General features: G+C 42.2%; 14 protein-coding genes, 3 long non-coding RNA genes, 1 other non-coding gene and 2 pseudogenes across 87 annotated transcripts in view; 9 read left to right on the forward strand and 11 right to left on the reverse strand.

Moving 5' to 3' along the window:
* Nucleotides 1-4040: 4040 nt before the first annotated feature.
* Tlr3 (toll like receptor 3) lies at nucleotides 4041-18075 on the reverse strand. Of its 4 annotated transcripts, none has more exons than XM_052162388.1 (8): nucleotides 17610-18075; nucleotides 17312-17404; nucleotides 16987-17202; nucleotides 15827-15896; nucleotides 11051-11503; nucleotides 8973-9164; nucleotides 5577-7429; nucleotides 4041-5325 (listed from the first exon to the last, which is right to left on the reverse strand). In XM_052162388.1, the coding sequence occupies exons 5-8, from the start codon at nucleotides 11492-11494 to the stop codon at nucleotides 5097-5099; spliced, it is 2718 nt and encodes a 905-aa protein (XP_052018348.1). In that variant the 5' UTR covers nucleotides 11495-11503; nucleotides 15827-15896; nucleotides 16987-17202; nucleotides 17312-17404; nucleotides 17610-18075; the 3' UTR covers nucleotides 4041-5096. The 4 variants fall into 4 exon arrangements, with proteins under 4 accessions (XP_052018348.1, XP_052018345.1, XP_052018346.1 ...); XM_052162385.1 differs by having other exon boundaries at nucleotides 17312-17485; XM_052162386.1 differs by lacking the exon at nucleotides 17610-18075 and having other exon boundaries at nucleotides 17312-17589.
* A 59172-nt stretch (nucleotides 18076-77247) lies between these two features.
* LOC127669011 (60S ribosomal protein L19-like) lies at nucleotides 77248-77884 on the forward strand (annotated as a pseudogene).
* Nucleotides 77885-175326: 97442 nt separating this feature from the next.
* On the reverse strand, nucleotides 175327-175458 carry LOC127669079 (small nucleolar RNA SNORA17). Its single transcript, XR_007974286.1, has one exon. It is a non-coding gene; the product is annotated as a small nucleolar RNA SNORA17 (small nucleolar RNA).
* An 11455-nt stretch (nucleotides 175459-186913) lies between these two features.
* On the reverse strand, nucleotides 186914-222610 carry LOC127668405 (uncharacterized). 2 transcript variants are annotated; one of them, XR_007974097.1, is made up of 4 exons: nucleotides 222347-222610; nucleotides 208329-208416; nucleotides 202419-202605; nucleotides 186914-189371 (listed from the first exon to the last, which is right to left on the reverse strand). It is a non-coding gene; the product is annotated as an uncharacterized LOC127668405 (long non-coding RNA). The 2 variants fall into 2 exon arrangements; XR_007974098.1 differs by lacking the exons at nucleotides 186914-189371; nucleotides 202419-202605 and adding an exon at nucleotides 207394-207715.
* On the forward strand, nucleotides 220018-416807 carry Sorbs2 (sorbin and SH3 domain containing 2). 13 transcript variants are annotated; one of them, XM_052161986.1, is made up of 26 exons: nucleotides 220018-220656; nucleotides 250876-251020; nucleotides 327169-327218; nucleotides 332490-332582; nucleotides 336459-336485; nucleotides 336821-336876; nucleotides 349255-349393; nucleotides 353093-353265; nucleotides 359029-359095; nucleotides 359784-359828; nucleotides 361758-361932; nucleotides 365347-365461; nucleotides 372283-372441; nucleotides 372963-373046; nucleotides 374694-374750; nucleotides 379335-379384; nucleotides 381709-381896; nucleotides 383857-385437; nucleotides 388232-388320; nucleotides 389404-389450; nucleotides 392437-392551; nucleotides 392638-392766; nucleotides 394739-394939; nucleotides 408715-408764; nucleotides 412718-412824; nucleotides 414682-416807. In XM_052161986.1, the coding sequence occupies exons 3-26, from the start codon at nucleotides 327209-327211 to the stop codon at nucleotides 414741-414743; spliced, it is 3819 nt and encodes a 1272-aa protein (XP_052017946.1). In that variant the 5' UTR covers nucleotides 220018-220656; nucleotides 250876-251020; nucleotides 327169-327208; the 3' UTR covers nucleotides 414744-416807. The 13 variants fall into 13 exon arrangements, with proteins under 13 accessions (XP_052017946.1, XP_052017952.1, XP_052017959.1 ...); XM_052161991.1 differs by lacking the exons at nucleotides 372963-373046; nucleotides 383857-385437 and having other exon boundaries at nucleotides 220098-220656; nucleotides 336752-336876; XM_052161994.1 differs by lacking the exons at nucleotides 372963-373046; nucleotides 383857-385437 and having other exon boundaries at nucleotides 220098-220656; nucleotides 412748-412824.
* A 33719-nt stretch (nucleotides 416808-450526) lies between these two features.
* LOC127669042 (uncharacterized) lies at nucleotides 450527-450645 on the reverse strand (annotated as a pseudogene).
* Nucleotides 450646-470916: 20271 nt separating this feature from the next.
* On the forward strand, nucleotides 470917-505142 carry Pdlim3 (PDZ and LIM domain 3). Of its 2 annotated transcripts, XM_052162645.1 has the most exons (8): nucleotides 470917-471113; nucleotides 483903-484054; nucleotides 485468-485552; nucleotides 493982-494049; nucleotides 498467-498730; nucleotides 500143-500273; nucleotides 503110-503221; nucleotides 504363-505142. In XM_052162645.1, exons 1-8 carry the CDS (start codon nucleotides 471021-471023, stop codon nucleotides 504550-504552), a joined length of 1095 nt encoding a protein of 364 aa, XP_052018605.1. In that variant the 5' UTR covers nucleotides 470917-471020; the 3' UTR covers nucleotides 504553-505142. The 2 variants fall into 2 exon arrangements, with proteins under 2 accessions (XP_052018605.1, XP_052018604.1); XM_052162644.1 differs by lacking the exons at nucleotides 493982-494049; nucleotides 498467-498730 and adding an exon at nucleotides 493491-493678 and having other exon boundaries at nucleotides 470919-471113.
* An 8502-nt stretch (nucleotides 505143-513644) lies between these two features.
* On the forward strand, nucleotides 513645-529352 carry Ccdc110 (coiled-coil domain containing 110). The gene is given in 8 exon segments (XM_052162889.1): nucleotides 513645-513693; nucleotides 513960-514042; nucleotides 514045-514180; nucleotides 523683-523738; nucleotides 524033-524098; nucleotides 525678-525788; nucleotides 526698-528801; nucleotides 529303-529352. Coding segments are annotated over 8 exon segments (2655 nt in total).
* Nucleotides 529353-531088: 1736 nt separating this feature from the next.
* On the reverse strand, nucleotides 531089-553959 carry C18H4orf47 (chromosome 18 C4orf47 homolog). The gene is made up of 7 exons (XM_052162045.1): nucleotides 552065-553959; nucleotides 548837-549056; nucleotides 546161-546298; nucleotides 545993-546068; nucleotides 540813-540992; nucleotides 535356-535522; nucleotides 531089-533423 (listed from the first exon to the last, which is right to left on the reverse strand). The coding sequence occupies exons 1-7, from the start codon at nucleotides 552162-552164 to the stop codon at nucleotides 533357-533359; spliced, it is 948 nt and encodes a 315-aa protein (XP_052018005.1). The 5' UTR covers nucleotides 552165-553959; the 3' UTR covers nucleotides 531089-533356.
* Nucleotides 553956-576884, forward strand: Ufsp2 (UFM1 specific peptidase 2). 2 transcript variants are annotated; one of them, XM_052162043.1, is made up of 12 exons: nucleotides 553956-554036; nucleotides 557381-557467; nucleotides 558469-558646; nucleotides 558728-558794; nucleotides 562058-562215; nucleotides 562584-562776; nucleotides 563887-564033; nucleotides 571595-571759; nucleotides 571954-572078; nucleotides 573992-574068; nucleotides 575582-575706; nucleotides 576725-576884. In XM_052162043.1, exons 2-12 carry the CDS (start codon nucleotides 557404-557406, stop codon nucleotides 576809-576811), a joined length of 1386 nt encoding a protein of 461 aa, XP_052018003.1. In that variant the 5' UTR covers nucleotides 553956-554036; nucleotides 557381-557403; the 3' UTR covers nucleotides 576812-576884. The 2 variants fall into 2 exon arrangements, with proteins under 2 accessions (XP_052018003.1, XP_052018004.1); XM_052162044.1 differs by lacking the exon at nucleotides 563887-564033.
* LOC127668431 (uncharacterized) lies at nucleotides 564402-565360 on the reverse strand. 3 transcript variants are annotated; one of them, XR_007974105.1, is made up of 3 exons: nucleotides 565292-565360; nucleotides 565077-565248; nucleotides 564402-564732 (listed from the first exon to the last, which is right to left on the reverse strand). It is a non-coding gene; the product is annotated as an uncharacterized LOC127668431 (long non-coding RNA). The 3 variants fall into 3 exon arrangements; XR_007974106.1 differs by adding an exon at nucleotides 564905-564947 and having other exon boundaries at nucleotides 564402-564689; nucleotides 565034-565358; XR_007974104.1 differs by adding an exon at nucleotides 564905-564947 and having other exon boundaries at nucleotides 565034-565358.
* Nucleotides 576885-576929: 45 nt separating the features above from the next.
* Nucleotides 576930-597273, reverse strand: Ankrd37 (ankyrin repeat domain 37). 2 transcript variants are annotated; one of them, XM_052162046.1, is made up of 6 exons: nucleotides 596475-597273; nucleotides 581237-581345; nucleotides 579248-579400; nucleotides 578370-578461; nucleotides 577585-577791; nucleotides 576930-577153 (listed from the first exon to the last, which is right to left on the reverse strand). In XM_052162046.1, coding segments are annotated over exons 2-6 (549 nt in total). In that variant the 5' UTR covers nucleotides 581333-581345; nucleotides 596475-597273; the 3' UTR covers nucleotides 576930-577152. The 2 variants fall into 2 exon arrangements, with proteins under 2 accessions (XP_052018006.1, XP_052018007.1); XM_052162047.1 differs by lacking the exons at nucleotides 581237-581345; nucleotides 596475-597273 and adding an exon at nucleotides 579608-579843.
* On the forward strand, nucleotides 590122-605565 carry Lrp2bp (LRP2 binding protein). The gene is made up of 8 exons (XM_052162048.1): nucleotides 590122-590793; nucleotides 591459-591571; nucleotides 592639-592752; nucleotides 599341-599483; nucleotides 599561-599666; nucleotides 601035-601258; nucleotides 604097-604271; nucleotides 605180-605565. The coding sequence occupies exons 1-8, from the start codon at nucleotides 590694-590696 to the stop codon at nucleotides 605243-605245; spliced, it is 1041 nt and encodes a 346-aa protein (XP_052018008.1). The 5' UTR covers nucleotides 590122-590693; the 3' UTR covers nucleotides 605246-605565.
* A 4877-nt stretch (nucleotides 605566-610442) lies between these two features.
* On the reverse strand, nucleotides 610443-728926 carry Snx25 (sorting nexin 25). 2 transcript variants are annotated; one of them, XM_052162150.1, is made up of 19 exons: nucleotides 728402-728926; nucleotides 709176-709260; nucleotides 703556-703772; nucleotides 692272-692444; nucleotides 688043-688229; nucleotides 667327-667397; nucleotides 652023-652204; nucleotides 646206-646337; nucleotides 640510-640782; nucleotides 638915-639076; nucleotides 632202-632333; nucleotides 630156-630296; nucleotides 628123-628236; nucleotides 626951-627115; nucleotides 624453-624570; nucleotides 615706-615772; nucleotides 612543-612724; nucleotides 611650-611750; nucleotides 610443-610970 (listed from the first exon to the last, which is right to left on the reverse strand). In XM_052162150.1, the coding sequence occupies exons 1-19, from the start codon at nucleotides 728774-728776 to the stop codon at nucleotides 610890-610892; spliced, it is 2958 nt and encodes a 985-aa protein (XP_052018110.1). In that variant the 5' UTR covers nucleotides 728777-728926; the 3' UTR covers nucleotides 610443-610889. The 2 variants fall into 2 exon arrangements, with proteins under 2 accessions (XP_052018110.1, XP_052018111.1); XM_052162151.1 differs by lacking the exon at nucleotides 640510-640782.
* A 10158-nt stretch (nucleotides 728927-739084) lies between these two features.
* Nucleotides 739085-772117, forward strand: Cfap97 (cilia and flagella associated protein 97). 4 transcript variants are annotated; one of them, XM_052162088.1, is made up of 6 exons: nucleotides 739166-739208; nucleotides 740279-740325; nucleotides 747300-748405; nucleotides 759048-759316; nucleotides 768014-768164; nucleotides 769120-772117. In XM_052162088.1, the coding sequence occupies exons 3-6, from the start codon at nucleotides 747316-747318 to the stop codon at nucleotides 769245-769247; spliced, it is 1638 nt and encodes a 545-aa protein (XP_052018048.1). In that variant the 5' UTR covers nucleotides 739166-739208; nucleotides 740279-740325; nucleotides 747300-747315; the 3' UTR covers nucleotides 769248-772117. The 4 variants fall into 4 exon arrangements, with proteins under 4 accessions (XP_052018046.1, XP_052018048.1, XP_052018047.1 ...); XM_052162086.1 differs by lacking the exon at nucleotides 740279-740325 and having other exon boundaries at nucleotides 739085-739208; XM_052162087.1 differs by lacking the exons at nucleotides 739166-739208; nucleotides 740279-740325 and adding an exon at nucleotides 739215-739321.
* An 11284-nt stretch (nucleotides 772118-783401) lies between these two features.
* Slc25a4 (solute carrier family 25 member 4) lies at nucleotides 783402-787479 on the reverse strand. The gene is made up of 4 exons (XM_052162503.1): nucleotides 787248-787479; nucleotides 785440-785926; nucleotides 784796-784936; nucleotides 783402-783851 (listed from the first exon to the last, which is right to left on the reverse strand). The coding sequence occupies exons 1-4, from the start codon at nucleotides 787356-787358 to the stop codon at nucleotides 783694-783696; spliced, it is 897 nt and encodes a 298-aa protein (XP_052018463.1). The 5' UTR covers nucleotides 787359-787479; the 3' UTR covers nucleotides 783402-783693.
* An 86111-nt stretch (nucleotides 787480-873590) lies between these two features.
* Helt (helt bHLH transcription factor) lies at nucleotides 873591-875322 on the reverse strand. 2 transcript variants are annotated; one of them, XM_052162853.1, is made up of 4 exons: nucleotides 875296-875322; nucleotides 874799-874903; nucleotides 874476-874572; nucleotides 873591-874084 (listed from the first exon to the last, which is right to left on the reverse strand). In XM_052162853.1, the coding sequence occupies exons 1-4, from the start codon at nucleotides 875320-875322 to the stop codon at nucleotides 873591-873593; spliced, it is 723 nt and encodes a 240-aa protein (XP_052018813.1). The 2 variants fall into 2 exon arrangements, with proteins under 2 accessions (XP_052018813.1, XP_052018812.1); XM_052162852.1 differs by having other exon boundaries at nucleotides 873591-874087.
* Nucleotides 875323-1059827: 184505 nt separating this feature from the next.
* Acsl1 (acyl-CoA synthetase long chain family member 1) lies at nucleotides 1059828-1125121 on the forward strand. 2 transcript variants are annotated; one of them, XM_052161973.1, is made up of 21 exons: nucleotides 1059828-1060009; nucleotides 1082001-1082227; nucleotides 1094944-1095061; nucleotides 1099247-1099311; nucleotides 1102686-1102787; nucleotides 1104879-1104978; nucleotides 1105181-1105359; nucleotides 1108143-1108175; nucleotides 1108319-1108370; nucleotides 1108834-1108907; nucleotides 1111154-1111231; nucleotides 1115416-1115550; nucleotides 1116770-1116904; nucleotides 1117921-1118016; nucleotides 1118816-1118888; nucleotides 1120517-1120605; nucleotides 1121091-1121207; nucleotides 1121898-1122041; nucleotides 1123281-1123382; nucleotides 1123482-1123553; nucleotides 1124299-1125121. In XM_052161973.1, exons 2-21 carry the CDS (start codon nucleotides 1082033-1082035, stop codon nucleotides 1124437-1124439), a joined length of 2100 nt encoding a protein of 699 aa, XP_052017933.1. In that variant the 5' UTR covers nucleotides 1059828-1060009; nucleotides 1082001-1082032; the 3' UTR covers nucleotides 1124440-1125121. The 2 variants fall into 2 exon arrangements, with proteins under 2 accessions (XP_052017933.1, XP_052017934.1); XM_052161974.1 differs by lacking the exon at nucleotides 1059828-1060009 and adding an exon at nucleotides 1080151-1080251.
* Nucleotides 1125122-1141977: 16856 nt separating this feature from the next.
* Cenpu (centromere protein U) overlaps nucleotides 1141978-1153433 on the forward strand; it is a 26511-nt gene continuing 15055 nt past the window's right edge. The window contains exons 1-6 of one of the 2 annotated variants that reach the window (XM_052162494.1): nucleotides 1141978-1142084; nucleotides 1143417-1143465; nucleotides 1145006-1145111; nucleotides 1149214-1149316; nucleotides 1152105-1152165; nucleotides 1152874-1153095. In XM_052162494.1, the coding sequence (XP_052018454.1) occupies nucleotides 1142044-1142084; nucleotides 1143417-1143465; nucleotides 1145006-1145111; nucleotides 1149214-1149316; nucleotides 1152105-1152165; nucleotides 1152874-1153095 (582 nt within the window). In that variant the 5' untranslated portion in view covers nucleotides 1141978-1142043. The remainder of the gene's footprint in view (nucleotides 1142085-1143416; nucleotides 1143466-1145005; nucleotides 1145112-1149213; nucleotides 1149317-1152104; nucleotides 1152166-1152873; nucleotides 1153096-1153433) is intronic. The other variant, XM_052162495.1, reaches the window with a different exon arrangement.
* LOC127668741 (uncharacterized) lies at nucleotides 1150695-1151819 on the reverse strand. 42 transcript variants are annotated; one of them, XR_007974190.1, is made up of 7 exons: nucleotides 1151731-1151818; nucleotides 1151492-1151626; nucleotides 1151250-1151384; nucleotides 1151142-1151195; nucleotides 1150980-1151006; nucleotides 1150847-1150927; nucleotides 1150695-1150792 (listed from the first exon to the last, which is right to left on the reverse strand). It is a non-coding gene; the product is annotated as an uncharacterized LOC127668741 (long non-coding RNA). The 42 variants fall into 42 exon arrangements; XR_007974171.1 differs by having other exon boundaries at nucleotides 1150847-1150873; nucleotides 1150980-1151060; nucleotides 1151115-1151195; XR_007974169.1 differs by having other exon boundaries at nucleotides 1150980-1151060; nucleotides 1151115-1151195.

Raw genomic sequence — 1153433 nt, forward strand, 5'->3', positions numbered from 1 at the left:
ACATGTTCCCTGCTTCCCATAAATCAATGATTAATTTATAAAAATAATTTAAAAATATATAAGTAAAGAGTGAAGAATATTGGTAGACAGCACATACAATATTACCAAAAAGAGAAGTAGTTTCATATGTATATATATAAATATATATATACATGTGTGTATGTTTATGTCTGTCTATGTGTCTATATATCTATATGCCTATATGTCTATATCTACATGTCTATATGTCTATTTACATATTATATATTACATATAATATGCCTAAATAGAGGAGGCAATTGCAGTTAAAGTAAATCTTAGCTAAAATGCTGAAGAAATAAATGTTAACAAGTAATGTTGGTGCACATTGTGAAAATAAAAATTCTTTCTCCACACAGTCACACTGTGGATGACTGTAGACTCAGGGTGTATAGACTCCTTCAGAACTGGGAGTTAAAAAGAGCTAAGGAATAAAATTTCCTCTGAGAATCTTAGGGAGACATGGATCAAAGGGAGACCCCAAATCAGTATTTTACATTCTGGAAAAGACTTCAGAAATAGATTAAAGAGAAGGGTTTGAAGATTTATTAAAGAACAAAAGCACACATTTAATACACAAGCACGCTCTCAGAGTGAGTCACAAATCTGCTGGCTTTGTAGACAGTATCTCCTATGGTCAGGGTTGATAAAGGAGAGGATCATTCATGGACTGTGGGAAGGCAGGAATTCCTGGGACAGGATTTACACTTCTTTTCTGTTCTCATGAATTTTCAGATGTGCCGTGGAGCCCAGTAACTGATGAGAACAGTCAGTGTTGCATGATTGGCTGACAGCTGGAGACTGGATTGTACAGAAGCCAAGGACAGTTAGCAGTCATCTCCACTAGCCATATTGGTCTGAGTAGTTTCTAGTGGTCATGTGACCTTCTCCTGCAATGAAGCTCTGTTCGATCAGCCTTTCATTGTCACCCAGCTGCTGCTCTCTCTCCCGTGAAGCCTGCCCTGATACTGCTTATATTGCTTATTGCAGTCATGTAAACTCAGACCCGAGAGTGCTGAAATATTTACATCCAAGTACCTGAATGTGTCTGCAAATTCTCAAACGACAGGCTCCAAATTCATCAAATGACAGTCTTCCAAAGCAATAAAGCATTTCTTAGCTACATACTAAATGATTTTATGCATATGACTTTATATAAATTATACACCTACAGAATCAGTAAATAAGCCATAGCTGAGAAGTCAAATTTAAATGAATAACTTTTTATCTTATTTTTATTTATAGATTTTTATATATTTGTTGATTAGTATGCAGACTTGCATGTGGATCTTCTCAGAGATGAGAAGAGGGCATTGGGTTTCTTGCAGCTGAATTTATAGGTGCTTGCAAACCACCTGGCCTATGTGCTAGTCTTTTGTGGGTTAATTTAAGTCGCTGAGTTATTGTTTTAACTCCATTTAATGAAAAGTTTTAGGGTAAGAAAACTGCCCTGTAAGATTGTAAAGTGATAAAGGTTAATATGTTGCATGTTGGCCAAAATCCATACAACTTCAAAGCTTTTGTGTATGCAAAAGAAACCAAAATAATTTCAGAGATTCAGGAATCCTAGGATGGAATAAAAACTGTTACAAAAGAAAGTTAACTTTATTATTTAAGGACAGGTTAACCTCATTGAAGGGAGCAAGGGGGAGATGCTGGTTGAAGCAGTTTTGGGTAACAGTACAGAAAACTAACACCAAAGGTATTACATACAAGCATTTTATCATAGCTGTGAAGCCGCTTTCCACAGCACAGGGGTTAACAATTCTGATATCGGTTTGTATAGAGTCAAATGATTACGTAAAGAGGTAATGATCAGTGTAGTGATCGGAGAGGATGACTGCAGAAGAGCAAGGGGAAGATTAAGATGACCAGTGTGGTAACGCATTAGGGTTTTTGTTTTTTGTAACCTACAGATTAGTTTGTATACAAATTAGATGTGCACAGATATGGAACTACTTATAAACATGTTTATGAGAGGGGTGCACTCACATGTCCTGCCTTGTAAGTATGGGCGACCTAAAAGAAAAGCATTCACTTAGCGAGAAGCATGGCCAGGTGTGCTAATATTATTCTCAGTTTAAAGGGTCCAGGACTCCTTGTGGCTTAGACATAGAACAGGGGAACATCCAGGATTATCTTGGGGCACAATGCAATTCCAAAAGTACAATTTAACACACCTACCCATACACACACACACACACACACACACACACACACTTGCACAAGCATACCAGAGAGAGAGAGAGAGAGAGATGATGATGATGATGGCGACACAGCACATAAAAGGGACAAGGGACACAATAGACTACTAAGAACACCCCCAGAATCCAGTGCTGAAACAATTTGCGCTAAACCATCAAACAATATGGTTCTTTAACACACAAAATAAAAGTTCAAGTTGAGTCCAAAATGATTTTAAAAAGTGAACAAATAAGACAAACAGAGGAGAATAAGCAAGGCTTTATGCAGAAAAATAAGAAGTAACTTTTGTAACTACTCGGTCCTCAGCAAAGGAGCATCTTTCCTTTTTTTAAAGATTTATTTATTTATTATTTGTAAATACACTATAGCTGTCTTTAGACACACCAGAAGAGGTCATTATGGATGGTTGTGAGCCATCATGTGGTTGCTGGGATTTGAACTCAGGTCCATTCAGAAGAGCAGTCAGTGCTCTTAACCACTGAGCCATCTCACCAGCCCCAGGAGCATCTTTCCTAATCCCGTCTTGTCTGCCTCTGGAAGGCTCCCTCCTATTCACAGCACAGAGCAAGTGTCACTTCGTCATAGCCTTCTACCACCTGTTCAACTCTCTTCGAACCATCTTTGAGTGCTTTGTCTTCTAACTACCTCACGTGGGATTTCCAAAGTCAGTTCATGTGAGGAAAGAAAGATTAGAGGAGGCCCGCAATGGAGGGGGTGGTTAACACTCAGCAAGGTAGAAGAGGGTTAACACTTACTCAGCAAGGCACAAGATGATGGTTAACACAGCCAGCCAAGCAGCTGTTGACTCTGCATTTCAACACCCTCTTTGTTATGTTTCAGTACCTGATCAAGAGCTGTTTCAAAAAGCTTTGCATGTGTATTTCCAATATCTATTCTTCTTATCATAAAATGAAAACTTAAAGTTTTGTTTTGTTACAGGTAAAACTTATTCTAACAGTTTTCTAAACTAGGAGCTAAGTTGCTCAGTGTGTGTCCTCTCAGGGTATAATAACCGCCTAGACAGAAAGCCAGTCAAGAGAACTCTTAAAATTGTGTTAAGGACACTGAAATGTAGTTCTTCATAGTTGATGGATTCTGGCTGGAACACAGGTGGGGAAGGACTCAGTTTTCACTAAGGGCTGCCCACTTGGAGTTTAACCATGCTCCAGAGAGTACATGGGCAACACAAATTAAACATGCTTCTCTTTTTCCTCCTCCTTCTCCTCCTCTTCTTCCTCTTCTTCCTCTTCTTCCTCTTCCTCCTCCTCTTCCTCCTCCATTTCCTCTTCTACTTTTTTCTCTTCCTCCTCCCCCTCCTTCTCCTCTTTCTCCTACTCCTCTTCTTTCTCTTCCTTCTTTTTCTCTTCCTCCTCCTCCTCCTCTTCCTCCTCTTCCTCCTCTTCCTTCTCCTCCTCCTCTTTTTCCTCCTTGGGACTTCACAGGGGAGGGAAGACCTGGGAGGACTAGGAAATAAGTGCGGTCATGGTTCATGATGTGAAATTCCCAAATAACCAATAGAAATATTATGTAAAAAATATACCAAAGAATCCCACTGTGACCCAGTGATTTGGCCAAAACTGCCTCCCAAGTCTGTGACAAGACAGTGGAAATGGTGTTTTCCACAAAGACACTTTATTGGCCAGGGTTCTGGAAGCAAGGCTTTCTATAATATGGTTAAGAAAGTTATTTAACTCTCCTGCAAAAGAACACAAAAAGTAGGAAGGTACAAGTATTTATTCCAATATCTATTTTTATCAAGTAATAAAAGTCATCTATCATTGTGGAGTATCCATCAAAGAAGACTGCCCAGACATGGGTTTACATTAATAGAAAGTCTTTAATAGCCAAGTTGGTGACCACATTAGCTGTTTGGGATCCCAAGATAGCCCCAACCCTTTTTCAGGGTGAGCTTTTAATTGCAAAAACAAAACAATGACGATGACAACAAAAACCATATTTTGTGTTGACACACTTTAGTTAACAAAATCAATCAGAAGCAGAGCTACGGAAGCCCAAAAGCAAGGCATTTATGGACTTTTCCTGAACTACAGACTTTGGTGAATTAGGTCATCTTGACAGGTAGTTATGCCTATGTTCTGAGTTTTATGACCCAATGGAACTTCCATCATGGAGTCAGTTGTGCTAGGTCTGGCGGTCTACTAAGGTCTGGGGACCTGTGACACCATGAAGATTATGAAGATATTCTGCTCTTGGGTATGCAGATTTAAAACCTATTCAACATCTATCAAAACCAACATCAAAATAAACTACAAAGCTTTTCAACTAAAAAATCAAAATCCCTCTTTCTAAATATTTTATTCTCGTTACCATTCAAGTAGCCTTGTACCATAAAAGCAACCATCTTTTATTCTATAAATGTCTCCAAAATGAGCATTATAAAAATGAGCATGTAGCTGGGTGTAGGTGCTATACACCCTTAAAAGCATCACTCTGGAGACAGAGGCAGGCAGTTCAAGACATGATTCTTTAACGTATTAATTTCCAGACCATCTTGAGCTACCCAGTAAGACTCCATTTCTTTTAAAAAAATATATTTATGAAACTCTTAGTTTTATTTATATAAAAATATTTTTAAACCCTTTGGAGCTGTAATACACCTCAAGAATCAATGGAGAATCTATTAATAGAGGATACTCTTAACTGCCCATGTATTTATTTGAAGTGAATAAGCAGTTGTCAATGAGAGGCTTGAAATAAGCAGAAAACTGAGATTTGATTGTGATACAATATCATCATCAATACATATAAATAGATACAAAACTTTCAAGTATAACTCAGATTCATGATGGACCTTCATGACAGATCCATAAATTGGATCCATCCCTTTACTGACTGGGAATCTTCACATGAGTTTAATGTGCTGAATTCCGTGACCCAAGTGCTACTTGCAATTTATGATGAAAGGCGCTCATCCGTTCTTTCTGAACTGGCCAGGTCAAGATGCAGTGAGATTTAAACATTCCTCTTCTCAAACAGAGTGCATGGTTTAGTTTATAATCTGGGATGTTCTGGAGAAAAATCAATATAATTGAATCCAGATTTTGCTCAATAGCTTGCTGAACTGCGTGATGTACCTTGAATCTAAGTAAAACATTAAAAGGAATGGTTAGATAATTAACATACATTTGTTAAGAAATTAAACACTTAACACTCTAAAATTATTTGTGGAATTTATTTGCACTTTCACTAAAAGTTTGAATTTTCCCCTTAATTTTGTTGCAATTTTTGTGAATTGCAAATACAGTAATTTTGCATTTTGAAATTATTGAAATTTTGAAAGTGTTTCATTTGAAAAGCAAATGAAGATACAAACATCCAGAAAATCCACCTACCTTCTGCACAGAGGGTCTTTTAATAGATGATGTGTGATAACGAAAATTATTTTTCTGCTTCTCTTGATGCTATTTACAATCGCCTCAAGTCCAAGGATGCCTGCTTCAAAGTCTCTTTCTTCTAGGCAAAATCTGAGAGATTGGTCTTGTTCTTCCATTGGGGAGAAATGTTCCCAGACCCAGTCTCTGTCTTTATGGGCATGAATTATGTATGCTGTATATTCAAACTGCTCAGCCTGGGCATCTATTTCCTTGAAGCCAAGAATCCGATGCACTGAAACATTCCAGTAAAAAGATAGCCTCCAACCCTCGAAGTGAATGAGCAGTACCATCAGTATAAAAACCAGGAGCGTACTGGTATTGATTATGAATAGGAGTTTAAAGGGGGCACTGTCTTTACAGGATGATGTATCAAAAAGCTTCACCGGGAACCCATAATAGTGGCGTGGAGTGTTGCAGAGGTAATGAGTGGATAGCTCAGAGATATTAGTGTGGGTCTGGTTGATCCAGTTAACAAACCAGGAAATACTTTCACATGTACAGTCGAATGGATTGAAGCGCATATCTAAACTACTCAGGTTTTGAAAAGGTGGCCCAAAAACATCCTTCTCAACAGAAGTTATGAGGTTCTTCTGGAGGTTCAATGACCTTAGAGATGTCTGGTCATCAAAAATGGATGGTAGAAGTGTGTTCAAATTATTCAGTCCTAGATTGATGCTCTTTAGTTCGAATAAGTTCTTGAACACATCCACTGGGATTTCATCTAAGCCATTGGACTCTAAATTCAAGATGTGCAGGTGCGAGAGGCCCTTCAGGAAATTAACGGGACCACCAGGGTTTGCATGTTTCCAGAGCCTTGCTAAGTTGTTGTGCTGGAAGTCCAGAATTTCTAGATTCTCAAGACCCTCCAACAAGTCCTCATTTATGTTGGCTATGTTGTTGTTGCTTAGGTCCAGAATAGTCAAGTTATGGAGAGGGTGGAAAGGAGAAGGGGAGATATCCACATTTCTAAGGGCCACCCTCCTGAGCATCAGTCTTTGAAGACTGGGAACCAAAGTAAAGGAATTGCTAGTCAGTTGGAGGAATTTGTTATAGGAGAGGTAGATCTCAAATATGTTTTTCAGACCTTTCCATTCCTGGCCAGTGAGTTCTTGTTCAATCTCATTAAGGCCGAGATCAAGCATTCTGAGTTGGCCCAACCAAGAGAAAGAACCACTTGCTATTTTTGAGATGTGATTTTTCGTTAAATTGAGAGTAAGCAAAGGAGAATGAGCAAGCGACACGAATGTTTCATTTGTTAAGGTTTGCAAACTTGTGAAAGTTTTGGAAAGACTTAGGTACTTCAGACTCGCCAATCCTGTGAAAGTATTGCTTTTTGTCCCCGGGATATTATTATCATCCATGTTAAGATATTCCAAATATTTTAGCCACTGAAAGGAAAAATCATCGATGTTGGGGTGCGAAGCAAGTGAAATGCTTTGCTTAGTAAATGCTCGCTTCAAACTCAGGTACCTCAGGTTGGAAAGTCCGAAAAAAGAGCGAAGGGACAAATGCTGTATATTATTGTACTCGAGAGACAGATACCTCAGGTGTGGGAGCCAAGAGAAGGAATTGTTCCCGACATCGCGGAGGCCGTTGTAGGACAGATCAAGCCAGGTGAGGTTTGTCCACTTCAGCCCGGAGAAAGTGCTGTCACTGGTTGCCAGCAGCTGGTTGTTAGCCAGAGAGAGATTCTGGATGCTTGTGTTTGAAAGTTCCCAGCAAAGCTTCTCTGTGAGGTGAGGGTTCAGTTGGGCGTTGTTCAAGAGGAGGGCAGATAACTCGCCAATTGCATGGAAACACCCTGGAGAAAACTGTCGGTTCCAAATCAACAACAAACAAGAAGCCTGGATGTAACTGGCTCCACAGGAAATACTAAACGCCTCTTCACACAGTCCTCTTCCCTTTGTACCTTGTGACTCTCAAGAAAGCCCGCCCACTCTATCCTTAGTTCTTTCTTCATCCTGTGGCTGTAACCCACCCGCAAGGGGCTTCCCTGGTCTCCCGGGTAAAGTTATGTCTCCCAGCATTTTACCTAAATCTCCCTGAATCTGTTTGCATTTAATAAACTATGTGTGAAAACTGTTAGGGAGAAGATCCCCAGTGTGTCCTGGTGACCACTTTGTCAAATGTCTGTCTATCATCTATCTATCATCTATCTCTCACCTATCTGTCTGTCTATCTATCTATCTATCTACCTATCTATCTATCTATCATCTATCTCTCACCTATCTGTCTGTCTATCTATCTATCTATCTATCTATCTATCTATCTAATCTATCTACCTATCACTATCTATCTATCTCTCTATCTATCTATATCTATATCTATCTCTCACCTATCTATCTATCATCTATCACCTATCTATCACCTATTTATCTATCACTTATATATCTATCACTTATCTATCATCTATCTATCATCTAATTTCTATCACCTAGCTATCATCTATCTATTCATAAAAATAGCAAAATGACAACCATGAAGTATCAATGAAAACAGTTTTATGGCTTGGGGTATTGGGGAGGTCGTCGCCACAACATGAGGAACTATATTAAAGGGCCAAAGCTTTAGGAAGGTTGAGAAGTACTGAGATCTAGGAGAAGTGTTCCAGGCAATTAATGACTAGTAAGGGAAGGAGAGTCCATCTTCCCCAGGAACGAGCTCCTAATTGATTATCCAATACCTTGTGGTCAGCCCTAAACATGTACACATATGGGCAATACCCAATGGATGCACAGGAATAAACTACATCTAAGAAGTAGATAGCTATATACCCATAGTTCCCAATGGGCCACAGAAGAGCAAGATCCTGAGAAATATTCCATTACAGGATTTTTTTTTATACTAAGAACTGCTGCATGCCAGATGTGTTACTAAATTCTTTTGCCTTGTAGTCCCACAAGGTAGTGTTACTGGAAGGCTGAAGCACGGCTCCCTTGAATAACCTACCTGATCACATGATTATTAAAAGACAAAGCCTACGGAGGCGCGGCCAGCCCAAGTCTGCAGCCTGAGCCCTTTGATGACAATAGCATTTTAATTCTTATAGAGATCTCAGGAGGAGGAGTTTGATTTTCACTATATAATTAGGAAAACTAAAATCGGTGTCTTTTCAAAAATCAAAAAGTATCTCCCCAGTGGAACAGGGGTTAGAATTAACCCTACCAACTGACAATTTCTCAACTCATTTTTGATTAAGTTGTCAATGGCCTCAAACAGCAAGTCTTGATGGATTTGTTAGACACAGCCAAGCTTATAACTTTACATCCTAGAAACCTAAAGTTTCTATCTGTGAAACACAGAGATTGCACACACCTGAAGGTAAGAAGATGTAACTCTGCCCTTACATCTTACCTCCTTAAGTGGATTTGATGACAAGTCCAATTTTTGTAAAGAAGAATTGCCAAGAAAATCAAGTTCCTCACTTTGTAGTGCAAGGATTTTATTTTTTGATAAGAACAGCTCTTGAAGGTTCTCCAGCTGGACTCCGGTTCCCAACTTTGTAGATGATAAACCATTATGAGACAAATCTAATTTGATTAGATTCTGAGAGTGAAAAACAGAGACACACATATTAGAGTCTTGACACTAAAAGCAACTCCCTCCAATGTGTGAACCTTGGAAGGATGTCCAAAGGAAAACGACTGATTTCTCCTCGTTGTTTTGAAGGCATGATACTCTTTTTTGCAATTAAATATACCATTGCTGTCTTTTCACGCACCCTTCCTTAACATTTGTACCAGGAAGTCTCTCCTAGATGTGGCTGCATAAACAAGACCAGAAAAGTGGTAATATTGAGAGTCATGTTACACAGAAGAGCAGAAACTCCTAAGGAGCCCATCCCTGGATAAAGAGTTACAAGTTACTAATGACTCCTGGGAGAAGAAATTTAGCCTGTCCTGGGGATGAGCCCCCTTATTGGGTTATCCAATGCCGAGTGGTCAGCCTTGAAACCATAGACACAGAAAAGCACAGGTAACAATAATAATCAAAGAAAAAGAGGCTAGCCATCTTCCATGAGAGTGGTGGGGCTCCACAGCAGGAATTTGAGGGAGCTGGGGAGCTGGGAGGGGCTTGAGGATACAGAGTGGGGAGAGTGATGCAATTCTATTTCAATGAAAAACATTTAAACAAAACCTTGACCATTGTTACAAGGATTCAATTTCTTCATTAATCACCTTTGTTTACCAAGTTTAGGGACTTAAGCTTATTACTTATGATATGAGGATAATTGATCATTTATTTATTTATTTATTTATTTATTTATTTATTTATTTATTTATAATAAGTACTTATTGGCATTATAAGGGATAGCAGCATGACTTTGTAAAGCATAATTGTAATTCATGAACCTTGGAAACTAGTTACAGAATTAAAAACAAGAAAGAACTCCGTTAAGAAAACACAGTCTACAGCCAAGGCTCAGGGAACATCTTGGAAGACAGATCAAGAAGATTATAATAGCCAGAGGATCATGAAGTCTGCCTGTAACTTTCAAATTCAGGCAAAAAGAAAATCTCTGGTAGGTTAGGGAAAAGTCAAATGGAATTTCTATCAAAGAAAAAAAGACTTACTTTTATGCATTAAAAAGGCAAACATGTGTTTCTCTAATAATTTCTCTGATTAGATTTTGAGGCATTTGCATTGAAAGGTATTTCCTACATACTCTGATTTAAGAAACCTCAGAGACTGGCCAACATATCGCTTTACCAAGTCTTCTCAGCATACTTAAATGTGTACCTTGTGTCCTTGGCATCTGAGAAGGAATAGGGCTTGATTATTTTGTTTGAGGCCACAAAATAAAGAAAATAATTGATTTACAGTTAGTTTTGGTTTAAGTGAAGCACTTAAGAGTCACTGGTATTACTAGCTAATAACACATGTTTTTTTCATATATTTTTTAAAAATTAAGCCAATTTTAAAAAACAATTTTAAAAAATTTAAAAAAAGGGAAAAAGTAGAAACCATTGGAAAAGTAATGTTCCAAGATTTCTGAAACTCCAAAGAGTAGGTAATATTTTAGTAAAACAGTCTGCTTTATCAACTTGTTTTATTCACTGAAGTCAGAACTTGGATTCATCCTGCTTCTTACAACTTCCCATTCTAAATTCAGCATGAGTTTATTGTCTGTGTTTCCTGGGGGACAGTCAAGATGTATTTCTGCTCATGATGTTTCTCTTTTAAGTCCTGTTTCAAATGAGACAACGAAAGAGATTTCTTACTGTTCGAATTGACCTAATACTGTAACATACACATATCACAATGCCCACTTATGCACATGTAGGCCCAACAGTCATGATGAGGGTTGATCTGACTTTATCCTCTTGCTTCTATAGCTATGAAGACTTCCATGAGTAACTTGAAAAGTTAATGTCATGGAACTTTAGATAATATTTGCATTTCTTAGAACAAAATTAATGTACTCCTCTTACCTTCTGGTTTTTGAAAGGGTTGCTTTTAATTTTGTGTATTGAGTTAGACATTAGATAGAGTTCTGTCAGGTTCGTGCAGAAGACAAAAGTTTTATCTGAAATCTGAGATAGCTCATTGTGTTGCAGGTTCAATACTTTCAACAAAGGGAGGATTTGGCACAGCTCTGACTCCAGTCTTGAAATGCTGTTAAATCCTGCATCCAAGATGGCAAGTTGGCTATATCTTGTAAAATTGGTAGGTGGTAATCCTCTGAGTTGGTTGTGAGTCAGATTTAAGGCTGTTATGTTAGAGGGAAGGTCATCAGGTATGTGTGTTAGCTTCAAATGGCTGCAGTCAGCTACGTTGTATCTCACAGTGCATTGGTTTGTGGAAGACACCACCAGAATCCATAGGGACAAAAGTCCCCCAAAGGAGTATATTAGATAAGATGAACACCCCGTCATGATTCTGCCCTATAAAAGAAATATAAGAAGTAATGGGTATTACCATATCTTTTGGATTATTCTTTTAAAATATGTCATTCAAATCTATACAAGATCTGTTGATAAGTTTTACACCATACAAGTATGTAGCATGCAGAAATAACTCAAGTAGCATCAATAAGCGGAGTGGTCTGCCTATACTTCCTTCCCATTCTTCCTCCCACTATAAAGATAAAGGATAAAGATAAGGAATTCAATCATGTCATTTGCTTATTACTATGGTTATTTTATTTTTTTATCTATTGTTATGATTATTATTTTAAAAGCCATCTGCAAGTCAGTCAACTTCAGACAGAAATCTCCTCTTGAAATTAGTTTTCATCAACACATATTTTTGAATATTTATCACTGTCTCATGTTGAGAACATTCTAAAACCTTTTTACTAGCTACGATGAATTCTTTTCAGGCGTAGAAATCCAAGTCATTCCTCTGTTTCAGCTGCACCCCCGCATTTGTCAGCCACCCCCTCTCCCCTTTGCATCCCTACACTCTTTCTAACTTCCAGTAAGCAATGATCTATAATTCTTGATGTTCATCATTCACACAAGAACATGTGACTTTTGTTTTTCTTTGTCTGATGCATTTCACTGATCATGGTGTCCCTCTGGCTCACCCACGTTGTCAATGATCTGAGGCATATTTTTATTTTTTACTATAAATGTTAGGAGTTTAACTATACCATTCTCTCACTTCCTTAACTAACTTTCTATAGTTATTAGCTCCACTTAATATAGTGTTGCATTCATAATTTAAAAGATGTGCCTACAACTGTATTTCTTGGTCAACCGACTCCACAGGATTTCTCCATGTGGATTTCTATACCCTGTGGTGTAGGAGACTCCAGCCTTTCTGTTTTTACCACATCTTTCTATTCTCACTTCCCTATAACTGTTAGTATAGCATCAGTTGACGTGGCCAAGAGAGGAAATGTCAGTGATTTTCACCAGTGACTATGATTAAGCATCAAATCTTCATATCTAGGTTAATTAGAAATGCCTAACATTAAGAAAATTCATTTATAACTTTATGTTTATATCAGTCACTATCCAATAAAGAATAAGAGGAACTTAGAGGAGCACTGTGAAGAGTGTAGACCCTGGAATAGTTTGGACTGTGTTGGAAGGGTGGTGCATCTGTATTGCAGTTTTGGCAAATTTTCATTTCTCAGACCTAGGTGAAATCCTCCAAAGGTAACTGAGGCTCAAAGGATGTAAATCAAGTTGCTCTTATGGTACTCAGCATAAAGCAATGTTGTGTCAAAACCATTATTTGGCTGAAGTATAAAACACCATGCATTTAGAGTTCATGGTCATGCTAAGTTCTGTCTTGTAATATTTTCACTTTATAATGAAAATCCCAAATTTATCATGAGATACTCACAGCTAAGCACTAGCCAAGATGAGAGTGGAAGAAACGCTAAAGTGAAGTAAGTGGAGAATTTGAACTATAAAAAGCTTCATGAACGCTTAGGAAGAGTCCAAAGCTTCTCTTTCGCTCACACTTCCTGAGCATGAACTGCACACGGTTCACCCCACAGACTGTGACAACGTGAGTTGTTCCTGAACGCTGACGAAAGATCACAGCAGAAGCCAGTGTCCTTTCAAACTGCTTTCAATTTTACTTTAACAACCAGAAGGAAAGTTCTGGATTATGGGATACCTTTGGGTTGTTTTTAGGAGCATTTGTCTTAAGAATGAGAAGAAGGAATTTGAACCATTTGCTTATACATTACTGACAAAATCCATAAGTCTTACAAAATTTTATCTTCAGTATTTTTGTCTTTCATAATTTCTTTCATTCTCTCTCTCTCTCTCTCTCTCTCTCTCTCTCTCTCTCTCTCTGACACTGTTTCTCTTGGTAGCCCTGGCTCTCCTGAAACATACTATGTAAATTAGACTGGCCTCAAACTTACAGAAATCCACCTGCCTCTACCTCCTAAGTGCTGAGATGAAAGGCATAAGCCACCACTGCCCTGTTTATGTCTTCAGTAATTTTGATACATAGGTTATATTTGAAATACTGTCTTCTTTTTTATTATTTTTATTAGCATATAATAATTGAACAAAGTAATGGTCTTCGTGATTATTAACACTACAAGGCTTAGCAACTGAAAGCACTTTCTGCTCTTGCAAAGGATCAGGGTTCAATTCTCAGCACAAACATTTGTAACTCCAGTTCTAGGGAATCTGCATTCTATTCTGGCCTTCATGTGCATCTATGCATGTGCATAGTGTGCACACACACATGCAGGAAGAACACTCACCAAAATAGAAATAAATCAAAAATAGCATTTCACACAAAATCATGGAAGCATCAGCCTTTTGTCTGAGAGCTGCTAATAGGTCTGAAACTCATCTCATCTCTCTTCCTCCACATAACATATTTTTTCTTAATAGTTTCACTTTATACTTTTTAATGTCTTTTCTTTAAATGTGATAATGCAAAATTTCACAAGGATATTTCAAGTTATGTCTCTCCTTTGAAATGTCCCTATTGCTGCTTATTTTAGTCCGAGAGTTTACCTTTTACCTCCCGTTTACCTCTTTTTCTGTTATTATTTCTTCTCTTTCTATAGTCTGTCCTCTGGAAATACTTTCCAGTAGGCATTGGTCATTCTGTATAATCTGGTCCTCATCTTGAGTCTACATTTTCCTTCTTTCTATTTCACGCTCTTAGATATAAGTTTACCTTTGCACACCAGGCTAACCTTTGACTGGTGTTTATTTTAACAATCATATTTTAAATGTATGCAAAACAGTGCACAAATGATAAATAAACAAGTTATTGGGTTTTCATCAATGTCTGTGTCAGTGGACTCTCTACTCAAATCAAAAACCATAGGACTCCAATGCTTTAAGAAAATCCCCCTCCCATCCACCCTATCAATCATTCATTCTTCCTAAACACAAACACTTTTAATTATTACACACAAGGTTACCTGACTTTGTAGTCAGTATTAGTGAAATCTCACATCACAGCAGTCTCCATTAGCATAGTTTCATTCTACGTTTTCGTTACTTGTGGCAGTCATGATACAAAATATTACTACAGTATAATGATGAACTGAGGCATTGTGTGTGTGTGTGTGTGTGTGTGTGTGAGAGAGAGAGAGAGAGAGAGAGAGAGAGAGAACTTTTACCAGATTATAATATCGTAATTGGGGTTATTATTGATTATAGTTAGCCTCTTCCTATTCCTATTTATAAACTAAATTTCATCACAGGCATGTATGGACAGGTAAATTGGTATACGCAGGCTTAGATGCTCCTAATGCTCTCAGGCATTCCCTGTGGTCTTAGAGCATCCCTATGGCTAAGGGGATACTGTGTGCATCATTCTACCATTCATCGTTCTTTCCTTCGCTCCACATGAAGTTTGCAAGATGTGTTCACATCTCCTCACGTCTTAACATTCATCATTTTTATCAATGTAAAATGCTCCAGGGTATGGATATCCTATAGTCAACACAGTACCAAAATTTTGAATAAAAATTCTTAAAGGGGGCCATTCACGGTAGCTCATATCTTTAATCCCATCAGCCCTTGGGAGCCAGAGGCAGGTGAATCTTTGTGGGTTTGAGGACAACAGCCTGGTCTACATGGTAATTTCTGGGCCAGATAAGTCTACACAGTAAGATCTTGTCTCAAAATAGACAAAAAAAGGGGGGGGGGGCAAGAAAGTATTCTTAAACATTCTAGACAATTTGAAGAATTTTAAGGTAACTATGCCTGTGTTAGAACACATATAATAATCTATCCACACACCTCTGTCATCAGTTCACAAACAAACAAACTGCGAGCAGCAGTATCCTCCCTGAACAGATTACTTCCTCATTTCTAGTTTCAGCAAATTTTAATATACAATCTATTATCTAAGGTAAAAGTCCACATAATAAGATACATTTTACATATACATCCTCTGACTTGGCAAATGCATGAATCTGTGTAAGTCAAATCCAAAGAATTCCTCTCCCCCCTGCCCAGTTAATGCCCACCCTTACTCCCAGAAGCAACCAGTGCTGTCCCTACAGATTAGTCTTGTAGCCTCAGAGAATGGGATCTCATTCATTCTCATATATATGGCTGCCTTTATTAGTGCATTAGTTTTGAAGTTCACCTGTAATGTGTTTTTCAATACAATGGCCTCCCCCAGTGACCCCAGCGATTATATTTACTGAATATTTTTCTATGCATGTAAGCCTATTAATAAATTTGCATTACAAATCAGTTTGCAAAGTAAGAGACAGACAACTAATAAGTTTTCTTCACAGTACTGATCTCACATCTACTTACCAGATTAAGGGTAAAATCCCTGTATCATAATCTACTCCTTGCTTGGGTAACATCTATCCCTCTGGAAAGGCTGTAAGTAGAAATTAGAATTACTAAGGATCAATGCATTTCCAAACTGTATCCCTGAATAACTGAAAGACAGTCCCAATCTGAAAACATTCTTCATTGAGAGTGAAAACACACACAAACACACACACACAAAACAAAATCCACTAAGTGCTAATGAATAAGCTGTGTGAAAAACAAGGTCTTGACGTCATGACAAGAATGTTAGGGAATTCGGAATGGAATGGGGGGGGGGGGGGAGGGAACGAGACAAATCCTAAACAGCTTGTAAGGAGATCATATCAATATCATCAATTATTTCCAATGGAAAGAGATCCTATTTAATGAAAACCATTTCATCAGTAACACGAGTTAATAGGTAACTCATAGTTAATAGTAAAGAGAAGCTTTCAAAACATTTAGATACTCGTCAACACATAACCCCATTATAAAGTCACAAGATGAAGTTATAGCAACTTCCCATATGCTCAAGGCTGACTGGTTTCCCTAACTAATCCATAATTCCTCAGCCTGGTTTCTGGCCTTACTCTACAACTTCCGGAATAGCCTGTCCTCCTCTCCTGCTGCCTTTCTTTATTCTGTAACTGAAAGTGACTTGCCAGTTCCTAGAAACATCTGAGAATTCATCCTTTCTCAAGAACATTGTCACAGAATACCAGGTCTTCCTTTCTAGTCCAATAAATAGAAAGGATTTTAACCTTCTGCTTTTTGTTGTTGTTTTGCTTTGTTTTTTGTTTGTTTTTTAAGACAAAGGTGCAATTTTTTAAAAAGCACCTTTTAATTACCTTTTAATATAATCCTTTTGCTTACTCTTTGATGATTTCATACTATACAGTAGACACACACATGTATTTTGATCTTGTTTATCCCCTTACACCCCTCAGAGCCACCCTCACCCCTTTTTAAAGTCTTTTTCAAATCACTTCTGGAAGCTTTCTTGAAGTATCTTTCTAAGAAGAGAAGTCTATAGAGCAAGTATTTTTCCTGTTGCTGCGGTTGTTTTAATTGCTGCATAAAATTGGAGTTTCATCACAGAAATCAGATTTTGTTGCTAAATTTACATTTGGAATTATGGTGCATTTCTCCCCCAATACCTGCATGATCTTCTCTCTTCTTTTGTTGTGTGATTGTAATTCAGGCAGTTTTACCTCCCAGACAGAGAACCCCTGTGTTAACCTCAAAAGCCAAGTACATTCTGGTTTTATTCAGCCTGAGATCCTGCATCCCCTTAGTTTTCATTCAGAGGTTTTTTTTTTTTGGTTTTTGTTTTTTTTTTTAATCAGACATTTCCTTCCAGCCTGAAAGTGAAACTGAAGTTTAAAAAAAGAGAGAGAGAGAGAGAAAAGAGAGGGAAGAAAGAGTTAGCGAAGCACAGGCTATTTTCAGCAAAAAAAAGTTAAATTTTTATTAAACTGTTACCCTTTTTTTCTTTTTAAGAACCTCCTGGAATTCATTGAAATGGTCACAGATGGACCTTCGGAGAAGGGTGTAAGCAGAGGAACCGGCTGCTCCCTGTGGGCAGAACTCTGGAAGTCAGTAAGTTTGTGGCTTCAGAGCCAAGCCCTCTGCAGTGGGTTTCAGATCCTTGCAAACCTGTGTGATTTGAGTAATGCAAGTAAAGGCTTGGCCCGTGGGGACGGAGCAAGGTGGGAAGAGCCACAGGGACGCCCTGGAGGAAACGGGACCTGACTAAATAAAGTGAAAGCCATTAGCTTACCTCGCTTTACTTTGCAAAACGAGTAAAGTCGAATTAAATCTCTAGGTAAAAATGGTCATCCACGTTTCCAGCAGGAAATGTTGAGGACATCTGAGACACGGGAGGAGGTCCTGCCTCAAAAGCAATAATGTGGAAACTTCCAGAAACATCTAGAGGGGAAAATAACAGTGGGGGAGGGAGCAGGAAGGAAGAAAAGGAGGCGGTCCATCCAGCACTGGGTGTCCGCAAAGAACCTTTCTGGCTCAGGCAGGGGCAGTGCAGTTTTCCACAGAATCCACAAATTAGGCATCAGGAGGCATTAAACGTGTTTGGTCAGAGAAGAGTTCAGATTAACTCCTTCTTCCTCAGTTAGCTTTGAGGGCGCAAATTGGTTAAAGAAATGTAAATGCAAGGAAATAAACTCAGTTTTCTTTTCATTACAGATGAGCAATGACGTAATATACAGCCAGGTTGTTAGCAAAAGAAAGAGAAAGAGAGAGAGAGAGAGAGAGAGAGAGAGAGAGAGAGAGAGAGAGAGAGAGAGAGAGAGAGAGAGAGAGAGGAAGGAAGGAAGGAAGGAAGAAAGAAAGAAAGAAAGAAAGAAAGAAAGAAAGAAAGAAAGAAAGAAAGAAAGAAAGAAAGAAAGAAAGAAAGAAAGAAAGGTAATATAAAATGAGAGAAGCACCCGACCTGACCCCCTGGCCTTGAAACCTTGAGAGCGGATTCCCTGAGGACCTACCACAATGGTTCCTTTTGTTGACTAGTGCTGAGGTGAAAGTGGAAAATGGTGAAAGTCCACAGAACCGAAAGCAAGAAGTAACTTTGTATCCTGGTACAAATTGCCCTTCCCTGGCCCCAGCCGGTTACTACAGAAGGTTACCTGGCTCGCGGCTACATTCTTTCAGCTGTAATATCTTTAGTTCAATATCATAAGCAAGCAGTTGTCCTCTGTAAATGAATGACCCCTGCATTGATCCACCTGGATGCCAACAAAACATTAATAGTCTTGGCGAGATTTCACCTCTGTGGGTTCTTTGAAAACAGGTCAGGCTGCATTTTTCTTATTGTATTTCTTCCCATACCATTCCACAAAAGAGCATTACGCTTGCTAGCCTCCGCCATTGTGTGGTCCTCTCCTACACCGACTCTTGGCTTGGCTAGCTTTGGCCAAGCAGATCTCAGCATGAAGCAGTTTGATTCTGAGTCCATTAGGAAGGCCTGTTGTAAGTGCCTCTATATTTGAGACTGAGTCTCTCGGGCTTCATTGGAATCTCAGGTGTCAATGCGATGCAATACGAGGCCTGGATTAGCTGTGCAGTGGACGTGGGGTGGGAAATATGCACACTCACTGAGCACCGGGAGACGGCTAACATGGACTCTGGGTGCATGGGAAACAATCTTCCAACCCGCATTAACTTACTGCAGCTTTTTCAACAATGACCTTCTTCAACATGTTCTGCCAGGATTCCAGAAAAGCTACAAAACATTGATGCTGCTTTACTGTTTAGGAATGGAGTGATATGCTATGTGCCATTAGCTAAATACAATATACTTCTTCTGAAATCTATAATCTCTTATGCTTTATACTTCTTTGCAGATATTACACTAGCTATAATAGTTACCTAGTAAGTGGCTTCAAATAAGTAATTATTATTTTTATTTTTCAAGTGTATATGTTTTGGCATGTATATGTGTGCATATTGGGGTGGGGGCATATGCACACATGTTCACATGTCCATCCAGGCCTGAAATTGGTTTTGGGTATTTTCCTTGATTGTGCTACACTCTCTTTATTGAGGTAGGGTCTCTCAACTGACCCTAGAACTCATTATTGCTAGCCTAACTGACCAGCCTGCTCTGGAGAGCCCATCTCCATCTTCTGGGCCCTAGAATTATAAGGTAAGCCCCTTCCTCCCCCTGACGTTTACCTGGGTTCTGGGAATCCCAAGTGTGTTCCTCAAGCATGCTTTTTGTAAGCTTTTTAACTGCTGGCCCATCTTCCACATGTCTTAAAATCTGACAAAGGCATTAAATATTAATTGGAAATTACATTGTGCGTATAGGTCATTGAGCTCATGCCAGATAGAAAGGATAAATAAAACTCCTTAAGATACTCTGACTCAAATTGGTCCTGGAAAGTGGGAAATGTTGGGCCACCCCCCTCCCCATGCAGAGCTCTGGGACCATTGTGCTCCTTTTGAAGTTATATTTTGGAGACCTTTTCCCATCCTTCTTGCGGGAAGCTTGCAAGGCGATTGACCAGGTTGTGGAGAAAGTCCCGGCATCTTCCACTTTTGAACCCACCCACCAGTCCCATCCGGAAGACTTGGTTCCAGTAAAGAGGATCCTGCCTGAACTCTGGCCCCTTGCCTGGAAGGGACCCTCCCCAGGTATCCTTGTCATTCCAGCTGCTGAGAAAGTGGCTGGTAACGTACCTTGGGTCCATCTCTCTCAATTAGAAAAGGCCACTGAAGACAATGCCATATGGACTGTCACTCAGACTTCAGACCCCTTAGAAATAAGACTGACCCAAGATCATTAGCCCACAATGCTACAATCATCTTTTTCTTTTCTCTCAGTATAGGGATGGGAATCCCTCTGTCTGGACTTGGGAATTAAGAATCACATACACAGAGAAGGTGATAGTCAGTCTGACTACAGATGAGCGAATCCAGTTCCATGTAGACCTTTATTTTTTATGCCCACTTTTGGAGTTTGGTTAAACTACAGAAGAGATGGTTGTGGGAGCCCAGCTTTTGAAAGAGAAATATGGGAACTTCAGTTCTATGTATTTCCCACAAATGAGCTCCCACACTGTCAGAGACCAGGTAACAGGGGGAATTTTTATTGTGCCAAATGGGGTTATGAAACTGTGGCCTATGGAAAGCATGCTGGAAACGACATATACATAGAAATGTCCCCCCAAAAACTTCACAATATGGAGCTATAATTCCATAGTCGTGAGACTGGGAGGCTGGAGACAACATAGGAATGGCTATGTTCCATGGGACACTGGAAGAACCTCCGAAGTAAGACTCATTATGCAACCCAAACAGACCTAGCACATAAGTTTACTATCCAGAGCAGGCTACCTTCCTGGGTCCCCAAACTTCTGGGTCCAAAAAGCGACCACCTACCCAGCCCAAGGGGAAAGACCCAACTCTGGTGGTGCTTCTTCCCATGCGATTGACCCTAACAGTACCAAAAATATTACTGCATAGTCCCCACCAACACTGGGGCTAGGAATCTTTCTTCTATATTCTCTATCCCTGATAAGGTTCACCATCTGCTCAATCACTCCCAACCAGGGAATTGATCAGGATATCTGGCTGTGCCTGAAGCCTCAAATCATTACTACATAGGCCCAGGGACCAACTAAATCATTGATCTACCAGCAAGTGAAAACAGCTGTTACTGGGAAGAGACTAAGCTAACCCGGAGGCGGGGTGGGTACACACTGGGAGGCAGATTTTGGACTTAGAAACCTTGCTTTACTCCAAGGCTTTTTATTCTGCTCTCCAGATGAATTCTCTTGAGCAGCAATACTTTAAGGTACCTGAGGCCACCTGGTAGGCATGTACAAATAGATGAGCAAAGTGTGCCTTCTCTGAGACGTCCTAAAACATAAGTCGCTCTTATGTGCCCATGTGCACATCCTGCCCCAGGTGTGTAATGGGGAAGAAGGGAGAGTGCCCTTTATCACAGACCCCAGGCTGCAACAGGAAAAGTGATCCACATCTATCCATCTCCCACTCCTGGCTGGAGTCTGTAATGCTTGGCCAACAGCAATAGAAACATCAGCTGTCCTAGTCAGTCATCAAACACATCATTGCACTTTCCCAAGCCAGTCATAGAGGCTCAAATCAAGAGAGACCTTGATTTATAAGCAGAAAACTCACACGTAGCTATAGTTGCATTAAAACTGTTCATGGCCATTAATGCGACTTCTCTGTCATTAATCAGGAAGCAAAGCAGCTAGACCACCCTTGCCAGTGGTCTTCGCTGGTCCCCTTTCCTAGTCCCTTTGCGGGCAGGACTTGTCCTGCTCACCCCATCTGAAACTATCTGTCTTTCTCAGCCCTTTCTCTAAAGTAAAGATCCAGTTCCTCTCACCGAGGTCACTTCCGTTTCCACTCTTCACAGGTCGGCTGGCTCAAGGGAAGCCGTGAACCTAGCAAGACTTTCAGGGAGAGGGGAAATGGCACATTCCCTCTCCTTGTCTCACCCTGATACCCAGCGCGTTGCCCTTGCACTTCCCTTTCTGAGAAGAAACCGTCATCTGCCACACAGAGCTTGCGGTTCAGCCTGAACTTCTATTCTTTGTGTTTAGTTTTAGGTACCAGCTGTGGCTGGTGTGATTTGGCAAGGATAAAAAAGAAAAGAAAAATAATCCAAATCAGGGAATAGGAAGTAAAATGATTGCTCTTTGCCTGTGACATGCTCTTAGACGTGGAAACCCTGGCTAGACCAACAAATTTGGCAAAGTCACAAGACAGAAGCTCAGTAGACACAGACTAGTCCTGTATATGAACACAGCAAGTAGGCAACAGGAAGAGGAAATTGAACAGACTTCTATTTAGAATAAAGCACTCTGAGAAAAAACCTAACCAATGTGGCTAAAGACTTGTACATCCCAAATGGGAAAAATATTGCATAAAGAAACTAAAGAAAACTAATTAAAAAGGCATTTCATGTTTGTAGATTGAAAGACTTAATTATCAAGGTGACAAATAATGTGATTTACAGATTTAGCGCAATCTCTGTCAAAATCCTGGTGACATCTTTGAAAACATCAGATGGATATAGAAAAACTCTTGTGCATTTTTCAAGTATTCTAACAGCTAAATCAATCTTTAAAATGATCACAACTTGACTTGTAAGGATCCAAAATTCTCTTAAGAAAACCCCAGACTCAGGTACTGTGCAAAAACAAAGAGTGTTTTTTCTGCAGAAGCAAACAGCATACGGGGGTCAACCATTCTCTAAGATGGCAACCCCAGACAAAGGCACACAGGCCTTCTTATAGGGAACCAGGGGAACTCTATAGAAGGAGTAGGTAATTTCAATTTTCATTGGTGGGTACTGGAGGGGGTCACAGGTGGTCAGTGGTCTGCATTCCTATGTTGTGGACATTTAACCATGTGATGAAATAGGGCTGCCCAGCACAGATGGCACATTCTGAGATATTTCCCCATTTTTCTGGTTATACTCAGGCTGTTCTTTGGGAGAAGGTTTTATGATCTTGTCTTGGATTTTATGGTCTGTTCCTAGAGCTGGTTCTTATGACTTAGTTTCTGGGATTTACGACCTTCTTTGAAATCTGGCCTGGTTCTTAAAATGGAGACAAATGGGGTTTATATTGTCCTTTCAGAGGGATCATACTTGCAGATATCAAAATTTATGACAGATATGGCAGTAATTAAATAATGACAATTACTGGCGTGAAAACCCAATATAGAGACTGTCACAATGCAATAGAGACTCAGAAAGAAACTCTGTTGTATGTATTCAGATGGCTTTTATATAAGGATACAAAGATGACAAGATTTACCTGTGGAGAAAGGGCAATTTCTCTCCAGACTGTGTTGAAAACAAAACAACACTCCCTCCCTCATGCCCAGGATATCCACCTATAAAAATAAAACTGAAATACTTATACATGAAATCTAACTCAAGGTAGCTCAAATGCTTTTTTATATGTAAAATAAGATTTACTTATTTTTCCTTTACTTTAAAATAGGTTTTTATGCAATATATTCTGATTCCCCTCCTCCTACTCCCAGACCTGCCCTACCTCCCCTCTTATCCAGATCGACACTTTCCTTGTCTCTCAGGAGAAGACAGACCTACATCTAAGGAATAATGCTGAAATTATATATAACTAACAAGAAAAAGAGGTATAAGAAGCACAAGAAATGCGTATTGATACAGAGACACACATGTTTCCAAACAGGAATCTCATAAAAATCTAAAACCAGAAAATATAATATATAAATAAAGGAAGAAAGAAATGGAGGAAAGGAGTAGGAAGGGAGGGAGGGAGGAAGAGGGAGAGGGAGAGAGAGACTTTAACATCATGAAACAAAGAACCTGAAAAGATGAATAATTTTGTGTTAGTCATCTACTGCTGGGCACAGCGCCCACCTGTAAGAGTGGTTTGTTTCTCCATTGAGACTACCTTGGAGGAAACTAAGTTCTCTTTTCTAAGTGGCTATCAATTGGAGATAGCTTCAGGATTAGGGATTTGGTGTATGTGTCCACATCTCCTTTCAGCTCTAAGACCTCATCTGGTGCAGCCTCTTGCATCCCCCTTGCATGTCACCTCAGGCTTTTTGAGTTCGTCTGTGTGACAGCTCTGACGTCTCTAGAACTGTCTCTTGATTCCCTTCAGGTGTCCCCCATCTCTTTTGGCTCCTGCACTCTTTCTTCCTCCTGTTTTCCAGAGTTCCCTGAGCCCTCGGGCAAGGGATCGGATGGAGATATCCCTTTCAGGGCTGAGTGCCTCAATGTCTTTCACCTGTCTTTCCACTGTTGTCTGGCTGTGGGTCTCCTTATTTGTTCCCATCTGCTGCGGGAGGAAGCTTCTCTGAGGCTGACTGGACAAGGCAAGGATCTATGAGTGCAGCAGAGTGTGATTAGGACCCACAGCATTGGGAATGAGTTCCATCTCACAGAGTAGGATACAACTCAAACCATACATCGTTTGGTTACTCTTGAAAGTTTTATGCCACCCTTTCAACAGCTTATCCTACAGGCAAGTCACTCTTGTAGATCAAGGGTTTCATAGCTGGCTTGGTGTTAACCTTTTCCTTTGATAGTGTACAGAGGACCTTCCAGGACCATGAAGTTCAGTCTATAGTGGTAAAGGTTCTAGATAAGTACCAGCTTGGCCTCCCATGTTCAATGAGCTGTGTAGGTGTTGTCTTCAGCAATAAGGTCTTGCTGTCCATTTGTGGAGAGCCACAAATAGCCTTTGGAATAGTCTGGGTTGTTCGGGTGTTCTCATGGGACCTCTTTGGACAAGAAAAATTAGATGCAACCTATTCCTGGGACTGAAAGTTTCATTTGGTGACTAGAGTTGTCCCATTGGCTTTCTATCTCCCCTGTTCTTTGTTGATTTCATTTGGATCACCTTCATATATGTTTTAGGAAGTTTCTACAATATTAAGTATTCATACAACCTCTGAAGTGGCCCTTAGTTTTAGCTATCTCCACATTTCCTTCCTTATTTCCTGTTATCTCTCCCTTCCTATTAATACCTCTGTTCAAGTCCCACCCTCATTCATCCATAACTATCTATTCTATTTCCCCTCCCTGAGGAGATCCCTCCCTCCCTCCCAGACCACCTCTGCACATAACCTCAGTGTTTATGTGGTTTGTAGCTCTCTTATCAATCAATGACTTAAGAGATGGCACCGGCATATAAGTGAATACATACCACATTTGTCTTTCTCTGTCTGAGTTACCTCACTCAGGATTATTTTTTATAGTCCCATCCATTTTCCTGTGAATTTCATGATTTCATTTTTTTCAGTAACTAATATTCCATTGTGTAAATGCACCACATTTTCTTCATCTCTTTACCCATTGATGGCCATCCATGTCTTTTCCAATTTCTGTCTGTTATGAATAGGGCAGCAATGAGCACGTTTGAGCAAGTGTTTTTGTAGTATAATGGAGCATCTTTGGGGTATATGACATTTGTTTTATTCATCTTGGCTATTCTGATTGATATAAGATGAAATCTGAATGTAATTTGGATTTGCATTCCATCATGGCCAAGGATACTGAACATGTCTGTAAGTGCGCCTCAGCCATATGAGTTTCCTTCTTTGAGAATTCTCTGTTTAGATCTGTAGCCCACTTTTAAATTGGGCTGTTTGTTACCTTGATGTCTTTATATATTTTGGATATTAGCCTTCTATTGGATGTATAATTGGTAAAAAATAATTCCCCATTCTGTGTGACTCAAATTCTCTTTGTTAATTTAAATTTACTTTTTACTTATTCACTTTACATCCCAATCACTGCCCCCTCCTGGTCATGCCCTCCCACAATCCTTCCCTTCTCTCCCCCTGCCATTCCCCTCTGAGTGGGTATGGCACCCCCTTAGTTTCCCCCCCACCCCCTGGCACTTCAAGCTTTATGAGAAGAGGTGAGTCTTCCTCTCCCATTGAGGTTAGACAAGGCAGCCCAGCTGGAAGAACATATCCCACATACAGGCAACAGTTTTGGGGATAGCCCTGTTCCAGCTGTTTGGGAGCCACAGGAAGACCAAACTGCATATCTAGGAGAGGCCTAGGTTCAACCTGTGTATGTTCTTTGGTTGGTGGTTCAGACTATAAGACCCCCCAAGGGTCCAGGTTAGTTGACTCTGTTGGTCTTCCTGTGGAGTTCCTATCCCCTTTGGGACCTGCAATCCTTCCTCCTATTCTTCCATAAGATGTGACTCAAATTCTTAAATTTAAAATGCTTGCTGCTAGTTCTGATGACCTGAATTTAATCCCTAGAACTCATCCGGGAGGGTCCTCTGATCTCCACATGTATATATATCATAGCATACTCACGCACACACATGCATTCATACAGCAAATAAATTGATAGGTGTAATAATAAATTGAAACTAAAACTATAAAAATCTTAGGACAAAACACAGAAATAAACCTTCATGACATTGGATCTGTTATTTCTTGGATAATCAAAACATTAGTAACAAAAGAAAAAATTTAGTTAAACTGGATTTCATCTATAGTAAAGCTTTTGTACATCGAAAGACACTGTCAAGAGATTGAAAGACAGTCCAGGGAATGGAAGAAAATATTTTCAAACTATCACATAACATTAATATCCAGAATACTATAATACAACAATTTAAAAAATCTAATTAAAAAATAGGTATAAGAGCTGTGGAGTGTTAGGGATGGTAAATTGCTTCCCATGCAATCTCAAGGACCTAAGGTCATAAAATCCCAAGTACCAACATGAAAATATCTAACAGGAAGCATGCTCCTGTAACCCCTGTCTTAGAGAGGTGGAGATAAGAGAATCATTAAGGCCTGGTGTTCTTGATGTTCTCCAAGCCACTTGACAGTGGCTTCAAAGGACATCAAAACTATTAGGGATTTGCTGGCCAGTTTGGGTTTGTGCCTGTAATTCAGCAGTGTTGTTTGAAAGATCTGAACTGGCATTTGCTGTAGTTTGCATAGATTGAATCAGGCAACTGTTGCAGTGACAGTAATGACTGTAACTAATAAAGCTGCAATAACCATTGTGATGAATCAATCATTCTGTGTGTATATGTTCCAGGGCATAGTTAAGTTGTTCTAAAATAGGTCCCCCATGCCATTGGTGGTTCAGATTAATAGGAATCTAGGCATGGACTTGATATCTTAGAATTAAAGCCAGGCGATGAAGACACCATGTAATGAGAGGAAGTTTGGTTAAAGGGGTAAGAATTAGATGTGACATGCAGTATGCAAGCAGTTGATAGTGAAGCAATGGTTCTGCTTTGTAGTTCTGGTGTCAGTCCACTGTGTGGTCCATTGTCTTACCAATGGTCTTACCAATCATGTTGAGATCTGGAGAAAATCTACATGCTAGGCTGCAAGGTATGAAAACCTTGGGCATAAACTCTGGTTAGGTCCTTTTGGGAGTTTATGTAAAATCATAGTTTGGATAAATCTTGTATTTTTATGATGTTATATTTTAATAGGTGTCAAGAGGAAAGACTGAGAGAAACAATTTTTTTAAAATTTAAAGTGTAAACTCAAGTTGCTCCTGAGCTCGTAATCCCTTAGTTCCCTCTGATTGTTTGCTTGTTTGAATGACTGATGATTGATTGATTGATTGATTGATTTGTGAGTAATAAATTAGCATTTTCAATTATGACTTCTCTGTGGGGGTTATGGAGAATGTCATGGGAAACATGAGCTTTTTAGAGCTGATGAAAAACACGACAAAGGTCGTAGATGTATAATTAGAACCATTGTTCGCTTTAATCTCTTTGGAGATCTCATCATAGAGAAAGCAGACAATAAATGTCCTAAAATAGCTTGAGCAGACTTATGGGTTCCACTGAGCCAAAGTCAGAGCCTGAAAAGGTATCAGCTTACACATGAGGAAAAAGTAAGTGGCCAAAGGAAATTGAATCTTTTTGAGCCTGTATCTATGATAATTTTTCTTTTCTTTATAAAAAAGCTTTAGTAGCCAATACTGTAACTGTCACTAGTGGTAGTTTAATGACATATGAGAATTCCATTGATTTTAAGTATAGGTTTAACTCCAATGTGTTAAACTTGGAACTTTGGAAATTTAATATTTTATATATTTCCTCTAATCCTTATTGTTTACACACCTAGCTTCTTGTAAACATGAAGTATATCTGTATATATGTATATGTTTTGTCTGTTAATAGGAGAGCGTCAGTATCTCCTGAGTGTCTGGATATCAGAGGAATTTTATTTATTTATTTATTTATTTATTTATTTATTTATTTATCTATTTATTTATTACTTTAGGCCCTTGTGGCAGAATCTATGATCCTTCTGGAAGACTCTGCTTTTTTTAACTTTTGTTTATTATGTTATATTATTGTATTAAATATATTATTATGGTAAATATTAAATAAATACATATTAATATATTAAATATAAAATTTTACTTATATTTATGTCTGTTTATTAACCAGTTGAGGGCTGGCAGGTCATCAAGCCTCAGTTTTGAAGTTTTCTTAATTTTTTTCTTTTTTTAAAATTTTTTACTGGTTATTTTATTTATTTACATTTCAAATGTTCTCCCTCTTCCTGGTTTCCCCTCCCTCAAAACCCCTATCCCATCTCTCCTCTCCCCTGCTTCTGTAAGGGTGCTTCCCAGCCCACCCACTGACCCACTCCACCTCACCACTCTCACATTCCCCTATGCTAGGGCCTCACACCTCCACAGGACCAAGGACTCTCCTCCCATTGATGTCCAACAAGGCCATCCTCTGCTACATATGCAGCTGGAGCCATGGGTCCCTCCATGTGTACTCTTTAGTTAGTAGTTTAGTCCCTAGGAGCTCTGGGGGATCTGGCTGGTTGATACTGTTGTTCTTCCTATAGGGTTGCAAACTCCTTCAGCTCCTTCATTCCTTCCCCAAACTCCTCCATTGGGGATCCCATGCTTAGTCTTTGGTTTTTTTTGGGGGGGTGGGGGTTGGGTTTTTGGGGGTGTTTTTTGTTTTTGTTTTTGTTTTTGTTTTTTTTTTTTTTCGAGACAGGATTTCTCTGTGTAGCCCTGGCTGTCCTGGAACTAACTCTGTAGACCAGGCTGGCCTTGAATTCAGAAATCTGCCTGCCTCTGCCTCCCAAGTGCTGGGTCTTATGGCTGGCTGTGAGCATTTGCATCTGTATTGGCCAGGATCTGGCAGAGCCTCTTAGGGGGGCAGCTATCATGCTCCTGTCAGCAAGCACTTCTTGGCATCAGCAATAGAGACTGGGTTTGGTGGCTGCATATGGCATGGATCCCCAGGTGGGGCCGTCTCTGGATGGCCTTTCCTTCTCCACTCTTTGTCCCTGTACTTTCTTTAGACAGGAACAATTCTGGGTTAAAATTTTCGAGAAAGGTGGGTGGTCCCATCGCTTAACCGGGGGCCTTGCCTAACCTCTGGATATGGTCTCTGTGGGTTCTCTCTCCCCTTTGTGGGGTATATCAGCTAATGTCATCCCTGTTAGGTCCTGGGATCCTCTTGCTTTCCTGGCACCTGGGACTTTCTGTTGGCTATGCCCAGTTCCCCATCCTCCATTGCTACACACCTCTGTTCAATTTCCTGACTCCTGTACATCTCCCCCACCTTCTCCCACACCTAATCCTGCCCTTCTTTTTTTCCTCTTCCCCTCCTCTCTTCCTCCCAAGCCCCTCCCACCCTCTACCTCCTGTGAGTATTTTGTTCCCCCTTCTAAGTAGGACTAAAGCACCTACACTTTGGTCTTCCTTCTTCTTGAGCTTCATACTGTCTGTAAGCTGTGTTGTGGGTATTCTGAGCTTTGTGGCTTTCAACCTCTATTTGCTCTGCTCTCGACAACTTAGCATCAGACCACACATGCGCTACTCTGGGTAAGGGTCATGGAAGAGCACGTAACAAAGTTATAGTTGTGCAATAGGTTAGCTTGTGAAAGTTGAGTACAGAGGAAATCTAAGTCAAGTAAATGGGTTGTTCTATTGTTCTCCTAAGAGCAGGTTAAACAAACAGCCTGAGTCCACAATCAGAAAGCAGTCTTAAGTCATTAGTGATCCCACAATGTATTATCAGCTGTGTCTGTGAGGTCCAGAGTTATATCCATGTAAGAGATATTTTTATAATATCACATCACCACAGAAAATGGAGTGCTAGAGTCTCGAGATTACTGTATGATTCTGAAATTCAATTTCTAGGTATAGCCACAAGAAGGAAAAGGGAGAGACTTAAGCATATGTGTGAACACAAGCAACTATAGCAGCATTGTTGATAATAACCAAAAGGTGGAAATAGCCCACATTTATGAATGTATAGATAAACAAAATGTGGTATATTCATAAGTCAGAATAGTCATCTTGAAAAAGTAGTGCAATCCTCATATTTTATTCATGACAACATGGATGGACCTTGAAAACATCATACTAAGTGAAATAAGGCTGACTCAAAGACTGCTACTGCATAATTCTCTTATTGATTAAAATCATCAAATTCATAAATACAGAAAGGAGTGGTGGGTTACCAGGCAGTGTGAGGCAGAAGGTGACAGAGTTTCATTACCACATACAACCTTTCAGTCAGTCTGCAGTGATGAAATAGCCCTGACAGACTTAGTGCTAATGGTTACGTAATTATATGCTAATAATACTAAATAGTGCGTGAATTATGGTTAAAAGGTAAAGCTTTTCAAAAGTTTGTTAAACAGTATGGCTTAAATCTGAGAGTGGTCATCACACACAATGCCAAACATGGTAAGACTGGGGCCATACTGTCAAAGCTCTTCGAACATGTCAAAGGTCTCAGAACATGTTTATTAGGTATGTGATTTGGAAAGTCAACTTATTTTTTTCTAATGTGGCTTAAGAGATGACTGTTCTTCCAGAGGATCATGATCTAATTGCCAGCATTTACATGACAGCTTACAGCCATCTATAGAAGTCCAGTCCCGGGGAATCCAATGCTCTCTTCTGCCCTCCTTGGTCACTGTACTCATGAGATGCAAAGACATATAATCAGGTAAAAATTCATATACATAAAAATATATAAAAAGTCCTCCAAAAATTAAAAAAAATTCAAGTACCCACCTTTGAGCTGCTCAAGAATACCATGTTTTACTCTCTTTTTGCCATAAACCTGCTGTATTATTAGTTACTAAGCAAGGGCAAGCACCTTCAGGGACAGATTATTGTGTTAATGACCTTCAAATATCCTTTCTTTCATTTTCAGCTAAAAATTTTGTGTAAAGCTAAGTATACCTGGTGACAATTCTGTCTATCACTCTAATCTTTTACGTATGTTCTCTTAGACTTTGTGGTAAGCACACAAAACCCAAACCAAACCAAACAACAACAACAACACAATTGTCTACTCTCTTTACTTTTGAAATTATGAGCTGAGTGTGCTTACCAATGAATCCAACTCTGCATGAACGCATACAAGCTCCCTGAATAAAATACCCATGAGTCCTTGTTGGAAGAGGAAATTGTTTTGGATGTGACCTTTGTGTTTTCTTTGCCAGCTCCAGGTAATAAAACTTTCTCTGTATCCTTATATCTTGGCTGTATTAATTTTGCATTCATGGAGATACAAACCCATCATGTTCTGTTGTAACAACTCAGTGGTTCAAGTAATCTTTCTGTGTAAAAGTTCTAAGATCTGATTTCTGACTATTAAAAAAAGATAGCAATAGGAATAGCACGGACTTTGGAGCTGAACAAAACAAAATTCAAGCCATGGCTCAATGATTAACTAGGTTACAAATTTAGACATGTAATTGTCTAGTCCCTGTGAGCCTGAATTTCCTCCCGTCATTTGGATACAATGTATCAAAGTTGCATAATTACTTGTGAGGGTTAAGGATAATTACATTAAACTTTAGCATATAGAATGGTCTCAGTAAATTATCATCATCATCATCATAATCATCATCATCATTATTCAGGTAATTTTGAACACTTCGAATATCGAGTCCATTGTGTAGCACAGTTTGTGAGCATCTTAACAACTGGATCTGGGTGTGGTGGTGTGCTCCTTTAATCTCAGCACTTAGGAGGCAATAGCAGGAGGATCGCTGTGAGTTTGAGGGCTAGCCTGGTCTACATAGTGAGTTCTAGGACAGCCAGGTCCATGTAGAGATAGCCTAACTCAAGAAAAACAAAACATAAGCCTTTGTACCAGAGTAATGATTTAGTGTTTGTCAGAAAGCAAAAGCAATGATAGATGCTTTCTAGGAAAATAGCAAACAGTTTTAGCTTGGCATTCCAGTACTGTTACAGACGGACACCCATATGTCATGACATAAATTCAGTCTATTTAAAAGGAGATTTCTCAGAGCTATTATTGAAAGAGATGCCTCTCAGATTTTAAGGCACTTGAAAATATTGCGGTTTCAGAGCAAGTTCCTGTGTCTCATACACCTTGCTGTCGCTCAGCTTCTATCTGTTACAAAGACCGGCCAATGGCCTCTCGAAGCAATCTCGTTTGTTCAGAAATGTCTTGAGAGTTGTCCCCATACTCTCAAACAGACCTCTGTTGTGATAGCCTGATAACTGGGAAATACCATAATGCTGGTTACCTATATTAAATGAATGAAGACAAACACTTTTTTTCATATTTGGTTATTTGCATTTCCTGCTCACTAGAATGCCTGTGTATGTCACTTACCCAGTGTCTACTCTTTTAGTACTTTCCCCTTTAAAATTAGTTGAAATCTGTTTTCCCCCTAACAGTTTTGGAAACTGAACCTTGGGCCTCAAATGCTAGGCAAGAACAAAACCACAGCTAAAGCTCAATAAGGAGTTACCTTGGCCCATAAGACACCCTTTTGGCTGCTTTATGGTCTTGTTATTTTAGAATGTTGAGTTTACCCACACAAAACTGAGATGTCTAATATGACCATACTTTATCTATCAGTTCAGAGTGAGTTGTGTCTTGTGCATACAAGGGATTTCCCGTAATATAATTTTTAATTTAGCAAATCCATATTTTTTTAATAATAAAAATATGTTACTAATATGTGATATATTAATGTGGTAATTATATTAAATATATAAATTAATATATATGCTGATATTAATATATAGGATGTATTAATATGCCAATGCTATCTTAATAAACACAGTAGACAATGGCTTACTAACATGGTGGCAAACAGGAAGCAGAAAGAAAGGGCTGGAACCAGGGATGTCTTTAGCCTTCAAAGGTCCGTCCCTGGAGACCAGCTTCTGTCAACTAGGATGTACAAAATAACTATTTAGTTATAGTCCTAAAATAATATCTCTTATGGTAGACTAGGTCTTAAATAAACTTTTCTCTCTCTCTCTTTTTTTTGTGCTATTTACTAATGACTTTCTCCTGAATTTAGGACAAAAAAAATCAACTATAATATTCTAGAAATAGATGAAATATTTCAATACTGTGCTAACAGGGCTAACATGTTAGAATTAACAGCTTTAGCAGTAAGAGATAATTTTACCTCAAGTCAAGGATGTTTTACAGACCTAAAGAAACAAAACAAAAACAAACAAACAAATGAAACAAACAAAAAGAACATGGTTGGCCAATACTCTTCTATATGTGTTCATTAAAATCTTAATTGATGCTTTTGTGGTGTTCTGAAGAGTTTCTGTAGGAAAACAAAAAACAAAAAAAACAAAAAAAAAAAAACCACTTGGGAGTAGGCACCACCTGCTTTTGCCATAATCAACACTGCCATTATCTGGTCCTGTGTGATGACGTGCTTTCACAGAAGTTAACTGCATCCTGACATCTAAAAGTGCTGCATACAGCTAACTTTCTTTTTTCTTCGCTTTATGACCTGGGATCATCCCTCTCCGTGCTCTGCACCATGGCTGCCTTAGGATAATGCTATTCCACGGAACATGACAGAATGGAGATTAAGGGGTTCCAGCTGGGTAGCCATGGTTGGCCATGATTCCAAAGCATTCTGGAAGAAAGAGGCATCGGGCCCATGAGAGCACTGCCGGGTCTTATGATGGGAATGCAGAAGAGAATTGCTATCAATGGCTATGGAGCCTTGGGCAAGGTTACTATGGTCTTAAAGTCTCATACTTTTCACATGTGAAAAATGCTGCTGCTACCATCTGCCCGAGAGGACTGTGGCATGGAGTGAATAAAACCATGTGGGGATGTGTTTGACATACGACACACATTCACATAGTGGCCATTGCGGTTCTCACTATGCTGCTTAATGACGTTGTAATGGTTTTGCTGTAGTAAGATGCCCTCATGGTGCTGTACTTTATCGAATCTGGCCATTTGTCCTCACTGGGTACAATGATATGGGATTATCAGAAACGGGAGTGGTGGGTCCAGGAAAAGAGCAGACACAATTGCCCTTCAGAAATGAGCGGCATTAGGAGAGACAGCCTTTAAAACCACCCCCAGAGATAAGGCAGCATTGTGAAGACAGCACATCACACCAGCAGCACACTGGTGGGACCTTGGTGGTAAGGGAATTATAGACATTACGAGAGCATCGGCGGAGATGGTTTAAAATGAAAGAGGAAGAGCTGGTTGCCATGGGCAGCAAGATGCAGGACACATACCAGGGGAGACAGAATACAAGAGTATGTAACCTGGAAGGAGGCAAAAGTCCCTTATTTCTATGTTATGCATCCCATCCCCCATACCTCACCCCCACACCCATCCCACATGCCCCCACCAAGGGGGAGGGTGGCTAGCTTGACATAGCTCAAAGACAGTTTCTGGATGGGTCTCAGAATTGTTTGAGATAAAGAAGAATGTTTTGTTTACAATTTTCTGTTATTTTTGTAAGTATAGAAACCAGAGTTTGAGAAGAGGTAGAGACCTTAGCTGTACATAAAGCATGGTCTGGCTTCTGAGAGAGAGAGAGAGAGAGAGAGAGAGGAGAGAGAGAGAGGAGAGAGAGAGAGAGACAGAGAAGAGAGAGAGAGAGAGAGGAGAGAGGAGAGAGAGAGAGAGAGAGAGAGGAGGAGAAGGAGAGAGAGAGAGAGAGAGAAACAGAGAGACAGAGAAGACAGGGAGAGGAGGGAGGGGAGAGAGGGGAGGAAGAGAGACAGAGAGAGGGAGGGAGGGACGGAGGGAAGGAGAGAGAGGGAGAAGCAGGTTGCTAGGGAGGTCTGTGATCTAACGGATACAATACGCCTCTATTTTCTGCTTCCTTTATGACTGCCTTCTTATTTACTTTCTTCCTTCTTTCCATCTGTCCTCCTCTCACACCTTCTAGACTCACACATGATGTATAATCACGTTGCAACTGCAGAAAATCTATGACTCTGAACCTGACTTGTAGGGGGCACATTCTAAGCCAGAGTCATTCCAAGGTGTGATTGAATCATAATTTCTGTCTTGCCCTTAGACTTAAGGATTGTCTCAATGGTCTTATAAAACATGCACATGATGGTAGGAAATGATCATCTTTTGCTTTGCAATACTTTTAAACAGCTGCACAGAAAGAGCTTGATTTGATCTTATTCCTCTCCATTACCAATTATTAACAATAATTATTACAATGTAATAATTATTACAGTTAACTAAGAAGTGAGAATTGACAAGGCTGATGCCATTTCAAAATTGAACACTAGATGGAGTAGAGGGATCATTTTCCCCTTTCCTTTTCAGCCGTCTCTGAGTTGAGATGCTGCTTAGATGCTGGCAATGGAAAACTAGATGACAAATAGGTCATGCAGAAGTGAGAACAAATAGACAACTAAGTTGTCTCTTTTCCCAACCTCTTTATCGTTTCCTTTGTGGTCTCGCACTCCGTTTGGTCCTCTGCAGGGCTATAAAGGAATTTAGTGTGGTGGTGGTGTTTTCTCTGAAGCATTATCCTAGGGATAAATGACCCGAAATGCATATAACGTACTTACAGGGTGAGAAAGTCAGTTTGGATTGTTTAGCACTGCGATGACAAACATACAGTGGACAGTTGCTCCACTTCACAATCCAGTGACTAACCAATAAGCAGAGGGCGCCCCGCCCCCTCTGCCTTCTTCCCCCTCGTTTATATCAAATGCCAGTAGCAAGTTTCTCCCAACATACCAGATCCAACCAAATTGGATACATACACAAGCATGTATGATTTTAATATGCCAAAAATATAAAGCCCGGTAGTGTAACTAACTGATAGGTTGTATGCTGAGCATGTCTGAGTGAGTTGGGTTTGATTTTTAGCAACACACACACACACACACACACAACACACACACACGCACACACACCATGATTTTAGATCTTGAGAAGTAATCATATAGTTATCTATGAGTTCTAAGCCACCCTTGCCCAGCTGCAGAGCGAGCTCGCTGACCAACTAGGCCACATGGTGAGAGCCTCTCTCAACAACTGCTGCTGCAAAAGTTAAAGATTTTTCCTAGCAACGTAATTTTAATAATGCAAATATATGTATGTGCTTATAGTTCTAATTAAGGAGAAAACTAGAAATAATTATTTTTCTAAAACATTATTTTATATCATTACAAGTGTTATACTCTGAGGGTAGGAGAATGGGGCCATACCACAAAAGAAAATGGTAATTAATATGTTATTAAAATTACATGTGTGATAGAGGAGATTAAGACATGGTTAATTGATCTTTGAGAATGTCATACAATGTATTCTCATCATATCCTCTTCTCTTCTCTCTCTCCTCCCCCTCCTAACTCTTGCTAGGTACCTTCCCCAAATCCTTACCCCCCTCCCCAACTTGTTGTCCTGGTTTATTTTGTTGATAACTCAGTTTTTGCTGGGTCTCATATATCCACGAGTGTGTGGCCATTCCCCTAGAGCATGGTCAACTTGCCAGGGGCCACGTTCTTAGAAAAAGTGAGTCTTCTCCTCCTCCAGAAGCCAGCATCTGTCCATAGCTCCTCAATTAGAGGAGGGGTCTGGCAATGCCCCACCCCCCTCCATGCAGGGACTCTAACTGACTTGATCTTGTGCCCGCCCACCCGCCACTGTAGTTCACTAGTACAGTGCCATGAAGACACTGTTCTGTTCTGGTTCTCCCCACCTCTTACAGTTGTTCCTCCCTTTCCTCTTTGAGATGATTCCTGAACTTGTGTGTGTGTGTGTGTGTGTGTGTGTGTGTGTTGATACAGACATCACCTCTGTGGCTGAATATCTCCCTGACACTCTGCACTTTAACCAGGTATGCGTCTCAGTGCAGCAGTGTAGGGGAATACCAGGACAGGGAAGTGGGAAGGGGTGGATTGGGGAACAGGGAGAGGGAAAGGGCTTATGGGGCCTTTCAGGGAGGGGGGATCCAGGAAAGGGAAAAAATCACTTGAAATGTAAATAAAGAATATATTGAATAAAAAAAGAAAATAAAAAAAGAAGTGAAAAATGAATATGAGAAACTCAAAATAAAAGAGAGGGAGGGGGGTAATGGGAAACAAGTGGTATGAAAACAGAAGGGAGTCTTGCTTTCAGAGGGAAAGGGAACCTTCTAGAAGGGGAAGGAGGCCAGAGTACTGTGGAAGGAGAGGATAGCACAAAATGACTCGTAAGCAGAACAATGCCGCGTGAAAGCCATTACTCTGTATTCTAACTTAAAGCAAGGATAAGGGGTAAAGTGTGGGGAATGGGCAATGAACACTGGCAGTCATGCACGCAGAAATCTCCAGCTATGGATGCTGTCAGCAAATGAAGTAAAATGTACTCAGATGTTTGTATTTTCTTGCCTATTCGGGTAGCAACCTCCTCTGCACTCTTTGTCGTGCATTTGTTTATGGTCCTTGGGGACGGTGGGTGGCTTTCCTGTTCAGAAGCTTTGCTCAATTTTCCCTTGTTGGATTTGTCTTTGCAAATTGTGTCCTCTAGTCTGCATGGCAAAGGTGTCCGATGGGAGCTCGCAATACTGGGTGGTGTGTGGGGTCCGCGTAGCCTGCGGGTGCTCAGACAAGCTCTGCCTCTCCGTGGGGATGGGGAAGCTAAGGGAGCCCTGACTGTGCACAGTGACCTCGTTCATCCCTTAGAGTTATTATTACCCCAGAATAATAATATAAGAGTTCTCCTTATAGCAACAGTATGAAAAAGGTCCTTTGGAGAAAAGACCGGGGTCTCCACATGACCTCACGTGCTCTTTCTCCACCGTCATTTGCCGCTCCCTGAGCTATGCCACTGATAAACAGCCTCACAGCACGGTTAAGTTTGATGACACGAATGGGTTAGTAGAGTCACTCGCCTACAGGTCAGACAGGGGACAGAGAATGCAGCTTTCTTTATGATGTTTGTCCCCAAACTGCTTCTTTCTGCAACTTGAACTCAGGTCACTCACGGGCATCATTCCCACAAGATTTTGTTTAACCTGATTTATTATTTAAAATCCACCTTTTAGTAAACGCTCCATTTCCTTAATACTCAGTGCTATAGTTTGAATAGGTGATTCTAAATTCCTTTGTTAGAAATCCCACAATTTTATTTTTATTTATTTATTTATTTGTGTGTGTGTTGTGTGTGTACATGTATGTGTGTGTGTGTGTTTACTTTTCTTTATACCTGATGAGACATGTATCCTCTATACTCTGAGGGCATGATAATTAAGTTTATAAATCTAACTGACAGCTTAACAAGAAAGAACAATAATAATTTTGTTATGTGCAAAGTAAGGGGCAGTTTCCTGCACCCATGGGGGTATTAGAAGCTTCCATACCCCACGAAAAGGGAGACAGCCTGAAGGCACAGTAGAGGAGGGTAAGTGGCTGGAAGTCAACTCACCCAGGTCCTCGGAGGGTGAGGGTTAGGCGGGTAGGGGTGTGACAGTGTCTGCTGGGAGTGTCATCAGCCTCTATAACTCCATGTCACATGAGTTCACCCATCCTCACCATTGATGGGTTCCCGGGAACGAGTGGCCTTCCTTTTGTGGGGTTTGCCTTTTGACATATGTGAAAAATTCAGACAAAGCCATTCACTGCATTTGTTGTCCCTCGGGTGCCGTAGTTTTGGGTCTTGAACGTCCTCCATCCTTTGAAGGCTTGGTCCCCAGCCTGTGGGTATTATTGCGAGATGACAGAGCCCTTGGTAGATGGTGGTTATTAAAAGGAATCTAGAATATTGATGAGCAATACCCACAAACAGGATCATGGGGTCCTGGCCTCTCTTCTTTATCCCCTCTGCTTCTCAACTGCCCAGAGATGAACAATTTCCTCTACCACCCACTCCTGCCAGGACCCTCCTGTGGGTCCAGAAAAGACTGAGTCCCTGAAACTGGAGCCCCAGGTGAACATTTCTTCTTCTTTCTTCTTCTTCTTCTTCTTCTTCTTCTTCTTCTTCTTCTTCTTCTTCTTCTTCTTCTTCTTCTTCTTCTTCTTCTTCTTCTCCTTCTCCTTCTCCTTCTCCTTCTCCTTCTCCTTCTCCTTCTCCTTCTCCTTCTCCTTCTCCTTCTCCTTCTCCTTCTCCTTCTCCTTCCCTCCTTCTCCTTCTCCTTCTCCCTTCTCCTTCTCCTTCTCCTTCTCCTTCTCCTTTCTCCTTCTCCTTCTCCTTCTCCCTTCTCCTTCTCCTTCTCCTTCTCCTTCTCCTTCTTCCTTCTCCTTCTCCTTCTCCTCCTCCTCCTCCTCCTCCTCCTCCTCCTCCTCCTCCTCCTCCTATCCTCCTCCTCCTCCTCTTCCTTCTTCTTTTTGAGAATATGTGTGTGTTTCTGTGTGTGTAAGCATGTGTGAGTTCATGTATGCACTTGCATATGGGGTTCAGAGGTTGACATCAGGTGTGCTTCTTCGCTGTTCTTTACCCTAAGTTTAGAGATGGAGTTCACTTGAACCAGGCTCACAGATTTGGATAGGATGACTATCCAGAGAGCTTAGAGTGACCTCTCCCCATCCTACCCTATCCCTAAGTCCTACAACTATATACTACCGGTGTGCAGTTTGCTGTACCTTGCAGTTGTCATAAGTTCTGGGGATCCAACCTGAGGTCCTCATGCACCATGCCCAGCGCTTTATTACTGAGCCGAGCCCCAGTCTCAATGATTCTTCTTTTTGTTTGAATGTAAGCAGTATCTTGTCACAGCGATGCAAAGGTGACAAGCACCCACTGATGACTTCATAGCCACGGGATCTCAGTGTGAAGGGTGCCATTTCCTGAGCTTGCTTGCTTGGGGACACTGACGCCCACCACTTCCATAGCTAGGATGTCCAAGACATTACAACTGATAGGAAATTGACATAGACCTGAAAGAAATGCATTTGAAAATGTATTTTTAAACTGTTCATTGTGAACCACCCCAAACACAGAGAGGTAAATAAAAGACAAAAAAAAAACAAAACAAAACAAAACAAAAAAACAAGTTCTCCAATCTTCCCCTCCTTCATTGCTTTGGGAAGATGCCCCTGCTCCTTGTCTTGGGGGGAGAATGAGCCTGAGGTATGTCAATTTGGCAAGATTACTGGATTGTACAAAAGGGACGGTCATAAGCCAGCATTCTCCAAGGAAATGAGACCAGAAACTAGAGAGAATGTGGAACAATTTTATTCACTTGCTGTCTACTGCTGGCTTGCCTTTGAAATATGGAGACACTCTAACACATTAATCACCAGAAGGAGCTTTTCATCATGCCAAATTGAAGGCTCCCAGCATCCACAGAAGATTTACTGTTCTTGAGGGGTAGGCAGAAGGGAGCCAAGCAAGCTTGTCTCCTTTTGTTTACCTCTGGCCAGTTTGCCTTGTGATGTCCTGCTCTGTTTCCAGGGTCCTGGGTCAGTGGCAAGCCCCCGCCACCTCCGCCCCTTCATGGAGAGGGAAGAGACCCAGATGCCTTGTGAGCTCTGTGGTGGGCCACGCCCACTGAGCTAGACAGTTGAAAGCACAGAGCACAGAAGTCTTCTCCTGCTCCAACCAACACCAGCGTCCAGGCTCTGCATAGGTTTCTTGCTAACATCCTTTCCTGGCTAACTGTGCTCACTGGCTATTATTCAGCAATTCCAACCCCTCCCCCCCCCCCCTGTAAGCCTCTAGCATCTTTTTAGCTGTAGAGAGAAGGAAAATATACACCTGAGGACCTTGGTGGGTTTTTTTTCTTTCTTTCTTTTTCCAGTTGTCAGTGATTCAGCTTGAAAGTCGAGCTGGCACAGGTTCTAGGAATTTGTGTAATGCTGACTGGAGATGCTCCAAGCGGTCTCTGCAGCCTGCCAGGCAGTCCCAAACATGGCTCTAGATGGTATCTTGTACTTTTAGGGTAGTGAGTTACCAGGAATACATAGCCTACACACGCAGAGGCTTGGAGCTTGGGATGTTTTAAATCAATCTCCCCGTCTCTGCCTCTCTGCCTCTCTATCTGTATCTTTCTCTCTTGTCTCTGTCCCTCCCTCCCCACTGTCCTTCTGTCTCTCTGCCACAAAGAGGATGGCCAGCCACATATATCTTAACAAAACAACTGCAGTTCCAGCATCACAAGCACCATCCTCCTGTACTTTCCTTCTGTGAGTCTCAGAAAAGGTGAACATAAACACGTAGGTGGTTTTTCATGGGAAGGATTAACATTTTCAATTTAGCTCTTGATGAATTCTCAGGGTCAGATTATTTACTCAGCAGCACTCAGCCCACCACATTCTATGCTGTACAAATTTACAACAGGGGCACCCAAACAACAATGTGAACACCAAGCAAGGCTTGAGTGGGATGTGTAAATAGAATGAGGCTAGCACATCAAACAAACAAACAAACAAATAACCCTAGGGATTTGATGTTATGTTTTTAGTTGGATAATAGATTTATAGCATTATCAACTGGATTTTCAACTCCAGGTTTAACTCACTTATAGGATCATTTTTCTGAATTATAGCTAGAATGCCTGTTGAGCTGGAGCAACAGAAAATCCAACAACAATGGCAACCTGATACCTATGCCTCTTGGACTCCCTTGCAGCTAAGGTCTAGTTTCTCCCTCCCTGTGGGAGACTCCAGGAACATGAGCAGCACCAGGTAAAGGACTAGAGGAGCAAAGATCCCTTGGCAAGCCTGTGGCAAAGGTGCTCCTCCAGTGTCATGGGTGCTCAAAAACAGAGGGTGGTGATGAGATTTTTATCTAAATTGTGTTATTTTTTTCAAATAGGCTACCCAAAGCCTGTGGCAGGAAAGAGTTTTTCATACCTGAATATTTTACAGCATCTTCTCTAAGACAAACATCAGGCTTTGCTTCTAGAAGTAATTCTTTGCCAGAGACTGATAGATGGATGGTTTCCTATCTTCCTTCAAATATTGTTCTTGAACATACAAGGAAAAGACTGGAAAATAACAAATGGGTAAACACCCCTACACACAGGACACACACATATGGACACACAGACACACCAATACACAGAGAGACATACACAGACACAGAGACACACAGACATACGCATACACAGACACACAGACACACATAGACACACAGACATACACACACACACAGACACATACACATACAGACACACAGACACCACACACACACAGACACACACACATCTCTTCGAGTGTCCTCAGTGTTCTAACTTATGTAGTGTGCTAAGCTGTGCTTCACCTTCACAAGCTTTCTAAACATTTGGTTGTTCTCCCCCACCCTGTTCTGAAAACAATTCATCCCTCCCTTCATCCCTTGCATAGGCCCTTCCACAGGAGACATGGCATACGGTGTGTGTCAGCCATTTCTCAGGACTCACCCCTCTTCAGAGTTGAGAACACTGAGGCACTATGGAGCCTCAGATTTCCAATACACTATAAAAAAAGCTATGATTACACATTTGTAGATTGCTTGGCTCCTTCCTTGCTAAGGGAATTTGGTTCACTCCCACAGAGATCAAATCTTCCAGATTCCCAAACTCCCAAGAAGTCAAATATTTGTTCATTCATCAAACGCTGGCTAGTAACCTGCAATTAAATGCCTATCAGCATCTCTCTTCTGAAGTGATTAGAAGTTTAGATATTTTTAAGATTGTGAATTGTTTAAAATAACAATGTTGTCTTGGGAGTGAGTCACAAACTCAAGCATACACTCTATGTTTTACATGCACTTTTTCCAATAGCTCAAATATGATTTTTGTACAGTATTTTCAGAGGGTCTGTGTTTGGGCTGTGACCTGTCCGGTATGACTTTTTTTTTCACTATGGTATCTGTCAGCATTCCAAGAATTTAGGACATTGTAGACTGGACATAGATCAGGTTGTTCTGCCTAAATTTGTGTCTCACTATGTAAAGAGCTAAGGAGACAAAGACGAATGAGGCGCGGCCATTGTTTTCTTTCTGCTGTTAACCTAAAGGGGGCAAAGGCACACAAACAAATATACAAAGCAGTGTGTGAGTGCTGTGGTGAGAATGGCTGGCGGATGCCATGGGAACAAGGGTCTGAATAAATGGGACCCAGAAAAAAATGATATAATATTTTAATTATTTACCAGAGGTATGATCATCTACAGAATGTCCTAGTTGGCTTTCTGTTGCATCGTGTTCAAAAGGAACTTGAAGTGGAGGTGGTTTATTTCCTATTACAACCCTAGAGCAGTGTTTCTCAACCTGTGGATTGTGATCATTGAAAAAACACATATTCCAATGGTCTTAGAAAACCCCAACTGCGCATTTTATTCTTGTTGCTACTTTTGTAACTGTAATTTTATAACCGAGTGGTGTCTCAGTCCCTACGAATGTCAAGAAACGTGTTTTCCCATGATTGACACCTGCTGCCCTACAGTCTAGAACAAAGGGAACTCAGGGCAGGTACTCAAGCAGGAAGCAGGAGGTGAGGAAGTAAAGGCAGAGGCCATGGAGGATGAGCAGCCTGCTTTCTTCCAGCTTCAGGATTGCCTACCAGGATTGGCACCATGTAAAATGGTCTGACTCTTCTTACATCATCATTAATCGCCAGCCCCCACAATCTTGTCTACATACCAGTCGTATGGAGGCAATTCTTCCGTGGTGTTTTTTTTTTTTTTCCACATTACTTACCTCTACTTTCTTTCAAGCTGACAAAAACAAACAAACAAACAACCACGGCACACTCTCGGAATTTTTTGTTTTGTTTTGTTTTGTTTTGTTTTTGTTTTTGTTTGGTTTGGTTTGGTTTGGTTTTTCGAGACAGGGTTTCTCTGTGTAGCCCTGGCTGTCCTGGAACTCACTCTGTAGTCCAAGTTGGCCTTGAACTCAGAAATCCTCCTGCCTCTGCCTCCCAAGTGCTGGGATTACAGGTGTGCACCACCACCGCCTGGCCTACACTCTTGGAATTTTAATAAAAACTTCTCTTACAGAAAAGGTGGTATGCTATTCTTTGCTTAGGTCTAGGAGGCCAGGGTGGACTCAGACATAGTCTCCTCTGAGCCTGAGTCCCCCGAGTGGCATATCCCCTCCCCTGGGTGGGTAGCAGTTTCTGGGTCTGCAGCAATAACAAGAGGCTCTAACAGTCTTAGGTGCTATGTTTTACAATTTCCCTGTTTATATGCATCTTAGCCGTAGATGGTCTACGTTGCTTCCTAAGCTGCAGACATCTTTTAGTTCCTTGGCGTGTGTGTCAGCTGCAGTTTGACAAGAGCGGTGACTAAGCAGTACCACAGCTCGCCTATTTCGGTCTCTTAAGTGGAGTCCAGACGGTACAGTACGTCAGTGCCAGGCCCAGAATAGCAAAGCCCAAACAGAGGCTTGCTGCAGCCAGATGCCCTGACGAGCATGAGACATAGGTCAAAATTTGGTCCTGAGGGTCAGAGGCAAATCTGCAACAGACTGAGTTTAGTTAGCATCTTATCAGATGATTGGCAGAATGAATAATGCAATTTTAAAAATTAAAGACAACAAGAAAGTGTTTCCCTTTCTTTAACTGCTTACTTTAAAAACAAATTGACAAAGTTAAAGATATCAGACTATAAGAAGAGGAAGGGGGAAAATGTAGGAAATTTCAGAGAATCAGGTATGGTAACACATTTAAAACCTCAGTACTTGAGAGGCCAAAGCAGGAGGATTGGGATTTCAAGGCTAACCTAGGCTGCATGTGATTTTAGGCTAGCCTGGGCTCTCTAGCAAGATGATGTCTCAAATAAAAAAAGGGGGGGGGTAAAGAGAACATGAAAAGAAGGAATGGGGTGGGAATAAGGAATTAGAGAAAGCAGGAGGGGGGAGAAAAGAGAAAGAGAGGATGGGGGAGGGGAAGGGAAGAAGGAAGGAAGCAGAAGGGGGAGAATGAAAGAAAGACCCACAACCCCGTCTGCATGAGACAACATATCCCCAGTATTTAAGGGCCAGTCAGAGTAAGGGTGGGCATCCTGGGCCCTGAAGTATGCTCGGTACACATACTAATTAATGAAATTCACTCTGGGTTATCTCAGCATCAACTTTTCTATTATTCTGAATTCTCACAACACTAAGACGTTATAACAGTTGTCAAGATTTGTCAAACAAGATGTTAAAGATCTCGGTATACTTATATATCCAATATTTACTTATAGATTGAACATCTAGTAAACAGCAATGCCTAATTAAGTATTTTTCTTAATAGAAGAAGCCCTCCACATTCTGTATTCCTATCACACAGAAGGTATTTTCTGTTGTTTTTGTCTCTTAGTTTTCCTATTTTACTGATAACATTTTTCGGGCATAACCATAGTCACCATGATATACGGCTTGAATCCAAGTACAGCCCCGGTTCTTGTCCTCATACAGTGACGAGGTGACCCTCTCAGTACTCATCCATGACCATCTCCCTTGAGATTTAGCACCTTGAAAGTGATTTGAAGCACGTGGGTGGTCGTATCTCCTGGGAAACTTCCCCTTTGTATAAGGGCTGAAGCATTACACTGTGCAATTTTGTCCCTGCATGGCACACTTGCCTTTGTGGTAATGATCATGCAAAGGCAGCCAGCTATACCACAGGGATGTTCTGCAAATGTGAGTTACACAATTCTTGAAGAACCCTGAAAATAAAAGGATGCATGTTCCCAAAAGTTATAGACCTTGTATGTTTTTCACAATGATATTTTTAGTGGTAGACCTATAATGAAAGCAATTACATATATAATATATGTATAACATATATTTGTATATTATAGCATATAATATATGTATAATGTAACATATAATATATAATATAACAGAATATAATATAGCATGGCTTTCAGACAATTGTATGTTTTATTTTATATATTTTAATATGATTTATCTACACTATAAATACAGTTTTAATATAAATTATCTATACTATTTTGTGATATCATTTGAATGTAATTTTCCTAGAATAGAATTTCAATATAAGATATTACACAATGCAACTTTAGTATAATGATACATAATACAACTTTCAAGCATAGACTCTCACATATTTGTATATGTGGATGAAGACAGACTGAATGTCTGGGGCAAATCCTAAAACAGAAATTCAAGAAGTGTTCTAAATGACAACTAAGAAGCAACCTTTTTCCTCACTGGTAACCCGTTTATTTATCATTTTGCGCTTTTCCACTTTTGTATAATGGTACCGAGCTCTCATCTGTAACGCTGACAAGGGGGAATTGTTTGCCGAGTTACCTGATGAAAGATCACTAGAAGATTTAGTAGGGATTGAAGCATCTTGAGTCTAACGAGAAGCATGTTGAAATATCAATGGGATAAATGCCTGATTTACTGCCCCGAAGGCTGAGTTGGACTATGGGGCTGTAACCACCCAGATAAGTTAGACAAAACCCGGATTATTTGAGTCTGGATTCTATCCAGGGAATTCTGCCAATCATTTCCTTAACTCTGGCGAGCAACTTGGCTGTGCACAGTCTCGGGATCACCAACAGGGTCCTGAGGGAATATTAAAATAAATTCCAGTTCTGCTCATTGACCACAAGAGGGCACTGTTGTTCTCTGTATGTACAGCCAAGGGGTCTAACAGGAAACCATAGGAAGCCTGCAGTGAATACATTCCACCCCATTGCAGTAGTAGTCGACCTGGAATGCCAAGGCTGTGCCCATGCATGTTCTAAATGGCATCATGGCTGCCAGCTACAATGCCGACAGAAGATCACCCCCATACTGAGTAGCGGGGTGTGTGGAGAAAAGGAGAGTCTCTTCATTCGGCATTTGTCCATTAAGTCTCTTCCTAAGTGTTGCGCTCTCAGTACCTAACTGTGGTCATATTATGCACTCCGGCAGGGGCTGATCCATAGCTATGCGTACATTAAAACAGGAATTTACTCATCATGTAAAACAGTGATAAAACAGTGTGGATGATCTCTCCCTACGGAGACCACGGAGTCTCTTAGGGCAGGGCGTCCATCTTTCCTTTTGCTCCCTTTCCTCTCTTCTCTGTGAGTCACCATCTCCTCTCTCTCCATTCCCAGCACCCCAGATCTCAGCTGTCACTTTTGGTTTTTCTCGCAGCCTCGGCTAGCTTCCGGCCTCTGCTCGCTTCCGGTAGCCAACCCTCCTTCCTCCAGCGTCCTCCAGCCTTAGCTAACACATCACCTCCGCAAAGACCTTCTCTGATGCTTTATTTAAATCCGCAGGCTGGGGCTGTTGCCTCGGTAGCGCTTAGCTCTACCACACTTGCACCATCCAACATGCGATGTAGTTTTGCTTTGTCTATTGCCAGTCCCTTGCTAAGGAATACGGTCCGCAAGGGAGTTTCTGTCTGGTTTGTCCACGACCATATGCCAATGCTTCCAAAATGTGCCCGGCACATAGTCAACACCTGGTAAAAGTATTTGGAATGAATAAATAAAGTATTTAACAGAGAATTTTTCCAAGCCTGGGTAGAAAAAACAAACGACAGCAAAACCAGCTTGTTAATGAGAGCAACCAAAGCTGTTCAGAGAAAAAAAGTCAAAGGTCACTTATGGAGGGGGCCACAAGAGCCGGCAGTCACATCACAGTTAAAAATCTACAGAGATTATACAAATGAGATTTTCCTGGGCTGCAAAACAAGCCAAGAATTCTTTGATAAGAAGACCCTTAAAATTGGATCACAGAAGACTCTGGAAACTGGGCTTAAGGATGGTTAGTTGAAGATTTCAAAACCGTCTGCCCCGCAGCATTGCCTTCTTTCTGAGGCGCCTGGCTGAGGGCCTGTCTATAGACCCAGTGCACTAAGAGGATTTCTGTAAGAATAGGTAACATTAACAGTCACGACTCACAGAGCCTAAGTTGTTTGGTGCGTGAGTACTTCATAATAGCAATTATTCCTAACATTTCCTTTTATTTTTGGGATGGGGCCGGCCCACAGGAATTTCCTATTTTACTGCATATTTGACAATGGTGACTGTTTGTACAGTGCCACCTATTTTTATTTTCCATCTTTGTGCTTTGAAATCTGGGGCCTTTGTCAGGGACTGCTTGCCCTACCTCAGCAAGGTCCTGGAGACAGCACGGAACTCCGCGCAGAGGAAGACCCAAGTGCAAATAAGACCGTCTGAGTACAGGCCCTAGCGTCATCACTCATCATCCAAGACCAACTCCCAAGCAAAGGACGAGGTAGAGCCTGGTGAAACGACCTCAACTATCCAACGCACAGCAGCAGAGCCCCTTCCCCAGGTTTCCCCTGGTCCCCTTTGCCTCCCGGCCCACAGGCACTTCTCCCTAGGAATGCCCACGTGTGACCCGTTGCTTCCCTTTGCTGACTGTGAGAAGTGGGTTATCTTTTAAAAGGGCAGTCCTGTATTGTTTTTATCTTTTCTTTTCTTTTCATACCTAAACAATGATAAAACATGTTTCAAGAGTGTGGTGAGGAAAAGAAGTTGGTTTTTAGAATCTTTTTTGTACTGTGGTACAGCAGTGGTGAGAAGTGAGTCAAAAAATTTGGATGATTTAGCTTTCTGAACTGTAAAGATAAAGGAGAGAGAGAATACAGAGTGAAGTGGATCTCAGGGAGAGGCCCAGAAGCTACATCTTTTTGTTATCTGGTTTAATAGGCCTGAGAGATTAGCTGTGGGTGACTGTGACTACAGGTAAAACTGCATTTCTCTGTTACAAATAGAAGGGATATGAAGTAGAGATTGTCATTAGAGAGGTGACAAGTGGGATTCTAAGAGATTGAGACTGTGTAACTAACGAACCAATGATATAAACATAGCCAAATCCACCATCATTCCATCCGTGCCTTACATTGCTGGTTCTTACAAGCTGCCTTCTAAAATTGTCAACACAATAAATTAAGTACACAAAATAAAAATATAAACCCATGACATATCCCTAAAGGTATATAATGTGCAAACTGACATCACCTGCACCTAGGGAATGACATAGGCTACATTTTAGGGCCACGCTGGCCCAAATACATGTATGTGTGTGTGTGTGTGTGTGTGTGTGCACAAGTATACATGCACACTCATACACATACATACTCATACACACATGTACTCATGCACACACATGTACATCTATAATTCAGCATACAAACGCATGCATACATATATACATTATGTATATATGCACATGTATACATAAATATATACACACATTCAAAGACTCACACAAAATGCTATTAGACATGCACACACATAGAATGAATGTCTATGAGAAAAATTTTAATGTCCAGCTAATAGAACTCTTACAAATTAAGGATTGAGAAAAAAATAGACATAACTAATCTAGGGGAAGACAAGATGGGGCCAGGATGGCAAATGGTGCAGTTCCTTCCACTGCCTGTCTGTGGCTGCATTAGCCCAAGGTGATTGGCAAGAGTGATCTCAAGTGGTCTAGTGGACAAAAGTGTGATAATATGGCATTCGAATGAGAGAGCACTCGGGGATTGGGAGGGACACAAAAGAAGAAGAGGAGGAGGAGGAGGAGGAGGAAGGAGGAGGAGGAGGGATATCTAACCATTTGCTCCTCTGATACCTCCAAGAACAAGACACAGAGTAATACCTATTGTTACCTATTGTGCCTCTTAGGATGAATTGAACTCCAAATAATAGGAAGCAGTTTGGAGGCAAAGGCTTGGGTAATATAAGGTAGGGTCGCCAGAGAGTCCTTTACAATTACTCCATTATTTAAAAAAAAAAAAAAAAGTGGTTTAAGGGCTGAGAGTCAGCCATGTAGGGAAGACGAGTGTGCTAACAGAAGCCTGAGCTTCCAAGTCAGAGCCCCCAGACGCCATGCAGACACTGGATGCATGGTAGGAACATCTGCAATCCCCACACTCCTAAGGAGAGATGGAGAGGGGACAAGACTGCCTATGGAAACTTGAAGGTCAGATAGTTCGACAGAGAAGTAACAAGAGACCCAACTTCAAATGATGCCAAAAGTGAGGACCTTCACAGGTGCATGTATATAACTGCTTACACTTGCACGTGCACATATACTCAAAGGCAGGCACACACATATACACATATGAGTGCACATACATACACACATACACATGCTTTAAAGTTATAAACAGACATCTTTCCTTAATGGCATATGATTGAGAGAGATTGATTTACACCGAGGTGACAGCCTGGGAGACTTGTCATCATCAACCCAGAGATGCTCTGGGGTTAGAAGGCCCGGTGTAGACAAACTTGTCTTAGAGCTCTCAGTGTGGAGAATCAGCTTGTCTGACTCTCATTCTGGTCTTGCCTTAAAATGCTATGCTGCATCCTAAAACTCACATGTAATTCCTATGTGTCAATTAAAAAGAAAACATTTATCCCTGCATTTCTTTTAGATAGGAACAATTTTAGGCTGAAAGTTTTGTAGGTAGGCTGGTGTTCCCAGCCCTCCACTGGAGACTTCTCCATATCCTGTGACCAAAGTGTGCAGTGTACCCATCAATGAATAAAGCTGGAAGACAAATTCTGTGAGGTAACCTGATCCCAGAAGAGCAATGTGGCGTGTTCTCACTCACATGTGGATCTTAGCATCACATCTTCAGGCTTAAGTGCTCAACCTGTAATACATGCAGAATCCAGGAAATTGGAAACGGAGGGTTGGAGAAGAAGACGAAGAAAGAGCTCATGGGGGGGGAGGGGGGGAGGGGGCACAGAACACAGATGACATGAAGGGGAAAGAAGGGGTAATGGGGGTGGAGGTTGAGGTGGAGACAGGATGGAAGTCTAGGGCAGAGGAGGGAGGGAGAGAACGGATAACTAATATAAAGAATGTTTGTAAGAGCCATGTGGAAACCACTGTTTCGTAAGCTTCCACCCAGAATAAAAAAATCCCAATGAAGGACATGGGACACTTACTGATTTAGTGACCATGAATGCCCTCGGTGACTCCAGAAACACTACAGGTCATTGCCACAACTCTTCTCACCCACAAGAACTTTACAACTAGACCCCATTTCTATAGCCTATCTAATTATAATGACACCCAGTCACAGTGCACACAGAGAGAGGATATTCCTAGTATATTGGATGGAAACTATGGAAGGTGTGTGTGTGTGTGTGTGTGTGTGTGTGTGTGTGTTTACTTGTTGTGGGAAGTAGTACATCTTCTTTGGTCTCAGATTTATGTAAAACTGGATAGGAACAAATTTGTAAGTCAATGTTCAGATTTGGAAACTGAAAGCAAATTATCAGATGTCTCTGTAATGACATCCTTTATCAAGAAAGTAGATAGCTCATGACATGTTTTGTTTGTTTTTTTTCCCCTTAAGAAAAATTATCTTTTTAAAATGAAAGACCTAGCTATATCACAAATATAGCCCTAAATTCAGTTTTCAATGGATTTGAAAATGGTTAATACTAAACATAAGCTCTATAAATCAGAGAGTCACGGGTGGGGGAGCAGGGACAGAAAGACAGAGAGACAGAGACAACAAGGAAGGGAAAAAGAGAGAACGAAAGGGAGAGAGACAGAGAGAGGCAGAGACAGTGAAAGAGAGACACAGAGACATAGAGACAGAGAAACAGAGATAGAGAGACAAAGAGAGGCAGAGATAGAGAGGCAGAGACAGAGGAGAGAGGGAGAGAGAGAGAGGGAAAGAGAGGGAGAGGGAGAAGGAGAGAGAGAGGGAGAGGGAGGAGAGAGAGAGAGAATACACACTTCCTTCTCATCTGCCTTTACTTGGCTGTTACATAATATGGCTGCCATCCTTGCATTCCCACAGAACCCAGGACACAGAGAAACACTGCAGTATTAGCAAAATGTACCTATGTCTCTAGCGTCCATCTGAACAGTACCATCCCGTGGTCTTCCCTTTGTATACTGCCCACTGCCACATTCCTAATGACCTTTAAGAGGGGTAGCACACACTTTGGTGGTTTTTGAAAAGAATTTGACACGCTGTTTATGTCCTTGTGACCAGGTAGACATAATGGTTAGCAATTTGTTGTTATCACACGTGTCTTAGGTAGTTAGTAACACAATCCGCAGGAAGACAGTAACACAGAAACACAGGCACATTAGCCTTCTCTGGAAGGGGAGTGCAAGCTCACACTCCTGGGAGACAAAAGCCCCTCAGGCCTCTTCGCTTTCTCTGAGGTGGAGATAGGTTGGCTGGTGGGCACTTCTGCTCAGGCACACACTTCTGCCCATCTGTCCCTTAATGCAATGCCCACAATTAGCTCAAATGACCGGGAAGCTTCTTTCCTTACAACAGACTCCCTCAAATAAGCACGCCTCTGGGAGCCCAACAGGACTGTGCCTTCACATCGTCCTTGACTCCCAGTGGGAGCTCCAGAAGCATCTGTGTAAATATGTGTCCCATTGCACACGCGCACACCCTTCTGAGAACTCTTGGATAATTTAGTTTGCAGCACGTTGGAACTATAAACCTGGGGAGCTTCCGAGCCGTAGTACACTGCTCAATCTAGTCAGTTCTACAGTCACCATGGAGCTCACCTTAAGAGATGGTTTTTAATCTCCCCTTGACAATTCTCCTTTTGTTGATTCTCACCTCTGGCTATGTCAGTACACGTGAAGCTCCCAGGGTTTTGCACTGGAGATGCATGAGGGAAATCTACATTTCTCATCAATTGTATTTAGTTCTGCCATCATTTTATGTATAGGTCCCATATTATACTCATCATATTTATGCTTTGGATTAATTCTACCAAGTACCTAAAGAAGGAGAGAGTCCTTCTAGATTGTAGGTACAAACATTACCTTCCACAGGTACTGAAGAACAGCCTTGTCAGTAGTAGAAAAGTGTCATAAAAGGTAAAATGTAGAAAATGCTGTTAAAAGTGAGAAAACGTTATAATAATCAGGACAGATAAATGGCTTGTAGTGTATGTTCTCAAAAAATAGAAATTAGTGATGCATTTAATATTGAGTAATATTATTATTATATTATATTATATTATATTATAATTATAATTATTATAATAATTATTGAGTAAAATGTAGAATATCAATTCCCAAGAAATAATTAAACATCTCTGAAAACACTAAAAATTCTATTCCTTGGCTGACTTTGTACTTAAAGTAGTTTTGAGATATAACTCATAAGCTGGAGAAATGTCTCCAACGGTAAATGCATTTGCCACCAAGCCTAACAACTTGAGATACATCTCCAGGACTCACATGGTGGAAGAAGATAACTAACTCCTCATTTGGTGGCGTGTACACATTTCATCCCCTCAACACATACACACACACACACACACACACACACACTCACACACTAAATAAAAGTAATTTTAAAAATCAACAGAAAGGCGTAAGTTTTGTAGAGAATGAGAATCTTTTAAAATGATGTCATTAAAAACACTACTCTGAATCCCAATATGACGCAAAATATGGAGCATGATTTTAAAAAAAATAAGGAAAATTGAGATGTGTTCAATAATGTGCAGTCCTGACCAAAACAACAGAGAACAGGCTCTTCACTGAACTCAAAGATTGTAGCTCCATATGGAGAAATTCTGTATTTAAATAAAAAGCTCACAATATTGTTACTTGCGACCCCAACCAAGACCCGTGGCGGCAGGGGTAAGAAGACACAGAGTCAATGACAGACTCTGGAGTCAGGCAAGCGGCAAAAGCCTGCTTGTATTGTGGGAACTAAGCAAATCTTTATACCCCCTTCTGGCATCTTATTGGCTCTCAAGTAGCCAGATGTGGGACTATCTCTCTCTCATTGGCTCACTCCATCACCTGATCTAGCGTCAGCTGTCTCTAGCCAGGCCGGCAGATTCTAGGTTGGCTGGGGAGGAAGTATCAGCTGCGCATGCGCCAGCATTGCACGTGGGCCAGCTTGGTCACGTTCCTTCTACATAGTATTAACTTTGTTGACATTTACAGTTTATATTGAAGTAAATTTTATAATAATTTAAATATAGTTCTTGTTCCAAAGTATAGGTTTGACCATCCTCGTAAATAATGAATCAAAGGTGCTCCCCGCTGCTAATAGCCCTTAACCTCAGGTTTATGACGTCTTTTCAGAACTATAAACTACAGTTCTAGTAGACTTAGTACAAAATCCATGAAATCAACTTCTCCTCCACCAATTTCCTTCCAGGTTTATTTCACTCTGATTATGTTTCCATTATACATTCTTTTAAAATGGGAAACAAACTACCTAATTATTTACTTAGAGAAGTGTCTCCCTTAGCTCTGGAAGGACAGTTTCTGAATGTCCCAGTGATTACTTCTAAAACCCAGAGTAATACTGGATGCTCTAAATGCTGTGGCTTTCTCCTGTTCTTACTCCGGGTCTCAGAAAACTCCCTATAGACTTTCCATTTCCCCCTCCATTTCTTATAAATTAATAAACGTTTACATTTTCATACAAGGAAACTATGCAAGCTTCGGAATACACACACTGATGTATCTAATAACGGAGAAGGTTGCTAAGTGACTAACAGGCAGGTGGTGTATATGTCAAGGATGCAGATGCCCGGGACAGGGGCGGGCAAGGGGGGTGGTGTGGAGAGTCACGTTCTGGGCAAGACAGAGGATGGTAGGAGGTCTCATTCCATGCTCAGAATGCATGGAACTTGAAACGTATACGTTTCTTACTTCTGAAAAATTTCGTTTAATAGTTTCAGACTACATTTTACCACAAGTAGCAAATGATGAGATGAGACCACAGTAAAAAGGGGACTTCTATATTTATACATGTTAGAGTGCTAACAACATTCAGAGGTGAAGCGCATAGATTATAGCACTTGAGATAAATTACCTTAGGCTGTGATGTTTCAGTTTTCACAAGTGCCACAATCGTTATGGTACACCACATCTCATAAAATGTATAGTTTTTAATACACTGGCTTAAAAGGTAAGTTTTTAAAGACTGGAAAAAAGATGGCATGCCAACTGTCACCTGTCTGTCTTTGTTACACTATGCCAAATATTTTGATAGAAGTAGGGTTAGTGACCTAAGATGAGGACAAAATCATATCTGAAAAGAGTTCTTACAAGGAACAATATATTTTTGGTCTTTTATTGTTTTGTTTTGTTTTTGAGACAGAGGTTCTTTGTGCAGCCCTGGCTGTTCTAGAACTCACTCTGCAGACCAGGCTGCTCTTAAACTCACAGAGATCTACCTACCCCTGCCTCTTGAGTGCTGAAATAAAAGATAGGCACCATCACTGTCTTTCCAAGACATTTTTTTTCCCAAATAGTACTTTTATTAATTGTTTGAGAGCCTCATGCAATATATTTTGATCATACTCCATCGGTCCCCCAACTCCTCCTATAGCCACCCCACCCTAAAATTCATACCAAAACAGCTTTAAGATTTCCTTCTCCCTGCTCCACTGTCATCTAGTCTAAAGTTTGTGTTGCCCAAGAGTGAGCCTGCTCTAGAGTGTGAACTTACCAAAGGTCACATTATTTCAAACCAACCAACCAAACCCTACTCTTCACAAGGGAAAAAAAATCTAAAAGTCATCTTGAAATCCTTTTGCAATGTGGATTAGGTCAGGGAATATTGTATTTTATGAAAGTGCTAAGAGGGAACAGCTAATGGTCACTTTTCCTTTTGAGATGGAGTTTTGTTATACTTGTCTGGATGTCAAACTCCTGGGCTCAGGCAACACTTTGCCAGTGCCTCCCAAAGAGCTAGAACTATGCTCTCTGGCCCTGCTCGCATTTTGCTGTGCCCAAACTAGAATTCTAATAGGAACCATTCTTATATGTAGAAAATACTCTATGAATAATACTTAATACTTGTCTACTTAATACTGTGCCATAAAGTTGGGCTGTTCAAATTACAGTAGTCATTCCCAGTTCATTAGACAAACAGAAAATGCCTTGGGAAAAGAAAGTCTAGAAATGATCTAGTACCAGTGATAGATCAACTAGAAGGAAACATCAAACTCAATCTAGTTTTTGAAGAAAGGGGTTGGACCTCCTGGTTAGGAAACTGGATCTCACCCATCAAAACCTTCTCTATCACAATGTACCAATTATACCAGTGGGAGGAAGAAAAACATGCGTGTTGGTCAGCTACTACATGGCAAGCACATCTCTTTGTGTTTCACTAACAACCCCATTACACACATGTGGAAATTCAGACTGTGGAGGGTAAAGAAATTTGCCTGGAATCGTACAGATAGAGAAGGCCTGACCTATGAACCTGGGTCCACCAAGGCATCATTACAGTAAATACTTACCACATACATAGCGCTACGTCTCCCTTTAATCCATACATGCCCTGCAGTATACTCATTTATCTTTTTGTGAGAATGTTTTGTGTGTCTGGCTTTCCCAGGTGAATTATTCAAATAAATTAATCCTTTACACTTGGCAATTCTGATCTGACTCTACAGGAGATGATATACAGAAAATCCTTTTATAATTAGGACACCCTTACTCTGGGGATTTCCAGGGTTCTCACCTTTTAATTAAGTCAGGAGTCTAGTGCTGCTCTTGAAATAGGCCTGCCGATGTACTCAAAAAGAATGTGATGCAAACCATATGTATTTTCGCATAGTTTGTGCCACATATAAATGGCCACTTTCTAGGAAAATTGGTTTTAATTGGAAGCAAATTTAGGTTACAGCCCATCAAATCTAACACGTCTATGCTTGGTGGGATCTTTTTTTCTAGCTAGTCTACTTGAAACTACACCACCTGTTAATTGATCCTAAGAAGGAGAGCCAGGCTCAATCCCTAAGAGACCATTTGTAGTGTGTCTCCTCCCAGCCCCCCTGATGAGCACAGACTCCACGCTTTCCTGTTCCCTTAAGCCATTTCCATTCCGCAAACTCCAATTCTGGCTTGAGCCCAAGGTTTCAAAGGAATGAGGTCACTAAATATCACTTGCCAGATCTCCCCAGCAAAGGACAATACCCAAGGACCTCATGGAAAATCTCACACAAAGCCAGAGAAGAAGTTGTGCTAATGAGGCAGAAGTGTTGGTTACCTCGATGCTATCTCTCAAAGGAAGCATAGTTACTGTCTCTGCCCAGGCCAGCCCATGCTGTCCTGCGCAGACTCAGAGATTCCAAGTCTAGATCTGACCTCATTTGCAAGAACTTTCTTTTCTTTACCATGCAAAACAACCAGTGCCAGTCTTGAAAACTAAAGCAGGATGTGGGGAACAATGTGGCCTTCCAATATGACGATATTAAATGCAATCAATAAACACATCTCATCCACATTTATTATAATGCACCGTATTAGTGGACGTGGATTTTAGTAAACAAAATCCCCTGAACTTGGAGAACCCTTAACCAGTTATAAGATTAAGAAAGCTCCCAAAGAACTGAAGGGGTTTACAGCCCCATAGGAGGAACAACAACACGAACCAACCAGTACCCCCAGAGCTCCCCGGGACTACACCGCAAACCAAAGAGTACACATGGAAGGACCCATGGCTTCAGCTACATATGTAATAGATACCTTATTAGACATCAATGAAAGGAGAGGCCCTTGGTCCTGTGAAGGCTTGATGCCCCAATGTAGGGGAATGCCAGGGAAGGGAAGCAGGAGTGGGTGGGTTGGTGAGTAGGGGAGGGGGGATGGGATAGGGGGATTCGGAGGGGAATCAAGGAAAGGGGATAACATTTGAAATGTAAATAAAGAAAATTTTTAAAAAAGATTTCCATTTCACTTTATTTCTCTTTGTTTTTTCCTCCTCTGTTAAGAACTGAAGAAAAAAAACCAAAAAAACAAAACAAAAAAAAACCCAAAATGCACGAATAGTCATATCTGCTAAACTTCAGCTATGTGGGAGTATTGCATAAACATATAAAGGGTAAGGATTTACAGAATGCATTATTGTTGCTTAACGTTAAACCAGATAAAAACCTTCAACATAGACAATGCTACATCAACAAAACGAATAGCAGTAAGAATAATAGTACATGCCAAGCTAACCTTCCTGTGGTGTGTGAATCGGCAAACTGTACTGTGCAGGTGATTTTTTTTTTACACATCTGAACAGACATAACTCTCAAGAAATTATGCTTTTCATGGAAATGTTGAGCATATTAGTCTTGGCAAAGCCTGGGTAATATTTTTGGAGCTCTGAAAGGGTTCTTTCATTTTACTTCCCATGAAAAGCTTTATTTTTATATACTGCATTAGAGAAATCCATGAGGGAAAAAATTTGAGGACCATCAGGCCTCTAATAATGTTTTATGCATCACAGGGGTTCACACAGATGTCAGCTTTAGCATCAGTGTGATCTCAGAATATAAACGAACCTTTCAATCCTCATTCGTTAGACAGTCACCTCACACTTAGTAATTTCATAAGCTCATGTTTGGCCAACACATTAATAAATTGACAGATAGACCTGCAAGCGGGTTTTATGCAAAGAAATTTATCTCATGTCGCAATGTTATCTCTGTGAGTCAGATTCTCTCTAGCTGTCTTCTACTTGTAGAACTCATAAGTCTTACAAAACATAACAACTCTAGAAAGCTACTGCAGCCACGATCCATTTTGATTCTGAATGCTAATTTCAGGAAGAGATGGTGGATATCCAAGCTATATAATGTGGGCTTTGTGGGTGAAATCTAAACAGCTTTGTTTTATTTTATTTTATTTTATTTTATTTTATTTTATTTTATTTTATTTTATTTTATTTTTTATTTTTTGAGAAAGGTTCTGACAATGTAGCCGTGGCTGGCCTTACCTGCAACTCATTAGGTAGAGCAGGCTGGCCCTGAACTCTCAGAGATCGGCCTGTATCAGTCTCTCACTTGCTGGAATTAAGCCGCCCACCAATAAAGGTAGGAAAAAAGCACCTTGAAGTGAAATATTGCTTTATTCTAGCCAGGTACTCATGTTGAGACTTGAGGAGACAGTGGTGACTCTCTCATTTGTAATAATAGAAACAAGGCTGGAAGTTTAAGGGGGAAGTACTACAGACTGAGACTCAGTGCTGTCCCAATATGGTGGTATCATAAGCCACCTGCCTCCTACACAAAGTATCTTTGAGTGGTCTTGTCAAATGAAGTCTCTATCACAGTAGGAGATTGTCAAGGCTCCAATTAGCAAATCCCTATACCCCCAAAGTCAATTATGTGAGTCTTGAAAGGATGGGAAAACTCATTCCTAGGAAAGGAAGAATCAACCAGGCATTAGCCACCCTGGTGCAAAGAATGATTGAGAGCCGCCGTAATGAAGTGTCCACATGTGCTTAGTGCTGATGAGTAACTTCGAGGAATTTTTAAAAAAACAATAAAAGATTATAGAACAGATCAGTGGTTAAGAGCACTGACTGCTCTTCTGAAGGACCTGAGTTCAAATCCCAGCAACCACACGGTGGCTCACAGCCATCCATAATGAGATCTGACACCCTCTTCTGAAGTGTCTGAAGACAGCTACAATGTACGTACATTGTGGTGATGATGATGATGATGATGATGATGATGATGATGATGATGATAAGGTTATAGAACATACTCAGGTATTTGTTCCTTTAAAAATAATCTTTAAACCCTTATATAAATAAGGAAAAGTATAAAAATCTATTTCATATATTAAAGAAATGGAAGAATAAAGTCAAAGAACTTGACTTTTGTTGTTGACAACAGGGATTCATGACTATTATAATAATGAAAGTCATATCCGTAAATAGTGAAGAATACTATCTGTACACAGTAAAAGAGAGATGATCTATATCAGAGATTGTACATTATTGAAATATTACAAAAGTTAGCACAAGCATGAAAAAATAATGAGAGGCCATATATGTCAAAGTCTTGTTGAAATTAAGCTATTGAGGGAATAGCAAACCAGTATTGTTAAGAGCTAAACTGGAGTTAATAACTGTAGGTACCACCACAGGGGAATTTCTGAAGGTTGCCAAAACTAAAATATGGACAACAGTATTTTACCCTTAAAGAACAGAGGAACAAATATTTGCTTGTATAAAAGATTACTACTAAAATGGAAGCGTCTAAATATTCCTCCAGGCTCCTCTTCCTGTGGCACGGAAGCTGCTGCTGTTCCTATTGTTAGTTAATCAAGCTCTGTGTCCCCAAGTGTCTCATGAAGAAGATTGGCAGTGTTCTTATGGTGGTTGATCTTGATTGGCATCTTGACTGGTCTGAAGGCTGCCAGGAGATTCCAGGCTTGTCTATGAGGGGCGGGGCTTACAGAGACAGTTTAATCATGATATGTTCAAGAAATGAATTTGCCACTGGGAGGTGGCAAAACTGTGAAAAAGTGGGGTCTTTGGGGTTTTATGGCTGTGAACAGACACCATGACCAAGGCAACTCATATAAGGACATTTAATTGGAGCTGGCTTGGGGCTGGCTTGCAGGTTCAGAGGTTCAGTCCATTATCATCATGGTAGAAGCATGACATCATGCAGGCAGGCATGGTATGGAGAGGTAGCTGAGAGTTCTATATCTCAGCAGGCAGTAGGAAGAGAGAGACATTAGGTCTGGCTTGAGCATCTGAAGCCTCAAAGCCCACCTCCAATGACAACCTTTCTCCAAGGCCATTCCTACACCAACAAGGTCACACCTCCTAATAGTGCCGCTCCCTATGACCCTATGGGAGCAATTTTCATCCAAACCACTACAGCTGGGATGAGGTGGAGGAAGATGGCCACTGAAAACATGTTTGTGTGGGATTCTTGTTTTAAATTCCTGACTGACTGACTTCCTACACCATCACATTCTTCCATGATCTATATTGCCTTTCTCTGGGCTGAAAAGCAATGGAACCATTAACCACGGGCTCAAACTTCCAAACATGTGAGCCCAAATCAACCTTTTCTCATTTAAGATGTCTCTGTAGTTACTTATCACAATGACAGGAAGTCTGGTGGTACATTTTCCCTTAAAAGAAAGAGGATGTCATAACATCATGGCTTTAAACACTGTACAAGCATGAGTTTATATTTCTGTCTCCCCCTCCCCATCTCTCTCTTGAGTATGGAAGTCCTGTGAGACGTATGGAATATGTCCTAAGAGGTGCAGGGAAGGGAGGGAAGACTGGCACACAGAGACAAGAGCCATGCTTCCAACTCAGACCATTTACCTCCACACTGTTCCTCTGCAATGAGGACATATTGCATTTTCAAGTAGATTGAATGTGGTTCTGATTATCCTTGTAAAATCCTGCCTTATCCCTATTGTTTTGGAGTATCTACAGTTGTCATTTCCTTTCATGTTCAAAATAAGTTGCATTGTTGCTATGTTATACAACCAATGCAAAAATTGAATCTGTACCTGGAGTCTATGTACTGTGTACTATGTACTATGTACTCAGCATCATCTAGAGTCTGTGCACTAACCCAGCAGGAACTGGAATAGCAGGACCTGGGGCCTCTGTCCTATCCCAGCAGGACATGGAGTCTGTGTACTAACCCAGCAAGGATCTGCAAGCCAAGCTTTCAGAAATGATGTGAGAAAACTGCCAGGTTAAATATAGGGTGAGCCTTGCTTTGATAAAATAATTATCACTTATGTCTCAAAGGCCACATGTACCTACCAAACCAAAAACACATTGTGCCAGAATGTGAATTTGTACATTTTTATATTGTGGGAGGTGTTGCTTGAATTCCTTAGGGCAAAAACAGAGATAAAAATCAAGCCAAAGGGTTTAGGAATATCTTCTACTTTTGATATTCCAGACATTAGCAGGTGAACAGTCATTTCTCAGTATTTCTCAAAGACATGCACCAAGCTAAAACAGACTAGATTAGATTGGGTTAAGAGCATCACTTCTGCACACAGATTCATGCTTTCATAGTCCCTCAAAACAGGCACATTTAGAATAGAAGATAAGGCATTTCTGGGAAGCCAGCAAAGAGGCAGTCATAGGAAGTACCTGTAGACAGGGATTCTGTGTATATGGTGACTAGAACTTGGGACTACCTAGAGAAAAGTAACATACTGTAAGACCTTCTACATTCTTGAAACCACAGACCTGCCACACTAAGGCTCAAGATGATTTGACCTTAAGTGAAAATATATAATGTGTTTGTGTGTGTGTGTATGTGTGTGTGTGTGTGTGTGTGTGTATGTGTGTGTGTGTGTGTTAAATAGCAACTTACCACAACTTAACATCAGCTGGGGAAACACAATAATTTTTCATTAATTAGGTTTGTCTGTGGGCGTGTCCCTGTCACAGGAAGATCAAGCCCACTGTGGGTGGTATTATTTCCTAGGCAGGAAGTCCAGAATTATATGGGACAGGAGAAAGCTAGATGAAGGCATTTGTTTTTCTCTGCTCTTGACTGTGAATGTGGTTTAACCGTCTACTTGGATTCCTGACGACATCCTTCCCTTAGACAATAGACTATGACTTGGAAATGTAAGCTAAATAAACCTTTTCCTTCCTTATCCTGCTTTTGGTTCGGATATTTTATCACAGTAACAGAAATAAAACTACAATACCAAGTAAAAATAGGTTTTCTGGAAAAGGCAAAGCCAGGGGTCAAGGGAGATGGCAGCAGGTACCAGCATGGCGGAACTAGTCATGCTGCAATGAGCTAGCCAGAGACACATCTGTCAAAGCAACAGACATTACCAATTCCTGCCTGGATAAGCAACATTTCTGGCTTTCGCTTTTGTTTCTTCTCAGTTGAGATCTTTATTAAAGACCTGCTGTTCACACTTGTGCTCATTAGAATAGGTGTGGCCCCCACAGATTCATGTGTTGCAATGGTTGGCCCATAGGGAGTGGCACAATTAGGAGCTGTGGTCTTGGTCTTTTTTGGATGAGGTGTGGCCTTGTTGGAGGAAAGCAGAGCTTTGAGGTCTTAAATGCTCAAGCTACCCCAGTGTGAAACACATCCAGTCTCCTGCTGTTGCCTTAGGATCAAGAACTCTCACCTCTTATCCAGCACCATGTCTGCCTGCTACCATGATGATAATGGACTAAACTGCAGGTCCCCTGTACCTGGACTGATGCTGAGCAGTGGCAGCCCCAGAAGGCAGAAGTTCTGGCGAGCAGGGCCTCGGGTACAAATAGCATGGGAGACTGTGTCAGAGGGCAATCCATTTATTGAAATACACGGGGCTAGATTATATAGCTTGAGTCAGCGGGGAGGGGACTAAAAAGGACAAGAGAGGGAGTTCTGCATCCTGCACTGGGATGCATTTCCAACAGGATTACCAGACTGCAGGTCACATGATTTCTGATAACTGGCCTTATCATGGTGGCCTTTGTCTCTATGGAGCTAAGTAGGTCCAAGCCTGGTTTAGGTAGAGAGCAGCCCCACTTCTCCTTGTGTTCTCTGAGAGATGTCCAGGGCACGGACAGCACTCTGCTGCCCATTAGTTGACATGGGGACCTCGGAAACTGTAAGCCAGCCTCAATTGAATGTTTGCCTTTAAGACTTGCCTTGGTCATGGTGTCTCTTGTAAAACCAAAGTGAAGACAACGCTCCACTAGTGTGTCCTTGTACACAGGGAAAGACAGACAAATGGACTAAATAGATCAAGCTATGGATTTGGCTGCTATGGGTTTGGCTGGACATGACTATAACAATTTCAGCCCTCATTGGCATTTTGTCCTTCAGTAAGCTAGGCATGCATTTCAGATAAAGTCTTTAAAATGGCCAGTCAAATGTGTTGTATTACATTGTTTACTAATATTTAACAAGTAAATAGAATTTTTAGAAAGGACAGTCACGGTTCAACTAGTAGCAGGCAGCTCTCTGTTCTCTAGATTAATCTATGGACACTTCCCTCCTGCTGTGGAATGTAGTCATCCCCCTGCCTTCCCTCCACTTGCTTCTCTTTGCAAGCTCATAATACTTCATGCAATCATGGAACCAGCTCCCTCTTCTTTGGCCAGTTGGTAACTTCTGCCTTTGCTGGTTGGTTCTCGTCTATAGCCTCTGGCCTCACCACAGCTTGTAGAATCACTCAGAACTGGAAGTGGAACCTAAGGCTATCTCAGTATAGAACTGCTTATCATTCCAATAATAGATGGTTAATCTTCTAACTGATTTACAAGTATACTAAAGTCTCTTTGGGATATTGTGTGTGTGTGTGTGTGTGTGTGTGTGTGTGTGTGTGTGTGTGTGTGTGTGTGTAAATGTATCAGATGTGTTTCTGTTGCCGTTCTTGTTTTGCATTCAAATGACTTTGCCCATACTTTGGGCACTTGATATTTGTGAAGACAGGAGTAAAGGCAGAGATGCCCATTTAACTTCCTATGCTTAGATTCTACAAATTGTTTGCATACTTTAACTCACAGTTGAACTTTTGGTGAAGCAATTATTAGAACTCTTGGTTCCTTGACAGAAATTAAAACTATGTATATGGTGTTTTCTTGTGTCTTGGCATGGTTTAATCTTTGTGTAGGAATTAAAATGATGTGTTTTTTTTTTTTTAAATAGCATAGTTCTTAAGGAACATTCTTATGTTCACTCTAGTAAATTCACTTAAAATCTCTTTATGGGCTGTTTACTTATAAAAAAAAAAAGCCTAATGAGACAGTTTTTTTTTTCATCTAAAGCATAACATGGAAGAAATGATACTGTACAATAAATGATGTTCCAAATGTTTTCCGATGTTATTAATATGAAGCAAGAAAAGACGAACGATTTACTAATGTTAAGGTATAAAAGTATTCTCTAGAGACATCCATGCACTCTTGCTTAGCTACTATTCACCAGGTAGCTACTATGTACCTGGAACTCTAGGGTTGAGCCTAACCTGGAACCTGCCTGTGGGTCACACATAGGCTGGTGCCTGTCCTCTGTGCTGACCTTAGGCTGGTGCCTGTCCCCTGTGCTGACCTTAGGCTCGTGTCTGTCCCCTGTGCTGACCTTAGGCTGGTGCCTGTCCCCTGTGCTGACCTTAGGCTGGTGCCTGTCCCCTGTGCTGACCCTTAGGCTGGTGCCTGTCCCCTGTGCTGACCTTAGGCTGGTGCCTGTCCCCTGTGCTGACCCTTAGGCTGGTGCCTGACCCCTGTGCTGACCCTTAGGCTGGTGTCTGTCCCCTGTGCTGACCTTAGCTGGCGTCTGTCCCCTGTGCTGACCTTAGGCTGGTGCCTGTCCCCTGTGCTGACCTTAGGCTGGTGCCTGTCCCCTGTGCTGACCTTAGGATGGTGCCTGTCCCCTGTGCTGACCTTAGGCTGGTACCTGTCCCCTGTGCTGACCTTAGGCTGGTACCTGTCCCCTGTGCTGACCCTTAGGCTGGTACCTGTACCCTGTGCTGACCCTTAGGCTGCTGCCTGTCCCCTGTGCTGACCTTAGGCTGGTGTCTGTCCCCTGTGCTGACCTTAGGCTGGTGTCTGTCCCCTGTGCTGACCCTTAGGCTGGTACCTGTCCCCTGTGCTGACCTTAGGCTGGTGCCTGTCCCCTGTGCTGACCTTAGGCTGGTGCCTGTCCCCTGTGCTGACCTTAGGATGGTGTCTGTCCCCTGTGCTGACCCTTAGGCTGGTACCTGTCCCCTGTGCTGACCTTAGACTGGTGTCTGTCCCCTGTGCTGACCCTTAGGCTGGTGTCTGTCCCCTGTGATGACCTTAGGCTAGTGTCTGTCCTCTGTGCTGACCTTAGGCTGGTTCCTGTCCCCTGTGCTGACCTTAGGATGGTGTCTGTCCCCTGTGCTGACCCTTAGGTTGGTACCTGTCCCCTGTGCTGACCTTAGGATGGTGTCTGTCCCCTGTGCTGATCTTAGGATGGTTCCTGTCCTCTATGCTGACCTTAGGATGGTGTCTGTCCTCTATGCTGACCTTAGGATGGTGTCTGTCCTCTGTGCTGACCTTAGGCTGGTGTCTGTCCCCTGTGCTGACCTTAGGCTGGTGCCTGTCCCCTGTGCTGACCTTAGGCTCGTGTCTGTCCCCTGTGCTGACCTTAGGCTGGTGTCTGTCCCCTGTGCTGACCCTTAGGCTGGTACCTGTCCCCTGTGCTGACCTTAGGCTGGTGCCTGCCCCCTGTGCTGACCTTAGGCTGGTGCCTGTCCCCTGTGCTGACCTTAGGATGGTGTCTGTCCCCTGTGCTGACCCTTAGGCTGGTACCTGTCCCCTGTGCTGACCTTAGACTGGTGTCTGTCCCCTGTGCTGACCCTTAGGCTGGTGTCTGTCCCCTGTGATGACCTTAGGCTAGTGTCTGTCCTCTGTGCTGACCTTAGGCTGGTTCCTGTCCCCTGTGCTGACCTTAGGATGGTGTCTGTCCCCTGTGCTGACCCTTAGGTTGGTACCTGTCCCCTGTGCTGACCTTAGGATGGTGTCTGTCCCCTGTGCTGATCTTAGGATGGTTCCTGTCCTCTATGCTGACCTTAGGATGGTGTCTGTCCTCTGTGCTGACCTTAGGCTGGTGTCTGTCTCCTGTGCTGACCTTAGGCTGGTGTCTGTTCACTGTGCTGACCTTAGGCTGGTGCCTGTCCACTGTGCTGACCCTTAGGCTAGAACAAACAATGACAAGTGAAACAGACATTCTTTTTGTGGCAAATGTATAGAAATCTCCAGAAGGCACAGTCTCTACAACAAACGCTCTCCTCTCTTTCCTTGTGGATATTGTCTTCCGGTGCTGCAAAATAAGCATCAAACTGTTCACTCTTGAGCCGTTCTCCTCAGAATCACATAGTGAATGTCACTCTTGCTCGGGTTTTACATATTAACTCAGTGCTACTTCCTTAGGAAAGGTGTCCTAAACATCTCTAGTCTGTCCCTACCCTCATCGTTCCTTCCTTCCCTCCCTCCCTTCCTGCCTGCTGTCTGCCTTCTTTCTTTGTTTCATTTCTTGGTTTATTTCTTACTTTCTTTTTCCTTTGTTTCTTTGTTTCTTCCTTCCTCTCTCCCTCCCCTCCCTCTTTCTCCTTCTCCCTCCTTCCCTCTCTCTCCCTTTCTCTCTCCCTCCCTTCCTCCCCTTCTCTTTCTTTCTTCCTTTCTCTCTCTCTCTCTCTCTCTCTCTCTCTCTCTCTCTCTCTCTCTCTCTCTCTCTCTCTCTCTCTCTCTCTCTCTCTCTCCCCCTCTGAGATAAGATTTCCTCATGTATCCCAGAGTAGCCTTGAACTCTCAATTGTCCTTCCTTAATTTCTCAAATACTGGAATTATAGGTGTGAGCCACCAACCACACCAGCACCAGAGTTACAAAGACATTTCTTTGAATTTATCTATTACGATATTAAAAAGAGTCATCTTGGTGTGTGTGTGTGTGTGTGTGTGTGTGTGTTAGGTCAGAGTTAGTAAATACCTTAAGGAATATCACAAAGATAATAAGAAAGCTATCCTAAATTATATTAAAGATTCCTAAATTAAAATAATGGGAGAGAATAAAGAATATTGGGAAGAACATGTTTTTAGCACTTTGGGTTTTTTTAAATGTCCTATAATTATCCAAGATAACAACAGACTTTTTTTTTGTTTGTTTGTTTTGTTTTTGTTTTTTTTCCAAAACAGAGTTTCTCTGTATAGCCCTGGCTGTCCTGGAACTCACTCTGTAGACCAGGCTGGCCTCGAACTCAGAGATCCGCCTGCCTCTGCCTCCCAAGGATTACAGGCGTGCGCTACCACTGCCTGGCAATAACATCAGACCTTTTACATTTTTTACTTGTACATATTTCTTTGCTTGTGCACATGTGTGTACCTATATGTATTTGTGTGCATGTGTGTACCTACATGTGTATATGCCACGTATGTGCAAAGACCTCCAGAGGCCAGGAAATGATGTAGTATCTGAGGTTTCTGACATGAGTGCTGAGAACCTAACTCTGGCCTTCTGTAAGGGCAGTATGAGAGCCTAATCGCTGAGCCGTCTTTGCATCCTCATTATCAATCGCCTTGCTGTTTATAAGCAAATCAGAATGGCTGCAGGTCATCAGGGATACAAAAGTATCTGCCTGTACATCAGCTCTGACAGCTAAATTCAGAAACAAGCAAGCAAAGAAACCTCTTAACCCCTCTCAGCTGCTATTTCTTTATTGTAAAATAATTCATAACGTATGCTTGAAAAACTAAAACAGGGTCTGGGGAGATGTTTTCATTTGAAGGGTGCTTGCTTCACAACCATGAGGATATAAGTTCAACCCCCCATAACCCAGCAGAAAGCCAGTGCGGTGGAACATGCCTGTAATCTTGCCCTGGGCAGGTGGAGACGTGAAGATCTCTGGGCTTGATGGTTGCTCAGTCTTGTCAGTGAACTCCAGGGCTAATGAGAGATTTTTGTCTCAAAATCCAAGATGGAGAGACATGGAGAAAGATTCCTGACATCAACCTCTGGCCTATACACACACACACACACACACACACAATGCAGGTCCAACGGCAATTACATAATTATGATCAACTTACTTTTTAACATTATTACCATTTAGTTGATCCATTTACTAAGTGGCAACTAAATATTGTGTGCTCTAAATCATTGAGGAAGCGGCATTAATAAAAAGTGCAAGGAGGGATGGTCTCTTTATGGTTTTAAATGATTGATGTGAATGATGACTAATCACACATCACAGAAATGGAGCAACCCAGTTTAAATTAGATCTTTAAAATGTTGGCAGTCTTCAGAGAGAAACCATGGAATGGTATTCTTAGCTTGTAATGGCTGGTTTCAAACAGTGTCAGGAAAAAGGAAGGGTTTTACTTTAAAAATCAACAGTATACCCTGCAATTGACTCATTTCATTTGAGTTTAAATCAGCGTCTCTCAGCTTGACTTTGGACATCATATTAGTGTGGGAGGAGATGGTTTGCTCTTAGCATCTTCCACACACTCCTTCCTTAGGTGTTACACTTGGCTCCATCCTACCACCTAATGAACCCTTAGAGGATATCCTACCTGGAACAGACTTGATTTCACTCTCCTGCAGTGCTGAGCTATGGCTTGAAAGAAAAATAATAAAAAATAAAAATAAGCAAGAGAGTAATTCGCTTGTTCAGCTATAAGCATTTCATGATGATTTATGTTCTGCCCTTTTTCTATTTCCGCTGTTGCTTCACAAATGCTTTCTGCTGATAAAACGAGTTACATTGAAGCAAAAGAAACTCTGCCACCAACATCTCAGAAGCTGTTAACCAGATTGGCTCCCACAGCTGGGAACATATTGAAAAATAATAGATGGAAGCTTCATGCCCTGGCGTTCAATCCCATCTCCAAAATATATCTTTTCATTTTCTGCAGGATTGAGGACCAGATGGCTTTCAGAACACATTTCAGTGGAATCGGTGATTACTTGCTCCTAATTCATTAGTTTGAGCCTTGATCATCTTCTGGGTAGGATGAGATTTTGGTTGCTGCAGGCATGAGCTGCTTGGTTTGTTTGCAATTAAGAGGCTAAATCTTTTTCATGTTTCCATCATGTTAATTCTAAAGCCTCAAACATCACTTAGTCTGTGGCTTTAAAGGAACAAAAAAGCACCCAGAAAAATTCTGCTAGGATTTGCCCATGCTTGAGATTACTGTGATACTAGTTTGTAAATGTTTCCTATTGGAGACACACCATATGGAAGAGACAGCCTAGTTCAAAGGGACTTGAAGAACGTTCATTAGCCTAACATCATCTTAACACATCAGGAAATGAGGAACACTTTAAGTTTCGACTGTTATTTCATTAGCTTAAACCTGGTGAATCATCCAACGGGCTTCATTGGGAGACTGTTGCTTCAGAAGGATTGAATTCTAGCATATACAAGAGAGTTCCATCTGTCCTGGGCTGTTAGGTCACTGTCCCACTTTGGGATGCCATGGATATTAGAGTAATACAAGCTGTGGTAAAGGAATGGTTAAAATTATATTATCCTTTTTTCAGTATTGATAGAAAAGAATATAGAAAATGTCCCTCTCTATGATTTAAAAATCAAAAGTTGAAGCATTTTGAGGACCTTACCAATTCCCTACTATATACTGATCTGAAGCTTTGCCTGTTACAGAATGGTGTTCTTAGCTTTTATTTAAGGGCTGGGCTCAAACATATTAAACATCCATATTCTAGAACTTTCTATTGACAGCTAGAAATGCAGAAACCTCACTGCTTTATTTTCTGCTTATGGCAATTAGAGTAAAAATTACCACCCTAGAGAGCTGGCCCAGACCACTCTACTGCCAGGAAGTGGCTCTGAGTTGCCCCTCCCCCCAATTTATATTATCTCAAAGTGGTTGGGAGACATGAAAGGGCCGGTCCTGCTGATCCAAAGCTGCAGGATCTCCAGATAATGGGATAAACTGGAGGAGACCTGGTGGGGATTTAGTATTGATGGTGTCACAAAAGCCAGAGATCTCCAACCAGACCAATGACTCATTACAATGAACATTTACAAGTGAAGATGTGTGGACAGAGTTATAGCTTGCGGGATACACTGTGGCACACTACAGCTTCCTTGATGTGGTGTCTTCTATCCTTTGTTTGTTTTCATGACTTTTATTTTCAGAGAAGTGGGCAAGGGTGAAGGTGGATATGATGGGATGGAGAGCTGAGGGGAACTGGGGTGCATGATGAGAAACTCACAAAGAATCAATAAAAATGTTTTAAAATATATTTGAAAAAATGGTTCCCATAAGGTTGTTGGGGTGTGACACTATTAGGAGATATTGCATTACTGAATAGGTGTGGCCTTGTTGGAGAAAGTGTGTCATTGTGAGGGCGGACTTTGAGGTTTCATATATACGCTCAAGGTAGGCCCACTGTAACATTCTCTTCCTTCTGCCTTTGGATCCAGATGTAGAGCTCTCAGCTCCTTCTCCAGCACCATGTCTACCTACATGCTGCCATGCTTCCCACCATGATGATAACAGACTAAACCTTTGAAACTATAAGCCAGACCCAATTAAATGTTTTCCTTTGTAAGAGTTGCCTTGTTCATGGTATCTCTTCACAGCAATGGAAACCCTAACTAAAACCCTCTTCTCTCCATCCATTCTCCTATCGTTCCCCCTCCCTTTTCTCTGTCCTGGGACTTCCCTACAATGCTGGATCAAGCCTTTCCAGGATTAGGGTCCTCTTCTTCCTTCTTCATGGGAATCATTTGATATGCTAATTGTATCTTCAGTATTCAGAACTTCAGGGCTAATTAATATCCACTTATGAGTGATTGCATTCCATGTGTATTCTTTTGTGATTGTGTTACTTCGCTTAGGATGATATTTTCCAGTTCCATCCATTTGCCTAAAAAGTTCATGAATTCATTGTTTTTAATTGCTGAATAGTACTCCATTGTGTATATATACCACATTTTCTGTATCCATTCCTCCATTGAGGGATATCTGGGTTCTTTCCAGCTTCTGGCTATTATAAATAAGGCTGCTACGAACATAGTGGAGCATGTGTCCTTATTGCATGCTGGAGAATCCTCTGGGTATATGCCCAGGAGAGGTATAGCAGGGTCCTCCAGAAGTGTCATGCCCAGTTTTCTTAGGAACCGCCAGACTGATTTCCAGAGTGGTTGTACCATCTTACAATCCCACCAGCAGTGAAGGAGTGTTCCTCTTTCTCCACATCCTCACAAACACCTGCTGTCTCCTGAGTTTTTAACCTTAGCATTCTGACTGGTGTGAGGTGAAATCTCAGGGTTGTTTTGATCTGCATTTCCCTAATGGCTAATGATGTTGAGCATTTCTTTTTTTTTTTTTTTATCGGATATTTTATTTTTTATTTTTTTTTAATTTTTTTTATTCGATATAATTTATTTACATTTCAAATGATTTCCCCTTTTCTAGCCCCCCCACTCCCCGAAAGTCCCGTAAGCCCCCTTCTCTTCCCATGTCCTCCCTCCCACCCCTTCCCAGTTCCCCGTTCTGGTTTTGCCAAATACTGTTTCACTGAGTCTTTCCAGAACCAGGGGCCACTCCTCCTTTCTTCTTGTATCTCATTTGATGTGTGGATTATGTTTTGGGTATTCCAGTTTTCTAGGTTAATAACCACTTATTAGTGAGTGCATACCATGATTCACCTTTTGAGTCTGGGTTACCTCACTTAGTATGATGTTCTCTAGCTCCATCCATTTGCCTAAGAATTTCATGAATTCATTGTTTCTAATGGCTGAATAGTATTCCATTGTGTAGATATACCACATTTTTTGCATCCACTCTTCTGTTGAGGGATACCTGGGTTCTTTCCAGCATCTGGCAATTATAAATAGGGCTGCTAAACATAGTAGAGCATGTATCCTTATTACATGGTGGGGAATCCTCTGGATATATGCCCAGGAGTGGTATAGCAGGATCTTCTGGAGAAGAATGCGAATTGATCCATCCTTGTCTCCTTGTACTAAGCTCAAATCCAAATGGATCAAGGACCTCCACATAAAGCCAGACACTCTGAAGCTAATAGAAAAGAAACTGGGGAAGACCCTTGAGGACATCGGTACAGGGAGAAAGTTTCTGAACAGAACACCAATAGCGTATGCTCTAAGAGCAAGAATTGACAAATGGGACCTCATAAGGTTACAGAGTTTCTGTAAGGCAAAGGACACCATCAAGAGGACAGATCGGCAACCAACAAATTGGGAAAAGATCTTCACCAATCCTACATCACATAGAGGGCTAATATCCAATATATATAAAGAACTCAAGAAGTTAGACTCCAGAAAACCGAACAACCCTATTAAAAATGGGGTACAGAGTTAAACAAAGAATTCTCACCTGAAGAACTTCGGATGGCAAAGAAACATCTTAAAAAATGCTCAACTTCATTAGTCATTAGGGAAATGCAAATCAAAACAACCCTAAGATTTCATCTTACACCAGTCAGAATGGCTAAGATTAAAAATTAAGGAGACAGCAGGTGTTGGAGAGGGTGTGGAGAAAGAGGAACACTCCCCCACTGCTGGTGGGGTTGCAAATTGGTACAACCACTCTGGAAATCAGTCTGGCGGTTCCTCCGAAAACTGGGCACCTCACTTCCAGAAGAGCATTTCTTAAGGTGTTTCTCGGACATCCGAATCTCTTCAGGCGAAATTCTTTGTTTAGGTCTGTACCCCATTTTTAAATAGGGTTATTTGGTTCCCTGAAGTCTAACTTCTTGAGTTCTTTGTATATATTGAAATTAGCCATATATCGGATGTAGGGTTGGTGGAGATCTTTTCCCAATTTGTTGGTTGCCGATTTGTCCTTTTGACGGTGTCCTTTGCCTTGCAGAAACTTTGTAATTTTATGAGATCCCATTTGTCAATTCTTGATCTTAGAGCATAAGCTCTTGGTGTTCTGTTCAGGAACTTTTCCCCTGTGCTCATGTCCTCAAGGGTTTTCCCCAGTTTCTTTTCTATTAGTTTCAGTGTGTCTGGTTTTATGTGGAGGTCCTTGATCCACTTGGAGTTGAGCTTAGAACAAGGAGATAAGAATGGATCAATTCGCATTCTTCTGCATGCTGACCTCCAGTTGAACCAGCACCATTTGTTGAAAAGGCTATCTTTTTTCCACTGGATGTTTTCTGCTCCTTTGTCAAAGATCAAGTGACCATAGGTGTGTGGATTCATTTCTGAGTCTTCAATTCTATTCCATTGGTCCACTTGCCTGTCCCTGTGCCAATACCATGCAGTTTTTAACACTATTGCTCTGTAGTATTGCTTGAGGTCTGGGATACTAATACCCCCAGAAGTTCTTTTACTGTTGAGAATAGTTTTAGCTATCCTGGGTTTTTTGTTATTCTAGATAAATTTGAGAATTGCTTTTTCCAACTCTGTGAAGAACTGAGTTGGGATTTTAATGGGGATTGCGTTGAATCTGTATATTGCTTTTGGCAAGATGGCCAATTTTAACTATATTAACCCTGCCAATCCACGAGCATGGCAGATTTTTCCATTTTCTGAGGTCTTCTTTGATTTTCTTCTTCAGAGACCTGAAGTTCTTGTCATAAAGATCTTTCACTTGTTTGGTTAGAGTCACACCAAGACACTTTATATTGTTTGTGGCTATTTGTGAAGGGTGTCATTTCCCTAATGTCTTTCTCAGCCTGCTTATCCTTTGAGTATAGGAAGGCAACTGATTTGCTTGAGTTGATTTTATAACCAGCCACTTTGCTGAAGTTGTTTATCAGCTGTAGGAGTTTTCTGGGGGAGTTTTTTTGGGTCACTTAAGTATATTATCATGTCATCTTCAAATAGTGATAATTTTACTTCTTCCTTTCCAATTTGTATACCTTTGACCTCCTTATGTTGTCTAATTGCTCTAGCTATGACTTCAAGTACTATATTGAAAAGATATGGAGAGAGAGAGAGCAGCATTGTCTAGTCCCTGATTTTAGTGGGATTGCTTCAAGTTTCTCTCCATTTAGTCTGATGTTGGCTACCAGTTTGCTGTATATTGCTATCTTCCTACATTTCTTAATAAAGAAGTGTAATGTTTAACTAGTTGTTTTCTGTCAATAAGTAAACCGTCTTTCCTCCCTCATTAGTGTTTGAATTTTTAAAGTTGCTGTAATTTTAATGTGAGTTCAGCACAGACACATTTGTCTTGTTCAGAACTTCTTATACCTCTCCAGACTGAATAATCATGTTGCTACTTCTGGATGCCTTAACCTAATTACACATTACTATATTTTATCCACAGTGGATATCCCCATACTGGATAGAAGTCCTCAATGGAATGAAATATACTATATATTATCAATGGCTATTCTCATAAATCAGATTTTCCTGGAACCTTGTTGAGATACAAATTGGACATTCTGCATGAATGCACATTGTATCTTATCTTCTCCAAACACTCCATTTCAAGCCTCCCTGGCTGTGTCTTACATGGACTCTCCTCCCATCTGTTGTCATGGACACTTCAAATGCTCCCTCCCCTGTTTGCCATGCAGTAGACTTATCCTCTGCTGTCTCCTGACAGATCCCTGCCAGCTGTACTCCTCTCTGGTGAATTGCTCTTGAATGACAGGAAACAATTGGCCAGCAAACAAAGCTTATGCCTGTTCTCCTTCAGGACATAGCCAGGAATGACTGGCTAAGGAGGTGATAAATTCCCTTGGCTTGTTTGCTTCTAGGTAGGACAATTCTCTGATGCCATTCACTACGACAGGCCCCTTGAAGATGGTGCTGAGGCTCAACTCAACCAACATCCTGGTCTTGCTTCCGGGTTTTTCTCAGATTTCTTGGTTCAACACTCTTCCTGTTGAAGAGTTTGATTTACAGTTGACATTGCTTCTGCAGCCACTTGCTGGGACTCTTTCAAATATCACTTCCTGTGATATTATGAACTCTTTAATAAATACAATTTTATTTTTATTTCTTCTGAATGAAGATATGTTTTTCTCTGAAAGTTTTATTGGTGCTTCTTAAAATCGATATTATTTTTTTCGTAGTCTAATGTATTTTCTTTTTTTGTCGATATATTTTTTATTTACATTTCAAATGATTTCCCCTTTTCTGGCCCCCCACTCCCCGAAAGTCCCATAAGCCCCCTTCCCTCCCCCTATTCTCCCACCCACCCCTTCCCACTTCCTTGTTCTGGTTTTGCCCTATACTGCTACACTGAGGCTTTCCAGAACAAGGGGCCACTCCTCCATTCTTCTTGTACCTCATTTGATGTGTGGATTATGTTTTGGGTATTCCAGTTTTCTAGGCTAATATCCACTTAATAGTGAGTGCATACCATGATTGATCTTTTGAGACTGTGTTACCTCACTTAGTATGATGTTCTTCAGCTCCATCCATTTGCCTAAGAATTTCATGAATTCATTGTTTCTAATGGCTGAATAGTACTCCATTGTGTAAATATACCACATTTTTTGCATCCACTCTTCCATGACGGATGCGGTGGAGACGTGGGTCGCAATGAGATACACCAGGCCAAACAGTTCGACGTGGGACTTTATTTAAGATGGGGAAGGGGTAGCGGGCGGGAAGGAAAGAGAGAAAGAGAAAAGAAAAAAGAGAAAAAGAGGACAGGGAGAAGCACTGCCTGGTTATATACGGGTAATGACATAGTTACAGGTAAAGGTGGGCTATGGAATTCTGGGTAAACGGCAGCTGTTGCCTTGGCAACAGACCTATACATTGTCTTAATTGTTGCTTGTATGACATCACAAGTCTCGCAGGTCTCGGTACCTACAATATGCCCAGGAGTGGTATAGCAGGATCTTCCGGAAGTGATGTGCCCAGTTTTCTGAGGAACCGCCAGACTGATTTCCAGAGTGGTTGTACTAATTTGCACCCCCACCAGCAGTGGAGGAGTGTTCCTCTTTCTCCACATCCTTGCCAACATCTGCTGTCTCCTGAATTTTTAATCTTAGCCATTCTGATTGGTGTAAGGTGAAATCTCAGGGTTGTTTTGATTTGCATTTCCCTAATGACTAATGATGTTGAGCATTTTTTAAGATGCTTCTCAGCCATCCGAAGTTCTTCAGATGAAAATTCGTTGTTTAACTCTGTACCCCATTTTTAAATAGGGTTATTTGGTTTTCTGGGGTCTAAGTTCTTGAGTTCTTTGTATATATTGGATATTAGCCCTCTATCTGATGTAGGGTTGGTGAAGATCTTTTCCCAATTTGTTGGTTGCTGATTTGTCCTTTTGATGGTGTCCTTTGCCTTACAGAAATGTTTATCATTCCTAAAGGCATAACAGAAAAGCAAAGTGAAAGTACTTTAGGAATGATAAACATTTGGAGTTTATTTCGGGTCTTTTATATGTATTTTCAGTTTTCAGTGTGAGCTACTTTTATTTGTTATCGCGTCTTGCTTTTGTGATAAATTTCTTCCCTCATGTTCCCTGTAGTCTTGGGGAGGTTTGGTGGCTGTTTGAGTGTTGTTGTGAAAAGACACCATGATCAAGAAAACTCTTATAAAAGCAGGCATTTAATGGGGGCTTGCCTGTAGGTTTGGAGGTCTGGGGAACATCATCATGCTGCAGGCAAGCTGTGGAGCAGTAGCTGAGATCTGCATCCTGATGAGATAGAGAAAGTGCCTTGGGGCCTGGCTTGGGCTTTTCAAACCTCAAAGCCCACCCCCAGGCACACACTTCCTCCAATAAGGCCATACTTCCTAATCCTTCTTAAGTATACCATTCCCTGATAACTAAACATTCAAATATATGAGCATTTAAGCATCATTCTTGTTCAAACCAGCACAGCGGCCTGGCTTCTGTTGTGCATTTCTCTCTGTGTGAATATAACGTGTTTCACAATGCAACTTCTTGCGCAGTACCACCTGGGTACCTTTACCGAGACCCTCAAGCTTTCAGCCGTCTTAAGCCTGGCTCATATGTTAGTTTCTCACATTTCAAGGATAAATGTTATTTAAACTTACAAACCAGATCTGTGCCTAACCTATGTTTGTTGTGGGTAACTTTGATGTCAACCAAAATTTCAGTCAGTGAGTAAAAGCACCCTGGTGTGGTGGGGATGTAAAGGGATGACGGAACAGCTCCATGCCATGGCTAAGGGGGAGGTTCAGATACTCGGGCTACAGAAGAGGCTCGCCTCTAGTGTCCTCCGCTGTGGGAAAAAGAAGGTCTGGTTGTAGCCCAATGAGACCAATGTAGTAGCCAATGCCAAATCCTGTCAGCGGATCAGGAAGATGACCAAAGATGGGCTGATCATCCGGAAGCCTGTTCCCATTCCTGAAGTCCATTCCCGGGCTCTCTCCTGGAAAAACACCTTGGCCCGACAGAAGGGCGGGCATATGGGCGTAGGGAGGAAGAAGGATACTGCCAACGCTCGGATGCCCGAGAAGGGGACCTGGGTGAGAAGGATGAGGATCCTACACCGGACTCTCAGGAGATACCGGGAATCTAAGAAGATTGGCCGCCATATGTATCACAGCCTATACCTGAGGATCAAAGGGAATGTACTAAACAACAAGCGGATTCTCCTGGAGTACATGCACAAAGCTGAAGGCAGACAAGGCCCGCAGGACGCTGCTGGCTGACCAGGCTGAGGCTTGCGGGTCTAAGACCAAGGAAGCGTGGAAGTGCCTGGAGGAGCGCCTCTAGGCCAAGAAGGAAGAAATCATCAAGACTCTATCCAGGGAGGAGGAGACCAAGAAATAAAGCTTCCTTCGTGTCTGTACATAGTGGCCTGGCTGTGGCCTTACATGGATCAGTCATTAAAATAAAACAGGCCTGGAAAAGGAAAAGGAAAAGGAAAAGGAAAAGGAAAAGGAAAAGGAAAAGGAAAAGGAAAAGGAAAAGGAAAAGGAGAAAAGCCATAGGCATCTGGAAGAGTCCAGAGTAGAGAGAGAAAAACAGTAGGCTGAACCTGGTCAGCAAACTGGACCTAATCATGAGAGAAGCAGGACCAGAGCAGATGATAGAGGGAGAGAAAAGAGAGGGTTATAAGGAGAATGAGTAGCCAGTGGGGAGCATGAGCTGGGGAAGTTTAGGGTAGGGGAGGAGGTAAGAAGGGCTAGGATAGATAACAGGTACTTGTGTATAACAGATACTTGTGGTACTGAGAGAGTCTGGAGGCCAGCATGTACCTTAGTATTAGGCTAATAGATACCATAGACAGCCACTTGTCCGTTCTGCTTTTAGAATTAGGGGAAATGGAATTTCCTGTGGGCATGGCAGTGGGTAAGTACCTGTGGTGGTTTGAATGGGAATGGCCCATTCGAGCTCATGTATTTGAATGCTTGGTATCCAGATGTTGGACTGTTTCGGAAGGATTGGGAGGTGTGGCCTTGTTGGAGGAGGTGCAACGCTGGAGCAATAGAACAGCAACTAAGACAGAAGTTGGTACCAGGAATGAGGTAGGCCTGGCCATGCTGTTGGTCGGAGAACTATGAAAGGCTTTAGGACTTTGGATTAGAACGCAGCTGAATGCAGGGATTAATAAGTCATCCTGGAAGGAATATGGAGGACAGCAGTGCTGGGAGCCATGGGAATGTGGGAGGTCAGATAAAGAGGGCCCAAAGAGGAATAATACTAGAGATTATTGTGATATTTTGGTAAACAATGTGGCTGCTTCCTGGTCGTGTCCACAAAAAAACAAAACAAAAAACAAAAAAATAAACAAACAAACAAAAAAAAAAGCCAGAGGCTAAATTAAAGGGTTTGAATCTATTGCCTTTGGCAGAAGAGATTTCAAGACAACCTGGTATTGACTGTGTTGTGTGGTTACTTTTTTGAATAAGATTTACTTATTATATGTAAAGGCACTGTAGCTGTCTTCAGACACCCCAGAAGAGGGGATCAGACCTCATTATGGATGGTTGTGAGCCACCATGATGTCGCTGGGATTTGAACTCAGGACCTTTGGAAGAACATTCAGTGCTCTTAACTGCTGAGCCATCTCTCCAGCCTGTTGTGTGGTTATTAACGACTACTCTTGGAAGTAGGGAAAAAAGAAAGACAAGATGCACAGCTGGAGGAGATGAAGAGCGCCAGGGGTTGGAATGCCTGTGCCCAAGGATGCGGATGATAAGACTCTATAAAGTAAGACACAAAGCTAAAAGGAATAAAGGGAGTGGGACCCACAGGGCAGGATGCCACCCAGCTGAGCTTCCAATTTCTGAAAAGCAAAGTTTATTCAACAAAAGAAGCCATTAGCAAGTCAAAGTTTGTGCAAATGTATGAAGACAGGTCACAGCTCCAGCAGGCAACAGCCCTTGGGCTCTCTTGTCCGATGCTTTCGAGGAGATGACAGCACTTCATTGTTGTTGTTTTTATATAGAAATTTACTTTTACATTTTGTACATTGCCCAGGAAATACTGTTTCTTCATGTATTAGCATCAAAATCTGACATTCTTTGTTGTTTGAACACAGGTTTTCATTTCTCTTTATTTTGGAACCTTCTATAACTTTTCTTTTCTGTTCAGTTACATATCCAAGAAAATCTTTTGATATTTTACCCAAAATGGATGTCCACACTTATCCATTCTTTTCCAGAGGAAAGAGCAGGTTTTCTTTACAGCTTCACCAGATTCAAGCCTCGCTTCTAAAGCAAGTATCAGGGAAATGACACAGAAGGAACATGTCGAATTGATTTTTTTGACATCTTGTTATTTATACCTGTGATCTAGAGTATTCTAAATCCCTTACCAAAACACAAAATGTTTGTGCAAAAATTCTCTCTTGGTCCCTTGACAACCTAAAAGTGAGGCTCTTGGATACAGAAGAAGGGGAACTCTGGTTACAAACGTATCTGGTAGGTTTGATGTACTGTAAGACCCCCAAAACCAAAGGTGCCCCAGCACCCCTCATCCCGGAAGGCGACACCCAAATCACTTGTGAGAAACAGTCTCGTTGCAATAACATGAGGATTTCTTTATTCCAGAATTCTGGGTTCCACAGCTGTACACCTTGCAGGGCTAGAGGACTGTGGACCACGAGTGCCAAATTGCGACAGCTTTTATAAGTTTATGACAAAGCCCAAGAATCACAAGCCAATCGTTTCTTAGCATGGAGAGCCCGCAAAATGGGAGCCAATTGATTTATACCACTCCATAGTTTTTAGGCCAATCAGTTTAAATTATCAGAGCCTGCGCTCAGTGGACCAATTAGTTTCCTATTTTCTTGAATGTCTACAGCTGTGTGAACTCCTGCAAAGGGGTAATGGCATAAGTTTACAGAAGCAAGATAAGGTTAGCCCATTTCCTGTTACCTTGTGGGGCCAGGATCACCTATTCAAGGCCTTTCTGCTACGTCTAAACAAAGGGCGGGCTCTGGAATGTGACCTTTTACCTAGTTTCTAACAAAGCGAGATAGCATTTTAAACTTCTGACTTCTTGGGGTCATTAGAGTTAGGCTGTGTTATTTTCTATCCTTTCAGTACCAGAAAGAAGAGTTGAAGAGAGAAGGATGTCGGTCAGGATGTGCATGGATGTATTGTCCACTATCGGATCACACCTCCCTCATGTCCTTCATTCGTCAGCTTCTTTTCAGTGCAGGCAGAGGAAAGAACAGTGAGCAATGGACCACTCAGTGAAACAATGAATCAAATGTGTGTGTGTGTGTGTGTGTGTGTGAGAGAGAGAGAGAGACACACACAGAGACAGACAGACAGACAGACAGACAGAGATTTAATTATTTCTGAAAAGCATTTCAAGGGTTGAAATGTCTCTACATCACATCTCACACTTGAACAACCCAGTTTGGTTGGCTATGCTTCATTGAGTCCCAGAGGACTCCTTTAAAACACTTCCACACATTATGGTAACCCCCAACCATAAGAACGCTACTTCATAACTGTAGTTTTGCTACTTTTATGAATCATAATATAAATGTCTGTGTTCTCTGGTGGGCTTAGGTGACTCCTATAAAAGGGTCATTGACCCCATGTCGAGAATCACTGTAACTGGTGCCTGTCTACATCATGGGGTAAACCTCTGTGCTGTGGTAGATGACTTAAAAATTTGTGCAGGGTGGAAGCCCAGAATTCCCCCTCAGTCCCGAGAAACACCGGTCTCTCTTTTCAGAACATGCTCTGTCTCTTTTATAGGAGATTCTACATTCTCTCCCCATTTGGTCAAACGATATAATCACTTTCTGAGAGCTTTTAATTCCTTACTCCTTACTGGGATTTGAACCCAGGGCCATGTACATGCCTGTAAGCATTTCCCCGTGTAGCTATACCTCAAAGCTATTTTTTCATTACTTTCTGATTAAACATAGCTCATATTCATTACAGACTAAATCTCATATGGAAAAACACAGAAGTCTATAAATTTAAGAGAGGTTAGAGTAAGTTCAAGGTCTGGGAGCTATTTAGACCTTAATCAGAAATGGTCTCATTATCACTAATGCCTCCTCAAAGCCAAAACCAAATACGAAGATAACTGTGTGGGGTGATGGAACCTCATGATAAGGAAAACAAATCTAAAGCAGCTAATCAGTTCCTCCTTCCTGGCTTCCTGTTACTCCACGCTCACCCATCTCCTCTGTTCAGCTCACTGAAGCATGCTGCGACCAGTGTATTGGATCTGGAAAGCTAACTGGGGAAAGGAGGGAATGAAGAAAGAAAAGACACAGACAGAAAAGCTGGGGTCGTACGAGCAGGGCACCTGTTGCCACTACAGCCTTGGACAGTAGCCCTGGATGGCAGCGTGTTTGTTATTTGCAGCATAGCAGGAAGAGTAGGCTCCTCTCAGTAGGAGATCTCTGGAGAGGGGCAGACTCAGGCTGTAAACATCTGGGAAAATGAAACTGTACACACGGGTCCTACATTCGCTCTAGGACCTCCCAAGTTGAGGCTTTGCCCTTTGTTTTCAGCCTAAGTGATACAGGGAAGGCTTTGCTGATTTCCTGTGGGTACGAAGCCTCACTCTTCAACATGGCTGCTCATTCACTCAAGAATTCATTTAGGGCTTTCTCTACTTCCCACAGAGGCACCTTTCCGAAATGGTTCCGCGAAACACTGTCCAATTTAAATATTTAAATAGAATTTCTGGGAATTACAGATGGGCATAGTCTAATTAATTATACAGCTGCAATCTCAGATCGTCTGAGGCTGAGGCAGGAGGATTGATTCAGTGAAGTTATACAAGCCAGCCTATCTCAAAACACCACCACCAAAGGAATACATAAATAAGTGAATGAACAAATAAATATGTTTTATTGAAAGGATACTTTTCTAGTAGTAAAGGCAGGCACAGAATTGGAAGTCTACTGAGCAAACTGTGTCAGGTATTCAAGAATGACGTATGCCTCATTGGTAAGTTATATTTATATATAACCCATTGACGACAAGGGGATACAGTTTTATCCATGTTATCTAAGTGCAGCAACCACACAGGAGAACAATACAAGGAAGAGCAAACCAGACAAGGAAACTGTTGCTCAGTGACAGTTGTGTCAGGTTCTCAGCCCTTCTGCTCTCTTCCAGTGCGGACCCACTATGGGCTTTCTTTCTTTCTTCCCCTCTTGCTGCACAGTGCGTGGTTTAGCCTTGCCTAAGCCTCTCACAACAAAAGCTTTTCGCCCTCCTCTTATCCTTGAACCAAAGTGCAAGGAAACAGAGGAGGCTTTGTGTAAAATCAATTCTGTTCAATTTCCTCCCTTATTTCTCCATTTTTTCCTTTATCTCGTTCGAGGCCATATATCAATAAGAAGCAGTTATAATCAAACATGCCTGAATGGGATGAAGCCAAGAGGAGTTTTGGTTGAAAGATGATTAATTTATATCAGAGATTGAAGTGACACCTTGAAACCTGCATTGAAGCAGAAATGTCTCTATTCTGCAGAATTACTTTGCAGATTCTAGTAATTTACTTCCCTGCTTGTTTTTCTCAAGAACCAATATGAGTGGGTGGGCTTATTATAGAGAGGATAATAATAATAATGATAATAATATTTAATAAATAATAAATATAAAATGACATTGATTATTATTATTATTATTTTAAAAGGAACTCTAGTCCACTGGATACTTTCATGGGAGTCAGCCCCAGAAATCTTCATTTTCCTGACAATGAAGGAATGAAGTAGGTCAAGGTGGTAAATTTAGCCCAATAGGGTTAACTGTGAACCCAACCCTAAAACAAAAGGGTTTCAGCCCCAGTAACCAGACACCAGGCAAGGGCATTGTGTTTGAGATCTGCAGCTGAATATGGCTTTGAAGTGGGCAGACAAAAGCCATGGCAGATTGAAAAGAAGGAAGCTACTGTAAACAGATGGGGGGCGCTAAGGGGGGGCAGGGGCTGCCTTCTTGTACCTTGGCAAGGCCTCAGAAGGGCACTTGGGAGCTCTGGCTTTTGGAATTGGAGCTGGCAGTTCGTGTTTATATTTCTGAACCCAAGCGCTTCCTTTTCTGTGTCTGTCTAAAATCTGAAACAAACATACGAATTTAACTCACCAGCCAGCCTGCAATCATTACTTCATTTCTGTATAACATAAAAGGCTATTCTGTTGTTTTCTAAAAGAAAGATTAAAAGAAAGGATTGTCCTTTTTTTAATTTTATTTTATGTGTACGAGTGTTTGGCACGCATGCATGTCTCTGAGCCACACATGTGCCTGGTGCCTGCAGGGATCAGAAGAGGCCATCACATTTGCTCTGATAGTACTGAGTTGCTTTATGAATGTTGGGGATCAACTGGGTATCCTCACTACTCCCAGATGACCTGACGCCCTCTTCTGGCATCCAGTGGCAATACTTCCACATGGTACACATGCATGCAAGCCAAAAATTCATTTATATATAAAAAAAAAATTTTTAAGATTTTGATTTTTTATTTATTATTATATGTAAATACACTATAGCTGTCTTTAGACATTTTTTCTTCTCTCTCCAGCCCCGTTTGCTCTGCTCCAAAGGTTATTTATTTATTTATTATATGTAAGTACACTGTAGCTGTCTTCAGACATACCAGAAGGGGCATCAGATCCCATTACAGATGGTTGGGATACACCATGTGGTTGCTGGGATTTGAACTCAGGACCTTCGGAAGAGCAGTCAATGCTCTTAACCCTGAGCCATCTCTCCAGCCCCCAAACAATTTTTTAAAAATATTTTTTTAAAGATTACTACCTAGTAAAAGGCTTTCTGATAACTAACATGAACCTACTTTGCCCCTCCCACCCCTTTCCTGGTCATGATCAACTTTAATATCATTTTTGTCCCCTCAAGGTTCTGCAGCATAGGAGAGAGAACACGTAGTCTCAGTCATTCTGTATGTGATTTATTTCACTGAACAGTATGAGCTCCATGGCTATGTTAACAAAAAATGGCATGACTGCAGCCTTCTTTATAGCAAACATTATTTTCTCTATCATGTGTATGCACCAAAGTATCTTTATCCTGTTATTCGTGAATTGATGTTTAGGAATATTCCATTGCTTGATAACCCTAGGTGGGAAGGTGTCTTCACCCTTGTCTTAGTTAGAGCTTTACTGCTGTGAACAGACACCATGACCAAGGCAACTCTTATAAGGACAACATTTAATTGGGGCTGGATTACAGGTGCAGAAGTCCAATCCATTATCATCAAGGTGGGAGCATGGCAGCATCCAGGCAGGCATGGTGTAGGAGGAGCTGAGAGTTCTACATCTTCATCTGAGGGTAGCTAGGAAATGACTGGCTTACAGGCAGCTAGGATGAGGGTCTTAAAGCCCACACCCACAGTGACACACTTCCTCCAACGAGGCCACATCTACACCAACAAGGGCACACCTCCGAAAAGTGTCACTTCCTGGGCTAACCGTGTTCAAACCCTAGAAGTCAACCTACCACCACAACCTTAGAAGTCAAATTATCCTGGAGAGTGATAGAATGATCAATGCAGGGCTCTTTTATTGGCTTCTGTAGTTTGATATATTAAAGTAGTCTGTAGAAAAAGCCATTCCATAGCAAACTGTCATACTTCATAAAATATTTAAAAGGAGACACCTGAAGGAGCCACTATAAGGACATAAAGAAATGCTGCTGTATTTTACAAAGAGCTCTATTACCATTTCTGTAGACTTGTTTAGCACTTAAAGAATAATTTTATGGTTTACAGGTGTTTTGTTTCCTGTGTGATAGCCAGTAAGATAATGCTGAGCTATTAAATGAGCTACCCCAGGCTTCCTCATTTTGTAAATGATAGAATACACATCACAATTAAAGTTCCAGGGAGCCTAAATTACTCATGCCCATCGTTTTTGTAAATGTCCACCTGTGGTTGTAACTGCAAGTCTTCCTGTGCACATTAAAAATACTCTGTGCAATTCTTCTAAGTTTGTATAGCTTCTGGAGGGCTAAGGAAATGATGTTGTACTTTGTCAGGCTAAATACTGTCTGGTACCACATTGTGTGTCACTCAGTTAGGAACTACATGTATAATAGTGAAGAGGTCAGTTCAGGAACTTTGGAAAATTCTGCCAGACCCCTCCTATTCTAGAAATTCTAGAAGGAAAGGTAATGGAACATTTAGACACCCCTCCCCTCCTGAAGGGAGAGGCTAATTTACATTCCTCACACCATGGGGTTGGGAGTTAGGAGGGGAGGGCCCCCCCACCATCAGCTACCTGCAGGTGGGAGAGTCCCAGAGCAGGACTGCAGGACTGAACAACCATTGTCCATCTATAGACAAGGAAAGTCCTTGCCACCTCATTCCCTAAAGCCCAATCAGTTTACAAGTCACACTGTTCTGCCAATCACATTGTGCCTAATGGTGCTCTGAAAACTGTATAAAAACTGACCAAACAGGCTGCTAAGGGTCACCACCTCTCCTTTGCGTATAGGACGACCCCAATGCATTGGAACAATAAATTCCTCTTGCTTTTTGTGTCGATTCCTGGCTCTGTGTTGTTCACTCAGGGTGTGGGGGGGGGGTCCCTGGTAAGCTAAGATTTGCCAGAGTCTTACAATAGTACTTTCATAAAATTAAAATAAATCTGGAAAATCCCAATCACCATAACCACTGTAAGTGCTACCGTAACTATCCTAAGGTAATGGGGTAGTTCAGTGCTCACAAATTTGTGCTGACAGAATTGTAAACAAGCCTGGTTTCTTGTCAAATGATATAAAGGTACATACAGCAGGTGCCATTAGATATGTCAGATAATTCTTTGTAGCAACAATGTGTGATGGTTAATGTTGACAGTCAGTCTTGTCAACTTGATTTGGTAAAAAACATCTAGAAGATTAAGGAAGTACCCTGTGATGGTTTGTATATGCTCAGCCCAGGGAGTGGCACTGTTAGAAGGTATGGCTCTGTTGGAGTAGAAGTGACCTTATTGGAGTAGGTGTGGTCTTGTTGGAGTAGGTGTATCACTGTGGGTGTGAGATTTAAGACCTTCATCCTAGCTGCCTGGAAGCCAATATTCTGCTAGCAGCCTTCAGATGAAGATCTGAACTCTCAGCTCCTCCTGCACCATGCTTGCCTGGATGCTGCCATGCTCCCACCTTGATGATAATAACTGAACTTCTGAACCTGTAAGCCAGCCACAGTTAAATGTTGTCCCAATTAAGAGTTGCCTTGGTTATGGTGTCTGTTCACAGGAGTAAAACTCTAACTACGACACAGCCTGTTTTTATTGTGGCATTTCCAGTGGTGACTAGACTGCAAGGGTTCTGGCCAACTGAATGGATCCATCCCTTGATGGATCCACAGAAGTGTGTCATTATTGGTGGGCAGTGAAAAGAAGAAGAGGGAGAGTGATGGAGGGAAATTAGTCACAGCTAGAATGTCCCTTGAGCTATAGCATGCTCTGACCCATCCCTTTCAGCCCTGTGTCCCATCGCCCACTCAAAATGCAGTGAAACTTCTGGAACATGAGAACAGTAAGCCTTTCTTCCCTTCAGTTATTTATGTCAGGTACTTCATCAAAAAAGTAGACTAGCAAGACTAATAAATACAACAGCTGTGTTACTGACACATATATTTTCTATAAGTATATATTTTGTTTTAGTTTAACATATACTCTCATGTATATAAAAATGTTGAATGCCATGAGAGTGTTGCCTAGTAAGAAAGCACTTACTGACTACACATAAAGCTCTGACTTTAATCTCTAACATACTAGAAAGGTTTTATGTTGCAAGATAATTCCTATCCAATCACATTGAGGCAGTAAGCGACCAGCAATTGGAGGGGAGAGAGGAGGAGCTAGGGGGAGAGAGATGCTGGGAGACACAGGAGCAGGAAAGAAGAGAGAGATGCATACCAAGATGGAATCAGATGTAAATTTATCTAAGGTTAGAAATCGGGATAAGACTTTTATCATTATAAATTGGCATTTTGTAATTGTGAGTTTCATATATGTAAATACAATTGGTTAACTAAGTGTTAAGAGTCTGTTCTACTGGGTAATTTGGAGAGCCACTGTTGAGAAACCTAGGAACTGGCGACCTAGTGTGACACGTGTGAAATGTGGGTTTGCCGATGGTGGAGGGAGAACATAACTAAGATGCAGAGAAAGCTAGCTGAAAGAGATTGGCCCAGCAGTGACAGTGAGAGCAGCAGTGAACCAGACCCTATGGAAACCTGGTGAGTTTCAGATGAGGCAAAAGAGATGCCAGGAGTGGCTGAGACCACTCTAGAGAGTCCAAGTCAGTGACCAGAGCATGGCTTGACCCCACCAAAGAGTTAGATCGCCACCACTATAGACCTAAGATTAACCGTGCTGAGCTGGCTGGTTGTTTGTCCTGCAGTTATGGTGGGCATGGGAACATTTTGGGACAGTTTTTAATTAATTCCCATTACAGTTTAATTACAAATTAGTTCCCTGTGTTAATCAGAAACATTTTCCCACACCCATATTTAATGACTTTCCTGACTGCACCTCCTTCTCTTGTTCTTGACTTGGTTTCATCTTTTGTTCATCAAGGCCTCTGAATGAACAAAACGCATGGCTCATGTTAATTAAAGGCTACATCAAGTGATTGGCCTAGACACGAAATTTTAATGGCTGTAGAGATACGAGTGATGGCTATTGATTGACAAGTACAGCTCATCACACCATAGGGGAAATTGGGCAGTGGGACAGAGGTGGCAAAGACTCTCTTTCATGGACATCGATGGGGATGGCTAAGAGTAAAGAAGGGTCTCTCTTGAAATGTGGAAAATGTCTAATGGTGTTGATTAAAGACCAAACATAGAGGTATATTCCTTTCAGCATCCTGATGACGATAACCAAATTTTAAAAAATGAAATATTAAAATGAAAAGCTATATTCCAACTATGATATTATATTTACTGCTAGACCTAGGTAGTTTGAATGATTCAAGAATTAGTATTCCTTAGATAATGTGAGGAGTGGGACTTCAAGTCCTGATAGTGAGATGGATGAAGAAAATTTGCAAACTCTAGATAAGCAGATTGTGGAAGGGAATTATTTGCCTGTGGATAAAAGCTTCCTGTGCTAGAAATGGATGCCTGAAAAGACTTTAATCAATGGAGGAAGGCTTGTCGGATCTTAAAGCTTTTAAAGACAGGGTAATACTCTTTCTTGGAGGTCATTATCTATGCTACTCTTTGAAGCCGTTTGTGACATGTGTCATTGAGAGACTATGTGCCTTCAAACTCAATAACCTCCATGCACAGCCATCAGTTTTTGCTACCTGTTTAACACAGGAGCTATTAGAAGCCATAGATGACCTAGTTCCTCATTCCTGATGCTCTCTGAGTTACTGTTCCAGAGAAATGGAGAAATAATTTCAAGATTCTTGCTCAATATGTTGAAAAGGCTTCAGAACATCCTCTTCTAATTTGTGATCTTGATTCCAACATGGATATGATTTTTACCTGTCCAAATTATCACCCCCTCTTATAAAAGGCTTACTTTGCATAACCCCTTTCCTGGAGCTCACTGCATAATCCAGACTGGCCATGAACTCTCAGAGATCTACCTGCCTCTGCCTCCCAACTACTGGGAGTAAAGGCATCTGTCATGACTCTCAGCCAAAATCAACTTCTTTGAGCCAACCAATGAATGAAGGAGTTACTTCAACATTCCTACTTTATAAAAATGATTCTTGTCTGGCTCTTGTTTGAACTAAAGAAGGGACTGAGGTGATATTGAAGATATTCTGGGAGGATCATAATACCTTGGCATGTACCAGGAACCTGGCTTGGACTTGAGGTGACATCACCAAGGATTATACAAAGGGTATCTATAGTAAGAATCCCAGCACGTTCATCCAAGACTTCAGTGAATAACTAAGCATGAGGCTGGTAAAGAAACCAACAAGGTTCTGCTGAGATGTCAAATGACTGAATGAGGTTGTCGATGTGAATGCTACCAAGTATCTCCTAGTGGTGCTAGAGAGGAACTGACTAACAGAGAGGAGTTATTGGCACACCATGAGAATATATGGATGTAGAAGAAGCAAGGGAAAGAACACATGAAAAGAAAAGTCAAGAATTTCAGTGACAGCTCTAGCCAAAGCCAGGGTCAAAGACCTTAACAGATTCTCTAAAAAGTTTAAATTACATACCCTCGACATCAAAAACTTCTATTTAAAAGAGAAGAATGTTCACGTTCTATTTACTGTTTACAAACAAATCTAGGCCAAAGGAAAGAAACCAAGTCAGCCACCAAGAGCACATTTCTGAAATGGTACACTTCCTCATTCAGCCTCTGGAGGTGTTCAGGAAGAAAGCATTCTCATCACTGGGGACAACAGCTCCATGTCCACATTGACATCTTCAAGTGAAGAAATGTAAGGCAGTGGAGCTAACTATTGAGCATATGTAGGCTCAGGGCAACGTGTGTTTATGTATGCTTAGTTTTTAGCAAAAAGTTAAAAGTCATTGAAAACATAAAAAACACTGTATAGGAAGTTATTGAAGAGAGGAAATAGAAAGTTTGGGGCTTGAGACAGGCTTGGAATCCATGCTGTCCAGAAGGATGAGCCAAGACATTGCAAGTTCAATGCCTGCTTGCTTTAGAGACTTTAGTCAGGGCCAACATCAGCAGTTTGCTGAGACTCTATTTCAAAATAAAATACGAAAACAGCAGCGAGGAGATAAAGGACAATCCCAGAACATTTGCTTTTCACGCCTGATCTTCAGTCCCAAGCAAGGAGGGGAGGAAGGAAGAGATGGAGGGAAAGAAGGAGAGAGGGAGGCAGGAAAGAAAATATTTTATGTTGGTGTGCACTGTGCTTGTACTTTAAATATCACTACAAAACTCAAAAGGCTGAGGAACTTTAAAAGCTTATAAAGTAAAAACAGGACAGCAAATCAGTGATTTCATTACTGACAAAAGAACAAATGTTTCACAGTCAAAGTATTTGTCATGTTCGTGTGATCTACGGTAGGGCCTTCACACCTACCCACAGTTTCCCCTCTGACTTACCAGGGCCAGTGTCCAGTTCTCTGCATTTCATCCACAGCAAGGATTCCAAACAGATGTACCAATTTTATTTTTTATTTTTTAACTTCTGCATGTGTGCACATGTTTATATACACGATTTCAGATGCGTTCCAGTCAGCTGCAGAGTTCACTACAGTACCATGTAGGGTAGCAGGCCACCCATTATCACCTAGGTCTTTAATGGGTACACCATTTATGTTGTAAGTATATACTCTGTGATGTTCACAGAACACTGCCTAATACCTTATATTCAAGAATGTACCCACATGATTGACACATGGTTCTATTTCCAACTAAAGAAACTAGAATACCTCAAAGGCAAAATTTCACCTTCTTCTGGCTCAATTCTTCTTTCAAGAGACATAGGAAAAACAAAATTCTGCTGTGGAAAGAAGGACCTCTCCCCTGAAGCAAATTATAACAGCCTCAAGGCTCAGAGATTTACTCAAAGTAGAGAGCATAAAGATTGCTAACAGCCAGAGCCAGTGGACAACTTCAAGGGAACTGTGTTTTCCAGATACAACAGCAGGGCAGATACACACATACATACATAACGTGTATTAGCAGCAGGCAGAAGGCCTGTACAAGCTCGGGCCAGACAGAATCCCAGCACAGAGGAGGGGAGGTGGGCACAAAGTCCCATCCGTAGTTGAGGAGCTATTGGCATTTGATTGCCACTGGGGAGAATTGGAAAACCAGTTATCTTTCCTGGTGTAACTTCTGCCTGTATGCGTATTTGCACTACAGCAGCTGTAGAGAAACTAATCAAAGGAGAATTGCAAGTCAATAATTTCTTCCTTTTTAAAATTCATCTGTTTATATATTTACTGCTAATATATCTTAAAGCACTCTCCCAATTATACAGTCTTTCCTCAATATACCAAATACATATTCTATTCTGTCTGACTGAAACTATATCCCCTATAAAGTTTTGGCTTATTCCCATATGTACTTATACTATATAGTCTTTATTTTGGAATATTACTCCAAACCATTGTAAGAGATTCCTTAACCTTTTTATTTTGTTGGAACCCATTTTTTTCTGAATATTCAAACTCTTCCCTCATCCCTCTGTCACTGTCTCTCTTTTTTCTCTCTCTGTCTCTGTCTCTGTATCTCTCTCTCTCTGTCCCAATGTGTCCATATCTCTCTTTGTGTATGTCTCTGTGTGTAATCTCTACAGGGCATACTTTCCAATAAACTCACAGGAAAATATATTGCTTAACTATCTCAAATCTTTTTCTTTTTGAACTGAGAGATATTTTAGCTGGGTATGGACTTTTAAGTAGCCATCTATTTCTCCACAGACATTTTCACTTTATCTCCAGCTTTTAGTCTTGCTATGAAGAAGTGATCCATTTAATTTTTTTGATCGTTTAGATGAAATATATAGTCTTCAGTTTTAAAATGACAAAACTCACACCTCCAAGTTCTCTGGAAGTTCTTTTTTTTTTTTTTTCTTTTTTTTCTTTTTTTTGTTTGTTTTTTTTGGATTTGGCTTTTTCGAGACAGGGTTTCTCTGTGTAACCTTGGCTGCCCTGGAACTCACTCTGTAGACCAGGCTGGCCTCGAACTCAGAAATCCGCCTGCCTCTGCCTCCCAGAGTGCTGGGATTACAGGCGTGCGCCACCACTGCCCGGCTGGAAGTTCTTAGTTATGAGCCTTCACATCACCAACCATATGCATTCATCACAGGCTTTCATTCTAGAAACCCATGAGAATGGATTGTTGTGGGGCAGTGACCCATGCTGGGAAACTTGATAAGGTTGAGTGGGTTGGAAGCCCTGGAACACAGAGGGGATGGTAGGAGTTTCACCTCCTTCTGACCAGGTCCCTGTCATGTGACGGCAGTCCCTACATAGGAACATGACCTAAGGTCACGTAGATCAGAATAGAGTTCTCCTCTTAGCACTGCTTTCATTGTGTCCCATAGATTTGGGCATGTTGTGTATTCATTTTCACTAAATTCTAAAACGTCTTTGATTTCTTTCTTTATTTCTTCCTTGACCAAGGTATCATTGAGTAGAGTATTGTCAGTTTCCATGTGTATGTGGGCTTTCTGTTGTTTTTGTTGCTATTGAAGACCACTTTTACTCCATAGTGATCTGATAGGAGGCATGGGATTATTTCGATCTTATATTTGTTGAGGTCTGGCTTGTGACCAATTACATGATTAATTTTGGAGAAGGTACCATGAATTAGTTTCACTGTGTCCCTGTTAAGTTTCTGTTAAGGAAAGGCTTGATCTAGCATTGTAGGGGAGTACCAGGACAGAGAAAAAGGAGGGAGGTAATTGGAGAATGGGTGGAGAGAAGAAGGCTTATGGGACATCTGGGGAGGGGGGAACCGGAAAGGGGAAATCATTTGGAATGTAAACAAAGAAAATAGAAAAGAAAACAAAAAGAAAAAAAAGAATAGAGTTCTCCATGCAAATGAGGTAAATGAGGTATATAGAGGCCCTGAGGATTTAGTCAGTAAGCTTTCCTTCTAAGACATCCTTTCCTACAAAAGGTATTTAATCTCTGCTCTACCCTGAGGAGGTGGTATGCACCCATTTTCTATGATGAACAGTCATATGGTATGGATAAACATGGATGGTCTCTTTCATCAAGAAGCGCTGTGGAGAGCATGGAGAAAGCCTTCATCTATAGAGCCTAAATCTCCCGCAGAAGGCCCCTCTGTGTTTCCAGGCTCATCACCACTGACCTAAGCCTGAGTCTCCCATCCCCCAACCCCTGGCTCATCCCCAGCCCCAAGTGTCCTGTGTTCTTGGCTCCTCTGAAACTTCCAGCGATATCACAGGCCCATAGACCTCAGTCTTCTGTTCCCAGCTCCTCTGTGTGGTTTCCAGTAACTGGATTCCTGGGAGTCAGGGAGCCCTGGCTTCAGCCTCCCACATCCAAGACTGTGTTTTCCCACCCTTGAGCCCAGCACCTGAAGGTGGCCCGGGGTGAATGCAGTCTAGTGTTCACTGTTCTGCCTTCCCAAGCAGGGGCGTTTCCACACCCCAAGAGTGGAGCAAAACGTGAAACCACAGACTGAGTTATTTTGTGATTGTTTTCTTCCCTTTTGTTTTTTTTTTCTTTCTGTTTATGGTTTTTACAGTCACTCTTGGTGTCCTGTTATCCTGTTGGATCCCAAAACCCTATTTCTAATTTTCTACGTTCTATTATAATTTTTCTTTTTGCCATTTTATTCCGCTTTTAAGGTCATTTCTTCAACTTGATATTCCAATGAATCCCACTATTAAAGAAACTGTTCAAGTTTCTTGTATTTCTTGTGGCTATTTGTTATTTTTGTTAATTATTGTTACTGTTACTGTTATGATAGGATCTTAATTGTAGCCCAGAATACCTTGAAACAATGTATCCCATGCTAACCTTGAACCAACATTTTTCTGCTTTAGCCTACTGGATAGTGCAGATTACAGGCAGGCACCACCATAACCAGAATTTCTTCTTATTTCATGCATACAATTTAATCAGCCTTCAATTGGTGTGGTGAAGAAGGCTTATAGAAACGATCATGCAAGCTGAAACCATAAAAAATAGTTTTAATGGGAAACATTTTTCATATTACTAAAAACTCTCACACTATCAATTACAAATGTACAGGGAAATAGAATTCTAAAACTAATATTTAGTTGGTGTGCTGTAATTTAAAACATTAAAAAAATATTATGATTTCTTTCTTGGCACAGAACTTGCTGTTCTTTCTTGATATAACTAGACTGCATTTCTTTTCTATGTTTCAGTAAATTACGGAATTTTCTAAACGTGGATCAGTTTCCAAGCATTCATTTTTTTGTGCTTTTAATTCTACAAAATCTCTACATAGCTCCTGAGCAACATCAGTACCAGTATCATATCCTCTGAGACAGCTTAATCTTTTTCATAACAGCCATTTCATCCATAAGCAGTATTTTAAAAAGTTACATCTATGTCCTTGGAATGATGGCGTCAAGAAGGTCAAGAGGTTTTATGTAAGCAATATGGGTAATAGTAAATCTATCTCTGTCTTTTTGAAGTAACATTTTTGCCAAAGTACTGTGTTATTAGGAATAGAAAACATACTAAGACTAACGTGAGAACTGCACATACATGTAGTTTCTCAAAGGGCATCAAGGATGGTATTTGAACCATTCTTTTGATGGCATTGATCTGAACAATATATATGTATATACATATATATATTATCTCTAACTTATTATTTTTCCAACTCTTATTTGACTGTTTACTTGTGATTTGTTCCATTCTCTGCTTTTTATACTAGATATTTGATCACCTTATATATAAGAGTAGAACACTGAAAATTCATATACAGAGCTTACTAAGGTGGGATTAAGTAGTAGATGTTCTGGACATAAAGCCTGAAAGTCTTATCTTTGGGAGACAGACTAGTGTAACAGACCTATAATCCCAGCTACTCTGGGTGCTGAGAACAGGTTATATATTCAAGGCTAGCCTATGGAATTTATTAAATGTTTCATGCTTCCCTAGAATCAGACTCCTGATCTTTAAAAAGAAAAATAAATCATTTGAAGCAGTCATGTTCTACAGAGAACATTCCTCATACCTTGCTACCTGTCTCTTTGGTGCTGGATGAAGAAAGAACGTTCTTGAAGCTGTACACACATCCATTCCCCATTCCCTACAACATTTATTCAGTTAGCTACCTTCATTCTCACCCATGTGTGTCCAGAGAATTTCTGCTTCAGTCTCTGCAGAGAATAAAGCTTTGGTGTTCTCCTTTATGGAGTAGACAGTCAAACCACCAGCTGTTCTTAGAGTGTGTGTGTGTGGGGGGGGGGGGGGGGGGCGGGGCGAGAAGGTCTCTGGTTTTTTTTGTTTGGGGAGACCAGGTCTCATTTTATAGCCCAAGGTAACCTGGAATTTTATATTGCAGCCAAATTTGGCCCCAAACCTGAACCTTCAACCTGCCTCTTGAAGGCTGATATACCAGGGTCTACAGCCACACCTGAGCTTCATTTACTGTAATTTGGCCTTACCGTCATCCCTTTTCCCACAGCTCAAGTGTGCTGTCAATCAAGGCTGATGGGGAGAAGGGGCACTGGTAGCTATAAATGCGTAAATATCATTGCTTCTTGATTGCTCTGTGCTGGCTGAAGATTTAGTGCTTTCTCAGTCCTCTAACCATCTGACTATCTGCTTCCTGCTTTTCTACATTTGGTTACTATTTTTCTCATCATTTTATCATTTTAAATAAAGATTTTCAAAGTTAATACTTTGTGAACATTTTGGTGAGGTTTTAAAAGAGAAAATTTTAAATGTGTGTGATCGATTCACTATCTTCATTCTAAAGCCTTTTATGTGATGTATGTGTATATTTATGCATATATATACATGCATGCTTATGTACACACATATATAATATACCTATAACATATATATGTATATGTACATATATACACATGTATACACATATATGTGTGTATATATATATATAAAATATATAGTATAAAATATATAATATATATACATTTATATATAAATTATTATCAATACCTGAAGCTCTTGACCAATTCAAACCCAGCATATATAAAGCTGATAAAGATATACTTTTTGATTCTTTTCTTGGGTTTAGTAGTTTCAGAAAGTAAAGTTGTTTTTTTTCTGTTACATTTTTCTCTAGACACCTTGATAAAGGCTTAAGTTCTTCTGTCATAGATTTTTATGTTTTATTGTATCAGTACTGTGTAAAATAAATGATAAATATTGCAAAGACCTTTTGTGTAAGCGATTCATAACTCATTCTTGAGATGGCTTCTGTACAGTTATCCAACTGCATCTCCTGGCATTTTTAATAACCTTCTTAATGTTTTCTGTCATCCCCATCTGTTTGGATTTAAGGTTGATTATCCAGACAAGCTGTGCTGCAAAGAGCCACCTGATCACTTCCGTGCATGTCATGCAGGTGTTAGCCTTGTGACATTTTCAGGGAAGAAACATAAAACCATTCCTGCTACATTATACCCACATCTCCCAGGTAGGTAGATTACCCAGAACCTGGAAAATTAAGCGGAGACACAATCACAGAGAATCATGTCACTGGTTTTTTAAACCAGCTCAACTTAACCTGCCACCGATTCCCTAATGGGCAATTCTCTGACTGTATCCCGAGGGGAAATATATTGAGCATAGGCAAAGGTTAAGGCAGAGGAGTGCGCTGAGAGGAGGAGGTAGCCAATCAGATGAAGAGGATCTAAAGATCCACCGCCTGCGGGCGAGCAACACCAAACCCAGCTGTTTAGGCTCCTTCATTTGCCGATGAACAGCGCATGCATAGAGGTTTGTTGCAAAGGCTTCTTATGTTGGCTGTAGCCAGCGAGCAGCCCGGTATCTAAGAAGAGAGGGATAGATGCCCAAACAACTCATCCTGCGTAGCAGCTGCCACGACAACCCTTCCTGTGCTGGAATGTGCTCCCTTGAAGGTATTGGTTCTTTTACATTAAGCCCCTATGATTTTTAAGAAAGAAGCAGGGAAGGCTGGTGCTGGGGAGACTTTCTGCTTTCTAGTAATGCTTTGTTCCTTCTCTGGCTAATCCCTGCTTTAAAATGCTTCACCTCTGGCTGAGGCTATGCTAGGCAGAATGAAAGGGACACTTTCCATTGCCTAAGCTGGCTGCACAGACCCTCTATTGGACAGCCTCTTTGTTAATGTTGCCATTGTTCTCAAGGTAAACTGGTTAATAACGCTGCGTTCATTCTTCACATTTTCTGCTACGTTCATAACTAAGAATACAGGAGGGAAAGGACAGGACTGTGTGTCTTCAAGGTTGTTGCCATTTCTCTAATTATCTCCCAGCCTTAGAGACAAAAAGCTCCAAACTGCCGATCAAATGTAGAGAAAGAATTTGGCTTGTAATTAGATTCCTCTGTGCTTAGGATGTAAGGTTTATTTTTAAAAAAGACATACACATACAAACACACACACACACACACCACAACCACCACCACCAACAACAGAAACAGCAACAGCAACAACAAAACACTTTTCAATCCTGTTTGATAATTAAGATGCCTGAATTATCGTTTATTACTGAGAGCTAGTGCAAACATCTAAAAGTCATCAGTGTGTGAGGGGTCCTTGTTTTAGTTGCCAAGGTAATTGGGAGGATAATTCAATATGCTCCAGAGTAACAAAAGACCCCTGAGAAACACATGCATTAGATGAGGCATGGAGTTACCTCACGGAGCGTTTATTTCTCCGAGGGTGTCCTCTCTTTTGTCTCGTGTCCCATCAGTTTTGTTAGCAGAAATAGGTAACATGGAACTTCCATGGTTTCCCCGTACCTACACTCGCATGGCTATTTATCCTATATATTACATAGGTCTAATCTATGCCTAGGATGTGACATTGTTGATCGTATGGTAGCTTTCACTGGTTAAGCTCTGTGTTAGCCTCTGTGGGACATCTAAAGTCATGTATCAGCAGGTTGTGGATGGTGGTCTGCGGAAAAAGTAGAATCTGTTTTTTGCAGAGAATAGACACAGATGCCAGGTGTGCTATGCTGCTTTTGTAGTTGTCTCTAAAAAGCCTGACACATAGAAAATGCAATCTTCATAGCAAATGGCCAGGGCTGACCTTTTTGGGGGAAACCATATAGCATCTTTGTAGAGTTCATTTTTAAAGGTTATTTTTTTAAATTTTTTTTTACATGTTAAAGCATTGATAGATTTTCTAAATTTCCAAACCCAGTGGGTGTTCTATTACTTTTTATGCATTTAATTATTGTCTGTGCAACTAAGTATACTTAACTGTGTGAAGTTATTAGTTATGTTATCATGACAGCCTTTGGCATTTTGGGTTGCTCTATTCAAAAGTGAGTGAGTCTACGTACCAAGTGTGACAAATCAAGTCAAACTAGTATTTAGAGCTAATATTCTTTTTTTAAAAAAAAATTACTGCTTAACAATCATAAGCCATACAACTAGTGATAAGAGTGTACAAATTTAAACTCTAATATGGAACATTAAAAAAGTCAGCTGCAAAGTAAAATAAGATTATTTTTCCTATGTGGGAAAATCTTATTTCCTACTGCCTTTAAAGGACATTGCTTTTGAGAAGATGAAGTATAAAATTAACTGGATCACATAAGGAGTCCACTGACAACTCTGATGAATGGCCACGGGCCCTGGCATCTGGCAGCACATGAGATCACACAAGGGCAGCATCCTGAACTTGGCTATGAGTAACGTTGTACATGGGATGGCATAAGTCTGTTTTTGCTACTGGGCAAGAAAAGCTGCAAGTATCCTAGAGAGATAAAGGAACAAGGCATCCCCCAAGAGGCAGAAACTAGAGGTGTAGCCTTGACACCAGGAAGTCCCACTTCCTGTGTAAACTGAGGGAGAGGAGAGGGGACCAGACTGAGTTTACTGGCTTGCAAGAATTGTAAGAAGCGCACAAAGAATACATAGTTTTTGTAAATAAAATAAGGACATTGTTATGAGGACGTTAGAGCAGGTTGACTTTCATTCATTGGCACTGACAAAATCCTTCCTTTGAGAACCCTCAGACTTCCCCTTCCGTGTTAGAGTGGGAGAGATGGTCTTCTCCAGGAAGAGTCCTTTAACTGGTTATCCAATACCAGGCTGTGAGACCATATAGATAATGTGGGAAACAGTGTACGGACTAAGCAGGTTGCATTTACATATTTAGGAGTCTAGGCATCTGTCCATATGCATAAAAAAGAGGTCATAAGTTTGAGAGAGATGGGGGTGGGTGCAGTGGAGGGGTCTCAGGGAGGAAGGAAAGGGAAAGGGGGAAGATGATCTAAAAAATGATCTAAAAAGCTTTTAAAAAAAAACAGCCTAAAAAAAATGACTATAGAAATTTCTCCTTGGCCCCTCAATGTAGCAGTATAGGGCAAAACCAGAACAGGGAAGTGGGAAGGGGTGGGTGGGAGAACAGGGAGAGGGAAGGGGGCTTATGTGACTTTCAGGGAGTGGGGGACCAAAAAAGGGGAAATCATTTGAAATGTAAATAAAAAATATATTGAATAAAATTAAAAAAAAGAAGAAGAAGAGGAATTTAATCCAGTGGAGACTTAGAAAGGTCTATAGAGTCCCTTTACCTGTCCTCACTTCCCCCTCCCCCAATGCTCTTGCATCTCTCTTTTAACACCAGACTTCCACCTGCTGAGAACATTACTTTCAGCATGACTCCCTTGAATCCTATTTAAATGCAAATTGCCTCAGAAAGAAGACAATAAGTTGTTACTACCTGGCTGTGTTTTGTAAGCACCTGAGTGGGGGTGCCTACTAGACATTGCTGAGGAGGTGACAAAGTTCTAAGAAGGAACAATAAGAATACAAAGGATACAAAAGAGAAAAGCTACCCAAAGAGCAGGGTGTGGAAAACACATCCCATGACGCCCAGATAACAATAACTACAAAGGAAGTTGGGTTGCAGGCCCCAAAATAACATCAACCGCCCAGGTAGGCAGCAATGAGAGAATCATGAGATACATGGTTTTTGTCTTGTTTTGATTTTTCCTCTTAGTCACCTATAAGGATATTTGCCTTAAGCTGTCACTTTGATGTTTGTAGCAGGAACTGACTACTGGCCCAAGGGAAAGGAACCTCAGTTTAAGAGACAAAGTAAAAGTTTTATTTTGTTCTTATACTAACTTTTGTCAAAGGGTATGTAAGGGGACAGGGTGAAGGATGATGTCTGTGAAAATTAGCTCAAGCGAGACTCCAGTTACAACAGAGAGCAATATGGCCGCACAGCAAGGACAACCTTCCAACTTGGGTATCTCGCCAGCTCTCCATTTTCAAGGTTACTCCTGTATGTCTCTTTGATCATATCCAGCTCCACCCTAATTCTGCTTATTCCCTCATCTATGAGAGTTGATTTAGAGAAGCCCTCTGACTTAGAGAAGTCCACATTATAATTGACCAGCGCAATCACTAATCCCACTGCAATGCAAAGGACTCCGTGTGAAAAAAAAAAAACACCACAAAAAGCTGTGTTAGCTTTTCCTCATCTAGTATTTATGACAGTATGCAGACTTATTTTTGTAACTTTTGTTTCCTTACCGTATTGGAGTTCTTCCAAGAAAAAAGATAGCCTGTGCTTTCAAATCTACCACCGTGATTTAAGGCGTATTCCACTTTATTGAAGGCATTAACACCATTCCTTTTTCGAAATGTGCATGGCTGTATTAATACTGAACTACCACCTACCAAAGTTACATGAAAGATAAAGTGACCCCCACAATAAAATATGGAGCCAGACACAATGGTGTATCTTCATTACCCCAGGACTTAGAAAGCAAGGGATCACTCACTCAAGGTCAGCTTGGGTTACATATAGAAACTCAGTCAGAAAGAAAATTTAAATCTGTAAGTCAGGGGAAACATTACTTTGGTTCAATAGCACTCAACTACCTCAGTTCGCTCTGCCCTGGCATCCTAATGATCTCACCAGTGCCGGGGAATTGAGCTGGGTCCCTAAGCAATTCCGATGAATGAATGCACAGCAATAAAGTACTAAGTCAATCTCATCTGTGTAAAGGCCAAATCCAGAACATGCATTGGTGGAAAGGATTGCTAAGACCAAGTCAAAGAGGTTAGCTTCTAATGTCATTGGAGAAAACAGACTGCAGCATTAGCCAAGCTGAAAGGACTTTCAGCACCAAGATTAAAAGGGGAGAGTATAGGGGGTTAGGTGACTGTGGCTAGGCTGTGTGGGGGAAGGTGTCCAGGCGGGCCCTTGCCTGGGCAACTCTGCCCCTGAGGGACCACACACACACAGACATGGTATAGAATAGAGTTTATTCAGAGTAGGGGATGGGAGTTAGTGGTAGAGAGAGGTAGAGAGAGAGGGAAAGAGAGAGAAAGAGAGAGAGAGAGAGCAAGCAAGAGAGAGAGAGAGAGAGAGAGAGAGAGAGAGAGAACAGAGAGAGAGTGGAGGCCAGCCATGACCACGTGGAGGGGGAAAGAGCCCCAGGGGCAGAGAGGTGAGAGAGTGTGGGAGAGCGGAGAGCAAAGAGAGAGAGAAGGAGCATGTAGCCCCTCTTATAGTGGGCCAGATCTCTGGGGCGGGGCATACCTGGCTATTGCCAGGTTGGTGTGGGGTGGAGCTTAGACAAAACTCTAACACAAGCAATACATTGGACCTCTAGAGTCAGATGAAAGGCTTCCTGCATGGACCATGATGATCAACCCTACTCAATACCAGAGAACATATAATGGTATTTCCAAGCTTTCTATGAGTGTCTCCTCCTGACATCTTTGTATGGACTGTGGACCAAGGCAAGTGCATGTCCACTGTACTATGTCCGCAGGGGTGACGTGATGCACAGACCTGTTAACAACCAGCCAGTTAGTTACCTTCAGGCAGGTAATGGAAAACAATGAAGCTCTTTTCTTGGACTGCTTCCAGAGTTCGTCTTGTTTTGTTAAGGATGATGTCAGTGAGGATCATTTGAAGATAGAATCTAGGTTTATGACCTGGGAGTCAGTCAGTCTAAGATTCCTTCCTTCTCTCCCTGCTTTAAAGGCTTTCAATGGTTTTCCTCCCAGCAGACACAAAGGAAATCTCTCAATACATTCATTTGGTAATGTTCAGCTTTTGTAGACTATCTGGGGCACTGTTCCATTTGTATTCAGTTCATAGAGACAATCACATTCCACTTTTACCCAACACCATAGAGCAGAGATAGTCACTCACTGTTGACACAGGTCATAGTACTGTGTCTCAAGTGTCCCTCAAAAGCCTATCTGATCTATTCCTAGAGGAAACAATAGTTTGTGTTAATAAAGAAGGCCCTCAATGAGTAAAGATATATATCAAAAATTAAAAGTGTTGGGACTAGGGGATGGGCTAGTTTGTAAACACAAGTGTGAACACCTGAGTTCCATCAAAACACACATATACACACACACAGCTTGTAAGGGAAGGAAATGCTTGTTGTAAACATAGCACTAAGAAGTGGAAATGGTAGGATCCCTATATCTCATTGGCTAGTTGAGATTGAAACCCCAGGCCAAAAACAGACCTTATCTCAGAAAACAAGGTGGGCATCTCCCAAAGAATGACACCTAAGGTTGTTCTCTAACCTCTGTGTATACACAGACAGACAGACAGACAGACAGACAGACAAAATGACAGACAGACAGAGAAACAGGCAGGCAGGAGGACAGACAGTCAGACAGACATACACACGCATACACACATTCACACACACACACACACACACACACACACACACACACACACAAACTTACCCACATGCATATATACTCAACATCCAATAGAGATTTGTATTTGTCCTGGCTCCAAATATACATTTTTTTCAAAAATCATTGCTGCCTCTTCCCCTGAGGGCCTTTTAACAATTCTTTGCTACTCTGTGGAGCTCATTCAACTAGGTAAATATTTGAATGGACTCGGTAGTCTCTTCAAAGTAACTTATAAAAAGGTTCCCTTGCAGTCTTCATCCTGTACTGAAATGGACTTTTGCCAATCACTCTGGCCTCTCCTTCTACTTCCTTTGACAAAGCCATAACCTGTCCTAGGCCTAACTTCATTTCACTCCTCAGAGCCAAGACTGCTTCCCAAGTCTGCATCAAAATAGACCTTACAAACCTTATTCTCAAAGTATTCTTGACAGAACCAATTATGCTTTGTAGAAAAATGTCTTCATCCTTCCTCTCCTTCTCCAGTCGTCACAGGGCATGTCAGACCACGGTTTCATGAGAAGAAAATGTCACTGAGCATTTTGATAATGTTAACATCGTCAGTTAACTTCCCAAAGTTGTCTAAAATCCAGCATTTTCTTTGAAGTGTCATTGTCTTTGTTTAGACCCTCACACCTCTTTTCTGATGACTGCTTTTTCTTATTATTTTTGAAACATGGTCTTTTTGTATAGACTTGGCTAGCCTTGAATTTACTATGTATTCCAGTCTGGCCCTGAACACAAAGCAGTCTGTCGCATGTAGCTCTTGCCACCCCATCTAAGCTCCTGGAACCGACCATGCTCCCAACCCCTGCTCAGAGAATATTGGATCCAAGGGTGGAAACACAGACATGCACAGTTGTTCAATTTCAACTTGCCTTTTTGGCACAATTGCTGGGCACTTACTCCCACCTTGAAGCATGCCCTTACCAATACTCTTAGCTCTGCACTTCTTCACCTGCCCTCAATTTTAGTTGCTCAGTGACATCTAGTCCCAGCTAAACTTCCACAACTGCCTGCGTATAGGTCACTCTATCTGAGATCTCATATGGCTGGTCACCTTTTCTTCCTCAGAAGCATGGTGAACTCTCTCTCCCCGAAAGTGGGGAGAGAGAGCCCGAAAGTCCCGCCTATTCCTTCTGCTCAGCAATTGGCCCATGGCTTCTTTACTGTTAGATCAAGAACCAATTGGGGAACAGGACATTCGCATCAGAACTATCCCTACAGCAGTCTCCATTCCTCAGTATTAGGACTATCGATATGGTACCACTGTACCTGGTGGTGTTATTATTTATAACTGAAGAGAATCTGTCTCACCTGTGACAATACCGTGTATCAAGTAAACAAGTTCCATGTTACCTAATTAAATATTGGAAATCATTATGTATTGTCTATGGGGTTTTATTGCAGTGAACAGACATCACAACTGTGGCAACTCTTATAAGGGACAACATTTAGTTACAGCTGGCTTACAGTTTCAGAGATTTAGTTTATTATCATCATGGCGGGAAGTATGGCAGTATGCAGGCAGACATGGTGCTGGAGATGGAGTCAAGAGTTCTACATTTTGATCTATCTTGATCTGCATGCAGCAAGGAGAGAGCATAGCTTGAGCATAGGAGACTTAAAGCCCACCCCCACAGTGACACACCTCCTCTAACAAGGCCACACCTTCTAATAGTACCCTTGTCTATGGGCCAAGTGTTCAAACACATAAGTCAATAGGGGGTCAAACATATTCAAATCACCACATGTATGCACCACGCTATACTACCCATCTTCCCTACTACATCTGGAACTATTAGAGAGCAGACGTGAGCATGTCGTAAATGGCACGATGGACGAAGAACAAGTGAGCTGGTTAATGACAAAGACAGAGGGGCTGACGCGTATTAATGATAGGACACTGTGTCTCGGTATAGAAAATAATTTAGGGAGAGAATAAGGCCCATGAACTGTAGAAAATAATATTTCATAAGCAAAGCAAAACAGAGGGTTTGGGGGAAGACCTTAAAAACTACATGCTCTAATGGAGACTGGACAAATTCAGACAAATATTGATGGCCTGAGGAGAGACCTAAAGTAACACGGGAGCCACAGTTGAGAATTCATGTAGGAAGATTATAGGATGCCTCACACAGAGGTTTTACTTCCCCAAGAATTATCTGAGGCAACTTAGATAGAAAAGAACCAGTTGCCAAGGCAACAAGCACTGGGCTGGGCAGGTCTGCCTCAGAGCCTCAGTGTGTACATCATGGCTTCTGTTTAGTGTTTAATGGGATTCCTCAGTGTGCAAACCAGTGGGTCTCTGATTCTTGTGTCTCCTCTTGGGCTCTTTTCCTTCTGTTGGTTTGTCTTGCCTTCATTTGGTGTGACAGTTTTACTTTAACTTATTACATATTATTTTAAAGAATCAATGAATGAATGAATGAATGAATGAATGAATGCCTAGCCACTGGGTAAAGGTTAACAAATGAGCCATCACTTATACGCACTGGGAGGGGGAAATCAGTTTTCTTCACTAGATAGGTGCGAGGTATATCAGCCACACCAGGACAGGCCTCATAGTCAATAATTGTTAAACAACATGGAATTGGACTACACATGTTTTGTTTGGTTTTGGTTTTGGTTTTGTGTGTGCACATGCATGTGTTTGTGTGTCCTTTATTTGGTTACAGTTTGGTGACTTTTTTTTTGCAAGTGGTTTTATTTAGTTTTCATGGTCTTAGGGGTTGTGTTGCTGTTTTGGACTTTTAAAACTTGGGTGGGTAGGTAGGGGAAGAGGATCTGGAGGACTTGGGTGAGGAGAAGAATATAATCAAAATATATTTGTATTTGAAATTGTTTTAAATAATGAAAAAATAGTGATGATGATGATGGTGATAATAATGGTGATGATGATGGTGGTGGTGATGGTGATGATGATGGTTGTGATGGTGGTAATGATGGTGATGATGATGGTGGTGGTGATGGTGATGATGATGGTGGTGGTGATGACGAAAAGAGGAAGAGAAAAGAACTGGTCACATTCAAATGTAACAATTTTGTCTTTAGTTAGAACTCACTGTGCTGGGCATATTACATAAATGGGCTTAGTTAAACTTCTTAAAACTCAAAATATGGGGAAGGGGTTTTAAGTCCCATTTTGTAGATGAGTCATCAGAAGTACTTGGGCTTCTTTCACACTATATAGCTGGAACCTAGAAGACTTGGTGGATATTGCTTATACCTTTCCACACTCTGCTGAGGTATGCCTTTCTAGCCTGGGCTACTGTTTGTACCTTTCATCGCTCCATTGAGGAATGCCTTTCTAGCCTTGGCTACTGTTTATACCTTTCATCACTCCATTGAGGTATGCCTTTCTAGCCTGGGCTACTATTTATACCTTTCATCACTCCATTGAGGTATGCCTTTCTAGCCTAGGCTACTGTTTATACCTTTCATTATTCTGTTGAGGTATGCTTTCTAGCCTGGGCTAGAATAAGTTGAATGTGTTACTTTGGTAGAGAAAAGTCTGATGTCTCCCCCATAGTTTGAAGCTAGAGGCAAGTTAAGAAATTAAAAGGCAAAGAATATTAAAAAAAAAAATAGAATAAGCAAAGCTTCTCCGTTCTAGGTTAAGTGAGTTAAGCACTGTGAGGTTTCCTTACCTGTGGCCAGGATTCCAGTGTGTCCCACTACTACAACAGGGGAGTACTGAGTCTATTGATATCTAACTGTGTGCTTAAGCTGCATTGTTCAGGATGCTGTGAGAGGGAAAAAGACAGAAGAATTCGAGAAAATTGAAAAAGGAAAAGCTATAAACGCTAAGGCTGTGACCCTTTGTCTGGATACTAACCCCAAGTCTATGGCCTTTAAACATCAGGATGTCAAGTCATAAGCTATCAGTCTGCTCAACGTCCAGGGAGAAGTTTCTGAAGTTTTTTAAATTCAAATACCAGTTATTTTTAAAAGTGCTTTTATGTCAAATAGAATTATATCTCTTCTTCCCCTTCCTTTTCTTCCCCAGCCCCTCCCAGTTAACATCCCCCCAGTTAACAAGCCCCTTCCATTTTCCACACTCTGAAGATGAGAATTCCCTTTCCTTTAACTATATTTATTACATACATGCATAAGCACACATACACACACACACATACACACGCACATACACAAAACCTACCGCATCTGATTTTGTTGCTTGTATGGATATAGTTTTAAGGTTGACCACTCTTCATTGGACAACATGCAGTTATTGATAAAAGATTATTTTTGTACTTTGCACAACCCAGCAGGCTATAATTTTGTATTTTATGTAATTAAAGTAAACATTTCATCCATTTCATGAGATAATATGCTAACTGAAACTTTTCTTGGTGCTCTGCATTTAAAAGGTCTGTAGCACTTGTCCATATGATAAAATTGGGTTAACATGAGCCCAGTGAATTTATATCATTGATACTTTTTGAAAGAATGAGTGTATTATTTAATAAGACATCTAGTGGATAGGGAGATGCAAGATTCATCTATCTCTTTTATTTGTTTGGATTTATATCTGAAAGCCATTTAGCAAATTGAAATGTGTTGGAAGATAACTGTTCTAGCAATACCATATAGTGATTCTTCTGTAGTTCATATCCATGTCTAACTTGGATTTAAAATTATATGCCTTGTATATTTTTAGATTCTCTCAGACAACAACATTTAGAAAAATGATATGTGCAGGCTTATTGTTCTTTTTAGCCCATTTCCCCAATCTCTCTTCTGTGTCCATTTACAGACTTGATGCCTGTTTTTGGCAGGAGACTGGACACAGTAGTTGATCCCATCAGATTGGCCTATAGGCATGTCTGTGGGCATTTATTTCATTATTGTTAATTGACAGAGTGATCCTTCCACTACAGAAGGTATCACTCCTGGGCAGGGGGCTGTGGTGGTGTTAAGAAGCTGAAAACACATCAGTAAGGCGTGAGCCTCTGCATTGTCACCTGTGCTCTCCCTCTAGTTTATGCCTCAATTCCTGCCTTCAGGTTTCTGCCTTGGCTCCCTTTTATGATGGACTGTAACCTGTAAGCCAAAGGAACCCTTTTCTCAACAGGAAAATTATTAGAACAATGGACTGTGCTTTGATTTGTCACGGTCATGGCAATAACTTTCCGACAGATCTCTAGGCCTGCCTCCTCCAAGATCTACACAAACACCAGCTTTGAAGATGCATTTACTCACATTAACAGCTTTCCTAAACTTAGCTGAGAACACCATTTGTGCTCAGAATAGCCTCCAGTTCCTCTCATGGATTAACTCTAGTCTTTCTAGGTCGTGTCTCTCTATAAGCATGCTATTTGGTCTCTGTACACTTGTTCTATGTTCCACACATTTTGAACTACTTAAGCTGCCAAACATTTCCCATGCCATGTTCTTGTAAAGGATGCTTCTTCCAGTTGAGTCACAACCTTCCCTATCCCTCCACCAGACCCCTTACTTTGGTCTCTGACACTTCCGCAATCAGGAAGTGATTTATTGTTTATTAAATAAAAACAGTTGTTTTATTACCACAAATTCATTTACAGTATTATTTATTCATTCCCCTTTTAACCTACTAAACAGGTGTTATTTCTTGTAGCTTGAACAGACACTGTTTGCATATTTAGAAGAATGACTCCTAAATGGGGAAGTTTGTGGCCTCACTCCTGAAGGTACCTTCCTAATGGCAGACTTCACGGGCGCCATGTTTGGCTTTTGCTGACAGTTCTTCTTGTCAGCCATCACTCTAAAGGGGACCATCATGTTCTAAATAACTAGGAAGCTTGTCTACATTGAGAGCTTGCAGAATCTAAAGAGTTTCTCTGGCTATGCTTGCTCTGAATGTGTTGAAGTGGTGGTCTGTGAGTGAAGTCATTCTAGGAACATCACAAAAGCCACTCTGAGCTTGAGAGGCAAGGGGCAGGGCGGGTGGAGAGGAAACATTGATGTCTGTAAGGCATCTGGTACAGGTCATACACTGTGAGCGTCTCTCTGGGACCTCTGAGTCAGGATCTAAACAACTGTCGGAAAGCAAGTGAATATTGTTTTGATAAAAGCAGTGAAAACTAGGATCTAGGTAACAAGTTGTAGAGGACACAAACTGAAAACTTGAGTGCATACTGCAGGGGATGCAGAAGGAAGTCTTCTGACAGGGACCAGGCCCAGTGTGTAAGACCCCAAAAAACGAGGGTGCCCCAGCACCCCTCACCCCGGAAAGCGACACCCAGATCACTCGTGAGAAACAATAACAAGGTCTCGATGCAATAACATGAGGGTTTCTTTATTCCAGAATTCTGGGTTCCACAGCCATACACTGTGCAGGGTTAGAGGACTGTGGACCCCAAGTGCCGAATTGCGACAGCTTTTATAAGTTTACAACAGAACCCGCGAATCACAGACCAATCATTTCTTAGCATGGAGAGCCCTCGAAATGTGAGCCAATCTCGACAGCTTTTATAAGCTTCAGACAAAGCCCTCGAATCACAGACCAATCAGTTTAAATTATCGGAGCCCTCGCTCAGTGGACCAATTAGTTTCCTATCTTTTTAAATGTCTACAACTGCGTGAACTCCTGCATAGGGGTAATGGCAAGTTTACAGAAGCAAGATAAGCTTAGCCCATTTCAAGTTACCTTATGGGGCCAGGATCACCTATTCAAGGCCTTTCTGCTAGTTCTAAACAAAGGGCCGGCTCTGGAATGTGACCTTTTACCTAGTTTCTAACAAAGTGAGATAGCATTTTAAACATCTGATTTCTTGGGGTCATTAGAGTTAGGCTGTATTATTTTCTATCCTTTCAAGTGGAACCTCAAGAGGCAGGAGAGACCCAAGCCACCTAAATCACTTCCACACATTTAAACACAATGGTGATCACTCTTAATCAAGTGTTGAATTCAAACACTTACATTAGAGAAAATACAAATAATAGATTACACATAGATTAACTGCTCACCCATCCATCTCTTGTCCTGATTATTAAGAATATAACTTTCTGTTCATCATTTGGGGAATATGGCACCCCAAATGTGACGAAGTAGTATTAGTCACTGCTGTATCACTGTGACCAAAATTCTTAGATTAAACAAGATGGGGAGCAGGAGGTTTATTTTGGCTCAAACTTACAGAGGATTGGAGCCCATCAGGGTGCCATCAGCATGGGGGCAGGGCAAGTAGCAGATGCTGTTGACATAGAGACAGACTGGATGCAGACAGCAGGGCTAGGTTTGAATAAGAATGATTCCCGCAGGCTCATACAGTTGTGAAAGATGTGACCTTGTTGGAGGAAGTGTGTCAATGGGAGTGGGCTTTGAGGCTTTAAAAAGGCCTATGCCAGGCCCAGTCTCTCTCTCTCTCTCTCTCTGTCTGTCTCTGTCTCTGTCTCTCTCTCTCTCTCTCCCCTCCCCCCCTTGTGGATCAAGATGGAGGTCTCAGCTACTTCTCCAGTATCATAACTACATGCTGCCATGCTCTCTGTCATGATGATAATGGATTTAAACCCCCAGCTATTCTATTATGTAAGTTGACGTGGTCATGCTGTCTATTCACACTAGAACAGTGACTAAGACATGGCCCTTTCCAGTGGGTCTGACTTGGAGCTCCAGCACACATACACATGGCAGCTCACAACTCACTGTAACTCCAGTTCTAGGGGACCTGACACCCTCTTCTTGCTTCTATGTGTACCGCATGCACAAAGTACATCCATATACCTATGTGTACCGCATGCACAAAGTACATCCATATACCTGCAATCAAGACACCCATTTAATCCATATAGAGCAAAGTTCTAAAAGATAAAGAAAATATGAAATGGAGAGATGAGGTAAGGGGAAATTCTATGCTATTTAAAGAAGAGATAAAAAAAAGCTTGCTTGAGTAGGCATAGAGTTCTTTCTTTCCAAAGAATTTCCACAAATTCTCTTTTTTCCATTAGCATATAATTAACAGCATATGAAAATTCTCAAGATAAAACTGAAGTTTTGTATTGCTTGGTTTATCTGAGTCTTATTTTATTCTCTGTGTAAAATATATAACTAGAAAGGTCTGACTTCCTAAACTTGTTTCTTCTATAACTACTCTGTGGATCTATGGACCTAAAATATATATTATGTAGGATTTGAGCTACAGGTGGAAACGTGGTGTAGTTATTCAAGTATTGATGGAAGCATTAGGAGGGGAAAGTCAGACCTGAGGAAGAGCGTGGGCTAAACTAGCGACAGAGAACAGAATGTCTCTGTCAGAGTCAGAAAGGACATCATGAGTTGAGAAGTAGGCTCTCTTTTAAAAACAAGAATCCCAGGACACAAGGCTGGGAAGGCATTCAGAATTGCTCATTATTTGAGGGTTTATATATATATAGCTGACATGTCTAGACATAGAGGTCAGAAGAGGGATAAACAAGAGCTGCAAATCCCCTCTCCTCATAGAGATTATATAGCAGAGGGAGAAGACAAATAACATATAGGAAAAATATAATTTCATGGCCCTATAATATAAGGGTGAAAGGAGCCAGACAGTCTGGATTCAAATCACAGCCCTCCAACCTGACCCAGAGAAAGACTCTTCACCTTTTCATGCCCCGGGTCCTGTCGGTGTAACACAGAAGATATGACCTTGTCTTATGGTTGTAGGTTGGGAAGATTGGTAAGAGTAGCCCCTGTAAACATTTTAAACAGTGTGTGATGCGTTTAAGTCTGAAATAAATGTTAGCCTTTGCTGTGCTGATGGGTGAAGGGTGCTATAATAAAGCCTCCATATATAATAAAGCTTTCTGCTCTGGTCCAATTAGCATCTGTGGCATCCAGATAAATCCTCTCTATAAAGAAATGCTCTGTGCTTCATAAAGTGTTTAGCAGGGCCCTTGGCTCCCACTCACTAGTGCTAGACATACTTCCTGGTAATGATAACCCCAAATGGCTCTAACCTTGTGTAAAGATCCGGAGGCAAAAATCTCTTCTGGTTAAAAACTACTTAGGTAGACAGTAAATGGATGCAACGCTTCAGAGTTCTGGGAAAAAAACAAAACAAAACAAAAAAACCCTTTGAAGATACACAGGAGAGAACCCTGGGTGATGGACAGGAAGGAAGCATTCTTGCACGGCCACAAGGAGGGGTGGGTGCTTTAGCAGAGGGGACAGCAGCAAGGATAAAGACCCCCCCCCCCAAAGCAGGAACAGATTTGTGCCCTAGCTTGGCCAGAATGAAGACAACACTGAAGAAGTACCTAGAGATCAGAGTAGAAAAATCAGAGATATAAGGGCTGGACAGGGGAGGGAGGCAGGGGCAGCTCAATTGCCTGGTATTCACGAAACCCAGTTCTGTTCCACACACGGTGCAAGTTAGGCATGGTAGTATACAATTGTAATCCCTGTCCGTATTCAGATGGTAGACACAGGAGGATGTAAAGTTAAAGGATAGTCTCTATTACATTGCTTGAGACTAGCCTGGGTTCCATGAGACCCTGTCCAAGACAAACACACAACATGGTAATAAATTTAGGCTTTATTGGTTCTGTACTGAAAAATCTATTAAGAGGTTTTAAGCAGGAGAATGATACATTTGCTTTGGGGGTTAATTATTTGATTGTAAAGCACAGAAGTGTAAAAATATATGCAGTCAGAGAGGCCATGGAGGATATAAAGCACAGCCCAGTGAAGGATGATGGGGCTTGGGTTGAACTGGATAGGTCCTGACTGTGAATGTGGAGAGATGTAATGGGGTTCTAATGTACTGTGGTAAAAAAGCTGTAGACAGAGGAAGAACAAAGGCTAATGGTATAAAAGCATGGTTTCGAAGGTCTATAGTTCTGTAGAGACAAACATCAGTATTTCTGTGGAGGTGCTGGTTCACTTGAATCTCTTCTAGTAATACAAGAGGTAAAGTGGCCATTGACCGCACCTTTTGGAGATGAACTGAGAAGTTGGGACTGGAGATATGCATTTATTAGTTACTGTCTTTGTACACTATTTAGACCATGGTTTCATTTGAAGTCATCAAAGGAGAGGGTAGGGTGAAAGTCCAAGAACCAGTGTGAAAGTCTTCCCACTTCCAGTCTAGAAGGAGCCCGAGAAAACTGACAATGAGAAGGAGAGCATCTGTGATGGCCTAGAAACAATTACTTCCAAAAGAAACATTTGACATCCAGGTCAGAGGTCACCCAAAGGTCACGTAAGGACAGGGGTTTTCACATATATTTGGACTGCATGAGGGAGAGTGTGCTGGCGACTGCTATTGAAGAATAGTTTCATTGGAATGAAGGAAATGCTGGCCTCACTGGAACGTATGTGTAGGGAAGGGAGGTGGTGAAATTGAAAAAGAAAATATAAGCTCTCCTTTAGAGGAGAGGGTCACATAAGCCAAGAAAGTCATGCTTGATTGTTGTTACAGTGGGAAATTACAGTTTGTTTCAGTGAAGATGCTCGAGGTGCAAGAGCCTGAAGTTCTTTCTGTAGCTGGACTCGGTGAAAAGGAAGAAACTTATCATCCGGGAGATATGTCAGTTCCTGCACAGGACATTGATTGAGTAGTAGAACGAGTAGCGTAGGAAGCAGGCCATAGGTCAGTTTGCCTTAGATGAATCAAATGATAGGAAAGAAACATTTAGTAAAGAGTGTGTTTAGTAAAGAAGGTAAAGTAATAATTTCTATAGTATTCCTATTTTCTTACAAAGCAAACTGTCAAACAAAATCAACTCATGGGCTTCATGTAGTCAGGAAACCAAAGGTGAAGGATTAAAGATAAAAATGGAATTATATGTTGTGTCAGGAAGAATGTTTAAGTGGTTGGAGAGATAGCTCAGTGGTTAGAAGTCCTGACTGTTCTTTCAGAAGACCTGCGTTCAATACCCAGCACTACATGATCAATCATGACTATTCTCATGCCAAGAAACTTTATTTCCTTTTCTGGCTTGCAAGCACATGGTGTGCAGACATAAGTGCAGGCAAAACCATTGTATCCATAAACATAAATAAATAACTTTACAAAGAATGTTTATCGAGAAATCTGTTAGATTTGCCAAGTAATATGAAATCTACTTGTAATCCCTAGGTGTTTGCTCAACGGAGCTCTTTCAGAAAGTCTGCATGCTTTTAGGTCATCTGTATGACTTGAAGCAAACAGAGAGAGCCAGGCTAGTAGACAAAGTGACAAGGAAGGAGCAGAGAAAAGCAAGGAGATAGTGAAGGCATGGCTGCACCAGGGTTATGGAATCCATGTAGCTGGGCCAAAAGGTAGTTCCTGAAGAGCTATGCTGATGTGCAGTGTTGGTACACTGGAATGCTCAGGCAAATTAAAAGCAATTGGATGGAAAGTATTAGAATAGCTTGCCTAAGATAAGAAACAATTGTCAGAGTGGACACTTACAGACAGGGATTTTAGAATGAGCAAGGGTGTGGTAATATTGGCAAGACAGAGAGACCAGGACAAGACATTTGAGTTAATCATACAACTTGGAGTTTATGCACAGAATTTGAGCACTGAAGTAAAACAGAGGAGAGAAGGGGACGGATGGATGGATACACACATACATACACCATGTAGAGAGAGAGAGAAAGAATCAGAATGGCAGATTTCCTAGGTATTCAGGACTGCCTGAGCTATGAAGTGTTAGCTGTTTCTAGCACCTATGGTGTGGGAGTCGTTGGGAGTATCTGAACAGGATTGGGAGTATCTGAACAGGATTGGGAGTTTCTGAACAGGATTGGGAGTATCTGAACTGTGGTGAGTATGCTCTCTAGAAAAAAAAGAAATGACAACAAAAAGAGAAGAAGCCATGGGCCACATCAGAAGGCATGAATAGTCTTCCAGTTGCACTGTACAGAAAGGGATGCATGAAGGAGGGACCAACATTCCGACATTACCAAGATGGAAAGCCAGTGATTCCTGACCTGCCCGCCCCCTCTCCTATGAGTGTAACACACTCCTTATCTCTTCTCTCCGTTTCCCCATCTCTTTATTTCCTATTGAAGTGAAGCAGTGACCTATGTCTCATGTTTAATTGGGTATCCCTGATAGAGCTATTAAGTCAGCATCCAGCAGCAGAGCTCCATCACAGATGGATAGATAGTCCTTCTGAAGGCTTCTCTTACATATTTTTGATCCAGGACAGACCTAGTGATATATCTTAGCATTATTCTCTTAGTTCTTGTCCTTAGAAGATGAGAAACTATTCCTGAAGGTGATCATTAAAGTCTGAGGTCATGGCCTTCTGGTTCCATTGCTTTGGACTTGGGGTCAGGTGGGATATTACAATAGTAGAGGCATGTGAATGAGGTGACTGACCTCAGCATGTCAGCCATGATGCTGAGAGGGAGAGAGAGGCTAAATGTTTTGGTCCCTAGTAGTATACTCCTCACTGCCAACCTTTCTGAACAAGGCCCTTACCTCTCGCATTTTCTATCAGCTGCCCATAATACCATCAAATTAAGAACCTATTGATAGGTTAAGTCATTGATTAGATCACATCTCCATGTTACAATGATTAGATCTATCTGCTAAGGCTCAAGCCTTAGCTCCTGAACCCTTCAAGGGCTACTTCATAGCCATTCTACACAAAACACAACACAAAACACTTCCAAACAATAACTATACATGTTTAGCTTTCATGTTCTCCGATGGTGATTTGCTCTGATTTCCAGTTATGACTTTGTTTGATCTTTAGAGTCTCTGGAGAGTAAAATACATTTTGAACCATGTGCTACAACATCTCAAAATCTGCTTACCTCACTAGATTCTCAACTGGATTGTTTCATCTCAATGATGATGATGGTGGATGACCTTGTAAATTCCCCAAGTTAAAGTTCATATGTCTAAGGAGTCAGCTCGGGTACTCATGATGGCTACACAGCAGTGAAGTGGTATTCTTCTCTGTTGGGACTTGCCCTGCTGATCTGACCTGATGTCATCCACACAGTTGGAATAGTGTTAATACACAATGAGAATGCTTTATGTACTTAATATTATTTTGAGCATGTTGAAACCCATATCTCAATAAACATAGGAGGACAGAATAAGCTGGTACAAGATTCAAGAAATCTCTGTTTTAAGGTGTTATCTTTTGTGTGTTATACTGTAGTTTTGCATTATAGACAAGGGGTATTTAAGCAGGGAATAGTGCATTGGAAATTCCCCATTTGCTGCAGAAACACTCAACTTCAATGGTAAAACAAAAAGCTGCTATGGATTAAATCCTTGTAGCTTTATAACACAAACACTTCTCTGTTATTTAATTTGGCTTAGGTTATAGTCAACCACCCACTGGGCAACTGATACATTCCTCACTCGTTTCAGTTATCAGTCTATCTTGACATCTATAATTATTGGATTTGACACAGAGAGACAGAAACTATTTGATACATAATAGGCACTGCCAAGTACAAATAATTCAGAAGTTGCTTGATTCTGTTATAAACTGGAAAAGTCATGATCAAGGACCATGCATATGGAGGGCTATATAAACAGTCTTTAGGGAAAAAGGACCACAATTTGAATGTTTGGTCTGAGAAGAATGTTCACACCTTTTTTGATTTCTCCATCAAATATTTTTTTTCTATGTGAAATCACACACGGTGCTCAGAAAAATAGTAAATTTCCTAAGTTAAGGCAAATTGGATCTCCTTATTGTCAAGAGTAACTTTGGTTGGCTCTGCCAATGGGAGTCTCTGGGTGGCTAGAAGAGTGCCTATGTATGTTTCTGTTCATAAGGGCTTACAAGGGTTTATATTGAAGACTACTACTCAAGACTGCTTTTCATATACATTCTCGAGCAAACAGTTCTGAGTGCTACAGTAGCTAAATAGAGTAGCTATATATAGTAGCTAAAGAGGTCATGAGAAAAAAGATACAAAAACTAAAAGAGAAGTCATATCAGTCACTGAATAGGCGGAGGGGGTGTGGGGTGGGGGTGGGGAACTGCAATTAACCTACCTGGGAAGGATTGATGCATCTTCCCTAGAGATTGGTTTTGTTTTTTTGTTCTTGGGGGTTTTGTTTTGTTTTGTGTTATAGAGAAAAATACTTTGAAGAAAAGACTTTTGATTTAGAATAAAACTAGAACCCCTGGGAAGTATGTAGTCCACCAGACCAGAGATAGTAAGAGCCAAAAACCAGTTTAAAGTCAGCTCATGCGTGCAGCTAAACTCTATTATCTTTTCAGTAAGGATCCTAATTTTATATGACCTGTTTTCACCAAAGTACCACTGCAATGGTTAAATTGTATCCATTACCCTCAAAAATATATTTTGGAATTCTAACCATCAGTATCTCAGGATGTGATGTTTTTTTGGAAATAGGCTGTTAAGATGAGGTCATAGTGAAGTAGGTTGGACTCTTAGGCCAGGGCAAGTGATGTCCTTATAAACCAAGAGAATTTTGACACAGACATACACGGAAAGAACACCTTGTAAAGACAAGGGCAAAGAATAGGGTAACTAACGGGCTCCAAGCCAAAGAATGCCAAGCATGCATGAGAAATCATTAGAAAGCAGGGAAAGGCAGAGAACAAACCTGTCCCCATAACCACACAAGGAAACCACCCATCTCTAACCTTCCTGATCTATGAGATCATTTCCATTGTATAAGTCACTCAGTTTGTGTTCTTTATTAAGCAAACACACATCCATGCACACAAACTGATAATCTCCCTAAGATCATTTAAACACTGCCCTACTTCAACAGGCTATGCTAAACACCCCCTCTTGATAATTCTACAATAATACTATGCAAATCCTGCAATGTTCAAGCCGACATAAGATCACTGAGTCGATGGTGTTTTCATCAACACATGAAAATATAACTACCCCTCCATCTGCTCCGACTTTGAAGTTATGACTGGTGCAAGCCATTCTGATCTCCCCCCAGGAAACTGGTATTTAGCTTACACAGTGATACTAAATCAACTTAGTTTTTTTGAAAACCGCAAGTGCTCATAGCTTTGACTACCTGAGAACCACACATGTTCTTCATGTTGAAGTGATACAAAACTACCTTTTAGCAGATGGAGACTTTTTTTGTTTGTTTGTTTGTTTTTTGGGTTTTGGCTTTTCTTTTTTTTTTTCTTTTTTTTGGGGGGGGGGGGATTTGGTTTTTTCGAGACAGGGTTTCTCTGTGTAGCCCTGACTGTCCTGGAACTCACTCTGTAGACCAGGCTGGCCTCGAACTCAGAAATCCGCCTGCCTCTGCCTCCCAGAGTGCTGGGATTACAGGCGTGCGCCACCACTGCCCGGCTATGGAGACATTTTTGATGTATTTCAGACCAGAAGATTTCAATGAATTCTGTTTATTTTTCTCCTCAAGTGTTAAACAATTAACATAGTAGGTTAATTGACAAAGTGATATGGATAGTTGTATTTCTAGTGGGTGATAGAAATCTTGAGAATATTTTATTAGCTTTTAGGATAAGGTATGTTCTGTCAGAACAAATCATGGTAGGACAGGATTACCAGGCATGGAATTGGCTTCATCTAATTTGAGACTGGGCTTTACTTGAGGTGTTGACAGAGGCTGGCTTCAGAGGTTTGCCAACAGTGACATCACATTCAGGTGACTCTGTTCTCTTCACACTTTGCAATAAAAACTTGACACTATCTGGGGAAGAAAGGCCACACAGTTGGCTTGGTTCAGCAGGACATGCTGATTTGAGAAAGATCTATTTTTAGCAGACCAAAATTTGAATGTATCTGGATTTTTACTTGCATTTTTAAAATGGAGACAGTAGTCAACTGGCCAAGGTATACAGCATCATCTTCCACACACAGAATGATGAAGAGAGTAGCCACTCCCTACTAGTTGGCAACTGTCAGAATGACATTGAAAGTGAAGTATGGGTCATCCAAAGATAACACCCCTTTCTGTATCTGCAGCCATCCCTGAGATTTCTCCAAGTCTTCCTTAGTTGACCCTCATTTTCCTCTTTATCTGCTGCTGTTTTTTAAACTCCTTCTCATTCCCTTTCTCCTCTAAGTTTAGCTTCTGTGTGCTTTTAAGCAATTCTTTTCTTTAGAACCTTGAGGTGTCTTTCTCCCAATAATTGGTTCACTAAGTATTAGGAGGTGGTTTGCTAACACTTCAAGGGTATTTCCAAACTAAGGTACACTCAGGGATTGGGGGGCATGCTCATCTCATTGTTGTACTTTCTCTGGATTGTTATAAACATAGGCTCTTGATCGTTCACTTATATGCCATCTTCTTCTTTCTCTCTGTTCTGACAAAGACTGTCTCTGCTGTCCCTAACCCTAGTTTACCCGGGTACCACTAGAGTCTCAGACCTTGAATATTTAGTCAAGAATTCTGACAGTCAATAGAGTGAAAATCTTCAGCTCTTGATATCTAATCTTCATTGCTATCTGACAAGTTCCACCCTCCATATCTTATCATTCTGGCCTGCCCTCAGCAAGGTCCTTTTTCATCTGTTTTATTTTTAAATAAAATAACAGCAGCAGAAGTCTGTCTAGCCTTGATGTTTCCTCTTTTGTTTTCTACCCTCTGACCCGCCCCCCCCCCCCCACTCTGCTCCTGACCCAGAAAACTCTATGCATATACTGCACTTAGGTCAACAGGTTTATTTGTCTTCCTAATAAAGTCAGCCTAATTGTCTTCAACAATTTTGAGAGTGATTATTAGACAGTAAAATACTCACCATACCAGACTATAAGCTTTTCAGAATGAAACTTTCTTCTTAGTTTTTGGTAGTGCTGAGGGAGGCAGAGGCAGGCAGACCTCTGAGTTGGAGGGCAGCCTGGTCTACAGAGTGAGTTCCAGGACAGCCAGGGCTACATAGAGAAACCCTGTCTCAAAAACAAGCAAGACAACAAACAAAAGAGTTTTCCTTTCTCTCTCCTCTCTTTCACTCCTTATTCCTTTTCTTCCTCTGACTCTTATACTGAATAGTAATGAAAGTTTCTTTACTCCTCATTCCTTAGTGAAACCATAATGTATTCAGTTATATAGAGAATGTTCACATAATTATACTGTATAAAGTCAAGATGATTTTATCATTGTAAAACAATTCTGTGCTAGTCTTTACTTAACCAGTATTTCTCTAACTTCACAAATCACGAAGTTATCTATCCTATTACAAAACATGACAGGGAACTTCACAGAGGCATGAATTTCATAGGGCTTGGGATTTTTAAAATAAGTTATATTAATAGATTAATTAATAAAGAATAAATTCAAAACATTCTTTAGAAACTACGATTTTTTTTTTTTAAATCATTCTGGAACCAAAGGAGCTGTTCAGTGAACAGATCACATTTTATGAATGGTGGTTTCTGAACTGGGTGATTCAGGAACAAGGAGAAATACATTAGTAAAGAGAATTCAAAAGATTAGAAATATCCCAATGTAAAATGTTAGAGAGGAGCTAGCTTTTAAACACTAAGATGATGTAAATTACAACTGCAGGTTCTTTTCCTTGGGGGCTGCACAGAAGGGATTTAAATCATTCCCTAAAACAAGTACAAAATTACATTTCTCAGTGCTTCAGTATAATGTGTAGGCTCTTATGTGAAGAGAACAATGCAATACAGGCAGGGACTGTGTATTCAGCACCCCTGTCTGCCAGGTAAAAGCAGCAGGTACTTTGTACATTCCCTGATTCCTCACAGTCACATGGCCAGGTCAATTCTTTTATGTCTCCATTTTACAGAGGCTGGCGTGAGATTTGAAAGATAAAGCAAACCTCCTTTTTCATCCTTTTTTTTTTTTAATCTTTAAAAAATTTTAAGGGTATGTTTAACCATTTTTGTGTGTTTGTGTGTGTACTTTGAAAAGCACCTTCGATATCTTCAGACAGGGTTGACCTATGGTAAAATATATCGACGGAGTATTTGAGTACACCTGATTTCAAACTCAATGATAGAAGGCAGACAAAGATGAAGTAAAGATTTTTCATCTTTTGGATCATGTGAGATTGGTTCCTTAAAGTATCATAGAATTGAACCTCAATCACAAAAGAACACACATGGTATGCACTCACTGGAAACATATCAAATGATGCCCAAGAAGACAGAAGGAGAGGTCCCTGGTCCTGGAAAGGATAGATGCAGCAGTGTAGGGGAATACCAGGACAGGGAAGCGGGAAGGGGTTGATTGGGGAACAGGGGGAGGGAGCAGGGCTTATGGGAATTTCAGGGAGGTAGAAATCATTTGAAATGTAAATAAAGAATATATCGAATTAAGAAAATACATGTTTAAAAAAAAGAATTGAACTAATCATCACTGCGTGTGACGGGTTAGAGTAAATCCAAAGGGATTGATAAAGCATGGCAGAAAACTTTGATCACTGTAGCTCACAAAGGCATGTTAGGACATAGACTTAGAAGTGTCCCCCACCCCCAAAACACACAACAAAGGGCCTTTTGTTGAAGGCGTAGACCTCAGCACTGTGCTCAGGCATAGGACTTTGGGGAAATGAGTGGATTATGCGGGCAATGATATAATGAATGGAATAATCCACTGATAGATTATTAATGGAATAGCATGTTATTGGAAGGATGTGGATACTAGAATGTGGGAATGGTTGAGGGAGATAAATCATCCCAGTAGTGTTGAGGGACGCAGAGGTAGGCGGATCTCTGCGTTGGAGGCCAGCCTGGTCTACAGAGTGAGTTCTAGAATAGCCAGGGCTACACAGAGAAACCCTGTCTCCAAAACAAGCAAGCAGACAGAGTCATGCCTTGATGGAGTACATTGTACATGGTGGTAGCTGCTTCTCCTCCTTCTCCTCCTCCTTTTCCTCTTCCTTCTCCTCCCTTTCTTCCTTCTCCTCTTCCTCCTTCTCCTGATGCTCCTTTTCCTCATCCTCTACCTCCTTCTCCTCATCTTCAACCTCATCCTCCTCATCCTCATTCTCCTCTTCCTTCTCCTCAACCTCCTCTCAACCCTGGACTGAACCCTCTGAAACTGTGAGCCACGATGACTCTTCTCACCCTAAAGATGGTTTGCCCAGTTATTTTATCAGTGACAAAAGCACAGAAATGTCAATTCCTGTCCTTAGAGGCAACCAGTGTTCCAATGACAATTCCAACCCCAGCACACAGCCTGTTCCCCACAATCAATCTCCACACTGTATCTGTGATTTCTTTAAAATATTATTTGACAAACTGGGAATGGCGGTGCATGCCTTTAATTCCACCAGAAGGCAGGGACAGGTGGGGATATCTATGAATTTGAGGCCAGCTTGATCTACATACTAAGTTTCAGGCCAGCCAGAGCTCTGTAGTGAGACCCTGTTTCAAACCCAGTATCATTTGATTATAATATCTATCTTAGATTATAACCCTATGATGTTGGGATTGTGGCTGCTTTCTTTCCTGGCTACCCACCCATTACCTGCAGATATAGTCTTGAATCTAACACATCCATCAGTCAAAATATTAAAATGAGAAAGTAATATTTGACGTTACTAACTATAAAATATTATAAATCATGTAATATTCATAAATATTCAATAAAATATCATGTACATTTGTAATATATACAAAAATGGAATATACACCTTATCAAATATGCATGTATATATATTTGAAGATATATAATGATTTCTGGGTACTATCTTGCATCCTATTTTGTACTCTTTTATCTCTCCCGCAAAGATGATGAATAAATAAATCTCAAACCCAAGTTAACATTCACGCATTTAAAAAACAAAGTAATTGTAGAAGAAGTGTTCATCTTCAAACCAGAACAGTGGCTTCTGGAGAATGAATGTAATTTGCATTTGTCCTCAGCAAATCAGAGAGCTCACCAGAAAAGTAGACTATGCCTGTCACTATGTCACAAATGCAAGCAAAACTGTGTGCTTATATCATGGTGACTTACGTCTGCCTTGGTTTCATCTTTCATATGGATTTAATTGTACGATCTTTTTAGCATGGCTATGCCCCATCTTTCTGTGCTGTGTATATTCACTTAAAAGCATCATCAGAGTGACCTTTCTGTCTCTGCCTTTGTTTGCCAAACTCCTCAGAGACAAACCTTCCCTGACTGTACACCAGCAAGCCGTGTTGACTGAGATGAGACTATGAGCCCCTCTCTTCTTGAAGTCTGTCTTCTGAGCAAGCTCCTTGTGGTCAGGTGTGCATTTACTGTATTTATTTAACTGTCCTTACACACGTAATGTGCTCAACCCACTTGTGTGTTCATGTCACAAATATTCACCAGGACCTTCTTCAATCACACCTCAGCTTTACATGATGGGATAAAGTGACACACACTATCCACCCAATGTAGGCAGCACACATCACCAACAAATGCACTAATATATGTTTATTTTTTAATAAGATTTCCTTGGGAAATCTTCTGCTGGAAATCAACTGCTTTTAAGATTTGGGAGGGTTTCTAAGGAGATGTGAGAACATTTCTTTTTTCTTTTTAGTTCTCTTGGGCAAATTTTAGGCGTCTTTAATTTACAAAGTTAATTTTAGAACTCCAATGCCATATCTAAGGTAGGGGGGAAGGCCTCTCCATCACATGTCTTTTTATTTATAAATATGTGTATTCTTTTTGCTTTGTTTATTCAAGATAGGGTCTCAATGTGTAGCTCTGGCTGTCCTGGAACTCACTATGTAGATCAGGCTGGCTTCAGACTCAAAGAGATCTACCTGCTTCTGACTCCCACCTGCTGGGATTAAGGGTGTGTGCCATTGCACCTGTTAAAATGTAGCTTATTCCTAAATCTCTGTTCTGGAGACTTCGCCACAGCAATAAGTATTCATTGCCAATAAGATTTCAGCTGAGCTTCTTTGTAAACACTTGTGTTATCATTGACATAAGAGAATTAATTATGCTGGAAAAGGGATGGGCTTGTGGTTAGCACAAGAAACATAGATCCAAGGTTGATGTAGAAGAAGATGGAAGAAGAGAAGACATTGTTTAGGATCTAATCATAGTCTTCCAGACTCTGTTAACCCCCCAACTTGAAGGTTATTACCCTCCCTTCGAAAATCTGACTGAGCGCTCATGTTAGCATCCCAGTCCACAAAGAACTGAGGCTCAGAGACACACCACCTTTCTCAAAGGCCTGAAAATGCTTCAGTAAGAGTTTACATCTTGCTTCAAATTACCTCTGGCAGTAAAAACTCTAAAGGTTATAGATCCCTGAAGTGTCAAAGAAAGTAGGACTACACTTCTTTTGAACTAGAGTCATTTTGGAATTCTGAAGTGTTTGCAAATTATCTTACATTAAGTATTAATTCAAACTAGCAGCTAAGTATGCTGTCTGGCTGATAGGACTATATCCTGGGAAAGTAAAGACTATCACCTATGAACGCTAGGTCTTTATAAACCTGTGTCTTCCCATGACCTTGTTTCTGTTTATTGGATTCCAACTAAACCCTCCCTCACAATTTCTCCCCCATGATAGCACATTCTCTCCCAAAATGAGCCACATAGCCTCTCACAGGCTCCGAGTCACTCTTTACTTCTAAAGGCAAGTTCCTGCCAGGGAAGAGTTAACTTGTACAGCTCCATTTGCTTGGAAGTGGTGTTGCATATTTTTTAAGGCCTCCAGTGGCTGTCAGGTCCTGGAAGATATTGTCAGCTAAGCCTGGCGGTATTGCTATTATCCACAATTGGGGAACCGCTGAGGGGGGGGTGGTGGTGGAGGGGATTAAAGCTGCAAAGGGGGAGATAAACAGAGACGTCGACTGTCTATGAGAACAAGAGGCATGAAAAATTGAAAGGCACACATACATGAAAGCAGGGCTGTCGCAGGGCTGGCTGGTTTCCCTCCTTTATCAGCCATGACCTTCTTCTTGCTCAGTGAGGAAGTTAGGCTGGTAATTGCCAAGAAAGGTGACATTTTTCTCCAACCCTGCCTCACGCTGAGGGGCTTTTGTCAAAGATAGACACTCACAGCTTTCTTTTCTATTTAATATTCAGACCCTCGTGACAGGGAATCTTATAAAGGTGCAGACTGAGCAACACCTGTCTGTCTGTCCTCATGGCCACCGTACTCCACGAACTCATGGAAGTGTTTCTGTTGTTTTTATCAGGAACGGCCCCTCCCGCATCTTTTCTTCAGAGAGGTAGAGTTAGACTCCAGAGAGCCAAATAACCCTATTAAAAAATGGGGTACAGAGCTAAACAAAGAATTTTCACCTGAAGAATTTCGGATGGCTGAGAAGCACCTTAAGATTCTTTGTTTACATTCCAAATGATCTCCCCTTCCTGGTTAACCCCTCCCCATAAGTCCCATAAGCCCTCTTCCCTCAGCCCATTCCCCAATCATTCCCCCTCCCTTTTCTCTGTCTTGGTAATTCCCTACAATGCTGGATCAAGCCTTTCCAGGACCAACATCATTAGTTATTAGGGAAATGCAAATCAAAACAACCCTGAGATTTCACCTCACACCAGTCAGAATGGCTAGGATTAAAAACTCAGGAGACAGAAGGTGTTGTTGAGGATGTGGAGAAAGAGAAACACTCCTCCACAGCTGGTGGGATTGCAAGCTGGTACAACCACTCTGGAAATCAGTCTGGCAGTTCCTCAGAAAACTGGGCATGACACATCTGGAGGACCCTGCTATACCTCTCCTGGGCATATACCCAGAGGATTTCCCAGCATGCAATAAGGACACATGCTCTACTATGTTCATAGCAGCCTTATTTATAATAGCCAGAAGCTGGAAAGAACTCAGATGTCCCTCAATGGAGGAAAGGATACAGAAAATGTGGTATATTTACACAATGGAATACTACTCGGCAATTAAAATCAATGAATTCATGAAATTCTTAGGCAAATGGTTGAAACTGGAAAATATCATGCTAAGTGAGGTAACCAAATCACAAAAGAATACACATGGAATGCAATCTCTGATAAGTGGATATTAATTAGCCCAGAAGTTCTGAATACCCAAGACACAATTCACATATCAAATGATTCCAAAGAAGAAGGAAGAAGAGGGCCCTGGTCCTGGAAAGGCTTAATCCAGCGTTGTAGGGGATTACCAGGACAGAGAAAAGGGAGAGGGAATGATTGGGGAATGAGCGGAGGGAAGAGGGCTTATGGGACTTATGGGGAGGGGGTAACCAGGAAGGGAAAATCATTTGGAATGTAAACAAAGAATATAGAGAATAAATAAAAATAAATAAATAAATGTAAAAAGAAATAAAAAAAAATGTCAGTATTTAAACATTAAATCTGTACTGTCCCAGCTTCTTGTGGGAATCATGTAAAACCTCCCAAATATTTTCTTAGAAACTGCTTTCTTTCTTTCTTTTTCTTTTTTTTTGCAACCCCATAAATTTAGAAACTGCTTTCAATTTGCTGTTTTTTTTTTTTTTCAAAAATAAAAACACGGAAGACTTCAATTACATCCCATCTGGGGAATGAGGAGTGGTCAGACACAGTCTCTCTCTCTCTCTCTCTCTCTCTCTCTCTCTCTCTCACACACACACACACACACACACACACACACACACACACACACACACACACGGTTCATTCTATTTCCTAATACTTTCGATCACTCAGGCACTCCTAAGGAAGGGCTGGGGGCACTTTGTGTGGCAACTCTAGATGCAGGAGGATCTGTTACAGGTCCCCTGGCTGGAAAGGTACACTTCTTTCAGCACCATTGTGCATCAGTGGTCTCCAGTTACAGGCAAAGTAGGTGTGTAGTATATGACTGGACTTGCTACAGACGCAGATACACAAGTCCTGGCACAGAGACACCCTGTGCTCCAGTAAACTGATCTGCCTTGGGCTCCCATTAGGTCAGCCAGCACACAGAATGTGAGCTCACATCAGAGATGTGGGAACCGGCTGGGGCTCTGATTTTTATCTGGCCATTCAAGAGCTGGAGAAAAGAGTGATTTTAAAAGTCCCATTTTGTTGCAACCATTTAAGCGTCCTTAGCATTCTCAATTTAGAATTCTGACTTTAAGAGCATGCTAATATTTAAAACAAATTGATATTACTATCTAATCTGCTAACCCAATTTAAACTGATTTTCTAATTTTTAAGAATTCTCAGTAGCCAATATAACAGTAGTTCATGGGGTTTTTTTTTCTCACATCACCATTAATATCATTGAATAAGATTAAAGAAAGAATATGACACACTGTGGCTAAGTCACATCCTTGGACAGTGGCTCCCAGACTTCCCAGTGCCACAACCTTTTAATACAGTTCCTCATATTGTGGTGACCCCCAACCATAAAATTGTTTTTGTCGCTACTGTATGACTGTAATTTTGCTACTGTTATGAATTGTAATATATATATATATATCCTAGGCAACCCATGTGAAAGGATCTTTCAACCCCATAAAGGAGTCACAGCTCACAGGTTGAGAAGCACTGCCCTTGTAAGATAATTCCCAACAGCAGCAGATTTCTTCATTTATCACTGTGTAACCTAAATCATTTACTGTGTTTTTCTAAGTTAATAAGCATCCTAAGGGGAAATAACGTTTATTCTATTAAGGTATTTGCAGTTCCTCTGGAAACAGTGTGATGTGGGTTAACGGTGTCCTTGGGACTGTGGAGGAAAAGACCAAGAAAGCAAGGCCGACGCCTCACATATAACTTTCAGCGTGTAATTTCTCATCAAGGATCCAGTGTTCATTGCCTTGGGCAAATCTCCCAGACATTCACAGTGTGTAAAGATAGAGCGAAAGCAGTAAGCTACCATGGAAATAAACATTTCCCATCAATACCAGAGCACAACCAGTATCAGCTGCTCTAGTCATGCCAGCATACGCCTTTGCAAAGTTGACTCATCTTAAATAACATCATTTGTGATGGGTTCTACTTTTCTCATTTTTGGCTGTTCTTCTAGAGGAAAAAGTAAGAAAGGAAGGGAGGAAGGAGAGAGGCAGAAACAATATATTGAGTCCTTCAATCGTCACAAAATGCCTCCGATCTCATTAACGGGTCCTGAAACTCAGGTTCAGAAACCTTGAGGGGGTTTTATTCATAGCTGCAGATCTAGTTAGTGGCCTCTATGATGTCTGAGGCTGTCTTGATGAAGAGCTATGGCACAGAGATACTTAACTATGAATTCTACACAGCCTCAGATGTGTGCCTGCAGGGTGTGTATCTGGGGATGAAAAGTTTTCAAGAAAAAAATCTGAATCTGTTCTGAACATGCATTGACTTCTCCTGTCACGATTCCCTTAACAACATAGTGCAATAAGAATTTACAAAGCACTTACATTGCATCAGGCATTGTAAGTGATCTGGAGGGGATCTGAAATACATGAGACTGTGTGCAAGGAGTATGCAAATTCTATGTCATCTTATAGGAGGGTCTTGCCAGAGGTACCCCGTAGATGCTGAAGGATGGTGGCATTTTCAGGACTGCATCCTGGGAGTGTGGAAATAGAATGATTTGTGGCTGATTTCTGTACAGAACATAGAATAAAATATCTGAGCAATATCTTTTCATCTCTATTTAAGTGAGAGATTTAACTAAATAATAATGAATTAATGTTTGGGGAGTGGGTTAACGGCTGGCTCATAAAAAGGGGGGTTTTAGCTTTAACAAAGATTGAATTCTTTCTGTGTACCCCCAATTCCCTGTTGTAATATACCTGTAATACTTTACTGACATCAAGAATTAACTATTATCTTGGCACTTAGAGTTGTTTTAGTCTTTTTTAATTTTTTATATTTTTTATTAGATATTTTCTTTATTTACATTTCAAATGTTATCCCCTTTCCTCCTTTCCCCTCCAAAACCCCCTATCCCATCTGCCCTCCACCTGCTTACCAGCCCACCCACTCCTGCTTCCCCACCCTGGCATTCCCCTACACTGGGGCATTGAGCCTTCACAGGACCAAGGGCCTCTCCTCTCATTGATGCCTGACAAGGCCATTCTCTGCTACATCTGCAGCTGGAGCCATGGGTCCCTCCATGCAGTTTTTTCCGTCTAATGCTTTGATTTTATGACGACACTCGGGTACCAAGGCCGCATACGTTGATCTATCCTAATTGGCATAGATGTATGCATCGTTTGTTTACCAACTGCAAGGAACTTTGTGATCAAATCTGCAGTCTTTGTCAATCCTTAGGAACTCATGAGCCTTAACAATGTACACCGTAGCTATCAGGCTAGCAGCAGAAAACAACTAAAGGTGACTATGTCAGCGGGACTTTAGGAACAAGACTGTTTTCAACGGTTTAATCATATTATAATTATCATGCAAAGGATGTTGTAATAAGCTACTTTTTTTTTTTCTAATCCTAGATGAATGTGGAGGGGAGAAGAACTGTGCAAAGGGCTAAAAATGACCCATGAGGGATGCTATCAGACTTCTGGGACGACTCAGGGAAAATCGGGGAAAGTAAAGAGACACCCAAACCTATGCCCCTTACTTACCTCTCATTGGCTAAGCCTCCTTGAGGCCAGAAAATAGATGCATATGTTGAAACTGGTACAGAGACCAATCAGCCATGAGCAGGTACAAAGGTGGAAGAGATCTAGTGCCTCAACCAGAAGCTATCCAACACAAGGGCTTAACAAAATTAACTAAAATCAGAATTAAAACCAAATCACTAGATGCTAAGGCCATAAGCTCACTTTATCATACATAATATATCTCTTTCTCTAGCTTTTGATGTGCAAACAAGAAAATGAATTATATTACGTGATAACAGGATCAAATAGTCATGTTTGGGGAATGACAAATAGTTTCCAAAGAAATGCTTTATGAAATGGTTGCTGTGACAGAAACACTACAAATAAACAAATCTGTGAGGGAAAATAAAAGATATTAATGCATTGTCTTCTCTACCAAGCATTTTTATTTGATTGTGTACTTTGTAAATACTGGTTGAATATATGCCCAAGACATTGCAAATAACCTGTGTTGTAGCATGCATCAGCTTTTTTAAATCTTCATTTCATTTCCATGACTGAGGAAAAAAAATTGTTTTGTCTGCCATGTCATGATAAGTGGAAATCTTATCAGCCTGTTTTGGAAAGCCAAGGTTTCCCAGCCTTAGCACTTTGAATGCTTGTAATCAGATCATTCTTTGCCGCTGGGAGGGCTTGCTCCTTTCACCACAGGCTGTTCAATCATATCCCTATCTTCTACATAAGACATACCAGTAACTCTCACCTCCTGAACTGTGATGATCCAGATGTCTCCAGATATGAATAATGCCCCCCACAGGTACTTTAACTGCCTCCAATGGGAACCTCTGTTGATACTTAAGAGTTGTACTTAAGAGTATTAGATTTTAGACCTCAAATTCCTCATTGCCTCTCTGACTAGCAAACTCCCTTAAGGGACAGCTCATAAGAAGAGCTGTTACACCCCATGGCTAACTTGACCAATTCAATGACAATTGCTAATAAGGCTTCCCTGAGCAAGTGGCTGGATGGATTTAACTCAAAAGAGACCTTGGACAAGATGACTTGCTTGGTCACAGTAACAGGAAGCCATTTATTCTCCTGACTATAATTTCTAGTGGCTGCCTGGAGGGGAGCCATGGTTACAGGCTGTCTATCTGGAAGTGCCCTCAAGAGTGTCATAGTGCTCCTATTTTTCTAATTTATTTCTAGTGCTTTTTGTATTAAAAAAAAAATCCACCATCTTCAGCCTAGACTCTGAAATGCCCTTCTAATTTAGACTCCTTGCAATTATTTTTTTCTTCTTGCCTATAATTCATATTTTGGTCTTAGTAGCCATTTAAAAAAATGAAAAACACAATCTTGTCACATTAGTTTAAAAGCCTTCAGTAACTTCCTGGCTCAGGGCAACCCTAATGAATCCAAATTCTCTTAAACCACCTGCCCTTTAGCTCCCTGCTTTCTTGCCATAGATGTTCACATAAACCCTTGACCTGTGGCCATGTGCTAGCTATCTCCCCTTCCAGATTATTTCCCTGTTAATTTGCATTCTTCAGATTCCAGAACTCATGGCCCCTCCCCACCCAAGCTTTCCTGATTGCAAGATGTCAAACGGTTAACACAATTGATCAATGTTGAATCCCTCAGTTTGTTTAACCCTCGTATGGGCTGCATTCCTTTTTCTGGGCTACATTCCTTTTTCTCGAAGCATTTATCTTCCTATTCAGCGACACATCCCGTACATTTATCTTCCTATTCAGCGACACATCCCGTAAAGTGGCCATTTGACTAATGTCACTCTTTTATTCAACTTAATGCCCTTCAAGGCAGGAGTTGTTACATTCTTCTCCCCACCGGTACAGGGGAAATAATCAATAGGTATTTTCAGAAGAAAGAGAAATGGCAAAAGAGAGAGAATCAGGAAAGGAAATGAAGAAAAATCAACCAGAGAAATAAATATCAGACATCAGTGTGTGTGTGACCACAGCCAAATCTGCTATTTTTTTTTTCTCATCTGACTTGTCTATCTTCATGAATGGTTTTCTTCCCCAGGATAAGGACAATCCTGTGCTGTCATACTGATCTTGAAAACTGCTCATCACCAAATGCAAACCATCCCCAGGTTCACATTGCATGAAAATACTTCCTGGGGTGTCAGATGTACAGTGGGTGCAGCTGCCACGGGTCAGAGCAAACAGGCCTTCAAAACAAACGCTCCATCCAGGTCTCGCTATTAAAGTCTCACTTCATTACATAAGAAGGTTTTTGAAGCCTGTATAAATGAGAGGGAGAGAGAAAGCGGGGCACTTTATTATTTTTCCAAAGGCACAGAGAGCACATGATTGTATTTCAATGCATAATTTGTGTATACTCTGGTATTAAAGTAAATAGTAAACACATACTTCATCCTCCATGCATGGTGATCGAGTGAAAGGTGGTATCTATGATCCTGCATCCTTTTCTTTCATGATAACCTTCTGTTTTCCTTAACTATTCCTCCCATGGGGCTTTGGAACCACAATCCATTATACAGGCTGTCTTCCTTTACAATCCATTTGCCACACACCACTAACAAAGGATACTTAGGGAAAACTCCATCAGACATACAGCAGGCTTTCCCCCACCAGAAGGGATTGTCAAACAACCCCTTGAAAGTCATTTCCCATTAATTGCAAAGGGATTGTGTATAAATACTTTTAGCACTATTTTTTCAAATGATAATCAACCAGTCAGGATCAATTACAGAAGCTAGATAAAGATGTTGAGACAGGAAGAGGGGACGGGAGGGGCAGGGAAAAAAATGAAATAGAGATGCCTGAAGGTTAAGCTCTGTGGTATTTGTAAGCATCATCTGGGACTGAGTGGTGGATGGGTTTCAGAGACCTCAGAACCGCAAGAATGTATAATGCTAACTTAATAGATTCTTTCAGGCCTAGGTTTCTGCAGTATTTACAGTAACCTTATGTCCGTGGCAATAGCATAATAGGGCCTTTCAGCCCCAAGTCTCAGATTGTTGAACATGCAGAGGCTATCCATTTCTGAACCAGCTGGCTAATCACACCTCAGCCTACGCCCATACAACTAGTTACAAAACAAGACGCTTAGGTGATTTCTCAACATTAACATGGTACAGTGGCAATTTTGCAGACTGAATTATAAAGGCGTGCTTTAAAGAAATGAGGAAGTAAAAATTACGTAAATCCTGCTGGTGTGGAGAAGCAATCTTTTAACAAACTGTTGAGCTGCAGCGCATTAAAGGCAGGATGAGTACAAGCAGAAATTTCCATTTCAGAAACTAAAAGTAGAGAATATATGTTTACTTAAAATTTGCCTAGTGTAAAACGGATACTTCAATGAGGCAATTTATGACCTTTTTTCACATTTTCTTGCTAGTTGGATGCTACAGTTTTGCCATTATTGTCTGCAATAAAAAATAAAACAACAACAACAACAAAACAGTGCTATAACCACAGAAGTTCACACTGGAGAATCTGGAGTATACACTTATTTTATTCTATAGAGGTATTTTTTTTAAAAAAAATCTTCAATCTTTGCATGTCAACAGTTGTATACACTTAATGTTTCTGTGTTGTAAATAAAAAAAAAGAAAAGGAAAAAGAAAGAAAGAAATGTACGTAGATTTATGGTGAGGCAAACTGCTAGATTCAAATTCTGTGTGATTCAGAGTTAAGCGTTTCCTCACAGTGGCGTAACCCAAAGGTGAGGTTGTTTTCTATATGAGCGTAGTCTTATTTTGACCTTCAAAGCTCTAAATAAAGTGTTAGTGGGAAGAAATAGAAAGTAAACCATTGCAATGAGTGAGTTTCTGAAAACTCATCTGCACAGCCTAAACCCCAGACTAACAACCTTCCTCAGGTTCACTGTTAATAAATTACTAATTTTTTTTTTTTAGCTACTGGCTTGTTGAAAATGACCATCTACTTGTGATCTTCTTTAAACCCTCATTAAAAGAATGCCCAAAGGAAAAACAACACGGGGCGGGGGGGGGGGGGCGGATATTAGTGGTAAATGACTTCTTAAGACTTACTTTTGACATATAAATTGAAAACACAGAAGAACAGAGTTCAAGCTCCTGTTGAATTCTTTGTGAACCGCATCAGTTTCAAGTTGACGTTAAGGAATTGCATCGGGCTGGAGAGATCTCTCCGTGCATTAGAGCACTAGCTGCTCAGAGGACCTTGGTTTGGTTTCCAGTACACACATGGTGGTTCACTATCTGTTATTCCAGTTCTAGAGATTCATAGCTGGGGCTACCTGCGGCTACATTCGAATGGTTTGCAGGGTTCCCTGGAAGGAAAGCTGGGGATAGGGAATGGGATGACAAGAGAAACATGGAGCCGAGAGACAAATTTCCTGTTCAAGGCTCAAAGTTTAATGAAGGTCTCCAAATATATATAGGCAGGGCAAGACCCCCTCCCCCAAAAGCTGGAAACAGAGGCTGGAAACTGGTCTGCAGAACTGATCAGGTGGCACTTAGTGTCCTTGGAGAACAATGGGCTTCTCTTTGGTCTGAGCGGTGGCTAGCAGAGTTTTGAAACTCCTGCCCAAAAAGGCTGGCAGGAGGGCACATGTAGCCTCTCCTGGCAAAAGGCATCCAAGATATTCACAGATATACATGTAGGCAAAATACCCATACACATAAAATGATAAAGTTTTAAAAGTTTAAAGTATCATTCAGTGAATCTTTGGATAAAGTTTTAGCATAGACTTTTAAAAAAAATCACTCTTGATCTTTTAGGTGAGCATAAATCAAGGCACATAAATGGTACATACATATTTTTATGTTATGAGCCTGATTTGTAATGTTTTATTGGATGCCATCTTGAGAAACTTGGCTTCATTTGTTCCATAATTTGATGTGATAATGATGGCTTCATTTTATAGCACACTTGCTTATGTAATAGGATATAACTATGGAATGGGTCCCAGGAACATTATTTTATTTGTTTGCTTCTGTTTTCCTAATTAGATGAGAGAAGTAAAACATCCTTGTACATTTCTAAAGTTCATCAGAGCTTTTGTGGTGCTGTGCAGATATCATCCATTTCAACACAGCGAGATGCTTCTGAATTCAATCCAACAGCACTTGAGCAATTGAAAACTTTGCTTTCCATGAGTCATTGTTTGAACTACAAAATGTCATCATCCAGAAGGGCTCCCTGTGCCCATAAAACAGATGTGGTGTGATCATCGGTGTGAATGTCAGTAATACCCGACAGCTTATTACACAACAGTCAGCACAGGTTAGTGTGTGCCTGGTGCTCTGATTTGCCGCGTAACATTCTAAGTTGTTTATAATGTCAAGTGCTTAGAAAGTGAATCAAATGTGTTTCCCCAATCACCTCCAGGGTAAAAAACATATGCGTTCCATTTACTTTTGTTTATTATGATCACAATGAATTGGAGGATTTTGAAGTATGAAGCCCTGTGAGTTGCCTCAGGTAATTATCTAGCTAAATATGTCATCTTCCATTGTAGGCCTTCCCATTTTCTTCTACAGTGGTTGCTGGGAGCCCTTTGAGATGAAGAAGATTCATCTTTAGGGACCATAAGAATATACGAACTGAACAGCATCGCAAAACACTTACTCAGGCTTTATATAGTCCTTGACTATTAAGTCATATGGGCAGGAATTAGTTCTCAGCATTCTGTTTTCACACAGCCCAGAAGTTTAATCCTATTTAAATCAACCCATACCTCATTACCAAGTAAAACAAAAGAAACTATGCAAAATATCGCTATGCCTTTGTGTGAAATGATCACCCATTTTCACAACATGATATCCTTAGGTTTGAATAAATCAGTTAGTTCATAATAATAATAATAATAATAATAATAAATCCACATACTTTTTCCCCAGAAAGTAAGAGAATAAGCATATATCACTAAAGTCAAATTTTACTTTCCTATTAATCTCTTTTTTCCTCACAAAGGGATTAGAAGAAGAGTACTAAAAATAGAAATATCATATTTAATTTTATTATCATTTTCTTGTTTGATCAGAACTCAAGGATTCCGTTTTCCTCATATGTTAACTTAGGCTAAGTTATTTACCATATTGGTATTCTGAGAGCAGCAACATACAAGTAAGTGAGATGTTTTTGGTAATAAAAATACAAAACTCTATTAGTGTTATCTTAAACCACCAAGAAAGCATACCTCTTTCATAATTCATGTCCATTACCTTTATTCTATCTTTCTTCACCCTCTATTATTTAGCCTTTATTGTTCTTTTCTTCCTGTTCTACTGTAGCCACAGGTATATTTGTTTATACACTTACCTATATTACTGGCTAGATTCATTCAACATATAAAAGAGACTATGCAGGGATTTTTATTTTTCCATTTTGGGAGAATTGTGACCTCACTTAATCTTATGCATTTGAGGTCTATCCATTTTGTTGGAAAAATTTTAACTCCAGTTTTCTCTAGCACTAAATAGTATTCCATTTTGTGTATGTTCCAAATTTTCATTTTCATAGAATACTATTCAATTATTTGTTGATAAATTTTCCTTTGTAGAACGTTAAGTATTTTTCTTAAGCCTTGCTTTATTAATGACTGTTTTTATAAGCAACTTCAATGACTATTTAATCCATGTCAAAACAATCCTCCTAAAAAGAATTGAACAGTCTTTTGTTTGAATTCAAACATCTTAGCAAATGATCTCATTGACTTTCCATGGTCTGAAAAGTGTTAATGCAAAGAAGTTTAACAAATAAATGATAAAAACATTCTTCTTTTGCAAATGGAGGCATACAAAATCTAGAGATGTATAAAATAACTCATTGCTCATAAAAACAAGTTGCAACCATCTCCAGCATCTATGTGGCTAATACAGACTGGGTTCTTATTATAAATACTTCACTTAAGCCAAGGTCAATGGCTGTGGAACCTGCAACCACAGTGTTTGTTGGAGACTGATGCCCATACTCCACGGCATCACCTGTCTCAAGTTCAGGGGCTGGGACTCCATTCCATCTTCCACACACCTTCCTGACCTTCAGAGGTTTGTTTTCAATTATTTTTCCCAGCTTTCTTCTAGAATAACCGCAAAATATCATTTTTTCCTTCCTAATGTAGATTAGTGAGAACAGTGTGGTTTGCTGAAACTATTAAGACAATAGTTCGATCAGTCTTAGAATACTTCAGACTTATACTTCAGACTGCCTCCTGACATTCAAACTGAATACAGGGAAGACCCCAAAGACTCTAACCTTTCTGCAGAGATCAGAAGAGATGATGGTGCCCTTGTGACAGCAAAGGACATTTGTCTTTGATTAAAATGCCCTCACTAGTCTATTTTTCTTTTAAGGTCTTTATCTCATAAAATTGTGTAAGGCCATCATTTGTATAGTCATACAAATAAGGAATAATTAAGATCTAATTCAAATTCAAATATTGATGAACTTAATGGTGTGTCTTTCCACTTCAGAAAAAGCTTATTAGTAATATCAAGAATGGGCTTTTCGATGGCTTAATGGGTAAGCGTATTGGCTGAACTTCCAGAGGAATTGGGTTTGATTCTCAGCACCCATATAGTGGCTCACAAACCTTCTGTAACTCACACATATGATACGCAAACATATATGCAGGCAAAATACCCAAACACCTAAAATAAATAATTAAATGATTTTTTAAAGAAAACCAATGAAATATTCTTTTGTTCTAGACTCTAGTACTTTTGCATTAAAAGCATATTTTTGCAGAATAAAAACATATATCTCTCAGTATCTTTTAAGTGAGAAAGCATTGCCACAAAACAACCAGTATATTCAAAGTACTCCCTTCACCTTTGAAATATTTATGTATTTATACTCATAAATATATGTATGTTTTATGGATTGATAAGTAACATTGAAAGAAAGCTCATCTTAAAGAGTATTTTATAGACTTCTTGGGCTTACTTTGTAGCTCTCCATGAGTTTGAATCCCCAAGATTTGGGTCAGCTAGTCCACTGGGAAGATGTGCTCTATTTTAAACCATCCATCAGGTTCTTGAAATGTCTTTATCCCTTGGAGATAGCTGCATTTTTCATTTTGTTGAGTTTCTATTAGAGAAATGAGCTTTGCTAGGACTATGCAGAAAAAAATTCTTATTATGCTGGTACTTTCTTTCCTTCTTAGTTACTGAAACTTGAGGCCCACTTGACAGTATGGAGGGCAAGATGAAAGTTGCCTTAAACAACACTTAATGCTTCTGCCCCTGACTGTGTGCTGCAGACAAAGGTGAGGTCAGTAACTGCAGAAAACTACCAAATTGGAGGAAAGATTTTTAGTCCTTTTGTTTTAGGGTCACTATACACAGATAGAGAATCGTGTAAAGCAGGTGTCTTCCACAGTCCCAAGTCCAGCAAAAGCCACTGTCACCATACAACACTCCTTCTTGCTCTCCAACCCATCCAGTGCCACTGGACTGAGATGAGTCACACTTTAGAAGCTTGTACAACCTCTTCCTTATGTCTAAGTACAAAGTGTATATTCTGAGTTTGGTGTTGGTGCTCTCTGCTTTGTAGACTGGTACCCTGCTGTGGTTATACTGGGAAACTCAATACTTACATGGGCCTTTTTCTTTCATAAGTAGTGTTCACTTTAATTAATAAGACTATGATGCACAAAGATTAAGTTTAGAAAATCGAGGTCACAGAAAGAGGCCATGGTTCTCAAGTAAATAAAATTTCCATTTTTAAGTACTTTTAAATGAATGTAGTTTTTTTTTTTTTAAAGGCATGGTATTATGTCAAGTGAAAACATTTTTGAAAAGTTATTCTGGATGCAAAAATTGTGCAGACCAGGAGTTTTCTACACCAACTGAGATCTTAGAAGGACAACATTGCAATTATTTGCTTGTTCCCTACATGCCCTAGTGACTTTATTACTCTTTGTACCGTCTATGGAGCAATCCCTAGAACCTAATTCCTTCTAACCAGAGCCCACTTTATCAGTTTCATGGTTGTGGTGAAGTATGAGAATCTAGGAAAAAGCTCTGGCTATTCACCACTGCAAATGTGGGACATGACATTATCTTGGTTTCCTGAATTACCAATCACTCTTGAATATAGTGTGAAAAATCACATACAAAGTAGGATTAGTTCTTTTATTTGTTCCTTTCCAAAACTGTGCTAGAACAAGGGAAGAGCATCAACTCTCTCTCTATATATATATATATGTATATATATATATATATATTTATGTATATAACTATATATAACTATATGTAACTATATATAACTATATGTAACCATATGTAACTATATATAACTATATGTAACTATATATAACTATATGTAACTATATGTAACTATAACTATATGCAACTATATGTAACTATATATAACTATAAGTAACTATATATAACTATAACTATATATAACTATATGTAACTATATAAACTATATGTAACTATATATAACTATATGTAACTATATATAGCTATATATAACTATATGTAACTATATATCACTAATATAACTATATGTAACTATATATAACTATATATAACTATATGTAACTATATGTATAAAATTATATATAGTTCATATACATACATATGCGTGTACATATGTATGTATATATACATACATATATGGCATAGCTATTCTGGAGGGGTAAAGGAGCGTTAAATGGTGTGTCCTGACCAGAAACTTGGTCTTCTTCATAATACTGTACTGGATGGCCATGGATAATGTCCATGTGTCCAGTTAAAGGTGAATGGCAATACATTTGGACCATTATGGCAGTAGGTATTTTAGAATCTCTATGCACTTGCTACCATCAGGCTCCGTATTACACTCTAGCATTTGCTTTGTGCCAGCTCCACTGTAATCTTAGAAGAGCCAACATTTCCCCCTCTGAAGATTAAGGATTTTTAATTCAAAGTTCAGAAATGTCAAATAATTTCCTATTTCATACCTCTCCAAAATCACTACAAAAAATAAGCTAACATATATTTCATTCCTTTAGGTCTTTAGAAGTCACATGGTGGCTGACACTGGTCTCATTTATAGAATGTTCTAGGCAGGCATCTCACTGAGAACCTTCAGTGGGTTTAAAATTCCTACAGTTCTCCAAGGAATGGGCACTAATGTCACTCACAAATGAACAGCCGGAGACTTAGAAACATTACATAATCTCTATAAAGGCACACAATTGGCAGATGCCAAAGGCACATTTCAATTCAGTCATAATGGCTTTGGAAAGAGCTTTGCATCATTTTGCCATAGAATGAATGTCACAGCTGGTAATATCTCATGAACCCTGAACAACTAAACCATTTGCTCTCAGCAGCAGTGAATCGAAATACATAAACTTGATCAAAGCAACTTGAAGAAAATGCAGAAATTATCTGGGTTGAACATATACAATGCTTTTTAGTAATGATTTTACTTTGTGTGTATGTTTATGTGTGTGTGTGCATATGTATTCATGCACATACATGCATGGGGGGGCCTGTGGAGATGAAAGAGGGGGCTGCATCCCCCAGAGCAAGTGCTCCTATCTCTGCTTTCTCTGTCTCTCTCTGTCTCTCTGTCTCTCTGTCTCTCTCTCTGTCTCTCTCTCTCTCTCTCTCTCTCTCTCTCTGTCTCTCTCTCTCTCTCTCTCTCTCTCTCTCTCTGCCATTGTTCCTATCATTTGGTCTTTCCAAGAAGATAGCCAACAAACTTAAAAACTGTAATAGATAAACAAGGCCAATGAATAGATTCACTAATTTAGCAAATCATCTACTTTGGCACAGAGAGTCAAAACCTTCCCAAAGATTGTGATTTCATACTGGCTTCAATAACTCCTTTAGACCCCCATAGCCTCTGGTATTATGATTAACTCATGTTTATAAAATACAACAGAAATTATGTAAAGAGTTTAATTTTTAAATTTTTCCTTTCTAGAATTCAAAATAAGACTTAGAAGCTGAACTTTGAAAAAAAAATAGGAATGTGTGGTGGTTCATGACTGCAATCCAGCACTCAGAAAATTGAACCAAATGGGTCACAAGTTGCAGGCTAGCTGGGGCTACATAGCAAGAGTGAAGAAGGAGGAGGAAAGGGGAGGAAGGGAAGGAGGAGAAGGAGATGGAAGAGAAGGAGGAGGAGGAAGAGGAGGAGAAAGAAAGAAGCAGTACTCAGTATTTGAAAATTACATTATCTGTGGCAGTGTATCACTAAAAACCTTTGACTCGATTTTTAAAGAAGACATAGAAGTTTATTAACACATTTTAAAAATGTTCTTTTCCTGGGTAAATCACAGGAAAGAAATTAATTATTTATCTAATAATTCTGAGTTTTAGATAATCTACGTAGAGGCTGTTTTCACAATGGGTCTGGGTTATGCCATGTGTCTGTTTTACAAATGGGCCTACTATTTCACATTTTCTTGATTTATTATTCATTCATTCATTCATTCATTCATTCATTTATCTATTTTATTTAAAGTTGAACAGGAAGAATTCAGTAGGTTGTTTTTAACCATAAAACTCAGGTTTCAAATAATTGTATTACATAAATGTGCTAAGTCACTAAATGTAAACTTCATATTCTACTTGTCTCAGTATTTATCTTTATACAGATTGTTAGCAAACACACCCACATTTTTGCGTGGTAAGGAGTTTATCATCCATTATTGAAAACACTAGCAATTATTTCAACTTTATTTTCATAGGTTGTTTAAAATATGTAAGTTTATGACTACAATACACTTCAGATAAATAACATTCTCAGACACTATTAAAAGTTCTTAGATGTGAATATTTGGGTGATAGATCACACACACACACACACACACACACACACACACATATATATATATATATATATATATATATATATATATATATATATATATATATATACATATTATATACATATATATTTCAATTAACCCTTTGGAATTTAAAAAATATTTAGGCCAATATTTGCCATAACTTTTTCTGAGGTCAGATGTGTTTGTTATGGTTCTATTGCTGTGAAGAGATACTATGACCAAGACAACTCTTATAAAGGAAACCATTTAATTAGGACTGACTTACAGTTTTGGAGATTTACTCCACTATCATCATGGTGGGAAGCATGGCAGTGTGCAGGCAGACATGGTGCTGGAGAAGGCGCTGAGAGTTCTACATCGTGATCCAAGGGTATCAGACAAGGAATGTCTTCTGAAGGCAGGCAGCAGGAGGCTCTGATTCCATACTGGGCATAGATTGAATATAGGAGACCTCAAAGCCCACCTCCACAGTGACACATTTCCTTCAACAAGGCCACACTTACTCCAGTAAGGTCACATCTCCTAACAGTGCACTTCCCATGAGCCAAGCACTAAAACGTATATGTCTATAGAGGTCATATTTATTCAAACCCTCTCGGTGCACACTTATAATCCCAGAACTTGAAGGCAGGCAGATCAGGAGTTTAAAATTATTATTGGAGAAATAGTGAGTGTAAGACCACTTTGGGTCACAAGAGACCTTGTATCAAAAACAAATTAATAAAAAACAAACCTGAGGGCTGGAGAGATGGCTCAGTGGTTAAGAGCAGTCACTCCTCTTCCAAAGGTCCTGAGTTCAAATCCCAGCAACCACATGGTGGCTCACAACCATCTTTAATGAGATCTGATGCTCTCTTCCGGGGTGTCCGAAGACAGTTACAGTGTACTTACATATAATAAAGAAATAAATCCTAAAAAAAAAAAACCAAACCTGAAATACAAATAAACAAACAAACAAACAAACAAACAAATAAATAAATAAAAGTTTTCTCCAACAATTTTGGTAAAGCAATGCTGAGGAAAATCTGATTTGGAAAAGGCAGGATACACAGGGTACATATTCTTAAAATGTAGTTATATATTAAACAGTAAAGATAGCATAATTTTGTCTGATTAGGAAAATTTTAGGGTTATTTCTTTAGGGAAATGAATAAGTAACACAATTTATCTCTCTTGTCTTATGAGTTTGATATTACAAATATTTGGTGAAAGATAAAGGCCAGAGTCACCTCAACCAGACAGATAGCCGTGAAAGGTTTTACAAGGAACTTTACCACAGCACTGCCTATTGGCTTCTCCTTGCTGTCGGGAGTAATTGCGGTCCTTGCTTCTAGTTGCTGGAGCGGCTTCCTTCACAGCTACTTTTAATTGGCACAGAATTTTTTTCTACATATTTGTGAGGATACAATGCAATGCTTTGAGCATATATATAATATTGTACATATATATTTATATATGATATAATAATTACATATTATATATTGTATGTAAGTATATTATATATGATACACCCATATATACATATACTAGTGATATGTTCACCATGAAGAAATTATTAAAATGTAAGATAAGCAGTAATATCTTGATTACCTTGAATTACATTCTTAGACTGAAATGTTTGATATTTCTCTCACTCTCTCCCTCTCTCTCCCTCTCTCTCTCCCTCATATACATACACACACACACACACAGAGAGAGAGAGAGAGAGAGAGAGAGAGAGAGAGAGAGAGAGAGAGAGAGAGAGAGAGAGAGAGAACAAATTCCCAAGCAGTTTCTGTCTACTAATACATTTGGTCCCACATTTCTAAACAGATCAATCTTGGCTCTATAATTTGTATATTCACACTTATTCTGGTAGAACCGCCTTTCTTGTCTTTTGTGATTCTCCCTTTATTATTACCTTGACACATGACCCATCTTCATCATTACCTAGTTTCTTCCTAAATGATTCCAAGTTATTGAGTAATAATACTTCCAATACTACAAGACGATTGCTCTGAAGCCTTACAGCCCTGATCATTTCATGTTTTGCATAGGTTTCAAGTGACGCTCTCAGAGCTGGATCCTTCAGCCTCCATATGAATCTAGTTTGACTTTACTTTGATAACTAACTTATATAACTTAGATTTGCTGGTCTTGGGGCTAGAACAGTGGCTCAGCTGTTAAGAGTACTTCCTGTTCTTCCAGAAGAAAGGAGTTAGGGTTCCCCCACCCATATCCTGCAGCTTACAACTACCAGTCAGTGTAGCTCCAGGAGATCTGACACCCTCTTCTGGTCTGAGAGGGTACCCACATAAATGTGTTATAATTTCACATATATATACAGACACACATGTGTGCACACAGATATACACATGCACATGCATGCACATGCACACATACATACACATTCATACATACCACACATATACACATATTCATATACACATGCATATACATGCATATGCACATATGTGCACACACACATATAGAAATAAAATAATTTTTAAAAATCTGGTCTTGAACTTGCCAAAAAAATTAAATTCCTATTGCCTTATATATATATTGGTTTATTTGCTAGGTTTTCTAAACATGATGGGAAGATCCATTGTAATAAAATAATTAGAATCTATCCAATTTATTCTCTTACCTTGAGGCATGAACATTTGTTCACCCATCATCCCTTCAAGCTTTCCTCAGTCTTTGTCAGCATCCTAATTACTTTTTATAGTTCTAACCTCCTCACTGTCCGGTATGCAGCCTTCTGTTGAATGATCATTGAGCAAATAATCATTTTTACTGGATTCGTATGGTTATAAAGGTGATGCTAAGCCATCAAGGTGAATTACTGTTGGACTCTTACATAGTACTGGACTCAAGCAAGAACACATCCACTAACTGAGATAGAATTGCTAATACAGTTCTTCAGCTCACATGTGTAGCCCGGAATATTAAACCCTGGGTTGACTACATGAGTTTAACTCTGTGAATTCCTGAGGGTGAATAGTTAGTTTGGTTGCTTCTCAAATGGATTTTAAACTCAATGTATCACATAGTGATTGAATGTCCACTTTAAAATGAGAGATTCAGCATCCCTGTGCAGAAGTGACATGGGACAAATCCTGAGAACGACCATCACCAATTTTTTTCTCATCAGATGACCACTGATAACCATTAATCTTCCAATGGGCAGCTTCTGTCCCATTGAGCTTGGATCCTACCATATGATCTTTTCATAGGTTCAACCACTACTTGCATCTGCCCACTGTTCATGGAACCTGGGATTGGTTGTGTAACAGTATGCCATCTCTTTATAACAAGAGCATCCTATGCGAAAGCCTGCTATGTTTTCTGTCTTCCTTGGTCTGAAACAGACAGCTGTGTAGCATCTCAGTACACTGTCAATGAAAGGGATGTAGGCTCCCTTAGCTGTAATCTCCCTTAGCTCTGAAAGCATCTATCCAGCTGAAATATGACCAAAATAGAATTCCTTTCAGGACAAAGCAGAACTTTTTTTTTTGATACAGTTCAATTAAACATTCCCTAGGCCAGAGTGGTTCAGAATATTACCATTAAATATATCATGCAAAATGCTGTGTGACTTTACAGGCATAATAACTTTTAGATTTATGTTCCATACAGTTTTATTGAATTTCACAATACTTTGCTCTACATTGAAGCTCAGAGCATCCAAGCCACATTCTCCTCTACTTTCCTGAAGACTTGGATTTTAGTGAGCCCCAGGCTGACCTGAAACTTCTCACACAAATCTCCATTTTATTTTCTACTAGCTACATCTTTGTTCTTTTCCCATGGGTAAAGATGATACCATGAAGTTAACATGGGATATGCTGCCAGAACTGGTTATTTTTTGCTCTTTTAGCATTTTTATGTTTATTTTTGCCACTTATTCACTTTGAACAACTTTGAAACACCAAGAAATGATTTCTTTCCAACCCAGTTTTGATTATCAACTAATCAGGCAGGATTGCTTTAAATTCTCTGGCCATTCAGGATTGATTTTGTTAGAGCATAAATCTTAACACATCAATGCCTTAACATACATGGGGACTTGGTTGGCCACAATGCAAGTATATGGATTAATAGAACCTTGGCTACTTTGTCCTATTTTCAAGCATAAATAACATGTTAGTAAAAGAATATGCAACCAAATCCCAAGATAAAGTATTTGCTCAAGAGTCATGACATTGTCATCAGCTTATGTAAATAGAATATTAGCCCTGTCCTTAATTCATTACATTGTTCTTTTTACATTCTAGGGTATTGGCCTTAACACAGGGACACTTGTATTCTCTGACTTTATTTACTCATGTCTACATGGAAAATGGTTTGGGCCATATCTCCTTCAGATCCCACAATTTCATTTGCTATAGAAGATGAAATAAGGCTTTCCTAATGATTCAGTAATACACAGTAGCTTGAACATTATAACCTTGAGTTATTGAATACCATGTGCTAAAATTTCCCCTGCTACATATTCAGTGTTTGTAGAGAAGGGTATTGAGACAAGGCTAGGAACAATTGAGAGCAGTGTCTCAATACTATGCAACTAGTTTCCAGTGATGCATGTCGCCATCTTTCAAAGGAGGGCTGGCTCTCTGCAGCATCTTCTATGGATTTACATCTTTATTGCTGGGGCGGGCACTACAGGCATGTGCTGAGGAGAGGGGAATGAAGACTCCATGGGGTCACAGAATACCACAAAGTCATTGAGCAAAAGAAAGACAAATTTGCAACGCCATAGGAAGAACAACAATATCAACCAACCAGACCCCCCAGAGCTCCCAAGGACTAAGCCACCAACCAAGGAGCACACATGGCTCCAGCTGCATATGTAGCAGAGGATGGCCTTGTCAGGCATCAGTGGAAGGAGAGGTTCTTGACCCTGTAAAGGTTCAATGCCACAGTGTAGGGGAATCGAGGATGGGGAGGTGGGAGTGGGTGGGTGGAGGAACAGCCTCAGAGAAGCAGGGGGAGGGAGGATGGGATAGGGGGTTTCCAGGAGCGGGGAAACTAGGAAAGGGGACAACATTAGAAATGTAAATAAAGAAAATATCCAATAAAAAAAAAAGAAAAGAAGTGGAAGGAAAGAGATTTTCATATGTCAAAGCCCAGGGAGTATCTATTCAGATAAAACTATGCAACTCTGCAGCCATGACCCATTTCATATAAGATATTGTTCTGAGTAGAACTGTACCCCTGTTTCAAAACATGCAGTAACCTGGGCAATTTCCATTCTTTAAAGCTTCTTCTTATCAGCTTACAGAGGCTCTAGCTGAACTCCATATGATCTCGTGGGCATACTTTTCTGGCCTCTTTCCCTTTTCTAAGTTTTCCTCTTACAGTTTCTTGACATTCTTTGGGGTGTCAAGGCTTACCCTTTCATTGCTGCCAGAGCCTACCCTTGGCATGCAAAGTTAGCTTTTGATGTTGGCGTCCTTGATGAAATGAAAACAACCTTGCTAGCATTTCCTTTCCGGTGCTCTGAGCTGTATTTCCAGCCCACAGAGGTCAGTGCACATGACCGCCCGTTCCAGCTTGAATGCCGCTTCAAGACACAAGCCATGCTCTGTGTGAGGGCTTCAATACAGCCATCACCAACGTCTGCCCGAACTGCAGCTACACTTTATACTGTTCACACTTCTAATGTAACAAGCCTATTAAATCTTGAATCTGCTGAATGCTCTCACAGCCACCGATATGTCTAAATCTGGGAGTCAGTATCTAATAAAGAACCATCAATGCACAAAATAACCCCCATTTAAGGCTTTTATTTTTGTACGAATAAATTGGAATCTGTTTTCTCCTCCTAACATACTCCATTAAAAATTCTCCATAGACTCTGATCACTTATCCATTTGTAGTACATGATATCACTGTGCCTAGCACAAAGATTTTACATGAGCTCTTTCTGTCTCTCTGTCTCTGTTTCTCTCCCTCCCTCCCCCCCTCTCTCTCTTTCTCTCTCTCTTTCCTCAGCCAATGATCCATCTTCATAAAGGAATGGTTACATATTAGTAATATATAATAATATATAATAATATATTAGATTCCCTCTAACTGAGCCTTCCTGATGAGTCTTCTTGCTTAATCCAAATGAAGTTTTGTGATATGAATTTGTGACCAAATGTTTTCAATAATAGTACCTTTAAAAGAAAATGATGACTTTGGCCCAGAAGTTTCAAAGATACACATTTGAAAGTTAGCTATATTTTTGTTTAAAAAACAAACAAACAAAACCTTATAGTTTGCCTGCATATTACTTTTCCAAAAAGAAGTTTATGTTATATTGTGCGAAACTGCTGTCTTGGTTACGGTTTTACTGCTGTGAAGCCTGCCTCCATAGTGACAAACTCCCAACAATGCCACGCCTCCTTCACCTAGGCCACACCTCCTCCAATAAGGCCACACCTCCTCCAATAAGGCCACACCTCCTCCAATAAGGCCACATCTCCTAATAATACTACTCTCTGTGGGCCAAGCATTCAAATATATAAATCTAAGGGACCCAAACTTATTCACGCCACCATAACCGCTGTTATTCAATTGTCTTAGGGACTGAGGAGATGACTTTGTCTTGTTGCACAGGCATGAGTACCCGAGTTTAAGTTACCAAGACCCGTGTAAAAGCCAGGTATAGCTATGTTGTGCCTATCATCCCAGTACTGAAGAGACAGAGACATGGAGGTCCCTAGGGCTTGCTGAATAGATAGTTCTATATTCAGTGAGAGAACTTGTCTCAAAAAAATGATAGTGTACCTGTGATTCATAGCAGCAGTAATTACCTGCACAGGACTGGGTCCATCAGAGATTGAGAAGAGATCCATAAGTCCCATCCTTGCTAGAGGAGCCATAGAACATTTAATATTGCAGAGGAGGCAGAATCATATTCATCAGTGGTGTAGCCACTGGCACATTGCTCCCATTCAGATAGCCACACCCACCCATGCTCATTCAGGCAAACCTAACCAAATGCAAGGAACACACATACAAGCACACACACACACACACACACACACCACATTTTTTTGCTATTAGGAAAGATTGTTCAGATGGCTTTCATTCTGTGCTGTCTTATCTGTGCCAGTCATGTTCCTGGTACTGTCTGGGAAATGTGAATGTTAAGATCTGGTTACAAAGCAGGTAAGTGACAAGGAGCTAGGGTGAGAAATTTGGTGCTCCCAGCTTGAACAAAGAATGCCATCCTGACACCAAGATCACTGCACCTTGCCGTGGCCACTAATTTACTATTCCCACTGAAAATCTGAAATTGCTGCACAGGCTGAGACCAGACAGCTATACCTTGATTATATGTTCTCTTGGGATAGTTCAATGGAGCAGAGTTCATATGGAAGGGAATTGCTCAGACACAATGAGACAGCAATGAGTTCAGAAGATGCCATCCAGTAGAACTTCTGAACTTTGACCTTGGTTAGTTGTCTTTGCCTCATTGACATCATGATTTGCCCTGCCACACTCCCAAGAGCTGGTTTTTAAAACAGAGGAATTTGGTCTATAGATAGCCTATTACCCACATTCACTCTTCCTTTCTGGATCTTAGGTTTTTGAAAGCCCACAAGTAAGTCACATTCTATCAAGTCTACAATGAAGGTATCACTGTATATCAAGGAAAGTAGATGCCCAAAGTTGGAGGTATTCTCTAGACTCTTCCACTAACTAAGAAGCTATTAGCAGTTTATAGCTAGTGGGGGAGGGAGAACCATTCTTCTTTGAGGGTGTGATCATTAGCAGGTGTTGTACAGTACAGAGGATGGTCCCACACCCATGCAAGTATGGACAGCACTAATTAGACATAGTGAGTTATTTTTTAAAAAGACATTTAGTCAGGAAGGGGTGTGTTGAGGGGATATGGAAGGAGTTGAAGGGAGTGATGGGAATTTGGAGGCATATATAGATTCCGGGTCTGTTCCTAGCTCACCAAATGATCACTGTCCTCTTGTCTCTTCTTCATGCAGATGCTAGACTGGCAGGAGGTAGTCTCCAGGCCCCTTTATTCCTTGGCAGTTGGTGATTTTCAAGTCATGGTGATGCATGCTGTAGCAGTGGGGTGCCATTTCTGGGATGACTGTGTGTTTTGTTCCCTTAATGGGGACCCCAGCAGCAGTCCTGTTTGGCCTCAGCTGGGCTGTGTCAGCACAATGAAGCTGATTGGCTGAGTCTCAAAAGCAGACCCTAGAGAGAGATTGATTCTGACAGGGAAATAATTAAAGGGGGAAATTGGTGCCTTGCATGGTAAGACATCTGTACACTTGGTCAAGTCTCCAATATAAAATGTGCTTTAATGAGTATGAACAGAAGACATGTGCAGATTATAGATAGACAAGAAAAACATCTTTTAATTTTTAAAAGACTAATTCCTTATAAATTTTACATTTAGAGCCAAGTGCTTTGTTGGAATATTAGTCAGGCTTTAATTTAAATGTTATGCAAATACACAAGCAGCCTGAAACAGTTGGCAAGGACTGCCCCCAGTTTCTTCATTACCTTGTGCCAACACTTCTTCTGCATTGTTCCTTTTGCTTCATTCTTTCTTGTATTTTCTGCCTTAGTATGTGCCCCCATCCTTTTTTTAGCAGTTTAAAAATATGTACACTTCCATGGTTCAGCCAAGCCCTGACTTGATATCCATGAATATGGTACCAAGTGAATCCATTCTCTCAGTATCAATGAAAACACTGAAGATTTCTGAACATCAGTCCTGTCCTTGGATGTATGCCACCACTGGGCTCAGCCTCTGGCCATGCCATCCTCCACATGGTAGTGGCTGCTGCCTCTGGTGTATTCCAACCTGTCCATCCAGATTCAAGCTCTACTGACATCAGCCATTTGAGGCCCTAGGAAGCCGCATCCTAAGTACAACTGCTTCTCTCTGCATCCCCTTTCCTCGTGATGCACAGAAGTCTCAGTTCCTTCTAATCTGTGAAGCCTGATCCCTTTGTTCCTGTCTCTCTACATCCATCATCCTTTAAGAGCCCAAGATGGTCATGTTGTCACTTTTTGGCAGCTCCCCAGTTAATACTGGTCACAAGGTCAGGAACTGATATGTGTTATTAGCTCTGAATATCAACTTGCCGATATATCTGGCCCAGAGAAGAATGTGTTAGGAATTTCCCTCCTTCTTGCTTTTGGATGCTGTAGTTGTCCTTTTACACTCTTGCTCTTTCTCCTTTTAGATTGTGGCAAACTATAAACTATATAAAAATTAACCATGGTAACCATACTTCCACTGGTATGAGACATTCACACTAGTGACTCAGCACCATCTGTCTCCAGTTCCCTTTATGTTCCCAAACTCACACTCTGGTTCCACTAAATATTGCATGTCTTTACTCCTACCTCCCCAGCTCTTCTGTCTCTACCGTTTGCCTACTCTGAGTACCTGATATAACTGGAATGGTGCAATATATGTTCTTTTGTGACTGACGTAAGTTCCTCAAGATTCAACCCCATTGGTAGCACGTGTTCCAACTCATTCCCGTTTGGAAGGCTGAATATTCTCCATGAATATGCATAGTCATGAATATTTATAGTATAGTGCATTACATATTTATGTATATGTATATGCCATCCGAATAGCTGACTCATCTCTCAATGGACACTGGGTTGTTTCCATTTTTTATCTATTATAAATGACACCGCTATGAGCATCAGTATCTAATCAAAGTCTTTCTAATTAAATGAAAGCTTTAGTTAAAAAGAAATGTTATAGACCTGTTCAAATAGATATTTTTGATCATGTCTTATCTTTGCCTGTTAGGGATAGATGGCACTGCAGATAAAATCAAGATTTGCTGTGGCTGTCCATTTCTTTCCAATCCTGATTCTTCTGTAGATACAATTAATCTTTTAGCAACTGAATGTTCCAGTGTATGCTGCTTCATTAGGGTTGCTGATACAAAAATAAGAATAAAATGTTTTATGCATTTTTGAAAGAGAGAGAGATAACATAAAGTTGGGTGAGACAGACAGATAGATGATATATATATATATACATATATGTGTGTGTATATATGTATGTATATATATGTGCATGTATATATATGTATGTATATCTATATGTATATATATGTATGTATATATATGTATGTATATATATATATATATATAATATATATGTTGTCTAGGTAGGGAGGCGGGGATAATGTGTAAGGAGTTGGGAGAGGGGAAATATGAACAAAGTATATAGTATGACAAAACTTAAATAAAAAGGGGTGGAACCCATACAGTAAAACATGTACGCCATGGAGTAGGTGAAAACAAAAAGAAGGAAGGAAAGAAAGAAGGGAAAAAAGAAGCATCATTTAAAATTACATAAAAATATAACATAAAAGTGGTTCATCATGGAATTTTTTTGGCAAATTCATTAAATCCCCAATTTTTGCTTATTGGTTCCATCATATTAGCAGGTACAGATTCTAGACTCATGGTGTTTTAGACCTCTAAGCCCTCTTGGCAACAGCTTGTCTTAACGCCTTCATTTGTAATAAAAGTGTCTAGGTAGTTATCAAGATTTGTTTTTAATTCTGTTCATCTATTCAGTGTTCAACAACCTGAATCACACTGCTGAACAGGCTGCCTTTGTCCCTGGTCTTATAGTCTTCCTCAATCCTTTTCAGCAAAGAAAAGAAAAGAAAAGGAAAGAAAGAAAGAAAGAAAGAAAGAAAGAAAGAAAGAAAGAAAGAAAGAAAGAAAGAACGCTGACATGCAACAGGCCAGTGAGGGAACTAAGAGGACACTCATATTCAGGGACATGCAAGCAGGCTGTGAGGGAAGATGTTGCACAGCATGCCTGATAAGCACCTAAGAGAGGTACTGAGGGTCAGTGGAGGTGACGGGAGTTACAGATTATATCAGGGGGAAAATGAAAGATTTCCTGCCAGAGTGTTTCTTGTGGCATGCCTCCAAGGAAGTGCATGTCCTCCATCGCAGAAATGAGAAAACTGGGGGTGGGCGTGGGAAGGAAACATGTTCTCAGGGAGTGAAGGGCTGCTTGAAAAAGACATATGTGGAGGAAGGCTTAAAGGGCTCCATGAAGTCACAGAATCAGTCCTGGTTACACTGTAGAACCCTTGGCTAAGCACCTGAACTGTAATGTGCTCTGTTATTCTGAGGAGCATAGGAAACAATCTGTCGATGCGAAGTTCCCAGTCGCTGGACCACAGTGCCGGTCCATGAGCATTAACAGTGTTAGCAGCCTTTCTATTGCAAAGAAGTTTTCCATGCGGATTGAGGTAAACTGAAGAGACTTACTTGTGTAGAAAGTGTATAGCATTAGGAGATTGTACATAAACAGAACACACACACACACACACACACACACACACATTCGTGCGTGCACACGCTGTACTAAAAACCCAGTCTAGAAAAATGGTTTGACTTGATAGGAATGGCAGAAGGCAGGAAACTGAGTACATTTAAGGGTGTGCTTGTTACAGTTGCTGTTTGCTGTGGCTCAAACACCAGACAGAACAACCAAAAACTGCTTTTTTTTAAATTTATTGATATATTTATTTACATTTCAAATGATTTTCCCTTTTCTGGACCCCCACTCCCCGAAAGTCCCATCGGTCCCCTTCCCTCCCCCTGTTTTCCCACCCAACCCTTCCCACTTCCCTGTTCTGATTTTGCTCTATACTGCTTCACTGAGTCTTTTCAGAACAAGGGACCACTCCTCCGTTCTTCTTGTACCTCATTTGATGTGTGGATTATGTTTTGGGTATTCCAGTTTTCTAGGTTAATATCCACTTATTAGTGAGTGCATACCATGATTCATCTTTTGAGTCTGGGTTACCTCACTTAGTATGATGTTCTCTAGCTCCATCCATTTGCCTAAGAATTTCATGAATTCATTGTTTCTAACCCAGGATAGCTAAAACTATTCTCAGCAACAAAAGAAATTCTGGGGGAATCAGTATCCCTGACCTCAAGCAATACTACAGAGCAATAGTGTTAAAAACTGCATGGTATTGGTACAGTGACAGGCAGGCAGATCAATGGAACAGGATTGAAGATCCAGAAATGAACCCACACACCTATGGTCACTTGATCCTCGACAAAGGGGCTGAAAACATCCAATGGAAAAAAGATAGCCTTTTCAACAAATGGTGCTGGTTCAACTGGAGGTCAGCATGCAGAAGAATGCGAATTGATCCATCCTTGTCTCCTTGTACTAAGCTCAAATTCAAATGAATCAAGGACCTCCACATAAAGCCAGACACTCTGAAGCTAATAGAAAAGAAACTGGGGAAGACCCTTGAGGACATCGGTACAGGGAGAAAGTTTCTGAACAGAACACCAATAGCGTAAGCTCTAAGATCAAGAATTGACAAATGGGACCTCATAAAATTACAAAGTTTCTGTACGGCAAAGGACACCATCAAAAGGACAAATCAGCAACCAACAAATTGGGAAAAGATCTTCACCAATCCTACATCAGATAGAGGGCTAATATCCAATATATATAAAGAACTCAAGAAGTTAGACTCCAGAAAATCAAACAACCCTATTAAAAATGGGGTACAGAGTTAAACAAAGAATTCTCACCTGAAGAACTTCGGATGGCAAAGAAACATCTTAAAAAATGTTCAACTTCATTAGTCATTAGGGAAATGCAAATCAAAACAACCCTGAGATTTCACCTTACACCAGTCAGAATGGCTAAGATTAAAAATTCAGGAGACAGCAGGTGTTGGCGAGGATGTGGAGAAAGAGGAACACTCCTCCATTGCTGGTGGGGTTGCAAATTGGTACAACCATTCTGGAAATCAGTCTGGCAGTTCCTCAGAAAACTGGGTACCTCACTTCCAGAAGATCCTGCTATACCACTCCTGGGCATATACCCAAAAGATTCCCTAGCATGTAATAAGGATACATGTTCCACTATGTTCATAGCAGCCCTATTTATAATTGCCAGAAGTTGGAAAGAACCCAGGTATCCCTCAACAGAAGAGTGGATGCAAAAAATGTGGTATATCTACACAATGGAGTACTATTCAGCCATTAGAAACAATGAATTAAAAAACTGCTTTTGACCTATCTCTTCTGTGGGTTCAGTTGATGGTCCTCAGCCTATTAAGTTCTGCGCCTTCGCCCAGGCCCATCATCATGACAGGGTGGAGCTAGGTGTGGAAAAGCTTGACCTCCAGACGGACAGGAAGCAGAGAACATATGAGGAACTACGGATACATAGGATACATACAAGGAACATACAAAACTGGGTTAACCTTTAAAGCACACCACCAGGAACCAACCTTCTTCCTACAATTCGTTTCTGCATGCTGAAGCTTCCAGAACTTCCCACTGAGGAATCTATTAATCAAAACGTGAGTTTGCACACGCCTTTAATCCCAGCACTTGGGAGGCAGAGGCAGGCAGATTTCTGAGTTTGAGGCCAGCCTGGTCTACAGAGTGAGTTCCAGGTCAGCCAGGGCTACACAGAGAAACCTTGTCTCGAAAAACCCAAAACCAAAAAAAAAAAAAAAAAAAAAAACCAACAACAAAAAAAAACCCAAACAAACAAACAAAAAATAGTTTAAGAGGCACATAGTCACAGGAGATTACTGACGTCTGGACAGGTGACACGTGAGCCAAGAAAGCTGTATAAAATCTGACAAAATGGGGGATGGGAGAGACTATGGTGGGAAGAAAAAGAAAAGGCAAAGGTGAACGCTGAGAGAACCCAGATTAGAGCCTGGGACACACTGAAGGGTAAAGTATGGGTCGAGCTGATAACTCTGGTCTAAGAGACCAGTGAGAGCCAGGCTATTAGGCCCACCGTGGATCACATGCTACGGATGGTCAGAGAAGATGATGCGCAGGGAAAGAGCGTGTGCACTTTCTGGTGGTGAGGTCACTCCCGGGCGAATTTGGATAAGTAGACGATACCGACAGACACTTTACTGGCACTGGGATTGGTCGTGAGTGGGGAGAGGAATTCATAGAATGAAAAGGCGCTCCTGGCACGTTATTCTTTTAACATCATCGGCCCTCGTTATATTTTTAAGTACAGAGGAAGGTGACAATAGATCAGTTACAGATATTTGCTGTGGGAAATTAGCCAGAGATTGGAGTTAAGAGCTAAGTCAAGAAGCCTAATGTTGGAAGGAAAGGGACAAATGCCTCACCTCAGAGTACAGGGAAACAGCCCAGATGCTGTGAAGACACAGGCTCCAGAAGGGAAAAGTCGGAGACTCCAGCTTGACCTCAGTCTCCCCCCTCCCCCACCCAGGTTTCAGGACAAGTGGCAGCCCTCCTAGTTTCATCCCAAAGCTTCGACAAACATTATAGCCAAAACCAGCTTGGGGTGGGATGTGTATTTCATCTTACAGCTTACAATCCATCCAAGGCCTGCTTGCTAATCCATACATTTCCTCCAGCCTTGGGACTCAGCAAATTTGGTGCAGTAGAAACCATGGAGGAGGATGCTTGCTAATGGAATCACTCACTAGCTTTCTTAGACACCTCAGGAAACAGCAGCCTAAAGCAGCGGTTCTCAATCTTCCTAACAATGCAACCCTTGAACACCATTCCTCGTGTTGTGCTGACCCCAAACCATAAAACTATTTTTGCTGCTACTTTATAACTCATAAATCATAACATACATTTCTGTGTTTTCCTAGGGTCTCAGGCAACCTCTATGAAAAGGTTGTTTGATCTCCAGGTTGGGAAATGCTGGCTGGCCTAAGGTACTGATCACAGTGGGATGGATCCTCCTATATTAATTAACAATCAAAATAATCTCCCACAGATACTCTCAGGCCAATTTGGATATTGTCAGTTTCTCTCTCAGATGACTCCAGGCAAGGTCAATTTGACAGTTAACAATATATCAGGAAATGGGACTACGTGCTAAACACAAAATTCAAGCCATGTACGGCAAGTCAGCGGGGAGTAGGTCAGTTAGACCCACTCTGCTCCAGCTGCCACTTAAAAATAGTTTTATTTATCCCATGCAATCAACCATCAAGAGACAATTTTCGGATGTAACACACACTGTGGGGGACTTTCTCTGTGCTAAGTCTTGTAATGGAGCTAGGTGATTTCCTCATTGTGCTTTTCAGTGTGGCGACAGTGACTGCTCATACCAAACCATGGGAAGCTTCACCTTAAAGAATTAGCAGAGATAGGGAAAAAGAGAGATGAAAAAGTCAGAAAAAGGCTCTCACTGAAAGCAAAAATACTTGACTGAGTTCCCCATAGATGCTATAACAAACCCAGGGTCTTTTTGGTTTTTTTGGATTTGGTCTTTTTGAGACAGGGTTTCTCTGTGTAACGCTGGCTGTCCTGGAACTCACTCTGTAGACCAGGCTGGCCTCGAACTCAGAAATCTGCCTGCCTCTGCCTCCCAGAGTGCTGGGATTACAGGCGTGCGCCACCATCACCTGGCTAATCCAGGGTCTTAAAGTATAGAAATATATTCTTGAAAGTCTAAAACCGGAGTCGGCAGAACCACATTCCTGGAGTTTCTAGAGAAGAGTCAGTGTCTTGTTTCTTCGATCCAGCCTCTGTGGCTACTAGCCTTCCTTGCCTTGAGTCTGTATCATTCCATTCTCTACTTCCCTCCTCAGTCTTCTTCCCTTCTTTCCAATATGTTACTCAAAACTCCCCTGGCCTCCCTATGAAGATCTGTATGATTTCATGGAAGGTCCATCTAGACCTTTCTTCTAGCTAAGATAGCATTCACAGGGTCCAAGGTAATTGATCTTATCTTTGGGAATCAAGACCAAATACGTGAGAGAATCACATTAAGTACAGGGAACCCAACATACAGGGAGAACCCATCAGTCTATCAGATCCAAGAGGAAAAATAAAATCCAAACTGTTAGCTTATACACAGTTCATCTTTACAGTGGAACTGTAGAGCAATTAATGGACACATGCAGTGTGATTAACCTGTGATAATTTAGTAAAAAGTCAAGCAACAAAAGCAACTGGTTGTATTCAATAACTCAAGATGCAATCTTTGAGGAAGAGAACCAGGCACATGACTGTGTAATTTGTTATTGAGGAGGTCAACAACCATGCCTCAATAATCCCCCAGAAAATTGTCCTAATTGCAATAACTGCAAAAAACTGAAGCATGAGAGTCACTTCACCTCAGGCTTTGCAGAAATCTCATGATGCTGTGGTTTGGTGTCAGTACAGTGAGCACCCTGTTTAACTGGGTTACAGTAGCTCCTTTGGCTGAAATGTTTAAAGTAGTGTATTTCAAATCACCTGTGAAAATATTTTTCATGCCCCACAAAATATTTGGTTTATAAATCAGGACTCCATGGTATGCATTCATAGTGTCAAACTCCTCAATAATCAAGGCCATCCTTTCAAATAGCCAGGAAGTTGAGATTTCTCCATCCTCAGCTATGCCATGGTTCATGATCAAGCAGTGAGTTTTCAACACTGCAAACAAACCAAACTTGTATGAGATTCAGAAGTGTATAAAAGAGGGAAGTCTAAGTCTTCAAACACTGTTATTTTGCTTACTTAAAACGTTTTTGACACACAGGGTGCTCTCTTCCCTACAGCCCACCAGAGGAAAGCTAGTGATTTCCCTTTTTCTCTTGAACTATAAGTGTCTGTGAAGGAGGGTTTATAAATGTTTTTGACAACTGAGCTTTGTTCTATTGGGCTGTTAGCCTTCTTTTGACTAGTGTCTCCTTGACCTCCAAATGCCTCTCCTGCTTCTCATAGCCCAGGTTTTGCTCCTGGCATACCCAACACACAACCTCTCAAGGGAGCCTTGTTCTGTCTTTGGCTGGCTGGAAGGGTCTTCCTGTTATACAGAATTTATTTTTTCCTTAGTTTCTAGCCTAACTTTTCCCATCTGGGGAGAACCACTCTATATGCAAGTCTCTTTAAGGCATAGCCTTATGTCTCTGAAGGCAGAAATGCCCCTCCTGTCACCATGTTTTATTACAGACCAACTGGGTCTCTTGAAAGAAGGAGCTTCTGGGAGTGGTGAAACAAATGCGTCAAAGTCAACTCATGGGTTACAGCCTATGCTCTGCTGTGGACAGCTTTCCAGACTACTTTCTGTTCTTCTCTCCCAAGACAGCTTTCTCTTGCTAGTCTAAAAACTCTCTGGATACCTCTTCTCTTGCAGATCAAAAGCCCAGGGTTTTTTGTTTTTTTTTTTTAATTTTACATATCAATTCAGTCATTACCCCACTTTCCCTTTTGATTATCCCATGAATCAACATCCCATCATCCTGGGCTCTTGATTCTTAGAAAGAGACAGCAAGCACAAACACAAACAATAAGATAGCTGGATGGAAGGAACCTCATCATGAAATTAATGTTCTGTAGATGTCTGGACCTAAATTAGCTCTGTCCCTGACTGACCTTGAACTCAGGAATCTGCCTGCCTTTGTTAGCATAAACAAAAAAACCTTAACTGGGCGGGCTCTTGCCTCCTTGCCACCACTCTCTAAATCTCTTTATCTCCTTCCTTAGTATCTTTCTGACAAGCTGGCTCATAGTGCAGCTGCCTCTCTGTTCTGTTAGGTCTGTGAAACTCTTTATGCAATTCAAATTGCATCCTTATATTTTGCATAGTTGAGAAATTACATATTTTCAAACTCATGTTTTCAGTGTTTTTTCCCACAGCCATAGAGCTGTCCTGAAAGTCACACCATTCTATGATTTTGCTGAGACATAGACGTGCCCTTGCCTCCAGATTGGTGTTGCCTCTGATTATTATGGAATCATTAACCTTGGTAGAGAAGATATTCCTCGAAGGAGGAACATGAAAACATGTATACTATTATACAAACAAGCCTTTCACCCTCAGCAACCATGGACACTCATGGAGGCTCACACCCTACTAGTTCTGTTTCAGAAGTAGGAACCATGGCATGCTGTCCCTTACACATGGCCAAGCAGCCCTTCTGGGCCTTTCCTTGTTATAGGTAGCCTAATTTCCTTTCCATGTGGGTTCCCCATGACAAATTCCATATCTATATTTGTCCCAAGCAATGGAGAAAGGCAGACCCGGGCTATATTACATCGGTAGCACACTTCCTGACTGCAGTGTAAGATGTCCTGAGCTTCAAGGTATCCACTTCTCACCTCCCTTTAGAATAATTTCCAGCAGGGCATCTAAAACTCCTTAAATGACCATTCTCAGTTCATACACAATTGTTTCATCTCTGCCCTTGGACATTTTGTGTTTTCCCATAATCCATCATATTTTCTTGCAAACATTCATAGTTGACAACCCATCCTGTGGATTGCTAAGGAGCCCAGAAACTTGAAAGAGGAGTAATGTTTAGTAATGTGGATTTTCTTGGAGCCTTTAAAGAGAAAAGACAAGTTGAAAGAACTACCCCAGTTGCCTTTATATCAAATGAAAAGTTTCTGAAAAGAATATAATGTACCTTATGAAAGCTCAGTGACTAAGACTTATTTTTTTTCTTAATATTCTCAAAGAATGTAATAGAAATGGAGGAGGCTTCTGTGAAGCATAATTTGCCATTCATCGTGGTACTTTATTTTCTCTACATAAATATGGGGGATGTTCTAGAAGAACACTAAATAAAGAGCCTTTTTTTTCTAAAATATTTAAAGTACAGGATAAGAGGTTATAAAAATAACTGGTTGATTCATTCTCATTTGCATTTATACATTTTGATGGAGAAAAAGGGCCCAAGAAGACCTTAAGTGGTAAACCATGGATTCCTTTTGAATCTTCATTGGCAATGGGCTTGAGCTCATAAATGGGGTTGATATCTGTGGAGGTGGCTTTGATTAAATTGAACCCTGCACTATAGAAGGTGACGCTGGTGATTTGAATGAGAATGGCCCCATGGGCTTATATGTTTGAATGATTAGTGGCATTGTTTGGGAAGGATTTGTAGGCGTGACCTTGTCAGAGGAAGTGTATTACTGAGTATAGACTTTGAGGTTTCAAAAGACTCAGGCCATTTCTGCTAGCTCTCTGTACCTCATAGTTGTGTTTCAAGATGTGAGCAGTCAGCTTCTGCTCCAGAGACAACCTTGCCTGTCTGCTGCGAGCTGCAATGCTCCCTTCCATGATGGCCATGGTGTCCCTTTGAAACTATAAACTCCAAATAAACATTTCTTCTACACTTGCCTTGGTTATGGTGTCTTTTCACAGCAATAGAGAAGTGACTAAGATGGTGGCCCTATACCCTCACATATTTTCCAGTGAGTCTTTTTGTTTTGATTAGTTTTTGGTGTTTGTTTTGTGGGTTTCTGGTAGTGATAGCGTTTTGTTGCTATTTAGTTGATATTTTTGCTTTCAGTGCTAGGGACAGAACACAGAGCCTCTTATGTGGCAGCTAACCATGCTACCACTGAGCTCTGTCTCTGCCCTCATTGCATTCTTCACTGCCCTCAAAGTCTTGTTAATCCTAGAGATTTCCAGGTTTATGTGTCTTTTAGGAATAAAAGTAAAGGAACAGGAATGAAATTTCACTTTACCTCAGGCTGTGGAAATCACCTTGTTAAGTTATCCATGCCCACTATCCCACTGAAAAGTTAAAAACAAGATCTCATTACCAACTTCATAGTTTTCAACAAGCCGGCGAATGTTTCTAGTTATCCATCTGTAAATTCTCTTTGGCTAAGTAACATTTTCTTGGCCACCACCATCTCTGTGAGTGTTTTGATTTGTTTTCCTCTTACTCTCATTTCCATGTATACATTTTGAAATTCTCATATTTGCCTCAGAAGTGAAGAACCAGATCACTGACAGGATCTTGACACTATCTGTAGTCTATGAATCTGGATAGTCAAGTACAGTCTCCCCAAATAAAAACACAGAGTGTCACTCTAACATCCCTGTGGGATTGGTGACACTAACTCTAGGCAAAACACAATCTAGCATCTGTTCCCAGGGTTTTGCCTCTTCCAGAAAATTCTTATAAACAGCACCAAATAGTTTTATTATTATTTTTTCCTTCTTGTAGTGCAGAAGGACTTTTGAGAGATGATGTAGTAACAATAGACTACTAACTTTTAATGCCGACTAATATTCATTGTATGGTATACTATATTTTGCTTACTAAGCAATGAGAGAACATTTGAGCTGATCCTGATCTGGCTGTTACAATAAATGTATGTTTGATGGGTTTCCATTTTAACTGGGATGAATACCTAAAAGTCCTTCATTCCCTGAAATCTGTGGAAATCTGTGGGGAGCATAAAATTGTTATTTCTAAATGACTTCATTTTGTTTTGTCCGTGTGTACAGAATTCTTTTTCTTATAGATGGTATTGAGTTGTTTAAAAAAAGATGTTTGGCTATGAATTGTTCTGGATCCATTTTTCTTGGAATACACTTTCTGTCTCTGACATGTACATGCACACAATATAATGCATCTTTCTTCTAGTATTTTCTATATTAATTTTGACGCATCATTGGTACAATAGTTTTATACATAGAACATTCAATGCTATAACTTCTTCCTGTAATTATTGTCCAGTCTTCATTCTTATTGTCATTTTCTTCTAGTCCTATCTTCCTTCATGGACCTTTTGCCTTCAGGCTGTCAAAACTCACTTGAGAACAGTTAAATACTGTTCTAAGAATTATCATGACCAAGGCAACTTACAAAAACAATCTCCAGGAAGTGGTGGCGAAGGCCTTTAACCTCAACACTTGGGAGGCAGAGAAAAGGTAGATCTCTGAGTTCAAGACCAGCCTGGTCTACAGAGTGAATCCCAGGATAGCCAGGGTTATGCGCGCGGGTGCGCGTGCGCGTGCACACACACACACACACACACACACACACACACACACACTGTCTCAAAACAAAACAAAATGGAACTAACCAAACAATAACAAATGTACCCACAACAAAATAAAACAATCAAACAAATCATTTAATTGGAGGCTTGCTTACAGTTTCAGAGGGTGAGCTCATAGCATGGCCATCATTCTGGGTAACATGGTGAAAAGCACATGCTACTGGAACAGTACTGAAAACTTACATGTTAAAACAGCAACTACAAGGTAGAGAGAAACAGCGACAGGGACAGAGACAGAGGGGGAAGGAGAGAGAGAGAGAGAGAGAGAGAGAGAGAGAGAGAGAGAGAGAGAGAGAGAGAGAGATAGTTAAATTGGAGTGGTATAGTCTTTTGAAACCTCAGAACCCATCCCACCTCCTCCAGTAAGGCCACACCTCCTTATTCTTCCCAAATAGTTCAACTAACTGGGGCCCAGACATTCAAATAGATGATCCCATTGGGACCATTCTTATTCAAAACACCACAGGCTGTTTTCCTCAGACCTCGTATTTGCTCATTCCAAGCTATGTAATTTCTATAAGATTGTATACTGATATTTGTTTATGGATTTCCTGAAAGATTATAACTTCTCAAATTATGTTAATGGTTACTATTTCTACTTATTGTTAAAGTAGACAACTTTTCAAGTTTATTTATCTGAAATATGTTCAAATTCCTGTTTTAATTCTTGTGTCTTTTTTAAGCCAGAATCACTTCATTTGTCTGTGTGTAAAATAGTACCAGCAGCAATTGAAGACAGTTCAATTTAGTTTTGATATTTTCTTTTTTCTAATACTTAGGCAATTGATTTCTGTCTTGATTGTGTTTACCATGATAATTGAAATGGATGACAATATTTCTGTCTCTGTCCTGGTTGCAATTGAACTATTTTAATATTGTATCTTTTCAGATGATGTTTTGATAGAGCTACTATTCTTGATTATCTCTACATTTATTTGTAAATAACAATGAGTGCTGAATTCTAATCATTCAGTATATAATTATTTGATTATCCATTTGTGGCTTTAAAATGGTTGCATTTATTTTTTATGTGTGTGTGCTTTGTGCATACTCAGATATGTGTAAGAGTGCTCACTCTGTGTGTATGTGTGTGTGTGTATCTGTCTGTCTTTCTGTCTGTCTATGCACACTCACACAATATAATACATCTTTCTTCCAGTATTTTCCATATTAATTTTTGAGACAAGATCTCTTCCTGAACCCGGAGATAGCCATTTTGACTAGACTAGCTAGGCAACCAATACCAAGGATCTATCTATTTTGTCCTCTCCCAGCTCTGTGGTCACAGGCACACACTAGCACTCTCAGATCCTTACTGTGTTCTGGGGACCCACACTCAGGTCCTTGTGATTGCTCAGTCAACATTTTACTTTTATCCACTGAGGCACTTTTTCCCAGTCTTAAAAGATTTGTATTTTTAGTAATTATTTGTATATTTAGTAATTAGCTAAATATGAATGATACTAGGTGTTGGTTCATTCTGAATAATTTGTGAGAAATGATGTTTGAAATGATTTGAAAATGAATCAAATTGATATATATATATATATATATATTAAAATTGGTTTCTTGAAAATAGCCTAATTACATAAATTTTCTTTTTCATATTTATCTTGACCCTTTTAACAAAGATTACCCTGAAGCTATTTTTGAAAGGCCAGCTTTTAAATTTAAAGCTAATGCTTTAAATAGACTACAAATTGTAATAAAAGATTACATTTTGACCCTTTTTGTGGATAGTTATGACAGTATGCCAGCTGTTTATTTCTGCCCCCAGGAAGCCTTTTCAAAAAGAAACATCATTCTATCATTTTCTTCTTGTATTGAAGCATATCTCTCACTTGTGGCCCGTTACGTTTTTCCACAGAACACAATGGAGAACTACAACCACAGGTACAATTAACCACTTAAAACAGTTACCTGTTAGTTTAACCATGTCAGCATATTTTCTGGTTCTTGGATTTCAGTTTTGTGAGGCTATAGGTAGGTTATCTCAAATGAGAGAGGACTGAAACATATCTTTTAGTTCCGATACCATATCTGGGTTAGCTTTTGTCTTTGAGTTTTCATTTAAACTGAAATAACATGCACATATCAATGAACTAGCAGTCTTTAGGTCAGCCTGTAATATGTACTTCCAAAATCTGCTGTGGCTTGTTATACTGGGCCATGGGTTACATCAGCAGAGAAAGAGGGTCCAGTGGGACATGGAGTCCACCCAAGAATTGATTAAGGACACCTTTCCCCTTAGAGATTCAAAATATTATCCCTCTTTTTTTAATTCGTTACTTTCCTCCCTTCCTTTGTTTTTTTCATTTTGTTTTTACCAAGGATGTTTGTTTGTTTGTTTGTTTGTTTCAGTTGTCTTGGGCTGTGTGCTGGAGACTGAAGCCAAGACTTTGTACACATTATGGGAGCACTGATCTATCTCATAGCCCAATTTTTGGATATTCAAACTAGTCCTTTCTTTCCACTATAGAATTAAAAAATACTCAGCAATCAAGTGCAACAAGTCCATGTTCATCTAGAGTCAGCTAATCATCACCAGTATTAGTAGAACTCTAAATCAGTAACTCCCCTTTTAGGGTAAGGTAATTGTTTTTTAAAGGAAAGATCGGTGTTTTATATGTTACGCCTTGCATTTCTTATAGGATTCTGTTCCATTTAAGAGTCAAAAGTTGGATGGAGAAGGGTACCCAATACAGAATGTTGTTTTCTTTTGTATAGAAAGTCAGAAAAGAAAACGAAAGACCTCCACTGTGAAAGAGGAGGAAGCTACATAAGTATGGGAACTCCATATTGTGTAACTTCAAAAAATAGCTAATGTAGCTTATTTTGAGAGTCAAAAAGTCTTGCAAGTCATATTATTAAATGATTAAATGTGAAAGAAAGCAAGTAAAAACAGGGCATGGGTTTCAGGAATCTGTTTATCTTCCCCCAGGAAACTGCTGTATCCCAAATCCTGGAAGGATTCAGACAAAGCCATTCACAAAATCTCCCGAGAGAGAGAGAGAGAGAGAGAGAGAGAGAGAGAGAGAGAGAGAGAGAGAGAGAGAGAGAGAGAAAGAGAGAGAGAGAGAGAGAGAGAGGTGGGGGAAACTGGAGGTCAAGAGCAAATAGAGAGGCTGTCGTATTTATTCTGTGTGGTAGTCATTATACTCCCAGCCATATGTAGACAGCATGGAGCACTGTTACACATTATACACACAACTTACACAAGAAACACAGGAAAGGAAAACGCCATTCGCATCCTATTAACTGTGCAGTTCAGTAAATTTAACAGTAATATTTGCTCAGTTGTATCATGATAAGAATGACCCCAAGGATAATTAAAATGCTTGTCTCTAAAGGAAGTTGTTTGTTTTTATTGTTTGATCATTTTTATCCCAGAAATAAAATTTGGATATATTTGTGGTATACTATATGACAGCTTAGATATATGACATTCCATGACATCATGGAATAGACAAATCATGGTAATGCACGGCATATTAGCAAATGCCTTCAACTCTAGCTTTGGAAGGCTACAAAGAGTATGAGCTTCAAGCTGGCTTTGGCTGGCACATGCCTGTAATCCCAGCTCTCTGGGAGGCAGAGGCAGGCAGATTTCTGAGTTTGAGGCCAGCCTGGTCTACAGAGTAAGTTCCAGGACAGCCAAGGCTACACAGAGAAACCCTGTCTCGAAAAAAACCAAATCCAAAAAAAACAAAAACAAAAAACAAAAAACAACAACAAAAAAAGATTATGAGTTTCAGACTCTGTCTCAAAAGCAAAGTATGATGCATATGTGAGATATCATATATGCAAATACTTCATGTAATTATCATCTTGTGATAAATGCATTTTAAATGTTTTCAAAGTATGTAAAACATTTTATTTAACTGAAGTTAGCATACGGAACAGCAGATCCCTTGAACTCATTCCACGATACTCTTATTTTGTTTTAACAAGGGGACTTTTAGCCTTGCAGTCAAGTTTCTGATAAAACAACATATTTAACATAGGCTTCTTGGTCCTAGACGTTCGTATGGCCCCAAAACAATGATCTCATCTTCTCTCTGAGTCACTCTTGTACATTTTCATTGCCAAATCTGAGTCAAACAGGTAACCAGTAATAAAAATGGCAAGATTCAGAATTCTTAAAATACAAATATTCATGAACATACAGCATTAATGTCAAGTTCAATATTCTATAGTATGCAAAAATATATTCACAGCTCTTTCACTTTGGATTAAAATAAATGGTCTTTTAATAGCCTGTGTCAGGAGAAAGGTCATTCCTCCAGTCATAGTCCAGGGTGACTAATGTAAGGATAATGTCAATAAGTATCTGAAAGCAATTAATGAAATGCTTATTTAAATTAAAGTTTAATGTAAACTAGAAAAGGATGTTATAAAAAGTACACGTCTCTGTCTTACATAACTAAAATAAGAAGGAAACACATTACCAAACTTATATTAATCTAATCTAATGCTTGTTAGTTTAAATTGTCAATTTGACCCAATCTAGAGTTACCTGAGAAGAAAACCTACATTTTGTGGGCCTGTAGGCTTGTCACTGGAGGACTATTTTGATTATTAATCGATGGAGGAAGACCCAGCTGACTGTGGGTAGCACCATTGCTTAAGCTTGGGATGTTGGACTTTATAATAATGAAGAAAGCTGGCTGAGCATAAGAAAGCAAGCAAAAAGGATCTAGGGATTGTTTCTTTCTGCTCTTAACTCAATGTGATATAGCAAGCCTTTTGAATTTTGTGCCTTGACTTCTTCTGAATGGCAGGCCTGGAACTGTAAGCCAATAAACACTATTGCTCCCAATCTAAGTGGCTTTTTGTGAGAATATTTGTCACTGAAATAGCAATGAAATACGACAATAGTCTATTTTTTATGCTTTGTTTTAGGGAACAAATGATTTGGAATTTATAGTTTCAATTAACATGCAGGGTCAATTATGAGTATAGGGTTCTGTACATGGTCAAGTCTTTCTCTAAATTTTATATAATAGCAAAGATAATATTATCCACTGGGCCCATCCTCATGATCAATACTTAGCAACAGGAAAAGTATTTGTTTTCTCTGAGTCTGATCTCAGTGTCTAATTGGAAACATAACTAAAGCTGTCACACACACAAGCAACGTAAATTTAGTGTTAAGAAATTTTATATACTGGAGAATTTATGTTGGGATCAACTGGAAATTCAAGTGATGATGTGGGACTGGCAGATATCACCTAGGGAAACAGAAAATAGAAGCAGATATCATTAAGAATAGATTTCTATATTCCTATTACCACTGATTCATGTAAGGTAAAAGATCTATATAGGTTTCTGAAATTCAGACGGTCTATCACAGAAGCGTTAAGAGCCATTTATAAATAATGTCATCCTGTCTTAGAAAATGATAGATTTACCAATGAGAGAAGAGTGTTTGGGTGGGTATTCTGTGAGTCTTTCTCTGGGTAAGCTGATTGAGGAATGAATGTATAAGATAGACAGACAGAAGATAGATAGCTAGATGATAGGTAGATAGATACATAGATAGATGATAGATATAATAGACAAGCTATGCATACATATATATGTTAATTATATATACAACCAGATACATAGGCATATTATATACATAGATATAGATGAGTTATACATACAGAGATTATATGTGCATACACACATACATAGATGGATTATATGTACATATAATCCATAATCATATATACATACTTAAATGGATTACATATTTAACACACATATATAACTCATTTTGTACTAATACCTATTTACTCTTTCAGCCAATAGTTGCTGAAACAACTTTGCCAGACAGTATGTTAAAGACTTGATCCATTCAATAATGAATGAAAGCAGACATGAACACTTCTATTAATTAGCCATTAATCCTACTACCAATTCTGACCACAATGGTGCCTGCTACAGATAACCATAGAGTGTTGGTGGTATAATTACACTTATCAGTCACTGTGTTGAGTGTGGAATTATGAGAGATCTCTCTCCTTTCTCAGCACTTCCCAACATGAGAGAGAGGTCTGAGGGTCTCACATTATAGGCCAATGTGGAAGCACTTGCGCAAGGAGGAAGCAAGGTGCTCCTCTCCTCCACCTTTCTCTTGCCTCTCATCTTCCTAAGCTGATCAGTTATAACATCTTGAGTAGTCTGTGATTGGCACAGTTGAGCAAAAGAAGATGGACTTCTTTAATTTTTGTTATTCCATTGATTGTGTGTGTGTGTGTCTGTGTGTCTGTGTGTCTGTGTGTACTTGTAGGGGTCAGGGAATTTGAGAACTTACAGAAATCAGTCCCTTCCTTCCACCTTGTGGGCCCCAGGGATCAAACTCAGGTCATCATGCTTGCCTACAAATGCTTTTACTTTCCAAGTCATCTTGCTGGTCCAAGGAGAGCAATTCCTTAAAGTTTTGCTTTGCTTTGTTTTGTTTTCTTATATGTAGCATCAAGGAAAGCTAGGGAGGCTTTCACTGATGACAGTAACCATCCTTCATTGTCCATTTATTGGGATTTGATGCTTGTTCTACCCAAAGATGCTTGTATGAGCATTTTAAAAAATTCTCAAAGAAAATACTACTATCCTCTTTAGTGAATGAAGGAAAATAGAGCTGGAAAGTGTAGGTCCAGAGGCCTACCTCAAATAATAGACAGAGCCCATGTTTTCAACACTGTAAGCCATGTTCCAAGTGCCCAAATTACCTGTATTTGCTATACCTTATACATCATTGGTAACAATTGTTGGTGGAGTCAAGGGCTTAGCTAGTTCCTCTTTTCTATGTATCCCCAGAGAAAAGTGAAACCTGAGGTGCTATTAAAGAGTACCTTCAGATTGTGAAAGTGGAGCTAGCCCAAGGCCAATGGAAATACTATTTTGATAGCTGTTGCATATACATATATATGCATATATATGTTTTTATACCCAACCCAATAAAAATATGTTTTTATACCCAACCCAATATATATATATAACCTAACCCAAACCTAAACTCACTCCAGCTTCAGTGTTTTTCAAAAGAAAATCTACACAGCATTCTTTGACAATCACTGCAGCATTAGAGATTAATGATGCCCTTGAGAATGAATTTCTACTCACCTATATTCCAAGTCCTTGTAACCAGCATAGAAGAACAATACAGACTAAGATGTTGTGCACAAGGCCATATAAAATTCAATCCAGAAAGTCTGGCTCAGCCCTGGGGAGCCATGTATCAGAATGAGTCCAGAAATGCCTCGAGGTCATGGCACCCAGACTGCAGCTCTACTGTCCTCTGTAAGGACCCCAGTTCTGTATATTGCCTGTTAAAGGCTCTTACCACTCTCATATTAGACCCATGTTATAACATAAAGGGGGAGTAAACATGGCACATTCAGACCATAATTATCATGAAGAAAAAAACTGTGCATGGTTTTACTGATTCAAAGATGTACACTCACTAATTGCATTTCTGATAATCACATTAACTTTCACTCTGGAAAATTACTTTCTCCAGTTCCCTAAAACACAGCCAAAGTCTAGTTATCCCCAAGGTGCATATGGGAAAACTTAGAAAAAGAAAAATCAATGCCTCCCAGCTTCATTTCCTCCGCTACTGCCACAGCCACGATATCTAGACTCAGGATGTTTCGGGAATGGGTTAGACTTCACTCTGTACGATTTATTAGGCCCTGAGACTTTGCTCCTTAATATTTACTAGAACAGGTCTTTCATTGACAGTGGTTACATAAAGACGACAAACAAATATGCTTCATCGAAAGTGGATTCTGAGTGTGCTCTGACAGACCTGGTGCCCTCTCTCGTTGGCCCACTCTCAGGATCTTAGACATCAGAAGAGGATAATTCACTACAAAAGGTACCTGTGAGTAAAGTTTGCATGCGCTGCACTTTCTTCCTGAGTGATCCACACTGGCAAAGTTTATATTGACCTCAGAAACTTGCTAGGCCCTGTGATGTGGCCAGCAATTTTGTCTCATTAGACATAGTCATTGTGACCAGAGTTTAAATGAGATCAGAGACAAACGTTTGAAACATAATACTGAAAAGAGGTTGCAGCTTCTTTGCTGAAATAAAGAGTTAGAATCCCATACTGGGTTGTGAACAAAGACACAGGGAACACAGGCCCTGTGGGACAGCAGTATTTTGTGTGATTGCGGGTATCTTTTATCTCCTTGTATTAGTTTGTGTTCTCTAGAGTCACAGAATGTATGGATAGTCTTTATACAGTTAGGGAATTTGTCAATGACTTACAGTCTATAGTCCAACTCCCCAACAATGGTCAGCAGCAGTTATGGATGGAAGTCCAAGGATCTAGCAGTTTCTCAGTCCCACAAGGCAAGCAGGCAAGGAAGCGTGAGAGAGAATCTTCCTTCTTCCAATGTCCTTATATATCTCCAGCAGAGGGTGTAGTCCAGATTAAAGGCTTTAGGTCTCCAACAAAGGGTGTGGCCCAGATTAAAGGTGTGTGCATCCATGCCTTTAATCCCAAATGATCTTGAACTCGGAGATCTCCTTGTCTTAGCCACTATGCTTCAAGGCCTCCATGCAAAGATCCAGGTCAAAAACTTATATCTCTGAGCCTCCAAATTAGGATCATAGGTGAGCCTTCCAATTCTAGACTGTAGTTCATTCCAGATATAGTCAAGTTGACAACCAGGAATAGCCACCACACTCCTGAAGATTTCATGTACCTGGCAATTCTGCTGTGCAAGGAAATTAGTTTCTCATTGATGTCCATCTAAAATACGCAAGGTCTATAAAATAGTCATGGGGTCTATACAATCACAACTATATGTTTCTCACTTACAAGACACTTAAGGGCCAGGCATGTTGGTGAGAACCTGTAATTCTAGTGTTGTGGAGGTGGAGGCAGGAGGATCAGGAGTACAAAACCAGTTTCAGCTACATAGTGAGTTCAAGGCCAGCCTGAGCTACATGAGACTTATTCTCAAAAACAAATGACAGACAGGTAAAAGTAGAAAGCCAGACTAAACAATGGCTGAAAATTTTGAGAATGTACTGATTGCTAACAGTGTCAATTATTATAGTGATGAATTATGATTATTACATATCTAATTTATGATACATTCAATTAAATATTTTATTCTCTCAGGAAACATTTAAGAAAAAATTTTACCTTTCAATTTCTCCCAGGCTTATAAACCTAAAAGGACTCATGGGATTTAAAGTTATCTTTTTTTTTTAAATGTTGATAAAGTAACACTTTTGACATGTTCCCTCCAATAAATCCATTCCCTTAGAACTAGAGAAGAAACATTCCAAATTGCAGAACCAAAAAAGAAAATAGTGGTTCAGTGACTTCCAACCCCTTGGGTTTACCCATGAGACTTCACTTCCTGCCTGATAACTATGACTAACACTTCTAAATTGCCCACTTAACACCCAGTCTCTTTTGCCTGCTAATAGAAACCCATTTCCATTGGATAAAACATCATGTCCAAGCAACTATTCCATGTTGTAGCTCTGCTATGGCCAGTTTGGCTCAATGAAACACTACTGTCCTTTAACACCGTTGGCATGTGCTTCATTGCTTTATCAGTCTCTTCTTGCCTGAAACATGGAGTTGATAACTGAGAACCCAGCAGCTAACCTACATGAGCTAAATATGAGGGCAGATGCCCAGGATGACAGAGCATCAGGACACCCAGGAGTCTAGGATGGGGGTGGTATGGTAGGCCCTTGGGAGGAAGATATTCTAATCTGCCTGTTACTGAACCTCAATTGAGAAAATGTGTCTATAAGATTGGGCTGTAGGCCAGTCTGTTTGAGTTCCTGTTCTGGCTTCATTCAATGATGAACTACAATGTGGAAGAGTAAACTAAATAAACTCTTTCATTCCCAACTTGCTTTTCAGTCGTGTTTCATTGCAGAAAGAGAAACCCTAAGACAAGTTGGTACTAGCATAGTATATGGAGTATTGCTGTAGTAGACATGACCATGTTTTGGGTAGGATTGTGGAAAGAGTTTTGAAGTTTGGGCTAGAAAACCCTCCAATATTGAGAACTAGCTGGGATGTTCTTTTGGAGCTTGGAAGATATGAATGTTGAGAGCTGGAAAGTGGAGGTAGAGGCAGAGGCAGAGGCAAAGGCAGAGGCAGAGGCAGAGGCAGAGGCAGAGGCAGAGGCCGGTGGATCTCTGAGTTTGAAGTTTTGTCTACAGAGTGAGTTCCATGACAGCTGGGATACACAGAGTGACCCTGTCTCAGAAGAGGAGGAACAGGAAGAATAGGAGGAGGAAAAGTAGGAGGAAGAGGAGGAGGAATAAGAGGAGGAAGAAGAAGAGGAGGAGGAAAAAGAGGAGGGGAGGAAGAGGAGGAGGAGGAAGAGAAGGAAGAAGAAGAGGAGGAGGAAGAGGAGGAGGAAGAAGAGGAGGAGGAAGAGGAGGAGGAAGAGAAGGAAGAAGAGGAGGAGGAGGAAGAGGAGGAGGAAGAAGAGGAGGAGGAAGAGGAAGAGGAGGAAGAGAAGGAGGAAAAAGAAGAGGAGGAAGAGGAAGAGGAGGAAGAGGAAGAGGAGGAGGAAGAGGATGAGGAAGAAGAGGAGGAGGAGGAAGAGGAGGAGGAGGACGAGGAGGAGGAGGAATGCTGAGAGCAATAGAGAATACAGAAGATGGAGGCCTGGCTTGTGAAGTTTCAGAAGGAAGTTTAAAAAACACCATCAGAGCCATTTGCTGTTTAGAAGTAAAATTCTGCCACTCTGGTCTGACAGGGCTGAAGAATCAGCTGTGGTTTGTTTGTAATCTCATTGAACTAAAAGCAGAACACTCTGCTATCCTGGGTGAACATCAGATTTATATCTGGCAAGCTGTCCAAGCTCTGTCCATCATGACAAGGGTTTTCTATGCAGAAGCAGAAATGGCACTCTGCACGTAGTGCAACATACTCCTACTCTGGGCACAAGTTTCCTGCCAATGAATTTTGCAGGCGTCTTTTGCTTTGCTATATTACACTAACCTGTTTTTATAGGGACAGTTAAACATAAACAAAAAATAAATGAGGTGATGGTTCAAAGAAGATGGCCAACAATCAAGATATTTAATAGTAGGACCAATAAGGTGAATCAGTGGATAAAGATTCCTGTTGAAGACCAAGGTAGGATCCACATGCTGGAAGAAGAGAATTAATTCCTCTAAACTGGCAAATTAACTCCTCCAAATGTACTCTATGGCACGCACATACATATACTTCCTCCCTACAAAACCCATACACACTCACACTCACACACTAAGTTTTTATTATGTGTTATTGGGTTTTTTGTGAATTTCACATTATGCACCCCAGTTCCATTCATCTCCCCCTCCCCTCATGCCCACCCTCCACCCTTGTAACCTCCCTGCTGAGAGAGAGGGGTGGAGGGAGAGAGAGAGAGAGAGAGAGAGAGAGAGAGAGAGAGAGAGAGAGAGAGAGATCCTGTTGTGGAAGCTGTAGTGAGTCACAGTGTGCCCCACAGTGTACCCTTTTGTCCACACTTCTTTGCTTGCAAATGTTCCTTGCAATGACTCATTGGTCTGGAACGAGGCCTCTGGCTTCTGCTACTCTATTAATACTGGACTCTCACTGGGACTCCTCTCAGATAGCCTGTTGTTGCCCTGTCTCATGAAGATCCTGTAGTTTTGGATCTGTAAGGCGTGCCCCTTCATGCACTCCAGTACTCACTGATGGAATAGATGTTGGGGGTGTGTCAATTCAAAGCCCTGGATATGGGTCTGAGAGGTATCTGAGTCTGTCAGCCCACCAGCCCTCAGGCACCCACACCACTGCAACAAACTGTCCTGCCCTGCCCCGACTATCCCATCCAATGCCACAACCAGCAAGAGGCAGAGCCTGCTCCTTCATTCTTGTGCCCTCGGAGCTAGCTCATCCACACCCTCACCATCAGGGCCAGCTCTACTGTGCTGCCCAGGCGAGGAGCAGGATGCACTCTGGACAGTGCTGCAGCAGAGGAAGGGCTGAGCTGCCTCTCCCACTCCCTTACCCTTGTGGCAGGCTCACTAGCAACCTAGTCCCCTTGTGCAACCAGCACCAGTTCTCCCCTGCTGCCCAGGTCAGGTGCAGGTGCCCAGGTCTCTCTCCCAAGTGTTTCAGCCAGTAAGGGACAGGGACAGTTCTCCCACTCTAAATGACCTCTGAGTCAGCTCCCCTCCTGTCATAGGTAGAGAGGGATGAGAAAGGGGAGGAGGGCGTCTCTCCCTCATCCATGCCTCTGCAGGGCAGACAAGAGGCGGGGCCAGCTCTCCTATGTTCATATCCTTGAGGCTGGCTCACCTACAAAGCCCAGACCCAAGGTTAGCTATACTATGCTGCCCGGGCAAAGTTCAGGACCTGATCTCCTGAGTGTTAGATGCTGCCATAGGTGAGGGACAGGGCTATCTCTCCTCTCTGATGGCCTGCTGGCTAGCTCTCCTTCCTGCCTTAGGTCACCACACAGCAGATAAGTGGTGGGAACAACTCCCCCACACTCACACCACCTTGCCAGAGCCCCGCTCCCCACATCAGTCATACTGTGCTGCCCAGACAATGCACAGGGCCCGTTCTCCTGCATGCAGCAGCTGGTGAAGGGCAGGGCAAGCTCTCCTGCTCTCATGACCCAGGGCCAGCTCTCTTACCTGCTGCGGGTGGTAAGAGGCAAGGGGAGGGGGAGGGTATCTCCCTGGTATGAGTAGCTGGTGATGCTAACTGGGACCATGGTGGGGTCCTGGCTTGTGCTGCCACCAGGGGACATATCTGGGTCATGGCCTTATAGTAGCAGGGTTCAGTTGCCACCAAAGACTAGGTGGACTATGCTACTGTAAGGGAGACAAGTGGCAGGGCCAGCTCTCTGAAGTACTAAAGCTGCCTAGGACAGTTATCCTGCTGGCATGTCCTCAGGGCCAGACTCCCCTGATGCCCAGGTGTGGGCTGGGGTCAGTTCTGCACAGCCTTCAGACATCAACATGTCCTCAAGTGGCAGCCCAGACCAGGGATGTCCTCAGGTGGTAACCCAGACCAGGAATGTCCACCTGGCCTTTGGTGGTAACTGAACCCTGCTACTGTAAGGCCATGAGCTAGATATGTCCCCTGGTGGCAGCACAAGCCAGGACCCCACCATGGTCCCGGTTAGCAGCACCAGTTACTCATACCAGGCTGTGTTACCTCACTACCCTTGAGCCTCCAGCTCTGCCTCTCTTCATTGTGCCCACATCCTTGTGTTTCTCCACTGCCTTGCTCCTCCTAGTGGTGTCCAGGGTCTCTGAGTATCTGGATTTACCTCAGGAGTGGTTTCAGGGTTGCTATGTCCCTACTTGTGAAGTATGATCCCAGGCAGGGTCATCTCAGGCATGGTCTGCTCCCTGAGGCTTGTGTGGAACTCTGACTCGTGGTCATTTCTGGCTAGCTTCCTGTCAGGGCCCCGTGTCACCAGACTGGAGGTTGTCTCAGGCTCACTCCTTGCCTGGGCCTGCCCCTGTGGCTCCATAGGAGGACCATCTGTCTCAGGCTCACTCCTACCCAGAGTCATGGTTCCAGGCCAGGTTCTTCTAGTCTCCGGTGCATTCCCCACTCTGGGAGCCTAGCCAGGCTATGCTACTATGTATTGGTGGTTGTCTCAGGCTAGCTCCCTACCCAGAGCCCCCCTGGTGCTGGCCTGGTGGTCATCTCAGGCTTGCTGTTTTTCAGGGAACATTAGGTTACTAATCATTCAGATGTTCAAAGGTCAGGACACTGAGCATAGACATAGCCTCTCTCCTCTCTGCCACCTACTTATACACACGAGACACAGCAGCCACAACTGCAATGCCTACAGGGACAGGCACACACTCATTTTATTTTTTAAATAAAACAGAATGCATGTAATAGTAGTGACATACTTTGTTTAAATGCTAATTTGTCTGTATAATCTCTTTTTTCTATCCCTCTTCCTCAACCCAACACCAATCCTCCTTATCTGAAATACTAGTGGGTAAACACTACCTTGTAGAAATAGAAACTTTTAATATTTACTTTACTAATCTTCTAATTCTACTTCCCAGTAGAAGTCAGGGGTGCTTTCTGTCCTTTGGGGTGGTATGTGTTAGTCAGTTTTCTGTTACTACTAAAAACACCTGAACAATCAAACTATAAGGAAAAAAAATAATTTAGCTTGGAGTTTTAGGGATTTCAGTGCATGGTTTACTGACTACATTGTTTGGGACTTGTACTGAGGAAATACATCGTAATGGGAGTGTATGTTTGAATAAATTTAACCTCTTGGCAGCAGGGAAGCAAACAGACACAGAGGAAGAGCCAGAGACCAATGTCCCTTCAAGAGCACAACCCTAGTGAATTATCTTCCTCTCGCTTGGTTCCACCTTGTAAAGACTCTACCACATCCCCAAAATCTATGGAACACTATTTCAACAAATGGACTTTGGAACCATTCCAGATCCAAATTATAGCAAACGGCTAAAGGAAATTAAGATTAGGCAGGGGTTTTGAAAGAGAAGAAGAAAGGTTTTGGCCTTCGGAGACCTGAAAATAGTAATTTCCCAAAAAACTAAGACCCAGAGGAAGCGGTAGTCTATGTCCTATGAGTGCTTTGTAGAGTTGACCACATAAAATCCCTATGGAAGCTGTCCCCTCAATATATAAAGCCTCATCAGAGACTTCCAGACCCAAGGGTAGCAGCAAGAGTCTCTATACCTGAAGACAAACGTAGAAATGGTTAATAGTGGGTTGTGTTTGTACCAGTGAATGGGGATTCTTCAGAACTTTGGGGCTTAGAAATATAGTAGAGCCCTTGAACAACAGGAATAATGTTCTCAACGACGGAAAATGGTAACTGAGGCTACCAATCCTACCAGTTCAAAGATCTGAGTCAAATATAAGTTGACAAGCAAAAGAGAGATGTAAACATTTCTGCCAGCATGCTATACTGTTTATAAAGAACATGAAAGATTGCATACAAATCTTCCAGTCATGATATAATTACTCCTGGGCCCCTGCTATGTATATTTTTAGCTCTCTTAACATAACTTAGAATTTCGGTTAGTCAAAGGTGATTTAGAAGAAAGACTAGCTTTACCTTGAAAACAGACCTGTAGTGTTCTATTGTGTGCTGAACACCTGAATAAGATTAGCCCTTGTTAGAAAGCTGTTGGTGTCATTCTCTCAAGATCCAAAGTCCTGGCTTCATTGTCTCCATAATGGTAACTCTCCGTAAAGCCTTCCTGGACGTACCTGCGAAGAAAAACAAATGAACGTTCATTTAACAAGTCCATATGTCATATTCATACTGATAAGATAAATCCTTAGGTAGCACGAATCTGTGTCTCATGTGAGGGTTTCTAGCTGAAGGACAAAGATGGGAAACAAGTACATTTGCCAGCAAATATAATGAATTACATAGTTGGGAACTGAAAGTTTCAAGATAGAAGGCAGAAAGTGAGAACAAAATTGACTCTTCCTACTACAAATAATGTTTTCAATCGATTAAATGAAATGCACTAAAATGAATTGAAACAGAGCAGCCACGGGAGCTAATTGGATCTGTTGCTGTCTCTAGTACACATGATGAAACCAGAGAAAGAAAGAAAACTGTGACTTTGAATTGAGTCCCAATTCTTTTAAAGTCAGACTATGTGCCCGTGGCATCTGTGTATAAATGTCTAATTGCTTTTCATCAATGGGCATTTCCACTTAAGCCAAGCCCATTGGGGAGGCCAAGTAATTTATTTTAATTAAGTTTGTTGGAAACAATTAGTAATTTTCATGTAATTGAGTTAGAAGTGAGAAAAAATCCAGTTCTGGAAAAGTTCTCCTTGTTGGCTTCCTAGTAAGCATGAATGTGGTTTGTTCGCTGCAAGCTGGGGACACTGGCCTGTTTAGTGTCCAGTCTGTCATTCACCCATTGTCAGCTCTCCTCAGCCACTCCCTGGTAATGGTTACCAGAATCTCAAATCGCCAACTAGATGGTAGTACAACTCTATCTCTTAACTCCAAAAACCAGCTCAATGATTATAAAGTGTGTGTGATGTGTGTGTGTGTGTGTGTGTGTGTGGTGTGTGTGTGTGTGTGTGTGTGGTGTGGTGTGTGTGTGTGTGTGTGTGTGTATGTGTGTGTGTGTAAAGAACCAGCAAGAGCTCTCTCAGATATGACAGCATATTCAAGGTTTTCTAGGCCTTTAGGGCTGTCCCTTGGCCATGTGCACAGATCATGCCCAGTATTTCCTGGGTGAGAGTTCAAGAAAGCATATGGCTAAGGAACCAATTAGGTCATGTCACTTGAGTCTCTGTACAGTTTGTGCCTTAGAGACAAACCTGTTAATCACTGAAATAATAATCACAACCTGAAAGAAATGAAAAATTGTATCAGCTAGGAAAGAGCTGGAAAGGCCAGCGCTATAGCTCAGTAATACAGAAGGGCTGAGGGTGACCCCCATCTCACCACCACTGCCATGCCTACCCCAACAATGAAACCAAAGAGAAAGGAGGAAGTTGAATTTATACTTTATGTGACCCTCCCCCAAATGGAGCACAATTCAAAACTTTTTGGTGTCATATTTAACTGGAACTCTTGAAAGTAGAACCAAAGGTCACATTGGAAAGAGAGAAACACGAAGCTCTTGAAATAGAAGGAAAGTATTTAAAGCTAAGGTATGTTGAAAAAGATGTCTGGGGTCACTAGCGACATCCTATGGTAAGCATGAACTTAAAATGTTTTCTGGAGACTGTAGTTTAGGTGCATTAGGTCTCAAGCCCTCTAAGGGTTTTGTTGATTTCTGTGGTTTTCTTTACTGGATTTGGAGAGAGAGAAAAATAAATAAAAAATTGTTCATCTGGTGAGTTTTCATCCAGGCTTTGTATTCTACAAGACTATACCACATAAACAAAGGTTAATTTCAATACTGTAGAACTTACTGGGAAGTGTAAGGATACTACATACATACAGCCTTATGAAAGGATGACCACAGCAGCACGGATTTAGGACTTCAGTGGGATTTATTCCTTTTATGTCCTTATTCAGATGAATGGCCCTTGTGTTGTTATTGTCACTATCTCTCTTGAGTTTCAGTCACATGAGTTTGAGGTTGATAATTAAACTTATGTGAAATACGCTCTTTGAAATATAAAAGGAATTTTAAATTATCCCCTCTTGGTAACCACATCAAAGACAGAAAAATGCAGAACCCAAAGATCCCCCAGGTAATATCTAACCCTAGCTTCCATTGTGGGAGGCAGGAAGTGTGCAAGGTGGGCTGGGCAGAGCAAGGCGATCAACTCATCTACTGCCAAGGAATATCGGCTCCTATGAAGTTCTTCTTGCCCAGCTCGTGATCCACCACCCTCTTCCTATGATATACTTCATTTACTCCTACCAAGTACTTTTCTTTCTGTACATCTTTAATTTATATGCCTGTTATTGATGCTCAAACCCTAAAATCTATATTGATATAGCCAATCCCAGAGGCGAGTTGATCATTTTAAGTCTTTAAATGTGAATAACAATATTAGATCGATGCCTGTCCTAATTTTTAATGCTTTGTAGAAGTCACAAATCAAGTATTGCCAAGCAAGTAACAAACCAAGTTTCTGAGACTCAGCTGTAAGTCTCTTTCTTTGACTTTAATGCTGAGTCGAGGAGAAAATTCTGCATTGGACATGGTCTTGTTTATTTCAAAAAGTGTCTCGCTGGGTGCAGGAGATTTTTTTCCAGCCTGAGGTGCTCTCTCACTCTTCCGTTACATGCCAGTTTTTTATGGTTATGAGAACAATGACCTCATTCTCTCCAGTTGATAACAATAATGACACACTTTTTATAACTTGAAAAGGCCTCTGCTTATTGATATGGGGGTTAAAATTAACTATAACACAGGAGTCTCCCATTGCATACCTCGCCTTATCTTGTGGTGCAAAAATGAGGAAGATGGAAAACATGTCTAACTCGTGGCTGTTCAGGGCTTTGTCAGCGCTGATCTGTGCTCCTGGAGAAACCTTTATCTTCTCTTTCAGTTCCTGCCACAGCTAGCTAAGCTACATCTTGTTGAACATTAGCCTAGCTAAATGGACCAATCACACTAAAACGGGTAAAATAAAAAGCCTGTGCTGAAGAGGTGGTGACATTTAATTCACAGTAACGTTTGATAGGCTAATAAATGTGAAAGCTAACTGATCTTTGCTGCTCAGAGGAAGCATGTATCTCTTAGCTATAGCCCTCAACTGCATTTTCTGTGCTGAATTCTGTCTAAAATCTACAAAATGTAGTATTTAAATTAATTGAGGAGTCAAGTCTAAGCAAGAATGATAACTGAGCTCTGGTCTCTGGTATAATAAGTCTGAAAATGAGAATGTAGTCTTATTTGGTCATACTAATGTTTGTGAGTCTAACCCCTATCCTCTATAAAAATAAACAAATAATAAATAAGCCCTCTTTTAAGGAAAAAAATAAACCTCTGTCCAAACAGAAAAGTAGCATATTTTGCATGTGGACTTCGACATATGAATTAGCTGCCATCCATTGCGGGTTCCAGATAATGGTGGATCCCATCACGAAATAACAATAGAGAGGCTTTGCATCTTATTGCAATTGTCCAAGCTCTTATCACTCTCCTTAACTTAATTAACATAACCTCATAGGACTGTACAGTATTTTTATCTCTGTTTTCAACCACTGTATTGGGCAGATTGCTGGCAATCTGATTATAGGCATTCTTCATCAAGGTTTATTGTTATTCAGATTATACACAGTGTTTAAAGAGGACTATCTCACCATTTCTAGCCTTACCCAGTGCTCTTTTTAAAAAAAAAAATGTGTACTGCCTCTAATGTGTAAACACAGATGTCATGTGAAAGGATTGGTCATTTATTCTAATCATGGACTATTGCAGAATAAGATACATTAATCCACAGGAGAGCTATTAGCCATTCTGACTCACCCCACTGCTTGCCTGATGTGTATGAGGTTATATTTTTTAAAGTGATATCCTGCATTTTACTTTGCATATTTTTACTATAGTGCCTTGTCAGGGAAAACAGGAGTAGGGTCTGGGGGTGACAAAAGGCAGGAGGAAGAAGAGATGGCTTCCCCAGACCTTCCCAAGATGATCCTTCAAGGCGAAGCCACCTGAGAAATAATAAGTGTTTCTTGCACATTGTGGATGAAGGGTGTGGGTGTGGATATCCCCGTGCTGCCTTCCATAGCTAAAGATTCAGTAAGTAAGAGAGGACTGCCCACAAACGGTCATGTGATGTGAGCTGCTACTGCAGTCATCATCGGAGGGATCTGTAAGCACTCTGTGTTAAGCCAGGAGGCCCCCTGGGGAAGTTCTGCTGCGGTGGCAGTGAGCTGAGGTCCTTCTTCATGACCTTTCAGTGGACTCGTTGTACTGTAGGGAAAGATATGCAAACTGAAATTCATGATGTCACATTTATGCGTATAAAACTCAATGAGCACTTAAGTGGCTGCTTCTGAAGGCTCAGTGTAACCCAACTTTGCAAGATCTGGCCTCTTCTGACCTTACTTGCAGTCCCTGCCCAGCTCCCATTCACCTCCATGTTGCCATTGCACATGCATCTAGCTCCATTCCTTGTAATATCCACAATTTTCTGCTCAATTTTTATATTTATGGAAATTATGTTCCTTTCCACACTCTGTAGCCAAATAATCACGGTAATTTCAATTCTCCCGTCTCCACTGCCAGGATCTGACTCATGCCACCATCATCCATCCCTCTTTCAGGCTACAGCCCTCGCTGCCCTGTTTCAAATCACTGCCCTGTTATCAAGTATCTGCCACACAGCGGGCAAAGCATTCTGTATCAAGGATAGCATCAAGGATAAGTCAGGCCTGTTTTCACTCTGAGAAGGAAATTCAGATTCCAGCGTTTGACCTCTGTGTCATTGCCTGGCTCCCTTTGCTCTGCTTCCCCGTGCTCATTATGACCGTGACTCCTGTTCCGTGTCCCTCGTGGACCTCTTTGGGTCTCACAGACACACTAACTCTCTCTGGTCTCAGGGACTCTGGCACATCCCACCTTCTCTAGAGAGTCTTCTCCAGCGTGTCCTAGGGGCATTGGAATTAATGTGATATCTTTGGGAGACCTCATCTAACCAGGTAAACTGTTATCATGATAGCTCAGCTTCTGTTACTCTCCAGCATACTCTATTGATTCTCTGACTCTCCTCTTAGCTGCAATTATTGATACCTAGTTTGCCTACTATTTTATCTTGTTCTGGAAACATCAAGAGGAAAAACACTTCCTCATCTGATGCCCGGTGCAGTCTAGATCTCACACACTCAACAGCTGCTTCCTGATTCATGGGCCAATTTTCTTCCTCTTCTTCCTCTTCACCTGCTCAGTGTCTTTCTCCCTCCTGATCCTATTTCACATTCAGTGGAACATTTCCCAGAATTTGATAATGCTTATAAAAAATCACCATTGACCTTGTATTTATGGTGGACCTTCAAGCAACCTCCACAGGGAGAAAAAAATGTTAATAAATTATGAAAGGCTCCTCAACATATGATTAAATTTTTACTGACTAGATGTCATTTTTCCCTCTCTGTCATCTTTCTGCATGACCGCCAGTATTTGATTCTCCACTGCCTCATTATGTGTGAACACCTGTTCTTGGAAATAACAGCCAACAGCACCTTAGGTTTTGTTGAGTCGCCATGTTTCTTTTTACCTCTAGTCCCTTTCCACCCCTTTGGTTCCATTTACTCCCTATGGAGTTATGGGTTACCCATGTCTCAAGTACTAGCAACACAAAGGGGATTTTAAAATGGAGGCCAACTTCTAGTCTATCTATCAGAGATGATTGACTGGTTAAAAAACCCATCTAAGATATCTGTATCTGTATCTATATAATCTCTATCTATCTATCTATCTATCTATCTATCTATCTATCTATGTATCTATCTATCTATCTAATCTATATCTCATTTGATATATCTATATCTATATCATATATATGATTATATATATATATATATATCATTATATATATATATATATATATATCATTATATATATATAATCCAAAGACCGAAGCAGTCAGTGTTCATAAAACCAGTCAATCTGGAGATGCTTTTAGCATAAAGGGGCCATACATTCACCCCACAGAGGGAAAACCAGGGATTCCTGGCTAAGAAGCACAATCAGTTAAGGGAGGAGTACTCAAAGAATCCAGAGTTGTAGAAGACTGGCCTATTTAGGACGTGTAGAGTGTGCAGGAAATAGAGGGAGAGTTTCTAGAGGGGTAGGATGTAGGACAAAATCATGGAAGAATGAGGAGCGATGCACAGACATCTGAATCTTATCTCTTTGGAATAAAATGGCCACTGAAGTTCTTTGCTTTCCAGCTCTATGAATAGCAAGAAACAACAGCCCATTAACAAGTTCTATTCTTTCTGAAAATCTTATTACTGCCAGTACTGTGTGTTTTTAAAGTCTTGGGAGAAACCTCCTTGCAGACAATAAAGATAAGCTGATTTATTGTTTTAATTGCAATTCACTGTCCTATTTTCTCATGTTTCTCCCCATTAGTCTTTTGGGTTCATCAAAACTATGAATTCATTATAAGGTATAAATAGACTCAGCTCATCAATTAGACAAAGATTAAATTTCCAGAACTAGTAACTACTTCCAAGTATCACTAGCAAGGGCCATAACTATGTAGACTCCTCGTGAAGCCTTCAGCCTTCTTTAGGTTTTATGGTAAGACGTAGAAAAGAACATGAAAATGATCGCTTTCTTTTATCTTGACTATTTCACCGATACTCTTTATGAAGCCAATTAACTCTTTAGGTAGAGTTTTCTACCTTCCTGTTTATGGCATGTTTTCATCTTATTCATCATGGTGGCCTGGGCTTCTTTACATCCTTGTGCTGGGTCTCCTTTAATGGTACACTATGGGCTTGCCTACAACCTACCAGTTTTTACGTTGACCCTGCTTGGAAAGCGGTTTATGGACCCAGAGGGGAGGAAATATGTCAAATGGAAATCCATGCTCTCCAATAAACATTAAGTACTTGATTTTACCACAGGATCTTTATTATCAACACATAAAGGGGAAAACAGGAAAAGGGTCAATGGGAAATGTGAAGGTGTGCATATCCAAAGGTGTTTTAAATGGTAGTACTGTGATGGGGGGGGGGATAGGGGCAACAGTGGTAGTCCCCAAAGTTAAGGAAAATTCTTAATTGATTAATTAATTTAATTAAAAATTAATTAATTCTTAATTTTTCCAAGATTATCAAAATTTTACCTGTAGATATGAGAGGGCGGGACAAGTGTAGAGTTTGATGGAAGGAGCCAATCACTTCTATTGTACAAATCCCACAAGCCAACCAATGGCATCAGGATTTTAACACATAATCTTAGTTTCTATTTTGCCACAATTTAGGCTAGTGTGATTCAGAATTTACTGGAAGGAAGTGGAAGCCCACAGACTAAGTAACTTGACCTATAGTCAATTTTCAGATGCTGTTATTGGGAATCCTTGGAGAAGGCTAAAACTCAATAGAGATGGTAACATGGTCAGATCAGGTGGCTATGTAGGAGAGAGTAGAGTTCAAATCCAGCCTGGCCGTATGTCCTATGATCTTTGTGATGCACGATACTTCTTTTTATTCTAAACTAAGAGCGCTCTGCTTAAGAAGGAGTTAGGTGGTAGGGACATGCCTTGGTAACTAAGAGCTTTGTCGTTCCTATGGCAATATCCAGTAACCACATAGAGTGGCCCACAACTGCTTGTAACTTCAGCTCTACAGAATCAGATGCACTCTTCTTGCCTCTTCAACTGCTGGCACACCTGTGCACATACATTCACATGATCATGCCCATAAGTGTACACATAAATAATAAACACTTTCATTAGGATAAATTTTTTAATTTTAATTTTTTGAAAATCAGTTTTTTTAAAGATGATTTAATGGATATTAGATTACAAGAGTAATAGAAATTAATGTGAGACATACACTGTCCTAGCATTTACTCAACTTTGTTTTGGTTTTTTTTTTAAAAAGGAGAGCTAAATTTGGACAGTCATTGCAGTGTTGCACACCGAGGTTCGTGTTTCCCTTATGGTTACTAAGTATTGACTATGTGTCTGCAACTACAAAGGCACATTAAAATGTAGTGTGATTCATCCGACCAAAGAAGAAACAAAAAATGGTGCCTGGTTATCTTTTAACATCAACTATAACTTACTGCAAAAGACTAAGTCCATATGGTATCTTAATGCTGACCTGGTGTTATTCCTCATATAGATCACTTCTCCAAGTCTCACAGAGTGCTCAGGGATATGGAGGCTCTTGTGGCATTCAGACTGGTAAAGGACTCAGTGTGATCAGTGCCTTCTCATCGGAGAGAAGACACCAGGCTTTTTATCCTGCATGAATTCTCGATGATTTTTACCACATTTCTATTTACCCAAGCAAAACAGGTTCTCTAGGTGTGCCTTCAGAAAGTGCTTCTTCTTGAACTGTTTGTTTTTCAGAAAAGGAAAGTTGTTCCCAAATCAATATGCTTAAGGAAATGGAAAGCCCTTGATTAGCAGCCAAGAGGCCTCCTAATGAAATGACATTTCCCTCCAGGGATTTCAAGTGGTTAATGGAGTCTGGCGCTCTCTGGGTAAAGTGCTTGTGTTTGCGCTGCGCTGTGCTGAGCTCTGCTTCTATAAACACCAGTGCGCCATGAAAGTGACCCCAAAGAGACACATTTGCATGTCCATGTGTGTCTTTAGACAGAAAAAGAAATGTGTCTTGTATCCATAGCTGGGTTCTGTGACTACAAGGAAGCTTACCATGTGAACAAACTCAAAACAGTTCTTCAGGAGCCTTAGGAGAGTGGTGGCCAGTTCTCAACCTGAAAATACTAAATGCTCATATAATACTGGAAATACGGAAACACAGTAAGAGTAACACTGTGCCCTGGAGAATTTTAAGCAGTTGGTTCTTGGAAAGATGCACAATCTCTGGCTGTTGTTGTTTGTTTTCCTGAAGGAAGTAAACAGAGTGTGGTCTTTATGATGACATGATTTAAATATGTTTATAAATATGCAAGGATATCATTTTCAGTTTTATGGTACCTTCACATTATCCATGTGTGTAAAATACCTGAATTTTAAAGCTCAAACCCCCATCAAAACTAGCAGAAAACATCTGACTATCGTAGAAGAATTTTCTGGCATCCAAAGAAAGGTGAGATACAACCAGAGACTAGCAAATTTTCTCTTGGTGAAATTTCTGATTCTTTCTTTTCCCCTTTCCTTGTCTCCTCTCTCCTCCTCAAAGATGGAGATGCTATCTCCTCAGAGTGACTACAGATAAATCTCATCATTTATAATCACAATATATTTCGTGAATGGAACTTTGAAAAGGGGAATCTATTTTTTTAATGAAATTATAAATAGGAAACCATGATCTTAGAAATATTTTAAAGCAGACTTCTTAATTGCTGAGGAAATAGAGGCCTTCTGAGTTTATCAGCAACAATACTAAAGGCAAAATGTATGTAAAAAATAAGCTCTTTTTATCATACCTCTGAAGAAGTTTTTTTGATACATGCATATGTATCAGTAAAGGTTTTCTAGAGAAATAGAACACACACACATACACACACACACACATACACACACATATACACACACAACTATAAATGCCTTGTGGAGGCTAGGAAATTTTATGATCTGCTGGATGCTGGATGCCCAGAAAAGCCAGCAGTATAGGTGTTAGTCTGAGTCTGAAGGCCTAAGAACAAGATGGAGTGACATCCAAGGGCAGAAGACAGATCCAGAGAAAGAGAAGTGAATCCACTCCTGTCCTTTGCTATATCGAGTCTCTGACAGATGGGTGGTGCCCACTCACACTGACGTGGCCCTATCTTCTTCACCCAGTCTACTAAATCAAGTGCTGATCTTTCTTGGAAACACCCTCACAGGCATCTTCAAAAAGATTTACCAGCCATCTGGGCATCTCTTATTCCAGTTGAGTCCACCTCTGAATTTAACTATCACATGAGGCAAGGCAGGTTTTATGTTAAAATACAGCTCATGATATGAAGTCATCAAGTCTTATCTATTTATTCATTTTATATCATATCAGCCCCCCTCTCCTCCCAGTAACCTCTCATGCAAGTCTTCCCCCCATTCCACCTTCCCCTTTTCTTTTGAGAAGGGGAAGTCCTCTCTGAGTGTTACCCTTCACACTAACACACACACACACACACACACACACACACACACATACACACACACACACACACCAAGTTGCTGTGGAAATGGGTGCATCTTTTTCCACTGAGGCCAGACAAGGCAGTCCCTTTAGGGGTGTGGGATCCTCAGGCAGGTAGACAACAGACTAAGGGATAGCCTCTGTTCCAGTTATTTGGGGACCCTCTTGAAGACCTAGCTGCTCATCTGCTGCATGTGTGCAGGAAGACCTAGGTTCAGCTGTTGCATGCACTTTGGTTGGTGATTCAGTCTCTCTGTTGGTCTTCCTGTGGAGTCCCTGTCATCTTCAGGTCTCCCAATTCTTCTCCCAACTCCTTTGTAAGACTTCTCAAACTCCATCTAATTCTTGGGTGTGAGTCTCTGCATCTCTCTCCATTGGCTGCTGAGTGGAACCTCTCAGAAGTCAGTTATGCTAGGTCCCTGTCTGCAAGCATAGCAGAGTAACATTAATAGTGTCAGAGGTTGGTTCATGCCCACAGGATGGGTCTCAGTATAGGGCAGTCATTGGTTGGCCATTGCCTCAGTCTCTGCTCTGCCTTTTCCCCCTGTACTGCTTGTAGGCAGGACACATTTGGGGTAGAAGGTTTTATGGGTGTGGTTAATGACCTTATCCCTCCTCTGGAAGTCCTGCCTGGCTACAGGAAAGTGGCCACTTTTCTCCCACTGCTTGGAGTCTCAGCTAGAGTTGCCACCATAGACCCTCTGGGGCCTCCCCCCATCCCAGGTCTCTGGCACATCCTAGAGATTGTTCCTCCAAGCCGCTCTCCATTCTGTCTCCTCTGTTCTCCCTACACATGATCTCCCCTCCTTTCTTTACCCAGTTCCCTCCTTCCAATGACCATATCTTTTTTGTTTCCTCTTCAGAGGAAGATTCACCAATCCTCCCTTGGGCCTTCCTTGTTATTTAACTTCTTTGGGTTTGCTGATTATAGTATGGTTATTCTGTATTTCATGACTAATATCCACTTATAAGTTAGTACATACCATGTATGTCCTGTTGGGTCTGTGTTACCTCACGCAAGTATTTTTTTATTTTATTCTTTTTGTTTCTACAAGTAGAGATATCTCCTGGAGTACATTTACTTGAAGGACAATCATGACATATCAAAGAGCTATGAATACATTTGCTTGAGTGTTGACATCGATGAAGAAGCTGTTCTCTTTCCTTCCAGAAGCTTCCTTGTAAAAGTTGTTAGCTTCTTAACATTGGGGTTTAGTCAGTGGAGCAAAATATTGGGTCGTAACATGGCATCTCAGCATCTGAAAGATGCTCTGAGGACTGGTGGCAAGCAGATCACTCAAGGTGTACATTTTTCCAACTCAGACTTTGCCAAGCGTGCATCCCACATGAGAGTCATGTTTAGCATTCCCCCAGATTTGAAAAGGAAGTGGCAAGTCATGTCTGTAAGAAGAAAGGTCTCATGGGGATCTTCAAATCAAGTCTGGCTCTCCTTCCCATTTATATCATGAAAGGGCTTTGTTTCATCAGAAGCCAGAGACCAAGTATGAATTAGCATTACCACAGTCATGGAGAATGTTAGGTTTCTACAGTTGTAGGAATGGCCATTGATGGTGTGGATCAGAAAGCCACGATGAAACGCTCATGCCATTTAGATCAGACTGTGTTGGCCATCCAGTTGTTCTTGTGATTTTAACAACCAAATGCCTGGCTCCTGTTTCCTGGCACTCTAGATCTGTTCTTTATTTCTTTTTTTGGTCTCGACAGAAATTAAGTGGTCTGGCCATCACCATCTCTCAGTCCCCTGTGAAGAGAGCCAGATGGGACAAGGCCTTTTTATATTTGCACATTCATCAGAATTGAAATAATGACCCACTGATGTTATCTTACAGATGAAGGCCCAGGCCTGCCCTCGGGGAAGCATGGCAGGCTGGGCTAGTCTACGATGAGAGTTGAAGCATCAAAAACCAAAGATAGCATCAAAAAGACTCATTTTAAGAACACGTGGAGTTGATTTAGGAGAAGAAATTTTAGAGCCCATTCGTGAATTATCCCCACACTGACCAAAGCATTTTCATTTCAGAATCTCAAATATGTGTGTTTGAGGGAAAGAGGCAAACAACAATCCAGCTCAACCAACAGGTTAAGTGGTCAATTCATAATGACACTTTGAATTCATGAATTATGTCCTTGTCACTTGAACTGAAATAATGGAGAAAGAGTTTTCCATTAAGGAAAAAAATCCTACTTCAAATATACAATGAGCTAAAGTCTTTCAAAATCTCAAGCCAGAAACCACAGTAGATCAGTAGAGGGTTCTTGTTCTCTGGAATGAACCCAAATTCAACAACAGCATGCCAAGGTACAAAGTCCTCAACCAGATCCAGAGTAGGAAGAAAATGCTCTGACAGCCTGATAGGGCTTTACCCTAATGGGCTCCTGAGATGGTATCTCGAGTTCTTGAGGATCAGCTACTCATGAGGTCCTCCCAATATCACTTGATTGAAGGCCATTGTCTGTATCAGTTCCTTATCATGTCGCTGAAAGATGATGCCTGAAAAAGCAACATAAGGAAGGGAGAGTTTATTTGGGTTCACAATTTAGTGGTTCAGTCCACCATCTCATTAGAAACTTAAGGCAGCAGGTTACATTGTGTCCACATGTTATGAGACAGAGAACGCTGACTATTCTTGCCCAGTTGTTTTTCTTCTTTCTACTGAGTCCAAGACTCCAGCCCAAAGTGCTACCCACATTTAGAATGTGTCTTCTCTCCTCAACCCAATCTAGAAACTCTCCTATAGACATGGACAGAGCTTACTTACTCTAAATCCTTCAAGTTGACACAAAGATTAGCCGTCACATCATCCAAGATGGACAATTTTTTTCTAGACCAGCTAGCTTGCAATGGTCTAGTCACTATGACACAACTATGTCACAATCATGTGTATCTTTGATGAAGCCACAGCAGTAAACAAGCTAGAGAAGATAAGTTACTCTTATTCCCCTAGAGTCTTCTTTAAAAGTCTCAAACCAACTTCAAAATGATTGTCTGATGAGATATTTAAAAGCTTTTAATCAGGAATTATCTTTCTATAACAGACATGAAAATTTTGGGTTTGATTGTGAACAATGAACATTTTCACTTATGCAAGATTTTATTTTCTAGTTTTGTCCAAGGTCATCTTTCATAAATTTATGCAGAATCATGGTAGTTATTTATATGAACAGTATTTTACCAACAGAAAATTTAAGGCAGTCTGTTATGATGGGGTTTCATGAGGTCTAAATCACCATTGCTTGGCCAGCCACTCCCATTTCTCTTTCTGTTCTACAATATTACAGTTCCATGGGTAAAGGCATTTAGTGGTTCTTGTAGGTTGACCAGTTCCCACATGCCACAGCCCATCTCCCACAGTGTTCATAAAGGCCTGAATCACACAAGAGCCATTGCATGCTTGGCCTCAATCCTAGAACTTTTATGAGAGAGAGAGAGAGAGAGAGAGAGAGAGAGAGAGAGAGAGAGAGAGAGAGAGAATAAAAAAAGGAAATCTAAATTCTCCTCTCCCTCTCCATTCCATGACACTCATGTACTTTGAGGATGTCTAAGCCTGGAACTTAAAAAGTGTCACTTCTACTGAATCCCTGAATTTAATTGAAGTTGGCAGACAGCACAAGAGCAAACTATGATTTGGGGGATCAGGTGGAGATTCTTAATTTTCTGAAGAATTTAGAACCCAGGGTTCATGCCAGACCACCCCCAAGTTTTCAGGAATGTGGTAAATTTTGGGATTCCAAAAGATCCAGTTAGCTTTCATATGGAGGGCAGCCCATTTGCTGTTTGAGAAGAACAGCCATCTGAAAGGTTACCAGAAATACCAGAGAATGCCACTGAGTAGTAAATTGAATAGACTAGTTCAGTACCAGGTTTGGTCCTTAGGACAAAACACATTGTCAGACAAAAAAAAAAAAAAAAAAGGTATTTGCAAATTTTTTACTCATTGTTATGAAGTCTATTTCTGCCTCACGAACAGATCTCCTTAGATGGGTGCCCAATGCTTCCATAATGTAGTCACCAGCTCAGGCGCTAGTGTACAAATTCTTGCTCTGGAATGACTCATCGCTAAGATTCAAGTCGTCACATTCCTCATGGAGTCAAGGTTACTATAATTGTCACTGCTATGTACAGCAGCCTGGGAAGGGCAACGGAGTGAAGGGAATGTCACACATGCCATCGGAAGTCACTTCCTCATCCTCCTGTGGGGACCTGGCTGGAGCTTGGAGAGGTGAAGGAAGAGTTGATCCATCTGGCTGCTGCAGACACAGGGATCACGGAGCATTCAGGAATGCAATCTGAGCTAAGATTGCCCACCATGATGCATGTGTGTGGCTTGATATTATGGCACTGACGTTTTGGCACTGAGTTTTGGCACTCAGCGGCCACCTCCATCCCAGGCAGAGTGAGATACTGGTACATCCAAAAGATACGGCAGGTGTTTCCAGAGGGAAACCAACTTAGATCATTACCCAGACAGCAAAGAAAGCCTTTTCTTGTCTAGGTAGAACTAACAAAATCAGGTTTTATTTCTTATCCCTTCTTCTGCCAAAAATATTAATAAGTCTTATTATTAAGTATACTTATTATTAGGTATAGTGCAGTAGAAAATTAAAATACTGCCAATATTACATCTGTTACCAAACACAAAATAAGTGTAAATTCATAGAATAAGCTTTGTCTAATTTGGCCAATATCCCCTTTTATTATTATTATTATTATTTTTTAAAAAGCATCTCCACAGTCATTCTTGCTATACAAAGACATCCCTAGGAGCAGGGACTACCATGAGTTACTTTCCAACATCTTGGTTGTCATCCTACAATAAAAGTTTGCCAAGCTCTACTGTTCCTAGTTTTCATTTGACAGCTAGGATATATATATATATATATATATATATATATATATATATATATATATATATATGCTCTCAAAATTAAATATCATAAATAAAAGCATTAAACACAAGTGCTCTTGCAGATTCTGACTCATGCACACCAACTCCCTCCTCCGCTCTCTCTCTCCCAAATGTCCCTGGGTTTGCACACTGAACTAGATAAATGGCAGACTCGTTGGCAACCAACTCATCCTTCCTCTGTCTTGCTTTCTGCCTCATTGACCGTGTGCTGTTACCACCATTTTGCCTTGGGCTTTACCAGGGAGATAGCTCTCAGGAAGATCTCTAAGGCTTTCATGCCTTGATCTTAGACACTTTAAAGTTTACCCAGCACTATCCAGGGAGGCAGAGGCAGGTAGATCTCGGAGTTGGAGGCCAGCCTGGTCTACAGAGTAAGTTTTGGGAAAGCCAGGGCTACATAGAGAAACCCTGTCTGAAAAAAAAAATCAAACAAATAACATGCTTTATTTTATTTTAAAAGTCAGGTTTACATACATATAATTTGGTGCTGGGGCTGTTATGCATTTGGTAGAGTACTTGCCTAGCATTCAAGAAGCCCAGGGGGTTGATTTCTAGTACCATATAAACCAGTATGGTGCAGGAGGATATGAATTTAAGGTCACCTTTGACCATTTAAACTGTTAGGATGTAGAAATGCACTAAATGAGACCCTACCACAATAATAAAACAAGCATACAAAATAATAAGCATGCAATTTATAGACATTCATTCTTTTGAGATGTAGATATAAGATTTGAAAATGAGATGGAATCATGGAACTTCTAGCACAAAGAGATTAGAACATTTCATTGCTCTATAAAAACAGACTCAGAGCCATTTAGTCAGCTTCCACCCTACCCAACAAACCCCAAACTGCTTTCCCTAGATTTTCCCTTTTCTAGAATGCTTAATTTTTTTTTTAATTATCATACACACTTGAAAGTAGATGATTAAAGCTAACATAGCCTATAGTCATCTCGGAAGAAAGCGTTGACCATGGAATTTGCCTAGATCAGATGAGCCCATGGGCCACTGTATGTCCCATCACCCCTAAGCAGGTGGTCCTAGGTTATGTACGAAATCTAGCTAAGATTAAGCCAAAGAGCCAACCAGCAGGAACAGCTCCAACATGGTTCCTACCGACAGGTTCCTCCTGTCTTGAGTTCCTGTCTCGACTTCCCTCAATGATCATGCTAACCTGGAACTTAAAGATGAAATAAACCTTTCTTCCTGTACGTTGGTTTGGATCAGATTATTTTATCTCAGCAACAGAAAGTAAGCTAGAACACAGGGAGAAGCTACTGCTCCCAGATCTCTAGGGTTTCTGGGAACATGAGCTTTGCTCCTCACCATTGCATAGCAAGCCTGTATCCACTGAGCCATCTTCCCACCCGCAAACAGAGCACCGTTAGAGTAAATTTGGAATCAGATTATGTGCTCCCTTAACTTTGATCTTCTTTTTCTAAACTCCTTAAGCCTATTCTATTTCCTTTGATTTTCCATACAGATTTAGAATAAACTCATTAATGTCTCAAAGTAGCTTGTTGGCATGCTAATAGAAATAGACTCTTTTTATTGTATCTTATTACACTGAGTCTAGATTTATTTGGAGAAAATAGATATCTTAAAGTCAACTAATTGTCTCATCCATGAACCTGATATACCTCCTCACTCATTTATGTCTGCTTTAGTGTCTTTAATACATACTTTTAGCTATAATAAGTAACTTGGGTGTTGGGGGGATTTTTTGTTTGTTTTGTTTTTGTTAGTTTGTTATTGTTTGTTCCCAAGTGCTGGAATTAAGGGTGTGAGCCATCTGGCTTCATAATTTAGTTTTAATTATACAAAACTTAAAATTTATCCTTGGGTATTTACTTTTGGGTGTGACTGCAACTGACACTTTTCAGTTTTCAGTTGACTATTGCTACTATGCACACCTATAGTTCACCTCTATGCCAGTATATATCCTGCCATCGCACTAAGCTCAGGTATTAGCTCTTAGAACTCTGAGTACTCTGAGTTTTCCTTTGTCGATGTCCTTTATGAATGGAGGCAGTTCCCGGTCTTTTGTTTCCTCCTGGGTGTCCTTTTCTCTCCCTATTGTCTCGCTGAGGCTATCTTGTTTAAGGTAAACAAGAACTGCGTGCGCAGAAATCTTTGCCGGCTGTCAACCAGTCATGTTTTAGCTCCTGTTTTATTTTCCCTTGAAGAAATACTCTTAACTTGTGTAGTCCAAACCAATTCTCCACGCTCCCCTTCTGACATGGTAGGTGTCTCTTCTTCCAGCTGCCCTTATTGGGTGTGTGGCCCATAGTCGAAGATAGCTTGTCATCTCATACACTCTTGGCTTTGATGTCTTCCCTGTGAACCTCATCCCTCGGTCCTTCCTGAAGGCTAGGTCTTTCCTAGAGGCCATCTTTGTCCAGTTCCATACCAACAGCATGTCTGAGTGGCACATTACTTACCCAAAATCACTACTTTTCCATTTGCTACAGAGCTCATTTCTCTGGTACATTTTTAAAAAGCCTGAGTCTAATTATATTACCAGTTGGTTGAACATCCTCATGTCTTATTTTGAGTATTGAACCAGAGCCAAGCAGGCCTTCCATGATGCTTCTCTCTAACCCTCAGGCTTGTTCATCTCCTAACACTTCCCTTCTTGTCCCTTGTTGTGTGGGCCTTTCAGGATCAAATATGACCTCCTTAGCTGGTTTTTTTTCCTCTACTCAGTCTTGGTCACACCACCACTTTTATGTTTTCTTTCATCTGATCATCTGTTATTTTCTTCCTAGCATCACTATCTGACATTTAAGTATTGGTTTATTGTGTTATTTTTATCTCTAGAAAGTAAGCCTCCATTGAGGGCAGGAGATTGCCATTACAACTGTAACTCTGCTCCTGATTCCAATGCCTGAACTCATTTAACAAATAAATGAATGCTGAATGAATGAAATCTCTAATTTTCTATCTACTTAGTCACTAAATATAGAAATTTAGTATTATCTTATTCCAGCAATAAATGAAAACCATTCTAGACTGTGTGTGTGTGTGTGTGTGTGTGTACCTCCTCCTTCTCTCCTTTCTCTCCCTCCTTCCCTCCCTCCTTCTGGTGGGCTGGTAATCAACTTCAGGCCTTGCAGATGCTGGACAAGCTCCCTACTTCTGAACTACACATGAGACTTTTAAATCAGAAAACAATTTAACAGAGAATTAGGAAATTCTGGAATCTATCGTAAGCACAAAAGCAGCAGAGGCCAGAGACACTACTGCCAGCGATTAGGAAGACAAATTTTAGGAATTCTGATGAACTCCTGCCAAAGATCTCGGCTGTCCATCGCACCAAAGATTCCCAAGGGGTTGTGTAGCAGCCCAGGCAAAAGCTCATTCTGCCAATCGCCAATTCTCATGTGCTGACTCATCGCTGCTGAGTAATAACAGGGTTTCTTTCTTTTCCATCTTCCTGTTTTTCATGAGTTCTTTTCAGAGCAGAAATCTGACACGAGATCCTGCTTGCCAACGAGAAATAGAAGGCAGCATATAAGTGATGTCCTGTAAGAATACTTTGCTACTCTTGCAAAGGACTTTGGTTTGGTTCTCAGCACCCACCTGGTGGCTCACAACCACCTGTAATTCCAGCACCTGGTGATTCAACACCATCTCTGGCCTCTACAGGCTACACAATGCATGAAATGCATATAAACCCATGCAGGTACACATATACACATAAGTAAAAAGTAATAGCAAATAAGAAGTAAAGAAAATGGAATGAAGCTCTATATCTTAAAGCTTCTCCTTACTGTTATGTGATGGTCACTATGAATTTTTGCACATTCCAGATTCTTCCATGGAAGGAAGTCTCTGAGGAAGCCAAGACTTCTGTGGTATGAGTTGTGCCAGACCTAAGTAACAAATGGCCATGACAGTAGTCTTGCCTGCCCCTGGAAGGTGGAGGCAGCCAGCCTGTGGGGTAAGAGACTGGCAAGGCAGGGCCATTGTTATGGTTTTATGGCCACAGGAATGGAGCAGAATTACAACTGAGACCACTCCCACTGAGACCTGAGAATTCCGGGGTAAACAGGAATAAGCAGACCTCCAGTATAAATAAGGAGGACACCCTGGATACATCCAGAGTTCACAAATGAAGTACCCCAGAGTACCCCAGTCCCTACAAATATATCATGTATTAGTGATAATCTCAAAAGGGAAATTGTGGGAATTCCACAAAAATACCTATGTGTATAGGCTTGGAGGAAATGATGAGCTGTCAGAGATAATTTCCAAATTAAAAATAAATAGTTCAAAAGGAAGGGACTTGGTGGCATATATTTTAAAACACACACACACAAAGGAATATAAATTTTGTTGTTTTTCTATCAAAGAATTATTTTTTAATATGATATGTAATAGCCAGCTGTCATGGCTCACACCTATAAGCCCACCACTTAGGACGGTGATTCTGACTAGAGGATCAGAATAGGTCAAGGCTAGCCTGAGCTACACAGGAAGACAGTGGGAGAGGAAACAGAGTAGAAGCTGTAATACCCTTGGGAAATAAGTCTGTATAATCCTAGAAAAATCTAAATGACTGGTTACCACGTCCTCTACATTGCCACTTTGTATTCCAATGTTCTTATGCTAATAAACTGCCTAAAGATCTATAGGAGTTTTTAAATACATTTTTATTATTTTTATTTATTTACAATCCAGCTGTGCCCCCTCAGTTCCCCTCCGCAGTTCCTCATCCCATTCCTCCTCCCCTACCCCCTGTCTCCAAGGTGATGCCTTTTTAGAAGTATTTCCATACATCTGAAAAGATTGTATTTATATGGGTCAATCCTGGAATGTTATGTTGCATACGATCTGTGACAGATCGTCTACCTCAGCCTGCTTAGTTAAAGGGAAATCTGCTCAAGTGGTCAAGCACCACAGTAAACATATGTTTCTTTCCAACCCACTCACATTTGACCAAGGGCTCCATGAAGAGTCTCTATTTTTGTCTTTCTGTCTATCTCTTTCTCTGTCTATCTGTCTGTTACTGTTTCTGTCTCTGTCTGTCTGTCTGCCTGGTCTCTCTCTCTCTCTCTCTCTCTCTCTCTCTCTCTCTCACACACACACACACACACACACACATACACACATGCACTTTTCACCTGGGGTTGTTTTGAAATGCTTTAAAAACTATCCATCAGAAGAGTTTTGAAGAAAGTGACGCCCCTGACAAGTAGCACACGCCCCAGTGCCCACGTAAAATGTTCAAGGGCGTGGTGGAAGTTCAGCTTCCCTGGCCCAGCCCGGCCTATAAAGAAATGGAATAGCAGTTTGTGGGGAATGCTGAGGCTCCCAGTGGTGGTTGTCTGGACGTGTATTTCTCCAGGAAAAAGTGGTTTGATGATCTCTGTCAATGTCAACAATCTGTATAAATTTAATATTTTTCTGGACATCTTTTGAAAGAAACAAGCTTACTTAGATTTACATAATTTTAACTTTTTGTACATATATATATTTTTAAAATATGAAAGTTAGCTCTGGCATCTTGTGATGATTACTGGGAGAGAACCAGCCCACACTTTTTTCCTTTACTTGTTATTTGTTAGCTGAATACCACTGGGGAAAAAAAATCAGGCTCAAATTTGGCAAAAAACTCAAAGAACAAAATTTAAAATCTTTCCATCCTTTATTTTTTCAAGCAATGCTGAAATGAATTTTTACTGATGGAGCCATGATCTAATATTCTGTTATCAAATTATTTTTCTTCTGTAGCCTAGATTCCCTGGGGCAAAATGTCAAAGTTTACTTAAATATGAGAAGTAGTTCTGTGTCTTTTTCTTCTAAATAGGTCAGTTAAAATTTGAATTTCATTGAAATAAAATGGTATTTTAATTTTCTGCAGCTAAGCAACAATTTTATATTTAAGTGATGTTTTATTTCCTCTCATTTGTAAGAGAATTGGAAATTACTTTTTGAGGACATCTTTTGATATGTTTTACATCTCTGAAAACTGGGTGTAATTTATGACTTTGGAAAGCATCTGTACTTTGGAAATTGCCTTGAGAAGCAATGCTGTGGCTTCCAGGGAGAAGGATTAGTATTATACCGTACAAAACAAATCAAGTATATGCTGGTTCTACAATATAAATTTCAAAACTTTTTGGAGCTAAATTTTTGTAGGATCTATCCATAGGTTATATATATATATATATATATATATATATATATATATATATATAAATATATATATAATATATATATATTATATATATATATATTAAAATAGAACTATTTATGTTCACTACTTTGGAACCCTGAAGAATAGTTCTCACTTTAGGATCTACTAGCAAATGGCTGGTAAATGTAATAAGTATTTAGTATTGTTTGCATTATACTCAGCTGAGAGTAACATGTATTTATTTTTCCTTATGTGACCAAGTATATGCCTTATCTCACTAATGGGTCATAAATTAATGTAATTATTGTAAAGCCTGGTTAGCCACTATTTTATTATCTGAGCAGTTGTCGGTTCTCCATTCCATCGTCATAACTCATGTTTCCCCACACGTGGATTCCTTCTAGAACTATCTGTTGAGCATGCTCTGTGCCAGGAGCCATGATACTTGACACAGACCTCACACTCCTCGAGTTGTCAATCAGGTAAAGGACACACACACTCTTTAGGTAATGAGAAAGTATCACTTGGCATCAAGTGTTGCATTTTATTATATTTTAGTTCTTTATTAATTGAAGTAAAGATTGGATGAGAATTAGTGAGATGTTACCTGAATTGAATCCTCCGTATAAAGCATGGCCAAAAAAATATGAAGCAGATGTTAAAAATCTTATTTTACATGTAAAGTAGTATGAGGTAGGCTCTAGTTACAAAGCTATAAACTGAGCATCTATTTATATTTCATTTATTTTATACACATTCGTAATATATTAAACAAACTATTTCTTTTCCAAACACTCTATTTAAAAAGCACATTAAGGATGCATATTAATTATTGGGTTTGGGGGCACCAGTTGCTTAATTTCTTACATTTAGAATAGTTTTCATTAGGCAGACAAAGAAGCAAGGTATTACAAGGTGATAATCCCAGTGGACATGTGCTATTTATTTGATTTGAAATACCACCTACTAGAATGCCAAGCCATTGTTGGGCTTTGAGGAACAAAAGAGAGACAGTGATCTACCACAGAAAGAATGCTGTGGGGAAGCCGATCGGTTACTTATCAGCCTGCTATTATTACTGTGCCAATCCGACATGCTCACATTGCTTGGACATGATGTGACTGGTAGTTATGGTCAAACAACACGATAAAGATAAACTGATGACCTAATCCTCCACAGATAACTTCCACTTTGTTTTCTAGAATCAGTCCTTTAGGGGTTACATATGCGGAAAGTATAAAATCAAAGACGTGTTCCAACTATGTAGAAGAGTGCTTTTAAAGTCTGGTCACAGCCAGAGAGGAAAGATCTTGTAAATACAAATTCTGCTGAACTCTCTTTTTGAGAAAGAAATAGTTTTACTGAAGGAGTCTCAAGGCAGTGTTAACCTTCACCATAACACATGAATTCAGACGAATGCTTAATGATTTGTTGAGAACTGGCTCTCATCTTCAGATTTGAAAGGGGATGACAAATTCCCAAACGTTTTAATGGAGAAGATGCCCATTATTCCCCACAAGAATGCTTGGAACAAATCCAGTTATTAAAAGAAAGGTTACAAGGGCAACCATGAGTATCTTGTGCAAAAATTATCACACCTGGGCAAATAAGACCAATCTAAGTTTGAGACAAATACAATGCTAAGGCACAAAAATAAAATAAGATTAAGAAATGGGATAATTCTTTGTCACCAACTCTTCTTCAATGGTGTTTTGATACACAATAACCAAAATGAGTTGGGGCTTTACCAAGGTAACACTCTTTTTCTTATTTGTCATAAATCCATGTTTTTAAGCCTCTAAAGCAAAATATGTCGGAGCAACTTCATCTGATAGCATCCAAAATGGGCAGAGATGAAGGAGGTAAATGATATTGTATGATCATTTCACTAGAGTTGATCTGGGTAAAATGCTGCTTTAACTATTCATGTACACCAAGTGTGAGTCTCTTAAGCAAAGACAAATCCTAAAATTTAAGAATACAATACAGTTATATGTAACATATGCATATATAACATATGTATAATATGTTAATTATCACATATGTATATATAGCATATATATATATATGTATATAGCATTTCTATGTCGAGTTTAGACTATGGCTGCTGGGTTTGAAGTTTCACTACCTGCCTGGATTGTAAGAAAAGGAATTACTGCATCTAAAATGGTGCATTTGATAGAAACTAGGAAGCCTTAAGTGAATACATTGCAAAGAGTTAATATGAAGAGAACAAATATTCATAAGTTTCAAATGTATCAATTTTTTCTCATGAAAATGTTTATGATCAGAGAACATGGGTGATAATCACAGCATGCACTGAGCCATTGGTGTGTGCTGAATGCTGTGGTGACGTCTTCTTTTTGCGGGAATCATTTAATCGGCCATTGTATTAGCAAGGCACTGCTATTGATGCTAATGTAGGAATGCGAGAGTTGAGGCCTTGCCAAGTTCAGTCTGACTCAACTTGGCCCTAGTTAGAAAAACAAGGAGTGTGTTTCCCCATTTGTTTTCTTTCATGCATTGGAGCAGGATGTTGCTGTATAGTTCAGCCTACTTTTGAACTCATAATGCTCCTAGCTCAGCCTCCAGAGTGCTAGGATAACAGGGGACACCACTGTGCCAAGCTCAGGAAATGTACTTTTCAAAACACTAATGGTATCACAGAGTGAGTGGAGAGGGGACTCAAGAGTATCATATTCTAGTCTAGACTACCATTCCTTGAGGGTGGGTGCAGAGTCCTCGCACAGTTCCAGAGATGGTTGGGACAATGAGGGAACAAAAACAAAAACAAAACAAAACAAAACAAAACAAAACAAAACAAAAAAAAAGAAAGAAAGAAAGAAAAGAAAAAAACAAAACCAGGTACATGGGCAGACAGAAACTTGGACACAGAAAATTTGTGATCTCAGATAGAGAAGTCACAGCATCCAGAAGCCAAAGTGTTTATTATATACAGTTGAACAGGGATGTGGCACTACTGAATCAAGGAGACATGTAGCTAACCTAAGTTAGAGCTGCCTTTTCAGGGGATTTGTCTTCAGGCCATAAACATTTGGTGGGGCTTTGGGGATGGGAAGAAAGCTATGGTGTATTGTCAAAATTATTTCATCTCAATCAGGGGCTTCTACCGTGCCTTTGATCATTCAGTTCCCAGATAAAGGACACACAACTTTTATATTTACAATAAGCCTTAATCAGCACTATAGCTGGAAAGATATCTACCCTCTTTGCTATTAGAATCTATTTCCCCATCATTAACCCCATTTTCTAATTTGCCATGCTCCATCTGGACAGTTCTCAATTCCAATTGGCCAGCCCTCATGGATGTATTTTGGTGAATCATCTACCCCATGGCGGCTTCCCCCTCTCTCCTCTCATGGTCCTCCCCAGACCCAAGCCAGAAAACCCAGACCCTGCCTATCGCAATGCTATCCGGCTATAGCCATAGGCATCTTTATTCACCAACCAGGGATAACTCAGAGGACAGGTCACTGGATATGTCACTTGGGTATGGCACTCTATCTACCCTGGGGGGCAATCAGTCCTTGGGGGTGGGGCAGTATTTAGCATTACAATACAAGTGAAAGACAAAACTTCAGCAATAGTGAATGCTTTCTGCAAACTGTCAGAATTCACACTCAGATCCACAGAGGAAGACATCCATCCCTCTGAGCCCCCCCCCTCTCCCCCCAACCCCCACCCCCAGAAAGACTTTGCCAAGCTGTCTTAGTTAGGGTTTCATTGCTGTGAAGAGACACCTTGACCACCATGCCAACTCTTATAAAGGACAACAATTAGTTGGAGCTGGCTTACAGGTTCAGAGATTCAGTCCATTATCACTAAGGCATGGTACAGGATGAGCTGAGAGTTTTATATCTTATATATCTATATCTATATCTGAAGGCCACTAAAAGACTGACTCTCATATGGCTAGGAAGAATCTCAAAGCCCACCCCGCAGCGACATACTTCTTCCAACAAGGCCATACCTACTCCAATAAGGCCACATCTCCTAACAGTGCCACTTCCTGAGCCAAGCATATACAAACCATCACACACACCCATGGTACTAAGGCATCGTCCTTACCATGGCTCTGTCTGTGTCCATAGCATACAACCACTCAGAACTTCATCCACTCTGGCTCCTCCACTCCCTAGAAGGTGGGTACTATCTCGGTGACTCTTGTGGGCAATTCTTAAGTTCTCAATTAGGTCCTTTATATGGTGAGCAATCGGCAAGTTGCTTGACTCGTCTGGGTGCCGTCCATATGTCCCCCTCCACTTTCTATTTCATTTCTAGAACCTCGTTTCTTTCCCAAAATGATTTGAAATAGCCTACATAGATATACTGCCCGAGACCTTTAAAAGACAAGAGCTTGAGAGAGATAGACTGGATCTGGAACTCAGACTGAAAATTAGTGCAGAAATGGGGCCACTGCTGGACCGACTCCCCTCCACTCCCACCCCCTCCCCCACCTACTCACTTTTCTTCTGCCACATTTGGCCAGAGCAATCTGCTCCTGTGGGAGTCTTGGGAGGAAAGAAGAGAAAAGCCCAAAATACCAACTTGGCTGTCTAATTGTTTTTAATTATGAAATCACTCAAGGTCGAGATGAGCGGGTGGAGCCCCTTCCAGAGGCTGAGATCCAAATCCACCAACAGCAGAAAACCCTGGGGACAGAACAAAGAGGTTTCTTTTATCAAGAGACATCTGAAAGGTTCTATGGAGTGGAGAGTCACAATGGTTCTTGAAATAAGTAGAAGATTTAAACAGTAAGCTCAAAAAAAAAAAAATCAAAAAGAAGCAGGGCCCAAAAACCCACAAATACCCACACAGCAACAGCAGTGATCCCTGACCTACTCCTGGTTACTGAGAACGAGAAAAACCATGAGAGAAAGAACAGAAAAAAAAAATGTTCAGGCATTGTCACAGAAACCCAGTTTAGTGAAAGCACTAACTGCCCCAGGGAGGCTGTTTGTTTGGAGTTCAGACAGAGCAACTTGATAAGAAAAGAATCCCCGAGGAGACCAGCGAGGAAGGTAAATAATTAACCATGCAACCCCGTGAACAGGTGAACAGTGGCAAGCTAAGACAGTCACATTAGACCTTCAAAGCAGGTTAGCAGCAGTGAGAACCGGGGCCTGAGACAGTCATCTCTATGCTCCAGGCACTTTTCCCTTCTCCTAAAAAGCCAGACCCTAAGCCAGACCGGGTTACACTTTAGAGATCAAAAGGAGGCCTTTTTCAACACATTAAAGACAATGCCTCAAGTTCTTCAATGCTTATGGAGATGTGTATTTACCTGCTTCCTTCCTTCCGTAACTTTGTGTTTGCAGACTTGAGTCAAATGGTAAGCAAATATGGAGCTATTTGGTTAAAAATGTGTCTATTCAAGGGGGAGCAATGGCATATAGACACCTATAATCATAGCCTTAGGAAGGCTGCATGGGAAGACATCAAATTCAAGGTCAATCTGGGTTACCTAGCCCGTTCCTGGGTACAAGGAGAGCCTGTCTCAAAAACCCAGGGGCTAGAGATACAACTCATTGATAAAGCACTGGCCAAGCAAAACAAAACACAAAAGCAAACAAAAACCTTGCATCACCGTGCAAGTACTGTATGTGTGATAGTCCTCATTCTTCTGCATAGTTATTGTATAGATTTTCTTACTGGGAAATTTCTGATAAATTGAATAATGGCTCTTTCTCTAAATCATGGCCCTGAAGCATCTGGATGGACAAGCAAAATATTGTCTGGTTCATCTCATTGTTTTCTTAAATATCTTTTAATCTGAGACATCTGGATGAACAGTAATCACCAAGGAAATAGAAAGGAATGTGGAGAATGTGGGAGTAAGCTTTAATATGAAGAAAAAAAAAGACCTGTGTAGACATAATCAAATGATTTCTGATTACCATGGTGACTCTTAAAACTCCTTCAGAGTTGGGGCTGACAACTCTTGAGAAAATGAATGACATTTGATCTTGAACTCAAAGACAAACAATGTAGAAATGTTACCCTTCTCATTCTCCTCCCAGTCAGATCAATGAAGTCATTTCCACCAGCGATCCAAGTCTGAAAATCAGATTATTTGTTTTAATCTGTTTAAAAGATGAATGGAAACACAGTTCTGGATTGTATGGAACCATGACTAGATCATTGGCTGATAATGAGAGACAGCTGATAATTCTTTATGATATATCTTCACGGCTATTTTAATGCAGTGCATAAGCTTTGAGTAGGTGTTCACATTTTATAAATACTGTATGGCAAAAGCCTGATAGTGTGACTTATAAAACATCTCATCTCTTTTTCACTTGGTGAGCAGAACAACGTTCCATCTGCTTTATCCAGCATCTAATTCACTCTCCCGTGTGCTCACGAGTTTATTGAGAGTGAGTGTAAAGATGGGAATAGAGATCAATTTCTTTTTACTTTAAAATTCTTTTCCTCAAAGTTTTGTGTTGTTCTGGCCAATATTTTTATTAAGTGTGTGTGTGTGCGCGTGCGCGCGCTTTAATAGCGCTCTAATCGCACTTCAGAAAAATATGTTTACAAAGGTAGTCTCTACTAAGATCTCAATATTCATGATCAGAGACAAAATTGAGTTGTACATAAATCTGCATGGACTCTGTCACTAGCATTCAAAAAACAAGTTCACCATATTAAAAAGTGATTACAAGAGATTTGGCTTAAGCTGTGGTTTCTCAATCACGTCATGGTCTTCATACGTGGAGGTTACATACTAGTGTTTTAACATGATACCATCTAGAGAAAGAGGCCCCAGAGCATGAGAGAGAGTTGTTGTCAAATCCTTCCTACATGGGTTAGAAAACCCATGGCATGATTGCCACAATTTAGAACAGACATAGTCCAAGGAGCAAGGCCGTGTGCTGGTTTGGAAAACATTACCAATCAGAGTCAAGTTGTGGGACCTGAGCACATTTCAAAATAAAGGACTGTTCAAAACATGGGAGACAGATCAATCCTTGCCTGTGTCCTTCCATTGCACATCAGTGGGAACAAAGGTAAAAAACCAGGCTGGGAAAGTAGATTCAGCCACAGCAGGTGAAGAATGCAGTGAGTTCATCTTTACAGGGATTGGTCAGTCAAGTCGGGGCTGGATAATGTTTGACAGAGTTGCTGCAGAGAGCTTAATCACAGGGTGGCACTTTAACCAGCTGACCCTCCCCTTCCCTTGGGAATTTATCATTTAATACATGGAATGGAAGCTACCTTGCAATGAGTGTGGCGATGGGAGAGTTTGAGGTCATCTTTGTACAGCTCAAGCCTCTGAACCACTTCAGCAGATCGTAGACTCAAGGCCTCTAGAGATCCTTCAAGGGTCAGGTATAATTTGTCACCTATCATGACTATGGTGTCTTCTTGTGATATGGAAAAGAAATAAAATGATGGTGTGCTTTTAAGGACTGCCTCAAGGTGTGCCAAGGCCAAGACTGTATTTATGACATTAGCGGATACTTCCAGCCCCCATATCTTCCCTTTAGAACAAGGGGGTTCACTTATCCGATCGCATGGGGACTTTGGACAAACTGGAAGGGTCATCTCAGCCCCCTAACTGCCTCTGTTAAAACTGTGAGGTTAATATTGTTTATTAGCTTGATGGTGATAACTAAAACCACCTAGGAGACAAGCCCCTGGTAACTCAATGAGAACACATCTGAATTGAGTTAATTGAAGTAGGAAGAACCATTCAAATGTGGTCTATAGCACCAGCATAATCTCTCTCTCTCTCTCTCTCTCTCTCTCTCTCTCTCTCTCTCTCTGTGTGTGTGTGTCCCTCCATCCCTCCCTCCCCCCTCTGTCTTTCTCTGTCTCTCTGCTCCCCTCTTTGACTCTTTCATATCTCTGTCTCTCTCTCCCTGATCCCCTCTCTGTCTCTGTGTATCTCTGTCTCTGTCTCTCTCTCTCCCTCCCCACTCTCCGTTTCTCTGTTTTCTGTCTCTCTCTGTCTTTCTCTGTCTCTCTCTGTCCTCCTGCCCCTCTCTCCATCTCTCTCTCTGTCTCTGCCTCTCTCTCCCTCCCTCTCTCCCCTCTCTTTCTCTCTTTCCCCCTCTGTTTTCCGCAGTCTCTCTCTCTCTATGTCTCTGTCTCTCCCTCCCCCTTTCTGTCTCTCTGTTTTCCTCAGTCTCTCTCTTACCCTCTCCTTCCCCCTTTCTGTCTCTCTGTTTTCCTCAGTCTCTCTGTCTCTGTCTCTCTCCCTCTCCCTCCCCCTCTCTGTTTTCCTCTGTCTGTAAGTCTCTGTCTCTCCCTCTCCTTCCCCTCCCCTCCTCTCCCCTCCCCCTTCCCCTCTTTGTATCTCTCTCTCTGTCTCCCTGCCCCCCCCCCAACTACCTGACAATGGATACAATGTGACCAGCGGCCATGTTCCTCCTGCCATGGCTCTCCACCATGGTGAACCTCTCATTGGCCAATAGGGACTCTTCCTTCTTTTGCCAGTTTCATCAGAGAAACAAACTAAGTTATTAATGCAGATCTCATCAGAGGCTTGCTTTCCTCTTTGCCCAGTTTTCCTGACCCTTCTCCTTTACAAACACAAACCCCCTTCAGTAAAAACTTCCTTCATGGGTTTCTAGAAAACCACCCTAAGGCAGCAGAAACGATGGTGCTGAGGAGGGTGAGGATGCTCTTGGGTAGAGAAGACAGACAGTGCAGCTGGCCCAGGGTGATGGACGTGGCATTCCATGCCCATGTCTTCACCATGTGATCGTTATAATAATTTGTGGATGGGCAGGGTCCTAATTTCTTCTCAGTCTATGCATAAGGGAGCTTAGTAACACAAGACCTGACTCTATATAATAAAGATGGGTCTCATGGAACTCTTGTCGTTTTCAATTTTAATGCTATTTCACCTGATTTCTGTATCTAGCACATCACCGAACTCAAAACACATTAGCTGAATACATGAGCTGATTTTGTTAGATCTTTGTAATTCCCCTTTCCCTGAAAGTCCGGGGAGATAATATGTTCAATGGCCTTGCCTTGCAAAAGAAGCATGATTTCAAGTGTTTTGAACTATTCCATAAAATAGGTCTTTCTTATACTCACTAGCTCACAAGAACAATTTGTTTTATTTAGAAAGAAAAATGATGGCTTGTATACATGTAAGTTGCAGAGTAGAGAGAAACATTTTAAATAATAATACACAAGAAACTCTGTGAGGTCCTGGCATGCAGTGCTGGCCTTTTGGGCTTGTGTTTATCACAGACCAGCAGAACCTGAATAACAAGTATTCGTGGTCAATGAGTGCCCACTGCTTCAGCTAAGTGAGGGCACTTTATGGGCCACTCAAAGTAAAACAGCGTTTCCAAGAAGTCCACCGCTGGGGCGGGGCGGGGGGGGGGGTGGTGGGGGCAGGACGGGGGGGGGGGGCCCGGACTCGCCAGCCACACAAAGCAAAACAGTGACCAGCGATATGTATTATGATGATGGCAAAATGATTTGAAAAGCCTTCGGTCTGAGTGCACATTTCCTGAAGCATCTGATTAACACACCTCAAAGATTGGCTTCCCCACTTAGATTTTACTTGAATGAAGACGTTCGCTTCTGGAGCGCGTGGGTCTTTGAAGGCTGGAGGGCCAGCTTGTTTAATTAACTGCAGAAAGACTCCCTGCCACGACCTGGGATATTTCACTCCGCGGGAGTGCTAAGTGAAGACGTCTCCACCGGCTGAGAGAGGAGCTGTTGAGCAGGGGAGGTGACTCACTGCAACTGAGAGGAAATAAGAACCATTCTTCTTTTTCACAGTGCAGTTAGACGCTGTGTAAAGAAAGGTTAGAAATAGAAATGGTTTCTTTTACCCCAGGAGCAACCTATAGTTTGGTTTCCGGGTGATAATTGTTGCTAGTAAGAAAACCAGCCTTTAAATTGGAATAATGTTTTCTCTCCTCCTTTTGCTAGGGTCAGAAAGGGGAGGAGAGGCACATTTCCTCACCCAGCAGAGAGTCACTGCTGTCACTTGTATGACAAGGACAAGTTAACAGGATACACATTTTTTTAAAAAATGCAATTAATCAAAATTTATGTGTCACGGAAGCCTTCAGAAATGAAGACCCAAAGACCTAGGGAAAGCTCTTTATGCTAAGGCTGCCATAAGGAATAGACAGTTACGCTGAAATGTGATTGGATGAAATGGGATGATGTAATGTGGTAGGTGGGGGGAAGGGCTGTCCAGACTTTCTTGGTTTCTGGGCAGCGCATTCTTCACCAATGGGCGGCACTTCCACAGAATAAGGATCTTCCAGGGAGGAGAGAGAAGAGAGAAAACAATCTTCTTAATTTTATAGACAGCTTTGAAGAGCTGTCAAAAATCTAACCAGCACACCCAGTTGTCCTCTTCTACCAGCGATCATATATCCAAACTTTTACTTACTGAAAGGGGAGCTGGGCCACTGGGCGAGTCCACGGATTTGTTGCTGCTGCAGTTCACCCAATATGAACATCTTTTGTGTCATGAATTTCTTTGGGAAAAAAAAAGGTTAAAACTATGAAATAGAACCTTGATACTCTTTTTGGTCTTCTTAGAACTTTCTAAATGCTGAAGCACACACACCATGAGAAATCCTAAGAAAGGGAATAGTTACCAATGCCCACAATTTGTGTGTGACCCATTTTTTAACGATTGCATAATAACTCTCTCTCTCTCTCTCTCTCTCTCTCTCTCTCTCTCTCTCTCTCTCTCTCGGCATGTATAGGTCAGAAGTCAACATTGGGTGTCTTTCCTAATCACTGTACACATTATTTTTAAAGATTTGCTTATTTTATTTTATGCGTCTGAGTGATTTGCCTGCTTATGTGCATGTGTACTGTGTATGTGCCTGTGGAGGAACTGGAATTACCGACAGTATGAGCCACCCTGTAGGCGCTGGGAACTACATTTGGGCTTTCTGTAAGCTAGCAAGTAGTCTTAACCATCTCTCCAGACCTCTATGTTATTTTTTTTTTTTGAGACGTGTATCTCAATAAACCTGTAGCTTACTAACTTTGCTCAATTGGCTAACTAGCCAGTCCACAGGATATGCCTGTCTCCAGCACCTTGACGCTGAAATTACAGGAGGCTTTTGTTTTTTCTTCAATGTGGATACTAAAGCTCAGCTCGAACTCAGCTCATTCCTCGTACTTGTGAGCCCCACACTTTACTGATGTAGCTTCCTCTCTGGTCCTTGGTGACTTAACCACTGAGCCACCCCCCCCCCCACGCTGTGCAGCACAGAAGTCTGCTCCCTTTGCTATGCAAGTCATCATTACATTTTTAAAGTGTTCTTGTTTATAGGTTATCAGATTCCAGCCAACTTCGTTAGCCCTCAAGTAAATTACCATACCTCTGTGATGCTAAGATGTACATGGCTTGCAATTTAACTTCCCAGAAAACAAGACATGTCTCAGCCAGGCCACAGTCATGGCAGCTTTATCATGTCCATAAAAGAAAACCCAGCAAAAGAAAGAAGATTCTGAACAGAGAAGCAGCTCGCTGGCTTAGGAGTGTTCCGATGCCCACTGTTTCTCAGATTGGGGATCTCGAAGGCTTCTAGAACATGAGCAGCAAACACTGCATCTGAGGGTGGTGCAGTGGTGCGGCTCAGGCCTCTATCATCTTCTTCTTCTTCTTCTTCTTCTTCTTCTTCTTCTTCTTCTTCTTCTTCTTCTTCTTCTTCTTCTTCTTCTTCTTCTTCTTCTTCCTCTACTCCCTCTCCTCCTTCTCCTCCTCCTTCTCCTCCTCCTCCTTCCCCTCCTCCTCCTTCTCCTCCTCCTTCTCCTCCTCCTCTTCCTCCTTCCCCTGCTTCTCCTCCTTCCTTCTCTTTTCCCTTTTTTTTCTTATTTTTCTTTCTTCTTTCTCCTCCTTCCCCTTCTTTTTCCTCCCCTTCTGCTTCCCCCTTCTCATCCTCCTCTTCCTTTTCTTCTTCAAGATTTATTTTTACTTTCTTAAATTATGTTTAGGTATCCATATGTAGGCATGGGAGGCAGGGTCATGTGTGCACACAGGGCAGGTGACCGTAAGAAGTCAGAAGAGGATGTAGATTCCCTGAAACTAGAGTCGGAGGCCCTTGTGAGCTGCTCGGTGTGGGTTCCTGGACCCGGAGCCTGCTTCTCTGGAAGAGCGTCCACATTCTTAACTGATGAGCTTCCTCTTTCCCAACAGTCCCAGTGTTCCACAGCGATTGATTCTGAAATGTCAAATTTTGAAAGACCCTAGACAGTGAATGCTGCGATTCAGAACAGCCCGAGTCTGTATGTGAAGAATTTTAGGAATATTTTCACCTAATAATTTCAAGTCTCTCTTGTGCACAGAGGGATAGATGGGAAAGGCAGATCTAAATGCATTTGAGAAAGAGCTTATAGCAAACAGTAATCAAAATCTCAATGTTCAAAAGAACACCCCATTTCACTGCCGTCGGCAGCATGCTGTTCTTTTTTCTTGTTCTCATTTTAGTAGAACATAAAATATCAGTATAGCTCATAATCTGAGTTTCTCACTTTGTTGGAACTTTTTGGCACCTAAAACAAGTACCTTGCATAGAGAAGGTGTCTAACACATACATGAAAATAATGATGGATAATGAAAGTAGCCCAAAATATAGAGCCCTATGCTTACTCTATGCAAACAAATCACCTAAGTAAATGATCTGTAAGGCCTTCTTTCTAAACTACAAATATAGGCTAGGCATAGTGACCTACATCTGAACACTTGGGGAGTTGAGGTAAGATCTGGGGTCCAGAGTTGTCCTCATCTATGTAGTAGGGCTCAGGCTAGCCTCATTTTTGTGAGACTTTGTCTCAAAAAGGTGGGTGTTGGTATCACATCTCTGTTGTTGAGTTGTTGTTGTTGGTAGTGGTGGTGGTGGTTGTGGTGGTGGTTGTTGTAATAGGGGTGCTGATGTGTGTTTAATTCTATGATGTAAAAGGTAGAGAGATGGCCTGGTGATTGGTTAAGAGTGGGTATTGCTCTTGTAAAATATCCCAAATTTTGGTTGGCCAGCCTCTATGTTTAGTGAATCACAACTGCCAATAATTCCAGACCTAGATCCTGACATCTCTGCCCTCTGCAGGTACACACAAACACACATGCATACAAACACACACCCATACATACACACGTGCATACATACACACATGCATACATACATATACATATACACCATATACATACCCACCCGGAGTTCCCCCACCCAAACCACACACATACACATAATTAAAAGCGTATCTTTTAAAAAAATTAAAATTGAAACATGGTGCGTGGTAGCTTCCCAATCCTTGGGAGATACACCTTTACCATACAGAGCAAGCCTTATCTCCTCTCTTGCCCAACCCCAAACTGCAACTACATCCATCTCCCTGGGGTCTTCTTGCCTTTACCCTATCATGTCTGCTGCTTCCCCCAACATAGAAATCCTGTCTCTGCCTGTCAGAGAGGTGGCCCCACCCTTCATCGGCCTGGACTAACTCAAGCACAGCCCTTCATGAAACATATAGACTAATGATTTTTTGCTTTGCTCCTGGAGGTAATTACTCTGAGAAAACCCCTTGTCACATCACTAGGGATGGGTTTATGTTTTCACCTCCAGCCCGGGATGTGAGCCTTGATTTAATAATCTGGCACCTGATGCTATTCTCGGTAGGTGTGATGAGTCAAGGGAACATTTGACTGGATGGAGGAATGGCGTTCAGGGAAGATACAACACAACGGAGTCTCTTCCGGATTCACTCACTTTTCTGTCCGTTCACGGGTTCTGCATCTGCATTCATGAGCTGGAGATAAGAGGAAGGCAAAGTCAAGCTGATTCTTGCCATTGAGACCTCCATGTTCTAGCCGACAGAGATAACGATTCACAAATGTGCAAGCAGATATACAGACACAGCGTGAGTGTAGTCAACTCAACCGTAGGCTGGCGAACACCCTGTGTCCAAATGCAGCTACAAGCCTTAAAGGAAATGGTGGCTCTGTCCATAAAGGTCCATTCCCTGTCCTCGAGAGCATATTTGGGATCCCCTCAGGAACGTCTCTCCCCGAGACGGATGTGTTCCTGTGTAGCCACGTCTTCTGTCCACTTTCTTCCTCAGCTGTGCTCCTAAGGACAACCAGGCTTCAGAAGCGAACTCCTCTCAGCGGCTGCTCTGCCCCTGCAGCCCCTGGATGTTCTTGCAGTAAAGTTCTTCACCCCACATACTTGATGAAGGGGTTCTGGGAGTAAAAAATACTAGGGCTATGAGGGAGGGTAAGGTAATCACTAATTTAAATAATCAGGCAGGGAAAGCATTCATCACAGGAGGGTAGAGGGTGGGTCTGAATAAGCCTCCAACAGCTTCACTCCCGATTGTAGGATCCAGGTACCCTTCAATGCCAGCGAATATCCAGTGCCTATATCTCCCTCACTGACCTCCACTGCTCTTTAGAATCTGTGATGACCAATAATAAAGCTCGCTGTGAGGCCCAGACCCTCCAGGGAGGCACACCTCTGGCCATGCCTGAGGGCATTTGCAGAAAGGTTTACCTGCAAAGGAAAGACCCAGCCTGAGTGTGGGCCACACCTTTTCAGCAGTTGGGGACCTGGACTGATCAGGGGTGGGGGAAGAGGCCAGCTGGCTTCTGCATTCATTTCTCTCTGCTCTTTGACTTTGGATCCATGAAACCAGATGGCTTATGACCCGGCTGCCATGCCATCTGCAAAAGGATGGATTGTACCCTCAACCTGTGAATGCAGATTAACCTTCCTTCTCCTCGAGGTTGCTTCTCCTCTGGTAGTTCATCACAGTAAGGAGGAAGGAAATCACACTGCATCTGACATTCCTCTCAACAGGAGACAAATTAACACTATGGTTTTTGTCCCCCTATGTTCTGTGCTCATCTACTTTTAACAATTTGCATATAGGAAAATTCCAGTCATCTGTATCTATTACAATTCTCCTCGCAGTGTAGCAATGCAATGACAATGAGAAACAGAGTGCCAAAGGGCATGTGATACCCTTCTAGTCCAGTTAGTTTCCATAACAACTGTTTTCTGAGGTAGATAATATCTCCTAAGTCGCAAAATGGGTTAAGTCGTTCCCACAAGATCCCCAGGGCGGATGCTGACAGAGAGGTTGGGTCGGTGCAATCTATTTATTTATCCAGTTAAGTGGAGGAAAAATTAATTACACTGGCATATGGGTTTGAAACTAGGATGAGGAGTAGCCCTTGGTTAAGCTGCTTGCGTCTCTGCTGGAACACCAGCAGGGATACCCTGATGGACCACACTAGAAATCAGCCCTTCAGATCCTCACTCTGATGATCTCCAGCCAAGTTAGCAACATAGGAGGGAACAACAAGGAATGGAGCTTGGCAAAGCTTTATTTCAAGGCTGCTGGGAGGCTCTCAACATAAGTGACCCCCAGCAGTCCACTAGATGAAAGTGTCTGTGACAATGTGAGATGTTCTCTGTGTAATGTCATCTGGCTATGGCTACCCACCTATATCCGTTGTCCTTTTCCACAGCAGATTACTATTACTCTTGTCTGAGGCTGTAATGAGCCTGGCTAAATGCCAACATCTGCAAACTTCCTCTGTGATTGGGGCCCAGTAGGGAGATCTCAGGCATGCTGGATGGATGGAGGGTGTGGGAAAGACCGGCAAAACAGGCCAAGCTGAAAACGTAGCTCAGTGGTAGAGTACTTGTCTGATCTCAGCTGGACAGTTTCTTTTTCCTAGCTGTGTATGCTGCCCTTGGCAAGCCTTTCCCTGGATCCCAAGGCACACATGACACGGCATAAATCTTTGGCTCCATCTTAATTCTATGGTTGAATCTCAACATTTGTATCAGAAGTGTCATATCAGAATCATTTATATCTGAAGGACAAAAGGTGACAGTTCTTATTTTCATTTTTTTTTTCCTGGGCATTTTCACATTTGGCTGCTTCTGGATTTGGCCTTTGCCTGCCTCCTCAGCACTTACAAACCTTGCCAAGTTTCACCCTGTCTCTCCGAGGTTTCTTTTCAATGGCTTCGGTGAAACCAACAGCATTTGTTTTAAAGAGCTTCTTGCCAAACTTCCTTTGCTGAAGCTGATGTTTCCTTACTGATTCAATACTGCTGGGACGACAGAGCCTGGGGCTGTTTCTGAGCTGGGCATGTGGCACTCTGCCTGCACCTCCCTGGGTGGCATTGATTCCATTGACGCGGCAGTAAGTGGAAAAGGTCACCTTAGATACACTCCAGATGTGGCCTCCCCAAAACAAAGTATGGTCCCCCGACCTTAGAGAAATAGCCACGATTCTCCTCTTCCCCGGCCACTTTTCAAGATTATGAGGAAACACAGTCACTGTCAGTGAGCCCAGGTACAGCTCTCCTGAGCTTCTTGTAACCTCACAGCGCGAACTGAGCACAGACCGCTGGTCTTGAGCCCAGCCTAGCAAAACCTGTTTGTGTTCAAGGGGGTTAGTTCTCAGAACAGGAAGCAGGTTGGTGGGTAGTATAATTACAGGTTAGTTTTGTTGTTATTGAGTAACATCCCCGCAGGCTCCTACTGACACGTGTAAATGCAGACTGTACGATGAAGGTCCCCTTTCAGTTTCTGTGATCATAGTCATTTGCGAGCCCAGAGCTTGGGATGGCTGGGATATCTAAAGGAACTCTGTTATTATAGAGCAGCCGAGAGCCTTGCTAACTCTGTGTCCTGGATTTCTTGCCACCATCTTTCCCTACTACTTCTTATTCTGGAAGAGATGCAGAATGACAGGGTTCTGGCTCCTCCTCATGGGAGAGCTGTCTATGATACACTTGGTAGCACTATGTGCGTAGATTATTTTATGTCAAGTCTTTTAAAAAGTTTTCAAAAGAAAACCAATGCCCTTCACCATTTCTCCTGTGATAAGGGTTTGTTCTTCTGTAATCGTTTTCTTAATTTTGACTTACTTGGTACTTGGATTTCTGAAAAGCCTTCAGTAGGCTGGACTGGTTTGGGTTTATGGGGGAGGGACATATGGATGTCACTCTGGATATTAATGGGAATTGGAATTCTTTGCTGGATATGAAGGCATGAACTCAACAGCCTGAAGAGGTCTCTGTTTTCCAGTATAGCGTCTTAGGGAATGGATTCTTTGAACCAAACCCAATTTACTTTGCTTTACTTTTCAATTTTAAATCTACCCCAGGTGGTTGTCACATTCCCTGTCATGGTCCCAACTAGAATGCACATTATTCCTATTATTGTGAAAATGGCTCAACACTTAAGATTGTAGAACAGGCTTTGGCCCATTGCATTTGTTATTGGAAATTAGGAAGGTCTGCATACGCTTTATAAAACTGTGTTATTCTATTAAACACACCTCACTTCAGCTTTATTCCCCACATGGAGCCTTACAAAGAGTCCCTTTGTTACACAAGAAGAGATCTCTTAGTAGAACCCAGTGATGGAGGCTCTGGGATAGGTGTGCCCAAGGAGTGTGTTGACCCAAGCAACAGTGCTCTCATTGAGTTTTACAGCAAAGAAGGAACCAGATTAAGAAGGGGTTCAACTTGGGAATCAGTGGATAAGTGGTTTATGATCAAGACACCAGGAAGCAGCAAAAGTAGGTAAACAGCACATTCTTTTCAAGAAAGTACTAAATATCCTCAGTAGTTTTCACTGAAATAGCTTTTTAATAAGAACAATACCTTAGTTAGTCCATAATTTACTGATCTTCATTTTTAACTTTACTAAGAAGTTATATACCATCAAGTTACCTTAACCTTAAAATAGTTATCTATTCCAATGTATCTATGCTACATTTTATTCTATTTTTAAAAACTTAGCAACATGACAAGGAAAGGTTCAAAACTATAGAAAAATGGAAAGAATTGCAAAATAAGATTAAAATATCCTTCACCTAAGCCTCACAAGGTGTTAGTGTGGTGCACATTTGCACTGTCCTCATTTAGAAAGAAATGATAGCTAATAGATAATGATAGATGATATATATATATATATAGATAGATATAGGTAGATAGATGATAGATAGATAGATAGATAGATAGATAGATGATAGATATAATAATGGATATATAGGTAGATAATAAACAAAAGACAGATGATAGATATGGATATATTTGTGTGTAACTTAGCTCTTAGATAGATGACTAATGATTAGGTGGTAGGCAAAACACAGAAAAATAACAGATAAATGTAAATTTGTATGTGGTATAACTGAGCTCTTAAAAGAATGACAGATAATAGATAATGTATAATTTTACCAATTTATCCAATATTATTTCTAAATACACACTATATTTATTTTACTGAATACATACTAAATAAATATAGTGTATTTATTTAGACTATACCATATATATATATATTCCAGTATGGTAGTACATGCTTTCATACAGAAAATAATGTCCAAGTAGAAATTCCCGCTCTCATTCTTTATGTCATAATAACCACCCCTCCAGAAGTAGTGTATGTACTATCTTTATACATCAGTGGATACCTTACTAATTTTTAATAACATTACAAATGTAATTATGATATATAGAAATTTGAAACTATTTTATAGACATTTTGCTTAAAACCACACTGTAAGTCAAAACACTTCAACAGAGGAAACATGCAATGCTGTCGGAAAGAATTTGACAGAGGTAGTGACAAAAAATACCTCCAGATGAAGAGATATTCAATTTTGTTAGTGACTAGAGAGATTGGAAATAAAACACTAATAAATGATGATATCACAACTACTACCCTGGTCAAAATTTGAAAACTATGTAATTCTAAGCATCCTGACTAATGATACCACAGCAAGGGGGCTACCAGATCCAAAGCATTAGCAATTTAGAAGACATCTCATCTCACAGTGAAAGATGAGATAGAAAGGCCAAATTTGCCTCTTAGAAGCCTGCCTATAGCAATGCTTAAATGGATACCTTCATAAGAAGAATAGAAGTTAGATATTTGAATTAGATTGGGCTCATAGGACGAGAGAGAGATTGATAAGTCATGCCAGACAAGAGTTTGAAGAGACAGGTTTTGATATGAAGAAAAATCCAGTTAGGACCCAAGTCCTTACACAGAGCTGCACTTAGCAAGCCCTGTGCAACCTTGGGTTCAACATCAGCAGATTCAGCCCATCACCAATAAAAAAAAATTTCACAAATGCTTCCGTGTGTTGTGATACATAGCAGTATATAACTATAACACTAGTACTTAGAAGGCAGGAGGATCAAGAATTCAAAGTCAGCCTCAACCATGTAGCAAATTTGTCTTGGATAGGGTTTCAATGCTGTGAGGAGACACCGTGACCACAGCAACTCTTATAAAGAAAAACATTTTACTGGGCCTGCTTTACCGTTTCAGAGGCTTAGTCCATTATCATCATGGCAGGGAGCATGGCAGCGTGCAGGCGGACTTGGTGCTAGAGGAGCTGAGAGTTCTATGTCTTGATCTATAAGCAGCAGGAGACTGTATCCCACACTAACTGTAGTTTGAGACTTCAAAGCCCACCCCTACAATGACACACTTCCTCCAACTAGGCCACACCTACATCAACGAGGCCACGCCTCCTAATAGTGCTAATCTCTATGAGCTAAGCATTTGAACATATGAGTCTACGGGAACCATTCAAATCTATTGAATAGGGAGACCTATTCAAACCACTACAAAATTCAAGGTCACTGGAGGCTAATGACTAAAGCTAATGACTTTCCTGCCTCATAAAAATGTATCTAGACTTCTTAACACTATTTCTAAGTAATATGACACAGCATACATAGTGTTTACACTGAGTTAGATGTGATCTGTACAGCAACACACTGTTTTATATAAAAGAGTTGAGCATCTGATGACTATGCTATCCTTGGTGAGAGAAGGTTGTCCTGGAACCATTCTCCAGTAGTTAAAAAGGGACAACTCTTTAACCACCAATAAAGATGAATATGAGGATCACAAAATGGCAAAGGATTGGTTTCAGTTCCTAACAGCTTTCTCGTCCCACAAATTGTGAGGGTTTCAGGTTCTCCTCTTTGGAGACAGAACTGTTTATGGTGTGATGGAGTAGGAGGTACATGATAAAAGGAGACCCTTTGTAGCCCTAAAGAAAGAGACTAGTGATTTCCACAGTCAACTAAGAAACCATGTAAGTAGAATAAAGACATTTTCAGACATAACACGATAAAAGTCACACAAAAATCCAAAATAACCTTGTAATGTTTGTTGGTTATCTTTTATAAAGTACCAACGTTTAATTAGAATCATATTGGTTTTCCTGAAATGATTGCATCCATAAATGTGTGATGTTTGAAAATGAGATAAAATGCAGAATGCACATGAAATCTTACAGTACTGTAGGATACCATCCAATATTAAGGAAGCTACACATAGCAGCTTATACCTGTAGTCACAGCTATTCAATAAGCTACAGCAGGAGAACTCCTTACATTCAGAAGGTGAGGTCTAGCCTAGGCAACTCAGTCAGATCTCATCTTACATTCAAGAAAATATATGTATTAAAAATAATGTGCAGACCAGATTGACTTTCCAGCAGTGGCAGAGAAAGTCTGTTAATGAGTGAAAAGGCCCCAGAGATCTCCAGACAACAGAGACGGGTCCCTGCGCAGTGGGGGCACAGAGGTGAACTCTGAGAGTACCAGTGGGGAGTGGTCTATTTGAGCAAGATGCTGAAGGATAGAGAGGCAGCTGGGACCTGAGCTTAAAGGTGCTGGATGGGGTTCAGTAAAGAGCCTTTCAGGAAATAGAAGCATCCAGGAGTCCAGGAAGCCTCTATGCCACTCAAGATGTGGACACGTGGGACTGAAGAACAGACACGCTTAGGGAATTGTAGTGGCCAGTTCAGAACTAGCAAAACTCGGTGACTTAACAGAGGATAACGCCAGTGTGGGACTCTAGCCAAGCAGGAAGGGTTGACTCGCTCCTTCTTATTGGACACACTGATCCTGTGTGGGTCAAAGATGAATCTGCTTGGACAAGGAGAGGAAACAGGCTTCCCTAAATCTACCTCCACAGAATTCCTGTCATATTGACCCTGGGAATGACGACAGAAGTCAGGAATGTTAACTTGGGCAGGAAAGATGCAATCCTCACAAAATATAAATCAATGTCTCCTAGCAAACAAAACTTGTCTATTTACAAGTCCAAAGTGTTAACACACCATTTCAAACAGATTGCTAGAAGCAAAGCTAGTTAAGACACTGCTTTGAAAATATATCAAATGGAATATGACTGGAGACAATAGTTAAATCGTAGAAAAGGCTGGGGGGAGGGGCTAGAAGATTTAAATTGTTAATGGCATTAACCAGGGAAGAGTCCCCAAGGAGGTGGGCTTTTGAGAGATCGTGGAATGCAATTCAAGTCTCTCTGCCTTGAAGGGAGTGCTTAAATTCTCAAAGGATTCTTCATTTGATTTGTATTTCTTAAACTATTTTAAAATTAAAAATAAAGTATAATTACATTAAAGAAAATTTCTACAGAAACTGCAATAGAAGTTTTAAAAGCTCTACTTTAAACTGTGTAATGTGTAAAAATATTAAACACATTCTATAGATAAATGGATCATTCAGAATTACTAAACTAGCTCATCTGACTAGACTATTATTTTGACCATATATAGCACACAAGTCACGGAGATTTATTTGAATTAAGTTGGCTATAAGATTGTCACTGTTGGAAAAAAACAGAAAAAGAAAACAAAACAAAAAACAGCAGCAGCAGCAGCAACAACAACAACAACAACAACAACAACAACAAAAACCAGCTGTCTCCATTTACGGATATCTTTCCAGCCCCTTCTAAAGTCGAACCTGGTTTCACCCATGGTTCCAATTAGTGCCTTTCCGGCGATATGCATATTATTATTAACCTGGATAGAGAAGAATACAGTTTTGCTTCCTTGATCTCACAGTGTAACATTGCCACAAAAGTTCCCTAGAAAATCAGGGGGCGGGGTGAAGACCCAGGGCGCTTGCGCTCTAGGTGATACATTTAGAAAGGTAACAGCAACTGCCCTCCTTCGAAAAATGATGAGTTTGATTTAAAAAAAAAAAAAAAAAGAAAGAAAGAAATTAACAAGCTGTGGCGTGTGCTGCACATGATCAGCCATGCTTGCTAAGTCTGTCTGTTGGCTGTTGCTATGGCTACGAAAAGCCAGTGGAACCCAATGAGCTGTCTGCAGCCGCGCTGAGAGGACCAGCCATTTTACTTATGGAAAGCAGTGTGGCATAGAGCTTCGCTGTGGAAGAAGCATTTTTTTTAAAAAAAAAATCTTTGGAGAGCCGCAGTGGGCATGCTAATGCACAATTATTGCAGCCACGTGTGCCCGCAAGCTGGCCCTGCGACAAGCTGTTGACTGGTGTTGCAATTAGCTGATTGGAGAACAGGGACTGCGGGGTGATAATGCTGGTATCCGCTCGCGGGCAGCAGGGAAGGGTTTTGTCTCGGGAAGGCAAGCCTGCCCTGCACAGTTATCTCAGCAGCGCCCTAGCTGAGAGCACTGGGGGGTTCTAAAGGGAGGGGGTCGCCCTCTGCTAGCGCAGGTTCTGTGCGAGGCTGTTGCTTATGAGCCGCAGGTCTGGGAAAGCAGGTGTGTGCTCGGATGGGCACTGGGCTGGAACGCAGGCGGACGCTCTCGGGTTCACCTGCTTCCGGTTAACAGACTGCTGGCTCCCAGAGCATCTGCTCCTCCACGCTGAAGCTGCGGCGGAGAAAGGGGTTCCGGGCATCCCACTTGACTGACTGACGGAGGTAAGCTTTTCCCCTCTTTTGAAAGCTCACCATAAACAAAATGAATGGAAGCAAAACTTAACCCGAAAATTTTACATTGATCGTTATGATCTGAAATTAAGGAGAAACACACACACACACACACACACACACACACACACATTACTTCCACAAATTAGTGTCTCAGAGAGGTTAACTCAGTGAGTTGACGTTCCAGAAATTGTATGATAAAGCAAAAAACAAAACAAACAAACAAAAAACCGCTGCCGTTTTGTATGAGGATTTAAAATAAATATTTAATGTTTTAACAAACTATCGTAGCTTGTCTTTCTGGACAAACCTGATAGCCAATAACCTTTCTCTCCGCCAGAACAATGGATTCTTTTGTGACTTGCCCTTTGACACGTTAAAAGAACCACACAGTAAAGCAAGCTGGGCAACATTGGTTTCTAATCCTCATAAATGTTTTAAATCTTTACGCCTATGCACACCTTTAAAGTAAGGAGTTCTGTTCCCTATATAGGTCATAACAGCTGGTGGATTTTGTACTTGCTTATTCTGGACCGAATAGCCCAGTGTGCTGTTTGATTTAGTCCCGGCAGTTATAGAGCAAACACTGTAGGTATTGCAAGTTGCTCACACACCTCCTCTTGCAATATCCTGCGTGCCAGGCTACCCCAGAGCACAACACCCCCATTGTACTCCCCAAGCTTAGAATGCAGGGAAAGAAAGAGATGAAGCCTTTGCATTGCACTCAAGTGCCTCTATAGCATGTGGCAGGAGAACTTGTTTTCTTGCTTATTTTTTTCACAAGTAGATAGATTTCACAGGACGGTGAAACAAAAAATACCACATACTTCTTACAGATGCACACACCAATCACGAGAGAGGTGTCTGCTGTTGGCCACTGACTGAAAGTGATACAGACATTGAATTAAATAGGGGATTGCCCCTCCGTTAAGCATTGCTGTGTTTTACAGTCTCTTAGGAACAAGCTGGTTCTGTGGATTGAAATCGGTCAGCCAAACCAAACACCCTGGAGAGGAATGGGTCAAGGAATGAGTAAATTCTGCTTTAGCACCATTTCAGCCTTTTCTAAGTCAGTTCTACCGCTGGTGTACCAGGAATGTTGGATTAGTCATAATGCTGTTGAAAATAGTAAAAATTATTGGCTGAAAACTTCTGATAACACCTCTATCAGCAAAAGACAGAGTTTGCCATGAAATTTCAAATAAATGGTTACCAGGGTCTTTTTCCGAGAAGTAATTTATTATTTCCTGTCTTTTTGTGGTTAAATATAGATTGGATAAGGAGTCTCCCAACAATGTTAATTGTGATGTCTTCACTGATATAGGTGGATGTGAATCACCTGTTTCATATGTTAGTGTACCCTTAGAGGAGCAAGTCATAAGGAGGGAGATATTTTATAATTTTCTTCTTGTCATCAGTATCTAGGATATAAAGATTTAGACTAAGAATCCTCAGTGCAGAGATAGGCGAGCGCGTGCTGGATAAGGAAGCCTGTGGCCATGGCTCTGGCTAGGTGGGAAAGGTTCTGTAGGATAAAACGCTGAGCTCAGTTTAGCTCTCAAGGCAAAGTAACTGAACGGACGCTGTTAAGTCAAGTTCTGTGAATAAAAGCTCTCAGCCATGTAGATTGTTCAGGGAGGATGAAATGGACGCTATAAAGAGCCTCTTTCTACTTCCTTACTTTTTTGATCGTACCACTGAAGGAGTTCTTAGAATCAGCAAACACCTCCAAGGCAAGAAAATCATGCTCTGCTCGTTTCTCCTGGGATAATCTTCAGAACAGGTTGTGGAGAGACCTACAGCAGACCCGAGGGTGTGCCTATCGCCCGGGTCGTGTCTTTTTGCGGGACGGGAACACAGGAACACGTGAGCTTACAGGAAGACAGACAGGCACACTCATCTCTCCAGCTCTATTTTCCCACATTGCTAAACCATGTAAGGTGGCAGCCATGAAGGCTAGCACCCCCAAACCCATTCCGTGCCACATACCAACAGCAGTTAGTTCAACAGCTCTAAGAGCGGAGTTCAGAGAGTCCTCATGTCTCAACACTTTGCTCGCTGGGTTTGCTTAGTTTTAGATACATTTCTGTCATCTCCAACTCTCCTCTTGGCAAAGTCAAATATTTTATAATTTCTGAAACACTGGCAGATGTTAACACCCTCTCTTGTAGATTTCCCTTTAGCTTGCCAAGCAGCCACTTTTAGGGGGCCCTGGAGAACCCAGCAAGGATGCTTTCCCCCTACAGTTCCTTACCACATCTAGCCACCCACTCGACTTTCTGTCTGCTACAGCCTCTTGTTTTTTCCTCTGCTCACAGGTTTCTAGTCTTACCTGATCTCTGGTTCTACAGCATTTAGAACCTAGCGTTCAGACATTCCACTGAATGAGTCGGGCTTCACTGTTATGGTAAACATACCCTTGATCTAGTATTGCTATGAATCAGAGAAACTCAAAACAGTTGTTTTGTTTGTTTGTTTGTTTTTTTAAAAAAATGGCATCAATTTGTCAGGTGTGAAAATGTTACTCTGGGACCCCAGTTTCATAAGCACATTGGTGTCTTGTATTAACTAGTCATTTTCTGAAAGAAAATCTTTAAATGTAACTTTTAAATAAACTGACAAAAATTTCAGGAGAAAATAATAAAGTGACCATTCTTATTTGGGATATGTTCTCATTGGACTTTTCATTGGAAGCTGAGTCTAATGTATATAGTGTAAAGACTTAGGAAACAGCTTTTCACATTGAAGCTGAGAAAGGAAAGATGTTTTGAGCCTGGCAGAGGCAGGACTAAGAAATTGGAATACAGTGTCTAGTATTTCTTTCCATTTTCCTAAAGAAACCTTGAAGGTTACAAGCTCCCTCACCAGTCAATCACGGATGCCCCGCCTCCTTCCCTCCATGTGAGTTCCTAGGTAAGAGCAGGTGTCACCGCAGCTGTAGACCTAGTTTTAATGGAGAGTTACTTTTTTCCCCACATAAAGGCATAATTCTTTCTTTAAAGAAATATTCTGATTCCCCTTATGTTGCGGGGAAATTGCTAGAATGGCCTTGTCCACAGGACGGTGCATGGGGAACTTCCTGTGCAGTTTCCTGTCTCTTAAGATACCCATGTCCAAGGCAAAAGTAGCCATTAGTTTGGTGTGAATGTTTTAAACATTAAGTAGCTCAGATCAGAGAGATCAAAATAATTCGCTGTCCCAAATTAGAAAGGAAAATGCTAGAAAATACTTAAATTACTATTTTTATACATTTTTGTTTGTTTTTTGTTTTTTTGAGACAGGGTTTCTCTGTGTAGCCCCAGCTGTCCTAGAACTCAATCTGGCCTCGAACTCAGAAATCCACCTTGCCTCTGCCTCCCAAGTGCTGGGATTAAAGGCGTGTGCCAACACCACCCGGCTCTTTTTATTTTATTTATTTTATTTTATTTTATTTTATTTTTAGACACTTTAATGTCTATTCCAGATTTGAATTTTCTAATGGAAATGAGTTAAATATAAGTCCCTCATGATTGTGCTGGGCTCTAAAGGTTTGTGTTGACTATCTTCTGCTGATGTTAACAAATAGCATGCTATAATTAAATAATAGACAAAGCTTGATATTCATCTTAAAGACAAGTTAATTGAATATCTCAAGTCAAATAAACTAATTTGATTTCAGGAAACATAATCTCATCACACATCTGAATCATCTATGTATTTTATATTTAAGTAATATATTTAAGTAAAATGTTATGTTTAAGTAGTATCTAATACATAAAAATATTTGGTAGTATTTCAGGAAAGAATTATAATAGATAACTTCATTTGATAAATTTCTGAAAGTTGTACAAAAGGATATAAACCATTCAAATATGCCTATTGTAAACTATCCCTGTCAAGAATTATGTTGAGTGTTTCAAAATATCTATAAATCATTTCTGAAAATGCTAAGACATGTATTCAGCTATAAAGAAGCATTTCTGTAATTGTTGATCTCTGAAAGTAGCCCAATAACTTTGATCCAGTGTAAGTCCAAGCAAGGTTACATTCGTTGGCGGAGGATGGAGCGCCTGCTAAGACAGGGCGCTACAATAAAAAGGGACTTCTGACATGCCAGTTTTGAAAATTCCCAACAGGAATTACAAATGCCAGTAAGACTAGAGTGAAGTTTTTTAAGTGCACAGAAAAATAAAACAGCAACAACAACTGCAAAACCCATATACATTATGGCCACACTGGAGAGAATACTTTTGTTTAAATGTTCCTTCTGCCATCTTCTACAAAGTCTATGTTCCAACCAGTCTAGGATAGCTAGTTTCTCAGGAGCATTTAGGTCTCCTGGGAAGTGACTGGCATGGAGGAGACATCCCAGTAGATAGAAATATACCTATATTTATGACTGCAGGGGATCTTTCTCCACCTATTAACTAAGCCTTCGTTACTTCTGGCCTCATCGGGACATTGAATATTTTACACCATTTACCTATATTCAATAAAGCTGGGGATAAGAACCAACAATAGCAACAAAAATGCCTAGAAAGCCCTCACTGGATGCGGAAGGGGGCTGACATCTTGTGGTTCACCAATGTGCCATCACACCTTATTCTGTCATTTTCTGAGCTGAAGTTAATCAAGGAAAGAGGATCAGGTCACAACAACTCCATCTATTCTTGTGTTCACTGTGTAGTCTGGTGAAGGTTTTGTGTACTCTGAGACAAATGCACATAATTTGCCAGCTATATTATTGTGTGGAAAATTCCAGTTTATACTGTGAGAGTAAACACCTTTTGAAAGAACTTGTCTCTTAATAGCCAGACCTAGATTTTTTTCCTTTGTTATTGTTCTTGAAGATTTACTTGATTTATATTTTAAGTGTGTGGAAGTTTTCCCTCCACTTAGCCTATCCAGGACACTGTGTGGTACCTGTGGGGTCACATCCCCTGGGAACTTGGAAGTTCCAGAAGATTGTGGACTATCACATGGGTGCAGGAACTTAAGTAGCATTGGTCCTCAGCTAGAGCATCAGTTGCTCTTAATCACTGACCCATCTCTCTGACTCCCTTGACTTCTTTGAAAGAGGCCAGGCTGGCTTCAAACCCCCAATCCTCCTGCCTTTTCTTCCTGAGTACTGAGATTACGAACATTTGCTACCACATCCAGATAGATCAGGAGATCTATACAAACAACATAGTGGTCAAGATGAAAATGTTAGAACCGATCAGTTGTTGCTACAGCGTGGCTAGTCTCGTGTTTTATATGCCTGTCTGCTAGGTTAGACGATTTTAGGTTAAATGGAGGTCATGTGAGTACCCAATGTTAAAAAAAAAAAAATTAAAAAAAATAAAAGGATCAATACTTGAGGAAAACAAAAGTGACAAGCAAAACCGGACCCGTTCTACTCCGGCTTTAGGATGGCATCTGAGACATTGACGGCATTCAGGAAACAGGTTGGCCCATTAAATCTTCAGTCAGCATTCACCAAATGAATAGATGGCCCAGAGTAATCAGATCTTCTGTCCACATTGTCCTAATGCTGACATGTGATTTTAGAAGGCCGTTTCTACCCAGAGATAAAAAAATAAATAAGGAGACATTTCTTATTTTTTTATTTTGAAATTACAAAACAGACAAGAAGAAAAGAATGAAAATTTTAGGAAGTGCTATTATTATTATTTTAAAGCAAAGTATAGTCTTCCTGAAGAAAAACACTCACTGGGAGCCTCAATCATTTCATAACACAGGAATATTGCCAGGACCTGGGTAAAGCTTAAATGTATCTCGAAGTGCCATGAATAATTCAGACAAGGAAATGCAATTTCTGTTCCTTCTAAAGTGTCTGATTCTATTCACACCCATTGAAAAAACAAGATCAACTCGAGCAAATTCACATTTGCCTTCTATTTAAAATAGCGTAAGGAAGAGAATTTAAACACCACAAATTCTAAGCTATTTCTCCTTATGCTTCAGAGTATAATTAGAGAGCTTAATCTAGAAAATAGTGTCAATTTAAGGAGATCTTTTAAAGTTGAACACCCATAAAAGCTGGAAGACCTTATATAAGTAATCAAAATAACAGCTTCCAAAGAGATTCAAGAAAACGAAAGCTTAAATACTTAGCATTCGGTGAGCTACAAAAACTTTCTTTTCAGGTTTATTTTATTTTATAATTATATGTATGTATGTCTGTGGGTGGCTGGGTGGGTGCTCCGTGCCAGTGAGTACAGAGACCTGCAGCAGTAGATCAGTCTGTGGTTGTCAGCTGCAGGGTGTCGGTGCTGGATTTCAAACACGGTTCATCTGCAAGAGCAGAAAATGCTGTTAACACAGAGGTATGGCTCCAGGAAAGCTGTAGAAAATATTAGTCCAAAAATGATCCAACCTGATCAATCCAAGGATGCTGTAAAGGCTGCACTTGTCCCCGTGCTAGCTACTGTCCCACGAGCTTCATGTGTGTTAACTCTTACAGAGGGGCTGAACATCACCAACACACCAAGAATAGGTACTTTTTAGGTCATGTGACTCAGCAGTGCTCAGCAAGACTTTCGTGATCTTTCTGCTCAAGAAAGACTTAACAAAGTCACCTACCTAGTTGTTCCTTACTCTTTGTGCACTGCATTTTTGTGCGACTTAAACAAAGCTCTTCTGTGTATGTCTAATCATCCCATGTGAAGATAAATTCCATGAGAAAACAACAGTGCTTTGCCTATTTACTACACATGGCCTTGGTCAGAAGTAAATGAGGGCTGGATAGTAGACTGAATAGGTTGTAGTCAGATAGGTTTCTGTGTCTGTCAATATAACCTGTGTGAAAGAACAGAGGTTAAATTGAAGTAGGGAGAACTGATTCCTTTCGACTTTTGTCATGAGAAAATTTATATGGTCCATATATCTTCAGATGTTCTTTTTGTTAAGAGATTTTTTTTTTTCATGGGGTTGGTGCCCTTTTTAGGTAACACACTAAGCTAATGTCTAAGGAATCCTTTGAAGTCTTCGAGGTATCTTGAACAAAGGAAGTCCTGACACAATAGAAAAATAACTTGGCTCATTTAGCACACTATCAGCTTCCCCCACAATTTAATCCCAAGAACAACCAGCCTCGTGGTAGTGACATCTGAGAATTAAAAAAATAAAAACAGCGAAGGGTAGAGAGTCCTCTGATTTACCAAAGAAACAATAGTCATCCCTTTTGACTACACCTACTTAGGGAAAAGGATTTTTTTCAGGTCGGTACCTTAGCCACTGAGGGTGGGTGCATCCTGAAGTCTCTGACTTTACATGAAACATGTCTTTTCACCACGTAAGATGCCATCTGAAATATGATTATGCTCTTGGCTTCCTTTCTGCCAGAGCTTTAATTCTGTAAAACAAACCTGATTACGGTTTCCTCTCAATTATATGAAAATTCCCTTCCCCTGTATAAAAGCATTTTTAAATTAATTTTTAGATTTATTAGCAGGAAAGAAGATACCATCTTCTTATTTAATAAAAGCAAATGACAATCTAAGTCATAAATAACCTGGTGTGGTTTGAAAAGTCTTTTTGACCCAGTGACCCATTAGTGTTTCACAGCACCTGTGGTCCAACGAAGTCAATTTGACTTAAGCTGTAGATTATCATGGGATGTGGTATTACTTCATAATCATTTGAAACCCTAATTTTTTTTCTTCTTTGAAAGAAATCAGATAAACATGTCCTTAGAACTCTTGTTTCCTCCCTTTGGAACTTTGATATTTATTTTCATAACTGTCAGGAACGCAAAGATTAGGATCATCAACCTGACTCCTAGAGGATGTTCTGTCTCTGGACTGCCGGTTCCCACACTCCTAGGTGTTTCGTTGCACTTGGCTTCTGCTCCAGTCTGTGGGCAGAGGTCCTGCAAGTCTGAGGTACAGAAAAGGCCTGCAGGGAAGAGAGGATCCAGAGGGGCTTCAGCACACAGACAGAACGCCATCCTTTGAGTCACCTAACCAAAGGAGCTTTCAAGGTCAGAAAGAGCTAAGAAGAGTGTTGATGTGAAACTCAAAGGTTCCCATTTCTAACTAAAAGCAATTTATTTCCAAGAAATCTACAATCATTCTAGCTGATGCATGCCAGAGCAAGGGAGAATATTTTATCTGGCCAACAAACATAGCATGACTCCTTGGGTGGTTGGCATTTGGAAACTCAACTTCCCACTGATCAAAGAATTCATTGATCAGTACATTCTCTTGGGAAGTAAATCAGTATTCTACCTAGAGAATATAATGCCAGATAGCAAAATGATTTTAAATTCATTATCAACATATTCACTCAACAACATACCTGTACCATGAAAATATTAACATTAAAACTTCTAAGTAAGCCAGGTTATCAAAGAATTGTCCTTTCTGGCAGATAAGAATGACCATATAAGAATGTTTTTATTATTCTCACTTTCAAGACTTTTAAAGCTAGTGTCCCAGTTGTCGAGTTAATACAAGTGAGCTGGCCACACCCTTTCTAATTCTATCTAGTATTGAAAAGTTCTCAATAAAGGAAAGTAATTTAGGAGGGACCTCAGTGGCAGGGGACATGTACTAAGGGGCTGGCTTCAAGCATCCTGGGTTTAATTTTTAGCTCTGCAAAGAGATAATCAATAAAGAAAAGTAGAGAAAGAGAGAGATCCTAAGTCCTGGGTATGAAATTAAAGGAGACACCAGATGGAAATGCCAATAATGAGACTATAATTACATTTCTATTGTTGTTGTTTTTCTATTTATTGAAACAATATTATGTAGCTCAGGCTGCTCTGGAACTCACTATATAGATCAGGTTGGCCTCAGACTCACAGAGATCCCCTGCCTCTACCCAAACACTGGGATTAAAAGCATGCGCCACCATGCCTAGCTGTAACCGTGTTTCAATATTTTCCACATTATTAATTTGTGTGTTTGTTCTTTGTACTCCTATCAGGGAACTACCGTATGTTTGTAGCAGAGGAAGTGATGAGACGTTTAGCTCGGAAGCCATTAGAGGAGTTCAGCTCAATACAACAGGAAGGCTAATGACGCAATAGAACATAGAAGAGGATAGCCTACTGTACAAAGGATCCAGAAGTAACACATGGGAACTCTGTGTCGGAGGAGACTAGAACAAAAGGCTCTGAGAAGAGAGATTTCTTAGAGGATAAGGGAAGGAAGCTCTGAGAAATATGACAGGGCTCATCCCACAGGATTGGTGCATACACCATCCCTACGGAAACAGGGAGGGAGTTTTACATAAATGTCAGCAGTGGCCTTTCTCTTTTTAATCGTTAAGGAAATTCTTTTTTTTTTTTAAGATTTATTTATTTATTATATGTACGTACACTGTAGCTGTCTTCAGACACTCCAGAAGAGGGAGTCAGATCTTGTTACAGATGGTTGTGAGCCACCATGTGGTTGCTGGGATTTGAACTCAGGACCTTCAGACGAGCAGTTGGTGCTCTTAACCACTGAGCTATCTCTCCAGCCCCGAAGGAAATTCTTGATACCTGCTTTTCCAAGTAAGTGCCAAAGCCCTCACTTAATTAAGCCCTGATTTTAATAGCATTTAAATACATCATTAACAAGATTGTAAACCAGTGTAAGCGTGGTGGGAGACAGAATAAAAATTCTTCAAAAAATTATAACTACCCCCATCTTGTTTATTGGAAGGGTTGGATTATAGCATGGGGGCCAGTGGAACAAAAACCATGGGACTTAGTTACCACTTCCTAAAGTAAGCAAGACTTTGGTTGTGAAGATCACAAAGATATAGACTCTGCATAATTCATAGTACCATTATCTGACACAAGGAAAGTTCTATTCATGTTAGCTGCTATAGTTGTATTAGCTGCCGTTATATTCTAAAATGTTGTTCACACATTTATAGCTGATTTTAGAAGCTTACAGAAAGACTCTACTTACCTCCTGGTCCTTGACACTTTTGCAAAGTCATGCAGGTGTGTGAAGGGGCACCTCTATGGCCCTCTTTGATGAGGTCCATGGATGAACCCCAGCAGGGCTATGCAGTGCTCCTCTTAAGAATGCATCACTGGGATAGTTGAAAGAAAAGATTCACAAGTAACAGGAGAGAGGGCCATACACTGAACCAAAGTGGAAAGAGAGGGGAGAGGGTTTAAGCATTCAGGGCTTGGCATACTTGCTGAAAATGTCTACATAAAGGCACCTAACAAACAGCTAGGAATACTTCAGCTATCAAGGAGAAGTGAAGCAAATTTTGGGGCCAGTGAAGGCTCTAATGTTGCCTACAGGGAGAGAACAGGAACAGACTGTTGACCACAAATAACCTGACCCTACTGCCTCTGTGGGAGACATTTTGCGCCGCTGATGCTTGCTTGATCAACGAAAGACTGCAAACAGGCTTCTTTAGTTTCTCTTTAAAACACAGTTCACATCTTTGCACTACTTTATCTTTTAATTATTTTTATTTAATTGAAATAAAATTACATAATGTCCTCCCCACCCTGTCCTCTACCTGACCCTTCTTGTAGTCACTTCCCACTCCCTCTCAAATTCATGGCTTTTTTCTTTAATTATTATGGTTACATATATATGCAAATATTATGTAAATGTAGCCTGCCATTATATATAATTATTCACTTTAATTAAGTCACATGTCCTAGTTGACACCATTTTCCCAGTTCCCCCATATGATTTTAAAGTAAGTGACAATAATTTTTCTTTGTTTTAAAAGCAGAGAATTTGTCTGATAAATGCAAGTACTATGAAGAAATAATGAATATTAACAAAATCAGTGTATTAGCCAATTTTTTAGTTATTTTGCTGTTAAATGTTGGACAAAAGTTGTTTTTCCACTGAAGTTAACATTGTAAGTTAGGCTTCTTGCAAAACAAAAACAAAATAAATTAAAAAAGAAGAAATGAAAAGATTTAAATGATAAACTATTTCAAAAAGTTTGGTGTAGATCAAATAGAAAGCATATTGATTGTGTACAGCTAAGACTGTAAAATAAAAAAATGCCAAGGAGATGTTATCTGTGTCAAGTCCTGGTGGTTTGGACCAGGGAGGAGTCAGGAAAGGATAGTTACAAGGTTAAGCCCAGCCTGGCTGCATAGCAAGATTCTGTCATACACACACACACACACACACACACACACACACACGAAAGTTGGGGGAGAGAACCGACCCCTACATGTTGTCCTCTGACCGCCACATGTGGTACAGCAGCACACATGCATCCTTAAATATATTTGTGCATTCCCACACACGTGCACTTACAAAAACATGCACGTACAATAAATAAGTGCAATTTAAAAACTAAAAATCACCTTTAATCCCAGCACTCTGGGAGGCAGAGGCAGGCAGATTTCTGAGTTCGAGGTCAGCCTGGTCTACAGAGTGAATTCCAGGACAGCCAGGGCTACACAGAGAAACCCTGTCTTAAAAAAAACAAATACAAAACACAAAAAACTAAAAATCAATCAAAAAGAAAACAAGTTAGGGGGTGGAAGGAGAGAGAGGGGAAATGAGGAATCAAAAGAGGGAAGGAGAGAAGGAGAAAGGGAGGGAGAGAGGAAGGGAAGGAGAGAGGGAGGGAGGAATGGAAGGAGAGAGCGAGAGAAGGAGAGAGGGAGGGAAGGAGGAAAAGAGGTAGGAAGGGAGAAGGAAAACACGTTCTCTGTCATCCTTTTAACAATGAGTTTATTGGAAGGCAGACACTGAGTCTCTTGGCTGTGTGAGTTCCCCAGTGAGTAGCCAGAGTCCTCCTCTTGGGAACTGTTCACAGTCATGTGGACAGTCACACAGCCTCAGACAGAACTGACCGGCCACTCAGAGGGCACTCACAGGCAGAACAATATGACTGCTCTTACCTGAACCACTTTAGACAAGAACAAGGCAAAGCCAGGCTTTGCATGCACTGACCCTGGATGCTGATGAGCAGGGCATGGAAAGAATGTGGGAGGTTGATGGGTGGGTCTGACCAGAAGAACAAAAAAGCAAATGAGGCTTGGTGGTGTGGCCATTGAAGTCAGGGGAACTCAGGATTCTTTCCGGCGTCTTGAGTGGTTAACTCAGAGTGTGTGTACTAATTCTTGGATGGCTCTAGCTCTCTTCCCTACTCATGAATGTTAGCAGTCATGTTTTAGCATCAGATAATGAAGACATGTGTTTGAACCATGATGAGATGTTTGTAAAGATAATGTATAATGCAAAATGACTGACTGTGGAGCAGGGTTTCATTCAGTTGAGACCTGCTACCAACCAATCATTCTAAGATAATGCACACATAATGAAGTTTGGCGAGGTTCAGAACAAATGACTAAACTAAAATAGCTACACAATAGAGATTAAAAATGCATTTCTATATTAAAGAAATAAATAAAGCAATACTTTAAAATTTACCCAGTTTCGATGATTTCCTTGTTCTGAGATTGTTATAGTCTACTGTAAAGTTTAAAGAAACTTCTCCAGGAGTGCAGTTGTACATCTCTGTATCTTCTGGTCCCTATTGGACTGTTCTCTCCTCACTAAGGCCGACTCTTCTTCCAACACATAAAAGGAAAGAAGAAAGAAAGACAAGAAAGAAAGACAGACAGACAAGAAAAACAGACAACACAGGAAAGAAAAAGAAAGAGAAAGAAAGAAAGGCAGAAAAGACAAACATAAAAGAGATAAAGAGAAATGAAGGAAGGGGAAGGGAAAGAAGGCAAGGACGAGGAGAGAGAGAGAGAGAGAGAGAGAGAGAGAGAGAGAGAGAGATTGATTTATACTGAGCTAGAACACAGTCAACCACTGCTCTTGAAGACCTGACATCACATATGTTAACAGACACTAGTATATAAGTCTATAGAACTTGCTTACAAATGCCTGTCCTCATTTTCCAGTCAACTTGCCTGCTTAACTCTGTTTTTCTTGGCTTACCTAAAATTTAGTCTTCCATTCACATGGTACTGGAGCTTTGTGATCTTCAGAGTAAGACGGGGAGGTAAAATTACATCAACTGTTCTTATAGTTTATCACAACAGCTACCACCCATTGGATATTGCGTCAGGCAGCATGGCAAATTCTTTAAACATCTCTCACTGACTATTCACAGAAACACTCCAAGCAAGGAATTATTCTCATCTTACAGAAGACGACATGGCCTCAGAGATGTCTGATGAATTGCACAGGGTCACACATATCGGGAGAGTGGGACTCAAACTTGGATCCTTGATATTCCAAACCCTGTGCAACCAGTTTTTGAAGCTGTCTGTTTGTGGGAACTTACAGGCCTGCCAAAACAAAAAGTTACAATTTACATCTTATCATTCTCTCTATGGTTTTACACATGGGTACTACAGAAATATTTGTTTAGAAGCAAATATCATTTTTTCCTCTTGAACGACCCCAAATAGCACAACAGTAAAAAGAGGCAGGCAATCAGAATCTAGGATGTCAATAATAATTTTTTATATGCTGAAGTTATAGATGATTTTTACTTTGCTTTCCTTTATACTATTGCTTGTCTATATTTGGGAAGGGGGGTCTTGTGTATCCCAGGCTGGCCATTAACATCCTACATAGCCAAAGATAACCTTAAATTTCCCATCCATCATTCTTCATTTCTCTCAGGTGCTGGGGTTACGGGCCTCTCCCACCACACCCAGTGTTATGGGTTGCTTGAGATCAAGTCAAGGGCTTGCTGCATGCTAGGCAAGCAACCAACCTAGTGAGCCACATCCCTAGCCCACTTGTCTATACTTTAGAAAATCTAGTCCAATTCCTAAAAATTAAAAATAAGGAGATACCCTAAAATAACCAAAGGAAATATACAAGACTCCAGTTGACATTTAGATAGCCAATTATGATTTTACAAGACAAAGCAATAGAACAAAGGTTAAACTCTCTGCATGTAAATGCTTTATCGGTTCCATTTACTTTTAACATTGGCATCCGCTGTAATTTAAGAGATTACGTGTACCACTGGGAAGCTGATAGTTGCTAAGCTGACATTCTGTGTGCAATGTCAGCAGACCCCCCATGTTTGCTGGCAATGAAGATTTATCCTGGATTAACAATGATTAGTTCTACTTTGGAGCTGAGTAAGTTCAAATGGAGTTCAGAAATAATCAACAGCTTGTACCGATGCACCCGGCAAATAGTTCTTCTTAAGCATAGAAGACCACTCTAAGGAAGAAAATTGGGGCACTGGAAAACATGTGTCTTTGGAGAAAACCCTTCTTACTGTCTTCACCTTTTGAGGGCAGTATCAAGTACGATAAATAGCGAGATAGAACACTAGCTTTTGTAAGTTTCATTACTCAGGAAAGTACTAGTATGTTGGGGAAGAGAACTCATCCCTTTACAGAAAGAAAAATGAGCTGGGACTGTAGCTCAATAGAAAACCTGCCTAGCATGTATGCATGAGCCTTTGGCTGTAATCCCCAATTCCAAAAATAACAATGAAAAAATAAAATAAAATAAAATAAAAAGCATAGTGATTGGATGGGGTTTTCACAAGGTTTTGGTACACAGTTCACACTATGGGGCACAGCTAAGGTTAGCTGTGTTCTTCCTTCCTCCCTCATGGAGTTGTCATCATCACAAGTTAGGTTTCATCACGAACTAAGTTAACATACTATGTGAGCAGGTGAAGATCCGTGCCCCTGTGGACCTTCTATTCAGCTAAGGTCTATTTATGCTTTGTGTCTGCAGCTCAGTTGCCTGATTTATGAATAGATGAGTCTGCATAAGCAAAACATTTTTGCTAAGTGTTTCCTGTGTTAGCAAATATGGTTCCAATATTTCCTTCTCATGTAGGTGATAGGTATATATATATATGCCTTGGAGGGTAGTAAACTGTGACATTTGGCAAAGGTCTGTTCTTTCAAACTTGAGTAGAGGTATGTAGTTTTAAAGCTGTGTTAAAAGCAACAATGCTTTGAGAATTAGCACATAAGACATTAAAGTTGTTTGCAAAGATGGTTATTTTAATACGCATCAACATGATGTACCCTTAAAAATACAGTGATTTTCTTGTATTGCCTCTGTTTCCTGCTCATGGCCTTCAATTGATTACTCACATTTTTCAGAGGTCAGACACTGGAATATTCATACTGAGCACCAGAGTCATCCTGTCTGCCCATTTTGGAGATGAAAGCAATTTCACTGGTACAGAGTCAATGCCTAGAAACAAATGTTGCTCATTTCAGGCGAATGTGAGCATTCATTTAACTGGGTCCTGAGGGATAAACATATTTTAGAGTCTTTGAGAACCAAGAGGCACTTTCTGTCAGCCCAAGGGATTGGTGTAGGAACAGGGATATTAACATTCCTAACATTCAGATTCTAAAATTCCTTTTCTGTGAAGAGATGGGAGGGGGTATTTAAGTATAACTGGCTGCATCAGTTAGAAATAAAATGAGACTCTGTACTGTCTCTCTTTTTTAAAAAAAAAAAATGTGAAAGCCATTGCAATTTTAGAGGCATCCATCTCTTTGGGTACCTTGCAATAATCTCTGAATTCTTTAGCCCTTATCCATTTGAGGCAAGCCATTAGAAATGACAGAGAGCCTTGTATTTTACTTGGAAAGCCACAATGAGTAACATGTAAGAGAATTCAGAATGTTTCAGTTGGTCTTTGTGAGTACGGACAGTTCTTAGTTCCCTCCTTAACAGACTTCTGGTATACCTCCTTCATTGTTCCTAAGTTTTGCATGTTTATCGCAGTGCTGGTTTCTCTCAGGACAAGTTAACATAGCCTCTAGAGCAGTGGGTGGAGATAAGTGTAATCAGGGATAAAGCTTCATATCTCCTTGAAAGCTGTAAAATTAGACATGCTTCCTTGGCCTGGAAATTAGCAAGCATCATTCCTAACCCTTCCCAGTATGACCAGTTCACTGTTTTTCAACAAAACGCAAACAGCAAATGAAGCTAGTATCATGGAAATACTCACTCTGACTTCAAAGCAATTCAAGTTTGATCTAGTTCCTATGTGGGAAGAGACTTCAGGGTCAAATGAATACACTGAGAAGCAGTGAGAAATGGTCCGGAAGCAAGACTGATGAAACAAGCCCTCATCTTAACCATTTTCATGGCTCTAAATACTTCAATAGGAATGCCATCAAGTATTAAATCAATAATCAGGGTGATTCATTACTGTTTCTCCTTTGAAAGACTCTATTTTAACAAATGAATATATTCTGAAGACACAATGTTATTTAACCCCTTTAAAAGAAGAGCTAGAAGAGACTGATAAATGAAATAATGAGTTTATTTATTAAGCTACATTTGTACAGTTTCTTATGAAATGAATTTAATTATGTTATTAATTTTATATAATCACTAAATAAGATATATCATGGTCTGTGTAGTTACATAATATGCAGGGTATCATTATGATTGTTGTTTTATTCTTCGGTTGAAACTTGAGTGAGGATAAATAATGAAAATATTATGCCTTTATTTTTAATAACTCCATCACAGAAACTGAAAACTCTGAGTATCCCTGTAGTTCATTCATTTGGGCTAAAATGAGTGAGGTAAATGAGAATGGTTGTTCTCCACAGCGCTGATTGGAAGCAGAAGGAAATCAACTCATTTCCTCTAGAAAAAAAAAATTATATCTACTAGTCATCTCAGGGTAGTATAAAAGTAGTCCTCAAAAACAGACCTTAAGCTGATTTTTTGAGTATTAGAAAAAAGAGTAGTAATTATCATATTTACTGAAAGAGGAAGAAAAAAGGAACAAAAACAAAACAAAACAAAAAACCCACAAAAAAAACAAACAGAGATGACCTGACCTTGATGATCAGCAAGTTAAACACCCGAGAGAATAATTGGAGTTTGTAACCCTGGAATCCTGTATTCACCGGCTCCTGCTCTTACATTTATAGGCCATGGTGTTTGTTACAACTTGAAGTTTCCAGTACCTTTGTAGCTACCCAAAATAGAAGGTGGTGCTTTGGTCCATTTTGGAGATTCAAAGGTGTGTTCAAATGTGTGGGAGTCTTTTAAGGAGGCCAAGTGGGTAGATCCTAATCTAGTAACACAAACATAGAGGTCATGTTACCGGATGATGACAGAGCCACCCGAGTGTACGCTCAGGACAGGTAGAATGGTGGGTACCATTTGCCCTGGCCTTCCTAGTTCCTTCTTCCCTTACCCACATTGTATATGCAAGTCCAGGAACAACCTGAATTTTGATCTTTATCTGTCTTCGAACCTTTGATTCGAAGGGTATGATTGCAGGGTATGACTTTTAGACTTACCAATAAATAACCCACACATAGATGATTTCAGTCGTGACATTTTCAGAAGCATGTGTGACAAAGTACCCCTCGCATTAATGGAAGTTAATGTATCTCTGAGAATTGCCTCTCTTCTTGAATCATTTTTCTAATTATCCTGTATAACATTTTCTCCCATGATAACTGATTCTGAGATCATTTTTGCCCTACTTGAGTCCCTTCGTTAAATGTGTCTTGTTTTCAACTTCAGAGCTCCAAATTTTGTCTTTCTCTCTTTAGAAGACATTCTATTCCTCCTGTCTCAAATGATTGCAGTTCTCACTGTCTCTGCTGCTGGTGTCTCTTTTCTGTTCTCCATAGAAGCCTCTTTTTATTGCTCCATCAAAGCTAGCACCGGATACTTAAATGAGCTGGCTGTTGTGCCCAGCAAGTTCATCAGGGTTTGAACAGAAAGTCTCTATCAAGGCTTTTTCTTAGCAAAAAAAAAAAAGAGAGAGAGAGAGAGAGAGAGAGAGAGAGCAGTCTTTGGCACTGGAGCAGCCCTGGTGTACCTGGCATGAATCCACAAGAACCTGTGGGAACACTAGCCCATCCCAAATAAGTGAGTGGTGCTGTTTGTGGCTTCCATCTTTGACAGGAAAAATGTTCCTCAGCTCCTCATTCAGTACTGGTTTTCCCATACATTCATCCTTCATGCTCCAATTTTCAAAGTGCAAAACCTCATGTTTCTTCCAACTAACATTTAACATTTACACATGAAAAGTGACAGATACATAAGGGCAAACTCCATCCTGAGAGTCTCCAGAATGCATCAGGTTTGTGATGTGTGGTATTTAGGGATAACATACTAAGTGCATCTATGGACAGGTCTCGCTGGATTTTGTAGTAAAAAAGAAAAAAACTCACAGCTCCTAACGTGGGGACGCTGGCAGGGAAGACACAGAATAGGGCTAGAGGAGTAGACAGAAATCAGACGTAAGGTTCATACAAACTGCTTCTTAATTCAATTAAAGCAGACAGCACTCATAGCAGTAGTGGCCTAAGGTAATTTCTTTCTACAAAATAAAGAAAAATGCAGGTGATAATGTGTGTGTGTGTGTGTGTGTGTGTGTATGTGTGTGTGTGTGTGTGTGACAAGCCCATTTCATGATGCTATTTATAAAACCCTCAGTATGATCATCAACATATCAACCTTCCTCTGCTGTTTATAGACGACCACTCCTAAGTCCTGTGGGGGAAATGGTCTTTATTTACCATTTATTAGATCTCCTCTCTAGTATATCTAGTCAATTAGCCAACATCTGTTTTCACTTAAGTCTTTTATTCATTGTTAAATATTGCTGGCATTTTAACAGTCCTTTCATGTTAGCCTTCCATTCGATAATGAATTCACTCATCACCTTTTGCAACCAGACACTGTACAGAGTGACGGCTGCATTCAACTTTTTACTGCTTTTATTTATTATTTTTGGGTGGGGGTATGGGCAAACGTGCTTACAGCCCATGTCAATAGGGCTTACAGGATTCAGTTCTCTTCTCCCACCATATAGTTACCTGGGACAGAATTCAGATTGTCAGTCTTGGCAGCAAGTGCTGACCTGCTAAACATCCCACTGGTCTCCAATCAAGTTTTCAAAAAAAAAAAAAAAAAAAAAAAGGTTCTCGGTTCTCTCCTCAAAGAGTTTCCAGTCTCTTAGAACAGAGCCAAACAGCTGCCATGAGAGTATATCTCTTTCTGTAGCACACATTTCCCTAGAGTCACTTTTCATGGTCTCATTTAGATACAGTTGTCTACATTTTATATTTTATCAAGTAAACTCTCCCCCGAAGTAGCATGGTTTGCCACTGGGGAAGCAAAGTCTGGAGCCCAGCATTGCCTGATTCTAAAAGGTTACCCTTCTTGCTTTTGGAATGTAATCACCACCTTAGTAGGCATATCTTGGACTTCAGCTATCATTAGTTATAATTACAGTCAACCAACATAGGCGGGTGTGTGTTTATAACAAGATGCATAAGGCTATAAATCCACAAAGGGTATGATGGTATGATAGTCTCCTTTGCTTTCTACAAGCTGTTCTCTTTGATACCAACAGCATTCCACTTCAGCCGTCTTCTTAGCATATGAGATGACAAAGTCATCGATTTAAATAAGGCTAACCCAGCCGGGCAGTGGTGGCACATGCCTGTAATCCCAGCACTCTGGGAGGCAGAGGTAGGCGAATTTCTGTGTTTGAGGCCATCCTGGTCTACAGAGTGAGTTCCAGGACAGCTAGGACTATACAAAGAAACCCTGTCTCAAAAAAAATATAAATAAATAAATAAATAAATAAATAAATAAATAAATAAATAAATAAATAAATAAGGCTATCCCATCTCCCAGGACAAAACTAGGGAGCAGATGAGAATTCCTTAGTCCAGTTGCCAACTCCATGAACTCTTTCTTATTTAACACTGAAACAGTAAAACAAAGCAAAACAAAGCCCAGAGTGTGAGCTATCTGAAAGAAATTATAAGGAAATTAAACTCAGTATTCAGGTGTGTCCAATCCATTTTCCCTCCAGCGAACTAAAGTACATAAATTTTTGAAGCCAAATGATCACATTTCAAAAGCAGTTTTCCACGTAGCTTTTGAAAATTGCTATCTAATGATTACTATGCGCCAGGAGTGATTTCACCTGCATGACATGTCTCAATTCTCTATAAAATGCTCTCAGGTCAGGAATGGTATCCCATTTCCAAAGCAAAGGAATCAGGGCTCAGATGTGCCCAAATCAAGGAGTTTAAACAAGTGTGGAAGAATTGTAACACTGCTGAGAGGCATGACTTTTAACTGCAGTGATATGTATCATCAAAGTGGATGAAGATAAGCCACAATGACAACCACCACTTTGGCCACACCTGCTGTGTGCCAACACTGTGGTAAAATGCTGCTGTGGTTCTTATCTGTTGTTAAGAATCGGTCCTGGCTAGTTTTTCTGTCATCTTGACATAAGCGAGAGTTAACTTAGAGGAGGAAACCTCAACTAAGAAAATACATCAATGAGTGGGGGCTATAGGCAGTGCTGTAGGACATTTTCTTAATTAGTGATTGGTTGGGGAGGAGCCAGTCCATTGTGGGTGGTGCCAACCCTGGGCTGGTGGCCCTGGGCTGTATAAGAAAGCAGGTTGAGCAAGCCATGGGGAGCAAGCCAGTAAGCAACATCCCTCCATGGCCTCTGCATCAGTTCCTGCCGCCAGGTTCCTGACCCTTTTGAGTTCTTGCCCTGACTTCCCTCAGTGGACTGTAATTTAGGATATGTAAGCCAAATAAACCCTTTCCTCCTCATCACAGTTATAGAGGCCCTAAGACAGCATCAAAAGCATATGTATCAAATGAGCCACAACAGTCAGAAACAATTGTCGGAGTCTACAGTAGCAGTCAGGTTCTTCAGCTTTTAAAAAATACATGAAAACCAAAACCCATCTGGGACTCCATGCTGTACAATCAAATATGTTATAATTTATCCTTAGTCCTTCAATTAAAGTCTTTAATTAAAAACCAAAGTGCAACCAACTAACCAACCAAACAAACAAAACCCCAAGACTCTTTAGAATAATTCCCATGTACATCATCACATTTATTAATGGGAAACAGTGGGCTTCCTAATCCAATATAGTTTTTACTTCAGTTATGAGTGGTGGCATCCACTGTTCTCAGAAAGGCATAAGTGGCACTGTTCTTGCTGACCTGAAATAAGTTTTCAAACTGTCTTTTTATAACAAGAAAAAATTCTTTCAGTTTAGATTTTTGAAAGCTGGGGTAAGTGACCCTGTTCAAAGTTTTCTGAACAATGATCTGGCCATGTTCACTGAGAACAATATAAACACTGGGTTCCTGGCCTGGGTTTCCTGACAATTAGTGCCGTGTTCTTATTCCTCTTGGCATCAATACACTAAACGTTGGTTTTTAGAAGAGTCAATCTCTTTATATGCTTAGAAATAAAAAGAAATGATATCACATTTGAACCTCCTACAGCTTCCCATCGTGACTGTGTCTCCATGGTGTTCCTTACCCCAGTGAGCCTGAAACCTAATGCAGTAGCAGTTGTCAGTAGTGTTGATATCTAGACATTGCCCTTCTGAGTCTATTTTTACCTGATATCTTAATGGCAGGCCTAATAGTCCCCGCTATCTTTCAGCCAGCCTGATGTAATTACGTTGGTTTTAGATGGTTGTGTTAGTTGATTTTCACTTTAAGAAGCAGGCTAACTCTGTGCAGCTGTGAAAGCCTTTGGCAAGCTGGATTTGCTTCGGACAAGGAACCCAGGCAAAGGCAGCCTGGGGTGCACTTTGCCTCCATCACCGGGCCCTTAGCATGAGCTTCCCAGGACAGCAGCCCACTTCAGTTCATAGGTGGACAGGGCAAAATGGCATAGAACCAAAAGCAGCCTGCTGGGGAGATTTTGTGTTGCTATTGTGTGTGTGATGCCATATAGCTTATTAGACAAGGCAAACACACGGAGTGTGGGAAAGCTAGTGAGAAAACCAGGTATATTCTCCAGACTCTAACTGTAAAGAAGAAAACAAAAACCAGGTCCTCGGTGTTCGAGAAAACAGTGTGGCCCACAAACATGTTCTATAGTGTCATTATTCTGAAGTATAATAAATATGGAATGTGGACTTGATTGTAAGAAAAAAAAAGATTCAAAGAGTTCTTTAACCAACATCATCTTTAAAGAAAGAATCACTTAATGAGAAAATGCAGGCACTGGCTTGCTGGATAAAACTGTGAACATTTTCTAAAACTAAGATGTCACCTCTTCCTGCTGTTTGGACATACCACTGAAGGCAGGTTGGAAACCCCTCCCTGTCTGTCTCTCTCAACCCCAAGGAATGTTCAACAACTCCATTAGTTTTTGTAGAAGTGAGTTAAGATTACTCATTTCTTAGTACCATACAACCCACTCCTGCTGTCCCCTTTCGCAACAGAAGCATTGCTGGGTTTTGGAAGAGGTCGGCTTTGCTGGCTAATGTCAGCCCCCCCCCCCCACCCAAAGTTCTTTGTGTAATGATGTCAGGAACAGGGGAGTGTTTGTAGACATGCCGCAGCAAACAAAGGAGTTTGCAAAAAGCCACAAGTGATTTAATCAAGGCATGCAGCACCAAGGCCCCGTTTGTCCATCTGAGAACCAAGGGGACCAATCAATAGGTAGCACTGGGTGCAGATAGATCTGTACCTGGGTGGCTAAGCATGCCAATAGGCTGCAGAAACAGGTAGGAAGGCTTTGGTAAAGGGAACTTGTAACATAGACGATACTCACATGTCCAACCTACACTCATGGGGAGAAGCTTTTATTGTGTACTTAGTAAAATGGGTCTATTTGTTTGTTTGTTTCTGACACAGGATCTGGCTAGGTAACCCAGGCTGGCACTGAGCTTACACTCACTCCAAGTCTTCCCATGTACACCCCAGCCCTGCTAACTTTTGAATGCTGGTCAACTGTTCTTTATACTTCATCATTATGAGTTTAAGAACACTTTTCTAGCATTCTGTGAAGTGTGTGTATGTGTGTGTGTGTGTGTGTGAAAGAGAGAAAGAAAGAGAGAGAGAAAGAGAGAGAGAGAGAGACTGTGTATTATATGTGGTATAGTAGGAAAAGTCAGCCTCAGTTTCTCCTATCCATTTATTTAATAATAATTAACACAGAGAGACTTCAAAAGAACTGTGAATTTCGCCCACCAGTAAGCACCTAGCCAGGCTATAGTGGATACCACCCAGGCATCCTCCATTCTAAGTTCTGATACTATGTAGAGTCTAGATTCAGACAATAGAATCAGATAGATTCTACAGGCCATGGGCTCTGTCCCCAAACTTTCCAACCTTCAGGCGGCAGTCGAAAACCCCATACTTCTTTACCCAGCTTATGAGCTATCAGTTCCAGATCAGGATCTCCACCTCCACTGCTTTTGTTCAGCTAATTTTCAAGAGTGAATCAAGGCTTCAGGGAAACATATTAATGGGTTTATTGGGCGTGCTATAGAAAGGATACAGAGGAGGAGACAGACAGAAAGACACACACACACACACACACACACACACACACACACACACACGTGCAGGGCAGTAGCGGGGAAAGACTGCACTTCCTCCAGGAACCCCTGTCTTTTCAGCTGTCCATAAACTCTCTGAACTCTGTCCTTGTTTTTAGCCTAGAGGCTTAGATGTGCACAGCTGATTAAATTATTGACTACTGATGGCTGATCAATTAAACCCTTAGCCCCTCTCTTTTCCTTGAAGATCACAGAATGGAGTTTACTGTCTCAGTCCTCTAATCCCGGCATGGTCTTTACATGAGAAGCCCCCACACCGAAGCTCCCCAGTGATAGAGAGATGTCAGTCACTTCTATAGCATGAAAAGAGATCCCAAGGATCTCAGGACTAGTGGTCAGATATCAGAGGAAAAAAGAAAACCACTTATATTTCACATACAAAATGAACCTATATGGTCCCATAATGATAATTGTTGAAATATGCCATGGATCATTGAGATAATTTATTCATTTATTTAATGACTCAGAAAATATATTTTCATCCTGCCCTGTGATGATCTCAGTATAGTTTACATATTATCAAAGAACATTAAAAAAGATAATTCCTTTTAAAACATTGTTAGCCTATGCCACGCATTCCTGAGTCACAAAAGCTCAGGAATACAAAAGCTTACATAGTTCCTTTGCAATGCACATAGTCAAGACCGCTCCATGAACAACCGCAGTGAACCGTTGACTCCTGCTTTGCAGCAATGGCCACCAAATTTCTCCTTTCCTCTTTCGGTGGCATTGATTTGCCCCTTTGCCTGAAGAAAAGATTTCGTGTCCTCTGGTTTCTAAAGATTTGGCTACCAATTCATTTGTGGTTCTAACCAACATATAAATCAAGTGTAAAGGGGGTTCAGACCATGAGAAGGAGACTGATTGGCTGTTGTTGGTAGCATTGTTGGTACACCTTAGCTCATGCCTAACTCTCTGTTTACAAACTTCCCTTTAAACATCAGGCATGCCATGCAGCAAAACAAAAGGTATAACCACCTAAGAAAGCAAAGAATCATGTATCTTTCTCTCAATTATATCAAATATTCCTTAGGGACCTCATCTGAGGAGTTTATCCACCTCAACAGAAGGTCAGATGGTTCTTAGGAAAATCTGGAGATATGATTTATGTGTGTACAGACAACTGAATTCAAATTTATTTTAAAAATAAATATAAATAATGCAGACAACATAATTTAAGCCCAAGGGAAACACATGACATTTGCCTCTTCCAAAAGATTTTTCATTAAGTATATAGGCATACAGAAACTTCCCAAAAGTCCCAGTTGTTGAAAACATCTCCTTAATTAAAATATCCTGTAAGGTTTGGTAGTGGTGGAGGTAGGAGGGTATTTTTATAAGAAACTTTATTTTGCAAGTTCTGGCAGATACATAAGAAAATGTACTTGTATTGCTTAATACTTTGAGGAATGTACTAAATCATTTATTTAACCATCAGGGTGGTGTAGAGGACTTACTTTATGCCAGGGACAAACCTGATACCCATGGTGATCACACTGACTAAAGGAAAAGGTGAAAAAATACAGCAGGGAACACCAATGGGTCAGTCCCTAGAAAAAGTTATTTGCCCTAACAGGGAAGAAGGAATATGCTCTTTAAAACCTAAAAGTGAACCAAGTGGTAGCAGCGGTCATAGCGCACACATTTAATCCCAGCCCTTGGGAGGCAGAAGCAGGTGGATCTCTGAGTTTGAAACCAGGCTGCTCTGTCAGAGCAAGTTTCAGGGCAACCAGTCCAGAAAAAACAAAACAAAACAAACAAAAACAAAACAAAACAGAAAAGAAGGAAGAAGAATAGAAAGGAAGAAAGGAAGGACAGGAAAGAAGGAGGGAAGAAAAGAGAGGGAAGGAGGGAGAAGAGAAAGAGGGATTGAGGAAAGGAAGGAAGGAAGGAAGGAAGGAAGGAAGGAAGGAAGGAAGGAAGGAAGGAAGGAAGGAAGGAAGAAAATGAGAAAACTCTACCAATCTGTGTGGGTCAGTGATAGCCTTTCTGAGGAAGGGTGGAAGGGCGTGGGCACCTCTGTATTGCATTGACAGTTGAACAGAGCATGGAGGGGTTCCGATCCAAGGACATCATGTATGCCAAGGCACTGAAAGTTCTGTTCCATCACCCTCCGCCTCGTTGCTTTGATTCAGGGTCTCTCCATGAACCTTGAGCCCAGTAAGTCCCAGAAACCTCCTGTCTCTGGTCCTCTCTCTCCTAGCTCTGGGGTGCTAGCGCTCATAAGACCATGCCCAGCCTGTTAGGTTGGTGCATCAAAGATCCACATGCAGGTCTCGTGGTTGCCCAGCAACTCACTCTCCAGCCTCTCAAGTGTTAAAATCAGCAAAGTCTAAATTAGAAAACTGAGTTTTAGCTGGGCTGTAGTGGTGTATGCCTGTAATCCCAGCACTCTGGGAGGCAGAGGCAGGTGGATTTCTGAGTTCAAGGCCAGCCTGGTCTACAGAGTGAGTTCCAGAACAGCCAGGGCTATACAGAGGAACCCTGTCTCGAAAAAACCAAATCCAAAAAACAAAACAAAACAAAACAAAACAAAAAAAAAAAAAGAAAACTGAGTTTTAACAAACATTTTAAGAAGTTGTTTTCAGGAAACTTGTTGTGTCTGATACTATTAGCTCCTTAACCTCTCATAGAGGATCTTAGTTTCACTTGGTAAAACCCAGTCTCAGGGCATAATGGGCACAAAATAATGTTCTGAAAACCATAGCTTATATACCACTCACAGCTAGGTGGTGGAAGTAATTAGAAATCCGATGTGATAACTCTCGGGCAGAGGAACTTACATAACCTGATCAGAAACAGATTCTGAGGCTGGTAAGGACTTACAGTTAGCTTATGGTACAAGTCTGGAGGAGGGCTTTGTGAGTGATCAGGCCCCTATCTTGGGCCTCGGTTTCCCAACTCAGGCCATTGATGCTTACCTCAGTGTACAGCAGACCTAAGGCTGGACTTGGACAGATGCTTGCTGCAGTATAAACGAAGAGCCATGTTTTCCTTGCATTCTCTTTACTTTGATGACGATGGCCGAAGCAAGCAGCTGTCTACCTCCACTTTATTTTACCGTCTTTTGTATGCCTTCCCTTAATTCAGGTCTATCACATTTCTGTAGTCTCTGTAGCAGAAGAATTTGATTGACGTTCTTCTCAATACATCCTTGAAATCAGTGCCAATGCTTGGGAGGGTCTCGCTGCCTCAAACACAAAAGCATTTGCCTAAGAGAATGACACATTGTTCTCCAGGATTAGACAATGCCACTCAGCTGAGGAAGGCTATGAAAGCCTTCAGAGTGGCTGCAGCACAAATCAGTTTTCACCGGGGGTGAACCCTGGAAAACAATATTCCTGGGAAAACTACCTTCACTTCCTTCCTTCCTCCCGAGATTCACCCCAAATAGTAGGAAATGATGAATGGTGGCGGAGAATTCTGAGTGCTCTTGAGAAAAGAATTTTTACAAGTCTGAACTACATGAATTCAAGAAGCTGCACAGATAAGTTCTGGGAAATCATAAGGCTATGTAAAAATAATCACTAAATGTAGCCACACACCTTGGCCGGTGAGCCATTACAGGTTTTTAAAGTTTTCCTAAAATTATCCCCCAACACACACAAAAACAAACTATCTGAAAAGCAAAGCCAGCAGTGAAAGGCTAGGGTGGGAGGGTGTTTCTTGTTTGCCTCTGTCTGTTTTGCTGAGCTAGGGGATGGACCCAAAGCCACCTATCTGTGCTAAGTGAGTGCCACAGCACAGAGCCACCCAGTGGAAAGTCCCGAAGGTTGCCAATGTGAGCCCAGATGGTCTTTTCCAGCGGGGATTTATTTTTATGAAGTTCTGTGGAACGTGGAGCATTCTGGGGGCCACTTGCAACAGTGAGGAGTGTATTTGGAAGGCTGACGAGGTTATTCAAACTCTAAACTGGCATATTCATTTATTTAGGGTGGTACAGCAGTATAGGAAAGAATAACAGAAGGACTCCCTCTCTCTGCCAAATCATATATCTATCTTACCAGCGGTTCTAATTCGGGTGTTATTTGAGTTAGCAAGATCCTCCCTTGGGGTGTAAATACCCTCTAGGATGCTTTGGTCTATGTAAACTGCGTCAGAGTGAACACGGTTCTAATACAGCTCTGATCTCAGAATCATCTAGGTTCTTGCTAGGTATTGTGAGGGAGACAAGAAAATGCACAAGTGAGCTGACCTTCAACGTTGCTTTTTATGTCTACTAATCTCCATCCCAGATTCTGCCTACTCTCGTGTCTGAAACCTTTTCTGTGCTTATACAGAGCGCGTGACATTCAGTTACTATGGAGGCAACTGGTCTCACTTTGGGTTCTAACTAGGATTCTCATATTGAGGTCCTACCTTCTTTCTCAGGGCCCAGATCTCTGCCCCGATAGCTTGCCTACTGTTCTCACATCTCCAAAACAAGTAAGAGGCTCACTTAAATATGACTCCTGATAAATTATTCAAACCTGATTTACAAAAGAAAAGAGACTATGAAGGAATGTAATTAGTATCAATGTTGAGATAAAAGTCACAGTAGTTACATAGAAAACTCAGAATTGACCATCCTTTACCATGTTAAAATATGCTTGAGTCTACCTTTTTCTCTGAGATGTTGAATGTGTTAAAAGGAGCTATTTGGATCTTGGCTCAGGATCTATGGGGATAAAAAAGTCTTTGGCGAGACACGGTGTACAACAGGATGGATATTAAATGGATGCAGGATCAGACCCATAGCCTCTTTGAGTGTGGATTTTGAGGTAATGTGACTATGTAGGTGCTAGTGAGACAGTGCGTGTTCCACATGATTGCCGTGGACATCTGACCTCCAGGAATTAAAAAGAAGAGCTGACCTAGTGGTCAGAGTGTCAATCCTTATTCTCTCCTTGACATTCATAGTTTCTCATTTAAAAATGGTTCTTTTTATACACTGTTATAAGGAGCATACAACAATAACTTTAAGAAACTTGTCTGAGAATAGAGTTCAAATCTTTATTGTTTGAATTATCATTCATCAAGGGAAACAAATATCTAGTTTAAACCGGCAAGTGACTAACACTTGATAAAATATGATTATTTAATCAAATAGAAAAATGCATTGTTCGATAATGATATTTTAAAACTGGCAAGTGCTTTGAAAATCAAAGCTAACCTTATTTAAGATTATAATTAGATATCTCAAATTTAAGACACAGTGTGTGTATGTATGTATGTCACATCATTTTAGGGTAAGGTGAATTCAGCTTAAAGATTTCACCATTATAGCATACTGCTTGAAAGAGTCACGTGACACTTCCTATTCTCTACCATGCTTGGTCCACTATGCTTTGAAAACTCAATCCTGATGTCATTGATGCAAACAAGAAATTGGTTTTGTATTTGTTTCAAAACAAAGTTCAAAATGACCAGAGAGCCCTCTTGTAGCTCTTGGGTATAACTTTGCTTTCTGACTGCTCATATGGTTCTGTGTTGCCTGATAGAGGAAGAAAAGGTTGCATGAATTCATCTTCATAGAATCAAGGCTTTAAACAAATTTAGAATATCTGCTTGGTATAGCCACTGCCTTTTCTTCCTAATAGCTGTGTGGTGTTGGTTAGTTTTTTTGACACAAGCTGAGGCATCTGGGAAGAGAAACCCCTAACTGAGAGATTGCCTGTGGGTAAGTCTATAGAGCATTTTCTCAATCAGTGATTAATGTAGGTGGGTCCAGCCTACTGTGGGTAGAGCTCCTCTTGGACAGGTGGTCCTGGAAAACAGGCTGAGCTACCAGTAAGCACCTCCCCTCCTAGGTCTTGGCTTCAGTTTCTGGCTTCAGGTTCATGCCCTGAGTTTCTGAACTGTCTTCCCTCAGTGAAGGACCGTAATCCTTAAGATGAAATCAACCCTTTCCTCCCCAGGTTGCTTTTGGTCACAGTGGTTTATCACAGCAATAGAAAGCAAGATAGGACAGTGATATAGCCAGGGCCTAATGAAATAATGTTGCATACATAGTCCTTTCCTTCAGTCTTGGCAAAAAGAGACTTTGGTTCTGTTTTTACTTATTCTTGCAGCCTGTGTGGATGCAATGTTTATCTGCCCAGTTTTGCATTCCCAGAGTTCCCAGTGAGCTGAGAGATGCTTGCTACATACATGCTAAATGAAGGAATGTACAAATACAGCTTCTAGATTGTGGTTATTCATTCTGAGAACCAAATAGAAGTCCTAAGTTTGTCTGTCAAGGTTGGTAACCTGGTGTGAATGATTTTCCTCACACTGGGCTTTTGAGGCAGAAGCCTCTCTGCATCATGTCACTGAATAGTCCCCAGTCTTAGCCAGCAGATAAGAAATGTCATCAGCCTAAGCTAGTAGCTTTCAAAAATAGCATAGTTAAAGTGGACCTGTAGGTGTGTGCTGGAAAGAAACCATTTGCCTGTGGTCTTAAGAAGAGGCTGGTAGCTGATGTTCCTACCTGAGATCTAAAATGTTGTACTAAGACAAGATCAGTTGTGAGGAAGCAAGTTGGTAATCAGAAGTCTCCCTCATCAATATGCCTTAGCATTTTGCTTTCTGCTGATCAGGTAAACCTTTTCGAAAACATCATGGTTGGAGCAAGGTACAGTGTTCCTTTAAGATTCAGTGTGTGTGTGTGTGTGTGTGTGTGTGTGTGTGTGTGTGTGTGGTGTTTTCAATAGCGCTGGCAGTTTTCCTCAAAATTTCAATGAATATTTGCACAATGAACCAAGTTGTTGTGGGTTTCCTGGTTTGTGTTGGTTTTCCCCCCCGGAGTGGGGGTGGTGCAGTGGGCAAGGCATTTTCATCCCTTCTCAGACCAGTCCAGCTGCTGGTAATGCTGAAAATAGCTCAGATGCTCCCCGGACGGACGGACGGGAGCACCACCCAGCAGCTGAGATTCTTCACCTCTCTCACTGGTTCTCTCCTGACCCCCCACCTCCTTTTCCTCCCTGCAGACACTTGGATTGGACTTAATCTCAAACCTCTGGAGGTCAAGACCTTTTAAAAAAAAGGGATAAATCAATAATCTCTACATGTAAAAGGCCAGAGAAGACTCCTACTTCCTCTGTTGGAGCAGCTGAGAAGTTCACCCTTGTCTCAGTAAGGATTTTATTCGGGAATTACTTGCTTTCTGGTGTGGTGGGTTATGACTAGCTAAAATATATCTATGCCTCTAAAATATCTTTTTAGTAAACACAGGGGGAGACGGAGAGATTCCCAGGTAAACGCTGAGTGCTGGGATGCGGCAGTAGCATCAGGCATTTTGTGAGTGTGATTGTAAACTTTGCCTAAAGCCCTCTTTCCCTGTGTCAGCTGTGCGCACACACAGACCTGACCGTGACTGAGCACTGTCTCAGAGTTCTCATCAGGCGTGACTGCCAACAGAGCCGAGAGGACCTGTAGACACCGTCATTACACTGTTTAGACTACTTTCTTATTTTAACTTTCTAAAGGCAGGCTTTAAAGCCACCAAGAGGAAGCTCACCGGGGCAAAGACATTAGTGATTGTTCTTGATGGACAGCGAGGCAGCTGTGGAAGAGTACGTTCCCCACTGAACCCTGTTTTAGTCAAGGCTGCTGTGGAATGAGAAATTGTTTAGGGGATTTCATTGTAATGATCACGATTGGGTTGTTATGTGTCTAGTGCACTCTGGGGTGACCCAAGCTGAATCTTATCTAAGGAACTCTCGTCTGAGGTAGATTTTCTGACAGGTTTTTCTCTTCTGCCACAGTCAATTTTTTTTTTTTTATGGGTAGTTTTCTGCCTCTCTCTCTTCCCGCCTCCTTATGCGTGCACTTGACATTTTGCAAAGTACTTTGATCTGTGGACTTTAACCTCAAACATACCATTTACTTTGATTGTGAGTATTTACTATGTTCAGTAAAAAGGCTTTTTTTTTTTTTTTTTTTTTTTTTTTTTTTTTTTTTTTAGCTTAATGCTTTGATAGCAATTCCTTCAGATAATTTACTGGCTTGAGTTCTCCTGCCGTTATGCTTTTGACTTTGTTTCTAAAGGAACCTTTAATTTAAAAAGACTTTTTTTTTTTTCTGGCTAAGCTCTTTTACCGTGTTGACTTTCTAACCTAGCTGCTCATAACCTTTCTGATGCTGTGACCCTTTAATACAGTTCCCCAAGCTGTGGTTACCCACCCACCCCCACCCCCATCATAAAATTATTTTCTTCGCTACTTTATACCTGTAATTTTGCTACTGTTATGAATCATAATGAAAGCATCTGATATTTCCAATAGTCTTTCACCCCTGTGAAAGGGTGGCTCCCCTCCCCGCCCCACACAAAGGATCACAACCTACAAGTTAGAGTTGATGATCTAACATCTCAAGATGTCTAAAAGCAAGTAGTAAAGACAGTTCACAGAACCAGTCCTGTCAACCCCTACTTAAGTGTCCTCCTTCCCCAAATGACCGCATGCCCTAAGGCTTAATTGTTGCTGAAACCCTTAGCATTTCAAGATGCTTTTTTACAAAAATAGAGTTTGGGTTAAAATGAACAAACAAAACAACCACAAGCAAACAAACAAACAAACAACCCCAAGTATTTGGCATAGTGATCTTTTGAGCAACAAAACCAGGAAGACAAAAGAAAAAGGCAGAAGAAAACCAAAAGTTAAATTAAAAAAAATTTTTTTTCAGTAGCCAAATGTTTTAGTGAACCTTTTTTCATGAATGTGATAACGAATTTCAGAAAACAAAGTAAGAAGTGGTTCCTAACACAGACAAACATGAACATGTTTTCTAATCATTAATCAGCTTCACAATCGTCTTCAAGTTCAAAATCCCATACGTAATGAATGTGTTTGCTTCCTCTCCATTCTACTCTAAGAACTGAAGATTGTTCCTCTTCTGCTGGAGGTTAGGAGCCTGATCCAGCCAGGAAGGCTGTGAGGTCCCAGGCTGTGGCTCCGCAGAGCTGACAGCCTACTCTGTGTACCTTGGGAAGGAAGGAAGCCAGTGGCCACCAGACAAGACTCGAAGGAGGCAGAGGGAGGGGGGATGTTTGAGGAATGTTCCTCCCCCAAGCAGGAGCACATGGCGTGCTCCCTTCTAGAATGTGGATTACTGTAGGAAAAGTTGGGAAAGGCTCAGCAACATTGCCTTGCTCCCTTGTCTCTTGGAATCTACATCATAAAGACCATATCCGTCATCGATTTCTGTAAACAGTCAAACTTTGAGTCCCCCTGTTACTTCAAGCAAGGGCTTCATGACTTCCAAGGATCTCTGAGGATCAGGAGCGTTCCCTGTTAGCACTGGGAAGGTTTGGTGAGCATGCTAGGTACACGTTTGTTTCTAGAGCTGGTGGTGGTACTATTGAGTATAGATGCAAAATCAAAGACACAGGCAGGCGTTAAGTTTGCGAGACAGCAAACTGATGTCTTGTTTCTCCCTCCTCCTTCATTCCCCTCCCCCGTTTTAACTTTCCTTTGAAATGTTGGACTGTTTGAACGTGAAACTCAAGGAGGAACCTAGCTGAGAAGGCCGAGTTTCACATAGGCTCCACATGAATGAAGCATTCTACCGAGCCTCGCTTGAAACCCGGCCCATGTTTGCCAAAACTTCTGTGCGTGTCAGCAAGCCTGGATTGGAAACCTAATCCCAAACCAGGTGACTTCTGGACTTTAGAGGCTTTGTTGTATAAGTACAGAAGCTGTCAAACAAGGGCATTTCTTATTTCCACGACCTCTACTATAATTTCATGTGTATACACATTTCTTTCCATTTATTCTGTGGTATTTTGAGGACAAGTGGAAGTCTAATATGGATTTCTGTAGATGCGCTATTTAAGCATTTGTAAATAGCAGTCTGCATCTTAAATTCTAGCACGGTCTGAACAGAGTGGCGTGAACATGCTGGTGTAATTCAGCCGAAGGAAGGAAGTCCCAAGAGGGCTATGGAATGTCTTTCTTTGCTTAAATATACCTCTGTGCTTGTGAAGAACAAACAGTAACATTTTGTCCAGGTCTGTCCTCTTGACAGTGTGCCTTTTGTTCACTCTCCAAAGGTGGTGTCAAATATATTGGTGGAAAAATAATAAACTTCCCCAGACTCTCCCCACCCGTTTGCTCAATTGATATACTCATAGGGAACATTGTAAGCATTGAAACGTTTGCTACTATTCCTTGTAATGTAAACTGAGAATAAAGGAATAGTTGGTGAAGTCAGCTTCTCTCAGAAAGACTTGCAGACCCAGAGGTGCTGTGTACGTGAACAGTTTAATGAGACCTGGTCGTTAAAGGGCGAGCATGAATGTGTGTGTGTGCCTGTGTGCTTGTGGGCGTGTGCAGAGATACTGGAGGAGGGAGAGGGAAGAACGGTTTTGCAATGCTTTCTTCAGAAAATCTGTGACTTCAGAAACAAAACTGATCAAGGTCAGGATCTAAAAACCTTCCTTGGTTGGTCATATAAATTTTGTTGGGTGAATATCAAAATACTTTTGGTATTATTGCTCTCATTTGATCTTAGCCAAAATGCCAAAGAAGTGATGGTATTATTGTTCTCATTAAAAGCATCAAGCATTAGGACTCCAGGCATAGTAAATAATCTCCAATAAAAATAGGACCATTTTGGAGGGTACATACTTGTAGAAGTTCTATGGGTTGGTCTCAGAAAAGTTGTCATGACTCTGAGGCCATCATAACACTCAAAGCCATCCAGAAAACTAAGATTCAACTTGACATTTTCTTAATTGGACAGTGTGTACCCAATCTGAAGACATTTCAGAGAAATTAATCAGTGAGTTCAATAAAGATTTAATTAGACTAAACTGAATGATGTTTATGAATACAGATTCATGGTCAGATGAAATTCCAGAAAGTTTTCTTCTAGAAACCTCATAGTTTGTCTTATATTTAACAGCATGTACTTTCATTAAATAAAGTTTGTATTTTGTAGCTAACTTGTATAGTGGCTACTGTTTGACTCCACACTACATAAAGCATTGTAAGATACAACAAAATGTGGGGTTAATATATGTGGGAAGGAACTGCTTTAATACCTGTTTCACTATTCTTAGTGTAAGATTTATTGGTATATAAAAATTAAATAGTCCCAAATCATCAAAATGAAAAGAAAATGCTCAAATCGAGGTCCTAGAGAAAATAATGCAGAGCAATCCAGAATCATCCAACTAAGGAGAGCATCGCTAAATGTACCCTGACCTAGGAGTTTAGTCTCTCAGGCAGTTCTATAATCCTTCATATTCATAAGGAAAAGAGCAAAGATACCACACCCAAAATAAATGTCCTGTGCTCGCTCTCTCTCTCTCTCTCCCTCTCTCTCTCTCTTTCTCTCTCATACACACACACACACACACACACACATATACACACAAGCTTCTCTAGGTCATTAAAGGACCTTTTCACAAAAGACATCAGTTTTAATTTAAGAATGCAAATATCTCTGAATTAAGAATCATATTGTGCTTAATTTACTACCAGAAAGATATGAGCCATTTCATTCCTAAATATTTCTTAAGGATATATCACAATAGCCTACATTTATATAAAATACATCTTTAAAAAAAATAGTGTGGTTTGGATCAGGTCAAGATCAGAGTGTCCTTCCTAGTAAATCAAAGAGGATTTTTACACAGCACAGATAATGCACTCATCTACAAAAAAGTCATCAATTTTAACCAAATAAGGATATTTGAAATAAGAAATATTGAAACAGGAGGCAGCACAGGGAGCTAAGCAAAGTCAAAGATAGCTCATCTGCCAAGTATGCATGTTACCCTGAGTTGAGTTTGATCTTCAGAAATATCACAGGAGGAGTGGGGGAGAAGAAGAAAGGGGGAAAGGAAGAATTAAAACCCATTTTAATCATTGCAACACCCACACCCTCCAGTCATACCAGAGTGTGGTGTTGGAGCGCAGGGATGACTGTAAGGATACACTGGGTCTGCTCTTTGTTCCTCTCCTCCCAGAGCTTTTCCTGAGGTATTCTGGAGTAAGAGCCGGGAATGAACCTCTGAATCAGTCCTATATTCACCAGGCAGTATAAGCCAACTGGTCTACCATGTAGAGACACAGAGAGAAAGGACCAGACTGGAGGAGAAAGTAGACTGTTCTCTCTTCTGAACTTGGCAGAAGGCTCCCTGAGTCTCCAGGTCCCACCATATTTTTTTCCTTTCTCTCAAGGTCTTTCTTCTCTTATGCTCACCTCTCTCTTACTAAGAAACAGATATCTCTGGAAAACTCATTATTTGCTGATGATGAGAAGAGGTTCAGATAGCTAGCTCTGGGTTACCAGATCCACACATACTATGGAATTAGCCCACATTCCCTAAGCTAGAAGAAGATGGGTGTGTGTGCAGCACAGGAGACTTGTGTTTTATCACTGTTCACTGATTCACACTAAAATGTGAATAGACTGAACAAGATTTCCATTTCAATTTTTTTAACCAAACCTTTTATTTTAGATCAGTTTGATACTTAGAGAAAACCTATGAAGACAAGAGTCATCTTATGTTTCATGCTTCTTAGTAAAACATATTAGATGGTATCCCACTCTAATTAAGCTCATAGATAATGACATTATAACTAAACCCCATGCTTTCTCCATCTTTCTACCTAATGACCTTCTTCTGTCCTGGGATCCTTTCCAGACTATTATATTACATTTAATCATTCCTCCTCAGGCTCCTCTTAGCTATGACAGTTTATTTTCTTGTGTTTGAGGACTGTGAGTGACAGTTTGGGGAATACATGTCACACATTTTGTAGACTGTTTTATTGAAATTCCCAATATATCTTTTCCTTATGACTAACCTGGGCTCACTGGCTTAGGAGAGGGAAGCGTCAGAGCAAGTTCTGGTCTCTACAGTCACATGAGCACATCCACAGAACATATGATGGCTGGCAATGTCTTTGAACCTCTGGCTGAGGCAGCGCACAACAGGTTCCATGCCTATCAAGGTGCCTTCTATGCCCTTTTTATATTGTATTTTTAGCTTTTTTTTTCAACATTGTTATGATAACATATAGGATAGAAAAACATCCGGGAGGAAAAGTTAATCGTGGCTCCCAGTTCCAGTGGGTACAGGGTAGAACATGAGCAGGGTGAAGTAGCACCATGGTAAAGACATTTGCCCAGTTCTGTTCACATGGTGACCAGAAGGAAGCAGAGAGCCAAATCCGAACCAGAGGGATAAAACCTTCCAAGGCTCACTTTCAGTGGCCTATGTCACTCTATAGGCACTACATCCCAAAGGCTGACTTTCTTCTACACTGAATATTTGTAACTCTACTCCATTGATTTAAATCTTCTTCATTTACTAATGTCATCATGAACATGTGGGCATTCGATTTATACTGTGAGTCATGTGATGCTTAATATTTGAGATCTAAATATTAATAGGTGAGATTTTAAAAATAAAAATCACCAAAGAGACAAGCTTTGGACCACGTTTGCGAAGGACTGACCATCTATCTAGATTAGGTTAAATCAAGTGTGAAAACCCAGCTCTAAATGTGGATAGCACCATGCCATTGGGTTCTGATTGCAGACTGCATAAAAAGGAGAGACCTAACTAAGCCCTGGAATTAATCACTTTCTGCTTCCTGACTATTGATGCATCATGACCAGCCACCTCCTCCTCCTGCTGCCACACCAACCCCGCCTGATAGATGCTATCACTTCTGGCCTCTAAGTGGCTATTGTCCGGTGTTCTGTCTCAGTACTGAGATAAATAGCTCACAGAGTTCACTGTTAATCCAAGGCTTCTCTCCCATTCTTCCAGTAAGGGCCTTGGGTGGCTCTGCTCGTTGATGCCCATGTCTCTTTGACATACTCCTCTCATTTTAAGGATTTTTTTTTCTGGCTTCCCAAGATGCTACCTTTGGTATATTTTCTGACCCCCAAACCAGCTTTTCCTTCAAAGATCTCTGATTACTTTTATTGAAGAATAGTATTAGTGAGCCCAGAGCACTCAGTTTTATTTTTGAGTGAAACATTTATAAATTATAAACAGTTTTAACTTTTATATTACATAAAAGGGAATATATAGGTAAAAAATGGAAGGAGTTCACAAATATACCTATTAAGAACCAAAGGTTTTGCTTAGGTCATCTGAAACAACCTGTCAGTACAGCAAAGTGAAGAATGTTAATAACTCAATGGAGTTTATATTAAAATTTTTACTCTTGTGAACAGACAATTTAGTATTAAGACCCAAATCTGCCCTATTCTTAAGTTCATTTGCCCCTGAACTTTAATGACAGTGTCTGAATTAGAATAGGGAAGAGGATGTGCATGTAAAAACCAACATTCGAGGGCCCATAGGGTTGCTAGTAACAAGGTGAGAGGAACCAAGTTCAAATACCCAGTACCCACATAAGTGCTATGTGGACAAGGCAGCCTGCCTGTATACCCAGTGATCTGGAGGCAGAGAAAGGGTATCTAGAATGAGGTGGTTACCTAGATTAGATGAATCATCAATCTCCAGTTCAACAAGAGATCCTTTCTCAACACACTGGAAGATACATGATGAAAACCTCCGATTCTCATACACACAGTCACATGCTTACATGCAAAGACATATGTAACCACACATGAACACACGTACACACCCTCATACCATATATACATATCTGTGATGGTCGGCGGGTAGGTGGTAGCATACATGTTTAAAGCACCACACTTTGATTATTTCAACCCATTGACAATGTCACTCCAAATAAAACTTCCAATCAGTTTAATTGCTCTAGACAGGCATTCAGTTCAGTGGGACTTAATTCATTCGAATTTATAAACTCAAGACATTTGCTGGCGTAGAATTTAGTCATGAATGATACTTCTGGTTATCTGTTTTTATTTGAATTGACCTTTTAGATGTTCTATTTTAAAAATACCCAGGAATGTTGGAAAAGTTAAATGAGGGTATATATTATAGGACCTTGATGAACAAAGAGAATCAAATAGCTTCCAAATACAGGCTTTTCACTTTTTAAATTTTAGTTTTATGTGTTAGTGTGTGTGATTGTGTGGCAGAGCATTCACACATACATACACACACACACACACACACGCACACGCACACGCACACGCACACGCACATGCACACACGGGCGCGCGCGCGCACACACACACACACACACATGTGGACCCAGGCGTGGCACACATGTAGAGGACACATACAGGAGTCAGTTATCTCCTTCTTTACTGAGGCACTGACTCTTTTGTATCTGCAGCTCTGTTTACCCTAAACAAGCCTGCCCACGAATTACTAGGCTAGTTTTTTGTTTCTTCCTCCCATCTTCCCCTAGGTGTGCTAAAATTCCAAGTATTAGCCATTCACCTAGCTTTTTGTGGTTTCAGGGCTTGACCATTGAGTTCGGGTCATCCACCTTTTGTGAAAAGTAATTAAAACCCTCTGAGCCAAGACACTAGTCCTCCAAATATAGTTTTATCTATAGATCAATATCTATAGGCCCTTACTGGAAGAATAAGAGAGAAGGAAACATCAGATAGCTTTGGATTAACAGTGAATTCTGTGAGCTGTTTATCTCAGTCCTGAGACAGAACACCGGACAATAGCCACTTAGAGGCTAGAAGTGATAGCATCTATCAGGTGAGGTCGGTGTAGCAGCAGGAGGAGGAGGTGGCTGGTCATGATATATAGATATTTTCTAGCGATAATTGTAAGCATTCTTGTGTGTGTGTGTGTGTGTGTGTGTGTGTGTGTGTGTGTATGCCCATATGCATGTGTTTGTGATTGAATGGTCAGCTCTCAGCAAACAGACATATCCTCTATCACAGAAATACGTCCAATAGGTTCCCCGATTTTACTAAAATGGCTGAATACCATGGGTGAGTATGAGAAGTCATCTACAAACAGATACTGTTTTGAAAAGGTGCACTTAGATTAGAAACCACCTCGCCGTGTACCAGCAGAGCTGAGGATTCAGAGGCATGGCTCGGAATCTGCATCACACTCAAGAGCACGGCCTTGATTGAGCCTGAACTTTGAGCTCGAGGTAGTAAAGAATTGGAGATGGGTCTATTGCCTGCTCAAGGAAGACCTCGTAACACACCTACTTTAGCGAGAAGCCAATAGCATTCAAAATATCACCCCTTTGTCATAGAGGCTGAGGAAGAATTCTAATTGTGCTTCTGACATAAAATTAAATTATCCACATTTTGTTTTTATACATTATGATTATTTTTCATTCAAGACTGAATAAGTGCTAAATTTTGTAGGAAAAAGGTTTCTTTGAAATAAAGGAAAGTATGTGGCTTAATAATACTAATAAAACAATGGAAAAGGGTTAAGTGAGCGATATGTTGTGAGAACAATGGAAGTTACCTTTAGCAGTTTGGGAGCTCTTTATTTACTTTGTGTTTACACGTGTGTGCTCACATGTGCACATGTGTATGTATGGCCGACTATGTGTGGAGACCAGTGATCAACCACAGATAACATTCCTCTGGAGCCCTTCACATTACTTTTTGAGATGAAGCCTCTCCCTAGGATCCGGGCCTCCAGGTTTGGCTAAGACTAACTGGAAAGCAAGCTCCGGGCATCATCTTGTCCCAGCTTCCCTCCACGCCAGGCTTTTTATACAGGTTCTGGGATCCAACTCAATCCTCAAGGCTGTGTTGTGAGCCCTTTATGGATGGAGTAATCTCCCCAGCTCCTAAATTTAATTTTTGTTTCATGATAGCTATTCATGTATAAAATATGTTACTGTTTATCCTGGTTTTGAGCAGCACCATGAATGCATTTCATTTCACAGGCTTTCTTTAAAATTGGCACCCACTCTCTTTGTCATGTGTGGCAAGCTCCGTCACCTGATGGATGGTCCCAGCTTATAAAACCTTGAGCTTAAAACAAAGTGATAATTATTTGGCTGAAGCGAGAACACTTGACTGTTGTAAGATATTTTCCCCTCCTTATAGAATTTCATCTGTTTCTGTTACAGAAATTCAAAAAAGGGCTACTAGTCATTTACATCTACATAATACACAATATGTATCCCAAAATGTCTTCTTTCTAATCAACATTCAGAGTGAATAAGGACATATGTATCATAAGACACATTTCACAGCAGAGCTTTTCATACTGCTAATGAATATTAAAATTGAGAACATTTAGCATTCAACTGTGCTTACCCATTTAAGAATGGCTTTATAGATCAAGAATGAACTAGGAATTTATCAATAAAATACTGTTCTAAGTGACCAGAGATGGCCACTTTAATGTCTTAAAATTTTGTATTCATTGAATGAAATACTATCACGAAATTTTTATAGCACCAGTTTCTTCTTTTTTCTTTTAGTTCCTATACTATTTGATGGAAATCATACAGTTTCAATTCAAAACTTTATACTTCGACTATAGGAACATCTCAGTGCATGTGGAAAAATTAATAAAACCTGATAGAGCCTTTTAAGATTAAAAACACTCTATAAGGCATAGGGGAGAATTACTTTAATTTGAAAGTAGTATTTATTAGATACCCACATCAGCATAGTATAAAGAAATATATGTATAGTCAAGAAATAAATTTACACGAGGGATGCCTTTGGGAAGAGGAGGAGATTGTTATTAGAGAATGTGTATGTTGAGTTTAATTGAATAGGATCTTGTATCATAGTATCAATATAGATATAGGCATATAGACATGTTTGTTTTGTCTTGCTTTTTCATATATTTAGTATTTGAATAAAATGTGAAAAAAGTCTTCTCCTAAGTTACATTTCTTAAGTTCAGATGCATCTTATGCATCTGAACAAATTCTCAGGACATTTCTCTGATGAGAGAGCATATCAGTTTATTTTCACTTACAGCATCCCAAGGATTCTGACACTTAACAGAGTCAAAATGATACCCAGATGGAGCAGCACTTGGCTTGTATCTCTAGACTTTTACCTTGGCTACAAAACATCCATGGATGATAAAGTTGAGGTTTAAATAGGTTAGTGTAGAGCAAGCAGATAGCTTTGAAAACCTGCATTCAAGATCAATTATGTGGCTTGTTATTTCTTTTTTTTAGATAGTATTGTTATAAATCTATTATTTATTTTTTTAGCTAAGAAATAATTATCCACTATGCTTCATGAGACTTTGCAAAAAAGACTGAATCTGTATTGTCTTCGCTCTTTAACACTGCTTTTGTGGTAATGAAATAAAAAGATTAGATTCTTGTTTTGAGAGAACTCATGCTATAAAGGTCTAAAAGTAACCGGGGTGCACAAACAATCCTAATTATTTTTATATATCAACTGCCACAAATCTATTGTAAACAATGGTGTGGCTCTATATGTACAGACATACCATGTACATTATAGAAAAATGTGATTAACAAAGAATTCATTTTGCAATTTAACATATTTCTTATCATTTAATTTATTCACCAATGTGTATATAAACACAGCTGCTGATTAGCATTTACACTCAACACTTCTTGATAGCACAGAGGGCCGGTGATAACTTTTCATTACTATTTGTCAAGAACAAATGCTTTTGTTTGCAGTCCTTTGTACATGAAACTATCTTGTTTGACCAGGACCATTTGTTGAGATTCTGTGTTTTTTTCCAGTGTATATTTCTTGTTCTATTATAAAAACAATATACTGGGTATCCATTAATGTGTGAATTTATGTCTGCATCTTCAATTTTATTCCACTTATTGATATGTCTGTTTTTGTGCCAATACCATGCTGATGTACTGCTCTGTAGTACAACTTGAAATTGGGGGGTAGTGATACCTCTAGAAGTTCTTTTATTAATCAGGATTGTTTGAACTATCCTAAGTGTGTATGTATGTGTGTGTGTGTCCATGTGAAGCTGACTGTTGTCTTTTCATGATCTGAAAATTGTGTAGGAATTTTGATGGGGATTGCATTGAATCTTATTTTTTTCTTTAATGACCTGAAGGTTTTTTGTTTGTTTTATTTGGTTTTTTGGTGTTTTTTTTTTGTTTTTTGTTTTTTTTTTATCATACAAGCCTTTTAGTTGCTTAGTTAGAGTTATCCTATGACATTTCACATATTTAAAGCTATTGTGAAGGATGCTGTTCCCCTGATTTTTTTTTTTTTTTTTTTTTTTTTGCAAATGGTGTATAGGAGGCATATTATATTGGTACATACTAGTTTTTGCAAGTTGAATTTGTGACCAGTTACTTTCCTGGAAGTGTTTATCAGCTGTGGGAGCTCCCCACTGGAATTTTAAGCTCTCTCTCTCTCTCTCTCTCTCTCTCTCTCACACACACACACACACACACACACACACTATTATATCATCTGCAAATAAGCATGCTTTGCTTTTAAGAAATAAAAGGAAGGTCAGAGTCATTTCCCATCTGCCATTGTTCAAGAGTCTTTAGTTCAAAATCATATGCCAGAGGGGCTTATTTAGAGTTTGCATGTTTTTAATTCCCTCATAGGTGATATTCATGAAATTTAGTAAAAGATTTTCGAAATAAACAACAAGCACATGAGAAATCATACAGTTCCAATAAAAATGAAGAGTAACTTTGAATCTCATGCTGCTGCCATTAATACTGAGAAATGAAGTATTACATGATAAGAACTAATATTTTGGGAATGAGGGGAAGACACGGATTTCTGGCCTTAGACATTGATCAGCATCCCTTCTTTAGTGGTGTCTCCTCTCCTGCTTTCTGTATCCCTCGAGCTCCTGATTTTCCTTCAGGGTCTGATCCCAGGATCTGCATCCCACTCTGAGGTGGGCCTTTCTTTGCCTAGCCATCCAGTTACTCCCTTGCATTCTCTCTTTCGCCTACAGCCCTAGAACCTTCCCTGAGTTCAGCAGCCTCATCCGTGATGCTCTCCAGTTTATTCCCCTCTCCCTGGTCTGTCCCATAGGACTCAGACTCATAGTTCCAAGTAGCTCATGTGTGAATGCCTCCTGAATCCCTCAAACTCAACATGTTTAGAACGTACTGTCTTCCACCTCCCTCCCCACTCTTTCTCACCCAGGGATGTATCATTGTAATGAGATCACCCAGTTTCATAGGATTGGAATCCTAGACAAGTGTGAAAAGATTTCTTCACTTCTCCTTGGTCACTCACTATTCATCGATTCTTCAGTATTGCCCTTACCCTAGCCGCAAGGCTCTTGCAACTCTCTTGGCTAGGATTTCTTAGTACTGTCCCGACTACTTCCAGGTACAGGGTTACAAGAATAAATGACTACCTTTAGTCATTGTTTCTGTTTGTTTCATGAATGTAACAGTTTCTTGTATTTAAAACAGTGCTGTACTTATAATTTCAGAATAATTATATTCTAGGCCTTGGGAGAAATCTGTACCTCTAAGGGAGACTAAGATAGAAGAGAATTCTGAGTTTCCAAGCTGCCTGGGCTACATTATGAGACCATACCTCACAAAAGAGGGAAGAATGAAAAGATATGCTAGAATAGCATGAAGTTTCCATTCTTCAAATTATTACCCTGAAGTAAATATAACTTTATATATAATATGCACGATAAAATCCTAAATAAACAAGAAATTAAAATTGTAATGGAGCAACAGAAGGAAGACCTGGGAAACTAGGAGAGCTGAATCCTGAAGAGCAGGAAGTCAAAGGCGCACACAAGGAGGATTTCCTGATTTAAGTGGAGCGGCTTCATAAAGAAGGCTGACTACCAAGTTTAAAGACCTGCTGAGGGCCTGAGGGCCTGAGGGGCTGAGGGCCTGAGGGCCTGAGGGGCTGAGGGTGTGGCTAGTTGGAAGACAGCTTCACTAGTATATGTGATTTCCTGAGATCAATCCCCATCTCCACTTCATTTGATAAAATGGTAACCAGCCTATAATCTCGGCACTCAGGACGTAGAGACTGAAGGATCAGAAGTTCAAGGCCACCCTCAGCTACAAGCTACAAGTTCAAGGCTGGCCTAGAATAGGGAAGAGACTGTCTAACACCCTCCCCCACCACTCTGAGAAGGAGTGAAGGCCTCTTTATCAACAACTGAGATGAAAGGTAAAGGAAATAGAGTTCTCCCAAAACAGATCACCCAGGCTTCCACTCCCTGAGTCTAGTCTATATCTCTGACAGATTTGGTTCTTCGTGAGGAATGTCTCAAAAGTAATGACTGCTTGTCTCGGTGTACATATAACTTATCTATGGATTGTAAAGATACTGTTTTATTTGTTTCCATTTAAGTGTCCGAGTATAATTTCTACAGGGATCTGTGAGGAGAAAAAAAAATATGTCTTTGAAGGAAAGCTTCTTGCAGCTTTTAGTAGGAATCTCCAAAATTAACATCCCAAAGAAGGAAGTCCAACAGGAGAGTATTGAAACCAGAGTTCTCAGTGAGGAAGGACATTACTGGCTGAGCTACGGACTCAGGCATTTTAACATACGATCTGATGTTTAATTTGGTCATATGAGGAGTGAAAGAAAATGTTTCATGTTTTCCTTACTTTGAAATACATTTTAAGGAAATGCACAGTTGTAAAATATAAAAGGGTTTTCTGTGTAGACTACAAACCTGTCTCTGTCTCTCTGTCTCTGTCTCTGTCTCTTTCTCTCTCTGTGTATGTATGAGTGCATGTGTATTAATATTGTGTTGGTGTTATAGCTGCTAACTTTTACTGTGCAATTGAAAGGTGCTATCATTGAAAGAAAAAGTTCTGCTTTTCAGATAGAGTAACAAATTATTCAGGACAAAAGCAACAATTTTTCTGGCCCTGATACTGCTTCCCCACTCCTGTAACTGACAAATGAGCTAAAACTCTCTACATGCAGCTAGAGACGGATGTGTCTTCCTGCATTGACCTTTTACCTTTCTGGGTCCTCTCAGGAACCCCCGTGTGGCAGCTGGCTGAGACCTTCTGTGTTATTGCTTCTCCTGCATTTGACACTGTCCTAGCAAATGCTTGCTGAAGGTCCCACTGTCTGCACAGACCAATTTCGACAGACAGAGGATGCCTATGAGGCATTTTGTTAATTGTTTTGAGCATTCTTTCCTCATGGGTTGCCCAACTGTGGAGAGTAATTTTTAAAAGTTATTTTCAATTCCTGGGAAACTAAACATAATATAATATATGATCATTGCTCTCGATATGAGAGTTGAATGCAAAATTGTGGAATTACAGTAATGATTCCTACTTACTTCTGTCCAAAGTAACATTTAATCTCTGAATATTTATTGCTTTAAATAACTTGTAGAGCAATCATCTAAAACAAAACTGGATCTTGTTGAATGCGTACATTTTCTACATATTTTTAAATTACAGTGGGAAAGCCCTATCCACCTCCAGGAAACTCATTTACTTCAGAGATTTAAGTCTTCTCTTCTTTATTCATTAATTATGAGGGATTTATTTTTTTTAGATGAACTGTTGATTCAGGGTTTTCCCTACCCACCCAACGTGTACACCGTGTCACCAGTCATCCAGAACAGCCCCTGAACTTCCCTCCATCACACACACAGACCTCATTTTGTTTCTGCATGGGACAAATAAAACACCTTACCCCCTTACATATAAAAACAGGACATAAAAGCATGACTGCAAATGGAATCGTGAGAATTAGAGGAAAAGGAAGAGCAGTCAGCTCTTAGAGGCTGCTGTATGAATGCCTCTGTCCTTGTATAAAGCAGAAATAGCTTTGTTCTATCCTATGTCCAATCTTTGAGAAAGAAGCTCTAATTTCTCCTCAGGCTTTTGACGTCCCATGGAGATGCTTTACTTCTAAACTTAGAAATACTGACGTCCTTGTCATTTGTGACAGGGCACAGTCATTCCCTCCTACGCATCCAAATTTGAGAATTGTCCAAGTCTGAGCACTGCTTGAGGACTTGGAACACATCAAAGAGCTACACCAATAGAAAGTCTTCATTCCTGAAGTTTTTGAATGCCTAGGAACACTATCAGCTATTAGTGTGAAGGAACATGAACAACCATCTCTAGAAGTGTGGACAGAGAGGAATTTGGCCCTCTGTTATGTGCTTCTTGTTCTAAAGAGCCAACCAAAACCAACCAACAAACAAGAAATTGGAAAGGCTCTAGTCTGTCTTCTCCTTATGAATGAATCATTCATCTTATTTCTGAGGGTGATAATGAACTGACAACAGGATCAACTTCATGTTATACAAATCACATGTTCAAGGACCTTTGTATCATCTAAGTATCTGAGGTCATAAGAGAAGCCACTGAGGTCAAAGGGGCACGAAAATGACCAAGAATGGCATTGAAACACATTAGTGAATTAGACCGAAGTACAAAAAAGTAGCTTCCTAGTGTCTCCTCGGGATTTCTCTGAAATCCAACAACAGTGATAGAAATAGAATCCAGCCCCAATGGGACCTCAGTAGGTTATAAATATATACACTAAATACAGTTTTGCAGGCCCATCCCATAAAGCTGTGCAGTGTTTCAGTTAGACTCACCAGGGTATAGTGCTTGAGGTTTGGAGTAACTTAAGCCTAATTTTAGTTGTGTGAACTGATGGGTCTGCTTTCTGATTAGACAATAAACTACTTAAAGTCAGGACCCTCAATCAGAAGAACAAAACTTCCTAAAGTATTCTGTTTGAGACTTTGAAAAGTTTGCATGATTGAAAGCCCATATCATATAAATAGCTTCTAGCTACAGGAAGGAAAAAAATCTTAGCATGACTAAACCTTGTCTTTTAGTTTCACAGAGCTATATGTCCTAATCTGAGAAATGGCTGCAGTAGCATGAACAAGATAATTGCAGGCTTGGGAGGCATTTGCTTGAGCACCCTCCCTTCTAAGAAGCCATGAATAAAGAGAACCAGGAATTTCGTGTCTGTTCCACCAACCAGTGACCCAGATAATCTGTGCACTATTAAAATACTTGGATGTCTTCATTTGTTTCCTATCAAGCTGTCTGATTGTTTTTAATAGTTCATTCAAAACATTTGTAAAATTCCAGGGCCTTTTTTCTCTTTTTTAACTCTTGGTCTTGCATCTTAACTGATATAAACTTATTTCATATTTGCTGTCTGACCCTCCTAGTTATATCCCTTCAATGTGGTTAGGTGTGCAATCAAGATAAGTTCAGGGCACAGGAAGATGGATCAGTGTATAAAGTACTTGCTGGGCAAGCATGAGAGCTTAAGTTGGAATCCTCAGACCTGACTTCAAAGCTGAGTATGATAGAGCAGGACAGGAGGATCTTGGGAACTCGCTGACTACCCTTTCTATCCCAAATGATCAGCTCTAGGTTCTGTGAGAGGCTCTGCCTCACAAGCTAAAGTGGGCAGTGATAGTGGAAGATAGCCAGAGCCAACCTCTGCCTTTACACATACATGCACACACACACATGCACACACACACACACACACACAGGAGCACAAAGGAGCACATCTCCTATACACACATATACCACACACGTATGTTACACACACACAAAAATAAATACATAGATAGATAGATAGATAGATAGATAGATAGATAGATAGATAGATGGATGGATGGATGATAGATAAAAATAAGTAAGATGTACAAACATCAGAAGTTATACCTACTAAAATAGGAGTAGTGACATGTTTCTGTCAAAAGGAGAAGTCTTGTAATACCAAACAATAAGAAAATTTAAATGAGAACTTTGGCCCCTGTAATCTGGGTCAATCTGTAGTTGCACCCTTTGTTGATAATCACATTTGGGCTTTTCAGACTTGTTACTATTTGTGAGTTCAATGCCATTTTTCATTGTGCTATCTCTGCCCAATATCTGCTGCAAAATATGCCCAGCTTTATTAAGGACCTGGGATTTCTATCATAGTTTAAGTATTATTCTTAAGTGGCTAGACAGGTATCTTTTGTGGCTAAATCTTCACATTTGCCCATGCCCGAGGATTCTGCTGCTCTTTTGTGATTTTTTCCCTCCAGAGAGTTTAAATCAGTGGTTCTCAACTGGGGTCACAGATGAGATATCTACATTATTATTCATAACAGTAACAAGATTACAGCTGCATAGTCACAACAAAATAATTTTATGGTTGGGGGGGTTACCACAATATGAGGAGCTGTATTAAAGGGTCCCACCATTAGGAAGGTTGAGGACCACTAGCTAGTCTCAAAGAATATGTGGGGACAGTGGGATCCATGGCTTCGTTCAAGGTCATAGTGACTCTTCCCCATGTGAAGATGTGGCATGGGTGACAACAGTCAAATCTCATCCATAACCGTGAGGGGAAGCAAGAATTGGCAATCACCAAGTGGGACAAAGACCGTGATTTCTAGGCAAGCAGGAAGATAATCTAGGCAGGACCTCTGGGTGGCTGGATACCTATGCGTACACAGGGTGAGCATTTTGACACATAGCTGAGCCACAGTCAACATTCTCTAAGGAAGAGAACTAAGCATTGATTCTCTAGCTGTCAAGTATACAGACAAATGACTTTTTTCTCTCCTTGGGATTTAATTGCCAGGCATAATGCTGTGCATTTAAATGAACCTCCTTTCCCTTCCTCCTGGGCACAGGGCCAGGTTGCATCCACCACTGTGGCTGATACCCAGCCAGTGAAAATGGTCCCTTGCTCCATCAATCTGCCTCCCAATGCCCATGTTACCCCCTCTTCCCATCTGCCCTTGGGTTCAGCTAGTGTGGTAGTCTCTGAGAACCCATGGAATGCTGGAGCAGTGTGTGAAATGACTAAATGACTGCCAGGGACAGAGGCCTGGGACCTCCACCTGACCTGCATTGGATATTTGATTTTTCTGGTGTTCAGCCACGAGGATTTGGAAATTTATGAGTGTAAGAAGTTGGATAACTTTACACAGTTGGTGAAACTGTACAATTACGAGATGATAATATAAATCATGAGTGTGTTGTTAAGAATTTTGTGATTATACATTAAGTTATATTTCCCATAGAGAAATTTTTAAAAGGCTAATGAATAACATTGAGTCAAAACTCATTCTATAGTGCTATGATTTTGAGAAAATTAGGGGCAAAAAGTCAGAGGATTGGGCTTTCCTATTCTATTTGAAAACATTTTAGTTATACATGCACACTTTCTCTTTGCTGAATGTCTCTCCCTCTGAGGAGGACTTAATTTTAGGAAAACTAAAGGAAGAGTATTGCATATGATTTTTGTTTAGTTCTTATAAACAATCTTGAAAAATAGCCATGACTATGTTTAGTCAAATTTCTAATCAGTGTCCCTGTTAGATTTTGTAAAATTAATGCTTTGTACAAATTACATTTTAACCTTGAACTTCCCAAGGAAATAAAATAAAATAAGCAGAGAAAATGAAAATAATGTTATGCTGACACTATTTGGAATTTTCCTGTGGTTTTAAACCACAGCTAGCTTTTAAGAGAGCTCCAGACAGTTCTTCACCATTGTTAATTTGACTCTGAGAAACAATGTGAGTGGTCATGTTGAAATGACTACAATTCAAAATCCCAATCTCCCTGGACCCTTTCTTTTTCATATTTATGGGTCAGTGTCCCCCTCCCACCAAAACATGGTAAATACAGAATTGTAATTTATCCATTAGGTCTAATTAGGATCAAATATTCATTATGCACCAGTAATTGCACTAAGTATCCTTCATATGATGGGATTGTTTGTGACTAATGTACTGTAGCAACCGATGAAATACTCATGGTTTTATTAAATGACTCCAAGAAAATGCCCCCTTAAGGAATGTTTTTCATCTCAGTGACTGCTTTATACATTGGGCTGAAGTCCCTGCTACAGTCCTAAATGTGGCGTATTGATGCCAACTTAAATATCAAGTATTATGACTGCAAGACAAGCGATAGTTTCTTGTCAGATACACATCCCTTAGGTACCTCTAAAAGGACAGAAGAAATTCCCCTGCCTACACATTTTGTCATGACTAAATGAGTCAATATCCATTAACAGTTTGAGAAGACAAATATAAAACGGAACCCCAGTCAGACTTAATTAAATTATTTCCTTTAGTTTTAAGGTCATTCCTTACTCAACGGCAGCTAGGTGCTTTCTGAGAAGGATTGTGCCAGCATACCATTGCCTTCCCCTGGCAGGATTCTGGTGGTTGTCCTCTTCAATTTACTAAGAAAGAATGATAAGACTTTGTTCTTTGAAAGCCTCCTGTGCTATGTAGACATATAAAAAGACTTCTAACTACAATAATATTGTTACTTAATTGCATATTTAATAAGGGCACAATGTGAGTATGTGCCAACTAGACACTCCTATTTTGCAACTAGATGACATAATCTATCTTTACGATCTTGCTCTGTTTCCACGGTGATCCTTTGGACCAAGTTTCCCGTCTTTGGCATTATTAGCATTTTGATTAAATGACTATTTGTTAGAGTGGATTCTCTGGCATGCTGTTGGATATTTAATAGCATCCTGTCTTTTGTGAGATGCCAGTTAGCACCTCTCCATAGCCCAGTAATTGCAATTAAAAACTGTCTCCAGATGTCACTTGCTCCCAGGAAAGCAAAGTCACGGTGGCCGGTCCTCAATATCTTAGGTGATAAATATTCATAAACTTCACCCTAATGCAAAACTGCTTTCGAGTTATAGTAAGTGTTAATGCCAGTAAACCTTTCTTTGATGATGCTTGGCAATGTGTGATGGTTAGAATTGTCAGCTCAACAGGATCTGGAATCACCTCAGACCAGCTTCCAGGTACTACTATGAGAGACACTTAAGGTTAGGTTAGCCTCTGTTTGTGCCCATGAGATATCATCGCAACTGAATTAGTTGGAGTTGGAAGATTCATCCTAAAGAAGGTGGCGCCATTCCCTAGGCTTCCGTTCAAAGGAGAGAACAAACTGAGCACTCGCGTTGACTGTCTCTGCCTCCTGATCATGGACACAGTGTGACCACTGCCCCCAACTTCCTGACATCCCCACTCCTCTGCCACGATGACTGTATCATTAGATGATGAGCCAAACAATTTAAATAAATCTTTGTATCTGAACTTCTCTTAACTTGCTTTTGTCACAGCGACAGGAAAAACTGCTAGAACATGGCTCCCGGCATCTTTCTTTAATATCCTTTCCTTTTGTATTTCTCTCCTCTTAAACAATCCTATCTCCTTGTATTTGTCTGTACATATTTATGTACATATTCTGTCTCTGTTGTCCACATTTCTCCACTTTATTCAGTTTAGACTCAGGACCAGTTAGGCAGCTGCCTGATGCCCGCCCTCTCCCGTTAGCATTAGAGCTGTGCCTCAGCCAGCGGTTTTAAATTTATGTATGAGCAGCAGCACACCCCATTGACATTTAATAACTACACTTTGGCTTCGTCTTTTTCTTCTTATGGACGAGAGATAATTCCACAGCAGATAAAGAAAAAACAAATCTTGTATCCTGTCTGAATCAGCATGCCTCATGAGGGCAGAACAAGAATTCTTAACATCAGTTGGGGGGACAGTGCAGGTACCAACACCGGACCACCTCAACATAACGTGTCTCTGCGGTGTGCTGATGGGACCAGAGGATGATATTTCTTCACACCCTTATAAGCAGTTATTTACCAACGTTAACTACTTCCCCAATGGGTTCACTTCCTAACCAGCTCAGTAAGTGTTTGGAGGACAAAATTGAAGCCATAGCACTCAACAATACTTTAAGCAACAATACTTTAAGACTGATTTCTATTATTTTTTGTTTTTAAGGATCTGACTAGGAATATGGCTAGTAAGCAGTCATTGGCTTCCTCTCTGCCTTTGCACTGAGGCCATGGTCTTCATCCCTGGTTATGCTGGTTTGTCTAATCTGTGAACTACTCTGCAGTGTTGCTCCCAACTCTCAGAATCACCCGACAGGCTCGCATCCTCATACATGAATACAGGCACTGAACTAATTTGTCTGCAGGGTTTTTTCTTCCATAAAATGCTATTGGCATCAAAGCTCTTATATTGTAAGGTCGAATAATTTAATATGCTGATCTCTGACATTGGGAGCCAAACTGGGCAGGTCTGTGTAGTTGATTCATTGGTTTCCAGTCCTATCAGGATTTCAGATGATGAAAAGCTAGCTGGCTTGCTTACTTGTTCTCTCTCTTTCTCTCTCTCTCTCTCTCTCTCTCTCTCTCTCTCTCTCTCTCTCTTTCTCTCTCTCCTCTCTTTCTCTCTCTCTGCCTTCTTTCCTTCCTTCTTTCTTCCTTCTTTCTTTCTTTTTCCTTCCTTCTTTCCTTCCTCCTTCCTTCATTCCTGTATTCATACCTATTTTCCTTTCTTAATACAAAATGACAGCTCCTCATCTTCTCCCTGAAGGCTGACTCTCATGGGATATCAGGAAGGTCAAAGCAATGAGATCTCTATTGCCAATCTCTATTGTTGCCAGAGGCAGCTCGGAGCAGGCCTGATCCTAGGGCTGCTCTTAACAACAGTATCAAGCTTCCTCTGGCTGTCTAGCTGTGGCGTTCCCAGACCCCAGGTGTCTTTGCTATGGTTCTTTGATCAGTTCCCCTGGACCAGCTTTTATACCTGGGAATAATCCTCTGAGGGCACCACCTTCCATCGGCAGCCAACCGCAGTGCTTCCTACTGGTGGTTATGGAATCCTGTGGGTTTTCCCCAAGGGATCTTGCTCAAAGTCCCTTAGACTCTAAAGATGCATTTAAAAATAAACCTATGCCTGTAGCCCACTAAACCAGGCTCTAAACACCCAACCCTTTCTGTCATCATGTCACTACAGAATAGCATCACAACTGTTTCCCTCTGAAAGTACGGTAGGTATGGAGTCTCATTCTCATTGAGTACATGATGTTACATCTCTGAGTAGGGGTCACAAGGAGCCCAAGAAAATCTCATAGTTATCAAAGGCAGCTCTACCTCATCAGTGTAGCTATTTTCGTTCACCATGGATTACCAAAACTGAGGTATACTTTGAATAGCAAAAATCCCATTTTATGAGAGAATCATTTTGAAATAATTAACTGATTCAATTTATTATGACTCATATCTAATTAGCAATGAAATCACAGATAAAAAACCCCACACTAAACTTCTGACCACAAGTGTTAAGCTCCTTAGGGTTGTTCCTAGGGTCTGCCTGGAAATCCTGGCTCCATTGTGGAAGTTACGTTTCTTTTAATATATAGGGATATTGGAGGGTCCATAGGACTTTAGAATCCTGCTACCCAGAATGCCATATTACTATTACATAATAGATGGAAATGTGGAAATATAAGATTAATAGACAGTAAACTCTGAAAATATTTTTAATAATATATTGCGTAAGCCAAAGTCAGCATGATTGAAGTGTTTTCCTGGAGAATATGGGAGGGAGCAGGAACACAGCTAGTTATTCCCAGAAACTCCACTCTGCACACACTGAGGCCCTGCATGGCATTTCCCTTCATTAAAACTTGGCACCAACTAATGAGGCCAAGGTCATGTGTCCCGGTAGTCTGTGATTACATGCTGATTTCCGAGTTCAAGTGAGAACAGCCCTTCCTACCTCAAAGCTAGCCACTCAAAACTTACAAAGTGTGCCTCTAGGCAAAACAAGCTTGGTTTCTAGCTCCTACCACAGCCTAGACAGAGCCAGGATCTTCCAGGTACAGAGCAAGTGGTACCAAAGGGCAGAGATACCATTGATCTCACCTCTGGGCCTAAGTCATCTATTGTGGGTGTGGTCCACTCTAGCCAAATACTAATGATCCTAGCACATCTAGCTGCCTCTGGAGAAGATGGAGGTGTCCTTTATTCCAGGGAAGTGCTTCTCAACCTGTGGGTCATGACCCCTTTGGGGGGGTGAATGATCCTTTCACAGGGGTCACCTAAGACCATCCAAAAAACACAGGTATTTTCAATTCACAGAAGCAGAAAATTCCACTTATAAAGTAGCAACAAACATGAGTAACTGTATTACAAGGTTACAGCATTAGGAGGGTTGAGAACCACTGTTCTAGGGCAGAGTTCAATTAACCTGACACTGTTATCCAATTTACTAAGTAAATTGGATAAAGGCCCACCACGATGCCTCATTTAAACTGAACCATCTTTTGAAAGGTCTAACTCCAAATATGTACTCCTGAGATATTTAGGAGTCAAGGCTTCAACATAGAAAGTGTGTGTGTGTGTGTGTTCACACATGTATATACACACACACACACACACACACACACACACATATATATATATATGGTCATGCATTTGTCTGTGTATATGTAAAGAAATTGGAGTTCACTGATTTGGGTAGACTGGCCAAATAATACACCTTAGGGATATACCTGTCTCAACCTTGTTAGTCTAGGATTATAGGTATATCAGCCTCTCCTAGTTTATTTTTGTTTTTGTAGGTTGCGGGGGGATTAAACTAAGGGTCACATTTGTATATGGCAAGCACTTTACCTTATGATCCATCTTCCCCACCCTCATCACAGGTATTTTGAAAGGAGACAATTTAGTCTTTAGTTACCACTAGTATGAGTGGTTGACTGAGGAGGGGAAGTGGTGCAGTCTTAGAAAGTCTAAACCGCCTCACACTGGGACCAAAGCCTTCATATTCCTAATCATTGACCAATCCCAGGTTAGTCTTCTGTGCTTTCAGGGCTTGTCCCAGGCACTAGCCTCAGGCTCATTCCTGCCATGTAGTCTAATCAGATCAAAGAGACTGTGAAGAGCCAGAGAAACCTATCGCACCATGTACAACAGCCCTGAGAACATGTTTCATAATAGCACTGGAGCATTCTCAGACATAAGCAAATGTATTTGAATTATCTCACTAGGCATCCATCTTTCCATAACTCTTCAAGCTGCTCAAGTATAGAGAAAACATGCCCTGCTGTAAATTTCACACAAATTCAGCCCCGATGAAGTCTCTTGCTCTTTCCCTGCTCTGTGTCTGTCAGCTTGTTATTTCTTCTATGATTTCCCTCGGGCTTCCTTTGCCATATTTACAGTGAAGATAGATGTAGTTAAGATTTTGCTGATTTGTGGAAAGATCAAAAGTAGAGCAGGAAGGCATGTTTCTGAGAGTCGAATCTCCCCCCAATTTTGTGAGAAGGATGAATGGTGGCAGTAATGACCAAAAGACAGTAACCATAGAAACCAGTAGGACAGGCTTTCCAGGTGTTCTTCATGCAGTTTGAGCTGAAATCTTTATATTAGCCGAAAAACTAACATGTTAAAGAAAAACCAAGATGGGAATGTTGTTACTACTGTTTAGTTTTTAATCTCTGATAATAATATCTAACTATATTTTCAAGTATCAATTGAAGTGTTTAACAAGACACGACCATTAACTATTGTATGGCAAGTCACTAGGCAGATTTGGAATACCTTGAATAACTAGAATCTGATACACTCTGCCCTCAGCTGGGCGACACATATCTATCCATGTCTTATTCCCTTTCCTTATTGATGGATGGCTGTCAAAATCCTCTGGTAGCTATCCCAACACCTAAGCTGCCTCTCCTCTCTGAGTTCTCATTCCAAATACAAATCACCAAAGCATGCTGCCAATGGTTAAGAAGAAAACCTTACTTCACAGTGTAGAGCAGTCTTAATGTTAGGAACTGATTTTAGCAGCCTTTAGCATATAATGGCCATTTACCATGGCATCTAGTGTGCTGTATCGTTGTTGTGGTTTTACCTATAACACAGGTCCATGCTGCCAGTGTGTAGAATATTACTGAATTTGTAATGTGTTCATTCTGGGATTCTGACAGTTAAAAATCATTTCAGTATCGTGGGCTTACTGCCGCCATCACTTGTTTGCAGAGGTTTCAAGGTGACACAACTTCCTTGAATGATTTAAGCTAAAGAGAATGATGACTTCAGCAATGATAATCTATCGAGTCTCTGCTATCTCAATTCAAACTGCAGGTTTTGTTTAGGAACACAGAATAGATAATAGCCAATGGTTTATTTCAATCCTAGTCATAAACTGTGGACAGATAATCTACTGATGCAATGAAACAAAGCTAGATTCAAAGCCTACCAGTTACTTTAAGGAATCTGGGAAGGGCTACATTGAACCTACAGCATTTCCAAGTTCCACATGAATGCAATATCTCATAACATGGGAAAAAATGTGTGAAACTGCAATCTCTCATGTGATCACAGTACAACAGTATGATTATATAATTATAACAGCAATCAATCTCATGAACTTTTAGAAAGTAAAAGTTGGAGATAGCATAACAAAAATAAGGGGAAATGGAGGCTCTATGTCACAAAGCTTGCACTGTCTAACCATGCATGGACACCTGAGCCCTGTCCAGCATAAAATCTTAGGATGTGAGGAACAGCTATGGTCTAGCCCAAAATCTTCAGGAGACAGCTATGGAAAATAACATATAGATTAATATGTTTTGGAAGCTATAAACAGAGTTATAAGATACTGTGATTATACATAAGGGAAGCAATAAGTCATTGGATACAATTTTTATATGTATGGTTTCATACTCATCACCAAAGGGAGATATTTATTGTGTTGTAAACAAATGGAATACCCACTTGTGTTTTAACATGCTAAGGGATGGTTTGGTCATACTTGTTGGTAACCATTGGGAAGCTAGTTGGAAAATCCTTGAAAAACCCAAGGGAAACCAAAGCTTGATCCCAGTTGAGCTATTAATAAGGAAATGGGCATGCAAAAAGAGAGAAAGAGAGAGAGATTGCTGAAAACGATCCAAAAATCTCTAGTATGCAGTGAGATCAAATTCATTACCAACGACAAATTTCCTCTAAGCTGCAAGGCTTAAAACTAGCCTACCTCACTAGGACATTATGAAACAGAGAAAAGGCAGCATAACCCAAAGATGACAGTGTACCCAATAAAGAGAAGCACGGAGAGCCTCCATCTTGCCATCTTTCTGATCTGAAGTTCAGATCTAGGTTGCTTTGGTAGATGGGTGTTAACAGGATGTCTCTTCAGGAAACTGAGCTCTTAAAGCTATAAGCAGCTGTGTGCTGCAAGGATCGTCTGTTAAAGGGATGCTGGATAATGTTTCTGAATCTGTGCAGGTGTGCAGAGCCAGTAGACTCATTTACTCTCTATATTCCTGGATATGCAACAACACATCAACTAGTTAAGACTCAGGAGATACTCAGAGTCTACTTAGTATCAGTCCTGCACGAGAAATAATTCCTCTTCCACAGATTCCACTTATTTACTGTTTTACTGTAGCAGGTCTTATGTTTTGTGGGAGTGTGGGAATGGTGTTCACACCCACACATGCACACTTGGAGTATAGAAGTAGGATCAGCACATATAAGACATGTCTCCATCACTCTGTGGAGACAGAGTGTCTCACTGAACCCAGACCTGACATACTGGCTAGGGTGGCTGGCCCCCTAGCCCTGCCTAGGAACCCTCCTGTCTCTGTCTCACATCTCTAGGATTACAGGCACATTCTTCCACATAGGCTTTTTACGTGGATGCTGGGCATTTGAACAGAAGTCTTCATATTTGCAAGCCAAACAATGTCATTGCTTCAGCCCCAGTCTTTATTTATTATTTTAGCCTAATCCAGTTAAATCGTGGGCTAAGCATTTATTTTTATAGCTGTGATACTAACTAAAGCTCTTGAGAATTTTCCACATTTGAGGCCCTATGGTATGCAGGTTGGATGGATATGATTATATGATTCCCTAAAGTAAACTACATACGCACACAGACCCTAGTTTTCTCTTCCTTTTTGCTTGGGAATTATTTAACAATTCAATGAATACTAAAGGAATGCATGGTCAGTGATTGAATGGAAAAGCAATGTACAAAATCTATACTATTGTTATGCCAAATGGCCAATGAATAGCAGGGTTCCAAGCCGGGTCAGTCACACAGTCATGCTGATGGTGTGTTGTTTGTGCTTTGTGTTGTTGTTGTTGTTGTTGTTGTTGTTGTTATCAGCTGGTTGTTTGTTTGGTCGGTTAGTTTTTATTTCCTGCCCACCTTAGAAATTAATTAGCCGTAAAATGCCAGCCAACTGGCTTGAAAAAAAAAGACCCTTGGTGTTTAAACTCTGTACAAAAACTGTCTGACCCAGGACGAGGCCCCAGAGGACCAGGCATTACTGTCTTCTGCCAAATATTAACGAGTAAAATAAGCCAGTGGGACAAGTTGAAGTGGACACAAAATAAAGAAGCTGAGAAAATCAAGGAAGAGAAGTTGAGAAAATCAGGACAAGCCTCTGACTCAGGGGGGAGAAAAGGCTGCCCAGGTACAAGGGGTCTGAAAAGCAGGAGGGAAGACGAATGGATACAGGCTGGGATCAGATGGAGCACAGGGTGGTGCTAAGGAGATGGGCGTCTTAATACCTACCAGGAAGGCCAAGCTGGGTTTGCTCCTGTCACCTGGCCAGGGTGTGATTCGTGCCCAGTAAGTAAAACAGATACTGAAAACAGAAACAGATTCTCAGTTTATTTCATGCTGTGTCCAGAGAAGACCACAAACTAAGGAACAGAATGAAAGGTGAGGGGAAAGGCCAGTCTCAGGCGAGGAGGCTTCTGTTTAAGTGTTAAAGGCACAGTGGAGCCAAGGAACCTTTATGCTTTCCTATAGGATGCTAGAGATTGTGTGTGTGTGTGTGTGTGTGTGTGTGTGTGTGTGAGAGAGAGAGAGAGAGAGAGAGAGAGGGGGGGGGGAGAGAGAGTGTGTGTGTGTGTGTGTGTGAGAGAGAGAGTGTGTGTGAGTGTGTTTGTGTGGGTGTGTGTGAGAGAGTGTGAGTGTGTTTGTGTGTGTGTGTGAGAGAGAGTGTGTGAGTGTGTTTGTGTGTGAGTGTGAGAGAGTGTGTGTGAGTGTGTTTGTGTGTGTGAGTGTGTTTGTGTGTGTGAGAGAGAGTGTGTAAGTGTGTTTGTGTGTGTGAGAGAGAGAGTGTGAGTGTGTTTGTGTGTGTGTGAAAGAGAGAGAGTGTGAGTGTGTTTGTGTGTGTATGTGTGAGAGAGAGAGAGTGTGTGTGAGTGTGTGTGCGCACGTGCGTGCAGGATCGCATCATGTTTATGCATGTTCATATAGAGGCTGCAAGTCAACACTGGATGTCTTCCTCAGTTGAGTCTACCTTATTTTTTGAGGCAAGATCTCTCACTGAGCCTGGAACTCACCAATTAGATTAGATTTGCTGCCTGGAAAGCCCTAGGCATCCTCCTATGTCTGTCTCCCACACAGGGATGATAGATGCCTCCCAGCCACACCCGGCTTCACACATGGATGCAGAGAATCTGAATTCAGGTCTTCTTCATACTGCATGCCAAGCACTGTGCCAATTAAAGCCACATCCTCTGCCCCTAAGACGCTCTTCTTGATGACTTTGTGTTGTATTTCTCATACATATGATAACGGGCTTTGTTATATCTATGCAAGGAACAGACCACAGAGTCAGCTTTGCAGCTTTCACACATTTTCTGTGCCTCTTGGACCAGGGCTCGGAGCATAAGCCAAAGCATCAGTATTTGCAGTTGGTTCTCGTCGGGGCTGCTGTTACACACCCTGGACTTCCAAGCATCACTGCGTGCTGTAGCACAGACTGGGTGAGCTTCCAGTCTTTACCTCACCACTCTCAAGCTTTCTTTATGCCACAAGACATTTCTGGTGTTGAAAATTCTCCTTTGGCAAAGGCAGTAAGGAAAAACCACAAACACCATGAAGAACACAAGAACACAGCTTGCTTACTCTGCTGTGACATCCCATTGGGTCACGTTTCTGCACCAGAGGAACCCTAACAGGCATGCATATGTTTAGCTTCCTGCCATTTATGAAAATTGAACCAAGCGTTGCCCTGTGGCCACAGTGATGAATGTCCTGACAGAATCCACTTGTCAGCACGGGACAAGCGCCCTCTGATGAATTGACAGGACCACACTTCTTTCTACTCCCTTTCTATGTAAGACGCACAAGGAGGACTTGTGTTTCGTCTGCAGCTCTGGGTTTCCATCATTTATTTTTTATAGCCCCGACACTAAACCAGTTGGAGCAAAGGAGGGCTGTTATTTCGGACTTGGTACATCACCATGCTGATTTGCTGTTCCTAGGAGGCACATTTACTGAGTTGGGTTTTTATCATTTTTGTCATGGGAGACCCGGCTCGTCAGAACGTAAGTGTTTTGAGGTGCTTGATAATTTCCATAATGTAAATGCTTAATTTCCTATGCATGAAGGGGGAAGGACTATATCAAAGTAAGATGAGAGGCGGAGGTTAAGATGCTGGGGTTATTGGTAGGACTTCTGGCAGGACAGCAGAAGAGCAGAGACAAGCAGAATAACTTGTCAGATCCTCTTGTTTCTCCTTAGATCACTAATTTTTGAGAGATGCTTGGTTTGCCTGAAGCAGCTGTGTGGTATTTAAAAAAAAAAAAACAGATTGCCTTGCAGTTTCAGAAATGTTTGTATTTCTCATCTTTATGTAATCTCTAAATACAATAGACCTGCAGTTCTAGCCTTAAAAAGGGGGATAAGAAGAACTCTCAAAATAGGATATTTTAAAAGAACCATGTGTAAGGAACTAGAAACATTCCCCCCACCCTTAAACACAGACCCTTCACACACCAACAGAACAATGGTAACTAAAAATTAGCCTGCTAACTGGTCATAACCTATTCCAACTTAGAAGTCTTTTTGTCGGCTTGTGAAGGTGGTTTGCTATCAGTAAGAAGTGTTAAAACTGTAGGGGATAGAATGCATTAGGTTTATTTCTCTATGAATATTTAGCACATCTCAAGGTATAAATATTACTGCTTTTTCTAGCATCTTTCCCATTTTTGTTCCGTTTCTAACATTCAAGACTCCTTACTCAGCTTTTTGACTTTGCAAATGTAATTAGCAAACTGAGCTGGCAGAAGAGAAAATACTCAGGTAACGCATACACTTTGCTGTTTCCCAGTGTCCCGTGCTTCACCTCAAAACAGAATCGATAGGACACCAACAGAGGACTGGAACCAGGTCAGCTCTAGGTGGCTTTATCCACTTCCTATTAAACTTGACAGCTAATTTGCACATTCACACTTATTAAAAACTAGGGTTCTTGAAACTCTGGATGCTGGGCCCTCCCAACTATGAACATAGAAAACGGAGCTCAGAGACTACCCTTTCATCAGGGCCCTAGCCCAGGCACTATTATGGTCAAAGACAGAAATTAATTCTCATTTAATGCTTTCTAGTAAAAGGATACTGAGAGGCAAAGCAGGAAGAAACATTAGGTAAGAAGCCAGAAATTCCCATTGAGAGTCTCGCATGGAATTCAAAACTTGTCATTTCATCTGAATTCACAAAATCGTCCCAAGCAAGAATTCCTCCTTAGACGCACTGATGGGATGTTTCAGATGCCTTTTCTATATAAAGATATGTTTAATCTGATGGAGCAAGTGACATTTTTATAACCCAGAAAAAATTATTTATTCTTGGAAAAGAAAAAAATCTTGGATGTGTGGCCAGATATGGGAAAAATATATTTAGGGGATGACATTTTTTGGCACGAAGTAGAAAGGAAACAGTCTTTTTTTTTTTTTTTTTTTTTTTATGAAACATTTGGCAAGGCAGAATCTTAGAACAATTTTAAACTTGTCCATTTGCAAAACCTCACAGAGTGTTTTGCTTTCTCTGCTATGGGAGAAGGAAAATCCCTTGGCTGGGATGGGCTGAGTCCCACTGCTGATAGGAATTGGTTAAATTAACTAAACTCCTGTCGGAATGTCGAGCCTGTCATCAGCTCCGCTTCAAAATGAAACATATGGCACTGAGAGAATCAAAACGAGCTAATTTTTAAAAAATATTTGAATAACCCTTGAAGGTTAACAACACATTCATTTATACACACATGCACATGCATACATACACCACACATACAAAGACGCATTCATACATATATACACTTACACACCACACTACACACACATATATACTTACATACACACAAACACATATATGCACATATATATCACACACATATACATACACTACGCACATATGCATACATACCATACACTTACACACAAATATACACACATTACATATACACACACATACTCCTACCACACATTTACAAATACACACACACCACACACAAATATACTACACACACACACTACTGCTTTAAATTTCTCTTCTAGAGAGAATTGGACAGACTCCTGTGCTCTGATCCGTGTGCATCTCTTCAGGGTGAAAGCTGCTCTCATGAAGAATCTTGGATCCTGGGCTTTTGGGGCTCATGGTGCCAGGAAGAAATTAAACATGTGTATTTTAGTAAAAGTATCTCAGTGGAGTTAAGGGCACAAGACAAAGAATATCAGTATGCCCTACCCTCAGATGTGGATGATGTGTCCGTCCAGGCCAGCATAGTATTTGCTCGCTGAGTGCTGCACCTGAGCAGCCCTCCTTCAGTCAAGGACAAGCATGGACAGATGCTGGGGATGAAGACAACACAAGTTTCCTTCCCCCAGCCTGTCATTTTCTTCTTCCGGTGCCTCTCGTCTCAGTGTAGAATGGAGCCTAAAGCCATAGTCACAGAGCTTGTTAGGGAGTCAGTTAACTTGCTCAGGATTAGTAAACAACTGGACTTGTGTCCCCTCGAGGTCCAACACAGATCATTTCTGTGCACCAGGAGGAGCATGGGTGGGCTTGTTGCCTGAACGGAGGCTGCTACACTGTTAACATGTGTTCTCTTTTCCTAAGAGCTGAGCGTGAGTCTAGCAGACAGGTTGATTTTACAGAAATGTTGTTCTGTCGATGTTCTTTCCTCACACCCGTTTCTGGCTGAGTAAAATGTTAATCCCCACGAAGGTGTTAGATCTTCACCCATGTTTGGCCACATACACAGGATCTCTCTCCTTATATCTGAATCAACACAGGTGCACACTTCTCGCCTGCTAGGCCATTGATGCTTTGACTAGACTGCTGTAAAGTGTTGTGGGGTATGTGTATGATAGAGTTCCCTCTTTTCTCCATTTCTAATTTGAATCTAAAGCCATCTCTACTGCTCTTGTATTGCCACAGCTCATCTTAAACAGCCCAGGCAATCCAGGAAAAGCCAAGGAGCTCATGCTTGACATTGATTGAGGAAAGAGATGACCCCGGGCTCAGGGTGGGCTACTTGCCCCCACCGTCTTCCTCTCTCCATCGGTTTTAGGGAGAGGTCAAAGGTCAGATTTAGGTTAATACAGTTCTCTTGTCAGCAGCTGGTTTAAGTTCCAAACCTGAAACCTGAAGGCAGTGGAAATTCTAAGGCTGGTTGCCAGTTAGAACAATCATTGGGAAATCTACCTTCCTTCTTAATCCTCTTAAGTGAGAGAAGTGTTGCTCTTAAAGGACAGACATTATTAGAGAAAAGGGGGCAAACCGTAGGCTAGCATCAATGCTTACCTTGGTTATCTCTCTAGTGAACATGCTTAGAAACTCAGGTGAAATGGATATTTCCAAAAGCAACCCCCAGGGAAGGCATTTTAAGCACGCTATACTTGACATGTTAAACTGGAGTTTTAGAATGCTAGCTTAACAATGGGACAATGGGAAGACCTGTGCCAGTGCATTGGGTAATGCAATGAATCACACATGTCGAAAACATTTCTTTTTACCATGATATGGACTATCTTTTATTTATCATCTCTGAAGTCTGTGCTGAAGATGAGATGTTGTCAAGGCTATTATCTTCTGACACCCCAGTGGATTTTCAGAAAATAAGCAGCAGACATAAATAAGTTAGCCTTAAGCATAGTCCTGAAGGCCTGCTGCTATCAGGTGGGTGTGTTGGGGTGGCGTTGGGCTAAGGACCTCTAAGAATAACTATAGAAAGTGATAGAGTTGGTATCATCCGCATACCTGTAGTTAGCTAGATAGTTAGCAAGCATTCACCTCATTTAGAAAGGCTATTCTCTGGACTCTCAATTCTGTACTGCTGTGTGTATAGAAATATAATGGGATCGTTAACATGGTGGATGGCATTGATTTTAACTCTTCCTCAATCCCACCTGTACAGTTCTTCTACCTACCTCTCCCCTTGTGGGAAATGCACAACTACCCAGACTCTCACGATCAGCTTTTGCAATCTTCTCAAGACTCACATAACAGGAATGCCCTTTCTTACTCGTATGGCTGCCTTAGGTGCAAGCATGCCTTGCTGTTGTTTAATAAAAGACTAGACCTGTACCACAACATCTTCAAGATCAGTCAGATTTTTGAGGATGACAACAATTTAAGATATATAGAAATTGGGTCTTTGCTGTCTCTACAGCCAAGCTCTCAAGAAGCAATGTTGACAAAAGTCACTTAAGACTGTTAGCTACAGCAGGTCCTTTTGTGACAGTGGTAATGACTGAGCACTGAGTTCAGAGCGAGGCTGCTGTGCAGAGATCCATCCCGCCACTGGGGCCTGAGTAACTTGGCACCTGGCCAGGGCTCTACTTCCAATTTGTGAAATGGGGATAAATGGCATCCGGCTGTGACTCTATTTCCAATTTGTCAATGGGGGGAGGCCCCATCTCATCTGCTATTGGAAGCATAACCTGGCTTAATGTGAGCACTTGGGGGCTTTATGACAGCAATTTCCATTAAGTGCTGGAGGCAGAGATGATGCGATTGTCGTATGGTGAACTCAGCAACACTAAAATTGTGCTAAAATATTAAAGCCTAAATATTTTCCAGGACTGTCTATTAATCATTACTGTTAAACAAGTTGAACACCGTCAAGGCATATGTGCAGAATTTTAGATATGTGTTAGTAGACTATGACTATTCTATGTTAAAGGGAAAAATGTGCGCACGCGCGCGCGCACACACACACACACACACACACGGACATACATAGGGTCAAATGTTTCAGGGAGGTAGTGTAGAGATTAACAAGCAGCTATGGAGAAGCAGATGCAGCCTCAGTGGGATTAATCACCCAATGCTATTTGCAAACAGAGACTTAGAACAGACTGAAGAGCAGAGGGGACTTGGGGCTGGGGCGGCAACTGCCTGCCTGCCTGTGTCCTGTGCCCATTCTCCTCTTCAGAGTGGTTCCCTTTAGGAAAGAAATACTTCCTTCTCGATTTGAGGCCATCTACAACTAGTATTCTGCCCAGAAGGGAGAAATGATTTACAATGAATCATCTGAAGCAAGCGTCCTAGGATGTCAAAATGATGGAGTGCTGTTATGGGAATATCTATCTACAGAATCACACTTGACTTCTCACTGTGGAATCAGGCCATCCTGTCAAACAGTGACGTCATGGCCATTCTCCGTGATGGTGAGTGGAACGTCATGGAGAAGTGGAAGACCACGGAGAAGTTTCCCCTAGCTCCAACCTACTCACGGCACTTCCCAGGACCATAGCCCCCTCCTTTTTCTTGAATTCCTACTGCAGGAGTAAACATTGTATTTTTTTTTAAAAACCTAGACAGTTGTGTAAAATATTTTATGATTAACCTGAAAGGAGAGACTGTTCTGCCCCTGTTAGTACATCAGAGAGCCTTACACAGTCAGATGAGCGACTGCACTCTCATACATTACAGAGACTCATCCAACCCTAAAGGATGATTTTCGATGAGCAAATGTGCAGTAATAAAGGAAAGGTACTTCTAATGATAAGGAATATGAAGTTACCCTTTGGCTCTAAGGACTTGGGAGTTATGGTAGCACCTGGTGGGGCCAGCAGGGCGAGCTCTGTGGAATTGCCTCTCTCTTCTGGCTCTGTTTTTCTAGCCTCTCCTGCCCTGTTCTACTTATGTCTAGAATGAACTAGAAAAGCTCAGTCTTGGATGCAGGTCTGCAGTCTTTGTGAGGAAAAAATGTTGTATTAAACAAGGATCAAGAACAAAGGAAATGAATCAGTAATACATGCCAGGGTCTAAGATGGTCAACACTGCTTGATTCATGATCAACTGATGTGATCCAGAGTAAAACAGACCAAGTTTTCTTACTTCATATGATTATGAATCTGTGCAGACTAGCTGTGGTATGTAACGGATTCACAATAACAAATGCATTTGCACAATTTTATCTCAACATTTTTTTTTTTTGTCTTTTGGGAAAGTGAACTTCAAGCTTTGTAATGAATAAACGATACCTTAAAGTTAGGCTTTGTTTGGTGAGATCTCACTGCTACTTTGGTGACTGTGCAGTTGACAAGCAGATACCACCCACCTATTCATTATAACATTTCTCTTCTAGAGCCAGACTAGGACAGACTCATATACCATTCTGATCTGGGTGCATTTCTTCAGAAGGTATGCTGCCCTCGTGGGGAACCTTGGTGGCCTGGGCTTGGGGCTTACGGTGCTGGGGTGAAGTTAAATGAATGTCCTTTAGTAAAAAGATACCACCATGAAGGTAAGGATATAAGGCAGTAGGCCAAGGAATGTACAAATGCCTTGATCTCTCCTTGACCTTTACTGCTGTAATTCCCAGAAGAATGACTACCTTGAGATTTTGCACAGACAACTGTTTTTTAAGCTGATTCAGAAGAAGCCCTTTGGGGACTGCAGAGGAAGGCAGGCAAGGACAGCATCTCAAGAGGACTTTCTTTTTGCTTAGTGATTGTGTTTGTTTACTTAGGGGTGCTAGGGGTGGAATCCAGGAAGGACCTTGTGCATGCTACACAAGTACTCTGCCACCAACTGACATCGCAAGCACACACGAGGAAATCTCTTGAGTGGGCCGTATAAACACTGAAAGAGTAACTGCATTCCACCCTTGTCCTAAAAATGTCTTCATTCTCATGGAGATGCCAAGCAGGAAGAAAGGTATCACTGCCATCAGGAATGCCCAGACCCAGCTTCCTGCCCCTCTCAAGGCAGTGAGTTAAGTTGTCAATTACTGATTGGAGGGTATTTATGAAATGTGACACATCGTGCCCAGTTAGAAACTGACTTTGAATAAGGTGGCTTCTTTCACTGAAAGGCCATTTGAATATCTAGTACTAATTTCCTTCTGACCTTAATCCATGTTCTTCATTACAAACTGTTAGAAAATACAACACACATTGTAATTTGCTTGATTCTTCTCTACCAACTTTAGAAGTGAATGGCCTGACCTATCTTCCGCTCAAATAGAACATGGAGCTAGGCCACTCGTCTGCTTGGCTTTGCTGTCCTTTTCTACAGTGTGGCATGGGGCATGCATCTGAACAATACAACTAAAACCAAAACAAAAAAAAACCCCCATAAAAACAAAAACACATAAAAACAAAAACAAAACAAAATATCCAAATAAACAAAAACAAAGCAAAAAAAAATCTACTTATTGCTCAATATTGTAAATGTTACACCCCATCCTCCTCTCTAGCCCTTTTCTTTTTTTAAACTTTAAAACATAACTTCTTTAACTAAAGATCTTACTCACACAGTAGCTGGTCTAACAAGACTCCATATTGAGGAAAGGCTCAAACACTTTGAGTGTCTAGTGAATAATTGTGAATATAAATGAGGTAAAGAAGAGACCACCTGTATAGATCTGGATGACTTCTAATTTTAGGTGGGTCCCACTCTTAGGTGTGGCTCAGACATCAAGATCATGTGACAAACTTCTCCCTTGCTGGTGACCTCATCACCTCATCCACCTCCAAGAGCTCCCCCTCAGGGAAGAAAAATCGTGAGGATTTTAATTGGAAAATAATTCCAAATATGCTCTCTTCATATCATTAATGATCTGATGTACTTTTAAATTGATGGAAATTTAGAGAATATGCACCAGTATTCACTACTTCTACTGTATTATATAACATTTTAATGTTCAGAGTTTATCAAGACATATTTCAATGTTGATGTTATAAAAACTCTGTGGGCTATTGTCAATGTTAAAAAGTCTTTGTTCTCTCCACTTGTTCATGCAACCATTCCATGATACTCTCTGCTTGTCAATGACTGTGCCTGCCACTGATAACTTCTCAGTACATAGAATGCACTTTTTACCACATAGACACGTAAAGTCAACACTTTGAAGACTTCCATAGATCTTCTAATGCGATTTCAATCTTTGCCTCAACTGGGCTCCAGAATTGAAAAGGGACAGGAACCTCATTCCTTTGGGGTGTCACCACCCCATGCTTCTGGCTACTAGGGTCATCTTGCCTGCTTACTAGCTACCTGACTTCCTGTCTCTTTCTTCCTCTGAAATCACTTATCTAATTAACCACTGAGTAATCTTCACAAATCTATCTTCATATACACAAACCCTGTGATGATTTCCTTAATTTTCATAACCCCTTGGGTTAAGTCAGTTAAGTCCTTTGGTTGCTAATTGGCAAAAGACCCAAAGTCTATACTTCAGCCAGGTATTAGCTTTTTAAGACCATCAAAACAAAGTACAATAATCTGGTAACCCTGTTATCTCCCAATTTCCAAGTCTAGAACACTAAAATTAAGGAGTTAAGAGAGTCATGTTGCCTCTTAGACTACTTGAGGGGGAAATCTCTCTTTGCTTCTTCTAAGGCTCCAGTGGCTTCTAACAATTCTTAGTATCCCAGGACTGTGGTGACAAGATCATAGTCTCTGCCTCTGTGTTTACACAACTCCTCCTTCATGACTGTCTTCACATCAGTCTCAATATCTCTCTCCCCCTCATCCCACTGGATAATAGTCATTGTGTTTAGGTACCCTACTCAATTAACTGTGTATCTATAAGGATGCTACTTCTAATTAAGGCTGCCTTCTTGGATACTGAGTGCTATGAATGCTGACTTCAGCATACTTTCTAGGAAGACACAACTCACCCCACAACAGTGACTATTAGACATGGAGTCATCTCCAAGCAGAAAACACCTTCAAAATATCTACTGCAAGTTCAAAGCTTAACTATTACCTCCCGATCTCAACACTCACTTTCTTCCACACCCAGATAGCTGATCCACTCTGCAGGATCTAGGAAAAAAACTTAGACACCTGTTCCAAGTTATTTGTAAGCAGAACAAGAATACAGGGGCCTAGAGGACTAATCATCCCTTAGTATCCCTGGAGCACTTTGGTCCTCAGGCAACATATGAACTCCTAAAGAATATATGAACATCTCTCTGACTCACTTTTCCCTAGGTGCTATGAATCTCCTTGTAATTGGTCACTTTGTTTTTAATTATTTCTGTCATACTTCAATGCACTTCCTATTCACACACTGTATGTGAGATAATCCTCTAACAGGATGGAGGTTTCTACATCCTAACATGTCCTTTGATTGCCCTGTCTTTGGAGAGCAAGGAAATGCCCTGGATTATTTTTTCTGATGCAAACAATTTATAAGGTCACATTGGTGACTGCTGAGTTTTCTCTCTTTGATGATAATTTATTTTGTATAGGAACAAATTTATTTCCTCCATTGTTAAGTCATGTTTTTTTTTTTTACATGTACATGCTTTTAAAGAAAGATCACACATTGTGGCAATGGTAGAAGATTGTGGAATTTGTTTTCCATTATTATAATCAATAATAATATGTGTGATAGTCTTCCTGAAGCAAGAAAATATGAATGGGTGGGTGGGTGGGTGGGTAGACAGATGCAGAGATAGACAGGAAAATAGATGATAGAGATAGATAGATAGATAGATAGATAGATAGATAGATAGATAGATAGATAGATAGATAGATAGATAGACAGACAGATTGGTGGAGAGATGGATGGATGGATGGATAGAGGGATGGATAGATGAGCTAACAGATATAGCTATATGGTAGATAGACAGACAGTACTTCCTAATCTTTGATTATTCTAATAGTTTTTAGTATAAGGACAAACAGACTCTCACTGAAAAATGAATACCAAGAGGCTTAAATAGGCATGACACTGAAAATTTATTTTATAAATATTTTGCTAAATTGATAGGAGAGGAAGTTATTAGTGAGGTGGTTGTTTTGCCTTATGCTGCTTTTAGAGCCCATTGAAATTCCTCATCAGCATTAACCATCTGACATGTTTTCCATTTGGAGGAATGTTCTATTCTAGGTTCCAATTCTTCCCCTATTTTCAGTGTGCAGGCTGAGAGTCTCTGTTGGAATTTCCAGGATGATGTTGTATACTCAAGCAAACCCCGAGCACTATTGAAAGGAGGGTTTTAAATTAACCTTTTGAGTTTTCCAAACTCTAAGCCATTTCTAGTGTGTGGTTACTTGGCCACAACATATCCCTACAAAACAGATAGGACCATAAGTTGCCTTTGTCATAATAGAAGAAGAATGACCAATTTAGTGGTCTCCATATGTTATACATTATACTGTCGGATATATAGTATCCATGGATGGATGGATATAATGAATGTTCAGTATAAATATATCCATTGATTGTTTTCACATTAACATATCATTTTGTCAGGAAGAATAAAACTGGGTAGAATTTTGAGCTGGGACGGGAAGGAGTCTCATCTCAGATCCATGATAGTTAGCATCCCACCATCCTCTCCAAAGTGCAGCTCCAATGACCTAACTTCCTCTCACTAGGCCCATCTCCAACCTTCCTGTTTACTCAGAGACAAGCAGGCCAGGACTTGCTGCCCAGCTGTGAAAGTAGTGATGCATGTGACATAAAGCCTGGGTCTATACAATCCCATCATCTCTGAACGAAAGTTGAGCTTTCTCAATTTTCTAGTTTTGGGATAGCCAGTGTAAAGCAACTGTTGCAATCTGGATCCTATGCCAATGGCTGTAGCAAGTCACACAAGGGTTCTCTGACATTTTAATCTCAGATGGACTGAAATGACACTTTAGTCATTTCCTGAAGGTTTTCTTGCTAGTGACAGAAATGACTGAGTTACTGGTATTCTCTAACAGCTTTCTACATGCAAATGCTGCTCTTATTTTACAAACTAGTAAGTGCTGCTGAAGCATAAGACTTGATAAGCATAAGCATCGTTGTCAGTCAGATTTCCATCGTTATGACGAAATAGTTGATCTAACCAACTTACAAGGCCCTGTTTTATTCTGTGGCCATTTGACCCTGTTGTTGCCCTTGGGCCTGTGCTGCAGCTGAACATCATGGTGTTGTAACATGTGGTGGAGCAAGTCTGTTTACATCACAGAGACCAAGAAGCAGGGTAGGACAAGGGGGAAGCTAGGTGTCCCAGTGTCCTGCCTGAGGGCACACCCCCAGTGACCTCACTTCCTCCTCCTTGGCTCATCTTTTTAACCTCTTCTACCATTTCTTGGTATTACCATAGGACACTGACCAACTTTTTTATCTGATACCCCCTTGGGAAACATTTAGAGACCAAACCATGAAGTGTTCATTTGAGTGGACATTTCAAAATGGATAAAAGGAAGATGACATATGACTTGTAAGTGACAGTGGTGGGTCCCCATCCTCACAGGGAAGCCTACAGTCTACCAATTCAGGGCTCCATCCAGTGAAGCACACTAAAATAGAGCTCTTCTTTAATATAAACTGCATGTGAAGGAAATAAATACTTGAAAAATTTCAGCTCACCATCTGGGTGACAAAATGTGTATTTGGGGATTTTTTTTCTTTTGATAAAATTAACGTTGATGTTTTAAAATTTCAAATTATATTCTCAAAATTAGTTTGTATATTAGACTTCTAACCCATTGTTTTATTATTTTTTTCATAGCATGAAAGTATTCTTTGACAACAAAATTCCATTAGCTACAGAAGAAACTGAATATATAAATTGTTACAGCCCCAAGGGTAAAATACCCCAAGCGGATATTTTCTAATGTTAAAGGAATCAGAAATTCTTTACATTGAGTGTGCTATATTTCTCTGAGTTCCCTGAAAAAAGAAATTGTGTAAGTTGTACTGTACATGAAATGCTGGTGCCCTGCACCTGATCATCCCCACCACCAACAACAACCACTACCATAGATCGTGATCATTCTCAAACTGAATAGAACCATCTGGAGTATGAATGAGTCATTAGACTAAGACAAAGAAAAAGTGGGAAAGTCCTAAAGCCCTCTCCCAGGAAACTGGAGATCTGCCCATTCCCTGTGCTCACAGACCAGAGCAAGTTCCCTAGACTCTGAGAACCTGGCTCCTGCAGAACTGTGACCGTCATTTGTCAGGATGGCGAGGGCTGTCCTAAGCCAGTTCAGGGCAGGCAAGGGAGGTGGTGCTCTTTACTTATTGAGGAAATGGAATGTGGGAAAATTTCAGAAGGAAATGGCCTGATAGACCACACACAGTGGCCTGCAGGAGGAGAGATTTTCTTAGGGAGAAAAGAATAGAAAGTCAAAGAGAGAGATTCACCTACTACCCGCCCCATATCACCATACTGGAGTTCAAACTTTGGGTCTTGTCATGCTAGGTGAGCTTTCTTCCAACAAGCAAATTCCTCAGGTTTTTCCCCTACTTTTTTATTAGTTCAAGACAGGGCCTTCACAATTTGCCCAGGCTGGCCTTGAGCTCACTCTGAAGCCTGAACTGGCTTTGAAATTGAAATTCTTCTGCCCTGGCATGCCAAATACCTGGGACTGTAGGCACATAGCACTCATCCCAGCTTCCCTTTCTTTGTCAACTCTGGCACTTTGGCTTAATCTCCAGCCTTCCTGTGTGTGTGTGTGTGTGTGTGTGTGTGTGTGTGTGTGTGTGTGTGAGAGAGAGAGAGAGAGAGAGAGACTTTATTTTCCTTTCTTCTGTTTTCTTATCTGGTAAAGTATGTCTTCCCAGTATTGAGCAAATAAAATTCTGTTCAGGGAGTCTCACTTAGAGTCTTACTTCCTTATTTTATGTCTGTGAGTGCTCTATCTGCATATACTCCTGCATGCTGAAAAGAGGGCACCAGATCCCACCTGATAGATGGTTGTGAGTCACCATGATAGTGCTGGGAATTGAACTCCAGATCCCTGGAAGAGCAGCAGTGCTTTTAGCTGCTGAGCCATCTTTCCAATTTAACAGTTTCAAAGTCGATGTTCCCTGAACAGAATTTTATTTGCTCAATACTGGGAAGACATACTTTACCAGATAAAAAAACAGAAGAAAGGAAAATAAGAAACTGTTTCTATAGCGTTCTCTCTCTCTCTCTCTCTCTCTCTCTCTCTCTCTCTCTCTCTCTCTCTCTCACTCACACACACACACACACACACACACACACGAAGCTGGATATTAAGCCAAAGTGCCAGTCCTACAAATGCTGCCCCCTCCTTTGAGACATTATTCCTTATTGGTTTGGAGTTCACCAATTAGGTTAGACTGACTGACCAGTTTATAAGGCACAGGGCTTTACCTACCTCTACCTCTCTGCACTGCGATGATAGCGCCTACCATCACTCCTGATGTTCTTATTTGGGTGGGTACTGGGGACCTCACCTCAGTTCTTCATCTTTTCAGATCAGGTGCTTACAAACTAGGCTATTCCCAGACCCCCATTTTAAGGGTTTTGTTTCTTTTGAGGCATGTTTTTGTTTGTCTTTTATTTGTTGGCTCTTTAGCTCAGAATGGTCTTGTGCTTAATGCAATCTTCTCCCATCCATGAGTATTAGGATTCCAGGCCTGAGGCACCGAGTCTAGGTTTCAGTCATGGTTTCCTACCATCCTCTTTTATCTGTGGTAAATGCTCTACACCTGTCATCTAACCCACACAGCAACTAAAGGCGAGTAAGTGTTCCACCTTTGGGTCTTATTTTACATCAAGGTAGGAAATGTGGGAAGCCTGACTCTATTGGGTGACGTCTTCCCTGAGAAAGCACTGGTAAGATACTGGCCAGTGCTGTAGATAGCGTTGGGACCTGGTCATCATACCAACTTCATAAGAGGGCAGACAGACATAGCACTGGGGTTTGTCTCTGGTCTTTTTCCAAAGCATCAAAAGAGTGTGACTTAGTGAACTGCTTGATTGATTGTTTAAGAGACCTCAGAAGTCTCATAAGAGCCTGGGAAATATTGTCATCTTAATTTACTTTCTTCCTGAGCTTAGAGTCACCAAGAGTGAGTTAGAAAAGGCTCTCTGGTTGAAATAACTTGTGTCACTGTGCTTTGGTTTGTAAGGATTTGGTGAATAAAGGAGACATTTGGTTAACCAGATTTATACATGGCTTTACTCTTTGACCAAAACTAATCTTCAACCCCTGTCTGTATATCCATGTTGAGAACTGTAAGAAGTGTTTCTCAGTGCACATATAGATCCGCACCAAGGTCAGTCTCCCTCAACAAATGCTGATCCCAACAAATAGAAATCACAGCTACCATGAGCTTCTTTAAAACCTTGCATCTTTGTAACAGAGGACAGAACCTTGATGCCAGTCTTGACCCACCTGTATAGATGCAAAAACAGATTTCTTTTTTTATTGAACAGGCCAGTAATCTCTACAGAAGTTATTTCATGTGAGTGCACTAAAAGTCAATTACTTATGTTATGCATATAAATTGTAAGCACAAGGCCATAGCATAAGGACAAGCTAATCTCTATGTCAATCATATTCCCGAGACAGCCATTAGAAAAAGTATCAATTCTACCCTAAGCATATTCTCAGACAAACGTCAGCCAGCAGTTCAAAATGGGGATCAAGGTATGTTTCCTGGGATTTAGTTATTTCTTCTGAACCAGATATTCATCTTGCTTTACATTAAGATGTGGGATAAACATAAATTTTTATCATAAAACAAGCAAGCCAGGGGGCATTTTAGGAGACCATGTTTGTTGTATGGTAATGATTTAATTACCTCAATGAGCAATTTCTTCCTAATGAGGACACACTTGTTGTATTTGTCACGTGCCCCAATGACCTGATAAAAAACTTGATTTGGTAATTTGGCAACAACACCGCTATTAATTTCAAAATAATAATAAAAAAGAAAAACCATTGACTTACCCAGGTAAAATCCGCTTATTATAAATGCTGTACACAAAAGTACCATAAAACACCAACAGATGAATTTGCTACATTTTTCTAATGTTTACTTCTATGTATTTTTACCATTTGATGAGACATTAACAAAGTATGTTGGCTCTGCATTTATTTGGCTAGCTGTCATGGCTATACAAACAAGAGTGTTAGCATAAAACATGGTCTTTCTTTGATATTATTCTACCCACTTTTCAGAAAGGATGAGAACATACTTTGATGAAGCTACTTAGATCAGTCACATCCGTGTTGACTGAAGTGACTCACTGGGTAACCTTGGAAACGGAGTCAAACAGTGAGAAGGACTGAGCCCGTGTGGACTCTTTTGAGGCTGTGGCCTCTGTGGAGATAATCTATCCCCATGCATTCAGGTTTCCTCTCCCTTCACACTTTTGTTGACTCTCTGTAAAAGCCACAGTAAGCTTAAAAGAAGGCAACCGGACACTGTACACTCAGGACTTTATGTTCTTTCCAGAAATGTGTCTCATATTTAAAGATGCATGCTCGAATGTCCTAAAAACGGACTCTCCTCCCAGATACATTTCTCTCCCGTCTATTTCTACAGTCCTGGTCCAGGGCCAGGCTCTCATACTATATTTATGTCAATCTATTTTTTCCTGTGTTCTTTTCATAAGGTTTTAATATATTAGTACTTACAAAGAAAAGCATTTAAAAAAAAAACCAAGAAAATAAGCATCCTTCTCATTATGCATTAAAGTTGCATCAAATACAAGTTGTGTGTATTTGTGTGTGTGCATGTGTGTGTGTGTGTATGTGTGTGTGTGTAGTTTTCAAAGCTGCATGTACTCTAATGTAGCAGTCGGACAAAGTGACAAAGTTCATATCAAGCAAACTTTATAAATTATATGTCTTTGGAACATGAAGCTTCTAAAATGGGCCCCCATGAAAATACTGGGTAATCTTAAAATCATTATAATAGGCTATTCCTTCAGTAGTAAACATATAAGATTTATTGTAACAAAAACCTAAATAAAATATGGTCTCTGCCCTTAAGAAACCATGTACACCATAAAGTAAGACAAGATGAGGTGATACAAGCAAGGCTTGCCTCATAATGAAAACACATTTATTTTAAAGGAGCATGTTCAAATAAAGTCCATCTCTGTCTTCAGGCCAGGAGCTGTTATATGGGAAGGAAGGCATTCGGGGCTACTTTACAATGTGCTTCAAACAATGTGTATTATTTTTAAGAATCATTAGGAAGAATCCTAATGGGGGGGGAAACTCACAAAAAACAAACAAACAAAAAAAAAAAAAAAAACCCAAGGGCAATATCTAGCATGAGGTAGTGCTGTTTAGATGCTAATGAAGGTTAAAATATCAACTGTGATCTTCAAAAGGCAGGAAACGTGAAGACCCTAATGTGAGGGGGGAAAAGGACACTGTCCTGAAATTTTGCCTGGAACTACAGTGTTGGGAAGGAGGGAAAGACGCAGAAGGGGAGATAAAGGAAAGGGGAAGGGCAACCAAAAGATTATTATGATTAAGTAGATGTTAGGGACATCTACATTAAGTAGATGTTAGGAATCCTGACAGCAGCAGTAGTGAGTACTCCACGCTCAGTAGCAATCACTAGTATTTATGGTCCCCAACTGTGAGCAAGCCTGGAGTTAACAGTTCCATTAACATCCCCTTAGGGCTCTTACCAGAGCTGTGATTCCAAAGTTTCTACATAAAGAAAATAGAGACTTGAGGGATTAACTTGCTAAAGGATGTTCTGCTAGAATCTTCCTCCCTCCTTTTGGAGGTAATGGAGAGTTGCTCTCTCAGAGGACATCCTTGTATCTCTGCCATAGAGTATATCTTCCAACTGGAGGTGCTAGAAAGCCACGGTTAGAGCTTCTGCTGGATGCAGCCTCCCAGCCAATACGAATGAGCGGCTTCATCAAAAGTAGAACACCTGCAGGCCCGACGCTTTGTGCTTCTCCTGTGGGATTATACAGGCAGGTGAGCATGCTTTATAACTGTGAACCCACCAAAGGCTGAAGTTCAGTGTACAGACTAACAGGAACAATGCTCAAAAATAGATCCAAGTCTTTTTATAGAACTAGTCAAAGACCCACAGCAATTGCTTGGGAGAGGGAGGAAAAGGCTTACAGTTAAAATGTAAACTGACAACACATTCTTATATGTGATGATCGCTTGATGCGCTGAGCGTATCAGGATATGCCAGGTGCTGAACTAGAAGCCGTGAAAGATAAATGGTGAGACAGAAAACATCCGAATCTCACAAAAGCACAGCGAAGGCAGACGTGAAAGGAATAAGCACCCTCTCTTTGCTGGATGAACATGTTTCTGAGAGCAGAGAAATAAAGAGTAATTGATGTGTGGGGAAGGAAGCCCCGAAAGGTGTGTAGGAGCTGAGTGAGATCGTGCAAGTCAATAATCTCACCAGTCAGGAGGCTGAGGCAGGCAAATTTAGAGTTGGGGACAGCCTGGGCTACATGACCCTGGAAAGAACATATAGGGTAGGAAAAAATAAAAAGGAAGAAGGATGTATGAGATTTGGGGAAATCAAAGAGTTACATAAATTATATGTCTAAATTTGGGGAGTCAAAACAAAGTTCAGAATAAAGTTTCAAAAAGGCCAAACTGCAGAGAAGCGGAAATAGCTGATGTTGCAAACGGAGATTCAGTGACTGCAAATGTCGATCGAGTTGGAGATGTTGGGAAATTGGCTCAAAGGTTATTCCTTAGAACAGAGTGAGATTGGAGGTGACTGGCTCAAGGGGGCTAGGATCTAGGAAGAACCCTGGGTCATAAAATAAAGGACAGTAAAGAGTGATGGGGGCCGGGCGGTGGTGGTGCACACCTTTAATCCCAGCACTTGGGAGGCAGAGGCAGGCGGATTTCTGAGTTCGAGGCCATCCTGGTCTACAGAGTGAGATCCAGGACAGCCAAGACTAGAAACCCTGTCTCAAAAAACAAAAAACAAATAAACAAACAAACAAAAAAGAGCGATGGGGATGCCAGACCGGACACGCCCACCTGAGGGTGTGTCTGACCATCCATCTGACCACTCACAGGCTAGTCAGAGCAATGTTCGGAGCCAGCTCCACAAATAGCACAGCACCCTGGGAAGTAATCAATGCCGAAAACTAACTGGCTTCACCCAGTGGCTGTGAAGATGATTGGCTGGCTGTTTTCCCTTTTGTCTTGTAAAACCCTGCTTGACTCTACCCCACATTCAGTTAAATTAACATAAATTTGTCCCAGCACAGCTTAACTTGTGAAGCCATGACACTCTCCTAAAACACCTGGCACCATCTAAAGAGCCCAGGTCTGAGTAAAGGAGAGGAGAGGCCTTACCAAGTTATGAACTCGGGATTTTTCTAATGCTTAAGCGTCCACTTGCAAGTCAAATACAAGAAAAGCTAATTCCTCTCACCCGGAGTCTCCCCAGCTGTAATGAAGGACATACAGTATGGAGAGGAGATGGCTGATCTATCAGACGTTAGCAAGCAGATGCTGAAGATGCTGAAGATGCGGAAAATCACAGCCATTGAAGTTTGAGGTGCCTTACACGTGGCCTATCAAGGAAAGCAATGGGAAATAGTTGTGGTGTGTGGGTTTATATACTGCAGCTGCTCTCCTGTTTCTAACCTAGGGCCTGGGTATTCGATGAAGCAATGTGACCCCGTGACTATGAAATCTGTGCATGTTTCCTTGACTCTACAAAGACAGTTGAGCTGGAAAGACACATGCTGAAAAGGAAATTCTCAAATGATGAGCATTAATATTACATGGTGGATAAGGCATACTCCATTTAAAGCCCATGAATTCTGTGTGTTGATAACGTGGGAAGTTATCTTAAGGAAACAGAATTGAGCTAAAGACAGTGCTTAAAGCAGCAGGAGTCTCCTCTTCCTCTTGGTTGAGGGTATTTGCATTAATACCTTGGGTTTTCCCCCCTTTTCTTTCTATTTATTGCCTTTAGTGTTTCGTCAGTATCCTCCTCATAGAAATAGATTACACAGTTCACACATACAAGTTCTATCGCATTAAAATATACCCAGTGAGCCAGGCACAGTGGCACACACTGCTAATCCCAACACTCAGGAGACTGAAGCAGCAGGGTCATGAGTTCTATCTTGGGCTGTTATGTAGAGAGTTCAAAACCAACCTGGGCCACATTGTTAGACTTTGTCTTGAATGAATGAATGAATGAATGAATGAATGAATGAAATAATGTGAAATTTTTCTTCCTTTCTCTGTGATGATATCAATTCAAGTCTCATTATTTCAGCTATTACAATTATACAAAACCTCAGAAAACCAGTTAATTTTCCTGAGGATATTAGGTACTGTTTGAGCAACATGAAATGAATGGTAAGAAACCCCCTGTGATTCTGGGTAGCAGCCATTCAATATTAGCAGCAGCAGCAGTGCTCAGCTTAAGGGGACAGGAGCCAGCTCCGGATAGTTTAATGACAGATGAAGAAAGTCCTTGCGGTTGGTAGGTCCAATCCCACTTTTAGTAAGTTTCCTCAGAATCCTGTCCTAGAACACCTAAGGGTACCTTTCATTTTATTTCTTAGCACCAGTCAGAAGGCAAAGACAGATTTGTTGTAGAACAACACTATTCTGCAAAACCTGAAGGGTTTCCACACTGCTAAAAATACCCCCCAAATGCAACAGCTGCTTCATGTTAAACTCATTCAGAATGAATTGCAGAAACCATCTTCCAAATGATACAACTGAAAAATCCAAGGCCTACATAAATTTAACAGAAATGTGATTTCTCAAAGCTAAGTAGGTCTAAAAACTAAGTTTAGGATCCAAAGAATTACAAACTGGTTTTCATCTGTTTGTTTGAAGTAAAAGGGAGAAAGTTAACTAATATATTCACAAAGCCCTGATCCTTTCTTGCAGAGGAGTGCATCTGATAACAGGCAGATGATCATAGCAACATTGGTACTTGGTGAATTTTACTTGTCAATTATTCTGAAGTGTTATTTGTTCCTAAAATCTCTCACAGAATCCACAGCCCTTTCACAGATATCAGTTGTGTTCGTGTGTATATATGACTTGGATGTTCAAATTATTGTTTGGGCCAGGATCTAAAAAAAATCAAAACACAACCACATCTTTTTTCCCCCCTACATTTTGAAAAGAAAAAAAAAAAAGCTTTGTGGGGGCAAGGCAGCAAGAATGTTTTGTCACATAAAAAGTTTGCTAAATTATTTGGAAGTTGAGCAACATAGGACCTAATTACAAGGAACAAAGGCCTATAATTCCAAGAAGGCCACAGTTGTCGGGCACAGAGCAGTTCCTCAAGTGATTTAGTCTCCCGAAACAAGGTCTGTTTTCCTTTTGGCCCTACAGGAAGATCTGGGTATTTTCTTCTTCTTTACTGTAAAACATTTAGTTTTGTTGAGGCCATGGTCTAGGGGTTTTATCTGGTCGAAACAAAATAAAATGCCTTTTCTCTAGTATGTTTACTTTCCAATCCCTTCTGCTTTTCACATCTGGTCAAATTTCTAGTTGAAAATGACCAAATGGAAAAGGTAAGACTTCCACTGCCTGCTCCAAAAACTTTTCCTATCTAGGCTTCAAAAACTCCCCTGCCACTGGCTGTGCTGTTCTTACAGGAAGTCAAGAGAAAGATCCAACCAACTCACCATGGTGATCTTATCCTCAGAGAGACAACAAATCAAACATTCCTATCCGCCAAAGCTCAAGAGGAGGAGGAATAAGATTACCTTTGTCTTCTTTGTGATTACCTTTGGGCTCACGGTTGTACCGTGTCTCACACTGTCTGCTCCACAATCCTACTGAGTAGCAGCAGTCTGTGGATCACTGCTGGGTGAAGTGGAGAAGCCTGAAGCCAGGAGGCAAAAGTAGAGTACCTCTAGACAGACGCGTGGAGCCATGGCTGCACTGTGGTCAGAACCTAAACTTTCAAAGCAATGCTTCAATGTGGCTGATGTCACACTCCCTCTCTTCAAGGAATGGGTTAAGACCTAGGTCTTCTCAAGGAATATATAGTCTGTTTGTCTGGATGGGATAAGGCAAGGTGAGGAAGAGAGGAAGGGAGAGAATGTAGTATGACCTGGAACCACAGCAGAGAAAGTCATTACAATGGCACCATCTGTTAACTGATCATCTGGTCAGAAGTATGTCTAAATGGACCTTTCAGTCAGCTTATGACAGTTTAAATCAGTGGTTCTCACTATATGGGTTGCAACTCCCATAGGGGTCCTATACCAGATACCCTGCATATCAGATATTTACATTACGATGATTCATGTATATGAGTACACTGTAGCTGTCTTCAGACACACGAGAAGAGGACATCAGATTCCATTACAGATGGTTATGAGCCACCATGTGGTTGCTGGGAATTGAACTCAGGACCTCTGGAAGAGCAGTCAGTATTCTTAACTGCCGAGCCATCTCTCCAGCCCCTACATTAGGATTCATAACAGTAGCAAAATTTACAGTTAAGAAGGAGCAATGAACATACAATTCCACAACACGAGGAACTACGTCACAGGATATTAGATCAAGGGGTGAACCCCAAGATTGTGTTATTGACCAGAAACCTCTTTTTCTAGTTGTGGTTGGCTCAGCCCTAGTACACACCTTTAATCCAAGAGCTTTCTGTTTATTGTAAACAGGATTAAAGAAAGTCAACCACAGGTCAAGAGGCGGAGCAAGCAGCCAATTGTCAGAAAGTGAACATGGGAGAAAAACATAGAGAGTAAGAGAGTGTCAGGAGGCCGGGCGAAGAAGATGCACAGGAAGTAGAAGGGAGGGATGGGGAGGTTGAGGGATTTTTCAGACCACATGAAGAACTTCCTTTTGGGATGTCAGCTGAGGAGAAAGGTCAGCTGGGTGCTTTCTCTGCCTCTCTGATCTAGCAGGATTCCACCCCAGTATCTGGCTCCAAACTCTTTCTTGGTAAAATTAAATGTTTGAGATTTTGTGAAAAAAACAAAAGACCTGTATCAAAGGGTCACAGCATTAGAAAGTTGAAAGACCACTGCTTTAAAGGAAAATAAAATTCAGTATAAAATTGGGGACATTTTCCTTATAATGAGGCATAAATATAAATTTAATAAGAGTATCAGAGGGATCTAGACTCTACCTGTGGTCATGCATTTCTTATGGATAAAAGCTCAGCTACTTTTCTGCATCAAAAGCTACAGAGAAACTAGCAAGAGAGGAACTAGCTTTGTTGCCCACCATGTGAATATAGACACGGGTAGTATAGAGCTGATGTACCGGCCTTGTATGGCTTTTTCTAGGTGTAAAGAAACACCTAGCCACTCCATACCGACCAGAGAAAGGGTTCTGTTAAAATCCTCCTGGGTTGCTAGTGAGTTTATGGGGTTATTTTCAGGAACATGAGTGACTTTTAAGGAAAGGAAATATCAAAAAGTCTCATCCTAGACAAAGTTTATCTCTTACACAATCTCAAGGAGTGGAGGGGCCAGAAAGGCATCTCCTCCAGGAGGACCTAACTGAGTACTGCCTGAGAGACCAAGGATTGCTGGTGTAGACAATGCCACCCAATCAGGAACTGCTGTTTAGAAGAGATGCTTTACTTAGGTCCAATGGGATGCAGTGAGGTTCTTCTCACCTGCTCCTGGAGTGACTCTGTGCCACCTCAACCCCCAAGGACAAGTAGTCCAGGGCACAGGCAAGAGGGCTTCAGGAGGACTTTTGAAGACTGGCGAAGTCTCCTGAGCCTACTGAGCCACTCTACCGCTGTGCTGGAATAGGCCTAACCTCATGAGTCTTTCTCTCAGGCCACCATGGTGCCTCTGTTTCCAAGAAAGGGATGGTTATGTCTGACCCAGAGCAAACAGCTACACAGCAGCTACACAAAGTTGACAGGGCCTCCTTTAAGTTTTTAGCTCTGCTTTTTCTTGTTTTTGTTTTTGTTTTAAGTTCCCTTTCCTTTTTGATCCTTTTTGGACTCCTACTTGAGACCCAAACAAAGTCTACATTCTAGCCAGAAGAAAAGGACAAAGGGTAGGCAAGCAAGGTCTTTCCTTTAAAGACCAATCTCTTGAAAAAGGCCCACATGATGTCCTCGAAGGCCCACTGGCTAAAATGTGGTCCCAGACCCTGAGAACTGTAACCAGAGCCTGGGGAAAGCTGCGAGTCCAGCTAATATCTCTATAAATAAGGTAAGAAGGGAAAGATTAGGAGTGGGGTTGTTACCTCTCCTGCCACATAACCTAACTATATTTGATAGAAGAATTTATGTGCCCTACTCTGGGGGTTTTGTTTCCAAACGTCGATTAGGAATGTCGTTGGACCATTTCAGCACTTGAAGGAAGACGTCTCCCCTTGTCAAGTGCTACTCATTTGCAGCTAAACCTAACACCTTCTGCTAAGCTAGTCATAGCCAAATTAAGCTTGTCACCAAGATACTGAGACAAATGTTCTTGAAGTGTGGGGCTCTAGCCCTCTGCCTTTGTTTGGTTTATTTAAGACAAAAAAGTAGGTTGAGGGATGGAGTTGCAGAAATTGATCCGTATAACCGTCACTCTATATGCCACAAAACGGATAACCAAATGCTGGGGAGAAAGGGGGAAAATGTTCAAATCGCCTTAGTATAGAATGCCACGGCCTGTTAACACTGAATAATTAATTGTAGTGTACACTACACGCTGATTTGAGAATTCGGTAAAAACAGGCCAGCCTGATGACTCCATTCTTCCTGGAGTATTTCTAACTTAGTCAGAACTGCAACTCCTACTCCCTGGACTAGACAACTCTCCAGCTTGCCTACTGGCTTGTGATGCTAACATTACTGCATAATGCATAATGTATTGCTCCATTGTCCTCGAGATCGGACAGACAATAGGCAAGGTAAATTTCTGAAAACCAGAATAGTTTTTAAGAGTCTCTGGGCAAGCTTGCTGCTTCGTGGACTCTGGCAATCCATCTGCAGGGAGTTGGGCTCATTCACTGGGCCGAGTCAATCATCCAGATGCTTTCGGCTTACGGCGGGGCTTACACCTCGTCAGTCAGTTTTGAGCTGAACTGGGAGGGGATGAGCGCTCACAACTGGCCTTATGAAAATTATGAAAAGGAAAGTGTAGAAACTACTGCAAATGTTTGACTTTTATTGTGCAAATGAAGAAGAAAACTCCACACAGGTAGAGAGTGACCTGAAGGCACCCAGCTAATTAAGCACTGGACTCTGGATGCCAAGCCCTTGGAAAAGAACACTTTCTGGTCTTGACTCTCAGAATAGCATAGTAATTTTAGATGCAGTAAACAGAGCCTTGTACACATACACAAAACTGCCCAAACTTAGGAACATTATGTGGATGTAAGTACATGTGTTTGTGTGTGTGTGTGTGTGTATAATTTATAATTATTAAATAAAATAGTAATCAGCAAAAAAAAAAAAAACTAATGATGTAGGAAACAGTTCTCAATTTTCTCTTGGATTTCTCAAACTTTTCCTAAATGGGTTAATAGAACCCTATTTATTTAAACATGTGGAGCCATTATTGGAAGTTACGTACAATGAGTCCCCATACTTGATTCCTATGGCATTGCATTGGGGCTATGATCAAATAGAGCTGATGAACACAAGGGAAAACAGCAGCTTCTGTCCTTGTTTTGTTTTGTTTTGTTTTAATTCTGTTTTATGTCAGGTACCTTTCTGTCGAGTACATTATTTCATTCCATCTTCCCTTTGATCCTACCCTGCTTATGACCATAGAGTCTGACAAAGAACACATAGTAGCTCTCTCTCTGTCTGCCAGCTAGGAAGCAACTGCCACTGCATTCACCAATCTGTACTGACTACAAGCAAAAATAGATGATGTCTCTCGTAAGTGCACATACGGGAAGCAGTGGACTGAGCTCTAGCCTTTTCTCTTTCATAGTTCCTCTCTTTTCCTGGTTTAACTCACTTGACCTGCTTGTATTTCTTAGTTTGTGTCACCTCCTCTCCTTTGACCTAAAACTATGCATTATCTCTAAGCTCTTATTTTATGTGGCAAGGTACCCGTCTGCTCATACCTGTGTATAATGCTATTATGTTAAGAAATTAGGAAATAAATGGATAATTTCACAAAACTAATAATATATGTTGAACGCAAGACCCTGGTTGAAGAACAAAACTGCCTTGCTCTGATACCAGACACATTCTTGGCTCTCTGTGTCTCCTCCCTTTGTTCAAAACAGTCTGCGTCTTCATATCTTACTGGAAGTAACTGTTTTTTTCCCCTTTTGGCACTTTGACAATGGAGCAGTTATGCCCTATAATCAAAGGAAAACATGAACTGGCCATTGCCTAGCAACTCACTAAAGATTACTCCCAGGAAATAATTTATGGGTCTGAGAGTAAGTGCATGCAACGTGTAAGTTCAAAGCCAACAGATCCCGCACTTGCTCATTAATGTCTTTCAATCACCTACAAATACATGAGCATGTTTTTTTGAAATATCCCACGGAGCCAACAAGTACCAAATAATGTCACACACGGGAGATTTTATGTGAAAAAGTCAGGAGTTGTACCATCTTTTTCTGTTGTTGAAAATCTAATTACAATTAGAAATCGCTAGTAATAAATTTGCCATTCTACTACTGCCTTTGCTGAAGTCTCCTCCACCTCTTTCATGTAAAGAGACATCTGTCACACAAGGGTGGTCTGTGCTATAGCAACCTGGCCTTCCCTGGCGTGTTCTCCCAGTGGGCATCTTCTCTGCCTGTGAAGTCTGATGTACTGAGGAGATCAGTCAATCAAATCAGCTCCTACTCACTCCCAGGAAGCTGCCCCACTCGGAGCCTTAATGAGCCAAAAAGAAGGTGCAATCAACACAGACTTTATTCTGCCATCTGTGCAGTAAAGAAACAAATATGGCTTGAGAATAATTCATTCTGTCACTCCAATCCATGACTTGATCCAACTCCTTTTAAAATTGTGAAGAGAAACCCTGACTGGGGAATTCATTCGAATGATAACCAAGGCAACGGAGGATTCCATATTTGAAATAATTTAGCCAGGATTCACACCCTTGGACACTGGAAGTTATCTTCTTTCTTTTCTTCTTACTAGCAGAGGAGGCACCATGTGGGCAACTGTGTGTCAGTCTTAGCCACTGCTAAGAGCTCTGCATTTCCATCCACGGAGTCTTCCCACAATCCTAGATGGTTGGCTGCATGGCCAGGCCTAATTGTAGGTGAGAAAGCTCACTCTGACTCAGACAGGGTGAGTGAGCGACTTTTTACAATAACCCATCTGCAGACAATAGAAGAGGCTTTGACAAAGCTGACTGGGCTCCTGGTTCAGTGCTACTGCTTATAACCTGGTAAGCAGCAAGGTCCCCTACTCCAGTTACAGCTTGGAATCCAAGGGCTTCAGGGATGCTGCCCTTCCTTCAAATAACTCAAATCTGGATCCTGAGCGTTTGTTCTGAAATGTTTTTTCTGTGCTTGCTGTCTTCCCACGACACAGAGCATGCACCCTTTTCTATTTATTAGGAGAAGGGCAAGACTTCATTCTTGGGAGGGTCTTGTGGTTGACTTTAAGCTTGTTCAGTACTGTCCAGGATCAGCACCAGGCACCACTGAGAAGAAAGCCCCACTGTCAGTAGTAGTCTTCATTGGAATGTATGCTGTAAGATGTCTGCTCCACTGAAATTCATGGAGCAATTAATGTATATCATTACTTACCTATCGGGTACTAAGTATCTTTTCTTCCTTACTAACACTATCTTTAACCTGCTTATACTTAAGGGAAATGTGAATGAAACCGTCATTCACGCATATTCCTAAAGGATTTAGGCTCAGGCTATGTTTTCAGTCAATTATATTTCAAATCACTGAGATGATTATTTTTTATGTACTATATAAAATAGTTTTGAGTCTGTTTTTTCTTAAAGTATTTCTTTTCTTCTTCTTCTTTTATTGGATATTTTCTTTATTTGCATTTCAAATGTTATCCCCTTTCCAGGTCTTCCCTCCAGAAATCCCCTATCGCATCCCCCTCTCCCTGCCTCTATGAGGGTGCTCACCCACCACCCACCCACTCCCGCCTTCCTGTCCTGGCATTTCCCAACACTGGGGCATCAAACCCCCACAGGACCAAGGGCTGCTCCTCCCACTGATGTCCAACAAGGCCATCCTCTGCTACATATGTGGCCAGAGCCATGGGTCCCTCCATGTGTACCCTTCAGTTAATAGTCCTGTCTCCGGGAGCTCCTGGGGATCTGGCCTGTTGACACTGTTGCTCCCCCCATGGGGTTGCAAACCCCGTCAACTCCTTCAGTCCCTTCTCCAACTCCTCCACTGAGGACCCCAAGCCCAGTCCAATGTTTGGCTGTGAGAATCCACCTCTGTATTTGTCAGGCTCTGCCAAGCAAGAGGCAATGGTGGCCACTGGTATAGGTAGCTAACAGCTCTCTGATTGGATGAGAGGCCTGTTCAACAGGAGGAACTTTAATTCCTGGTATGGTAATCCCTGTTGATACTCCTTGGCTGAGGTCATAGACCCTTGGGTGGAACATCTATTGTTCACTTACTAAATAGTCATGCTGTCGAATTGCTTTCCAGATATTTATGTTTATATGTTTAGACCTAGGCTGCTCTTAACCTTGGTTTGGGAAGCCTCCTTTTTTTTTTCTTTTTTTTTCAGTAAACAGCAGTCACTGGAAAGATATATACAAATCAAAGAGCTACAGATAAGAGACTTGGTGTTCAGCCCTACCAATAATATCTATATCTATATATTAACTCCAAGCTTCAGGGCATATCATAGACAACAGGAAGAATGTCAGAACCAGAAAACAGTGAGGAGTTCTATGATATACAATCTATATATTGCAGTCATAGACTCACAGAAGCTATCGTTATTTGTGCAAGACCTGCACAGAATCAAGTTACCCAAGCCTCACCCTATACTGAGGAGCAATTGTCCATAACTATAGGGGAATCATCTATTGGCTTATTTTCATTGAGTATTTTGCCTGCTTGTATGTATGTGCATTATGTGCCAGTCTGGTATCATCAGAGGTCAGATGAGGGGCTCAGATCTCCTGGAACTGCAGTTACACATGGTTGTGATCTACCATGTGGGTGCTGGGAATTGAACCTGGGTCCTCTGCAAGAATAAGAACCGTGAGGCCTCTCTAAAGCTCAGGAGAATCATTTTCCTGAGGTGTATATGACATAGGCTGTATAAGACAAATGGTAGATTTTCTACACTCCAGTGGTTAGCTCCATACCCATGCATACATGAGTAGGACCAATTTGACTTAGTTTTGACTTAGTAGGTTATATTTTTTTAAAAAAAGACATGAAGTTGTAGGGGTATGGGGGAGTGGAATGGGAAGTGAGGGGAAGACATAATTATGTGTTATTATATACATGTGTAAAATTCTCAAAAATAATGAAAAATTTAAAAATAATAAAAATGCTTTATCTCAAAGAAATAAATCAAGTATAGCCTATAGTAATTGAGGACAAAGAAAAATGTTATTGACAGTTTAAAATCAGGATAAACATTAATAAAATTGACTGTTTCCATAGACTCTAACTTATTGGAATAGCAAGGCACTCCATTATACTTTAGAAATATCTTAAGAGGGGAACAAAATACTCACAGGAGGGAATATGGAGACAGAGTGTGGAGCAGAGACTAAAGGAAAGGCCATCCAGAGACTGCCCCACCTGGGATCCATCCCATATGCAGACACCAAACTGGGATTCTATTGCCGATGGCGGGAACTACTTGCTTATGGGGGCCTGGTATAGCTGCCCCTTAACTGTTATGCCTTCCTTAGAACTCAGGAACAGTTTGTGGAGGGAAAAGCTATGGATTCTGGAGACAAATCCAATGTCGAAATCAAGTTATTCCGCTTCTGTTTGAATAATCCTATCTTACAGCATTGTATCAGAATAGATACTAAAACATTTCCTTTTAGCCTTAACACAAACTCTCTCAGGTTAGACAAATTATAGAACCAACTATCTCTAAAATCAATCATGATTTAAGTAAATTATTTTATTCCCAAATGTTGACATACATTGACAAGAAAACTTTGATATGCCTTGAAGCCTATCATAAGACATTTGCATTATGATGTATTTACCTTTAACAAGATGATTTAGAAGCCCTTAATCTGTAGTCTCACAAGACGGTTCCTTATCTTTTCTTAGAGTCAAGTGTTAGAAAGATGTCATGAGATAAACACTAAAATTACTGCTTGAGATATTCGGGTCTCAATAGTTATTGCATTTTTTGCTATCATAAAACATGTTTTCTGAAAACTTTAGGTAACAAGTTCTGGGTGCTCATGAGGTGGTAAAAGCCTGAAGCAATTCACGTACAGACAGAAGTGTGTTAAAATTCTGATCGGCGTTGGCTTAATGTACTCATGAAGTTCAAGTATCAGCTTGATCCAGATCAAGGATTAGAATCATTGGGTTGAGAGACCGGTGACACATTTTGAAGTTTTTTTGCAAGGCACTACTCAAAAATCATGACTTCCAACCTGTCCACTGATAGAAATGTTCCTCTTGAAAGAAATTAAAAAGTCTGTTAAAATGCAAATGTGTTATTTTAATGAGAGAATATCTCAGCACTTATAATTTTAACAGACACCCGAAAAGATTAGATGTTAAGCTCTAACCCCATGCACATAGCCAATTAATTTATCCAAATAGCCAATTAACTGATGACAGTTGGTATAACTGAGAAAGCTAATTTCTCTTTACACTTCAATATGAGTGATAGTTGCTAATATTTCAATTACAGAATTCAAAATGAAGGTCCCAAAAAAAGTGGTAGTTTCGGGGTACACAGAGTTGTCCTAATGTTGACTGGATTTGAGCCCTTGGTCAGAATCCAAAGATAGATCATTCAGAATCCAAAGATTGATCAATTAATGTCTAATTTCACAAATAGAAAAAAAAATGGTGTGCACGATCACCATGTGGCAAAATTAATTCTTAGGCTGCTACTTTAATGACAGGTGAGGCCACAAACAATGACAATGTCACTTCTTTGAGACAGGAATTCTCGCAGCCCAAACTATGCTTAAATTTACTATATAATCAAGATGACCTTGAATTTCTGTTCTCCCAACCTTCACCTCCCAACTGCTGGGATACGGGCTCGCATCACCACGCTCAGCTAATGTTTTTGTTATATCGTGTGGTATAGACTCTTTCTACTCTCTTTGAGATTGTCTGGCTCACATATCTACCACAGTAATATTTCCAGAGTTGCCCTAGTGCTAAAAATGACTATCTCCTTGAACTTCCTAAACGGAAAAGAAACCTTGACTTCACCGTATTCATTTTCCCCCCATGACTGCACGGTGTGGAGCCATACCAGAACAAGGGCTTTTCCTCCCTGTGGGCTCCACCCTATGACTGAGTTTCCTGCCTCTGACTCACCTTCTCCTGATGAGGGGCCCTGCTGTGGTGGTGAATATGAGATAATAAACAAACATATAAGCTGCAAGGCAGGAAGAAGTGCTCTGCAGAAAACCTCCCAAAAAATAATGGAAATAAAGAATACGGCCATTTATACGGAGTAGTCAGGAATGGTCTCTGTGATGGAATGATGTGTACATAAATGTTCTCCATAGTCTTGATTATTTAAACACTTGGTCCCCAAATACTGACACCATTTATAGAGGTTTAAAAGGTACAGCCTCACTGGAGGGATTATGTCTGTAGGAGTAGACTCTGAGAGCTTAAAGCTCTGTCCACTTCCAATGTGCTATCTCTACCTGGTGCTTGTGGTTCGAAGACATGAGCTCTCAACTTGCTGCCATATGTCCCATTGTAGTGGACTTGTATTCCTCTGAAACCACTATGCCCAAGCCTCTTCCTTCTATAGCTGCCTTGGCCATGGTGTTTTATCACAGGAATAGAAAAGTAACTAAGTCTTGATGTATCCAGCTTCACCTCCAGCTGCCTTCCACGGCTCAAAACGTAAGTCAGGTAGCATCTGAGCATTAAACAGAGGGACTAAAGGACAACAGTGGTGATAGATGGAAGTGCTCTAGGCAGAGAAGAAGGCGCTGGGATGGTAGTGGACTTGGTGTGTGCAAGCAACAATGAAGTATTCCAGATCCTGGAACAGACTGGGCAGGGAGCAAGAGTGGTAGCAATGGGCCCAGAGGATGGGAGATGGGACTGTGAGTTGGTGGCATTTGAACAAAATGAGTTACATATGTTACAGCCACCCCTCTGAATATACCAGCATCTGAATACAACACATGCAGGTACAAGCAGAGAGGGGGAAACCAGTCGTGAGGCACTAAAACAGTCAAGACAAGCTAGAAGAGGCCCACAGAGAAGTTAAATTTGCATGTCTTTGAGTTCTCTATATAAAACATTGTAAGATTTGACCACAAATGAACATGGTAATTGCAATTATGGGTCAAATATGATGTCAATGCTTTGAGACTGGAAAGCTGTAAAATTTTTGGCAGCACAGGAAAGCAGTAAAATTTTTGGCAGCATATTCTAGACAAGTGCTCTACCATTGAACTATATTCCTACATCTCCAGTACTCTTTTCCTCCCCCTCCTCTTCCTCCTTTCCCTCCTCCTCCTTTTCTTCTTCTTTCTCCTCCCTCCTCTCCTCCCCCTCCTCCTCCTGCTCCTTCTTCCTCTTCATTCTTTTCAGATAGATCTCATTGAGGGTCAGGGATAATCTGAAACTCACTCCAGAGCACAGGCTAGACTTGAACTTGTAACATTCCTGCCCCTGCCTCCTGAGTACTAATATTTCAAGTCTGTGCCACCAGACCTGGCAATGGTGATGCTTTTTACAGAGGAGAAATCAGGGTAGACCAAAGATCTGAGTCATGTGCCTAGTTGCCATGCACAAATGGTTATGTAAATAGGCAGCTGTTATTCCAAGCCTGACATTCTGAGGGTAGTAATTTATAAATGATCAAGCAGCTACAATTTAGCTCAACTACCCTTAAAAAAAAATCTATACATCTTACTCTGTGACTGACTCTAGTATGATTCCCTAAACCCCAACATATGTTGAGACTGTCCATTGATCAAGATAGAGAAAGGAGAGCAATGAGGCAGAAATAATGAGAAAAACATGCTGAGGGGTAAAATGGGAGAGAAGGGGGTTGAACGGCAAGATGCTCTGCCTCTCTGTTGTACTTTTGTAGGTGCTTTGACTCAAGATTCACTGAGGTGATGTGGTGTGGCCAGAGTCTGTCCGTGTGTGTATGTGTGTATGTGTATGTGTAAATCCTAGCAAGATTAACCATATCACTTGAACTGAAATGTTAGCTAGACCTTTGAATTTCTACACATGACCCTCACTGAACTTGAAATACTAAATATCTGCAAGAAAAAAGAAAAGAAAAAAGAAAAAAAGAAAAAAAGTCAAGGTCTATTAAACAATCACTGTTTTGTTTAATTGTAGAAGCCACTAACTTAGTTTCAGGATTATGCCAGAGTATCTAATTAGCCTCACATGTATTCATTTGCAAAATAAGAACAGAGCTGTAACTCAGTGTGTGTGTGTGTGCGCGCACGCGCACATGCGTGTGTCTGTACATATCACATATATAATTATATATATGCATACATATACATATGTATATACATATATATACACAAATACATACACATAAACATACACATACATATATGTTACTTGTCTTGCTGATGAGATGAAGTACCTGGAAAAAAATCAGTTTAAGGAAGGAAGAAGGTGTTCTCTTGTTTTGTTTTTATTTGTGGTTTCATTTGTTTGTTTTTCCCACAATTCTCATGATGAGGAAGCCATGGCTGCAGGAACTTGGAGCAGCTGGCCGTACTGAATACGGAGAAGGACGGTAGGCAGCAGTGACTGCTTGTGCTCAGCTCACCCGTTTGTTTAGTCTAGGACCCCTTCCCACGGGATGGAGCCGTGCATGTTCTGGGCAGGTCTACGAATCTTTGTTATCTTGGTCTAAAATTTCCCGCAAAGGTATACCCAGAAGTTTGTTTCCATGGTGATTATAAATCCTAGCAAGATTAACCATATCACTTGAACTGAAATGTTAGCTAGACCTTTGAATTTCTACACATGACCCTCACTGAACTTGAAATACTAAATATCTGCAAGAAAAAAGAAAAGAAAAAAGAAAAAAAGAAAAAAAGTCAAGGTCTATTAAACAATCACTGTTTTGTTTAATTGTAGAAGCCACTAACTTAGTTTCAGGATTATGCCAGAGTATCTAATTAGCCTCACATGTATTCATTTGCAAAATAAGAACAGAGCTGTAACTCAGTTTTGCATCTGAAAAAGCATAGCATTATCTGCCCATAAAGCTGCTTTTCTCTAAACTCTACCAGGCAATAGGACATCTTTACATCTCTGTTGGTGCATTCCTTTCAGGATGGACAGCAGATTGGTACATGCTCAGTTCACCGTCGGTAGACTCCATCGGTACACAACACACATGCTTGAGACAAGGCTCGACCGACACAAGACCAGCTGTGCAACTCATACAGGAAACAAAGGCAAAAAAAAAAGTCTACTTCAGTGGCAAACTGTGGTATCCTTAATACAGACACAAACATCACATAGAAGGGATAAATATAGAGAAAACACAATTCATTTTATAATCTCAGAGAAATGCAGATCTGTGCAAAAGCATAGGCTTTGGAGACCTTCAACTGCTGATAGAACAATTCCTCTTGCTTATCTTGTTACTGTTGTATGACGAAGAAGTTCAAATGTGTGAGTGAGTGTTGGAAAGCAAGGAAATTGGGTTTAGAGGGGAGAGACAAGATTTGGAGACATCAAAGAGACTAGAGAACAGGCACGAAAGGCTGATGTTTAAAGAAGAGTACAGCAATTTTTCTATGGCATTATTCTAAACGTAGAGAGGGTGTGTGTGTGTGTGTGTGTGTGTGTGTGTGTGTGTGTGTGTGTGTGTATACATGCTATAATTTACTAATATGCTCCTTCACTTCATTGAACCACTAATAAGATTCATTCTAAAAGTCACGTAATATGTTACAAACACTTGACAAATTATAAAGGGAAAGTCACTAAAAGTTATCCTTACTCTAATACAGAAGGTTAGCCCTTCTCTAAATTTGTTGTTTCAAATCAGGAAAATATAAACTGCTTGATTATATTAAGTTAGTTTCCTTTTATTGAATAGCAAATAAATGAAGATATATCTAGTTTACAGGGACTGAATCAAAACTTTTGACAAAAGAGAGATTCAAGCTTAATATAAAATCATCTTCCATTCATACTTTGTGTTCATATATATTGAAAATCTGTATGTATATGCATGTATACATCACTCATCTACACTCATCTACACAGAGACAGATATAGAAATAAACATTGGCAAACCAGAAGTAATATTCAAAATTCATATCTTTTTTTTCAAAATTCATATCTTAAGAAGTAGGACACTGTAAGCATTATATAATGATAACATTAAATGGTCTTCAAAACAGCTTGACTCGGGATGGTGCTCGCTGTTAAAATATTGTCCTTTGTCTTTTCTCTTTGTTAAAATATTGTCCTTTATAGCATCTTTTCTCTTTGCCCTAAAGATTTGAAAGTCACCAGAGCTACGTGCTTCTTCTTCCTCCTTCTCTTCATTACTGTGACCACGAAAGTACTAGAATGGAAGAAAAATAGATATGCGCGTAACACAGCATAGAGAAAATGGGTGAGATAATTCCAGGAAATGCTCAGAATAGCCAAATTAGCCTTATTCCAAATATATATGAAGTAATTTACTTTTTATAATGTTGGTTCAGCTGAATACAATGATTTCATCTCCGAGTGTTCCGATGATTAGAAATGTGACTCACTCAAGTGAGGAGTCCTCCCCTCCCTCCTTGGACAAAGTGGTCAGGATCAAGAGATAAATGAAAATATTAACAGCCACCGTGGGTGGTTCCATGGATATCCTGAGCCTTACAAAGTGAAGACAGGCCCTATGTGCTTCCTGACTTTGTGTTTGTGTGTATGAGTGGAAATGTAGTTTGACTGGATTCTATTACGGGCGACTTGTGTGGTAATAGACACAAAATTAAGGAAAGTCATTTTCATATGCTTCCTTCAGTTCCATGCACTTCGGAGGATGCTGTGGGACAAACCTGGGAGGGTTCCGAGGGCTAATCGAGGGACCACGCTGTGCTCTTAGCAATGGACCACAGAAGGAGCCAAAGCCACTTAAAGTGTAATGAAGAGAGGCCTGGAACACGGCAAGGCACGTGATAACAATCATCTGCTCTCGCTGTCATGCGCCATGTTTGCCTCCTCCCACGCACAACCAGAAGATCACCTACTAGGTGTTCCTTTGTCTCATGGGACAGTAACCAATAGCATTTGTTCTATGTCACCATTAATTGATTGTCGGCTCCCATTTCCTCCACCCCACGAGCTAGACTATGCCTAATCTGTGTTTGACTTACTTAAAATCCAAAGGACTAGACATGCTTATACCCTCCTACCCAAGCTCTAGGGTCTAGACCAAATAAACTGTGGGACTTGGATAGAAGGATATGCTCTGTCCCGAGTAAAATGCCTTTTATTTCTACTTCTGAAGAAATACATAGCTGAGGGCTAGTGTCATACCAAGGAGGAAACCCCAAGATTTAGTTTAAGCAGGGTCTGAGATAGAATAAGCATTTGCAATGTTTGACTAATAATTAAATGAAGAATGAATAATACCATTCTCTGAGATGGGAGATGTATGAGAAATGGTTTTGTAGGTAACGAATTTGAGGACAAAGGAATATCTTAAGGTCAGAACAGCATGAGAAATGAATATGAATCCCACTTGAATTAGAGCATAGACATAGCATACAGAAACTGGGCTAACCCAGCAAGAGCCAGGCATGCTTTGGTGGATACTGAAAATTTGGTTCTTTGGCAGAATACTACTCTAAGCACTTAAATTACACACAGACCTTTTCAAAACCATTTGCTGCATGTAAATTGATATCTTATGTGCAGACCGTTTTATGTAGTCCTTAAAATAAGGCCCACGGGACCCATCTGAGCATTAATTTTCTGGGCTTGGTGTTCATCAATATAAACATTCCACAATTCACACTCCTCATGTTCTCTCTAATCTGTCTCCTATCAGTATTTTCTGGAAACCTGTGCCATAGAGTTGCATTAAAATATAGCCAAGTATAATAAATCATAACTTGTGTTAAGTAACCAGTCTAATCCCAAACATTATTATAAAGAGGGGAACAGGCTGACATTTTTGTGTCACAGGCTTTGATTATTGTTTCCAAAACCCAGCACAGCAGTCACCCACACGAAAAATAGCTTCAAATGCCACCAGGCTCCCCGTGCTGCTGTAATTTAGCAAGCGATGACATGGTGACTCTGCCAGTGAGAAGACTTGATGAAAATATTGGTCAGAAATACAATGTGCCTCGATGTTCTTGCCCTGTTTTCTCAAAATCAGTAGACTTTGCTCTTAAAATAGGAGCCGTGAAAAGAATGTGGCATTTGGAATGGTAAACCCAGGGTTTGATTTATTAGTTTCAGAGGACTTCTCTGCTGTCAACTCTAACAGAATACTAAGAAAATTAATAATTCCTGTCACTCCCAATATCTCTCCTGCTTTTACAAGGTGATGATAATTTATGGACTGAAGCTTGTTCCTTTTTTAAGTGTGGATTTGTAAAATGGATACTATCTTAGACATAAATTCTCAAATTGAGAACCCCAGGGGGAGGACACATGAGATAATATGAACATGTTATATCCAGAGGTGACCTGTAGACCATTTTTCTGGAGTTAAGCTGGAGCCTAGAGGACACCCTGTCGTAGTAGGCTGCCATTAGTACAATGTCCTGTCTTACTCTGGTCCTATCCGCAATATGAATCTTCAATGACTTTTTTCTTGTGGATGGAAATACTCGAATGAATTGTTAAGATTGGCTTCTAGTTAGCTTCTGTTTGGGACATGTAATCAGAGTAATGAGCACAGTGGTTCATATCAAACCTATCAGTCGACTACATGGGTTCCTTGATTCAGTATATCTCAGATGATAGAAATCCTGTGGTTTTGAGTGTTAAAACAAGTCTTTCATTTTATACATTAAATTCCTATTTACTGGAATCTCTAGGTTTTATTATTTTGGTGAGTGTATGGGTGTGTCCAGAGGCGATGCAAGTAGGGAGGGGGAGGAGAAATCAAAATAGGGAACAACAAAAAGAAAGATAAAGGATGCGCGTGCCCTGAAGGCAGAACCAGGAAGGGAAGGGACCGTAAGTAGAGAGGGCAGGGTGTGAATAAGAACAAAGGTAATACAATGTATGGAAATGTTACATTGAAATGTAGTTGTGTTCTAATCAAAAAGTATTGATAACATATGCTGGTGTTTTGCTTTGTTTGTTTTATTTGTTTTCTTTCCCCTTCTGGCCCACATTAACAGACACCCACTTTAGTGGAAGGAATAGCCAGCCAGTGATGGGAAATGTCTTTAATCCCAACAATGGGGAGATAGCAGCAGATAAAGCTCTTAAGTTTGAGGCCAGCCTGGTCTACACAGCAAGTTCCAGGACAGCCAAGGCTACACAGAGAAGCTCTGTCTTGAAAAACAAAACAAAAATTTATATTAAGAACATGTGCCTGAACAGCTCCCCAAAATCTGAGTTGTTGGATTCTGTCCAATCCTGTTAACGTGTATATATACACATACGTGTGTGTGTGTGTGTGTGTGTGTGTGTGTGTGTTTGTGTACATTTGTGAAGTAGCTGATTCTGTAGGAATGAGTTAACTTTTGCATTGCCTGTACATTTACTTCCTCCCCAATACGTGACATTACTGGCCCTCAGCCATAACCCAAGAAGTACAGACAGCCATCATATTAATGATAATAGAATAAATTAGAAATCACCTACATACTTCTGGAAAGCGATCGCTCTCCTCAGACATGCTGTGAGGATTGCTATCAGCATGCCGGATCCCGACATAGATTCTGAGTTTCCATTACCCACTGTTATAGCACAATGAGAAAATGCTTGTATTTTCATTAGAAAAAGATTAAATTGTGATAACCTGGTGATTACCAGGTTCTCTCAAGTTTCCAGGCAGACACACTTCCACCTGTGAACCTGGAATACCACCCTCTCTGCAGGTCGTGGTAGACTCTACCCACCCGAGAATCCCAGGAGACAAGGAATCTCATGAGCCCGTGCCTCAGTGCCCTGGCAGCCCCATGAAGATGCAACCAGAATGTTGCAGATCAGAAGAGTTAATGGCCTTGTCTGTTCAGGAATCTAAAACGCAAGCTCCCTTGACTTTCCAAGAGTCATAAAAATGAAGGATTTTTTAAAAGTAGTTAAGAGTTTTTATAGATGGAGAGAGAACAGATGACTAGTAAAGATCAGACCAAGTAAGATTTAGTTGTCTATATTAAAATATGCCAAAAATCGTAGTAGAACTTTCTGACCATTACTACTTAACTACCATGTCAAATCAGCATGGAGTTTTGCGAATTGTCATTCGAGAGAGCTTCACCGTTCTCCAGCACACAATTTAAGGAAAAATTTGTATGTTGTTTTCCTTGCCTATTTTTGGTGGGCTGAGTGACAGGCAGCTGAGATTTAGCTTTAAATAGTGGTAAGGTATGAAGGACTATATTAGGTATAAACAAGGAAGCCATGCCGGGAACTCATGAGCTGCCTGCGGACTAGAAGTCGGGTTGCTTGGGTTGGCATTTTTCTGAACAATGTAAAAATCCCATTTTGTTTCAGTACACATAAATCTTAAAGCCCTTGGTTTTAGCATGGACCGATTCACATTCTTTCAAGTGAAGGATGATAACTGTACTTCTGAGAACCGAGCATTAAGGGACAGTCACATTTGGATATTGCATTTCTTAAATTGGGGGTCATCCTCAAGGTTCACTGGCATGAATTCTCTGACGTTGAAAGGCAGTCTGAGTGCATACTATCGTATTTCTCATGGTGGCTAGAACATGCTGACAGCTCACCATAGTGTCTACACTGCGTTGCCTGTGGCTTTACAGGGTCCCTGCCAGTATTTGCTAGATACCTTCAAAGCCTGCTTAGACTTGTTTTCCTACCAAATGTCCTGTGCACAAATAAAGAATATGCTTTTTAACATGATTCGAGTGGGCCCAACTTGTCAGCACGGTAGGATCATGATCTTGATTTATGAAAAACAAAACAAAACAAGTTGATTTATATGTTGTTTTTATTGCATTTTAAAACAGTTGTGTTCCACTAAACACAAAGTCTATTAAATTCCCTGAACTTATTTCATTAATCTCATCTACCAGATCATCATGTTTTCTTTAGCCACCTTGAAGGAGTTCATCTTTTCTTCAGCTAAAACTTAATGTCGTCAGTTATTTGTCTATTATTTTTCTTCTCTCCTGAGTATTCTATCTACAGTACCAGTGAGCATTCCTTTTTTTCTTTTCTTTTCAAAATAAGAATGTCAAAATCATGAAGTCAGAAAAAGGAACTTCTTAAAATGAGTGTTTCTTTGCCTATTGTTTCTCCTGAACACAGGGCACACAGGGACTTCCTTCAAGAATCTTGGTGGGTTTCTTGTTAAGTTCTGCGCAACCATCCTAAAACTCCAAAAGAGTCATGGTACACGTGTGATAATAGTACTGTGTTTCTAATATGAAAGATTAATTACGCTGACAATGAAAATACAAGTCATCTATGTTTATAGCACAAATGCATAGAGCCAGTGGGATGCTATGCTAAATAGTCTAACAAAATATCATAAACATATTTTAATAAATTTTATATATCTTCACATAGCATTTCCCCCCCCTCTACTTTTGACCCATTATTTCCTCCTTGGGTTTTCTACATTGAGCCAGTTTACCAACTATAAAATATATACAAAGAGACTGAATATAGTTTTATTCTGAATAAGCTTAATAAGAAATACAATATTGAAACATGACGACTAATTGGCTAGATTAATTTTGTCCAAATCATTTATCAAAATTCAAATTCCAAGGAACAAATGGGTTTTCCACACACATTTATAAAAATACGAGAACTAGACAATCAACCTTGTCATCGCCACGTTGTGTAAATGTTTTCTCAGGTGTTCAGGAAACAGGTGTATTAAGTCAGAAGAAACATGTGACTGTGTCTTTAACAGTCAATTAGCAATACATGGGATTATTTTACAATCATAATTAGGTAACATAACATTGCTGCAGAGGTATTTTAAAAGAAACATACTTTTTAAATTTCTGGGGTTTTCATAGAAAAAGTATCAATAGCCATGGGCCTCAGCTTAGAAAAAGCAGAATAATGCTTTCCATGTGGGTTTGCACAGTAGCTGGGGGAAAGTAATCTGCCTAGAGCAACCATTATTCTCTCTTGGTCTCGGAAGAGTAAGGCTATGGTTCCAGGTTAACAGTCTCCATCTTTACCATCTTAACCGGGCTGGGTCTCCATCACACGTTCCTCTTACACTGTGTTCTTTCTCTTATCCCCCATGATCCAATATGTCATTAAGACTATGCTGTGAGGCTTCGGAGGGGTTGGCCTTGATTTCAAATATCAGTTCAGGACACCTTAAAGAATGGCACATGTTTTATTTTTATTAAGACTCCAGAGAGCTGAGCTGCCTCTCAAGTGTTGGCTTGTTGCTCAAAAAAATCAAATTTTGTAATCCTCATAGATCTGTCGTTTTCTTACAGAAATTACAGGATTGGAATTTGGGGGGGAAGTATACACTTAGTAAAACACTTAGCGTTTGTCTCAATTTATGCCCTGAAGTATGAAATGTGGGAAACTAAACCAACCAGACAGAATGATGTTTTTAATGTCAGAGTATTTGTGTTATCAATACATAAAAAATAAAAAAATAATAAAAAAAAAAAAACAGAAGGGAAGATGTAAAGTTCCACAGAGGAGGGAAATTCTGCAAAGTAAGCACTTTTAAAAACTAGTCATTTTAAAATATCAAAGACGCTCCGCTCAGGAAAGGAATATATGCTTCTTGCATAGCGACAGAAAGAGAAGCCAGTCTCACCGAGGATGCTAGAACTCTTCCATTTGTCACACAGCTCACGGCGCTATGTTTATAAGCATCTTCTCCTGCAGCCGTCATTGGGGTTTCTAAGCTGTCAGGCTGGTCATTGCTACCTTTCCACGCAGCTCTCTTTGGCTTTAGCAGTCTTGACTATAGTGAATCTAAGTGGGCTGAGTTGTTCCAAATGGTTCCCGAAGTGTGTCTTATCTTTTTTCTGGCAATGTTTTTAAAAAGGAAAATGTGGCCGGGCAGTAGTGGCACACGACTGTAATCCCAGCACTCTGGGAGACAGAGGCAGGCGGATTTCTGAATTCGAGGCCAGCCTGGTCTACAGAGTGAGTTCCAGGACAGCCAGGGCTATACAGAGAAACCCTGTCTTGAAAAAAACCAAATCCAAAACAAAACAAAACACAAAAACAAAAATAAAAACAAAAAAAGGAAAAATGTCCCAGCTCAATGGAAAAGCTACCCACCCAGACAGCAGACTTTTCTCTCAGGTCTGACAAGCGGCCCGCCTGCGTGGGATGACGGGAGATTAGAGAATACTTACAGATCATCCTATAAACCACTTAGCTTGCCTCGCTCTGAAGTGCCACAATAATGCCCCACACCCTTTCATGAAATTCTAGTTATTTTCCTATAACATAGCCAAAGGTAAAGTAGTGCTTTAACACATTTTATATGTTGATGAGTGGGATGTATGTTGTTCACCTGTCCGTAGGAGAAAGGGTAGGTTTGAGTCATGGCATCTGTTAAAGATGATGATCATAAATGGTATACGTTGTGTAGGTGCTTCAAAGTTGACCTGTTTTGAATTCAGACCTCCTCGCCCTGCCTCTCCATGTCTTCTCTGTGTTAGAATGTTTTCTCTGACTAGAAATGCAGTATCACAGAATGGAAAATTTGTAAAGAGCAGTGCTTACTTTAACTTATGCTTCAAGTCTAAAGGAAACAGCTTAGATAAGCACCTGGCAAGAGACAAAGACCGTCTATTGTCTGTCACTCTTTGAATCTGTTTCCCTCTCCTTGGAAAGCTACCAGGATTCAATTGTACAAACTCCATTCTAATGACTTTAGGAATCCTAATCCCTTCACCTAAAGACTCCACTGCTAAACACCATAGTGGAAGTTTCTACACTGTGGATAGCCCACAATGAATTTTAAATCTCATACATGAAGCTCTAGGAGGTACAGAGTATATTCAAACCCCAGCACCATCCATCCAGTGCTGTTCAGGTCACAGTCACCCGAATAGTGGGGCTATTCTAATGCACTATATATAGTATTTCTTTACCTGACTCACCAACTCATCTCTGAAGATCTTTATTTTCATGAAAAGTCCATTTGACTTTTGATTTATGTAACATAAGCCTGTGTAATTTTCCTAGAACTGTACTGTTAAATTGAACAAATGGTTGTCTTAGGGAAAAATGTGCAATTAAAGCATTTAGAGGTGTCCTCTAATTATCGAAAGGATTATAAAGCTTTCACTGGGAACATAGGATACTGAAGCAATGTTTCATGGGATCAGGCAAAGTAAAATCAATATTCATTTAGAGCATTCGACTGACTTTGTGTGTGTGTGTGTGTGTGTGTGTGTGTGTATGTTTTATCTACTTATATGTGATACACATTTGTGCATGTATACATTCCAGTGTGTTATGCACATCTGTCTTTGGAGGTCAGAGGTTAACACTGGCATTCTCTTCAGTTATAGTCCACCTTTATTGGGACAGGTTCTCACTGAATCTGGATTTCAGCAGTGGGCAAGTCTGACTGAGCTGAGGGCCTCCACAATCTGCTGTGGTGTTACTGCACCTGACAGCTTACCAACTGAGCCATCTCCTCGACCCCTGATGCTGACTTCGAAGCACTGAAAAAATCCCAGCCGTCTTACCTGCCCATTGTTGACTTCCTTCTTCAATATGTCTTTGGGCATGTGTGTTTCGGAAAATTTGTGTTTTGAATAGCTCGCATGGTAACAACCCAAAAAGAACAATTATAGAATTCCTTCGACCCATAATTTTGTTTTAGAATTTTTTTTCTGAGTATCAGGCACATTAATAGGATTTAAAAGAATGATATATGTTCCAATAAAAATCACTATTTTTATGGCCCTGTGACCTTTTGCCTCTGTAGTACTTGTAATTATTTCTCCTCATTCCTAAAAAGGATATTGAATGTGTTTACCCCACTGCAGTGTCTAATCTGCCTTATTAATACTGTGAGCCCATCATCACGGTCCATTAGCTCAGTAATAGTAGGAGGCAGCATTCCTAGGCAGGGAACATCCTGCCCTTGCAATCTACTGTGATGAGTTTTGTGCCCACTCACTTGGAGACAGAGGAGTCGATGTCTCATATGGGGGAACAATTTAGAGGAAGTGTTCAGAAAGGCAGCTAAGGTGTGTTTTTGCTTTTCAAATCTCAGTAAGTGTAAAGGACAAAACGAACTGATTGGTATTTTCTTGTAAATATCTCAAAGCAGCCTTTCAACATATTCTCGAAAGTAGGTAATGCTAAATGTTAACCTGAATTACGCCATTTGGCTGTAATGGAGAAGTCATTGAGAGGTGAACTCATTTAGCAGTTTTGAATACTTTCTCATCATGCCACAGTCAGAGAGAAAAAGGAGAGGGCATTGATCACTTAGGGCATTTTAACCAGAATGCAGGACACAAAAGGGGTCATTTCACAGGACACTTATAGTACAAGTTAGAATCTACCATAGATCCTTAATGTGTAGAATAGGCTCATTCTCATGTGAAAAATACATCTCTAAACAATGTAGACTATCAGTGTACTTACATCTAAATAATATATTAACCACCAGTATATTACCTCAAAATAGCTATATCAATTTGGGTAATTAAAACTTTTCTATGGGGGGAAAAACAAGCCACTTTAACTTTCAGATCACTTTTTTTTCGAGGGGGGGGGGAAGAAAGAGACAGAGGGTGGGGTCTCTGTATAGCCCTGGCTGTTCTGGAACTCACTCTGTAGACCAGGCTGGCCTCTAACTCAGATCACTTTAAATCTCAAGTTTAACTCTCTCACTTGATCTATGACCTTGATGGTTAAACTCAGTTCTATAAAAAAGTAACATAATTTATACAGAGTTACTAGGTAAAACTGGAGGAAAGGCGCTGTTTCTGCTTTTCTTCAGAATATGGCTTCAGAATTCAGGTTTATGATGATTAATCACAATAATAATAGTAACAACAAATTCAAGCATAATTATGTCTATGTCCATAGTTTTGTTGATATGCAGGTGTGATCAAACCTCTCAGGACCCCCAACTCAAAAGAAAAGCTGCAATCTAGTCTTCAATGCTCGTTGAAAACAAAGGCCACTGTTACCCAAGACAATAATGATAAGAGAAATGTACAGTTGGGTACATTTCATTAGACTTTTGACTGTGACGTCATGTCATTGCTGAAGTATTAACAAGCAGTCCAATCCATGGCCATACACATACTGAAAACATGTTAGTCCCACGTCTAAGTAACACCAACTCATTGCCATGACTATCCTGAATTGGTATAATGTTGCTTTGTTCTATTAGCTCTATAAAGAACTGATTTAAGTAAATCCAGCCCATACAACCCATAAAGATTATTTTGACTCCTTAATATGCTAGGCTCTTGTTCTATGGACTGCCTTCTTAGGAGTAAATGATTTCTATTTCATAGTCCATTTTCATAATTTTGGCCCCAGTTTACTTCCAATTTAAGAAAATGCTTGAAGTACTGTCACCTTCTAGCTGCACACAAACACTCTAGGAATTTGATGCCTTCCAGAATAATCTGCAGCCGTCATGCAAGTGCAATCAAAGACACTTTTTCAGAACAGAACAAAAGAGAGATTGGATTCTCTGTCATTTAAATTGCTTAAATAGAGTTCTCAGTGGTGGAATTGTTAATGGCTTTTGTGCAAACAAGGGAGACAGAATCATGCATTTTTATTAGTCACCCAAGAAGCCTTTGGTTTCAGGTTGTTCTTAGCATGCAAACACCAAGGCTCCTCTTTAAGAACCTCGGAGTATCTTGCCTGATTAGGAAGTTAGTCACTTAACATGTTGACAATTAAAACAATATAAAGTTAAAATAAAAACTAACAAATCACCCTCCGTGGTAACCGGATACATCACTTCAAAAATGAACAGCCCAAGGATTTGTGGCGCCTTCCTTTGTTCCACACAATCCTCCTCTGCTGTCTGAGAGTCTGGGGTTTTGCAAATATCTGCATTGGATTCTAGTGACCCTTGTTGGTATTAACTCTCTACTTGGTGTAGAAACATTGGTTTAGAAATGATCGGCTTTTGTGTTCTGACAGTCAGCCCTCCTTCCACAGTGCTATCTGCATCAGTGAATATTATTCTGCTGTGAACACTGCCTTCCTCATGCCCCACCAAAATGTGAACCAGTCGTCAGCATAACATGTTGCCTTGTTCAGAAGGTGAGGTCCAGTTTGGGAAATGTCCTTACAGGCCTCCTGCTCTGGGGACTGTTTACCCCTTCTTGTTTTAGAAGTGGCCTCAGCCACGGTCCCAGACATCCCTTGAGGCAACTTTTCCATTTACTTTGTCCATTTAAGGGGAACATATCGAGAGTTTTGCTACTGAGAGATTAAAATAAATACATTAGGAGGAACAGTCTCCAAGCGCAGCGCCTGCGCAGACTACTGCCTTCTCTCTTGGGTCCAATGGCATCTCTACCACACAGGCAATAAGGCTGCCCAGTCTAGTGTTTAGAAATATGCCATAGTCTAGAAAAATGCTAAAACATCCAGAAAAGAGTTTCTTTACTTGTGGACATTGAAAACTAAAAGGCAAAATGTGTTATGATAAACTTTCCTGTGATAACTTTTTAAAAGTCCGTAATGATTTCAAGATAGCAGTGGTTTATTGTTTGTTTGATTGCTTGTATTTGAAATTCTGATACTTAACAATGAACTGTCCTTGTAGAACAGTATGGGTAATTGTAAACAAACAAAACACACTTCCTTTGTGTACTGAGTTTGAATCACAGGCTCTCATAGATGTTGGGCACAGAAATTAAATTTCTTGAAATGGAAATTTAGGCTGTGTGTGTAATTCACTGGCAGAACATATGCTTGATTTGAATGAGACTATTTTTAGTCTATAGCAAAGAAAGAAACAATGCCAGGAAAAAAAGGAAGGATGGTAGATCTCCATTTTCAACCATTAGTAATCACCATTAAATGCAAATAAACTTTATTACCATAAGACAAGAATGATTGACCCCCCCCCCTAAGTTGAATGGAATTATAAATTCTGCCCTCTTTATTAAACTATGGCTTGAGCAAGATTAATGATAAAGTGGTGTTAATTCATAGGTTAGGTTCTCAACCTTTGGGGAGCCAAATGACTTTTTCACAGGAGTCTCCTAAGACCATCAGAAAACATAGATATTTACCTTGCAATTCATAACCGCCATGAAGTAGCAACAAGAATCATTTGATGATTGGCAGTTACCCCGACACAAGGAACTGTATTAAGAATCAGGCGTTAGGAGGATTGAGAGCCACTCTTATAGGTACAGTGAAACCAAAACCAGCTTTCTCTTCTATGTGCCAGTGAGCAAACTCTTATCTCTCTTTTCTTTTTCCCTTACAGGAAAACTGAAGACGTTAATAACAAATCCTTCAAGGTGAAAATGAATACAGGTATACTGTCTCTTGATAGTTTTTTGGAGTTTTTGTTTGTTTTTTATTTTGTTTTAACTCTTTAGCTTGGCTAACTTTAAGAGTGACCTTGGTCCTCCATTAGCAATGTGCTGTATTGATCATAAATGTGTTGCAGAGTTTCTGAGCATAGGGAGAGTTATGGCCCCTTATCATTGCATTCCAATCTTATAGCCCGAAGTAGATTTTTTTTCTTACCTGCTTTTATTGATCTTTTATTATATATTTTCTTCTGTGTGTGTGTGTGTGTGTGTGTGTGTGTGTGTGTGTGTGTGTGTGTGTGTGATTTCACATAGGGGTATACATGTATACAGATGGGTGTGGGGGGACACCAAAGGTTAAATTTCAGTTTCATTCTTTGTATTTCAATCCATCTTGTTTTTGAAGCAGGGCCTCTCATTTCACCTGGACCTCTGCAATTAGACTAGGCTAGCTGTCCCATGAGCCTCAGATAGCCCCCTGTCTTCCACAACTCCTGTGCTGAAAGTGCCCAGCTTTTTAAACATAGGTTCTGAGGGTTTTCATGCTTATACGGAGAGCTCTTTACCAACTAAGCCATGACCTCAGCCCTGTATGGTTGAAATTATATTTATATATTTGAAATCTTTTGCTTAAAATGTTAGACTCAAAGGCAAGTTGCTCTGGTAAACAATATTTAAACTTTTCCCATTTACAAAGTGTTTATATTGACAAAGTGAGCAGATAGGAACTCCAAAGCCTCACAAAAAAATGAACTCAATTCTTTATCATCACAACTTCCATAAAACCATAAGCATGTTATTTCTAGCCTTGTATATATTATCCCTAAATATTTTAACCGAAATGCCTCTGAATTCTGTTATATAGATTTTAATTGCAAAATAGTTTATAAATACCTAGTAAATAAATATAAAGCACCATTTTGTCTCCATAGTAGAAATATTTGGCTTATAATTTCACCTTCACCTTCATTGCCTCAAAAGTCTGATATACAGTAATTAAAGAAAATAACTCTCTCATTGAAATCCTATGAGTGTATCATGGCTGATGGCTGGGAAGTTGTTTTGGCCAGCCACCCCATAACAGAGCATGAAGAAAACCCAGGACATTTTTTCTCAACAAGTTCCTTGTATCAGTGTCTAGAAAAAGGATTAACAACTAGCTAGTAAGAGCCAGTATTTAATCCCTAGATCAAGTGTGGAGACATGTGCCAGGTCCACCTCCCTGTGGCATATGCTCGGCTGAAACCTGCTCAAACTGGCCTCGGAGAACATTGTGCCAGATGGCTCCTGAGGGTGGAGCCCACTTGTAGATAGCTGTTTGGACCAATGGACAAGACAAGGGTGTTGAAGAGAGAATTGATGACCTTCACAGAGAACCAAATAGAGGCAGCTGGAGTTGGTTTGCTTTCTTCCGTTTCCTCTGTCTAATGATGGGTCCTATTTCATTTTGTATGGACCATGTGACATGGACTGTGAGGAGCCTGGTGACATGAGTGTAACCTGTCACTCCTGTAGACTGTCCACATGAAGAAGGGAGGAGGTTTCCTCACTGTCAGAGGGATTCCTTTAAAAGCTTAAGTTCTACGTGGCTTCCCAAAATAGGATGTTCCTATTTGTAACATATTATGATAGACATGCATATATAATTATATGATAGATACTATATACAGATTATACTGAACATACCTTGCTTGTATACAATATATTCAACAGTTGGTCTTCCTGCTCCTATCATTGCATCCTAACAATAGTCTTCCAGCTTCTCTGCTCCTACCTTAACTCTCTGCTCTGGACCAAGCTGCTGCTGGAGTGCATCCACAGAAACCACTCCCACAGCCTTCCACTTGTAAGAATGGATCTGGACTCTAGATGGACACAAATGTGCATTAAATTGGGTTGCCTGTGTGGGTAAATGTTCCTATGGACGTGCAAATTTGGCAATAAGCTAAAACCCTCTGTTTAAAATTCCAAAGTAATGTTACAATGTGGCTATAAAAACATGCCACTTTAAAAAAATACAGATGACAAATATTTACGGGATATTTAGGTAGAAGATAGGTACATATTGCTTGAGGCAACTGAAATTATTGTCACTGTATAACAAAATGAAGGAATAATTGATTCCCATATAACTAATAAATAAAATTGGCTCACCTTATCTATCTATTATTAGGGATATATAATATTTTTTAACAATTCTATATGTCAGGTCTGATACAATAGCTCCATTACTCAATGGAGTAAAGTGCTTGCCGCTCAGTCATGGGCACCTACGTTCAAACCTCAAGGACCCAGGTAAAAAGCTGTGTATGGAAGCAAGTACCACCCTCAGTGCCAGTATAGGAGTCGGAGAGAAGAAGCTCCTGGGGTTCCCTGGGCAGGCTAGCCAATCCTAGTCAGTGGGCTCCAAGCACAGTAAAAGACCCTGTCTTTAAAAAATTAAGATGGAAAAAGAAATGGGGATACTCTTACTATTGACCTCTGGCCCCAGAAGCATACACATAGCTCTGTGTACCCAGATGAACAAACAGTTCATACATATATTATATATATATCACATACAGGCAAAAAAAATACCCATATTTTCTAGTGACTAAATTCTGAACTTTCTTTTATATCTAATCTTTGTTCTCCATCAAATACAGACCAAGTTATCCAAGGAGAATGAGTTGAGTTTAATTTTAGAATGTTTAAACTATGTCCTATCTCCACTCAACAATTGTGACCCCATTATTTTCTAATGGATGAGAATTCACAATCTCAGAATGGGGAAAGATAATTCAGTAATTCATAGACTAGACTCTAGTTGACCCATGGAAGTGTTTTCTAGCACTGCAAATAGCCACCAGACATCTCCAAGCTCTGTGAAAGGATGCTTAACCAAGCTGTAGGTCACGGATAACTGTGAAGGTAAGGCCAGCCCCAGCCTGCCTCAGAGATGAGCTAAATGTCAGAGACAGCATCCTCATCTGAGTCCTTAAAAACATCTTCAAAGAATGACATAAAATATCAGAAGATAAGTAAATACTGAATATTAATTTCTAATGGTTTGTCTACCAACTTCAAGAAAGCTCAGCTTTTGAAAATAAGCTCTTTAATAAGTGTTAGCAGAAAGTCTCCATTTACTTAGCCTAAAGATTCCCACACTTCTTTGTCTCACAGTGACAACAGCTGAGTATTTTTCTTTTCATACTGTCTCTAGCCCAAAAGAGGCACTGAATAATTGTATTTATTAAGCAGTTCTGTGCAAACAATATAATAAGTATTTATGTTCTGATAATTTAAAAGTCATTTGACAAAATAATATATGTGAATTGAATGAAAAATAGTAATTTACTTTCAGTGGGACCACAATTACTTAATAGTGGTATGTGCGTGCCTGTCATGCCCTGGGAGACTTCTCAGACCGTGAAATGAAGTTGTACATAACTACTCTTGTTCACTGAAGTGACTTTCAGAGGGAACTTGCTTTTTAACTTTGTAACCACCCTCCTAGCTCTTAGAGACACAGTGTGATCAAAATAAATATAATATAGCCTGTAATATCGCAACCCTGAACTCCTTCAATCTAGGCTTTCTGTCTGTGTCCTGCTGTTTTCTCTCAGTTTTTCAATATGCTCCAGCAGCCTTGTGGGTTCATGGAGGTGACGCAGAGCGCCTCAGCACAGTTTCAACATGCTGAGCTGAAGCCACGGCTTTGGTTCTTCTCGTTCTTCCATGGAACATTTTCAGCTCTGTTCATTTTCAGACACCAAGCGTTGAAAGAACAAGAAAGTAAAATCCTTCTGAAAGTGATGTCACTTTTCACTCTTGACATCCTTAACTAACCAGCCCTCAGAGCAGCCAGTAGTGACAAGATCCTACGCTGTGTCCAGTGGCAATATACACACCTCCCTAGAGACCCTGCCTCTCATAGGATTTCAGCAAATTGAAAATAGTTGTTGGTGTTCTGCTGAAGACATTTTCAGTTTCAATTTTCTACCATCTGTGTCTTTCCCTTTTATTTCCTAGCTAGAGTAATTTTCATTCATTTAGCTTATCTTCATTTCCTGTTTTAACTCAGGTTTTTTCCTGTTTGATGGTTTTTTGCATTAGAAATTGTAATTTCAAGTTAGATTTTATAGAAAAGTTACCCAATTTTGTGTTCTATTGCCCTCACCAGTAATTAACTCACTCATTATTCCAACTATATTTACTAATCTGAATTTTCTCGTATTTAATTGAGTGTTTTCCCTATGAAATAAAAAAATAAGAAATGCATGTGACAGGACACAGTAATTATACTCCCACAATTGTATTTTCATATTGTTGGTTACACTATGCTTTTGGGTATGTTCATCCTTAAAGAGAGAATTGCTGTGACTTTGAGTTGATGAGGAGGAGAAGGGTGGAGACTCTTGCACATGCTATATTACCAAGGAATGTGGGAGTGGAATCAGAATCTACTCAGAAATAGAAGGCTAACCTTTCAGTCTAAGAGTCTTGTCTTCCAAATTTAGAAGTCTCAACTTCTCACAGCATACAAAATGGTCGATGCCTCTGCACACATCTCACTTCACATTCTGATTTTCTTAGCATACATATAGATTGTGTCTTACCCACAATTCAAAACTATAAGGGCCATGGGTTTGTTTTCAAAAAATATGCTCATTTCAGTACTTGTCTATCGGGGCTGCTCTTGATTTCAATTAGAATAACTATTACAGAACTGTAGGAAGACAGGAAATTGCATAACGTTATGTGTTTCTTTATGACCTGTACATATGAAGTATATGTCAGCTGAAAAAAATATCACTTCAAGAATTATTCTATCAAGGTAACTCACCCTTGATTTTTCTTTAGGAACCACTCTGATTGTATTTAGCAACCATAAGTAAAATAGAATAAATTTAAATTATTTATGTGAATGCATGTTATAACGTGGCACTAGTTTCTAGACTTAGTGTGCATTAAGCAAATGGTATAAACAAAACTGAGCTATATATACAGGATTTCAATAGACAATGAGCATTGAGCATTCAACAAAAAACCTCCTGTAGCATTTGGGAGCATTGCCACCTCTCTGAGCAGACCCCTGGTTGATCACTGTGTCTCATTCGTCCGTTTTTGTTTTGGGATGGGAGTGAAAATTGAAGGTATATTCCATGACTACTAATGCTCAGCTGTTCATCTCTCTCATGAATGACTGACACATCTCACTTAAAATGCATGACATCGCATGTGCTTTCTCTGTTTTGCCTTGGCCTCTGCCATATCATGTTTTTGCTTCCAGATAGCGGTGGGTGTGCTCGCAAACGTGCCGCCATGTCTGTTACGTTAACATCTGTGAAGAGAGTTCAAAGTTCTCCAAACCTATTGGCTGCAGGTATAACGTCACTAACTCACAGTGTCACACCTGAATGGCTTCACCTCACCTCTCTCTTTCCAGAATCATCTTGTTGGAATGTGGGCAGAGGCTTTAAATGCCTTTCAAGTCCCCCACTCAACCTTATTTTTTCTAATCCCAAGAATAGTTTTTACCCTTTCTGGTTTTGTTCTAAAAATAAATAGCCAAAGGAAACTGATACCTTCTTAAAAACAAACATTTAAAAATATAATTAAAAGCACCAGTCACTTGCCAAAAATATATTAACTGCAAGTGTTAACTATTTAAGTTTTGGTTATCTCATGAACTAATGTAACATGATACTTGATTAAGATGTCATCCATTTCTTCAAGAATTAATTTGGTTCTTCCCCAAAGATTGCAAACAGGAAACAGACCTTCTTGCATCTACCTAATACATGCTTTAGAGCATATCAGAATCTTCATTAATTTAGATAATTATGAGCCCACAGATAAAAAAATGCCATCTAGAAAGCAATTGAGGATGTGCTATTTCAGCATCCACTGAGGTAGTTCTCTTTTTAACTCAATGTCTGCAATGACTTACCTCCACCTGAGACACAGGCTTTATCTGGAGAGTCCACCACTGTCAAATATCAACTGGTGTCCAGTCTGTCCCTAGACCCTTAATGGGGTAGCCCATACCTCTTGCTATCTAGTTACTTAATTGTTTGACAAGGTTAAGCTAATACGATTAATTAGCTCTATAACAGAAGGAGGAAAGTGGTGGGGCCTCTAAACAATTTCAATTGTCATTCCAAATTTCAGACTTCTGTAAACACATGTTTAGTGGACAGTTGGTACTGAGGATGTCCTACCCAGCCTTATTAAAGGAAACACAAACAAACAAGAAACCTTTGAAAGGTGATGTCCACATTCTTTCCCAACTCAAAATTGGATTTCAATGTCCAAGTTTAAATGTCAAGTCAGGAGCCTCGTGTTGTCCTTCTTTACAAAGCAAACAAACCAAAACCCACTGCAATGTATGAAATCTGATCTTACTTGGATTTAAAAACCACTCTGAGAATGTTTGTTCGTGCATGGATGAAATGATCAAGTATTGTAGAAGTGTGGACTTGCTTCTCTAGATGCAAGATGGATGAGAGTGAGGAAAAAAATGAAATAAATAGAAGAGAGGCAGGCACATCCCATAACCAGAGTGCCTGAACTGTGAATTTCTTTGACATTTCAAGTAAATAAGATCTCAGTTGTGACCACATTATAATGACTTACCATGGGTTTTATTGCCGTGGAAAGACACCATGACCACAGTGACTTTTATAAGAAAAAACATTTCATTGGGACTGTATTACAATTTCAGAGGTTTAGTCCATCAGTCCATCATCACTATGACAGGAAACATGATGGCCAGCAGGTAGAGATAATGCTAGAGAAGAAGCGGAAGGTTCTACATCTTGGTTCTACATCTTGATCTGAAGGCAGCAGGAGTCGATGTACCACACTAGGTATATAATCCTATATACCTCAGATAGTTTGAGTATCCGAGACCTCAAAGCCCATCCCCACAGTGACATACTTCCACAGTGACTTCCTCCAACAAGACCACATTTCCTAATAGTGCCACTCCCGATGGGCCAAGCATTTAAATACATGAGTCTGTGGTGGAATATTTCTATTCAAACTGCCACACCATGTTAAAAATTCCTATTTATTATCACCTATAAAAATAACCTGCAAAAGAGAGCATTGGGCTAAACTAGAGATTGCATTTGAGAGATTCAAACTGTGCTACAAGCAATTCCATACCATTCAAGTGGTTGGGAAAGACTAAATGTTTCACAGTCAAAGTAGAAAAATAAGCCCAACCAGTCCTGATGGCATGACCTATGACCCAGCTACTTAGAGTTCAAAACTATCTGAACCATCAGGCAAGCTTAAGGGAAATATGGCGCATTTTCTCAAAATTTAAAATAATAAAATTAGAGCTAGGGATGGGACATAGCTCAGTGGTGAAACACTTATGCAAATGTGCCAGACTTGTGGTTCAATTCCCTGTCCCCAAGTGAAAGAGGAAGGAAAGCTAAATAAACTTTAGCAATATGAGTAATTAGCATCTCACACCTATTTTATAAAAGAAATAAATAAGATTTTTAGCAGTGCCTTGGCTCTCTGATCTAACTTTAAAAGAATATTTATTTTGCCTTTAAACTTATTTTAATTACATTTTAAATAAAAGAATCAAGATCCTTTATGTCCAGGATCATTGTGTAGCAGATTTCACAAGAGCTTACGAGGCAGGAATTTATGTTTCAGCATTGCTAGGGAATTAACCATTCACTGACATGGATGCTAAAATCAACAACTCAAGCTTTATTAAAGCATGGCCTCATCTTGATGTTTCATTTGCAGGCCTGCTCATAGCGTTTATTAATGTCAATATCTCATGGGTGAGTCTAGGTACAGTGTCCTCCGTTTCTCCCTCTCGGGGTTCTAGGACCCCATATCATAGTCTCTATTGTGAAGAAACAACTAGCCATCTAGAACTATCAATCAGAGGATATGTATTCCAAGTGTTTTTCAATTTAACTCCATGCACCCTTTCTCCACTTCCTCATCTCTCTCCCTGGTACCGCCACAAACACGGCTCCTGTTGCTTCATCCCAGCACATATTGTCAAACTAGGAGTAATATAAACTCCCTATTCTCAAGCAAACAATTTCAATACCCATAATCATTACTGATGCTGCTTCCCTGTCCATTGCCCTTCTCAAATCCCCAGATTTGTTCTTTGTCCACAGAGTGTAACACCCCAGTGATCAGTTAACCTCTTTCCTTAAATGCCCCCGAGCAGAATCCTAAAGACACATTACTGCACTACATTAGCTTTCTCTCTAGAGGTGATACTGTCTTTCCATTGAATACAAAGGTGAATTCCAGGCTCCCTTAAACTCTAGGTATAGAATCCAATAAACATGCCATGAATAATTCTACAAAGTTATTTTTACTGAATTACTGTATTACCTTCATTTTTAATCCAATTTGTGATACTATATAATGAACGAGAGACTAAAGGACTCCCATGATCCTTTCCAAGATCAAGGCTTTGTGGGTCCAATAGACCCAACAGTGCAAACTGATTCCCTCAGATGGCCCTATAAGAAGTTCTTGAATATATAGTTCTGAGACAATTGATGATTACTATATGGTCAAACAAACTGGCTTTGTACCAAAAGCAATTTATTTACTATGATTTATTTTCCACAGCTGATGAACTCAAAGATAAAAAGAATATATAGCTTCCCTGTTTGAATAAAGACTTTGAAAGGACAACTAGAAAAATTAAATTCAAGAAAACAAAATATGGAAATATTATCTTATACAGTAGATAAAGCTGCCTCTGTTGAAGTTAAAAAAAAAAAAAACAAGCTATTGAAGTATTTGTCACTGTTTAATAGAACAGTTAAAAATAGTCAGTTACAAATGAGCTTCAGCCAGCCACAAATCTAGTGGCTTACTTTAATGTTCTAAAAAATTCTTATTGTTTGCAAACCAGATTCTTTGCAATCCTTTAATTCTGTGTTCAGGATTCATATATCCATCTTGGGCCACAATAAGCTCAAAATTACATGGTTGAAATATTATTATGGGTGAAAATTAGTGTTTGATATATGTTCTAGTTGTAGACTGAGTCCCTCAGATGTAGGTATTTACGAAATGGTCAGCCTGGTGAAATTAAAATAGCGCTCAGACCTCTCATTACTACATTTAAGGTACCCTGTTTTAGAAATGAGATAATGTCGACAAAAACCATGCATGTGGTCCTGTGCTGAGTATGTTCACCGGATGTTCGGTTTGCTTCACACTCAAATTAATTTCAACATTGTTTTTCTTTCAGGGCGTGAGTCTCAGTCTCCGGATTCAGGTACAGAAAAATATTGTGAACAGCTATTGTGCTTTGTTTCAAGGACATTTTTCTTTTTACCATATCCATAGCCACACTGCTAAATTTATATTAAATTTAAATTTCCTATGCTGTTCCACATAATGAATTATAATTCTCTACCAAGACCGTTTTTGGTTTTAGAAAAACAAATCCATTTTCTAACACACCAAAAAAGAAAAAAAAAAAAAACAAATTCAAGTGAACGTAGATATTTCTGTGTTCGATTTGTTTTCCCTTAATAAAAGCTTGGAGATCTTACAATGATCGAAATCCAGAGACACTGAACGGAGATGCCACATATTCCTCTCTTGCAGCAAAAGGTTTTAGAAGCGTTCGGCCAAACCTGCAAGACAAAAAATCACCAACCCAGGTAATACAGCTCGGTGCCTGTTGTGTGTCTAGTTTTCTCATCCTCCTAGAAATCTCATTCCTAGTGTCCTCGCTAAAATGCTTCTGCCTTCTCTACTTGCTTTGCCTATCATGATAGCATGAACACGGGGCTTGAGTTTTAAGCTCAAAACAGGTTTTTGTTATCGTGGTTGTTTTAGTTGTTACTCTCTGGTAAAGCTTATAAAAGTAGGTCTGCTTCTACTGTAATCTTTAAGATAAAGTCTAATTATTAAAGCTCTGACAACTGTTCATGGATTTCAGAGTTTGAGCGTCAGTGATACATTATGTGTTGAATGAATAGGAGTCAAACAGATAAGTTCTTGAGATGTTAGTAAAACCGTACATGCAAAACGCTAAAAACCATGCATCTAAATGACCTCCAGGTCTAAAAATATGACAAGATAACATACGCTCACTTTCAGTGTAATTTCTAAAATTTTGGGTGGGAGTAATGTCTTTGTAATGTATTCTAAACTAAAACATCTTTTCCAACCTGTGAGAAAATATTGATAATAAGATACAAAATATTCTTGTAAGACGGACAGTGACCATTCAGTCTAGATGGCTCAGGGCAAAGTATGTGTGGATTTCTTCGGGCCAGGTTTGACAATGTGCCTCTCATGCCTAACTTGGACTTTCTTTCTATTTTTCTATATTATTTCTCTTTCTGAACACTTTTGACCATCTAGGTACCCCTTCTACCAGCCAGAAAGGAGAGCTTTGACAGTCAGTCCTACGTAACCAATCAATCAAAGGGTGACCCTTTAGACTCATTAGCAACTAACACACAAACTCCATCTTGTACAGAGGACTTTACTCACCTTAAACCTTTCCAAGGAACTATGCATTCAGGTGAAGATTCTAACCAGACACTAGTGTATTCTGAGGAGTCCAGCACAACTGTGTCGTACACACAGAAAATCACTAACCCCCTACCAGCAGCCTCCAGCTCCAGTCCTACACACTTTGGAGACATCAACACCCCATTTCTACAAGAAGATTACATGCAAGATTCTCAAACTCGAAGAATTTCTACCTTGAAGCTAACCCCTAACCAGGACCTAGGAAGCAGTTTCCCCTTTAATACACCACAGTTTCCACAACCCACTGACACTCCACCGTTTCTGAAAAGGTCTTGCTCAGCAACCCCTAACCCAGACACACATACAGCATCTCTTTCCATTCAGATAGCTCCCCATTCAGGACATGATCTTGAAAGCCACAAACAGTTCCCCGAGCTTCCTCCAGAATCTGCAAAGATGCCTCTTCAGCAAGATAGACAAACGTCTTCAGATGCCATGACCTGTCAGTCCCCAGCGGTATATGACACTTACCAATCTCTTCTTCTGTGTGGATCTCAGAGACGCTAACTCCTTGAGTTTGAGCTTTGTATTAAACCTAATGCTTTATTAGCTTCTAAGCAGGAAGGGAAAGGAGAAAGAAACTATTTTTTGGCAGAACTCAGCAATTTCTTTGCATCTGTTTATTCGCACACAAATCTTTACTATAAAAATTATGTTCTAAGTTTTTTTTTTTTTTACAGTCTTAAGACACTATGAACCACATCCATCCATAAAGTACCTCCAGGTACTGAAGGCCTATTTTTTATGTTAGACCTTTGGGAGCCAGGTTAACCTTACTTAAATGTACATCTCCTAAGAAAAATATTAATTATAATATTTGTTATTTTAATTTCAAGCAGTACTTATTCCTTCATAAACCGACACTTATCCTCACTAAAATTTGATCAGTTGGTCAATTCTGTACACTAATCAAATTTTATTACCTAGACTTTTGGGAGGTCATTATTTTCTTACCTACATTAAATTCTATCACAGCACCGTTGTCACTATGTCCACCATCTATTTTGGATGGAAAGACATCTTTCCTCAGCTTCTCTACCAAGTGAAAAGGCATTGGCCACATAAGCCTTAAAGATGAACTATAGGGTTTTCTCCAGGCTTTGTTCATTGTTGGCTACCTGATGTAGCTTCCATGGCAATGTCTCTGTGAGTTTTAAATAGAATTGACAATGGTAACTAATCCTTCATTCATAGGATGTGGCAGGGGACATACTTAGGAGAGCAAGGGAAACACCAATAATTATAATAGGTAGCTGCCACTAGGAGAGGGATCCTGGCAGCAGCGAGGACAGGACTGAAGACAGCACTTCCCTACATAGGTTCTCAGTATCTGAGTCATTGGAGATCACACAAACATCTTTGGCAAGACACATTTTCAGTCTGTAGAAAACCTTTAACTGATAATATGGCTGACATCATAGTTCCCTTCACCTACCCATAGTGCAGAAATCTTAAACATGGATAATTAAAAATATAAGTAGGGGGTTACAAATATCTTATAATGTTCCCTCTATATTATTTCATATGAAGCTCATTCCATAGCACAACTGTAAACATCTTCTTTTCTACATATAAACCAGGCTGGCCTTGAACCCAGCATCCTAACTTCTGAGAGCTGGGATTATAGGCATATACCGCCATGCTCAGCCGAGAGCCCAAATGAAACTTTTAAAAATGTGTGACAATTACAATAGCAACTAATGAATAGAAGATTTAATTAAGTGCAGCCGTTATACTAACATATTTATGTTGATATGTTCAGTCACAAGCAGTATTATGACTGCCTACAGTCTACAGATAAGGCAACTGAGGTACCACAGTAAAGCATCTGTAGCATCCAGCTATATGGGAAGCAGCACAGCTTGGGCGCTCCCTGATGACAAGGGGTAACCGATGCTGTGGTACACAGAGAGGGAAGACATGACCAGTTGGAACTTGGGAGCCCAGGAAGGTCTAAAGGAGCCAAGTCAATGAGATCTCTAGTGTAGGATTGTAGTGCCAACAGATGCCTTATCTGGGACCCGTAACATGTCACTCCAGGAAGCAGAAGAGAAGTCACAGGAACATTCCCAACAACTTGATTCGCCCAACCTAATTTGGATCTTCAAAACGATTTTCTCATGTTTCGAAACATTGCTTCTATACTCTCCTTTTCGATGATCTTGTCAGTATCCAGACTGGTCCAGTAACAGTGGGAGTTCATGAATGAATCCCCACAATATTAACCTGATTTCCAAGTTAGGATTTAAGACCTCATAGCTTTTATTCATTCTCTAAATATTTCCTGATTTCTTGATATGTTACTGTTCTCAAAGTTCCACCATCATCTTTTGATACTTAACTGTCAGCTGTACAAGTTTTAAGTAATAAAACAAGCATCATTTTATGCGTGAAAGACTGGAGAAATTATGCCACGCTAAACAGTGGTGGGAAGATCGTATGCCACGTAAAATGGGAGACTCGAACTGACCCCGCCCAGAAGATAAAACTACTTGGAAGAGAGAAGGCAAATTCTGGACAAAGCTGTGAGGCTGGGGGGGGGGGGGGGGAAGAGGGAAGAAATAGGGCATGGAGTTGCAGGAAGTAACAAAAGCCAGAAGCCCTTGTAAAGGAAAGAATATTGCCGGGCGGTGATGGTGCACGCCTTTAATCCCAGCACTTGGGAGGCAGAGGCAGGTGGATTTCTGAGTTCAAGGCCAGCCTGGTCTACAGAGTGAGTTCCAGGTCAGCCAGGATTACACAGAGAAACCCTGTCTTGAACCCCCCCCCCAAAAAAAATGGTGGTTCAAAGCAGGGTGGAGGCATGGGGGCAGGGGAGGGAGGGAGGTGAGAAATCCGATGGTAGGACTTTTATTTTGAAAGCAGGACATCTATGAGAGAAAGAATGGCCAAGCTTGACTCCAGCTGAGAAGAGCTTGTTCCATTAACTGAGACCAAGTATTAGCACCAAATCATTGGTGTCGATGAAGGCACATCTCTAGACATCCATGTGGAGTGGTGGAGTGTGGGATGAGAGGGTTTGGGGCTCAGGGGAAAGGTCCTGGTTGGAGATGAACAAGAAAAACAAGAAGGATCAGCTTAGAGATGCCTTTTGTAGCCAACAGGCAGTGAAATCAGCATGGATGGAGATGGAGAATGGAGTTAACCCAAGAACTGAGCTTATGCAAACCTTTACATTCAAAGGAAGTCCCTGTCAAGCAGACTAGCACTGGTATCTCCAAAAGGAGATGAAAATCCAGGGAATCGTGTCATACTGAAAGCCAATCGAGGAAATCACAGGAGGAGAGGGAAAGGAACTTCAAAGATTGTTGGCAGGAGAGTAAAATGAAGGCAGAAGCGTGCAGCACAGTAGAAGCGAGACTTTGTTAGCGAGGGCTTAGACAGACAGGGAGGAGACCAGTTAGACCGCGGTCTTTCAGGGTGTCATTATGTGCCTCCCTCAACTTTACTTTCTTCATCTATAATGTGGAGTTAATAACAAGATTCATCTTAGAGAGTTTCTCGGCAGGTATGATAATATATACGGGGAATTTGGCATACCACCTTCTACATAGTCATTCCCCGATGTGCAGAAGCTGTTATTATTTCAAAACAATATTTCCCAAATCATGCAGCAATTTGGGAAAGTAAATTGAGGTTATCAACAATGTTTCTTTTTATCACAGATGAATGCAAGTTGTATTTCATCAGATTGGTAGTGTGTTCTACTATATTGCACTATCAATATTATTGTCAAAAGGTGGCATAAATTCTTGTGGATTTTATTTTAACTTTGCCAAGAATGTATGACATCTACTATACTCTTCACAATATCTTTGCAATTCATGTGTGTGTGTGTGTGTGTGTGTGTGTGTTGGATGTCTTTCTGGGTTATTCTTCCCTTTACTTATTGAGACACAGTCACCTACTGAGCCAGGAGCTATCTAACTGTGGTTAGTCTAGCATCCCACAGGGACCCCTATCTTTATCTCCTCAAGGCTGGGCTTTTATATGGGTTCAGAAAAGTCCAACTCTGGTCTTCGTGTTTGTAAAGCAAGCACTTATAGATGGTGTCATCTCCCTCTGGCCTTTCTTCTTAAATTTTAGGTGTTCCATATAAAACTATTAACTCTAGGCATAAAGTCCTATAGAAAAGTCCTAGAATTCGTTTGTCTTACCTAAATGAAATTCTATAACCTAGAGAGCAGCTCAGCTCCTCCCCACCCAGCTCCTCTTGGCCAGCCCCTGGCTACTGACTCTCCTGCATGTTTCTGTTTCAACTACTGTAGATGCCGCTTGTAAGTGAAATCACACAGTGTTTGTTCTTTGACTTGCCGATTATTTCACTTACATAATATCCTCTTGGTTACCCATTTCAAAGTCCATGGATACAAAGTTGGCTTCTTTAAAAAAAAAAAAGACTAAAGGATAGTTCATTATGTTATAAATCATATTTTTTTTATCTATTCTTCCACTAACGGACATTTAATTTTCATGTGTTCCCTACCATGGACTACTTCAATTTTAAGTTTCACTTTCTGTTAAATGGTCTTTCACAATGGTTTTTACATTCCAAATTCTGGCAGGAAGACATAATAAATGTCAAGGGCTGTAAGCTACACTCTATGAAGTGTGTGTGTGTGTGGGGGGGGTGTGTGTGTGTGTGTAAGCTAGTCTCCCAAGAAACAAAACTATTCTAAGGAATAAAAAGAAAATTTCCATATTTTAGGAGTTTCATTTACATTATGTTAATATCTCATAATTAGCATAATGAGTGACAAAAGATTATAGGCTACTGTTAGGGCTATTCCCCATACCTGACAAGTTGGACATATAGTTTTATAAACTGTATATTTTAAATAATAGCTCCTATAGTTTATATGTAAAAAGACCACAAATGAGGTATGCTGCCCTTCTATATGAACAAATTTCCTAAATTTTCACATTATCATTACTAAAAATTATCATTGTTCTTCATGTTAAATGAATACAAATGTAAGCCAAGGGCAGTGGTGGCACATGCCTTTAATCCCAGCACTTGGGAGGCAGAGGCAGGTGGATTTCTAAGTTCGAAGCCAGCCTGGTCTACAGAGTGAGTTCCAGGACAGCCAGGGCTACACAGAGAAACCCTGTCTGGAAAAAACAAAACAAAAGAAAACAACAAAAAAAAAAGTAAGCCAAATGTTTAGGAAAGATGACAAACAGCCACACTGAAACTTCCCACAGTACTGTCGTAAGCACTGTGTCCTTTGCTTCTGAAGGATACACTTGGCCCTCCCATTGTGGGGTAACATAACCAATCATCAGTCAGAGTGTCATTTCTACAGCTGCTGCTGCACAGATCCTGAGACTTCAAGGGTGAATCTCTATCAGCGTCATGCAGAAGAGAGAGAAAACTTTTTATTTTGGATCCATAGAATCAATGTGTAAAATTTAAGAAAGGCAGTGTGTGGTAGCTAGTCTTATGTCAACTTGACACAAGCTAGAAGAGGAAACCTCAATTGAGGAAATGCCCCCACCAGACTGACTTGTGGTCAGACTTGTGGTGCATTCTCTTGACTGATGACGGATGTAGAAGGCATTGCTTGCTGCGGGTGGCACCACCCCTGAGTTGCTATAAGAAGACAAACCCAGCAAGCCAGGGCAAGCAAGCCAGTGTGTGGCCCTCTTCCATGGCCTTTATATCAGCTTCCGCCTCCAGATTCCAGTCCGGAATCCCTGTCCTGACATCTCTGGATCAGGGACTATAAGCTATAAGATGAAATAAACCTAACTTCCCTGAGTTGCTTTTGGTGGTGGCATTTTATCACAAAAATAAAAACCCTAACTAAGACACCGAGTAATGTATAAATGTCAGGTGCATTAGATGACAGAACACAGAACTTCAGAGCATATTTTTTTGCATCATCCCTACCTCTGCCTACCCAGACCACTGATGTCTTCCATTGTAAGGCCAATCAGTATCCTGTAATGTCTTTGTGGGTTTACGTTATATTTGTAGTTGAACAAGTCTTTGGCAAGCTTCCAGGTGTGTGTGTGTTAAAATAATTGAACACTGCAGCATGGTAGGAGAGAATAGAATTAATTTAAAAGCAGCATAAGATCCCTTCTATTCTATCTTCTACCTGATGGGCAGTGAGCCCTTTCCCAAATATACATAATGCAAAGCTACATTACTTTGTAAGGCAGCAATTTAGTGCTCGAAGAATGCTTAGATCTAATTATTAGAAGCACTTCCACAACCTGCCTTCTTTAAATTCTACATGTTTATCCCAGGGGACAAAAGAGGTGACCTTTTCTTCTCCCTTTCCATGACAACTTTCACATAAGCATTTCCTTCCCTTCCCTGGTCTCGGCATTACTGTGCCTCCTAAGCACTGTCATTTTCAAATCGTGATGCTTTTGAACAGCTGTGACCGCACATCAGCCTCCCTGGCCTATATTCCTTCCTTAATAGCTCACCCATCCCAAACTGCTGAAGATGAGTTGGGTTAATGCTTATAACTGACTAACGGGGAAACTGAGGCCAAGGGAACTTAGCTTGCCCAAGTCACTCCCACCTCTGCTTTCCTCTCAGGATCAACCTTACACTCCATCTCAGGCAGCGTTCTTAGAATACGACAGCTTCTCGGGTGTAAAAATCACACCACAGTTCCCGCTATTGAATATCCACTAGATTGGAACCTCCTGGATACCTTTCTGCTTCTTACCCTGCAGGGGAAAAGTCATTAAGGCACAACACAAAGGACTCAAAATAGCTTCAGGAAGTACCTAAAACTAACCAGGTTCACTAGCCCCTCCCTGCTCCCAACCAAGATGATAAAGCAGCTGAGACTACTGAGCCTCTCTGGAACAAACCAAGTGGCCTAGAAGAGTCTCAGGCATGCTGGGCCACCTGGAAAATACAAAAGCCAGCCAAGTGGCGTGGAAGGGGACCTTGAGAGCTGCCTGCAGGCCATGCAGTAAGGAAAATGCTTCCACTTCTCGTATCCTTTCCTTAAGTTGGATGCTTATCATCATGTCTGACATCAGGGGTGGAGCGGGCGCCCACAAAATCTTTTGATGGGAATCTTTTCTCTCCTTACTAGGTTGATTCCTTCCTGGTGTTGCAACACTTATGTTACATGCAGCTTTGGAGTTCTTAAGCCTTTTATTTCCCCTTCAGTTTCTTTCTCCTTTCTTAAGACTCAATGCCAACAGTAGCTTTAGTTAACCCATTCTAACCATGATCAGCAGCTGGTTTTTTATTTCCATTTATTTATGCACATCAATACCACGGCTAACTCTATTACCATATTTTAAAACTTCAGTGTTTTTTTTTTTTTTTTGGTTTTTTTTGTTTGTTTTTTTTTGTTGTTTGTTTTTTTGTTTTTGTATTTCATAGTACAAGCAATGAACAGATTTGGTGAGTAGAAAGTGAACAGAAATCCTTTTTCCACGTAATTGTTTATAGTTTGATCAATTTAAACATTAAGTGAGGGGGGGAATAGGTTTACACTGGGGGACCATTTTGATAGTTGAGAAGCAATAGGAAGAACCAGGCTCCAAAGTTTTTCTTGGGAGACAAACTAATTCTGCCCAAGCAATAGACAACTCGACGTCATTGTGCTGTCATTAGGATAAAACCTGAACACTTCTGAGAACGTTTCCACTGTCAATATTATTGGAGCAAGGGCCTTTGTTCAGACTGCACTGGATTCATGGTCTTCACGCTTCCAAGCATTTCCCATGGTGTGTTTGACACCTAATCCATCTGAATGTATTTCCTTAGAGAGTTTGCACAGAAAGCCAAGACTTCCCCTTCTCTGCCACAGTGTAAGACAGGTATTCTCATATACCGGAATGATTTATATCTCTTCTCATTATTCTCTTCCCTCAGCCTCAGCTCAAACACCAGCACTTACCTGCCAGTGTATTGCAGGTAAATGCCTCACAGACACTCGGGCAAGGCACAGCCGATGCCTCTTCTTCATGCCTGTGGGCGAGTGCTTTCCACCTGCCCACTTTTTTTGCCAGACAGTGGCTCCGTCCCACCACCACCACCTTATGATCTGGGACCTTCCAGCCTGCCTTCAACCAGGGCCTGTCAGCTTGTTTATGCAAACAACCTTTCCTAGCTCATGACAGCCTCATGCACAGCCATGCCACAGGCTCTCTTGGGTCAGACTCTTCCCTGAGCAAACACTCCTCCCAATCTGAGAGTGAGTCCTCCACAGCCATTCTGGATGAGCTACAGCTGGCAAGCTCTGACACTACTGACTGCTCTGAGACCCCCTCCCCCACCAGGGTCAGAGATCTGCTGTGACAGATGGCATCACCTTAGCAACCTCTGCTGCCACCTGTGTAATCACCCTTCCTATGCCTCCACCGTGGTGTGAGGACTGCACTCGTTGGTTATCTGGTTTTGCAGCCGACCATTTTTATTTGCATAGGTGTTGATTAGCAAACCAACTGTATACCATCTGTTAGCCAAAGTTATTGGTGTCATCCTCATTAAACACACTCAGTGCTAAAATTTTTACTGATAGGCAGCCCCTTCTTGCACATAGGTGCTATTTATGGTAACTCTAGAAGGCTCAGCTTCTAACTTACTGTTTTTCTATGGCTTGGATGCTATAAACTGGTGTATTTGTAAGGCATTTTGTCAGGAATGTAAATAAGACTGCCTTCATTTGTTGTATTTAAATTATAGAGAAAGTCCAAAATGTCTCAGATATTGTAGCTTCCCGTCAGTACCTGGAACACGATGCTCTCCTGTCTGACTCACATCGCTGTGTTAATTGCTGATTTAACACTCGATGTTCTGTCTTTCTCCCATTCTGACTGCACAGCACTGATTGTTCCTACTCTTCTTTGGAGGGCAGCTACCTGTAATGAACACTGCTGTCCTGTAGGAGTGCGCGGTGTAAATAATCCTGTTCCATCTTACAGAAGTGTAGCCTGTGGTTGTTTTTGTAATATTTCTCCTGAGCCATCCCAGTTTCAAAACCTACAAAAACATTTTTATGTCGACATTTTTTCCTTGCATTTAAGCAATGTAAATAGTTCTTGTATGCATGATATCATTGAAATATGACTGTAACTACTTCACTCAGGGATCACTGGTCAGTGGTCACTAAAATCGCAGCTAAAATGCCGTGAATTTTTATCATGCAGATTCTCTGCCGCTGAGAGTAAAGTGACTGTGACTTTCACTGAAGGATGCGCAGCTCTGAGCAAACAGAGAGATTCTCTGAAATTGTTACCATCCCGATAGGTTCTGTCACAAGGAAAGCGTATCTGCACCACAGAGTTGCTATACACTGTCAAGACATAAAACTTTACCGTGCGTGCACAGAGAAATGACACAAGCCATATTTTTTAACTTCTACAACTACAGAAAAGGGAAAAAACCTGTTTCAGTTTTTTTGGGGTGACTTAGTATTCATCTAGTGGCTGGATTTTTTTTTCTGGAAATAACCAGACTAAACCAACCACTAACCACAGATAACCAGCCACTAGCCTAGGGTACTCAGCGGATGTGGGTCCTTCCATGTCCTACTGTGTTAGAAAAGAAAAGAAAAAGGTTAGGTATTCCTAATGAAAATATCCAAATTCTAAAAATGTTCAAAATTTGAGACATTATAAGCACTGGTATGACATTGTAAGTTTAAAATTCCATACCTGACTTCATGTGACAAATTGCAATTAAAAAAAAAAAATCCACCGCTGTGGCTCAGGGGTTAAGAGCACAGGCCGCTCTTGCAGAAGACCTACATTCAATTCGCAGCACCTACTCAGCAGCTCTATAATAGAATCTGATGCCCTCTTCTGGCATGAAGACATGTATGCAGACAAAGTATCCATGTACATAAAACACATGGATTGAACAAACAAGACAAACAATAATAACAAAAATCTCAGGTGCCCTGAAGTCAATTTTTTATAAAATCATATTTGAGAGTTTTATATAATTATCCTCAGATTATGCATATAAATTGTCTATAAAAATAAATTAATTTTATATTTAGATTTGGGGTCCATCCCCAAGATATGTAATATGTATTTATGAATAATATCCCACACCCAAATCCATAGAAGTCTGAAATAATTCTGACCATAAGCACTTGAATAAGAGATACTCATCTGTACTAGAATCCTTAGTTTTTAATAAAATTATTCTGTCTTTTACATTCATTATTATAACAAATCAAAGTTGATTTAAACAAGGGCAAAAATATCTGTTTGTTGTTCAGCAGAGTCACATAAAGGCTCTGAAGTACTGTGCATTATATTTGCTTAAATGTCCAGTTCAAAGGGCCTTTAATATATGGCTGACTTTTTTTTTTAAAGAATATTTTCTGATACCTTAAAGACATATTTAATGAGTACAATTCTCATAATTGAATAATTATTGATTTAGGACACATGTGATATGACTTTTAAGTAAAGTAGCTTTCTTTTGGATCACTTGAAAGCATGACAATCTTAAAGCTAGATCAGATAGACACTCCCATGCTGTGGCTCAGACTTGTGCAACTGAAGCTTATTTTGTTATTTAAAAAAAGTAGAAAAGTTTGTAAGTGGTGAGTCTCTATGCCTGCGCAGATGTGTGTTTGTATGTACACGTATGTAATGTTGCATTCACTAAATGCTCTTACTAATGTTTTTTTCTAGTTTGCATGCGTTATCAGGTTTGCATAATGCTCAGTGGTATACTGTGCAAAGACAGTCCTGAGTTCAACCTCTGTGAACTAAGCTGATTCGACTCAGTCAGCACATGTGCCCTCTGAATGTCTACTAGGCCATCAATACCAAGCTGCATGTTCTAACACCCACAAAAGGAGTGCATGTATGCTTGTTTCAACAAGAAGCTCCAGGGTAGCATTAGAAATAAAAAATAGTCCAATGTAAAACCAATAGCTCAATGTATTAAGAAATGAGAATACCCAGTGCGGTTGACGTAGGGAGAAACCAGTGGTTTAACATCTTTACAATGGTTTACCAGGTGTGTGGCTGCCCGGAACAGGTCATTTCCTGACTCACTAAGCCAAACGCTTGCCCTCTGTGTCAGAGAACCTTGTTTTGGAAACATTGATTCATTAGAGCCCTGAGTCCGTGAAGCAGTCCCTCTCCTCCTGTCAGAGAGCATCCACTTCAAGTCCACCATGCAGAAGGATGAGATGGATGAGACTACTTAACACCAGGCCGTGAGAGCCCAGTGTCCTGCCCATTCATTTGCTGGTGGCCCACGCAGGTGGCACCTCTGGTGGCACTGCAGTGTGCCCACTGGCTAGCTGCTCTCGCTTCCCTAACCACTTCCCAGGCCCTCTGATAATATAAAGGGTGAGAAATAAAGGGAAGGAGAGAGAAAACTGGGTGGGGGATGTCTTTGGTCCCCCTGACACCAGTTTTCAAAATAAATAACTGCCCTGGAGTTGATTACCGCCCTAGAGTTGGAAACTCCCGTCGTCATATAAAGGAGTGATGTTCATGGCGAAGCACATAATGTAACGGGTCCTCTCTGCCTTTCTCAGAGCCAGATCACTGTCAATGGCAACGCTGGTGGCGCCGTGAGTCCAGTGAGTTACTATCAGAGGCCATTCTCCCCTTCTGCATACTCCCTCCCAGCCTCACTCAACTCCAGTGTTATTATGCAGCACGGCAGGTCGCTCGGTGAGTACTGCACTCACGGTGACACTCCGTGACAACTTTAACATGGCAGCTATATATCACAAGAGAAAAATGTAAGGTGATGTGGTGACATAGGACTGACTGACAATCCTCTGGTGACCCTAGCTTGGGAAGAATTAGAGCAGAAGAGTCTACATTGTAGAAAGAGGGCCCTTGCTATTTGGAGGTGGTGGTTCCAACCGTAGCTGAGCCTGGAGAAGGCTGGGTGATAGTTAAGGAATGGAGTAGAAAGATCATGACAATTCCTAGTGAACAAGGGGACCCAAAAAACATTACTGTAGCACGTTTCCCTTGAGGTGGCTTCTTCCGTTGTAGAGGAACTTTCATTCTAGAATACTCTTTAATTACTCCTATGGAAAATTGTTTAGCAATTAAAATAGTGTAACAAAGTGACAGGAAACAGTGACACAGGAAAATTCTAAAGTCCTTGATCATAGTCCTAAACTATTCAAACTGATATTTGAAGGCCATCTGTTATCACTAGGGCACTGGGAAGCAATGAGAGGCCCTGAAGTACTACTTTCAGTGAAGATTCCACAATTTATATATGTTCTTAATACTTAGGCTATTAAAATGTAGGCAAAGCCATAGCCCTTGGTACTGGGGGTATGGCTGAGGGCTAAAGATCACTGTTGCTCTTCCAGAAGACTGAGGCTCTACTCCCAACACCCAAATACTGGTCCACACCCTTCTGTGACTCCAGTTCCAAGGGATCTGATGCCCTCTTCTGACCTATAAAGGCACCAAGCATCCACATGGTACATATATATACACACACACACACACACACATACACACAAGCAAAACTCTTTCATAAAATAAAACACATCAATCTAATTTAAAATGTTTAAGCTATAGTCTTCCTCCAGTAGTAATTATTATTTCCTAAATAATCATCAGTGTGACTCTTTAGCCCATTGCCTGTCTTAGTGAACACAGTTCATCCCATTCTACCAACTAAAACATATAAATGCTCAAGTATAAATAGCCCTTGACTTTAGGCCTAACCAGTAAGTAGGTTTTGAGCATGTTTTTAAGTTACATAAATGGTGGAAATATGAAAATTTGTTTCAAAACTTTAAGCATGTTATATTGTCTATCTTGTGAACTCTTTGGAGCCTCCTGGGAAAATTGTGTGGTTCATGAAGATAAAAACATTCTTATATAGCCAAATCTATTCCCATAGCTTAAAGGTAATGTAACAAGTATTTTGTAGTTGCTAGAAATTCAATGTAAAACTTCCAAAATGAACCAGTATGTGTTAGGTTGAAAAGGCTTCCATGATGTTGGGAATCGAGAGAGTTTTCAGGACAAAGCCGAGGATGCTAAGGAAAGCGAGCATACTTGAACCTCTCAAAAAGAGAAGCCCCCCTCTTACAGCTACTACAGGTCAGTCAGCAACAGAGAGAAAAATCTAGAACACAGAGCTGTGCACCCTTCTTCAGTTGATAGCAGACTCCCTTCCCTCTTCCCACTCTGACTCTCTAACGGAAAGAGTGTGATACCACAAGTTTACTAAGGAATACTCTATGTGGAGTTCAAGACCACTCATGGTAGAACTCAACTTCCATGGTCAAAAAACCCTCTGTACGGTTTTAAACATAGTCATGGGACTCATTAAAGAAGAGTCTAAATATCCTCGAGCCTTTTCTAATGCTGCTCCTGGGAGCCATTTGCGAAGCTTGCTTGTAATGATCTCCTTTTAGAGTGTAAGAAAGAAGAGCTTGTTTGTGCCAAATGTCTCCCTTTGACAGCCAGTCCACAGTTCAGTTTTATAACACACTCCACTATTTCAACATTTTGTAATGGAATTATGTGTTATTACACACGAAAATGAAACTTTCTAAATTATTTCAGCCATAACATTTTCCTAAATAATCATTAACTGCGAGTCTTTATCCCAGTGCCTGTCTTAGTGGACGGTTTCCCCCCATTCTACCAAATAAAAAATATACTGTAGTACAGACAGCCCTTGACTTCAAACCTAACTAGTGAGTAGATTTTTACACATAAACTGTTTAACATGGAAAGAAATTTCCTGTATAAACATTGAATAAGTTCCAATTGGCTAAGGCAGTGATGGGGGCGGGGGGGCGGGGAACAGAACTTACAAGTCTGTTCTGCCCTAGGTGACCTTTAAGACAAAAGATTGCAAATATAACAGTTTATGGGCCATATAAGAGAAATATAAAAAGAGCTGGCTTTCATTGCACAAGCTGTGGGTTTGTACAGTCACATGAACTATACGTGGAACGGACGTGATGCTCTCTTTTATGCTGGGATGGTGGCACATCCTATGTGCTCAGAAAAGACAGGTTGCTGACAAAAATCCTCACTTTGTGGCTATCCTGTCGAGGCCCGTGAAGAATTAAAAGGTCAATCAGGGCAAAATAACTGTACTGTGGCTTCGCTCAGAGTGGCTGGCAAGATGAGATTTGTATAAGCAATGCCACAGAAAACAGTTCCATTCCTAGACTCATCCATTCTGTTCAAAAACGCCTTTAACGCCACTTTTCTGTTGTTAACTAAATTGAAAGTGGACTTAATTGCAGCGATATAGTATTATAATGGATATTAGCCTCAAGAGCGCTTAACGCTAAATACCCATGTGAAAATGAGTCAAATCCTTAAATGTTTCTTTATGTTGTTCTATACGACATCATCATAAAGATACATGTGCATAATATAAAAAATTCATTATACCATCTACACATGATATAAATATTAGTTATAAATCATATATACATATATATGAAAATGAAACATACATATGAGTATAATCAGCAAATGCTATCCTGAAACAAAAAACTGTTTCAGCTTCCACAGGAGGGAGCTGAGCGACAGGCTTTGCTAGCACAGGCCGCACCGAACCTCTACACCTCAGGGAGCCACGGAACTATTGCTTGACAAGACCACCGAAAATGTTGATTTTACAAACTATTATTTTTAACTTAGAATGAACATAACAGGTAGTGTACACATAAGTTCTGATACCTCTGAAAGTATTCCAGAGATTCATAACCTTAACATGAAGATGGAAACTTGATGTAACTTTAGTCCTTAAAACAATCGACAGTCTTGAAGGATAAAAAGCCATGGCATGGGCGTATTACCATAAAACCAACAATATTGAATAGAATTCAATAAAAGTAAATGAAAAAACACTTACCTAGAAGCCTTCACTTTCTAGTGTGTGTCTAGCGCTAAAAATAATTTTCAACTGACTTTTAATTTCCTTTTATTTTTATGGAATTGTAGTTTGGATCAATAATCCTAGGGCTTCTCTAAAATACACCTCTTACTACTTTCTCACGATGGCGGCCATCAGCCTCACAAGGATCACTATGAGCTGGGATCTGAGTAAGCTTTACCCGGCTTCTTTTAGCTTCTGCCTCCTAAGATTTCTAGAAGAAAAGTGAGGTGGGACACTCCCAATGTTTCCTCAACAGTGGCTGCACGCGCTACTCATCAAACAGTCTTCTCGCCCTTCTTTATAAGACTCCGAGGTCCTTGTTGTCCCATACATATGTGTAATATCCGCTACTGAATGAGACAATAAATACAGAAAACGGCACTGAGGTAGAAAGGGGATTCTATGATGGTTGTCAATCAATGGACAAGAGGTACCATTATATCGTCCATGCATCCAATGTGTTCCCTGTCACTTTATTTTCCACTCAGATTCTGCTGAGACATATTCCCAGCATGCCCAGTCTCTGGATGGCACCATGGGAAGCTCCATTCCGCTCTATCGATCCTCCGAGGAAGAGAAGAGGGTCACGGTCATCAAAGCCCCGCATTACCCAGGGATCGGCCCTGTGGATGAGTCTGGAATCCCCACCGCCATTAGAACGGTAAGCCGTGCGTGCCAGCACATGTTTCTCTCTGGGTCTGCACAGGAGCTCCACAAAGGATGGATTGTGCACAGCGCTGTGCATTCCTAGGGTCTTATAGCATAAAGATTGTCCCCGGAGCCATCGGAGCTCCCATGAATACCATGCTGTGTGGCAGAAGGAGAAAACAGGGCAGTGGGGACAACCTCCCAGGCTGGTTTTTCCATTTGAATTTAAACCCATGAAAATGGCGGGGGGGGGGGGGGGTTGTTAAATAATAACACTTTGTTTTTAACTTTCTATCCAAGCAAGGTGAAGCCTAGAGAGAGAACCAAGAGGGTGGGGGGGTTACTCCTTTCACAGCGTGCAATTCCCACATGCACTGTAAAAAGACAAGTGATTTGTTTCTTGAAATGGATGTGAGTTAACACCAGGGGATGGGCAAACTGTGAATTGGGACTTGGGAGGTGAGATGATTGGAGTGAAGGGAGATAATATCACAGGAAGGAAAAGCTGTCTGTTAAAGAAAAAGAAAGAAAAAGAAAAGAAGAGAGAGAGAGAGAGAGAGAGAGAGAGAGAGAGAGAGAGCATCCCTCCCAGCTGAGCCTCGCTGTAAGATAAGTGAAAGTGGAAAGTGTTGAAGGCATTTTTTTTTTTTTAGTCTTTAAACTCTGCCAAAGCGTTACTCAGAGTGCCGTCCCCGGGGCAGCCCTTTCTGGGGCAGCCCTCTCTGGCAATGCTGCTCACAAGCGGCCAAGCCTAGGCAGGCAGCTGTGTACCGACCACTCCACTGCCAGAGCAGGTCTGTGGTAGCCCAGAAGGAAGACCCAGGAAGCCGGCATGAGAGCCACAGCTTCTTTACAGGTGAAGGTGGGGGCGGGGATTGAGAGGAGGAAGCTCTGACTGCAAAGAGGTTGCCTCTGTACCCACAGAAAGGGCTGAGGTGTTGCCAAGGGCTGGGGTTTTTCCTGAATGGAAAGGCAGGGGACCAGAGACAGTGAGGAACCTAGAAAAAGAATGGACAGGGTATCAGGCCAGGAGCAGCAGTGAGACAGGAAACATGTTGGAGACGTTGAAGAAGTATGAGGGTTTCCTTCTGTCTTTGAGTTTGCAGTCGTCATGTTATATATACAGACACCAGTTGAGAATTGATTGTTCTTGGCATTGGTGCTGCGGTTGAAGCCAAAAAATGTATATCCATATAGCATGCATGTGGGATTTAGACTTCTCAGATTGTTAAGAATGTTAAATGTAACTAATTATAAAGCTCAGAAATTTTGTGCTGGAATCATGATGGTCATATTTAAGTGACAGGAAAATCCCAGGGCTTGTGACTAATACGCTCCATTTTATGACAGTTGTATGTTTCTAATGTCAGTGTTTTGACATTTGTTTTCCCTTCTGAATTTCTAACTTGAAATGACTAAATTTGAATTTTCCCGTGATAATAAAGGCACAGTGACTCAGACAGGAATGGTGTCATGGATTTTGCCTGTTAGCCCTTGAGACACAGTCTACACATAGCCTAAGAGAGCATTGTTTTCTGTGCAGTTTCAGTCTAAAAAGATTCTACCTTAAACCTATGAATGTGTTTTTTTAAGTTAGTAAAGGATATATAAAAATAGGCGCATTAATGTGACCCATTCTTTCTAATGTATAGATTTTTAATCTGTAGTGTTTTACTTGAAAATTGTTGCTTTGTTGTGTTTTTAAAGATAATATCCAAGCAATTAATACAAGTAATATGAAATTTATATTATCTGCTGCCAAATGATAAGCAACCAACATATATCCACTCAGAGTGTGATGGTAATTCTCCTTATTGAAAACTGAAGGTGGATTGTTAGCCACTGCAGAAGGTCCTTATAAGGAGCCCTCTTATTTTCTGTATAACTTGCTCAGACCTTTAAAACTGTACAAAGGCAGGGGGGATCCTGTTCTCGTCTACTACTTTGTAGCCTTACGAATCCATCCAAGGATAGATCTGTATTTATAAACGCCTGCCATCCCTGCGCCAAGAATGTCTGAGGTTTTTTTCTCCCCTCATTCGTGTAGAAAGTAGGGATTATCAGACCCGGGTTGCCTCTGCTTCCTGCTCCATATGTGCATTAAAAGCGGTACTGTCTCACTGAGCTGTGTCGGGGAATCCTCTCAGATAACTAATGATAAATACCATGGTAAAAGGATAGTGTATTGGTCCAGAGACAGAACGCCCTCTACGTTTGAGTTCTCATGATGGAGGGAGACAGCTTTTTCAGGGTGTCCCTTCTCCTGTGACCTGGGATGTCTGTCAGTCTTTTCCTGCCATATTCTTAAAAACAGCAACAAAAAGTCCCTAGGGCTCGGAGCCCATGAGTCCGTGGAAGAAACCTGGCTAGCTAAGGATGTGCACGATTTCTTTTTTCTGATTCAAATATAAACACGCGTTTGGCTATTTTAGAGCTAGCAGGGGAAAGTAGGATAGGATTGTTACTGTCATATGTGGAGAAAACATTTGGTTTTTTTTTTTAAGTGTCTACATGTTAAACAAATGTCTAGTGCTGAGGCTTCATAACTAGAAGGCAATGCAAGTTGGGGCCCCTTCCGATAGGGCCATGGATAACAACACGGTAGGGTCCCAGAAGTTAGATAGTCTACGCAAAATGCTTCTGGAGGACCTATCTGAAAGTAAATTTCCCAGGTGGAGACTCCTGCATTCATAATCTCAACGTGAGACATAACATGCTCCAAAATAGCATTGTGGAAAGGAGCAAAAGCGTTCCCAGCAGTTCTAGAAAGAGACACCAACTCTGCATATCTCGGCATTACCAGCTTCGTAGCGTCTCTGCCAGCCGGCTAGGCACTTCCTGGCTTCTTTGTGCTCACCAAATAAAGCTGGCCGATGGCATAACTGTGAGATCCTGCCTGGCATAGGCCCTCTGGCGAGTGTAGACAACAGTGCTGTCTGACACAATGCATTGCCATGCACAGCAACATATTTCCTTATTCGGCGTCCTGGTCCCGACTGGTCCAGGTACAGTGAGAAACTAGTTTTATATGCAGTTGTATGTTGCTCTGCCACTGTCGTTGCTCTACTAGCATAAAAGTATAAAAGAAGTGAAGCTCTATGAAAGAGAAACCTGCCTTTTAGAAAAAGAAAGTCTCCTAAAGATATGTGTTTAAGTATTCTGTGTGTGTGTGTGTGAGCGCAGACATGTGCACATGTGTGGGTGGATGTGCGTGGAGAGGTTAGAGGTAGATACTGGCTGTCCTCTTCAGTTGCTGTCCGGGCTTTCTCACCAAACCCAGAGCTGCCTCTGCCTCCTCAGTGCTGGGATCACAGGAGCCCACTGCCATGCCTAGCTCTCTACATGGGTACTAGAAACAGGAATTTGTATTCTCATACTCAAATGGCAGGCACCTTACTGGTCTAAGTCCTCTCACCACCACTCCCCAAGTTCCAGTAATGTGCTTGAACCAGCAAACAGCAGAGTCCTGCTTCTTTGCTGGACTGCCCCCCCAGCCCCAACCAACACCAGTCTCCATAATCTGACCATCATGTGATACTGATACTCTCAAGCTCCCTTTGTAGAAAAACCCTTCAGTGCATATGTGACTCTCAACAGAACTGATGTTCTCTGGGAACTGGCAGAACTGTCTACTTTCAGAAGTCAAAATAAACTTAAATACTGCCTAGTAGTTTCTGGGAGAATACAAAAACGCAATGACCACACATACAAAAGAAAAAATTCAGAATATAAAATATTGAACAGTTTCTGCTCTCACAAGTATAAATCCTAACCAGTGTTTTAAATTAGGACCATGACCTTGGGAAACCTGACACAATTCTGTGTGTTCACCTGTACACAGAATTGTTAGCTTCTGGTTCAAATAGCTCTGATATAATTGAGATGAAGATCTTGCCAAGCAAATTGCTGCACTGCAGTTCAAAAAAAAGGAATGTGTGTCTTCATAGACTATAACACAGAGTCACTTCCAATAAGCTAGGTTCCCTCGGTATTTCACTCCACAGATGTTGGAATTCCCCCACTGTTTTTGTATTTTGAGATTTGTTATAGTGGAAAGAAGATCCTGAGCCCCTTACCAAACACTTCAAGAGAATAAGGCAGAGAGTAAAGGAGGAGGTTATCCTGTATCCACCTCTGGTTTCTACTTGCTCCTGTGGCGTATATACCTGTGTACACATGTATACGCCTCCACACCCACACCCCACAAATAAAACAGATACATAACATTCTCAGATTCCTGTTTATAGAAAGAATTCAGTGGTAATTACAGGCTCAAAGATCTGTATGTTGTTTAATGATTGGACATCAATTCCCTATTTGTGCTATAATCTGCTGTTTCCATTATACCTGACTGTGTCTGAGGAATGGCTACTATCATAGTTTATAATTTAACAAGGCAAAAGCTATATGCACGCCAGTGTCTTATTAAAGAAGTTTTGAAGGCCTAGCTGCACTTTAAAATATTCTCTGTGACTTTGCATTGCCTGATACATTCAGTATTTTAGTCACATAGACCAGTAAATGCTAATTTTGTCTTCATAGAAGCTGATCAGGATATTTATCCTCATGAGTCAAAAATATCCCCTTAGTTCAATTTTTCAGCGTCCTCACAGAACATTCGATATTTAGGAATAAGGATAAGGATGAGGAAGTGAATCTGTTAAATGCTTGCTGGGTAAACACGAGGGAGGACTTGAGTTCCATGCATGGCACTCACAGAAAAAGCCAGGCATGGTGCCACGCACCTGTAATCCCAGAACTGGAGGCAGAACTGAGAGCAGAGGGATCCCTGGGAGGGAGAGGGACTGCCTAGCCTCATCCAGAGAGAGACCCCATCAAAAAAACAGGATCACTTTAGAGGAACACCTGAGATCACCCTCTCTCTCTCTCTCTCTCTCTCTCTCTCTCTCTCTCTCTCTCTCTCTCACACACACACACACACACACACACACAAACTGAGCTAGTGTTGAGTCCCTGTAATTCCAACATGTGAGACTAGGTGAACGGATAATGAGTTAAGGACTAGTTCAAGATACATGGCAAAGCCCTGCTTCAGACACATATGTTTAACCATCATCATCAGGAGTTAATTTTAATCAAATAGTATCTAATTTTATTAAAGCACAGCTGATTTGAATAAATAAAACCAGGGTACAGAACTTTTCAATTCAGTAAACATGGGATACTCTGCTTACAATCGGCACAAGTAACGGGGTAAATTGCTGAAATTGGCATCAAGTCATAGCAGGAATGCAAGTCTGCTGTTAGAACTATCCAATATGAGCAATGAAAACTGTCCAGGAGTGTTCCTTAGAAGAGTTATATCACCATATGTAGGCGGCAGCATAGCAGGGGTTCTGAAGACAGGTCAGACCCACAGGCTAAAGCCTCTCCTAAAGTTTTGCAGAGAAAAGGCCATCCCGTGTCATGGAACTGATGAGTCCCCCGTAGCACAGGCTGGCAGTCTTGTTGTCAGGTCACTATAGCTGGGGACGTGGGAAAGATTTGAACCTTTGGTAATGTGTATCTGTCCTTTAGAATGTGCCACCTAAAGCCCCTGATTACTTATGCGTGTTAGGTACACTACTTTGGGGACAGTCACAGTAAGATGTCTGCCATTTATCTTATAGCAGCTGTGAAGGTGGGGGGATGGGGAAGTCAGTCAGACAGACAGACAGACAGACAGACAGGCTGCAGCAAGTAGGCACAGCCAAAGCAGCCCTTTGCCTAAACCTGACAGAAAGCGTTTGTAATTCTCCAATGCTCTCTTTAACAGACTGTCGACCGGCCGAAGGACTGGTACAAGACAATGTTTAAGCAAATCCACATGGTACACAAGCCGGGTACGTATGTTCTTCGGTTGTTTGTTTTTTTATCAAGTCCTTACGGATTGAAGGAAATAGGCTCAACTTTTGTATAGGCTTTCTCCACACAAAACCTTCAGGACCCCGGCGCACTTGGCGGCCCATTCTTTTCAGCAACTCTCCTGTTCTTACTCTATCCCGCCTACGTCACAGATCTGTGCCTCTGCCGTAACCACGGGCTGTCAGGAAGGACCCCAGAGCTGTCCTTGGAGCTTGCCAGGTGTCCTAGACTTAGCTCGCATCTACCCTCGGGTGTTGTCCACTTCTATACCCACCCACTGCGGCTCCCCTATGCCCGTGTCTGTTTCTTACCACGAGAGTGAGTGTAGGCAGATCAGGCGTCTCCTGAACCCACTCAGTACAGTTGACAAGTTACCTTAAAAGCATTTAATAAAAAATTCCAATGCAGACGATACAAGAAGCTGCCTGGGGACGTGAGGACAAGCGACAGCTTTGCATGTGTGACCAGGGTGGCGAGGTACATTACCTTATAGAGAAGATCGCTCTGCCCAGAGAACACAATATTTGGAAATACAAAGTGCTGTTATGTGCTAGGAAAAAAAAAATTTTTTTTTGCTACTATATGTCTGTCATTTCTCTGATCTTTTGCTGTCTTGGCAACAAGGCAGCAGTGTCTGGATTATCATGTTTATGTTTCGTTTTCTAGATGAGGACACAGACATGTATAATACTCCTTACACATACAACGCAGGTAGGATGACTTTCCTCGCTTGCTTGCGATGACCAGTCACACTCCGCTGTTGGGAAGAGCCTTGGCCCTTTGTCTTGCCACTCGGACCCCGTGTTGTTGTCTGTTCCTGGGATGAGAGGAGAATTCCCTACTCCTTTTCTCAGAGCATGCCTAACAAGAGATTGAGCCTTTCTCCCAGAAATGGGAACTAACACCGTTCTGTCATTCATTCCCGGCTGTTGGTCAGTCTCAACTTCAGGAAGGTTTAGCCACAGTGTGAAGGGTCAGGGTGAGAGAACAGACTAGGGCCCGGGTTACACAACAAAATTAAGATCTTTCTATCAGCAGAAAGAGTGATTATGATTGCATAAGGCCTCTCAGATATTATTCCCCCAAAACAAGTAAATCCAAGCGTTTTATGACCATGTCTAGCCGCTCACTCCAAAAGGGGGCCATTCATTCACTGAAAGACATGAAACCCTGCCACTTGGCGGCCACTTTTCTGACTCAGAGTTACCAGTGCTCACAATGGAAGGACTTCAGCTGTGCCATTCCTGTTCGTATTTGAATGTGCTGGTTTCTCGTGGAGTGGTCTTCATGCTCCTGTGACAGACCCCCTAGAGGATGCCCCCTCCCATCACATTTTCCTGAAAACCACATCAGGAGATTCCACCCAGCCCGAGCTGTAGGCTCAGGGTTGTACCCTCATTTAGGGTCCTCTTTGCTACCCTAACAGAAATATCCATGAGACTCTTCCACTCTCTAAAACCCAATGATAACCAGCCCTTTAACGGGTGACTTTGCTGCTCAACTCCAAAGATAAATGAGGGGGAGGTAAAAAGTAAATAAATAAACAAACAAATATCAAGCTCTTGACCTCTGAGTTAGACTCTATATCCCCATATTATTATCCTACAAGTAAATATCCCCTTCCTGGCCCTGTCCTTCAAGCTCATCCCAGTGAGTTACCTCATAAGCTGAAGTCTGTGGAACTTAAGAAACAATTAAGAACAAACAAAATCTGTCCAATGTCACATCTCATGGGGACACATGTACAAAGCAAAGCCGCCCCACAGAGATAGACTTAGGCCAAGATTGAGATGTGAGAAACTAAGAATTTTTATATCCTTTCACATAGTGAAGTCAGTGTGTCTCCATGGTAATGAATAAGCTGAAGTTCAGTTATGTCACCCTGTAAAGTCTGGGGAGTTTTATCGTCAGTCCATCAACAAAACACCTACAGCCCCTCTCTAACCTTCTTCTAACCCATGACTTTGTGTCTTGCATAACCTTCCTCCATCATCCTCTTCTATCAATCAAAGCTAATGCTTCAGGTCTTTAACATATCCTCCATCTCATTCATCATCGGCTAACATCCTCTAATTCTTACGATGTCTTTCTCCCTTGGATTTTATTAACTGTCACCAACTCTTTCCAATCACTCGCCTTTTTGTAGCAGTTTGTTAGGGAGGGTTCACACTCCCATGTCCCACGTGGGAAGAGCACCGCACGCGTACAAGCATGCTCAATAATTGTTGGGTTGCAATTAGCACATCAATGATCATATGTCGGTATTATGAAATATTAGCTGCCTTTTTAATCTTCCTCTGTAAGTTTACCTAAGGTGTTAGTTTCTGTAATTGAGAGGAAACCTTGCTGAGTAACCTGTAAGTCTATTTTTACTAAATAGCCTGAATTTTCATTAATTCTGCAGTGACTGGAAATTGGCTATAATCAATACTTATGTGCAAGACAAATTGATGCCTAATTAATAAGTGATAATTTGTAAATTAATGTGGATAAATTAATAAACAATGTACCACCTAATGTGTATATTAAAATGTTTATTGATAATTTTTGCAAAACCATTGGTGATTTTGCAGAGCCCAACCACTAAATGCACTTTTTAAGTTATTTGCCTGTTTTTCTGGTTTTTCTTTTCCATGGTAGGTCTGTACAATTCGCCCTACAGTGCTCAGTCACACCCTGCTGCAAAGACCCAGACCTACAGACCTCTCTCCAAAAGCCACTCAGACAATGGCACCGATGCTTTTAAGGAGGCACCCTCCCCAGTGCCTCCCCCACATGTTCCACCACGACCAAGAGACCAGTTTTCAACACTAAAGTAAGGCTCCTTCCCCAAAGATGGCTTCTCTTAGGATAAAAACCAACCCACAGTGGTACTCAGTGAAGAATTAGCCCAGCATTGTGAAGTGAATTTATGCATGGCCTTGCCAGTCTATATTGAACATCACTACAGAGATTATGCTGAATACTTTCAGGGGAGTCTGCATCATGTTAGCATGATGCTCTCAATTAAACTTGATGGATCAGGGACTGTGATAGTTTGTATATGCTTGGTCCAGGGAGAGGCACTATTTGGAGGTGTGCCCCTGTTGGGGTAGGTGTGTCACTGTGGGTGTGGGCTTTAAGACCCTCACTCTAGCTGTCTGGAAGTCAGTCTTCCACTAGCAGCCTTCAGATGAAGATGTAGACCTGCACCATGCCTGCCTGGATGCTGCCATGCTCCCACCTTGATGATAATGGACTGACTGAACCATTGAACCTAAGCCAGCCCCAATTAAATGTTATCCTTCATGAGACTTGCCTTGGTTATGGTGTCTGTTCACAGCAGTAAAACCCTAATTAAGACAGGGACATAATCTTTATTGTTTGTTTAGTAAGTTCATATAAGAAAGGAGGCCACGGATATAGATCATAAGTAAAGCATTTCCTCGAGTACTACAAACAACAACAAAATATGTACACACACACACACACACACACACACACACACACAAGCATGCCCATACACATGTCCACATACTCAATACCTTAATAGGTCAATAGGCCTTGGATATGAGGCTCAGAGGTAATGGCTTGCTCCACATACTCTAGACTCTAGGTCCAATTCCTGAGCTGAAGGGGGCTAGAGTATGGCACATGGCTGTGTAATCTCAGTCTTCATAAAGCTAGGGCATGAGTTTAAGTCACTGAGCTACATAGTAACTTCCAAGCCAAAACTGGCTACACAGTAACATTATGTCTCAAAACAAATACATATAAAAATAAAGTAGTTGGAAACAATTGCACAGATTAGATCTGCTGCCCCTTACTAGAAAGAGAATAAGCAGGTAATTATTTTGTTTTCACAGGTTCAAAAGTTCAGGTCTTTTAAGATGCCTTTTAGAAACCAAGGAAAATTATTGTAAATAAGACATTATTTAACAAGTGTCCGTGACTCAGTTTTACCTGTTATATTAGCTGATTCTCATTTTCATTTCTCTACTGAAATATTTTTAAGTAAGCTATTCACACTCAAGTAAAAATTTTAGGAACACATTTCTTTCTTTCTTTTTTTTTTTTTTTTTTTTTTTTTTTTTTTTTTGCTTTTTTGCTTTTTCGAGACAGGGTTTCTCTGTGTAGCCCTGGCTGGCCTAGAACTTACTCTGTAGACCAGGCTGGCCTTGAACTCAGAAATCCGCCTGCCTCTGCCTCCCAAGTGCTGGGATTAAAGGTGTGTGCCACCACCGCCTGGCAGGAACACATTTCAATTGTATTATTTTAGCAGGAATGTGGCTAATATTTCTAGTTATTGATAATCTTTACTGGAAGCTGATAATAAGGCAAGCATAGGCTAAGCACTTTCATTGTATTACATTGTTTTATTCTGATAGCAACCCAGTGGACATGTTCTACATTACAGAGGAAGAAATGGATTAGAAAATTACAATAACTTGCTCAAGCCAGTATTCAACCTTGGTTTCTCCTAAGTCCAAAGCCTATGCTCTCTCTAGTGGTGATTAATAAATAGTAATACAAAAGTTGTTTATTTTTACTGGTTTTTTTTTAAGTATTTTCTATCATATACGGTCTTAGTTACTGTTCTGTTACTATGAAGAAATACCATTACTAAAGCGGCTCTTAAAAGTAAGCATTTAATTAGGGGTCCATTTACAGTTTTAGAGGCAAGCAGACAGGCAAGCTGCTGGGGCAGTCGTGAGAGCTTTACATCCTGGTCTGCAGGCAGCAGGCAGAGAGACAGATGTTGGGCCTGACATGGGGTTTTGAAACTTCAAAACAGTAACACCAATAAGGCACACCTCCTAATCCTTCCCAAATAGTTCCACTAACTGGGGACCAGGCATTCAAACATACGAACCTTATGTATGGAGTTATTCTCAAGCAAACCACCAAACACACCTCATAAAAAGTATACTCAACATCACTAAAACTGCATCATTACGAATAGTTGATGATCATTTATAGGATCGTGATGTAATATATAACAATACCTCTTTTCTCACAAAATATTGTGTAGAAATACAAATGTCTTCAAACTGAGAAATAATTATCACTGCACATTCTTTTATGAGTTGTCTCCATAATGTTCAGACAGGTAGGAAAACTGAAGTGGGAAGCTGTGCAGGTTCTGCTGGATGGAGCTCACTGATTCTCTACACAACTAGGGCTTTCTTCTCTTTTGCTCTTACAGACTATCTGTGCTTATTATTCCTTGGAGAAATAACTTCATTCCTTTCCATGGAATCAGAATTGCAAACTCAAAAGACACAAGCTCCTTTCTCTCAAATATAAATAAAACAAATAAATATGTATATATTGAATAATTCTTCTGCTTCTCCAAGTTTTCTAATTTAGTTCTGGCTGTCTGGTAGAGTTTGGTGTTCTGAGTCCTCCTGTGAAGATATGCTTGCAATGAGCCCTTGACAGACTCTCAATGGTATCAAGTCAAGGAAAAGATCAGATTCCCATGGGAGAGTATTTCAAGGCTCACACCAAGGGATCTCCCACTCCAGTGTGCTTATCCCTATGTATGCCAGCCCAAGTGATGCAGTTCTAATTCTCACGCATGAATTCCAATGCTGTTAACAAGAAACATGGCCAAACATGCTATGTGCATTGTTTCTTGTCACTCTGCACCAAAGAAGTGAAGTCACTAAATGGTTAAACCAGCAAAGTTTCACAGAAGACTCTGCCACTTTAAACTCAGACATACATGTCATTAGGGACCCAGGGGTCTAGCAACAAGTCACTATCCATGCATCTACAAACCTCTTTTGTGACTCTTTGCAGCCATAGTCACACTTACAAAGGTAGAAAGGTGAACTATAAAGGATAGTTTACTATAAGTCATTAATATAAAATTAAACATATATAATAACTTCATACATTTTTAACCAGAGAGATGTTGTATGAGGGTTTTTATTGTTGTACTGTTGTTTTGTTTTATTCTCTCGGGGCTCAGCAAGAAAACTGCTTGTTGATTAAGCCTGAAGATCTGAGCTCAATCCCTAGAACCTATGGTGGAAGGAAAGCACCAAAAGTTTTTCTTCTGCATGCACATATGCACACTTGCATGCATGCACAGAAACACACACACACACACACACACACACACACACACACACACGTACACCCACGACACTAAACCAGTAAATTTCCACTAAAATTAACCTTGGGAAATTAACCATGACGATATCTCACAGTTCTTCCGATGTGTGTTGCTGTTCATTTACAGGCATGACTGGGACCCTCCAGACAGAAAGGTGGACACCAGAAAATTTCGATCGGAGCCAAGGAGTATTTTTGAATATGAGCCTGGGAAGTCATCCATCCTACAGCATGAAAGACCCGTAAGCACTTGTCATTGATCCAAAAGCCAGCTTGCTAAGCCACAGGGTCCCCAAGCATACCCGAGTTTCATCCCATTTTATTTATTTCAAATTGTCGAGAAATCTTGTTTATATTTAGTCACGATTTGTGTATCTTGTCTCTGAATTGAAAGAGGTACTTTAGTAGCGTATATATGTTCAAGTCTCATTATCATTAGCTATAGCTAGCTATGCCTAATCACAACACTCATACATGAAATGCTTAATTGCTACTCTATCTTGCCAGAGAAAAAAATCGTGAGTCTGTATCCGTGATGTACAGACCCAGGCAGATGAGTCCCTTGACTTCTATGTTGGTTTCCTGCTATTTAGCTCACTGAAGAAGAAAGTTTCCCCAACACACTTCCCATAACAAGTTGTTTAATTGGCTGTTATTAAATCCTTCTCAGGTTACCAAGCCTCAAGCTTCCCAATTGATTACCACTTTAATGAATCAAGACTATGTTGATCTTTATAGTCTTTTTTTTTTGTTTGTTTATTTCAGTGACACACAAACTAAACGGGGTATGGGCTTGGAAAGGCCACTTGCCTCCATTACGTTGACAGCACCGTGGTTCCTGTTTGCTTCCCTGTTTCTTTCTCAGAGATCAGTGTCATGTCCTCTTTAAAGCTCTGTAGTTCCTCTGTATGTCCAAACTCCATCCCAAATGAGACCTCTTGGTGTTTTCTTTGTGAGTTCCTCCGGCTCACACGCCAGCATCACACTGGCACCCCAATGGCAAGGTCAGCCCTGAGACTTAGTTGGACAATCTTGACCATGACTGACATTTATTTAGAGTAGGAAACCCTGCATTTTGTAGTGCTGTTCTTGAGTATGTTCAAAATCTTCCAATCACATAGTTCAACTGCCTTTCTTCAAGGAATTCAAATATCTTCTCATGATCGGGTTGCAACAGAGAGACTAAAAATGAGGGGAATATTACTGATGCCAGGCTCTAGATTATAATTCATTTCCTAAGTTGTATGCTTGAATATCAAGAAAGTGAAATTGCCAAATCAAAACTAAATGGAATATAATTTTATAATTGAAATCTAACGATATATGAGGCTCTTGAGATTATGGTATAAGTAAAGATAAGAAACCTCTTAAATGGCCAAAATGGGAGCACATCTAAAAAATTCTCCTTGTTATAGCTCACATTTATGATGGCCCCTCATTGTGGCTGGTATTTCCACAAGTCTGTGGGTGCAAGGTTTAAAGGCCCTCTGTTTTAAACTACTAATAACAATGATAGCAATAACAGCAGATATATCTACTACATGCTAGGCTCTGTAACTACTACTAATTTCTTTATCTGATGAAGCCTTCCCGACAACCCTAGCAAGCAGATGCACAAACTTCCTACTTTACAGACCAGGAGGCAGAAGCGGCATTCACCACATGCTACATGGCCACGTAGCTAACATGTGCTCGGACCAGTTGAGCCGAGGCAAACATTGGCTTGTTGTGCTTCATCCCTCCCGTGTAATCTCCTCTGAACAGGGGGACTTTGCCTACTAGTGCTCACCATAATCTATTTCACTGGTTTCAAGTGTAGTATAATTAGTGGCTAACTTATAATAAGTTCCTGTTACTTACTTTACCAGAAAGCTGGGTTCAGGGTAACTATAAAGATGAATATTCTTGGCTGGTCTCAGAGGGTAGGGAGGTCAGAAGCCATGGGCGTGGTTCTGGCCATGTCAGAGATTCTGCTATGGACAAACCTCTTCAGCCACAGGAAAAGATGGATGGGAGGAACTGGTAACGTGGGAGGAAAGAAGAACACAAGGCATACATTTTTATCCTTCCTAAACCATTTTGTTGGGAGCCAGAGTAATGGCAAATGATATGAGAGAGTCAATGTTATAATTTTGACCAAGCCTCGCTAAATCATTGTTATCGAGAGACTATTACCTTTTTAAAAAATCAATCCTGAATTTATCCCACTTTGAATTGGAACAAAAAACAAACACAAACAAACCAACCAGAGCTGGCTGGGCAAGGGTATTTGAGGCCAGCTAAGAGTCTTGAAGGCTCAGACCATAGGAGAGAGAGTGGGTTTGCTAACTGAGAGGCTATAACTAACAGTAAGTGAATCTCAAGGCCCTATGACTGTGTCCTCTGACTTTTTACCCAGGTATTTTGAAAGACTCCCTACGTTCTCTTCAATTCTAATTTTTGAAAATGGTGGACAACCACAGGCAGCCCTATACTGTTGTCTTTAGTTTCCAGCAACCCTGTCAGCTTTGCTATATTCTTAGATGCCTCTCACTCTCTATGAACTTAACATTCCTACTCACAAGGAGAAATGGCAGGGTCCTTCCGGTCCACAATTGTCCATTGTCTGGCCTGATGTGGCCCACTCACTTCCCTGATTAGCGAAACCAATCACCAGTTTTTTTTTTAAAAAAAAAAGCCTGCCACTCCTACATTTTCTCCGGACTTTTTGTCCCTGGAGCAGAACCCAACTCCCTTGATCTGATTTACAAAAACTAAAACCCAACAACAAATAAAACCTACCCAAATCTTGTAATGTCACCCTCCCTGCCAGCTACACAAAGGGCTTTCAAGGCTTCTGTCTTTTCTTTCTTGAAGAGAAGCACTCTTCTGCAAGCCCTCCCCTTCCAGGCAGAAGGTATCTCCACCCTCCTCCCCAGGGCTATTAGAGGCACACTTCACCTAGGGGTTTGTTCACCCCAGCAGCAGGTTTGTAACTCTTCTTGCTAAGATACCTCCAGTTCCCACTTTGATATCCTTACCACGCACCTGTCCACCTGTCTGGGTTCTTCACTGCATGTGAGGCTCCCTGGAAGTGGTTCTCCTTGTGAGGATGCTGACAGAGCATCCTCTATCTTCCAAACCCAACTCAATGCCTGGCATGTGGTACCTATGCAGTAAGAACTCCTTGAGTGACCAAGTGAATGGAACAGATGTTACCTTTGCTGTTGATGATGAAATGGTGAGAGATTGAATCTATCTAGGAGACCCAGTGAGGAGACCCCATCAAGATGCACAGATGGAATTCACAAATAACTCAAGCTCAGTTTTGAAGAGGGAGCCGTTCTGCTTAAGCAGAACTCCTCATGCCCTGGGGCGGTGGGGGTGGGGTGGGAGGGAAGCAGGATATTGCCTTCATCCTTAGTAACTGAAGCCATATCTATTTATATTCTTTACCAGGAAGACAAAAAAAATAAATGCATTTCTTTGAAGCTCATAAATATTTATTTGATTATAAACTTCAGGGCTGACTAAATGGGCCTAATGTCTGATCCAGAAGAGGCCTTGTGATCACCAGAAATGTGTGTTAAATGACTTGATCCACAGATTAAACTGCATTTCCAGTTTACAGACTCCATATGCCAATCACAGCAACTTCACTAGGATAATATTAATAAAACCATAACAGGTCATCTGAATTGGATACACTCATACATCAGCCATGTTAATTGTCTTTATGCTTAATAAAATAAAATAACCCACAAGAACATTGTTACCTTTAATACAGTAACTGTACTTACATCTAATAATAACCAAAAGGAACACACTCTGCATGAGTTGAAAGGCAATTTAAACCACCATAGAACATGGTTCACCAACAGAAATTACTACTCAGAGTTAAAGCTATAAAAATTTGAGAAGTTATAGCTGATGGTTTGACCCGTGGAGAATTATCCCATTATGCAATAGTATTTTCTGTGAAAAACACTCAGAAAGCACAGCAACCCGTGCCTTGAAGCTTAAAAGGCAAAACCAAGAACAAACTCCCCATTCCTCTGGTGTGTTAACACACAGAGAGTATAAATCCAACAAGACCCGAAAAACAGCAAATGGATTTTTACAATGGGAAAACTTTAAAAACCAGGCATTCTAGGGAGCTTTTAAGAGCAATCACATGTGAGCTTTGGTGTTAGCGTATCTTAAGCACATCTCACACTGGAAATAGACAGTTTGTGTGAGCAGAAGGTTGCTAGGCTTGTGAACTGACAGAAATAAAACAGAGTGAGAGAGATATCCATCCATCCATCAGAAGCTGCTCACCTGCTGTTGCAGGGATTCTACTGAGAGGTAGCTGTCCCCTAGCAGATTCCTACACAGGGGAGCTTCTCTGATGTGAGGGAACTGAGGGGGTGCTGGCAGAGATCCTATGCCTATGCGGCTGTTATCTGACAGTCTGCATGTGTGTCGCTGGCTGTAGCAATGTTTCTGGGTCCTTTAAGAGTAGTTCTGGATTGCTACAGGATGCATTCAATTATTGTCTAACTAAAAGAATTCAACTAGACAGTTCTAGTTCTAGCATCTCCTTTCTTCTTGGGGGGTCTGACCTTTTGGGGGGTTATTTTATTATTTTTCTTTGTTTTGTGTTCTTTTGAGACAAGGTCTTTCTATGAAGCCCAGGCTGATTTCAAACTCACCATCCTCTTCGCACAGGCTGCAATTCAAGTGTGTGCCAGCACGCCCAGCCGATAAAGCAAAGGCTCTGCTCCAATGTGTAACTCACGGCATTCCGGAATTGCTCAGGCTGATGTGTTGCTATATGGGGGACTTTCTGTTTGCACAGATTTTAGCAAGTTGCTCACTGTGACTATAGACTGAAGCCTTAATACATAGAGCGCCCTTTCTATTTATTGAAATTGCTATTTTCAGGTTTGAAGCAGAATGATAACTATCTACTCTTTTCCCCAAATTCTATGTGGACTGTTGGTTTGTTATTGATTTTCTTTAAGTCAAGGGGAAGTGAAAAAGCTCATCTATTTGGTTAGTAAGTTTGCTGCCCCCTAGTGTTTACAGTGCTTTTGAAGCAACTTATTTTTTTCCCCCTCTAAGACTGGTTCTCATCCTTCCTAATGCTATATACAGTTCCTCCTTTTATGGTGACCCCCGACCATAAAATTATTTTCATTGGTACTTCAAACCTGTAACTTTGCTACTTTTATGAATCATAATGTAAATATCAGTGTTTTCCAATGGCCTTAGGAAACGCACAAGTTAAGAATTGCTGCTCAGACAAGTTCCTATCTTCCCTGAGCAAAATAAAACACTCCTGTTGAATGTAGGTTATTCCAACTGTAGCTGGAAGCAAAAATTTTAAAAGTAAGAGTTCATAGACACTAAATATCCAGAAATAGAAACTATAGAGTTCAGAAGAATTCGAGGTTTCTCTTCTGTTAAGGAGATAGTATAGCTCTCTGAACTATAAAATATTACTGACCAATCCTCTCTAATGTTAACTGTTCAGAGATAAAGGCTTTAGCAATGTTACACTATGAAATAATTATGTGTTGCAGCTGATGTTGTCTAAATAACTGGAGAAAAGTAACATTTCATCACTAACAAAATCTTAATACTCCTATAACTAATGGATCAAAAATTTTAATTCAATGGAAAGTAGTAATAAATTCATGTGTGTCTTTTAAGCCAGTGGGAATTGGTTACTGTGAGTGTTCTAACAGATCTCACTGCTAATTTTGAAACCAAAAGTAACATTGGCATAAATTAGGGTAAATATCTCAGTGCTTCCACAGTGTGCTCTCATTCTAATTGAGTAACCTCTTCAATTCTTAGTGATGGAAAAAGCAAGCTCATAACCAAAGGCCAAATACTAAAGGTAATATTAAATGCTAAAAGGTCGTTTTCAATGCTCGACCAACAACGTTGTGTTTTGTGTACACATGCATTCCCGTAAGTGCCCATCTAGACACCCACTTCGGGATGCCATCAGCCACCGTACAAGTATGCCACCATTGGTCACAAGCAACTCCCGGGGTTATTCTGCAGTCTTTATAATCACCACATTAATATACCTCAGAAGCTCAGTCTCTGCAGTATGTTCTTACGATGCCCCCAGCTTTTCTATCATAACGTCAATGAAACACTACAATAGTATGTAATGATATGTAATAGATGTAATGATGATGAAACATGGCAATGTTTCACTACTACTAAGCTCATGGCAAAATGGTGTCTACTTTTTTAATGTATATTTCAATGCCCCCAGCAATGTGAGGTCATAGAGCAACTCAGTGGGAATCCTGAGCTCTTTAAGAATTCTAGCAGAATAATATGGGATTGAAGTGTTGGGTGTTTAGCAGCCCTCCTGGATGGTACTGTGACTTCACAGCTTTTTTCTTGGTTGGCATGAATGGCTTTTAGGGAACCAAGTAACTTTCCTTAGAATTTTTTCTAATGTATTATATAACACAACTATACACATTTCATTAGGGACATGAGATACATCAAAAAAGTAGCTAGGGACACCTTCAGTACTTTAAGCATCATTTTATAGAAAAGCAAACACCATGACAGCATGTAGCCTGGTATGTATCATTAGAAAAAAAAAAAAACATTAAAGGTTAGTGTTGACTCAGTTAAGAAAAGGCTGTGTGTCTACATTCTACTGATAAAGCAATTGTGTTTGTTTTTCTCAGCTGTTTATGTTATCAATCCAAGCATTTCTGTCTTCACACACCCAACATTCATAAACCACTTATGCAAGTCAGTTACACTCTCCCTTCCCCTGCCCACTATACTAAGCCTAATATACCCACAACCTTCTTTAGCTCCAAGTCAACAGGGGGAGAGTGGATCACAAAACGGGATATTTCTTCACTTTTGGAGAGACTTGAGACCTTCAGATCTTTGCTATGGTGGGCCATTCATAAGAAAGCCACTGTCCACAGTCACCCAGGCCGTAGCCCCATCCTGAAATGTTAGTCTCCATGACTAACATTAGCTGGTGCCCTTCCGGTTCCATCAAGAGCCCCTGTCTAACGAACCAGTGTTCCCTCACCCCTCTCTCTTACAGCCCCCTCTCCCAACAACTCTGACACCTGTTCCCAGGGCACCCAGCCGGAAGCCTCTTTCAGTGTCACCCTCAACAGATGGCCTGCGTAGCCCTTCCCCTCCGCCCAGGAGCTGTGTCCCTGCACCCCGTCCGAGTGTCCCAGATCTCTCTCCCACCCCGGTGAGCGCACTTCTCTCATGTTGTGGGGAAACAGCCTTTGTTCTGAGGCTAAGGCAAGGTTAGATCTCTGTCCCTGCTGGGGTTATTCCTGCTCCCAGACACCCTCTTCTCCATCATTCCATGCCCCATCTGCAACATCTGCACAATGCAGACCACTGCTGCCAGTTACCAGGCACTTCCGGGACAGCGGACTGGGAAGTCCAGGAGAACCCTTTGGTGACTCGGTTGGACATATCTTCACAAACTGGTGTGCCACCATCCCCTTTGTCATGGCCAGGATAAGCTTCCCTAGTTTATGCATGAGGCTAAAGAACTAGCAATGGCGGCAGTAGGGACCCCAGTGACATCATGATCCTCATTTGCATATTCTCACTTCCTCCATTCTGTCCTGCCGAGGTTTGTTGGATGAATCCGATGCATGTTTGCGTGTGGATGCGCGCGAGTTTTCATTCCACACGGCATTTTCCCTCACTTCGCTCAGTGTACCTTTTCCTCCCCCTTTTCCTTCACATCTGCTCTAGACGGGTCGAATAAATCCTGCTGACATAGATTTAGAAAATGAGCCCTGGTATAAATTCTTTTCAGAACTGGAGTTTGGACGTCCGGTAAGTGAGGCTAGACAATTACTATAAGACAAATAGGAGAATGCTGTTTGATTTTTTTTAAAGTACATTAATTGTCACAAGGGAGACGGTGTCATGTTGAAAACGGAAGCTGGATGAGTTAAATACATGTGCTCCAGCTTTGTGCAAATTCGCTTTGGTAACAAATGCCTAAATGTGTTCATTGGCTTCCCATATGTGTTTTATTTTTTCCAAATCATGCATTAGAATCACATCTAATTAATTACAAATCTAGCATGCTGGGGTAATTTCTGTCTTGGAATATTTAGGTCACTAGCACAGCTTTAGGGTAGAACGGTATTATGTACAGCATATTTTGAGCTAGTTTACTGGACAGAACCTTACTGTCTATAAGAATGACAGTTACTATAGTTCTTGTTGCCTGAGAAATTATCATGTCCCTGCAGAGTGCTTGGACCCCAACTCAATGACTTGATCTTCCTGATGACCAAACTGAGAAAAATAGACAAAAACCGGTCAAAGAATTTGCCCAAAATAGTCACTAATTAAACCTAAGCCTGTCATATAACAATGAAAATCTTTGGGCACTTGCCTCTATAATGTATTACCAGATCATTCCCACAGTAAAGCCATTCTTTGAATGGGAGAGACAAGAAGAGAGAGTTAAGAAGCCCTGCGGACTCTGCTCTATAGTGTCTTCCTCAAGAGCAACCAGCGGGTCTCTGATCCCTAGAGTCCCAGGCTGAAAGACCCCAGTTTGGACCTTATGGGATCTGATTGATCTATTTGGGACAGGGCCAATTCAGGTTTCAAATAACTTCCTTTAGTCCTTAGGCTGTATCAGGAAACTGTCAGCGACAGGCATGTTACAACCCCTAAATCGTTAGATAGCACGTCACTTCCACTGCCCAGCAATATTATTGGAACTCAGAATCTGTTCTTTCTCATACCATGTCATGTAAGGATGTATAAATATGCAGATCACCTAGTCCTTACTAGATGGCTGTGTGAGTTCCTTTCATACATTAAAATGCAGGCTTGATTAGCCTCATTATGTGTTTTATTGAACATTTACTCAAATGTGACTGAAAATGAATATTAATCAATGTTTCCTGGCATTTCTATTAACTAATAAAAGGATTAGTTCCTCCTGTTTTTTTTCTGATATCTCCTCTTATTATTATAAATGTATTTTTATCTCATTGGGAAAATGCTCTCCTGTTTTGCTTTATATATTTGCTATTACTGGGTAGTTTCTAGAGACTATCCTAATTTCTGTGTCGAGTCCAAATTCCCAGCACCTTCTGTGACCCTTGTCAGTCACACAGGGTGGCTTGCCAGCACACTCTCCCTCACCCTCCAGAATAGACCTTGCAATCTGCTGTGGCCAAAGACTGGGAATGCTGATTTCAGTTTGATGAGCTGGGCTTACAAATCTACTAACTGACCACAGGCAGCTTAGCGCTGGGCTTGAAAATACTTAGCAGCTCTGCACTCCTGCTCCAGGCTGCCATTTTGCTCCATCCCTGTCAGTCTTTTATGTGTACCTGATGCTATCTGCACTCAGTTTCTAACTGTTGTCACCTTTTCCACATGTCCATTACTTGCTGCATTGACTCTCCTCCATCCATCTCTCCACCTCTGCTTCTGTGGTGCACCTACACCCAGCCTCCTAAAAAGGCTCTGGATTATGTTCAAGATCATTCTTCCGGTGTGTCCAATGAGGTAAAGACAAATTCTTCTCTCCTTCCAGGCCCTTCCCTTGTCACTGTCAATCTGAACATCTGTGTTGTTATAGTCCACGGTGCTGTTCTAAGTGGTTTTGAAAACTCTCTTTTGTGTCACTGTGGTGCATGTAGTAGCATTATCTAGACAGGGCAAAGGGGTTGGCTGTTTCTGAATTCTAGGTGATGAATCATCCAACTGTTACTTTGAATTAAAATACTCAGAAGCATGAGAATTTAAAACAAAAATGTTGGGCAATATATTAACTACCCATTTTTATAAACCAAGCAAAGTACTACTGCAGATCTTCTAGAAGCCACTTTTCCATTGTGCTTAGAGATTAGATTCTTGGACCATGCAGATGCCTCATTAGGTTAAAGTATTCATTGTGTGAACCCAATGGCCTGACTTCCATTTTTTGTAACCTACCCACTGTTGATGAAGAGCATCCCTCATGCTGAGGCAAATGCGCTTTGTCCAAACAGAAACACACACACACACACACACACAAACACACATCAAAGTTTAGATTTCTTTCTATGATCAGATACTTATTGCTTATATTTTCCTAAATGTTATTGTTATTCCTTCATTTTCCTAAATGCTCGTAACTTGTGGATTTGACCATCAGCCAAGAACGGAGATGATGAACACCTGATAGACATTTCAGTTTCCCGGTTCCACCCCTTGATGGGCATCACTAATCTTTCTTGGCATTATAGTCCAGGTAGCCATTACAGCAGATAGTCTTCACTGCCTCATGGGATAAAACCTAGTTTAGATCTCAGCTGAAGAATCCTTATGCTAGGGCTGGAGAGATAGCTTGGTTGTTAAAAAGCACTTGCTATTGTTGCCCAAGACCCACCTTTGTTTCATAGCACCTATGTGCAGCTCATGACCATCCACAATTCCATTTCCATCGCCTTCTTATGGCCTCCACCAGCATCTCACACACACACACACACACACACACACACACACGGTACACAGACATGCGTGCAGGCAAAGCACTCATGAACTAGAAATAAGAACAACGAACATGGCAGTCACCCAATCAGCAAAGTGAAGAATTTATGCCAGGCCACATGAATTTTCACCTGGATGACGGAAAGATAGTATGAAAGGAACAGGAAGGATCCTAAGCCAAGCTTTGCCCTCTACAAAGAAACCAGGAGGTTACTTTGAAAAGCACTTAGAAGACATAAGCAGAAATACCACTGTCCTGCTTGCTCTCTGGCCTGTAAGGGCCTCCTGGGTGCTCTCAGAAGCAGCCCGGATAGAGCCTCACAGAATCGACTGATTTTGTCACAGCAGTGGCTGCGCATTCCTCAGTGAGTACAGCACTTAACACCTTACTTCGTTACAGAGCCCCCAATCAAGCTATGAGTAAGAGAAGAGCCCAGAGTTAAGGGAGGTTGTCCTGATCCAACGGGGAGGAAAGATTGCAGACATGGACTTGAAAGGAGAAACATTCAAATTTCCAACCACTCACTCTGCAATCAAAGTTACAGATCATGTAATAAGCATCATAATGTGTGTTAAAACAGAGAAGTAGCTGGGGTAAAAATCAATTAAAAACATAAATTCAGTAACCAGGAACTTTTTGAGATGCTGAGTTCAGTAATTTTCCAAGTAATTTTGTAGCAGGGTCTACTCTCTAAAGAGAATTAAACAAAACAAGCAATTCTAGTCTGTATGTTTTGTTGTCATGTCAGCATATGAACAACCTAAGAATTTATTTTGAAATTTAATTCTGTCAAAAAAAAATGTTCTCGTGATTTTCCGCACCAAAACTTTGTTACTGTGTTGAAGGCCTTTCATTAGATTTAGACTCCATTTGGGTGAAGGGATATCTTTATCCTTTTGTGTATGTCTTTCCTTTTTTAAGTTCAGTATGATGTATTTAAATGAATTTGTCAGCATTTTATAAAAAGAAAAACACATATCTATATATTTCTCCTTGGGTATTTTTAGCAGGTATTTCTGGATTTTTCAAAGTAGTTGGTCCATTGAGAACTGAAACAGAATTTAGACATAATTTCCAATTCACTGGGTTTTTTTTTTTATTAAGAAAAGCAGAATGAAATAACTCCTCAGATGGTTGCTGAGAGAACAAATCACTAACTGCTCAGCCTTCATTTCAGAGCTATTTCCTTTAAGCCACACCTTTTACTATCCCCTGTAGATGTATTTTAAGCTCAGCAATTCTAAAAACAATTTTATTTTAATTATTAAGTTTGTATAAAATGGATTCTAACTACACAATTAACACTGCACAATAAAATTACTGAAGGCAGAGATGGGAAAAACTTAATGCATTTTTAATGTTAAGTTAGTGGCCAAAACACTACATTAATAAAAGGCAGTTTGAAAGCAGTTAAAACATATGTTTGTATCTTTTAGGGACTGAGAAATAGGAGAGACTTTAATAGCATTTTAACTAGGGTGCTAACTTAACGTAGCCTTCTAGAGTGTAAGAAGAAAGACTCCCACAAGATATTATAATCTGTATTTTAAAATATTTGTATGAGATTGCTATCAAAAAGTGTAAATTATTAGGTAATACCTAAGCTATAATTTATCAAGTACCTGGTTCTATCAAGTATATGCTACAAATGCCATACTTTTAAATCAAATGCAACTGAGACATTTGTTTGCAAATGTCAGAATGAAATCTCTATGTTGCTAATTTGAAACATTTCTTAAAGAGTAGTTAATAACCTGTTTGCAGAATTTAATCAATAATTACTTAGCAGAAATGGTGATTTAATGTCTTCCAGTCCTCGAAATGCTCTTCTATCATGTTAAAAACAGTCGTCCTGTGCAAATGAGGGGCAGATGGTGTTGGGTAAAATGGGCTAGTTCTTTTCTGGAAACTTTTGGGGAGGTGGAGTGTCATAATTATCATGCAAAGTTTTACCTATTTTTATTATTTCTTTATAATTGACAACTGAACTTTCTCTCGTGATACATAAAGGCAAAGCCTGGTTTTATGGGCCAACAAGATGGCTCAGCTGTGACCTGAATTTGATCCCCAGAATCCATATTGTTTAAGAAAAATATTGATATCTTCAAGTTGTCTTCTGACCTCCACACACATAGCATGGTAAACATATATACCATGGTGCACATGTACACACACACATACACACACACACACAAAATTGTGTTTTTAAAACTCCTTTTAAACTGGTATTAACTTGTTTGGAACATAAAAAACAGAACAAGGAAGAATCATTACAGTTTGGCTTAACTCTGAGACACTATCAATTCTCATACTCATAAAAATAGTGTTTTATTTTGTACTATAATACTGTCTACGTTTATCATCATTGCAGATTCATATTTCTGATCTTCCTATGGATATTCTGACCCTTTGAATGGTCAACTGTGTGTCAGGTTGTCCCATAAAACCTGCGAGTGACCTACAGATGGTGCTGCTCTGACGCTCCCTAATACCACTTCTGCAAACATGCAGAATTACCTAATATGATTTTACTTGTTATATTTCTTCCATATTATGGTTTCCTTACTTTCTAGTATCTAATTCAGACAAATTCAAATAGTCACGTAAACTTATGAACATAGCAGAGCATCTTTCTATTCCTATACATGCCAAGAACATAGGAATCTCAGAATTTTCTAAAAGGTACAAATATTACATATTCTTATTCTGTCTAAAGAGAAGAAGAAATATTTTCATGCCAATAGATATTTTTGTTTGATTATGGGTAATATTCCATTCTCAATCAGTAATACATAATTAAAGTAAAATATTAGGTATAAGGCTTGTCAGACTTCCTACATAAGAATCATAAAGTTACAGCCTAGTGCCTTAATTGGGAAACTGATAGTATTTGCCAGTTAATGGAAAAATATAGTAGAAATTACTTACAGTGAGGTCTTCATTTCATCTCAATAGGTTTTAATATTATGATAAAAATATTTCTGTATATAAGAATTTAAAATAAATCAAATTGCTCAAGATTTATAAACCTGCACCTGGCTGAAGTCTCAGGTAATTTAGGGTGATTTAAAATCAAATTCTGCGAGCTTTATAAAGATGCCATGTCATATGCCCTTGTAGAGGAAAGATTTACCAAGCTTGGCTTGTATGCTATATTTTCAAGACAACACCTGGCACAGACAATGAATCTATAAAGCACTTTATGATTTATAAGGACTTAAAGATGACTGCAAATATTTTCTTACGCAAACTAAAAGCCAGTCCTTTGTGTAGGAACCTCCCACTTAATACTTGCTGAGAGCCTGACCTTGAAGCTGAAGACACCATTAGCCCTTTGTTCAGTCCAGTGTTCCTGACAATAATGCTACTGACTTTTCTTCTTCCAGGTATAATGGATGTCTTGGTTATGTTACATCACAGAATGCAGTATGGTCTATTAAACAATAACTCGGACAGGTTATCTCTTTGGAAAGATATTTTCATAATCACAACAAATGAGTTTAAAACAATTGCGATATTTTGAAGTATCCTTTTTAGAATGCAAAACTCAGTGGTGACAAATCAGTGAAATTTGCTGTGATAATTCGTTTCATGGGACTACTGTTCTATGTTACCAGGTCTCCGTCTATCAGTCCTCTATAGACAGAAGCTTGGAAAGACCCAACAGGTAAGGATCTGGTGACCTTACACTAACTGAATATTCTATGCCAGCAATTGCTTTTTCAGTAGTCACCTTTCCTGATGAAATACTCCTGTCATTACATAATCATTTTAAGTACCAGACCTCATGGTGTGCATTCAATGACATGTGAATGCTTTTCTTAAATGATACCTTAATCAAAACTATAAGCAAAAAACCTCCCTTTCTTTATAAACTATCAACACTGTTTTCCACAACTGTGTGAAAGGAATTTTTAACAGTTTACTTGCCAATTAGATTGTTTTTAATCACTCATGATTAAAATAGAAAATATGGGAGTTCCAGTTTCAGGTTCTTCTCAACACATTAGGACAGCAAAAGAGCATCCTTTAGGCAAAAGAGTCTTGCTTTGCTAGATGATTTCCTTTTGTACGGCCCTCTCTTCTATTTTGGAACCTTTTTAAATAGATTCTTGTCATCATAACTATTTCTTATATATAAAAAATACATGATTCAAATAGAAATCATGACACTGAATTCCCAAGAACAGTAAGTTCACTGTACAGAAATGTGTACTTTAAAGGGTGATTATAAACACACACACACACACACACACACACACACACACACCACAGCGAGAGAACCTGCATTTGTACATTTGTATCAATTCTTTCAAAATTACCAAGTCCTAGAGTCCATGAAGATGTTATTAGATGTTATTTCTTAGGTAAGTAGATTAGTAAAGAAACTACAGTACATCTATATAATAGAATATTGTTCATCAATAGAAAGAAATAAGCTATCAAGAGACCAAAAGACATAGATAAAGCTAGAGACACAATACACTCGCTAGAGCATTCACCTAGCATGTACGAACCCCTTAACTCAGTCCCCAAGGCCACAATGAAAACTACACATGGTGACACAGGGCTATAATTGCATTGTAATTGGTAAGTAGAGGCAGGACAGTCAGAAATGTGAGGTCATCCTTAGCCTCAAGGCCAGACAATATGAGTACTTTGACAAAGTAAAAAATTTAGAGAATATTTGTTTTATTTGATGTGCATGTGAGTCTGAATGCATGTGTGTGCATCAGTCACACACAGGTGTCTGTGAATACAGGAAAAGGGCAATGGAGCCCAAGGAACTGAAGTTGCAGATAGTTGTGATGATAAAACATACAAATACCTGCTGACACAGGTGCTGGAACAGCCATCTCTCCAGCCCCACAAAATAATTTATTTTTTTAAAGGACATGGTTAAAAAAATAAATTACTATGGGGAAGAAACCAATCTGAAAGGATTATATATTGTGGTTCTATAACTGTCTATGGAGACAAGAGCTATGATTTTTAGGAAACATAAAGACACCGAGATGGATTAGAAAAATGGTACCCAAGGGATCTTTTGTGGGGATAAAAATCTGCTACAAGGCACATTCATAACAGACATATTTCATTATACATTTATAAACCCCTAAAATATGTCACAGATGGCATTCACCCAACATATAGACATCGAGAGATGACATGTCCAGATGGGGTCACTAGCTGTCACAAATATCCATAGACATACGAAGACAAAGATGCTAAAAAGAAAGGATCTCCATGCTCAATTGTCTTTTAATCTCTACAGAGATCCTAGGACTCACCAAGGATACTAAAATCTACTGACTCTGAAAGGTGTGGTACTTGCAGATAACCTATTACCAGCCTCCTATATACTGTGAAATGTGTATAATGCCTCGCGCAACACAGATGCTGTTACAAAGGGATTTGGGACTAGAGAGAGGGCTCTGGACAAGAGCACTTGCTGCTCATGCAAAGGTTTCCAGCTCCCACATGACAGTTCGCAACCATCTGTGACTCTTCTTCCACGGGATTCTATGCCCTCTCCTGACCTCCATGGACACCAGACACGAAGTGTAGTACACAAACATATATGCAAGCAAAACCCTCATAACGCATACAATAAAAATGAGTAAAACTTAAACAAGTGGCTGTTATAATGGATCACTTGGGGAATAATAACACAAGTTTGTACATGTTCAGTAGCAATCCAATCCTCAATATTCCCTGTGCATAGTTGGTTTAATCCAAGGATATGAAGAGTCTATACAGTCCAGTCAGATAATCTGAAACTTGAAACTTCCCTTTAAAAATGAGATCTGTGCATTTTTAAAGGGATGATACTACAGAATGTGTTTTGAGTATGTAGGAATACATTTCTCACTGTGCAGCTTTGTGAGTGCGAGGCTAGGTGCTATGTCATTGTCTAACGTGATCGACAGTTTTTGTGTGTACACATTAACCTCTTACAAAGCCAACCAAACTGATCCCATCTATTATCAGCTCTGCAAGTATGGCCGGTGACTTTAGGAAACGGAGGAAGAGCGAACCTGCAGTGGGCCCACCCAGGGGCTTGGGGGATCAGAGTTCGAGCAGGACCAGCCCTGGCCGGGCAGACCTCCCAGCATCAAGTTCCACCTTTACAAAGTCTTTCATCAGCTCTTCTCCTTCCTCTCCCTCGAGAGCACAAGGTGAGCAGTGATAAGTGAACTCCACTTGCTTTTTCACAATGTAACCTAGAGTGTGGGGGCGGGCCAATCCTACGGTGGCCTGTGCTGTCCATACTTGTAGTGTCTTGAAGGGAATACAGTTTCCCACAAAGCATTGCTCCTACTCAATCCAACTCAAACTGGCAAGTCACTTGAGTGTCTTAAAGAACTCAAACCAAGCCTTGTAGTGGTAGCAAATGCTTTTAATTCAGCACCCTGCAAACAGAGACAGGTAGATCTCTGTTAGTTCAAGGCCTGCACGGTCTACAGAGTGAGTTCCAGGATAGCCAAGGCTATTCAGAGAAACCCTGTCTAGGACAAAAAAAAAAAAAAAAAAGGAACTCAGACTAACATGTTACTATTTCTCAAAAACAAATTGAATTTATTATTTTTTTAAAACCCCAAAGTATTAAATAATTTGTTGTCATATTTACAGAAATGGCAATTACAGACTTTTACATGGTCATATTTTCTAATGTTATTATAGATAGCTAATTAATTTGTAGAATTAATTTGTAAAATAAGAATTAAAAATAGCAACAGAAAAATATGGCCTAAACATGCAACGGGACGCTTTAGATTCTAGACTAGAAAGCTATCTATTTAAGTCACTCTATCTTGTTCAACCTTCATTTGTACGAGAGCATCACATTCTCCCGTGTAGCACGGTAGTCTATAATGGTTTACCATAATAAGTACATACTGGCCTAAAGCCACAAATTCAAAACTTAGAATGAGGGGCCGTGCACGGTGAGATGGCTCAGTGGGTAAGGGCACTTGCCACCAAGCCTGACAACCTGAGAATTATCACAACTCATTCGATAAAGGAGAGAGAACAGACCCCACACACATACATTGTCTTCTGACCGCCACTTACTTGTAACATACATAAGAGAGAAGAAGAAAACAAGGGAGAGAGGGAGGGAGGGAAGGAAGGAAGGAGGGAGGGAGGAAGGCTAGCCACTTTTTCAGAAGGCCTGTCTCTGCTTTGAAAATACAGCAACCTAGGCATTGAAGGGACACAGTGGCAGAAGCATGCCAAATTTGGGGTCTTTCCAGTGTCCGGGAGTTAAAACAGAAGAGAATGGGTTTTAAATGCAAGTAAAGAAAATGTGCTGTATCAGAAGTGTCTGTGAAGGTAGACAGAGTCAGGTACACAGTAACAACTGCTGCACTAAAACTTGTTGCCAGACACTGGTTAAAGGGAAACAGTATCTGGTGTGTTTGCAAAAGGCACAGTTTAGATGACCGTCTCTGTGTAGGTAAGCAGCTGGCCTGTCTAAGACCTACCCGCCTTTCAGAAAGCCTTTCCTTCATTAACTAACACACCTTCGTTGTATTCTACTCATCCACACAAGCAAATATCCCAAGTAACAAGTCAGTCATAAAATGCCACGGATTCATCATGCTCAGATACAATCCAAAATGTAAAAGGATCCTGATAAATTTAAGTATTTTTCTTAAACCAGCTTCTTTTCCCAAGCATTACATATTAACTGAATGAACTGCCAATTTTTGGAGAATTTGGGGAAGATCATAATTTATAAATTGTTAGAGCGAGAGAGAGAGAGAGAGAGAGAGAGAGAGAGAGAGAGAGAGAGAGAGAGAGAGAGAGAGAGAGAGAAGATGCCATGCTTTATAGATAGGATTCGGGCTAAAAGACCATTGAATTGTGCAATAGAAATGTGTTAGCTACATCAAGTGTATTTCATGTGTGATTGTGCTCAGAGTAATGTCTACAAAGTTGCACTGAAAAATATTATCATGCTTTAGCACCAAGCATCCCTCTGAAATTAAAGCTCTGTGTGTTAAGGTGGTCTATATTAAACCCACACTAACTGCCTTCTCTTTGCTGTGCTAATATTGACCTGCTCTCCTTTCTCTGTGAACCTTTTAACTTCTCCAAATGTCTTTCTCCTGCCACGCTGCTCTGGACTGAAAGGTGGGGATAATAGCAAAATGTGTCCGCCCCTTTGCAATTACTCGGGGCTCAATGGCACCCCGTCTGGTGAGTTAGAGTGCTGCAACGCTTACAGACAGCATTTGGATGTCCCTGGGGACTCGCAAAGGTCCATCACTTTCAAGAACGGCTGGCAAATGGCCCGGCAAAATGCCGAGATCTGGAGTAGCAGCGAAGAAGCTGTTTCCCCCAAAATCAAATCACGTAGCTGCGATGATCTCCTGAATGAAGACTGCGACAGCTTCCCAGACCCTAAAACCAAGTCAGAAAGTATGGGTTCTCTGTTATGTGACGAAGACTCCAAAGAGAGCTGCCCCATGACGTGGACGTCGCCCTACATCCAGGAAGTGTGTGGGAACAGCAGATCTAGGCTCAAACACAGGTCAGCCCATAATGCTCCAGGCTTCCTCAAAATGTACAAGAAAATGCATCGCATCAACCGCCAGGATTTGATGAACTCGGAGGTCATTTGTTCTGTGAAATCCAGGATCCTGCAGTACGAGAAGGAGCAACAGCACAGGGGGCTACTCCACGGCTGGAGCCAGTCTTCCACTGAGGAGGTGCCCAGGGACGTGGTACCCACTCGCATTTCGGAATTTGAAAAGCTGATTCAGAAGTCAAAGTCGATGCCCAATCTAGGAGATGAGATGTTATCTCCTATAACCCTAGAAGGCCCGCAAAATGGTTTGTGTCCCAAGAGGCGATTTTCCATTGAGTCTCTGCTGGAGGAAGAAACGCAGGTTCGGCACCCTTCTCAGGGTCAGCGAAGCTGCAAATCTAACACCCTGGTGCCCATCCACATCGAGGTCACCAGCGACGAGCAGCCGAGGACACACATGGAGTTTTCCGACAGTGACCAAGACGGGGTTGTGTCTGACCACAGCGACTACATTCATGTCGAAGGGTCGTCCTTTTGCAGTGAAAGTGACTTCGACCATTTCTCATTCACCTCCTCCGAAAGCTTCTACGGATCCAGCCATCACCACCACCATCACCACCACCATCACCGGCACCTCATCAGCTCCTGCAAAGGCCGATGCCCGGCTTCTTACACTCGATTTACCACAATGCTAAAACATGAAAGAGCTAAGCATGAAAACATCGACCGACCCAGAAGGCAAGAAATGGATCCTGGCCTGTCTAAACTCGCATTTCTTGTCAGCCCTGTGCCTTTCCGAAGGAAAAAAATTTTGACTCCCCCAAAACAGACTGAACAGGCAAAATGCAAAGCCTCGGTGGTTGAGGCTCTGGACTCTGCCCTCAAAGACATCTGCGACCAAATAAAAGCCGAAAAGCGGAGGGGAAGCTTGCCAGACAACAGTATACTGCACAGGCTTATCAGTGAGCTGCTGCCTCAGATTCCTGAAAGGAATTCATCGCTTAATGCTCTCAAAAGGAGCCCCATGTACCAGCCGTTCCACCCACTGCCTCAAGATGGTGCTATTCATTGTCCCCTGTACCAAAACGATTGTGGGAGAATGCCTCACAGTGCCTCATTCCCAGACGTGGACACAACCAGCAACTACCACGCACAGGACTATGGTAGTGCACTGAGCCTTCAAGGTGGATGAGGTTTTCTTTCTTTTTCTCGTGTGGCTCAGATCCCATCCTTTCGCGTATTTGTTTGTTTGGTTTTTTTTTCCCATCCTGCATCTCATCGCTCTTGAGCCGTGAGACCGCGTGACGTCATATGTTGCCAAGCAAAGAGCTGTGTTGCGCAGGCGTGTCTGACTCTGTAGTTTCTCGCCCATGTGATATTTGACATCCGTGCATTGGCTGAAAGTAATCATCAATTCACAAACATTTACTCACTTAAAACTAAAAGAAAACTCAAATTTGCCACTTACTAGTAGGATTAAAACAGGTAGGATGTTGTAAAAAAACAAAATGAAATGATAAATCTCCACATTATTGAAGTCTGTATTTACTTATACTGACGCTACGCCGCAGGCTTCACAAACAGTAGCTGTTTTTAAAAAGCAGGGCTATACAGCTGGAAAGCTTCAAATCAAGACATTCCAGAAACTACTTTTCCAGCAAAATAGCCAAATCACCTCTCAAATTCAAAAGAATATATCAAGACAAAAAACTGTAATTCAATACATGTATCCCTAAGATCTATTTGGGATCATTATTAACCAAAGACAGTGGTTTCACAGACGTTTCTTTGATTTTTATATTAACCCTAGAACACTATACTTATTCACTCAAAGAAGTTGGTCCCTACAAGTTATTTGATAGCTCCTCCATTTAAGGGACACAATTTGGATGGAATTTTGTGAATGTATCTTTAAGATATAGATATGATTTCAACCATTCAGGGATTTCACTTTCTTCTTCCTATTACTTGGCTTACTCACTGGCTATTATATTAGGATAATCTTGTACTGAGATGTGAATTGGATTATGATGAACATGACTCTCGAGTAAGTCCATTTTCACAGTTAACACAAATGTTAGAAGGCAAATGACAGTTCAAATCAGAACAGGATACTTTGATACCCTTATCTAATTCTCAAGTGAATCTGTATAGGACATACTGGTCATGAGGCTAGAGTAAATATTCCAGACTTGGGGGTGGTTGTCAGGAGAGAAGCTTTATATGCTAGCACTGCAGAGAGCTTTAGCTCGATGCATTGTCCAATTGAAACCAGCATGAGTCAATGCATTTGTATTATTGTAAGTGCTGTTATACAATTGAAAAATTAAAGGGCAAAGAGGAGAATGCTTCTCAATATAAAACAGATTACAGTAACGGCAAGAGAAGTCAAAGCCCTATTAACTAAAAGTATATGATATAAAATATTTCTAGTGGCAAAAAACAAAGTGTTTAATAACCACTGGACAATTTTATTTATTGGTATTTATGTTCACTTTAATTTGGACTATACAACATGCTGGAAAACAATAAATTAGAATAAACAGGGCTGAGGAGATGTCTCAGTAAAGAGCCCTTCTTATCTACCAGAGGACCCAGGTTCAACGCCCAGTATGTGCATGGCAACTCACAATGGTCTATAACTCCAAACCTGGGGAAAGACAGCCACCAAAGACACTGCACACACATGGTGCAGAGACATACATGCAGACAAAAACCCATACACAAAATGATATCATATAAAAAGAGTAGAATAATAAATGGAATAATGATTTAATAATATTAATAGTGTGCTTTTAAACTTACTTGATAAAATAAAAAATTTGAACTTAAAAAATAGAATTTTTAATTACTTTCTCTTTAGACTGAAACAAGTTATAATCCAATTTTTTAACTGCCTTCTTCAATTTTCTGATACCCTGATATATAGTACATTATCAAAACATGAGTTTAAAGCATTGAAAAAATATACTATATACATAAATAAAAATCATCTTGATGATTTGTAGTATTCAACAAATTTATATTTGTTAAAGTGAGTAAATGTTTTTTAAACTTTGACCCAGTAACACAAGTAAAATTCTATGATGCTGCCAGACACTTTTACACCTTTAGTTACATCCTGCATGCAAATCACACAATGTGAGGTTTAAGAAACTGAGAGGGAGATTCGCAGTCATCACTTTTAAATGTAACTATTTATAATTTGCTTTAGTGAGGACAAGGCCTCACTATTTCATAAGCAAGTTGGCAACTTCATACGAAGTTTTCTGGTTATTCTTTTGTTTTCTGGAATAATTATTTTACTTTCTGATTAGTTGAACATTCTTATAGAAGAGAAAGTCATAAAAGGTATAGAATCATAAGGCCCAATAAGTATTTATAAACCATCTCACACATATACACACATAAATGCATACATACACACACATACATACACACATGCACACACATACATGCAGGCATACATAGGCACACACACATGCACATTGGGTAGGGTATGACTATAGTCCTGTGTCATGTTCATACTTTCTCTTTCTTTTCATCATCACTTCTTAGATTGTATTTTCACAAACATTGGTTTCTAGAAATGTGTTATTTTTAAATTTTCCATTCATTCTGTATCTTATAATAATTATTATATATTAGAAGCAAAAATAATAGAAATATTAATCATGATAAATTTGGAGCATGAAAACCCCGATAACTGGGAATCATCTACACCGATTACAGTCTAATTAATTGTCAATAGAATATTTTATATATGATTAGAATATTTGTTATTTGTGTATTTCTTCATTTTCAATGTGTGTGTGTCTTACATCATTACTTTACAGTTATGAGTTTTACATCCATGTTCTCATCAATGACATCTCTCCAAATCTGGGGGTAAAATGATTGCCACAAGGGAAGGCAGCTAGCCAGTTTCCTTTCAACGGAATGAAATCTCACTCTGGCTCCCCTTGTCCTTCCCAACAGATCACGAATCCCCTAGAAGCTACTCATCTACTCTGACTGACTTGGGAAGAAGCGTATCACGGGAACGAAGAGGAACTCCAGAAAAAGAGGTACGTAGTTGAGCAGTATTGGACTGTTTTTAAAGGACCTTCTGAGAAAGCACTTACCAGTCAGACATGTAACTCAAACCAGTAAATAATTGAGACCAAAACCAGGCAGCCACAAGAGTCTATAAACGATTTTGCTTAGAGGCTGAGTCTAGGGCCCACACTCTACTCCTTTCCTCTTCAGAATGCACTTTGGGCAGTGAGCCCTTTCTGAGTCTTGACTCATGAACCAATAGAGTTCTAGTCAGCCTGTTCTGTGTGTATGATCTGTACAAGTACTTTTGTTGGAGAATACTTCTGAAAATAGATAAAGGTTTTTATCAATCAAGTTCCTGAAGCATTAAGTTCTTATACACCCGTGAGTCCTGCTCCACCACCCTAAACCAGAATTGAAATGCCTGTTTCTAACTGCCTTGGAAGCCACAAGGGCTTTGACTGGCAGCTCCTGAGATAGCCTGTGGGAGCCTTATAATGTCAGAATTTGCCCAAGTTTGTTGATGCTCACTAGAACCACAAGGGAAGAAAAACGGGTGAAGGAATTACTGATATCATAGCTACATAGTATGTTATGCCTCAAGTGGATTCATGGGCCCAAGAGTTTGAGGGAAGGAGTAGGTATTACTTCACAGCTAAAAGATAAGACAAAGGATTCCTCAACCCTCCATTAGTATATTTCCAGCTAACCTCTTGGTAACTGGGCTACTTCTTGGATAGTCAATATTTAGTGAAGACTATGATCGTTTCCTTTATGTCTTTTGTCTCTTTTCTTATGATTCAGGTAGACTGGTGTCAATCCATAGAAGTTAGAACAGCTAGCCCTCCGCAACTGTCTGTTTGTAGAATTCAAAAAGGGCACACATAGGACAGATTACTTCATGGGCATCTTATTGTATTATGGTATTGATCTACTTTAATTCTAAAGCGAAGCCTGTTGATGAAATCAGCTATCTCCCTATTTATCTCCCTGGTCTGTGGGAACCAATAAGGTCATAACTTGTACATATTACTTAAATTAGATGTGTTTTATAGCCCTTATGTGAAATCTTAAAATTTTTTAAATTGCAGAATGTTTACCTTTCTTTTCAGAAATTGCCTGCAAAAGCTGTGTATGATTTCAAAGCTCAGACATCTAAGTAAGTGGAATAAAAATTCACTAATATGTTTGAAGCTCATTTTTACTATTGTTTTGTGTGTGTGTGTGTGTGTGTGTGTGTGTGTGTGTGTGTGTGAATGAATGTGTTACAAATCAGACTCAACACTCAATTCTATAACCCTCTCCAATCAGCTAGCTCCTTTAGAATTACTAACAGGCCGGATAACTCATCTTCATGTTCAGCTGAGAGTCGCCACATCTTAAATCCCATCAGTTACAAGAAGGACACACAATGAATTTCAGAAGGGATCTATAGAGAAACAAGAAAAGTATTTTTCCTAGAAACTTTTCTGTCAAGAATTGAGTGTTTAAAAAGCAATAGGGAGTCATTGTCCCTGCCTGGGGAGGGGAACTTGAGAGCATTTGATTGTCCAGCTACATCAAGGGCAGATAGTAGCATGAACAAGAACACCTGCGTGCAGAGGATCCGGCAGAGAAAGCTGTAACTCACAGCACTCAAAGCTTAGTGATTCCTGGGAGAACCCACTCCTCTCCTGGCTGTGTGGGGTGGGGTGGGGCGTTGATGTTTTCATAGTCTGGCTTTCCTGTTTCTTTAGGGACTTCTTCATCCAAAAGGCAAGACAGGTAAATGGGGGAGGTTAGTACGGAGCACACATAGAGATCTATAGAGGAGGGGACTGTCTCCTTCAAAAGCATGCCACCTCCCCATCACCAGAAATCCTCCCATGGATTCACCTCAAAGTTCCCATCATGACCTCACAGCAGTGCTTAACTGGGGCCTTGGTGAAGCGTTTGAGAGACAAACTACACCGTTACTTTGTTTCTTCTGTAGTCTGGGCAGGACATTGATACTTTATTTTTTGGTTTGGTTTGGTTTTGGTTTTGATTTTTTTTTATTGTTTTTTGTTTATTTTGTTTTAGGTGTGTTTTGTTTTGTTTTTCAAGACAGGGTTTCTCTGTGTAGCCCTGGCTGTCCTGGAACTCACTTTGTAGACCAGGCTGGCCTTAAACTCAGAAACCCACCTGCCTCTGCCTCCCAAGCGCTGGGATTAAAGGCGCTGGGCCACCATTCCCCTATCCAATATTGACACTTTATAAGGTGTTGGGGAAAAAGTTAGATAAACTATATCTATTTTATTTGTTCTTTGTGACAAGCCATCAAATTGTTTCCTAAGTATGAAGTGTGTACCACCCACGGAATAGCAGAGTATCTAACACAGGAACAGTGTCTGCCTACAGTTCAGCAGGTGTTCCAGGTATATTAAAAGGTGTACAGGAAGTTAAGAGGGAAAGGGGGAAGCAAGATGAGAAAAGTTAAAATGGAAGGAATGAGGGTTGATTTGATCAAAACACATTGTATACATGTATAAAATTCTCAAGTAATAAATTGAAAACAAAGTCTAATTGTGAAAAAATTCCACAAGACTAAGCCAATGAGATGGCTCAGGGGATAAAGACTCCTGACATCAAGCCAGACAGCCTGATCCTTTCTTTATATATAATGGAAAGAAAGAACTAATACTTATGAGTTGTCTTCTGCTCTCCATACATGGTGTTTTGTGGACACCCACATGCATGTGCATGCACACATGTGTGCGCACACACACATATACACAAATAAATGTAAAATAAGTAATAAAAAATACAAATAAGTTTCAAAGATAATAGGATGCACATCACAGAAGACAAGGACAGGAACATGACTGGACCACTTGAAATTGTCCCACATGCCAAGCCCTTCCCCTATTCTTGGTCCCCCATCCTTCTCTGGAGATCCCTGATGGAGAGTTAGGGGATCTTTCCCCACATTGCAGTAGGGGAAAGGCTATGGTACTGCCTGCCTGTACAATCCTAACTTTCACAGAGAGCATTTGTGTGTGTGTGTGTGTGTGTGTGTGTGTGTGTGTGTGTGTGTGTATCTAAACTAATGGTAAAGTATATTCACCAGCCACCCATCAAAGCCAAGAAGAAAGTGGGTCTGCTCATGCTGGGAATAGGTTTGTCTTATTCTAGCTTCATGATCCTCCTCTTGTTCTTTTCTCAGAAGATATAAAGATATAAAAATAACATCTGTCACCCCCAATGCAGTTCTATATTGTGTAACTTCCAAGGCTCATAAACCCAACCATCTTTGAAAACTGTAGAAGCAGCCAATTTTAGTCATTTTAAATTAGAAGATGGGAATGCTTTTTTATGTAATATGAACAACAACAACAACAACACACACACACACATATATGTGTTTTAAATAAGTATTCACTTAAAGTTATTTTTATTATTCAATAATAATTATAAAACTATTCATACTATTACTCAACTGTAATAATTATAACACTACAGCTAAGTAACTCACCCCCAAAAATGTGTCAATTGTAGCTAGGAGAAGGAAGAGATAACTTCTCGTTTCCCATAGGATTTCACAATAGCCAGCATTTTAAAATGCAATAAAAATACAGAAAATTATCAAAACGGGACTTTAGCTCTGGCATGAAGGGCAGAATTTTGAAAACTGGAGAATAATGCAACTTTCCCCTTACTAAATATATTCAGAATTTTAAATGAATATAGAATTTTACTATATCAAGTAGAAAGTATCTCTATTCATATTAGAAGAAAAATTCTTACCTATAATTCCCATGTATATTCTAAAATTTTAAGTTGGTTATGTTTAGAAATGCCCTTGGTATAAGTCAAATTATTAGGTTACAAACATTACATGACTATATACTAGCAAGGTGACAATAATCTGTCCCCTCTTTCAAATTGCATATCATTGCAGGATATGATTTACACAGGGCGTGAACTATATACTTGCTCTTCAAAATCACTTCTGAGATTTAATAAGCAACTTGTTGAAATTCATAAGGAAAATCCTCATCTAGCTGAGCTTGGTAGATGTGTATATGTGGGGAGCATATTTCTCAGATAAATAAAGAATATGGATCATAATACCAATTGCTATTCATTCAGAAAGAGTCCACTAATCATGACCATGTCTCCTCCAGGGAGCTGTCCTTTAAGAAAGGGGACACTGTCTACATCCTCAGGAAAATTGACCAGAACTGGTACGAGGGGGAACACCACGGCAGAGTGGGCATCTTCCCAATCTCATACGTAGAGGTACGTCCTTTCTCCTCACCTCCTGAAGGATGCTGTCCCAAAGGTCATCACACGTCTACGAAACCAACAGTTCTTCTCCTTTACAGAAACTGACGCCCCCAGAAAAAGCGCAGCCTGCGAGACCACCACCCCCAGTCCAGCCCGGAGAGATTGGAGAGGCCATAGCCAAGTACAACTTCAATGCAGACACGAACGTGGAGCTCTCCCTGCGAAAGGTAACCTGGCCGTGCTTTTCATCGGGGTGTTTCCAGTAACTGCGATTCTGAAGCTGAGATAGGTTACCTTCTTTTCTAGAACATTCTAGGTCTTCTTTAACTTCTACAAAAGATTCAAGACTGTCCAGGGTCACTGACTGCTACCTCTGGTCCCTGTAACCCTTCCCTGTGAAACACAGAGTTCTGAGAGTCTGTCTGTGGCTTAGCCTAAGAATCCTGACCCTGAGTTCCCTCCAAGGGGTGCCTCTTCTAGATACTAAGAGCGCATGTGTAGAACTCTAAGAGGAGAGTGCATTTTAATTATAAGATTTCAAAATATCTTTATACTTCCTCACTACTCAACCTTAAATAAGTATACCAGTACTTACTGTTCTCTATCTTGGAATCAAGGAATTGTCCAACTGTATTGAAAATATGACCTCTTTAGAAGCCTTTTTGAAGAGCTATCTATCCAATCCTGTTTCCTTGATCATTCTTTGCTAAGCCTTGGGATGGATCCAAATTTCTCCAACAAGCTATCCACTACAAGTAATTTGTCTGAAAACAAAAATCCAAAGGAACTCTTTAATTTCCTTCCTTGCACAGGTCAGGATAATAAATGAAGCACTGATATCATTTGCTAAGCATTTACATAATACATTTGAGGCAACCAGGTTTCTACACAGCACAGAAAATATGCTAGTGTTAATTGGGGTGGTCATTGGGGTGGTCTAGAATGTGCTACTCCTGTGGATAGTAGGTAAGGTGAAGGCAGTTCAGGGCTGCAGGAGGCAGCAGGAGGAAGCCTTTCTCCTTCCATCCCTAGGTTGGCATCATCAGCAATCCTCTCTCACTTTCCTTGTGCTTTACTTAACCCAGAAAAACCACACAGCACTGCACAGTGTACCTTCTTCCGTGCCATCCTTCAAGATACCCCAGGAAAGCCTATCAACTGCCTGTTCTGGGCATATGAGAAAATCGGTGCCCAGAAAAGGGAGACTCCCTTTTCTTCAGTACGTTCTGCTCGGTGGTGATTTAACAAACCATTTAACAAACCCTGCAGTGCTTTGAGTTAAAGAGACCCTTCAATGCACTGGCACTGGAAGGGGCGCCCTGCTGTGCTGAAGCTGGACAGTAGATGTCACCACCATGACTATCAGACCCAGTTCCCCACACTTCTATAGCGCCTCCTAGCTGCACCTGCTGGGTTTGCCCTTTAACACCAAACAGCTCAGCAGCTCCCTGATTTGGTTCTGGCCCATGTATGGTTTTGAGTACGGAGTTAAATAATGTTACCTGACATGGGTCTGGTCATTGTGATCACAGAAATGTCTACTGTTGCAAAAGCTGAAGATTCTACTCAAGCGCTTAGTGGGCACAGTTGTCATAGCCACTCAGCACTTAGAAGGGATGCTGGTGTTAAACTGTCATGATCAGAGCCAGGGGGACAGAAGCCCTCTCCACAGCTATGAATATTCTCAGGTGCCACCTCTGCCTCATCCCTTTCAGTCACTCTGTCACCTCTCAGGACATGCAGAAGGATTACAGCATGCCATCCGGCATTGTGCCTTCCAGAAGATGGCTTTTGTGACCCATAGTAGACACCATTTCTTCTTCCCACATGTCCTCACAATGATTCTAGTAGAGACCAGTCATTGATAAGGCACCTTTCATACTGTTTGTCTTTTGAAATAACTTCCACAAGTCGTTTTATCTTGAACCTGCATGAAACAAACAGAAGCCCATTCCCAGCAACCGAGCATCCTTAGGACTCGAACATCATGAATGGGAGGTTAGCTTACATCTTTGCTAACAACCTATGCTTTTCTAATAAACACTGGGACCTTGATCCCTTTCTTCCAATCAAGTAAAAACTAGAGGTATAAAACTTTTCCAAATAGAAAACTACCGTTTTACCAGAAAACAATGACAGTTACATTTTTTTTTATATAATGTCTCTACTTATAATGCATTTTCCCAACGCTCATTCCAGGGTGACAGGATTATTCTTCTTAAAAGAGTTGATCAAAACTGGTACGAAGGTAAAATCCCAGGAACCAACAGACAAGGCATCTTCCCTGTTTCCTACGTAGAAGTTGTCAAGAGGAACACAAAAGGTGCTGAGGATTACCCGGACCCTCCTCTACCCCACAGCTACTCCAGTGATAGAATTCACAGCCTAAGCTCCAACAAGGTGAGAAGCCATGCCATCATTGCTCCCTCTGTGCTTGGGATCGCAGTAGGCGATTTGGGGGAGAGCAGACAATCCTATCTACTGAAAAGAAACAAATCCATGGATCCATATATACCTGAGTTTCAGGTTAGAAATTCTAAGTTACTTTTCCTCAAGTACGTGCTGGTGTAAAAACTTAATGTTTGCTTTTGTTAATTCCATTCTCAAGTTAGAGTCTACAGAGAGAGAGAGAAAAATGTTAGTATCATCAACCTATCTTTACACCTCTCAATATTTCTGTGTATATAAATTATACACATATAGATATATTATATATATATATATAGCATATCTAATCATTATACAATTTCTAGGTATATAATATTCTATGAATGTCAACGTATTTTCTTCATAGACAGCCTAAGGCATTATATTTCATTTAGGGCCTATAATTCCATTAAATATGATAATTAGAAATACTCAGGTTTTTATTATTTTGAGGGTCACAAATTCCACTGTTTAACCAAAGCTGGTAGCTGAAGATGATTGTTTTATCCTTCTCAATACAATCTAGAAAGGACCTCCCACCCTGAACTGATCCATTAGACAGGGCTATTTTTCCCCTTCCCTTATCCCCAAATTTTTTCCCTCACTTTTCTGTTGAATTAGAAGATATCTCATGGATGTAGGAGTTTCTTTCTCCTTTACAGTTATTTTAAAATATAAAAATGTAAAGTACATGTAAAATTATTTCCAAAATATTGTCAAATGCCTCCCAACAATGAAAGTGATGTATTCGGTTGTAGTTTGTTAATTGTTGAGCTCAGGGCAATAGATAACAGACCATTAAGACTGAAAATATGAAGTCAAGTTTATTTTCAGACAGTTTCCCCAGGAGTCTAAACCACCCTACCTAAGTAAATAATCTATGAGTCTATCTCAATTGAGATATTTTCCTTTGAAAAGTCTAAGATTTGGCATTTTATGAATTCTAAACCTCTTCAAAAACTAGGTTTTAGTCATGGATAATTACCATAAATTCTCTTTCCTGCGTAACTGAGCAGTTTGCACCAGTTTGATCATGAGGTTTCCAGAATTTAACATTTAGAAGGCAATATCCTTCCTTCAGTAGTTTCTGTTGACTGTAGAAAAAGAATCTTTACTCATCTATATAAGTTTTGCCTGCCATCCATTTATCTTAAGAGAACTCTCAGATGATCCTCAAGTCATTGAACCTTCAAATAAACGGATGCAGGAGAGAAAAGAATTTATCTATAAATGCTTACTTGGCCTTGGAGAACTTCTCTCATGTGCTCTAATTAACGATGGTGAGCTAATGCTTTAAATGAGTATTTTTGTCTTTTTCCTGAATACATTTTAAATGGCATCGGTGGCTTGTGTTATTTATAATACTGCATTTTACAAAGAAGAATGTACAAACGCCAAATTTTAATAGAGGAATGTACAAGATTCACTAATAACCAATTGTCGTGCTCTTACTGCTTAAAAAACAACAACAACAACCTCTTTATGTTGATAATTTGAAAGAAATTCTCATTTCATTTCAACTGGCTATCTATCCTGTGATGCCATTGGCTTAATGAAGGAAATTCCTGTAGTGTTGTGGTGGTCAATTTCAGGAAAAAAAATGTTTAGTGAAAGATACAAAAGCAGAAAAAAGATAGACCTTCTTTTTCTAATTAGTATTTGCAAATAGAGAAAGAAATGCATTAATAACTTTTGAATCATTCCTTGGCAAATTCACATAGCCTGATGTATTTCTATTTTGAGAAAGGCTCCAATATAATTGGTATTATTTCCTATTTTGGTACAACAGAGCCCAATTCTAATCCCTTTTTAATATGAAATAACTTTGACTTTGTACTATAAGTATGTTTTGTGAACTCCTTAATCAAAATTAACATTTAATTTTAGTATTATCAAGTCCATTTTAAAGTTTTTGCTCTTTGGCCCTTTAACAAGAATAGAGGTGACATGGGAACAATAACAGTGAAGTCAGCAGTAGCAGATTACATTTGTAATGACCATGGTGAAATCTAGATATTTCTCATGCAAATAATATTTCTGTCCAGATGAGAGAAAAAAATTCAAGTCCTCATCTTGAGTTACTATCAGTTTGACTGATTCCCAAAATCTAATCACTAAGATCAACCCCAACACTTCTGTGTTTGCAACCAGAAGTGTAAAATAGAACTTTAGCCAGTAAGAGAACTGGCAGACTATCAGATGAGACTTCACACCTTAGGACCAACGCAGCTGTCAATCTATCACAAAACAAGTGTACAGTATGACTTCATATCAGTAGCTCAGCAGACTTAGATCCCATATGAAGATGCTCACACAGTTGTGTTACACTTGGTGCTATTCGCGACACCCCATGATGAGATTCCATCCTATTTCTTTTAAAACATAAATCAGTTCCACTGGTGCCCCATCCTGCCACAGGACACTTTAAGTCAATTATTCAGTGGGAAATAGACAAAGAGAAGCCCAAGGCTTCCCTTGGCTGTGTGTGTAAAGTATCCTAAACGGTCAACCAGAATGTGCATCCCCAGCAACCTTTTCTGAAAGACTTTGCCTCACAAGCCAAAGTCAAGTATCTAGAAAGCATGAACTTAAAGCTCACCTTGCCGGCCTCGTATGCACAGCTTGTAACATTGCTTTTCCCCTGTACAGTGAGGGAAGAGCAGTGTATCACACATGTTACTGAGTAGGCTCTTTAGAAGTACTTCTTTTGAATTTGCACTTGTTTTATTTAAAACATTCAAACTATATCAATAATATTAACATATAAATCATGATATTTTTGATGTCCCAAGATCCAGCTTCATAGCTTAGATTCCTTGGGCTCACCTAGACTATCACTCTTAGCGGATGGCCCTGTGTGGGCATCGCCTGTCCGCTTCAGTGGAAACATTTACTTTGGAGATGTTTGAAACTTTGAAGCAGTGATTACACAAGATTGGCTTCATTCAGATCATGGGCCTCTGTGATTAAGAAATATATTTTAGCATTTATTCCCTTAAACATATGCCCGTTTATACTAAGTCTAAAATACTTTATGTCTCATAAATGGGACAACTGTGAAAACTCAAGAGTGGGCACCTCTGTGGGGAGGGAAAACGGTCAATCAAATCAGAGAGTAAGCTATATCATAGCTTAGTCATTAGATATCCCCAGAAACACTTAAAACATATAGACAGGCATCCATGTAGTCTCAGAGAGGTAGATTAATAGCAAGCCTTTTAGGTTGGCATTGCCCGCCTTCATGATGTCTATGAAGTGCCCTCTGTCTTCTCTTTTGATGGTGGTATCTTCCGTAACTAAGAGTGTTTGGTTGCTCATGTAAGGTTTACAGTTAGCCTAAATGATTTTATGCATTTAAGTTTCGAATAACTTCTCCCCATCTAGAAATCTTCTGATTGTCTTCCACTTATTGTCTGTGCTACAGCCTAAAATTATATTCATCACTGTACCTCTGTCACTCATTTTCATGTGTTACTATTTTCTTTGTTTTACTTCATAACTCCTGATCATTTGTAAGTTGGCTTCGAGCGAACACACCTGTCTTCCCATGTACAATGCTATGCCTGGCCCAGAGAAAAGAGCCATTCAGGGAACTGCCCAAGGGAGGCTATCCCTGACAGACTGGTGTCCACCAGCAAACCCATTGGCTCCAACACCGTCATCTTTCCTCGACAACTTCTTGATTGAATTAGAGAAGTTTAGTGCTTTAACCTTACCATCTGACCAGGCCAAACCAAACATCCTAAACCAGGTCATCCTTGAAATTAAGGAGGAGCCCTCTCCTCTCCCCCTCTCACTGCCTCCAGCCTCTGTACCAGTCGAATCACCTCACCGTCTATCATCTTCTCCCAACTCAAGTACCACTTCAACTAAGGCCCAGACTGCTACCACAGTATCCCTTCAGGATCACACAAAGGATACTCAAAGCAAATTTGTAGATTTGAATAAAAAAAGAAGGGGTTTTTCAGACCCTACCAAGATCCTTGAAGCCCTAGGTGATAAATTTGTGGCCTCTGCATGCACCAACGTGGGTGCCTTGCCTATAACTCTTCCTGTCATTGGAGAGGAAGATGAGGACAGCCATGAGGGGCTTGCATACCAAAGATGGCTGCCAGGATCTCAAGAACAAGCTGTCACATGGTATGACCCCAGCAGTACAGAGATGACACCAGAACTTCACATCAAAGAGGAAGAAGAAGAAGATGAAAACCCAGACTGCTTAACACATTCACTAGGCATTACCACACATCCTAGGAGCCCCAAGGAAGACATCAATGCAGCCAAAACCAGTAATGAGGTATCTAATTTTGCCTAGTTACTTGGGACTAATCAGTCATACAATTATTCAGAACAGTTAATAATGTTACTAAATACCTACTTCTGACACTGTCATAATAGGTTTCTTTATGTGGAGCATAAGTAGTAGAACTTCTGGGGTGGAAGGATATGCAAAGACAACATAGTTTATTAAATGATGGGATACCCCACTCTCATTATCCCTTTGTCACTGTAAATACAACTTTTATACACTCAAATTTATTGCCTTTCTAATATTACAATATTATTAATAATAGCTAAGCCTTAGCTCTTAGTGTCGGGTACTGTTCTCAGAGCCCAACATCGTTAATTTTCAAAATCCCAGAGAGCCTAGGCAGCATGGTTACCCTTGCTTTAGAGAAGAGGAAGCAGATAGGTAAACAGGCTTGTCTAATTCCAGGAAGAACAAACAGTGCCCCTTATGTACATGAGAGTAGTCTGCAGACAGAACAACAAAGTAAATAAAGCAAAATGTCAAAAATTAAATAGTTTTCCTATCCCTGTTTGACTCTTCTGGGAGAGTTGTTTCTCTTGAGGTTACAGCTGCTTGTATTCTGGGTCCTGCATCTTTGTCCTACAAAGGACCTTGGCTAGTAGTTTCCATCAACATAGGAAGGGAATGACCTGAACCGTAGGTTTATGAACGTCTCTCTTTAAAAATTAACTAGTTCATCTCTCAAATACAAATTATCTAAATTCAAGAGCAAGTATGATTATCTATAAACTATGAAATTATTAAATCAAAAAATAAAGTTTGTAGCACACTAAGTCATGGTGATATTACATAAGTCATTTCCTTCCATGATTCCTCTACCTCTAAATGACCAGCCATGACTATAGAAAAGATAGCCGCGCCTTAGTGACACAGAAAATTCACTATCATAAGCCAAGCATGCAACTAAGTATATCATTTAAACATTGAATTTTCCCTTCAATATTACCATCTTGAAGGTGACTAGACATGAGAAGAGGTTTTGTTTATGGGCTGGGCTATCTGCCTGTTTCAGACAGGATCTTAGGCATAGTGTCTGTCCTTCTAAGGTTAGCAAGAGCATCTCTGCTCCTAGAAGCTCCAACTCCACTGTCTATGTGACTACATACCTTATGTTAGTCTACCTTACAAGCACATGATGTGTCATTACAGAGTTCTAGGTACTTTACTGCCTTCATGTTAAGGGAAAAAAAATGTCCTTACAGACAGACTAGTAAAAAACAGACATTAGCAACCACTTACATTCCCACTGAGATTTCAAAATCAAAATGTAAAGGACTAAGTCAGTGCTCTCAAAGCAAAAATACATAAATGCTACTTTTCCCAAGTTATTTTACAATTTTAAAGTTATTAGATATGGAAGGTACTCTTAAGACCATGTCCCTTCGTTTGGACACACGCATAATCACATCTTGTCTTTCCTCAACATTTAAGCCACCTCCATTTGCTTCGAGAGATGGAACTGCTACGCCTTTCCCCAGCTGTCTGCTCCCTTCCCCTCCAATTCCTCCTCCTCTGACCTCTGTCTCTGACCTGGCTTGTGAGCTTTTTCAGCCTTCCCCGCCATCCTCACCTCCTCTCCTCCCCAAATACCCTTATCATCAGGAGATACGTTCACCAAAACCAAAGGTAATTGCATCTTGAGTGTGGTTCAACTTACTGCATGTCTCTTCATAATGTTCATTAGGTGTATGCATTTGGATTTATGCCGCCTTACAAGATCTAAAAAGTTATGTAGATTGTGACTGCTAACTCTTAACATCATCAGCATGGCCTCCACCCCACAATTGAAGAGTCAAATCTGCATAGCAACCGTACCCATATTGAGAAGCTTTGAGTCAACTTGGGAGCTATCACTTTCAAAGGCACAAGTTTAGTGCCAGCCAGCTTGAGTCATTCCTCAATAGACGTGATACCTTCCATCCTTTCACCCATCACAGGTTCACAGTGCCTAAGATCAGAGTGGTCTTGGAACTTACTTGTCTAGAGCCCCACTCTTTCATAAGATACTCCAAGGATGATCTTTGGTGTTGACTGCAGAGCATCCATCTCTGACACTCAAAGTCCAGCAGCCCAAATGGCACTTAACTCTCCCTAGGATTACTACTTTTTTGTACATTAATGATTGGTCTTGGAAAGCAATAGTGATAATTCAAAATAAAAACAGAAAGCATTATTAACAATCCAACATGAAATCTCTCAATCACAAAAAATTTTTGATTCTAGAATGAGCCTGACCCCAAAACCTTTTTCTTCAGATTTGAAATAAAAATTCATCCCCAAATTTCATCTTTTGAATGTGAAACAAGGGCTTCTGTAGATCAGAAAGGAGTTAAGGCTCTAACACAACCATGATTCCATAGCAGTGAACACCCATCCACCACCAGACAACATACCCGTCTCTGGGATGCTCCTCTACATACGAAAAGAGATCTTGGGAAGAAAGGTTAATCTAAGGACCAGTTTTTCTCTACTCTTTGAGTCTTCATCTTAGCTAGCAAAAGATAATTTAGAACTTTTAAGAACTACAATACTTAGATCATGTCTAATCAAGGCTAAAAGGTGCCTTTTAGCATGCTTTCTGTGGCTTGATCTTCAAAGCAAACATATTTATTCCTTGCTTCCTATAACACTCATCAACTTTGATGCTTAATCAGTGCATGAGAAAGTACCTCTAGATCAACAGCTCTCAACCATCCTAACACTGTGACCCTTCAAAACTGATCTTCATGTTGTAGCGACCTCCAATCATAAAATTATCTTCCTTGCTACTTCATAACTGTGATTTTGCTACTGTTATGACTTGTAATATAGATATCTTTTGGAGCTAGAGGGTTGCCATGGGGGTGTGAACACAGGTTGAGAACCACTGTTGTAGACACTTACTTCTCTGACTTAGATGTTGAATTCATCATTATAGTAATAAGGGGAAAGCTAATATGTAAAATGTTTTATCTCTACTGTGAGAGCCAAGAATATTTCTCATGATCTTTTGAGATCAATGTGTCAAAAATAACAAGAGAGTGAAGTATTCACAATAACTACATTTGAAAATACTGTTTTAATAAGTATATTAAATTACTAACTTCAGGAAAAGAAACCTTTGTCTCTTATATTTTACCTCATGTTTGGGAACAAATGCTGGACATTAATTCCTCATTGAGTTTTCTAAACCATGGAAAGAAAGCACTGACATAAAAGAAAAATAATATTTTAATAGTCATAGAACAGTGTAGTTAGGTATTCTGTTCATTATAGGAACATTTTTGTTAATCCATATCAACCATTCTTTGACTCACATGAATAAGGGAGAGGAAGAAAGAGGGAAGGAAGAAGAAATGGGGAGAGGAAGAGGGAAAGAGAAAGAGAAGAAGGAGGTGAGGGAGAGAGGGGGAAGAGGGGGAGAATATCATGGCCGTTCCACAGACATCAGACCTGGACAGTCTCAGAACTTGCCATTTCCTCTTTCAGAAAATGTCACATGAGCACACACAGTGAGGTACAAGGAAGGTTAGGAACCTTCAGTGACCCTCAGTGACCATGTGCTTGAGTGGAGACAAAACCAGGACTGGACAGTGGAAAGCATCCAATATCCTCTTCCATAACCGAGCATTCAATATCCTCTTCTATAAATGAGAATCCAATATCCTCTTCCAGAAGAAAGCATCCAATATCCTCTTCCATAAGTGAGAATCCAATATCCTCTTCCATAAGTGAGAATCCAATATCCTCTTCCATAAGCCTTACACATGCATGACAAGTATGTATCATCCTGAGAGACTAGAGACCATAACTTGTCATGATCATGAAATTTAGCCTAACCTAGAGCTCCAATCTTTAACTTAAAAGTTAGTCTTACTGCTCTTCTCTTAATTCTAGTCAAATTCCAGGTCATGCATTTCTAGCTGGCTGCCATAGATAGAAAAAATAAAGCAACCTCATGTCAAGATTTGCTTGTTCACTGCCATAGAGAAGATCTTTCTTTGAAAAAAAAGAATGTCAAAAGAAGCTGTGGTCAGGCAACACTCGATATTTGATTATATTTTTCCACCCCTTCCTACAAAAATTTCATTTTCTTCTTAAGATCACTGTTAGAACATTTATCTCTAAAACTACTAACACTTTTTTGATAAAGCTTGGTAAGCATTAGGCCAAATTTTCTCTTGTCTCACCTTGTTTATTACTGCCTACCATTTGGTTGAATGCAGAGAAAACAGGCCCGTTAAAGATGGCTTTGGATGCCGTCTTTAAGCCTTCTCCTAGGAAGGAGGTCTTAGCCACACAAATTACATTCACATTCTCTTGCCAGTTTCGCTTTCCACACTTTTTCTTCACTGCGCGTCCCCTTACTGTAGTAGCAGCTGATCCTGGAAGGATGAAAGCTGAACAGAGCAGACAGAGAAGCCCTGTGCCGACTGTTCACCCTCCCTGTCGCCCAGTATGGCGTGCCGTGTGTGCTCGTGGAAAACCGGAAATCGAGAAAGTTCCTCCCGAAGGCCTCGTAATGAAGCAGAGAACTAACCCACTTCTTATGGCTTTTCTAGGCTGACTTAAAAGGCAAACCATCTGTCCTGGGTAAGCCACCTCGGAGCCCAGTGATGTCTAAGAGGTCCTGCGGCTCACCTGTCAGCGGTTCCCACAGGGTAGGGTCGGACATCCCCTACCTGCTGCAGCCATCCTGGCCACCCTGGCTCTTCCTTGGGTGACTTTGCTGTGATCGGGCAGGAAAGTGAGGCCGAGGAGTCCCTTGAGATGAGACGACCAATGGTTGAGGAGCTAGGGTGTCAGATCTGAATGGGTTGTGCGCTGCCCTGTTAGATGGGTAAAGTTTACCAAATCCCAAAGGGCACCTCCAACACTTCACAAACAAAAGCGCTGTGTGCACTGTTTTCTGCATGTCTCCCTACCATATTCAATTGCAGCCATCATTTTTTAGTACAGATAACTAAACTGTGACCTGTCATATATAGAGTTCGCCTGCTTCCGGCGATGTTAACTCTAGTGCATTTATTTTAAACTGTGAGCCATTTCAAAATATTCCTTTGCTCAGGAGGAAGAGAACCTGCCCAGTTCTCTTCACTACAGTCATCCGTGTGGTGCTGCCCCCTGGGCATCTACGTGTTCCCAGTTCTCTCATATCTTTGAGGTCAGTTGCTTCTCCTTCAACTCTGCAGTTCTAGAACATCTGCAGAACTTGGCTGGGTGCTCAATGGTACCCTGAGTTCTGGGGACCAAAGCCAAGGAATGTGGGGTTTAGCATCTGTACAGATCTCAGGGTTCCTTTCACCATATCTAAGTTAATGGGCCCTGATTTAGCTTCGGCTGGCCTGCCACACAGCTCTGCATTTCAAGATCTCAGGGCTTAATTTTTAGCGTTCCCTTTCTATTTCATAACTATGAGTAGTGTTTCAAAAGGATGGCATTTTCTGCTTTTTGATTTGCATAGTGAGATCTTCTTCTGTTGCTGATGCAGACTCAAGACTACCATAGGGAGAAGGGGCTGTCATTTTGTAGAGATCAAGTCTCTACTGAACAGCCTTCTAGAGTTAACACAAATATGCGCAGGAGGGAAGAAGAGAGAGACCAGACAGAGACAGACAGAGAGCCAGAGAGTACGTTAATTTTATGAAACTTAAAGGAACTCATCCATAATTTCCCAGGCCTTAGTAAGATTACCCTGAAGGTTTTTTTTCCTTGCCCTTATTTCCATTTTATAAGTTTGTATATTATTTAAATGTTTGAGGACCAGAAGAGTCTCATTTATTTTGATTTGTGTTTCACACATTCCTAATCTATGAGGGAAAAGAGGCCAGTAAGTGGTATTGTTAGCAGAATCACAGCCTGCAGTTTCCGACCGATAAACACTACAGCTAGCATCTGTTGAGAAGGAATGAGTTGGGAGGCCAAGAGCTACTTGCGATGCTTGAAAAGACTTTCTCCACAATGATTTTTAAAGTAGCAGCACATACTTTTTAAAGAACCATCTAACCTATAGCTGATCCTCCTACGATAGCTTAAGGGAAGTATAAATAAATGGCTTTCAAACTTGTAGCTGCAACAGTGTGTGTTGTCTACTGATCCCGAATCCTAGGAAGAGCTTCAAAGAAGCTTCATAATTTTTTATAATTGATCCTTTAATCTTTATAATTGATCCTGGCTGTGCTCAATACCATGTGTTTAAAACCTGCCTCTTTTGTATCCATTTCTATAATCATTGTTTAAAAAAAAAAAAAAAGGAAAACTCGATGCAGCGTGTACTTATGAAAATCTCTTGATGAAACCATTGCTTTTATATAGTTAATCACCATGGTGACACTGAGGAGAAAAGACAGACATTAAATATTTATGGCACCATGATACTGGCATGATGCATCTCTGGGTTTTCAAATCTTTGTTGAACTCTAAAACTTTACCAAGAGAATATAACCGTAGCCCAACTCTTGCTCAAAATGTCTTGCATGGTAATGGCAGCCTGTTAACTTGAAAGCTGCTTCCGTAGGCTCACAGTTTGTGTAAGCCTCTCTAAATGTTGTAAGTGTGTATGGTTCTATATTAATAACCTCAGCACTGCTGAGGTGCTAGGCATGATAGAAATGCCTGAGCAGTTAAACTAGAAGTCAACACAGACCTTAAACTGTGCTGGATAGCAAACCATTTCTTCTCGAGAATTGAGACTGCCAAAAAGGAAGAGCACATCCAGAAAAACAGATCCTTATCTACTTCAAGTTATCCTGTAGGCTTCAGAATATCCTTTCAAAAGTCAATCTAGGCTGAAGGAATTTAGTCCCTGTTGACAAAGGCAAAAACAATTTAGCATGTTATTACCACCGCTGACCATTAGGTGGTGATAGGGTGCACACACAGTAGCAAAGATGGTATCTGGAAGCACTTCGCTTGAATAACTCACAGGAAACATAAAATGCGGATGCTGAATTTAACCAAATCAATCCAACTAGTCTGTCATAATGTTCATTCAATGAAGGGCCAATCGAAATTCTCCTTCGAATTGTCTTTTTTTTTTCATTTAAGATTAAGGAGAGGAACCTGTACATGGCAGAAGAAAACTATGAGGTGAATTATCTATTCCTTTACGGGCTCCATGACGGGGCAAGATGCTTCTTTATCCTGTCTCCCTGATTTTAGGACGAGGCATCTAAGCTGCCTGCCCAAGGTCAATGCAACAGACAGTGCTGCACACAGAAACAAATGCACATCCCTAAGGGACAGTCCACACTCCGATCCCTCTAGTAGCCAAGGACCTGTAAACTCTATTAACTAATACTGGGACGGCAGAGGTTTCCCTAGAAACAGACCAGCAGCCATCAGTTCATCTGAGGAAGATTCCTATCAAAGAAACGCTTTGAAACGTCACAAAACTCACAAGTGAATGAGATAACGCAAACTCTTCGTAATAAAGGGTAGCATTGTAGTATAGCCTGGGAGTGTTAATTCCATGGGGAAGACTGATGATTTGGGAAGAAAGAGGAGGGGTAAGGTTTGGAAGATGTGAGGTAAGGGAAAGACATATTTTGAAAGGTGATTAACAGACAGGAAATTGCTGGCTCACACACCCAGGAATTATGGGAGTCCCCCACTTAGAGCTGTGGCCCGGCTTTCCTAACTGTCAAAGAGACAGTTTACTTAAATAATGTAGGAGACTGGAGAATCAAAGGTACAGAGCAAGTAGGATTCTAATGCTAATACTAAATAACGGATTATCGCCTTCAAAAGTGCATTGCTTTATGTTCACTAACAGGTCGGAAAAAAGGAATTAGAAAAGAACTGGAAATGTAACGTGTACATTATGGGTGTCTTGCACTCGTTTCTTCATCTGTTATATTAATTAGTGATTTCTTGAATTAAAAATCTCAACAATGTCTAGAGGATGTTTTGTTACAATGTTTCAGACAGGCACTCCTTGTGTAGCCCTGTAAGCCCGCCTTGAACTCACTAAGATCTGCCTGCCTCGGCCTCCAGAGTGCTGAGATTAAAGGAATGCACCACCATGCACAGCTGAGTCTTCATTATCCTTGAAAATAATATAATTTATACTTTCAATATTTTCTATTTAATAGTATCATTTTATAAATTTCAATACTGTTTTATAGGAGTAAAGTATCCATGGGACTAGTAATTCCTATCCATTCCTCAGTTTTAAAGTTATGTATTCCATGCACAGATATTTTTTAAAAAATTATAGGAATACTGTTTAAAAATGCTCCCAATTAATAGACTTAAAGCAGTGAAAATACTTAATGTACACTAAGTTAATTGATGCAGGTTAGGAAGTAATGGCTGAATTTAGAAAGGGGTCTGTTCCAGTCTCATACTGACTACAAGCCCAGGGCTCTCTGTCTACCTTTGGACAGTTTCAGGGCAAATCAGTCTAGTTTATGATGATCAATAATACTAATGTGAATCCAAGCACTGGATCTGATATCTGAAGATGTGGCCCTAATGACTAATTCCATTATTATTAGATTCTAGGCTCTGAATTTGTTATCTTAGCAGGTGGCTGTCATTTAGCAGAAAAAGAATTGAAATGTGAATGGGTCAAATGTATCTTTTTCCCTAAAACGTAGCATATGGATGATTGATGTAAATTACACCAAGCTTCCATATTTAACAGATATGTTAAATTTCATATTCTGAAGTATTTGTGTGGCTATACAGGATGCTAAGGCTCTGTCATTTCCAATATTATAAGTATCTATTACAGATACTGGTCTTGATGCTTAGTTTAAAAAGAAAGGAAACTCTTTTGAGAGTTCAGTGCACTGGGGATTCCTACCAATATTTCTCTTCTAAGGTAAAGCATTATATGTTACCTGGAGCTTGTCCGTTTGCATTCTTCTTAAAGTTCTCTGTGTTCCCTTTGGAAAACTGCATGTGCTTCCCTGCCCTGGCCCTCACCCAGTTGAGAGCAGAGAATTTAAATTCGAATCCAGCATGGGATGTCTGGCTAGTGACATTTTCATCTGTACCGTACGTGGCACTGTTGTCTGTGAGGGAAAGGCGCAGAGTGAATGTGGTTCTGGCTAGCTGTGGCTTCCCTCTGCTTGTCTGAGAAAACGCTGGAGAATGAGGGTGAATGGTGTCCAACCTCCCCGCTCCTGTGGTTTTCGTTCTTGCTCTTGCCATATTCCTGACCTTGGAAAAATCAATGGGACTGAACGTCAACTTTCCCCCAAAGCTCGAAGAGACCAGATTATGTTCAAAAGTTTGAACCTTGGGTATTTCGATTTTAAGCACCCTTCAAAATATTTGAATTACTAAGTGTACAGAAACCCTTTATTTGGTGGACTTTTTTCCTTCCTCTTGGTTTTTTACAACAGGAAATATTAAATGTCAAGAAAAAAAGTACCATGCTATTACCCAAATTACCTTCTTAATGCTACCAGTTCAAACACTGATGACATTGAAAATCATTTCATTTCAGCCACAGCGTCCTGCGTTCTCTCATGAAAACATTCAAGGTGGGGGAGAACCGTAAGTATTATTCTTATCTTCTAAATACTAACCTTGATCCACGAGATGGGCAATGTATGTACTGCATAGACACAAAGGCCAGCAGGACTTTGTAAGTGAAGGGGATCATAGCAAACATGGGGTCTCTAGCACATGGGATCACATTGTTCTGTTTTATCAATGAGATCAGATGCTAAGGTCTAAAGGAAAACAGAAAGGCTGGAGAGATGACTCAATGGTTAAGAGAACTGGCTGCTCTTTCAAAGGACCTAGGTTCAATTCCCAGCATCCACAAGGTGCGGATCACAACCATCTGTAACTCCAGTTCCAGAGGATCCAATACCCTCTTCTAGCTTCCATGGGTACCAGGCACTCATGTGGTGCAGATAAAAACATGGAGGCAAAACACTCATACACATAAAATTAAAATGTAAAAAAATAACAGAGGAAAGCGGAAAACAATTTATGCACTGAGAAAAATCTTCCAATGTTTTACTGACTCCTAAACATTTATAAATCTGCCTTTTCCTCAGCTGGCTTGTAACTGGTAACCCCAGCTTTGTTTTTCCACTTCTTCAAATACTTCAAAAGTATACTTAAGGTATACTTTAGTAGTATAATTCCAAAATCATAAAGCATGCTTTAAAATGTCCTTTGAAAAATAGCAGTATTAAAGCACTTACCTCTGTTCAAATGCACGATACAATTTCCACCACAGCAAGAATGTGCCTTTTCAAATGTTACCCAAATCTCTTCTCCTTTCTGACGCATACATTAAATCAACCCACAAGTATCACCCATTGTCTTTAAGAGTCTTGTTTGTCTTTGTATGGCCCAGTTTACAATAGCTACTCAGATAAATAGAGAAGAGAGGACACTTGGATTCCTAATGACTCCTGCGTAAGTTGAGTCAAGAAGAAATCTCCAGAAGCCACATCATGGTCCTCTGCTTTCTGCCCAAGCTCTGCTCACTAGGGAAAAAAAAAAAAACATGCTGACCAAAGATGACTCTTTGTGGGCAGGCCCTGGTGTATAACTGGTGTTTTCTACACGAAAAGTCTTGCTTCTTCATGGTTGGAAATGTGCGCTTTGGACCTCACCAGTCTCCAAAAGTGACTCTCACACAGTCTGGCCCAGAAAGATGTTCTTCTGAAGTCCCTACCACAGACTAGGTGAAAAATGAGGGCCTCTGAAAAACTTCACTTCATTGGAAACATTTAAGAACACTTTGCAATAATGTTTCTGTTGTTCTTTTAAGTGTGCCAACAATGAGAGGATTAAATCACAAAACTAGACTCCATTTGTAACATTCTTGTTACAAAGTAGCTATTTAGGGTGATCCCATTGCAAACATGCTCTGTTTTTTAAACAGCTTTTCAGATGTATGAACAAGTTGTGTTCTGTTGAACTTTGTATCATATGCAGCTGTGGCCATGTGGCTGTTCTAAAGTCACAGAGCCCACAGGAGGAGAAAAATACACTTTAAAAGTCTTGCTTTAGCCATTATTCTTTATCAAATTCATGTTACATTGCAGCCTTAATTAGAGGGTTTATGAAATGTTAGCTAATTGCACAGCTTTAAAAAAATAAATATTTTCTGAAGCAAAAGTAAAAATGTAAGTCATGTTGCTGTGGTCCAGTTTAGGGACAATAAAAGGTTTGGGTTATAGAGAAATTGACAAATTTATTTTTGAGGCAATCTTGACCTACTCCCCTCTGCCCCCCACCTCCATCTCACCACTATCTTTCAAAGCAGCACTGTTATTTTAATTGGGCTGCTTTTCCTGTCCTGTAGCACTGATTTTGAAAACCAGCAGAGGTAGAAGAATTTCCAGGAAGGTTTGTTTATGTTTCCATAAAAATGTGTGTGTGTGTGTGTGTGTGTGTGTGTGTGTGAGAGAGAGAGAGAGAGAGAGAGAGAGAGAGAGAGAGAGAGAGAGAGAGAGAGAGAGAAATCTAATTAAACCACTATGGTAAATAAATTCTGACAAGTGTACAAGGCTTTCATCACATAAGAATGAGCTGGGAGTCCATGCCAATGATGGTTTGTTAGCGCTGGGGCCCTCAAGAGTTCTCAAGCAGCTGCAGTTTGTAGCCTTAAATAGCCCTGTAAATAGTTGGAGATCCGCTTCACCTCAGTAAGGCTAGAAAGTAAGAAACTGAAGGAGAGAAAACCCACTTTCCCAAAGTGACTACAGAATACATCCATTAACAAACCATCCAGGCATGACATCACACCTCAGGCTTGAGATTGGACAAGGGGCCTTGCTGACAGCCCCTATCCCTGTGAACATCCAAAATTGCATCATTCTATCACCTGACCAGCCTCATATGAACACATGAACAACACAATGATTTTCCTCTTCTCTCTTCTCTGGCCCTAGGCCAGTAACCTATTGAGGCCCTCCCCCCCTCCCGCCCCGCCTCCCTCCCCCCCACCAGTCTTGCCACCTCTTCTAGGGTCTGACTTTGTTTCTATCCTTGACCACAAGCTGAAGCCTCCTCCAACAAAAGACCTCAGAAGACTCCAAATGGCTCAAAGTATATTAATAACTAAAATTGCCCACTAGAAGAGAACATTATTAACAAGGGAAGAAATCTCTAATGTGAGAATTTTAGGGTTGGGTTCCAGGCTACAGAAGAGGATAGTCTTTATGGAAAGACAGAGCTCTTTCCTAGAACTCCCTGGAGCCATCTTTACATCCCATGATCAGGAGACACTGGAGAGTGTAGTGAGGAGCCAATGAGGCTGTTGAACATTTATAGCACAGTGTTTGAATTCTAGCACTAGAACAACTTTATTCCACAAAATACAACTTTCTTTCCAGTTTAACAAAGTAAGTAGAGATAAAGCAGTCTTAATACAAAAGAATCCGGTTTTGCCTACTTTTTAATGGTGGCCTAAAAATAAATCCACAGCGCCCCCAGGATGTTGTTATTTTCTTACATTAGCACAATTGTGTGACAGTTATAAAAAGCAGTGGAAACAAATTTACCAGTCCTTTTAATTTTCCAATTATGCCCGTGATAGATAAATTATGCCATAAAATTTCCCCTCCAACTGCATATCAAATTCTTCCTGGCTTTCTAAGGCCCTGTAATGTCAGTCAGTCTTTGCTTTCGAAGGCTCCAATCTGTGCTAATAGTCTCCAGGTTTAATAGTCCTAAAGGTGGATGTCAAAGAGATCCAGTGTTCTCTTAAAGAGTTCCGACCTGAAAAACAAACCGGCAGAACTCTCTCTCACACATACGATTATTTCGAAGGAGACTTCTTAACTCAAGCACAGTTGTTCTTCTACCCAGACATATTTTTAAAAGTCTGTAGTCTACCAGCTGAGCTGGGCCGGGAATGACCATGCATGAAGCATCCGTCATCCATGACTCACGTTCAAGGGTGAACCGCACAAAGTCTTTACATCTCAAATCCTGATTTAGATTGTAATGCTAGCCTGCTTTAAAGGGTTTCATATAATAAACATGGTCTTCCTTTTGTGATAATCCCTACATCACTATTTCCAGATGCATGTTTGAAATAGTATATGCGATTCAATTTAGAATCATTTGAGAATTCCATTTCTGTGCCTCCATTGTTTGTTTAAGGTTATAGCTAGACAATCTCTCTTGTTGTTGCTGTAGCTGCACAATACAAATACCATTAATTTTATATTCTATATTGTCAAGTAGCATCTGAATAATAGACCTTCTTTGTCTAGACAATTTAAATGTAGGTCTAGCCTACAAATATCAAAGTGCTTTTGCCTGACTCGCACATATTATAACTTTCCCGAATATTTCTCATTGTAAGTTTTGAAATATTATGAAAGCAGTGTGATTCCCAGGAGCATCTGAGCGTTTCCATTGACTTTATGTGTTTAGCAAAGACTTAAGCAATCCTGACACAGCATGCTGCGCTAACTTCTCCAGTTTCGCCGAGATGTGAAGTAAATTAAACCTGCCCATTTGTCCCGTTTAAGGTTTCAGGCTCTGTATAACTATACTCCTAGGAATGAAGATGAGCTGGAACTCAAAGAAAGCGATGTCATTGATGTCATGGAAAAGTGCGATGACGGATGGTTCGTGGGTACGTGCCTGTTTATTCTCCGATACGTTTAGCTGTTTTCATCACCTGTGAGGGTTTGCTCACGTGCATGGTCCACTGTGATAAAAGATCTCTCTGCGAACTCAGGCTGTGTTATATACTCCCAAAGCCCTGCATTTTGATGTAATGTAGCATTTACTGCTTCTGTTACATGTGATTTTCTGCTAGTCTTGATTCAACCAAACTAAGAACGTTTCTTTAAATGGCACCAGCAAGCAATGGCTGTGATGTCACAATAGCAAGAACAAAAGCCCCTTGCACTGTTCAACAGAAAATGTTAGTCAACAGGGGAGATGCCATGGGATGGGGCACAAGATGAAAAGGAACCTGGCCCATCTGCTGGTTCTCATGTAGCAATCCTAACCGTCTAGGGACAGTCCGTCCACCTCTGCTTCCATTAGTAGAAGGGAGACCGCCCTTCCTTGCCACTTCAGAGGCAAGCCAACAGTAGTCACCACCTTAAAGACTGAAAGCTCGCCACCAGGAGCAAACTTAACATTCCCTGCTGCTCAACTGTTCAGTCCTCAGCAACAAGGGGTCGGGGAAGGGGCAAGGCAGATGATGAAGAGGCGACACGAGGTCTTCTAGGGAAATATTTGTAGACAAAAGTCAATGCCCAGACACAAAGGAAAGAGGTGAAAGGGAAGAAGTGAGGTGGGCTGGCGAGATGCTCAGCAGGAAAGATGACCTGAGTTCCAGTCTCAGCACCTACGCTGGCTGTTAACTGTCTATGGCTCCAGTTCCAGGGGGACCTGACACCTCTTCCGGCCTCCATAAGCACCATGGACACGCAGTACAGAGAATGTATGCAGACACCCATACATATAGACATTTTGGGGAAAAAAAAACAAACCTTAAAGTGTAAGGAAGAAAGCTTTCTCTGGGCTGGTCCAGCAGAGCGGAGACAATGAAAGAACAGAGACCACAGGGGCAGACACATGCGCTAGATTCTACTCCTCACATTAATCGCCATCTCGAAGAAAAGAGAAGTGGTTTACATGCAGGATTTGCTGGAATAGGAACTAAACCAAACTAATAAATTATACAGTGTTAATGAGAAATGAAATCTTAGGAGCCCTACCCAATCTACAGTGCTAAAATGCAAAAGAATGTACTGGACAGACTTAATAGAAAACATCCAAAGAGCTGTATCATTGAAACCAAAGGGGACCATAAGGATATCTTGTTTTTAACTGGCCATGTTAGAAATCATTCTCAAAGAGTTGGACTCTGTTCCACATGCCCAGACAAATAGTGGTCAGTCTTGCACATTTTTCAATGTAGTGATCTTCCAATTGCTCAAATTTTTATATTTTGTTAAGAAGGGCATTTGTTATTTAGCAAGTGAGGGAGCGCCAACCATGAGGTTATAACACTTGTGATCTTGGCAGCATCCAATGTAGTAGCCAGTGTGGTATTACAGAGGTGGCCTCTGGCTCCTACACCAAGCCCTGTGCTTTATTGGTCATTGTGTCCTGCTACAACCTCACAGTTATCTCTTATTCCTTGTAAGAGATAAGTCCATGGTGAAGCAAATCCTACCACTCAGTTCTTCTGCATGATTGTTTTCTAGATTGAGAGGCTGGGCTTGCCCATTTAGCTCAGCATGGTGGAAATCTATCCTTTATGTTCCTGAAAAGATGACTATATTGGGCAAGACAATTAAATTGCCTGCTTTCTCTTTTTATTGTCTTGAAGTAAGTTTTCGTCATTCCCTACCAAACTATTAGGAGCTTGCATTCTCAGTGAACCCTTGTAGACAGCACGTCTTCAAGCTGACATAGGGCCTGGCGTTCCATTGTTGTTACATACCTTTTCATTTATTGCTTCTGTTTTCAGGAACCTCAAGAAGAACCAAATTCTTTGGTACTTTTCCTGGAAACTATGTCAAAAGGCTGTGACTCACCTCACTCCTAATTTACACCACATTTCAGCCAACATCTGCATTAACCCACCTGAAACATCCCAGCAGGCCCATCGCTGCCATGCCTGGTGGTTCCCAATCGGCCATTACCATCTCCACCTGCCGCCACCACCAGATCACCCAGCAGAAGGACCGCCGCCCGCCTGCTGCTGTGAGCCTTAGGGAGGCTTAGAGAAACATGGCAAACTTACACCCACATAAATATGCAGTTTCCCGCTTTCTGCCCTGAACTTTGAAATGTCTGTGTATGGAATCAGAGTGAACATGATCATGCTTTTAAAAATAAGGAAAAAAGAAAGAGGAAGAAAAAAGAGACTCTTGAAGAGACTGTCTGGTCTCCACCTCTCTGGAAGGTGTACCGTCCTCAGGAAGCTAGAAGGTTGTTTTTTGCTTTCTGAAAAGCTATGGTTCCTGTTTTCACTCTCAGCTTGGCAGTGTATTTTCCTTTCATGAGTTTGCCTAGTGCTCTGGTTTACACTATATGACAACTACACTTCAGCTGTTGTTTGCCTGCACTTATTTTACGTTGTTTCATGCACAGTGGTTATAAAATCAGGAGCGTGTAGGAAAGTTCACTGGGACGAGTGTGATCTTTGTTGACTGCATTACATTTTCACATGGGGGGGTCTTTTTCCTGCCCACTTTTTTTTTGTGCTTATTAGAAGTACGAACATCGATCTGTTAAGAGCCGTTGGTCACTGTTAGCAGACTATGAAAGGCTTAGCCACACTACAGGACAAATCATGTTGTGAATTCGCATTGCTGTTTTGTGTATCAAAATGTAATCAGCATCGTGAACAACAAGCTCTTAGTGGTTTATTTACCTGTTAAAACAGTGTTAGTGAGTTAGGCAGAGAGATGAAAGTAATACATGTAGGTAAGTTTCACTGCGTGCACACTTACACGTTTGAGATTGTATGAGGACTTATAATTCATATGCTATGTTGTACATTTTACAGAAATATAAAAGGATCCCACATTATTTTATAGAGGACTTCAGGAGTATCCTAAGTGTTAAGGCTGGCTTTAGCAAGGATTATGATCAATACAACTATTTTTACTACAATAATTATTTTTCTTCTATGAGACCCAGAATCCTGACTCCATTTGCAGACAGGAATATATATGTTGAGCCTGATTTTTTTTCCGGTGTGTGTAAAATACTTCCTAGGAATACACTGGGCACTTTTGGAAATAATGATTAAATCATTCAGGTTGCTTTCTGCCCCCAAAAACAGATCTACAAAATGATACCAAACCTGAAGGATTTAATGGATTTACAGTGCCTGCATTCTACATACCCTAAGACTTAGCTTTGTATTTTGAATGAATTTGCATAAGACCTGTTCATCCTTAGCACCTTATAGACAAAACTTTTTATGGTTTTCCTCCCATGGGCAATGCTTGATCTTATACAACATATAAACTCTAGCATATTTTGTACATATGTTTGGTCTTTTTTGTACAGACTATGTACTTATTCAGAAAACATCGAGATTTCCCAGTTTGTTCTTTATCCTGCACTTAAAACAGAGACTAAACTCTTTCAGCAGATTGTCCTTCTTGGTATCTTCACAGATCACAAGCTAGTGTGAATCTGGAAGATGGCATCTACACAAAATCTGTGAATTGGAAAGATCTTTGTAACTAATCTGAAATACACATAAATGTCAGCTACAGAGGAACATTGTTGGGGGGCAGGACATAAAGAAACATCTTAAAGAAATCCACTTTACTATCCAGTTCACAACCAGCTTCATATTAGAAAAACTTGGGATTAGAAAAATGAGTCAGCCAGCCAGCCACAAACAGCTTTGTTGATAAATGGGTACTTTTTCACACCGTTTATGAAAACAAATCTTCAACTCTGTTGCCTGTTATATTTAAGAAAAAATGCTGTTTCTACTCTCTGTATCTGATTTTAAAAGGAAAAAAAACTATTCATACCTGACTTTCAGGTAATCGACTTTGAATTCTTACAAGCAAAGGTCGCCGTTGTGTTTTTCTTGAGTAGATACCTAATAAATTTTGCTTGAAAGTACCTCTGCTTTTCATTGGCATTTGTGTAGATTGTGTCTTATTCCAAGGTATTAGTTAAAAAATAATTTGAAGCATTGTGTCTGTTATCTTGACACACAAATGGAGGAAGGAATGCTTGCATCAACTCGGAGGAAGATCTTAAAGTCTATCACCGCCAAAGCCCCCTTGCTAGATCCTCTTTACTCAGAATATTACCCTTCAGTCAAAGCACCGCATCTTGAAATAGTGCTGCCTCGAAACTGACTATTTTCCAAGTCGTAAAACTTGTAAGTTAGGATCACCCATCTTGTAACTTTTAAATACTCATCTGAAAGATATTTACCTTCCTTGGTCTCTTGGTGAATTTCAAGACTCCTGCCATGGAAGAATCACCCTTTTCTACCACTTGAACTTGGGTCCTTCCAAATATCTCAATCCCTCTATTTCAGCACACATCTAGAACTGTCAAATATTCAGAAACATGGTCCCGCCCTGGCCCATCAGTTCATACACACGTCCCGTCGCTTCAACAGCTGCTCAGGTCTGCTGGATTCCATTGGATACTTTCTACTGTCTCCAGCTCAATGCTGAGATGTGGTCCCATACGGGACAGACACACCTCACAGACCATTTTATGGTCCTGTTTTCAAACCAGCACTGGTTAGTCGCTTAATGTATAAACCTGAATCTGTCCATCCGGGTCACTGGAAGGCTAGCAGGAAAGAAGTCTGATATTTATGCACCACATGTTAAGTTCTGCTTTAGGTCCATCATCACCACAAACAGGCCTATCCTCCTCTTACTTGATGAAAGGCAGGGGGAATCTGTTTAAGGGACCATCTGCTTTCATAACTGTTTACTGCTGGACCTCTCTTTGTAGGTGGCCAGTGTGTGTGGTCTGATACTTCCTTCACACTCTTTTCCAGATTTTTGTCCTCAGAGGATGATATTAGTCAAAGACTCATTTGATTACAAATGGGTACGTACGCTGCCAGCTTCTCACAGTCAATTTATTTAAAGAATTAATTATTTCAGCCTCCTCAAATGGTAACTCTTTAAAAACTGTTTATGTTTAAAAAAGAAGAATTATCTAACAAGACATTCATTCTCGTCACTGAGCTCCACAGGTTCGTGGAGAGTCTAAAACTATAATTTTTGTGATGAAGTTAGCATTGAAGTCTTACATAGATAAACCCAGTCAATATTCTATCTTCTATCCTTACACCTATAATAAATCATCAGTCCCCTGTTTAAAGAAAAAAAACTGCTTCTGTATCAGTTATGTTTCAAATCATTTATTCCTCACTCAGAGGCAGGGTACATGTCGAGATTGGCTTTAGAAATAAAATGGCCAAACGTGGGGATTTGATTATGAAACAAATTCAGTCTGCTATTGGGTATTGGGTATCCTACAGGTTAAAAATGGTTTACACAGAGAGCAGCAATGATTAATTTGATAAGAAGTTCTGACTCTGAACCTTAATTCAGTAAAATGTTATTCCCTGAAAGATAATTCCTTTCTTTCCACTTTGTGGTTTATGAGAAAGGATTGTATTAGAAGAAATTTATGAAGCATTTTAGGCTCTTACTTTCATCCATGAAAACTGGGAGAGATGTGTTTTCTCTTTGTAATATAAGTGTGTGTGTGGTTCTCTCATTTTTCCGTCTTGTCCCATTAAACCTGAAGTGTTCACTCTGTCCCTTTACAGCAAATAGCTTGTGAATTTGTCACTGATGCTACCTGTTGGTCAGATCTGGAAGATGACCGGAGAGAAAGGGAGGTGTAGCAGCTGCTACACATCAGGCTGCTCTTTACCACCTTCCGGGTCTTTCTCCTCACAGTAAATCTAAGAGAAAACCCATAGAGCTTCAGGAGGCTGGGTAGCTTCTTCGTTGTGTGTGAAGTGTAGCATGTGGGAGAGATTAGATTTCCGGTCTAATGTCTTGCCCAAGCCTGCATGCTGTCTGCTGTATCGCCATGCGCGTGACGAGAAAGAGTATGCACCGAATACAGCACACTCTATATCTCCCCGACAAAAGCTCGCTCAAGTTTCTAGAAGTACACACTAACTGTGAGTTCTGGTTCACTGAGGATCTGGAGGCCACGGCTGGTGGACCAGCTCAGCAGCCAATGGAGTTTCAGGGAGGTGTTTGCTATTCAAGCCCCTTGGAGACCGGCAAGCCCAGCATGCTTGTAGGAACACAGTGTCCTCACTGGGAAGTTTTTAAATATACACAGTCCCAGGATGCACTAGCCATTCTCTGCTGGGTGACCTGCTGTATGGCTCAGAGCCTTAACTCACCGCTAAATTCAGCCCCCTGGAAGCTCAGGAAAGTTCTGTCTGAGCTCACACACATACATCTATCTTGACCCATAAAACTTGGAGCACAAGGCAGGACTCAGCCGCACAAATCTTCACCTGTTCCTTTTGGGTTTCTTGTTTCATCCTTCCCCCTAAAATACGACGGGTGAGTCAGGCATCCTTGTGTCTTCTAAAAATAAATGCCATTTCAATCAATTCTCATTACTATTAACACCCTTAGACAGGTGCCAAGTCTTGCTCTATATTGCAGAGAGCTCAAGAATAACTCCTTAAAGCATTTTTTATTTCTTAAATTTAACACTCATTATGTATTCATCGTACTAAAAATAGAAAATAGAAATGGCCAAAAGAAAATAGAAACAGTCAAATCCCATTTGAGTATTATGCTTTGAAACATATCCTCCAGAGTACTTTGCTCTGTGTGTGTGTGTGTGTGTGTGTGTGTGTGTGTGTGTGTGTGTGATATGTATGTGCATGTATACATGAGCATGTACATCCAGAGTGCTCACATATATGTGAGACAGTAAACTGGGGTAATACCGGTCATAATACTCTTATATTCTACAACTATCCTTGAGTGAGGCACTAGGGTCAAGTCATGAATTTGACATTAATAATACCTATAAAGAAAAGAAATTCAAGGCAACTGTGATCTGGGATTCATGAACCTACAATCAACGCAAATAAATATCTAAGGCCAAGAATTGCTCAGATATAACCAAATGAAAAAAATATATAATCTGAAGACTTGACCAAGGAAGGGAAGGAAAGATGAGAGGGAGAAGATAATGCTATTTACCATTCTTTTACATGGATTAGATATCTTTCCAACTGAGTGATGTATAGAGGAAGATATTAAATTGAGAAGGGTGGAAACAGCAGAGCAGTGGGGTGTGAGACCCAAACAATCCTGGAAGCTCACAAGGGGCACACATTCTGAATCAATTGTACCACAGCAGGTAACAACTTATCTTGAAAATAAGCATGTCATAAAAAAGTTAAACATAAAACCTTTTCCTATCTCTTTGTGTTTCCATGGTTTGTCTCACTTGGAAGACTTTGGGACATTTGGCAAGATAGGGAGACATTTGTGGTGATCAGAAATGGGAGTGTTCTTGCCATTTGGTATCAGGATCGAGGATGCTGCTAATTCCCCACAAGGCCAAGGATGCTTTTCATGTCCAGCAATGCACAGAAAGGCATCTACAAGTGGGTATCACCTAACTAACTCTCTCTACTGTTGAGGGTCAGAAGTTCTGCCCTAGGGTAACTCAGATGTTTAGGGGGGATTTGTATTATAAAACCTACTAGGCAAGGTTATTTTAATCCTGAATTAATGAGTGAATAACTGTAACTATAATGGTTACTAGTCCTTCTGCCCAATGACTGGCAGACCCAGAGCCTCTGGCAGAAAGCAGCCGTCTTCCCATGTTCTGGAAGTGAAGCTGGAATATACTGAGGAAAGAGAAGGTGAGGAGACATGACAAAATGGGAGCTAAGTGATGCCTGAAGGTAAACAACCATCTCTGCAGAACGTCTTAGAGGAGAACCAAGTCCGAGGTCAAAGTGCCAGCAGATTTGACATCTGGGTGGGCACCCTTTCTCAAGGACAGCCATCTCCCTCCCGCGTCCTCTCTTGGAGCAAAGAGGGAATGCTTGGTTCCTCTTTTATAAGGCACCAATCCCACTCTTAAGACATCTACTCCTATTATCCACTCAACTCCAAATGCCCCATTTCCATATAACATCACCGTGGGGTTTAACATGAATCTGACGGAATGCATGGGCATTCATACCGTACCAAGCTTCACGTGACCTCTGCCTATACTCAAGAAATACTGCCTCTTCTCAAGTTGTCATTGCATCGCTAAGAAAAGATAGATTGAGCACACCACGGGCTAGGGAGATGACGCAGTGGGTAAAAATCACTTGTAGGCCCAAGGAGAAGGACCTGAGTTCAGATCTCCAGCATCCTTCCTAAGTGACTTTGGAAGTGTGGCAAGGCAGCGTGCCTTTGTGTGACAAGTTAGGAAGACAGGTTCCCATGCAGCTTAGCCGATTGGTGTGTTCTGGGCTCTGGGTTCAGTGAGAGATTCTCTAAATAAATAAAAATAAATGGATGAAATAAAACAAAGAATGACTGGGGAAGACACCTGAGCTTCCACACCAAGTGCACAAACAGGCACACGTGCGCGTGTACACACACACACACACACACACACACAATTAATTAAAAGACTAAAGAGACAAAAAGGTATCAGGAAATGGGTACTTTGTGCTCTTCCCATAATGCTTCAGGTTGTTTCAAGTTCTCTAGCTGGCTCCTTATCCCCTAAAACCAGACCATTAGATCTCCTTTGTTTCAGCCTGTGTTTGGAATCACTTGCTTACAGAAAGAATCTCAAATGGACATTCAGAGAGGCCTCAAGAGGGGTGAGTATCAGCAGTCTAAGTTCCATTCTGCAAGGGACAGAGGATGGCACTGGAACACTGAATCATCTATGGATGAACCCACCCCTGAGTGTGACTTGGAACATGTGTACTACATATATTACATATGAAGCATTAAAATAAAGTAAGATAAAATAGCACAAGCTATTGCAAATATTATATACAAATACTATATACCCTAGAGAACTGTAGAATACCTATATTCTTTACCAGTGTGAAAATATAGACAAGGTCGTAGATAATGAAGTTAGTTGGCAGCCGGGAAGTGGTGGCGCACGCCTGTAATCCCAGCACTTGGGAGGCAGAGGCAGGCGGATTTCTGAGTTCAAGGCCAGTCTGGTCTACAGAGTGAGTTCCAGGACAGCCAGGGCTATACAGAGAAACCCTGTCTCGAAAAAAGCAAAACACCAAAAAAATTAAAAGAAGTTAGTTGGCCATTTGCTCATCTAAGAAAAATTGCCTTGGAGAAAATAGCAAAGAATTTTATGCATTTTTAATTGCTGTCTGGCTAGTCCTTAATCATGTCAGGAAAAATTGGTTCCTGGATGAGATCAGCATACTCAGGGTTTGTTTGGAGGGCATCTATGATACACCAGCAACCAGCAACACTTGGTGTTACTATCACTAAGATGTTGCCCTAGATTTGAAATAACACCATTGCTTTTTTAACAGATGAACTTTCATACAAAAAAAAAAAAAAAATGGGTCGCCAAGAACAAAATTTCACAGAAACTTGGCATCTGCAGCTCTCTGCCTTGACAATTCCTGGATGAATGCCGCCCTGAAACCCTGCTAGGACTCAGAAGTGTTAGCCCAGTAAGACATCACTCTTTTTTTTCCCATAAAGATAAGGTTCATCCTGATACTTCACATCAATACAGCATATGAAATTCAAAACAATAAAGCTTATTAAAAGAAGCACACATAAACACCAATCTATTCTGATTCTGTTCTGTCCTTATAGATCACACATGGAGATTTCTTATTTTATCTTTTAAACAAAAATCCCTCCACTAACTGTCCCTATACAAACTTAGCTGTTGTTAGAAACTTATCAGAGTTTCTGATAGCATAAGTTTCCCCTAAAATTATTGGCATTTTCTCCTAAACCTTTAGCACAAAAAGTCAGCTGCTGACACCGAGAGATGAGTGGGAACCAACAAGGTTATCTTTGCTGAATTCCTTGGGAACACGCCAGCACTATTGGGTCAAATTTGTAATTAAGTCGTGAAATTATATTTTTCTCTATTCTACCTCTCTTTCCTTTTTTTCTGCTTATGAGTGGATAATTCTCACAATGCTTATGAATTCTAGGCCCAGTGTTATCTATATGCCTGGCCACACATACAATCTTACACACATATACACATGCACACACACACTTAAGCCTTTGGTCAGCTGTCTCATGATATGACAGAAAGCTTAGCAGACATCTGCTCATGAATTCATGGGTATGGTATTTCTTTCACTGTCAAAGATAAATTGCTAGACAGCTGTATTGATGACCACAGCATACCTCTCAGCCCAGATGACACATACAGGAGATGACCCATTTTCTAAATGTAATCATGGATAATCTTCCTACTTCAGGACCCACAGTTTTTCCCTGTAACACATGTCATAAAAACAACAACAAGGATCACCATATAATTTTTCAAATACTAAAATGTCAAAACTTCCTCTTTCAGGGCTGTGTGAATACTACTAATGACATATAATTTGTGGATTGTTCTGGAATTCAGCCTTCACAAAATTATATTTTAAGTTCAATTTTTTAAATCAGAAAGAATATGAATTTCTAACTTTATCAATACAACTCTTTTGAACACCATGGAAAGAGTAGTTTTCAAACTTGGGCTTGCTTTCTTGTTAACTGGTGAGAACATCAGTTGGCTTGTATAATGTACAGAACAAAGATATTACCACACAATGTTCATCTGAGATGTAAATAAGAGAAAATACATGAACAGCCAAACACATAGTTAGCACCAAATGGCTACACCCCTATTCCTTCCTCTTGAAGTTCCCATGTTGGCTGTCAGATCCTCTTGGCCCACTGACCATCTTAATCAGCTGGAGCCTACAAGTGACTTTTATACATGATATTGTTGGGAAAGACTGCATTTTTTTTTTACAGTAAACCAATCAGTTCTTAAGAAAGAAGGAACACTAAATCATAAATCAGACATACAGAAAAAAATTTAAAAGGCAGTTTGAATATTATTCTATTGACCAGTGTCCTATTTTGATGATTGCTCTACAGAGATCTGATCCGTTAGAGACTTCAAGGGGCTGAGGGGTAATGGAGGCCAGTAATGTATTTTGTGGAGCCCTGGATCCTGTCCTCATATGAGCTGTGACATTGAGACTGTTGTTAGGACAGCCGCTGGCATCTTCAGGTTAAGTGAAGAAAATTAAATCAAGCTCTCTCCACTTCTAAACTGTCTGTGAACTCTTTGTTGGACAAAAAATGAAAAAAATACCAGCAGATTAAAAGAAATGTATAACAACAGACTCTAAGGATGAAAACCCTGCATTAAAATTAGTGACCAGAAGGGGATGTGGTGGCACATCTATAGTCCCAGCACTCATGGAGTAGAGTCAAGAATAGGCAAATTCAAAGCATGGCTACACTATGAACTCTTATCAAGAGAGAGAGAGAGAGAGAGAGAGACAGAGACAGAGACAGAGACAGAGACAGAGACAGAGAGACAGAGAGACAGAGAGACAGAGACAGAGACAGAGAAGAGAGAGAGAAGAAGGAGGAGGAGGAGAAGGAGGAGAAGGAAGAAAGGAAGGAAGGAAGGAAGGAAGGAAGGAAGGAAGGAAGGAAGGAAGGAAGGAAGGAAGGAAGGAAGGAAGGAAGAGGAGAGGAGAGGAGAGGAGAGGAGAGGAGAGGAGAGGAGAGGAGAGGAGAGGAGAGGAGAGGAGAGGAGAGGAGAAGAGAAGAGAAGAGAAGAGAAGAGAAGAGAAGAGAAGAGAAGAGAAGAGAAGAGAAGAGAAGAGAAGAGAAGAGAAGAGAAGAGAAGAGAAGGAGAGGAGGGAGAGGGAGAGGGAATGAGGGAGGGAGAACCAGAGGCCAGACTATATAGGCTGGATTGATCCAGTACAAGCAACAAATGCATGAATTAACTTTTTTTTTTAAGATGAAGACTAAAGAAGCTCAAAACTTCTAAGCATCTGAATAGCAGAAAAAAATAAATAAATTAGTTTTTTACCTAGCAAATGTACAAGAATTTGTCTTTATACCATGTTTACAGAAATGGAAGTCAATAAAATACAGGAAACAAAATTTTTCCAATTAATAAAACAATTTTAAAATGTGAGATATCTATTGGCCCTATATATTTATGGAGATGGAGTTAGATCTTCAAATTTTAAGTTTTTACAATGAATACAATGTACATATGTACACAGAACATGAAGTTGAGTGTGTGTGTGTGTTGTATGCACATGCATTTTCTAAGACTATATTACAAACAAAACATCCAACTTCATAAGTCAAAAACAGTCAAATATCAGTAATTTCACTGGTTAGGTTACAACTGAATAAATGAATATATATATATATATACACATTGAAAAGATGCTAAAATTTTACAAAACAGTTTTTTGCGATAATATTATAGCTATATCTCCAGTAATTAAAGACAGATTTATTATTTTACATTTTATAGTTAAGATGCACTTAATTTAATAGCAAACAAAAATTGGCAAAGAAAAACATTTGTTGCAGGCAAGTCCCCAAAGCCTAAACCACATAGTTTCTTAATTACTCTGGCTTTCAAATTCATACTTCTAGTTAACAGAAGTTATAAACATGTATAATAAAATTCACATATACAGCAAATATGTATATATAATACAAATATATAAAATGAATGCATAATAATCAAAAATTTAGTGCAGCCTAAAGATTTCAGTATTTGTGTTAAGAAATAATCATCAAAAACTGCCTAGTTTTCCATAGGAGGGACTCTCCTGTCCTATATTTCTTCCCAAGATGGCTCCACCAGAAGGTGGGAGGCAAGCTAACATCCTCCAGTGGGAGTGGCAGGGAAAACCTGGGCCCTTGGTCCTGATGTGCTCTCCCTCTGTGAGGATTATCCCATCCTGCTGACTCCACCTCCTGCTAGCCCCTACTGTCTGCAGGGAACAGCCTGTCTGCAGATCCCATGCCCTGGCCTAGGACCTCCCCTGTGTCAGTCTTGCACTTTCCAATTCTGTATCTTTAGCACATAAAGACTTGGGGCAGCATGGCACACTAAGGTGCTAGACTCTGCTGATGTGTCAGAAGTCTCAATTGCTACCTTAGGTTCCTTAACCAAATGTCCTAATTTCAATCTCTTCTGTTGGTCTCTCTATCTCTGTCTCTGTCTCTGTCTCTGTGTGTATGTGTGTGTCTATCTGTTTCTGTTTCTATCTCTGTGTCTCTATGTCTCTCTGTGTGTCTCCCTCTCTGTGTCTCTGTCTTTCTGTCTCTGCCTTTCTATCTCTATCTCTCTGTCTCTCTGTCTCTCTCTCTGTCTCTCTCTCTTTCTCTGTCTCTCTCTCTCTCTCACTCTCTCTCTCTCTCTCTCTCTCTCCTTTTACTATTTCTCAGGACAGAAGATAACCAGCATTCTTTGCTACTTCTGCTGTTCCAAACCACCAGGCAGGTAGGCAGGTATTTTGTAGCATTACTGGAAGGAGGGGGACTCTGAAAATCTCTCAGTGGTTAATTTGATAAAGGCATAGAATCCTTGCTTAAAGTGATAACTTGCCTCATTCTTTCCTAAAATCATCAAAATTAATTTTAAATATTTCTTTGGTTATCCTTGCCATTTCTACTATTAAAACTATGTTTAGCTAAATGATGGATGATGGTGAGAAAAACACGTTTTTAAATGATTGGAAGCTTGTATCTATTAGAAAGTTACTTTTATGAAAAACTAAATCTTCAGAAACATGTATCTAGCTAAAACAGAAGACAGCAGCAAAGGGAGAGCCACTTTAATCTGAGAACTGAAGGATTCTGGAAAATCACAACGTGGTTTAAGAAAACCCAGGACAAAAATAGAAAGAGAACTCAAGATACAAATGTAAGTGTCTTGTGTATTTTTACTTATAGATGATATATATACCTGTACTCCAGTACTTCAGAGGCCACCCTGAACCACACAAGCTCCCAGACATTGACACAAAACATCTAGGAGAGTTGCAAGATAAACAACAAAAACACCAGTGCCATATTTCATTTCTTCACCCACTTGTTTGAGAAAGAATCGCAAGCAGCCAACAGGGTTTTGATCAGTGATGGATCAAAAAGCTTAAAAGAAAAAAAAAAACAGTCTTTATGAAAGACATTTAATAATCATAAATTCCAGGCTTATAAAGATATAATAGAGTTAAAGGGGGAAAGTTTGGAAATTATAGTTTTATCAAGTAAAAGAATCTTAGGGGCAGAAAGAAGGGAGCCATTTTGAAACCAGAGTTCAAGAGTCAGGTGATTGCTTTAACCGAGTGACTCTAGAGCGTGAAAGGAGCCAAATGGCCTAGGATTCAACAGACAGAAAGGTGCAGATGCAGAAGATGGTAAAATAAACCCCGGCAGCAGTCGGGGGCCCATGTCCAGGCATCAGAGAGGTAAGCTGAGGAAGGGTCGGCCTCCGTCCATCTCTGGGGTTTGAAGAAAGAAGTGACTGTGTGATCAAATGCAGAAATGATTGAAAAGAAATGAACTCACCCCATCTTGCTCTTAATACAGAACGATAGCAATTCATTTCCATACACAAATTTTCTCTTCTAAGGCTATAAAGACCTGGGATTGAAGAAATGGCCCGGGGATTAAAGATCACCAGCTACTCTTCCAGAGGACCCAAGTTCAATTCCCAGCACCCACGTTGGCAGCTTACAGCTATCTGTAACTCCAGTTCTAGAGGAATCCCACCCCAATTCTGGCCTCCATGGGTACTGCATGCACCTGGCTCAAAACATTCATACACTGAAAATAAATCAATATTTTTTAAAAATCACAAAGACCTAAAAAATTAATACAAAAATTTGTAATGATTCAGTATATTCAATGATATTAAGAAATACAATGGCATGTTTTTAACAAGCCTTTTGATAGAGTATAAGACATATATTTCATTCAAGGTTGATTTAAAATAACTGGTTTGCACAGGTATCCCACACTGATATCCCACACACTGCTCTTTTTTTCTTGTGTAAAAACTCATTTTCCATATATGGTAGCTGCATTGAACTCTGATGCCGGCTTATTGTTTGAGTAGGAATAATGTAATGGAATCTTGGGCTTTATCTGATATGCTACAGCTTTGGGTCGACTGGAGGAAACATGGCTTGATTAACAATTGTCAGAGATAGCAGACTCTGTGCATATCACCATTCAGATCCATAAAGGAAATCGTAGCTTCCCTGTTTTCTTTAACCAATCTAATCATCGCGTTTCCACTGAGATACAAGTCGCAGACCAGGTTGCTTTTAAGTATTCAGGCTCACCCATCTGGGCAGCCGTTGCTGTTGTCTAATCCCTCCAGAACAGTTTTATCATTTCCAAAGGAAACGTCCAGACCCGTTAGCAGTCGCTCCCACTTCTGTTCTGCACAGCTCCCGATAAACACTCATCTAACTTTCTGTCTCTATGAATTTCCTGCTTTAGAGACTTATACAAATGTAAACATAACTGTGTGACCCTCTGAACTCTCATCCACCATGGCAGCAGTAAAAGTTGAGCCATCAGCATTTGATTCGATTTGATTTGATTTAATTTGATTTGAGCATTCAAATTTAGCCGTCAGTGTTACCTCAGATTTTTGCAGTTCAGGACTGGAAGTTTTTGATAAACACTAAGCTTAAAGTACACTCACATGCGTGTTGTTTCTCTTCTTCCTTTTCAAGTTTAGCTACCCACAAAGGACACCTAAATGGCGGTGTCATGATACAAGGATGAGATGTCACCTCTTCTAGCCTCTGAGGGAAGGTGGGCTGACAACTCCGGATCCCGGGATCAGTGCCCCTCAGATACAACTACTGGGCCTGCCTGACTGGACTCTTGGCCAATGATGGTGTCTCATGTCAGAGCCCCACATAGCCTGCATCACCAAGATTGTGACTATCTGCTCTAGTCAAGTCCACACCTCTCCGTGTCAACCATGTCATGTCATGCCTTCCCTGCATCTGTATCTATTCTGGAAGTGAGACTTGGAAATGTCTTGAGGTTTGTTTCATTGGTTGGTTGTTTTGATTGGTTTGCTTTGGTTTTTACCACTGCATCTATTTTGATGTCTGGCATTCAGGATGCATTCAACAATGTTGTAAGAATGAGTAAATAAATCCTTCAAAATGCAGCTCCGGTATTATCACCTCTATGAACTCTCTTCACCCCATTTTCTCACTGCTTGCTCGATGCTCCCATCAGAAGATAATTTTACTGCTCATTGGAGTTTTTGTTGGTGCCTTAGTCATGGTCTTATTGCTGTGACAAAACACCATGGCCAAAAAGCAAGTTTGGCTTACACTTCCAGTTCGTAGTCCGTCAATGGAGGAAGTCAGGACAGCAGCTCAAGCAGGACTGTGACCTAAAGACAGGAGCTGATACAGAGGCAGCGGAGGGTGCTGCTTACTGGCTTGCTCCCCATAGCTTGTTCATTCTGCTTCCTTATAGTATCTATGGCCTACAGCCCAGAGATGTTACCACACACAGTGTGGTGGGCCCTGTCCAGTTGATCACTAATTGAGAAAATGCCTTATAGCTGGATCTCATGGATGCATTTTCTCAACTGAGGTGCCTTCCTCTCTGATGACTTCAACTTGTGGCAAGTTGACACAAAGCCAACAGGTGCAGTTGGCCTGTGTTACTGTTCTCTGTATGGGTTCATGTCCCATATGCCCTGAGTCCCACCTCTCTTTCAATGCCCAAGGCTTCCCTCAGATCCTCACCACATAATGATATGCTCAGTCATGTTCTGGGAATTGAACTTGTGTCCCTATACTTATTTAGGAAGTACTATACCAACTGAGCCATCTGCCCACCCCACTGCCCATGACTTTTCAAGTGTTTTATTATTGCTGTGTGTATGGTGTACCGTTGCACACACACCACAGCATGTGTGGAAGTCAGAGGACAGTTCGGGGGAGTCTTTGTCCCTCACTTTAACGTGATATCTAGGGACTAAACTCAGGCTGTAAGGCTTGCCTGGGAAGTGCTTTACCCACTGAGCCATCTTGCTTCATTTTACATCATTGAAAGTTTGCTATTTTAAAATAACAGTGCTCAAATTTTATTAAAAAAATAATCATATGGCAAAAGTATATAAAAATGAAAAAAACTAAGTTCTGTCAGCAGCCTCCATTCTAGTTTCCTGTGTGTGGAGGTTTCCATTGCTCCCAGAATTCTTCTCTCCTAGTTGCTTTGTGGACAGTATGGGGTGCAAGGTTATAAAAGAAATATACGACACAGTTTCTAAGGGAAGAAAAACAAAGGAGTTACAGAGAACCACATATGTGAAGACACCCATCTGCAGAAGAAAAGGCAAGTCAGGGCCTGTCACCATGAGTATAGGCATCGTTTTAAAGGCAATGACAACTATTCTGCTTCTTCAGCTTCTAGTGACATGAATGTGTCACATCTGTCTTACAGGAGCTTATGCGTGACAGGTTGGTCCTGATGACTGCCGCTTACTTATAGATAATTTCCAACATACTTCACCCACAGAATCAATAACCAATCCACGGACTCTCAGCTTGCACAGGGAAATGTGATGTGGCACAAAGAACTAAATTTGGAGTCTCAGATTTTTTGTTGTAGGCTATGTTGAAAGGAATGACTGGGCTAAGACTCTTCAGTGGGTAAAGATGCTTGCTACGTAAACTGATAATGTGAGTTTAGTCCCCAGGCCTGGATAGGAGGAGGACAGAAACAACACCCAAACATGCTGTCCTTCTCTCTCTCTTTCTCTCTCTCTCTCTCTCTCTCTCTCTCTCTCTCTCTCTCTCTCTCTCTCTCAATTGTAATTAAAGGTTTTGTAATTACTAACAATTTTATTGTTTTTCCAATCACAGTTCCATGTTCCTCCATCAAAGTTATTTAAGGGTTCTGCACACAACACATTTATTAAGAAGGCTTGTAGGAAAACAAGAGAAGAGAGGTGATTCAAAGCATTCTCCTCTACTAAGTCCCTGAAAATACTTTTACAGGGCAGACGTCACTCAGGAGATGGAAGTCCTGCTGATAAAAAGTGAATAACAAGGGGCCAGGTGTGTCGCTGCCTGTCTGTTTCCTCAGGACTCCGCCGGCAGAGGCATGTGAGGTGAAGACAGGATGCAGGGCTCAGTGGCCAGCCTAACCGAAGGGCCAGCTTCCTGTTCAGCGAGAGAACTACCTCAAGGCAAGGAGGCAGACAGCAATAAAGTAACAAGACACCCTGCTCTGACCTCTACATTCACATATGCATACACACACACACACACACACTCTCACACACACACACATCAGAGGTGAAAGGATCTTGACCTTGGAGCCATCCTGGGCTATACAAGAAGACCTTACCCAACAAAACAAACAAAACAACAAGAAAGTTCTCGGTCCTGGTTGTATATCCATCCGACCAATTGGAAACATGACTTATAAACAATGCAAAATGTCTAGACCTAGAACACTGTTTACTCTGCCTTCTTATTTGTTGAAACTCAAGATATGAACAGTACCCACATGCTATGGCTTCAAGAATATTAAATGTGTCCATATTCTTCTAAACAGTGTTGGCCCCCATTGATAGCGCATTTCTCAGGCCCTTCAGTCAGTCGTCACCAGGGTACTCTAGATTTGTACCACTGTGCCTAGACACTCATCCCATTCCCTCTGGACCCCATTCTCAACAAGCACCATCATCAATGATTCTCCCCAGGCAACCATCTACAGTGTAAAGAAATGAAGAGCCCAAATGCTCATTGTCCTAGTTCATTTTGTGAAGCGATAACAGAATTCTTAAGGTAAGAATGACTTATAAAGAGGTTTATTTTCAATTGTTCTAGAGACCGGCTAGAACAGGACAAGCCAAGATCAAGGACAATATCTGATGAGGTTACTCCCTCTGCATCATCCCATGATAGAAGGTAGGAGAGAGGAAGAGAGGAAAGAAGAGGGGTACAGAGGAAGGACGTGGGATGTGAAGTTGTCCTCTTATCTGAAGCATGTTTCTGGGTACCCCTTTGGTAGTGGCACTGATCCATTCATAAGTGTAAATCTCCCACCACAGGACACTCACATCGCTTTCAGTAGGGGACTGAGTTCTGGCATGCACTCTGGGAAGCACATTCAGACCACGCCATCCGCACATACACTGGGATTGAACAGAAAGGCACCGCCATCCTCTTCTCTTTGCAATACCATCTCTACCAACCTACTCTACGGCAAACAAAATGGAATAGGGCAGCCATAGTAGCACCAGTCTTTAATCTCAGCCCTTCAGAGGCTGAGACAGATCTTCACAGGTTCAAGGCCAGCCTGGCCTACATAGTGAGTTCTAGGACAGCCAAGGGTACATAATCACGACATTGTCTTATATACAAACTAGAATAACTCTCCAAAACAAAAAGATAAGAATAGCAAATGTGGCTATGCCTACCCTGGGTTGCCTGCATCAGACTGTGACATCACAACCTCTTCCTCAAAGATCAGAGACCTTTGTCTTAAAACTGCGTGCAAATCAAGATTGAGTTTTGGCTCCTGTGAAGCCAAAGTTTCCTTCAGATGCTAAAAGAAAAGGGGGTGAAGGGAGGGGGGCTTTGCTCCTTTTATAATCCAGTCAAGTTATACAAGCATGACTGATTTGTGGAAATACATTTGTCACTGAGGGTATGAGGCAAACACCTTTTTGAGTTCCAGCAAGCAATCTGTGGACCCATGATGCTAGCCAACCCACTCAACGGCCTCATTGTGGGCCTTTGTACTCCAGGCTGCTAATTACTGGCGTCCTTCCACCCCTTCCCTGCAAGCACAACACCATATTTGTCCTTCAGCTGACAGGATTTGTTAGGAACCTATAAACAGAGAAGAGTCTTTCTTAGCAACCACTTTGAAAGAGTACAGCTCCACTCCTTCTCACCCCACCCCCACTCCAAGAGAAGAGCTTGAGGTGGGGAGAGAAAGGGTTAGGGGGACCCTGAGTTACTTGTGAGAGTCAAAATGCTAACACTGCTGGCTGTCTTTGTCTTGAGGGATTAAAAAAAAAAAAAAAAAGTAAATACGACCATTTCAGAATGTCTTCAGAAGCCATCTGCGAACAGATTAAGAGGAGACTAGAAATGACCTCACCACCATTTGCAGACGTCTGGTCACGCGGATATCTGCAAGATAACCAAGAATAATCCAGTTATGTTATTCAACTTTATCTCCTTGGAGAACACGCCAGGCTTTGAGTCTTGCTATTTTTAGTCCTGAGCGTCAAACACCAGGGAGAAGCATCATCGTCAAGAGACTGTGGAGATTGTATGTTTGCAATAATAGGTGAAGCTCTGAGGAGTAGAAATTACACTCACCCAAAGAGTAGTCGGAGCCCAGAGCGGGGGTGGGAAGAAGGGAGAGCCGGAAAGTTACGGCTGAGGGCAAGGTTTTGATGGATGTTACATTTCAGATGGAAACTCATCACATTTATAAAGAGCGCACGGGCCTGACCTTAGCAGAGAACTCTTCCGAGGATGTGCAGGGGTGCTCACGGCTGGTTAATCTTACTGGAGGTTGAAATGTTTCTGCACTTAAGTCAGCTCTCTCTTGCCAGCCTGAGAACGACTAGTTGAGAAAACAGGACTGGTAGGCATGGAAACCTCGGGGATCTTGGTAACAAAACTTACTATACGGATAGCTGGAGAAAAATGTGAGAATTTTCAAGAAGGAAGGCTCATTTTGGCCAGATAGGATAGAAGCTGAAGAGAAGAGAGCTGAGATTTCATGGTTGAGTGGAAATAATTAACCTTTTGTGAGCTGTCAGCTTTCGACTTCTGGTTGCCTGACTGCAAGCAACGAGGCTGCCAAAAATCAGAAAAGTAGGGACATTGGGAAGGGCCTTCCCATCCTGTTTCCCTGTTACATCATTGAAAGGCATGACAAGGAATTTCAGTTCTAGAAGTTACTGAATGTTTAACCATATGAAAGAATTGAGAACCAAAAGATTACTTATGTAAGGTTCCAACCCCCATCTCAAATGAGCTCCTTGGTGGTAAGTGTGTATTACAGGCAAGGAAGTAACTAGGTCCCAGGGCAACTGAAGTCAGGAAACAGCAGAGCCAGGCTTCTGCCCTCAGACTAACCTCCTCTTCCCCAGCCTCCATCCCACACAAGTTGAGCTTCAGGTAAGAATGCTCACATGGTGCCAACACACCAGGCATCACAGGGTACTCCCACAGAGCTGGAACTCACCAGCTGTAGACTGCCACCACAATAGCATGTAGAGCATTAGCTGGTCAACTGATAAAAATTAGAGGATAACTTGGGCTCAAGTATTTTGTATTCCAGCCCATAATAAATTGATCCATTCTTTTAGACCCATGATAGACAGCATAGGATAGTAAGTACAGGGCAGAACAAAAGCAATTATGGCCAAGACCAGAAAGAATGAAGTCTCAATGAAGTCTTCTAGATGACCTCTAGCTTATTGAAGAGGATACCGTGAAGACCAGAATATTTTCTCCTAGGCCCAACCCCTTTTTAATATTTATTAATTTTATTTATTTATTAATTATTAATTTATTGTTTTTTATTTATTAACTTTGAGAATTTAATACAACATATTTTGATTACACTCACCCCTTACTTTTCCCCTTCTGATACCCCTCACCTCCCTACAAACTCCTCACTGTCTTTTAACAACCCATGGAGTCTAATTTCTGCTGCCCGTGCAGTCCTGAGTATAAGGGCCATCCTCTGTGTGTACGGTCCACCCAACAGAGACCCCACATTTAAAAGCAAACTGATTCTCCTCCAGAAGCCAGAAATTGTCTATAGATTCGCATTTGTGAATGGAGATTTATTAGTATTGTTCTGATGAAAGACTATGACCAAAAGCAACATGGGGAGCATAGGGTTCATTTGGCTTAAATAGCGTGAATTGTAGTCCCGTTGAGGGAAGCAGTGCGGGAACTCGAACTGAGCAGGAACAGAGGCAGAAGCTGATGCAGGCAGTAAGGAGAAACAATACTTACTAGCTTTCTCAGCCTTGATCTTTATAGAACCCAGGGCCACCAGCCCAGGATGGGAGCACCCATAATGCCCTGGGCCCTGTTACATCAATCACTGATTAAGAAAATTCCCTATAGCAGGGATTCCCAACCTTCCTAAAGCTGGTACTCTTTACTACAGTTCCTCATGTTGTGGTGAACCCCAACCGTAAATTATGTTTATTGCTACATGAAAGATGTAATTTTGCTACTGCTATGAATTGTAATATAAATATCTGTGATTTCTGGTAGTCCCAGGTGACCCCTGTGAAAGGGTCCTTTGAAGTAAAAGGAAAAGGTCATTTGACCCCCAAAGGGGTCACTACCCACAGGTTTAGAACCACTGCCCTAGACTTGCTTACAGCTGGATCTTGTGCAAGCATTTTCTCAATTGTGATTCCCTCAGATGACTATGATTTGTGTCAAATTAACCTAAAACTAGCCAGCGCAACTGACCCCTAGTCAACTTGAAGTGTATCCACATCAACCGTTAAGCCATAACCTTTCCTTTCTTACTCATCTCCGAGATCACATACTAATAACGAGATCGCAATATAGAACATTCCAACTCCGAAAAGTCCCACAGTCTTTAAAACTTCAAACACTTGAAAGGTCAAAGTTTCTTTAACTAGGGACTCCTATTAAAATCAAAATAAGTGAAATACTTGCTTATTCCAAGAGAAAAGAACCAGGGCAGAGTTACAATCAAATCAAAGTAAAATCAAATTCCAACAGTGTAAAGGACTCAGTGTTGAATGTCTGAGACTCACTTACGGATCTGTGGCTTCCAATGGTATGGGTCACTCACACCCTCAGCAACACACCCAGATTGTCTCCCAAGCATGGGCCAGCTCCAATCCACTGCTGCTGTAGTTCTTGGTAGTCTCCCACCATACTGGCACCTCCAAAATGTTGGGGTCTTCCCATGACCCTTTCATGCCTTCAGGAAGTCTTGCGTAATGAAACTGTTACATCACAGATTTTTTGTTCTGGCTGGGAGATAGAAAAACAGAAGAATTTGTCTAACTGTAACTGGCATTAGGTCCCCAGTAATGTAAAAAAAATAAAAGCAAAATGTTTGCATAAAATTCAAATTTGTTTAAAAAAAAATGTATCACCTTGGTGACTTAGACTACCAAGTTCAGTTACCTGCACAAGGTACAACCTTGGCCACTTCTGAACCACAGGTTCTGTGTGCTGACTTCAAGGAAACACTTCCCAGAAGATTTCACCTCAGTGATGCTGGTCTCTTCTTAGTTACCACCAGTTTTTCTCAGCAACACCTGACCAAAATCAATTGTCCCAGTAAAGCAACAGTTTACTGCAGTGGTACTGATGCCTTGTTAGGAGCAGCTGATTCTCCATGTCCAACTAACCAGAACCAGAGATTCTTAATTCAAACTATCAAATGTTCTTGATGGAGTCTTTTGCTTCCCTATGAAGTTCCACAAGCCGGGACACCCATTGTCTCCATTGGTTTTAGCTTTACCCTCTAATCTTCCAAGTTCTTATAACAGTTCACCAAGCTCAAAAACTCAAAGGCTTCCCTACCCCAAAGTTCCAAAGTCTTTCCACATTCCTCCCCAAAACATGCGGTCAGGTCTGCCCCAGCAATAATCCATGATCCTGGTACCGATTTCTGTCTTAGATAGGGTTCTGACTGCTGTGATAAAACGCCACAGCCAAAAGCAACTTTGGGATTAAAGGATTTATCTGGCTTACAGATCCTAAATCAGCCCATTGATGGAAGCCAAGGCAGAAACTCAAGCAGGGCAGGAACCTGGAGGCAGGAGCTGATGGAAGAGTGCTGCTTACTAGCTTGTTCATCACGGCTTGCTCAGCCTGGTTTCTTACAGAACCCAGGACAGCCTTGAGCCCAGCATAGTACCACCCACAATAGGCTGGGCCCTCCAATAGCAATCCCAGCAAAAGAAAATGCCTTACAGGCTTGCCTACAGCTGAGTCTTACAGAGCCGTTTTCTCAATTGACGTTCCCTCCTCTCAGATGACTATAGCTTGTGTCAAGCTGACATTAAACAGTGCAGGGTTCAAGAACCTTCCCTACCTGTGTGCTGGGTGGGGCACTGACTGGCTTGATCTTGTGCAAGTCTTGTAGAGGCAACTCCAGATGTGAGTTCATGAGTGCAGCAGTTCTATCACAGTCAGAATATATTAGACACTCAATTATTCTCCACACGTTGACCAGTTGTGAGTTTCTGTGTCAACTACAGTCAACTGCACATAGAATCTTCTCTGATGAGGTCTAGGAGATGCACTAACTTATGGGTAGAGAGGACTTTAGAAAGCAGTGTGATACTATGTCCATTCAGCAGAATAACCATAGTAGCGTCACCCTAGGTGTCCCCACCTCTTAAAGAGCTCACTTTAAGCTCACTTTGCAAGGATATCAAGGTAGGAATCAAGGCTTTACCACATTCATGGGTTTTAGGGGACATTTATGATACAAATGATAATAGTTAATATATTCTGTTTTTAACTTCAAATATAAGAGATTATTTGAAAAGGAGAGATTTTCTTTATATTGTTTTTGTAGTTTTAGAAAGTGTTTTTCCTTGGTCTTAGTCTTAAATGTGTGTATGTGTCTGTCTGTCTGCCAGTCTGTCTGTCTGTATCTCTCTGTGTGTCTGTCTTCCTATGTCTGTCTGTCTGTCTGTCTCTCTGTGTATCTCTGACTTGTCTCTGTCTCTCTATCTGTGTCTGTCTTTCTATCTCTGTCTATCTGTCTCTCTGTGTATCTCTGACTCTCTGTCCCTGTATGTGTATCTGTCTATCTGTCTCTCTGTGTCTCTCTGTCTCTTTATCTCTCTCTGTATCTGTCTTTCTATCTCTCTCTCCCACTCCTTGTTTGATACAGACAGACAGACAGACAGACCAGACCAGACAGACAGACAGACACACACACACATTTAAGACTAAGACCAAGGAAAAACACTTTCTAAAACTGCACCTTCCACTGTTGCCCACAGACTTTTCAACACCCATGTTCACTGAACTCAAGATGTTACCCGAGAACTTGCTGTGGCCAGATGCTTCCTGTCCACTCACAACTTCCTTCTCTGATCTATTCGATTAGTATTGAATAGCGGAGACAATAAAGAGCAGCCACAGGGCCCAGAGGCAAAACAGAAAATTACTCACATCTGCTGGTACTTCTCACAACTCTTGGCCTCCTATAAGACCTTTGTTAATATGGCCAGAGTGATGGAGATGGTAAAACCCTGGAGCAAAGCATCCTAAAGCTTAGCTTAAAATTCACTCTGCATCTAGCCCTGGAAATCTGTAGGTGCAGCTACGACGATACAGTTACATTATTAGCACCACTGTGAGAACTGTCACATGGCATCTAGTTCCCGAATAGCATACAAAATTTTTAATATTTTTCCCGTTCATCCCTCCCTCATTATAACTCAGATATTATTTTCTGGTTAGAGTCCTAAAAATCATGACATTGGTAGTAACTACAATTGCCATGAGTTATATGGTCCCCAGGGAACTTAGGGAATATGGCTTCCCCTCCTAGTGTCTGATTTAATTTAGCATAAAGGAGAAAGGGGAGATGACAGATTCAAAACCCACCGAAAGCTAACAATATCCAGGATTATTTATAATATACGTAATCAGAATACACTTACAAAATCATTCTACATAAATTTACACCTTAATGTATATTTACAGTGCCAAATGTTATATAAGAGGCTAGAGAGATGGCTTAGCAGTTAAGAACTCTAACTGTTCTTCTGAAGGTCCTGAGTTCAAATCCCAGCAACCACATGGTGGCTCACAACCACACATAATAAGATGATGCCCTCTTCTGGTGTGTCTGAAGACAGCTACAGTGTACTTACAATAAATAAATACATCTTTAAAATAAAAAAGGATCTTATCATGAAACCCACTATTTTGTCTGCTAAATTAGGATATTAGCAAGAAAAAGAGAGGGAAAGGATGGGAAATGCCAAATGTTGCAAAATTCTGGTGGAGATATGGAGCCACCAGAACTCAAACACTGCTGAACTTAAATGCTGGAACAATCCTAGAAAGCTATGTGGCAGTCACCGTCCAAGAGAACAAACACGTGAGCTGCGTGGAATGTTGTTAGTCCATTCCGACATACTGACCTAAAGAAATGAAGACAAACGTCTAACCCAAGTCAAACACCAATGTCAACAGCCACATAATTTAAAATAAGTCTATAAACAAACCAAACGCTCATCAACAGGTCTGGATACACAAGTATTTGTGTGTCCGTATGAAAGGCAGCTACTTAGCAAAAATGAAGAGGCTGTGGTACAGCAGAAATGGCGGACAACTGATAAATTCATCACAGGTGAACCTTCAAATCATTGTATTTCTAAGGTATCTCATTGCTGAGACCAAGTACCTGACCAAAAAAAAAGAAAGAAAAGAAAAGAAGAGGAGGGGAGGGGAGGGGAGGGGAGGGGAGGGGAGGGGAGGGGAGGGGAGGGGAGGGGAGGGGAGGGGAGGAGAGGAGAGGAGAGGAGAGGAGAGGAGAGGAGAGGAGAGGAGAGGAGAGGAGAGGAAAGGAAAGGAAACAGAAGAGAAAAAAGGCTTATATTGGCTCCTGATTTAGAAGATATACTCTGTTGTGTTAGAGAGGATGGGAGTGACTCCCGGTGGGCGTGGCTTCCCGGCCAAGGCAAGAAAAATGTCTAGTAGCTCCTAGCAACTTCCTGCTGGCAGTCAGGAAGCAGAGAGAGATGAACACCAGAGTTCTCTGGGCTTGTTCTCTTCGCCCCTTTTATTCAGCCTGAGCCCGGTGATTCTGTGAGCTCATGGAATGGCGCTCCCCACATTTAGGGTGGGTCTTTTCAGACACTGCTCTGGAAACACTTTACAGACTCTCCTGCAGGTGTGTTTCCTAGGTGATTCCAAATCCAGTCACACTGGCAATGAAGACCATCCATGGAGATCATTGTGTCACTCAGAGATGAGAGAAGCCAGACACAAAAATGTCCACACCGCAGGATTCTATCTAGTTAAAATTCCAGAAAATGCAAATCAAGTCCCTGGTGACAGAAAGCAGATCAACCATTGCCTGAGGCTAGAGAGAGGGGGGAGGGAACTTCAAAAGGACAGAAGGAAATGTTCTGGCACAATGAAACTAACAGTTCTACATCTTAATCTGAGCAGTGATTTCATGGGCTTGTGTTAAAGAGAAAGCACAGTTCGTTGTGCCCTGTGGATAAATTGAATAGCATTCTTTAAGTGGATGCTTTTGACTGTATATAAACTTTACCTCCAATAAAACTGAATGCAAAATATCTGTTCAGTTTTAAGTGAGTGTTTGTATTTGGGCAACCTTATTTTCATTGTGAGAGGATTCATTCTCTGTAGAATCTCTCATCTCTGGAGCATTTTAAATATGGTTTATTTCCTTTCCATGAGTCAAACAAAGGGTCTTAGCAGTCCTTCACCATAATAGTTGCATTATAGTTGCAAATCACAGGACCCCCAATGATAGGCTTGACAGAACATTTGATATTACATATTCATCATTAATATTCTTGCTTGGTAAGAGTATTAATATTCCCCACTGACCAGCCTCTATTCCTGTTTCAAATCCTCTCCTTTAATGAGATAACATAAGAGAAGCTTTTGCCTTAGAAAGCTCACGTGTCCCTTTCAAAGGTGCAGATAGGACCACTGTTTTATGTTTGCTGGAGGTTTTCCATCCCAGAGCTGTTTGGCAACAGTCTGGTTCACCTCCTCCCTGGCCATGGAATAGTTCATTTCCAGCATCTCTCCCTCAGTCCTGAGGAGCAGGCTCTGGCAAACACTCCTTGTTGATGCAGGGCAGAGGTGTGGTTAAGGACAAAAATGGTTTCTGACTGAGACAAAAGGCAGAAACTTTGAACGCTGTGTTCAGGGTTTAGGATCCACAAACTTGAATTAGATTCTCAGAGCAACATGCCAGTGCCTAGGGAGACCATGACTAAAGGTCCCAGGAATGTGTCACTCCACCCTGGAGTCGGGAATGAGACAGAACTCACTTATCACCATGGTGCTTTGGAATGGAACTCTCTAGAATGACACTCTACATTAACAAGGTTTCGTGGATGTTACAAAAATGTTTGACCCAGAAAGAGAAACAAATAGAATCCAATTAGAAGACTCGGAGTAGAAATAGTTGCCTATAAGCAAATGGCATTGTGTATGCTGTTCAGTCCTTGGCATATGGATCTAGCTCCAACCCTTTGTTATTCTCTCAGTGGGATGTGGCAGGGTTCTGAGTCTTGCACACTCTGAGGGAAGGACATAGACCTCACCCATCATCAACACATCTATGCATTTTACTGACTGAAGCTCCTGAGTTCTGCCTTACACCTTTGTTTTCTTTTACAAGGATGAGCGTACCAAGAAGCAGAGGAGCAAGAAGAAATGAGATTGGGTCTGAACCTTTTTGCTGGAGAATGAATGATCTCCAACATACTTGATGGAATAGGATAACTGTCTGTGGGACTTAAGAGCCCAGAACAACATGCATGATGGAAGGGGATCTAGAGTATAGAGGGATGCAAAACAGCAGGGCCTAGGCAGTGTATGAAATTGCTGGTCCTGCAGCCATTGAGTGCACACCGCTGACACACCATGGCCCCCATTGTCATACCAAAACTATCAAAAAGATAACGGCTCCATACAAGAATGAAAAGGATTTGTCACCAAGAACTATGACCACCAAGAGATGCTCGGACCTCAGAGGGTTGTGTTGTGGGATATTCTTGGCTGAACATGAACATGAGAGTAAAAACCCCATTCATTCTCTTTGGCCATCAGAGAAAGGCTGAGATGCTGGGACCTGGGAAACCTGCCTAGTCCAGCGTCATAAGACCGTAGTAGTGTTGACTTCAGTTCAGGGACTCCCTTTTGCCAAAGAATGCTAAGCACCTACCTGCTAGGCTGGCACCATCACTACCACATCCCTGTACAGAAGGGAAGCAGGAGAACCCACATTGCTTATATATGACTGTCTTTCAGATTGAAGAGATAAAGACATTAGTGGTGGTCTGTAGTGAGAACTAGCACCAAAGGCTTAGACTCAGGCTCTATGTGAAATCAACATTAGAAGGCTTACAACTAGCCCTTCCCCATATCACCCAATTACAGAGGCCTGGAGATTTCTCCAGCCTTTGCCTGCACCAGAATGCTAATGTCATCAGGAAAGGAGGGCCAGTAAGAAGAACCTCTATCAGGTCCGAGCAACATCTGTTTCTTTGCCTACCACCCTTATTACCTTTTTGAAGTGAAATTTTAAATATAAAAGATCACTTTTCAACACAGTATCCTTGAAATTAATGATTTTTTTTCTTGACTTATTCCCAAGTACAGACTGTGCTTAGCTGGTCAAGTTGAGGGAGAGAGGGCAGAGGAATGCATGCCCTTTCCAGCTCGGAGAAGAATGTGTGCTTTGTGTGCATTATGCTTTCTTATCGTGCTTGTTCAGTTTGGAGACTTTTGCTCAGGAACTGCAAGATAGGTTTGAATAAATCAAAAGGGAAATTGGATTTCATCTGTCAGTGCACTGAACACAGCCATATTTGGATGTCTTGGAGCTGCCCAATGTCTTAGCTTATAATTAACGTTGTTTATGATGCCTAGTTGAAACAGTATTTATTTAACTTTTCATTTCCTGCCAAGTAATTCATCGTCCAGCTTCCATACACATTGAAAAATTACATAGTCAGCCAGGAAAGAGAGAGAGGGAGACAGAGACAGAGACGACAGAGACAGAGACAGAGAGAAGAAGGGTGGAAGGGAGGAAGAACGGAAGGAAAGAATTGGAAAGAAAGATTTTTCATTTGTTTAATTTAAAAATACAATATATTATAGGCATAACATCTTTCATCTAAATAAAAGATGATTTAATTTTGTCACTCCATCTTCTTTTTTTTTTTTTTTTTAATGTCTAACTTTCAAGTAACAGTAGTTTTTGGCCATGTTGCTATTCTTTTGCTCAAAGCAAAATTCAACGCTGATATTTAGATCAGAAATAATTAAAAGGAAATTGTCGTAGTGTACTTTGGCACTCTTTGACAAGATATGGTGTATCCAAGGGCCCGGTGCATACAGATAATGCACACGCTGTCAGGAAGGGCTGGATAAACAGCTCTGCACATCCTTCATGGGAGGGGACTGACACAGCTTCGAGACCTTCTAGACTTTCTCCATGACAACAGTGGAGAAACAGGTGCTTTGAGGAACTGAGGGGGGAGGGAGGGGTATTTTGTTTGCTTTGTTTTCTCATCTCATTGTCTTTGTTTCTCCAAGTCAGGGAGCCTAGCTGGCTGTCCAAACACGGCAGATTAGTCACCACTATGACTCCAGGTCCGTCCACTGCAGAATAGAGTTCCTATGGGACTTGTATCTAACAGTTACCACATAGGAGCCCAGGAAAGTGCAGTTAGTGGCAATGGTGGGGGTCATGAGTCAAGGGTGGCTTCGTATTTTATACTCTGAGTTTAACGATGAATAAATGTTGAATAGCTATCAGATAGATGCTATTCAGTCAATTCACAAGTACACTTCAATGAATGTTCACGCTCCTGGAGAACAAGACAGAATTCGCTCTATTCTGCTACGGGAAATGAGTTTTCACGAGACTATATGAACAATTCTGAAGTACAAGGAACAAGACAACCTACTTTTAGAATTCTCTGATCAGCACTGGCAAGAAATTTCTAAAAGGTCTCCCACATAATCTATAGACTACACAGAATGAACATGTAGAATCTTGGTCAGGTTGAAAGCACAAAGTTCAGAGTTACTACCAACCGGGACCCCAGTATCAGTTACTGAACTCTCCTAAGGAAGTACCTGACATTTTCTGGGTTAGTTTCCTCATAAACAAAATGGGAATTTAAATACAATCCTCACATTGTTAGGAAGAGTATTAAATGAGTTAGTATGCATGTACAGAGCTTAGAAACATAACTGGAATGTGAAGAGCCCCCAGCAAGCATTAACATTTGAAGTTCAACTCAAGTTTATTGACCTTCCAGTAGACACTGGGCCCTGCACAGAGCACTGCAGACACACACACACACATACACACACACACACACACACACACAAATCAAGAACAGAAGAAGGAAAAACAAACATTTGTGTTTCTATGAACCCATGACTATGACCTATACTTTCTTGTACATGATCTGAATTAGTTTTTAATCAGAAACTTTATTGAGTATGTATGATTCACTGTGATAAGTAAAGTGGGGGGGGGACAAAGGAATGTAAGGTCTCTGAGACAGTAAGACGCAACAGAGATGCCAAGTTGTAACTAATCTCATGCTCTGTACTTGATATCAATAAGAAAGCCTTGAGGTGGGGAGGCTCCAAGGCCTGACACTATTACTGATGCTGTGGTGTGCTTACAGACAGGGGCCTAGCATGGCTGCCCTCTGAGAGGCCCAAAAAGCAGCTGAAAGAGTCAGATGTAGACCTTATACCCAACCAATGGACGGAAGCCAGGGACCCATGTGGTTGAATCAGGAAAAAGCTGGAAGAAGCTGAAGAGGAGGGTGACACTGTAAGAAGACCAGCAGTCTCAACTAACCTAGACCCCCGAGATCTCTCAGACACTGAGCCCCCAACCAGGCAGCAGACACCAGCTGATATGAAGCCTATGATTGCCTAGAGCAGTGGGTCTCAACCTTCCTAATGCTGTGACCTCTTAAAACAATTTCTCCCATTGTGTTATCCCCCAACCATAAAACTGTTTTCTTTGCTACTCATAGTAATTTTGCTAGTTAGGAATCGTAATGTAACTGTGCAGGATATCTGATATGGGACCAGTCCGTGTGAAAGGGTCATTCTTCTCCCAAAGGGGTCGTTCAACTCACAGGTTGAGAACCACTGGTATAGAGACTCAGCAACAAAATAACCAAGAAGGCAGTCTCTGGGAAGGTGACGTGGTTGAGACCCATAGTCCTTTCCCACAAAGTGTATGAGCAGTGGCAGCAATGCCGAGGACTCCTCTGTACCTTCAACACCAGCCAAGTCTACTTTATACCGCACCGGGTCCCTTTGGCGCGGACCACTCCCACATCTACAGCCGGTTTGAGCTTAGCTGTGCCTTCAAGGGCTTTCTCTGTTGCCCTCTGGCTCAGAGATCCCCGTGTTCCAACACTCTCTCAGCTCTCATTGTGTGGGAATTGAAACAGGCTTTATATAAGCCTGTTTATCATTTCCATCTGTTGAGGGACATTTATTTTTGTCAAGATGTTTTGGTCCTCCTCCCTGCACTCTGCACTGCAGGCAAAATGAATCCTTCTGCGTAAATCCATCTTTGTTACGAGCCTGCTCTCCATAGACCACATTATTAAATTGTAAAAAGGATGTCTGGTGCTTCTCCCCGTCTCCCCCCCCCTCCCCGAACTCTGCGTGTGCGCGTGCATGCATGTGTGTGTGTGTATATGCATGTGAGTGCGAGTGTCCCTCTATCTGTATTTCTGTATTTGGCTCTCCATCTCCGTCTGTGTCTCTCTCCTCTTATCTCTATCTCTTTCTCTTTTCCTCCCCTTCTCTTTCTGAAGACAAGCATTATTCTTGTTCATTTCTAATGTCTGGCCCAAAGCCCAACGCTTAATCGGTTGACCCATAAATGGGGGAAGGATACTGCAGAGACCCCTACCATGCATTTGAGCCCCTCCACCCCAGAGATCCACCCAACCTGCCCCATGCTAATGGGTTCACTTTGACAGGCCAATGGCAGTCTGAGATGAAATTATTCAAAATAGTTCTAGTAACAATATTATATCTTGCTAGTACTGGTATGCATAGCTCTCGAGGTTTGTGAGGGGCTGACCGGGATCTGACCTTCACCACGTACAAATGTATTCCAGGGACATGATGCCACACCTGACCCTCATGACCGCATGGCTGCTGTGATTACGATTTCTGAAATTTACATTTTTTAAAATAGTGTTTTAGTTTTTAACTTTATCCATGGGTGCTTTGTCTGCATGTGTGTCTGTGCACCATTTGAGTGCCTAGGGCCCTAGGAGATCAGAAGAGGGTGCTGGAGGCCCTGAAATTAGAGTTACAGTTATGTACTGTCACGTGGGTGCTGGGAAGAGAACACAGGCACTCGGGAAGGAGAGCCAGTGTCCTTATCTACCAGCCGGGGCCCCTGGAAAAGCCGTAGTTTTCATCCTTTGAAATGTCTCATGCATTTATAGAATGAACACAAGTCAAATCCACCCACCACTACGTTCCTCCAACTCACACTACTCCTTCCCGTTCCGTCCCCCTCCCAACCTCAGTGTTTTGTCTTTATCATCAATAACTCCTGAGTCCAATAAATGCAGACCACGTGCACATGCGTGTGTGCCCATTCACAAGGATGAACAACTAACTCACCGTCAGCCACATCCCTACAGGAGAGTGACTCTCCCTCAACCGCCAACCACCGCCAATGTCTTCTCAGACAGAGGTGGGGGGGAGCCTCAAGGGTCCCTATTCCATCCTTGATGGAATTTGTTGTTTTTCGAGACAGCATCTCTCTATGTAACTAGCTGGCCTAGAACTCCCCATGTAGACCAGGCTGGCCGTGAACTCAGACATTCCCCTGCCTCTGTCTCCAGAGTGCTGGGACTAAAGGCTTGCACAACCATAGTCAGCTCCTACTTGAATTTTCACTGGCTTCATCTTATGGCACAGATTTCTTAAATGTTTTCTGCTCAATAAGCCCTGTTCACCAAGAAATTGTTATAAATCCTGGGTATATAAATATCTTAAATAAGCATACCAATCAGTGATGATAAATATAAACCCACTTATTTAAAAAATAATTATTTGATGTGTGTATGCTTTTACTATGTTTTTAAAGAATAAAGCAATTTTTCATACTAATCAGATATATGTTGGAATATTTTTACATAAATTATTTAATTATTTTTACATAAAAATTTAAATGCTGGCTGGATATTTGATACTGCAGAACGTAGAGTCTCTTCAACATTTCTAAACATTGAATGTTATTTGGATTTTATAATTATTCATGATGAGAAGATCACTTCACATAAATTTTGTAGTATCAAATAATAAAAATATTTTAGTGGCCATTTCAGAAATTGATAGGAATTCTGTGCTGATCTCAAACAAAAATTCACTTAATGATTGAATGACCTTTTATGAAATTCAATCCAGCAACTCAAATGGCAGTTATTAAAATCAAGCATTTTAACACAATATGACCCAAGTGTATACAGATGTAATACTTACACTCTGAGGAATGATGGTTAAAAAAATTAAAATTCTTTGTTTTCTATAATTAAATCATTATGTTTCTATAAAAGTTGGGAAACTTTGCATACACAGCAAAAGCAGTCAGTTCATAGCCTGTGCTAGACTCAGATCTGAGGCTAGATGTTTCTTTCCGATAGCAATTACTGGCGTAACATCATGTATGGTACAAAGTGTGTGTGTTGTGTGTTCAGAACCAGGACTGCAGTGAGATCACATGGTTCAATGGTTGAACACTACCAGGACCTCCTCATACCCATGCCTTTGATTTTGAACTAATTTGTAGCCACTGCAAATTAAGAAGCGTTTACCATCACCAAATATTTGCAATCTGTAGAGAGCCTCCTTGGGGTACCTTGCTGTCTGGCAGGAACTTGACATGGGCCAAGGACAAGGGCTTCAGGCAGGAATCTGACGTTCGGGCATAATAGGGAAGTAGGTTACGGCAGGAATTTTAATCTTAGGGTGGAATGAGAGAAGCAGGCTTCAGGTGAGATTCTGGGCTTGGACAAGGAAGCAAGCTCAGGTATTTTGGTCTTCCTTACACACCCTTGGAAACAAGTCACTGAAGTGAAGAGGGACTTTGCTCCCTGCCTTGACAATTTTCTGTTTACTGTCTTGCTTGTTCCTCATTGTACTACTATGGATCTTAATTCCTGCATGTAAGTATAAGAGTGGATTGGAAATTATTAAACCCGCCTTCAGTCTCAGAATTGACTGGGGTCATGCTGCAGTTTTGTCTCATTGTCTCTTTCTTTTTAATCCTCTCTCCCACGCTGGAGAACCTGTTGACTGACTGACTGACTGGTCAGCCATCCCCACATTCAGCACTATCCACGGTCCTGGCCCACATACTGAAAATCTGTACTTTATCACCCAGTGTCCAGAGTCTATAGATTTCACTGCAGCCCCAGAGGGTCTAACTCACAAGCCATGCACTGCACTGCAGGACTTCCTTCTGATCCCTGCCGCTCTGGCAGACGGCCACGCTGTCTCAATCCAAACCATCTCTTCTGGAACGAGTAAAGTTTCATCTTTGCCAGAATAGGTCTTAGCCCTAAACCAAACCGGGCAGCTGTTTGCCAAACTCGGCGGTGACGTTTGATGCTAATGATCAACATGGAGCTAAGGCCCCGGGAGCGGGTGATGGAATGGAACATGATGATGTCTGATTTTCCAGCAACAGTTATAACATATTTATAACATAGCTAACGTAACGTAACATAGGCTCTATCTCATCGGCTCTTGCCTGCGGGGCAACAATAAAGTTTTTCTTCATTTATTGTTCTTCTACATTTGTGGAAAGAATGTTAATGAAACATTTGCTTCATAAAAGGCCCTTGGTAGGAAATAAGCTCGGTCTCTTGAAGTTAAGGCGACTATCTAAAGCATTGTTAAGATCTATAGAAGGAAGCTTGAAAGAAAATGCATCATATTTCTTTCTTCATTATTTTTCTGTTTGGAGACATGGTCTTACTGGGGAAACAAGGGTACCCTCAAATAAGCCCTTGCTCCTTCAGCCTCACAGCTGCTGAGATTTCAGCCATGAACCACTATCTTTCTTCTTTTTATTGGTTATTTTATTTATTTACATTTCAAATGTTATCCCCTTTCAGGTTTCCCCTCCAGATCCCCCCTCTCCCATCCCCCTTCTCCCTACTTCTATGGGGGTTTTCACCCACCCACCTGCCCATTCCCACCTCCCCACCCACTCCCACCTCCCCGAGATCTGGCATTTCCCTATACCGGGGCATCAAGCCTTCACAGGACCAAGGGCCTCTCCTCCCATTGATGCCAGATAAGAGGATGCTCTGCTACATACGCAGCTGGAGCCATGGGTCCCTCCATGTGTACTCTTTGGTTGGTGGTTTAGTCCCTGGGAACTCTGGGGGGGTGGGGGGTCTAGCTGGTTGATATTATTATTTTTTGCCACCATCTTTCTTAGTCAGCCACTATTTCTAAGCACCTACAACCTCAAAACATTAAAAAGTAAGCACATCAACATTGGTCAGATACCATTCACAGGTTAGTCTAACTTGAGATAAAAAAAGAAATCAGACTCACAATTAAAAGCAGAAAACTACAATGCTTGTTCTGCAGCCTCAGTTTTAGAGGAATTCCAATGCTCCTTGAGTCCCTCTCTACTTCTTAACTTCCCAGGTGAATCTCACATGGGCATTTGCCAGGTTCACACCAAGAGTGGTAGCATATATTAGGCGAGGTCTAAAATCACACACTTCATCCATGAATGTGTCTATGAATACACATGAGTATATATCAAGAGATGAATGAGGTTTCTTATAAAATACTGGTTGGTATATTTGTGGGAGCGAAGAAGTTTCCTGATTTTCACTCTCATGCTTGAGACACAGGTAAGTCAATAGCAAAGACCTGAGCATTGAAGAGCCCATGATGGGATTTCAGACCACACCTACAGATCTGAGGGTAAAGACTTTGAGAGAAGAAGATAAATGTCCCCTCTCTAGCAGCTGGACGACACCCAACCATCCTCCAACTTTTTGTTCAGCTTAGCCCCTCAATAGATTGACTGATGGTCACTCACAGTAGGAATGTCATCTACTTTGCTGGGCCCATCCATTCTCCCAGAAACACCTTCACAGACAAAATCCCCAGAGATCATGTTTAATCCAGCAATCTGGGAATCCTATGGCCCAGTCAAATGGGCGTATACAATTAGTCATGAAGTCAAAACTACTGTCATAACTTTTATCAAAATCTACTAAAGCTCTGATCCTAACAGTTGCTAGGAAGCAAACAATGATGCTCACGATGTGTTCACCCACCCAGACACCATGCTGTCAATGTTAATGTATACCTACTAAAGTTCTAGGGTTAAAAATGCCCAACGGTTGCCTCTGTCATTTTTGAGGGTAATGTTGGCCCAGGAAGTTGTCCTTTGAAACCACGATGTTTTTGACACTATTTTAAGTGGTAGAATGTGTGCTTACATCCCACAAATATTTTCATGAAGTCACTTTCTCTCACTTTCCTTCTCATTTACTGCCTTATAATTCAGACATGTATTACCATGGTTACTCCGAAGTGACACTTACCTGCTACAACCCAAGGACTTGCTACAACCCTTGAGCATACACCCAACATCCTATTCTCTCTTCCTTTAGGACTAGTACATCCTAAAGGAGTTGTTCATGTGAACACCCTTTATTGAAATTCGCACTGAATATCTGGTGGACTCATAAGTCCTCCACACATATCCAGAAAATCTTCTACTACAGGACATTCATGTTGCAAATATCCCTTTTTTCATTGAGAGTATTTGCTGCAGAAGAGAGATCATTTACAGACGATATAAAAAATGCTCTTGTCTTTATTCATGCCAGCTGATAGAGAAACTTAAATATAAAACTTGAATTGTAAAAATCATAACTATTCATCTCGGTTTCAACCTTTGTTTATTAAGGTTTTTTTTTTGTTCTCCCCCAAATATCACCATAAGTAAATGGCAATGCCTTAATCATTAATTTATTGTAAGACCAAGGAACCTTTTCCATCCACGTCAAAGAAAATGCTAAGGTACGACGGTCGCCTTTTATACAACACATCAGGGTCATCTTAAGTAAATTTATATAGCACACTATAGCCTTCTTAAATTATACAACACACCATGGTCCTCTTTAAATAAATTAAAGTATGTTCATTAATCCCAAAAGGAACCATCAAGATCTTAATGGAAGATAGAAAAATAATAATAAAAAAAGCTCCAAATTAGATTCCATAATAGGGTTTAACAACTTGGAAGTCTCAGAACCTTCTTAAGCAACTTTTAGTCATGACATTGTTTTAATTTGAGGGTCACGGGGGATGGGTAGCAAGAAAAAAACATTATACCAAGGACTCTGAATGCTCTAGTTACCACTGCCCTGGGCTTCCCATCACAGCTAGGTGACAAAGCAATATTACAGCCCCTGAAGAGGGTTATTCTGTGTCTTCTCTTTTATTTGTGTTGTGAGGTCTGTGAACTTAAGTATTTTTACTGATACATATTTATTGTACATAGTACTGGGTTTGGTAAGAATCATGGCCTGTATTTTAAATTGCTTTATAAAATTAAGTTAGAAATTGCTCCAGCCATAGGAATGTCTATAAGCTTCCTACTAACCCCTCAAGTCAATCACCATTTCTTCTACCTTCAAAAAATAGTTCAGAGATTTCTCTATTCCTATATTACTGTGCAAAGTAAGTTTGAGCGTTAAAGTAAACCCATGAGAAAAATGATACATCACTTTTTTTTTTTCTAGATAAGGAAGCATATTACCAAATATGTGTCTCCTCAATGGAAGGACAGGCTTAAGGGCTGTTTTCCCTGGCAGTCATGGACGTGAATCTCCTCTTAAGTTTGGCTTCCTTCAAATTTCATGCTTTCTGGGAAGTTTACAAGTCATCATTTATATTTCACTTGCAGAAAACATAACATTTAAACTGCTTTGCTTATTTTAAGTAGGGAACTATCTTAAGAAGTGCATAGTCAGTGGTTGTATTTTTAAAAGATGTCTAGAATATCTCAAAATAGCTTTGAAATCATTTTACAGTTTAATTTTCATGAGATTTATAATCCTCAAGAAGCCAGTTCCCTAATCCAAAAATATTAAGGAAACACAAATCATGAGTTTTAAATGCAGCATTAATAAGCTGACTGTAACCTATTTCAAAAACACTTAGACTACAGCTACAAGCCTGAACAACTGTGGAAGGCATACAATCCATTAGATATAGAAAAACTAGATGAAAATGGATATGCAGACAGCAAAATTCAGTCAAGTCAGCTTAAGTCAAAACAAATGGCCAGTGATAGATTATCATTTTTGTACCAACAGAATATATAATTTATATTGACCTTCCATTTTCAGAGAGTAGAAATAACTTTGCCACTTTTTTTTTTATTATCCCAAGGATTGAAAACACATATAAATTTAACCTATTATTGGCTTTCAGGTAATCATCTCCAAGAAGTTGTCATTCCATGGCTGTGGGAAGTGAGAAAATCTTCAAGGAAGTTTACAAACTCCAGTTGAACATCATAGTAATGGTTCTATACAAATCTTGAAAGAATATCAATTACCTAGTTGGGCACTTTCTGTAAGTTGAACCTGGAGTTTATAAGTCCAATCACTGTCAAGATCCAAGCTAGCATTTCAAGGTGTCTTTGTGGTCCCCGTGTCTGCAGTGAAACATTTCCTGGACACGACAGACCTATCACACACATGAACTCCCAGCAGCTGTGACTGTATGTGTAAGAGCTTCAGCTTCGTCAGAGCAAGTCAGTCGCTATCCCAGCAGGGGCTAGGAAGGTGCTTCTGAAGTCTCTCTCAGCCCTAGCTGAGAGGCTATGACAATTGTTTGGTACTGGGAAAAGACAAGTAGGTTTCCTTCAGGGATGCTGCCCCTGTTAGGCTGACTATACATGCTCTGGGAGATGGTCCCATTCCCGTTTACACACCGGCAGCATAAAGAGGGCTCCAAGGTAAGCCCAGGATAAGAGAGACGAAGAAGAAGACAAAGAATCTAAAATTGGGAGGGCAGAGTGATGGTGAGGATAAGGAGGGGATTGGAGGGGGGGGGGGAATGGATTAAATCGCATTATACACTTTTCAGCGAGCATCAGCAGAGAAGGGCAAAGAAATATGGTAGAACACTGGGTTTCACATGAGAAGTGTATGTTGAGCATTTATTGGACACTTGACTGATAGAAATCACGTGGGATATGGGAGGCAGGAAGAGACTAGTATTGAGTGTTCTTATCTTTAAAATGTTTAGTGTCAGCTGGGCATAGTGTGGTACACACCTGTAGTCCCAGCTCCCAAAGGCAGAGGCAGGAAATTCACTGCAAATCGAGGCATGCAGGTATGCACATAAGACTGTTTATAAAAATGAATTTAAAAGCTTGATCCTTTTGGAAACTCTTTACTGCCAGTACAAAATGTATGTGGTTCTATTTCTACCATGAGCGCATTTAAGAAGTGATTGCATTAATGGTTAGTATTTAACAAGCATGTGTGTGTGTGTGTGTATTGTGGATAGCCCTGGGCTTGTATTTTGATGCTAATTTCACTCTTCCGAGGCTGCAGATGAGGAGTTGCCTTGTAAACCTTCTCCCCACCTTAACTTTTCAAATAAAGGCTTGAGCCAATGATTGGACAGGAGGATGGGGGAGGAGCTAGGAGTTTGGGGGAGGAGCCACAGGGGATCAACAGGACAGAGAGTTACTACAATGGATCGATGACTTAGACCTGCAGAGAGAGAAGCCCGTGGCCTGAGAGACTGCAGGTTCTATGGGATAATATAGATGGAAATAGAGTAGTATAGTGGGAGATCTGCCCAATCTGGGCTTATAGCTTGTGTTGTTACTGAGTTGAGATTTCTTTTACCCAGGAATTGGGTTGGAAACAAAGTAACAACAATATGTGAGTGTGTGAACCGTACACAAAAGGCAAACACATAGTCACACTAGAGTGTGGTGAAGGTGAGAGAATGCTTTAGGGGCGGGGGAGGGGGGAGTCAAACTTTAAACCACGATTAAAGGGTTCTATGGAGGAAGTGAAGGATTTCAGGAAGACGAAAATCAAAGCATCACACCCAGGATAAAGCTGATGGGAGAAACATTTCACTGTCAGTCAACTGCTACTGGATCTGCCAAGTCTACCACAGACTGGGCACTGACAAGTGTGGATATGCAGAATGGAGATGATACCTCACTTGGCCTGGGAAGAGAGGCAAGAGACGGCACAGAATCTCCAATCTTCACAGCATATTAATAGAATACTCTACCCCTTCAGGGATGTGGTCTGATGGGTTTATCCACAGACTAGGCACTAGGAAGACCAAGTAAGGGTAGGGCGAGAGACCAGCACTACCATGGGAGGCAGGCATCTCTAGAGGAAAACAAGAAGGGAAAAGCCCAAGTAGACGTCCCTCCCTAGGACCACCTTGTTCGACCCTATCATCTCCCCCATTCCCACACTAGTCTCTTAGCTAATCGTCATATTCTCTCCATGATTATGTATCCCACAGTCACCTACCAACTCTTAACATTATTACTGTGAAATATAGATCATAATATAATGAATGGAATTATTGACTTCTAAAATGTGTATATTGATTGTCTGCCCCTCAGTGTGCCTGCATTTGGAATGGAAGCAAGAGGTTAAATAAGATCAGAAATTTGGGACTCCAATTCAGTAGAATCAACACACTTTAAGAAATGCGAAGGAACTTGGTTTTTTCCCCTCTCCCCTTCCCTCCTCTCCCCTTCCCACAGCCCACGTGCTCTCCTCTCCTCTCCCCTTTTCTTTTCTCTTCTTTATTGTCTTGGTCTCCTTCCATCCCTCTCATCTGTTTCTGGGTGTACACTCGCATGCGCACATGTGCACACACACACACACACACACACACACACAGAGAGAGAGAGAGAGAGAGAGAGAGAGAGAACACGATGGTGTGAGCACCAAGATGACTGCCATGCACAGCCAGGGAGGTAGCAGAAATCACCCTGTCACACCTACTTTGGTGTTAGAATCCCCTGCCTCCAGAGTTGGGCAATACCATCTTTCTGTTGTTTAAGCCTCCTGCTTTGTTCTGAGAGCCTGATCTCTTTAAAAACAAACACCATAGCATGAAACATGGAACAATGAAACTACTAATTTCATTTTACAAGAGTGTTCATTCTGGGGAAGAGCCTTGAGCACGTGGTTACAGGGGAAATTTTCCTGAACCAATAGCTTATGCTATAAGATCAAGAACTGACAAATGGGACCTCATAAAATTACAAAGTAATTTCTGTAATTACTGTAAGGCAAAGGACACCGTCAAAAGGACAAAAACGGCAACTAACAAATTGGGAAAGGATCTTTACCAAGCCTACTATATCAAAGATATACAAAGACCTCAAGAAGGTAGACTCCAGAGAGCCAAATAACCCTATTAAAAAATGGCGTACAAAGCTAAACAAAAAATTTTCACCTGAGGAATATCGAATGGCTGAGAAGCACCTAAAGAAACCTTCAACATCCTTAGTAATCAGGGAAATGCAAATCAAAACAACCCTGAGATTTCACCTCACACCAGTCAGAATGGCTAAGATCAAAAACTCAGGAGACAGCAGGTGCTGGCAAGGATGTGGAGAAAGAGGAACACTCCTCCACTGCTGGTGGAGTTTCAAACTGTACAACCACTCTGGAAATCAGTCTGGTGGTTCCTCAGAAAACTGGCATGACACTTCCAGAGGACCCTGCTATACCACTCCTAGGCATATACCCAGAGGATTCCCCGGCATGCAATAAGGACATATGCTCCACTATGTTCATAGCAGCCCTATTTATAATAGCCAGAAGCTGGAAAGAACCTAGCTGTCTCTCAACAGAGAAATGGTTACAGAAAATGTCGTATATTTACACTATGAAATACAACTATTAAAAACAATGAATTTATGAAAATCTTAGGCAAGTGGGTAGAACTGGAGAATGTCATCCTGAGTGAGGTGACCCAATCACAACAGAACACACATGGTAATGCACTCACTGATAAAGCAGATATTAGCCCAGAAGTTTATATTGTTGGGAATACCCAAGACACAATTCACATATCAAATGATGCCCAAGAAGAAGGAAGGAGAGGCCTCTGGTTCTGAAAAGGCTCAGTGCAACAGTGTAGGGGAATACCAGGACAGAGAAGTGGGAGGCGGTTGATTGGGGACAGGGGGAAGGAAGAAGGTTTATGGGACTTTCGGGGAGGGGGGAATCCAGGAAAGGAGAAATCATTTGAAATGTAAATAAAGAATATATCTAATTTTAAAAAAAAAGAGTGTTCATTCAACTCCCTGGCATCACATTCATTCATAATTTTTACCACCATCCAGTTCCAGAACCTTGTTATCACCCTCCAAAAAAAAAACCCCTTCAGGTCGGTGTTCCCTCTCCATTTCCCATCCCCACCGGGACCCCTGGGAACTACTGGGCTTTCCATGTCTATGGACCTGACTCTTCTGGGTATCCATATAAAGTCTTTATGTCTTCTTGGCTTCACTTGCCTACCTGCCTGCCTGCTGCTTTCTTTTTGAGAGCACTACTACTGATAGATAGACCAGGCTAGGACTCTCAGCAGTACCCTTGGCTAAATAGTTTATCCTGACCTTGAACTCACAACCTCCTACATCAGTGCCTTTGAGTGCTAGGGTCACAGAGTGGGGTGTGACACCATGTCTGGCCTGTCTGTCTTTTTTCACTGAGCATTGTGTTTTCATATGCCAACTCTGTGGGGTGACTTTTATTCTGTGAAGAACTGCTGAACCATAGCAGCTAATGCCCCCTCCCACCCCCGTCGATATTCTAGCCTTTCATTGTTTCCTTATCCTGATACTTGTTATTCTACAATACTATTTTGAAACTGCCAAACCAGCCAAACATATCCCTCCCCCTTTTTGGATTAAAAAAATCCAAAAGCTTCACTATGCCTACAAGGCCTAACATTCTTTGGCTGCCTACACATCTCTACCTGATGGCATTCCCTGTTCCTCTCCTCCCTCCCTCCCTCCCTCTCTCCCTCCCTCCCTCCCTCACATCCTCCCTCTAAAAGTCCTTGTAAAATATTAAGGGCATTCTGAATACACAGAATCCACATACCTGCTGTTACTTTGGACCTCATGCTTGTCTCCTGACAACAAAGATCTCTGTTAAAATGGTCCTGTTTGAGAGAATCTTCCAGGGGATACTGTACACAGAAAGGTCCTGGAAAGGCATATATATATTAGATATATATATATGCCTTTTTAATACCCACAATCTCATCACTTAAGGGTATTGCCTTCATAACCTGCAGATATAAACTTCATTGTAAACGCATGGACTGTCTTTGTCTACTACAATGTGGGCTTCATGAAAGCAGGACCTTCACCCCGTTCATGTTCATGGCTCTATCCCCCATCACCAGAAAGTATCTGGAGCAGAATAAACACTCCACAACATTCATCATTCATTATCAATTACTCAGTACATGAATGAACAAATGACTTCCAGACCAAAGAAGACTGTGGCTAAAGAATGTAAATACTAAGTCCCATTAAGCACCAGATGTGTCTTGTTTTGAATAAGGGTCTCATTCAAGAACTTACTTTAGAGCCCCTCTGACTTCAAACTCATGGTGATCCCCACCCCACCCCCATGCTGAAATTATAAGCATGAAAACACCATATATGCTAAGCACGGGCATTTTAGATGGCTGGAGCTTACTCAGGGAGTAGTGGGAGTATAATACCAGTAATGAGCTTGAGACAGAACTTGAAGTTCTTGTGGGCTTAGCTAAGGGCTTTTCTGTTGGTCTTGAAAGCTAAAGCATGTCACTGGTCCCTGAGGAATTTTAAACAAGTGCATAGTTACACCTTGGGAAATATTATAGTGACAGCTAAGTTCAGACTAAAAGCCAAAATCAGGAAAAGAGATGTGAAGAAACTGTGAATGCCTGATAAGAAAGACACAGAGCTGGCCATGTCTTGATTAAAGTGATCCCTGGGGCTTGCTGGCTCATCGCTTGTTCAAGGTGGGCTTGGTATCTGTCACATGATCAAGATATGCCTGGTGATTTCTCACATGGTCAAGGTGGCCTTGGTGACCCATCATATGTTCAAGGTGTGCTTGGTGACCTCTCATGATCAAGATATACTTGCTGACCCATCACATGATCAAGGTGTACTTGGTGACCTATCATGTGATCAAGGTGTGCTTGGTGATTTACCACAAGTTCAAAGTGTGATTGATGACCTATCACAAGTTCAAGATGCTTGGTGACCCATCACATGATCAAGCTGTGCTTGGTGACATAGCACACATTCAAAGTGAGGGAGGTATGGAATGCAAAGTGACACTAAGGTCTGAGCCTTGTTAAATTACAGTAATGCTGTTCACCAGAACAGAAGCAAGGAAAGGGAAGGAATGAGAAGATACAAATTCCAGGAAAACTTGCTTCAGTTTGAGTTTTTCTGATATTAAAAATCAAGTAGATACCTCAATATATGAACCTTAAATCCAGCTAAAAGGAAGAAAACTGGGGAAGAAAGGCGGGAAAGGAAAGGAAGAGAGGAAAGATGATGGGGGAGAAGAAAAGTGTGGAGAGAAGGTGGTATGGGAATGAAAGGAAAGAGGGAAAGAAGAAGAGAGGAGAGGGGAAGGGAGAGGAGGAGGGGCGCAGAAGAGGGGAGAAGGCAGAGGAGGAAAGGAGAGGAGAGGACAAGAGAGGAGAGGACATGACAGGACAGGACAGGAGAATCTGATGGAGAATCAAGCTTTGTTGTCCAGGGGGAAAGGCCCTGGTTTTGAAGAAACTGCTGGTGAGAGTTCAAACCCTGGTATGAATGTGGGAAGGGATGACAGTCAGGGGGAAATGCACAAGTATCAAAGAAGCACCTGGAGAGAAATGTCAGAAAAATCAACCTAGAGGCTCCTGGTATCAGGGTTCTAGAGACGTTCTTGTTTATCAGGAGACCTGAGCCCCAGAACCTTCACTGACTTCCACTGTAGTGCATACCAGGAATGTCTAACATGGGTCTAAAACTCAGCAATGTGCACACAGAGAGAAGTTAGTCCCTTCAACTATGACCAGGACATAAACCTAAAATGTTCATTTCTTGCCCTGTGCCACCAAAAAACTGGAGAAATCCTAAAAGAAGTTCTACTTTCCTTCCTAATGTGCCTGCGTCTGATGAGAAGTGTGGCATTTGCCCTGGGAAAAGAATACAGCCTTTCCCATGGAATTTACATGTGTACTGTGTTAAGTAATCATGAGATATTATACTGATTTTTCTTCTTCAGTTAAGGGACTTTTTCCAAAATAGAACCAGACACCGCTCAGTATGACACTAAGTTCTCTCTTGACTTGACTGACAGATCTAGTGCAGAACACACATGCTTGATTTGTTCAGAGGCTAATGTGGGTTTGGTGGTGACACAGGTGGAAATGCTCAGGGAGCGAGCAGGCCAAGAGCTATGACAGATGAGATTTGAGCATGCGTGCTTCCCTTGGTGACTAACCAAGGCCAGGCATGCAGCCATCTACAGCCAGAGCTCCCTGTAGAATTTCCCGGTTGTGCTGTCCACTCTGTTCTCATTTGAAATGTTTTTATAGCGATGATAAACGGACTCCAAATAGAAATGCTTCAGAACACATGGTCTCTGTTACTGAAGAGTAGATTCAGATGTGTTTCTGCTGTGAATATGCACCCTGGTTTTCTGGTTGCTCTCTGGGGTCATTAACAGCACACAAAGGAACATGGTGAGTGGAAGGCCAATTAACCCCAGCGAGTGAAGCACCGTTCAATGAAAGATCAGGGATTTTCTAGTCTGAAACCCATTCTGGAGGGAATTTCCAGGCTCCTGCCCACAGACAACACAGGCTTCACGGAGGCTGATGGTGGCTCTACCTTCTGCCCTGGTGTAGTGGTCTGAAGAGCTATGGCCCCCATAGACTCATGTGTGTGAATGTTTGGCTCAGGACGAGTGACACTATTAGGAGGTGTGGCCTTGTTGGAGTAGATGTGGGCCTTGTTGGAGGAAGTGTGTCACTGAAGGGGTGAGCTTTGAGGTCTCCTATGTTCAAGCTATATCCAACATGGTATGAAGTCTCCTTCTGCTGCCTACGGATCAAGATATACAACTCTACTCAGCTCTTTCTCCAGAACTATGTCTGCCTGGATGCTGCCCTGCTTTCTACCATGATGATAATGAACAAACTTCTGAAACTGTAAGGCAGCCCCCAATTAAATGTTTTGTTCTATAAGACTTGCCTTGGTCATGGTGTCCGTTCACAGCAATAAAGCCCTGATTAGGACACCTGGGGAGAATAAAGCATCAATAGAATAACTCTGATAGCCTTTCACGAATTCAAACACTTGCACCAAGAGTTAGTGGAGGTTAGAGGAATCTGGGAGCAGTGATTGTGCTCATATATGTCCACTCAAGACAAAGCATGAGGAAGTCGAAGAAAGTGGGCATGGCGGGCAGCAGCAGAGCCATGCTGGACTCCAACTGGCCAGGATTCCCTGATCTTCCCACGGTCCCTGCACCCTAGGATTGTGATACCAGCTTTGCAGACTTGTTTTAAGAATTTAAAACAATGACCATGGCCACGGCTTAGCACGCATCTTTCAGACTGCCGATGGCAGAAGCTGATGTACCCTCTTTCAAAGTGAAATCCAACCAGAGGATAATCCAGTAACTATAAAAACAGAAATGCCCCTTGGAAATCTCCTTAAGTGGGAAAATAGGCTTAAGTTAATCTCTCTCTATTTTTTTCCTCCCTTCCTTTCCTTCCTTCAGTCTCTTTCTCTATTTCTGTTATATCTCTCTTTCCTTCTTCCCCTCCCTTCTTCTCCCACTTCTTCTCTCTTTCTCTCTCTCTGAATCTTTGTCTCTGTGTGTGTCTCACATAGACAGACAGACACACACACACACACACACACACACACACACACCTCTTTCTTCACAACTGTGTGCCAGCAAGAGAACCGGTATTAACATGGCAGCCACAGGATCTGGTTGGTAGGCAGAAGAGACCCCTGCTCACACCACAAAGCTCCTAACAATTCCCTTGACTGTTACTAGTTAATTCAGAACAAACAGTGGGAAAACTCAGCGACATTTCAGAGCAGACTACCCAATGAACTTGAGCTGAACCATCCCGTGTCTCAAGGAGTGAGAGGACAAGAGGACGTGGGAATGGGGGGAACAATAGAGGCTCCTGCCAGGACAGACGGCAGACAAAGCTCGGAATTCAGTGTGCCTAATTCCCCAGGAGAGATTTCACAAGGGCCCACATCTTCCAAAGCATGAAAATCACATGAGCTTTTACCAAAGAGGAAGTCAGACACAATGCGGGGAAGGGCTTGGGAGCATTGGCTGGCTGCCCAGGGCCTTGAATGTGTTGGTTTGTCCAGCCAGACCAGCAAGTCCATGCAAATGCAGCCACGGAGCCAAGAGAAACTGAGGGAGGTGAAACCATAAACAATAGGCACGGTGCTAATTCTCAAGGAAGGTATTCCTTAGGAGCAGCCTATTGTCGAAGGAGCTGAAAAGAAGGTATTGGCTTCCCTGTACAACAAATCTCAGACCCAAAAGCTGCTTCCACTTACTCATTGACAAGTAGCCCAGTGCCCAGCCCAGCCCTGGGCTGTCGGTATGGTAGATTCTAAAGAACACAGCCCTTCCTGAAATGCAGCCGATGTCTGAGAGGGGATGTTAAAAAAAAAAAAAAAAAAAAAAAAAAAAAAAACCAGGAAAAGGTATCCTAATATAAATATGTGCCTCTCAAAATTCAGATCTGTCTTTAGTTTATTGTTTAGTTCCCAGTACCTTCAGCCCATTGCTAGGTGCTTGGCTAAATGGAAGGAAAGTTAAATTCAAAATAATGTTATATTGAGACCATATATAAGAACTGAAGACTGAGTATATAGATCCTGGTACAATACCTTTTGATTCCCTACCATTACACAAGAAAAATAGTAAAATAGACGTTAAATAAGGAGAAGGATTAATTTAGAAACAGATGGTGGTCAATTGAGTTTTCCCAGAAAAAGTAAAAAGACAATAGGATGTTACAGACAAAAGGAAATATTCCAGAAAGGACAGTGTCAGACTCTGTGAGTGTACGTATGTAAGAAATTAGAATCCCATGTGTTGATTTGAGTTACTGATTCTTAATGTGTGGTCTACAGACCACCCACAATGGATTTGGACTTTGAATGGAGAACCTAGAAATTTACATTTCTAATAAGCCTCTAATCTGTCTTAATGCATACAAAAATTGAGCTAGCTGAAAAGAAGAGGCAAATTTAAACAAACGTATATTCTTCCCTTAGCAGCAGACCCAAAGAAAAGCAGGTAGGGGGAGAAGATGAAAATGAAGGGGAGAAGGGCATGAATCTAAGTCCTGTATAGAGAGGACTGTGGTGACAGAGGAAAGTCCACTCCGTGGCTAGTCTGTGCGGTGACTGCTGTGCTGCGCTGAGACGTGCATGGCCTGCGACAGACAATGAAAGTTCCTCTGAGCAGTCATTTAGCAGCTTTGCTCTATCCTACGGGCAATGAAACACTAGTCATGTTCCTCATCAAGATGGGCTATCTCAGCCTCTCAACCTCCCAAGTACTCGGGGTGGGGGAGGGGAACTTTCTTCTGAGCATCCCCACCACTGACTTTCCCAGGGCTCCCCTCCCTTTCCTGTCACTAACAAGCCTTGCAAGGCTGTCTTACACTCACCCCTCCTTCTACCAGCCTTCACGCCATGACAGACTCTCTCCACCCTCAGTGTTCTGTTAACATGACTTTGAACCCTCCAGAAACGTCATACTCGCCAAGTCTGTCTGGCATCCTAGGATGCGTGACTTCTCTCCCTGACCTTTGCCCCTAGCTTGCCCTCCATGTTAGTACTTTAAACCTGGGGTCACAGGAACCCCACCATCCACGTCCCCCTTCTTTTCCTGTGCTTTAACTGCTTCTGTTTCTACTGTCTCTCATTTTTAAAATCTATGAACATCTGTTCCTGCTTTGCATACCTAATTTCTGGGAGCATGTTCACCCAGCATCTGCTACTGTTGTCTGGTTAAAATAATTAACCTAATATTTAAAAGCTTAAAAAATGCTCATGTTATTGGGTTCTCCAGCACTGTGGGGCCAGGACCCTGGAAAGGGAACACTGAGCATGAGTCTTCTTTATTCAAAACATCTGAGCCTAAGCTAAGAAGGCTCATGGCTGGGGTGACTTACAGGCTAGACGTGAGTGACAGGCAAAATGTGTGCAAACCCAGGTATTTGTATCTGGAAATCCTAACCTCAATGTAACAGTACTAGAGATACTATGAAGTGGAACCTTTAAGGGGAAATTGAGCTGGATGGGGTTTGTGGATGGGGGTATCATACTGAGACAGTGTCCCTGGAAAAAAAGTGGAAGAGAACAGAGCTAAAGGTACAAGGTACAGCAAAACGAAGCCATTTGTCAACATGGAGGGGGTACCTCAGCAGACACAAGATCTACCAGCACTTTGAACTTGGACTCTCAGGCTGCAGAAAACAGGGGCATTTGGTGTTTTGTTACGCTCCCTGCCAATGGCGGTTTGGTCACCGCCAACCCAAATGGATTGAGACAGATTGCAGAGGGGAATCTTTACTGGTACACATTGGTAGTCTGCAGTGACCAGGACTTGGTTTGATGTGTGACCTCTCCATGCAGTCTGAGCTTTCCGGTAGCGCACTGGCTTGGGACTTGGGGGCGGGGTTTTATGACTAACAAGGCAGCAGCTGCATGGTGTGGTGTTTTCTGACCTGGCCTCAGAAGCTACACAGTATCATTTTAACCTGTGAGAGATGAGTCACACATCCATGCCAGTGCAAAGCGAGGGACGCGCATGCCATCCCTTGAAATGAAGACAGTCAACTAATATGCAATGGCTTTGTGACAGACACCTGACACCCATCACCAGAGCATACATAGCTTCAAGATAACTTAAGCCTGACTCTAGACTTACATTCACAGCTGATTGCCATTATGACTATTAAAAAAATACAGGATATAATTATAAGCACTTCGGAGAATTGAGACACAGTTCTCAGCATCTAATATGTACTATCTTACAAATCCCACAATGGATCAAAACTATTAGTACTACTATTTGATAATATTTTTTTACAATTATTACAGATGGCATATAATAGTTGTATGTATTTACTGGAGACTGTAATATATGCATGTGTTCAACATATAATGGTCAGAAAGAAGTAGCTGACATATTGTCCAACAGTCATTATTTGCTTTGGAAACACCAGAACTCCTTCATATAAGTAGCTACCCGACTGGATCATTGAATGCTAATCCTTCTTTCTTTCTCTCTGTTTCTTTGCTTCTTTGTTTCTTTGTTTGGCTTTTCTCTTTTTTTAACCCAATCACCACCTCCGTTCTCCACCCCATCTTCTGGTAGTCACTTGTCTGTTCTCTACTTCCATGAGGTCAGCCTATATAGTTTCCACATCTGAGTGGGGGCATGTAGAGATTGCCTTCTTATCCATACCATCGAGGTTTTCAAACCGATGTTAAACAACGCACATTGAGATGGACCAAGAAATACAATAGAGCTATTTTAAGACCCAAGCAATCTGTTTCCAAATCTTAGCGTTTTAATGGGGAAACTACCTGGCACGGATCTCCCACAGGCATTCCAAAATCAGTACCCTCAAAATAGAGGTTTAATCTACCATTTCCAATTAAAGTAAAAGCAATACCTTACTGTATTTCTTACATATTCTCTCCTGATGAAAACTTCTACCATTCACATAAAGTTCAAACCTCTCCAAATCTCTATGTGAAATCCATTCCCAGGCTATGTCAGTAGACTCCTTAAGGACTCCCATGCTCTTCCACTGTTTCCCATTCTGGGAACCTCACAAAGGTCTTCCCCAGGCAGACTGTATTAAGTCTCATCTGGATTCCTGCTTCCTATTCCCTTCTATGAAGATGCAGGTATAAAAACTGATCGTTATGACCATTGGCTAAAACTCTGACGGAATAAACTAAAAAATGTTAGTGTGCCATACAAAATTCCCTCTGATGTGGCCTCTGGAGACCCTGACACCTGTGCCTTGCCCCTCATGTTTGTCAACCTCTAGCTATGATAAACTACTTGTGCCTTCCTAACTTAGGATTTTTGCCTTCCCACATACACACTGTTTTCTCTCCTAATCCTGTCCCAATTCAGTGACCTGAGAAACCATTATTTGTAAAACAGACAGCTAGGCAGATGTTGGCAGGAAGGAGAAGGCTGTTAAGCATGCTCACGCCTTCTGAGACTGAGTAGACTGACAGAATCAGGGCGTCAGATGTCTGGCAATCAGGGAAATCATTCTATATCCTGGTAGCATTGCCTCTTGATGGTTAAAATACCCCTTTGTGACTCAGTAACAACAGTTAGATGCTTCCCACCATATCAGAAATTCTGATACTAGGGCACTTTCATGATGACTAGCTCTGTTCATCAAAGAACATCTTGACGAGCAGAAAAGAAAAAAAAATCACAGGGACATCTTAGCATGGGATGAATGTTGTAGCCAAAGGGATGCACTTAATGATGACATCAGAAGAAAGAAGGAACCATAGAAAACCATGCTCTTTAAAATCTACACTGCAGAACTCAATGGGCCAGTATCACCTTTCAAGTTAGCCCCATTCCTCTTTCTCTGGAATATTTTGTTTTGATTGTCACTAAATAAACTTCTGCTTAAATTTACCATGTCTCTTGGCTCAATTATTCCCTTGGGGGAAAAAAATGACAAGAGCTTAGGAGAATTCTGGCATCAGGTACAAGCAGCAATCCTAGGACTCAGGAGTCTGAGGCAAAGGGTTGCAAATTTGGGGCCAGGCTGGACTCTACAGTGAATGCTGGGCCAGCCAGATACATGTTTCAAAAAACTAAAAGACCCAAAAGAATAAGGTTTCTCCCAGTAGCCTATATCCAACCTTACAAACCTATATCCAACCTTACAAACCTTTCTTGACATCTTTCCCAAGCACAGTTGATTATGCCGCTGTTACTCCATCACGCTGTGGCAATAGTGGCACAAAAGACGTGGGAAAAACATCAGCTCTCTGTTGGATGTAAGGCTCACTCCATGAGAGAGAACTCATGCCTAACACTACTTGGATGGCTGAGAACTTGAGACTAGCTAGATCATTGATCCGGGTAAATGTAATACTACAGTTCTGCTAAAAGTACATAGCAACAGAATAACTCCTAACAACATTCTCCTATTCTCATAGATCGGCGCCTTGCTTAACCATCATCAGAAGCCTCCTTGTTCAGTATATGGGAACAAATATGGAGACACACAACTAAACAATCTGCAGAGTGAGAGATGTTGGAACGCTCAGTCCCATGTAAGATGTCTCCATGAAATCCCTCCCCTCAGGGCTCATGGATCTATGCAAAGGAGGAAATATTGTAAAAGTCAGTGAGAAAGGAAGCCAGCAGCACATAAAAATTCACGGAGACTGTGGCAGCGTGCACAGGTCTAAGCCAGATAGGACCCGAGCACTGAGAGGGGAAGCAGACATGAGCTCCCATCCCTTAGAAGCTATCTCCTATTGACAACCATTGGGAAAGAAAAAAATAGCTTTCTCCAACAGAGTTTCACTGGGTGTACAAACTACACTTAAGGACAAGCCCCATGCCCAGCCGTAGATGGCTAACACAAAACAAATTCAGGGTATTTTTAAGGGTTTTTTGTTTCATAATACTTTTTAAAGTCCTTTTGCTTACATATTATGTTTTCAAATTTTGGTTGTTTTGTGGGATGTTTGTGTGTGTGTGTGTGTGTGTGTGTGTGAGAGAGAGAGAGAGAGAGAGAGAGAGAGAGAGAGAGAGAGGCAGGGGAGACAGACAGACACAGACACAGAGACAAAGAGACAGAGACAGAGACAGAAACAGAGTGTTTTTTCCTTTGGTTATTTTTTTTCTGTTTGTTCTGTTACGGTTTGTTGGTCTGTTTGTTTAGCTGTTTGTTTTCTAGTGAAAGAAAGGGCATATGGGTTGGATTTGGGTGGTAGGGAGTTGGGGAGGATCTGGGAGGAGTTGGGAGAAAGGAAAACAGCTACCAGAATATACTGCATGAAAAAATATTTTCAATAAAAATTAAAATTATAAATAAAATATACAAATATGCTGTTCTGCGGTCTCCTTTAAGAAAGAAGAAAATGTAAAATGAGCATGTGAAAATTAATAAGTCGTATGCAGCTTTGACCTTGTCGGTCATCTCTGGGCACCCTCCTGCTGACCTCAGAGACACTAGGTAGAGGGAGGCTGCCCCGTTCAGGTTTCTCTTTTCCTATTCTGTAAAACCTTAGAAATGCATTGGGTAGTATATGAATGTTGAATAAATTTTGCCTGTATCAACATGACTGCTTTTTAAAAAAAATGTTTAGTGTGGGGGTGTGTGTGCACACACACCCACACATGCTCACAACTGGGTGTGTGCACCTATGTATGTACACAGAGACTGGAAGACATTGTTGTGTGTCCTCCTCTGTCATTCTCTGTCTGTTTCAGTGAGGTGTCTCCCTAAACTTTGGGATGGTGTCTACAGGGATAAGTTCAGTACCAACAAGCTCAAGCAATAGATCCTCTTTTTCCTGCCCACCTTGGAGCTCCGGTTGGAGGAATTTGCCAAGTGCCCAGCTTGTTAAGTGGATGGTAGGATACGAACTCCACTCCTCATAGCTGCACAGCAAATGCTTCTATCTGCCCGCCGTCTCTCATGTCAGATCACAACTCACTAAACTGTGTGTGGTAACCTCATATGGGCTTCATGAAATGAAAGGTGCCAATCACCAAAACAGGCAACACTAGAAGGCCCCAAATTAATTCAAAATCAAACAAGTAATGAGTCTGAAGTGTCTCTGCAAGGGCTGGCCCATGCATGCTACACCTCCTGGGTTCTAGTTTGGGCTCTAAACACACATGTGCACTTTGCGCTGCATGTGCCGTCATGCCAGGCAACACTAGTAAAGCCTGCCTGAGCCTGGTGTTTTTACTCTACACAGACTTCCTGCTTTTAGGGAAGCATACTGGTTTATACAGAAAACAAACGCTTGTAGTGTTTTTCTATCACCATTCTTATTCTGTCTCTATAAAACAGGGCTCTGCTGGTCCCTTTCCAAAGGAGAAAAAAAAGGGAATGAAAAAGAATGAGAGACCATGCAACCAGGTCTTAGGATATTTGATTTGAAAATTGTGGTTTGAGTCACAGACCCAAATGATACAAAAAAATCACTAAAGAATTTTTTTTGGCTTGAAATTAGCACAGAATTTTCAAAACTTTCTGACATGGCCCTAAACATGTTTGCATCATTCAATCCTACATGTTTATGGGAAGTGAAGTTCTAAGCATTCACAATTATAAATAGTGTTCAACCCTGGAGAATAGAAAGCTAGTCTGTGTACGAAACATTCAGGCAGATTTTAAATGTTTATGTAAAAATAAACAAGCAGCCCTATCTCATTAATATATAAACTTGCTTTGCTACAAGAATAAGAATTCTTCAAGTAGATTTATGATTTAGTGTTATTAATTTTTGACTTATATACTTATATTGTATATGTGTACATATGATACATGTATCTATGGGTACCATTAATTATTAAATCCACTCTATGCTTCTAGCAGGTGTACAGTTCTCCTCTACATCTACCCAAATATTTTGGATTCATGAATGAAAAGACACACATGCAACCTTTATATTTTAACATATTTTAACTAGCTCAATGGCTGGGCCACTCCTGAACCTGCATGTGGCTAACACCTCCCCTTCAATATTGCTGAATTAATACTTACTAAATCGATACTTGATCTTTGCTGCCCTGGGCCCTGCTGGGCAGCCCTCGGGGGCTGCTTCCCCCTTCGCACCTACATTTCGCTGTCTCTCCCTCCAGTACCTTCCCAGTGTGGCCTGTCTCTTACACCCTTCTCACGGCAGAACCCCTGCATTTCTTGCTCATGAAACCCAAAAGTCCTGCCTCTGTCTCCCTGCCCAGCCATTATTAGCCAATGACAACTTTATTTCCCAATCAGAGCCAACTGGGGTCAGAGACCCTCAGTGTAGATGTGCAGGTTCCCGTGTGATTTTGGGAGCTGAATTAACACAAATAGCATTAGAACCAATCCCCACTACATATGTATGTGTGGTATATGTATGTATGTGTATGTATGTATGTATGTATGTATGTATATTCAGGTTCATATCAAATTTCCTGAATAAAAATGAGTCATTAATGGAAAAAGTTGAAGAAGCTCTGATTTAATGGCACCAAATTTTTGGTACAATGATTGAAATTAGATAGATAGATAGATAGATAGATAGACAGACAGATAGATAGATAGTATAGCCAACCTGACCTATAAGCCAATTCATGAGACAGGTTTAAATAATTGGTGGTGCTAGTGACACATCAAATAACATCTCATCCTTTTTGCAACAGTTATGTGTGTGTGCAAACATCTGTGTGTATGTGACTGTGCATGCATGTATATGTAGTCACACACACCTATTGGAGAGGGGTGTATACAACAACCTAGCCGGTGACTGATAGAGGAAATGCATTCTGCAATCGTACATTCATCCGAAGTGGACAAAATCAACAGGATATGTTATGCTTATTTTGCTGATAATTCAACATAGGTGGGACACTGGAAAATACCTGGTACTAGAAAAAATGGCCTTTCTATCCCCTAAGACCTGGACAGCCCAGCACCGTGGGTGGAGTGAAGCCATTCCAACCCTGCACTTTCCCAGACTGATTCATTCCATTTACAGATTCTTGAATCTCTTTTATCTTTCCTCCAAGCACATCTGAACAGAACGGTCCATTGCACAGCTCTGCTCGGCTGGGCCAGGATGGCCTTGTGCTATTGCACAATAAATCCAAGACCCTCTTCCTCCTCCTCGGGTTTTAGGCATGTCCTACTTCTCTTTCCGCATCCTTGCCTCTCTTCTTAGGAATCAGAGCATCCTGGCCCATAGTACCAGATAGGCTTGGTTCTATACTACATCTAAACCAGGACGCTACCCAGACACCACTGACCTCTCCTCTGGTACCGTGCAGACGTTGGAGTCGGGCCAGCCTGGATTGTTTATTTTACGTCTACCGTCTACCATTTGTTGGCTATGGGATCCTATGTGAGCTCTTCCAATTCAGGGAAGCTGTCCCCTAGGCTGAGCAATGACACTGGCCAAAGCACGATGCTGGACTGATGCGAAAGCGCAAAGACACAGGTAAAGCCATCATCACCACGCCCGGACCACAGAGGTGACCGACAGAGTCATCTCTTTGGTGACTTACCGCCGCTTCCGCTTTCCCAGACTGATTCATTCCATTTATAGGTTCTTGAATCTCCTTTTTCTTTTCTCCAAGTACATCCGAACAGAATACTCCATTGCACGCTATCCGCTCTGGGTCCCGTTCTTTCCACTCCCACAGACACCTTCATTTTGGCTGCAGCACCCAGACGGAGTTCCGTCTGGGTCATCCTGACCCTTGCCTATATGTATCAAACGGCCGTGTCCAACATGCAGAGCCTCAGCGGCATGCTGCCCCCGCGGCTGGGAGAGTTATGAATGTAGCCCAAGCTTAAAACACAAACTTAGCAAGTGGTGAGATACTGAGTAAGCAGGGCATGAGGTGGGTAATTCCGAGCATAAACTTCACAGATAACGAAGTCATTTCTATAGCACAAAGTCAGACACAACTGATTAGGGACATATATTTTAATTGTAGAAATACTTTTTTTTTTTAATGCTGTGCGGGGTGCTGCACAGAAACATTTCATTTTATTGCCACCAAATCCTGCCAATACTCCTACAAATATAATAATTACTCCTGTTTTACAGCTGAAAGAAATGAAGACTTTAACTTGCCCGAAGCTAGATACTAAGAGAGCATATTAACGCGCTCAAAACTGCGAAATTCCTAAGTGCCTGGATGTGCTTGGGTTTTATTTTAATTAAAAGCATGGAGGCTGTGGTGTGATTGCTTTTAACTTCCCAGTAACGTGTACTGCTGAGCAAGTAGACGATAAACAGGAGGACAGGTGTTTCTTCAGGGACTGATGGAAGCTGTAACCCGAAGCCTCCTTGGGCGGGGAAGAGGTCTGGGCGACTGCACCCAGCTGGGAGCTCCTCGGGCCAGGCACTGTCTCTCACTTCCAAAGTTGGAGCTCTCCTTGGTGGGAGGGGGCGGGGAGGAGGGGAGTCCAGTGACGTCACTCCGCAGCAGGGATAAAACTCCCGGACAGCATTTCCCAGCTTAGGTCGCAGCCCCAGGAGCTAAGTGGGTTGTCCGGTTCCGAGACTAACGCTTTGCAGAGCCACCCGTCGCTGGACCCACTCGCAGGAAGGCACCATGCCTCAGAACGTAGTTATCCCTGGCCCTGCGCCCTGGGGCTTCAGACTCTCTGGGGGCATAGACTTCAACCAGCCTTTGGTCATCACCAGGGTAGGTGTTTTCCATTCTGATTTTTTTGCTACAGGTCACCTGGCATCCGAGAGTGGCCCTGGAGTTAAAAGAGAGTAACCAAGAAGCCCAGGAGGGAGGCAGGATGGTGCACTGGCGGGGTCTGAGCTTCTGGCTCCCTGTTGGACTTCAGCAAAAGGCTGGAGGATGCAAAGAAGTTTTGAGATTTAACCAAGGCAGTGCACAAACTCTGCATCCCTTTTCCTCCGTCCCCAGCCACATTTGCCAGACAGGTCAACTGGCAGTGCGGATTCCTGGGCTCAGAGGAGGGCTCCAGAGCTGAGGGGTGCTTTTGGCTTTCCCCAACCCCATTTCCTTTCATATCAAACAGATAATGGGGGAGCAAGAAAAAGGTATGACTCTCACAGTCTTTTGGTGGCGCTAAACTTGTCATCTGAGCAGTTTTCTTGCCTGGATGAGAACTCTAGCAGGGTACTGTTCTCAGGGCACAGCTTGGACGGCCCAAGTTGGAACCTCTCATATCAGCCAGGCAGGGAAAATATTACTAATGTGTATTCATTCCTCTGTTTCCAGGCATTTTGGATAAATATTTTCCAAAGCTGGGAACTTGGCTGAGGAAGCATTACCTATAATTCAAACTACAAAGACAACCTGGGCAATAGTTTACCTGATAGAGAGCAACCACTCAGTCTAATAACTTTAAAAAATGAGACTTTAGTAGCAAAGACCAAACCGCCTTATTCCAGGGTATCTAAAGCAGAATACAACAAGAAGGGGGCTGTAAAAATGAAACCCGGGGCTCCTTTTCTGTCAACGAATTTCTAAAATAATTGTAAAGCATCTAGTTGATAACTTCCTCAACTTTTAAAGGAAATTGTTTCAGGTACTCATGCAAGCCATTCTCAAGGTGAAGGCACAAACTTTTAAATATTATAATTTTATGTTCTAAACGTTATGCTTCTTACTGCTAGTGCTATATCTTATGAATACATGCTTTCTAACCTGATCAATCACAGATTAACAGGGCAATGTTCACACATTAATATTATTTGTGAAGCCCTATGCTCTTTTAAAAAATCCAAAACATGTGTCGGAGGATTGCACACAATGGCTCGTTTCAAGCTTTGTTTTACTTTTTTCAAAAACATGTAAACACATCTGACATGTGTTTTTATATGAGACATTAAAACATACCCCCAGAAATGCTCTTAAGTAAATTAAGCAGAAAATGCTTCCATGATGTGGGCCAAGCAATTCCTTTTATAGATTCACCAAAGAAAACAATTTCTACTGTCTCTAAGAAATATGCTTAGTTTATAAGGTTCCTCTTGCTCATATTAAGTAACAGAAGCTCTTGAATCTTAACAAAGAATAAATCATATTTAAATTAAATCTGAAAGAATGAATTATGTCATAAAGACCCTTAAAAATTTATAAAAGAATTATCTTACCATTACTCTGTAACATATCTGTCTAATGAATCATATGTTTGAAACTTGGGATTGTTGACACTAAAAGCAAGATTTATCTTAATGCAATCTTGCATCTGCATTCAGACCACAAAGACCATCGGTAAATATATTCGATGTCATGACATTTTTATTTGAAGAACCATTCTATCTTAGATTTTTAACTCATAGCTAATGTGTGTCACTACTGTGGGCACTTGATTCAATACTAAACCAGATGTTATTTATTGAAAGTACACCTTTTCGACTGTTTAACTTCTAGGGAACAGATAACACTAAGTTGTTCCGCCCCAACTATCCCCAAAGCCATGCATATCAGGAATTCTTGTTAAATCAATGCAAGCCCGCTCACTTGGGCTTTTATGCCCTCGTGGATTCTTATTAAGAATATGTTCATAATAATTACAGAGACACGAGAAGTCATTTGGATAAAAACCTCAGAGTTATCAGTTAAAAGTATCTGCTGCTGCTAGGCAGGCATTCTATTTTGTAATTTTAATATTATTCTATTCAATCTACACATGAGAAAAATGTCCCTTGCTGTCCCCAGTGATACCCAATGTGTCAGTGGCTGTTCTTCATGCTGCTGTCTTTATTCAAGATGTCATAACTCCCTGCCCAGAAGCCTGCCTATGGTCTCCAAGACACCCTGCATATTCTTACCATCCGCCTTTGAAAAGTACAAGGGGCGGTTGATTCTTCCCATGAAACATCCTTCAGTGACATCACTAGCTTCTAGAGAACAGAAGATGGGTTCTTCTGCGTGGCTTTTTACTCTCTGCTGACTTCTTTTCTTTTCTGCCTCTGCTCTTCCACTTCTCACTCCATACAAGGACAGTGATGCCACAGCTCCGGACTGTTTATGATCTCCTTGGCATGGCTGTGCTTCTGATGCACATCACCTTCTCCCAGAATTCTTCTCTCCAGCCCTAACCCATGGCCCACGCTGCCTATGAAAACCTAGTCCTCCTCTGATCCTATAATCATGGTCATTTCATCTGTCGCACAATCATACATAGCTGTCTGCCTATCCTCACCTATTATCTTGTCTACAGCCAAGATACTTAAGCATATCCCACTATCCTGTCACTTGTTCCTCGAGGGCAGGAACCTTTCACGTCGGAAACTGTTCAATACATAGCAGTGTCTGGTAATCATGTATGTTATAAAATAAACACAATTATAATATACATGACTAAGTTGCTCACCTTGTACATAACTTTATTGCCATAAATAGGTTGATTGTGCTCTCAAAATACTCACACCACATTAAAGTCACTGTTTGGTTAAGTTCTTAAGGACACAAAAAACCAAAATGCTATACTTACTGTTAAACGAAGCTCCATCTATGAGAGGTATTTTCTTAAGCCGTTTATGTTTGGTTTTGTCCTACAAGTTAGATTGTACATACCTTTCCTGTCTGGTGCTGTATAAATTCAGACTATGGAGGGCTCTCAGTTTATGACCCTGCCCTTATAATAGTTTGAAAGTGACACCTTCAATTCAGACCATTCTTAAGAGTTTTCACCTCTGCCTGGGCTAGCAACTGACAGTGTGCTCTGCTGCCTTGATGCTGGACAGTGGTAAAAGGCCACAGTTAGTGCCAATCACATGGTCAGCAGAGCACCCGTGGGCCTCAACAGTGTATTGCATTGCTCTATAATAGGATGTGCAGCAAGTTTGATGGATTCAATTTTGGTAAAATTTAAGGTGTCTTCAGCTGCATAAAGAAGTTGCAGTTGCTTGGGATAGAACCTCATCCTAAGTCAAGGAACTTGTGCATAGTAAGGACCTGCTCCTTAGGTGACAATGGCGCTGCAGCCAGAGCTTGTGGGACAGCTGCTGGTGGGTAGGGTCTGAGCCAAGGCTGCTGAAGCCTGGCCTCAAATCCAAAGAACTGAAAATAATGGCTCACAAAGACTTGCAAAAGTAGCAAGATGGCTTTATGCTGAGTACAGCTCGGGAGAGGGAGACACTGTCAGAGCTGACAAGGAGCCTTATGAGTGGGAATACTCAAGGGACCTGATCATTGGGCAGGGTCTTCTTATGGAATTTAGAAGAGGAAGGAGTTGGTTACCATGAGTTGTATAGTATTGATTGATTAGGTTGATTGATAGACTAGGAAATGTACTTAGATTAAGGTTGTACACGCCATTCCCACAATGCAGCTGCTTTTAGTTATATGCATAACCAAATACACATAGACATAAGATAGTAAATAGGAAATTCTCCTAAGAGTTTGCTAGAGGGATCTAAGGTTGTTAAATACACTGTTAGGAATGAGGGTATGTGTAGTCTGCAGGCGAAGAAACTAGGCTACCAGATTCATTATTACTAGAGGAGCATATATATCCGAAATCAGGGTTCCAGGCTGCTGAACTGTATCTTGTGTTCTCCTGCTTTAAGGCAACACATGTTACCCACTCCATCTACCAAAGCTGCAGTTCACAAAGTTACCACAAAGAGTTTCTGTCCCATAACTGTTCACAAACCCACTAATTAGTGAAATAAAGTTTAGTATAATTTGAAGAAACGCATGCACACACACATCAAAAGGAAGGAAAATAAACCACCAGACCCAAGATTTTCTAGACAACCCCTGCGCTATATTTTGTGTAATATAAAAATGTAGGTTTGGGGCGCTTGGTTTAAGAGAGAGTGTTACATTACAGTTCAAGTCTGAAGTGCCGCCCTCTGCACTGTGTTTCGAATGCTCAGTCTTTAGGAATGCTGAAGGCTAAGGAGTTTTCAGGAAGTGGGCTGGCTGATGGAGGTAGGTTCGAGAGTCTAGGTTTGAGGTCTGAGGTTCCAGCCTAGGTAGCGTCTATAGGTGTGTTAGATATCCTGTCACATAATGACACAAACTCATAGGCAATGCATATGTCAAACACTGTATTCATAGAACAATATTTGAGGCTCACATTTCTACATGAGCTTTTGTTTTGGAGTGTGTTGTTTGTTTGTTTGTTTGTTTGGTTGGTTGGTTGGTTGGTTGGTTGGTTGGTTGGTTAGTTGGTTTTTTGTTTAGGGGTGGTTGTGTTTTTTTGTCTTGTTTTAATTTGTAAGTCAAGAAGAAGATCCTGAGGGTTCTTCTGGAGGTTTCTTGACCAACCAGGAAGTGGGTTTACTCTCACAGAAGACACAAATAGTTGACATTTGTAAAATTCCAATATGAATGCAGCACAAACTCAGGTGCTGAGTCTGTACTGAGGCCAGTAAGTCTTTCTCCTTTTATCCCTGTTTCCTTCAGCTCAGGGAACATCAGGGTCGGTGTGGCTGAGCTAAACCTGAGAACCAACTCAGACCATGCCAGTGCAGTGCATTCTCAATGATTGCCTCTCTCTCTCTCTCTCTCTCTCTCTCTCTCTCTCTCTCTCTCCCTCTCTCTCTGTGTGTGTGTGTGAGAGAGAGAGAGAGAGAGTGTATGTGTGTGTGTGTCTGTCTCTCTCTTGTTTCTCTATCATCTTTCTGTGTGTGTGTGTCTGTCTCTTTGTCTCTGTCTCTCTTTGTCTCTGTCTCTTTGTCTCTGTCTTTCTTTGTCTCTGTCTCTCTTTGTCTCTCTGTCTCTCTGTCTCTGACTCTGTCTCTCTCTCTCTCTCTCTCTCTCTCTCTCTCTCTCTCTCTCTCACACACACACACACACACACACACATCTGTTACTTCAATCTAAACTTCATTTGAAATTTGAAAGTTTAGAATGGGATGCTCACAATTTTGTCCTAGGATAAAACAAGGGCAGACAGCAGAAAAATGGATGCAAATACAAGCCTGTGTGATTTTGTGCTAGCAATGACGGTGTCAACAGAGAGGGACTGGTTCATATGTTTATAATATTGATTGCAAAATATCCTGTTACATGAAAGGCACCGAGGAAGAATGATTACAATGTAGATGTGCCTCTCCCTTCTGAGAAGTACACATGTCATGGAAGAAGGATCATGTATGAACATGAACTACCATGACAAACTGGTCCAAAATTTTACAAGCAAAGTATGGTGTGAGATAGCAGGAGGCACAGGGGTGGGGAGGTTACCCACGAGAAAGCTGTGAGACAACTTCAATAGGAAGAGCCTGTGAGACAACTTCAATAGGAATCTCAGATTTTTCGTGGGATAAATAAACACATGTGAGTATCTTACAATTTCTGAGCATCAATTTTCTCACGTTAACTGTTACTGTAAGATAACAGTTACTGTTTTTGCAAGATAAAAAAGCCCCAATAATAATAGTATCATGACAGTAAAGTCATTGTTTTGAGCCCAGACTATACATTAGAATCTTGCAGATGTCTTTGAAAACACCTATGTTCAGGGTCATGAGGACATCTTGTGTAAATGATGTGAGAGTGTCACCCTAAAAAGTTCCATAGTACCCAGACCCTGGAGGGAGTTATATGCCTGGCAAGGCTTTCGAAGTTCATTTGGTATGGAAAGAGGGACAACTGAACAGGTTAACCTGAAGAGCCAAAATCACCTAAGGTAACTACAAATAACACAGCTCCTGGGTCCTTTCCTATTGATCCTGAGTCTTGATTCCAGACATCTGATATAGGACATCCTTATGGCCCACAAGGACCCCAGGAGGTTCTTATAACAGGGAAGTCTGAAATCACGATGCTGAGTGATTGACCACAGGACTATCTATGGCCAGTTATCTCTCTGGTAACTTTAATAGTTAAGTTATTAATGGCCACAAATGTAAAATAATTCATTTTAAAGCCCCATGCTTCATCTCTCCTCTCTGTTCTCTCAAGTGGAGAGAGCACAGTAATAAAAATCTGTGGTCACACAATAAAAATCCAAAGTAATCATACAATAGTAGAACATTAAAATAGAGCGGCAGCATAGAATAGTGAATTCTTATACCTCAGTGAATGGTTTAACTTACAAAAACAAAGTCACATCAGTGGGTATTTTAGTCATCAGTCATTCTAATCATTGGCCTTGCTGAACTAGAAAACTAGGGAGGCTTGACAGCATTGTATACCTCCTTCTCTCTATATATCCCTTTTGTGTCTGACCCATCCATCTGTGGAGGATTAAAAGCAGTAAGGACCATGCTGAAAGCCAAGTCAGAAGTGGGTCCTCACCATCCTTATAGCATTCCCTAGTTGACTTCTTTCTGTTTCCCTTTCTGTTGCTATGACACAACACCCTGACCAAAAGCAATGCAGAGAAAAGGGGGTTTGCTTCAGCTTACCATTCCAGGTCACAGTTATCACTGAAGGAAGAGACAGGGAACCCAAGGCTGGCCTTTTCACAGCCAAGACATACAGTAGGAACTACATCGGAAGCTGTTTGCCGGCTGGGAAGCTTGTCCTGGTTTTCCTATTTGTCTCAGGACTACCTGCCTAGGGATGATACTGCTGATAATGGCTGGGCCTTCCTACAGCAATCATCAGTTAAGACAATCCCCTACAGACATGGCCACAGGCCCGTCTAGGCAATCCCTCCGTTGAGGTTTTCCTTTCAGATGATCCTACTCTGTGTCAAAATGACAGTTAAAGCTACCCAGACCAGCTTCTGAAATGCTTGGTGACACGGTCTTGTAGCTGCTCTCAGCTCAGCAGGAAGCCATGGGTTACTTGGATCTCTGTTTTGTAAAAACAGAACAGCCCTTTCTGCTCAGCCTATCATAGAGCATTGCTGGGAAAAAAAGGTGAAAACAGTTTTTTAAATGTAGCATTTTGTAGAAAGATAAGATGAAATCATTAACTTTCCGATTTATTGTTAATAAAAATTAGTACCTTCTAATATCTAAAATATTTAATTTTGATATTTGAAATCTGCTCAATATATAGAGTCAATATTACTTGTTCAACATTTAAGGTCTGATGTCTGCTTAAAATGTGTATGGGCATTTTAACCCACTCAGTAGTTCAGTGCACAAGCACACATACAAACACACACACACACATATACACAAACACACACACACACACAGAGAGAGAGAGAGAGAGCTCTATTTTTCATTCATCATAACCAAAGTTAAAACAGAAAACAGAGTTAAACACTTCCAGATCAGGATTGAGTGTTCTACAACTTGAGTTCCTTCAACTGTATTATTAAAACTAAGAGGGGCTTTACAAACAGACACACTAAGCCTCATTTAATGTTTTAACCCAAAGGAAGCATTCTGACCTTAGAAGCTTAAAAATAGAAAGTACTGCCCTGGGTTTTCTATATTGAAAGAATATTAAACAATTAGGATTCCTTTTAGCCCTACCAGGACCACCGGGGATGGAAACTGTTCTAACAGTCCTGACCCAGGAGAACTTCTAAACAAAAATCGCTAAGAAGTGGCTCCCAAAGGCTAAGATATAATAAGCCCAGTTTCCTCACCAAGCTTCTATCAACTGTTCCTGCTAGAAAATCTTCATGACACACAAACTAACCAAACGCAATAAACAACCTAGCGATACTTCTGCAGACCTGGACACATGAGAACTTAACTAGTTTTTGAAGATTTTATTTATCTGGGTGAACTTGACTCTCTCTAGGGCCTCATAATGGAACAAAATAAGCAAATTAAAAACAGTGAATTGACTATTAAAGCTTGAGTAATGTATTAGGAACACTAGGGCTTATTCTTGGAGCAATTTGGGGTTTAAAATAAGACTCATGAGTAAACAATTTCTAGTTTCCAAATATAAATATGGTAAGTTCACAATAATAAACATAAACTGAGCTGGGATAATGACTCAGTAGAAAGAGCACTTGCTACGTCAGCATAGGAATCTAAGTTCAGATCCCCAGCCCCCTAATAATAATTCCGGTATGGCTGGACCTGTAACCCAATCACTGTGAAGTTGTGGAAACAAGGGGCTTCTACTCAGCAGCCAGCCTAGCAGGAAAATGAGGAGTTACAAGTTCAGTAAGAGATCCTGTCTCAAAGTAAATGTCATAGTTAGGGTTTTCCTGCTGTGAACAGACACTGTGATCAAAGCAGCTCTTATAAGAACAACATTTAACTGGGGCTGGATTACAGGTCCAGAGGTTCAAGTTCATCATCATCAAAGTGGGAACATGGCAGCATCCAGGCAGGCATGGTTCAGGAGGAGCTGAGAGGTCTACATCTTCATCTGAAGGCTGCTAGCAGAATACTGGCTTCCTGGCAGCTAGGATGAGGGTCTTAAAGCCCACATCCACAGTGACACACCCACTCCAACGGGGTCACATCTACTCCAACAGGGCTACACCTTCTAATAGTGGCCTTCCCTCAGCTGAATATATACAAACCATCACAAGTAAATAAGAAAATGATAACATAGGACACTTAAAGTCCTCCTTTGTACTAAGAGCACACATGCAAACGCATGTTATTGTACCTGTGAGCATGTGTACAGGAGAGAGAGAGAGAGAGGGAGATCACATATATACAACACACACATACATAATCTTTGAGTACTGCTTTTCCTTCATAAGCCCTAGTTTAAATGACTTTTCAATTCACCCTTCAGTTTTTCATTTACTGAATTTAAACACTGGGAAATACACGGGAAACATTAGAAATACAGATAATCCTTGACCTATGATGGGGTTCTATCCTAATAACACCATCAAAAGTTGAGACTATTGAAGTTGAATATGTATAATGCATCTTGATAGATTTAACATGCCCAACACTGTAGCTTACAAGTACAGTACACTCACAGAATGTTGTCTAGCCTGAACTTCTACAAGTGTTAGCAAGTGTCCTACTGCAAATCACCAGCTAAGCAAAAGACCAAACTACAGTGCCCAAAGTATGGTTCACCATGAACTTATATACCTTTTGAACCATAGTAAAGTTGCTAATTGCCAGTCAAATCAGCATGAGTCAGGGACCCTCCAGCACATGAGCTGAGAAGGCAGTAATACAAATGTAACTAAGCAAATACGAAATTAAAAGTAGTCATCATGAAGGAAATAAACAAGATATAAAGATAAAAAGGTTGAGGGACTTGAAAAAAGACACCAACTTTAGGGGATTTTCTAAAATGCATTATTTGTACTAAAACGTAAAGGATAAGAAAGAGCCACCAGAGCCGGACGTGGTGGTGCACGCCTTTAATCCCAGCACTTGGGAGGCAGAGGCAGGCGTATTTCTGAGTTCGAGGCCAGCCTGGTCTACAGAGTGAGCTCCAGGACAGTCAGGGCTACACAGAGAAACCCTGTCTTGAAAAACCAAAGGGAAAAAAAAAGAGCCACCAGGTGAGGAGCATTTCATATAGAAATAGCTATGCATGTAAAACCTTAAGGAGGTACAAGAGTGCTCTGTTTGAGGAACTTAAAGGAAATCAGAGGAGCCATTGTGTATAATATAAATGAGCACAGGAATGGGGTCAGATGTCTGGACAGTTAGCTAGAGAGATATCCATGTGAGTACAGACAGAAAAATGGGAGAAACATTCACCCAGAAAAATAACCTTTCATTTTTAACTGGATATTCAGTTTACTAATATTCTACATTTTCTATTTTTTTCTTTTTTTTTTTTTTTTTTTTTTTTTTTTTTTTTTTTTTTTTTTGGTTTTTCGAGACAGGGTTTCTCTGTCTAGCCCTGGCTGTCTGGAACTCACTCTGTAGATCAGGCTGGCCTCGAACTCAGAAATCCACCTGCCTCTGCCTCCCAGAGTGCTGGGATTACAGTCGTGCGCCACCACCGCCCGGCTTACATTTTCTATTTTTAAGCATTAAAAATACAGTAACATATTCTCCTATATCCTAACGTATGATTCCTTTCATTTTTCCACTTCTAAAAATTTCATACACATTCTGATAGAAAAAAATTGAATCTCTTTTTTCCTCTATTTTGAAAAATCTCTTATTTTTAAGTAACATGTTTAGACCATTTGTATTTAATGTAGTTACTGATCAGATTTAATTAAAACCTATTATCTTATTAGATGTTTTCTATTTATTCCACCTGCTCTTCATTCATAGAGAAGATAATACGATTGAATACAAACTTCCTCTGTGTGTCACTGGTTCCCAGTGTTTCTTTACATTCATGTTAACTTACACCAAGCCATTAGCAATGTATTGTTTTACCTGATTATTATGTTGGCCAAGGCTTCCTCCCTGCTCTGTCACAGGGATGACCACGAGTAGGTCTCTATCTTTCCTTGAAATTTCTGGTTTTCTTCCCAATGACTTCAGTTCTCTAGAATGCCATAAATGTTTATATTGTCAGGCTTCTTTTGGTCAGTTCAAGAGTGACCCTTTCCCCAGATTCCTAGACTTAGAGACACTCTTGTCCTAGTTTAAGCTGTTTTAACTGGGTGGCTTTTCAACAACAAAAGTTGGTACTTACAGTTCTAAAAACTAGAAATCTAAGTGAGGGTACTAACATGGTTGGGTCCTCTTCCAGATTTCAGATGACCAACTTCTTGTGTCTCTAAAGAGATGGCAGAAAAACATCAGAGCTATTTTGGAGACTATTTGTAAGAGTTCTAGTCTTAAGCCATGACTGACTTTCTCAAGGGCTTCTTCTTCAAAAGTCATCACTTTGAAAATCGGTCAATATATGGAAAAAAAAGCACAGATACATTATTGTTATAAGAGTGAGGACAGTGTCCATTATGAATAACATCTTCTGTTCTAGGAGTAGTAAACTCCTTAAAAGTAATTTTGAACCTTAAGGAATAGAGATAATGTGGTATAATAGAACTGGGATAAGGTTCAAAGAGATACCATTGTGACCAGAATTGTATGTTTACATATATCATGTCCATAAAAGTAGACATTAAAATTTAAATATATATCGTCATGATACCTATTCCAAAAAAAGATTTAGACCCATATTTTCATTTTATATTCATTTTACCTCTGTAGATATATTAAATATATTTTTGACTTTTCATGTTAAAACAATAACAACAACCAAAAAAAGAATAAGATTACAATTTATATTTTTGTGGGTTTGGGTATACTTATACTTATTTCTTAGTGCACACATACACCAAACAATTTATCTTAAGCCACAGATTTACAAAAACAAATATTTGCATATGTATAAATAAAAAAGAAAGGAAGGAAGGAAGAAAGAAAGAAACAAACAAACAAACAAAGAAAAGATGGAAAAATGGTCAAGATATGAACTTGGGGGAGTTTAAATATCTAACCCATGCTGCTCACCTCATGATAATGTTAAAACGAAAACTTACCAAGCTGCTTAAGTAGGTTCAATTCAAGTACCAAAGTTGCCAAAATGTTAAAAAAAAAAAAAAAAAAAAAAAAAAAAAAAAAAAAAAAAACTCTATTTCAAAATAGAAATTTCTGGCTAACAAAAAAAGCTTTTTTTTTTAAAATTATTTATTTATTTAGAAATCTTGCTTTTTTTCTTTTTTCTTTTTTTTAATTTGATATATTCTTTATTTACATTTCAAATGATTTCCCCTTTCCTTGATTCCCCCTCCCCGAAATTCCCATAAGCCCTCTTCCCTCCCCCTGCTCCCCAATAGACCCCTTCCTGCTTCCCTGTCCTGGTACTCCCCTACACTGCTGCATTGAGCCTCACCACGACCAGGGCCCTCTCCTTCCTTCTTCTTGGGCATCATTTGTTATGTGAATTGTGTCTTGGGTATTCCGCGCTTCTGGGCTAATATCTGCTTACCAGTGACTACATACCATGTGTGTTCTTCTGTGATTAGGTCACTTCACTCAGGGTGACATTCTCCAGTTCCACCTACTTGCCTAAGAATTTCATGAATTCATGGTTTTTAATAGCTGAGTAGTATTCCATAGTGTAAACATACCACATTTTCTGTATCCATCCCTCTGTTGAGGGACATCATTGGCTTCTTTCCAGCTTCTGGCTATTATAAATAGGGCTGCTATGAACATAGTACAGCATATGTTCTTATTACTTGCTGGGGAGTCCTCTAGGTATATTCCCAGGAGTGGTATAGCAGGGTCCTCCGGAAGTGTCATGCCCAGTTTTCTGAGGAACCACCAGACTGATTTCCAGAGTGGTTGTACCAGCTTGCAACCCCACCAGCCTTGGAGGAGTGTTCCTCTTTCTCCACATCCTTGCCAGCACCTGTTTTCTCCTGAGTTCAAAAAAAGCTTTAAAATTATTTGGTTTTGACAGAGAAAATATTCATGGATGTAGTTATATGAAATATTTAAAAACAGCAAGAGATAAATTGGTGCTTTCAATATGACTAGTATGAAAGTTATTTAACATAATATAATAGCACTAATACAATCAAGCAACTGGGAGTTCTTTTAAAAATAGGTTTAAGATTTGGCAACAAGGGAAACACTGAAAAATTTGCCAGGATAACATACAACTACTAATTATAAAACTCAAGAAACTGCTGGGATATTGAATTTTAAGTGGTATCTTGGTTTTTCCCAGATCACTCCCGGAAGCAAGGCAGCAGCTGCCAACCTGTGTCCCGGAGATGTCATCCTGGCTATTGATGGCTTTGGTACGGAGTCCATGACTCACGCTGATGCACAGGACAGGATTAAAGCAGCGTCTTACCAGTTGTGTCTCAAGATTGACAGGTGTGCCTCAGCTAATTGGGTCAAAACTTGATCTGTTTTTCTGGAGAGCCTGAAGTGGTGCTCTAATCGGTCTCATCTGCCTTGTGAGAAATGTCAGAGGGCTAGAACTCTGATGTTGTTTCTCCTGCATTTGCCACTTCATTCTTGTAATCACTGTAATTGATTTATTGACTTATGAACCATTTAAAAAAATCTTTGGGGCTGGAGAGATGGCTCAGCGGTTAAGAGCACTGACTGACTGCTCTTCCAGAGGTCCTGAGTTCAATTCCTAGCAACCACATGGTGGCTCACAACCAGCTGTAATGGGATCTGACGCCCTCTTCTGATGTGTCTGAAGACAGCTACAGTGTACTCATATACATTAAATAAGTACATTAATTAATTAATTAATTAGTTAATTAATTAAAAATTCTCTTTGAAATGTCAAAAGTAAAATTTTGCAGAGGAATGGCTTCTTCATATAGTATCCCAGGGACTTGACAATGAAAATAATTACAGCCGTGAGAACACAAGAATGACCAGCTGATGACCCAGTCCATATCAATGATCTGTGATATGGAATAGGATTGAAAGATTGTGAAGACTTGCCCTAAGGCGACCATGTTAAATTGCTTGTTAATATCCTCTCAGCCGTTTTGTACAGGTTCATATCCAAAGACTGTTCTTCACACTACACAGTGTGAAGAATACCTGTGCATACATTAAAAGTATGCAGACATTTCTAAACCACCTCCTAAAACAAGAATTTGAACCCAGCTTGTTATGACAGACTTGGCACGAAGCTGAAAGTCGTGGAGTAGTAACTGGTTATGGTGGTCGCTTGCTGGTGGTTGTCACGTTGCTTTTGCACTCAGCAACCACAGGTACAGAAGACCGAACCCATCAGACATCCATAAGCCCCATGAAGAAAAATATTCTTTTCTATCTGTGCCTGTGCTTCTGAGCCACAGATGCGTGAGAAGGGCAGGACAAACCACAGCTCTGGGATGCCAGGCACACAGCCACGTGGCCAATCTCTCCCTGGCTCCTGTGGTGCCCTTGGTAGGATAGGAGAGAAGAGAGACTCGGAAAGCTTGCCTCCCGATGTCTTCGTGCCTCTAAACCTCCTCCTTCGGTTGTTCTCACACACACTGGAGCTGTGCTTTCTCCAGAAACCACGCCAATGAACTCCAAGTGGTCTTTCTGCGTTCTCAGGTTCTCAAAAGGACACGAATGATGTAAGACTAACTAGATGAGGATGTTCAGAATAATAAATGATAAATTCTTCGGGCTTTGGTGAAGGTTGCTAATATCTTTCATAAACATAATGGGAAATAATATATATAGTTTATATATATTATATTATATATTATAATATATATATTTTTAAAAGAAGTGCCATTCGGATTTAGAGTTTGCAAACTTTATTTGCAGGGCGGAAACTCGCTTATGGTCTCCACAGGTGTCTGAAGATGGAAAAGCACATCCCTTCAAAATCAACTTAGAAGCTGAACCACAGGTATGAAGTTAAGAGGAAGTGATGTCACATCACAGATTCTGTTCAGGATGGGGTAACTCCTCTCCGGCACGGGTTGGGGAAGAAGTGTCAAATCCAAAAAATCAGAACAAGTCACCTGTGAAGCTGTGATTGGTCTCCTCTCTGTGAGATTAATTTATATGATTCATGTGTTCTTACGTCCAGGGAGAAACAAGAGAGTGTCCCTAGGCAAATGTCTCTTTAAAGTTCACGTGTTTTCTCTGCTGGATGCCTTAGTGTCTGTAGTCCAGAACTTAGGAGATGGAGGCAGATTGTTGAAAGGTCAGTGCTAGTCCAGAATAGACAGAAAGTTCCAGGCCAGCCAGAGCTCCATATTGAGGCCATGCCATACAAAAAAATCATGGAGAAAAATATACATTCTTATTTGGAACAATATAATTAATACATAATTTGCATGGAGTCCACTTTATTATTATTATTATTATTATTATTATTATTATTATTATTATTTCTTGTGATAGACTTCAGCCAAATAAATGGCCATGATATAATCTAAGAACCTTAAGTTGTTCAAAGAAAGCAAAATAAAAACTAGGCTGCGCCATCTGGAACAGGTGTCTCTAATAATTACTGTGATCTTCAGCCCTTTAAGGTCTCTTGTATAGGTCTTATTTTGACATCCTTTTTCAGTTCTTAGCTCTGATATTCTATAATTCAATTTACCTTACCCCAAAAGAATTGAAGTTTGCTATCACAGAGATATTCTGTAACTTGCAAAAGATAAAGGCCTTTCCCCTGAGGCAACCCTGTCTCTTGAGCCAAGTGAATCTAATCATCTGATGCCTATCTGGCTATGTCTACTTTCAGAAAATCTGCCCTTCTGCAAGACTGAAATTGAATCAAACCTCAATTATAATACACTGGAAAATCTAATTAAGAACAAGGTTTTGGAACCTCTACTTAGAAGCTGCCAAGGCTTAGAGATGCAAAGATGCGTGTTTAACAGCATCTTTGAAACAAGCTTTTCTATGCTCCATATTCCTAGCATGTAGTTTTCTGTCTACCCAGTGAAGACTGTCTGGGAGCACATTTATAGTTCACACTTAGCACTCTTGGCCTTGTGAGGCTCGTTGGCTCCCGGGAAGGCCCTGTTTTCATGTCATAAAATAGGACACAGCACAGCATGAGTACAAGAATCTCATGAGCTACTCAAAGATTAAACACAGCAGTAAAAGCAAGGGTCTGAAGCTAGTGGGCAGTCTCAAGCTTAGTGTCTGGTCCCCGTATCCCCAAAGCTGTGTCAGAAGCCTCCCCAACTTTCAACAACACACACCTGCTTACCTAAGGGCTTTCTGTCCTCACTGCCACTGTGACAATGAAGAGTTCCCTTCCTTGTGAAGATTGCAAAGGAGATTAGATTACATGCTCAAGTGTGCTCCTTCAAAGCTTTAGTTCAGTTAAAATACGGTTTCCTCCCCATCCCACACAGAAAACAAAACATAACATGTCGTCTTTACACGATGGATTTATAAGACTCTTGCCCTAGCTTTTGACTAAAGGGAGAGCCTATACCTAAAAAATTATAATTAAAAGGAAGAGAAAATGGGCCTCAAGGAAAATGAATAGGATATAGAATATTCTAAAGACAGAGCCATTGGTCTGTTCTCACTGAGACTCCCCAAGGCATAGCCCCCAGCAAAGCATCTGGTACATCGCAGACTGACGAGTGGGTGAGATTAGCTGGCCAGAGGATGAACTGTGTGTATTTCCCAGCGATGACTGGGTCCCCATGAAGCAGTTCAGCTAGCACTCCAACTGTTAAGTTGTGTCACCTTGGAAGGTGATTGGAATACTTAGGTCAGATAAGACTTTCATTCTTCGGAGGAAACAAGCAAATGATGAAAAAAGTAAGATAGCTAAGCTAGATCTGCTCTCCGCTGTTAAAATGCTTAGGACCAGAAACTTTACATTAATTTGAAATATTTGCATATACACGGTGAAAGACTTCATTGAAGAGACAACGTACAGTTTCATTTTTCCCTTTTTCCATCCTGACACATTGGTTCAGGGTTTCGAGCCCACCCAGTTCACTGGGACCCAGTGCGTGCCACCAAGCATGAGATTTTCTGTTTATGACACCTTATTATTGCTCAAAACACTCCCCGTTTTGGAATAGCTTGGATTTCTAGATTTCGGATTAGAGATGTTCAAGCTGTAAACATGGCGGAAAGAGATCTGAAAACCATTGGTGGCTCACCTCACATGCTAGTCCTGACTACTAACAGCTCTAATCAGCACTTGATTCAACATAAAGAAAGGTTAGATGAAGCACCAAATTCTAGAAACATCACTGTCTTGTGTACATAGTGCTTTGCAATAGCACACAAACCTATTTACTTCCCATTCACATGGGTTGGTCCTTTAGAGGTAACCAACACGTGAAAAGGAGGCCCCTGTGGCCCTTCTGCACACATCTGTTGACTGTTCAAACTTGGAGCCTATAGAATGCAATGGATAAAATTCCCACGTCTTTGTCCACACACATCACACATTAAACACTGCATTACATGCACTCTTTGGCAAATTACATTCCTATACCAAATATCTCCTTGTTTTTCAAACCCTAACTCACCAACCTGTGCTGTAAGATTTGATGTAACTAAACAGGTTCAATCCATGGGCCAAACCCACAATGAGACTTAATCCCAGCTGCTGCTCAGACCCTGTAAAGACTGGTTAAACCAAGGTGCACCTAAGCTACACTGGGAGTCTCTGATTTGCTACCTATTCTCCAGAACTGAACGTCGATGACAATTCCTTAGCTGAAGTGAGAAAAGAGACCTCTTCTGCAAATGTGTTTGCATTCATTTATGATCATCACTGTTCTAAGAACTAGCTTTTAAGGCATAACTCTAAATATTCTGACCTCTTCTTTTGTCATTTTATTAACCCAGATATCCTGAATTTAAAAGGGTTAGAAACAACCAATTTTTACATTTTTTTAAACAATTTTGCAAGTAGGAAAAAGGAAATGAATTTCTTTAAAAAACAGAGAGAGAGAGGGGGGGGGTGACGATTAGGTTAACAGCTATAGCAGGCATTCAGATGGAGACTTTTAAAATTCCATTCATTTGAGTCATGCCTAGTCCTTACCGGCTCCCTCTCAAGAAGCCAGTGTCTGACTGGCTCAGAGATAAGAACAATTTCAGCTCTCCTAATCATCAAAGGGTTTTCCCTCCTGCCGCCCTTCAGTGAGATTTCAACATGACTAACTCACATGGCACAGGCATTTGGTCCACAAAACAACTGAATATTAGGGTTGCTCTGCCATCTAAGTGCGCTGGACACCAAGCAGAGAAATTTTCTAACAGGGCCTTTTCATTTGGAGAAAGGAAAAAAAAAAAAAAGAACCCGCAAGTTTTAAGTAATACCCTGCTTTACAAAAAGACTTACTTTTCCCCTTTAATGAGAACTATGTAAATAGAGCGACCTTGTGGTGAGCAGAGGTTTGTCAGTTGGGAAAATGCATGCCATCGGCGAGCATTTAAGTGTAGCTATGAGTGAGTGGAAAATGTTCACAAACAGTAGAATATTCGAGTTCTTTGTTCTCAACCCAAGTCGAATTATTGGAGTAAGTACTGTGACCTTTGGCAACTGGATAAAATATTCTTTCTTATTTTAAACATAGTATCTGCTCACTGAAAGAGAAAAACTATGTCCCACTATCTAAGACCAAGTAATTGCATGTCAATATATAGATAGAAATAGAGATAGCTATAGATAGATAGATAGATAGATAGATAGATAGATAGATATAGATAGATAGATAGATAGATAGATAGATAGATAGATATAGCATATAGATATATAGATAATGGTGTGTGTGTGTGTGTGTGTGTAATGTTTTTCCCCCGGTAAGTTCAGACTTTGAGGACTTTTTCTCATACAATTATAATAATTGATGTAAAAGTAATGATTAGATTTTTTCATCTTTCCATACTATCATGAAACAGAGAAGTTTTGTTTTGATAGATTCAGATTTAAGTCTTAGGCTTCTAAAGGACCAGAGGAAGTGTTCAGATCAGTTTCCAACAACTAAATGAGCTCATTCCCCTTGAGCCCAGCGGTCTATGAACAGGCTTAGGCATTTCTAAACAAGGCATCGCTCTAGACAAGTGTGTGGCTAGTCCTTCTTCAAAGCTTTGTAGCTCAAGCAAGCTGTTACTTTCATTCCTTAACAGCAGCCACATAACTCAAAGATATGATGCACCTTGCTTAGCAAGAAAGAAGCTCTTTAGAAACAAATTTAAAAAATGGCTCTTCTGAAGCAGGAAGAACATTATGCCTGTGTTCTTTTTGTACACAGTTTGTACAGAACTGTGTCTTCCTATTACATAGGTATCCACAGTGTTTCCATAAAGTTAACGTCAATCTCCAATGTTTTGGTAGCGAGAAAGTACTATACAAAACAAGCTTTCAATGACATTTCTCCCAATGCTCCTCTAATGGGGAGTGGAAACCCTCGGTAGCCCAAAACGACGGTCTTAAGAATGGCCTTTTCTCCACTTGAAAAGTGAGCATGAATGAATAGCTTCATATTTTTCAAGCCCGGTGCTACAGATTCATTGCCTCACTTTGACTTGATCAAATATTTGCTTGCTTCATGTCCCTTGCTTTCTTGTGTCCCTGTGGTATTTACATGAAAGATTTAGAAAATGGCAGGTAAATAAGAGAAATGAAGTGTACCAGTCAGGCACACTGCTTCAGATAAAGCAGATAGTAGCCTGGACACTTTGTCTATGAACATCATCAAATAAGAAATTAAGGGGAGGCCAATTTCTCTGCTGTCAGTGGCTTTTCCTCAGATGTGTGGCTTGTGCTGTGGCTGCTCTAACTTTTCATGCCTTCAAAGCATTATTCCTTAATACAAGCCCCTAACAGTTAAAAACCGTATTTTAAAATTGAGAATTAATCTGAATGACTACTTTTCGATAAGAATTATTGGATGGCTTTCTCTGAGTAGAACAAACCAAGAGCTGCACTACATAGAAACTGCTAAAAAAAAAAATGTGCTTTTTCAAGAAAAGTGGGAAAAGAAGGAATTAATGTGGACTAGCAGGCATCTAATTGGCTTTGTCTTTGGATGCTGTTTGGCCATCAACAATGATGTAAGACTTGGACAGAATGTTGCCTCTCTGTGCCATCGTTAAACTTCTTGTTTAACTTTGATGTATACACTTCCCTGTGCTTTGGGAAATAACGCTAGAGACCCCTTTAAACTAATCTTTTGCAAAGCCTAAACAAAAAAAAAAGTGTTATTAGAAAGACTTCCTTTTATGGTGTGAGTAGAAAATAGAGCCATTTTTTAACCAATTCCATTTGTAATGAGAGAGATGGAGAGACAGACAGAGAGAGAGAGAGAGAGAGAGAGAGAGAGAGAGAGAACCAAACTGATAATCACAAAGAAAAGGCTTGGAGCTGTTAACTTATGCACTGCCATTTGGAAGATCTACAGGGACTCACGAATACACAGAAGCCTTCAGAGGAGCTGGTCCCTTTGCAGGACATCACCATCCATGTTTATTCATTCTCTGAAAGCCTATGAAACAAAAACTAGAGGCAGATATTTTTCCCTAATCAAGCCATCATAGTGCGTTAATTAATTACTGTAAATGTAATGCTACTTACCAAGATTTTAAAGACATTTCATACTTTGTTCTATAAAACCAACTAGGTTCCACAAAGCGTGAATGGCTTGTCTTATCCTGACTGACTCACTCTATAATTAGCATGGAAGATTTATAATCCATCAAAGCTGAATTGGGCAATTAGCCTCCGTCTTCTTTCATATTAAAAGGAGTTACGAAGGCTCAAACCACGAATGCCACCATTACTTACAATTATTTCCAGCCCACTCTTTTCAAGTCATGATAATGGTTAGTCAAAACGGTGATCACAAAATATAGCCAATCCAAATTCATTAAGAAGTCATTTAACACCCCAGGCTGTATGACCATGTAAATGTTTGCACACATATTTTTACACAGTATGAGGTTCAATGCTGGGACATTTCTAAAACTATATTTGGTGGTTTCAATACTCTTGCTACCTAGTGTCATTCAGAATAATGTCATCCAGCCAAGGCCTCAGCATCAATCCATTCTTGTAGAGGAAAAAGGTTAGATGAACAAGGTATTAATTAGTCAGTATAACAACGCTATACAGTCATGAGCAACATTGTATTCAACTGAGCCTTTTGAGAATCTGGACTGTTAACACATGGGTCCCAGGTTGAGGAGACAAACACTGTTCTTCATATCAGGGCAGAGTCTCTGGTGGTAAGCCATTGGGAACAGATGGAGAAATGACTCATTTGCTGGTAGTTGAAGCTGTGCTCCATTTACACTACTGTAACTACTTTTAACAAGGTCAGTGGGCCTATGTGGGCAAACATTTCAAACAATTATGCATTATTTCACATCTCTGTGCAACACGGAGCACACATTCCCGAAAGAAATGAAGATTATAAAGATGGATATAGCCATTTCTGCCAAATAGAAACATTTATACCCAGAACAGTCTCCTGTGTGTGTCAACGTCCCTTCCAGTTTCCTCGGGTGCTTCTAAGGCAAAACTAACAGCTTTGAAACTTATCCATGTATCCAACCTAGAAAAGATGATTCCGACACTTAGCTGGGTCATTCAGGCGTGTTTCAAACTCAAGGCTTGAGACTCTGCTGGGTGGTCCTGTTCCTCAGGCAACAGAGTAAAAATCTATTTTTAATTTTAACACACACACACACACACACACAATCTTTAGATTCATTTGTTTTCCAAGAAAGAGACAACCATGAAGAATTCTTTCAGTACACGTGCAACATCACAATAAAGAAAAGGGAATTCTGTGGTGTTCTGCCTTCAAAAGTCTTTCTGGTCTCCTTACTTTTTGAAAGTATAGTCATACTCAAACCAATGACTTGAGTTTTTTTTTCTTTTTTTTTAAGTTTTTTCAATGTTTTTTTATTTTATTTATTTTTTATTTACATTGCAAATGATTTCCCCTTTTCTGGGTCCCCACTCCCCGCAAGTCCCATAAGCCCTCTTCCATCCCCCTATTCTTCCATCCACCCCTTCCCACTTCCCTGTTCTGGAATTCCCCTATACTCTTGCACTGAGTCTTTCCAGAACCAGGGGCCACTCCTCCATTCTTTTTGGACATCATTTAATTTGTGGATTATGTCCTGGGTATTCAAAGTTTCTAATATCCACTTATCAGTGAGTGCATACCATGATTGATCTTTTGAGACTGTGAGTTTTGACATATTAGGTAAATGTGTTGGGCCCCGGGTTCTTTCCTAAGTATCACAAAAGCAAAAAAGGATTGACAGAGAAGACAGCACGTGTAGCTGCAGCTAGAGAAAATATTAAGTCTGGTGATTTATTCTAAACTAAAAAAAAAAAAATCTCACTTTTTTTTTTTTTTTTTTTTTTTTTTTTTTCGAGACAGGGTTTCTTGGTATAGCCCTGGCTGTCCTGGAACTCACTCTGTAGACCAGGCTGGCCTCGAACTCAGAAATCCGCCTGCCTCTGCCTCCCAGAGTGCTGGGATTACAGGCGAGTGCCACCACCGCCCAGCAAAAATCTCACTTCTAATAACACTGCTTTTGGAGTCTCATAAAAGAAGCAGATGAAGGGAGAGAAGGAGAAGGCAGACACTGTGTGAACTTTGAGGTATCAAATGAGGTCGGTCTAACATTTGATAGATGAGTGTAGTGTGTGTAAATTTCAGAGACAGGATTGACAGAAGCTCATTCCTCCCCTAACCTTTTTGCTAACCTTTTTGCTAATCCTGTAGCTGGTAACGATGCCATAATTAACCACAGTGTGACTGACGGTTTTGTTCATTAACAGCTTTCTTGTGTGCTCTGTGGCTCTGTGTGTTTTGTCTGCCATGTACAGGAATTCAAACCCATCGGTACCGCGCACAACAGAAGGGCCCAGCCTTTTATAGCAGCAGCAAACATTGATGACAAAAGGCAGGTAGTGAGCGCTTCCTATAACTCACCAATTGGGCTCTATTCAACTAGCAATATCCAAGACGCGCTACACGGACAGCTGCGGGGTCTCATCCCCAGCTCACCGCAAAAGTAAGTACTGACGTTCAGTTCTGGCCGGCGGTTCTTCATGGTGCGGTTTCTTTTCCAAGGTCCAGTTCCTGCCGTTTTCTCCTTTATTGTCCTGAAGGTACCATCAAACTTTTCGCTTTTCAAAGAGAAGCATCTCAAACTTGGCTCTCATTGATCGGAAGCCCTGTCAGTTGCCAATTGTTTAGCAGCTGTGTGACTGTTAAAACATAAAAGAGATCTCTGGTCTCACCTGCGTTTACTTTTTACCCTCAGAAGACTGAGCCTCCACTGAGAGATTTTTCTTTAACCCTTTGTTTTTTACAGGATGTGAACTACTTTGAACACAAGCACAATATTCGGCCCAAACCTTTCATAATTCCAGGCCGAACCAGGTCATAAATTCTGAGATTGTGAAATTTTGAAGTGCATGTTGCTCTAATGAGTTCTTACTAATCACCAGGGAAAGTAACTCCTAGGTGTCTGGAGTGACTTTTTTTTATTGTGACGCTTATTTCAAAAGCAAAAAGAAACAACTCACTTAGCAGCAAACAGTAGCCAAACACCATTCATTACTGAGGGTAAATATTGACTAGATGACAGGGCTATGAAGTTTTATGTGATCACCATGTGTATTTATAACTAGTGCCCCAGAAGCCCTGGAGATCCCATCCAGAACACAGTGCCCTTTGAGTCAGCCAGATGTCCCCTCCCCCAGGTCAGGAAAGCCCAGCATGCAGGGCAAAAACTGGAAACCAGCTCCAGGTAGGGCAAGGGGGAGTTGGGGTTACTTTATGTGTTTGACAGACTCTGGCCATCCCTGCAATCCCCCTCAATGCCCGCTTCTCTTTGTACCTTCAAACTCACCAGCCCTTATATAAGAATAACTGTTCATACCTCTGGACCCTTATAAAGAAACAAAGGCTCCTTGAGAAAGAGACTTTTCTATCTAGTGAAGATCAAAATATCATGAGGGAGGGAAGTCAGTTTTTGAGTATTGCTGACTCTCATGGGAGACATTGTATAAACCCATAGTAACAGTAACGATCAAGCTCTAAATTCTTACCTGTCAATCAGAGAAGCGATTATGACCACACAGTCTTTCCTAGAATCTTGTCTAGAAATTGAACTTGAGTTGAAAACAAATAGCAACTTCAGGAAATTTCATTCTGACCTTCAGTTTTCCAGACTAGGTTGATCCTGTCTGGTTAGTAACATGGCATAATGCAAACATCGTGTACCCCAAACTGGGAGCCCACAGGTGAGCTCATGCCACAGGCACGATTTTATTTAACCCTCCCATTGCTTTATGGGGAGGGGGTAATTAAATGCATTTACACGTCAGCTTATTGAAATGCCCATCACTGTTAAGTGCATATTAACTGGTACCTTTCACAGTTACGTGACTGAACCTGTAGGTACTTAACACCTCCTGTGGCTAGTAAATCATTTAATATATGATTTTTAAGTGGAGACCCTGCAATAAGCTCACAGGAAGGGCTAGGAGAGTGTCTCCAAATAAACCACACAACTTTCATAATGTCAGACAAGAGAAAGAGACATGAATTGGGGACAGGGAGGGATAAGTATGCTGTACTGCTAAATGCAGGGTCTGTGTCTGCACAGCTCCACGTTGGATCCCTAACACCTAGAGATGAGCCTGGACCATAACAAGCAATGCTCATCACATGTGCACTAAAATCCCACGAGTCCCCGGGATTTCCTGAATGCGAGACAGAGGAATTAGAAGCTCTTCTCCTTGTCCCCACCTTGCAGCTCTACACCATCCTCTTTGCCATCTTGTTTCCGTTCCTTTTCACCATCTTTTTTTTTCCCTATACTACCCCCACACCACTCCACCTGCAGTCAGGGAACACACTGCAGTAAGAGTTCCAAATGCTCTTTCGCTCTTGAATGATAGGCAGCTAAACATATTGAATAAATATAGACCCAGGGACACATTTAATTGCACAAAAATTCAAAGAAGGTCAGAGAGGCTTTCTTCTGTGTTATCTTATCGTGTTATCTTATCTTGAATGTGGTGATAAGAACTAAGGGTTCCGAAGAGTGTCACTTGCAGGTACCTCTTAATATAATAGAATGATAGGAATCTTCTAAAAATAGGTAAATAAAAAAAAAAAATAACAAGTACCTGTGTACAGATCCTAAAGGCTGGTGGAAGGAAACCCCTCTCCCTTCTGCCTTTCTTCCTCTGTTCCCTCACTAATTGGTTTAGCCTCACAACATTTTTGCTCTCTCCCAGGGATTTTTCATCAAGACAGAATTTTGAGGCTACGCCCCAAGCTAACACTGCACTGTGAATGAACATCTTGTTTAATCTGAAATCAAACAGGTGTGGTGGGTTTATACGTCAACACACCTGGTGTTTTAGTATTAGCTCTGGCTCATTGATAACTTCATCACAGTTGAAACCATCAAAAGCACCAGTGTTTTTTAATATGGAAATATGCAACAATTTAAATTCAGAGTAACCATTCAAAATATAGGCAAGATTTGTTTTTATAAACCTAAATGTGAAAATGAAATGTTTCCGGGTAGTTTTAAAGAAGTTGCATCCAGAAATACACCTCTTCGCTGAAAGTCTGAACACAGTCCCAGGGAAGCTGTCTGTCTGTGGAAGAACCTACCTGGTTCTGAAGTAATTGAAGTCACCTTCCACTTGACAGGCGATCTTGCCACACCAAGACAGCCTCAGGAGATCACATTAGCATCTGCATTCTGGGTCACTGATAATAAGTTACTGATCTCAGGACAATATTCCTCTGGGTCTAAAGTTCCTGAGAACCGTCTTATTTAAATCACCAACACGGGGACTCTTTCAACACTGCCCTGGATATTTACAAAAGGTCTCTTGCTGTTGTTACATCATTTCCTCTTCTTAGCAGACACAGGACCCCTAATTCAAATGATAAAGGAAGAAGACATAGAGACATAATCTTTGACAAATTAAAACCATATGCACATCCACATCTATATACAATCCTTAATAACAGACAAGGATTACTAATTACATATCAAAATAAAGCCTATCTCTGAATTCCCACTGGTAATTGTTTATCCAGCATCTAGCATTCCGCAATCTTTCCTGAATGGATCCGTTGCATTTGGCCCGAGTCCCTCAAGATTTAACCCACTGTCTCAGACGCCCGTTTTTCAAGTTCATGAACCTCATTACGCTTACAGCAAATCCTTTAGTCCCCACCAAACTGCTCTACAAGAGGAAAGTTTCTTCCTTTCTTTCAGCAGTTAAATTCAATTTTGGGAAATAGTGCTGAGCCTTAAAAAAGCCAGATGCTATTTTGGTACATGGCCTAACTAGTGTCCTGGTTGGATTTTAAACAGATTCTCAAGAGGCAGGAGTTAAAGGGATGGTGTAAAGAAGTTGGATTGTGTCACAAAACCCTAAAAAAAAATTAACTAATTGATTGACAATACCATCTAAACTAACATTGACTTTAAAAACTCACTACTCAGCATCCTTTTGGTGTCTACATGGAACTCTGGTTAAAAACAGTAGTTCTTTAAATGCAGAGATGGGGGCCCCCATATGTCACAGCTCAGATGATTGACCTGAAGGCAATCACATCACATATATGTATCTGTCTCAAGTTCACTGCAACACTAACACAGTCAACTATAATAGGGGTTAACATTAATATCGACACCTCTTTTTGCTTTCTTCTAAATGGCTGTGCATTTTCGAAGACTCTCTTAATACATTCCAGTTTCTTATAAAATGTATCTCTGTGTGGATTTACTATGCTCATAGATTAAGGATGTAGCTTAGACTGATGACTGCATGAAGCCGTAGGTTCAATTCCCAGTGCCAAATTAATTAATTAACAAAATGCATGTCAATGTGGCCGGTGTCCAATTTAGTTTCATAATAAGTACAAAAATCTCCCTAGTTCTTGACTCGGGTGACCAACCTCTGTAATATGACTAAAGTTCCTAAACCTTTTCCTTAAAGGGAAATAAAAATATGCATGGAAATAAATATGTGTGGCCAAAATCTTGCATGAGATGCCTGTGTACAAAGGAAACAAACGTTAGCCTTGAGTAGCATCCAAATAATGTGAGGTAAACTATTCTGTAATCGTCAAGGGCAAGGTGATACGCATTTATCGACTGTTTCTAGCTCCTATTTTAAGTTAAAGAACATTTTTTAAAGTATGTTCTTAACAAAATAAGTGAACAAAAATAATATATTAAAATGGTAACAATAAAGTACTGGTTGAAATGGTAACAACAATATTTATTTAGTCTTACCAGTAGGTAATTACTCTGGAGTCAAAGTTTGACTTTATGACTGAAGCGTAATTACTTTGAAATGTTGAGTTTAAGTTTTCATGCTACATAGTGATACTACTATTTGTTAGCAGTCATTAATGCTTCAATTATAAAATTCAGAGTCATAAAGGGATATCCAACTAATCTCCCTCTACCATTTACCTGTGAAATCATCAGAAACCAAATTATTCAGCCTACTTTTAAAACAATGAGGACAGGCCTTCCTTATCTACCTGCATTATGTGCAACTCTTCTACATGTTAGCCCTCAACTTGCCAGAATCGAGCCAATAAATGCAGTATCGCCTGCAACTTTTAGTTTTGTTCACGTGTTTTGGCATGTACGTTTTACAACGTCCCTTTTAGAAACCCCTTCTAGCCAGTGTTTCAGACTGATGTGATCACCTCTTCTGTCCCCACTTCCCTCTAACTTCTCTGTACCCGTTTTCTGTGTTCTTCCGGTTTCCCGCGTCACCGTTGCGTCACGTGGTCATTAACACAGTGGCTGCAGCACTCCTTCCGGTATTGACTGTGGCAGTGGACGTAGCACCCCTTCTTCCGTCAGTACCGTTAGTACGATCTGCCCAGGTGACTTGAAAGTTGCTGCTAAGATGGCCCCTAACATTCCTTTGGAAATGGAACTTCCGGGCGTGAAGATTGTACATGCTCAGTTTAACACTCCTATGCAGTTGTACTCAGATGACAATATTATGGAAACACTTCAGGGTCAGGTTGCCACAGCTCTAGGGGAGACACCCTCCATGAGGTAATATGAGTCTTTTTGAACTGTGGGCATATTGACTAAACACATGGCTGATGTCGACTTTAATGGTTGTCTTTTAACATTGTCTTGGTGGAAAGATTATGCAAAAGCTTTAAGGGGAAAAATGTTTTGCAAACATTTAAGCCTGGTTAAAAACTTATCTACATGGATGATAGGACAGAAATAAAAATCAAATTACATAATGACCAAATGAATGTCTTTTGAAAGCTACAATGTTCTTTGTAAATGCCTGATTTAGTATTCTCAGAAGTGGCTTAAGATCTTACATCAGCTGTCTTTTGTAGATGAAGAAATGGGAGGGGATATGTCCCAACACTATTATGAGATGATCCTTCCTGTTTTTCTAATGGGAATGTGTGGAGAGGGATTGTTTTTGCTGTTTTAAATGTTTGCATCGCTAAGTTTTTATAAGCAAATGCTTCCAGTTGTTAGTGAAGATATTTAATTCTGTTAGTCTTTATTTTGACTAGTTTCTTTTTGATATTAATGTCTGTTCCAAGTACCTTTGCCACATAGCTTTTCCAATTTAAAAGATTTATTATGAAATAAAATCCCATTGCTTCTTTTAATATTGCAAAATAACTTTTTATAAGTTATTGTGACACTTAAGAATGTTATGTACAATATCTCAAGGTTGCCTTAGGGTTTCTACAGTGAGTTAATCCCAAAGCCATTTTGCAAAGAAATATATATATCAAATATAATATAGGTGATTAAAATATGCACAGAAAAATTTCTACAGTGAGTTAATTCCAAAGCCATTTTGCAAAGAAATATATACATCAAGTATTATATAGGTGATTAAAATATGCACAGAAAAATTTCTAAGTAATACAGTAAACAAAGTATTTAGTGCCTGACAAGTAGAATTAATTGTTTATTATTAATATATTCACTAAAAGCACAGTAGATAAAACTGCTTCCATTATTATTAATAAAATTTTTTCAAAAATTGCATCATTGGTTTAACAAACGTATTGATGAGTTACTGAAGTATGTGGTTTGAAACACTGTCAGGTGAATTTCATCAGCTTTCAAGTTATATGAAACTTGGTTTCATATCAAAAATAGGACTATTTAAACTTCTATGCGTAAGAATAGCCAAGACGAGTTCCCTCCTACACTATGGTGTCTGCTGTCTTTCTTCAGGGGGTAAAGGGAACAGTTTTGTTCATGTCTATAATTATACAGCCATCAGGCATAAGTCTTGTCTCAGAAAATTACCATGTCCTGGCAGGAGTCACCTAGCTGAATTCCAATGGTATTTCTTATCCAAGAGATTCCCTTGAGAGTAAGTCCTACTCAGCCCTTGCAGTAAACAGAGGAGGATATTTGTTGTCACGTGGCCTCCTGGGGCTCCCGATGATGCGTCACCAGCTATATTTGTGTTTCAGTGAACCCACAGCCTCAGTGTCCCCTCAGTCGGATGTGTACCGCATGCTCCATGATGGTCGGGATGAACCAGCAGCTCCTCGACAGTCGGGCTCCTTCAGGGTGCTGCAGGAACTGGTGAACGACGGGCCAGGTGCGCGCCATTAGTATCTACAGACTTATCTATAATGGCAGCCGGAGGGGTGGGGAGGGAGAACCTAGCCATGGGGAGTGTCTGAATACTGACTGGTTTTAGTCAGTAAATAGAGTGAGTCTTTTGCCCAGAAGGATTTAGAGAAAGTTTTCTGGACGTGTCTAAGGATTCGTGAAATGAAATCACTTGTTTGAATAAAAAGCACCAAACCCAAGTTCCATCCATAGCAGTCAAGGACAGCATAGTAGTTTGTTTTTGTTTTGTTTTTCATTTATTTATTATTATTATTATTGATATATTTTTTATTTACATTTCAAATGATTTCTCCTTTTCTGGGTCCACACTCCCCGCAAGTCCCATATGCCCTCTTCCCTCCCCCTGTTCCCCCATCTACCCCTTCCAGCTTCCCTGTTCTGGAATTCCCCTATACTCTTGCACTGAGTCTTTCCAGAACCAGGGGCCACTCCTCCAATCTTTTTGGACATCATTTAATTTGTGGATTATGTCTTGTGTATTCAAAGTTTCTAGGCTAATATCCACTTATCAGTGAGTGCATACCATGATTGATCTTTTGAGACTGGGTTACCTCACTTAGTATGATGTTCTCCAGCTCCATCCATTTGTCTAAGATTTATTTATTATGTATACAATATCCTGCTGCCATTTTTGCCTGCAGGCCAGAAGAGGGCACCAGACCTCATTACAAATGATTGTGAGCCACCATACGGTTGCTGGGAATTGAACTCAGAACCTCTGGAAGAGAAGAAAGCACTCTTACCCTCTGAGCCATCTCTCCAGCCCCATAGTAGTTTACTAATCAAAGATTTAGTTTTCAACAGATTCTAAAAGTTTTCTCAGCCTTCCCCCCCCAGACCCCGCCCCCCCATCCCTTAGAGTATTTTCAACCTTGGGGAGAAAAATAGAGCGTGAAATCAAATCTACTGTGCACCTCATTTTTTGCCAAAGTACCTCACAGTAACTCAGGAAGACAGAAACTATTGTTTGCCCCATTTGTTGAATGAGAAACAGAGGCATAAGAAAAGTGGACTTAGGTAAGGTCACACAGGCAGTGCAAAGGACAGTTGACCTCTCACCCACTTCCGTTCTCCTCTGGCTCGTACTTCAGTTCATGCTTTTTGTCCCCGTAAAGATGCATACTGCCCTTTAAGAGTCACACAAAGGCAAACATGCCTCGTTAAGATGGGTTGCTGAGGTCCTGGATATAACAGCCACGTGCATCACTGTCACAGATGAGAATGGTGTAACCACTGTGGGAAGCACAGCAACTCCCTCTTACAAAGTTCACTAAGAAATGACCTAGCTGTTCAGGATCCACACGAAGGGCAAGCAAGCTTCACATCTGCTACGTATGAAGGGGGAGGCCTAGGTCTAGCCTGGGTATGTTCTTTGGCTGGTGGTTCAGACTCTGAGAGCCCCAAGGGTCCAGGGTTGTTGACCCTATCAGTCTTCCTGTGGAGTTCTTATCCCTTTCTAGGTCTGAAATCCTTCCTCCTATTATTCTTCCATAAGAGTCCCCAACCTCTAGCCACTGGAGTGGGGGCTGTCCTAAAAAATGTTGCCTGCATGTGGGATACATTCTGCTAGCTGGGCTGCCTTGCCTGGCCTCAGTGGGAGATGAGTGTAGCCTCTCAGAGATTTAAAGTGCCAGGGCAGGAGGGATACCCGGAGGTGCCCCACCCACTTGGAAGAGAAGGGGAGGGGGAAGGATTGTGGGAGGGGCTGACCAGGAGAGGGGGCAGTGAGCAGGATATAAAGTGAATAAGTAAAAATAAATAAATATATTAAATAAATAAATAAATCAGTGTTCCCAGATAAACAAGGGAGATGCATTTAGGTTCCATCGTCTCTGATGGAGGATTCTTTTAAAATAAAAGGCAGGCCTTTATCCCAGGGGACAAAAAAAAAGAAATGACCCAGCGATTCTGTGCCTAGACAGACATCTCAAAGCAGAAAAGAAAACACACTTGTACAGTGGTATTCCCCTTGTTAACAAGGACCGAATGGGTGGAGACACTTGAGATACCCACTGAGACACCAGTGGGTAAACAAAGTCTGATAGCATACCTGGGAAAGAGTGTCATTCCACCTTTAAAAGGTATGATAGGGAGGAGCCTTGAAAGCACTGTGCTAGGTGACAGAAACGGGACACGGAAGCAAAGGTCATGTTGGCTGTGTTTATATGAGATCTCTAGAACAGACACATTTGTACACCAACCGTGAAGAAGAGGGGCTGAAAAGAAAGGAAACCACGCCTCCTGCGTGGTGGCTACATGGTCCCCAGGGCCTGTCTGGATGGTAACAGGTGGCAGATACGGGTGAGCTGCAGCCTCGAGTCATCGGAATGGTACACGTATATGTTTTATTTCCAAAAGACATCAAATGAAACAGTCAGGTATGGTGGTGCACGCCTTTAATTCCAGCACTGGAGAGATAGAGGCAAGTAGCACTGAATTAGAGAACAGCCCGGTCTACAAAAGAGTTCCAGGACAGGCAGAACTGCACAAAGAAACCCTGTCTCGAAAAAATAATAGACATCCAATGAAAGATGCCCAGTCCTCGGAGCATCTTGCAACGGTTCCCAAAAGCGCGTTTTGTAAGCAGTTTCACTTTAAAGGGACCCATTTCAGAACCAAGCCTCTTCTACACCAGTGGGCCCTGCTCCCTTTAAAACCACAGCACAGATGCGGCTGAAGAATTCCTTGGGCTAAAGTGCACACTTTAAAATAGACGGTAGAGTGCTCGCTTTAAAATAGACTCCAAGTACAGACTGGAGCCAGCTGTTCCCCGCCATAAATGGAAACACTTTGTTTTTCAGATGACCGTCCTGCTGGCACTCGAAGCGTGCGGGCTCCGGTTACGAAAGCCCACGGCGGGGCCGGCAGTGCCCAGAGGATGCCGGTCTGCGACAAGTGCGGGAGCGGTATTGTGTAAGTCTCGCTTTTAACTGACTCCGGAATTCATTCTGTTGTCCTGTTGGCAGTTTTCCATCTCTCGTACTTTTAAGACTTTCCATAGAAAAGGCAATTTTGGAAAAGTTAAATTTCTATTCATTAACTTAAAATAGAACATTTATCACACTTTAGCATATTTGGCCAATGTGCCTTAGTCATAACCCCAAATTGATGTAGTACTTTAGTTAGTAGTCTGTATTTTCAGAATTACTTGTGTGAGATTAAAAACAGAACTGCCCAAACATATGAAAATAATTTCTAAGAAATCATGATGTCTGTTTTAAAAATTAATTTCATTAATATATAATCTTTAGATACTTTTCTATATAGAAGAGAAACAAATGCAGGGACCATTAGATTATGAATTACAATGCATTTTGTGACAAGCAGTTTTAATTATTCAAATATCAAGATAGAAATTTTTAAAATATAGTCAGCCTACATTATCAAGAAACTCTATGTGTATATATACAGCCACCTTTGCTAATTCAGATTTTTCAAGAGGGTCCTATCATTCTTAAATGTGTCTCAGGTGGACATTTCTCCCTCCCTCTCAACCTCTTCTCCCACCACAAGGAGAGACAAAATTTGCCCCGTTAAGAGAGCAGCGAGGGAAGAGGAACCTGGTTAGAACCAAAGAAAAGGGATGGCCTCATAGCACTTCTGAAAACGAACAACTCACAGTCTCACCAAAAATAGCTATTGTTCCTAAAAAAACAATAAACTGAGTGTCCTTGAGTAAGGTGAGCCCACCCTCTGGGTGCGCCATCCCCACTGGGTAGAGTAAATGGACCACAAGAATAAGAAACCAGCAGTGGAACTTCCGTCTCAGCAGCTCACAGCCTTGCTCCATCACCACTACCCCTTTATGGGGTTCGGCTTCCATAGCTGGGGAATGGGGGCGGGGTTCATAGGTCATGTAGGTACCGGTCTGAGATCCTAAAGATTATTCACACCTCACAGAGAATGGTAATGGTGTGGTCGAGCTGTCACGTACACATGCCGGATTGTGCACTGTGTTTCCCTGACTGTGAAACAGGCCGGCTTACGGCAGCATCCTCTCTGTCCTCTTTCTGTGATGTTTTCACCTGTCTGTACCCGTGTCTTCTCCCCGCAGAGGTGCTGTCGTCAAGGCCCGGGATAAGTACCGGCACCCGGAGTGCTTCGTGTGTGCTGACTGTAACCTCAACCTCAAGCAGAAAGGCTACTTCTTCGTGGAGGGGGAGCTGTATTGTGAGACACATGCAAGAGCCCGTACGAGGCCCCCAGAAGGCTACGACACCGTCACTCTGTACCCCAAAGCTTAAATCCTTTGCAGATGCCAACACTCATGCACGCATGCGCGCACACACACACACATACAAACTCCGGCCGATGATGTGGAGACTTCAAGCAGGAGGAGTGCGAACAGTCACCTCCCAATCTAAAGCCGAGGCTTTTAGAAATTTATCTTGCTGTGTAGTGAGGGAAAGACATGGGGAGGCAAAGGCCTGCCTGCTAATTTAAGACAAGTGTTATCTATGGATCGTAATTCTTTATCTTTGGGGACAACAATGGTGACACTTAAAGCAATAACATTTCAATACCATGTTCCATCTGTTATACAACCATCTGATGTGTAAACACCCAGATATTTGGGGAGTCCTCTTGTTTTTTCTTCCAAGTTGCTTTTGGTAATTGTAGTAAGTAATGCCAAATAACAGCCTTGTACTCGAACAAAATCTGCAGTCGTCTGTGTGTTGTTATTCCTAAAGCACATGTGAGGAAGGTTGCTCTATTATACCTGCAAACAACTGTACCACTGGATAACACAAGCAAAATAAATGTGTGGAGCATGTTTTTGTAATTCATAGTGAAGTAGTGACCAACAGATTCTGTAAGAGGTCTCACTCCTTTCTTAGTGTGGAAATTAACAGATATTTTAAAAAATCTGTGTCCTCTCTAGTTTTTATAGCTCAGTCCTTGTGTATATGGTAAGGGTTGGATGGATGGATGTGTGCGTGCATGTGTGTGTGTGTGTGTGTGTGTGTGTGTGTGTGTGTGTGTGTGTGTGTGTGTAGGCCTGAACAAGTGTAAACAGGTTTGTGGATGCCAGAAATCAACCTTCATGTCAAGGAGCCATCAACCTTGGGTTTTGAGACAAGAGCTCTCCCTGGGGCTTGGGGCTTGGACTGGAGGGTCAGCAGTCCCAGAGATCTCCCCTTTTCTGCATCACCAGCTGTCAGAACCTCTGCCTTTTTACAGAAGTGCTAAGGATCAAATTCCAGCCCTCTCACTTGGTAGGCAAGCACTTTGTTAACCAAGGAGATTCTTCCTTAGCTCCCTCACCATTTCTGATGAACCCTAAATCTCTGCTGATCCCAGGGGTACTGGAATCCTCTAGATTAAGGTAATTCCGTACCTTTCCCATTATGCATTTATTTTTGCTTTGGCTTGGACTCCTTTTATTGCCTAGGTTTATTTTATTGTATGCGTATGACGGTTTTTGCCCAGAGGGATGTCTGTGTACCACACGCATGCCTGCTGTCTGCATAGATCACAGAAAAGTAGTGGATTCCCTGGAAATGGAGTTGGACAAGCTTGTGAGCCACTATGTAGGTACTGGGAACTAAACTCTGGTCCTCTGCAAGAATGACAAGTGCTCTTAAGTAACAAGCCACCACTCCGGCCTCCCCAGCATGGGCTGTTGATTAGAATGTCTATTTCACATAACATTCAGTGAAATTGAAAGGTGAGGGTCCATCAGGGTCGTTTCTTTCACTGCCTCAGCAGCATCTTCTTCCCATCCCAAGATGACTCCTCTATGGGGGGATCTCCCAGAGAAGGCGGGCACTGCTGGTCTACTCGGGCTTGCTGGTGCCCACTGCTGACCTCCATGGTTTGCTGTGAACTTTGTCCTGGCACAGCTCTGGTCAGGTCTTAGCCTTAACTCCTCTGTAACCTCAGAAACTCTCAGCTCAGGCTTCCAAGGAGTTCTGAATCTGGACATGATCTCTCTCTGGCCCCTGGCCTGGACAGTCTGGTGACATAGCTCCTGCTAGGAATCCCCTTCCCTGTCACCTCAGCTAGCCCCACAGCAATACCCTTGGCTTGTACCTCTCTTCTGCTTTCCTCACCATAGACATTGGGACATTCCAGCCTCTGATCTTTTAATATTCACACAGCGGGGAACCAGGGAGCTGAGGTGATGTGGATCGCCTCAGAGAGTCTGCCTTCCATGGTAGACACAGCCAGGTCTATCTTCCTCCTACAGTGTCCAGGTTGAGACACTTAACTAATGGTCTCTGACCCTGATTTCTTCAGAGAATACCTGCCTGGCTCCCATGGGCATTTTAGATGGTAACCTCTGCAAGTGTAAAACATGTTTGTTACTACAGCTATTAAAAATAGTCGGTTCTTATTGAGTTCTAGGATGCGAATTATGTAAAACTCTTTTTTTCTCTCTCTCTCAAAGGTTATTTTTAAGAATTTTTTCTCAAAAAGTTGTGGAAGCTGGAAAATAAATGAGTGGCGATGGACTTAGAAAACCTGAGAAAATTAAAACCAAAAATAGCAACAGAGAAAATGCAAATACCATTGAACCTATTCTCTAGGTTTTTGAAAAGCATGAGAACTGACAAGGCCAGGCACTGCTGAACCAGGGGTTAGAGGTAGGGCCACCAAAGGAGAACACATGGAAGTCTTTAAGAAGCACTTAGAGGTTAGCGATGTGGCTCCATCAGATTAGTGCGCACTTCCTAGACACAAAGCCCCAGGTTTGATCCCCCCCTTGACATGAAATAACCCAAGTGTTGGAGTACACATCTGTAATTCTACACTAGGGAGTCAAACTCAGGAGGATCAGAGAACTTCAAGGTCATTCTTGGCTACATAACACATTTAGGACCAAATACCCAGGACCGTGTTTCAAACAACAGCAAAGAAGTACTCACTGCCTACACACTCTCCTTCTGGCCCTACACTGCCCACTCACACCCCTCCAGTGAGTTGGTGAGAAAGGGGGAACAGACCACTGTTGCACCAGAAAAGGAAACACAAAGAATAAGGATGATTGTATTCTTCACTGAAAATAGAATGAATTAAGACCGAAAGGCTCATAAAGAAGCATTAGACATTACTGTACACTGTGTTTTGGATGTTAAGCAGTATTTTCCAAGCTGGGCATGGAGACATATGCCTGTAATCCCAGCATGAGAGACTGAGACAGAAAGATGGGGCTAGCCTGGGCTACACAATACACCTCATTTAATGAGTCGGTCAACAAGCAAACAATGCCGGTTGTGGTGGCGCACGCCGGTAGGATTTGCTGAAGGAGGCAAAGGCAGGAGGATCACGAGTTCGAGGCCAGCCTGGGCTACACGTTACCAGAACAGGGAAGTAGGAAGGGTTGGGTGGAAAAACAGGGGGAGGGAAGGGGGCTGATGGGACTTTTGGGGAGTGGGTGTCTAGAAAAGGGGAAATCATTTGAAATGTAAATAAAAAATATATCGAATAAAAAAAATTTTAAAAAAGCAAACAATGAAATTATAGTAGCTTCCTTTAAATCATTGTTCACATATTTTAAATACAGTAGAGTACATGGTGAATTTCTCACACTCAAGCTTAATAAGAGACTTATTATTACAGTAAAATAAAACAGTGTCTGTAAAATCTGAAACTTTAGAGACATACGGCGGTAATTAGATAACTCGGGTTTTATTGTTAAAGCTTGGGAGGCAGGCCCTAAAGCTGTATATACATTATTTAGAATCAATACTACTCTTCAAACAACCCAAATTTTTAATATATATGAAAGAATTAACTAGAATTAAGAAATAGAAGTGAATGTCATATGAAAATTATTTTAAAATGTGTAAGGTAGGACATAAAAATATCAATGGTAAAAACGAACGTTTTTAAAAGCATTTTCTTGAACACTTTATTAGTTTTATGTGTGTGGGTGATTTACCTGCATGAATGTCTGTGTGCCATGGATATAAAGTGCCCATGGAGGGCAGAAAAGGGGTTGGGTTTCCTAGAACTAGAGTCATGGATGGCGAATCACCACGTGACTTCTGGGGACCAACCTGAGTCCTCTAAAAGATCAGCCAATCCTCTTAAACACTGAGCATCTGTCCAGCCCCAAGAATTTTTTTTTAAAGCAAACAAATGAAAAAAGAAATATTCCCTTTACATAATATTTTGTCCTTTTGTAACAAATTCAAGCCAGAGAAAGTCTATGTAGAAGAAACTCATGTCATGAACAAAAAATAAATAAATAAATAAATAAATAAATAAATAAACAATCAATTTTGACTTAGCTTTCTTGGGGGAAAAAGAAGGAAAGGCTTAAACTTTATTTAGATTTACAAGCTGTAGAAAGCCAAAATACTAAGGAAAACTATCTCTGCTACCGTGGACTTTTGTACCTGTTAAGCGGTGGAACATAAAGTGTATTAGTGTCTCTCATTAACAGCTTACTCACTACTACGTAAGTTAAGTTTCTCAGTTGCCCAGCATAAGAACACCCGAGGTAAGCAGGATGCAGCTTTGGGTCTTTTTATTAACAACTCTAGTTAACAAATGTTCCCATAGGGCTGGAGATATGACTATGTGGTTAGGACCATGTATTGTTCTCACAGAAGACCCAAGTTCATGTGCCAACACCCACATCTGGCAGCTCACAATAGTTGTGACTTCAGCTCCAGGGAACAACTCTAAACACAGACACATGGATACATCATCACCCATGTATAAATACATAAATAAATAATATATTTTTAAAAACAATTATTTGGCATTTTGCCCCTTAAGCCAATCTGATTTTATCCATAAGAGAAGTTGCTCCCTGTAACCATTACTGTATTATTATGTCGTCACAGCCAAAAGTTCTTTTATTTATGCTGCACTTTAAGTAAGAAAAGAACATTGAGGAGAGACTAAAGGGATGAAAAGAATTCAAGTAAACAAGTGTCACCTTCCCTGCCTGGCTCAGGCAGATCTCTGGTGTCTTCAGGAACTGTTGGCATATTTGTTTAGTTTTTTATTGGGTTCTGTTACCTCTACTTCCCTTCCAACCTTATTCCTCCCCAATCCCTTCTAAGCCTCCAACTTTAGATAGGAGAGAGAGAAGGTTAGAGGGGAAAAGGGCACAGAGCTCTTTAGCCTGCTGATTAGGGGCATTGGTTTCCTTGGGGCAAACCCAATCTTCATCATCAGGATATCTTCAACTTCTCATCAAACCACAATAGCAGCAGGTTGATCAGCAGCCTCCATAGGCCCTCTTGGGGCTCCCACTTTATACCCTCTCCAGGGTCCCCAGAATTAAACTATCTGCAGCTGGCAAAAAAATCACACCTCTGCTAGGGTATGAGGCAAATTATAATCACCTGCTGTGAAGCAGCCTCCTATCCCACACCTGGGATTCAAACAAAATACATTCACAAAACACAACTGGGTTTTAAAAGAAACGAAGATTCTCACTACTACAGAGGATGGATACTTCAGGAAACACTCACTGGGCACTGACAAGCGAGAAATGCTGAGGCTCTGACACGAAGTCATGTTACTGCTCCCATCTGCTTCCAGAGCTCATCAACGCTCATGGGAGTGCTTCCTAGGATTGATCAGTAAAACCAATCACCTTCAAAGTGGGCTATATTATTGTAATTATTTTCAGATTGGGGGATGATTATCAATCATTTTCATTTGATTACTTGATGAACAAACAAACATAAAATCAGAGAGCACTGAGATGGCTCAGTGGGTCAGGGCACTTGATGCCAAACCCAATGAACCCCACACAGAGGAAGAGAACTAATTCCTGGATGTATAGGAATGCCCATGCATGCCCATGTAGACAAGCATGCTATGTACATACCCAGGTATACATACTCACAATAAGTAAATAAATGTTTGAATAAATAAATCAGGTATTGGCATTAACTCTTAAAACAACTTAGAATAATGGCTAAGAATGCAGAGGATATCTAAAAAATATGTTTTCTTTTCTCTAAGGGTTAAGGCATGGCAGGCATTTTAGGCTACAAAAAAACCATATCATGATTCCATACACATCATTCAAAGTGTAATACCTTACCTAACCTTAGTTACTATCCCCATAAGAAGTGTCTGATATACAATCATCTTAAATTAAGATTATATGAAATATTTGCTGGGAATGTCAGTGCACACACCTTTGATCCCAGAACCCAGAAGGCAGAGGCAGGTGGATATCTGTGAGTTTGAGACCAGCCTGGTCTACATAGATAGTTCTAGGCCAGCCAGGGCTACATGCTAAGATGCTGTACCCCCAAAAGGTTATGTGAAATAAGGGTCAGCAGATGGTTCAGTGGATAAAGACCTTGCCATGCAAACCTGGAGACTTTGTGTCATTGCCCACAGTCCATGTAAGGGGACAACTGCATCTGTGAAGCTGCCTCTGATTCCACACATCACACACACACACACACACACACACACACACACATAATACTAATAATATATTAGTTAAAATATAAATTATTTTAAAATGAAAATGACTTCAATCCTTTTTGGGTGTTTTGTTATTTTGTTTTATCTTTTTTTTTTTTTGAAACAGTTTCTCTTTTGTATCCTCTGCTGTCCTAGAACCTTCTCTGTATACCAAGCTGGCCTCAAACCCACAGAGATCTACCTGCCTCTGCATCTGCCTCTAAAGTGCTGGGATTAAAGGCATGTGTCACCACTGTGCAGCCTCTTTATTTATTTTTTCAGCTCTCAATAGACAGAATCAGATCCTGCTGGCAACTTAATGAGGACTGCATATAGAGACATTTTCATTCATATTTCAAGCTGTAGAAGTTACCTCTGTAATCCACCAAAGCCTTCCTTTTTTCTTTATTCGATATATTTTTTATTTACATTTCAAATGATTTCCCCTTTTCTGGCCCCCCACTCCCTGAAAGTCCCATAAGCCCTCTTCCCTCTCCCTATTCCCCCATCCACCCCTTCCCACTTCCTTGTTCTGGTATTCTCCTATACTGCTGCACTGAGTCTTTCCAGAACCAGGGGCCACTCCTCTGTTCACCAAAGCCTTCCTAAGTCAATGTCATGAGGCTCTTTTCTCCATCAAAACACAAGCCTTAGTAAAAATAAACAAAAAACCCTGTCACATGGTATGTCCTCAGATTCCATCTGTAGATTCCATCCATGCTTAGTGATAGCCCTGTAATCCCAGGTTTAAAAAAAGATCTCATGAGGCTGAAAACCTCAGACATCTTATAGTCTGATAAGAAGTTGCTAAGAATAGACCTGACAAACTTGTTTTGTGCAATATGCCTGAGTTTGTTCCAAATTCTGGACCTGCAGCTGTTAGTTAACAGGTAAAAGTAGATTTTTCTAAAAGGAAAATTGATTTTGAAGGAAAAAGATTTTGAAGTGTTGTGACTCTTGGCTTTAAAAAATTGATAATGTGCATTTTAATTCTATCCCATAGGAATAGACTTTACAAATAAAAAATCAGACTTTTATAAAACAGTTGTGGTGATGATCAAAATATTTGGCCAGAGAAGTCATATCTTGACAAAATACACTTTTCAGTCTATGTAATAGAGAAACTGTCACTGACCAAATTAGGAAAATTTGAGCAACTGTACAAGTAATATTAGCAACAGAATAAAAGCCATAATTAGCTAGTAAATAACATAAGAAAGTGATCCATACAGATAATTATAGGTAAATCAGAAAACCAAAAGCTTATGAAGAATGGAATTGTTGTGTAAGTCAGAATATTTTATACAAACTATTTCCTAATCAAAAAAAGAACAAAGGTTAAATATCTACAGTAGTGATTAGTAAGTCATCAAATGAACACCACTCTGATGGTGCAAGCACAATCCTGTGCCACCTGATGGACTACAAGGAGGACAGACAGCCATTATGACACCCAGACAAGAGTGCCGGCCTGACCCACTGACTAGAAAACATCCACAAAGCACACAAAAACATTTTACAGAATAATTGGTCTAGAATGTTCTAAAATGTTAAGGCCATAGGAGCTCAAGGTAAATAAAATCCTACTGATCAGACTAAAATACATTAAGTAAACAGATCATTGCAGTTACATTACATTACAGGCCGGGACCTGTAGCTCCCTAGGGTGTTATTGCAAGAAAGTCAGTTGCCTTGAAGCTATAGGGTGTCTACACATCAGCGCTAATCTCGAATATTAACAGCTGTATTGTGCTTCTTTTCAGTATCCTTGTAAAATACACACCCAAATGTTCAGAAGAGACGGGATGAAGTCAGAAATGTGCTTTTATTAGTTCAGGAGAATGGGTAGAGGAGATAACTCAGTGGGTGAATGAATTACCACACAAACATGAGGAAGCTGTGTTTGATGTCCAATGTAAAAATCCAGGTGCAAGAGCACATGCCTGTCACCCAGTACACCGGGGATCGACTGGGCTCACTGGGCAGCCAGTATAGACTGCCTGTGAGCTCCAGGCTCAGCAAAACACTCTGCCTCAAAAACATTAGGTGGATATCAATAAATAAATATATACAACATAAGTCTCCGACTTCTACACTCATGCACAGACACACACACACACACACACACACACACGCTCATACATACCTGCATGTGCACACAAACGCATACACATACCTACGGCACACACACAAAACAAATGGGTACATCTTTAAAACGTAAACCTTTCCTACTATTATTTCTCTGATAGATTAATTGATTGAGAAGTTATCTTAAAATAAAAGTAGATTTCTCTGGAGACTAGTTCACAGATTAAAATTGAAGTAGTTCCTACGTAATAACAGCCAAGACTCACTTGCCGTCACCATCCACAAATTAGAGTTGTCACATAATATTCCACTGTTGTATTAATACAAAGCATTTGATGAACTTTATTATTTTCTTTAGAATGGCAGTTTAATAGACTAAAAAATTAAATGTATTAAAGCTGTCCCAATGCCACAAAAAAAAAAAAAAAAAAGACTTCCAAGACTTGTAGAAACCATTGCTCTAGAAAATAAGAAATTATAGCTAACGAACATTAAACTATCATGCCTCCTCCCTGAAAGCAAGTCAGGTGTAATTTATCAAGTAATAAGTTATTATATCATAGTGGGTGTCAATTCCTACTCAGTGTGATTTAAAATTCAATTCTCAATGACTGTACATTCTCTCTGAAATAACTGATTTTGCAAAAGTTTTACTTAAAAGTTCGTGTTTTCTAACCAGTCAGTTACGCAAGCTCTGCTTCCTGGGGAAACATCTGCCTTTTTTTTTACAAGAGTTTTGTCAAGTGCACAGGAAAATCAGTGTACTTTGATAAATGGAGACCAATCACACCATCTGCATCAGCTCCCGGAAAAGGGTGGGGGTGGGCAGGGCTTCCAACCTCTGTTACTAAGCAACGGGATGCTGCGGCTAGAAGCAGCAGAGCTGAATGCTTGGGGCAAGGCAGTTGGTAGAGAGATCTTAAGCGACAGAAATGAGGCCTGGTAAGAACTATTCAGGATCTGTCCTCTACGGGGGGAGATCTGGGAAATAGAAGATAGTGAAGCCACACCCGGGTCCTTCATCCTAAAGCTTCCGGAGTTTTCCGGATGGGTGTAGTGTGCGGATCTTCTCTACCTCAACTCCGCTGTTCAGTGAGAAAGCACCCGCCTGCCCCCTGGTGGGCTGCTGGTCTCCGGCCCTTTTTGCAGAGTTGACCTCTCTACCTGGCCCCAGCGCACCCTCTGGTGGCTGCCAAGGGCGTGGGCAACCTGAATCCCATGCCTCCCTTCCTCACCTTCCCTGGCTACCTTCCAGCTCTTCGCCAAAAGCTGTGCTCGGGTCTGTTCCAGAAAAGCACTTCGCGGAAGAAGATGATGTCGACTCCGTTCTCCTCTCAGCATCCAAGATCCTGAATTCCTCTGAGGGGGTAAAGGAAAGCGGGGACAGTGAACCAGGTAAACATGTTGGCTTGGTTTGGTTTGATTTGGATCGGATTATAGTTTTGGACAGACATCTAAACAAAGCATGAGTTTTTCTAACAAAATCTACATTTTTCCAGTAAATATTGGTGAGAAATGAGCTATAGCATGGGGAGGATATTTGAAAGAATCCAAACAGCCACGGATTCCAATAAACAAAGATTCAGATGTGAAGAGCAACTTGAGGACCACATTGGGATCTCACTCTCTAGAGAGAAGCCCAAAGTGACAGCACCCCTCTCACCTTGGTGCACAGTGAGATATCAAGAGAAGGAGCCAGGACTCATGAGCAAAGGTGGCTTTTAAATTGAAGGGGGGACCCCAGTTGTGGGCTCCCCAGGTGAGGCGGAGAGAAATGACGGAGCAGAGGCCTGAGCTTCCAACAGGGTTTCTTTCCACACCTTGGCCAATGCAAGGCCACACCTCACCTGATAAAAATCAACTTGACTCAAGATGGAGAACACGGAGGGAGCCTGGACCATCGCTTTCTGCATTCCTCTGTCACCCGGCATGACGACGTGTAGTCTTCCCTGAGCAACCAGCAAAGGGGGGTTGGAGGGATGGAACAAAAAAAAAAAAAAAAACCCCACCATCACAGATGGTTGACAACATTAAATTAGCCTGGTATTTACCTCTGAGCTCAACAAAGGTCAGAAGAGACAGGGTGGCCTCAATATGGCAAGCAGAGGTGTTTTGCACTTAGAGGCTGAGGAGATGGTTTCACGAGTGAAGCTCTTACTGGGCAAACATCAGCTCAAATCCCCTGTAAAGGTCAGGCTCAGTGGAGACAGAATCTTGGAAGCCACGGGCCACTTAGCTCATGAATAAGCAGCAAATAAGAGAGTTTACCTCAGACACGGTTGATGTTTGACACCCAAAACCCGGTGATACTCAATAGCATGACTTATACACATAAGAGCAGTTAGTTAACATTACTAACCTTAACTTGTCAGAGTGAGTAACTGAGGGGTACTTTTGGTTGGTTCTGGCCCTCCTGTTCTGCTTCTGAACCTCTAGCCATTCACTCAACTGTTTTGAAGAACCTGCTGTAACCAGCCCTGTTTGAAGTGCTGGACATCTGTGATTACCGATGCCAGCTGTCACCTTGACAGAATCTAGAATCCCCTTGAGTGATGAACCTCTGGGCCTGCGTGTAGGGGAGCGTACGGATTTGAATGACTGAGGTGGCAAGAGCTGCCCACTGTGGGTGGCACCATTCCTTGGCTGGGTTCTAAGTGAAGAAAGGAAGCCGAGCTCCAGCAGGAAGTCATCCTGTTGCTCTCTGTTTATTCACTGTGGATGCAACCCAGCTATCTGTCCCATTGTGACTCGCCCTGAAATAATAGCCTATACCCTTGAGTTATAATGCTGAAATAAATCCCTTCCCACTTAGGTTTCTTTTGTCAGGGTAATTTGCAGTAGAACAGAAAAGAAACCAAGCCAGGATCCGAGATGATAAATGCAAGCTCCCATTCAGCTTGTGTGTCAGTGGAGAGCAGACATCCTTAACGAGGCAGCATCGTTGCTATGGGGAAAGAGAAGACAGATGTATCTGGAGGGTCCTTCTGCTTTAAAGGGAGAAGGGGACCCGAGAGGGCTCCACTTAGCAGGTCCCGTCTGAGCAAAGACCAGGGGAGGCAAAGAAGAAATCACAAAACATTCTAGAAAAGAACCATTTTGGGTATCAAGACCAGCAACAGCCTGAGGGGTCTGAGGTAGGAGAGAAGCTGGCTTGCTTGAGAAGGTAACACCTGTGGGTGAGGCAGAACGAATGAGGTGGTGGCAGGAGAAAGTTGAAGTGGGGTAGGACAGAAGAAACTTTGCAACTCTGGGCAAGGGTGTGGGGTTCTATTTGGAACAAAATGGGAAGCGCTGGAAAAGTTCTGAGCAGCTCCCTGTGTATGGACTAGAACCGTTATCACGAACGCGTGCTCTCTGAGTATTTACTTCATGCTCTGTGCCATGCTAAGGGTGATACACGCTTAGAGTTACCTGGCACTGTATGTTATAAAGCCAGAAGTCCGTGTCCAGGCAGCTTGGTTCCACAGCTGATACCCTAGCTCCCCTGGCAGAGCACACTCTAACCACAGGCCACCTGCACTGCAGAGGTCACTAGGCCTGTCCACAGAGTCAGCGGTTTCACTTGAGAACCAGTTTCACTTTTCACTTTTTAAATCGCCATGTTCCCCCTCAGCCTCAGTCACAGGCATACACGGAACACTTTCTGCATATATTGATTATGACATAATTTTCTGCAGGCTTGGAAATAAACTCCCCTTTTCTTTATGAAAAAAAGAAAAAGGTCAACCCATTGATAATTGAGTTTTTTTTTATTTCAACACTTGACGATGAACTAGAAAACATAAGTAAACATTCCTTCCGGGCTCTGCCCCACAGTTACCTGCAAAAGCCAGGTAATGCCTGGCTTGCTATAAAAGGGGATGTCTGGGCCCTCCTCACTCTCTTACTCTCTGCCCCTTTTCTCTCTGCCCCTTCTCCCTCTCTCCCCATCGCCCTCCTACTTCCCTCTCTCCACCTCAGTCCCTCGCTGACTTCTCCTCTCCTGTGCTCCTCCTCTTCCTCCTCCTCCTCTTCTTCCTCCTCTTCCTCCTCCTCCCTCTTCTTCTTCTTCTTCTTCCTCTTCTTCCTCTTCCTCTTCTTCCTCTTCTTTCTCTTCTTCCTCCTCTTCTTCCTCCTCTTCTTCCTCCTCTTCTTCCCCCTCTCTCTCTCTGCCTTTCTTTGCCTCTACTCCTTCCTCAGCCCTGCTCCCCATACCCTAAACAAACTCTATTCCATACTATATGCTGCATATGACTGGCCCTTCCTGGGGCAGCATGCCCCAGCATGGGCCTGCAGAGGCACCCCCTTCCGCATCACCATACCTGACTCTACCAAACATATCTTAGCCTCTTTTCTCTTTTATAACAATAAGCAACTATAAATACCATTTCTTACCTTCTCAATAGATGATAAGATTCTTCAGGGGTAGGACTGTAGGCCTCCCTTCCTCTAATGCCTCCCGTTACCATGCATTTAGTAAATCCTAAACTGTGATTCTGTGTTACCTCCTGTGAGTCTCTGATCATTCCCCTTTTCATTCCAGAATCATATAGTGCCGTGTCTCTCTCTAAGTATTACCAAATTTTAAAAGTACTTTCTCTTAGGAATGAGTAACACCCAAAGACTCATAGGAGAAACGAAAAATTTTCTTCATTACCTTTAAAAATAGTTGAGCCCAATTTCCTGCCTGCTCACAGCCTACACTGAATCACCAGGACTCTGCTGAAGAAAACTGTTCACTTCTGAATCATACCATGAAGCTAAAATGAACAGCTCAATGCTATTTGGAGTGCTTGCTTTATTGCCAAAATAAATCTCTCTTCAGATGCTCCTTCCCCCAAATAACTATGTCATTTCTCTCATAGCGCGATCTCATGGAAAAGATGAAAACAGCCTGGCCGAAATTCCCCATCCTTCCACTCACTAAGCTCCCTTCTTCCTGTTTCGATGGAAGAATTGCTCCATTCAATCAATACTCAATACCCAGCCGATCCAGCTTCCTTCTCATCCAGAATTCTTCTGCCAGTGCATTCCTCATTCACCAGAATCTCTCTGCCTATGCCTCTCTCTCTGCCTCTGCCTCTGCCAGTCTGCAATATATTCCCAGCAAGCAAGCATGTTAGCATCTCCAATAGCTAAAATACTAAGTTAAAAATAAATCCTCCTAGGCTGGTGAGATGTCCTGGCCTGGGAGGGTTTTGCTGCCAAGCCTACTAGCTTGAATTTGATCCCTGGGTAAAAGGAGAGAGACAGCCGACTCCCATGATTTGTTCTCTGAACTACACATGCACCACCTCCTGGTGTGAGTGCACACACACACACACACACACACTCCCACACATGCACACACAGTAAGTGAATGTAATTTTAAAAGTTAAAAAAAAATCTTTTCAAGCATTCTCTAGTATGAACACTACACTACTATCACTCCTCTTCCATTGCATAGTAAAAGTTCAAAAAAGTTGTGCATACTTGGGGCCTGCAAGTCTCTATATCACATTCTTCCTGGAAGCCATTTTACCTGTTGTCTTAGTCAGGGTTTCTATTCCTGCACAAACCTCATGAACAAGAAGCAAGTTGGGGAGGAAAGGGTTAATTCAGCTTACACTTCCACATTGCTGTTCATCACCAAAGGAAGTCAGGACAGGAACTCAAAACAGGTCAGGAAGGTCAAGCAGGAGCTGATGCAGAGGCCATGGAGGGATGTTTCTTACTGGCTTGCTTCCCCTGGCTTGCTCAGCCTGCTTTCTTATAGAACCCAAGACCACCAGCCCAGGGATGGCACCACCCACAAGGGGCCCTTCCCCTTGATCACTAATTGAGAAAATGCCCCACAGCTGGATCTCTTGGAGGCACTTCCCCAACTGAAACGCCTTTCTCTGTGATAACTCCAGCCTGTATCAAGTTAATCAGTCAGTGCATCTGTTCTTCATTGGACTTTCCCCCAGAAAACACCTTTATCTAGGTAGCAACACCCATATTGTCCATCACCATTCATTGCCATCCCATAAACAACATATCCAGCGGAGTACTTGACCCAACCTAAGCTTAAAATATCTAATAATGTTTTTTTCTCTTTCTCTTAAAATATAAACAATATGATCATCACCACTTCCCCTACAAAGGCTTTCAGCGTACTTTCAAAAGATTTTCCCACCTGCATCAATTCCTACCCTGGTCATGAATCAATACATCAGAGGGAATCGATCTCTGTGGTTCAGGAAAGGGCAGCATAAGAAATCATCTACAGGGGCTGGAGAGGTGCCTCAGGAATTAAAAGTACTGGGTACTCTTCCAAAGGACCCATAGGTTCTGTTCCTAACACCTACATGGTGGCTGTCAACCATCTATAACTCAGGGAATCTAACCCTTCTTCTTACCTGGAGTACCAACCACACATGTGGTGTATAGACACCTATTTTTAATGATGGTTCTTAAATGTTTTAATTTCCCTTTTAGCCCTCCAGCCACCAGAGGTAGTGGGAAAGAAAGGATATGGAGAGGTGGACCTGTTTAGAAAAGTTCTTTGGAGCAACTCCCTTCTGTGTCGTCTGGAAACTGGCAGTTGAGTCCACAGGTTAGCAGGCAGGGAAGCTCGGTCCATTTGCAGGCACATCATGGATACCCCAGCAGTCCAGTTCGATAGAGTGGGGTTAGCAACGTGGCATAACAGAGACAGGCAGGCCTCGGCGTCAGCTCAAGTCAGCAGGAGGGACCAGGAGGAACACCAGAAGTTCTTGGCTGTCCTTCTATCAGGGAAGTGGAAGATCAGCAAAGACAAAAGACCCACTAGTGTTGCACAGTTAGCTGTACCAGCAAGCCAAGCTCTGTCTGCGTCACTCTGCTGTGTCCTAGTTGTACTTTACAAACATCCCATGTCCTCCACATCCTTGCCTCAGCACGTGCATCCAATCAGCCCAAGTTATATGGAGTCCTGACAAATGCAGCTCAACTACACAATGTAAGGCAGACCAATACATGTGTGCTGATAGCAAAGAGTCCTTCATCACGTGTCCTTTCACATGCCTGCTTTAGCAGAACATCCTCTCTCCTGTGTCTGCTTCAGGAGTCTGCCTTAGTCCTCCACCTGTGTCAACTTCAAGAAAACACTCCTTCACGTGTTTGCCCCAGCAAAACACCATCCAACACACCTGACTCTCCAAAGGACTCCTAAGTTTCCACTTCAGACATCTCTACAGGTGAAGCACATACACATTAAGAAGATTTTTAAAAATGAATCATAGGTGTCAAAAATAACAATTCTAAACACATGGTCACATTTAAATGGATTATTTGTGTGTCAAGAACCTAATATTTACTATCCCACTTTAGTATCTGCAATTTACTATATACTATATATAACTTAAACATGATACTAGTGGGTTTAACACAGAGCTTTGTGGGAACTATGGCTACAGAACAGAATGTGAGATTCATAAACCCCAGCAAATAGAGTAGCAAATAGAGTTAGATAGTATGTGTGAAAGTATGCTAGTTTTTGCATCCTTTATGGTGAGGAGGAAATCAACTCAGAATACAGTGGAAATATATGTTTTCAAGCTCTTAATCTCTTTCATGGTATATTTCTTAGCACATTGTCATTTCAACTGACATATACTAATTATATATATTCACAATTTATAGCATTCATATATAAATACAATCATATATACATACTATATCACATACACACGTATATAAAATATATATACATTGAAATCTCTAAGTAGATGCATATACTGTAATGATTATGTCAAGGTGATTGATGTGTCTAACCCATCAGCTGTTTCTCTTTTTTTGTCATGAACTTTCAAATTCTTCACCAGCTAGTTTGAAATTTTATATTGAATTCTTCACCAGCTATTTTGATACAGTTGTTATCAGTGATAACCACCTACTACTAACTACCTACTAACCACCCTCTCTGTCCCTCACACCCATTCCCAGAGTTCAGTAACCAACAACCTATGCTCTGCTTCAGTGAGACTCCCTTTTACTCTGCACATGCATGTGACAACATGTGCGCATATATGCAAGAACATGTGCAGATATATGTGAGAATATGTGCACAGACATGTGAGAACATGTGCACAGACATGCATGCAAGCAAAATGCCCATACATGTAATTTTTAAAGATAAACTTGCATTTTCTTTGTTGGCCCATTGTGTGAGTGCCTCACATTTTTTCAGTTAGCAGGTGATAGGCACTAAGGTTGATTAGTCCTCTTGGCTGCTGTAAATGGTGCCTCAATAAACTTGCAAGTAAAAATACCTCTTGAACATCCTGATTTCATTTCCCTTGGGTAGATACCTGCAGTGGGATTACCTTGTATTTGTGCTAGTTACTTTTAATGGTTTAACATACCCCCATAGTAGTTTCTGTAACAGGCATACTAATTTACATTTCCTCCAACATCATGTACAAGATCCTTCCCCATCTTGTGTGTGTGTGAAGAGAGAGACCTGAGGGGTTATCTAAACCAGTGGCTAGTTCCTCGTGGCAGGGATTCTAGGTGACTTTTTTTCCTTTTGGCATGACCAGTATGAGTACGTTATAATAGGTTTGTTTGAGTCTAAAAATCTTTGAAACTCTTTGCTCCCTTGGTCTCCACTTCCCAATGAGAGTCAGAAAAAAACAATATCCAGGTAAGCTCTCTGTCTCTCTCCACTCCAACCAAAGGTAGGACTCTTCTGTTGGCTACACATCTCCACATTCTGAACTAATGTCGCCTCCTCAGAGGATCAAAATGGCAAAGGAGATGTTTGCACTCGACAAGCACTATCTGATGGGTTGATGATGCAGGAGGGAGGATCTGAAGACCTAGCTGAAGTCCTACTCTGAGGACAGATGTTGTCAGTCTAAAAGAACATTCCATTGTAATTCGTATTTCACCTGGGAAGCTAGCAAGGTTTTCCTTCTTTATGTAAAAACTTTTTAAAGCAAAGAAGTTACCTAACAGGTGGATAAATACTACATAATCTATCCTTTACTGTAGGTCTATAACAACCTCTGGGAAGGTCCTGAGCCTGCGGCGCCCACTGTCTACCACCCTGAGGACCTCTGTTCACTATGTGTGGGTTTTAGGGGAGCTGAGGAAACACAATAATCAACCACTGAGCAGGAGGGGGAAAAGCTTTGGTGACTAAGCCAAGTGAACAAGATCAGTTCCAGCACAAACTCTCAGCCCCTCTGCCCTGGCAGCAGGTCTGTCTCCCCAGCCAGTGTAGACCAGTGGACTGCATGTGCTTTGCTTGTGCTGGAGCAGCAAGACCCCATCCTCTGTCTTGAGAGGACAGAGATGGGTGTGGGTGTGTCAAGACTGGTCAAGTGTCTTAGGGCACGCCCACTTGAACAGCACAGAGGAAGAAAGGCCATTGGCTCTCCAGTGGAAAAGGCCTTCCCACAAGGAGATAAGCTTAGCGCAGGCTGCAAAGACTCTGTCTTTGATAAGGAAGTGCGCCAACTCTACGTCCTATTTTTACACAGACAAGAAGAGCCAAAGGGCTGTGTGTACCAGCCTTCCCCAAGAGAGCGTGCAAGTTGTTCTTTATAGAACTTTGCTTGAGAGCACAACAGACAGATGTGGTGCGCTGTGCACGCATCTTGTTTCCATGAGTTAGGGAGAGCATCTCATGGCAATTTCCCAAAAAGTAACAAGGCCTATCAGGCCATTGGCCAAAAGCCTTTCATAGTACAGGAGTTAGTGGGGTGTTCTGTTTTATTGTTTTAACAAAAAAGGGGTGAAGTCTATAGCTCAGAAACAAAATAGTTCCTTACAAAATAAAAAGCATTGCTATAACCCCAAGTAAATATTTTCTTTTTATAATTTTTTAATTTTGCAAAACATCAAACATATATACACATATATACATACACACATACATATTTACATACATACACTATATACATATATATTTATATATATTTACAATATATAATGTATGTATGTATATGAAATCTGGTCACCCTTGCCTTCAGTTCCAGCATGTAGAAGGCATAAGTCTATGTATCTCTGTGAGTTCAAGACCAGCCTGGTCTACATAGTGAGTTCCAGGCCAGTCAAGGTTATAGAGCTAGAGACCCTTTCTCAGAAATAAAATTATTTTGGGATGCTGAGATGCTCAGTTGGTATAGGTACTTGTTGCCAAGTCTGACAAACTGAGTTTAATCCTCAGGACCCACAGGGTAGAAAGTTTCCTCTCCCCACCTCTCTCTCTCTGTGTCTCTCTCTGTCTGTCTCTCTGTGTGTGTCTCTCTCTGTCTCTCTCTCTCTCTGTCTCTCTCTCTCTCTCTCACACACACACACACACACAAACAATGGTACATGTACACCAATGCCCTCAAACACACACACACACACACATACACACACACACACACATACACACACACACACTAAAATTCTTTTTATGTAATAAACTGTGGAAGGCGGTGCACACTTGTGCCACGGTGCAATTGTGGAAAGTCAGGGGTTAAGTTTATGGCGTCAGATCTCTCTTTGCATCTTCACATGGGTTCCAGGACTCAAACTCAGATTGCACTTTTACTGGCTTGGTCATCCCCCTGTCTCCACAGGTATGAAAGCTGTCCCTAAATTTAATGTGTGACTAGGATAATGTAAGTAACAGCCCTTCTCCTTATCTCTCTGTCTCGCTGTCTGGGTTAAGAGTGTGCTCTCTGTAGCAGCTTCTGCAAAATAAAACTGGGTAATTAAGCTAAGCAGTAGTGGTGCACACCATTAATCTCAGCACTCAGGAGGCAGAGGCAGGGGGAATCTCTGAGTCTGAGGTCAGCCTGGTCTACAGAGTGAGTTCCAGGACAGCCACGGATGCACAGAGAAACCCTGTCTCAGAAAGCAAAACTACAAAGATAAATTTGGGAATTAAATGACGTGCATTCTTTATTTTGCTCCTTAGAATATGGCTGTGCATCAGAACCAGAAAATCAAATCCAACCACAATCAGCACTGAGAGTGAGTCTGTTTCATCTAATTATGTGCAAAACCCTTCCTGAATGAATACTGGGTCTTCCACACTACTCTCACAAAAATGTTCATGCGCATGCGTGGAGATTTCACACAATCCCCGCCCCCCTCCCCCTCCGAACTATCTGTGTCTGCAGCAGCTAAAGATGAGTTAGCAGGCTCCTGTGATCCTTTTCGGAAACAGGCCACACTGGAGTTTGGATGGTTTTTGATCGTAGCCTTTGAAGACTTTCTGGCCACCTGAAAGTGTCCCTTTTGACGCGGTGTTACATTTCATTATAGGTCCTGCAGCATCAGCTGGAGTCGTTTCAGGCTCTGCGGATACAGACTCTGCAGAACGTCAGCATGGTATGAGTGATGTAGTCCGTATGTAGGGAATCTTCTAGTTTCAGGTCCCAAACTATCTTCTAACCACATCAGCAACCGGTTGTTAAGGGGATGCGGAGTTTTGGCTGTGGGGGGGAATGAAACAGCTGCCTGGGGCAGATGTGGCTCAGTGATTGTTTGCCTAGCACATGCAGAGACCTGGCCTTGATCCTCACACTGCAAATAATAAATAGTCCTTCCTACATACAGTCTACAAAGAGAGACTCGCTCTTTTAAGATTTAAACCGTACCTCAAAAGTGGCCCTGGAGGCAAGGGATGCACTCTATTACCTAGAGTCACAGAAGATCCTAGAACAGCTCACTTCCGGTGGTGCGAATCAAATTATCAAGGCTTTAGTGTTCAGGAGCAAGCCTCGGCCACACGCTAATCTACTTTCCAAAATGAGGGATTGGTTGTCAGATTCCACATCTGGGGAACGGGTTAGAAGGTGCTCCAGATTCTTCTTCTTTTTTTTTTCTTTTTCTTTTCTTTTTTTTTTTATTTGATATATTTTTTATTTACATTTCAAATGATTTCCCCTTTTCTGGTCCCCCACTCCCTGAAAGTCAGATAAGCCCCCTTCCCTCCCCTTGTTCTCTCACCCACCCCTTCCCACTTCCCTGTTATGATTTTGCCCTATACTGCTTCACCGAGTATTTCCAGAACAAGGGGCCACTCCTCCGTTCTTCTTGTACCTCATTTGATGTGTGGATTATGTTTTGGTTATTCCAGTTTTCTAGGTTAATATCCACTTATTAGTGAGTGCATACCATGATTGATCTTTTGAGTCTGGGTTACCTCACTTAGTATGATGTTCTCCAGCTCCATCCATTTGCCTAAGAATTTCATGAATTCATTGTTTCAAGGGAAGTGCATGGGCCGGAAATTGAACCCAGGCCGGCAGGCAAGAATTCTACCACTGAACCACCAATGCGGGGAGGAAAGGGAAGGGAGGGGCGAGGAAAGGCGAGGGGGAGGGGGAGAGCACTTTGTTCTGAAGGCCGGGGATACTAAGGTTGCTTGCTGTGAGAGCCACAGAAGGTTGAGGAGCAAGTCATGACCATTCCTCTCTAGAAAGAGACTCACTGCAGACTCAGTCTTGCAGCTAAAGGCAGAACAAGTGTCATCGAAGGCTTACACACTAGAGAAGTGAGAGGGAGGGTAACAGAGCATGCATAGCAGATGTACCAATCACAGTCACTAACCGCCTGGCACCAACTCCATAGCCGGTGACAGGATGCGTTCTGTTTTGATGATGGATATCAAAGATTTCTTATTTACTCCACAATGTAAAAATGGAACATCTCTAAAATTAGTAGCATAGTTCATAAATCTTTACTATTTTACTAGAGGCTTCTGATTTTATCACAAACACATTCTTTTCTTAAGAGTCCTTTAGTGACAGAGATTATAATAAATAAATTTAACCTATTCTCTTAATGGCAAACAACTTCTTACATTCAGAAAATGTGAAGGTATCTTTCAACTATGTGCTTCTGCTCATACACAAACTCCCAAATCCTAATTCAGATTCTAACATTCTCAATTTATCTTTTAAAGGTACAATCTGAAATCAGTGAAATATTGAACAAAAGTATTGTTGAAGTAGAAAATCCACAATTTAACTCAGAAAAAAATCTAGTATTCAGCATGCATCCTGAAAAGGATTTGGTATGTTTTCAATAAATCATTCCCCTTTCTGGTATTTAAGAACTATCCCTACAACTGGTTCTCACATCTATCTATCTATCTGTCTATCTATCATCAATCACCTATCTATCTATCATCTATGTATGTGTGTATCTATCAGGCATCTATCAATCTATCACCTATCATCTATGTATGTATGTATGTATGTATCTATCTATCTCGCCCAAAAAGGAAAAATGGTGCATCAGAGAAGAAAGTAAGCAAATATCTGTCCTGAGAAACTTAAAAGAAGTATATTGATCTCTATACTGTAGAATTTGATTATCCCTTTAAGAGTGTGGGAGAGACATTTCACTTCATCTAGATACTGAAATTACCCAAGCAAATTCAAAGCAGTTTGGTTAGCCCACCTGTCCAGAAAGGATTGACAAATTTTCTATTGAAGTCTATAGAAAAGCTCCAACCCAGAGTGGCCATGATGGCTAGGAAATTACATTTCCAGGACACTTTCAGTCCTAGAAAAACCCTTGTGGAACCAAGAATTTGAAAGCAAAGAGGAACAACTAACCCACTAGAAACACTCATTTCCCTTGAGTTCTCACGTGGCCTATCTACTTAGGAGAATCTCTTGAAGCATAATACATTCACTACATTTCTGCCTCTAAAATTAAGAGGTTGAGTGATCTATCTCACCCTCTAAGAAAGGAAAGCAATCCTAAAGCACTCTGTTGTGCTTTAGGATCTCAAGACAGTCAGTGTTAGTTGATTCATGCCCAGATAAACAGATAGAGATACACACACAGGCTTCTCTGATTAGTAGGGAAAAATATTCAATGTGGTTGTACGCATAAATCTTCCTCAAATTTTCTTAATCTCTTGGTCATGTGGGAAATCACAATATATTCATAGCATGTTTTCTATTGCCGCTAGTCTAACAAGACACAAGAAGAAATACTTTCTCCCAAGAAAAGTAATCATTTTGAGGACCCCGAGACTCTGCATTCGATGGAAGAGAACTTCGGAAGTAATAGCAGCACTGTTCTCTCTCAAGGCTTAACTATCCCACCCCAGATACAGGCCACGGACATGTCAGCTCTGCAGAGTCTGAGAACAGCAGATAACTCACCTCCCAGCAAAGTTCCGAACACTTTGGAGCAGCCCATAAAGAATTTCAGTCTCTATCAGTTTCTACCTCCCGTGCCTCAAACAGCGGAGTCCCAAGCTGCTCCCATGACTCTGGATAAATCCGCCATCACTGTCCCTTTCCTGAAGCAGGAGTTCTGTGAAAACTTAGACGACATCTGCTACTCTATTAAGCACATGAAAGAAGAGCTTCGGAAGTCGAACGACAAGGAGCTGGCGCTTACAAATGAACTTCACACTTTCCAGGCAGATGCAAGTCCTCAAAGTCACCATAAACATGAGCTGTTTCCCATTTGTAGCTCAAAATTTAATTTTATCCGGCAAGAAAACACGGAAGGTAACTTAAGTGAAGACATCAAATCGAAGAGAATTTCTGAATTAGAAGCGTTAGTGAGCAAACTCCTCCCACTCAGGGACACAGTGTCAAAACTGCATGTGAATTTTTGTAGGAAATGTAAAAAATTATCTAAAAGTGAAATATACCGAGGGAAAAAGAATGAGAAAAATAAAGACATCCCTATCACCAGCAAAAGTATTATGGATTTAAAATTCCACTCCCGAGCTCCAAGGCACACTCTGTCGGTCCTGGACCCAGGGAAACACAAAATAAAAGAAGGCCAAGCATTCATAGTCAGCCAAGGACCTGTAACATTTGAAAACGAGAAGACACCCAAAGGCAGGTGCGTCCCTGAGCAGTGCGTCGCCAAAATTCATTACCTGCAGAATTACCTAAAAGAATCCTTGCAGAACCAGAAAAAGATGACAGAACTGGAGAACGAAAACCTAGCCCTTAAGACCAAACTGAAGCCCCTGATATTCACCACACAATCCCTGATCCAGAAGGTGAGAGCCCACGAAAAGCAGCTGAAGTCCCTGGCTGAAGAAAAGAGCACTCTTCAGTCCAAGTTAAGCAACGCGGAGGAAGAAAACCAAGATTGCCTCAGGGAGCTGAAGAAAATCGTCAGCACGTATAACGTCCTCCAAGGCCAACACAAAATGCTAGAGGAGAAAAATAGTCAGCTCTCTTTGGAAAAGCAACAGATGCTAGAAACAATAGACCACCTGAAGAGCAAGGAGCACAAGACCCAAAATGACATGGCTCTTCTCCAAACCGAAAACAATAGAATGAATATAGAAATAGAAGCGATGAAAACAAGCGCGCTGCTGATACAGGATGAAAGGGAAATGCTGGAGAAAGACATGTACCAACTCCTGAAAGACAAGGGCGCGCTCGAGAGTGAACTGAAAGACAGCAAGCTCGACATCCTGCAGCTCAAAGAGACGGAGAGCCTGGCCAAAGCCGAGCAGGAGTCGCTTCTTCGCATGCTCGACGCAGCTAAAGCCGAGAAGCTGAGTCTGGAGGCAGCATTGCAAGAATCCGCTTCCGCCAGACAGATGTTGCAGAGAGAGCTGGTGGATATCCAAGCCTACCAGTCTGCCGCGGAAGAGAAGTTCCTGAAGGAAATCAAAAGCGCCAAGGCAGAGACGAGCGTTTACAAAAACAGCTTGGCAGAAATCAGCAAGGAGTGTGAGGTGTTGTCCAAAATGGTCATGGAGATTAAGGCGGACAACCAGATCCTGAAAGAGGAGCTAAAGAAGCACAGTCAAGAAAACACCAAGTTCGAAAACAGCATCAGTCGGCTCACCGAAGACAAGGTACTTCTGGAAAACTACGTGAGAAGCATAGAAAATGAGAGGGATACCCTGGAATTTGAGATGCGGAATCTTCAGCGAGACTACTTGAGTTTAAGCGATAAAGTCTCCGGTCAGAACAACAGCGCATCAAAATCGACCTATGTTTCAAGAAGAGAAAAATTCTATTTTGACAACTACGATGCCTATGAAGATGCTTCTAGTCTTCGGAATAGGCCTTTGGCCTCTGACTTGAAAGGTGTGTACATTCTGGTAGATAAGTAGAGGCATCTTTAAGACTCTAATTAGCTCGTTAGCGCTAACCAAAGTATAGAAATAAGAAGAGGGGCCTAGAGAGCTGGCTCAGGGCTTAGGAGTGTGTACTGCTCTGGCAGAGGACCCAAGTGTGGTTCCCCGCACCCATCCACCTATAAACGGACCCAACACCCAGCTGCAGGGATCCAACATCTTCTTTCAGAGACACCCGCATCCACACAGGTGTGCAAATCCACATGGAGACACATGTATATACACATAACAAAAATCTTAAAAAGATGAGAACATAAAGATGACTACAATTTAGTTTTGTAAGATAGTGTATCTGATTTGTTTTATATATAGCATCATTTAAGAATTTTGTTCTATAGATACACTGAATCTTTGTGTACACAGCATCTTTGGGAGGGAGAAGGATTTGAAAATACTTACAAGAAATGTGCTTAGCATTCACAGCTTTAAGACATTTCCTTTTCTTTTTCAGGAATGCCACATAAACTGCATCAACGGCTTCCATCCAAGATATGTAAATAAATTTCAAAGGAAATCAGTGTTTTTAAAAACATCTGTCCAAGTAATTTTCTTCCGTAAAAAAAAAATATTGAAGTAACTTTTACCTCTGGTTCCAAAGTCCTCATACATGATTAAACAAGTTTTAAACTAGATATTAGAATTACATTAGAGAGTCTAGAGCTACGGCAAAGGTGCTGTCAAACTCTAAGCTCCCGTGTCTGTCACAAAAGCTAATGAGAGAATGAAGCTCTGGTCAGAGAGTCAGGAGAGCTCGCTACTCAAAGCACCTTTGCATTTGGCAATCACACATATTCCCACACACAACATAGAGAACCACATAGAAGGTTACACTGTAGGGGAGAAACCTGTCTTGTCTCAAGAGAGTTGGTGTTGTACAGACTTCCCCTTTGCTGTACAGGACCAAACTATCTAATCTATTTTGGCTCTGTAATTCCTTGTTGAGTTCTGTCAGACTCTTTTCATCCAATACTTGAAACAATGTTTTGTTTTGTTTTTTTGTCCTTAATACATTATAATGTTAAGTTTGATACACTTCCCATTCCTGGAATAAACCCTACCAGGCCCTGTTATTATTCTTTGAATGAATATTCCCGGGCTTACCTTTGCATCCGCCATAAAATTTCTTCTAAAAAAGGACACTGGTTTATATATTTCTGGCAATGACTTTGTCTGGTTTTAGTCTTCAGGAAACCCCTGGCCTGTAAAATGCCAGGTGTATCCTTCCACACTTCCTGCTGACACTCAGTGCCAGCCTATGCCTGGAATGTGGCAGCCACGCAGTGTTTGTAAGCGAATGGTGAGTGAATGAACGGCCAACTGCTGTCACACAGAGTCTCACGCTCTGGCCACTCACTTGCTAAGACAGAGATACAGAATGCTGAACACCCAAAACCTTCGACAATGTGGACTTGTGTGTCTCTCCCTAAACAGGAAGGATTGCAAATTTCCTTTGAAGATTTTTGTTTGTTTGTTTGGGTTTTTTGTTTTGTTTTGTTTTGTTTTGTTTTGTTTCGAGACAGGGTTTCTCTTTGTAGCCCTGCCTGTCCTGGAACTCACTCTGTAAACCAGGCTGGCCTCGAACTCAGAAATCCACCTGCTTCTGCCTCCCAAGTGCTGAGATTAAAGGCGTGCGCCGCCACTGCCTGGCCTTTGAAGATTTCTAAATGAAATAATTATTGTTTTCTACCCAGCTCCTTTAGATTTCTAATCAATGTCCTTGCTATGGTATGCCACAGGGAAAACTGAAAGCAGGCTTTCTCAGTAATTTTTTTCCTGTCAACTAGTTTGCATCTCATATTTGATTGTCTACAAGTAAATTGCATTACCCCAATCTCTGATTTTTGACACAGGTTGTACAAGGGATACTGTAACTGGAAATTAAAATTGCTCCTGATGCATACTAAGTATTAACTAATACTTCATTTTTTTATATTTTTAAACAAAATACCATAACTGAAAATGTAGTATGATAAATAATAAAGTCAGATTAATAAATTAACTTGTAATAAATTATTTGGTGTATAATGATTAAATAGGCGGTCCAAGCATACATCACAGTGTAGAAAATGCTTTTAATTCAGTCTTCATAAGAATTCTTTCTGGTAAATAGTGCAAATAAGAAAAGTCTCAAAAATTTGTTCCAATATACATAGCTAGTGCAGGTCATTTATACACACACATATATGCATAGCTTGTATGAGCTGCAATATTTACATATAAAAAGATCAAGCGGTATCTCTAGACACAGAAATCTTGGTACTATTTCCAAAAAAACGATATTGTACTAGGGCTGAACTTTCCGGCTGCTTTTAGAATGTCTTGTTCCTCCTGTGTCTCTTTTTAAAATGTATTCTTTGAGAATTTCATAGTCTATTTTTATCATATTCTTTCTCACCCCCCAAGTCCTCCCAGACCCTACACCTAATTTCATGTTCTCTCTTATAAACAAACAAACACAAACACAAAACCAAAAAGCCACTAAAACCATGGAGTCTGTAATGGTTTGTATATGATTGGCCCAAGGAGTAGCTGTATTAGGAGGTGTGGCCTTGTTGGAGTGGGTGTGTCACCATGGGTGTGGGCTGAAGACCCTCACCCTATTTCCTGGAAGTCAGTCTTCCACCAGCAGCCTTCGGATGAAGAGGTAGAACTCTTAGCTCCTCCTGTATCACGTCTGCCTGGATGCTGTCATGCTCCTGCCTTGAGGATAGACTGAACCTCTGAGCCTGTAAGCCAGCCCCAATTAAATGTTGTCTTTTATAAAACTTGCATTGGTCATGGTGTCTGTTCACAGCAGTAAAACCCTAACTAAGACAGAGTCCGATTTACAGTTTGTGTTGGCCAACTGCTCCTGAGCTTGCAGCCGGCCCTGTACTGTGGTTGATATGCCCAGCATCATACCATTGAGAAAACTGACAATCCCTCACCCAGCAGCTATTATTGGGGAATAGGTTCTTGCCTGGGGCAAGAATGTGCTGAGATTTTTGTGCCCTGCGCTTGTGCAGGTCTTGTGAGTTCATGCGTGCAGCTGGCCTGTCATGTCTGGAAGACACCCTTCTCTTGGAGGCATCCACCACTTCCGGACCTTACGATCTCTCTGCCTTCTCTTCGTATAGATCCCGGAATCCTTGGAAGAGGAGTGTGATAGAGACATCCCACTCAGGGGCGAGGCTGAGCACTGCAGAGTCTCTGTCTCTGCACACTGTGCAGCCGTGGGTCTCTGTGTAAATATTCACCTACCTGGTGAGGTGCGCTGATCCTCTGTCAGTAATTAGTAAAGAGTTTCCCCCTCTCCTCCTCTTCCTGACTTCCCTGGTGGATTTTGTCTCAGAGACCTGTGGATTTGCCCTGCTGAAGGCAAGATGATGCCCGGAAGTGTTAAAAATGGGCATCCTCCCCCTAAATTCCAAGCTATAGTTGTTGTCAGGCCAGATGGTGAATTCAAGGATCTAAGAGTAATACAAAAGGAAATATGCTGAGTTCTTTTACTAGCACATTTCCCTTCCCTGTGCCCCACGGAGGTCATTACTTTCAGCGATAGAGTAGATTAACTTAAGAAATATGCTTGCAAGTGATCAATACTTTATTCGTGCTTAGGCACAAAATATGGTGTGATTCAACACCTTCCTTACACAGCTGGGAAGTCAGTCTTTTCTCTGCTGGTGAGATTGGCCTATGTTGCTGGCAACCATTTGGTGTCTCAGCAATACGGCATCAGCCCATTGTTCCTTTGTAATGTCTGTTAAACCTGAACAGAGCGAAATAAAGGTGTGTTGTCTTGTCCCAGTTTTCGGGCTGCTTCTCTGTTCAAATGATGCTGTCCTTTGCTGGATAAACTTTCTGTTTGATAAGGTCCCATTTACGAATAGTTGGTCTTAAAACATGTTTTCAGGGACCTGTTCAGGAAGTCCTTTCCTATGTAAGTGAGTTCTGTCAGATTAGTTAATTCTTCCATGGTCCAGTTAACATCTACAAACCTTGTTACAAGGATTAAGCAATGTTGTTAGATGCTTTCTAGTACAGATTAATGGCTGGCTAAAATGGTTATCTCAGTCCTCATTCACTGATGGTGGATAAGAAAAACTACCCAAGCCATACCTACACCCTAATTGAACAGAATGTACAGTCCCAAGTTGTCCAAAGATGACATCAGCAGCAGTCCATTGCCTCCAGCTCTGTCACATCGGAGTGATGTGTGTCCGAGAATGCATACCAAGGCTGTTTTGCAGGAAGCTACACAATGCTGTGTGTCCTTTTTATTTAGAAAAGTTTTATTCCTCATGGATTACGCTTCAAGATTTGACATTTCTTTTGCAAAGATTGCTTTCTACCTAGAAATACAGATCTAAAAATATAGGTCAGCAACCCCAGATTACATCATTAGCCAACATTATTTATTAAACAGCATTATAATCAGGAAGGATGTTAGAGTTTAGCCTCATGGTTAAATTTCCTTTAGCCATCTGTTCCAGAACATTGGATTTTCTCCACGCTACCAAGAGGATCTAGAAAACTAACTGCTTTGCCAGGGTGGCTGAGGAGGCATTCTTATAGTTCTTCACATTTAGTGCCCTAAAATCAGAAAAGAAATGTGCATTTACTCTTACTAGCCTAGATACTATTCCTTCACATTCTTTAAATATTTTCATTAAAAGGCCAGACCAACATTTTTATGACATAAAATCCTACAGCAATTGTCTGCGGTGCTGGTAACCTTGGGACCTGATGGGCTCCAGATAAGGAATCTGTTACTGAGCTCTTTGGAAGCCCAGCCAACAAGCAAAACAGTCTTGTCGACTTAAAAAACAAACAAACTTTGAATTAAAAACAGGTATACTTAGAAAATCTAAGAAGCAGAAAATTTTATGAAATATATTTCACTACTAGTAACCATTAGTTTATTAGCTTTCAAATTAATATAGAATGACTTGAAACTGGACTTAGGTGATTATGATCGATCAGTGGCTTAAATAACAAATTTACCCTAATACGCAGAGTAACTGAATCACCTGGCTGTGTATGGAAAAATTGCTCAGAGAAATGGTTCAGTTTTCATTTGTTCTTTCAGAATATTTCACTTTACAAAACTGTAAAGTACTTTTAAGAATGGACAACATTATAAGTGTGTGTGTGTGTGTGTGTGTGTATGTGTGTGTATATATATATACACATACATACATATCAACTGCATTGTCAACATCATCAATTACCAACAAAGTACATCTCCTACATGAAGAACCAATACTAACCGCAGTCTTGGAATTAGCTCTATATTGCTATATTGCCTCTAATGATGACCTTTCATCTCAGCATCACCATGTAAGCCAGAGACTTTGCCTAGACCGCACGGTTTCACTTCTATTTGCCATTTGGGGATTTTATAGCTACTGAAATCAAGCATTTGTAAAAATGATCACCTAACATAAAATCTGCATGTACTACATTCTAGGTGATTACAATATTGTTACATTTTAAAAGATGAGTTCTTGGGAAAGACATTAATTGCAATATTTCCAGTGAAGCTTAAAATAAGTGTACATGAAATAATCACAGGTTAAAAGCAATAGGAAAACACAGCCTTCTGTAGTTAATGCTGTTGATTTTACAAACAATGAAGAAATAACTAAGAGTTTAACATCTCGTCTAACAATATAAGAATCAATATGTAATATGTAATATGCTGACATTGCCTTCTTCTTAAGGTTTTATTTTATGTGTGTACTGGTTGGTTTTGTGTGTCAACTTGACAGAGGCTGGAGTTATCACCAAGCAATAAGCTTTAGTTGAGGAAGTGCCTCCATGAGATCCAGCTGTGGGGCATTTTCTCAATTAGTGATCAAGGGGAGAGGGCCCATTTTGGGTGGTGCCATCCCTGGGTTGGTAGACTTGGACTTGGGTTCTATAAGAGAGCAGGCTGAGCAAGCCAGGGGAAGCAAGCCAGTAATTAGCATCTTTCCATGGCCTCTGCATCAGCTCCTGCTCCCTGACCTGCTTGAGTTCCAGTCCTGACTTCCTTCGGTGATAAGCAGTAGTGTGGAAGTTTAAGCTGAATAAACCCTTTCCACCCCAAGTTACTTCTTGGTCATGATGTTTGTACAGGAATAGAAACCCTGACTAAGACAATGTGTATGAGTGTTTTACCTGCATGTATGTCTATGAACCATGTGATACTGCAGAGGCCTGAAGAAGGCTTCAGATCTCCTGGATCTGGAGTTACAGATGGTTGTGAGCCACCATGAGGGTTCTGTGAATCCAATCCAGGTTCCCTACAAGAGCAGCCAGTACTTTTAAGCACTGAGCTATCTCTCCAGCCCCTGTGCTCAGATCTTCCATTTTAAAACTATGTACAATGGGACTGGACCAAAGACTTAGAGAACTTGCTGGCTTTGCCAAGGACCCAGCAGAACCTCCACAGGTAGATCACAACCATCTGTACTGGCTAGGGCATCACAAAGGCAGAAATAATCCTTCCTGGTTAATGGACTGAATAGTAGCCAAGCCTACCTTTTGACATTCAGCGCCATTATACTTTCAATGGGTCTGCTTTTAGGTCCATTGGGTGGGTGGAAAACCTTGTCACCTTTCGAAATCACCTTTCCCACTTTAACCACGTAAGGGTCAGCTGAGTGCGCTGGGTAAGGGTCAAACGTCCCTGCTTTCATTCCACCAGCCTGTACGTAAAAACAAGATGGTTCAATATCAGTTTGTAAAATGCCTCTGCAAAATTACATGGTCAAGAAGTTCATATATGTTTTTCTACTCAACAGAGTTGGTTTTACATTTAAAGAAAGTTATCCATTCTGTTCAAACCCCAGCAAAGGGTCTTTCTGCTGCCAATTATGTAGGATCCAAACATTGTAATTCTTGTAGTTTTTTTAATAAAAGTGACAGGAGGAGGAAGAAAGAAGACAGGGATATAGCTCAATGGCAGAGCCTTTGCCTTTGGAGGGTTTGATCCACAGTACTGTAGTAAAAAAGAAGGAAAGAAGAAAGAAAGCTAGCCAACTCATTCTTTTGCTTGCAACATCTAAAGCCAAATATATGTAGATTAGAACTAGGCAGTAATTATATGCATATACTTTTTCTCAAAGTATTATATGTATATTTTTAATTAACCAGAATAGTTTTCTGTTTTCAAAGTCCTTGTTCCATAGTTATCACAGAATGTTCTAGCACCCTTAGGAAGCATCCTATGAAAGAACTAATGATGGTTATGTACTAGTAGCTGAAACACAAATATCCAAGCGATCTTGAAGAGGTTGTGATAAATGCATTCTACAAAGGAGATACTGTGCTCGCTAGCATTTATGTCAATTAGACACAAGGTAATGTCATCAGGGAAGAAGCAATCTTAATCAAGAAAATGCCTCCTAAGATTGGCCCATCGGGAAGCCTGGTGGACATTCTCTTGATCAATGACTGATATGGGAGGGCCAAGCCTGTCGTAGGAGGTACCTCCCCTGGGCTGGTGGTCTGAGTGTATAAGGAAGTAGGTTGAACATCACAGAGATGCACCTCCTCCATGGCTTCTGCTCCAGTTCCTGCCTCTAGGTCCTCTAGTCTCCTGCCCTGGCTTCCCTCAGCAATGGATTTGTAGACTGATATAAACCTTTTCTTTCCCAAGGTGCTTTGATTATGGTGTGTCATCATAGCAATAATAATCCTAAATAAGACAGAAATTGGTATCAGGATTGTGAGTATTGCTGTGATGGATCTGACCATGTTTTAGGGGAAGGAATATGAAAGGGATTTTGGAATTTGGAGTTAGAAAGGCTATTGAGGAGTCAGAAATCTGTAAGAGCTTGGAAGATAAGAATTTTGAGAGCAATGCAAAGGTGGAGGCCTGGATTGTGACATTCAAGAAGGAAGTTTGAGAATCCCTTAAAGTCTCTGGCAAGGCCACTGGCCATTTTGAACTAAGAACCACTAAAGTGATATGTTGGGGTTGTTCTTGTGCACTGTGTATTCAGATGCTGAATTCTGTGCCCCAAATCAGGCTGTGATCTGGACGTGGACATTGTATCAACCAATGTGATGCAAAGAATGCTCCCCAATTATCTCTGATTGGATAATAAAAGGCTAGAGTCTATGACTAAGCAGGAGAGAGAGGAAGAAGAGACCTGAGGTGAAGTAAGGGGGTCTCAGGTGGGGACTATGAGGAGGGGGGGGGAGAAGAAAGTCGACCATGCAGCAGGATGGACCATGAGCATGTGGCCAAGAGAAGCTCTCCCTGAGGACACCCATGGAGTAAAGCAAACTCAAACAGTGAGTAACACGGGGCCTATGTCTGGGATGTAGGGTTGTAAAGCTCAGAACCCGTCCAATCTAGGCATACAGCTTGTTAATTAAAACATCAGGTCTCTGTGCACTTTATTTCAGAGAAATATGGGCTAAAGTGGGGCAGATCCCCTTCATAAAATTTTTTTCAACATATGGCACCTAATGTAGGGCTCACATTGACAATCTTGAGATTAAGAGTCTCATGTTCTATACCAACTGAGGGTTAAAAGTATAGATTTTACTTATTAATGATGACCTTAGAACGATGTCATGCAATAGATTATGTGTTTCGTTTTATAGAGTTTGGAAAACTGAGATATGTACAAACATTGATGCACGCTACTGATGTCTGCTTGGAATTTCAACAGGCACTTGCCTTAAATTCTAAAGAGGATGATTTTAAGATTAAACATTTATTAGAGATGATGACTATCTTGGAGATGCCTTGGTGGACTGAAGCTGATGATGCTCAGGCATATATATCCATTAGGATACAGCAATTCTTCTAGACATTATGGCCTAAGACCTGATCCTGGGGCAGCTGCAAGGAAGCTGGTCAGCTCACTTGGCCACCATCACAGGCTGTTCCCGTCAGGACTTCAGTTAAGCCCTCACCTTTCTCGGCACGCAGAGACCAGACAACAGATACTACAGCTGATTTTCTTAAGACTGACTTGACTATTATCACAATTTGGGGAGGTCAAAGGAAAAGCGACACCCCAAATCAACAGTAAACAATTTTAAGAGAACTGTGCCCCATTCCCAAAAGGTAGGGTAGATGTTTTATGGTTGTTCTATGGGTAATGAATGTTTATTGTTATTTTAGGAGAGCTGGTTACATTGTTAATGTTCTTGGTCAGGGAGGAAACAGTAAGGGAGGATAGATTCAGGGATTTCTTTTTTCCTCTATCCTTCTTTCTCTCTTATCTAATGTTAGGGGAGAAAGGGAGAGAAGGAATGAAAAGAAGGGGGAACATAGAAATAAGATAATAGGCAAAAGGTAGATAATTAAATCTACTTTTAGACCAAAGAGTACTAACAAGCCAAAAACCTTTCAGTGGTATAAATCCATGCATCTTGATGCAAATTTGAGGTTATACTTTGCTACAACAGAATATATATATATATATATATATATATATATATATATATATATATATATATATATATATATTCTATTTGAGACATTGTACCTAAGTAGTAAGTCTTTAAAATGCAACTAAGTTCCAATCCTTTTCAGGGCTGATAGTACAAACTGTTTAACATAATTAAGAAATGCAAGTTAGCAGTCAATCAAACTCATGGTCATGTTCAATACTCGTCTAGTTAACAGAAATATGCTTCCTAGGTTGAACAGATAATAAATAGCTAGTAACAAGCAATGCTTGCCAATTCAGATATACTAGATAGATGGTCTTCAAAAATCTCAGAGACCTACAGATCACTGCATTTTAGGATGTTTTATTATGTGTATTTAACTGGAAACACATCAGCTCCTGCCAGCAGCCCTTTCTGCTTCAAAGAAGATGATGGGGTCAAAGAATCTGCTTGTGGGGTTTGCTTCAGATGTGGCAAACCTGCCCCTGCTTCAGCTAATTCAACTGGACAAGCATGGATGCGGGGAAGCCAACTGGTAAGCTTTGCAAGAGAAAGATAGGCAAGTCTTTCATGACTCCTGTTCCACAGAAGTCTGTCAGACTTTCTGGGCCATAGGCTGATGCTCCTATGACTCAGAGATTTTGGGGTAACTATCCAGACAGCCAACTTTCTCTGGCTTTCCTATAATTTTGGAAGCTGCTTGCCTAAACTTCCTACTTAGATAATATTTATTCCTCCTCACGTCTCCAATGGGGTTGAAGACCAGATACTTACATTCTCACAATTAAGGCTTAAGTTGTTTAGGATTTAAATTGTTTACAGTTGATTTGCAGTGTCACTATTCTCCGCCCCCTCAAATTGTGATAATAGTCAAGTCAGTCTTAAGAAAATTAGCTGTAGTATCTGTTGTCTGGTCTCTGCGTGCCGAGAAAGGTGAGGGCTTAACTGAAGTCCTGACGGGAACAGCCTGTGATGGTGGCCAAGTGAGCTGACCAGCTTTCCTTGCAGCTGCCCCAGGATCAGGTCTTAGGCCATAATGTCTAGAAGAATTGCTGTATCCTAATGGATATATATGCCTGAGCATCATCAGCTTCAGTCCACCAAGGCATCTCCAAGATAGTCATCATCTCTAATAAATGTTTAATCTTAAAATCATCCTCTTTAGAATTTAAGGCAAGTGCCTGTTGAAATTCCAAGCAGACATCAATAGCGTGCATCAATGTTTGTACATATCTCAGTTTTCCAAACTCTATAAAATGAAACACGTAATCTATTGCATGACATCGTTCTGAGGTCATCATCAATAAGTAAAATCTATACTTTTAACCCTCAGCTGGTAGAACATGAGACTCTTAATCTCAAGATTGTCGAGAAGCAAGAAAAGATTAGACTATCGAACCTTAATTATAAAAGCAACTAAAAGTGATACAGAAGAAACAGACAGACCAGGCAGCTGGAGTATAAATTAAGAACTATGTTCTCAAAAGGAGAATTTGATTTTATAAAGATAAGCCTTTCAGGCTAGAGAGATGACTCAGTGGTCAAGAACACTGGCTGCTTTCACAGAGGACCCAGACTCTGTTCCCAGTACCTACCCTGGGTTACCCCAGCCCACTGGGCCTCTGTGCCCAGGGGCCCCTTCCCCTCTAGTGCCCTCCACCTGTGTGTACATGATGCTCATGCACATATAGATGCAACAGACTAGAGAAAGTATTTCAATACAGAGGAAAAATACATAAATTCTTAGTATATAAAAAATGTTTTCTCAATGCAGACAGCATATGACTCCTTGTAGCATCTACAGCAAGATGAGAAGGATCTGCCAGAAACCGAAAGGCCAAGGTTCAAGTAATGTTCATAAACAGTCAAAGCACTTTTGTTTGTATGCACACAGGTTAGAAGCTTCTGAAAGAAGCAGTGGGAGACAATTATTTCCATTGTTTTGCAATTTACATAATGATTTTCAAAACTTCATTGAAAATTCAAGCATATCCAAAGCAAAGAGCAACTGTTTGGCTGTGATACATTTCTTGTTTCAGTCATGCTTTGTGGTTGTGATACCTTTCTTGTTCCAGGCATGCTTTGTGGCTACAGGGGTTGGGGGGTGGGGGGTGGGGGTGGGGGGGGTGGGGGGGCTCATTCTTGGCTACACGGGCTGGCCAGCAAGCCCCTCTGGACAGCCTGTCTCCTCCCCCTACCCTACACCCATCACCAAAATTGCACACACGCTGCTAGGCCCAGCCTTGCCTGGGTGCTGGGCTCCAACTTGACATCATCAGACCCATCTCCCCAGACCACTTTGTGGCTTTGTAAGATCTCGTCAATCTTCACACAAAGAAAGGCTTACATGGGCGCTTCAATGATTTGACAGCAACAGCAGAACACAGGTTCTCCCCACCCCCAGCATCCTCTATTCTCCCTCCTTCCTTCCCTCTGGTCTTGCTACATAGCCTAGGCTAGACTTGAACCCAAACTCCTGCTCCAGCTACAGAAGGATGAGGACTGCAGACATGCCCCCGCCCACTCTGCTTGAGGTTGTGTTTCTTCATAATGCTCAGTCACTTCTCATTCCGAAAGATTTACCTTTTTACCAGGAGAGGAGGGCTTAAAGGGCTTTGGAGAAGGCTCCTTCTTTTCTTCCCTCCTAATTGGAGGCAAAGGATGCTCTAAAAAATAAGGGTTAGTATCAAAATAGTCCTTCGGATGAAGATTCAACTTGAAAGGCGACCCTTTGAGCAGTCGGTGGTGTTCTTCACTTTCTTTCTGGAATTGAAGAGTTTGAACATTAGACACAATTCAAGACCAAAATCACCTTTTACATTAATTGTACATGTGCAGATTCTAAAACCCATGCCACTGGGTGTGCTGTTGAAAACATCCCCTTATGTTCAACTTTTATGGTTAAAAAAAGGAGGAGGAGGATAAAGGGAGGAAGGAGGGAACAAGGGAGGAAGGGAGGAAAGGAAGAAAGGGAGAGAGGGAGGGAGGGAGGGAGGGAGGGAAGGAAGAAAAGGAGAGAGGGAGAGAGGGAGGGAGGGAGGGAGGGAGGGAGGGAGGGAGGGAGGGAGGGAGGGAGAAAAACAATTTACTTGAGATTTAACAATCCATCACCATACCATAGCCCTGGTCAGCAGGAAGGAAAAGGCTTGCTCTCTAAGTCAAGCTCCTTCCTCCTTTCTATCATTTTTCAAGAATTAAAGGAAAATGCTCACCTTTGGTGTCACATCTTTGAATGTAAATAAGAATACTATTTCCCCTTGACATTGTTAAAGATCAAATGAGATTATGTAGGGAAAGCACTTAATATATGCCTGGCCCTTAGCAAATATCAGTTTTTAGTTCTAAGCACAAACCATACTTAGTGCTTACATTACAACATTTTAATATTATAGTATTTCTAGCTACCTAATACTCAAGCAAAACAAAAGTTATTTTTTCAGTCTTATATTACAATCCTTTCTATGTAGAAGAACTAAATTTAAAATTGCTAGCTCTTGATAAAATAGCAAAACAAAAAATGTTAAATACAGATTTAGAAATATAAAATACTGATTTTTTTCATTTTTACACACATGAAATTTGATGTTTCATCATTTAACAGACTGAACGGGAATAATTTAAATGAGATTAAAGTGCTCAAGAGAAGACCTTAGTATGCTGTGTTGGCTAGATTTATCTTGACTTGACCCAAGCGAGGATCGGGTACTCTCAGTTGAGGAAATGCCGCCATAAGAATGCACAACAGCATAAAGACAGACATATCAATCACAGAACCATACTGAAGATCCAGACATAAGTCCACACACCTATCAGCATTTGAATTTTAACAAAGAAGCCAAAAGTACACAATGAAGAAAAGACAGTTTCTTCAACATATGTCAGGTAATAGGATGGCTGTATGTAGAAGAATAAAAGAGAGCATATTTATCACCTGTACAAAATTCAACTTAGAGTGGATCAAAGACCTCAATATAAAACTAGATACACTGAATCTGATAAAAGAGGAAGACAGGATAGACTTAAATTCCTTGGCACAGAAAAGGATATTCTGAACAGAACATTGACAGCACAGCCACCAAGAACGACAATAAGGCCTCATGAAGTTGAATCTTTCTGTACAGCAATGGACATGGGGCAAAGCAACAGTCTACAGAATAGGAAAAGATATTTGCCAATTATAAATCTATTAAAGAATTAGTATCTAAAAGATATATATATATATACATATATATTTATATATGAGTATAAAACATGAACATCAAGAACACAAATAAGCCAATTGAAAATTGAGAATAAAACTAAGCAGAGAGTTCTCTAAAAACAAATAGCTGGAGAACTTAAATGCTTAACATCCCTAGTCACCAGGGAAACACAAATTTAAATTACTTTGGGATTTCATCTTACCAGTGAGAATGGCCAAGATCAACAAAACAAATGGCACCTCATGCTGGTGAGGACTGGAAGCGAGAGGAGTACTCATCCTTCAGGAGAGGAATGCAAACTGTGGGAACCAGTGTGGTCACTCCCCAGGAAGCTGGGACTCCATCCACCTCGAGACCCAGCTGTACTGCTCTTGGACATACACCTAAATGATGCTTCATCCTACCCCAAGAACACTTGCTTGGCCACGTTCATTGCTGTTCTATTCACAATAGCCAGAAATTGGAGACACCCATGACGTCTATCAACTGATGAATGGACACTGAGAATATGATACACGTATACAATGGAATATTGTTCATCTGCTGAGCAATGTGAAATTCTCAGGTAAACGGATAGAACCAGAAAACAAAACAAAACAAAACAAAACAAATCATCCCAAGGGAGGTAACCCAAAAAGACAAATAGGTGTTTTTTTCTTCTACATGAATGATAGCTTTTAAGCATTTTATATGTTTGCCACAACGTGAATAACCACAGAGGTTAGGGGCGTTCCTGGGAAGGAACCCACAGAAAGGAGAGGAGCTCTCACAGAAGAGGAAATGGAATCTATCCTTATGGAAAGACGAGGAGGAAATTAGAACTGGAGGATTAAATAGGGAGGGGCATAGAGGTGAGGGGTAAAGGAGAAGGGGAGAGACAACTGACACTGTAGGTCAATTGAAAAGCCTTATAGAAACCTACTGCTCTAGATGCCTCCTGAAATCCATACATATATGAAAGGAACCTAGATGGAGTCAATGAGTAACAGGGGAGACAGAGCCCCAACTTGACATCTTATGCTACTGAAATCTCCAGTACCAGAAATGAAGATCTTGTTGAGCTGGTGGTAAAAGAAGTCCCGTGAAAAGCCCCAAACAGTACAGGCTACTGATAAGACCATGTATGCTATTCTCCATGACATGATGGTAAGGCCCTGTTGTTGAAGACAATACATATGTCAAGCTGGTGCCTAACTACAAGCTTTTCCCCCATAACGTTCATGGTACCGGAAGGCACTCTGCACACTATGGGAGGAGAATCAATAGCTCCTCATCCTCAGTCTTCATCAATATCTCCCAGCTACAACTCCCAATACCCCATGACCTCTAACAACAATCTGCCTCCAAAATATATGGATACAACAGTGGCTCAGATGTTCTGGGAGTAATCAACCACTTTCTGATTGGATTTAAGGAACACTGGACAAGACGGAATCCATACCTGACCCAACTAAAGTGACCAAGAATCTAGATAGGTCATTCGCCTAGAAGAAAACCCAATTAATTCTTCTAAAGGAATATAGCAATAAAATGACTCTTAATGACATATTGCTATACCCATAGATGAGTGCCTTGTTCAGCCCTCATCAGAGAAGTATCTTCTTGTAGTATATAATTAAAATAGATATCCACACCTGGACAGTGTACAAAGAGTGAGACTTTGGAGATGTTTCACCAAAGCCCACCCTCCCATCAAGGCCCAGGGATCTATGAAGAAGAGGAGGTAGAAAGTCTGTAAGAGGCATAGGTGATGGATGACCCCAAAGCAATAGTGGCTTCCTGACACAACAGGATGATGCTCTCATCTGGACTGAGATACTGTGATGGCAGGCATAAGTCCTGCACAGGTTCAAGCCAGATGGGGTCCCAGCAGTGAGGGCGGTAGGCATGGCCTCCCACCCACAACCTAGAAGCCCTCAGCATTTGATGCCTGCTGGGAAAGAGAAAGCCAGTTTTCTCCAGTGGGGCCTCCCTGGGTTTGTTAACCACACTGCAGGGCAGGCCCCACGCCCAGGAGTTGCCCACCAACACAAAATGAACTCAATCGTGTTTTTGTAGTCTTTTTGTCTCATTTTGCTTTGTTTAGGTACTTTTTGTCTTATTGGTATTTTGCTTATTTATTTTGATTTCCACTTTTGTCGGTTTGTGAGGTGTGTGTGTATGTGCTTGTGTCTTAGTTTTTTGTGTGTTTTTTGTTTGTTTGTTTTATGTTTGTTTTAAAGTAGTGGTTTCTCAACCTTCCTAATGCAGGGACTGTTTAATACAGTTCCTTATGTTGTGACCCCCAACCATGAAATTACTTTTTTGCCACTTCATAACTGTGATTTTTCTATGATTGTGAATCGTAATGTAAATATCTGATATGCAGGATATTTGTCATGTGACCTTAAAGATATCTCAAAGCACAGGTTGAGAACCACTGTTTTAAAAAGGGGAACATAAAGTCGGGTGGGTAGGAAGGTAAGGGTGATCGTGGAGGAATTGCGGGAGGGCAAAACATGATCAAAATATCTCAGGGGGGGATGTTTTCTTCAGTTACAAACAAAGACTGCCAGTCGGCAAGTCTGTAGTACATTTCTCACTGGGTGACTGATTTGGGAACTCACAAATGGTGGCACCCTTGCCGCTGCTCCTGCGTACTCTAAGCAAGCTAAGCAGGCCAGTAAGCAGCATCCGGTTTGCTTCTGTCCCTCTCCATGTTCTCGCCCCACTTGAATTCCTGCCCTGAGGTCCCTTAGTGCTGGCGTGGGACCTAAGAGTTGTAAGTTTGTAAATCAGGCTGCTATTAGTGTCTGATCACAGCAACAGGAACCCTAAGCCACAGGCGCATGCGCAGCTCTCTGGGTCCGTACTCCCCTTGAGTCTCCTCCTCTTGCAGCCTGTTTCCCCATAGAACCTTGTGAGTTGTTAGCCATCTGCCTTCCTCTCTCCACACTGGAGCAGTGGTCTTTTAACTATTACATGTATCCTTTGGACATTGTTTCTTACAATTTAATTCTCATGGGAATCAACTCAGGTCATAAGCTACCAAGCTCAGAGACTTCTGATTACACTGACCTGTTGTGTGGCTTTTGCATCAGAAATGCTAACACTCATATGATTCTAAAACCTGCTATTAAAATGCAATGTAAAAATATTATGTGCATGGGTGCTTGCCTTACTTGTATGTCTGTCAACCACTTGCATACCTGTAGCCAACCAAGGCCAGAAGAGGGCACTGGATCCCCTGGAACCAGAGTTACAGATGGTTGTGAACGGCTTGCTATGTGGGAGCCAGAACTCAAAACTAGGTCCTCTGGAAGAGCAGCCAGTGCTCTTAGCCATTGAGCCATCTCTCCAGACCCACATAAAAATGTTTTAAGTCTCCTGTGTTTACTAGACCGTGTGGTGGCCATGTTTTATCAGACACAAATTGTTTTATCAGCTGCTGACCTAGAATATTGCTAATCAACACACAGATCCCCAAGTGATCAAGAGACAGAGCAAGATAAAATTTTATTGTGAGTTAATTTTCAGAGTTGAACAAATAAAGGTTGAAATGTTGAAAACATATGATTTTACCTTATAATTCTGTTTTGCTGCATCATACAGGTCCGAAGAATGAGAAAGCTGCCTGCCTATGGTGACATTGGCATAGCTAAAAACAGGAGTAGGTGACGGTGAATGAGAGAGTGCTCAGGTGATTTGGTAAACTCACAACAAACTGTATAAAGTACTAGGAATACTTACCCATATCCAGTTCCTTTTTTTCCTGGGTTGGTATATAAATTCTTCCCTGGTGGCTGATACTTGTCCTTGGGTTTTAACTGAGCACTGAAGAATGGGACAGGGCCACCAATTGTTCCATAATAGCTTCCCAATCCACTTCTTCAATGGCATTTGACATTTTTTTTTAAAAGGAAGATATTAAAATGTCAAATTCTATGTTATATACATCACCACAAATTTATTTTAAAGGACTGAAAAAAAGCAGAAATCTTAGAAGATTTACTGTACCAAACATGTTTCCTCCTGTGGAGTGAGAGGGCCTTGAATCAACCAGACATCAATTGGCTACCCCTGTGGATTCACGTCACTGCTGTACCTATGGGCATAGCTTGACACACTGCCCATTACTGCCGTTCGTAGCTGGATGTGTCTGGTGATGGCTTTTTGACCACAGAAAGCTACATGGCACATTTGGTACTATGAGAGCTAATCATCTGGATCCTGGTCAGTAGCAGGTTAATTTCTCCATCTTTTATGATATATATATAATATATGTATGTATATATTATTTACAACATTGTATATGTTCTAGTATATAATATATTGTATAACATATCGTATATTTATATATAATATATGGAATATATATGATATATAATATTTCTTTAATGGCTATAGGTTGCCATACTTGATCTTAGCCAAAAGGCCAAGAAGTGATATATAGGTTGCCAAATATAAAGCCTACTGTCAGATATGGGATCCCTCCCCTCAACTTTTTAGTCAAAAGATACAGGCTATTGGCATTACTCTTGGGTATTCACTAGAACTTGATAGTTTAGACCCTACTGGTGAATATATAAGAACCATAAAAGATGGAGAAATTAACTTGCTTTTGAACAGGTACAACAGTGACGTGAATCCACAGGGGTAACCAACTGATTTCTGGTTGATTCAGGCACCCTCACTCCACAGGGGGAACCATGCCCAGTAGAGTAAATCTCACCAAGAACCCATGGTTGATAGGAATCTCACGGTTCCTGGAGGTTAGCCTGCCACGAGTATTCTGCTAACTCTGTGTAGGACCAAGCTGCTCTCTACCTATCTACCTCTACACCCATGGGTTGCTGCAGCTCTCAGACACCAGCTGAGACATTTCTTTCTTCCGTGGGCAGTGGTTAACTCAGAAACTCACAACTGGTCTACATGCAGAGAAGAAGCATCAGGGGAGCCCTCATCGATACGTGGGACATCTGCAGCACACCCTCACCATGGGGCTCAGGGACCACTTCAGAATAGAGGGTGACAAGACTAAGAGTCAGAGGAGGGGGAGGGCCAGAGCAAAATGGACATGACGGGACCACTGTACTCCTGAACTCAAAGTATTTGTGGCTACCTGTACAAGACCTTTGCAAGATAAAGCCAATAACATGGTAGCACAAAAGGGGATAGGAACTACGGACAGGTAATGTCTTCTGGGAAAGGAGAGTTGGTTTCCTTAAAGGGTGTGGCCCCCAGTGGGCTCACAGTGCTCTAGTGGATGGCCCCACACCCAGGAGTACATGATCAGCACAAACTGAACTCCTTAAATTATTTAGAAAGGAAAGAGGACATGAGGTTGAGGTGAGAGGGTGGAGAAATGGAAGAGGGGAGAGGAAGAACAAATATGATTAAAATACATTGTATGAATCTCTCAATTAAGAAAAGATTATATTTGTGAAGGAATACCCGTGAGATGGAAGTCTGAACTATAGAAATGATGGTTCACAAAGCTCACGTATGTAAGCACGAAGTTAGACTTTCATCAGTCCTCACCTACCATAATTCCTAAACCGAGAAAACCACTTATCAAGTGTGAATAAAAACCGTACTCTATTGTTTCCTAATTTTATGAAATGAGGATATTGCTAGTTTGGGACATTAACATTATCTGCCCAGATAGCAGACTTTAGAAGTAAATAGTTTCAAAGCCCATGTATTATGACTTATTCTCTAATTATGATCTATGAATTGAGACAATCTAAGCTCTTGAAAATTATTTATACATTTAAAAGACAGATTATTAATACATCTGAGTTTATTTTGGGGGAGTTTAAGCTTGAAAATTTTTGTAACATTGCTAACTATAAATAAAGTTTCCTTTAAATTTTGAAAAAAAAGAAAAAGAAAAACCGTATCCTAAATCTTTTCTATATCGTAGACTAGAGTCTTGTGGCTTAATGGAAAGAAAAAAAAAATAAGAATTTTCACATCGACAGCAGCCCAAATCCCATGATTGTTATAATTGTCCAGGTATTTAAAAATAATATAACAGTGATGTTATTTTCTTTGTTTAAAAAGGGTTTCCCTTCATTTCACATTCTTATTTATATTTTTAATAAGCAGAAGACTAAACAGAAGCATAAACATGGCATTGTCCTAGGCGTTTTTGCCATTATTTTGCAAATATTTGAAAAAAAAAGTATCTTCATTATTTAGTTGTTTTTAATTATATGAAACAATAGACACCAGTGACCAAGAGAGTAAAAAACATATATATGAGATAAAAATCTATAAAATTACCTGTCAGTTTGCATCACCCAAAATAACTGTCTCCACACAAGACAATCAGAGTTAAAAATTGAATCCTACGGGAAAGCATCTACTGTAAGTTACAAAAAGACGAAACAGACTGGTAAGACATTTCCCCAGAGCACTTACGGTTTTTTCTCTCCACTACTAGGAATGAAGGCTTTGCCTAGGTTCTTTTTGGCTTCTGCCATCATATACCGTCTCCTCACTTGATTCAAATTCACGTAGCCTTCCCCTTCAAAAATCCTTGTAAACTGGGAATCGAAGTATCCTGCCTGGAGATTGGACATTTCTTTGGTTCCCCCAGGTAGCATCTGTCTATTTTTGCTTGCAGCCTCATTAAAGGGTCCTTCAAAGATAAAGAGAATTATAACCTTGACTTCAATCCTAATTAAAGGGAATTAAAACAAAAACAATGAGCCAATTAAACGTTTGCACTGGTAAAACACTAAAAACCTCTGCATGACCAGCAACTGTGATACAAAATCTAAGAAGTTTTCTTGAAATTGTCTGAACATTTGGGCTGAAGTGGGTTTTTGTCTGTTTTTGTTGTTGTTGTTGTTGTTTTTAAACTTGGTTATTTTGTTGTTGCTAGGTTTTGTTGTTGTTTGTTTTGTTTTTGAGACAGGGTTTCTCTGTGTAGCACCAGCGCTCCTGGTACTCTCTCTGTAGACCAGACTGGTCTTGAACTCAGAGACCTGTCTGCCTCTGCTTCTGGAAGCAGCTAGGATTATAAGCATGCACCATCACACAGAGGTGGGGTGACGTATTAAACACTCTGAACCTCAGAGCCGAAAGAAACCTTAAAAGGTAATCTAGCCCACAGAAGCAATCCTCTCCTCCGTGTATTAAACAGCTTGAAGTGATGATGCTGACAGCCATGCCCGAGGGGTGGGGGGGGTGGGGGTGGGGGGGCAGCAAACACCTCTAATCCTAGAACTCAGGAACTAGAGACAGGTGGATCTCGAGTTCCAGACCATCCTGGTTAACAGTGAGTTCCAGGACAGCCAGGGCTACACAGACGATACCTGTCTCTGCTTAGGGGCCCATGTTGCCTAAGAGCCCAGAACAGTCCCAGCACTTACTTTTTAAATAAACACATGAAACAGCCCAACCTCTGCCTTGATGGTAAACTTCCAACCGTCATATTTGCACAACAAAATAGCATAGTCCAGAAATTTGTTTAAAGGTTGCTTTCTTGTGAATAGGTAGATTTTCATAATTTGAATCTTGAAGGCCTTAACTTCCTAAAGGCAAAGGTTTTTGTTTTGTTTTTGTTTTTGTTTTTGTTTTTTAAGTGTATACCTGCAGCTACTGAAATGTGAATTGACTTTGGTAATTTAAATTTTTGTTTGTTTTTAGTAAACCAGTTTTTGGTTGCTGTTTCTTTTGCATTTTATTTATTTGTTTGTTTGAAACAGGGTCTCACTATGTGTTCCTGGTTGGCTTGGATTTTCAAATGTAGACTAGACTGGCCTTGAAGTCATAGTGATCCACCCATCTCTTGTTAACTTAATGTTTCTTTCTTTTTTATTTTTCAAAGGTTGGGCACATGGCCTCACATTCTACCATGGAAACATCTGAATGAGTCTTTTTTTCCTGTGCTTCGTTACCCATTTCCCTTTACAGGTGGTGATATTAATTGTGTTACACAGAGAATGTGCAGACACGGTCATGGATGCTGCACACCCCTTTCTCTCTGTTAATGCTTAGCATAATGCATGCATTATTCTGTACCTTGTTTTTCTAGTTAATCATTTGCTTGGGACATATCAGTTAACTTTTTGATATACAAAACCTTAACTGAGATTTTGAAAGTATATATTTATGTTTCTTTTTCTTGAAACTGGTTGTTCTACAGTCCAAGCAGGCTTGAAACTCCCAATCTTTCTGCCTCCAACCTCCCAAGTACTAGGATTATTTTAATGGACCACCACACTCAGCTATTTTAGATTTTGTATTATGGCTTTTCTTGAAATCTTTCAGATGCTCAATTAGCATTTTGTTTCTCAGGCAAGTGATAATGGAGACCCTTTGAGGATTCAAACGCTTTTTATACACTAGCGTCCCTAGAGAAATGGCTCGGAGGTTAACAACACTTGTTCTGGCAGAGGACCTGAATTCAGCTCCCAGAACTTGAGTATCCAGGAAATCTGATATCCCCTCAAGAGCTTCATGTACCCCAAGTACACATTTGGCACACATACATACATACATGTGGCCAAGTACACATTAAATAAACAATTGAAAAAAATTAAACAGCTAAATAGCCACTATTCTAGAAGAAAGTTACCATGGAAAGAAATAGAGTTACCCATGAAGAATATACAAAGCTGGGGCCAGAGAGATGCCTGAGTGGTTGGAGCCCTTGTTTCCTCATATCCACATGGAAGCTAACCACATGGAAGTTAACCAACTGTAACTCCAGTTCAAGGAGATCCCATACCCTCTTCCAGCCTCCTCAGACACAGTGCATATATATGGTACAATGGCACACATGCAGACAATACACTCGCACACATAAAATAAAAATAAATAAATAATTTTTTTAATAAATGAAAGTAAAGAAGCCCTGTAAAATGAGCTTCTCACTCTCATAAAATTAAGTTCTTCCTAAATCTGCTGCAATATCACAAGTTGTCACAATATCAACATTAGAACTCAATGCTCTAAAATATGTGCCATTAAAAATAAATATTGCCAGGCATGATTGGCACACACTTTTGATCTCAGCACTCTTGTGGCAGAGGTAGGTGTATCTCTGTGAGTTCAAGGCATACCAATTCCAGGACAGCCAGATACATATATATGTCTCTCTCTGTCTCTCTGTCTCTCTCTCTTGTGTGTGTGTGTGTGTGTGTGTGTGTGTGTGAGAGAGAGAGAGAGAGAGAGAGAAAGAGAGCGAGAGAGAGAGAGAGAGAGAGAGAGAGACACACACACACACACACAGATTGAATACGGTTGGCCTAAGGAGTATACTAGTAGGAGGTGTGACCTGGTTGGAGTAGGTGTGGCCTTGTTGGAGGAAGTGTGTCTTCCTGGGTGTGGGCTTTAGGTCCCTCACCTTAGCTTCCTAGAAGTCAGCTTCTCCTATTTGTCTTTGTAACAAGATGTAGACCTCTCAGCTCCTCCTGTTCCATGCCTGCCTGGACGCTGCCATGCTCCCACCTTGATGATAATGGACTGAACCTCTGAACCTGTAAGCCAGCCCCAATTAAATATCATCCTTATAGAGAGTTGCCTTGGTCATGGTGTCTGCTCACAGCAGTAAAACCCTAAGACAATATGTATGTAATTAAAAATTTTGTATTGGAAATATATGCTATTTGAGTATTTAAAAATACCAAAGGTACTCACGATTAAATGGTGACACATATTTGTCGCCCACAGTGATGTATTCCATCTCACTGAAGAGGCCAATCCTCTCCATATCTGTTTTTCCACCTTCCATCGGCATGATTGCTTCTTGGGGTGGTAACTTCACAAAGGTTCTTAGATCTTCTTTTGCAGCAAAATCCTACTTTACACTGAAAACTACAGGAAATTATTTTTAGTGAAAAGAATGACTATTAAATGTCAAACTATTTGACGTTATTTTAAGTCTCTGGATTGGTTGGTTGGTTCACATATTTTACATACTCCCACAACCCTCATCAGATTGGTTTGTGCATAGCCTTTGTGAGACCAAAGTAGGAACAATAGACTTTGCAGGTTAAGGTTTCTATTTGTAGTGAAAGAATAAGTTCCTGTTTGTCCTGTGTTAAGGGCTTCCAAGCTGAGATTTCTATTTGAAATTAAGGATAGGTCCCTTTTACTTAGATATGATGTACACTGCGAAATGTCTTTCAACCTACACTAAAATTGCTACCAGATTCACATGATGTAACCTTGTTCCTTCCCTGTCATTGTTTTTTTGTTTTTACGCTATTAGCCGGTGAACACTTTCTCCTATAAGAAGGACCATTAATGGGGCCGCGGGCAAGGAGTACTCTCTGAATCCCGACTTAGAGTGGGACAGCCAGCAGGCTAGTACAGGGCACACCCCCAAAATAGAGGTTGCTTTAACTGGACAATCATGGATTTGTTCTCTTCTCCTCGAGATTCTCAGGTTTAATGCCTTCCCAAGCTTCATTAGCAGTCCTCTAACGTTCGTGATGTAGGCACCCTTTATTTTCCCCAATGAACTGATGGCTCCACAAGCTCCACAACTGGGAACCATGGTCTGAGTTAGAATCCTCTTCAACACGTTCTTGAGGCAAATATGCCCAGACTGGAATGGAACTCCTGGAATCAAGGAAGCTTCTGGGCTAGCCTCCAGAGTGGCTTGAACGCCAACGCCCCTTTATTTATTATCATTGTAGCCCCAGCGCTGACAAGGGCAGTGCCTTCAACTTTATCCCGACCTTAAACTCTGAAGTAAAACTTACGAAGCATTCATTCACACATTTAAGAAATGCTTTGGCGACCCTCTCCTTCTGGTCAGGTAGAAGTAGGAAAAGAGACTTTAAAGGCATAAATCATGATTTATAATGAAGTAGACACGAAAATCATGGAATTTTACCCAAGTAGAATATGGCAAGTTCCCTTCAAAACGTTTGGATAAGAAGGTCCTTCTGTTATAGCCTTGTCCTCTACATCCTTGCAATTTACTCAACAAATCCTTTCCTATGCCAAGGGGGGAAAAAGTTTGGCTAAAAGGATGAAGCTGCAGAAAATAAATGAACCGATTGCCTAAGTTATTCCCTCTAGGGGAAAAGGTAGCTTGAAGTAGGCAGGTAGCTAAGGAAAACCCATGTCTGCGAGGCCGAGTCACCTCTCCAAAAGGCACCTAATCCTACAACCAGGATCAGACGGACCCTGCTCCAGCCGGGGATCACTCCACTGCGGAGCTCGAGGAGCTCGGGGCCACGCTCCTGTGCCCGGGCTTGAGCCTCTGGCACAGCTGCAGAGGCGCGCGCGCCTCACAGTTCCGTAAGCTGCAGCTGGCGCTTGTTAGGCCGCGTTGCCGAGGGAACGGGAAAACCCATTCCCAACAAGCTCCTGGAGGCCCTCGGAACAGTAGAGTCAGCACAGCACCTCTGCAAAGATGGATGAAAGACTCTAGAATACAAAAGTCTCAGCCAATAAAATCTCTCGAAACTAAGCCTTCGGTTTTCCCCGCCATCGGCGAATAGTTTCCGTGTGGTACGCTCCATGATGGTTGATGCGAGGCATTCTGGGAGTTGTAGTCCTTATTCTGGAGCCCCGCCTTCTGCGGGAGTAACATCACTTCCGGGACGACCCCTGGCTCTCACGAAGTAGGTGTTCTTGCCATCGCTAGTGGTTCCTGGTAAGTGATTCTGGTTGTCAGTAACCTCCCGGTATTTACCCCCCGGAGGACTTAGGCAACCGTTAGAAGAATGGCTCCAGGCCCCTAAAAGGAGCTGCTCCTGAGGGGGGCCAAAGATCGCGGTGCAAAATTGCCTCATTTGGATCTCTTGCGCGATCTGGTCACTAGCAGCACCCAGTCACGCGACTCTCCGGTCAGTCAGTGCATCTTGACAGTAAGGCCCCATTTGTCGTATTTGAAAGCTATGTAAAAGAACTTTTGATTTTGAAAAGATCTTTTAAGCAGGCCTAACTTCCTGAAAACGGTCTGCTCCCTTCGCCTACGTGGCACAGCGTTCTCCAGCGTTTCCTGTCTCCCAGCTCAGCCAGGTCCTGCTTCTGCACCGTAGATGATTATCTTCTTCTGCTTTACACCCAGAGCTTTCTCTCTGAACCCAACTCATAAATCTAGTCAGCTGCTTCCACTTAAATAGATCATTCAGACTCAGCAGTTACAGAGCTGGCTCAACATTTCCTGTTCTCCCCTCACTCTTCCTTCAGAATGCCCATCTCTGCTGATAACCCAGCTCACCGCTCCTTGCGCCCACCAAACCCTTGACAAACTTGCTTCAGCTCAAGAACATACAGCCAATAATCAAATCTGGCTTCTACTTTATTAACTACTGTATTAACAGCCTCTTTAGCATCCTTGACCTTTGTCCTTGCTATCATCCAGTTGGGTCATAGTCTAAGTGATCTTTTACTTTGGCTTTAGGACAGAGACTCACAAACCCAGGCTGCCCTTGAACTGGCTATGCAGTCAGGAATGACTTTGAAGTCCAGATCCTCCTGCCTCCACCTCCCAAGTGTTGAGATTACAGTCATATACCACCGCATCAGCCTTCCTATATGTTCTTTTAAAACAGACCTGTAGCAGTTGGTTACTACGCTTGGAATGGGCATACAGACATAAGAATACCTCTTTCCTTTGGAAATATTAAGGGCTTGCCCTTCGGATATCAGATTAAATATTGCATCTTCATAGAGGATCTTGATTTGAAAACCTAAAGAGACCCTGGCACTTCCACAAATGATTGCTTAAGGGATTGTCATAACAACCCTGGAAAGTACCCTCCAAATTTACAGAAGAGAATAGGCACGAGTGATTGCGTTAACCAGAAATCATACAATAAGTACCTGAGCGAAAACTTACTCTTGCTTATCTTTTCAATCTTCAATTTATGTAACTAATTTTCTTACTCAAATAGTAGTATTATTCTCAATTTATCAAATTTCTTGCTGGTAAGTCTCACAGTATTTTCCAGTTTTGAGTGGTTTGGTTTTTTTATGATAAGCAACAGGAAAATAAACAGATGCATTATGTGTTAAACTTTTTATTGTTTGCTTAGAATGAATTTCGTGGAGTGAAATTAGGACATGTGGTGTAATCTTTGAATAGGTTACAGTGCATATAATAAATAAAAGCTGTCACTCTTGCAGAGATGTGACAAGAAATTTACAAAATAAAAAACTGCAATGGTACCTACTTTATAATGTTCTGACAGTCAAAGGTAATATATGCCCGATATATTACCTTTCAATCAAAGGTAATATATGCCCGATATTCAGTCATGTAATGCAGTAGATATCAGTACTTGCTCATTTGTTTCAGAATAGGGTTTGTCATAGTTAGGGTTTCATTGCTGTGAACAGACATCATGACCGAGGCAACTCTTATAAGGACAGCATTTAATCGGGGCTGGCTTACAGGTTCAGAGGTTCAGTCCATTATCATCAAGGTGGGAGCATGGCAGCATCAAGGCAGGCTTGGTGCAGGAGGAGCTGAGAGTTCTACATCTTCATCTGAAGGCAACTAGCAGAATATTGGCCCCCATGCAGCTAGGATGAGGGTCTTAAAACCCACGCCCACAGTGACACACCTACTCCAACAAGGCCACACCTCATAATGGTGCCATGCCCCGGAGCCAAGTGTATAGAAACCATCACAGGGTTCCTCTGTGTTAGTGTCTTTTGGGTTGCTGTAATAAGACACCATGCACATGACTTATGGTTCCAGAGTTAGTGCCTGTGGCGGTGAAGCAGAGGTGTGTCATGGTGAAGCCTTGGAGCAGCAAATGAGAGCTCACATCCTGATCCACAAGCAGGAGGCTGAGAGCATAGTAGGATGGCGGTGGGCGGTGTCTGAAGCCCCAAAGCCAGCCTCCACCACACGCCTCCTGATCCTTCCCAAACAGTTCCATCAGCTTAGGCCCAAGAATTTCGTCCTGAGCCTCTGGGGTTCATTCTCATTCAAAGAACCACAAGTTCTTCAATGTTCAAGACATATTTTAAGAACTGGATAAAATCTTTGAGAACTTTCCTGAAGACAACCCATGCCCCCCATACATACACACACATATGCACACACACTATAATACAGGTCTTTTGTTATATATTCATTTGCTACCTGAAACTCAACATATGGATCCAAGTTTAGAACTGCTAGTTGCTTCCATTTTGCAGATGCTTTTTTCTCTGTCAGTGGCGACCGTTGTCTAAGCCAAGTAAATTGTGTCTCGCACACTCTCTAGCTCTGTGCTTTTCTCATTGCTACCATTAGGCCCACATCCCTGTATCTAATGGTGTATTTTCTAAATGTGAAATCACCATTGGACCTTTCCGATGATGAGTTCTTCCAGCGTATCACCATCAGTAGTTCCTTTCCTCCCGTTGGCTTAGCCACAGTCTCTCAGCACATTAGGCTCAGTGTTCTTGACATTTTTTTTTAAAGAATTATTTGTTTATCTTATGTATATGAGTGCACTGTTGCTGTCTTCAGACACACCAGAAGAGGGCATCAGATCCCATTACAGATGATCTTGAGCCATCATGTGGATGCTGTGAGTTGAACTCAGGACCTCTGGGAGAGCAGTCATTGCTCTTAATCGCTGAGCTATCTCTCCAGCCCTCTCATGTCATGTTCGAAACTAGTTTTTTTTTTTACCACCAATGTTTCATGTTGTTGCTAAATGCATTGATTCTGAACCTCTTTCACTGTAATCACCATGAAAGGAAGCAGGGAAGGCTTTTACATATTCTTGTGCCTAGGCAGCCTTATGCAGTCCCAGAATTAGGAGGCATTGGCCTCCTAAGTGTCCCTAGATGATTTCAGTATGAGATTAAGGTTTGAAAACTTGTTTTAAAAGAATCTACAGGCATTGCTGTGTATTCATACATAAGGAATTAACTCATGAAATAAGTAGAAGAATCTAGTTTAATGCCATATCCTGACTGAGGTATATTCTAACTCATATGAAGATGAGTTTGTTTTGCATTTCAAGGGAATTGTGGTTTTCTTTGTTCTAGGTGGTTTCCTAAAACTATGATCTATGGATATACTCTTCAGAATAAGAGGTGGCTTCGATCTGGCTTTTCAGCTAGCACCACCTAAAGGTATGTCTTCCAAATCAACTTTTATCATAGAATTTATAGTGATCTATATTAAGAATCTTTCCATTTTTCCAAGAAAAATGAGTTACTGAGATAAGAAAAATAAAATCAAATTAAATGGGATTCAATTGAATTATATTCTAATTCCCTTAGCAGCCCACAGGGCACCTCTGTGTAAATTAGAAGATGTAACCTTCCTTTTGAACCTTTAGGGCTGTCTTGAAGAAAATTGTCACGCAATGTAAATACAGTTCTTGAAACTCTATGTTGCAGAGTTGTAATTGTGTGTTACCCGTGTTCTGACATGAAACTACTTTAAATACTATAGTCTATTGGAATGTTAGAAGGAATTCAGAGGGAAATAAAAAATCAGCATGATTTGAATGAAGCAAATTCCAGGATGTCTTCTAGCTTTTGGCTGAGGCTGATGGCAAGCCCCGAGATGAAGGGTGTCCAGGGAGGAGTGCGGGAAGTCAGGGCTGACGTGTGGTACTCTTGAGACACTGCTGCACCATCGGGTTCAGATTTTCAATAAACACTTTGTTGAATCTGAAACATAAGGGAGTATAGCAGAACAGGAGATAGGAAACATGAGGTCAGAAGGGCAGCAGCTAACTCCCTCCCTGAGGATAGATGATGTCAGTTTTGAAAAGGATGTCTGTGATGTTTTGAGCCACAGATGTTGGAAGGTATGGAGTGAGAGGCAAAGGGACGGGAGGACTGCAGAGAAGGGCGGGGGCTTCTTTTGGAGGCAATGAAAGTTTTATAATGACTATTAGAAAAAAGTAGTGGATGTAAATTTTTTATAGAAATTTACTAAAAGCCATTGTGTGGAATTTATGGTCTCATAACCCAAAAGATAGAGAGGCTAAAATTGTGACAGTGGTTGAAAAATAGGGAGGGTGTCTGAGAGTCATGTGTCCTGTCTTCTACTTTTGTCTCATGTATAAAAACCTTCGTGTTGGAAGTTCACTGTCTTTCTAACTTCTGTACTGCACATCTAGAAATGTTTATCAAGAACGCACTGAGACAGGTGTTGAGTGACCTGACTGCCAAGCTCTCTTCAGATGCCCTTGTGTTCAGAATTTGCAACAGCTCCGTGTACCTATGGCCGAACAGTGACACGAACACGGGGGAGCTGACGGACAGCTCTGCCTGTAAGAACGTAGTGCACTTCATTCAGTGAGTGTTCAAAGAGTTTCTGGGAATACTCTCCAAGTATCATATCGTACTTGTAAATGTCTCTGTATATCAAAATTTTAGATTTGATCAAGAAGAGGATACAAGGCGAAAATTCATTAAAAGGAAAGACAAAAAGTTAACTGACACGGTAAGCAAATTTTGTTTTTACTGCTGATAAAAAAAAAAAAAAAGATTAAATTCTTGAATTTGGAGCTAAGTGAGATGTGGCTGATACTTAGTCCTGCCCTCCGAGAATATTGAGGCCTAGAAATGTTACATGGTTGTTTTATATTTCTAAGCTTTTTTGGTTGCAATGTATAGTTTTGACAGTTTTATTTTACTTTGCTCCTGCGAAAGCAAAACATAGTTTTGTCATTACCACTGCAGTGTTTTTCTAGGCTGGACAGGAGGCAGTAACTAACCCACTAAATATAAATATGAAAGTGGTAAGACTTCTTTTCTCAGGAATGTGATAAAGTACTCTGACCAAACTAACTTAAGAGAGTTTATTTAGCTGGTGGGGTGGGGGTGGGGGGTAAGTCAAGGCAGCAGGAACGAGATGCAGCTGGTTAGAATGCATCTCTGCTGCTTGGGTCCCTTTATGGACACGGTCCGGGCCAGGTCGGGGAATGGCGCTGTCTCAGTGAACCTTTCCAGATCACCCCAAGCATTCCCAGAGCATCTCCCAGGTGATGGTAGATTCTCAGTCTGCAGTGAGCACTACCGTAGACACCTTTAGGAAGCACAGTGGGAGGTACTGGACCTAACTGGATATGGCATAACTAGTTCCTTCCTTGAGTAGACATGGGAGGTGGGTGTTGCGTTTGCTCTCTGTTTCTTTAATAAACCCCCTGACCAAAAGTAAAACCCCATGGCCACTTGGGGTTGGAGGTTATTGGGTTTACAGGTCTCCATCACAGACTTTCACTGAGGGAAGGCTGAGTAGAAATGGAAAGGGGAGGTAGGGAAGACAGCTGCTTACCGGCTTGCTCCTGGCTCCTGCTCAGTCAGCTTTCTCATACTACCCAGAACCACCCGCCCAGGGAGGGTTACCCACAGTGGCCTGGGCCCTCCAACATCAACTGTCAGTGAAGAAAATACCCGAAAGCCAGTCTAATGGAGGCAACCCTCCAGTCGGGTTTCCTGTTTCTGTCTGTATCCAGTTGGCAGCAAAGATCGGCCTACGTGTTGAGGAAGATGAGTTCAGTTTGGCTTCTGTTGAAGACGCCGCTGAGATATACTGATAAGCTGAGTTTTACACACATGTACAAAAATAAAAACATGGCTTAGAGATAATGGTTTCAGTTATTAAAAGGAGTTTACCCTTTGAAGAGTGTTATGGTAAATCTCCAACCCAGTCATGCCCTGGCAAGGAAAACACAACTCAAAAAATCTGAATACAAGCTATTTACCTAGACTGGGCAGATTTCCCACTACACGACCATCTTTCCCATCTATGAGGCCCTTTATAACTTGTAGTGTCTCCAAGCCAGGTGCTTCTGCTTCTCTCCCTCTCCCAAAACCTTCTGCTTCTCCTCTCTTCTTCTCCAAAATCCCCTTTCTCTCCTTCTCACCCCAAACCTCCTTCTCTTCCTGCCCAATCACCGGCTCTGGCCTTTATTTATAAATTAAGTTGGAAGCAGGTTTACAGGAACTCACCTGAGTGCTCACTCAGTCCTCGGTCCCAGCCCGTCCCTCACAGGAGAACGGAATTAGCCTCAGATACAGTTAGCCCAGGGCTCTCCGCAGCCAAGGAGTGCGCGGCAGTGTAGACTGTAGTGTGCTCTCCAATGTGGCTTCATTTTGTGCTTGCTTCTGCTTAGGTCCGATTATCGTTAGCTGGCATATTATAGAGTTATGTTATGTCCTAGCATATCATATTAACCACGCAGTGCTTCCGATGTGCTCTACGTTGGTGAGGCTGGCATTTTTATCAGCTGCTTGTGGTACTTGCCATTTTTATACACTGTAAAAAACACTGTGCTTTCTGTTATGTCTAATACCACAGGGAAAGATAGTATGAGCCCGCAGGCACACCTCATCACATTTTACCCACCTTCCCCTAACCCTAACCTTCTGTGGTTAGAACCGAGTTCCAGGTGTACTTCCCACAGCTCAAGGAAGCCACCAAACACGGGACCACTGATGGCAATATTAATCTAAGGATTGAGAGACAGAGATTTCTCTAAGTCTGACATTTCTGTGCACAAACAAGCTTTCCTCTTTTCTTTTTAGTGTATTGTATATCTACTTCCTTTCTTAGGTAGAGATGGAAGGTGGAGACTTATGGAGTAGATTTCAATCTGATGCTGTCATTAATTATTTTGGGTTTTTTTTTTAAAGACTTTGTTTTATTTTTTTTAATTGTGTGTATGTGTGTGTGTGTATATGTGTGTGTAGCTTTGTGTGTGTGAGTCCAGGTGTCCTTGGAGACATGAGGCATCTGATCTCTCTGGAGATGGAGTTACAGGTGACAGTAAACTACCCAGTGTGAGTTCTGGAAACTGAACTCCAGTCCTCTGCAACAGCAGCAGTTGACCTTAACCTTAAGCAGGGCTGAGCAGTCTCTCTCTAGCCCGCATTGTTAGCTGCTCTGACATCCACGTTTCCCAAGAATTGGTTAATACAAGCTTCTTCAAGATGATTCCGGTATGCTTTTGAAATTGTCTTTTAGGTGCTCTGTACTTTCGTCCATAAATTATCCCAGATGTGTCTTTCCCAGTTCCAGTTTGGTCAGCCATTCTCTTTGGAGAATATAAACATATATATGTTTATATATACATACAGGCATATATATATATATATATATATATATATATATATATATATATATACATGCTTACCTGCATAATTTTATTTCTACATCCAGTTTCACTTCAGCTTCACAAAGTTCATAACTAATCTGGGTGAGAAGCCATATTAGTTCTGCTAGTCTGCTAATTTGTTCAGTACACAGAATATAATTTCAAAATGTTCCTATACCAAGAGTGTAAGTATTTTGGTGTGGTGCTTTTTGCTTGATGGGCTTGTTGTTTTGAGACAGGGACTCACCATACAACTCTGGTTGGCTTGGAACTTGATAAATTGATCAGGCTGGCCTCAAACTTAAAAATCCACCTGCTGAACAATTTTATTTGTAGTTTTTGTTTGGTTTTGTTTTTCTTTAGGTCTGGGCAAAGAAGGGAAAAATAGCATACTAACCCAGTGAGCTGTGCACATAGCTCTATGCTAATAAACACATGGACAATCTGACTCCATCTTTACTTAGCAGTTACTCTAGATTCATGCAGATTACTTTGAAGCAGAAAGGGATTTCTTATAATTACTAACTTTATATATCCTTTAAAACTCCACCCTTTATATTCAGTCTTTAATATTCCACAAGTTGACTCTTACTATCTGTCTGTATAGCAACAAATAGTAAATATAGATCTCATGCTGGAAATATCGACCCCTCTGGGAGCTGTAACCCCCATCATTGAAAGGGAAAATGAAGAACACCACTACATTAATATGAGCTTGCCAATTGATGCGGTTGTATCTGTTGCTCCAGAAGAAACGTGGGGAAAGTAGGTATTTTTTTATAGTATTATTGCCACATTTAAATGCGGACCTTTCTATAAAGTAGTCATAACTCAGTTTTTTTTAAGAATCATATACAAAATATAAGCTGTTTTTTGTTGTGATATAGTTCTTGTTATCAACCTAAGAGTCATTGAGAAATATTTATTTGGAAGAAGTGGGATCGCATGCTGAAACCAAGAAGGCTTCCCTTTACCCACCCAGAGCAAACACAGTTACTTTGACTTTGCATAATATAGACTTTGCTTGACAAGCCTCATGAGTAAAAGTGTTTACTCCACTCAGGGCATATCAGCTAAGCATCATTTTAGCTGCTATACCTTTCGTTAATTCACTTAAATGTCTTCTCCTACAGAGTGCGCAAACTTCTAGTGGATGCAATTCTCAATCAACTAGTTGATGTGGAAAAATGCATCTTGAGATATATGAAAGGAACATCTATTGTGGTTCCCGAGCCACTGCACTTTCTATTGCCAGGGAAAAAGAATCTTGTTACAGTTTTATATCCATCGGGAATCCCAGATGATCAGCTACAAGCCTATCGAAAGGTAAACGCAGATCGTTATTATTAGAAAAAAGAGTTTCCTTCATTTTGTGCTTAATTATAATTTGCAATAAATGTAAATTTTGTGGTTTAACTTAAAAGTATAGAAATGCACTAATTTCTTTCATGAATTGTTTTTGTAATGCAAGCATGCTAGTTTAGTATAGCATGTAACACCTTAATTTCAGCTGCTCAGGGTGACTCATATAATTATGAAATTTTATCATTTTCTATAGTGAAAAGTAGACATGAAAAGATGCTTACAAGCCTAGAGTAGCCAATGGATGTTAAGACATTCCCTTCCTTTTCCCTCTGTTCCTCCCATATTGTGAGAAAGACTACAGCAGCCCAGGGGAAGGGGGAGTCCATGCCGATTGTGATTGTATATGGTAATGCCACAAATGAGCTTATTTAAGTTTCAGTAGAGAAACTTTAGAGAGACCTGTCCAGCATTTAAAGAAATGAGACTTAGCAACAGAAGGACTGGTTTTTAGAATCTAACTTTTGGACCAGTGACTTTGCCTGGCACTCATTAAATTATGTCCTAAACTCTGCTCCTAAGAATTAATAACAGGAACCCTCTCTACTGTTCCAAAAGCTGGAGATAAATTGATTTTTCAGATACTGCATAAACTAACCTGTCAGAACCATGAGAGTATGTTGGAGATTGCCCAGACATTGTAGAATAAGTATTGTATGTTTTATGCTGTTGAGAAAATGGCACATTATAGACATTGATCAGTGTTTCCATTCATGGCATCCTGGTGGTTTGTCAATCACTAACTTCTCTGTATTTAATAACTTCACCTTAGGTGCCTAAAGTATCATAAACATGGTTTTCCAAACTCCTTTGATATATCATTTTGAATTATAATTTCTGATTTACAAAAATCCCAATTCTAGCAAGTAACTTCACATTTCTATCTTCCCTTCTGGTTCCTACCAGTGGATTATAACTTGGTCTCAGTTTATTTATCCATTGACTTTAATGAATTAAGTCATGTTTTTAAAACTTATACCCAATATATTTTTCCACTTAAAATTCTCAAGTTTGACTATATTAACTAAAAATCTAAAATTGTCGTCTTTGTCTATTGATTCTGATTTTATTTAGGAGTTACATGATCTCTTCGATCTGCCTCATGACAGACCTTATTTCAAAAGGATTAATGCTTATCACTTTCCAGATGAACTATATAAAGATGGCTATATCAGAAACCCACATACTTATCTGAGTCCACCTAACATAGAGGGTAGTATGGTGAGTCTAACTAGTTTTCATGAGTTGATTAATCGATGTGATTCATTGTTTTGGATTGGTTCCACAAGATACATTTTTGAGAATTAATTCATATTGTATGTCATCCCTAAAAAATTATCACTTGTCTTTTTTAAGCCTTTAAGAGCTCATTTAAGGAGCCAGGGGTGGTGGTGTATACCTTTAAATCCAGCATTTGGGAGGCAGAGGCAGGTGGATCTCTGAGTTCGAGGTCAGCCTGGTCTACATAGCCAGTTCCTGGAGAAGTCCTGTAAAAAACAAAGCAAAAAAATAAAAGAAAAAGACCTCATTTAAGATAGCTGCAATTAGTGGGTGAGAGATGGCTTAGTAGTTAAAAGTGTTGCTGCTCTTCCATAGGACATGAGTTCAGTGTGCAGCACCTGCGTACCCACGTCAAACAACTCATAGTTCAGTGTGCAGCACCTGCGTACCCACGTCAAGCAACTCATAGTTCAGTGTGCAGCACCTGCGTACCCACGTCAAGCAACTCATAGTTCAGTGTGCAGCACCTGCGTACCCACGTCAAACAACTCATAGTTCAGTGTGCAGCACCTGCGTACCCACGTCAAACAACTCATAGTTCAGTGTGCAGCACCTGCGTACCCACGTCAAACAACTCATAGTTCAGTGTGCAGCACCTGCGTACCCACGTCAAACAACTCATAGTTCAGTGTGCAGCACCTGCGTACCCATGTCAAGCAACTCATAGTTCAGTGTGCAGCACCTGCGTACCCATGTCAAGCAACTCATAGTTCAGTGTGCAGCACCTGCGTACCCATGTCAAACAACTCATAGTTCAGTGTGCAGCACCTGCGTACCCATGTCAAACAACTCATAGTTCAGTGTGCAGCACCTGCGTACCCACGTCAAGCAACTCATAGTTCAGTGTGCAGCACCTGCGTACCCATGTCAAGCAACTCATAGTTCAGTGTGCAGCACCTGCGTACCCATGTCAAACAACTCATAGTTCAGTGTGCAGCACCTGCGTACCCACGTCAAGCAACTCATAGTTCAGTGTGCAGCACCTGCGTACCCACGTCAAACAACTCATAGTTCAGTGTGCAGCACCTGCGTACCCACGTCAAACAACTCATAGTTCAGTGTGCAGCACCTGCGTACCCACGTCAAACAACTCATAGTTCAGTGTGCAGCACCTGCGTACCCACGTCAAGCAACTCATAGTTCAGTGTGCAGCACCTGCGTACCCACGTCAAGCAACTCAGAGTTCAGTGTGCAGCACCTGCGTACCCACGTCAAGCAACTCATAACAGTTGGCTACTGCAGCTCTAGGAGATCTTAGGCTGGTGTCCAGCTCCAGCACACACACACACACACACACACACACACACACATTAGTCGAGTGGTAGCATACATGGCTTTAATCTTAGCAAGTTCCAGGCTAGCCAGGGAGACCCTGCCTCAGACAAGATAGCAGTAATTAATGATATAAAAGGTTTATGAATAGAGACTATTTGCTACACATCTCTTACTAACATAACATCCTCTGATTCCTCTAAAGGTTTGTTCCTTTCTTCTCATTCTGCAGCTGACAGATCATGCTAATTAAGGTCTTCCCAAACCACAGTATGGACAAGGCGAAGTTGCTTGACCTCCTATACTATACAGCATGTATCTGGTTACAAAGATAGACTGTAAAAGTAGCTTAGATAGCTGGATTGGCACAGGGTGAGGACAGACATTAAATTAAGGATACATGAAGGCCACTAAAGAGAATCTCAGTGTCTTCCAAGAGAGGGAGCACAGGAACAGCAAGGCCTCGTAGAAACAGCAGCACAGTGACTGGAGCTGGTACAGGCTCTCCAGAGGCCTGGCAGGCTCCTGGCTGGCATGCAGCTGTTTTCTCGGTGTCAGCTCCTGGCTGCCCTGTCTCTCCTGTCAGCTTCTGCCTTCTGTATCTGCATTGTTTCAGTTGTGTAGAACCACTTCCTCTGCATCTTTGACCTGTTCTGCTTGCATCCTTTGCAACTTGATCCTCTGCTCCGACTGCTGAGTTTACTGTGCACGTCTCAATTGACATTCCAAAGAAATTGTGATTTGCCATTCTCTCAGTACCCGGTGAGGGTCTGGGAGCTTTGCAAGGAAATGAATCAAAGAGATGCCCGCCATTGTATGTATATTTGTGAATCAGCATTAGAGGTGTTAATTGACTTCACTGACTTTGAGAAGACAAGGAAATCTCAGCAAACTATTGTTAAAATCTTGCTCTGTCACAGAGTCATGGGTTAGGAAGTGGAGTTTATAATGTCAGCAAAACTCTAAGTAGATCTCTACAAGTTCCTGACTTAAGTATTTTTCTCTCAAACTAGTTTTAGAACTCCTCCATGGTATGGCATCCTGTTGTTTATTTTAAATTCTTAATGGTTCCTTTAAAAATGCCTGGAGATTGTAAAGTGCTAGGTGCATGCTGATTGATTTTTGGCAATAAAACAGGCCCGGCCTGTATATATCGAACACACGCATATCCACACATTGATGGATAAACACACCGCTTTTCACAGCATAGCAAATGAGAAGCTATGAGTTTCTATTTAGTTAAAAAACAGAACATTACTGATGTCTATGCTTCTGTGTCTACTCACTACCTCCTCAAGATAATCTCAGGTAAATAACGTACACAGCCTCCATATATGACTGTTATACATCTGTGCATTCAGCCAAACCTAGTTCAAAATTATTTGAAGAAAAAAAAGTCTGCACTGAATACATAGATTCTTGCCTTGCCTTTATTTCCTAGAAAATACAGTGGTCATTTATATAGTATTTTCATTGTTTTTATCTGTGATAGGTGATCTAGAGTTGTTTAAAATACAAGGGAGGATATGCATGGGTTATTAAAATATGCTATGCCATTTTTCATAAAGAGCCTAAGTATCCAAGGTTTTATACTCCACTGAGTCCTGGGACAGATTTCTAAGTCTACTAAAGGGCCATTGCACAGAGACACATTCTTCCTTCTCTCTCCTACTTTTAAGAGCTTCATGTGTATGTGTTTATATAAGGTATACATCACTTTAGCAATATTTGTTTCATTTTGAGGTGTGCTGTGCATTCTTGCCTGCTGAGCCATCTCTCCAGCCCCTTTGGGAATATTCTTAATAGCATTCAGTTTTGTTAGTGTTTATGAGATGATTTTGCTTTCCTGGGTCATATTTACCTAGGTAAAAATCTACCGTTGTATGTATAGTGTTCTGAAACTTGCTTTTTCACTCAACATTCTGTATCTAAAATTTATTCTGTCTCATTCTTGTTTATAGAAAATATTTCATCTCAATCCAGGGCTTCTACCCCACCTTTGGTCATTCAGGTCTGGAATAAAAGACACACGTGGCCTTCATGTTTATAAGCCTTTATTAGCACTAATGCTGGGCAGATATCTACCCTCTCTGCTATTACAATCTATTTCCTGTTGATAACCCTGAGTTATTACTTACTGCGTTTCATCAGGGCTGATCTTAATCCAGTTGGCCAGCCCTCGTGGCCATGTGTTCTTGATCCCAGCCCGTGGTATCTTTCTCCTCTCTCCACCTCCTCTCTCTCCCTCCATACCTGCCTCCCTCTCAAGCCTCCAGTCCCGCCTTCCCCTCCACCGCCCAACCCCAGACTCTGGCCTTTCCTTGACCAGTTAAACCGGGGAGGAGGTTCACCTGGCATCTCTTGAGTGATGGAGCCAGTGTGAGCATTAGAATACAAGCAGCATCAGGCCAGCCACTACCACTCTGCTTAGTTAGCTTGATTCCTGTGTGATAAACATTTGAATAATTTTTCCAGATATTTTTTGTGATTTTAGGCAGTCTTTTATGAACATTCCCATTAGTGTGTCTGGTGCATATGTATGTGAACAATTGAAAACATTTTTTTTCATTTTGACTCTTTCTTTCTTCCCCCAAACCATTTCAGAGGAAGCTATAAACTTCATGTTCCCCTAAACACGTAATCTGATCTCCTAGCAACAGTGGATTTGCATATAATCGTCATATTGTCATATAATCCAGTTTACCAAAATCATTGACATTCTTATTTACGGCTGGATTCAATCTGATATTTTATGAAGACTCTTTTCATCTCTATTTATAACTGATATTTCCTTATAATTCTCTCTCTCTCTTTCTTTCTCTCTCTCTCTCTCTCTCTCTCTCTCTCTCTCTCTCTCTCTTTGGTTTTTATAAGACAGGGTTTCTCTGTGTAGCCCTGGCTGTCCTGGAACACACTTTGTAGACCAGGCTGGCCTCGAACTCAGAAATCTGCCGCCTGCCTCTGCCTCCCAAGTGCTGGGTATAATTTTCTCTTAATTAAAAAAAAAAAATGTATCAGTGATCTACAGCCTAAATGAGTTAGGGAATGTTCCATCTTTTCAATTTCTAGAGTTTATATATGGTTGGTATGTTGTTTTCTTGATCATTTGAAAAACAACCTGGACTTAGCATTTTGTTTGTGAGAAAATTCTTTAAGAGATTTTTTTTGACAAAAATATTTATTTCTCAATATTTTGAGAGGACAGAACTTTTTATGTTTCAGGAATGACTTTATGTGATTTTTTTAGTAGTAGTGATGGTAGTATTGAAAGAGAGTCTCATACTATAGCTCTGGCTGGTCTCAAGTTCATGGCAAGCATATTATCTGACTCCTGAAAGCTGTGTGTTACCATGCAATTTTTAACATATCCCAAATAAGTATAAAATACAGATAATAAAAACTGTGTTTACCTTGTTGATCTTGAGAAAATAGTAAATGAATTAATATTTGCAAGATACTTTCCATAGGGCTTAATGTTTGTTGCCTGATCGCCAAGTCATAGATTCTATAGTATAGATAACAAGACAAAGGGTATTACTAAATGCTCTAGACAATGACAACACAGGTGAGTAGCAAGTCTTGGATTTGTACATGATGCATGTAAATCCAGAATCCACTCCAGAATGGCATGAAGTGTCACACATTGTATTTTTTCTTTAAGAGATTTTGTGTGTGTGTGTGTGTGTGTGTGTGTGTGTGTGCATATGCACATATGCACATGTGTGAAGGTGGCTGTGGAAGCCAGAGGTGCTGGATCCCTCTCAGATTGTGAGCTGCCTGATGTGGGTGCTGGGAACCGAGCCCAGGCCCTCTGCAGGAGTGGTGTGCATTCTTGCCTGCTGAGCCATCTCTCCAGCCCCTTTGGGAATATTCTTAATAGCATTCAGTTTTGTTAGTGTTTATGAGATGATTTTGCTTTCCTGGGTCATATTTACCTAGGTTTTGATTCCTGATATAATTATATTTTCTTTTTATTGCTTTGTGAGTTTTTCCTTTCTTTAACAGTTGTCCTCATTGACCCCCCTTTATAACTTTGGTTTTCTGTCTCACTAATTTTGAAGTTTACTTTGTTTCTCTGATTTAATATGTTTATTCTAACTTCTGAAATTGGAACTTAGCCTGTTGTTAATCTTTCTTATTTCCTGTTGTCGAGTTTTAAATTTTAGATAGAACAGTACTTTTGTTATATCTGTAACTTTAATTTGAAAGATTTTTGTTTTATTCACATTTAAGTATTTTTATATTTACATATGATACTTCAGACTTTTAGAAAATTATTTAATGTCCTAACATATACCTGAATTTTCCCTTTTCTTACTAGTTTATGACCATTGTTAGAATTTCTAAAGCAGAAGTTTGCTCAAGCATCTAAAACCTGTATTTGTTATGAAAGCTGTGGCGGAGAGCTGTGATTGACAGCTGTGATGGACAGCTGTGACTGACAGATGATGGGTAGCTGCAGACAGTAGAAATGTGTCTGGAAGTCCAAAACTAATATCACTTGATAGAACGAAAGCATTCCAGGGCCATCCCCCTGCACAGGACCGTGAGGGCGGGACCATCCCTCATTTCCTCGGAGTTAGGCACTGGCTAGCTGGCTGTGCCCGCACCACTAGGAGCTGAGTCCTCTTGTTCCGCTGTGATAAAACACATATGTTGGAGATTAGGATGTAGATACTGTAGGGAGCAGCTAGTTTTCTTCCTACCGAGGTGGTCTAATTATACATTTTTAGTTTATCCTTTGTCAGCTTATTGCCTAATTGTCTTGTGAGTGCCCTTTCTTTCCCCCATGACTCTGTGGACAACAGGATATTCACTGTTAGACACTACAGCTTCCACTTTTTGTCCTTTTGTGGGGGATCTTTACAAGGATGCCGGGCAGGTATGAGTGGGATTGAGGTGCATGATGTGAAATTCACAAAGAATCAATAAAATAAATTTAAAAATGTTTTGTCATAAAAACGTTCACTTTAAGGAACTTACTATGAGGAAGTCCCTATTTTAAGCATTAGGTTTTTTCGGGGTTTGTTTGTTTGTTTGTTTGTTTGTTTGTTTTTCAAGACAGGGTTTCTATGTGTAACCCTGGCTGTCCTGGAACTCACTCTGTAGACCAGGCTGGCCTTGAACTCAGAAATCTGCCTGCATCTGCCTCCCAAGTGCTGGTATTAAAGGCATGTGCCACCACAGCCCAACTGTTTTAAGCATTAGTAACACACACACTTCAGTGGCAGGGTTATAATCCTCAGAACCATCCTTCCTGTGTCCGTCTGTCGTGCAGTGCCTGCCTCTGTTTGCTTATGCATTCCTGTAGTCTTTCCTTCCCTCAGCAGCATCTTCTCAGCAGCAGCATGGCTATCAGCTGTGTGTCCTGCCTTTCCTGGAAGCTGGGGCTTAGAAATATTTGAATAACGTGCTTATATTTGAATAACATAGGCTTACTGGTCCACATGCTGGTGTGGTGTCATTGAAAAATATAATTAGTTATATTTGAAATAACTATGACTTTGAAACTTAAATACGTACATGCATGCATACACGAAGGCAGGAGAGAGTTGGTAGCCACAACAAAGGGGAGGTGGGGAGACACGAGCGTGCCATTTTTAAGTAGACTGCGATGGAAGGCTTGTGGTATTTGAAGAGAGACTGAAATGAAGACAGGGGTCATGCTGTAAAATTAATTGGGAAAAGGCTATTTCCAGTCAAGAAGATCATAAGCCTTCATGATCAGATAACCATGAGCATATTTTAAACTAAACTAAATTAATAAAAAGGGCCGTGTGGGAACTGGCATTGTTGATCCCAGAACACATATTGTCCTCGGCTGATTTCTGTGTAGGTCCACTGGTAAGGACTCTGGACTTACAGGAAAAAGCCAAGATTATAATGCTAAGCCACTGTTCTGTGAAGGTATTTCCATAAGGGTCTAAAGCCGTGGTCCTCAACCTTGCTCATGCTATGACACCTCATGTTGTGGTGATGCCCCCAACCATTGAATTATTTTTGTCGTTACTTCTTAACTGTGATTTTGCTACTGTTATGAATTGTAATGTAAATATCTGTGTTTTCCGATGGTTTTAGGCAACCCCTAAGGGGTTGCAACACACAGGTTGCAAACGACTGACCAGTGAAAAGTAAAAGTCCAGTTCTCAAAGCAGTTAGCACGACTCGGGCGTTTGTACACGGTGTGCACCGTGTCTCTAACATTTTACCACACTTCTTCTCTCTTTAGATTTCTGTGGTCCAGGGCACCTATGCTTATCATCACTATATGCAGGACCGGATAGATGACAACGGCTGGGGCTGTGCTTATAGGTCCCTACAGACCATCTGCTCATGGTTCAGACATCAGGGCTACACAGAAAGGTCCATTCCAACACACAGGGAGATTCAGCAGGTAAGCACTTGCCATTTTAAATCATAACCAGTCGTGTATTCCATTGGTTTTTAATGTCATTAGTAATTATTACTCTGGCATAGATTTATTTTTATTTTGAAAAAAAAATGTTATTTTACTAGTGATCAGAATGCCCTAGCCATAACCTTAGTAGCTGTCTTACCTATGGATTTTTTCCTTCTTGATACATAAAGGCTCTAGTCGATGCTGGCGACAAGCCAGCAACATTTGTTGGATCACGGCAATGGATTGGGTCCATTGAAGTACAGATGGTACTAAACCAACTGATCGGTGTAACTTCCAAAATACTGTTTGTCAGGTAAGGAAGCTTTGTAAATCACCTTCATCATTTACACACAACAGTGTATGATATTTATTAAAATAATAGAAAAATGGCATTTTCTCCTTTGTTTTTCTTTGTTATCTCCTTTATAAATCTCATTGTTTTAAAAACAAGCTGTGTTGTATACATATATTCTCTAGAGCTAATTTTAGTCTACGTATAGAAACAGAAATATTATCTTTGGGTATACATTAGTTTTAGATATAAAATGTGGTTTACTAATGTTTAAATCTTCTAAAAGTCTAATAAGGAGAAAACCAAATGTTGATTGCTGATCATCATGTGTTTCTTTTTCTTTTTTTTTGCTAAGATGTGAATAATTCAAGATGTAAAAATATATTCAATTTACATTTTCTACAATTCTAATAACAAAATAAGAGAAAATATAAATTATCACGTGTCAATTTATGTGACCATACCTTGTTTTTCTATTAACCATTTAAGAAACTTTTGATTTTATTACCATAAACATTATTCTCCATCTTCTCATATATAGTATAAAACACTTACTTTGCTAAATGAATTATATGTAACATTATTGCAGTCAGCACTAAAATCCCCCAAGAGACAAGCTCCTTGGCTTAGGAGGCAGGTGCTCCTGACTTTGAGATTCCCCCTGGCTGTAACAGACACTTCCCCAGGTATTCTGGGGAACCAAGTTCCTGGGGATCCCACCTTATCCAACTCCTGAACACAACATAAAAAACTAGGAGTGAATTTTCTTCTACTTTGTTAAATAAATAAATTAAATATTTAAAGACCTGTTTCTATAGGCGTACTTTAAGCTGTGTTATTGAGACACTTTAAACTGTCTTGTATTAATAACTAAAAACTTTAAACTGTCTTGTATTAATAACTACAGTAGCGGTATCAGTTGTCTAAGTATTTAAAATATGTTTGATCTCATAATAGGAATTGTAAGAATCAGTAAGAACAACCATTTTTAGAAATTTAAGTTTGGGACAGATGAGGCTAAAGACTTTTTCAGCAAGCCTGATGACCCAAGCCCATCCCTAGGCCCTCTGTATGTGTGCCACAGCACAAGTGCTCGCACACACACTCACAGAATAAATACACAGATTAAGAAATTAAGAATGGTTTGGTACATTAAAGCATTTGTGTGTTAGCCGCTCAGTCAAGAGCTTGCCAGATGTGACCTACCTGGCACCTCTGCAAAGGCAAGAGTTACACTAATAAGTCACCTTACTTTTTATTTTTTATTTTTTTACTTTATAATGATATGAAATTACTTTCGATTTTTCATTTGATCTTACAAATAGCAACCTAAGACTCAGATGTGATGTCTGACTCAGACATCATGTCTTGGCTCCCAGTTAACCTTCCATGGAGGGGCAGAGGCGGATGTGCTGCAGTTCCACCGTTGTTAGGACTTGGGGCGTTGAGGAATACATGTGCTTTTCCTCCCGCCTTCCTCCCCAGAAGATGGTGGAAAGTACTTAGAATCCCCAACTGCTCCATGGACTACAGTGCGTGTGAAAACACTTTGAAGAAAAATAGATTAGTCCTAAAAGCTCCTCTAGCCTACATATACGGGACAGGTATTATTGATCCTAATTTAAAGATAGGAAAAAACATAGACTTTTAAAAAATGACAATGTAACCAGTTTCTATCTCATGTTAAAAATCCAGAACCTTTCTGCAGCTCCAGAAGCAGAAAGCCAAACTATTTTTGTTTTTTTTCCCCAGTTAGAAGTCTTCACAATTTTAGAGTTTATGTTGCTTTAAGTTACAATGAGTCAGGCCCCTACCACTTCATTTGTTTTTTCAAGATCCACAAACAAAAAGAATGTTTGCCCCCTCCCCAAACTCATCACATGACCGAATGTTGAAAATAGTTATCTGATGGAAGATGATTTCTTTTTATTTAGCCAAGGTTCAGAAATGGCTTCTCAAGGACGGGAACTAGCCAACCATTTCCAGAATGTGGGCACGCCAGTAATGATTGGTAAGGTGTTGGACATGATGGGTTCTTTGGCAGAGTGGACAACAAGTAAAATGTATTTGTATGTTTTAGTGTTACATAAAAACGAGTCCTTTTATGCATCATCTGGAGAGATGGCTCAGTGGCTGAGAACACTGGTGGCTTCCAGAAGACCAGGGTTTACCAGCACTTACATGGTGGCTCACAGTCATCCAGTTCCAGGAAATCCAGTGCCTCTTCTGGTCTCTACAGGAAGTGCATAACATGCACAGAGATGCAGGCAAAACACCTATATATATAAAATAAAAGTTTAAACATTTTAAACTACCGAAAGGAGCCTGTTAGGATTGTCTTTTGGAGGGGCCCTGCCAGAGCCTTACAGAGGCAAGATACTAGCAGCAAACCATTGGATTGAACGAGGGGTTCCCATTGGAGGAGTTGGAGGGCAGACTGGAGGAGCTTGGGGGGTTTGCAGCCCCATGGGAACGATGATGTTGGCCAACCAGACGCCCCAGGGCTCCCAGGGACTAAACTATTATCCAAGGGGTACACATGGTTCCTACCAAACGAGTGGCAGAGGAATGCCTTGTCGGGCATCAGTGGGAGGAGAGGTCCTTGGTCCTGTGAAGGCTCAATAGAGACACCAGTGTGGGGAAGTCGAGTAGGGGTCGTGGGAGTGGGTTGGGTGGAGGAGCATATTCTTAGAGACAGGGGGTGGGAGGATGGGGTGGGGTTTTCAGGGAGGGGGGAAACCGGGAAGGGGTACAACATTTGAAATGTAAATGAAGAATATATCCAATAATTAAAAAAAATTTAAACATTTTAAAGTAAACTTATACACTGTTGTTTGGATTTTAGTTTCCAAAAGTTAGAGAAGATGCAAAAAAGAATTAGTAACCAAAAAAAAAAAATGCTAAGAAAATAATAACTGTGTTTGAACAATTAAAGAGTCAAGAGTGCTAGCGGCTTCACTAAGCATCATAAATCACCGCCCTGCCGCTAACTTGGCTGGTTTTATTCACAACAGACTACTTACCTTTTTTGGGTTTTCACTGTAAAATAGATTTGACTAACTGAGCTAAAGATAGATGACTCTCTGAAAAATAGCATTAAGATCCACCGCTGCAGTGTGTAAGAAGTGGAGGTGAGGGGATGTCAGCGGAGTCCCCGAGATGGGCTAGACATGGCCGGCACATGCCAGAGGGCCTGCAGGAGGAGGCGCTTCACTCATCCTACCCGCTGGGAGGACCTTGGCCTCTTGGTGGGCCTCTCCCAGCTGATTTTAAGACATTTTATGGTTATAGCAACAGGATGTAAACTTTTTATGATTATAGATATAGCCATACCATTTTTTAAATATTTCCATATGTAAGTCATTAAATGTATAATCTTCTCTTTTAAGTTTATATGCTATCATGGTCTTTTACAATATATAACAGTCTGGTATAATGCTGTCAATTCATAGGAAAACAATCTATTTACTGAGCTGAATATGCAGTTGAAATTAACTTACGCCCCACATACTTCTTTTTTCTAGGGGGAGGAGTATTGGCTCACACAATACTAGGAGTCGCATGGAATGAAACTACAGGGCAGATCAAATTCCTGATTCTAGACCCACATTATACAGGGGCTGAAGACCTGCAAGTCATGTTGGAAAAGGTAACTGTCCCTGGCGCATAACTGCAAGGCACAAGGCAATGAGCGGAGACTGCTGCTAGCTAAGAAGCAAGGCAAGGGCAGTGACCTAGCGGCCGCAGTTCTAAGTCTGTTGAATAATCGTGTTTCTCTGTAGAGAAGATGGGAAATACAACAGAAACCACAAGCCTAAATGTTTATCAATGCTTTGCTATTTACTAGACTTCATAATAGAACATGACACATTTCCTTTACAGAATTTATAGCACATGCAGTTGTATTGTCTCATCAGTGACTTAAAACAAGAGAGCAGAATAAACTTTCTTACTTTTGAAATAGGAACTGTGGAGATGACTAGGGAGCTACTAGCTCTTGGCCTTCTTGCAGAGGAACAAGGTCTAATTCCCAGTTCAGTTCAGTGTCCATTACATGGGGCTCACAACCACCTGGATATCAGGGTCAGCATTTCATGGACAAATGCACATATACCCTTAATAATTCTAGGATCAGTTAATCAATAGATAAACACCAGTCATTATGAAGATGTGGCTGCTTCTCACTTACATACATGTAACATAATTCTAAAGATTGGAAAATGAGGCAAATTTGGAAGAACTTGTTGATAATATCAACTACATGGGATATAAATATAAATTGATTTATAGCCAGCTAATTCTCTTATGACAGGCTGGTGAGGTCGCTCAGCAGGTAAAAACACATTCTGCCAAACTTTATGATCTAACTTTGACCCCCTAGAGCCTACATGGTAGACAGAAATCAAGTCTTACAAGTTGTCTTTAGGCCTCCACAATCACAAAACAAATAAAGAGTTTTCTTTAGATAAAGCAATTTTCCCAGTCAGGAGCAACCTATTGATTGTCTAGCACAGGATAGAAAAACTATTTTTCTTTACTTAGAAAATCCTTGAATTACATCAGTATCTGAGTCTTATGTCAAGGTCCTGCTGACAGCTTGATGTTAAGAGTTTCTGTCATGGAGACTTGTGTTGTAATAGGTTTGTTCTCCTTTCTCCCAAATCTAGGGCTGGTGTGGATGGAAGAGTCCAGACTTTTGGAACAAGGATGCATACTATAACTTATGTCTTCCTCAACGACCAAATGCTCTTTAAATTATCTTGGAGTCAAGACTATAAATATAAAAGAGCTGTTCTAGTGTTAATAAAAGCATAATTTTAAATTAAATATTAGCTGTGATTTAATTTAAAAAGTAGTAGAGAATGCACAGAAATTTTAATTCCTTGAATATTCTTTTAATAAATTAAGTAACAAAAGATGTACATCCAAAATATTGTAGTCATGTAAATACATGGATTCATGAATGTTCTCTTCACTTAGAAGAAAGTTTTCCTCCTCAGGAGTTTAGCCATATGACAAGCCAAAGCAATGGCTTGTTGAGCTGTCTGAAGTGGGCCTTCTTCAAGCCCCTTCTTTCCTCTTGCCCAACAAAACATCTGTTTGGGGAGAAAAAAACATGTTGAGACTAAAAGCATTTTTAAGGGGACAGGAGAAATGGCTCAGTGGTAGGCATGCTTGCTGTATAATCGCGAAGACTGGAACTTGTATCCCAGCTCCCAAGCAACAAGCCAGACATACTACAAACGCCTGGCCTGTACTCCCAGCTCCAAGGGGTCCCAGTCCTCTCCACACACATACACAGACACACAACCTTAAAAACCTTTTAAAAGAAAGTGTCTCCCCAAATACCCACCATACAGGATTTCTCTAGAAGCTGGTAAGCAGTAACTATAACCAATGATAAAATTTTAAAAAGCAAAAATATACTAGACCTTAGATCAGAATGCCAATATTAAATGCAATAATAAACTATGCCAGAAGAGAGATCCATGAAGGAGAAAGCGGGCAGCAGCTGGAAGGCCCTTACCAACACTTTCTCTTCAACACCCCGCTCTCCACAGTTCTGAAACTCCGCTTCTGTCTCAGCACAGGAGCGTGCGGGTCCCGCTCAGGCTGCCCACTTGATGATTTTGCTGTCTGCATATGTTTAATCATTGTTAGAAACCTGGCACATTCTGGAAAGCCATATGACCAAGCAAGATCTTCAGCTGTTTGCCCATTCTTATTGCATACACTGAAATTAGACAAAAATTGAGTTAAGTGAAAATTATTGTTTATTAATTTTCTAATAAAGGAAATTGGAATACATATTGACACTGAGAACAGGATAAAAGAGGTCTCTCTTGTGAACACACACATCACACAGAGATGGGGCAGAGAAAGCTCAGGGAAATGAAATTCTGTTCACTGCTGTATACTCAGTGGCTAGCACATTGCATATCACGGACATTCTACCGTATTTTTTTTCCATTATTGTATTTCACTATTGAAAGAATCTGAATGATTACGGGAGGGAGGGAGTGTTCCAATTCACTATATTTAATTATATAGTTCAATAGATAGCTAAGGAGAACTTCTATTGGAAGAGTCTTCCTAAGTGAAAACCGTAGTAGAATCTGTCATGAAGACTTGCACCTCTGAATGTTGAAGATCTGTTTCCACTTACTCTGATAATATTCAATTACTGGAAGGATAACATTAACTTACTGGTTAGGCAAGTGTTATTTTTAAGATCATGTATAATTAGGCTTTAGAAGTATAGTTAGTTTAATCCAAGAAAACAAAGCCTTAAGCCACTGATTTTATACTCACTCAATCTGGACATCACTGGCCACCAGGAGGCTAAGGCATTCCAGGCTTCCAACTTTCGCTGCCTTGTGGAGGGGAGTTTCTCCCAAAACATCCTGTCAGGCAAGACTGTGCATTAGAATCCCCCCAACATCCTGTAGAAGCCAGTGGGTGGTGTAACACCAGCTATTTGAGGAAGCTAGTGAAAACTACCTTGTAACAACTGGATTATTCCATTTAACTGTATTTTTCATAAAGTCCTCTTACTGTACTAATACAAAGTTTCCATTAATAAAAACATACATCCATATTCACATACATTAAAAATTAAGGGAATGCCAGCAAACTAGAGTTCTATAGAAGCCAAAGGTTTACAATTAAAAGCTTCATCACACTCTAATGAAGATGAAGGCTACTTGAAGAATTGATGGTAGGCATGTCCCCCACATATTATTTCCTGGTTGACTGGGACTTGGACAAATAGCAAGTACTTTTAAAAGTACTGTGGATACATGCTATATAGAGTGATAGATAGTAGCCACCTATTGCTAAAGAGCATTTGAAATTTGGTTAGACTTAATATGCCATAAAAGTAAAATACACACTGAATTGGGAACTGTGGTACAAAGCAAAATAAAATAGCACATCAACCATTGCTTATATAATTATACTAAAACAGTATTTGGGATTAAAATTATTAAAAGTAACCCCATGGCTTGTTTTTGTTGTATTAATGTGGATGCTAAAAAAGTTCCAAGTTACCATCTTGCAGTATATATATTTTTTTTTTCCTGGAAATTCTTGCCTGTTTATACCAACTGAAACTGGCAACCAGGAAATGTTTGTGCAGACACTGGGTGGAGGAGAGAGTTGTACATAGCAACAATTGGTTGCCTAGTTACCTGTTGGTTGAGGTCAGCACCTGTTTGCAGCTGCCAGAGAAGAAAGCAAGCAAGGCCGCCACCTGCAGCTAGGTGAACAGGCGACTGCTCTTGGGGATCCGGGGGTGCGTTGACTGATGCTCCTGTCTCCAGCAAATTCTTAAGGCCATCCTCCTGCAGGAAAAGAACAGACAGTCACTGTCCTGTCCTGCTCGAGCCCTCTGAGCTGAAAATCCACCACGCCACGAAAAAAAGAAAACAAGATCTGACAAGGTTTGACCTGGTAACCCAGCGATCTGTCACTGTCACGCTTGCTAGGGTTCCCAAGACAGATCTCCAGGAGATCTAGCCTGCAGGACTTAAAAAGGGCGAGAGTCTCACCTCCGAGTTGCAACTAAGCAACAGCATCGCCCACCAAAAGCAGATGACAAGTGTCCCCGGGAGTTCAGAGAGGCGACACTGGCCGGTAAGAGTGCAAGGGACTGCCCCAGTTCAGGAGAATTTAAAACTCTCGAGGACTTGCAGGGCAGCGGCCCCTCCCCGCCGCTCCCCAGCCAGGGAGTGTCCCCACTGCCTAGTTCTGCACAGTGCAGTTTTCCCAGCCCTGCAGCGGCCTCACATACCCAAACACTGACATGTGCAGCGGGGAACCTCGAGCAAAGGGGAGGGGCGGAGCCTGCTGCGCGGCCCGCCACTTGATTGGTCAGGCCCACCCACCTGGGTCCGCCCCATTGGGAGCATTGCCCAAGCGGCCATGGCGCGCGTGCGCACTAAAGGCGGTGGGAGAAGAGGGTGGAAGTCTGGGCCTTTGCGCTTTGACCGGCAGCCATGATGCTAGCAGAACTAGGCACGTACCGCTGGGTGGAGTCAAGCCCTTTTTTCCCTCTGGAGAAGCGGAAGTCGCCTGTGCTGGGGTTTGTGTCTGAGAGCTCGCACGTAGCAGGAAAAGAGGGAAGCAGAAGCAGCCCACACCCTCCCACCCGCCCCGCGGGCCCCCGCATCCTCCGCCTCCAGCTTGGCCCCAAGGAGCTTCCTCCCGCCTCACGTCCTCCACCACCGCGCGCCTCTGGATGCTTTGGAAGGGGATTCAGCGGGCGCGTTAGAGGTCGCGCGGCGATGGGACTCTGACACGGGATTCATCGTAGGAGATGCACTCCCAAACTAAGTGAATTATCAGCCAGTGCTGCCAGGTCCTTTGTGAGCAGGGTGGCAATTCCGGTGAAATAAGCCACCCATTGTCACACGTCCCCTGGGGGCCCTAAACCAGTCCTGGTTCCGGAAAATAGCTAGAAAATGCAAGGAGTTTGCCAAGGGGGTGGCTCATACTCTGGTTATTAGGAATACTGACAGGGAAAAAAAAACCAAAAAGATTACAGTGAAGAAAGCTGTTTAGGTCAGGTGATTGGTATGTTGACAGCATGAACCCCTGAACCGCTGCACTAGGACCCGAGAAGGGCTCCACCAAAACCCAGAACTCACATTAGAGTATCAAATAAGATAGGACAGAAGGATTCTTCACAGGATACTTGGCCTTACTACTCAAAGCCTTCAAGGTCATATATCAGTAAAGTCTGAGAAACAGACCAGAGGAAGCAATTTAGTGTGAGATTTTAAAACAGAAACTTGGTATTCCTGGTAAAATTCATGACGATATAATAACTACAAAGTTTGAATTCCTGGTAATGAACCATGTTGACTTCTGACTCTGGTAAAGGTAATGGTAATGGGAAAGGTAAGAGACTTAGTATCTGGTTATACCTCAAATAAAATGTATAATTCATTTGAAACAGAAGACTATGTAGCTTAAAATAGTCTATGTTATGCTTCTTCCTGTAAATCCTAGCTACTAAGGAAGTTTTATTTAAATATTTGGTTTCCTGTTAATAAGAATTCTTCAATAGTTGTAACAAGATATCTGACCAGTGTGAAGCTGGTTTTAAAGAACAAGTTTATCATAGTTACAGTTCTCCCAACTAGTCACAAAATTCTCAATCATTTATGTTCACTAACCAATATATTTCTTTGATAAGATGCACTGCCCATTGTAGCAATCCAGTTCTTAGGCTGTTCCCAAAAACAGGGTTTCTTAAAACTTTTTCCACTCATGCCTCGTCATTGCCTGAAAAAAAGAAATTGTATTTAATTATAGTTTGTAGGTGTATAAAACAGATATAAATCAAATCTGATAATCTAATTTTAATACAGGTCTTTCATATGTATGTAATTTTACCATTTATAAGATTATAATGTAATTTGCATACTAACTTGAATTCAGTCTCCAGCTCCCACATTAATAACAAAAAAGGACCCCCTACCTGTGCCTATCATTCTAAAGCTATAGGGAGTGAACATAGGAGAGTCCCTAAGACTTAAAGACTGTCCTTGTCTCAAACACACACACACACACACACACACACACACACAGCTATTTGAAAACCTGGTCATCTAGAAAAATAACAATGGCAAATTCTACCTTAGGGCCTATGACTTCTCCATCCATGGGCTCTTGACCAGGATTACAGTACAAAATATGATATTCTTTCCTGAGGAGCCAGCTTCCAAACCAATCAGAAAGCAGTTACCCCATAACTGTTATACCACTGTTGCAGTGAGGGGCATGTGTTGCTTGGCCAGGTAGGTACTGTTGAATGTGGAATCAATCTAACACTAGGTAAGAGCACTCCTGTCTTTTCTCAGCCAACAAACTGTAGATAGCAGGGGTAGTTTCCAGTAGCTTTGAGATTGGTGACTCTCTGCAGCCAAGGGGTATGGTGTCTTCAGCAATAGGGCTTTACCATGTACTTTAGCAATGAGGATAGCTTATTGGGAAAGATTAGGTGTAGCTTTGTTGGAGGTGCATCATTGGGGGGGTTGGGGTTTAAAGTTTCAGAAGTTGGGGTTTAAAGTTTAAAGTTTCTGGGAGACCTTCTGAGGTCTCCCAGAGGTACGCCATGCCTATCATGGCAGTTTTCATGTAATAACCCAAGTCTTCTCGAAGTTTACAGAGTGCTCATTCATAAAAAGACTTCTTTATCTATACCTCACCCCCATCCCTGCTGAGGCTCTGGGACCGGTGGCAAAGAGGTGTTAGAAAATAGTCTCAGCAAGAAGATGGCAAGGAGATCTGTGCAGTGCTGACTTCTGGACAGAGTGTGGTTATCACCTCGTGGACTCACATCTGCTGTGCTTAGCTGTACTAGATCAAGCCAACCAATATTCCAGTATAACCTTGGGGGCGGGCAGAGGTCTCTTCAGGCCCCACCCCTTGTTGAGCAGCTATTAACAGTTTATAAATACTGAAGAGGGAACTTTTTTTTTGATGGTATGGCCCCTAATTAGGTTTCCTATGATTCAGCAGATGGACCCACGCCCATGCATACATAGACAACACTAATTTGGACTTGGTTTATTATTTAGAAGATGACGTTGGGAGCAGGACATGTAAGGGAGATTATGGGAGAAGTTGAATAAGATCACTTCCATTGAATACATGGATAAAATTCTCAAGAATAAAGAAAAAAATGTAAGACAGAATTGAAGAAAAACCCCAAAGGTGACCTCTCTCCTTCACACACACACTATTTCACTTTTCTATTGCTGTAAAGGCAACTTATAGAAGAAAAAGTTTATTGGGGACTTATAGTTTCAGGGGGTTACAATCCATGACCATCATGGCAGGAAGCACGGCAGTCGGCAGACAAGAAGTAGCTGTGAGTCTATATCCTTACTCAGGAGAGAGAGAGACAGAGAGACAGAGACAGACAGAGACAGATAGACAGACAGACAGACAGACAGACACTGGGAATGGAGTGGGCTTCTGAAACTTTAAACCCCAACCCCATAATGTTGCACCTCCAACAAAGCTACACCTAATCTTTCCCAAGCAGTTCCACCAACAAGGGACCAAGTAATCAAATATGTGAGCCTACGCAGTCATCCTCATTCAAACCACTCACATGCACATATGTGCACTGCAACCACCCACATGACCGTGTCTGCCCAAATAAGCAAATAATGGGGAAAGGAATTGTATATCCCGGTTTTTCATGGGTATTTCAAAAGTCATAGTTCATTTAAAGCAAACTATTCATGCATCAGTCCATGACTTAAGGAAGAAAGAGACAATAATAAACCCTCACAGCTCACAGCTACTTAAACTCTTTCAGTATATGTGAAAAAAAGTGGAATGTTTTCATGTGTTATAATGTTAAAATGTAGCTGGTGTGCTTATGTATTTTTTGATTATTCTCTACTTTTTTCCTTGTTTAACCAACTCTCAATCCCATTAGTATAACAGAGGACATCTACTGATGTTTTAATACATCCTATCTCTTTCATCTATAGGACGTAAAGGTGAATGACATGACTCAGTCCATAAAGGGGGCTTGCTTCCAAATCCAAACCTTGAGATCTACATAGAAAGAGAGAAACTACTCTAGCAACTTGTCCTCTGACCTTCAAACACATATGCACAGCACACACACACACATACACACACACATACACTGTAAAAATTTTAAATAAAATGTTCATGTAGTTGAAATACAATTTGTTTAATTTAACTTGAAATATTTTCTTATTAAAAACTCAAACATAGGGGCTGGAGAGATGGCTCAACAGTTAAGAGCACTGACTGCTCTTCCAGAGGTCCTGAGTTCAATTCCCAGCAACCACATGGTGGCTCACATCCATCTGTAATGGGATCCGATGCCCTCTTCTCGTGTGTCTGAAGGCAGCTACAGTGTACTCACATATATAAAATAAATAAATAAATCTTTAAAAAAAAAAAAACCTTCAAATATGTTGAAATATTAGCACCCCATTCAAATTAACCTTTGTGTCTAAGAGGAGAAAAATAAATGTTGATCTTACTAGTCAAATAATAGCTAAACCAAGTGAAAAGCACTGCAATTGACGTAAAGATAAGTCTGCCCAAAATGTGTTCTGAGTATATTTTCTAGGCACCTTAAATAATATACAGTTTTAAAGTAAACAGTTGAATTTCCAACCTTTAACATTATTTCCAAAATCATCTAATAAATCTGATTTTGGTTTATTTGTTCTTGTTACTCTTTGGTGACAGCTTCTCTATATTTAGAACCCCTGAGATCACCTGCCCTTGCTTTCTGAATGTTGGAATTAGAAGCATGATCCTGTAGACCTAGCAATAAACCATTTTAATCATTGAATTATCCTATCTAGGTATAATTGACAGCGTGCATTTCTGAGAAACTTGGACTTTGGCAAAAAAAAAAAAAAAATCATTGCAGTTCTGCACAGAAATTTCCTATATCTGCCATTTTTAGACCTCTGCTTCTTACTCAAAGGAATTGGAAAGTAACGCATTCCTTGAAAAAAAAAAAGTTACCCAAGTATTTAGAACTTCGAAAGTTATTTGTTTATTATAGAAGTAATTACTTCCTAGTCCTAGCATTACATGCTGGTGCAGAGGTACATCGATAGATTCAAACCTTTGCTCCATTACTGCCTAACCTTCCTGAGAATTTACTGTACAAAATCTTGAGGATCAACGGATACAGCACTTGACAGGGAGACAGCAAGAAACAAAGAGTTGTTTTTGTAATGAGGTGCATTTAAAAAAAAAAATATTTGTGGGCTGTAGTCTTGGGCCAGTCTTACATATGCCTTGTCCTCATTTTTCTTGGGGAATAATAAGATTCAGATTTTTATGGGAAAAGTAGGCTAGATCGGGATGGGAGGTGAACGGAGAGAGGCTGGCCAGTGATAAAATACACCTAAGATAAGATCCAAAGTGACATATTGATCCCACCTTTGAAACTTTCTCAAACCTTCCACCAGCTGCTAAGTGTGACTCAGGAGAGGACATTTCAGATTGAAACCAGAACATGGAAAGAAGGAGCATGCCCCACCTCGACCCCCAGTTTCAAACAGAAGACCACCTTTTCCTCCTAGAAAACATAGAAAACATCTCCTCTCTGTCTTGCTCTCAAATCTGTGACTTCTCTGGGAAAGACACACCTTTCCCAGAAGACTAAAGACAGCTGGAACTTCCTGTTACCTGAGAATGATCTAAGAACTTGGGCAGGGACAAGCAACCTTGTGCGTGTGTCGGGATTGTTTTCTGGATAGTTGAGTTTCCCTGCTTGATGTGTTCCTCGTAGTCACTGGGACAACAAACTTTGCTGCTCCAGACTTTTGTTTTGTTTCTATGCTCAGCTGTTGCCACACTGGAGTGTGAGGAACAGTTTTCTATACTAAAGAGCCTTATTCATGTACTTTACTACCTGATCACTAAAAGTACATCATCTGTCTACAACAGCATGAGCTTTGCTGTGCTAACCGTCTATATAGTTTATATATCATCACTAAATAACATGCATTTCTACTTACCACTGGGTGTTGAATGAAATCCCTCAAGAAAAGAGCCAGTAAAAGCTCAGTGGTAGAATATTTGCCTAATATGTGAATCTCTAAGATTAATCCCTGATGTAAAAGGGCAAAAATAAGGGAGCTAAAAATAGAAAGGGAAACTCCCCTGTGGAACAGACAAACTCAGACTGCTTGAAGCCTGACTCAATTAGTGTGACATACAAACAATTAGAGTGACATACAAACAATAGTCACTGGTGCCTCTCCTCACATAGCCAGTCTGGAAGGAACCATAGTGTTATAAAGAGTACTACCTCGAAATAATGGGCTGTTCCCTTGAACTCTATTCAAATATGACCCTATTCAACTGACCCTGGAGGCAAAACCAGGTAACCTCTTCATTGTCATAAAAAGACCCACATCCCCTCTGAGGGACACAGCTCTGTCTCTGAGAAATCACATACTTCTGTCTACAGTGCCTATCAAGTGTCTATTAATTTTGGTCTGGGAAATAGTTTTGCACACATACTTTGAGCTCAGTGTGCCTGTTCCAACACCAAACACTGAACTCACAAAAGGACCTGGCAGCCGTAACTGGCCAACACACAGGTTTCCAAACAGGATAAAAGACAGGATGGATAGAGCACACAAATCTTATTTTTGCAATTACCATTAAGATTTTTAATCTATAATCTTCATTGGTTTCATTGTTCACCAAACACAAAGTAAATTGGAAAAAGTTAAAGGGAAACTTTATTTGGTTCCCACTGAATGCTTACCATAGCCTAGCGGGTTATAATAGACATCTTTATTTTCTCCTGCCTTTTCCTTCTCGTTTCAGAGAATGATGTACACTTGCCACACCCCAAAGGAAGGGCCTGGGAGCAAGTGCTCTCAGTAAACAAGTGACTTTTCTGGAAAGGAAAGGAAATGATACTCACTGCCTGCTTCAATATTGTCTGGAGTTTCCAGGGAGAATGGTTTTCTCTAACTTTCTCTCACTTGTACCGGATAGATTATATTTTCAGTTGATACATGACTGCTACTAGCTTGTCTCATGGATACTGCCAGAAGACCAGACTCCTGGCTCAGAGACAGATGACTTTATTGCTCACTGTAAACGGCACACCAGGGTTTGTCAGCATGACACTTGAGCTAGTTCTGCAGCCCACCCTATTCCCTGGTGAACTCAGAGGTGACTCAGAAGGTCCCTAGGACACTGACACACCCTGAAGACAACATTATGAGAGGCATTCTAAGCTTGGGCAATTCAATGGCTGTTAGGGAAGCAAGCCTGCCCTCTGTCTACGGAGATAGAAGACCTTATCCTCTAAGGTTACCAACTGAACGCACACGCCTGAGAAAGGCTCCAGGAAGCATACAACAGGACTTTGCACTCTTCTTACTTCCAGCAAGAATGCACAGGGGCGCCCCACATGGAGATCGCCTCTTTTAATAGGGATAATAGATCTATGTGGTTTGTCTGCCAGACTCATGACTTGCTAAGGACCACGTTATAGAAAGAGGCAGTGTGAACTGTTGTCAGTTAGTATTCAGAGCAGCTGACTTCAGAGGCATAGGAAGAGGCAAAGAGGAGCCGAGAAGGGACGTTGTATGTGTTTCACTCACTCTTAACTCACAAAGTCACAGCTTCTGGCTATGGAGATGCTCACGAGTAAGGGCACTTAGTGCCAAGCCTTTAGCATCTGAGTTTGACCCCCATTCCCACATGGTAGAAGGGAAGAACTGCCCTACTACAGCTTGTTCTGTGACCTCTGCACTCACACATGAACACACACACACACACAAATAAATGTTATTTTAAAAAACAATTCAAAAATCACAGGTTCTTTTCTGATTATGTTATGAACGAATGCCCAGTTTATATAACAGGATGTTTTAAGTTCACAACATAGAAGGTGCAGCTGGTAAGCTTCTGCTGATTTTTATGCTTAATGTCAAAATCTGGCAGAATAAATACATACTCTCAAATTTTAAATATGTTCTTAGTCCTGTCCCCTCACCTTAAAAAGTACGAAATCTAAATTACCCTCTTGTAGCAGTCCTGCCTGCTCGAAATCAGAGCAGAAATGAGCCCTCAGAAATCAGCTTTGTTAGAGGCAGCCTCGTGACTACAGGGACCATGACCAGGCCTTTGGGTGGGAGAACATTTATAGCTTTTATGAGAGAATTCAGAGAGATAGATTAAAGTCAAAAAGTAAGAAAGACAGCGGCAATGAACAATATGGGACAGGGGACCAAGATTTCAGAGAAAATCCCCAAACCATGCACCAGGCTCACTTTCATAGTATTGTTGGGGAACAAGGCTCGTGTTTCTCCTCCATGAGGCACGTGTTCACAGCATGGGTTGTCACATGTTCACAGCATGGGCTGTCACGTGTTCACAGCATGGGCTGTCACGTGTTCACAGCATGGGTTGTCACATGTTCACAGCATGGGCTGTCACATGTTCACAGCATGGGCTGTCACGTGTTCACAGCATGAGCTGTCACGTGCTCACAGAATGGGTTGTCATGTATTCACAGCATGGGTTGTAATATGTTCACAGCATGGGCTGTCACGTGTTCACAGCATGGGCTGTCATGTGTTCACAGCATGGGCTGTCACAGGTTCATAGCATGGGCTGTCACGTGTTCACAGCATGGGCTGTCACATATTCACGGCATGGGTTGTCACATATTCATGGCATGGGTTGTCACATGTTCACAGCATGGGTTGTCACATGTTCACAGCATGGGCTGTCACATGTTCACAGCATGGGTTGTCATTTCTGTGTCCAGGGTGCAAACATGACAGGTTGCAGCACTGATTTCTACAGACTGCAGAGCTAGTTTGTCAGAATGACCAACTTCTTAAAATGGAAGAAGTGGAAGGCACGCATTTCTAACACATATCCAAAATTACATTTTCTTCACTTTTGTTTTAAGAGATAAAACAAAATAATACATGGTAGGCAGGGTGCCCTGGCTAATCAGCCCTTTGAGATTGGGTAAATCAGTTCTCTGCCCCAACAGTTTTCTCTAACAGTGCTCAAAACGATCTCCATTTCCTAAAGTTTTGCAGAAATCAGTACTTATAATGCACTTAGAAAAAGACAAAACCTAACATTTTGTAGAAGCTGAATGAATTCTTTTTCTTCTTTTTCAGACCCTGCAAAATACTTCTTTTTAAGCCGTTAAAACAACAGAAATCATGTGCAGTACTGCATCCAGCAAAAACAGGAGTTTACATGAGGTTCATGCTGTTTATGAGTTTAAATGCTATTTATGCTTTGTCTTATATCTGATGCCCTTCTTGAATTTTCCGAGGTTTCTCTAATCCCATGGTTCTCAGCCCTTGGGGTTTCATATCAGATACTTACATTACAATTCATAACAGTAATCAAAACTATAGTTATGAAGTAGCAATGAAATAATGTTAAAGTTGGGGGTCACTACATCATGAGGAAATATATTAAAGGGTCAGAGCATTAGAAAGGTTTAGAACTGCTGCTCTAAACTTTTTTAGATAGTAGCATACTATGTCAATGTCTTCAGAGAAATAAAATCTTTTCATCTAGTTTGTGAGTGGTGGTTGAGAGTAGGCTGTCATATTTGGATTGCTTTCTTCTATGTATCTTACACATGTGGCTTTAGTTATTGGGAATTTTATATTCTTTAGTAGAAACCTAGGTTTTGAAATATACATAATTCAATTATATTTTTAAAGATTTATTTTTTTATGTGTATGTATATGTGTGTCTGCGTGCATATGTGTCACTTGTGTGGTGTGCCAGCAGAGCCCAGAAGAGGGTTGGTCACTCCCTACAGCCTGGAGACACAGGTGGTTGGGACCTACTCAAAGTGGCTTCTGGGAACCAAGTTCAGATCCTCTGGAAACACTTTGTTTTGGTTTTATTTAATTAATTTCTTTTTATTTTATGTGAATGAGTGGTTTGCCTACATGTGTGCATGTGTATCACATGTGTCTAGTGCCTGAATAAGCCAGAGGCGGGCATCCAACCCCCTGGAACTGTGTTACAGACAGTTGTGAGATGCTGTGTAGTTGGCTGGGAACTAAACCCTGGTGCTCTTAGCTGCTGAACCACCTCTCCATCCCAGTAACTATGTGGACCAGGCTGGCCTTGAACTAGCAGATATCTGCTAACCTCAGCCCCCTGAGTGCTGGAATTAAAGACACATTTCCCCCATGCTGGGCCCATTAACTTTGTATATCAAGAAAAGGATGCTTTTCAAACTACAGATAAAGAAATTAGCTCTTAATTAATTCCTCCCACATACAGTCATTTCAGTGATTTTTTTTTTTTTTGGCCATTTTTTTTAAACCATTTCTCCTTTTTTTTTTTTTTCCGTTGAGTCCCACTCTCATCCAGTGAAGCAGCGTATTGCCTAAAATAGTATCCTGTAAGTATGTAAATACTGCTTTCCAATCACACAAAGCTCCTCTTAAGAACTTCTGTAAACCACCAATCAGAGAGACCGCGCCTGGGAGCTGGTTCCTGATTGGTGGAAGTAAGTTGAAACAGTAGAATGTCAAAGACCAAAAGAGAAAGAAAAAAAAAAAGCATAGCAACAACAGAGTTTGCTGTCTTCACTACTCCCAGCTTAGGCCAACCTGGACTCCTCCAACCCGAATGAGGTGGCCCCCACGTTTTATATGAAGGCTCTGATTTACCACACAGCAGTGATCCATCTGGTAACATGGCAATCCAGTACAGACTGGAGGAGAAAACTGAGCAACAGAGCTAAAATACAGTGTATTCCCAGGTAAAACAGACGTGTGCTTCCATCTGAAATGGATTACTCTGGCCAGTTTCAGTTAAAGATCAACAGGAACAGTCCTCAGTGACAGGAACAGCATCTGTGAGCAGTGTAGTCTGTCACCACTGGTGGCAGCAGTTGGGAATAACAGGGCTCCCTGCCAAGTGTGAAGCCATAGCCACACAGGGTTTGTCACTAGCTCAGGGTCCCTTGGCCAGGCAATGTGGGGCAGATGCTTCTGTGATGTGCAGTGAAGTCTCCCTTTGTGCTTTTCTGGAGGAAGAAACTATAATCGTCTGTGTTCTTGTTTACAGGACCCAAATTGTGGAAACAGGATGAAACTGACCAGCGAGAAGTTGCCCAAAAACCCCTTCTCTCTATCTCAGTATGCTGCTAAACAACAAAAATTTTTCCAATGGAAGAAGGAAAAGCCTGGTATAAATCTGAATATTTAATTCTTGCTTGGAAAATATTTTTACTGAAACTCCATGTAAGCTGGAATAAACAAAACAAAACAAAACAAAACAAACAACCATACCACTAGTGTCCAGGAGGTGGTTAATGTTCTAACCCTTTCTGGCTTTTTCCTGGAGATCAGTGACCCTGGAAGGGCCTCACAATTCAAGCCTGATCACATTTTCACCCCCAGCACTTAAGGACTCGTCCTAAAAAATGAAACGCCAGATGTTGCTTCCCCCAGAGAGTGCAACTCTGCTTTCCTTCAAATGGATATTTAAAACTATTTTTACGTAAGCTTTAAAAACTAAACTGGAGATGGCCAGCTCATTTGATTAGCAGTCCTAAGTATGGCTCAGGCTAGGAAGTTAACTCATTCACAAACAGCTTTGCCCAGTGCATACAGGGACTGCACTGGAGTGCCTACCTGCCAGTGACTCCTAGTCCCAAACACAATAAACTCTTCTCCAGTATGCCGGCTTGGTGCTGTGACCATGATTCTATTTAGGTTCTTTCTCTGAGCTAAGCTTTAGGAATTAGAAGTTGGAAAGAAACTGAGATCTAGTGAATACTAAGTTATGTGTGGCTTCAAGGGAAAACCTTCACATTGGATAGTTAACATAGTTTTTGCCTTTCTGAATCAGATTATTACCGCCATGCTAATTTGGTGGACACAGCATTGCAATTCCTGAAAGAAAGAATAAGAAGAGGGGATGCTATGGCGTATTTCCTAAGAGGCCAGCTCTACTTTGAAGAGGTACCAGGAGTTTTTTGGTTTTTATCTTTCTTTTCTTTTCTTTCTTTTTTCTTCCTTCTTCCTTCCTTCCTTCCTTCCTTTTCCTTCTTTCCTCTCTCCTTTCTCTTGTTTCTTTTTTCTGTCTTCTTCTCCTCCTCCTTTGGTATAATTGTATTGTTAGATTAATTGTTGGGATTGTTAGCGTAGTGGTGGAGCAGTTGGATAGGGTTGATAAGACCCTGGGTTCCACCCCCCCCCAAAACATCACACACACAAACCAGAGGCAGAAGATGGTCTCTGCAAACTTCCCAGCAAGTCTCTAACAGTGTTATGACAGTGTTATAACAACAGTGGTCTGCCAAAGAAGTTCTGTAAAATCACATAGGCTGTGGTTACGTCTCTAAGTGTGGCACACAGATATAAGATTAAGGAAATAACTGAACCTTCTTCAGAAATGCTATTCTAAAGGCATCATTTTGAAAAATCCATCTCCACACTGTAAGTTGAAAAAGTAAGTTTTATGGTTTTATTCATAATATATAGTATCATTCATAAGCTATTTGCATAGGAACAATAATTGAAGTCCCTGACTATTTCTTATGAAAAGTAGCTTCTCATATATCCTATACAGCATGAAGAGACCATTTTCTTATTTATCCACATTATAGTGGGATAGCTCTGTAGGCAGAGATTAAAAAAAAATAATAACAACCAACTTCTGTGTGCTATCACGTCAGCTCCAGTAACCGCGCTTCAGTCTTCACTGGATTCTGGAGGACTGCCCCCAGTCCCTCATCCTTTGGGCACTCGGGAAATTATTTGTCATAGATTCTATTTTCTGTAACCCTTTGATATTGGTACCTTCATTCACTCTATAAATAAATATCTTCTGCAGGCTTGTTTGCACACCCTCTCTGAGATGGCACAGCCTGATGGCCTAAGCCACTGTCTCCTCAGTGCAGGCCTTCAGTTCCAATATGGCTGAATTGTTTGTTAACTGTATCCTCAGGCAGAAATGATCACTGCCTGCTTCTGTTTGGGCTTACTATAAACACATAATAAAATGAAATACTCTCTGTGGCTTTCAGGGCTGGTATCAAGAAGCCTTAGCACAGTTTGAGGAAATCCAGGAAAAAGACCATCAAGCAATTTATCAGCTAGGAGTGATGTATTATGATGGGCTGGGGACCACTGCAAATGCTGTAAGTCATCATTTTGTCTGTGGTGTTTAAGATGTCACTGCCAGTGGGCTATCTGATGCAATTGAATTGTATTTTTAAAAATCTCGATTTTAACATTAATGTTTCATTCTTAGTATTCTAATGGATACTGATGTCACTGTGCACATATGTAAAAGACAACACTAATTTCTTTTGGTCCCTTCCCGCTTTGTCCCTGTTCAGCTCCTAAACTAGTAGCTTCTTGGTGTGACTGGATTCAACTGTCAGAGACAATGAGCTCTTTGTATTTGAACTTGAATGACCCTCCCAGACATGCTCTATCTCTCCAATGACTTCTTATTCCATATGAACAACAAGGAGTTATCCTTAAGAAGGGCTTCCATGGTGACGGTGCCTCTATATTTTTGCTCAAATGGTGAGCAGGTTTGGTGAGATAACATCCACTGCCACTTCAAACCATTTCATCTCATCTGGAAAACATAGTTTATCACAGAGTTCACTTTACCGTGGTCCAGGAAGAGCAAGCTCTTAGATCCTTTCTCTGAGCAGGGGTCTCATGATTACCAAATTAATGCCCTTCTGTTTCTGGAACAGATCAGAGCTCTCCCATCAGCTCTCACATTAGGAATTTTACATAAAACTTACATAAGAGAATCCTTATATATACTGTACAAATAGTACAAATTGTCTATAGTTTTAAATTTTGAGAAGTCAAAGTTCAAAACTTCATGCATGGGGAGAGATTTTTGATCATCTTGTCTGAGAAATTCCATTGTTGACTTGCCATAAATTTTCTTAGCTGCATGATGTGAGTTTTTGAGGGTCATTTATAAATTTCTGTAATTCACCACTAAAAGGTTCATTCCTATCATTAGCTCTCAATATGCTACTGAAAATATTTTCCCTTATCTTCAAAAAATGATTACAAAGCTATATAGATATAGATAAGATTTAGAAACTGGGAATTGAGTCCCTTTAAATTCTACATCAAATGCAAATACTTAATATTGTTACCCAATTACAATAATGATGACAGAGGTTATGGTTTTTGAGAAAGGATGCCCAAAATTCTGAGGTTAGAAAATACCATGGGTTAATGGTGTGGCTAAACAGGTCTAAGTGCTCACCAAGCAAGCCAGACAGCCTGGGCGCCATCTCTGCACCTTATGTGGTGAAAGGAGAGAATTAAGTCACAAAACCTGTCTTCTAGCCTCCACGCATGTACCATGGAATATGTGTGCCTACTCTAAAATTTTATTTTAAGATGCAATAAAAATTAAAAACATGGAAATGGAATTAGGGGTTTCTGTGTGTATTTTATAAGCAATCTATAATAACAAAATATATGGCAGGATGCATATATGACATAATGTATACAGGGATATATACAGGGATATATACAGGGATATATACATTATGTCATATATGCATCCTGCCAAACTTTGTATAGGGACCTGAGCACCCATGGCTTCTGTACCCATGTAGGTCTTGGGACCAATCATTGAGGATAAGGAGAACTGCATGTGTACATGTGTCTATGCACAACATATAACACACATGCAAATATCTTTATATACATAAACACTTTCAAAAAAGATCACACAATATATACTAATTCTACATCCAAGTCATCTACAAATATACCAGTTAGAAATCAGTATTCAAATTAATATTTGAAGCAGTAGAGTTCTTTGTGCCTTAGTATCTTTTATAGAGGTTACAGTCATTCTTAAAGTTGCTCTTGAAGGAGGGCTGGAGTGATGGCTGAGTGATTATGAGCATGTACTGTCCTTTATAAAGGACCAGATTCGGTTACTAGCACCCAGCCCACCACTACATGTATCTCCAGTCCCAAGGGAACCAACAGCCTCTTCTGAACGCCTTGGACACCATATTCAAATGTGACCGTACACTCCACAACACATGTACACATATACATGGATAAGTGATTTAAAGCAATTTTAAAACAACAAATTGAAGAGATGACTCAATGGCTAAGAGTACTGGTTGCTCTTCCAGAGGCCCTGGGTTCAATTCCCAGCATCTACATGGCAGCTCACAACTATCTGTGACTCCAGTTTTTGCAGGGGATCTGATGCCCTTTTCTGCCCTTGAGTAACATAAACAAAGCTTGGAAGATCCATCTCTACTTTCTGTATCAGGAGGACTTTACACAGCCAGTGAGTCACACTCAGCATTGTGAACAGACAGACTAACTCATTGGGTTAACATATTATTTGCTCAGTCTCTAATGCCTAAACATTACAAATGATGTCAAAGCAGTCGGAGGTACCATGTAATCAAAGATGAGTAGGAAAGGGATTGGCAGCCTGAGGCAGTCTATTAGTGAGGCTAAGTGTTGTGGACTAAGGTAGGCACATGTGCCAGATACAAAGATGCAGTCAGGGAGGTTTTCATCAAATAGGTGACACAAACTGAACCTTTCTGGTTATTCTTTTTGGTGTAGTGGGAAAGAATGGTGTTTAGATGGAGGAAGCAACTTGATCAAAGTTAGGAGATGTCCTTTAGTAGCTGAAATCTAGCTTCTCTAGGCAAGTCAGCATATCAACTGAAATAATCATGGAAAATATGGGTAGTTAACAATTGCCCATTAACAGTGCTGGAGATTAATAAGTCACTTAGTGGCTTGAAAATTATACATAGGAGACAGGACTCAAGTACAGCTCACAGTCTCAATGGAACGTCCTAACTGTATTCTCTGAAGTAGTTTCCAGTTTTACCGCCCATTAAAGGTTATAGTATGTACTAAATTACTGAAGTCAAGGGCTGGGAGTTGAGCTCAGGGGAAGAGTTTTTGGCCCATGTGATGTTCTAGTTCTATTCCAGCTCTGTGAATTACATCAAGTAAAATAATTAAGGTCCAAAATGCAAGTAGACATCCCCACTTCATCAATCTTTCATGATCTTCAAATAAGAAAGCAGCTTTTAGGGAATAGTATTAAAATCCACTCCAGAAAACATTTGAGTAAGATTAATCACCAGTATGATGAGAAGCTGGTGACTAGGGAAACAGTACACCTATTTATTCTATGATTAATTCAGATATTTTAACATTGAGCAAAATAAGGCTGTCGCACAGCATCTGTCCGCCCTTGTCTAGTTGGATTTATTAAACAGCCCAGTGAGGCCGGGTGGTGGTGGTACACGCCTTTAATCCCAGCACTTGGGAGGCAGAGATAGGCAGATTTCTGAGTTCAAGGCCAGTCTGGTCTACAGAGTAAGTTCCAGGACAGCCAGAACTACACAGAGAAACCCTGTCTCAAATAACCAAAAAGCAAAAACAAAAATAAAAACAAAAATCAGCATGGTGCGCAACACAGGAAAGACCAGATGTGTTCTCTTTTATTCAGCTGGTTTCCTTGACCTACTAGATTTTCAAGGATCTTATTTTTATATCAACATTACATTATTACAAAAACCCAATATGCTTTGAAAAAAAATGTTATCAGGATATCAGAACATATCAATATGAGATGACTCAGTGGGTAACAGTGCTTGCTGCCAAACCTCAGGGTTTGAATTCACTCCCTGGGACCTACATGGTAGAAGGAGAGGACTGACTCCACCAAGTTGTCTTTTTACCTAAACACACATATACAGACACATACACACATGATGACATGCTCACCCTCACATACATCCATGCATGCATACATACATACATACACTAATGAAATATAAATATAAAATATAAAACAAAAGATGGTTAAAAGTCTCAAGACCTGGTATGATGTTCATGTTCACTCTGGCCATTCTATGTGCTGCTTTTGCATTTTGCTGTCATTGAAGGAAGAAGGTATCAGTCAGTTGGCTAGCAAAATTAGTCAAGAATTAGAAGACCTAACAGAGGAATTATGGGTGAGGAAGCAAGCTGATACAAACATACTCATGAGACATTAACTCTGCAGCTTTCCATGTCTTTCTCTAGCATGAAAATGATTTCTAAGTACTGCTTTTATTTTTATCTGTGCATACTAACTCCACTGTTTACATTCAAATCATATCAAGGCTCAACCAGTCCAACTGTTAAAGGGTCATTTAACATGGAATTTAGAAATTGCTAAGGAAATTACAGTCATGGTGGGTACATCTTTCTAAAATCTTCAAAACATATCTAAGCAGAAAGCATTTATCAAAGAGGAAACAGTTTAAACTCACCAAATAGATAATAAACCACTAACTTTAATCTATGTCTTGTTCATTTCTGTTATCATCCATGAGGGATTGCTTCCTGGCTGCGCTATCTCATGATTCTGCAAAACCTTACCAGCTCCTTTCTGCCCTGTTGTGCTTCTTCTCCTGAAGGATAAGTAGACTGGTCCCATCTTTCTCCCACAGAAGCATCACCACCATTCTCTCTTTTGCCTGTGTCAATCCTGGCAATTATTAAGATGCCTTCTCCTTAGAAGCTTGCTATGGTTGGGTTGTAAAATAGCACCCTTTATATCTTTGTAGCTGCAATGACTACTTAATGATTTGTTCTCTCTTAACTTCTTTATCCCTCACTGGGACACAGCTTCACAAGTCAGGAGGTTTGTCTATTTTGTTCATTGCAATATGCCCAGGTATCAGATCTACATAGTAGACTGGGTGAATATCTGACCATGTGGACCCATGCGGACACTGCTATCAAGGTCTTAATTTCAGTGAACTTTACTAAAAAAAGAATCTATCTTCTGAGACAAAGCCTTCCTGCTCATGTTGGGAGATGACCCATGACGAGGAAAATGATAGAACTAGAAAAGTTGTGGATTCTCTGAACTATAAAGTAGTTACTTTACCTTATATGTAGGGTAGAAATGATGAAGCAAAAAAAGTGAAAACAAAGACAGCTACATCTTTGAGCACTGTAATATTATAATACTTAATATTATAATACATATTATATTGTTATACTATAATAATTATATATTATTATATTATATATTATTATATCATATATTATATTATATATAATATATACTATAATGCTATATTCTATTTATTACATTATAATACTTAATATTATAACATATTTAACACTGTATGCATTTAATATTATATTTACTATCTAATATGTTTCAATATTGGAACATATTTAATATTATACTTAATATTATAAAATCTTTAACATTATATATTTAATATTATAATATATTTAATGTTATAACACATTTAATGTCATACATATTTAATATAATATATTGGGAGATACAATGTATTACCTTCACTAAAGAGGGCTTCATGGGACCACAAGTTTAGGCAGGGAAAGCAAACCAAAAGGCTGAGGATGTGGGGATCTTACTCACCCACTAACAGTTTCCGTAGGAGAGCAACAGAAGAGAGGGAGACTGAAAGCAGCATTGTGGAATTCAGAATATGTAGGAAGATGGAGCCTTGGCAACTTACCTTGTGTGCTTTCCAGAATGGTCCAGATGTGACAGTTGAAGTTACCAACTAAACTCGAGGCTCCCAACAAACCTCTCTCAGAGGCCTTAGCCTCAGGCTGTCTGCTATGTCCTCCTACCCCTGGGATTAGCAGTCAGGTCGAGAGAACAAACTTGGGGCAGGGTTTAAAATGGCAGGTATTTGTTGAGAAACTAAAGCGCTTTGCACTGACAATTGTGATTACAGAACACCAGACAGAGGAGTCACATTCAAGCAGAGACTTAAATGATGACCAAGGATCAAAAGGGAGGAAATCAGACAAACATTTCTGCAGACCCAGAAATGACTGGACACTATGGTGTATGGGTCAGGAAGGAACTGGTCCAAAGCCAGCGATTTAGCTGACTTGGTCTAGCTAACACAAGTCATTTCTGAAGAGTAGTAACACCACAGAATAGACACAGTCTGGACTGGAAAACCTGAAGGGTCAGATTCTGTGAGAAGGGAAGTTGACCTAGGAACTGTCAACTTAGGTGACCTTTCGGTGGCCTAAGGGAAGGCCTTAGTGATGCTTTTTTATTTTGACCTTTAAAAAGAAAGATTTTATTTTTAATTGTGTATATGTGTATGCATGCACAGGTGCCTGTGGAGATCAGATCTTCAGAGTTGGAGTTATAGGTGGATATGTACCACCAACTTGGGAACCAAACTAGAATCAATGTAGAGTCCTCTGCAAGAGTATCATGGTATACACACAGACAAACATACACAAACACGCCCACACACAGACGTTAGAGAACTCTTTTTCCACTGTGTGGCCTCTAGAGATCAAACTTAGATTAAGTTTATTTGCAAGTGCCTTTACCCAAAGGAGATGTTTGTCACTTGTAATTAAAATGCCAGCTTGCCGCTCTGCAGCTGTCACATAAAGACTGACATTTTGGACACTGGTTACTAATGAGCACACTCAGCACAGGTCAGACCGAGAGAAAAGGTGTGAGGCATAGACCCCACAGCCCACGGGATGCCTGGCAGCACTCTCTTTTACCTCTTCCTGGTCTTTCCCCCTAAGAATCCAGAGCGATTACACTCCTAAGCACAGAGTTGTGATTCGCGCACACCATATTAATACTTGAACACTTTATGACACAGGAAGAAAGACATTCGGTTTGAGCAAAACTAAAAACTAGTGTTTTTGTTTGTTCTTTTCCTTTGTGGAAGGAAAAAGGAGTGAACTATATGAAGAAAATCCTTGATTCTCCATGCCCCCAGACGATACACTTGAAATTCGCTGCTGCTTACAACCTCGGGAGAGCTTATTTTGAAGGAAAAGGTGTGAAGCAATCGGACGAGGAAGCGGAGAGGTAATCTTCCCTGAGTTAAGCATTCGTGCTGCTGAAATGCTCAACCAAAGACTAACCTCCCTGGTTGTCTCTTTCAGACTGTGGCTGTTTGCTGCCGACAATGGAAACCCAAAAGCTAGTGTGAAGGCGCAAAGTATTCTGGGATTGTTCTATTCAATGAAAGAGCCCAAAGACTTAGAAAAGGTAGCTGACTACCCAGGCCCATTTAAAACTCGTGTTTATTTTGGTTCTGGCAGAATCCTCAGCCTCATCAATGCTGAACTACACCTCAACCTCCTTCCTTTAATGCTAGCAGTATATCCAGATTAATAATCATTTCACAAGTTCTCTTCAGAGAAGACACTGGGATGAGCTGGCTTGGGTGTATATGTCTAACGTCTCTGTCTCCTACACAAGGTGAAGGAAGCTACACACAAGGTGAAGGAAGCTTCGGGATCTTGTGTCGGGCTTTCCATCATCTTGACAAAGCTCTGAGGGAGCACCTTAGTGCTCGCCTCACTGCAGGCACAAAGCAGAGCCAGATGCTCCCTCCCAGCAGGGCTTCTCTGTCCCAGAAGTGTGCTTCACGGTCTCAGAGTTTCTCAGCCCAGTCACATTTACAGTCTAGATGGAGTGTCAATCCTTTCCCGTCTAGACAGTCTCTGCCTTTCCTGCTTGTACCAAAGGAGACTATGTATGCGAGAACCTGTTGTATGCTAGAAAAGGTCACATAAACAAAGCACAACACTGCAAAAACAAAAACAAAACAAAACAAAAGAGGAATATTCTGAAAATACTGGCCAGACTCATTGAGTACGAGTAAAGTAAGCCTCCATTGATTTAAGGAAATACTAAAGGTCGCTGGTCAGTAAAGCACACAAGAATTTAAAAGCTGAAGCCACTATAGTTTCAACGAAATACACCCTCACAAAAATGACTAGAAAAAAAAAATCCTTCAAGAAGGAAATGTAGGGTTGAGTCCTACAGTGAAGGGTTAATGGCAAATTCCTAAAAGGCAGGCATCAGTCAGGAATGTTCCAACAACCACTTGGATATACTTTCTTTAAATCAGATTCAGCGTCAGGCAAATGGCCATGTGTTAATTAATCAGGATATAGAATTACCAAGGGTCAAAGCACTTATGTGTGAGGGAGTATCTGTTAGGATGACATTGTCAGAAGACCTCCTTTACATGTGGGTGGTTCAGTTCCTTAGGCTAGACCCTCAGACCACATGACCAAGAGAGCTGGGCCCAGAAGGATGGCTCAGCATTAGATATGTTTGACGTGAAGCCCGACAACCTGAGTTTGATTCTCAGAACCCTCATGAGAAAGGAGAGAACTTACATGTCAGGCATTTGGCCATCGAAATGAGGAAATACAAATACAAATCATGCTCAGCCTAAGGAGCACATGGCTTCCATGCATGTGTGTGTGTGTGTGTGTGTGTGTGTCCAGGACAACCCTGTACAACTAATTCCTAGAGATATGTCCAATAATTATACAATTAGAATTTTTCTTTCTAGAACTCTCATAATCTCATCATGTGGATAATGAAATTGTGATTTCTCAGGCATTCTTCTGGCACTCGGAAGCTTGTGGCAATGGGAATCTGGAGTCCCAGGGTGCACTTGGTCTCATGTACTTCTACGGACAGGGAATCCGGCAGGACACCGATGCCGCCCTGCACTGCTTACGGGAAGCGGCTGAGCGAGGGAACGTCTACGCCCAGGGGACGCTGGTGGAGTACTACTACAAGATGAAGTTTTTTACCAAGTGTGTTTCGTTTTCCAAAAGGTGATTCTGAGTTCATTTTGTATTGCTGTCCCACCAACACAGATGGGTGGTTTATAACAGATAGAAATGGTTTCTCACATTTCTGGAGTCAAGAAGACGGAAGCCAGGGTGCTGACAAGTTTTGCTGGCTGGTGAAACCTGCCTTCTCCAGAGGGGGAGGAATTCTGTGTCCTCAAATGCAGAATGTCGATGGGTAAACTCCCTCACTCCTACCCGCCCCCCAGGCTATGTGCATGCAGCCTTCTATAGAAGGGCATTAATCCCCCAAGTGAGGCAAACCCTTGTTCATGAATGAGGAAACCCAGACACCTCTTACTCTTGACACTAGCCACACCTGAATGTTGCAGGGGACATTTTTGAGCCACAGTAACATTTGAATGACAAGCTAGAGGTACTTATCTTGGTGTCTTTGGTATTCTCTTAGCATTAACTACTTTGCGATGATCTATATAGATCTGTGCAACCAGACTTCCTGCAGAATCGAGATGGCAGCTGCTCAGTGACCTTAGATGCCACTGGGAACTGGAAATTTAATCCAGTTACATGTTAAGTGAATAGTCAGTGTGGCTAGTGATGACCACATTGGAAAGTACAATTCTGTACCATTCCCCGTCAGGATGTCAGAGCTATTAGCTGAAGCGGGTTTCTCAGTGTAAACACAACTTTAGACATGCATGCCTAGTAAGAAGTCTGCCACTCTATTCTCCACTCATGCAGCACTATCACTGTGTGGATGGAAAACGCTTCGGGATTGTAAAGTGGTAGCATTGGTCAAAGACCTAAACAAATGCTTTATGAATTCTTTGGAAACTCTCCTGAGGCCTTAACACTCCACTCTGTCTCCTACATATATTTATCCACACTGTACACAAGCAGTAACAGACTAAAAAACCAGTTCAGGGCAACCTAGAGTGGGCCACTAGACTGTGGGTGTGCTGATTTATGTCCCAGTCTTGATCCTACTAACCTCAGAGAGTGACCAGGTTGAGAGACGACAAAAGCAAGGAAGAGCAGTTCTCCTCCTGAACGTCGTACCCTCCGGGCAGCAGACCCTGAAGGAGCCACCTCCGATCCTCCTAGCCAGGGCTGCTCCTAGCTGAGATTCTCACCAGTTCCTACAATTCTTACTACATCGACTTCTTTGTTGTTTGTCTGTGTGCACATGCCACGGCATGCTTGTGAAGGTCAGAGAGCAACATGCGGGAGTTGGTTGGATCCTTCCACTGTGTTGGGTAAACCCAGTTAGTTCATCAGGCTTGGTTGGAAGTTCCTTTGCCTGCTGAGCCATCTCCCAAGCCTAAAGAGATCTTTAAAATCTTTAGACCTTTGTTTCATTTTCCATTTTCTGACTCCCCCTAACACAGTAACTAAATGAAGTGACTACATTTCCTTCTCATGTAAGTCTGCATATTTATGTATCGTCTGCAAAGGCTGGCTTTTCTATTGCACATTTTTCAAGATAAATATGCTAGCTTCTTATAGTGTTAAAGTGGGCCTGTGTGAGAGTCTAACTTAAGGTTGGTGTTTCAGTGTCTGATTCAAGGATGCCATGTTTTACAACAGCTTGTGTAGTGACAATTTTGAAATTTTGCCTTCTTTAAACATACTTACACACACACACACACACACACACACACACACACAGAGGGAGGGGGAGGGAGGAGAGGGAGAGGTGTTTTTGTTTTTATCCCAGGTGTGGGATACGTGGCTTCTTCAGATGGTCCACCGTAGCAGCTATGATTTGCTCTAGTAGGGGGTGTGATTTTGCCAGCTGCAGATAGTTTCTGTGATTGTGTTATGTTTGGAATTCTGGGTACTTTTCAGAGGATATATAAATGCTTGGGCCTTATGAGGTGATTTGTTGGTTGGCTGTTAGTCAAAGTCTGTTGTGCACAAAGAAGTAAAAGAATTAGGCAACCTGATGGCAAAGATAAAACTTGCCCTAAGGAACTGTAGTCCTAGTCAGCAGGAAGTAGTCTAATGATAATGTGACCCCGTTTCCAGGCCCTGACTTTATTCAGTGATCTCTTTCCTTTCCTCTCAGTCCTATCCTTTTTTTCTGTTATCAGTGTTAGGAAATTGGAAGGGTGGGGAAAGGGTAGAGAAGGGGGGAAGAAAGAACCCACAAAGTAGCAAGAGACAACTACAAGCTTGGATCACGGGATCCTGGCGAGACAGCAAGGAAGTGAAACAGGACAGACACACGTACAGAGAAGCTAGGGTCTCGTGGGCTCCTGCTAACACTTCTGGGTGTTGTTTGGGGTAGAAGTATCTGTACAGAAAGTCTCCAGCTGTCAACATCTGGGAGGAGGAGGAAACTGGAGCTGCTAGTCTTTGCCCACACCAGTCAGTGATCCATAAACACTCATACTTGGACTCCTGAGGAAACCCTGGTCTTTTCAGCCTGGCCCAAATGTATTAACAGCTTTACCAACTGTCCCATGGGTCTGAGGCCTTGGAGTTCCAGACATGGCTGTGCCCATGTTAAAATCTACATTCCTTAGGGACTTCAGTTACTAAGGGACTCTGCCCCTACACAGGGATTATAGAATTCTTTTTAACTACTAGTCAATTTATCCACAAGATGATAATTATGCTTAAAATATTAAAGTATTTTTCTAATGGCTAATTGTGGAGTATTTCCACAAGGAAGCTGTGATCTCATTTGTCTTTCCCTGCTATTAGCAGATTAAGTTACATTAACCTAACCACACAACAAACTTCTCCAAATTGGAGGGACAGCCCTTTGAGCACGGAATTTCCGTAGGTTGTTCTGTGCAAACATAAATCATGTCCGATATGCTTTTAAATCTCACAATTTCACATTCACTGTTTCAGGATAGCAGACTATGATGAGGTTCACGACATCCCCATGATAGCCCATGTCACGGACTGCCTCCCAGAGTTCATAGGCAAAGGCATGGCCATGGCGTCTTTCTACTACGCGCGGTGTCTCCAGCTCGGCTTGGGCATTACGAAAGACGAAGCATCTGCCAAGCACTATTATTCTAAAGTAAGTCTGGGGACAAAACAGAAATTTTCCTAAGTAGAAACCACAGCCTTCTTCTTGAGTGTGGAACAGCTCTCTGCGGTTGCTTCTTAATCACTGTACAGATAACCATCCATGGTGATTCTGTGCAGGCTGCACACAGTACCAGTCAGGCCCATCATATACTGCGTTGCATACTGATGGAGTGGAGATTGTGAAGATGCAGCAAACTAGTGAAGTTGTATGAGGTGTGAGAAAAGAAACAGAGTATGCTTCACCGAGAGCTAAACCTGAGGGGACCCTGGCAGGGGTGGGTCCTGTACCGGGAGTACTGGCAGAGAGGGAGGGGAGTTGGTACTAGGCCAGGGGTAGGGCAGTGAGGCAGTAGAACCCCAGGCCAGGGTTCCTGTCTGCGCGCTGCTCACTGTGAGTCTCGACTTGGCTCTTTAGGTTTCCCTAAACATCATGCATTCTCCAAGGACCTACGATGTTTATAAAGTCTGTGCAGGAAAATGCCAGCTTACTGTAAAGTAGAACCTTTTGATTTCACTGTCTCAGAAACAAACAGGAAAGTTTTCTCTTAGAAGATAACAACTAAAGACTAATGTCCTAGGTACTGAAGAGACAATTTCCACTCAGGATGGTGATTGTACTAGAGAACCCTGATTTTTTTGCCAGACACTTGACATTCTAGAATCATGCACCTTATCGCTAGTTAGGCAGAACAAATATTTATACTTTAAAATAAAATTATAGATTCGGCTGATTACATAATTGAGACCAAATTGATGTCTATTTCTCTTGTTTAAATAATTCTTGTTTTTTAGTTTTAATTTTAAAATTATATGTTTATGTTTGTCTATTTCTAAAGACAAAAGAACCAAGCAATGAGAATTTATCAACTAACTACTCAACTCTCTTCTCTCTTTAAGGCTTGCCGTCTGAACCCCACACTGGCAGATGAACTTCACTCCTTACTTATTCACCAGAGAATTTAGACCTCAAAGCATTTCAACAAAGACCATCAGTTCTAATTTGAAACAGTGTGTGTGTCCTGCAGCAGCTACATCTATATCCCCGTTTTATTGTCCAGGGTATTTTACAGAAATTTTAGTTTTGTTCTTATATTTGTATTCTGTAATTTTTACAAACTAAAATTTAGACACCAATCAAATTGCTGGGAAGAGTATTCAGAGACAACCTCTGAATCTGCAGCGTGGCCTGGACTGCCCTGAGCTTGAAAGCATGCCAAGAGCAAATACCTCTTTGTCTTATTAAATGCAGTGTCTGTAACTATTTAGTCAGATTGAGTTTTGTGATTTCCAAAGTACATGTGCTGCCAACTTAAAAACATAGTTTGAAAGTTTAATTCTTAGGTTTTCTTTAGCATTTGTTTAATTGTATAAATTTTGCTAATTTAAAATATATTTAGTCATCTAAAATTTTTCAGAAAAATGAATGAAGGCCAAAGAAAATTTAATGATTAGACTTTCAAATCCTTTTTGCAGAAAGTATATGGTGTTTCTATAACTTAAAGATTCTTATAAATAATTGGCTAATTTGTAAATTTTAAAAAATGGGTTTAAGAAATTATTTAGTATCATGCCCCACTAAATATGGCCTCAAAGATCTTAATTTAATGAACAAAACCATTAAGACCCTTAGATGAAGAATTACAGTAATATGCTTTTGTTTGAATCCATTTTTTTACATTTTTTGCAAATCTTAGAAACATTTCTATACAAGATAAAATATGGGAAAATCTCATGAGAAGTTTTAACCTAAGGACTGCATCTGAATATTGTTTTGTAATCTAGCCTAAGAAAGCTTACTTAGAAAAGATTTTTTAATAGACAATGTTTTAGGTTAGAACACACAGAAATGGATTTCATCATGACATCCTCATGTGTGTCCCTACTCTCTGGTCTCACCTTCTCCCTCGCTGCCCTCCCTCCCTTGGCCCCACCCCCACAGAACAGCCCCTCCTCTCCCCTCTCTCCTCGAGCCACACCCCCACTGTGAAGCCCCTTTCCTTTCCCCAGCTAAAATTTCCCCTTCTTCTATTCCTTCCTTCCCACTTCCCTTGGCATCCTCTCCTCTCCTCTTATGACCCTCTTATTCTCATGAGCTATAAACATACATAGATAAATATAAACACTGCTCTATACATACACACATTTTCAAATCTTGGTTCCATGTCAGAGAAAACATGGGTTTGCCCTTTGGAGTCTTATTTAACATGATGACTTCCGGTCCCATCCGTCTTCCTGAAAGTATGTCGTTTTTCATTGTGGATGCATCAGATTCCACTGCGTTGGCTTCGTTTTCTTCCTCCTTTCATCTGTAAGTGGACACATAAGCTGCTTTTATTTCCTAGCTGCTGGGAATAGTGCAGAGATAAATATGGATACTTATCTCTGTGGTGTGTTGTCAAGAATCCTTTAGGGACACACCTAGGAATGACATAGATGGGCAACATGTATTTATTTTGCCCATCTACTTGGCTGGATAATTCTGGGGTTTACTGTTTAATTTTTGTAGTTCTTTGTATAGCATAGATACTAAAGTTATTATTAGTTGATAAAGAATTTTTCCTGTTTTGTAGATTTTTCTCTTCACTCTGATACGCCTTCACTGTGAAGAATCTAAATACTTATAAAATTAATTAGCAGACATTTTTCCTTATGTTTGTGACACACATCTAAATATTGTATAAAAATTAAATTAGCAGGCTAGGTGGCAATTGGGAGGCAGAGGCAGAGGCAGAGGCAGAGGCAGAGGCAGAGGCAGAGGCAGAGGCAGAGGCAGAGGCAGAGGCAGAGGCAGATGGTTACCTTTTGAGTTTGAGGTTAGCCAGGGGTATAATGAAACTCTGTCTCAGAAACAAAGAAAATGTAATTAGCAACAGAGTTATCTTACGGTCAATGAAACCTACTAAAGAAAAAGGTGATAGTGAAAACAGGAAAAGTTATGTTTTAGTTGTGTAGTGCCATATTTGTGAAATGTATTAAAAACAATAGGTCTTAAGGTTATCTTAATTCCCCTTTTTGTCAGCATATTAGCTGGTGTAACTTTATTTTATAAATCAAATGTCATTTTCCTTTGAAAAATTAAATTTTATTTTATGTGTATGGTGTTCTGCCTACATGTATACTTGTGCACCGCACACACACATACACACACACACACACACACACACACACACTGGTGCTAGTGGTGGCCAGAAGAGAGTGTTAAGATTCCCCTGGAGCTGGAGGTGTGCATGATTGTAAACTGCCACGTGAGTATTGGGAATGGAACCTGGGTCCTCTGGAGGAAAAGCCAGTGCTCTGAACCACTGAGTCATATAACGTCATTTGCAATGGTGGATAAATATAAATGAAATCTCTGAAGAGGGAGAAAATGGGGCTTGAGCCGCTGCAGAGCAGGAGGGGTGGCCTTGGGTCTATCCTTGCAATTACTGTGCTTGAACTTTGTCGTTGTACACCCCTGCATTCTCCCCAGTTACCGTCTGAATGTGCCCTGTAAACAAGGCCCTCCTTGGCAAGACCTAGGAATACTCTATATTCTGTTCCACGTCGTCGGGATCACTATCTTAAGCCTAGCACACGCGTATCTCAAGCTTAGCACCGACTTCAAATTCTTTCTCCACACTGGCTTTGCTCTAGTTCTAGTAAACTCTATCCTCATTTCTAATAAATTCTTTGATGCCAGGTATGGTGATGGCCACCTCTAACCCCAACTTGGGAAGCAGAGTCAGGTGCTTCTCTATGAGTTCCAGCACAGCCTGGTCTACAGAGTGAGTTCTAAGACAGCCAGGGCTGTGTTCTCAGACACAGTATAAAATGAAGGAATGGATGGGTGGATAAATGGATGGATCTATCTTCTTTCCTCAAGCTTCCCTCGAGGCTGGACTTACAGAGCAGCCCACCACCTTCCCAGGGTTAACAGGAATGTATACGCTAAAGCAACGAAAGTTTACAATAACTGCATGTAGGGAAAGAGTTACAACTTTTAATGGCCTTGTTACAACTGCCATTAAAATGTGAGTTCCAGGCTTGTTGGTAGTACCTGAGGTCCCAGCTGGGTTGCCTCTAGTGAAAGCAGTCCCCACAGGTCCCTTATTTGAACCTGGATCCCCAGCTGGAGGGCAGTTTGGGGAGGTGGTTAGAGTTTGAAGACCCACCTTACTTCTAGCTCACTGCCTTGGTCTTTGATTGGAGATGTGAGCTTCCTGCTCTGCCTGCCTCTCTACCATGAAGTACTCCTTTGTTCTGGAACTGCGAGGCACATAAACCCCTTTTCCTTACTCATGTGTGGTCACAGTGGTTTAGCACAACAAACAGAAAAAAAACTAATATACCACCATGGAAGCAAGAAGATGAGCCTGTCTGTGTCTAAGAAAAGAAAGGGAAGGGGAGGGGAGGGGAGGGAAAAAAGTGCAGGTTTGAGTGAGGTGTGGTGGTACCCAAACATAAGTGCAGCTCCTTGGAAAGCTGATGCAGGAGGATCATAAATTTGGAGCCAGCCTGGATAATTTGGCAAGACCCCAGCCTCAAACCTTTAAAAAGCAAGTCATGTTGCACAGCAGTAAGGCACTTGACAAGCCACTGGATTCAATCCCTGGTATAAGGAAGATACCAGCAAATAAAAAGGAAGCAAGTCTCGGGGATGGAGGGGTAGCTCAGGCTAAAAGCATTTGCCTGGCATGTGTGGGGCACTGAGTTTGATTACCTATCACTGAAAATAGTAAAATAAAAAAGAAACACATTTCCAAAGTCGTTGGAAATTTAACAAGTATGTTAGTTACTTTTCTGTTGCTATGATAAACCACCATGACCAAGGAAACTTATCAAAGAAATGGTGTGCTTTGGCTTATGGTCCAGAGGGTCAGAGTTCATGATGGGAAGCCATGGTGGCAGAACAGGAAACTGAGAGCTTGCTCACTCTGAGACCAAGAAGAGGTGGGAAACTGGCTAGGGTGTGGTGAGAACTGTTAACTCTCAAGGCCTGCCTCCGAGGACTCACTTTCTCTAACAACTCGATACTTCTAAAGCAGCACCAACCAGGAACCAATCGTTCAAACACGTGAACCCAACAGGGGACATTTTCATCCAAATCACTTCAACAGGTGTTGTGCGTGGTAATCAGCCATGCCTGAATGGGACCCCAATGTGGAATGTTCAGTTTCAGTGTACTTACTGTCTTTATGGTGGGTGGAGATGACAGCCTGGCTCCTATAAGGTCCTGCTGTGACACACACACACTGGGGAGTAGAGCTAGTATTTATCTCAGGTGACTGATAATTCCAACTTACTACTTTTTTTTTTCTTAAAAGCCCAAACTTCTAGGTTCATTACAGTTGATCATCAGACCTTGTCATAAAGAAACAGAGGAGTTAAGAGTATCTTTTTCTTATATGCAGTTTAAATTCAACACCTAGAGTTTAAATGGTGGGTTGGGATTATGCCAATGATACATTGGCCACTTCATATATTTTTCTTCCCTGAATCTAAGTGCTCTTTTTCAATACCTCACTGAAAGACAATTCTTATGCATAAAATATGTACCTCCAGTTGTGTCTGAAGTCTTAATACCAATTTAGTTTGAAAAAAGAGACCAATGAGCTATGATGAAACCTAGACTGTGTTAATCACCCATCCTTTAGAACGGTGTCCATCAAGTTCTTGTCAGTACTAATACTTGTAAGCTATTAGTATAATAAGCCTATTTTTTCTTTTATTCAGATTACAGTTTTGCCTTTTGCTTTTGATATTTCTAGAATCTAGAGAAAGGATGGTGTTTGGTTATTACTGCCTAACAGGTGACAAAGTCCAAAAATATCGATTCAGTGATTTGTTCATGGTTCTACTGTCACTAGGATAGTCCCGACCTCAGCTAACACCCTCACAATGCAAAGACTTATGGATCTAACAGAATTTTCAACTCCACGAAGCCTTTTCCCTCTTCCATGTCCCTGCCTTTGAAGTTAATCTTCTAGGCTCAGCTCACATCGTATCTTCCCAGTACCTCACCAGTCTGGCCTTTCATGTACTAAAATTCAGGGAGCAAATGTTACCCTTGCAGGAGTTCTCAGTGGCCACCACGATCTCCGAGAAGGTCCTCAGCAAATCTGAGTCACACGGACCCCAGCTCTTTCGGTAACTCAAGCCAAAATACCTTTGAGCAGTGTGATTCGTTTTTATATTTTATTGCTTCAAATGCTTCAAACTATGGGAAATCTTTGGTAAAAATAAAAACAATAAAATGTTCACAATAACTTTACACCAAGCATTGCACAACAGTGGTCTTCAATACATGTGAGACACAGGAATGTTCAGAATCCTCAGTGAGGAGATTAACTGTACAATATTCAGAGCTTGTCATTTAACAACAAAACGGTTTCATAAATATTTAAAATATTTCCTATGTTCTTATCACATATTAACATTTTAAAGTCTGTTTTCTATTGCCTACCACGGCATCCGTCCTCCTCCCTCTGACTCTGCTCACTTCACATAAAGCTAGAGGGAGGCGTGGAACTAAGAGTCAACAGGTTCTTGTCAGGCCCTCTGTGCAAAAGAGGAAAATGTTTAATGTCTATTTTTACACAGACATTTCTCTGGCGGTTGCTGTGCGGTCTCAGACTTGCCCTGCTTTGAATTGATCCAGGTGAGCCCTCAGCTCAGGACAGAGCTCTGTCAGTAGCAGCTCCATCAGGACCTGCCCAGAAAGAAAGGCAAAGAAAAGGCTGTAAGGGCAGACTCAAAATGTCTGTCTGTCTGTCTGTCTGTCTGTATGTATGTATGTATGTATGTATGTATGGGAGAACTGTCTACTGAGACTTGAGATCATCCTCAGTAGACAGGTGGTTCCCAAAAGGAGATCAGACTACACAAACCCGATCTGTCCCATGGGCCATTAGACACAGCCGACTGCCTGTCATGTATTGGTACTTATTCTTTGTTTTGTTTTAATTTTTTGAGATAATATGTCATGTAGTCAGCATGGACCTCTTTCTGCTTCTGAGCGTGTGGACTGTAGGCATGTATCCATGCCTAGCTGATGTTAATTCTAATCAGAAAAATGAACAGAAGACAGCCTCTTTGCTGAAATAACAGATAGCACACAGTCATGCAGAGATGTTAACTCAGACGCTGACAGACTGTCTGCAGAGCACTGCCGTGTCCCCTCACACTCTCAGTCAAATGAGAGGACAGACAGAACATATAACAAACACATAATATATAACAAACAGGCTCAGGGCTAAAGGTAATCAAGGTACCTCAGAAAGTGAGGGACTGAGTTATGCTAACGTGCAAACAACAAAGTACAACCTGAGGAGGTGTGACCAGTGTGTGTGTGTGTGTGTGTGTGTGTGTGTGTATGTGTGTGTACTCACGTATAACAGGTGCTTGTTCGCCTTGGCTTCCTGCAGTGCCTTGAATATTTTGATTATACCATGGCGGGCATTTTGCTGTCCAACAAGGCTCTGAAGTGTATCTGGGAAAAGAAACATGTCCTGTGGCACTGCTGAGAGTTGGACCAGCGCTGTGCACGGGCTAGGAATGTTTGTTACCTTCCCTTGCCTGAGATAAAACACTCTTGATGAAGCAGTGGAGGGAGAAAGGGTTTATTTTGGCTGCCACAGCAGCCAGAGCCAATCGGCTGAAGACACTGATTCACAGTCAGGAGGCTGAGAGGGCAGAGGCTGGTGCTTAGCCGCTGTCTCCTGCAAAAGAGGACCTTACCCCACAGAAGAGCACCACTAACACTTAGGGTGGGTCTCCCTATCTCAATGACCTTATCCAGATAATCTCCCACGGGCATGCCCAGAGGCCATGCCTCTTAGAGATTCCAGCTCTGGTCAAGTTGACAATTTGCTGGCAAAAGTTTTGTATCTAGAGATCTGAAAAACTCGTTTCTGCCCTCAGGTGAAACTGTACAAAACACAGAAAGCAAACATGCAGCCTGCCAGACTTAACTGGCTAGTCGTCGCCTTCAACGTTTAAAACAAAAGTTTTAGAATTTTTTTTCTTTTTTTACCAAAGAACATTTTTGAAGGCTATGGTTTTAGCATTTGCTATTACTTGTTTAGTAATTAAAATGTACATGTGTTTTAAAGCACATTTCTAAAGTTTCATGGTAACCTTTAGCTTGATCTCTAAAGCATAAAGTATGAATTTAGCTCTAAGCATTTCTGAAATGAAAAGTTCCACATCTCTGAGCAGGCGATGAGAAGCAGCGTCCTGGGGGTACAGGGAAGCCCCCAATGGTGACATTCTCAAACCTCACCTGGAATGTTTTCAAGCAGCTTTTGCTGCGCCCTCTGCTTTGTTTCCTGGCTTTGTGCTTCGCTTCTGATCCGTGTTGGAGGCGCCAACTTCCCACTTGGCCAGAAAGCGTCCCGGAAAGTACTAATGTAGTAAACTAGCATCTGCTCGCTGAATATCCAGTTCACAGTGTCCCTGATTTGCCTTTGAAGAGATAAATATTGAGTGGATGAAGTTTTAAAAAACCAGATACTGTGTTCTTAGACGGCATTTGTCAATGGGTGGGTTAAAATACAGCCTGGGCTAAATGTCTGATGAATAATTATTTTATAACTGCAGTGATGAAAGTTAGTGTTTGTTCTGGCAATACTAGATGATCAACTCCTCCCTGATAATGTTAGAAAACTAACATTACTTTCTGATTCTTTTTCTTCTTATTTTTTATTTGAGAACCTCACACACACCTAGAATATGGGGTTCACATTTTATGGCACCCTCTTTTCCCAATCAATATAGACAAGAAGACTGAGATTTGTCTGAGGATTTAGCTCCTCCTGCACATTAATTATTTCTTCATGACCCTTATAAATTGGAAGTATGAGCCCACTTCCTGACACTGATGAAAAGGAACCTGCCCTTGGGCCCTAAAGTCCTAAAGGAGAACCATGCTTTTTTACTGGCCCTCCTAGAGAGACTAGGCAGAAAGTCCTGGGAAAAATACTGTGACCAAGAGAAAGCACCTTATGCTCATTGGCAAGGAGCAAGGACACCTTTCAAAGATGAAGCACTATCAAGTCAACTCCAAGGGTCACGGGCATGAATCCTGGGCTGGGCATCCGTGACCTGTGCAGCTGTGCAGAGTGGCTTTTACCGAGGTCAGACTCCTATCCCACATACGTCAAACTTTAACCATCCCCAGGCTGCAGACAAGTTACAGAACCCAGAAGTAGCTGTCAGGCTGATAACGGTGAGTGACTGGAAAGGAAAAGGATCACCCTCGGCTAGCAGGCCCAGAAGGACCTGAAATCACACGCATTATTGAATTCCAACAGTAACCAGAAAGCTCTTCAGGAGCCCGACGTCTCAGCCAGACTTAAGTGTAAGCAAGGGTTTTGTGATATCTGCCTTTGAATGGATGTTCCAAGCTCATCACTTCATACACAGTTATGAATTAATTTTGAAAAAGGATTAAGGGGCTGGAGAGATGGCTCAGCGGTTAAGAGCACCACTTGTTCTTCTGAAGGTCATGAGTTCAAATCCCAGCAACCACATGGTGGCTCACAGCCATCCGTAAGGAGATTTGATGCCCTCTTGTGGTGTGTGAAGACATCTACAATGTACTTACATATAATAAATAAATAAATCTTTAAAAAAAAAAGGATTAAACTCTGAGTCAAGCTGAGACGTTACCTGTTCCACAGTGAAAAACCAAACATGACCAAACATGATGCAGCTCAAATCTAGACGAAGAAAATAATGGATCTGTTTAAAAGGACCCTGTCTTAAAGAGTGGCCAACCCCTGTCTGTCTTCCTGAGAAAACCAAAGCTCTCTACACATTGGTTTTTGTAGTTTTGCTTTGGGTTAACCACTTGCACTCCATGAAGAAATTTCAATTTGTGACTGAACATTAGGCGACTCTTAGGAAACATCAGAGCCTAAGTATTTTCTTTTGATCAACCGAAAGCTTTTGAAGCAAATCAAGTGTGTGAGAGCATGGTAGATTCAAGACAAGAGGCTGACAAACACTATGACTAGATGTGCTGGCCTCTGTGGAAGGCAAACACAGCACATACCAGAGGCTCCGCCATCCCGCCATGCAGCAAGTCCACCCGCATGGCCAACCTGAACGTTTCCTACAAGAGGCCCCTCAGGCTCCGCGCAGTAGCTCACCACTCACAGCCAAGGCTGCTCCTTTTGTGAGCAGGAGCCAGTGTGAGTAGAGGAACACAGAAGAGCACACGACTTGTTGAATCTGACAAGGAAAATACATTAGCAAGCTCAAGTATGAGGGGGAAGAAGGCGCCTGGGACTTTCTTCAACTAAAACCTGTCAATACTAATGAAGTTTTCCTAAGATATAAAAAAAGGCATTAAATGGGCTCTTCCTTCAATCCAAGGACACTAAGTAAACTAAGCAAGCCTCTGACAGACAACTTGAACTATTTTTTTTTTTTTACTTTTAGAAATAAAACAGAAGTAAATGTTTGTTGTGACCACCAGGAAAGCACATTCTACATATAAATCATCAAAAAATTAAGCTCTCCTTATAGTATTTCCTGAAAGAACGGTATAAGTTTTCATAATACAGCTGTCATTAATGTCTCACCAATGTTCAACATGATTGTTCACTTGGAAAACCAATACGTTCACCTCAAAACTTACTTTCCTATAATATGCAAACTGGCTTACATTTAGACATTCACTCACTCTTCTATTCTGCAGAAAATATTAACGCTACACTCTTTCAGTTATTTTATTTTGAACAGTTATTTTAAAGAACTTGGCAACAGCAGCTGTCAGTTCCAGATAGAGACAACGTGAGAGGGCGAGGTCACTGGACACGAAGCCAGGTTAGCTCTAGAGAGCAGCACGGTGAGCTCAGGAAGCCATGCTGTCTCTTCTCCTGACTCCTTCCCACTGAGATGGCACTAAGTGATCTCTGAGCGGGCTCAGGACAGCAGCTTCCTACACACCCTGTTTGCTCTGACTGCTGTGGAGGGCATGCTCTCACAGCTGTGAGCAACACCAATAGCTTCTTAGCAAGTAATGGTGGCTGACCATGCCTTCTCATGAAGGTCCAGAGCTTTTGTGAATGAACGCCCAATGTGGAGCCCTTTATGGACAGCTCCAAATTGCCCTATGGGAGATTACTTATGCAAATGCTTTATATGAATGGATACCCTGATGCAGTTTAGACTCTACTAAGGACTTTGTAGACACAGCCCTCCACCATGGATGTCGTCCACACATGAAGAACTGACATTCTAATGCTACTTCAATTCTAAAAGTGAATGCTGGAACTAGCTCGAACGTTTGTCAGAAAGTCAGAATTTGCTTCCTCACCAGCCTCAGCATTGTGTCAGAATCAAAATACAAAGGAAGGACACTTCTCCTTAAATCCACTGGCTGCTGTGCCATAGGTAATTCAATATTCAAAGGGTAATGGTAATTTTAAACAACTCACTTGTTGATGGTTCTTCCAAACGTGACCTGAACGAGAGCAATTAATGTTCTTCGCACCCATTTAAACACTGAAATATAAGCCAGAGGAGAACATTTATTACAGGATAGTACAAGCATCACAATTTCACAGCTCAACAAGGACTAGAATCTACGTCAGTCTGAATCTAGGCACTGATCACAGAATCCACTTTCTGGAGACTGGTCTGAATTAGCACACTCCTGCTCAGGAAACACTGACCAAGGTTTCATTCTTCAGTAGGCAAACAAAGAGGTGAGATTATTTAATTTTAATATAAATTTTAATTATAATTTTAAGAGGATTTTGCCCCCTCTCTGTTCTTCTGCCTACAGAGGAGCTGAAATAATACTTTACTTCCTATGCCCTGGGCTTCTGAGAGCATGGCTGGATTCCACAGCACACAGCACAGTTCCTGTTGTAGATTTCTGCTTCCAATTTTTTAATAGAGAATTTTCAGTGAGAAATGTGTGTATTCGCATGTTGACAGACGTGGTCATATGTGACTGACATGCTGCCTGTTCCCTTGGAGCACTCTAGTCCGTTCAGCACAGTGGACTTTTAGATCTTGTGTGTTTAAATGGGGACAAGAAACGAGAAGTTTAAGACCAGAGTCCTGAATAGTCTGTGAAGTATGTGAATTCTTTCCCTGCAACACCTTCAGAGCAGCTCCGCATACATCACCTTGATGGACCTCAGGACCCTCCCTCATCTGGAAGAGGATGAGATTAGAGTGGCCTGTTTTACTCTGTCCCTGTGGTGTTTGATAGGAATGCCCCCACAGAACCATGTGCTTGAATGTTTAGCCCATAGGGAGTAGCACTTTTGGGAGGTGTGGCCTTGTTGGAGAAGGTGTGGCCTTACTAGAGTAAGTATGTCACTGTAGAAGCAGGCTCGAGGTATTCTATGCTTAAGCAGTGTGACACAAGTTTTCTGCAGCCTGCAGATCAAGGTATAGAACTCTCAGCTCCTTCTCAAGCACCATGTCTACTTGTGTGCTACCATGCTTCCCATCATGATGATAACAGAGTAAGCCTCTGAACTGTAAGCCAGCCCCAATTAAATGTTTCCTTTTATAGGTGCTGCTTTGATCATGGTGTATCTTCACAGCTTTGAAACCCTAATTAAGACAGTCACTAAGGGTATTTTATGTGCATGAGGAGTTCTACCTATCATAACTTCTATTATTAACATAGAGACATTTTATAAATGTAGAATAATAATGTAAGCCAAAAATGGAAAAAATAATATTTTTATGTTCATAAATTTTAATATAAACCAAGTTTTAAAAATTCATATTACCATCTCTAGCCCCTGAATGTTTGGCTACTAACACAGGAAGAAATGAAAAACACAGACTCGGCAACAATGGAGCCAACAGTTCAGGCCATCTGGATCTATCAGGGAAAATTAAAAGGAATAAATTCCCAAGATCCTCTCCAAGGGTGATCACACAACTGTCATAGTCCCAGCACTAGGCCAAAGGCTCTGAGGGCATTCCTAACTTCTGAATGACTCTCAAGGCCTAGTTACAAACATAACCACCCCCAAATAAAAGTCAAGCCTTGGATTCAGATCCATGCTTCAGAGACGCCTGGACGCTCTGTATGGGATTTTCTGGAATAGTACCAAGTATGTAGAGATGTTTATTTTAGGCTGGCCTTTAGACTAGAATGAACATTTCTGTTCATGACGATAGCTTTGCTTGGCCTTTCTAGGTCAGGAGAGAGGATGTTCATAGCCAGCGGGTCTGGTCACAAATGCCTGACAGTTGAGGGGTTTAAAATAAAATTCTGCCTTACTAGGTCCTTCTGTATACCAAACACAAAGAGGAAGCAGACATTTGCTGAATTCCCTCCCCTCGCTGGGTCTCCTCACTCTAGTACTAGTCCTGTCCATCCTCATTCCCAGCCCCCACCTGCCCAAATGACCCCTTGATCCTATTAAAGTCATGTCTGTTCTAAGCACAGAGGCAGCTGCAGCCGCCTGAGGTGTCTGCTGATGGCAAATGCATCCTGTCTCGTTATCAAGGCGTTCTATTTATTCCTCTCGGAAATGTCACTGACAAAACCAAACATGCTCTACGCAGACGTTCATGAGAGGGAACAGGCTAAAGTGCCAGCATTTGGAGCCCTGTGAAGGCTGTGACTGGCTGACACCGTCACAAAGTGTTGTCATCTCTTGGAGTTTATGGAGAGAGGCTACAAGGTAGGATGCCGCACTCTCATTGTTCACAACTCTGCAGGAAATGGGAAGACACAGAGTTATGGGCAAGATTTCACTGAAGAAGGAAAGACAGACTGCTTTCGTAATACCATTGTTTTCTGATGATACTGAATCAAGTTAAAGATCAGAGACTATCTTAAAAGAATACATTACAGAACACATTACAATACATAAAGAATAAATTACAACAAGGCTAAAAAATTTTTTTCATCTGGCAAACTGCCAGGGGTCTGCCTGAGCCCAGAACCTGAATACATAGGTGATTCGTCTGCTAATCAGCTTGTCGTGGGGCCTGTGTCCTACGTGGGGATCAGCAAAGGGAGTGACTCCCCGCCGCCATCTTCGCTCCATGACAGAGTAGTTGGGGAGCACCTGGTTCACTGAGACAACCCAAGTATAACATTGCTTGGGGCAAGACTCAGCAGGGCTCCAACAGCACAAAAGAGGAAGGCAGCACATCAGCAATCTGTGCCAGGGGAAACCCAGTCATCCAGTGCCACAGAAATAGACTTGCAGGCCCACAGGAGGTTGAAGCACCAGCCAGTGACAATAAGACCAACTAACACCAGTGAGAACTAGATGGCTAAAGGCAAACATAGGAATGTTACTAACAGAAACCAAGGCATATGGCAGCATCTGAACCCAATTCTCTAACAACAGCAAGTCCTGGGGATACATCAACACACCAGAAAAACAAGAGTTGGATTTAAAATCACTGGTCATGATGCTGTTAGAGGAACACATGAAGGACATAAATAAATCTCTTAAAGAAATTCAGGAGAAAAATGATCAAAAGTTAGAAGCCCTTGCAAAGGAAACACAAAAATCACTTAAAGAAATTCAGGAGAATATGGGTCAAAAGATAGAAGCCAATAAGGAGGAAATGCAAAAATCACTTAAAGAAATACAGGAGAACTTTGGTCAACAGGCAGAAATCATGAAAGAGGAAACAAAAATCTCTTAAAGAATTACAGGAAAACACAAATAAGCAAGTGAAGGAGCTCAGCAAAAACATCCAGGATCTAAAAACAGAAGTAGAAACAACTAAGAAATCGCAAAGGGAGACAACTTTGGAGATAGAAAACCTTGGGAAGAAATCAGGGGCCATAGATGCAAATATCAACAACAGAATACAAGAGATAGAAGAAAGAATCTCAGATGCCAAAGATACCATAGAAACCATGGACTCAACAGTCAAAGAAAATGCAAAATGCAAAAAGCTTGTAATCCAAAACATCCAGGAAATCCAGGACACAATGAGAAGGCCAAACCTAAAGATTATAGGCATAGATGAGAGTGAAGATTTACAACTTTAAGGGCCAGCAAATATCTTCAACAAAATTATGGAAGAAAACTTCCCAAACCTAAAGAGAGAGATGCCCATGAATATACAAGAAGCCTACAGAACTCCAAACAGACTGGACCAGAACAGAAATACCTCCATCACATAATAATCAAAACTCCAAATGTACTAAACAGAGAAAGAATACTTAGGGCAGTAAGAGAAAAAGGGCAAGTAACATATAAAGGAAGACCTATCAGAATTACACCAGATTTCTCACCAGAGATCATGAAAGCTAGAAGATCCTGGGCAGATCTCACGCAGACTCTAAGAAAACACAAATGCCAGCCAAAACTACTATACCCAGAAAAACTCTCAATCACTATAGATGGAGAAACCAAGATATTCCATGACAAATCAAATTTACACAATATCTTTCCAGAAACCCAGCCCTACAAAGGATAATAGGGGGGAAAACACCAATACAAGGAGGGAAACTATACCCTAGAGAAAGCAGGATAATAACCTTATTTCATCAAACCCAACAGAAGATAACCTCACAAGTATAAAATTAACATCAAAAATGATAGGAAGAAATAATCACTATTCCTTAATATCTCTTAACATCAATGGACTCAATTCACCAATAAAAGATATAGACTAACAGACTGGATACATAAACAGGACCCTACATTTTGCTGCATACAGGAAACTCACCTCAGTGTCAAAGACAAAAACTACTTTAGAGTAAAAGGTTGGAAGACAATTCTATAAGCAAATGGTCTCAGGAAACAAGCCGGAGTTGCCATTCTAATATCTGATAATATTGACTTTCAACCTAATGTCATCAAAAGAGAGATGGAAGGACACTTCTTGCTGGTCAAAGGAAAAATCCACCAAGAAGAACTCTCAATCCTGAACATCTATGCTCCAAATGCAAGGGCACCATCATTCATAAAAGAAACTTTACTAAAGCTCAAAGTACACATTGCACCTAACACAATAATTGTAGGTGACTTCAATACCCCACTCTCCTCAATGGACCAATCAGGAAGACAGAAACTAAACAGGGACACAGTGAAACTAATTGAAGCTTTGGACCAATTGGATTTAGTATGTGTATATATATATATATATATATATATATATATATATATATATATAACTTTTTATCCCAAAGCAAAAAAATATACCTTTTTCTCAGCACCTCATGGTACCTTCTCCAAAATCGATCATAGAGTTGGTCACAAGACAGACTTCAACAAATATAAGAAGATTGAAATAATCCCATGCCTCCTATCAGATCACTATGGAGTAAAAGTGGTTTTTAACAGCAACAAAAACAACAGAAAGCCCACATACACATGGAAACTGAACAACATTCTACTCAATGATACCTTGGTCAAGGAAGAAATAAAGAAAAAAATCAAAGACTTTTTAGAATTTAACGAAAATGAAGGCACAACATACCCAAATCTATGGGACACAATGAAAGCAGTGCTAAGAGGAAAACTCATAGCTTTGAGTGCCTCCAAAAAGAAACTGGAGAGAGCATACACTAGAAGATTAACAGCAAAGCCCTGGAACAAAAAGAAGCTATTTCACCCAGGAGGAGAAGAAGACAGGAAATCATCAAACTCAGGGCTGAAATCAATCAAGTAGAAACTAAGAGAACCATACAAAGAATCAACAAAACCAGGAGTTGGTTCTTTGAAAAAATTAACAAGATAGATAAACCCTTAGCCAGACTACCCAAAGGGCACAGAGAAAGTATCCAAATTAACAAACTTAGAAATGAAAAGGGAGATATAACAACAGAAACTGAGGAAATTCAAAAAATTATCAGATCCTACTACAAAAGCCTATACTCAACACAACTGGAGAATCTGGAGGAAATGGACAATTTCTTAGACAAATACCCTAACCCCTAAAGAAATAGAAGGAATCATAGAGAGCCTTCCAACAAAAAAAAGCACAGGACAAGATGGCTTTAGTGTAGAATTCTATCAGACCTTCAAAGAAGACTTAATACCAATTCTCTTCAAACTATTCCACAAAATAGAAACAGAAGGAACACTACCCAACTCGTTCTATGAAGCCACAATTACGTTGATACCAAAACCACACAAAGATCCAACAAAGAAAGAGAACTTCAGGCCAATTTCCCTTTTAAATATCCGATGCAAAAATACTCAATAAAATTCTTGCCCACCGAATCCAAGAACACATCAAAACGATCATCCACCATGATCAAATAGGCTTCATCCCAGGGATGCAGGGTTGGTTCAATATATGGAAATCCATCAATGCTATGTACTACATAAACAAACTCAAAGAAAAAAAACCACATGATCATTTCATTAGATGCTGAAAAAGCATTTGACAAAATTCAGCATCCTTTCATGCTAAAAGTCTTGGAAAGGACAGGAATTCAAGGCCCATACCTAAACATCGTTAAAGCAATATACAGCAAACCAGCAGCCAGCATCAAACTAAATGGAGAGAAACTTGAAGCAATCCCACTAAAATCAGGGACTAGACAAGGCTGCCCCCTCTCTCCATATCTTTTCAATATAGTTCTTGAGGTACTAGCTAGAGCAATTAGACAACATAAGGAGATCAAAGGGATACAAATTGGAAAGGAAGTAGTTAAACTATCACTATTTGCAGATGATATAATAGTATACTTAAGTGACCCAGAAAACTCTACCAGAGAACTCCTACAGCTGATAAACAACTTCAGCAAAGTGGCTGGTTATAAAAATCAATTCAAGCAAATCAGTAGCCTTTCTATACTCAAAGGATAAGCAGACTGAGAAAGAAATTAGGGAAATGACACCCGTCACAATAGCCACAAACAATATAAAGTATCTTGGGGTGACTCTAACCAAACAAGTGAAAGACCTATATGACAAGAACTTCAGATATCTGAAGAAGGAAATCGAAGAAGACCTCAGAAAATGGAAAAATCTTCCATGCTTGTGGATTGGCAAGATTAATATAAGTTAAAATAGCCATCTTGCCAAAAGCAATCTACTGATTCAACACAATACCTATCAAAATCTCAACTCAATTCTTCATAGAGTTAGAACGAGCAATTCTCAAATTCATGTGGAATAACAAAAAACCCAGGATAGCTAAAACTATTCTCGACAGTAAAAGAACTTCTGGAGGAATCAACATCCCAGACCTCAAACATTACTACAAAGCAATAGTGATAAAAACTATATGGTATTGGTACAATGACAGGCAAGTGGATCAATGGAATAGAATTGAAGACCCAGAAATGAATCCACACACCTATGGTCACTTGATCTTTGACAAAGGAGCTGAAAACATCCAGTGGAAAAAAGATAGCCTTTTCAACAAATGGTGCTGGTTCAATTGGAGGTCAGCATGCAGAAGAATGCGAATTGATCCATTCTTATCTCCTTGTACTAAGCTCAACTCCAAGGGGATCAAGGACCTCCACATAAAACCTGACACACTGAAACTAATAGAAAAGAAATTGGGGAAGAACCTTGAGGACATGGGCACAGGGGAAAAGTTCCTGAACAGAACACCAATAGCTTACGCTCTAAGATCAAGAATTGACAAATGGGACCTCATAAAATTACAAAGTTTCTGTAAGGCAAAGGACACTGTCAAAGGGACAAAACAGCAACCAACAGATTGGGAACAGATCTTCACCAACCCTAAATCAGACAGAGGGCTAATATCTAATGTATACAAAGAACTCAAGAAGGTAGATCCCAAAGAACCAAATAACCCTATTAAAAAGTGGGGTCCAGAGCTAAACAAAGAATTTTCACATGAAGAACTTCAGATGGCTGAGAAGCACCTTAAGAAATGTTCAATATCATTAATCATTGGGAAATGCAAATCAAAACAACCCTGAGATTTCACCTCACACCAGTCAGAATGGCAAAGGTTAAAAACTCAGGAGACAGCAGGTGTTGGCAAGTATGTAGAGAAAGAGGAACACTCCTCCACTGCTGGTGGGGTTGTAAGATGGCACAACCACTTTGGAAATCAGTCCGGCGGTTCCTCAGAATTCTGGGCATGACACTTCTGGAGGACCCTGCTATACCTCTCCTGTGCATCTACCCAGAGGATTCCCCGCCATGCAATAAGGACACATGCTCCACTATGTTCATAGCAGCCTTATTTATAATAGCCAGAAGCTCGAAAGAACCCAGATGTCCCTCAATGGAGGAATGGATACAGAAAATGTGGTATATTTACACAATGGAATACTACTCAGCAATTAAAAACAATGAATTCCTGAAATTCTTAGGCAAATGGTTGGAACTGGAAAATATTATCCTAAGTGAGGTAACCCAATCACAAAAGAATACATATGGAATGCAATCACTGATAAGTGGATTTAATTAGCCCAGAAGCTCTGAATTCTCAAGACACAGTTAGCATATGAAATGATACTCAAGAAGAGGAAAAGAGAGGGCCCTGGCTCTGAAAAGAAATACAAATAATTCTATCTGCCTCTGAATCCACCATTGTAGGGGAGTGCCAGGACAGGGAAATGGGCAGGGGGAGGGGAGTGACTAGGAAATAGGTGAAGGGAAGAGGGCTTATAAGACGATGGGGAGGGGGGAACCGGGAAAGGGGAAAGCATTCGGAATGTAAAGAAAGAATATAGAAAATAAAAATAAAAATAAAAAAAATTTTCATCTGAAAGAGTTTAATATTTGAATGCTATTATATCAAGGTCATTTCTAAAGCAATTTAACTAGCCTCCATTTCTAAAGTTTATTTAAGCTCTAACTTTAGTTATTGAAATTATTGTATACTCAACCTTCATATATTATAAATCATATATATTTATGATATGTGATATATATACAAAACACTACCCTGGCATCAAAAGTGCACCTTTAATCACCAGCTATACAAATCACTTTCTGAGTAACTTTTGGTGTTGAAACAATGAAACCATACTGAGTCACATGAAAAGAGTTCAAACACTATCTCTGTTTTAATTCAGAGGAGCACAATGCTAAGTACACCAGGAACCCAAGTTTCAGAAATACAAATAATTCTATCTGCCCTAAGGCTGTACCTTCAGCACCAAGGATGAAGTCTAACACCTAAAGTGTCTTTAAGGTATGTCTTAGATGAATGAACACATAGGTACAAATACATCAAATGCACACCAGAGCAGAGCAATCATCAATAAATCCCACTGCCCATCCAAGAGACTTACTTCCTCGAAGTTCGAAAATCTCCCCGATCAGCATGAAACACGGCTCAGCCAAGGCATCCTTCTTCCCGTCCACATCATCCCCGTAATCGGACAGGTCGCTGTCTTCTTCTATCTCCTCCTGGGGATGGGCAGCATCGCAGGCAGCAGGTCATGGACCCAGGAAAAGGCAGTCGAGTCAAGTACAGACTCCAAGTGCCCGCTTGTACTCTACCCTTACTCCACCCCTGCCCACCGTCAGGGGCAGCCTGACTCTACAGCCAGATTCAAAGCCAGAAATAAGCTAACTGGAGCTGGGGCTGGGGGTGGGGAGGGGATGGGGGAACACTCTTCAAATAATCAGGGAATTGTAATACAGTTTCCCAAAGATGATGAGATGCTTTTTTGCATTTTGAAAGACTTTTAACCAAGATGGTTAATTCAAGGCTCTTAAAAATATGTGCATTTTAAAGTAATTGAGGTATTTTTAAAGTTCTGCTTCAAGTATCTACCATACACTTTAGCTAGTCTCACTTCCTGATCTACATATTTCAATTTAAACCTCATGCATCAGGCACCAGGCTGGTGCACATGAGTGCAGTGAGGGCCAGACTCTCAGTGGCTGACAGTGGTCTGCGGATGACATATGCAGAACTGGCAGTTTTCACAAGGCAGGATGAAGTGCTGCCCAAACACTAGGCAGTGAAAAGACAGACAGCTGGAGATTGTTATTCTAGTGTCTTCACAAAAACCAAATCTGAAAGTATTAATTCCAGAGCCAGAAATGGGTTATGTCTTGTTGGGCCCCTAGCCAGAGAGGCCCTGCAGACACTCCCTGAGCACCACAGGCTATTGCCACAGCTATTGTTTATTCACCACAACTTGATGGTAAAGCCCTGTTGCTGAAGACCACATGTATGCCCCTGACACAGAGAAGCTGAGCTGGTACCTGACCTGAAGCTTCACCACTACTGACTAAAGTTTACTGTGTCAGAAGATCCTCTGTATGACACCAAACAAGAACGGGAATCATCAGCTACGAACCTGAGATCTACAACAGTAACCTGCCTGCAAGACAGACTAGTACAACAGCACTACAGCTGTTAAGAGAAGAGCCAACCCATTTTTAAAAGTTGGATTTAAGGCCCACTCCATGAGATGGAACTTGTATCTGACACTGCTTAGGAACCTCTCAGAGTAGATATAGATCATGGGTCTAGGAGAAAACCTACTATTATTATTAACTAAAAAAAAAACAGCAATGAAATGACTGCTAGTGAGAGATTTGTGCATTACTCTTCCCTATCAGAGAAGCTCCTTCTTGCAGTAGATGGTGATTAACAGAGAGCTATGACTGGACAGCGCAGAGAGTGAGAGAGTTGGAGCACTCAGCCCTTCATGAAATCCTTCTCAAGGCTCAGGGAACTAGGGCTTTGTTGGTTGGTTGGTTTGGAAAGGGTGATGCTGGGTGAGGAAGGCAGAGGGGAGGATCTGGAAGGACTTGGGGAGGGAGAAAATATGATCAAAATATAGCATATGAAAATTCTTCGTTAAAAAGAAAGCTGAGGTTGCAAAACCAGGCTCAAGACTAATTATGGGATGCCGGGTGTTATCTGATGAGCAGCCCACAAGTTTCTTGGATGTGCAGGAGTCGTCTAAAACTCAGCTTCCCACTGGTCCAGGGGTACTACAGAGGGGCTGAGGAAGGTGAGCACTGAGAAGCAACTACAACAATTACTTTAGAGAACAATTTCATAGTGGCCTATATATCAGGAACTCATTCCTAATACAGGGTACAGAAGAAAGCCAGCCAGGTCAAAGCAGACATGGAGGAAGGAGGTTTTAGAGGAGCCCCAGAGACAGGGGGCTGGCTCACACTGAGACTGAGTAGAGATGTGGGCCTTTCGCTCTTGCTCATGGTTACTCTCTCCGTGCAAACTCAACAAGCCGATTCTGATAAAGAAGCAGAGTTTGGAGGCCAGTCTCTTCTAATTTGCTAGACAGCTAGACAAGGGCTGCAGTGTTTGTGCACACTTTAAGCCTGAGGTTCAGAATATGAGACTGAGTATGTTTGCTGTCTCTCCAGCAACTGCTCTGCCACACACACTGCCGCCTGGTTCTTCCCGATTCTACATACTCCTGTCCGAGGACGAACTTCAGCCCTACCCTGCCGTAGCATTGGCACTATCTTCCAGAAGCTGGCGACAGGCGCCTGGCAGTCCAGGCCAGTGACCTGCCCACTATCCCACGGACACACGCTCTCCCGAGCCCTCAGCCCAGCTTCTTCCCTGACGGCCTTTGCTCTGCTCCCCATCCTGAGGACGCTGCTGTGACGGCACCCACCTGTCATTTATCCTCCTATTATCTGCATTGTAATTCTTCCAAGTGACTTAGTCGAAAATGTGAACGTGATCGTGGAAAGCAGACGCATTTGCCTTCTAGCAAGCATCTCTTCTTTCAAACAAGCTTCAGAAAGCTACGAGCCTGACTAGACCGGTGGGGCTTCCCTCTGGACTACTCACCTCCTGATGGGAGAAGAAGTCACGAGGAAGTTTTTCCAAAAATGAAGACAGTGAGAAGGAGGTTTTTTTCCCCTGTACATCAATGACCTTGAGGTAGTCAGGAGAAGGGCTCAAAAAGGCATAAAGTGCTTCACTCTGGAACAGTCTTTCATCTGAAAGCAGGTTCTGTGGAGGAAGGAGGAGGAAGGAGGAGGACTGATTACCACACAGCACTGCCTATGGCATGGCCTCACTTTCACCACAGTTCTAAACAAAGCAGGCAAGCAAACCAACAAAGGGCTGCCTTTTCTCAGAAATAAACTATGTCACCTCACTTGTCAGGGGTCTTAACTGCAAGTAAGTGATGGTGCCCGGATAACTGGGAGATGTCCGCAGACATGCTTAGTGATGCTTGATGCAGTGAGAACTCTTATTTTGCATACAACTCAAAGATCTCGAGCTACTGATTTTGTAAGAAAACTTTACTTGTCTGTAACTGACAAACTTAAAATCTGCATATTATACATAGATACCACAAAAGAACCTCTACTGACTGGGTTCTGGTATGGGGGCTTTCTTGCCTAGCAGTGTCACTTCTCTCCAGAGAGCCACTGTTTATATAGCTATGCACCTGCTTACACTGGCCCTTAAGCTCTGAAGTCCTGGAGTTCTGTACATACTTATCTGTCTAGGAGAAAAAACTGAGCATAAGCCAAGGGCTTTGGTTGTTGTGTTGTGTTGTTTTGAGACAGGGTCTTACTATGTAGCCCTGGCTACCTGGAACTCACTATCTAGACCAGACTGGACTTGAACTCACAGAAACCCACCTGCCTCCATCTCCCATGTGCTGGGACTGTGTGCTCCAGACACCCTGTGTAAAATCAAGTTTATGTGTGAGCTAATGTGGCTATCATACAGATTAGCAGTATCTATATATGACTTTTATCCAGTGTCATAAGAGGAAGGGTTAAAAGTAAAGAAACCAAAGGAGGCCATCAGCTGCTGATGAATGATTTGGGGAGGGACAGTCATCTTTAGGGCAGGTATGGGGAAGGGGAGACATGTATGGAATTGACAATATAAACTGGGAGTAGCATGGGAAAACACAGAGCAAACTAGCAAGCTCTTGGGACAGTGATGGTTTAACTCCAAGTAGATCTCACTCTTACACCCAATACTTTCCATTTGCTTACCTGTAAAAACTTATTTAACTGATTTTTTGACTTTTCCAGGAACTTGTGATCTATAGATTTGAAAGGCAGCTTACTGAGAGAAGGCAACTGGACTTTTTTTAAAGAAGGGACACACTGTAGGGGGAAAGATGAAATGTTACTCTTTTAAAACTACATTTTAATCTTAAAGTTTCTAATTACAGTTAGAACAAAGCAAATAGATCTATTCCTCTGTGCCACCCCACCATGACCTTGAACTTGTGATTTTCCTGTCTCAGTGTACCTAAAGCTGGGATTACCGCCATGAATCACCACATCCAGGTTCAATCAGGACCAAATAACCTGAAGGAACAGGTCAGTCCTGTGCACTGGATGGACAAAGACACAGCACACGGCTCATTATGTGGGGCTGGAGCCCAGAACACAAGCTTTTCTACTATACGATGTGTTTCTAACTTCTTCTAGAAAGGAAAGGGAATGGGGAGGGGAAGGGGAAGGAAAACCTAGGTAGAAACTCTAGTAACTGTATCCAAAGACAGACCATAGACTAAATCTATTAGTAGTAATAAGATAACACAACAGGCTCCCTTCTGTGGTGCAGCCGTCCACACGATCAGACCTGTGTTAGACAACAGTGTGTGCTGGTTCACCCTTACCACGGCTCTCAGAGGAGCATGAGGCAGTGAACTGGAAAGCTGCTTCCACTGCTTACAGAGTCACTGGAGAGGGACTCTCAGGAGCAAGTGGACAGGGAGACGTGTCCAGATGGGGGACCACTGTCAACGGCCACACGTGGATTTTATATGCTTTCAGTTGTACAATGCTGTGGGAGGATTACCTTTCCATGTTTCAAGAACATTTATTCTGCAAGCCCATCTTATATCAAACTCCTTTTCCTCTTTTGTTTTTATTAACAAGCTAAGCTTATACTTAGCTTTAGTCATCTTATGCTGAGATAAGTTTGTTTTCCATATTCCTACAGTGACCACAGTCAACCTGTGAAATACGGTAGCAGGACACTCATGTTATGGCCGCCATTCTTTTAAGAGGACTTGGAAAGTTAGCATCTGGAAGTCCTTGCTTAAGAGTGTTAGAAATCACCCCAAAGTTAAAGGAGACAGACACCTTTCATTTGCAAGAGAGAAACCTGAGAGGAAACCATGGCTTCTCTAGTATTAGTTCATTCTAACAAAGAGAAAAATAGCCTTAAAGTTAGGTTGAAATGACTGTGGAGGTTTCACTGCTGCTGTAATAGGAACTTGTCTTCCGTGGAAGGTGGAATTGCCCAGGGAAATGGGGAAAGAACAAACTAGGTTCTAGTCCTGACTTGGCTACTATGCACATACCCTATAAGTCAGTTAAACACTGGAATTAGTTTCCCTCAACTAACAAATACATAAACTGACCTAGATTGGTAGCTTCCAAAAATTTTGACTAAAACACACAACAGGAAATATAAGCTAGTTTACATACCATTATGTACACTTATAATAGCTACATCTATATTATATATCATATATGTAAACAAAAGCAATAAAAGTCTCATTATTACTAACAGCAACAGAATCACTAAAGTATTTTCTGTGTACCACATGGTCTTCTATTTGGTATGTAGCATGTATTCCCTTAATCCTCTCGAGCAGGAAATTGTAGATCTAGGATCCTGGTTGAGCTCTCTGGCTGGGTATTTTCAGCCACTCCACTCTGCTGACTCCAGAGTTTATTCTCCTCTTACTGCTTTGACGCACAGTCTTTAAAGGGTTACAGCAAGCAGCTTCAAATCTACTGGCCCTGGATGACCCCCTGTCCCTTACATCTTTGAAGCTCTATAGCAGTTTATTATGAAACAAGAAAAGCATCTGTCCTAAGTAGACTAGATTGTTTGATCTATGAGTCACTCCCTGATGCCGAGCTGAAATGTGTTTGCACTAGCATCAGGAGCATGCAGAAGAGCAATCCATTTCCCTCTATGAACAGTATGTGCTCTTCAATCTCCTCATGCTCAGAAACTCTACAGCCCCGTGCTCACGAGCCTGTGTCACGAGTATTCATACCTCACTAAGTTTCCGATGTAAATTCTGAAACTCACTGAGCCTTCTTGGGACGGTCCAGTTCTTAGTTTCAACTCCTCCAACTTCTTGTAGATTTACTCTAACAAAGTAACAAGGCATTTGCTCTCCATTCTCTTCTGTCACCTGGAAAAAAAACAAAGAACAAAAAAAACCAAAAGAACCCAGAAACTTAAGTCATGACAGGCAGTTGCTAACGCAACTCTGTCAGCACACAGAGTTCTCCTCTCTGCTCCGCCCTACATGGTGTGCTCAGTGAACCTTGGGATTCTAAGTATGATGGGTTTTACTCTGGCAATGAGACCATGCTGTATAACACCCTGGATCTTAAAATAAGGGGGATTACCTGAAGGTCCAAACCAGAAGAGCCCATGAGACAAGACAGAAAAAGATGTCAGAAAGATTAGAAGTCCAAGAATGAAACCAGCCAGAGAAGAGAGCCAGGACCTCGGGCTTGCAACAAAGGACCCCAAGCCCTGCCAATGACCTGAGGAAGCCTGAAGTGAGTGAATGCTTGGCCTTGTTGTCCCTCAGAATGCAGACACCCTGGCCTGCTGACACAGTAAGCAGAGAACAGTTACTGTGACGGAGGTTCTTCACTGACAATTTTACACAATTCACACACACACACACACACCATGCACGCACACATGAACGGGGATGATTACACCAATTTAAGCCTGAATTAATATCATAAATTAGAGAAGACTCAAAAAGAAAAGCAGAGACACTAGGTTTCATAGGCGGTACACGCACCATGTGAGCAGGATTACTCTTCTACTGTGTAGGTTGGAAGTGGAGGCCCAGACAGAGGAGCCAGCTTTCCGCACATTTGGTTAAGTGGGCCAGGGAAGATTCAAAGGCAGAATCAATCATCTGGCATGATGTCAGCACATGCAACTTACACAGGATTTCCTGTGATCCCTATTTCTACTCCCCAATCTTTATAGTGATCAAGGTATCACAACCACCTCCCAAAATAAGGACTAGAGCCAAGTGCATCTTCGAGAGGAAAGTGCTTCCTGGGGCGTTGCCCCTCCCTCTCTCCAGCTTGCATTTTGAAGATTTTAATATGCTGATGCAGTTCTAAGTACAACCTAACAGGCCTCCTCCTACAGGCAGTACCTTTCGAGTTGATCAACCATTACATTTTTTAAAATGGCATTCCAAAGTTGAGCACAGACTTCCTTAATCCACTGCCTCAGTCTAGGCTAGTGGAGTGCTCACAAATGCCCTCAGGCACCCGATGAGCCTGCACAGGGTTGGACCTACAGAGCAGGTCTTGGAGAACAGCTTAGTATTTGCCACGTCTAGAGTAAAGGACAATTTGAGTGTTAAGCTCGCTCTCATCTGGCCATCAAGCCGCTCAAACAAGGGGAGGTGCATAGCTAAGCCACATTATACCATCACACTCACGAACAACCTTGCTACCTGTCTGAAGTGTGGTGGAGATGACTTGTTTCTTCCAGCCTTCCACATGACTTGGGAGGAGGAAGGCTATTGGCAGTCATGCAGTAAATGCTTAGGAAGCCTTTCCTCCTAAGGAAAGTTACTTTATAGTCAGATGAAAGGGGGTAGAGAAAGAAAGCTAGCTGGGGTGAAAATGATCAAACCACATTACATATGTGTATGAAAATACCAAAATGAGATCCATTATTTTATACAGTTAACATACACTGAGAAAAGAAAAAGAGAAAGCATATCATTCAAACCTCTTGAAGAACCAAGTAACAAGAAAAAAATATTATTAAAGACCTTATAGCAGAGATCTATGTGAACAAAATGGAACAATAAGAAGATGCTCACAGTCTTCATTTCTTATCATGTAAATACTTTCCATTTATGGAAATATGGAAATACTGACTGAGATCAGATCTACAACAGGAAGATGGACAATCCCCTCTTGCGCACGAGTAGACTGGAGTGCAAATAGAGGGAAGAAGGGAGTGGACAGGGTGGCTGGAAGAACGAGTGCACTTTCTGGTCCGCAGGGGAAAACTCTGGCTTAAAGAACAGCAAGAGCAATGATACCTCTGCGCTGGTGATGGACGCTTTCCACAGGCCCAGGTTCTCACACCACCAGTCTGTTCTTGCCATGTGCAGCTGAAGATCTGTGCATTCTTTCTCTATTAGAAGTATTTCATCCTTCAACTTGGAAATAATCTACCATAAGAAAAACAACCTGGGAGTTATGAGAACAGTTCAAAGATTATGCAAGTCAGCAGTGTAGCAGCATGCAAAATCAACATACAAGCCAGCTGTGCTTCTGTGTGCTAATGAGGAATGATCTGAAATAGGAACAGCTTCACTTAAAATAGCACCTGAAAGAGTAACATTCTCAGGTGTTAGCCAAGGAAATGAAACAGTTCTATAATGAAAACTATAAAATGCCAATAAAAGAATGATTAAAAATGACAAATATTTGCAAAGAGATCCTAAGTTCATGACCTGGAAGACTTGATGCTGTTGCAGTGACAGCAACATCACACAGTGCAGTGCATTTCTGTAATGCAATCACTACCATAATTTCAATGCAAAAATATCCATCCCTAAGTTCATATGGGATCTCAAGAACCACCCCCAACCCAAAGAATTTTGAAAAATAGGAACAAAGTTAGAGGACTCACACTTCCTGACTTTCCAAACTTCTAAAACTACAGTACTTAAAGTCAATGGGACTGACACAAGGTTAAGGCATAAAGACCAATGAGTGCGGTGGACAGCCCTGAATAAAAACTCAACCATGTGGTCATGTAGAAGGACAAGAGCCTTCCAACAAATGACAACAGAAACTGGATGCCCCCATGTAAGAGAATGGTGGTGGACCCCAAGATTAACTGAGAATGGCCCAGAGACAAAAACTCAAAATCTACAATCTGAGACATTCTAGGAGGAAGGTAGCACAATGCTAGATTAGGCTGTAAATTTTTGTGGACACCAAAGGCACAGCCAACTAAAGGACAGAAAAACAGTACATTTTTAATTTTATTTTTTAAGTTCTATCAAACCAGTGAAGAGGGCAAACATACAATGGGAGGGAATACTTACATATAACATACTTGATGGTACAACATATGTTATATGTTTTAATGGTCTGAACATAAAGAGAACTTTTGAAATTCAACACTAGATAACCTACTTTAAGAATGTGAAACAGAGCCGGGCGGTGGTGGCGCACGCCTGTAATCCCAGCACTCTGGGAGGCAGAGGCAGGCGGATTTCTGAGATCGAGGCCAGCCTGGTCTGCAAAGTGAGTTCCAGAACAGCCAGGGCTACACAGAGAAACCCTGTCTCGAAAAAAATCAAAACCTAAAAACCAAAAAAAAATAAAAAGAAAAAAGAAAAAAGAATGCGAAACAGACTTGCATATACATGTTTTCAAACAGAATATATAAAAGGCAGCCTACAAGGCTTCACTAATATATCAGGAAATGCAAGTCAAAACTTCAATGTCCCTTTCCTGAGATGAGGACTATCAAAACCCAGAAGAGGAGAGGGAAACTGAAGGGTGAGACAGGAACCCTTCTGAGCTGTAGTGTGGCACGAGCACAGGAGAACAGTGTGGTTGCTGCTCCAAAGCTGAGAAACCATCAGCAGAGCCCTGCAGTCATGCTGCTGGGTCTGCCAGGACTGAGGCAGGATCTGTGCACCACTGTCCACAGCAGCAGTATCTACAGCAGCCAAAAGGTAGAAGGACGAACAGACAGACAGCACGGATCATATCTTAGAGGCTAGGCTTCCGCTCTCCTTGGATGCCATGCCTCTTTTCCATAAGACATGCCACAGGTTTATCTGAGCTTGCAGTTTATAGACAGCAGCTTCCTTTCCTGCTGCAGAAGGCTACGGGGAGCACCATAGCCAAGGGGCAATGGTGTCCATGGGAGCACTGTCTCTATGAGTCTGTCTGTCATGGGACCATCAATAGGCCATGATTTTTTTTTTCCCATAGAGCCGTATGTGTGATTCTTGTAGACTTGGGGCAGACCATTACGCTGACCTTGTATATACATGAAGGCCAGAATTTGATGTCAGGTCTTTTTTTTTAAATTGCTTTTCAACAAAGGGAAAGATAACTGCTTCACTGAACTGGAGCTCATCGGTCCATTTGGGGTCGCCTGGCTGGCCTGATGAGACCTCTGTGGATGCACTGTTCTGCAACCCCAGCACTGGGGTTACACATGTACATCGCCATGCTTAGCTTTCTTCAGGGGAATGGGGATTTGAACTCAGGTCTTCATGCTTGTGCAGCAAACACTTTACTCACTGGGCTATCTTTCGAGCTCGAACTTTTGCTGGCTTTTCACAGCGATCACAGTGCCTTTACTCTTAACTTCTATAGAACTCTTCCGGGTTAATGATATACTCCTGATAACAACCTATAGTTTGCATTGGATCAGAATTTCTCTAAAGAAACACAGTAAACAAGGGCTAACTTTACATGCAACAGTTAATAATAGTGTTGGTAAAGAGATCTGAAAGGTAGAGCATTAATCCAAGTCCCAAGTGAGGAGAGAGAACTATGGATACAGGCACAGCAAAGGCTGATTCATGTTTAACTCAGAAAAACAAAACAAAATATTCTGGTAAGGGTTTTCTTGGTGTCTGTAAGTTACTAGATTACCAAAGTCTTTCCAACATCAATATAAATAAATAAATAATGCCCAGTGTTCAACATACTTTATATATTTTATATTTTCAAATGTGAGTAACTTCGGGCAGATGAGGCTCCTCCTAGAGGTCCCATCCCTAAGCACAATTGTCAGGAGAAGAGGCTACCTGCACAGCCCAGGGACAGTTTGATTAACAGGAAATGTGGACTTCCCTCCCTGGGATCAGAGACTAGTGATTAAGCCTCCATATCACTGAAGCCTCCAATCACTTGAGAATCCCTTCATGTAATTACAGCTCAGAATGTTTAGCCCACAGTTATTAGAAATTCTCTCAAGAAAGGCTGAAGAGTGTCTCTCAGCCACCTGATGACCCACATGGAATAACTCACTGAACTTTCTCCAACTCATTGTTCACACAGCTTCCTGGAGACACATTTTGATTTCATATGAGGTAAATCTAGAGTAGACAACTGTTCTGGGGACTACGCCACACTACAATACAGACTTCTGTGCCAGTGATGGTATTTATCATGCCAGTGACATCAGGGAAGACCAGGGCTCTCCAGGCCCCACACACACCAGCTGGGGATGGCTCCATGTTGAGGAATAGGCAAATCCATTTCTGATGATGACTCTGGAGACCTAGGATGTGTCTCCTTTCATTGGTGCTGTAGAGGCTGATTAAAGCAATTTCCAAACTTCTTTCCCTCGTACATTATCTTGGTTTCCTTACAACATTGTTTCTGAAATGGTCTCCTACTATAAAATCATTGAATATTCATGAGAAAATTATTAAAGTGCCGCAAAAGAGGAAAACCCTGTGGGATTCACTCAAATTGCTTTACTCACAGCTGCTTTCCTCAACACGTTCAGGACAGAGGAAATCCGTGTACAACAAATCACACCTACGCTTTCAAAATGTTGTTGAACTCCAAGAGACATAAAAACATGGCAAAAGGGCTGGAGAGATGGCTCAGGGGTTAAGAGCACTGACTGCTCTTCTGAAGGTCCTGAGTTCAAATCCCAGCAACCACATGGGTGGCTCACAACCATCTGATGGAATCTGATGTCTTCTTCTGGGGTGTCTGAAGAGAGCGACAGTGTATGCACATACATAAAATAAATCAATAAATCTTTAAAAAAAAACATGGCAAAAAACAAATTTGTTTGGTTTGTGGATCAAATAAATCATCTAAATAGTCCCATAACTCCTAAAGAAATAGAAGGGTTCATAGAAAGTCTTCCAACCAAAAAAATGCACAAGACCAGATGGCTTCAGTGCAGAATTCTACCAGACCTTCAAAGAAGAGTTAACACCAATACTCTTCAAACTATTCCACAAAATAGAAACAGAAGGAACAATACCCAATTCCTTCTACGAAGCCACAATTACGTTGATACCAAAACCATACAAAGATCCAACAAAGAAAGAGAAGTTCAGACCAATTTCCCTTATGAACATCGATACAAAAATACTCAATAAAACTCTTGCCAACTGAATCCAAGAACATATCAAAATGATCATTCACCATGATCAAGTAGGCTTCATCCCAGGGATGCAGGGATGGTTCAATATAAGGAAATCCATCAACGTGATCCACTACATAAACAAACTCAAAAAAAAAAAAAAAAACCACATGGTCATTTCATTGGATGCTGAAAAAGCATTTGACAAAATTCAGCATCCTTTCATGCTAAAAGTCTTGGAAAGGACAGGAATTCAAGGGCCATACCTAAACATCGTTAAAGCAATATACAGCAAACCGGTAGCCAGCATCAAACTAAATGGAGAGAAACTTGAAGCAATCCCACTAAAATCAGGAACTAGACATGGCTGCCCCCTCTCTCCATATCTTTTCAATATAGTACTTGAGGTACTAGATAGAGCAATTAGACAACATAAGGAGATCAAAGGGATACAAATTGTAAAGGAAGAAGTCAAACTATCACTATTTGCAGATGATATGATAGTATATTTAAGTGACCCAAAAAACTCCACCAGAGAACTCCTACAGCTGATAAACAACTTCAGCAAAGTGGCTGGTTATAAAAGCAACTCAAGCAAATCAGTAGCCTTGCTATACTCAAAGGATAAGCAGACTGAGAAAGAAATTAGGGAAATGACATCCTTTACAATAGCCACAAACAATATAAAGTATATTGGTATGACTCTGACCAAACAAGTGAAAGATCTGTATGACAAGAACTTCAGATATCTGAAGAAGGAAATCGAAGAAGACCTCAGAAAATGGAAGAATCTTCCATGTTCGTGGATTGGCAGGATTAATATAGTTAAAATGGCCATCTTGCCAAAAGCAATATACAGATTCAATGCAATGCCCATCACAATCCCAACTCAGTTCTTCACAGAGTTAGAAAGAGCAATTCTCAAATTCATCTGGAATAATGAAAAACCCAGGATAGCTAAAACTATTCTCAACAGTAAAAGAAATTCTGGGGGAATCAGTATCCCGGACCTCAAGCAATACTACTGAGCAATAGTGTTAAAAACTGCATGGTATTGGTACAGTGACAGGCAGGCGGACCAATGGAATAGAATTGAAGATTCAGAAATGAATCCACACACCTATGGTCTCTTGATCTTTGACAAAGGAGTTGAAAACATCCAGCGGAAAAAAGATAGCCTTTTCAACAAATGGTGCTGGTTCAATTGGGAGGTCAGCATGCAGAAGAATGTGAATTGATCCATTCTTGTCTCCATGTACTAAACTCAACTCCAAGTGGATCAAGGACCTCCATGTAAAACCAGACTCACTGAAACTAATAGAAAAGAAACTGGGGAAGACCCTTGAGGACATCGGTACAGGGGAAAAGTTCCTGAACAGAACACCAATAGCTTATGCTCTAAGATCAAGAATTGACAAATGAGACCTTATAAAATTACAAAGTTTCTGTAAGGCAAAGGACACTGTCAAAAGGACAAATCGGCAACCAACAAATTGGGAAAAGATCTTCACCAACCCTACATCTGTGAGCTACTCTTTAAAGAGAAAAGTGTGTGAGTCTGTCTGTGTACACACACGCATGTTTGTGGTGTACAAATGTGTATGTGTACATACATACGTAGGTCACAGGTCAACATCAACTGTATTCTTCAGTCACTCACCATGTTATTTTGGGAGCAGGTCCTCACAGAACCTGCAGTTCATCGTTTTGGGCAGACGGCCTGGCCAGCAGGCCCCCAGGATCTGCCTAACTGTCATCTCAGTGCAGCTCCTGCCTCTTCCAGGCAGGAGGCCCCTGCCTGGCTTTTCTGGGGATCCCAGCTCAGGCTCCAGCCCTTGTATATGGTGCTCTACCACACAGGCTCTCTAGCCCCACTCTTTACATTTGTTAAAAAACTGATTATTCATAGATGAATACTGGTGTTTGCCTGCACATATGTCTGTGTACCACATGTATGCAGTGCCCACAGGGGTCAGAGAGCATATCCAGCCCTCCGTACCCAGGGCAATAGCTGTCCTGAGGGCCCTGGGAACCAAGCCTCGGTCCTCTGCAGCAGCAACAAGTGCCTTACCCCGGGGCCATCCTCCAGCTGCAGTTGTTTATATTATCTTTTTAAGTTAATTCTTTAAATACATATTTATTTTATATAACGTGCATGACAGTTTGCCTGCATGTGTGTCTGCGCACTGTGTATGTACCTAAAGCCTACAGAAAAAGGACAAGGGTGTCACAATTCCTTGGAAGTAGAGTTGTAGATAGTTGTGAGCTACCCTGTGGGTCCTAGGAATTGAACCCAGGTCTTCTGTAAGAGCAGCATATGTTATTCACTGCTGAGCAAGTTCTCCAGTCCCTAGAATACTGCAGAAAAACAGTATAGTGCCTTTTCCCTCTGCTAGCAAAGACAAGAATCAAATTATTTGGAACCAACATAACAGGTGTTTAGAATTGCAGTGAAAGGGAACTAGCTAATGGCTTCAAACTGTCAATCCTGTTAGCTTTTAGCTAAACATTTGTTTTTATTATTCTGTGATGTTCTCTAAGTTGTAGAAGCACAAACTAACAATGGAACTTGTTCCTGCTTAACAATTCTTAAGGAAGTGACACTTCTCAGAACAAACTATTTATCAAAGACACTTTCAGAGATAACCTTGAAATCAAGACAGGTACCTTCTTGTCAGGCTTTGGTGCATTCTGAATAGAACTTAGAGCCTGCCTTTTATATTCAAGTTTCTCGCTTAGCTCTCGGAGTTTGAGGACAGCCAAGCTGGCTGGGTCACTGGCCCCACTGGTGCCTTCAACAGCTTCCTCACCAGCCTCGCCTCCTGAACCCTGGAAGAGAAACAGGAAGCCAATATCTTAGAAGGACAGAAAATTATTAGTCATCCATTCTATAACTCGCTCCCCAGATCTGGGCACTGCAGAAGAATCTTCAGAAAGCTGTTATCTTTCCTCAGCAAAAAGAAGAATCGAATTATTTGGAACCAATGTGATAGGTGATGAGATGCATGAAAAGAAAAACATCTAACAGCCAAACAGGGGAGGGGAACCCCATGGATCAATTCCCGAATGTTATGAAAAGGGCACTGTGGGCAGAGGGAGGCATCGGAAGTGCCACCCTTCCACTGGCATGTTCTCTCTCCCCATCTCTGAACAAAACAGAGACCCACCCTTCCCAGTTTTCCAACAGTGTTATGAAGTACTTTAAAATAAATGTCTGAATTTAACAAACTCATGGCATTTTTGTGGACTTTTAATTTTGTTTTGCTTTGTTTTGCGCATAAATTTGTTATTGGTCTTTTGCCTGTTTTGATCTCTCTCCCTCTCTCTCTCTCTCTCTCTCTCTCTCTCTCTCTCTCTGTGTGTGTGTGTGTGTGTATATGTGTGTTGCATGCATGCATGTGTGTTTCTCTTGTGTTTTTTGGGGGGGGGGCATTGTAGAGAGATAGCAAGACCATAAAATTAAACTTGTATGTGGAGAGGTTGGCAGAATCTTGGAGGACTTGGGTATGGAGGTGGAAGCATGATCATAATGAATTAGAAAGTCTTCAAACCTGCACTACTAGGAGGATTTCAGTGTCACTTCGCTCAGTACTGCTCCTGAAAATGCATCATGCAAACCAGCAGATGTTTTACAGATAACTAGCATTTGCAAGGTAATTTGGGAAAGCCTGGGCTATCAGTCAACACATTACTTACTTTCTATGTGTGGATATAGCAGGAACCTGCTCAGGGCTTCTCATCTGATCTTTTCTCCTTAACTTTTCCCCACATTTGTTTTTTTATGATTTTAAATTAATTGCAGCAAACAGCAAATTAAATTGCTTTAAGAAAAAAATGACGCTGTCGTAAATTCCAGGAAAGCAAGCTGTTTTTCTTTCAGGATGCCCTTCTTAGCACATGTAACTATATCCACTATGACAAAATCTGAGCCTTGTCCTCACTTAAGTGAGTATGTGGTTTGTCCTGAGAGGCAACGCCACTCAAGTGAGGATGCCACTGTCAGTTACATTTCTAGGTGCACTGTGTGCGGCCAGGTGGGTAACTCACTGGGGTCTGCTGTGGCTGTGGCTGCATGTGCTGCGGGTGACCCCCTTCCTCTGCTCAGAGGCACCAAAACAAACTCTATCATGCAGAGACATTTTCCTAGAGTTCAATCATTTCAAACATTTCTTCCCTTAACTTTTTGTCAGGGATCTATCTGGTCATTACAACAAGCAAAGCACCTTCAGCAGAAAAGCAGACATGAGGTGGCTGTAACTCACCAGCTCATCCTTCTCAGAGGCCAGCTGAGGGCCCGGCTTCTCATCCTCTGTGTGTGTGAGCTTCTCATACAGGTCGCTGACGATGAAGGAAGGGTAGTACCTGTCCCTCAGCACCTCACACACATCGCCCTGGACCTTACTGAACACCTCGATCCCTTTATTTCCCACGAGACACTGCTGGATTTCTTTGTAAAGTGACTTTTCCACAGAAATTTCCTTGCTTTCCACAAAGAAATTCTGGTACATTTCACTGACTAATTGTGGAATTTCATTCTGAAAAGACAGGAAGGTGACAGGAGAGAAAGGTAAGAAAATAGTCTCTGAGAGAGTGATTTCCAGTGACATTCCCTGCACATTAAGGCCAGCAGGACAGGGTCTAGATCCAAAATCTTTCAAGGCCTCACCAGTATAATGAAACCAACTTAGCAACCAATCAAAATTGTACTAATGTCATTGACCCTATCATTCATATTAGAGGTTACCTAATCCTTCTGGAAAATTCCCCTAGCCCTGCATAAAATGGGCCTACAGACCCTCTGGTCATTGCTTCTGCACGTTGGTAATTTCTGTAGAATAAATGCTCTTTAGTTTTGCATACTATTTGAGTCTGGGGTCTTCCTCCAGCAATTCTTGAATTCTAACAAGGAAAGTAAGTTATGAATAAGATGCTTCTTACACATCAGATCCCTCAACTTCGCAGACGCATGACTTATAAAGTCTTACTGACCTTCATCTGAGGTAATTATGGGAAGTGCTCACCTTACCAACATGGAAAGAAATTCTTTTCCTGAACAGAACACCAATAGCTTATGCCCTAAGATTAAGAATTGACAAATGGGACATCATAAAATTGTAAAGCTTCTATAAGGCAAAGGACACTGTCAATAGGATAAAATGTCAACCAACAGATTGGGAAAAGATCTTTACCAATCCTACATCTGATAGAGGACTAATATCCAATATATACAAAGAAGTTAGACTCAAGAGAACTGTCTTAGGGTTTCTATTCCTGCACAAACATCATGACCAAGAAGCAAGTTGGGGAGGAAAGGGTTTATTGAGCTTATACTTCCACGAGGCAGTTCATCACCAAAGGAAGTCAGGACTGGAACTCTAGCAGGTCAGGAAGCAGGAGCTGATGCAGAGGCCATGGAGGGATGTTTCTTATTGGCTTGCTTCCACTGACTTGCTCAGCCTGCTCTCTTATAGAACCCAAGAGCACCAGCCCAAAGGTGGTACCACCCACAAGGGGCCCTCCCCACTTGATCACTAATTAAGAAAATGCCTCACAGCTGGATCTCATGGAGGCACTTCCCCAACTGAAGCTCCTTTCTCTGTGATAACTCCAGCCTGTGTCAAGTTGACACACAAAACTAGCCAGTACAATTGATCCCTTGTCAACTTGACACACAAATACATCACTATTAAGCCTCAACCCTTACTTTCTTATTCATCCCCAAGATCTAAATTCCTTTAAAAGTCCCACAGTCTTTACATCTTAAAAGTTCAATCACCTTAAAATGTCCAATATCTTTAAAGTCTTTTAAAATAAATTCAAAGTCTTTTAAAATTTCAAAGTCTTTTAACTGTGGGCTCCACTAAAATACTTTCTTCCTTCAAGAGGGAAACATATCAGGGCACAGTCACAACTAAAAGCAAAACTCAAACTCCAATGGTTCAAGGTCTGGGATCCAACTCACGATCTTCCAGGTTCCTCCAAGGGCTTGGGTCACTTCTCCAGCTCTGCCCTTTGTAGCACACAGCTTCTCTTCTAGGCTCCAGCTGCCTGTACTCCACTGCTGCTGCTGTTCTTGGTGGTCATCACATGGTACTGGCATCTCCAAAACGCTGCTGTCTTCTGCTGTAACTAGGCTTCACCAAAACCTCTCATAGGCTCTTTTCATGGTGACAAGCCTCTGCTCCTATGCATGACCCATTCAAGTCCTGGGCCATCAATTGCAACTGAGGCTGCACCTTCACCAATGGTCTTCCATGGCCTCTCACTGTGCCAAGAGCCTCAGTTGCTCTTCATGACCCCCTCATGCCTTCAAACCAGTACCATCTGGGTGACTCTTACACAGTACCAAGTCCAGCCAAAATACAACTGTGGCTATCTCTGGAACACAGCCTCTGTGCTCTCAGAAAACACTTCCCAGAAGATTTCACCTCAGTGATGCTGGTTTCTTCTTAATCACCACTATTTTCTTAGCTCCAGCTAACCAGCATCAATAGTCCCAGTAACACAAAGGTTCTATTTAGTGGTTCTGGTAACTTGTTAATCACAGCTGATTCTTCAGCCCCAGCTAACCAAAATCACAGAATCTTCACAATCAAAACATGGTCCCTTTCAGAGTCTTTAATCTTCCCTCTGAAATTTCACAAGCCAGGCCTCCATCTTCTGTACTGTTCTTAACATTGTCTTCCAAGCTCCTACAGAACTTTCCACAGAGCTCTTAACATCCTAATGACTCTTCTAGCTCAAAGTTCCAAAGTTCTTCCACAGTCCTCCCCAAAACATGGTCAGGTTGTCACAGGAATACCCCACTCCTGGTACCAAATTGTCTTAGTCAGGGTTTCTATTCCTGCACAAACATCATGACCAAGAAGCAAGTTGGGAAGGAAAGGGTTTATTGAGCTTACACTTCCACGTTGCAGTTCATCACTAAAGGAAGTCAGGACTGGAACTCTAGCAGGTCAAGAAGCAGGAGCTGATGCAGAGGCCATGGAGGGATGTTTCTTATTGGCTTGCTTCCACTGACTTGCTCAGCCTGCTCTCTTATAGAACCCAAGAGCACCAGCCCAAAGGTGGTACCACCCACAAGGGGCCCTCCCCACTTGATCACTAATTGAGAAAATGCCCCACAGCTGAATCTCATAGAGGCACTTCCCCAACTGAAGCTCCTTTCTCTGTGATAACTCCAGCCTGTGTCAACTTGACACACAAAACTAGTCAGTACAAGAACCAAATAACCCTATTAAAAATGGGGTACAGAGCTAAACAAAGAATTCTCAACTAAGGAATACTGGATGGATGAGAAACACCTAAAGAAATGTTCAACATCCTTAATAATCAGGAAAATACAAATCAAAACAACCCTGAGATTCCACATTATACCAGTCAGAATGGCTAAGATTAAAAACTCAGGTCACAGCAGATGCTGGAGAGGATGTGGAGAAAGAGGAACACCCCTCCATCGCTGGTGGGATTGCAAGCTGGTAAAACCATTTTAGAAATCAGTTTGGTAGTTCCTCAGAAAATTGGACATAGTACTACCTGAGAACCCAGCTATACCTCTCCTGGGAATATTCCCAGAAAATGCTCTAACATGTAATAAGGACACATGCTCCACTATGTTCATAGCAGCCTTATTTATAATAGCCAGAAGCTGGAAAGAACCCAGATGTCCCTGAACAGAGGGATGGATACAGAAAATGTGGTACATTTACACAATGGAGTACTACTCAGCTATTAAAAACAATGAATTCATGAAATTCTTAGGCAAATGGATGGAACTAGAAAATATCATCCTGAGTGAGGTAACCCAATCACAAAAGAACACACATGGTATGTACTCACTGCTAAGTGGCTATTAGCCCAAAAGCTCTGAATACCCAAGATATAACTCACAGACTACACGAAGCTCAAGAAGAAGGAAGACCAAAGTGTGGATACTTTAATCCTTCTTAGAAGGTGGATTAAAATACCCATGGCTCACAACGAACCAATAGACTGAGCATAGGGTCCCTAATGGAGGAACTAGAGAAAGTACTCAAGGAGCTGAAGAGGTTTGCAGCCCCATAGGAGGAACTATAATATGGACCAACCAGAACTCCCAGAGCTCCCAGGGACTAAAACACCAACCAAATAGTACACGTGGAGGGACACATGGTTCCAGCTACATATGTAGCAGAGGATGGACTTTTCAGACATCAATAAGAGGAGAGACCATTGGTCCTGTGAAGGCTTGATGTGAAGGGAAATGCCAGGTCAGGAAAGTGGGAGGGGGGGTTGGTAAGCAGGGGAGAGCGATGGGACAGGGGGTTTTCAGAGGGATAATGAGGAAAGGATATCATTTGAAATGTAAATAAGGCAAATATCTAATTAAAAAAGAAAAATTTTAAACACACACACAAAAGAAAAGAAAAAGAAAAAGAAAAAAAGAAAAAGAAAAAGAAAAAAAGAAATTCTCACCCTGGAAAGAAGCCAATAGAATAGTCATATATAAAAAACACAGTAGGGGCCTGGAGAGATAGCTCAGCAGCTCAGAGCACTGGCTGCTCTTCCAGAGGACCTCATTTCCCAGCACCCACAGGGTTGCTCATAACTGTCTTGTAACTCCAAGACCTGACATCCTTACTCAGGCATACTTGCAGGCAAAATGACAATGTACATAAAATGAAATAAAATAAAATAAAATAAAATAAAATAAAATAAAATAAAATAAAACCACAGCAGGTATTCTTTAGAGTAACTCCCCTGTCCCCATCCTTGAGCGGTCTAGTTCTGAGAGGTGCCCGTGCAGGCCATTGTGCTCTGCTGTAGAAATGCAATCCTCTCTTCCCATGCACATGATTCCGCATGCTCCCAGGGTGCTCCCTTAACTCTAGGAGCACTATACAAACTCCTGGGCAGTTGTAAAAAGAAGGATGTCAACTTAATGACCACAACTCCTTTACCCGCTGTAAGATCAAACTGGCTCTTGGGGGGAAGCTTTCATGCTCGTTTCTTTGCTTTTTTCCACTGCAAACTTTTAAATTATATTCAGAAACTTGGAAAGGTTCTTTAGATTACTCTTTACAATATTCTTCTGAGAGCAACCAAAAGTCACCTGGAGTCAAGGCTAGTGATTGTGTTGAGTAACAAATAGTAACTTGCACCTTGTAAATCAGAAATGAAAAGTATTCCTGGAATTTTAAAATCTCCCAAGACTGAATTAGCTGCTTTGCACAGTGTGTGCTGTATTGGGTACTTAATTTGGTTTTCTATTCTAGCAACATTCATATGCAAATTAAATTAAATGCTCTCTGCACTGATGTTAATGAATCACTCAAATGCTATGTGTGAATATGTTTATATATATATATATATATATATATATATATATATATATATATATACACATATATATGTGAGTTAGACATATTTACCTGTACAAAGAATGCCCAGACATTCTTTAATCCTGAAGCATGTGCTGGGAATGTAAAGTGCAATGTATAATCTACTGGGTTCTTTGCTATAAGAGGCATTGGAAGCTAAAAACATTCATGGTCCTTTATTCAATCATATTTTATGTGATAAAAAAGTCAATAAAAAGCATACATCACAAATAGAAGGGATAAAGGCATGAAGATTACACGTGGTAATGGAATACTCCAGACAACAGAGCAGGGTGGCGAGGCTGAGGTGACAGAGCAACATGGAGGGGTACATATTTTTGTAGCTCATTAAAACAATGAAATCCCGTCTTTTGGTACACTTGTAAATATTTCTCCTTGACTGTTCATTCAAAAGCATCTTCTATAAAAATACAGTACAATTTTATTTGGCATAATGGGCTGAAATATGTGACAGTGTTATAATGTAAAATGCTCCTTTAGTATATACGTATCCTAAAGCATCATAAAGTGATATACTGTCTAGCATGCAAGCTTCCATTAGCTAATTATCAATATTCCTTAAAGCATAAGTACACTACCTTGTTAGCACTCTTCAGGTGTTCCACAGACTCCCAAAAGCCAACCAGAGCCCCCTTGTCCATCCGTTCCATGTACGTTCCAAAGCGCTCTCGGTAGAAAGGATTGGTCATAATATCTTCAAACTGAAGAATCTATTAGAAGGATAGAAGAATGGATGGCCAGGATGAGAATGGCCCCACAGGCCCATGGGGAGTGGTAGGTACTGTTAGGAGGTGTGGCCTTGCTCGAATAAGCCTGTCCCGAAGTCTCCAATGCTCAAGCCAGGCAGGTACTGCTCTCTCCCGGCTGCCTGCCCTGCTGGAGGGAGAGCTCTCAGCTATGTCTCCAGCACCATCTGCCTGCACACTCCATGGTAAGGTAAGGACTAAACCCTGAACAGTGAGCAGCCCCAATGAAATGTTTCCTTGTAAGAGCTGCCGTGGTCATGGTGTCTCTTTATAGCAATAGGAACCTAAGACAGAAAGATTTTCTAAAGATAAAATTTCAAATACCAGTCTGCTTTTAACTTATATGAATTAATGTCTACATTCAGGAAAAGTACATTTTCAGGTCATAGACAATGTATGTAATATATCTCATAAGATGAAATATCTATTATGTTTGTAATTATAATTGCAGATTACTGAATATTCAGAATGCATATACTAAAAAAATCACTAATTTTATTCATTTATAACATTTATAACATTTAGTCACTCAACAAAGATTTATTTGGCATCTACTTGATATCAGGACACATATTACAATCCTTGTTCTAATACAATGATTTATCATGCTAAAACCAAGAGTTAGCAATAATAAACAACTGAAGAGAAATGTATAAATAATTAAAAGTCTAGAGTCTAATGGTTTGGCATTGTGCTTTTTATTATATTTTATATAGCTGAGGAAAAACATAAATAGATTTATAGCCTGATTTTTTTGTTTAAAAACCAAACCACAAATTAGTGACCACAGTCACTAATGAATCTTATGTAAATTTTTGGTTTATTTTATTTTAATTTGCTCCTAAAATTCCACTATATGTGTTGCCAAATCAGTTTTACCACTTTTGTTACCTATTTTGCAAACTTAAGGAAAAAAAAGACACTGCCTATGATAGGTCACAGAGGGGCAACCATGAACAGGGACTGCTGTAAAGGAGGCAGCAGATGGCCTTCATCATGACTGACAGATCACTTAGGAGAACGCTACAGATTAATTTAGAAGGCACGTAAGACCCATATCCTATATCTAAATCAGTAATAAAAATAACACTTTTAGGTGGGATGAAAACAATTAGAAACTTTTATTTTGAAATTCTTAAAAATTAACATGACTGCAGTTTGCAAATATTCTAAAATACCACCATTAATGTTTTTCTAAAATCTCATGCAAAAGTCCATGCATACTCAACTCTTCTGTCCCAGGCCCTTGTTTTGTCTGGAATATAAGCAGAAAGGAGGACATATATTTTTAAAGCAATATCTAGAATCTAACCAAAGAAAATTACTTACTGAATATTCAAAATAAAAATTTCAGAAATGCCAATCTTGTATTACTTGGTCTTCAACAAAGTTTCCTATTTACATCTACTTTACATCTACTTCAGGAACAGAACAAGTCTCCCACAAAAGAGGCTAGTGAGCACGGATGTTGCAGACCGTGTGATTGAGAGTTCAGTAACTCTGGGATATGCTACCACCTGTGTTATCTGTGTAAAGCCAACCAGGGAAGCTCAGTGAGGCATGAATCCAACTCTCCATTCTCCATGAAAGGATTCATATCAACTCTGCGTGCAGAAGACAAATCAGCTCCTGTTCCAGCGACAGAGGGACCACGGAAGCACTTCTTTATCTGTTCAGTGTGGAGTCCTAGACTACATTCAGTGCGTCCACTTTGGTTTGTCCTTGGATCAAATGAACTGATGGAGGAGCTGGCCTCGAGGAAGCCAGGCACTGTTGGCACTGATGTGCAAGCTTCCTGTATTTTAACTTTCTCTTCCCCCCCCTTTTTTTTTTGAACTTTTCAGTCTTTCCATTGGAGATCATTTGTGTGTGTTGAGAGTGGGACAGAGGAGTGGGGCCGGGCCCTTGATCAGAACAAGACAAAGATTTCTTTGTTTTCACGTGGCAATAAAAACTTTCAATCCTGTGAGCTTCTATCACTAGGCCTCAGTTCCTTTGGATCTGCAGAATAAGGAGGCTGCCCCTCCTTCATGGGGATTCACAACAGCAGTCACAAATCACAGCAAGCAACCAAAACTCAGCAGGAGACTAAAATAGTCAGTTTTTGAGAAAACAGATATTGGTATATAAAAACAGATAGTGGTGTATAAAAAAAGATTAGTGTGTTAAACTAAATTTCAGAGGTCACTTTCTAGGTAAGTATGAACAAAAGCATTAGCTGTGTGTTAGGAGTTCTGTTAGAACTGGTATCAGATGGGGTAGGTACTGGTGCTCAGTGGTAGAGTGTTTTGTGGAGCACCCTTGCATGCATGTACACACACACACACACACACATACACACACACACATACACACACACAGAGTTACCTCTTTAAAGGTTTCATAGAATTCACCAGTAAAATGATCTAGGCCTAGAATTTTCTTTGGGAAAGGATTTAAAATTCTGAATTAATTTTCTTTAATACCTCTAAGGCTATTCAGATTTTTTCTTCTTGCTCACTTTTAATACTTTGTGAATTTAAGTATCTATCAACTTCATTTAAAGTAATATATGCATTCACTTAAAACTGTATTCAGGGGACTCTCCTTTGAGATGTTGTCATCCACTCTTACGTGTCTACTACTGCCGTGTGTGTGTGTGTGTGTGTGTGTGTGTGTGTATACATGTACACGTGTGTGCAGTTGCACATGCCTGTGCAGACCAGAGATGGATGATGGTGTCTTCCTTTGTCATTTCCACATTTTTTTCAGATAGGGTCTGTTTTGGAACCTGGAACTCAGCTACATGGCTAGACTAGCTGACCAGCAATCTGCAGTCCGTCTGGCCCTTCCTCTAGTGCTATGATTACAGTTAGACGCTCTATGCGCCCAGTTTTTCATGTGTGTGGATGTCAGGGATCCAAGCTTGGTTCTCACTTGCATATGTGTCAAGTGTTTAGCTGACTGGCCATGTCTCCAGCTCCCACAGCCCCTTCCCTTGTGCCCATACTTTCTCGGCATCAGTATTTTCTGAGATGATGTCTTTCACATGCAGCATGTGAGGCATTCCATCTCTCACTCCTACACAGCTACCATCATCTCTCCTTCACGTCAGTGCTTTTAAATCACTACCCGTTGACATGGCTGGACCCTTACACCACTAACTTCTGACCTTTTGAATAAAGACACTACTGTCTGTATTTGTCTTACATGTTGGCTTAGCAGTTCCACAGATACTGGCACACTGTGTTCTTGGTGCACTTAATAGTTATTAATTTTCTTTATGATTTCCTTTTTAGCTGAAGCCTTAGATAAGTTATTTCTATTTCCAAACATCTGGGAATTTTCTAGATCTTTTTCTATTATTCATTTCTAATTTTAATTCTACTGTGGTCAGATAATGTTCTCTGTATTAATTCTTTTAGATTCAGGGAGAATAATTTTATCATTCAGCAATATAATTCTTCTTAGTAGTTGCCTAGTGTGTGAAGGAGAGAGAAGCACACACTCTGCTGTTCTGAGTGACTCTCCAGTTGGTGGTGATGCTCAGGTCCTGTGGTCTTGCCCAGGTTCTATGGACCTGCTGTCACAGTTACGTAGAACCGCTGATTAATACCCACACATCAGCTCAACACTTTCCCTCTCGCTGGATGGCTTCTGCTTTATGTCAATACGTCAAAACTTCCTTATGTCAAAGAAGTTCTCTTATTGACTATACACATTAGGATTTCATGTTTTCTCCATGGCTTGATTCCTTAATCAGAATAGAATGTTCTTCATCTCTAGTTATATTCTTTGTTCTGAAATCTGTTTTGCATGACATTTCTTTTCTTTGGTATTCACAGGGCATGTCCTTTTCTCTCTGGTTTTTCAACCCAACTCTTCCTTTAGAGTCCATGTCTTTAAAGCAATGTAAAATCCCTAGCCTTTTACACTGTGACAATTTTCTTTTAACTGGCTGGCCCACCTAATTTAGAAGTGAATATTTTGAAGTAAATTTTGTGGTAGTTCTTCTTGACCAGATTGGGATTAGACTACAGAAAAGGGTTCTATCCATTGATGAAGATAAAAATCTTCATCACTGCAGCAGCACCAACCACCATTAGGATTCTACAGTATTATTTGGGTCTTCCAGCCTTATGATGGAAGAAAACACTTTGACTGTAAGAACAAGCTCATGGTATAGAAAGTGTGCTTTCCTTTTCTCCAGTCATTTAGAAAGAATGAATTTAAAACATGGCAAGCTTTGGACTGTCTTCTTGTCACCATAAGGCAACTTGCACAGAAATCCAATCCCCATGATTTTGCTGCACTATAACCCATAATGCTAGCGAGCCATCAAGTTTCTCTCTCAGATATACATCCTGTATCTCTACTAAGTTGCTTACATTGTTATTTTATAGTAAAATGGAATTCTTTGCAAATAGGCCATTTTATCTTATTCCTTATTCTAGTGCAATAACCAAGAAGACACAGTGAGTCATCCATGAGTGTCTACTGAAGGAATAAGTGAATGAATGAATGAGTAAATACATGAACTGAAGTAATGAAAGGACACAAATGAAGTTCTTCTCTGTGATAAATCTTGGTAGGCATTAAGAAGACAAAAACTGAGGGCAGAAGGCAAAACCCACCCGCCAAGTGTACTCCCCAGCCCTCACCTAGAGCCTTCACTTTGCACAATGAAACACAATGTCAGACAACACACCTGGTAACAGTCAAACAGACTACACTGCACGCACCCCAGTATCAAACAGGGCTTCTCTGAGCTGCAATAGTACCACTGGTGTAAGATGCTATAGAGCTCTGGCCTGATGTGACACCAGCCTCCCTAAGTCTAGAAAGATAAAAGCTCGCCCTAGAAGAGGGAGGCAGGGGACATACGGTATGAACCTGACTACTCAGACATGGCTAGGGACTCTGAACATCAGAGGAAGGAAAAGCTAGAGGCTGCTACCAGGGTTAAACCATAGTCATGATTTCTTTGAGGCCAGTATCTGACAACAGAAGGATCTGGCATTTGCTGCGAAGCCCTGCACCTCAAACTCCTTGGGACACACTGCAACAGTTTCCTCCATCCAAACTTGTTCCAGGTCATGGAAGACAAGCATGACCTTTGCTGCTAAAACGGGGCTAGGAAGTGTCCCTGTGCTCTGCAGACTTTAGTCACCAGCAGCAGATGGTCCGAGACGCTGCAGCACAAAAGCCGGCACCGCCATGCTATGTCAGAAAGCACTGAGGTTTGCTAAGTCAAGCACACCCGGGGCCTGTCTAGTTCTGCCTCATCCTGTCTACATGGCTTTCGGCAAGATACCAAGTCTGCTACTTCATTATTTAAAAATTGAGAAAACCGCTCATAGCTAAGTAAGATGGTCTCTACTTCCTAGGAAGTGACTTGGTTGATGATGGGTGACGTTGATGGAGGCCCTATAAACAGAACATTTCTCTTGAAGGGGAGGGTGAAAACAGGCATGCTCACACATCACACACACACACACACACACACCTGCCTATCTCACATCAACGGCCATTTACACAATTCAAGCACACCCAGTCATGTGGCTTTCTACTCATGAAGCCAACAGCACGGGCTGCAGCAATGGGGCGTCTCCAGGCTAGAGTGATACAAGGACATGCATGTGCTCACACTGGAGGAGCTGTGGGGTGTACCTTTTGGCTCTGTGGCCCTTCCCCTTCGTCCGAGGCCCCATCCTCTTGCTGGTCATAGGCAGGCCCTCCCAGGAGTCGGATTCTCTTCTCACACTGCCTCTTTGCCACAGTCAGCTGGTTAATGTACCTTTTCATGTTCCTGGCCCTCAAGAGGTCAGTTTTCATGGCAGCTGATTCTTTACCTTAAATAAGAGGCATAGTAGTTAGCCAGAGACCAGAAACATAACAGTCTGAGCCAGGCCAGTGTCTGATGTGCTACCTTTTAATTTATTTGAACTTAATTTAATTTTAGTTTTGAGGTAGGGTTTCACTATGTAGCCCTGGCTGGCCTGAAACTTGATTTGAAGAGCACACTGGCACAGATATCCACCTGCTTCTACCTCATGAATACTGTGATTAAAGGCCTGCACCACCACACCAGGCTTTGATGCTATATTTTAAACAATAGATGAGAATTCAATAAATGAGAATTCATTATAAACATGTACAGATTTACAAATACAAAATCTAACCATTTACAAATCTTACTCAAGTATAAAAACCTCTCTCTCTCTCGCTCTATCTATCTATATATATACACATACATACATATACACATATATACATTCAGAAACTGATTTGTGAACACATGAATATATAATATCTGTATATGACATTCATGCATCTTTATTATTATAGGCATGTATTATCATAGGCATGCATGTATTGAGTATTCATTGTGTATTTATCAGGGCCTGGCTTGACTTTTGAGATTCAAAACCAGTTATTTTATTTTATGGAACATTTCAGAATCTAGCAAGGAAAAGAATCAAAGATAGCATTAACAATTAAAAGTATAATATGGGCATAAAGAAAGCTATAGTTAACCTCAAATGCTTTGACAAAGGTCTAGCCTAGGCTTTCTTAGGGACATTACATTTGTGCAAACATGAATAGAATGTGACAGACAGAAGGACTAGCAAGATGAGACACAAGAACACTGGGCCAGGGAAGAGAACAGAGCCCTAGGACCCTGAATCCATTGCAGTGCAAATGGAGCTCATAACCCAATCAATCTGAAATAGGCAGAAGCCAAAAGACAATGGGAAAAAAGCTCTACTCTTCAGTTCAAAAGCTGGACCAATACAGATGCAGATATGCACAGCCAAACACTGGACTGAGCACAGGGACCCTAAGGGGGAAGTTAGGGCAAGAACTGAGGAGCTGAAGGGGTTTGCAACCTCACAGGAGGAACAGCAATGTCAACCAACCAGTCATCCTCAGAGCTCCCAGGGACGAAACCACCAGCCAAAGAGTGCACAGGGAGATCCATGGCTGCATATGTAGCAGAGGACAGCCATCACTCATCATCATCAGAGGACAGCCATCACTCATCATCATCAGAGGACGGCCATCACTCGTCATCATCAGAGGACGGCCATCACTCGTCATCATCAGAGGACAGCCATCACTCGTCATCATCAGAGGACGGCCATCACTCGTCATCATCAGAGGACGGCCATCACTCGTCATCATCAGAGGACAGCCATCACTCGTCATCATCAGAGGACGGCCATCACTCGTCATCATCAGAGGACGGCCATCCCTCGTCATCATCAGAGGACGGCCATCACTCATCATCATCAGAGGACGGCCATCCCTCATCATCATCAGAGGACGGCCATCCCTCATCATCATCAGAGGACGGCCATCACTCATCATCATCAGAGGACGGCCATCACTCATCATCATCAGAGGACGGCCATCACTCATCATCATCAGAGGACGGCCATCACTCATCATCATCAGAGGACGGCCATCACTCATCATCATCAGAGGACGGTCATCACTCATCATCATCAGAGGACGGCCATCACTCATCATCATCAGAGGACGGCCATCACTCATCATCATCAGAGGACGGCCATCATTCATCATCATCAGAGGACGGCCGTCACTCATCAACATCAGAGGACAGTCGTCACTCATCATCATCAGAGGACAGCCATCACTCATCATCATCATCAGAGGACAGCCATCACTCATCATCATCAGAGGACGGCCATCACTGGGAAGGGAACCCTTTGGTCCTGTGGAGGCTTGACGACCCAGGATAGGAGAACACTAGGCCACTGAGGCAGGAGTGGGTGGGCAGGTAGAGGGGTGCCCTCATAGAGGCATGCGGGAAGGGGAAAGGGATAGGAGGCTTTGGAGGGGAAACTGGGAAGGGGGATAACATTTGAAATGTTAATAATATTTGTAATGTAAATAGATAAAATGACCAATAAAGAAAAAAAGAAGTTTGCTGTCTTAGGATAAAATGCCTGGATAAAAACAGTTTGAGGAGGAAAGGGTTTATTTCATCTTAAAATTCAACATCGGGCTGGAGAGGCGGCTCAGCAGTGAAGAGCACTGACTGCTCTTCCAAAGGTCCTGAGCTCAATGCCCAGCAACCATATGGTGGCTCACAGCCATCTGTAATGGGATCTGATGCCCTCTTCTGGTGTGTCTGAAGATGGCTACAGTGTACTCACATAATAAATAAATAAATAAATAAATAAATAAATAAATTCCACATTATTGTTAAGCCGTAACCCGTCCTTTCTTGTTCATCCTGAAGATCATAATATGAATATTATCACAATATAAAAAATACTAAAAACTTTAAAATTTCAGTCTTTATAAGTTCAAATATGTATAAAGCCCAACATCTATTTAAAATAGTCAAAATTCTCTAAAAAAATCTAAAATCTCTCTAAAATTGTAATGTTTCTCTAAAATATCCAGTCTCTCTATAAAATGATAAAACTGTTTTAAAACAGTTCAAACTCTTTCAACTGTGTTTTCCTGCAAAATCAAAAACAAGTTAAAGACTTTCTTACTCTAGGAGGGAAGAAATGAGGCCCAGGATCACTGCATCAAAGCAACACCAAGATTCAACAGTATAAAGTGTTCAGTGCTTGCTGGGCGGTGGTGGCACATAGTGGCACACGCCTTTAATCCCGGCACTCAGAAGCACAGGAAGGTGGAACTCTGTGAGTTTGAGATCAGCCTGGTCTACAGAGAGAGTTCCAGGACAGCCAGGGCAAAACCAGTCTCAAACAATAACAACAGATTTTAAGAGAGAGGGGGGGTGAAGAGAGAGAGAGAGAGAGAGAGAGAGAGAGAGAGAGAGAGAGAGAGAGAGAGAGAGAGAGAGAGAGATCCTCTCAGGTCTGAAGGGCTGCAGCTAGGCTTCCTTGGGCCTGCCATCCATACCACACACAGCTTGTCATCTAGGTGCAGGCCAGTTCCACTCCATGGCTGCTACTGTCTTGGTGGTCATCCCACGGATACTGGCAGCTCCAAACTGCTGGGGTCTCCTGCTGTATCTGGGCTATAGCCTCTCGTAGAGTTCTCTTCATGGACTCTGAGCCTGCCCACAGTGCCAAGCCTCAACTTTTCTTCATGACCCTTTCAGTTCTTGGCTTTCTACTGCAACTAAGACTGCACCTTCACCAGTGATCTTTCCTGGCCTCTCTCTCTTCAGGGACTCCAGCCCTGCCCACAGTGCCAAGCCCCATCTGTTCTTTATGAACGCTTTATGCTTTCAGAACCAGTACCACTTGGGAAACTTTACATATTACCGAGGAGCTTGGCTGCTAGTGAGCATAAGAGGCAGCCTCCACCCCTCCGGGTGGCCTCTTCTGAATCAGCTGATTCTTCAGCCCCAGTTTACTAGTACTGATTGTCTCAGAAAAGCAAAGGTTCTACTTTAGTGGTTCTTGATTCAAAAACCAGACAGCTCCAACAGTGTCCCTAAGGGACTTTCCAGCTTCTCTCTTAGCCTTCCCCATGCAGGTCTCCATCACCCCACTCTCAGCACTGTCCCCTGAGACCCCACAGTCCATCAAGCTCTGAGTACTCAGTGGCTTTTCTAGCCCAAAGATGCACAAGTCCTTGCACAATCCTCCAAAAGAAATGCAACGTCTGGTCTGTCATAGTGATCCCCCCACAGGTTCCCCATTGCTGTGGTAAAACACCACAAGCAACTTGGGGCAGAAAGGGTTTATGACACTTACAACTCTCAGGTGACAGTCAATCCTCAAAAGAAGTCAGGGTAGAAACTAAAGCTGGGGTCATGAAAGAATGCTGATTACTGGCTTAAACAGCCTGATTTCCTGTAGCACTCAGGACCACCAGCACTGGGATGGTGCCACCTATAGTGAGCTGGGCCCTCCCATATAAGTCATCAGTCAAGAAAATGCACCACAGTTTTGCCCACAGGCCGATCTGGTCCAGGTATTACATCGGTTGAAGCCTCCTCTTCCAAAATTACTCTGCCTATGTCAGGCTGACATAAAGTAGTCAGAATACATGGCATGAATGAGTTCAATTTTATCAGATTACATAGGAAGCATATTAACAAATACAACAAAGATCAGTCAGTGAAGGACTGTTGGGTTGAAGCTCACTGAAGCCTGTCAGGGCAAGGCTGGGAGAGGAGGGAACCATGGCCTCAAGTACCTTCATAGCAATGATAGTATAGAGGATTTAAGAATTGAGGATTAGAAAGCCAGGGGACAATAGAGGCACTAAAGGGCAAATTATTCAGGGTTTAAAGCAATAGAAGAGGCATTAAGATGGCTTTCACAACTTTGCTATAATCACAAATGGAGAAAGTGTGGTCAATTACGTGATCGAGAACATTAGAGAAAGAATGGTTTGTGACAGATTACAAATTCAATTATGGATATTTGCCAAAAATGGCCCCATTATTTTCCACCTCACATGCTGCTCTTGCAATGGCATTCCAAGCAGTTTCCCTATGGAAAACAGGACACATGTTTTTTGCTTCTTTGAAGAGAATAGGCTCACAATCATGGTCAATGTGACTCTGTGACTTCCAAATGTAGCTCACTCCAGGCTACTAACCTGGAGTTTTGGGACACTGCATGCCATCCACCTGCCCAAAGGCATCCATACTTTGGGGTCTAACAATCACTCCATGGAAACATCTATCATGGAGTGGGAGCCTGGACTTCCACAGATCTTGGCTTGATTGAGACTTTGGCACACATTCAGTACCAACTTGGCACCTCATGAGTCCACCATTTGAATGTGAATTACAACTGATGCCACATTAAGCAGAAGATAGGGATTTCTCCCAAAGCCAGCCCAATACAGGCTCACAAGCAAGAGGAAGAGCATTACTTAGGACAACATGGGATGTGTGTGTGTGTGTGTGTGTGTGTGTGTGTGTGTGTGTGTGTGTGTGTGAGAGAGAGAGAGAGAGAGAGAAAGAGAGAGAGAGAGAGAGAGAGAGAGAGAGAGAGAGAGAGAGAGAGAGTTTTATGTCAACCTGACACAAATTAGAGTCATTTTGAAAGTGAGAACTCATCTGCCTGCCCATCTTGATTGATGTGGGAGGGAGGAAGGGAGGGAGGGAGGGAGGGAGGGAGGGAGGGCCCAGCTCTCTGTGGGAGGTTCCACCCCTGGGTTTGTGGTTCTAAGAAAGTTGGCTGCACAAGCCTTGAGGAGCAAGCCAATAAGCAGCATCCTCCATGGCCTCAGCTTCATTCCCTGCCTCCTGGTTCCTATCCTGACTTCCTTCACAATGGACTACAAATGAAAGCTAAAATAAATCCTTTCTTCCCCAGGATATTTTGGTCGTAGTGTTTTATCACAGCCACAAAAACCTTAAGTCAGGGTAGACTATCATGCAGGAAAGATAACTAGAGCAGGCAAACATGGCCAAGGGCTTGTTAATATGTTATTATTTTCTTCTTTCCAAGTGCATGTGTGTATGCACATGTTTATATACACATGTGGAGGCCCAACCCTGATGTCAGGAATCTTCCAGGGTCACTCTTCTACCTTACTCTTTGAGGCAGTGTTTTGAGAGCCGGCTTGCTCTGGGGACCTCCAGTTTTCAAATTCCAGGGATGGAATCACAGTGGGCCACCACACCAGCCTGGCATACACATGGATTCAGAGGATCCAAATGCCAACCTTTGTGCAGCAAGTACTTTAACCACTGAGCCTTCTCGCCAGCCCTGTCCTAACCATCTATACCTGAATGTTGCCCAGAAATCTGTCTTAGGGATCTCCCTGGCACTACTGTGAGTGCTGGAGACACACTGTCTGTACAGGCAGGGTATATAGTCAGACCACACTGGGGGAGGGTGGCTCAGTGGTGAAAGCACTTGCTGAATGAGCAGATGGACTGCAGTGTGGATCCTGTTTCTCCAGAGCTGGAGTTATAGAGAAAGCACCAGCATCCACCAGAATGTTAGTCATACTGAAATTGACCTTTCAGTCACACTTGACACCGTTCACTCACCAATGCAAGACGTACTGGAGGAGTCTAGGACAGAGGTGACCACTGGATTTAAAACATGAAAGTAACCCTAGGGTATGGTAACTAACTTTACTGAACATACTCTGGAAATGAATTATAATGCATTTGGTTAGGGTCTATGTTTGGTTTTTCTCAAAGTGCAGTCTAAGTAAGGTTTCTGCACATCTTCCCTGGAGACCTTCAGCTCCCCAGCATAATCACATCTTCCTTACAGCCCCACACAGTCGCTACATGCAAAACACAAAATAGTGCCCAGGTAGGCTAAACACATCAGTATTTAAAAGTTAGGGACAGTATCAGCAAGCACACTTACTGTCAGGAGAGAAGCGGCTTCCTAGCCCCTACAGTCACAGGTAGAGCGCGGGTCTACAGGTGCCACACATGTCGTGGGTGCGGGTGTTTGCCCACATGTGAGCTGAGGAGTTATTATCAGCCGACTTCAGAAATGGTGTCCAAACTTGTCCTAACCAGAGGACCAACTAATGCAGACATTTTCAAAAAGAGGAAAAATATTTTGGAATTCCCTCTTTGTGGGAAAGTAAAGCTAATGTAGCTTGCTTCACATTAGTCTAGTACATACCAGATGCTTTGTGGGTATTATCTAAATAAACATAGACTTGTAAACACTAATATTTCATAAAAATGTTCACTTCTAAATAATGTGCATGCGTGTGCGCACACACATACAACACACACACAGAGAGAGAGAGAGACAGACAGAGAGAGAGAGACAGAGAAGAGACAGAGAGAAAGAGAAAGACAGACGTATACACACACACACACACACAGAGAGAGAGAGAGAGAGAGAGAGAGAGAGAGAGAGAGAGAGAGAGAGAGAGAGAAACTAGCCCATTAGCTGCTCCTCTTGCTGGAGGGTGAGGGTTTGAGACACATGAACATATTTAGGTTCAAGATGCCTTCTTAGTATAAAGCCAGCAACTGATTGTCACAAACTCTAAAAATTAAAACTGCCAAGAACTCAAAAACATTCACCTTCCTCTTCCACTTGAATCTGCTATGTTCTTTTTGAATAAAGAGCAAACAGGTTACCTTATTAAACCTACCAGCTAAGATGTCAAAGTCTCAAGCATCACTCACTCCACTGCAGTGGAGATTACACTTGAGAAAGAAATAGAAACGACAGCAGGTCAACAGCAAGGCCACAGACTGCACAGAGGGAGAGCAGCCCACAGCCTGGTGCAGCCTCATGCTGGGGTGCCTAAAGCTGCCATTTCGTCCCCCGAAAGCCCCGCGTACTGAAGCCGGGAGAGCTTCTTTCTGTTTAGTGTTCCAACATGCACATGATGCATTTCCAAAGTAATTATTAACATTTCAGGATTCAGAACAGCAGAGGGGAAATTACTAACAGCAGCTGACAATACTGGGCATATTTGTCCCGCCACAGGAAGAAGTATGTGTCCCACCTCTACTAGAACATTGACATTTGGGCCCCAGAGTCTAAAAAAAAAAATTCTCAAGTACTTTGGCTGATATTGCTAAACTTTCATAGAAAGCCAGGTGCTAGGCAGATAATGGAGCAGCAAGGCATGATAGGTAGACAAGAGCTGGACCCCAAATGCCTTGACACCCTCCTAGTGAGTTTGGGCTTAATCCTGTAGAGCCATAGTTTCAAATAGCAGTTTGTATCCCGTGTTCACCTGGAGGACTTTGTGATACTCAGGCGACTTGGCCCTGCTCTAGAATTCCTGGCCCTGCAGACCTGTTTGAGCCCCAGGAGTCAGCATGCTCCTGTTTCTCAGTTGTTGCTGTGGGGCCCTTCTAAGAAGCAGCAGCAGCAGCAACAACTGAGAAACAGGAGCATGCTCTACAGCCAAGCACCACATAGCGCCCACCTGACCCAGTGTCAAGGCTAAGGCTATTTCACTACTGTCCCTGACCTGTGCGTGTGGAACCGTCCACTCACATCGACCTTGTATGACCCAATGGGACTGGCAGACGCTCAGCCTTTATGGCTCCACTCTGGGTTACTCTTTAGGGACATTATTTTTTAACCTCTGTTCCAGGTTGGCCATTCCACACATTGGTGAATGTGTAAGTACTGCTGCATTTATCATTAGACTATGACCTCCTTTAGTTCAGGGACAGTTTTATTCATTGCACTGCTGTACCCAATATACAATAGCATTCAAGAAATGTTTGCTGAGTAAAGAAAGACCCATTTCGAGTGACCCCTGGGTATTCTCTGGTGATATGAAACATTGTAAGATCCCAAGGGCTCTCCTAACGACCCAGAATCACAGGAAGTCAAGTTGAGTTCAGAGAAGAGATTAGATATGAAGTATAGCAGATGCGATGGCAGAGTGATTGAGTAAGACAGCAGCAGACGAACAAGCAACAGTATAAATAACGGTTTAGATGGGATGAGATGGGCTCAGGAGCAAGAAAGTCCACGTGGCTGGAGTGCAGTGGTAAGGCAGGAGGCAGTGCAGAAGGCATATGTGACAGGACAGTTATGCCAAAGCAAGGAGACGACAACACCATCTGAAATAGTCTGAGTGATATCGCAGGATCTATACAGATGTTTAGACTACCATGACTCTGAAGAGAACTGCACAAGCAATCGACACTGTCTGATACTCCCAAACAGGCAGAGTATGAATACTGGAGACGGTTCCTAGAAATTGGTCAGAACTTGCCAACTCCTCCAATTCTAAGACCAACTAAGGTAAGCAATGGGGAAAATTCAAACAGCATATAGGTGCCCATTACTTGGATGAAGAAAGTCTGGGGGAAGAAAGTTTGCCGAGTAAAATAAACCTGAAACAAACTGTTCATTATTTATAAGTTTGCTATCATGATATCTTTCTCACCACACACAATGCAACTTTCCAACTCATAAGCCAGGCATGAGTTCTATCACAGGCCTCTCCTCTACAGCCTGAGATGATACATTCTGGAAGGGTCCCCCTAGCCTGCAGGGCCCCAGGCTCAGCCTGCCTCCGGTGGACTCTTGCTCTGAGCCCCGTGAGAGTCATGAAGCTCCCCTGGCTACGGAGATCAACTGCTGAACTCTCACTTCAGTTTAATCAAGCAGTTCTGGGTACGTCCAAATGCAGAGCCCTCAGGTTCAAGAAGCCAAGCCGGACGAAGCGGGTCGATGAAGTCAGAACAGAGACCAGAACTCAAGGAGAAACCCTTGAACCAAGAGCTGTCATGAGACACAGCCCTGCTAGCCACCCCTACACGCTTAGGCTCAGTCACTGGATAAGGACTGGGACCCTTGTGACGTCCCTTAGTGTCCTCAATGGACCAGGCCAGCCCTGCTTAAGACAGATTCACAGCGAAGCTTCAGGTTACATCCACTCTATTTCTAACACAGCTATTAAACCATAATTCATATATGATACATTTCCCCCATTTATTTTAATTATATGCAACTGAATAGTTATTTAAAATATAAATTCAGGTACAACTGACATAATGTGGAATGTTCTCTAAGAGCCTTCGTTTTCACGCACCAAGCCACTCCCCAGGAAACTAAGACTACTGTTCCGCTGTCTGCAGTCAGCTTGTTCTGCACATCCCACGTGAACAGAATCATAGAATGTGGGGCCTTTTGAATCTGGCTTCTTTTACAACACACCTTCAAAGTTCATTACTATTCACTGCTGAATAATATTCAGTTATATGAATATACCACACTTTATCTACTGTTGCTGGCCACACAAATTACCTCTGATTTTTATGTGTTTTAAATAATGGTACAGTGGATATTAATACAGATATTTTGTGAAGATATAAGCTCACTTTTCCTCCAGTGTACATCTAGAAATAGAAAAGCTGCGTTACAGGAAAATTCTGCCATGAAAATCTTCTACAAACTGCCAACTGTCCTCACTTCCGTGTTCATGGGAACTGCATGAGGACCAGTTTCTATGATCTCACCAATATGTCTGTGACTGTCCTCACTTTCTTTGTGTGCAGAGGGACTGCATGAGGACCAGTCTCTCCGACCTCACCGATGTGTCTGGGCCTGTTTCGTGTCATTTCAGTCACTGCAGGAAGTACGCATGGCATCCCATGCTAGTGTTGTCTGTCATTCAGTCCTCTCCTGTATAATGATACTGCTTTCGCAAGCCTCTTGGCCATTTGTACGTCTTTGTAGACATACTCAATACTTTGCATATTTTTCTGTTGGGTTATCTGTGTGTTGATGACTGTAAGAGGTTTGTGGATGTTGGGGATACAAGCTTCTTCTCAGACATTGAACCACTGAACTTTTTCTTTCTGAATTCTCCTCCTCCCCCTCCTCCCCCTCCTCCTCCCTCCTCCCCTTCCTTCTTCCCCTTCTTGTTTTTCTTTCCCCTTTCCTCCTCTCCTCCCCTCCCCTCTTCCTCCTCCTTTTCTTCCTTCCTTCTCCCTCCCCCCATGCTCTCTCTCGCCCTCGCCCTCTTTCTTTGAGGCAGGGTCTTACCAAATCTCTAACCCACTTAGCACTCTCAACACAGAGCAGGCTGGCCTGGGGCTGGTGGAGGCCCGCCCGCCTCTGCCTTCAGAGTGCTGCATTAGAGCTGTGCAGGTCCGTGGCTTGCTTCTTTTCATTTCCTTTTTGCTACACTAAGTTTTTAGTTTTTGAAGGTAAATTTACTGTTTGTTGTTGCCTTTGAATCAAGGCACTACAGAACATCACAGCGGGCTCTAATCCACTATGATTGATTAGAGTAACAGGAGATTTAGACAAGAAAGGAAAACAAGAACTAAAGGACAATGTAAAACACAGGGAGAAGATGGCCACCTACAATAGCCTTTCTTTATATGAGATGAGTATCTTCTAAGTCCCCAGTGGATTTCTAAAGACTCACACAGGACCAAAACTTACTTACATATATTTCTTTTGTCTTTACTTTGCAAACAATCATAGGGATTAATTTAAATGCTAGGCAAAGAAAGACATTAGCTACAATAGTGAACTAGATACATTAAAACAAAACATTGTAATAAAACTGTCAACATTGTTACTCTTGTGCCTGGGATCCATTTTTAAGTAAGAACTGGGTTGCCTTGTCTGGCCTCCATAAGAGGGGTAAAGTGAGTAAGTAAAATAATAAAATTATTTATTTAAAAAAAACGCTCTCCAAGGGCTGGAGAGATAGCTCAGCGCTTAAGCGCACTCACTAACTGATCTTCCAGGGGTCCTGAGTTCAATTCCCAGAAACCACATGGTGGCTTACAACCATGTGTAATGGTGTCTGATACCCACTTCTGCTATGTCTGAAGATAGCTACCAAATACTCATATAAATAAAATAAATAAATCTTAAAAAAAACAAAAACAAGACACCCCTCCCCAAAAAAAGCTCCCCAAGAAAGAATTCAAATTTCCCATATCTGAAGATTTATGTTACACTGCACTGACTTTTGGTGTTCTGAGCTAAAAGTAAATCTCCTTTTCTTTAAAAAAAAGTTACATGAACAAATGCATAGTCAATTAAGTAGCCAACTAGCAGGTAGGTAGGTAACATAGAAAACATGGATTCTTTGGACAAAAGCCTATTTCCAGCTAGGATGGCTGGAGCAAACCGGGTGAGATTCCATCATGCTGCTCTCAACAGTGGGACGTGGTACTACGATAGCCAATGAGAGGAGTTTTCTTGACTCAACTTATAGCAACAAGGAATTCACAGAAAAGATGAGGGTGGTGAGAAAGACCACATCTAGCACCTTCTTTAAAAACGTCAGTCAAGCTGTCTGGGAGTAAGGCACCTTCCCTGCAGGAACAAGAAGAATAAGGAACACAACCAATCTCCTTACAGGTTCTGTTATCACAGGTTCCAAAGGCAAGACTTTCTCCTCTTTCAGAGTAAAGGCCAAGTCTCTCCAGCACCAGCAAGGCCCTTCATGATGGTTACAGAGCCTTGGTAAGCTTGCGCCTGGCTGTTTGCCTGCAGCTTGCCTCTTTCGATCAATAGCAGCTTCCTCAGACAGACTGCCAAGCTTCATTCAGCCTTAAGGGTTACTTTTGCCCTCTGTTCAGAGGGCATTCACGTCCCTGGCCAATGCCCCCCACAGTTCACCCTGATATCTTCTGTGCTACTGCTAAAGATCAAACCAGCGTCTGCTCCAGCTACATCTCCTCCCACCCAACTCATCTCCAGTCACACTGCTCTCCAAAGCACTCACCACCTCTTCAAATATTTGTGGCTTTTTAGTGTTTGACTTCCCAGCTCAGTAAGAGACTTGCTTCACTGCGGCACTGTTACCACTGAGGGGCACTCAGCAAGACTCTCACACTGTGTGTGTGAGGTCTTCCTTAGGGGCTGAGGTCAAGAACCTATGTACTTCCTCATCTGCACCTCCTTCCTTCCTTTGCACAGAGCTCCTACTTTCTGGGAGTGACTGGAAGGAACAAGTCAAAGTCCTTAAGCCAAGCTTCTTGCCTTTGCACTAACTGGAAACTGGGACAACAGCATGTTTTAAAGTCTCTGCCCCAATACTTATTCATTCTTTTAGCATACTACTACCTGGCAGGGATTTGAACAGATCTGGGAGGTTTTTTAGAAATCTATTCTTCCAGATAAAAATGAGGTTTTCCAGTGTATAGCAAATTCTGTGCTGTAGATATTAACATGTCCTCCAACTTCATATACAAAAGAAGGAAGGGGGAAATGTGGGAGCAGCAGGCCAGCTGTAAGGAGCAGAAAGCTGTCCTCCTAGCCCTTCCCTCCCCAGGTTAAGCTTGGGGAGAACCTACTTCATCTCAAGATAAATAAAAGGCAAAATGATGGAGCATACATACCTGCTCTTCAAAAACCTAAAACACAAGTATAAAAAGAAGAAATTCTTAACCATCTAAACACTTACCTGATGGACAAGACTACATGAACCAAACCACTAACCTACCAGGATCGCTGGAGAAAGGCTGGGCTGGTGGTGTGGGCTTGTAATCCCATCACCATTGGAGCAAAGACAGGTGGGTCCTGGGATCATGCAGGCCAAGCAGCTAGCAACTTGGTAAGTTCCAGGACAGGAAAAAGCCCTTCCTACCCTTACCCTACCCCAAAAGGCAGAAAGTACCTAATGATGCTCAAATCTGTCCTCCAGCCTCAATATGTATGTGCACGTATACACACACACACACACACACACACACACACAGAGAGAGAGAGAGAGAGAGAGAGAGAGAGAGAGAGAGAGAGAGAACAGATATTTGTCAGGATAAGATTAATTTTACTTTCTTTAATGATATTAGACCTGTGGGCCACAATCCCTTTGAGGGTTGAATGACCCTTTTACAGGGATTGCATATCAGGCATCCTGCCTATCAGATGTTTATATTCATAACAGTAGCAAAATTACATATAAAGCAGTACCAAAAATTGTCACGGTAGCCCAGTGAAGTCTGTAGATATGATATTTTACAGACAGAGGCAGAAAAAATGTCTCCTGGGAATAATGGACCTCCCCATATATTTAGAAGCAGATAAATCTCACTTGGCAATTTCTTAAACTCTCTTATTTCCTTATAGCCGAGACATGGCCTAACCAAGCAAATATAGATATATAAAATCCATTATATAACAAATAATTCTACTTTGCTTTGCTTCAACCATTTATGTTATTATGGTAAAAAATGCATTCCAGAAATTCCAGTCACAGGTTCTAGCTACTACCTTTCAGGGCAGATAGTTTCCAAACAATAGCCCAGACTAAAGATATTTACATCTGAAAAATCTTACTAGGTCCCTGCCAAAAAGATGAGTATTTGGGCAAGGTAGAATTTACATTTGAGTTGGTCCCTAGCTACCTCCCCCCACAAGTTAATCTAGTTCCGCCTGTTGGCTCTTGATTTTGCTTGCAGACAGGCTATCTCAGGCCCACCTGAATAGCAAGGGAAGCTTTATGAGAAATTGGCCTTTTGTGTTACAGGCCTCACGCAGGGAGCCCTTAAGGAAAACAACTTTTCTTAGTTTAACCAGGTGTGATTCAGGGATTCAGGATACAGTTTATACTTACTAACTCAGAGAGACTAAATTGAGTCACAGAGAGAGAGTCACAGGGAGGGAGGGAGGGAGGGAGGGAGGGAGGGAGGGGGGGGGAGAGGGAGAGGGAGAGAGAGAGAGAGAGAGAGAGAGAGAGAGAGAGAGAGAGAGAGAGAGAATTTCAGAGAGGCAGACAGAGAGACAGTAGATACTTTTGATTTACAGAGAGAGACAACAGATTCTCTCTACCTGAGAGTCACTCGGAGGAAGAATGAGTTAGTTAATTCATCTAGCTACAGTCAGTTAGCTTTACCAGGCTAGAGGCTAGAGACTGCTAGCTGATCGCCCAGGGCCCACGATGGCCCCAAGCATGGCACAGAGAAGAATGCAACCGGCAGACTAGGCAAAAGGACTCTTAAAAGACAGCGCAAGCAAGACAGCATCTCAAGTTCTACAATGTCGCCATTTTTGCCAGGAGGCTAGGCACGAGAACGCCAGGAAGCTAAGTACAAGAACCATCCTTCTTCAGCTCCCAGGCCAGCACGACATCAAGACCAAGATGAAGAAGCAGTTTAGCCACATGGACCCTGGACTTTGGGTAAACACCCTGTATTGCCCGAGAAAGCCTAGCTAGCCTTTTACAAGTGTATATGATGCTTAATTCGAGATGTTGACTGGACTGGACTTTGAGAGATACCCGAGAAATACACTCAGATTTTAAACCACCTCTGTGGTCATGTCAGTTTGTCATGTTTCCACTGGACTTGTGTCTTTCTGGATCAAGAAACCGTGGTTCCCCCACGGCAGACCCCCTTGCAGTCGGCAACAAAAAATAATGTTATGTTTGAGGGTCACCACAACATGATGAACTGTACTAAAGGTGTGCAGCATTAGGAAGGCCAAGAACCAATATATTACACCATTGTTTTAATAGATTTAAATTTTTAAATCTAAGTCATCACAATGTTCCACATTTGACAAAGAACTGACTCTGCAGACTGCGGACTGTTCACACATACACTGGGAGAAAACAAATTGCTTCTTACCCTTGTGCCTCTTCAGCTGGGGAAAGCTGCTAATTGTAGTTGCTTGGATTATTTCCACTACAATTTGATACCTGATTTTAAAAGAGAGAAAGAAAAGGTTCAATAGGAAGAAAATACTGTTTCCAGAGCTACCTTTTAACTCTGTCTGTGCTAAACAAACAAACAGCACAGGGACTATGAGGCCCCAGGATTCAGCAAAACAGTCCTAATGGCCAGAACACCTATAAAAGATCAGACACTATACCACATGCTAATCATCTCTGAGGCCCTGATGGGAGAGTCACTCTTTTCTGACAGAGACCATGGCTACCTGCCCCATGACTGAAAAAAGATCACGTACAACTTTTAAGGTCATGTTAAACTCTTCTTTTCAGGCTTCCCCAGTAATTAGAGACAGTTGGTTTTATTTCTTAAATTTTCATTTTCCAATAAGATGATACTAGTTACATGTAGCTATTAAGTTTAAAATCTTTAGGATTTGGGCTGTAGCTGTGATGGAGCTCTTGTATCACATGGACAAGTCACATCTTCTATCATATATATACATGTATATATATATATATGCACACACATATAATATATATGTGTACACATTATATATGATGTGATATTCTATATATTTTATATATTATATATTAACAATATAAATAGACACATATACATATATATGTATACATGTCTTGACCTACATTCGCAGTGCTCAGCAGCCTCAGGACACACTGGCCGAGCTGGAGTTTCCAAGAGGGAGACCCCTCCCTAAGTCAGACAGTCTACTGATGCTCTAATCCTCCAGCCCTGCTGCCACTGTCCTGCTGGATTTCTTCCTTACTTCTCATAAGATTCTTCCAGACCTTTAATGGCAGGACATCTGCTCTGCTGGGGAACTCTGGATGGATATTTTCCTGACGCTGTCTAATACTAATGCTGGGAGAGCCAAGAGCCATTAGCTTAGAACACAGGGCACCTGTGAGAGGACCTCAGACAGGGAAAATAAAGAAATGTCTCCATGCTAGGAGACAGGTGCAAGCCTATGGCTGTGGCTATTTTGAATATATTTAATTTGGTTTTAGAAATAAAGTCGTTGTTTTTTATTGTTTTTTGTTGGCATTGTTGTTGTTTTACAAATAAAGTCATTGCTGTTGCTTTGTTGTTCTTCTTCTTCCTCCTCCTCCTCTTCCTTCTTCTTTCTTCTTTATAGTTAACAAGGTCTCACTATGTAGCCCTGGCTATCCTGGAACTCATTATGTAGACCAGGCTGGCCTTGAACTCACAGAGGGCCACTGACCTCCTGAGTGATAGGATTAAAGGTGTGCACCACTACCCCTGACTTAGAAGTGAAGTTCTTGAGAATCCCTCAGTGGTTACTAGGTACTTCCTTAACCAAACTGAACTGTCATGAGCTTCATTATGCTCTATTTACAATTTTGTTTAGAGTTTTCCCACAACAACGCTTTTTAGCATTCGTTCTTACTTTACACACTAACTCTGCCCGAGCCTGGCAGCGCAGATCCGAGCATCTGGGAGCCTGACCCAAGAGGATCATGTTTGAATAGTGGGCCAACCTGGGAAGTTTGGTGAGACCCATCTCAAAATGAAACCAGACAAGAGGAGCGGTGGCAATGCCCAGTGGCAGAGCACATGCAGGACACTCACGGGCCCACTTTACATCAAACAAACAAAACAGCAAACCACCGGCTAGGCTTTAGAGTAAAAATCAAATATTCTTCAGCTTTTCAACCAAAATCAAAGGAACATACACATTCATCAAAATTAAAGCTATTTATAGATTCCTTCCAATCTGCACCTTTGTTATTTCTTTGGCTACACAATATAAATACTGATGTCTGACGTTCACCATGGCAAAGGCAAGCTGTTATTAGCACTGACACCCTATCACCTCTAGACTGTGGCAGACACCAAAGCTAACCACAGTTCTATCAGGGAAAGCAGTATCCTTAGCCCCAAATTCCTGAGCTAACTGGGATGAGCACTGACGGTGTTCAAACAGAGGAGAGGAACAAAAATGTCAGAAAGGGAGCAAATCCAGAAAAGCATTCTCTGTGGTCAGTTCACAAAGCAGCCCCTGGCAAATTTTATCTTTTCCTTTATATTCAGCTTTGTGTGATGCCAGGGTGCAATTGAATATAGGGACACGAGGCACCTCCACCCTTCAGGGACCTTAAAGCCACATGCTAGAGAAGAGATGTGGAGCTTAAGTCCCCAGTGACATCCCTACGCCATCAAATCAGTCCTACACTGACTACCTCAGGGTGTTTCCTACATTGGTGATGGGGGAAGGAGGCAAAAAAATAAATAAACAGCTAATTATAAGTCACTGTGTGTGAACCTGTCTCATGGCCAAATGTCATTCCAACTAGAAGGCTCTTTGAGAATTCCATACACATAGAAATTATCTCCAGGCTGATTGTATATTCCTTCCAAGCTGAAGCCTTGCTAGGAACATTACAGAGAATAGCTTAGGGATTGCTGTCATTCCCCCACATAACAGCAAAGCACAAAAATGGCTCCTTGTGTGATTTGTTCTGCAAGCTGCTAAATAGATGAGGAAATAGTTTCCAAGAAGCTTCCACGATCCTAGAACAACTAGAGTCTACCACTCCCTACCCATGGTCTTCATTTAATCTGGATTTTAGGTTTCCTGGAACACACGACTGATCGATCACCTCCAGAGTGTGCCTCCATACACCTCCCCGAGTGCCACAAACCGGATGTCTGAAGTAGCCTCGGTGTCCACCCACACAGTGCTTCTAATCTGAAGCATAACATGAGGAAACGATTTAACAGACTGGATCCCCGAAACTGCTTAAAAAAGAAAAACAACCCTCAACTATCATTTGCATGTTTATTGTAGGGAGTTCTATTCAAAAAAGAACAGAAATAATCAAAACTGCTTTCAACAAAATTTGTTTTTCCTGTGCTTCAGACACACAAAAGAACACAATATGGCTGCTCTGCTGCAGGACACTCTGGGGATATGCCAGACTCAAGGGAAAGCTTTCAGCCACAAGTATTTATAATTTAAAAATGCATGCAAATAAATGTTTATAAGACCTTAATTCTCCAAATGCAGATGATATGTGCATTCATAACTGCAGACATAATACCGTGTGAGTAAATGTGATTGCTACAATGTGAACGGAATGACAGGAGGGCAGCTGTATTAAAACGGTACAACCATGAGTCATTTGAAAACTTTTCTAAACAGTTCCTCTCTTCTGTTTCACCCTCTTCCGGATATCCCTAAGCTTCTGTCTGTTTCTGCACTAGTGCCACCCTGTCTGAGAAACCAAGTCTGTCAGTAAACATCATCTCAAAGCCCCTGTGACTTGTCCTCTGTGTCCACTGCACATCTTTAACAGCACTCCTATTCGTCCTTCAGCCGTCACCTTACTTCTCACTGTGGGCCAGCACACTGGCTCAACCGTCCACTCGTCTCCCACCTCTGGGAACCCTTCCCCTCCACTTTCACCCTGCCCTTCCTCACTCATGATGTCCTCACAGGTAACCCACACCCAGCTGCCGCTGCCTCTACCAGCGACCAGGATCTGTTCTCTCACCAACCCAGCTGCTCTCTGTCCTCAACAGAAACAGACCCCAGCCAGGTCAACTTCTGTGCCACTCCCCAGACTAGCTTCTCCTGGCTCTTGCTCTGCGTCCTCTCAGAAGGCAATCTCCCAGGAGGAAGATCTATTGAATAAGACGTAATATACCTCATGCCTTCCCTCACGCCTTATCATACGTTCTGTGCGTAACACAGAACGCACTTCAAGGTCTGTCGTCTCTCAAATCCTAGCTCACCTTTGCCTGATAAGAGAACCTGTCCATCTACTATTTTACACTGCTGGTTTAAAGGGTCTGCTTCCTCAGAGTGTCAGGAACAAACAAATAAATGTGGTGTCTAGTCACTGTGTGTCCTGTCATGGAAATCTTCTAAACTGGCACATTTTTGAGACTAATAAATACTGTAGCTCTGTCTATAAAAAGAGGGGCACTTTTCTCTTTGCATGTAATCATAAGCCCCAGGGTTGCGCCTGCCCTTCTACTGTGCCCGGGGTTGGTATTAGCATACAGTAGGGATGCAGTACACATTAATGAGCTAGACTAAGAACATATTTAATGTCTCTAACGTTTCATGGGTACACCTAATATTCTGAACGATTTGTTCTTTTTATGTTCGTAGTGATTCATGCTTTGAAACAAATGAGTCAGGGGTGGCACTGCCACACCAACAAGCCTGGCAAACTAAGGCTGATCCCGAGACACACACGTGGAGGGAAAGAACTGACTCCCCTGGGTCGTCCTCTGACCTCCGCAGATGCCCAAGGACAGGTGTGCGTGCATGCACACACAATAAATAAACATAGTAGAAAATTTAAAACTTAAAGAGAAGTACCATGACCCAAATTCAACGGCTTCCCAACTCCAGCAGTTACCCTTCCACAGTCTCTCTTCTGTCACACAGACACACCAGATGCGTCTCTGAGTAGCCACCACCCCCTCTTTCATTTTAAGCACTAAATCTGGATATACAAAATTAGAGCAGATTGGTATTTATGAACTCTTCCCCCTGAACTGAAGCACTTAAAATGCAGTGAACTTCAAAGCAGCATACAGATTATCACCCTTCTAACTACTGCTCACAGTAGGTCTAGAATCTTAGAAAGTTGACTTTAAAGTTGCCTACACACCAAATGAAATTTCATCAGTGTGTCCTCTCTGTTTCATTTCTCTCTCTGTTCCCACTCCTCTCCCCGCTCTGTGAGTGTGTGTATGTTTGTGTGAGTATGTGAGTGTGTGAGTATATGTGTAAGTGTGAGTATGAGAGTATGTGACTGTATGTGAGTGTGAGTGTGTAAGTGTATATGTGACAGTGAGTGAGTGTATATGTGAGTGTTTGAGTGTATATGTGAGTATGAGTATGTGTGAGTGTGAGTGTCTAAGTGTGAATGTGTGTGTGAGAGTGTGAGTGTATGTGTATGATGTGTGTTTGAGAGTATGTGTGAGTCTGTGAGTGTTTGTGAGAGAATGTGAGTGTGAGATAATGTGTGAATGTGAGTGTGTGAGTGTGAGTATGAGTGTGTGAGTGTTTGAGTCTGTGGGTGTGAATATGAGGAAATGTGTGTGAGAGTATGTGATTGTGAGTGTGTGATTGTGTGTGTGAGTATGAGTATGTGTGAGTGTGAGAGTATGAGTGTTGTGAATTTGAGAGTGTGTGTGATTGTGTGTGTATGTGTGAGAGTATGAGTGTTGTAGGTGTGTGTGTGTGATGGTGTGTGAGTATGAGTGTGTGAGTGTTAGAGTGTGAGTATGTGTGAGTATGAGTGTGTGTGAGTGTATGAGTGTGTGAGAGTGTGAATGTGTGTGAGTATGTGAACATACTTCGTTTATTAAGCCCTCTTTACACAGACTTAAAAGAATTATTAGTTTTGAGTTTTCTAGGCATACTCATGCTGGAAAGTTTTGGGGCAATAGAAGATGAAACAGACCTTAGCTTGGGGTATATAGTTTGATAAGTAGTTTGAAATACTACTTTATATTAAAACTACCAAGGATATATCCAGGGATGGTGGCACACACCTCTAATCTCAGCACTTGGGGGACAGAGACAGGTGGATCTCTGTGAGTTTTAGGCCAGACTCATCTACATTGTGTGTTCCAAGCCATTCAATGAGAACCTGTCTCAAAAATCAGTAAGTAAATATTTAAATAATAAACAAAATTAGCAAGATGGAGAATAGAATAACACAGACAAATGTTTAAGAAAATCAAAACATTTTAAAAGAGATGCTTTCAGAATTGTCAAAACCTAGGAAAAACATGCTTAAGGTATTCCAGTTAAAACATATGAGAAAGAAATCCATGATGATGTATTCAGATAAACTGATGCTCTGGGTCAGAGCTATATACGATTTTTAATGTACCCATACTTTTTCCTAATTAAAGTAGTATTTAGTTCTGATGCCACAGACTCTCTAACCCTGAGTCTAACAGAATCAGGTTTATACACTGAGGTCTCTAACTGCAATAGGCTAGAGAAAGCATGCCAGAAGTATTGTGGAAGGTCTGGGAAAGACCTCAGTCCTGTATAGTAAGGGACGCCAGATACAGTCCATTATGTGCAGAAACCCCTTAGCTGAAGCTCTGCATCTCAATTATAAATTAAAGGTACTTCTGTATATAAAACTGACCTGCACCCCAGTCAAAACCAGGGCATGCATGCCTTCCTGCTGATACAACTCCAATCACGTTTCTGATAGCCTGAACTTTAGAGAAAAAAAAAAAAATCTCCGTGATTAGGAAAATTCAAGGAGTGGGAATCATAATGACATTTTACAGCTACAGTGTGTACAAGGGAGAAATTCTGCTTCCTGTTACCTTATGGCTCTGGAGTCTGATAAATGGCTGGACCGACTTCATTTTCTCAATGTGAGCCAATCCTTAATTTCTCTAGAACGACAAGTGTTCACTGAAGAAGTTTAGAAACGCACAGCATACAGGACTCTGTGTCCTCAGCTCACATCTGGCAAACCTCCTTCCTACTCAGTGCTTCCTTGGCTTTATAAGGCTTTGTAAGACACACTAATTCAGAGGTCCTTTTAGGACCTTTTAGCCGAAGAGACGGCTCAGTGATTAGCAGTGCTTATAGAAGATCTGAGTGTGATCACCAGCATCTATGTCTGGCAGCCTATCTCCCTCTGTAACTGCAGCTCCAAGAGGGTCCAACATTGTGTTCTGACCTATGATATGTTCACACACACACATGTGTATAGACACACACATATGCATAAATAAAAGTACTATGTACAATAACCCCTAATCCCCTGTATACATATGCACAATCTGGAAGTTAATATTCATAGAAGATGCCATTATTTAAATATTCCAATTTTGTGTCATTAGTAATACACAATTAGATGTACCATTTTTTTTAAAAAAAATAAACCTTTATTGTTAAGTATTTTGATTATTTCAAACTTTTCTCTATTTTAAATAAAATGGCAAGACAAAAACAAAACAAAACAAAACCCAACACTTTAAAAAAAAAAAGTCCACAAACTCATGATTATTTTCTTAGGATAAATTATGCATAGTAATTAAATTTAAAAGCATGCACATTTTCACATTAATAAAATGACGTTACAGAAAAATGTATACATCTGCCCCAGACACGGATTGCCTTATGACACCCTAGCCAACAGCAGATGCCATCAAGTATTTAATATTCAACATTATTAGAGCAAAGAGACTCCTTTACCTCCGTTGTCTCTGAGCTCTGTTGAGAGTGGCGGGGTCTGAAGCTCTCTGCATAAGGCAGCTATCAGTGGCACTGGCGCCATGCCTGGGCATGGGCTGAAGAGATTCTAAGTTAGGATTTAGGGGGAAGGGGAGTTTTCTGCTACAGGGGGTTTCAGTCCTACACAAAAAGTGACTCTACAAAAGACAAGGCATGCTTACCCCTTCTTCATTTACTGCACACACAGAAAATGACATCTTTCAGCTAGCCTCACGGAAGCCCAACTGCTGCTGTCTATGTAGTTTCTCCGAGGGCTCCCTGTGTTTCTGAAACTTGCCACTGTCACCATAGCTCATGTATGTGGTAGGCATGCAGTACCACAGTCTTGAGGGATTTTTTAATGTTTTAAAATTTGGTTATTTTATTTATTTACATTTCAAATGTTATCCCCCCTTCCTAGTTTCCCCTCCTCAAACCCCCATCCCATGACCCCCTCACCCCCGTTTCTGTGAGGGTGCTTCCCCACCACCCACCCACTCCCGTATCATAACCCTAGCTGGGGCCACAAGCCTTCACAGGACCAAGGGCCTTTCCTCCCATTAATCTTCGACAAGGCCATCCTCTGCTACATATGTAGCTGGAGCCCTGGGTCCCTCCATGTGTACTCTTTGGTTGGTGGTTTAGTCCCTGGGAGCTCTGGGGTGTCTGGCTGGTTGATTCTGTTGTTCTTTCTATGGGGTTGCAAACCCTTTCAACTCCCTCAGTCCTTCCCCTAACTCCTCCATTGGAGTCCCAGTGCTCAGTCTGATGTGTGCATCCACATCTGTATTGGTCAGGCTCTGACAGAGTCTCTCAGGGGACAGCTATAGCAGGATCCTGTCAGCAAGAGCTTCCTGGCATCAGCAGCAGTGTCTGGGTTTGGTGTCTGCAGATGGACTAGATGCAGAGGTGGGGCAGTCTCTGGATGGCCTTTCCTTCAGTCTCTACTCCACTCTTTGTCCCTGCATTTCCTTCAGACAGGAACCATTAAAATTTTTGAGGTGGGTGGGTGGCCCAGTCCCTCAACTGGGAGCCGTGCCTATTCCCTGGATATGGTTTCTACAGGCTTTCCCTCCCCTTCACGGGTATATCAGCTACTGTCATCCCTGTTGGGTCCTGGGAGCCTCTTGCTTTCCTGGCATCTGGTACTTTCCAGCGGCTACCCCCAGCTCCCCACCCCCCACTACCACACACCTCCATTTCCCCAGTGAGTGTATCTTCAGACACGCTCAGCTCCCACTGGTGTCCTCTACCGTTTAAGACACCAACAGAAGGCACTGTGTTCTGAAGACCTGTGTTTCTACTTTATAGAAAATGAAAAGATTTTCAAAACATATTTTCCTAAGAAATCTCTTATCTTCCTGCGGTTTCTAAAGACTAAATTTATGCTCATTTATTCTTTTCATAAAAATTGTTATAAATTCACCATTCTGGTTTTTCATTTCCTTGCCACCCACACTAGTCTTTTGCTTAGCAGGTTATGCCTGCTTATTGATTTCTAACATGCTCTATTGGTCTGTCTTGAGCTATGCGCAATCTCTTCTTGTATGTGTCTTTACAAGGTAATCTTATTGTATTACTCATAATTCACAATATATTTTGAGAATCATTGTTCAAACACATTATGTTCAAATACTTTATGTTCTTTATAAAAGCATGTAGCTTAAATAATTTAATACATTATCTTCATATATGCATGCCAAGCTGCAGTTAGAAGCTGAAATAACCCCCAAAGGCTCATATTGAGAGTGCTTGGACCCCAATTTGTGGCACTATTCTGAAGGTGTCGGAGCCTTAGAAGTGAGACCCGGGACTGTAGAATTAGGTCACTAGGAGGGGTTTCTGAACCTAAATCTCCAGCTCTGGGACCAGCTAGTACCCCTGTTCCCTGAGTTATCAAAATGTCACAAGCTCTGACCATCATCATGGAGACACTTAGCTGACATCATGAAATTCCTCAACAAGCTAGAGGAAAGCTCTTCTCCCTTGTTTCTCTCAAGTATTTTTTATCATAATGATTCAAAAGTACCTAATACAAGCACCAAAAACAATTAAGAGATTAAAAAAAAAAAAAGAACATGCTCCTAGCATACAAAAAGAAAGTAGCAGCTCCATTCTGTCATAAATTCTGACTTCAGAAGTCAGGCATCCATTATGCCCTAGCCCATTAATGAGGGAGAACACCACCTAAATCTCAGTATACAGTGGATAAATAAGTTTTTCTTCTCTAAGATAATCTTCCATCTCCATAAAGTTAAGCATTTCAGTCTAAAGTATTCTCCATACAAACTGTTTCAATCTCCACCTGCTCTCTAAATAAGGGTCCAGAAATAAGTCTGCAACTGAAACCCAAAAGCCTAAAGACACAGAGTCGGCAGTCAGTGAAGCCACAGCAGCGATGAGCTTCAAGGCCGAGGAGGATCTAGCATCTACTGCTATCTTAACAACAGGCAGCACTGCTCCCTTAACAGATCGGATCAGTGGCAGGGAAGACACAGTGACCTGGGAGCTGGAGCCTAGTCATTAATGCTTTCTACCTACCTGCTTCTAAGTCCCAAGGCTTTAATACAGAATTTAAAGTCAGACCCTAGCACCATTTACTGATGACATGATCTTGGCTGAGATAGGTAGATCACCTTACTTCCTTAAACCATGGAATGGGAATGATATTCCCTGATTTAGATGGCTATACCAACCAGATAAGATGATGTTTATAAGGAGGAGCACAGCACTGTGCTGAATGGCATGGTAGACAGTAGACACATGCTAGATTAAACAGCAAAGCTTCTCCTTTTGTGAGCATTTGTTTCCAATATCTTTAAGTTTGGCAAATGTCCAGTTCTGAAAAGTAGTATTGTTCTAATGCTATCATGAAAAACAGCTATTCTGTCTTACTGAATTATAAGCATATGATATGGTAGCACAAATAGCTAACTGCTTATATCATATCCATTCTTTACTCCTTAATAATAAATCCTGCCATCTAAAAAAGTTTGGTCAATGGCTATGCAACATAAGATATTTTAGCCAAATATAAATAATATACACAGAAATGTCATATAGTAGCTTCCAGAAGTTTCTTTAAGGCAAACATGTCCCACCTTACATCCTTGCCTTTCGCCTGTCCCTGGAAGTAGGATGTGGTTGCTGTCACTCTGGACAATGAAGAAACCTCTGAGCTGCCCCGATGACGGCTGATGATGGGAAGGCGCTGGCTTGGGAGGAGGCTGAGAGCTACGGCAGGTGGAGCCCTATAGCATCCCCAATGCCTTTTATGCAAGTGAGCTTTTAAGTAGTAACAACAGAGGAACTTGGAAGACACTGCTAAAATGAAATACAGCAAACACAGACAAGCACTGCATGACCTGCCTATTGAAGTGAAACAGTAAAGTCAGACTTGGGCTAGAGGATGGCCCCATGGGTCACGTGTTTGTTTCCCAAGCCGAAGGCCCTAAGTTTGGGTCTCTAGCAGGAGCCAGATGGGGCAGTGTGGCCTTGTTATGACAAAGCTGGGAGCCTGGAAGGGGGACTTGGGAGGTTCCTGCAGGCTCGCTCACCAGTGAGGTCAGCCAACTGCTAAGCGTCAGGTTTAGAGTGAATGTGCTAGTTACAATAGGTATGGTCCCCATGTGTGCCTGAATGCTTGGCCCACGGGGAGTGGCATTATTAGGAGGTATGGCCTTGTTAGAATAGGTGTAGTCTTGATGGAGAAAATGTGTCATTGTGGGGGCGAGCTTTGAGGTCTCCAATGCTCAAGCTACATACAGATATCTCCTCCTTGCTGCCTGAAGGTAAGATGCAGAACTCTCAGCTCCTCTCTAGCATCATGTCTACCTGGATATTCCCAAGCTGCCCCCATGATGAACCTGTAAGCCAGCCCCAATTAAATGCTTTCCTTTATAAGACTTGCCTTTGTCATGGTGTCTCTGCACAGCCATAAAACCATAACTAAGACAACAAGAGACCCTGCTTAGGTAAGAAGAAGACACCCAAGCTAAGCTCTGGGCTCTCTAACACATATGCATGTGTGTGCACATGCGCACACACATTATACTCATAAAAGCAGAGGACAGACGGTGGCTCTTGGGGATGAGAGTGCAGGAGAGCCGGATGCAGTCAAATCATGACAGAATCCAGTTACAGTGGGTAAGTACGTTGTGGAGTGCTAAGGTTCAACACCGGATGTTTACAGTCATTAACGCCATCTTACAGAATCAACCCTATGTGCTCTCACCACAAAAAATACACTGTGAAGTGATGGATAGTAGTAGCTACGGTGACACTCATTTCATAACTTAGCATGCTAATTGCACTGTATGCCTTTACATTCAGAAATGTTGGTTGTCAAGTGTGCCTTGAAGCTGTGAAAGTCATCATCATCTGGTTGGGTTCCTTGGATTTGGAGTTGAATCTAATCCCATCTAGTAATAACTTATTCATGCCGTTAAGCCAGTAACTCTCAGCCAAGGGATCGCTTGGCAATGCCCACAGACATTTTTAGTTGTTACAGCTGCGGTGTACCCCTGGCATCCACTGAGTACCAGTCAGCCAGGATGCTAAATATTTTACAACACAGAACAGTCCCTCACCTTAATGTATATTCTAGCCCAAATGAAGAGTTTATTCGCAGAGTTAAACAAACCTACCTAAAAGTTCAGTAATAAAGACACCTTTGTTCCACCACAATAAACACGGTAAGAAGCCATGTCCAGACAATACTGGCTGGTTTTATGTTAAATTGACACAAGTCAGAGTCATCAGAGAGGAGAGAGCTTCAACTGAGAAACGTGCCTCCTTTAAGATCAGGCTGTAGCCAAGCCTGTAGGGCATTTTTGTAAGTAATGGCTCATGTGAGAAGGCCTTGCTCATTGTGGGTGGAACCACCCCTGGGAGTGGTCCTGGGGTCTATAAAAAAACAAGCTGATCAGCACAACCCCCAGGAAGAAGAGGAACACCAACCCACCCATAAAACTTCCAAACCAGAATTTGTCCTCTCTAAAAGAAATGCAGAGACAAAGATGAAAAAGAGACAGAAGGAAGGACCAACCAATCACTGGCCCAACTTGAAGCTCATCCCATAGACCAGTCCCTGACATCATTAATGAAACTCTGGTTTGCTTGCTGACAGAACCTAGCATAACTGTCTCTGAGCGGCTCCACCCAGCAGTGGACTGAAACAGATGCAGTTACCCATAGCCAAAATTAGACAGAGGTCAGGGACACTGATGGAAGAGTCAGGAAGATTGAAGGCACTGAAAGGGATGGGAACCCCATAAGAAAACCAGCACAGACAACAAATCTGGACCCTTGGGAGTTCTCAGAGTCTGAGGTACCAACCAAAGAACATATATGAGCAGGAATATGACAGGCAGCCCAGTCTTCGTGGCTGCCTTGTCTGGCTTCAGCGGGAAAGGGGGTGCCTAATGTGGCAGAGACTTGATGTGCTAGGGTTAGGGAATACCCTGGGGGGGGGGGGGAAAGGGGAGCATCCTTTCAGAGGAAAGGGGGAGGGGGAGGGGAGAGGAAGTCTGTGTGGGAGGGGCCAGGAGGGGAGCAGCATTTGGAATATTAATTAATTAATTTTATAAAACAGGCTGAGCCTGAGCAAGCCAGTAACCAGCACTCCTCCCTGACTGCTCCTGCCTCCAGGTTCCTGCTCTGCTTGAGTTTCTGTCCTGACAAACTGTGATGTGGCAGTGTAAGCTGATTAAACCGTTTCCTCCCCAAGTTGCTTTGGTCATGGTATTTCATCACAGCAGCAATGGCCCTAATTAAGACAAATACTCACCTTGACAGAGTTATACACCCAAACTGTTTTCAAAGAGTTGGAGTACACTGAGTCACATACTATGACGTCTAGCCAAAAAGTCAGATTGGCAGCGTGTGGGAATATATGCTATGTAATATTATCAATATGAGCTGTGGTTACTGGGGAGCTTTCTAAAATCCTCAGGTCCCATTCTTCTCCATTATGCCTTAAATATGAAAGAGCCCAGGAGACTCCTGTGGCTCGGTCTCCCGATGATGGTGCTGAGGAGCAGAGGCTGTATTCTCAAGTCCAGAGCTTCAGCAATGGGCTGCTGCAGCCGCTGTCTGTCACTAGGACATGGGACTTGGTTGGAGCAGAAGGTCACCAGGGCCATGCTGCTGAAGAGCATTCCTTGTCCCTGGCTCTCCACACCATTTCCTGCCTGCCAGGGGTGAGCAGCTGTGCTCCACCACGGGCTCTGGGCCCTAATGTTCTGATTGACCAAGCACTACTGAACGCGACAGAGCCAAAGGGCCACTGACTAAAACTGAAGCAAAGCAAATCTTTCCTCCTTTCAACTGCTTATTTCGGGTATTGTTCTATCCCAGGAACAAGAGCCAAACCAAGTACATAATTTCCTGGCATAAAGCCTGGGTATCTGCATTTTTCTATTGAGGAACAAATATATTTCATTAGAGTACAGTCTACAAATTCCCTGGAGAATTACCAACACAGACAGCACTGGATGCTGTCCAGGGCACAACCTGTCCTTTCCTTTGCTGAAGGTTCTTTAAGGGCAGAGCCTCTCACTTCTCCCTTACTGTGTGCTTGGACTCCAGTTAATCTTCAAAATACAGGAATGGTCAGCTGCTTTCCTGGTATGGTCCTGATCGTTGAGCTTCGCTAATGACTACACCTGCATTATTCTGAGCTCGGGCTTGGATCCTGGGCTGCGGCATCTCACCTCTGACAGCGGCAGTGGGAAAACAATGCATTGTTTCCTAGCATCCTGCGGCTGAGATGTCTTCCACACGCTTGGTTCCTATAGTTAGCAGAACTGATTGTCACTGCTAGAAAACTATGAAAAGTTCAGTCCCACCCCAGTATGACCACAGCATCATCACTTCAGATCCCAGGGCCCTAGAGGACATGGGAAGGAAGCAGCTCTAAGGACAGAGGGGTTTTAGTAACGCTCAGATGAGTCTGGAATACAGCCAGCGTTCAAGTTTACTAGTTCAGTGACCTGGAAAGAAGTGTTTCTAACTCTAATAATTTCATGGGAAAATTCTAATAACATCGTGAAAGCATCTAATACTAACACAGAAAATAACCAAATTATTCCCAAACTATACATATCGTCCTCAAGGGGTTTACTCCATGTTTTAAATGCATGCAGCCTAAAAGAATAAAATGATTTTATTTCCTTTAGAAAATATGCCTCATCTCCCAAATATGTGATATATAAAACTAAATTATTTCATCAGTTGCTTAGCCTTCATAGAGTGCACTCCCTGCCTGAGGCAGTGTTCTTTAGTTTGGAGGAGAGTAGGTTTTATACAGTGGCCTAAACACTAATAAAGTCAGACAGCAGAGTGCTCTAATGTACCAGAAGACAGCTGAAGTGTTCCGATTATGATCAAAGAAAGCAGCTCCATTAGGGTTTGCAGGTCAGTAAGTCTCAGCACTGCCAACTAGACAAGCACCTAATGAGCAGAGATTTGGACAGCCAGCAACAGTGAGCAGACATGCTCAAGTAGAGAGAAATTTTATATCAGACAGAAATTAACCAATAGAAAGATTATGTGTATAGCATTATATACATTTTGAAGCAAAGGGAGAGGTCACTGCTTGTCTTAATAAGGGTTTCTATTCCAAACATCATGACCAAGAAGCAAGTTGGGGAGGAAAGGGTTTATTGAGCTTACACTTCCACGTTGCAGTTCATCACTAAAGGAAGTCAGGACTGGAACTCAAGCAGGTCAGGAAGCAGGAGCTGATGCAGAGGCCATGGAGGGATGTTCCTTACTGGCTTGCTTCCCCTGGTTTGCTCAGCAAACACCAGCCCAGAGATGGAACCACCCACAAGGCGCCCTCCCCCTTGATCACTAATTGAGAAAATGCCCCACAGTTGGATCTCATGGAGGCACTTCCCCAACTGAAGCTCCTTTCTCTGTGATAACTCCAGCCTGGGTCAAGCTGACACACAAAACTAGCAGTACACTGCTCTAACAGTCATCTAGGGGTCTTTGCAGATCAGCTGTACAAGACAGAGAATAAAGGTTAGTCATTGCTGCTCCTAGGATAAGCTTAGATCCTCAGACAGAAGATACCCCGGCACACATCAGACAGAACTGACTGAAATCCTGTGCAACAAAGCCCAAAGAGCTACGTCATAGTGCCAGGAGAAGAAATTGGGTATTTCTGCAAACATTCTAAAGGTAACTCTTGATGCATGCGACTATCATTAAGAAAAATGCCTGCAATGGTGTTTTCTCCCATCATGCTTTGCCAAGCCTGCTGAAGGGACTAGAAACTATTCTGGATTCCCGTGTCCCCACAGCAGATTCTTCAAGAAAAGCTAAATAAATTAAAAAAATGATTTTTAAATTAAATTTTAACTATCATTCAAAATTGTTTTCTCTGTGGCATTTTCATGCATACATTTTCCTATGTGTATGCTAGGTATATGTTTGTCTATCTGTATGTCCATAGATATGGGAGCACATGTGTACCTATCTTCATGTGGAGGCCCAAGGTTGATGTCAGGTTCTTCTTCTCAATTGCGCTCTCTCATCACTGTGGATAACCTGGCTCTCCTGCCTGCTTAACAATTCCCAGTCTCTGCTCTCTGCTGCTGAGACTTCAGCCCAGCTGCCATGGCCACCCAGATTTTATATGGGTGCTGGGGACCCAACCCCCAATTCTCTCACATGTATACTAAGCATTTTACTCACTGAACCATTTCCTAGCCCCTTTGTATATCACTATTATCTGCCCCCAAGATTATTATCTGTGGTATGTGGTAAGCCACCTTTGATCATTGCCATTACAAGATGGCGCCGACCGGATGCAGCTCTCTGGTGGTAAACAACTTTAGTGCATGCGCAGTGTGCTGTGTATGTTATTGCACATATACGCTAATGAAGAATTCACTTAGTTCACCTATCAGGAAGCGGCGCACTATCTATCTACTGCAGACGGGGCTGGATGGCTATATAAGGGCGGCACAGAGAAGGTTGGGGGCCTCCAGTAAGAGAAGAAAGCAAAGATCCTGAATAAAGCGTTGCAGAGAAGAACCTGGTCGTGTCGTGTCTTTCCTTGCGGGTCAAGGCTGGGCGCGATAGTGGTAGACTTTTTGAGGTCACTTATGTATACTATCATATCTGCCAATAGGAATACTTTGACTCCTTCCTTTCCAGTATGCATCCCCTTGGTCTACTTTAGTTTTTATTGTTCTAGCTAGGACTTCAAGTACTATAGTGAATAGATATGGGGAGAGTAGACAGCCTCCTCTTGTCCCTGATTATACTGAAATTGCTTTAAGTTTCTCTCCTTTTATTTTGATGTTGGCTATTTGCTTGCTGTATATTGATTGCCTTTACTGTGTTTAGGTATGTCCCTTGTATCCCTGCTCTCTCCAAGACTTTTATCATGAAAGTCTGTTGGATTTTATCAAACATTGTTTTATGTTTACATTTTATCAAGAACATTTAGTGAGATGATCATGTGGTTTTCTTTTTCTCAATTTGCTTACATGGTGGACTACGTTGATGGATTTTCCTATACTAAACTACCCCTTCATCCCTGAGATACAGTCTACTTACTCATGGTGGATGACGTCTTTGATGTGTTCTTGGATTCTGTTTGCAAATATTTTACTGAGTATTTCTGCATCAATATTCATAAGAGAAGTTGGTTTGAAATTTTCTTTCTTTTAAAGATCCGATTCTCTCTCTCTCTCTCTCTCTCTCTCTCTCTCTCTCTCTCTCTCTCTCTTTCTCTCTCTCTCTCTGGTTATTAATACAATACACTGTGGAAGAGCAGTCTCTCCAGCCCCCTGGAATTCTCTCTCTTTTTATTTTTATTCATTTATTCATTCATTCATTCATTTTTTTTTTGTTTTGTTTTTTTTTTTTAAACAGGGTTTCTCTGTACAGCCCTGGCTGTCCTGGAACTCACACTGTAGACCAGGCTGGCCTCCAACTCAGAAATCTGCCTGCCTCTACCTCCCAAGTGCTAGGATTAAAGGCGTGCGCCACCACTGCCCTGCTGAAATTCTCTTTCTTTGTTGAGTTTCTGTGTAGTTCAGGATGACTGGGGCCTAAACAGAATGGGTTCGGCAGTATTTCTTCTGTTTCTGTTTTGTGGAATAATTTGAGGGGTACTGGCATTAGCTCTTTGAAAGTCTGGTAGAATTCTCCACTAAAACCATCTGGCTCAGGGCTTTTTTGATTGGGAGATTTTTTAATGACTACATCTATTTCCTTAGGGGTTCTACGACTATTCAGATGGTTTACCGAACTGTGATTTAGCTTTGGTAAGTTGTATCTGTCTAGAAAATCATCAGTTTCATTTAAATTTTCCAATTTTGTGGAATACAGGCTCAATGATTCTTTGAATTTCCTCAGTGTCCGTTGTTACATCTCCCTTTTTAATTTCTGATTCTGTTAGTTCAAGTACTGTCTCTCTGCCTTTTAGTTAGTTTGGCTATGGCCTTGTGTATCTTGTTGCTTTTCTAAAAAAAAAACTAGCTCTTGATTTCGTTGATCCTTTGTATCATCCTCTTTGTTTCTAATTGAACAATTTCATCCCCCATTTTCACTATTTTTTGTAGTCTCCTCCTCCTGTGTTTGATTTTTTTCTTTTTCTATAGCCTTCAGATGTACTTTTAATTCATTAGTATGAGAGCTCTGAAATTTATGACGGCACTTAGTACTATGAACTTTCCTCTTAGCACTGCTTTCATAGTGTCCCATAAGCCAAAACCATAAAACGGAACAGGGAGAGCATCTTTAAGATATGTTGTACCTTCATTTTCATTGAATTCTTTATTTCTTCCCTGATCTAGTTAGTGATCATTGAGTAGACAGTAATTCAGTTTCCATGAGTCTACTAGAAGAGAAAGTGAGAAATAGCCTTGAATGCACTGATACAGGAGAAAATTTCCTGAACAGAATATCAATGACTCTGACACTAAGGTCAAGAATTAATAAATGGTACCTCATGAAATTGAAAAGCTTCTGTAAGATAAAGGACACTGTCAATAGGACAAAATGTCAGCATACAGATTGGGAAAAGATCTTCACTAACCCTACATATGACAGAAGGCTAATATCCAAAATATATTTAAAAAAACTCAAGAAATTAGACTCCAAAAAACCAAATAACCCAATCAAAATACTGTATACAGAGCTAACCAGAGAATTCTCAACAAAAGAATCTCAAATTGCTGAGAAGCACTTAAAGAAATGTTCAACATTCTTAGTCATCAAGGAAATGCAAACCAAAAGGACCCTGAGATTCCACCTCACACCAGTCAGAATGTCTAAGATCAAACCCTCAAGTGACAGCAGTGAGAATGTGGAGAAAGGGGAACACTCCTCCATCACTGGTGGGATTGCAAACTTGTACAACCACTCTGAAAATCAATATAGTGGTTTCTCAGAAAATTGGAAATAGTTCCACCTGAAGATCCAGCTGTACCACTCCTAGGCATATACCCAAAAGATGCCCCACCATGCAACAAGGACATGTGCTCCACTATGTTCAAAGCAGCCTTATTTATAATAGCCAGAAACTAGAAGAAACCCAGATGTCCCTCAACCGAAAAATGGAAACAGAAACTGTGGTACAGCTACACAATGGAATACTATTCAGCTATTAAAAACAAGGACATTATGAGTTTTGCAGGCAAATGGATGGAATTAGAAAATATCATGCTGAGTGAGGTAACCCAGACCCAAAAGGATATACAGAGTATATACTCACTGATAAGTCAAAAAATTCACAATACCCATGATACACCCCACATACCCAAACAAGAAGGAAGGCCCAAGTAAGGACACTTGAATCTCAGTTAGAAGAGGGAAGAAATAGTCATGAAAGACAGAGGGAGGGAAGGACCTGGGTGGGAGATGAGAAAGCAAAGGGAATGGCAGGAGCAGGAGCAGTCATGAAGGGAGACAGGAGCAGGAGAAGGAGCAGGAGCAGGAAAAGGAGCAGGAGCAGGAACTGGAGCAGGAGCAGGAGCAGGAACTGGAGCAGGGGAAGGGGCAGGAGCAGGAGAAGGAGCAGGAGCAGGAACTGGAGCAGGAGCAGGAGCAGGAGCAGGAACTGGAGCAGAAGGAGCAGGAGCAGGAGCAGTCATGCAGGGAGACAGGAGCAGGAACTGGAGCAGGAGAAGGAGAAGGAGCAGGAGAAGGAGCAGGAACTGGAGCAGGGGAAGGGGCAGGGGCAGGAGCAGGAACAGGAGCAGTCATACAGGGAGTCAGGAGGGGGCAGGAGAATGAACCGAAGTGGGCAGCTGCTGGGGTTGGAGAGAATCTCTAGGAAGTCCCAGAGACCTAGGATGAGGGAGACTCCCAGGAGTCAATGGGGGTGATCTTAGCAGAAATGCCCAACACTGGGGAGATGGAACCTGAAGAGAACACCTACAATAGCCCAGTGAAGGGATGGGGACATGAACCTACCTAGAAAGCTTTTGACCCAAAATTCATCCTATCTAAAAGAAATGTAGGGACAGCCGGGTGGTAGTGGCACATGCCTGTAATCCCAGCACTTGGGAGGCAGAGGCAGATGGATTTCTGAGGCCAGCCTGGTCTACAGAGTGAGTTCCAGGACAGCCAAAGCTATACAGAGAAACCCTGTCTCGAAAAGAAAAACAAAAAAGAAATGTAGGGACAAAGATGGAGCAGAAATTGAAGGAATGGCTGACCAGGGACAAGCCCATTTTGAGACCCCTCTCATGGGCAGGCACCAATCCCTCACACTATTAATGTTGTGCTTGCAGACAAGAGCCTAGCATGGCTGTCCTCTGAGAGGCTCTACCCATAAGCTAAGACAGATGTAGATACCCACTGCCAAACACAAGAAAGAAAGAAAGAAAGAAAGAAAGAAAGAAAGAAAGAAAGAAAGAAAGAAAGAAAGAAAGAAAGAAAGAAAGAAAGAAAGAAAGAAAGAAAGAAAGAAAGAGAGAGAGAGAGAGAGAGAGAAAGAGAGACAGAGAGACAGAGAGGGAGAGAGAAAGAGGGAGGGAGGGAGGAAGGAAGGAAGGAAAAAAGGAAAGAAGGAAGGAAGGAAGGGAGAAACCACACTCTTTCAAACACTTTTCTGTGTAGACATCTGAGCATCTATGCACATCCTTCTAACAGCTGAAGAGCTTTCAAGCTACTATTATCTAATTCTTAGGAAAACCAATGCTTTTTAAAAATTAATTGTAATTCCACTATTTAGGAGAAGCTAGACAGATGCAGCTGTCACCAAATGAGAAAATTTATGAACTGCCTTTACTTCTACTGAAAAGAACACTCTAACTCCCAGTCTCTGTCTGTCTGTCTGTCTGTCTGTCTGTCTCTCTCTCTCTCACACACACACACACACACACACACACAGCCCAGCTAAGCAGTCGATGACAGTTGGCATCTTTCTTGGGCTGTAGTTACAGGCGGAAGTACCTGAGCTGCTTCAGGAACTCCACGTCAGAGTTGCTGTTGATGAGCTTGATAAACTCCTCGTAAGAAGGAGCATAGGTGTAGGCTCTCTTGTGATGTTCACTCATCTGCTCCCTGTACTCCAACTGCGCGAGCAGCATTTGGTTAATGTAGTCAGGGTTACTCAGCAACTCCACGACTGGCTTCAAAACTAGGGTAAAGAAAAGACACATAAGTGAACATGTCTGTGGAAAACACTGTCCACGAGCCAAGTGGGGGCCGTTATCATCAGTGAGAATCTTACAGCGTGTGTGTACACATGTATGCGCCCACAGGGTTGCTTATCCCTCTGGGTAAGTCAGTGCAGGCACAATCAGTGCTCCTTTGAATACACACACAAGTGAAAAGAATGCTGTAAGGAAGCCTTCTGGAACTCACATTGCCAAGGGGACACTCTGATTTTTCCTCACTGTTTTGTAAAGTTCACTATGTTTTGAACAGTCTGAACGTTGTCCTTAAGTCGTTTTTCCTTCACATGTCTGCATCCACCCCCACTCCCCTTATAGTGAATGTATGTGCATAATGGGGGGGGGGCAGAGGTCAACACGCAGTGTTGTCCATCACTCTTTGCCCACACGCTTTTTGGAGACAGGGTCTCTCCCTGAACCTGGAGCTCTATTTTGGCTAGACTGGTTAGCCAGTGAGCCCCAGGGCATGCTGCCTTTGGGCCCCAGAGCTGGGGTTAAGGAAGTGTGCCGGCACACCAGCTTTGACAGCCTGCAGTCCGCATTCTTTTTTTTTTTTCTAATTAAACTAATAAAATTTATTTTAAAACACACAACTCAGGATTGACATTTTTTAAGTCATCAAAATAATTTTTAATAGTTAAATGCCTCTTAAATATACATGACATCTTCTGAAGCTAATAATAATATGTAACCCAACCAGTTTTTAAAATCTATTTGGAACATTAAACATGATAGAAGTACAAAAAAATCTCTTATGAAGTCCCCTATTAAAGGAAAATGTGACAGGTACCTGATTAGACAGAAACCGTTCAATCTCCAAGGGAGAATATGCAGTGTACCTGTGGATTCATAGAATGAATTGGGAACTGTTCCTTCTGTTTCTATTTTGTAGAATCTATCTTGTTAATTTTCTCAAAGAATGGGCTCCTGGTTTAGTTGATTCTTTGTATAGTTCTTCTTGTTTCTACTTGTTTGATTTCAGCCCTGAGTTTATTTCCTGCCTTCTATTCCTCTTGGGTGAATTAGCTTCTTTTTGTTCTAAAGCTTTTAGGTGTGCTGTTAAGCTGCTAGTGTATGCTCTCTCCAGTTTCTTTCTGGAGGCACCCAGGGCTATGAGTTTTCCTCTTAGTACTGCTTTCATTGTGTCCCATAGATTTGGGTATGTTGTACCTTCATTTTCATTAAATTCTAAAAAGTCTTTAATTTCTTTGTTTCTTCCTTGACCAAGTTATCATTGAGTAGAGTTCAGCTTCCATGTGTATGTGGGCTCTCCATTGTTTTTGTTGGTATTGAAGACCAGCCTTAGTCCATGGTGATCTGATAGGAGGCATGGGATTATTTCAATCTTTTGGTATCTGTTAAGGTCTGTTTTGGGACCAATTATATGGTCAATTTTGGAGAAGGTACCATGAGGTGCTAAGAAGAAGGTATATTCTTTTGTTTTAGGATGAAATGTTCTATAGATATCTGTCAAATCTATTTGGTCCATAACTTCTGTTAGCTTCACTGTCTCTGTTTAGTTTGTGCCTCCCTGATCTGTCATTGGTTAGAGTGGGGTGTTGAAGTCTCCCACTCTTGTTGTGTGGGGTGCAATGTGCACTCTAAACTTTAGTAAAGTTTCTTTTATGAATGTGGGTGCCCTTGCATTTGGAGCATAGATGTTCAGAATGAGAGTTCATCTTGGTAGATTTTTCCTTTGATAAATACGAAGTGTCATTCTTTATCTTTTTTGATAACTTTTGGTTAAAAGATGATTTTATTCTATATTAAAATGGCTACTCCAGCTTGTTTCTTGGGACTATTTGCTTGGAAAATTGTTTTTCAGCCCTTTACTCTGAAGTAGAGTCTATCTTTGACACTGAGGTGCGTTTCCTGTATGCAGCAAAATTCTGGGTCCTATTTACATATACAGTCTGATTTTCTATGTCTTTTTATTGGTGAATTGAGTCCGTTGATGTTAAAAAATATTAAGGAATAGTGATTGTTGCTTCCTGTTATTTTTGATGTTAATTTAATGTTTGTGTGGCTATCTTCTTTTGGGTTTGTTAAAAGATTACTTTCTTGCACTTTCTAGGGTATAGTTTCCCTCCTTGTATTGGAGTTTTCCATCTATTATCCCTGATAGTGCTGGATTTGTGGAAAGATATTATGTAAATTAGTTTTTGTCATAGAATATATTGGTTTCTCCATCTATGGTAATTGAGTGTTACTGGGTATATAGTAGCCTGGGCTGGCATTTGTGTTCTCTTAGGGTCTGTATGAGATATGCCCAGGATCTTCTAGCTTTCATAGTCTCTGGTGTTATTCTGATAGGTCTGCCTTTATATGTTACTTGGCCTTTTTTCCTTACTGCTATCACTATTCTATGTTTTGTGCATTTGGTGTTTTGACTATTATGTGATAGGAAGAATTTCGGTCCTGGTCCAGTTTTTTGGAGTTCTGTAGGCCTCTTGTATGTTTATGGGCATCTCTTTCTTCAGGTTAGGAAAGTTTTCTTCTATAATTTTGTTGAAGATATTTACTGGCTCTTAAGTTGGGAATCTTCACTCTCTTCTATACCTATTATCCTTAAGTTTGGTCTCCTCATTGTGTCCTGGATTTCCTGGATGTTTTAGGTTAGGAACTTTTTGCATTTTGCATTTTCTTTGACTTTCGTGTCAATGTTATCAATGGTATCTTCCACAACTGAGATTCTCTGTTCTATTTCTTATATTCTATTGGTGATGCTTGCTTGCATCTATGACTCATGATCTCTTTCCTAGGTTTTCTATCCCAGGGTTGTCTCCCTTTGTGAATTATTGTTTCTATTTCCATTTTAGATCCTGGAAGGTTTTGTTCAATTCCTTTACCTGATTGGTTGGGTTTTCCTATAATTCTTTAAGGGATTTTTGTTTCCTCTTTAAGTGCTTCAAGCTGTTTACCTGTGTTCTCCTGTATTTCTTTAAGGGAGTTATGTCCTTCTTAAAGTTCTCTATCATCATCATGAGATGTGGCTTTAACTCAGAGTTTTGCTTTTCTGGTGTGTTGGGGTATCCAGAGCTTGCTGTGATAGAACTGGGTCCTGATGATGTCAAGTAGCCTTGGTTTCTGTTACTTATGTTCTTGCCCTTGCCTTTCACCATCTGGTATCTTTGGTGTTAGCTGGTCTTGCTGTCTCTGACTGTGGCTTGTCCCTCCTGCAAGCCTGTGTGTCAGTACTCCTGAGAGACCAGTTCTCTCCAGGAGGAGTTTGGGTATGGAGAACTGTAGTACAGGGTCAGCTCCAGGGTGTAGATGGAAACCAGAAGAATCCTATCCCAGGCTGCTCCTCCATTCCTGTGTCCTGAGGGTTCTGGGGGGGGGGGGGCATCCCTCTGAGCAGAACCAGTGGTCTTATCTGTGCTCACAGGCATATCTGCACTCCTGGGAGACCCGCTCTCTCCTGGCAGTAGTATTTGGGTATCTGAGGTCCTCATTCTTGCACAACTGTTTAACCACAGCTGTCTCCCTGCTGCACTTCCATTTTTTATTCTCATTAAGCATTTAGCTGTACAAATAACTTTTAAATGCTTTCTATTATGCTATAGTATAGTACTTATTGTTTATTAAAGTTCACAAAACGCAGTATTACCAATGAAACTTAAAAGAAAAGATAAAACAAACACCGCAGACCTGTGTATGTGTGGGCATTCTTTCCTTAATGTATTTCTACAGGCCTAGATAACTCAGACACTATTCCAAATCAATGTCTCCCATACATACATGAAGAGTAGCTTTTTCCTATGTCAAAATTAATAGCAGTATCAATATAGATATGAACTTTTAAATACAGATATAAACTTTTCAAACCATGTATGGCTAAAGGCTTTATGTGATAATAAAATGTGAAATGTCTAAAATCCTTTACAACCCACATGCTCTGCAATATATAAGATCTGCACAAATGTTATATGAAATATAATCATAGGAGACAGCACATTTGTTTAAACACTTATCACATTAGTGGTATTAATTTTATAAGTCTACCTTTTGTTGTGAGAATTTCTGCGAGCATTGTACGTAAGCTGAGAGACTGGATATCCTTCGAAGGGAGAAGGCAAAACACCAGAACCTGAGAACACGTTTGAAGAAATCTTACTTCATCGTGTGAGTCCTTCAAGCATGCATGCAACACAAAGGGCCTTGGCTGTTCTTCATGTCTGAAAGAATAGAAATACAGGACATCAAGTGGAGGGATGGGGTTGCCATCCCACAATCAAAAACTCGGACCCAGAATTGTCCTGTCTGAAAGAACTGTAAGGACAAAAGTGGAGAAGAGCCCGAGGAAAAGGAGGTCCTGTGGCCAGCCCAAATTGGGATCCAGCTCAAGGGGATGCTTGAGGCCCTGACATGGTTATTGATGCTCTGTGTGCTTATATATCTAGCATGGCTGCCCTCCTAGAGGCCCAGCAAGCAGCTGAAAGTCAAAAGCAGACACTTAGACCCAACCAGTGTGCTGAAGCTGGAGACTCCTGCAAGAAGTTGGAGAACCCTCAAGAGACTGGAAGCCCCAAGGGGTAGGAAGGCCTGATAGAGTGGGGGTGGAGAGGGGACATCCTCTTGGAGATGGGGGGGGGGAATGAGGGGAGGTACGGGATGAAGAACAGTCAGAGGGTGGACTGGGATGGGATAAAGACTAGAGTGTAAAAAAAGATTAAAGAATTTTTAAAAAAGAATAGGTATGTAGGTAGGTAGGTGGATGGATGGACAGATGAATAGATGGAAAGAAATGTTCAGAAACAATTCAATTATATATCATTAGGTAAAAAAAATATTCTAAATGAGTAACACATTGATTTTAATAACTGCTGCCTCCTTAGAAGTTTCAATAATCAACACTTTCCTTAGATATGGATTGATCTGGGAAGCCTGTGCTGGAGTGAACGTATAAAGTCATCATTAGTTTTTGTAAACATGGCAGAATCAGAGTCATGCAGACAGAGGGTACCTGAGTGAGGGTTTGCCTCCATCAGACTGGCCTGTAGTCATGTTTTTAGGAGCATTTCCTTCCTTCCCTCCTTCCTGCCTTTTTCCCTTCCTTCCTCAATAATGAACTATGTTCATAAAGTATAAACAAAATAAACCCACTCTCCCAAGTTGCTTTGGTCAGTGTTTACCACAACAACAGAAAACAAAGAAGGCTCTGTGGCCTGACTGTATTTCCAAAGGCAACCATGATAACTACCTTAAGTAGTATCAAAGGTCATTAACAATTTCTAATTAGCAACAATTCAAAATGGAATGAGTATTTCTTTAACTCAACAACCTTCAAATTTCCAGATGAATCTTATTTACTATTTTTTGTTTGTGTTTGTTTATTTATTTGCCAGCCTGGAACTCATTATGTAGACCAGGCTGGCCTCAAACTTAAGAGATCCATCTGCCTCTTTCTCCTGAGTGCTGAGATTAAAGTTTGGATATGAAAGTCACCAGGCTTTGACATCTGCCACCCATTGATCACTGGGACTAATTCAGCTCACGTGCCTGGCAAGGTAGCTGTTCCTTCTCCCTTACCATTCCCTGCACATCCTGCATGAAGCTGTGCACTGATTGAAGAGAATGACCTTCCCCAAACAGAGGAGAAACGGTCTATTTTAAAAGTGATTCATTTTTTTAAAACTAATAAAGCATAAACGTATCATGAGCTCCTTTTTTGATGAAGAAATTTAGGATAGTGAGTCTGGATTACTATTATCCATGGATAAAGGGTCCGTTACTTAATGCTCCCAAGGGCAATGGCCACTTGCTTCTGTGAGGCTCCCAGGTTCTTCCCAGCTGTGGCCATGGACCCGTCAGCACTGAATGCACCTCAGAACCTCTATTTTGGAGGATCCGATTGAAGAGTAGTAGAAAGATCGGTCTAAATTTTCCTTACCCGTAGCATCTTGGAATGGTAATTTTCTACTGTCATTGCAGATAAGTGGCAAAGATTCCGTAGTAACAAGAGGCCAATACTGAGCAAATGCTCTAGAGTACAGAAAATACATTAAGGACGGCACAGGAAATGAAACATGAAATGCATATTGGTATCTTTATGATTAATGCCTCTCAAGAGTACACTGTGACTTCTTACACTAGAGACTGGACTAACTGGAATATGTATGCCAAAAAAGAACAATTTCCTTCTTTGCCTGCTATAATAACCCAGAAGAATTCTATCTGAATGGGCAAAGCCAATGACATGAAGACATTTTATGAGTAAGGTTTTATATATGCACACCTCTGCTGATGTCCATTTTTATTGATTTATTTTTGACAGGGTCGCTTGTAGCCCAGGCTAGCCCTGAATTTGTTATGCAGCATTAGGTTAACACTCATGTCCTGACCCTCGTGCCTTCATCTCTCAGTTGTGGGATTACAGATATGTACCAGTGTGTCCCATTTATAGGCTGTTTTTGAATCAAATGCAGGCTTCATGACTCCTAAATAAACATTCTACATTCTGGTCTCATGTTGACTTTTTAAAGGGTTCCTGAAGGAAAGCTTGCTAGTATACTATATAAAACCAGTGCCCAGGAGGGAGCAGCAAGAGGATCGGGAGTTCTGATCCAGTTTAGACTGAAAGATCCTGTCTTTAAAAACATAAAAAAGGCCAAGCAACAAAAGATGTTGCCAGACCTACAATCATGGGTTCAAGGCCTGCAAGGGCCACAGAGTGAAGTCAATGCCAGCCTTCAAAACTTACTAAGGTCCTCTTTCAAAAGAAACTTTTTAAAGGAAGTGGCCTGGGGCTGTAGCTCAATAGTAAAGCGTTAACTCTGCTCAAGAGCCTGGGTGTGGTGTGACCCTGGGGGTCTCCTCCTTGGATATCTTCATTCATTGTAAACTATAGCTGGAGCTGCTATCTCCATACAGAAACCACTGAGATGCTATTCCTCGGTCATCTCAAGCCCCGGTATAGGTAATTCAATACCTTAAAATACACATTTGCTTAGTACTTACTGGGGGAGGACAGCCAAAAGAAAATCTACTTTTACACTAGAAGCTTCTTTAAATAATATTGAGCCTATGTATCAGCTGGGACCTGCATGGTCATAAAATTTCCCTCCTTCCTGACAGCTGAGTTTGGGGAAAACTAAGAAATCCAAATATCAGAGAAGGCTGGCCCAATACAATCATTGTACAGGAAAGCCTGCCACCTGACTCCTGTAGACTCTCCCTGCAAACTCTGCAGGACACTGCAGTGACACCCTTTAGGAGGTGGGCATCAGTGCTGTTTGTGAACAGAGAGGGCTCAGAAAGCATGGCCACCAGGGGTGCGGAGTCCACCCGGCCCTGCCTCTGGTGGTGGTGACCAGAATGGGGAAAAAAGTCAGAAACTTTGATGTTTCCTGGGTCTATCTGGTCTGACCCTCCAACCTACACCAAGAGGGAGGCAGCACCACTACCATCGAACAGATGAGAAAATGAAGATGTGGCTAAGTGCAGAAGTGATAAATGGGGGAAGCAGTTCTTGTTCTCTCTGTCTCCCTCTGCTATGCACACTATAGTCAGAGATTGAAAAGAACAGGGGGAAGCACATCAAAAGTAAAGAAAGAAAATATGTGAATAAAGACATTTCCTCAAATAAGAAGCCCGTACTCTACAGGCACACAAAACACAGACTGTAAGGAGATTGTAAAATTTAAAAATGCTATTGAATTACAAGTATAAAGGCAATCTTTTCTAGACTTTCTGAACCATACTGAGACAGGACAGATGGGAAGAGGAAGAGGAATGGAGCGCTCTAAGTGTGATCTGGACTGGCCCACAGCAGCGGCAGACTGACGGACTGGCTGATGGGAAACCTACCTCCAACAACACTCAGCAGTCAGGCAAGGGCGCCTTTCTTTTATTGCTGCCATTAATTATTGTCCGGACAGTCACGGACTTACTGCTTCCCAGGTCACCCACATCATTTTGTAGCCCACAGAGATCTGTCTAGCAGTGAAATTTACAGGACAAGAAGGGTGTTACTATACTACATCGAGTATCAGACCCACACTCACTGCAGGCTGCCCTGACTGTGCTTTTTTTTTTTATTAGACATATTTTTATTTACATTACAAATGTTGTCAACTTTCCTGGTCCCCCCCTCCCGAAAGTCTCATAACCCATCTCCTCTCCCCCTGTTTCCCAATCAACCCTCTCCTACTTCCCTGTCCTGGTATTATTCCCCTGCACTGCTGCATCAAGCCTTTCCAGGACCAAGGGCCTCTCCTCCCTTTGATGTCCAACAAGGCCATCCTCTGCAGCCTATGTATCTGGAGCCATGGGTCCCCCCATGTGTACTCTCTGGTTGATGTTTTTGTCCCTGGGAGCTCTGGGAGAACTGGGTGTTTCATATTGTTGTTCCTCCTATGGTGCTGCAAGTCTCTTCAGCTCCTTGGGTCCTTTCTCTAGCTCCCCCATTGGGGACCCTGTGTTCAGTTCAATGGCTGGCTGAGAATGTCCATCTCTGTATTTGTCATGTTCGAGCAGAGCCTCCCAGGTGACAGCTATACCCAGCTCTGGTCAGCAAGTACTTGTAGGCATCAATAATAGTGTCTGAGTTTTGTAACTGTATATGGGCTGGATCCCTGGGTGGGCAGTCTCTGGATATTATTTCCCTCAGACTCTGTTCCACACTTTGTCTCTGTATCTCCTTCTGTGGGTATTTTGTTCCTCTTTCTAAGAAGAACCAGAGTATCCATACTTTGTTCTTCCTTCTTCTTGGACATCATTTAATATGTGAATTGTGTCTTGGGTATTCCTAACTTCTGGGCTAATATCCACTTATCAGTGAGTGCATACCATGTGTGTTCTTTTGTGATTAGGTTACCTTACTTATGATGATATTTTCCAGTTCTACCCATTTGTCTAAGAATTTCATGAATTCACTGTTTTTAATAGCCGAGTAGTATTCCATTGTGTAAATATACCACATTTTCTGTATCTATTCCTCCACTGAAGGACATCTGAGTTCTTTCCAGCTTCTGGCTATTATAAATAGGGCTGCTATGAACATAGTGGAGCATGTGTCCTTATTACATGCTGGAGAATCCTCTGGGTATATGCCCAGGGGTGGTATAACAGGGTACCCTGTTAAGTATTATGCCCAGTTTTCTGAGGAACTGCCAAACTGATTTCCAGAGTGGTTGTACCAGCTTGCAATCCCACCAGCAGTGGAGGAGTGTTCCTCTTTCTCTACATCCTTGCTAGGACCTGCTGTCTTCTAAGTGTGATCTTAGTCATTCTGACTGTTGTGAGGTGAAATCTCAGGGTTGTTTTGATTTGCATTTCCCTGATGACTAAGGATGTTGAACATTTCTTTAGGTGCTTCTCGAGGCTGGTACTTTTAACAGTACAGAATCCATGGACAAAGAACAAGTCATCTTACACACAGACTCAGTCTTTGGGTATTTCTATGTCCTAAAAACACTTAGGGCTTACTTTTGTGCTCCTGCTTTAGATGGGGCCTATTGTCAAAGCAGATCATTATTATTTTTTTTCTTTTTTTCTTTTTTTCTTTTAATACTTTTATTTTTTATATTCTCTGTTTACATTCCAAATGATTTCCCCTTTCCCGGATCCCCCCCTCCCCATATGTCCCATAAACCTTCTTCTCTCCATCCCTTCTCCAATCACTTCCCTCCTTTTTCTCTGTCCTTATATTCCCCTCCAATGCTAGATCAATCCTTCCCAGGATCAGGACCCTCTCCATACTTCTTCATGGGAGTCATTTGTTATGCGACTTGTTCCTTGGGTATTCAGGGCTTCTGGGCTAATTAATATCCACTTATCAGAGATTGCATTCCATGTGTATTCTTTTGTGATTGGGTTACCTCACTTAATGCTACATCAATAACAGTTGCTTTCCAGAACAAACCACCCAAATGAACAGTACTATAGAGAATACGGGTAGAGATTTTTCTTCATTTTTTCCTTCTACATTTCTATCATCAACTAAAGTAATAAGAAATTAAAAACTAGGGGCTGTGGCTCAGCTGGTTCAGGGGTTGCCTAGCCTGCACAAGGACATGGGGATCACTACCCAGCACAACTAAAGCAAGGTGATGGCACACACCTGGAACTCAGGAGGTGGAGGCAAGAGAGCAGACGGTCAGCTACACGGGGAATGGGAGGCCATTCTGGGATACAAGAAAGGACAAACGCGGAAATAAACAGAAAAACCCTCCGAGCCTGAAGAGTCAGCGCTCCTAACACAGACTCCGTCCTCCCTGTATACACGATGCTGACACCACCTTCTAACTGCAGCTCTCAGAGAGCTGGCAAACACCGTGGTGAAAAGCATACTCTTATGTTGAAGTTAGATATGCATAAAAACACCAGGTGTCCTTTTCTCCTAAGTCTTAAGCACTCTGAAACAAGCCTCCATGAATTCAAGTGAGTCTTTGACAACCGTTAGCAGGGCAGAACCATGGGATACTTACACTGGTGGGCACCACAGCAATAAGGAGGGCGTAAGCTACCGAGACCGCAGGGCGGGGCCTAAGGAGCCCGTGTCACTTTCTAACCACACACTGTCTGCCAGGAGGCAGTTCCACCACAAACAGCAAGGTGCTGTGAGAGACCCTGCTTGCTCCAACACCCTTTAGGGAATCTATAAGGCCAACACCATATTCATTATTATTTTACTACCACAAAATGTCATTTTTCTCTTTCACTTGAAAGTGGTTTTCCAAAATCACTAGCAGGATTTTCTAAAGAGAACACAATGTGAACTTGTACTTGAAAAGCTTTTTGGCTTACATATCTGATGTTGTAAATATTGATGAATATAATGGATTCAATAAGTGAGGCTGGAAAATATTTAACAATTAAGTTCTCCACAGGACAAAATTCTAAGCTGAAGTATTTCCCCCATTCCATTGTATAAATGGCCAATCCCAAGGCAGCACTGGATTTCACTGAGCTCAGCTGACCGTGAGGGGCTGTGCAGCAGGCTGTCACCTGCCAGGGCAGGGTGGCCATGGCCCATCTCTAGGTGTGAACCATATGAACAACAGTAGTTGGAAGTGTGGTAGCTTTTAAGATTATAGGGCTGGCTTCAGATAAAGAATTCTGAGAATCACGGTCCTATGGTAATGTTTTTCAGACAGGCTGTGCCTAAGTAATAAGATGATAAAATTGAGTTAGTATCAAATGGCATTAAATAAAAGTGTTACAGGAAAAAAAAAAAAAACATCAGTTATCACAGCTGAGAGTACCATTTTATGAAAGTGAGGCACATCAGAAATGGACTCCGCACTATGCATTACAATTGGAACAGCTTGCAAAATAAGCTTGCAGCGGGACACTGGGAAGGCAGTGGGAACTAATGGCTCTGGATTTTGGCCTCACCCTGAGGCTGGCAGACCTGGGAAGGGAGACAGCTCTGTGAGTGAGAACGGACAGCGGCCACTCTCAGCAGCCAATCCACTGCCAGGGCAGCGTGGCCAGCCAGCACAGGGGCCATCAAGTGATGAACTCAGCGCAGAGCTACCCACTGCTAATGAAGAAACCAAGCATAAGCCATCTTAACTCGCCATCACCCCAGTGCCACTCCAACAACTGTATGACCCCACAGGCAGCACTTCTCTCATCTTCTTAGGGCCACAGTCTTGGTGTAAGTCACATGGCCGTAATTCATCATCCTTGCACTCCCTCAAGAGCACAGTACAAAGTTAAGGCTCTACTAACAAGCCTAGGAAAATGATTTATTCTGAGCATAGAAATAGCCCTGCTGAAGTCCTCCAAAGCCAGGTTCCCACCAAATGAGCGCACACATACCTTGCTCTAATCAAGAGCCCACAGTGCTAACATTACGTTCCTCTAATAGCTTTCAGAACATCAGGATGTACCAGAGAGATACAAATTAAAACCACACTGAGATCCATCTCAACCTAGTCAGAATGGCAGTCACTAGAAAAACAGGTAACGAGAAATGCAAGTAGCAAGAGCAGATACAGAAGGGAACACTGAGAGGGGCTGGCGAGAAGATAAACCATGTAGTTGCTAGCAAGTCAGTATGGGGGTGCCTCCAAAAACACACATCAGAGCCCAGGACATGGCTCAGCAAGTAAAAGTGCTTGTCATACAAGCCTGAAGACCTAAGGGTGCGTACACACACACACACACACACACACTAAATAAACAAACAAACCCAGCTATCTGCCACTCTTAGATGTACCCCAATGGCCACAAGTCAACATGTAACCCAGATATCTGCACGCCACTGCTCTTTGCAGCACTCCTGAAAATACCTAAGTCATACTGCAGCTCAGTTCACAACAGCTAAGAAACGGAATCAACCACGCTGTCCACCAGCTAATGAATGGATAAGGACACTGTGGTATATAACACAACTGAATATTACACAGCTGTAAAAATAAATGAAATCTGAAGGTAAAAGGATAAAACCGGAAAGCACGATATCGTGTGAGGCTGCTCTGCCCCCGGAAGTCAGTGCTGGATGCTCCCTCTCATGTGTGGGTCACACTTTGACTCGTTTCTTTTGATATGTTCAATCTGGAGCACACATGAAGCCAGGAAGACTAGAAATAGGCCACTGAGGGCGGCCATCTTAAGGGAAGGGGAAGGGTAAAATAGAGGTGAGATGAGTGTCGAGAAGGGGAGCTGTGGGGGCAGAAGGGCTCCCCATCCACACTCCAGATATGGAAGCAGGGAATGAGGTATTGGCAGGAGGCTCAACAAGCATGAGAGGTGTTAAAACAGCTTCACAGAAACCTCTAATTTTCCAACACAAGGAAAAATTAACTAGAGAGAATGCCAGAGACCTGGCATATGAAAAGCATGGAAGCTGTACTCAGAGTTAAAGAGCTAGAGAAGAGAGGTGGGCAAACTGGGCAGGGGGAGGGTGGGTCGGTGTTGGGGGGGACTAAACGAAGGCTACGTGAAGGAGCCTTAGAGGAATCTACTGGTTCCTACGTGTGCTGAACATACTCGTTTTAAAGGGGAGTATGAATAGAAACCCCCTGCACACATAGACAGTGCTGCCCCCAGATGGTACAGGTCACAATGAGGATCTCAGCGCCAGGCTCAGGCCCTCCCTGCTGCTGTCAGGGCTCCAGAGGCACTCAGAACAAGGAGGACTGCAGCCACTGCTTGTGCTGCACAGCATATGCAGATGACAGGACACTACTACCGGAGCCACCGTTCACGCTGGAAGCAGGACGCGGAGAAATGAACCTCTACCTGACTAGGTGAAGGGAACCTAGGAAACTGACTAGGAAACTCTCCCTGCGACTAGCTTTCAGAGTGCGGGGAGGTGCTGTGCAGATTGTGGGGAGACAAAAGACTTCAGTGGTTACATCTAGCTGTGGGCCCTGCATGCTACAAAGCCTGACCCTGCAGGCAAGATGTGCCCTGGTGTGATACTGAATGACAGTTACGGGCACAACAAACTGCTTTCACACTGTCTACGAGGTCTGCTCCACAGGAAGGCTTTTGTGTCTGGTACTGTAAATTTGGTCCCCAAGATGAGGGGAGTTACAGGATCTTGGTGGGAACCTACTGCTGTTTTTCAAAGGCCATAGTGTTAAACCACCTTCTAAATATATTTACACCCACAGATTTGTGCTGCTTTCAGAGTCTTCTCTTTGCAGTGATGGCTGATGCAGACTCATTTCTGATATAACTAACTGAGCACTCAACTCAGTCTGGGCCATCTGTATCCACCTCCCTCCACCCAAGGCCCAGGACACCTTATGGGAAGAGGGCAAGGAAAGAGCCAGTGGATGTGGGGACGAGCTACAAAATGCTTCCAGACATGACAGAGTCACTGCACTTGCAACTCACAGTGGCCATGGTTACCTGTACAAGGGCAGGCCAGTGAAATTCCAGCACTGAGAGGGCTTCAGGATAAGGCCCACTTCTGCTGACAGCTGCATAGGGGTGGAGGACAGTCCCTCTCCTTTGGGACATGGCTGCTGGTAGGCTGCTTGAGCCCCGGTGGCGGCCACGTACCCAAGTGCTTATGGGCAGCACTAATGGGACTCAAAACAAAACAGAAAAGGAGGACATGAAGTTGAGAGGAGTGGGCTGGGGAGCACTGCAGAGCAGGGAGGAGGGGTGGTAGGTGGGGATGATAAATATACAGCTTATAAATGAATGGAAACTCTCAAAGAGTTAAAAATGTTATTTTAAAAAGTTAAAATAGCTATGCTATAGAACCAATCTAGAGGTTGAACAACAGGGCAGTGGTAAAGAAAGTGTAGTATATACAAACGATGCAAATATCTGAACTTCATCCATAAAGAATGAAGTTATGTTGATTGTAGGAAGAAGACAGGTGTAGCTGGAGAGAATCATACTAAAGTGAATTAGGTCTCAGGAAGACAAAGATCCCGTCTTCCATTTGTGGTTTCTAGATCTTCACATAAGCACATAAAATCACGTGTGATACACGGCAGGAAAGGAGAACTAAAATGCTAGGGGAGCAAAGGGGACTAACAGGTAGAGATTGACAGCACAGTGAGGAGGTAAAGGGAAGGATGTTCAAACTGCACTGCACTCTTATATCAAAGGGTTCTCTGTAAAGTAGATATCCACACAGGGGAAAAGAAAAAAAATAATTTTCAGGATACTGTGATACAATTGAGCTCTTAAAAGAAACACAAAAAGAAATATGAGCTATATTTTTTCTCGAATTTCTAAGCTCACTGATTCCATACCACACTATAAAATACTGTATTTATTTCATCTTTAGGTACCCACAATATTGTAAGTTAAGTTCAGTATGGGGCTCTCAGTATACTGCATAAATTACTTATAAAACCACATATATCTATCTATAAGGCAATTTTCTATTATAAAGTTATTAAGAAATCTACTTTCTGAGTACACTGTGACTATTTCCCTTCAAGATGTCTACATTCCTAGTCAAGCAGGCTAAAGTATTTTCTCATTTTATCTCCTCAAAAAGAGTAACATTTTAATCAGAAAGGGGAAAGTTTTGCTGATTATGGTAGTGTGTATGCCTGACCCATGGAAAGCAACGCTATTAAGAAAGAGATGCAGCCTTATTGGAGGAGGTGTGGCCTTGTTAGAGGAAATGCGTCACTGTGGAGGTAGGACTTTGAGGTCTCAGGTATATACTCAAGTCTGCCCAGTGTGATACTCTTCTGGCTGCTTTCTGATCAAGATGTAGAACTCTCGGCTACAGCACCATGTCTGCCTGCATGATGCCATGCTTCCCAGCATGATGATAATGCACGGAACTTCTGAACTTGGTCATGGTGTCTCTTCCCAGCAATGGAACCCTAACTAAGACATCATGTCACACACTTACCTGGCAGTAGCAGCTTTCAGGTCACAGAAGTGAGTGAGCAAAGCCTTTACAATATCATTACAGACAACTTTAACCACATCCACGTGACTCAGCCTGTGGCGAATCTGCTTGACAATTTCCCAGAAGTCTTCCAAGAGCAGATGGTAGAGCTGCCCGTCATCCCTGCTGAGGTTCCCATACCAGGAGAGAATGTAGTCTCTGTAACTGTAGTCGAACACTAGGAGGAGTAAGCAGAGCTGAGTCAGAGCTGCAATCACCCGGCAGCTCACTGTTTACAATACAGTGAGGGCAGGACACAGAACAAGGGAAAGGAAAGCTTTCCAAAGACCCTCATCTAACTGGAGTGTCTGAGGTCTTAGACAGTCTAATTCAAATACTTGCTCTTGATGCCCGTCTACTTAAATCCATATAATACAGGCAATCTTCTCGATCAACGATTTGGCCAAGGTCATGCTTTCCAATAAGACCCCAAAGCTCATGTGAAGAAAAGATACTTCTGTCAAGTTTATTCCATCCTAAGGTACTCTGCCTCTTTACCTATAATCTTTAGAGTTCTTTACCCTTTGGTACTTAAACCATGATTCAGGACCCATTCTTTACATTCAATTACATAATAGATTCAGTATTCTCTTTCCTAAGACTCCAAAATATAGAACAATAATACAAGAACACAGCCACAGAATACAGTCCCACAACCCAGCATCACACACAATCAGTATGTGTAGCCAGCTACCCTCACTGGGCGATCTCCAGATCACCTCTTTTTGTAGGGTAGTCCCACCCAATAGAAACATGAAAATCTGGATATGCATTTTCACATTTTTCTGCTACCCATATTAATAGAATAAAAACAGGTTAAAATTAATAATATATTTCATTTCATATAATGTACTTTTATAATACTAAGTAGTCAGCATTTAAAATGAAATATTTTCATAACTTTTTCAAACCATGCTTTGAAATCTGGTGCATATTTTATAGTTACAGCAATCACAAATGAACTACTCAAGTTTCAAGTTTTTGGTGCTCCAAAGTCCCATTGTAGGTCTAGTAGTTGTCCATGACAGACATTACCCCTCTATTTACTACAGGAAGTCTGTAAAGTTAATGTGAGTACTCAAGAAAGGACTTCTGAACAATGAACTGGCGTCTGACATAGATGACATCACCCCCAAGGGCCGAGGGGACATATTTAGCCACATAACACTGCTCATCTCAAGAACACAGAGCTTACTGATATTTTTTAAATCACTTATTTCTCAAAGCTTTTCTTTTTCAAACACTACTCTATGCCTGGTAGGGTAGTACACACCTTTAATCCTAACTGTTGGGAGACAGAATAGGCAGATCTCTGAGAACTGGAGGACAGCCTGATCTACACTGCAAGTTCCAGGCCAGTGAGGGCTATATAGAGAAAACCTGTCTTAACAGTCAGAAGACACAGAGATGGACAGTCACAGAGACAAACAAACAAAACACGTATAGAACATCAAAAATTTTGTTGACATTTACATATGCCAAACTTTAAGCAAAATGTCAAGGTGATTCCAATGGTTTCAGCTGTACCTTCCAGCTGAGAACAATGACCTTCCAAAGAGAGAAGGAAAGGGGGAAATGCTACTACAATCTTCAGCCATCCATTAAACAATATCTTACAGCTCTGGTAGGCAAGGTGGAATTAACAGCCACATCAGTAACAGTCGAACATGGAAGAAATGTCATCAAACAGACATTTTGATGTCCTCAGCCATTTTTATGTTAACATCCAGATATTTGATCAGATGGCTGTTAAGCTGCCGAGCTTTTGCAGAGCCGCTATACCTCATCGTGAACTGGATGATTCCATTAACAAGGTAGACATTTTCTGGTCCAGATTTAAGGCTTTAAGGTGAGAACTGGAACAAGGCACCTCTATAATTTCATTCATTTGTGACAAACAAATAGAACATGGTTCCTACACAGCAACTGAGCATGTCAGGAAACTAGGTTAGAGGAGTAAAATAACCTCAGGCACCAGGGCCACCCTCCTGTCCGACTGCACATTGTGCTCCTCTATCTATCTATCTATCTATCTATCTATCTATCTATCTATCTATCTGCCATGCTTCATAATATACATTGCATAGCTATACAGACCCAAACACACACGCACACAAAATGAACCTAAAGTTGTGTACATCTCTGTGTTGTATATGTGTGTAAAAGACAGAGGCCAAGTTTCTTCCTTCTTTGTTCTCCACTTTGTTTTAAAGAACAGCAGGGCTCCTTCCTGAACCTGGAGCTAACTGATTTAGCTAGGTTGACTGTCTCCACTTCCTCAACACTAGGAATGGAGATGTACGCCACTGAGGCTGCCTTTACCTGAATGGCAGGTTCTTATGTCTAGATGGTAAGCGATTTTACCGACTGCGTGGTCTCTCAGTCCACTCAATAAAATTTTTTAAAAGATAACTGAAAGGTGAATCAATTCCAGAACACAAATTCCCTCCTGTAAAGCGGGACGCAAACCCATTCAAAGAGCAGTTGGTTGCCTCAACAGCAATCATGTCTCTACTGCACCGTGGGACACCTTTCCAGCAGCGAAGTCAACAGGTTAACTTCTAGCATACGAAGTATAGTTTTGTTGTTCCATCTAACACCTACTCTTTTAATCTTGTCACTCAGAATGTAAAGACTTCAGGCAATTCCTCATCGGTACTGAGCTACAACGCAAAAGGTCCTTAGCAAGGAACATGTTTATATTGGTACCACACATATATTTGAACTCAATGAACTCTTTGATTACATTGTTTTAAATGATATACTCCAAAGGCAGTAAATTTATAAAGATAAAATGGTACAATATTATCTAGTTAAAATTATTAACTAGATAATTTTTACACATTTTCTAAGTGGGTCACATCACCTGCAGGTAAATAACTGCAGCCATGACAAACACACCCAAGCTGTTCTGCACACAGACTACCACTTTTACTAACACTAAGTTTGTCATCCTTCTCTACAGTTTACAGGAATATACCGGTGCTATCGGTTAGAAATATAAAGTATACTCTAAAGATACAAGCTGCATTTACTATGGATGTTTCTAAATGCTTGTATAATCTCTTAGCTTCCTCAACACACAGTTCTAGAGTCACCATAAATTTACATGGCCACGCTTTTAGAATTCCAGTTTTGGCTTGTTTGTTACTGTTGTTATCAGCTGCTGCCAATTTCGTAAACTGCACTCCAAAATCTATTGTTACAGCAGCCAACAGCTCTCACTTTGGTAAAGGATGTGATGTTCAATTTCCCAAAAACCATCTTATGTAAGACAAAGGACTTTTGATTCTTAAGAAGCTTCGTAACAATGCTGTCTACCAGATAACAGAAGCTGAGCTACAAAAGAGAAAAATACAAAAAAAACCCGCCAACCTCAGTGTAGCACAGAGAATACTACCAGAAGGGAAAGGGCTGGATTTAGTTAGTGCCAATTGTACAATAAGATGAAATACTACACAAAATCTCCATGATACATATAAGTGATACATTAATAAAAAAAAAACAAACCATCAAATGTGCTCTCAAAGTACCAAATAACAATTAAGCAAAGCTTCTATGCAAAGGCTTCTATGGCACTCTGAGGAAACCACTGCTCTGGGCAATGTGTCTCTTGTTTCTGTCATGGAGACCTCCTTGAATTTTCCTAAGCCCACCCACACAGAGGCCAAAACAAACTGGCCCATCCAAGAGAAAAGAGGCATGCTCAAAAAAACTGCAAAGAAATGTTTAGCTCTTCCAAAATGCAAAGGCACCATAGTCTGGGCATTTACAATGGCCCCGGTTAGAAGCAGCGGGAACGTCCACCAGTGGTGAACAAGTAAGGCGTGGCACATAAGACAGTTCAAACACACAGTTAAAACACAGTCTATAGAATTAAACTTTTAACATTTTAAAGCTTTATTTTTATTTGATATGTATGAGTGTGTGACTACATGTCTGTCTGTGCATCATGTGCCTGTGTGGTACCCATGCAGACCAGAAGAGAGTATAAGATCCTCTGACACTAGCTACACAGACGGTTGTGAGCCACTCTGTATGTGCTGGAAACCAAACTCAGGTCCTCTGCAAGAGCAGCAAGTGCTCTTAACCACTGAGCCACATCTCCAGCAGCTACAGAGATGAGGAGTATCTTTTATTAGACTAATCTTTCTAGATGAAACAACTAAGAATTCTGGAGGGGCAGGGCATCTAACAGCAGTGATCCATGTTTAACAGGACATGGTGTCCTTGCAAAGAGCCCAGGTTCGGCTCCCAGCACCCACATCGGGTGGCTCGCAACAGCTGTAAATGCTGTCCCAGGAGTTCAAATGTCCTCTTCTGCTCTCAGTCGGCACCAGACACACATGTGATGCACATACATACATGCAGGCCTCCATACACAAGCACATAAAATAAAAATAAATATTTTTAATTGGCACAGGGCCATCAGGATGGGTCAGTGATTACAGGCATTGCTGTGCAAGTCAGACAACCTGAATTACATTTCCAGGGGCCATGGTAGAAGAAAATAATTGACTCCCAAAAGTTACCCTCCAACTTCCACATGCACAGCAGGACACGTGCTCATCTGCACTTACACATACACAGGCACACACATTAGTAAAAATAAAATTCTCCTTGAAGTTTCTTGGTTTGTAAAGACAGGATCTTACTATGTAGCCTTGCCTATGCAGCTCTGCCTGCCTCTGCCTCCCAAATGCAGAGACTAAGGCATGCCTTGCCGTGCCCAGCAAGACCAGGAGGTTGTAAATAATAAAAGTCAAATTTTAAATCCAGCAAATTTTAGAAAAGTCATTATATTCATCATTAAAAGAAACATTACTAACATTAAATGATAGTTTATAAAATCTGAAAATTCAAATTTTCAATTATGTTCCTACTTCTGTAATACTCGTCCTCAAATTTAAACATTTTTGTGAACTATACCACATAAAAAAATACTTAACTGTGTATTATTTATTCAGTCACCTCTTAACTTTTTTCCATGTGTGATAATTGAAATCAATGTTTAGAAATCTGATTTTAATACTCATTTAAAGTCTTAATTTGATCTTCAAACTACAGATAACACTATTTGTCTCTGCTAGGGTTTTCATAAACACCATGAAATATTATTCACATTAATATTAACATTAATATTTAGATACTATGGTATACTTTGCAATTGTCCCTTTCCATGCAAACCTCATTTGCATGTTCTGCACCCTTGTGAGGCTATCGCTGAACCTCCTTAACTGGTCTGTTCATGCACGCATCGAGTCCACTAACCCCTAACACACATCCGCCAGGCAGCGTCCGGAATGAAACATTTCCTGAACCTATTTTGGAGAATAGAGAGCAGATCTGCACTTCATATTGTAGATAAATCTTTCCTATGCTGGTTAGCTTCATGGGACCTGGAAATTCCTACTCTATAAATGTTTAAACTACTTCCAAAACACAGATGCACCAATCTTCAACCAGAAACTTATGAGAGTCCTCCTGCTGTGGGAAGGATAGATAAACTAGAGATATCAAATTCCCTCTGAGAACAGCGATTGCTTCACACAGCAACTCCACGAACCCAGTCTGTCCTCACCATCTCTCAGAGCGCGATCCATATTGTGAGAAATGACCACTCTTCTGCCCTGAGCTGTCTCCTGTGGATTTCCATACACAGGGCTCTGAAATGAGAGGAAAAACATGATAAATGTTATGAAATGAATCAGCTACATATAAAGATAAAACCAAGACAAAGATTAGAAGAGAGTAATCTTACTCTGGAAAAGTAGAAAAATGTTCAAGGTTAATTAAGAAATGTTTAGAAAAAAAAGAAATATTATAATATTGGAAATAGTGGGAAACTATAAATCTAGATAATCTATTTACAAGAATCAAAAGCATAACAAAAACTAAGTCAATGAGGGAAAGATAACACTATTTGTCTCTGCTAGGGTTTTCATAAACACCATGACCACAATCAACTTGGGGTCCAAGTTGTGTGTGTGTGTGTGTGTGTGTGTGTGTGTGTGTGTGTGTATACCCCTACCCTCAAACATCATACTACACAGTCCTTGCATTAGGAAAATTTACACTGAAGTAATACTATACCTCAGATGGCCTCCATATGGAAGCCGATCCGTCCACTTCTGGTTTGGTATTTTAGTGTATATATCACAATATTCATTCATAAAAGCTTTGGTGGACCAGGCTACTATCATTTTAAAAATATATTTGGTTTTTTATTTCATTAAAATAAATTAAACCTATCTTCATATTAAGATTTAAAACAACCTCAAACTAAACAGGGTCAGTTTTAATTACACCCAGACTTCTCTAGAAGGAACAAATTAGAGATTGCAATATATAATTGCACATTTGAAAAATGTTTTCCAAAGTCAGGCCATAACCTGAAAGCTTTCCTTTAATACATGTAAGCACACCTTCAGAATCAAGAACAGACAGCACAGAAATAAACACTTCCTTGAATGGCTTTTCAGTCCATAGCCATGATACGCTTAAACTGTCTATGTGCCAAGCCAGAGATACCCTCTGAAGAGAAAGCACCCAGAGAACCTTGCAGAGAAACTTGGGCATGCCAACACACCAGTCATTAAACAACCAGCAGCTGTCTGAACCCTGGCCCACACAGACTGGGAAGATGGCAGTGCTCTCTGGGTGGCTTCAAAGCCACTGATGACGTAATTCCTCTCATGCCCATCACCATCACTACTCCAGTAAACAAAAGTCTCTCCCCTTTATTGTGCACATAGATTTTCAAGTGTTTTACAATGTACTTCAGTTTAGTTTATGTTAAAAAAAACAAAACAGCCAGGCATAGAGACACATGACTATAATCCCAGTATGTGGATGCAAAAGGAGGGTTATTAGATGGCTATCCTTGTTTGAAGTTAGCCTGAGCTACTTAAGCCACAGACAAACCTAGCATAGACAGACAGACAGAGGGTGAGGGAAAAGAAGGATGAGAAAGGGAAAGAAAGGAAGAAAATGCACAAAGTTCAGGGGTGATGGGTGTATCCTGGGAAGTTACTATAATGGTAACCTATCTTACAAAAGCAAATACAACCCTGCACTCATCCTCATTGCCCACACAAGTGTCACAGGGCTGTCTCTCCACAGATTCTGAGCGTCTGACCGTCTTTCTCACTTTTCTCAAAACCCTGCCTCTTTCAAAACAATCATATCTGCCTTGGCCTCAAAAATAATGTATTCAAAACCAAAGAAATGAAGAAGCCATGTATATCTTTCCAGGCACGAAAGAGAAGACTAGGAAATGTGATAGACCACGTCATTAGATGAAGACTGACAAAGATTGGGGACATACTCAAGCACACAGCTCCCACTGTGCACCCTGAGCACATTATGGATGTAAAGACTGGACTGAGGAATATCCCTTTATCCAGCAGTGTTTTGATCTATTTCCTTGGAGTCAGTGTGCCCAGCATTTCGTGGCTGGACCTAAGAGTGAGTTACCTTTCTGTACCTCAGTTCCCTGCTCTGTAAAGCAGATAACAACGTACCTAAGCAACCACTAGGGTCAGTATGCGCAGTAACGGGAAGAATACACATGAATCAGCAGCATCTAGATGGCATGCAAATCACAAACCATCATGGCACTTTTTCTATGTACATATTGTGTGTGTTGTTTGTGTGTCCACATGTGTACATGGAGGTCATAGGTCAGCATGGAGAGTCTTCCTCAATTGCCCTTACCTTACTGTGCCTGGAGCTTGCAGATTCAGGTAGACTAGCTAGCTAGCAGACCTTAGAAATCCCATCTCTGCCCTCCTCAGCACTGGGGTTCCAGGCATACACCATCATGCCTGACTTTTTACTTTTTTCTACAGATCTGAATTCAAGTCTCTCAATGCAAGCACATTACCCATTGAACCATCCAACCACCCTCATTTGCATACCTTTAAAAGAAATTACAATCTATTCATATTTGGCTTTTAAACTCAATATTGAGTTAAAAGCATTGCTTTCATAATAAAAACTTTGGAATATGTTTGCATGACTTATATATATATATATATACCATAATTTATCTGCTTACTCTACACTTAATTAGCTTCTAACTTTTTTTCCTATTTTAAATAAAAAATATTTCTATTTTTGTACTGTTAAGTACAACCAGAAATGTTCTAAAAAACGCTAAGTGCTTATGAAATACATAGTGAATGTGTATCGTAACTTTATGTAAAGGATTTAATGTCTAAAGGATTTCCTATGCTGGAGAGACTGTTCAGTAGGAACAAGAATTTTCAACCCAAATGTGAGGGTCTGAGGTAGAATCTCTGAAATGCCCCCTAAAAGCCAGACACAGAGGTGAACATCTATAACCCAGCAGGCCTGTGGGAGGACGAGAGGGACACACAGGAGAATTCCCAGAGCTTGCAGAGCAGCCAGCCAGGCATACAACACAGTGGGAAAACACAGACCTGGTCTCAAACAGGTGCCGATGCGGACAGACCCCAAGGCTGTTCTCTGACCTCCACAAACGAACGCACTGTGGCCACATGCACACTCTTAAAGTGCCTCTCTCTCCCTCTCCCCTGTCTGTACACACACACATACACACACACACACACACACACACACACCAAAATAAAATAATAAAAATTAAAGAATCGCTTCAAGAAGTTTCCTCCAGCTGAGAGGACACTGAAGAGCAAGCCTGTGGAGGCTGGAGGAGGAGCGCCACCAATGCTGCTGCCCAGCTGAGCTGAACCGTGGAATAACTGGGGATCTCCCGCCCCGGTTCTACACCCTAAGGCGTGCACCCTCAGAGGAGAGGCTCTCCTGGCAGTGCTTCCAGACTTGGGCATCCCTTTCATGCTTTCTGATTTCTAGAGTCACAAGCAGATGTCTCTAGAAATGCTTCCCGGTAACTAAGGAAAAACAATAAGTATTCTCAGTAAGGCGAAATCTCTTTAAGCTATTCAATATGGATAGATTTTTAAGATAAGCTGATAATATTTAGAATGTTTGCCAATGTATTTTAAAGAATCAGATTTACATGGGAGGAGCATATTTTATTTCTTACATACCAATCTGAAAGGCCTTAATAAACATACTCAGCTTGATTAAGAGAAATTTAAGTCCATTATTTGGAAATGAAAATTATTACATGCAAATAGAAATATAAGAGAAATAGAAATTAAAGAGTATGGAATGAATAATGGAGTTAGAGAAAAAAGTCAAAAGCAAACTGGCTGAGGAAAAAGTAGCTAACACCTCTGGCATGAGCTGTCTGAATTCCTGAAAAGGCTTGTGTGATACAAATGCTGCCCAATTTTGTTCCTTGCTTCTGTCATATATTCACATCGTTTGAGTTTGTTTGGGCAATCTTGGGTTTCTGTAATGTGAATCACATTTCCATCAATTTGTTCAATCATCGGATAACCACTGAAGACTCACTCTGTCTGCCTGGCACTTAGTTGGATATTGACAGACAAAAGCAAATAAACTGCATTTGCTGTGCTCATGGGATTTAATCTATACTTGGTAAACACTCATAATCAAGTAGCTAATAAGCCATTGTGCAGCAGGAGTGTGCTTAAGAACTCCAGTAGTCTTCATATTCCAGAAACCTCTTGACTTTTTGGCCGCTCCCTTTAGTCGTGGAAGGAAGTTACTCAAGCATCTACTGAATCTCTAAGAGCACTTCATAAGAAGTTTGAAATTCATACATATTGACATATATTACATAATCTCATTTCATAAGAGACAACTCTGAACTTAAATGGTAGCCAGCGTCGTCCCCTGCTCCAGAGCTTATGTAAGGCAGCAGCTAGATGAGTCACAGAGAATGGCTTTTCCCCAGCACACTATATTCCATTTCTGATATAAAATACCACAACACCATTTTATTAATTGGTTGGCTGGTTTTTAAATAGAACCCTGTGATAAAAATATTTGTGCCTAGTTAGAAAACTCCCATCGGCAATCTGATGCAATGAGGCCTGTTTCACAGCTGCCTTGAAGCAGCAAAGTGGACTCTCTGTCCTCAGCCCTGATAATAAGCGTGCATAAGACACTAAGAAGAGGGCTATGCACAAACTCAAAGCACAAGTCAACTAAATCTACTCACAAAGGGTGTTAGGTCCTTTCTAACTGGCAACAGCAGCCTAAAGAGAAATATTAACAACCAATTCTTCCCTTTCTATCTAAAATAAATATATATGTTGGAATTCAAAGACTAAATCCTCCTCTTAGACAGGCCTTTCCACAGGAGCAATTCTGCCTCTGACTAGATAAATGGCTGAAAAGCCTTCACTAGGCCAGGAGTGGGGTGTACCTTTAACCCCTACATTTGGGAGAGGGAGGCAGGCATATCTCCTTGAGTTCACGCCAGCCTAGTGAGTTCTTTTCTCCCTGATCCATTATGCCATCAGGAAGCTGCTATCTACAACTTGGAAGCATTTAATTTCCCAGATAAATTTGGGAAAAGGTCTTTGGATATAGTTTTATAAATCCTTCTGTATATTTTTGGGCTGGAGCTTGCTATAGCTCAGGCTGGCCTCAAATACAAATCAATCCCTCTGCCTCAGCCTCCCAAGCAATGAGATCACTGATGTGAATTATCATATCTAACTCTTTTAAGTTTCTTAATTCGAAGAAGTTTAGACTGTATCTTTGGAATAAGTATTTTTTAACAATGATTTCTAAATAATCTCTAAAAATCCCTGGGCCCCACTTTGAGAAACATTCCTAAGTGGTCCAGACAAGAATGAGAAATTTGCCAGGATGTGGTGGTGCACGCCTTTAATCCCAGCACTTGGGAGGCAGAGGCAGGTGGATTTCTGAGTTCGAGGCCAGCCTGGTCTACAGAATGAGTTCCAGGACAGCCAGAGCTACACAGAGAAACCACGTCTGGGGGGGGAAAGAAAGAAAGAAAAGAAAAGAAAAGAAAAGAAAAGAAAAGAAAAGAAAAGAAAAGAAAAGAAAAGAAAGAAAGAAAGAAATTTATTTTAACATAAAACAATGATTCATATAAATTGAGAGATGAATCTTAAAAGACTCATCTATAGGACTGAGTTGTAGCTCAATGTGAACAAAAACTCCTAAGAAAAAGCTGTATCTGGCTAGGAGGGAAAACTGAATCTGTTATTGGCAGAGGCTGACTAGCTGATTAGAATGTCAGTACTGTGGAGGGGTTGAAAAGTTAAGGTCCAGAGGTTAAATACGCTTGCTTATCTTGGGCGAAGTTCTGGCCTCTGAAACAGCCATTCCTTGCCCACCTCTGCATTGGAATCAACATCTTGTGACAATAGATTTAAAACCCCTTTTATAATCTATTGACATAGGAGAATACTAGCTTCCCCGTCCAAATGCTAAGAATGCATCAGGTCGCATCTTAGGCCTATAGAAAAGCTCCTCCCATCTCCGCGCGCTGCTGTCGAACATACCCACCAACACACTGGAACATGAAACTTGGGATAACATAAATCTATGTTCCGGGGCCATAGTCACTCAGAATGGCTCCGGAATAAACTATTTCTTATTCCCTTAAGATGAGAGCTGTGATTTTGCATCTTCGCCTAGCATGCACAAAGTCCTAGGTTCCAACCACTAGGTGCAGTGCCACATGCCTGGAACTCAGGCATGGAAGGTGCAAGTCAGAGGGTAAGAAGTAAGATTATCCTAACTAAATAAAAATGTAACCCCAACTATGTGAAACTCTGCCTCCAAAAAGAAAAATTCCTCATGCCCAGGTTCCTTTGGACACTGAATGATAACTATGCCGATACTTCACTGTGCTCATAAAGGAGATGTCATAGCTCCTTTTTTTCTGCAGAATTCCCACTTAATACCATTAACAAACCATTAATTGCTTTAAAAGGCAAGGGATAGCTAGGCAGAGGTGGCACACACCTTTGATCCCATACTTGGGAGGCAGAGGCAGGCAGAACTCTTATGAGTTCGACCAGAATGATCTACCGAGTGACTGGCAGGACATCCAGGGCCATGCAGGGAAACAAACAGCAAAAAGTGCCAGGGAGATCAGCTTAATTAATAGAGGCAGTTTTAAATAAATATAGCGCCTACATCAAAAGCTGTTTTATACAATGTTAGAATCAGTCATTTTTGGAAGTTTTAACAAGGCTAAAACACAAGCAACAAACTAAGAATCCCTATACACTTAGCCCAACCACTTCAGAAATCAGTATGGAAATTCCTTACAATACTAAAAATAGACCTACCACTATAGCACTCCTGGGTATTTATCCAAAAGCAATGAGGTCAGAATACAAATCAGAGATCTGCAAACAGTGTTAACTGTAACACGCGGCACAGGCCAGGTCATGGCCCCAGCCTACGCCCCCTTCAGCAGGCGTGGGTAACGAAAATGTGGTATATACACAACGGAATGAGATCAGGTCATTCTCAGGAAGATAGATGGATTATCATGTTAAGTTATCTAGACATCAAAAGTAATCATTTACCACACATGTGAAAATCACAAAGATTTTTTTTTAATGACCAAGAGAAGGGTCCAGAGGGGAAGAAAGGGAGAGCAACAGGTTAAGTCTTAAATTGTTACATAAAGTCAGTGAAGCCACTGATTTGTAGAATTCAGGTGCTCTCATAATTATAAAATTATACTACTCTAAAGAATAAAAAACGCTCCCACCCCAAACCTAACTTTGATTGCACCTAAGGAGTGAAATTGCTCCTGAGCAATTTCTTAAATAAATCTCTTAAACGACAATAATACAGCCAGAGAGGGCTTCAGGCAAAGTGGCCCAGAGGTAGCAACCTCCACCGGGACCCAACCTTAGCCTCTTCATTCCCTCATCTCACAACAGGCAACACATTCTTCCCCATGGCACGCTATTTTTTCACATTCTTTCATTATGTGTGTGGAGGTCAGAGGACAAAATGCCGGAGTTGGTTCTTCTGTCTACCGTAGGCCTCAGGACCAAACCCGGTGGCAATCACCCCTTCCTAACTAAGCCATCTCCTCAGCCACCCCACTGACATTCTACCAGAGAATTTTGAGAAGCAACCCCGTCAAAGACGAGAAATAAGATGAACCGCATGACACTGGGTCAGATCTCAGCCACCGACATCCCTCACCTCACGCGCTCGGCCCTCAGTCATCCCCACAGGCACTCACAGGGCTCTGGCACACCAGGACAGTGGACAATCTGTGGTTCTTCCCTCGAAGCTCTCAGATCCTTCCTGGTCTTAGTGTCTCCCTTGGCTTATGTGAGGGCTAAGTGACGAGTAGATCTGCTTGTGTCTAATCTGTCACACCATGAAGAACCCAGAGCCACCCTCCCGTCATTTAGCTCCGTCAGGTTGGGATGTCATTAACCCATTTAAACCTGCATCCTGATTCATAAACTAAAATGCCTGTGACTGAGAGCAGGGAGTATTCAGTGTGATGCTTCGTAGAGACTGAGAGCAGGGAGTATTCAGTGTGATGCTTCGTAAACAGCAAGGGCTCAAAAAAGGTTCTTGCTGTTATTTCATCCATTAATTTCCAAATAGTTTACCACTGCCCTTAAAATAACCTTTTAAAAAAGGAAGTAACATTTATAAAATGTCATCTTCCTCACCTTCAGTAATTATTTTTGCCTTCTACTTACCAAGATATTTGAGGCTTGAGACAGTGCTCCCACATCACCCCTCCCCACCAGTCTTAAGCCTGATTCCGTCCATGCATGCTCTGACCTTGTCCCCTGGCACCGCTCCATCGGCCAGCCGCCACCTCTGAGATTTTCGGCCCCTTCCCCTGAACTCTGAAGTCTCTGACACAGACGAATGACGGCAGTACCACATGACACAATGCCAGCTTGCCACCTCTATAACTTTAATTCCAGGGGATCTGACACCTTCTTTGACCTCTGAGAGTACCAGACACACACAGGTACATAGACACTACATTCATACACATAAAGTAAATAAATAAGCCTAAAAATGTCCTTAAAGGAAATAACGTCCCATAATGCATGGCACCGCTATCTTCCCTTCTGCCCTCTCTCCTTCCCGCCTCAGCCTGCCACTGGACTAAGTGCTGTACAGTCTGTCCCTAGACTTCCCACCCCCACTCTGCAACCTGAATGCCACTTCTGCCTCAGACACTACCTTCCCCTCGTTGCCTGAAGCCGCATACCATCCTGGCACAGGCCCACACTATCCACCAAGTCGTGGAGTAGAGTCACCCCCTTTCTGGATGTCCGCACACACCATGATGCTGTTGGCAAGTCTCTCTTCTCTCACTTCCTCTCTGGGTCTTCCTCTCCTGAGTCTCCACCTGCCCCTCTCAGGCTGTCTGTCCACCCTTTGCCTGACCAGCTCCCTTCCATTCAACACTACCAACTCCCTCTCTAACAATTCTACTTGTTTAGCCCTCATCTCTCCCCCAAATTGCACATCTGAATACCTAATTACAAGTTAACCACATCCACGGGGATGTCAAAATATGTAGGACCAAAAATTTTACATTCTTACCTACACAAATGGCATCTGTATCCATTCAAACAGATAAGCTGAATCCTAGAATTAAGCTACAGTTGCCCTCTCTTGAGCTTAGAAAATGTTTCCTGGGTAGAAATGAAGACCACAGGACTAGACAGAAGGAAAACAGAAACTGCACCTCCATCGAGTGGAACTAAAATGCTAAGAATGGGAGCAAGGCCTTCTGTGAGCTTGAGGTCTACACATGTATGCCACACAAAGATAAAGTCAGGACAGCAAGCGCTCTGAGTGTGCGTGAACAGAGGAATGATGCTAGTCACGAGAACGTCTCACGTGAGGTGAAGTGCTCATTGTTTTAACACCTACGCCCCCTTCCTTCCTCAGACTGTCCTAAGGCAGTGAGAATCCTGGACGCCTTACCAGCAGATTCTTGGGAATGGGAACTGGTCCAAACCTGACCAATAAGATGTGAGGGAAGCATTGCCAGGGGGCATTTCTAGGAATTGTTTTGCTGCTTTTTTATTTATTTTATTTTATTTTTTATGGTTCCAATCATTGTCCTGCTTCTCCCAATTCCCATCCTGTGAAAATGTTGTACCTAAAACTGATGCAGTCATTCGACCAACGCCCAGAATGAACTGACTCATGAGAAGGGAGAAGCGCGAGGTGGACAGAGAAATGGTGCTGGACCTTCCCCTGAGCCCTGACTTGATTATGTGTGATTTCTTACAATGATAAATCACTTTAAGGTTTAAAAACAAGGAAACAGTTATGGGATTCAATCATGCTTACCTCATATCCTATCAGCTGGGTACGAAGGTCCATGCCTGTCAATCTGTCACTCTGCCTAGAGTACAAGGATTAACAATAAAGGACGTGGGACTACTCCCAAACAGTACAATATTAAAACTGTGAGTTGGGTGTGGTGGTGCACACCTTTGATCCCAGCACTCAGTAGGCAGAGGCAGTTGGATTTCTGAATTCAACACCAGCCTGGTCTACAGAGTGAGTTACAGGATAGCCAGGGATATATAGTGAGGCCCTGTCTAGAAAAAGAAAAATTGAAAACTGTGATAAGCTCAAGAAGTATTTGGTGCTACTGGACATGTAAATTCAGGGAAACGCCTTTACCCAGGTAATGCTGAGAGCTGAAGGCAGAAGAGAACAGGTAACGAACGGGGCAGACGGCAGGGCTGAAGGCGGAAGCCATCAAGCCTGCCAGTCACAGGGAGCTTGTTTGACACTGAGGACTGAGGTTAGGGTGCAGAGTGGAAGTAACTGCTACAGCTCAGACTAGAGCTACAAATAACCACAGGAAGCCACCCACAGGCCTTAATTAAACAGGTTACTCAAGGGGGATCTGCATAGGCTTCTATTTTAAAAGAATAAATTAAAGGAGATAATCCAGAGGCAGAGACTTCTGAGGCTGCACCTTTGCTGTGGCGGGGTGAGAACTTGAAAGAAATGGGTCCATGCGAGATAGTGGATGGAGCGCAGGTGGGTCTTCCAAGATGTCAAGGGGCTCAGGCTGACCCTGGCAGTGCTGCTCACTGATAGCAGGCAAGAAAGAGGCCTCACTGATCTCCGCTCTCTTAGACTTCTCTCAGGGACTACAGTGAGTACTAAGGAGAAATGTCAAGTAAGCAGGTGACTAAAGGGGACTCCAGTGCAGTGATGGTGAGTGCGAGGGGCCCAGTGACACTGACAGGATTTCAATGACACCTCCAAACAGACTTGAAAGCTGAAAACCACATCAGCTTTCTGAGTTACCAAAGATCTTGGAAGGGGAAAGGTCTGGTGAAACAGAAACTCAAGGACAGAGATGAACAACCATCTTATGGTGGGAAAATAAGAGAAGCATATGATAGTTTCTAGAATACTGAAAATGTTTATTTCCTGTGTTACATGCTGTTAAACTGTGATAACGCCTTAGGGAATGCATCTCTATGGATTCTCTGCATAGGAGGAGGCCACTTTCTGGGAGACGACTTTACCCAGGGTTCTGGAGGTAAGGGTGCAGTCTAGCTTGGTCCTGAAACCTGGTTCAGGCAGGATGGAGAGAAGACACAAGCAGAAAAGAAGCTGCTGTCCCGAGAGCTGCAATTCCCCAACTTCCATACACCAGGCTAACTTTCTTGGTTTGCGTGCAGGCACTGAGTGAAAGAAAGAGCTTCCTGTCTCTATCAAGCAAGCTTCTTGATAAGGACAAGAAGAATAAGCAGAATCTGCAGCTCTGGGAAGGAGGAAGTGCAGCACCCAGAAATGCTGTCTCCCCAACAGGCAAGAACTGAAGACACTGAAAAGACTAACTCACAGAAATGTAGAGAGAGTAGTGGTGAAGAGGAGGGGGTGAGGGTCAAAGGGGAGAGAGGAGGCTTACTGGGGAGGGGGGAGGGTCCAATCAGAAGATGAGCAGTCAAAGCCTACAGATATTTGTTACTACACCATACAGAGGACAGTGAGGACTACAGTTAGTCTAGCTATGGAAGAAATGAAGGTTGCAAATTAATTTTCCAAAAGGTGTATTAAACACTAAGATAGGAGACTTACTAAATCTAACACAAACAGAACACATCTTATTCAGTTTCCTCCTAGTCCTCAGAGGCGTTTCTCTTTAAATTTGCACGCATTTTGATTTACATCCTAGCTTCCTGCTATTCAGGCATAGGAATTCCCAGGCCAATAAATGTACAAGAACAGGCCATGACCTGGAGATGCCAATAAGTACTGGCTCGCTCTGGGGTGAGATCCAGCACACCTCAAAAGCCTAGCTACCTTCTCCAAAAGCAGCACATGATCTCAGAGGCCCACCAAATACACTCATATGCAGGAAGTTTTCCGGAAAGCTCTATCGTGTTTGAATAAACTATAGGAATGCCCACGGCTCAAGCAGTGTATATCACAGACCTATACCTGGCACTCAGGGTATACAGGCGTCTAGGGATGACTTACCCTTGCCCTCCGCATCTGACCAATCAGATAAACTAGTTTAGTGTTAAGCTAGTTGAGTTTGCAATTTTTTTCTTTTAAAAGTCCAATTGCTGTTTTAAAAGAAAATCAGGTTTCTATATTCACTTGAACGCTAACAGCCTTCAGCAGACACTACTCATTGTCCGAAGCCTGTACTCTCTGCAGGAAACTTGCTGAGTCACCTTTTCAGTACAATTGAAAACATACGTTTTTGAAGAAAATCTAGGACAGTGCCTACCCAGTGTGATATGGGTTAGACATGAACCCTACAGCATTTTTAAGTTAGCAACATCAATTACCAAGGTGACATCACTGTGGACTACTCAGACAAAAAGCTGCTTAAGATTCTAGAGTTGGAAATAAATACAGAAATGACCAGAATTAAGAAGGTTCAGCGTAGGACAACCACAGCTCAGGACTTCAACCTTCATACTGAAGTGTAAACAGCAGGTGCTCTAGTTTGCCACTTGTTTCTGTGATAGAACACTAACCAAAACCAACTTGGGGGGAGAAGAGGGCTTTTTGGGGTTACAGTTATAGACTGTAGGGAAGCTGAGGCAGGACCTGAAGCAGAGACCATGAAAGGATGCTGTTTACAGCTCTTTCCAAGCTCATAGTCAACTACCGGCCTGCCTGCCTGCCTGCCTGCCCGCCTGCCCGCCCACCTGCCTGCCCACCTGCCTGCCCGCCTGCCTGCTGCCTGCCTGCCTGTCTTCTTTCTTTCTTTGTTTTTTAATTGGACATTTTATTTATTTATATTTCAAATGTTGGATTCAACTGCCTTTCTTATACAGCCCTGGCCCATCAGCCCAGGGAGGTCACTTCCCACAGACTGGGCTCTCCTATATTAATTAGCCATCAAGAAAATGTCCCAGACATGCCCACATGCCAGTCTGGCTAAGGCAAATCTTCAATTGAATTCCTTTTTTTCCCCCGGGTATGTCAGGCTGACAACAAAACTAACTGGGACAGAGAGACTTTGGGTGTTGTTTAGTACTGAGTGTGGGCTAAAGGGACCGGCAGACGCTTGAAAATCTTCTCAACTCTATCTGCCATGTAACTAGTGATGTTTAATAAAGCCAAATAAAAAACTTGGCTATTTTTTTTCCTGGACGAGAACTCATTCTATAACTCAGGCTGGTCCAGCTAGAACTCACTGTATCACCAAGACTTGCTTCCACTCCGCTCAGGCCTTTGTAGTACTGGGACTTGAGGCCTGAGGCACTCTCTGGTGGCCAGCAGTTTCATTAACCCTCTTCACAATGCTATCACTCTGGCCTAATCACATCCTATTTGGCATTTCTCTAGCCTACCTCTGATGTTATCACTGTTGTACTCAAAAAACGTCAAAAGCTGCCGGGCCTACAGACTAAACTTCAGTTCTACTCTCCTTTAAGGACTTCCACAAGCCAAGATTATCTTTCCAATCTTGGCTCCTGTGACTCGTCTGATATATTCCCTGACAACTCAAATCTCAAAAGGTCCAATGCTCTGTCTCTGAAGCTGTTTTTTCAGGATCCTTTTAACAATCGATGAAAATGTATATTGTTCCCTTTGGACAGCCCTGCCGAATTCAAACACAGCTTCCTCATTTCCTAAGATACATTTGCCAGCTTTGATTGGCATTTCTTTTTATGTTCCTTGTATTATATCGCTCTGCTGTGAAGTTATCGTTATTCATATGTAACTTTATTTCACATTTCACAGCCTTAAAGAAGCCTTCCTTCCTAACAAGATACCAGAGAATATAATTTTTCTGCAAGTGCTATCACTGAATATAGACCATGAAATAATAGGTATCAAAAGCTTCTTGAATGTGTATTTTTATTAGTTTAGTTAAAATGTATCTAGAATGGATAGCAACTGCACCGGTGCCTGCCTTTATATGAAAAAGGGTTTCCCTTCGCACACTGTGTATCCTTCCATTCGCTTTTATTAACCATGTGACCTGAAATTATGTACAGCATGAATTTAAAAGGCAGCATCCTTGATGCACAAACATTTAGGCAGGATTCTGATTTAAAAGTTTTTAATTGGTATTCTGTAAACCAATTATCAATCCAATGATTTATTAGGCATTTTTTAAAAAGCCGTTTTGTTTTGTTTTTTCCTACTGGACACCAGGACTAAAAACTCCCTTAGTTGAAAAGTGAACAAATATTCTGAACAGGGAGGTTAAATATATTATGCGATTATCTGTTATGAAATTATTGAGGACTGTTTTTCACATTAGAATAATAATGGAAAGCCACAAAGAGGCTATGCATAGTCTCTCTAATTCCTGTTTTTTCCTCTTCCTCCCAAGTAACTAAATTAAGTTTGTTTCACTCAAAGAACATTTGTATTTGTAAAAGAACCCATTTAGGAATCCTAGCAGTCTGACCCAAGCCAATAGCGCACAGGATGGCTGTGTGAATGTTCTTACTGTCTCTAAACATCTGCCTTTCTCTCCAGTCAATGCCACTCGGCCTGAGAGGGCTGGACAGGGGCTCTTCTTGTTCATCTCTGGATCCTCCCCAAGTCACAGTGCCACCACTTATAGAGCGAGGAATTCAAGCTCTCAGTGCTACTGTTGCAAGGCTCCCAGTCTTCGCTAGGAAGCTGGTAGAACTTTCAAACCTAAAAATGTCAACCGTATTTATTAACCTTCGTTCTCATCAAAATCCATCTGCTGAGAGCATACTGCATACTGGCACTCAGCACAAAACAACAACAAAATAAAACAAAAAAAAATTCCAAAAAGAAAAAAAAAAAACAAACAAAAAACCAACAAGATCAGAAATTAGAAATGCTCGTTGATTTGATTTGACAATCTTTCTAGACTTTTCTGTCTGGTGAACTTGACAGTCCTCCACAAGTACTTCCCTCAGGCAGCCACGAGCTTCCCTTTCCCACGTGCTACTCCACCCAGCTTCCGTGCACTTCCTGTTCTGACCCGCCAACTCCCATTAATTGATTATTCATTTTCACATGGTATAAATCAAATAGAAAACGTTAAGTATTTCAGGTGACGGAAGTTAATTTGATTATCCGTATCTGCATAATAGTCCATACTGTGTTCCCTATAAACATACACTATTATAAAATTTCCAACTTACAATAACTTTTTAAAGTAGGTAGTAAATTCTATCTACCAAAAAGAGAAAAATCAAGACTCTGAGACTGAGAAGGAAAAAAAAGGAATTCAATGAGATCTATTTCAACAAAATGTAAGCAGTGTCCCTCTCTTCCACAAGAGGCTATAATCTGAACGGCCTCGCAGCAATAAGCTTTTCAACATCAAATGACTCCATTCCTTGGATCTGAGTGCGAGGGTCCAGCACCGGTGGCTACTGAACGCTCAAATCCAAACAGGCTAAATGGTCTAGCAGAATTCCAAACTCCACTTAAACTAGGAACCCTACACTACGACATCCTCTCAGCAAAACTGAGCTAAGAACTGTCCCAGATGGCTATTCTCAAGATGCTGGGGTCAACCTTCTTGATCTGAAAGGCTTCTGTATTTCCTTGAAATACCAATGGACCGTTGAGATAGAATTTCTCTCTGAGATAAAAGCTACTTTTAATCAGGAGTTGTTCCTACTGATATAAAATCCAAAATGTGCATATACCTAGGATATCCACTAGGTATTAGATTGTTAAGGAAAAGCACAATTTAGTGACCACAAAGAAACCTAACTTTCCTAATTACCATCAGCAAACATTTGAGCAGTCTTCAACTCCTGTCAGGTACATAGGATAAAAACAAAAAATGTCAATTATAGATCCTAACTACATGGAGTTTACAACTGAGAACACCGGGAAGCATCCAGAAGTGTGACAAGCCTCCTCAAGCAGGTGTGATAGCCCGCGCCTACAATGCCAACGCTCAGAAGCTGCAGCGGGAAGATGAAGGAACTCTGAACAAGCTTGAGGGCCTGAGTTTAGATTCCCATCATCTTTGTTGGGTGCATATACTCTGTAAAAATGGAGCTTTCCGAGACAGAGAGGGGCGGATCGCTAGGGCTCACTGGCCAGCCAGCTTAGCTCCAATGCGAAGCTCCAGCTTCAGTGAGACCCTGTCTCAATAAGATGACGAGACAATGATGATGATGATGATAATAATAATAATAATAATTAATAATAATGTGGAGAAAGACATCACTGTTGACCTCTGGCCTCAACTTGGGCTAATGCACCCACACACACATGCACACACATATGCATGCGCGTACCACATATGCAAAATAAAATTGTATCTTTTTTACTGAAAATAGTTTTTATACAATATATTCTGATCACAGTTTCCCTCCCCCAGCTTATCCCTGTTCCCCCCCCCCCACCTCCTGACCCACCGGAATCCACACCATTTCTTCCTTTTATTCTTTCTCTCCTTAGGATACAAGTAGGCATCTAAAATAATAATAAGATACGATAAAATCAAACAGACCAGAATAACACAAAACAAACAGGAAAAGGAGCCAAAGAAAAAGCACAAGAAACATTCACACAGAGAAGATTCATAAAAAATAAAATCAGAAACCATAACATATAAACAAAATGTCTATAAGGTTTTTTATTTTTAAAAAAAAAAATCTCCAAAGTATTGTATAACAAAAAAAAAAAAAAAAACCAAATAAAAAAAACAACAAAAAAAGAAAATTCCAAAACTGCCATTGAGTTCATCTCGTGTTGACCATCTACAGAAGGCAAAGGCCTGCCCTTGAATGTGGCTGACACGCCCAGTGAGACTCCATTGGAGAACACTAATTTTCCTTTGTGAGTGAGGGCTCATGTCCACTTTCCCCCCTTGGCACTGGGATCCATCTGGCTTAGACCTGTGCAGTTCCTGTGTGTGCCTCCTGAGCCTCTGTGAGTCCACATGTACATCAGTCCTCTGGTGTCTAGAAGGCTGTGTTTCCTAGGTGACCCCATACCCCCTGGCTCTCACAGTCTTCCCACCTCTGCCGCTTCAGCAGAGGAACATTTTGCTGAAGTGGAGCTCTAGCCATTCTCCTGGCCCCAAAGCAGTTTTCAGTTTTATAATAATATCAATCAACTTAATGGAGACGTCAACTGTTGACCTTTGGCCTGGACTTAGGCAAGTGTACCAACATATACATGTATACACACATACACACATACATGCACACACCACATATACAATTTTTTTTAAAAGTATTCTTTAAAAAGAGAGAGAGAGAGAGTGCCCAAGGCTAGTTTGGGCTATATAGCAAGTCTCTGCCTCCAAAAAAACCAAAAACAAGTCTTTATCTACTGTTAGCAATGTGCGCAAGTTTTTTCCCTCTCCACAGAAGGAAACCAAAGAGGGAGAGAAGGCAGGAGGAATGGGATAGAAAGTGGCTGACTGGCAGGATCCTTATCCAGCCCATATGTAAAGCATTCCAAGTGCTCTACAGAAGAACAGAGCATTTTAATCAGAGTCTGACTCCCTGTGGATTCACTGTGTAGCTGTTTCCATTTGGTTGACTGCTAGCCAGCCTCCTGCTCCACATATGACAGATGACCTGTGTGGTCCAGCTTCCAGTCTACGCCCACAGAGCTCCCAGATATCTTACGCTACACCGCATGTCTCTATTTCCCAGCCTTCCAGTCATAAAGAGAACATTCACTTAAAAAACTCGAATTACCGCAAATACAGCAGACGGCGGGTCTTGAGTAAACATCACCTGTAAGAAACCTGAATATGCTGTGACTAGCATGCCCTTCAACTTTAAATTATCTACAACTTAGAAAGTAACTTCCTGATGATCTTAGGTAAAGCTGTCACAGGGGTTGGAGTTGAGACAGGATGGCCAGTAATACCACCTGAAATCGGGTTTACGCTTGCTGGCCTTTCCCTCCTCCCCCAAGAATTCATGTGCAAAATCATTTTTCTGGATGACAATTTAAATTTCCCCTTACTCAGAAACAACCCAGGAGGTCTGATGGTGTGGGCCCTGAAGGAAACCGAGTAGCACTCCACCTGGTGAGGAGGTTGGGGGACCCTGACTGGTAAGTGATAATATCACAACTGTGAACCTGGCCCCACCATTTGTACTCCTCCCTCACCTACATCTCTAGAGCCCAAGCTCTGAGTTTCTTTTTTGCTTTATAAACACTATCCAAAAGTATCTCGTGTATTGTCTTTATTTATTGTCTGGTTCCCCACAGGAATCTAATCTGCAGGGAATAGGACTTTTCAGTGACTTGCTAATCCAACCCAAACTTCTAGACTATGTAAGACTTGGTTTATAAAAGATGCTCAACAAATATATACTGAACTTAGTATAAGTTCATATGTATAATATTTAAACTGTTGTGTGCCTTACAGGTCTAAAAACTAACTGGTAAACTTTTAGGATCCTTACTTATTAGAACTGGGAAGAGTAGAAGGAACAACACTTCTACTCACCAACTCCAAGTTACAAATGAGAAATCAACAGACAGCCAAATCAAACTTTTTAAGCGGAATGGACATTGCTAATCTTTTGAGACTGCCACTGTGTTTCCTGGGTCTCATGAGTGAGCATGCCATTATGAAGTGACAGGCTCTGGAAAGTCATTTTGAAAAGTAGAAAGCTCTCCCAGAAAGTAATAAACGGCTCATGCCATAAGCAAACAGAAAGTCTGGGGACAGAAGTCACTCAAACAAACGTTGTTTTTTTATGAAGTTGAGTCACTGCCATTCTCCTGGCCCCCAAGATCTCAGGCAATTTTAGTTTTATGAAGTTATCAATCAGCCAAGTTCCGGTAAAAAGAAGGTCCTTTTAAAGGGTTATTATACAGAGATTGGAGGTAAAGTTTTATAAAAGGCAAACAGAAGGTCGGTAGGAAGAAGGGCAAAGTACATTGAAAAATACAGTTCTTTCGCACATTCCACAACATAACCAACATATTCCTACATAACCACAACCTTGATGACCTACACCTCCCTGAGGGCAGCTTTTCCTCTTAGCAATAGACCCTGGCTCCTGGTGAGCATCCCACCCCCTCAAGCACCCTCAATCAGACATCCACCTGAGCTGCATTACAACTTAACCAACATGGTGGAAGACAGGATCTTACAGGTATGAACGGAGCTACCTCTGACTGGGTGACCTAACCAAGTTTTCTCTTCTGGAAACCGTCATAAAGTTATCTCCCACCCACGACAGATCAAAGACCCAAACATGATTATCAGTGTTGAATGCGAAGCCTGCCTCCTGTGGGTGCTGTGTGCGAATTTTTCTCCCCAACTGCACTTCAACATCTGAGACCTGCCCGGATGGATCTCTCTCTCCGTGCAGGGGATGGTGGATGAGTAACTATAGTGCCTAAAACCGCGCGGGCTTCGGCAGCGGGCCGGCCACCCTGCGGGAGCCCCCCGGGGTCTGCGCGCGCACGAGGCCGCGGGCACGCGAGGCAGCCGAGACCGGTACTCACCCGCAGCGGACAGCGGACGGCCGCCGCCAGCCGGCTCCAGGAAGAGGCGAAGTCCGGCGGCCGGGCGCGCGGGCTCCAGCAGACGAGCGAGACCAGTGTCCCCAGCAGCAAGGCGGCCGCGGCGCAGCTCAGGTACAGGCTGAGGCGCAGCAGCAAGGCGCCCGGCCCCGTGCCCGCCGCCGGTCCCCAGCCCGGGACCAGGCAGCACAGCGCCAGCACCGCCAGGGCGGCCACGGCCGCGGGCCCCCGCCAGCCCCCGCCCGGGACGTCCGCCGTCCGCTGCCGGTCCGCGGAGCCCCGGGCAGCGCGGCAGGCGTCTGCGGCGGACGTGGGGCCGCGGCGGGCGCCGCTGCTGTCGGTGGCATCGCGGTGCATGCTGCTTCCTGCGCCGCTGGCGACAGGCTCATCTCCCGGCCCGCTGCCCCCCGGCGCCGCCCCGGGCCGTGGCCTGTGCGCGGAGCCCCGCCGCCTCGCCGCTCCGGCCGCCGCTCGCGAGGCAAGGGCAGCCCGCGCTCATGCCCTCGCCGGCGGCCCTGCGCGGGAACCGCTCCAACAGACACCGCCGCGCCCCTCTCGGTGCCGCCGCCCCGTGCCTGGCCCGCAGCTGCCCGCCGACCGGGCGCGCCCAGGTAGCGGGACCGCGAGAGGGGACTGAAGCCCCACGGGCTTGAGACGCGCGGGGGCGGGGGCGGGACCTGCGGCTGAGTGACAGTGGGGCGGGGTCGCCCCGCCCACCCGGGGGCGGGGGCGGCCGGAAAGGGGCGCGACCAATCGCAGTGGACCCCGCTACTTCCCGAGCCCCGCCCCCGCCCCCCGGGGACAGCGTCTGTTCGTGGAAAATTTTGCTGCAGGTGTCAGAAGCCTGAGTACAGCTCCGCTCAGGTGCTCCCTTTTTTTCCCCCTCCGCTTCTCGCCTTGCCTACAGCCCCTTACCAGACGCCGGCCTTGTTCTGTAGCTCTCTGATTAACCTCATACCGTCCCTGATCCTCACTTTTACTACTTTCTTCCAACTGATCCCACTGCCCGAAGATAGGGACTAAGCCCAAACTGGAGGAGTTAAGTGAAGCCTGTGGTTCCCACTTACTTATGGAAAGGCTCCCAGAGTGTCCCCCTGGTGCCAGAGAGTGTACACAGCTGCCATAATCGATTTGGCTCCGATTTTGTGTTTTTGTTGCCAACAACGATTCGGTTCAAAAGCTGTTACCCACGCAAAAGAAACTGCTTCAAATAATTCGGAGAGAACATATTTTCCTTTCCTATCTTGATTGCAGCCGGTAGTCTACAGACGATGTTTGCTGAGAAGAAAGATGTCCAAATGTTGCTCAATACTATATATAACAGAGCTGCCAAAGCCCAAAAAGGGTGTTGACTGTCTTAGAGGGATGATGGAAATGAAGGATTTCTAAAGACGCTGGGAGAGGAAATAGAGAAGGCAAAAGGAATGAAATAAGAAAATAAGGGAAGCTTGAAAGATCAGGAGCTAGGATCTCTCCCCATGACACTGTAATAAAGAATTCCAAGTTCTTTAACTTGTACTATTTTGTTTTGTGACAGGGTCTCTCTGTGTAAACCTGGCTATCCTGAAACTCACTATGTGGACCAGGCTAGTCTGGACTCCCCCAGAGATCTGCTTGCCTCTGCTTTCAGAGTGCTGGAATCAAAGGTGTGCAGCCTAAGTTTGCAGTGTTCTCTAATATGTTGATTGATAATGCCCTCTGAGTAGCAGACAAGTAAACTACGCATTACAATGTAGTGTTATATATTGTGGCTACACTATTTTGGGTTTTTTTTTCTGTAAAGTTTTTGTTCCATCTGTAATAAGTATTGTGCCATTTCATAAAAAAAAAAAGAGAAAAGTCACGATACTCATAAAGTATAGTGCTTGCTTGCTTGCGTAAAACAAAGTATTACATGAAAAGTTATTATTCAAGAGTAGGCACAGGTGTACATAAAACAGTCCACCCATGTATTCATTCCAGGTCTTCATAATAAATTTCCCCAATGGCATATGGATTTCAAGTGGGAGATGAAGTCATAGATTTAAAAAAAAAAACTATGACTAACATTTAATTCTAATAGAATATCGTATTTAAGTGAATTGGGTTTTGGGGGGTTGTTTTTTGTTTTATTTTTTTTGTTTTGTTTTTTTGTTTTGTTTTGTTTTGTTTTCGAGACAAGGTTTCTTTGTGTAGCCCTGGCTGTCCTGGAACTTGCTCTGTAGGCCAGGCTGGCTTCGAACTCAGAAATCTGCCTGCCTCTGCCTCCCAAGTGCGCCACCACCACCCGGCTGTGAATTATTTTTATAACTATTTAAAGACAAGTATGTTTCTCATGTTTCTAAAGTTTTTAAAAAGATTTTTAAATTTTATTTCCACTTGCATGTGTTTGTTTGTGTACCATGTGCATGTGGTGAACTGGCACATGGGATCCCCAGAACTGGCGGTGTGGCAGCTATGAGCAACGGTGAGGATGCTGGGAGCTAAACCTGACTCCCCTGTAAGATCACTAAATGCTCTTAAGCACTGAATATCTCTCCAGCCCCAAGCTTGTTGCTTTGTAATATTAATTGGTGTTCACAGAACATTTCATTCGTTTATACGGGCTAAGAAAACATAGGAAGATAATGAGTTTCAAATGTGACTGCAGAAAAAGGCTCTAGACATTTCATCTCCACCCCAACAGATACTGTCGAGCCTGAGGACAGATGGGGAAATAGAGGCACCAGAGGTATGTGACTGGCTCACAAAGCTAGTAGACACTAGAAGTAGGATTTGGTGTCTCTCTACATGAGACTGCCTTCTGTTCCTACACTTACCCTCTGTACCACAGCATTTCTGAAGGAAGCAATGATTTTATCATCTCTCCTTACAAAGGAGCAAAAACAGGGTTTTATAAACCCCTGGGTCTAAGATCAGTGTGCCGTGCTATAGTGCCCACTTGTGTTGCTCTGGGAGAACAGAAGCACGCTTGTTGCTCTGGCATGGACAGAGTAAGTATAAGCAGTGATGGGAAACTGGCCTAACATTTACCGCATGCCAACTCTGTAACTGAAGACCATGACCTGCAGTAAGAGTGGTTCCCAAAAGAAAAGCAGAGCTGGAGATGTGCAAACCCACTGTCTGAAAACTGCCTCAGGGCACACACCCTCTTACTGCTAGGCCAGCTCTGACGCTTCTTATTCACTTCCTAAGTAGAGTTAAGCCTCACTGTGTAGGGATGGAAGATCACTGACGTGAGGCAACACAAACGGATAGAAGGGAATGGCTGACCTCAGAAGGCATTGAAGAAAACTAGGCACAAAATCAGTGCCTCATCAGAATCTGAATCACTTAAATCTGAGTCGAAATGTCCCTTTCCTGTAGTCACTGTGAAGTCCTAAGAGTTCCTTCGAAAAGGTTTATTATATATATATATATATATATATATTTTTTTATGTGTATGTGTGTGGACCTGAGAGTAGGTGTGTGCACTTGGTATATGGCCACGGGGCCAGAGTTCAGAGGAGGGAATCAGGTCTCCGGGGAACTTAAGCTACCCAGTGTAGGTGCTGGGCACCAAACCCGGGTCTTCTGGAAAAGCAACACATGCTCTGAACTGCTAAGCCACCTCTCTGACCCCATGTCCTATCAGTTTTAAGGGCTGAAAGAGAAAATTAAAAATAATGTCTTGGGCGCTGAAGAGGTGGCTCAGTGGTTAAGAGCACTGACTGCTCTTCTGAAGGTCCTGAGTTCAAATCCCAGCCACCACATGGTGGCTCACAACCATCTGTAATGGGATCCATTGCCCTCTTCTGGGGTATCTGAAGACAGCTACAGTGTACTGTCATAATAAATTTTAAAAAATCTTTAAAAATATAAAAGTAATATTATTTTTTATTGTTAAAAATATTCTGACAGGTTCTGATAGAGGCCATAATGCAATCTTCACCATCTTGTAGAAATCTAAGTGGGAATGAATGGCTTCTGGCTGAACTCCCAATGAAGATAAGGAAGAAATGGTCCTTTTTAAATGCCAGACAAAGCAGGTGGACATCACTCATCTTTGTTTAAGAATGTTTTAGTAATGTTTACAAGATGATAAACTTCTAAATGTAATTTTAGAACATATGTAAATTAGAGTGGGTGGCATTCCATATTTGTAAGTAAAAAATATTCATATTGAAAACTTATGCAAAGTCAGAGAGTGAGCGAGATTTTGGAATAGTCAGTCTAAATGGGATGTCTTCCTCAAAGTCGTCCCCTAAGAACCCAGGGAACTCCCTCAGAAGAGGAGGCAGAAGGAATGCAAGAGTAGGCTGGGTGGGGGACTCGAAGAAAGCAAGGCCCTCTAAATCAACATGAGCAGCATTCATATGAATTCACAGAGACTGAGGCAGCACACACAGGGTCGACGTGAGTCTGCACCAGGTCCTTTGCACATATCATGGCTTCCAGTTTAGTGTTTTGATAAGATTCCTGTGGGAGCAAGTGAATGGCTCCTGGATCCTCGGGCCTTCTCATGGGCTCTTTCCTTCTCTTGGTTTGTCTTATCCAAGTTTAACATGGAAGATTTTATCTTATTATATCTGATTTTGTTGTATTTTATTGTTGTCTCTTAGAAGTCTGTTTTTTTTTTCAGGTGGGAGACCAAAGGGGATGAACCCGGATGGGAGGGAAGGTGGAGAGGAACCAGGAGTAGTAGAGGGAAGGAAAACCATAATCAGGATATATTATGTGAGAAAGGAATCTATTTTAAATAGAAGGGGAAAAAGAAAACATATCCAAAGTCATTAATCTTTAAAACGAAACAGATTTTAAATGACTGAAAGTTAAATCAGCTTGTAACAGGACACGTAATTGTCAAAGATCTATCCTAAAACTGAAATCCAGAGAATATGATGTCAAGTACCTTTGCATAATGAACTACCTCCACATAAGTCCTCTATGAATGTGGGGCACAGGTCAGACATGTGGGGTGTGGGCTAGGCTCAGTACAAGTTCTGGTCTGGGGCTCCAGGGGAGGGGAGGGGAGGGAGCTGGCACACAGTGTGGGCAGGCGGGCAGGCAGGAGGGCGGGAGGGCTGGCGGGCGGGCGGGCAGCACTGTCTTCCTCCCCTCCCAGAGGTTACCTTAGATTTCTTCACATGGCAGTACTGGGGAACTTTGAACTTTGAACTTTGTTTGTATATAGCTTTTGCTGTTTTGTATTTTCCCCCTTTCGTACCCTCAGGAGAAAACAAGGAGCAGTGTGCATGGGAGTGGGGGTGGAGATTTTTTTTTCGTTTAATGTTTATGTTTTTGTATCTGTGTGTTGGGGCGAGGTGAAGTGCCCTAAGTGGCTAGAAGAGACATTGGGTCCCACGGAGCTGGAGATATAGGCATTGTAAATTTCTGGAAGAGTGACAAATGCTCTTACTCCTGAGCCATATCACCACCCCCGCCCCTACATGATGGGTGTTTAATAGTATAACTCATCTGTTTACTCTTTCAATGACCTACCACAATTTGACTGAATAAATACATTAATCAATTTTTGGTGGATCATCAGATCATCCAGAGCAGAAGAGTTTAGTGATTTGTTACTAAAAATATATTAATTCCCATTTCTGGCCCTGGGGATCTATAATCCTTGTCATCTGTCCTCTCCTACTGAGGATGGCATCTGAGGACACAGACAAGTGGCCTTTATGTTTGCCAGTTGTAAAGTCTATCCAAGCCATATAATTTAACTCTTACTAAATCACTAATATTTTCAAGTTATAAAACCTAAAAAATAATTGTAAACTCAACTGGCCTTTAATATCCAATATTAGTGATTGGAAAATTATTAAGACTATTTGATATCTCATGATCCCAAAATGCATATGGGTTAAACTTTTGAATGTTCTATGTGATACTTCACTACATTCTTTGAGGACAGAGGAAAAATTGATCACCATGGTCTGAATGTTTTAAGTCTTCTTCCAAATACCTATACTGAAGCCCAATTACCAGTGATTAGCTATTGGAAGGAAGGTGTGACTCCTGGAATCACATTTGCACAACCTGTATGGGTGATGTTAGAGCCTCTTAAAAGGCTATAGAGATGTCTCATCAGTTAAAGAGTTGTGGCTGCTCTTCCAGAGGACCAGGATGAGATTTCCCGTACCACCTGGCATCTGTAACTCAGGTTCCAGGGCATCCAACACATTCTTCTGGCTGCCTTGGGCACTACACCCAGGCAAAACACTCACACACATAAAATAAAGGTTAAATATTTTTTAAAGGAGCTATGAGTCAGGTTCAAGAGTGAAATCCTAGAATTAGAAGAGAAAGATCAAGAGTTCAAGGCCTTCCTCTGCTATACAATGAGCTTGAAGACAGCCCGAGTTCCATGAAACCCTGCCTTGAAAAGGGGGAGAAGACATGAAGTAGAAACTGAAGGGTCATTTGGAGAGTCAGTTGTGTTAGAAACTGTTTTGCTGGGGCAAACACATGAAGGGGAGTGTTTTCCTGAAGTGGACACAGGTGGAGAACTAAGGCAGACCCCAGAAGGAATATTTTGCTGAAGCAGACACAGGTGAGGTGTTCTGTTAAAGCAAGCATGTGAAAGGACACGTGAAGGACACTTTGCTAACAACACGCATGTATTGGTTTGCCTTACACTGTACAGTTGAGCTGCATTTGTTGGGACTCCATAGAGAGAAACACACCAAAAACTTCTGGTGCTGTGCTATAGTTTCTTGCTGCTTCCACCGACTCAGGCTGATTGGCAGGGTGATGTCAGCTGAGACAGACATACGTGTTGAGCCAAGACCCATGCTGACCCAAGACCCGTGGAGGACAGGTTATGTTTGGAGGGTATAAACCCTCAACGGACTGTGACAGGGACTGAGCTAGGTTTGAATATAGTGCTAGCTGTGCAGTGCTTGTGGGTCTCTTGTCTTCACTGATCTTCGCTTCACTGAGAGAGGCACAGTGAAGAAATTCTCCTGGTGTTCCTGCTGGTCTCTTCTGCTGATTTCATGCCAAGGCTGAGGTCTGGCTCTCTGCTAGGCACTGCCACTGCTGTTGCTGACCTAGTATTTCCATGAGGTGTTTGCAAGTAGATTGAGCTGCTGCTACTAACCTATGAACTGAACTACTGATTTCCAGACAACACCAGACAACACCGATGGGAATTTGCTGCAAAGAACCATTTCTAAGCAAGTTCACTTCCTCTGTATCCTTTCTTCTCCACTACCTCTGGTGGGTGGCGGGCAAAAGGGAGGTTAAAGTATTTAAGAACCATCATTAAAAATACGGTTTGAAAATAATTAAAGTTAAAAAGGCAAGACACCTGCCTTGACCCTTACACCGACACAGAGAAGAAGCCGTCTCCGAAGCAGGAATCTGCCAGCACCTTAAATTGACTTTCCTTCCTCCAGAACTGTAAGGAAGAAGTTACTCTATAGGATTTGTTGTAACAGCCTGAAGGACAAATAATAATGAACCAAGACTTAAAAAAAAAAAAATTCAGTCTCCAAGAGAATTGTTATTAAAACTCAATTGCTTTTATTGTAAAATACACAAAACTGAAAATGTACCATAGTACCCATTTTCACAGTGTAGTAATAAATACATTCATATTATGTAACTATCATTATCCATTTCAAAAATGTTCTGTAGCAGGCACCTGTATAGAAAACTCTGCCATCAAAGAACTTACACTATGTCCAAAACTTTCTCTAGCAGGCAGCTGTATAGAAACTCTGCCATCAAACAACTTGCAATCCTCCCCTCCCCAGAATCGCTTCACACTCACTCTGATTTGCGTCCATGAATTACACTATTCTAAGTTTCTTAGAAATGGAATCATGTATTTGTCTTTTCTGACTAGCTTTTTTCATTTATCATTTCTTAAACGTCCATATATTAGGATTTCATTCCTTTTTGTGATTGGGTAAAATTCCACTGTGTGTACGCAAGTGCCTGTATCAACGTTTTATGTTCGTAGACTCTGGTTGTTTTTATATTGAGTATTATAAATAATAATGCTATGAATCTGGATGTACAAATATCCAAGATGCTTCTTTGAATTCATTTGGGCATATATCCTAAAATGGAATTGCTAGTTCATATAATTCTATTTATTGTTTTCAAGGAAATACCATAATTTCCTATCCTGCATCAACTGTGCAAAAGGCTCCCAATTCCTTTGGGTTTTGTCCATCTTGTTGTCTATTTTTAGTTTTTGCAAGAGCTATTTCTAAAATAGTAACTCTCCTAGTGGGGCTAAAATGGATCTCATTGTTTGATCTTGTATGCTTAATGTGTGGGTACAGGTGTACCACAGTGAGGTTGTGGTTCTAGGGCAACTTTGTGGGCACAGGTGTGTCACAGAAAAGTTGAGAGATTATAGCCTGTTCTTTCCTTCCACTGTGGAATCTAGAAATCAAATTCAGGTTATCAGGTTGGCTTTGGAAGTACTTTGTGCCGGTTGAGCTGTCTCCCTGGCCCTGGATATCTTCTTGTGTTCTGGGATCTACTCATCTGGCTAGCACGTTTCCAGACCAGACACAGGCCCTCACTGATTTTGATGTGCGTTTCCTTAATGAGCAGTGTCTATGCTGTGTCAAAGCACCGTGACCAAGGCAACTTATAAAATAGAGCATTTAGTTGAGTTCCCAGGTTCAGAGGGTCAGAGTCCATGATGGCAGCACGAACAAATGACAACTCCTTTCTTAGTCCAAAAGCAGGAGGCAGAGAGGTAGAAGTCTTTTGATATCTTTGCCAAAGCTCACCCCTAGTGTCACACCTCCAATAAGGTCACACCTCCTCATCCCTTCCCAAACAGTTCCACCAACCAGGGACTAGTATTCAAATATATGGGCATACAAAGGCTGTTTCCATTCAAGCCATCATTCTTAGTGAAGTTCCTGTGTTTTCTTGTGCTGTTGGCTAGTTGTATCTTCTTTGGAGAAATGTCTGCTCAAACATTTTATACCTACCCCGGAAATCAATGACAAAATATTTTTTCATTAGTTAAAATGAAGTAAAATATTTTCTTTGACCCAAAATGAAAAAAGTTTCTTTGTTAGTAATCAAGACTAAAAAAATTTAAAATATATTGTTCAAAATAAAGAGTTCTTTCTTGAATCTGATGAGTGGTTGTGATCCCACACACATTTGATTAGAAACACCTAGACATTTAGTGAAGCTCATCTCTGGGTGTGTCTGTGAGGGCATTTCTAGAGACATCATGTAGGCTCTGATCTCATCAATGGAGTGATCCTTGATGGATTCATAATATGCTGGCATTATTAGCAGGTGGTGAAAGGGAGGAGGTGGGGCCTAGGTGGAAAAAGGTCACTAGAGGTATCTCTGGAGTTATACCTTGCCCTGGCCTCTTCCTGGAGGCCAGATTCTCCTGCCTTACAATTACATGAACTGCTGCTCTGTAGTGCCATGAAGGACTGAACCCTCTCCAAATGTGAGTCAGCACATCTTTCCTCATTGTTAGATATTCTGCCATGGTTCTGGCAATACCATGGATAGTAGTAGTAGTCCCTAGGATATAGTGTTAGGTCTGTGCTCCTAGGATATAGTGTTAGGTTCCTTTGTACTTCTATATAAGTGCTGAGAACTTCTTATGGCTGTAACAAATTACGTTTGATGTATAAAACAACTCATTTATTTGGATTAGGGAACTGTGGAGGTCAGAAATCTACAATCAGAGCAGATTTGAGTTCTTTCAGGGTAGAACCTATTCCTTCCCTCTTTTCAGCTTTCCAGAGCTGCATGCATTCTTTGGCTAACTGACTCTTCCACACATCACTCAACTATTTTGTGTTACAGCTCCTATACCTAACGGACTTGGAAGTTTTTGCCTCTCCCTTTTATAGGGATTTATGGTGTCCGATTACACAATGAGCTCCTGGATAATGTAAATTTAGTTGCACCAGCTAAATTCCTGTGCTATCTGAAGTAACGTATTTGTGGACTCTGGTGACAGAGATCAGGAGTGTCGTGCCAGTCCTGACCTTGTGATATTTCAACAAAAAATTAAGGCACTCAACAGTCTGTAGAGATTATTTCACAGACTGCTTAAAGTGGACGTCCATCAGAAGGGCCATCCTTCATATCCTGGTGCATATTAGCTGTGCTTGGATTTGAACTTTTTTTTCCATTGACACGGGCCTCGCGATATAGCCCTGGCTGGCCTGCAAGTCACTATGTAGAACAGGCTGTCCTTGAACACAGAGATCCCTCTACTCCTCTCCCTCTACTCCTAAGTGCTGAGATTAAAGGCATCCGCCACCAGAACTGGTTTGTGTGAACAGCATTTTGATGAAATAAAATCGAACAAACACACAGTCGCCCTCCATTTTTATTATTGTCGTCTTGTTACAGAATTTACAAGATTACAGCGTCTTTGTAGGAAACCATCCCAGATGTCTAGACCTACCGCAGCGTCGTGGGTCCGCGAGCAGGTGATGCCCTGGACAGCAGGGAGGCCTTGGTGGTCTCCTTTCCACGAGCCTCCAAGTCCTCGCGAGGCCCTGCCGAGAAGCTGTCGCCCCTGCAGCGCCGGCCTGATCACTGTGACGGGGTCCCCCGGAACTATGGACGACAGGAGCGCTGCCCGCACCATCTTCGGCAGAGACTCCGCTCCGCGATCGCCCCGCCTTTCCCCTTCCGCCGAGTCTATCCCCGCGAGCTTCCGCCCGCGCCCCCGAGTGCGCGAGTCTCGGTTAATTTCTTACGCGGGGGAGGGAGAAGCGTGGAGGTGTGGCTGCGCGTGCGCAGAGCGAGCGAGAACCCGAACGCTCCGCGCGGCGCGAGAGTCGGTAGCGGCCAGAGTTCCCAGGTGAGCGGCTCACGGGCTTCCGCATCCGGTCGGTCTCCAGCGGGCGAGGCGCCCTCCCCTGCGTTCGGGGTCCGTTTCCCCGGTTCGGCGCCCGACGGAGGCGAGCACCCGGGGTGGGTACCGCCGAACCTCCACGGGAGGACACAGGGTGTCCTGGGCGCCGCCACCTCGGCCTCGCTAGCCCGGAGGGCGGGCGACGTGGTAACCGCTATTTAAAAAAAAAAAAAAAAAAAAAAACGGTAGCCCGGCCCGCAGGACGCGGGAGGAGGCGTGGAGTCGGGGTCCGAGCCCACGGCTGCCCCTCTCCGGACTCTTGAACCCGAACCCACAGGTCTGACAACTGTCTTTTGACTGCTACATCCCAGAGTGTGGAGAGGGTACTGTCTGGGGCCGTGGACAGAGCCTCCGATTTTTGTGTACCTAATTTGGGGCCCTATTGTGTACATATCGACAGCTAAGGACTAATTCAAATGTACAGAATGACGTTTTTAATGGCAGGTTATTTGTGTACTCTTTCTGGAATATTGTGGAAACACTGTTATTTCTACTGCTAGCTCTGCATGAGCTAAATAAACATCACTATCCAGGTAACTGACAGAAGCCTGTCCGGATCCACCAGAGGGTTGTCATGGTCTCATATACCGTCATTTGATTTTTATCCTTTCCCAGTGTGTTGTAAGATAATCTTAACGATCCTATAAAACTACAACTTTTCTTGCCTATTCCCGAATGTAAGTTGAATAGTAGCAACCTTGCTGTGAATTTTAGCAAAAGAATCGTTAATGGAGATTGTCAGATCAGTTTTCCTGGAAATTAAGTTGATCTGCGTACAGCCACTCTTGCCCGGCAGAAATTCTGAATCTAAACACCAGAAATTTGACATACACTAAGGCAGCGGGCCAACTCTCAGGAGGAGAAAGGAAAGTTATCAAAATACGTTGGAAACATCGTGGTTTTATTCTGGTTACATAGCAAAGCGCAGGAAGCTGGGCTGAGCCTTAAGACTCCAGACCTCTTTGTGGGATAAACATTCTTTAAATGTTTACCTAACTGATGTAGGTCTTTTTTAGACACTGTGGGTGTAAAGGTGAACAAGACATCTGGAGCGCCCGGTCTGGTAAGAGTGGCTATACCTCCTCCTCACCCCACCCTCTCCTCTCTCCGTTCTTCTCCAGAGCTCAGCTGATCCACCTAACTCTGCTTCACTTGTGGCTGACTTATAAGCCCACGGCTACTCTAGCCAGTCTAGTGAGGAGACTACTGTAGGCACGTTTTAGACAAATCTATTCTCATTCTGTGTTGGGACCCCTGGAAACTAATTAGATAAGACAGTGTCAGTGTAGAAGGCCACAGGACAATTTCAGGTGCCCATCATCCAGCGCCGTTCACCGTTTCTTTTGAGAAATGGCCTTGTTTGGCCTGGAACTCACCATTGGCTGGCCTTTGAGATCCACCACCTCAGCACCAGGTTTACAAACACGCCTGCACCCTCTTCCTCCCCACAGCTGGAGCACTGAAGCTATTTAAGCTTTTCTATCTCAACCAACCTACTTCTGAATAAAACTAAGCATACACTTCAATAAGATGTCACATGTCTGTTAGTAAAGATGTACTGATTCTGAGCAAACCTTAATAAGAACTTCTGTTATTATGATGATTGCCTTTTTTCTTTAATAAACGTTTTGGGGGACACATTCATTAGTATTTGTGGAGGTTGGGAAAACCTGGGAGAATTAGTTCGCTTCCATCCTGTAGGTCCCAGGAATCAAACTCAGACTGCCAGGCTTGGTGGCAAGCACCATTAATGACCGATCCAGTGATCTCAGTGGTCCTAAAATTATTTTTTGTTTATGATGAAGATTCTGCAATCAATATCAAAGTTTAGTGATTTTTGTCTAGTTTGAAATTCTTCAATTTCAAGAAAATTACTTTAGAGTTAGTACAATTGTTTTTTTAGGTTTATTTAGTGCTGAGTCTGTCCATTTGGGAAGTAGTTAACCTAGATGAACTAATATTGCCCTTAACACATAAAACTCCAATACCACTCAATTTAAATTTCCACCCAATTCTCTTAGATTACCATTTAGTAACAATTTCTAATTTCCTTAGATCAGTGACATTTCAAACTCATGGATGAGACCACCCAGTAAGAAACAGGTTTTAACTGGGCAGTGGTGGCACACACCTTCAATCCCAACACTTGGGAGGCAGAGGCAGGAGGATCTCTGAGTTCGAGGCCAGTGTGGTCTACAGAGTGAGTTCCAGGACTGCCAGGGCTATATAGAGAAACCCTTCTCGTAAAAACAAACAAGCAAACAAACAAAAAAAACAGGTTTTATATCAAGGCCCACCATACAGAATATATATAAGGATAGAAGTAAATTTAATGAAGCATTACTTAAAATGTGTTGTGTACTCTTCAATTTTTATACTTCTGTGCTTTAAAGATTAATATGGCCTACTGAACTTATCTTACATTGGGTTATAATACGTGGCTTATTATAATACTTTAGGTTGTGCTTTGAAACTGTTCTTTTGAAATTTAAGGAAACGTAAAAACCATTTTAATTGCAAAGTTATTAACAAAAAAATGATAGAGGAGGGAAACTGTCAACTGTATTTCCCGCCTTTATTGTTTTCAAAAGTAAATTATCTTACAAAAACAAAACCAAACAAAAAACCTTTTAAGGAGTGGGAGCTAATTATAGAGGCACCTGTCGTTCATTCAGTGAGTATTTTGACTTTTTTAACGTGAGTGGCTAGAATGATGTCAGTAATATTCTGGGGAGCCTGCCCTAACTGGCCTTTCCTCAATTTTATCCCCTCTTTTTCTTCATGTATTTATACTCATAGATTTTTAATGTATGCTCTTCCTACCTCTCGTCTGTGACTCTTTATCTGTGTGCCTACTGAAGACTACAGCAGTTTCCTGTCATTTTATTGTTGCTCAGTTAGTCCTGATTTTTAACACTGTTTCTTTATAGATCTCAATGTAGCCTTTATATCTAATCCTAAGATGTTTTACTTATCCATTTCTTCTTAGACATTAGTAGAGGATGTTTGTAACTTGTTGCTGTTACAGAGCTTAATGTGCATTCTTGTCCCTGTCCCTGGATCATACAACCAGAACATGTAAATCCAAGCTTTATGCCTGGCTATGCCTGATGTAGTTTATCCTTTTTCCTACATGAAGCTTATTTTCACTTATATTGCACACACACTGTAGTTGTCACAGCAATGGGAAATGCAGTGACATCTCTTCTAGCAAGTCAAGTTTTGTCTCCCCTTATTTAAATCTGTATGCTATTCTTAATCCAGTACAGATAACTATATATGTTATGTAGTCTTTTCATTCATATATATTAACTATAGAAGATCTACAAATTTCAAGTAAATTGCATAATAGAGATTTTCATCTTTGGTGAGTCTGTTGTCTCTTAGTTGTAATGTGAAAGGGTCTGAGGCAACCCATGAATGACTGTGTTCCAATAAAACTTTATCTGCTTAAACATAACACGCCAGATTTGGCCCTGAATAGTAGTTTGCTGGCCTGTAATCTAAATGTTTTAATGAAATAATAATTTTACTGTATGTAGTTTTTATCTATTACAAATAATTCTGTGATTTCTCCCATTTCTACCTTTTATGTTTTTTATCCTTCTAAATGTCTACAAATGAAGTGATTCAAAGAGTTTATGGCACTTTTATATCTCTGAAAACAAATTGTCAAATGTATTTTTAAAAACATTTTAGATGCTAGAGAGAAACCCCAGGTTAATACCCTGAACCGATTTTGTAGAAGACCCAAGCTGGGTCCCCAGCACCCACTGTTGGATATCTCACAGCACCCATGACTCTAGCTCCAGGGGACCTGACACCCTGACAGGCGCACACACACACACACACACACACAATGCTTCTTCTGTTTGTCTGCTGGTACTGGTGGCCTTGTACAAAGATTTTAGCAAACAGCTATGGACTGCAGGTCATAGACATTACATTTGTAGTAAAGAGGACATTAGATCTAAGTTTGAACTTAAATATTAAGTCATTGAAATTTATTTAAAATACTTGCTATGACATTGCCTGAGTTCTACTGCAAGAACTTACTATCCATAAAGTTAGCTTTGAAGCAACAGTAGGAGTTTCTGTACTAAGTTTAAATGTGTTTGTGAATGGAAAAGTCTCCGTTTGATTCCATGCTTCCTTTGAGACAGTTACCCTGGCCTTTGAATAAGAGTAATGTATTTACCCTCTTTCTGGAAAAGGACAGTATTGAGTGCTTCAGAGTCCTAATGAAAGATATATTAAAAAAGATAGCATGCATACACACACACACACACACAATCTACATTTGCTGTTAGTTGTTTTGAAAGGAATAAAGGGGATTCTTTTTGTTTTTATAAATAACTTGAGAGAGTAGACTTTGATATCTATGCAGATAATGTGATAGCTAAAGTTACCCTAACTGTCTGAGGGGATTCCATCTCTGTTTCTAGGGGTCAGGATCTCCACCTCTAAATTATAGTCTCAGTATCCCTCTGACACTTCGGATTTTTAATTTGAAAGAAGGCATTTATCTATGCTAACAGCTTGAAACTAACATCTTGAATTTTAATAGAGTTATGAATTTTATACCATAATACTTCTCAATAATGTGTACATATGTTTGAGTCTGGGTTTATGCTAAATTTTTAACTAATTTGCACTTTTATTAATCTTTACCTAGCTTATAAAATATTAAATTTCCTGGACATTATATGTGATATTTGTGAAACTGCTTGTTACCATAACCTGAAATTATATTTCATATTTAAGTATTTCAAATACCTAACAAATTATACCTATAAGTCTAGCAAGAAAGCCATCCTAAGCACTTTCTTATAGAATTATGTTTAGTCAGTCAGATTCGCTTAAGCATTTAAAGATGGGTCCAGGCAACATTTTACAAGTCTGAGGGCAGGAAGTGTAGCACAGTGGAAGAGAGCTTATCTAGTATGCCTGGACTTGGGTTTAATTATTCTTTGGGTTTAATCCTCAACACTGCAAATTATAAATAGTAAATGAACTCATGTCTAGCTCAGCATGGTAGTGTGTGCCTTTAATCCCAGCTTCCTGAGGCCAAGGTAGGCAAGTCTTTGAGTTTGAGGCCAGCCTGGTCTACATAGCAAGCTCCAGACTAGCCAAGGCTACACAGTGAGCTCTTGTCTCAACAAAGCAAAAATCAAAATTTATTTCTAATATTTAAGAAGGCTTCAAGACCTTAAAAACAGAAAAAGTTACTTTGGTGATAAAAATGTGTGAATACATACTAACTCCTACATTGTTATTGATAATAGTTTCATAGTCTTAAATTATACCCATACTTATTTTCATGTCTTCCCTTGAACTGTAGAGCCATTTAACAGTAAATAAAAATTTATTCAGTGTGTACTGGCTTCTGTAGGATATACATTACATAATCTAGCACCTAATTTACTATGCTGAGCTGATTTAAACACAGTCTTGCCTAGTCAGCTGCATATTAATTATGGAAACGTTTGTGTACCTGTTCTTCAACATAACATATGTCCCTTTTGAGTGTTATTGTGGACTTAGCTCAATTTTTTTAAAGATTTGTTTTATGCATATGAGTACACTATAGCTGTCTTCAGACACACCAGAAGAGGGCATCAGATCCCATTACAGATGGCTGTGAGCCACCATGTGGTTGCTGGGATTTGAACTCAGGACCTCTGAAAGAGCAGTCAGTGCTCTTAACCACCGAACCATCTCTCCAACCCAACTTAGGAGCAATTGCAGAAACTTTCATTTATATATGTGTTTTGTTTTTTAATTTGTATAGTGTCCGGCCTTTTAAACTTTGAGATGATCAACCTTGAGTATCAATTTATTGACTGGGTTAATAAATACCTAGAATATAATTGTGAGAGCATTTCTGGAGAGGACTAAAAGAGGGAGACTCTTCGTGAATGTAGGAGGCTGCATCCCACTGGCTTAAAGCAATGCTGCCAATAGAATGCAGAGGGAAAGAGCCTACCATTGCAGCCATTGGCCTCACAAGCTTCCTTCTGTGACGGACCATGAGCCAAAATAATGTTTCCATTAACTTCCTTAATGTGTCTTACATTAGGTATTTATAGAAGGGCAGACTGGCTTTGCTACCATTACTCCAGGCAGTTGTGATTATTTGGGAAAAGTCTGAGGCTTCCATAATATGCTTATTTTTCTTTGCTTCCAGCAATAGCACCAGCTGCCTCAGGGACTCTTTGGTTGTTTTATTGTTTATTTTACTTTTTTGTAACTGGGTGGTTTGCTTGAATGCATGTATGTGTGCTGTGTGTATGTGTGCCTTGTGCTTGTGGGAGCCGGAGGAGGATGCTGAACTTCCCTGGACCTAGAGCTACAAGATGGTGACGAAGCATCACGTAGGTGTTAGGAGACAAACCTGGCCCTTCGGAAAGCTGTGAGCACTCCTGCCCATCGAGCCACCTCCTCACTTCTTGTTTTGTTTTTTAAAGATATATTATTATATGTAAGTACACTGTAGCGGTCTTCCGACACGCACCAGAAAAGGGCATTGAACCTCATTACAGATGGTTGTGAGCCATCACGTGGTTGCTGGGATTTGAACTCAGGACCTTCGAAAGAGCAGTCAGTGCTCTTAACTGCTGAGCCATCTCTCCAGCCCTGTTTTTTGTTTTTTGTTTTTTGTCTTTTTAATGTATTTAGTGGTGAGTGAGATTAGAAACTAAAGCCTGAAATCAAGGTTACCAATAATAATGTGATACTGCTTTTAGGTCACCACAGTAACAGAAGTAAGGAAATACTTTGAGGCTATAACTTTATAGAAATGATTTTAGTATAGTTCTAATCACATGGGCTAGTGAGATATTGTACATGCACAATTTAAAATCATTGTAGACATGCATAAACCTATAGGTCACATAATTTAAGGTCCAGAACAAAACATAATGTCCTTACTTCATGCTAGAAACAACTATTTGGAAGTTGAATTAATTTCTTCTAATGTTTAATTTCATGTGTCTAAATGTGATATTTTTTTATTTTAGACAGATTGCGGTCAATATTAAAGTGTCTCATACCAGACCCACTTTCATGCATTGAATCATATATACTTCTCTGCAGTAATATTTCCTGAGTTATAGCTTGTTTATACAATCAGAAATTCGTTTCATATTTCATATTTCGTATTGCCTGTTATGTATCTTGGGGTTTCTGCTGCTCAGTGAGAAAGGATGGGGGAGGTTGACTCAGAGTCCCAGCTCTCCGTGCACTTCTTCCTCAGTGTGTGCAGTAAAGGAACAGACTAGGATGGTTAACAAGCACTAAAATGCCGAAGCTCACTGACTGATTCCATTATTTGTCCCAGGATAATCGGTGTTTGAATGGCTTACCTGATTCTGTGAAGTTTTAATATCAGTGGTGATTATTAATCTTGATTATTAGTTTGATATGGTTGAAAGATTAACAAAGCATACATGGGTGTGTCTAAGGAGATTTCAGGGACATTAGGTCAGGGCTTTAACCTAATAATAGAGTCATTGGATAAGTGGTGGAATTAGAGACTGAGGCTTGATGAGAAGTAGATGACTGGCCAGGGCTGTCACTGAAGGGCCTGTCGTGCACCTTTGCTCTGCTTCTTGGCTGCACTGAGGTAAACAGCTTTGCTCAGCCATACCCTCTGGTCGTGGAGGATCGAATTGTGAGCTGAAATAAAGCTTTCCTTGTTTTATTTTGGCATTTTATTATATTGACAATAAATGGCTTTCAGCCATTTGTTTTTCCTTCTTTTAAACACTAATTGTACTGTACAGATGAGAAACTTTCCTTCGGGTTCAGATATTCCTGTCTGTGATATGCCTGCCCTGGTGAACTTGTGAACTCTGAGACTGTTGTATAACTTGATACTCCTGGAACTCCATCATGACTTCCCAAGCTTGGTTTACTTTTAAATAGTTTTTGTTTGTTTGTTTGTTTTTTGTACTACAACATTTCTTATTTTGGGAAAATAACAATGAAAAGTATTTGGAAATTACTCCAGTCTGATAGCTGTACTTCCCCCCTCAGATATACTTTTGGCATCATGGATCGGTTTGGAGATATCTCAGAAGGTGAAGTGGACCATTCTTTCTTTGACAGTGATTTTGAAGATTCAAAGAAATGTGAAAGTAATTCCATTTTTGACAAGCAAAATGATGATGACCTTAAGGAAGGAATAAATAAGGACACCAAAAATGTAAACTTGAAATTTGGAATACAAAATGATGACCTTAAAGAGAAAATAGATAATGACACAGAAAATGTGAACTTGAAACTTGGGATACAAACAAAGGAAAATTACCTTACTCAGAAAGGAAATGAAAGGAAAGCAAAATTTTCTTCAAAAGAACAACATGTAGAAAATGATCCTACACAAACAAGAAGTTCCTCATTGTTGACTTCTTCAAGATCAAAAAAATCGTGTGATGCCACAAAAGGACATAAATTACACTTGCCTGTTCCAAATAGAATTCCTAAGATTGAGAAAGGTGAGGATGATTACTACACAGATGGAGAGGAAAGCAGTGACGATGGGAAGAAGTACGTGAGGTCGAAGTCAGCTAAGCCCTCTAGTAACTTAAAAAAAAATGTGAATAAGAAGTATTCCAAAACCAATTCCTCCTCCTCTTTGTCTTCCTCATCTTCAAGATCAAGCTCAGACTGCTCAGATATAGGATCTGACATGCAAAATAAATCTGATTCACACTCCTCAGGGAAACATGTTTCTAGTGTAACCCCCTTGTCACCAAAACAGAAGTGTAAGTCAGGAAGAAAATCAAGTGCACAGCCTTCCAGCACAAAACAAAAAACTGGTGACTATAATGAGTCCGAAGACACTGTAACAGACGTAACTCCTTTGTCAACTCCAGATATCAGCCCTGCCCAGTCATTTGAGTTGGGCCAATCACATGATCAAAAAGTAAAAGTTAAAAGACAAGAAAATGTGGGCCGGGATGTGTATGATGATGTGGAGGCTTTAAAGAATGAGTCAAGATGTCTGAAATCAGCCAAGAGGAAAGAAAAGCACGGGCAGAATTTTGCTCCAAAATCATCAGTGTTAGACGCGAATCTAGACCGCAGATCCAAACAAAAAGTCTTCCATGACACAATGGACCTTAACCATCTGTTGAAAGGTAATTTTTGAACTTCTGTACATTAAATTTATGTATTGTTAACTAGACTCATATACGCTATGCTTATGCATGGGTTTTTCTGGTCAGAGATTTTGAGATGATTGATATTTTAATAACTTTTCAGTTATATTCCATTGTACCATAAAACACTTGTATTATCATTTGAATTGTCAGATAATTAAACCAATTAGGACTAGAAATTTCAGATTAGTTTTCAGTTCTTCTCAAATTCAAAGTGCCTTGTATTCTTCACTCATCAGCTACCAGTAAATGCATTTCACTGCACTGCATTTCACTGTTTACCTTCAGACATGACAGTGTCCAGAAAAACACTTCCTCCAGCTCACAAAGCACAAGAACCTTTGTACAGAAGCATCTCCAAACAGCTTACACTTAGTTGTATTTCCCCAAATTGCTTTAGTTACACTCTTCATTCCTGAAACAGTCATTGGCTATGGTGAGAGACATCCAAAGCCAATCAGATCTTGCTGAAGTTAGTTAGGGCAAGATCTACTTTGGAGGACTGTAGAAATAGCTGCATACTGAGCAATCGTGTTTGTTTACTTCAGTCCCATTAACTTTAGTGTGCATATAGAACATCCTGGAATCTCATTCAGACAACTCTGTTGTGGTAATTAGAACCCTGATGACTAAATATTTCACCCAGCTCAGTGCTGATGGCAGTTCTACTTGCCAAAGGCTCATAGTTCCAGATTAACATACTGTTTCCTTCATGCACATTGTGATGTGCTTGAACACATACAGTAATAGCATTCAGGATTTGGAGGGATGTCTTGGTGATTAAGAGCACTTGCTGACCAGAAGACCTGGGTTTAGTTTCCACACACATGTGGCAGTTCATAGCCATCTGTAACTCCAGTTCCAGAAGATCCAACACCTTCTGGCCTTGCTAGTCACTGCCCATACATGGTGCATGTACATACATAACAAGGAAACACCCATACATACAAAAATATATAAGGCTTAAAACATAAATAAGGCATCCTTGTTACCACTAAGTTTAAGCTACTTTTTAAGCTTAGCTAGGTGCTAAGAATCTATATTCTAATTTTTAAGTAAGAACAATAATTACCACCCCACCTTATTCCTGAACATTTTCCTCAGTTACAGTTGAAATTTTCTCTATAGACTCAAGCTTCAGTTTTTAACTGTACACTAGCAAGCCCTGCTGTAAAGCATTCTTCTGGCCTTTTCTTGTTGAGGTAGACAAGGTCTACATAGCCCAGGCTGGCCTTGGGCTTTTACGATCCTCCTGCCTCAGCCCTCTGAGGGTTGGAATTAAAGTCATACACCCTCACAAAGGTAACAAAGGCAGAGAAACAAAGGGGACTTTTGCTAATTAACATACCTGCTGTTCAAATCCATGAATAGTAGTCCACCAAGGCAAGTCTTCAAAACATTTCAAACTATTGATCCATACATAAGGTACATCTTTAGTTTTCCAAAATTATTATTCGTGTTCAGTTGACAACATGAAGCTCTTCTGTCCTCATAACTTCTCTGTATCTGCCCATGTACCTAAGATTTGTACATGATCTAGGTGGTCCCCAGCCCCGCCCCGCCCGTGCCTTTTTTGCATTTATCTCAAGTTCTTTATCACTTTCATTTTCTACCAAACGGGCTTTCCTGTGCTGCTTCAGCTTCTCTAGTTGTTAGCCTTCCTTCAGTTTCTTGAAAGATAAATCCACATAACATAGGGAATGTGTAACATGTTTAAAAATCTTCTAATAGAAAATGATCCTGTTAGCAAACATCTGAAGGGGGAATTGGGCACATTGTGTCATCCTCCTAGTGTAAACCTTTCACTGGCTTAAGTATAGATGAAGAGGGAAAAGCTTAGCAATTCCTGTAATGAGTTTTGAGTAAAAAAAAAAAAAAATCATAAATTGTTACAACAGACAATCATCCACATAGTAAGGAATGTAGCAAACAGTGTATCAGTGCTTTGAAAGACTGGTTTATTAAATACAAAAGTTTAATTCAAAGGTATAAGCAAATATCCCAATATAATGTCAGTAGCATGGTGAAAAGAGTATTGAAATGAGTATTTACTAAGTAAAGCAAATGCAATTCTGGGAATTGAAACACAAAGCTTTATATGAATAAATATATATGAATATATATATGAATGATGTGGTAGTTGATATAAGCTGCTTGAGTCCAGTCTAGATTGAGAGTTCTGGTGCTCACTCAAAACTAATAGATCAATGTAGCTTGGTATTAGAAATGTAATTTTTAAGAGAACTTGAAAGAGTTGTACAGTTTCAACTTCTTAACTCTACAAAGATGTTAACTTGGGGTATTTCCATCCCCAAATGTCGAAAGACTGTGACTGAAATCAGATATTTAACCTTAAACTAGAAATCCATGGCTAGGCTTGAGGGACTTACAGAGGAGCAGTCAACACATTTTGATACTAGATTATATCACAAGGCTGATATATTTGGTGAGCATTTAAGGACTTGAATAGACTGGATTAAAGATACATTTCATACTTTGTCTATATAAAGTTGGATTACTTTAGAAGGACTCTAAAAAAGCCAAATAAAGTCATTTTAGAAATATATAGTCTCAAATTTTATCTCTACTTTTGAGAAGAAAAGTAGAAGAGGACAAAGTAAAATTAAGGAAGCATTAATAAATGAACAAAATGGTTATAATTTTTTATAAAGATCCCTATGTAGATATTATGGAGGGATTACAGGAAATGCTTAACAGACCCTACCGCTATCCATGAGAGAGGAAGGATTACAGGAAATGCTTAACAGACCCTACCTCTATCCATGAGAGAGGTGGCCTGTGCTGAGATGGCCAGCTTCCAGCATGCCCTGTCCGGCACCACAGGTTAATCTCCTCTTTACTGGCAGGCTGACATTGTTAATCCCTCCAGCATGTTACCTAGTGCTACCAAGCATCTGAAAAAAGCTCTGGGGTGAGGGGAGCACATCCTTATGATAAATGTAATATTGAGAATTGATTTTTCTTTAAAGCAAAACTAAATGAGATCTTATGTAGACAAAGCTATTGTAACTAAGAACAGTAACCCTGACTTGCTTTCTTCCTTGTATGTGTGCTATGTATAATCAGTGGGGTCTCCAAGGGTCTCCTGACAAGGACAGCACAGTGCAGAAGCAGCTGCCTTCTGTTAGTGAAGCATTTAAAAAAGACAAAGCTGTTAAATTCTTCCACACACATTTTTAATTTAAATATTTATTGTGTATATGTGTGTATACATGAACATAGATGTGCTAGAGTGTGTGTGGGGGTCAGAGGAGACTTTGTGGTCATCATTTCAGTACCTCTGTCATGTAGACCCTGTGGGTCGGACTTGGGTTGTCTTACAGGCTCTACTATTTTTATTTTATAGAAAAGTTATGGTGGCATATAATTGGTTTATTTGTTACTGACAAAGGGATGAGTAAATATCTTTAGGTTGTTGGGTTTTTGTTTGACTGTTTGTTTTGTACTATTAGGTTTTTACATAATACTGGTAGATGTAACCCATGAGACATTAGGGTGTCTCAACCTTTAGGACTATAAAGGATCCAAAACAGAAAGTTTAAGAACCTCTAGGAAAATGGAGCTATAATTTATTATTGTGGTAGTGATTGTATTCGGAAATTTGGAGAAATTTTGAGGAAAAAATTTTAGGTTCCTCTTTCGGGAAAGGAAAAATATGAGGGACACATTTTATGAAAGCTATAGGAAGAAAGGCCAAACAATAAAGTAAATAATTTTAACTTAGAAGACATTGTGGTTGTGTCAAAAAGTTAAATCAGAAATATTTTTCAGTCTTAAAAAGGAAGAAACAGCTGGTCTATGCTACAATGTGGAGGACACTATGCTAAGTAAAGTAAGTCTTGAAAAGACAAACACTGGAGGCTGAAGAGAAGAAGGGGGACATGATACCCTGGTATACTGATTCCAGCACTGGAGGAGGGGAGGTTCCCTGGGGCTCTAGAGTAAATCAATGAACTCCAGGGCTTAGTGAGAGACCCTGGCTCAAAATACTAATGTGGACAGTTCCTATTAAATGAGACCCCCATATATTCCATTTTGTGCAGGTCTTAGTCAAAAATCACAGAAACAGAATTTCAATTTCCATGGTCTAGTGAAAGGACAGTGACTTGCTGGGTGTTTAGTTGGCTTTTTTATGATCAAGTTTTAGTTTTCCAACATACAGCATTATGGAGAATGAATTGTAATATCACTGAATTGTACACCTAAAAATAGGATAGTAAATTTTGGATTTTGCCTATTTTGCTACAGTAAAAAGGAAAACACTAGTTATTTTGATAGTTTCTGTTCCACAAGTGCTGGGTAATTTTTTTTCTGTAGCAATAGTTGCTGCATATTTTATCCTTTAAAAACACAAACATACATTAAACTAAAGGTATGTCTCCTTTAAAAGAGGAAATAGAAATATCAACTCCAGCCAGGCGTTGGTGGCACACGCCTTTAATCCCAGCACTTGAGAGGCAGAGGCAGGTGGATTTCTGAGTTCGAGGCCAGCCTGGTCTACAGAGTGATTTCCAGGACAGCCAGGGCTACACAGAGAAACCCTGTGTGTTTTTTCAGGAAAAAAAAAGAAAAATTAAAGAAAAAGTATCAACTTTACTAGTACAAAAACAGAATTCAAATTGTGAAAACTACTAAAGGGGACAAAAAAGGGTGTTTTTTATTAATATATAAGCCAAATACACTAAATATTTGTAATGCTTTTTACAGCCTATAATAAATGCAAAACAGAACTAGAAAATAAATTGAAGATCAAGCTACCAAGGAGGATTAAAATTCCCTGTCAGGCACCTGGACTTGGAACAGACAGGATTAGGACCCTGGTTAGGACTGCTCAGCAGAGAGGCTTCTCATGTCTCTGTGGCATGTCTCTTCACATAGGCCTAACTTCTTCAAGCATGGTAGCCTCTGGAAAATTAGACTTATTACATGTACTCAGGGCTCCAGGCATAATGTTCCAGAAAATAATACAGAAACCTCAGAGCCATTTGTGGCTTAGTTTCTAGAGTCACATAACATCTTTTTGTGCTTGTTTGGTTTCTTTCAGATAGGATCTTGCTATGAGACTTCACTGACCTAAAACTTGCTATATTGATCCAGGCTAGCTTTGAACTTGTAGTAACCCTCCAGCTTCTGTTGTCCAGTTACTGAGTTTGTAGGCATGTACCACTATGCCCAGTACTGGTAGAAATGATTACAAGCCTCTCAGATTTAAAATAGGTCATAGACCTTTAAAAAAAAAAAAAAAAGATAGGGTCTCATCTAACCCAGGCTGTAGCTGAAGATGGCCTTGACTGTCTGGTCTTCTTGCCTCCGTCTCCTGAGTGTTAGGATTACAAGCATACACTGTCATGCAAAGTATTACATTGTACTACTGAGGAAACCTAGGGTTTGAGGCATACTACACAAGTACTCTACCTTTAAATGGAATAAATGTCTGATAATTTATAGAAATAGCTTTAAAAATCTCTTCACTATTGGTTCTTTCTCCCATACATCCAAAGATGGCCTCATTTTCAAGATCCAGGATCTAAATCAGGTCCAGGTTCAGCTAGGAACCTGCATGATTCTTGGCCGAATCCTGAACACACAGAATTCCTCAGGTGCAGTTCAGTGAGTGAGTGAGCTCTTGACTAATTTGAACATCTTCTATTGGGGGAGATAAAGGGGGCAGTAGTTGTTTTACTCTGAACCCTGTAAGCCCTTACTTTTACCTTTTCCCTATATTTTGTTTGGAAACTGGTCACTTCCTAGTTTTAGATTATATTTCTCTCACCTGTTTTACTATGGATAACATAAGCCATTGTTTTGTTTTGTTTTGTTTTTTTGGTATTTGTTTTTTTTGAGACAGGATTTCTCTGTATAGCCCTGGCTGTCCTGGAACTCACTCTGTAGACCAGGCTGGCCTCAAGCTCAGAAATTTGCCTGCCTCTGCCTCCCAGAGTGCTAGGATTACAGGCGTGCATCACCACCACCAGGTGCCATTGTGTTTTCAAATCCTGCTTAAATATCTTAGCCAATTCATCACAGGAAGTCTGCCATTTTCCTTATCGTTGTAGCAGTGCTGCTAAACATCCAGTTCATTCTCTCAGACTTCATCAACAACCTTTTTTTCCTTTTATGTATGTGAGTGCTTTGCTTGCATGTGTGTATATATGTGCAACACGTGTGCACGTCTCAGAGATGGCCTGAAGAGTGTGTTGGATCACCTGGAACTAGCACTACAGATAGTTGCTAGCCTACATTTGGGTGCTGGAAGGCAAACCCTAGACTTCTGAAATAGCACTAGACACTCTGAACCAGAGTCACCTCTCCAGGCTCTTCCAGCTCTAATCGCCCATCAGGTTTCAGACCTAGAGCCAGTGACTTTAGGTTTGTTACAGTAGTGTTCCATTTCCTTGTATTAAATTTTATAGTAGTTACTATTGCTCTGATAATAAATTATCATAAAATTCAAGTTGTATAAAACAGCAGACTCAGATGACTTGGATGATGGGATCAAAGTTCCTGTGTGGCTGACTATTGATGATCTGTGGTCTATCATATGGCAGCCTCCAGTTACTATCAGGCCTGTGTAGCTCTGGGCTCCAGGCACAAGGGTGTGTGGTGCAGGATCTTTGATTACACCATGAACCCCTAGATGGTGTTATTTACTGGAAAAAATAAAACACTGTTTCTTGGTGTGATGTGACTCAGCCCTTAGCACACGTTAGCTCTCTTAGCTCTTAGCTGTCTGGCTGGAATGCAGATATGTCCTTAGTACACACCTCTAATCCCAAAGCATGAAGGTAAAGTTAGTTTGTAGAAGGAAGTACCCCTGTTTGAAAGTGACATCTAACTGAATGGCAGACAAAGTGACGAATCAGAGAAAGATTCGACAGAGAAAGTACACCCAACGCTCTAGGAGAGAGGACAGGGAAGCTGCCTGAGGGGCAGGGCAGGGTGGGGTGGGGGAGAAGTTTTACCAGGGTAGTTAGAGAGAGACGGGTTGAAGAGGGAGAACAAGCTAAACACAGCTGAAGATGGAACACACCAGAGAATGAGAAGGAGCCAGATTAGAACAGATTAGCAGAGTTAGGATGAGACCAAGCAGAGCGATTCAGAGGCCAAGAAGAGCCAGTTTGAATCTGTCAGCTTGGATAGGAGTTTGAAAAGACAGAACAGCTGAATTGACCTACCAGTCAGAGCCCAGAAAGAACTAGGAAGGTGTGAACTTATTCAGCAGAAAGTCTCAGAGGCTGAAAACTTCTAGGCCTAGTTAAGATTGTGGGGAGGCTAGAAGCTTCCAGGACTAAGGCTAGGTTAGCAGCTGGAGGCAGTAAGCTTCAGAGACAACAGTTACACCAGAGAGAATGAAAAATACTTTTATATGTATGTGCACATGTGTGTGTGTGTGTGCATGCATGCATGCATTTACAGAGCCCCCAACCTTGAACTCACACACTGGGCCTAAACCTCTAATATCAGGGAGCTCACTACCTCCTGTATGCCACTGCCAGGGGTGTTACATCTCTACTGGATTTTATGGGCCCCTGCATGCATGCAGCAAACACACAGAGACAGATACACACACACAAAAATAAAAATAAAATGAGTCTTGTGCTGGAGAGATGACTCAACAGCTCAGAGCACTGATTGCTCCTTTTAGGGCTCCTGGCTTTGATTCTTAGTACCTGTATAACAGCCCACTGCCATCTTTAACTGCAGCTCCAGGCAACCTGACACCCTCGTCTGGTCTCCCAGGGCACCAGGCATGAAGGTATACATGCACATATATATGGAGCTGTATATACACAGGCATACATGCAGGTATAACACCCACATATAAAATAAAATTTTAAAAATAAAATGAATCTTTAAAAAAATTTTTATCTAAAATAAATTAAAACTTAAGTTGCATACCGGTTTGACTATACTTTGTTGGTCACAGCTATAAGAAGCCCACAGAAATTCAAAGAAAGGGAACACAAAAGGATGTCACAACATTTCTCATCTAACAAGTTAATTAAGAAGGCAAATAATAAATCTTGTAAATTTAGATCTTACAACTTGTTAATGTTGGCTTTTTAAAATAAATCTTTTTTTAAAAAATCAGCTTTAAAAGTAGTTATAGCTGGTTTTTCTATAGAGCTCATGACTGTATATGAAACAATAGGACAATTTTTTATTTGTTTTGAGACAGGTTCACACCTTCCAGACTAGTCTAGAACTCACTATGTGGCAGAGAATGGCCTCCAACTTCTTTTTTTTTTCTTTCTGTTTTTTGAGACAGGGTTTCTCTGTGTAGCCCTGGCTATCCTTGAACTCACTCAGTAGACCAGGCTGGCCTTGAACTCAGAAATCCATCTGCCTCTGCCTCCCAAGATGTGCACCACCGCTGTGCCCCGGCTGGCCAGCCTTGAACCTCCACCTCCCAGTGCTAGGATTAGATCACGCTGCACACGTACACTGCCATCCCTGTCAGCTGAGTGAGCTGCTAGGAAGCAAAGCAGAGCTGTGCTGCAGTCACTCACCTGCAGCTAGAGAGGGTCACACTGTGGGGTGGAGAGCGTTCATAGCATAGGCCCTGGTAGCTTCACATACGAGTTATAAAACGGCGTCTCTGTTCAGGAGCAGTGAAAGTGAAGCCGGTGCTCCGTGACGTGGGTCAAAGATGCAGACGGGGCTCTTTGTGGTTACAGGTTGGAATAGATGGAAGAGTCTGGGTGCCAGTGCCTCACGAAGGAAAATTCAGAAAGCAGCGGGTGTAAATACATAAATTTAGATAGATATAGTTTGTTCACTCGTTTTTAGACTTTACGTGAAAGAATTTGATTATACATTTGATGCCAGTTAGCATCACTTTAAGTTATACAGTCACTTTCAGTGTCAATAATAACTGTTCTCAAGAAGTAAGTGTCTGCTTCACTGTGTTTTCAAGGGAGGAAAGCTTAAGGCTGCTTTGGGCAGCTGTTGGTTTGATGAGCTAAACAGTCTTCTTTTACCGTTGCTTATTTTACTTTTTAAAAAAGTATCATTAGGAACTGTAGCTTAATCTCATTGAGAATGAGATTCTAAAGAATGTCATATATGGCTAAATTAGCCTAGAAAGTTTTTTAAATTATAAAATAAGCATTTATTAAAATGGAGGTAATTTAATGGATGTAGTGTATGTGTAGTTTTTAAAACATGGTTGGTCATTCAAGTTTTGTTATTTACTCAGTGTGGTTTTCAACTATCATTAATTATCAACCATTAATTTTATAATCTTTTTTTTAAAGAGGAAGCTACTGTCTGTCTTTTGTTGTTTGTTCCTATAATTTTAAGTAGTCTTTGTAGTCTTTGGTATAAACATGGGAAGTAAAATTACTGCTTTTCTTAATTTGCCCAAGTGATTGGATTAAGCTCATTGTAAAATAGAGGTTAAAAATACTACTACCCTTTATGGCACTGTGTGGGACAGAATACGATGCTAAACTAGACATGTGAAAAGGAAAGGCTTGTAATCAAGTACTTTAAAGAAGCTCCTGTGGGAAGGCTGTGGGCTGACCGTAGTCCTTGTTGGGCAGAATGCAGGCGCTTGCTGCCCAAGGCTGACAGCTGGAGTCCAGGCCCTGGGATCGGAAGATGGAAGGAGAAAGCCAACTCCAAGAGTTGTCTCTGTTCTCCTGATGCACACAGGATGCATGCGCCTTGACAGATACGGGTCATGTACACACAAAACAGAAGGGTTTTTCTCAATCTTAAAAATATAAGACCAAAACAAAACTACACTTGGTAACCTGATAAATATATTGCTACTTTCGTATATATTGAAGTAGAAATAGTCACCAAACTCAGTGGTTTTAAAAGCTTTTCACAAGTGTGTGATAATAGTCATGCTTACTGAAATTTTTTTCTAACATTTTTTAGGTGTGATGTTAAGATTCTTTTCAGGCAGAGGACATAGCTCAGTAGTACTATGCTTGCTTAGCATGGACAAGACCCTAGATTCAATTCCTATCACCACCCCAACAGAAATCATTTGGAAATCATCATGTGCAAATTTTTTTCTTGGCTAGAAATGTCTTTTATATAGTGTGTTCATTTGGCTTATGCTTAATACAAAATAGGATGTTTGGCATTCGCCAGAGCATTATCACAATTTTAAAACCCATGGCATTCATAGTATAGTACATTCCGATTAAGTTCTGATAATTGTAGACAGGTCTGAATTTATTTTTGCCCTTTCTTCCATCAGTCATTGCCAAGGAGATGTGCTGTTGTTGTATTATATCAGTGCACTCAGACCCGGAGGTTCCTCAAGTCCCTCACTATTAAAACTGCTGTTGAAAACAAAGCGGGCATGGCAGGCAGGAGTGGGGCTTTGTAAACCACCTGCCTAAGAACTGTTGCCGCACACCTTGACTAGTCTGCTGTGCATACTGGCTTGCATGAGCTTTTATGCTCAAAGGGCCCAGCAAACAAAACAGGAAACTGTATCCAAGCTTTTCCTACACAAGTGAGTCATTGGCTCTTTTCCTGCATTCTGTGAACCTAGTTTGTACGGTGAAGAATGACCGTAGCATGGACCATCATAGCTGCTCTGTTTATTTACCGTTGTCGCCTTTATTCCCTTCTGCAGCTTTCCTGCAATTAGATAAAAAGGGACCACAGAAACATCACTTTGAGCAGCCTTCAGTAATACCTAGGAAAAACTACTCTTTCACAAGAGAAGAGGTGAGACAGATTGATCGGGAAAACCAGAGGCTTTTGAAAGAACTGTCAAGACAGGCTGAAAAACCGGGAAGCAAAAGCACAATCCCCGGAAGATCAATGGGCCATCCCCCTAAGTTGTATCATAGTGCTCTCAACAGACAGAGGGAACAACAAAGGATCGAAAGAGAAAATATGGTAAGTGACACAGCCTTCGTCATCAGAGTGAGTGCATGTGCGCTGACTTGTGAGTACAACCGACAGAAAATCTTAGTAGGACCAACTTTTCAATATAGATACATATTGCAGGTGCACATATATGTGGCATAAACTGTTTAGACGTTACCTACGTGTGGTTAGACATGGTTAGCTGGTAATATATTAAGGGGTCATTAAAAACACACTGGAAGTGTCACTGTTCTCTGATTAGGTCAGCTAAATCACTGTACACTTACAAGAATTGGTACCCAGGAAGCAGATGCATGTATCCTCTGTGATGTGTTCTGTCCCTGGCTACCTGCTTCACCCCACCATACTGGAAATTCTATATGATCGATTTTTAAAAGATAATCTAGAATAGGTCAAATTTGGCACTCAGCCTGAAATGAGTGCAGCATTCATAGTTATACATTAAATAGTTTGATATTTTAAAGATTATATATATATATATATATATATATATATATATATATATACATACATACATACATACACAAGACTTGAAAATCTTCACATTTAAACTATTATAGTATATCTTTTTCTTTTCAGTAAAATTCAACTCATAGTAATTGCTATATATTGAACTCTTTCTATGCCTTCTTTTAAATATCCTCCACATAATAGCTTACTGAATCTTTAAAAATCTTTGAGGTACTCATTTTTAAAAAGTATCATAGACATGATGAACTAAAACCTAACAGGATTAAATAATTACCTGGACTGAGCACAGGGCCCCCAGTGGGGGAGCTAGAGAAAGGACCCAAGGAGCTGAATAGGTTTGCAGCCCCATAGGAGGAACAGTATGAATCATCCAGTACCCCCAGAGCTCCCAGGGACTAAACCACCAACCAAAGACTACACGCGGAGTTACCCATGGCTCCAGATGCATATGCAGCAGAGGATGGCCTTGTTGGACATCTAAGCAGGGAGAGGCCCTTGGTTCTGAGAAGACTTGATGTCCCAGTATAGGGGAATGCCAGGACAGGGAAGCGAGACAGGGTAGATTGGTGAGCAGTGAGAGGGGAGATGGGATAGGGGATTTTTGGCGGGGGTGGGGGGACGGGACAAGGAAAGGGGATAACATTTAAAATATAAATAAATAGAATAATAAAAAATAAATAAATAAAATAATAATAGTTACCCAAAATAAGTACCTGAGCCAAACCTAGCCAGACCTAGGTAGTCTCTTAAACAATTAGAATTGTAAACTAAAATTACAATTGTAATTGTAAATTAAAATAAGGTCAAACTGAAGTGAATGGTAAAGCTGTTGAGACTGTGACCTCAGGCTTCATGTCCACTGTGTCTGTGAAACGGCCTGCAAACAGACTCTATGAACTTGTCATCTCTGTCCCCCAAGATAGTTCCACACAGAGTGAAGATAGCACCATAAAATGACTGAAGGAGCCTTGTGTGTGATGAGCTAGCTGCACGGAGCCTTCTGGATGTCATGGGAATCATATTTGATTCATATTTTGTGAAAAATGTGAAATTACTAATGTGTCACAAACATTAGTTTGTTTTTTATTTTCATGTGTCCATTTGGATATGAAGCCTCTTTTAATTGGCAATTATACTCCTCTTCTGCAAATGTTAGGTCATTTAATCCTCATGTGGTATAACATGGTATGTGTGGCATGAGAGGAAATGAGATACTGAGTAGAACACAGTCTGGCTCGAGGTCAGACAGCAGGTAGCAGAGAGCAGATTCAGGCTTAGGTTATCTGGTTTGGATTATTTAAAAAAAAAAAAAACTTTAAGTATAATTTGTATGCCATACCTACTTCAAGATTACAGTTCACTGAGTTTTACTATCTTGTTTTTACTCTAACATTTCTCCATTCCTATTTCCCTCTGGTCCTTTATGAATTTGTTGATTTTAGTTATTATATGTGAATAGATACCTGCAATATTGTAGCCAGCTTATTTCACTAAATGTGTTTTCAAATTTATCTATATTGCAACATGTATCAAAACTTAAAAAACAACTTAAGATATATTTATTCTATGTGTTTATGGATGTTTTGCCAGTATGTGTGTGTGTATGTATGTATGCACCGCACGCATGCCTGGTGTCCATGGGAGTCAGAAGAGGACATCAGATCCCTGGAACTAGAGTTACAGATGATTGTTATCCGGCATGGGGGTGCTGGGGCAGCAAACCCAGGTCCTCTGCAAGAGCAGCAAGTGTTCTTCATTAGTAAATGGTCTCTCCAGCTTCTTGTATCAAAACTTTTAAAGCTGAATAAAATTCCACTGTAACTGTATAACATTTTGATTATGCCGTTTGCTGATGGACACTCTAGGCAGCTTCTGTCTTGTTCAGTATGGCTGCGCACTGACGTGAAGCTGTCTATTCACGTCTCTGCCTTTGTCCCCTTAAGTGTTTAAAACTGGAACTGCTCGGTCATGGGCCAGTCATTCTGGCGTTCATGTTTTTGTTGATGTTTTGATTTTGAGATCTGGTCTCACTGTATAACCCAAGCTGGCCTTAAACGTCTAATCCTCTTGCTCCACCTTCCCAGTATAGGCGTCAGGCGTGTGCTTAGCTTTGTAAAGACCCTGGACTTCACAGGTGGAAAATCTCAGCCCATTAGTGTCTGAATAGCATTATATTCATATGGATATTCATAAATGAAGACTGTCAGCAGCTTCTACATACAGCTTCCATTATTCCTCCAGGGTTGATTTTTTGTTTGTTTTGGTTTGTTTTGTGAGATAAGTTTTCTCTGTGCCCTGGCTGTCCTGGAACTCACTCTGTAGACCAGGATGGCCTCAAACTCACAGAGATTCACCTGCTTCTGCTTCCCAGAGTACTGAAATCAAAAGTAGGCACCACCACACACAGCTTCAGAAATGAAAATTTAAAAGCAGTGCGAAACTGCCAATATTTTATTCTTCTTTGCTCCATATACACTGTAATTTACATATGTAAACAAGTATTTTCTCCAATGTAACTTGCTATACATCAGAACATGGCTTTATTCAACTGCCTGTATATGATGTTCCTATATTTAAGTTTGTTTGATTATTCCTTGGTGCTGGAGGTCAAGTCCAGGTCTTGAAATGCTGTCACTGCACTATCAGAGCCACAGCCCTGACCCACACAGTCCTGGCATGTCGGCAAATAATCAGCACTGGTGATAAGATAGTGTGACTTTTCTTTTTGATAAACTTAGAACTTGTGGATTTTTGTGCTATTATATATAGTTTTCATGTTTCCCAACTAGTTTTTCTGCTATTTGTTTTTATGTTTATTTTATATCCAAATCAGTTTTTATTTTTTCTGTTTATTTAATCATTCTCTCTCTCTTTCTCTCTCTCTCTCTCTCTCTCTCTCTCTCACACACACACACACACACACACACCGTGGATGTGAAGACAAAGGATAACTTGAAGAGTCAGTTCTTTCCTTCTACCATGTAGGTTCCAGGATCAAGCTCAGGTCATGAGGCTTTGTGCAAGTACTGTCTCACCTGTTCCCAAACTCTTAGTCATAGAGCCATAGTTTTTCTTCTGGCTGATTGTAATTTAAGCGCGCGCACACACACACACACACACACACACACAACACACATGCATGTAATTATTTCTGTGGCTGGTATATGAACAAAGTCCATTGTTTGGCATGGTTATTAAAACATTTATATTTTATATAAAATATATAGAGAAAATTATATATATAATTTATATATACATACATACATACATACATACATACATACATACATACATATAAAAATTGTTGGATTCCAGGAGCTGTATGAATAAACTTAAGACAGTAAAGTACTATGCAGAGGAGTAGACTATAAAATGGAATCTACAATTCAAAGCAAATTGTTAATATGTTCTACTAAATTTCAAGATCTATCATCTGTTTCAGTGGGTAGATATTAGCTTTGTTTTCTTTAGGTACTATATCCAAATAAACCAAAGGAGTATAGAGGAGATACTAAAGTGTTGTTGCTTGTTCAGTCTCCAGCAACAGTAAGGAAAGGAGGAAGGATAGAGAGATACAGTTTTGTCCAGCAGAGGGTGTGCTTGAGTCATATTGCCTCAGTTACAAGACTGTTTACAAAATAATGACCAAGGTTTTTAAGTTCTGAATTTTGAAATTTCCTTGTTAAAGGATGGATGGATGGATAGATTGGTAGGTGGGTATATTTCTTTGTTACAATTTGAACATGGTATGTATCCTTTTTTCCTCAGAGAGACAAAAACAGACTTAGCAAGTGTTCAGTAAAGATACTGGTGTGTTATTTAGTCTTAGTATGTAGTGAGATTATTTCACTTTCCAAATTGTATGTCGGGTTTTTTCCCTACTGGTAAAAGAGCAGGGACATGCTTGAAAACAGTGTTAGGGATGAAATAAGATTCCTCCCAAGTGGTCACGAACAGAATCTATAACAAGTGAAATTCTTTTTTTTTTTTTCATTTTATTTTTTAAGGTATCTCCGTCTCTCACTCTGTCTGTCTCTCACTCCCTCTTCCCAACCCCCTGTTTGTGTAAGAATTTTAAATCTAGAGAAGTAAATAATTTTTCTGCTTCTGAATTTCCTAAGATTACTTTTAAAACTTCAGTATTTCATAAACTTAAAAGTTTCAGATGGTGAAAACTCTGAATTTACTGGATCACCAGAACCTTAAACTAAGATCTTGAAATAACTTATAGTTCACTTAATGGTATTTTCCTCTTTCTGAGGTTATCACCCTTCCCTGGCAGACAGAAAGCTGACTATAACTCAGTAGAACTCCAGCTGGGGAAAATGTGAGAGGCCCTTGTCTCTAGTTTCTAGGCTTTTGGACACTTGATACTTTCTAATGGCCTTTCACCTGTAGTCACTGCTGCCCATTAGGTCTCCAGAATTTTCTTAGCTTGCAGACCTGAAACCTGCTAGACAGTGGAGTAGACTATAATTTTCACATATAACAAACATACACACATACATGCACATACATACACATACAAACACACAAATGGTAATTTAGATATATTGAATAAAACAATTATGTTCATTTTATAATGTATATGTATAACAAAAGACCATTCTTTGCCTTAGGTATAATTTAAAAAGTACAACGTTCTCCCCCAAAGTTTTAGATAAATTATTTTAAAATTCATTCTTGGAGTCTGATTTAAATGGCAAGTCTGTGGTTTTATAAATCATAATTTAAAGAACCATTCTATCATTTTGATTATTAACAGTAGTAATGTCTTCCATTATGTATAAAACAGTAGAAAAACTTAAAATACTGCTAGTTGTCATATAATTTATAACCTAACTAACGATGATATACTATTGTATGTCAAACAATTAGAAAATTAAAAGCAACATTACTGGTAACAAAATCCTTACTTAATGAGATTTTTAAGCAATGTTATGGGTACTATATTTTATTTCATTTTTATTCTGGCCCTAACCTGTCTACAAAATAATTGGCTAAGAAACAGTGTCTATACTGTGATATAATCCTGGTCTATATAATTGTTAGCATGTAATTATGTATTCAGTATGTAATGATTAAATTAGCATAAGTAGTACTTCCATCTCCTTAAAGATGTATTCTAGACCTTTAAACTTCTCTCTTCAGGTTTTTAAAAAATATTCAATAATTGTTTTTATATTTTTGGTTGTGAGCCTAGCTTTTACCCATATACAGTAATTTTAATAAATGATAGTCTCTCTGCTATGATAAATCCTGCTGCCCATGTTCATCTTAGTATCTGGTTTCCCGTACTTGGCACACCCATAGGGCACAGATTGAGTTGTGATTTTGTGGGGGGTTTCCTTGTTAGAAAATTATTTTAAAGTTTAATATTCATCATATTACTTTAGTGTTTTACCTCTGACAGAAGAGCACTGCAGTTTTCTTAAAATTTAAAGAAGAAAGGTGTATACCCAACTAGATAAATTTATAAAATCGAGAATTTTATTATTTAATTCGTTATATCATTTGTTGGGGTAATGAATTCCCCAGCTGTCCTGGCTTCAGGTTCTTTGTGCATGTAAACTTAGAGGTTAACAACGCTTGCCATGCCTCAGGACCCCAGACTGAGCTGTGTGTGTGTGTGTGTGTGTGTGTACATATATACATATATAGGTTATATGTATTATTATACATATGTGTGTACATATATACATATATATTGGTTTTATATATATATAAATAAAATGTGTGTGTATATATAAAGTGTGTGTGTGTATATATATATAATGTGTGTGTGTGTATATATATGTATATAAAATGTGTGTGTGTGTATATATATCTATAAAATGTGTGTGTGTGTATATATATATGTGTGTATATATATATATAAAGTGTGTGTGTGTGTGTATATATATATATATATATATATATATAAAGCGTGTGTGTGTGTATGTATATATATGTATGTATGCTGCAGTCAGGTGGAGCTCTGACTCAACAAGAACTCACTCACTGCAGCTGTTCAGACTTCCTGGGCAGTCTGCTGCTCCAGCTCTACAGGGAAAGCGGAGGACCTGCCTGTCTCCCTGGCCAGACACTATGGAGCTCGCCTAGGTCTGGCCACCTCATGTGGTTTGCACCTTGTTTGTTGCCAAGCTTGCGTTTTTACAATAAGGAAAATTTGTCTTTTGCACTCTTGAGGCTGATTTTTTTAAAGTGAAATTTACTGCATATCAGCATACTCTTTAGATAAAAATAAGTTTGCACCAGAAAAACTTTCTATCTTTTAAAATAGTAAAACAGATCTGTGGCTCGATGCCATGAGGTATGTGGTCCTCCTTGGGGTTCCTTTCTCAAAGATCTCTGAAAATCAAGCTTTTGAACTTTGAGTTGAGAAAGAATGAACGGAGCTGAAAGGCTGCTTTGCTGCAACATGTCAGGTGACCGTGCACCGTCTTCTGTCCTCGCTGGACGTGATTCAGTACGTGGCGGACATACATGCTCCAGGCATGCACATATTCATATGTGATAAATCTTTTAAAAATGAAGTTAGGAATATTTATATTTAGACTTAACCCTATTAAAGGAAACACGCTCATGGTGGCTGCTGCCTTGCTGTTGATTTGTATATCCTCTAGAAGGCTCTGCACTCCCTAGTTCCCTGTCTTCTAGCTTCTTAGCAGCTAAAACAATTGTTCTCCATAGAAATTTACCTGGAATCTTGAGCATGTAAAGGTCAAAGCACAGACAAGCACTGGGCAGTAGAACTGAGTCGGCTTGAGACCACCTTTCCTGTCTTGTATGTGAGCTGTGACTGCGGCTGGCTACTACTGCCCTCTCAAGCATGAGGTGGAATGTGTCCTAACTTCGTTAAGTTGGTTAGGGTTCCAATAGTGTAACATTGAGTAGTCAGCTTTGTCTACCTCTTCTTTATGTCCTGTGTAGGAGGAAACCGAGTTTATTATATTTCAACTTACAGTCTCTTTTCAAAGACTCACCTGTCACATCTGTTGTGAGCTGCGTGCAGTTTACCTCTTGGTTGCTGTGACAATATCTGAGATTAAAAACTGAGGAGCAGAAAGATTTGTTTTGGAACAAACCAGTTCAGTTCATGACTTGTTCCACTGTGTTTGGACTTGGAGCAAGGCGGAAACCTATTGGTAGAAGGTACCATAGAGGGAAGTTGCTTATCTCATGACAGTCAGGAGACACAGACAGAAGAGAATAGGGACAAGACAGATCCTTTTAAGGCTTGATCACAGCAATCCGCTTACTCATGAAAAGCCAGTCTCCCAGTTTCCGTTGCTTTCTAGTAGTCCTCTCAGCTTTAATCAATCAATGGATTAGTCCCTTGTGACGTCAGAGTGCCACAGGCCTGGACCAAGCCTCTAAGGGAAACACATCCAAACTGTGGAAGTCATTTAGTCATAATGCTGTGACTAATGTATGTGCTAGGGAAAACTATTTGAGTTTTTCTGAAAGTGTATTATTGAGTTGTAATTCTTTTTTGAGATTATAATATGATCACATTATTTTATCCTTTCCATTTCACCCTTTAAACCCATCTATATAAACCCTCTTCACTCTTTCAAATTAATAGCCACTTGTTTCATTATTGTTACATATATATGTATATACATATATATTCCTAAATCTATATATGCTCAGTCTGTAAAACATTTTGTATGTACATTTCCAGGGCTGACCATTTGTATTGGATAGCACTGTGCCCTTCCCAGGAGAAGACTACTTTGGCCCTGCTCAGCTGCTCTTAGTTGCCTGCACTTTTGTGTAGGGGAGGCCTTGAGGGCTTTCCCGTCTGCATTGGTGTGTTTATTATTGTTGCTGGGCACATGTTGTTATGTGTATAGCTCTGACAGAGTCTCACAGCAAAGTCTCTTCTCTTCTGGCTTCAGTCTTTGCAAACCGTCTTCAGCCATGTTCCCTGAGCCTTGAGTTGTTTTGTAGGTGAGTCTGTTAGGACTGGACTCCACAGCTCCGCTTTCTGAATGCTTGTGGTTTGATGTAATGGTCTCCTCTGTTTCCTTGTAGAGGGGAGAAGATTACACTATGAGTATATGGGCAAATACTTAGAATATAGTTAGAGTGGGTGTAGGTCTTCTTCAGCCCAGGTAAGAAAAATTTCTTATACTGTTTCCCCTTAGTGGATTTCAGGTTGTAGAATCTTTTGAGTTTTTAGAAGTCATTGGTATTTATCTAGTATTAACTTTGGTATTTTGTATGAAGGCTTTATTGAAACGGCTTGAAGCTGTGAAGCCAACAGTTGGCATGAAACGCTCTGAACAGCTGATGGACTACCATCGGAATATGAGTTACCTCAATCCTTCACCGTCTGTCCGACGAGTGAGATCTACTCTTGGCCATTATAGCCCACTGAGTAAGAATATCAAAAGTTATTTCTTTACTTCGTTGTTGTCTCCTTTATCTTTTCTAAATAAAAAGTATAATATATGTTCTTATAGTAGAGATTTAAAATGCTAACAATTAGAATGCATTTCATTTCTCACTGGCACAGTTTTGCATTTTGCACAATTTCGTACTTCGTGTACATATATGTACAAAATGTAATGGTAGCATAGAGAGAAAACCAAAGGATAAAACGAGTGAAAATAACAGTATTTCCTCAGATACTGCATGAGTGCCTTTTAGTTTCAGTATTTGAGTTTAAAGAATACACTGCTAGGCTACTTGAATGTGGCTGAAACAGTCTCTCTAGCCAATTGTAAAATTTGTTAATACCTTGTAACCCTTACAAAATTAACAAACTAAAGATGTAATTCTTTTTAATGCTTAATATGTAATCAGTTAAAAACTTAGCCACTTCTCTACCCTAGAGATGTAGGAATTTAATGCCAGGGTATACAACATGCAGAAAGTCAGACACAGAAGCTGATGGATTCTAAACTATATTTTTTTTCTTAAAACTGTAAGCCATTATTAAAGAAATCTGGAAGCTCTAGAAGGACTGTAATTCGTCAGTGCTCTTGTGACTTAGTTATTGACTGGTCATCTCACTCATTTTAAAACATGGTATTTATAGTGACTTAAGAGACAGTCTTGTTCTGGTAACTGATATTTAGTATCATGAACATAGCAAAATATCTGTCAGGTACTCATAAAGGGCTATGCTAAATGTCTCACTTGATTCACTTTAGTGGCTTTAAGCTCCACAGGGAATTGTAAAGCACAGGTGCATTGAGAATCATTTCATTAGAGTGTTAGACCCATCTGCGATGAGGAAGGAAACCAGTCTGCACTTAAAATTAGGAATTGAACTTTATCAGATGAAGGCTTGTGTGCTTGACCACTTTGTACCTTTGTCTTATGTTCAGGAGGCGCTTCCAGGACATCCAGTGCAACCAGTGGGCTCAGCTGTAAGACTGACCGCTCCGTGCTGGACACATCCAGTGGCTTTTTGCTAAGACCGAAACCCCCGAATGTTCGTACTGCTTGGTTGTAAAATCTTTTTTTATGATATACATTGTTCATCTGTTGGTCCTATTTTAACAATGTATTTTTCTGTACTACTATAACTATTTGCAAACATCTGTAATACTTTTTTTTTCAACAATTTATACGAGTATAATTTATTGTTATTCAGTGCAAATTGTTATCAAAAGACACTTTGATGTAAAATCAGTGTTTCATGCGGTGGCATATTTATAGGAGCTATATGTCTATTTAATAGAGAAAGGTGTTACACATGAATATTTCTGCAATATAGAAATTCAGTTGTGCTGACAAAGCAGCAGTGGTGATAATCCATGTTGAAACCAAGACTCTCACTACTATATAGTTCTTAATCTATATGGTTTTCAATTATTGTAAATGTTAAACGCAGAGCTTAGCTTGTAAACTTAAGCACCTCATGCTTCTGTCTGCTTTAGATTGTAACTCGAGTCATCACTTTCTTATGTGTTACACTTCTTATGAAAAAACCTTGAAATTTGTTTTCATGGAGAAGCTCATTTAGATCTGATGAGGAGGGTGAGCAGCTGGTACTGATGCAACTCTTGATTCACCAAAGACGCTTCTCCTTAAAAGCCTGATTATCCATTCCAAACCATTTTACACTGTGCATAATAGGGATTCACTTTAGAAGCTTCTGTTTCGTTTTTTTTATGCAGTTGATAAAATACTCTTATGGATTCTGAGGCAAGAGGTAGGCTTTAACAGCCTCGTGTCTTGTGACTTGGGACTGGTTTGTATCCAGAGCATTTGCATCATAAACAAAAGCAAGTGTTTGTTGGATCAGTGAGCAACACTCCTAGCTTAAGAACCAGCAGCAGGCCTGGGGTCTGTTAGAGCAGTGTTTGAGATGATACTGTTAGTGTGCGCTGTCCTTGTGTATTTATTGTATTAATAGAAGGCTTAAAGTAAGGAAGAAATGCTTTAGAGAAACCAAATATAAACAAGAAAGAAAGTAATCACAGGTTGGTTAAAGCTATTGCCTTAATGTTAGTGAATTTCCTTGGTTTGGTTTGGCTGGATCCTAGAAGCACGGTTCTTCAGTCTCACGTTTGAAGGTCTGTTAATCTTCATGGAATTGCTAGTGACACAGGTGTGAAACAGTTGACTATGAAAAGTAAGATAGTTTCCTGTCACCTAGAGGCTGTTCTTTTACAGAACATGAGTGATGTTTCATAGTTATAACCTTTTCGTTGCTGGTCTTGTCAGTATGCCTGTATAAGTTTCATATTCAATGACATGTTTTTCTTAAAATATGAGTGTTCCCTAGCCACAGAGAGGTCTGTCTGGTGTCCGTGCTCCAGCACTGGAGCGTGTGTGCCACGCCTGCTTCACCTTCATTAGCAGGGAGGCCACTGCACTTAACAAGCAAGCACCAGGGCATACATTGTTGGTCTTACTTTAATAGACGGTGTTTTAGATAGAGCAGCAGGGTAGGAAATGGTGAGGCCAGAAAAAAGCTGAGCACACACACACACACACACACACAGACCACCCACACAGCACACACACACACACACACTCAATTGGAACACAACATGACTGAGGGGTTTCCTGCTGCTTTTGGAGGGCTGTAACATTCTTTAACAATTATTTCTTTGTTCTAGTGAACAAGACTTTATAACTGCTTTATATACCCCTTAGCTGTACAAACAAAGGATTTATTTTGTCTTAGTTTTGTACTCTGCACTTTTAATGTTTTTGTAACAACTTAAATTTAAAATGCAGCATTTTGGCATTTGCCCAATAGTGAATTAATCACTTTAAAGCAGATTCTTGTGGGGAAAGAAATGTGTATATGTAAAACCTTTCATGTTCTCAGTGGCATTAGCCTATGAGTACATTTTATTTGGTCTCTCCAAGTTTCGTAGATAAAGCTAGAACTTGATTATAATTTATGCCTTGCTAATTTATGCCTTAGTTTTTACTACTTGAAAGAAGTCTATCTAAGTATTACTGATAACAAGGATTCAACTTCAAGTAAAGAGCAACCATCTTTTAAAAACGATTTAGCATGTTATGTTATAGATGCATATATATGGTGGCTGTGTAGAGATGTGTAGGAATTACAAACTTAGAACTCACTGATGTAAGTCAGGGTCTGTGAGGTAGGATTTAGGAGGCATTTGCAGTGGAGCAGTCATGAGTACATAAATCTCTTGAGCCTCACCAACACAAGTCTGTAGGGTTAGCACTGTTGTATGGTTGGCTGGCTGGGCCTTGGACGCCACTCTTGGAACCTCTGCATCTGTAGCTAGAAAGCGTGCAGGTCTGCTGGCCAGTAGACAGATCTGAGAACTGTTTTCATCTCTATTAAATGGTATCTCCTTTTCTAGTATGTGTTTGTAAAATGTTTCAAACTATTAAAATTACTTCTTAAGGAGAAGCTACTACCTCATCCTCCCCTCCTCTTTCAGTCTCCATCCAAACCCTCTCGCAGCTATCCCCGTTAACACTCTGCTTTGCTCGTAATGTAATATACGCAGTTGTGCTCAACCCAAGTATCAAAACCGGGATATGCAGCTTTGAAAGGTGATTGTGATAGGTCTGCTTCTCATCTGCAGATACATTGCAGCAACTTCAAAGTATTAAGATTACAGTAAAGCTGAAGATGCACCTTTGCCCTGGTTAGCAACGCAAAACCTGTATCGTCATAAATGCCAAAGTCTTAGTGTGTAAATGTCTGTACACCGTCACAGCGAATGAGCTCACTGGTAATGGCTGAGTTGCTTATTTTCATGAATAAAGATTAGCAAGAAACTTTTAAACCATCTTTTTAAAAAATGTTCTAGTTTGTCATATTTTAGGCATGAAGAACTATCTTGGTCTAATGGAGAAATAAAAGATTTAAAGAGAACCAAATTTTGATTCTGTTTTTGTTCATATTTTTAGAATTAGAATTAAAAAACTGTATGTATCATAGAAAACTATTAGAGTGAAGTTAGCAGGTAGTTGTATTTTTGAAAATGTGATATTTCTTTGGGAAAGTTTGTTTAAAATGGTACTCCTGGTCAGCTTTCTGTGAACCACATGACTTGATTCATCTTGTCAAATTGTTACGGTGCTACAATACAGTGGACATTGCTTTAGAGCTTGAATGAGTGTTATTACTGCTGGCTGGTTTTATCTTTAGAGAGAGTTCGGTGATGCCTTTGGGCTGACAGTAGTAGTTGACCTTCCCAGACCATAAGCCCAGTAGGCAAGAAGGTCAAGAAGTTGAAAGTCATCTCAACTACACCGTGAGTCCAAGGCTAGCCCATGCTGTACGGTGATGGGTCATATCTCAAACAAAAAAGCTGAAGCCACCTGAAGAACCTGTGGCTCCCACAGGTGTATAAACAATTCCTCTGCACACATAAAGGATGCATAGCACAAATGGGCTTATATCAGGACATTTTGATTTTCACAGACAGAGATGGTTTTCCAGTTGTCCCCTGGAGGTGAAAGGAGTACCTACTGCTGAAAACACAATGCACTTCAGACCGGTTGTTGAACATGTCCAACCATTGATTGAACACACCAGGCCCAGAGGCTCCTGAGCGGGAATTAACCTGGAAGCCTGCTCCCCGAGGACTGGCTCTCATGGTACCAGAAGGTGTCATTCAAGCTTCCAAAGGAAGTGCCCAGGCCAACAGTCTTACCCATCTATGACTCCACAACAATGACCAGCATGGCACAGAAACCTGAGGGCTCAGTAGTGGCCTGTGTGCTTTAGCAGTAACCACCAACTCTAACTGGACCCACTTAACAAGAGGGAAACCATGCTTGGCACTGGAAACCTAGCTAGCTAACCACTCAGTGCTAGTGAAGTCAAGGCTATTGGAGGAGAACCTACAAATCACCACTTTACTAAACCAACATAACTCCTAATTACTACTCAAACATTTGTCCTAAGAAAAGGGGAGAGAGAAAAAATTGATAATATTGTATGAAATAGAAATTGTTCAGAAAGCATAGTGATTCACACAAATGTCTTAAAGATTTATTATTATATGTAAGTACACTGTGGCTATCTTTAGACACACCAGAAGGGGGCATCATATCTCATTATGGATGGTTGTGAGCCACCATATGGTTGCTGGGATTTGAACTCAGGACCTTCAGGAAAAGCAGTCAGTGCTCTTAACCCCTGAGCCATCTCACCAGCCCAAATGTCTTCTTTTTTAATTATTACTTTTGCTTGCTCTTGTGCCCTGTAGTATATATATAGTAGTTAGAGGACAATCTGTGGAGTCGGTTCTCTCCTCTACCTTGATCTGGGCTCTGGGGATGAGACTCAATGTTGTCCCACATTCATGGCAACTGCTTTCTACCATCAAGTCATCATGCTGGCTCCAGCAGCTGTTTTGCATAACTACTTCCTTGACACAGAGTTTCTCATGACCCCTAGCCTTATGTCAAGCTTAGTCATTCATGCCTCTAGCCTCTGCCATTACTTGCTAACTAATGTGCATTATGAGAGCCCCAGAAGCACCACAAAGAAATGTGACGGGGCAAACTTCACACTTGGTTGTATTCAGGGCCAAGCACAATGTTGGTAACCAAATGATAGAATAACAATGGATACTGTTCAGTAGCCCCATCCGCGCTTGTGCCTGTCTCTGCTTTTACCACACTGAATGGAAAAGGATGGAGCCCAGAAAGGGTTAGTCAGCAGGGTCTCGGTCCAGCTGTGAGTACTGGGGGGAGGAAGCCTTCGCCAAGGATTTCAGGGTTACAGCTCTTTAGATGGTATTCAGTGAAACAGTTCTTTTGAATGATATTCATTCAGTGAGACAGCTTGTGCATATTTATTCGGGGAGAGGCAGGAAGCAAGAGATAGGTAGATAGGTAGGTAGATAGATAGATAGATAGATAGATAGATAGATAGATAGATAGATAGATAGATAAACCTTGGAGAGTGGCAAGGGGTTTTTTCAGGTGAACTTACCTTGGCTTGGGTTTAAGGTACTGGGAATGCCTCATTTGCATGGAGAGCATTCCAGGTGCTTGCTGTGCAGATTTTATCAGGAGATAGGAAGTTGAACCTGTGATTTCACCAAGGACTTAGTGACTTTCCTCAGGTAGAGGATGTGGGAATTGGGCTCCCCAGATAAGGTCAGACAGAGAGGAAAGCACACTGAAGTAAGGAGTCCTCCATTTTGTGCCAAGCTCAGGAAGCTGTCCAGGCCTAATAGACCTAGGGTTTCCCACCATGTATCCGATGAGCTAGCTGCCCTCCTGTGTTTTCCTAGCCCGCTGAGGCTGGTTTGATCCCTGCACAGTGTTCCTTTTGTCTGTGATGCTCTTCCAGTTGTCTTGCCTGGTGCATTGCCTTTCCTGAAGCCCCAAAGTGCATAAGCACCCCTGGGTTGTCTGTCTGTACCACCTGACATGGACCCTCAGCTGTAGGTCACTTGGTTTTTATTCTCACGACCCCTCTACTTAGAGACTTCCTGTATTCTATAAGTTGTCACACCAGATTTTGATTGTCTTCTCTTGGAATGGTCTTAAACCTGGTTGGCTCAAGAAGCATCCAGATTAGAAAAGTGCGTTTCTTATGTCTATGCTGGCGTTTCTGGAGACACATCATAAGGGCTCTGAATGGATTCCTTGGTAGAGGATGGCAGCATTGGGAGCTGGTGAAAGGTAGCAGGTAGGGCCCGGGTTAGTATCCCCAAGACATGGCCTACCAGCCTTGTCTTTCCCAGCACCTTCCAGTACTCGTTCCTGCTCCCAATCATTTGGCTCCACCATATCAACTCCACCCTGGGCGACTGGTACCTAGGAAAGCCTAAGTCAACTATTCCCAACTTGTTTATGTCAGGAATCGTCCCTGACAATTCCATCCTCTTCTACAGGAGCCAGGTGTGGTTTATTTTTCTGCCAAGCGTCCACATAGTGCCTTGTCTGTTAATGGCGCTAGGTGAGGGTGTGGGATAAGTATCCCCTACCCCTTTCTTCCCACAATTCCCAACCATTTCTGTTGTTCTGGATAGACTTAACTGTCAACTTGACACAGCCTAAAGCCATTTGAGAAAAGGATCCAAAGGGAGGAATTATTTAGATCACACTGGCCTGTGGCCATGGCTGCAGAAGATTGTCTTGTCAGTTGATGTAGGAGGGGTCAGCCCACAGTGGGTGGCACCATTCCCAGGGCAGGTGGTACCTGAACTATGTAAGAAAGCTAAGCATGAGCCAGCCACAGCTGTGACCTCCCTAGACAGAGGTAATGCTGTGTGTAATAGCAAACAAGGCTGCTTTCAGTTTCTTCCCTTGTGTTCCTAACTTGACTTCCCTCAATGTTAGACTATAAACCCTTTCTGCCCATAGTGGCTTTAGTTCAAAATATTTTATCAGTGAGAGACAGAAGACTAAAGTACCTGGTGTCCTAGTCACTGTTCCATTGCTGTGAGGATGGAACACCATGACCAAGGTAAATTATAAGAGAAATTTAATTTTGTGTTTCCTACAGTTTCAGAGGCTTAGTACATGATAATCATGACATAAAGCATGGCAGTAGGCAGGCATGGCACTGGAGAGCTAAGAGCTTACATCTTATCCACAACTTGGAGGCAGAAGAGTGGGGCCAGGCCTGGCATTGGGTTCTGAACCGCCAAGACCACCCTGAGTGACACACATCCTCCAACAAGGCCACATCTCCTTTTCCTTCCCAAAACAGTTCCACCAATTATAAAGGCTCCAAAAATCGCCAAAGGAAGATCCCAGACTCAGTGTGACGGTTTGTGTATGCTTGGCCCAGGGAGTGGCACTATTAGAAGGTGTGGCCCTGTTGGAGTAGGTGTGTCACTGTGGGCATGTGCTTTAAGACCCTTGTCCTAGCTGCCTGGAGGCCAGTATTCTGCTAGCAGATGAATACTGCTGCTTCATTCAGATGAAGATGTAGAACTCCCAGCTCCTCCTACACCATACCTGCCTGGATGCTGCCAAGCTCCCATCTTGATGATGGACTGAACCTCTGAACATGTAAGCCAGCCCCAATTAAATGTCCTTTATAAGAACTGCCTTGCTCATGGTGTGTGTTCACAGTCATGAAACCCTAAGACAGATATCATGCAAAAACAAAGAGGGTTTATTCTGCAGAAACAACCAACATGTGGGAGTCAACTAGTCTCTAAAATGGTGACCCCCAGACAAAGGCACGCAGGAATCGTGGGAACTCTCTGGAAGGATTAGATAATCTAAAATTTTACTGGTGGGTGTTAGGGGGTCTACATTCTTATGGCATGAATGTTTAACCAGATGATGAGCTAGTCTGTCCAGTGTAAGTGGCCCACTTGAGATATTTCCCCACTTTTGTGGTTATCTCTAGGCTGTTCTTTCGAGGGGTTTTATGATCTTGTTCTGGATTCCATGGCCTTTTCTTAGAGCTGGTGTCTTATGACTTAGTTTGAGACTTACTGTCTATTTCTGAAGCTGGTATCTTATGGTCTTTTTAAAAATCAAGCCTGGTCCTTAAAACGGAGACAAATGGGGTTTATGTTGCCCTTTCATTCCCCCCTTGAGAAAGGCCCATCTCAAATCCTTGAGATGTCTCTATGCACTGATATCGTTTAAGTGTCATTAACTGGACTGTAGAGTTTAACTGGAGCATTTATTGTTGGGCAGCTGATGACTATCTTGAGGGGTAGCCATAGTGTCTCTAACAGGCCCCAAATCTGTCTTTATGTTTGATAGTCTTCTTCTGTCTGTCGTGAGCAGTCCCCTTTCTTCAGCTGTCTGTGTAAATGTAGGCAAAGGGTCCTTTGTCAGTTTTAGGGCCTGAGTCAAGGCCCTAAATAATTTAGCTTTTTGAGCAGAAGTCCCAGGAGGTAGGGCTGAGGCCCATTCTATAGAGTCAGAGGTGTTACCTCCTCACCCTTATACCTGGTTCCTTCGATGAAGCTGTTCTCATTCGTGAAGTAGATCATTTCCAAATCTTGCCGGGGGTGTCTGTCAGGTCTGGCCTCAGGTTCTGGATGTGAGTCATCACTATCGACTTATTCATAATGACCAGGCCCAATTCAGAGCAGGGTGGTCAGGTTTAAGGTGGAGGTGGGGTAGTATTTAATGTGGGGTGGGTTTAGGAGCAGGGACTGATAATGTACCAACCAGGCATGAGATATCTAGTGGTCTGGGGTTTTGAGAATTCCCTCAATGGCATAAGGGGTGGTTATAATGAGTTCTTGCCCCATGGTGATTTTGTGTCCTTGACCAGGAAAGCAGTGGCTGCCACAATTCTCAGGCATACTGGCCATTTGAGTGACAAGATCTAACTGTACAGGTCTCTTCTAGTGCTGTGAAGTCCCCTACTCTGTCTATCCTCTGCAGCCTCCCTGTTGCTAAACAGGCTCAGCCATATGTTTATCTTTAAATCTTCTTAGCCGTTGGAGTTTTTGGCCAACATCAGGTTTATAGTAGATGATTTTCTCTTGTCTCTAGGTCTAAGGCATAGGTGTGGTAGGCTTCTAGTAACCTCTCGAGAAATGTCCTAGGAACCCTCCTCCTTACCTTGTATAACTTGTCTTATTTTAGACATATTTGTGGGCTCCTAGCAACCTTCCAGAGACCTCTCATAAAAGTGTCATCTGGTGACACACTTTTAGTCCTCTCCTCAATAGGAGGATTGTTGGGATTGCAGTCAGGATAGACCAAGGGAAAAGCTGTGTCAACATTGGCATGTACAGTGGCAGACTGGTCATTTGTACCCAGAACCAGTCTCTAGGCTGCCACCTATAAGATCTGTTGGCAATCATCTCAAGTGGTCTCATGAATAACCATTATGAAGTCTGAGATGTCTATGAGGCCAAGGGTTTCTTGGAACACTTGGGATTTTGCACCTCCTAGTTGTATAGCTCATTAGTGGAAAGGGGATGTGCTGGGGACCAGCACTGCAAGGTCAGTGTAACTAAGGTGGAATCTGTCTGCCTTGTTTTGTGGGCTTGAGTGTAGGGAGGGCCAGTTATGTTCCCTCTCACTTTCTCAGGGCCAGGATCAGTATGTGCCATTTGCAAGGGATGGGTATGCACTGGGGTAGGGTGATTAAGGGGACAGGAAGGAGTTTTCCTCCAGAGCTAAGAAGCTAGTACCGTTGGCTTACAATTTGTTGGTGGCTCCATCTCTTTGACCTATAAGAGCACTGGGGTAGGTGGTAGAAAAGGCCTAGGGAGGTTCTCCATCAGATGTCAGACAGTGATGTATGGATCCTGGTCAGGGGGCCCAGGATTTCCACCTTTAACCAAGTAGACCGTAGGAAGGTGGAAAGTCTTATTCCTGTAAAACCAGTCAGTCTCCCCAACTGTATAGTTAGGCCCAAATTCCCCACCAGACCTTGACATGAAACTGGACTAGAGCCAGTAGGCTGGAGCTGGTCATCTGTCTCATGTTAGTTCTCAAGAAAATAAAAATGAACAAATAAAACACAAACACAGAAAACATGAAATCAAGCCTACAGGGGTCCAGGAAAGAAACCTAAAGGAAGTTGATGGCACCCTATCCCAAAATATGGGCTCTGCCAATCAGGAGGATCCTGCCAGCCTCCACCAAAGCCTGTGTCGCACTAGTGTTCTCTGACTCCAACTGAAAGGAATCCAAAAGCGGTGGCAAGCTCCACCGGCTGGGAAGAACCTGTTAGCTTCCACCAGAACCTGGGTCAGAATGGAGCTGTCAACTGGGTGGGGCTGGAGAGCATCCTCACCCACCTTCCTGTCCCCACCCCCGCCAATCCCCAGCCAGGAAGGACCTGCACATCCTCTTGCACTACCTCCATTTGGCCTCTAGGTTTTACAGATAAAAGAAATCACCTGACACTGAACAAGACAGAAGACTGCTCAAAACACAAGAACACACAGCACACAGAGGCACACCCCAACTCACTGATCTGCAGAGTCCATTGTTCTCAAAAAAAAAAACCACTCTACTATTGAGTCAAGGTGGACTCCAGCATTTTCCGGCCCATACACCAAATGTAAGGGTCCGAAACTGCTAAAGGAAGTCCCCAGGCCTTTTTATAGGGAATCATGGGAACTCTCTGGAAGAATTAGGTAATCTAAACTAATTCTACTGGTGGGTGTTGGGGGGTCACAGGTGGTCAGTGGTCTGCATTTTTCTGTCATGAACGTTTAGCCATTTGATGAGATGGGTCTGCCCAGTGTAGATGGCCCATTTTAAGATATTTCTCCATTTTTGTGGATATCTCTAGGCTGTTTTTAGGGAAGGGGTTTTATGATCTTGTTCTAGGTTTTAGGGTCTGTTCTTAGAGCTGTTATCTTATGACTTAGTTTCTGAGACTTACGGTCTATTTCTAAGTCTGGTGTCTTATGCCCTTTTTGGAAATCAGGCCTGGCCCTTAAAATAGTGACAAATGGGGTCTTTAAATGGACACAAACGGGGTTTATGTTGCCCTTTCACAACTAGAGACCAAGCATCCAAATATATGTGTCTATGAAGGCCATTTTCGTTCAACCTACCACACCTTGCTTACCTCCTTACTGCCAGACTGAATGCAGATCATTAATGATAAGTCCATGCCAAATGCTGTCTTACAGTTATTGTTCCTGTGAAGAAACACCATGACCAAAGCAACTTGAAAAGGAAAGGGTTACACTTCCACATCATAGTTCATCATGAATGGAAGTCAGGACAGGAACCTAGAGGCAGGAGCTGATGCAGAGTTCGTACTGCATACTCGTTTGCTCCCTATGGCTTGTTTAGCCTGGTTTCTTTTAGAACCCAGGGCCACCAGTTCAGGCACGGCCCCGCCCATAATGGGCTAGGCCCACCCCCAATGGGCTAGGCCCACCCCCATCAATCAGTAACTAAGTAAAACCAAAATCAACAAAAACAAAACCTCACAGCAGTGGTTCTCAACATGTGGACCACAACCCCCACCGGGATCACACATCACATCACGATAGTAGCAGAATTAGTTATAAAGTAGCGATGAAATAATTTTATGGTCAGGGGTCACCACAGTGTGAGGAACTGTGTTAAAAATGCTTGCTGCATTAGGAAGGTTGAGAACCACTGGCCTACGAGATGCTGACTAAACCAGGATCTGAAGGTGGCATTTTCTTAACTGAGGCTTCGTCCTTTCTGATGACTTTAGCTTGGATCAAGTTGACATGAGACCAGCCAGCACAGACGCCAAAGCCTTTGTGTTATTTTTGACCTGCTGCATTTGGCATCAGTTTTTGAAATATGCCTCTTTGATGACACATTGATTACTTCAATTTTATCTTACTTTTGCTTCTGATGATGGATGCTGGCATGTCTTTTGTTTCTATTTATGTGTGCTTGAGTGCAGGTAAGTGTATTTCCACATGCATGCAGGGGGAGCAGGGGTCCAGGGTTGGGTCCCCTATAGCTGGAGTTACAGGTGCTTGTAAATTGCTTCAAATTTGAGTAGGGTCCTCAAAGAGCAGCCAGTAACTCTTAACCACTAAGCCATCTTCTCAGCGCCAGATTCTCTTTGGAGTCCAAAATGGACACTCTTGAGGTTGTGGGCCATCTGACTTTCTTTTTTTTCAAACAATTTACTCTGGGGGGAGGGGAGGGGATGGCCTGCATTGCCACAATGCACATATATTGATGTCCAAGAACAACTTGGAAGAGTCAGTGTTTTACTACCTTGTGAGTCCCAGGGGTTAAACTCTAGTCTTTGGGTAAGACAGCAAGCACCTCCCTCTAGAATTCCAATTCCATAGTTTTCCTCATGCATTGAAAATCAAAGGCAGATAAAAAGGTGACTATAGCCATGGCTTTGGGAGAAAGAGACTCCCAGAGGTGGAGTCAGTCTGGCAGGGAATTCTAGGTTTGCACCTCTTTGTGATCCCCCCCCCTTCCAGACCTTCGGGTTTGAGACCTTGTACCTTAATGGTGCAATAGTAGAACCAAAGGGAAATCCTTCCTGTCTACTCTCCCCTTCCTGCCTGGTCACAACATTCTGTCACTGGCTTCAGTCTAGGAATTCCTGTTGAGTGGATAGCTACATAGAAGCAGCAACTCAGCAGGACTCTTGAAGCAGAGAGCACTGGGTTTAACTATAGCAGAGAAATGCCTGTAACTGGGTTATGTGCGGACCATGTGTGTGCAGTGCCTGAAGCTCAGCCAACTCCTCACTCCTCCTCACTGAATGCCAGGGAGGGCAGGCTAGAAAACAGTTTGGCTCTCGGTTGGCCTCTGATGACCTACCCTTCATTCACCACAGTCAGCTCCCAACTACATTCCACGGCCTGTAGGACTAAACCCTTAGGTTTGGAAATATTGCAAGTAGCAGACCTGGTCTTAGGTATGCAATGCCAAACAAAGTATTTTTCCTATTAGTCTGTGTTCGCATCATTTAATATTCTAGATTGAAAAGCAATGCATCTGGAAGGGCTCTAGCAGCAGGGTTATCTGCTCCTTGTCCTTGGGAGACTGGATTGACAGATCTTCCAATCTTTTCTGTCAATTTAGAGGCCTAGCCTGAGATTAGATGTAACTCTGGAAATGGAACACACACACACACACACACACACACACACACACACACACACACACACACGCACGCACGCACGCACGCACGCACGCACGCACGCACACGCACGCACATCCCCTTGGTTGCTCCAGCAAAAAACAAGGCAGCCAGTGTTTTACCCACAGGAAGGAGTTAATTGGAAAGGCCTGGATATCACAGCCCCAAGCTCTCTATCAGGAAATACAGAGAGCAGACATTGCCTGCCTTCCAAGCTTTGCCCAGTATCTGCTCTTTTCCCTGTCCAGAATCACTTGTTTTCCACTTGAAATAATAAAACCCTGTATTTTATTTGAGTGTTTTGCCAGCTTACCTGTTTGTGCACCATTGTGTGCCTAGAACTGAAGGAGACCTGAAGAGCGTGTGAGACCCTGGAACTGGGGTTACAGACAGCTGTGAGCTTCCACATGAGAGAGGCAATTAAACCCAAGCCCTCAGCAAAAGCAGTGCTTTTAGCCCTGAGCCATTTCCCTGTATGCCCCGCCCTTGAAATTCCTATTTTTCTCTTGCTCACAAATCAAGAGTCAAGTCCAAATCGGCTTTTCTCCTAGTTCTTAAGCTGACACAGAAAGGAAGTACGAGCAGATACTTTGTATACCTAGATAGTTACTTTCTTTCAAGGTTCCCCCCCCCCACACACACACACACATACAAACTTCTCTTTATTCCCCAAATAGGTACACTGTATCAAACTGTAACAATACTTACTATTGCAACTTCTCCCCCACTTAAGCTTCAGGACAGGGTCACTGTCAGTGCCTCCTAGCACTAAATACTAACTAGCTTGATAACTCATAGAATGAATTCAATGTTGGATGTGAAACACCCACCCCCCATCCCTGGAATTCAACCCCTAACCCTCAAGATGGCAGTATTAGGAGACAGGTCCTTTGGGAAGCCTGTCACTGTGATTACTATCCAGAGAGCTAGAGCTCTCCTGCTCCCTCTCTTCCCACATCTGGAAATCAGATGGCTCTCACCAGAGCTGATCCTCACAGACTCTGAGGTTTTGGAACAATGAGAAATGCATTTGTAGGTTTAAGAACCAGCCAGTGTGTGGCACTTTGCTAGTCCAGCCCAAACTGAGACAACTGCTCTTCAGGGAATACTGTCCACTTGGAAATTTCTAGGAATCAGAATTCTGGAAGCAGGACTTAAAAAAAAAAAAAAAACAGCACTTCCCAAGCATGCAACATTCTTACCTGCTGAGAGAAAGCTCAGCAAAGCTCAAGAGTTCCAAAATACTGTGTGGAAGTCAGTCGGGACCATGGGAGCTCTGTGCATGCCTCCACATCTGAACCTTCAGCAAGTGTGGTCAGAGAGTACATGACCTGCTTATGCTTGAAAAACTGTAACGTGTTCAGTACAGGGCATGCACACCGGGGGTCACTGACAAATGTGTACTACTAGAAAACATGCACTGGCTGGGCAGTGGTGGCTCACGCCTTTAATCCCAGCACTTGGGAGGCAGAGGCAGGTGGATTTCTGAGTTTGAGGCCAGCCTGGTCTACAGAGTGAGTTCCAGGAAAGCCAGGGCTACACAGAGAAATCCTATCTCAAAAAAACAAAAGAAAAACCAAAAAAAAAAAAAAAAAAGAAAGAAAAGAAAACTGGTGCTTTTCAATCTGTTAGTAGTTAATAAGTGCAGGAAGATAACGTGTACTGAGTAGTCTTTATTAATGAGTCACATTGAGTTACTTTTTCAGCATCAGTTCTTCAGTTAATTAATTGAACAAGTATGATAAGCTATCTTCTGTTTGCTGTGGGAATCTAAATGTAAAATAAATACAAAATACTTTTGTGGTTTAATGAATACTCAATGAAGCATTTTTTTCTGAGGTATTCCTTATGGTCTGGTTTTATCCAAGATGTGTCTTTTCTTTTATTTCCTTAAGAATAGTCTGTTAAACCACACAATGGATCTGTGAACCTGTGAACTTGAGTATTACACATATTTTTTGATCTCATCATACAATACCAATACAAAAGCACCACCCATGCCTCTCAATACATTGGACCAAGCACCTTTGAAGAAAGCGTTGGCTCCTTCATCTTTTGCAATCTTCCTCCAGCAGTCAAGTGTCCCCGTGTACATAATATCAGCTGTGGAGACAAACGCAGGTAAGGGTTCCTTTCCTCCTGAGTAACTTAAGCTGTCTGCAAGCATCCTTAAGTCGCAAACTCAAGATCAGTTATGTACAAACTGGAGCAATCAACCAAATTACAGACTGTCAGTCTAAAACTAGCAAGCAGGGTGAGGAAGGGGTGTCTTGTCACACCCTCTGGATAACTTTTTATGGATGAGCAAACTAGCCCTGGTCTCAGATTACACTGCCCAAGATTATGGAGGGAAAAAAAATAAAAGGTATGACTGTTGGGTCATACCAAATGCCCTCACATTTGGTGTGTGGTTTTTGTTTTTTGTTTTTTCAAAGACTTATTTATTATATGTAAGTACACTGTAGCTGTCTTCGGACACACCAGAAGAGGGCATCAGATCTCTTTATGGATGGTTGTGAGCCACCATGTGGTTGCTAGGATTTGAACTCAGGATCTTTGGAAGAGCAGTCAGTGCTCTTAACCACTGAGCCATCTCTCCAGCCCCTTGTGGCTTTTTCTTTTTACTTTAAGAATGGCAGTTTCGTGCTTCTACCTATGAAGCTAAAACAACCAAAGCAGGATGTGTCAAGCCATTTAGCTACAACATCGCCTCTCATTTACATTTGCAATAACTATAAATGGAAGCAGAGGTTTTAAGTATACATCTAATTACTTCTTTGCCCTTGCTAATGCACCCAGGCTGTTAATGCTAAATTCCTAGGGCCAACTCTAAAAACCTCATTTTATTACATTCTTACAATTTCTTTAATGAAGAGAAGAAAATTCTATTAAGGAAAAGCTAAAGGAGAAATTATAGTCTCGGTTTCTGAAGTCCTTACGGAAGAATTTTGCCTTTCAACTTAGAAAAAGCAAGGCCTCTTAGCACTGTTGGGTGTTTGCTCCCCGGGGTGACACCTAAGCTTCACAGGCAGAGAGTTCATGCTTACCCCCCTTCCGGCCAGACTGCATCATCATCCTACGACGAACAGTGTCAAAAGGATAGGACACCAGCCCCGCCACCGCTGTCACACTCTGGGCAATCATCCAGCTCACAATAATGTGCACATTCTTGGGGTCTGGCAGCATCCCTGTGAGCAGAGCCAAGACGCAAATGGCTATCAGGTGCTTCTCTCAGAGGCAAGGTAAAAAGCAGGTGAAGGGAAGACAAGACCCAACTCCACACCCTGTCCTTCCACAAGAACCAGCTCCTCCCAATGATCCCTTCCATGCAACCAGGTAACCAACCCAAGATGGCCGCTGCCTTCCCTTAATCCAAGGAAGCTAGAGCTCTGTTGACACAGAGCTCACTTCTAGTTCAACTGAGTGGCTAACAGCTGTGTTGGGTTAGAGGGAGGCGTCCTGTCCTCTGAGTAGCTCAAAGCCACAGTATTTACCAGTATGGGACACAGAAGCTCCTTTACCTACTAATTTATCCAAACCACAACACATCATCTCCTCAAAACTCAGGTTTAGCTCAGAGGTAGGAAAGGCAACTAGCAGACTCAAAGGTCATTGTGGGAAGGATAGGTCATACAGAATCCTCTCTCCATACTCCCTCCCGACACCATCCACCCCAAAGCCCCTCTCTCACCCTTGGCAGTGTCATAGACTCCGAAGTAGGCAGCTCTGTAGATGATGATACCCTGGACAGAGACACTGAAACCCTGGTAGAGACCCTTCAGGCCATCAGACTTGAAGATCTTGGTGAGACAGTCGCCCAGCCCATTGAACTCACGCTGGGAAGATCCCTTGCCCACGTCAGCAGCCAGCCTGGTTCTAGCAAAGTCCAGCGGGTAGACAAAGCAGAGGGAGGTGGCCCCCGCTGCCCCACCAGAGGCCAGGTTACCAGCGAAGTAGCGCCAGAACTGCTTATGACGATCTACACCTCCCAGGAAGATCTGCTTGTACTTGTCCTTGAAGGCGAAGTTCAGAGCTTGGGTGGGGAAGTACCGGATCACGTTGGCCAGGTTACCCCTCCAGAAGGAGAGAAAGCCCTGCTCTTTGGGGATTCTCACGACACAATCAATGATGCCTTTGTACTGTTTCTCTGCACTGATCTGTTTGCTGGCATGCTGGACCTGTGGGGGGGGGGTGATAATGGGGGGGTGACAGAGGACAGGAGGGGAGAGAGGAAGACAGGAGAAAAAAAGGTTTGTATTTCCTCAATTTTTATTTTCTTGCTTTTGTTTTGAACGAATAGGGTCATCCTATATAGCCCAGGCTAGCCTGGAACTCCAAAGTCTTCCTGTGTTAGTTAGCCTCCCAAATGCTGGGATTACAAATGTGCACTACAGGCCCAGGATTCTTCCCCTTCTTTCCCTTTCAAGAGACCAAAAAATAATTCCAATTGTTTTTTTTTTAAATGTATCAGGAATTCAGTTATCAGGAAAATATCAATAAATGTTAAGTTACTTGGCTAAGCTAAAAAGCAATCCAATTTTTAGTCATTATAAGGGCATTTGAGGGAAATTCCCTGCAGGCTTTTGGGAAATACAAATAAAGATTCCCTCCCTCAAGGGCTCTTAACATGGCGAGTGGATGACAATTCCCCTGCTTTACTCTAATGTCCCTTGAGACAAGGTTGTCTTAAGGTAGGTGTCTGAAATTTTTCAAGCAGATAATTCAGGTAATCGATTATTGAAGTTACTTCTGGTGTAGCCAATCGGTTGGGTCATTTTATGTTTAAATGCCCAGAGGGCTCTTCCCCATTGAACTGCGTTTGCCTTTGGGATGGATCAGATGATGATAGCCCCTTCAATGACCAGAAAGAAAAGTATATATGGGGACAAGATGGCTAAGGCGGTCTGAATTTATCCTGAATATTACTTCTGGATTTCTGCCTCAGTGTATCCATCTGGGAATACGGGCCAAGGATGATTCGTATCTTGCAGAGGTTATAGAAAGATGAATGAAATCAATGTCAAGTTATAGCGCAGCGCACGCGACATAGAGCGGTCCCCAGTCAATGATTAATCTGATGCTTCTATTGTAAATGGTGGATGCAGATAAGAAGGTGCAGAGGATGTGGCCAAAGGGTGAGGCCCGCCTAAGAGGCCTTGGATGGAATGCCCGCTTGCTGTACCGGGCACAGGATCTGGCTCGAGGTACACCAGCTTCGGGGTGGGTTTCCATATATAGACACCCCAACGCGGGCGCCACCCGACACCAGGAATCTGCCACTGACGCTGGACCTGTATCTGCGTAGAGGGCACCTTCCCCTTCTCGTAGGCCCCGGGCTTGCGGCCTAGCACAGATTTTCCGCAGCGCCGCGCGCGCCCGCGCCGCAGCATCCCCACGCCCCGCCTGCATCCCAGCGCCCTGCGCCCAGCCGCGCGCGCCCCGCCCGCCTCCCCGCGCCCTGCCGCGCCGCGCCCCGCCCGCGCCCCGAGCCGTCCTTACCTGCAGCAGCAGTTTGACCCTCTCGATCGGGGCGACCGCGGTCTTGGAGACGGCGGCGGCGATGCCACCTGCCAGGAAGTCCTTAAGGAAGCTCAAAGCCTGATCCCCCATGCTGAAAGCCGGGCGCACACAGCCTGCAAGGAGCCGCTCTTTTGCTCTTGCCTACGCCCGGCCAGGCACCGCCACCCCGTCTCCGTCCCTGCACGACGCGAAGGGACCGCCCGCCTGACCGCAGCCCTCCTTATATCCCCGGCTCCGCGTCTCGCGAGAGGAGGAGGGACCCCGGCGAGCGCGCAGCGCGCATTGGCTGCGTTGGTCCCTGGACAGCCCCTCTCCATCCCCCTCCTTTGCAGAGGGCATTGGGGGCGAAGACTCTTCCGGGAGCCAGGGGTGGGTTGGGGGCTGTGCCTGCAGCTTGGGACGTTTAAAGGGCAAATTCATGTTATCTGTCCCAGCGAGCCGAGGGAACACCGTGTCTCTGTTGCATGTGGGCCGTTGTATTTATAGCTCACGAGGGTTTAGCCTGGGGACAGAGAGGGGACCCGATGCTTCAAGAAAAGCTCTCTTTGACCTCGATCCTGCACCATTGTGCTTTTTGGCCAAAAAGGTTTCAGGCTTCCACCCCTTCCCCGATGTCAGGGCGTTTCCAACTAGGGCTCACTGCCTGGATTCGGGCCTCCGCAGAGCTCTGCGTTTCTGCAAATAAATCATACTCCTCCCAAATACATACTAACATCATTTTGTATGACGCTATTGCCTCATAGTAGCGGGCAAGCTCCTGAGTCCTGACTTCTCTCCGTTCAATCCTTGAACCATTCAATCTGTTAGAAAACACTCTGCGCACTCTGCGCCATCAGGGGAAAAAAGCGGAATGCAGGGACGCTAGGTGGATTCTAGTTTTGGCAGTGAATGTGGATGTGTGTCTTTTCTGTTAACTCAGCTCGTCACACCGACAGTCAGGCCGAGGACTTCTAAGGAAAAAGACTCTCCTTTATTAGGAGCTCATCTGTCTCTCAGCTCCTGGGATTCTCTTGTGGACAGACCTCTAAAGGGCTTGAATAGGCGCCCTACCCTTAATGGGATTTCAACCATATTCTGTGCAGGGTGGTTCCAGTTGGCTGGCGGCTTCTTAAGGATCAGAGTCCTCAGTCTTTCCAGAAGGTCGAATCCTTGGCTCTGTCTGCCTCGGTAATAGGTGGCTTGAGGCTGCAGAGCCCAGGCGCTATCTAATCCCGGGAAAGTGATTGCAGTTAACTTTTTAAATATATGCATGTGAGATTTAGTTTCCCTTACCTCTTTTAAGGCAGTTCAAATATAACTGTGCATATTTTCCATACCGCGTCTCCTTCCACAAGAATGAGTGCTATTAGTTTTGTGTTTTGTTTTGTTTTTAACTTCAAGCCCCTTATGCTGTTCTTTTCCCACATTTGCTAACCTTCGTTTGGACATCCGACAAGGCAGTTCATCTTTTTACATGTTTGCTGATGCATGCACACTTCATGTTAGGTGCCGACTGAGCAGCAGCTGTGTGTCACTCAGAGCCTCAAGACTTACTAGAGCAGAGGTCACTGGCTGCCTGCCAGGAGCACATAGGTGATGTATTTATTTGCAGTTGGGGCAGGTTAGAGTTAGGGAGAAACCAGGCTGGGACTCGTTACAATGTTGCTAGAGGTCAAAGAAGACACAAGCATAGACAAACACAAAAGGCATCTCTGTATTCCTTCAACAGACACTGAGCAATCCCTGTGTACCAGGAAGTGAGGCCTCGAAAGGAAACACGTAGCACCTTGAGCCACCTCCAAGGACCTTGAAGTTCAGCGAGTCCGCCGCCAACGTTTCAGAAAGCAATTTCCATGGACAGTATAATTCATATATTAGTCATAATTATAATTGTGTATCTACTCCATTTGGTTCATTAATATTGAGTAGTAAATGAAGCCATTTCTTTTCAGTTCTGTGTTAGAGGTTGCCTACTTATTTACCTATTTGTTTTTATATGTATATGATTTTCTATTTATTAAGGGTAAATGCAAATTTGCAACCTTTTTTTCTTTTATTGAAAATATGTTCTTTTAATACAGTAGATTCTGATTATGGTCTTCCTCCCCCTACTCTTCCCAGTTTCTCTCCGACTCCCATCCAGATCCACCAGATCCATCCAGATCCTTCTGACTCTCATTAGAAAACAGTCATGTAAGGAATAATGTAAGATACAATAATAAGATAAAACAAAAACAGATAGGAATCGGGCAGAACAAATAAACAGAAGAAAAGAACCAAAGAAAAAGCACAAAAAACACACATGGCTGCAGGCACAGGAATCCCATTAAAAACACTAAACCAGAAGCCACTATATAATTGGATGAAAAGAACTTAAAAAAGGAAGACATGACTGTGCCTAGGTATGGTGAAGGAGTTGGTTAGAAGGTTTACAGCAGATAAAAGGGAACCAGAAGGAACCTACCTGTAACAGATTGTGTTGCAGGACTGTGTGTAAGGATTGAAGGAAGCTGGGAGAACCTGGCTACCAGGTCTGCTTTGATATGTTAAATACCCCCCCCCCCACAGCCCTATTTGCTGGGGTTGAGACCTCACAGTTATATGCAAAGGTTTAAAAACAAACAAACAAAACAAAAGCCATTAACTTCCAAAGAAGAGTTTCTGTTCTGTTGGCCATCTCCTGCTAGCCTACACGTAGGGGTGGCTTGACTCCCTTAGGGAAAACAAACACTGACTCCCAAAGATGCCATTGAGTTTCCGTTCTGTTGGCTATCTCCCGCTGAGCCTACTCTTAAGAGTGATTTGCTCCCCAGTGAGACTCCCTTAGAGAAAACGAAATTTTCATTTGCAAATGGCTACAGCTTCACAGTTAGCGTCGACAGTGTGAGCTAACAGCTCCTTTCAGCTCTTGGGGCCCCACCCAGTGCAGACCCACGCAGGCCCAGAGCTTGCTTGCTTCGGTTCTCAGGGAGTTCAGATGTGCCTTGGCCTTGTTGATTTAGAGGAACCATGTTTTCTCCATTCCTTCTGGCTCTGTCTTTTTTGCCTCCTCTTTGAAAGAATTCCCTGAGCCCCGAGGGAAGGGATTTGATGGAGACATTCCACTTAGGACAGCCTTCCGAGGTTGCAGGCTGTTCCTATTTTCTGGCTTGGGTCTCTGTATTTTTTTTCTCATCCACTGTAGGGGGAAGCTTCTCTGATGGTGGCTGGTTGAGCAAGGCACGGGTCTATGATTACAGCAGAATGTCATTAGGAGTCATTTTCTGGCTATGTTCCTTTAGTGTTTTCCTTTTGGTTTTCTCCTAGGTTTCTTGGCCCATTAAGTCTCAAGTTCTTGGTCACCCAAGTAACTTTTGGGTATGAGTCCCATCTCATGGAGAGGGCCTTAAATCAAATATTGGCTAGTTACTCCCACAAGTTTCATGCCACTAGCACTAGTGTATCGTTCAGGCAAGTCGCCATTGTAGATCAAAGGTTTTGTAGCAAGGTGGATGTTTACCTTTCTCCTTTGGTAGTGTGCAGAGTATTTTCTAGTAGCATGAACTCTAGTCTGCAGGGATGAAATCTCTAGGTAGGCACCAGCTAAACTTCTTCAAATTCAATAGAGATGTTGCTTATTTGTATCAATGAAAAACAATGTTGCTACTTAAACACTCTTACAAAACCTTCATTTACTTTGTTTCCTTCTAATATGATCCCAAAATAGAATAGATACATGGAGTATTTTAAAGCTTTTGTAGCTCTTGAAATAATTAAACAGTTATTCTTGGGCCACTTAGATGGATCAGCAGATAAAGGTGCTTGCTCTTAAACCTGATGATCTGAGTTTGATACACAGGACCAATATGGTAGAAGGAGAGAACTGGTTACTGAAAGTTGTCTTCTGATCTACCACCACCACCATTACCACCAACCACTATCACCTCTCACACATATCCCTGACTAAATAAAATAAATTATTCTTGAGAAATCAGACCCACAATTAATATAATGTGGTCTTGTTTATCATAGCTTCTACTCCAAAGATGTTCCAGAAAGAACATCTTTTAGTTGGATGTGGCATTTCATGAGTTTGTGACGAAGTTGTGTGTATGCTATAGAATGCATTTTAACTTGGCAAAATTTCTTTTCTTTCTTTTATTTATTTATTTATTAATTCGTGTGTATGTGTGTGTGTGTGCGTGCGTGCAAACTTTTTGTCTTCCTTGAACATTGACACAAAAGCAGAGTATTTATATTAAATATTATATGTTTGAGACAATAAATATATTGAGTAATTTTTAATTTTGTTTCTTATTTGATTTTTTGTTCTATCATACTGATCTATTAGTGTTATTTTAGTGATGATTTTAATCATACTGTTCTATTAGTGTTATTTTATTTAGCTATAAGTAAATTTATACTATATATTAATATAAAATAATTTTTCTATAAACAGATTATTGACTCCACATAGGTATATTAGTCTATTTTTGTCTAGTCTGGAAAAAACATTTTCAGTTATTTTTTAATGTACCTAACACGTGTTCATACCTTTAATGCCAACATTTGAAAAGCAAAAGCAGATGTGTCTCTGTAAAGTTCAAAAGGCCAACCTGGTCTACACAGCAAATTCCAAGCTTCATAGTAAGTTTTAAAACAAACCAATGAAAAAACATTATGCTAAGGATGTATAGATCCAATTTTACTTTTTTCTATACCATTCTTGGATATCCCAACCTGATTTTTTTCAAAGATATGATGATTTGTACATGTATCGGTGGATCTCTATGAACCACATGTGTGCAGTTCCCAAAGAATCCAGAAAAGGGCATAGGACCTCCCAGGATCCGGGGGGTTGTGAGCTGCCACACGTTGTTAGGAACTGAACCTGAGTCCTCTGGAAGAGCAGCCAGGCTCCTAACTGCTGAGCCATCTCTGCAGTGTCCAGCATTCATTATTAAGTAGGTGTCTCCTTCCCCTATTATTTCTCATTAGAGACTAATTCTCGTTTGCCATATACTAAGTTATGCAATGGCTTAAAATTAATGAAATCTCCATATTGTGGTTTATTTCCTTCCTTGTTTGTTTGTGGGGGGCACTACAAACAAAAGATATAAAAGAAAGCTGATATGTCTGGACATTTTACTATTAAGTTGTTCTAGTACTAAAACAGTACTAGCAAAACATTTAACAGACATTTAAACTAAATATAAGTAAACCCCATTAATTAATTAATTGTTAATTCAGGAAGCATGTCATCTCGGTTGCATTCACCAGAATGTCTGCTATTTTCTGAGTAGGAAATAGCACGATTCTCCTCCCTCCCCTCCCCCTAGTAGTAGGAGGAGCATAGCTGGAATTCATAGGCTCTCCACGGAAGCCCAGCAGTGTCAACCCTGTCCGTGTGGATTTTCTCAGGAAAGAGAGGCCTCAGATGCCCTCAGGAGCAAGAGCAGCCTGAGATCACAAGACTCGGGTATCACTTACACAGAGCGGCGAGAGAATGGAGCGAGGCAGAACATGTGTCTCCCTCCCAGCCTGCCCCAGTGCTCTGTGGCCTTCTGCCAGCCAAAGAACGGACAAAGCATCCAGATAAGACAGGGGCGTGCTCTCTAATGCTCACGACATTCTGAAGGAGCAAGCTCTGTAGAAAAGACAATGAAGAACTGAGCTGTCCTTTGCTTTGGGATTTTTTTTTTTAGTCGACAGTTGTACAGAATTAAATCTCTTTTACCAAATTGGGAACTGAGAACCGAAAAGGTCCACCAGATAAAGAAAGGCAAAGAAAGCGGAGCTAGCAACAATGCCTGTGACCCGCTGTTGCTCTCCAGCTGCACAGAATGCTCTAGGTGGCCAATTTGGGCACAAAGCAGATTAAAATATTTAGTTATTTGTGCATCCGTGCGTGTGTACAGAGGACAACTTCGGTGGCGTTCGTTCCTTGGGTGCACCTACCTCTTTTTTTCTCTTTTGTAACAGGGTCTATCAGTGCCCAGGATTGCCAAGTAGGCAGAGCTGGCTCGCTAGAGCCCAAGGGATCTGCATGTGTTTGATTCCACAACCACGTGCCTACCTGCCTTTAAAGAAAAAAACAAAAAACAAAATCAAAAACAAAAAAACAACCCCCACGTCTGGAAGTCAAACTTGGGCCATGATTGCAAGGCAAGCACTTTTATTGACTAGGATATTTCTTCAACACCCAAAATATGTTTTGACTGTATAGGACGATATGTGAGTTGCTGAATGCAGGTCAATGGTAGGTAATTGATCCAGTCACATGCCGCACTGCTCTAGACACAAGTGAATAAACATCTTCCCATGATTCTTGCTGAGAATAGCTGCATGACTTCCAGCTACGATATTATGCATCATAAAACAAAATAAAAGTTTTCTCTAATTGTCTATAGGTAGAGTCCCTATTAGAAGACACATACCCCCACACACACACACACAAAAAAAAACAGGACTTAGAGATTATGAGTATCAACCAAAATGCTTCAGTTGAAACTACAGTCAGCATCTTTTTTCATGTTTATTCTTATTTTTGTATATGTGTGCTTGGCAGCAGGAGGTGATGGGGACCACATGTGTTCAGCAACTAGAGCTACAGGTAGTTATCAGCTGCCTGATGGGCTGCTGGGAATTGAACTCAGGTCCTCTGGAAGAGTAATAACCACTTTTAACAGCTGAGTCATCTCACCACCCCCTCCCTTTTCCCTCCCTTATAGCTGTAAAAATGTTCACTCTATACCTCCTTGTGTAGTCTGTAGTCATTTCTTTTATGCTCTTCCCCATCAGAAGTAAAATGGCACAAATCTGTTTCCCCCTTTCACCTTCCTATCAGCATTACTAACTGTTGTTTCCAGTCCCCAAATGCCCTGCAGGGCACTGATGATCCAGAACTCGGAAGGTTGTCACTGCTTGGGAAGGAGCCCATAGGAGGGATGCATTGGCCACGCGGCCTACAAGGCTGAGCCAGGGAGTGGGACATGAATCCAAATAGAAGCTGTGGTTGTGCTTTGTGATGAATGGTCTTTACTGTGATACAGTGACAACTTGTATTTTTGATTTATTTTAATCTATATGTGTATATGCCTTGTATGTGTGTGTGTGTGTGTGTGTGCTAGTTAGGGTTTTACTGATGTGAACAGACACCATGACCAAGGCAATTCTTATAAGGACAACACTTAATTGGGGCTGGCTTACAGGTTCAGAGATTCAGTCCATTGTCATGTAGGCAGGACCATGGCAGCATCCAGGCAGGCATGGGGCAGGAGGAGGTGAGAGTTCTACATCTTCATCTGAAGGCTGCTGGAAAAATACTGACTTACAGGTGGCTAGGGCAAGGGTATTAAAGCCCATGCCCATAGTGACAACAAGGCCATACTTCCTAACAGTAGTAGCCCATTCCCTGGGTTAAGCATATACAAACCATCACAGTCTCTTTCTCTCTCTCTCTCTCTCTCTCTCTCTCTCTCTCTCTCTCTCTCTCTCTCTCTCTGTGTGTGTGTGTGTGTGTGTGTGTGTGTGTGTATGTGTGTGTGGGGGGGATGTATGAGTCACTCACTGTGGATGTTGAGAACCAAATTCAAGTCCTCTGAAAGAGCAGCAAGCTACTCTAACCACCAAGCAACCTCTGTGCTCCCCTGAATATTTATGTTTTTAGCTTTAAATTGTGTGTGTGTGTGTGTGGGGGGGGGGGATCAGCATGTGCAAATCTGAGTGCAATTCTTCAGTCCTTGGAGGCCAGAAGAAGATGTCAGATCTCCTGGAGCTGTGGTTATAAGTAGTTGTAAGCAACCTGATAATGGTGTTGGGAAGCAAACTTGGATCCTCTTGGAAGATCAGCACGTTCTTTTCTCTTTCTTTCTTCTTTCTTTCTTTCCTTTTTTCTTTCTTTCATTCTTTGTTTGTTTTTCAAGGGTTTTCTGTGGAATCCTGTATGTCCCAGAACTCACTTTCTAGATGAGGCTATCCTTGGACTCAGAGAGCCTCTACCTCCTGAAGGCTGGAATTAAAAGTGTGTACCACCACTGCCTGGCTATATGCTCTTAAATGCTAAACCATCTCTCCAGCTTCCAAAACTTCTATTTTCAATGTCTTATAAAATGCTTATGGAAAAAGAAAGAAAGAAAGAAAGAAAGAAAGAAAGAAAGAAAGAAAGAAAGAAAGAAAGAAAGAAAGAAAGAAAGAAAAAAGAAAAGAAAAGAAAAGAAAGATTCTATTAAAGAATTTGGAATGTAATTAGTTGGGGCAAGGGAGAGGCAGGGAAGACCCTGACCCCTAAGAAAGGTCATGAAACAAACTGCTCCCAGAAGGCCTTCTGTGAAAACTGAGTCACGCTGGCCATGGGTTGCTTGAAACAAGGTAGCATGGAAGTCATCCAGCCCTAGATGCCAACCCCCCTCACACTGGTAGACCTTGCACGTCCTCAAGATGGGCATACAGCTTCCCTTTTGCAGGGATCTTCACATGGGTCTCGGGACCCCTCCTTGCTTTATCCAAGACAAGCATATTTAGAATTTATTCATGGTTTATCTACAATAGCTCCTTTCCAGATAACATCACCTAGATTTGCTGACAGGCATCCCTGTGAGAGAAACCGCCTAGATGTGACTTGGCTGATTTCTCAAGTGTGTTTTGAACTGGTTCCTCCACTGCTTAGTGTTTCATAAAAGCATTCTATTCCTGTTATTATAAACAAATGTTTAACACACAACATCAGAGTTTTTTTTAACCAAAAAAAAAAAAAAAAAAAAACCATTTTAATCTTGTGAAGGTTCTTACTATCTTCATATGGTCTCTTTGCTCTGGGAGACTTGGTTCATACAATCAAGACATATCGTATCAGTGAACCAGAAAAAAATACCCAGAAATCAAATAATGTACTATATTATTAGCATGCTAATTTTTTAAAAGGAGAAAGAAATCATATATAATAAATATGTCATAGGAAATTAAAGGGAAAGCAAAACTTCCTGCCCACCTGGCCATCCAAAGATTACATAAAGATTTCCAGAACTGGATAGAAGGGAGGGAGAGAGAGAGGGGGGGAGGGAGGAAGAGAGAGAGAGAGAGAGAGAGAGAGAGAGAGAGAGAGAGAGAGAGAGAGAGAATGTGATGGGATCACTGAGAAAAAAAGAGCTCTGGGGTCTGCTCCAGGCAAAGGAAGCAGCAAGATGAGGGAGAAATGCTCTGGTTTGGTTGTAGTACCAGATTAGATGCAACCCATGGAGAGCATCCAGGAACAGGAGGCGCTCAGAGGACCAAACTCCGGCCACCTGCCGTGTCATCTGCCGCTGTACTGGGCCCTGGGTGGTCCTGCTAAGTTTCCCTGCCCCAGTGTATTTGCAGAAGCAACAGAGTAACACTTGGTATCCAAGGACACCAGTTACCCAGAAGAGCCTCATGCCCAGACGTGAGCGAAGTGTCAGGAGTGACCTTGATGGTGTCCTGACTGAAGGCATGAGGACCTGGCGGCCTGGACACTTAGGAGTTCCAGACCATGTGGCACTCTCTCTCTCCCTCCTAGTCAGCACCACAGAAATCCCTGGGGTGTAGATGTCTCACTGGAAAGCAGGACAGAAAAGGCAAGGTAGATACTTGGCAGATGAGATCTCTAATTAAAATTAATTGCCTTTCGCAGAATCAATATTCTTTCCTGTTGGTAGTGTTTTCTTGTTTATAAAAGGCAATATTATTGAAGACAGGGCAGAGTTCTAAAATTTTATACTGTTCCTCATTCCATCCATCACATTTATTTAAGAAGCAAATAAGTGAGTAAGAGAGAGAGAGAGAGAGAGAGAGAGAGAGAGAGAGAGAGAGAGAGAGACTATTGACTATTAGGAGGGGGGGTACTTCCGGGCTGCTTTCTCTATGAGTCTCCAGCCTATACATTTCTAATAAATAGGCAAAGTACATCAGTACACCTGCAAGTTACTGTTTTTATGTATCAACAATGGGGTACCTTGAGCCTAACAGGTGTTTAGCATATTTGCTGAATAAATGCATTATGTCATCTTCTAACGTAGTGGTTCTCAAGTTCACCTACCTGAAATGGACACGTCAGAGCCCTTCTGTAATCTCAGTGCTCCAGAGATAAAAGTATGAGGATCAGGAGTGCAGGGTCATCCTCAGCTACAAAGTTAGCTCCAGGCCAGCCTGGGGTACATGCAATCTTGTCTCAATGAACAAGCAAAATCTTGGTAACCAGATTTGGTAATGGAGCAACCAGAGCCCACCATAATTTTGGCACAGTGCTATGAAGTAGGCCTGTAGCATTTCATCGTAAAGACCAGGAATAACTGAATTAGCAGAAATACCCTTTCCTATACCCTGTGTTCACCTTAACGCATCATAGACACTTTATTCAGTGTCTCTGAGGTGTTCTGTCAAATGTTCCTTACTTTAAAAAAAGATTTACTTATTTTTATTTTATGTGCCTGACTAGGCATATGTCTACCAGGTGTGTCTGGTGCCCATGGAAGTCAGGAGAGGGCATCGACTCCCTAGAACTGGAGTTATATATGGTTGTGAGCCACCACGTGTGTACCAGGAACCAAACCCAGGTCCTGCGCAAGAGCAGTAACTACACTTAACCTCCGAGCCATCTGTCCAGTCCCATCCTTACAGATTCTGACACTTTGTCTAGACCTGAAGTCATGTGAGATGTGAGCTGTTATATCTTTTGGGTGGACTTGACATTTTGTCATTAAAGTATGTCCCTTGTTTATTGGCAACAGGGAGTGCCTTACAGGTTGCGTGTCTAGGGTGCTTCAGGATCATGATGTCATTTTATACTCTGCTGCGTCATATTGTAATCAAATATTAAGAAATTGATGCCTATAGTTGTATAGCTTGGTGTTCTTGTGGGACTCCTAACAGTGGGAGTGGAGGTTGTTTCCGACTCTTCTGCCTGCTTTGGGGACCCTTTTATTCCTACTGAGTTGCCTCATGCAGCCTTAATAAGAGGGACTGTGCCAAGTCTTGTTGCAACTTGATATATCATGTTTGGTTGATAATCCTGGGAGCCCTGCCCCTTTCTGAAGAGAAATGGAGAAGATCTTGGGATCTATGGGAGACAGGAGGTATTCAGGAGAGACTTGGAAGAGAGGAGGGAGGGGAAACTTCAGTGGGGATGTAAAAGATGAGAGAAAAATAAAAGGAAGGAAGGAAGAAAAAAAGGAAGGAAGGAAACTATCAAACAATTAGTTATATTACTTATTGTGGCCACTAGAGGGCCACAAAAGATGTGATAGAGATGCAACTGTTCTCAAAATAGTTTTTAGTTTTTCAATTTTACTAAAATCTAAAAATACCACACAAATATTAAGCATACATTAGGACATACAAGTACTACCTCCAAAGAATGAACAAAAGAGTTAAGTCAAAATACAAATTGGGGCTGAGATACAGCTCATCAGGGAAAACCGTTTGCCTTCTATGCCTGACAACCCCCCACAAAACTGTCCTCTGACTCCCATGTGTACACCATGTTCCCCAGAACATAATTTAAAAACCGATAAAAGTCTCAAGTATATGCACCATAAGCAATGCACTTCAAATGCAAAGGTATAAATAGGTTAAAAGTGAAAATAAACAAAAATGTAACAGAAAATTTAAAAATAGTATCAGGGATAAAGAAGGTTATTCCATAAAGGAGCAGCTGACTCGTGAACATAACAGTCACACACATCATACAGCCCCCCCCCAAGGTGTGTAAAGATGAGGCTGGGGCTGTGTAACAGCTCAGTGAGTAGTGCCTACCATGTATGAGCCCTGGGTTCTGCCTCCAGCACTGCACGGGAGCAGGAGCTTGCAACCCAGCATTCGGGATGTAGAGCCAGGAGCATCAGAAGTTCAAAATTATCCATGTCTACATAACTGTATATTGAGTCTGATGCCATCCTGGCTTATATGAGACCCCATCCCATCTCTCTTTATAAATACAGAGAAATAGATTGTGTGTGTGAGAGAGAGAGTGAGAGAGAGAGAATTAAAAACTAATGTATTTCTAAGGATAAATAAACAAATCCATCACTAAAGGTTTAAAAAAAATCTCTTCCCTGGTTTCTACTGCATTAGTCCTTTTCTATTGCTGTGATGAGATACCATAACCAAGGCAACTCGTAGAAGAAACAAGTGTATTGGAAAGCTTACAGTTTCAGAAAGTGAGTCCTCTGCCATTATGGTAGGGAACGTGGCAGCATGCAGGCATGGCTCTGGAGAGGTAGCTGAGAGCCTGTGTGTTTATCTGCAGGGGTGTGTGTGTGTGTGTGTGTGTGTGTGTGTGTGTGTGTGAGAGAGAGAGAGAGAGAGAGAGAGAATTAGGAATGGTGTGGGCTTTAGAAACTTCCAAGTCTGTCTCCAGTGCCATACCTCCTCCAACAAGACCACACCCCCAACCCTTCCCAAACACTTCCAACCCCCTGGAGATCTATCACTCAAACATAAAAGCCTATGGGAGCCATTCTCAATCAAACCAACACATTCCGCTCCCAGGCCCTCATGGGCTTTTGGCCATAGAGTAAAGCAAAATGCACTTAGTCCAGTTTCAAAAGTCTCCATCGTCTTTCCCAGTCTCAACATAGTTTTAAAGATCAAAGTTCAAAGTCTTTTCTGAGACTCAAGGCAATCTCTTAATTGTAGCCCCCTGGAATATCAAAAAGCAAATTATATACTTCCAACATACAAGGACACAGAGTACACATTACAGTTCCAAAAGGGAGGAGTAGGGGCAGAGTGAGCAAATGCTGGATCAAGGCAAGACCAAACCCCAGCAAGGCAAACCCCAAAGCCTCCGGCTCTGTTTCTGATGTTGACGGCCTCACCTGGCTCTGTCTTTCCAGTTTTGCTGATGGCAGCACATTTCTCTCCTTTGGGCTGGTTCTATGCTCTGTCTGTAGCCCTCCTTAGAAGGTATTCCATAGCTTTGACCCTTCTAACATCTTGGGGTCTCAAACACAATGCAGGCTTCACTTTCACAAACACACCACCCCTGGTCTACACATGTTAAAGGACAATAAAAGTTTTAAAAGCAGCTCCTGCCAATCAAACATACATGGAAAGGATGATTCCACGAGAGGACATTTGAAGCTTGCTGGGGAAGAAGCAGCCAATGTGGCAGTGTGGCAGTGTGGCCAAGTGGCTGTGGCAGTGTGGCCAAGTAGCCATGTGGCAGTATGACCCTGTGGCCATGTGGCTATATAGAAGTGTATCAGTGTGGCCATGTGGCTGTATGGCAGTGTGGCCCTGTAGCCATGTGGCAGTGTGGCTGTGTGGCCGTGTAGCAGTGTGTGATCCTGTGGCCATGTGGTCATGTGGCAGTGTAGCAGTGTGGCCGTGTGGCCCTGTGGCCATGTGGCAGTGTGGCAGTGTAGTTGTGTGGCCATGTGGCCATGTGGCTGTGTGTAATAAACTGAACTTGTGGCTTAAGGCATTCCCATAAAGAAAATCCCCAACCTGGATGTGTCCCTTGAGAATTCTACTCACACATTTTTATGAGTGAGTAATCATAAGCTCTATAGAAGTCTCTCTAAATGCCCAAAGAGGGCGTGGCCATGTAAAATCCTGTGCTCTGAAGTAATAAAATGGTTGATTCTGAGTTAAGTTTGAGTAACCATGGCCCGAGAGCACAGATTACCCCGATGACTTATTTGACCACAGAAAGGGTTACATGACCTTGTTTTTATTTCCTGACAAGAATTCTACCTTATAATTTGAGCATCTCTCAGTGAGCCTGGAGCTCACCAATAGGCTAGGCTCGCTAGGCAGCAGGCCCCAGTGACCCGCCTGTCCCTACTTCCCAGCCCTGGGGCTTGTCTTTTTAAAGCAAGCCTGGCTTTTTAGTTGATGCTGGAGGTCTGAACTTGGGTCTTTATGTTTGTTTTGCGAAAGTGCTGACCTATCCCAGCAGGCCTCATATGAATTTTTATCCTCGCAAATAAAGTCATGAATATATAGCTTTACAAAAAAATGTTTAGGAAGCTGGTTAATGATGACACACACCTTTAGTCCCAGCACTCTGGAGGCAGAGGCAGGCAGATCTCTGAGTTTGAGGCCAGCCCGCTTTACAGAATGAGTTCCAGGACAACCAGGGCGACACACAGAGAAACCCTGTCTCAAAACTAACAAACGAAAATCAAGCATGCATAGGAAGAATCATCAGGTAAGCAAACGCAGCAGACAGGAACATCTACAGGATCTGTCTTCAGCAGATGGTTAGCTTTAAAGTTGGTGTCATTTTGAGGTGTGTCACGCTTAAGGATGCATTGGAGTCTTAGGAATGTGAGGTGAGATACAAAGGCTATTAAACAGAACTAAAGATAGCTCAAAACAGTTTGGGCTCTTCACCTACACGGTTCATCTCGTCACAGCCACGCCTTACATAGCTAACGTGAAGTGAACACGGGCACTTTAGTGCAGATGCGGCATCTCAGAGAGCATCACCCAGGATTAAGACCCTGCTTAGTTTCTGAAGCCAGCCTCACACCTGTTTTCAGAAACCAGACATGGATACTTAGTGAGAGGAAGACCACACGGGTGCAAGCATTCTCAACAGAAACTGAGTAAAAAGTACATTAATGTTATACTTCATGGTCAATAGGGGGTTAATGCCAGAATGCAAGTCTTATTTTAACATTAGAAAATTAATCAGTTTAACTAGTCATACTGACAAACTACAAAAAACTTACAAAAGTCATGGGAAAAGCCCTTGACAAATCCAGTATTTATTTCTGTTATAAACTTTTTATTAAATGTATTTATTTGTATGTATGCACATATGCATGCGTGTATATATGTGTATATATGTGTGTATATACATGTATGTGTATAGGTGTGCATATGTGTATGTGTATATATGTGTGTATGTATGTGTGTATATGTATGAGTATATATGTACATATATGTGTATATATGAGTATATGTGTATGTGTGTATATATGTATGCATGTTCATGTATGTGTGTATATGTATGTGTTTGTGTGTGCATGTATGTGTGTATGCACATGTATATGTGTGTATGTACATGTGTATATGTGCATATATGTATATGTATGTGTGTATGTATGTGCATGTATGTGTATATATGTGTATGCATGTATATATGTGTATGTATATGTATGTATGTGCATGTGTGTGTATGTATGTGTGTGTGTGTGTATGTGCTCACACACCTGCTTGTGTCACAGGTGTGGTGGTCAAAGGATGACAACTTTCAGGAACTAGTTGGTTCTCTCCTGCCCCCAAGTGAGGCCCAGGGTTGAACTCAGGTTGTCAAGTTTGTAGTGAGTACCTTTACCGCTTTCCAGCCCCCAGTGTCTTTTATAATGCAAATATAAAACATCCTTATCAAACTAGAAATAAAATGGGAATCCCTCAGCTAGACTAAGGGTATTTGTGAAAAACTGATAGCTAACATTGTGCTCACTAGAAAAGACTCAATGACTTCATCTGAGACCTGGAACAAATGCCCTTTCTTTTTCTTTTCTTTATTTCTTTCTCTCTTTGCTTTCTTCCTTTTTCTTTTAAAAGATTAACAAGTTTATTTTAGGTATATGGGCACACTGTCACTGTCTTTAGACATAGCAAAAGAGGGTATCAGATTCCATTACAGATGGTTGTGAGCAATCATGTGGTTGCTGGGAATTGAACTCAGGACCTCTGGAAAGGCAGTCAGTGTTCTTAACCATGGCTGAGCCACGGTGTCTATTGTGATTCTAGCCAAAACAGCAGGATAAAACAAAGAAAAGACACCTAAATTAGAAGGGTAAAAATATTGGATAAATAAAAAACAAAACAAAACAAAAAACCTCTTTATGCTGTGTAGTTTTTGTTTATTTTTTTGTCAGAAATTGGCAGGCTGATCTTACAATCATAGAGAAGGGTAAAGGACAGAACATCTTTGAACAAACAGAATTAAGTCCGAGAACTAACAATTCATTGGAAAGCCACAGTACTCAACACAGCATGGTATCAAAAATGGAGCCAAAGGTCCTTAAAGAGTAAAATTATAAGCAGACCTACGCTGTACACACAATGGATTAGACTAAGGGTCAAACTAATTCACTGGACAGGAGATGAAACCTTCCAGAGATCGGGGAGCTCTGGCTACCTACATCTAAGCAAACAACTTGAGAAACTTAACATAATGAAACATAGACAAATATGAGACCCAAAATATAAAGCTTTTGCAAGAAAACACGCGGGCTTTCATGATCTTGGGTTAGCGAGGGTGCAAATGGCAGATCCTGACGATCAATACTGAAGGACAAGTCTCTACGTGCTGGCAAAGCCGAGGAGGCTGAAGCCTTCACACAAGGATCGTGGAAACGTAACAAGGGACAGGCAGATTGGAAAGCGATTTGATAGTCACCGCTGAAGCTGAGGCTTTGTGGATGCCCCAGAAAACCCTCAGATTAAAAACGACGTGTTTATGCTGAGCTGCACGCAGAAATCGTCAGAGGATAAAGCCAGCTGGATCAGGACAGGCTGATCAGTAAGTCCACAGTGTTTATTCTGAAGGAATGGAGACAGCGAGAATGCGATGGACAGCAGCGTTAGGGTCCGCAGCTGCTGGTCACTCGCCAAGCCCAGCCTTTCTTCCGATTTAGCGAGAGAGGAACCCTTAGGTTGTTTAATGTAGAGTTGGGATACTTTAAGTCAGTGATTCGCAACCTTCCTAATGCCACGGCCCATTAATACAGTGTTGTGGTGACCCCCCCCCCACACACACCATAAAATTATTTTCACATCTACTTCATAACTGTAATTTTGCTACTGTGATGAATCATAATGAAAATATTTTTGGAGAAAGAAGTCTGTCAAATGGGTCACGGCCCACAGGTTGAGAAGCACTGCTTTAAGTCTCCTACCCCCCCCCACCCTACCCCCATCCTGCCCCTCCCCCAACAGTTTCCTTTCCTTCCTAAGGTCATTTCTGCAGTTCAGGGACTCCTGATATTTCCACATTTGGAGGTACACAGACCATAAATGCCACTGAGCAGGGGTGTGAGGTCTCAGTGCCACGAAGGCCAGGCTGGTCCCTGCAGTCCCTGCTCTCTCGGGGCTTTCATGGGAAGGTCCGGCCCTGGCAGGTGCCCAGGGTGCTGGATGAGGCAGGGAGCAGCAGCGGGAATCCAAAGACATCAGAGTTCTGCTCCCCCCCCCGCCCCCCCAGAGCTTCAGGAGCTGCCAGGAGGGATGCTGGGTGTTTTCCTGTTGCTAGTGGCAACGTTCATGCCCCAGTGCTCAGAAACTGCAGGTTGTTTTTTTTTTTTTTTTTTGGTTTTTTGGATTTGGTTTTTTCGAGACAGGGTTTCTCTGTATAGCCTTGGCTGTCTTGGAGACCAGGCTGGCCTCGAACTCAGAAATCCACCTGCCTTTGCTTCCCAGAGTGCTGGGATTACAGGCATGCGCCACCATCGCCCTGCGAAACTGCATTTCTTGAGGAGCCCCAAAGGATACTTGTAGGGGCAGCAGCGGAGATTGTAGCGAATAGGTGACCCATCTGACAGGGAGCCCCCGGGGGCGCGGTTGTGACTAGAACTGTGCTTTGCTTGTTCTGCCACACCCTTACCCTCTTGTGCCCACTAACGCCGGGCACAGCTATTGCCCTCCAGGAGAGGTGCTGCGTACAAAGACCAAGGTCACACTTGAGGGAGGGGAGAAGAGGCGTGACAGGGGAAGGGAGAAAGGGAGAGATCAAATCATTTTCACCAATCAAAACCACCTTCGACTTTCTCCACAGTCAAGAGACCATTTTATACAGGCACACGCTGAGCTAAAGATAGGGTGGCATGGGAATAACTGTGGTCAACAAAACCCTGGAGGTGTGTGTGGGGGGGTCTAAGAGATGCGCTTGTGAAAGGAGCAAGCCCTTGAAGACTCTGGGTAATACAAGAGGCCTTTGCCTTCTCGACCTTTTCTTTCCGAGCCCTGCATGTGACTGCCATCTTAGCAGGGGGCTCGTGCATTGGTGGAATTAGCTTCCAGATGGAGTTTGCTTGCTTGCATATTTTGTAACCTTGAGTCAGTGTCTCCCACTTCAACAGCAACACCCCACCCACCCCACTTTATGTCAACTCCAGCATCTCACCTGTACTTCTTAGATGCTAAAGACATATGGCCGATATCAATGCAAGTCCATTTCAAGTCATCCATTGAGCTGAACTATTACATTTCTAAGATAACTTTGCCTTGATTAAAAGGGAAGTTAATCAAACTGTGTAATTGTGCAGCCCTACAGTGGAGTTACTGATACTGATGTCAGTACAGCACAGTAGCTCTTCTGTTTCTTAGGATATAGTACAGTGTTTGAACTGGGCCCCTACGTGGCATTTAAGACGCAGCAGAAAACACCTAATTTGCTGAAATCACTTAACTGGCAGCCTTAATTTAAAAAAAAAAAAAGAATTTTTTTTTTTTGATTTGGTTTTTTTGAGACAGGGTTTCTCTGTATAGCCCTGGCTGTCCTGGAACTCACTCTGAAGACCAGGCTGGCCTCGAGCTCAGAAATCTACCTGCCTCTGCCTCCCAAGTGCTGGGATTACAGATGTACACCACCACCCCCTGGCAAAAAAAAAAAAAAAAAAAAAAAAATTCTTTATTGTTATATGTAAGTGCACTGTAGCTGTCTTCAGACACACCAGAAGAGGGAGTCAGATTTCATTACAGATGGTTGTGAGCCATCATGTGGTTGCTGGGATTTGAACTTAGGACCTTTGGAAGAGCAGTCAGTGCTCTTAACCACTGAGCCATCTCATCAGGCCTGGCATCCTTAATTTTTATCACCAAGGAAGAGGCTGTATAAGAGGAAAGAGCTGCAGCCCCGAGTCCCCTGCTCCCTGCTTCTCACAGAAGCCTGCTCCTATCTTCCCACCCCTCCACAGACCCATACGTAGCAGCTCCCGCTAGCATTCTGAGCCCAGAGAGTTCTAAAGTTATTTCCTTGGTTCCTTTCTAATTGTTGAAAGCTGGCTAGAAATTTCCACTCACTTTCTGAAAATAGTGAAGAGTAGTGAGGAAACAGAATGAGTACAGGAAGTCAAAAAAACCCTGTTTCTTGAACTCCATCTGTGGCCGCAGCATCTCGTGGTCAGGAGCATCGCGCACCCCTCTTGTCTCTACTTCCTGACATGGTGCCTGCTTCCTTCACCACACTTCACTGAGGCTTGGTTCTCTCTCTGGGGGCGGGGGCGGGGGGTTCGGGGCTTTGGTCCATTTCCTCATGACCGTTCACCAGCCCACACAAAGGGACTCACTTTTGCTCACGTTTGACAAGCATAAAATTAGAACCATGTGAACTGCAGTCAATGAAGCCTAATCTGTGTCAAAGAGTCTGCAAAGCTGATTGATTAGAACTTAGTGATTGGGGAGAGTTAGAATGTTTCAGATCCAGAGTCAAATTGTCTAGGTCTTTAGCAATAATTAGTCTTAGTTGTCAATTTGATTGGGTCTGGAGTCAACTAAAGATATGCCCCTGGGCAAGTCTCTGAGGGTGTTTCCAGGATCAGCCCAGAGGTCTGAGGAGAAACAATGTTGCTTCTGCCTGTACCTTTGTTTCTTGCTGTTGGGTTTGTTTACGGTTTTCCCCAGATCTGTAGGCTCCTTTGTTGACCTGAGAACCCAGATTCTCCAGCCCTCCAATATAAACTGACACCAGAGGCTCTCCAGAAAATCTCCTGAGCTTTTAGTACTAGATCGGGACTTCAGAGACAGCAATGCTGGTGGGCTGAGCAGGCACTGCTGGGTTCTCCAGCTCGCAGACAGCCACTGTTGGACTACCCAGCCTATACGGCGTGAGCCCATCTAGAGAATCCCATTTGAAATACTTATCGGTTTTGTTCCTCTGGGAGCAGCAGCTCTCAATGTATCAACTGTTGTGACCCTTTAATACAGCTTCTCATATTGTGGTGACCCCCTAATCATAAAATTATTTTCAGGCTGGGCGGTGGTGGCACATGCCTGCAATCCCAGCACTCTGGGAGGCAGAGGCAGGCGGATTTCTGAGTTCAAGGCCAGCCTGGTCTCCAGAGTGAGTTCCAGGACAGCCAGGGCTACGCAGAGAAACCCTGTCTCAAAAAATACCAAAAAACCACACACACATACACACACACACACACACACAATTATTTTCAGCACTACTTTGTAACTGTAACTTTGCTACTGTTATTAATCATAATGTAAATATTTTTGGAGATAGAAGTTTGTTAAAGGGGTTACAACCCACAGGTTGAGAATTATTGCCTTGGGGGGACAAGTCTATCCAATAGTCTTCTCACTAGGCATTCATTGCCCACCTCTGTGTCTGTGCTAACATCTTTATGACTATCATGTGAAAGCCTTGAATGTATTGACAGACCACAGCTGCCACCAACCCTACCAATGTCAGCAGACAGCAGCTGAAACCTAAGCAAAGATTTCCCAGCTTCGACATAAGCTGATGTGTTTGGCATGTGCCTTGACATATAAATTTTTTTTGTAACACTAAAACCTCACAACACCATTTCTACATTGGAACAAGATATTTGCAGATCTTTGAGTGGTATTGGCATTCCTGAGCAGGAGAAATGAGATTCAGTCTCATGTAGCCCAGGCTGGCCTCAATCTCACTAGGTAGCCAAAGATGACCTTGAACCTCTGTTCTTCCTTTCTCTGCTTTGGAGTGCCTAGATTAGAGGTCTGTACCACCATGTCTAGTTTATACAGTGCTGAGGGTCCAATCTAGGGCTTTGTGCATGCTGGGTCAGCCCTCTACCAATGGAGCCACATCCCAGCCCATGGGATTCTTAAGAAAAAAATAATGTAAACAGTAGCAGTCCAGCTCAGCCCCCTCTCAGGCTGAAGGATAATATTTCATTTTGGTTTTGAAAAGTGCATGCCTTGTACATTAATATTTCATTTTGGTTTTGAAAAGTGCATGCCTTGTACATTAAAAAGGAGTGTTTTGGTGTTTCTTGTTTGTTTGTTTTCTGGAGACCTTCAAGCTTATATAAACAGTTCAACTGGCACTAACCACTTGGATTTCCTGAGAAACTTCCAGAAAGACAACGATGAAAGGAGTGGGAACAAATCCTTCTCACACTCATGCCTGGCCCCTCTGGGCTGCCCATCGCCATTCTTAGAGATTCCAGAGTCCTACCAACAACATTTCCTGACAGGCTTTCAGACAGGCTGGACTCACAATGCCCCATCTCTGGGCTGCTCTCCCTGGGAACCCACTGTCCATGTCCAGGCAGGCATCCTCGCCTCAGATGTCCAGGAGAAGCTGGCCTTTGGGACAGAAGGTGGCATAGGAATGGAGCTGCCCCACGTTGTTAATGAAGTTAGTCTTACAATTAAAACTATTTTTTGCAAGAACCTACCTACTTTCCGGGTTGAAGGAGGTTACTCCAGTGCATGGAGGTACAGGGCACTGGCTTGCTGTGACTCACCTCCCCCTGAATAACTTCTGCAGCTCCTGAAGGGTCATGCTTTATTTTTAGCTTCAGCCTTCTGGAGCATTCGACCTTTTGCCTAGATAGGGGACCTTACAGTGGAGAGTAAACTTTAGCCTTCTCTATGCATGCCACACAGGGACATACGTTAAAATTAAGTTGTGCTCTCTTTAGGATACTGGCAATGCAGAGGGGATACTTAGAACAAAGTAAAATTGCTCATAGACAGATACTATACACACATGTGCATGGGTGAGTGTGCGTGCGTGCACACACATGCACACACATGCACACACACACACACACATTGGTAACATCACCTTCCATGTCTAAGTTATAATTTTTTTCTTTTATATCTATTCTGCCATCTACTGTATGAAGTTGGCATAAAGAACATTTATGAAAATATCTTAAACTCTGGGCAAGCACCATCTTACTGAAATATTAATCCTGCTCATTTTGGAATAATAAAAAATCTTGCACATAATGTTCAGAAATAAAAATGAAACATCATACGGTCATTAAAATTATTACTAGGAAGTTTTTCTTTTTTTTTTAAATGAAATTGTTGTTTACTGTGTTTGCTGATGTTATAACTGAGTAGTTGAGAGTAGGTAATTTATGGAAAAGAATTTATTTCTTGCAGTTCTAGAAGCTAAACTGTCCAAGCTGGTATCTGGTCACAGCACAGAACGTCCCATGGTGAGGGACTTGTGAGGACCGGTTAAGCCTTTATGACGAACAGGCACTGTTGACGTGTCCTAACCACACCCTCAGTTGCTCCCTCCTCAGCTGCTCTAGGAGAAGTTGGATTCCTGTTGATAGTGCTCCAGAAATGGAACTCTGTTGCTACTGACTTTATGCCATTATAGAATTACTTTTGTGTAAGACAGAGCCTGCCTTCCCCAGGATACAGAAGGGCTACATTCTAGTGACTCCCTTCCTTCTGACTAACTTTTGCGTTCCCTCATCCCTCAGCGTCAGTGATGAGACTAGTCCACTCATGAAAGCAGAGATCTACGGCCCAGTCATTGTCCAAAGATCTCACCTCAACTGCCACTAGCATTTAGTGAAAAGACACGAGTCTAAAGCAATACACCAGCACACCCGTGACCTTGTGTCTTTCTCTTGTTTCAACAGCTGTGTCTACATGCATTCCTTCAGTAAGCATTCTCCCTTGAGTCAAATCTCTACACTGAAGCTGGGCAGAGGGGAAGTCTTCCTACTTTTGAATATGTCTATTTAAAGATTTATTTATTATTTCATGTGAGTGTGTATGTGCCTGAGTGTGTGTCTGTGTGCCACATGTGTACGGGTATACAGAAGAGGACATTGAATGCCCTGAAGTCACTGGCTGTGGTTAACCACCCTATGTGGGTGCTGGGAACCTAACCTTGATCCTCTGTGAGAGCTCTTAACCACTGAGCTATCTGTCCAGCCCTTTGATGGGATATTGTTCACTCTGTACTTATTATGGTCCAGGACTGCCTTTTGCCTTCTGGAAACGGTCAGGGGCAGTGGCAAAGATGCCAGAGCCCTTGGAGTCCCCATCTGTGGTCCTCATCAGCACCTCAACTCTGCTGTTCGCTTCGTCCACCTTAAAGGCCATGCTTCCTACTGTTTGGAGTTTTGTGTGTGGTCTTTTTTTTTTTTTTTAAGATTTATTTATTTATTTTATGTATATGAGCACACTGTTGCTGTCTTCAGACACACCAGAAAAGGCATCAGATCTCATAATGGATGGTTGTGAGCCACCATGTGGTTGCTGGGATTTGAACTCAGGACCTCTGGAAGACCAGTCAGTGCTCTTAACCGCTGAGCCATCATCTCTCCATCCCCTTATTCTTTCCTGTTTCCCCCTTATTCCCCACCAGATCTCAGAGCAGCCTCCATTTCCTCATGGAAGTTTTCCCTCAATCATACTGTGCTTTGGTTTCTCCTTGTCTCTATGTCCACCCCTCTCGGTGTGTTCTGTTAGGGACTTCCTGTCTACTTAAGTGTCACGCAATTGCTGATTTTCCTACCCATGACAGTTAGGTCTCTGTCTGCACTGGTCATTATTTTGCTATTAGTAAACACAGGGTAGGCACTTACTGCTCTCACAGAGGACGCCATCCCTGGGCCAGAATCCTGGCTGTTTCTTCTTATAAATGGAGTAAATTGAGCACTAGGATTCATCTCCCTTGACTGTGGACACAATGTTACCAACTTCCCCAGGGTCATGCCATCCTGGTTTCCCAATCATGATAGACTGTGCCAGTGGTCTGTGAGCCAAAGTAGACCTTTCTTTCTTTTTTTTATATTAAAAAGAAAATGTTTTAAGTTGGGATTACACTTTTAGAGGTTTTGACTCCATGATGGCAGAGCAAAGGCCTGACAGCAGGAACAGCTGAGACCTCACATCTCAAACTGTAAACAGGAGTCAGAGGACACACTGGGAAGAGCTGAGTCTTCTGAAACTTCAAACCCTGCCCACAGTGACACACCTCATCCAACAAGACCACACCTCCTCATCCTTCCCAGACAGTTCCACCCTCTGGGACTGTCTTAGTCAGGGTTTCTAGTCCTGCACAAACATCATGACCAAGAAGCAAGTTGGGGAGAAAGGGTTTATTCAGCTTACACTTCCACGTTGTAGTTCATCACTAAAGGAAGTCAGGACTAGAACTCAAGCAGGTCAGGAAGCAGGAGCTGATGCAGAGGCCATGGAGGGATGTTTCTTACTGGCTTGCTTCCCCTGGCTTGCTCAGCCTCTCTCTTATAGAACCCAAGAGCACCAGCCCAAAGGTGGTACCACCCACAAGGGGCCCTCTCCACTTGATCACTAATTGAGAAAATTCCCCACAGCTGGATCTCATGGAGGCACTTCCCCAACTGAAGCTACTTTCTCTGTGATAACTGCAGCCTGTGTCAAGTTGACACACAAAACTAGCCAGTACTAAATATATGAGCTAACATGGGCCATTCTCATCCAAACCACCACAGATCTTCATTCTGTAGGTTGCCAGAGTGAAGATTATCTGCTTTCCAGGCAGAACCTTTGAATGTAATTCCAAGTGTTAGTTCTTTTGCTTGTTTGAAGTCTTATCTTGATACCTGTGCCAATATCCCGGTATTTGTCTTATGTCTTATTTTAGCTCCAATATGGCTTTGCTATGGTTTCCTTGGCAACATGAAGTATTTTGTGCTCTCTTATGAAATTTGGGGTGTTTCCTCGGAGTTATTCTTGGTATTAAAATCACCATGATTACATTGGGGCCTAAACCTCCTTTTTATGTCTAGTAGTGTTTTGTTTTTATAGAAGCAGGTGCTGTTCTAACTCTTACTGTAGAAATTTACAACTCTGGATACTTTCTTCAAGTAGCCCTGAATACAGTTTGCTTCTTTCAGTCTTGTAAATTTGATGGTTTAATATATTAGCAATATTTCTTTCTGAATCCTCATTGGCATATTTCTTTTTCTAGAGGATTTATTCACATTGTTAATGATGGTGTTTATTAATCTCGTAATCTCCTTGGTATAGGGTTCTCTTTTTGTAATCCTGGTCTAGTGGTCATGAATTCTCAACTTCCTCTTGCCCTAGAAGACATTCACCTCTTCTTCCATGATGAAGTGCGACCTTGCTGGGCACAATAATCTTGATTGATTATCATTTTCTCTCAGGACCTGAAATACATCATCCCAAGCCCTCCTGGCATTTAGAGTTCCTTCTGAGAAACCTGCTGTTGATTTAAAACATTTCCTTTAAATGTGACTTGATACTTCTCCCTTGGTGATGATGTACTTCTGCGACAAAGTTTTGTATAGATAAACCCAGTCAATATTTTATCTTCTGGCCTAGCATCTATAATAAATCCTAGTTCCCCTTTATGACTTTTGGTTAATTATTTACAACCTCTTGGAATGTGCTCTGAGTAGGAGAAAGTCTGATTAACATCTAAGACATTAACTTGTGACACTTGGGAGACTGGGAGTCTGTTTGAGGTCCTAATTGCTTCTTGGATGTACTGGGGATTGCTTCCCCAAGATTTGGGACATTTTCTGCAATTATTTTACTAAAGAGCTTTTCTATGCCCCTAACTGATAGTTATTCTCCTTCAGGTATGCCGATGATCTAAAGATTTCATTTTGTAAGGGCATCTCAAAGCTCCTGCATTTTCTTCTCAGGCTTTCTGACTTCTCTTTTGTTCTTTCTGACACCAACAATTCAAAATATGTTTCCAAGCTCTGTTACTGTCAGAAGCCATAACGGGACAAGCTAATTACTAGCAGGTAATCATCCTGAAATGGCCTGCTTCGGATTATTATATAATCTGTGACAGGTGAGCCCTCCTTAAGCAAGGCGTGTGGGACTCATTTTAGGAAGGATTCCTGCTAAAAATATGCTTTTTATATTATTATTAAACATGTATAATAATCAATAAGTAATATCACACCCCTTTGGAGCAGATCTCTGCAGATCCATGAAGTTGTACTGTCTTATAGTGATGCTATGTAGACAAATAGATGACTTAAGTTTTAATGATGATCCTATAAGAATTCCTAAAATTATATCTGCGATTATTAATTTCTTTTATAGTGGGACTGCTATTAGGTCCTTTTCTGATAGACAGAACTGCAATGAGAACTCTGCCAGTCTCCCAAGTGTCACAAGTTAATGTCTTAGATGTTAACCAGACTTTCTTCTATTCAAAGCACATTCCAAGAGGTTGTAAAACAATTAACCAAAAGTCATAAAAAGGTAACTAGGATTTATTATAGATGCTAGGACAAAAGATAAAATATTGAATGGGTTTATCTATACAAAACTTCACTAATAACTTAAAGTTACAGTTTTAAACCTTAAGTGAACCTATAGAAGCTGAGCTAGGTGATGGCTGTTTAGCTGGATAATTACTCCTAATGGATATGCATGTAAACATTCTCTGTTGTAAACTTCTATTTTAATTTATGATTTGATCTTTGTTTGGACTTGTAATGAACTTTATAACATGTGATCATGTATTCTGGAAGATGTTTAAGGGCTGAGGACAAAGAGAAGAGGCAGAACAGCAGAACTTATGTGAGAGGAACAGAGGTGAGAAGAACTGAGCTGAGAGGGGAACTGAACTGAGGAGAAGTTTTTAGTCAGAAGAGAACAAGATGAGAAGGAGAATGCAGAGTGGAATAACTTAGAAACTATAGGTAACATTAAAAAAAAAAGACTAAGAGAACAATGTGCAAAATACAGAGGAAAAGAGGAAAAAAGAGGACTCTGCAGAGAGCAGACGGAGCAGGCAGGCTTCTCCTTACCACGGGGCAGAACAGGTCCCACGGTAAGGACAAGGCAGGCTTAGTCTTATTAAAAGAAACAAAGCTTTTTCCTTACAAACATGGTTTTAATTCATTTAGCATTAAAGGGGTGGAAGCTTTTTCTTTCTCTATGCAATAAAAATTAGAGCTCATTTTTTTTTTATCCAGAATGAGTGAGTTATTTCTGCACCAGTGATTGGTCTTTTGCTCCATATGCATATGTAAATATGGATATATGTGTAAGTCTGTAACTGTGAGAATATATATGCATGTGTGTGTGTAAGTATGTAATTGTGGGAATGCATGCAAGCTGGGCCTAACTGAATTCGTATGGAAATGTATAGATGAGAACTCTGCATGTTTGAAGCTGTGTATGAACTTATGTGAGATTATGCATATTTGCTTATGTAAAAATTTTTCTTTCTGCGAGTGTTATTCTCTTCTCCTGGTTCGATAGAAGTTTATTGCTCCAAACTTCCCTCTAGTTTGACAAACAAGAGACATCTGCACAATAGGAAAAAGGCTCTAGCAATTAACCCTTTACTTTATTTCCTATTATTTTAGGATGAAGGCTAAGTACCTGAGACTGCAGCCTCTGGCTTCAGAGGAACACAGAAGGCAGGTCAGCTACAATAGCATAGTAACCTAGACTTAGATAAGTAAACTTTTTGTTATACAACAACCCTAAATATCTCGTAAGAGAGTCTTACCCCAGAGTTTTGTAAGACCAAGTCTTACCACCCCACCCCCACTGATGCTTCCCCCCCTGCTGCCTCAAGAAGACCCCCTCCCCCCCACCCCCCACTGGCTCCCTGCTCCCTTCTGCTCCATCTAACTTGTTACTAAAGCTGTCAGCTAAGTTTTCTATTTGACTCTTAGAGCTTCTTACATCCTTGATTATTTCTGTCCGGTTTTCTTTCAAATGCTTTGTTGAATGCCCAATCATGTGAGCATGATGTGTGTGTGTGTGTGTGTGTGTGTGTGTGTGTGTTTTCATTTTCTTATGTTTCTATGGTGAAGATTGTTCCTTTGTTGCCATGGGCTTTTTCTATGATATTGCTTGATGGCCTCCTTAGTACCCTCTTAATAATTTATCCTGGGAAGTATCAGTCCTGGATTCAACCTCACAGCACAATCTCTCAGTCTCTAAGGCTAATCATCTACCAAGTGCCATACCTCCCTACCACATGCCCCACCTCCCAATCCCCCCACCCCCGACCCCGACTAGGCAGAGCTAAAATTAGAAAGTGGTGAGCTGCCTGCTAACCTGCACCCAGCTGAACCTTCCTTTCCTAAGTTGCATTTTATCACTGCAACTGCAGAGTAAAGAAGACAGAGATTCACTTTTTTCTTTACGTAGATGGCTTATCGTCTTTCTGTGTCCTAGAAATGTCCTCAAGCATGACGGCAGCCACAGCTTCACCCAGGACACGCCTTTGTGTGTGTCTGGCTCACACTGCTGTTCCATGAGCTCCACATTCTTGTACTCTTAAGCTTCACATCAGTTACTTTGTTTAAAACTTTCTCTACCTCCTGCATCTTGGTTTGGGTCCAAAGCAGCAAGCTAAGCTGTTCTCCACGCACTCTCTCCGAGTAGTATAGAAATAATTCCTACCTTTTCTTCCTTTCCCATTTGACCCCACACTACATTGTCTTGCCCAGATGGTGAAAATACCTCTTAGCTGGCCTCTGTGTCTCTTCTGCCTTCTTCCAGCATGGACAGCCCTTGTTGCTAGATGTGTGGTCCTTGTAAACTGTGCGAGCACTGTCAGTTTCCTGTTCAAAAGCTGTCATATTCCACTGATTTAAGAACGACTTTCCAAAGACTTACTTGTATGTGTGTTTTGCCTGCATGTGACTCCCGCGTGTGCCTGTTGTCTCGGGACTCAGAAGAAAGTGTCAGATCTCCTGGAACTAGAGTTCTGAATGGCTTCAGACCACATATGAGTATTGGTAACCAAACCTAGGTTCTCTTCAGAAGCAACAAGTGCTCCCAACTGCTGAGCTGTATCTCCAGCCCCAATTTAATAATAAATACAATAGCTCTTGGCGTATTATTCCAGGTCTTCCCCATCTCCCCCCCCCACCCGTTCTTTCCTCCCTCCTTTCCTTCCTCCCTCCTCCCCCTCTCTCTTCTCCCCTCCTTTTCTTTCCTGTGTGAGGAGATCAAAGACAAATTATGGGACTCACTTTCCTCATTCAGCCATGTGGGTTCTAGGAACTGAATTCAGGCTCTTAGACTCCATAGGAGCAATCTTGCTGATCCACAACATTTGTATTTGAAGCTGAACTATACCCTAAAAATTGGTTATAGATTATATTCATATGAATACACCATTGCATTGTATTTAGTGTGTGTGGGTTGCATTGTGGTCTTTGGTCCGCTTGGACTTGAGTTTTGTGCAGGGTGATAAATATGAATCTATTTTCATTCTTCTACATATAGGCATCCAGTTAGACCAGCACTGTTCGTTAAAGATGTTCTGCCTTTTCCATTATATGGTTTTGGCTTCTTTCAGAGAAATAAGCTTTAATTTGCACTTTCACTAAAGTGGATAAGTTCTGGGACCAATCACAGTTTGGTGTACATGCCATGAATAACCCTGAAGGGTTCAGTCCTGAGAGCTCGTCAGATGTCTGTCTTTACTTTGTAGAAGGGATGGGGCCAGTCTCACACTTGGCCGAAAGAACCTCGACCAGGGTAGACCTTGGGCCCTTGGAGTTTGTCTCTAACACCTGATAAAGCCAGAGCTACCTTGGTTCTGAGCACAGGTTGAAAATTCCCAGTCCTAGAAGTTGAAGCCCGGTGCACTGATCCTGGTGGTGTTTCAATTACAGGTACCACTCATTAACGTAGAGTTCCAACTGGAGTGTTTTAGATGAGAAGTATTCTACACACACTGACCAGGTGTCCTTGTACTTCCATGGTAGTTAAAAATGGTAGGCATACAGTGGGGACAGGGAGACATGACAGACACTTCTTATACTCCCTTCCTAATTCCCTCAGTTCTGATCTATACTCCATCATGTAGATGAAATCCGTGAGGTGGGAACTTGCACCACACATGAGGTGCTGAGGATGAGAAGAAACTCTGGGATCATCCTGTGGCTATGTGAATGAAGGACCCCCCTCCCCCCGCCGCCCCCACCTCACCCTACCCCCCAGGTTTGCTGTCTGGAATAAGGGAAGCATGCTATAGGGTAAGGACGGCACACAGCAGAGCCCCCTGTGGTCTTTAGTGGCACTGCAGTTCACTCCTCCAGTTATGGCCCCTAGAGGGCGTCGGTCATCACGTTAGAGTTTTTGTTTTGTCCTGTTTTAAAGGGATGAGGGGACTCGGAGGACACTGTGGCACTAGAGCAGTAGACATTATGGATACTGGAGGAGGTGGTGGACGTTTTCATAGGTGAAAAATTACACCAGCCTGGCAAGCTGCAGGCGGCTCACCGTGCACTAGGTGAGGTTTGCTCCTAGGATACCATGTGCCCAGCAACAGACATTTTATCAGCCTGGGTGCCAGTTAGGAGTAACTCATTTCCAGAACTCTTAAAAATAAAAGATTTATTTACATATTTTATATATGTGAATACACAGTTGTTCTCTTCAGATGGTTGTGAGCCACCATGTGGTTGCTGGGAATTGAACTCAGGATCTCTGGAAGAGCGGTTACTACTCTTAACCACTGAGCCATCTCTCCAGCCCCTCCAGAACTTTTAACAATGATATTCAACGTTTAAAAAAAAAATAAATGAAGGTTGGGAAGCTCCATTTTGGAAAGATATTTCCCCTGACTACTCACGTTGTCAAAAACCCAGCAGTAAAATGTCCGAGAGTTGAAGTAATTCACCCTCAAAACGGAAAATTCTGAAGGTTTTCTATCTTGGAACTTTAATGAAGTGTTGAATGATTTGGAGGAAGTTAAAAGTAGTTATTGGAATTGCTATGATAAAGTCTCCCTCCCTCCCTCTCTCCCTCTCTCCCTCCCTCCCTCCCTCCTTCTCTTACTTCTCACTGTTTATAAATATTGTCAAAAGAAAACTTCCCCAACCAACAGAAACTGTGAACAGCCATTGAAGGCAGGTAATAAGAATTTGAATATATGCTTTTTCAGTTGAATACAACGAAGATGGAATCTTTGATGGTGTCGTGTTTCTGAGTTCTGCATACTGAGAACAAAATTTCTCTCTCCTCACAGGGAAATGACACAAAAATGGTCGTTTTGAATGCGTGCTTGCTAAAAAGTCATTTTAAGAATTACTAAAAATAGGAGCTGGAGTGTTACCGTGGTGGTTAAGAGATCTTGGTGCTCTTGAAGGGGACCCTGGTTCAAGTTCCTGCACTTAACAATACTAGGGAGCTCACGGCCATTTGCAATTCAATTCTGGGGTATCCAATGGCCTCTCCTGACCTCCTTAGGAGCACCAGGCTTGTGCGAGGTACACATACACAGAGGCAGGCAAAACACTCATGCACAAAAATAATGAAATAAAATTTAAGAATTAATTTCTGACATTAGTGAGGAGATGAGAGATTGTTGACTATTATCTCATTCCATTTAAAAACAAATAAACCATCAACAAGGAATTTCCAGAATTTGCAACGCTATTCACAATACTAGACCCCTTTCCTTTATCCATATGACTGCCTCATGCTGCTGGGAGCAGACCACGTTATTCCTCTCTAGAGAGCTTGAAATTCTCGCAGCCACTAGGTGGCAGTGTGTACTTAGTTCAGACGAGTTTGGCAGTCCGAGCTCCCACCCCCCACCCAACGTGAGAACATGGCATGGTTTAAAACTTTACTCTTGCATTCTAAAATTATCTTGAACTCTGTGCAACGCCCACAAACCTTAAAATTTATTTGTGAAATCATTCAGTAAGTTTAGCTAAGTGAAGAGATATGGTAACTGTTGGCATGTTAAAAACACCGAAATAAGTTACAACCGTTAAAAAAAATAAGTCTAATTGAATGTGAAACAGTGGTTACAGTTCTCTTTCATTTCTCTCTCTCTCTTTCCCTACCCCTCCCCTTTCTCTTTTTCTCTCCCTCCTTCCCTCCCTCCCTCTGTCTCTCTCTCTAAATAATTTTGTAAAACAATCAATTCAAAATTATTTAATCTTTTCTAGTTGTATATTCCTTTTTCTCTTTAAAAATTTCCTTTTTATTTCTTCCACAAAATCATATACCAAGGTAAGACATTTTGTGTTTAAAAGGCCAGGCTTTCTATACTGTACTTCTATGAAGGAACAGAAAATGGACACACGGACGTGAATGTTTTAAATTTCTTGTGATCTTAAGATGCTCTGTTTTGCCCCTGTGAGACAGTCTCTGACATCCTGAACTCATTGTACCTTTCAGAAATGGTCATAGAGAAAAGTGCAATGAATTGGAAATGCATCATAGGATACATTAGGGAGTTTTCTCTTTTGGGGAGCTCTGGTCCTTCTCTCTTCTAGGCCCTGTCCACAGTGAAATTCTGAATAAGGGGGAAAAATTGTCTTTCTTTTGAATAACAGAAGCACCAAGCACCATAGTGAAAATGCCGAGAGAATCCAGTATAAGGAATGCTTATTAATTTTAACATGATGCGGGTAGAAACATTTTAGGAAAAAATTACATATTTTTATGTAAAAAAGACTCAATATTTAGAGATCGGTTTCTTTAGATGGGGGTGGGGTGGCTTTGGCAATGCCTGGAGACTGTTTAGGTCCTGACAGCTGGGGGCTGGGAGCTGGCATCTGGTAGGCAGGGGACAGGGATCTGCTAGACTGCTCTGCTCCTAAACCAACACAGCTGAGCTACAGGAGCCTGCAGAGTGCGAGCCTCCACAGGAGCCTGCAGAGTGCCAGCCTCCACAGGAGCCTGCAGAGTGCCAGCCTCCACAGGAGCCTGCAGAGTGCCAGCCTCCACAGGAGCCTGCAGAGTGCGAGCCTCCACAAATGTTTGTGGAAAGAAAGGAGAATGAAAGGCAGGAAAGGAGTTACTGCTTCTGGAGAGATGGGAAGAGGCTATGACTCTTGAGATCCTATTTGCCTAAGGCTAGGAATAATTCCACAGTAGAGTGCTTGCATGAGTGAGGCCCTGGGTTCAATCCCCAGCCCACCAACAGGCTGGGAGGCAGGCAGGCAGGCAGGCAGGCAGACACAAAGAAAATCCTTGGAAACCTTCAGTGTTCGTTCCATCGTCTCACAAAAAAAAAGAGAGAGAGAGAAAGATATAAAGAAAAAAGGGAAAGAAAGAAAGAAAAGAGAAGAAAAGAGAAAAGGAAAGAAACCCTAGGACTAAAGCTAAAAATTTATAAATTTTTGTAATATACTCTTTTTTTTATTAGTTTGAAAAATAAGCCGGGCAGTGGTGGCACATGCCTGTAATCTCAGCACTCTGGGAGGCAGAGGCAGGTGGATTTCTCAGTTTGAGGCCAGCCTGGTCTACAGAGTGAGTTCTAGGACAGCCAGGGCTATACAGAGAAACCCTGTCTTGAAATCAACAAATCCAAAAAACCAAAAAAAAGAAAAAAAAAAAAAGAAAAAAAATAATTTAAAAAAGAAAAGAAAAAATGAAAAAGTGTCTTACTACTTAAACAATATGCATAGAGACTAATAAACAGAACCTGTTTTGTATAACCCCTCTTTGCCTAGATAATGTTAGCTAAATAGCATTTTATCTTATCTTTTCAAATATTGCATGATGGCCTCATTTATTTAATTTATATAATATTAATAATGGAAACATAAAGCATTAATATAGACTCCAAAATTGCCTGCTCAAGAGTTGCAGTGGTGGTGTTTTGTTTTTTGTGTTATGAGGTCAGGCATTACTGTGCGGCCCTGGGTGGCCTGGAACTCACCATGCAGTTTTGGCTGGACTCAAACCTGTGCATTCCTGGAATCAAGGTGTGAACCACCACACTCAGCTAAGACAATCCTTCCTAGTATTTAAAACCGATTAACCTAGCATTTGAGAGGCAGAGGCAGAAGGATTGCAAGTTTGAGACCAACCTGAGCTACATAGAATCTTCTGTATAAAAACACGTCCAGCGGTAGAGCACTTGCCAAACACAGATAAGGCCTTGGGGTCTAACCTCCAGCACTGAAGAGGAAAGGAAGGAAGGAAAGAAAGAAAGAAAGAAAGAAAGAAAGAAAGAAAGAAAGAAAGAAAGAAAGAAAGAAAGAAAGAAAGGAAGGAAGGAAGGAAGGAAGGAAGGAAGGAAGGAAGGAAGGAAGGAAGGAAGGAAGGAAGGAAGAAAGAAAGAAAGAAAAAGAAAGAAAGAAAGAAAGAAAGAAAATTAAACCAAAAAATGCTCCCCCCAAGATCCTAGTTTTCTAGTAGGTGTATATATAGACATATTACATCTGCATTCTCAGTCATGAAAGATCTTCATTGGGCTACATAGTTTTCTAGACTATAGAACCAACTTTTAGAGAGTTTTGACAACTGTCAAGTTAGAGGGAACCCAGGCATGCACAAGACTGACTGCGAGTGTTGAGGCTCCCGCTGCTTGCAGTGAATTCTCTCCTGCCCACTGTTGCCCCTCTTTCAGAATTGAGAACCTGTGCCGACCCACACAGCTGGTGTTACGTGGTGTCACCTTCCACTCAGCGTGGTCCTGAGGTCTTGCTGCAGTGTCTGTCGTTAGTGTCCTGTCATGCGGTATTTGACTCTGTCTGTGCCACGATTGGTTTGTCCAAACTGTTGACACTGGGGCTGTTTCTAGCACTGGGATAGTCTGGGCAAAGCCTTGATGTGCACTCATGCAGAGGTCTTAGTAGAGAATGTGTTTTCCTTTATTTTGGATAAATATATAGAACTGGGATTGTTGGGTTGGATGGTAAGCATATACTGCCAGTCTAGACCCTGGGTCAGTAAGAGACCCTGTCTCACGAGAACGACATGGAGAGAGATAGAGGAGACCCCGTGTGCAAACTGCATAATCACCCACACTCACACCTATCATACCCTCAAATAAAGAAATAAAGAAACAAAAGTTCCTTTTAAAGCGACAACCATTTTTCCTTTTCCTGACACTCTCCCTCTTTCCCTGAGTAACTCCACTAAAAGAGGTTTTAAAATATTGAAATTTATTATTATTGTGTGTGGACACACCAGCTACAGGTGTCGAGCTGAGAGAACCGCTTTGTGGAGTCTATTCTGTCCCTTCACCTTTTATGGGTTTTGAGGGTTCAACTCCGGCTTCCTGGTTATGCAGCAATCACCCACAGAGTCATTTCCCTGGTCCCAAAAGAAAGTCTTTGTTTCTCTGTGTAGCCCTGGTAGTCCTGGAACTCATTCTGTAGACCAGGCTGGCCTAGAACTCAGAGATCTGCCTGCCTCTGCCTCCTGAGTAAGGGGACTAAAGGTGTGTGTCACCACTACCTGGCCTGGCCTAAAAGAAATTTTTATTAAGGATAATTAAGCGTATACTGTCTGCCTCTGAGGGCTCACAACAAATTTATGGGGTGAGCCCTCAGAGGCAGACACATAAAGAATATGTGGGTTTGGCAGGAAAATGAATAGTGTTGTGGATATAAAGAAATGTCATTTAAAGTATATGTTCCAAAACTGGAGGATAATATAGTCTGTTTTCTTGTAATCTTATTTTCTTTCATTTTCGAAAAGATTTATTTATTATATATAAGTACACTGCAGCTGTCTTCAGACACAACAGAAGAGTGCATCGGATCTCATTACAGATGGTTGTGAGCCACCATGTGGTTGCTGGGATTTGAACTCAGGACCTCTGGAAGAGCAGTTAGTGCTCTTAACCACTGAGTCATCTCTCCAGCATGTAATCTTATTTTCAAGGTATATATCACACATTTCCGTTCTAACCATATCCTGTGTATTAGGTGGAAAGCTAATCATGGTTTTAGCATTTGACATCTAAAATCTTAGAGGTAAACTTCGTTTGCTCCGTGAACTCTGAGCCTCTCTCCGAAGCGGTCAGAATCGTGTCCCAGGTCTCAGCCTTGCAGAGATCCGCATTCCACTCCCCTGCCCTGGGAGCTCTGCCCGGAGGCTGGAGATAGCCATCCCACCCTAGAGAGGTTAGCAGGGCCAAGTGAGGAGGGGTCACGGCAAAGAATAGCCCAGGCATCGCCCACGTCAGCCAGAGAAAGAGAACAACTCACGGGTAAGAAGAGTCAAGTGATATTGATCCGTGGCTCCCCAGGGTTGAATTCAGAACATGTTCTGCTGTCTCCTGGGTGCCAAGATTTGACAGAAAGGGCAAAGGGTAACTGGAACAATGTGGGGTGGGCGGGCAAAATCGCCATTCATCGTTCATGTGGGAATGGAGAGCTCAGACTGAGGAGACCTTGACAAGGCTCACTGCCAGCAGCCGACTCCTGTTATTGGAAACCTAATGCCTGCTATCTTCAGCCTTGGGACTGGACAAGGCAGGAGGATACACTGTTATCAGTGTGTGGAGAACACTTTTGTCGGTGACGAGGAGGAAATCAGAGAGTGGAAAGAGAAGGCTCTAAAAGAAAGCACAAAATCAAAAGGCAGGGGGAAAACGACTTCAAAAAATATACCACAAACAAAAGGAATAGGAGAGAAAGTAGCCTTTGGGTTAGTCGGGAATTTAGTGAATTTTCATCAAGGCAATGTGAAGATTAATGGAAAAACAAAAAGACGCTTTGAGAAGCTAAGTAAGTTATAACGAGAAATTGTATGCAATCTAGATATATATTATTCATTAGGAGTTAGTCACAGATTATGGCATATTCACACAATAGAATATCATTAAAGGAATGAATTATATAAATACTGACATACATATCTATAATTCATTTAGAGCCAAATAAATCGATAGGATACTTTAAGGCTATAATTTTAGTTTTTAAATTATATGTTAGTAAGTATATGAGAAACTATCTAGAAAATGAAGCATCAAGTATCATGGGGGCAAGAGAGAAAAAGATGTACAGAGTTTATACATCTACACTGCAGTTTTGTGTTACTCAAAACATCTACAAGATTCATATGGTTTCTGTTACACGTTAGGAAAAACCACATGCTGTTGACACATTAGTCAAGCCCAAGTTTGGAAATAAGTTACATTGCAAAGAGGAAACATCAAAAACAATAAAGCAAACAAAGGAGCAAACCAAGCCGGGTGGTGGTGGCGCACGCTTTTAATCCCAGGACTTGGGAGACAGAGACAGGCAGATTTCTGAGTTCGAGGCCAGCCTGGTCTACAGAGTGAGTTCCAGGACAGCCAGGGTTATACAGAGAAACCCTGTCTGGAAAAAAAAAAAAAAAAAGCAAACCGTAATTGGCAATAAAACTTGAGAGTAAAGTAATCTGTGCACAGGTCATAAACTTGGTCTCTGAGCAGATGACCCCAAAGTAAACTTTTCAATCATTTAAAGAATGTTAGCAGCTGAGGATTTAGCTCAGGTGGTAGGCGGGGCTGGGGATTTAGCTCAGGTGGTAGGCGGGGCTGGGGATTTAGCTCAGGTGGTAGGCGGGGCTGGGGATTTAGCTCAGGTGGTAGGCGGGGCTGGGGATTTAGCTCAGGTGGTAGGCGGGGCTGGGAATTTAGCTCAGGTGGTAGGCGGGGCTAGGAATTTAGCTCAGGTGGTAGGCGGGGCTAGGAATTTAGCTCAGGTGGTAGGCGGGGCTGGGAATTTAGCTCAGGTGGTAGGCGGGGCTCGGGATACAAGTCAGGTGGTAGGCGGGGCTGGAGATTTAGCTCAGATGGTAGGCGGGGCTGGAGATATTGCTCAGGTGGTAGGCAGGGCTGGGGATTTAGCTCAGGTGGTAGGCGGGGCTGGGGCTACAGCTCAGGTGGTAGGCGGGGCTGGGGCTACAGCTCAGGTGGTAGGCGGGGCTCGAGATATAGCTCAGGTGGTAGGGTGCATGCTCAGCATTCAGGAAGGCCTGGGTTTGAATCCTGGCATAATATAAAGCAGGGTGCTAGTGCACACTTATCATACCAGGTGAGTGGTAGAGGCAGGAGATTCAGAAATTCAAGGTCATCCTTGGCTACATATGGAATTCAAGGCTAGTATGGGATACATAAAAACCGAGTCTCGAAAAAAAGATGTTCACGGTGTTAAAATAGCATAAGCAATACATTCTTTAAAAGATTGGTAATTGTGGTTATAAATGTGTGGCTAGACATATATTTTATTAGGTGTAAAACAGATTAACAACCCACCATAACATAATTTTCCAGTTGATATAGTTAGTTCTTTTTAATGGTGACTTTCTATAAATAACTTGAATTAATCCCTTCAGCTCTTTGTTATATATTGTAAATCACACACACAATTCTAATTGCTTCTAATTGAAGACAGTCATCCCTGTAAGAACAGCTTAAAGCATTAAGAGGAAGGGGCTTGGGGCTAGAGAACAGGCTAAGTAGTTAAGCACACTGGCTGCTCTTCCAGAGGACCAGGGTTTGATTCCCAGCACCCATTAGTTTATAGCTTATTGTAACTCCAGTCCCAGGATACCTGATCTTCTGACTTCAGAGGGCAACAGGCACACACAGATACATGCAGACTCATACACATGAAATAAATAAATATTCTTAAAAGAAGGAAGAGTACAGGAAATTTGTAAATACACAGAAAAACATTATTTAAAATCATATCTTTAGAAAATAATGAGCTGTAGAAGCTAAGGTAACCACATAGGCAGTCCTTCTAGATGGAGTAATTTGTTGTAGCTTTAAAAAGAAAAAACAAATCTAGTATATCATCTAGTCTAATTTGAAGTTTTCTTTGTGAATAACACAATAATAATTTTCCCTAGGCGTCTGGATGTTTTCTCACATGATTTAGGAGCACCTCCCATGCAAAATCAGACTGAGAATCTGATTACAACCATACACAAAAGAAGTGTAGTACTCTGTTGCGTTCAAAATATCGCTGAAACTGTGTTCCAATCAATGTGCTCATTGCCCTCTAGTCAGATAGGGTTCTGTTTAATAGATTTCATCAACAATCCATTCGCACAGAGCCAGGGCCTTTCCCTAAATTAACATGAGCATAAATTGAATTGCCTACGATGGAAAAAATGTACACCGGGTTTTAAATAAATCCATGGAAATGTCTGAAGGCCCATAGTATCTATTTCAGGTTGAAGAAAAGTGAATCTTCTGAGACATTTCTCCCCATAGAGCTATAACAAAATTAGAGGCCTGGTAGAGAACTAAAATACCCGGAAGCGGAAGTCAGTGCTTGAGGCAGTGTGACAAAGAAACCGGAAATGGTCCCCTCTGTGCCATCTGCACTAAACTGAGGTATTAGAAAACCTCAGCTATGGAAATACTTGATAGAGAAGAGATACTGTCTAGAAAGAATGCAAGCTAACTTACTCTCACAAGAGGCTACAAGATGGAGGCCATGGGAAATTTTACTTTCAAGGTATCAGAACACACTCAAGACTTTTTGGTCATGTGCTCAAGAGGCCCCAGATTCCCTCCACATCCTTCTCTCTGCTTCCACAGCCTCAGCATGGCCCGGAGCTTCCCAGAATGTCTCTCAGTGTACCATCTGCTAAGTTCCTAGCACTTCTTTTAGCCAGCTTACAGCCTTCCCAGCATGCCCAGCGCCGATCTCACAGCTTAGCATTCACAGAAGCCTGTGAGCCCCTCCCTATGAGAAATAGAGCCCAGACTACTCATTCACGCTTGGGAGATGCAGACCTCTGGGTCAGGAAGGTTACTTGCTCTGCAGTAACTGAACTTATCTAAGGTTGTGTTTCCATCAGGTCCCTTCATGCTTGGGGAAAACTACCTATTTCTTTACTGCGTCCCAACTGCATTTCAACATCCTGAAAAGCCAGTAGCTCCAAAGGCAAACCTCCGGGAAGCAAGCCAAGTTTCCTGAGTCAGCTGGCTCAGGTTAGGGGAAACAGGATCGAGGCATCCCCTCTTCCTTTGCATGAGCCTCCAGATATTACTCATAGCTAAATATTTTGTTTCCCCACAACTCAGGTGGGAGGGAAGCCTGTGGAATAGCATACGTGCAGTAGAGACAAGTCAGCCAACACTTTTGTCCTGACACTTCCAGTTAGACAAAGATTTGACCCAACTTTATTGTTAATATACATAATAAATTTGAGTTATAAAGTAGCGTTCTTTATAAAATAGTTCTACATACATGTTTACGGTATGTTTATTAGCCACCTTGACCCTGGCATCACTCCTATTGGTGAGTGCGTTGCAACTGACTATTTTGTCCATTTTGTAAAGGACAGACTGGCCTGTGTGAGAGACTTGATGGAGCGTCACATCCAGGAAACAGAAGTCCGAGGACTCAAGCCCAGGGTTCTGGACTTAACAACATACGCTGGGAACTTTGTTCTAAAAAGTCATAGCCTTTGGTCTTTATATTTTGCTAAAAATAGCACACAATACACACACAACACACACATAACACACATGCACACATGCATGCGTGCACACAGTTGATGCAGCCAAAGGGAATTTTCCTAGTTGGAGGCTGGCTGGGTTGAGAATGATTGAGGATCACCTACCATCATAATGTCAAATCACTCCTGCACCTTCCACATCTCTGGCGCAGCCCCACTGGCCACTCTGTACACAGCCACACTCAAAGATCTGCTAGGGTGTTCTTGGCCCGACTCTGCAGCCCAGGATAAGAAAGGACAAGAGCTAGTACTGTCCTGACATATTACTCAGGACAGGTTGGTGGTGGAGGTGTAAAATACACCAGGAGGTCTCCTGTCTCCATGGAGGTCAGGACGTGCATCCGCAGGGGTCCAGCCAGAGTTCTTCGCTGTTGAGTATTTGTGCTCACATCTAATGATGTTACATGATCTTCCTGAAATGGTAGGATAACGGTGGGATCACTCTGAAATTTAGATTAAAGATACTTTTTCCAGAGCCTGAGAATATACAACAGTGCCTAGGCGTTCCCTGCCGGACGGGTTTTAAAGATGTTAACAATAATGAAGGGGGGAGTGAAATACCCAGTTTTCCCTGATTTTTCGTGTTGCCCATATTTCATAGATTAAGAGGGTTCGCTGGGAAAGAGTTTGATGAGAGATTAAAGTCTTCCAAAGCAAGCCTGGAAATTTTTCCTGAAGGAAGAAGACAGTAGAAGCCCCAAATACCTTTTGAATGCCAACTATAACTTCATCAAACACTAAATATGGATCCAATTAAATATAGATTTTTTTTCAGGGTAAGGAAAGTAACTCAAATCAGTATCATCTCTATTCCACCACCTAATTTTCCTTTGATAAATGTGGCTAGTACAGGCAGTATTTTTTTAATGGTCACTTAGTGAAAACATCACATAGTCCTTACTGAAGAACTCAAAAGAGATGAGTAGGCACATAGTAAACTCCCATGAGTGAACTCACACAAACTCCCAGGAATGATAGTTGTTCTTGTCTCCCTACCAGGTAAAGGGACTTAGGGACTTGGTAGATACTTAGGAAAATGAACCCTCTTTGATGAAGCCTGAGACCAACTGTGATGCCACCTAAAATCCCTACAGTTGGGAATCAGACGCCCCATTTTGTACTGGCTGGTTTTGTGCATCAATTTGACACAAGCTGGAGTTATTACAGAAAAAGGAGCCTCCCTTGAGGAAATGGCCCCATAAGATCCAGCTGTAAGGCATTTTCTCAATTAGTGATCAATGGGGAAGGGACCAGCATATTGTGGGTGGGGCCACCCCTGGGCTGTGGTCCTGGGTTCTATAAGAAAACAAGCTGAGCAGGCCAGGGGAAGCAAGCCAGTGAGCAGCACCCCTCCATGGCCTCTGCATCAGCTCCTGCCCTGTGTGAGGTCCAGTCCTGACTTCCTTTGGTGATGAACAACAGCATGGAAGTGTAAGCTGAATAAACCCTTTCCTCCCCAACTTGCTTCTTGGTCATTTTTGTTTTGTGCAGGAATACAAACCCTGACTAAGACACATTTCTTTCTAACCAAAGTCTCCTACTGTTTAATGAAATCCATGGACCGCTCTGCTTTCTCTCTGGTCTGTCCGTAAACTTCCCCGCCCCCATCTCTGTTTCCCAACATGAAATCCTTGCCGATGCTCTGAATTTGTAGATCTGTTTTCTTTCATGTACACCTGCCTGGCAAATTCCCAAATAAGCCCAGCCACTCACCTTCATCTAGGCCTTTAGACCTGCCACAGACAGACTCAGCTCAGCAGAGTTATTTAGTTATTAAGATGATGTTTTTATTAACTATAAGATGTATACAAATTCTTTTTGGTTATATTCATTCCCTGCTCTTCATGCTAACTCCTCCCACAGGAACCCCCAACTCTCACTCCACCCAACTTCATGCCCTCATTGGGCTTTTAATCCACGGAGTCCAATTTCTGCTGCCCGTGCACTCCTTGGTGTGGCACCATCCACTGGAGCATGGTCGACCCACCAAGGGCTACACCCATAAAGAAAACTGACCCTCTATCTTCCAGAAGTCATCAACTTGTCCATAGCTCCCCAGTTAGAGGTCGAGGCTGTTGAGCCTCTTCCCCCCCCCCAGCTCCATTCACCACCACCTCCCCTACACACACACACACACACACACTGTCTCTGCACACACCTTCTGTAGTGGCTGTTTTTGTGTGTCAACTTGACACAGGCTGGAATTATCATAGAGAAAGGAGCTTCAGTTGAAGAAATACCTCTATGAGATCCAGCTGTAAGGCATTTTCTCAATTAGTGATCAAGGTGGGAGGGCCCATTGTGGGTGGTACCATCCCTGGGTTGGTAGTCTTGGGTTCTATAAGGAAGCAAGCTAAGGAAGCCAGGGGAAACAAGCCAGTAAGAAACATCCCTCCATGGCCTCTGCAACAGCTCCTGCTTCCTTCCCTGTGTATCAGTCCTGACATCCTTTGGTGATGAACAGCAATGCAGAAGTGTAAGCTGAGTAAAATCCCTTTCCTCCCCAACTTGCTTATTGGTCGTGATGTTCGTACAGAAATAGAAACCTGACTAAGACAAATTGGTACCAGCATAGAGGGGTATTCCTGTAATAACCTGACCATGTTCTGGGGAGGATTGTGGAAGGACTTTGGAACTTTGGGCTAGATGATCCATTTGTTGTTAAGAGCTCTGTGGGATGTTGTATAGGAACTTGGAAGATAATGTTGAGAACAGTGCAGAAAATGGAGTCCTGGCTTGTGAAATTTCAGAGGGAAGATTAAAGACTTTTATCAGGGCCATTGATATTTTGATTGGGAAGATTCTGTGCGTTTTGGTTAACTGGGACTGAAGAATCAGCTGTGGTTAACAAGATACCAGTACTACTGAAGTGAAAACTTTGCATTACTGGGACTATTGATGCTGGTTAGCTGGGGCTAAGAAATTAGCAGTGATTAAGAAGAGACCAAGTGGGGCAGTGGTGGTGCACGCCTGTAATCCCAGCACTCTGGGAGGCAGAGGCAGGCGGATTTCTGAGTTCAAGTCCAGCCTGATCTACAGAGTGAGTTCCAGGACAGCCAGGGCTACACAGAGAAACCCTGTCTCGAAAAAACCAAATCCAAACAAACAAACAAAAAAAGGAAGAGACCAGCATCATTGAGACGAAATCTTCTGGAAAGTGTGCAGCGGGACTTGGTAATGTGTAAGAGAGTCACCCAGGTGGTACTGGTTTTGAGATATGAAGGGGTCCTGAAGAACAGCTGAGGCTCGGCACTGTGAGAGGCCATGGAAGGCCACTGGTGAAGGTTACCATTCATGGCTCAGGACTGAGGGAGTCGTGCAAAGGAGCTGAGGCTTGGCACATGAAGAGAGCCTGAGAGGCTATTGGTGAAGCCTCGTTGCAGTGTTTTGGAGATGCCAGTACCATGAGATGATCACCAAGAACAGCAGCAGCAGCAGCAGCAGCAGAAGCAGTGGAGCACAGGCAGCTGGAGCCTAGAAGACAAGGTGTGTGCTAGGCTGGAAAAGTGACCCAAGCCCGTGGAGGAAGCTAGAAGATGGTGAGTTTGATTTTGCTTTTCTTTGTGACTGTGCCCTGATATTTTTCCTTCTTTGAAGTAAGAAAGCATTTTAGTGGATCCCACAGTTAAGAGACTTTGAATTGTAAAAAGACTTGGATTTTAAAAGAGATGGATATTTTAAAAGGATTGAAATTTTAGTATTTAAGAACTTGCAAAGACTGTGGGACTTATAAAGTTATTTAGATCTTGGTGATGAATAAGAAAGTAAGGATTGAGGCTTAATAGTGATGTGTTTGTGTGTTAGGTTGACAAGGGGTCAATTATACTGCCTGGTTTTGTGTGTCAACTTGACAACAGGCTGGAGTTATAACAGAGAAAGGAGCTTCAGTTGAGGAAATGCCTCCATGAGATCCAGTTGTGGGGCATTTTCTCAATTAGTGATCAAGGGGGAGGGCCCCTTGTGGGTGGTATCATCCCTGGTTTGGTATTTTTGGTTTCTATAAGAGAGCAGGCTGAGCAAGCCAGGGGAAGCAAGTCAGGAAGAAACATCCCTCCATTGTCTTTGCATCAGCTCCTGCTTCCTGACCTGCTTGAGTTCTAGTCCTGACATCCTTTGGTGATGAACAGCAATGTGAGTGTGGAAACTGAGTAAAAGCTACTTTCCCCAGCTTGCTTCTTGGTCATGATGGTTATGCAGGAATAGAAACCCTAAGACCCCTTCCTTGCTGGAATATTGACTAAGGTTTGAACTTGAGCAGGTAACACAGCTGCTGTGAATTTAGGTCTGAACCAACCTCTGGCTCTTAAGTCTTCTTGTCTCCTGTTCTCTGATGGACCCAAGCCCTGTGGGGCCAGTGATAGAGATGTCCCACTTGTGGGATTTATTCTCTACCCGTTGGCCAGTTGTGAGTTTGTGTCAACCACCATGGTAAAGAGCAGAGACTCCTCAGAGACACTGCTCTGGTGGATGAGGTCTCTGAAAGCCGTCCTAATCCGGGAGTATGGAGAGAGGGGTTTCGAGTGCAGTTTGACACTATGTCTTTTTTTTCTGCTCCGTAACTTTTTATCACCATGATTTTAGTGCTGCCTACCACCCAACCCTAGCAGGGGGAGGAGTCTCAACATAGCCTCTCAATTCCTGCTCTGTTCTCTTAGGCAACTCTATAGTCTATTCTGTACTGTGAGCTTTTTGATTTCTTCAACACCCAAGGGTGCATCCTACTTCACGGTAAAATTAGACAAAGAAAACCTTCTGGTACTTAAATACTTGTAAGTATTGAGGTTCCCTCATCTCCCTGGTTCAGAGGGAAACATGTTCTTGCTCTGTCCTGTTTCTGTTCTCAGACTCTTCTTTCCAAGGGCCACAGACAGCTCCTGACTTATAAACATTGATACTGCCTGTAATAGTTAGTCTTGTCAACTTGATTGGATCTAGAATCAATATAGAGACTGGTCTCTGGGAAGGCATATCCTGGGGGTGGGGGGTGTTGGCTGAGAGAGAAGACCTTCCCCCAGGGTGGAGGCACTTTCCTGTGGTGGCTATAAAAAGGTCTTAGAGAATTCTAAAGCGCTGCTGATACTCTGCTTTCTCTCCTGTGCTTCTGGCTGATAGATGTCTCTACGCTGTTTCCACTGCTACTGCTGTCATGCTCCGCCCACTTGGAGGCCCTATGAAGATGGGCTTCCCCAGGCTTCCAACATGGGCAAGGATCAGCCCTTGAGGAACCTTCCAGACCTCTGGTGACAGATTGTGACCTCGGAGGCACCAGGCTTCTGAACTAAACAGCTTTCCAGGTCTCAGCCTCTGTAAGCCAATTAATAAATCTGTGTGTGTATATATATATATATATATATATATATATATATGTGTGTGTGTGTGTGTGTGTGTGTGTGTGTGTGTATTCTGTTGGTTCTGCTCCTCTGGAAAACCCTAATACTCTGCTCTTTCAGTGCTGAGCAGTAGCCACCTCCCACATCTTTTGAAAATATACAACCTTGACTCTGCCTCCCCCCTGGTTTGTCTCCTTTATACTTTCCTACATTTCTTAAAGGGATGTGCATCATATTTCCTGTCTCCACTGCTTCAGCTTCTGTTCCTCAGCCTGATGCAGTGTGCGCTCGGGCCCCTCATATGGCTGCCCTTCTTGCAGGAACAGGCACAGGTGTCTAAAAATGTGGGAAAAACTCCTGCCAGCGGCAGGTTCTGGCCATGGTAGGACATCTTCATGGTAGCCTTGCGTCTGCTTTAAGGGCATCCAATGCACCGGGTCAGCCGTTTCCTCAAAGTCAAGTGATTATGAACTTCGATCACTTTTACAGAATCCATCCAAAGCAACCCCTAGATGAGGATTGGATTGACAGATGGGATTGTTAAACTGGGGACTGTCAGCTAAACCAAGCAGATGTGTAGGGGAAAAAAAATCACATAGTTTCTATGCCTTTCAAGTAAAAGCCATATTAAAAATAGAGCTACAGGTCAAGTCTTTGTGGGCTAGAGCCTCGCTCTGTTCTCCATGTGAACTGTGGATGGGTGAGACAGGACTCTGGTATAGGCCATTTCTCAGTTCTGCCTGCCTCTGCCTCCTGAGTGCAGGGATTAAAGGCAATGTACCACAGACAGGCGAGTGTTTTTATTATCCCACTATCTACTGGCTATCTGGTAAAATAAAGAAGCCTGAGGCTATCCAGACCATTTGAGAATCCAAACAATGGTAATACTAACATCTAAGCGTGAACATCATTGGGACCTCTTGACATTTAAGACATTACTTTTTGCCAATATCTATATTTTTTTAAAAAAAGACAATCAGTTTCTTATTAAATATCATGATGTTTAAATCCAAATAAAACCTGAGAATTAACCTTTCATTTCTCAGGTAAAATGACAGATATTTATTAATTAGTACCAGTAACTTCACTGTTAAGAAACAAGAAGGAAAGGGAATATGGTAAAAACAACTTTAAGTGTGACACCAAATAATTGATTTTATTATTTTTACCCTAAGTTTATACAAATGAAAAAAGGAGCATCCAATACAGATACCCGAAGATGCTCTTCAAGCACTGCTCAGGTACAAATATGTGATAATGTTTTTCCCAGCCCACAGGGAAAAGCCATTTTTATTTCTTACCTCACTGATGATGGTGTATATATAATTTGCTTTACAATTCTCAAGGAAATAATCCTGAAGACGAAAAGGTTTTGATTTCATTCTTTCACTGCGTTGCCAAAGAGAAAAAAAGAGAACATGTTCTTCTTTCCCCAAAGTCAGCTGGGTTTCTCCAGCCCTGCTGGCCATGAATAAACGCCTTGTTCGTTATTACTGTTGGTCACTCTTACTCATTCCTGTGATTCGAGGATTATGCTTTGATTGTTCTTGAGAGATAAAAACACTTTCTTGCTGATGAATAAACACCACCGCTTTTAAAAATATTTGTAGGAGGCGTGCCCTTTAAAGCCATTTGAGATGCCAGAGCCTTAGGAAACTGGTTTTCAGAAAACCGCTCCTTCCCCCACCTCTGCTTTTCTTTCCTGCTAAGCAGTCTGACTGAAAGGCTTTTCAGATTGAACTTGTTTAAGCAACACCAGTGTTTTAGGGTAATGAATAACTTTTTAGAGTACACAATCGCACACAATTCAACATGCTGGTATTCCTATGTCTGTGCTCCACCAAGGCAGGGATTCTGTGGTAAGATCTCTTTCTCTGAGAAAGCTGGGGCGATCAAAACCCCGATTAACCTCTGATATTCACGTGGGAGCTCTTGATCGTGAGGACCCGCACTAGTAACAAAGCGCTAATGGCAGCCGTATGCTCAAGGCATTGTGGGTACGGGTGACCCAGATGTGAACTTGGGGGTGGGTGACTTAACTGCTATTTGTTTCAGGTTCGGTGTGGAGATTACTGATGAAGAGTTTCAGTTGCCACTTGACAGATCCCCCTTGATGAAGATGGAAATGTCAGAAACACCCAGCTCATGCCCACGTTTGATTGCGCATATTTTCCTGCCTTTGTACATTTTTTGTTCTTGCTTTTGATACAGAGAATGTGGCCCTGAAAGCCATTCACGACTTCCCTTCCCTGCTCTGTGTCTCACATTTTAATATTTTATGCGACAAAAGATTTTTCAAGAATAGCACAGTTATTTATTTATTTGTTTGTTTGTTTGTTTGTTTATTAAGTAGAGTCTTTTCAGGTTGAGCCAGAGAAGAGCATTTTTAAGATATTCCATGTCTCAACTGCAAAAATAGAGACTTGAAAGGGATTGATGAATGTAAAGAGAAACATAAGGTATCTGCCATGTTGGGAAGAAAACCACTGAGAGTGCAGGTGCGTTCTCCCCACATGTACTAAGTCTACAGTCTGTTACTTGCTGTCTTGTATCAAGAACACAAGGCAGGCACGCCAGGCTTAGCATTGATCCGAGTTGCACCTCTGAATTCAGCAGCAGTAGCAGAAGTGATGCACTTCATTTACCGGACGCTTACTGTGACCACCCCCCCCCACACACACACACATCATGCTAAGAGCTGTGTGTACATTGTACAATTCAGCAGGTGAGCCCAGTTCCCGAGGCTCTGTTAAAACAGTCCCTTTCCTCTGCCAGGCTGAATGATTGTCTAGCGGGGTGTTGTGGCAAAGGCTCCTTCCTGAGCTGTGTTTCAGGCAGCCTGGAAGGCAAGAGTTACGACTCAGGTTCACTTACTAACCGTGGGGCCTCAATCCCATCACTAACGTGTCCTTGCTTGGGTTTTCTCCTCCACAAAATGAGAGTGTATGCCAGAAGATCCCCAAGGTCCTGTCTAAGTCTAACCTTCTCCTGGAAGCTGTTCAGATTCTTAGAGTGCAGGAAATTTGAAGAGGTCACTCATATACCTATTTAATGTTCTCCTAGAAGCAACTATTTTCCTGGTAAACAACATCACCATCCCATAAAATGAAATAATAAATACATTTTAGGACCATCAGACTAAAAATCAATATTTTAACTGAGTATTTTCTATGTTCTTAAACTCATGGTAGGGCCAGCAAGATGGCTCAGAGAGTAAAGTGATTGCCGTGTAAGCCTTACAACGTGGGTTCAATCCCCAGAACCCACGTAAAAGGAGGGGAGTGACACCATGGGGGTCTCCCCTGAACTCCACGCATGCACTGCCAAACAAGGCACACACTGCCACAGTAATAATAGCAGTAGATATAACAATAATAATTTTAAAACTTAAGAAGTTCATGGCATGGTTTGTGACATGTTCACCTCCAAGGAAGCGATATGAATGGTTTATCAGATTTCATGACTTAGCTCACTGATTTCATAGAACTTGCCCCATGAGAATGTCCCAGCAAGGGCAGCTTTTCCTTCTGAAGCCCCAGTGTGGAACTGAGGAGCAGCCCAGAACTCTTTGGAAGATGGACTTGCCCAACCTTTATCAGAACATCCTCAGACTGAGAGGAAATTGGCCTCTTGACAGTTAGCTAAAGACTTGGCTTCTTTTTAAAACAATGCATCCGTCTTTTGTGGGAAGAAGTTGCATTCCTCTCCTGGTGATACTGTAACGATAAAGACTCGGCATCCTCCAAGCCATCAGGGAAACACAAATTAAAACTAGGTTGAGGCTCCACCTCGCCCCAGTCAAAATGATGATATAATCAAGAGAACAAACACATGATCACAAATACTGGTGAGCCTGGGGAACAGAGAAAGCCTTACCTGCTGCTGGTGGGATGTGACCTGTGTGATCCTGGCAGTCAGTATATACAGACTCCTCAACAATAAAAAAAAGATATGAAAATCAAAATAAAAACTACCCAACGAACCAGCTGCATCATTCATGGGCATATGAATGCCCTGAGGCTTTTGAATCAATATATTACAGAAACCTTCACATATAGGGTTGCTATTGCACAATTCACAGTAGCTAAGAAATTGAAGTGTCCTAGATGTTCATCAATAGATGGATAGTGAATGTGATATATATATATCATATATATAGAGAGATGATATATATACAGAATCTAGATTTACACCAAGAGAAGTGTAGAGTGGAGACTGTGAGGCAAGGAAGGAAAGGATCTAAAGAGAAGACAGTATTGAGATTCTCCCCTCATATATGGAATCTGTATACACACACACACACACACACACGTATACATGCATGAAGCAGGACTTGCACGGTAGAAAAGGCGAGTAAGATAAGGGGTGTCATAAAAACACAAGGAGATAGGCATGTGCAGCCTGTTCCCTCCGTTCTGGAACACAGAGGTGTGAAATCAAGGATTAGTCAGGGTTGTGCTCCCCCGGAGACTGCGGGCAGATACTCCTCTTGCCCTTTCTGAGCGTGGTGCAGACAGGTAAGCCTGGTGGGCCTTCCCTGGCAGCTGGACCACTCCAGTCCCCCGATTTAGTTTGAGTAACAAATCATGTAAAAGCAGTTCTGAATCACTTTGACCCAGTGTTTTCTGAATGGTGGTAAGTCAGTTATCTGCTAAAGCAGAGTCCCCATCAATTCAGATTACACAGGAATTCGGAGTTACTCTCTTTTATCAAATAGATATGTATCTTTGAGCTCCAACCGCTGAAACCAGAACAGAACATGTCTGCAGTGAAAATCATTTTTGCATTACCATTGTGCATATCTCATAGGAATGGCAAATGGGAGAAAAAAGTTGTTTTAGCTCATGAATTCTGAGGGTCTCAGTCCGACACAGTGGAGACGGCACAGCTGAGTCCATGGTGGGGGAGAGGCTTATGGCGGAGCCTCCTCATGTCACAGCGAACACAGAATGCCAAGTCACCACCGGGAGCTGATGGCCTGACCATAACCTTCAAAGGTTTGCTTTCAGGGACCCACTTCCACCACGAGGCCCTGCCTCCTGAAGGCTCCAGCCCATCCATCCACAGACCACAGAGCCGCCAGCTGAGAACAAGCACGGTGTGTGTGTGTGTGTGTGTGTGTGTGGCTTTCATTGTCATTCCTGGCTTTAGACCAGCTGTTGGTTCTCAACCTTCCTAATGCTGTGACCCATTAATACAGTTCATGTTGTGGCGACTCCCAACCATAAAATTATTTTCATTGCTACTTCATAACTATAATTTTGCTACTGTTACAATGTCAATATCTGTGTTTTCTGATGGTCTCAGGTGACCCCTGTGAAAAGGCCATTTGACCCCTAAATTAGTCAGGACCCGCAGGTGCTTTACACTTGTATTTTAGTAATGACAGCCTAAGTCTGATCTCTGAGGTAGCAGGGGCAGGCATTGTTACCCACACTTTGCAGATTTACACACATATACAGAGAGCTTCCTAATTCCTGGCTGGATAGAAAACATGGTGGGAACTCGTATATAAAGCTATTATTTTTATAATACATTGTGTTTTTAAGGGTAGTAAAAATTACAATTAATAGTTGTTGAAGTGTGATGGTGATCAAGTTTTATTCCCACCAGAAGATACACACATAAAGTTAAGGTTCCTGTGCCTTAATTAATTCATTCATCTCATGATGTATTAATTATGCAATCATTTGACAGAAACCAGAAACCTCTATGCCGCTTGCCTGGGGTTGAGAAGTGACCTCGACGGAACTTTTGTACAAATGCCTTCACAAGATCTAACCCCGGAAAGAGAAGTGGCTCAGATATTGGGAACAAGTCATATGTTTTTCTGCCAGTTTGTTTTTAAATTAGGGAGGTGGCACATGGCTGTCGCCAACTCTAAGAATCAGGGATGTGGAAATGAAGGGGGAGAGAAAAACTCCTGCTTTTACCCATTCACCCCAAGTCTGAAACAGGATACACCCCACAAAAAGGTGTAGTTTCACAATGTGCTGTTGCTTGTCCTTTATAGCTGCGTGCTGACCAACCTGTGCTCTTCTCATATTTACTAAAGATGGGATATATATATATAGTGTGTGTGTGTGTGTGTATAAAATGTCCAAAAGAAAAATTATTTGCAAAGGCTTAAGAGCAAGTGACTTAGTATACCTCCTTGGTTCACCATCTCTGAAACTGCCCCTTTCAGAGATTCTTATAAGAAAAAACAATGTTTGTTTCACATGACAGTTCCATTGTGTGTTAAGCATGGCTTATTAAAGACTTTACGACAATTATCTACGTGTACTCTATATGCACACTCTAGAAGAATACCTATAAAATTATATTATCTGTTTTTCATTTAGGTTTGTCTGGGACAAGAATGAAATGGCATTTTATTAAAATATCTATGTGATAGAAAAAGAATAATTAACTCAGAGTGGTTAGTGTGTCTCTCTGTGTGTGTATGTTGTGTGTGTGTGTCTATGTAGTATATTCAGAGCAAGTAATTTGAAATGTGAATGTGGATGTGTTTATCCCACAGGCATAAGTGCATAAATCATAAAACCGTTTCTTCCAGTGGGAGCCACTTGCAGAGGGGAATCAACTTTGAGCAAAGTAGCTTTGCCTCCTAGAGGAGTCCAATCACTTAGTAAATCAAAATTCCCCATTGGCATCTGAATCATATCAAATGGCAACCCATATTCTCTCAGTTTCATAAGGAATTTGGGGGAGATTTATCGACAAATGGTCTAATTCTGAACATGTTATCAGAGAGCAGGAGGGCAGTATTGGCAAATACAATGACAGAAGAATCTATTGTGAGACAATTAAAACATCTTCCCTGGGACCCACCGAGCTAACCTTTGTGTGGTCTCTTTCTCTGATGGAAATGGCTCCTGGAGGCAGTTGACGGCATTGATTTTGAAACAACACCAAATGTGTGTGGGAACTTGCAAATAAAACAAAAAAAAAGCCCCCACAAATAAAAAAAAAAAAAGATTTAAGGGTAAGGTTGTTTTTTTTTTTTTTTTTTTTTGCCCATGTTTTCCCCCAATGTGATAGGTTGGGAGAATGAGTAGGGCTCCCCCGGGGGAATTGCAGGGGGGGGGGGACAATCTGGAGGAAAAGGTGACGTTAGAGGATACTGGTAAAAGTTAGTTGTGGTCAATCCTGAGATGAACAATGGCCCAGTGTTGTTGTGGGCCGCCTCCAGGACTTAGATATTCTTCCCATGTCAGTATAATCACTACTGGGAGGCAGGTCGATTAAGGATTATCATATCATTAATAGTATCCATGACTTTTGTTCAAAGGCTACTGGTGCAATGTCGCCTTGTGGGTGAATCGCAGTAATCCTCTGAACCGCAGCTGTAGAGAGGGAGGCTCCCAGAGCCGTCTGCACTGACTTCCCTGTCCTCGCGGATCAGCTCTGAAAAACAGACAGAAACAACAGTCAACTCAAAGCCAGAAAAGGGGAAAAAAAGAAACATCCATTCTACATTTCCACATTCATCCTCCGACTTCAACCCCTGCCAATGTCCCCATTCATCTCTTTTCTAACATACAGATCAGATCGCCACTAGGATGGTGGCCAGATTAAAGGCGAACAATGCACTTTTAAATGTAAAGTTTGCATCTAATTTTTTTCCCTTTGCATGAGAAAAAGCACATTGATTCTATCTATGTGTCCATCTAACGCCCAGCCTGTCAACTGTCAGGTCCGTCTTATTTTCTTTGGCAACGTGGACCATGCTTGTATCTTCCAACTGTCTAGAGTTTCTCTGTTTATTTGCTGAAGACCCTGAACTTTGAAATTTGGACTTGAGTAGCAATGATATCCATATTTAATTACCACTAGGTTTTGGCTCCGTTGATATCCCTGGTGGTGACAAACTTCTATTTCCAGGGGTTCTGAGCACTGGGGGCGGGGGCGGGGGGGGGAGTGGAGTTGGGGGGAGACTGAAAGGTATAGAAGTAGTTTGAAACCCCAGTAAACTCACCCATATCCTGGGGGTTTGGTTGGAGAAAATAATCAGGTAAATTCAATTTTGAAAATGTCAGGAAAGGATTGGTGCATTTTAAAGATATTTAATTCTATAAGGGTCAAATAAAGACTATTCCTCAAAAAGAAGGAGGAGGAGGAGGAGGAGGAGGAGGAGGAGGAGGAGGAGGAGGAGGAGGAGGAGAAGGGGGAGGAAAACACTAAAGCAAACTAAAAAACTAATCATAGCAGTTCACTTTGTCTCCATACTTTAATAATCACAGTCTTATTGGAATGATGTTTTGCTTTGATTCGCCTGTAGGCTTACAGGTAAATCATTTTAGAGATCTAGTCTTTTAAGAAAAATTTATTTTATTGTTTCATTTAAAATCATGGTAACTTTATTTTTCTAAAATAATTCTGGCTTCTGACCACACTTATCTGTCCTGTTGCCTGTTGTTTGCTAAAGCTTTTGGGCCGGATGTACAGCTCAGTTGGTAGAAGGTTGAGCTAGCATGCACGGTTCAATCTTCAGTGCCATGTACATGCAGGCACGGTGCTGTAAACTCTGATCTCAGAACTCAGGATTTTGACTTAGGAAGACCAAAATTCAAGGACATCAGCTGCTCCACAGTATGTTTGAGGACAGTGTGGATTATAGGAGATACTTTACTTTTTTAAAAAACAAAACAAAAAAAAACACATGACTACTTCTTCTATATTCAATGTCTGAAATTCATTCTGGCTTCTGAGAGAGCTGGGGAAACCTCTTTGTACCCTTTCAATGATAAAACCCTTTCCTGTCCTGAGCATTTCTCAATAGCACGCATGTACTGGCTAGTTTCGTGTGTCAACTTGACACAGTCTGGAGTTATCACAGAGAAAGGAGTTTCAGTTGGGGAAGTGCCTCCATGAGATCCAGTTGTGGGGCATTTTCTCAATTAGTGATCAAGTGGGGAGGGCCCCTTGTGAGTGGTACCACCTTTGGGCTGGTGCTCTTGGGTTCTATAAGAGAGCAGGCTGAGCAAGTCAGGGGAAGCAAGCCAGTAAGAAACATCCCTCCATGGCCTCTGCATCAGCTCCTGCTTCTTGACCTGCTTGAGTTCCAGTCCTGACTTCCTTTAGTGATGAACTGCAACGTGGAAGTGTAAGCTCAATAAACCCTTTCCTCCCCAACTTGCTTCTTGGTCATGATGTTTGTGCAGGAATAGAAACCCTGACTAAGACACACGCACCACAAACTACAACCCACAGCAGGCTGAGCAAGCCGTGGGGAGCAAGCTGGTAAGTAGCACCCCTCCATGGCCTTTGCATCAGCTCCTGCCTCCAGGTTCCTGTTCTGCTTGGGTTCCTGTTCTGACTTCCCTCAATGAAGGACTTGAACAGTAAGAAGAAATAAACTTCCCCACCCAACTTGCCTTTGGTCATGGTCTTTATTACAGCAATAGACAAACCAAGGTTTGAAGCAATCCTTTACTCCTTACCAAGTCACCAGTCTATCTGCAACAATAGGGAAACAGTTGGATGAAGATCTGAACTGGACTGTTTTATAGTGTGAGTCTCTCTGGTCTTTTTCCCCCCATCAAGTATTATACACAAGATAAAACAGCATTATCAGCATTATATGTAACAACATTCCTTGAGCCCGTGAGTATGAGATGAGCTTGGAACCTATGGAACCTTGGAATCTATGGCAATGCCATGGATTTCTTGATAATTATGAAAGTGACCTGGGTACAAGCTGAAAGTTTACATTTAAAACCATATACTCCACACAGAGAACATGCATTTGTTTAGGGCATTGTCATTTCACCGAGTGACCGCCAAACATCAATTCCCCTATGTCTTTTCTATTGTGAGTTTTTCTATTCATCAACTCTTTCAGCATCAAAATTTTGTTGGTAGGTCATGCAATATTGTTCTCTTTGTTCTTGTGGGTCAACATTGTTGAATTCTTTTAACTTACCTTGCAAGAGTTATGTTTTCAATCTTTCACATTTGCACACAACCCATGGGAGAACTTAACAGAGGAGAATTATTGATAGCTAGCTCAGTATCTAAAAGTGAGACTCCACTTTCTTCTCTTTCTTTCTCAAACTAACACCATTTGGCCAATCAGGGTTTCTTGGGAAAGGGTTTTAGGATGTTGGCTGTGTGCTTTGGCGTTAGCTGGAATTCTTTTTGGCACAAGGATTGCAATGATAGAACCTAGGGACCACTCACATGGACACTGACACTAATGCACATGCCGGGTCAGTAGACTCATGCTATGTGCTCAACAGAAATAGCCTGGGAAAGTCTGGAGAATATCAAGGCAGACTGAGAAGCTCTGAGATGTCATAGAGAGAAAAATATTATACTGGTTGATCATAACACGTAGGAAAGTGTTACTGAGGCCTCCACCAAGAGGCCTGAGGGATGGGACCAGTGTGTCCCGTCATACTTGTGACAGGATTTTGGGAGAAGGGTTGGAATTGTACAGAGTAGGTTGTCTAAATCTAAACTGCTGTCCTAGATGAGAGTGGTGGCCCAATAGTCTAGAATGATTCCTAATGTGCCCCCCAAATGAAGGTGTTTGATATAACTGGTGATAAAACGGTGTTTTTCTCCAAGTCACAGCACCACTTATTCACAAATTATGTGATACTGTCATGTATGGAATCTGTAAGAAAAATTTACACTAATTCTTAGACTGTGAGTATATCCTTAGCAATGAAACACTCACCTAGAATGCACAAGCCCAGGGTTCCATCCCCAGGACCACACAGACAGACATAGACACGGACAGACAGACAGACAGACAGACACACACACACACACACACACACACACACACACAATCTGTTTATGGCCAATATTTATAAGTATGGCCACACTGCTGATTTATTCAAATGAACATTTGCAAATAAAGATGTGTGGCCAAACGTGTGGCCAAAAGGGTATACTGCATAATGCACTGTGACACACTACAGCTTTATGACAGGATGCTTTTTTTTTTTTTAATTCTATCTTGTTTTCTATTCTTTTGGAGAGGAGGTTGAAAGGGTAGACAGCCTATATGAAGGAAGAGATGGGAAGATGAGTGGGATTGGGGTGCATGATGTGAAATTCACAAAGAATCAATAAAAAGTTAAAAAAAAATACTCACACAATTATCTCAAATAGGATTATCTGGTTTGCCTTTTGATTTCTCTCCTATCTTAAGCATGTTGTACAATGTACTCTCACATACATGTTGTTGCCAAAATCCAGCCTGACACCATTTCCCTCAGCCTCTCTTGTAAACCCCAGACATAGGCAACTGCTGGCTAGGTTCAGTCCCCATAATTTTGCCCATCTCAGAGTTTGCCTGTATGATGTTAGTCATAAAAATATATGCTATGCAAATTAATGTGAGAAATCTAACACAACACACACCTGGACCACAGCTTGTGGGGTGGGGGGAATCACAACGTCTTGTCCTCACTTTTTACTACATAACCTTCATTACAGCTGGTCCATTGTTTCTTATTGAGAGGTATTTAGAATTCAAAGACCTTTGGGGCTGGAGAGATGGCTCAGTGGTAAAGAGCATCTACTGCGTTTGAGGGGCCTTTTCTTTTTAAAAAAAAAAAAAAGGAAAAAAAAAGATTCTATTTATTTTGAGTGCTCTAGATGCATGTGCACCTACATGCCAGAAGAGGGCGCCAGATACCCCTAGAGATGGTTGTGAGCCACCATGTGGTTGCTGGGAATTGAACTCAGGACCTCTAGAAGAGCAGCCAGTGCTCTTAACCACTGAGCCACCTCTCCAGGCCTTTTGTTGGTCTTCTGAATTCAGTTCCCACTACCTACTTGGGCAGCTCACACCTACCTGTATCTCAAGATTAGACAGGAACACACACAAATAGACACACACAGACACACACAGACACACACACACACACAGTCACTCACACATGCATATATAAATTTTTAAAAAATTAAGTCTTAAAAACAGATTTGGGTTTTCAGAATGTTAAAATGAATGGCTTTCTTTTGGTTTTATAGCCATGTGTCCTGATTTCAAAACCTCTCTAGGTTGCTTAATTTGAGGTTAGGATCACTGAACTGAATGGTTACATAGTGAGTATTAAATAGAGAAGTTTAAATGGCCTCAAGCAGAAGGTCTCTGTCATCATCTTGTTCTGCAGAGTTCCCCTTAACATTAGGGTAAACTCAGGGTGTGTCTCTCAGCCAGGGAAGATATTTAAGAGTATCTGGATCAAGGGGGCCTGTTGAAAGTATTAGGGTCCAACAGCTGCTTTCAGCTTCAACAGGAAGCCCATTTAACTTCAACAGTGCCACATATTTTAGTCTTAACACAGTACTTTAAAAACTTTAAAAATCCAAAATACCTAGTACCTCAGGATCTTAAAAGAACATTCATCTACTTCTGTATCCAAATCATTTCCAATGATGACATACTGAAGTATGTTGGAGTTTTCTTTTTTTTAATATTTTTATTTTCTATATTCTTTGTTTACATTCCAAATGATTTCCCCTTTCCTGGATCCCCCTTCCCCATATGTCCCATTAACCTTCTTCTCTCCATCCATTCCCCAATCACCTCCCTCCTTTTTCTCTGTCCTTATAGTCCCCTCCAATGCTAGATCAATCCTTTCCAGGATCAGGGCCCTCTCCATACTTCTTCATGGGAGTCATTTGTTATGCGATTTGTGCCTTGGGTATTCAGGGCTTCTGGGCTAATTAATATCCACTTATCAGAGATTGCAATCCATGTGTATTCTTTTGTGATTGGGTTACCTCACTTAGGATGATATTTTCCAGATCAAACCATTTGCCTAAAAATTTTGTGAATTCATTGTTTCTAAGTGCTGAGTAGTATTCCATTGTGTAAAATGTTGGAGTTTTCATTTGGGGTTTGGAGAAGGGGGAGCAAAGACTCCATGTGTAGCCCAGGCTAGCCTTAGACTCAAGACCTCCTATATTGGTTTACTCCTAGGAAATTTTCTTTTCAGCAAATACAAAGAGAATGTCTTCACTCCACACATTGGTCACTTTTGCGCTGATATCACCAAATGCTTGAGAGCAACTTAAAAGAAGGAGAATTGCCAGGCGGTGGTGGCGCACGCCTGTAATCCCAGCACTCTGGGAGACAGAGGCAGGCAGGTTTTTGAGTTCGAGGCCAGCCTGGTCTACAGAGTGAGTTCCAGGACAGTCAGTGCTACACAGAGAAATCCTGTCTTGACAAAAACCAATTTAAAAAAAAAAAAAAAAAGCTTGTAACCCAAAATATCCAGGAAATCCAGGACACAATAAGAAGACAAAAACCTAAGGGTTATATATATAGAGATTTCCAACCTAAAGAGCCAGTAAATATCTTCAACAAAATTATAGAAGAAAACTTCCCTAACCTAAAGAGAAAGATGCCCACGAACATACAAGAAGCCTACAGAAATCCAAACAGACTGGACCAGACCAGAAAGTCCTTCCAGCACATAATAATCAAAACACCAAATGCACTAAACAAAGAAAGAATATTAAAAGCAGTAAGGAAAAAAAGGGCAAGTAACTTATAAAGGCAAACCTATCAGAATTACACCAGACTTCTCACCAGGGATGATGAAAGCTAGAAGATCCTGGGCAGACCTCATACAGACCCTAAGAGAACACAAATGCCAGTCCAGACTACTATACCCAGCAAAACTCTCAATCACCATAGACAGAGAAACCAAGATATTCCATGATAAAACCAAATTTACACAATATCTTCCTACAAATCCAGCCCTACAAAAGGTAATAGATGGAAAATACCAACACAAGGAAAGAAACTACATCCTAGAAAAAGCAAGAAAGTAATCTTCTTCCAACAAACCCAAAAGAAGATAACCTCACAAACATAAAAATAACATCAAAAATAACAGGAAGCTACAATTACTATTCCTTAATATTTCTTAACATCAATGGACTCAATTCCACAGTAAAAAGACATAGACTAACAGAAATACTTTTTCATGTAAATCTTCAATTTTATCAGAAAATGTTTGTAATTCCTCACTCAATTAATTCAGTAATGTTTTTTTATTTCTACCATTTTATCTGCATTATTTTTCATGATAATCTTCAATTTTAACATGTTTTTCCTACATATTTCTTCTAATTTATCAGAAATGTTTTCCATGCAAATCTCTGATTTTATCACAAAATGTTTTTAATTCCACCTTCAATTAATTTAGCTTAATTGAAGCTAATCTTATCTGTATAATTTTCCATGAAATAGTCAATTTTAACATGTTTTTCTATATATTTCTTGAATTTTATCAGAAATATTTTCCATGTGAATCTTCAATTTTACCTGAAAATGTTTATAATTCTACTTTCAATAACTTAGAATTATTTTTATGCCTACCATTTTATCTGTATAATTTCCATGATAATCTTCAATTTTAACATGTTTTCTCTATATTTCTTCAGTTTTATCAGAAATATTTTCCATGTAAATCTTCACCTTTATCAGAAAATGTTTATAATTCCACTTTCAATCAACTTATGAATACTTCTATGCCTACCATTATTATATCTATATAAAATGTTCCATGATAATCATTTTAAAACAAAAAACAAAGAACAAAAACCCTTTAACATTCATTTCCACACAGCAGCAAACTGTGCATATCAATTAAGATATTGGAAAGTCCAGCACATGCAAATCTGGCATGTTTAAACATGTATGTATAGAACAGACAGGGAACCGGGCAGTGGTGGTACATGCCTGTAATCCCAGCACTTGGGAGGCAGATGCAGGCAGATTTCTGAGTTCAAGGCCAGCCTGGTCTACAAAGTTTCAGCACAGCCAGGGCTACAGAGAAATCATGTCCTGAAAAAAAAATTTAAAAAGGACAGGAAAAAAAGACAAAATACACTAGGCTATTTGTCAGTTTTTAAAAGGGTTCTGGAACTGTACTTGAAGAGAACATTCCAGAAAACTACAAATCATTCTGAATGGGCTCACATTTAAGGATCCCCAAAATAAAGACAAGAATCATTACAACACACATTAGTTACTTGTTGTGTAAATGCAGCCGAGGACCTGGCATGAAACAATTTAAGGAAGTGTGGTGGTTTGAATAAAGATGGCCCCCACAGGCCCATAAGGAGTGGCACTATCAGAAGGTGTGGCCTTGCAGGAGGAAGTGTATCACTCTGGGGTGGGCTTGGAGGTCTCAGAAGCTGAAGCCAGGCCTCCTGGCTCAGTTTATCTCTCTACTGCCTGCAGATCCAGAACTCTGGGCCACCTCTCCAGCACTGTCTGCCTGCATGCCTGCATGCCTGCATGCCTGCATGCCTGCATGATGATAATGGACTGACCTCCGAACTGTAAGCCAGCCCCAGTGAAGTGTTTTCTTTTACAAGAGTTGCGGGCCTTGTGTCTCTTCATAACAATAGAAACCCTAAGACAAGAAGGAAAGGTTTATTATGTCTTATAACGTGGGGGGATCATCCCATCAAGGCATGACGTCAGGACCAGGAGGCAGAGTGGTCACATCTGCAGTTGGAAAGCAGAGGGGAAGGACTAAATGCTTCTGGTCAGCAGATCCCCTCCTCTTTCTCCATTTAGTACCCTAGATGAAATGATGACACTTCTAGTTAAGGTGAGCCTTTCCATCTCAGCCTAATCTAGAAAATACCCGTAGGCATGCTCAGGGCCTTGTCTGTGAGGCGAATCTAGATGCTGTCAAGTTGACAGTAAACACTAACCATTATAGAAGGGATAAACTAAACCCATTAAGAATTTCCTTGGCTACTATGATAACCATAGTGATGGATTACTAAGTAGTTACCAATTAGTAACGTATTTAATTTGTAATTTGTAACATATTCCATTCACGTTTACAAAGTTTTCACTTTTCAGAGTCACCACTCCTTAACAGAAACAATGGCCGTGGGCACATAACAAGTGCAGTCAGGAGGTGATCATGGAGAATTATTCAAGGAAACTTGGAAATGACCTGTGTGTCATTTCCGCACAGTCACAGACCACTTTCTGGTATACTACTAGAATAGTTAAAATTGAGAAAAAAACTCACAGAAAAGATATCCACCTTGTACATTTAACAAAATTTTGAGGGACATAGTAGACAAAAGTAAAAACTATACAATCCAAAGAACAACATGAAAGCTTTTAAAATGATGGGTATTTTGAATGAAAGAATTATGTATGGTTGCTTAGTACAGTTCCCAAATATGCTTGTTAGTTTTTAGGAAGATTGAAGAACTTCAGTGCCGAGATTTATTTCCCATTTCTTTGCAAAAATGCATTAATCATAGTCATTTTTAAGGGAACAGTGCTTATTTTAGCTCATAGTTCCAGATTTCAGCCTATTATTGCAGGGGAAGTCAAGATATCAGGAACTTGAAGAAGCTAGCCACATCCACAGTCACATGCACAGAGAGAATGAATGCATGCGACTATACACAGCTTGTGTGATGGTTTGAATAGCTATGGTCCCTATAAACTCATTTGTTTGAATGCTTGGCCTATGGGGAATGGCACTATTAGAAAATTTGGACTTCCCGGGCGGTGGTGGCACATGCCTATAATCCCAGCACTCTGGGAGGCAGAGGCAGGCAGATTTCTGAGTTCCAGGTCAGCCTTGTCTACAGAGTGAGTTCCAGGACAGCCAGGGCTACACAGAGAAACCCTGTCTTGACAAAACAACAAAAACAAACAAATAAAACAAACAAAAAAACAAAAAAAAAGAAAAAGAAAATTTGGACTTGTTCGAGTAGGTGTGGACTTGGAGGAAGTGTCACTGTGGGGGTGGACTTGTCAGTCTCCCATGGTCAGGCTCTGCCCAGAGTGACACACACACCCCTTCTTCTGCCTTTGGCTCAAGACGTAGAACTCTTGGCTCCTCCAGCACCATGTCTGCCTGGATGCTGCCATGCTTCCTGCTATGATGATAATGGACTGAACCTCTGAACTTATAAACCAGCCCCAATTAAGTGTTTTTTCTTTATTGGAGTTGCCTTGGTCATGGTGTCTCTTCAAAGCGATGAAACCCTAAGACAGCTTGATTTCTCTGCTCTAGTATAGTTCAGGACCCAAACCCAGGGACTGATGCCACCCACACCGGGACAGATCTGCCCACATTAGTTAACATGACCAAGACATTCCTCCCACTAGATTTGCCCACAGGCCAACTTAACTTAGATAATCCCTCAGTGAGACTCTCTTCCCAGGTAACTCTACATTGTGTCAACTTGATAATTAAAACTAATCATGGTATTAGCCAGCCATTGCCAAGCTGTCAATCAAACATATCACTTTAAGCCATAACTGTGTACCATTTGTTCCCAATGTCTTGGATTTATCTTATAATACAATATGCAGTTCAACTTTGAAAGTCTCCATGTAGCCGGGCGGTGGTGGCACACGCCTGTAATCCCAGCACTCTGGGAGGCAGAGGCAGGCGGATTTCTGAGTTCGAGGCCAGCCTGGTCTACAGAGTGAGTTCCAAGACAGCCAGGGCTATACAGAGAAACCCTGTCTCGGAAAAACCAAATCCAAAAAAAAAAAAGTCTCCATGTGTCCAAGTCCAAAGTCTTTTAAATGTGAGTTCCTATAAAATGAAAACAAGCAAATCAGATTCTTCCAACAGTCACAGAGTAAACCTTATTTCAACAGGAAGAACTAGAGCATATAACAAGCACACCAAAATAAACCCAAAACCCATCAGGAAATGCCAAATTCTGCCACTCCGTGTCCAGCATCTGGGGCTTGGATGTAATCAGCTGGGCTTCAAAGGCTTGGGAAGCTTTACCTGGTCCAGCTCTGCTACCTCATCACACATGGATTCTGGTATTAGGCCCCAGTCAACTCCACATCATGCCTATAGCTCTCCTTGGTAGATATCCCACAATCCTGTCATTTCTCTCCTGAAGTCTCCACTGAAACTTTGACTTTACAATGTCACACGGTGGTCTTTCGGACTTTCTTGGCAGGGACTCCAGCCCTGTCATATAGTGCTTGCCCTCAGTCTTGCTTCTGTGTCTTCGAAAACACTGCCATATTACATGGACACCACGTATAATACTGCCAAGTTTTGCCGTCAGCTCCATATAGAGCATGGCTCTGTTGGGATACACTGTAACAGCTACCATACACTGTATATGAATCAGTTCCAGGTTACAGTCCATCCCTGTCGGGAAGCAGTTACTCATATCCACAGTCAAGAGCAGAAAGAGACAAATGCTGGTGTCTAATTCCAGGTCTTTGAAGATATATTTTCTCTACATTTTGTACTACTATTTTTTGAGTTGCATGACTTTTAAAAGCAAGTTTGCTGTAATATCATGTGAACATCAGTATTTGCATCCCCATTGTCAACGTTTAAACTTTTTCATTTCCTTAAAAAAACTGTACTTAAAAAAAACTGTACTTGCGTAACTTTTTAATTATAATTTTAGTGTATCTAGTATCTCATTTGGTTTTAATTTTAATTTTTTAATGATTAAGGCATCTTTCATATGGTTATTATACATTCATATTTCATTTGAAAAGAAATGTCCATTCACATATTTTTTTGTAATGTGGTCATTGGTCCAGCATTTTCTATATATAATTACAGGATATGTGTGCTCTCTATTCTATAGAAAGAGCCTTAGATATTGATGAGCTCTTATTAATAGGTTTTGTCATGCTGTGCATTTAACGTTCAGTTAGAGGGTTTGTATGTAGAGTGCCAATGTGTATGTGTGTTGCTTTTAACCTCTGAGACTTCTCTGCAACAGACCCCCCAGTTGCAGGGTTTTAAGCAAGTTGTATAGTCTATGACTCAGTTCCTTTATCTACAACATTATTAAAATATAATTCTTTTTTATTTTTTATTTATTTACATTTCAAATGTTATTCCCTTTCCTGGATTCCCCTCTGCAAACCCCCATCCGATCCCCCCTTACCCTGCTTCTGTGAGGATGTTCTCCCACTCACCTACCCACTCCAGCCTCACCACCCTGACATTCCTCTACACCGGGGCATCAGGCCTTCACAGGACCAAGGGCCTCCCATCTCATTGATGCCAGATAAGGCCCCTTCAGCTCCTTCAGTTCTTCCCCTAACTCCTCCATTGGGGTCCCTGGGTTCAGTCCAATGACTGGCTGCAAGCATCCACCTCTCTATTGGTCAGGATCTGGCAGAGCCTCTTAGGAGACAGCTGTGTCGGGCTCCTGCGAGCAAGCACTTCTTGGCATCTTGGGTTTGGTGTCTGCATGTGGGATGGATTCCCAGGTGGCTCCGTCTCCGGATGGCCTTTCCTTCAGTCTCTGGTTCACTCTTTGTCCCTGTATTTCCTTTAGACATGAGCAATTCTGAGTTAAAATTTTGGAGATAAGTGGGTGGCCCCTGTCTCAATGGGAAGCCATGCCTAACGTCTGGATATGGTCTAAACAGGTTTTCCCTCCCCTTTGTGGGGTATCTCATCTAATGTCATCCCCGTGGGGTCCTGGGAGGCTCTTGCATTCCTGGCATCTGGGACTTCCTGGTTTTACCCCCAGTTTCCCATATCCCATTGCTACACACCTCTGTTCAATTTCCTGATCCTCTAAATTCTTAACTCAGACAAATTTTAACTCTAAGTCCTCTGTATCTGTTTGGAGACACCCCCCCCCAACATGATAATCAAAATCAAATTAGAGCTCGCATGAAAGTGTCAAGCTTTTTAGTAAGCGTGACCAGCTTGCTGGGGCAGACAACTTCATTGAGTATATAGGCAGATAGATACATTTGCTAGTCAAGTTTGCTCTAGTCTTCTGATGTAAGAAACCAGCCCCAAGGATGGAAGGGAAAGAACAAGTTAGACAGTGAGAAACAAAATGCAGAGAGGGCCAAAGAACTGGTGCAGCTGCCTAGGGAGAAGGCCAGTGATATGGCTAAGTAGGGCTGTTGCTACTTTGTTTCCAACCCAATTCCCAGTAAACGAAAACTCAACTCAATCAGTTAGCAAAACAAGCTACAAGACTAGATTGGGCAGATCTCCCACTACACTACTCTATTTCCATCTATTTTATTTCATATAACTTGCAGTTTCTCCAGGTCAGGAGCTTCTCCTGCGGCCTCTCTGTTCCTCTCCCTTAGCTCTTCCCCCTCCTGTTTTTCCCCTGTAGCTCCTCCCCTTCTCTCTCAGCTCCTCCCACTTCCTGCTGCCCAATCATTGGCTCAAGCCTTTATTTGAAAAGTTAAGGTGGGGAAAAGGTTCATAAAGTAACTCCTCATCTTCAGCCCCTCTGAGGAGTGGAATTAGCATCAAAATACAAGCCCAGGGCTCTCCACAACATAGCATGAACCATGATGAGGTTTGAGGAGCATTTGGGGAATCAGAGTAATAATCCTGATGATTATTATTATGAACATGTCAAACTGATGAAGCTACACCCTTTAGATATTGCTGTTATTGTATGTCAATTACCTGAATAGAAGTGTTTTGGTTTTTCCCCCTTAAAAAACAGCTGCACTTAGCCAGGCATGATAGATACTCGTTTAGTCCCAACACCTGGGAAGCAGACTCAGGCAGATCTCTGTGAGTTTAAAGTCAGCCTGAGGGTGCCCAGGCTAGCATGTGCTACATCCTTTATCGGACTCTGTCTTAGCAGAGAGAGGGAAGCTGTACCTATCAACGAGGCCATCAAGGTTTTTTTTTTTTTGGATTTGTCTTTTTTTTAGAGACAGGGTTTCTCTGTATAGCTCTGGCTGTCCTGGAACTCACTCTATAGACCAGGCTAGCCTCGAACTCAGAAATCCTGCCTCCGCCTCCCAGAGTGCTGGGATTACAGGTGTGTGCCACCACCACCTGGCACAAGGTTTCTCTGTGTAGCCTTGGCTGTCCTGGAACTCACTCTGTAGACCAGGCTGGCCTCGAACTCAGAAATCTGCCTGCCTCTGCCTCCCAAGTGCTGGAATTAAAGGCGTGCGCCACCACTGCCTGGTGGCCATCATGAAAATAAAAAGAAACAGAAGGAAAGCAAGCCCACAAACGTTGGTCAGGATGCAGAGAGAGCGAAGCCTTGAGCGCTGTTGCTGGTGATATCAGATAGATAGATGGTGCTGCCCAGTCGTTTCTCAAAAAACCGAACATAGACGTGCCATATGCCCAGCCGTTCTTCTTCCAGGTGCATATCCAGAAGAATCGAAAGTAGAGATTTAATTGATTCACTCAGATCAATGTTCATAGCATCATTCTCCACAACACCAACAGCTGGAAACCACCCAGTGTCCATTAACAGACGCGCTGGTCAGCACAGTGCAGTGTATACACCCAGTGGAGCATTTGTGCTTCTGAAAGCCATTGTGGTACAACATGGAAGAGCCTTGGGTTCATTATGCTGAGTGTAATAAGCCAGACACAAAGGGGCAGCTGCTTGATTCCATTCATAGGAGAGCATAAGAATAGGTCAATCATCGGGACTCAAGATCAAATAGAGATTGTAGGGCTTGTGAAGAAGAGAATAGGTAGTTCCTGTTTAATGGCACAAAATAATATATTGGAGATTATAAGATTATACAGAAATTCTGAAATGGACAGTGGTGACGTTGCATTGTGATACTGTAAATGTGCAGAATGTCAGCAAGATCACACACTTAGATAGTTTTGAAGATATGGTTTAGAATGTCCCCAGATTATTATGTTTTGGAAAACAGAAGGACAAGCCTCATGCCATCTTCCTCTCAATTTGAGAGCAGATTGTGGTTACTGGGAGTTGGGGGTGGGGAGGGTCAATGGGGAGAGGGATGGGGTAAAGTTCATCAATAGGTGCCAAGTTACACAAAGACTAATAAGTTCTGGTGTGCTAGTTCGTAATAGGATAATTCTAGATAGCAATAGTACACCACATATTTCAACACTAAAAAAAAAGGATCTTGACCATTTTCCCCATAAAGAAGATAGATAAACCAGATTAGATGTGCAAGCTGCCCAGGGTTTTGTCAACTTAACACAGGCTAGAGTCATCTGGGAAGAGGGACCCTTGGATGAGAAAATGTCCCCACCAGATTGGCCTGTGGGACATTTTCTTGTTTCGTGATAGATGTGGGAGACCCCAGCCCGCTGTGGGTGTCGCTGGTCCTGGGCTGGTGGTCCTAGATGGGCAGGCGGGTGATGCTAAAGAAGCAGGAGGTTGGGGCTGGAGAGATGGCTCAGCGGGTAAGAACACTAACTGCTCTTCTGAAGGTCCTGAGTTCAAATCCCAGCCACCACATGGTGGCTCACAACCATTCGTAATGAAATCAGATGCCCTCTTCTGGTGTGTCTGAAGACAGCTACAGTGTACTTACATATAACAATAAATAAATCTTAAAAAAAAAAAAAAAAGAAGAAGCAGGAGGTAAGCAGTCCTCTTTCCTGCCTCTGTGGGTTGCCTGGAGTTCCCGCCTTGACTGCCCTAGATGGACTACACGCTGCAGGGTAAACAAAGCCTTTCCTCCCTCGTTGCTTTCTCACAGCACTGGAAATTCTAGCTAAGATGGTAGGTTTGCCCTGATTTAAACACCACACAATATGTCTATGTACTGAAAACATCACCTACTTCATAGATAAGTGTAACATTACTGTTTGTATATCAGTCCAAAGCGCGAGTTTAATGTAATTTTCCATGTGGTGGTGCAGACTTTTAATCCCCACACTCAGGAGGCAGAGGCAGGCAGACCTATGAGTTGGAGGCCAGCCTTGTCTACAGAGTGAGTTTCAGGACAGGCAGGACCACACAGAGAAAAAAAAAAGCTGGAAAACACAGAGAAAGAACAAAGGAAGGGAATGTAATACATAATGTAACAACGACACAACTCGAGTGCACACACACAGAGGCAGACTCAACAAAGAGGCCCTGGGGACAAGGCTAGAAAAAGCTGTAGCCGAGGCTTTCTTCCTGGTTCCTCCATCCTTTGATGCTCCCTTATTTTCAGCTGCTGGCTTTGGCAGCCCAGGAAGGCACTCAATGGGGACCAGATGGGACGCATTGACCTAGGGAGGCAGAGGTGAAGGGGACATGGTGCTACTGAGCCTGGGAATTTACAGGGCTGTCGGGGACAGGAGGGAGCAGACTGACTGCGTGTGCTCCCGATGAAGGATAGGATCTTGTCTCTGATATTATTATTAGTAGTAGTAGTAGTATCATTATCATCATCATTATTATTATACTGCTAATAATAATAACATTAATAATAATTTTAGTGGTACTGGGGCTTAAATCCAGGATTTACATATGTTAGACAATGGCTCTAGCACTGAGCCACACCCTGGCCAGAGTAACTGCATTTTAATATATAGGAGGGCTTTTTCCAGGCTGAAGATGGACTTGTCTAGGGGTCGGGGAATTGTAACGTCCACAACACAGACCCACTGGAGTACCCCTGCTGTGGGACAGTCCATTCCAAACCTTTTTTTTTTTTTTTTTTTAAGTTTATGCTTTATTTTGCTTGGGGAAAAAAAGTTTGCTTAAACTGTCTTTGCGTCTCTCTATGGAATTTTCCCCTTCCCTTGAAGACAAGAACAGTCTGCTGCTTGCTATTACTGGCTGGGGACCAGTCACTTAGCCTTGTTGAAGACTTTTTTTTTTTTTTTTTTTTTTTTTTTTGGTTTTTCGAGTCAGGGATTCTCTGTATAGCCCTGGCTGTCCTGGAACTCACTCTGTAGACCAGGCTGGCCTCGAACTCAGAAGTCCGCCTGCCTCTGCCTCCCAAGTGCTGGGATTAAAGGCGTGCACCACCACTGCCTATTGATGACTTTTCTGCATTGAGAATGGAAATAATCACACCCACTCACAGATATAAAGTATTCTGGGAGAGACCGACGTGAAATGAGACCAGAGCGGTGGTTCCCAGCCTTCCTAACGCTGCGACCCTTTAATACAGTTCCTTCTGTAGTGGTGACCCCCCCCCCCCCGACCATAAATTTGTTCTTGCTACTTCATAACTGTAATTGTGCTACTGTTATGAATCATAATGTGAATATCTGTGTTTTCTGATGGTCTTAGGTGACCCCTGTGAAAGGGTTGTTTGAACTCCAAAGGGGTCATGACCCAGGATGAGAAACACTGCTCTATAGAGATTGCTTAGCACAATTGTAAGGTTTCGATATCTCTTGTTGCTGTAGCTTACGGCAGTTTTTATGAAGAAGGTGAACACTGTGCGAATCTGAACCGAGTGGGCACACTCACACTGACAGGTTTCCTGCTGTAGGCGCTCTGCGTCATGCTGGGGTTCACAGAGGACAACGTTTGAGTTTCTTTGCTGTTCTCGAATCATCTGATAAGGCATCACAAAGTCAGAGCACCTTTGGGTGTTCTGCTCGAACGCTTAATGGAAAGGACCCTGTGATGTTCAATTCAAAAGCAAAACATTTTAATGATAACATTCAAGCCATCTATATTGTCTGAAAGGTTATACTAACACATCACAGACAGCACCGGTGATGAAACTGGCACTTGGAATTTTCTAACTTCCTGGCTAACTCCTTTCTGAGAATAAATTGCCCTCTGAAGGGGTCTTACTGTGCTGATTTTAAAAAGAAGACTATTTTAGGGGCTGGAGAGATGGCTTGGCAGTAAAACCATGCACTGTTCCTGCAGAGGGCCCGAGGTCAGATCCTGACACCTGTCTCAGGAGGCTCAAAATTGCCCCTTAGGGGGTGTGACACTCTGGCCTCCATGGCTGTCAGCACTCACGAGCACAAACCTGTTCACAGACAATGCACACATATATACACATAAAGGTTTTTAAAGATTTAAAAACCTTTTTAAAAGTCTCACTTAAAAAAGTGGTCATAGAGCACACATTAGTGTGTGTGTGTGTGTGTATAAATGTTTTTAGATAAAGGCATCAAGAGTAGTAAATTTCTGTGTTCCTGGGCATAACTACATCTTGATTTTCTTTTTCTGTTCTATCTGTTAGTAAAATAATACGGTTATTAATTTGGAATAATGGGGAGAAGGGCTTGTCTATTCATTATTGGTAAAAATTAAACAGGCAACTTCATTGCATCAAGTGCTAGGGGGCCTAGCAAGGGAAACCCTAGGTCTCTATTGTATTACAGTGTGTCTCAAACAAAACGAGGTTTTCAGATGTAAACATTTGAGTATAGAAATTCAGAAGTTGAAAACACACCTGAAGACTTCAGAGTCTTGGCAGTTAGCAACCTCAGACTGGCTAGATCTGTCTTAGGAAACCCCAGGAAGGATTATGAAGACATGTTATTTGGAAGATTTTATTCATGTTTTTTTTTTATCCGCATGGGAAGCAGCAGATTTTGTTATGGAGTTTTCGTACACTATGTCATCGTCCTTATCCATCCCCTTCCCCCAGTGTCTCTACCTTTTTGTTCTTCCAGAAACTGGTACTTAATGCCAAAATACCTACAGCTATGCAAGCAGCGGACACTGAATTAATACCGAAACCTAGAAACCTGGTCTCCTTTAGAATTTGTTAATTTCGCACCTGCATGCTAATTTATTCTATTTTAGGGATCATAAACGACCAAATACGAGAAAGACAACCCTGGTATTGAGTTTAATGGTTCCTTTTCCTTTTTTCATCCCCACCCCCAACCCCAACCCCCAGGAAGTTGACCTCTTTGTATCTCAAGAGAAGAGGCACCTTGACATGCAGCCTTGTATTTCCGAAAGATTGTGTGTCCTAAGTCAAACCGCGGACGAAGTACCCTTACTGAGTCACACGAGTGTCCCCTCCAGGGACCTTGCTGTCACGTGTCCCTTTGAAGAGTCAGTGGGTTTTGCTCCCTTAAGGAGCCCTCGCTGGGCTGATGGTCCTGTCCATTCCTTCTTTGAAACCACCATGCTGAGTTCTTGTGTTTTCTTCCCCCAGAGGTCACGTCCTGCCCAGCATCCCCGGGGTGCTGGGTCAGCAAGAACACGGGATGACCATTATCTGCCTAACCCTAGAGAAAATAAGAACATTATTTGACTTCACCTCTAGGTTTCCCCTACATGCGACATTGTTATTATTTGTAGAGTCACTATTTGCTTTGACTCTTTGGGCGTGTCTACAAGGTGAAGATAGATTCTTTGCCTTCCAGTTTGAGCAGGCTGGGACTGAAAAGTGAACATGACCAGAGAATGCCTGAAATGATCCTGTTTCTTCCGGTAATCACACCGACGATTTCAACTCATGTACAAGACTAAGCATCATTAGCTCGCGCTCGCTCTCTCTCTCTTTCTCTCTCTCTCTCTTGAATGTGGAAGTTCTGTGGAAGTTCAGATACCCTGGACCCTCTTTTAAGAATTAAATTAAATTAGCCAAAAGGCAAAGAAAAGGAGCTTGCATTTTCTAGAGTTCCCTGGAGGGATTTTTTTTATCTGTTTAAACTAATCAGGTTTTTTTTTTCTCATATTGACACAAGCATTCATTTGCTAATTCATTGGACATTAAACTGCATGGAGCCTTCCCCAGGGCTTACATGAATCTGAAATGTGTGGGTCCTTACTGAATCTGAAATGTTGCTCAGGTCCTGCGTCATTCCCTGCACACATACGGTTTCCCTCCTCTCCCCATAGATAAAAGTCAGTCCTGATCGCCTTAAGGGATGAATGAGTTAAATGGACCAATATTCTAGGCCTGGACCTAAAAACCCAGGCTTTTCAGTGACACCCGAGCACCTGCAGCCCCAAAGTCATTTGCACATACATAAATAAATAAATTAACAATGAATAAATAATTTAATCCCAGCCACACAATGCCACCTTGCAGATTTGATCCTTCGAAGCGAGCCCAGGGAGTTTGCCCATTGCTAATTCTTTTTGATAAAGTCTTCAAATACTTGCTGACTGTCAGGGTCATTTTCTTATTGATTTCACTTGATTAGTTCTGTATGACCTAGGGTCACCCTAAAATCCACATCTCTCATGAAGACTTGGGAAAGCCTTTTTTTTTTTTCTTTAAGCATCCCCAGGAAAGGATAGAGAGCACTTGCCTTTGCACCATACAATAGCAAGGTTATTTTTAGTCACCAGCCTCCTGAGAAGGCTTTTGGCTTAACCAAGCGCAAAAATAACTCATTAAGGGATGCCCTGTTTCTGTAGCCTCTTGATCCAGTGTGCTTGGGTGTGTCTGAAGCAGGACTCTTGAGCCATCTTTTCTTTAACCCTGCGGGGCAGCCTGGCCGGTTACAGCACCAGGCCCTGGCACCTGGCCACCCACAGGGTGGCAGCAAAGGGTGCTGGTCTCTGTGGGGAGGAAGGCTCTCCTTTCTTCTTTAGTTTGTAAACTTGCTTAATTAGGTAGCCAGAATCCTACCTAATTCTCAAGTGTCTGGGATCCCCTGGGTCTGGATTGGATCCTTCTTCTACAGTCAGCCTGCCTCACCCTGTGTAAATATTGCCCGCCCATCTCTAGTTATTATTCTCCTTCTCTAGACAATTTGTCAGGTCTGTAAATGGGAAAACAAAAATGTGTAAAACCTTGAGCTGCTTGAATAAAACAGCCTGAATTAACGGGAACTAAAGTCTTCGCTTCTGCTTTTATTACAAAACTCATGATTATTCAAAGCAGCTGTTCAGCATCCCCCCCCAACAGTTATTTTTAATTTTTTTCCATTTATTTATTCTTATTTATTTTTTTATTATTTTTATTTTTTTATAGTCCAGTCATTACCCGCCCATCCCAGTCCTCCCTCCCGCAGTTCCTCATCTTATGTTTTTTTTTTTTTAATTTTTATTTATTTTGCATGTGGTGTGAGGGTGCATGGGCTGTAGCACACACAGGGGTCAGAGGCAGTTCTGTTCTCCCATGTGGGGTCCAGGGATCCATCTCCCTTAGGTGTTGAGGCTCAGGGGTAAGTCCCTTTACTTCCTGAGCTGTCTCTCCAGCCCCACCCCACCCCCAACAATTCTGATTAGTCTTCCCACGGTTCTGACCCCAAGTACTGGGTTATGATGTGTCTGGGCTTACACATCGTTCTCACAATGATGGACAGTAATCTAGAATTGTGAGCTTAAAAACAACAACAGTAAAAAAAAATAAATAAATAAATAAAAATAAAACAAAACCAACTTTCTCCCTGTCTTTAATTGGTGTGTTTTATCCCAGCAACAGAAAGCAAAACTGAAACAGCTAATGAATAATAGTTATGTGGTAGATAAATTATACTTAACAGATGATAGATTAGATGATATAGGTAGATAGATAGATAGATAGATAGGTAGATAGGTAGATAGATAGATAGATAGATAGATAGGTAGATAGGTAGATAGGTAGATAGATAGATTGACAGATAATGATTAGATGATTGCTGGCTAAATCATTAGACAATGGATTTTAGATTATGGATTCAACATTGCACTTTAAAATATTTTTCCATCCATATCCTAGGACTAGTATAACCATGGTCTCTAAAGAGTTAAAATTCCCCCTGGAACTCAATACTGAGAATAGAAACAATTCAACTCCAACACCTAAACACACATATATCTATACACACTCATTTATACCCCCACACACATATACCTGTACATACTCATCTGCACACACACATATCTGTACACATTCATATACACACACATACCTGTACACACTCATCAACACACACATAACCTGTATACACTCATCTGCACACACACATACCTGTATACACTCATCTGCACACACACATACCTATACACACTCATCTGCACACACACATACATCTGCACACACAGACCTGTACACACTCATCTATACACACACATACCTGTACACACTCATCTGCACACACACACATACCTGTACACACTCATCTACACACACATACCTGTACACACTCATCCGCACACACACATACCTGTACACACTCATCTGCACACATACATACCTGTACACACTCATCTGCACACATACATACCTGTACACACTCATCTACACACACATACCTGTACACACTCATCCGCACACACACATACCTGTACACACTCATCTGCACACACACATACCTGTACACACTCATCTACACACACATACCTGTATACACTCATCTATACACACATACCTGTACACACTCATCTGCACACACACATACCTGTACATACTCATCTACACACACACACCTGTACACACTCATCTATACACACATACCTGTACACACTCATCTACACACACACATACCTGTATACATTCATCTATACACACATGCCTGTACACAGTCATCTCCACACATGCCTAAACACACTCATACACACACATGCACACATATAGGATAGTCTCATCTGCTCTGGTTTATCTGCTCAGTCTCCGCGAACTCAGCAGGAGACTCCGTGGGGCCTACAGAGCTTACAGGAGCTCATCTTTAGTAGTTGGGGTTGGGTCCTGTGTTTATTTTCTGTGTCTTTGTCCCTCAGAAATTTTTGGAAAAGTATAATCTGAAGGAGTAAGGTATTTGTAACTCTCACATTGCTTCTTAGCCATACCCTGAACACCTGAAAATTTGTCAATCTGTCCATGTCCAATTAGATTTAATTTACTTTGTATTTTAATTATTCTTTTAAGAATAGTTTTTAGAGGCTGGAGAGAAACCCAGCAGTTAAGAGTGTGTATTCCTCTTGCAGAAGACCCGAGTTTGGTTCCCAGCACTCATATTGGATGGGTCACACTCCCAATAACTCCAACTCCAGGGAAATCAATCAGTTCTGTGCTCTGCAGGCACACCACACTCATGTGCATAATAGATACATAATTAAAAATAATCATACTTATTATTTTACCATTTGATGCATGCATGCATTTATCCTGACCACAGCCTCCTGCTCTGCACCTACCTGAAACCTTAACTTACATTTTAAATTAATAATATTTCCTATAATATCGTTTCAGTACGTTCTTTCCCCTCCCCCAACTCCTCCAAAATCTTCCCCTGCCTCCTTACAACCCCAACTTTGTATTTTTTCTCTTCCTCTCTCAGAAAACAACAAAGATGTAAAATTCAAAACAAACAAATAAAACTACAATAATACAAAAATACCCCAAACAACAAACAGAAAAGCACATGCAAAAAAAGTGGTGTTGCAAGATATTTCCTATTCATTCACAATGAGGCAGTGAGAGACCAGTGAGGGGAGAGAGGAGGAGGAGCTAAGGGAAGTGAGGGGAGGAGAGAGAGAGAGAGGCTGGGTGAACCACAGGAGCAGAGAAAGAGGGAGACAGGCCAGATGACTTCAGAACACTCCTCCACTGCTGGTGGGATTGCAAGCTGGTACAACCACTCTGGAAATCAGTCTGGTGGTTCCTCAGAAAACTGGGCATGACACTTCTGGAGGACCCTGCTATACCTCTCCTGGGCATATACCCAGAGGATTTCCCAGCATGCAGTAAGGATATGTGCTCACTATGTTCATAGCAGCCCTATTTATAATAGCCAGAAGCTGGAAAGAATCCAGATGTTCCTCAATGGAGGAATGGATACAGAAAATGTGGTATATTTACACAATGGAATACTACTCAGCAATTAAAAACAATGAATTCATGAAATTTTTAGGCAAACAGTTGGAACTGGAAGATATCCTAAGTGAGGTAACCCAATTACAAAAGAATACACATGGAATGCAATCACTGATAAGTGGATATTAATTAGCCCAGAAGCTCTGAATAGTCAAGACACAATTAGCATATCAAATGATTCCCAAGAAGAAGGAAGGAGAGGGCCCTGGTCCTGGAAAGGCTTGACCCATCATTGTAGGAGAGTACCAGGACAGAGAAATGGAAAGGGGGGTAATTGGGGAATGGGTGGAGAGAAGAGGGCTTATGGGACATATGGGGAAGGGGGAACCGGGAAAGGGGAAAGCATTTTGAATGTAAACAAAGAATATAGAAAAGAAAAAAAAAGAAAAAAAGAAATATTGGGATAAGACTTTATCATTGTAAATTGACTTTATGTAATTGGGAGTTTTATATACATAAATATATTTGGTTTAATTATTCAAGTTTAAGAATCATGTTTTACCGGATACTTGGAAGGAGTGGGTGCTGGGCAGAAGCGTGGGACTCCCACTGTTTACAGAATAGAGTCTGTGGCAGAGAGGAAACCCAGCCGGGATGCTGTGAGAGCAAGCTGGGGAAGATTGGCTCAGCGTGACAGTGAGAGCTGCCCTGAGCGAGACCTGGGACTTGGTACAGAGGCCTGGGGGGGGGGGGGCACCATTTGTTAATTATTTACCCCAACAACGTGGAACCTGTTTTGTGTTGGGCATCTACTGTTGGGCATGGGACCTGCTCTGGAGTATGGTTGATGTATACAGTATCACAGTCTATCAGAGAAAACTGATTTTCCCAGAAGGTCTCAATTACAAAGAGCTTTTTGGCTAGGGATGACAGTTTCCCCCTTCTCTGTGCTAGGGATTCTTGCAGGACTTATGCATGCTGTTACAGAATGAGATCATGTCTCAAAGAAGAATAGGTAATGGGTAGATAGGAAGCATATCATCGTAGATGCTTTAATCTCTATGTTTCAAGTGGTCTAACAGAGTTTCTAAGGTGAACTCTTGCCCTAGCAGAGTCCTGGGATATTAAATTTAGAGTCGTGAAACTTAAACCCCTTATTTTTCAAAATTAATTAATTTATTTTTTATTTATTCACTTTATTTCCCTCTCACTGTCCCCCTCCCAGTCATCCCCTTCCACAATCCTTCCCCCCACCCCTTCCCCTTCTTCTCTGTGTGGGTGGGAGCCCCCTGGGTATCCCCCCAACACACATCAAGTCTGAGGTTAGGTGTATCCTCTCCCACTGAGGCTTGACAAAGTAGCAGCTAGGAGATCTTTCCCACCCCACACTCAGGCAACAGCTTTTGGGATAGCCCCTACTCTGATCCACATGGAGACCTAGCTGCACGCCTGCTAAACCCCTTATTTGACTAAAGAGGAAATCAAGACCTAGAAAGCTGGCGATGCTCAGCTCTAACCTTCCCTGTTTCAACACTTAGTTGAATAGTCTCTCTCTCCCCAGCCCACAAGCTCCCATGTTGAGTTTACTGTTGTCCCATGATCCCTAGAGAACAATATCATCAATCGTAATAATCACTTTGGGTTCCTAGTCAAGTCCAGTATATTATAAAACCTAAACCAACATTTGCATCTGTTTCCGAGACACCTTATATTAAAACCAGACCAGAGTAGCCGGGTGAATGGCTCAGTATCTGCAGGAGTGATCTAAGCTCCAGAGCTTTGTCTTTAGGCCTCTGTCGGAAGGTGTTGATTCCTCAGTCCCAGAGTGAGGTTCCAAGTAGAAGAGGGCTAGCAGGACACTGTCCTTGTGACTCTTTCCAGACAGCAAATTCTCTTTCATCTCCACCACTGCACCCATGCCTGCCTGCCTACCTACTGTGACTTCTCACACTGAACCTCAGGAGCATGGCTCCTGCTTCCTATCACTCCCACCAGTGAATGGGGATTGCATAATCTATATCCTTTATCCTGTGGCTTGCAGCTTAGCTTTCTTGTATAGTAGATTGCTCTCCTAAAAAGACTTTCATTTTTTATTTTTAAACATATTTAGAAAATGTAGATGCAGGCGTTTTAAAGTTAAGTTAGCAGACAACCTAGTTCAACTCCTGAGAAATTCTCAAGAATTGGTTTCAGTGATGGGATCTGGGGAATGAAGGGATGAATTGCATGTGGGAGGTGAGGCAAGTGTTTAAACACACACACACACACACACACCACCACCACCACCACCACCACCATCACTACCAGCAATAGCAGCAGCAGCAGCAGCAAAAGAAGAGGAAGAGGAAGAGGAAGAAGAAGAAGAAGAAGAAGAAGAATCTCTAAGAGTTGGGCTTGTGGGTGTGGGCGACTAGTTGTATTGCTTTTATTACAAACTATATCTTAGCCATTTCATTCTCTCATTAGACCTAATTTGTTGTTCTCCATTCCCTTTGGGGTCCTCCTTAACTTTATACTTCAGGTGGGAAGAATGATTAGTAACAGCGACGCAAAACCTCACGAGCGCCCCCTGCTGCTTCGCGGCTGACTATACAAATCTCTGTGATTCCGATTTGCAAAAGCACATGTTCAAAGGGTTTGCTTGATCTAATGAAGATTCCTTCATTGCTGGAGGTTTATAGACGCAGACTCGAGGGGAGGGGGGGTCTCAGCATTTTATCTGAACTATTGCCTAAATAATTTCTGGTAAAGAATGAAGTCAAATAAGTTCACCGAGTCTGAAGTGGAAAAACAACAATGTTGAAGGTGTCTTTTTAGTCAGGTAACTTCTTTCTGTAAAAAGTTAGAAAATGTTTATATATATATATATATATATACAGCATTTATGTTGTGTTTGCTCTATTTTCTCAAACATCTTTAAATTGCATACATATATCACTATATATACATATATATTTAGAAATGAAATAGTTCTTGAATATAACACCAAAAATCCAATTAATGAAAGAAAAAGATAGGCAAAGAGAATTTTATCAAAATTAACACTTTTGTGTATCAAGGGCACTAGCAATAGAGTGAAAATATTTGATAGACTAGAGAAAACATTTACAAGTCTTGTATCTGGCTGAGCATTGATATTTGAAGTATTAATATCCATAGCTCCAATAATAAACAAATGGTGACTAAGTAAATGGAGATGACCATTGAGTGTTGATGTACGTGAGGGAAATGCAAACAGAACTGCATGAGGTATTGATCCCACACACATTAGAATCGATATTTAAAAATAACAGAAGCTGTTGGCAAGGATGATGAGAAAATGGAATTCTCTTTGATGCTGGTGTGAATATAATGTGGTGTAGCCCCTGTGGAAACTGGAATTATGGAGCCTCAAAACCTTCAGAATTATTCATCTGATCCAGCAACTCCACTCTGGACACACACTCAAAATCACTGAGAACAGAGACCAGAGAAGTTGCTTTTATAGCCATGTTCACGACAGCATTACTAGCAATAACCAAAATGACGTTCAATCAACTCCTCTTTCAGTAGAGGACTAAATACAGACAATGTATAATATACATACTGTGGAATATTATTCAGCCTTAAAAGGAAGTAAATTCTGGCACATTAACACCTAGAGGAAGTTTGAAAATACCACACCAGGCTGGAGAGATGGCTCAGTGGTTAAGACCACTGACTGTTCTTCCAAACCTCCTGAGTTCAATTCCTAGCAACCACATGGTGACTCACAACCATCTGCAATATGATCTGATGCCCTCCTCTGGTGTGTCTGAAGACAACTACAGTGTACTCATATACATAAAATAAATAAATAAATCTTTAAGAAAAAAAGATACCACAGCAGTTGTCAAAAAGTAAATATGATAGATCCACTTAAATGAAGTACCCGGGATAGTCAAGTTTAAAGATCTGGAAAGTAGGATCATGCTTATTGATATCTAATGGGAGAAAGAACACATATTAGGTACAAAAACTGCTTCAGATGTGGCCATCTACTTCTTCGGTGTCTATCTGAAGTTTAACATTGAATGTTATGCTGTTTCTGAACACTTTTGTAAGTGCATCTCTTTTTTCTCACACACCGAATTCCTCATTCCTAAGACTCTAACAAATTTCCTCATTTGTTTTAGCTTATACATAAAATTGATATGGACTTCCAATACAATCGCTAACAAGGGAAGGCCATGATGACTGTTTCATGTTGTTGCTGTTGCTGTTGTTGTTTTATGCATGTAGGCGTTTAATGGACACAAAGTTACTCTGTAGAGAAGAAGAAGGCGGGAGAACAGTGGATGTTACAAAGTAAACGTCACAAAGGAAGGGAGGGACCAGTGAATTGGGGCAAAGCTGACCTAAAAGACAGAGCACGTTTCTGAATGAGGGGGACAAAAACTAAACTATATATCAAAGATTCATTTGGATGTTAAAATTATTTTTCAGCACAGGAAAAAGATTACTATAAACCAAAGATAGGGGTACTTACTTAGGAGAGGGTTATGTGGTTGGGATGAGGCTATATAGAAGTAGCAACCTTTTATAGAAGAGTTTTATTTACTCTGTGAGATTTTTCTAGGTCTTCCTTTTGCTTCAATAATAAATGATTCAATGCTTAAGCATCTAAATCTTTTTTGAAACATGGTCTCATTAGCCCAGGATGACCCTGAATTTCTAAGCTTCCGTCACCATCTCCCAAGTGCTGGGATTGAGGCAGTGGTCACCAGGCCTGGGTTTTATGCAATGATGGGGGTTGAATCCAGGACTCTGAACAGGAACTCTGACAACCAAACTACATCCCCAGCCCTCAATCTCGATTCGCTTGTCTACCATGAGATCTTGTCCTACAATTTAATGCTGCAATTTGCTTTATGTCTGGTCATTATTGTTAGATATGCATAATTTGCCTTCCTAAAATCCTTGTTAGTCATTCCCATGTCAAACACAAGCTCGATGAAAATTGATTTCAGTGGCTGCTTAAAGGACTTTCACCTGTGGCTAGGTTCTGGGTTGTGCCTACTTCTGTAGGTGGTCCCTGCTATTTGTTTTCAAGTTTAGAAATTTGTGTGTGTGTGTGTGTGTGTGGTTGTTATTGTTGTTGTTTTAGTTTTACATAGTATGTTCAAATTCAAAATACCAAGAGATTGCATTTTTCTATTGTATGTACACTGAGATTCAGCTGTCCCATGTTGAAGTCACATGGCGAACCACAGTTTTACACAACGCGAAGAAGATTCTGTATTAAAAAAGCAACTAAGAAAGTGTGCCAATACTATGCAGAAGGAAGCGCAGTGAACTGGCAAGCAGCAGACTCTAGTTCAAATTAAAACTCTTTATGAAATGCTCATCTTCTTTAGATCAGCTCTCTGAATCAGTCATCATCTGTAAAGTGTAGCTAATAATACCAACTTCAAGGGCTCTTGTGAGATAAATGAACAGATGCTGTCCGACAGACCCACATAATATGCTGGGTTGGGGAGGCACAGAGACTTAGAGCATGTTGTCTCCTCCTTACTTTCAGCTCTGCCAAGGCCTCTTCAAAAAGAGTTTGTGCCTTGCAGATGCATCTCGACAGTAACGCCTGTTGCTCTTAGCTGGTTCTTCTGGTCTCTTCTACAACTCTCTCTCTCTCTCTCTCTCTCTCTCTCTCTCTCTCTCTCTCTCTCTCTCTCAGTACACTGTAGCTGTCTTCAGACACACCAGAAGAAGGCGTCAGATCTCATTCCTGATGGTTGCGAGCCACCGTGTGGTTGCTGGGATTTGAACTCAGGACCTTCGGAAGAGCAGTCAGTGCTCTTAAATGGAGCCAGTTAGATGAAGGTTAAGAGCACTGGCTGCTTTTCCAGAGGTCCTGAGTTCAATTCCCAGCAACCACATGGTGGCTCACAACCACCTGTAATGGTCTGATGCCCTCTTCTGGGGTGTCTGATGACAGCTACAGTGTACTCATATACATAAATCTTTTTCTTTTTTAAGAGTTAGTTGGGAAACTAGCCTAGCTTATAGCCTAGTCATTAAGCCTCTGAGTTTTTATTTGGGTACAGGGGCACAGGTCTAAAAGCCAGCTGCAACTATTGAATATCTACTTTATCTTTAGTGCTGTCTAGAGTGTTTGGAATATACTAACCCTCTCAATCTTGATAGCAATGGTGTTAGTTACTTTGGTGTCTCTGTGACCACCATAGAGGGCAGAAGCAATTTAAGAGGGGTAAGATTTAGTTCAGCTCACTGTTGCAGAGAGCCCCAGACATTGTGGCAGGAGGGTGGGGCAGGGTGGAAATGCTTCAGTCATGACCATGGGAGGATGTGGCTGAAACTGTTCACATCGAGTGCAAGACAACAAGATGGGGACATTACCATATCCCAAAGACCGGCTCCCCAGTAACCCACCTCCTTCAGCTGAGCCCATCTCTGAAAGGCTCCACAGCCTTCCAAAACAAAAACAGTAACCCGGGCTGTGGACTGGGTGTGTACACAGACTATGAGCCCTGGACTACATTTCAGATTCAAGTTATAGCAGCAACATGATGAGAGATGCATCTTGGGTATTCCATGCCACAGACCGTGGGGCAAAACATACAGCCTGAGCATCCTATTAAAGCCGTGGGGCTGTGTAGATTTAGAGACTGGCTTCAGACAGTAGACTTTGAGGACCCAATGGAGCAGAAATAAGGACCAAGTCTGGGTCGGTTCAGCCTTGTCGCTGTTCCACCCAAAAGGACAGGATCCCAGGAGGCTAGTTATCTAAGCCTGTAGGAAGAGCTATACAACTATCTTAACCAAGCAAGGCAGGCGTTGTCTCCTACTGTCAGAACACAAAACAAAACAAAAACCACCGGAGCAATTGGTTGCCCTCTCTGATAACCTTCAGCGCGCATGTAGATGATTCCGCAGATGCCTAGATGCATGTACAAGTGGACATCTGAGAGGCTCCGATTCAGAATTCTAAGGATTCAGCTCTACCAAGCAGTTCATTCATTCTGTCATCCCACACATGCTGGCGAAGCTCCTAATGCATGAATGGTTCACACGCACAGTATTCTTGGTGTATGACGCTACAGACATCCATTGCCAGTTTCTAAGAATTTTCTACCAGTTTCCCTAGTTGTTGTGAGTACCCAAATTAATAATATTATGCTATCTATCTATCTATCTATCTATCAATCTATCCATCTATTTATCTATCAATCTATCCATCTATCTATCTATCAATCTATCTATCCATCTATTTATCTATCAATCTATCCATCTATCTATCTATCCATCATCTATCTATCTATCCATCATCTATCTATCTATCTATCCATCATCTATCTATCTACTATCTATCTATCTATCTATCTATCTATCTATCTATCTATCTATCAGTGTTACATCATCTATCAACCGGCTAACTTACTATTTATTCTTTTATTTTGGCTTGCTATATACTTAATAATCTCACTCATTCAAAACCCAAATAAGAGAAGTCCCTATCTTTGTGGACATTTCCTTCACCTTTCTCTCCTGGCACCCAGCAGCCCAGACTAGAGAGGCTCCCCCACTATACATGGGGCTGCCTTTGTTAATAAGGCTTGGAAGCACAAGTGAGCTCTGTATTTACCACTCTTTCTGCAGGGTGGCTGCAGCGACTTACTCAGCCACAGGACCGCCCAAAGCACCAGCCAGGAGCTTTGTTCCTTGAGTCTCTGGAGAAAAACCTTTGATTTCATGGGGATGATTATATTTCTTCTTGCCCACTCAAGGATGAAGCTCTAGGAACACGAGGTTCCCCCTTTCAGAGGCGTCACAATGGCTTACCTCCAGCCAAACCCACGGGGGTTTTGTTTTTTTGTGATTTCTGGGTTTGGTTGGGCCTCTCTTGGAAACGATTGCTATACAACTTACTTAAAGAAAGAACAGAAGGATTGAGCTAAGAAACTCAGACAGTGGGGGGTAGAGTTGGAAGGGGTGGGTCTGCAGTGCAGGGGGGGGGGCATGTGGTCAGAAAGAGACGTGTGATAGAGTATCCTAAAGTCACCAGGCAATGGGAATTCATTCTGCCTCATGGTGATGTTTTCAGCCTTTTGCAAAGATGCAATATTCCACAATTGACTTTTGCAGAAACCTAAAGAATTGGGACTTTGCATGAAATTTTCAGGAAAAAAAAAAGACAACACAGAACGAGAGAGAGAGAGAGAGAGAGAGAGAGAGAGAGAGAGAGAGAGAGAGAGAGAGAGAGAGACTTTTATCCTAAAGTCATTGTAAATCCAAAGCAGGCTTTTATTCTCCACAGTTAAATAAGAAGGAAAGAAAAAAAAATCTCGAATACCAACATTTGAGATACAAAGACTGTCATGGACCAGTGGAAGTTTGCAAAATTATATGTAAATGACCCTCTCTCTCCCTTTTTAAAACTGCGGTGGCCCTATGACACTCCCAAAGCTAATCCTAAAGAGAAAATCTACTTAGCAAAAGAAAGTTTTGTCTAATTTGGTTAACAGTTGAGAAGTGACAAAAATGTTGAATATATTAATAATTTATATTTCCAGGGTAACACTATATCTTTAATGCCTCACTGCCAAGGGAAGCTCAGAACGGCTTAATGCTGAGGGCGGGGGATGGGGGCATTTGAAAGGCCTTCTTCATATTCCGTATTCAGCACTGTTGAAAATGGGTGTAAGACATGCATCGCGATAATGGGCGCCATCCATTCTCGTATTTCTGCATAATTTGTTTTTATCCCATGTTGCCCTGTGTGCAGTTGCTGCCCAGGGAGGCCTGTTCCTTCCCTACAAGTGTGTATACTCCAGCGTTTACCAGCTCAAAAGGAGGAAGATGACTCGTATGTTGTAGATGAATCACTTAAAAAAAAAATCTCTTGTATGCAAGATCCTTACTAGAATGTCCAGATTCCCTCCACACCCCCCCCCGTTTTTGTTTTTTTGTTTTTTTGTTTTTGTTTTTTTGCGTCACAAGTTACGCAGCATGGGTCCTGTAATAAAAGGCTCTGCTTGTTTGTTTGCCTTTGTGTAATGAAGTTTGATGGTTTGCAAATTGCAGGTCATCCTATTCCTTGACCTTGGTAAATAGAGTAGGTCAGGGCACTCTTAAACCCTGTCTTCCAGAGGGAATAAGTCAATTTACTGTTCTCCAACTAGTCAGGGAAAAAAAGTCACCTTGTCCTTTAGTTAAATGACTTTTAGAAACAGAAAAACAATACTACATAATATCAAATTACTTGTTTAAAGGGCACCAATTTTAACTGGACCAACATTTAAAGGGGGGGAAGGAATTAATTGTGAAAAAAATCAGTTTCCACTATTTCACCTGGTTAGCTTTATTTTACCTGTTGATATTAACAGGGCATGGAAGGCCACTTTGCTGTTTGGATTTTAGGAAAACGGGAGTGTCGTCTACTATTTTAAATGTGTCATTATGTTGTGGGCAAAGCCCAGGTTCTCGGGAAGTGAAAACCACAATCCCGTGAAAGATCACAGTCTCCTGAAAAACTGTAAATGCGTGAAAAATCACCAGCTACGCTCTCCCTAGACACAGCCTTTCTCACTATGCTCTGCACAGAAAGGTGATTAAAAGCAAAATTTCTTCTTAGAGAGGCGCCGAATCTTTCTCTGCAGACCCAAGAACTCCAACAGAGGACCCAGCTTTTAGATCTAGTGTCAGTATCAGCGGGGAGTCCTTGGGGGAGGGGGTCACATATCCGAGCTGGCGTCTGTCAGGGTTTCCTAGAGCCCTGCAGCGAGGTTGATTTGTGCGTAAAAGAGACAGTCCGGGACCCCTCTGATGTCCAGTGACTGTCACCGGAAGAAAGAAAACAAACTATGTTTCTAAAACAACTTAGAGTGTTTTCGCTCCACGCACTTCTTTTATTGATTGATTGATTTTTTTAAATAAAGACGTATTGAAGCTGTGGCTTCAGCTATTCATTAGGCTGGCCCGAGCTTTGCGCTTTCCCAGACCAGTGAGAGGTTGCCTGGAAGCAGGAAAAGGCCTCCAGGTCCCAGCTCATAAAAGAGGGCTCAAAGCATTCTGGGGTTGTTTTCGATTTGCATTTTCTGAGAACCCAAGGCCGGCCAGGTTCCAGACTTCCGCACATCTCGGAGGGCCTGGATACAAGAGAGAAAGATGTGGGCTTTCGCACTCCAGGAGTCTAGTCGTCTACCCACAAGAGACACCTCTAAAAGCCGCTTAAAGTTCCCTTTCGTCTGCGCAAAGGCCCTCTCTCTCTCTCCTCAGCTACATTACCGAAGGTCCTCACCTGGGCTCCTAGCAGCTTTAGGAATCTTTGTAAGACACTTAGAGTGGATGGTTTGCGGCTGAGCAAAAGATCACAAAGAACTCAATTTCTTTAGCACAAAAATATTTATTGGCCTTTAGCAGAAAAAAAAAAAAATTATTGGTAGGGGAGGTCTTTCAGAAGGCGAATTCGCTCCTGACGCTCTCCAGTCCAGTTCTCGTTAGCACGCTATTTACACATGTACAGCATATACATGGTCTCAAGCCGCCACCAAATTGCAAAGTAATCTAGGCAGTGAGTGGGTGTCAGAGCACCGGAGGGTGCTGGGGAGTGTGCAGGTTGAGGGCGTTGGGGTGGCCATGGCTGATCAGATTGAGGTAATGCCGGTCCAGGCCCTGCATCTGCGCCAGGAAGGGGCTGTGCTGCTGGGCCGGGCTGGGGAGAGGTACGGTCGCGCTAGACAAGTAAGGCAGTGCTGGGCTGCGGGCCGCTCCAGGAGGCCAAGGGAATGACCCTGGGCTAGCCCCCTGCGGGAACACGGTGGCGTCGCCCGGGCTGTGGCCCGGGAACTCTGGGCCGGCTGGATGCAACTGATAGGAGAAATCTGGCTCGGGGAGGGAGAGCGGCGGGAAGGGGGGCTCGGCACCCAGGCAGGCTTTGGATTGCAAGAAGGCGAGGATGCGCGCGTACTTGGTATCTTTGGTCTCCATCCGCTCCACAGTGGTGAGGTAGTGCACCAGGTTCTTCATGCACTCGTGGTAACCGTAGTGGAAGTAGTTGGCAAACTCTGCTAAAAGCTCTGCTGGTGTGGAAAAAAAAAAGTAAGATAAAGTAAACGGTAGGGAGAAGAAAAGAAAAGAGGACAGGCGCACCTTCTCCTAGAATGGTGCAGAGAACATCTTTATAGGATTTGGGCTGGATTCTCTTTTGAAGATGGCACTCTGCTCCGCAGTCTGGAAATTGGAAAACCAGTAATCTTGTCTTTCCTAAGAGCCTGACTACATCCCATACCCCGCCACCCACCACCCGTGAGGAACAATAGATCTTCATCTTTAGATGTTGGTCCGTGGCTTTCAGGAGCCAAGCGCCGGTGGCTTCCAGCCTCAGGACTTTCTGCCACTCTCAGACCCCGGGTCCCCTCGCGGCACACGCTCCCTTGTCAGATTTCCTTTGCCTGAATGAATGCCCACCTTTTTCCCTTCCCCGGGGAAAATCCGCGGAATGCAGAGCTCTGAGGTACTGAACTGTCATCTCCAGGATCTCCGCCTTCTCCAGTTTCCCAGAACTCTGCAAAAGAAGACAGGAGCCTAGCGGCGGCCCACCCACAACAGACCCACGCACATGCTCTCTGTCTTCTGCAGATCACCAGCTGGGAAGATGCAGACGCTGGAGAAGCTACTACCGCCCAAGTCCCCGGAGTGGGGCGAGCTCTCTTAGGTCCGCAGAGACCTCGGCACTCCGCAGAGAGTGACAATAGGGACGGAGGGGGCGTACTGAGCACCGCAAAAGTTACCTGTTTCGCCAGGGCCATGGGGACTGTCTTGCCCAACTCGTTCAAGCAGCGGTTAATTCGGTCCCTCCTTCTCTTTTCTATCACTTTATGAGAAACCGGGGTTCTCTGAAAACAGAAAATTTGACATGGCTTTGTCCAAGGCAAAGTCTGTCTGCTACAAAGGTTCACCAACTTGCCAATCCCAAGAGACCCTTGCCCCGCCATACTAGACTCTATCTCCCCAGACTCAGAGCTCTGTGTCCATGCTGGCACTTGCCTTTCCGCTTCCCTGCCACCACCAAGTTAAGTGCCAGGGCTTTGGGAGGTAGCCACCAGCCTACCAGCGTGAGCGCTCCCCTATCAAGGACTCTCCTTTCTGTCTCTGTCCCCTTTCCGCTTTGGATTTCACCACACTTAAAGTCCTGGGTGGCACATCTTAGTCCTCTATCCAGCCAGATGTCAGGTTAGCTGTCAGGTTAGAGTCACACTCTTCCACCACCAGAGCGCAAGGAACTCACTTTGCGTTCCTTGAGCCTGTCAGACATTCTGGTGTGTGTGTGCGCGCGCGCGCGCTCGCGCGCCCTCGGCAGAGGCGGTGGCGTGAGGCACTCGTCCACGGTCCGCCTCGTGTGCCTCTTCAAGTGTTCCAGGTAGACTGAAGCCTCCCAGGTCCGAGGGGGCTCCCTTTATAAACCAGCCCTCTAGGATTGCAAGTGCATTCTCACGAGTTGAATTATTCTATAGGATTAGGGATTCTGCATTTGGAGCATGTATGCATTCAAGGTCAGTTTTAAAGAAGTTAAGAAAAAAATTTAGCAGCCGAGGGGGGGCGAGGTGGGGTAGATCAGCTTTGTTAATCCACGTGGCTCTTCAAAGGACACGTGATCCGTCCAGGAATAGCATTTGCATGGCAACAGGCACCTCGGGAAGAGAAGGCGAGACACTGGAGCCCGCGGGCCAGCGCGAGCCTGCACTCTTAGCCAGCGCAGAGCGCAGGGGCGCAGTGGCTGCGGGCACCGGGGGGCGAGGACCCTCACAAAACAGTGTCGCTTCCTTTAGTCCCACCGCTGAGTCTCACACGATCGCCTGTTTACAAATCCCAGCAAGCCCGCGGTCCCAGCGCCGAGTGCGTTTTAAAGCCTGTCCAGAGTCATTAAAGTAATTAAGTAAGCCTTTAATAGGCTGTTCCGCCGGGTTCAAGGGAGAGCTCCTGGAGACGGAGGCGCCCCGTTTGTTCCCAGGCTTTTCTCACACGACTTGGTGACACGTCTGTCTCCCCCCTTTTTGTTTACACCGCTTTATTTGTCCGGACATCCCGGCAGGTGTGGGGCTGCGGCTGGCACACGAGGCTCCCGCCTCGCGTCGCCCCTCCCGCGGGTCTTTGGCACGCGACTCTCCCCGCCTAGTCCCTGACCAAGTCGCCTGCTTTCTTTTCTCCCCACCCCCTCCGGCTCTCTCTTCGCGAGGGGGGGGGGCGGGCGGGGAAGAGGCTCAATTTGTAGCCTATTATCCTATAGGAAAATGTCCATTGAAAAGTATGAATAGTTTCATTGGGCTAAATTTTAATAATGCCAAGGGTGGGGTGGAGGAGAGACAGGCGTGTGGTGTGTGTGTGTGTGTGTGTGAGGGGGTGGGAGGATTGAGGGGCAACACAGAGGAGAGTGGGCCGAGAAGAAAAGAGGGAATGCAGCTGGCCCTGGCCCAGGCGGGCATTATGCGCCGTCACCTGCATGAGGGGGCGCCTACAGACCCCTATTCATTTGCCTAATTTTGGTCAATTTAACAAACTTCAGGAGAAATTATTGTGGCTTTGTTAGGGAGGGTGAAGCCTTCTGATCGAATTAACAGCATGTTTTGATCCGGTAAATGTCATTAGAAAGGGAGAAACAATCGCGCTTAGAGGGCTCTGGGTAACGCGCCCAAGTGGAGACGCCAAAGCGCACGGCTCACAAAGGGGGCCAGTAGCTGCCACGGGGAACTTTTGTACCCGCCCATCGCCCAAGTTTTGACACAAAAAGGCATTATTTCATACTTGAATACGTTTAATCCAACAATTGTCTATTTTTTGCAAACATATTTTCACCGTATTGTTAACTTTTTATGTTCCCCTCTCGCGGGCGCCTTTTCTTAACGTTTGGGGGCGGGAGAGCGCAGACACATCGGGCATCAATATTTGTCACTGAAAAGGGCCCCGTGAAGTTAGGGAATTTGATCTCTTTTTTATGGTTTTAGAAAGCGAAATATGGGGCGGGGGGTGGGGGGGGAGATGGACAGAAACCCAGAAGGAAATTTGCTGGACAGGCCCGGAGGGAATGGGGGGATGGTTCCTGGGAACTCTCTGCGCCGGCTGCGCCTTTGCCTTGAACCTGATCCACAACCCCAGGCCTCTACCCACCACCAGCCTCTCTTATGCCGCCGCTGGGTGTGGGTGGTGGGGGACTGGAGGGGGTGAGCTTTCCTGTATATAAAAACAATAAAAATGACCTTTGCTTTATGACTTATTCCAGAGTCACCAAGTTCTCATCTGTTCCCAATCTTTCTCATCTGGCAACAAGGGAACCCTCCCTTCAAATGTCTCCTTAGTCCTTTTGCCCCACGCCGCGTGGTCAATTCTTGTCTACTCTGCTAGACAACAGCAGGCCCGAGGCTTATCCCTTTGGGTAGTGCCAGTCCCTTGCCAGAGGTAGGTAGGGCGGGTCCCAGCTAGCTGGCAGCACCTGGGAAGCTCCAAAACGCAAAGCCAGACCTGAGACGCAGGACCTCTGGAAAACAGCCTCCACTTTTCTGGTGTCTCTGTCTCGTGGGTGTGGATCGGTCTGCGCTGAGCACACTAGGGTGCCCAAATCTCGCCTACCGGCTTTTGTTTGTTTGTTTGTTTGTCTTGTTTTTCTAAGTACGTCAGACCAGATTGGACAGGACCCGCACCTTGTTGCAGGTTGCTCTGTCAGCCGCGTGCTGTCTTAGAGCTTGTCCGCCTCTGTAAATTCACTCGCACACAAGGGGATTAAACAGGAACCCGAATCAGCTAACTTGAATAGGTAAAAGGGAGCTCAGACTTCGCCCCCCTCTTCCTCCTCCTTTTTTTTTTTTTTTTTTTTTAATTGCCAGCGGACTCGGAGTGGAGTTGATCCTCTTACCGTTGGTGTTAACTGCAGCTGCAGGCACGTTCCTCAAGCCAAATTTCATTCCACACAAACTGTTTAATTTTCCTGCTTTTATGGCAGCCAGGGACTGTTTGCCCAGAACTGAAAGTCCCTTCTTGGGCTGGTTAAGCTGGGGATGGTGCGGAGTGGGTGGATGCAGACTTGGAGCACGGGGCGCAGGTTTGCCCAGTCCTTCCAGGGTGCAGCAGTAATGCAGAGAGCTTAAGGTCTCTTCTTAGGACCGGGAACGGATACCTCCATTTTTGCTCTTCCTTGCCGTGTATCTCAAGCCCACTCCCAAGGAAAAAGGGTGCCTTACCAGATACTGCTTTTACTCTCTGCTTTTGGGGTGCTGACCAATGCTCCCTGCATCTCGGGGTGATTTCCACTCAACGTGAGAGGCAAGTGGCGAAGATGCAGCGCCTGTTCTTAACACCAGCGGCACGCCTGCCCTCAGAGCCAGACACTAAGCAGGGGAAAGAGCCTCGGCTGTGCCTCAGTTTTCCTCCTCTGTAAAATGGACGTAACATTGTGTCCATGATGCTACAAGGCTGTCACTGGGTTGAAATAAGGGGCTAGAGACAAGGCACTCAAGGAGGCCTAACTGTGCCATTTGTTTTGTAATTTTGCCAGCAGGGTGGTTCTTCTGCGACGACTTTTTTGTTTTAGCGGAACTGTGGGACTGTTAGGAGCTTCTGCTCACTTCATAGTGGCCTCCTCCTCCGTTTTCTCTCCCCCCCCCCCTTTTCAAAAGCATTGCTCTCCCTGAAAAAGTCTGTTAAATTTAACCCAAATTAGGCAGATGAATGTGGAGGAAGGGGCTTTGGGCTCCCCTCTCATTGAGGACTTCATGGCCAGCTCTTTCAGTGTGGTTGTGAGACTGGGTTAGGGGAGGAGCTCCAAGACTAGAAACGTTTCTTTTTTATATTTATTACTTTTTTATTGAATATCATGTTCATTTACATTGTCAATGGTAAAACCTTTCCCAATGTCCCCCTCCCCTAAGACTCCCACCCCCTCCCCCACCTCCTTCCCCCTGCCTCCAAGTATATGCCTCTCCACCCAACACACTCCCTCCTCCCCCCCCCCCCTCAGTTTCCCTTTGTTCGGGCCTCTGTTGAGCCTTTATCTGACCAAGGACCATTCCTCCCACTGATGCCCAACAATGATTTCGGCCACCCAGACGCCCCAAGACTCCCAGGGACTGACCCATCAACCAAGGGACTAGAAACCTTTCAACATAGTTGTCACTCAGGGGCCAGGAGCCAGGTATCCAGCCTAGAAGCATGGACACCTGCAGAAAACAAGAGAGCAGAGCAATTAGTCGGAGGGCACAGTGAGAGAGAAGAAGGAAGGTCAAGAGGTCCCTTAACGTACATAACAGTGACCGTGGTTCCTATTGATGCATTGTACATTTGAAAAAATTACAGCAGTAGTTCCCAAACTGCTAACCCCTTCCACAGACAGGGATTGCCTAAGAACAGCAGAAAAAACCCCAGATATTTACATTATGATCCATAGCAGTTGCAAGATAACAGTCATGAAGTAGCAATGAAAATAATTTTATGGTTGGGAGGCGTCACCATGACATGAGGGACTGTATTAAAGGGTCATGGCATGAGGAAGTCTGAGAACCTCTGTACTAGGGAAGTGCATATTAATTATAGCTACAGATGCAACATGTTGTTAATTACATAGACCAATACTGTGTATATATACATATGTATATGTATGTATATGTATGTACATTGTATATGTATATATATGTATGTACATGTGTGTGTATGTATATGTATGTACATATGTGTATATATATATATATATAGTCAGCCAGCTGTATCTGAGGATTCTATATTCAACTGTGTAGCGGGTTAAAGACAGTGGGCATGGAATGTGCCCACACTGGGCATTCTGGAGATTTATTTTGTTAGGTGGTTATTCCATAAGCAATCTAATGTGACATCCAGTGTACTGGCTAGTTTTGTGTGTCAACTTGACACAGGCTGGAGTTATCACAGAGAAAGGAGCTTCAGTTGGGGAAGTGCCTCCATGAGATCCAGCTGTGGGGCATTTTCTCAATTAGTGATCAAGTGGGGAGGGCCCCTTGTGGGTGGTACCACCTTTGGGCTGGTGCTCTTGGGTTCTGTAAGAGAGCAGGCTGAGCAAGCCAGGGGAAGCAAGCCAGTAAGGAACATCCCTCCATGGCCTCTGCATCAGCTCCTGCTTCCTGACCTGCTTGAGTTCCAGTCCTGACTTCCATTAGTGATGAACTGCAACATGGAAGTGTAAGCTCAATAAACCCTTTCTCCCCAACTTGCTTCTTGGTCATGATGTTTGTGCAGGAATAGAAACCCTGACTAAGACATCCAGTTATACAGCGTTATACTGTGTTGTGTAGTATACGTAATCTAGAGATGATTTACAGTATTCAGGAGGTGGGCAGAGGTCAGTAAGGGCAAGATGGGGGTGGGGAGGATGAGGGAAGGCCGGCAGGGAGTGGAGGGGCAGCAGGAATACAATATGACACCTATGCATGGAAATGTCATCGTGGAATCCAGCTCTCTACAGACTAACTCTTAACAGCAAACACACAAACAACAACTGCACTAAAACAGAGACTATAGCTCTGCTGACAGAGCGCTCGCCTAGTCTGCAGGGAGCCCTGGGTTTGATCCCACACAAATGGTGCAGCCTGCACAAGCTTAGCACTGGGCACTCAGAGGTGGAACATGAAGACTGGGAGTTCTAGCCCATCCCCAGCTACATAGGGGGCTTGAGGCCAGCCGAGGGTACTTAAGATCCTACTCCCCGAAATAATAAAACATGCACCGGATATACAAATACTATGTGATTCTATTTAAGAGCACTTGAACGTTTGTGGATTTTGGCTTCTAGGGTGTCCTGGAACCAAAGGCCCATGAATATTGAAAGGCTACTTGTCAGGGTTTATTTGTGACTTGTTTCCAAGAGTCCATAGGATCAGAGCACTGTGCCTCCCAGTGGGGATGTAGGAGAGAGTGGGACCTTTAAGAGGTGGAGCTCGGAGGAGGCCCTTTGGTCCTAACAAAGCAGGGCTTACCTTCACTCTGCTCCCTTCCCACATCCAGTGGCAACTGTTGCTCCTGTCCAGGTTCCCACTTTGTCATCGGCCATGATGTCACATTTCTGAGCGTACCCCCACTAAGTCTGAGGGTATGCTGGCACCATGTCCTTGAACTTTCAGAACTGTGAGTAAAATAAGCATTTTTTTCTTTATTAGGAAAACCCCGCAGGTACTTTATTACAGCAACGATGACTAATGTAATGTTGTGTTTTAAAAACATATACAATTTATTTTATTTTATTTTTTATTTTTTTTTATTTTTGGATTTGGTTTTGTTGTTATTGTTTTTCTGAGACAGGGTTTCTCTGTATAGCCATGGCTGTCCTGGAACTCACTCTGTAGACCAGGCTGGCCTCGAACTCAGAAATCCGCCTGCCTCTGCCTCCCAGAGTGCTGGGATTACAGGTGTACACCACCACCGCCTGGCTTAAAATATACACAATTTAATGTCATTTTGAAAATAAACAATTTTTTAAAAAAAGCAAGACCGGAAACAAGGCTATTTAGAAATTAGGGAATGCTAATTAAATATTGTCCTGTGCTTAGCTTCCTAGCATCTAAAGACCTCAGTTGAAAGATATAGAGCAAACACAAACAATATGCATTATTGTTATTTCACTATATACTCCTCTAGTTCCGTTGTTTCCAAATGCTGCGTGATGGATTCTTTCTTCTTTCTGTGTAACTTAGAAATGGTTTGGTAACAAAGTAGAAATGAACATAAAGAAAAAAACTGTAACTCATCAAAGGAAAAATCTAAAACAACCCTGAGATTCCACCCCACACCAGTCAGAATGGCTAAGATCAAAAACTCATGTGACAGCAGATGCTGGTAAGGATGTGGAGAAAGAGGAACACTCCTCCACTGCTGGTGGGGTTGCAAGGTGGCCCAACCACTCTGGAAATCAGTCTGGTGGCTCCTCAGAAAACTGGACATAGTACTACCTGAGGACTCAGCTATACCACTCCTAGGCACATACCCAGAAAATGTTCCAACATGTAATAAAGACACATGCTCCACTATGTTCATGCAGCCTTATCTATAATAGCCAGATGCTGGAAAGAACCCAGATGTCCCTGAACAGAGGAATGGATACAGAAAATGTGGTACATTTACACAATGGAATACCACTCAGCTATTAAAAACAGTGACTTCCGGCTGGAGAGATAGCTCAGTGGTTAAGAGCACTGACTGTTCTTCCAGAAGTCCTGAGTTCAATTCCCAGCAATCACATGGTGGCTCACAACCATCTGTAGTGGAATCTGATGTGTGTGTCTTCTGGTGTGTCAGACAGTGCACTCATATACATAAAATACATGTATATATACATCCTGTTGAGGAATGGGGCCACCCACCCATTTCCAAAAATTTAACCCAGAATTGCTCTTGTCTAAAGGAAATACAGGGACAAAGAGTGGACCAGAGACTGAAGGGATGGCTATCCAGAGACTGCCCCACCTAGGGATCCATCCCACATGCAGTCACCAAACAATGCAGTCATCACGCTTGCTGATGCCAAGAAGTGCTTGCTGACAGGAGCCTGATACATTTGTCTCCTGAGAGCCTGCCCAATACAGAGGTGGATGCTTGCAGCCAACCATTGGATTTAGCATGGGGTCCCCAAGGGAGGTGTTAGAGAAAGGACTGAAGGAGCTGAAGGGCTTTGCTAATTTCTGCCAAGTTTCTCTAAGACTGTGGGCATCCGGGGAATTTCAAATCCTTCCAGTCTTTACCAGTTCACACAGCAGTCTTTCTACACTTTCCTAGTGCTGCAGCTCCTGAACACAGTGCCTCTTGTTGTGGGGAACCCCCAAGCATAAAATTATTTCCGTTGCTTCTTCATAACTGTGGTTTTGCTACTGTGATGATTGTCGTGTATAACTGTGTTTTCTGATGGTCTTAGGTGACTCTGTGAAAGGGTCATTCCACCCCCCGGGTTGAGATCCACTGCTTTAGACTTACAGAGGAAGACAGAAAGTGTGAGAGCCTTGTCTGGGAGGAAGGAGGGACTTGTGTGATAGCTCTTCTGTGCAGCTGAGGAACAGAAGGCAAGGTAGCAAGGGAACCAAACCCTGGAGACCACGGAGCTTCCCTCAGAAAGGCCCCTGAGAGTGCTGAGACCCAACGCCCCAGGTCAGGGCAGAAGAATCTGTCACAGTGAGGAGACCAGACTGTCCCACAGCCCACGGAAAGCTGCTGTCACAAAGTGCTTCACCAAGGAATTGTTGATTTGATACATGATCTCCAAAGACAGCTGCCTCCATGACTGTAGAGGGGTCTAGTCAGCCCTCTGGGGTTTAGTCCTGGTGCGTATTCTGTGAGGTGTCTGTCTGCCTTCCAGATGTCTGACTAGCCACGTCCTTGAGCTCCTGTCCATGAGTTTAGTGATGATGATATCAGCCCCGTTGCTTCAGAGTAGCCAGCAGGGTGGGACCGGTCCCTGCCTTCCACAGGTTCGTGTACTAAGAAAAAAGTAATATGTGGTCGTCATTAAAATGGTGAGGCTACGGTGGGAGGTGTGACAGTCCCTCCATGTCCACCCTAGCTGCATGGCATCGGCAATCACATTGTGCTGGTGATCTCTCTGCAGACTTTTCTTACTCAGTATCAGAGTCCAAGCATAATCTCAACCCAACAATGGCATTCAGAGAAAGGAAGGGACAATAGTGTGGCTGCTATCAGGGACAGGCAACAGAGCCCTGGGGATCAGTTCAGTCTTGCCCACTGTCTTACTTAGGGCTTCTATTGCTGTGAGGAAACACCACCCCAAAAGAAACTTGGGGAGGAAAGGGTTTGTATAGGTTTGAATATGCTTGGCCTAGGGAGTGGCACTATTTGGAGGTGTGGCTTTGTTGGAGTGGGTGTGGCCTTGTTGGAGGAAGTGTGTCAAACCAGTATTTTCCCAGCAGCCTTCAGATGAAGATGTAGACCTCTCTGCTCCTCCTGCACCATGTCTGCCTGGATGCTGTCATGTTCCTGCCTTGATGATACTGGACTGAACCTCTGAACCTGTGAGCCAGCCCCAGTTAAATGTAGAACCCAGGATGACTAGCACAGAGGTGGCCCCACCCACAATGAGATAGACCCTCCCCATCAGTCACTAATTAGGAACATGGGCTAACCCACAGCTCAATCTCACGGAGGCATTTTCTCAATGGAGGCTTCCTCCCCTCTGATGATGATACCCTGTGCCAAGTTGACTTAAAACTAGCCAGTACCCCATGAGGACACATGGTGGACGTGTTTGTATCCTATGCCAGGCCTGCAAGGAATGCAGGAAATCTGAGCTTTCATAGAAACTCCATTTTTATCCCCATTATTTTGGCATCCTGAGCAGTTCCACAATTTGCTATACTCTCGCTGGACTGAAAACTGGAGCTTAGCCATCAAGGGCGGTTGCAGCAATGAAGCTAAGGTGGTGTGTCAGTATCACCAACTCTAGTGCTCCAAATGCTTCTCCCTTCTCTACCCTCATCAGATCTTGGTAATTTAAGACAATGGGAATCTATGCTTATAATACAAGGGCTACCAAGTCTAAAATCAAGATGTCAACAGAGCTGCTCTCCTCTTCAAGGCTTTCAGAAAAACTCCACACCTCCCTTTCCTTTTTTTTAAAAAAAAAAATGTTTCATTTATTTTTAATTTATTTACATTTCAAGTGTTATCCCTTTACCAGGAAACCCCTATCCCATCCCACCTCCCCCTGTTTCTATGAGGGTGTTCCTCTGCCCACCCACCCACTCCCACCTCCCCACTCTCAATTCCCCTACACTGGCACATCTATCTAACCTTCATAGGACCAAGAACCTCCTGTCCCATTGGTGTCTGACAAGGCCGTCCTCTGCTACATATGCAGTCAGAGTCATGTAGACTCCTTGGTTGGTGACTTAGCCCTTGTGAGCTCTGGGGGGGGGGGTCTGGTTGGTTGATATTGTTGTCCTTTCTCTGAGGTTTCAGACCCCTTTAGCTCCTTCAGCCCTTTCTCTAACTCCTCCATTGGGGAACCCAGTGCTCAGACCAATGGTTGCCTGTGAGCATCTGCCTCTGTATTTGTAAGGCTCTGTCAAGGCCTCTCAGGAGACAGCTATATCGGGCTCCTTTCAGCAAGTATTTCTTGGCATCCATAATAGTGTTGGAGTTTGGTGACTGTATATGGGATGAATCCCCAGGTGGGACAGTCTCTGGATGTCCTTTCCTTCAGTCTCCGCTCTGCACTTTGTCTCCATATTCACTCCGGTGAATATTTCGTTCCCCTTTCTAAGAAGGAAAGCACCCATACCTTTGGTCTTCCTTCTTCTTGAGCTTCATGTGGTCTGTGAATTGTATCTTGGGTATTTGGAGCTTTTGGGCTAAAATCCACTTATCAGTGAGTGCATACCATGTGTGGTCTTTTGTGATTGTGTTACCTCATCCCGTCTCCGTCTTTAAGCTTGGCTTTGCATGTGTAGATACCGTTCCACTGCTGAATGCACACTACAGGCTGGAAGAGACCATCTCTCTGCTCATCTCCCAGCTGCAGCTAGATCAAGTATTTCTCCAGGAGATACCTGAAAGTATGCATGACTCCAGACTGATAGAACCTTGTTGGGGACTGGTTCTAGTGCTGTGAATTAATCCGGCCCACCAAATGGGAATCTGCATGCCCAAACGCTGAAGGTCCTTATCCCCAGTTGGTTTTTGATCCATCAGTAATGAGCCAATGGGTAATGGCTGGGCAGGTAGACCAAGGCAGGACCTTTGTGTTTGCGAAGGCTAGGAACTGGAAGAGAGGAAGGGAGGAGAGAACACCATGACAGGGAAGAAGGAAGACCAGACCTAAAGGTCCGTCAACATGTGAGAATGGAGGAAAGTGGCCAAACGGGCCACTTCCCCAATTGTGCTTGGGGTAGCAGAGATGAAATAAAGATTTTAAAAGATGTTACCTTGAGAGTACCAGTAGGGAGTGTTTGCTAGCAGTGGAAAGTATTAGAAATGTCCAACCTTTGAGCTAGTCCAGGCACATTAAAATTAATTGTGTGTGTGTGTGTTTGTGTGTGTGTGTGTGTGTGTGTGTCTTTTATTCTCAAATCCAGAGGGCTCTAGCAGGTGACTGGGAGCAAGACTGGCCCACCAGGAGCACAACATGGTTTAGCTACCGCTACACAGCATTTCCCCCTCTCTGTACTGTGATGGTAAATACTGTTGACTTGAGGCATCTCAACCTCATGTCTCTGGGTGAGTCTAGGAGGGCATTTCTAGATTGAGTTGATGAGGTGGAAATACCCATGTTAAATATGTGCAGCATCACTTTATTAGCTGGGTTCCTGCACTAAGTAAAAAGGACAAAGTGAGGGAAGCATCACTGTTTGTCTCTGTTTCTCTGGCTGGAGACACAACGTGACCAGCCACTTCCACTCCTGCCACTATGTCCTCTCCTCCATGAAGCGCTGGATCTCCTCAGACTGTAATCCACAACCAAACCTCCCTCCCTTAAATTCCTTCTTGTGAGGTATTTGATTGTAGCAGTGAGAAAGTAACCAGGAGATTTTGGGGGGGGGGTCTCTGTGACCACCACGGCCAGCAGAATGATGATCCACAGGGGAGCGAGGCAAGAAGGTAGTTTGGTTCAACAAGACTCAATAGGTGGTGTTTGTACAAACATTGGAGTCTGACTCCAAGGAGTTTATTTTAGGCATATTTAAGCACAGAAAAAAATTGGTGAAATTTTTCCTGGTGATAATTAACTCAAGCTTGTGTGTACAATAAAGCTTAAGGTGTGACTACATTAAAACTTTGTACAAGTGACATCTTCTGTAAAGATGGGTCTAAAGATTGGCTACATGTGACACCTCCCATAGAAGTAGATTCTGTAGATTGAGATGCTCACAAGAGTCTGGGGGAGGATCCAGTATGGTCTCTCTTGGCTATGCAGATAGTACAAAGGTCACCAGGCTATTAACCATGTCTATTATCAGAATTCTGGTCAGAAGACAGGTTATACATGCCCCCCCCCTTTGAAGGGACAACCTTGTGTGTTTACCATTCCTGGTCCCCTTAGTGCTGCGGTTCTCAACCTTCATAATGTTGTGACCCTTTAATATAGTTCCTTATGTTGTGGTGACCCCCCATAAAATTATTGCTACTTCAAAACTGTAACTTTGCTACTATTATGAATCATGATGTAAGTATCTATGTTTTCTAACAGTCTTAGGTGACTCCTGTGAAAGGATCATTGAACCCCCTGACCCCACAGGTGGAGAACCACTGCTCCAGTGCTTTTCTGTGACTATGAAAATCTCCATTCTTACCACTGAGATTGGCCAAATGACTCAGCTGTAAAAGCGCCTTCCCTCAAGGCTGAGGAACGGAGTTCAACCCCTGAGACCAACAAGGTCGGATGAGAGAAACAACTCCTACAAGTTGTCCCCTGACCTCCAACATGTGCTGTGTGTGGCTTACACACACACACACACACACACACACACACACACACACACACACACACACGCACACACGCGCGCACACACACACACACACACACGCACAAAGGAAAAATGAAGCATATTTCTCATACTTCAATTATCTGTCCATGGTTTCTGAACTCTTTGGGAATCATAAAACTTCTGGAAGTATTAGTCCTGCATTCTACCCCAAACTCATGGTTAAAAAAGAACCTTTGATGGGTGTGTTGGTTCATACCTGTAACCACAGAACTCAGGGTATGGAAGGCGCAGGGTCTCAAGTTAAAGACCACCATGGAATTCAGAGCGAGACCTTGTATCAAAACAAAACAAACGAAAACAGAAATCTTTGGTGCCCTGGAATCTATATCTTTAAAGAAAAGCCCTCAGGCAATTTTGGTGTATAGGCCTGTGACTCTATTTATTTGATATCATTACCATACAGTGAGTTGTAGCTAATTAAAGATTATGTTGCAGTTATGAATTGACAGGATAATTAACAAAAGGTTTTGTTTTTGAGTCTTTTATGTCATTTGGTTCTAATGTCTATTACTATAGCCATTGTTGCTTCTTTTCTTTATGTTAGACTGACTGACTGACTCCCCATGACGCTTCTTCAATTCTTACTGAGTCAAGAGTAAAATCTGTGTGGCCAATTAAAGCTTACCTGAGCTGCAAGACTCGCTTTGAGATAAGATGAAAGTTATCAATACAGGCATGGATCTCCTAGCCTAGTGAATCAATGCAGCGACCTTTTCAATTTTTGGTCGATTTGAACCCATTGAGGGTTGGTTGTCGCCCTCTAGTGGTTGAAACTAAAAAAACTTCTAAGCAAAGAAAGCATTCCGTAAACCGTGCAAGAGACTGAATCTGTCTTTGTTCTGACAGGACACCTCATCTCCGCTGGGGAATTTTGTTTGTTTTTCATATTTGGAAGCATTAGGTGACGGTATTAGTGAATAGGAAGTCATCACTTTTCCGGGAGCTGAGTTATTCGAAAAGTCCTCTGCTTGCCGCCTGGCCATGCCACAGGCCACACAGGTTGTGCCTTCCCCTGGTATGGGAGCTCCTGGAGCCTGAGACTTTGGTTATCCATCTTTGTATTGTATAGATCTGGTGCAGTGTTTGGCGTCAGAAAATGTTCATGAATGTTTGTTGAAATAAGAGAGGCAAAGAGGGTGGAGTGGGCCGGGTTGACTCCAGTTGCTCAGAAGGATACAGGACGGGATAAAGTCTTCTGAATTAGAACTTAGCATTGCAACCCCTTGAATACAACTGGACATGGCGTCACACTGCCCCCGCCCCGCCCCCGTAAACCCCTGGATTCTGAAGTTAGGCATTTGATCCCTGTATTAGGCTTTCTGAGAGGAGTAAAACACATTCTGTGGGGATTTATTGTACTGTCCCACACATCACAGAGTGCATGGTCCAATGATGGAGAAATCGGGAACTCAGTGGCTCTTCAGTCCATGAGGAAAGAGACAGTCCCCCATATGGTCCTGAAGGCCTCCAGGGATTTCCTGGAGAAATCCTGCATCTCCAGTCTGCACTGGAAGGATGAAGAAGGTGAGCTCTGGTGTCAGCAAGTGGTAGCAGGGGTTGGACTTAGCAGCAAGAAGCAAATGAAGGCGGGGCGAGGGGGCGTGGCAGCGCGGACCTTTCTTACATCCGGGTCTCTGGTGGAAGGTACAGCCCGCTCTGGGGGAGAATCATTCCTCTGAAGTTATCCCTTCTAGGAGAACAGCCTCACACGCCAGCCCAAGCATGCGTCTCCTTGTTGGTTCTAGATTTGATCAAGTGTTAAGTTGATTGAATCCAAAGTTAAGTATGGAAATCCCGACCTGGATTCTTTGACTTCCAGGGCATTTTGTCTCTGCCTGCAGGAGGAGTGTGGAGATCAGGGCTCTGCAGGCAATCAGCATGGACTTTCTCACAAGGCCCTTTTGGGGTACTTCTTGAGTTTGTCTGCACAGTGAGTGGAAATAGAACTGATTGCCAAAGAGGCGTGGGCACTGGCTCGGGCTTCTCACAGATGTAGCTTAGGGACCGAACAAGTCCTTCCTCCCGATGATCTTCTTACCAACGAGTGTTCTCCAGGGGTCGGTCGATGTGCTCACATTCTCTCCTTGGTTGTCTCCTGGGGTGAGAACCCTTACAAGCTGGAAGAAACCACAGGAAGAGAGACACGCGTGTGGTCAAGGAAAGGAGAATTGAGAAGAGGGAAGTAGGAAGGCATTGAGGGAAGCAGTCTAAGGGACGTGGGGAGGAGGAGGATTGAGAGGTGTACGGTCTTCAGGTCTTACTGGTTTGCTCCACAGACATCTTCAAGCACCCGTTCTGAGTTAGAGGGAGGGTTAAACTTCTTGCATGTTCTCTTGACTAGGCCATGGTACCTGGATATCCAGTTTAATCCCAGTTTAGAGCAGAGAGGGTGTGAAAGGAGAGGAACATCTGTGACAGCAGCCTGGGGATGAAGCAGAGGAGTTTCCACGTATGTGCAGACCTCATCTAATCAGTTAAAAGACCAGAAAACAGTTCTTCTCTACCTCCAGGAGAAGAAATTCTGTCGCCAGACTGCCTTGGGACATGACTTGTCACAGCAGTTCCTCCTTGGGTCTCCATCCTGCCTGCCTACTGTCTAGTCTGTGGACTTTGGACATCAAAGTCTCCAAAACATCGTCAATTCCTCTTTCAGACTAATTCTCCCCCTTTCACATCCTCTATGCATCTGCTATCTATCAGCTATCAATCATCTGTCTGTCTATACCTACCTACCTACCTACTTTCTGTCTATCTATCATCTACCTTCCATATATCTGTCTGTGTGTCTATAATCTACCTACTCTCTACCTACCAACCTACCATCTGTCTATCTTCTATCAACCTATTATTTATCTACCTATTATTTATCCATTATCTATCCATCCATCTATCTATCATCTATCCACCTACTTACTATCTATCTCTAGCTATCTATCCATTTATCTGTAATTTATCTACCATCACTCATCAATCATCTATATACCATTTGTCAATCACCTGTTTATCATCTAACTAGCTACCATCTCTCTATCATTTGGTTTATCACTTCTGTCTTCTACACACCCATCCATTTATCCATCCATCCATCCATCTGTCCATCCGTCCATATGTACACATACATTTGTGTAGTGACTGCATCTTCTTGTTTCTGCTTCTTTGAAAGACCTACCTAACACACCTGGAATTGCATTAGCAGCTAGAGTGGTAAACAGACCCAACCACGAGGAACTCATCATTCAGCAGATGGTCACTGCTGACATTCAAAGGTTGGAGGCTAAGTATGATGTGGGTGGGTGGTGCAAACTCTAGGAGGGACAACTGGGGTGCCTCATGGAGTCAGGTGGACCCCTGAGAGGAGATAGATTGGATCCCTGGATGATCAGCAGTGGTGACCAAGGACCAAGTATTGGGATGTTTCATGCTGACACAGCTGTGCAAAGAAAAACATGGAGACATTGATTGGCATGGCTCCTCAGGCCTGTCACTTTGCCAGCACCTGATTGTCTGGGGTTATTTGAAGCAGTCACTCTGGCCTCTCCACCTGGTCAAAGCATCCTAATTCATGGTTCTATAACACCAGACATCTCTGTTATAATATAGAATCACATGGTTAACATTTACGTAAGTGATTCTCCCATAATCCATTGGTAACTTGATTGTTGAATGGATTGGAGCTACTTATGACTGGTGGCCTTGCTGATGGATGTCTGGATGCTGAGGAGGGAGCGGAATGGAGAGGCATCACACAGAGAGTCTGTCTCCACCAGGAATACAGACCATCCCTTTCAAGTCCATTATTGACTTCCTACAACCTAGTGTGTGTCCTGTGCACAGTAGGCACCAAGTGGTCTTTATAGACACAGTAGAAGAGAGCCTGATGATGAACCTTCCTGACATGCATAGTGGCTTCTGTTTTTCACTCATGACGTGAAGAGATGCATTTATTACATTCCTGTGAGAATCAAGGTGCCAGAACATTGCCTTCACAAGGTGAGGACATTGTGTCTCCTTCCATAGCTAGGACATCGAACAGAGTCCTCAAGACTCTGTATGAGTATCCAAGCCTTCTCCCTGAGGAATATATCTATGTTCCTCCCAGTGGTGAGGCCCCCTCTTCCCCTTCCAATGCACCAGGAAGCCTGCCTCTCAGTGCCCGTGGGCTGAGTCTGCCCCACAGAGCTACTACTCTGTCCTGCAGTGACTCTCCGTGCTGCCTGTCTGGTCTGTAGTGAGTACCAGGCATGGTGTTGGGCACATGACACTATTACCTTCTGCCATAGTCACGGTTTGAAGTGATGCAATGTTTTTAATAGAAGAGGGAAAAAATTAAAGACAGGATCACTGAAGACTTCCCACAGTCACCTGGCACTCTCTTATCCTTTATGAATAAACAAAAGTTTCTGCTTCCTGCAGCTCACAGCCACAGAACTTCCTCTCTTACCTCTGGCTTTAGTTTTCCTTGGGGTTTTCAGTCAGTCCATTACCTATCGAGTCTGGGCTCCATCATCCGTCCCACACTGGCTCCATTTATTTTTTTCTGTTTATAATTCCCACCCCAATCCACCGACTGTTTCCACCAACCAGGACGACTGTCTTACGCATCCTTGTGGTCAGTGGGCACTGGTCGTCTTTTGGCATTTGTCACGTGAAGGTCCTGACTTAGTTTCCATGACATGATAGAGAAGAGATCTTGGGGTTCTCAATCTCTCTTGAGGATTTCTCTCCTTTTCTCTGTTGGTCTTTTATGTGCCTGCAGAGTTCTGTCTCGAGCTACCTGGGTGCTTATTTCCTCTTGCATTCAATTTAAGAGAATTTTTTTTTTATTTTTAAAAAAAGATTTGTTGATTTTATATATGGGAGTATACTGTCACTCTCTTTAACTGGATCCCATTGCAGATGGTTGTGAGCCACCATGTGCCTGCTGGGAATTGAACTCGGGACTTCTGGAAGAGCAGTCAGTGCTCTTAATCACTGAGACATCTCTCCAGCCCCCAGTTTAAGAGCTTTTGTGTATAGCACATTTGCAGCTGTCACACCCCCTCCTCTGCTCCCAGGAGTCTCTCATTGACTAGCAGACAGTTACCTCCATCTCTCCACTCCGGTTTGCTTGAGGGAGATCAGCCGCACACACCAAGCCATTCAGGGCTGGTTCTAGCAGCCTCCTCCCTGTGTCTGGTGATAATTCAGTGCTGATTTCCTTCCATTCACATCTCAGTGAACTGACGTTCTACATGCAGATGTCCAGTGGGGGTACAGGCAGAAATGAGGGGCTCCCTTTTCTCAGTTTCCAAGCACTACTCACTCATACTATTAAAAAAATGTGGGGCCTGAGAGATGGTTAAGAGCACTGACTGCTTTTCCAGAGGTCCTGAGTTCAAATCCCAGCAACCACATGGTGGCTCACAACCATCTGTAATGAGATGTTGTGACGCCCTCTTCTGGTGTGTCTGAAGAGAGCTACAGTGTACTCACATACATGAAATAAATAAATCACCCAGGGCCTTGTACCCCCATTTTAAGGGCCTTGTACCCCCATTTTAAGGGCCTTGTACCCCCATTTTAAGCAGGTGCTCTCTGAGTGAATTATACTCCCAGCCTAGGGTTTTTGTTTGTTTGTTTGTTTGTTTGTTTGAGAAACAGCCTTGCTCTATAACTAATTCTGGCCTTGAAGTCAAAATTGCTTTGCCTTCCTAAGTATTAGGATTATGGGTATCTGTCACCTCCCCTGTCTATTTTCTTACCTATCTTCACCCTTCCCACCAATAAACTCTCCTGCCATGGTCTGAAAGGTCTCAATCTCCTTTCAGATGCAATGGAGCAGCGGGCTTGTCTGGGACTCTGACATCCTTTTTCTTCCCCTTCACGTCCTTTAGGGTCCAAACAGAGCTGAGAGCCTCATGAGTCAGATGATATCCCTTTCCTCCCTAGAGTTTGTTGATGGTTCCCCGTTGGTGTTCAAACAGAGGCGAATGTGCCAGAGGTCCTTTATGGAGATCCAGGCTGGGCAACCTGGACTTGTGAGGACCGTCCTCCTGTCTGTCTCTCCACCTTCCTTCCCCACCAAGGTTCTGCTCTGACGACTCCCGGAGACTGTGGATAGGCCCCCGCTCTCCAGCCATAACTCAAAGTATGCATGGCATAGCCCTGTCAGTTCTTACGATGCTGTGTGTCAGCATCATTTCACATGTTTTGCCCATGTTTCTAACGGCTCCAGGTACATTGATTCCTCCTCCTCCTCTTCCTCTTCCTCCGCTTCTTCTTCCTCCTTTTCCTCCTCCTCTTCTTCAACTCATTTTTATTTTATTTTTCATTTACTTATTCATCCATCCATCCATCCGTTCATTCACTCACCTTACATCCCAATGGCAGTCCCCTTCTCCCAGTCCCTCCTCACACCACCCCTCCCCCACCCTCCCCTTCACCTCTGAGAAGGGGGAGGTTCCCCCTTGGGTACCAGCCCAACCTATGACCTCAAATCACTGTACCACTAGGCGCATCCTCTCCCACTGAGGCCATACAAGACAGACCAGTTAGGGGCATGGGAGCCGCAGGTAAGCAATAGAGTCAGGGATAGCTTCTGCCCCAGTTGCTAGGAGACTGCATGAAGACCAAGCTGCACATCTGCTACATAGGGGGGCCCTAGGTCCAGCCCTTGTATGCTCTTTGGTTGTTGGTTCAGTCTCTGGGAAGCCCCTAGGGTACAGGTTGGTTGACCCTGATTGTTTTCTGTGGAGTCCCAATCCCCTCTGGTTCCTCCCTTGGGATTATCCCTGTTTGATGGTTACTGGGATTCTCTTGTTGTCCTACACTCATTGGTAGTGTTTCCTTTTTTTTTTTCCCTGTGGTGAACACAGCTTCCTGTTCAGGCTCCCTGCAGGGCTGTCCACCCCCCCCCCCCCCCAGTCTCCCACCTCCTCCTGCATACCTCAGACTCGTCTTCCTCGTAGGAGAAAAGTCTCTTCATGTCTTGAATATTTCTTAATTCTATATGCTCTTGGCAAAATGAACTCTAAAGCTCTGGACCCCTGTTCCCTGTTCTGGGGACAAGGCAAGAGAGACTCTGGTACCAGGAATCTACATTTCCCGGTCTGGCTCTTTCTCCTCGGCTTTGGGGATGTTAGCTGGCCAGTGCCAACTTTGGGCTGGTTCCTTTTCTGGCCTTGGTTTCAGACTTCCTGTGACATTGAATTACAAGGAAGGAAATAAGGAAGGACCGTTTTCTGTGAAGTTATCTCTGTCTTCAATCGTCAGCTTTCTATGAAAATGCTTTCATAAGAAATCTTCATGCCCTTCCTAGCCCTGATCTGGCAGTTCCAGGGAAATCTGCTGGGACTTCTTTCTACCTGGTTCTATATTTATCCTCGTCCTCAACACCAGCTTTCCACAAGAAGTCAGAGCCCTCTACAGACCTGTCCACCCAAGTTCACGACAGACTTCTCCTTTTTCGCTCTGCCAGTCAGTGAAAAAATTTCCCACCTCCAAATTGACACATTCAAGGAAAAGAAGATCTTCTCACCCAGGAGTTTATTTGTGCAATGAGCCCTGAAGAGCATTACAGAAATTACACGCATCTTCAGGATGCCACAGAATTTCATTGAAAAACAATAAAACTAGATTAGCCTGAGTCCCCCCCCCCTTCCTCTTAGAAAATAAGAACTATAGGATTAGACCACAAGAGGATTAGTAAAGGGGATGGGGCTGCGGTACACCTGATTTTAGCCAGATTTTCCCAAGCTGAATCCAGATAAAACTGCTTCTGTATTAGTAAATCGTGTATGTATAATCTACCATTAAAAAATGTTTTTAAAATCTTAATTGTTTGCGTGCTCACATGGGTGGGCCTGCCGTTGTTCGAGCAGTGTAGACACATGGGTGTGGTCAGAGGACAACCTTGGGTGTCCGTTCTTGCTTCTCACCTCGTTTGAAATGAAGTCTTCGCGCTTGCTCGCTGCTCTAAGCTAGGCCAAGTGGTCCATGAACTTCTAGAATCACGTCTTTGTCTCCCATCTCCCGGTAGGGGGCGCTAAGACCACAGACGTGGGCAGCTGCCTCCAGCTATGTGTGGGTTCTGAGATATTTGTTTATTTTTTTTGTTTTTGTTTTTGTTTTTTAATATTTTTATTTTCTATATTCTTTGTTTACATTCCAAATGATATCCCCTTTCCCGGATCCCCCCTCCCCATATGTCCCATAAACCTTCTCTCCATCCCTTCTCCAATCACCTCCCTCCTTTTTCTCTGTCCTTATATTCCCTTCCAATGCTAGATCAATCCTTTCCAGGATCAGGACCCTCTCCATACTTCTTCATGGGAGTCATTTGTTATGCAATTTGTGCCTTGGGTATTCAGGGCTTCAGGGCTAATTAATATCCACTTATCAGAGATTGCATTCCATGTGTATTCTTTTTTTTTATTTTTTTATTCGATATAATTTATTTACATTTCAAATGATTTCCCTTTTCTAGCCCCCCCACTCCCCGAAAGTCCCGTAAGCCCCCTTCTCTTCCCCTGTCCTCCCACCCACCCCTTCCCACTTCCCCGTTCTGGTTTTGCCGAATACTGTTTCACTGAGTCTTTCCAGAACCAGGGGCCACTCCTCCTTTTTTCTTGTACCTCATTTGATGTGTGGATTATGTTTTGGGTATTCCAGTTTTCTAGGTTAATATCCACTTATTAGTGAGTGCATACCATGATTCACCTTTTGAGTCTGGGTTACCTCACTTAGTATGATATTCTCTAGCTCCATCCATTTGCCTAAGAATTTCATGAATTCATTGTTTCTAATGGCTGAATAGTACTCCATTGTGTAGATATACCACATTTTTTGCATCCACTCTTCTGTTGAGGGATACCTGGGTTCTTTCCAGCATCTGGCAATTATAAATAGGGCTGCTATGAACATAGTAGAGCATGTATCCTTATTACATTTGTGCCCTGAGTACTTTTAAATCCATTGAACTGCCTCCTGGCCCCTAAATACAGTTTTAAAGTACATTCGAAAAGGAAAAACTAACAAGGTAGAAGAGAACTGACTGAAGTAACTTTTACTGACCAACCTGTCTGGGAAGTGTTACAGACTGCTTCGTGCCCCAAGCTTACTTTCCGAACAGAGCCTGCTACAGATGTAATTAAAATGACGTCCTATTGGAGTAGGGACAGGCCATTAGGCCAACGTGGCCGGTGCCCTTACAGGCAAGGGAGAGAAATGGAGAAGACAGCAGAAGCGGGATCTGGGCCTGGGCAAGGTCTGTCAGCCATGCAAACTCTAGAGAAAGTCAGGGTCCAGACACCATGGTGCGGCGCTCAGCTCCGTGTCTGTTTAGTCTCTGGAATGAGGAACAGTTGAACCTCTGTTGTTTTCCCTGGTGACATGTAGTGACACTCAGAAGCTACATACATCAGTGGCTTTCAGCCCTGCTACTGTGATAACCGTAATGTAAACATCTGTGTTTTCTGATGGTCTTAGGCGACCCCTGTGAAGAAATCCTTTGACTCCCCAGTGGGGGTGCGACCCACGGACACAGACGGCCAGCATGTGGAGCACAGGTTCATTCAGCTTTTTTTCTGTTAGCTGTCATGTATGTTAACTCCATTTTGGCTCTCTCCATATAAAGGAAATGCTAGTAATCGTTAGCACAGAAATTGTTGGGAAGTCATGACTGGCTCATGCCGGCAGGGCCTCTATATAATCAGGTCTCCTGTGTTTACAAGGATGTGGAAGGTTTTCAGGCAATTTAATGAAAACCATTTGGCCAGTGTTTCATTTGTAGAAGAGCAACTTGCCTAATGATTGATTCATTGAATTTAGCATGTTTTGTAGTTGGCTAAATTTACTACTCTTATTGAATAGGATGCCTTTTGTTGCAAGCAGAGGTTTATTTTTTGTTTGTTTGTTTGTTTGTTTTTGTTTTTGTTTTTTGGCAAGATTTCATTAACTGAAATTCAGTTTTGCCTCACAGTATTTACTATGTTAGCTTTAAGTTATTTCATTTATATTTTATTTTATTTACTGTTTTTTCCAGACCCAGGTTTTTCTGTACAACACAGCCCAGGCTGTCCTGGAACTAACAGAGATCTGCCTGCCTCTCCCTTCTAACTATTGGGATTAAAAGTGTACACCATCACTCCTGGCTTAGCTTCAATTTTGTTTAAAAGCTGTCAGGCTAGAAGTAATATAGTTCCCTTATGAATGAATATATTTAAGAACCAATAAGTCATGTTTATCATCAGGAACTCTGTCTTGCAATTTTAAATGAAAAAAAAAAGTCTGTTAGAATATCATTTTAGTTTGGATAACTTTTTGTGAAACTATCTTTCTTCTCAGTCCCTTTATGTAACCTTTAATGGCCATAATAAAATCTAAATGTTTGTGTAATATAAAGTTTCCCCATCATTTCTAGTTTAATTTTTATTTTATTCTTTATTTGATTTTTTTTGTTTGTTTGTTTTTGGATTTGGTTTGTTTTTGTTTTTTGTTTTTTTTCCCCGAGACAGGGTTTCTCTGTGTAGCCCTGGATATCCTGGAGCTCACTTTGTAGACCAGGCTGGCCTGGAACCCAGAAATCCGCCTGCCTCTGCCTTCCAGAGTGCTGGGATTACAGGTGTGCACCACCACCGCCCGGCTCTTATTTTATTCTTATTCTGCATTTTAACCTTTTAAAAACTATCTCTTTGATTTTAAAGTATGCCTATGTGTACGGGGGCGCTATGTGCACATGTGAATGCAGAATCCTGTAGAGTCCAGAAGAGGGGGAGCGTCATGTCCCCTGGAGCTGGAGTTACGGGTGATTGTCAGTCCCCAGACATGGATGCTGAGAAGTGCACTAGAGTCTTGTGAAAGCAGTACGTGGCCTTACCTTTTAAAATATTTCTCTGGCCCCCTTGTATGGATGTTTGTTTATATTTTGATTATTTTGACTCCATAGTCACAATTCATTTGTTATTATGATATGGTACATTGAATTTTAGACGGTATTCATATTGCCTTCTATAATAACATCACAAGGCCTTAACCCCTTGAAAGCACTTACCTGTTCACAGGTAAGTGAATATTTCTGAGAAATGAATATTTCTGCCAACCACCAGCACTCCTACACACTCCTATGGCCGTTTGTTAGACTCCAGATCGCTCCCTGACTGGAGTAGTTTATCAAATTACCCATGTAAGGATACCTTCAGCGGTCCTGTAGTTATAATCCAGTAATAGAGTCACACTTTTTTTTTGGTTTGTTTTTTGGATTTGGTTTTTTCGAGACAGGGTTTCTCTGTATAGCCCTGGCTGTCCTGGAACTCACTCTGTAGACCAGGCTGGCCTCAAACTCAGAAATCCTCCTGCCTCTGCCTCCCAGAATGCTAATAGAGTCATAATTTGAAAGTAGTTGTTCTTCCAAATGGATCAAGGACCTCCACTCTGTCAAAGCCAGACACTCTGAAGCTAATAGAAAAGAAACTGGGAAAGACCCTTGAGGACATCGGTACAGGGGGAAAGTTCCTGAACAGAACACCAATAGCGTATGCTCTAAGATCAAGAATTGACAAATGGGACCTCATAAAATTACAATATTTCTGTAAAGCAAAGGATACCATCAAAAGGACAAATCAGCAACAAACAAATTGGGAAAAGATCTTCACCAATCCTACATCAGATAGAGGGCTAATATCCAATATATACAAAGAATTCAAGAAGTTAGACCCCAGAAAACCAAATAACCCTATTAAAAAATGGGGTACAGAGTTAAAGAAAGAATTCTCACTTGAAGAACTTTGGATGGCGGAGAAAAATCTTAAAAAATGCTCAACTTCATTAGTCATCAGGGAAATGCAAATCAAAACAACCCTGAGATTTCACCTTACACCAGTCAGAATGGCTAAGATTAAAAACTCAGGAGACAGCAGGTGTTGGTGAGGATGTGGAGAAAGAGGAACACTCCTCCACTGCTGGTGGGGTTGCAAATTGGTACAACCACTCTGGAAATCAGTCTGGCGTTTCCTCAGAAAACTGGAAGGAACCTCACTTCCGAAAGATCCTGCTATACCACTCCTGGGCATATACCCAGAGGATTCCCCAGCATGTAATAAGGATATATGCTCCCTATGTTCATAGCAGCCCTATTTATAATAGCCAGAAGCTGGAAAGAACCCAGGTATCCCTCAACAGAAGAATGGATGCAAAAAATGTGGTATATATACACAATGGAGTACTATTCAGCCATTAGAAACAATGAATTCATGAAATTCGTAGGCAAATGGATGGAGCTGGAGAACATCATACTAAGTGAGGTAACCCAGTCTCAAAAGATCAATCATGGTATGCACTCACTAATAAGTGGATATTAGCCTGGAAAACTGGAATACCCAAAACATAATCCACACATCAAATGAGGTACAAGAAGAACGAAGGGATGGCCCCTGGTTCTGGAAAGACTCAGTGTAGCAATATAAGGCAAAACCAGAACAGGGAAGTGGGAAGGGGTGGGTGGGAGAACAGGGGGAGGGAAGGGGGCTTATGTGACTTTCGGGGAGTGGGGAGCCAGAAGTGGGGAAATCATTTGAAATGTAAATAAAAAATATATCGAATAAAAAAAATAAGAAAGTGGCTGTTCTGTGTCTCACCCATTTTGTTTCCTGTTGGTCAAATGTCAGTGTCTTCTGTCCACATGTGAGTTCCTGAGGGTCTTGCTCTTTTGCATAAAACACAGGCGAAATAGTCATTGGATGAACTATTTAGCAAATTGGCGAATTGTGGAAATCGACACGGCATGGGTTAAGTTGAAGACAAACGGAAGAGAGATGCAGGATCTGTGACTTTGGGAACAAATCCACATAGCCTGTCTCACCACATTGTCCTCTAACCCACAGCACCTAACTGTCAAATGGGTCACAGCACCTCACCATTAACACCTAGGACCAGGAAGTTATTTTACCCTGAAATCTCCACAATACTTCTTGCATCTGCATGGACTTCTTAGAGGCCAGGGCATCTTCTTAGAGGACAGTGTCTCTGACTTAGCTGCCCATTATTTGAAGTTAGAATATTTGGTAACATTTAACTAAGATACTTGGATAAAAATCCAAGCTGTCTGATACTATTGATGTATGCAACTGTTCTGTTGTGGTCCAAAGTGTATGCTAAAGAGGAGGGTCTGGCATCAGTAGTAGCCTTGATGGTCTAACCTGAGGTACAAGTTAAGTTTCCCAAGTACTAGATATGTCAAACATATTAATTAAATTTCATCAAGGGGTTCCAGCACGTATGAGAAAACACACCCTTGAGATGTTGCAATGCTTCATAAGAACAAGTGTATCAGGTTCCCAGGTAGCCCTCACTTGCTTGACTTGGTTAAGTTGCACTATTGCCAAAGGAGTCACTGGGAGCCAGGCAGGTAGGTGTGGCCTCACAGGTAGGTGTGGCTTCGCAGGTAGGTGTGGCCTCACAGGTAGGTGTGGCCTCACGCTCCCTTCCCACAATGGACACACTTTCTATGGACTGCGCAGGAGTAGCAAGTGTCCTTATTCCTAAGAACAGGACTTGGCTTCCCCAACTACTTCCAAATGAAGTGGTACCAGAAGACAGTGCTCCAAAGAAATGTCTGGGTGGTTCCCAACAGTACTGTATGACCAGGCTGCAGGGGAGCTGGTTTTGCCACCCAGTGCACTCACCTATCTTGGTGGCCCAGCCTTTTTGAAGTGAACAAGGATGATCTCCTCATATAAATATTCATTCTCCATTGTTTCTGTAAAAGATTACTGTAAATTTGAAGTCAGTAATAGCTTCAAATGACGCAGATTTAGAATTTTAGATCAATTTCACTGATGTCAAGGTGTCTGCAGAGCTGCTGTTCTATGAAGGCGTCAAAGGAGATTTTTCAGACATTTATATTCTTAGGGTAACACTTGCACCTTTCTCCAAAGCCTTTCTCTGTCGTCACCACCACCACCACCACCACTACCACCACCACCACCACCACCACCACCTCCATCACCACCATCACCACCACCAACTCCATCACCACCATCACCACCACCACCTCCATCCACCACCTCCATCACCACCATCACCACCACCACCTCCATCACCACCATCACCACCATTATCATCACTACTTGTGATCACACTGGATCCACTTAAATAATTAAGAACACACTCTTACCCATTGCAAACCCCTTAATCCCAGACACAAAGTCCATTTGACATAGAAACTAAAAGTCTAAACTTCTGGAGAGGAGGGCCATGCACACCTTTGGGGGCTAGTAAACCTGTCACATGGGCATGATATCTTGTGTGTCATTGTTCCCAGGATCACAGGAAGCCTGAAAAGACCTGGTGGGGATGGCTACTATTTTATCTGGGGGGATTTTAGGGACCATTCACCTGTGCTAGGTGAGAATTTTATCCTGCAGAGGTATTGCTACCAGGACACCCTGCAACACACACACACACAGTTTTGATGTTTACAGACTCACTGACTATAGTTCTTCCCAGTGTGTTACTAGTTTGTAGTAAGATTTCTCAAAAGGGCTGGTCCAATTTGAAAGCCATTACTGACCTGAATGCCATGTGTGTGTGTATGGGGGGGGGCATGTCAGAATGCTAGATCCCTGTTTCAATCTTCCCAGGCACAGCTCCATGCTTCTAATATTGGTGCACTTGTCTGAGCTCTGTCTCCCAATGATATAAGAATGACTTTGTAGAAAGGCATAATTATAAACCAAAGCCATATTACAATATGTGCACACTTCCATCCTTTCTGAAAAGCCTTGGTGCAGGAGAGCATGAGAAAGGCTCTGAAAAGTCCTGAACACACTCTCTTGGATAATTCTTTAATATAGCACTTGAGGGATTGTTTTAAAATCACAGAAGGGCTGAAGAGATGGCTCAGTGGTTCAGAGCATGTATTGCTCTTCTAGAGTTTGGTTCCCAGAACCCACACCAGGTGACTGTCAACTGCCTATACTTCCAGTTTGAGGAAATCTGCTGTCCCTGCCTTTTGAGGGCATTTGCACTCATGTACACACACATGCACATGCATGTGCGTGTGCCACATACAAGATTAAAAGTAAAATCTTTAAAAAGTCACAGAACAGTTCCATTTAAAGATTGAAAGAGTACTGATGATCAAACCAGGAAATGTTCGTCATGGTGATCACTCAGGAATGGTGTCAACTCCATCATCTGTAGGATCGTTTACTACCAAAGCAGCTGTGAGACGAACAAATTATGTCTCCCTCCACCACTGTCCTCTCCATCTTTCAGTCTCTGTTCATCCTGGTCAGTTTTAGATGGGATTCCAGGTCCAAAACTCCACGAGTTAAGTCTGGCAGCTGGATTCCCCCACACCATGCACCCCCCTTTAAAACTCAGGTTACCTCCATAAGCAGCTCTCCTGGGAGGGTAGGCCCTGGGGAGAATGAGGACAGCAGAACAGCTTGAGAAATGGCATGATTTAGTTGAGAAGAAGCCCTTCTTTTCACAAGCTGGAGAAAGGAAGAACATCTCTAGGGCACTGGGGTCACTAAGACAGGGCCAGGCTCCTCCACCCCTTTCCATCCATGTGAACGGTTATGGAGGTGCGTGTCATAATGAGAAAGTGGGAGGCAGAAGGCGTTGAGGATGTTATCCAAGACTCCACCTCTCAGCCTGGCACAGTGAGAAAGCAGCATGTTCAAGTGAGCTGTCCAAAGGCCTGCCAGGCCCAGGTGAGGCAGGGAGGTGTGGCCATCCTGGTGACCCTGTGGGACCTTTGGAAGAGTCACAGGCAGGATTCAATATAAGATCCACGTCCAATTTATGGGTCTTGGACCCTTCAGGTTAACTCACGTGAATGCACTAGAGACAATTCTTTCCTGGTGTCGATAGTATCTATTTCTCCATAGGGAGTTGGTCTAGAAGAGGCCTAGAAAAGAGTAGAGTTGAAGGCAAATGTTTTTTAAGTGTATCATAGCTTGTATGTACTCAAGCACATGCCAAATACTGTTATAAACCTAGAGCCACTTTAATGAATGAGACAGTCAGAATTCTCTGGCCTCACCCAGTTTGAGTATTAGAGAGGAGATGGATAACTTAGAATGTTGGTGGGTGATGCGTGTTAAGGACAAAAATAGCCAAGCAAATGGAACAAGGAGTGGGGTTGTATCCTGGATAGGATTGTAAGGTGGGTCTCGAAGAAAGCAGAAATGAGGTATGTTGTCTCTGGTGACAAGGATTCAAAACAGAGTAGCGACCTGGCATAGATACCAGGTAAGATATTGTCCACAACGACTAGAGAAGAACAAGCTGTCTAACGGCATGATGGGAAGGAGAAAGAAGGGAGTTAGAGAAATGAGGTTGCTAGTATGTAGAATCTTGTAAAAAAAATTCAATGGTGTACTCATTCTATATATTAACTTAAAAATATTGGAATGTTTTCAATGAAAAAAAAAGTTAGTTCAAACTGTTGAAGGATTGGTGCCTTTATTCTTGGTTAATCCACAAAACAAATATCATATTGAGAAGTGTCTTCACCTCTCCCTGGGGACGTAGGTCCAAACTCTCTTCTGTTCTGTAAGGATTACTGAAGGTCTGTTTATGAGTAATGCACATTATTCCAGTTGTAACACCTTTACGTTGCCTTCTGTGACTTGTAAACAAGTGAAAGCCAGCCCCGCCATTAAATGTGTTGGGTTATGAAACCACTGGAGTTTTACTCACTAACATAACTTCTCTCAGTAGACTCTTAGGACTCTGCAAATCTAACCATGAACTCCAGAGACAGAGAATGTTGGTTTCTTGTTCTGGAATATGGGTGAGTGTGGACTTGGAAACCTATAAAGACACTTTCCTTTTAAAAACCTTATCTTCTCTCCCCAAGGAATAACAACCTGCTTCCTAATGTTATCTGAGCAGAGGTCAAATGAGCAATTACCCATGCTTTCTGCCTTTGTGTAAGCCATGAATAATTCATGGGAGGTCTAGCAAAATGGGAACAGTATGTCCTTTGGCTTAGTCCCATAAACTCCAGATGACTAGTACACTTGTACCAGAGAGGTTTCCAAGGGCAGATTCTAGTTTTCTGCCCTCTCATTTCTACTAACCTCCAGAAACTCTGTCTAGCATTGAAGTGTATAGTGTACTGTGTGTTTACCATTCAGACGCATCAATGACTTTCCCAAAGTGATGTCAGACAGGAATATAACAACCCGGTCTCTAAATTCTGGGTGAGGCTTCCCTCTTCCTACTTCTTGTCTCTATTTTGGTAAATATTCTGTCTCATAAGGCAAGAGATGCTGAAAATATTTGGTAGGGAATGACAGAGTAAAAGTTTTTGTTGCTTCTCATATAATCATTTTTTTAAATTATAATTACAGTACTTTCCCACTTCTCTTTCCTCCCTCCAATCTCTCCTATATACCCACCCATCCTATTTTCTCCTTGAGTTCATGCATTCTTTTTCTTTCATTGTTGTTACATATGTATGTAGATGTAATGGCTATTCCTGGCTTTCAACTCGACTATATCTGCAATCCAGAATTGGAGGGCTCATCTTTGATCCAGATCTTGAGGCTGGATCTTGGCATGGAGCTCTTGAGGCATAGTGGCCATGAAAAGCTTAGGCCCAGGCAAGGTAGTACACACCTTTAATCCCAGGAGACTGAGGCTAGGAGATCTCTGAGTTCAAGGTCAGCCTGGGACTAAGCAAGTCCCAGATCCAGGCCTGGTGGTACACGCCTTTAATCTGGGCCACACCTTCTGCTGGAGACCTACCTAAGGATATTGGAAGAAGGAAGATTCACTCTTCAGGAGCTTGCACTTACTTGGAAGTACATCTGTTGGAACCTACTTCTTCAGAAGACCAGCTGAAACAACTAGCCTCGTGGGACTGAGCAACTACTAGATTCTTGACTCCTCATTCACAGCTGACCATTATTGGGGTAGTTGATCTACAGACTGTAAGTCATCACAATAAATTCCCTCAATATAGAGAGACACTCCACAAGTTCTGTGACTCTAGAGAACCCTAACTAATACAGTATATACTTCCAAATACATAGATACAACCTGCTCAGTTCATACGATGCTACCTATACGTATATGACCTCAGGTCTGACCACTTGGTATTAGGTAACCAGCTGGGGGCTCTTCCCTGAGATTGGCATTTCTCCCACTCTTAGTGTTCCCCAGCTGCCCGTGGTTCTTGGTCTAGGATTAAGGCTCTGAGATTGTTAACCAGCGATGTCAACGCGGTTCATGTCTTATTTAATCACACATGAGCCTTCACAGTGTAGCCTCTCTAGCATTCCTAGGAGACACAATCTTACACCAGACTTTCTGATCCTCTGGCTCTTAAACATTTCTGCCCCTTCATCCAAATGATCCCTGAGCCTCAGGTGCAGGAACTGTGCTGTTGCTGCATCAGCTGGGGCTGGGTACCCCAAGATCTCTTGTTCTCTGCATTTTGATCAGTTGTGATTTTCTGTAATGGTCTTCATCTGTTGCCAAGGGAACTCTCTTTGGTGAGGGATGAGAACTATCACATCCCTCCATGTCCATAAGGATAAATATTCAGAATGTAGTTAGGGATTGTGATAGTTTAGAGAAGGGGAGATTGTAAGTTCTCTAATATTTGTGACTTCGCTAGCCCTGGGTAGCTGTCCAAGTTTCCAGTACCAGGCATCAATTCCTCCCATGGGTTGGCTTTAAAACCAGTTAGAGAGGTCTTGGTGATGGCCAAGGCGTGTGTGTGTGTGTGTGTGTGTGTGTGTGTGTGTGTGTGTGTGTGTGTGTGTGCTGCTCCTCTGCTTTGTAGGCATTAAAGCCGTGAGACACTGGTTGCTTCCTGTGGTGGGAAGTATTAAAATAAATGCGCCAGTACGTTCCCACACTAGTGCTGGCAATCAACAGGCCACAGGCTCCTGCCAGGTGATCTCACTCGCAGGTCTCTCCCCCCTCCAACTCACCGGCCCCTGCGGGGCACAGGAGCTCTGCTGGGCCGTCTCACTGCTAGCCATCTCTCTGGTGGGGGGGGGCGGTCCCCAAGTTCATCTCGCTATCATGCAATGCCCCATATACCCCATGATGAGCCATCTCAACACCTAATTACCCAGTAGAATCAAGACTCTTAAAGCTTAATAGTTAATCAATTATACTTATGTATCAATAATTTACAAGATGCTAATAAATAATTTCAGAGCCAATTGATAATGATAAAGCTTTAGCCCAATTATTCTAACTTATTGATAATACCACATTGGCTTTCATTCTCCTTCCCTCTCCTCCTGAGACACCTCTCTCTCTCTCTATCTCTCTCTCTCTCCCTCCCTCCCTCCCTCCCTCCCTCCCTCCCTCCCTCCCTGCCTAACTCCTAGCTCTGCCTCCCTTTTCCTGAAGTAGATGGTGTCTTCAACAATAGAGACTTTGAGTATAGGAAGGCCACTGATTTGCTTGAGTTGATTTTATAACCAGCCACTTTGCTGAAGTTGTTTATCAGCTGTAGGAGTTCTCTGGTGGAGGTTTTTGGGTCACTTAAGTAGACTATCATGTCATCTGCAAATAGTGATAATTTGACTTCTTCCTTTCCAATTTGTATCCCCTTGACCTCCTTATGTCGTCTAATTGCTCTAGCTAGAACTTCAAGTACTATATTGAAAAGATATGGAGAGAGAGGGCAGCCTTGTCTAGTCCCTGATTTTAGTGGGATTGCTTCAAGTTTCTCTCCGTTTACTTTGAAGTTGGCTATACCAGTTTGCTGTATATTGCTTTAACAATGTTTAGGTATGGGTCTTGAATTCCTGTTCTTTCCAAGACTTTTAGCATGAAAGGATGCTGAATTTTGTCAAATGCCTTTTCTGCATCTAATGAGATGATCATGTGGTTTTTTTCTTTGAGTTTGTTTATGTAGTGGATAGCATTGATGAATTTTCTTATATTGAACCATCCCTGCATCCCTGGGATGAAGCCTACTTGATCATGGTGGATGATCATTTTGATGTGTTCTTGGATTCGGTTGGCAAGAATTTTATTAAGTATTTTTGCATCAATATTCATAAGGAAAATTGGCCTGAAGTTCTCTTTCTTTGTTGGATCTTTGTGTGGTTTTGGTATCAGCATAATTGTGGCTTCATAGAACGAGTGGTTTGATCTGGAAAATATCATCCTAAGTGAGGTAGCCCAATCACAAAAGAATACACATGGAATGCATTCTCTGATAAGTGGATATTAATTAGCCCAGAAGCTCTGAATACCTAAGGCACAAATTGCATAACAAATGACTCCCATGAAGAAGTATGGAGAGGTTCCTGATCCTGGAAAGGATTAATCTAGCATTGGAGAGGAATATAAGGACAGAGAAAAAGGAGGGAGGTGAATGGAGAATGGATGGAGAGAAGAAGGTTTATGGGACATATGGGGAGGGGGGATCTGGGAAAGGGGAAATCATTTGGAAAGTAAACAAAGAATATAGAAAATAAAAATATTAAAAAAAACAATAGAGACTTAACCTTCCACTTCTAGGAGACAGCCAAGGGCAGCAGCAATGACCTATAATGTTTTCGGAATGTTTTGGATAATCCTGACCAACAATTCAAAAGGATTTATCTTGAGGATGCAAAGCTAGCTCAACACACAAAAGCCAACTCGTGTGATAAACCACACCAACAGTCTGTGAAAAAACACTCACATGCTCATCTCAAAAGATGCAGAAATAACCTTTGACAATCTAATACCGTTCATGACAAAGGTTCTACAGAGTAGAACATATGTCAGCAAAATAAAGCTATACATGAGTAACCCACAGCCAACATCATCCTAAATGGAGGAAAACTTGAAGCAATCCCACTAAAATCAGTAATGAGATAGGGATGCCTGTTGTCTGTTATCCTGATTATTTTCCAATATTGTGCTTGAAGCAGTAGATGAGACAGGAAGACAGGAGAAAAAATTAAAGGGATACAGACAGTGAAAGGAGAACTGGAACTATCCCTATATGCAGATGATATGATGCTATACATTAGTGATCCCCCAAATTCTACCAAAACACTTATAAAAATGATCAACAATTTTAACAGTGGAACAGAATGCACATTGATATTCACAAATTAATAGCTTTTCCATAGCCCACCAACAAACATACAAAGAGTTCATAAATACACTCCCATCCACAATAGCCTCAAAGAATAGAAAATATCTTGTAATAACCTAACCAAGGTTATTGGATTGGTAGAATTAATGTTGTAAAATGAGTATTTTTCCCAAAAGTATTTACAGATTTTATGCTATCACAGTCAAAATCCCCATCTCTGTCTCTTCAGAAAAAAAATCCAACTATCTTAAAATTCATTTGGAACCATAAAAGACTCCAGATAGCCAAAATAATCCTGAGCAAAAAGAACACTGCTGAAGGAATTACCATTCCCAACCTCAAGATACATTAATAAAGACTATAGTAATAAAAACAATGTAGTACTGGCATAAAAACATGCATGTAGATTGATGGAACAAAATCAAAGACCCAAACATGAGTACATGTGTCTTAGGGTTCTATAGCTATGAACAGACACCATGAACAAAGCAACATTATAAGGACAATATTTAATTGGTGCTAGCTTACAGGTTCAGAGGTTCAGTCCATTATCATCAAGGCAGGAGCATGGCAGCATCCAGGAGGAGCTGAGATGAAGGGTTGAAAAGTCTAAGTCCACAGTGGCACACCTATTCCAACAAGGCCTTGCCTACTCCAACAAGGCCACACCTCAAAATAGTGCTACTCCCTAGACTAGGCATACTCAAACCACCACCACATGTAACCATAGCCATCAAATATCCAACAAAAATGCCAGAACCATACACTTGCGAAAAGACAGCGTTTTCAACAAATGATGTTGGTACAACTCGACATACACATGTAGAAGAATAAAATTGGACCCACACTTACTGCCTTGCACAACAACCAAGTAGCTCCTCGGGGACAGGAGACCTACATGTGAAATCTGCAGCACTTAAACTGGAGAGGAAAACATAGGCAATGCCTATGTAATATAGGCGTAGGAAAGGACTTTCTGGATACGACTCCATTTCCCCTGGGAATTGTGGCCAACGATTGACAAGTGAGACTTCACAAAACTAAAAGGCTTCTGCATAGTTAAAAAAAAAAAAAGTCACTCAAATGAGGAGGAAACTAACAAAATGGGAGAGAATCTTTCTGGGTAGATGAAGATCTAAATATGTAAAGAATTAAAAATGTGAAGAGTAATATAAAAATGACCCCTTTCAAAAGTGGGTTTGGGATTTGAATGGAGAATTGTCAAGAGAAGAAATAAAAATAGTGAATAAATATCTCAATAAATATCTTACTATCTGCAGCCTAGTAATATCTGAAAGTTGAAAAAGTTTAGTGCCCTGGACAAGCAATGTAATTCTTGTGTATAGATGTTTGAACAATGTTGTAAGATCAAGAATCCACGAGATGGCCAGGCAGTGCTGGGGTGTGCTTTCAATCCCAGCACATGGGAGGCAGACGCAGGTGGTTCTCTCTCTCTGTGAGTGTCCAGGCCAGCCTGGTCTATAGAGCTAGCCTGGCTCTGTAGCCAAAGCTACATAAATAACACAAAGAGTCGGGCGGTGGTGGCGCACGCCTTTAATCCCAGCACTTGGGAGGCAGAGGCAGGTGATTTCTGAGTTCGAGGCCAGCCTGGTCTACAGAGTGAGTTCCAGGACAGCCAGGGCTACACAGAGAAACCCTGTCTCGAAAAAAACCAAATCCAAAAAACCAATAGATAGATAGATAGATAGATAGATAGATAGATAGATAGATAGATAAATAAATAAATGACACAAAGAAACCCTGTCTTGAAAAAAAAAACAAAAGAAAACAAAAAGGAATCAGCATGCCAAAGTCACTATCAGGTTGTTCTAGAAAGTCTGTCAGAATGAATGCTGCCAGCCATGGTGAGATGGAAATCAGAATCATGGCCTCTGTGTGGTGGTTTGGATGGGGATGGCTCCCCAGGCTCGTGGATTCGAGTGGTTGGTCACCAGGGAGTGCCACTATCTGAAAGGATTAGAGGGCGTGGCCTTGTTGGAGGAGGTGTGTCCCTTTGAGGTTTCAAACTGCCCATTCCAAGCCCAGAGTCTCTCTCTTCCTGGGCCTGTGGATCCGGATGCAGAACTTGCTGCAGTTCCTCCAGCATCATGCCCGCCCGCCTGCCTGCCTGCCTGCCTGCTGCTGCCGTGCTTCCTGCAGTCGAGGCAATGGACTAAACCAGCCTCTGCATCTGCAAGCCAGCTCTAATTAAATGCTCTCGTTTATCAGAGATGCCGTGGTCGTGGTGTCTCTTCACCCCAGTAGAACAGTGACGAAGACCAAGAGGAAACTAACAGTGAGGATGTCTGAAATGTCATAGAGTCATGTGATAGATGTACCTGAAATTATATACAATACATAAACGTCTGTGTAGCCATAGTTAACACAGTGTTCCCTCCAATAGCCATAAACGAACCAAAAAATCCCAGTACCAGGCGCGAGAAGCCTGAAGAGGTTTCATGGGATGGCAGAGAGCTTTGAAAGTATGAGGCTTTGCTTGTTTGTTCGAGACTGAAGTCTCTATTGCCCTGGCTGCCCTCTGTCCCGGAACTCACAATGAAGACCAGGCTGGCCTTGAACTTACAGAGATCTGCCTGCAGAAATTAAGAGTTTGAATGGTCATTATTAGTTTGAGACGGGGGGGGGGGGGGGGGAGGATGGGGGGGGAAGGGGGGGTTCCTATGTCCCTCAAACTCTTGATCCTTTTGCTTCAACTTCCTGAGTGCTGGTGTTACTAGTGTGTACAGCCACCTTTGACTGATGATTGACTCTCTCTGTTTGTGTGTGGGGGAGGAGATGGGAGTTATTCTAGCTACGGCATGCTTGTGCAAATCAGAGGACAGCTCACAGGAGTCGGTTCCTTCCTTTGTGCAGACTAGGGGATTGAACCTGTGTCTTTAGGCTTGGCGGAAGTACCTTTACCTGCCTAGCTGTCATATTCACCCTTATTGCTCTTAATATAAACACCTCTAGATCCAGTGCATTAGAAATGGCAATAGAAGATTAATTCTCTAAGAATGGCAGGATAAAAATAAGAGGCATTCCATCTTATAGCCTGCCAAAAATAAAAAAGTCCCTGAAAAAGATCTTAGGTCATTTGCTCTGGTCATTTATCAATTTTTGTCACTAGGTGTCCCCTTGGTTAGTAAATCAGAGGCAACCAAGTCAAATAACTGCAAGGAAAGTAATCAGCAGTTAACAAGATGCCTTTCTGCCAGGTGTGTGTGTGGTGTGTGTGTGTGTGTGTGTGTATATTTATGTGTATGTGTATACCTGTATGTATATGTACCTGTGTGTGAGTGTGTGAATGTGGGTATACCTGTGTGTGTCTGTGTGGGCATATGTGTGTATGTGTGTAAGTGTGTATGTGTACCTGTGTGTGAATATGTATGTGTGAGTATTATCTCTGTGTGAATGTGTGTGTCTCTATGTGTATGTGTGTGTGTGTGAGTATGTGTACCTGTGTGTGTTTGTGTATGTGTGTTCGAGTATATGTACCTGTGTGTGTATGTATGAGTGCCTCTCTCTCTGTGTAGCTGTGTGTGTTTGTGCATGTGTGAGTATGTGCATGTGCACGCGCACCTGTGTGAGTGTGTATGTGTATGTGTGTCTCTGTGTGTATATGTATGCGTGTGTGAGCATGTGTGTGAGTGTGTGTGTATGTGTGTGAGTATATGTGTCTGTGTGTGTGTGCCTGTGTGTGTGCCTGTCTGTGTGTGTTGGTGGGGGGAGGGCGCTGGAGGAGGTACCCCGCCTTCTGGCAGACACTGCCTTTTAACCCAGGCCTTCTAGCTGAGAACTGGCTGTAATTAGAACGAAGAGATTACATGTAAAAGGCACATTGTCAAAATCCAATTTCCACTCCAAGAAATGAGTATGGCCCAGAATAGATCCAGAACATGATTAAACTGCAGGATGGGCCTCTGGAGGGAGGCTGGGCTGGCTCAGGTCCAGCAAGGAGCAGGCTAAGCCTCTCTCTGGGCCTACCCGTCCTCTGCAGGCCACCCTGAGAAGCTGGACTGCCTGTGTCATTTCAGGTGAGTTCTTAAGAAACAAAAGACAACTTTATGACAAAGTGCCAGGATTCGGGCAGCCAAAGGCACGCCTACTACGAGGACACATTATTCTCTATCCTATGGCTTGATCTCCGGGCCCTGGAGTGTTCGCTCTGTAGATTTTAAGGTGATTGGCATCAGAAGAACAAGTCCGAGATGGGAAGGCACTGCATCTGACCAATCAGAGTGCCTCTGGGCAAGTTCAAACAATGGCCTGAAGTTTCTTTCCTGAATGACTCCCCCCCATCCCACCCACCTTAGAATTATAGCAAATCTTCCAGGGATACCTGAGCAGAAACAGAGTCCTCAATCCCCAGAAGACAAATTCTGGAGTCCCAGAGAAATTGTGCTAACAGTGTACAAGGTAGAAAGTATCAGTGCTCCCGTGATCAAAACCTGCCTCAGCTCCTTGTAGCTACTGTTGGGAGCTGGCCAGCAGGTGGGAAACGGAAGGAGATATTGCTAGCTTTGTTTGTGCAGCTGGAAACTCTTGAATCTGATCTTGTAAAGCCTTTAAACACACTGGTCTTAAGGTGACCCTGGAGCAAGGTGGAGGTTGGGACCGATAGAGACTGGAGATGTGGAAGTGTGTTGGTAGGTGTTAGCAGTTAAGTTAGATGAGTGGACAGAAATTGCGCATAGCATCAGGTGTCCATATCTGAATGGTGTTTCTGATCCAGCCATTTGCACCTTTTCAGAGACAGTGGCTGGACATGAAATCAGGCAAGGAGAAAGGCTGGCTCCAAGTTCCCCCAGCACAGATACCTCTGAGAGAGCTTGCAGGCTAGTACTGAGGCAGGAGAACAGGAATCCAGGCAGGGCATCCAGATGGTGGTGGAAATGTGGAGATGCACTCAGCCGGAAACTGGGGCTGACGGGAGGCTAGGGAGTCACTGAAGATCTCCTGAGAGTTGGGTGCAGCCAGATCACCCCAGCTCTAGGAATTATTTAAAGTCTCACCTGCCCACCATGTCTTTCTGCCTCTGTGAAAAATGGAATGAAACCTAGCAAGTGTTCTGAGTGACTTGACCAACAGCTGCATGTGGTTGACCAGATAGACGTCCTTCAAGACTTCAGGTTTCCCTTCAACCAAAATACAAATTGTTTATCCTAACCATGTGTTTTCCACCTCTGTGGCACAGGACAAAATGTGACTAATTTCTAGTGTCCCTCTGTGCAGCATGAGTGCTGGCACCTTCTGAAGTCCTGAGGACTGGGGACCCTCAGGTGTGACTAAGGCAAGACCCCTACAAACCCTCTTAGTTAAAGATGAAGAACCAACAAATATTCATGAGCTCCTCCACTCTTTGGCTGGGAATGCAGCTCAGTTGGGTTCTTCTAGCAGACAGGAATCTCCAGGCTCCATCCCCAGCACCACATAAGACAGAGGTGGTGGAGCATCCCTGCAATCCCACGGCTCAGCAGAGAAAGGCAGCTTTCCTTCTATTCGTCTATACTCGAAGCTAATACCCACCACAGGTCTCCTACAACTGGCAAGTAAACATGGCCAAATCCTTCTATGCTCTAGTCAACTACTGTGTAACTAAAGCTGAAGATGATGCATTTTATTGGCAAAAATAAAAATTGAATGCAAAATGATTTTGAGTATGACAAGAATCATCATTTAAGTTGACACCTTTTTTGGGGGGGATTTGTTGTCCCCCCCCCCCCCCCAGGCAGGGTTTCTCTGTATAGCCCTGGCTGTCCTGGAACTCACTCTGTAGACCAGGCTGGCCTTGAACTCAGAAATCCACCTGCCTCTGCCTCCCAGAGTGCTGGGATTACAGGCACATGCCACCACCTCCCGGCTGTAAGTTGACATCTTAAAAGGTGACTTTGTGGGCTAATCTTTTTCTTGTTTCAGAGGTATGATGGACTACTACAGAAGAGGGACAAGCAAACAATAAACTGTCACAAAATAATAACTGTGGGGACAAGAATCCGAAACTCACACAAAGGGATCATCACGGTGTCTAAGCCATGGTCTCTGTTAGCTCTCACTTTTCTCCGACTCAGTGAGACAGAGGCGGGGCCTTTAGCTGCTGTCCTGCATGCAAAGACTACATGTTCAAAAAGTGATCTTTGTGGTGATATTCACTAGTTTCTGGACAATACCTCTTCCTGTTGCTTCCTCTGACATTCACCTAAAATGTGCCATCTTTAGGGTTGCTGACAATACCTGGCCATTTTTGGAGATTGTGGTGAAACTAAAGTTCTCTTCTATTTGTGTTTGTTCTCATCAGAGAAGATTCTCTTAATATGGAAAAGGCATACTGTCCACATTGCCCTTGGTCACATCTACTTACCTCCCTGTTACAGGTGTAACTCATTTTTTTTCCTGGGGATGTAGGATGGTTGTTCACTCTGATGCCTGTCTTTCTCAGGAGTATTAGGGAAGTTCACAATAGTGGGTAAAGAGCTGGTTTCTTCTGAGTATTTTTCAGTATTGTTATTTAGGGAAGATCCCAGTCTTCTTCCAGAAACCATGGAACAAGTCGTATGTAAACCACCAGTCAATTTCCTAGTTATATGTCACCTCAGTGTGCTGGTATGAATGAGAATGTCCCCCATAGGCTCATATATTTGACCTTGTTACCAGGGAGTGGCACCATTTGAAAGGATTAGAAGGATTAGGAGGTGTGGCCTTAATGGAGTAGATGCAGCCTTATTGGAGGAAGTGTGTCACTGGGGGTGTGGCTGTGAGGTTCTCTCTCTCTCTCTCTCTCTCTCTGCTTATGGGTCAGGATGAAGCTCTCAGCTAGTGTTCTAGCCCCACACATGCCACTGTGCTCCCTTCTACGATGATAATGGACTAAGCCTCTGAAACTGTAAGCAAGTCTCAATTAAATGCTTTCTTTTGTGAGAGTTGCTTGGTTATAGTGTCTCTTTACAGTAATAGAACTGTGATTAAGACACTCAGTAACTTGGTATAGTCTCAGACTATCCAAGGTATTCTAGCAATGTTAATCCTTAACGTGGAGTATCAGTAATCCCCACATAGATTTTACTCTTCTCCCACATCACACTCTGGGGCTCTATATACCCCAAACTCTTAGGTGGTCAGCTAGAGCTAGACAAGGGCATGCTCCTAACTCACGAGTTACTAGGGAAGATCTTTGGGGGAAGGGTTTCTGCCTCGATACAGAGATGGAAGGTGAAATCCTTTTTTTCTTTCCACTTTCTTATTCCTTACACATGGGTGTGAAATTTGGAACCATAACAATCATGTGACCACAAAGCACATGGAAATAGAAGGCTCTTTTCAGAGAATGGTTGAACCAGCATCAAAACCACCAGTAACTTTGCTGTATTTAAGTGGCTCCAAAGTGAGTTTTCTGTTCATTGTGGCTAAGTCTATCCTTAGCAAATAGTTTTCTTATTAGAAATATTATTTTTTAAATGTTTGCATATATTCTTAATTTATATTTTGTAAGATAAATTAGGGAATGTTCTAGGCTAAATTGTGGTCATACTTCATTCATATGCAGAGGTTTCCAACCCCCAGGATTTTAGAGCACAAACATATTTGGAGGTAAATTCTTTAAAGAAGTAATTAAATCCAAGTGAGATCTTTAGGGCAGTCCTACTATAATCTGGCTCCAGAAATTTAGGCATAAGTATGTACATACAAAGGAATGCCTTATGAAAATATAGCAAGAAGTGGCTACCCACAGCCAGGAAAATAGGCCTTAGAAGAAATCACCCCAGCCAGGCAGTGGTGAAGTACACCTTGAATTCTAACACTCAGGATGCAAGCAGATCTCTGTGAGTTCGAGGCCAGCCTGGTCTACAGAGTGAGTTCTAGGACAGCCAGAGTGTCTTACTTTGTGTTTTATTGCTGTGAAAATAGAACCATGACCACAGGAACTCCTATAAAGGAAAATATTTCATTGGGGGTGTCTTACAGTTTCAGAGGGTTAGTCCATTATCAACATGGGGTAAAGCATGGTGGCACACAGGCAGACATGGTGCTGGAGAAGGAGCTGAGAGTTCTAGGGCTTGATCCACAGGCAGTAGAAGGAGACTGTGTGCCACACTGGGCATAACTTGAGCATAGGAGATCTCAAAGCCCACCTCCACAGTGACACACTTCCTACAGCAAAGCCACACCTACTCCGACAAGGTCCTAAGAGTGCCACTCTCTATGGCCAAGCGTTCAAACACCTGAGTCTATGAGGGCCATAGGTATTTACCCCACCACACATGGCTACACAGAGAAACCCTGCCTGAAAGACAGACAGACAGAAAGGAAGGAAGAAAGAAAGAGGGAAGGAACAAAGGAAGGAAATCCCTCCTGCAGGTGACTTGATCTCAGACTTGTAGCCTACAGAGCATGAGAAAAGAAACACCTAATCTTCAAAACACGTAGTCTGTGGGACTTTTAAAATGACAGCTCTAGAAAGCTAATACAGGGCCCAGAATATTTTTCAAGCATAAAATAATAATTATAGAGTAGAAGTAGGTAGAATAAACGAAATAGGTAAAACATTCACATTGACAGCTCTATGGTTTGAATATGAAGCGTTCCCTGCAGGCAAATATGTTGAGCACTTAGTTCCCAACTAATGGCGGTGTTCTGGGAAGTGGTGGAAACTTTGAGAGCTAGAGCCTTGAGGGAGAAAGGAGGTCACTGGGGCATGCCTTGGGAGGGTATGTTGTCCCTGGCCCCAACTTTGTCTTCTCTTCTTGGGTGGCAGGAGGTGAGCAGTAGAGTTCTACTCTGCCATGCTCTCCTGCCACGATGCATTGCCTTAGTCCAGACACTAGGCAACAGATGTGGTGACCACGCACCGACTCCTTTGAAACTGTGAGCCAAAATCAAATCCTTCTTCTCATTAAATTGTTTGTGTATCTGTCACAGGAAACAAAAGGTGACTGACGCAATGTCTGGCGTGTTGTGACAGCTGAAGGAAGCCTGAGAACAAAACTGGAAGGACAGATCTCTCCTGTTAACTTTGGTGAGAGAGAGAGAGAGAGAGAGAGAGAGAGAGAGAGAGAGAGAGAGAAGGCTGACCTCAAACTTGGGAGCTCCCTGCCTCAGCCTCTCAAGTGCTGGGGTTATAAATATATACCACCAAGATGTAAGAGGATGACAGAACTCAAAGAATCTGTCTCTTAAGTAGAGATGGTATTGTGTCACCATCGAAGTGGCTTTATAACTTGTGTTTATAACTTGTGGTCAGGGAGGACCCCTCTCCTCTCTCCTCTACCTAATTCTCACCAGTGGTGTCTTTTCCTGCTGTTTAGACTCGGGATTTTGTGGCTGGTTTTCTGCTTCCTCTCCCGCTCATGAGACCGGAAGTAGAGAGCTTTAGCAAACAAGAGGAAAGAAAGTAGCCCTGCATTGCCTTTTGAAGAGTGTTATACAAGGGAGCAACTTCCCCTACAGAGGTGAGAAATAATCAATCCTCTGTTCAATTAAGCCGCCAGAGAGCTCTGGGTTCGCCCTCAGTGCAAGCAGCCCTGATGACCCTGACTAGTAGGAGAAAATGTTCTCCATTCACGCATGACAGAAGAAGCATCATTAGCACAGAGAGCACGGTGTTCCGAGTGTGTGATGGCCAGAACTCAGTTATCTTGAAATCGATATGATGTGGGATTAAATGAGAAACAAAAGACTGGTTCAGTCCTGTTTGCATTGTCATGAGGAAGATGTTTGAGTTCCTTAATTCTGTCGTGTTTGGAGCAAAGAGGGAGCTTAAAATTCACCCTCAGAACACGCCGGAAGTGGATTCTGAAGGCACCTTTCTGTGTTAAGGCCTCCGAAGGCCTAGCCAAGAGCTATTTTATCTGACGCAGATACTGGCATTGTTTCTCTCTGCCAAAAATTGATCTTGGAATAAAGCATTGAGGCATACAAGTGCTCGGCATTCCACCAAGAGAGCAAGGTATTGTCATCATAAAAAGAGAAAGCGGCCTCAGAATATGTTGCATGGGTGTGTGGGGGAAGGGGGCGTGCCAGCGGGCCCACACAGAGGCATCCCTTCCCCTGAGGGACCACACACACACACACACACACACACACACACACATACATGAAGGTATAGTATAGAATAGAGTTTATTTAGGGCATGGGGAGGGGAGTTAAGAGGGTAGTAGAAGCAGAGAAAGGCAGAGAGAAAGAGAGAGTAGAGAAGTAGAAGCCGGCCATGACCACGTGGGGGAGGGGAGGGGGAAGGGAAGAGCCCAAGAGGGCAAGAGAGGCAAGAGTAAGAGGCAAGAGAGAGAGAGAGAGGAGGGGCAAGCAGCCCCTTTTAGAGTGGGCCTGATCTACTTGGCTGTTGCCAGGTAACTGTGGGGTGGAGCTTAGACAAAATCCTAACCTGAGGCCTCAAAACTGACCTTTCTCACAAAGTAGGAAGAGGTTGATGAACCCAAGTATCGGGCATGACATAGTTGCCCTTGTGGCCTTCACTACAGCCGTTCTGTGGTAACTCTAAACAATTCTGTGAAACACAAAAACAAACATTTGGTGACTTTAGGCCCATAGTAGGACTATTCTTCAGCCTTTGAAAGAAAACTTTCAGAAATGGGAAGCCAAAATAAACCTTTTCTAGAAGGCACGATAGAGACCATGTGCTAAACAAAAGAAGGCAAACCGGGCACTTCACTTCTTCAAGGTTCTCAGAGGAACCCAGTCACTAAGATAGAAGGCCCAACGGTGGGTGGGGGTGGGGGAATGGGAACCTCCTCTACAGCAGGGTTTACTTAGGGGAGACAAAAGTGCTCTAGAGATGGACAGCGTACTACCGACTACCATACAATAATGCACTTCATGCCTCTGAGCTATAAACTCGAGATGGTTAAAATGATAAATTGTGCATTGTATTGCTTTTACCAGACTCCCACTTTTATGTATGTATGTATGTATGTATGTATGTATGTATGTATGTATTTATTCTCTCAGCTTTTCTTATATAAGGAAAGGGATATGGAAAATCAGAGGAAGTGTCTGACGTGTTTTAGGGACACGGAGGTAGAGAGTGTCGGGGGTGGGTGGTGGGTGGTTGCAGTTTCTTGATGCTGCTGTGTGCATTGTTCATGTTCTGCAAAGGTCATGGGTTGAAGGCTGGGTCCTTGGGCTATGGCAATATTGAGAGGTTTGTGACCTGGTCTACAGAGTGAGTTCCAGGACAGCCAGGACTATACAGAGAAACCCTGTCTCGAAAAACCAAAAAAAAAAAAAAAAAAAAAAAAAAAAAAAAAAAAAAGAAAGAAAAAAGAAAAAAGAAAGAAAGAAAGAAAGAAAGAAAGACACAGAGCCAGGCAGTAGTGGTGCATGCCTGTGATTCCAGCACTCTGGGAGGCAGAGGCAGGCAGATTTCTGAGTTTGAGGCCAGCCTGGTCTACAGAGTGAGTTCCAGGACAGCCAGGGCTATACAGAGAGACCCTGTCTTGAAGAAAACAAATCTAAAAACAAAACAAAAAAAAAAAAAAAAAAGAAGAAGAAGAAAGAAAGAAGGAAAAAAGAAAAAAAGAAAAAAAGAAAAAAGAAAAGAAAAAGGAGTCCCGTGACCTAAGGTGTACCCTGAAAGGACATAGCGCCTGCCTCTCTTTCTCCTCTCCGTAGTTCCTTCCTGTGTTGAGGTAAGCTGACTGGCTCCATCTTACGTCCTAGTATAGTATGATCCTCTTCCTCATTACACACAAACACACACACAAAGCCCACTGCTGCTGGTCTGAAGCCTCTGAGTCTGTGAGCCACGTTCAACCCTTGTTCCTTGAAAATTGATGGCTTTGGACATTTTTATCATAGTAATAGAAAGCTGATCAATGCAATTAAAAATAAATAACTTTGACAGCAATAACAATGCCCTCAGCTATGGCCACTCCCCCCCCCCCCCCACTCAATGGCAATAATGAGTAAAACGTAAAAGTGAGGCATTGTGGGAGAGAACTCCAAGAAGGATGTTGGGGGTCTGAGAGCACAGGACGATCTCAGGAGAAAAGACTGTCTAGATCTTAAGAGATTGGTGGTAACTTCAGCATAGAAAGTAGGTGGAGAGAGGCAGGGGATGCAGTCCAGTTAATAGAGCACTGGCTTAGCATGCACAGAGCCCCTGGTTCCATCTACAGTGCCACATAACTGGATATGTGGCACTTCTGTGACCCTAGCACTTGGTGGGCAGGAGAATCCAGAGCTAGGGAGATGAAGCAGTGGCTAAAGCACATTTGATTCGAGCCCGACAACTGGAGTCTGGACCTCCAGAACCCACGTAAAAAGCTGGGTAGCCGTGGCTGCTGCCCGTCATCTTGAGACCCAGACAAGAGATCTCCAAGGCTATCAAGCTAGCTGGAATTAGTAACTCTGGGCTCCGTGGGAGACCTTAAAATGGAGATTAAGAAGAGATCCTTTAACAAATTTGGGCCTCCATACACGTGTGTGCATATATATGCACACATAGTCACATGAATGCCCCCCCCCACATGAATAAACACAAACACAGAGACAACAGCCCTCACCCCCAGATATGGAAAAAAAAATTCAAGCTCATCCTTGATGACATAGATAGTTCAAAGGCCATCCACGGCGGCATAGATTCTGCTCCAAAGAAAGAAGAGAAAGAAAGAAAAGGAAAGAGAAAGAGAAGGGGACCAGGTGGGGAGGAAGGTAGTGTCCTGCATGGTCGGAGCTCAGAGGACATGGCTTGCTGGGCCTTGAATAGAGAGAGTTGAAAGACCAACCTAGGCAGAGGAGATGATTCCAGAGCAGGAGATAGGCTTGAGTCAGATAAATAAAGAGACTAAACAATTTCTTCTTCGTTTAACTATCATTTGAATTTTAGAATAGCTTCAGATCCCTTAGACATTGCAAAGGTGACACAATATACAGACAGCCCCCACCTAATTCCAGTTCTCAGCACTGATGAGCCAGTCCTGACAGGTGGTGATTAACTGGTCTGTAATTATCTAAATTTCACCCATCTTCCTCTAACTCTAATGTCTTTTTCTTTCAGGATTTCATCCGAGTTTGCATCCACCCAGTATTCTAGCGGGAGTGTAGAGTTCCCATGTACCCACCTGCCATTCCCATTGACAGCTTGGGTCGATACAGGTTGTTACATTGATCGGATTGATACATTGTTGCAGTAGATGAGCCAGTAATGATACACTGCTATTAGCTGAAGTCATACTGTGCTCAGCTTTTCTCATTTCCATTTCATAATTTCTACTGGAATTCCACATCACATTTTAAGACTTTAAATCTGATTGATTAATTAGTCCAGTGTGTGTGTGTGTGTGTGTGTGTGATCTTTGTGTTTATATGTTGGGTCCCAGGGATCAAACACAAGCTGTCAAGCTTTGCACAAGTGCCTTTACCTGCTGAGCCGTCTCACTGGCCTCGTGATCCTGTCTTACCTTTGCTTTTAAGTTACATTAGATTCTGTTCGGTGTGACAGTTTCACAGTTTGTTAAAGTCTTGATTTAATGACTCAGACAACTTTGAGACGTGTGGGTCAGGTATCTGGGCGAGCATCTTCCTTCTCCTTCCCCTTTTCCTCTTCCTCCTTTTCCTCTCCTAATTTCCTCACCCCTCACTATTACCACAAGCACACCTCAAATTCCTCCTCCATCAGTCTCCTGTACTATAGGGCTACATCATGATGCCTACTGTAAGAATCAGTGATGCTTTTTACTGGTTTTGCTTTCAGTGATGGGAATCAAATCCAGAATTATGCATGCCAGGCATCCTCGCCTCTGGCTTGTCTGGTATTCTTCTCAAAGTTAGACTTAGCTTCCAGGCTTTTGGAGGAAGCCCCTAGCAGTGAGACGCCTGTTCTCTCATACCATGAGTGTCTACTACCAACTTGCCTTATGACTACTGATATTACTTGTTGTCACTGGACCAAAGGATTGTGTACCTACTCTCTGGGATTGAGCATTGCAGTTTTGAGTAAGGACTGTGACTGGGCGAAGACTGTCGTTTAAGAAAGTGCTTGCCCCACAAACATGAGCTTGAGTAGAGTCACAGCACTCATGTGAAAAGCCAGCTGCAGCAGTTAAGCTAAGCAACTCTGGGCAAGTGGGGACAGGAGGACCCCTGCGACTTACCCCAACCAGTCTGCTTAGCAAATTAGTGAGCTCTAATTACATACACGTGCACAGAGGAGTATGCGCGTGCGCACGCGCATGTGCATGTAGAAAATGGTATTCTGAACTGAAAAATCCACTCATGTCTTATATACTGACCTGAAACCCCATGACCTTACCTTGTGCTCACCCTGGTCTAGATGATTCATAGAACTTTCCTCATGGATGCTTCTTGCACATCAATAACCCCAGAAGAAGCTAGAAAAGACTGTGTATCGGAAATGCATTGAGTAGGATACGCCTGCTGGTCATCAGAGCTGGGCGGCACAGTCCTCTGTAGTGTGGGTTGTCCCTCTGTGACCAGGAGTCATTGTCGCTGCCCAGCATCTTGGAAAATTGGACTACATCTTGCTGTCTCAGGGGAAGCTCCAATTTTAAAACCAATGTATATTTCCTACTGAATGTGCATCCTGTTTACACCGCTGTAAAGTCAGAAACCATGAGTCAAGTGTCTAAGCTGTGGACTGTGTCTATTTAATCTTCGCATTGACTTCCGTTTGACTGACACAGGAACGGGAGCTTTTAGAGGACATATTATCTGTTAAAATTACACAACCAAGAAGTGGTCAAACTTGTCTCTGAGGTAAAGAAGTGTGCCTCCAAATGTCTACTTTATCACTGTGTCATCTGGGTGTCACCCACTGTCACGGGTGGCCCTGTTAGAAAGTGCTTAGGTACCAGAGATCAAATTTGGAGTCAGATTCTCCAGACCCACCTCCAGAGATTCTGTCCCAGTGGTCTGATGGCAAGACCTAAGTTTCTCTGTTTCAGATTGATTTAAGTGTGAGTATTTGACCTGCATGTATGTTGGGCTACCATGGCAGGGCAGGGAACTGAACCCTGGTCCTCTGCAAGAACTACAGGTACTCTTCCCTTCTGAGTCATCTCTCTGGCCCCGGTTTCTCTATTTTAGTATTCTCCCAGGCCATGTGCCCATGAGGACCAAGAACAAAGGCCAAGTGCCATTTCGGATGTTCAGTGAACCTTGTAACCATCACACCCCTGCATGGTGGCCTGAAGCTTTATTTGGATCGAGTGAGCACGAAGAGGACACCCTTGAGGAGGACTATTGGCAGGACTCCATCCCCAGCTGGACGCAGAGGCAACAAGAGGCAGATGGCGCTTAGCCTAGCACCTGAGGAAATATCTATATCCGCAATAGGAACACTGTTAAAGGGGAGGAGAGATGATGAAGATTTGAACTTGATTTTGAGATGAGGTAGATTTGTCTGGGCATGGAATTCCCACAGGAGGCTCTCCTAGAGTTGACAAGCTAAAGACACCCCAGGTATATGGGTTTTCTGTGTAAAGCTACAAAGGAAGTGAGCTCCTTTTAGGCTTCAGGGGAGGGGTCAAGGGAACCCCGTCTCAGACCACTCTTCTGGTAGAATAGCAGACAGTGACTAGAACCAGATCACGCCATCTGGTTATCTCATCAGCAGGCTACTATTGTCAGTGGGAGTAACAGACCTAGGAGTATGTAGGGACACTGGGGGCATCTCCCTGTGTCTCCTAAATTGTGTCCTGTAGCTGGACTCATGTATCCTCAAAGGTCTTGAGCTGTGATGGTGGATCTGGAGTCATCCTATCTCAAGACAATGACATACAAAGTGACACGGGCAGCTAAGCCTCTGTTTTGGGAAGGTGCATCTCAGTAGTGTTTCTGCCCTGGATTTCAGGCCCTTGCAGCAGCACTGGAATAGAGAGTCGATGTCACACTTTTTTTTTTCCTGGCCAAACACACAATTCTTTTTGCTCCAGCGATCATTTTTTCAATTCTGATACTTGGCACCTGCTGGGACCAAGCTCACGCCAGACCCTGTTTCCACACCTGCTCTTTCCTGACCTGTAATAACCTTTTCCCTTGTTCCCAGGACCTGCCCTGCCCTGGGTAGCTGCCAGCTGTCACTCTCCAGGAGGCACCTCCTCCAGCCTGCGGTTAGAAAAGGCAACTGGGTGGGTCCACCTTGCTTTGCTCTAAGCCAATTCTGTCATTAAAGGAGAGAAAGAAAACCCAGCCCACACACTTTTGTCAACGCTTGCTGGAACCTACTTAGACTTCATGTTGAGCTTTTAACAGTTGACATTCTCGAAAGAGGCTTTCAGAAATGGTTGGCCGAGGTGGTCAGTTGAAATCTCCAATAGTTTTCGGGCTGTTGGAATCTGCACATTTGTGTGGTCGCCGTCAAAATTCTTTCCCTTTTCTTATCAAAGACTTCAAAGCCAAGAACATATCAGAGTACTAAGAAGAGCAGTGCTCTCACAATTAGCCACATTAGTCGGCTCGTCTCATGTGACTCATTTGATTCAGCTGTACAAGAAAACCATTTCCGGTTCCCCTCTGGAGACCCTCCCCTTTCTCCATCCTCTTCCTTCCTTCCCAAAGCTCCGAGCTGAGTGTTGTTGTATCATTTCTGGGATTATTTGTAAACTTAAAAAAATAATAACCTTGCTTTATGGGGCTTGGAACAGTGGTTCACCAGTCAAGAGCACTTGGCTGCTCTTCCACAGGACCCGCATTTGATCCCTGGCAGCTACACATACATGGCGGCTCACAACCGTCCATAAGTGCAGTCTCAGGGGATTGGACTCCCTCCTCCTTTTTGCTTCTGGTGACAGTGCATGCATGCGGTAGACAGACTTGCGGGTAAAACTCCGGCTACCTCAAAATAATAAGGCAAAAAAAAATTAATTGCTATTATCCTGTATTATGTGTGTTCCGTTGTAATGTTAATGTAGTTAGTAAAGCAAACTCAGTCTCTGTTTCTGTTTCTGTGTCTGTTGCTATAGCTATCACTCTCCCTCCGTCCCTCCCTCCCCCTTTCCCTCTATTCCCTTCAATTTTCATTTTGAAGCAATTTTAAACCCCGAGAAAAGCTGTACAAGGAACTCCTTAGGCTTTCTAATCATTCCATATTTTAATATTTTCCTCATTTGCCTTCCGATCTCTCTGAGGAGTTACCTCTATCCTGCCGACGTCCTGTGGGTATTTACTTGATTGCTTAGATACTGGAGACTGATGGGCAGCACATGCATTGACACCTAATTCTTCTGTGTATTTTCTAAGGCCATGGCCATCTTCCCCTTTAACATTTAAGAAGTTATCACATTTAGGGACTTTAACATTGACTTTGGCGCATTTATTTTGAGTTCATGTTCCAGCTTCATGCATTAGTCCAATAGTTAACCTTATAGCAATCTGTTTTTCTGGCAGAAGATTCAATTCACGATCCATATTGCATTTAGTTTTCCCATCGTTGCAATCTCCTTTAATTTGAAACACTCCCTAACCTTATTACGTCCTGGTAATACAATAATGGTCTTCAATTTAGGTTTGTCTGAGCTTCCTCATGACTAGATTGAATTTTGTTTGTTTGCCCAAATGCTACAGAGCATCACATTCAAAGGCCCAGTCTGCTCTTTTGTCCTTTTTAATCCTCATGTATTGTCTAGGAATATAGGTTCTCATGAAAGGAAAAAAACCAAAGCCTTTCCTTTCTTTAAAAATATAATTTTTCTTTTTCTAAAAAAAAAAAAAAAAGTAGAATAAATATTTTCTTTCCTAGCTTTATGCCCATGTAAAAATGCCAAATTGCTTCTATGTTATCTCTGAGAGCTTTGGGATATTCCTACTTGTAATGGTTTGAATGAGAAGGGCCCCCACAGGCTCAAGTGTTTGAATGTTTGGTCCCTAGTTGTCCCTAATTCCTGGTTTGGGAAGTATTAGGAGGTTTGGCCTTGTCACTGGGGTAGGCTTTGAGGTTTCAAAAGTCCATGCCAGGACCAATCTCTCTCTCTCTCTCTCTCTCTCTCTCTCTCTCTCTCTCTCTCCCCTCCCTCCCTCTCTTTCTCTCCCTCCCTTCTAGCCCACCACCTACCAGAGGTTGTGGAAAAGAAAGGTTAATAGAACAAAGGTGGATGTGGACTGTTTAGAAATAGTTCTTTAGAGCAAATCCAATCTGTGTTGTCAGGATATCAGGAGCCCAATTCATACAAATCAGCAGCAGCAGCTTGATCCACTCGCAAACACCATTCACATATCAGCAGTGGCAGTTCAATCCAGAAGAAACCTCAAGGCTGCCAATCAGTCCGAGTCCGCAGAAGCAGAAAGAAGCTAAGGGAACTTTGGTGTGTTTCTCTCTACAAACTAACAATAAACACTGACCAGCAAAGAGTGGCAAGGTGAACCAATACCACAAAGTGTCATCAGTGAAGACCAGCATCAACCAAGCCCAACTATGACCAAAACAGTGGCAAGGCACACCAATACCACACAGCATCATCTACTTTCTGTTGGGTTATATTTATACCCTTTCTAAACATCACATGTTCTCTCAAGTGTCTGCTCTAGCCAAACATCACATGCCTTTTTGGGGGGCTGTTTCCAGAAAGACATCACATGTCTTTTCTTAGCAAAAACATCCTCTCATAAGACAGTTTCCTGAAAAACATCGCATGACACAACTGAGTTGCCCAAGAAAGCAAACATTTCCATTTCAAGTTCCTCATTTAAATGCTTCTTTTTATAACTTGGTCAGGGTGTCACTCTGCAGCAAGAGAAAAGTACTAAGTCACTACTATAATTCAGAGTCATAGATGGATGTTTCAGTAACTCTCACTACAGCAGATGAAAGTAGGCCTTAAGTGGCGACACATGAGCTCATCAATCAATGACATCATGATATTTGTAAGACTTCAACCTAACAGCAACAGAATACACACAAGAAAACCACATGTACAGAATGAATATTTACCAGTGTAGACAGCATTCTATCTGCAATACATGTCTCATGCCTCAGTCAACTTTAAAAGACTTGAAACAAAGTGTGTGCTCTGGTCACAATAAAACTAAACAATAAATCAATTACAGAAAGACTTCTCAAAACATTTGAAAAGTATTTTGAAACTACTTGAAACCTTTCAAACATTTGAAAACTAAATAGCATGCTTCTAAATATCCCTTGACTCAAGGGAATCAGATAAACCAGAAAGTGATTTGAATGGAAGAAGACTGGAAAGATAACACGTCAGAATCTATGGGGTATGATAGCAAAGCTATGAACTAACAATGCAGGAAAGAAGTGTTTAAAATCAATAGTTTCTCACTTTTTACTAGACATTAGAGTAGAACAAAGTGAATGTGAGAGGGTGAAGGAAAGTCTATTAAGTAAGGTCCATGGATGAGCAGAGGAGAAAAAAATAATTGAAATAGAAAAAGATGAAATGAAAACCAGAATTGATGCTGAGGCTGATAAAACTTATGAATCAAAATCAAAACAGGAGTGGTGACATTGCTATGGACTAATGCAGGGTTTCTGAGTAGATCTCTCTCTCTCTCTCTCTCTCTCTCTCTCTCTCTCTCTCTCTCTCTCTCCAACACACACACACACACACACACACACACAGTGGGAATTTGCAATATCTAGGGACCCTGCAGACATGGCTGTAATGTCCATACAGCACAGGAAAAGAGGGTATTACTGAAAATCTCTCAAAGTATAAGACATGCCCTCCTAACCAGGACTGTCCAGACCCCTTGTCCACAACCCCTATTAAAAACTGCATTGAAAGGACAGTAGCTTTAAAACAATAAATAAAAAATGTAGTTGAAACTGATAGTTTTTTTTTTTTAATTAAGTGGGGTTTTTGTTTGTTTGTTTGTTTGTTTGGTTGGTTGGTTTGTCTCATTTTACAAGGTCTCACTATGTAGCTCTGGCTGCTCTGGAACTCATTATGTAGACCAAACTAGCCTCTGCCACTTAGGTGCTGGGGTTAAAGGCATGTGCTACCATGTCCAGCTGAAACAGACAAATCTTAAGAAAGATAGCAGCTAGCAGGGCAGTGGTGGCACTTGCCTTTAATCCCAGCACTCAGAAGATAGAGGCAGGAGACTTCTGTGAGTTTGAGGCCAGCCTTGTCTATAGAGTGATTCCCAGGCCAGTCACAGCTACACAGAGAAACCCTGCCTCAACAAAACAAAACACAAAACCACAAAAAGACACCAATTACAAAAATGTATGCAAAAGCTTCCTGCATAAAATATAGTTGAAAATTAAACAAAACAAAACCCAATACTGATAACTAATAAATCTTTTAAAAAAGAGATGTAAGGAGATTTTACTATGTGTGTTAGAGACTAGTTCTTGGGAATAGACATCCTGATCTACAAAGTTTTGGGGAATAGCCTGGTCTACAAAGAGAATCCCAAGACAGCCAGGGCTACACAGAGAAACCCTGTCTGGAAAAGACAAAACAACAGTTAAACAAAACGACAGTTAAATGAAGTCATTTCTCTTAAAACCAGTATTTACAATACTCCAGCGTCACAGTCTACAGTTTTAAACATGGAAATAAGAGACTGAAGGTCTGGTGGATTCCGAGTGCTCTCCGCATACGATGGCACAGGTTCCAGTCTTATCCTGTCACCAGTGTGCTCTAGTGAGGAAATATTTGGAAGGAACCTGCTAAAGAGCCTCTGAGCAGTGGGGTGTAGCTGGGTGGAGAACAAGCACACCACACCCCCAAACTCCACTAGTCCCGTGAGTCAGCGGTGTGTACACCTGAGCTACTGTGGGAACCCCTGAGCACATTCCCCGGAAACCAGCCAGGGTTGAGAACGCACAAGTCATTCCCAAGGCTCGCTGCCTCCTGTCTAAACAAACTTCTTTTGGATTTCAAGCTGGCTTTCCCATACTCTTCTCAGACTTCAATTGTGTGGTGTCCACATTCCATCTTTGGTAACCACCCAGCTGTAATTAGAAGAGCAGGCCAATAAACCAAACACCATTCGTGTTTCTCATGGTGGCTGAAGATACTGCTCAGTTGGTATCTTGGGAGAGTGTGTTGTTACCTCAACACCACAGCAACACCACAAGCTTTTCTCCTTTGCATCACCAAACCAAAAACACGAAGAGATTTAACTGTAAAAAAGTGACCAATTTCTTGGTCAGATAATTTCAGAGAATTTTTCCCATAGGACTATATGTGTGCATTGTGTTTACACATGTGCATGTTATATGTAGTGTGGAATATATATTATGTATATACAAACTTTCAAATAATTAGAGTCCCAGACTAATATGTTTCACAGCACTTGGCCATTCCTCTTAGGTGTTACTCAAGGGAAATGACAATTTATATCTACACGAAGACCATGTGTAACTATTAGACAGAAGCTAATTGTTCATCGTTGTCAAACACTGGAAACAATCCAAGAGGGCATGTCTTATACACTGAGGAACTTTCAGTAATGTCCTCTTTTCATGTTCTATATAGACATTGCAGCCATGTCCACATGCTCCAGTTCCAAGATATTGCAAATACCCACTGTGTGTGAGAGAGAGATACAGCTCTACTCAGAAACCCTACATCAGTCCATAGCAACCTCACAGCTCCTCTCAGTGTTGGTGGTCCACACCTCTTCTTTTTTTTGATTTTGATTCATAAGTTTTATCAACCTCAGCACCAGTTCTGGTTTTCATTTTATCCTTTTCTCTTTCAATGATCTTTCCCCCCTCTGCTCATCTGGGATGTCAGATAGCACTGTTGGTAAGACAGTACTAAGTGAGGGCTGAAGAGATGGCTCACCTGTAAACTGCATTTGATGCTCTTGCAGAGGACCTGAGTTCAGTTCCCAGCACATGCATGGCTACTTACAAACCTCTATAACTCCAAGTCTAGGGGATCCAAGAAACTCTTCTTGTTTCCTTGGTATGCATACATACAGGCAGGCAAAAACAGTTATGCATACAAAATAAGTAAATATGAGAAGAAGAAAAAAAAGACAGTACCAAGTGTCCCTGGACCCTTGAACCAGGTGCAATGGTTGAAGGTCCCATATAGCAGTTGAGTGATTTCTGAAATAGGAAACTGCTATTACTATCCTGTTTGTCATTTTATCACATGCAACTACCTCCCCGATGGTTCAATACAAAACCATTTCATCACCACAAGGACCTAGTTAGTGTACCCTCTTTTAGCCACCCCCTACTGTAGCTGGTGTTTGATGGTTTGTGGGGGTTTTCCCACCCTTTATCCCTCTGGTTCCACCCACTATCACTAGATAGGAGAGAGAGGGAGAGGGAGAGAGAGAGAGAGAGAGAGAGAGCGCTAATAAACCATAACCAACTACCCAGAATGACCACCAACCACCAACCCTTCTTCTTGGATGGGGAGGAGGCTCAAATTTATATACCCACTGAAAAGTTCTCAAAATTCCAAGCATCACACAATCACAGAAACTATCTGCAGCTGACAAAATCGTGCCTCTGTTAGAGCATGAGGCAAATCGCAATCAGCTGCTGCAAAGCAGCCCCACATCCCCACACCTGGGATTAAAACAAAACCACAATCCTATAAAGTTTCTGTTTTTTTTAAAAAAAAAAAAACCAAAATTCCAGAATTTTCACTATACCCCTATTCTTCCCCTCTCCATCTTTCCTGACTCTTGGTGACCTGACTCTGTTACCTGTCTCAATGATTTTGTTATTTCAAGAATGTTATATAAATGGTGCCATTTGGTAGAAGCACTGTAAGACTAGGTGTTTACTTTTCTCTTTAGTGTGAAGCCCTTGTGAAGCATCTGTGTCCTCATTGTTTCTTCCTCCTCATTACTGAGGTGTATTTTCTACCCCAGCATTCTCTAGCTTGCTGTTTGTTCACATACAACATGGTTGCTTGGATTGTTTCCAATGTTTGGCAACAATGAACAATTAGCTTCTATATAATAGTTACACGTGGGCCTCATGTGGATACAAGTTGCCATTTCTCCTAAGAGGAAAGGCCAAGTTTTGTGAAATGTGAATTTTAAGAGGTTTTACAATTGTACTAGTTTACTTATTTATCTAGTGTGAGGATATGTGTCTGTGCGAAGTGCGTGTGCCACAGCGCACAAGTGAAGGTTAGAGGGAAACTTGATGGGAGTCAGTTCTCTTCTTCCGTCCTGTGGGTCCTGGGGGTTGACCTCAGGCCATCACGCTTGGTTACAGGTGCCTTTTTCCCGATGAGCCATCTCACAATCCCCAAAACTTGAATTTTTATCCTTAATAGAAACTTATCAGGCTCAGGAGACAGCTCAGTGACTAAACCACTCACCAAGATGGACGTGAGGCCCGGAGTTCAAATTCTTGAAACCCACATGGGCCTGGCACAGTGCTGCACTTTTCAAAGTTTGTTGTTCCTGTTGTGAGAGAAGGAAGGCAGAGACAGAGAGAGGATCATGAGCTAGCTGGCCTGCCATATAGATCAGAGAACCCTGCCTCAGAGTGGCCATATTCTCTCTCTCTCTCTCTCTCTCTCTCTCTCTCTCTCTCTCTCTCTCTCTCTCTCCACCTTTACCTCTCCCTCTCCACATCCCTTTCCTTCTCTCTTCCCCATCCCCCCTCCTTTTCCATATCCCTCTCCCTCCACCCTCTCTCTTCACAAACCAAATAAGTATAAAATAAATAAAAAAATGAAAGAAAGAAATCTCCCAGTTGTTTGTCAGCGGCCACACCACGTTCATTCGCTTCAGAGCAAGTTGCTCCTTATCCTTGCCAGCTCTTGGCGATTTCAGGTTTGTTTTGTTGTTTTATTTTACTTTCAGATGGTCTAATAGGTGTGAAGGGACATTTCACTGCTTCTATTTAAGTATATCGTGACACGTTTGACAAGAAAAACCTCAGCTTGAAGAAAAAGTACTCAGGTGCCCTTATTTGTCTTTCCATTTCTTAGCTGATGTGAGAAAGAGCACACAGAGCTTCCAGGCCCAAACCCTTGCCACAGGAACCTGAAAGCTGGAAACCACCTGTTTGTCTGCTGCTTCAATGACTGACTGTTGCCATCTAGTCCCAACAAGGTGTCACACTCGTAACTTGCCAGTCTGGTTCCTCGGGGCTGTGTATTTAAAGTCGGGCTGCTATAAATTTGGGTAGGGCGTAGCCCAGGTGAAGACGCTTTGAAAGGCAGGGAAAGCGGTGATAGATGGAGAAACCAGGTGAGGGACACGCCCAGGGGAGCACCTAGAAGCTGGCGCTTCACCCATGAGTGCTCCAACTGAGCGCAGAGACACACGCTGAAGCCTGGAAAGGTCAGAAGGTCAAAGCTTGATCAGGAGTCCAGGAAACACTCATCAGAATTAACACAAGGGCGACCACCTGTCAGAGAAGGAACAAGGAACAATAACGACAAAAAAACACTAAATAGAAAGCACAAGCATTCCAGTTACTCCCCCCAACCCCCACCCCCAGACAGCCTTGAGATGGAGTCCTTAAAACTGAAGTAATCTACACAGCCTCGTGACCTTTTCTTCCTTCAGGGAAGGCACCCAGCCCCTGGGTGAGGCGCCCAGGTCTACAGGTTGGACTGGTAGCTACGTGTGGTAGCTTGGGAGAGGTGGTTAAGTACAGCTCCAGTTCCTGCCTTCCCCGAACCTCGGGAGGAAGGCTTTTATCTCTCCTGCAGTCCTAGCTTATTTACTGACCCAGTAAAGTTTAGAATGAAAACAAGCTGATTAGAAAAGTCGGGTTTGAAGCGGCTGTGCAGCGTCTGGATTAAATTCAAGTTCAAGGTTAAATTCGGCTCTTCCGCTTCAGCTGTTATTTTAGAATGTTTTAGAGATGGCTCTGCCGGAAAGGCGCTTGTCACCAAGCCTAATTGATCCCAGTTTGATCTCCAGTACCTACATGGTGGAAAGGAAAAAAAAAATCCAATTCCCAAAAGTTCTTCTTTGACCTCAACGTAAAAGCCATTTGACAAGAACACCCACACATATTCATACACGTAATGAGTAAATTAATGTAGGAAAAATATCTTAATCTCTTAAAAGTTTTATTACTTGACATAGAAAATTTGCATATTTGCAGAGTACAGTCTGATATTTCAACACACATATACAATATGGATGATTAAACCAGTCTAATTAGGGAATCTTTTCTTTACATTCTGCTCCCTCTATTTATACTTAAACTACTTTTTAAAAATCCCTTAAATGGGATCCTGGAATGGTAAAAGTTCTGTGACTGCATACATATCTGCCAGTGACTGAAACTCTAAAGATGCTTCCAATGAGCAGGTTCAGAGAGTTCTCCATTATTCTCTAGTCAGAGGTTTCTCCCAGCTCAGTGTACCAAGATTCTAATTTCCCTTTGAATCTGGGATGGGATAACTGCATTCCACCCTAGACGGGAGTTATGAGGAGGCCTCTTGGTTTCTCACCCGCCCTCATCCTTATCTGCGGACTGCACCCACTTAGCCCTGTGTGGAACTGACCGCACAGCCGGTCCTCCCTCGTGGGCATTTGAGCCGTTAGAACCAAGAGCAATCTGAAGTTAGGAAGCTGGAATCCCATTGGTAGGACTAATGAGTGGCAAACCCCGGAAGTCAAGCAAGGCCCCCGATTGCCCAGGAGACTCTAGACACAATGAAAAGCTCTTTGAGCTGGGGCAGGCACAGCCATTCTGTTCTGACCCTGTTAAAGGGGGGAAACCTGCTGACAAATTAGACTTAACAAGTTTGGGTGCCGAAGGAGAAGGAAGAGTGATTTGTGTCTGGTGGCTTGTCAGAATGAGAAGAGTTCACACATCTCCTGGGGCATCATGGGCGGACAGCACCCAGAGGCTGGAGACGGAAGTGTGCGCAGGGGAGCTGGCCTGGTGCCAGCTGGGCGGATGCCTCTTTGGAAAGTGGTCTGATCAGTTGGCAGTCTGTGGTTGGCTGGAGCTTGGCTGCTGCGATCGGTCCAGGTTCATCTTGTCTCTACAAACAGTCCTAAACTCATCGTTAAGTGTGTTTAGCTCTAAAGTTAAACCAAGGTTCCCAAGGAGAGATTCAGTGCCAGGAAGCATCCACCATCAGGCACAACCAGTTTGAGAACAGCCCTCGCCTCAAATAAAGGATTTGAGCAAGTGGGGGGAGGGGCGCCTTACCAGAGGGTCCAGATAGAGGTGTTGTTTGTAATGATTGGGAAAAAAAAATTACTTGTCAATTAGAAAGCAAACAGCATCCTAATTAGACTCAGGTGAGTCTGCAGATGCCATCTTCGGAAGAAAGCTTTCGATAAGTGCGTTCATTCCTTAATGAATTTTCGGCGGGCTCCATCAGCACTGGTTGAGGTGGAAATCTGGTTTGAGTGCTGTTCTCCTTAGGTTCCCCCTTCCCCCTCACCCCTTGCCCTCACTGTCTTCTCAGGAACCCGGAGCTGTTGTTCCCAGCCCCCTCTCCAAGGAGGAAGCCAGCAGAATCATACCCATGCCCTGAGGGGATCCGATGGGGGGGAAGGCAAAGCCCCACACTTCCTTGGATCGAACCTGGTAGACCCTGAAGACAGGGAAAGCGCTGGCTTGAGGGTTTCTGGTCTGGATTTTCCCAGAAAGCCTCTAGCAGGTTAGACTAAATGGCGCGCACCTGTGGGGGCCCAGGGAGGGCAGGTGTGCTTCCGGCCACAGTTTCTTTAGGCTGGGCTACACTCGCTTTAAAATGATGGTACCAGACTAGGCATTGGTGGTAGACTTAGGAGACTGAAGCAGGAGAATTGGAACTCAAGAACAGCCTGAGCTCCAAAGAGAGACTGGGCCAGCCTGAGACCCTGTCTCTAAACATCAAGGCTGATATTGGGCAGTGTGGTGGTTTTTCTCTGGAACGTGTCACTGTCCAGGAAGAAAGAAGTACCCTCCACAGGTAGTAGAGCCTGTAGTAACTCTCCCTCTAAGTGGCGTAAATGAAGAGGTTCACCCCAATAATCATGAGATGAACCCCAGTCTTCATGTATCAGTAACTTGTGTGTGTGTGTGTGTAAAGTGAAAGCAACTTAGATTTCAACACATTGACCAATCTGTGTCTCCTGACCACCCTACCCCACCCACCTCTTCTTACCCTACGGTGTTTGATACATATTTTTTTAAAGATATGTTTTTGTATTTGAGTATTTTATGTATGTGAGTACACTGCAGCTGCAGACGGTTGTGAGCCTTCATGTGATTGCTGAGAACTGGACTTAGGACCTCTGCTCACACTGGCCGGCCCTGCTAGCTTCTGTTCGCCCTACTCGCTCAGGTTAATCTTGTTCGCTCAGTCCCCACTCACTCCGGCCCAAAGATTTATTTTTATTTATTATATGTAAGCACACTGCAGCTGTCTTCAGACACACCAGAAGAGGGCGTCAGATCTCATTACAGATGGTTGTGAGCCACCATGTGGTTGGTAGGAATTGAACTCAGGACCTCTGGAAGAGCAGTCAGTGCTCTAAACCGCTGAGCCATCTCTCCGGCCCCACATTTTTTTTTTTTTTAAATAACATGAGTAGTGCTTGGAACTACTGAAAAGGGATCCCACTCAGCATTCATTTTCTTCTCTCATTAAAATAATAATAAATGAAAATTACATTTTCCTGGGGCATGCGAGAGGGCTCAGTGTGTGAAGGTGCCTGTTGCCGAGCCTGGTGACTGAGTTTGTGTGATAACTAAGGTTATGTTCTAAGTTTAAGTTATTGTGCTTTAGAGAGTATAAGACCAAAAAGTAATACCTCTAACCTATAAGTCCATTTGCCCAAGGACAGACAATGTCCTGGTTTGCTGGGGGCTGTTGTTCACGTAAGAAAACAAGCCGCGCTCTTTTCCCTTCTGTAAACACGGCTGCTTGCCCCAAGTACACAGCATGTACTAGCTCACGTGTAGGTGGGAGTGTGTAGGCGGGGCTACGTCAGGATGGATGCTCATCCTCAATTGGATGAAGGTGGGAAGTGCGGATCCTTGTGGGGTTTGCCTTCATAAGCCCCTGACTAATGTAATTCACGGCCATTCTCTGGGAGTCCTGGGAATGGACCTGGCCTGTGTCTATCATCCTGGCCAGTACTTTATAAGTCTTGCTTCAAATTTGGCTCAAAATTTGTGGCAGTGGTCTTACTCCTACCTGGTGGGGTCAACATTTGGCCACATGGTAAAAAGAGAAAACCAAGTGTTTCAAGTTGTCATCAACCCTCCACAGGTCCTGAGGGACTAGGAGCTAGATTTCTTGATAGGCAGCTAGGGAGAGGAGGGGGCGTGACAAGGTAATGAAGATGGTAAACTTCCAAAATGGCTGCTTCCTACTCTCCAAGATGGCAGATTTCTTCCTCACCCTGAGACGGTGCACCAGGATCACTGTCACCTGGGTTTAGAGAGAGTCTAGCCTTTGTGTGGAGAGAGACGGCTCTGTGGCGATTCTCCCTCTTGTGAATTTCCCCTGTCCTTTCTCTCCCTAAGCAGGGGCACACCTAATCAATTAAGGGGTTAGCTAATATGCAATCTTTCTTTAGATTTAAAAAAATCCAGATTAGTGGGTGACCTACAGATAACATTGGGATTCCTGCCACCTCTCTTATTTATACAAGTCCACTGCATCAACCAGCAGAGTATCAACCTCTGTGACATTTAACTTCACACAGAAAAAGTAGCCTGTTTCGTAAAGAGATTCTAGGAGACCAAAATCTGCTGCAGCTTTCCAGCCGGGAGAAAGGAGACACACCCCCTGGATGAGAAGCATCCTGCTTAGAGATAGCTTCCCTGACATCAGCATACAGCCTTCCCAACATTACCCCACTGCTCTCCCCTTCCCTCTATACAAGCCCAATCGTGTACCTCAGCTCCCCAAGAGAATCTTTTCTGGGGAGGAAATGATAGATTCCCCCATCTCCTCAATGTTCAGCTTTTGCATAAACCCAATTTCCTCTCTGCCATCCATGTTCCCCAAATCCTAGCTTTTGAGTGCTGAGCAGATGGACTCCGTTCTGCTAACCCTGGAATAGGTCAAGGACAACCTCCACCCCTGGGTCTTCAAGAGGTTTCCAGAGGAAGTCCAGAGCCCAGAGTCACCTTGAATACCAATGCTTCCTCCAGAGTGAGAGGTTCTCACCCCTCTGAAGTTAAATACTTCTAAAAGAACTATATTAAAACTGAACTCTTCAACTCTTCAACAAGTACCAGTCACATACAGTTCACTCCTTCCCAACGGGGACTAAATGCAGGTGCTCCTGCTTGTATGTTAAGTCACTGGGTGGCTCGGGATAAAGGGCATTCTTGGACCTTTAGAATGAAAGTCATCACTTCGGAAGTTTTTATCTTACCTAACACTCTCATGACAAGGTCACCTGACTTGACCGTTCTTACTCAACTATTAACCTTAACCACCACCTGTGTTATTGTTTTTACCAACACAGTTATCGACTGTGCTGGTCTGTGACTTCTTACTGTGGTTGTAAAAATTCACCTGATTTCCATGGCAGAATATGTCATTTGAGATGACTTGAATGTGTACCTCTGCACCGTGGCCACTCACACTTGGATTGTGATAGAACATCATGGTGCTCCACACCTTACACCTGTGCGTCTTGCTTAGCTGTGTGTTACCCTCTCAGACCTAGGTGGGTTGAGTGGCAGAGTGGCTGAACTCTTCATTCAGCAGGGTGGGTTAGGGGTGTAGCTCAGTGCACGTGTGACCTCCTAGCACTCTTGAAACACCTTGGAGATGCAACAGAGGCCAACATACGATGAAGATAGAAACAGGAGAAGCCAGGCAGTGGTGGCACGTGCCTTTAATCCCAGCACTTGGGAGGCAGAGGCAGGCGGATTTCTGAGTTTGGGGCCAGCCTGGTCTACAGAGTGAGTTCCAGGACAGCCAGGGCCACACAGAGAGACCCTGTCTCAAAAACCAAAAAGAAAAGAAGAAAAAAAAAAGAAAAAAAGAGAAAGGAATAGGAGAAAGAGCAAACTACAACTTCTAGAGTTAAAAAATAATGCACTATTTGGAATAAAAACTTCAGCACATGAGCTTAAGAGCAAATTAGACTGTAATGCATGTGTGTGTATGTGTGCCAATGGAGCCCTAACAGAAGCTTTACCTTTGTGCCCGGATTAAACAACCTAAGCCATTTCTAATTAAAGTCCAAGAAGGCAGGTGAAATAAATGTTTTAAGAAATAGTGGCTGAAATGTTTCCAAATTTAATAATGATATCAACCCGCAGACCCAAGGAGCTGAACTCATCCAAGCATCCAAGAAAATCGGCAAGGGGTGCATTATAATCAAATGCTAAAAGCAAGTCTATGGAGATGGCTCAGTGGGGAAAAGCGTTTGCTCTGCAAGCGTGGGGCCTGAGTTGGGATAACTCAGTGAGTGGGATAACACACTCATGTGTGACAGTGGATGCCTATAAACCCGGCGTGGAGTGGGGAGCAGAGGCAGGTGTGTCCCCAGAAGCTCACCAAAAGAGTGAGCTCTCCTCTCAGCAGAAGATCTCGTCTCAAAATGAGGTACAGGGCGCTAGAGCTAGAGGAGGGTATACCAGTATTAGCTTCTGTATACACACACACACACACACACACACACACACACACACACACACACGAAAGTTTTAAAATGCTGAAAGCATATTAATAAAAGCATAAAAGTAGCCAGAGGAAAGGACATTGCATGCAGAATATTTCTAAGAACTCAAAAAATGTCATTAAAAACAGTGCAAGTAAATCACAATGGAATGGCTTCTGTGGGTACTTGTGATAGTCTGAATGAAAATGGCCGGATAGGCTTATAGAGACTGGCACTAATGAGAGGTGTGGTGCCGGGTAGTGGTGGCACACGCCTTTAATCCCAGCGCTTGGGAGGCAGAGGCAGGCAGATTTTTGAGTTAGAGGCCAGCCTGGTCTACACAGAGAAACCCTGTCTCAGGGAAAAACCAAAACCATAAAAGAGAGAGAGAGAGAGAGAGAGAGAGAGAGAGAGAGAGAGAGAGAGAGAGAGAGAGAGAGAGAGAGAGAGAGAGAGAGAGAGAGGTGCAGCCTTGTCAGAAAGGGTGTGGCCTGGTCGGAGTGGGTGTGGCCTGGCTGGAGTAGGCGTGGCCTTGTTGGAGTGGGTGTGGCATAGCTGGAGGAAGCTTGTCACTCTGGGCAGGCTTTGAGATCTCAGCTGCTCAAGCTAAGCCTAGTGTCTCACTCTCTTCCTGCTAGCTGAGGTTCTAGATATAGAACTCTCAGTTCCTTCTCTCCAGCACCATGTCTGCCTGTGCACTGCCATGTTTTTTTTTTTTTACATTCTCTGTGTAATTTTATTGAAGATATATGTATGCGCATATATATATACACGCACATACATATACATATGATATTATTCATTGACTGGAATTTTTGTTTGTTTAATATCTTTCATTTTTTATAATAAAAATCATTTCATTTATATGACAACTTAAGTAAAATGATTATTACATACAAGCTAATTGGTACATGCAATTATTACATTAAAGGCCACTGTTAGAAAATATAGAGGGTCTACACACAATGATCTGATAAAATTGAAGAAATATATAGAAAACAGTGTTAAAATCGGAGACTTTTATGGAAAATAAGAATGATAAATTGGTAAACATAGAAAATATATCTATACTAATTGACCAAGCACATAGAAAAATTTTCTGATAAAATTGAAGATTTTTCAAGGAAAATAATTCTGATAAAATAGAAGAAATATATAGAGAACATTTCTAAACTATGTGAAGAGGTAAGTAGAAATATTTTCAGATAAAATTGAAGAGTTACATGGAAAATATTTCTGATAAAATTGAATAAATACATAGAAAAAAGTGTTGAAATTGAAATATTCAATGGAAATTACTACAGTTAAAAAGGGAGACATGGAAAACATTACTAAACTAATTGACAAAGCATGTTAAAATATTTTCTGATCAAATTGAACAATTTAATGAAAAATATTTCTAATAAGATTGAAGAAATACAGAGAAAAAATGTTAAAATTGAAGAATTTGTTGTAAAATAATAATAGTAAAAAGGTAAACATAGAAAATTTATCTTTATAAAATGACTAAGCACATAAAAATTTCCTAATAAATTTGAAGATTTTGATTAATATATTTTGATAAAATTGAAGAAATATATAAAAATATGTTAAAAATGAAGATTTTCATGGAAAATAATAGAGAGAAAATGGCAGACAGAAAAAAAGTCTAGACTAATTAAAGAGTTAAGTAGAAACATTTTTGGATAAAATTGAAGATTTTCATGGAAAATAATATAGATAAAATTGGAGAAACATAAATGAAAAAGTGTGAAAATTGAACATTTTCATGGAAAAATTAATGGTAAAATGGTAGACATAGAAAAACTACCTAAGCTTATTAAAGAGGTAAGTAGAAATATTTTCTGATGAAACTGAATAAATACACAAAAATATTTCTGAAAAAATTGAAGAAATACAAAGAAGTGTTAAAATTGATGATTTTCATACAACATTATAGCTAAAAAGGTAGTAATAGAGAACATTTCTCAACTAATTGAAGAGGGAAGTATAAATATTTTGTGAAAAAAACTAAAGAATTACATGGAAAATATTTCTGAAAAAATTGAAGAATTACAAAGAAGTGTTAAAATTTATGATTTTCATACAACATTATAGCTAAAAAGGTAGTAACAGAACATTTCTCAACTAATTGAAGAAGTATAAATATTTTGTGAAAAAACTAAAGAATTACATGGAAAGTATTTCTGATAAAAATGAGTGAATATATAGAAAAAGTGTTCAATTTGAAGATTTTTCATGGAAAATATTACAGAAAAAAATAGAAGACATAGAAAACATTACTAAAATAATTGAAAAAGGAAATGGAAATATTTTCTGATAATATTGCAGATTTTCACAAAAATATTTCTGACAAAACTGGAGGACTATATAGAAAAAAGTGTTAGAATTGAAGATTTTTATGGAATATTATAGATAAAACTATAGAAATAGAGAACATTTCTAAAGTAATTGATGAGGGAAGTGGAAACATTTTGTGAAAAAACTGAAGAATTACATGTAAAATATTTCTGATAAAATTGAAGCAATATATAGAAAAATGTATTAAACTTAAAAATTCAACAGAAATATAATACAAATAAAATTGTAAACATAGAAAAATTCTATTGATGAGTGTCCTTCTGTGTCTTTTTTTTTTTTTTTTGATGACTTTTGGTTGTAAGTCAATTTTATCCAATATTAGAATGGCTACTTCAGCTTTTGCTTGGACCATTTGCTTGGAAAATTGTTTTCTAGCCTTTTAGTTGGAGGTAGTGTTTGTCTTTGGCACAGGGTTGTCGTTTCCTGTATGCAGCAAAATGCTGGGCTTGTTTACATATTCAGTCTGTTAGTCTATGTCTTTTAATTGAGTAATTGAATCCATTGATGTTAAGAGATAATTAAGGAATAGTGATTGTTGCTTCCTGATATTTTTGATGTTATTTTATGTTTGTGTGGTTACCTTCTTTTGGGTTTGTTGGAAGAGGACTACTTTCTTGCTTTTTCTTTTTCTTTTTCTTTTTCTTTTTCTTTTTTTCTCTTCTCTTTTCTTTTGTTTTTGTTTTGTTTTTGTTTTTGTTTTTGTTTTTGTTTTTCAAGGCAGGGTTTCTCTGTGTAACCCTAGCTGTCCTGGAACTCACTCTGTAGACCAGGCTAGCCTTGATTATTATATGCTGGGAGGACTTTCTGGTCTAGTCCAGTCTGTTTGGAGTTCTGAAGGCTTCTTGTATGTTCATGGGCATCTCTCTCTTTAGGTTAGGGAAGTTTTCATCTATAATTTTGTTGAATATATTTACTGCCCCTTTAAGTCGTAAATCTTTGCTTTCTTCTATACCTATAATCCTTACATTTGGTCTTCTCATTGTATCCTGGATTTCCTGGATATTTTGGTTACAAGCTTTTTGCAGTTTGCACTTTTTTTGACTGTTGAGTCAATGTTTTCTACGGTATCTTCAGCACCTGAGATTCTTTCTTCTGTCTCTTATATTCTGTTGTTGATGCTTGCGTCTATGACTCCTGATTTCTTTCCAAGGTTTTCTATCTCCAGAGTTGTCTCCCTTTGTGATTTCTTCATTCTACTTCCATTTTTAGATCCTGGATGGTTTTGTTCAGTTTCTTGTTAGTTTGAGTTTTCCTGTAATTCTTTAAGGGATTTTTGTGTTTCCTCTTTAAGGGCTTCTACCTGTTGACCCATGATCTCCGTATTTCTTTAAGGGAGCTATTTATGTCCTTCTTGAAGTCCTCTATTAATATCATGAGATGCAATTTTAAATCCAACTCTTGCTTTTCCAGTGTGTTGGGATATCCAGGACTTGCTATGGTGGGAGAACTGGGTTCTGATGTTACCAAGTAGCCTTGGTTTCTGTTGGTAGGGTTCTTGTGCTTGCCTTTTGCCATCTGGTTATCTCTAGTGTTAGTTGGTCTTGCTGTATCTGGCTGGAGCTTGTCCCTCATGTGGGCCTGTAAGCCTGTGTCTGTACTCCTGGGAGACCAACTCTCTTCTGGCAGGGTGTGTACACAAAAGACTGTGGAGCTGCCTGGATCCCTGGTGTAAATAGCATCTGGAAGGTTCCCGTCCTAGCTGCTCCACTGATCTTATGTCCTGTGTGCTCATAGCTGTTCCCCCCAGAGAGAGATTGGAGAGAAAGTGGAGATCTCACCTCCACTGGGAGATCACTCTCTCCTGACAGGCTGTGCACAGAAGGCTGTGGAGCTGCCTGGTTCCCTGGTAAAATGGCGACCAGAAAACCTATGTTTCTTGCCATGAAAATATGGATAAAACCATCCCTAATTAAATATTTTCCTTTATAAGAGTTTACATAGTCATGATGTCTCTTCATAGCAATAAAACCCTAACTAAAAAGGTACTCGATGGTTGTAAAACAAAACAGAACAGAACGAAACAGAAGCTCTGTGAATTTGAAGTTCGTTTCCACATATTTACACAGAGTCCTGCTAAGAATGGTGGTGTATGTCTGTAAGTCTAGCTAAGAAAGAAGATTTTAAGTTTGCGGCCAGCCTGGGCTACATAATGAGAGCCTGTAGGAAGGGGATGACTTTAAAATGTTTTCAGACAAGCAAAAGCTGAGACCATATTAGCAGAAGACATGGATTGCAATAACTATTAAATGATGCTCTTTGGGACAAAGGAAGAGAATAAGAAATAGGGAGAGGGTTCCAGATATGAAAAACAGACAGGTAATTAATTCTACTTTTAAATTATACACAAGAACAGAATGTCTGAACACAAACAACAACCTATATATAGCATATATAGAAATAAAGTATGTGGCACCACCCAGGGATCAGATATCAAGCTTTAATGATGGTTTCCTGTACAAGATGTGGCACATCAGTGTAAACCCTAAGAAACAACCAACAACTAGCTGGTACAAGAGATAAAAATACTAAACTCATAAAATTAATAAGCAATGAAAAGCAAACAAAAACCACAAATATTGAGAGATAAGTGGAAATCAACCTTGTTCATAGCGACATTAAGTGCAAACAGCTGTAATACTCCATAAAAATGCCAGACCAAAAAGCAAGGCTCTGCCCCCATCAAGTCTGCTGCTAATAAGTTCGTCTTGAATGAAAACAGGTAGTTTAGACTTAAAGGTTGAAAAAGAATCGAGTAAGCAGATGCTAATCACCAAACACTGATGTTTATGTTAATGGTAGTGTAATTTAATCCCTGCACTGGGGAGGCAGAGGTAGGAAGATCTCGGAGTCTGTGGCCAGTCTGGTCTACAAAATGACAGCCAGGGGCTACACAGACCCTTTATCAGACCTGCTGATCTGGAAGCATACAGATTAGAGGCCCCCCTCCCCCTGTGCTCATTTCCACTGCCCTGGAGTCCTCTGGGGCACTTCAGTTGCCCTGAGCAGCCTGATGGCCCCTGGAACAACATTGTACTGACAGCTCTCTACTGACAGCTCTCTACCCGCCTTCTATCCTCCTCCAATCCCCCATCCCCTACCTGCCACATCCTCAGGGGCATACCCGACTTCTGAGAGCCTTGCACTGCCCCCTGAATTCCATTGTCTAGCCCAAGGATACTCACTAGAGGCCCGCCACATTAGGATTCTCAAGGTAAGGCCCCTTTCTAATACAGGCTACAACAGGAACATCCAGGGACAACCAGATGGCTAAAGACACTCAGGAACACAATTAACAAAAGCCAGTGGGATATGACACCTTCAGAGCCCAGCTATCCTTCTGCAGCAAGCCCTGGATATCCTGACACAACCAAGTGCAAGAAAAGAGCTTTAAAGAGGAAATGAACAAATCACTTAAAGAAATACAGTAAAATACAATCAAACAGGTAAATGCCTTTAAAGAGGAAGCAAATCAATCCCTTAAAGACATACAGGGAAATACAACTAAACAGGTAACAGAAATGAATGAAACTGTTCAAGATTCAAAAGTAGAAATAAAAGCAATAAAGAATACACAAAATGAGGGAACCCTGGAGACAGAAGTCCTGGGGAAAAGAACAGGAATAACAGATGCAAGCATCAACAGAATACAAGAGATGGAAGAGAGAATCTCAGGCACAGAAGATACAATAGAAGAAATTGATACATCAAAGAAAATGTTAAATCTAAAAAATTCCTGACGCAAAATATCCAGGAAATCTGGGATACCATGAAAAAGACCCAACCTAAAAATAATAGGGATAGAAGAAGGTGGGGAGTCCCAACTCTAAGGACCAGAAAGTATTCTCAACAAAATCATAGAAGAAAGTTTTCCCAGACTAAAGAAAGAGATGACTATAAACATGCAAGAAGCTTATAGAATACCAATTAGACTAAATTAGAAAAGAAAATCCTCCTGTTGCATAATAATCAAAACATTTAAGGTACAGAACAGAGAAGGGACACTAAAGGCTGCAAGGGGAAAATGTCAGGTAATGTACAAAGGCAGATCTACGAGAATTACACTCGACTTCTCAACAGAGACTCTAAAAGCTAGAAGGGCCAGGAAGGATATCTTGCACTAAGAAACCACAGATGCCAACCCAGATCTATACCTAGCAAAACTCCCAATTACCATAGATGGAGAAAGCAAATAATTTCAAGACAAAACCAAATTTAAACAATATCTATGTATAGACCCTGCCCTACACAAAATAGTAGAAGAAAAACTCCAACAAATGGAAGATAACTACTTCCAAGAAACACAGGAATACAGGAAATAAGTAATTCCAAACGAGCAAAAACAAGGGAAACACACACATGCACACACACACACACACACACACACACACACACACACTAATATCACCAACAACAAGATAACAGGAATTAACAATCACTGGTCATTAATATCTCTCAACATCAATGGACTCAATTCCCAATAAAAAGACGCAGGGTAACAGAATAGATGTGAAAACAAGAGCCATCATTCTGCTGCATACAATAAACACACCTCAGCATAAAGATACATATGACTTCAGAGTAGAGGGCTAGCAAATGATTTTCACTCAAACAACCCAAGAAGCCAGCTGGAGTAGCCGTTCTAATATCTAATAAAATAGACATTCAGCCAAATTAATCAAAAGAGATGGGGAAGTCTAGCTTTTAATCCATTGTGGTCTGTTAAGATAAAAGATGCTATTTCAATTTTCTTGTATCTGTTGAGGCTTGCTTTGTTACTGACTATATGGTCAATTTTGGAGAAGGTTCTGTGAGGTGCTGAGAATAAGGTATATTCTTTTGTGGTTGCGTGAAATGTTCTGTAGATATGTTTGGTCCATCTGATTCATAACATCGGCTAGTTTCATTATTTCTTGGTTTAGTTTTTTTGGGGGGGTTGTTTGTTTTTGTTTTTGTTTTTTGGTTTTTTGGATTTGTTTTTTTTTTCGAGACAGGGTTTCTCTGTATAGCCCTGGCTGTCCTGGAACTCACTCTGTAGACCAGGCTGGCCTCGAACTCAGAAATCCGCCTGCCTCTGCCTCCCAGAATGCTGGGATTACAGGCGTGCACCACCACCGCCCAACTCTCTGTTTAGTTTTTGACTGGATGATCTGTTGATTGGTGAGAGTTGGGTGTTGAGGTCTCCCGCTATTAATGTGTGGGATCTAAGCTTTAGTTAACATTCCTTTTACAAATATGTGTGCACTTGCATTTGGGGCATGGATGTTTAGAATTGAGATGTCACCCTGGTAGATTTCTCCTTTGACAAGCATGAATTGTCCTTCGCCATCTAAGATAGGGAGTCACTGGATAGTCCTGGCTGTCTAGAATGTGCTGTGTCCTCCAGGGTGGTCAGGAACTTGTGTTAATCCTCCGCCTCAGGCTTCTAAGTGTTCTGCTTACAGGCAGATGGCTGGAGAAGCTTGCTTTTGCATGTGCAATGGGAAATCTGTTAGTATCTTTTTTTTTCTTTGTGTCTCAATTGATTCTGACTAAATACTATTTTATAAATTTCATTTGGCAATAGAAAAAAAGCAGCTTGAAACATATGAGAGATTGCTAAATATTTGGAAATAAATGCACTCCTAAATCATACAATGGTCAAATAAATTTCTAAATATTTTGAGCTGAATTGTGATAAAATTACTGTTTATTAAAATGTATGAAACTCACCTAATGCAGCACAAAGGAACATTTATAGGATTAACACCTATGATAGAGAATAAGAAACATCTGGGTATCATCTAAGCTTCTACCTTAAGAAGCTAGATGAAGAGAAGAAAGTGAACCCAAATCACAAATTCAGGCAGAAATAATAAAAAAAAAATAAAAGAAAAGAAAAAAAAGGTAAGAGAAAAACTACCAAAATAAAACCCTGGTTCTGGATAAGAGTATCTGTGGTAAGAAAGTTCATGGATTCTGATGTTAGAAGGCTCGGTGGTAGGATGAAGTTCCAGAAATTGCTTTCTAACTTAATATTCCAAGTGCAAGGTCAGCAGCTTGGTGAGATAGGAGAGGTGGGTTACAGGCCGTGAAGTAAAGCAGCTATGAACTGGACCCCTAGGGTTATAGACAAGCGGATGGCCTCGTGTTGGGTAATGATGACAGCATCAAACTTCCCCTGTATGTAATAAGCCTTCCGCCTACTATTTAATTATATTTAATATCATCCTTGTAAAACATGGGTAGGCTGACTATTACCCCATTTTACAGTTTAAGAAACTGTTCAAAAGCCAGATGGCTGCCTCGGGGCTAATAAATTTGCTGGTGGGAAACCAAGGCCTGGGGTCTAGGCTGTAGGCTTAGTCTATGGCTGGTTTTTCATAGTTATTCCTGAAGTTAGATCATAGAATGAAGACAGGTCATCCATAGCCCATCTAAGACCCCCCCCCCTACCTCTCCAGGCTACAATGCAACCGAATGGCTTGGTCCTGCACAAGTTCTGTACTGGGATCCGTAGCTACTATGCATGCATGAGTACAGTGGTCCTGCCCTGTCCACGAAACAGTTTTACTATGATCCTCCCCAACTCCCGACTGCTGCAATCTTTCTGCCCCACTTTTCCACAGTGGTCCTTGAGTCTTTTGGGTGTGGTACAGATGGTGCATTTGTGCGACTGAGCACTCCACTGATATGTATTCTCTGGGCTTTAGACCATTTGTGAGTTTCTGCAACATCCTCCGTGCAAGGAACCGTCTCTGATGAGGTCAGATGTCGGCTATCCCATCCCTCACTTCAGTGGCTGGAAGCACAGAAATACTAAACCCATTTGTTTAGAAGCGATATTTGATCATCGCAGAAACCCAACTTATGGTGATTTGTAGGAGTGGATACCTTATAAGAAAATTAGTTCCAAACATGACAAGACGAGGAACAGATACTATTGATTAACTTAACAAGTATTTATTGAAGTCACCCTGTGTGCTCAGTATACTTGTAGATAGAGTAGGACTGTAGTCCTACTATAGTAAGAGACCAAACATTGAGGAAATCCTTGTCCTGCTGGTCTCTTCATGTGAATGGGCAGATTATAAATGGATAAATGAGACACAGTGGCAAGCGTCCAAAAAACTAAACCATGGAAAAGACATGGGAAATGCCTTTGGAGGGAGTCTGAAATCTAAGGCTTACTGTTATGCAGTTTCTGATATCTGAGGACATTCTAAGGGACCTTGAATGACTTAACTTCATGTTACCCTCCCTACATGTTCACATGGATAAGAGCTCCCCGTCGAATGGCCTTTCTATCCTGGGCTCAGGGCAGTTCCTGCTGATGCATACGTGGTGGGTTTTAGTTCCCTGACAGCCTCTGGAAGTTATTGAACAAGCCATTTTGAGAGCCTGGGGTTACCTTCTTCAGACTCCTCTAATGTTCCCATGCGTCTCTGTTCTGAGGATAGCCCTGTGTGGTAAATGTGGTATTCTTTCTCCAGGCTGCGGCTGATAAATCACCATACTCTTGGTCTCAGACTTCCAGGGTCACACGGCATGCATTTGGCCTTCCCCAAACTCTCAGAGCAGGGATTCCACACACCCACCTCCCAACAGCAAGATAAATAGGACTATTGGAACAGGGATGAAGTGCAAAGTCTCTGTTTATTCTGATGAAAGGTTCTGGAAATGGTAGGTGGAGGTAAGGCCTATACAACACCGTGAAAATACGACAGGCTACTGGTTTGTATGCTCCAAGTGACTGTGTTAGCTAAGTTTGCACTGTGTCTATTCTGACATAATAAAAATACATTGAAAAGGCAATGGTGAGGATGAAAGTAATAGCCTGAACAGGTTATTGAGGAAAGACCTTTCTGGGATAACACGTTGTAAAGAAAGATGGAGAAAGGGAGAGGGTTAGGGGAGGGGGAATGGAGGAGGAGAAGAGAGAGAGAGAGATTTGGAGGTCTATGTTAGAACTCAATGCTGTAGTGATGGCATCTACCATGCACAATGGCACATACCCAGTCCTAAGTGGTAGACGAAGGAGGATCAGAAGTTCAAGATCAGCCTCAATTTTATAGCAAGTTGGAGACCAGCTTGAACTATGTGAGACCTGTCCAAACAAGCAAAAAATCCTCCAAAGCATAGAAGAAAAGATAATGTAAAATGAGATGAAGATGAACAAAAATTATCTCCGATGAACTTGCTAAGGCCACTTGACTGACCACAGGTAGTGTGGGACCACAGGTGGTGTGGGACCACAGGTTGTGTGGACCCACAGGTGGTGTGGGACCACAGGTGGTGTGGGACCACAGGTGGTGTGGGACCACAGGTTGTGTGGGACCACAGGTCGTGTGGGACCACAGGTGGTGTGGGACCACAGGCGGTGTGGGAACACAGGCAGTGTGGGAACACAGGTGGTGTGGGTCCCCAGGCGGTGTGGGTCCACAGGTGGTGTGGGTCCACAGGTGGTGTGGGTCCACAGGTGGTGTGGGAACACAGGTGGTGTGGGCCACTGATCACCTGAGACAAGGTGAGCTCTTCACTGGGCACTGTTCTTCCCTCAGCATGCAGGATACACATGTAGGGGCATGCATGAAAGGAAGGTCTGTACAAATTAACCTGAAATGGTTAGGCACATTGACACACGTGTAATCCCTGCACTCAGGGGTCAGAGTCAGGAGAATAATAAATGTCAGGCTACCTGGCTCACATAGCCCGGCATGGCACATGAACAAAATTCATTTGTAATACATGTAACTGTAGCTTCTAGTTGTTATCTTCTTGTTATTCTCGGAATTATAAAAAAAGCAACCGAGAATTTTTAATATAAATGAAGTTGTATATACATGTATATTCATGTATATACACAAAGTTGTTGGAAATACAATAGGAAGGAAAATCACTATTTTTAAATGAGTTATACAATTTTTCATAATCTATACCACATGTTAAGCACATTCTATCCTCATTCTCCGCACACCCTTCTCTCTGTTCCTGTGAATCCCTTGCTCTTAGACAGTCTTATTTCTATTTTTGTGCTATGTATACATACGTGATTTTCAGGATGTCTCAGAGTCACAAAGGACAGAAAACACGTTTGTCTTCCTGGGGTTGGCTTGATTTGCTTAAGTAATCCAGTTACCTTCAGTGGTGTCCATTTTCTTACAGTCTGACTTCTTTCTCTTTTTTATGACTGAAAAAAAAGATTCCATTCTGTATACACCACATTTTCTTTCTTCTTCTTCTTCTTTTTTTTTTTTTTTTGTTGTTAGACACCTAGGTTTGTTCTGTAAGAGCTATTGTGAATGGAGCTACTAGGAGTAGCCCTGCGACATGTTAACTTGAAGTTGTTTGGGGAAAATACTAGGAAAACCAGCCTGTTCTTATGGAAGATCCATGTTTGGTACCGTGGGAACTCTCCATACCGACTTGCATGGTGGGAAGACTTTGCATGGCCACCAGCAGTGTGGGTATGGATTCCCCTCTGTCCACGTCCTTGCCAGCATTTGTTATCTATGTTTCTTAATGACTGCTGTCTGATTGGGTTCAATGGATCTCAACGTAGTCTCTTGATTTGTACTTCTCCGACTGCTGGTGAGGTTGAATTTTTCCATATGTTTATGGGCCATTTGTATTTCATCTTTTGAAGACTATCCACCCCATTAGCCTAGTTATTTGCTTTGTTTGAAGCATTCACCATTTTTAATTCAAGTAGCAGTGTGGTGACAGATGTATGCTGATTTCTGAATCTAGAGAGTGAAGTATCTCTAGTTGTGACTTTAACTATCGTGCTACCAGTATTGACTGAAGGATGGTTGGTTATCGGGTTAAACTTTGCTATGTGCCTGTCTTAGCTGTTTTTCTTTTGCTGTCAAGACACCATAAACAAGGCAAGTACAGAAGAAAGAGTTTGTTGGGGTTTGCAGTATCAGAGGGTGAATCCATGGCCATCCCGGTGACACTGTAGTAGTAGGAAGGTGGGTGTGGTCCTGGAACAGTAGCTGAGAGTTCACATCTTAAAACAACAATCACGGGGCACATCTTAAAACAACAATCACGGGGCAGAGAGAGCTAACTGGGAGTGGTATGGGTTTTTGAAACCCCTTACCCCTCACCCCTGCCCAAATCTTTCTTAAGCTGTTCCACCAACTGCGGACCAACAATTCAAATAAATGAGCCTTGGGTTCCATTCTCATTCACACTACCATAATATCTTAATCTATTTGGGCTGCTGTAAAATAAAAAAAATAAACAACAACCATCATAAACTAGATGACTTATAACCCATAGAAATGCATTTTTGCACAGTTCTGGAGACTGGGAAACTCACAATCAGGGATCCAGGAGCTCTGGAGCTATGGTGAGAGCCTGCTTTCTGTTTCATAGATTGGTATCTTCTAGACGTGTCCTCATGGTAGAAAGTGTTAGTCAGGGTACTACAGGTGTGATGGAAAACCATGACCAAAGTAAAGCAAGTTGGAGAGGAAAGGGTTTATTTGGCTTATTATGATGGTTTGTATATTCTCAGCCCAGGGAGTGGAGCTATTAGAAGTTGTGGCCCTATTGGAGTAGATGTAGCCTTGCTGTAGGTGTGTCATTGTGGATGTGGGGTTTCAGACCCTCACCCTAGCTGCCTAGAAGCCAGGCATGCATTAGCAGCCTTCAGATGAAGATGTAGAACTCTCAGCTCCTCCTGCACCATGCCTGCCGGGATGCTGCCATGTTCCTGCCTTGATGATGATGGACTGAATCTCTGAACCTGTAAGCCAGCTCCATTAAATATTGTCCTTTAAGACTTGCCTTGGTCATGGTGTCTGTTCACAGCAGTAAAACCCTCACTAAGACACTTACGTTTTTATACTGCTGTTCATCATTACAGGAAGTCTAGACAGGAGCTCACACAGGGCAGAAGCCTGGAGGCAGGAGCTGATGCAGAAGCCATGGAGGATGCTGCTTACTGGCTTATTCCTTGTGACTTGTACAACCTGGTGTATTATAGAACCCATGACCACTAATCCAAGGGTGGCCCTACCCACGATGGACTGGGAACTCCCACATCTGCCACCAATTAAGAAAATCCCCTACAGGCTTGTCTACAGCCCAATTTTATGGAAGTATTTTCTCAACTGAAGTTCTTTCTGCTCAGATGACTATATCTTGTGTCAAGCTGATACAAAACTAGCCAGCACAGAAGGGTCATAAGATTTCTTTAGGGCTCTTTCGTAAGTGCAGAACTTATCAGTCATGAAGCATCTGCCCTTGTGGTATAATCACGTCTTAAAGATAATGTCTGCACAATTCCATTGCATGGAATCTCGGTTTTGATCCAACATGCATACACAAGCATTCAGACTATGGCCTTGTTTCTCTGTTCCTTTCTGTTTAACTCCATTTAATTCTTTTATGTGTTTTGTAGATAAAACTGCTTTTATAATTTATCAAGATGTCACTGGATTACCTAATAATCATGTGTCTTCTGGATGAAAGAAACCAGAGTCTCCCCCAAGGTGAGAATGGCAGACTGTAACCGTGTATAAAGCACTGGCCAGGAAATCCACCAGCCCTGGCCCAGGTCTGGCTCTGCCAATAATTAATGAGAAGTGTCACTTCAACTAATTTAGTCAAATGCCAAGATCCACTCTCCCCTGTCCCATGCAAAACCACATTTTGTTTACTTATGAGCAGATTCATAACTCGGGTGTCCTTTCAATTTCCTGAGGTATTTATTCTTCACGGTTCAGAGTCCTACACACTCCTAGATACGGAGAAGCCTTGGCTGGGCCCTGAGTCAGCCCTCCTTCCTCACCTGGGGGCACTTCACCTCTGGCCCACGCTCACACAACTGAGACCTCAACTCCCACATCTCTCACAGAATGACATTTTGCAGAAGCCTTGGGCATCCCTTGTCCTCCTAAGAAAGTTGTGAAAGAAGTCTTGACAACCACAGACCACAGGAAGAGCTTGAGTACCACAGCTTCTCCCTGTCTTGTTGTGTTTTCATCACATTTAATGTCCAGGATGTTTCCAGAGGGAAAGGTGCTTATAAATCAGTTCCTTCCCCTTAACGTGATTCTCCTGTCACATTTCAGAGACATCAGATGATTTCACAATTACAGATGGTGTTCTCTGCCTGTTCCTCTGAGAATACTATAGTTGTCTATAGTTGTCAGGGAGGCAGTAACTTATGGAGAGACATTCAGAGTCCCTGGCCTCTCCCTGCACCCCAGATCCCTAGGGAATGGGATAACAACTCAGTTTCCTTGAGTTTACTTAACCTTCTCAAGGTTGCTGGTGGTAACTTTACTGGGACAAAACCCAACAAGACATGATCCCCTTGACCTTGAGATTCAAACATAGTTCTAAAACATTGCAGTGTGAAGGAAATCCAAACATTCATAATGCCCTTGACAAAGCAAACTGGTTTTGTTTTCAAATTCATTTATTTTTAAATTGGCACAAAAGTTGTACATTATCATCACATGCAGTGTGATGTTCTAAAGCACATGTGAGTGAAGAATGCCTGATGTTTTCACTCTTGATTTATGTCTGGGTTTTGAAATTGCTTTGAATGAACACTAGAAAGAGCATACCCAGATGTCAGCATCTTTACTGGTAATAAAGTGTTGATGACAAAGTTACTGATAATGTAAGGATTTAGCTCAGCAGTGCGAGGCCCCCTGGTTCAATGCCCGCCACAGCATCCAGGTATGGTGCCACATGCATATCTGTAATCCTGTAATTTGGGAAGTGAAGGAGGGAGAAAGGCAAGTTCAAAGTCATCCTCGGCTGTCACCAAGAGTCTCAAGATTGACAACAATTAAAAGATTACTGATAATCAGTAGAGAGACTGGGTGTGGTATGTGCCTTTAATTCCAGCACTTATGAAGCAGAGGCAGATGGATCTCTGTGAGACTTTATGATACTATACAGTGGCTACTGTCAGTGGATACTACAGCGGCTACATAGTTGAGGAAGCATCCTCTTTTCTCTCACCTGGTAACCATGGTAACAGGAGGACCTATGAAAATCAGCGTTTCTCATCTTACACCGAGAGAAGCTTTTAAACAATGTATTAGCAACATTTTCTCCTGTTGCAGGATGTTTGATCACACTGTGAACCCTGAGACTGTATTATTTACTAAAAAAAAATCCTGTTTCTAGTTGTGGTGTGGCTCAGCCCTTAGCACGTACCTTTAATCCCTCTGGTTGGAATACAGACACACCCTTAGTACACACCCAAACCTTGTAGGTAAAGTTTGTAGAAGCACCTATGTTTGAAAGCGATGTCTAATTGAGTGACAAAGTGACAAATCAGAGAAAGATTTGACAGAATAGGTATGCCCAACTGTCATGAAAAGAGAGGGGAAAGGGAAGCTACTTGAGGGAGCAGTACAGAGGGAGACAGAGAGAGAGGCAGTCTTACTGTAAGACCTGAAAAACAAGGGTGCCCTAGCACCCCATGCCTTGGAAGGTGATACCCATATCACTCGTGAGAAACGGTCTCGATGCAATAGCAAGAGGATTTTTTATTCCAGAGCTCTGGGGTCCACAGTTGTATTCCGTGCAGGGATAGAGGACTGTGGCACCCCGTGCAACTGAAGTCAGGGGTACTTAAAGGGGAAAAATCACAAAGCAAGGGGTGGAGGTCAAAAAAATCACAAGGCAAGGGGTGGAGGACAAATCATGCATGGAATGGGGAAGTACAGAATGAGGAAGTCAGGCAATAGTTTATGCCTTAAGGAAGGTTAGAGATTATCTGAAGCAAATGTCCTTGGGGCATTGTATAGTTAAACATTGGAACTAGAACAGGGTGGGCTATCTTTCTCAAGCTGAAAGCAGAAAAACAAGTAACTCTGTGCTGGGCTAGTTGTTTAGGGGTCTAAAAACATTGAGTTGGGGGTCTCTCATTACCAGGACATTTATATAGAGACAGGATACACAGAGAGAACAAGGTAGACACAGGTGAAGACAGAAAGAGTCAGAGAATGAGAAGGAGCCAGAAGGTTACAACATATGCCAAAGGTAGTATTGGGCCAAGCAGAGCAATTCAGACGGAGACCGAGAGAAAAGCTAGATTTCATCAGTCAGTTTGGAGAAGAGTTTGAGCCCCAGCAACTGAGCAGAACCAGCCAGCCCAGAAAGAGCTTGAAAAGTTGAGCTAATTCAGGTCCTAAGTCTCAGAGGCTGAAAACATTCTAGGCCTACATAAGATTGTATGGAAGCTACAAGTTTCCAGGACTGGGCCTAGGTTAGCAGGAGGCCTCTGAGCTAACAATTACATCAGGTGAATAAGAGATATTTTTATATTCTCCCACCACGAATTTTCTCTGCCATTGCCTTAGCAAAACAATGCATGCTGTGCAGGTCAGGTGAATTTTTCCTAGCCCTGAGGAGTTCATAACTTGCTATGGACACTTCAACATCATTTATACTACTTCCTGTCACTTTCACAAAATCCTTGTGACTGGAAAGCCCAAATTAACATTTTATTGACTGAGCCTTCAATTCTAGGAGCCTTTTTTAACAAAGATATTCACAGAGTTGGCTTCCTTGCCTCAGATGCACGCATGCCTGGCACTGAGAGAGGAATTCTCTGTCCTATCTCTGGTCTCCCATCTGCCTGGTCCTTGACTTGGCCTTGGCTTCTGGCTACCCTGCCTCTTCCTGGGGCTGTTCCTGGGTGCAGGCATAAGCAGTGCTCAGTGCTCCTGATGGGTTGAGGTTATCTTTAAGAGAGGCTCTGTGAGTTTGGCAGTCTCTGCATGTGAGATGAATCTATCCCCGCCTGAGGGAGCTTGTCACTGAACAACTGACAAAAAGATAGGTTCTAAACCATTGGTTCTCAACTTTCCTAATGCTGCAACTGTTTAATATAGTCCTTCATGTTGTGGTGATCCCCCCAACCATAAAATTGTTTTCATTGTAATTTTGCTCTCTTGCCTAGTCCCCCCCCATACATACCTTGCTTTCTCTCATGGTCTGGTCTATTCTGCTGGCCATGTTCAATCTGGACCCTTCTTAGATGCCTCTGGCTGTTCTCTCCCTCATAGCTATAATAAAGACCTCTCCTCAGCCTAGAAACTGGCGTGTCCTCATTTTCATTCACACTGAGAGACTCTTCTCAAAAGCTGAAGGTAGAGAGTGATTGAGGATAAACACCAGATATCAACCTCTGACTCTATGTGCATGCACACACACCTGCACTATTATGTACAACACACACAGTACAATATTTACATGCCATAGCACATACCATGCCACACAAAGAAAAAAGAGAGAAAGAAGACCTAGAGAAATCATAACCATGGTTATGATCATTACCTATAGTAATCATAATCATAAGCTTTTAAAAGATTTAGGTTCTGAAAATTAGATGAGTTTTTCTGGTTGGGTTTTAGAGAACTTGACCAATACCTTTCTTAAAGAGGATTGTTCTAGTCTCTTAGCTATTGCTCTAGCAAAACAACCATATGACAATTTATAAGAAAAGCAATGGTCCTGAAGGCTGGCATGCCCCAGGACATGGTTTCAGGTTCAGCTTCTAGTGAGTGCTTCATGTGTTTCAAGTCATAGCAGAAAGAAAACCTGCTTATGTCTATGCACACAAGAGAGAAGCCATATAGTAATAGCCTCCTTTTATAAGAACATGATCTAGAATAGAGGCATTAATCACCTTGTGAAGATACACATTCCTCATGACCAAATGCCTCCCCAGTCCCACCAACTCTACATGCTATAGACTGGAAATCAAGTCTCCACATGCGTTTGGGGTGGGTAAAAATAATGCTAACCATAACAAAAGGCTCAGAAACATTTTACAGTTCCCATAGGATGAGTCAGAGTTAGCAAAGGGATTTGAAGGCCAATTTGTCCTCATTGTTGTGATATCCATTGTAGTGTTGACCCTGAGGTTCTGATGAGAACATCATATAGAAAGGGAATATGAGGACTCCACTTATCCCTGGAACTACAGAGTGAGTTCCAGGAAAACCAGGACTACACAGAGAAACCCTTTCTCGAAAAACCAAAAAAAAAAAAAAAAAAAAAAAAAAAAAAAAAAAAAAAAAGTGTGTAGCCAACTATCCTGTGTGTTCTGCCTTTCAGCCAATGGGGGACCTGTGAGGCTATGGGGTGAAAATGCTGCTGTTGACGATAGTATCAAGACAGATCATAGAGCTCAAGCATAAACTGGGTTTCCATAGGAAAGGCCAGGACACTGCACAGAAGATTGTTCGTTGCCTGTGTAACCTGACAGCCATACAGGACAAGGCGGAAAAGAGTCAGGAGGTGAGAACATGAAGGCCAAGATCTGTAGGATACGCCAAGGCCTTACCTGACAACATCCAGACCTCAGATAGAAAACACCTGAGGCCATATTCTGGAATCTTGTTTAGGAGACCACACTAGAGAGTGAACAAAGCAAAAAACCACCAGTCTTTCTTCCTCATCGCACAACTCTACCACTTAGATGAATCCAGAAAAAAGCCACAGAATCATCTCATTGCTGTACAGGAGTTTCTATTTGTATGTCCAGTAATCTTTAGAGATACAAGAAATTTGGTTTGATTTGTTTTGCAGGTTCTCTCAAGTTTGTTTTGAAGCAAATGCTTGACTTAGTCACTGTTTTATTGCTATGAAGAGACATCATGACCAACACAACCCTTAAAAGAAAGTGTTAAATCGGGGCTCACGCTTTCAGAGGCTTAGTCCATTATCATTTTGGTGGAGAACATGGCACTGGAACAGTAGCTGAGAGCTACCTGATCCGTTGGCTGAGACACAGACACTGGGCTTGGTGTGGGCCTTTGAGACCTCCTCTGTAGGACCACCTCTGTAACATTTCCTTCAACAAAGCTACACCTACTCCAACAAGGCCACACCTCCCAATCCTAATCCTTCTCAAATAGTGCCACTCCCTGATGACTACGCAGTTACATATATGAACCTATTGAGTCCATTTTCCTTCAAACTACCGCATTACTGTTCTTTTTCTCTCTTAATATGGTCTCCTTTTATTGAAAATAGTTTTTTTTTCACATAATATATTCTCATTATGGTTTCTCTTCCCTCAACTCCTCCTAGTTCTTCCACACCTCCTAACTCCTCTGGATCCACACAGTTTGTCTCTCGTTAGAAAACAAACTACCACCTAAGGAATAATAATAAAATAAGAAAAATTAAAACAAACAAACAAACTGAAAGAACTAAACAAACAGAAGAAACAGAGCCAAAGTAAAAGCACAAGAAAAAGAAATACATTTAGACACAGAGTTCACACACACAGAGACACACACACACACACACACACACAATCCCATAAAAACACAAGACTATAAGCCATGATATATGCAAAGGACCTGTAAGGTAATATATACATACACACACACACACACACACACACATATATAAAAATTTTAAAATATGCCATGACAAAACATTATGAGACCTCCAAAGATGTCACTGAGTTTGCTTTGTGTTGGCCATCTAATGCTGGATATGGGGCCTGTCTTTGAGAGTAGTTTGTTTTCCCAGTGAGACTCCATGGAGAAAATTAAGTTTTCTTTTGTGAGATTATCAGCTGGAGACAGCTTCTGGGTGAGGGGTGGACCCACGTGTCCATTTCTCCTCTCAGTTCGAGAAGCCCATCTGGTGCAGGTTGTGTGCATGCTGCCTCAGTCTCTGAGCATTCATACATGTGGCAGTCATTACATGCTTAGAAGGCCTTGTTTCTTTGGTGTGACTACTGTTATTTATATGGTCTCTCCCTAGTTCCCTGTACATGTTAGTATCTCACTAAGTGCTTGAACACACACTGGTCCATCCTTCTTCATCACTGGAGTTCTCCAAGTCAAGTCTGCCTTCAGAAGTAAATACTCATTGCCGCTACTAAGTCAAAATGATGTTCAGAGTCTAGAGCAGCGCTTCTCAACCTGTGAGTCCTCCCTCATCTTTTGGAAGGACTCTATTACAGGGGTCACATATCAGATGTCCTGCATATCAGATATTTATGTTAAGAGTCATAATAGTAGCAAAATTATAGTTATAGAGAATCAACAAGAATAATTTTAGAGTGGGGGGGGGTCACCACAATGCGAGGAACTGTATTAAAGGGTCATAGCATTAGGAAGGCTGAGGGCCACTGCTCTAGATGGATTTCTAAAATATAATTCCAGAAAGCTGTGAAGAAGGTGCCAATGTTGGGATAGTTGTGTGGTATTCCAGAGAGGCCTCCAAGACAGGGACAATATTCACAAGCAGTCATGCTTCTAAGTCAGTGTCACACTCTTCGTTACTTTCCTAATGAGAAATGGGGCTTGGTCACTCTCTCTCTCTTGCAAGGGACTTGTGTCTCTTTGTCCAGTAGAAGAGTAACCATGATGTTATATGGCAGTGTACGATGGGAGATCAACACTAGTTCTGTCTGATGACTAGAATACATGTCTCCCAGAGACTGAACTGCCAAGTAAGGAGTGTGACTCCTTACTCTATCAACACTGTGAGGAAGCCCAGTGCACACACACCATTGGACAACCAAGGTGGCACCCTAGCTCAGGCATAAAACGTGAGTAAAAAGACGGAGCTTTCTGATCTGAGCTACAACTGATCCTGGAGCCACTGCTGATCCTGGAGCCACAGCTGATCCTGGAGCCACTGCTGATCCTGGAGCCACTGCTGATCCTGGAGCCACAGCTGATCCTGGAGTCACTGCTGATCCTGGAGCCACAGCTGATCCTGGAGCCACTGCTGATCCTGGAGCCACAGCTGATCCTGGAGCCACTGCTGATCCTGGAGCCACAGCTGATCCTGGAGCCACAGCTGATCCTGGAGCCACTGCTGATCCTGGAGCCACAGCTGATCCTGGAGCCACAGCTGATCCTGGAGCCACTGCTGATCCTGGAGCCACAGCTGATCCTGGAGCCACTGCTGATCCTGGAGCCACAGCTGATCCTGGAGCCACTGCTGATCCTGGAGCCACTGCTGATCCTGGAGCCACTGCTGATCCTGGAGCCACAGCTGATCCTGGAGCCACTGCTGATCCTGGAGCCACTGCTGATCCTGGAGCCACAGCTGATCCTGGAGCCACTGCTGATCTTGGAGCCACTGCTGATCCTGGAGCCACTGCTGATCCTGGAGCCACAGCTGATCCTGGAGCCACAGCTGATTCTGGAGCCACTGCTGATTCTGGAGCCACTGCTGATTCTGGAGCCACAGCTGATCCTGGAGCCACTGCTGATTCTGGAGCCACTGTTGATCCTGGAGCCACAGCTGATCCTGGAGCCACAGCTGATCCTAGTGCTACAGCTGAGTCTACTGCCAAGCCATTCAAGTTTCTCTCTGCTGTTTGATTCTCCTCGGCTGAGGCCTGGGGATTGTAGAAGAGAGACAAGCAATCTCCACAGTGTCCTAAAAAAGGAAATTATTTTCTTTTAAACTATGTGCATGCAAGTGAAGTGTCTGTTCAGCCCAGAGGTATCAGATGATCCCCAGCTTGGAGGTAAAGCTGTTGTGAGCTGCCTGATCTGGGTGCTGGGAACTCTGGGAGAGTAGCATACACTTAACTACTGGGCCATCTTTTAAATTCTCCTAATCTGAGTCCTTGGTGCTTGACAAAATAGTTCCTATTTCGTGCTGTGAAATTCAGATTCCTTTAACACAAAACAATGGGTAACTGGGCCACTTGGTTTGATAAACACTGGGTTTCTGATCATTGTAAATTGTAATATTTTAAAATCGTGTGGTCTGTGGTGATCCTCTGCAGACTTCTCAGCAGGCAGGGGAAAAAACAACAACAACAACAACAACAACAACAAAAACAATCTGTAAAGAGACAAGAATGAAACTGGGCTCAGCCTAATTTTATTGTAACTGCTGCTGAAACAGGACCTCTAGAGTTTGGTTCAGATCACCTTTCTTTACCCCTGTTTAAGCACAGCAGAATTTTAGAAAGAAAGACATTCAGGTAACTATGAACTCACCCCAAGGACGCAACGAGGAAAGCCATACTTACACTGAGAGTCCTTACAGACTGCATCTGGCTTCTTTCACAAGAAAGGATCCTCCTGACTCAGAGATAGTGCCCAGGATTTAGGGTCCAGGGATCTTGGCTGAGGTGAACATAACACCTATGGGTGTCCGGATTGTCCTTACTCTAAAGACAGTCTTCTTTCTTCTAACACAGAAGTCACTTCCATCGTAAAGCACAAGTGACATCACTCATGAGGGTGAGTTTTATGGCCCAAAAGCAATGTTCAAGATTTCAGGGAAACAGTCTGGGGTGAGAGAAGACATAAATTGTGGGAGACACAGGGAGAACCTGTCTCATCACGGCGAAGGACCAGGCTGTAAAACAACATCATTCCCGGCATTCCAGGAAGAGCATCTGCACACCTCAGTCCACTGAAGAAGTGAGCTGTGTGTTTAACTTTCCTGGATTCTCCTGTGTGCACAAGGCCTATGCTGCCCTCCACAGTGGACCATTTGCCAGATATAGGGTGAACACATTATCAAGAATAGCGCACAGGGCTGGGGCTACAGCTCAAGTGGTGGAACATTTCCCTGCATGTATGACACACTAGATTTAACTGCTGTCATTGTGGGAAGGAATGACTTACCTACTTTATCACAACCCAGCCAGTGACTCCAAGCCTCAGACCCCATACTGTATTGTTTACTTTTGGATTACTGTGACTAAAAACATCCTTGACAGAAACAACTTAAGGTAAGAAAGACATATTTTGGCTCCCAGTTTCAGATGTATTTCAGTATCTCATAGAGGGGAAGATTCAAAGGTGGAAATCGCTCGGTCTGTGGCAGCAGGAGCTTGCACTGGTGGCTGTTCCCATGACAACAGACGGGAAGCAGAGAGAGAGAACAAGATGGAAATGAGGCTGGCTGTACCGTTCATAGGCTCACACGCATGACTTAACTCCTGCCATCCAGGACCCATGTCCTAAAGGCTCCTCAGCCTTCAATCAGTGCCAGGCTACTCTTCATAGTGTGGCATGATGCTATGCTGGCAAACAGGGGAAGACACTGTGTTCTCACTCAGAGCTGGACTCTGTATGCGTCTACACTGACTGGCAGGTAAAATGTGCCCACTATTGCATTAGTGGCATGACTGTTTCAGGACTCACCAACCACATCCCGATTGGCTCTGAAGCCTGTTCCACAAAATGGGGCTCATGCCTGACCCTGTAAACATCTTCACGACCCGTTGTGGGTGGCAGTTAATGCAGAGACACATCACTTGTCACAGTGAACACTCAGCCCTAAGCAACCTTCCCTGTCAGTCATAAAGTTCAGGTAGCATCATGGAAAAGAAGGCATATGCTTCCATGGGTAGGTTGGTTGCCCATGCTGCAGTAGATGGCTGGAACACAAGTGGGCACATATGGGCAACACTAACTGGACTCACTGGGTTATAATAAGGACCTGAATTTGGGAAGTGGCCACGCTGGGAGAGGTCCAAAGGAGAATTGGGAGTAGGTGGATATGATCAAAACCTATCATATATGTCTTTGAAATTCTCAAAGAATAAGTAAAAGAAAGAATTACTACTAAAATAATAGTGCCACAAGGCAGAGGCTGAGCCTAAAAACATCACCCCGAGGGCCACATTTCAGATTCACACCATAGTCCACAGCTTTAACAGCATCTCTCAGTGCTACCACTAAATGGACGAGAGGCTTGGTGTTGTGTGGCCTTTGCTTCTTCATTTAGTTGTGAGAAACTGTGCTAGATGACCTTCACAGAAGTCACACTCTAATGTTTCAGACAGGAGCCGAATGAAAAACAAACAAAACCAAACAAACCTGTTATCCCACAGCAGAGTTTATAGCAGCAGCATTTACAATAGCTAGAAAACAGAGGCAGCCCAGGTACATTCCCAGACCTATGAAAATACGAAATGTGGTGGACCCCTCAGAAGGATGCTGTTCAGAATGATGAAGGTACTAAGTACCAGACCCTGTCTTGAAGTCTTCCCCCTTACCGAAAGAAGACAGACAGGCACAAAGGGACAGATGTTTTCTAAATGTTCTCCCATAGGTCATCCAAAATAGGAAAACTCAGAAACTAGAGTAGAGGTTACCCGAGAGGGACTGTGGAGTTATTGCTTAATGGGTTCAGAGTTCTGTTTGAGATGACAAAGGTTCTGGATGTGCACCCTGGTGGTGGCACATCTTTGGTTTACATGTTAAATGTAAAGTTTGTCACGGATGTTTTGCCATGACAAGAAATTAGTGTTAATCCATTAAGCTCCTTCTCTGGAGTCTGACCTCTCCTCACAAGAAAGAAGAAGAGGATCCTGTCATAGCCCAGGGTGCTCTGGAAATAGATTCTGTTTCATGATTGGTCCCCCAACGCAACCCAACCTGTTCATCTCATCTGTGGAGATTTCTGGATGCACTTGGGAAGAGCTGAGGGTCTTCTGTGATTATTAGATTCTTAACATCTTCACTTTGGGAAAAAACCCTACAAAACACAAAAGACCATATCTATGGGGTCATGGAGAGAGGCAATCTGATTAGATTTTAAGCTTCATTGAAACCCAGCCCGCTGTTTCTTCTCACAGGTAGCAGTCAGCTTACTTCCATAAATCTTAATTTCAATTTATCACTTTTATGTTCATCTGTGGAACAAGGAATTTCTAGAGGCAAAACCTGGGACTCTAATTAATTAGATGGTCCTAAGAAGCCTCTAACTTGAGTCGTCTTGATTCTCCTGAAGGTATCAGCCACTATCAGCGTATTAGAACTGGCATGAACTATGAAGACAGTTCAGTCGCAATGTGTTTTGATGTGACGCAGCCCAGTAGAGGTTTATGAAACATAAAGCCCAGTGGTCTGGATTTAACTGCCGTGAACTCCATTAAGTCATTAAATTTATCTCTGTTCTTTATTTGCTTCATCTAGATAAGGCAATTGGGGAAGATAAACTCTAAAGTGACTTCCCTGGGAGGGTGAGTCATCTACTCTCTGCTTGTATATTCTTTTTGTTCATTTAGGAATAAGGAAGTAACCATAGTACTGGAAAATTATTGCACATAGACTGTATCTGTTTTCTCTTTATGGGCCAATTCTGTCTTCTGTGGATAATGATGTATAAATGTTGGTGTGGAGATAACAAGTCTTTGCATTCAGCTCATGTGTGACATAAGAAGCTCACAAATTCCTTGATGGCTGATGTCTCTCATGACTACATGACAGACACTAAAGGCCACAAAATACCAAACACCACACTAGTGGTAGTACTGACAGACGGTACGAAGGCCATGTGCTATCTATAGCTTGAATCTGCTGTGGCAGGCCTATAATCCCACCTACTCGGGAAGCTGAGACAAGAGGGGTGCAAGTTCAAGACCCACCTGGGCAACTTAACAAGACCCTCTTGAAATAAAAATACAAAAAGGGCTGGGGATATTTTGGAAATTTTCTGCATTATTTATTATTCAATAAAACAAAAGTACCAATCAAGTAGAAAATAAGGTTTGTAAAGACAATATATAATATTATATATATATATTATATACATAGATAAGCATATATATATCACATAAAATAATACATTATATAATATGATATGATATATATTATAATATAATATATATTATTATATGTAATAATATATGCATATCTAATCTATTCTATTCTAATTTAATCTAATATATAAGCCTTAGCATGGATTAGTCTCATTGGAGTTGAAACTATGTCATTCTATTCTATGTCCAGTCCCCCCTCCCACCATCCCCACAGCTTCTGGACAAGTTTGCATCAGTCCTTAGGTGTCAGTCCCTCTCAGGGAACTACTCTTCACAAATCTGCTTTGCTTGGGCAATAGCGGAGGGGTTTAGTGAGAGCACACTGCACTCAAAGACAGTTCCACAGGAGAACAGAAATATCTGTGCTCCTTTATCCTGACTCACAACAACTCTAAAAGGCCACTAGCTTCTGAATTACAGGCTATGTGCAAACACCATGTCCATCAGCTGGAGAATTCATTGCTTCTCTCTGACACTGAGGCTGGACAGCACAGTGCCGGGAGTATCTTCCCCTGCGGGGACACAACGCACAGAGGTTAGTTTGATACTCATAGAAAAGCAATAGAGGAGATGCTTGTGGCATGGGGCCTTGGGGGAGACTGAGACTCAGCCTCATTCCTCCCTCTGCTCAGTTTGCCTTCTCTGCTTTCTCCCGTAGGAGCTGGTTCTAAGGGCAACCTGTAAGGAAAGCCTGCATGTTCGCTTATGCTTTGGTTCTGTTTCCTAGGCAACACAACTTGTATCACTCATGAGCTCTGCCGATGGCATGATGGAGCATATCAAGTTAGGAAGCTTTGGATAGGGATGTTTCTGTGGTCAACCACGCAGAAGACAGTAGCTCCAAGTTTGAAGGCCAGGTATTCTAGTTCTGGGTCCCTGTTCCAAGACACTCTACAATTTGAGTTCTTTGATTTCTGCATCCAACACATTTAAGAAGTATCATACATGTATATATACATATACATACACATACACATTCTGAATATTTTGCATGCCTCCATGCATACCTATAAATGTGAATGCAAGTGTAGACTCAATAAAATGACTTTCAAAATAAGTCAGTGACATTTGCAACCTAGGAAACAACTTAGCCATCCTAAGTACATCGCCTTCCAAATGCTTGTGGAGATAGCAATGAGGACACACGAGGAATGCCCCGTGACGTGCTGTGGGTATGAAGAACCGATGGCAGAGAATGTGCAGGGCAGCTCCACAGAGTCACACAGATAGGAGGAGCTGTTCTGCACATGCCTAACATGATTAGCAGTCCGCGGCTTGGTAGGAGTAATGACTACTCGTGGGCCCACAAGCACTCCAGGTCCACCCGCATATTTGTGCAGAAGTGCACTTGGAGGCCAGTGACTGTGGGAAAAAAAATGTCTGGACTGTGCTGAAACTAGTGGAACAGGCTTGTAATCTCAGCTCCTTGAGAAGCCGGGAAGTTCAAGACTACGCTGGGAAACTTGAGACTCCCCTCCCTCAAAAATAAAAAGTCCAGACAGGACTGGGGATATGGCTTTGTGGTTGTAATCATGTTCGGCTTGCTGGAGGCCCTGGTTTCAGTCCCGTGGGAGGGGGAGGGGGAGGAGGGAGGGAGGAGGGGAAGAGGAAGGGGGGAGAGGGAGGGAGAGGGAGAGGGAGAGGGAGAGGGAGAGGGAGAGGGAGAGGGAGAGGGAGAGGGAGAGGGAGAGGGAGAGGGAGAGGGAATGCCAAGGGTAGGGTGGGGAGAGACAGAAGGAGGGACAGGAAAGAAAAAAGGAAGGGAGGGAGGTGTTCTAGAATGCTTTATGTCAATTTGACACTAGAGAGAGCATCAGTTGAGAGAATACCTCCCTAAGATCCAGCAAGCCTGTAGGGCATTTTCTTAATTAGCAATCAATGGGGGGAGGGCCCAGCCCATTGTGGGTGGCCCTGGGTTCTAAAAAAAAAAAAAGAGAGTAAGCTGAGAAAGCCTTGGTAGCAAGCCAGTAAGCAGCATCCTCCATGGCTTCGGTATGAGTTCCTGTCCTACTTCCTTCGATGATGAACCGTAAGGTGGAAGTACAAGCCAAATAAAGCCTTTCCTCTCCACCTTGCTTTTTTGGGTCATGGTGTTTCATCACAGCACCAACAATTCCAACTAAGGCAGAGGTAAAGGATCTTTCTCCTGTTTCAGGGAGGTGTAGATCCAGTCCCAGTGAGGTGGCTGCGTAGACCCGTGCCTGGGATAGTGACAACAGAGAAGTTTCTAGACCCAGCTCAGCTACCACCACCCAATGGTTCTAGGAAAACTACAGATCCACCCTGGCCTGTTTTTCTCATGAGCATGTTCTACTTTCCTCTAAGACAACTGTGACAAACGTCGCCTGGAGATCACAGGTACATTGACCGAGGTGCACACTCACATCACCCAGCAAGCAGAGTGGGGATTATTGGTTTGTTTTATTATATTTTTTATAATGTTTATTTCTTGAATTTGAAGTGTTTCATAATCTTATCTTTCTCTCCACAGATACTGAAATCTCACCTGTATCATTAATGTCTGCATGCTTCCCCTTGCTGACGTATAGCTTCACAGGAGATGTGGACATGTAGCAGTCTAACGCAGTAGGCTGCAATGACTAAAACTTTCTCGGTGAAATCCCTGGTAAGGGTAATAGCGGCGGAAGTCCCGTGCAGAAAGCAATCCCCCTGCAGAACAGTCTCCTCACACTTGCATCAAGGCTCAGTTCACAAGGCCTTATTTCCCAGCTTGGGTCCTGGATCTACTGGGCTCAGCAGTGGGCACACACACACACACACACACACACACACACACACACACGACAGAAGGCGGTGACTGTGCAGCTCCTGATCTGTCATTGGGTAATTGCTCTGCAGGGAGTGGGAGGGGCTCCATGACTGACAGCTAAAGAGCTGGTCTTGTGATGGCATCTCCCGCTGCTGAGGTCGTGGTTGCAAAGACTGTGCCATGCTCAGAGGATGGCATTTCCAAGCCCTTCTCCCTGTCTCTCATTCTCTCTGCAGCCTCTTCTTGTACGGCCTTAAAGGGTTCCATCCTTTCTATAATGTAACACTGCTTCAGGAAGGGGGGTAACAAACTAATATATTTCTCTGTCTCTCTGTCTCTCTCTCTGTCTTCATCTCTGTCTCTCTCTGTCTCTGCCAAACCATAAATAAACCTATTTTTCAAAATCACACTTCTGTGTCCCAGTTCCGTTCTGTTTTGCTCTGCTGTTTTGTTTTGTCAAATAGAGGGCAAAGGGCCCCAGATGCAGGTTCTGGACTTAATGATTCTCTGATCTCTAGGTGAAAGGTCTCAGACAGAGTCAGTAGGACAAATTCAGCTTGCAAGAAAACAGATTTTAAAAAAAAAACTCAATTAGTGTTGTGCTCTAAACTTGAGTTAACTCACAGTAAACTTTCAGATCACTGAGGGAAAGGCCATCCAGTGACCGGCCCGACTTGGGACCCATCCCATGGGAGGGCACCAAACCCTGACACTATTACTGATGCCATGTTGGGCTTGCAGGCAGGAGCCTGGCATGGCTGTCTTCTGAGAGGCTCTACCAGCAGCTGACAGACAGATGCAGATACTCACAGCCAAGCATTGGGTTGAGGTTGGGTAAGAGTCAGGGAAAGGATTGAAGAAGCTGAAGGGGGATGATGGCCCCATAGGAAGACCAATAGCGTCAACCTACCTGGACCCCCGGGAGCTCCCAGAGGCTGAGCCACCAACCAAGGAGCATTCGTGGGCAGGTCCGTGCCTCCTGGCACATATGTAGCAGAGGACTGCCTTACTGGCCTCAGTGGCAGAGGATGTGCCTAATCCTGTAGAGACTTGATGCCTCAGGGAAGGGGATATATGGTGGGAGGTGAGGTGAGGTGAGGTGTGTGTGTCTCTGTGTGCTGGGGGGAGGGAAGCACCCTTCCTGTGACAAAGGGGAGAGGGGACTCTGTGAGGAACTCCTGGAGGGGGGAGGGGAAGAGGGCAACATTGGAATGTAAATAGATAAAACAATTTAAGGAAAAGCAAAAAAAAGTCCCAAAGATCCCACCTCATTTCCACGTTGCGTCAGTTGGCTGAGGCACAAGAGCGGATTCTCTTAGCCAAGCCCACAGGCCTGACTTTGCCTCAGTCCTGGCCATTCCCTATTGCAGTCTTGCTACTGGGAAGAAGCACGAAAGCACAGCATTGGGGTTAGCCCTGCAGCTCCTAATTGCCCTAGACTGTTCAGCCTCTGGGAGCTGCAGCCCAGAGCAGGGGACTGATGGACTATTTGCCCTGCCCAAGATGCCCCAGGTGTACCCTCAAGGCCCAGAACAACCTGCAAGCCCTGCTGCATTTCTTCATTCCTTCATTCATGACCACCACCTGAGTCTTTATTTCACCCTGTCAGCAAGGCCGACTTTGGGCTTTCTTTCTGCGGGGAACGTAGGCCTCAGGATGCACAGACCTTTGAGTATCAGTGATCAGCACTCAAAAACAAAAATGAGGGCTGGCGGGTGAGCTGGCTTAGCAGGAAGGAAAGGCCCTGGCTGCCAAGCCTATGGCCTGACTTCAGTTCTTGAAAACACAGTCCTTCCTCCAGTCATGGCGGAAGAAGAGAACTTGCTCCTAAATTTGTCCTCTGACCTCCACATGCCTCCATAAATAAATAAATACATGTAGTTAAAAATTAATGTGGGAAGTATAGACTCTATTGGGCAAAATATGACATACCATGTATGGTCTATCGTATATTCTGACCTTGATTTCACAAAAGAAAAAGTAAGCAGCAATGTTCCCAAAGCACAAAACACATCACCCCAACCCCAAAGTCCTTTAAGGTGCATAAACTTAGCTGCTTAAAGCTTTCGGTGGTGCTTTCTCCCCCGCCCCTCCCCCCTTCTCTCAGATCAGTGAACACATAATCACCTCATCTCTTCTGAGCTTACCCATTTACTCATCCATCTCTTATTTCCAGAAAGTTCTGACCACCCTCGAGGATCAAGCTTGAACTCTACATCTTGGGGAGTGTGACAGTCTTTAGGGATGAGGAAAGATGGACCCTGATGCATTTGTCAGATGAACTAAACGTTTGCATGATTGTGTCAGTTGCCCTTGCGACTCGCTCCATAGCCTCACTGGCAGTCAGTCCGGTTTGACAGGCCAGAGAGCGTGCGGTCATGTGGCTTCGGGCCACGGGTTGGTGTTGGTTGTAGAGCCTGACAATACAATAACTGTATTCTGGAGTTCCTAGAAGCTGCCTGCTGCCACTTACCCTGCCTGTGATTGTTGTGTCAGGTACACAGTGGGGAAGTGCCAGCCGGCTAGTGCAGGCTGCAGTTCTGGGAAGAAAACAGGCCTCTCTATGTTCCTCTGCCTGCTCCCCGTCGTGTGGTTTGAACAGCTGCCTGAGCCCTGCCTAAGTCACAGTGGTGTGAGGCTCCCATGGGGCTGAGCACACAGGCCAGATTTTAGGTCTCTGTCTCCTTGACTTCTCCTCGGGGTCTGACAGCTTACTGGGAATTTTATAGGTTGTTCATAGAAGCCAGTCTGCCTTCTAGGTGCTTATGCTAAGAAGCAGATGATTTCTTTGCATTCTATTTTTTTGAGGGGGGCAGTGGTTGTGGGGATGGGCAAGAAGTATATAACTGGAGATTAAACCCAAGCGAGAAATTGCCTCCGTCAGATTGGCCTTCGGGGATGTCTGTAGGGCATTTTCTTGGTTGCTATGATATGGATGGGCCCGGGTCACGTGGGCAGTGCCGTCCCCTGGGCAGGTGGCGAGCAAGTCAAGGGAGGACAAGCCAGTCAGCATTCCCCCAAGGCTTCCACTTCCGTTCCTGCTTTGACATCTTTGGATGATAGCCTGTAACCTGAAAGCCAAACAAACTCCTTGCTCTCCCAAACTGTCAGCATTTTATCAAAGCAGTGGAGAAGTCGACTAAGACAATGGGGGCTAGCCATGAGTTCAAAGTCAGCTTGCACTACATTATAAAGGAGACCCTGTTTCAAAAAGTTTTCTTTTCATTACTTACCCCTGAAGGTTGTATGTTCAAACCTGTCTAGGAGCAGGAACACCTTTTCCCATTCCCAAAGAAATGGCTTGATACACACACACACACACACATACACACACACACACACACACACAGAGTATCTTTGGTTGAGTTAATGAAAGCAACATGGCCAGCAATCTAGGACAATAGAAATGGGGGTAGGGGGAAGAGAGAGAGAGAGAGAGAAATAGAGAGAGAGAAAGAGAGAAATAGAGAGAGGGGGAGAAAGAGAGAAAAATAGAGAGAGAGGGAAAGAGAGAAATAGAGAGGGAGAAAGAGAGAGAGAGAAAGAGAGAGAGGGAGAAAGAGAAATAGAGAGGGAGAAAGAGAGAGAAAGATAGAGATAAATAGAGAGAGGGAGAAAGAGAAAAATAGAGAGAGAGGGAGAGAAAGAGAGAGAGAGAGAGAGAGAGAGAGAGAGAGAGAGAGAGAGAGAGAGAATCTATCTTTTTCTTTTTTTTAGGACAGGATTAGATTCCTCCTGTATCTTCCTGCAGCTAACATTTGGTTTGGGGTTTGGTTTAGTTTATTTGCATGGGTGAAGGGGGCAGATAGCATGAAGGACATTCTGTGTCAGTAGGGACCCTGGCAGGGTCGCTGTGGGCCAACCTCTCTGAGGCTGAGGCTGGGGGATGATGGAGAGAGCAGCCTAGCTGGGCCTTTCCCAGACAAGCTGGCAACAATCCTGATGCCCTGCGTCCCCAGAGGATCTCAAAGTCCCACGTGTCACGGCCCACAGGACCCACAGGACCCACCCACCCAGCAAGGGCCTTTAGGTGTCTGCAGTTCCTATGTCCCTCCATCACTTCTTTGGGGTCTTCTCAGCTTGTGCAGCAAACCCGACCCCCCACCACTTACAGGTTCCTTGCCCTAGTGACGTAAGCTCCAGAGCAGTTCATCTCGATTTTTGTTTTTATTTTTTAACTCTCTCTCTCTCTCTCTCTCTCTCTCTCTCTCTCTTTGGTTTTTCAAGACAGGGTTTCTAGCTGCCCTGAAACTCACTCTGTAGACCAGGCTGGCCTCGAACTCAGAAATCCACTCGCCTCTCTGCTTCCTAAGTGCTGGGCTTACAGACGTGCTCCACCACTGCCCAACTTATTTTTTTAACTTTAAGCATGTATTTCTTATTATTGGTTGTATGTCTGTACATGTACACATGTTTGCCATGTGTGGGCAGAGGTCACAGGACACAGGACAACCTCCAGGACTTAGTTGTCGCCTTACACTGTATAGCAGCAGGTCGAGAGCATTGGATTTCATCATCAGGTTTGGCAGAGAGGGAAAGTGCCTTTATGAACGAAGCCATCTCCCCGGCCCAGGGCAAAGCTTCTCATTTATTTCCAGGTACTCCCCACCTAGAAGTGACAAGTCTCATCAGAGACAGGCTCCACAGGCCAAGCCTGCCATGGGTATGGACCATTTAACCCTCTTCCTCCCTTGCCTGGGTCATGCCAGGCTGTGGGGGATCTTGAGCTGAATTCCTGCATCTGCAAACACTTTAAGCCCATCAACTACATCTTTTTGCATCAGAATTTAAGCTTTGGATTGGACTTAAGTTCCTTCCCTTGTCCTGTCTTGGAAGGGCAGGACTCTGGTCAGATAGCTGCTTAGGTGTCTTTAGTCCCAGACTTTGTATCCACATTGCATTATGTCTCAGGGTTAGCTTTGATCCTAACAAAACCTTTTTGTGATAAAGCTGGCTGTGCTGTGCTCACCTATAATCCCAATGCTCAAGAGGTGGACACAAAACTAGGAGTATGAGCTAATACACTCTACGCGATGAATTCCATGCCAGCCCAGGGTTATTTAGTAAGAACTTGTCTCAAAAACAGAGAAGAAAAGATTTTCTAAAACTTTTGTCAGAGGGCAGAATGGGAGGGGGATAGCGACTGAACTGTAAACAAAATGATTAAAGATAATGAAAAAAGTTTTATTATAAGCGATTCGATATAATGTGATAAGAAATAGTCTCTCCTTCCTTTACCTGATTTTTGTTTGTTTGCTTGTTTCAAGACAGTTTCTCTGTGTAAGTGCCCTGGCTGTCCTGGAACTGGCTTTGTAGACTACACTGAGATCACAGAAATCACAGAGACCTGACTGCCTCTGCCACCTGAATGCCGGGTCTAAAGGCATGGGCCCTCCTCACTCAGCCCTTCTTTTGAGAAGGAATCAGGAGCTGGAGGTGTCACTCAGTTGCTAGTGGGCTTGCCTAGCAATGTCCTTCAGACGATTCTGAACAGTGTTGTTATGAAGCTGATGGGCAGTTGATTGCTATTTTAATTTGTCTTCACCCAAACCCCTCCAGCCGAGTCACATCCCCTAACACTGTCACCTGGAGGAACTACGGTCCTAGCATCTAAGCTTTTGGGGGGAACACTCAAATCCTAGGAGGCAGCTATTAATAGCTACATCGGGAAAACTCTATATAGGACCGTGTAAGCAAATCAGGATATGTTCAGTATACAGCACGTGGGGTGATGAGGCAGTTATCCCTGATTAGAGAGTACATCTGTATGTAGGGCTCTGAAATACAGACCATATCAAACACACACCACTTCCGGCCTCCGGTGAGGGGTATTAGGAAGGGAGCCTGCCCCTCATCATTCCTTAATAGAGCAATTGGCACGACTCTCCTGACACCTTCCAAACTGGAAACAACTCAGAAGTTAATCCCCTGAGGTACTCGGTAAAAATCGCAGCCATTTATATATGCTTTTAACAATTATGTTCTTAAAGATCTCTCCGTGAGATGAACAAAACTCTTAAAATATATGCTGAACACAGAAAAGCAGACCATAAAACATCTGACGCATATAATTCATACACTGTGAATAACTTATATATACATATAACTCGCATGTAATATAATTTATATATATGAATATATATTCCTCTAAGAGATGAGATGGTGAATTATTTTATCCTCTTTTCTAAAATGTTCTTTGAGTCTAGTTATTTAATTCTTAATTTAAAAGTACTTTTCTTAAACCGAATTTTCTTTAGGAAGATTTATTTATTTTTATTTTATGCATATGAGTGTTAGGCCTGCACTCATACTTTTTGTGCTTGGTGCCGGTACTGGCTGGTTTTGTGTGTCAACTTGACACAGGCTGGAGTTATCACAGAGAAAGGAGCTTCAGATGAGGAAATGCCCCCATGAGATCCATCTGTGGGGCATTTTCTCAGTTAGTGTCAAGAGAGGAGGGCCCCTTGTGGGTGGTGCCATTCCTGGGCTGGTACTCTTAGGTTCTATAAGAGAGCAAGCTGAACAAGCCAGGGGAAGCAAGCCAGTAAGGAACATCCCTCCATGGCCTCTGCATCAGCTCCTGCTTCCTGACCTGCTTGAGTTCCAGTCCTGACTTCCTTTAGTGATGAACAGCAATGTGGAAGTGTAAGCTGAATAAACCCTTTCCTCCCCAACTCGCTTCTTGGTTATGATGTTTGTGCAGGAATAGAAACCTTGACTAAGACAGTGCCAGAAGAAGTCAAAAAGAGACATAGACTTCTCTGAAATTAGAGTTAAGGCTGACTGTGGGGCACCACGTGGGTTCTAGGAACCAAACCCAGATCCTTTGCATGAGCAACAAGTGCTCTTAACCACTGAGCCATCCCTCCATACCTGTAGAAAGATTTTGAAAGAAAAGAAGAAAAGCAGAGGTGGTGGCAGGAAAGGAAATTAGCATACAGGAAGCTGCAAGTTACCAAGGCTGTGGGAAACACAGTTAGCTGGGAGCTTCCTAGAATGAAGAGTCACTGCAGAGCTGACTTTGCAAGGAGTGGTTCTTTGAACTCTTGCTTGGGGCTCCTAATTGGTTGGAAGCACTGCCAGCAGGTTAATGAAAGTTCATCCATGAGTTGGATACCGGGGTGGGTGAGATGTCTCAGCTCATAAAAGCATCCACAATGTAAGCCCGATGCCCTGATTCTGATCCCTGGGATCCACAGTGGAAGGAGAGAACTAACTCTTGAAAGTTATCCTCTGAGTCCCACCACATGTGTGCCATTACACACACACACACACACACACACACACACAATACAACTATTTTTCAAAAAAGAGTCTACCAACTGCTACATGTAGACAATCTCCTGTGATGCCTGCTGTCTTCTGGAAATGTCTGGAGTGAACACTAGGAGTGGGTAGTAATTCTTTTCCTATTGTGGATAACTATTGTAGAAAAGAAAGATTCTGGCTCATAGTTGCAGTAGTTTCAAGTCAACAGCACTGGCCTGTATAAAATAAAACATCCTGGGAGGTGGGTTCAAAGTTGCTTACCTCATACAGATGGAAGTGGAGCAAGACAGGAAGGGGTCGGGGATCTGATGTACCCTTCTAAGGCGCTTCCCGGGGCCTACTTGCTCCAACCTGGCTTCACCTACCAACAGTCCACTCAGCTACGAATCCATCAAATGAGTCATCCATTAATGAAGTTAGGTCTTCGTGGTCCAATCGCCTCTCAATAGTGCCAACAGCTGGTGATGAAGCTTCAACCTTTGGAGGTGCTTTTGAAAAAGCCCAAAACATAACAAAATAGAATGATGTTCAGAGGAGAGAACAAATGTAAGCCTGCTATTGAAAAGATTTTGCTCAATTTTAACTCTAAATGGAGAGTCTTTGGTCTTGACCGAAAGTGATGGTAAGACTCTTTGGTACTCAATACTACCACAACCCAATGCTAATGACAATTCCAACCTTCACCTCACTTTTCTACACGAATTTCTTGATTCAGAAGCCACAGTGCACTCAGATGCCCTGTGCATGACAACTGGTACTTCCTTCTCTTAGCCTTTGCACAGATCTTTCCTTTCACTGAGAATGACCTTCAAGAGAGATCCCTAAGGCCAGGGCCACTAGAAAAGAATGTTAGAGCCTTCACAGTTTTCTCTTAAAACATTTCTTTTCATTGTCTGCGCATGGGTGTTCTTCCTGTGCATAGTCTGCGCACCACATGCATGCCTGTGGTGTTGGTCAGATGCCCTAGAACTGAAGTTACAGATTGTAGTGAGCAGCCATGTGGGTGCTGAGACTAAAACCCTGGTCTTCTGGAAGAGCAGACAGTGCTCTTAACAGCAGAGCCATCTCTCCAGTCTTTGCAGTTTTCAACTGAGGAGCACCAGATTGGTTTATTTTCAATATCCTGCCACTCTTTGATGTTTTGTTTGTTTCTCTGCTGCTAGGGATCAAACAGCATGCTCTTCCTACTGCTAAGCTGACATCCCTTTCTCCCTTGCACCCAGAGCACTGCCTCCTCCTTTGAAGGTAGGTATGGCCGATATGACTAAGTCCTAGCTAAGAGAACCCTGTGAAATTCTCCACTGTTGCAATGGAGGCAGCGGCTTCATCTGGGAAAATCACAGTAGCCTAGGAAACTGCCTGGTGAGGATGGAAGCTAAATGGTTGAAGACCTGGAACTTGACCTGCCTGGCAAGGAACTACCCACCTTTCCGGAGCTGACGTACACATTTTGGACTTTGTGTATTTTTGAGTCAACTCACTTAGGCTAATACACTTTAGGGTGAGCGTTTATTATAATACATATTGGTTACTATTGTTTTTATATTTTCGGCCGTTCGGGCCAAGACTTGTATGGTTTGGGTCTGGAAACCTGACCAAAGGAATAAGGGAATAAAGAAAGACACACAGACACACGGACAGAAAAGCTGTGGTCAGGTGGGCTGCGTTTAGTCTGATACAATGGCACCAACTATTTCAAAGACTCAGAACCCCAGGGGGTTCACTAAGTATAGCACAAGGGTGGGGGTGGGGACGGCAGGGCTCTTAACCATTCTCTGCAGGTCTCTGCAGGTCTCTGCAGGTCTCTGCAGGACAGCAGTCTGTAAACACCTGGGAAGAGGAAGCTGGAGTTTCTTTTTTTTTTTTTTCCACACTGGTCAATCATTTGTAAACACAGCAGAAGTGTCTTGCCTGTCCCATGGGTCTGAGGCATTGGGGTCCTTGACTTCTTTGTCCCCATGTCAACAATACACATTCACTCAGGACTTTATCCACTCTCCACACATTCACTCGAGGTTTCTTTGGCTCCCATAGTCTTTTCTCTTTGATTAGCCGCAACTTCCCCGTGGACATATCTATTTTAACAATCATATTCTCCAAGGCAGATCTCCAGCATAGAGACATGCATGCAGCAAGCCTTTGGTAAAGGAAGAGTCATGGAATAGTTCTTAAATAAGATGAGTCTGGGTCTGTTTTTATTATTACTGTTTTTGCTTTTGTGAAGGTTGTTTTCCAGGATTCCCTAAAATGTGTATTTTCTTCATATAAAATAGTGTAGTACCTATGTATGATCTGTGAACATCCTTCTGGACATGCCACATAATCTCAAGATTATGTATACTATCTAATATAATACATATACAATCAAATAGCGTAGAATGTGCTATTGTAAACAATCATTCTACACTGTTATTCAGAGAATAAGGACAAGAAAATACCTGTATATTTGGTAGATGTACAATTTTTCCAAAGATGTACTTGGTTGGATCTGGATAAGTGGAACTCCCATAATATGGGCATCATTAAAAAAATTATTTTTTGTAGTCCTAGGGAATCAAACTCAAGCTTTGGCCACAGTAGCAAGCACTCGTCCACTGGGCTGCATCTCTGGTTCTCAGCAGGTTTTTATTTATTTCATGTATGTGAGTACACTGTAGCTGTGTAGATGGTTGTGAGCCATCGTGTGGTTGCTGGGATTTGAGCTCAGGACCTCTGCTCGCTCCAGTCCCAAGATTTATTTAGTTTTATAAGCAGGTACACTGTAGCTGTCTTCAGACACACCAGAAGAGGGCGTCAGATCGCATTACAGATGGTTGTGAGCCTCCATGTGGTTGCTGGGATTTAAACTCAGGACATTTGGAAAAGCAGTCAGTACTCTTAACCACTGAGCCATCTCTCCAACCCTCATCAGATTTTAAAAATGAATGGTTTTAAGTCAGAATATAAAATAGCGGGTTCATTAAGGCATTTCATACATGTATATTGTTGTCCTTTGTTGATGTCCATCTCTTCTTATCTTCTCTTGTTCCCCACCCCACCCCAACTTGTCCCCATAATCTTTTTCACCCACTTTCATGTGTATAGTATAAACCTAGATTCTGTGTATAAGGGAAAGTGTGTGATATCTTTCTTCCTATTGGTAAGTCTTGGTAGTAAAGAAGTCGAGATTTCATATAGTCTTAGTGAGTAGCAATCTAAGGAAAAATGATAATGGGCGTGTCCAAAATCCACTTAGAATTTCACTAAGAGATATTTGCCACCACAATCCTGGAATGTCATGGAAGTAAATATTGGAAAGGGAAATAGTTTAGGAAGAGGATCAGGGTTTCCTGCTCCAGCTCTACCACCTCTGCTGTGTCCTTCAACTGCAGCTCCCCAAGGGCACACTGTGGACTAGTCATTCAGAAGTGTCCAATCACACATCTGTATGCCTGCCCCCACTCAAGGTCTAAGGTGATCCGTCAATCTACGTTTTTGTTTTGTTTTAACTGAACCTAGAACATAAAATGGATAGTGTACTTCCGTGGGAGGAAAGAGATCACAGGAAAACTCCTTTAGTAAGTATAAATATGAAATGGAAAAACAAACACATTTCTAACATGATTTGGTAGAGGAAATATTTTCTTTACCAGGCTATTAGAGAATCTGCCAAGAGTTATCAAACAAGGAAGTCCAAGGTTCCATTGTAGGATCTCAATAAATATTTGTTGATTTACTGGTTGGTGTGCTAATTCAAGCAGAGAAGGAATCCTGTCTCTGTTTTGAAGACAGATATTCTAAGTACTCATTCAGAACAAAAATACTCTTTGTTTTCCCCTAAGCAACCCTACTATCCCTTATTCAAACACACACCAGAAAAGATCTGATGTAGCCTTTGGCAAACAACTGTGGAACTTTCATACTAGGCGCCTTCCGTTTAGGCAAATATTGCCAGTTACTTTTAGCTATTGAGAACACCATCTAATCTATGCATCAAGGTCAACATAACAGGTTTAAATCCCAGATCCCTCAGGAATTTTAATCACACACAAAAAAATAATAATTTTTTTTTTAACCCTTGGAGAGTGAGTGTCTTTGTTCCCCACCCCTGGCTTCTTAGAATAAACCTTAAAGGATGACTGTAGCAGAACTTTCAAGGAAGAAAGGCTTTGGGATCCTTTCAAACGTGCAGCAATCAGAACTATTGATTCTGAAATTGAGCAATTTCCAGCGGTATCCTTGAATTGGCGCATTATAGTAATTAGAACGCATCTTCTATTCAACGCATCCCAGATTGCTCCCCATTCAAGCATATTCAAAATGTATTTTTATTCAACATATTCAACGTGAAATGTTCATCCTTCAAAAGCTATTCCTCACTTGGCAGCCTCAGCCTGTCAGTGCCTCCTACTTTTATTCTGAAGCCTTGGAGAACATTTGGATGAGAGATTGATATCTCACGCTCTTCTAAATTATGATCATTTTAAAGAATGCTCTTTAAAATAGTAAGGAGGTGTACCCGAAAGAACAGCATTTAAAATAGTGGAACTTATTCCAAATTGGCATGCTTCATCCAGAATGGGTGACACTTGCTCCACACTTAGTTCCTTGTCTTGTGGCTGTCCCCATCCTGTGGTAGCAAGCCACTCCAGGCTCCGGTGGAGAAAGCACATCATGAGGCAGGGGCAGAGACTTTCATAAGTGCTTTTCATATAGAGTTGTTTAAAAAATGATTGCTCTTAATCATTTAGCATCCTTCTAATCCTGTGACAGGATCAGCTAAGCTTTTATAAATTAGTAATTTTGGAGATGTCCTATGCATGGCTGAGAAGTGTCAGACAAGGAAGCCCAGCATGGCTCACCATCCGTCTACACTGCGGTTAACTTAGCAGAAAAACTGCAAGCTTATAAAAGGGCAGCCCAGGGGCTGGGAAGGTGCTCATGGGGTTAAGAGCACGGGCTGCTTTCGCTAAGGCTCTCAGGTGGGTTCCCAGCACCCACAGAGTGATTATGGGCCATCAGAAACTATACTTTCATCAGACGCAGTGTGGCCTTCTGACCTCCTTTGGCTACACACACCACACCATACCACACACACACACACAACACAACACACACACACACACACACATATGTATATGCAGACAAAACACCCACACACTTAAAACAAACAAACCTTAAAAATAAAATGACAGTTCAGAGTGGGCAAGATGGCTTGGTGGGTAACAGGCTGCCACAGAGCCTGATGACCTTGGGTTCAATCCTCAGAGCCCACATGGTGGAAGGAAAGAACCAACTCCCATTCCTCCAACACACCTAGATAGATAGATAGATAGATAGATAGATAGATAGATAGATAGACAGACAGACAGACAGACAGACAGACAACAGATAGGAAGAAAGAATATAGGTAGATAAATAATCAATATACATAAAAAAAAAGACAGTACAAAGGCATTTTAAAGCGCCATTAACAACAAGAAAACTACTTGGAAATGTATGCATGGTGTCAAGAGCCCATCTCCCTGTCTGGGGATGGGATGTATAGGAAGATTTAGGGTTAAGGGAATTTCGAAGGAGACAATTCTTCAAGAATGCAGCTACCTTTGAGACATTTTCACGTGGTGATAACACACATCCCTCCCAGATTGTGATCAGTTCATGGTGGTGGTGGTGGTGGGGAACATCTGTTATTTTTATATCCCATGCTTAGTGCCCTAAAAAAACTATCCATGAGTTTTGCTGGAAGTCTATTGTTGACAGCGTGTGCTGCTGGCAGTCGCCCTTATAATGATGCATGTGTGAATTTTCTTGTGTCCTCTTTATGTAGATAGGGAATAAGAAGGGTGGGGAGCCTCCCTGGTTTGTTCCTGCCCCTCAATAGCAGATTGTGTGTATATGGAAACTGCCTTATCCTGGAATGCAAGCAGGCAGGTGTCCAAGTGGATTTACAGTTCCACTTTAGAGCATCAGGTCTGATACCTTCTTCTCTGTATGACATGTTCTGGTCTGTGGAGGATGTGTGTGTCTTTCTCCCTTCTGTGCAGTCTGTAGCTGTGATCTTCCACCCATTTTCCTGGGAATCACGCAGTTGAGGCCACACTTAAGTTGGGATTGGTTGCTGGTCATATGCAGCAGTGTTTAACACCTGAAATATTTCCCCTGGAGATGGCGAGCAGAGTGGGGCACAGTCACGTCAAAGCAGAACCGCCAAAGGCACAGTTTCCATATGAGCTGGAGGACACACCAGAGACTGCATTCTGTTTCCATTGAAACAAATCCTAGGATCTAGGAGAAGTCCTTTAACTTTTTCAGACTGTCTGTAACTTTCTCATTTGAACAATAAGAATAATGAATACTCACCCCACATGCATCTTACAACTAGTGTGCCTGACAGGAATGTGTTCTTTTGGATGAATGTCTTACTACTGCAAGATATACACCAGGACCTACAAAGAGCCCTAGCTTGGAGGCCCACTATCCATTCCAGCCCCATTCCCATCTAGCAACGAAACCACCCTCCCTGGGAGGACATATGCAGGACGTTGAAATTGTTGATGTTTTTTAAACATAAACTTAGCTTTTCAAACCCAGCGAACAAAGAACGAATATGAAATGCCAGTCAAAGCACCTGAAATACACAGTTATGAGACAACCACTTACTTGGTTTTATATGTGTTGGTATGTGGTAAGGTAGGTGTACAAATTCATGTGTATGTGTGTATATGTGTGAGAGGCCAGAGACCAGTATTCGGTGTTGCATTCGTTACTTTTCTGTTGCTGGGATAAAACGCCATGGCCAAAAGATAGATCATGAAAGAAGTAGTTGATTTTGACTCACACTTGCAGAGGGATAAGAGTCCATCATGGTGGGTTGGCATGACAACAAGCTGAAGGCATGGTAGCAGGAGCAAGTAGCCACAGGATCACATCTCAGCCAAAGCATGAAGCGGAAGAGAACAGACCGGAAATAAGGTGTGGCTATATAGACTCAGTGATGCAGCAAGCTTCCTCGAGCATGGCTGTGCCTCCTGCCTGTCCCCAAATGGTGCCACCAAGAAGAAATGAAATATTCAAATACCTGAACCTAAATAAAAGAGTCTTCTTTACTATTTTTTGAGATAGGTTCGGCTAGACTCACTGGCCAGAGAGCTTCAGGTATCCTCCAGCCACTGCCTCCTCAGTGCTGGGATCACAGGCACATGACATCATGCTGGGCATTTTATGTGGGTGCCTGAGACCTGGATTCAAGTCCTCAGCCAAACACAGTAAGCCCTTTACCAAAGACACCATATCTCTAGCCCCTAATTTGTCAGTTTTCAGACAGAAAATCATACCCTCTAAAGTCTGTAAACTGAAATATAAAAAATCCATGCATAAGGAGGGAAGTCAGTTAAATAATTTATTCTGCATTCTGCCTTGATAGACCATAGCAGCAGAAGAAGCCAGCCAGGCCTGCACCCACCTGCTGCTCTGGGGGTAGGCGATGGGTACTCTGTTGATGTCTGTGGCCTGTGTTACCACCAAAGGCCATGTGAATGTTGTAGTCTGTGTTGCACCTGAAGCCCTATTGATATTCATGGGCCTTGCTGACACCAGGGGCTTACTGATCTGAGTGGACTGTACTGCCCTCTGAGGCCATGCTAATGCCTATGGTCCAGGATGCCTTTAAGGGCCTTGTCTGGATCTGTGGTTCTACCGTACCCAGAGGCCATGTTTGTGGTCTGTGCTATCGCCAGTGAGCCTGTGGGGGCCCATGACCCACACTCCTGCTGACTGAAGAGCAAGGAGGCTACTTTTGCTGTGACACCAGTGATTGAAGATGCACAATCAAGAGCAGGGGACATGGACAGTTTCTGTGACAAGTCCTTTCCTTCCCACCCTACCCACTCCTCAACAAAAGTAACAGCCTAGAAGGAAGTCACCAACGAATCTTAAAAATTGTGATATGGATGCTGAACTATAACTCTCCACAATTGATGGCTTCTGGCCGGGAGGTGGCAGGGAAAGTACTCAGTTTTATTTAAAGGATGGGGGTGGTGGGAAGGGGTGGCGAGCATAAGGGTGAAGTGGCAGATGTAGAAGGACTGGGAAGGGACTGTGATCAGGGTACATGATGTGAAATTCCCAGAGAATCAACGAAAATGTTGTGTTGAAGAAAAAGAATTTATTCTGAAACTTAGGTAGCAGTGGTACATGCCTTTAATTTCAGCACTCAGGAGGTAGAGATAGAGAGGCAGGCAGATCTCTGAGTTCAAGGCCAGCCTGGTCTATAGAGTGAGTGAGTTCCAGTGCAGTCAGGTCTACACAGAGAAACCCTGTCTGGAGAAACATTAAAAGAAGAAGAGGGAGGAGGAGGAAGAGAAGGAGGAAGTGGAGAAGGAGAGGAGGAATAGGAGGAGGAAAAGGAAGAGGAGGAAGAGGAGGAAGAGGAAGAGGAGGAAGAGGAGGAGAAAAGAGGAAGACAAGGAAGAAGAAGAGAAACAAGAGGAGGAAGAAGAGGAAGAAAAAGAAGAGGAGGAAGAGGAAGAGTGGTAACAAATGCTTGAAGTCACAGCACCTGGGAGACTGAGGCAGAAAAATTGTGAATCTGGCCAGCTGGCGTGCATGAGACCCAGAATAGACAATTTAGGTATATCCATAAAGAATCCCATTTTTTTTTAATACCAAAATATGCCTACAGCACAGTTTGCCAAACTGAAGGAGACTTTGCTTGGGGCTGGTCCTCACCACCCAGAACTCAGTGTGTGTATAAATAAGGAGTGTGTGGTAATCTGAATGAAAACGGCCCTGTAAACTCATAGGGACTCAAACTAGTGGGAGGTATGTCCTTGTTGGAGTAAGTGTGACATTGCTGGACATTGTTGGAGAAGGTGTTTGTCACTGAGGAGTGGGCTTTGAGGTCTCAGAAGCTCTAGACACTGTGTGTCTTCCCGCTGCTTGCAGATCCTGAGGTAGAACACTCAGCTCCTTCTGCACCATGTCTGCCTGTGTGCTGCCATGCATCCCGCCATGATGATATTGGACTAAACCTCTGAACTGTGAGTCAGCCCCAATTAAATGTTTTCCTTTATAAGAGTTGTCATGGTCATGGTGTCTCTTCACAGCAACAGAAACACTCTTCATGGTGGCATGCTCCTATGACGACTCACCCTGTGGAGCAGGGGTGAGTGAAAAGCAGCTCCCAGCAAACATCTTGACCTTTGATGGCAGCCTTGCCCCCTTCTAAGCTGTTCTTGGGATACCTCTGAGTTCATAAGAGTTACTAGTAGTATGTCTTTGGGCAATAGTTACACAGTGGGATTTGCTCTAGACAATGGACAGTTATAAGTTGTGTCTCATGACCCTTATGTGAGCTGCTCATTCCACAGTCCTTTCTCTTGGGTCCCTGGGGCCTTCTGGAATGAAAACCTGTGGCCATCCATTGTTTTTGTTTTGGGAACACTATAATTATGGGTGAGGCATAGGTACATGGTTTGTGTGTTGATAAAAAAGGGATTTCTATCTTGCTGTTGGTGGAAATGTGGTGTTTGCAGAATCCTCATATTGTGAGGTATAGATACATTCATCTTCAGCCTTCCCTCAACACTTTTAAAATGCACACCCCCCCCCCCCCGAGGTTAAGGTGCAGTGGTTCAGGGAGGTCATGGTAGAAGAGTCAGGACCAGAATCATTTCTCTCATTCTAGATATATAATTTTTTAACCACATGGGTTAGACCACAGGGACCAAGCAAACCTACCTGGATAGGGGCAAGTACTTAATGAAGACCCTAGAATGGCTTTACCAAGGGGAAGGCACCATCCAGGAATGAGGGTAAGGACTCTGTGACCGTGGCTGCAGAAAGAAGTGGTAGCATTGGATACAAGAGGAGAATCTGGGAGTGTGTGATGCTTAGGACTCATACTAGCAGTCAGTGTTGGGTACCTGGCTCCAGGTGGTGAGCCCCATCATCTGGAATGGATCTCTTGTCCCTGGGAGGGTGGCTCATAGTACAAGGTGAGAAACTCGGAGTCACCGGGACCTAGGTGGTTAGCAATGAGGGTTCAAAGCTTAAGAAAAGGAACTGGAATGCAATGGTCCTGTCTGAGGTGGGCTCACTGTGTATATGTGAGCGGTGTAGACTAGAGCAAAGGCCAGAAAAGATATCAGATTTTTCTGGTTAGATTTGCAAGGCTCCCAGAGGCCCGGACTGTGTTGAGCCTGCAGGTTTCGGGTGTGAAGGGGAGTGGAAGGGAGGCAAAGGTGAAGGCCGCTGGCCAGGCAGGGTTCTGCGCTGACCTTCTGCCCAGTGCTCTTTTCTATTAAATATTTATCTGGTGGGAACTCTGCAAAGCTGGAGGCTTTTCACCCTTGGACCTTGTATGGAAGGGAGGATCCAGTGGTGTAAGGGTCCCACTTGCTCTAGCTCTTTGGAAAGAGCAGTTGTATTTACCCACATTAGGCAATAGCGCATCAGGGAACTGAGGCAAAGGGAAGTTTTGGCTCATGGAGACGGTTCTTCAATGGCCGTGATTAAGGCTTTCATAAGTCACAGAAAGCGAATATCTTTTTAGAAAATGTACCAGAAGTCATCCCCTCAAAGAGTGTGGACTGAGGGAAATGCGCAATACAGTTAGTGAGACAGTTGCCACATAGCCTTAGTAGGTAGGAGGAGGAGGCGGCCCTGTGCCCAGTGTGAAGGGGGGCAGTGGAATGGCAGAGTCAGAATGCTGGACTCGATGGTTCCACCCCAACTGGACACACTGTCTCCTATACAACCTGCAATTACACACCCCTGTGAATCTTCATTGTCAGCCTGACAATGTTTGGATTGGATTGGATTGGATTTGGAATGACCCAGGACACACACTATGTCTGTGAAGGTATTTCCACAGAGGCCTAACTGAGCAGCTGCCTTCATTTCCCTCTCCCTTCTGACTGCAGATGCCCTCTTACCAGCTGCCCTACACTCCTGCAGCCATGATTTCCTTGCCACAGTTGACTCCTCTCTTGATGCAATCACAACACTAAGAAAAATAACTATAATTCCAGAGAAAGACAGGAATTCAGTGGAATCATGTCCTTGGCATGTTGTCTGAAGGAACTGTGGAGAACCATTCTCCTTCAGCCTGAGTCTATGGCTTCTTCGTTTTTGCTTTGGTATTGAGACTTTCTTGACTGAGGATGTCTGCCCTACTTGATTCTGCATGTCTCTCAAGAGTTTGGGGCGTGTCTCTTCTGTTAATAACTCATTTTCATTGTTTAGCATTGAATGCTTTTCAAAAGCTCATATATTAAAGGCTTATTATCCAGTTTGACACTGCTGTGATCTGGGGGAAATCTTTTAGAAATGGGACTTAGTGAGAGGCCTTTGAACTGTTAGAAGTGCCACATAGTAGACCCTGGTCCTTCTTCTTCCTGTTTTGTTTCCTAGCAGTGAGGTAAATGGTTTTTCTCCACTGTACCCTCCCCCCCCCCCCACAGTCATAGCTCAAGAGCAATAAGGCCAGTAGACCACTGACCTCCAATACTATCAACCGAAATGAACCTTTGCTCTTTAGAAGTTAGCTGCTTAGGTATTTTTTGTTACAGTAACTGAAAGTCAACTAACGCATTCTTCTTAACATCTTCTTCCACTGTTACTCACTCAGAGCAGAATAGGGAGGCTTGCTGTCCTCTCAGTAGCCAGACACAAAATTAACGGGACCAAGTCATGTCAAACAGCATCCTTTTCTCCATAGAATGGAACATATCTCAGAGCTGTTTGTGATCTCCTCCTGGAAAGAAAAGAAGATGCTAATTAAGAATGATGTTGAAAATGTGATTCATTTACACAATGGGGTATTGTTCGGCTGTTTTAAAAAAAAATCACATCATGAAATTTGCGGGCAAATGGATGGAACTACTTAAAAAAAATCATCCTGAGTGAGGAAGCCCAGACCCAGAAAGACAAACATGGTATGGGCTCACTTATATCAGCAAAGGATGATCATGCTATAATCAACAGACCAAGAGCAGCTAAGTAACAAGGAGGGCTTTAAAGGGGATGCATGGGTCTCCCTAGGAAGGGGAAATAGGCTCTGTTTTCAGATAGACTGGGGTAAGGGTTGGTGGGGATGGGAACAGGAGGGATGGATCAAGTATGAGGTGGGGAGAGAGATGACTGGAATTGGGGGATATTTGGGTTGTGATGTCCAAACCTAATGCACTGGAAACTCCCTGGGATCTGTGAGGGTCATGGTGGTGAGCGCTCCTAGTAATGGGGCGCACAGAGTCTGAACTGGCCATCTTCTGAAAGCAGAGTGGAAATGGGACCCCAACCCAGCCATAAAACCTTCCACCTACAATTTGTCCTGCCTGCAGAACGTGCTGGGGTAATGGTGGTGCAGAACTTGTGGTAGTGGCCAACCAATGCCTGGTCTAACTACTTGAGGCCTACACCATGCCTGACAAAACCTAGGATAGAACCAAATACAACTGGGAAAAACAAGTCAATGAACTGATTCCACTATACTCCTGGATCAGAGCGTAGCTCACTTGTCATCAGAGAGGCTTCCTCCTGCAGCTGACAGGAACAGATGCAGCCAGACATTAGGTGGAGCCCTGGGAACCCTGCAGAAAAAGGGAAGGAGGGATTGTAGGAACAGGAGGGGTGGAGGACATTAGGAGAACATGGCCTACATAATCAAGTAAATATGGGCTCATAGAGATTGATGTGACAATCAGGGAGCCTACATGAGTCTGTGCTAGGTCCTCTGTATATATGTTATGGTTGTGTAGCTTGGTGTTCTTGTGGGAGTCTTAACAGTGGGAGTTGGGGTGTCTGTGACTCTTTTGCCTGCTTTTGGGACCCTTTTCCTTCTAACGCGTTACCTCATCCAGTCTTGACATGAGGGTTTATGGCTAGTTGTATTATAACTTGATATTTTGTGTTCAGTTGATATCCCTGAGAGGCATGTTCCTTTCTGAAGGGAAACAGTGGAGGGTTGGAGCGATGATAATAAAATGTTTCAACATTTTTATCCTAGTTTTTCTGTAAATATAAAGTTTTGTTTCATTTGGCAAAACATTTATGGATAAAGTTCTAGATATAAGCTATGTGTATATTCTATTTCAGTGGTTCTCAAGACGTGGGTAATGACCTGTTTGTGGTGGGTACGGTTGTTAACCATCAGAAAACACAGATATTTACATTATGATTCATAACAGTAGCAAAATTACAGTTATGAAGTAGCAACAAAAACAATTTTATAGTCGGGGGTCACCACAACATGAGGAACTCTATTAAAGAGTCACAGCATTAGGATGGTTGAGAGCCTCTGGATTAGAAAGTCAGTATTACAATTTTTCTTTTGCTTTCTCAACAACATTTCACCAATCTTTTCTTTTTCTTCTTGAATAAAACAAACACACACAGATGCAATCAAAAAGATGTGTGCGCGCATGCACACACACACACACACACACACACACACACACGCACGCACGCACACACACACACACTCTCAGTTACTTGGAAATTCAAAAGCATATGCCAGTCAGGCAACAAGGATTTAAGTAAGTATTGATCCCATGGTTAATCAGGCCATTAGTGCAAGATCGAGTCTTAAATGAGATTCACATGGGATCCCCAGAGCTCCTTTGTGACTCTCCCATAGGAACTTTGGCCCTAATGGCCATTAGGACATACCAGTCATCCAACCCTGTACACTAGGTATCTCAAGATGAATTGACTTCTGAGCCCTTAGGATGAAGTCTTCAGGAATCAACCAAGGTCAATGGGCGAGGATCTGATATCATGTTGGTACTAGTACAGTGCAGCACAGAAATCCCAGAATTAACTGGGAAGACAGTGCTTATTCTCTGGTTATGATAATTCAAGCCAAAATGAACTTTAGAGCAAAGTGAGTGCTATTGTTAGGTGACTTAGCTTATACCAGCCCCTGCATTTAAACAATATATTGACCTTAAGGGAACCCCACAGCTAATGAACTACAATCTATATTGCTATACAAGCAGTCCAAGCAGGTCCAAAGAGTACACTATTATAGCTAAGTAAATAAGCCTCAGCCAGTCACAAGAGCTGAGCTCTCAGTTAATCCCAGGATGAAGGTTACCAAAATATGTTCAAATTAGATGAACACCAGACTGTACCTATCAGATAATGCTTGTTTGTCCTTTCTTGTCTCCCCAGTTATTATAATAGTTCATCACAACATGTGTGCATATGTCAAGGGAGCCTGGGGTAGGGCTAAAGGTTAGGTGAACCATACTTTTGGCTGAGTACTACCTGGTTCTAGAATATATTTCTTTCTCAAATAAGCTTGTTTAGTTGTACTGGGTTTATGGCACAATCCAGTCTTGTTCTCAGAAAGATACTAATAATTAACTGGACCCAGGAGAGTATGGCTGAGGGCCAGGTAAGAAAAAGGGCCAACCGTCCATTAGATCAAAGTCAAGAGCTCAGCACTGACAGTTCCCACCTGGTCTTTCCCCCTCCCCCACCCCTGTTCCTTTCCCAGTCTGGGAGAGGTGAGATCCCAGAGGGTTGGAGGAGACTTGAACTATGTCTGAAGACATCCAGAGAACACAGCTCTGTAAGTGAAAGACAGGAGCTGCTCATCCGCCTCTGGTGGGAGATTTTGAATGGGCAGCAGGTGCTCAGTACAGATAGCTTACATCTTCACCAAGGAAGGGAATCGCCCAATCTGTTCAATAATAGTCCCTGTTGCAGACGGGAGAGCAATAGCCAGGCAGTGGATGATGCCTGGACCGAGTCTCCAGCTGACCTCAGAGGAGGACTGCGTGCGTGAAGGAGGCTGAGAAAGGCAACCAAGAAGGCTCCCACCAAACCGCAGCTTCTGCCGTGTCTGGCTCAGAGTCTGTAGAATGAAAACGTGAAGCCAGTGGCTGACTTTGGCTTCAGATTGGAAGGGGCAAGTTGAGAGAACGTTTCAGGGAAGAGGGGCATGTGAGTGGAGAGGGAGAAGCAGGAGAGAGCGTGAAGAAGAAGAAGAGTGGGAAAACGCCGCGGTGCCTATTGGGAAAGAGGAGAATCCTCCTGAGTAGCTGGATAGGCCTGACAAATACAAGATTTTTGCAGACTTGATACATGCTACGTGATACTTGCGTGGTGTCGGGGGAGGCTCATGAGCCTCTCACCCTTGTTCCATACAGAACTCTGAATCCCAATATTCCATATCCAAGTTGATAACTATCTCTCCATTTGCTCAGACTCAAAAAAAAAATCTTAGAATTAATGTGGTTTTTCCCATAAACCACACCCAGTCTACTAGGAAGAGTTACCTATAGATAACTGACAGGTCTAGATTCTAGAATGAAAGCCCGCTCACCCACCCACTTGTCTCCCTGCTTCAGGCCCTCATCACATTCTACTTAGGTCACCATTATGGTCCCCGAATGGCTGCCCTGCTCCTATCCTATGGCCATGCATGTATTTGAGTCAGATTGAATCAGTCCTACTTTTAAGGCCTTCCCTGGGGGTTAGGTCTACCTAAGTGAAAGGCCAGCCTCCCTTCAGCATCCGTCAGTGCCAATGCTCTCAGGAGTCTTTCCTGCTGCCTGCTCTCAGCCTTATCTCCTCCAGACCTCTCCCTCTCTGCTCCTCCCAGTCTAGCATTATTCATCTCCTTGCTATTGTCAGCTGTTCTGGCTATGCTCTGGCCATGCTGTAATGTCACAGCCCTTGTAATTGCAGCTCCTTCTGCCTGGAATTTGTTTCCCCATTACTGTCTTCGTTTCCTTACACCTAAATCTTCAGTACCAGCTATACAACCTGAGTGTTGCTTTTCACCTAACCAAAAAATGCATCATTATTTCTCTTGGCATTTGCCTTTCCTTACTTATTGATTTTAATCTACCGTGATTGCATATTTAATTTATAATGTGCCTCCTGCAACTACAATATAAACTCCATGAGAACATCTGTCCAGTGTTGATGACTATCGTTAAATCACGGATACCGTGCCCTTTTAGTTCATAGGTGTGCACATGTAAGGACAAGGTGCTGGCATCATTTGGCTCTGCTATAGAGCCCATGAGTTAATAGCACAATGCTGGGAGCGTATGTGAGGAGCAACCACAGGATGAGACAGGAAACAGAGAGCATGCTGCTATAGCAACCATGGGATGCTTCAAGGTACTTAGCAGCTATCCACGCCCCACTCCTAAAGGTCTCACCACATCCTTACCAATACCCTCACATTAGGCACTACACTTCCAACACATAGGCCTTTCCATGATACACTTAAATCATATGCAAACCAGAGCAGCAAAGATCAGGATTTGTGTCTGTTTTATCAATTACCTTGAGAGCAGGAGCTAACTTATTTAACAACAAATTTATGACAAATGAATGAGTGACCAAATGAATGAATGAACAAATGAAGGAACAAATGAATGAATGAGTAAATGCCAAAAACCTCCTTGAGTAAGGAGAATGTTGTTGAGAGTTGTAATGAGAACAGTAATAACAATACTTTTAGTTTTTGAAAAAGGGCTTCACTTTGTTGCCCTAGCTGGCCTGGAATTCACAGGAACACGTGTCTGCCTCCTACCTGCTTGGACTAAAGGTATGGGCCACAGCATGTGGCTCAATAATAGCACTTTTAAGGTTTTTTTTTTTCTGTTTATTTGTTTAAATACCACGTAGGTGCAGAAAGACTTCCCTCAGCTGTCTATGTGCCTTTGTATAGATACACCTATTGTGGTTGTTTTGCAGTTTAACTGATAGGGAACACACTTTCGGCGGTGTCTTGGGTGGGTTGAACTGTGTACATCCCCCAAAGATAAGAAGTCCTAATCTCTAGTACCCCAGAATGTAGCCTTATTTGAAGACAGGTTCTTTCCAGAGATAATCAAGCTTAAGCTAGAACACTAGGATAGGCCTCCATTCCAAGGACTGATGGTCTTAGAGAAAGGGAAAATTTAAGGACAGAGAGACACAGAGGGAAGACAAGGCAAAGATTCACAAAGAAGCTGGGCATGCAAAGATGGAGACAGAGATTTGAGCGATAGCACCACAGCCAAGGAGTTCCAGGAAGTACTAGAAACCGGAAGAGGTGAAACCGGAAGAAGCAAAGAACACTTTCTCCCTCAGTTCTCAGAAGGAACCAGCCCTTCCAGCAGAAGTCCTATACGAGATAAGAAGCCTCCAGAACAGGAAGGCATTCTGTTGGTGGAGACCACAGTTCACAGCTCTGTTTCAGTAGTCCCAGGAGCCTGGCACAGATGGAAGATTCCTCCTTACTAGGTGGGCACCCGGTCTTGGGTAGAAAACAGAAAGCTCAGACTTCATGGGAAGCGGAGATGAGCTGGCTGAGCATGGTCGGCTTGGCAAGGAGGCACGGAAGAGCGATTGTGGTGCCGGAGTGGTCAAAGAGCAAAGTTTGGTCATGGCGGTAGCCTTGCCCTTGCCACAGGCAAGCCCTGCCTTACGATCCAGGTCCTTATGTCACCACCAACAAAAGCAATTTCTTCTTTTCTTCTTCCATTTAGAAAAGTTGTGTGTCTGCTGGGGCCAGAAGAGTGTGCCAGATGTCCCTGAGCTACAGTTACAAGCAGTTGTGATCTGCCTGACGTGAGTGCTGGGAACTCAGTCCCGGTCCTCTGCAGGAGCAACAGATGCTCTTAACCTCGGAACCATTTTCTCCAGCACCCCAAGTGAGTTTCTCTGCTCTGGATCTGCAGCTGACTCTCTGTGCTCCATGGTTTTTTGACATCTTCAGAGGCCTGTGCATGAGCCAAAGGCAGGAGGAGAATACTCTAAATACAGTGCTCATCAGGCAAACAGTTTTGAAATTGCTGTTGATCTGCTGAGCCCAATTCAACAATTTAAAAATGTAACATGCACCCCCCCCCCACACACACACCCCGCGCGCGCGCGCGCACACACACACACACACACACACACACACACACACTGGTTTTTCCTTGACACTTATTCCTATCTTGGGTGACACTGCTGGTAAAAATGAATAAAGGGATGTGCTAGAGTGTGTGGTAGATCCAGAGTGATTACTGCTAAATTCAGCCTTCTAAGATCTCTCAGGTTCAAATCACAAGCAGACGTGATGGGGGAGGGGTGGAATTCACAAAAAGGAGAGTCTAAATGAAGATAATTTTTGGTCTGCTAGAAAATAGGTTTGTACAGAAAGGCCCAAAATAATGCATGATTGGCGAGCTTATTGACAATCCTGCCACTTTATTCTCAGCAGAATTATATGTCAGTTAAAGTGCTATAAATAATTATCGGCTGTGCAAAAATTAGATGCAGACTGAGAAGCGAGTGTCCTATGGGATTTGAAACTCGGGAACATGCAGTCTTGGAAACCATTCATCGCCTCTAAGTCTGCCCTGCAGTGAACCCAAGAGGTGCAGCCTCCCTGCCCCACAAAGTGATTGTGTATAAGGGGCGGGTTGGGGGGGAGGCTAGGATTGTGCTAAAGACTAAAGAAATCCAACCCTAAAAACAGTGGTACCAAAGTTAGAAGTGGGCCTTTGAGGTTATGTGTGGAAAACCTGTTCCACTCAAGAAGTTAGAATATAAACAAATGAAAAAGGTTGTTTAAAAAATCCATTCAATACAGCCTGATGAGAACCAACGATTTCACAGGAGACACAGCACCCACGTGGTCACTGCTTTATTGAGCTTCTGCATTCAGCCCAAACCCTGAGAACTGTGAAGGAACCAGAAAAACCACAGGGACCGTTAACTCTGAGAGAGCAACCCGGACTCAAATGAAAGAACTCTCCAGGGTGGTGAGATGGAGACCCAGTGCATGAGGGTAGCAGGGCCAATCAAAGTGGCAGGCATAGTGTGCAGGAAAAGTCCTTAGATGGTGAAGATAAATGCCTGGAGGAAAACAGAGAAAAGGTTCCTTAAAAAGACAGAGCTGAGGATGAGAAGGACCGCAGACAACGACTGTGAAATGCTCTGGCTTTCCCTAAGGTCTCACAGGTCATAGACAGTCAATTCCAGTTCTCTCCCCGACCCGTGTGTGTGTGTGTGTGTGTGTGTGTGTGTGTGTGTGTGTACATGTGCACCTCTCTCACCCTTTAGTTTATTCTTATTCTTTATTAAGTTATTCTAACTGAAAATGTGTTTAATTCAGGCTTTCTCCTTCCTCCCCTCCCTCCCTTCCTCCGTTCTCCCCCCTCTCCCTCTCCCTCTCCCTCTCCCTCTCCTCGCCATCCCTCCTCCCTGCTCTCCTTTTTCTCTTTAAGCAAGGTCTCAGGCAGCCCACACTGGTCTTGGATTCACTCTGGAGCCTGAGGTGGCTCTGAACACCTGAGCCTCCTGTCTTTTTTTATTTTATATATATTTTTCTTTTCTTTTTTTTAAAATATTTTTATTTTCTGTATTCTTTCTTTACGTTCCAAATGATTTCCTCTTTCCCGGATCCCCCCTCGCGATATGTCCCATAAACCTTCTTATTTCCATCCCTTCTTCAATCACCTCCCTCCTTTTTCTCTGTCCTTATATTCCCTTCCCATGCTAGATCAATCCTTTCCAGAATCAGGACCCTCTCCATACTTCTTCATGGTAGTCATTTGTTATGCTATTTGTGCCTTGGGTATTCAGGGCTTCTGGGCTAATTAATATCCACTTATCAGAGATTGCATTCCATGTGTATTCTTTTGTGATTGGGTTACCTCACTTAGGATGATATTTTCCAGATCAAACCATTTGCATAAAATTTTGTGAATTCATTGTTTCTAATTGCTGAGTAGTATTTCATTGTATAAATATACCACATTTTCTGTATCCATTCCTCCTTTGAGGGACATCTGGGTTCTTTCCAGCTTCTGGCTATTATAAATAAGGCTGCTATGAACATAGTGGAGCATGTGTTTTTATTGCATGCCGGGGAGTCCTTTGGGTATATGCCCAGGAGAGGTATAGCAGGGTCCTCTGGAAGTGTCATGTCCAGTTTTCTGAGGAACCACCAGACTGATTTCCAAAGTGGTCTGAAGTTCTGGGGTCACAGATCTGAGCCACCATAGCAAGAATGTCTCTTTTTCTGAATAATATTTTTAAAAGAGCATGTCTTTAGTCCTAGCACTTGGGAGGCAGAGGCAGGTGGAGCACTGGAGTGCTATAAGATTGAGGGCAGCCTGGTCTACAGAGCAAGTTCCAGGATAGTCAAGGCCACACAAAGAAATCCTATCTTAAAAAAAACAAAACAAAGAGGTTGCATGTTAAAAAATACAGTTGGATTTTTTTTTAAAGGGGGGAACAAGAGAAGGCGATTTTAGTAGTTTACTTTTTGTCCTTGACAACATGTCGCGATGTTAATAGAGATGGTCCCTGTAATACCCACTATGCAAATGCCTTATGACCCAGTCTGTTGTAGATGGCGAAGCAATTCGACTATTCCTAGTGTGGCCAGGGGCACTGTGCCAATGCTGTTGCATGTGTGTAAGTATGTCTATGCGAAAATAGTGGACACTCAGAGGTAGGGATGCTGGGCCAAAAGACAGATGTTTCTGTGGTTGGGACAGACTTTGTCAAATTTCTTTCCATTGAGGTTTCGACATGTGTAATTCTGAAATGAGATTTGAGGGATCCTGTTTTCCTATAGCTGTGTTCTTGAATGTCCCACAGACTACATGACTTCATCCAAAATTAGAAACTGTGGCCCAGCAGGGAACATTCTTGACTTATCTGATTCCCAGAGCCAAACCTGTTTCCCTAGACTTACCAGAGTAGGCTAGCACATTACCATTAATTTAATAGCAACACAATCATACAATTAAAAAAAGCATACATAGGTGTTCATTAACCCTAAGAACTTCCTGTATTTTCTTATTGGGCTAATCTTATGTCAACTTGACACATAAGCTAGAGTTATTAGAAAGGAGGGAACGTTGAGACAATGTTTCCACAAGACCTGGCTATAAGGTGTTTTTCTTAATTAGTGATTGACGTGGGAGGGCATAGCCCACTGTGAGAGGTGCCATCCCCTGGGCTGAAGGTCTCAGAACTATAAGAAAGCAGACTGAGCAAGCCATGAGGAGCAAGTCAGTAAGCAGCACCCTTCCCTGACCTCTGCACCAGCTCCTGCCTCCAGGTTCCTTCCCTGCTTGAGTTCCTGTGTCCTGACTTCCTTTGGTGATGAACAGCAATGCGGAAGTATAAGCTGAATTAACCCTTTCTTCCCCTACTTGTTTTTCGGTCATGTTGCTTCTTTGCAGCAATAGAAACCCTGACTAAGATGCCCATCTTTCTTTCCTCTGTGCTGAATAGTTATTGATGGGATTTCCCAATGCTCTAGTTGTTACCCAGTAGGGATACTTTCCATTTTTGTTATTATACTGGAGACTGACCCTAGGGCCTTATGCTTGAGGGGCAGACATTCTAGAACAGAGCTGTTACCCCAGATAGTAAGGCTTCATTAGCCTGCAGTTTGCAGAAGGTTGTTCACATAGGAGACATCACTATCAAAATGCACACTGGGATTGCAGCAAGTAGAGAGGAGGGAAGACCACCAGGGAAGTACGGTCTTAGCCGTCATCACACTTTTTAAACCCTTCTGGCTAGTGAGGTAGAATGTGTTAGTTGATTGTCCACATCCTATCATTCAAGCAGTCCAGCTAGAATAAAAGAAATGAGCCCAAGAAGATGCTAAAAGTTTGGCAGTTCTGTTTAGTGAATGAGTGATTATCTCTAAACAGGGTGCTTGGCCAGCTTGCGTCTGAATCGTTGAAACAGGTGAATTCTTAGGATGCGCTTGATAACTGCTTGCTTCAGCTCTCCTCCAGTCTCTGTGTCACTGCTCTGGCTATCAACTTTGGATCTATGGAAAAACAAAAGTGCTTTGGCGGAAGGATAGCCCAGCTGCTGTATCGTCCTAGGTGGTGTCATTCCGGTGAAGGGCGGTACCTGTTAGCTTATTTGGTTTTACTATTTTATTGGGCTTTGTTACCTCTACCTCCATCCCAACCCTCATTCCACCCTAATCCCTTCCAAGCCGCCAACACTAGATAGGAGAGAAAGAAGGTTAGAGGGAAACAGAGACATAGACCTCTTAGGCTTATTCCTGCTGACTGGGGGCATTGGGTTCCTTGGGGAAAGTCCAGTCTTCATTGTCAGACTATCCAGCCATCCAGAAAACCAGCAATAGCAAAGGCAACAGCAATCCCAGCAGCTGGAACCAGCAGGGACAAGCGGCAGTCACTTTCTTCGTCAGAGCATCTACTACCCCTCTGTGGGCTCTGGCCTTTATTCCCTCTCTGAAGTCCCCAGAACTAACTATCTGCAGCTGGTAAAACTCACCCCCTCCCAGAGCAAGAGGCAATCACAGATGATGGCTGTGGATAAACAGAAGCAGTCCATTGTTCCACACCTGGAATTAAAACAAAAGCATATCCACATAATGTAACTGGATTTATTATTATTATTAATTCATTCATTCATTTTGCATCCCACACATGCTGGTGATGGTGTAGAGCAAGGGGAACACTCCTCCATTGCTGGTGGGACTGCAAACTTGCACAGCCACTCTAGAAATCAATTTGGCAGTTTCTCAGAAAACTGGAAATAGTCTTACCTCCAGACCCAGCTAGACCACTCCTGGGCATATACCAAAAAAGATACTCCACTATGCCACAAAGACATTTGCTCCACTATATTCATTGCAGCTTTAATTTGTAATATCCAGAAATCGGAAACAACCTAGATGGCCCTCAACTGAAAAATGGATAAAGAAAATGTGGTGCATCTACACAAGGAATTACTATTATTCAGCTATGAAAAACAAAGACATTGTGAATTTTGCCAGCAGATGGATGGATCTTGAGAATATTATCCTGACTGAGGTAACCCAGTTCCAAAAGACATAACTGAAGTTTTATTTAATTAATTAATTAATTTATTTAGTTAGTTAGTTTTTTTGGATTTGGTTTTTTCGAGACAGGGTTTCTCTGTATAGCCCTGGCTGTCCTAGAACTCACTCTGTAGACCAGGCTGGCCTCGAACTCAGAAATCTACCTGCCTCTGCCTCCCAGAGTGCTGGGATTACAGGCGTGTGCCACCACCACCCGGCAATAACTGGAGTTTTAAAGGATACAAAACTCTCACTACAGGTACCTTCTAAGGTCTTTGTGTGCTGAACTATAGAATCTGTCCTGTCTGTCTAAGGGATGTTCCTATTGAGCTATGCAAAGGTCACACAGGAAGGTTTTTCACTGGGACCATGTACCGACTTTGGAAGAAGATATCTTTACCATGGACCCCTTTGAACAGATTTTTTAATACAAATGGATACTTTGTTGCCCCTTGGATATTGTGCTGGATTTTTTCTAGTTTTTCACAGTTTAGCTTCTTAATGTCACTGACCTTTTGTCCTGATTCCTCTACTCCATAGAACGCTTAAATTCCAAGGAGCCCCATCCCTTGACAATCCTCAATAGCCGCCCTGAATTGGAAGACTGTTTCTTACCTCTTTATCAATTCACGTTTGTACACTTTTAAACACACTTTTGTGACCTGTGTAGGAGGTGTGGGTGTGATGATGTGTGTGGGTGTATGTGTTTGGGAGTGTGGGAGTGTGGGTATTCGTGTGTGTACAGAGGAAGGAGTATGTGAGTACCTGTTGATCTGTGTGTACCATGCAAGCTGCCAGTTGGGGGAAGCAACCATAGTTCTACTCAGCTGTAAAGCCTCTGAAACACAGGGTGGCCAGCATCCCAAGGGTGCAATAGTGTTGCTTCTGTCTTGAGGGTAACCAACAACTCTCTCAATGGACTTAAGACCAACTCCATAGGAGGGAATCCATATCTGGTACTGTAAACCTAGCTGACTACACTTGCCTCATGAAATCATGGACCCTAAAGCAGACCCTATTACTGTTACTTTCCTAAGACCAGTGTGATTTCTAACTATATTCTAGATGCTTATGCCCACAGGTAAGTGGAGTTCTCACTTTCTCTGGTTAAAGAAAACATTTTTCTTTTTTGCAGCAGAAAAGAATCATTATAGAAAGTCACACTGATCAAAATGCAGGGGGAAATGCAGGTTGGGGTATGGAATGCCCAGCCTTGATTGGTGTACTGACAGCATATCCCCTGCACCTGAGATGCAGGAAACATCATGGAGTAGGAGGCATAAAGACTGTAAGAGCCTGAATATCCAGATATCTGCTGTGGAAAATGTCTTCTGTATATGACAAGAAATATGCATCCATGAAATCTCAAAACAATGGTCACCTAAACTGGACCCACACAGTTACAATCCAAGCTAACATTCCAATGAGATACTGGAAATCTCCTAGGTCCCACCTCTGGATGAAGAGCTTCAGACAATTAATAACTGCTAAAAGATAGAATCAGTCGTCTCCAGGCAAGAACGCCATCCCAATGGTCAGCTCTAAAAACATCTATATACCAAAAAAAAAAAAAAAAAAAAAAGCCCTCCAAGTGGACTCAGGAGGCTGTGTTTATCAGTGTGTGTGTGTGTGTGTGTCTAAAACGTCAAAGAATAGGTCATGAATTTGAGAGGGAATAGGAGGACATGGGTTGGGGAAGAGAAGGAGGGGTGGAAATGATGTAAATATAGTACTTAGGTTATAAAATTATCAAAAATTTTAAATAAAGATAAAGAACTCTGTCCAAGTCATTTATGACACCGTCTCGCTCTGAATCCAGAGCTCAGCGATTCATCTCCACCTCCTGGATTACAAGTCCACACCGCCATTCCCAGCACTGCTACATGGTCCTGATGTCAAACTCAGGTCCTCGTGCTTGTGAAAGAAGCACTCTAGGAGCAGGGCGACCTCCCTTTCTCTTACCTATTAAAGACACAAATGGCCACATGCAGTGTAACCATGTTTTATGGAAAGAACAGCAGCACTTGATTGTTATAAAACACTACATCACCATTTTTAAAGCCACATTAAGTCGATATTTGGAATCTTCTAACATCTGGATACCCTACAACCTGACTGCTACTGACCTAGCCAAGCATTGGGGCAAACTTGACAATACTGAAAACAAGGCAGTTTGCCTGAGTAAGTGGGCTCATTACACACATGTCACAAAGAGACCAAGCAGAAAGCTCCAGCCATGGAAGAAAGCTATTCTGCATCACAGAGCTACAGTCTGTTGTTCCAGATTAAAGATTAAGCTCTTGAGTGATCTTTGGCCCCGAAATAGAGGGCCTCTTGGTGTTGGAACTGCTTTTCATGAAATTGGCAATTGTGTAGTCTGATTTCTCCAGACTTGGTCTTCTTTCCAATATGTTCCATTAGCAAAGCCTTTCATCATCAAATGAACTCTGCCTATAGGAGATTGATTTCCTCAGGCTTAAGACACAGTGCTGTCTTGTGAAAGATGGTAGTTTCAAAGCAAGAAGGAAATTCTTGGGCCACGGAGCTCCCATTTCTCAGCCTGGCTAGTGTCTTGCTTTCTATGCACTTGGGTCTCTGACACCCCTGATGTGCTGGTGAGGTTTTTGTCAAGATGACACATGCTAGAGTTATTTGGGAAGAGTGGCTCTCAGTTGAGGAAAATCCTCCATGATGTTTGCCTGCAGGGAAAGCCATAAATGCATTTTCTTGATTGGTGATTCATATGGATAGGTTCAGTTTATTGGGGGTAGTAAGCCTCATTCTTCCTTGACTTCTAACTCAGCTCCTGCATCCTGCCTTGAGCCCTTGCCCTGACTTCTCCCAGTGAAGGAGTATTACCTAAAAGTTTTACAATGAGATAAATACTTTCCTTTGCAAGCTGCTTTTGGTCATGGTGTTTTATCACAGCAATAGAAATGCTAAGATACCTGCTGAAACAAATCAGGCATGGTAGAGAGGTACGAAGTACCAAGGAAAAAACAGACAATGGATTTATTTTCTCTCATTATGTTTTTCTTTGTTCATTTGCTTTCTATCTTTTGATTTTGAGACAGGATGGTCCTACACACCCAAGATTGACCCCAAACTTGAGAAGCTCCCATCTTAGCCTTCCAATGGTCAGGATGACAGTTGTGTCTCACCCTTCCTGGCTACCTGAGAGCTGCATCTTTAAAGTTGGAGCTCAATACATATGAGAAAAAAAATGTTAGCAAAGAAATGTAAATTAAAATAGTAGCAAATTGCTTTGCCGCTCATATAGCTAAAGAATCTTTCCTTTGGGAGGGTATAGTGTTTTTCTTATTATTGTCACACACACACACACACACACACACACACAAATGGATGGCAAAGACATGTTAAAGGAGGAAGGGTTTATTTCCTTCACAACTGGAGAACTTGGCCCATGAAGGTGGAGGGAAGGACATCATAGCTGCAAGAGCTTCCAGCAACAGGTCACACTGCAACCACAGTCAGGATGCAAAGAGGGGTGAATGCTGGTCATTCACTGGTATTGACCTCTTACTCATTTCAGGGTCCCAACAGGTGTGTTTCCATTGTGGTTTAGTTAGGCGAGATCCAGTCTCATGACTTCCAGTCACTCACTCAACTCATTCTTTTTCTCAATAAATTGATTAAAGTGATTCAATTAATTGGTTGATTCGGTATCTCAAAGATAGAATGTGGCCTCTAAATGTGGCACATTGAGATCAGAGTCATGGCAGCTGTGGTGGTTTGAATGGGAATGGCCACCGTAGGCACATAGATCTATATGCTTAGTCCCCAGTAGAAGAGTTTGGGAAGGACTGGGAGGTGTGGCCTTGTTAGAGGAGATGTGTCACTGGGAATGGGCTTTGAGGTTTTAAAAGCTTACACCAGGCTTTCATAATGACCTTTCCTGCTCCATGTCTACCTGTGTGCCGCCATGTTTTCCACCATGATGATAATGGACTTAACCTCTGAAACCTTATATAAGCCCGAATTTAAATGCTTTCCTTTGTAAGAGTTTCCTTGCTCATGGTATCTCTTCACAGTAATAGGACAGTGACTAAGACAGCTTCCAAACTACGGTTGTTATTTTAACAGAAAGAATCTGATGTGGACTACTAACCATGTAAATGATGTAGTCTTTTACTGCTGCTGCAAAAAATTATCACAGACTAGTGACTTACACAACACAGACTTATTGAGTTCATTTTTAATCATGTCTATATATGTAGTGGAGGGTGAGGAGGCAGGGAGGGGGGTCTATGTGCCGGCTCCTGTTGAAACCAGAAGGTAGCAGATCCTCGACTTAGGTATTGGGCCCTCTGAAAGATCAGTACATGCATTGAACTGCTGAGCCATCTCTCCAGCTCCCAGCACTAATTTGTTACCTTTCAGCTCTGAAGTCAGAAGTCCAAAATAGCTTCACTGGGTTAAATCAGTCCTGACAGAACTATGTTCCTTTTGAAGCTGATCCCTAGGGACAAGCTGTTTCCTTGCCTTTCCCAGCTCCTAGAAGCCATCTGCATGCCTTGTGTCAGCACCCCACCCCTCCCCATTGCTCCAACCCATACTCTGTTCTGGCTTTTCTTTCTCGGACTCTGCCCCGCTTCCTTCCCCTCATGAGGAGCCTGTGATTATTTGGGACAAGGCAGGTGAACTAGGAATCTTCCCATCTCAATCATGTCTGCAAAGCACCTTTTTCCATGTCAGTTAACATAGTCACAGGTTTGGAGGATCAGGGTGTGGCTCCCTTTGGGAAAAGGTTATCCAAGGCAAAGATAAAACATTAATGTCTTACACTTTAGAGAGTGAATAAGCAACTTTGGGGAGCACCAAGCCCCCCTAGGACTAGACTAATAGGTATTCTTAGTTGGATAGAACCCACAGAACAAAAAGTCCAGCTCTCTGAGAATGGGGTAGCAGTGACTGAAGGGAGACAGGTGCTACAAAGGACAAAGGAGCTGCAGCCTTCTGTACAGGAATAACACCAGCTACAGAGGGACAAAGGGAAATTTCTGATGCTGACCAAAACAGACAGGAAGCCCCAGGGAAGTCACGCCAAAGGATAGTTCTCTCTCTCCTTCTCATCCACTAGATCTCCTGCAGTGATCCTCACTGCACAGCCTAAGAGGGAACCAGCTAACAACAACAACAAAAAGGATATGCAGGAGGATCCCATGTCCTGCATCACCAGGCAGTCAACAGAAGACACGTTTTTTTTTTTTTTTTTTTTTTTTTTTTTTTTTTGCATTTTTTTTATTATTCGATATAATTTATTTACATTTCAAATGATTTCCCCTTTTCAAGCCCCCCCACTCCCCGAAAGTCCCGCAAGCCCCCTTCTCTTCCCCTGTCCTCCCACCCACCCCTTCCCACTTCCCCGTTCTGGTTTTGCTGAATACTGTTTCACTGAGTCTTTCCAGAACCAGGGGCCACTCCTCCTTTCTTCTTGTACCTCATTTGATGTGTGGATTATGTTTTGGGTATTCCAGTTTTCTAGGTTAATATCCACTTATTAGTGAGTGCACACCATGATTCACCTTTTGAGTCTGGGTTACCTCACTTAGTATGATATTCTCTAGCTCCATCCATTTGCCTAAGAATTTCATGAATTCATTGTTTCTAATGGCTGAATAGTACTCCATTGTGTAGATATACCACATTTTTTGCATCCACTCTTCTGTTGAGGGATACCTGAGTTCTTTCCAGCATCTGGCAATTACAAATAGGGCTGCTATGAACATAGTAGAACATGTATCCTTATTACATGGTGGGGAGTCTTCTGGGTATATGCCCAGGAGTGGTATAGCAGGATCTTCTGGAAGTAAGGTGCCCAGTTTTCGGAGGAACCGCCAGACTGATTTCCAGAGTGGTTGTACCAATTTGCAACCCCACCAGCAGTGGAGGAGTGTTCCTCTTTCTCCACACCCTCTCCAACACCTGCTGTCTCCTGAATTTTTAATCTTAGCCATTCTGACTGGTGTAAGATGAAATCTTAGGGTTGTTTTGATTTGCATTTCCCTAATGACTAATGAAGTTGAGCATTTTTTAAGATGCTTCTCCGCCATCCGAAGTTCTTCAGGTGAGAATTCTTTGTTTAACTCTGTACCCCATTTTTTAATAGGGTTGTTTGGTTTTCTGGAGTCTAACTTCTTGAGTTCTTTATATATATTGGATATTAGCCCTCTATCTGATGTAGGATTGGTGAAGATCATTTCCCAATTTGTTGGTTGCCGATTTGTCCTCTTGATGGTGTCCTTTGCCTTACAGAAACTTTGTAATTTTATGAGGTCCCATTTGTCAATTCTTGCTCTTAGAGCATACGCTATTGGTGTTCTGTTCAGAAACTTTCTCCCTGTACCGATGTCCTCAAGGGTCTTCCCCAGTTTTTTTTCTATTAGCTTCAGAGTGTCTGGCTTTATGTGGAGGTCCTTGATCCATTTGGATTTGAGCTTAGTACAAGGAGACAAGGATGGATCAATTCGCATTCTTCTGCATGCTGACCTCCAGTTGAACCAGCACCATTTGTTGAAAAGGCTATCTTTTTTCCATTGGATGTTTTCAGCCTCTTTGTCGAGGATCAAGTGGCCATAGGTGTGTGGGTTCATTTCTGGATCTTCAATCCTGTTCCATTGATCCTCCTGTCTGTCACTGTACCAATACCATGCAGTTTTTAACACTATTGCTCTGTAGTATTGCTTGAGGTCAGGGATACTGATTCCCCCAGATTTCCTTTTGTTGCTGAGAATAGTTTTAGCTATCCTGGGTTTTTTGTTGTTCCAGATGAATTTGATAATTGCTCTTTCTAGCTCTGTGAAGAATTGAGTTGGGATTTTGATGGGTATTGCATTGAATCTGTATAGTGCTTTAGGCAAAATGGCCATTTTAACTATATTGATTCTGCCGATCCATGAGCATGGGAGGTTTTCCCATTTTTTGAGGTCTTCTTCCATTTCCTTCTTCAGAGTCTTGAAGTTCTTGTCATACAGATCTTTCACATGTTTGGTAAGAGTCACCCCAAGATACTTTATACTGTTTGTGGCTATTGTGAAGGGGGTCATTTCCCTAATTTCTTTCTCAGCCTGCTTATCCTTTGAGTATAGGAAGGCCACTGATTTGCTTGAGTTGACTTTATAACCTGCCACTTTGCTGAAGTTGTTTATCAGCTGTAGGAGCTCTCTAGTGGAGTTCTTTGGGTCACTTAGGTAGACGATCATGTCGTCTGCAAATAATGATAGTTTGACTTCTTCCTTTCCAATTTGTATCCCTTTGACCTCCTTATGTTGTCGAATTGCCCGAGCTAGTACCTCAAGTACAATATTGAAAAGATAAGGAGAAAGGGGGCAGCCTTGTCTGGTCCCTGATTTCAGTGGGATTGCTTCAAGTTTCTCTCCATTTAGTTTGATGCTGGCTACCGGTTTGCTGTATATTGCTTTTACTATGTTTAGGTATGGGCCTTGAATTCCTGTTCTCTCCAAGACTTTAAGCATGAAGGGATGCTGAATTTTGTCAAATGCTTTTTCAGCATCCAATGAAATGACCATGTGGTTTTGTTCTTTGAGTTTGTTTATGTAGTGGATTGTATTGATGGATTTCCGTATATTGAACCAACCCTGCATTCCTGGGATAAAGCCTACTTGATCATGGTGGATGATCGTTTTGATGTGTTCTTGGATTCGGTTGGCAAGAATTTTATTGAGTATTTTTGCATCGATGTTCATAAGGGAAATTGGTCTGAAGTTCTCTTTCTTTGTTGGATCTTTGTGTGGCTTTGGTATCAGCGTAATTGTGGCTTCGTAGAAGGAATTGGGTAGTGTTCCTTCTGTTTCTATTTTGTGGAATAGTTTGAAGAGTATTGGTGTTAACTCTTCTTTGAAGGTCTGGTAGAATTCTGCACTGAAGCCATCTGGTCCTGTGCTTTTTTTGGTTGGAAGACTTTCTATGACTCCTTCTATTTCTTTAGGCATTATGGGACTGTTTAGATGGTCTAGTTGGTCCTGATTTAATTTTGGTATTTGGTATCTGTCAAGGAAATTGTCCATTTCCTCCAGATTCTCCAGTTGTGTTGAGTATAGGCTCTTGTAGTAGGATCTGATGATTTTTTGGATTTCCTCAGTTTCCGTTGTTATATCTCCCTTTTCATTTCTAAGTTTGTTAATTTGGATACTTTCTCTGTGTCCTTTGGTCATTCTGGCTAAGGGTTTATCTATCTTGTTGATTTTCTCAAAGAACCAGCTCCTGGTATTGTTGATTTTTTGTATGGTTCTCTTTGTTTCTACTTGATTGATTTCGGCCCTGAGTTTGATGATTTCCTGCCTTCTACTCCTCCTGGGCGAAATAGCTTCTTTTTGTTCCAGGGCTTTCAGGTGTGTCATTAAGCTGGTAATGTATGCTCTCTCCATTTTCTTTTTGGAGGCACTCAGGGCTATGAGTTTTCCTCTTAGCACTGCTTTCATTGTGTCCCATAGATTTGGGTATGTTGTGTTTTCATTTTCATTGTGTTCTAAAAAGTCTTTAATTTCTTTCTTTATTTCTTCCTTGACCAAGGTATCATTGAGTAGAGTATTGTTCAGTTTCCACGTGTATGTGGGCTTTCTGTTGTTTCTGTTGCTATTGAAGACCACTTTTACTCCATAGTGATCAGATAGGAGGCATGGGATTAGTTCGATCTTCTTATATTTGTTGAGGTCTGTCTTGTGACCAATTATATGGTCGATTTTGGAGAAGGTACCATGAGGTGCTGAGAAAAAGGTATATTCTTTTGTTTTAGGATAGAATGTTCTATATATATCTGTTAAATCTAATTGGTCCAAAGCTTCAATTAGTTTCATTGTGTCCCTGTTTAGTTTCTGTTTTCCTGATCGGTCCATTGAGGAAAGTGCAGTGTTGAAGTCACCCACAATTATTGTGTTAGGTGCAATGTGTGCTTTTAGTTTTAATAAAGTTTCTTTTACAAAAGAGGGTGCCCTTACATTTGGGGCATAGATGTTCAGGATTGTCAGTTCTTCTTTTTGTATTTTTCCTTTGACCAGCAAGAAGTGTCCCTCAGGGTCTCTTTTGATGACTTTGGGTTGAAAGTCAATTTTATCTGATATTAAAATGGCTACTCCAGCTTGTTTCCTGAGACCATTTGCTTGTAAAATTGTCTTCCAGCCTTTTACTCTAAGGTAGTGTTTGTCTTTGACCCTGAGGTGTGTTTCCTGTAAGCAGCAAAATGTAGGGTCCTGTTTACGTATCCATTCAGTTAGTCTGTGTCTTTTTATTGGGGCATTAAGTCCATTGATGTTAAGAGATATTAAGGAATAGTGATTGTTACTTCCTATCATTTTTGACGTTATTTTTTAAATTTGAATGCTTAACTTCTTTTGGGTTTGATGAAAGGTTACTATCTTGCTTTTTCCAGGGTGAAGTTTCCCTCCTTGTATTGGTGTTGTCCTCCTATTATCCTTTTTAGGGCCGGGTTTGTGGATAGATATTGGGTAAACTTGGTTTTGTCATGAAATATCTTAGTTTCTCCATCTATGGTGATTGAGAGTTTTGCTGGATATAGTAGTTTTGGTTGGCATTTGTGTTCTCTTAGAGTCTGCATGAGATCTGCCCAGGACCTTCTAGCCTTCATAGTCTCAGGTGAAAAGTCTGCTGTGATTCTGATAGGTCTTCCTTTATATGTTACTTGGCCTTTTTCTCTTACTGCCTTTAGTATTCTTTCTTTGTTTAGAACATTTGGTGTTTTGATTATTATGTGACGGGAAGTATTTCTGTTCTGGTCCAGTCTGTTTGGAGTTCTGTAGGCTTCTTGTATATTCATGGGCATCTCTCTCTTTAGGTTAGGGAAGTTTTCTTCCATAATTTTATTGAAGATATTTGCTGGCCCTTTAAGTTGTAAATCTTCACTCTCCTCTATGCCTATAATCCTTAGGTTTGGTCTTCTCATTGTGTCCTGGATTTCCTGGATATTTTGGGTTACAAGCTTTTTGCATTTTGCATTTTCTTTAACTGTTGAGTCCATGGTTTCTATGGAATCTTCAGCATCTGAGATTCTTTCTTCTATCTCTTGTATTCTGTTGTTGATATTTGTATCTCTGTCCCCTGATTTCTTCCCAAGGCTTTCTATCTCCAAAGTTGTCTCCCTTTGAGTTTTCTTAGTTGTTTCTACTTCTGATTTTAGATCCTGGATGGTTTTGCTTAGCTCCTTCACTTGCATGTTTGTGTTTTCCTGTAATTCTTTAAGAGATTTTTGTGTTTTCTCATTCATGAGCTCAGCCTGTTGACCAAAGTTCTCCTGTATTTCTTTAAGAGATTTTTGTGTTTCGTCTTTCATGACCTCAGCCTGTTGAGCAAAGTTCTCCTGTATTTCTTTAAGTGTTTTTTGCATTTCCTCCTTGTTGGCTTTTGTATTCTCCTGGATTTCTTTCAATGATTTTTGTGTTTCCCTTGCAAGGGCTTCTACCTTTTGATCCATTGTCTCCTGAATTTCTTTACGTATGACCTTCATGTGTTCCTGTACCAGCATCATGACCAGTGATTTTAAATCCAAATCTTGTTTTACTGGTGTGATGGGGTATCCAGGACATGTTGGTAGAGGAGAATTGGGTTCAGATGTTGCCATATTGCCTTGATTTCTGTTAGTGACGTTCCTGCGTTTGCCTTTTGCCATCTAGATCTCACTGGTGTTAGTTTATCTTGTCAGTGCTGGACTCACCAGTGCAAGCTGCCCCTTCCCAGTTGGCCTTTGGTGCACAGCTTACCTCCTGCACTGCTTGTAGACAGTGTGCTGCTACCCAGGCTGTTCAGATCCCAAAGCAGGCACCCGAAGGCTCCCGCTGGGGCCCGCTGGGTTCACTGGAGCACACTGACTTCTCCCAGCTGGCCGCCCGGAAGCCCAGCTAGCCACTTGCAGGACTTGGAGATGTAATGCTGCCGCCCAGACTGATCTGGATCCGGAAGCGGAGAGAGTAGAGCTAAGGCCTTCTGCCTGAGGCCTTGCCCCAGATTGTGTCTGTGGAGCAGATGGAGCCCGTGTGCACTCCCAGGGAGTGCCGACGGTGTATGCTACTGTGACCTCCCCTGAGTTCCGCTCACTCCGCTGGGCAGCCGATCTGCCAACCGGGCTATCGCACACAAGGTTAGCCTGGCCGCCCAGTCCCTGAGTCCAGGCAAAAGCCTGGGAGGCCAAGGTCCGAGCAAAGTTCCCCTATGGCTTTGACTGTTAATTGGGTTTGCCAGGTGACTAGGATGGCGGGCGTGTGCGCCCGCGCTCCCTGAAAGCGCCAGGAGAGTCTGCTTTGCTAACAATCACCTGGGCGGGTTGACTCACAGATGGCCCACCAAGCCGCCCAGTTCTTGGGGTCAGTCCTGTGCCTTTTGGGGCCTGGACCCCCGCTTTGTTAGCCTTAGGCTATGCCTGTTACAGGTCTGCCCGCCTGAGCTCTCTGTCGTCCTGCAGGCAAAATGGCGGCGGCGCGCTCGCAGGCCTGGGCAAAAAACCTCCTGGTTGGGTTGGCACCCCGATGGCCCCCCGACCCGCCCAGGGCCTGGGTGCAGGCCAACGCCCGTCGGGCTCAGACCACCGCGGTGTTGGCCTCGGATTATGTTTGTGTACCTCAGTCTGTCCGATTCCTGGAGTACGGAACCAAGATGGATCCTCCTCTCCTGACTGGTGGGAGGCCGAGTTCTGAAGTGGCCTCCGTGCAGGAAAGGCGCCGCACAACTGCAGCTGCTTGCTGTCCGGCTGGTCAGCGAAGGTCAGTGGTCGTGGGCGCAGGGCCTAACTGGTCCCTGTGACGCCTTGGTTCCACTGCTGATGGCCCTTCAGCTGGAGCAGCCACTGCTGCCGCTGCTGCCGCCGCCCGAAGAGCAGAAGACACGTTTTAACTGCATGGAATACGTAATTTCAAACTTTCTGTAAGGAAAATTCCAGATTCAGATAAATTTGCTGATAAATTTCACCAGATGTTCAAGAATGAAATAATGTTACTTATACCTAAACTTTCCCAGAGAATAGAAAAGGTGGGGTCATCTCTCATCTCTTTTCTGAGGCCTCAGTTTACCTTAGTAGCAAAAGCTAACAAGACCATTATAAAAGAGGTAAGTTACGAGCCAGTATAGAATACTGTTGTATTAGTTGCTTTTATTATTGTGATGAAATTTCTGGCAGAAACGATCGAAGGGGATAAAGGGTTATTTTGGCTCACGGTTTGAAAGAGCATCCTGTTAGTAAGGCATGGCAGTAGGTGGCTGGGCCGTGGTCACAGTTGTATCTGATGGAGGCCTGTTCTCCAGCTAGGGACCAAGCATCCGAATACATGAGCCTATGTGGGCCTTTCACAAAGTATGACATCATATACATTGATGTAACAACAAAAAGAACCTTAAATCCATTTTACTGCCAATGTCACTTATGAAACAAATAGAGCAATAACTGCAGAAAGAGACTATGCTGTGTCGAAATGGACCCACTTCAATATGCAAGAGTGGTTTAAGATTTGCACAATCATAAAGCTCTTCTTTGTAATTATTATATAGGGTAAGACATGGCACAACCAGGTAAGTGTTTAATAAGTAATCTGGTGGTGTTCAACACATTCATGACCAGAATTTCTACAAATAACTAGAACTATTTGAATTTTACAAATGTACCTGCAAGGTGCATACACCTTATGACAAAAGTTGTCCCTCTAGGGAGAAGGGACAAAGAAGAGCAATGAGGGAGTAAGGAAGACAAAGCTGGACACGCGTGGGCTAGAGAGACGTCTCAGCTTGTCGCTCCTGCACAGGACCCAGCTTCAGTTTCCAGCACCCAAATGGCGGCTCAAAACTATCCTTAAGTCCAGTTCCAGGAGCTCCAAGGCTCTCCTCTGACCTCTGAGGACACGAGGTATTCACATGGTGAGCATACATACATGCAGGCAAATCACTCATACCCATAAAATAAGATAAATAAATCTAAAAAATAAATAAAAGACAAGTGTTGCATATTCTGTGACATATATGTTGCATCTCTGGATAGATGGATAGATGGATAGATGATAGATGATAGATAGATAGATATGCATGAAAGATAGATAAATGATAGAGATGATACATAGAAAGATAGATGATAGATACATGATAGATAAATAGATGATAGATAGATATATATGATAGATATATAGAAAGATAAATGTTAGAAATGATAGAAATATAGATGGTAGATATATACATGATGGGTAAATAGATGATAGATACATAGAAAGAAAGAAAGAAAGAAAGAAAGAAAGAAAGAAAGAAAGAAAGAAAGAAAGAAAGAAAGGTAGGTAGATAGACAGATAGATAGATAGACAGATAGATAGATAGGTAGGTAGACAGACAGACAGATAGACAAATAGAGGATTTATATGATCAGAAGTTCAAGGTCATCCTTACCTAGTGAGTTTGAGGGCAGCCTGGGCTACCAGAGTCCTGTCTTTAAAAAGAACAGCAACAAAAACAGAACAACAGACCAACAAAAAAATCACCAGAGGCTGGAGAGATGGCTTGGTGGGTAGGAATTCCTGCTGTACAAGCAAGAGGTTATGAGCTTAGACCCCCAAAACTATGCAAAAAAGCTAGGAGTTGGTGCATGTGCCTGTAATCCTAGTGTTTGCAGGGCAGAGACATGAGGATTGCTGGTAGATCCAATACGTCTACTCCCTTCATCATGCTTTTAACATGAATTCTAAGAGTTTTACATTCTAACACTGGACAGCTCATTTAGGTCTGCTGACCTATTAAAACACAATATGAAAATGAAGGCAAGAGAGACATCATAGCAGTTAAGAGAAGTTGCTGCTTTTGCAGAAGACCCAAGTTCAGTTCTGTTCCCAGCATCCACATGGCAACCCACAACCATCTGCAGCTGCAGTCTCAGGGAATCCAACACCTGGTCCTCACAGGCATCAGACACGCATGTGGAACACATACATATGTTCAGGCACAACACTCATACTATAAAAACTTTTAAACTAGTATAAAAAGGATGTGCCCCATGAAATAGCAGAAATCAATTTTCATCTCTGGGTACCTGACACACATTAACAGCAGTTTTTTGTTTTGTTTATCCCGAGACAGGGCTTCTCTGTGTAGCCTTGGCTGTCCTGGAATTATGTAGACCAGGCTGTCCTGGAACTCTCACTGTGTAGACCAGGCTGTCCTGGAACTCAGAAATCCGCCTGCCTCTGCCTCTCAGAGTGCTGGGATTAAAGGTGTGTGCCACCACCACCCAGCTAACAGCAGTTTTCAAGTGTGGATTCAGGGGCAAAAGTTATGTAGCCAAATGGCTTTAACTCATAGCTTAGTCTCTTGTCTATCTGAACTTTGATCCTCTTTATGAAAAAGCAAATAATCCCAATGGTTGTTGAGCCAAAGGAATTATATAGACCTATTAGAATTATATAGCCATTATATATATATATATATATATATATATATATATATATATATATATATATATATACACACACACACATATTTATTATAATATACAGCTATATAGAATTATACAGCCATTCGCAATTCCAGGTGAGTTACAGCAAGCCTGTAGATCCTAAAGACAAAGAGCAAGATTCTATAGTGACATGGCAGCGAGGGAGGGGCTTGAGTGCTTTTCACATGTAGACGGGCTGCAGTTGCTAGACCCCAGCCTAATGCGATCACACACACAATGTGATGCTCCCCATTTCCCATTGCGTCCTCTCCTTCCCTCCTCCCAATTGCCTGTCAGCCTGCCTTCCGCACTGTAAATTCCTCTTCTGTTACAATCAAACCTGCTGTGAAGACTCGTGTAGATACCAGAGCATATGTTTAAGGGAAATTGAGTAACTGATCTAATGCAAGTCAAACCAATCAGACAGCATTTTGTTCATCAATGGAGCGAGCAAGCGTTTCACCTGGCTTGCTCTGGCCCATGCTGATGGTAGCCTATGCAGATGGTCAAATGATTAGGAACCCTCCCTTTGCAATGCCGGCACTGTGTTCCTTAATCTTGCCTTGCAGTAAGTCATGACTTCCGTAAGTCTCTGTGTGTCTCTGTGTATATTGTCTGTAATGCGTATATAATGTGTCTATGTGTAGTATATGTATGTGATGTGTATATATGTGTTTATGTCTCTGTATATCTTGCATGTGATGTGTGTAATGTGTCTCTGTGTGCATAATGTGTGTGTATGTGTTTATGTGTCTGTGTTTATGTCATATGTGTGTAATAACATGTCTGTGTGTAGTATGCATATGTATGTGTATGTGTGTTCATGTGTCTGTTTATGTTGTATGTGTGTAATAACATGTTCGTGTGTAGGGTGTATATGTATGTGATGTGTATGTGTTCATGTGTCTGTTTATGTTGTATGTGTATAATAACATGTTTGTATGAGTATGTGTATGCATGTGATGTGTATGCATGTGTTGCACATGTGTTTATGTTGTATGTGTGGAATAACATATCTGTGTATAGTGTGTATATGTGTGTGATATATATGTGTTTACATGTCTGTTTTTGTTGTATTGTGTGATTACATGTTTGTGTGTAGTATATGAATGTACGTATGTGATGTGTGTATGTGTTGTGTCTGTGTATATGTTGTATGTGTGTAATAACATGTCTGTGTGCAGTGTATATAATTGTGGATATGTGTGTGTCTGTGTATATATGTTTTATGTATGTAATAACATGTCTGTGTGCAGTGTGTGTGTATGTATGTGATTGTGGATGTGTATGTGTCTGTGTATATGTTGTATGTGTGTAATAACATGTCTATGTGCAGTGTGTGTATGTATGTGATTGTGGGTGTGTGTGTCTGTGTATATGTTGTATGTATTGTAATAGTATGTCTGTGTGCAGTGTATGTATGTGATTATGGATATGTGTGTGTCTGTGTATGTGAGAGTGTAGGTGCATGCATGCTGTGTAGCACATGCTGAGATCAGAGGACAACCTAATATGTTGGTCCTTGCTATTTACCTTCTCGCTTGCTGCTGTGTATACCAAGCTCTCTGGGCCAGAAACGTCTTGTCTTTGCCTTCTGTCTCTCCGTGGAGAGCGGGGAATATAGACACATCCTGCTGCACCCAGCTGCTGTTGGCTTCTAGGGACTTCAATCCCTAGGGTCTTCATCTTTGCACAGCAAGTTGTTTTACCCACTGGACCATCCTTCTAGTCACCCAGCACATTTTTGAAGACTCCAAAAATTTAACTAAAAATACCAGGCACCCAATTCTGCACCTTCCCTCTAAGAAAATGCCAGTGTTGGGCTCCTCTTACAACATAGGAAAACCGAAAATAATTGTAGAATTTTGTAATGTAAGAAGTCCCCAGTGGCTTAATTTCTACATACCCTCTCTAGCCCCAGATATTTGACACTAAGGGTTTGTTCACTTTTGTCTGATCTTGCCTAAGATTGTGAGTGGTGGGTAGTCTGAGCTACTTGAACTAACTCTGCTTTCTCTGTCTCTGTCTCTCTCTGTCTCTGTCTCTCTGTCTCTCTGTCTCTCTCTGTCTCTGTCTCTATCTCTCTGTCTTTCTGTCTCTCTCTCTCATTTATAATTTATCTGTCTGGGTTTTTTTTTGTTTTGTTTTGTTTTGTTTTTTTGCTTTTTTTTTTTTTTTTTTATTTTAACAGATGGCTTCTCTGTCTATCCCTGGATGTCCTGGAAATCACTCTGTAGACTACTAGCTTGACCTCAAATTCACAGAGATCTGTTTATCTCTGCTTCCCAAGTGCTAAGATTAAAGGCGTGTACCACAACACTCAACTAACTCTGCTTTCTTGATAATGGTGTTAAAGAGATCTCACAATGTTAAAGAGAGCTCACAACTTCTCTGTGTCAAGACAAAAAACAAAAACAAACAAACAAACAAAAATGATTAAACACTGAAGTCCTGTCTGGTCTCTGTTAGTCTTGAACTTCCTGCTGTACAGCTTTATGCATTGTGATCCCAGCATCTGGGGCTGAACAGCTCCTATGATTCCCCAGCCCATGGCTTGGGGTCTGCTTGAGGCTTCACTGTGAGATGTCTCATTCATTATTGAACCAGATTCTGGAGGTGTAAGAACATCTGAAGTTTAGCCTGAGCTAAAATTAAACTAAACAGGATAGCATGTTTAATTCAAACTATCCAATGAATTTTTCATTGACTAGAATATGATGAATGAGTAAAACCAGTTTGGATGCCTTCTTTTTAATCACAGTCTCAAGACAAGTTTTCCTCTTTAAATTTCACCATAAAAATGGATGCCTTTTTGTGGGGGGGCACATTCATTTCCGTTCTTTTTATCTTATCCTCTTCCCCAGATCTCCACCTGTCAGCTCTTCCCTTAGAAGTTTCTGTGCCTCTCTTCCTTCTTTGTTCATGGCTGAGTGTCTTCCCCTAAGGGACATCTGTGCACTTGGTGCTTTAAAAATGTCAGCTGCAGAGCTTAGATTCCAGTTCCAGGTCTTGATGGTTGAGACTTCTCTATGCCTCAGTGACACCATCTGTTAATGGGGTTCATAATTATTGGGGGAAGAGGAACACACTCATGGAGGGTCAATACCCATGCTTAACAGTTCCTCCTATTCTGTTTCCTGTCTGTCTGTCTATCTATCATCTATCTATCAATATCTATCTATCTATCTATCTATCTATCTATCTATCTATCTATCAATTTATCATCTATAATCTATCAATTTATCACCTATATATCATCTATATATCAATCTATCACCTATATATCATCTATATATCAATTTATCACCTATATATCATCTATATATCAATTTATCATCTATATATCATCTATCTACTTACCTACCTACATCTATCATCTATTATCTCTCTTTCCATTTATCATCTATCAATCTATCATTTATCTATCTATCTATCTATCTATCTATCTATCTATCTATCTATCTTCTATCTATCATCTATTTTAGTAACACTGAGGATAGAGCCTAGGCTGTTGCATATTCTATCCGGGCACTGTACCACTGAGCTACACATTCAGCCTCCATTTTAAAGAGGCAGTAACTCCTTTGTCCCTTCTTATGCATTGAAGGTATAGACACATTGTTATGTTCAAACAGCCACTGACAAAGTTGTGTTAGGATTCTAGATGTTTAGAGGATAGTCTGGCATGTGTGGTGGCCACAGTGGTTTTATTTCTTCCAGATAATCCACTTCTCAGGGTCTTGTCTGATCAATACCTAACCATCACATACCTGGTAGCATTGGAGAATGAGCCATCAGCCCAGCCCAGCCCAAGGGCCCAGGGTCTAATCATGACAGCTTGGCTGGGGTCTTTCCATCTGGGGATTTGGCAACCAAGGTGTCCCCACCCTGGGAATATGAACCAACCTACAATATCAACCCCTGGAATGGAAAGACCATCCTCTTGGGCCCTGCTCCTAAACCTCTGAAGGCTGCCTAAACTCCATGCTCTCAGATCTTGCCAATTGGCTACCTGGATCCTTTAATTATCTCATGAATCTCTAGATCTTTATAGTGGTCCCACAAAGACCCCCTTCCTTCTTACCCCATCACCTCCCTTGTCAAAGTTCATATTTTGTAGCTAAGTAGCTTTAGGACTGCAGTCTCTTTGTGCAGTGTTTCAGCTGTGACATTAGGTAAATCATTTCAGCAATCTGAGTTAACGTGGGCATTAAATTACATAATGTTGTCATGCGAAGTGGGGTTAAGGTGTCCTTTCTGAGACATGAGCATCCTGAGGAGTAAAACAGGGTTATTTGGCCATCATCATTCAGTGTTTAGGCTAAGTCTGTCTGTCCTCAAGGTAGAGATTCTGGAAATTTTCTTACCCACAAGTTAATGCTCCAGTCCTTATTTCTAATTCACATCCCTTGTGCTACTGAGCATCGATCACCCTTCTTCTCCTTACATAAACTGTAGGATACTGGTCATTTTCTCCTTTTACTTTAAGAAACACCTTTGCAGGAGAGATGGCTCAGTAGGGAAAGTGCTTGCCATACTAGCATGAAGACCATGATTTGAGTCCCCAGCACCCATTTAAATGCCTCCCAGGCAGGCTTGGTGACTCTCCTGTAATCCAGTACTTGAAAAGCAGGACAGGAGATCCCTGGGACAAGCTGGCCAGATGGGCCAACTGAGTCAGCAAGCTATGGGTTCCAGAGAGAGAGAGAGAAGGTGAAGGGGGAAGACCACACCCAAGGTCAACCTCTGGCCTTCATCTGCACACGCACACACATGCATGCACCACCTGGAAACATTCGAGAAGGCATTCACACCACATAGACACGTGCAAAAATAAACACGAAAACACAATCAGCCAGGCATGGTAGTGCACACCTTTAGCCCCAGTAGGGTAATCTATGAATTTGAGGCCAGCCTGTTTCATGTCATTAGTTTAAAGTCAGTTGGAATTATGAAATGAGAGCCTGTCTCTGACTAACTGAATAATAAGTTAATTCCACCCCTGTAAAGTTCCCCCCCCCCCCTTTGCCTTTGTATATTATGCCACTATCTTGAAAGGCTGGATGATTTTCTTCAGTATAAAATGACTTGGAGACTAGAAAATGATGAAAATATTTTTAAAAGGGAAATGTCACCCTGCTGTTGTTATGGAACTTTGAAGTCATTGAATTTCAACCGTGTCAAGGTTCTCCCTCTTTGTCCTTTCCTGGGGCTGTGCTTGTCTCAATGATTGGTTTCACAGCCCTTTCTCAGGCTTGCCTCTTGCATTTTAGGGAAAAAAAATAGTTTCTTTGATGGCAGAATTTGTTGCCACCTCTGACTATGAGCTCTGATTCTGGTCACTAAGAAAAACCTCATAACCTCAGGGATACAGTCATCTCATCCAGCAATGACATCCTCTGTGCCTCATCTATTCATATGCTTTTATGAGGAGAGGAGAGGGAGGGAGAGAAGGAGAGAGGGAAAGAAGGAGAGGGAGGGAGGGAGATTATATTTGGAGGGTCTTTACAATATAAAACATCTATATGAAAACGAAGGGATTTCACATAGGTGGGCAAATCGGTTGGTAGAAAAATATGAATCATGCCTGGGACGTTTTTATCCAGCTGACTCATCATGCACGCCCCTTTCCTGGAAACAGTCAAGTGAATTTCTCAGTCATTGCTGCCTCTGGCTGGGGCCATGTGACTCATTCTCGGCAGTACAGTGCAGAGAAAATGATACCTCCACTTGGGGGCTAAGGATGCCCTAGTTCGTCCCTCTGCCTCCTGCTCTCTGGATGGCAATGCAAGCCACACATTAGTGTCAGAGGTGCATTAAAGTGAGCTCCACCCTGGGTCTCATGCCGAAGCCAATGCTCATACCTGTTCCAAGCATCTAAGCAGAATTCTTGCATTGATTGATGGAGCTCTTAACAAGCCTTGGTGCTTTTTTTCTTTTTAACTGAGCAAATGCAAGACTATTGTACCTACAGGATCTGTACTTGGTTAGACTTTAACCAAGTCTTGCTGTGTGTCTTGGTTAATGCTTTAGAGGTGACTCACTCAGCTCTTACTTGGTAATCTTCCCTTACAAGTAAGTGACACAATACAACTGATATCTTCTCAGCTGGGTAAGAAAGGCGACAATACTGTCCTCCTTTCAACTAATTCTTGCACTTTGTCCGTGGTCATCAGAGTCTCTCTCTCTCTCTCTCTCTCTCTCTCTCTCTCTCTCTGTGTGTGTGTCTCTCTCTGTCTCTCTGTCTCTGTCTCTGTCTGTCTTTGTCTGTCTCTGTCTGTCTCTCTCTGTCTCTGTCTCTGTGTCTATCTGTGTCTGTCTGTCTCTGTTTGTCTCTGTCTCTCTCTCTGTCTCTGTCTCTCTTGGTCTCTCTGTCTCTGTCTGTCTCTGTCTGTCTCTGTCTCTGTCTCTCTCTCTCTCTCTGCATTAAATGAATATATTTTTTATTTAAAGTAGGCACTCTCTTACGATTCAGTCTCAGAAACCCAAACAAAACACTCCTACCTAGCTTTCAGTTCTTTCTATTCACTTAGCAATCAGGTTTCTTTCTAAACAACACGATTATCTAATTTCCTTTATTTGCATTAAGCAATGCTTTATGTAACCTAACCCACCGGGCTCCTGAACTCCAGGCCCCCCCTTCTTCCGCTTAGAGCACCCACAATCGCACCTTTTTTTCTTGTAACCTGTGCCTCCTCTATTTCAACATGCTCCCTAGTTTCTTTTGTGTGGCTTTGTTTGTTTTAGATTTCCTTTCCTTTATGTGTATGCGTGTTTTTGCCTGTTTCTGTATCTGTGCACCACATACATGCCTGATGCCTACAGGTAGGAAAAGGGGTGTCAGACCCCCTGGAGTTATGGAAGATTCTATGGGTCCTGGGAACCAGACCCAGGTCCTCTGATTTAAGACTCTGAGTCCACCGCTTCATTTTCACCAACCCATAGTATCTTCATATCAATTTGTATTTCCTTACTCTGAGCTGTCTCTTACCCTGATGCTCCCAGAAAGTTTCTTTCCAGCCTTTACCTCCTGGAAGTATCCCTTCCTTAAGAGAAAGAATTGAAAGGTATTATCTCAATAATACAAGATAATAACATCTCAGTAATACCAAGGTCTTGTTTTCCTTTCCCATAAGAAACTGATACCATCTCTTTTCCTGGTTTCCCCTCTTGATTCGGTTCTCTCCCTAGATAATTCTAATGCACGCCATCATTTGTCAGCTAAAGTAAAACAAATTAATTTTCAATTTGCTCTTTTTCTCTATCTCTCTAACTTGGCCAAATATTCAAATAGTCCCATCAGTGGCTAAGTGGATCACTCTTGGACCCTTTGTCAGGAGCTGCAAGGTTCAAAACAGAAAGATATAATATCAAGGGAAATGTAAGTGAACTTGTCTGTCACCCAGGAGACCTTCTACCTGGAACCACTAAGAACAAAATAATATAAAATATGAGTTGTCTATTGTTTGTAAACTTTGACTCAGAATTGCAGAGGGGAATGACCCAATATTCGTTGTAATATGGAAAGGGTTTTGATAAAGGGAGAGTTTTGTACTTAAGAGCAGTTATACTGGAGAATTAAGGAATTCCAACATATCCTATGTGGGAAATAGCATAAGCAAAAGCACAGAAGTAAGGATGTTAGAGTACTCACAGTGGCTCCTGTTTGTCGCGCATGCTTTATGAGCCTGACTATGCCAGTCAAGTGATCCCCCAAGCCTATGCTTCTCCAGTTCACGGAATGTTGAGGGGCACTTGAGAAGGTACCACTCTGGAAAGCCAAGATGCTAGATAATAGACATGTGAGTCTGGAGGATGTTGACCTAGGCCATCATAGTTTGTCATAAGCAGTGTGACAAACTACTTGGCAGTTGGGCAAGATCTATCTTTGTGGCCTTGCTTCATGGTATCTATGTGAGTCTAGAAACTATACTTAAACTTGCTGAGATTTGGTTTTCTTCTTGGTAATAAGTGCTTAGCACTGGCACCAACTTGCAAGGCTGAAAGGTTTAAATGAGATAAAGTCTCTAAGTCTTTTACTTAAGTGTGTGAGATACTACTGCAACAGTGCCAGCCTGAAGAAAATCTATTTCTTGAAGGAAGTTAATGAGATGTCTTAAGGCTCTCGGGCTAAGGAGAGAGAAATGAGGACGGATCTATAGATGGGTAAAAAAGGAAGCTCTAAGGCATGGTGACTGATTCAAGAGCCAAAATAGGGAAAGGCTAAAGATTACACATTTAGGGGAATTTGAGAATAATAACATAACAGAAATCAAGAATGAGGAAGAAAGCTAGTTTGGGGTGATGATGGAGTGAGTTTGGATATTTGGAGTTTTGATCGATAGCTATATAAAGAAGTACATACTAGAAGCCTTTGGCAAAAATTTCCAGAGTGAGTGGAAGAGAGGATTGGAACCAAAGGTCAATACTTACTGACAGAGATGAAGTAGAGTCTTGTGTCAAAAGATGAGGCGAGAGGGAGGACTGTCATGTAGGGGTGCGCGTGGCTGGAGAACATGATTTGGAAAACAAGCCATTGAGGGAAAAGCGAGTAAGTAGTAAATGAAGACCACAGAATTCAGAACAGATAAGAGATGCTCGAAGGAGACAAGGGCTACCATGCCCAGGGTGTAAGGGCCAGGAGAAGACGGAGGACCCAGGAACGACTTCTCCAGTCCATTAAGTGGCATTGTAGAGAAAGACCAGGAGGAGCCAGGTGGGAATAAATGACGAGAGGCTCCCCCTTTTTTGTGGGAAATAAAGTTACACAATGACTCTTTGTCACTCTGACAACATATTTTTATCAGGTAGGACTCTCTAGAGGAACGAAACTGATAAAATCAATATCATAAAAGGAACACGTATTAGATTAGTTGGCACAAGAAAGGCTGGGTAGTTTAATAATGACTGCCTGAATCTTAGAAATATAGAGAGCTTGATAGCTGCTCTTTCCACAAAGCTGGGTACTTCGGAAATCTCAATCCAACAACGAAGACCTGGAGTTTCTGAGAGAGTCTCTGGTATTTGTTCTATGCTGGGAGGCTGAAGAAGCTGAAGTCTGATGGGTTTAGCAGCAGCAACAGACACAGTTACTTAGCTATTAGAAACAAGGACATCATGAAATCTGAAGGCAAATGGATGGAACTAGAAAATATCACCCTGAGTGAGGTAACTCCAACCCAGAAAGACAAATATGGTACTCACTTATAAGTAGGTATTAGCTATAAAGTACAGCTAAATAACATGTAGGGTCTAAGGGAGGATACTTGAATCTCACTAAGAAGGGGAAATAAAATAGATATCTAGGGAGGAGGGAGGGAGGACACTGGATGAGAAAGGGTTTGGAGAGGGAACAGGGGGGGATCAAGTGTGGGGAGGATGGTGGGACTGAGAACTGGAATCAGTCAGGGGGCACTTCTGGGACAAGCTAGGAATCTAGGATAATGGAAACTCCCAGGAATCTATGATTGTGACCCTAGCTAAGGTCCCTAGCAATAGGAGACACTGACCATGAAGTGGTTACCTCCTGTAGCCAGGCAAGACTTCCACAATTACGCTGATACCAAAACCACACAAAGATCCAACAAAGAGAACTTCAGACCAATTTCCCTTATGAACATCGATGCAAAAATACTCAATAAAATTCTTGCCAACCGAATCCAAGAACACATTAAAATGATAATCCACCATGATCAAGTAGGCTTTATCCCAGGAATGCAGGGTTGGTTCAATATACGGAAATCCACCAATGCAATCCACTACATAAACAAACTCAAAGAAAAAAACCACATGGTCATTTCATTGGATGCTGAAAAAGCATTTGACAAAATTCAGCATCCTTTCATGCTTAAAGTCTTGGAAAACACAGGAATTCAAGGCCCATACCTAAACATAGTAAAAGCAATATACAGCAAACCGGTAGCCAGCATCAAACTAAATGGAGAGAAACTTGAAGCAATCCCACTGAAATCAGGGACCAGACAAGGCTGCCCCCTTTCTCCTTATCTTTTCAATATTGTACTTGAGGTACTAGCTCCGGCAATTCGACAACATAAGGAGGTCAAAGGGATACAAATTGGAAAGGAAGAAGTCAAACTATCATTATTTTCAGATGACATGATCGTCTACCTAAGTGACCCAAAAAACTCCACTAGAGAACTCCTACAGCTGATAAACAACTTCAGCAAAGTGGCAAGTTATAAAATCAAGACTTCCAATAGAATGATGGGGATACCAACCTATCCACAAAAACTTTAACCAATTTTTCCTGCCTATAATAAGAGGCACAGGGACAAAGAGGGAGCAGGAAGTGAGGGAGCGGCCAACCAATGACCGGCTCAACTTGAGTCCCACGCCATGAGAGAGAGCCTAGCCCTGACACTATTAATGATAGTCTGCTATACTTGCAGACAGGAGTCTAGCATAACAGTTATCTGAGTGGCTTCACCCAGCAGCTAATGACAAGAGAGACAGAGACCCACAGACAAACATTAGGCAGAGTTCGGGGAATCTTGTGGACGATGGGGAGGGAGAATTGAAAGAACCACAGAGGTCAAGGACACCACAATAAAACCTACAGAATCAGCTAGCCTGGGCACATAGAGGTTCACAGAGATTGAGGTACCCAGAGAGCATGTACGGGACAGACGTAGTCCCCCTACACGTATGTCACAGATGTACAGCTTGGTCCTTATATGAGACCTCTGACAGCAGGAGCAAGGGCTGTCTGTGACTCCGTTGCCTCCCTTGGGACCTGTTTCCCCTGATGGACAGCCTTGTTGAGCCTCAGTAGAAGCTGATGAGCCCAGTCCTACTACAGCTTGCTATGCCAAGGTAGATTGATATCCATGGGAGATCGTCTCTTCTCTTAGGGCATAAAAGGGGGGGAGGGGAGGTGAAGGAAGAGGGAGGGACTGGGACAAGAGGAGGAAGGCAAAACTCCAATTGGGATGCTAATTAATTAATTAGTGAATTAATTAATTTGTTCCTCTAAAGAAGGAGGAGGAGGAGGAGGAGGAGACAGGTGCCTTTAAATCTGGCCCACCTGTGCAACAGTGCCATTCATTCTAAGAGTGAGTGTGTATGCCACCCACCACCTCCCTCCGTTAATCCATTCTGGAAATGCCAGACATACCAAAAAGCAAGGCTCATCAAAGGTTCCAGATCCTATCAGGTTGACAATGAAGATTCATCATCACAATATCCAACTGAGTCAGAGGAAGAGATTCGTTTTGGCTCATGGCTTCTGAGATTTCAGTTCATGGCCAGCTGGCTGCGTTGTTTCTGAGCCAGGCTGAGACAGGAAGTTATGGTGGGAGGCCAGGGCCAGGAAAAGTTGCTCACCTCACAGTGGTCAGGTTAGAGACAGAGACCAAAGGAAGGAAGGGGAGAGAAGAGGCCAGGAGTAAGATATACCTTTCAAAGGTGCCTACTCCCCCCCAAGTGTGCCTCTTTATAGTCTATTCAGTTAGTAATTGATCAGTGGGGTTAACCTAACTGTATCATATGACCACTCATAGCTGCATAAAGAGTCAACATACAGGCTTTGTTCTGCCCTCATTGGACACTGCTGAAAACGGGGTTGAGTTTAGTGTCAGAGGATTTTCCTCATCACTGAGCCCCACAGAAACCCTGAAGGGTAGGAGTCTCTTATACATACGGCTGTCAGAGTGTATAACAAAGAGTCTTTAGAGGTTAAGTATATTTGAGAATAGCATTGTAATAAGAATGTGTGTGACATAATAAGTTGTGTGTATGTCTAAGAGGCTGAGGCAAACATTTTCTTAAAGGCGAAATGAGAAAGATTACATAAGTTGTTTTGAACCTTCTTTGATACAAGGATCAATTAATAAGGGCTACATCAGACCAAGGTTGGTTAGCAGCTGTTGAACAGGTGTTTTATAGAAGTATCTTCTATATTAGGTCTCAATGATCATTGTGTGATATTACAGTACTGACAAGCCTTTTAGGATAGTTTTGGATATAAGGCATATCTGCATGAACTCACCATTCTTATTCATTATTTCTTGTTAGGAATAGACACAAATGACTCCATATTCACTCTGACTATTTCTATAGTTCCAGCACTTGATTTTTTTGATCTATATTCCCTACAATAACCTGGCACTATAGCCTCAAATAACATAGTCCAGTTTTGCCTATTTTCATAAAACTTCATATTAATGAATTGTGTGAGTTATACAGGACACAGTCCATTCGTTTGGCTTTTCATAGGATCCAGATGGAAAGTGTAGCTTAAGAATGGGATAGAGATTTCATTTAAGAACTGAGTTAAAGACCTAATCCCCACTGGGCAGTGCTGGTGCATGCCTTTAATCCCAGCACTTGGGAGGCAGAGGCAGATGGATTTCTGAGTTCGAGGCCAGTCTGGTCTACAGAGTGAGTTCCAGGACAGCTAGGCTACACAGAGAAACCCTGTCTCAAAAAAAAAAAAAAAAAAAAAAGAAAGAAAGAAAAGAAAAAAAAAGAAAAAAGAAAAAGAAAAAGAAAAAAGAAAAGAAAAAGACCGAATCCAGGTCAAAATGAGATTGGGAGGTGACTTGCTGTTAAGACTTGAAATTATAACTTAACATTCCAAGTCTCTTCCCTCTGGCTAAGATCATCTTGGACTGTGAACAGTGGCTCATTTTTAAAACCTGTAGGATTGTCTTTCTATAGAAAAGCACGTAGGCACACGGTGACAAAAGCTTGCTTGTCCATCAGGGAACTCACAAACTCCCTGAGGTGAATCTTAGCATCCCATAGGGACTTCCGGACATCCAAGTACAAGACTCTGTCTTATAAACCTGGACAGAGAGAAGTCACACTGTCCCAGTCCTGGAAAGAGAAGCATAAACTATGTTAGCCATCTCTTTTTATTCCTCTTAGAATTAGTTTAGAAGGGGGAGGAGGAAGTGGAGAAGAAACATATTCAAAATAGTAACCAATAATGTGAGCTATATTCCTATTATGGTTGAAATCTAAAAATGTCCCTTGAAGGCTCATGTATGAAAGGCTGGGGCTTTGACCCATCTGTTGATGACTTCATAACTGAATAGACTGTTGGAACTGGAGTCTGATCAAAGGGATTAAGTAGCTCCGTTTGGGTGCACCATGTCCATAGACCCTTCCTCTGTGTCCCTCTGCTCCATTGCTTCTGGGAAGCAAGCAGCTTCCTGGCTCTATGCCCTTTCCTATGGTGCTCTAACTCACCACAGTTCTGGATGCAGAGACAGGTGACCATAAACTGAAATAGTGCACTAAAATAAATCCTGCTGCTCTTAGGTTGCCATTCCCAGGTGTTTTGATGCAGTCATGGGAAAGTAAGTAAACTAATCCCTTTTGAGGTCCTGTCTCCTTAGTAACGTTACCAGGTCCACACTCACTCTTGACAAAAGCCAGTTACTCTTTCCTTAATCGTCCACCCAGAGGTGTTTTGAGACATAGAGTTGACCTAGTTATTTTATTGGTTTCTATTTCCACCAAGTCATGCCAGAGTTGTTTTCCTGAAATATCCAGATTATATCACTGGTCTGCTTATAAACATCTGATGGTTCCGTGTTACCAACATTATGAAGTAGGAACAGACTCCATAATTTGGCAATGTTCTCCTGTGATCCCAAAGGACTCTGGAATTTCCTGTCTGTTCTCCCATTGAGATGGCCCTTTCTTTCACATCTTACTGGTCTCCCTCCCCACCCTCCAGCCTCCAACTCGAACCTACTCACTTCAGTGCAGTGCAAGGCACTCCACACTCACATAATCACGGTTCATGTAATCTTCTGGAGCCACTCAAGGTCATTGTCTTTGCCTCACAAGCACCTCCAGTAAATCTCATTCAAACTCTGTTCTCTAAATAGTTGTGGCAGAGGACCAAGAGGCCAGACTAGAAATCAAAGGATGGCAGACAAAGTACTCTCTACCAAGGACAGAACCGTATTGTGGAGTGAACTTTATAATTGGAAGACTTTCATTAAGAAAAAAAAAAATAAGAGTGGATTGGAGCTGGAGAGATGGCTCAGCAGTATTGACTGCTCTTCCAGGGGACACGGGTTCAATTCCCGGCACCCACATGGCAGATCACAACTTTCTGTAACTCCAGTTCTAGGGCATCCGACATCCTCACACATGCAGGCAAAATACCAATACATATGAAATAAAATGACGAATAATTTTTTAAAAAAGAAAAAAAAGGGAGTTGATTGGAGAACAGGCAGAGGGAAGAAGGCTTATGGGATTTATGGGGAGGGAGGAACTGGGAAAAGGAAAATCATTTGGAATGTAATCGAAGAATATAGAAAAATAAGTAATAAAAGGAAGGATAAATAGAGAGGGAAAAAAGAAAAAAAGAGAGTATACACCTACAAATACAGCATTAAATAGGTAATTGACAGTTATTTACAAATGAATTAAAAGCTAGCCGATATGACAAACATAATGCAGAAAAAGTAACATCGTGTTTGGAAATAAGCATCCATCTAAGGCTCCTTAATTTTATTTGACTATATGACAATTATTTTATAGCATGTCAGGGAGTGTGTAGAAGGATGGTTCAGCCTCATTTCTAGCAAGATTGACTAGTCTTATTGATACCAACTTATTGATTATTAATACTTGCCTCTTTCAGCTTTATGATATCTTGTGGCTGTTTCTAGGGTATTGTGAGACTCCATTAAGTATCTCGTAAGTCTCCGTAGGATTGAGGGCTCCCTTTTGTAGTGTTAATATTAAATATTCAGAGCTGAGTTCTCTCATGAGCCAGCTTGGCATCAGTTCCCCTCATTGTGCTTGGTTTTCTGTTAAATTGGTTGGAGCCACTGTTCATGACAAATCAAGAAAGCTGAGATTATTTTTCTCAATATATTCTTAAGAATTTTTTTTCTCCTTCACTCAAGGGATCATGGCCTAAGCCAAAGACATTTTAGTTATTTTTACTTAATGTATAATGTGAAATGAATTTCCGATTTTTGTATAATCTCACTGTGTGTGTCTAGTGTATATTTGAGGAGTATATGTATGTACATGTATGTATGTGTATTTGCATGTGTACAGACACACATTCAAGTGTAATGTGTGCACATACACATGGATACAAGAGGTCAGCAACAGCATCTTTCTCAATCATTTTCCATGGGATTTTTTGGGACATGGTCATTCACTGAGCCTGGACTTCACCAATCCAACCAGACTGGCTCACGAACAAGCCTGCAGGATTCTCCTATCTCTGCCTTCTGAGTGCTGGGATTATAGGCACGCGATGTCATATCAGGATTTCCATCTGTGAATACTAAGGATCAAACACGTACATGAGAAACAAGTTTTGGTTTTTTTTTTTCACTGAGCTCTCTTTGACAATTCTTTTCTTGTAATATTTACTATCTGGAAACAATGGAAAGTATTTGTGTTGTAGGCTTCCCTTATAATTACTGTGTACTGGGATTAACTATAATCCCAGCAAGAGAAAATTTCTCCCTTGGTTAGGCACTTTCCTCTGCTCACAAAATCATCACTTGGAAGTAGTTTTGAACACACAGAAAAATTATAAGCAAGGTACTGCATGTGCATGTGTACCCTTTGCCTCAAATTGACAATTTGAGAAAATTTACTTAGTTTAATTTTGTCATGGTTTGTGTGTGGTGTGTGCACACTTGTATATTTTGCTCTATCATTTGAGAATACATTGTATGTGCCACTTTATCTAAATCAAAGGAGTCATAACACAGCATGGCCATTAAATTCAGAAAAATGATATACTGATATAATATTATCTAGAGTCTATAGTCCCATTCACCAACTGTACCAGTAATGTCTTCCATAGCAATTTTTCTTATTTACTCTGTTTTACTTGTGCATCTGCGATCACTCTGCCTAATAGAAATAAGTTAAGTGGGGAAATGTTTACTTTGGTTCATGGTTGCATGGGTTTCCAGTTCATTGTGGGAAGGAAGACATGGCAGGTCAGCTCAGTTATAGGTGGCAGATGCACATGATAAAAGCATTTCCAGCACAATGGGTGTCTTAGTTTGGGTTTTATTGCTATGATGAGACACCATGACCAAGGCAAGTCTTCTAAAAGACAACATGTAATTGGGGCTGGCTTACAGGTTCAGAGGTTTAGTCCACTATCATTGTCATGGTTGGAATATGCTTGGCCCAAGGAGTGGCACTATAAGTAGGTGTGACCCTGTTGGAGTAGGTGTGTCACTGTGGGTGTGGGCTTTAAGACCCTCATCATAGCTGCCTAGAAGCCAGTATTCTGCTAGCAGCCTTCATATGAAGATGTAGAACTCTCAGTTCCTTCTGTATCATGCCTGCCTGGATGCTGCCATTTTCCCACCTTGATGATACTGGACTGAACCTCTGAACCTTGTAAGCCAGCTCCAATTAAATGCTGTCCTTTTAAGAGTTGCCTTGGTCATGGTGTCTGTTCACAGCAGTAAAACCCTAACTAAGACAATCATTATGGAAGGTAGCATGGTAATGTCAAACCAGATATGGTACTGGAAGAGCCAAAAGTTTTACATCTTGATCCAAAGGCAGCAGAAGGAGACTGCATATCATACTGTGTGCAGTTTAAGCATATATGTGCTCTCAAAGCCCACCTACTCAATGACATACTTCCTTCATCAAGGCCACACTCCTAATAATGCCACTTCCCATAACCAAGCATTCAAAAACATGAGTCTATGGGAGCCATTCCTATTTAAACCATCAAAGTGGGCCAGGAATCAGAGAGGCCAAAGCCAAGAATAACCTTCAAAGGCCTGCCCCTAAAGTCTACTTCATCCAGCCAGGTCCAATCTGCTAATGATTCTACAGACTCCTAAAATCACACCATCAGATGGAAAACAAGAATTCAGAACTTGAGCCTGTGGGGAACATTACAGATTCAAACCAGAACAGTGCTAATTGCAGAATCACGGGCAGTATTTCATGTTTCTTCAGTTTCCTATAATCCAGAGAGATCCCTTGGCTGTGTGTTTTCTCTTATGAGGCTAGTTTTGTAGTATACTGGCTAGTTACCTTCCAGGATGGCCTTCGGTCTTCATGTGACATTTCCTTATAAATATTTGGGTAATGAATTTGGGCAGGAATGCTATAGAAGTTACGCAGTGTCACGAGCTCAGAATAATAGCTTGTGGCTTCTGAGGAGCCTTATTTAAGAATGTGTTTCAGATAGCAAACAATCAGAAAGAGAAAGTATCTGTGGATGCCTGGAAGATCTGTGGACATCTGGGTAAGAACCTTTATCCGACATTAGAACAAGAGGAAACACAAAATGTTGTCGTGTCTACTCTTGATGCCACCTTTGACCTTCCAGTGAATGTGATCTTGGAGGTTCACAAACCTTTGCTTCTAACCCACATCTTAGCTACATTCTAATATGAGAAAGGGTTTCTTCCCTTCTGCCCTTCTGGTTTCATGTGCATATTTAACATGGTTGTTACACGTGGAAATGAGTTCACATTGTTTCCCGTGAGTTACAATCCATTTCTGTGGATAATCTACATGTCTCAGACTCATTCAGTGGGGTCCATTTCACTTGGCCCTATGTCCCTTCGGCATGTCTTCATTTCTTTTTTTGATTCTTAATCTCTTTCTTAACCAATATGATCACCTAGAAGTTTAAAGATCTTTTTTTAAAATCTATTTTTTTAATTTATTTATTTTATCTATATGAGTATACCATGGCTCTCTTCAGACACACCAGAAGAAGGCATCAGATCCCATCATAGATGGTTGTGAGCCACCATGTGGTTGCTGGGAGTTGAACTTAGGACCTCTGGAAGAACAGACAGTGCTCTTAACCACTGAGCCATCTCTCCAGCCCCCTCAAAGGCCTTCTTGTGCGTCCCCTTTTCTACTGTCTCAGTGCCATCTAGTTCTCTAAGATACATGCATTCTCCTAGTGGGAAAAAGAAACTTAGAGACTAAGACTGAGATGTTGTGTGTGTCTCCTGTTGCAGGAGTAGCATCATTCCTGGACCCTGCAGCAACCAGCGCTGGGTTACAGGAGCCTCCTGAAACAGGTGGATCCACCATGTTCTCTCACACTCTTGAGTTTGGACCCCCTTTTCCTCTATTGCTTCAAATACCTTTACATTCAGTTGTTTGCTGTCTGATAACACATAGCACAGCTGGAGAATGTTTATTCTTCCATAGCACTGAAATATAACTGCTAGATGCAGTTCAGATTTTATGTTTAGTATCTTTGTCATTTTTAGACTAGCAACTCGTTTTAAAAACAAAACTGCTTTTCTTAATGGGGGACGCATCTTCCGCCATCATTTTGATTCTTTCCAGAAAAAAAAAATGTAGGGATTTCCACACTTATTTTTTGAGCAAGTTTATTAGCATATGTCTCATGCATCACAGCACATAACTCACCTATTTAAAGTGCAAAATGCAATATCTATTAACATAGTCAAAGAATCTTCATCTGTCCCTACTCTCAACTTACTTGTAAAAGTTTGCTTATATCTATTTATTTGTTTGTGTGTATATGTGTGTGGGTACATGAATGTGTGCCTGTGTGTCTACATGGTTATATGTGTGTATGACTGTGTGCGTGCATGAGTGTGTGTGTGTGTGTGTGTGTGTGTGTGTGTGTGCATGCACACATGTGAAGGTCAGATGCTGACTCTCAGGAGTTTTTTCCTTCAGCCACTGGGCCCCAGAGTCAAACCCACATTATCGGGTTTGGCGTCAAGTACATTTACCTGCTCAATCATCTTACCACCTCTACCACAATTAATTTTTAATTTTTATTTACTCCAAAGTGAACTGTGCACTCCTTAGCCATCATTCTTCAATTCCCCATCTTCCCAGGCCTAGGCAACCCTCATGTCCTTTCTGTCTCTAGATTTGCCATTTCATACAGATCACCTTATTAAATACTCTCTTGTGCCTGGCCTTTCTTTCTTTTTCTTTTCTTCCTTCCTTCCTATTTTTTTTTTTTTTTTTGCACGTCTTCAAGTTCATAGATATGGATGTGTGAATAATGCTACTTTCTTTTCAATCATGAATAATATTCCGTTGTATGGTTATGCCACATTTTCTCAGTCCATCACTATTTTGATATTTGGATTTCCCCTTATATTTTAGCTTAATGGCCAATGCGCTTCAAACATTTAGGGACAGATTTGGTGTGAGCATGTGTTCTCATTTCCCTGGTATAGACTAGCTATGGACTTGTTGAATTGAATGGTGCTGTGTGTAAACTCAAGAACCACCAGGCTGTTTTCTAGAACAGCTGGCCATCTTCATCAGCAGTGTGATGAAGAGAAACAGTTCGTTTCTCTACACTATCCCAACACTGTCATCTGTGTCTTTAATTATAGCCATCTAGAGGCATTTCATTGTGTCCTTAATTTGCATTTCTCTAAAGGCTAATGATTAAAGCATCTCTTCATATGCCAGCTGGTCATTTGTATATATCGCTTTGTAGAATTACCTATTCATTGCTTCTCGGCGCTTTTGGCTAAGATTAAGTGTAGAATTACCTATTCATGTCTGTCTATTTTTATTTTTAACTTAGAACAGTTTTGGCCATGTCTTAATTACTTTTGGATAGCTGTGATTAAACACCATGACTAAAGTGATTGATAGAAGGAAGAGTTTTGAGGGTCTCACAGAGCTGAAGGAATAAGAGTTCATCACCATCACTGTCGGGAAGGCTGGTAGTAGATTAGGCATGGTACCTGGGGCAGCACCTCACACCTCACAACTCAGACCACAAACGGAAAGCAAAGAGCACAAACTTGAAATGCCACAAGTCTTTAAGTCTTGAAAGTGGTCCCTAGTGAACATACTTCCTCCATAACCCCTAAGCCTCCCAACAGGACCATCAACTGGCACCAAGCATTTAAATGTCTGAAAATGTGAAGGGCATCTTATTCAAACCACTGTAGGCCATCCTAGGTCCATTGAATTTACATATGAATTTTAGGATCAGTTTGTTAATTCTGGCTGAGATTTTGGTACCAAGTGGGTGGAATCTTATACATCCATCTGGAGAATAACTGTCCTCTTATCTAGTTCTTCTGGTCCATGAACATAGGATACCCTTCATGTTAAGTTTGCTTTCATCTCTTCCCCAAATGGCCCATAGTCTTTGGGGTGTAACTTTTATATTCTGCCAATCTATTCCCAAGTATTTGGACATTTTTAAAAATTATTTTAAATGAAATGGAATTCTTTAATTCTTGGCTAGTACACTTATATTGTATAGACATACAGCTGACTTTTTTTAAATTCAATATATTTTTTTATTTACATTTCAAATGATTTCCCCTTTTCTGGCCTCCCACTCCCCGAAAGTCCTATAAGCCCCCTTCCATCCCCCTGTTCTCCCACCCAACAGCTGACTTTTTTAAAAAAAATATTGTTCTTCTATCTGAAATTTTACTAAACCTCTTCCGTTTTAACTTGTTTGTGAGTTGATTATGTGGCATACTCATTTTTTTTTTTTGGAAAAGCCAGCTGGATGGTGGTGGCATACACCTTTAATCATACCACCCAGGAAACAGAAGCAGGTGAATCTCTGAGTTCAAGGCTAACCTGGTCTACAGAGTGAGTTTCAGGACAGCCAGGGCTACACAGAAAGACTCTGTCTTGAAAAGCCATAAAAATTTCAAAAATAAAAATTATACTTAAAGGTATTATTCTTATTATTTTATTTCTACTGAGTAAAAAAAGTTCTCTGCAAACTAGCTTCTAGATATGCATTTATTTTATTTTTCTACCTATCTTAATCAGGGTGTCTATCGCTGTGATGAAACACCTTGACTGAGAGCAAGCTGGGAAGGAAAGGATTTTACTTCCATATCAGTCCATCACTGAAGAAAGTCAGGACAGGAACGTAAGGCAGGAACTGATATAGAGGCCATGGAGGAGTGCTGCTTACTGGCATACTCACCAGGACTTGCTCAGCCTGCTTTCTTATAGACCTCCTTATATATCACCAGCCTAGGGATAGCACCACCCAGGATGGGCTGGCCCTCCCCATTGATCACTAATTAAGAAAATGCCCTACAGGTTTGGGTATAGCCCCATCTTATGGAGGCATTTTTTTTAATTGAGATTCCCTTCTCTCAGATGACTCTAGCTTGTGTCAAGTTGGCATAAAACTTTCAAGCACACTATCACTATCCACGCTTTTAATTCTAGCTCTGGATATCCCTGGGACGACATTGTGTATCACAGTAAAGTGTCATGTGCTGGACTTTGCGATCATGATACTGAGTCAGGCAATAAGCTTAGGAGGATTCGGGGAAATCACTTCTATTCTAAAAACTGTATATCAAAGTTCTTGAAAGCCATATCAACATATGCCACCAAAGCCAAATGTATCCATAACTCAGTTTTCCCTTAAGTGGACCTCCAGAGTTCCCACAACCACCCCAGTAACTCCTGGGAAGGAGACGGGTGATGGATAAGGAGCTTTGAAGTGAATGGGTACATCAGGTTTAACCAGTTGTCATTAAAAATAGCTCATCCTGAAAATTTTACTAAGCATATGACCATGTGACAACTGTTATAGGAAGAAGGTGTCAGTACTAGTACAAAAATTTAAGGTTGAAACTTCACTAAAGCCATTGAAAATCCACCCTAAAATGAGTCAGGACATGCTCCAGTGCATGATCCCACACCCAGAAGTTTATGGGCAGCACAGACTGGATTTGGTGGGTTATTTTAAAAAACCAACCAACTAGCTAACTAACTAACTAATTAACTAACTAACTAACCAAGAAAATAAAATCTTAAGTCCTGGTCAACAGGAGAGAAATCCTAGTACTGAAAACTTACCCAGGATTAGTGAAGTCATGGATCTTGGAAGAGAACCTACAGCTGGCTCTCACTTTACTAAGCCAGCACAACCCCTAAGTACACTCTAAATATTTGTTCTCACACCCATGGATAAATGTAGTCATCACCAGGGAACACTGTGGAAGAGTAGGCAGAAAGATTCTAAGAGCCAGGGGAACATGGAGTTTGCTGCGAGATTGTGTGTTCCAGGAATGTGAGACCTTCAACTCTACACAAAGAACACTAGCAACTAAAAGGTGTTGAGATCAGGACAGAGAGTCTCTGCCTGGGAAGAGATCACCATTGGTTAGTCACTACCACATACATGGTCAGCCCTGAGAGCATATACACACAAGGAACATTGTACAGACTGACCAGGTTGTATTCATTATTAAGGTACACTCATACGCATGTACACACCTTTGCATAAGCACACACACACACACACACACACACGTCTATGTAACAATACTTAATGAAATGGTGTCCATGATTTTCAAGAGTGCAAAGTGAGACAAATGGGATATTGGAGAGAAAAAAGGAAAGGAAAAGTGATTTATTTTGTTTTGCTTTGTTTTTCAAGACAGAGTTTCTCTATGTAGCCCTGGCCTTAGACTCCCTTTCTGGATTAGGCTGGCCTCAAACTCACAGAAACCCACCTGCCTCTGCCTCCCAAGTGCCAGTATTAAAAAGCAAGTGCCATCACACCTGGCTCGATTTAAGTATTTTATAATCTCAAAAAATAGAAGAAATAGTATTTTTTAATTATTAAAGCAAAATAGGTGGTGATGTGGGGCGGATCTAGGAAGAGTCAGGGTGCAGACTGTGGTGAATGGGACAAAAATACATTGCATGAATGTATGGAATTCTTGCAGAATTCATAAAAAAAACTATACTTTACATTTTTCTTAAAGAGATAGATGGGTCAGCAGTTAAGAGCACTTACTGCTCTGGCAGAGAACACCCAGTTTCAGTTCCCAGCATTCACTTGACCACCCACAACCATCCAAAATTCCAGTTCCAGGGATCCAGCCCCCTCTTCTGATCTCTGAAGGCACCCGCCAGCACCCATGTGCTATGCAGATAGACATAAAGGCAAAACACTCCTATACATAAAACAGGAAAATATAAATTAAACTTTTTATGGGTAGCACAGACTAGATTTGGTGGGTTAGTCAATAAAAACCCTTTTACTTTACATCTTGAGTTTGTTTCCTTATTTGTAAAATAGGAATGCTATTTGGCATTTGCTTTGTCAAGTCCAACAACATTTTGACAGATAATGAAGTTTTGTGAGGATCTTCAATTGTTCATTGATTTTGTAATACTAAGGATTGAACCCAGGACTTTTCATATGCTTAGCAAGCTCTCCTCCACTGAGATATCCTCCCCAATCCAAAGGCTATATGTGTTTTTAAAATGTTATTATTTAATGAACCATTCCAGTTTATTCTCATTTACATTTGGGAGATGGGTGTTTGTTTTACTTTCCTGTGTTTTGATAAGTTTTACTGTGTAGCCCAAACTAACCTTGATATTGTAATCCTCCCAAGTGCTAGCACTACAGGTGTGTACCACCACACCTGGCTCCAGGTATCCTTTCAAGAGTTCCCACAAGAGAGTCTCCCTTTACAATCCTCCTTACAGTTAAGGTTTCAACATTCAACCTCTGAGAGTTAGACCTCTCTTTAAACTCAAGTAGACTCATGATCACAGTGACTCCCAAAACCATGTCACAACTACTGATATGTCTCTAACATGGGTCTCTTGAAACACATTGCTCTGAGGAAGTACAGACTGTTGACAAAAGAACAAATGGCTGTGTCTTAGTCAGGGTTTCTATTCCTGCACAAACATCATGACCAAGAAGCAAGTTGGGGAGGAAAGGGTTTATTGAGCTTACACTTCCATGTTGCAGTTTATCACTAAAGGAAGTCAGGACTGGAACTCAAGCAGGTCAGGAAGCAGGAGCTGATGCAGAGGCCATGGAGGGATGCTTCTTACTGGCTTGCTTCCCCTGGCTTGCTCAGCCTGCTCTCTTATAAAACCCAAGAGCACCAGCCCAGGGATGGCACCACCCACAAGGGGCCCTCCCCTCTTGATCACTAATTGAGAAAATGCCTCACAGTTGGATCTCATGGAGGCACTTCCCCAGCTGAAACTCCTTTCTCTGTGATAACTCCAGCCTGTGTCAAGTTGACACACAAAACCAGCCAGTACAGGCGGCTTCCGACTTCCAGCCATGGAAGGAAGCTACCTTGTGTGTGGGTTCACACTGAGGGAAAACCAAGATAAGCTATGGATCCAGAAGCAAGTTAAAGAGTGGTTGTTAAAAGCCTTGTGACTTTAGTTTGTCACACAGTAGAAGATAACAGATACTCCATCCCTCTTTCCAACTGAGCCTCTCTCTGCTCAATCCAAACTGAACTTCTCCTTGTTCATGAACACACTTGGCAAAAATTCTACACAGCTGCATTTTTTTTTGTGTGTGTTATTTCTTCCATCAGAATGTCCTCTAATATTGACATTTTATTGGTCCTGAAGGGGTTCACTCTCTGAGATGCTCTCCTAATTGTCTTAATTAATTAGTTTTGGTATCTTTTTCCTCTAAAATGTTAGAGACTTTGTTGTTAGCTCTTACAGAACTTCTGCCAAGGCTGACATTCAATCTATTTATCAACTGGCAACAGCCAAACACTGACTGCTCAAAAGAGAAATCTCCTGGATGATCAGACCCACTCTCTAACCCCAAAGCAGAACTGATCTCAGACATTCTCAGCCACTCTGCTAACTCAGAAGCACCTTTGGGCCAGGACACCTCCAATATTGTAGTGTTCATTTCTTTGGTGGAATCCACCTTGTTGTTGTTGCTGTTGCTGTTGTTGTTGTTGTTGTTGTTGTTTTTCTAAACATAAACTTAATACGTTATCTTATGAATAGTTTGTTGGGAGGCTAAGATAGGAAGATCATGAGTTCAACACTAGCCTGGTTTACATGGTAAATTTGAAGCCAATATGAACTACACAGTAAAACCCTGTCTTGAAGAAATGGGCAGCAAAGGAAGATTACTCAAGAAATAAAGACAAGGAAGGAGCTGTAACTTTCAAAAGTGCAGTACCTGAGAAGGATTTCCCACAGTAGGATCCCTGAGTCACAAGACTTTATCTGACAGCTCTTGGGTTATCCAGTTGTTTCTTACTGTTGTCTGCAAAAGAGTCAGAGAAGACTAGAAAGGAATACAGACTGGATCCCACCCGTGTACATTCTGAGTGAGTGGGTCTGGATGGGATAATGAAATCTTGAGAGAGAGAGAGAGAGAGAGAGAGAGAGAGAGAGAGAGAGAGAGAGAGAGAGAGAGAGAGAAGAAGAAGAAGAAGGAGGAGGAGGAGGAGGAAGAGGAGGAGGAGAAGGAAGAGGAGGAGGAGGAGGAGGAGAAGGAAGGAAGGAAGGAAGGAAGGAAGGAAGGAAGGAAGGAAGGAAGGAAGGAAGGAAGGAAAGACAAAAACAATCCACATAAAAATTTCTTGAGGTTTTGTTTTGTGTTTCAGCCTCTCATTGTAGGCCTGAGACTCATGGTGATCCTCCTGTCTCTACCTCCCAAGGGCTGGGATTGCACCTGGGATTCTACACTGAGGATACTTTTTGCATTTTTAATTGACAATATTTGCACATACTTAGGTACCACATGATCTTTCAGTGCATGGATATTTTATATAAAGATCAAATAGGTTAGACAGTTCTCTCTCTAAACATTTATCATTTCTTTGTGGTGAAAATATTTAAAACCACCTTTCTTTTGGTTGTTTAAAAAACAATAAAAAACAAAACAAAACAAAAACCAAAAACCATGTTCCACTGTGACCTCCAGGCCACCCAAGTGTATTGTAGAAAAAAATACATCTCCTTCCATACTGCTTGGTTTTGCAGTAGCTGGGGGTCCTGCTCAGGGTGTCTTGTATACCAGGTGAGCCCTTTACCACTGGGCCATACCCATAACCCAGGGCACTTCCTTCTTACAAGGCTCTCACAGTAACACTACACTTTCAGAACCCGTGGGGCGCTGGCCAAGGTTCAATTAGAGTCTCCTTTGTTCCTTCAGGCTGTAGACACGTGCCCTTTGAACTGCTTTACAGACTGCTGTGGGGTGGTCAAAATAACATTGCCAGAAGTAAAGAACAAAGGGGGAAACCCACAAATCTGAGGCTGGTAGTGAAGGAGAAATCCCTGCCATTTCAAACCATGGGTGGTGTCAAAAAAAAAAAAAAACACTTCATAAGATCAGCAAGGGGGTGGTGTATCCCTGCTGGGCAGGCTTCTGTCTGGGGGTGTGTACTTTCAGATCGGGTGATGTATTTCCTCACCATTGAGTTGTTAATGGTGTGACTCACTCTTCTCTTGGGAGCCTCCGCCCTTATCTCCCTGGTTTCTTCTACCAGTGTGACATCTAATTTCTGAGTGCATCCTCAAAGCCATGCTGAGTTTCTAGCAAGCTCGGCTACTTGCCCATCCTTTTTTCTCAATGTTGAATCAAGCCAGTTCTAGCCCCCTCGGCCATTTAGAAATAACCTACAGAGCCCTAGGTGCTTTGCTCTCCTAATCTTCTGGAATCCATCCAGAGTGCGTGAGTCTGCCTGAGAGATGGGTCTCGGAGAGGCAGCTCAGCCTACTCTTATCCCCTCTGATGTGCTGCAGCCTCTCAACCTTCTGTAATTCCTTGAATAAACACCAATGAATGTCTCTGAGCTGAAGCAACCAGTGGCCCCCTTATCTTAGACGCAGAAAGCAAAGAAACGGGGGAAACTGCTGACTGGCCACACCGATCACCAGCTGGGACTTATGCGCTATCTGCAGAATATGCCTCTTGTAAGAATTTTAAGCCTTTCCGGAATAATCTTCATCTTCCCCGATCTTTGTGAATTTTAAAAGTTTTATAAATATCTGCCAAGAATGTCGTGGATACAGCAGGCAGTAGCTGGGTCACTGAGACCACTCTACAGTTAGAATACTGAACTAGCATGCTGGATTGATTGATGATTGATTGATCGATGGGTTGGTTGATTGATTGAAACAGGGTCTTGCTATGTAGCCCTGACTGTCCTAGAACCTGCTATATAAACCAGGCTGTCCTCAAATTCACTGAGATCTACCTGTTTCTGCCTTCCAAGTACAGTGGGATTAAATGTGTGTGTCACCATCCCTTGCAGCATCCAGAACTGTATAAAAATATAAGGACACATCTCTGTCATTGTCATGGAGGTTCTGTCCTAGTTTGGTTTCAGTTGTTACGATAAACACCATGATCAAAACCAACTTGGGTAGGAAGGGGTTTATTTGGCTTACAGATTATAATCTATCACCAAGGGAAACTGAGGTAGGAACTCAACGCAGGAGCTTCCTCGGGAACCACAGAGGAGTGCTGCTTACTAGCTTGCTCCCCCTGGCTTGCTCAGCTTGCTTTCTTAAATGAACCAGTACCACCCACCCAGGGACAGTTCTGCCCACAGTGGACTGTGGACCATCCCCCGTCAATCATTAATCAAGGAAATGTGTCACAAACAGGTCAGTCTGACAGAAGCAGTTCCTCCACTGAGGTTTTCTCGTTCCAGGTGACTCTATCTTGTAATAAGTTGACAAATTTGTAACCAGTGTATTCTCCTTACAGCATAACACCAGAATTGCTGTTGTTTAATATTTTAACTCTGTCTCTAGTAATTGTACTTTGTGGTGCTGGGATGTAGCTCGCTCACAGAGTGCTTGCCTAACATGTTCAAGGTCCTGGGGTTGAAGAAGAGCATTGTGGGTAGGGGAAGTTTACATTGTATAATACATTATTCTATGAGGTCATTTTACAGTACACAACACTGTAATACAATTACTATTTTAAAATAAAGAGATGTAGGTTCAGAGATTTGGTACTATGCGTTGAATATGCCCACCAAAACACATGCTGAAATCCAATCCCCATCATAAGCTACTAAGAGATGATGCCAGTGGAGAGTTTGTAGACTGACCCATCAGCGGGTTACCTCAAGAACAGGTCTATCAGAAATGCCAGGTGTTGACCTCATGCAGGCCAGGGCCAATGGGGTATACCTGCTAGCCCTGCCCTAGAAGCCTGTGACCCCTGTGTGCCCTCATACTTACTGCTGAGTTCACACTGGACTGCAGACCACAGGAACAGCTCCTTGACATACAGGTGACATCTTGTGCTTCTCTGCAAAGCTCCCAGAAGCAAAGAGGTCCTTACCGGAACCAGCTTTCCTATCCTCCACCCTCCAGAGGCATTGGCAGAATATATATATATATATATAAATTGCCTAGTCTGTGACATGCAGTTATAGCAATAGAAACAGACATTCATTGATTCATGTAAGATCATGTGACTATAAATCATTATAGGTCAAGACTGGCAGCCAATTCCAGGGCATCTTCCCTCATGGTGGGGAATGCTTGCCCTATGCATGTGTGAAGGAAGGAAGAGCCATGCCCCTTATCTATAAGACAACCTGAGCATGGGGAAATGGTCATCATTAAGTTGCTCTTTGACAGAACCCCAGCCCTTCCTGACAAGCGATTGCCACCTCCTATACCAGATCCTTCCTGAGGCAATCCCAACTTTCTCTAGCTCCCTAACAAAACTCTCAGAGACACCAGAGACACCAGATGGATGCGTTCTGTCTCAGCCTGAGCTACAGAGGTCCCTAAAGAGCATTATGGGCAGCCTTGGGAACAAGAGTGTTCAGACGTCCCAGTGAAGCAGCAAGCAGATGAAGAAAACAGAGCACAGAAAGGCCCGGCAGACTCCCACAAAGCGTGCCAGGGCTGCCCTGAATCTAGCTTTGAACTTGGAAGACTCTGCTAGGCAGGGGGAGCAAGGCAGAGGAAATGACTGTGCTATAGACACATGTGTGTGAACAGTCTCTCGGAAGGGACAAAGAAAGAGGTGGCCTGTTTCTAATGGTGGTTCTCCCGGACTCCACAAAGCATAACTCACGGTGGAAAACACCACATCCTTGCCTAGCCTTCTGGATCCATTTTAGGCTCCAAATGCTACAGTTTTCCAGGTTCAGTTTTGTAATTGTTTGTTGTGAGTATATGTGTATGGTGTGTGTGTGTGTGTGTATGTATGTGTGTGTGTGTGTGTGTGCACATATATGTACTGGTGCATATAATCATGTGCAGCCCAGTGGTCTTCTAGTACCTTTTCCCTTCTTTGCTGAGACAGAGTATTTTATTGAACCTGGAGTTTGTTGATTGGCCAGTCCAGCTGCCAGCAAATCCCTAGGATCTGGCTGTCTCTGCCTATCCCAGCACTGTGGTTAGGGATGAGTTCCTTTGCACGAGGCTTCTGTGTGAGTGCTGGGGATGACAAACTCAGATCCTTGTGCCAGTGTGGCAAGCCCACTCACTGATCCACCTCCCCGGCCCTGTTATGGCCTGTTTTTGTTGACCTTTGAACTGTACCTTATGAGGAAGAAACAGCCTCCCATGTGACATTTATTAAACACACACACACACAAAAGCCATGCTTGCAGATTCCTCCTGACAGGAAGACATCAGAAGGAAGCATTAGTCTGGTTATGCGTCACTGGAGAAGAAGACAATGCCAGAAGCACCCACCTACCTTTTCCTCTCCTGAGTCCTGGTTCAAACCTACCGTCTCTGTATTTGTTCACCCACCAAACACAGTCTGAGCCATACTATACCCAGACTCTGAGAAATGCTGTCTAGTGGAGTCAACACCAAGTATCAAGGAAACACGACCAAAAGCGCTGTGCAGGACTGAAACAGCTTTTATCAAAACTCAATTTGTCTTCCCAATGCCAACAAATATGTTTAGTTAAGTGGCGCAGTCCCAGGGTATCCCCTGGTGGGTCACTAATTGGTTCAAGTGTGGCCAGGAACAGCAGATAACAGCCTGTGTAATAGTGCCTCGGGTACACCCAGATTGCCGCTGTCTCCTCGGGGAGTGAGAACTCATGACTTTGATCTGGGCTCTTATCCTTGGGGTTCTACCTAGGTGTTTGACAGCGTTCTGTGCATGGTGGATAATGAGAGTGTTCTGTAGCTCAGCCTCCCAGGGCCAGAAGAAGAAAGCAACTTAGGCATGATAAAGCAAAGCTGAGATGTCTTCCTGGTCTGTGCTCTGTCAGGATTACATGCAGCCCTGAGCGTTGACACGTGGCTAATTCAAATGGAGATATGCTACCTGGTATGTGTATCACATCCACAAAGAATTCTGAAAGCTGGGCGAGCCAAAAGAATGCAAAGTATCCCGGCGATAGTATTTACGCTGATTAAATGATGAAATAATAATAAAAATTGACGGATATGTTAAGTGAACAAAACACATGATTAAGCTTCCCTCCTTGTATCCTTTGAACAGTGCGATGCCATTATGAGAAGATTGCAATTTGCAGAGACTTGGAGATAGTTCTGTTAGCCATGTGCTTGCTAGGCAAGCATGAGGACCTGGGGTTGATCCCAGAATACATGTGAAGACGGCCAGGCATGGTAGCACATGATCATGATCCTGTGTTGAAGAGGTACCAACAGGCAGATGCCTAGTGCTTGCAGAGCAGTCAGCCCAGAGGACTTGGCAAATTCCAGGTGCATTTCAGGCCAGCGAGGGACTCCGTCTAAAAAAAAGAGTGGAAGATGCCTTAGAAATAATGACAAAGGCTTTCTCTGACTTACACACACACACACACACACACACACACACACACACACACACGGGGAGAGAGAGAGAGAGAGAGAGAGAGAGAGAGAGAGAGAGAGACAGACACAGAGAGGCACAAAGAGACATATAATTTACCTGCAAACATACTAAGATAAATAAAAATTATATCAAGTATTGCAGCTTACAAATACTATTCCATTGTACTGGTGTCTAGATGTCAAGCTCAATGAGACAGTGACTCCATTTGGTTTTGCTGATTTAGTTTGTCCCTGGAATCTGGTATGGTCCCCAGGCCTGAGAAACACTCCATCATCGGTCTCTGATGGATGAAGGAAACATGGGTGCATCGATGAAGAGGAGTTGTTTCTCTTGAGCATCAGTTTTACTCCATCCTATTGCCCTGAGGTCTGAGAGGGAAGTGGGAGGTGTGAAACAGCCTACTCACCTGAGAGTCTCCACCCCTGCTCTTCCTGGCCACATCTGTCCGTTTTCCTCGCCCACCTCAGCATGCAGAAGGAACCTTGCAGTCTCTAACCCAGAATCCCTTTTCTTCCCCCATAAGATGGCAACTGCCCACGTTTTTGCCATCTCACCTCTGCAGACAAAACACCTGCAAATTATTTTTTCAAGCCTTTTGTTTTTTATTCCATATATTCTTTATTTACATTTCAAGTGATTTTCCCTTTCCTGGATCCCCCTCCCTGAAAGTCCCATAAGCCCTCTTCCCTCCCCCTGCTCCCCAATCCACCCCTTCCCACTTCTCTGTCCTGGTATTCCCCCTACACTGCTGCACTGAGCCTTTCCAGGACCAGGAGCCCCTCCTTCCTTCTTCTTGGGCATCATTTGATATGTGAATTGTGTCTCGGGTATTCCAAGCTTCTAGACTAATATCCACTTATCTGTGAGTGCATACCTTGAGTGTTCTTTTGAGACTGGGTTACTTCACTTAGGATGATATTCTCCGGTTCCCTCCATTTGTCTAAGAATTTCATGAATTCATTGTTTCTAATCAAGTCTTTATTTTTATAATCCCTCTCCCACTATCACCCCAAACCATCCAACCAAGAAGCAATTCTATTAACTCTATATTGCAAAAGAGATCCTGAATGTCTGTCTATTCTGCCACTGTCTCTGATCCCACCACCATATAAGCTACACAGGCATTTCACCTGACCCTCCTTGCTCCTACTGGTCCGGCTACTGCTGACGTCAGCATCAGATGTTGTGTGAGCTGTTGTCATCCTAATGAAGAAAAACCGGATGCCTGCTGCAGTTTACTGTGAGAGGATATGGTGATTTTTATCTGTGTTTCACAAATGCCTTAATGCAGAGCACATGGCTGGAGAGATGGCTCAGCAGGTGAAAAGCACTGGCTGCCCTTCCAAAGGACTCGGGTTCAATTCCCAGCACCCACATGGTGTCCAGTTCCAAGGAATTCAACGCTTTCTTCTGGCTCCCATGAACAGCATACATGCAGGCAAACCGCCCCCACACAAGAAATAATAATAGTAAAATAAAAATTTAAAAAGCCATGAAATGGATAACAGCTGGAGTATACCTCTAAACAGGCTGCTAAATCAATGGTTCTCAACCTGTGGATCGGGACCCCTTCAGCAAACCTCTGTCTTCAAAAATAGTTACGTTATGACTTGTAACAGTAGCCAAACTATAGTTATGAAATAGTAACCAATATAATTTTATGGCTAGGAGCTTCCACAACATGAGGAACTGTATTAAAGGGTCCTAGCATTAGGAAGGTTGAGAACCGCTGCTCTAAATACGTACCAGCCTCCAAGAAGATTTTCAATAGGTGGTCAAGACATCAATCCCGAAGGGCAAGACCAGACTTTGCTTCCTTCACCCCAGGGTAAGTGGGGATGCTCCTCGTAGCAGGCATTGCCTCATTCCACCTAGAGCTCTTTCAGCTGGGTATATTTTGGGATTTCATCTAGGGTGTTCCCTATTTCAGAAGTAAGCCACAGCCCTCTTACTTGAAACCTGTAGAACATGAAAACCAGCCTTCGTCTGCAGGATCACAGGGGGAAAAAAAAAACACACTCCAGATCACTTATGGAACTAGACCGCATGCATACTTCGCTAGTTTGGGTGCATAGTAAGCTTAGAGTGCTGTAGAGTTGCAGGCAACAGGCTTATTAGAAATGCAGGGGGGGCATTCAAAGCCTGAGTCTTTCCCTAGGCACCTAGGCTAGCTTCTGTGCAGAGTGCAGGCACTTCCTGCAATGTCCACCTCGCAGTTAGGTGTGTAAGCCTACTTCATACCTCCCCCTTTCTGCACCTAAATCTTACCTTCTCCTAAAAGATTCTCCTCTTTCTCCTAAGTCCTTGATGCCATCCTTGACTCCATCTGGTCTCCAGCTCTTGTACATATTGTTCTTCAATTGTTTCATAGACCAATAATAGGTCTTGTGGGAGCAGACTCATGTCTCATGTGACTGTAACTTTCCAGATCACTGTCCTCTCTTCACGCCTTTCCCTTTCCTGTGTCTTTTAATTCCTGCCCCCAAACAAATAGCCAAGGTTGTTTCCTAAGGGCTCACCCATGCAGTGACTTAAACTCCAGTTGTCCAGCACTATTGAGTTAGTCTGTAAAGTGGTGCTGAGGATGATGTGTGGACACTGTGCTCTTGTATCTGATTTGTAGTGTCACTGGCTTCCCAAAAAACCCAAAACAAAACCAAACAAAAACAAAAAGACAAAAAAACCTAAAACAACAACAACAACAAAAAAAAACAAAAGCAAAAAGAAAAACACAACAACAGAAAACCAACACCCTTTGTTCTGATACCCCCTCAGCTTGGGGGTTTGTTCTCTTATTTGCTTCTGAACTTTGCTCACCACAAAACAATCAGTTCAAGACCTCCTGAATCAGAGTGTAACAATGGGACCTCCCAGGAGAAAAGCTCAATCATCCTGGGAAAGAGCTGAAAAGGAAGTTGTTCAAGTACCACACAGTATTAAGCAGTAATTGGCGACAGAAAGCACCAGGTAGTCAGGGCTGCGATAGGCGAAGGGCTGACTACTAGGCACCACCTCATCCAGCGGGGCAGTGGTGGCACATGCCTTTAATCCCAGCACTTGGGAGGCAGAGGCAGGCGGATTTCTGAGTTTGAGGCCAGTCTGGTCTACAGAGTGAATTACAGGACAGCCAGGGATAGACAGAGAAACTTGTCTCAAAAAACCAAAAAGAAGAAGACGAAGAAGAAGAAGAAGAAGAAGAAGAAGAAGAAGAAGAAGAAGAAGGAGAAGGAGAAGGAGAAGGAGAAGGAGAAGGAGAAGGAGAAGGAGAAGGAGAAGGAGAAGGAGAAGGAGAAGGAGAAGGAGAAGGAGAAGGAGAAGGAGAAGGAGAAGGAGGAGAAGAAGAAGAAGAAGAAGAAGAAGAAGAAGAAGAAGAAGAAGAAGAAGAAGAAGAAGAAGAAAAAGACATCCAGTGCTCTTGCCAACATCACCAACATCACTCTAGGAAGAAGCCCAGGAAAGTCTTGCAGCAGATCCGAATTGCCCAGAAAGAAAAAAACCACGAAAGTGGAAGTCCCCTCCAAATCAACCAGGACTAGTCAACCATAGCCCAAAGGACAAAAGAAGATAAAGGCTCCCCAGGATGTAGATATGGAGTCTCTTGGAGATGAGAACTAAGGTCCCTACCTCTTCTACCAGAAGATTCTCAACAGCACCTAGAAGGGAACTTTGGAAAAATATTACCATATTTCATTCTCCCAGACACCTCTTCTATAATGGACCCTTGACCTCCCCTGGAGGTATATATTGTGAAGGAAGAGGACACAGAGAAAGACTGGAGAGGGCTCTCTCTAGCAGTTAACTCCTTTTGTAATAAAGCTTTAGTGCTTAAAAAAGAAGACTCTCAAATCAATATTCTTCCAAATACATTGTTCTGATATCCTACACACCATTTTTTAAATAGAGTTGTACTCTTGCTTGGAGAAATCTTACCTTCAGGATTAAATACAAGCATAAAGAAAAAACCTTGATGGGTAGTCTTCCTCAGTATCTAGTTGATGGGATTATAATTTTTGATCAATTGATAAACCAATATAGAAGCCTGATTTTGACAAGGGCTATAGTCCCATTAATAGAGCATTTTCTTAGCATGCAGGAAGCCTCAGGTTCAGTCTTCATCCACCAGTGTGATGGGACATACCTGTAATCCTAGCATGTGGGAGGTGGAATCATAGAATCAGAAATTCAAGGTCATTCTCAACTATATGGCATATGCAAGGGCAGCCTGACCTACAAAAGGTATGGCCTTGAAAGAAAGAAAAAAATCATGTTTAAACAATTCGTTCTGTTGGTGAAAATCATATATGAGGAAACTAGTCTGTTGTTTTACCAAATCACCCAACTGAATTCTCATATTTGATCTTTTAAGCCTTTATTGAAAAGGTATGTCCCTCCCCCATAGACTTCAAACACACACCACAACTTTATACATGTCAGTAACATTAATACTCTCAGATAGCATGAGAATCAGGACAGTGGTAAGAGTGTCTAGAAGATGTGGATCATGTCCAGTTCTAGCACATATACCCCAGAATTCATGTTGGCATGATGACACTGGTATTTCTTCTCTGTGCGTGCAATAAAGCCATCCATGAGATCCATCACTGTCACAGCCCAATAAATACTACTAATTTTTCTAATACTCAGACATATGGAACTCATAATCACCTTTTGAACTGTCGGAGGCAAATCAATAGACATGTGCCCATGTCAGACAGCCAAAAGCCTACATAAAACCAAAAAACGCCATATTGAATTTGAACAAGACAAGCCTACAGAAAAATAAGAAACCTGAGAGAAGGTACAGAATCAGAGACCCACTCATTTACATATTCAGAAATCCCATAAAAGCATGAAACTAAAAGCTATACCATATATGCAGAGGACCCACTTTAACGCATGCTGCTTTAGTCTAATGGAAAGATATTTAATATCTATTCCTCACACTGAGATAATTGCAAACTCTTACAGACCCATGCTTAATGTCAGGATAATTTGTTTTTAGTTAGCGTGTGCCAAGTACACACATTCCTGAAGTTGGGATTTGATATTTTACCTTTTGTTATTATGCTTTGTGCTGATTATGGCATTGACTCAATAGCAAGTGTCTATATATTTTTTTTAATGATTGAAGTATTTTTCTAATACTTTTGTAGTTGATTTTCTTGCCTAACTTCACTATTTCATACTCAAAAGTGGAATACTTTGCTTTGAATGCTGCATTAGCAGTGTCCAGACATGCTTGCTGCCTGGAGGGTAGGGCAGGATCAATGAATGTGATAGATAAATAGAAGGGCTAGCTAGGGAGGGAGGGACGGACAAACAGATGGATGAGTGACAGAGTGGCAGAGACTTCTATTGGCCGGAAGTATTAGAGATTCCCCGCTGAGTGTTGTGTTTGATCGGAATCAGTGTCTCCCAAACACATCTAAATTCTCTTCAGCTTCCCATAGTAAATATTATAGCCAATTTTATTCATTGAAAGCATCAGTGTAAAGTGGAAATTTCTGGCTTCTTTGGAGACTCAGTTGTATCATGAGATAGCCGTCTGGAAATTGACTTATGAGAGGATATGTTGCTGAGGCAGACACATGGGAGGATGTTTTGCTGAGAACAGATGTGTTTTTCTAGAAGCTACCAGGAAAAAGAGCATGTGATGTTTTGCTAGAGCAGATACTTGAGAGAACATGATGTCTGGAAAGGGAATAAGTATAACCTAACAGACAGTGGATGACAGTGTGGCATTGGTTCGCCTTGTCACTCTTTGCTGGTCTTTGCTGATGATGCTGTGTAGCATTGGTTCACCTTGCCTGCTTCACTGATCATTGTTGTCACTTCATAAAGGGAAATGCACCAAAGAAATCCTCATGATTTCTAGCAGCTTCTTGCCACTTCCTCAGACTTTGGCTGATTGGCAGAGCCTTCTCATATCTTCCAGATCAAACATCTGTTGCTGATTTGTGTGAACTAAACTGCTGATGTCCTGACAGAGAAGATTGGAATCACCCAAAAGAACTATTTCTAAACAGATCTGCACCCTCCTTTTCCCTATTAACCTTACTTTTATATTACCTCTGGCAGGTGATAGGCTAGAAAGGAGGTTAAAGCGTTTATGAACTCTTATTAAAGAAGGTTGTAAAAAATCTAAACCCACATCAATGTTTATCCCATTGAACTAATTTTAAAATCAATATAAAAGTTAAATATATTAAGATTAAATACATTGTGTTTAATTTTGATTACCTTGATTATCCTCTATGAGGATACCTTGATTTTAATAGTCAAGGAAGGGAATGTTTGCTCAGGGATATGTGAGAAACAGACAAGGGCCAGACTTTGATCACATGGACAGAGTGATGTATCAACAATGCCATGTCTTGTTAGTGAGCTAATTAGAAAAAAATGTTTTGTGTTAAAAAACTTGCCGGGTGGTGGTGGCGCACGCCTGTAATCCCAGCACTCTGGGAGGCAGAGGCAGGTGGATTTCTGAGTTCGAGGCTAGCCTGGTCTACAGAGAGTTCCAGGACAGCCAGGGCTATACAGAGAAACCCTTTCTTGAAAACACCAAATCCCCCCAAAAAAAAACTTTTAGGAGAGATTGCACTGTAATGATAAGTGGGCACTAGGCTATCAAACTGTGAACTTCTGAATTCTTCTATTGTTTTCAGGATACCTTTCATGACAAGGACCAGGTGCTTAGAAATATAAGCATATACCTTTATATGACAGCATCTACCACTGTGGCTACCACATAGTAAATGGTTGATAAATATTTTTAAGTCAAGATATGACATTCAAAATTTGCAATGTAGCTTTTAACCCATTACTGATTCCAAGAAATTATGGGTGATTATAGCATATCTTGGTGCCTGGGATGGAGAGGATCTAACTAAGCATCTTATGTGACAGGTACTTGACAACCACAGCCCCAGTTGTCATTATATATCATTTCCAGATGTAAAAACCAAGGCTTAGAAAGATTAGTCAGAGGATTCAGAAGAGGAATGTGGCCTTGAACTTTGATCTTTATCAATGCAACAGCTCCTCGGCCTATTCTAATTCACCAAGGGCCTTAACTAGGAACTCAAGAACCCTAAAGATTTCATATTGTAAATGTTTATGAGGAGAGGTTCTGTGTTGAGGTTTGGTCTTTTACTATGTATTGTAATGCTTAAATCCTGGTGCCCAAGGCCTGGTTGCCCTCAGGGGTGAGAGATTATACACGTACACACATGATTCTATGTGACCTTGCCCTCTAAGTTATCCATGATTGGTGAATAAAGATGCCTACAGCCCGTAGCTGACCAGAGGAGAGATAGAAAGAATTTGGGTTCCCAGGCTTGGGCTCTGAGGAGAGACCATGAGAAGGAAGGAAGGAAAGGAAGGAGAAAGGAAGACACGTGGGGTAAGGGTTTGTAAGAACTGGCCATGTGAGCTGGCCAATTAGAGTAAGAGTGGCCCACGCAAAGCATGACAAGTCATAAATTGGGTTTTTGATTGATAGAGAGGTGAAAACTAATAGCATACAGGGTAGGCATCTGCCTAGCTCTAGTGTTATTTAAGGCTTACTATAAATATTAAAGTTGTGTGTCTTTTATCTAGGAACTGAATGACCAAAGGTTGGGTAGAAACCCCCTACTGAGATTAAATACTGTGTACAACAGTTCTGAGTTGTTCTTCAGATTCTCAGGGAGGCTCACAACTTTCAGAAGGTAAAGAAGACATGGGCTGTGCCTAGTCCTAGTGCATTGTGTCCTAGTGCGCTGAGAAGGAGAAAAGAAGGAAGAGGAGGAGAAAGGAAGAAAAAGGAGAAAGAAGAGGAAAAAATAGGAAGAGGAAGGAAAGAAAGAAGAAAAGAAGGAAGAAAGAAGAAAGAGGAGGAAGAGGAGAAGGAAAAGGAGAAGAGAAGAAAAGAAAGAAGAAAAGAAGAAAGAAGGAGAAGGAGAAGAGGAAGAAGAAGGAGAAGGGGAAGGGGAAGGGGAAAGGGAAAGGGAAGGGGAAGAGGAAGGAGAAGGAGGAGGAGAAGAAGAAGAAAAGAAGAAGAAGAAGAAAAGAAGAAGAAGAGAAGAAGAAGAAGAAGAAGAAGAAGAAGAAGAAGAAGAAGAAGAAGAAGAAGAAGAAGAAGAAGAAGAAGAAGAAGAAGAAGAAGGCGGTGATGCATGTGGTGGTGAAAGAAGACACCATTTGGCTCTGCTTGCACACAATTAATTCAGCATTCCTCGGCCAACTCCAGGGTGCTCTAATAGCCTACCCTCGGGGATTTAAAAAACAAAAAAGTCATGTCCCAAGTCCTACTCACTCTTCATTGTATTTAGAGCCATATTCAACTTTGAGAAGCTTGAAATAGTAGTGTGTGCATCTGTATCTATGTTTTGGGGTGTGTGGTGTTAGATAGGCCACAGGGACAGAACTGGGTCTGATTGCAATCTCTGTAGCTTGGCAGTGAGCTGTGTTGTAATATGGGGAGTGAAACCCATAGATCTGAGACTCCAGAAGCAGTGTCAGAAACATCACTGATGAATTAAGGACTATATCCAACTTTGATCTAGATTTCTAGGTCACCAGCCTTCCTGCATAGACAATAGCGATCTAGAACTCTGGTTTTATTCATTTACACCTTCACAGTATTTCTAGAATGTTCGCTGCTGCCAACTAGGCATGGCGTGAGGTAGCTCTGTGTAACAGGAAATCAGGTTATACACACACATGATCACAACTCAACATAAGTTCTGCACTAACCCCATAATAAAGTGCTGCAGGCACACCTACAGGCAAGAGAGCTTATATTGGGGGGATGGGGTGAGAAGCAGTTTAATTGGAGGTGACTTGGCAGTTTGATTACATAAATACGAGATGAAGCATCAGGCCCTGCATGGGCTTGGGGGCAGAAGGTATCTAGACTCAGACTGCCATCAAAATATAGTGTGAACAAGCCCCAAACTGAGTCTATAGGCTAGAAGTAGCAAGATGATATGCCTTAGGCAACTAAACCAATGTGTCCCGAGTACTGAGCAGCACAGCCCTGGAAATAAGCATGTTGTGAGGAAAGTGTCACATGATTTAGGGATAGGAGAGGAAGAAAGGAAGATGCACAGAGTCAAAGCCCTCCCCAAAAGGAGCAAGAGAGTATATTTATAGAGCATCCTCTAGGAAGCAAGCACAGTGCCAGGTGCTTTGGAAACACTGTCTCATTGAGCAAGCCCTTGAGGGAAGAACTATTACTATAGGCTGTACACTTTTGGATATGGATTTTTCCGAGTTTAATACCCATGAGATCCGGATGTGTGGTTTGCAAAATGCCACTCCGATGCCTCTTCCTGGTAGCTATGTTTGCTTAGTCCTTTGCTATACAGATTTTCAATTGATTGTGTCATTTGGTTTCACCAGCAGGGACATAGCAACCGTTTGAAGGATTGTATAATGTCATCCGTGTTTAGAGCTCTGAGACCACCATTTGAGCATGCTCCAACCAGACTGTTGGAAAGGCCATGTGGAGAATGGAAGGACTTCAGTAAATAATCTGCTAACCATCAAACAGGTAGAGACCATTCCAGAACATCTACACCAGATAAGCCTATCTCTGGTAGGATCTGCTCGAGTTAGCCCAGGAGAGACCAATAAGGAACCACTTGACCTGAGCATAGCCTAAGAACTCTCAGAATGACGAAGTAATAAATGACAGTTGCTTCAAATTACGTTTTGGTGTGATTTGTTACACAGCAACGGCTAACTGATACAGTGTGTGTCTTCTGGCTAATAATGTCTGGTAATTAAAATGAAACACCACCTATTTTCTTGTCAGAGTTGCATAAAATAATAGTGTCTCTAATAATTCTGATTTAGATTTGATGCAATGCAGTTTTAGATTCACTTAGCTGATTAAAAAAGCCCAGGGATTTGAATTTCTTAAGCCTATAAATAAGCTGTAGATCACACACACACACACACACACACACACACACACACACACACACACACAGTCTGACACTAAACTCTAGGCTCCTACGCCCACATCTAATTACATCTCTAGCTCAGGAGGGGAACAGCAAACAAAGGGGTTGCCAAGAAATTAAGGATAGATAAGAATGTATCCTTTAAATGACCTTGCAAAGGCTTGGAAAGATCAAGGATTCACAAGCTCTTTTTTCACATTGACTAATTAAAATCTTCATGTCACTTCCAGATAAGGAAGTGGAGTGCTGTGGGGTACAGGGCCAGAGGAGGGAAGCCAGGCCTCTGGACAGCTTTGTGTTGGGGCAGAAATGCAGTTCCTGAACAGTGAGGGAGGCTGGGAGAGTTGGTGGACTCTGACCAAGGTGGAGAAGAGAGATATCTAGGGAGGTTATTGCCTGAGCAGCTGCAGTCTAGCTCTCCCAGAGAAAGCAAACGGAGAGACGGTTGGCCAAATGCATTTAAAGAACAAAAGACTTGTGGAGGGAGGCTGGATGATGTCTTGATTAGAGCCTGAGGGGCCCGCCTGACAGCTATCAGTAGCCATAAAACAAGTGCAAGAGACTTCTGTCAGCATATCCAAACAGTGGTACAAAAATGCTACCAGAGGATTTGCCAACTGGAGGGGCCATCGCTCAGTGGGTAAAGTAAAGGCATTGGCTGCTAAGCCTCACAGTCTGAGTTCAATCCCTGGAACCCATTCATTAGAGGGAGAGAACCCAATTTCCTCAGTTGTCTGCTGCCCTCCATACACATGCTGTGGCGCGCACACACACACACACACACACACACACACACACACACACACACACACCAAGATCAGTTTTGGAACCCAGCTAAGGAGAACTGCATTGCACACACACTTTAGATTTGAGGAGCTAGGATTGGCGCTAACAGGAATGACTTCAAGACTACTCCACCCACTCTGTCAACTCATCTAATATCCTGGCAGGAGGTTAAAGGTCAAAGCGCCATCCCTCCAAATTAGCCTGTCATGTGGAAGGCATCTGGAAGTGTGTGGTAAAAGAGAAACGGAATGAAACATACAGAGCCAGAAAGTATAGCAGGAGTAGGTCTCCCAATAGGCACCCATTTAAGACAGAAAATAAAGGATTTGGTTCTTACCCAAATCTAATCAAAATCTCAATGGAAAAATTCCAACCCAGTACAAATGACTTATCTAATAAGGACATGCACCTCCATGACTGGCAACCTGAGTTTACTTCTGAAACCCACGTGGTAGAAGTAGAGTAGGAAGTTAGAGCTTGTCCCCTGACTTCCAAACATGTGCCATGTCATTCTCCCCTCTCTGACACAATACTAAAAGCAAACAAAGCAAAACAAAACAACAAAACAGGGCTGGATGGCCCAGTGGTTAAGAGCACTGACTGCTCTTCCAGAGGTCCTGAGTTGAGTTCCCAGCAACCTCATGGTGATTCACAGCCATGTGCAATGGGGTCTGATGCCTTCTTCTGGTGTGTCTGAAGAGAGCAATGTTGAATACATAAAACAAATCTAAAAAACCCACACAAACAAAATAACAAAACCTCCCATCAAGGAAGGGGTAAGAGCACATAAAGTCATGAGTTTGTTTGAGTCAGTATGAGTTTGATTCCCAGACATACACACAGACACGCATGCATGCATACAGGCATGCTGAATGTAGGGAGGCAGGGGAGGAAATTATTGGCTTTCCTCTCAACACGTTAACATCTGCCATCCCAATCAAATCACAAGCAAAGCATTAGACAAATGTCCACAGAAAGTTCTCTAGAATACCTGACAAGCGTCCTTCAAAGTTGAAGATTCTAAACAAGAAAATGTCAACATGCATGGTGGTACATGCTTTTTCTAGTCCCAGCACTTGGGAGACAGAGGCAGGTGGATTTCTGAGTTTGAAGCCAGCCTGGTCTACAGAGTGAGTTCCAGGACAACCAGGGCTAGACAAAGAAACCCTGTCTCAAAAAGAAAAAAAAAAAGCAAATTAAAATTAAACAAAATCCAAGAGTCTGCCACAGCCTGAAAGAGGCTAAAGGGTTAAACTAGATATGACATGGTGCCATGGTTGGCATCCTACAACTCAAGAAGGATGTAAGTAAAGACAGGACATCTGAACACTGGATAACATTACATATAATGGTATTTTGAAGCAAGTTTCCTAATAGCGATAAATATGTTGCACTAGTATACAGTCCCAGTCAGAGTGGAGACTGGGTAAAGGCATTGACATCAGGCAAATGTCAACAGAATGTTCTAGAAAACACCTGACTCTGCATTTTTTTCTATTTTTTCATTTCTAAGAAAAACTCACTAAAAACCTCCTAAAGGAGAAATTCATGAACATGCAAAGGGGAAACAATATTTAGGTAGAGAAAAAATGTTTTTAATTTAGTTCTTTTTCTTAGTGAAATTTTTGGCACACTTGTGTGAAAATTTTTTCTTTGCCTCCCTCCCTACTGCTGTGGCCTAAAAGGACACAGATGTTCTAAATTTGTATCATACCATGATTTATTCTCTCATTCAAAAGTATTCACTTTTTTTAAAAATTTTGTTTGGTCCTGAGACAGGGTCACACTATGTAGCTTTGGCTGACCTAGAACTCGTCTGAGGCCCAACTACTATTCATTTGCTATGCCTCTTTAAAGGCAAGACTCCCCATAAATATTCACTTTTATATCCAATTTTATATTTGCAACTTTCTTAAAGGGACTTTCAGAACTGTATAAGCTTCTGACACTCAAACCCCCCACGCACCATTGATTGGCATTGATCCCATATGAATCATTAGAAAATGTCCAGTTATGCAACTCACTACCACCAAGCACAAATACTATGCCATGTCTTATAGAGGCATGAGAAGAGTTGGGGCACCTTCTGAGGATTTATGGGGTGTGCTGAATAGTTTTATGTCAACTTGACACAAGCTAGAGTTAGACAAGAGAAGGGAACATCAGTTGAGAAAAATTCTGTAAGATCCAGCTGTTTTTTAATTAGTGATTGATGGGCGAGGGCCCAGCCCATTGTGGGTGGTGCCCTGCCTGAGCTGTTGATCCATATATGGCACAACATGAGGCCACTGTCACTCTGCCAATCAGCCCTTTTCCCCAAAGCACTTCATCTCTTAGTTTTTGTAGAAGACTGATTAGTTGATTTTAGTCAGATATAGATTTGAATATAGCTGGAATTAGCCACATTAAAAAAAAATCAGATGTAACACAGGCTAAGCAACAGAAAAGAGACTCCAGCTTCCATAGAGAAATCTTCCAATTGACTTCTCCATGTGGTCTGAATAGAAATGCCCCCACGGGCTCATAGTTTTTAGATGGGTGGTCATTAGGGAGTGGAGCTATTTGTCCAGGATTAGGGGGCGTGGCCTTGTTAGAGTAGGTATAGCCAATTGATCTGGTCTTCCCTGGGGAAGACTGTTTCTCTCATTTTCAATATTCCTTAGTTGCCTGTAGTTCTTGGTCTAGGAATGAGGCTTTGTGGGCCTTTCCCTGTCTACTTTGTCATGTATATTATTGTTCTTGTTCAGGTTATATTTCAACAGCCATGTTGATGAGACTTTGTGGGTATAGCTTTTGACATTCCTAAGAGACACCATCGCATAGCAAACTCCCCGTTCCCCTAGCCCTTAAAGTCTTCCTGCTCCACTTCTGCAATGATCCCTGAGCCTTAGGTTCAGTTACTGTATTGTAGATATATCCATCACACCGGCACTAACTGTGCATTCTGATAGGTGTGGTTTTCAAGCACCATTCTTACTATCTCTGTGGCTTTGGCTATTCAGTGTATCAGAGGCAAAAGAATGTGGCATGCAGCCTTTCAGACTGGCTGTTTTTGAGCAGCATTCATCTTGGGTTTCTTCTGTCATTCTGTGGCTTACTGGCTTATTTCCTTTCAAACAATGAATTATATTGCAAGGCAAAATATTATATTGCCTTGCTAGAGGAAGTGTGTCACTGGGGTTGAGCTTTAGGGTTTTAAATGTTCAAGCCAGACCCAGTGTTTCTCTCTTCCTGCTGTCTACTGATCTGATGTAGAACCCTCAGCTCCCTCTCCAGTACCATGTCTGCCTGCATGCCTCTATGTTTCCTGCCATGACAATGATGGACTAAACCTTTGAACCCATTAAGCCAGCACCAGTTAAATGATTTCCTTTATAAAGGTTGCCATGGTGATGGTGTCTTGTCACAACAACAGAACACTAAGATACAGGGCTTAGATCCAAAATGAGATATCCAACTTGGGGATAAATGTCTTACTGTGGGACATGACAAGGCAAGAGATTACCCTGTCAACTGCCAACGTGTAACCCTATGTGCCCCCTTCTTGTGTTGGAGAATCTCAGAACGTGGCCTTATTTTTTAAAAATGGCATCTTCATGGAGACTATCAAGTGAAAAATTAGGGCCTTAGGTTGGGCACTAATGTGTATGACTGGTGCCCCTTAGAGATTTAGACCGTGCACTGGAAAGAACAGTTGGAGGAAACACTGGGAGTATGGCGTAGAAAGGCGAGGGGCCAAGACAGATGTTTGCAAGCCCAAGAGAGACCTGGAGGAGGCCTTTTCTTTGCAGACTTCAGGAGCAAATCTTAACACCTTACTCCTTTAAGTCACCATGACCGTGGGACTACATTTTTCTGTTCTTGAAATCACCTAATTTCTGGTACGTGGTTGCATAATTCTGGAAAAGGACTGTACTACAGAACCTAGAAAATGAATGCCTAAGGCAGCCCTGGGCTGAAGATTAGATAAGGAACGGACTTAGCTTCCAGTGACATTGCTAAATGCACGGAGATACACGGAGATACACGGGATCCACTATGGCGCCTCCCTCCAGAAAACGCTGAAGCATGCCAAACACACTTGCTCCTCCTGTGGCAAGACCATTGAAGATGAGATAAGCCATTGACATCTGGCACCGTGGTTCCTGCATGTAAACGGTGGCTGGCAGGGGGCCTGACTTACAATATCACTTCTGTCCCAGTCAGGTGTGCCATCTGAACACTGAAGGGACTCACTCAAAGACCAGTAGAAGCCTTACTGTTTGAGATTTGCCTAGCCTGCAATAAATGAATTTATGCTAACAAAAAATAAGGAGAGGAGAAAAATGGGTGAAATTTCAGGTGAAGAGACTCAAAGAAGCCAAGTTGTAGTCAACTGAAAATGGAGTCTATTTCTTTCTCCTTATAGATAGGAAAGTGTAGAACCTGAAAGATACAAATCCCAAGAACCTAGAAGGTCCAGTTGCTATAGAGCAGTCACTCTCACCCTTCCTAACCCTGTGACCCTTTAATACAGTTCCTCATGCTGTGGTGACCCTCAACCATAAAATTCTTTTCGTTGCTGGGCCATAACTGCAATTTTGCTACTGCTATGAATCTTAAATATCTGTTTTCTGATGGTCTTAAGCAACCCTGTGAAAGGATCGCTCAATCTCCCTCCAAAGAGGTCATGACCCACAGGTTAAGAAGCGCTATTATGGAGGAAGATGGTGTGAGGGTTGCCTCACCAGTACGCAGTCTCAGACTCCACAGGAGGAAGGTCAGAGACACGCAGGAAAAGTATTTACTACTTGCTGAGTCAGCTTGTGTGTCTAGAGGGAATGAATCATCTCCCAAGAGTGTAGGCCTCTGTGGTTGTAAAGTCCATGGCCTAGAAGCACATGATCTTGAATTCCAAGAACGACCTTGCCCTTTCTTACGCCTCATTCTGTCCTTCAGTTATCTGTTCTACAAGAGAGGACCAGTGGTGGTACCACTCCACAGGGCTAGGAGCATTATAGCTTAATAGCGTCACCTGGTAAATGATATGTTGTTAGAGGTGTTCTGGCAATAACTGTCCCTCAAATTTAAGGCAATATTAAAAACACCTTCCACCTGATGCTGGAAGCAAATCCTACTGTACCTGGATTAGAAGAGCAAGGTAACATGCATTTGGTGATCCAGGGAACAATTATGCTGACCCTGTTTTTCATTCAAAATGTTAGCATGATCTATGTCACAACTTAGCCACACTGACCAGTTCTGGATACTAAGCTACAGTGACCATTCTAGTGTTTGATCTTTTAAAAGATTATCTTAAAGCTTTGGAGTATATTTAAGATGTTTTTATGACATTTGGAGCAGGGTGCATGTGCACATGGTGCCTGTGTAGAAATGGCACTCCCAATCCTGAGGACTGAGGATTGCATATCAGGCTTTTGTGACATACACGCGCCTTTTACCCAATGAGCCATCTCACTAGCCTTGCATTGGCCTTTGGAAGCCCCTAAAAGGTCATCTCAAGGGATCAGTCACGTCTGCAGAGCCAAGGCTGAGCAGGGCAGACAAGCCTTTAAAACTTGGCAGGTGGACACCGTCCTTGAGTAACGTCTAGTCTGCTTTTCACTCTAAGCACATAGGGGCCTGGGTTGTACAGAGATGTCTCATGGCCAGGACATTGCGGAAGTCCAGTATTCCTAGCCAATGACTGTGGCGAAACTTGGTGTGGGGACCATGGTGAAACTGGATTAAAGGGGTTCGTGTATATCTGTGCTAAAGAAAGATGGGAAATTCTTCAGCTACCATGGTCCCTCCTAGCAGAGAAGCAAGCAGAGAGGCCAGGCCAAATAGTCAGCTGGGAAGAATGTTAAGGATGGAAGAGCTAAAGGGCACCTGCAACATTCCAAAGCATCACATTATCAGGGTTCAGGAGACTTTCAGATTTACCCTTTGCCCTACCTCAGACTCATTGTGAAACTAGAGGGCAGTATGGGTGACCTTAGCGGCTTTTGCTTGCTGACAGCCATCCTCTTGGACCTGAGGGAGGCCACGCCTACCTTGCGGCTTTAGGGGGAGAGGCGGAGTCAACAGGACTGGGCGGGACCTGAAGAAGGACAGGCCCTTTAGGGGCGGGGCGAACGACCAGGGAGGCGTGACCGAAGGGGATGGACTGGAGCTGATGGGCGTGGCCTGAGAGAAGCGGCGGGTCTGAGGGGCTGGATCAGCCCAGATAGGGCAGGGCTTGAGAGGCGGGAAGGGTGCCGATGGGGCGGGACCTGAGAGGAGCGGTGGGTGTAATGGGGCGGTACAGTCTCGACCTGTGCGACAGTCGGGGCGGAGCTGGCGAGGGGGAGTGGGCGCGCTGAGAGATGGAGCGGGGAGGAGCCTGCGGACGGGGCGGGGCGGCGCGGCACGGCACGCGCACTACCAGCCGCCCGGCCCTGCTGCTGCAACGCCGGTGGCGCAGCCAAGAGAGCAGCTGCGGCCGCGACTCCTTAAATAGCATCGCAACCCGGCGCCGGGCAGTTCGTGAATTGCAGTGACAGCCGCCTGTGGAGCAGCCCGGGCAGCAGAGGAGGTGAGTGCGCCAGCCGCCAAGGGCCGCGTGTCGGCCAAGGCGACCCTAGCCGGGCCGAGACTGGAGAGCCGCCTCGCCACTCTGCGGGACGTTCTGCTCTTTCCGGCCTGGGCTCCACCGCCTCGTTTCCCTCGGCTTCGGGAGGCTCCGGGGCAGCTCCGGCGGCCGCCGCTTCCGGTGCCGGAGCCGGGGTTCCCCCGCGGGCCGTGCGCGCGCGGGGCTGGTGCACCGCGGAGTCAGACGAGGTTCCTCGCTGTACCGGTCCCTGGCTGGTGTGGCTGCTGGGACCTTCCTTGCCCGGCTCAGGTGCCGAGAGGTGGTCCAGCTTTCAGGGAACCCTGGCGTCTCTGCCACCGCATCCCTCCTCGTGCCCCCGAGGCGGGGATTGTGAGGCGCGCACTCACCGCGCGTGGACACGGACTGTCCCGGTGCCGCTCTGTGACGTGCCCCTGCGCCGAGCGTTCGAGGAGGGTCAGAGGCAGCGCTCAGAGCCCGATGTCATAAGTAGAAATTCTCGCGGTGTCTCCAAGAGGAGCTCCCAGAGCCACTACACACAGTGGTGATGGAGTCATTGATTTAAGGCAACCTGGCTTTTAATTTTTGTTGTTGTTGTTAAATTAGGGAGCAAAAATGGTATTTATCACCTTGAAATGTAGACCTCGAGTGTTGATACAGGACTTAAAGGAACACATGGATTAGAATCTAGAGAAAGAAGCTCCCTCTAATCAGTGCATTATGCCAGAGCTTACAAACCATCTTTCCACACCAATCAGGCTCATGGTCATGGAGCCTAGTTAAGAATGGCCGTTATGAAAATGCTTCATCTTGGAACTGTGAGTATCCATCTTTAAGGACTTGACATTTGATTATGTTTCTGGTATACACGTTTCAAAAATGTAATCTGTGGTCTCCCCAATGAAAATTATTAGCATAGCTCAGAAAGCATTCAAACCCTTCTAGTTCACCAGAGTTAAGAACTGAAGGTCTGCAGTCAGCAAGGTTAAGAATGTGGAGTAGCTAAAAGGAACCGGCGGTTTGAAGCAACACAGTGAGGTGTGACAAGGACAGAAAACAGACAGGGCCAGATCCTGGGAAATGTTCTTTCTTGGAGTTCAACTGAAGGGAATCCCTTTCTGGTGGGAGACTGGTTCTTTGTGAAGGGTCTGCATTGAGATCTAAAAATCATATGACTGGAGAAGGGAAAACCAGCAACTCACCTTATTCACTTACCTCTTCTAAATTTACCATAAACAGATAAAACGTAAAGCAAAAACAACAAAACCCCTCCCCATCCGTGATTCTAAGCATTTTGACATATTTCCTTCCTGTCTCTGTTATTTATATTTTATCAGTGTTTTATTATTACAGCCTGACTGAAATCACTAGGCCTTGGAAGTTTCGACATTTAACACGTGGCATCTGATGTAGTAGGAGGGACAGGTTATCTATTTATACCATTCAGGTACTTTTCAGCTCCTCAGTTCCTAAGTGACGTGTGGAGTCACCAAATGCAAGCCAACATGTCACAGTGTTGTGAATTGATATCTGTAGCACATCTTCAGTTTGGATGTGACTCTCTAGAGCTGTGGGGTTCTATGTTTGGAGTAAGGGCCCGGGGGAGATCAGGTGGTTTAGTCATTTACCCGTTAGTTAGTCATTTATTTACCCGTAGCAATTTTGTCTTTCTCCCTGTGACTTTGCTGATGTTGTTCTTAGACTGTGGCATTGCCTACCGTAACTTCGAGACCTTTATCCTCAGGCTTTTTAGAGTCATTTCGTTTGTAAGCTGGGTTTCATTTGATGGGTAAGCTTACCATTTGTTGCTCTTTTGCCTGCACTGTCTCTAATGACTAAATCCAATTTGAGTCACACCGTTAGAAATGCTTTATGGCCAGCCTTGTTTACATGATTGCAGCAGGCACAGCTTTCCTGCTGCAAAATGGGAAGAACTGACTTTAAGGCAGCTCTCGAACCCTCTTTAAGCCTGACTGTTCCGCCCAGATAGCTGAAGGTGCCTGAGTCCGTTCGTGAAGGTCTTCAGTCCAAATTAGTGGTTAGACAGGCACTTGAGGGTCAGGATGTGCCTTTGGCATCGGCGCCTGGAGGGTGGTTCTCAGGGCACAGAGGTGTTCTGAAGCTGATGTGCTCCAGGTTAGGTTTCAACATCCCGGTATTTTGAGGGGCTTCTGAGAGCTTGAGAGAAATGCAAGGCCTAAAATAGTAGCTGAACTGGAGGAAGGAGGAAGTCGAGGCGGTTTGACCAGTGCTTGCGATGGTACACTGAGATGCTTCTCTTCACAAACGCTGAACGCCCTGAGGAATTTTAGTTTATGAAATCCCAGGGTAATTGGTAATACATCCAAGGGAAAGAAAATGACCACATAAGTTAATTTTTCTACTTTGTCCATCTTGATGTTTATAATTAACCTTCAGGAGCAATCCTATTTGTCAGTTGTAGACTTTGAGGAGTCAAAGTGAGGAGAGCTGTAGATTGCAGTGGAGTGGTCCTTTTCTTGTTTCTTGGCTGTCTAGGAAGGGTGCCACTAGGACTTGGAGGTGTGCGAGGGCTGTACTCCCTTAGGATTGGAGCCTCCCGGAGAACAGCATATGGCCTGTATATCTTAAGTCTGAAATTTCAGAACCAGTGCTTAACTGCACATAGGAGCCTGTGATAGTTCAATCTTTATGAGTTACTTGCTAGTCTTCAAGTTTTAAGTAAAAAATATGGGAGCTGTCTTTACTTTTTCATATTATAAAAAGTAATATATACTTGTTATAAAAATCCAGGGCATATAAAAATGAAAAGTCTTCAAGAAATTGCATTGGGATTTATTTTCTTCCAGTTTTATAAGCAAATTGAAAAATAATTTTAAGGCATACATTGTCTTTTGAGGTTGAACATTTTGACAATTCATTGTTTTAAATTAACCTTTATTTTTGTTTTATGTGTATACCACATGCATGCACTGCCTGCAGAGTCTAGAAGGGGACTTTGGATTATTTGGGACTGGATTTACTGGTGGTTGGGGGCTGCCTTGTGGATGCTGGGAATTGAACTCAGGTCCTCTGGAAGATACCTGCTGAGCCATCTCTCCAGGCTGATGATTCATTTTTAATCACCTCAGTTATATAGGTGATCTCCTCAGATTTGTTAGCATATTTTGAAGATGACTATTTTTTATTCATTACCCTTTTTTTTTGTTGTTTATGTCAGAACAGTTTTCAAAACTCTTTTCTCTAATTAAAACAAACATGTTTAAAATTAAGCATGGCCTTTAAAAAAAACTTTCATGATTTTTGTAAGTTAATTGAAAATTACTGAGTTGGTTTTAATGGACTTTTGGGTTTGTGTATTTTAGTGAAGAGCTGTTGAAATACGGATTTCATGGTTCGGAAAGATAAATGGAAAGAAGTTAGGGCATTTGAAAAGTGTGGTCTGCCTTCTAGAACAGTTCCACATTTTGGGTGCAACCTCTGATAAATGTATTATCTACCCATTTGCAGGGTTTTGGCTGCTGTAGAATTTGGCACTCTCCACGCAGGCTTGTTGGAGGCGAGATGTCTGTAGGCATGAGGTTGGAACCCCATGGATTAAGCAGAATTATGAGGAAGCGTAGCAGGATTACTTTGTTAACTGTCCCTCATTTCGGGGATGCAGTAGACGTCATGTTCTGGGTGCCTCACAGGGTCCCTCAGGAGCCCTGTGAGGCAGGTACTACTTTTAGACTATCTCAACCTTCCTGGTGCTGTGACCCTTTAATACAGTTCCTCCTGTCATGGTGACCCCCCCCCCCCCAACCATTAAAGTATTTTCATTGCTACTTCATAACTGTAATTTTGCTACTGTTATGAATTACAATGTAAACATCTGTGCTTTCTGTGGTCTTAGGTGACCCCTGTGAAAGGGTCATTTGACCCTAAAGTGGGGGGGAATCCTGACCCACAGGTTGAGATCTACTTCTCTGTGAGATTTGGAGATTAAGTCGCCCAAGGCAGGATTTGAGTCTCGGCTGCCTGGCATTGGGGCCTGTGCTTTTTCAAGTGCTTCCTCTTAATGTCTCTCTGGAGCTAGATTTCTCAGGCCTGCCTGGAAAGTTCCTTGACTTTTCTTCGTCTCATTTATACCCAGCCTTGATTTTTCTCTTCATAACACCTGAGTTTCGAGAGTTAAGAGTTTGATTGATTCAGCATAGTTAAGTGTGAGGATTAAAAAGGCCTCATCTGCCTTTGAACTAGGTCTTGGAGGCCTGGAGCACAGTTGGGGTAAATGGTCAGTGCATCAAGTGTTGAGGAGACCCCGGGTGGGAAGAGGGCCCTAACTTAGTACAGACTGTGGAGCCAAAGCACATTAGTAGGAGATTCACCTCACTGTGACACATGGCTTTGCTCTCTGCTATGGACTTGGGAAGCACTTTTATCTCCTCCCTGGCGTGGTCTAGCGATACCGTCGAGAACATTCAGTAGACCACAGGACGGACTCCTCTGTCTTCAGTTAGCAAGCACTGTGGTATTGCCCAGTGATTCTGACTGAGTTATTTTCCTGGTAAAAGTGCAAAACTAGAAGCCAAGGGCTAAATGCAACAGGGCGGCTGTGGGTGAAGTAAGGTAGATTGAGTTTGGGTGAGATCCACAGTCTCTTCTATGTCTTAGCACCTCTGGGTCCTGTCAGACATAGCCTAGCTCCCTCTTCTCACTGATGTAGCTGTAGTAGAGGGAGAGAGTATAGCTAGTCAAGCTTACACAACCTTCCTTCCCCTCTGGCCATCTTACACACACACACACACACACACACACACACACACACAGACACACACTGAGTTGATTCCTGGGCCCTGGGCCTGTTCAAGGAATGGCCAGCCTCAAGTGTTGTTCTTGACTTAATGTCCTAAGTCTCAGGTAGTCATCAGGTTTCTGCTTACTGTAATCTACTCTCTGTCCAACATTTCCCAGCATGCACTTGTTTCTTCCTTGCATTCTTAGTATTTAAGTTCATCGTCTGTTATCTCCACTTTAGACAGCAGAAGACCTTGTTAAAAAAACGAAACAAATCCAGCCATGGTAGCATCTATAATCCCAGCACTTGGAAGGCTGAGGGAAGAGAGTCACTTTGAGTTTGGGGTTAGGCTGGGCTACATACTGTTTCAGGCTAGCATGTGCTGGATACAAGACTACCCTCTTTAAAAAATGAAGAAACAAAAAAAAAAAGTGGAGGAGGGCAGGGGAGTGGTGATGTTGGGCTAAGAAAGAAGAGGATAACTTTTTTCTGAAGCAGAACTTCAAGGCAAAACCCATCAGAGTCCCATGTCTTGCTTTAGTTAGCTTTTCAAGGGCTTCTGCAGCCTGACTGCAGTTGCTCTGCCCATCTCAAAGCCCCGTGAGGGGACATCAGGGCATGTGGCCTTGGGGCGAAGGATCTATGCACTCTACTACTCTGAGCCGGCAGCCAGGGACCCAAGTTGCTGCCATGTATCCTGGAGGGGAACTAGGCCTCCATGGGTCTTGTTCTAATGCTCATTGTTTCCTCAGCCTCTTTCCTCAGTGTTGTCACTCAGAGTGTGATTCTCTCCCTTTTCAGTCTCTCTCATACCCTGGAACCTTGGGTTCTCTGACACTCTGCTAGGATGCATCAGCAACCAAACTAGTGACTAAAATTTTGAAGTGCATCTATACCGGTTAAAAAAATGGTTGTGGTCCAAAATGCCCTAACCTCTAATTCTGATTCTAGAATCTTTTTCACTGGTCACTTGATATTTTGGCTAGCATCCCTGCCTCTGACTTATGTGTGCCTTGGTATGTGTGTATATACATTTTTTTCTCATAGGAGCACTTCAACCATACTGTAAGCTCCAGGTAAGGGGGAAACTTGGTCATTGTCATTTCCATATTTTCAGAAATGCTCCTGGGCCCAGGACTGGTCCAGAGATGGCTAAAATTAGGTATTGTCCTTGGCTTGTGTCCCCAGACCCAGTCAGTGAGCAGAGTCTGTTTATTCTCATGTACTTGCTAAACAGTATCACCAGTGGGCACCTGCTCCTTACTTTGATTCTTAGTACCACCAACCAAGTCTAGAGTCTGCCACCTCCCTGCATAGACAGCGGTGACTCGTAGTTAAGATGCAAAGATGTAGTTGCTGAGAGGAAAGGATAATGGATTTTCTGGAAATGATGCTCTGATCAGATCCTTCCTGAACAGAAATAGTCAAGGGATCTTCCACTGCCAGGCCCCAGGTTCAAGTTTGTCTCTTGGGAGCTTCCTTTGTATAGCATGACCTCACCCCACTGTCCCAGCATTTCAGACAATGCCTTACCCCTAGGTGGCCCTTCATGGTGTCTGGATGACTGGTTAAAGCTGGGAGACATTAAGGTCATGTCTCCTGACAATAATGCATAGTGTCTACTCTGCTAGGCTAGATCTTAGCAGTTAGGATCAAGGGGTTGGAAATCTTCAGACCGACACATGCGCCTCCTGGAGGAGAACTTTGGGTTTAAGAGTATGGCTCAGGGTTCTTTTCCCTGTAGTTCAGTGTGGATGAGGCACAGCTGGTGCTGGGTTTCTCAGGATGTGGGAGGAGATTAGAGTCAAATTCTAGATAATCTTATATAACTGTACTAGTGTCGACTTACCTGGTATTCCTACTTTAAAGGTGTGCCTTGTTTCTGTGCCAGGAGTACACCGGTCAAATAGGTCTCTGTTCCTTCCGTAACACAGTTACCCACTTTGTACCGCAGACAAGCCGTGAGGCATCCTAGCATGTAGAGCCAACAGGGACCTTATGTGTCACCAGCCCAGCGAGGCACCCTTGAGTGGACAGATCCAAAATCCAGAGCCCTCCAGAGCCCTGGCTTGGCCTCTGAGGACAGTGACAGTCTGTTGTTGTTTCCTCACATGACTTGGAGATGAATTTGGGGTTACAGAGAATAAGTAAGGTAAGGATACTTGCCCGTTGGAGGTCGGGGCTAAAGCTATAGGATTCCGGGACCAGGACAGATTTCCCCATACATGGCCAGCCTCTGGGGCAACTCTGGCAGAAACAGATGAGCCTCACCAGGCAGGTGCCAGAGAGGCTGCTGAAGGCTCTCTAGAGACTGAGGGTGGTTTGCGATAGTGGTTACCTCCATCCTTGGTTGGTTGTTGGGGGGTACAGCACAGCTAGATCACAAATTAGGATTCACAATGTAAATATTAGAACAATTAGAGATATCTTCTTGTCTTTCTTTAAATCTGTATTTGCTTCATTGGCCACAGAACATGTTGGCGCATGCAGGTATTGTTTATGAATGAGAACATGCACATATTACATGTGTGTTTACTCGTCACCAGTTGGAATGTGTTAGAGATAGAGTGCATCGCTTCTCGGCCTTTTGGCTAAGATCAAGTGTAGAGATAGAGTGAACAGGTATGCTGTCCCCTTCTGTGCCGTCAGCATGGCATGAGAGACCTCAGTAGGTCCCTGAGGTGAGCCATTTCAGTTCTGAGCCACATCAGCTAATGTGTCTGACCTCAGGCGAGTTAGTAAAAGCCAGAGTGTGTTTTGGTTTTGTTCTGCAGATCTTTTTCAATGCGGAAGCCCTAATTAGATGGGTCCTTTATTTTCTCTCTGGTTCACAGCCACATCTCCCGAGGCGTGGGCTGGCTTGGGACATAGTGGGTACGCAGTGAATATTTGCCAACCGAGTCCATGGACTTGTGTCTTGCATGGAAATTAAATGTTGTGCTGGACCGGCTGCCCCGAGTCAACATTTAACTTGGCTCCCTTTGTTTGGATCTTTGGGCTGTTGGCAGGATACACTCTGTGCGCCGGTGAGGCTCACCGCCGCCACCGCCGCCGCTACCACCTCACAAACGGTTTCCTAAAGTATAGTTAGAAAACTGTTGGCACCCCCGAGTGTCTCCTGGATAACGGGATGTGTGGGATTCGCTTTAAAATCTGTTAAAAAAAAAGGGTGGGGAGGGGGAGAGAGAACATGATAAAACCAATATTAGTGAAATGTTAGCTGCAACTGAAGCCGACAGAAGGGTCACGTTGTGGTAACTTTATTGTATGTGCTTCATGGACTATTGAATAGATCTGGGGACCTTTGTAGCAAGAATTTAAACTAAATATAATAGGGGTGTAAAGATCTCCAAACTAACGTAACTTGGTTATTTCAAGCAGAGAACAACCCAACTTGGCACTTATTTTTGTTGTTGTTGTTGTTTTTCCTGTCCTTTATAAAGTAGGTCATTGTTCTGTAACCTTCGGTAACTAAGATTTGTTTTGTTTTTAGCTTCCCTGAGCGAGTCACCTCTTCTTATGGTTACCTGACCTTGGCGTAATTTTAGCTAGTGTCCCATGGTGTCACAGACACCTCTCCTTGCCTCCACAGACAATGAGCAGACTCTTGCTCAAGCTGCCCTCCAGTTCACCTGTTGATTTCTCTAACTTCACCTGGCCTTCCACAAAGGTACAGGGGCCCATGCTCTTTAAAGGTTCCTTTCCATTCCCAAGAGCCCTACAACTTAACAATATTTTAAAGAGTCCTTTGCTTCTGCTTTTTAAGTTACCTGTTGAGGTCTGGCAAAACAAAGGGCTGACTTCTCTAACCTTGCGCGTGTATGTGTTTTCTCTTCAGTCTGAGACTCACACTTTGTAGGGCTAAGCCATTTCTCTAGTTGACAGTTACTCTGAAGCCTTATTCTATTTTAAGAGGTGTAAGTAACCCTACCCAACCTGTGCCCTCTTGAGCCTTCTTATCCAGGTTACTGCTATTTGATAGCTGCGACCTCTGAGTCACTGGCCCTGTGGGCTCCTTGAGGACAAGGCCAGAGTTTGTTCTCTCTTCCATACTGACCTAGGCTCCCTGCAAGGACATGGCTGACTCTTTAAGTATTCTGGATTGAAGATGAGCCTTCAGCAGCTCTCCCATAACCTGCTGACAGGATTAATGTCCCAGGAGAGAGACCCTGCAAGGCTCCTGTCCCCTTCCCTTGCTCTCCAAATGATCTGGTTTTCACGGGGGGGGGGGGGGGGGGGGGGGGGGGGAGCTCCCCTGCCCCGGGTATTTGACTGCTTAGATTTGGCCCAGTTCCTCTTTGGCCTCTGCACAGCCCTCTGGGGGCCTCCAGCTCCTACACAGAATTTCTCTCCCTCCAGAGGCTTGCAGCAACTTGGCTGTGTCACTGTCCAGCCAGAGGCCATCAGCCCTGTCAGCCCCCCGGGGTATCTTGCGATGCTGGGTTAGCTCCTCCAGGTATGTTTGCCTTCATTGTTCTCCTGAACTTGTGGAAGGTGGAGAGAGCATTGCTAGGGCTTCGTCCTCCTGGCAATGACCTTCTGTTTGCAGAGGCCCAATGAAAAGTTTTATTTCCCTCCAGTGTGCAGAGTACTGTTTGGTTTGCAGCGAGGCCCTCTGTGAAAGAGCACGCATTTGGAAGTTGCTCCCAGGGCTGCGGAGGCCTGCACCAGGGCCCAGCTCAGGGCAGGCTGGGAAGGCTTAACTGGTTTCTGGGAGAGGTTTACAGCCCATCTGTCATTCCTTAATAAGGGCAGGTTACCCCCTAAATCCTCTGCATAGCAGGTGGAAAATGCATAAATACAAAAGAACATTAACCAACTTGAATCCGGTTATATCTTGTTTATTGAAAATATAGTTAGTGGCTGGCATGGCAGGTTTTGTTGTGCATTTACTACAACTACAAAGCTGAGGGGAGGGGAGGTCATTGTAAACATAATAAAATAACAGTAAACACAAGCCTACTGCCATAGAACTAACTGCTGGGTTTATGATTGATTTTTATTCTTTTGTTTTTAATTTATTGATTTATTTACTTTGTGTATGTGAGTACACTGTAGCTGTACTGATGGTTGTGAGCTATCACGTGGTTGCTGGGAATTTGAATTTAGGACCCCTGCTCATTCCAGTCAGCCCCGCTCTCTCCCATCTAAAGATTTATGTATTATTATTTCTAAGTTCACTGTAGCTGTCTTCAGACACACCAGAAGAGGGCATCAGATCTCCTTACGGATGGTTGTGAGCCACCATGTGGTTGCTGGGATTTGAACTCAGGACCTCCAGAAGAGCAGTCAGTGCTCTTAACCGCTGAGCCATCTCTCCAGCCCTGATTTATTTTTATTCTTAAGTTGTGTGGTATGTATGTGTCTGTGTGTCTGTCTGTCTCTGTCTGTAGCTCTGTGTGAGTATGTGCAGGTGACTGCCAATGTCCACAGAGGGCACAGGTGTGTGTCCGTGTGTGTATCTGTCTGTCTGTCTGTGTGTCTGTGTATGTGTAGGTGACTGTTGATGTCTGCAGAGGTCAGAAGCCTTGGCTCTTCCTGGTGCTGGAGTTATAGGCATTTGTGAGCTGCCCAACTTAGGTACTGTGAACAGAACTCAGGTTTTCTGTAGGAAAACTGTATGTTCTTAGCCATAGAGCCATCTCTCCAGCTCAGAATGGGTGGTTTTCAATGGTTTCCTCCTGTGCCTTTCCTGGGGTTTCGAGGTGTAGGTGGAATCATGTTGATTTGGTTTGATGATGAGCTGACCCCACCATCATCTTGATTTGGAGGGGCCAGCATGGCTTTCTTGACACAAAGGAAGCGGTTTTCCACTGGTCTCACTCCCTTTGTACCTCTGAGGCCCACACAGGCAGAAGCCTGGCTTGTGATTGTGTACCTCATCCGAACACAGCCAGTTTCGGGAATGGAACCTTTTGCATTTGAGTCAGGATTCTTTCTCTGCTTCTGTTCTGTGCAGTTGCCATTGTCGCTCCTCTGAGATAGGGCTTTAGATAACACAGCTAAGGAGACCTCAAGGCTGGGGCCCCCTCTCAAACACAGAAACCCTGCTTCCTCCTCCCTGCAGGTCCTCAGGAAAGGCCTTACTGCCTAGCTGGGTTCCAGCCCTGGCTGTGGTAACTAGGAGTCCATTTATTTATTTGTTTGTTTGTTTATTTATTTGTTTATTTATTAAGTTCTTCCTTGTTGTGGTGTGCTGTCTCACCTCTGGCTTCCTTTGTAAGATGGAGGGTCTATTCTTATGGGTTATTTTAGTGGCAATGGGAATTTTATTTCCTCATCTGCTACAGTAACAGGCTCTACTTGTGTTGCCCAACACCCTGAGACCGGGTGTCATCCTCTCATCTTGGGTCAGGTATCATCTGACGCAACCTGCCCTATCAGACAGATGCTTCCTTACGAAGAGTTGGGTCAGCCTACCCATTCCGTGCACTGAAGCTGACTGACTGTAGCATCCTCTTCCATCCAAGTCCACTTCCTTCTGTAGCCTTTCTCAGTAAGGGCCCTGGCGTTGTTATGAAATCTGTTCAGAAATGGAGCGGTGTTAAATCAACTAATAGTTTAATATCTTATTAGCCCATGTTAATTATATATAAGTGTTCCATTGGAAATGGAAATGTCAGTTCAGTGTTTTAATGTCTTATTAGCCTGTGTATATAGTTATATATAATGGGCTTTATTATGATATTCGTATGTCTATGATAACTCCTTATCACTCCCGTTAATCCCCTTCCTCTCCGCACCTAGCACCCGCTCCACTAGCCTGCCTGCCCCTGACCCAGTGAGTTCCGTTAGTATTTGCACGAATGCGAGAATGTGTGTTTACAGGAGTATGAGCACCTTATCAGCAGTCACGCCACTGAAGAAACTTCTCTCCCCACCATGTCCGATGATATTCATCTATACAGTAAATAAATATTTGAGGACAAATGGAGTAATCTTGCTTCCCCCCCCCCTCCCCTGTTCTCCAAATAGGAAGTTTCTTAAATACATTGACTCAAGTTTAACCTTGGTGTCCTATGTAAAGGCCTTCGTATGGCCTTAGTAATCTCCAAACACACAGATCCTCTTTGTGGCTCTGTGGAAAGGGGGCGGGGCGGGGCGGGGCGGGGCGGAGAGCTCTGTGCTGTGTTGACTTTATGACTGTCACATGCTCTGGGGAATGCTCAGCAGGTCCTATAGGCAGCGTCCTTTACTTCTCAGCTCTCTGTCTGGGGAACGCTGTCTTCACCAGAGTCCTCTGCTTCTCTAGGCCTAGGAACCCACTGTGTTTCTCTGGTTTGCGGGATTCAATCTTGAAATAGAAAACTCTCCTAGTGTGTTAAAATGGGACCCTCCCTATATCTGTCATTTGCTCCTGGAATCTGGGCCCCTGTGCACAGCCTTAAACAGGCGAGGCATGATCCTATCCCTAAATACCCAAGGACTGTTTCTGCTAGTGTTGACCAACTGCTCAGGAAGTAAAAGCCTTGGAGAAATATGAGGCATCGTAGGGACTGGGCAAGAGGACAGCTTTATATACAAAGTCACGGTCCTCTAGCCTGCTCCAGCCGGTCCAGATCACCTGGCCATGGAGTTTACTCTCTGCTCCAGGGCCTTGAGACTCTGCGGGTGAAATGTGAGGACACCCTGGAGATCTTTTTCCTCTTTGGATTCACCCTGTGTAAATGTCTCTTCCAGTGGATCGCAGTAAAACAATAGTGGGAATCCCAGAGGGCCCCTCCCCCCTTAGTCAACACTGAGTACCTGTTTTGGTCTGGGCACTATATTGAGCACCAGAGTAGGAGTCAGAGGAGTTACATATAGAGGTGCAGTACTTCCAGAGCGCCACAGACCTAGTGTCGAGCAGGAAGCTCGAGGAACCTCACAAAGGCCACTAAGTAAGTATCCTTACTTAGCTGTGGGGTGAGCTGCTTGTCAGAGGAGATCCTGTGAGAATCTGTTAGAGAGTGGCCTCTGGCCCGTTGGGTGGATTTGTACATCATAAAATAGGCCTCAAGAAATCCAGTGAGAGAGGGAGGTGCAGAGCAGCCACAGACTGGAGGGGAGATTTTCTTCAGGAAAGGTTGGCAGGGTGGGAGTGTAAAGGCAGATGCATATGCTTTGGTGGGGGAACTGAGGCAGCACTAGACTGTCAAACCTGTTCCTGGAGCTGTTCTGGGTCAGAGATGCAACAGGGGACCCTCTCCCTGGAAGTGTGGCTACCTCAAAAACCTTTGATCTTGCCCATGGCAGAAGGCATTAGGGACCTGGAAAGTTGGGACATCACAGTTTACCTTCATGTTCAAACTCCGCATTTATTATCGCTGTTCCTGACATTCATTCTCCCAGGCCCCAGAACTCAGCTCTCCAATGCCTTGTCTGTTATTGCCTGTTAGTTACCAAATCTCTGCCTTTGGGAGATTGTTTGGAATTTTCTTATTGCGGTAAGGCTCATCTAAACGTGAAGGTTACCGTTTGAACTGTTTTGAAGCGCACGCTTGCCCAGTAGTGCAGAGTGAATTGTGTAATCATCGCCACTGTCCAGCCCCTCAGTTTTCATCACCCCAAACAAAACCTTTGCAGCTGTTGGGCAATGTCTCCCGTGTCTCCCTCCTCTGCCCCCAGCCCCTGGTAACCTCTGCTCTAATTTCTGTCTGGGAATTTGCTGATTCTGCAAGCCTCATGCAGATAAGATCTTGTCCTTCCCTTATTCACTTAGCTTAGTGTTTTCTGTGTTCATCCATATTACCTCTGTTGTGGTGTTTTCCTGATTTCCTTTGAAAGGCTGAATGTTGATCTGGGGGGTCTGCATACACACACACACATATATATATGTATACATACATACATACATACATACCATAGCCTGCTTATTCATTTATTTGATGATGGGAACTCGGGGTTTTAAAGCATGTGCATCGAGGCTTTTTGCATTAGCAGCATGGCCTCTAACCCCTACCTAGACTCAAGTCCTCTTCTCTGGGTGACATCACTGACCACTCAAGGTCTGTGAGCTTTGACTTCAGACTGACTTTGGACCACTTGTCCTTTCTTGAGTGAAACAGGAACAGAATATGTCCTGCTCTTTGGATTGATGACAATAACCACTTCATGCAGTAAAGAACGGCCATGATGATGGTCACACTTAGCCACGTGTGTAACTGTACAGCCTAGGGCCTGGTACAGTACTCACCCGAAGCCAACCCTTAAGAGCACTGGAACTAAGGCCTGGGGAGATGGCTCCATGCTGAAGAGCACTGGCTGCTCTTCCAGAGGACCCAGTTTGATTGCCAGCGCCCACATGATGGCTTGCAACTGTCTGCAACTTTAGTTCTAGGAAATCTAACATCCTCTTATGCCCTTCAAGCTCCAGGTGTGTACATGATACACACATATATATGCATGCAGACAAAACACTCATACATGTAAACTAAAACTAAGCAATTAAAAAAAATCATGTTTCAGCAGGTGGTGGTGGTGCACGCCATTAATCCCAGCCCTCAGGAGGCAAAGGCAGGCAAACCTCTAAGTTCAAGGCTGACTTGGTCTCTAGGACTAGTTCCAGGACAGCTAGAGCTACCTAGAGAAATCCTGTCTTGAAAAGCTAAAACAAACAAAAATTTATGACTTGGAGCTGGAGAGATGGCTTAGTGGGTGAGAGCACTGACTGCTCTTCCAGAGGTCCTGAGTTCAATCCCCTGCAACCACATGGTGGCTCACAACCATCTGTAATGGGATCTGATGCCCTCTACTGGGGTGTCTGAAGAGAGCCACAGTGTACTCAAATAAAATAAATAAATCTTAAAAAAAAAAAATCATGACTCAACTGGTTTCCCTATATCTTATCCTTTTCCTCTTATCAACTTTAACTTTGTTAGTTTGTTCCTGGCTTCTTTATTGGTAGTGTTAGACCTAAGTAAGGAGTGACTTCTTATCTTGTCCCTGTCCCCCCCCCCCCTTTTGAGGGCCAGCTTAGATTTTTACAATGCAGCTCCCCTTAAGGTCCTTGTTACTCAATTAATTTGGGAGGTGGCTTGTAAGAGAACAACAGAGAGTGAGACTGAATGTTTTGCTTGATGTTTAAAATTATTGTATCAGTTTTGAAGAAGATGACCTTATAAGTTACTCTTTTTCTGAGGTGAATGTTTTTCAAAATCATCACAGCCAATGAACCAGAATCCTACCCTCACCTAATGTCTGTGCCACCCTCCAAACAGAACCATTGTTCATTGAAACAGTTGGTGAATGACTTTATGGATAGACCATCTTAATGCACACACCATTTCTTACATGAATGTAACCTGTTCCCTGTGGGCTGAGAATGATGACAATCACTCAAGTCAAATAGCTTTGACCATAGCAGGAAATCTGTATCCAAATAATTGTGCCTATAATTCATTCCTTGGCACAATAGAATTGTCAGCTCTTAGCTTAGTTACTGTGGAGGTAAAATCCTTTGGTGATGGGTGGGACATTGAAGTACAGCCTTATTACGATGAACTCCACTGTCTAAAAATTGTTATTTTGGGTTTGTACCACAGTAAGAGCCAAGATTTTAAGCTTCTCTAAAAATAAACAAACAAACAAGGTCCTTGTCACTGTCTGTTGTCCCACTTCCTTGCTATGCCCTCTTTCTTGTGTTTCTGTTTCAAGGCTCAAGACCAGGGCTAGGTTTTTCTTAGTTGGCCTTCCTCACGGTAGGAAAGAATTCTTGTCTGTCACTACCAGGACAGGCTTTCTCCAGTTCCTCATCAGTCTCCATATTACAAGTCTCACCAGTGCTCTGTTGTGTACTCTCAGCCACTTTGAACATCATAGGGAGGGCAAGCGCCTGGTCCTACACCATCTCCCCTGAACCCACCCTCGGGTCCCCGTCAGAACTGAGAGACTTCTTATAATGCAGAGAGAAATAGGTGGGTAATTACTTCTTGGTGTTGGACATTCCAAAGGCAAATTGTCGAATATTGTTCTAAGACAATCACTTTAAAAAGAAATCAAGGATATAAATATGGGTCCATACTTAAATGTGTCCCTTTAATGGGGGGGGGGTGTTGCCTTTAGAGAGAGATGCATACATATATTCAAAAATGATCCAACTTAAATAAGTTAAATGAAAGAGAAAAAGGTCAAGATACTTCACAGAAAACTGTAGAACTTGAAAGGGTGGTCTAGAGGATGCTCCCAATGGTGGTATATTGCTTAAGTCCCAGAACTCTACTAGGAAGAGTAGGCAGGAGGATTGAGGCCAGCCTGGGCTGTGTGGCAAGATCCTCTTTGATAGATTGGTTGGTGGGTGGATAGATAGATAGCTAGGCAAGCCTAAGCAATATTCCTTAATTAACTTAGTTTGTCATTTGTCTTATCTGTATATGGATTTAATGAATATGGAGATTATTATGAACAGATATTTGAACCAATGCCACACGTGTCCCTAAATTTCAAGTTGACGTACGGTGTTTGGGATATTCTGAGGTGGGTGTGGCATGTGTGATAGCTGTGACCTGTAACCACTGTTATGGCCTTACTCTTCCTGGATAAAAATAGCAGCACGTTATAGGTTTGATTTTTAAATGTGTCATGCGTTCAGTTCTTCCTTTGAGAACTGTAGGAGGGATTAGGCAGAGAGCCTAAGTACAGGAGTACTCAACTCCAGTATTTCACAGAAATAAGTCAAGTTTTTAAAAAAGACATCGCCACTTTGTGTAATAGTTACACCCTGGTTCTTCCTCCCAGCCCCGTGTTCCCAGAAATAAGACTCAGACTCAAAATATATTTACAAATATCTTAGCAGTATAGCTAGGCTCTATCCTGACCTAGATCATAACTAAAATGACCCAATTATCTTAACCTGCATTTTGCCCTGTGTCTGGTTGGTTATCAGTGCTCAAGTATCATGCATCCTCTTTTCTTTCCGGGCGGAACTCCCACCACCTCTGGCTCTGTCCCCAATTGTTTTCTCCTCCCGATGTCCCACCTCGATTTCTTGCCTAAGTCACAGGCCATGGGCTTTTTAGTTGATGGGTGATGCATCCATACAATATTCAAGATCCTCGAGGAAATTAACCTGGGGACCCACAGGATCAGGCACTTGAATGAAAATGAAAATGAAAACCCCATTGGTCTAAGGTATTGTTAGAATTGGTTGACCAGAAAAGCCCCAAAGTGATGGGTGACAGTAATGGATTCTCTGAGGAGACACTTGTGTCTTTGTGCAGAGGATCCCAGAAACACCGAAGTTAATCACCTGGTTAATGAGATGGACCACAGGTGTGGGAGCGTTGGGGTTTGGTCAGCAGCCCCTGCCTCTGCTTACCCTGGCAATTTCCCATCCCTTCCTTCTCTCTAGGGGACAGCTCCAGGGTTCTTTGGTTCCTAGGCTCTGGCTTAAACAAATCTAGCTTTAGGTGGCTTGCCAGCCCGGGTTAAGGAGCAAGGCTCCAGTGACTCTGGAGTGGCAGCCCGAAAGAGCAGCAAATGGCCTAGCTGCTCCACTCTTGTTCTTCCTGGGGCCTGAGCTCTGCCCAGCTAGCACAGGACAAAAGGGGCACTTTCAGCCTTGTAAATAGCTTCTTGTGTCAGGGGAGGAGGTGGGGCAGGGAATGGCAGCACTGTGCCAGCTTGGCTTGCTGCATTAAGGAAAGATGTCAGGACTTCTCAGTTTGCTTCTGTCGGGCAGGCGTGCAATTTGTGTGGGTTTGTTTGAGGTCTGCATTCCTAGTGGAACATTCCAGCAAACTGCTGTTACTCGGCTTAATGGAAGCGCGAGGAACGTCAGAAGGAGAGAAACATCCAGATCACAAGGAGAGGATAAAATGCGACTGTGAGTAAAAGAATATTACTTTGCAGAACTTGAGTCACGTGTGAGTGTGTGCGTGCATGTGTCCGTGCGTCCATCTTCCTGTGTCCTCAGGGAAAACAGTGCCCTTGTGGATCACCTCTGGCTTTGAGCTGCTTTTTTGTTTTATAATGCAAACACAGCGGTTAAGAGGTGAACCTTTGTGTACAGTAGGCACTGAATCCATGTGTGCAGAGGCCAGGGAGACAGGATCAGTGGTAGCATTTATGTAAGACATCGGGAGTTCAAAGGGATTTCAGGTTTGCGTCTCCATCACCAAGCAGTATTACTGGTGGAAGGAAGGGGACTTGTGGCTCATGTGCCGCTATCTGCATGTATGTTCTCAGCGAGCAGGTCAGGATAGCCAAGAGGAAGAGTAGTTCGTGGAAACTGGGTGTCGGGTCAGATAGTGTCTTGCTCTGACAGGCATCTCTGGGCTCTTCTGTCTCGGGCTCTGATGTTCCCTCTGGTCATTTTACTATCGTGATTTTCTTATGAGATGCAGGATGTGAACACTCCCCGAAGCACTAAGGCAGCCAAGCTTGGGCAGAGGGTCCCAGCATTCCTGGGTTTTGACAGTCAAGCTATCGAGTTTGCATTGGTCCCCTCGTTCCATTTGCGCGCACGCATGCGTGCCCAGAGGCGCCCTCTGTTCTTGTTCTTTGCTGAGCTTGGGGCACTCTCCTTCACTGCTGTCACTTTCCCATCGTACTGTGGTTTCTGACTCTAGTGTTACAGGATTTCAGACAGGCTAGCTGAGAAAACACCAACAGGCCAGAGGAAGGTGACATCCCCGGGATCTGGAGATACGGATAGTCCTGCGCTGCCCAGCGTGGGTGCTGGGAACCGAACTTCGGTCCTCTAGAAGAACAGCAAGTGCTCAGCCCCCAGACACATTCTGTAATCAGGGGAGGAGGGGAGCCCAGGAGTGGTTGTAGCAGAAGGAGCAGCTAGCTGCCAGCAAGCCCGGGTGTTGCACATGGAGACGCATGTCTTCCTAAGACTTTAAGCCAACTGAATCACGTTATTAGCAGATAACAGCATGGTGCATGCGCCTGAGTTACAAGCTCTGCTAGATGTAGATATGGAAATTTGCTTTTGAAAAATAAAATCCCAGAAAATTCCCAACAGAACACCATTGACTGAAGAACACGTGTGTCTCTTTCATTTTAGCAATTTATTAGCAAGGGCTCAAAGACCTCTCAGGACTTGATCTTAAGTATGGTATCTATCTTCACACGGAGCACAAATGGCTGTTCACAGGGTCTCATTTTGTTTGACTGTAAGCCCATCTTTATTTTTTAAATATTCAATTGCCTTTTTCTTGACAGCATTCAAGTAGAAGATTAAAAGGGTTATGAGATCACTGCTAAATAATTGTTCTTGACTAAATGATGTATTCTCTTCTTCATGCATATGTTCCAGTGTAGGCCTTACCGATTCATACAGTAGAGTTGCTCTGCAGATTGGTACCTGGCTCCTAGCATGGATTAAATGGTTATTGCTTGTCCTTATCACCCACTAAATGTAAGGATTTCACTGGATTTAAATGCTTAGCATTACAGATTAGCATCTAATAACATGTTCTTACACGCACACTATAAATATATTGTTCTCAGACAGTTTTAAAAACATTTTTCTTCCTAGCCTTATTAAACTTTCTTTGCATAATGCACTCTATATCTTAGCTGCCACTGCTTAAAATAGATAAGTTAATCCCCTGTGTGTGACTGTTTGTTTAGGTGGTTTGATAGTCTCACCCAAGGATGTAATCCTGCTATAGTCAATTCCTATAAATTCACACAATCTAGATGCTATGGAAATGACTCCCTGGACACTGAGTTAAAGAAACGGTCATGGTGTGTGTGCGAGGGTGGATAATGCCTCTTCAGACTCGGGTTGATGAAGGAAGCAAAGACAGAGAGTAGAACAGAAGGATTGGAGGCCAAGGAAGATTTGCATGTTAGACCTGGAGGATGGTGTGCATGCCAAGTTGGAATACTACTTGCGAAGTCTCAGTGGCCGGTGCCAATAGGACCTGGGCCTGATTTTATTTGCTTACCCTTGAAAGTCTCAGTGTGGGCTTCTGTTTCTCAGAAGGGCTGTTCCTGATGCTAGTGGGCTTGCTCATTGCATTTCATTCCTCTTTAGGTGGTTAACCCATTGGAAAGATAGCTTGATCATTAGCACAGTGCTTGTCACGCCCTCGGCACTCAGATCTGCAGAATGATAGGAAGAGCTCAGAGCCACGCATACACCTACAACAAATACGCTCTGAGTGTATTTTGGTTTCTTTCTCTCCAAGTTGTCTCATCGTGGTTAGATATCCCACCTGATATATCCTATCCTTCATTTCAATGGTTGAAAAAAAAAATATGTCCATTGTTTCTTCTTATTGGGAGGCTGAGCAAAATGAAAACAGTGTCTGTTTGAAGAACTGCCCCTGGCAGCAACACTCACTGATGCTGGTCCCTGCCCATGGGTGGAGCGGTGGGGTGACTCTACTCCCAGCTGCTCATTGGCCCATCCTCCACCCTCTGTTCCCCTAAGAAGTCAAGTATGGATTTTGTCTGCTAGTTACCTTTAGCCCAGTGGGCAGCAGTGTAGGACTCGGCATGTGACGAATGCCCTGAAAGACCTTGGCAGGCCTGGTAAGCACCCGCTGAGCTGCCCCGGCCCCCACCCCACCCCCACCTTCACTGCCCTTTTCTGATTCTGCTGTGGTGTGTCACCTAGCAGTCAGCTGTCGGTGGCACAGATGGTGAGTGCTTTTGTAGGCACGAGCACTTTCTTTCTAGAATTAAAATCCAAAGAGACTTGCTTATCTGTTCTTTATCTGTTAGCATCGTTAACTTGGTAATTGTGTGTGTGTGTGTGTGTGTGTGTGTGTGTGTGTGTGCGCTTACTCTTAATTTGAACCATAGCACAAGCTTGAACAAGTTGAGTGAATCTATCATTATGTTGGGTCCTGTCCTTGTTGGTTAGGACAAGCAGTTTGTTACGCTGGTACTCTTGGAGGGAAAATTGTATAATAGTGTGAATTTGATCTAAACGGATGACTTCTATATTTCAAAAAAAAATACTTTCAGCCTTGTGACCAACTTTCATATGCCGTCTTGGCTCAGCGTAGCAGAGTAAGCACTTACTGCATTGCTGTGGAGTTTAGCAGCCGGCTTGTTTCTGTCTCTCCTTTTGGTATGAGCCAGCCTTGAGGGCAGTTATCCATCAGTAAGCTTGTAAGTTAGAACTGAGCTTTCTCTCTAGTGCACGCTTAATTATTTTAGACTAGTCTCTGTATAAATTGCTTATAAGATGCAATTTAAGGCTTTGATATATATTAATATTTACCTAGTTTTCTTCTGTGTATCTTGCTTTCTCATTTTGGATCTGTAAAGTATAGGTAAGCATTTTTATTATCATGGTAACCTGGTATTCTGAGCTCAGGACTAATCCATGTCAGGAGCTGTGGTAGGGGAAGTGATCACAATGTGTAGCATTGATTGAACAGTTTCGTGTGTGTGTGTGTGTGTGTGTGTGTGTGTGTGTGTGTGTGTGTGTGTGTCACCATCCCCGGCTGTTGATGGGAATCCTTTAGTAGTCCTGAAAGCTTGCTGGAATGGGTACTGTCTTCATTTCCAATATTCAGCAAGACAGAGTGAGCCGGTCACAGTCAGTAAGGCATCAAGGCAGACCCTTGTTCCAGAGTGAGCTCTCCGATACTGCCTTCTTTACAAGGCGACTCCATAACCCCTCTCAACACCTCTGGCATGTTTTAAATTCTCACCGAATGCACACCAATTTTTTTTTCATTTTAGTTATAATATCTTTGGGAATATAAAATAAAGTAGTCTAATTAGAACAGCCAACCGTGGGATCTACTGGCATGTATGGCCACTCCTGTTGGAGAACTGAGAGGCGTGTTGAAATTTAAGCTGGTAACCAGTTGGGAAACTTGTTCTTGAGCCTGGCAGATGCAGCACCTGATGGCCCTTAGGTGGTTTGGGCTTGTTCACCATTCTGCACTCATATTACTCCTGTTAGCCTTGGTAATGAGGGTTGAGTGTGTTTGATTAGGAGGAAGAAGACGAGGGTGTAATTTCTTTTTCTGAACAAATGAAAGAATGCTCAGATGGCAAGAATTCTTTGAGTAAAACCTTTTTAATGTGGTTAATAATTTTATTATTTTTTTTTACACAATATAATGGAGAAATGGCACAAAATGAAACAATTAAAATGTTACCAGAAACATGAAAGTTTTCTGAGGGGGTAAAGACCTGGCATTTGATTGGGGGTTAATGTCTTGACTGGCCTGCAAGCTGTAGTCCTAGTGGGTGGCCTGGGTGAAATCTAGAGACGTGTTCTGCCCCCTCAGTGAACGAGGCACCTTTCTCTTCTAACAGAGTTCTGCTTAGAGAACCACCAACACAGAACCATGGAAGTCCATGAATTGTTCCGGTATTTTCGAATGCCAGAGCTGATTGACATTCGGCAGTACGTTCGGACCTTGCCAACCAACACCCTCATGGGGTTCGGAGCCTTTGCAGCACTCACCACCTTCTGGTATGCCACCAGGCCCAAGGCCCTGAAGCCACCGTGCGACCTCTCCATGCAGTCAGTGGAAGTAGCGGTAAGTGCCCCTCAACGCCTGCCTTGTGGGCTTTCTCTTCATGTTCCCTGATTAGTTTAACCTCATTGATTGGTTTGTGAGGACAGTTTATAAAGAGAAGTTGTCGGTGGTAGATAGTAAACACATGTCGAAACCAAATTACAGGGCACAGGGACAGATAAGGTGAGGCAGGTTAGGTGTTTCCACGGTCACACTGAAGACAGCTCCTGAAATCCCACTGAGCGTCCCCTGTGGGAATAAAAACATCCCACCAGGAGAAAAAGGATACAGAGCCTGGTCCAGCAGGGAAGACTCTACAGATGTTGCAGGGAATATTTTTTGTGGCATGTGTGATCTGTAGAACTCTTTCTCACCCTGTTAAAAGAGACTCTGGTTTCCCACAGGGTAAGGCTATAACAGATCATCATGGCCTCAGCGTCTGGGATAGGGCAGGGGGGAAACACCCGTCAAGGCGGCTGTGCTTAGCCGCAAGTGGCCTGTTGTCTGTGGCCTGGACAAACTGAAGGCCAGGAAATAGCTGTGCCCCTGAAAGCCTGCCCTCTGTGATTAGGGACAGTGGGCGGGATGGCATGAGAAGCCTCCAGACCCTCCACAAGTGTTCTCCTCAGCACTCCAGTCTCCTCTTCCTCTCCTTCTAGTCTCTTTCCAACGTTCACAGACAAACCCACAAACAGGCGGCTGGAGAGACGGCTCAGCAGTTAAGAGGACTGGATGCTCTTCCCAAGGTCCCTGAGTTCAGTTCCCAGCAACCACACGGGCAGCTTACAACAATCTATAATAGTGTCTAATGCCCTCTTAGACTCATATACACACAATAATAAATAAATAAATAAATAAATAAATAAATAAATAAATAAATAAATCTTTCAAAAGCAAGAACAAACCCAGAAGCACTGAAAACCCTCACCTGCCCCTGTTCCATACTTGCTCTCCTGCCTCTGCTCTGGTCAGAATTCACCTTTGGTATGACTTCCCACCCAGAAGAAGGTTGTGAACTGCAGACCTGCTTTATTTGCTACTTTACAATGGCGAGGCTACAGGTCCCCCAGCCTCTCCCCAGATCGGCTGCCGTAGTAGGTCAGTAGCCGTCCACAGAAAGCCCTGGCTACAGTCATAGCTTTGAGCTGCCACTGGGGTTTCAGTTCTTTGCTTTGTTTTTTTTTTTTTTTTTTTTTTTAAAAAAAAAAAAAAACAAGTTCTTGGATTTGCTAATATAAAATTCTTAAAATATACCCAGTGTGTGAGTGACTTGTGGCAGATTGAGGCAGAGGCTGTCTGTGGCAGGGACTATCTGCTTCCAAACCACTAGGGAAGTAGTGGCCTCCCGCCTAGCTTACCCCACACCACAAAGGAGGATTTCATTTTTTCTTGAGTTGGCATGACTTTGTGGAATTCCCTTCCTTCAGCATAACACCTCGTGTCCCAAGCAGCACCATTGTCACTATTAAAGGGCAGGTGACAAGCCCAGAATGTAGACACTAATAATTCAGCCGTAATTGTGGGAAATGCCTGGTTCTCACTAGATGAGATATTGTGGGAACGTGTGCAAAAAAGATTCATTTATGCTTCTGTTATGTGTATGAGTGTCTGTATGTATATACATGTACAGTGTTGCATGCAGATGTTCTCAAAGGCCAAAAGATGATGTCATCATACCTGGGACTCAAGTTGCAGATGATTGTGAGCTGCCATTCGGGTATGGGAACCGAACTTGAGGCTTCTACAAGAACAGGAAATGTTCTTAACCACCGATCCACCTCTCCAGCACCCAGTATGTGTGTTTTTTGAGTTCCATCTTAGCATGAAGTGGTTGCTTCTTATTAAAATAACTACGTAAGTTCCCTGAAAAATAGTTTAAAATTACAGATAAACAGAACACTGAAATAGTTTTACTCTTCAGTATATAGGAGTCCTGATTTTTCTCTTTGTTTATAATAGATTTACATCTTAGTTTCAGAACTCAGAGGTCTTATGAAGATCTATGAAAGAATTTGCTTTGCTTTTTAAAAAAAAACTGAAATATGAAATTTTAAGTTTAAATATACTCTGATTCTGGGAACCTAGTAGTTACAGACACATTGTTTCACTAAGCATTGTTCTGTGGGCCTCTGTTGGCCAGAAAGACAAGTCCCACTCGTCCCTGGCCCTTCCTAAGATGTGCTGCCACCTGGCAACAGTTTGGGGGCTGACTGTCAGGGGTGAGAGCTGCTGTGCTGACCCCACTGTGACAGCAAGGGAGTACCACTTGCTGGTGTCCTGTCACTTGCCGGTGTCCTGCTGCCCGGTCCTGCCCCTCCCAGCATACTTGCTCCATCCTGTCAGCTCTACAGAGATGCTGAGATGGAGGAGTCCACGCTGTCTCCTAGCTCTGATTGTGCAGCACCAGCACAGGGCTTCAGTATAAGTTACATCTTCAAGTTGTCCTATGACCACTCAGAGTGTTGGAGAGAATGTGCATAGACCTGTTGTGGACCCGCCAGGAAAGGCGGTACGGCTCGGGCAAGTGGTTGTACCAAGCATGGCTTAGCAGGCTCTCTATCAAGCCCTGTCCCCAGATGTGCGGTTGCAGCTCGCCCGTGAGCCTTGGTGATCTAGAGGCCAACCTCTCTCCCTTGGGGCCAGGAGGAACACCCACCTACCTGTCGAAGATCGATCACTGCCTCTGCTGCTCAGTTACTGTGAACAGACATTAACAAAGGTTTTGTGAGGGTGAGCTGTTTGTTTTAGACTACTTTCCTACTTGATAGACAAGCTCTCTTATTTTCTTCACCTGGCCTTTCTAAGTGCTGCCAGTGATACAGGACATGGCTCTTTAGAGGGAACCAGCCTCATAAGCCCCTGAGGAATCCTGGCTTTTGTCTGACCATCAGTTTGAAGAAATGGAGTTTCCTCTGAACCTGACAGAAGGACCTGGAAGATGGAGGCATGACAGGCCTGATATCTCTCCTAGCCTCCACACTTTATATCTGAAAAACAGAAATGGCATCCCTGCCAAGCACTGCTTAGAAGCCACTTGTCTGCCTGGCCTGTGGTGTGGTCAGAGTTGCTTAGCTGTGTTAAACCAAGGGCCCTGGGGAGCAGAGGGGGTTACTGTGTAAAGGAAGGTTGGGCGGCTCCAGGAAAATCTGAGCATCAGTACCCAGAGCCTTGGGACTCAGGCGGAGGCTCTTCTGAAAACGAATATGTTAGGCCTGTGCAGTTAGCGCTCAAGAGGCTGAGATAGGAGAATCACAAGTCTGTGGGCAGCCTGGGCTACAAAGCGAGATCCTTTCAAAACAAAGCAAGAAGAAAAAAAAGAAAAAAAAAAACTAAATGGTACCTAGATTCTGAGGATGCAGATCGAGAAACTTAAAGACTCTGGAGGCTGGGTGTGTGGGAGAGCAGAGAACTGCACAGAGTTGAGAAACGCCAGTAATTCTGTCTGTCTGTCTGTCTGTCTGGCCTGAACCTACCCTTGGCTCAGATTGGATGCAGATGTGCCTAGAGGGAAAGGTGGCCCACCTGTGAGACTCAGAGGATTTGGGATGTAACCTGCTGCAAAGTGTGGAGGAGAGAGGCGAGGCGCTAGGACTGAGGGTGCTGCCTGTCAGGTTAGGTTAGCGAGCCTCTGACTACCACTAGGCGGAAAGCACTTCAGGGGAAACTCAGCTCTGCTTTTTTCTCCAGTTATTGAAATGAATAAATTGGAACAAATACAGTTTTATGCTTATAGGTCTTTAGCCTTTCTAAAGCAGTTTTTAGACCATCAGATCTTACAGTGGGACTTGCTTCTGGTGACTAAACCACAGGCCATAGCAGATTCACCGTCAAGCTTGCTGCTAGGTGTGGGCTCATGTTTGGATTCGAGGCTGTTAATACCAGAGCCAGCTCCTTGGGTACAACTCAAGTTGGATGACTTAGCTCCACAGGAAATATGAAACTTGGGGTGCATGCTAGCTGATCACCCTCATACATGAGGGGTCAAAACGTATACATTCATATGCCCAGCTGTGTGTGGCTAGTGACTCTTCTTAGCATGTTAATTGTATGTTCCAGAAAGTCTCATGCAGAGGTTGTCTCTTTTCCTGCAGTCCCCGCTCCACCCACTTAATCCAGTTGTTAGACTTGCATTCATTCAGCAAGGACTTAAGCTTCTGACACATGATGTACATAATACCAGGGCAGGACAGGCTTCTATCTGTGTGAAGCCTCTGTCCCGTGAGAGGAAATGCTCAGGGTCCTTCTGTCTATGGCAGAGGTCAAGTGCCATTGTTAAAGAACTCCTGTGCACACCGCAGCAAGAGACAGCTGACCTGGTCCATATTTAGACATATCCGTAGAACATGTTACTCAGTGAGATTTCTCCATGTGGTTGGTGGGGGTGTTCTTCCACATATGTGTAAAGGCCCACTTACAAACTGGCCCAAGAGAGCAGCAGGTCGTGGCCTTGTACATTTTTAAGGAAACATACTTGTAGCAATAAAGCAAGTCCAGACCTGTGAAGGTAAGGATGTCAGAATTCCAAAGCCTGGCCACGCCCGTTTGAACTGGAAAGCCTGTGTCAAGCTCTGAGCCAGGGAGCTCTGGCTGAGGTGGACAGATACCGCTGGGAAGTAGCCAGCCAGGACCAAACAGGAGCAAAAGCTGCTGTGGAATGAGGTGGAGGCTGGATTGTGGTGTCTCTGGCCATCCCCAACGCAAGCCTGAAGGTCTGCAGAAATGTCAGAGCCACTTAGCTGTAAGATTGAAGAGGAAGTGGCAGTTGTGCACTGAGTATTCGGGACCATGGTAGCATGTGGTTATTTCTGCATCTATTTATAAATATGACATGATAAATTCTGCTCTACAGTCGTTTGTAGTCATAAACTAATTCTTGCCTCTGTGGAGTGTTGGGACAGAAAGCAGTTAGTGAATGTGTGCAGGACTGGAGGCTTAGGTGGACACGCGGCTTCAGAAGAACCCCTTGGCTTTCTCTCTGTCATTGACTGTGAGCCCTGTTCTCAGGTGGCCACCTTAATTGACTTACCATTTGTCACTGCAGGGTCCTGTCACAGCTTCCCACGACCTTTTCTTTCTTGGTCTTGATTGCAAAATAATTGTATAAGTGGTCAAATAAAGATGAGCCAAGGTTTGCCCTCACACCAGCCCAGAGAATTTCCGAACACATTTTCCTGAGGGCGCTTCAGCATCTGGTAGTGTCTTCAGCAGGCAGCCTTCACAAGACAGTAGGGATAAGAGGGGAAGGAAGCATACTTAGGGTGCTTCTGATCACAGAGAGGCTTCTGGAAGTATGCAGACATCAGTATTTTCATGCCTTTAGGTAACTTTAGCACCTTTCTCAAAACTTAACAGGCTTCTTAATAAATTATGAAAAGCTTTCTGAATACTGTTTTCTCCTGCCCATCCTACTGGAACCCGAGGTTAAGGTGTTTGTATGAGCAGTCTGCCGACTTCAGGATACACGAAGCAGACACCTGGGGCTTTGAATTAGGAGGGAGGAGGAAGAGTCACACTGGTGATGAGCAGTGGCTGGGGCTGGGGGCTCTGTGGGTGAAGGTGGGATGCCTTGGGGCATCTTGGGGAACTTGGGGCAGATCTCCTGATATGCACACCAACACTAGGCCGCAGAGGGATTAGGCAGATGTCTTAGCAAAGAAAGCAGTTAATTATTAATGTTAAAAAGCAACTACATGTTGGGGCTGGAAAGATGATGGCCCAGTGGTTAAGAGTCCTTGCTGTTCTTATAGAGGACTGGGTTTCAGTTCCCAGCATCCGGTTGGTGGCTCACATTCATACACATAAAAAATAAGTAAATAAACCCAAAATAACAATGCATATAAAATATATGTAAATTTATATATGTATATATTATATGTAGGTGTGCATGTTGTATGTATGTATATGTACATGTATATATTATATGTATGTGTATATATTGTATGTATGTGTATATGCATGTATCTATTATATGTATGTGTGTATGTATGTATCCCTGCATGTGGCAATGTTGCTGAGTTCTCCATAACCAAGAAAAGTGAGTTATTCCATAGGAATATGATAAGCCATGCCTGAAACCATGTGATTTTGTACAAATGATGCCACCTGCTATAGGTTTCATTAGACAAGAGACATACACTGAAGTGACAGAAATAATTTCTATAATATATAAGTTTTAAAATCGACCGTGCACACACACCCCACTAACGAGGCTAACAGGTGCCAGATGAAAAGGTGACAGTTGTCACTGTTCTGTGCTTCCGGACAAAAATTCCTAGTGTACCCTAACATCTGAACAGTGGAGTCACATGGGTTAGGACTCGGCGCCGTGGTCCCGTGTGGCCAGGCAGAGGTGGAGCGGGGTGTTCTGCATGGCTAGGCAGAGTTGTTCGGCCAGAGCAGTGTGTGCTGAGTTCTCTTCTGATGATAGTTGATGTGCTACCTCCACCCCCAGTTTCTCCTGAACGGATCCTCTGACTGGGATAGTGGGCCGCACAGGAAATTAGCAAGTGGAGAATTAACTAGGTCTAAAACCACCAAGGGCTTCGAGGGTTAGAGGGTGGTGTTTGTCTGGACCCAGTGTGCTCAAGCATGAAGGGAACGGTGTGGCCATGTCTGGAGGAGCCTGCTTGCCGAACGCTACATGGGGCTAGCGGATCTGGTGCTCCGCCTCAGTGCCTGGTGAACAGCCGGCCCTTGCTGAGAGGTGGCAGCCCAGGAGAGGATCCACCCCTACTTCCTCAGCTAGTGGAAAGCCTGCACTGACTGTGGGGGACACTTCTGACCTCCAGTTGCCTCTGGGGTAAAGATTAAGGGTTGTTTTGTAGTTAAACAGTAAGTGTGACCCTGGCCTGGCAGCCGCCACCCCTCACCTGGCCAGACAGTTTTGGGATGTTGTTGAAATGCTTTGTCCGTTATCGGTCAGAGGTCACTGGAATATGGGGTTCCTCCCACAGGCTGGCCTGAAGAGAGTTCACGAGTGTCAAGACCGAGTGTCGCTGAAAAGCAGTTTTAATCTAAAAAGAAATACGTGTTGGTGGGCTGGGCAGGGAAGCCACAGGCCAAGTGGCAAATGTCAGGTGTAATGCTGGGAGGAGAGGACCCCAGGGAAGGGAGCAGAGGTGCAGCCCTACAGTCAGGACTGTGCTCCCGTTCACTGCTATTCTCGTGGGGTGGATGGGGTGGATTGAACATTAAAATCCAAGCCTTTGGTAGTCTTCTGGGAAGTTACTTGGTCCCCACCCCCATCCTTCCTTCTTTTCTCTATTCCCTCTGGTTTCCCTCTCCCTAGGTTGCTCTTTATTTATGGTCCTGTAGATACATACCCATTTTATAGTTTGAGATAAGTGAGGCCACAAGGCAGAGTTGGAGCATTTCTACTAATAAGTCCTCTGAGACGTAATGTGCTATACTTTACATATCAGATTAGGTTAGAATAACTCATTACCTTGGGGTGAGTTTGTCAACCTTGTCAAACACTGGTAAGAGCTCTAGTCTCCAGAACCTCCAAGACATAGATGTGTCCTGCTTTCCTGACCCTGCCTTCCCTCATTCCTGCCCTCATGGGTAATTTGAGCTTTTACTTTCTAATTTAGCCTGATTCAGCCACAACTGTATTTACTAATTCGGTGTATGGGAAGATTGATCTCAAAGGGACCTTATCCCCCTCTAGATGCTGGAGAATTTCCTGGTAACAAAGGCAGTGGCTGTACTGCTTTAGATTTAGCCCCCCCCCCTCTTTTTTTGAGACAGGGTTTCTCTGTGTAGCCCTGGCTGTCCTGGAACTCACTCTGTAGACCAGGCTGGCCTCAAACTCAGAAATCCTTCTGCCTCTGCCTCCCAAGTGCTGGGATTAAAGGCATGCACCACCACCGCCCGGCTCTCTTTTGTTTTTAAACTTGGAAAGGGATATCCATGTTGAAGCAGACCCATAATCCCCCCACTTTCCAGTCTTGATTGATTAGGTTGCATAATGTTCTTGTTTTTGAATGCAGCCCAGTTCCTGCCTTCTAACAGACTAACAGAAAGCAGGTTCTGTTAGAAGGGCCACACTTAAGACAGTTCCCATTTCAGTAGTAGCTCTTCCTAGAAATATCTACGTCGACTTGGATAATCCTGTCATTAAAGGCTGTGTTCTAGCACATATGTTAGCCTCCGAGTGCTGTCCTTCTTGCTGTAGGTTTGTATAACTGAGGTGAGGTGTGCCCAGTGCTTACATGTAGCATTTTTATTCAATAAGAACGGAACACTTCCACCTATCCAAGATGACGATCTTTTGGGGGAAATCTGTGATCATCCATAGAATGATGGAAACTCAGTGCTTCCTGTTGTCTAGCCCCCTTCCCCACACAGACACATTTCACTGTCCTTTTCCAGATCATAGCCCTTCCTTTACAACTGGGGGCAGTGGGGCCTTCCGCCCAGCCTCACCTGCACCTCATACTCCTCTCTCTTCTTTGGCATCTCCTTACTACTTCATTATCAAGCCTTTGCTAATTAGTTTAATTGCTAATAATTAGAATAATATAAACACTGTTCATATCCTTGAGTGATGTTGTCAAGATGATGGCTTTATTAGGAACTCAATCAACTTCTTCCAATTTGCTTTGGTGGTTTTATCTTCATCTTTCCCCAAGTCCTGAAGATTAAGTAACACTGAAAGCTTAAACTGTGTTAGAGTTAATTTAGCTAAAGGTTTGTTATTTGGTGACCCTCAAAAACAACCTTCCTAATGCTGTGACCCACTAACACAGTTCCTTATGTTGTGGTGACCCCCAAACATAAAATTATTCCATTGCTACATCCTAACTCTAATTTTGCTACTGTTCTGAATTGTATGTAAATATCCGATATGCAGGATGTCTGACTGGCCACCCCTGTGAACCGGTCGTTTGACCCCCAAAGGAGTCACAACCACAGATTGAGACCCTCTGCTCTCGCGCTCGCGCAGATTTTGGAGAGTTGGGAAGAAAATAGAGTTCTCCTGACCTGATGGGCTTGCTCCTCAGTGTCTAGCTGAACGTCCTCTGATTCTCAGGCCTGTGGTGCTTCCTGCTTTACATCTTCCTGTTCTTGTTAGATGGCAGATCGCGTGTTGCTCATGGCTCCTGTCCCCTCCCCGCAGAAACCCTTTCTCTCTGGTCCCGTCCTACAGCGTTTCCTGCACCCGTTGATGCTTGTGGAGGGTTTCTTTCTGTAGTGCCCCCTGGTCTCTCCACTCCCCTGCTTAGGACTTGTCTTTGGCATCCTTCTCCTCACACTACATGTAGGGCGGGGCTTGCATCCCCTGAGCAGCAGCTTGTTGAAACCCTGATGGCCAGTCACACCCTCCAAGGTTTGGGTTCATTATCCCTTTCCCAGCAAATGTCAGTTGCTCTCCTAGTCTACATTTTGTAGACCTGGGCTCTAAGATGTAAGAAATAGTAAATGATCCTTTTCAATGAAATCCTGTAAAACTTTTTCTCTTCTCCACCTTTTAAGGCTTTTATGCAAATTTATTAATCACTTCTCCACCTGATAAAACCTTTGTTTATACAAAGGCTTCCTGCAGCACTCCAGGAATTTTATGACCGAAATACAGACCAGCTAATCAAATAAGGCTATGAGGTTGTCTCCCATCAATGGGGTAAGGACAAGTCACCACTACCAAGTGCCTTTCCTGTCTCTGTGGTCCCCCTTAGGTCTGTGACCACTTGGCCAGGAGTGAAGTTAATCTGTCTAGATACTTCAGTTGGAATGGCGGTCTCTTTCTCTGAGACCCAGAACTTGTTTCTAACAAAGACAAACCTGTTAAACCTGCCCCTCAGGGTCCACACCTACTCTTGTGTGTCCTTGTCTTTCCTTGTGCTGTTTTGATTTGATAGGATTCTTTGGAGGCTCTCTGTGGTCACTCAAGGACAAGAAGTATTAGTTACTTCTGCCCTGCAGTAGCTGCAACATCTGGCACAGCTGCTGAAGGGAAGAAATACAAATGGCTTCACGGTCTCAAAAGCTTCCCTTCACCACAGGAGGGAAGGCAGAGAGGGCCATTCAGTTCACTGTGGCTGCAGAAGCTGTGTGTGTTCCTACAGACAGGAAGCAGAGAGAGAGCCAGCCGGAAACCGGGAGCCAGATGCACCTTAAAACACTTACACCTGGTCCTCCACATCTGTTCTGGGCCCCACCCTTTGAAGGTTCCATGCCTCTCTTAGAGTAACTAACTGGAGAACCCCTCGTTAAAGTATGAGTCTGTGGGGTAACAGTCCAGATTCAAACCATTGCATTCTGCGTCTGGACCTCTGAAGGCTAAGGACCATCTCATAACAAAGAACAACTTAGAGAGTCCCACAGCCTGCAGTTTGGTCACAGTCCAGAAGTCCACACCCAGAGTCGTCACTGAGACTCATGCAGTCTTTTAGGTATGAGCTTCTAGAAAATACAGAAAGTGTACGGTGACACAGAGTCAACACCCCAACTCTGAAAGGGAGGGGTCGTGGCATGGGGTGGGGGCAGGCAGGCCCAAAGCCGGCAGGGCAAACATCAAATCCTGTAGCTCCGTGTCCAGCATGAGAGGCGTGTGTCGCCGTGCTGCGTGCTGCAGTGGGTGTGGGAAGCCCTTCTTGTCCACACGTGGCACACGCCGCCCCTGGGATGGCTGTCTTCTTTGCTTAAAGCTTTCCTTGGCAAACAGCCTATGTCACCTCCAACATCTTGCAACTTTGTGGGAACTTAGTCGTTACCCTCAGAGCTTCATCTACAGACCTCGGGGCTCCTTGCAGCCAATCTGACCCCTGTGACCCTTGGCCGCGGTGGCCTCCTGGTTCCAAGGTGAGGGAACCTGGAAAAGCAGTTTCGTGTGCTGCTCCGTGCAGGTGAAGCGCCTAGGGAAACTCTGCTATTGCTCCCAACAGCCTTCCAAGATGGCAGCCCTGGCTAGGGAACGGGCCTTGAAAACAGAGGCTCCGGAACACTTCCGACTCGAGCCACAGCACAAGCCTCAGGCTCCCGTGCCTGGGCTCTGTCCTCCACTGCTCCCCTGACAGCTGAGAGCCACTCTGTGGGACGCAGATGGCATCGCGGATTTTAAAGAGATAATACTGTATGGAGAGATGCCGTGAAGGGTTCCATGTCACCATGATGCCCTCGAGCAGAGGATTGTGAGGACCTCCCTGTGGGCAGCATGGACAGACAGACAGACTGCCTGCCATTCGCTTGGTGGGGAAAGTGGGCTGGGCCCAGGGCCAAGAGGCAGTACTTCATGACCCCTCTGCTCCCCCATCCCCTACAGCCTCGCCTCCTCTCCTTCCTAGTTCCCTATTTCTCTGCCCTCTGCCCTCTTCTGAATTGTCCTTGGTCCATTGCTTTTGTTTTTGTCTTTTGCTTGTTTGTTTGTTTGTTTGTTTGTTTGTTTGTTTTGGTCCTGCCTTCTGTAGACTTCCCACTAAGAAGCCTCAGTATTGTCTCTCCCCTGAACCTCAGCCCCCCCCCACCTCTGACTGCTCTTTGACCCCGCTTGATGGGGGCGTTTCCCTGTTTTCTTTCATCAAACCTCAAGCCACAGTGAGCCCTTCCACTTTTTTGGACAATCCTTTCCTGTGGTGCTGGAAGTTCTCATGGTCTAATTTCCCTCAAGGGTTCCCCAGTGAAGGATTTCTTTGAACCGTGGAGTAAGAAGCTCTAACCTAGTGTTTGAGCCCTTACCTACCAGTGTGAAAAGAAGGTTCGAGGGGTTCCTGCAGCCCTCTGGGCTTCCCGTATGTCTGTATGGTCTTAGAGAGCTCAGCTCCTTCTGCTGTTTCGGTAGACCAAGAACTGACTTCCTGCCCGTGCCCAGAACTCTGTCCGTCGCAGTAGTACTTAGGCCCCGGAAGGTGTTCAGCAGCAGAGATGCACACCTGCCCGCTGCAAATGAACATCCGGAAGGACCTGCATCTGTCTGCTCAGACTTAATTCAGTAGCCGAAGGCTTTAACCCTGAGATGCAGCTCAAGGAGCCCAAGGTCCTGATGGATTGTAGTCGGTTGGTGATGAGATCGAGCTGTGGCAGGAACCTCACGTGTAGATGACTCGTGGAAGTAGAATTGAGAGTCTCTTGTTTCCTCCCGAGCTGAGTAGGGCCGTCCTGTGTTCTGCTGGTTGATGCAGTTTGGGGACTATGAAGTCTGTGTGGTGGGGACGTTTTTTTTGAGGTCCTCACTCTCTTCTTTGGCTTTGTCTGGCAGGACAGGTACTTAGAAATTTGAGAGCAGCAGCAGTGGGCTCCTCCTACCTTTCCTCTTCTTCCTCCCCCTCCTCCTCCTCCTCACTCTCCTCTCCCCTCCTTCTTTTCTTTCCTCTCAGTTTTCTTTCCCTAAGATTCCGTTCATAGCCATGTTGTCTTAGCCTCGCTTCTCCAGAGTCACCATGGTTCTTCATGGGAACAGCTGCCTGCATTATGAGCGCGTCAGCACTCCTTCACTCAGCTGCTAGTCAGTGCACAGCAGTCTGTATTGATTCTACATCTAACCGACAAGTAGAGATGGCGGGTATTGACAGTGTTACAGTCAGTGGATCAGTGTTGCAGTATCACGACCATCATTCATTACGGGGTATTTATTTACCCGAGAATTGCTAGGATGGAAGATTTTAGGGGCATGCATGATGAATAGGTGACAAGCCTCGAGAAATAATGGTGTGTCAATTAGCACGACACACACACCTCTCTAAAGGCACCATGCTGTGGGCTTCTTGTTAACATCCCCCTCACCCTGTCCTTCCCAACAGGGTACTACTGATGGCGTTCGGAGGTCAGCTGTCCTCGAGGACGACAAGCTCTTGGTGTACTACTATGACGATGTCAGGACGATGTACGATGGCTTCCAGAGGGGGATTCAGGTGTCAAGTAAGCGCATGGCTGCACCACTGTGGCCGACACTTCACTGTTGCCGCTCGTGACGGCTGAACAGCCGTCCTTTCAGAAAGGCCCATCTGCCTTTCTGAGTGTTTCACATACCCGGCACTGTTTGTGCTGTCTCCTGTAACGTGTCCGGAAACAATCGCAAAGTTTATAGAACTCTCCAGATGTTCTCTGTTGCCTGTAACGTAGGGGCACTACATCCTATATTTACTGGAGAGTCACATGTACTGGGCTACCGTGTTTCCCATAGTTGAAAGTAAAATGTTTAATTGGCCCTGGCCGGTCGTTTACTTACTGGGCCATCAGCATCGGTATTTTGAGAGAAATACTGACTTTCCAGGGAAGCTGTAGCCATCAGAAACACCCTAGGGAACCCTTGCTATCCATCACCTGCCTCTGTTCCGGCCTCTCTCCAGCCTCCCCCCTCCACCACCCCCTCCCCCCAAATCAGCCCTCTAGTAAGAGCAGTGCTGGGCCCCCTGCACATCTTCATATACTTACCACATCATAATCCTGCCCTGGCCAACCCACTCAGTGGCCTCTTAACCCTGTTGGTTTCGTACGTCTTCCTAGTCTGTCATTTCACTTCTGTCTCCAGTGGGGCATCGTCCCCTTTCCTCTCAGCATCGAACCTCTGCCTCTGCAATGGACCCTTCACATCCAGAGGTATTGGCCTGGCATGGCCTACTGTTGCCCTCTAGAACATGACCTGCCACGTGCCCTCCCTGCAGCCCTGGCATAGGACCAGTCCACACTGGGTACTCAATATATTGTCCATGAAGGAAGGTGCATTCTTTTTAAGAATGATTTTTGCTTTTCCTAGGTTCATCTATAGAAATAGATTTGGGGGGGAGGGGGGGCGGCGTTAGCCCTGGATGTCCTGGAACTCATTCACAGTAGACCAGGCTGACCTCTGCCTTGCCTCCCAGATGCTGGGATTAGAGGCATTCACCACCACTGCCTAGCTTAGAGATAGATCTTACAATCCATACTTCAGCTTCTGTTTGTGCCACTGATAGTGCGATTGTGCTCTTACAGTCAAGATCCAGGGAGATTGCGTTCTCTGCCCCACAATGCACGGCAAGCAGTATGCACTCAGAGTATCTGCTGAGTAGTGTGTGACAGCGGTATAGTCCGATTACTCAGCCCTCTGTGTTCTGACAAATATTCCTATAAAAGGCTCATTAGCCACTGTGAAGAGAAAGCAACTTCCTTGTCTATCCATTCATACATGAACTTTGTGAAGTTGGTGTCAAGGTCTGAGTTGACCTATGACAGTAAGTCTCGCTGACCAGAGCAAGTGATCCAGCATCAGGCTACGTGAAAGTGTGTGTTGTAATTTATACACGGCCTCTCCTCTGGAATGGGCCTAGCCAGGAGTATGTGGCTCACACCGCACTTGTGACAGTTAGACAACTTCCTGTTCTCTGTCTGATTGGAAACGAGTGATTGTCAGTAAATCACAGAAGTTAGCTTTAGCTTTCTTACCATGCATCGAGTAAAGGTGTCTGCTTTTAAGTCAGTGTTCCTTTTTTATTTTTTATTTTTTATTTTTATTTTTTGGCCTTCCAGAAGCTTTTAATCCTAAACTTTATTGGTCATAAGATATCTCAGCATTGAAATATTATAGAGAACAAAGCCCAGCATTTTGAGTGGATGGTCAGAAGCTTGTTCAGTAGCAGAAGTTAGCCAAGAGCTCTTTAAATCTAATTTAAAAATTTTAAAATTAATTTTATGAGCATGTTTTGCCCCACAGAAGCCAGAAGAGGGGGTGCGTCAGACCCACTTGAACTGGAGATACGTACGAGTCACCGTGTGGATGCTGGGAATTGAACCCAGGTCTTCTGGAAGAACAGCCAGTGCTTTTAACCACTGAGCCACTTCTCTCGCTCCCTTAAACCTAGTATTTTTTTTTGAAAAGCATGTTTTTTTAATTGAAAAATGAAGTAAAAACATTTTATAATAAAATTGAACATTTACATGGAAAATATTTCTGATGAAATAGAAGAGATATATAGAAAAACCCGTTAAAATTGACAATTTTCATGGAAAATTAAAGAGTAAAATGATAGACATAAAAACATTGCTAAATTAATCAAAAAAGGAAGTAGAAACATTTTATGATAGAATTCAAGATTTACGTGGAAAATATTTCTGATAAAATTGTAGAAAAATATAGAAAAACATGTTAAAATTGAAGATTATCATGGAAAATTTTATATAGATATAGTAATAGTAGGCATAAAAGTAGTTCTAAGTTGATTGAAAGTGGAATTATAAACATTTTGTGATAAAGTTGAAGATTTACATGGAAAATTCTGATAAAATTGTAGAAATGTATAGAAACACATGTTAAAATTGAAGATTATCATGGAAAATTATACAGATAAAATGGTAGGCATAAAAATAATTCTAAGTTGATTGGAAGTGGATGTACCTAGCTGAACATTAGTGACACCTGGGAGCACTTTTTAAAAAATACTGAAACTCTTGTTCACACTCATCCAGTTATATCCCAGGATTTAGCAGTAGGGCTGGCTATGGCTGATTTTCAAGTTCTCAGGTGAGCTGGCGCGCAAGCGTGACAGTTGTAGAGCTGAGATCAGTGTGCGCGTCTGCAAAGAGCCAACAGGAACTGCGTTAGGCTTTAGGCTTGCTGGGCCACAGTCTGTGCATCTGCTTACAGAGGGAGGGGAGTTAGTGAGGCTGTGCTCTGCTAACACTGCTGATGTAAACAGCTATTGGCTCAGTGTGGCTTTGGCTACAGTTTGCCAGTCCTAGATCTTGAGGAATAAGATGGCATTGGTTCCTAAGGCTGAGGGGTCTCCCATCTGAGAAGTAGTGCTGATGATCCTGCGTACCCTCCCAGCCTTGGTTACAGTGCTTTAAGCTGAAGCAGGTCTTGGAAGAAAGGCTGTTTGGGTTAGGTCTGTTGTTAGGGATAACAGAAGCCCGTGAGCCCGGCTCGTATCCTCCTGCCGACTGCTGATACTCGAATCCACTTGACAGCCACACTTGTCTAGGCATAAACCTTGGTAGTAGGACCAGGCCTGTCCAGGCTCTGGTGAAGCCACTCTCTCTCCATATCAAATCAGAACACCTTTACCAATTCAGAAGTGGACTGGCAAAGCTAGATGTTGTGACCTCTTCCCATTCCTTCCCTTCCTCACTTCGGGGCGGGGGATAGCAAGTCATCGGGGCTGGGTGGGATGTAGCCAGGGCAAGACATTGTCCTCGAGGGCATTTCCCAGTGTGGCCATTGCATTATAAGCGCATTAAGGGATTAACCCAGTGATGAGCACAGACCACAGGACTCAGTGCCATCACTTCTCAGAAGCCGTCTGCTGGCACCCACTCCCACACACGTGACCCGTAGGTGAATAGTTCATGAGTTGGAATGCTTGAAGCTTCCTTAGAAATTCTGCTGGCTGCCTCCTCTAAAATCCCACAGTAGTATCTCTGCACTCAGCCACTGGCATAAAAAAGAAAAGTCACAGGTTAAACATTCTTAAAAACCATATTTTCTGGGTATGGTGGTGCACACCTTTAGTCCCAAGCACTTGGGAGGCAGAGGCAGATAGGTCTCCTTGAGTTCGAGGCCAGCCAGGTCTACAGTGAGTTCTAGGACAGCCAGAGCCTCATAATAGAGGGACCTTATCTCAAACCAAAAACCACCGACAGGAAAGTGAGTCATTAGTATTTGCCTTTCTCCTGTATTTATCACACTCCCTTGTGTTTAAGAAGAACAAGGGGCTGGAGAGATGCCTCAGAGGTTAAGAGCACTGACTCTTCCAGGCGTTCGGAGTTCAAATCCCAGCAACCACATGGTGGCTCACAACCATGGAATCCAGTGCCCTCTTCAGATGTGTCTGAAGGCAGCTACAGTGTACTCATATAAATACAATCAATCAATCAATCAATCAATCTGTAAATAAAAATATTTTTAAAAAAGAAAAGAAAGAAAAATAGAACAAATTAACAAACAAACATAAAAATCACTTCAAACTCCAGGGGAGAAAAACATTTTAAATCTAAACTCAGCATTTCTAGTCTGAAGAGTAGACTCTTCCTGATACTGTGAGGAATAGGAGAGGGTCAAATAAGGAGGGGGGGGGATGTTAAAGGTCAAGGCCATCTTTTGCTTCATCTCTGTTTCCTTCTTTTTTGTAGACAATGGCCCTTGCTTAGGTTCTAGAAAGCCAAACCAGCCCTATGAGTGGATTTCCTACAAAGAGGTGAGTTCCCTGGCCTGAAGGCTTTCCTCTCGTCTGTGACCAAAATCTCAGTGTGAGCCGCTCATTGGAGGGGAGATTGGTTTGGACTCCGGCTTATGTTCCGCTTGGGTTTATGGGTGTTTAGTCCTGAAAGCCAAGCTGGGTCAGAAGCAGGGCGAGTCTAAACCCTGGGACCCCATGACTGCCAGCGTGGCCCCTCGTCCGAAAGCTTCTACCTTCTCCCCAAGTTCTCCCACCAGCTAGGGCCGAGGGTTTAAACACACGCGCCCCCAGGAACCATTTCAGACTCAGACCGCAAGACTGGCTCTGAAGATCGGTGCAGCACCCTGGTGTATGATTGCTGCCTGGAGTGGGGAATATGCTAGGTTTTGGGGACTCCACTGAGCATCTGAGGAAAAACAGCCCCATAGAAACTCTAGGGAAACTCTAGCCTACTTACAGATTAAAGCACTGTGCTGGCAACCTGTATGGACTTAGGGTGAAGTATGGTATTGTAGACAATTTCAGAAATTTTAGAAATCTCCAGAAGCAGATGCTCCCCTCTCCATCATAAGATGACTCGTCTTTGCCTGAGGGCTGCTAAGAAACTTAGACACCCCAATGTGGAGTACCCCGATTTTATAGATGAGGAAATCGCATATCCCGGAGAAGGTGTAACCTGTCCATGCCCACAAGTGTCAGAAGAGGACCAGAGCCTCTTCTGTGGGCGTATCCAAGCCTCTTCAGTGGGCGTGTCCAAGCCTCTTCTGTGGGTGTGTCCAAGCCTCTTCAGTGGGCGTGTCTAAGCCTCTTCAGTGGGCGTGTCCAAGCCTCTTCTGTGGGCGTGTCCAAGCCTCTTCTGTGGGCGTGTCCACATCTGCTCATTGAGCCTCAAAACTGTCCTTCGCTCACTCTCCATGATGTGGCAGTTAAAGGGAAGAGCGCAGGCGTTGAGAAGCAGAGGGGACTCCTGTCTGTCTGCATAGAGCTGAAGCTGGGCTCTGGATAGTCTCACACATGGCACTCCCTTTGCCGCTCGTCGGCGCCTGTGACTTGAAGTCACAGTTTGTGAGTAGCAGGTCGCAGAGCAGAGAAGTGTCGCCTTTTCATTATGATCACACAGGATCAAAGCTGGCGTGGCTTTTCCGGTCTGGCCTCAGGATGGGCAGGCACAGCTGCAAGTGCAGTTTAACTGACTTCCTTTTCCTACACAGCTGACCAGGAAACGGTTTTCTGTCCCTAGGCTCCCCTGAACACTTGTTCTGGGGCCAGGTAATCCTGTGACACCCATGAACACAAACTGACTTTCTCTCTGTGTCCTCAGCTTGTCTGTGGGATATGGAGGGAGATGTCCTTTGGAGCCACAAACTCAGCCTGGGAGTAGCACCTGTCAGAGCTCCTTGCGCTGAGGCCCTGTATTTTCCTTTCTCCCACCTCAGAGAGTACACAGGAATGCCCAGTGCTCTGCTTGGCTAGTAGTCTGTCTCTCAAGAGAGATGAGGGAGATGGGCTTGTAATACCTCGCTGTGGAAGGAGCCAGGAGCTCACGTGGCCAGAGAGGGATTTCCCTTTCTGTTTGGCTTTACCACAGCCCAAACCAGTTTCTATCCGTTTTTTTCCGTCAGTCAGTCAGTGCTAGTTCACACCTGAGCTCTCAGCACTGTGGAAACTGGGCCGGGAAGGATCCTCTGAGCCCCTGGCTGATTAGAAACTCTCTGAAGCAGAGTCCAGTTCCGGCCTACAGAGCGAGACCACCTCCACACACCAAGGCAGTTGCTCCTGGAGTCTCTATAGCAAGACTGTGTTGGACACAGGGCAGTGTGTGACGCACCATAGAGCTCTCTGCCGCATTTTTAATAGACTCGTAGGCCAGAAACAACATATCTGTTGCGTATTGGTGTTCGAGACACACTGAGAATCCCTGAGGATTTCTAAAGGGGTTGCGAGCTTTGCATGGCTCAGCTGAACCAAGCCTTCTTGGAGGCTTGGCAGAGGACACAGAGCTAGATTAACTGAAGCCAGCTTTGGCTGTGTAGAGATCTTTATCTGGTTTTACTTTTTACTTACCTAACAAGACTGACTTTTAGGAAAGTAAGACTGACTCTGCCATTTTTCTTAAAGAGCAAAATGGACCATCTTTCTAGAAACATAAATATATGTGCATTGCCCCAGAAGGCCCAGCAAACAATTTCAGACATTTTTCAATTTCCAGACTTGTGAATTAGTCAGGAATAGAAGGTGCTTGGCCACTCTGTGGTTGGTCACCTGGCCTGTGGTGACAATGCTGCTTGCTTTAGGTAGGGCTGGGATGGCATTGTGTACCAGAACTAACGGGAGTCTGTTGTGTGACTCTTTTTCCCTGAGTGTTATAATGTTGGCTTTCATCTACTGCTTACCTTGATTACCAATAGGCTTGGACTGGTTCTCATGGTTGGAATATTTGCCAGCTCCCTAGCTATCCTTTTTGGGTATTTTTGTAATTTTCTTTTTTTTTATTTGAAATTTTTATCTTTGCACATAAGGCCTTTCCTTTAAAAATCTCCTCCTAAGATCATATTATTTACCAAAAAGAAATTCTCAAGAATGGAATTGTAGAGTCCAGTAAGAATAGCTTAGTCTTAGCTGGACCTGGTGACACACACCTTTAGTCCCAGCACTTGGGAAGCAGAGGCAGGTGGATCTCTGTGTTTGAGGCTAGCCTGGCCTATTGAGAGAGTTCCAGGACAGCCAGGGCTACACAGAGAAACCCTATCTCAGAAAGAAGCAAACAAATAAACAGGAAAAAAACCTTAGTCTTGTTTTGTTCTTTTAAAAAAACTGTTTCTGTATTTATACAAATGACAGTTTTGGGGTGTTTGGTCACTTTTCTAGTCTTTTATAAATGATGAAAGAAAAATATAGCCAGGCCTGGTGATAGCTGTGATCCCAGCAGCTGGAGTGGTAGCATTGTGAATTTGCAGCTGGTCTGCCCCAATTGAAGAAGTCAGGAAGTGGAGATAAGGTCTGTGTTAGAATGCTTGTCTAGGAAGCATAAAGCCCTGGATTCTTCCCCAGCACTGCAAACAAGCAGTAATCCCCACCCGCAAAGAAACAGTATCTCTATCATCTCTGTCATTTTGTAACACTAAAATAGAAACAGACATATATAGGAAGCCCTGTGTACTCATCGGTCACCTGCAAACCCAGAATAATTTGCTTTGCAGAAGGAATCCTAAAGCCAGGTCCTTAACACTGAGTCGTGGTGAGTAAAACCTTGCGTTGTGCAAGCCTTTTTTAAGGCTGCGCAGCTCTCCCTCTCTGTTTAGCTCTGCTGCTGGCAGCGGAGAAGACAACAGAATGGCACCTGGAGGGCTTTTAAGGTTCTTGCAGTCAGATGTTGCGTTTTCCTAATCTAGGTTGCAGAACTGGCAGAGTGCATAGGATCGGCGCTGATCCAGAAGGGTTTCAAGGCCAGCTCAGAGCAGTTCATCGGCATCTTTTCTCAAAACAGACCTGAGGTATTAACCTGGCGCGCGCTCACTGTCTGGGTTTCCAGGGTCCTCCGTGTTTCCCACCTGCAGCTGATGGGGACCAACTAGGCATTGATCTCTGATTTCTGCTGGGAATATGCCTTTGTGGTTTGTCTTAGAAAAGCTCTAGGTTTGAAAACATGAACTGGGAATTTCTCTTAAACTTCCAAGAGGAGAAAAAAAAAATCTCCCCTTAATTTTTTGTTTGTTTGTTTGTTTTATGTTGAGTTTTCCTAATTCAGGTCATGAAACAAAATTCTTAGGAAAAAAGTGTCAAATCAGAAGTTTCTTCCCTTCCAGGGCTACCTCTGAGACTGGATAAACAGTGTTAATAAATTATTAATAATAAATTACAACAAAGAAGCTTGGATACATTCTTGTTAGTAGCAAACTCTTCTTCCTGAGAGGTCTGAGCCTTCCTTCTGATCATATTTCCAAACCTAAAATACTGTGAAATATGCACTATGAGCTGTTCTACTTATAGATGTACAGCTGCTGTTTGGCTGTGGAGGCTCACACCTAGCACTTAAGAAAAGAGACTTTGAGGAGCTCAGTAGTTAAGAGCATACACACACTGCTCTTCCAGAGACCAGAGTTTCAGTCCCAGCATCCATGTCAGGGGGCTCACAACTACTCGTAGCTTCAACTCCACTGGTCTTACAGGTACCTACACACACACTCATAATAATAATAATAATTAATAATAATAATAATAATAGAGTTGAAATGGGGCGCTCCTCTTAAAGTATTGCTAATTAGTTATATCAGCAGTAGCTGCCTTAGAAACATTTAAGCATCACATTTTTTCATATGTGCTTTGTCCAGAACGGCGTCTCGGTTCTCCTATCCCCGTGTTGTGTCTGGTTTTACGAGTCCTTCTGTCCCGGGTCTCGTGTTCTGAGGAGAAGCATCACTGTCCATAGCTGTCCCGTGCTTAGTCTCCTGGGGTGGCTTGGTTTTCTTTTATATCTCAGTAACAGATCCAAACTTTTTTTCGTCAGTAGGATTTTTATCATCTTCATAAACCACAAAACAAATCCTTTCCTTCAAGGAATAGATTACCGATGCTCTCTCTGAAATGTGTTACGTGTGGATACAGGGAAAGGATGGTGAGAGCCCAGCCAAGCAGAGCTCCTGAGTACCGTCTCGGAGGAAATCTTCAAAACAAAACAAAACAAAAACAAAACCCCATAGGCACAGCCAGCCTGGGGCCACGCCACGTGCATGTGACTGCTGGCTCCTTTCCCACAGCCGCTGTACCCTTTTCTGTGCTATGATCAGCATCCTGTGGTGTCATTTGAAAAGTACAGCTGAGATAAGGGTGTGTCTTGAAGTTGAAGAGGGACAGTGCCACAGGTGCCTGGGAGATCAGTCAGGTGCTAGGCAGCTGAGGTTAGTGGCGGGTGACCAGTTACTGTCTCACTGCTGTCCCTGGTCACTCTTTTTCAAGACAACTTTCTCATCAAGATGATAGGTGTTCTTCTCTTGTTCCCAGCCCATCCTACACATGGCCATGGGGCTGTCCTTCCTCACAGCCTTGTGCCTTCCCGAATACAGACCCCATGGCACGGACTCACTCCAGTCCACCCCACAGCCAGGCTTCTGTCCAGCATGCCTGCTGGCTGGCCTCCCAGCCCTGGATATCACAGTCCCTTGCTGTTCTCTCCCCGTCACCCCCACGCTCCAAATTTTGCCGTCTTCCATAGGATAAACGTGGGTTTCTCCCCACCAAGGCATCTATAGCCATTTAGAAGCCACGCCCAGCCCCCACTCACCAAGCCAGCCACTGTCTTTCGTGCGTCGTTTCCTTGAGCATTTTCATCAGTACAGCGTTCTTTTAAGGAAGGGCAGATCATTGTTTGCAAACTTAGAGTAATTCTTAAAGGGATAGAAGAAGATTTCAAGAATAGGAAAAAGTTTAAAAAGAAGAGCAAGTCTTTTTGTTTGCTTTGAACTCTCCTGGAACCTAGTGCAGTGGGAGAAAGATGTTAATCTTGCTTCTAATTTGACTCTCTAAGCCCTGCCCTCTGCAGTGATTCAGGGAGACATCTCATTCTCTCTGTGACTCTTACCATTCAGTGGGTGATCATCGAGCAGGGATGCTTCTCCTACTCGATGGTGGTTGTTCCGCTCTATGACACCCTTGGAACCGACGCCATCACCTACATAGTGAACAAAGGTACGTCTTTGGTCTTTGTGCGACCATAGCCCTAGGTACAGGTTTAGATTCAGTGACATTACACTTCTATAGCTGCTTGGAAGGGGGGGGGGTATTATGTTTAAATACGCATTGCCCTGGCATGCTAGTATCTGTGGGTCTTATAGTCCAGTCAAGCTTTTAGTATCGTAGGGCTTATTCCTTTTCACCTCTTCATTTACAGCTGAACTCTCTGTGATTTTTGCTGACAAGCCAGAAAAAGCCAAACTCTTGTTAGAAGGTGTAGAAAATAAGTTAACACCATGCCTTAAAATCATAGTCATCATGGACTCCTTCGGCAGTGATCTGGTAGAGCGAGGCAAGAAGTGTGGGGTGGAAATCATCAGCCTAAAATCTCTGGAGGTGAGTCCTTCCACACAGCCCGCTTCTCTGAAGGGCTGGATGTGGTACCCAATGAAACTGTCATCCCAGGGCTACTCAGCCACTTAAAGATACAGGACAAAATTCCCATCTTCCTACTGGACCAGGTTTAGGCTTGCATGCCACAAGTTGCTGGTAGGTTTTGTTTCGCTTGCCTCTGTAGTCGAGGCTGGTCCAAAACCCACTGTGGAGCTCAGAGTAGCCGTGAACTTGTAGCAGTCTTTTCTTACCTTGGTCTCTGGGATCCAAATGCTGGGATCACAGGAATGAGTCACTTGTCCTAGTTAAGTTTCTGTTACTATGTTAAAACTCATGGCCAAAACCAACTGGGGGAGGAAAGGGTTTATGTGGCCTACATGTCCCCATCGCAGTTCATCATGAAAGGACATCAGGGCAGGAAGGTCTGGAGGAATTGCCAACCAGCTTGCTCTCCATAACTTATTCAGTTTGTTCATTATACAGCCTGCCCCGGGTGCTACCACCACTGTGAACCAGCCCTCTCCTCAGTCAGTAATCAAGAGAATGCCCCACAGACTTGCCTGTAGACAGTCTAATAGAGGCATTTTCTCAACTGAAGTTCCCTCTTCCCAGATGACCCCAGCTTATGTCAAGTTGGCTTGTATTAAGCTCACCACCATACCATATCCAGTTCCCAATAGTAGTTTAATATATCACCTGCAGAAGCCTCATGAAAGGAACTGTAGTACTCTTGTTTTTCCTTGGTACCAGTGAACCATACCTTCAGCATCACACAGGTGGATGTTTCCAGTTCGTTTGCTCTGTTTAGTCTTGACTGCCTTTGTCTCTGAAACCAAGCCAGACACAGAAGTCTGTCTCATTCACCTGTCCCTCTGTTGACTCTCCGTCTGTCTGTCTGTCTGTCTGTCTGTCTGTCTGTCTGTCTGTGTGTGTGTGTGTGTGAGTGTGTGTATCAGAGGACAGGTTGGTGGAGTTAAGTCTCTCCTTCTGCCACTTGGGTACTGGGTCAGCCTTGAACGGTGAGCACCTCCACTGAGCCATCACGTCCACCCTGGTCATTTCTTTCCCCAGGTTTTTCTATAGATGTTAGTGAGTTTCACTCATGGACTCTTGATTAATTTCATCCCAGTCAGGGTTATTAGTGCTGTGATGAAACACTGTAACCAAAAAGAGTTGGGGAAGGAAGAGTTTATTTGGCTAATACTTCCACATCACTGCTCCTCATTGAAGGAATTCAGGGCAGGAACCTGGAGGCAGGAGCTGACGTAGAGGCCAGAGATGGGTGCAGCTTACTGGCTTTCTCCTCATGTCTTTCTCAGTCTATTTTCTTATAAAACCCAGGACCACCAGCCCAGGGATGGCATCCCCACCATGGGCTGGCTATTTTGAGATTAGCATGGACTGGAGACATGGCTCAGTGAATAAGAGCACTGACTGCTCTTCCAAAGGTCCTGAGTTCAAATCCCAGCAACTGCATGGTGGCTCACAACCATCCATAATGAGATCTGACACCCTCTTCTGGTGTGTCTGAAGACAGCTATAGTGTACTTACATATAATAATAAATAAATCTTTGGGCCGAAACAAGGGGGGCCAGAGCAAGCAGAGGTTCTGCATTCAATTCCCAGCAACCAGATGGCTCACCACCATCTACACAGTTACAGTGTACTCATATACATAAAATAAATAAATCTTTAAAAAAAGAGATTAGCATGACCTACGTGAATGAACTCCTACCTCAACAACAACAAAATGGAGAAAATTTTGAACAGATAAGTAGAAATTTGAAGTCAGTAAAGAGTATATGGAAAATACTTTGCAGAAGTCCCTTGCTTTAGTTCCTTGTTGACTGTGCAGTGGCTTTGGTGTTTTGTTTTGAGCTGGTGGCTTTGAATGTTGCCCAGGCTGATCTGGAACTCCTGGACTGCCCTCTTGTCACATGTTATAGGTGTGTGCATGAGTGCCCAACCCTAGTTGACTTGTAATTACACATCAGTGTCCTTGTTTTTAATCTGTGGTCTGTAATGTAAGTAATTTAAATTGATTGAAAGTATGCTAGGTGGAGCCCAGTGAGCCGTGAACAGGCCTGTCTAGTTTGCATTCTGTGGTAGGTTCCAGTGTAGTCTCAAGCTGTTCAAATTTACTAGGAAAAGAATATAAGGGGTTTTTTTGTTGTTGTTGTTGAAGGCTGATTAATGTGGTCAACTGAAGCACATACCTGATGCAGAAGGCTGCATAGGAACAGCTGTTTCCAGAGACAGATGTCCACTCCAGAGTGCCCTCCTAGCATCCTTGCAAGGAGGGCCTAGCAGGCCTTGCTGTCTTTGGAATCCATCTGTTTTCAAGGCCATTTATGTGGTTTTATGTAAGAGATGAACAACTGGAAAAAGGCTTCCCAGAACAATAGACCCTATCCATGGCTTCTGCTACTAAACATTGCTCAAGTTCATTTAACTTGAAAATGGGGTTTTAGTCAGCTGTGAGTAAAGTCTGCAGTTGAGGCAGTACCTTGGGGGGGGCGGGGACTTCCTTTTAATGTTTATGTGTATGGGCATTTTGCCAGCATGTACGTGAAACACAACATCTACTGAGTTTGGAGAAGGGCAGTCGGATCCCCGAGAACTAGAATCACTGATGGTTTTGGCCATGTGGGTGCTAAGAATGGAACCTGGGTCCCCTGGAAGAGCAGCCTCCTAACTGCCAAGCCATCTCCACAGCCCTGACTTTATACTCTTTGTAGTTAGAAAATATTAATCCTAAGGTTTTTCTCTCTGTCTTCTAATTAAGGACCTTGGAAGAGTTAACAGAACGAAGCCCAAGGTAAGCACTGTTTTACAACCTTCTAGAGCTCTGGTCTTTGCAACGCCCAGTTATACTGGAGACTGTTGGAAATGCAGATGATACCTTGTGGATTGATATACTGTATTCGGATTCAAACCCTCTCTTTTAAAAATTTTTTCCAGCCTCCAGAACCTGAAGATCTTGCGATAATTTGTTTCACAAGTGGAACCACAGGTACTCGCTTCAAAGCAGTATTTGGAAGTCTATGATCTCTGCCCCCCTTTTAGAAAATGTATTAACTAATTATAGGTGGGAGCAAGAAAACAAGAGATAGATGTGGACTCAGAAAGGTCATCCTGTTGCTCTGTGGAACAGTCTCGGAATCTGGGGGTGCCATCTAGTTAACTCAGATTACTTAAAGTGACCTCAGATGTACTCTATCAGTGCCTCTGCAGAATAAGATTCCCAGTTTTCTTCCCCTGTTGATGCCATGAAGATTTTAATGAATGTTTAAGGTAATTTCAAGAAAGTGGGTTTCCTTTAAAGGGTCTCAGGGTGCTCAGAAATGTAGCATTCCTCAGTTTGGCTGCCCAGAGGGTATCCGACTGTAGAGCTAGCCGAGGCCCTGGTGATAGGAGGTCTCTGCCGACCTTGGCTGGAATATCTAACTATGTTCTCTTTCCCGTGTGCTCTGCAGGCAACCCCAAAGGAGCAATGATCACTCACCAAAACATTATGAACGATTGCTCAGGTTTTATGAAATCGACAGAGGTAATTCTTGAGAAGTTATCATGGCTCTTCACGGTCATCGATGGGCTTTAGGAGAGAGAGAGAGAGAGAGAGAGAGAGAGAGAGAGAGAGAGAGAGAGAGAGAGAGAGAGAGAGACAGTCATAAATCTCTCCTCTTCCTCCAGCAGGTCCACATAGTATGCAAGAGCACTGAGGTGTGCATGAGACCTGGACCTGTGTAGTAAGGCCAGAAGCCCCCTTCTCTCAGAAGCTTTACCTGTGGACTTAAGCCCATAAGGCTTACTGTGACATTAGGATGAATCACCAGCTGGACCTCTTAGTGGCTTTCATGTGGGGGAATATTTTAATGTCACCCTGTACTTTTAGGAACAAAGAAGAAACCTCTCGGTGCCTTTACTAAAGTCTTAGGAACCTAATTTCTTTACGTTACCAAGGAGTGTTAGAGATAGCTAGCGGAAGGTTTCAAATCGCTGTGCTGCCCTACGGTCCGTTTGACTCCCCTTGTATGAGAAAGATTAAAGTCTGAAACTCTAGTTGATTGCCTGTCCTCTTAAGGTTTTCTGTCCACAGGTTGTAGTCTACACAGGTTGCCATTTACAAAGCACTGTAGCCCAAGTGGCTTAAACAAGAGATGTTCATTTCCCTCAGTTTAGGAGGCTGGAGGTCCAGGACCAGTTGCCAGCAAGTTGGTCTCTGGTGAGGGCGCTCTTTAGGGCTTGCAGGCGGCTGCCTCTTTCTGTGCCCCGGTGTCCCTTTCTCTTCTAGAGAGAAACCAGGCTGCTGGGTCAGAAGCTACTTACTCCCAAATCTAGTCCTATCAGGGCCCTATTCCCGATACATAGGACTTAGGACTGTCCTGTGTGAATTTGGGAAGGGGCAGAGTTCAGTCCCTAACTCCAAAGATAGCTTTGCATGCCTGTCTTTGCAAAGGCACCCTCTTTTAAAAGCATACATTTAACGGTATGCTTTTGCAGGCTCTTGGGGATATCCTGTAGCCCAGCTTGTGGCAGGGGACCGTCTGTCTGCACCTCGTGGTTTATTGAAGTGGAAGTCTGTCTTCCTGTGGTGGATGCTGGGCTGAGTTTTGAGGATGCGTCCACTTGATGTCACTCCACTGTCACGTTTCTTATTCGCATCCCCTTACTGTTGGGGTGGGGCGTGTATGCTGTATTGAGAAAGCCCAACACTTAAAGTGCAATTCAGAACACCCAGTAGACCTTCAGGGTCTTCAAGGTGACAGAACTTCACTGAAAAATAGTTACACTATCAAGAAGCACTGCCAACCTCTAAAACTTCTAACCACAATGCCAGCGTGATTTTTGTGGTTTATCAGAAAATTTAAAAATATGGGTGCTGGGAAGGTACCTCAGCAGGAGAAAGCATGCTTTCTGGGTTTGAGGCCCTGGCTTCAGTCCACATTAACACACACACACACACACACACACACACACACACACACACCCCAATGTATACTCATGCTTTCCTCACATCCGATTGGTGTGACAGCGAGTGTGTGAGCAAGCCTTCTTTGTGTTAATACCATGCACTTACATGTAAGCCCTGTCTGCGCACACCCATCCCTGAGAATGCCCACTCAGGACAACCAGGTGCCCACACTTCACCTGCCTGTGGGCTCATCTGGGTCGGGATCTTATAGGAGAACAAATCTTTTCGAGCCAGATTTGAGGTTGCATCAAACACTTTCGATAAACACAACAATAAAAATGTTGCTCCTGCTCATCCACTAGAACCACTTATCCCATCGATCCAAGGTCCCGGGAAACCTTCTTCCTGCTTCCCTTTGCATTACGACAGTGCTGTCCTGTCAGGGAGTGGACCGAGTGTTGCTTCAGGGGCAGTGGAGCCTGCCTGGGACTGGGGGTTGTAACAGAAAGAGGAAGCACGTGGAGCTCACGGTCTCTCAACACTCCAGTTTGGGCAGGATTTTCTTTACAGGGAGGTGGGTAGCAGTTCCAGAGTGGCCGTGCTTGGTTATTGGGAATGAATTCCACTCTGTTTGACTGAGTGTTGCTTTGGGACAGGGGATGCAGCCCTGTGGTAGAGCACTTGCTAACATGTGCACTGCCCTAGTGCCATCCCCAATAATACTAAAAAAAAAAAAAAGTCACTTTTTATTCTTTGGTGCAAAACAATGGAGACAGAAGAGGCTGCGCTGAGTGTTGAGGGGCCGTGCACACTGCTCTGAGGGAAACTGGGGCGTCCTGGAATCTTAACTTTTCTCTTCTTGCTGGTGTCCTTGCTTTCAGAGTGCATTCATCGCTTCCCCAGATGATGTGCTGATATCTTTCTTGCCTCTCGCCCATATGTTTGAGACCGTTGTAGAGGTAGGCATCTGCTGTGTCTCCCTTCTTGTCTGCGTGCGCCCCGCTAAGTTTTTTTGTCTTCCAGAGTGCACTGACCTTGAATGCCAGTGACACACAGATATCGTACTTACCACTGGCACACATGTATGAACAGCAGCTACAGGTAAGTGTGGTGCACATGCGCGTGCACAAGCACACATATACACATACACATGCACACACGCACACATACACATGCACATGTGCACACATGCACACATAACACACAAACACACATACACACATGCACACATATATACACATGCACACACGCACACATACACATACATGCACATGTGCACACATGCACACATAACACACAAACACACACATATACACATGCACACATATATACACATGCACACACGCACACATAACACACATGCATGCACACATGTACACATACACAAACACACACATGCACACACACATGTACACATACACATACACAAACACACACATGCACACACATATGCACATGCATGCACACACAGGGTTCTTCACTCTGCCCCATTACAGCAGCAGCACAGGTTATTGAAAAGAATAAGAATTCGTGTTCTAGGTCCATACTGGGTATTTGGACTTTAATCCTGCAGTTTAAAATCAAGAGTATGAACATTCAAAGAATGCCTATAAGGACACAGTTTCAGGTAAACAATTAGAGGAAGATTTTTTCCTTTTTAAATTGAAAATAATTTTTCATACAGTATATTCCAAACTCTTTCCCCTCCCTCATCTCCCATATACTCCCTCCCTCCCCAACCATCTAACTCCTTGCCTTCTTTCTCTCTCTCTTTAGAAAACAAACAGGCCAGTAAAAAACCAAAACAAAACATATCCAAACAAACCAAAATAAAACAAGGCAAACAGACATACACACGGGGTGGAGGGGGGGCACAAAAAACATATACAGGCACAGAAAACCTATAGAAACACAAAATCAGAAATCATAATAGAGAAACAAAAGGCCGGTAAAGGTTGTTTTTTTTTTTTTTTTAAAGCATTATGAGACAAAACATCTCCAAAAATACTTTTGGTTTTATTGCGTGTTGGTCACCTACTGGGTAACGAGCGTCCCTTCTATGTGATTTGTATATCTGGTTAAACTTCTTTGGAGAAAACTAATTTTTTCCTGGGAATGGTTGTCAACCGAAGATAGCATCTAAGTTAGGGATGGGGGCTTGTGTTCAGTTCCTTCAGTGCCGGGCCTTCGTCTGGCTCAGACGCTGCAGGCCCTGTGCACGTTGGCCGTCTGCGCGCTCTTCTGTGTGTCAGTCCATTGCGTCTAGAAGGCCTCATTCTGTCCCCATTGGCTCATACAATTTTCCATCTCTTCGTCCGTAGAGTCCCTGAGCTGAGGGGAGGGTTTGAAGGAGGCGTCCCATAGGGCACTGCGGGTTCCAAGGTCCCTCACTCTGGGCACATTGTCTAGCTGCAGGTCCCTGTATTAGTCCCTGTCTCTAAAGGAAATGCTTTTTATTTGTTGACTTTGTTAAGTCTGGGAGGCACCTGTTGTGGAAGAAGCCTCTCTTTTGTGTTTGTGCTTCTCGCTGACACACAGATTGACTGAATCTTTGCACTAATGTTCCGTGTGCCCTGGGGAAAAGGGTGGTGTTTAGCTGACCTTTGCCTGCATTCCCTGTACATGTCTGTACACCTAGTTTAAAACCTGACCAAGGGCAGGGAGGTAACTGAGTTGGTAAGTGACTGTCCCATAAGTGAGAAGACCTGAGATCTGTCCCCAGAACCCATGTGAAAGGCCCATTGTGTGGCATCTTGTAAGCCTGGCACGGTGAGGTGGAAGACCTCTAGGGATCGCTACTCGGCCAGCTTAGCCTCATCAGTGAGTCCCAGGTCTCAGAGAGAGGCCTTGCCTCAGAACAAGGAAACTGTCTCCTGAGGAACACCACTGATGGGGTCCTCTGACCAGCATATGCTCTTGAGGGCACACACACACATACACACACACACACACCTGTACATACTCCTGTACACACATACATACACACACCTATACATAACTCTGCACACACACACACACCTGTACATACCCCTGCATACACACACACACATACACACACACCTGTACATATCCCTGCACACACACACACACACACACACCTGTACATAACCCTGCACACACACACACACATATACACACACACATATACACACACCTGTATATACCCCTGCACACACACAAATACACACACACACACCTGTACATACCCCTGCACACACACACATACACACACCTATACATACCTCTGCACACACTCATATACACACACACCTGTACATACCCTTGCACACACACACACACACACACACACACACACACAGGGTTCTTTTTCTTTTCTTAGACAATCTTAGTTTTTTTTACTAGAGGAAAAACAGTGGGCAACATATATTCCTTCTTGAACATTTACTGAGAACCAGCTGTGTGCCAGGACTCTGGTAGATATGGGACACAGTTGCCCATCTTTTACTCCTTACACATCACAGGATCTTATGAACTGCACACACAATTCCCATATGGTCCAGCCCCTTCTGGGTATACACAGAAGTGTTGAAAGCAGGGACTCAAACGTGGACACCAGGGCTCACTCAGAGCTATTCACAGCAGGTAGGAGGCAGGTAGGAGCATCTCAAGTGACTGTAGTCAAAGGGGCCAAATAGTCCACAAACAGGGAATACTGGAAGAAGCTGGGGCTGGTGGCACAGACTTTTAATCCTAGCACCTAGTAGGCAGAGGCGGGCAGATGTCTCTGAATGCAAGGCCACACTAATCTGCATATTCCAGTCAGGGTAACATAGTGAGACCCTGTCTCAAAAAGGAAAAAAAAAATTGTATGCCGTGATCTCGTGAGTCATTAGTGAGCTGCAGGTTCTGCTTGTGGCTTTAGAGGTGCAGCTGGGAGCAGAGCCGGTGGCCTTCGGGGCTCAACAGGGAACCACTGTATGTTTCTTTTGTTTGTTCTCCTTCCAATGGGGAGGCAGAGACAGAGAGGGAGAAGAGGGGGTGGGGCAAGAGAGAGAGAGAGAGGAGGGAGTGGGGCAGACACACACACACACACACACACACTCGCACACAGAGTGAGAGGAGGGAGGGAGGAGGGTGTTGTGTGTAGCGGTGAGGCACAGACTTGCACATTCCATTGTAAGCATGTGGCGGTCAGAGGGCAGCCTTTAGATGGTGGTCCCTGCCTTTCCCCCTTGTTTTAGAGCAGGGTCTCTCTGCCACTTTGCGACCTTGACTAACTGGTCCCTGAGCCTCTAGAGTCTCCTGTCTCCTCTGCACTTCGGTGTACACTGTACAAGCTGCATGTGGCTCCTTCCTATTTGTTTGTTTATTCATTTATTTTGTGTGTACATACATGGGTAAATGTGGAGGTCAAAGAACAACTTGACCCAGGCCCCATATGGTGGGTTCTGTTCTCCTACCATGTGGGGCCTGGGGACCGAACTCAGGTCCCCGGGCATGTCTAGCCAGTACCTTTACCCACTGAGCCTTGTTGTATACTTTTTAGTTTCTGTCTTAAAATTGGTGCCTTTCTGTCATCTTTTGAAAGTTTTTTTAATTTTTAGCTTAATTTAGGCTGGTGATTTGTCTAGTCTGTTTAGGGGGTCATTGCAGTTTGTGGGGGACAGGGAGAGGCTCATGGGGTATAACCTGGTACCCACTTGGGAGTCCTGACTCCAGCCACTTCAGTGTGTTTTCAGAAAGTTTTACGTTTTCAAAAAAGGAAATGAGATTTTAATAAGTCCGGTTTGGAGATGATGGGTTTTTATTTTGAGAATAAATAAGTTCTCAAGTTCCTGGAAGGCTGAAAATATTTGGGATATATAACGCATAACCCATCCAACAGCTGTTGCTTGTTAGCCCCAGATAGCCCTTCTCATTACTATTAGGAAGAGCCTTTCCTGGTTTTACCCTAACTCCTGTATCATTGGGATGGTGGAAATGCTAAATTCCCATGTTTGTACAGAGGCAAGTAAATGCAAACGTATTTAAAAAAAAAAGAAAGAAAATGAAACCACCCGTATTTAGGAAGTCTTAAGACTTGTGGAAGCCGGTCTGCAATCCCGCAGGCTCCCCGACCGTGTGTCGGAGTGCAGTGGAGCGCGCTCTCAGGCTAACGGTGTGCTGTCTGTGTTCACTCTAGTGTGTAATGCTGTGTCATGGCGCTAAGATAGGATTTTTCCAAGGAGATATCAGGATGCTTATGGATGACCTCAAGGTGCTGCAGCCCACCATCTTCCCTGTGGTTCCCAGGCTGCTGAACCGGATGTTTGACAGAGTGAGTCCCACGCGATAAAGGGTGGGGGACAGAAAGAAGGTGGGGCTGGTGCCCATCTGACTAGGGGTCAGCCACGTACCCTCCCTGGCCAGCAACGGTCTGCTCATTCCCACAGAATATCCACGTCCACCTCCACAGACGTTGAGCCGAGTAGAAAGAGACACAGCACACTGTAGGTTCCTAGCTGTGAGGTGCGAGGTCAGCCTGTCAATCACCTCTCATCTGTCAGCAGTCACCTCCAGACTGCTGGGCCTCCTCCCTGGTTCATCCAGGTACTAGTTGGAGCACTCAGATAATTCTGAGGTGGTTTTATTAATTGTCCCCCCCTCCTAACCCTCACATGCCTGAATGTCGGTTGACCGCAGTGTGTACCAGGGCCACAGCAGGAACTGAGAAGACGTGGCTTCTGCCACCTCAGACTAGACTGCTCAGCTGGGCAAGACCAGCCCATGGCATGGTCAGTCCTCAGTCGGGCACTGCTAGTACTTTCCTCCTCCTGGCGCTTTTGTCATCTCTAGGAACCTTGGTAGTTTTTAAGTCCGTTCTTTCAAAAAGTCTTTGAAACAGTTCCACTGAGGTGTCATTTCAAGTAGCGTACAGTTGGCCCTCTTGCGGTGTGTGGTGAGGCCCTGGGGTGGAGCTCTCTCCACAGTGAAGTACAGGCCTGTGGCCCCAGGAGGCATCCGAGCAGCCAGAGCGTGGGCCGTTAGTGCAGCCATCTTTACGGATGTCCTTGCCGGCGCTACAGTTTTAAAACACCCTTTACCTACTCTTTATCAGACACACCCCCCGCCCTCCTGCCTGCTAGACTCCTAAACAACCAATATCATACCTTCAAAATATACATTTCAGTATTTTATAACTTTGTTACTATTCCAGAGTATGGTTAATCTAATTAACTATTCCAGGGTGTGGTCAGAACACCTGGCATCTAGCCACTCCTTCGTTAATGGTCATTTGATGGCTTCAGCTTTTGTAAATAGCCCCGTTTGTAGACACTTGCACACACGTTTCTGTGGTCACGTTTTCACTGTAGAGTTGGACCACAGGGCAGATTTATACTTAATAGCTAGAGGGCCGGGTTGGAGGCTTTCCAGAGCAGTGTCCACCACTCCGGCAGCCACAAGGCCCCTGGGTGCTGTGTCCAGCCTGTTGGTCTCTGCCCCCTTGGTTTTGGCTGTCTCAGAAGATGTGCAAACCTTACTTCTTGCCTCATTAGATTTTTGGACAAGCAAACACTTCCGTGAAGCGATGGCTGTTGGACTTTGCCTCCAAAAGGAAAGAGGCGGAGCTTCGCAGTGGCATCGTCAGAAACAACAGCCTGTGGGATAAACTCATCTTTCACAAGATACAGGTAGCAGATACACTCCCCTCTCATACCTCCCATGGAAAGTGTGTGTACGTGTGGGGGGGGGGGGAAGGGAAGGAGGGAGGGAAATGATGCGGGTCTATAACCCCAATTAGATGGCTTAGGTAGGAAGATGGCAAGTTCAAGGCAATTTAGTGAAACCCTCTTACAAAACTTAGTGAAACTTACTTGCAAAGTAAAAAGAGGGGTCGAGACACAGCTAGCTCATTGGGAGGTAGAATGCCTACCTAGCATGCCCACAGCCTTGAGGGATCAGTCACTCAGGCACACACACACACACACACAAATACCCATTCTCACACACACACACACACACACACACATGCACGCACGCGCACACACACACACAAATACCCATTCTCACACACTCACACATTCTCACACACACACACTCTCTCACACAGACACACACAAACACCCACTCTCACACACTCACACATTCTCCCACACACAAACACACTCACACACACACACACACACACACACACTCACAAACTCAGGCACACATGGGCACACAAGCCAAGAGAAAATAACTCATTTCTCTACTTTGGCACCTGTCTCAGTTAGGGATAGGGCTGCCAGGTGAACCCTGGTCTCCAACTGTGGCTGATCAACGCTATAGCTGATCTAGGTGGAAGGATTTGGGGTATTCTAGCCTTTCTTCAGCTTTTCTGGAACAGCGTAATGTTTTAAGCCTGAGATTAAGAATGTGTAATGCAGGTGCTATCCCAAATGCCACAATGTAGGAGTTGCCACAACTATGGTCCCTACGACTCTAGCAGCGGAGTTGCTGGCTTAGCTTAGCGCCAAGTCTGCTAGGAGGAAATGCTCAGCTCTGGGAGGGTCGAGCTTGGTCCTGGGTCCTGATGTGAACTCTGCCCCAAGCCACCTGTGCCAGCTGCAAGGAGGCTGGTTGCCTGTGACACTGGGTCCCAAGCAGGGGTCTGAGAGAGGAGCTCTGTCTCTGCATATGTAACCCCAACTTGTCTCTGTCTTCCAAGTCGAGCCTGGGTGGGAAAGTCCGGCTGATGATCACAGGAGCAGCTCCGGTGTCTGCCACAGTGCTGACGTTTCTGAGGACAGCTCTCGGCTGCCAGGTGAGGCTGGTCAACCAACCCGAGTGTCCCAGGCTTCCTAATGCTATGAGCTGCTTCACTGGTTGACGAAAATGTATATGTGTTTTCGTTTTATAACACGGTTCACGAATCCATCGTAATGACAAAATTACCTCACACACTTGTCAATTTTGTGTGTGGTGAGAACACTTAGAAACAACACAGCCATTTGCAAGTAGAAGGTACGGGTACAGTGTATTTTACTCTGGTCCACAAGAGGCCCCCGAGCCCGCTCGAGTCTGTAGAGGAGATCACTTGAGGTCAGTCGTCCTCCGCCAAAGCATGTTCACCCAGCTTCTCCCGAGGCCTCCCAACCCCCATCTGAACATGGCTTGGTTTGCTTGGAAAGTAGGTTAGCTCCAGAGGAATAAATCCACGTATGTGTTTGACTCTGCATAAAATAATTGTATCTAGCATAAGGCTTGAGCCATGGCTCTAGAGCTTGGCCTAGGGTGGGATGGGTCATCAGGGATAAGCCTACCACACACTGGGCTGAGAGGAGAGGAGAGGCGGGGCTTGTGGTGGCCCTCAGGGCAGGTGTGAGATAGCCTGGCTTAGCAGAGCAGGGCTACTAAATGGAGACTTCCCCTTCCTGGCCCAGGAAGTCAAGTAGGAAGGTAAACATGGAAGATGTTCAGGTGCATGTTATACTATTGAGTGTACTTACTAAACTGAAAGTTAAAAGATTTCAGGATTTCTCAGGAGTTAGTAAAACTTGACTTGTGCACTTCCTGCAAAGACATGGTTGCCCTGCATTAATAATGTCTTGTTTCTTGCTAAGTTCTATGAAGGCTACGGACAGACTGAGTGCACCGCGGGTTGCTGCCTGAGTTTGCCTGGAGACTGGACGGCAGGTACGGTTGTTGGGAGGGCCATTTCCAGGCTCTCTTCATTGGAGTTGGAGGTTGGGATGACTGGAAATGGATTCCTTGCTCATTGGGTCATTAACCTTGCAATGCAATGTGTCTTGAGGAATTCGGCCTCAGGCAAATCATCCTGAGCTGGGTAGAAAATGGTTGCAGTGCCCAGAGTGTTTAGGCTGGGGTACACCCTAGCAGAGGCATCTGAAGAGAAGGGTCCTCCTCCAGCAGATTTTCTAGTGATTGAGCAGGGTCTCGTCATTTGCTGGTGGCTTTAACCCAAAAGTAGCTATTAACAGTTGTCTGTGTGTCAAGCCAGTTGTTGAATCTGCTGGTAGAAATGAGCACAAGCCCTGTGTCTCAAAGACAACATGGTAGAGGATGCCTGCCTGCGGGGGCTGTTGGGCCCCTGCGGTGGATAAGGTCTGTAGGAAGGGTGTGTGATAGGCACCGTGTGAGTGTTAGAAGTTATAGATGTTGCTTATTGTGCCGTGGGGTCATAAAGCACACTGCAAAGCTTTGTACTTCTCTCTGAAGCCCTTGCATAGACTCTTCTGCACAGCAGTTAATAAGCCTCCCTGACCATTTGGTACATTATAAATCTAGTAACTATCTGGTAACATAGACCCTAGCATCCATGCCTCATACTGTCATTCTACAGGAACCAATGCAGACACTCTGGAAACATCTCTATACCTTCAACAGGATCCTTAATCCTTAATCTATCAATAAGTGGAGTCAGGGCAGGAGCCCAAGGCAGGAACAGAAGCAGAGGCCGCAGAGGAGTCTGCTGGCTTGCTGCCATGGCCTATTCAGCTGCCCCCCCCCCCCCACATACACCACTCATTAAGATGTCCCACAGAGTTGCCTACAAGGTCCCCATTCCAGGTCACCTAGTTGGTGTCTAGTTGTCAGAAACTAGCCAGCACAGACCAGATCCCTCCTCCTCTGAGACAACAGAGTTCAGTTGACTGTGGTAATAGACGGCAGTGTAAAACCATGCTCATCTGAAAACAATGGCTGTGCCAGCCAGAGTCAAGGGATGTGTCAGAGACAAACCAGGTTGCACAGCGCTACCTGTAATTTTCTTAGAGAGCGGGAACATTAAGGAGTTTGACACTGGGTGTGGTAGCCCAAGCCTGTTCCAGCACTGGCAGGGTAGAGGCTGGAGAATCAGAACACCAAGGCCATCCTGAGCCATATAAGGAGTTGCAAATAAATAAATAAATAAATAAATAAATAAATACGTAAATAAATAAAAACCCAAAATGTATGGGAGGAGGGTGGAGCTAATCCAGTCGTGGAACTGAGCCAACAGTTTTATTCAGAGGGCGTGGCTCAGGTGTCTAACCAACCTCCAGATCAGTGGCCACAGTTTAAATGTTGAAAAATGTAATCCAAGTCTCAGAAATGGGAAAGGGCCTGAGTAGACTTTTGGGTGTTCTTCCCTCTCTTTGTGAAAGGACTCTCTTAAATTATTTTACTAGAGGAGCGGGGAGCTGTAATTACAGAAGCAGGCATCTGTGACAGCTGGGACTCTGAGGAAGCATGTCCACTGTGAATGTTCTCTGGCTTCAGACCATCGCAGTGTGCTTTAAATGATTCTCCTGTTTGCTCTGCAGGCCATGTTGGTGCCCCCATGCCTTGCAATTATATAAAGCTTGTAGATGTGGAAGACATGAATTACCTGGCTGCCAAGGGCGAGGGCGAGGTGAGTGGAGGCCTGTCTGTGCCTGCTGAGTAGCATCTCCTGCATTAGCTGCTGTTAGGAGCACGGTTCCGGTAGCACTCGATACAGCTCTTCAGCCCCATTCTGTTGGAGAGCTTGGAGTCAGGCAGGTCAGTTCAGAGGTACATGTGTGTCCGACTCCCTAGGGGTTGGAGACAGGATACTTTAGTCCTTCCTTGGGACCAAGAACATGACACACAAACCCCGGCTCCAGGCCGCTAATGGCCTTGCCTGTGCTGGTTAGAAAGCCTAATTATGCAAGTCGTGTTATCCCGTCTGAGGCTTGCATTATCCCTACCCCTGAGGTCAGTAGGAAAGGAAGTGGGGGCACTAGAAATGTCTCCAAAGACCCTAATGGGACTTTGGCAATTCCCAGTAGAGCAGAGGACCAAAGGCTTCATGATAAAGCATGTGTAGTTTTCTTGGGAATCCCTGGTAAATGGTGTGAACAGACCATCTCTTCTTAGGTGTGTGTGAAAGGGGCGAATGTATTCAAAGGCTACTTGAAAGACCCAGCAAGAACAGCCGAAGCCCTGGATAAAGACGGCTGGTTACACACGGGGGACATTGGGAAATGGCTGCCAGTAAGTTGCCACGTATCCTCTTTGCAGATGGTTTTGTCTGGGTGCAGAGAGGAACATGTCCCTCCTGCTGCACGCACAGCCTGTGACCCCTCTCCTTTGTGTCCTGCAGGACACAGGCTTAGATTCTCTGTACACTTGGCTAAAATGTTGACTTTTACTGTAGCACAATGCTTTTGTTTTGCTGCCTAAAATTAGATGATTGCTTCCTCTTTAACATCCATAACATCCAAACAACAACAACAAAAATACAAAGCAAAAAACCTGTGGACGTTTATGTCAAGTAGTCAAGTGTAGTACCTTGATTTGGGTGCTTGTAAGTATTCCCACAGTTTTATATGTGTTGGGACTGACTCTTCCCAAAGTCCTGAAGCACCTGCCTTCCTCTAAATAATGGTAAAGGCAGAGGAGATTTGGTCTTTGTCTGTGGATTGCTATGAAAAGGTAAAACTGGGTCCTGGCTGTCAGGGGACACACCTCATTCGCTGAGCAGATATGTGTGTCCCCACGTCAAACAGGGGGCTAAATGATAAATAAGTCAGATGCTAAGTGGGGAAGTGGGCATCACATGGGCTCTGGAATGTTCCTCTGCATGGCCAAGTGACCCTAGGCAACTTCTGATACCTGGCACTGGGACCAGTGTTGGGAAACCAGCCCAGAGCTCACCCGCTGCCACCCCTCTCTGGAACACAGAATGGCACCTTGAAGATTATCGACAGGAAAAAGCACATATTTAAACTAGCCCAAGGAGAGTACATAGCACCAGAGAAGATTGAAAATATCTACCTGCGGAGCGAGGCCCTGGCACAGGTGTTTGTCCATGGAGAGAGCTTGCAGGTATGTTCTTCCGAGGTCAGAGCTGTTGCTGGCCACTGCACGGCGCCATGAATCACAGGGACTTTCAAGGTGATGGGCAGCTAGGCATGGTGGAACACGCCCACATCCCAGCCCTTGGGAGGGTGAGGGGTCAGGATTTTGAGGTCAGCCTGGTTACTTAGGGAGACCTTGTCTTAAGAGTTAAAGCAAAAAGGTGGTTGACAGCCTGAGTCAGTGCCATTGGCCTTCGTCTGTGATAGGCTGGCCTAGCACCGACCACTAGTGGGTCTCACTGCAGTGGCCTTTCCCATCCTCCAAAGCTATTCTCTCTTCAGTTTCTGGATTTTTGATTCTAGTTAATTGATCTGGAGTACCAGTAGTAATGGGATAAAGATACTAGGGGTTTGATAGTATATTTCTAATTTAACTATGAGTAAAGATATTAATATTTATGGAATATAACAGTTTTACATTTTTAAAGATTATTTCATTTTATATGTGTGAGTGCGTGTATGTCTGCACCACATGGTACCTGTGGAGGGCAGAGGAAATCATTGGCTTCCCTGGCGCTGGAGTTTAGATGGTCTCGAGCCCGTGTGGGAGCTGAGGACCAAACCTGGGCCCTCTGGAGGAGCTCAAGTGTCCTTAACTAACTCTCTCCACCCCCACGTTTTACATTTTTGTTTTGAGACAGGATTTCTCTTTGTCATCCTGGCTCTCCTGGAACTTAGTCTGTAGACTAGACTCCAGCTCCCTGAGCTCCTCCTGCCTCAGCCTCCCACATGCTGGGATGTTCATCCTAAATCATTCTTTTGAGAAAATGTTGTTGTAAGTCAAGCATATTCAATGTTGAAAACCAAAATTAATATTCTAACTAAATATAAAATTTCCAGAAGTATGCACAGCCTCACATGGTGTGGTGCACACTTGTAATCCTACTACTTGGGAGGAAGAAATGATAGGACCAGGAGTGTACGGCCAGTCTCAGCCATGTCAAGCCTGAGCTACATGAGACTTTGGTCTCAAAGCAAAAATCAAAACCAAGCAAAAGGGTATCTGTTGAAGTAAGTGGAAATTAGATTTCTTGTTAGATTTTGTTGTCCAGTGACTGGTTGTGTCTGAACTTCAGGGCTGATAGCTCGTCATCTGGGCTCAGGCAACCATAGCATTCTGAGAGACAACCTATAATATTACCAGATAATCCCGAACAGATAGTCCTGTGGGGCACGAAAAGCAGTGAGTCGCTTGTCTGTGTTGCAGGCCTTTCTCATAGCAGTCGTGGTGCCCGATGTTGAGAGCCTTCCTTCCTGGGCACAGAAGAGAGGCTTTCAAGGGTCCTTTGAAGAACTGTGCAGAAACAAGGTGAGGCCCAGAAGCATCCCCGCCATCTTCCGGCTCTCCAGCCAGACCTCGGTATCTACAGATAGAGAGAAAGTAATTTGATTTTTCCTACATTATTAGGATATCAATAAAGCTATCCTGGAAGACATGGTGAAACTTGGGAAGGAGGCTGGTCTGAAGCCATTTGAACAGGTATGGCTTTGGTCATGGGCACGGATTCAGTCTTAACCAGAGTCTGACTTTTATTTATTTATGTATTTGATGCATTTACATGTGTGCATGCATGACAGAAGAGGGCATCAGGTTCCATTACACGTGGTTGTGAGCCACCATGTGGTTCAGAACTCAGGAAGACCAGCCAGTGTTCTTAACCCCTGAGCTATCTCTATAGCCCTGACTTGAAGATTTTTAACAAGTAGATCTTCAAGGTTGAAGAGTGGGCCTAAAGAAATACTAGGAATACTTCGATGTAAAGGGATTTTTTTTCAAAGATTTATTTGTAAGTCTGTGTGGTTGTGTGTGTGTGTGTACATGTTTTTGTATACACATGAATACAGGTACTGAAGAGTGCAAAGATATCAGATCTGGAGATGGGTTACTGACAGTTATGAGCTGCGTACTTTGTGTTCTGGGAGTTGAGCCTCAAACTTCTGGAAGAGCACGCAGTGCTCTTAACCGCTGAGCCGTCTCTCTAGTGCTGGGGTGATGACTCAATTAGCCATTTCTCTCTTTCCTGAGGTTGCCACACAGTCCCGAACTCTGTCCCAGTGGGACCCACATCCACTGCTTGAGAAAGCTCGGTGAAGTGTGAGGGTGTGTTGGTGCCTTAATGGTCTTCATCTCCTTTGAGGACTCCCTTTTTGTTTAGACGCCTTAGACAACGTCTGTGTGTCTGTCCTCTAGTCCCGTCCATTTTAACAGCCGTGTTTCTTCGCAGGTCAAAGGCATTGCTGTGCACCCTGAATTATTTTCTATTGACAACGGCCTTCTGACTCCAACACTGAAGGCGAAGAGGCCAGAGCTCCGGAACTATTTCAGGTCACAGATAGATGAACTGTACTCCACCATCAAGATCTAACGTGAGGAAGAATACTTAGAAGAATGGCGCACCTCCACAATCCTCCTCGTACCAATGGCCTTCGCGTTGGTAACTTTGCCTGCCGCAAGTGTGGGAAAGGAAATGCCATGCCGGACTTGTCCACGGGGTCTTACCATAGGGATAGTCGAGGGCACGGAACACTGCCTTACTTACAGTCACCTGTGTTGCAGCCCACGATCCTGGGGACACACAATTTCCAAAACGAGCCTTAAACATTGTAAAGGGGAACCCATAAAAGTGCTAAGTTATTTAAGACTTCTTCAACCAACAAGGTGGGTGTTACAACTTCTGTCTCCTGTTTTCTAACCGAGGGGTTAGGACTTACTCTTTCCGACATGTCTGCTGCTTGCTGCACATCCTGCAGCTGTCTGCTGCTCTGAAGAGTGCAGAACACTGGAGGGAAGCTGTCCCTTTAAGAACCTTTAAGAACAACTGTCCAGGCTGAAGAAAGTCACAGTGGACCAGAGATGTTTCTCTTTAGCCCCTCTTCTCCCTTTTCCTCACCACCTCACATGCAGTACTCTCACATGACCTTTCTGGTTTGTTCCAAACGGTCCCTGTTGTGTCTGCTGGAACACGAGGTCTTCAGTAAACTCAAGAACAGATAGATCCTCCTCAGAACATGTGGGTGCCCGGTCTCAGAAAAAAAAAAAAATGGTGGCTCACACAGATGTTCTCAGATGCCCTCAGGCTCCTCTCCAAATCTGGCCCCGGCCTCCCTCTCCTCCGTCCCAGGGGTTATAAGAAATCCTGCCTTAGTCTCTGCAATGAAGATGGTATTTCAGAGAGCGACCTGGATCGGCCGTGCTCACCTGGGATGTCTCCGCCGCCGCTGTCCACTTGTTCCTCTTGGAACCGGCTGTGTCTGTAACGGCCACTGGGCTCCAAGTGTGGTTTTCCTAGCAAATGATAACGTGGTGATCAACTTGCTTTTTTTTTTCCTCCCAATTAAACTCAGGCAAAGCATGTCTTCAAAACTATTTAGGGAGTTGATATACATGGGTACTTATTAAAATGGACAGTAATAAGTAAATATCCTTATTATAAAACTACCTGATTTATATGAAATGCATTTGACAAGCCAAAAATCTGGGGTGAAGAAATCTGGAAAAAAAAATCATATCCTGGGATTAACTTCCCAAGGTATATATATATATATATATATATGTATTTTAAGTTAATTTGGGAAATTAACAGCATTTCACTTTCCCACGAGTCTTTGCCACTCTGACCCATCCATGCTGTTGTTTATACATTTGAAGCCACTGTTGTTGGCTGTGTGACAGTGCGTGTGTTATTGAAGCACAACTGGGTTTGCACTAAAGAATCGTCATTGTAATAACACTATTTGGTAGCCTAACTTCATATTCGTATTCTTAATTGCACAGGAAGTCGATAATTTGTCACAACGGGGTTTTGAATGTTTGCTTTCAGTGTTGGCTATTTCTATGTTTTATAAACCAAAACAGAATTTCCAAAAACAATGAAGGAAACCAAAATAAATATTTCTGCATTTGGAGTGAGTGGAGAATGTCTTTGAGTGCATTGTGACGTTTGGGACAGCCAATGTGTACACCTTGAGGAAGGGCGGCTCCTGGGCGCTCTCCTGGGCCTCTTTGCCATCCCTGGCCTCTCTCCAGTCCAGTCTTTCTATGACACGTCAGACACTGTACCTCACGTCTCTACCAGTTTGTCTGGCCACACCCTCCCAGGCCTCCAGGAAGAGCATCATGGTATAGACTATAGTGGAGATGAAAAGGGTCTTCTTCTCTCTCCCTTATTGCAGAGCTGGTGTGGAAGGAGAGTCAGGAGACATTGGCGGCTGTTGGTCCGCAGTGATGGCGGGTTAAGTACACTGGTTGTAGCCATTCTCTTGTTTACGTCAGCCTTGGTCTTCCCCTTACCTGGCCTGCTCCTTGTTACCAAGTGTTTGTTAGTTCCCAATTTCTTTCAAACCTGTTGTGTTTAATTCCACCACTTGGGAATGTTACCACACCAACCTCTTCACATTTGTGTTTGTGAGGGTTGGGGGATGTGATTTTGATTTTAGGATGGGGTGGGGGAGAGAGAAAGAGAGATGGGAGAGAGAGAAAGAGAGAGAGAGAGAGAGAGAGAGAGAGACGCTGAAACTTTACAGTTCACACTAACCCAGGCTGGTCTTGAACTCACTCTGTAGCCAAAGGATAGCTTGACTCTCCTGCCTCACCCTCCCGAAGAGCTGGAAGTGTAGGCCTGTCTTCCACAATTTTCCAGATGTGTGGTTAGTTTATGTTTGGGTTTCGTCCTCTCGCCCAGGTTTATCTATCTGACACAGCGTGTTCTGCTTTCCGTTGCTGTAACATGGTGTCAGAGACAGGGTGGTTTGTAAAGAGTTAAGGTTACTTAGCTCACAGTTCTAGAGCCTGGGAAGCCTGAGGACAGGCAACCACCATCTTAACTTAGTCAGGTGTGCAGCTGTGGTTTTAAAGACATTCTCATGTGCGAGCATCCGATTAGACGACATCTGGCTGATAGGCACACGCTGCAGAGTCCCAAGGTGGGTACAGGTTGTTACAAGGCTAAGGGGCCTGTGAGGGAGGACGGGCTTGCTCTTTTCTAAACTTCTTGTTCGTTTGTTTATAAATTTCACATCATGCACCCCTAATCCCACTCATCTCCCCATCCCCCCCTCCTTACAACTCCTGGCAAAAGAAAACAGTAAACAAATAAACAAATAAAAGCATATAAAATATCTTGCCAAGGGAAGCTGTGGTGTATCACACAGTACAGTCTTTTGTTCAGAAGTCTTCTCTTGTAAATGTTGCAATGAGTCATTGGTCTGGGTCGAAGCCTGTTGGCTTCTGCTGTGCCATCAGTACTAGCTGTTCACCAGATATCTTCTCGGACATCCTGTTGTTGCCCTGTGGCATGGAGATCCTGCAGCTTTGTATCCGCAGGACAGGCTCCAGCAGTTCACAGATCGGGGAGATGGTGGAGCAGGGCAACTCAAAGCCCCAGGCCTGGACCTCGCTGGAGGCTGAGTTGACCAGCTGTACAGCTCTCCTGCACCTGTGCCACCAGGGTCAGCTTTCCGACTTTGCCTAGGTGAAGGAGCAGGGCACAGCTGGCAAGTCTTGGGAAGGGCGCTCCCTGCACTCCTGCCATCAGGGGACACTCTAGGGTGCAGCCTGGGTGTGGTGCAGGACCACTCTCCATAGAGGGAAAGGCTAAGATTGCTTTTATTATTATGTAGATGGATATTTTTGCCTCCATGTAGCACCACATGCGTGCAGTGCCCAAGGAGGCAAGAAGGGGGCGCTAGATCCCCTGAAGCTGAAGTTAAAGACTGTGTTAGCCACCATGTAGGTGCTAGGAATTGAACACTAGTCCTCTTAACCACTGAGTCGTCTCTCCAGCTCCCGAGTTTGCTTTTCTATCAGACCTACCTGTAAAAACAAATTATTCCTTTGATAACCCATCACTATACAAGTGGATAACCCATTCGTGACAACAGAGCCAATCACCTTTCCAAATACATGGGGAATTCCAAATATTGGGAATTACATTTCTAATGCATTCGTGGCTTCTAGTCCAGACTACCTTTGTTTTTAGAATCCCCTTTCGCCTTGCTTCTCCTCTCTTCCCCTGACTGAAGCATAAAGTCTCGAGAACACTTTACTTTTAGCCCCAAACCAGGGACTTAGACACGAGCGAATAGTCAATAAATCTTGGAGTTCAGAGCAAAGTTTTAGCAGTGGTGTAACAAAGAGGTGGTTTGGTCTGTCCTGGTGACATGCTCATGCGGGTATCTTAACCTTTTTTAAGCCTCTGGCTCCAAAAGGCGCTCTGTTCACATCCACTAACCTCTTACAAGCAGAACTTCATCCTGCAAAGCACAAACTTTGTGTCTGTTAGTAAACAGTAAATTTGAATGTATCTCTGGTACATTGTTCCTTTCATGGCTGGCTATTCTTCTTAGCATGTTCCAAGGTTTAACTGCAATTTTGCATGAGTCACAAGCCCACACACATACTTTCTCTTTCTTATTTTTAGATTTGGGGACTTTTTTTTTTTTTGCTGTGTAGACTCTGCCTCCCGAGTGCTGGGATTAAAGGTCTGTGCGTCCTCCCCCACCCCCTGCTTCCCCACACAGCTTCTGCCTTTTTAGGTTGAATGGTATCCCATTGTTTGTAGACTATTTGGCTCATTTGATTATTGGCAGTCACTTGAGATGCTCCTACTGCATCTGCTGTGACTAACTCTGTGTGAGCCCTGGTATACAACTTGGTTCGAGTCCCTGCTTTCAACGCTTCTGTGTGTGCCCGGAAGTGGACCATATGATAATTTTGTGTGTATACATTTTTTGAAGTGCAATAATGTTTTCTGCACTGACTGTATCATTGTCTTTCTCGACAGCAGTGCCCTTTGTTTTTACGACAGTGACTGGGTGGCTATGGTGTCCACTTGTATTCCCAAGATGACCACTGCTACCCTGGCATCTCTGCTCCAAGGCCGTTTATACATCTGCAGAGAGGATGTCTGAAAATCTTATGACCCTTTTAAAAACTGAGTTTCTGTCTGGGCAGTGGTAGTGCATGCCTTTAATCCCAGCACTTGGGAGGCAGAGGCAGGCAGGATTAGGAGTTCGAGGCCAGCCTGGTCTACAGAGTGAGTTCCAGGACAGCCAGGGATACACAGAGGAAAAAAAAAAACAAAAACAAAAAAACCTGAGTTCCTGAAGCTAGAGAGAGAGCTACAGTTAGAAGCACTTGCTGCTTTTACAAAGGATCCAAGCCCAGCCCCCAGCACTCCTGTAGTAAGCTCACAACTTACTACATTGTTACAGTCTGTAACTCCACATGGAGGGATCCCATCCTGACTTCTGTCCTCTGGGGGTCCCAGGCAAACGTCGTACTCATACATTCAATGCAGGCAAACTCTCCTGTACATAGAATAAAAAAAGAAAAAAATCGTGACCAGTTGGGTTCTTTGGGTTTTGTGTCATTGCACTGTGGGCACTCTTTAGTCAGGCCATCGGTCCCTGAGCACTGCTTTTGATTCTTTTGAGGCAATCTGCTGAAGCAGCACCAGCCCGAGAAGTCTTTCTTCCCACAAACCATGGCTGCCTCTCAGAAGCCCATTGGACTCTTGTCTCTCGCCTCTCCTGAAAGACAAGTGACTTCGGGTTGTCTCTGCCTAACCATAAGGCACTTCCTTCTTCCCTCAGGCTCCTTGCATATTAAGCATCTTAGCAACTGCAGGAACAGCTGGTCTTCTAATAGACACTGAGCCAGGGGCCAGGAGCCAGGAACTGAAGAGCAGTTCACTGCGGGGAAGGCAAGTCCGGCAGTGTGCGCCCCTGCTGCCCCTGGAAACGGAAACTCGTCAGCCCCTCCCTCCAGGCCAGCCAGGACACACCCTCCCTTAATATCTAACCCCCAGAAGGCAGGCAGTCTGTAAGGATAACTAGAATTTAGTAAATATTTTGGCTTGCCCTCCCTTTTGATCTGTATAAACTACTAGAACCTATGGAGTTCTGCCACAAGCCAGATTAACTCAACTTTTTAGCTATTTCTGCTTTTACAGATCTGACTAAAGCGAGCATGATTTAGAAGTGTCCCGTGCCGGACAGAGCTGCCAGTTTGGCCCCCATAGGCCAAATGTAACAGAAGAGATTGCTGGTTTTCTGTGTGCTTCAGCAATAAGGTTCAGGAGGAGGAGTAGATGGTAGAATTGTTTTGGTACCAGGGGCCTTGGGTTCTAGAGGGTAGTTTTTTCCACGCCGTGCACAAGCCAATACCACTTGAGTCTTATTGTTTTGTTTTGTTTTGTTTGACACAAAAAGTTATGCATGACTTGGCAACCCCAAATCCACTGGGAGCCTCCAGCTGCACGGAAGCTGGCACTGCATGTGAAGCGAAGATCATGCTTTAAGCTGGGCAACAGAAATGCTGTGACTCACGGCATGTCTCAGCGAGACTCGCCAACCATGAGGATGGCAATGACCACACCTGTCGGGAGCCCACTGTGGGCGGAGTCCGCACAATGACGTCACCTCCTTAAAGTGCTGTTTGGTGCGCGATAGCCTGTAACTGCATGTTTGTCATCTCTCCACGCCAGACTTGCTCGGTTCTGAAGGGCCAGAGCAGCCCTCCCTGCCCACACGATCCTGGCCACGAGGTGCCTCAGAGAGGCAGGCAATAGGCAAGCAAGCAGAGGCATAATCCACATTGCGATAGGCTTGAAGCAAAAGCAGTTGCATTGATCTGACCTTTTAAGTATTACTATGACAGCGCCTTTCAACCTTCCTAATGCTGTGACCCTTTAATGCAGTGCCTCATGTGGTGACCCCACCAACAATAAAATTCTTTTTGTTGCTACTCCATAACTATAAGTTTGCAACTGTTATGGACTGAAATGTTAATATCTGACCCCCCATGTAAGGGTCTTTGGCCTGGAGGGAGAACCACTGATCTTGTGGGCGGTAACTTTGGGCTTTGATTTGAAGGCCTCTCACTTGGAGAGTTGGCTATTAAAGAACTGAGGATACAAATGAGCTGTAGCCAGCCGTGGAACTGGTAGTGACAGCTAGAGCTCTGAGGAATCCCAGAGGACCTGGGGATGATGGGTAGAGACGATCTGGGGAGCTCCTGATATTTCAAAGGGAACTAAGGGAGGAAACAGGAAGGGAGAGAAGGTAGAAGCCGGATGTGTGTCCTGGAAGTCAAGAAAGAAAACCAGGGAGATGAAGGATCAGTTCTTCCTACATTGTTGAAAGGCCGAAGAAGGTAAGGCTACAGGAAAGATAGCAAGGAATAGAGAGGCAGAGGCGGGTGGCATTAAGGTACAATGTCTGGTTTTTTGTTTCAGTGAAGGACATCAGATAAACAGACAGTGGCTGAACAGAGCAATGGAGGAGGGGGAGAGGTCTGATGTCACAAGTAGAAGCTGCTGGATCAGTGTTTCTCAACCTGTGGGTCTTTGACCTCTGGGGATTGAATGACCCTTTCACAGGGGGTTGCAGATCAGATATCCTGTGTATCAGCTATTTATAGTCTACAACTAGCAAAATTACAGTTATGAAGTAGCAACACAATAACTTTATGGTTGAGGGTCCCTTCATGAGGAACTGGATTAAAGGTCTCAGCACGAGGAAGGGTGAGAACACTGTACTAGAAGATTACAGTGAGCCGGGCGGTGGTGGTACACACCTGTAATCCCAGCACTTGGGAGGCAGAGGCAGGCGGATTTCTGAGTTCGAGGCCAGCCTGGTCTACAGAGTGAGTTCCAGGACAACCAGGGCTACACAGAGAAACCCTGTCTCGAAAGTACCAAAGAAGAGAGGAGGAGGAGGAGGAGGAGGAGGAGGAGGAGGAGGAGGAGGAGGAGGAGGAGGAGGAGGAGGGTTGGCTGCCTGGGCAGAATGGTCCAGAACCCTACCTAGTTGAGGAGACGGCGAAGAGTACTACTCACACGCTACATACAGCAACTTCGTGGTAGGAAGAGTTATTTCCTTATCAGTTAAGGATAAATTCCAATTCTGCATGAGAACCTAAGGCTAGGAGAGATTGGCTCATTAGTCCAGAGGAGAGATGCCTGGCCAGAGGGCCTCTCTGGGTCCATCTCACCTGCCTGCTGTCCCTCTCTAGGGTGTGTCCTGGTCACAGCTCAGCGCTCTTCTGAATTAGTGGATCTTTGGAACCAGTGAACTCATGTCAGTATACCTGTTTTCAATTTTTATCAGCGACAACTGCCACCTGAAGGCACATAAATGTCATTGATTCTGGTTCCTTTCACAGCGGAATGAGTTAGTGAGCCCACCAGCCTGCCCCCTGGCAGAGCAGAGAGTGGAAGAAAGACAATCTCTTAGCCACTTGGCTGGTGGCTGCTACAGGTCTAAACTGTCCAGACCTGGGCATTCCTCCCGTTCTTCAGTCAGCAGCCCCTTCCTCATCTGCTATGGAAATTGCCCACAGCTCCGAGTCTGACTACAGGGGAGTGTCTCTAGGTTCAGAGTTCTTCCAATGTGGGCTCCAGGTTGTCATGGGCTAGAAACTTGGACTTCAGGTTAGCCTGGACTACACAGAATGTGAGACCCTAGAGTCATCTTCCCTCACCGGCTGGGCTGTCAGCACTGTTTCCTAGACTAATGCTAAAATACTTACCAGTTCCCATTATACTTCTCTTTAGCAGGGATACTTGGGAAATTGGTCTGCCATATTAATTATGCATGTATTTGGTCTAAATAAGTAATCTAGATTTGGTTTCTTTTGAATTAACCCTTTTACACCTTCAAAAGAATGTGTGTGTGTGTGTGTGTGTGTGTGTGTGTGTGTGTATATGTGTGTACATGTGTGTCACTTGTATGCCCATGCAAGTGGAGGTCAGAGATCAAACTCAGGGTCTCTGTCACTGGGACTTGGGGTTCACTGGGTAGATTAGAATGGCTAGCCAGCAAGTCGGGGAGATGTACTAGTCTCTACCAGCCCAGATCTGTAGGATTACAAACAGAGATTGCAAGCCTCGCATTATAGCACACGCCACATGCTTTCGATGTGGGTGCTGGCAATTGAACTCATGCTTGCGTGGAGATCGTCGTACCAGCTGAGCCGGCTCTCCCCCAGTCCCTCTGAGAAGCCCTGGCAGATGGATTCTGTTTCTGTATCATGTTCTTGAGTTGTGAAATGTTCTGGTTTTGGCTTAAAGTGGAGCCCCTCCCCCCAAGTATATTTTGCGTAGGAGTTTCTTAGCAGCTCTTTTGTGTTGATATTTTTAACAGGAGAAGGGAAATACTTCTGAATGCCAAATTTCACACATCAGAATCATCCTTGCTCGATACCCAGGCTGCAGGGGTTCCAGATGACTCTGGCAGGCTCCCTGCCTTACATGTTGGCTATGCAAAGGGTTGGGGGGGGGGGGCGTTGGGGGGTGTGTGTGATGGGAGTAACCCTGGCAACCGTGCCCTGCCACAGGGGTGGGTGGGCACCATGCACACATGACAGGTGTGAAGCGTAGCTAGAAACCAGTTTGCGCACATTCTGCCGTAGACAACGTATGCTAACCAGGAGGGCTCTCGCTTCTGATCCTCCTGGCTTCCCAGAGCCACTGATACTGCTCCCTGACAGCTCTTTGGCCCTAGAAAGTCTCCCTAATAAAGAAACCATGCCTTTTTGGCGAAAAATTAAGGCCCTGCCCAGGGCAGGCCCACCTACCAGGTGGTATTGATACATTCTCCAGTATCTATCAAATCTGGCTGTTTTTCTCTGTCATGCCCACTGCCCGAGGAAAGCAGAAGCCGTTTTGCCAAGACAATGACACCAGCCCTAGCTACCCACCTTGTCCCCTCTGTGGGTCTTTGCTGACCCACTCTGTAGCAAGAATGGTGAGTTTTCTGTGATTTCCCTGTTTAATTTTTCACTCTTCACTCTGAACTGGCTAATGTCCTCCAATGAGGGCATCTCAGACGATACAGGAGATTGCATCACTGATGACCTTGAAGTCTGGAATGAGAACTACTTCTTCACGGGTGAAATAAGTCAACTCAAGCCAAGTTAGAGTATACAAAGGCAGGTTTATTGGGAAGTAGCTCTCGGGTAGGCTCACTGGTCCCAAGGGACAAGGCCTGGGAAGTTACCATGGGGAGGGGGACAGAGAGGAGGGGGAAGAAAAGAGGGCTCACAAAGAGAAGAGAGGAGAAAGGAGAGAGACCCAAATGTCTGAGTTTTATAGGAAAGAGCTTCTCAAGGAGGGAAGCCCCGCCCCTTGGCTGCAAAGTTCAGGTGTTCCCTGTAACTCTTAGGGACTGAGGGATGCTGGGAGAACCTGGAGGTCAGGTCCACACTGGTAGTTAAAATATATGTCTCAGCCATTTGTCCCAGGTCGGAATCCCAGCAAGGAGCTGAGCTGACAGTCCTGCGCTTCTGTGGAGCTCGGGTGGTAAGGCTGCTAGTCTCTGCCCTGTACTGTGGGAGTAAAGAAATCCCGCTCCAGCCTCACCTTTCGCCACCTAGTCAGCTCTGCTTTGGCCATGCTGAACTTCAGTTCCCAAAATGCAATCGCACGGTTGCTTCCAGTACAGCCTTTGTATATTCCTTGCCTAGCAGACACCTACATCATTAGTTACATTGTATTAAGTTTCAAAGGGGGGGGGGCAGGCAGGGGCCTATTTAACACATCAAAGGCGACTTGGCCTACAAGTTCTCCCAGCATCCCTCACCACTTGTTACTGTTGAGTTATGGCTAGCATACCTCGCCTCTTACCCTGAATTCTCCAGCCCTTTCTTTCCCAGAGACTTTTCCCTATAAAATCCAGACATGTTAGTTGCCTGACCTTTTTGTACCTTTGCCTCTTGGGGGCTGTACCAGGTTCCCCTCCCTCTCCTTTCCCTTCTCCTCCTCTTCTCCCCACATGGCCCAGTCAGTCTGGTCACCACCATCACTCTGGGTTCTTCCACATGTGTCCTGGGATGCTCTCCCTTTTATCTACAGCGTCTCCTCCACCATACCTAGAAACAGTCATTTCCTAGGTATTTGTTGAATCATTCAGAGCCTGGGTGTCACTTCCTCCAGGAAAGCTGCAGTTTTGCAAGCCCAGAGAAGGGACTGCTGGTATCCCCACCACGCAGTGGAGAGAGTGGGAGGGGCATTGTGGTCTTCTTTTAGACTAAGTTACAAGGTTAAAGGGTTGTGAGGTGCTAGCCATGAGGGGTATAACAGCAAGGGAGGAAGCCACATCCTCCCGCTGAAAAAGAGGATGTCATGTGTCAACCAGGAAGCCAGCCGTTTGCTGGATGCTTTGCTGATGGTCCCTCTGGCCATTGTTTATGTTTGAGACAGGGTCTCACAGTGTACAATCTCTAGATGACCTAGAACTCACTGTTAGAATAGGCTAGCCTGGAACTCACTGAGATCTACCTCCCTCTGCCTCTCCAGTGGTGGTTTTATCGATGGGCCCCAGCAGGTCTGGCTGCAAAAAGAATTACTGAGGGAAACAGCCAGGAACCATTTGATCAGGGCCAGCTTTTCGGCACAGTCTCAGGCTAATCAAAAGTCATGTCACAATGAGCAAGGCTATTGAAAATGTTAAATATTTGGTTTCCTACTAAGTTGAAGTGCTGGGGATTGCAGGGCCTCGCACATGCTAGGCAAGTGCTTTCTTGGTAAGTTACATCTCCAGACCCGGAAGGTCCTGACCACAGCTAGCAGGAACACTGTGGAGACCCCTTTACTGTAGAGAATTTTCTTTTCATCCTTATTTTTCTTTGCTTTTCTCTCCTTATTTCCCAGGGAGTCTTACCCTTTCCTTTCTCTCTCCTGTCTTTTGTACTCCCTTGATTCTTTTATATCAGTTTGGATTATAATACAGAGAGTGGGCTACTCAGAGGCTAGAGAAACCCTGGAGTTGGGTAGAGTTTCTCCCACCAGGGTTCCTTCCGCTGTCCCTCCCAACCCTCCCGGGTGCTGGGAATGGAATCTAAAACACGTGAGATCGTGAGATTGCAAACTGCTGGTCTGATTAATTTAGCCATGTGGGCTGGCCTGGTGCCAGTTAGGTCTGGAAAAAGTAGGCCAGTATTAGTTACACAGCAAGTGAGCTTAATACTTGTGTGTGTGTGTGTGTGAGTGTGTGTGTGTGTGTGTGTGTAGGTGGGTGGGTGTGGGTGTAGGTGTGGGTGGGTGGGTGTGGGTGTGAGTGTGTTGGTAAGCATGTGACAGGTGGATTCCGCTAGGGGTCCCGGCTGTTGGGCATAATGGAAACATCTTCCTGCTCTCTAGTTTTAAGACACAGAATGTCACCTCTTCCTTGCCTCTTAAAGGGACCGGCCATGGCCAAATGCCCCTCCCTCCCTGGCTCTCCTGAGGACTGCAACTTGTTTTGCAAAGTCACAGCTGTAGGCGGTTGGTCTGTTTGAAACAGATAAGTGTGGTGCCTACTCAGTGTTGAGGAAGTGCTGTAGGAAGGGAAATAGCAGACCAGGAAATTTGGCAGTCTTCCCCTCCCTTCCAGGATATAAACCAGACTCTGCACCTTGGCATGGTAGAGGTAAAGGCCAGCATGGGCTATATTACACCTTATGAATAAAGTTACATATATATGTATGTATGCATATATATATGTATACACACACACACACATGAGAGATGAAAGTGTGTGTGTGTGTGTGTGTGTGTGTGTGTGATGAAAGGAGATCAGACTTTTAAAGGGATAGTAACAGGAAGGCCTTTCCTAAGCTATAGAAGAATAGAATTCATGAAAAGGAAGAGTTGAGCAACATCAGCCCTTTTACTCTTAACTGATATTTATGGTGGAAGCAGTTCAGGTCTCTCTCTCCAGTCCCTTTCTTTTTCTGCCCTCTAGTGGACACTGCTGAGCAGAAAAATCCAACAGTTTTCAGCCCTTCAGTGTCCCCTTAGCCGTCCTTGGAGTCCTTAAGGGGAAGTAACAACCCCCCATTTAAACATTCGCTACACATTCAGGCTATGGACCAATGTATACATCAAACTACTCTACGGGGGATGCCGAAATTTCATGGGGAAGTACCCCCCCCCATACTCAGTTTATCCCAAGCTTTAAGGGGCTTTACGGTGTTTGACTTTTGTTTCTTCTTACTGATAGGGTCTTAATATATAGCTCCTTGGTGACCTGGAACTTACTGTATGGATCAGGTTGGCCTTGAAATCGAATCCATCTGCCTCTGCCTCCCAAGTGCAGGGATTAAAGGTGCCCCCCACCTTGCCTACAATAACCTGTTCTCAGGTGTCATTAAAGCCTGCTCACTTCAGGTGCCCCTGGGCTGAGGCGACACCAGTGCCCCCACCTCTGGGTCCTCCGCCCCCTTCCACTCTTACCCCCTCCCACCAGGGAACATGCGCTTTCATTCAGTACCTGTGAGCTACTGTGCATCAAGGCTGGTGAAGTCAGCCAACATTTACCAAGGGCAGACTGTGGTGGGAAAGGCTCAGCCCAACACAGCCGCCATCTTGAACTAGAAATCACTGGCCATGACCTCCCTACGACTCAGCCCACTATTCCCTTCATGGGATGTTCCTCGCGGGTGGAATTCTCTCTCACAGTTGGACCCTCCTTGGCTGCTCCTCACCTGACCCTAGTCAGCCATCTTGTAATACCACATTTCTGCTAATGCCTAAGGACAACGAGTGAGCTTTTCTGTCCTCCTTTTCCTACCCTAAGCTGGGCTGTAGCCTGGCTTTACCTCTTGGGAAGCTCAGGCACTCTGGTTTCCATCATCAACACAGCCAGCCAACGGAAGCTTTAAAACTGTGTGTCTGGGTTGACTTGCTATGCCTGCTCTCCCATACAGTCAGCCAGAGCTAAGCCGTGTGATACCCCGGCCTGCTTTAACCGTGCCAAGACCATCCTATGACCACCCTAGACATCACCTAAGAGCTCCTGCTCTCCGTTCTCCTCTCCCTCAACCCGAGATGCACTGCGCTCTGTGGATGTTGAAGGAAATTAGCATCACACAGTGGAGCAGATCCGAGCCGGGTGTTCGACTGTGTAGATGGGCATTTCAGTTTTCCCGTGACCAGCCTGAATTGTGTCTCAGCTTTGGAAGCAACAGGCTTGAATTGTCTGTCTCAGAACATCCATTTCCCCTGTTTCATACATAGCACCCGGTTCCTGTGGGAACCTATGTGATTCCAGGAAGTTAAGGAGCAGATTGTCTATCTCCAGCCACAGGAATTGGCTTCGAGTAGCATGGTTGTTAGTGCTGTCGTGTCTATGCGCCCATAAACACTGTTTGTTTTTGAGTAACAGAGTAACAACATTTCAGTTAGTACTTTGACTTGCCCTGGTGGCTCAGGCTTGTAATCTCAGCTAGTCAGGAGGCAGAAGCAGGAGGACCACAAGTTCAAAGGCGGCCTGAGTAACTTAAGTGAGACTACATTTCGAATTCAAAGGAAAAAGAGGGCCTGGGTGGTAACAGCATTGTGGAGTGCTTGCCTTGCTTGCAGGCAGGGCCCTATGAAAAACCTCGAGCAGCACACACAGGCAGGCACAGGTACATCGGGCCTTTTCCTGAAGATTCTGGGCTTTCACACCAAATGGGTGAGTGGTGGAATTCAGACCTGAGACCCAGCGCAGCTGCCAGGTACAGACCTGATCCAGGCCGCTGGCTCAAGCAAAGACAGGCAGATCCGTTAGCTATTGATGGGGGCTCTTCCTTAGTGTTGACAGATGTAAAATGGGCTTAATGGGGCCCACCACAGGGGGTTATTTAGAGCATTTAGTGAGCTGATAGAAATGAAATGAAACACTTAGAACAGTGTCTGGGCCATAGTAAACCCAGGTGGTGGTGCTGGTGGAGGTGGTGGTGCTGGTGGAGGTGGTGGTGCTGGTGGAGGTGGTGGTGCTGGTGGAGGTGGTGGTGCTGGTGGAGGTGGTGGTGCTGGTGGTACTGGTGGAGGTTGTGGTGGGTGCGGGGGTGATGGTGGAGGTTGTGGTGGTGGTTAGTGTTATAGAATCCAGCCTTAGCTTAAGATTGACAAGAAGTCAAGAAAATATCCTCAGAGCTCCAGTGCCTCTCAAACCTTGGGATCAAATTGAGAGAGCAGTGTGACATGCACCCCATCCTTGGACTTCTCAGTGACACAAACTCAGAACTTTAGTGATTTAAACCTATTTGGATGAGTTTTGCTTGTTTCACTGAGGGAGAGGGAGGAGTCCCCTTCCTTTTTTTTTTTTCTCTCTCTTTTTTTTTTTTTTTTAAGCACCTGAGTGGTTTCTTTCTTCCATAACTACAAAGCATAAAAGGTTCATCCACACCCCCTTCCCAGGAGATGGAGCTGCCTCCGCTCTGCAAAGCATGCCAGTTCTCTGTGCTTCCAGGAACACGGCTTCGAGTCTACGGCCGTGAGGAACTTCCTGCAATACCCTCAAGGTGATTTGCCCTTCTCTGGCAGTCACCCAGATGATTTCTGGGTAATTGAGGACACACACATTTCATTGAAGAGGAAACACAAATAACCTAGAGGGAAGCACAGGTCACAAATACACGCATTTCATCTCAGTGGATAGGTGACGAAAAACTCTTTAAAACTTACTCAATTATGCAGAGTCAAGGGGAGGGTGAATTAAAACAGTGTACAGTTCACAAAACCATATACAAAAACTGGCATCGTGTGAAGCTGACCATGTGACCAAGCCAACCAAGTCAGTCAACAGGTTCTCCAGCGCAGGAGGAAGGACTGAAAAAAAAGACAGACAAAACTGCAGCATGGCCTCAGTCAATTCGGAGACTGAAGGCAGGTTTAATTTTTTTTCTAATGCGCTTTTATACCATTTCAATTACATGCAAATATTAAGAGCAGGTAGGACAATGAGGAACAAACTAGACAATAAACACAGAGTCCCTGATCACTCTAAGGATGATCAAGATATCTAAGCCTACTTTTTTTTTGTTTTGTTTTGTTTTTTTTTTTGGTTTTTTCTGTTTGTTTGTTTTTTGAGACAGGGTTTTTCTGTGTAGCCTTAGTTGTTCTAGAACTCACTCTGTAGACCAGGCTGGCCTTGAACGCAGAAATCTGCCTGCCTCTGCCTCCCAAGTGCTGGAATTAAATGCGTGTGCCGCCACTGCCGGGCACCTGAGCCTACTTCTTTGCTCTATGCTAAAATTAGATTACTTCCTTGTCCTTGGCCAATGTCGGGTCCCTGCCTGGACTTACTTCTTTGTAACGGCCTAGTGTCACACTCCTGCCAAGTGGCCCATTTCCTTGTCCTTGGCCAAAGTCAGACTCCTGCCAAGGGCACCCCAAAAAGCTCTCCACAACCATGCCTATATCTTACACAGCAGTATCTCTTCTGTGCCTAGTCACTCACAGACATGTGCCCTGAAGCTGTGCACAGGAGTGTGTAGTGATGTGCTGTTGGGAATTATGAAAATGAAAACAACTGGTATAAAAAAAAAAACGATACCAAGAGTTACTTAACGAATCCCAATGGCAACGTGGTGAGTGAACTACAGCTACAGGCAGATGTGGACACTTTAAAATAATGGCTTTGGTTAGGGTACTTGCAGAAAACCTACCAAATGTTACTTATATAGAGAGAAATATATAGTGATTCTACACAAGGACATATTAAGGTTGAGAAGCATAAAAATGCTAAAAACAAAAATATAGTTAAGGTTGGGAAAAGGACCATTCATGGAAGAGTCTGAGAACTATAACATTGTATGTCCTAATTCAGTAATATAGCTGTTTGTGTTTTATTTCTACAGTGTTAAATATCCTATGTTCGAGACAGGGTTTGTTTGTAGAGCCCTGGTGGTCCTGGAACTCACTTTGCAGACCAGGCTGCCTGCTTCTGCCTCTGCTGGGGCTAAAGGCATGCGCCACCACTGCCTAGCTTATATGCAAACTTTTATTGTGAATAAAATTGGACATTTCAGTTTCATTCTAATTGTTTTCAAGTGTTTAAATACATTCACCTTTTTGTGCAACCATCTATCTCTCCCGTCGTCCCCATCTCTAGCATTTCTCATCACCACTGTGCTTTAGGTTAATCAAGAAATCATTGTTGGGGCTGGAGAAATGACTCAGCCATTTGGAACCCCTTGCCAAAGACTCCAGAGTTCGATTCCCAGGCTTACACCATCTGTAACTCTAGTTTCAGGGTATCCCGTGCTGCCTTCTGACCTCTAGAGGGACCGAGCACACATGTGACGTGTGTGTGTGTGTGTGTGTGTGTGTGTATGCACGTGTTTATAACAATTTTGCATATATAAGCAAAACATTCATACACATATTTTTTCTTTTTCTTTCTTCCTTTTTTTTTTTTTTTTGTTTTTTTTTTTTTTTTTGTTTTCCTGGAACTCACTCTGTAGACCAGGCTGGCCTTGAACTCAGAAATATGCCTGCCTCTGCCTCTGCCTCCCAAGTGCTGGGATTAAAGGCATGCGCCACCACCGCCCGGCTCACATAAATCTTAAAAAAGAATTATTGCCAAATCCAACGTTTTGACTCAGTTTTCTTCTGAGTGTCGCCATTTTACCTCTTACATCCTGTATCCCTTTAAATGAATTTCATTATTTTGTGCCACAAGAAAAGTTTTTAAAAAACTAAAAAAAAAAAAAAATCATGAGTATGGATCCAGAAGGGACCTTCCCAGATTACAAAGAACCTGGAAGGGAAGACATGTCACGTTCAACAGTTAGCTGCTACAGGGATCTGAAAGAAGCATCGGCTTTAAGCAATGCGAAGGATTTGACAGTTGCTCATCTACTAACAAGCGGTGCAGAAGCCCAGGAGCTCGGATCCGCCCGCTGCTGGCTCGGGTCCACCCACACCCACACCAGCTCCGGATCATTTCCCCGCCCACGAGGCCGGGAAGTTAAAATTTAAAGTTAAAACAGCGACAAGGAGCTCGGGCGGAAAGGACAGCCCGGAGCAGCTAAGCCGGTTGCTTCGGACTCCGCTCCGCTGCAGGGTGTGATCCAGGCCTAGATTTGTTCTCACCCAGGAGCCTCCCTGGGCCCGCCCCGGAAGAGGCGGGGGCAGAGAGACGCCTAGGCTCTGATTGGCCGTTCCGAGCAAGGCGGGTTAGGCGCGAGTTTTGGTGTCCCTGGTTTTGGGAGCTGTAGGATGGCGGCGCAGAGAAGTTTGAGGTATTCTAGGGACCTGGGGTAAGTGCCGCCCCGAAATCCGCCCGGGATGGGCTCAACCTGTCCCAGAGACTCGCTGCCCTGGCCTCGATTCCCGCAGCCGCGGGTCCTAGAGCCGTGGGGGGAGATAGAGTTCCAGGAGTCAAACTGTGTGATAGAGGACGCAGACACCAGCGTGCTTCCTGTGACAAGCAGATATTTAGTATTAATCATTTCTGGCCTGTCGTCATTGCTTTTTTATTTCCAAGACCCAGCTATTTTCGTAATAAGAAAACACGGAAGCCAAACCAAATCTCTAGCGAGGGACCAAGCAGCCGCTTGTTTAGGGCTTGGGCTGGCCTTGCTTAAAGGACATTTAGGGTGCGCCTTAAATCTTTTTATTTTAAAGAGAAGTGCGTCCGAAAAGAGGTTACTAAGCAGCTTTGAAGGTTAGTTCGACCAACTCCTGGCGAAGGATATTCTGGGCATGTCTGGCGTGCATCCAAAGCCTGGTAGAGATCTGGATAGAAAGGTTTTCCGTGGGAAATGCTGGTTTGTGCTTTTAATTTTTTTGGTTTTTTCGAGACAAAATTTCTCTGTGTAGCCCTGGTTGTCCTGGAGCACACTCTGTACAAGGCTGGCCATAAACACAGAGATCACCTGCCTCTGCTTCCCAAGTGCTGAGATTAAAGGCATCTTTAATCTTGGGCAAGGGAAAGGGGCTTAAAACTCGACCTGTTAAACCAGTGGTTTTTGTTGTGTCAACATCTTGAGGTTTGAAATTTTTTGAAATCTATCCATCATCACTCCTAAAACAGACAGATGCATACAGCAGAGATTATATAAATGGTTAATGTAGAGATTTCCTTCGTTTGGAAACTGCTCCAGAACTCCAGCCCACAGCCAGAAGGAAATTTTGGAGCACACACAAGAAATGGGTGGAAAGAGTTCAGGTTTTCCCACCTACCTCTGTTTGGAAGGGCCATTCAGAAGCCACGTACGCTTTCTGAACCCAGAATCACAATCTGTTGTTATCACAAAGCAATCTCTGTGCAGGTCTGAGAATCAACTAAAGCTGGAGTTGGCTAGAAATAGGAAATCCCGGTCCTGGCCAAAGTTACTGGAGTATTATATGCTGGGAGTGTAGTGATGATATAAATCTTTTATGTTGTAACCTAATACAACTGGGATGGTTTACTAAGTGATAGGTCCCCGCCCCCTTCCATTGCCAGGGCTTCAGCTCTGCTGGTGAGCACTGATGAAGATGCTTTGGAGAGGCATGCCTGGGAGGCATCCTAGCTTACAGTGCTTTCCCAGTTGCTTAAACTGTCTGCTAAATTCCCTTTAAAAATTTTGTCATCTGTATTTTAATAGTGCAAAACATCCAGGGAGCACTTTGGGAAACACATATTCCAGGAAACAGGTAAGCAGTCTTGGTTAATGTGATTTTTTTTTTCTTAAGCCATTGAAAACAAAGCTATCATTTTGTGGGAATCACATTTTTTGTAGTCTTCTCTTAACAAATGTTTTTCTTTTTTTCCTTTTTTCTTTTATTTCTTTTTTCTTTATTTCTTTTTTCTCTTTCTTTTCTTCTTTTTTTCTTTTTTCTTTTTCTTTTTCTTTTTCTTTCTTTCTTTTTTTTTTTTTTTTTTTTTTGAGACAAGGTTTCTCTCTAGCCTTGGCTGTTCTGGAACTCACTCTGTAGACCAGTCTAGGCCTTGAGCAGGCTCCCTGCCCTGCTGAGCTGCCTCTAGCCTTGGATAATGCTTCTGCATTGTGGAGGATCCCTGGCATCCCCTGGGGACCTTGGTCCCTTTTCCTGCCCACCACTGCTCAGAGTGGCTAGAATCCACTGTTCCCCCGAGGATTTCTCCATGCCAGGGTCTGGGTATTCTCAGCCTTCAGGTCCTCCCTCTGGGAGGCAGTTGCCCAGCATGTGATGGATGCTTCTTTGGCTTGAAAGCAAACCTTGCTGATTCTTAGCATCTTTCCATATAGCACTTGGTGAATGAGGCCTTCCCTGAGGCTCGGAGTTTTGACTGCCAGCCATATTTGCATATCTATCCTTTATATCTTCCAGACTTTTCTTATCTGTTAGTAATAATATCCTCTTATTGTTTGTAAGCTACCATAGACCATTTTCTCGTTTTGGTCTTTCATTAGGATTTAGGGTTTAATCTGTGTATTGAACTAGATTGAACTGTAAGCCCTAGTCTCTGTCCCATAGGAAGGAGGCTTCACCCCGCTGTGCATTCAAAACTGCTTATGAGCTTTGGGGCACGTGTCCATTTTCTGGGGGGGGGGGGAGGGTCATAGCTTCCCCTATATCGAGGATTTAGGTAAATGATACCCTATGAGCCAATTGTAGCGTGCCATTTTTGTCTTTGTACAGCCTGTGAGTTAAAAATGTTGGGGGTTTTGTTTGTTGGTTTGTTTGCATTCTAAAATGATTTAAGTAAGGTGAACATGATGACTCCCGCTTATTTATAATCTTAACACTTGGGAGGACTTCTGTGAGTTGAGTTTGAGCCTCTATATGCAGTGAAACCCTGCCTCAAACAAACAAACAAACAAAAAACAAAAAACAAAACCAGAAAGCAAAGCAACAAAAAACGCTGACTTAGAGTGACGTATGAAAGTGTGATAAGTGCTCTGTCAGGTTCTGTTTAAACACAGTCCTGTTCATTCCTTCCTGTTTTGTCAGTATCTGCCTCTGTATGTAATATGGAAGGCTAGTGGTCCACAGGGCCTAGGTATCTACTCTCGGTTTCCAACCCAGCCCTGGATCATCAGAGTAGTTCATGGATCAAGAAGCACCAGGTGTTTCCACAGACTGCAGGACGAGCTAGACGGACCCCAGGAGGGATGTTTCCACGGACTGCAGGGCGAGCTAGACGGTCCCTAGGAGGAGTTTAAACTGTACAGCAGCTGCCGTTTCAGTGATTGCTTTTATTCACTTTTAGAAAGCTGGTCAAAAGGCCAAGGACGTGTTTGACTTCTCTAATAATTCTGATGTCTCAAGCATGCTGGGAGAACTCGAGGAAGAAGGGGACCCTTCCGAAACCTTCGGTCAGTGTTCTCTGTCCCTGTTCATAACTGGAAACAGCATTGCTTAGTTAAAGACAGGCCTGTGGCCATCTCCACTGATTCCAGACCATTTTCAGCCTAGAAGATACCCCCTGGCCCTGATCGGGCCCCCACTCTCTTCTTTTGATCCCGGGACACCATACATTTCCTTGCAGTTTGTACGGATTCTCCTCGATACTATCAGCAGCTGTCCTATCCTGGTGGGGCTCTGGGGCTTAGCAAGCAAGCAGGCTGAGTGAGCTGTGAGGAGAAAGCCCCTCCACGGCCTCTGCGTCAGCTCCTGCCTCCAGGTTTCGGCCCTGTTTGAGTCCCTGTCCTGACTTCCTAGGATGAGGATCAGTGATAAGGAAGTGTAGGCCCAATAAACCCTTCCCTCCCCTCGTACCTTTGGGTATCTTTGGCCAGGGTGTTTCATCACAGCCATAGGACCCTGAGACAATAAGTATCTTCCTCTAACATGAATTCTCGGAGCTGTGTGATTCACAGAGCAGTTGCCAGGGGACAGGATGTGACAACAGGGAGCTGTTCAAAGGCTATAGTGCGAGTTAAGAAAACAAAGTCTGCAGATGAATGGTGAGAGGTGGCTCGCCATCACATTCAGCAGCGTGAAGGGACCTAGCTGCCACAGAACTGACGACGTAACACTGGTCTGGTCTACAGAGAGAGTTCCAGGACAGCCAGGGCTACACAGAGAAACCCTGCCTTAAAAACGCCTAAAGAAGTGAATAAATAAATCTAGATACATAGATAGATAGATGATAGGTAGATAGATGATAGATAGATGATAGATATATAAATGAGTAGATGATAGATGAATGATAGATGATAGAAAGAAAGATAGATGATAAATAAATGATAGATGGATGATAGATGATAAATAGATGATAGATAGGTAAATGATAGATAAATAGATAAGTAGGTAGATAATAGATAAATGATAGATGATAGATAGGTAGATAATAGATACATAGATACATAGATAAGTAGGTAGGTAATAGATGATAGACAGATAATAAATTTTATGTCCTACATCTACTCTATACACATAAAACACTACAATGAGACATTATTTTATACTTACTAGGCCAGCTAGAATAAAAAGACAGATCAACTTTTAATACCAGAGTTGCTATTGACTCAACACTTCTCCTAGGGTGTGTCTCAGAGAACTGAACAGATGTCCACACACCATCCACACCCACATGATGTATATGAGTACACCATTGCTCTCTTCAGAGACACCAGAAGAGGGCATCAGACCCCATTGCAGATGGTTGTGAGCCACCTTGTGGTTGCTGGGAATTGAACTCAGGACCTCTGGAAGAGCTGAGCCATCTCTCCAGCCCAGCCTGCTTTTTTTTCCCTCTTTTTTTGGATTTGTGTCTCCCCCCCCCCCCACGCAAGACAGAGTTTTTCTGTATAGCCCTGGCTGTCCTGGAACTCACTCTGTAGTAGACCAGGCTGGCCTCGAACTCAGAAATCCGCCTGCCTCTGCCTCCCAGAGTGCTGGGATTACAGGCGTGCGCCACCACCCGTGGCCTACTTTCTTATAGAACCCAGGACCACCAGCCCAAGGGCACCATCACCCACAATGGGTGAAGCCCTCCCCCATCAAGTAATAATTAAGAAAATGCCCTACAGGCTTGATACAGCTGGAACTTATGGAGACTTTTTCTTAGTTGAAGCTCCCCCCCTCTCCTGACTTATGCTTGTGTCCAGTTGTCATAAAACCACCCAGCACACATATCCTCTTGTGACTGCCTAATTTCATTTGGCTTATAACCTTTTGGTTTCTCTCTCTCATCGTGTTTCAGAACTGCCTCTTGTCTTGATTTGTGTGTTGTCTGTGGTGGATTGAACCTAGGGTCTGGCATAGGATATAGGACCGTCTTTGTAAACCTGAGTTCAGCTGAATGTGGTGGTGCACTGTAATGGTAGTACTTGGGAGGTGGAGGTAGTAAATTCAGAGGCCAAAAGTCATTCTTGAGTACACAGCCTGGGCTACATGAGTACACAGCCTGGGCTACATGAAACCCGGTCTCAAAACAACAAAACCAGAAAGCTGAATTCATTGTGTCAGTGGAGGTTTGGTGTGCAGGTGTCCCAGGATCCCTGCCCTGGCTGTGTGCAGGTGCCACGGATAGGATCCCAGGGCTATGTGAGGGTCGTACTATGGTCGGCTTACATTTCTGAGGAATCCTTGGTGCTGTTTACCACAGTGACTGCCGCATTTTATATGTGACCATTGGTGTGCATGGGTCAGTTGCCCTGAGCTTATCTAGACTTGTTAGTTTTAACTTTCTTTATTCCTGTTTCTTCATTTCTCTCTCTCCTCTCTTTTTTTTGGATTTGTTTTTTTCGGAGACAGGGTTTCTCTGTATAGCCCTGGCTGTCCTGGAACTCACTCTGTAGACCAGGCTGGCCTTGAACTCAGAAATCCGCCTGCCTCTGCCTCCCAGAGTGCTGGGATTACAGGCGTGCGCCACCACCGCCCGGCTTCTCTCTCTCCTCTCTTTTCCTGGTTATAGTTATCTAAGGGGCATGAAATGTATCTCATGGTTGCATGTATATTTCTGTAATGATGTCAAGGGTCTTTTTTTTTTATTTTAAAAGATTTATTTATTTATTTTATGTATATGAGTACATTGTAGCTGTACAGATGGTGGTAAGCCATCGTGTGGTTGCTGGGAATTGAACTCAGAATTTCTGCTTGCTCCAGCCTCACTTGCTCCAGCCCAAAGATTTATTTACTATTGTATGGAAGTACACTGTAGCTGTCTTCAGACACACCAGAAGAGGGCATCAGATCTCATTAGGGATGGTTGTGAGCCATGTGGTTGCTGGGATTTGAACTCGGGACCTTCGGAAGAGCAGTCAGTGCTCTTAACCCCTGAGCCATCTCGCCAGCCGGTCCAACGTCTTCTTGATGTGCTCTTAATCTCACAGCTGATTAACTGTAAATCTTTCCTGAAGGAGTAACACTCATGTTTAGACTCTTTTGTCTTTTGTCGCTGCTATAAGTTGCTAAAGCTGACGACTTGTGGGAATTCAAGCTTGGTTTCTTTGCTTTGTGCATCTGTTGATGACCATCCCTGCTTCCAGCCGTGGAATAAATAAATACCATAGAGAGCGGCATGGAGCATTATCAGTCTTAAAATCAGACGACTGACATGTTCAGTATTCAAGCTGCTATTTCTTTGGGGAAGAAGGTTATTAAGTTTGTACATCATGCTAACGTGAGAACTGTGGTTGCTTGAGTCTTCACATCTCTCCTTGCAGCAATTCAAGTGTGTCAGGACTCGACACCTTTTGCCCCTTCAGCTTCCCTTCCCTGCTATTTCTCCCTCCCCACTGTGCGGTCCTCTTGGTGTCTTTCTCGAGCAGCTAGAAGTAGCCTGGGCATCTCCTTTTCCTGCCGTCCTACTTTCTGCTCTAGGGTGTGGTTCTTGCAGTCCAGGTGAGCCCGACAGGAGGGGAGGGGAGGGGAGGGAGAGGAAGGCGCCTTCTCTGTAGGGCAGCATTCATGCTCACAGCCATTGCCTGCTATACGAAGCCAGGGAGGTGCAGACTGTGAGCCTGAGCAGTTAATAGCTAGTGCAGCGCCTCCCAGGTGTGCTAGCATGCCTGAGGAAAGGCCATGTTAGGCCCTGCTCGTGGTCGTTCGTGATCTGAAAACATTTCTACTAATAGACACGGGAATACAGATCAATGATTTGAAAACATTTCTTTAATAAGTTTTGTTTAGCTCTATTGTGTTATGTGGGTGTGAGTGTTTTGCTTGCATGTATGTCTGTACCATGTGCATGGTGCCCACGGAGGCCAGGAGAGGGCGTTGGATGTCCTAGAATTGGAGTTAGAGACCTTTGTAAGCTGCCATGTGGGTTCTGGAAGGTCCTTGGCCATAGCAAGTGCTCTCCACCCACCAAGCCACCTCCTGGGCCCCTGACAGCAGGCAGCAGGTTTTTGTTGGCGATAAGGTTTTCTGTTATGAAAGTATAAGATAAAAAGCATTTGGAAGTAGCCTATGAAACCGACTTAGATTTTTCAGCCATTTAGAGAAACTGTGCTGTTCTTGTCGTTGCAGACCCCCCTCTGCACAGCACTGCTATCTACACAGAAGACGAGCTGTCCAAACACTGTGTGTCCTCCACGCCCCCAGCCACCCACGGAGGAAGGAAGACCAGCAAGTGCGGCCCGTGCCAAGCAGCTGGCTTTTCTGTTTGCTTGCTTGTTTGAGAGGGTGATGTGTGCGTGTGTGAGAGCACGGGTGCCTGAGGGACCCAGAGACTGGAACCCCTGAGCCAGAGGCGCAGATGGTTCTAAGTCTCCTGACACGAGAGCTTGGAAGTGAACTCAGGTCCTCAGGAAGAGCCAGAGCTCGCAGCACTGAGCCAGCTCCAGCCCTTAAGCAGTTGGATTTTTATAGGAGCTAAGAAGATGTCGTTTCAGGATCTTTTGAGTCAGATTCTTATGATTGTCCTCAAAAGACCTAACTGGTACACAGCAACATAATTTTCTGTAATTGCTATTACTTATCATAATTATGACTGACTCGTTAGCATGCTTTGTCTTTAGTTGGGTTACAGTTTTTAAGTGACTCCAGAGGGTCTAGTGTCTGTAGTAATGAGCCAGTATCTGTTCATGGGCACAAGGGCTCTGTGTCCTTTAGTGATGTCCTAAGTTACTAAATTATTTAGATTTTAAATCTTTCTTGGGTTTATTCTAAGGTTATTTATCAATATTTTTGTTTGTTTGGTAATTACTATAAACAGGGCCTTTCATTTTATCTGTTATAGTAAATTATGCGAAAGTATAAGTTTCTTACATTAAGCTGCGCGCATGTGTGTGTGTGTGTGTGTGTGTGTGCACACGTGTGTGCGTGTGAGAGTGACGGGGACTGGGGGTGGGGGTGGAGGCCAGAGGATGACCCTGGGTGTCCTTCTCTATTGCTTTCTCCCTTGTTTTTGTGAGCCATAGTCTCTAACTGAACCTGGACCTCATGAGTTCAGCCAGACTGGCTGGCCAGGAGCCCCTGGGGCCTCCCCCCTCCACCCCAGCCTCCCTCCACCCCAGCCTCCCTCCACCCCAGCCTCCGTCCACCCCAGCCTCCGTCCACCCCAGCCTCCCTCCACCCCAGCCTCCGTCCACCCCAGCCTCCCTCCACCCCAGCCTCTGTCCACCCCAGCCAGCACTGGGATTACAGCCATCTTCTTATGTGGATGGGAGGGGTGTTTGAGAGACCAGCAGCAGCTTTCATGGTTGGGGTGGGGAGGACAGCCAGTTAGCTCAGGGACAAGGGGAGTGAATGGGCAGTGGGGGTGGTTAGTGGCACTGCCACCAGAGGAAGGCCTTAGCGAAGTAAGACAGGGTTTGCATATAAGTGTAAAAGTCAGGGCTGGGGGAGGCGTGGGGAGAGCTTAGCATGTCCCAGGACCCCAAGAGGCCTCAGTGACAGCTGGCACCTTTGCTCCAGAGTATTCAACTGTTTGTTCTTGGATCTCTGCCTCTTTCTCTCCTTCCCTCTCTATCGCTCTCTCTTCCCCTCCCTGGTTAGCTGGTCTGTCATGGGAAGGCCGTGCATCTGAGGCTGTCTGTGCTGGACCCAGAGCATCTGGGTTTGGTTGTCGCTCTTAATTCTTCCTTTCCTGTCTGCCTGTGCCCACCTACCCATCCCTGCAGCCTGTGCCCACCTACCCATCCCTGCAGCCTGTGCCCACCTACCCATCCCTGCTGCCTGTGCCCACCTACCCATCCCGGCTGCCTGTGCCCACCTACCCATCCCAGCTGCCTGTGCCCACCTACCATCCCTGCTGCCTGTGCCCACCTACCATCCTGGCTGCCTGTGCCCACCTACCCATCCCTGCTGCCTGTGCCCACCTACCCATCCCTGCTACCTGTGCCCACCTACCCATCCCGGCTGCCTGTGCCCACCTACCCATCCCAGCTGCCTGTGCCCACCTACCCATCCCTGCTGCCTGTGCCCACCTACCCATCCCGGCTGCCTGTGCCCACCTACCCATCCCGGCTGCCTGTGCCCACCTACCCATCCCGGCTGCCTGTGCCCACCTACCCATCCCGGCTGCCTGTGCCCACCTACCCATCCCTGCTGCCTGTGCCCACCTACCCATCCCGGCTGCCTGTGCCCACCTACCCATCCCGGCTGCCTGTGCCCACCTACCCATCCCTGCTGCCTGTGCCCACCTACCCATCCCGGCTGCCTGTGCCCACCTACCCATCCCGGCTGCCTGTGCCCACCTACCCATCCCGGCTGCCTGTGCCCACCTACCCATCCCTGCTGCCTGTGCCCACCTACCCATCCCTGCTGCCTGTGCCCACCTACCATCCCGGCTGCCTGTGCCCACCTACCCATCCCTGCTGCCTGTGCCCACCTACCCATCCCGGCTGCCTGTGCCCACCTACCCATCCCGGCTGCCTGTGCCCACCTACCCATCCCGGCTGCCTGTGCCCACCTACCCATCCCGGCTGCCTGTGCCCACCTACCATCCCGGCTGCCTGTGCCCACCTACCATCCCGGCTGCCTGTGCCCACCTACCATCCCGGCTGCCTGTGCCCACCTACCATCCCGGCTGCCTGTGCCCACCTACCCATCCCGGCTGCCTGTGCCCACCTACCCATCCCTGCTGCCTGTGCCCACCTACCCATCCCGGCTGCCTGTGCCCACCTACCCATGGCTCTAAATTAGCACAGGGTCTCCAGTGTTCTACATGCAGCAGGCATTGTCCCAGCGCCACACACAGCGTTGTGAAGCACACTTCTCAGACTGGCCCAGTTGGACCACGATTATTCACTTGCCTGGGGAAACCGGATGTGAGCACATGTGGGAAACGGGCAGTCTATCAAAGGCGACAGACCCACCCACGAGGCAGAAAACTCAGGACCTCAGTTTGTTTTCATGCAGAAGCAGCGGGTAGAAAGCATTAGGTCTGAGATACTGACGCCCGTTGTTTGGCACAGCTCGAACCCTTCTGAAAATGAAGCAAGTGGAGCTGAGTCTATCAAGCTCAGCGCAAAAAAGGTACGGGGAGCGCTCCGCCTCTGTCTTTTCATTGTAATGTATGTGGGTGCACTGTCGCTGTCTTCAGACACAGCAGAAGAGGGCATCGGATCCCGTTACAGATGGTTGTGAGCCACCACGTGGGGGCTGGGAACTGAACTCGAGACCTCTGGAAGAGCAGCCAGTGCTCTTAACCACTGAGCCATCTCTCCAGCCCTTACCTTCTATCTTAATTGTAAGATACTTTGTATTTTATTGGAGTAGATGCAAATGGAGAAAGGTGTCTGTAGCATCCTTAGAAATAAAGGAAAATTAAAAAATAAGTTATATTCTTTTATGTTGTGTATGTATGTGCATACATTCATATGTGGACACGGATATGGAACTGAATGTGGAAGTCATTTTTCACTTCTGGCCCACAGGTCTCAGGACAGCTCAGACCATCAGTCTTGGTGGCAAGTGCCTTTCCCTGCTGCCCATCAGACCAGCCCAGGAAAGATAGTTCTCGATCTGAAGTGTTAGAGAATCCACAGCTCTCTCTTTCCCCAGCCAGTTTCTGTAGCGTCTGATAATGCGCTCAGTTTGGGGTTCACAAAGGCAGAGAGAGTTAGACGGCCCCGGCCACGGGTCCTCTCCATGTCATGGTCAGCAATGGTTACAAATGAGAAGCAGGAGGTGAGAAGAATCGGGGTTCTGAGTTTCTAAACTAGCATGCTGTTTCCTTCATAGCCAAGAAGGCTGGAGTCCAACAGCGGTGAGCTGGACAGCTCTGAGGCCAATGTCAGGAGCGAGGCGTCTACAGTAGGCCGAAGGTCACGGCGGCCCCAGGCTGCTCCTGCAGCATTGTCGCCCCCTGAGAGGCCAGCGGAGCCGGTCACTCCCAGGAGGACAAGGCTCCACAGCGCGCAGCCCTCTGCTGTACAGGAGACTCCAGCAACCCAAAGTCAACTGGTGAGCAGTGTTTGCCTCGGCCCTCGGGGAGAGAAGAGTTCATCAGAAAGATTAGGGAGGAAATGAAGAGTTCTTCTTATTTTAAAAATGGGTTTAGAGGTTTATCACAGAAAGCAATGTTTCCTTCAGAAAAACTGGAAGCTCTAGAAAGGAAGATAAATTGGTCTTCAGTCCCATAACCCAGAGCAGCGTCTATCCTGGGGCTCGCTCCACCGTCTTCCCGGTGCTTCTCTCACAGCCGCCTGTTACTAAGAATCCCACAGCATCCTTTGAGTTAACTAGGGCTTGTGATAGCTTGAGCTGGCCATTTGCTCCCGGATGCCGGTTGTATCTGTTGG

This window comes from Apodemus sylvaticus, chromosome 18 (genome assembly GCF_947179515.1).
Source record: "Apodemus sylvaticus chromosome 18, mApoSyl1.1, whole genome shotgun sequence".
Lineage (NCBI taxonomy): Eukaryota > Metazoa > Chordata > Mammalia > Rodentia > Muridae > Apodemus > Apodemus sylvaticus.

Coding starts and splice junctions, on each gene's coding strand:
- Acsl1 (XM_052161973.1), top strand. CDS start 1,082,033: ATGGAAGTCCATGAATTGTTCCGGTATTTTCGAATGCCAGAGCTGATT. Junction 1,116,905..1,117,920: donor TCATCTTTCACAAGATACAG/GTAGCAGATACA, acceptor CTGTCTTCCAAG/TCGAGCCTGGGTGGGAAAGT. Junction 1,123,554..1,124,298: donor GTCTGAAGCCATTTGAACAG/GTATGGCTTTGG, acceptor GTTTCTTCGCAG/GTCAAAGGCATTGCTGTGCA.
- Pdlim3 (XM_052162645.1), top strand. CDS start 471,021: ATGCCTCAGAACGTAGTTATCCCTGGCCCTGCGCCCTGGGGCTTCAGA. Junction 485,553..493,981: donor ACTTAGAAGCTGAACCACAG/GTATGAAGTTAA, acceptor TGTTTTTTACAG/GATGTGAACTACTTTGAACA. Junction 494,050..498,466: donor ATAATTCCAGGCCGAACCAG/GTCATAAATTCT, acceptor TCATTAACACAG/TGGCTGCAGCACTCCTTCCG.
- Lrp2bp (XM_052162048.1), top strand. CDS start 590,694: ATGAAACTGACCAGCGAGAAGTTGCCCAAAAACCCCTTCTCTCTATCT. Junction 591,572..592,638: donor GCCAGCTCTACTTTGAAGAG/GTACCAGGAGTT, acceptor TGTGGCTTTCAG/GGCTGGTATCAAGAAGCCTT. Junction 599,667..601,034: donor AGCCCAAAGACTTAGAAAAG/GTAGCTGACTAC, acceptor GTGATTTCTCAG/GCATTCTTCTGGCACTCGGA.
- Snx25 (XM_052162150.1), bottom strand. CDS start 728,776: ATGCACCGCGATGCCACCGACAGCAGCGGCGCCCGCCGCGGCCCCACG. Junction 692,445..703,555: donor CTGAAAGCTGCTACTGCCAG/GTAAGTGTGTGA, acceptor CTATTCTTTCAG/ACATGAAGAACAGCCAAGGC. Junction 639,077..640,509: donor CCTCTGAGAAGGATGAGCTG/GTGAGTTACAGC, acceptor TTTCTCTTCCAG/GGTTCAGGAGGCGAGGCTGG.
- C18H4orf47 (XM_052162045.1), bottom strand. CDS start 552,164: ATGCCGATGGAAGGTGGAAAAACAGATATGGAGAGGATTGGCCTCTTC. Junction 540,993..545,992: donor CAGCAAAACAGAATTATAAG/GTAAAATCATAT, acceptor CTTCAATTCCAG/AAAGAAAGTGAAGAACACCA. Junction 533,424..535,355: donor ATGGCGCTGAATGTCAAAAG/GTAGGCTTGGCT, acceptor TTCTGATTTTAG/GGCACTAAATGTGAAGAACT.
- Ankrd37 (XM_052162046.1), bottom strand. CDS start 581,332: ATGAGTGGAAAAAGTTTTAAGAAACCCTGTTTTTGGGAACAGCCTAAG. Junction 578,462..579,247: donor GTGCTGACCTCAACCAACAG/GTAACTAGGCAA, acceptor CTTGCCTGACAG/GATGTTTTGGGAGAAACTCC. Junction 577,792..578,369: donor GCCAGTGATGTCCAGATTGA/GTGAGTATAAAA, acceptor GTCTAATTTCAG/TGTATGCAATAAGAATGGGC.
- Sorbs2 (XM_052161986.1), top strand. Junction 379,385..381,708: donor AGCTTGGAAAGACCCAACAG/GTAAGGATCTGG, acceptor ATCTATTATCAG/CTCTGCAAGTATGGCCGGTG. Junction 381,897..383,856: donor CTCTCCCTCGAGAGCACAAG/GTGAGCAGTGAT, acceptor CTGGACTGAAAG/GTGGGGATAATAGCAAAATG.
- Slc25a4 (XM_052162503.1), bottom strand. CDS start 787,358: ATGGGGGATCAGGCTTTGAGCTTCCTTAAGGACTTCCTGGCAGGTGGC. Junction 785,927..787,247: donor GGGTCAAACTGCTGCTGCAG/GTAAGGACGGCT, acceptor CCCCCCCCACAG/GTCCAGCATGCCAGCAAACA. Junction 783,852..784,795: donor GCAGTCTGGCCGGAAGGGGG/GTAAGCATGAAC, acceptor TTGTCTCCACAG/CTGATATTATGTACACGGGG.
- Tlr3 (XM_052162389.1), bottom strand. CDS start 11,494: ATGACGGGGTGTTCATCTTATCTAATATACTCCTTTGGGGGACTTTTG. Junction 9,165..11,050: donor ACCCTTTCAAAAACCAGAAG/GTAAGAGGAGTA, acceptor TTTCACTCTCAG/AATCTAATCAAATTAGATTT. Junction 5,326..5,576: donor AAAGACCCTCTGTGCAGAAG/GTAGGTGGATTT, acceptor TGTTTTACTTAG/ATTCAAGGTACATCACGCAG.
- Cfap97 (XM_052162086.1), top strand. CDS start 747,316: ATGGATCGGTTTGGAGATATCTCAGAAGGTGAAGTGGACCATTCTTTC. Junction 748,406..759,047: donor CCTTAACCATCTGTTGAAAG/GTAATTTTTGAA, acceptor TCCCTTCTGCAG/CTTTCCTGCAATTAGATAAA. Junction 768,165..769,119: donor TGGCCATTATAGCCCACTGA/GTAAGAATATCA, acceptor TCTTATGTTCAG/GAGGCGCTTCCAGGACATCC.
- Helt (XM_052162852.1), bottom strand. CDS start 875,322: ATGTCTGACAGGCTCAAGGAACGCAAA. Junction 874,904..875,295: donor ACAGGCTCAAGGAACGCAAA/GTGAGTTCCTTG, acceptor TTCTGTTTTCAG/AGAACCCCGGTTTCTCATAA. Junction 874,088..874,475: donor TCCCCGGGGAAGGGAAAAAG/GTGGGCATTCAT, acceptor TTTCCACACCAG/CAGAGCTTTTAGCAGAGTTT.
- Ufsp2 (XM_052162043.1), top strand. CDS start 557,404: ATGGATATACTCTTCAGAATAAGAGGTGGCTTCGATCTGGCTTTTCAG. Junction 558,647..558,727: donor AACGTAGTGCACTTCATTCA/GTGAGTGTTCAA, acceptor TCAAAATTTTAG/ATTTGATCAAGAAGAGGATA. Junction 571,760..571,953: donor CACACAGGGAGATTCAGCAG/GTAAGCACTTGC, acceptor TGATACATAAAG/GCTCTAGTCGATGCTGGCGA.